The sequence below is a fragment of the Lycorma delicatula genome, chromosome 3, assembly GCF_047948215.1.
Source record: "Lycorma delicatula isolate Av1 chromosome 3, ASM4794821v1, whole genome shotgun sequence".
Taxonomy (NCBI): domain Eukaryota; kingdom Metazoa; phylum Arthropoda; class Insecta; order Hemiptera; family Fulgoridae; genus Lycorma; species Lycorma delicatula.
In genome coordinates, this window is record NC_134457.1 from 7053048 (window position 1) to 8206480 (window position 1153433).

General features: G+C 30.5%; 1 protein-coding gene across 4 annotated transcripts; it reads right to left on the reverse strand.

The window, feature by feature from the left end:
• Positions 1-38524: 38524 nt before the first annotated feature.
• On the reverse strand, positions 38525-952831 carry grh (grainy head). Of its 4 annotated transcripts, none has more exons than XM_075359398.1 (18): positions 952686-952831; positions 901869-902322; positions 586760-586804; positions 248946-249174; positions 244015-244343; positions 241157-241496; positions 232890-233041; positions 205907-206069; positions 144966-145077; positions 108674-108768; positions 95384-95440; positions 85989-86087; positions 51672-51851; positions 50912-50964; positions 48676-48798; positions 46888-47074; positions 40924-40988; positions 38525-38822 (listed from the first exon to the last, which is right to left on the reverse strand). In XM_075359398.1, exons 2-18 carry the CDS (start codon positions 902222-902224, stop codon positions 38690-38692), a joined length of 2718 nt encoding a protein of 905 aa, XP_075215513.1. In that variant the 5' UTR covers positions 902225-902322; positions 952686-952831; the 3' UTR covers positions 38525-38689. The 4 variants fall into 4 exon arrangements, with proteins under 4 accessions (XP_075215513.1, XP_075215517.1, XP_075215514.1 ...); XM_075359399.1 differs by having other exon boundaries at positions 38534-38822; positions 241187-241496; XM_075359401.1 differs by lacking the exon at positions 40924-40988 and having other exon boundaries at positions 38681-38822.
• Positions 952832-1153433: the final 200602 nt, after the last annotated feature.

The following is a 1153433-nucleotide window of genomic DNA, read 5'->3' on the forward strand; positions in this document are numbered from 1 at the left end:
TTTGTGACGGTTTTTTTTTTACATTTATTGTGTGGGAGCCTGAATGTACGTAGAAGTATGTGTAGGTGAATTGAAATACCTAAATTTTCTCATATAATCTGATTATATATTGTACACGTGGTAGATGAGCTTATCCCAATTATTTCCTCTTACAGATTTAGTTCCTAATTTATTTTTTATTATTTTTTTTTTATTCATATATATTTTAAATAGATTTTTAGGTATGTAACTATTTTAAAATAATTTAATTATTTGAATTGTTGAAGCATTTTTAATTTTAATTAAAATGTGTAGGATTGTAGAAAAAAATGTTAATATAATGTTAGAAGAAATTTAATAAACGAATATAAGAGTAAATGACTTCATAAAAATTATTTTCTGCCCTGTAACTTTCAATTGTGTAAAAATTCTGTACCATATTTATTACTGTTTTATATAAACGATATTGTTAAATTTATTATTGTGAATTTTCTCTAGAATTTTTTCTGACTTGTAGAATTTTATCTTAACTGTTATATATTTTCTGTAATATGGTGCATGCGCATGTTTCCTTATAGATGTAAGATAGATTCATTATAATATATTGATAGAAGTATAAACAACATGATTTGTAATGTGTAATTAAAATATGTTTTTTTTTTTGCATAAATGAGAAAAAAGAAAATGCATGAAACAAACTTGTTAATTGTTTTATTGCATCGATGATATCTTTTACTTTAAGGTAATTTGTATCAATAATTCTGTTTATTTATGCATAGTAATTTTGTAATAATCTGAGCTGACATTCCTTAGAAAATACTAATAATAATACTTGAGTATATTGTCAATCATTATTTGCTCAAATTCATAAACAAAAGAAGAATTTTCCGTATTTTTTAGCTTTAAGTTATATCAATAAAAGTTGTGATAGTATGTAAAATTTATCCAGTAATTAAAAAAATATTATGTATATGTTGTAACTGATTGGTTAATTATTTGCTGCCGCATTAATTCTATATAGCATTAACAACTAAAAAACAATTCCTCTTGTGAGTTCTAAAGTAATAACAAGTTTTTTGTAGTTTTAAGGTACGTTGACTAAAAATTATTACTTATTCTGGAATTATATTTTCTTCTGATCATGTTTATAAGAACACTATACATTGTAAAAACTTTGATTCCATTTTTACTGTAGGTAACTCTTAGGCATCTCTTTCTATACATTCTAATGAAATTAGATTTGGACTTGATCGATTAGTCTAATTTATCATGTTGAAATTAAAAAAAAATTGATTGTTGCTCATGTTCTAATACAAGTCTTATATTAAGCAAATTTTTTTTTTTTAATTCACTTGTTATTTATGGCATAACAGAATTAGTAATGTTGATCTAGTCATAAAACACTAGTTTTATCATTCTAATCATGTGTAAATATTCTATTCATATTCTTTATTCTATTCAGGTGGTATCTTGTATATTCTGACAACATTATATTGAAATGAAATTGTAGTCATACGTTATTTTATCTGGGAGATCAGTGCCATAAAAATTCATTATCTGTATGTTTATGTATTAATATTACTATCACAGATTTGTTTTGTTATTATTGTTTTGGAACTTGTGAATGTCAGCTTTGTCACATTTTATTTATTGTAAGTAAATCTCTTTCTCTTATTATTATCTTATTAAGTAAATAATAATAATACAAGCAATCTTGTGATTCTTGTGAATTGTATTTATTACTTTTATAAAAGATTAAATTTAGAAAAAATCTAATTTGCACAAGAGTTGATGATTTTCTTCATAATTTCTATTCTATACATCTGTCTGTTGTAAGATAGCTAATATCATATTATTTTACACAATGTCAATTAGTTTCTTTTTAGTATTAGGATTGATAGTTTTTTATATTATTTAATAATTTTTATTTTAAAAAATTCAACACCATATATTGAAAGAATATTGAGATGTCCCATCACCTCAGTCTTGACACACTTTACCTACTGAAATCTTTGTTTATAAAAATTTCTTTACAGTATAGTTTTCTAACAGAAGTTTTTATAAATCAGAATTTAATGGAAATAACAGAAAATATATTTTAGCATGAATTGATTGTATCCTATAATCGCTTTAAAAGATTTTGTAATTGTTATCAATCAATGGATCTTTTCTATTATGGCCTTATCATATGTTTAATTACTATATAGTGATATAATTTTGGAACTTAGCTTTTCAAGTTTGTTTTACTTTTTTATTGATTAAATAAAAAATGTTAAATCCCAATAATTTTTTGGTTTGTTAAAATTACTTTTATTGACTTAAATATCAAATTTGTTTCACACACTAGGTGTACAACAATCATCTTTTACTCAGGTAAACTGAACAGTTGTGAACTATTACCATAACAGTACCCTCTAATAATAATTATATTTTACAATATTAAATAAAACTTTTTTCTGTAATGATTTTTATGTTCAAGAGATTGCGGGTCATAATAGAAAAAGCTTCAGTCAATTAGTTAGAAATGATAAGTATTGAAATTTAAAATAAAATTGATTGATCATTAAGATATAAACTTTCAAATAAAGTAAAATTATTCTATTAATGTTATTTCTAGATTAAGGATGGGATAAAGTTCTTTTTACAATTACTTTTCTGATTATTGATATAATTGTAAAGTCTTTTTTCAAAATGTAACATTAAATTAAGGAATTGTTTATTTATTTTCTTTTCTGTAAATATTTTTAATTATTTAAATATGAGAAGCGGCTGAGATGTAATGTACAATAGAATGTAATGAGAGAACAAAATGACAGATCACGCCTTCTTGTACTTTCATTCTCTTATTATTAACATTCCAAAACTCATTGACTCACATGATCCCATTTTTGTCAGTCACTATTGTTATGGAGTCGAATACACCTGCTTTGTCAACGCATCTAAATTAATGTGTAGTGATTGAATTTTTAACAGCAGAAATAGTGAACGTCAGTGACAGTCGTTGTCATCTGAAAGCCGTTTCTGGTGATCAAACTGTTGATCAACGTACTGTGAGTAAGCCGGCAAACAAAGCTGTAAATCAGAAGCCAGTAAAGCAAATATTGAGGATAAACCTTTCGCCGGTCAACCGGTTCTGTGACCGATGAGAAGCGCTAAAAGGTGGTGAATGATCGATTGAAAATGATTGTCGCAACACACAATAACGCTTTGCCACCTTGGTAGACATATTGAAAGAACAAGTAGGTCATATTATTGCAGTAATTGGGCTACAGTAAAATCTGTTGACGGTATGTCTCTTGTATAGTTTAAATGTGAACCTATTCCACATTCTCCATACTCACTGGATTTGGCATCCTCTTATTTTTCCCTTCTTTCTGGAATTAAACAGGGATATTAAGGATAGTCATTTCATTACTGTTGATGAACTGAAGGATGTAGTGAAATCATTTATCAAAGAAAGATCAGCAGCATTCTTCATTGACTAAATGAGAAAACTAGTTCACTGTTGGAAGAAATGTGCCAGCTGCATTTGTTTACATAGAAAAATTGACATAAAAAATATTTATTTTTTTTATTTACATGAAAAAAAATTTTACTTGTAAAATGAATTAAATATAAATAAAATAAAATTAAATGTACTTTCATGCTAAATTTGTTTTTAAACTTTAAATTTGCTAGTTAGGAGCGACTGTGCATTGCATTTCTGTCTCCTCTCGTATATTATACCTCAAATTTCTGTCTGACTTATTGAAAATAATTTTTAGTTATAACTTCTTAAAAGTTTTAAAATTATATTTTGTTTTGTTATATATTTTTTAAAATATAAATTTAAGAGACTGTCTGTTGTAATTCTTATAATCAGTTTAAGAACATATTTTTGTTTAATTTATATAGCTTTTTATTATCTTTATCCTCTATTAAATACAGTAGTATATGAAAGTAGAACTGTAAGTAAAATACCTTAGAATTTATATTTCAGATTTGTTTACGTATTAAATAATCTCTATGTGTACAATATTTGTGTAGGTATATTTATTTCATTTTCAATGCTTTTCTGTCTATTTTATTGAATTCAATATATTAAAAATGGCAATTTTATTTATAAATAACAACAGTACTCTTACAGGTCCTATTAATCCTGTGTGTTAGCTTTTATATTACTGCTAATGCTAAAAGAAAAATAATTTTGTAGTTATAAAATAAAGATTATTAGAAGAAGCCTATTCTTTAATATGTAATCTGTAGTTGTATTTGTTTTTAGAGAAGTTTAATAAAATTGGAATGCACAAATATTAAGAAAAAATAATTAAATAACTTGTAAAAATAGTATTATAATTTACTGATATAATTTTTAAGTTTGTGTTTTTTTTACTGTTAAATGAATATTAACTCTGTTAAGAGACTGTTATATAATTGGTTAATTTTATTTTGTATTATAGATTTATAAATGCTGTTAATATTAATTTACATTATTAACGAAATAGGATATTAAATTATCAGTTTTTATTTATGTTATAATGTTAGATCTCATATAATAAAACTATGAAATTAATGTTTAATTTTATACACAGTGAGGGGTTATATGCTTTAGGTCTGGTATTTTCTCTACATTAATACTAAAAGTGCCGCTTTTTGGTTAGCATTGTTACTGTCCCCAGTTAAGCCTGAATAAAAAATAATTCATCCTGATGATTGGTACCATTGTCATACTATATACACTGTATTTTTCTTTTTTAGTGCCATAAATTCAAAATAGTGTAAAATATTTTTATAGAATGTTCATAATAGAATGCATATTAATATATTGTAAAATAGCGATGAAAGAATTGTATAAAAATAGTCTTATTCATCCCATTATATATTTTTCAATACAAGTGTTGTTGGTTCCAGCATGAAAGAGAATCAATAGAGGGCAAAAAATTAGAAGAATTGACCTGTCCATGATTTGATTGCTTTTTTAATTACAGACAGCAACAATTGAAAACCCAATCGAGTGTTACAAAAAACTGTATTATTGTTCAGATTTATGTAGAAAGACATAAAATTATTTGTATCGAATAATTTTCCTTTTATGCCTTTTTTAATTAATTTTGAAAAAAAAATTTAATTTTATTGAATTAAAACTGTATTTAATTGTTTCTTATTAACATATATATTTCAATAACTACAAGCATATAGTTATTCTTTGCCTTAAAAAAAAAATTAAATTAAACAAGTATTAAAATAACTAGTTTCTAAATGTGTGAAACGTGCCTCAAAAATTCATTTTAGTAGTGATTTTGAAATCGCTACTGATGTTAAAATTCATTTTGGTAGTGATGTTGAATAGTGTTGGGTCATTTTGGATCGTTTAGGAAAGTCTTTTTTAAAAAAAATTTGTGTTGCATATACTGTAATATTTCAATTAAAAAAAGTTATTAATCTTAACACATCACTTGTTAAAAAACTTGTGGGCAGAGGTTCCCATTTATAGGGAACTTTTTAGTACAACAGAAACACTTGCATATTTTACACACAAAAAGTGCACACTTTATGTGCATGTGCACTTGCATGCACACACACAAACACACACATGAAGATAGAGAAAGAATGAGTGTGTGAATGAGAAGATATTGATAGTTTATTTTTATTGTGACATAATAAAATGTTCTATCAAACAAATAAGTATGATTCATAGGTAGTCTTATGTATTCAGTGACAGATTTCATTAAAGACTGATGATGAGTAATTAAACATTATTATCATTATTAATAATATCCATTATTCTTTTGATAATGGCTGTTTTTTACTTATTTTTTATCAGTATATTAATCCTATAGAGATAACAAGTTACCTGTATATAGGAACTGTAAGTACAGTGAGATCATTTGGCATGGCATTAAGTAGTTTTACAGCAACAGTACAGCTATTCTTGTTACTTACAACTCCACCCATTTTAAGCCGTGGGATACTTTTATTTCTGGTTATATTCTTAGATTGTGATTATTCAATTCTTAATTTTTCATATTCATAAAATAATGATAGGTAAACAAAGATTTGTTCCTAGTAGAGCAGATGTTTTGTTATTTCCCAATTGTTTATAGTTATTATTATTTTTAATATCCTGTTTTGCAGTTTTTGTATATTATTTTTATTTGCTCCAACACACACTATTATACCATAATTTTTGTAACTGTGAATATTGCATAATAAATAGGCATTAGAGTTTTCACTTGAATTATATATAATCTATATGTTTATCCCTTTCATATTATTATAATTAAATATTACTGCTAGGTATTTACAGCTATAAACTCTTTTGACTGTTTGTTTTCCTATCCTTTTATCAATATCACTTATACCGTATTGCTAGTTTTCAAAAGTTATATGTACTGTTTTGTCAATGTCTAAAATTAGTTAATTAACACCAAGCCACTTGGCAACCTTACTAATTGTTTCATTCATTTTTTTTTTTTTTTGCTTCATCCCATATCTCTCCATTAGCTATTACAACTGTATCATTAGCATAAGATATTTTTGAATCGGTAAGCATTTCTTGAAACATTTTATTTACGTATAAGATAAGCAGAAGTGGCTAGTCCCAGTGTTGTGCCTTGGGGCACACTGGTAATTATAATTCAATACTCACTGTGATTGTAAAGGATTTTACTTATATTTTTCTGTTGGTTATATAACTCTGTATTAGTTTATACCCAATTGCTCAAATATCATCATTATTTAGGTTATGTAGGAGAATGCTATGGTTAATTGTATAAAATGCTTTTGACAAATGAAGGAATTTTGCTTCTATTTGCTTACTTTTGAAACAATTACTTTAGTAAATTATTATTCTTTAATAAAGAATACTTTATTTATTTATTTTATTAATTTATCAGCAATGAAACACAACGTAAATCTTATTTTATGTTTCTTGTATATATAATTCACTTAAAATTTGAACGTAGGTATTTCATTTTATCATTAAGAATTAAATTGTATAGAGTATAGATATTTTTGTAGGCATTTTATTAATCCTTTATCCCTTAGCTAATGTTTTTAATATATTGCTGGAAAAGTGTGAAATTTTATTGTGGTAAATTTTAAGTAATTTTTATATTATATTGAACATTTTAAAAATAACATAAACAGTTAAGATTTTAACTATTCTTGTATTTTCATTTGTTAATTATTTTATCATTTTGATGATATTGAAGCAAAATTTTAAGTTAAAAGCATCTAATACCATTATGTCTGAGAAAATTTTTTATTAGTACTAAAACTTGTTTTGATCGTGATGCTTGGAATCATTGGTGCCAACTGAAAACATTTTGAAGTAATTTATTATTAAAAATAACATTTTTCTTTTGCCTTATTTTATGATTTTACTGTTGAGTTATTTACATATTATGATTTGTATCATTAGTGAGTAGTTGAAGAATTAATGTATTTAAATTGTTCATTTAATAATTGCGTATAGTATTATAAGGCCATGCCAATGTTAGTTTTCTTTAGTGTTCATTTTTGAGTGATCAATTTTTTTTTGTACTCCATGGTCATATCTTTATTTTCTAAAAAGTAGTTGTTTTTTTCTGATTTTTGAGCTTACCTTTATAATTTTTGACTTGCAATTGGCAATGATCATTTTTACTTTGTTGTATTTTTACTTTAACATGATTTTAGTAGCTATGTATTTCTTAAGCATCGACCAACATGAAATTATGATGAAAATCGTTATTTTCAACTCTTTGGAATGAATGATGTCATTTAGTGTTTACAAGAAAAGAAAAATATTATTTTTGTTTATACCGTGCTGTTCAAATATCACAATTTTTTTTTTCAAATAAATGCTATGCTAAACGGTTATTGAAATAAATTAGGAAAAATTTTACCCAAAATTTAAACTAGACAGATGACCATTTTGACTTAAGAAATAAATATATATATATTTATAAAAGAAAATAAATAAATGAAAAAAGATTTAAAAGTTAATTTAAGTATTTAGATTCCTATTTTCCAGCCATTCAACTTCAAACTTCCCGGTAAATATTTTCATTTTTTCCGCTTTAAAAATTAGGTATAAGAACCCATTTTAGTGTGTTTGTAATTCATTATGAGCTATAACTTTCATGTGATACATGTTCAGGACTAGAACAAAGAAATTCTGTTTTAATATTCAATCAAACAACTTCCATGTAATACAAAATGATCTACTAATTCAGATCAGAGGTCTTACCTACATATATCTAATCTGTCTTTGCTACGTAATCTAAAATTTTTATTAATATATGTTTTGACAGTGGTAAGAAAATTTTGTTATAGAATGGTGTAAGTTTTTTTTTAGCAAACAGATTCTTGTTTTAACATATTTAAATTCCCAAATGCCCTGGTGCTCTAAAAATTGATTTTAGATGCCAAAATGTACCAATTTTAATAAAGTTACAAATCTGTTTCATAATTAAAGAAGGTATTTGATTGATTCAAATGGGGAAAAATGATTGACATTCTTAATAAGAAAAAAGGAAAAAGTAAAGAGGAAAGGTAGAAGTTAATTAAAAGCGTGAGAACATGATTGACTGGGTGGATTGAAAGGAAGCCTTGCTCTGACGCTGTTCAACATTTATATTGAAGATATGACAGGAATGTATTTGAAGAAAGAATAATTATGACAAATTACGTGTATAAGATTTTCTGAAGAGATGATAATTTTACACACGCAGACATGATATGTGGCACACATGCCCTTGGAGGAAGGAATGAAAGAATATGGAATGAATATAAATTTTATAAAGTTACAGAAGTAAACAGCAAAGAGGATTTAGTGATAAGGATAAGTGAAGGAAGAATAGAGAAAGTGAAAATTACAGATATTCAGGGACTATGGTGACAGAAGACCAGAAGCGGGCAATGAAAATAAAAGGAAGGATAGCATTGGCAAAGGAAGCTTTCAGTAAGAAGAGAGAATTACTATGTAGTGAAAATCTGGACTTAGAGTTAAGTAAGAGGTTAACCAAATGGTATGTATGGAGTATCTTGTATAGAAGTAAAGCGTAGAATATGATAAAGAGTAGAGGAACTGAACGGGTGGATAAAGTGAACAGGGTTAAAGAAGAAAAGAACTTATGTAGAAAGTAAACAAAAGAAAAGGAAACTGGTTAAAGGAGTGGAATCTTTACAACTACATTGGAAGAGTCAGTAGAAGGAGAAAGAAAGCAAGGAAGAAGAAGGATGAAGTTAATAGATGATGTGAAAATTGGAAGCTACAAAGTGATGAAGTAGAATTCTTGGAACAGGTATGAATGGAAACAGCAGTGGCATAAGAGACCTGCCAACAGGAATAATGCCAGATGATGATGATGATTCCATTGTTACAGAAAATATTTATGGAGCTATTATACAATTCTTTCATTGTTTTCTCTTGCACATGCTTAGTCACATTGAATTTTTTTAGGGTATTGTACGTATCATCTAATTTAGGATGTTCCATCTAAATGTTTATTCAGAATTATTGCAGTTATAAAAATTCAAAACCATACGTAATTGATTATTTTTAATTATTAATTGTCACTGATATAATAGAAAATTTAGGGAAGTGCTGTGTTCTAAAAAATTATTATGGTTTAATAAATATCCAGAATTTTACTATTGGTTTTCATATTGTATGGTATCAACAATTTTAATTAAAAATAAAAGTTATAAAATAATTAAACTTTTTATTTCACTATGTAGAAAAATCCTTTTATTACCATTCACTGTGTACTTTTAGTTAAAATTCATAGAAAAAATCTTATGAGTTATTAAAATTTGTTTTATTTATATATGTATACATTTTTTATGTTTGTGATAAGGTAATCTTAGGTTATTATATATTTTTCAGTATTTACTAATTTTTTTGTTTCTTGTTTTGGGTACCATTTTATGTTTTGTGGAAGGTTTTCTACAGATCATAACCTACGTTTAGCTTGGTGTTTTTATTTTTATTTTTTTCTAATAGTTGATGACCATTTTTAAAATTTGTAATAGTTAAATGTAATTAAATAATACTTCTATTCTAGAAATTGTTAATTTTCTTTTATGTATTATTTGTATTCGATAAAAATATAAAATCTTGCTTTTCATTAAAATATTGTTATAAAATATATTTGTAAATAGCCTGCAAATTTTTTATTATATTACATTAAGAAATTAAAGGGCACATTAGGTCTTCCATTCAGTTTTCTTGTAAATTAAGAAGTAGAGTAGGGAAGCTTAAATAAAGCTTGATTATATTTTATTATAAGTATAGTAGCAAATCTATATAATTAGTATGAATATTTTATAAATAATCATATATATATATATATATTTATTCAGCCATAAATTAATTTGTCTGTTTAGCTACTCATAATTATTTTCTATATTACATATACATTTGATTTGATTGCTTGAATTTAGAAATATACTTACTACCTAATAAAAAAAAAAAAAAAAAAAATGGCATGAGAGCATTCCTTAATACCTTTATTAAAAGACTGGTTACATTGAAAATATAAAATCAGTTCTTTCTCTTATTTTACATTTACTAATACACAAACTTTATGCGTATAATGATCATTTTGATGCACCTAGTAAGAGACGTCAATGATTTTTTTATCTTTGTTGTAGCGTTCAGATGTGTTCATTTCATGTAGTAGATTTATTTCTTCTATTTATTATCCTTTTTTATTTTTAAATAAAGCTTTTAATTATTTTTCTATGGGATTTTTAAATGTTTATATACCGATTATGTCTGGATATCAGATCAAATATCCAGACATATTTTTTTAGATATCCAGATGGATTTTTTTTTATGAATTATAATTTAATTTGCATTTTTTATTTTTATTGTATCATAGATGTGTATAGCATTATTTTATGCTACAATAAAAACAAAGAATGCAAATGAAAGTTTAATCTGAAAAGAAAATTACACTTATTTGATATTTATTTATTGTAGCATAGACATGTACAGAACATTTTTCCTGCTCATAAAAAGATTTCATTCATTCTTTTATGATTATTAGATTTCTGATTCAACTGATAATAAAGGGTTTTCATGTGATCACATCTTCAGGAAGAGGTTAAACTTTTATAAGTTCCTTATAAAATAATTGTTTTGTAAATGGTAAAAATTGTTATTTTATTTTGAATTGATGATGTGCATATTTTTAGCTTTTATTTTTGCCAAGTTGAAATGTTGTATATAACATATTTTTTTGCAATAGAAAGGAGTACATCTTTCTATTCTGTGATGCGGGAAAAGCACTAAAGATAATAAGAAGCACCTGTAGAGAGTTATAATATTTGTCAGACAGCCAGTCCCTGTAGTGCACAGAGTGAAGGTATCACTATTATCACTGAATATCATGGGCTTGGATTAGCAGGCTGATACCCAACTGAATATTTGGCTTAGTGGAAAAGACTAGGAAATCATTCCACTTCTAATTTTCTTTAGTAATCCCAGTTTGGACTGCTTGTGATTCTTTGGAACAGATATATACATTCAGGAGTGATTTGTAACATAGGTCAGTCGCTTCGAATCATTACAGTGATGGCATTAAACACACATATATATTTAGCTTTATTAGAAAAGAAGTTGATAATTGTATTTGAAAAATTTCATGTATATTTAGAATGTGCAATCTAGGTCCATGGTAATACATCAATCAAGTTGTATTTAATTTATATTTTTTAATAAATAATTTTTTTCTGTTTACCCCTTTGAATGTGTATTAAACATGTATTACATGTTTAATACAAATCAGGTTCCAAGGTCTCTTCTTTCTGCCTTATGTATTTTGGTAGTGTTTAACCACTAAGTTATACATTTTTTTCCAATAAAGCTTTGTTCTAATTTATAAGATTATCAGAATTTCAGTGGAGTTTTTGAAACCATTCAGGATATTTAAGAAAATCTCTTAGCAGATTCTCTGCAACAAAAAAGTGGAAGGCATCCACCACATGAATGTGGGCGCTGTTCAATTGTTTTTTAACATTTTATTAATTCAGGAGAATATTTTATCAAGGTAATCTATAACCTGAAGAGTGTAGTATAACTTAAAGAGGTATAGTCATTCTCAAACAGTAAGCTTGTGAATTACATCTTTTAATAACTTAAGGTATGAATCATTCATTATACTTCTGTTTTCAATCCAGCAGCAAACATGAACTCCAGATTCATTAAGCTCTTTTTTGGAATTACACAATGATTTTCATTGGATCGGTAAACACAATTATTACTTTACTAGGCCATTCATTTGAAGCATCATACCTGGAGGGTAATTATACTCTTTGTACTAAAAAGATTTCTAGACTAAAGAAATGAGAATTTGTTTGACAATTGAGACAATGAGCAATAAACTCCTCTGAATTCCACCTTTTTGTCAAAATCATCTTTGTAACATAATCTTGGCCAATAAGACTTAAACTTCCATTACTTTAGAATATTTTGTTATCATGTTGTGGGTATTTTCAGCCTCATAGAAGCTTCTGGTTGACATTTGAGGGCTTTTATTAGTAAATCAATGCAACAAGTTACTTGTATTTTAAAGCACAATTAGCTCTAGGTCTGTTTGATCATTTAGTACTTCCAATGTCTCCAGAATTTTCACATTTTATGTTTATATTACACAACTGTTGAAATGTCAGTAGCGAAGAATTACAAAATCTTAAATGTAATTCTTCATGGACAGCAACAATATCCTTATTATTTTTCCATCAATGATGAAGCATAAAAAGTCTTGTTTTTTATGCTTGTAACACCACTATTCTTAATACAGATTCAAAAATGAACTGAACAACAATTGAGTAGTAATTATGTCAGTTGATTACTACCTACTGCAAAACCAGAATTTTCACATATTATAAAATTTAGATCTGCATGCTGGGGAAACCAACTTTTAGCCCAAAAATAAGATTTTAATTAGGCGAAATCTCGAGATACTGAGGGTGACCTTGTTCTACAGCCTTATCCCTCGACCTTTTAAGTTGAAAATTTAATGGCGTCAATGTCCGATATACAGAAGTGATCTGACGTAGTTTGGTTAAAATCGGTTCAATAGTTCTGGAGATATAAGGTGATTTAGAGGCTAACACCAAATGAACATTAATATCTGGAAAATCTCCATCTGTTTTTTGAATTCCTTAGGTGTCAAAACATCAAGATCCAGTGAAAACTGCATATGCCCAAATTGGATCGATTACAATACTTTCTCTTCTATGTAGCTATAATGCTAGATGGGAAAGTAAAAAATCTGTAATCAGATTTATTACATTAAAATTATTTTTCTTTCCTCTTAAATGTTTTTGTTATAAAATTTTATCCTTGAATATACACGCTTAGTTATTAAATTTCATAATTAACATTTGAGTAAATATTATTGATAGGATGGATCAGTTGTAATATAGAAAAGTATACATTTTTAAATTTAAATTAATTTGTACATTTCTATACTTCATATTTAAACCAAAGGAAACTGCAGTATTGAAACATATTATAATTGTTTGTATTTGTGCCAGAGAATACAATAGAAAATGTATCTGATTAACATTAATAGTTATTAATTTGTTATTTTTTAATTTTCCAGATTTATTTAATTTGATGAATATAAGTTTTAGTTACTGAAAACTGTGTTATTTATTAAGTAATCAATTACAGTGAAATTATCAAGTGTCGAACTGTAAAAAGAGACTGTTTTATATTTTAGACATTACTGATCTCTTTAATTGTGAATTCCATTTTTTTTTAATTAAATTATATAAAACAACAAGTTTACTTTGTTATCATTTCAAATCATTTATTTATGTTTCTTTGTATATTTATACTTATTTATTTGAAAAACTTGAAAATAAAATTTTAATTATTTTTTTTATTAAAAAAAAATAAAATGTTTATTTTCATTCTTATACATATATATATATATATATATATATATATATATATATATATATATATATAAGAATGAATCTATATATATATGAATCTATTATATATATATATATGAATCTATTATATATATATATATATATAGATTTTTTCTTTTAACAATTTTTATATAAAATAATTGTGATAATGTTCATGCATTACTTCTTTCTGTACAGTGATATACTGAATATAGAATTAACTTAGATTGACTCGTATTAGAAGTTAGATTGAATATTGTACTTACTTGGAGATAAAAGAACCCCTTTATCTGCCATGGGATTTAAATATTGAAGTTATAATTTTTTAAATTAAATTATAACATTAGATTAGTAAGCAGGTTAGTATTTTACAATTAAATATTTTTATGAACCATACATGTTTCACAAGTAAATGTGAGTAAACATGGTAACTCATATAATTTTGATTAGTAGGTAAGTGTATTTTGCTAATAAATTTGTAAAGTTATAATAAAACAGAATTTAATGATTCATTATAGAATGAAAACAGTTACTATACTGATGTTATTGAGAGTTTTGGCAGTTAATGTATCATAGCCACATGCAGCTCTTGAAAGGAAAGAGGTATCAAATGTTGCCAAATGTATCTGACCTTCTCTTTCTCATTATCCTTCTTATTTGCACATTGCCATCAACCTAGCAATTATTTTCTCTGAAAGTTAAGTGTCTGTCATTTTATAAAATATCATTTTTAATTTAATTTTTTTGATTTTTTATAATTATTTACAGTTGGCTACAATGTATTTATTTTATTTTTACATTAACAATTTGCAATAGTTATTAATATTATAATAATCACTACAATATATTATTTAAATTGGGGAAAACAACTACCAAACAATAAAAATAATTATTATAAATAAATACTGTGGCATTATTCATCAGAAAGTGGTTGAATTCCATCCATTTCGTCATCTTCAGAGCTGCTATCGGAACTGGAAGATGAACCAGATGATTCTTCTAAGTGTAAAAGGAATAATCAAAAGAGATAAAACACATTTGTGGTATTTTGTTACCCTTTACGAGTATGCATCTAATTTATTCGGCTTGCAAATGTTGTAATGTGAGATTTGGATAAAATAAAAATACAGGTGAAAAATTTGTTAAATCAATAAAGCTCATTTATATTGATTTAACAAAAATTATTGAAAATTTAAATTTATTAATTTAACTGAAAATTATGGTTTGCTGTATGTTGTTGACATGTTGAAATTGTTTTAGCCCCCTCCAGTTGCTTTAGTGAGAAGCAGTTGCATGTTAATTCAACTAGATCATGGATATCAGTGTTCTTGGGTGGTTGGGTTTCAATTAACCACAGAATTGGTTGACTTGAGATTATTCAGTTCATTTTCATCAATATATATCAACCTCATTCATTCTCTGAAGTAATACCTTACGCTGGTTGTGAAGGCTAAACAAAAAAAGAGAAAGGGAGAGTTGCATGTTATGAAAAATATTATATTTAACAAAAAAAAAATATTATATTTAACAAAATATATATTTATATGAAACTTAATAATTTTGTATTTCATTGCATATAAAAAAAATTCGCTTAAATTAATTTAGATTTTTTTGCATTTCTAAAATCAAGATTTTTCTATACTTTTCCCATATTTAATCCTGTAACTTTTCCATTTAAAAATATTCAAAGAAAAGGGGTCTTAATAAACAAGTAAATGCAGAAATATTTAGGTATTATATACTACTTACAGAGTAATAATTTTGCATATCTTAGTACTTTATGCTTCTACTATAGTACTATTTTGTAGACAAAATATGTTCACATTTGTTGTTAATGTAATTAAGAATCGCACAAATTAAAATGGTAAATTTATTCTATGTAATTTAGTATTCATAATAATTTTTTTAATGCTGACGTATGTTCAGTAGTTCAACTGAATCTAAATATTTTGGAGTCTTGAAAATACAGTTTTTATAAAATGTAGATTAAAATCTATGCTTTCTTCATAAAATATATTTCATTAATATGACTTATAAAAAAAATATTAATAATTAAGAAAAAATGGATCAGTAATTTATTAAAAATAAGTATATAATTGTATGAATTAAGTGAATTAAATATTTCATTCTTTAGATTATAATACTGTCTGATCTGTAATTGTCATTATACGGTGAAGGTAAAATTCTGTTGTATATATTTTGTTATTTTATCTAATAAACTAATCAGTTTATACTTTTAGTGGGAAAGGAACTATCTTCTTCAGTTTAGAGTAAAATTATCAGCGGTGTCCTAAGGTTTTTGTAGCAGCACAGGAGGAGAATCAGACCTGCTTTTGTGGCTCCTGTACAAGCATAACTGATGTGTTAAAATGTTTGCACTACATCTCATTTATGCTATTTATATTACTAACTATTCAAAATATTTCTCTTTGTATTGATGGTTACAAATGTAATATTTTGGTCTGCTGATTTTTTAAATATTAAATGCTGATTATATTAGATAATTGAAATATTTTCATAAATAATTAATAAAAATTAAGGTCGATTACAACTGTCGATAATACAAAGATTTGTATTGAATTCCCATTGTGAATAGAAATTGTTACGAATAAGAATTCACAATAGGTGAATTTATTACACTAGTAATTTGTTACATTATATACACTATCCATTTATACACTTATCCATTTATTACACTAGTTCATCAGGGTGATAGTTTCTCTGATATATCTATATTCCATTGCTACGTACCTTAAAAGATAGTCTTTAGAACTCGACCGAATCCTGATTGTTGAGAAGGAAAGAGTAGAAAATAACTGATATTTTATAATAAACTTATTGTTATGTAATTGTTTTTTAATTCAAAATGTTTTGGTTAAATGTACCTAGGTCAGGACTTCAGCTGCATATCATTAGATCATATATAAATATTGAAAAATGCACTCGATTTATCTTTCTCTTTCAACTAATTCCTCATATTACGTGTGAATGTTATATAAATAAATTTTTAAAATAATTCAGAAATAATATCCACTTATTCTATTGATTATCAGTTTTGATAAATCAGTATTAAGAATGAATCATCTTAGAGATAGAAGTAATTTGAACTCAACAAACGGAAACGTCTTTCAGTCCTTAGACCACTTTCAGTCTTGATACCCAAGTAACTCCCAATAAATGAAAAGTTATTACGATCAAATGCAGAAGTGATTATGTGGAACTTTTTCTTTTTTACATGGGTTAATTGTATTATTAAATCTGTAATTTAGCTATTTTTTTTTCTGAATTATAATTTATAACTTGGAATCAATACTGAAAATAGCTTAAAAGTGAAAGATGTCTCTTAACTGGTGAGTTGTTTTTACTTATCTGTTCAGTGATTCACTTATTAATTTATGCGTATGTATTGTTTAGATATTTATCTTTAATTTAACTTATTGAGAGAAGACTATTTGTTATTTTAAATAATTGTTAGACTACATTGTTTTTGTTAACATAGCAGTTTCAATTAACTATGTTTAGTGATAGTATTGAAAATAATATCTGTGAAGTGGATTTAATCATTTTATATTTATAATTTTTCTTTATTCTTTTAATTTAGAATAGTTATTTCATTAATCAATAAAACTTTGTAAAATAATGGTGACCACCTAAGCAGTGCGTATTATAGTGTAAACCTTTACTTATCTTATAATACATGGGGATAATTTTTGATATACTATAATAATGAAGTGATTTTGCTGTATAATTTAACTTAGCTGTACTGTTCTTGACTGTCAGGTTTTTTTCTTTTAAGTCAGCCTTCTTCTCGTTTGGGAGTTGCAAAAACAAATTTTCTGTTGTGTTAGGTTTGATTTCTGGTACTGGTATCTTATTTTGCTTTTTTAATTTACCATTTAAGAATTTTTTGTTTAATTTTCTCATTAATTTAGGTTGAAGTATTCATGCAAGTTATTCAGAATTTCCTGAATATGTTCTCTTTCAAGCAAAAATTACTAGTTGTAATAACCTAGTAGCTGCCTGATAAATATAGTACATGATATTATCATAATATCTGGCAATTTACAAGTTTAGAACTGAGCAAGTTAAATTTTAAGAAACTCTGATTGTCCATTTCTGAGATATCTTCAGATTTAATCCTACATAATTATTCAAACATTTATTTTCAAATAAACTTTTACGTTATTACTTTACTTGAATAAATTTGTGGAGTATCTATTAAACTGATGCAATACCTTACGTTTTAATATATGTATTGTAATTCTAATGTTTCTCACCTGTAATGTTGTTTTCGTTTGCACTTACACATCTATGCAGTCTTTTTCCGACTGACTGGTTGCAGGTGCGGTCTAGTTCACTTTCTAACGCATCTAATTGTCCTCTTGACTGCATCAACTGACTCAGAACATGTCTCTCTATGCATATACATTTCACTTATAGGGAAAAAGTCTGATGATAATGAATATGGAGGATGTTCCAGTGCATTTTATGTTTCTCAGCCAAATGTTGGTTCACAGAGGGTGTGAAGCAACTATTGTCCTGATGAAAAATAAAACCATTTTTTTTCTTTGTAGTTTGGTGTTTTCTGATTTTCTCACAGCTTTGTCAAAACTTCCTTATAATAATGGTGGTCATTGTTGTCCTTTCTTTTAAAATTTTACCCTTGACAACAAAAAACACAGTGAGCATGACTTTGAATTTGGACTTGCTTTGACGAGCTTTTTTCATTCTTGGTGATGATTGTGATTTTTAGTGCTCAACTGTCAGTTCATCTCAAGATCATACTGGAAGATTCTGATTTCGTCATAAGTGATAGTTGTTTTGAAAAAAAGTTAGTGTTGGCATCAAGTTGCTGCGACATCTCATTGCAACATTTCCTTGTGGTGTGAGATTTCTAGGGACCATCTTGTCAATCTTTTTCTTTGTTGAGATCCTCATGTAAAATTTTTCACTCTGTGTGTTTGTCAATTCTTACGGTTTCAGTTACCATTCGGACACTGAGACAACAATTTTTTGAGCAACCTTTTAAACAATCTGGCCAATTTTTTTGGTTCTTCAAGTGAAAGGTTGCCCAAGCTGTTCATTGTCTTCCATCTTCTGATTTCCTTCACAGATTCTTTTATGCTATTTAAACGCACGCGCATGAGAAATGTATTCTTCCTCAAAAACCTTAGTAAGCATTTGAAAATATTTTGTTGCTGTTTTGTTCAGTTTTACTGAAAATTTTAAATTATCATATCATTCAACTTTTAAATTTAGCATTGTTCTGACCCACAGTAGGAAATACAGTTGTACTAGATGATGATTCACAATCAACTGAATGGGCAAGACTATTGATATTTGTCATGGAGGTTAAGATATGCCCATGTTAAACTACTGCTAAAAACCAAACAATCACTGTTCTTTCATCAGTAAATTCTGATATGAAACTCCATTTAACTCCTTAAAATGATAATTTTCAGTTCAGTTCAATTCAGTTGAAATTCTAGGATAGCAAAGTTTAACATATATTAAATTGTCAAGTGATTTTTAGTTCTGTATCATCATAAGTAGGTAACATAGTTCTGATAGTAAATAACATAGCTTATCTACTTATAATGACGAAAGTGTCTGTAATATTCAAGCAATTTAAACAGCTTTGATGATGTTATTTTGACTATGTGAAGAAATTCTTTTAATTTCAATCATTATCTTTATACGCTTAATAGATTCCTTCACTAGTAGTTTATGAATGAATTCTTGATTTATTGATAGTTTCTTATAATTTTCTTAACATATCTTCCATACATATCACGAATGTTTCTACAATTCGTGACTGGCTTTTCCAACATTCTTTCTTTACACATTGTCAGTTCATTTGGGTAGAAATAAAAATTCATCTACCTCAGGTAACTAGCTTAATTCCACCTGTTTAAATAATTCACAGAAAAATAGTTATGTATAGTAGTTACATGCTTAGATCGACTGAGAAAGTGTGAATCTATAATCAGGTCAGTTTAGTGTAATGCATAAGAAACAAGAAGATTTTGTATGTATATCTTTTGGTTATATTTGTAACATTAAAAAAAAAAAAAAAAAAAAAAAAAAAAAACATTAAGCTGTTTGTTTTTGAGGGATGTAAGAAATGTATAAATATTGTTTTATCTTTTCATTTCATTTTAGAAAGTGCTGCTAAGGTGAAAACATGGCATATTGTAATCAGTAATCACTGTATTTTTCCGCTAATAAAATTAGCGGAAAACTGAACTAAAAATTTCAGTACAAAAGAGTTATTAATGTCGGTATTTAGATTATTAAAAATGTTTTATATTTTTAATTTATAAATTAATAAATTGTTGAAAATAAAGAATTTTGAAATATCTAAAGACTGAACAGTACTGCTGCATTTATTTTCTTATAGGGGAATTTAATTTTGAATTTTGTTGTTATAATATTAATTTGTATTATTATGATTTAATTATTTCATATTACTTTGTGCTTTTGTTCAAAGATTATTTGTGTATGATCTGGTGTATGTAGTGTAATGTTGAAATCATTACTTGTATTTGTGATAGTAGATAATTTACTTTAACTTGTGATTCTCTTAAATAGTGTAAATTTTGTTTTGTTATATCAAATATATATATATATATATATATATATATATAAATATATAAATATATACGCCTTCTACCTTGTTGATTGTATTTACATGTATTTATACCAATTCTTCATGTAGTCAGATGCTCAAGATATTATTTAACTTGTGTATTATATTTATTATAACAGAATTCTAGTTTTAAAAATATTTACTATACTGTTTAAAATGTTAAATTTTTATATTTAATAAATTATTCCAGAATAATGTGTATTATTTTATTTATAATAAATCCAATCCATAATTTTTGTTTTGTTGATTCGTATTTAGTTTATCTGATGAAAATATTTGTAAAATATCTAGTCGGTATCAAAGAATGTTTTTCTTTAAGATGAATAAAAGTTGAGACTGGAATTAAAACTTTGTGTATCAGATTTTACATCAAGCTTCATGTTTATTTTAAGAAGAAAAATACATCAAAATAACTGCAAGTTGGAAGAGTACTAAGATTATAGGAAAACAAGTGATTTGAGCACAATTTATAATAAATCCACCATAATTTGAATATATGTATCACAAAATTTCTGATAAATAAAAAAACAAAAACATTTGTTTCTCTCATTCTCCTAAAACACTAATTAATGTTTTAATTATTAATGTTTTAATTTATTTCCTTATTAATTTGATTTATTTCATTTCAAATTAAAACCAACTTCTATAACAAACTATAAAAATAGAAGCTTTTCCCCCATTTATTTTAACATTTTTAAGTCAGTCCCAATTTAAAAACAACTGAAAATTTGTTAATTAATTTTGCGTCGACTTAAAAAAGTAAAATTAAAAAAATAAATAAGAATTGAAAAATATTATATTTTAGTTTTTAATGTAGTTTCTTTGTAATGTTTAATAGTTTCAATTTTTTTAAAGTTATTTTATTTTACAATTTTTATTTTTATTTAAATTATGTCTACAATCTTGTGCAAATTATATGAACAAGAGGTAATCTGTAGTTAGTTATGTTGTATCACTGATTCTAGATGTAGCACAGTTGCTTCCCTCCATTTTTCAAGTATTGCCTGAAAATATCTTGTTTGTTTTGAGAGGTTAAATGTATTGCTTACATATTTTATTTTGGTTTCTTCTACTGTTGATCTTGTGATTTTGTTAAAAAATGTAGAAAAGCAAGATGGATTTAACTCCTAAGATAATGGCACATACTCATATGACTCAAAGACAGAATGCAGCAGAGTGTAAGGTCAGTCCAGGTGTGTGTAATAAGATAATTAGATAAAATCTTGAGATGGTTGTAATTTCACCCCAACAAAAAGATTGTTGTGGAATAAAACGTAAAACTACCTTAAAAGATGATGTTTTAAGTAGAATAAGTGAAATTAATTCTCAGAAAAGTAGTTTAGTTACAAAAAGACTTAGAATCTGTTGGTGTGAAAATTCATGATTCTACTGTGCACAGAAGACTTCTGGAAAGTGGTCACAAGGTACGAAGGCCTAAAAGAAAACAACTTCTTACATACACCATGAAGAAGAAAAGGCTTCTTTGGGTAAAAAAATACAAAACTAGGATACTGAGATTTGGAGAAAAGTCCTTTTCTCTGGCTAGAGTCATTTTCTAGATCTTCACATATGCGACACGCTTATGCGTGTTGCATGTGTGAAGAAATGATGGTGAGCAGATTTTGCTGAAACACATCAAACAAGTTGTAAAGCATCCTTTAAAGAAAATGTTTTGGGAGCTTCAGCTACTTTGGAACTAAAACTTAGCACGCGCATCTGAGATGATGAACAGTGAAAAGTACATCTTGTTTTTGGAAAATAGGGCTCCACCAGAACTTAAAAAACTTGCAGATTTACTTGGAGTCAAAAACACTGTTTTTCTACAAGATTTGGCCCCCTCCCACTCACCTACGCTTTTCACATCTCAAAAAGGGATTCAATGTTTGGATGGACCTGAACCCTATTGAAAATTTGTGGGCAGTTGTAAAGAAAAGACTAAAAAAAATGGACTGCACTACCAAAGATAAGATGATTTCTGCTGTGATAAAGGTGTGGTTTCATGATCAAGAAATTATAAAAGTATGTTAAAAACTTAAAAATAATGCCTAAACGAATTGAAATGGTTATTAAAAGCGAGGACATATTAAATACTAAAAAATAGTGTAATAAACACTACATTGTTTATATGTAATAAATTTGATTATTTTTGAAAATATACTCTTGTTTACATTAATTTGCACAAGATTGTACAAAAAATACTGCCCATAAAATAAAATCAATTACAAGTCATTTACATTATTATTTTTGAAAAAGAATGCAGAAGTGATATATTGAGACTACTACTGTGTAGAACTTTTAATGGGACCATCAGAGGAACTTTCTCTATATAATAAAAATAATTATTGAATTTTGGCTGTTAAAGAACAAGGCACATTCATGAGAAAAATCCATATTATTCAAATTGAGAAGTTGAAATGGTACGCGGATAAAATATACTTTTTAAATATACTTTTTTTTAAATTAATTTAAATATTATTTACTTAAACTGATGTATTATACAGACAGTATAATTTATTTTTCTCAATTTCTTTAACAGATATTGAATTTTATGTTATGAAAAATTTTAAAGTTTACACTTTTATTCAAATTAAAGCAACAAGTTATTAATGAAGTATAGGAACCCTTAAATAATTCTTTAACAGTTAAACATAAAAAAATGAGATTTAGCAAATGCTGTTTCCTCAGAATGATATATTTCTTGATATGTGACGACTATTTGATATGATATATTGTTGGCCACTTTTGAAACTAGCCGTGAAAAATATTAAAAGGCCACTATTTTATATGTAGGGGTAACCCAAGGATTTTTGCATCAAATTTTTTTTAATGTCCTTTAAAATGATTTTTCATAACTACCCTTTTTAAGCTGCCCTCCTGGTAAGTTGGGTTATAGTGGTTTCACATAAAAAATTAGATCATTTTGAGTTAATAGCATTTACTAAACTTAATTTTTCTATGTATTGAAGAGTTATTTAAAGGTTCCCATAATTTATAATTATATCACTCATAATGCAATTAACAATCAATGTTGGCAGAGTAATTAATAAAGTGATACATTTTATTTTGTGTTCGATGTTAAAAGCATGCATTTAAACCATGAGAGGATCTTTTAAATAAAATTATTTACAACTGTCCTTTCTTTTTATGATGAAAGTAAGTAACTAATGAAAAGGATTAAAGAAGTAAGAGCACTTACATGGGAAGTGCTCAAAAGAAAAGGAAACTGGTTGATGGAAGTGGAATCTTGACAACTGCATCAAAAGATTCAAAAAAAGGAGAAAGGTAGAAGAAGAATGAAATTAATCTGTAAAGGACTGCAACTGTGTCCTTAAAATAGATAAGGTGAAGGTTTATTTTACAACCTAGTGAAGGTAAGTCTATGAGGTATATTTTGAAGGTTCCAAGAGGATGAAAGAGAATGCTTGGGACAGGGATAGATAGACAACAGTGGCGTACGGGACCTGCTGCCAGGCAGAACAGCATATGATGATGATGATGAAAATGTAAGGGCTTATTACCATACTGTTTTTTTTTGTTTTTTACTGTAAATAACAATGTAATTTTCTCCAGAAAATTGTTGTAGGAGGTAGAAGAATATTGTTCATGTGTAGCTCAGGGGAGATGATGTAAGAGAAGATTGGATAAGCTGACAAAGTAGTAGGACTTTCCCATCACACAGTGATTTATAAATATAATATTGTTAATATATTAATGACATTTTGAAAAAATACCCCATTATAATTACAAGATAATAATAGTGGCTTGAGGCTAGAACCGCAAATTTCAAATTTAAATATTAAAATTATTTTCAGCCCCCTTGAAAATGTATAAATTGATACCTCACATGACCATGTTCGTTACTGTGGATGAACTCCAAAGTGGGAGGAGCCAAAATTCAATTTTATAAAAAATCTTTTTATAAAGCAGTCTTAATTACAATAAAAAAGGAAAGAAGAAAAATGTTAAAAAATGCATGACTTTTGGTCAGGTCCAGGGCTTGATGGGATTTGGGGCTCCCAATTTAGTAAAGATTAATTTATATGCATAATTAGACGACAATAGAAAAAAAACCACAATGTAAAACAACCATCATAGCGATCACAACAAAGCTTCAAAGTTTAAATCATTTTTGGGGTGGGGGTGCGATTTTGCAAAGATTATTTTTGCAGATATTGTAATTTTTTAATTGTTAACAATTGTGCCTAAGAAAAATATGACCTTAACTAGGCAAAATCTTGAGATGCTGATCTCAAGACCTTGACCCCCCTTGACCTTTCAAGTTGAAAATTGAATGGCATCAATGCTACATGTATAGAAGTAATCTAACCAAGTTTGGTCAAAATTGGCCCAGTAGTTTTGGAGATATAAGGTGATTCAGAGGCCGATATGAATACACGCACATACATGTGAACTTTAATATCCAGAAAATTTCCATTCGTTTTTTGGGTTCCTCAAGTATCAAAACGTCAAGATCCAACTGGATCTTGACTTTTTGATACCTTAAATCAGTTCCATATGTTATGCATATAACATGCCCATTTGGGCATATGCAAATGGGACTGATTACAATACTTCTAGAGCTATAGCAATATCTAGACAGGAAAGTAAAAATAATACTTGCAAATTCCCTTGTTCAAAATGACCCAATTGAAATGCAAACTTTCCTGTAATTGTACTTTAGGATCAAAGAATATTAAAAAGTAAATCCGCATCTTTGAAATCTTAGAATATGCATAACATTCATCATATTCACAAAGAAAGAATGATGAAAAATAGTGCAATATTTTTCTTCTACATGAGTAACTTAGGTAATGTAAATGAAATATTTTAGATACATATCTACTGTGCATGTAATTCAGTTTTAGAATTTTCAATTTTCTTTTTTTTAGTTTTTAGAAAGAAAAAAGTTTTACCAAAGTATTTTTCTTAAAATTCCATACACACGAGGGGTGACTGAAATGTTATATGTACAGTTGCTTATAACTCACAAATGAAAAAAGGCATATGATGCCTTAAACAAGTATGAAACAAATATGGCATAAAAGGACATTTTATTTACTACTAAAACTAATTAAGTTTTCCACGTATTTACCATTTACAGCCACACATTTTTTTTAACAGTGAACCAATTTTCTCATTCTGTCTATGAATTATGCTGGTGGTCTTTCCCTAATCCATGATCTAATTGCTTCCTTCAGTTCATCATCCATGGTGAAATGAGTACATTTAATGTTCCTTTTTAATTCAGGAAAGAAGTAAAAATTGTAAGGTGCTGTTAGATACTTTAAGGAAAGGTTCAAGAAGAATAGCCCCAAAATTTTACTTCACAAGAGTTTCAGCAGTTGCATGTGATCTACGTGGCTGAGGATTATCATGTTTCAGAATTATCAACACTCTGGATTATCAAACACAACATACAAGGTTCCTCAGTGATTGCATGTGATGTGCGAGGCCAAGTATTATCATTTTGCACAATTATTGTATCTGTAGTTTATCAAACATGACACATCACAAGGAGTTGGAAACAGCTTTTCATGTTTCTTATCGCTCACAGTAAACAGAAACTGATCGATCACTGCAATGTTCATCCTCAATATTTGCTTAATCAGCTTCTGATACACAAAATTTTATTCCACATCTACTGAAAGGACTATTAATAATAGTTTCATCACCATAAACAGCCTTTAATCAACGATGAATGTCAACAGCATTCACTTTTTCCAGTGTTAAACATTCAATGGCTGTGTATTGTTTTAGATGTGATGAAATAGCAAGAATGTTTGATTCTATAACAATGGCAACTGACAGAAAATTAGAGGGCATGGATTTATGAGTTTGGAATGTTTGTAGAAGGGGAATGAAAATACAAGATGTCAGCACTTATTTCTTTGTACAAATTTTCTTCTCCAATTATGTTCCAGTTTGCATTACCTTTTTACCACTCCCCCCTAATGTATACGAGGTGCGACAATAAAGTAATGAGACTGATGTGAAAAAAATGTTGCTTATCGTTTTAGTCATGTTTAGTGTTGTCTCCTTCAAAGTAGTTACCCTCTGATTGCACACTCTTATTCCAGCGTTTCTGCCATTGATGGTAACATTTCTGGAACTCATCTTCTGTAATATCCTCCAAGACCCTCGTCACAGCTTTTTGGACATCTTGTCTTGTTTGAAAATGGTCCCTTGACCGCCATTTTGACTCTTGGAAATAGAAAAAAGTCGCACGGAGCGATATCTGGTGAATAAGGTGGCTGTGGTAGTACTGAAATTTTGAGGTTAAAAATGAAATGTTAAGGTTAAAATGTTGAGGTTAAATGAAATGTTTTGAGGTTAAAAATTGCTGTACTGACAGAGCAGTATGGGATGGCGCATTATCGTGATTCAGAATCAAATTATCAGCAATGTTGGCGCGAACACGAAGAACTCGTTTACGAAGTCTTTCTAAAATTTCTTTGTAGAAATATTGGTTAACTGTTTGTCAGGAGGCACCCACATTTTATGAACAATTCCCTTGGAATCGAAGAAGCACACAAGGCTGCATTTCACTTTTGACTTTGACATGCAAGCTTTTTTTGGTCTGGGTGATCCCTTTGAGCACCATTGCGAACTTTGGCGTTTTGTCTCTGGATCGTATTCCGGCTCAACAAATCTGGATTGATTTCCGTTTGCTCTAACAGATCGACTGCCACATTTTTCCGTGTTTCTCGCTGTTGTTGTGTGAGATTTTTGGGGACCATTTTTGCACAAATCTTTCTCATACCAAGATCTTCAGTTAATATTAGACGAACTGTTTCTCGATTGATGTTGAGTTCTTCTGCAATCATTTTCATGGATAATCTTCGATCACATCGTATCGTCCACTGCGATCTTCATCTTCAACATTCGTTCTGCCTTTACTAAAAATTTTATGCCACCGAAAAACTTGAGCTCTTGACATAACCTCCTCTCCAAAAGCCTTCTGAAGCTTACCATAAGTTGTCGTCGCGTTTTCACCCAATTTAACCCAAAAAGAAATGGCATACCGTTGCGCAATATTTTGCGGTTTCATTTCTGTGACGAGAGACACAAACACGTGTTCACTTATTACAGCACAACTCACGACTGAGCAGTTGCATCAATGTGCTGCTTGGACTAGAATTAGCTTATAGACCAAGGTCAAAGATGGTGTGCCTACGCAAGCTGCAGTGTTGCCACATCTTGCAAAGAAAAATCAGTCTCATTACTTTATTGTCGCACCTTGTATATGTAAGGTTTTATGAAAACTTATTGTATATATATATATCTATGATGTGTAATGAAGGGAAATTTTTTGTTGCCAAGCTTATGCTGTTTACTGAACTCATGATCTCTCCTGATACTATTGTTTCTTGTTAAAACCCAACATTTCTAGCCTGCTTCCTAGCAGCTGCATGTTAGATTCTTCATTCTTTTCTGTTTTATTCCATCTTTAATTCTAAAATTTAATGATAATTGACATCATTTTTCTACCACTGTACAGGATTAAATACATCCAGTATTTTAATGCCTTCCAAAACACCATTAAATATTTGGTAAAATCATTTTAAAAAATTGACTTCATAGTCATCAGTCAGCGATATCGATAACAGTGTGCTGGAAAACAATGTTTATAATAATGCGAAAGGACAAAATCATTTTTTATTATTTACTATGAATTGGCTCTAGAGTAGATGCAAATAGAAAATTCTCATTTCCTTAACAGAAACTATCTACTGATACTTTTTAAGTTATAATTTATTGCTCTTTGGTGAAATAGTTTCTGGATATTTATGAAAAAAATAATGTGTTTGACTCTTACATACTATTAAAAAATTGTTTAAGAGCTTAAACGATTTTAGATGATCTGATATAAGTCATAGTTTACTCCAAAAAATGTCAGTCATATTCATACATAACAAGCATCCCAAACCAAAATTCTAAGAAAAGTGAGAAATTGAATGCTTTCTTCTTCAAGCCAAATATACAGCTACTAAGCCTTCCACCATAATACAAACCTTAATTGATACCTTCACTCTGCTCACCATTGACTATTTAATAAAATCTTAACTTTCAAAGGAAAAAACTCTGACTGGTCCTTGTTGAAACTAAGATGCTTTTTATCCATCACTAAAATAGGAAAAACTGGAACAGATGATGTATAACAATAAATTAGTGCACCCCTTTCTACTATAAAATAATATATTTCAACTTCAACCACTTTTTTACCCAGATCTGCTATTTATCCGAGGCATTTATCACATATGGCTCCAGCTGTAGAATCGATTTATGGTAAAAAGAAGCTGTCTACAATGCAAACCATGTGTTAACAGCTTTTATGACTAGATCTTTGTAGAGCAGTGTAGTTAGGTCCTTTCAGTCTTGCTTAAGACTTAGTGAGATGTGTTTTGTTTTGAGTTAATTATATAGTAGTACACTGATGGGAATGTCACTCCTGGTATCGCATCAGTGGCATCCTGGCCGAGGCAAACCAGAATATGTCAAAAGCCAAGGTTTCGAAGATGACTTCCAGTAAAGCCTATAACGGTTGGAACAGAGGGTATCTTCCCCTATGGGGTCAGGAACTGTTAAGCACCAAGGAAAGTCTTAAATGTTGGAACAGAGAAAATCAGTTGGTATGAGATTTGGGCTGTAGTAGAGGAATGATGAATTGTTCCTAGTTGAAGATCATGAGGATATTTTGCATTGAGGTGGCAGAGTATGGGCAAAGAATCAATATAACATACCATGTCAAATGTTCACACAACACAATTTCTTAAGTACAATTTTGCAATATACTTCTGCATTGATTTTAAAACTTTGAAGCAAGAAGTTAACTAGAAAACTTCATGGTCGGCACATATTTCATCTTTGATGATGTGTGAAATATGGCTCCATTACATGGACTAATTGATGTTTCAATTCTGGATTGTATGTGCCGTCATTGACTCATTCCAAACTTCTGTGCGGCTTAAGAAGCCATCGTCTTGGTCTTTGTATTGTTTACAAATGACCAACTCGCTGCACTATTGTTTTTTCTTTTTATGTAGCATCTTTGGTATTCTTATTACATACAATTTTTTATTGTTTAGTTTCTCAGACACAACTTCGTGAAGTGAACATGCATTTATGTAAAATGTAGGAAGAGTGACATACCAGGGAATCTTCTGTTTCTTTAATATTCTCTTCAACTGCATGTACAAATCATCATACATTAAAGACCATTGCTTTGTTCATTAGTGAGCACATTTTCACATCTTTCATTAAAAAGTCACACCTCTCTTCGTAACATTGAATTAGTCATTGCATGTTTTTCATAAATATCACAAATTTGATTATAAATTTCAGCCATTTAATGTTCTTCTTATTTCAAGAACAAATCATATATACTAGTCTATCATCTCAATTCACTTAAACATTATTTATTTATTATTCATTTTGCAAATGTATGAAAACGGCATTAGCGCCTTTAACGTGAATCAACAAAATCTGTATGTATGTGATCCATCTGAAAACCGCACCAATATTTAAAAACGAACTTACTTTTGAATATTCATGAATTTTAATCTACACTGTGACTAAGAGACTATACAGCGTATCAAAACAATGTCATTTGATTCTCATCTACAGAAATATGTGCCTCCGCCTGACCTATTCCAAAACTTTTATCTTAAAATGATGTTGTCATCTTCATCATTTGATGTGTCATTGTCAGTCAGTAATGCATCTGTTTATAACTGCTCCATTGACTTCTGGTTTGCAGTGTAGTACAATTAGGCAGTGACTTGGATTTGTAATAAAACTTCTAGTTGGTATTCATTATGCACTGTACATAACAGATGCTGAATTTCTAACTATTATTAGAATTTGATTATGATTATTATCAGAATAAATATTGTTAGATTTAGTTCTCTTTTTTAATAATCAATATTTTGCTAATACTTGATGCAAGTTTGATGAAAATTTAATTTTTAATATTAGTTAACAGAAACACTAAAAACAACCATACAAACTTTATTTAATTCTTATGGTTGTTTTTAAAGTTTTTATTAATTAATATTAAAATTATTTTCATCCCATATTAATATGTTTCGTAAGAAAAGATATTTTAAAAGCATATCTGCAAAATTAAATTTCAGCAGAACTTCTTTTTATATGGAGCAGTTATGCATTAAAAAATTTATGTAGAAAATATTTAATCCGTAATTCAAATTAATCTGTAAGATTGCATCTGTTACTAATTAATAAAACACTAGCTGACCCGGTAATGCTTCACCATTTCTAGATTTGAGTGTATATATTTATAGACCAAATGAACACAATTGAAAATTTAATAAAACATTAAAAAACTGAACATTACAGAATTCATAAAATTTAATCTTTCACTTTATCCTCTCCCTCCACCTTTTCGTCAATTCCTTATTTTCCCCTTCCACTTATTTCCCTCTTTACCCTTTTTCTTTATTCTCTATTTCCTTTTTCCCCTATTTTATCTTTTCCCTTTCTTCTTTTTTCCCCATGTGTAAATCGGTCCAGTAGTTTTTTAGTCTATAGCGGACACACATGTATATTGCCTTTTATATATATAGAGAAGAAGAAAGTCTGTATATATGTTGATTTGTTTCATAAATATCTTGACACTGGCGCCACCTAACAGTTATAAGTTTTGCAAAAATATTTCTTTTCGTGTAACTAATATATATTCTGAATATGAGCCAAACCGGACCATAAATGCAATTTTTCCAAATATCTTAACCCCAGCGCCATCTAGCAGGTTCATTTTTTGCAGAGGTATTTCTTTTCATGTAAGTTACACATTTTCTGAATATGACCACAATTGGACTATACAGTTTTTCAAAATATCTCTACCCCAGCACCACCTAGCGGGTCCAAACTAATTCAGAAACCTTTGCAGGCATGCACACAACTCATGAAAGTTTCATCGCAATCAGATGAATGGATCGAAACACATTCGGGACAAACATTCATTTTTGTATTATACATACATATATATATATATATATATATATATAAGATTTATAACATTTATTTCTTCTTTAAATACATTATTATCATCATCGGTGCTTTATTTTTACTGACATTAGTATCATGTAGCTTACTTTCAGATTCAGAATCATTCTGTCAAACAATTTTAGCAGGAAATTATTTACACTCATGTAGCTCATTATTTTATGTAGCTCATCACAAGAAGGAGAAATTATAAATACTATATTGAAATATACCAGTCTCCATGAAAACTAATGCTCTTTGAAAATTGGTACAAGAATTCTTATTTAAGTCATAAACTCACTTTACCCCATTATAGGGTAGAGTAACCAACAATAATAAACTGTAAAATAAAATTACTGAATGATAATTGATTTGGTAACATATTTTTTACAACTACTAAAGTGTGCAATATTCCGGGTGAGCGACTTAAGACTGAACCGAAACTCCCTGAACTGCAGTTATTTGAGATCACTTTTAATGGTGCAATTACTAGTGCCACAATGTGATTGTGTATATTCTACTCTCATCTGTTGTTGTCATTTGTAAACTGTTTACAGTTTGGTGCAATATAATTTTGTTCTTTGCAGTTGTGTTTTTTAAATGCCCTATCTGATTCAGAAAAGGGTTGCATAGTGAAACCTTATGTGCATTCTGGATCCTTTCAAGAAACTCATAAAATATTCCTGGAAAAGTTTCCAAGTGTCAGTATCCATCAAAAATTTGCTTATAAAGGGGTTGGTTTCAAATGCAAAATGAAATAAGTAATCTTCCTTAGGATTCCAGAGGCCGCAGTCGATACTCAAAGAAGAATTTTTCTGGTCTGAAAAATCTATAAGTACGAGTAAGTTATAGAAGTATAAAATGTTATAGTAAGTTAAAATGGTGTAATAATATATCTTACTATAACGTGCTTCAGATGTATTTGAAAAAATGCTGCAAAAACTTAAGAGAACAGATAGATCCAAACATTTTAATTATTCCGTTTTAAAAACATCCTCGATGAACAGGTAAACTGAATGCCGGATTTCATTTCAGATGAATCACGATCTCATTTATCTGGGCATGTTAATTCGCACATCAAGTATTGAAAAACTGAAAATTCTCACTGAATGTTTTAATGTCAACTTCGGAATAAGAAAATCAGTGTATGGTGTGCTGTTTCTAATAATTGTACAGCAAGACCAATATTTTTTGATCAGACTGTCAACACAGAAGTGTACCGTACAATTTTTGGAGAATTAATAGATCTTGTTCAGTTAACAAATTGTAGAAAGAGCACAGTTGCTTCTGACAATATGCAGCACACACACACACACACACACACAAATCAAACCATTCACTAGCATGCTCTCATATGCTGTCTACAGATCGAACTACCAGCAGAGGGCAGGGCCTCTGTGTTCAGATTTCTCTAGTTGGATTTTGTCCTTTGGGGTGATTTGAAGGACAGGATTTATAAATCAAATTCCCAGATTGGTGAACTGAAGGTGAACATTCAACAAGAAATAGATGGTATTGACTGTATGACTGTAACATTTTGCGTTGCGACGCAACCAACTCTCAATATGATCACTAGCACAAAGGTGCATTGCTGCACAGGGCAATTACTTCAAACATCCTTTTTAAAAATGTGGTAGATATGTAAATACAGAATGTAATTTAGTTTATTTTTTCATTTCATTTATAAAATTTTACATGTTGTAACTCTGTTTAGTTTGTAGCAGTTCGTTTTAAATTGCTTACTCTATATTTGATTGGAAATGGGAAGAGTATTCAGAAGAGGAATTATTTTGAAGTCACTCGAGCATAAACTTTGTTAATAAATTCAGTTTAGTTGTAGGTAATTACAGAAACCAATAATAGTAATCATATTATTCAAATAAATGTATTTATGTAATATTCTTTTGTAAAAAATAACAAATTTAATACAAAAATATGAAATTGCTTTCAATAGTACAACAATAGAATAAAAAAAATTTTTCCAAAAACTAATAAATAATGTACAATTTCATGAATTTTCTTGTAATAATATTATTACAATGTCAAAAAATATAGAAAAACAAGAAGTAGAAACTTAACTTCTTAAAGAAATAAAAATAAATGGTAATAACAAACTTTCTAGTAATGTGTTACTTGAGAAAAAACTAATTAAAAAGAAGACTTCTTTAGTTATGAGGTAATGGCACTAATTAAATTATTAAATAACACAATACATTATTAATTAAAAAACATTCTTTTTAAATGTATGAAGTGAAAATATATATATTTAAAAAATAACACATACTCTCCATTATTATATTGAATGATAAATAACATGAGAACAAGTTAGCATGGATTAAAAAATATGTATTAAAATACCCAAATGTAGAAAAAAATTAACTGTGACCAGTGCAGTAATGTACCCATTATTTAATAACAATTTATAATTTTGTTTACTGTTACAAAATAGTCTTTCTGATAATAAAAACTTATTTTTATTTTCAGTGGTTTGAATATGTTTTAAAGATGACTTAATGAATAAATAAAGTCACACACCATGTTTTTAATAGATCCTTGAGCTAAAATAGATGATAAACTTTTAAATTTTCATTTAATACATATTATTAGTCTATTAAGAAAATGTAATAGTTTCCTTTTTTGTATATCTGTTTGATATCTCAAAAATAAATGGATGATGAATTTAGCTTAAATTCTAGTATTTCTCATACCCGTACATTAATATTTCAGGACTGCTTTGAAGGGGCTACCATACTAATCTTTACTCTTAGCTCTAGTAAGAACCAATAAAAAAAATATGAAACCAGTCAAATTTCCCTGAATGCTTAATTTGGTGTGGGCTATAACATATTTACTACAGCTAGTTCCTTATAAACTTAATGATGATAAATAATAATTTTATTAACAATAATCGTCAACAAGTTTTAAATTATTTAAAATCATATAAGTCATAATTATGTGATCTTAAAGTTTAATGTAAATTTAAACAATAGTTTGAACTAATACAAAATTATTGTTTTGGCTTTGAAAATTGAGAGAAAGGGAGAAAGAACACATAGGTTATTATACAGTTTAACTCGAAAATCTTATTTCAATGAAATAATATAACATATAACTTATAAAATAACATATAACTTCTTTGTTCCCTAGTATATCATGTATAATTATAACCCAGATTATTTTTCCCGTTTCTTTCTTCAGTATTATTTAAGCTTTTAAAATCATAGTATTATAATAGGTATTATATAACTTATTCAGAACAATCACGTAATTATAAGGAATCTTTTGTAATTTTAAAAACATTTGAACTTTTGTTTGGATAAGTAAGAAACTTAATCATGAATGTAAACAGCAGTCTGTATAACATGCTATCCGCCAATCGGTCGATAGAATATAAATTATGTATATATTTCTAGCTCTTGCTGGGATTGATTCATCCGGTGACTGATCGCTGCTGTAACAAGTCAAATTAATCCCAAATGATGTAACAACACTATTCATACATTGTAGGAATGAAGATTGTTATTTGTAAGAAGAAAGTTCTTGTGTCATATTTCGACACACGAACTTAAATGCAATACAGTAATCCATTTTCTTTAAGGTGCCTAAAGAGACCAAATCCAATCATTGAGATAAGTAATTAAATGCAGTTTCGGTTTAAAATAAAGAACACAAAAAATGTATGTATAACTGTAGAATATGTAAACAGAAATTAGCAAAAAAAACAGACTGATTATCTTAACAATAATCTATCACTGAATCGATGAAGTGTTTATCGGTTGAAATTAATATCCCATTTATCATGTCAAGCGATTATTAAACAAAATCATATCAAATTAAAACTGTGATTTATCCTTTTTGAGCTCTAGGATCACATTTAATTTAAACAATCGGTTTTTTGTTTAAATAAATATTCATAAATAATTTTTCATTTCAAATAAATATTATTTAAAATGGTTATTTATTAACCTTTTTTGATTGATTTTTGGTAAAATATTTTATTACTTTAATTTTTTAAAGAAGATGAAGTTTTGAATTAAAAATAGAGTATGTGCCATATATACCTTCACCAGAAAATAATTTATATAATCTTGAGCAAACAAAAAAAAATTATTTATTTATTTTTTGAGATATTTAATTGTTAATGAATTTAATTTAAACGATCTATATTCTAATTTTCCTAGAAAATCTAAATAACTATTTATGTTACTTATTCTATTATATATATATATTTTTTTATCATCAAAATATATATTCTTATTTATTTACCACCAAAAATATTCTTAGAAAAAATTGCAATAATAATAATAATAATAAAATAATTTTATAATACATAATAGAGTATAACATATATACACACACATATAACCTATGGCGATCAGTATATTTTATCAAAAAATAAAAACCTATAATGTAAAAATAACACCTGAATATAATATTGTCAATACCATGAAAAAATTTTGATTTTTAGCGATGAATATTTTTGGCACATTATAATTGTTATTTTTGTTTTGATTTAACGCATGAAATATTGATATAAAAAGAAATATTAAGTAACGATTAAATAAGTAAATATTGTATAATAAAATAATAATAGTAATATATACTTTGTCATGAATATTGTAGAGAGCTGAAAGCAGTATATTTTTACGATTATTATTATTAAAATAATACGTTTTGTTTATTTATTATTTCTTTACATAAATACACCTAACTTAAAATATAATGAGCTATAAATGTTACTAACAAATAATATTTAAAATAAAAATCTTGAAAATAATAATAATGATAATAATAAAAATAATACAAATAATCATAATCTCCTTAATATCTAAATAATACATAAATTGGAGAAAACATTATTTATATATTTATATATATATGTTATAAAAAAAACAAAACATTCATTTCCCAGAGAAAACTTACACACAAATAACATTTATTTTAATAAATAGGCTTCTTAATTATATAATAATAAAAATAAAAAATAATTGTAATAATAATTATAATAATAAAAAATAATAATAACATATAAATTTACAAAATGAGCGTGTTAGATGCAATCAGGAAATAAAAAAAAAAAAATGTTTGTTTATTATGTACTAATTACGAATACTAAACACCCAAGAAAATTCTACATCGTAACAAAATTTATCTTTTAATTTTGCTTTTCTTTTATTAGTGAATTTGTTTTATTTTTTAAGAAGAAATATTTTATCAAAGTACTAACACCTGTTATATTCTTTTTATTTATAATTTTCTTATAACTTTTTTATCTGAGTTAATGATTTTATTATTGCTATATATTTTCATTCCATATTTTTTTAGGTATTTAAAAAAGTAAAATCTCAGGTACGTTTAACTGGAATGAATGATGTTAAGTACTTTTGTTTTATACCGAGATTGTAGTTTATGTAATTCTGACCGTATTGCGTTAGAATTATAAAATTATAAATTGTGTTAGAATGAATCGGATAAGGACAACAACCATCCCTTATGTTAAAAAGATAAATATAATATTTTAATTTCCCATCATCGATAGGTAGTACATTGTAAAAATTAAAACTTTATAGGTTCTCGTTTAACGAGTGAAATATTCATAAAACTTCAGACAATATTCTACAAAAAATAAAAAATTATATTTTGTTACTTTCAGCACTGCTTTTAGTACATTCTACAGTTTTACAGCTACATTATTATATATTAAAAGATTCTAGATTACAATATGAGATGTTACTAGAATTATATTTTAGAAGGAAAAATTGAAAAAAAATTATAATAGAGTTTTTTTTACTGATCCAAAGTGATTCGGCTAATTCAGGTTTTAGAAAATGAACTAAAAAAATTCTTCCGTTTCAACAAGAACATCCACTTCAAACAATCTATGTACTAATTCAATAAAAAATAATAAAACTTCTTAATCAGTAACCCACAAAAAGTAAATATTTTTGATTTCACATCTTAAATAATTATAATAAGGAAAAGAAAATGTCAAACTATTGTATATAATTATATATTTATACGTTACATTATTAGAAAAATATGGCGTCTTTCACCAAAACAGGTGATATGAGATCATACTTATAACTAAGTTAATTAAAAATGAAAAATAAAATCACGCTCTGATATCATAGAAAAAAATTTATGACATTAAAATATTTTCATTGTAGTTATAAAAATTGAGCATTTTATAAGTCAAATGAACACTAAAATAAATTGAGTCGTTTAAAATATATCGATCGTTAAATATCTACATAAATAATAAAGTTATTGATTGTTTTCATGACTAAATTTATATCAATTACTACCACATTTTTTTTTGTTTTGAAATTTGACAGTAGTATTACTTACTTTGCCAGTTGTCATGGATAATAAATAGTTATCATAAAACTATAATCCAATGCATCTCACTAATACACTTAACCATAATAGCAGCTAATAATTGAAACAATAATAATATTAATAATTATAACTAATATTTTTGCACTAATTATTCAATCCTTGTTTTATTATTTTTTTTTTATTATTAAATTTTATCAAAAATATTCCACCAACCAAAAGATTTTGTTTTTTTATTATAATTCAGTGCAGACAAACCTTCATATATAATTTTACTTTATTTAATGTTTTATTCCTTCCATCAACTGTTCTTTTTTTTCAGTAACACCCTCACTTAACACTCTGCTGTACACCGGGTCCACACTAATCATTCACCGTCTTCCTTTCGTTTTTTTATTTCCAACATATAACTCAAACCACTAATATTATTACTTTTTTCTTACTTAAAGTAAAAAACAAAACAGAAAGCGAGTCCATTATCTCAATGATTCGTTAACAATTAAAATATACAGAAAATATATTATAATAATAGTGATAACAATAAAAAATACTATATTTATTTTATTTGTTTATATTTCACTACACATGTCAATAAGTATTGTCTTTTACAAAGGCAAATATAAAATTTAATATCAAATTTTCATACTGATATTACTTTTTAAATAATAATAATTATTATTATTAAAACAAAAATTTGATTAGCCACAAAAAAAGAGACTTATTGGTTATCAATCAATCTTTAATTACATAAAAAATATATATATATGTGTATATATATATATATGAATAAATACATTTATTTAATTTTTTATCTTTTTATTTTTGCTAATGGTCCATCAACTCCACTAATGTAATATCGAGAAGATCCTCACTTTCATCTGAATGTCGAACTTCCAATAAAAACATATCTTCATTGCAATAGTACTTGAGCATATCGTCATCAATTTTGGCTATAATCCTGTAAAAATAAAATTAAAATAATATATTATATAATCAGTCTTAATTAAAAAAAAAAAATTGCTGCAATAAATATTTATTTTATTACAATTTTCCAGTTTAACCCGATAAGTTCAGTGCGTTCAGAAATTCACTAGTTGTGTTCCCAGCTTTCCCTATATGTCCTTCATCTTGATCCTAAATATTGCTATGAATTCATCAAAGTTTTCTTGTTAAATTGGGCTGAAATTTCTATCATAATAACTTCACTCAGGATGATAGATTTAATAAGGGGACTATTTTACATGTGATATTGAAATATTTCATCCAAATTGAGGAATAAAGTGGTTTCCTAACTTTCTTTTTCATTTTGCCAGATGTATATAGTCATGACAAGTTTATCGATGCAGGTGATATTCAGCACTATAAATGATATCTTTGTTCTGTTCACTGAAGAAGTTGCTGGTATAATAAACACCTTTACTCTTAGAAAAAGCAACTCTGACCAGTGGAATTTTGTAATCTCATGTGTTTTACAACCAAAATAAAGATTAGGACACTCTAAGACAAATAATTGATTCACTATTTCTGTAGTTAAACAATAAAAATCCTTTTCTACCCTGTTTAAATAGGTAATCAATTCTATCAAACAGAATGTAAATTACGTCAACATTTTTATTCCAGGCTTTCTTATACAGATTTTTTTCCATGAAGTCCCACTGCTTAGCAGTACAACTTTTTTTTTTGTTTACGATTTCTTTAATAATATTAATATATTAAATAAACAAAACTTTTTCACTCATAGAAATCTAATTCAGTGCAAGCGATAGAAACAAAACAAATACAGCTGAGTGATTTGAGACATACAATATTTGGTAAAATATTGCCTTTATATAAATGTAAATTACAATAAACTACACTCTAGTGGTACGTATAATTACTGCAGTCATATTTTATTATATAAATAATATCAGTGATTTAACAATCATTCAGAGAACATTAAAAAAAAGCATTACACTGCATATTAAAAATGTAAATTTTTGTGTATAAATAATATAATGGTTCATAAATAGTATATATTTTAAAAATTAAAAGTTATAATTTTTCAGTGCTACTTTAAACATTTTTCTTAAAGCTTTTAAAATTAATACAGCATGCATAATAATCTCATGATGAGTTATAATACTTTATAATATATTTTAATATGCCTAAATTTTTTTTCAGAGTTAAAGAAAATAATAAAATAAATTTTAATCCATCCATAAAAAAATAAAAATTGAGATTACCGTATGAATAATAATTTATATTTATACAAGCAGAGTTCTTTTTATCATAAGAAAATAATTATTAAATAATTTATTTAATTCATTAAAAGCATTATAAGTTATTATTTTATTAAGCCAGGAACAACTGTATTAAGTATTCAAATAAAAATTTGTAGTAATTATATTAATAGTTAGGTAAGATAAGAACAACTAGTTAAGTAATTAAAAGTTAGTAAAACCAAAAAGCAATTTTTTACAGCAAATTATACTAATTTTTTAATGGTGAAAATGTAATAAGTACTAAAAGGTTAGAATATGAGTATCTAGAAGAAACAGAAGCAGTACATCCCAGCCAAATTAAGAGCTTGAAAGAGATGAATATTTAACAATAAGTTGAAATTAGTCTTGTTCGAGCTAAGAATGTTTGTTTCGTAATAATTCTGAGCTGACTGTCAAGCCATCATTAGGCTGTACACAAAGTCAATCAACATAGTGGATTAGTAATTAATTTTTTAAATTAATGTATATGATGTAATTTTAGAGAAATTAAATTATAAATTAAATATTCACGGGTCATTTATAAGGGCGGACATTAAATATTTATTGGTAGTCTGCAGAATTAATTTATTATTATTATTGTTCATATTTTGGAATATTTTTCTGATCTAAGAAATCTAAAATATTCAATGATTTATTTTTTTTATTATTGTTAAATAATTTCAATTTACGAATACCTTATTAAATCAAACCGATGTGTTATTTATGTTTTTGTTTTTTAATTATAAAAATATGACTGCAATTATATATTATTTTATTTTACTTAATATATTCAAAAAATAATAATACTGACTGACTTACCCTTTTTTGTTTTTTCGGTACAAGTTACTAATGCTTGAAGTAGAAATTTTGTACTTATTCTCAATCTGGAAAATAAGGAAAACAAAATTAATACTTCAGAAGTTTTGGTGAAGTAAAAGAGTTGTGAAATTATAAGAAAATCAGATGGGATAGAAAAAAATAATTTTGCCAAATTTACAAGTGTTAACTTCTTGATAAAAAATTGAAAACAATTTTTTTATTTAATAATTTTTGTTTGTTTGTTTTCTTTCAGGGATGGAGGGGCGAGTCTTTTATTTTATTATCGTTTTTTTGTTGAAAATGTGTTTGATTTTATTTAATTGTTTTAATACCTGTTAAAGTGAAAAAGAATTGCAAGACAATTATGCGTTGTTAGATGCATGCATAAAGCGTTTTAGCAGAAGTAGTAAAGCAAGCCAACTTACCAAAAGAGAAGTGCTGCGAAAACAAGTAAGATAAAAAAAGAACCAACCACAATATTACTTATTTCTTTTTTGAAAGGAGAAATGAAGAATTTCCCTAAAATACCTTACCTTCCTTTAGATCTTGCAATTTTTAACGTAATTCTGTGCTATATTTTTAGATTCAATATTTAAATAAAAATTTGAAAAAATAATTAAACGAATAAACATTTTAGATTATACCATAATTTTAAATGTCACTGAAGTTATGCACCATTCGACAAAATTGATGACATTATAAATAATATAAATAAAATATGCACATTTATATTTGAGTCCGTTTTGTGATCAAACTTTAAAACCAAGAATGCTATTCATTTTTATATTTTTTCTTTTATTAAAATCATTTTTAAAAATTGATTGAAAACAAAAATAAAATTTGCTAATATTCAAAAAGGTGTTATAAAAACAGTTTATGATGGTATAGTGAACAAAATTATTAAAAATAAATCGATTAAACAGCATGAAAAAACATAATAATCTTGAATATCATTTATGAACAATTCACATTCAAATTACATAGAAATTATAAATTATTATTATTTATAATTGGAAATTATACATAGATCTATCAAAGAGGAACTATTAAAGTAAACGATTTAGCTTCTTCTTCACCAGTGATACTGTTGTTGATGTCTACCTTAAAAAGGTTTGAAAATCCCTTTATAGCACATAATCAAATAGTATTTAAACTAAGTTGTGTTTGATTAAAATGTTTTTGTAAAACTTAGTATGTTTGTCAATCTCATATCATTCAAGTATGTTCAGGTGCTGTTACTTTCCCGTCTAGTAGAGCTACAACTCTAGAAGGGAAAGTATTGTAACTGGCCCAATTATGCGGTTTTCACCATACCTTGATGTTTTAACATCTAAGGAACCCAAACAACCAGATGGAAATTTTCCAGTGTTAATGTTCATATGTGTGCGTGCATGTGTTCTGTGTTGGCCTCTAAATTACCTTATACCTCCAGAATTACTGCTATGTGTGGGGCTTTGATGTCATTAAATTTTTTATTTAATTCAAGAAGGTAAGGCTGGAGAGCAAGGTCATCCTAAGTATCTCAAGGTATTGTCTAATTAAGGTCTAATTTTCCTTAAGCGCATTTGTTATTAAATAAAAAATAACAATATTTGCAAAAAAATGTTTTTGGAAAATTGCACCCCAAAAAATGTTGTAGTCGTCTACTATGTTGTGATGTCACAGGTGAGCCATATAATTAAATAAACGAATAATTTTTAAAGTGTAAAACAAAAACTTGGTCTGGCCGGGTCTCTAATTCAATCATCCGGTCGACTTGGTACCTGGCACGTTTAGTCGCACGGTTACACCAGTCTGCTGACCGTACAGGTGAAATTTGTCTAGGCAAGTTGTGAAATTATTTTATTTTAATTAGTGCCGACCGTTGCTGCTAGTACTGCCACACCCGTTACAATTAAATATGCATGCACGCTTTAGTTAGAATCATTGAATTAAATAAACGAAAAAATATTATATTTGGATAAAATGATAAATTTTTTAATTAAGTTGTGTGTATGTTTGTGTAAGCCGTTAATCAGAAACAACCCACAGTTGTAAGCCTTGCAGTGGCAGGAAAGTCCTACAACTGGGTTGTCAGCTTTTTCTATATGCAATAAATAAAATTAAAAAATTAAAATTCACAGTTAATGTCTTTTATATGTATCCTGTTTCCATGATATGAAGTGCAAAGTAAATTGCATTGTTGTTTGTGATGTTTTTCAAATCATACATAGAAAAGGGACACGTAAACAAAGATATTAAATAAAATATGGAAATGTTACATATAGGTTGAAAAAACCTTAAAAAGTCTTAATGTACTTGAACATGAACTTTACAGTTACACTAAATTTGTCAAACAATATATTAAATGAACAACAAATATAAACTAGATTTATTATTTGACTGTGAACAAAGCAGTTTGCTAAACCTTTTAAAATAGAACCATAACGACACCTACATCGGTAACTTCGCTAAAGAAGGAGTTCTAAACATGCTCAAAGAACAATTTCCCTGTAATTTGAATGTACTAGTTCACAGTTATTGATTAATTTCAAAATAAATTACTAAAATGTGATTCAATATATTTTATAGGCTAAACAGAAAGCTCATTTTTATTAAAAAAATGTAGTTATAATAAATGAATTGAAACTGTTTTGTTATCAGAAAAGTCTTTTATCTTATTCTACCTTGCACCCATCACCATCACTTAAAATTTTACAAGTAATCACCAATAAATGAACAGAACTTACTGGAAAGATTAATCAGATTGATGTAGTATAGGTCTAAAAATAATGTTTCCTACCTTTTAAAAAAAAGGATTTCTTTTTATTGCAGAAAAACGTGTTTCTGTTACTTAACATTTTTTTTTATTATCAGAAAAATTATAAAATCTATTTTAAGGAATATACACCATATTCATTTGTCAAAACAAATAAAAATGGACCTAGTTTTATCTAACTTTGAGTGACTTAATATTCTGTGGGTATTTCTGTTTTGTGGACTTATATATATATATATTTTTTTTGTTATTTATATATATATATAACAATATATTCCTCATAAAAAAATAAATTTTTTAATTATGTTATTTTGTGAATTAAGTATAAAATATTTACTTTTAAGAGCAGAGTAAACAAAGGTTATTGGTGTTCAGTAATGTTAAATTTCCTAATACCAACAAAAACAAGGTAAATTTTTTTGCTTATTATTTTGTTTTGATGCATCAAGCATAAATTTTCATAATTTTAATAAAATGTAATTTTTTTAATATGAATTATTTTTATTATTATTTAATATTTTTGTAAAATAGAATAAAGATATTTTTTTATTTATTAAAATTTGTAATGTTATTTTCAATCTGTTTGCTACAGCATGATAACAATACATTATTTTATAAATCAGTAAATAAGAATAGAAAAAACTATGTATTTTTTATTAAATAAAAGAAATAATAAAAATAAAAAAATGGTAAGATAAAATTACTCTGCTTGGCATTCACAAAACCCAAACTTCAAATTATTATTAGGCAGTCTTTTCTACTAATCTTACTTTGATAATACCATCTTTATTTCTTTGGTATCCTTCACACCAGTGTGCATACTTTAGTCAAGAACTATTTATCTGTATATGGACTAAGCAGTAATAGAATAAATTAGGTTTTCTATGATGTACATAATAGAATATTAATAATGAATTTAAAGATCCTAGAAAGATAACTAAACTATTAAACATGTACGAGTGAATAGTTGTAATTAGAAAATGGTGTCTTATGTTAGAAGCAAATATCTAACTTACAGATTAAAAAAAAAGAAAATATACATTTAAGAATGTGATTGGCAAAGTAAGGATATAAAAATAAACTACTTTCTTTATAAAATATCCTTTGCCTATTTAATATCCTAGGCTTTGCAAAACTTAAAAGCACTAAAAATTAGCCCGACAGAAAAAAATGACAATATTAAACACGTTTAAAGAAAGAGAAAAAATAAATTAATATTAATTTTATTATCAGGTAGATATATTGAATTAATTAATACTAATTATTTCAGAAAATTAGACCATGTATTTTCGTTTAGACTAGGTGAATCATCTACCCCCTCAACATAACCTTATTAACTACTAAATGATAAACATCACATCTAAAATTTACCCATTTTCAAAAAACAAAATAATGAAAACTAAAAAATATTATAATATAGATTTTGAAGAAGAAAAAGAAATGAAATATTTACATAAAACAGGCAGAAATAAATCATTGTACATGAAATACTTATAATACATTATGAGTGTACATTTAAAGAATTTATTTGATAGAAAATATATATTTATGAAGAGATTGGTAAAAGCATTACTTAATTCTTTTTTTAATCTTATCTAATGAATCATCATAAAAATGGCAATTCTGAAAAATTCTGCAATTTTATGATATTGTAACAAAGTGAACCGCAGTTCTCATGCTAAAAAATAATTCTTAGATGTTTATTAAATTGAAGAGATCAATAGTGAAATGTGCATTATTGGTTTTTAGTATATATATATATATATATATATATATAGTACCACCATAACCAAAATAATAATGATATTGGCTTTGTGTTTCATGCAAAAGAAAATGTAATTAATCTATTTATTAAATAACATATATTTTGAACTGCTTGTATATGAAAATAAAGTGAAACATTAAAAATATAAATAATAACTAATTTATGTCATTAAAAAATCTGTTTATCTTATCTGTTCATTAAAAATCTGTTTGTTTTATCATTAAAAATGAACTTACTTACTTTCAATAATTTCTTAATTCCAGTTACTAAATTTTTATTCTAACATACAGTTGCAAATAAAAACTGTTGCTTTGTCTCAAAGGGATGCTATAAAAGAATCAGTTGATAAAGCGGTAAAGGCAAAGATATGGTAAGCAGGTTGCAGTGATGGTAAAGTTCATGGTGAAGGTGTAAACGTAGTTTGTGGTGAGAATGGCAGAAAATCATGAGGAGCTGATCTATGTTGTTTTAGTCTTACTTAATGGGACACCAGAACGTTGATAATATTTTAATTTCAGAATTTTTAATATTTTAATCAGTATATGTGACGCTAGTGATAATAGTGATGAGATGTCATCATCCTGACCCCCACAGGGAAAGACATCCTTTGCATCTCCTTTATTCCTAGCCCTTATGGGCTTTACCAGAGATCATCTTCAAAACCTCGGCTTTTGACATATTCCAGTCCGCCTTGGCCAGGATGTCATCAGCAATGAAGTGGTGGTTAACAAATACCTTAAATAACCAAAACTGCAAGAATTTGGTGATATCATCATCTTTTCATGGAGCCAACCCAGACAAAATCCAAATGTAGTTAAGAATGATGCCAGAGACATTTTCATGTATTTTTGATTTGCTGAAAACAGTTATGAGCTCTTTACATATTATTACCTGCACATCAATGCTGTTCTTGGTGAAGAAAATTTGTTTGTAGTGTCAAAAGTCCAGTAAAATTTTATATGTTTAGGGAAAACAGTGATGTAAAATCAAACTCGTTTGATATTCAAAATCATTGAGTAGATCTTCATATAAATTATGAACAGCACCTACACTGTGACAACCTGTACTGCAAGCTAAACCTCCATCACAACCTACTTTTTATGTCCTTACCCTAACTTTCTTCACTGATGTTCTAAACCCATGCTTCATGCTTCATATATGTTTTGTTTTGATATTACTTCTTGTAATTTTGTGGGTTTAATAAATTATAGAGCTGAGAGGAGATTTTTCTCTGGACCCTACAAGTTTGTGTGTGTGTGTGTGTGTGTATATGTGATTAATTAATGCAAACAATGTAAGAATGTAATAATTAATAAAAAAAATTGATCATAAAAGAAGATAAATTTCTGAATTCATTTTTTTATCACTACTCATTTTTTATTACCTTGATTGCTGGTATATGATTTTGGTTGCTTAAATTGATTTAAATTATTATACTTACAGCATTTAATAACCCTGTAGTTGTAGGGGGAACAACATGTAAAGGTGTGTAAACTTCCTCAGCATCTTGTCGGACGTAAAGCATTACACGTTCGTTTAAAGGCGGTACCATTTTTGGCCTCTTTAATGGAGGACTTGAAAATACAGTACCATCTGTCGTTAAACCTCCATCCAAATCCTTTTTATCTCTGTAAAATAATTACATGTAATTAAAAATCATTTGAATTAATTTAAAAATGTGTTTATTTGGTTCTAGCATTACTAGTATTTTATCCTTCTTTCCATTGAGCTGTGATCTTTTACTTAAGATTTTCTATGCGTAAAGATTAATTTGTATAAATGTATTATGAATACATGTTTTTAGATTAAGAGAGCAACTGTTATGTACTCGGACTCCACACATGGAGTACATGATACTGTAATCTAATTTGTTTATCAACAGAAGATATGAAAGAGATGCATTCTAATACATGAAAAAGAAAAGACAGACAATTTTATTATTACATAAAACTATCAGAAGAGTAATTATTGATATTTACATAAAAAATAAAGCCTAAAATTATACATTTTTAAAATTGCACAGATTATTTTTAAAACGTTGTCTCAGGACAAGCCATACAAAGACTGAAATCTATTTCCTTGATACGTGTAGCGTAGAATTACCTTATGTGAGTTAAGGGGTGTATGGGTCTACTTTTTTTAATTTTAAAATAATTAATATTATAGATGATATTACAAAGGGTTATAAATGAGATGGTTTTGGGAATTTATTTGATATGAACACCAGATTTTGTCCAGGGTGCACTCATTAAAGAAAGTAACAAATAAAGAATCCATTACATAGTATCTAATTTGAAAGTACGAATCCCATGAATGGCATGTAGTATTGTTATTATAGCTTTTGAGTCTGGCACCGTGGGAGAAATTCTTTAAATTTTAATTGGAAGAATGAGTAAAGAAAATAAGGATCTAAACAAATTACAATATATTGGAAGAGCTTTTTGTTATTTTCTTGATTGAATGTAAATAAAGCAAATATTAATTTCTAGTAGAATTTAGCTGTTTCAAAAATGCAATTTCATATTTGCTTTCATAAAAACATATTTACCCTTAGTTCCTAAATAACGTTATTGTCATACAAGGCATGACAAAGGAAAACAAATTCTGGATTCTAGGTGTGCTAAATCAAAGCTGTAAAAGGTTTAATGTACATATTTCTTCTGACTTCATCTTTGTTGGTTTTTATGAATTTATGGCGCCTTTATATTTTCTTCATTTTTTATGTGAGGATCAACAAAGTGGAGTTTGTTTATAACAAACGGGCAGCCGTAAATGGCTTATATGATATTTATACAATTTCTTTTTATGAAACATGTCTGACTACCGTTTTTATTTATAAATTTAAATATTACTACAATCAAATGTCACCGAAACAGTTAACTTGAAAGTTTTAAGATTTATGTAATTTCTTTTAGAAATAAAAACACTACATGACAAAAAAATAATGAAGGGTTGCTGTTGAATTTTTACTACTTCTTTAATATTTATATCATTTTAATTTTTATAAATGGAACTTTGCTTATTCATTCTTAATATATCATAATTAAGTATAAGTAATTATAAAATCATGTTAATTGAATGAGCTAGTTAAATTTCTCTTATTTTATATCCAGCGTAAAATGTAAAATTACTATACATTTTTGTAAAATCTTTTCATAATCTATAATCATTATGATTAATTCATGTATAGAAGATATACTGATACGATAAAAAATAACGTTGTACTTACACTGTATCTGGTGGAAAGTGATTGTGAAATTTTAATGTCTGCGTTACAGCTCCAGGTCCTTTACCGGAATGAAGTAGAAAAGGTGAAGTATGTTTCAATGAACCTGACTCGCCATTTGATAAACTATAGACAGAAAAATTATTTTTCAACATTATCCTAACAAGATTTTTTTATTTTATTAACTTAGCAAGTGATGCTGACCTCATTATTATTATTATTATTAATTATAAAGAAAGCTCAATTTCTGAATTATAAATGTTTGTAATCCATAATACACTGACTCACTGTGACTGTACTCCTATTTACAGTATGTATTAACTAATTTTGGAAGAACAGTGTTAAATTCGGAGACGAATTGATTAAATATATAACTGATTAAAGTTAATAAGGATAATAAAATTATCAGTTTATTATTAAGGGAGAAGAGTAAAGTTAAATGGATTAAAATGCTTTTAATAAAGCATTTGATGTAAAATTTACATTTATCAAAAGTTTTCAATTATCAAAGTAAATCAGTAATATGGGTCTTTTTTGTGTTTTTTTTTTGCTTTTTTTTGTTTAACCTCTGAATCCACCATTAGGCATGCTTCAGAGGATGAGATGAATGATTTGTAGCATGTGTGAAAATGCCATGCCTGACCGGGATTTGAATTCAGGACCTCCAGATGAAAGGCTGAGATGCTATCACTCGTGCCACAGAGGCCGGCAATATGGGTCTTTTAGATCAAGATAAAACTAACTGCATCTTTAATAGGATTTTAATGAAGTCAACAACATTAAGCAGCAGATAAGTTATAATTCTTGAATAACATTCAATTCTTGTTGAATTAAATTATATTTACGGAATTGTAATTAAATTACATTAAAGAATTATAATATAAATATATATGAATTTATAATTAAGCATCATAGCAGTAAATATATTCATTTTGTTATTATCATCGATAATAATATAGTTATTATTATTATCTTTTATGACAGCATAGGATCACTTTAGTCAGTCCATTATCCAAGTCTCTTTTATTGGACTGTTGGGCCTTGCGGTTCTCCCAGTACTTTTTCATACATTCCGATATTCATGCCCTTTCTAGTGTTGAAAATGTTTGTATTGTGAGTGTGAAGCAAGTGTTTTTAATCTCAATTTTCCTGTTTAATTTTATCTTATCTGTTGTGACTTCTGGTGTAAGGCCGACTTCTTTCAGATGCTCTCTTATTTCTCTGATCCATGCTTCTTGTCTTGGTGTTTTTTGAGTCAAGATTGTACTTCCTTAGCTGCGTCAGAAGTCTTGAATCTTGCATCCTCATGATATATCAAAAAAATTCTAGTCTCCTCTTACACATGGCATTAGTGATGGGTTCTAACTCTTTGTACATGTCTTTGTCGAGCACAATCCACCGCTTCATCTTTGTGGCACTTTTTATTGATGCAGGTTCTTCCAATTCTTCTTTCAATTTTCTGGATTCTGTCTATCTTTGATTGTTCGTTCAGGTGGAAGAGTGTTTCTGTTGCATAAGTGGCTACTGGTTTTATAACTGTGTTGTAGCGTCTTATTTTTGCATTTACTGATAAACATTTTTTATTCTAAGTATATATATCTATATATTGTAAGTATATATATTTCTTTAAAAATGTTCTATCTCAACCCCCAAGATATATAATATAATTTTGTTATCTAAGTACTTATTAAAAGTACTATTTTGAGGAAAAATTATCATGATTATCTTTTATGAGCCACCCCAAATCACTTCTTACATTAGTATAATAGTGCTAAAAATAACTTAAGATACCATCTAACTGACTCTTGTTCACGCCAAATGATATTTTTACTATTGTTATGTTCAATTTAAATAGCTCTTAATATGAAAATAAACATCTTTACATATATACTTCTTATACACTGGCCTTAATATGGTGGCAGTTACCTCTTACTCAGCTTTGATACAACTCAAAATTTTCTTCCTCAGATGTTTTAATTTAAAGTTGAAACTATCATAATTAAGAAGTTGAAATTACATCGAAGATAATTTTATAAAATAATTTTTATATATAAAAATAATGTTTAAGGTTATATAATTTGTAATTATTAAAAAAAAATCCAATTATTAAATTAAAGTTAAAAAAATCTATCGACATATAATTATGCATGTATTTATGTTCTTGAATATGTATGTGTGGATGATGAGAATATTACTGAATTAACCGTGAGAAGGAAAATAACAATATTTCAGTAGTTACCTTGATGTATCTGTTTCATGGCCGTAGAATCCCTGGAGATCCATAGAAGTCAACTGTGAACATAGGAAAACAGAAACGAGTTAATTATTTTTCCAAAGAATTTCTACAAATTTAAATATAACTAGCAGCTATCAGTTGCTTACTAGTTTCAAGGCAACTTAACCTAAAAACATGATACCTTATATTATATTACATGAAACACTATCATGACTTCAGAATGTTAACTGCGGAGGTGACCTCTTCAAATTATTATTATTGTAATTATAAGGGTATATATAATTGTACAACAGATAAAAATTACTTATATAAAAATCATTTCATTTCATTAAAAAATAATCACACGTTTGTATTTTAATACGAACGATTAAAAACTTTATAGTTTTTGCATCTTATTGAACAAACTCCAATCAATTACGTGGATCATTCATTCCTTGATTCTTAATAAAAAGTTGCTAAATTAAATTTAGAATTGATTTAGATCTAGACAATTTTTAAATTAGGTTAGTATTTTTTAATGAGTAATGCATTACAGTTTTGATGTGGGAATATAGTTTATGAAATCTGTTGCATTGAAAAATACCTAAGCTGACTGGGATTTGAATCCAGAATCTTTGAGATAAAATTCAGATATGTTATAAATACTAAAAAAAAAAAAATTAATTTAACAGTCTGTTAATATAAGTAAACAGGATGATTATTAATTGTTTTATATACATATATACTTTTTTTTAATTAAAAATAATTCTGTTTGTTGAATTACCTTATCAATATCTTCAGCAGGTGAAAATAGAACAGGTGGTTTTGTTAAATCACTCATGCTATAAAATTCTGATCTTTCACATGGAGGATGATACAATTCATCCATTTTCTTACGTCCTGTTGCTGTCATTTTTCTTTTTGCTGCTCTACGTTCCTCATCTCTTGTTTTTCTTTCTGCCCCCTAAAGAAAAAATAAATTAATTGATTACAAATACATTAAATAGATAAAACTATGCAAGTTATAAAGTAAATAATGAATATAAATTGTATAGAGAAAATATTTTTCAGGTATAAAACTTTAATGTTTACAATTTAAAAATTTGTATAATCCTTTGTTAATTAAAAGGACTGTAATATTGGAAATTATTTATGAAAAAAATTGAATTGAAGACAAATCCTATGAAAATTATTTATGATCAAACAATGCTTTGCGCAAGATACAGAACAAAACCAGAAGTAATTGGTCACTTTAACATGTTACTGTTGCTACAGCTAGATATACGTGATGTATATAAAAGGAAGAAACTATATATTAATTTGAATAATTAATCTAATATAAATTGAATCTGAATTTCAGTTGGAAAATATTAATATAATAAGAGTCTATTTTTTATGCAAAAGTAGAGCAACAAAATAGTGTTGATTTTTAATTATTTTCATATCAAAATAATTGTTCTACAGTGGCTTTATTGTAATTAACTACAATGATTAAACCTGCCATTCCAGTGATAGTTCTTATTGCGGTTATACAAGAAGTTCATGTAATTAGCACATCTTAACTTTTTTTCCTTTTAAATACGTAAATGTCTTCAAAATTCAAATTAAAACAAAATTGTATGAGTTTATTATTATTTGTTTTACATTTTGAATTAAGATTAGATACTTAATTTTTATTTTATGCTACCTAATAAGAATTATATAATCATTCAATTTACAGTTATAACTGTTGTAGATACGCATATATAATAACATAACATTATATGAGATTTATAAACATTCTCTATAATTATAATTTTACTATTTTAATATGTTGTCTTGGAACTCATAAGGACTATAAAAAATAAACTGAATATTTTTTGATGAAATATTTATCAGTGTATATAAAAAGCAGTGCTATATTAAAAAAAAAAAAAATAATAAAAATAATAAGTATTCTTAAGTTATACAGAAATAGTATCACTACAGGAAATTATAGAAAAAGGTGATTCAGAATAAGGAAAAAAAATTATCATATTTCTATATTAGCAAAGAATTTTGGAAGAAATATTTTTATGTAATGGTGGAATCAAAGTTTTAAAAAATAAAATAAAATAAATAATATAAAAATAAATAAATAATATAAAATAAATAGTAAATAGTAAACTATTATAATAGTTTTACTATTTATTATAATACAATGCTTAAAGTCAGGAAAATTTGTCACTCTACCGGTAAGTTTTTACTTAAGATCAATGATATTAGGAGAAATTATTTTCCTGAGTGGTTTAACTCAATGAAAATACAGTTTCCAGATGTATATTTAAGCCATATTGTATTTGTTATAACCATCGTGTTTGGTCAGAATTACATCTGTCATTTCACAAAAAAAAAGTATTCTAACCAATTCATAAATATTTTTTTCGGTATTTCTATAAATACTATTTAAACATAGAAGGATATAATAGAAAAAAATAGTAGGAAAAACAGGGCATATTTTTTTATGAGAATAATAGTAATTTGGTACAGGAGACAGGAGTTTTAAAAAAGAGACATGAGAAATAAACCTTAATATCTGGACTATGATTATATACATCCCAAAGTAGAATTATAAACTGAATCTCTTACAACTGATGTTCTCTAACTAATACCTTCAAGAACAGCATCCTGGAAATTAAAAATATGAAATAAGGTAAAATGCATATAGCATAAATCAAGATTAATAATCTGATTCCTATAGACAACCAAAGTTAAACTACTTTTAGGTTTAGTTACACAGAACGCATTGTTTATTATTATTCTCTAACGGGTTTAGAATTGATGTCTTATAAAAAAAAATGTTGCTGACAATCTTTCTTTCAGATTCACCTATATTAGAAAATATGTTTATTAATTAGCATTATAATTAATTAATAAATATTGTATTTAATTAAAAAATATTTTAATTAATACACAACATATTAACTAAACATTTTGAAAAAAATTAAGGAAAAATACAAAATAATAAATTATTTACCTTTTTCTTAATTTTTTGGAGGAAGTATTACCACTTTCTTTTTATATTTTTTCAAGATGCTTGTGCTTAAATTATTTACCTGAATAATATGAACAATTTTTTTTTTATAATTTAATTTTTCAAGACTATCGCTATCACTACTTTAATTAAAATCCAAATTATTCTTCTTTTTTTGTGTATACTTTCTATTCACATTTTTATATGCATCATTTTAGAATATTTATGCAAATTTTTTCTTTTTAATATAATTTTCAGCTATAAAATATTTAAATTAAAACTAAGAACGAAAGAATTACGAGCATGTAAATTTTTTTCACATAGTATGAATAATAAAAATCATCTACTTAACATATTATGTGCATATATGCATATATATGTATGTGTGTATTTATGTTTGTGCTGTAAGTGGTTTTTTTATTTTCATGTTCTATCAAACAACAGCCAAGGGCTGAATAGTTGGTTGGTTGTTTCTGTAAGACGTCATCGATTAACTCTATAAACAGAAAGTCTGCAACTGATGCGGTCATCTATATCTAAGTAGTTTGTCATTCCAGTTAGGCATAATGAGCCCACCATGGAGTTGAACTCATAAGCAGACTACATGACCTATAACTATATATTACTTAACATATTATTGACTCTCATACATCATAATAAAAATGTTGAAAATTGATGTTCCATTATAAACTTTATTATCGTGATCTAAAAATGAAAATAAATAATCAAATTATGCCAAGTTTGCCAATTATCAAGAAAAGGATTAAAAGATATTAAATATAGTTTCTTATCAGCGACTAATTAAATTTTTATAAAATTGATTTCGGTATCAAATAATTACAATTTATTTTCAAATTTACAACAACCATCATTAAAGTCATAAAACACCATTCTATTAGTATGTATTCATTTTAATGGAAGAGATTTCCATTTGATCAAGTTAAATTTAATTTATTTGATTAGTATATACCTCTCTTTTTCTGTTTGGCCTCTGGAACCACCGTAAGGTATTACTTCATAGGATGAAGAGGTTATGTATGAACATAAATGAAGTGTAATCTTGTACAGTTTCAGGTCGATCGTTCCTGAGATGTGTGGTTAATATACAACACCAAAGAACATTGATATCCGTGATCTAGTATTCAAATCTGTGTAAAAGTAACTGTCTTTACTAGGATTTGAAACATAGAACTCTTGACTTTGAAATCGGCTGATTTACGATGACAAATTCACCACTAGGTGAACCTCAACCTGGTAGGTTTCTTCAACAGCCACCTGATCTATTCATACTGAATCGACAGCCAAAATCAATCGTATCTATAGCTGTATATTATCAATTTAGTTCCCTTCCTCAAGTCGTTTCAATTGAATCTCCAACAACTTATATATAATAAATGTTCTATTTATAAAAAAAATGTGAAATTAAAAGTAGAATATTTATTGACTTATGTCGTTTAAAATTTCACCACTGTACGACTTTGGGAAATGAGTTTAATTATTACAGTTGCAGCTTATCTTACATCATTTTGTTCAGAATTAAATTTTCTACCAGTTTTATTTCTTAATTCTTATGTTTATTACCCATTTAACAAAATTATTTACAAAATTTTTTTTTGCTCTAATTTATTGTTTTTCAAACTAGATTTTTCAAAAACTACTGCAGATACAGTTCTGAGACTATCTTATTCAATTTTTCAGGTCAACACTGCTATTCACGGTGAAGTATTCATTCCATACAAAAGTCACTTTACTACGATTTCAACCTTATATCTATCTACTTCAAAATCAGCTGATCTACAATGACAAGTTCACCACTAGACCAACCTGGTGGGTTAATTAGTAGTGACCTTAATAGATAAATTTGCAAGTGTAAAGGGAATGTTCAACCTCTTTGAAAATGTTTTTCTATGATTTATTAACTTAACAAGAAGTCATGCTTCTTCTTAATGTAGCTCAGATTAGGGTACTATTAAAAAAAAAGAAACTTGATAACTTAGGGGTTTTGGGGGTTTTCTATTTTTTAAAACTACATTAGATAGTTGCTTCAATTTAACTACCATTAATGAGTTACTATACTGAGCTCCAGGTTTCTTTTTTAAAACCACTTTTCTGTTTTTAAAAATACTTTTAAAAAATTTTCCACATCCCCTATCATTACATTTAAGATTTTAGACTCCTATCCTATCCTCTATCCTATCCTATCCTATCCTCTACAGTCCATCAAAAACTAGGATACTGAGTAAAATGATAATTAGTTATTGAAATGAAAACTTCAATTTTTTATCTCCATTCATTTACTTAAGATGCTGAAGAGAAGGGAGTTTCACAAAAAATAGGAACTTTTATTCTTTTAAATAGTATAATCATTTCTGTTACCCAAACAAAATTATGACTATGACTTTTATTTATTTAGTTTTTTAATATTATTTTTTAAATATGAAGTAGTGTAATAAGAAGTAAAATAATATAAAATAAAATTATTCAGTGATATTTAAATGATAGATGATTTATATTCTATTTATGATTGTTTTAGAATAATTTAGTAAAAAAAACAGAGGATCATCTTTGCTTTTTGTCCTTCTATTTATTATTATAATCTAAAGGTATCACGAATTATTTGCCTTATGAATTGTCCATTATTCAAGGATTCCATATATGTTGCATAAGTTGGAATTTCTATTGCTTTGAAAAAAAAAACAAAGTTATGTTTTATTTTATTTACTATTTTATATATATATATATATATATATATAAACTAAAGCCATCAATGTAGCTGCAAAAAAGAAGTGATCTTATTAATATGTATTAAATATAAAAACAGAAACAACCTGACAGAGAAACGGAAGCCATCTTTAAAGAGGATGACAAAGAAACAAACGAGTTATAAGAATTGGAAAAACAAAAGAATGTCGTTTGAGCAGCTATTGTGGATAATTTTCTCTCTTTCTATCTTTTCCATTGATTCAATAACGTAGGATGAATGCTTAGAATACCGAGTTTCATTTGGAGCGCTGAAGAAAATGCTTATAACAGCGGTTGATGCAACTTTTGATTATACAGAGCAATTTGATAAGAATCGATAATTGTGCACCGTACAAAGACACCGATTGTTGCCCTTAATAATGTATAACTGAAGTTTTTTTAAATTTATTTTTACTTTAGTCTACACATTGCAATGTCTCATTAGTTTGAAGATCTCAAGCTATGAAGATTATTATTTTTATTTAGCTTACTCATTTAAAGAAAGCATTCAACTGTTCTTACATCTAGCTTTAGAGAAAGGTAAAATTTTTTGTTCTACTAAAAAAAAATATATTTATCACTACAAAGAGACTTCATTAAAATTTATGACTTCTCTAAAACATCTGAAGAAATATTTCTTTGATGACAAAGAAAAGTCTTACATACAAAAAGCTCTCTCTTTCTCTTTCTAAATATATATATATGTATTTATTGACTGATATGATACGTTTTTCTATGATAAAAGTTTTGGCTTGAAAAAAGATGAAAAATTTTGTAACTTGTACAATACAATGATTATAAAATAATTTATCTATTTTTAAACATTCTTTTAGATGAGTAACCATCTGTTATTTTTAGCAATTTCTCAAATTTCAATTTACAATATTGAAAATTTACTTTGACTGCCATCAGCTAACAGTTTTAAGTGATTTGACACAAGATATATCATTCATGAAAGCGGAATAGTAACTCCCAAGAATAATAATTTTCTATAACATACTTACAGAGAAATTAAGAAGAGAAATGATTTGCTGTTGTTGTCTTAACTGTGCTAAATATAGCGTTACGTATTGGCATATCAAGCACTTCAAAATTCAGATAATATTTAGACTTACATGGTACAATGGTTCATCAAAGGATGATTTTCTAATTTAAATCAATATTTATTGAAAAAAAATATATACATATTTCCTAATGCTACTTGTACCTTTGATGTTTTATATGTATAACAGCTACAATAAAATCTGGGAAATATAGTGAACACAAGATTTTAGTTTACATATATTTATCAAAATATGTTTAAAAATTCAACTTATATAACAGATGGCTAACTTGGTTTTATTAGTCATTTGGAATGTCTTAAAGGTTAACATCTTTGAAAATTATACAATATATAATAAGGATACAAAATAGAAATAGCTAAATCCGTGTTTAATTTAAAAAAATCTCATACATCATCGAAGTATAATTCTACTTTGAAAACATTTGATATCGGTGATGTCCTAAATAGAAAACTGTTAGTAGGGTTTTCTATTAAGTCCTTAAGTCTATTAAGTCATTTTTTATATAATTGCTTAATAGAAAATGTTATGTTAAATAGAACACTGAAAATTAAAAAAAAAAAAGCTGAAAAGATAAAAAAATTCTATTGGAAGGAAAGATGATTAACAAATAAAAGGAATTTTTTGTTGCATAATTAGTATGTTGAGGTGGGAAATAAATTTTTAAAATTTTCATTATAATTAAAAGTGAGATGAATTTACAATGATCCTATTTTATAAAAAAACTGATTGAATCCTATGCTATCAAATAACAGTAATTCATCCATTTACTATTATTAATAGAGAATAACATTTTTCTCCTCAATCCTTCATCCTTACCTTAATGATAATTGTATTACATATTATATAGTAAGTTAAGGAACTAAAATAATGCATTCTGTTAAATTACATTTTTAGTGTCTTTATTTTAGAGCCAAAATATGATAGTATAATATGTTAAATTGTATAGTTAAGTAAGGTGGACGGGGAAGATATATTAAAGGGATATTTTTTTTAAGATTGGATCACTAAAGAAAAGCTTCAGGCATCTCTCCTGTATGGTGGTCCATTGTCTCTACATATCTAACATCGGTTTACAGCCTGCTTGAGCTCTCTAAATCAGCCTTCAAACTACGATAAACATAATATAATTTACAATGAAAGGTCAAATCTCTTTAGGTTGGCCTAAAAATATTTCTTGGTCAGTATCTAAGTATGGTTTTTTCTTTGTAATATTTATGAAGATATTATTTACAAAAGCAAGTTATAAGCTCTTAAGTCTTACTAATACTTCAATTTTTTCATAACAGTAATCTTCAGAAAATAATCTTTTACTCAGATATATCTGTGATTATATAAATTTAGATAAGAATTAATTTTTCTAAGTCAAAATATTTGGACATTCTACATACAGTCAATGTTAATTTTCCTTCATAAATAAATAAAGTAAATTTATTTTATATATATATATATATATATATATATATATATATATATATATATATATATATGAAAATTCAAATAATTCATTAACATACTGAGCACTATACAAATTAAACTAAAAAAACAACTTAACCACCAAACACAATAACAGAAAAACACAAAAAACTAATACCAATAGACGACTATTACGGGATCCCGCTTCATCACTCGGAACATAATTATTTAATTACAACAACAAATAACAAGAACAAAAAAGAAATAAAGACTTAAAAATTTACAAAACATAAACCCTAACCACAAAAAAAAAATGTTTATAAATTTAAATGAAAGTATGAAATGATTACCCATCAGATCATTTTTGAAGATGATGTTTTAATTAAAGATAGTGGGAGTGTAGCAGTTGGCTACAATGTTTACGAACGTAGTGACGTTTTAAGTTAGCATCTTTCCAATATGGCAATGAAGTTGTGTTATAAATTATGTGGTTGTTAGAGTTTAAGTTTTCTAAATTTTTAAGGCTTTAATCCGTTTTTGTTATTTGTTGATGTAATTATACAATTACGTACCGCCTGATGATGCGAGATCCCGCGATAGTCGATTGTCGGTATTAGTTTTTGTAGGTTTTTCTATTACTGTGTTTGATGGTTGTTTTTTGATACAAATATACATATGATTTGGTTTCCCTAGAGTGAAACTCCTCTGTACTGTCGATACATCAGTGATTTGTGAGAACTAATTATTTAAATGTAAGTTGATTTCTTTTATTTCATCTTCGTTTCACAAACCTTTATTTTGCAAATTTTACTTGTACAGGTATTAACATTGTTGTGACATCAGTTGTAAATTGAGGCAGATTATTATTCCAGTCGAAACCATTATCGTTTAAAATTAAATAGACTGGTAAACTTATAGTTTATATAACCAGTATTTTATGTTACTGCATTCAATGATTATCATTAAAAAACAATGTCTATTTTTTAATCCATTTATTTCACAAATATTTAATCAGAATATTAGTTAATAACGATTAAAGATCAGATAAAGAATGTTTTAAAAGTGTAAAGGAATAATTTAAATGTTAAATTCGATTAGTATTATTTTTTTTACTTTTACTTTCCGGTCTAGGTAGCACTGTAGCTCTGGAAGGGAAACTACTGTAATTAGTCATCTGGATAATACTTTGTTTTAGTGTATTTTAACATTTTTCCATATTTATTATGTACATTAATTATCTACATGTCTGTCCTATATAAATATTGAGGCGAACAGTATATTTGACAAATTAAGAATAGTAATAATATAGTTTTATTAATATATGATAATAAGAAGAAGGATTTTATACGTAAACCGATACAGAAGTATAACGAATTATTCTAAATTTTTTTCATTTCTGTTTATTTCTATACGAACGAGAATTACGTTTTACTCTACTTTAAAACGATCTTATAGATTGATGCATCAAAAGGAAAACGATATATAAAGTGAAAGTGACTTTACAAAAAAAGGTAGAAAAATATGTAGGTTGAAATCTGTCACCAGATAGTACTAACTATATTGAATATCAATCTGTAAAAAGAGACACAATCTACAAGGTAGGCGATCTTTCTAAAAGATCGAACGGGGAGGGTCGGGTAGCGGTGTTTGTATTTGAGACGATACGAACCGTCGAACGATATGTGTAAATCGTCGTTCGGTCTGTTAAGGTCAAGACACGTTCGCCTGTCTCTCTTTGCGGCTTGTTTAAACCGATCCGCCGAGGAATAAATCGCAAATGCTTATCCCCTCGTACGGACCTTCTTTTAGTATGGGTTTTAGAGTCGCCAGTCATACCGAGAAATATACATCAGCATAATATTCTTGTAATACATCAAAGAACATCCGCTTAAAGACAATGACACAATCTATAAGCTATAAATAATTTAAATATTTTTTTAATTTTTTTTTTAACATTAACTCGTTTGATTTTACCGCCATCTCTATTATACGTACGGTCATTGAATACAACGCTTAATAAATAAATTAACTGTGATTATGATTAAATGTAATGCACATTTAGAAACAAGAAACGCAAACTATAATAAACTTATAACTTTGTTACAACTGCAAGAGTATTTGCGTGGGTTTATGCGCATATCCACACTCACCTGCATATTATATACTAATATATATATATATACATAAACACAGTACACAAAAATGTTTTGAAAATTTTTTTAAAAATTTTAACAAGTAAAAAGCCTTTCAATTCTCATTTATCCAGACTTGAAAGCAAATTGAAAAAAACTAAAAAAAAACAAAAAAAACAGTAAAGATGCTATTGCTCAACAGTGTGAACCAATGCTAACGACTTTTTCTTTATGCTTAAGTAAATTGATATTTTATCAATTTATATTCAATCTAAAGTATGTTATTGTACGTCCAGGCATGTTGTATAACATTTAAAAGGAAAATTATCTCGCATATGTGTTTCATTACCGTGATCAAATTTGTAGGATTTAGATAAATACATTCGCGACATTACTTCTAGAATATTGCACAACTATTTTTTTTTTTTTTTAATACGCGTGTACTTAAATAATTGTTTTTCCAACAATATAATCGATAATTATTTTATCAAACCGAACAACATTTTTATTAATAACTAAAACATTTAAGTCCGATCTCAAATTTAATGTTTTGTGTGGACTTTTTCTGTGGACAAAACAAGAATATTTTTGTTTATAATAAAACATACAATGTGTATATTTATTTATATTTAGAGGGAAAGAAAATCTCCCATCAGCAATCACTACGCTGTTATCATTCGTTAATCAACCGGTGTTTATCTCTGATAATAGACATCGCGTGCTAACTGAATGCGCAAGACGTGTGGTTCATCTCTTTTGAAGTAATTACTTTTTGCTATAAATACGTTTATAACAATGAACTTTATGTGATTAAAATTAATTACTATTTGTTTTCGTGGGGTGGGGGGGGGGGGTCCATCATTGGATGGCCCTTTCATGTGATATTTTAACATATTATTTACTTACGGTTTTGTCAGGAGAAACCGTATTTTTCTAGATGAAAAAAAATTGTATGTAACCAACAACTAGTAGAACAAATTAGTTTAAAAAATGTCCAATTTTCGTAAATTTTATGGTACAATTATCCATTTATAATTTTTTCCTAATAAGTTAATTAATTATTTTTCCACTTATTTATTGGAAAAAAATTTAAAGGTTTTTTTTTTTTAGAAAGTAGATGAGATGGGCTAAATTTAATCGTTGCAAAAAAATATATACTTTTTTTACTTCCTTGTACGAAGTAAAGGAAGTACTGTGGTCGCGAAAAATTTTGGTTTTCAGATTTCAACGGAAATATCCATTTTGACCATCCCTGAATCCATTTTGATTAGTTTCGGCGTGACGTCTGTATGTATGTACATAGGTATCTCGCATAACTCAAAAACGATTTGACGTAGTATGATGAAATTTTTGATTTAGGAATGTTGTAACATGTAGTTGTGCACCTCCTCTTTTGATTTCAATGACAACCAAAAGCCCAAAATCCAAAATAATTTGGATTTTGGACTTTTTCTTGACTGCAGTAATAAGCCCTTATTGAGAGCTTTTCAACGATATATCATAAGTGATACTTACTTTCATTGGTTTCAGAGTTATAGGCAAATAAAAGTTTAATCAATGAAATATTTGGATCTTACAAGGGGAAGGCACATCCGTTCATATTTGGATCTTACAAGGCGAAGGCACATCCGTTCGAATCTGACTTCATCTCCTTTTTTTTTTGTTTTTTAACTTTTTCTTTTATTTAAATATATTGATTTATTAATAATTATTAACCTCTCATTGTAAATGAGAGGTTATATTTCATATGAAAGTTACCTATTGTAACGGGTACCATGATTCGACTTCCGGAAAATTTCGACGTATCTTCGCGTTTTACATCCTCCAGACCCCAAAACCACCATCACCTCAAAAGTGTATATATATATATTTCACTTTATTGTGGACACGATAACTGCTGTAATTTTGTGCCAATCACTTTCAAATTGTTCCTTAAAAATCTCGATCGAGTTCGTTAAAGGCCAAAATCGGAATACGCCACACCATCTTACGAAGAGACTATAAACGGTACGTATCTATTCAGATATAATTTTTTATTTATTTTTCAGACTGAGGATCCTGGAATCGTGCCGACCCAAATCTGAAGCAGGAACGCCGCCACAATACCGGTCCAGAAATGGGACAGAGGTAAGGTGTCGAGTGAACGCCGTTTTTGGTGTCTGGAAACACAAATTTTTTTTTTTGCGCGAGCGATGTTCACCCCTAAGTAGTTCCCATGAGAGGGGGAAAAGAAATAATAAAGAGATACGACCAAGTCGGTTAAATATATATGAGAAACACTGCCTTTTCCCTTCCTGTATATCCAAAACAAATACAAATAAAATAAAACTACCTTTTTTTCAGATATAAATATATATAGTTTTTTTTGTGTGGGTGTGTTTCTGTTTCTATGTTCCAGATTCCACAGCCAACACAACACTAGTTTCTTCACTGCGGCCACGCGGTCCCCCCAACCCCTTCCTGGACACACGTGTGTCTGGATGATTTATTAGTATGATGTTTGAATATTCCTCTTCTTATAACGTCGAAAATAAGGCGATCGCCGCTCCGAAACCGCGATCGCGAAAAATATTACCCCATTGTAAGTTCCTTATTTCCTTTTTTTTTCAAGAAAGAAGAAGAAGGAACGAGCCAAGCAGCATACCGAAGAGAGAAAAAAAAGAAGAAACCTGCACTTTCCCCCGTTCAGCCCTTAAGGGCCACGGGACTACCAAGGTTACCGGCGTGTAATTTCGATTACTGCCGAGTCACGGAAAGTGTAGGCCGAAAAAGAATGATAAAAAATGAAAAGATTGAAAAAGTGGGGTTTCGAAGAAACCCCACTTGAAAAAAGAATCATACCTCCCTTAATATGCACAGTATCGAATCGGTTTAAAGTGGTCGTTAGTCCTGTGAACATTACCTAAAGCTTTTGTCTGAAACAATTTTTGATATGACCAACCCTTACTGCAGGGAATGACCAAAATGTTGATGGAATTGTAAGAAGATGGGGCTTGTATTGTAAACATGTGAACATTTTTCACATTCAACCGTTGTCGTATTGAGTAAATCTGAATTTTTTCTTAACTTTAAGGTGTAAATATTTTTTATCCCCTAGTTAGCACCGATGAAATCTATCTCCGCCTACCGGCGTGCCGAAAGGTTTTTTTTTTTAATTTTAATATATTGATTTATTAATAATTATTAACCTCTCATTGTAAAAAAATAAGTTATTAGTGATAAATAAGGTATTGATGAAATAAAATTTTGTGTACTTTTAAAAATGTGTATATGTAATTTAATAGGCGTACAAGGAAGTCATGTGGAAGTCAGTAAGATTTTGTTGAATTCAAACTACAAGGCGGTAAGTTTTAATTAATTAATTCTTACAATACTTGTAGTCGGAGAAAAGTCCTTAACGGTTAATTATCACCGTATGACCTTTTAACAATTGATTTTTCTGTTATAATATGTGCAAATATTATAAATATAGTAAGTATGTAATCTATAATACAAAAAATAAATAAGGAAGAAAAAAATACATGTTTAAAAAGTGGAAAAAAAAATCCACAAGGATTAACATGAATATTTATAATTATAAAAGAATTAAAAATCGTAATCGTTAATCTTTAAAATAAATGACGCTTGTAGGCTAATTTAAATTATTTTTTTTAAATGTCATGATGTTTGAAAAAAAAAAATTGGAATATAATTAATTTGTAAAATATTACCTTAATTAAAGCAGCATTTCAATAAAGAGAAATAATTAAAACGTTTTTATACCTATAATATCATGTTTGTTAAACAGATTTCATGATATCAATTAAAGAGATAATTTTGTAATTTAACATAAAAATGGAATAAACTCCTTAATAGTTAAACGGATTACTCCTTAGCTTTATTAATATTAATTATATATTTAGGATATTATTCTTTTTAATTAATTTCATCTCAAATTTGATAAATATTGGGATGTATAAGACGAATACCCTTTGACGGGAATGGCGCGAGAAAACCCCTTTTTTTCGAATATTTTGATTATTTTTAAATTGAAGCAAAATTAAAATATTTATTTAAAAATACTCCCATCCGTTAATTTAGCGTTTATAAAAATTTCTTTAAAGTTTAAAGAGTTGAAAAAATTTAAGCTTTATTTAAATTACTATTTTGTTTCTGAAAAAATATTTCAGGAAATATTATTTAAGCAAACATTACGTTTTATTTTTGTCTGAAACGAAGAATATGTAGCGAATAGATTGCCGGATGGAAACACCTGTCAAGCGATCGCAACGTATAAATGTAGAAAATGTCCTCTGAGGATTTGTTTATTTACGTTTATATGCGATATTGTATGTATACGGTTTGTTAATCGGCGTATATGTTGTGAAATGCAAAAAACGAAGAAGAAGGTGTGACCAAATAACGTTTAACACGCAACTGTTTTGTATTGCAAGCAATTAGCATTCCGTATAAATTGCTCTAAGGCATTTTTTTTTAGCTGTTTGTTCATCTATATGGAACTAGGTGAAGGCAATGTCGGACTTCACTTCCAACAATTTTATGTTTTAATATTTTTACTATTATTATTATTTTTTGTTAATACATCAAAGACCTAATTATCACAAACACACGCGCGCGCACACACATACCTAACAAAATTCAGTCTACCCGTCATGTAGTTAACAAGTTTAAGTTATAGCTTTCAGTGTATTATATTGTAACATCTTTTAACTTAACTATTGTTTTATCATCTTGTGAAAAAAAAATTGTAATAATAATAATAATAATAAAAAAATAACCTTGAGGGTTAAATCATAAGTTATTTTGATTCAAAAGTTTTTTCAACAGAGAAAAAAAAAATTTGATTAAACTATCATATAATTAGATGCTTTCCTCTTAGCGTACGATTATTTAATAACAGAAAATAGCTTCTGGATTACAAAAAGCCATGAATATAGTCCGTAATTATTAATCTTTAAAAAAAATAAATAAATAAATAACAACTATCTCGTTCAAATATGTATTCTTTTAATAATAATAATAATAATAATAATATTTTTCGCTGGGGGGAGGTGGAAATACATTTACGCATAGAGTGTCGGGCTCCCATTGGTGGTTTTATGAAACCGCCATCGGCAGACTATCGGCTAAAATTACTCCCTTTTCTACCAGGACTCGTTCCGGAACCGTTTAACACATTACTTCAGGCCAAATCCTCCTATCGTAGCTTGAGAGGCCGCTGCCTAGTTTCTCTACCTGGCTCAGGGCTATCCAGATTTCCCTTCTCGGTCTTGAGAATGCCCTCGAGAAATCGGGCCGCATTCTCCCAGTCGCTCAGATCTCGGAGCATCATCGCAACCGCTTTGTGGAGGCTCAGTGCTCCGAGATCCGCCTCTAATGTACCTCGATCTGCCGCCCACCGAGCACACTTGAAAAAGGTGTGTTCGGCGTCGTACACCGGGGCGATCGGGGGATGGCGCTTTCCCTATGGCGTGGAAATAAGCGCGGAAGTACCCGTGACCAGTTAAAAACTGTGTCGCACCCGCGACACAGTTATTGCACCGTGGACATTAGCAGTCGCCATCTGCTGGCCTTCAGTCCGTCGACATTCGCCAAGCTGAGAGCAGTTGTGGCCCTCGCGGCTTTGTCGGCGGTTCTCCGTAGCGGTTGATCATCGTATCGAGGTACTTCGCGGCCGGCTTGGCCTCGACAACCTCATCTCCGACCCGTAAGGAGAGAAAGGTGTCGATACGCTTCTTCACTAGAACCACGATCTCCGTCTTGTCGAGGGCTAGAGACAACCCACGGTCGTCTAGCCAGGCGGTGACGCTGTGCATCGCTCGGTTGAGCGGCAGTCGGGCGCGCTCCACGTTGCGGTCTCCAGCAAATACCGCATCGTTGTCGGCGTACTCAATCAATAATAATAATAATAATAAAAAATATATTAAATTTAAATAAATTTGTTTAATTCACTAAAACGTAATTCGAACCGATTGCGATGCTAAAAGTAGCGTCGTTAAAGGAGGCACTCAAATAAGTGCATTTCGAGCCGGTTCGGTGGTTTTAAGTCGTTCACCCGATGTATGAAGAAAAAAGTCAGATGATTTTTAGAATTTAAATTAGTGACGTTATAATTTTATTATTTCTACTCTGTTATATCGCTTACTGGTAGCTAAGTTTTTTGATTTAAAAAAAAATAACAAAATTAATTTTAACAAAAAGGATGTCAAATTTGTTTACTAGATAGGATCAAAATAAATTTGTTTAATATTTAGATTTAAATTGTGTGACAAATTTTCTAATTATATTATAGAAAGCGATCTACATATTTTGCAGATATATAATATTTTTTAACATTACGATTACGTAATAAAAAGTTAGTTTACCTCAATATATTCACCGTTTGTTGTCGGTTGAACGTAATTACTTTTAGAGAAATAAATTTTTACTATAATATCTTACGACTAAAACCTTTTAATTACATCACATTTAGAAGATAAAACCGGAATAGATAGTAAAAATAATAGATTAGTATATTTTTACTATCGTAGGACAATTAGTAAATCTCGTTTAGTTAGTAAAGCGATCCGATATAGATACTCTAACGTTAATATCGAAGAACGTAATAATTTGTTAAACTATCAACTGGAAAATATATCTTTTTAATGAAGGCTTAAAAAAGTGTTGGATATTCGAAGATCGCTATACTATCAGGGAAAAATAAATGATCTCTCAGGTTATCGCAAATCGCATCGCGGTAATATTTAAAAGATAAAATATTGCTCTTATATTAAATTATATCATCGAAGTAATCGGAAGTAAACTATATAAAAAATTATCGATTAAATCAATACGGATATTACAGTAAAAAACTCACGAAACATGAATAATAACACTTTTTTTTATTATAAAAAAGATATGTTTATTGCACTACGTAATGTTTTACAAGTTAAAAAAAATATTCGCGGTTATAAACCAATTTTGTTCTGGATGTTACAAGATGCTGTTTTTTTCCTTGATTTTTATCTCCGTAAAATTTTAGAATATTTTTTGTTAAGTACTTTGGAGGTTATAGATTACGTATATTAATAACGGTAAAACGCTTAGAACTTAAGTTAAAAAAATCTTTCTCTGTTTTTATCGGACCGGTAGTGATTCCCATACTTTTTTTTATAAGGAATTCAATTTAAAAATTATCGTTATTACGGTAGATTTCAAAGAAATGTGTTTAAAAAAATGCAGATTAGCTGTGGTCCTAATTGTTCTGCGTTGCTGAAATATCGAGATTCGAATCTAATTTAACTTTATTTAACAACAGGTTTATTAATTGTGTATTCCCAGTATTTATCGACGCGACGTCGAACAAAATTTAATACCGATATAAAACTGAATCGATAGCTTATTTCAAAATGTAAATATGTAACGAATAAAAATAATTAAAAATAAAAAAAATTGTAAGAAACGATTTTGACAACCGGATAAAAAAGTAATAAGATTAAATAAATTTGAATTAATTTCAATGTTTTTCTTTCTATTTAAAAATCTCATTAGAAATTTATAACAATCGTTTACGTACACGTTAATATATATACACATAAAAAAAAAGATTTTATAATCGAAAATAATTTCTACTATATGTTAAGCGTTATTCGTTGTCGGTAGTTTATTTTTAAGTCGACTTAAATTCAGTAAGTAGTAAAATAACATTTACTTATCTTTACAGTACAGCTACGCAGTCGATATAATATGGTATTTTAAAAAATAATGAAACTGTTGCCGAGAACCGATCTCATTATGTGTAGAAAACATTTGCCTATAAAGTGGATATTTAATGCGAAGAGGTGGAGACGAGTTATTAAGGATTTAAAGCGGCTATCTAAATTCAAGATGGTACCTCAATTACTGGTACGTGGCTCTCTCAAAGCCTTCGTGGTTAGAATAATACGGCAGCGAATCGACTGACCGAGATGCGGCCACCCGACGGTTTGACGGGTAGGAACACCCTAACTTCTCTTCTCGCTCCGTCTTTTTCATAATTTCAATCTATCTTTCTTTATAAAATATCTTTCTCGTTTCATATTATCGTTAAGATTCTCGGCACTCAGCCAAAGTTGATTGACACTTATTAACTGTAAGTAGGAGATATATTGATGTTTAATTTATATATATATACACGCACACACACGAGTAATTTTTATTTTGTTATCTTTAAAAAAAAATTAATTCGGTTTTATATTTTTACATTCCAGTAAAATCTTTTTTGCATAAAATTTATATTGGATATTCTCAGTTTATTATAGATACTTTGTTTAATGTAGATAATTACGAATAATTTTATTATATAACTAATAAATCTTTAATTAAATAAATGCTTTTAAACTATAAAAAGAATAAAAATCTTAATACTTCGTTAATAAAATAATTTATAAATAGAAAAAAGGCGGGCCTATGGCCCGACGCGAAAATGTTACACGGTTTATGTTTCATTATATATGATTTTGTTAATTGTTTTAGCCGATCGTAACTAAATAACGTTCATGAATTTAACGTACCAACAACAAAACTTTTACAAACAAAAGCTTCAAAATCCTGAAGATTTTTAGCTGTTTCTCTTTTTTTGCCCCCCAAAACACAAATATAATTTTAGAGAGTTTTTTATTATTTATTTTTTGTTTATAAATATTTATCATACGATATTTAAAAAAAATTCAAAATGATTTGGTCTTAAATTTAATCATAAATTCGCAACCACGTCAATCGCAACTCCCGAGCGATTGCCGTGTAATTTGAAATCAGAATGAATTTGTATGTACAGAGTGATTTATGTATGTATACACACACACACACACACACACACACAAATAAATGTTAATTGATTAATGTTAAATATACATTTCCGAAACATATAAATATATAAAAACCATTTTATGTTATACAAAAACTACGCTCGTAGACACGCATATCCATACATACATCTGTTAGTCCGTGTATGTGCGCGTAGAATATAAAAAAGAAATCAATAATTGAGATCCAACTGACTGTTCTCGTTTAGTTGTCTGTAATTTAATGCTTGATGAATGATAGACATCTAAAGTACATAACAATCAAACATCGGCAGATGAAGAAAGTCTGTAACCGACTTCATTTTATTATGAAAATATTCATGAATTTACGATGCTTTTATTTTAACTAACTTCTGTTGAATATATATATTTTTTATCGTAAACCGTTCCTTAAAATTTAAGAATTAATTTTTACCATTAAGAGATAGCAAGAGAAAACGTTAATGAAATTACAGATATATTAGTTTTATCTTAATGTATTATTCATATCCACGCCCGCTTGAATCTACTAATTTTTACAAAAAATTAAAAAACTGACCGGCCAATTTTATACACTTATCAAATATATGTTGCTTGCCGCACTTTGTACGGTAAAAGTTTTATAACATATGAGAAACCGGTTAACAGTAACTGCTACACGACGTCTTGATGAAGTCGCCTTGAAATAAATCTGGTTTTTTATTTAAACAGTTATTTGAAAACGATAGCGCGAATGGAAATTATTTAATCGTTTTAAACTACAGATCGATGTGACGTTAAATAAAAATTATTTTATACGGATTTTATGTACAAACATTGTCTAAATTTACAATGTTGTTACAGTTTAAGATATAATAATTTACATTCTTCAAGGTATATATATACCCGTAGGCTTATAAATAAATATTTAAGTAGCAAAATATAAAAGTATATTAATAATAATTATTAACCGTGTTTTTTTTTCAAAATTATTTCAATAAGTATAAATCTACCTCTCTCTTTCTCTCTCTCTCTCTCTCTCATATATATATATATATATATATATATAACTAAACTCTATTCCTTGGTTAGACAAATATAAAAAAACTAAATAAGTTAGAAAATTATCCAAATTAATAAAAAATTTTCTAATGCAATTCATTAGGTTAACAACCAAACAAACAAAAGCAGAAAACCTTTACGTTTCATCCAGGATGTAGGACTTTATCAAGACTAACCATAAATGACCAACCACAAATGACGTTGAGGTTTTCTGCTTTTGTTATTTTGTTGACCTAATGAATTGCATTAGAAAATTTTCTAACTTATTTACTTTATATATACGTATATAAATTTTATACCATATGGTGTAACATTTTATTTAAAAATAAAACCATTATTTTATTTAGCCATTTTTGCTAAATATTTTATGTAAATTTTAATTAATAATTCAAGTTATATTTTATGTTTACTATAATAATAATTAATAGTTTTTAGTATTCTACTTTTCTACTTCTTCTGTTTAGCCTCCGGAACCACCGTAAGGTATTACTTCAGAGTATGAATGTAAATGAAGTGTAGTCTTGTACAATCTCTGGTCGACTATTCCTGAGATGTGTCGTTAATTAAAATCCAACTACCAAAGAACACCGATATACAGAATCTAGTATTCAAATCCGTATAAAAGTAATCTTCTTTACCGGGATTTGAACCTTAAAACTGTCGACTTCGAAATCAGCCGATTTTCGATGCCGAGTATTTAGTATTAACGTTAATAAAATAAGATAAAAGTAAAGTGCAACTAATAAAAAGAAAATGATTGATTTCTAAAAAAAATATTCTAGAGCTAAATTTTTAAGTTTGATATTCAGCAGATGAAATGAAATCGTTAGATTTTTAAATAGATAATTCAGGATGATTATAATAATCGATATTAATTATCGATAATCATAAATTTATATCTAACGTTAATTTTTTAATGTATTTTTTATTTATTATTAATTAGAATTTTTTTATTTAATGTTCTCAGTTTAGTTTAATCTCTATTAACCGGTAGGTTAGTCGTAAAATAGATTGTATAAATACAATATTTGAGTTAACTATTTTTATTATTTTATTTTTAAAGCGTACTTTACCTAAAATTTCGACTTTATTTTTCTCTTATAATAAAAGGTGATTTTCATGATAAATATGTTTTAACAACCCTTAAAATAAAATTATTAAAAAAAAGATCTAATTGAGAATCTATCAGTTTTTTCTGTGATAAGCCGTTTTTTCAGTTAATTAAAAAAAAAACAAAACAGATTTCAACAGTTAATTTCACTAAAAATAGCTTAACTTATTTCTAAAAATTGTTTAATTTTATTTAGAGGAACGGATTCCTTTACGATTATCCTTTTCATTTACTATTGATAATACTTTAAGGTATAAATTTATTATTTTTATTTATTTTCCTAATGTGTAAATTGCAATAAAAATCCTTCCCACGGCCTAATGAGAGGAAGATGATATGTATGACATGTAACTGAGGTGTAGTCTTGAACAGAGTCAGGCAGACCGTTTCTGAGTCGTCCAAAGACGATTAACCATATAATCGTAAAGGAAATCGAAGGTTCTTAGATTCAAACGCTACTAAAAATTAGTTTCCTTTATACGGATTTGAATATTAGACGGTAGATAAGACTGTACTTTGGTGGATAGGGTTCGGTTAACCATACGTCTCAGGAACGGTCGGCCTGAGTCTGTACAAAATTATATCTCATTTACATGCGATATTCCGAGTGAGCGACATAAAATCGAACCTATAACGTAACCGCTGCAGAATCGTTAGATTATGTTGGAATGAAATTTAAAATAATAAAAACATAAAACGTAATTTAAATGTGGCGTTTATTTACCTTATTGTTACAAAAGATGTTTAAAATGACCATCCTGGGCATCGATGCACTTTTATGCTCGACTGATCATATTGAGAGTAGCCTGACGCAAAACGTTGTCAGTTGCGTTGATTTCTCGTTAATGTTTACTTTCAGTTCATCAATACTGCGGGGATTAGATGCATAAACTCTTTTCTTAGACAACTCTGGAGAACGTAGAGGCCACCGTCCTCTGCCGTCAGCTCGTTCATTTGTGAAAGCTGCATGAACGCGCTTCAGTGAATCGTTTGATGTGTGACACGTTGCTCCGTCTTGTTGGAAGAATATGTGTTCTTTTATCAGTTAACTGTGCGTAGATTCTCCGAAAATTGTGAGGTAAACTTATGTATTGACAGTCCGGTCAAAAAAATCGGTCTCGCTATACGATTACCGGAAACGGCACACCAAATATCAATTTTCTCATCGTGAAGTGGACGCTTGAATATCTCGTGAGTTTCCTCGCCATCGGATACCTGGTGGTCTGCGAATTAACACGGCCGGATAAATTAATTTATATAAAAGTTTATAGTTTCGTCGGGTTTAGATTTATCTTTAGAATTTCCGAGAACAAAGTCAAATTTCGTAGACGTAGACTTGATTACGTTAAAGTTGTGATTTTTAAAAACGAGAAGAAAAAAGAAGAGAAAGTATTGTAATCGGTCCGATTTCGACATATGCGGTTTTCACCATATCTTGACGTTTTGACACATAAGGAACCCAAAAAACAAGACGGAATATTTCTGAATGTTAATGTTCATATGTATTTGTATGTGTTTATGTTCGTAGTCGACCTATAAATCACCTTATGTCTCCAGAACTAGCGGACTGATCTTGACCAAACTTGGCCAATTCACTTCTATATACGGGGCATAGATGCCATTAAATTTTCAACTTAAAAGGTCAAGGGGTTGTAGAGCAAGGTTACCCTCAGTGTCTCGAGATTTCGCCTGACTAACGTCATATTTTTCTTAGGCATATTTATTAACAATTAATAAATAATAATTGCCTCCTCTATGAATCATGAGACCTTGCCGTTGGTGAGGGGGCTTGAGTGCTCAGGGATACAGAGTAGCTGGACCGAAGGTGCAACCATATCGGAGAGGTATCTGTTGAGAGCCAGACTAAGGAATGATTCCTGAAAGAGGGCAGCAGCTCTTTCAGTAGTTGTTAGGGGCGTGAGTCACAATGACTTAAACGGCCGTATCAACATCACTCAGTCCTCTGAGTACTGCGCAGCTGAAAGCAATGGAAAACTACAGCTGCTTTTTTTCCAAGAAAATGTGGCTCTCTGCATTTTCACATAGCAACAATGGAGGCGCCTTCCTTGGTAAAATATTCCGGAGGTAAAATAGTCCCCCGTTCGGATCTCCGGGTGGGGACTACTAAGGAAGGGGTCACCAGAAAATTAAAAAATAACATTCTACGAGTCGGAGCGTGGAATGTTAGAAGCTTAAAAAAGGTTGGTAGGCTAGAAAATTTAAAAAGGGAAATGGATAGGGTGAATGTGGATATAGTAGGAATTAGTGAGGTTCGGTGGGAAGAGGAAGGCGACTTTTGGTCAGGTGATTTTAGAGTAATTAACTCAGCGTCAAATAATGGGCAGGCAGGAGTAGGTTTCGTGATGAACAAGAAGATAGGGAGGAGAGTGGAGTATTTCAAAACGCATAGCGATAGAATCATTGTAATAAGGATAAAATCAAAACCTAAACCGACAACGATTGTTAACATTTATATGCCTACAAGCGCCCATGATGATGATGAGGTAGAGTGTGTATACGAAGAGATTGATGAAGCAATTAAACACGTAAAGGGAGATGAAAATTTAATAATAGTTGGAGATTGGAATGCAAGCATTGGAAAAGGCAAGGAAGGAAATATAGTGGGTGAATATGGGCTGGGCAAAAGGAATGAAAGAGGGGACCGACTTATAGAATTTTGCACGAAGTATAATTTAGTAATTGCCAACACCCAATTTAAAAATCATAATAGAAGAATATACACTTGGAAAAAGCCAGGCGATACTGGAAGGTATCAGATAGATTATATCATGGTTAAGCAAAGATTTAGAAATCAACTCGTTGACTGCAAAACTTACCCTGGAGCAGACATTGATAGCGACCATAATTTGGTGATAATGAAATGTAGATTGGGGTTTAAAAACCTGAAGAAAAGTTGTCAGATGAATCGGTGGAATTTAGAGAAGCTTGAGGAAGAGGAGGTAAAGAAGATTTTTGAGGAGGACATCGCAAGAGGTCTGAGTAAAAAAGATATGGTAGAAAATGTAGAAGAAGAATGGGAGAATGTTAAAAAGGAAATTCTTAAATCAGCTGAAGCAAACTTAGGCGGAATAAAGAGAACTGGTAGAAAACCTTGGGTTTCAGACGATATATTGCAGCTGATGGATGAACGTAGAAAATATAAGAATGCTAATGATGAAGAAAGTAAAAGGAACTATCGGCAATTAAGAAATGCTATAAATAGGAAATGCAAACTGGCGAAAGAAGAGTGGATTAAAGAAAAGTGTTCAGAAGTGGAAAGAGAAATGAACATTGGTAAAATTGACGGAGCATACAGGAAAGTTAAGGAAAATTTTGGGGTACATAAATTAAAATCTAATAATGTGTTAAACAAAGATGGTACACCAATATATAATACGAAAGGTAAAGTCGATAGATGGGTGGAATATATTGAAGAGTTATACGGAGGAAATGAATTAGAAAATGGTGTTATAGAGGAAGAAGAGGAAGTTGAGGAGGATGAAATGGGAGAAACAATACTGAGATCTGAATTTAAGAGAGCATTAAAAGATTTAAATGGCAGAAAGGCTCCTGGAATAGACGGAATACCTGTAGAATTACTGCGCAGTGCAGGTGAGGAAGCGATTGATAGATTATACAAACTGGTGTGTAATATTTATGAAAAAGGGGAATTTCCGTCAGACTTCAAAAAAAGTGTTATAGTTATGATACCAAAGAAAGCAGGGGCAGATAAATGTGAAGAATACAGAACAATTAGTTTAACTAGTCATGCATCAAAAATCTTAACTAGAATTTTATACAGAAGAATTGAGAGGAGAGTGGAAGAAGTGTTAGGAGAAGACCAATTTGGTTTCAGGAAAAGTATAGGGACAAGGGAAGCAATTTTAGGCCTCAGATTAATAGTAGAAGGAAGATTAAAGAAAAACAAACCAACATACTTGGCGTTTATAGACCTAGAAAAGGCTTTCGATAACGTAGATTGGAATAAAATGTTCAGCATTTTAAAAAAATTAGGGTTCAAATACAGAGATAGAAGAACAATTGCTAACATGTACAGGAACCAAACAGCAACAATAACAATTGAAGAACATAAGAAAGAAGCCCTAATAAGAAAGGGAGTCCGACAAGGATGTTCCCTATCTCCGTTACTTTTTAATCTTTACATGGAACTAGCAGTTAATGATATTAAAGAACAATTTAGATTCGGAGTAACAGTACAAGGTGAAAAGATAAAGATGCTACGATTTGCTGATGATATAGTAATTCTAGCCGAGAGTAAAAAGGATTTAGAAGAAACAATGAATGGCATAGATGAAGTCCTACGCAAGAACTATCGCATGAAAATAAACAAGAACAAAACAAAAGTAAAAATTAGATGGGTGGATAAAGTGACAAATGAAGAGGTATTGCGGCAAATAGATGAAGAAAGAAGCATTTGGAAGAATATAGTTAAAAGAAGAGACAGACTTATAGGCCACATACTAAGGCATCCTGGAATAGTCGCTTTAATATTGGAAGGACAGGTAGAAGGGAAAAATTGTGTAGGCAGGCCACGTTTGGAGTATGTAAAACAAATTGTTGGGGATGTAGGATGTAGAGGGTATACTGAAATGAAACGACTAGCACTAGATAGGGAATCTTGGAGAGCTGCATCAAACCAGTCAAATGACTGAAGACAAAAAAAAAAAAAAAAAAAAAAAATAATAATTGCAAAAAATTATTTTTGCAAAATCACACACTCACCTTCAAAAAATGCTCTAATCTACTGGTGTGTCTTGTCGTCACATGTGAGTGGTAGGTGACCTTCCCGGAATGCGGCTAGTTGCGAGACGGAAAAGTTCAGCAATTGTGTTATCGGCTTTTTTTCTATGTATTTCTAGTATCGGGTGATTCATTTGTAAGCATCTTCCTAATGTATTAATGTTATTTATATCTAACGGAAATCGAATTAACTCAGATCCTTTAACATTTCAAATCGTTTGATTGGTGATTTAGATATTTGGTAATTTTTAATTATAATTAAAAATACAGTACCTAGATAGGTCTGAAAAAATATATAGTTTATAGAATTCTATCGTTTAGTTGAAGTTTTAAACATTATAAATTTAAGTTTTAACATTGTGTAATTATAATTAGGTGAAAATTATTTATTTATTTATAAAAATTTACTTAAATAAAACGGTAAAAGATTTTTTTTAAAAATATTTATGAGCTGGATATAAAAATATCTGTCGGGTATTTTATAACAAACAGCTGCGATAAATTTCATTTTAATAGGCCTAAACATGCAAGAAAATCGGTCAATAAATAATATTTATTAATAATTTAAATTATTTCCAACGTCTATCAGTTATTGATAAACAATCAAGTTATTATCGGTCTTACTTATAATATATATATATATGTATATTAAAAGTTAATTTCTTTCTCGTGTAGGCTATACTAAAAAAAAAATCTCAATCACAACTGTAGATCAAGCTATATATTTAAAAAGCGATGTAATGCGATTGGTCAATAAAGGCAAAGAGGCTGTCTCAAACCGTAATTACTAGACATGACGAATTTTTAAACAGCGCGCTTCACAAAACTTATTATTAACATGTCTGTTATCCATCCAAAGAGAAAGCCTTCCATTAATATTCCATTTAAGCCATAATATTCATTTAATAACCGCGATTACTTTGAGAGATTTTTTTTTTATTCTTCTTATTCTTTTAAGGTCTACACTTATACAGTCAGGCGACGAGAAAATCGACCGTATGGTCCTTTTAAAATGCTGATGGGCACGGTCCGTGTATGAAATAAGAAACAATCGAGTCGGACGGCTAATAGCCAATCTGAAATGAGCGTTATCCTTAGATATGCTCTCTCAATTTCAGTCTACCTTCCTCCCCACGATTCCTCGCAGTCTCTTTATTTCCTTCTCTGCTTCTCCTCGATCTCAAACGTACAATAACTAAATAACAACGCCGATGCCAAGACAATTAATCAGACACGATTTTTTGCAGTATCTCATCTTTTAGATTAATACTTCTTATATTATATAAGTTCATTGATTGTACAGTACATCTTTACCTGCGATTAAGTTACAGATTAATATAATGGATTATATTATTTTTATTTTTAAAAAAACCCATTAACTTACTAAATTGCTCAATTATATGTGGTAGCATCCATTTAAAAAGGAAAAAAACTTTTAACATATGTAATTTAATAATTTCGTTTGCATCAAATGAGTGTACGTATGAACGTAATGTACCTTTATAGAAATAATAAGATAAATAATTTAATTTTGTAATAAATATAAATTAAAAGAAGAAATACTTGTAATTAAATTTTCGTAAAAAGGCGTGAGAGTATAAAACTTGTGTGAGCGCGCGTGTATATATGTGTGTGTATATTATGTAGAGGGAATATAAAAAATTAAGGTATCATCATCAATTTATTATTTTACATGCATTTACGATATTATTAGAAAAAAAATTGTTATAATTTAGAAAAATTTATTATCATTTTGAGCTATTTGTTAATTAAATCTTGTGAAAACTGAAATAAATATTAATTTTTTAATTGAAAATTATAATAAAATGAATTAAAGTTTTAATTTAAAACCGGTTCTTTTGAATTCATATCGCTCTATCATGCGAAGTTTATAAAATGTAAATAAACTTTTTTGCCTTTAATTTCAAGGTGAAACATAAATTATACGGATGTACCGATGGAACGCATCCAGAAGCCCTCATTTCTATCGGTTTACAAACGGTAGAAATGTAAAAAATGTACGATAACTAAAATAAAATTTGATAGTTTTATTTGATTATTTTTTTATTACTAAGCGTACAATATTTATAAAATTGAAACGTAGTCTCTGAATTATTATTTTTTTTTAATAGTAAAAGCTTCTTTTAATTAAAAAATATATTTTTGAAGAACGAAATATTAATTTGTGCATACAATTTTACTTAAATTTAATACTACTTTTAAAACTTTTTAATTTTGTTTTTTCTGACAAAAACTTTTTTGTACGCTATTCAATATATATTTCTACAGTATAGTATATTTTATATAAGTAATAAAGAACAGGATTTCTGTTGCTAGGATGAACGGTTTCGGTGTATTTCACCCGTTTTGTTTCTCACTTCGACACATGCGATTACACCTGTTTTAAACGCAGCGTTCATCGAATCATTCTCTAATATTAACGCTGCATTTATCGTTTTTGGTTACTTTCGAGCCACCGGGTTCTTTCTTTTCCTGTTTAGCCTCCGGTAACCTTCTAGATAATACTTCAGAGGATGATATGTATGAGTGTAAATGAAGTGTAGTCTTGTACAGAGTCGGTTCGACCATTCCTGAGATTGTGTGGGTAATTGAAATCCAGCCACCAAAGAACACCGGTGTCCACTATCTAGTATTCAAATCCGTGTAAAAATAACTGACTTTTCTAAGAATCGAACGCTGGAACTCTCGACTTCCAAATCAGCTGATTTGGGAAGACGCGATCATCATTACACTAACCCAGCGGGTTGAGCCACCGGGTTCGTCTAGTGGTTAAATCGTCGTCGCAAATCGTCTGTTTAACAGCTGATTTTCGAAGTCGAAGGTTCTAAGGTTTAAATCCTAGTAAAGTTTAGTTTTTTGATGATTTAGTTTAATGTTTTTTGATGATCGGAGTTCAATTAACCGTTCATGTTTGGAACGGTCGGCCTGAATTTTTACAAGATTATACCTGGTTTATATATAATCCTCATCTCATCGGTTCACGGGATTACTTATTGTTCACGTACTGAACTGATCGCGATGTAGCAATAGAAAACAAGATAACTTTTCACGGCAGTCGGATTAAAACGGCAGTACGATCGTAGAAACAAACAGGGTACGTTAAATTTTGGAAAAAGATATACAAATTTATAAAAGTTGAAGCACTGACGACCGACTGACTCGTAGAGACAGTTACCTTCTTCATCTGTTAAGTCGGTTAGAAAATAAGCGCTCGACGCTTATTATGAGCTAAGTAGCGCTCGACGTTGTATATGTCTTAATAAACGCGTCGATTGCTTCGCTGTTTCGTTGAACAACCGAATGATATGTCGAATCGAATATTAATTCGATATACGCTTCGGTCAACCGGCTTTTCGGTAGGCTTGCGACAATTTTTATGCGGTCGGTGAACGAAAAGGGTGCAAATAGTCGCGAGTGTGATAATTCGACAATGCTGCGCTTGGTGGAGCGGTAATAAAAAATTGTGGTTATATCTTCAGCCGATACCGAACGTCTGATTGGTGCAGGTTAGTCTGTCTCCTATAAAAATTTCGCCTTTATTAAAACCGGTATAGTTTAGTTTTAAAACTTGAATTGTCATCGGATTCACACGTTATTTATTTCTTTATTATTAAAGATTAACTTTTATCGTTAATTATTAATACTTTTATTAAGTAATAAAATCTTTTATTTTGTAATAAGAATAAAATTATTATAATTATACGATAAGTACCTAAATTATAATTAATATTTTAACGATATTTTTTGATTTGATGATAATTTTTATCACAGAAATGAATCTGTTAAAAAATATGTTATATTATTTCCTGTAATTTTTTTTTTTAATGTAACTATGGACATAAATATTATTACCATTATTAGTATGATATTTTTGTTTAAATGAAAGGCTCATTTAGTTTAATGTAGATGTAATAAGATTTTATAACTATAGAATTACTTCGATAACATTTTTTTCTAATAGACTTACTAATTTATAACGATATATATTATTCTTTAATACAGGAAGGAGTTAAGTGCATGCAGTAATAATATATATATATATATATATATATATATATATATATATATATATGTTTGTGTGTGTGTATACTTATGTATACCTTAATGTGATTTGTATGTGTGTCTATGTATGTGCGCGCGCGTGTGTATAAATGTATTTATAAGAACGCCTTCAGCATTTTATAACGGTGTTAAATCATAATAGTAATAATAATAAAATGGATAAGTGCTTTTTGTACTAGTTTAATAATCAATAGCCGGTACGATATCGTGAAGGCCATGAAATTGTTATCGGAAAAGAAAATTACTCCGATGGTCAGTCGGGCGGTTAAATGTTTTAATGTATAAGAAGAAGAAAAAAAGAAAAGGGTGAGTATACGATAGAGTAAGAGAGAAAGAAAGTGAATGAAAGGTAGAGAATATAAAAACGAGTGAGGTCGATGTGACGGTCAGACGTGTAAAATCGCTAATTGAATCGGTTCACGAAACGGATATAGGTTTTAGGTACGTCGTCGATATTATAATCCATTTTTATTGTATTCAAAACGATCACATGTAGCGTATATGGACGCTATACGTATCCTTTTTTCCATAATACGCTGGATCAAATGTTTTAACTTTTATAATAATCCTCCTACCGCTGTGACCAACTGTTTCTTTACCGACCGTTTAGTTGAATTACATGTTGCGGTATACTGGAATATAGTTTAGTGTCTTGTGGTATATAATATTCGGACGTTTATTGAAGTTATTATATAATACGGTCGATTCGTTTACGATTCTTTTTTTAACGTTTATTATTTTATTTCCTACTAGCTGAAAGGCGTGCCTACGGCACTCCTCCGCAGCTAAGCCCTTCGGGCGGGTTACCCTCGCGGGCGGCGTCTCGGAATGGGATTATTAGGTGTCTAAAATTAGTGTGAAAATTTTTTTTTTTGAATGATGAAAATCGATATAACGAAAGTTAAATAAGAGATTTAAGTCTAAAGATTGATACTAACGAATCGGGTTTTTCCGCTAGCGATCGATATATTCCGGCGCCTACTTTTTGGTTATAGTAAATTATTTTATGATGAAAAACAATTGCATAAATTAAAAAAAAATTTAATTCGCCACTCTTAAATTAAACGCACTAAAATTTAAAAAAATTATTTTAGGAGATATCTCAGAATGGATTTGACAAGCTTTGATGGTGATGTGTGATTATGTGAAAGTCGTAGCTTCAAATTAAGAATTTGATGTTTTTGCCAGTTTATTCTTACGGGTGATGAACGGTCTAAATAGTGGGATGTAAACACGCATAAGAAAAAAATTGACAAAAACATCAAATTTTTAATTTGATTCTATGATTTTTACATAACCTTACATATCACACCAAAGCTTATTGTTAAATCCGTTCTGAGATAACGTCCTAAAATTATTTTTTATATTTTAGTGCGTTTATTTTAAACTGGTATATTAAAATTTTTTAGTCTTCATAAGTTTATTCTTTACACCTGCGCTAGCGCACAACTTTGACCGTATTTAGCGAAAAATCGGATCGGTACGTTTTACGGTGGGTGAGTGCAATCAAAACATACGGCTAAACGATTTCATTTCCGGATAACCAAGATCCGGTCAATCAAGAGTGTACCCGATGAGTTAACAGTTAGCGTTCAACCTGCTGATACATACGCCGTTTGAATCGTGAAAGTCGGACGAGCAGTTGCCGAGATATTACGGTGGCACCTCATCGCACCCCTACTCCAATTTCCGAACAGCGCCCTGGGGGCACTTGAAAATATTATCATCCGACTGATACCACTGGTAGCGGGTAGATGTTTTGTGGAGGGAGGTGGAAAATATTTTTCAAAACGCTAGGACCGACCGTTTTCGAGATATTTGCAATTTTCGTCCGAAAATTCGGTTCCGGTTAAAAAGTACTAGTTTCCCAAAACTTCGATGTATATACGGTATATCGATATATAACAATATAACAAGTATACTACGAGAAATGTAGTAACGAATCAGGATTTTCTGTCAGTGATCGGTACATTCCGGTGCTAAACTAAAGGGAACGTACATGCAAACACACATACAAATGCCGTTTAGTAAGGTTAGGATGATGAATATAGAAGTTTTTTACTGTAAAGAAACGCTTGACCTTGATATATAAAATTAATTTAACGTAGTTTGTAGCTCAGTAGATGAATTATAATATACGTTGTGAATTCGTAAAATGTCGCATACACGGAAGTTTTAATGCTATAAATTTATACAGATATGCGAAAAGTTTTGCGACTCGTATGGTAAAAACGAATATATGAAAAATCCTTTGATTTGATATTGAATTGTGAGAAATAAATAAATAAATTTTGTTACTGTAGATATTCGAAATGTCCTTCATTTTCAGCTACATAGGCGTCATTAAATTTCTTAATTCTTTCTTTCTTTCTTTTTCCTGTTTAGCCTCCGGTAACTACCGTTTAGATAATACTTCAGAGAATGAATGAGGATGATATGTATGAGTGTAAATGAAGTGTAGTCTTGTACATTCTCAGTTCAGCCGTTCCTGAGATGTGTGGTTAATTGAAACCCAACCACCAAAGAACACCGGTATCCACGATCTAGTATTCAAATCCGTGTAAAAATAACTGGCTTTACTAGGACTTGAACGCTGTAACTCTTGACTTCGAAATCAGCTGATTTGGGAAGACGCGTTAACCACTAGACCAACCCGGTGGGTTAAATTTCTTAATTCTAGAGCCGCTTATTTTAACGTTTGAAGAATTGATATGGGATATTTCGATCTTAATATTTCGTCTGAATCGATCGATTGTTCTTGGATTATTTCTAAACATCTTTTATTTTAAATAATCCCAAAACGGCCGTAAATCAACGGAAATTACTTTCTTCCTGATCGATCATTAGCAGGAACATTGTGATATTCACTATGCGGGCAGTTTTACCGTTTTGCTGCGATCAGCATCTTCTAGCAGTGCTATGAAGTCGGTTATATTCTGAGAAAAGATTTACATGTCACTGTTTCCGTGAAAAATATTGCACACGTTATTTATCTTTCAAAAAATCGTGCGCCAAACTACGTATTTTTTTTTTTTAAAGTAATGTAGTTACGCGGAAAACGTGAGAGTTCTGTCCGCTAAAATATCGGCTGTTTTGACCGTTTTATAAATATGGCGCATCGCTAAAGAAAGTTTTATCGAAGGTCCCAATATTGCCGCAAACAAGACGGTTTGCAATATTAAGTCTTTTTCTGCGATCGGGTTCTCACAATTCTTCTTTTGGATGATATTTTAATTTTTTTGTGGCTTCGCGAACGTACCGATCTCATGAAATATTGACCTTGAAGGCTACGTTCAAAGGATGCACGGATAAGTTCTAAAGATTCGTCGTTTAAAACTGTTGGCCGTCGGAAAGTTTTCGTTAGACAATACTATCGATTTCTTTATATCGAATGTTCGACTACGGTGAAATTTTTGGCTTATTGGATATTTTTGATAGAGGAAAGCTTCAGCAAATCCACTATATGGTCTACATACCTGCTAAAGTGTTTATTGTCTTCCCGCACTGTCAATCGATAAATAGCTTGTTTTACGATAGAAAACCCGTCGGTTTGTGTTTATTATAATGTATTATGCGATTTACTAAGGTTGACGGCATTTAATGAATATAGTGTTATTGATGTTTGCACGCAACTATTTAATTGGTGGTGAATGTTTAATTTATTTTTGATTGAAAATTTAATTTATTTTTCCTTGATTGAACGGTAATTATTAATTAAATACTTCATGTTCGTTGCGAAGACTTGTTATTTTGTTTCTTTACGTTTGAGCAGCTGTCGGTTGTAAGCATTACCGGGTAATTTGTATATTTATATTCCCGTTAATACTTCTGTTTATATTTAAAATCTTTTAAATACATTTGACAATTCCTGATTGAAATATGTCACGTTCTGAAATGCTGTTGAAATAACGGTGCCAAGGGAAACTATTAATGAGGAAAAAAGTAAAGGTTCCATTGCGTTGTAGAAGCGTAATCCAGCCTCTCGTAAAGGAACCCACCGGGTTGGTCTAGTGGTGAACGCGTCTTCCCAAATCAGCTGATTTGGAAGTCGAGAATTCCAGCGTTCAAGTCCTAGTAAAGCCAGTTATTTTTACACGGATTTGAATACTAGATCGTGGATACCGGTGTTCTTTGGCGGTCGGGTTTTAATTAACCACACAACTCAGGAACGGTCGAACTGAGGATGTACAAGACTACACTTCATTTACATTCATACAGATCATCGTCATTCATCCTCTGAAGTATTATCTGAACGGTAATTACCGGAAGCTAAAAAGGAAAAAGAAAAAAAAGCCTCTTGTAAAGGGGCTGTGAAAAGAATTATGTCACCCAACAAAAGACGTGCGGGGTGACGCGGTGGGCGGCTTGTTCCGAATGATGCCAAAAGGTTGGTTTCGGTCATGTCGCTGACAGGGGGGTTTTTTTATTCGGTCCTGGCTTGATCGACCCGGGTTGGTTTCGCTGGAATCCGACATAACTACATCCGGTGGCGTTGTGGTATCTGCGAGCAATTTTTTTGGCCTGTCCTAGTAAAGGCAGTTACTTTTATACGGATTTGAATACTAGATCGTGGATACCGATGTTCTTTGGTGGTTTTTTCAATTTACCACACTCTCAGGAACGGGCGAACTGAGACTGTACAAGATTACACTTCACTTACATTCATACATATCATCTTTTGAAATAATATCTTACGGTAGTTCCGGAGGCTAAACAGAAAAGAAAAAGAGAAAATTCTTTGGTCTCCTCCTCCCCCCCTCAAAAAAGTTATTTTTAAAATAAATCGCGTATACTTTTCGATTCGTTGGTTTTTTTGCGGTACGACAAATACAAGTAGTAATTATCCTTCATATTTTCACAATATATTATTTACACCAATTATTAGCTAAGTTGATATTTTAATCGATAATTCTTAACGAACGTTTATAATAAATCGATATATAAAATTGAAATGCACTTACCTTATCGCAGAAGACTTTTATTTGGCAATACCCCCTATGATAAACGGGACCATCTCTGGGATCTTCATAGGTATCGATTTGTAGATGTAACGGAAGACCCTAAAAAAAAAAAAAAAAATAAATAAACTACTAGAAATAAATATTTTTTCCTAAGTAGTAATCAGGATAAAATACTATTTAAATTATTTATTAATGAATTTTTTCTAAAAAAAAAAACACAAAAATCTCATCTAAAAATTCTAATTTTAAATTAGCCCATCGAGCTAAAAGTAGTTAACTCGTCGTCGCTAATCGTTTGTTTATTAGCTGATTTTGCAATTTAACGAAAAACTGGAATAAACTCCTTAATGCATTAGTATTACAATATTAGTTATCTTATTCAAGCTATTATTAATTTAATTTCAACACTAATTTGATAAATATCGGGGTGTATTATCTATCTTTTTAGTTATAATTCCACCGGGCTGATCTAAAGGTAAACTCAACGTCGGAAATAACTTATTTAACAGCTGATTTTCGAAGTTGAAGATTATGACGTTGAAATCCTGGTAAAGTTTAATCGCTTTTATTTGGATTTGGATACTAGACGGTGGATACCGTAGTACTTTGGTGGTCGGGGTTCAATTAACCGCACTTCTCAGGAATGGTCGGCCTGAGTCTGTACAAAATAATTTACACAAATCAGTTACACCTCATTTATATGTCATAAATATCATCCTAATCTTATTAGGCTGTGAGCGGGGATGCTGATTTTTCGATAGTCGAACAGATCGCTACGTACACATTAAATAATGAGAAAGCAGTTTAAATAATTTGTTGGAGTTCTAGAACCGATTATGAAAAAAATGTTTTATTTATTTATATTTACAACTATAATAACGTCTAATCATCTGTTTTCCACGTCATCAAAAACGTATCGCCGAGTACAAATATATAGAATACCTTTACGATACAGTACAGTAAAAGAGTATCATTAGACGGTGAAAACACCGGTCCATTAGTACGGAATAGTTCATTTCTACACAAACAAAAGACTAATAAATTCTGGTACACAATAAAACTACACAATTATCTTTTATATTACATCGACTACATAATAGTAGAAACGATCCATTTTCTTCATTATCATTAACTATTGCAGTTTCGAAATCTGAATACGATTAATACACACACGCGCGCGCGCGCGCACGCACACATTCTTTTTCTGATGTAACCTGAGATTTTTTCAGTTTCATTGTATTTATAAAAAGATCTTTATTACTTCTGAATTTGTATTCGTTTTCAACTATTTTTATCGGTAGGAATTTTTCGAGATTTTGTTTTCCTTTTTTCTACTGTACTTACGTCACCTGATTTCAAACAGAAAATGCCTTCTGATACGTAAATGTTTTCGGTTTGATTACTGAATTGTACGTATGATTTTTTTCTTTCATTAAGGTGTTCTTTTTGTGGTAAATACCTTTTTTTAGTCGGTCGGCCGATTCAATTTTTTTTCTGCCTTGTTTGATTGGATTTTGTTTTATTTAAATCAGTGATTTTTACATTTTTCGTATTTGATATTGGAGTTTTCCCAACATCAAAGGGAATTTTTGATGCCATCTATCTTTTTTATTTTGCTTATATATGTATATATATTTTTTTCTTGAGGAAAAAATAATTTGGTTTATACCATGAGGAATGTTATGCATATAAATATTAATACAGGGGGAAAGGTTATTTTAGTCTAATCCATTCAATTATCTTGCAGAAACAATTACTCGTTGTTTATTCTCTCTGTCTGTCTTTTTAATATTTCAATTTTTTTCTTTTACATACTAAATTTTCACATTAAAGGGTTTAAAGAGTGTATTTTAAACACGGGTCGTCAACATAAGCTGTATTCATGTAAATTATAAGCTATTCTTTTAATTTTTTTAGCAATTTTACATTATACATAGTTAGTTTGTAATTATTTTTAGGTTAAGCGCATAAAAAATAATTATCAATGTTGTTTCTGTCGATGTATTCCTTCAAAGTTGTAATAATCATTAAACATAACTGTTATAGCAGCGTTTTTCTTTTTTTACCTACATAAAGATTACATTTCACGGTTGCAAATGCGTCTTTTACGGTGCATTCAAATTCATCGATTATGTATTAGAAGGTATAATAATACCCGGTATTAAATAAAGGATGCGGCTTCTTTGTTATCTCTCTTTACCCTTCTAAAACTAATAGTAAACTGGAATGAAATTTTTGTTGCTGTTAATTATTATAGTCTTTGCAAATAATTTTTATTTTATTACAAAAAATAAAAATAAGATAAATAAATATCCGTATATTTATTTATCGTATCAATTTAAATTTTTATACGATACGACCTATCCGTAGTCATTTATTTATTTAAAAAAAATATATATTTTTATTTAATTTAAGAACGACAGTTCTATTAATTCTATAAAGCTAAAAAATAAGATATCTTTGGGTTTTATGGCCGAGTAGGTGGCGCCTCGACATTTCGTATGACCCTCCCGGGTTCGAATCCCGGTCAGGCACGGCTTGTGTTCAAACGCTACCGATTTACACCGGGCTAATGACCGTAGCTGTTGATTCCCGCTCTTTTGTAACGAAAAAAAGAAGATATTTGAGGTAATTTTAATCAAAGGACTGAATCGTAGGATATCATAATGTTGTGATATCTTTAATTTACTGCTTTACTATGTTTACTTTCTTATCCGTTTTACAGTTGTTTATAATGAAATTTAAAAGTATCTAGATTCTTTATAAAAATATCGAATTATTTTAGAATTAAATCGGATTATAACATTAAATGTTATTTCATCAATTTATACAACTTACGCAAAATGCACATCGAATTACTGTACCGAAAGAAGTCATTTTTCTTTTATTAATTGTAAATATCTAAAACCTTTAATACGGAGAACGAAAGGAATATTTATCAGATTTTTACTGGTACGTAGGATAAGTGACATTAAAAGAAAACTCTCATAGAGCTATCTCGATTTGAACAAATTAATGAATTTAAATTTAGTTATATACAGTGGGATCACCTTTAATAGTAAAGATAAGCTTTGAAAAATTAGCCGAACAAGCCCGTTTAATGTTTGCGATTCGATGTTCGTATAGTTTTTCCGTCATGTAATAAATTTATTATCGAATGATTTTTTCGTAGGACTCGTGTTTTTTTCCGTATCTATTCCTGCTGAATTTAAAAATTTCTTCTTTAACTGTAAAAATTTGATCTATATGTCTGATTTAACGTAATGTTAGAGTAATTTTGCAGAAAAATCTTGATCTGATCGATTTCTATGTTTATATTCGATAAAGTGCCCCATAATTGGATGCCGTACATCTATATCAGCTTTAGCATTGTGTAGAAATAGTTTCGGATTTTTTTTTTTGTCTTCAGTCATTTGACTGGTTTGATGCAGCTCTCCAAGATTCCCTATCTAGTGCTAGTCGTTTCATTTCAGTATACCCTCTAATCCTACATCCCCAACAATTTGTTTTACATACTCCAAACGTGGCCTGCCTACACAATTTTTCTCTTCTACCTGTCCTTCCAATATTAAAGCGACTATTCCAGGATGCCTTAGTATGTGGCCTATAAGTCTGTCTCTTCTTTTAACTATATTTTTCCAAATGCTTCTTTCTTCATCTATTTGCCGCAATACCTCCTCATTTGTCACTTTATCCACCCATCAGATTTTTAACATTCTCCTATAGCACCGCATTTCAAAAGCTTCTAACCTTTTCTTCTCAGATACTCCGATCGTCCAAGTTTCACTTCCATATAAAGCGACACTCCAAACATACACTTTCAAAAATCTTTTCCTGAGATTTAAATTAATTTTTGATGTAAACAAATTATATTTCTTACTGAAGGCTCGTTTAGCTTGTGCTATTCGGCAATTTATATCGCTCCTGCTTCGTCCATCTTTGGTAATTTTACTTCCCAAATAACAAAATTCTTCTACCTCCATAATCTTTTCTCCTCCTATTTTCACATTCAATGGTCCATCTTTGTTATTTCTACTACATTTCATTACTTTTGTTTTGTTCTTGTTTATTTTCACGCGATAGTTCTTGCGTAGGACTTCATCTATGCCGTTCATTGTTTCTTCTAATTCCTTTTTACTCTCGGCTAGAATAACTATATCATCAGCAAATCGTAGCATCTTTATCTTTTCACCTTGTACTGTTACTCCGAATGTAAATTGTTCTTTAACATCATTAACTGCTAGTTCCATGTAAAGATTAAAAAGTAACGGAGATAGGGAACATCCTTGTCGGACTCCCTTTCTTATTAGGGCTTCTTTCTTATGTTCTTCAATTGTTATTGTTGCTGTTTGGTTCCTGTACATGTTAGCAATTGTTCTTCTATCTCTGTATTTGAACCCTAATTTTTTTAAAATGCTGAACATTTTATTCCAATCTACGTTATCGAAAGCCTTTTCTAGGTCTATAAACGCCAAGTATGTTGGTTTGTTTTTCTTTAATCTTCCTTCTACTATTAATCTGAGGCCTAAAATTGCTTCCCTTGTCCCTATACTTTTCCTGAAACCAAATTGGTCTTCTCCTAACACTTCTTCCACTCTCCTCTCAATTCTTCTGTATAAAATTCTAGTTAAGATTTTTGATGCATGACTAGTTAAACTAATTGTTGTGTATTCTTCACATTTATCTGCCCCTGCTTTCTTTGGTATCATAACTATAACACTTTATTTGATAAGTTTCGGATATCAAACAAAAATCAAAAAATAATTCCTTGAATTTTGCTTGCAGTTGTTTTTATAAGTTAATTTTTTTTTGTTCTAGTGTAAATCAAGATCGTTTAGCGGTAGATTTGTGTGCACAATTTGTACATTGTTGAAAAATTTGGAAGTAGGACAGTTATCATAGATAACAATATTATATGTATTGAGTAAATACATTATTCTACAGTTATCTACGATAACTGTAGAATAATGTATTGAGTATTATTTAAAAAAAATAAATATAATAGTTTTTTTTTGTATTATTAACAAGCAAAAAACAAAAAGAAAAGTTATTAATCCAAAGCGAGACGGAATCTTGTTTATTAATTTAAAAAAAATATTTCCTGTAATAATTTAGGCTTTAGATTTTTCCTGTAATTTTTTTTATGAATGCTTCCCCCGATAAGCAGTGAAAATAAAAAAAATGAAATTTTTTTAACGTACATAAAATCTGTGCCGGATCAGGATTCGAACCCGGGGCATCCAGATGAAAGATTGTGACGCTGCCGTTCCGCCTTGAAGGTCAGTAGGGTGATAGATTAATTAATTAATAAAATATACCAGAAATAGGTAATTCCAAAGGAAAAAACTGTTTTTTCATTCGTAAAAAAGGCCGCCAGAACTTTCGTAAATATTTTAATTTGAAGGATAGCCTAGATTTTAATAAACATTATCGTAAATTTTTATCTTGTTATATAAGTTTTATTAAAATCGGCTTTCACATTTTTGAATGAAGCGTGAACAAACAAGATTAAAAAAAAATAATAATAAACGGGTCGAGATAACGGACCTATTGGCTTAAATGTTGTTCGATCGCAGCTGTTACAAAAAAAGGGGGAAAAATCATAGTAGAGTGTGATAAAGTTTCAATTAGAGGTTTTATATATAGTGAATACTGAGAATTTCTGTTTACAGAGGTATTAACTTTTGGATCCTTCGTTAAAAAAAAAAATCGGCAGGGCATAAGTTAAAATAGTTTTGGAGTAAGTTTTAATGTAGTATTTTATAGATTAAATAATTTTTAACGATATCATATAAAACGATTGTATAAAACTACGGTTACTTTTTTACGATTAATAATAAAAATTAAAACAAAATACAAGCGCGTGTATACAGGCGTACCTTATCTAAGAATTCCACTACTGTTTAATAGTTGTGTTAGTACTAATAAAATGCTAACGAATAGAAAATACAATGTACCGTTTCCGTCCGACAGTTAATAACTTTTTAAAGTGTTACGTATGCGTACGTTTACACACACATATGTATAATTAAATTAATATTATCGGAGCCGATAGATGCTATCGACTGCAGTTTGACGTGGACTCGTACGGCCGGCGACTTGACCGAAGAGCGGCCGAGCGGCCGGCGTAGGTCGAAGCTACCGTACGATATTCGTACGCCAGACCCGTTATTTGAATTGTTTAATACCGTCGATCGATTCTCGTCCTATAAATCCACCTACTTTAAAGATTGCAAATTACTCTCCCGCCTATTAAGTTCATTCGATATTATCGAAGTAAACGATAGATCGATCGGTGCATTTTTATTTATCCATCGTGTTTATTTACGGAGACCGTATAATAATTTGTTGGCGATGAAAAAAGAATATGCGGTGGAGAAAGCCGGTTCCATTTGTTCGGGTATAAAGAATGACCGGTATTTTTACTGAAAGATTTTTATCTGTCAAGTCAGCTGTTCTTTCACTCGACCTGTACGGCGAGCGACGTCCCACCTCATTAGCGTCGAAAACTTCTCAAAAAAAAAAAAAAAAACAAAAATAAATAAATAAATAACAGACTTGAGTTATTGCAAACTGTTGATAGTCTTTATCGTAGAAAGCACACGATATTTGCATTTACACCGTTCGGTTAAAATTGTTTCTCATCTTTTATTATGTTTTCCTTACCGGTATCTTTTAAAATACCAAAGTTATTTCAGGTTAACGTTCTTTCTTGATCGTTTTAGTTTTGTGAATTACGCCTAATAAGATAAAAGCATATGTGGGAAAAATACAAAAATAAATTCGGTAAATTTATAGTAATGTAAATTAAAAGAAATAATAAAATAAATAAAAGAAAGAAACACCATTAAGTATACAAAATATGCGATACACTCGCTCACGGAGTTCAAACAAGTTAAGTACTTTTATTTTGCATAATACTTGTACGAAGTACTTTCTTTATTATGAAGAGCGTAAATCAACAGCTATAGTCATTAGTCCGGTGGAGATTCGTAGCGTATGAAAAAAATATGCCGTGCCTGACCGGAATTCGAACCCGGTACTTCCGCACGTAGGTCGAAATGCTGTATATTATTATGTGTACACAAATACACAAAAATCAGTGGAAAGAAATGATCAATAAAATGCAAAGAAAATGAGAAAGAGATTTATTAATTATTAGTAAATTTTAGAATCTGTCTAATTAATCTACTAGTTAATAGCTGTTTCATTTACAAGTAAATCAACTTCGCTAAGTATTAAGTTCCTTTTTCATATTTTGACAGATAAAGGACGGCGTACCAACTTCAGCTTTCTTTTACTTCCCCGTCTAGATAGTGCTATAGCTGTAGAAAAGAAAGTATTGTAATCGGTCTAGTTTAGGCATAGCGGTTTTCACCGAATCTTGACGTTTTTTTGACAACTAAGAAACCCCAAAAAATCGGATGGAATTTTTTCTAATTTTAATGTTCGTATGTATGTGTGTGTGTGTGTATTTGTTTCGGTGTTAGCGTCCAAATCACCTTATATCTTTAGAACTATTGAACCGATTTTGACCAAACTCGGTTAGATTACTTCTATATACGGTGCATTGATGCCATTAAATTTTCTTCTTAAAAGATCAAGGAGGTGATGCAGTAGAACAAGGTCACCCTCAGTATTTCGAGATTTCGCCTAATTAAGGTTTTATTTTTCTTAGGCGCATTTGTTTACGATTAAAAACAACAGTATTTGCAAAAACCTTTTTTTGTAAAATCGCACTCCAGTCCCAAAAAATGCTGTTGTAGTAGTCGTCTGCTATGTTGTGACTTCACAAGTGAATTAAATAAATGAATAATATTTCAAGAGTAAAAAATAATACGGTCTGGTTGGGTCTGGAACTTGATCAATCGCCCGGTCGACTCGGTACCTGGTGCGTTAAACCTGGCGGCTACATCAGTCTATTAATCGTACAGGCGAAATTTGTTATATGTAAGCTGTGAAATTACTTTAGCTTAGTTAGTGGCGATCGTCGCCGCTAGTACCGCCACAACCGCGCGGATTAAATACGGTATGCGAGCGCGCTCTAGTTAGAATAATTGAATTAAATAAACGAAAAAATATTCTATTTAAATAAAATGGTAAATACTTTAAATTACGTTGTGTGTGTAAGCCGTGCATCAAAAAACAACCAGCAGCTGTAGGACTTTCCCGGAACGCGGTTTAGCCGCATGAGAGGAGAGTCCTACAATTGTGTTATAAGCTTTTTTTCCTCTAAGTAATTTCTCACGTATTATCCATTCTTACTTAGTTTTTTTTGTGCATTTTGCTCCTCATTTTTCGGGAGGAATTTCTATCGAAATCCTTTAATTCTTTTTATAATTTTTCAAAATTTTTATCATTTTTTAATATCTGTTGCGATTATTTGTTTTTTCTTTTAAATCTTTAAAGGTTTCTGCAAAACATTTTACTTCCATTTCTTATTTACGAAGCGGACGAATATTATGTGTTCATATAATTTTTCATTTGGTTTTATTTTTCAGCTTTCTTCGGTTTTCGTAGGCGGAAAGATTTCTAAAAGTTTCATACTCGTCTGTTTTTCTACGTATCTTTATTTCGGAGAGATAAGCGTTCAGAAGCACATAAAACATCTAGTTTTTTGTCAAGGTGTTGTAGGGTCTTAATTTTGCATTATTATATTATATCGTAATTGTAATTAATAGCATTATAATGTTTGCTGTAATATTTGTATTTAGTTTTAGAAAAAAAATTTACGATACTTAATTTTTTCTTAAAGGACATGTTAAGAATAAAATTAGTTTGTGGAATATATCAGTTGTGAAATTACTGGGACGCTGAATTCTTTTTCGTTCTTTTTTTTTAAAGTCGAAGAAATAGACAAAAAAAACAAATATTATGCGCATTAAAAAAAGCTTCGGTATAATATTGTTTTTTCTTTCAAATATAATCTCTGCTAATATTATTAAATAACCTGTTTTATATAGTTAATATAATAATCTATTTTTTTTTTTAATAAAGTTATTATTTTACATTCATCTACGATTAACTACGTCTATCAGGTCTTAGGTAGCTTAATATTTTTTTTTTAATTCTCCTTTATATTTTTATTAATAAACTAAATCCAATCTGAAAAATTTACCCAGTAAAAACTATAAATTTATAAGAAATCATTGTTTTTTATCTTTGGTAAACGCTTATTCCATTTAGTTAATATTGTTTCTATACACAAATATTTATTTTTTTAATTAAACATTGCTACTCGTTTAAAATATTACTTTTTCTATGGCTACAATACATAAATTTCGATATTTTTATTGTGATATTATATACGAGTATATAAGGAATATTTATTTTATTATCTTGACAGTAATATAATTAAAGTCTATTAAGATGCGATCTAAAAGAAAAATACTTACCTTAACACCTTTCTGACTGCTGAAATCCGTACTTAAACATTGCACAGCTATATTAATCTGAAAACAAAAAAAATGGTATTTATTATTTTTTTTAAACTTTTTAACGCTAATTATTTATTATTAGTAATGAAAGAGACGTTCTAAATAATTTTATTTATTAATAAATTTTTTTATATTTATTTAACGATTTAATAAAACTGTTTTTATTATTACGACAATATATCTCATTAGTTATATTTGTAAACATTTAAGCCAAAAATATATACAAATCTATACAATTGCGAGATTCGATTCGCAATTAAAGATTTTTTTTTGACTAAACTGCGTCAAAATGTACTATTTTTTCTTCTTTTTGAATCGGTCACCTCAGGAACTCGATAAATATCTTAATATTTTTTCTCCCTTTCTCTCCAATATTTCATCATTCTTCTTTCTCCGTACTTTCGCTTTCTTTCTTCACTCCATCTGTAGTCGTGTTTATTTTTCGGTTTTTCATGGAAACCCTTTTTTTTGTAAAAATAATATTTATAAATTTATTTCTATTTAAGATTATTTCTTCCGAGATATTTAGTCCTGTCATATCCTTTAAAGTTTCATTAAACCGGTTGTGTGTTTTAGTTTTTTGATTATAAACAAAATTAAAAATTCCTTTAGTCGATCTTTTTTCTTCCGTTCTCGAAATATATCCAAAAAATCTCAGCCTTCTTTTCCTTATAACATCTTAAAGTCTTTCGTTAAAATGAAAAAGCTATTAATTTTTTTTAATCTTCCATTTATTCTCTGCTGTTTAACCGGCCCTAATATTTTCCTCTCGTTCATCTCTGGCTCTTCAATTTCGCCTATCTTAACAATAATACATAAATACTCCGAGGCCTACAAATATTCAATTCTAATAATCATATTATAATGCCTAATTTTTGTTTTTTTGGAAATCGATTTTTTGTTATATAAATGCCTTGTTAAGCGATAGGCAAGATCCATTTTACTCCAACTTTATTCGATTCTTTGTCTATAGTGTCGTGTTTAATATTTCATCTATATATTTAATTTATTCGCTTTATTAATTTTCCTTATTTAATTTTTAAAGTTTTTGGAGCGCTTTTAATATTCAGTTTTTCAGTTTAACATTCAGTTTTTTGAAAAGAAACTTGTAAACCTGTCTTTTTCACCTAACATGTTTAAAGGATTAATTTGAATTTCTGAAGTTTTAATATCTGGGGACAAAATTGCTAGATCGTTTGCAAAGGCTAAACGATTGATTTTGAGATTCATAAAATGTGCAATTTTTAAATTTTACTTTTATAAATATAAAAAAAAAATTATTCGGGGAGATTTTTTTACATAATCGTAAAGATTTTTTACTAAAGGATAAAGTAAACTAATCCTATAAAAGCTTTGAATTAATTTACTATAAAATATATGCGATACCTTGGCTCCATGTAAGTTCTATATGTAATCGGTTGGAAGAAAAAGGTACCGAAATAAAATAAAGTCTAATAAATTGTAAGGATTTTAATGATTTATTATTTTTTTTTAAACTTTTTCATGAAATTATTTAGTAAATCAAAATTATTATAATCTTATGAATTTTATGAAATAAAATAGATATATTTTAATACTTTCATTTTTCTTTGTAAGGTAAATTAATTAACAAAATTAAGTAAGCAGCAAGTCGTAGAATTCTTTGTGTACATTTTTACGTGTACGTTTGAACGTGTGTAAATTAGACTAAAATACAAATAAAGGAGGAAAACATCGACGAACCAGACGCGAATGCTCATCGGTATTATAATAGTGCAACAAGATAATAATGTTGCATTATTTTAAATATAATCGAACATCACTCAACATATTGTAGAATAATTTTAAAACAACGACGTAATGAAGTATATCCGAGAAAACTAAACTATTTCTTTGTTAAAACTTAACTAGATTATTGGAAGAACAACAATAACATTCCAGTAATGTATATTTGTAATCTTTATTATTACGAGTAATTACTTTCGGTTATAATATACTCTTTTTCCATTTCCAATAAATTCCGTTATTTTTTTTTTAATATTCTTGGAATTTTTAAAAATTTATCACGACGTCGGCGATGTTATTTACAAGTCTATTTGGAAACAAAAGTTATTATTTTTGTTAATTGTCAGTTTCCTCTCTTTTTTGTGTTCCAACAATTACATTTTTCTGGTAAATGAGATAAGTTGTTGCGTTAATAATTTTTAGACTATGTTTGTTTATTAAAAATATAATAAAGGAAATATTACCTGTAGAATCATTTTAAGAAAAAAAAACCGACAACGTATTTTTACTGCAAAAAAAGACTAATAGTCGATTTCCTTCTATAATAATTTTTATAGTATGAAACAAAGCACGTCATCTGTAATTTTACGTACAAAGAATACATAATTGTTTAACAGTTAATCGTCTGTATTATTCGATACGATGTAGATAGCCGAGTCGCGCTTATTTCTGTATTAAGTTGTATTACACGTATTCTTCGATTAAACAGATTATAAAAACTTACGAATATTTTGAATAAAATTAATTCATATTTTTTTTACGGAAAAAAGATAATAGGCAATGAATGCCTTAGGTTTATGACAAACTTTAAAATATTAACTTAAAAAAAATAACAGTTCTACCCTGCTAAACGAAATTTGTATGTGTGTCTGTGTGTGCATCCCCCTTAGCTTAGCACCGAAATGTACCGATCACTAGCGGAAAATCCCGATTCGTTAGTACATGTCTCGTACTGGTCAGGTGTGTACTTTTTATATTATTGTATATTGATATATATTAAAGTTTTTTGAAAATTTAGTGCTTTTTAACCAGACTCGAATTTTCGGATGAAAATCGTCAATATTTCCTAAACGGTCAATCGTAGCGTTGTGAAAACTTTTTTCGATATCCGTCGGCGTTAACACTATCCGCTCCAAGTGGTACCCGTCGGATGACAATATTTTCAAGTGCCCCCGAGGCGCCCGTTTGGAAATTGGGGAGGTGGTGCCGTAATATCTCGGCAACCGCTCGATCGATTTTCACGATTCAAACGGCGTATTTATCGGCATGTCGAGCGCTAACATTTTTAACGCATCGGGTACACTCTTGATCGACGGGATCGTGGTTATTCGGAAATTAGATAGTTTAACTCTATGTTTTGATTGCACTCGCCCACGTAAAACGTACCGAGCCGATGTTTCGCTAAATACGGTCAAAGCTGTGCGCCAGCGCAGATGTAAAGAATAAACTTATTAAGGATAAAAAGTAGAAAATAAAAATTATATAAAGAAAAATGTTTGAAACAACACTCTTAAATTAAACTAAAATGTAAAAAATAATTTTAGTTCGGTATCTCAGAATGGATTTGACAACAAGCTTTGATGTTGATATGTAAGATTATGTGAAAGTCGCAGCTTCAAACTGAAAATTTGATGTTTTTGCCAATTTTTCATATGCGTGTTGAATGGCCTAAAGAGTGGGGTGACATCAAATCATCAAATTTTTAATTTGAAGCTGTGACTTTCACATAGTCTTACATCATCATAGCCACCATCGAATCTTGTCGTCAAATCCATTCTGAGATACCGAACTAAAATTTAAGTTTTAGCCTTCGTATTTCACCACGTACTGCTCGAAAGCAGTACGTGATGTGTGAAATATCACACATATGTGTGATAATATTTATGCTCGGTAAATGTCTTTTGCGCATGTGTTGCGTTGCTATGGAAACCGGTTTGTTTTTTTTTCTTTTTTTTACTTTTAAGGCCGCAAAGGACCACTTTATTCAGAATAATTCAAGTCTTTTTGCCGATCTTTTGGCCTTTAAGTTCTTAGCTTTTACTTTCTTCCAATATTTAGTCATTCTTGCTTTAGGATCTTTTTTTTCTTTAGGATCTTGCTTTACGATCCTCTTCTGAATAAACCCTTTTTGTATAATTAAAAGTTCTTACTTTAAAGTCGGTATTCGGATCTCTAATAACAAATTTTAATGTTTCGGATTTATTAAGTAAATCTTCGTAAGTCAAATTTAATTCTTACATGTCTTCTTTAATTTCTTTGATCCATAACAGCGGATTTTTTAAAGACCAAAATCTATTGATAATTCTCTTAGTAATCCTATCCTGCGGTAATCTTAACGAGTGTGCTCAGAAAGAAATTCGCTTCTTTTTCACAGTATCGATTAAGGATTCCAAGTTTTCGTACAGAAATTTATTAGGCGATAATCTGTACCGATTTACGTGTTTATATTTTTTGTTTAAGCGGGCTCTAAGAATCCTGCGTTCAACTTTAAGCGAAGCTTCAGTCCTATTTTTCTGATTTAATCTAAATAAAGTCTCGCTCGCGTAAGTAATTACCGGTTTAACCACCGGTTTGTTTATAATACTGTAAAGTTAATTTATTAAAATTCTTCGTATATAAATTAAATTAACGTTTGTTACAAATGTAAATCAAATAAAGTACGAATTTGTTTCTGTTGTCGGTTCGATATTAAAACTTTGGTAATAAATTTTTACAACAGTTTTAGTTATTCTGACGAAAGCAGTAATGTTGAATTAAAAAATTAAAATCTCTATTAACTGCAAAACAAGTTTTCGTTTTTTTGTAGCTTTATTTATTTGAAATTTAATGTTATTAAATAAGTTTATTTTTTAAGTAATTTTGTTATACTGTTGTAGAATTTAAAATACATATAGCCTTCGTACCAGCTATAGCATACATATCTTTTGAATATATAAAATCAGCCGTTCGGGGTTCGCTTCGCTCGCTCAACCGTCTAGCCAGGACCCCCACAATGTTCGTTAATCTCACGGTCGGGAGAAAAATACTAAAAAATAACGATTAAAGTATTCAGGCTTTATATAAATCTGAAAAAAGAAACTAAATTACAAAAGACAGCATAGTAGTAAATATGGTAACTAAAGTGCACAGAATTTCGACGAGGAAAAATTACATAAATTATTTCCGTTGCCGTAGCGACAGATTAATTTAATTTTTAATTGTTACTTTTTCTTCTATAATTAATATCTTTAATTGACAACTTCACTCCCAAGTGGGCTAGGGCCTCGGTCTACGACTTAAAACCTTCCCTGTGATAACACGAATGCATCCTGTAAATTTGAAGCGATCGGTCGGTTGGTTCTCGTGCGATGCGAGAACATAGAAACAAACAAACTTTCGGGTTATATATATATTTGTATATAAATGTCGATAATGTTTCTGTACGGGAAATTGTACGTCCAAATACATAAAATAACTTAAATTTAAGCAGGAAAGTGTAATATTTGAATAGAGAACAAATTTAAGTTTATTTCCGTACAACTGTTTTCCATTAGGTATTTTTTGCGTAACAAATGATTTTCTAATCGACAGTATAACCTTCATAACCAAGAGATATATTTATTATTAATTTACTTTCCGTTTTTAATTTTAATTTACACTTATAAAAATATGCATTCGATAAAGAAAAAAAAGAGGGGAAAAAGCGTTCTTAATTACCGTTTAATATTCATTAGAATACTATTGAATAAAAGTAGCGATCATTTTTGCATACATTATTATAATATTGAAGTTGTAAAAGATAAAACGCACATTCTAACGTAAATATCTTTAGGCGAATAAAAAGTTATAGATATATAATCTTAACGGGGGCTTGAGATATTTTTATATCGTTTACACGTTTCTAGTTTGTTTATTATATTTCAAATTCATTAAATTAACATTGAAATATGTTAATTTGAATACTTTCGTACGGAATTTTAAATCTTCAAAAAACAAACAAAAATTTGATATTTTATTCGCCGCATTATTATTACTTAAACAGGTATTTCGCCGCAGGGAATGATAATTTTAACTAAAAAGATAAAAAGTAAACAAATATTTTCAATAAGGGATAAGGCCGTGTAATTCATTAAATAATTAGAAAGAATTGATTATAAGTTGAAGAAGTTATACGTCGTAAATAGATTAAAGAAATGAAGTTTGCGATAGCGGTAGGCCAGGTCGACGGTATTACGACTCGGGTCGGCCGGCCGGTCCACGAGCGATGGACGGACACCCAAGCGGGCTTCGAAATGATTCTCGGTTATCAATCTCTTGCGGTTAATGACGGGCGGCAGAAAAAAAGAACCTAATGCCGTATCACCGGGCGTTATTTATTACTTCGGATGGGCTAGCCGTTACGTGAAAAATCACTTACTAACAACCACGGAATTAGTTACACAAAATATCTTTCTGGACAATTATTTTAAATATCTCTACTTTCATTTATATAATATGTCGGTTAAAGTCTTTATCTCTTAAAAAAAAAATAAAATAATTTATCGATTAAATCTTGAAGATCATTAGTAAAAATGTTTAATTTTAAATATATATATTTTTTTAAATAAATTATTTAAAGTACATTTAATTGACTCCAGTATGGGTAATTACAATAATTAAATTTCAATGTTATAACGCAGAATAATGGTAGTTATGAGCTTTGAACAGATAATATTAGGCGGTGAATATTTTCCGACCGAGTCGCATTACCAAAATGTAAATTAGTTACAATCTATTTTATTTTTATATATAATTAACGTTTAAATAGTTTTATCTTATAAACAGCTAAAAATAATTAAATAATATTTGTTGAATTTTTTAATTTTTAATTTACATTTTTTACGTTTATTTTCTTACAAAAAAACCTTGGAGTTTTACACCGATTACACATAATGTAGATTCTACGTTCTTAGTTTAAAAAAAAGAAAAATAATTACAAGATTGAAACAAATATATGTAAAAACAGTCTCATATCCACAAATAAAATTGAATTTAACGAAATAAAATGTAAATATTTTACATTTTATTTTCGAGACTTAATTTTAAATAAATCTCACCGATGCGGTGTTTGTATTTAATTGATGATACGTAATTCGTATCACCACGTTTTTTAATAATAATAATTTTTATTCCACAAAATAAACAGATTATAAATGAAAATAAAATTATTTACGGTTTTAAATTCTTAATACATAAGCTTATTAGAGAAACAACCAAACAATATAAAATAATAAAAGCGATTATTACATAATCTTGTGAACTAGATACCCCCTATAGTAATAACTGCATTGGAGGTTACCATCCATTATTTTTCAACGAGCAAAATAATAAACTAATCATTTATTGAATAACGATCGAGTGTGGATTTCCAAGTGGATTTAAAAAATAATTACGCGATACAAGTCTAGTAGAGTACTAAAATTTCAGCTAGTGACAAGATTATATATACATAAATACAGATTAGGTAAATCAGAACCATAAATACAATACAAGAATACAGTGATAAAATTGAAAATGAAATTAATCCTAGATAAAAAATTGAAAGAAAAATAATGATAACAAAAATAAAAATATGAAACTTTTAGTCATCGATTCCACAGATCACCTTATGCAGTGAAACTTTTATTTAAGGTTGAAAATAAAATAATTATTTCTTGTATAAATTTCAGATATTTGAGTCAAATTAAAAATAAACAATATCAAAAATTTGTTTAAATTATTTTTATTTTGTTTTTACTTTTTTCTATTCCTTTTAGACTTTACTATTATCCTTTAAATTTATTTAATTTGTGATTAACAAACTTTTTGCTATATATATATATAGCAAAACGTTTGTTTGGTTGCCTGCCTGTTTGTTTTTATGTTTCCGCATCAGGCGAGAACCAACTGATCGATTGCTTTCAAATTTGCTGCAGGATACATTCGTGTATCCCAGGTAAGGTTTTAATACACCACAGACCGAAGCCTCATTGGGAGTGAAATCGCCAATTAAAAATATTCATTAAAGAAGAAATGATTATTACTTAATTCAAAATTAAATTATTTCTATCCAATGGCGACAGAAATAAGTTGTAAACTTTTTGTCGTCAAAAGTCAGTATTCTTTAGTTATCTTAGTTTAATTATCTTAGTCTTTTCTAATTAATATTCTTTTTCAGGTTTCTATAAAACCTGAATACTTTAATTGTCATTTCTCTGTATTATTTTCACATCCATGAAGCTAAGGAACACTACGGTGGTTCTGTCTAGAAGTGAATGGCGAGCGAAGCGAGCCCCGACCGCGTAATGCTTGTATGGAACCTTTAAATAATTTTTCTACTGTTAAATATAGAAAAATAAAACGATCTATTTTTTCCCGTATGAGACTGCTACTTGGTGTATCGGCTTACTGAGGGGCAGTTTTGAAACTAGTTTTGAAAAAAAATTGAGTTAAACAAACTTTAGGTAGGTTAGAGTGCTATCTCAAACCGACGTTTTTTTACACCAAATTTTTTTTTAATGCTCTTTGAAATAATGAGTAGCAACGTTAGATTTTCCTTTCTGTCTTTTAATTACCTCTCTAGGGGGTTTGGTTATGTATATGAATTTCCAAATTATCGCTTCTTTTAATGAAACCGGTTAAAACAGTTTTAAAAAGAGTCATATCTTTTGAAAAATTTGCATTAAATTAAAAAAAAAACTTTATTAATTATAGAACTTAAAGATAAAATGGTGAGTGTCATTTAAAATAAATCATAAATTAAATGCGGTGTATTAATCCGGTTTTGTTACGGTCAGTTGATACTATTGCATAATCAATTTTATTGAATTAAAAAGTTTGAATTAAAACGAAAAGTATATAAAATTTTATTTCACTAATAATTTCTGATTTTTTAATATTGCGTTTCAATCGGAGGTTAATAATTTTTTTAATTTTATTAATCGTGGTCTGTTGGTATTCATATACAAATTATTTATATTATAATTTCCACCCAACAATCTTTAATATTATGTTCGAGCGCTTTCGGATTATTAATCCATCCTCAGAAACATTGATGTGTTATACTGCACACATTTTCATTTACTTCACACATCATTAATTATACTAAATTGAATTTTAAAAAACAAAAATTATAAACATAACAACCGATCGTCTAAAGGTAGAATAATGTCAACGTTACGTTATATCACAATTGAGACCTTCATACTGATATGAGGGATGACATTGACATTATTTTATATTTTGATGATCTATTGTTACGCATATAATTCTTGTTTTTCAAAATTCAATTTAGTATAATTAATGATATGTGAAGTAAATAATTATAATATATAACATCAATGTTCCTGACGATGGATTAATAATTCGAAAGCGCTTGAACATACTATTAAAGATTGTTGGTAAGTGAAAACTATTACATAAATAAATTATTAATAAATCAATAAATTTAAAATAAAAAAAGCTAAAAAGAAGGAGATGGCCTGATTCGAACCGATGCGTCCTTCCCCTTGTAATATTCAAATATTTCATTAATTAAAATGTTATTTGGCCATAACTATAGAACCGATAAAAATAATTACCACTTATGATATATCGTTGAAAAGATCTCAAGAACGGCTTATTACTGCAGATAAGAAAAAGTCCAAAATCTTTTTTTTTTGGATTTTGGGCTTTTTTGGACATTTCTGGTCTTGTTGATTGCAATCAAAAAAGGAGGTGCACAACTAGATGATACGGAACAGTCCTGAATCCAAAATTTCAACATCCTATGGCTAATCGTTTTTGATTTATGCAAGATACGTAAGTAGTATGTACAGACGTGATGCCGAAACTAATCAAAATGGATTCAGGGATGGCGAAATGGATATTTCCGTTGAAATCTGAAAACCGAAATTTTTTGCGATTACAATACTTCGTTTATTCCGTACAACAAAGTAAAAAGGAAAATAAGTTTCCTTCTTTACTAATAAAGCGTGTTTATTTTGTTTTATTTTAAACGAGATATCGTAAAACGATAAAAATTATAATGAATTATTATTTTTGTGGTAATACAAGTATGAAATGATTATAGCTTACAGTAAGGAATTCAGAAAGAAAATAATTTATAATATTTGAAATAATACCTTTAATTAACCGGCATAAAAGAGTAACAATATATTCGTTTTTTTTTATTTTCAATTTTATTTTTTTAATTGCCTAGCTCTCCATAAGATTTCAGTTATAATTGTACGCTTGCCGTTTTATTATATTTGAAAATACGTACTACGGAATCAAAAAGGATTATAACATCAAGAAATAATGATTTATAAGAAAATTCAATTCGATTAATTATTTAAAAAGATATAAATCATTTACGAGAGCTATTAGAAGATCGGGGTGTGTTATTAAGAGTCATATATTAGCGCGCCAGTGTCGCCGTGTGCTTTCTCGGCCGGTCGTTCGGCATCACGCTCCTTGTCACGGTAGGTTGGCTGCGTCTACCCCGCCCGCTTAAACTTAAAACTTAAGAAGAGCGAGTTAAATAAAAGCTAACTCGCTCCTTCTTTAGCGCGGATAAGCACGGACGACGCGAACGGCCACCGCTAGAAGAGAGCAAAAGAGTTACTGCTTAGCGTGACTACGCTCTAATCGACACTGACCGACCGTATCTCATTATTATTAATATCTTAAACGATTTGGTAGCAAGGAATCAAGTTCACGGCAACGATTTGAACATAAAGATTGAAGTTAGATAAAAAGAGAACTTTAACCTACGTTATTTAATATTTGCAAATTATGGTAGCCGTTTTTAACGTATAAAATACTACAAATCGGGTAAAATATCTTATCGGTGACGGTAAAGTGATAAAAAAAGTATAATTATTAAAACTTTCGTGCAGAATAAAATATACCGTTTCAGTTTTACTTTAAATTTCTGTTCTCTTTTAAAATTTACGAAGCAATAAAAGCTTATATGTGTAGCGTATAAGATAAGCATTGTCATCTGGAACGAAATTTAAATCGAATTTTGGTAACAACTAATATTTTATATTATATACGTTAACTTATTCATTTTTCTTCACATATGTTTAAAAAGAGACAAAAACCTGTCGGTTTAAGTAAAAAATTATTAAACAAACAATTTTCTATTCGGAAACGTTAAATGATTTCTCAACAGTTAATTATAGGTAAATTACGATTAGTAAATTCTTCTACCTCTAAATGATCTATTTTTTTTTTTTTTTTATATATGAGACATCCCCAAGTTCCCGTCGGGGAGGCATTCAAAAGTTTAAATGGAAAGTGTAAGTTTGTAACAATCTGTTTTGAAATTAGAATGAAAAAAGAATTAAATGTCCATCATTTTGATGGGTGTCAGCCCGAAGATTTTACGTAGAAAATGATTGATTTCAATGACATTTAAAATGATTATCACAATCCTACCTTTTCCGTTTAAAATATTTACGTTATCCTCCACGGGAACGTAAACTAAGTGGGAATTTCATTCCGAGAAAAGCCGGCAATGAATTGAATATACGTTTAAATCTATTTTGATTATATTTAAATCATTCAATTTTAATTTTTGGAACCAAGATGATCAGCAAAATAAAGGAAATAACCAAAATGTTTAATATTAATATACTAGCATCACAATTTCGAAAAATATGATTTCGACTTTTTGGAAATTCGGAGGCTCGTGCATCAGAGAACTTTTTTAATTATTAAAATATTCATTAAAATTAATTTTGAATAAATCAAAACCAAAATTAAACTTTTTTTTTCGATTTTTACTTCCTTGTACGAAGGAAAGGAAGTATTGCGATCGCGAAAAATTCCGGTTTTCAGATTTCAACGGAAATATCCATTTTGACCATCCCTGAATCCATTTTGACTACTTTCGGTGTGACGTCTGTACGTACGTACGTATGTATGCCGCATAATTCAAAAACGATTAGCCGTAGGATGTTGAAATTTTGGATTTAGGACTGTTGTAACATCTAGTTGTGCACCTCACCTTTTCATTGCAATCGACTGGACCAAAAGTGTCCGAAAAGTGACCAGAATCCAAAGTTTTTGGATTTTGGGGTTTTTCTTAACTGCAGTAATTAGCCCTCATCGACAACTTTTCAATGATATATCATAAGCGGTACTTATTTTCACTTGTTCCAGAGTTATAGCGATATAAAATTTTAATTAATGAAATATTTGGATCTTACAAGGGGGAGGCACATCGGTTCGAATCCGACTTGTTACACATATATTTTTTAACTTTTTTGTTATTAATTTAAATATATTGATTTATTAATAGTTATATTAGTCTGTGATTGTAAACAAATTTTTACAATAAATAATAATTCAATAACAAAAAAAATCCAAAAATCAGAAGTTATTAGTGAACGGCCTCCGTGGTAGGAGTGGTAGCGTCTCGGCCTTTCATCCGGAGGTCCCGGGTTCGAAAAAAATAAGTTATTAATAAAGTAAAATTTTATGTACCTGTCATTTTAATTAAAATCGTATTGCAGAGGTTAATAATTATTTAAAAAAATTAGTATATTTAAATTAAAAAAAAAGTTTAAAAAAACTTATATGAAGTCAGATTCGAATCGATGTGTCTATGGTTACGGATCCGACACGTTCTCACTTACACCACATAACTACTTCTGCAACGTAAAAATTAATATATAAACTAATATAAAACGCCGATACCACCACCACAAAAATATATTATGCAATGTGGTAACTACTACAATGCAATTTTGTAGCTGTCCGCTTCATTAAAGAATTGGAGGATCGTATCTCACTTTTAAATGAAATAAGTTTAAATGAAGTGCAGCAAAAAAATGTGTATATGTAATTTAATAGGTGTAAAAGGAAGGTATATGGTTTCCATTTCAGATTTTTTTATTTAAATTAGTTTCACCTGTAATGATGTGGTCGATTTTGATTTATATCTAGTAAACGATTCAAATACTTGGTATCGGCTTGATTAAACATTTTTAACTGAATATTATATATAAATTAATTTTAACGTTTTAGTTGTAATTACTTACGATATAAAAAAAAATCGTACAGATACAAATTTTTTAGTGTTTATTAGTTATAAGATAGAACTATAAACTAGTGTTTCAACCATTAATAGTACTAATAATAATAATAATAATCGTAAAAGTTGTAAAAGTAAAGTGGGGTAAACTGCTATAATAATATTATAATATCTTTTAAAACATGAAACTACGTCAAACGACACGAAGCATAATTTTTTTCCTTTATTTTTATTACAAGACTAGATATTTGAGTCACGTAAATACAATGAAAGTCACTCCACATTATAATAAAATTTCCGTATAAAAAATACACCGCATATAAATTCATTAAAATATTAAAACGATTTAAAATATCTTAACGACGCTAATGTAAGCTATAAATATAACGTACTGTACGTTAATTTATAATCTCCGATTAAATATATTGTGATTATTTTTTACCAGATTATAATTGTTACATTACCTTAGCGGAACTATCCAGCGGATTCCAATATACTGCGATCGCATTATGAGCTACTTCTTCTATGCAGCCTACTAAGCCGACACTGTTTTTAGTATCTGAAAAATAAAAATAAATAAAATAAAATGTCTGTTTTTAATATTGAAGTAAATAATATTTATAAGATATTAATATTTTATTTATCCAAATAAATAATGTTTATTTGGAAATAATTGAGCGGTTTGGACGTGCTAAGTTTTTGTATTGTAATACGACAGAATTGTCGTATGTATTTTATATTTTTATTTAGCGATGTAACTTATAAATGAGGAAAAGAATAGATTAAAACATGTACTCAGGTCGAATAGAATAGATTAACTTCAGATCGCCTGAAACTTCTTGTATACTCGTTTGGAATAATATTTTTCCTCGTTTTAACTTACCTGAGTAAAAAGCATTTTTTCAACGAGTACATTTCAAATATTCTTGAGGTTAAAAAAGGTACTGAAGCGGTGTTAGTGGGAGAAATCATCTAATCCGATTAAATATAAAGATAAAAGTGAAAATTAGTAATTCATTAAAAAACTCTTAGCGTAGTCGGATAAACCTTTTAGATGTTACTTAACCGATTTCATTGTTTCTATAGGGATTCCATTTTAATACGAGACATATTGTTTTTGACCTACAACGATTTCTACAGGATGAATTCAGTAAGATACGAAACACTATTGAGAATAATATTTCAAAATAAGTTGTGATATATTTTGTTCATCGCATATTTTTCGTTGACATCTAATATGTAAACGGTTTGCAAAAAAATATTAGCTCGACGTAAATATGTTTAGGCGCAGAGCCGTATGTAGAAAAACATATTTTATATTGAAATATAAAAGAAACTTCGTGTAGTAGGAAAATTATGGAACGAAAGAATCGTGTGACAGAATGTGTTTTCATTTTCATTTTTTGGATAAACTTTGAAAAATCTCTGAAGGGAACCTTCCTTTCAGGGATTTTTCCGTCAGAGGCGAAGCACAAAGGACCGAGTCCCGGTTACCGGGTGATGGAGGCCGGGAACGGCATAGCCGGGCTTGGCGTTTCCCTCATCTTGTGGCTAGAGGCAAAGGCACCTCTCGAAACCGTGTTGATGCTTAATTGAGGATCTGGTTTCGGGAGGCACGGATATATATATATATATATATATATATATATATATATATATATATATATATATATAAAAAGCTTAGTTTACCGAGAACGCGAAAAAACTTTTTATTTTTTTTTTATTAAAAAAAATATTTTTAATCGATTACAGAGTAAATTTTTTAATGCGGTAATAAAATTTTCTGGAGAAATATTTTAGCAAAAGCAAAACGATAAATAGAAATATTTACTTTTTAGAGTCATCACCCCGATAAATTTCCTTACTCTTATAACGTATTTTTCCCGATAAGGCGTTAGGAACAAAACTGGTTTTTTTTTTATTTTTAATGGATTTGTTATTTATAAAATAATTACATTTTGATATTACTTAGCCGAGATATTCATTCATCCACCCCTCATATTTTATTACTGTTATAAAATTAGATAATAAATTGATATTAATTATAATATTTTTAATTATTATTAATGATTTAAAAGCGACTTGCGCTAAAGTTAACCGACTAAATATTTCTGCAACAGTAGGAGCTATTTATTAGTTACGACGTTGCAGTTCATCTTAAAAATAATTATTCATTTCTTTAATAACCGTGAAGCGATCTGTAATTAATATATGAATTAGTTACGTACCCGTATACGGTACCCGAAAGTAAATTTAATATGTTTTTTATAAAATTAAAATGAGCTAATTTTGCGTCTTTTTTTGGTAGAATAATTAAAATATATTTGCGTCTTTTTTATTAATTTTAAATAATCATAATTATTGCCGTCAGATTAATTAGAGAATCATAAAATTTATTTTAGATTAAATTAAACGGTTAAGTTAAATATTACATTAATTTAACATTTTCTAATAGTAAAATACATGCCGGTTTTTTCCTAATGCGTGTTAGGATTCGCTTATTATTATTAGATACTTTATAAATAATGAAATAGGAAATAAAATGTATCGTTTTTGTGCTTTCATCCGATTTAAATATATTTTAATATTTAAATATAAAAGGTTTTCGGTCTCAAAATAAAACTTACAAAAGTGAATACCATCGCGTAAAAAATCACATGCAGAGTGCATGCGATTCATTTATCTAATGAGTAGATAAAAATATATTTATTCACGTATAAATATTTCAGTATTCACAAATTATTATCGTTGTAAGCATTGAATTTATTTCATAACAGTATTCACTTGTTGAGATACTCGTTCGTACATCGAGTGCAAATTACAGTTGTAGGATTTAAAATATTGTAATGCATCAATATATATTATGTTTTTCACCTAATACTACTTACGTTTAATAGTTAATCTTTGAAGTAATAACTATATAATATCATTCATTCATTAATTAAAGATTTTCTTTTCATCGGTATGGTATAACATTGCTATACTACAATAATTAAGTCTATAGTAAATAGTTAATTCAATCGTCTCACCTGATTAGTTTTCCATCCTTATAATGTAAGCATGAAAAAAAGGCAATTTTTATATATTTATAATTACATAAAAGTAAAATTTTAAATAACAATAGTTTAATATTTTTACTATATATATATATATATATATATATATATATATAATATTAAAAAAACTTGTAGGGAATTTAATTCTTAAAATAGTGGTGTAAATAAGTCCAATAAAAATCAAATATACGTTTTAAAAAAATATAATTTTAGTTTAGAAGAAACAGAATAAAAAATAAATGAAATCAATTACAGTAAAAGAATTATTATATTTAATTTTGCGCGCGCGTGCGCACGCATACACACAATTTGATGTCGATTTGTAAGATTTAATGAATGATACATTATTATAAATTATTTTTATTCAAGATTGTGTATTAAAAACACAATTTTTTCTTAATAAAATGAATATTAAATTACCGTTGATTAGATTTTCTTTCCTTCCATTAAAATTCAATTTTTTAAAATCCAAATGAAAATTCTGTTAATATTTTACCTAATCGTAGTTTATAATTTCGATAAATATTAAACGGATAGGTTGTTTGTCATTCATTAATCGAATAATCATTAAGAAAAAAAAAAATTTCAGTAAGTTCCAGTAAGTGAAGCGATGATTTGTAATGTTTATTTTATCTTAAAAAAGCTAAATAAAATCGGTCAATTATTTAAAATACTATATATATCGCGAGTAAAATAGGATGATTTTAAAATACAGAATAATCTCATCGAGAGCCCGGTTCCGCCTACAGCAGAACAAAAATAGTAACCGGCTGTTTTTTTATAGATTAATTTTATCCGCAGCGTAGTATGAATGAAGTGCCTTACGGAAACTGGATTTTAACAACGTCTGAAAACCTGAATATCGTGTTTGAATTACCATTATTTCTCCTGGTCTGGAGACTGGTTGATATAGGTCAATGGCGTGTTACTATATTTCTTTTCACAAAGTGACGTCATCTTCACAAACGAAAATACATATACACGTTTAATAAAAGTTATATTAACGTTATATATATATATATATATATATATATATATATATGCATGTGCTTGCACATAAATTTACACCCTAATCAATTGATCAAACCGACGACTCTTTTGCCCCCTTTAATTATTTACAAATTGTTTTTACCGTAGAATCTCCTCTCTCTCGTCATCCTTTATCAGACAACATCATTAATTATTATTGTAAGCCTGGAGGCTAAATTAGTCTCGTCCATGTATCACGTGATATCTTGTACATTACATCAACATACTAATTTTATAAATATATACACGCAACACACGTAAACGTATATATATATATGTATAATGTTTCTTTTGCAAAAAAACTACTTTCCTATTCATACATTTGTTTATTAATTTATTATTAAGTGTTTAGAAGATAACATTTTTTTGTGATTATACGTCGAAGCTTTATAGTTTATTATTATTTCTTTATGGTAAAATTTATCAAGGTCTGTTTAGTATTAGGCTTTAGTTTTACAATTTTAAATCAAAAATTAAAATCTAAAATAAAATTTTACATAAATTATTCGTTAAATACTATCTTTTAGTAATATCGTTTTTTCTATAAAATGATTTTTCATTGTGTTTTATGCTAAGAATTTTTATTTAACAAATATTTTTTACATTTTCGTTAACATCGACTTCACTGATTTAAAAAAATAAAAAACGCTAATAGACACAGGTTGAAAATAAATCCTTTTTTATGGAGCATCTTGTCAATGGAATGAACGTAGAGTTATGAAATTTAAATTTTAAGGTTCTTTTCTCATAATAAATCGAATTCACAAACAACGTTACAGCATATTTATACAATATACCTTTTAATTTTTTATTAATAAATTCTAAAAGCTTTCGGTTATTTCTACTTTTTTCTCTTATTTCAAAAAACTTGCATATTAGTATTATAGTCCCCGGCGTAAAAAATTCGATTATTTAATATTTCCAATTTTCACATTTTTAAAGTTATAATGATGGTAATTTATATGTACGATATCCTCGGGAAAACCTAATTTTTAGTATTTTACGGTGTAAACATTTTAATATATATAATTTAATTTAATTTTAATATATTATAAAATGTTTATATTATCCACATAGCCGTGTATGTTTTATTTATGATTATATAAATGCGTTTATTTTATCTTAAGTGTACAAGAATAATTAGTATCTGCGTTATCTTCTATCTGTACTGATGCGGTGCTGCTTATTGGGGAGGTCCCCGCATTTCAGCAGTTTGCCGCCATGCGGATTGGGCTTCTCCAAGGGGCTGGTAAGGCTGAAATACAAGATCGGATGTTCCAAGCTTGACAGTCTCGTTGGGATCGTTCCTTTACCGGGCGGTGGACTCAGCGCCTGATTCCGCAGGTGAAGCCACGGGTGAGCCGTAAGTTTGGCGAGATCCCCTATTGGTTGACCGAGTTTGTCTGACCGCGGCGTGTTCCGTAAATATTTGAACGCACGACAGCGGTCTGATGACTCTTTCTGTTTAGTCTGCGGGGAGCTCGACACTCCGGAGCATGTCGTGTTTGCCTGTCGGACCTGAGACAGGGAGGGCTTGCAATGTGAGTTGATTACTGGACCTAACGGTGGAGATTATCGTCGGCCGTATGTTGGCGAATGAGGTACAAATCCGTGCTATATCTGATTTTATCACAGGGTCCTTCGACAGAAGAATAGGGCTGTTAGGGCAGCGAGGGGGATGAGGGACAGCTCCCTGTTGAGCTGCTATTCGTTTGTGCATGCACAGATGGGTAGCAGTGATGAGGCACGGGAACTCTCTCGTCCTCTTGCAGAAAAGACAGTAGTCCCGGCGAGAATGCTGTTTTGGGTGTTCTCGTTTGAGCATAAAGACCGAGTCCCGGCCCTAGGGTGGGAGAACAGGAACGACATAGTCGGGCCCGGTAACCCTACTCAGAGGCAGGCATTAATAGTTATAAAAGGACACTCCCCCGGATTGTGTTACCCTTCACTGTGGAATCCGATCCGGGGGAGAGGAAAAAAAGTTTTCAAGAATTGTTAATAAGTTACAATGTAATTTTGTAAGAAATATTTACTTTGTAAAATACGAGAATAAAATTATTATTACTATTTTAAAAATGAGTGTTGAATAAATTGGCCGGTCAAAGCCAAGAATCGAAATCCAGATTTTGGTATTGTACTGTATAGAGTACGGTACTGTATTGTACTGGATGCTAACCCATCTGGTCGGTCTAGTGGTGAACTAGTCATAGAAAATCAGCTGATTTCAAAGCTGCGAGTAGGTTCAAATCCTAGTAAAGGTTTCTTTCTTTTATACAGATTTGAATTCTAGATCGTGAATACCGGTGTTCTTTGGCGGTTGGGTTTCAATTAACCACACATCTCAGGAACGGTCGACTTGAGACTGTACAAGACTAAACTTCATTTACATTCGTACATATCATTCTCTTGACTTAATACCTTACGGTGGTTCCCGAGGCTAAATAGAAAAAGAAAGAAATAAGCTGGGTTGCTATACTAATAATCAAGAAATCCGTCTATCCAGAAATAACGCACATCTCTGGTCCTAATATTATACATTATATTATATTTAAATATGTAAATATAAAATGAAAATATAAGTTGATGTATTTTTAAATAAATATTTTATATATATATATGCTTGCAAACAAATATTAATTTGAATATTTTTCTAAAATATTACTGGAAAAATGTAAATTACTGATAAATAAACTTTTGGATACTTTTCTCCAATTTTTACAAGGATTGGTTTTAAATAATACTTAATATTTTTTGTTGCTTATCGAGTCGAATACGTTAAATATCGATTAAAAATTGAATATTTTTTAGTTTCTTATTATATTATATATCATATAAAATATAAACGTACAGAGAAATAAGGTTAACACTAGATAAACGTTGCGTAATACGTATGAATATTACAAATTTTCTATGTTTGTGCAGAACAATATAAAATGTAAAGTAACTGAAAATGTCGTGATAAATAAATTAAACTTTCAAAAATGTTTCCATTATGAGAAATAAAAGACTAATATTGTGGTTTTTTTTTATAAGAAAAAAGAATGATATATTATTCTGCGACCTTATAGTTACTAAATTTTATATAAAAATAAAATTATTTCACCTCTTTTTGAAGCATTAATAAAAAAAATACGTCAGTGTAATAATACACTACGAAATTTTATAAGATTTAAGATAAAATACAAGGCGTTTCTTTTGTTTTTTTTTTTTTTTTTTAAATAGGTGTGGTAGAAAAATAAATACGTAAACGAAAAAATCCCGTATTTACAGATAAGACAATAGTCAATTTATCGTGTTTAAAATTAAAAAAATATAATTTTTCAATAAAACGTTTTAAGTTTTTAGTTAAATTCGCGATTAAATTTTTTTAAAACTTAATTGCATTTAGGGTAATTATTCTATTATTTATTTATTTTTTGTTGATTTCATTTATTTTAAAACACTTATGTTAGAATCATTAGAGGTAATAATATATAAATAAATATTTTAAATTCATTATTCAATTCAGTACGGATTAATTTTAGCGTTAAGTACGGCTATATAAAAGGTTTTATTATTCGTGTCTTAACATTTGATTTTTATCAACAAAAATAAATATAAATAAAGAAACTGTGTAGGTTGTAAATAAATAAATATAGGTGGAACTGAAAAGTAATGCGGTAAATTTTTCCGTTGTAACTTTATATATATGTATATTACACTATGCTATTCTACGAATTAGATTTTAAACACCTACCTAGATACATTTCCCTTAAAAATATAAAATAAATATAAATATATATCGGCCTATATTATCTTAAAAATATTTCTTTTACGCATTTTAATGACGCAAGATTATTTACTTAATTTCATTTTATACCGATGTAAAATTAGATAAAATACCAAATTTTATTATATTAAATGCCTTTTTTTTACAAAAATACATCCTATTTTATTTACAGTTTACCTGTAATTAAATGTTTTTATTTTATTATCTCAACGCGAAGAAGTATTTTAACAAATAAGTAAATTTGACACTAAAATTAATTTTTTATATATATATATAAGATGTTTAAATTCTGTACAAAGTTAATTAGAAATTTTTATTTTTTTATTCCTAAGTTAACAAAGTTATTTTATTCCAAACCTAAAAAAATGTATTTTCCGACAAAACGTTTTCGTGTTTTACCCCGTTTTTGTAAAAACCTAAATGAGGTAAGAGGTCTTCTTTCTTTTCCTGTTTAGCCTCCGGTAACTACCGTTTTTAGATAATTCTTCAGAGGACGAATGAGGATGATATGTATGAGTGTAAATGAAGTGTAGTCTTGTACATTTTCAGTTCGACCGTTCCTGAGATGTGTGGTTAATTGAAACCCAACCACCAAAAGAACACCGGTATCCACGATCTAGTATTCAAATCCGTGTAAAAATTATCTGGCTTTACTAGGACTTCAACGCTGGAACTCTCGACTTTCAAATCAGCCGATTTGGGAAGACGCGTTAACCACAAGACCAATCCGGCGAGGTAAGAGGTCTGGGACCACTTTTATTCAATTTCTTAGCTAAAAAACCACAAGGAAACATCAAACTTACTTCTCGATTTTTACCCTAAAAATTTTAGTTCGGTTTAATTTCACGGAGGAAGCAGGAAACAGGGGAAAATGTTTCGCGAGCCGAAACTCGCAAACAAACAGTTTTCTGATTTATGTTTATATGAACTTCTTTTCTAATCTTCTGAGAGGTCTCCGTGCAATTTGGAATCACTGTGTATATATTTTATTAAAATAAATAATATTCCTTCTGTTTTCTAAAATCTTGATTTTCTTCTAAAATCAGTACGTTTTGTAATCAAATAGTTTTTTGTATTTTATTTTTATATATGTATTTTCAATCCTTCAGCATTCAAAATTTATCATTCGAAATTTCAAAAAACTAAAAGGTTTCAGGTTAAATTAAGAAAGTAATATTTATTTTTACATTCCAGAAGTTATACAACTTGTGCTCTACAGTAATTTAAAATAAGGAAAAAAAAAGATATATATATATATATAAATAAATTTTTTCTTATTTTCATCAACTAACTTATATATTTGTTTAATCCAATTACAGTAAATTATACAACGAGCAATGTAGTTTATAATTGTAATGCGAAGAATATAACATTTTTTTTTGTATTACAACGTTACAGTAATTAGAATATGTTCAGAGATAGAATTGAACAATAAGTAAATAAGCTAAATTTGGATTGAACATTATGAAGTACACACCCAGTGGTTTGTAACTTAAAAATTAACAACTAAAATAAATGAAATTGAAGAGAAGTTTGTAAAGCTGGATTATAAAACCACTTAATTGAATCGATATGTCAAATGGAGGATATTTTTCTAATTAATCTTAAAAAATCGCTGATAGAGTTATCCAATAAATTGATTGTCATATAATTTGGATGCCGATCCAAACGATTTTGATATCGTTGACTGATCAGAGAGATTTCTTGCCTAACGGTTCGTAATTTAAAATCATTATACATAAGGTTATCGCTTATATACCAAGGTACGGTTAACATTTTTCGCAGTGTTTTAGTCTGTTAACGTTCAAGCATGTCAATATTGCAATTACTTGCTGTATTGCAAATCAAACCCGTAACTCCAAATTAGTTTTAAGGTGGATTTATAAATCGATAATTTATTTTCTACGAGAGCTGAGATCTGTGTCCTATTAACCAGTACTTGTTTTTAAATTTTAGGTCTAACTGCATTCGCTAAGATTTAATATGTTTTACCCAAATAAGGCGCCGGTTAAGATGAAAACCTAAATACTTACATTCTTGAGAATTTGGAATTGGAGTATTAAAGATAGAAACAGTTGGCCGGTTTTCCTTTCGAAGGGTGAATGTGACGTGCTTCGACTTTGTTTCATTTAGCTTTATTTTCAAACTTGTAAGACAGGATTCGACAAGAGTGAGACAATATTGATTATAATGAGATGCAGTAGCTGGATTATCATGGACAGCAAGAATTGCAGTATCGTCAGCAAACGTTGTAACTGCTGTATCTGACACGTAATTGGAAAATCGGCGGTAAACAGAACATATAAGATGGGTCCGTGAACGCTTCCTTGAGGTACCCCTGATTTTATTAGATACAAATCCGTTAAAACTTCTTTATGTTTAACTTGCAAATATCTATATTCTAGGTAAGATTTTTAGCGCTACATATAAAACATGCGGTAACACCGTTTTTAATTATAAAGCAACCTTACGCGCCAAACTTTGTCAAGAGCTTGATTGACATCGAGGAAATCCGCTGAACAGTATTTTTTTTTGTCTACAGTACGATTTATAATACGACACGAGCCTTGACGAGTGTCGTAAGTTACTTAAAAGAGCGCATTAATGGTCTTTATAGAGAGATGCAAATCGTATTTTTTCTACGGCTGACAAAATATTGGGATTATTGATTTAAATCGACGATAGAATACATTGTTTACGGAATATGTTTTTTTTTAATTTTGCTAAAAATACATTTAAAAATACACTTTTCCGGCGATAAGTTATTAATCATAAGTTGTTCTGCCTTTTTTAAAAATATTTATCGGTGTTAAAATCACTTCTTCCTCAAAATCCGACGTAAAAACAGTGTGATAAAGAAACTTAGTACCTATAGATGTACTTTGAAATTAATCTCTGCTTGCTAAATATTAAATCGAATTAAAATCGAGGTAAAAAAGCAGCTGATACGGTATAAACAGTACCCGATTCTGATCGGTCAGCGTTTGAAAAGAGTAGGTTTTTAATCGGTTGAACACCTGTATCGTAATGAAAATCTGTTATAATACAGCCGTAGAAATTATTTTACATAAATATTTTTATATTTGTTTGTTCATGAATTAACAGAATAAAATATATTTTGAAATCAACTTTTTTAAATTTACGACACACGATTATTAAAAATAATAATTAAAAAATAATCTATTAAAAATAAATTTTTATATTTACAATTAATTTCGTGTTCGTTATATCCTTAAGCACACTTAATAGGTTTAAGCGTACGTAAAAAAAGTAAAAAAAAAAAATAAAAATATAAAGTAAAAAAAAGGTAACGTATTCGACAACCTTTCTAATCTTTTCATGCGACTAATTTGGCTGAATGGACTAAGTATACCTACACCTTAGGCGTTATAGTAGAAGTGTTGTGCATAAATTTGACTTCATTAGCGATAAAAAAAATACAATAAATATGTTTGGATTTATAATATATTTACTTTTACGTTTGTGAATTTCACATCTCTATATCCTTGGATATCAAAATAGATTTCAAGTAAAAAAAAGCGTCAAACATAAAAATAAATAATATTTAAGTTCGTTGCGGAATATTAAATTATTTATCAATTTATTTAAGAAAGGTCAAAATAAATCAAATAATATTCATATATTATATCTTATTAAAATACATATAACTGATTTACTATATTATAATATATTGTAAAATAATCTATTTCAAGGTCAAATAAAATTGTAACTTATATTAACTGTTGTAGGATTTTTTATATTAATTCATAGTGTTTGGAATACATAAATACTATGAATTTATGAGTGTATAAGAATTGATAATTTAACTTACAAGCGATTCGAAAATGTCAACTGTATATATATATATATATTTTTTTTTTAAATTTAATAATATGTAAATTTCATCGTTATTTTTTGTTGACCCACATACTGACATTTTTATAAAAATTAACTTAATTATACCTTGTTTATTTATAGACAGGAAGTAATAAATTCTGAATAACTGTTTATATTGTATAAAAAACTTTCATCTTTTTTCTAGTGATTTTTTCGTAATTTAAAAATAAAAGACAAAAAAATTAAAAATGTCATCGGTAAAATAGTTCTATCTATTGCAAAAATTGTTAATCGGTTGCAAAAATTGTTAATCAATGCCGGCCTTTTTTGTACTTATAATTTTTTTTCGTGAACTCTTGTCTTTTTTTCTTAAAAACATATTCACGCAAGCATAAGCGGTTGTAATTTTATCCTCCTATGAACTCCGATAAATTACTTCAATTAAAAATCACATGGAATAAATTTACATATAAAATTGAAATAATTTGCCTAGAAGGTATAAAAGTAATTTTTAAATAATTTTTTCGGCCGATTTCATTTTAAATTATAAATAATTGTTAAATAAGCGGTTAAGCTTATAAAAAAAAAAAAAAAATACACAAATAAAAATTAGTAGTAGGAAATTATATATTAAAATAATATCGTATAATTTTATAGAGAATTTTTTTTTAATAATTAAATAGGCAAAGCTAATGATAAGTTCCGTTTTGTTTTTCTATTAAAATTACAGTCTAGAATTTTTTGCAATAAAAAAGTCGATGCGTCGGAATGTTTTACTTCTCAGAGATTTTTAAAAATTATCGATAAAAGTATAACGTTACGTAATTCTAAAATCAAAAATGCATGTGCGCGCCTGTATGAATACTGACTTTTATATTTACTGTTTGCTAAAACTTAAAATTATGTGGCCTTGATAATCTATAGTAAGATATCGATTATCTCCAATATATATTGTAATGTTATGATGATATATTGCTTACAATTTCTATTGTAATGTCAGATTTAACGCTAAAAAAAGAAGATTTTTAGATTAGTCAAGTACAACAGTTGTCCGATGATTTATTAAAAATCGTGAATTATGTGATTTTGCTTTTTATTAATAAACTACACGTTGTTGTTTTTTGTATCAATACCGGTCTCAATAGGACTGATATGAATAATTTCTGATTTCTTTTGTTACCAGTAGTGTCTGATCTTTTGTTTCCTATAGCGTCTGATGTAGGTGCGATCAGATGTTTTTCCCCCGATCGTAATATCACACAGTTTCTCTCCGGGCATGGTGCCTTTCCAGCGAGTATGGCTAGGTTTCGTTTGGCGGATTCGAGTCGATGCCCGGATTGTGGGACTGATGATACGGTGGACCACGTCCTCTATGTCTGTCCCCGATAAGAGGTCGAACGTTCACGAGCTGTTAGAGAACTTGAGAGAATACATTCCTTTCTGGATCTCCGTATTAACTGGATGATCCGCAAGGAGTGGTCTGTAGTAGCTGGTTTTCTTCGCGCCCTTGCGGTGTGTAGATCTGCAGAGGGAGTTTATTTATTTGATCGTAGCAGGTTCCTGGGCGGCCAGGGTTCCGGTCTAGGCAGATTGGTTGGAGGTAGGCGCATCGGCATCGTGCCACGGTCATATTGGTATTGTTTACGATTCGATTTGGGGCTCCCGCTGTCGGGGTTGGCCGCGCTTCCGGTGTATTGTAGCCCGTGCGATAGGGAGCATGGCTTCATTCCCCCGGTGCGGTCCTGATTGTGACTTAGTAATGCCGCGTGAGACTCTATGATGGGACCGGGTGGGAGTGCGGGGTTTGTCCCCGGCTCCTGCGCGGACCGGAGTGAGGTTACGTTCCCCTTGTTAGGTGACTTAATTTGGTCGACTTAATTGGGTGTAGGTTTGAATTTGTTAGTCGAGTAAAACATAACTTTGATTGGTACGAGTGTAGCATCGATTTAACTTTCAACTCGTTCGTTTTCTGAGACATTCACAGTCACGAACGTTGCTGTCAAATTTGGATTAGGGGCGGGGTCCGCGCTTCTGCGGTTTCGGTTAGTTAGTGTGGGGGAATTATGAAGATGTCCGTTTGAGGTTTACGTGACGGCAAAATTTGATTTGCATTTTACCGATTTAAATGTCTTGCCGAGGCATTTACATCGGTGGCATCTCGACCGAGGCCTGGCTGATGACTGTGAACAGTTAGAGGGTCTAAAGACGACCTCCAGTAAAGCGCCTCACGACCGGTAACATCATATGGTGGATGTCTTCCTCCTACGGGGTTGGGATGGTTCCATTATATTCTTGTACTTTTTTCTGTTGTAAATACTTTACATGTTTTGAGGTTTTTGTCTGAAGTTCGTTTGTCATTTCGTGCTTTTGGTTCTTTAGGTCTTTGCTTTTTAGATCATTTTTGACTTGTTTGAACCGCTTAGTAGCAGTTACCTTTCTGTTTTTTCCTCGGTTAAAGATTATCTTCATTAGCTTGTTTTCGGCCGTTCTCGTAAAGTGTCCGTAAAAGCTTAGTCTGTGTTTCCATTTCTTAATCGCATCTGATAGCTCGTTTACCATTCGGTAAATTTAATATTTTTTTTTGTAGTTTCTATTCATCTTCTGCTTTTCTAGGTCCTGGCATTACTTTTTTGTGTTTTCAAGTTTGTTTATTTTTCCCTGGTTTAAGTTTGTGCATACGGCCGTATAGTATCTAGAATCTTACTGTTGTCGTGTAATGCCTCAATTTACACATTGTTGAAGTTTATTTCTTGTATTATCTATATACTCGTGTTGTTGGTCGTTCTATAAGCTTTTTTCAGTTTTGTGATTCTGGTTTCTTTGTGTCTAGCCCATCAGCTATATTTTCCAAGCTAATCAAAGATGTAAAATTTTTAGATTTTACTATCTTGTTCTAAGGTATTTGACACACACATACACGCGCGCGCAAACGTTTTTTTTAATGAAATATACGTTAATGATTGTTGGATAAAACGAGAAAAACGTTATGTTAAATGCTTGTTCATTAAATTAAAAAATATATAGCGCCTCTTTCTAGTAGTTCTCTGATGATTAAATATAAATCACAAAGATAACCTTGTAGGTTTTAAAGGAAAATTAATATTAAAAAAATTGTTTAACGGTAGAATTTTTTTTTTTTTTCTAATGGATCATCAGTAAACTGGTATAAACACAAACTTTTGTTCCACGATGTTTTTTGTTTTGTATAACACTCCAAGGTCTCCATATCGTATGGTAACGGCGTTTGAAGAGAATAAGTACCCGAAATTTAAACACTAATACAAAACAATTGTAAAGAAATGAATCGCATGTAAATATAAATTACAGTAAAGTCAAATCAAAAATAGCTTTAAGAGAATCTAAAAACAGTTAAACCATATATTTTGTAAATTATTAGTCAAATAATTTGTTGTTGAGAAATAAAAACTTTTTATTAAATATCGATAGTTGTCAATAAAATATCGTTAGTAATAAAAAAAATCGATATTCAAAATTTAATAAAGGAGTTTAAATTTAAGAAGTTTTAGACCGGGTGTTTTTATTTCTTTGGTATGCTAATATTTACACTTATTTGAATACTGTAGTGTTTTTTTTTGTAGTTGTATGTTTTTGTGTGTTAACATTTTAAGTTTTGTTTTGTCTTTATTTTAATATTTTAGTTTGTTTTGATTTTGTTTTTAAATTTCTCCTTCAGGTTTTCATTTTGTTTTAATTTTTTTTTATACTATTGTTTTGTATTTATATTACATGTTTTGTTTTCTGGGCGATTCTTTTGAATTTTTAATTGTAAATTTTGTTGTTTTTTACATCGTGTTGGGCGATGATAACGCTGAAGCGTTTTTCGCCCAGAAAAACCAAAAGAAAAAAAAGGATAATCTTCAATCCAGCCTATTAAATTAAAATATTTAATCTTAAAAATTTAATATACAATCGATCGGTCTGAATTATATTATAAAAGTTACATAACTGTAAAATATTTTGGCGTCTGAATAAACTAAAAAGCCACAGATACTCAATTTACTTAATTAATTTTTAAAATAAATTGAACAACTTTTTTTTCATTTTTTGCTATTGACGACTAGAAAAAAACCAATTCCTATGATATAAAACTATTATTAAATGGCATAATAAATTTAAAATAAAATGTACGACTTTCCGGATAATAGTTCATTACAACCAAATGACTATTTTCAATTAAAATTAAAAAAAAAAAGTGCAACGGGGGTATAAAATAAGTAATTTTACAGTACAATATATACATATATATAAAGCTTGGAACAATAACACAAAAACCACCGACATTATATTGTGTTATGTTGTTATATTGCAACTGCAATCTTACAAAACTAAAGATTACACTAACCTATGTTTGTACGTCGTAGTGTGCTGAAATGAACGGGAATTCCTTCACGTTACAGAAATATCCCTTCTAGACCCTATCTCTTTATTATGCAGCCAATCCTGTGATTATCAGTTACTATACGCGCTGTATATACATATATATTGTAAATAATATATAAGTAAATAACTTACTAAGATAATAGTAACTATAATAATATTATTATTACTTTTAAAAATTATACAGGCTGTTTTTTTTAAATGGTGGGCTGGCTTTTCGCATTCTTCTTGCAAAACTTAACAAAAAAATATCCTTAGGAAAAATGGCAATTTCTCCTTCGTTCTCCTACTGTCTGCCATTTTGTTATTTTTATATAATAGTTTATATCTTATGTTCGGATAGACGAATCACATTAATATTTGTTAAGCGTCTTTGCAATAAAGTTTTAAAATTAGCAAAAAATCAGGACTTAAATATATTCGCAAATTAAAAAACGGAGGCCATGTTTATTTTTCAATCCGTTATATCTCCGTAAATATTAGTTTTATAAAAATGTATGTTATTTGCTAAAATATTAAGCTTTTTATTTTGAATAAAGTGACATTTTATTATTTTTTTTTATATCGGTTAACAAATAGTCGAGTTACGGGAGAAAATTGATGTTTTAATTTTGTGTCTTAATCGTTAGATCTATTATTGTGAGAAAATTGTTAGTTAATTTGATACTACTAATTTACAATACTAGAATTAACAATAAATAAAAACTATTAATATTTAATCGAATTGAACGTAAAGTGGAGAACATGAAAACATACACATAATTACATCAATTTTCTGCTATAACTCGGCTATTTGTTAACTGATTTTTACAAATAAAATACCGCTTTATTCGAAATAAAAGGTTTAATATTTTATAAATACCATAAATTTAGATAGAACTAATATTTATGGAGATATAACGATTGAAAAATAAACACGGCCGCCATTTTTTAATTTGCGAAGGTATTTCGGTCCTGATTTTTTGCTAATTAAAAAAAAATTATTACCAAGACGCTTACCAAATATTAATGCGATTCCTCTATCCGTAGGAGATATAAATTATTATACAAAAATAACAAAATGGCGGACAACGGGAGAACGAAGGAGAAATTGCTTTTTTTCAAAAGGATATTTTTGTTTAGTTTTAAAAGTAGAATCCAAAAAAGTATAGCCAACCCAACATTTTAGAAAGATTTTGTATAAGAAACAGCTTCATAATAAGTAATATTATTGCATCTCGTGTTTATATTTTATTAATTAAAAAAATAATAAAGTTTACGAAATAAATTATTTACTTGTTAAAATTCTTTACTTGAAAAAATTCGTTTGCTGTAGGAAAAAAGAAAGCTGTATTTGCACATCGTACTCTTTATTTTAATTTATGCGTTATAACTACGCCTTAAAAAATTATATACGTACGATTCAAAATAACTTCACAAGTTTAAAAGCGTATAAAAATTGATTGAGGTAATTTACAGATTCGGTTAATGTCTCGTTTCATTGAAAAATACATCAAGTTTATCACCCGACATTCACTTTGATACGATGTGGTTTCTGCTTGTATTGCGACATACACCCCATCTGAAGTCGATTTCGTTTCAGATTGTAGCCGGTATCCGGCAAGTCGAGAGTTACCTCTACAGCTGTAGCGTCGGTTCAAAATCTTAGCTCAATAAGATCGGCAGGTAAAGACGGTACATAAACCTGATATCTAATGAAACCCCGTAAGAAAAAAAAATCTAGCGGGGTCAAACCTGAAGAGCGAGGTGGCCACGCGACTGGAACTTGACGACCGATCTACCGACCTGGAAATCGAGTATCGAGAAAATCTTGGACTTATAGGAGGTAGTGAGGTGTCGTCCCGACTTGCTGGTACTAATGACATCCATCTTGATCATCATCGTCTAAGCCAGGAATTAGACAATTTTGAAGCACGTCCAGATAAACGATACCATTTAAGGAAGAACAACGAGCCGTACAATCTTTGGGCGTGATGACCTTAGGGTCATCACGCTTAAGTGCTGCAAAGTTTTACACGTCTTTTCGCCACCCCGTATTCGGCAGTTATGTGTATTCGCCTTGCCGTTGATGTGAAACGTTGAATCGTCACTAAATACTACATCTTGTAAAAATATATCGTCGTCTGCGGTTCTTCCATCATTTCCACACAAAACTGCAGCCGAGCGACTTTCTTGTCACCTATAACGGTTTGAACAGCGGTTTAGTTTGCTTCGAGTGCAATCGTTTACGTAATGCGTGTCAAACAGTCGTTCGTGGAACTCCAGTCTCGTGTGACGCGCGTCGAAGTCGATTTTTTCGGACTGCGTGCAAAGTTTTCTCTGAGTCGTTCCAAAGCAGCTACAGGGACGCGTGGGCGCCCTGGAGATTTTGTACAACAAAAAAGCCTGTATCAACGAATGTTCGGTGCTAAGAGTAAATTGTACGCCTACTAGGAGGCTCCCTACTGTATGTACTCTCTATGAAAATTACGTTGAACTGCAGTGCTGACTGCAAATCGTGAAACCAAAAAACAGCAAGCACGTTCCGTGCCGGTAAGTATATCTATTTTTAACGACACTGGTGGCCGAATTCGGTACTAATGAACTACGTGAGTCGACATAAATTTTTATATGCTGTTAAAGTTGTAAAATTCTTTTTGAATCACCCGGTTTATCTACGTAAAGAGATTTTTAGATTTAGAACGTTATTATATTACCGTTTCGGAATGCTTAATACATAATAGAATGTGATGATTTATGACGTACGACACAAAAAGTTTTTTTTTGTTTGTTTGTCATTTCTCCCGCCACCATTCCATTCGGTCGCCCTAAAGCATTAGACCGAATGTCTATGCTTAAGGAAACCACAAACGGCTACTGAGCCTTGAAGCAGTTCATCTACCAGTGTCCTAAATAGCTCCTAGTGCTTACCTAATAGCGTAAGCGGTCTAAGCGCGGTGACATACACCACCGGCTTACGTGTCCCAACCGCTCACTTGTCATATATTTACTAAAACGGGTAGGTGTTTATTAATAAGTCTTTCTGTAAGTCATTTATAAGATAATTGAATTTCATTTAAAAAAACTAAAAATGATGTTTTGTAATAGTTTTTTTGCATTCTGTAAGCCCAGCAGAGATGCGTCCTGAAAGGCAGCCATAACAGAAGTGAAGAGCTTCTACACAACCCTTCCTTTAAAACCTACATATAAATTAACATAAATCAGCAATTGCGACTCCTCCGGAAAAGGGGGCGCATTGCTCCCTCCATATAGTTAGTGCCCCGTTGTGGCGTATTCCTGCTAGCCTATGAAGCGTTAGCATCGAAAGGACTTCAGCGGTCGGACTGAAGGGGAATTACGTCGGGAGGACAGGTTGCATAAGCCTAGCCTTCCGCGATCGGCCCATAAAATGGGTTCGATAACGCCGATTTAACAACGGATTGGAATGCAGTTAAATCCGTCCTTAAAATACTAAATATTAAATAAAACAAAACTTGAAAAATTAGACCCGTCACTTAAAATAAACCTTTTAAAAACACGCCCGATTAGAATCATCCAGCAGCAAGGGACTCTGTCTAGGTTCTGCGATCCGTAGGGAGAAATAAACTCCCGTCAACTTTGCATTCCATTTCATTCCATTCTGTAACGATTAAAATAAATTTAGATGAATATAGAAAAGAAGAAAATATTTAAAAACTTGGTTGAAATAAATACAGATATAATAAAAACGCAAAAAATGTATAATATTCGAAAATAATCTACCCATTATTAACGTTATGATTTTTTAAAATTATTTTATTTTATACGTAAAATAATAAAATTAAAGTTTTAATATATAATTAAAATTTTTATTTTTTACTTTTTGATACCAAAATTATTATATCAGTTATTATTAATCTTTATAATAATAAAAAAATCATCATTCGCTTCATTTTAATCGATTAAAAATAAAAAAAACAAAATAAAATTTTTATTGAAATAAGTTTTTTTTTCTAGTAACATTTATTTTTTCACGAAACACGAAATAAGAGACGACCTGGGTTTTTAAGAAGCCCTTTTTTATAATCTCATTTAAAAATTATTTATTTACGGATAAATTTATAAGAAATATCTAAGTTTATAACACTATTAAATGAAGAGGAAAATATGACGAAAGAAAATTAAAAAGATTAAAAAAATACTAACAACATAATATAATCTTTTTATATTAGGGCCTACTAAATGAAATGGATTATAGTCTATATTAAATGTACGTACGCGTCATGTTTCTTCTGATATTATTACAGGTAAAAACAAAAAAAAAAAAGAAGAAGAAAAAGAAAACATAAAATTAGCTATTATACTAGATATAGTTTTTCGGTCTAGAATTTCTAAGATATAAAATTACATCTTATTGCTAGCCAACAGTTACGATCAGGAATGTTAGCTACCAATTTTTGAAGAACACAACACTTAGTAGTTGTAAATTAAAATCGGTCTCTTGTTTATTATCTTCTTTTTTTAAAAAAAAAATAAAAAATATATATATATATAGTACGTATATAAGAAAAGTTAATCGAGAGGTTGTTATTTCATACAACGTAATAGCGATTGTAAAAGCTACTGTCGATTTAATTGGCCGGGAAATAGCTATTGACACAAACCTATCTACCTATCGCAAAGACGTCCGATGTGTATCATTTTCATAAAATTCACCTCGAAGCCGATTCAGCCGCGTTATTACTTGCAGTACACTTAAAAATTATACCTGGATTTAAGCGGAAGCGTGGTTTCACAGACAACCGGCTATATTAGGTTTAATTTTCCATTATTATTTTAATAATAGTCTATACTCGGTACAGAATTAGCGTTAGCTGCGGGCATTCGATGATAGGATTGATTTTAATTTACGGTATAATTTTGGCGCCGTTATAATATCCTGTCTTAATTTTATTCATATAACTATATTTAAATCATTTCAGTCGAATAATATAAGTTATTGTACGTATCGTAACGTAAATTATAATCCGTCTATTTCTAATTTCATTTATTTTTTATAAAATCATCATCGTCATATGTTTTGTACCGTATAAATTTCAATTCTAGTTGTATATTGCGAACGTGAAGTATTATTAATACGCGTATTAAAAACTATTTCATAATTGAGCTATAGATACGTAAAACTCGATTAAAAATTGTCTTTTTTTACTTTTCAATAGTTTAGATTTTCAATATTCTGACAACCCAGTAAAGCATCGGTTAACTTCCAAAAGGCAATTTTGTTGACCAAATAATTTTTTAATGATGAAATAATTTTTTATTTATTATATAAGAAGACGTTGTTAGTTTTTTTTCTGTTTAGCATCCGGAACCACCGTAAGGTACATTTCTTCAGAGGATGATATGTATGAAGTCTTGTACAATCTCAGGTCGACCGTTCCTGAGATGTGTGGTTAATTGAAATCCAGCTGCCAAAGAATACCGGTATCCACAATCTAGTATTCCAGTCCGTAAAAAAGTCTTTACTAGAATTTGAACCTTAGAACTTTAGACTTCAAAATCAGCTGATTTGAGATGACGAGTTCACCACTAGACCGACCCGATGAAAAAAAACCAATAACCCGATGGTTATTGGTTTTTTTTTTACTGTTATTGGTTTGCATGGCATTTCTCCCGCCGGCAGTCCATTCGGTCGCCCTAAAGCATAAGACCGAATATCTGTACCACAAACGGCTACTGAGGCAAGAATCAGTTAAGCGATCAGTCCTACCTAGCTCGTAAAGTCAACCTAATTGCGCGAGCGAACTGAGCGTGATGCCACACAGCATTCGCTTTGTGTCCCACCGTTCACTTGTCATATATTACTAAAAATGGGTAGGCGCACCCCGTCGACTAATAAAAAAATATATATGACATTCGATAAATTAAATTTACTTCGTCAAGAAGGCGTTTCGCTGCCACTCATAGGTCGCTGAATGCCAGCAAGTACCTGTCCACCAATATTAAAGCGCTTGGAGCTTTAATTGGCCGGCGGCTAGACGTCACTCTCGAGTAGCTTGCCACAGCAGCACGGAAGGAGTCTTTTCCCCGAATAAACTACTGATGCCGGTTGAACAACGCAACGGCATCAAGGGACACCTACACGGTTCGACAATGAGGCTCTCACCACACTGATTCGTCCCTTACTCTGCGGTAGCTTCTTAGAGTTGTTAAATTATAAGTTAACGTTAATTGAAATGTCATCTTTTGATAAGAATATATGTGAAATTTTGGTCCGAACTTCAAGATGTAAATCGAGGAGTACCACAAGAAGTGTCTTTTATCCTTCGTTTCTTTTTCTCACCGATCTATTTGTATATATAGAAAAAATTCTTGATTTTGAACCGCTACGCACAGCTCAAACCACATGAACTAGGTCGGTGAATTTTGGAGGTTTTTTTTTTTAAACTTAGACGGGAAGAAAAGAAGGATTTTTGAATGATCCGTCTCTAAAGGCGGGTGAATTTTAAAATGAAAATTTTATATCTACGGATCCAAAGGTTTTAGTCTTGAAAGTCGGTATTTAGACTCTTCTTTAAAAACAAATTAAGACGTGTTCGTCATTTTTTAATTATTCAATTTGGGGGCGGCAAAGGAATAGTAAATTTAAAATTCTATATTTCAGGAACCGAAGGTGTTACAGTCGTGAAAATTGGTATTTAGGCACGCCTTTGAAAATAAAATTATACATATTTTACAATTTTTAAAAAATCCCGATTACTAATGGTAGAGAATGAGGGACAAAAGGGAACAGTCATCCAAAAAGTTTTGTTTCATCAAGACATCTTTGGAATAGATTCTGAAGACTGTGGGAATCTACCTACGGAAAGATCGCTTCTCTCGTAGACAATTTAATGTAGTGTGTTCCAGAGTGATCTCGCCTACCATCTGATGATTCTCGCACCTGAAGGGAAAATACTAATATATTTTACAATGAAGTGCTCAAATTGATTTTCTACTCGCCTAAAAAAAACACATCGACTGAACATCGCCGGTCAACAATATCGCAATATACGAACATTCCCAGGATAAAGAGACAAAATGACGAGACCAAATCCTCGTTAAATTAAATAGTCAAATTTATCAGTACGCCTCCTAAAATATTAAACTTTAAATTAGGGTAAAATATTAGGTTTTCTTTTGAAAACTTAATCTATTTACAAACCAAAATCCATCCAAGCGAAGCTGCGAGCAGGAACTATTTTCTTTATATAATTAATCGTATTTAAAAATTCATATAGGAGTATTTTGGCGTAAATGTAATCTATAATAGATGTAAATTTTGTTTTATTTTTTCAGAGGGTAAGTCGTTACCGCTAGCTTTCACTTTTTCTTGTACGGGTAACGTACAATAAGTTTAATTTTTAAATATTTATTTTAATTAAAGTAATTTAAATCAGTCGATATAGAAAATCTAATGTACGTAAATTAGTTACGACGTGAACAAAGTAAAGAAAGGTTTAAATCTTTTTCACATAAATTTTCCTATGTCATTTATACGTGATAAAATAACGATAATGTTTGAAAAAATGTATTAACAGAATAATATTGATCGATATTAACGACTGCGTATTTAAAAAAAATAATCAATTAAACAGAAATATCGTTATAATATAGTAAAAAATCGGTAACGATATATGATAAGTGATTTTAAAAAATATTCCGAGCATTGAAAATGAAAATAAAATTTTATTTATTTTAATTGTGCGTGAAGTATAGGTAGTTAGTAAATATTAAACACCAACGCCGAAATGTCAGCGGGAGTCCGGTCTTGTTTTCTATTGCCTTCTTTCTATACGGTGGTCCGTATCGCATAAAAACCATTAACGGTGCCATTAAAATCGAATTGTAGCAGGCGCCGAATTGTAGCAGCCCAGGTGTTGCTATAATTGCCAATTTACAGGAGAGAATTTGGTTAATATTAATCGGCTATAATTTTGTTTTAACACACACGTGACTATTGTTTTCTATTTTATTTTATTTTATTTTTATTTTTTTAATTTGTTTATGCGTTCAATGTAACGAATGCGAATGCAAAATATGTACGTTTGCAATTAATTATATAACGACGGATTAAATAAAACAAATTTATAAACAAACGATCAGACAGACAAGAAAAAATAAACACCCCATTAGTTATACATGTTATTAGAAAATAGATACGTATACATTTTTTGATTTGTATCGTTTCTCACCGCTGTTATTTAAACAAAATAACGGGTAATTGATATTGTGAAACTAAAAAAAAAAAATTAAAACAGTAAAAAGAACAATTTGATTTTCCAGTAAATATATTTTGTGGATCTCTTTGAGAATAAAGAGAATTAAAAGAGTTGACAACGCAGTTGTCACGCGGCTAAGGCCGCATTCCGAGAAAATCCTACAACTGTGGGTTGTTTCTGATGCACGGCTTATTCTCTATCCTCACACACATACACGCGCGCGCGCGCGCTCACACTCACACACACGCACACAACTTAATTTAAAATATTTATCATTTTATTTAAATAAAATAATTTTTCGTTTATTTAATTCAATGTTCTAACTAAGGCGCGCGCGCAAGTGTATTTAATTAGCGCGGGTGCGGCGGTACTAGAGGAGACGTTCGGATTAAGTAAATTAATATAATTTCACAACTTACAAAGAATAAATTTTGCTTGTACGTCCGGCAGACTGGTACAGCCGCGAGGCTTAACACACCAGATACCGAGTCGATCGGATCATCGAGTTACTTTTTTACACTCTAAATATTATTCACTTATTTAATTCTACCCGCTTACCTGAGACGTCACAACATAGCAGTAGTTTAGAGCATTTTTTCTTGGGGCGGGGGTGCGATTTTGCAAATATTGTTATTTTTAATCGTTAACAAATGTACCTGAGAAAAAAAAATGATCTTTATCATGCGAAATCTCGAGATACTGAGCCTTGAGATGCGACCTTGCTCTATAAACTCACCCCCTTGATCTTTCAAGATGTCCCATTTATTGAAGTAATCTAAGTTGGTTCAAAAACGGTTCTGTAGTTCTGGAGATATAAGATGATAGAGGCCAACAGTGAACACAAGAACATTAACATCCGGAAAATTCCGTCCGGTTTTTTGGGTTTCTTACGGGTCATAATGTCAAGATCCAGTGAAAACCGCATATGTTCGAATCGGATCGATCACAATACTTTCCTTCTAGATATACAGTTCTATCTAGACGGAAATGTAAAAAAGTAAACGTAAATGATATTTCAGTACGTAAAACAATTGAAATTTAATTAATTGTTATGAGGATTACCTAATAGAACTGGTTAAGAAATCAACGGCCTGAATTTGGACACGGAAGACTACAATCGGGCTTTTAATTAAAAAATTTTTTTAATTAAAATTAAGCTAAAATCTACGGATATAAAAAAGCAGTTTATCCCGTTAAGATGTTAATTTCTCAATGGTTTTTTTTTTTAGAAAATTTACATTATTAATAAACGTAAATTATTTTTTCTTAAAAGAAATTTCATTTTATGAAATTTTATTTCATCTTCGATTAAATCTTAAAAACAGTTGAATATTAATTTTCTTTCCTCGAAGCAAATCTTTGAAGTAATTTTATATAAAGATTAATCATAATCATTAAATAACATTTTAAACTTTGAAGTAGTCCGTATAAGTAAAAAGTTCGATCTGAAGATGTTTAAAAAAGGAGGAGATAGGTAATCGATGTTTAACGAAGTTTGTAATAGGAAAAAATAAATAAACAAATTCTTATTCTCTTCCTACATAACTGCTACCTATAAAAATTATCTAATACGATTTTAATCTTTAAATTAAACCGTTTAATAACAGAGCGTGCGGTGTGTACTCTCATATATGTAGCGCGAAGGGAGCGCAATTTGTCGATATATAACAGAAGAGAAGGATAGAATCGAGGAGTATACGGTCCACCATAAATCAAGCTTCCATTTGAATTTCCTATTATCCCGACCGTGGCAATTAATCCGTATCGTGATTTGTTGGGTGTCTGCAATTTATGGCTTAATCTGTTTTGCCGCAGGATTCAATTTTGAACAATGATAATCAAATGTGTTTTAACATTCTATTATAAGACAAGCGGTGTGCTCCATCGATTGCCCCGTAGTATCACATTGCAGCCTAAATCTCGACTTCACAACAATTTTTTTTTCTCTTCGTAATTTTTTTAATATTTTTTCGTTACTTTACCCTGAAGCTTTTCAACATTAGATAAAGGAAAACAACGCGTTAACCGTGTACAAATTCTTATTTCTAAGGCGACAAAATGATTTACATCTTATCTAAATATTATCTTACGGGATTGGAATATTTTGAAACTTCTATTCAGTAAATTGGTATTATTATTGTTATTAAACTAATTTTAAATTTAGTTATATGATGAAATGCTATATATATATATGAAGATTTATGTATAAAAAGATGTAATTTTATATACACTGCTCCAATATATCATTATAATCGTCGTCCGTAACAAATGTAAATCTAGTGAAATTTAAATTAAATTTTCTATAAGATACATTTTTAATTCAATAATAAAAGAAATGAACTATTATGAATATTTTATTAAGTTGAAATCAACAAATTAATTATTGAAATTTATTTAAAAGAATTTATTTATTAATTAAAAACTGTTTTAATTTTAAATTTAAATTTAACTATTGATAAACACACACACACACACACACACACACACACACACACACACACATTAAAAAAAAATCTTTAAAATACGAGTTAACGTTTTATTTAAACTAGGATTAACATTTTTGAAGCGATTAATAAGTTTTCGAAAATTAATTCAAAAAACTCAAAACTATCTATCTTTCGTTATGAGATTATGTAGTTATGTTGGGGAAGGACGGTTATGAGTAATTTTGAAATGTTTTGAAAAAAGTATTTGACGCTGAAACGTTCAAGCTACGACTATCCTAACCAAAAAATTCATTCGTTATTTAACCGCAAAAAGCGGATTATAGTATCTGTTAAATAATGCTCAGATATCTTATAACGATCTATTTCCTTCCTTAGGATAACGACAAATGTATCTTGCATATTTGAAAGCAATCGGTCGGTCAGTTCTCTCGTGATGTAAGAACAGACAGGCAGACAGACCAACAAACTTTCGGCTTTACGAGATTGACTAAATAATAGTTATTTATTGTTAGACAAATTTTAAAAGTTCGTTTTTCGTTTGATAAAAAGAAATCGTTTGAATTTTTTCAGTAATGCTATCCTAAACGGAAAGCGTAAGAACAGACGCCGATTTCTAATAGATAGTTCTTTTATTAGTTAACATTTGAAAAAAAAAGTATGCAAAGTTAAATTTTAGTGTTATATACTTAACTAATTTTAAATATTATTACAAATTTTATATCTTTTGTAATACTATATTCTTTTGTTCTTTGTATTATTTACAGTAGATATATATATATATATATTTTTTTTATTACAATTTTACTTTTCAAAAACATCCATTATTTATCAAAAGATTTTAACTGAAATAATAGTGTACGTTATTTGATTAAAAAAAAATCTATTGTACGTACCGGTATTGAAAAATTAAAAAAAAAATATCGCTACAGGCGTTTGTACGCGAATAAGTATTATATTACTTCTATACAAAGAAAAAAACTTGCTAAGTATAAGTTACAGATAGCTGTTGAAATCCCTGATATGATTCTCCGATTATTTATGAGGAGAGCTCATTGTTTACAATGTATATTTTGTTTATTATAGGTCGAGTGAGCTTTGATACGACTAGAGTCGAGTCCGGTAGAAGAATAAAAAGGATATACGTACGTAAAGAGCGTTTTAAAAAAAATAATAAGAATTACACGTCGTAGGTTACTATGATTTGTTGCGGGGAGTGTAACCTGTACTCTCAGTTGTTTACTGGGTCAGACCGGAGCTCGGGTATTCGACGCGTACAGAAATTGATATTGATAAATAGCTGTTAACTTTGTTATTTAGAGCGACCCTTGCCGTCGAATAAATCACGTACGTCCGAACGGAGTTACTGCCTCACGAAGTTCACGCTTCGATTCGTTATTTATTGCCCGAAAGACAAAGAAACGGTTACCATCTATACAAATTTGCCTACATGTTAGTAGTTACAAACGGTAAATATACGTTGAGGATTATTGTGTGTTATGCGTTCATTATAGAGTACGCGGATGCGGAGAAAGTTACCGTGTATATTACAAGTAGTTCTCGATCTCTGGGATTTATCATATCCGTCGCTCTACCTCCCCGTTCCCAGTATTCTGTTCGGTGTCGAGATACGGATGCAGGTGTGTAGATAGAGATGATATCTAAATTATACCGTCACGTTTCGATAGTTAGATCTCGCGAAACGACTCCTGATCACCGACTGCTGCGGATAATTCGACTCAGAAAATTGTGGTGAAAATAAAAACGTGACAAAATTACAACCTTTTGGTTTTTATTCTTCTGTGTTAATAGTATTTCGCGCTACATATATCCGACTGCGATTTCGTTTAATATCACGGTCCTACGAATCGACTTCGATATGTTTTTTTTAATAAAAACGAATCGAACTTTGCGATATCGTAACTAACATATCCTGTAATATGTTTTTCACGAAACGTAACAATTTTTTAGTTTATTGTTAAAATTTTTTGTAATTTTTTAAATTTTGAAAATTTGTAACTTTCATGTCTTCATTATTATCATGACGATCAGTAAAAAATAGGTACACGAAAGATTTTTTAAGATACCGCGAAGAAGTGAAAAACTGTGCATTTTGATTTTTATGAAATTTTGAAATTAAGATGATTAATATGTTTTTGTCTTCGATTTTATTTCGTGGTTGTTAAAATTTCATTAATCCTCAAAATATTTGATTACAAAAAGCGATTTTTTACAATCGTTAAACTTTTTGAAATTCCTGAAAAAGTGTATTAAATAATAATCGAAAAGCAAATCTCACGATTATGCAGTTGTAAAATAACATTTTAACCTAATAAAAAAATAAATTTGAAAATAACAATAAAAACTAATTGAAAATGCATTTAGATTGAATACTCAGATTTTTTCGAGAACGGTTTAAAAGCGATAATAAATAAAAATTAAATTCCTTAAAAATATTTTGTGTACAAAAAAAAGAACATCGGGGTTTTAATTTTTTATATTATCACTAGCAGTTAATGATGTTAAAGAACAATTTAGATTCGGAGTAACAGTACAAGGTGAAAAGATAAAGATGCTACGATTTGCTGATGATATAGTAATTCTACCCGAGAATAAAAAGGATTTAGAAGAAACAATGAACGGCATAGATGAAGTCCTACGCAAGAACTATCGCATGAAAATAAATAAGAAGAAAACAAAAGTAATGAAATGTAGTAGAAATAACAAAGATGGACCGCTGAATGTGAAAATAGGAGGAGAAAAGATTATGGAGGTAGAAGAATTTTGTTATTTGGAAAGTAGAATTACTAAAGATGGACGAAGCAGGAGCGATATAAAATGCCGAATAGCACAAGCTAAACGAGCCTTCAGTAAGAAATATAATTTGTTTACATCAAAAATTAATTTAAATGTCAGGAAAAGATTTTTGAAAGTGTATGTTTGGAGTGTCGCTTTGTATGGAAGTGGAACTTGGACGATCGGAGTATCCGAGAAGAAAAGATTAGAAGCTTTTGAAATGCGGTGCTATAGGAGAATGTTAAAAATCACATTGGTGGATAAGGTGACAAATGAAGAGGTATTGCGGCAAATAGATGAAGAAAGAAGCATTTGGAAAAAATATAGTTAAAAGAAGAGACAGACTTATAGGCCACATACTAAGGCATCCTGGAATAGTCGCTTTAATATTGGGAGGACAGGTAGAAGGAAAAAATTGTGTAGGCAGGCCACGTTTGGAATACGTAAAACAAATTGTTAGGGATGTATGATGTAGAGGGTATACTGAAATGAAACGACCAGCACTAGATAGGGAATCTTGGAGAGCTGCATCAAACCGGTCAAATGACTGAAGACAAAAAAAAAAAAAATTATCACTCGGATGAAGTACACAGTTCGAACTAAAATCAAACAGGAAATAGGATTAGAAAATAAGAGTTACAGTTAGGCGAATGACCGTAAATTGATTCTTTATCTTTCCGCTTGACGAAACCGGCTCACATTGAAAACTTATAGGAAAAAACTGTATTCATTTTATCTGAGATTGAAATCTACAGATTAAAGTTAAGAAATATTAAATAGCTTTAAACCCCCGAAATTCTTTTTTGTACACTGTATTATTTAATATCGTAAATTCCATATTTATACGCATTTTCAGGAAAAGGAATTCCTCAATCGGTAATGATCGGTATGATATTTTCTCAACAAAAATATCTAATATTTCGAACGAGGGTCCACGATAGAATATTATTAATTTTTCTTACATCATAAGAACGATATCGATAATGATTTTCTTATTAAACACGTAAATATAATCCACGAAGAAAAAAGTTATAGTAAATAACAAAAAGGATATAAAATCTTTTTGAAATGAAGGAACAGTAATATTAGTAATATAGGAGCAATTCTAACGTTACTTATGGGGTCAGTTTCGGTTTTCAAAATTCTCAGATTAACCTGTGGGAACTAAGAAACAATATACGACGCGGCCATCTTGCCGGATCTTGTTACTCGAGTCCCCTGGGACCTCACGACTATGTACACTTCACTGGATATCACTTCAGCCACCACCTCCTCACCCGCCTGTTTATTATTATTATATATTTTTTTTAATGTCCTTTCTTTTCTTATTCTCCTTCTTCCCATACATCTTCTTCTTTATTATTATTATTATTAATATAATATGTTGAACGTTATTGATCTACATATATATAATAATAAGTTTTAATAACGGATGCATGAAGTTTTATAAACGTAATAACTAGTGTACGAACTGAAATAAGAAATAAAGTAATATTTTATTATTTTAAAATAGAAGAAATGGTTTCTACGATAATATTTCAGTCGATGGAATACATAATATATGTAATCTTTTTTCTTAAGATTTTAATTCCTGAAATTATAACAAACGCGTTTTGAAACCACGAAAAATATTTTTTTTTTAATTCTTTTTAATTATTTATTAAATTTTAATTGTTTTAAAAAAAAGTTTAATTAATGATTCTACAGTTTTTAAATAGATACTTATTTCACTCTGAAAAATGAAAAAAATTTGAATCTATTAAAAAACCAAAATAAAATGAATTTTCTTATTTCGAATCGCGTTAAAACAAAATTTATTATGAATTCGATTTAGAAAAAGTAAATTTTACAACGAAAAAGTCATTTCGCTTATTAGTAAATAATAATAAAACAGATAATGTTAAAATAAAAGTATTTTTCCTTTTTTCAAACTTTTCAGTATAGGTGTTTTAGTGGTCCCGTGCCAAAGTGAGTGCCGGTGCGAGTCAAATGGGCTGCTCTAGATGTAGCTTTGCGAGAAGGGGCTCTCTGTAGTGGGTGTCAGTGCCGGTACCGATGTCAGGTGTGACGGCTTGGGAAAGAATCAAGATGCCGTGTTTTGTGGTGGACGGTAACGAAGGTATTACAATGAAAAATCGTAAAAAAGCGAAAGTAGCTGAAAATGGAGCGAGGTGTAGCCACACCGTAACCGAAACGAAAGAACGAAACAGTTGCGTGTACGGTAGCTGATAGATTGTGAGTAGTATATGATAAATTCTACCTATGACCATATCGTAGCCCGAAGGAAACATAAAAACTACCGCTCGATGGTAGGTGGTAAACTAGTGGAGAAATGCCGGAGCGAGCGGAACGGGGCGGTTTACGGCGGGCGTACGGTTACCGTTATATTTTTAAAGGGTAGGAGTAACGTTAATAACCCGCCGGGTTGGTCTAGTGGTGAACGCGTTTCCAAATCAGCTGTTTGGAAGTCGAGATTCCAGCGTTTGTCCTAGTAAAGTCAGTTATTTTTAACTGACCCCACGCATTGGGGATGTTGTTGAGGTTTGAAGAGGGTTATTGGACGGGTGAAACAAGAACTGATATTGATAAGAGCGAGTAGTGATAACGCAACAGTGGCCACAAAAGCCAACCGCGGGTCAAAATTGAAGAAAACGAAGATCTCTTGGAGCGTACCGTACTTATGTCGGCGCTTAGAGAAGCGGTGGAATTAAACAATGTAATTAATTCCAATAAGAAAATGCCCAAGGGTTTTTGTAATCGGTTGACGCAGACTGATAATAATAGATGGACCGTACAAACAACATCGCAAGAGAAGAAGCCGCGTTGGGTGATATTGACGTTCCATACGACTAGAAGAAATGATGCCACTAAAGATACGGCCAAGTTCGATCGCTGCAATCTGAAGAATCTAAATGTTCTTAATCTTAATTCGGATTATTATTTGGAGGATGAGTTTAGAGGCGACGGCAGCAAGGTGGTAAAGGTGGTTTAAAAACTTCCAGAAATCATATAACGGCATGAGACGCGCACAGCCGGTGTATAGTTTCTCTGAATTCTTGAAGAACGTTCCGATTTTCGTATTGGATTGCTCACATCAGAACGAATCGGTTTGCAACGGTACCAGCAAGAAAAACTCTAGCGAGGTCAAATCCGGGAAGCGGGGCTGCCACGTCTCCTGCTCTGTCTCCTGGTAAAAAAAACGGGCCTTACAGTTTTTGTTCGCATAGGGGACAAAAAACATTGCCCTTAGGGTCATCACGAGTATTTTCGCCACCCCGTATACGGTAGTTATGGGTGTTCGCCTCACCGCTGATGTGAAACGCCGAGTCATCACTAAAAATTACATCGTGTAAAATTGTATCGTCGCCTGCGATTCTGTCCATCATTTCTACACAAAACTGCAGCCGGGCGACTTTCTTGTCACCTATAATGCTTTGAACAGCGGTTAGTTTGTACGGCTTGGAGTGCAATCGTTTACGTAATACGCTCCAAACAGTCGTTTGTGGAACCCTAGTCTCGCGTGACGCACGTCTAGTCGATTTTTTCAGACTACGTGCAAAGCTTTCTTTGGCTTTTTCTACAGCAGCTACAGGGATGCGTGGGCGCCCTGGTGATTTTGTACGTTTAACAGAACAACTGGTCCCGACGAAAGTTCGGTGCCAAGAGTAAATTGTAGGCCTAGTAGCAGGCTCTCTATCGTACTCTATACGAAAATTACGTTGAACTGCAGTTTGAAAACGCACAGCGAACACGTTCCGAACGAGCAAATGTAACCGATTTTAACGTCTCTGGTGACAACGCTGGTAGTCGAATTCGGTACTGTTGAAGTAGCGAGTCAAAACTTGTTTTATTTTTCTGTGAAACTAGACCTCAACCGAAACTGTAAGTTATCTACATAAATTTTTAGTTGCTTTTAAAGTTGCGAAGTTCTTTTTGAATCGACCGGGGGTATTAGAGTGATTATTATTTTAATTATCTATTACAAGCGAATTAAATTCATAATACGGCATATATTTTGCAATTAATTTTTATAATTGTGTATTTTATTTACAATTAATTACCACTTAGATAATTCATCAAAGAAACATTTTAATATATTATACGTAAATAAAATAACGAAACAATTTAATAATAATTTTGTATAATTTTATCGTTTCCGTAGGTTATTCTTAAGTTAAGATTGCATTAGTAATTTTATTTAGAAGTTAACATTGTTTTGTCATTAATAACGTAGTTTTTCATAGCGAGATTATTTTACGTTGAAATTTATAAAATATAAATATAATATCGTACTAAATTATTAAATTCATCGTTAAAGTTTAATCGATACTCCAACAGTAGTTTTATAATAAGCTATAGGCTATATATGTGTACAAATATTGCTCATGCATGATGGGTAAAATCTAAACGGTTAATTTTATCGATTATGTTGTAAATTAATCGATAATGTTTAATATTTTACAATTCAGATCCGGTTTCTACGGGGCCGTTAAGGTCAAGTATGAAATTTATAATTGATAAAAGTTGTTCGTAGTTGTTTCTGTTGTTGTTTGATACGTAAAGACCTGAAAGTCCGTACAAAAGAATACGATATTAGATTTCATTTTATTTGTATTATAATAAACGCAACCCACGGATGTGTAATGATATTTTTTTGTATTCTAATATAATTTTGTACTCGTACAACACAGTTTAACAGTATTTTATTTTCCAAGAAACGTAATAAGTTAATTTTTGTACCTTATAAACTTTAGTTTATCTTGAGTTGTGTTTTTAAACTTTATTTCTATCGCTATTACAATTTCCGTGCTCTTCAAGTTATTTTATATAAATTATAAAAACTGTAATAATTTTATACATTTAATATTAGATTTACATAAATCGTTTCAATGTTTTTTATTATAATGTTGTAACTTACTTGTAACTGAATAACATTTTAAAAAATTCCTTTGTTTTTATATATATATATTTAAATAAATATTTTAAACCGGTCCGGTAACAGAAAGAAAAAAATTATTTTTGTTAAAAAAAAAAACAGTTTTAAGTAATATTTTAACGCGTGTCATAAACCCGTAGTTGAAATTTTACAATACACATTAAGAATCTAAATGTACTTAAGAACATCGAGATATATAGTATGGAGTGCCGCAAGCGAATTTTGTCCTTTGCTTTTATTATAAAAATTGTGAAGTATGAAGTTTGTAGATGACACTACTATTTATCTCAAGATGATATATTTAAAGAACTGCAAAATTCTACGCTGAAAAACTTAACTTTCAGTATGGCAAATAAACATTCAGTTGTGCTTCTGAAGTAGAATTTTTTTTTGTTTTCAGTCATTTGACCGGTTTGATGCAGCTCTCCAAGATTCCCTATCTAGTGCTAGTCGTTTCATTTCGGTATACCCCCTACATCCTACATCCCTAACAATTTGTTTTACATACTCCAAACGTTGCCTGCCTGCACAATTTTTTCCTTCTACCTGTCCATCCAGTATTAAAGCTACTATTCCAGGATGCCTTAATATGCGTCTCTTCTTTTAACTATATTTTTCCAAACGCTTCTTTCTTCATCGATTTGCCGCAACACGTCTTCATTTGTCACTTTATCCACCCATCTGATTTTTAACATTCTCCTATAATGGATTTCAAAAGCTTCTAATCTTTTCTTCTCAGATACTCCGATCGTCCAAGTTACACTTCCATTTAAAGCTACGCTCCAAACATATACTTTCAAAAATCTTTTCCTGACGTTTAAATTAATTTTTGATGTAAACAAATTATATTTCTTACTGAAGGCTCGTTTCGCCTGTCCTATTCGGCATTTTATATCGCTCCTGCTTCGTCCATCTTTAGTAACTCTACTTCCCAAATAAAATTCTTTTACCTCCATAATCTTTTCTCTTCCTATTTTCACATTCAGCGGTCCATCTTCGTTATTTCTACTACATTTCATTACTTTCGTTTTGTTTTTGTTTATTTTCACGCGGTATTTCTTGCGTACGACTTCATCCATGCCGTTCATTGTTCCTTCTAAATCCTTTTTACTCTAAGCTAGGATTACTTTATCATTTGAAAATCGTAGCATCTTTATCTTTTCACCTTGTACTGTTCCTCCGGATCTAAATTGCTCTTTAGCATTATTAACTGCTAGTTCTCTGTAAAGATTAAAAAGTAACGGGGATAGGGAACATCCTTGTCGGACTCCCTTTCTTATTACGGCTTATTTCTTATGTTCTTCAATTATTACTGTTGCTGTTTGGTTCCTGTAAATGTTAGCAATTGTTCTTCTATCTCTGTATTTGAACCCTAATTTTTTTTAAAATGCTGAACGTTTTATTCCAATCTAAGTTATGGAATGCCTTTTCTAGATCTACAAATGCTAATTATGTTGGTTTGTTTTTCTTTAATCTTCCTTCTACTAGAAGTAGAATTAAAGATAAAAACTCTTATCGACGATAACGATGGTATTTGAATTCCGTGTAGCGAGAAAGCTCTTGTGTTTTATAAGATAAGACATTTTTTTGGGATGATCAAATCGATTTCTTTTTCAATAAAAGAAAAAAAATTGCACCGTTTTGTTTTATAAAACAAAACTGTACAATCTTTTTATAACGCTCTAAGTTAATCAAAATTATTAAATATTTTTTAGGCTTACGTATGTACTTGACTATACTACATCGTCTTTTGAGGCTACCTCAATAAGTCGGAACGAATTTTCAAGAAACAAAAACGGACAATCAAGATTATCGTATATCATTTACACGTCGTATTTCGTATGAATCGGCGCAATATACTTCGGCGTACAAGATAGTGCCTCATAAAGTTTCCGAAAAACAATTTAAAGATTTTTCCACGAGTAAATTTAAAATAAAACTAAATACTTTTCTTTAAAAATAAAACTTTATCGCGCAAATTTTTTTGTAGCAAACCTTCGAAACTTCTAGTCTCTGTCACGCGTCCGATACAAAAAAAAAAGACTGACGTTTTAAACTTTAATTTCTTAAACGTTAAATCCCTAAATGTAAAATACGAACAAATATTTAAATAACCTAAATATAAAGATTAGTCCTATTTATTATTAACGATAAAATAATTATAAATTAGTATAGAAATAGTAAAAGCAGCAGCGATTTTATTCCATCAGACGTGCATGCGTTTAGTTGCATTTTGCTGATAGTATAAATTAAACTGATGCTCGACCTTTACCTGCGTCGAGTATCCTTTGCTTAACGCTATGTTGTCTCCCGTGCCAGAATTGCCACGCTTTAATTTCATCTTCCGGACTCTTTTCTTCTCGAAACATTAACATTACTACGCTCTGTAACAAATAAAAAAAGAAAAGAATGAAAATAAAATTATTTATTAAAAAAACAAAACTACATAACTTATATAAAATAATAATAATTTTTTTATTAAAATATAAAATACTTATAATAAAAAGTATTAAAAAAATTTACATATATATAAAAATAATTTTTTCTTTCACTAAAATATGAAATCCACGATGTATAAATTACATAAATGAGATCCACAGATATCAGGGTTATCGTTTCCAGAAGAAATACAGGGATTCGGTACAAATTACAAACTGCGGGTAAACAACCGCGTGAATTATTTAGCTATTAACCTTGTAGACAACTAAACGTCGCACCTCTGAGCTGGTGACTGGGTCCCTTACACAATCATAGACTGTATGTTATCAGGGGCAGAGAGGTTTCGTGCGGTAACTAACTTTGTGACAAGGATACTCCAGCACAAAGTCAGGGACGATGGGGCTGCGAGGGGTTGAGGGATAGCCCCCTGCGGAGCTGCCGTTCGTCTGTGCTTGCACGGATGGTGGCAGTGATGAGGAACTGGGACTCTTTCATCCCTTCGCGAAAAAGACCGAGACCCGGTCTGAGTGCCCTGCACAGGGTGCTTTCACTAGACGCATCGGCATCAAGACCGAGTCCCGGCTTCTGGAGTGGGCTCCAGCAACAACATAGTCGGGCTTGGATATCCCGCCCTAGGGGTTAGAGGCTGGGAATGAAAAGATCTAACCGGCGGGCTGACCTGTCGGACTAAACTTATGACCGGTGGACGCGGAGGCCCTTTTGAGTAGACAACCCCCTGGGCTGTGCTTTGCTTTGTTGTGGATCCAGCCCGGGTGTAGGGAAAAAAACCCTTGTAGAAAACACGGAGCTGGCCTCCGTGGCGCGAATAGTAGCGTGTCGGCCTTTCATCCGGAGGTCTCGGGTTCGAATACCGGTCAGGTATGGCATTTTCACACGCGCTATTCATCTCATCCTCTGAAGCATTGCCTAAAGGTGGACCCGTAGGTTGAAACAAAAAAAAAACCTTTTAGACAACAGTGAGAATGCGTTAGAAGGCTAAATAGACTCCACGTATTGGATCTTGGTAACTTAATGTGATTTGAGGTGGAACTGCATCAAGCGAGTGTTATCCGTTAATTCATTATTTTACTTCGTTCAATTGTTTTCTTTCAGTGTTCCATAGTTTTTCTTTTTTATTAATCCTTTGATTGTTTTGTTTTGTATTGAGTTACCGACGGTACAGTTTTCTGACTTTATATTTGTACTCACTTTTAATGTTTTGTATAGGATATTAGTATGTAATTTTCGAGGAGTTTCGATGAAAGTTTCTTTGCATCTGATTTTATATCATCATATTTACTTGTAGTTTCTGTTACATTGAAAACGATTGTAAATTTTATTTTAAGACAAAAAAAATTCTTGGTAAAATTGTGAAATACATTTGTCGTAAATTTACATAAATAATCCTTATTTTACCAGGTTCGATTATTTAATTACACCTTGTAATTTTTGGGTTGAAAATTCGAACTTTCATTTAAAATAACAAATTAAAAATCAAGCGATTCCAGTGATTTTGAGTTTTTCTATAGGGGTTCTACGAAGCAGGTGAATATAAATGTATTATATTGTATTACACAAAAAACAAAATACATACACAGATTAACCTGTTAGCTTACCCTATTTTCCTGCTCGACAAAACTTCGCTTTTCTTCCGCTAGTTTTTGAGTTATAAAATTTTGAAATACTACAACGCATCATAGCCACCTCCTTCTAGGCCTTTCTCTATTTCTCCTCCCTTAACTATAACCTATCATTAATTCTGGCATCATCTATATACGTAATCATCATCACTCACTAAAGGCTACGCCTTGTGGGTTTAGCCACGTCACTCTCATCTTCGCTTCTCTCCTCATTATATGAACCAAGGCCCGCCACCTCTTCTTTAACATTATTGATGATGGTCACTCTCAGTCCACCTCTAGGTTTTTTACCCAAAATATATATTCATATAGCCCTCAAATATATTCATTATGAACTGGTCGTGTATTACATTTCCTATTGATTTCGCTCTTCTTCGACGTATAACATTAAGCAATGACCTCCTCACACTCGCTTCTGCTAACACTTGATTATTTATTTTCCTAACCGCCCAGCTTGTTGTTGTTATTCTCTTCCAAATCTACATTTCCGTTGCTTCCAGTCTTCTTGTTTCTGCTTTCCCAAGCATCCATGTTTCACACCAATAAGTTAGAATACTCCAGACTTAAGTTTTAGCAAACCGTTTCCTTATTTGCATATTTATATGATTATCAGTCAGTATATTATTTTTATCCTGGAAAGCTCGTTTTGCCAGCGCTATTCTTCTTTTTACTTCTGTGGGAGATTTATTATCGCTAGTGACAGTCCTTCCCAAATAACAAAACCGTCAACTCTCTCTACAACAGTATCGTGTAATTTAGTATCGACCTTTGTACCTTCCTTTGTTTTTCTCACAATCATAATCTTATCTTCTCCTTATTAATTTTCAGTTTAAGTTTTGTTAGCGCTTTAGATAGTGTTTCTAACATAATCTATATACGTCCGACCAAGATATTCTTTGGGATTTAATTAAGCGCACAGTATTTCCATTGTTAAGAAGGTTAATATTTCATTATTTATGTCTTAACCGCCGTTGTTGATTTATACTCATCGTACGGCCTTATTATTTAAATGCTTATAAAAAAATTCCATAATAGACTTTTAATTGGCCGGTAAGAACATTCTTAATTAGAAAGTAATGCCTGTTTAAAGTTATGTTATTTATTAAATCTTATAATAATTGCGGGTAAATAAACAGGATTATATAAACAGAAGCCGTCGCCTGATCTTTTTTATGTGTAAACCATTAAAAGTAGAATTGTTTTAAAACCCTTGAGGGAACAAATTGAAAAATAAAATCGTCTTCGTCTATTCCATATTACTTTGATTATCGGTTAAGTGCGTAAAAGGAAGGACGCATACGAGATAGGATTACGACGAATGGACTTTTATTATAGCGAGCAAAAGATAACTGAGAAGAGATAATAACAATCGCCCGAGTGCCACACCCGATTCTATTAAACGTAGAGAGAGAGAAAGAGATAAAGCGCATCATGACACAAGTCACCTTTATTGACTTCATCGGATCATATAGGATGTATCTTAATGCATCTCCGAATAATGGGTTCCCACACGTTTACAATAAAAGCATAAGAATACAAATTATGAATAATAAAAAAAAATAATACTTTTTTTCTCTATAAGATTCTATCTTTTCTTTTAGTCTTCGATTTATTGTAGTAACAATATACCCGTATGTTTAATCGTACAACAACATAAAAGTATATTGTACAGACACGTGCTACGTATGTTCATCCACCTTATTCGACCTCACCGATACTAATTATTAATTTCAATTACAATCTTTCTAATTATTTTACAAAACCTAATATTAAATACCGCTTTCTATTAAATAAATAATAAAATATTTAAAACCGAACACGATTTAATAATGTAAACAAAGAATATATTTGTGATAATAATCTAAAGTTGTAGTAATCTATCCGTGAAAATTATTTCTTTATAATCATATTTTTATATATCTTTTTGCTAATAAAAAATAAAATATTGTCGACGTAAAATGTAAATATAATAAAGACATGTGTAAAAATATTTAAGCGATACAACCGATCGATAAAATTTAGTTGTTTGTAACCTGAAATATAAAATATATTCTTGTAACCGATTTTAAATAAAAGATAAAGATTTTTTAAGAAGTCTGAGGAAAAAAACGTAATTGTAATATTGTTGTTATATCGTACGAAAAAATCTCTATGACGTCAGGTTTTTTAAAAATATTTTTTTGTTAATATTAGTTTTTGATGGTTGGTGGTCCAATAATATTTATTATTATTGTTGTTATTTTTATGAGGGTTTATTAAAATTTTTATTGACAAAGTTTTTTTGTTTGTTAGATGACCTAATAGTATTAAAATCATGATATTTTCATTATTGTAATTGTTAACATTTCAAACACCGTCTTTTATGTACACACATAGATATGTATATATATATATATCAATCATAAGGAAAATGTTACGTGCTCACTGATACATCAGCAATAGGTTCACCAAGATCTAAGGTCAGACCGGAGATGGTTAAATACAGCAACAGGATGTACCAAAAACTACTCTACAGTCATAACTTTTTTCGATTTTTGGGAAGAGGAAATTACGGGGAAAGGTTTTTTTTAAACTATAAGATAAACTTGCACGCATGTATTTAGGTTAATATATAATGTAAGATTATATGTTTGAAAGATTTTGAGAAAACTGATCCCCAAAATCTATCTATCCCCTTGGAGATACCGAGCCCAAAATTTTACCAACAAATTGCCCCGTATTTACGAATCTGTACAAAATTTCATCAAAATCGGTTGTCAGGTCAAAAGTTGATTTCAAGCAGGCCGACATACGTGTACAAACATTACCCCTACTTCTTTTTTTTAGGGTCTTTGGGTCATGAAACGTCGAGAAATGAAAATAGCATAACTCATTTTTTGACTTGATAACCGTACTTTCCTTCGTGTAGCGTAGCTCTAGTAAAAGGTAAAGATTAACATAAAAAAGAGAGAATTATTAGTAAGTAAATTAATATTTAAATATATGGATTTATCAAATTATTTTTTCTCCATATATTAATGAAGTGTTTGAAAAGATAATTTTAAGAAAATTCCTGAACCGTTAAAAATGTTGAAAACGAATAAAAATTCACATTAATAAAGAGATATTTGTAAATACAATGAAAATGACAAAATGTTAGGTTCAATCAGAAAAAGGAGCGTCAAATTTTTCGGTTACATTATAAAAATAAATGATACAGGCTTGAAATACAATTCTTCAATCCTGATATATAACAAAAAGCTTGGAAAGTAATGTACCTCGCTGCTTCAAAAAATTTAAAATAAATGAAAATACTCGGATATTAAGAAATAATACCAGAGAAGGAGGAAAAACAAACAAATAAGTTTGTTCGGAAGAGAAAAAGTAAAAACAGAGCAATAGGATGAATATTAGAAATAAAGAAAACGCTCAAAAAAAAAGAGAAATGAAAGAAAAAACAGTCGGCCAAACTCCGGGGAAAAACTTTTAAATGTTTAAAATGTTGTTTAAATATTTACATGTTTATAGATGCATTAACTTGTAAATAATATGCAAATTATGCTTTTTTGTGTTAATTAAAATTGCAACTTAATCAGTAATATTAGCATATAAATGTTAATATGTACATTAATTATTTATATGCATATTGTATTATAAAAAATTACAACATTCCAATAATGGAGAAAAGCTTTTTAAATAAATTAACTTTTTTTTAGAACATTTTAAAATATTTGCTCTTGAGTTTTCTTTTTCTATTAATTCTATTTTACAATAATGTCTACTTCTTCAAGAAATTTATACAAAAGCAATTTATTTTAGTAGTATAATAAAATTCCACGGAATAGTTGTAACACTTGATTTCATCCGAAAGAATCTGGGTTCAAATACCGGTCAGGCTTATAATTTTTCATAAATTACAAAATGAATCTATCGAAAAATAATTATAATTAGAAAAATAGCTAATTACCAACAAGCGCACACCTGTTGTTGCATGGAAAATAAATAAATATATGTTTAACAAACAAAATCAACGATAATTCAAAAATACCTAAAAATAGCCAGATAAATAAAGTTATTATTAAAATTTCTACAACTTGTTCTGTCTAGTCAAAGACGTACTGCTCCAAGGACGGTACCTCAAATCGCATTTCAGTAATTTATTTAGAATTTTATAAATTTTAAATGAAAAGTAGAAACAACAAAAAAAATATGGTAGCATCTTTATTTATGAGTACTATTCAAAAAGGAGCAGCAGAATTTAAATATTTATTTCTAACGGACGACTATAGATTGAGACACATATAATACGTCACCACCGATCTCTATGTATAACTGGATACAGGATCCCGCATATTGGAATTGCTAAAAACTAGCGCTACCAAATGAGTGTCTGGAACTAAATAAAATGATACGGCGCATGCGCAGAGGTAAGTGTAAGAGTAGGGACAAAACGGAGTTTTAAACCGATGCAGTAGAAGTGTTCTGATTTTGTATACTGATCTGCATATAAATTATATATCTGATTTTTATATAAATTTTCTAAAACTGTCCATAAATTTCTGCTTGTTTTGCGAAAATGACCGTTCTTTTGATTATCTGACTCGAGTAAAATAAACATTCTTACAATCACGATTATAGTCGCGCAAGCGTACAACGGTTTTATTTAGTTCCAGGCGTTCATTCTGCAACGATGGGGTACGCTTCAATATTGAACACTTAATTGTATTTTACTCCATAAGGATCCTTTATCCAGCTATGTAGAGATCACGTAGTGATATGTAGATATGTAGTACATCACTGAGTAGATGAAAGTTCAAAGTTAGTTCCATTCGATGCCTACAGCGGCGCTGTGATTTATTTACGAGAAAATTGCAACGCCACAGGAAAAGTCGTTTTGTGTGCTACAGTACTGAAAGAGGGAATCCATTGTTTCAATGCAGCGCGCATTTCATTGTAATTTCAACGAAGAGCCGCCTCGTCGTAAACAGATTTTACAAACTGTAAAAAAAATTCGTAGAAGTTGGTCGCATATGCAACGCGAAAAGCGCCGATCGTCCTCGCACGTCAGATAAAATTTTTGAGCGTATCCGAACCGCTTTCGAATCTAGCCCTAGAAAATCCACAAGCATAGCAAGCGGAGAACTTGCAACCGATGATGTGGTGTGTGCTTAAAAAAGTGTGCATCTAAAGCCGTATAACTTGCAGTTACTTCCACCACGGCTACGGCAGTATCTGAACGAGCAATTCCAGGATGGTGGATCGGAAGAGGTGGGCAATATGATCTTGTTCATTTAAGTGGCCTGCAAAGTCACCAGAAATTATCCCTTCACCAATCGGGTTGGTCTAGTGATGAACGCGTCTTCTCAAATCAGCTGATTTGGAAAGTCGAAAGTTCCAGCATTCAAGTCCTAGTAAAGGCGGTTACTTTTATACGGATTTGAATATTAAATGGTGGATACCGGTGTTTTTAGGCGGTTGGGTTTCAATTAACCACAAATCTCAGGAACGGTCGACAGAGACTGTTCAAGACTACACTTCGTTTACACTCCTCTAAAGTAATACTTGAACGGTAATTCCCGAAGGCTAAAGAGGAAAAAGATCTTACCCCTTGGGATTTTTATCTGAGGGCTAACATAAAAGACAGCGTGTACGTACCACTTAACGCTTGCTATTCTTCAAGATCTGCGAAATCGAATCGTCCAGCAGTGAATTCAATAACCAGGGACCGGTTAATTCCTGTGCGGGAGAAATGAGCTACCGATTATACATTTGTCTTTTCATTCACGCCTTCATTTAACAAACGGTGCTCGTGTTGAACACATAAAACTTCAAACTTTCCTCTATTCAGTGATGTATTATATACGTGTCTATCTATTGTCGTTAATTAGAAATAAATATTTAAAATATGTTCCTTCTTTTTGAATAACCCTAATCTTATACCGCTCTTATAACCTTATTATCTTATAACCGCTCTATTTTTTAAGTGATTCTATTCAAAACTTTATATATTTAATCCGTTTTTAAAAATAACAATAAAACTTATTGTAGATTTTACTTTACGTTGGAAATATTAGAATTATACCTCAAGAAAAATTTAAAAGTAAAATTTTGTTCGATTATTTTTTATTATTACTAACGTTCAATATCATCAGCTAGTGAACGATAAGCAAACCTTTCCCCCAAGACCCGATGAGCTGTGGATGATATGTATGACTCATGCCGACCATTCCTGAGACGAGTAGTTAATTAAGCCCCGACTACCAAAGTATACGGATTATTTGAAAATAATAATGTACAGTCGGGTTCATTAGGACTAAATACTAAAATTAAAATGTTCATGTAATCTTAAAAAAATGTTCAAATACCTACCTATAAATCGTAAAAATAAAAATAGTTTTTATAAATTTGCGTTATTTTTTGTTTAAAAAAAATTATTTAGCATATCAAGGCTTCAATTTGTGGAATTTAACATTTTTTAATTTATTGATGTTCTTTGTTATATCCTTTGGACATATATGAAACGAAATTTATGAAAGTGTTAATTATTTGAGTGAAAGCAGGTTCTATCAAACAGCGAGAATATATATATATATATGTAACATGTAAACGTTTTACGTACATATATTATCTTTTTTACAAATTTAATTTTATTAAAAATAATTAGTTGTGAAAGATTTAGGCTAATTTCATGCAGTAACAAGAAGAAGGAAAGTGCATCGAAAAGAGAGTTTGCTTTTTTAATAGCTGCTGTTGTCAAGTAAAAAAAAAAAAAGAGTAGCGTTGTAGGATATGGAGAAATCGTGTGTATACGTCAGGTTCTGATAATGAACACCGGCTATCCCGGAGCGCCGAGACGATAAATTCGAGAAAACAGACGTATAGAGAGGGTTTAGGTTATGCTGTAAGAGTTTAAGCCCGACCGGTCACCCAGATACACTCGTCGGCAGTCATCTACCAGTCTCTTTACATTCTGCTTCCACTTTATTCTCTCCCTCTATCTTCTTATAATACTTATAATCCTCCAACTCGAGATTTCTGTACAAAGATTTCTCCTTTTTTTTTTTTTTAAAGAAAACAAAAAGAACACTTCTCTTGATAGGGGCAGTGTAATGTGTGTAATTCCGGCCGGATGAAATAAAGGCGTTATAACTCCGTACATGTTGTGTTATACTTATCCGGTATATCTAATTCCATCTTAAGCAGAACAGAATAATGGGCATGAAAGCAAAAATAATATATGAAAACAGCTGTATAACACACACCACACATATATATATATACACACACCCGTGAGAATTGCTTAACACAACTTTACGTTAAGTAGGCCTGAATTTATGTCGAGGAAGTAAAGTCTTGTTCGGTGAAAAGAAATTTACTCGGTACAGTATAACTTTTACTCAAAGGTTGAATTCCTTTCTGAATATAAATTTCACATTTAATCTGTAATGCTTCCATTACGGTATGTTAACGTAACCCGTTTTTTAATCGTTTATCGTATTTTACAGTTTGGCTGTAAAATAAATTTAATTTTTAACGTACAATAAATTTTTATTAATTGAAAGTTTTTTCTATTGTTTTAATAATTTGTAACGATTTGGTCTGATTTCTGAAAAAAATAACTTTAAATAGAATTTCATTATACAGATAAAATAAATTAGAGAAATAAGTATAAAAAAAATTTAAGAATGAATCAAGGAACGGTGCATAAATACCGGTTCTGAAATAACTGTACTTATTAGCATTAATATAAACAAAAACACCTGTTGTACATAAAATGGCTATTTAAGGTAACATTTTAATATAAACGAAAAGTTAAATTTTATTTTTATTTTATTCGTAATGAGTAGGCCGCATATAAAATGTAACAATTCCAAAACGTTTTTTATATCAAACTTTAATTTTTATAGTTTTTTTTTAGTTAATTTAAAAACATAATTTGTTAATAAAATATGGGAATCCATAAGTAGATTTTTAGGCGTTAAATATAAAAAATTAAATTGAAGAAATGCTTTTTTTAAAATAAAACTATATATTTTCCGGTGTGAGACCGCAACATTTCCAAGAAATCAGGAAAAGTTATTCTAAAATTTTTAATGAAAAGAAGGTCGTAAGATATTTTAATAGGTTTAGAAAAACAAAAGTTTTAACGTAAACAGATTTAGGTTGCTATCCTTTTTTTATAACCTCCGGGACCATCCTTAGATATTGCTTCAGAGGATGAGTTGAAATGACAATTTTGCAGCGTGTGAAAATGCGTACGGCCTTACCGGTATTCGAAACCTGGACCTCCGGATGAAAGGCCGAGACGCTATCACTCGCACCATGGATATCGGCACTACCCTTTAATATATTAAGCCCTAACTGTTCTTCGGTACACTTCTATCGGTAATCTCATACTGAAAAAATAGATCATTTTAAAATAGGAGCGTTTGTAAAAGTTTAATTTTCTTTGTTTAACGATTGAAAAATTATCTAAGAAATATTGTAGATCGCTTTTAAAACCCGTTATGATAAATATTAAATGTTCGTCATTTTGATTACGTTTATTTAATCTAAAGTTTATTTTCAGAGATTTTTACTTCCTTGCACGAAGTAAAGGAAAGTATTCATTTTGATCATCCCTGAATCTATTTTGACTAGTTTCGGCGTGACGTCTCTACGTACCTATGTCCGTATGTATCTGGCATAACGCAAAAACGATTTGCAGCCGTACGATGTTGACGTTTTTGATTTAGGACTGTTGTAAGATCTGGTTGTGCACCTCCCCTTTTAGTTGCAATCGGCTGGACCAAAAGTGTCCAAAAAGCCCAAAATTCAGAAATTAGCTCTCATCGAGAGCTTTTCAACGATATATCATAAGTGGTACTTATTTCATCGGTTCCAGAGTTAAAGGAAAATGAAATTTGAATTAATGAAATATTTGGATCTTATAAGAGGAAAGCATATCGGTTCAAAACCGACTTTCTCCTTTTTTAATTTAAATATATTGATTTATTAATAATTATTAACCTCTCATTGTAAAAAGTTTTACAATAAATAAAAATTCAATAATAACAGGGAAAAAAGAAAAACTATCAGAAGTTATTAATGAAATAAAATTTTATGTACCTTTTATTTAAAAAAATGTATATATGTAATTAATCAGTCATACAAGGAAGTTATGTGGGGTTCACATAAGATTTTTATTTTTAATGCCCTTTAAAATTTAAAATGCTATGTCGTAATCGTACTTTTTTCATTAAAACCTTTTAATTTTCCATCCCATCATGGTTCCCTGGGGGGACCAAGTAAAAAAAATCGTTTTTTTAGTAAGAGCATATCATTAAGAACATTAACAACTTTGATGATGAAGATAAATCGTGTTCACCAAAACATTAAAAAATTTTTTAAAAACGCTCAGTAAAAAGGGTCAACCGGTCCATCTTAAAACATGGCCTATCCTCATGGAGATCTTTGAGAAAGATCATCCAGAAAAACATTGTTTGGATGTTACGGTTGGTGTCTATTTGATTTTTTGATATTTTCTTTCTTTGGCTGATATTAAATATCATTTTTCTTTGTTCGATGGTTGAAAAGTTATTTAAGGATTCTCATACTTTATTAATAATCTATATATATTATACATTATTGAAAATGATAATGTGTCAAGGGGGGTTATCTATTTAAGGGGGGTTAATATTTATGTTATTAACATAAATATTGGAATGATTATAAATATTAATACTTGCATACAAATTTTTTTTCCAAAATAAGAATTCAAAAAACTGAAATTATTGACTTTTTCCAAAGAATTTTTGGAGGAATTTTATCAGTAATTTTTTCAGTGAAATTTCTTCGGTAGTCTAGATATGTAGAATATTAAAGAATATACTATCGAATTCTTTATTAAAATTCTGATAAAAAATGCTGCATTAATTTGAAAATAATAATCAGATAATTTTTAATTTATTACGTTTTGTTTTTCGAGGAATTATGTTCAGAATCTAAACCAAATTTTTTTACGATAAATTTAATAAGAGTTGAATTTTAAAAGTAAAAAAAAGAAAAAAACTAGCTCGTGCGCGGAAATGTGTTGACAAGCGGAAATTTATCACGGCGTTAAATTCTATTCATCGATTAATTTCCTTAATCTTTCATGAATTTAATGAATATTTTTTAAATTTATATATAGATTAATTAAATTTGTATTATTACAGGATTTTTATATAAATAAATGATATATTTATTAATTAATTTACTGTTTTTTTATTTTAAAAAATAATAAAAAACTGGAATTTGAATTTGGTTCGTAAATGAAAACTTCGTAAAGATTGAAATTAATTTTTTTAATTAGCGATACAATTACGATGGGTTACAAAATAAGTTTTAGGATGAGATAATTAAAAATAAAAAAGATACAAAATAGTGGTTGTAAGCGATATAAAAAAAATTACGTAATAAACCATTAAGGTTTTTTTTATTACATAATAAAAATCAAGTTCCATTTTAATTAGACATTAAAATTATTATATAGGTTTATACGTAGTACTAGTAATATAAAATAATTACGCGACTGGTCTACCCTGTCCTTATTTTATAAGAATATAAAGGCCGGAAGTTGTAAATCAGGTTGATTAATTGTCGGGTGAAAAAAAAATTACAATGTTTTAGGCGATGAATGAATTTTATCGTAAATGTTACACAGTATCGTAGCCTTTTTACGATTACAGCGATGCACGAGTTATTAAATTTTTATCACATTTGTAATAATGTTACACAACGCATCAAGTAACAAGATAATGTAGTCGACAAACACGGTAGATATACCGCTATTGCCGGATTATATACCAGATGGGGAACTGTTGTCCAAACATAGGGGACATCAAATTAACTAAAAATCTCCTAACTCGCTTCATTTTCCCTTTGTACACCATTTTGTTTTTTTTCTTTTCAATAAAAATTCTTATGAACGGATTAAGATATTTTAATGAAATTCAATGCACGTGTACCCGACAACGTCATCTATAAAATAAATAACAGTTAACAACAATTTTACCTTTGTAAATTCCAAAATAGCGGCAATTAAATTCTTTTTACATTCTTAAATATTAGTTTTTGTCGAAAGATATTATGTTTTATTTCGAATAAAATTATGCACTTCATTTATTCAAATCTGTTTATAAATAGCTGTGCTACGGCTGAAATTGTTACAGTAGATCGAAAAAATTATCCGGTCTCACAATTTTATGCCTTTTTTTACTTTCTAATAATAGAAATTATTATTATTAACTATTTTTAATTCAATTAATCAAATCCAATTAGCCCACCGGGCCGGTCTGGCGGTTAAACTCGTCATCGCAAATCGGTTGTTTAACGGTCAATTTTCGAAGTAGAAAATTCTGAGGTTTTAATCCTAATAAAATACGGTTGCTTTTATACGGATTTGAACACTATACATCGGATACCGGTGTAATTTGGTAGTCGGAGTTCAATTAACCGCTCCTCAGGAACGGTCGGCTTGAGTATATACAAGACTATACCTCATTTACATGATATACATCACCCTAATATTACTAGGCTATTCCTTGGACCCATCGGGTTAATCTAGTGGTGAAAGCGTCTTCCCAAATCAGCTGATTTAGAAATCGAGAGTTCCAGCGATTAAGTCCTAGTAAAGTCCGTTATTTTTATACGGATTTGAATACTAGATCGTGGATACCGGTGTTCTTTGGCGGTTGGGTTTCAATTAACCACACATCTCAGGAGTGGTCGACCTAAAACTGAACTAGACTACACTTCATTTACATTCATACATATCATCCTCATTCATCTTCTGAAGTAATATCTTACGGTGGTTTCGGAGGCTAAACGGAAAAAGAGAAGGGTATTCCATGGATTGCTTATTGTTCGCTGATTGAACGGATTGTAATGTACATTTTAGGAATAAAAAAAATTAAGGAACTCCAATTAGTGGATTTTAAATTACTTTTTTGTAGAAGATATTGTTAAAACGTTGTACACAAATTTCATTGAAATATTAATTTTTACTAAAAAAAAGGAACAAATTGACAAGCAGCAGGAAAATGAGGCGTGACAAGGAATTTTCTTAATGTATATTTTTGTTCATTTTGACACCTAAACATATAAGCTTAAATGAAAGGCAAAACGAATCATTTTTAGAAAACCTAAACTACGATAATTATAATAATGATTTAATTTTTCTTCTACGACGACGGGCTAACGCTTTATAACATTTGGTGATGGATTGTAATGAATAAGCGTGAAAAAATGCCGTGACTAACAGAGGGAAAGGATTGTTGTCATTTAATTGCGGTAAAAAAAAAGAAAAAAATTAATCGGTTTTTTCAATTTATTTTGAGAATCTGATAAACTCGTCTACATAAAAGAACGAGATATTTGTAAAAATAATTTAAAACAGAAATAATCGTCTGCTTAAATGTATATTGAAAAATAAATGTACTACAGTATTGTAAGATTTATTATTATTTTTTATGCTGGTGATGAAGAATAAACAAAAAAACATACTGAATTTTTTTAGAAAAAAAATAATATATGAATGAGTTTTATAAAAAAAAATTAATATAAAAAAAGAGTATAATATCGGATAGAATAAATTTTATACCGATGTATACGTATTAAAATTTCTTTTTAAGAGTCGGGTCTGACCGTTAAAATTTACTATAAAATAAAAATGCCTATTTATTTCTGTCAGTTTAATTCACATTTTTACCTGCTCGATTTAAAATGCAATAACTAACCGCGTATGACCTATTCCATTTAATATTCAGACTGTAAATTATTTGGAATAGAGCCAAATATAAAATTTTAATCGATACGTTGCATTATTAGGCGTCTTAAATTTAATACACAAGTGAAACGATTATTACGTCATATATAATTAATCACATAAAAACTGTTATTTATGATATTATTTCAAATTATTCCGTATTACAACTTATTTATAAATATAAAACGAGTAAGGTTATTGTATATTAAATATATAATTTACCCCCCCCCCCCCCCCGTGTGTGTAAAGTTTGTATATTCATAAGCTTTTTCATCTTTCTTTTTCCTGTTTAGCCTCCGGTAACTACCGTTTAGATAATTCTTCAGGGGATGAATGAGGATGATATGTATGAGCGTAAATGAAGTGTAGTCTTGTACATTCTCAGTTCGACCGTACCTGAGATGTGTGGTTAATCGAAACCCAACCACCAAAGAACACCGGTATCCACGATCTAGTATTCAAATCCATGTAAAAATATCTGGCTTTACTAGGACTTGAACGCTGTAACTCTCGACTTCCAAATCAGCTGATTTGGGAAGACGCGTTAACCACTAGACCAACCCGGTGGGTTTGTATATTCATAAGCTACAAATAATTTATTTAACTCAAACTTTTAGTAAATTTACCTTTTTTTCTTTTATAAGTAATACGGCAAAAAATTAATCGTTGGTGATTCTGTTAGTATGTATGACAATTTATTATTAAAACAGTTTCCATAGTCCTATATTTCGTATGAAATATTTTAATACGTTAAATTTACTTAATCAGTCGTTACTTTTACATAATTATATTACCTATTTTAATAACGTTAAGCGGCTAATTATTACTGTAAAAAGTCTAGTAAACAAATTTTATCAAAATCGATGCGGTTTTAATCAGTAATAATGTTAAAATTATATTAATTTTTCAGTTAGACTTTTACACATTTGCAAAATTAAATCGGCAAAGGGTTAAATAACTTCCCGGCTTTGTTCTTTTTTTTTGTTTCAAAGTTTTATTTACAATAGTGGAAGTGAAATTTGGACTATCGGAGTACCTGAGAAAAAAAGATTAGAAGGTTTTGAAATGCGGTGCTATAGGGGAATGTTAAAAATCAGATGGGTGGATAAAGTGACAAATGAAGAGGTATTGCGGCAAATAGATGAAGAAAGAAGCATTTGAAAAAATATAGTTAAAAGAAGAGACAGACTTATAGGCCACATATTAAAGCATCCTGGAATGGTCGCTTTAGTATTGGAGGGACAGGTAGAAGGAAAAAATTGTTCAGGCAGGCAACGTTTGGAATATGTAAAACAAATTGTTAGGGATGTAGGATGTAGGGTATATATTAAAATGAAACGACTAGCATTAGATAGGAAATCTTGGAAATCTGCATCAAACCAGTCAAATGACAAGACAAAAAAAAAATAGTTTACATTTTTGTAGGAACCTTAAGTAAATTTTATTACATATATTCCTTTTTTCTTTTTTTTTTATTGCGGTTGATGATATCGTCACATAAGCTTGAAATTTGTGCGCGGTATATGTAAATTGAATTTTTTAGGGTACGAAAAATGTCATGCCTGACCGGGACTCGAACCCGGGACTTCAGGATGAAAGGCCCAGAGCTACCGCTCGCGCAACGGAAAAAAGGTATCCTCATTGAAATCCCTCAAAAATTATATACTAGTATCGTGTAGAACTTCTGAGTTCACAAGGTAATTTTGAAGGTATTTACGTATTAGCCCGTCGACCATAACCGTAATAATCACGTAACTTTGAAAATACTTGAAAGTTACGGGTAACTTTCCTCCATTACAATTAATTACAATCTAAATGCAAATAGGTTACCATTTGAACACGTTATGAACATTTAACGTGTTCAGCTCTAATACAATGAAATAATTACCTTTTTTTATTATATCTTTTTATTACCTATTTAGACAAATTATTTCTATATAAATTCATAATTTTCACGTTCGCTAGTGTTTTATTTCTGTTCGTCTCATTTTATTCAAGATATTTAAAGCCTGAATTACCAAGAATGAAAGGTAAAATTGTATGCTTATTGTTATGTAGAACGCCGAAAATAATTTATTAAAAGAAACTTTTGTTTTTAGTTACAAAAGAACAATAGTGTTATTGTGTATATATATATATATATATATATATATATATATATATATATATACAACAAATGATGTAATGTGTTAATATATTTATTAAAAAAATCAACAATAAATTTTTAATTTAGCAATAATAAGTGACATAAAGTATTAACTTATGTCATTTCATATTGTTCAATCGAATTGTTGTACGATATTTCAAAAAATAAAATTATATACCTAGCTGTTTTTTTCATTTTGTTATATTATTTTTGTTTCAATATACGTTCAACTATATCGAATATAATTTTAAAATATGTCGTGTAATTATATGAAAACATGTGTCGTTACTTTCTATTTATACAACTTAAATAAATATCTTAAGTTCATTTCAGAGTATCGAACGAATGCGGCAGGGTCATTCGGTCGACACCACAACGCGTTTTAGCGTATCGTAAGCGGAACCGGTGTATTTCTCTGTTGTATTTTATGTATAAATGTTTCTTACGTTAGAAAGGTATCAAAAATAAACGACATACATACGTCAAGAAAACTAATTCAACGTTTCTATGTTCGATGTTAAAAAATTCGATCGACGACGTAGAAATAGACGAACGGTAGACGAATTTACAAGGTAAATTAAACGCTTTCAAAGATTTAATTTACAAATTTTTCACTTGTCCCTTATACGGTCGAAAACGGGTACACAGTAACTAACTTATTAGTAGTTTTATAGCCGAGGGGGTCGGACGATGACCCCTTTTGGTCGGTTGGCGCACCCATCTCCAATTACATCTCATTTCATACAGAAATACTGTATAATACTTCTCTCTTCTCCTTCCCGTCTACTTTTTTTACTATTATTATTATTTCTTCTCTTTCTAACGACATACTCTCTTTTGGTAGCTGCTAAACGCACTAGATATTTTCGCATAGTTAACACCCACATTCGACCGCACCTAAAATTCACAAATTCTCATATGCGATCTCTAGATTATTTGAGCGTTATATGATTTTTTATTAAAATTTTACTTCATCTGTTTAAAATTTCTTTATTACGTTTAGAAATTAAGATTTTGTAAAAAAAATTTGGAAACGTTACAATTGAATTTTAATAAAGTCGTCGGTTGATCATTTGGGACTTAAATAAATAATCTGTTTATTTGCTTTTCTTAAATTAAAATTAAAACCGATAAAATGGTAAAAAATAATGAAATAGATTTGTAATCTATTTAATAAGTTAATAACAATACAATCACTGTCACTTGCCTGCTCACCTTAAAAAATATAAATCCACGCAAAGTTTTATAATAATACTTTTCTAATAAATATAATAGACTTAAATCTTTTAAAAAAGTTTAATTTACCCAAAATTAATATCCGTTTCTATTATTTTTATTGCTAAAAATCTATTTGAAAAGTTAATATAAAAATTTTGAATATAATTAAAGTAAAACCTTTCTTTTTTTTTGACCTGTTTAGCTTCCGGGAATTACCGTTTAGGTATTACTTCAGAAGATGATATGTGTGAGTTTAAATGAAGTGTAGTCTTGTATAGTCTCAGTTCAACCGTTCCTGAGATGTGTGGTTAATTGAAACCCAACCACCAGAGAACACCGGTATCCACGATCTAGTAGTAGATAATTTTTTTATGTTTTTACAAAATTCCCGTATTTTTTCTTCTGGAATTATGTTCTTTAATAAAAATAACCGTTTATAACATGCTGTTTGCGATAAAAATTTAAACAAATAATTAGTCGAATTAAAAAAACATAACTGTATTTTTTTTTTTTTAAAAAAAAGATTGTAAATAATTTGAGCACAAAACAAAAAAAAAGTTCCTTTTTTAATTATATAACAATGAGAAATATTTTTTTGACATATCACGTTTAACATTAAAAAAGAATGACAATGTATAACATTCCTTTTAACATTAAAACCAAAAAAAAAACTTTTAGTTAATTACTTCTATTTGAAACGCATACACAAACACACGTACGCATAAACACTTCTTTCATCTTATAAAAAACTTAACGTTTAATTTTAATTGTAATAATTATATTTTCCAGGTTAGTAGTCGTGTAACAAGCTGCCAAAAAAAAAGAAATAAAAAATATAATTTTTTAAATTAAAGTGTAGTTTTATTAACATTGCCTGTTACAAAAACACAATATTATAATTTTATGGTGTTGTTGTTTTGACAAAAACAACTATCTCAAAGAAACGTCCTTATTATTTCAACATTATTAAAGATACCGACATTTTTCTGTTTATTACTTTTAGTTGTAACTAACTAAATTTTTATGTACTAATCTTTTATAATAAAATATGTGTCAATATTTTTATTAACGGTTATTACATTTAAGATTCTAAAATAATAATCTGAAATTTAAACACCGATAAACTTTTATAAATTGAATTGTATAATCTATAAATATTCATTTAACTTTCTACACAAACGATCAACGATGATTTTTCCCCACTAATATTTTACTGGTCTTTCTTCAATTGCATAGTTCAACAAAAATAAAAATTTCTGAAATACAGATAATTAATTTTTTTATAAACGGGTTTATCGAAAACATTTAAAATAAAGCGGTAACAAATCATACCGCTTACCTATAGGTAAAATCTATTCTGAGATAATATCTGAAAAAAAAGATTTTTTTTTTTTTTAATATTTCAAATGGTTTTTATTAAACTAAATAAGTATCGTTTTGATTGACCACCTTTTTCGATTTTTGAGGTAAAATTATAATCCCGTCGCTGTAGAATTTCAACCTTTATCGGTCGAAAACTTTGTTAAGTGATTTTCACCGGTCTCTTTTAAAACTAACTTCAGTCAGTTAAAATGTTCTGTAGAGATCTAAACAGTCGGTAGTCTAATAGCATAAGTTCAGGTCTATACGTTTGGACCCACCGAGTTGGTCTAGTAGCGAATACATCTTCCCAAATCAGCTGATTTGGAAGTCGAGAGTTCCAGCGTTCAAGTCCTAGTAAAGTCATTTATTTTTACGGATTTGAATGTTAGATCGTGGATACCGGTGTTCTCTGGTGGTTGGGTTTCAATTAACCACACATCTCAGGAACGGTCGAACTGAGACTATACAAGACTACTCTTCATTTACAGTCATACATGTCATCCTCATTCATCCTCTGAAATATTATCTGAACGGTAATTCCCGGAGGCTAAACATGAAAAAAAAATAAAAAGGTTTATACGTTTGAACCAGATTTATGCTACACGTAATGATGCTGCATTATGTCCGTAAATATCATGAAATTGTTTAGCAACCGTAGTCGGATTTCTCTCTTTTTTGTAATAAAATTTCTAAATTTATTGAATTTAGTTTTTTTTTTTTTCACTTATGTTCAAGTTATAATAACTTTCAAATAATCTAAAATCTAATCTTTCAAAGTCTATATTCAGCGATATGTCTCCTTTTAACGGCGCGGAAGCGTTGCCAGATTTTATTAATATTACCAGAGTTATGCGTTATCTAAAATCATTTACCATTTTCCCCATTAATAAAATAACGTGTAAAAACAATATCTACCAGTGGTGGTTTTGTAATCGAGAACTGACAGTTGACGCTTTTTCAAACATGTATACTAAAAAAAAATATATATTTTTTTTAATAGAAAAAGTTGTGAAATATATTTTTTTTACCTATAACAGAACGGAGAAACTTTGTTGTAAAAATTTAATATAAATCCGAAAACATCTTTGGTCGTAATTATTTAAAATCGTTTCATATAATAAATGAAATGCACAAAGTCGAATTAAAACAACTTCTTTTTGGCCTGTCAATTAAGATAATGTAATTTACACAAAGAAAAATATTTTTATTTTTATTTAAAAAAACAGTTAATAAAATACAAAGGTGATTCAAAAGTATTTTTTTTTTTTTTTTTTTTTTTACGTTGGTACATAATAGAATGCAAATTATTGTACAATTATATATGTACTCACACGCGACAAAAAAGGTTTGTGTGATATTATGTTTGTGTGTGTAAATGTACACACAAACACATACTGTTCAAGTTTTTTTTGTAATAAATAAATGAATAAGGCTAGGTAAATTGAATGATACATAAATGACTGTTCATATAATATTATGAAAAGGAATGCTGTATTCTACTGTCATACCATCTTATAAAGTTTATAATATATAAAAAAGAAAAGTATAAAAATATATTTACTAATAAAGGTTGTTTTGTACATTTTCGACACGCTTAAAGAATAATAAATACATTTTGTTAAATAATTACACTACATTGTAAAACAATTCACCGTAACAATCGTTTAATAGATATTTTCTAGATATATGTTTTTTTTTATTAAAAAAATAAAAAACCTGCAAATTAGAAAATTTTTCCTTTTAAGAGAATTAATTGTTTATTGAAAGTAAAAACAAATAATTATTTAATTTTAATGCATAATTAACATCTGAGTAAATAAAATTTAATAAATAATTAATAATAGTAAAAATTTAATAAATTAAATTCGTTGTTGTAATCTTAAATGCTAAAGATTTAAAAAAAAAAATGTATAATGTTATGCGTGGAATGAAATATGAACTTTTTTTGGAACAAACAGCAATATTTTATTGTATTTAAATTTTTTTTAATATAGATGTAATGAAAACATTAATGATCCGTTGACCTATAACGTAATGAACCCTACAAATCTTTTAATATGAAAACTAAATTCGTTAAAATTTATTACGTTTAATTCCAAAATATGGAATCTTTTCGGTATTCTATAATTGATTACCTAAATAGTCATTATGTTCTACGGATTTTTTTTTTAAAGCAATTGCTTTAAGGGAATCTGGTACCTTGTATCTCGCTAATGCTATTTTTTCTAACTTTAAGACTCATTATCTTAGGACACAATAAGAATTCAGCGGGGAAATTCTGCACAGTTGTTTCAAGGTGTTGCTTTTAGTACTGAATTTTTTCATAATTTTACTACAAAATTGTTTTCGCGTACAATTTTTATCTAGTTTTCCTATTTTTTAAAGCATGTAACTTGTAATGAACAAATAAATCATCAGCTATAAAAAAAAAGCTGTGTCGTGCATACAAACACAATCTGTAAAAATGTAATTTTCTTACTTTAAGCGGTCCATGACATAACGGGTCTTTTATTTAAAACATGAAACTTTTGGAAACCGATTAAAACATAATTTATTCCAGGTCAGTGCAGATTCATTTTCTGCAGTATCTGCATATTCCTAATATTCTGGTCGAGTAATTTTTCTGTTTGTTTTAATGTTAATAAACTATTTTTGCTTCCTTCCGATGATAATCTATGATGTTCGACGGACAAAACCCGTGTGAAAGGTTTTCATATGTCGAGATTTTATGAAAATAAATAGCCCATATTGCAAGCTTCGTATCTTCTACTCTATGTGTATTTTTTCTTATAGCTACATCATTATTTCATTGAATTTATGAATTGAATGACAAGAGTATCTATCAGTCGACCCTTTCCTGAAATATTTTTTAACATTTAACACAACATTCTTCAAATTTCCGCGGGGTTTTCCCAATCGTAAGCCCGTCGAATCGAAAGCCCCTCGAATGATCATGTACAATCCAAAGATAGATTACAAATCTCCCTATACAAACGCTAGATTTCTCTTTCATAATAACGAGACAGTGCTAAGAAAGAAAAAAATAATCTTTAAAAAAACTTCATACTTCGAATTTTTCAGTGAGTAGCTTACCAAATAATCAATTCTGGCACTAAAAATATAATTTTTGCTTACTTTATTGTTTTATATGCATAAAATAACATTTTAAATAAGCAAAATGCAAAAAAAAAATTGAATTAAAAAAAATACAAGTTACCAGATTTAAAATACATTCCAACCCCTGTAGGAAAAGACACCCACTTTGTGAAGATTCCGGTCGTCACAAAACCTTTCCCGCTCCTCACACCACCCTTTCCGTTCCTAGCCCTGATGGATTGTAACGGGAATCGTTTTCAGAACCTCTAACTGATTACACCTCACAGTAATAAACCAGGTCTGGGTTGGGATGCCACCGATGTAAATGCCTCGGTAGACATTTACACCATTGATTTTTAACTCGGCTTTTGGCTTCGCTGCAGGGTCATCCGGACATCTTGAATGTCCTACATCGTTGTCCTCTGAACTAGCTAACCGAGTACACGGAAGCACGAACCTCGCGCCTAGTTATACATTTAAATAAGCTACTTGTGATCGTAAATGTCTCATAACACGAGTCTATTTGGTAAATATAATGTATACCACCAGCAATGTCGGTCGCAATAATGGAATTTATTCTTATTTCCCTTAATGTTCTCATTTATTTTTGATCTAAGCCTTCACTTGTTTTAAAACACAAGCAATATATTTTTTAGTAAAGTTAATACAATAATTTCGGATGAAAAGGTTGGCAGCACTACTCATTGTTGTTTTACAATCAGCCGGTATAATTTCCTATATTTTTTTTTTTTTGTGAACGGTTAGTTATTTTTTGTTGTCTGTGTATTTTTATCAACAAGAAATGGTTTTGAATCCGGAAGAATGGATTTTTACGGTGGAAAACCATTTAACGACTAAATCTTTTGTTTTGTGCCAAGAAGCATTTTTCGATCGCAGTTCCCGGGTAAGAATGTACCGAATAAATCTTCAATTCATCGTTTGATAAAGAAATAGAGAAACTGGTTTGCAATCAGAGATGTAGCCGGAAACGTTCGGTACTTAATGATGAAACACTGGGAGATGTTAGGGTTAGCTTTTATAAACTCGTCTAAAAGAACATTATTATGAAAAAATTTGAGTAACAAAAAGGAATATGTTTGAATAATGCCTTAAAGACATACCGAATTTATGTATCATATTAATTACACACGGTTGATTATTCCGCTAGACTACACTCAATGTTTTAATCAGTTTGTTCAGGAGGGCATTAAAGTGTTAAATAATACAATGTCTACAGATGAGACTTGGTTTCATTAAAGCGATTACGTTAACTGTCAGAGTGATCGCTACTCGAGCTCCAACAATCTTCACATCATCCATTCTTGACCTGTACACCAACAAACAATCGGTGTATGGTGTGCAATTTCCAGCCGAAGAATAATTGGCCCAATATTCTCTGAAAACACTTTTAATGTAGACCTCTACAGAGAAATAGTAACACAATTTATCGCAGATTTAGAATTGAACGAAAGAGATTCCTGGATTCAACAAAAAGAGGTCATACGGTACGAGCAACACTGGCGCTCTTTTCAGAAATTTTTTGGTGAAGTATTAATATCGACTGGCTTACGGAGAGTTAAGTCACCTGATCTTTCATCAGCAGATTTTTTCTGGAGATATCTAAAAGGTTGTGTATTCAAAAATAATCCAAGCGCCGTTGAAAAAACTGTAAGCCAAAATAACTAAAGAATTACGAGAAATTGAAAGAGATGTACTTCGAAAGGTCGCATGGAATATGAAAAAGAGGATAAAGACTTGCATCGAATGAAAATGGTGGACATGTGTTCGACGACATTTTTTATAAAAAAATTATTTGATCTCAATATGTTTTTGCACATAAAATTGTAATTGTAAAGATTAGAAGATTAGAAGCTTTTGAAATGCGGTGCTATAGGAGAATGTTAAAAATCAGATGGGTGGATAAAGTGACAAATGAAGAGGTATTGCGGCAAATAGATGAAGAAAGAAGCGTTTGGAAAAATATAGTTAAAAGAAGAGAGAGACTTATAGGCCGCATACTAAGGCATCCTGGAATAGTCGCTTTAATATTGGAAGGACAGGTAGAAGGGAAAAATTGTGTAGGCAGGCCACGTTTGGAATATGTAAAACAAATTGTTAGGGATGTAGGATGTAGAGGGTATACTGAAATGAAACGACTAGCACTAGATAGGGAATCTTGGAGAGCTGCATCAAACCAGTCAAATGACTGAAGACAAAAAAAAAAAAATTAAATATTTGTAACTAATCGCATTAAATATAACGAATGATTATTTTTTTAAATGAGTGGCTTTATTTGGGTTGCGTTTTAAATCAAAAACTCTATATAAATGAATTTTTAGAGAATCATGTTATCTCTTAGAATTTATTTTATTTGCAAACATTCTAAGATTTTAATATTTAGATTTACTTGACATACTTCAGAACTGACTTGTATGCAGGCAAATCTAGATTAAATCAGCGTTAAAATGCATTCTTCAGAAACAACATGAAGTTTTTTTTTTATTTTTATATTTGTTCATATTAAAGATGATATTATAATTAACATATAATTAATTTATATGAGAATACTAAATATTAAATTATAGAGTCAATTATTTACGGTTACGATGACAATTTGTAAATAAAATTTATTTAATTAAAAGAATAACAAGGAGAATATGGTATTTATAAATTTGATATATTTTATAAAAGATTTTAATTTGAGATTAAAATAAATTTAATTTATACATAAAGGCAATTATAATTTCCGTTTAGTTTATTACTAGAAACAGCAATCTTAACAAGAAATAACTTCTACTGAGGACGTCTACAGTAAATTTCAACGTCGGTCGCCTTTCATCGTATCGCCTGCTAACTAATTTGTTGTTTGTATATATAATTATTTATTACGATAGTTTATTAAATAATAATAATATTAAATATTTTTTCTGTTGTATAAATTACAAAGTACGTCAAAAATAAATGAAAACAATAATAAAATAAAGGATGAATCGTTCAGAAATAAAATACATTGTTGTAGTGTATATATACTTAATAAATTTATTCTTATAATAAATTAATTGTCACTGTTTCTCGGGTAGGTTTATAGATTAGTTCTACCTGTTACGATATATTTACAATGACGTAATGTTTGATATATTTTTATATGCTAGTCATGTGAAATTGTCAGCATTTTAATATTTATCAAATAATACCTATACGTAATCGTTATATTTCGCTAAAAATTAATTTCTCAGATTTATATTTATTCAGTATTTCATTATTTATTATTATTATACGAAAAAGATTACAATTTTTCAGTCAAACTTTAATTACCGCTATTTTAAAAGTAATCTGTACCTTATTTATTCTGTTTATGTATATATATATGCGGTTTTTTGATTTAAAGGAATGCATTAATACAATCGGTATTAATTAGCGATTAATCGATATAAAGTTTCAAAAAATTGATTTCTTATCGCTGCAAACGTTAAGTGAACAATATAGTAGAATTTAATTCACAAACAACAACAATAATATATTATTTTACAAAAATTATTAAAATAATAGCGGTAAAACTTCTCCAGAGTGTTAATAGAGATGTCTAAATTTATTAATCGATTAAGTAAATCTCCGTTTAATTAATGTAACGAACGCTATTAGCTTTCGTGCGGTATATTTTCTTAAACCGGTTGAATAAATAACAGATTACAATCGAGTATGTATTAACTTCTATTTCAAATGATTTTCTAAAACCGTCATTAATTAAAACATTTTTGCTATAAAGGAAATACTTATCTTAAAAATTCGATTTTTTTTTCTTTACTTAATTAGCGTCGATAAAGTATATTATTTAAATAATAGGTTGGCAGGGGAAAAAAAACATAATTGGCTTTCGTAGATGGGGTCAACGCTACAAAAATCACTAATTGGGCTCGAATAATATATAATGGCGATTCCGGAGCAAAAAGTTTGTCATCTTGACAATATGTGACGTCACTTATCACACGCTTTTTTTACCTCGACATGAGGATAATGTGTGATGTCGTTAGTCTTGATATCGGGCTTCGTGTTCATCTGTTGGCAAATTGTCAATTTTTTTCCAGAACCGCTACTTTTACGCTACCGGTTTTATAATTTTTTCTAGTAACATTTTACGCTATCGTTTTAATTAATTCCGACCGTGGCTTATCGTGAAAATTTCTAAGGTCGATGGCATTTAACACCGAAAGTTATTTAACCATTATATAACGGTTGAAAATAAATAATTTATATTTAAGTAAAATTTTGGGAATTGTTTTTAGTTATTTTCTTTGCCGGATTAACAACATTCTCGATTACTTTTAATTTTTATCGCAATTTAATCAAATAAATAAAAAGTATAGATCTGATAAATAAAAGATTAAAACTTATTTTCTTGAAATGCAGTATTATATAGGTTTTAGTACGCTCTTGTTTAAACGATTAAAAAGAATTTCATGAAAAAACACATCCTGTTTTCTTTATCTAAATATTTTACGTACAAAGAAATTTGTTTTGTCTGTTGTTTTTTACTCGATGTACAGTATAACGAACACAAACGCAAAATTAAAAATAAAAATAATTTATTATTTAATTTTTATTTTGCGAGATTTATTTTTTAGAAGCTGTATTGTTTAATATTACATAAAACTTTAAAAAGAACTTGGCGGTCTGTTCCGTTTGACTTTCATTTTTGTCGCAGGTAACAAATCAATCGGGCGAAATGCCGTAATCAGACAAGCGGTGTTCAATGTAATCCTAGACTAATATTGTGTGTGTGTGTGTGTGTGTGTGTGTGTGTGTGTGTGTGTGTGTGTTGTCAGTATTAAAAAGAAAGAGATAGAGTAAGAGAGAACTGAGACTGAACCTGTCATTTTAGTACGGTCAGGTGTTTACTCTTTCTCCTAGTTGGAAGAAAATCCCACACACGCAACACCCTGCTGTGCTGTGTTTTTTTTTTATCAGACTCTGAGATCCATTGCTCTGTTCAACGCTCAACGCACTATACTATCTCTTTTTATCCCTATCTCTCTCTCTCAACACACACATACACACACACACACACACACACACACACATACACACACACACACACACATACACACACACACACACACACACACACAAAAGAAACCATTATTCCATCCTTGAATCCTATTTCAACCTTTTATTACTTCTAATAAATTCTTACTTAAATTTTATTTAACACATTCTTTAATACAAAATAATGCTTACCATTATAAAGAACATCTAAAGAACATTTTGGTTACAATTTCTTAAAATAAATTTTAGCTTGTGCAGGTATAGTTACATTTCTTTCTTTAAGTACAGGATATTTTTTTATTATTATTATTATTATTAGTTTCTTTTTTTTGTAACAAACAGCATTCACTTTTAAAAATTCTTATCTTTATATTTTAAAATATAATAAAAAAAACTACTCTCTATTTTCTTTTATTTTGGAATGAAATTAACAAAAACTTGAATTTTTTTCTTCTTTCTCAGAAAGATGTAATCTGTATATTTGTTGTAAGAGAAAGATATATTTGTCGAAAACATAAATAAAAAAAAAAGTTTGACATTATTTTTATTGCAACTGATTAAACTTGAGTAATGTATTTTAATTTCTAAAACGATCCTTTTCATTTTTTTCTTTAAATAATGAATTTAAAATCCATATTATATAAAATATAAATTTCCCAAAAATTTGAAAATAACAAAGCTTAATACTTTTACATAAATTATTTTTTTTTAATATTGCCAATACTGGCCACATACTAAGGCATCCTGGAATAGTCGCTTTAATTTTGGAAGGACAGTAGAAGGGAAAAATTGTGTAGGCAGGCCACGTTTGGAATATGTAAAACAAATTGTTAGGGATGTAGGATGTAGAGGGTATACTGAAATGAAACGACTAGCACTAGATAGGGAATCTTGGAGAGCTGCATCAAACCAGTCAAAACTGAAGACAAAAAAAAAAAATTGCCAACAGTAAAGTAGTTGAGGCAGAATGTTTTTTTTTTTTTAAATTAACTGAACTAGTTCAAACATTTTTAAATTGCTTGCATTTTTAACTTCACATTGAATTTTGTACGTAGTTAACATAATAATGAAAAAAGATGTAACGTTACTTTCAGTTAAAAATTTATCAAAAAAGTAATTCGTATTCAAATTAATAAGAAAATTTTATTTTTAAATGACCTATATTTGTTCCAAACAAAACCTTTAGTTAAATCTATCTAATAAATCATAACCGTGATATATAGCTTAAACATTAAAATAATTTCATTCAACGACTTTAGTAAAAATTTGGTTAATTACACAGTATATAACATTTTTCAGTATAATATTTTAATATATTGTACCGCAAGGATGAAATTTTAATAAAGAACTATAATAATGATTGTAAAAATTTCCTTTGTTTTTTCAACAAATTTTATTTTTACCGACAAAATCATTAACAAGAAATAAATATAAAAATTAGAAAAACAAAACACGTTGAAAAACATTGCTGTTTAATATAGAATAATTAAAGAACATGCGGGTAAAAATTCTGTACATACAGTAGAACATCTTATATAACGAAATCGAGAATCCCGGGAAAAAATTCGTTAAATAGAAGTTTTCCAAATTCCAGAGCGTTTTCTTTAATTAATGTTCGGATAACGGAAGCTTTTTTCGTGCACCACTGTCATCCATTTTAAAATGATTTTGTCGATATCATACATTTTAATTCTGTTCTCACAAGAAAAAATTTCGGCCTACATCTTGTAGTACCACGTCCCGACTTTTTAAAATTGTTGACAATGAATTCGGTGGGATTCCAAATCTTTGCGCGATATTGTTTTTCTAACACCTTTATCAACTTCCTGTATAATGCTATTTTTTTCCGAAACACTAAGGCGTTTCCGTTTTGAAATCGTATTCGGCACTCTAATGAAACAGTACAGTACAGTACTGTATAATGCCAGTAACGTAATTCAAGTACGGAGACCGACTGAATAAATCCCAGGAAAAATTATTGCTGAACTGTATGTATGCGCTGAAAAATAGAGGGTGTATATGTTAAATGCTTTTTGAGAATTTTATTTGTTATGTCTACGTAGTGTAGATATTCGTTTGGATAAACGAATAAAGGTTTGCGCATTAATTTTAGTGCTCTGCGTTAGTTATTGGATTTTGGGAAATTTCGCTACTTTAATGTGTAGGCAGACATTAACTGCAGAACACGTGTTTAATTGTGTTAAAGTTTTATAGTTAACGTGTAGTAAGGGAATCTTTGGAATTTTCGTTTAACCTGTTCAAAAAAATTTCGATCTAAACACCAGATGACTTCCTTGTCCTATTAAATTACACGTACACGCTTGTGTTTAAATGAAAAGTACATAAAAGTTTATTTCGCTAATAAGTTCTGATTATTTTTCATATTTTTTATTAATATTATTTATAAGTTTTTTTTAATTACAATCAGACGTTAATAATTATTAATAAACTTAAATTAAAAAAAAAAAGTTAAAAATAAGGAAAAGTCGGATTCGAATCGACGTGCCTTTCCCTTGTAAAATCCAGATATTTCATTAATTAAAGTTTTACTTGGCTACAACTCTGGAACCGATGAAAATAAGTACCACATAATATATCGTTGAAAAGCTGTCAATAAGGGCTTATTACTCTAGTTAAGGAAAAGCCCTTAAGGGGCTAGTTAAGGAAATTTTTGGACACTTTTGGTCCCGTCGACTGCAATAAAAAGGGGAGGTACAGAACTAGATGTTAACAGTCCAAAATCCAACATTTAACCATCCTACGGCTAATCTTTTTGAGTTATGCGTGATATATACGTTAAGGACGTACGTACAGACGTCACACCGAAACTAGTAAAAATGGATATTTCCGTTGAAATCTGGAAACAGAAATTTTTCGCGATCACAATACTTTCTTTACTTCGTAAAACGCAGTAAATAAGTTACCTGTCATAGTTGACTGTCATCAAGAATACTTTTGTGTTTTTATACAGGTACAATTTAGGTACGGAAATCAAAAGAATAACAATTTTAAACTCGCATATATGTCCAAAATACTAAATTTAATTTAATTATTAAAAAACAAAATTGGTAAAAATTACTACTGTATATTATTACATACTATATTATGTTAATATGCACTACGACACCATTTCGTTATGTATAGGTATGAATACGTTAAATAGAGGTAAATTTATACGTAGTTTTATTAAAATGACACGGTGCAGTAAAAGGTTCGTAAAATAGAGGTTCGTTATATAGAGGTTTGACTGTTTTATTTTATTTTTTAAACCTCAAATTTATTTAAATATATATAGCCAAATAACATAAGGATTCCAACGCAGAGTCGCACATATAAATCGGCTCAGCGGTTGAGTTGCTACGGCGCATCAAACATACTTACATTCATACATACATTGTACTCCTTTTTGAGCTGTTGTGCAAAAATAACAATTATCTTTTTATAAAGTTATGGATTGTTGATTTAAGTAAATTAATGGTATTTTTACATGTTATGCTAATTATCGGTTAATTTTTTTTTATGTCTAAATTTTTTGTTTAAATATAGCGTTTAACTTTAGTAATTTACTTCACGCGGCATTTATAAGTTCACAGCTTACACGAATTTAATAAAATGATAATTCTTCCTGCAAGAACACATTCAGGTTTCGTTAATTTCTATTTATTTACTAGAATTTAAAAATCTTGGTCGTAATTTAAACAAATGTAAATTAATTTGTGTTCTAAACGCTTTTTTTTTAATTTTAGGTTGCTTTCAATTAAAGTGGCTTTCTTTTAATACACGTGCACCACTAATCTAATCCTTCAACGTAAATCTAATTTAATCTTATAACGAATATTCGTTTGAATCAAAATTAACGTTCGGAATTACTCAAGGTTTACCCGTAAATGTTAGTTAAGTCAGTAAATTAATTTAACCTATAAAATTTATTTCCCTTCTTAACCGACTTCCTTTTTACTCGTAATTAAAGCGAAGCTATAACTAATCTTACTAATTAATATTAATTTGAGAAAAAGCGAAGCTATAACTAATCTTACTAATTAATATTAATTTGAGAAAACATTTTTTTAGCAAATAAAAAACACAGTCGCTAATTTAGGTTCGTAATTTTTTTTACCTTGTTAAATAAAACTCGGAGATAAAAAATTTACCGCTTCTTTATTAATTAGTAAAATGAATTAAAAGCAAATGAACACAGTTCAAACTTAATTGAAAATTATTACTTTTTAATTCTCTTTTTTATTTTCACTATGATAATTTATAATCAAATCCTCTTTTGAAGAAAGATACAAATTAATAAATAAAAGAAAAGTAAAAATAGAAAATTTTTTATCAGTACCTTTTTGGTATTATAAAGTATCGAGATAAAATCTTAATTTAATTAAATCTTGTGTTACAGAATAATTCCTGCATTAAAGAAATGGTGGGAATAAAAAAAAAAATTGACTCATTTCTTACATAATTAAAACACGGTGTAATTATAAATTTAGAACTAAAATCTCTCTTTTAATTTTTTTCGTAGAATTTTGTGAACGCATGAAAATTTTGAATTTTTCTATTCGTGGGAAAAAAGTTTCAACTGCATTTACCCGTAATTAAAATCGTTCGGTTCATTTTACAATAAAAAAATTTCACGTAAGTGTTTATATAAAAACTATTTTTTTAATGTTGAATATGTATTAAAAAATCTGATGTGGACACCTGTGGAAGTCATATGACTTCCTTGTACGACTATTAAATTATTTAAACACTTTTTTTTTAAACGCAAAGCACATAAAATTTCATTTCATTAATGACGTGATATTTTTTCACATCTTTTTTTTATTCTTATTGAATTATTATTTATCGTAATTCTTTTCAAATTCAGAGCTTAATAATTTTTAATAAATCAATATATTTTGAGATGAAGTCGAATTCGAACCGATGTGCCTTCCCCTTGTAAGATCCAAATATTTCAATAATAAAACTTTTTTTTGGCTATAACTCTGGAACTAATGAAATTAAATACCGCTGATGATATATCGTTGATAAGCTGTCGATGAGGGCTTATTACTGCAGTTAAGAAAAAGTTCAAAATCCAAATTATTTGGATGCTGGGTATTTTTGGACAATTTTGGTCCCGTCGATTGCAATGAAAAGGGGAGGTGCACAACTACATGTTAGAACAGTCCTAAATGCAAAATTTCAACATCCTACGGCTAATCGTTTTTGAGTTATGCGAGATAAATACGTATGTACATATATACGTACGTGTAGGCGTCACGTCGAAACAAGTCAAAATGGATTCAGGGATGGTCAAAATAGTTATTTCTGTTGAAATCTTAAAACCGAAATTTTTGCGATCACAATACTTCCTTTACTTCGTACAAGGAAGCAAAGATTTGGTTGATAAATGTGGGAAATTTTTTAAAAACAGAATTAAAATTAAAATTTTTTTTTTCAAATTAAAACAAAATTCTGGGAATAACTTTAAAGAAAATTATTTGATTTGAAAAGGAAAAAAAATTAAAAACATAAACCGGGGATAAATAACATAAATTTAAATATTTACGTGAAAGATATATATATCCCACCGGGGGCTGGTCTAGGGGTAGACTCTTCATTTAACTTATTTAATAGCTGACTTTCGAAGTCGAAGCTTCTGAGGTTCGAATACTAGTAAATGTTAGTGGCTTTTATACCGATTTGAATACTAGACAAGCTGATACCGGAGTACTTTGGTGTTTGGGATTCAATTAACTACAATCGGGAACGGTATGTCTATACATGACTACACTTCATTACATGTTATACATATCATCCACATCTCTTTGGGCCGTTTGGTAGAGGGGGTCGCTTACTGTATACTAGTCGAATAAATTGCAACACATTAGGAATAAATAAAAAAAGAGATATATGAATTTTTTTTTTTGTTCCTTTCGTTATGGAAAAGCGTGCATCAACCAATGTGAATTTTAGCCCCGTAGAAATTGGTAGCATATGAAAAGATGCCACGCCTGTCTGAAATTCGAACCCGGGACCTCTGAACGAAATGCCGAAACGCTACCTACTCGGCAACGCAAGTTAGTCGAAGTGGGGTTTTTTGGCTAAATAATCTGTTAAAATTAGTTAATATAAATATTTTAGCGGTTGCTTTTTCTATTTACTTATTTTTCTATTTTTTTTTTGTTTCCGCAGAATAATTACGCAGAGATTTATTATCCTTGAGAACGTTTCTCATTATTTTTATAATAAAATAATTAAATATTTTTAAAATTAAACTTATATATTTGAATATATAGATCTTTACTATTCCATTCATTGAAATCAAATAAAATCTATTGGTGGAAAATAAAAATATTGTTTTGCATTCATATAAACTTGAATTAAATTTTTAACTCTTTTCTTTTTCCTGTTTAGCCTTCGGTAATTACCTTTCACATAATATTTGAGAGCATGAATGAGAATGACATGTATGAGTGTAAATGACGAGTCTTGTGCAATCTCAGTTCGATCATTCCTGAGATGTGTGATTAATTGAAATCCAACCACCAAAGAACACCGGCATCCACGATCTAGTATTCAAATCCGTGTTAAAATAACTGACTTTACTAGGACATGAACGTCGGAACTCTCGACTTCCAAATCAACTGATTTGGGAAGACGTGTTCACCAGTAGACCGACCCGGTGGGTTAAATTTTTAAATCTAAATTATGAATATTTTAAAATTATCTTTTTTCTCAAAGTTAATCAATTTCGAATTTTGCTCGTTCATTAAAATTATGTTTTTCTCATCGATGTATTCTATTATATATATATTTTAAATGTAGGGTTTTAAATCCACAGCTAATAATTTTAAAATTGATATATTTTCTAAATTAGAAAATGTATGTTTATTTCTTCTGATATAATCAACATAAACATTTTTTTTTGTATATTATATTTATATGCGCATTTCTGAATGTAATTTTTTTATAAAGTTTTTTTCTTGTGTCATTTCTATTTAGAATTTTTCTGTTTTGTTTTACATATAGTATTTTATAGGCACTTGTATTCTTATTTTTATAAATAGTATAATTATTTTTATCGTTTATTAATTTATTTAATTTTAGAACAAATCGTTTAATTAGTTTAATAATTTTTTTTAAAAGTTTAACAATTTTAATGAATACACAGATATCATTTTTTTTCTAAATTTATTTATTTTTATTAAATTTTTATTTATTAAGTTTAAGAATGCGGGTTTTTGAGGTCCGCAAAGAGAGAGCTGAAGACAATCTGAACCATCATTCAAATTATGTATCACCCTGTGAGTGAATAAGACGGTGATATTCGTACGAGCCGCGGGCCATCGCAACATTCTCGAAAAACGAACGAGCCGATGAAGCTGCCAAGAGAGCGGCAACAAATGACTTCCGATCGAAATTGACGGGTAGGAGCGACTTCACGAAAACGGTCCGTGTCAAACTACGTACTCAATGGAATATACTCTGGCCGCTGAGACCTGCCGCGGTCTTACTTTTTGGGAGTACGTCTTCGAGAAATTTTACCCTAAACAATAAAAGAAAGCAAATCGTGCTAACGCGGCTGAGGATCGGGCACGCAAAGTTAATCCGCGCTCACTTGTTCGGCTCTTGTCAGTAGAACTGTGATACGTGCAACGGTAAAACTGCTTACTGCTGGATGTTCGGAACCATTCGTCCTCGATTAAACCCGGTTTCAGACGTGAAGGGTTTTCTAGAACGCAATAAATACATCAAAAGACAGTTGCGGTTTTTCTGTGGCTGCGGGATGAAGAACTCAATTTAGCGGTTTTGCTTACACGAGATCCTTTAAGGAGTACTGTTTGCGAAGTGAAAATAATCTAGCGGTTGCGATCCTGTTTCGATATTTGTTATTCAATGATCGGTGTTTATCGCTTAATTACTACTTACAAACACTTAGTTTTATTTAAGTGGCTAATGACTCTTATCGTCGGTGCGACTATAAATAAACGATGAACAAGAAAGTTTAACCGTTATTAAAAAAATATTAGCTCGATTTTAATTTATAAAGTAACTTTTTTTTGTCAAGACTTATTAATAAGAGTAGTAGAAGAGTAATTTTACGTGTAATGTTAATAATGAAAGTGTAAAATTTAATAATTTATCACATATAATAAAGGTTATTAAACTGAATTATATTTATTGGAAACCAATCCAATTATTTTGTTTAGTTTAGTATTTATAAATTGATAAAATTATACAAAAATAATGAACTTATTATTTCTCTTTTATATATATATATATATATATATATATATATATATTCAATCAAAAGTCAAGTAAGGAGATTTGACATTTTTGTATTTAATTAAAACAAGTGTAGTGAACTGTATAAATAAGTTTACGACAAAAAATTCTACAAGTTATATACCTCTTATAGAAATTCTTTATATCTTTAAAAATCAGAACAATTATGTTAAGAGTTACATATAAGGAATACTTTGTCCGTTTTAAATTAATAATATATAACGTATTTATATATATAAAAAGAAAATAATATATATATATATATATATATATATATATATATATATATATATATAAATCTATTAAAATAGCTTCATGAAAACAGTAAACGATTTAAAATAATTACTAAGATGCCAGAGAATAATTTGAAAATATGAAAAAGCGGAAAAGAGAATTATAAAAAAAAAATAGAAAAAAAAGACTTCGGCGTTTATCATTTACAACTGGTATTGAAGTCGCTCTCTGTACATGAGACGTGAGCTCGATATTAAATCATGTCCACGGCCATTTTGCCTTGATTGTTTTTTTCCTTGTGTATGTTTTTTTCTTCAAATGGTAGCCATGGCAATTGTGATTATGTTGATTCTGCAGCCATACCGAGTTGACTTATAGGCTATTATTAATGTTGTGTTTTTTTTTATTATTATTGTTATTGTTTAAACTCCCGATATTATTAGTATATAACAACTGAATTACAAAAAAAAAAATTAAAAAAACACAAATAGTATCTATAATATTGTGTTTATTAGCATTATTAGATTTAAGTAAACCTCATTGATATTCCATTAAACTAAACCTTATCGTATTTGATTTATTCTATAAACAAGTAAGAATTTTTAATCGAAATTAATTTATTTTATATCGATAAAGGTAAAAAACTATGTATCCACAGCACACATATCATGCATAATTTATTAGGTAAAAGGATATCATAAATGCCTTAATAATGTATTTTTTAAATCCTATTCCTTCTTACAAAAAAAGCTTTTTTTTGTGAAATAAAATTCATTAATGAATTCTACATAAAGGTAATTAAAAAAGTAAAGATATTTTTAATAATTCCATGAAAGAAGTTTCATAATTAGTAATGAATATTAAATATATGTCAATCCTGTTTTACATAATTCGATAGAAAGATAAGGGTGTATGTGCGTGATATATATATATATATATATATATATATATATATGTATGGGATAGTTAATAGAAATCATTAATGTTTAATATATTCTTATTAATTTAATTGGGGGATTATACGAGGAAAAGTGGAGCCTAATAATTAAATTGTTATCGAAAAAATACATTTTTAATTTAAAAAAGTATCGATATAAATTCTGGAAATTAAAAATGAATTCCTGCTTTTTCCTAATTTTAAATTACGTAATTCAATCTTTAAATATCAGCGACTGAAATATATTTTAACGACCTAAATTTGTTAACAAAGTAAATTTTACCCGAAATAACTTTTCAACAGTTTTTAAAGAAAAACAAATTTTCTAAAAAATTCTTACCTAGAAATGATTTATATTTTGTCAGGAGACAACCACCCAAGTCATCATCAAGGATAACGGAAAAATTGTAATGAAAAGGATAGCGTTATAATACATTATTTTAAAAATTATTAAAGATAAAGATTATGATGTAAAAAAAAATCAGGTTGCGATATAGTGAACATTTATTAACACGTTAATTGCTGAATTAAAACAAAAATTAATTTAAAAAAAAATAATTTTAAACAAATTATCTGTTTATGCATGACTAAAAAGAAAAGCGCGGATGGGATGTTCTCTCATAAACGACTTAGTGCACGCCCCACGCTTTTCTCTCTAGTTATGCATAATTAAAACAATTTTTTAAAAGAAATTATCGTGAAAGTAATTTTAAAAAACAAATAATTTTCTTAAAAACAAAAGTAAAGCGTTTTAAAAAATGTTTTTTAATTACATAAATATTTAAATAGTTGTTTAAATTATTTATCAAATGAAAAAATATTTAGATGCAGTTTTAATTCTGTATTATAAACCAGAGAATTAATTTTCATTATCATAAATGATACCGGTTATTTTTAACTAAATCAAACGATTAAATAATTTTTAAGGTAAATTTACACTATTTTGTCATAAAATTCCCTTCAACAGCCACCTGACTCGTACTGAATCGACAATCAAAATCAATCAGATCGATAGCTACCTCTTACCGATTCAGCTCCTTTCATCAACATGTCTCCTTCATCAACATGTCTCCGACAGCTTATGTATAAAACAACACACATATATATATATATATATATATATATACACACACACACACACACACACACACACACACACAGAGTGTTTCTAAAATGGGCTGGCTGTACGTTTTCGGATTCTACTTGTAAAACTATACAAAAAATATACTATGAAAAATGGCAATTTCTCCTTCGTTCTCCCCCTGGCTACCATTTTGCTAATTTTGTATAAAAAATTATATCTCAAGTTCAGATAGAGGAATCGCATTAATATTTGGTAAGCGTCTTTGTAATAAAATTTTAAAATTAGCGAAAAATCAGGAATTAAATACCTTTGCAAATTAAAAAATGGCGGCCATGTTTAGTTTTCAATTCGTTATAGCTCCGTAAATATTAGTTTTATCAAAATTTATATTATTTGCTAAAATATGAAGCCTTTTATTTTGAACAAAATGAGTTTTTATTTTTTAAAAACGGAATAGCCGAATTATGGCAGAAATTTGATGTTGTAATTTTGTGTCTTTTCATGTCCTCCACTTTACGTTCAATTTGATTAAATATTAATGCTTTTTGTTTATTGAAAATTGGTGTCAAATTCACGAATAATTTTTTCACAGTTTATTGTGTCTATTTTTTAATAATTAAAAAATAAAACAACTACTTTTGATAATGTTACGTTAATTATTGTAGAACTTTAGGTGTACAAATAGTCAACAATCATTAAAAGTTACCAGTTATGTTCAAAGTGTCCACCGTTACAAATTACACAAATATCAGTCTTTTTCTGAGAGATTGCATTAACCGCTCAAAAATTCCGGTAGTATTCTTAATTTATTGAAATTCATTTTGGATCCTTTGTTGAAGATCCTCAATTTTGAGTCGAATAAACAATAATATATTTCAAATGGCCCTACAGGTAGACGTCAAGAGGGTTTAAGTCAGGTGACCGAGCATTCTAGGGCATTGGCCCTTAGCGGCCTATCCATTTTTCATGGAAAGTTTCATGCAGGAAATCTGATACGGACTGATAGAAATGTGCTGGAGTTCCATCGTGGTGATACCATATATTTCCTCTTAATTTTAGATGTAGGTCTTCCAAAAAAATGTGGAAGATTTTCGACTAAAGGAGCAAGATAATTTTCTCCATTTAAACGATTTGGTAGGACGACAGGACCAATAACTTTTTCAGAGAGTTAGGACCGACCGTTTTTGAGATATTTGCGATTTTCGTCCGAAAATTCGGATCCGGTTAAAAACTAGTAAATTTTCCTAAACCTTCGATATATATACAATATATCGATATATAGTAATATAAAGGTATTCACCTGATCGCACCACGAGATATGTACTAATGAATCGGGATTTTCCGCTAGTGATCGGTACATTCCGGTGCTAAGCTAAGGGGGAAACGCGCATAGCCATATACGTACAAATGCAGTTTAGCGGGGTAAGTTCGTTTGCTAAATTTGATTTTTTTTTTAGTGTTTTACAGTGTAACGTCCGCCACCACGATTAGGTATTGCTTTAGAGGATAAGATGAATGACAATTTTTGTAACGTGTGAAAATCCCATGCCTGACCGGGATTCGAACCCGGGACTCTTTATTTAAGATATATTGCGCCGATACTTTTGGAATTAATTGTGAAAAATATTTTTAAACGGCTATCATTTTGGTTTAGGGTTGTCATAACAAAATTTTTACGTCAAAATTTGTTTTTTTTTTCAATGCACTTTAAAACGAGTTGATATTTACCCGATCCTTTAAAACCTTTGGTTTGTCCTTTCACTATGTAGGGTAATTGGGAGGTAGCTACATACCGAAAAACAGAGCTTTCTAAGGTATTTGCAAAATTTCGGCTTTATATGGTTAAAGATGAAAAATATAAATATTCATGTTGTTTTATATATATATATATATATATATATATATATATACGAGGTGTGATCAAAAAATACGGTGAATGAATTTTTATAGCGGCAACTGCCGACGCTACGTCCATATGCTGTAATTTGTCCAATAGCGTGATCAACCGAGACAGGCAGGGACAAGTTGTAACACGTTCGAGCTTGCCGGTCAACTGCCAAAGCCGCTAGAGTGAGGTTGTGTTTATCGTGTCTGTCGCGCAACATGGATTTTGAACAACGCATTAACATTAATTTTTGTTTTAAGTTGCAAAAGAGTGCCAAAGAAGCTCACGAAATGTTAGAATCGGTGTACGGCGATAATGCGGTAACTTTGAAGACTGTGTAAAAGTGGTATGACCGATTTAAAACCGGAAATAAGTCTGTTGAAGACGAGCAGCGTGCGGGACGTCCAGTAACCTCAAAAACAGTTGAAAATGTGCAAAAAGTGGAAACAACGGTTCGTTCAAATAGGCGAATGACTATTCGAGAGCTATCGGAAGACCTTAACATCTCGTACGGATCCGTTCAAAGCATTTTAACTTTTAACGACGTACGAAGAAAGCGACCAGAAAAACGGACCAATCGCTTCCTTCTTCACCACGACAACGCGCCGTGTCACACTTCGCTTCTCATTCGCGAGTTTTTGGCCGAAAAAAGTGTTTCTGTCTGTCCACATCCGCCATAATCACCGGATTTAGCACCATGCGACTTTTGGCTCTTCCCAAAAATTAAAACTGTGCTTAAAGGAAAACGTTTTGACACCATTGCTGACATTGAGAGTGCCACGACCGAGCAGCCTTTTGAAAGACGCCTTCCAGAAATGCCTCCAGTCATGGAGTCAACGTTGGGATAAGTGCATTGCTAGCCAAGGACAGTACTTTGAAGGAGATTAAATCGAATTCTATGTAACCTTATTACTTTTTTTAATAAAAAATTATTCACCGTATTTTTTGATCACACCTCGTATATATATATATATATATATATATATATATATATATATATATATATAATTATTTTTGTTTTAAATATATTATTAGGTTTCTAGGTTCATTACATGTACCCGCTTTAATCGCCTTACATGTTCCCCGTCGCCTAACAGGTTAACAAGAAAATACTCAGGCTGAAGCCTCTCCTGTTGTTATCAAAGCGTTTACGTAACGATCGTTTATGTTTGTAATGCTATTTTTTCTGAGTTTGTATTTTTTCTTTGCGGTTTTATTTGTAGTACTGGATGTTATTGCGATCACTAGTTTATACCGGTTAGACTATCGACTTATCCTACCTTTGATTTACTGTTGACGTCTAGAATGTAATTAAGGTGTTTGAGGGGAAGCCCTTTTATAACTTGATTACCGTCATGAAATTTACTTACGGTTTTTAATCTACGAAACGGATTGTAAATTTAATTTGAAATAAAAACAAAAGAATTTAATTATGCAAATATATTTGCATAATTAAAATATGTAACACATATACACACGTATATATAATACATTTTAAACGAATGAACAGGTAGACCTTTTTGAAATTTAAATAATTTAAAAACAACAATCGCGTATCTTAGTTATGAAATGTTATACTTCAGTTAATTACGAGTATATTAAAATATCGCTATCTAAAATCTTTATTTACATTTCGTAAAAATAATTTTTAAAATGTCCTTTAATTTCTTAAACACTTGAAATCATTTATGCGTTTTTATTTATTCACCGAGAGAAGTTGGTCAAATGCAAATACGGTTACTTATTTTAAACGCTTTATATAGCTTTATTACTTCGATAAGATTAATCTTTTACGTAAAACGTACTCAATTTTATTGAAATTATCATGAAATAATAATAATTTTTTTAATTAAACCGAAAGTTTATTTAAAAATGGAATTGTTTCAGAAAATTGAAAGTTAAAATACTTTAATATTAAATAGTTATTATATTATTTAATTATAGGTAAACATTAATGACATGTTGGCATTAACAATCGAGGTTGTTTGTTTAATGATACGTCCTAAATTAATAATGTAATCGCTAACTGGTTTAAATCTTCTCCTTCAAGTACAATTCAACTTTCTACATATGTACGTTGGAATCTTATTATTTTAAACAATTACTTTTTGTTTCGTGTGTGTGTGTGTGTAAATATAAACATTTTATTTGTATTCACATAAACAATTAAAAGTCATTACCGACCGGTATATAACTGTAAATCTACCGGTAAACGTGTTATCTTGAACATACTCAAGCCGACGTTCCTGAGAACGTTCAACGAATGGTTAATTGAACCCCGATCATCAAAGTACACCGATATAAACAGTCTCCTATTCAAACCCCAATAAAAGCAACTGCCTTTGCTAGGATTTGATCCTAAGAACCCTCGACTTCGAAATCAGCTGGTTTACGATGACGAGTTTTACCGCTAGGCCGATCCGGTGGTTTTGCAGATATTAATTACGTTCTATATTATCTTACAAAAAATTAAAGTAGTAAAAAAATGCTAATACGAATTTGCCGTGTTTATTTACGAAACAAATTGAAATATTAGTTTCCCGTCTAGATAGCGCTATAGCAAAGCTATAGCTCTAGAAGAGAAAGTATTGTAATCCGTCCAATTTGGGCGTTAAGGTTTTGACACCTACGGAACCCAAAGAACCGAAAAACCGGACGGAAATTTTCCGGATGGTAATGTTCATATGTAAATATCAGTTACCTCTAAATCGACCTCTAAATTACCTTATATCTCCGGAACTACTCGACCGGACTTGGTCAGAATACTTCTATGTTTTGGCCATTGATGCCGTTAATTTTCTGAAAATGGCTGGGAAAATCACTATAAATGGGACACTGATGGGATTTTGAAAAAAAAGGGTAAGATATAGTTTCTGTAGCGGGAGAGATTCAAAAATACTTCTAAACAATTTTTGGTTCGTATCTCGGAAATACGTTAAACAAATATCTTGAAATACGCCACATATATTCTGGTTACATGTATTACAGCTTCGGTCTTAGTATCGACCGCATCGGAGAAGGGAGTCCTCAAGTAACCGCATATTTTTTTCGAGCCTTCTTGAGTAACCGTGCATCAAATCGAGCCTATTTATTAAATTAAATAATTACTCCGGTAAATAAGCTTTTACCTCCCAAAACAAAAAAAACACGGCTGGATGAAACCGGTTCTTAAAATTCGATATATATTTTTTTTAACTTTAATTTTCAACTACGAGTAAAAATTTTAGATACCAAATGAAATTAATTATTGTTATAATACTTGATACATTTGAAAGGTATTTTTTATATGGATTTGAATATTAGATCGTAGAAACCGGTGTTCTTTGGCGGTCAGGTTTCAAATTAACACACATATCAGGAACGGTCGATCTGAGTCTGTACAAGACTACACTACATTCATACATTCATGGTATTACATTCATACATATCATTCTCTGAAGTAATACCTTACGGTGGTTCCGGAGGATAAACAGAAACCTAGAAATACACCTAGAAAAGAGCAAAATGTATGTCGAATTAATGGAGATAACGCGGGAACATTTAAAAAAAAAGGGAGTCCCATGGTACCCCGACTTAAATTTAATTCATTTTTCTCGTTTTTAAATTTGCTTTTTTAATTTCTAATACTTAATCTGTTTTTGAATTGTGGATGTTAAAAATGATATACGAATTAGCTGTCTAGCAAAACAGTCAACCGAGACCCTAAATATTTATTAAGAATTTCTGTTAATTTTTTCCTAGATTATATTTTTAAATGCATAATATTTTTAAAGTTAAATCGCCATTTAATCGAGGCGGTTCAAATTTTAATCAATTTACTAAACATTTCATAATTTTACTCTAATATTGCAAATTTAAATTATTAATAACCCATACCGGGATGGTATAAAGGTAAACTCGACGTCGTAAAACCGATTTTGAAGTCGAAGGTTCTGAGGTTCAAATCCTAATAAAGGTTTATAAGGATTTGAATACTAGATCGTGTTTACCGGTGTTTTTCACACGTCTGAGGAACGGTCGACCTGAGGTTGCTCAAGACTACACATTTACCGGTACAGTTGCAGTATATTGATAAGCGACTTGTGACTTAATTATTGATGCGACTGTAAATAAAAGTATTTTTTAAAAAAATAATTGTTATTTAAAAACCGTACGGCGTATTTGGAAAAAAAAAATCTGTTAATGAAAAGTCGGCAAATATTTTTGCAGACTTTTTAGAATTAAAACTGCACAAAAACTGATAAATATAATTTAAAAAAAAGAAGATTACTTCTTATTTCGAAAAACCGTTTGAAAATATCATTGAAAAGTGAAAAATATACCTTATTTTTATTCAATTTTAAAGCATTTATTATCATTTGCGATAGATTTTTTATTGTTATTTTAATGCGTTTAAATTTAAATGAAAATAAATTATTATTTTCTTTGTTCACCCCTTTTCTTCTTATTTAAATATATAAAAAACGTTAAATGCAAGGTATTAATATTTTACTATGATTTTTATATGTTTATGCCAAGCCACAATTATGTTAGGTTATTTGATTTTTTTTTTTTTTTGTAATTGCACGGCCGTTCTCACGAGTAACAAGCATTACGCTTTGTTTATGATGAATTTATTTATTTGAAAAATTGATGAATATGATGAATGTGATGAATTCATCATGAATATGATGAATTTAATTTATTTGAAAATGATGAGTGAAGCGTTCTTTACTTCGCCTTCTTTACTTAGTCAAATATATTTTTTATCGAATCCAAATCCCATCGAAATGCAAGTGATAATATTTATGCCTACAATCGACTATTTTATATTATTCTCATCGTATTTTGAACGGTACGTATAAATTTTATAATTCATATAATTTCATTACGGATGACCAAGTGTTTGGACAACCCGGTCGATTAGAAATTATATTCACCTGACGACTGACTGATCGATTGTAGTTTACTTAAATCCAGTTTGTTATTTACACTGCTCAAGTTAAATTGATTTGTTTCTGTCTGGGCTACTATAATTTATTTTTTACACGCGTAAAAGAAACTTAATGAAAAAGCTTAACTTCATATTTTTATAGTCGAATTGACTTTTGTTATTTATATTCGGTACAAATCGAACGGTAATGGATTTCCTGTCGAACGGATTATATTTATTACTCATTAGTCGGTTCGTATTATTTTACATCGAGAGTATACATTACCACAACTTTATACAAATTCTACGTAATAAAATAAATAATACGAAAGGATATTGCTCTCTGTCAGCCTAGTGTACATCGTATTATTAACAGACCGCCTATTTCAATTCACTCGCAACATTTGAAAACGGTTTTCTTTTCTATTTTATCAAAGATTTCACGAATTTTTAGAGGGATATCGGTGGATTATTTTAAAGAGAACAATATTTGTATCGGACCGTAGTAAAGTCCACGTGTTTTGCTATATATGTTATTTAAATTAACTATAATATTTATATTTACGAAGATTTTATTCGTGTTCATTAAAGAATCTAGAGACGGGAAAAAGAAACAAAAAAACATCGCAGCGATCGGGAAGGGTGTTTTTAACGATGTCAAATAAAAATGTTAATATATTTGCTTCGTTAATTTTCACCCGATATTTCATCTCGCTACACTAATTTCATTACGTAAATTTTCAACCGTTACTCGCATGAATATAAAAATTCTCCCTCGTACTCCACCATCAATAATAATGAAGTATGGTTTTTTTTTTGTATTATTTTTTCCTAACGGATAACCCGTAGAATAAGCGTAATATAAATTCAAGCCCGAATGTAGTATAATTCTATTACAGCATTTAGTAACGATTTCTTACCGATATTGTCCGTTTAAAATCAAACAACCCGCATCTTAGTCGGATCGAAAATAGATCCAAACGTCAAAGAATTTGATATAAAAATGAGATTTACTTGTTTGTATGAACATGTACGCGCTGACACGCGCAAATAAATATTTCCTTTCAGTAAAAGATAAACGAATTTATCCTTCGTGAAATATACGATAAATATTTCAGCGTGAAATATAACTGAGAAATTAAAGACTAAAAAACGTTATAGGAGATAAAAGATAAAAAAAAAAAACGAATAACACGCGTAGTAACGAATCTATAATGGAGTCGAGAATAAATTAAATAATGAAATAATTTACAGTATGTACGGGAATTACAGAACGGTACGTTGAGTTATCGTGATAATATCTACTGTATAGCGGGCTGCCTATATTTACTACGTTTTGTACCTTTTTCAAGTGTATATTTATAACTAAAAAATTAAACGAAATTTTATTCGTGTTTATAAAGAATATTCAATTACACGGCGTAGAAGTTTTACTTATTATTTACATTTTTATATAAATATATAAATATTGTAATAAGGATTGTAATTGTAATAAGGATAAAATCAAAACCTAAACCGACAACGATTGTTAACGTTTATATGCCTACAAGCGCCCATGATGATGATGAGGTAGAGTGTGTATACGAAGAGATTGATGAAGCAATTAAACACGTAAAGGGAGATGAAAATTTAATAATAGTTGGAGATTGGAATGCAAGCATTGGAAAAGGCAAGGAAGGAAATATAGTGGGTGAATATGGGCTGGGCAAAAGGAATGAAAGAGGGGACCGACTTATAGAATTTTGCACGAAGTATAATTTAGTAATTGCCAACACCCAATTTAAAAATCATAATAGAAGAATATACACTTGGAAAAAGCCAGGCGATACTGGAAGGTATCAGATAGATTATATCATGGTTAAGCAAAGATTTAGAAATCAACTCGTTGACTGCAAAACTTACCCTGGAGCAGACATTGATAGCGACCATAATTTGGTGATAATGAAATGTAGATTGGGGTTTAAAAACCTGAAGAAAAGTTGTCAGATGAATCGGTGGAATTTAGAGAAGCTTGAGGAAGAGGAGGTAAAGAAGATTTTTGAGGAGGACATCGCAAGAGGTCTGAGTAAAAAAGATATGGTAGAAAATGTAGAAGAAGAATTGGAGAATGTTAAAAAGGAAATTCTTAAATCAGCTGAAGCAAACTTAGGCGGAATAAAGAGAACTGGTAGAAAACCTTGGGTTTCAGACGATATATTGCAGCTGATGGATGAACGTAGAAAATATAAGAATGCTAATGATGAAGAAAGTAAAAGGAACTATCGGCAATTAAGAAATGCTATAAATAGGAAATGCAAACTGGCGAAAGAAGAGTGGATTAAAGAAAAGTGTTCAGAAGTGGAAAGAGAAATGAACATTGGTAAAATTGACGGAGCATACAGGAAAGTTAAGGAAAATTTTGGGGTACATAAATTAAAATCTAATAATGTGTTAAACAAAGATGGTACACCAATATATAATACGAAAGGTAAAGTCGATAGATGGGTGGAATATATTGAAGAGTTATACGGAGGAAATGAATTAGAAAATGGTGTTATAGAGGAAGAAGAGGAAGTTGAGGAGGATGAAATGGGAGAAACAATACTGAGATCTGAATTTAAGAGAGCATTAAAAGATTTAAATGGCAGAAAGGCTCCTGGAATAGACGGAATACCTGTAGAATTACTGCGCAGTGCAGGTGAGGAAGCGATTGATAGATTATACAAACTGGTGTGTAATATTTATGAAAAAGGGGAATTTCCGTCAGACTTCAAAAAAAGTGTTATAGTTATGATACCAAAGAAAGCAGGGGCAGATAAATGTGAAGAATACAGAACAATTAGTTTAACTAGTCATGCATCAAAAATCTTAACTAGAATTTTATACAGAAGAATTGAGAGGAGAGTGGAAGAAGTGTTAGGAGAAGACCAATTTGGTTTCAGGAAAAGTATAGGGACAAGGGAAGCAATTTTAGGCCTCAGATTAATAGTAGAAGGAAGATTAAAGAAAAACAAACCAACATACTTGGCGTTTATAGACCTAGAAAAGGCTTTCGATAACGTAGATTGGAATAAAATGTTCAGCATTTTAAAAAAATTAGGGTTCAAATACAGAGATAGAAGAACAATTGCTAACATGTACAGGAACCAAACAGCAACAATAACAATTGAAGAACATAAGAAAGAAGCCCTAATAAGAAAGGGAGTCCGACAAGGATGTTCCCTATCTCCGTTACTTTTTAATCTTTACATGGAACTAGCAGTTAATGATATTAAAGAACAATTTAGATTCGGAGTAACAGTACAAGGTGAAAAGATAAAGATGCTACGATTTGCTGATGATATAGTAATTCTAGCCGAGAGTAAAAAGGATTTAGAAGAAACAATGAATGGCATAGATGAAGTCCTACGCAAGAACTATCGCATGAAAATAAACAAGAACAAAACAAAAGTAATGAAATGTAGTAGAAATAACAAAGATGGACCACTGAATGTGAAAATAGGAGGAGAAAAGATTATGGAGGTAGAAGAATTTTGTTATTTGGGAAGTAAAATTACTAAAGATGGACGAAGCAGGAGCGATATAAAATGCCGAATAGCACAAGCTAAACGAGCCTTCAGTAAGAAATATAATTTGTTTACATCAAAAATGAATTTAAATGTCAGGAAAAGATTTTTGAAAGTGTATGTTTGGAGTGTCGCTTTATATGGAAGTGAAACTTGGACAATCGGAGTATCTGAGAAGAAAAGATTAGAAGCTTTTGAAATGCGGTGCTATAGGAAAATGTTAAAAATCAGATGGGTGGATAAAGTGACAAATGAAGAGGTATTGCGGCAAATAGATGAAGAAAGAAGCATTTGGAAGAATATAGTTAAAAGAAGAGACAGACTTATAGGCCACATACTAAGGCATCCTGGAATAGTCGCTTTAATATTGGAAGGACAGGTAGAAGGGAAAAATTGTGTAGGCAGGCCACGTTTGGAGTATGTAAAACAAATTGTTGGGGATGTAGGATGTAGAGGGTATACTGAAATGAAACGACTAGCACTAGATAGGGAATCTTGGAGAGCTGCATCAAACCAGTCAAATGACTGAAGACAAAAAAAAAAAAAAAAAAAAAAAAATAAATAAATATATATTTAGTCATCGTTTTATATTTTCGTATATATACATATGTATTCCATTTTAAAGCGAATCCATAAAAAAAACTATCAACAGGTTAAAAACATTCTCTTTCAAGTTATTTTGTTAAACTATTACTATTATATTAATGCAAGCTGAATTTTAATAACGATTTAAAAAAAATGAATAGTTAGTTACCGACCCGACCATTATTATGACATACTTTTTATAAAAAATATACTTAATTTATGGAATAAAAAAAAGAAAAAAAATAATAAATAAAATTAAACGGAGACAGCAGAATATCCTATCGTAAATGTAAAGAAATAAAAAAGGAAGTACGTATCGTGTTTTATTTTGTATATCCATCATCTTACCTGTTTTATTTTAGTATTTCTTTCTTTAAATATCATACACATGCGCGCGCACCTCTTTCAGATTACCTCATTATAGTAATACTGCTCTCAGACTGTTGTGTATAAATTATTAACTGACCGCACCGTGATCTATCCAGTATTAGTCAATTACGCTGCACTTGTTTCTAGACGTCATTTCAGATAAATTACTTAATTAATAACGTGCAGAAAAATAAAAACGATTCTGTTTTAATTTAATAATAACAGTTACTATTTTTATTATTATTATTTAGTTTTAACATATGACGTTTTCTTTAATTTTTTTTTAATGTTTTTAATGTAATGTCTTTTTAGTCGTGGAAAATAACAAAATAATTACTGATAATATAATATTAATGTTATGTTAAATTGTCGGACCCATTTCTAGCCCGTTTAAAATTCAAATTACCACGTACAAGTAAATAACTACTGTTAATTATGTGAAATATTAATGTTGTAATGTAAACTTTATCGATATCGTTCAATTAACGAAACTAATGAAGAGTATACTCACCCGTACAGAAAACATTACGTTTATTCATCGACGGAATATTAATTTTCATCTCTAAATTAATTTAACTTAATCGTTAGAAATTTGTAGAAAATAACAGTTTGATACGATAAGTAATTTTAGCGTTAATAAACCCTTAAAATACAGTTTTCATATTTAACTGATCGATTCAGACGACGGTTTGTATTCTAACGGATATAAAATAAATTCGAGTTGAATTTTGTTAATCGGTCGTAAAAAAAAATTACCAGCATAAAATACAAAAGTGCGGGATAGAAAGCTCACCTTACGGAACTAACTGTTATGAATTATATTTATTTAAAAATCAGATGTGGATAACATATGACTTCCTTGTACCCTGTTAAATTACATTTACACATTTAAAAAAAAAAAAAAATTGAAAAGTACATAAGATATTATTGCATTAAAAATTCTGATATGCTTTTCTTTTTTTTTTGTTGTAATTATTGAATTATTATTCATAGTAAAAGTTTTTTTACAATGACAGATTAGTAATTATTAATTAATCAATATATTTAAATTAAATAAAAAGTTAAAAAAAAGGAGATGGAAGTCTGATTCGAACCGATGTGCTTTCCCCTAATATCCAAATATTTCATTAGTTAATATTCTATTTGGCTATAACTATGGAACCGATGAAAATAAATACAACGTATGATATATCGTTGAAAAGCTCTCAACGAGTGCTTATTCCTGCAATTAAGAAAAAATCCAAAATCGAAATTTTTGGCGATTTTGAGCTTTTTCGGACACTTTTGATTCACTCGATTGGAGTTAAAAGTGGAGGTGCACAACTAAATGTTAAAACAGTCCGAAATCAAAAATTTCAAAATCCTACGGCTAATCGTTTTTGAGTTATGCGAGATACATACGTACATACAAACGTCACGCTGAAACTAGTAAAAATGGATTCAGGGATGGTGAAAATGGATATTTCTGTTGAAATCTGGAAATCGAAATTTTTCGCGATCACAATACACTTCCTTTACTTCGTACAAGTAAATAAAAATTATGGAAATTTTAAATTATACATATATATTTTTTGGACGTGAAAAAATTCTTTTTCAACTTTGGGAATAATAATTCGTTGACATTAAACGGGATTAATTTCTATTTACTAAAGACAGTATTGTAATTTCCTAAATATTAAAATCGATATTTTACGCCGTACCGTGTATTTTCTTAATCTATTAATAATATTTTACTAAAAGATTAATTCATAAAATTGGAAAATAATTTAATTTAAATAAGTAAAAAACCTTTAAAGTCCAATAAAATAATTTTTTTTAAATTCTATTCTTTAAAAAAAAAAAAAAAACAAGAAAAATATACATATTCCTTATTTAAAGAAGTCTGAATTATCAAAGTAGAAAATCATATTTGCAGGGAAACAAATATCAAATCTTTAATAACAATAATTTTATTAAATTATAAATCTATTAGTCTATTATAGAAAATTGGTCTCGACAGTAATTACTTACCCCCGTCTAATCTTTGTCAGTTTTATGTACCGGTACAATATGAGTTCTCGGGTACGGTATTATGAAGGCATATCGTAGATAAATTAATGTATTACTATTTTTATGCGATTATGCATTCCGATAAGGTAAATGACATCGGCCGATAATATAACTATAGGCGGTAATACGGAATAAATTTTCTAATTAAATTTAATGAACTTATTCCATTTTAATTCGATAACTTAGTAATATTTTCATTCCGTATCGAAAAGTCGAATAATATTACATTATCTATTCTATTTGTTTTTGAACTCTGAATAATGAGGTATACGATACTGCAGTTAAAATTGTTATTCAAACGATCTCGGTATTAAGTGTATTTGTAAATTGTAAGGTACACCGATATCTTTCAGGTTTATTTTGCTTTCATATTTTACGTTCTGAGCGAAGTATTTTATTTATCGTAGAGTAGATATATTGCAATCGTAAGAAATAATACAAAACGTTTTCGCTAACCGGTTATATCTGCGGTTTATCTCGCTTAAATCATGTTTAACTGAATTTTATTTTTATTTAAATTAATATAATTCACTCAAATTGGATATATTATTCCGACTTCTATGACGGAACGGTAACGTCTTTGCATTTCATCCGGAAGATTCTGTATTCGAATCACGGTTAGGGTTATCGTTTTTCATACGCCACATAATTCATTTTTTATAAGCGTTTGTAATCGAATTACAAAATGGATGTTTTATATTCACAAGGAGGTTAAAAAAAAATACGAGCTAGAAAAAAGATTCGCGTTTTCTTTACGAATTTATTTTCTATTTTTATCGATCGGCTTTGTAGCCGAGTATAAAATAAATACCGATATAAAAGATAAAACCCGTTTTTTTCAAATACGTAATATCTTTGCCGTTATGTCTAAACGATTTACAAATACGATCTTTTTTGTTTTAAAACAGTTTTAGAAAACGTTTTTTCAACTTTACTTTTTTAGTAAATTAATTTAAAGAAGTTTTTTTCTGATAAATTATCGTATGAATTGTGCATATTTAAAACGATTTTTATAGAAAAAATTTATTTGTTGTAGACAAGTAGGATACAATAAGTAAACACAACTTGTTTTATTTCAATATGATAAAAATGGAAATCGCAACGATCAAGTTGTACTTGGACTAAATTGAAACGAGTAGATCGAAGGCTGCATTATGTATTGTGTTATCGATTAGGTTGCATTATTGATCGGTTAATAGTCACCGTAGGTGGAAGAGGAAGTGTGCTAATAAATTGTAAACGAACTGTTTACATGTGTTTTATATAATCTATTTCGATTTAAAATAGTTAATTTTTAAGCCGTCGATTTGATATTTTTCAATAGAAATCGTATTTTTTCCGTGCAAACAAAATGGTGGGGGCGGTACAAAACCAATTATATGGGCGTGTCATTGGCAGGACAGTGATGCGTTGTGTTCTGTTTACAATATTCAGTGGTGGGGACACGTTAGGGGACATGCTGATACTTCCGGCCATAACATTTAAACCCACGCTACTAGACGTACATTCCATTCATTCAACGCTCTGATTCTTCGTTCGACTCAAATCTTATAACTTCATTTGTCTGTTATTTATTTAGTAATGATTTTGCTTTTTACAGAATTAAAAATTTCATTGTTTTACAATCTTCAATAATTTGATATTTAATTATTTTTTTTTTGTCTTCAGTCATTTGACCGGTTTGATGCAGCTCTTCAAGATTCCCTATTTAGTGCTACTCGTTTCATTTCGGTATACCCCCTACATCCTACATTCCTAAAAATTTGTTTTACATATTCCAAACGTTGCCTGCCTGCACAATTTTTTTCCTTCTACCTAACCCTCTAATATTAAAGCGACTATTCCAGGATGCCTTAGTATGTGGCCTATAAGTCTGTTTCTTCTTTTAACTATATTTTTTTCAAATTCTTCTTTCTTCATCTATTTGCCGCAACACCTCTTCATTTGTCACATTATCCACCCAACTGATTTTTAACATTCTGCTATAGCATGGCATTTCAAAAGTTTCTAATCTTTTCTTCTGAGATACTCCGATCGTCCAAGTTTCACTTCCATTTAAAGCTACGCTCCAAACATATACTTTCAAAAATCTTATCCTGACGTTTAAATTAATTTTTGATGTAAACAAATTATATTTCTGACTGAAAGCTCGTTTCGCCTGTGCTATTCGGCATTTTATATCGCTCCTGCTTCGTCCATCTTTAGTAATTCAACTACACAAATAACAAATTTATTTTACCTCCATAATCTTTTCTCTTCCTATTTTCACATTCAGTGGTCCATATTCATTATTTTTACTACATTTCATTACTTTCGTTTTGTTCTTGTTTATTTTCATGCGGTATTTCTTGGGTATGACTTCATCCATTGGTTCTTCTAAATCCTTTTTACTCTCGGCTAGAAATTTAATTAATAGGTATTATAAAAAATGTTATATATTTTTAATGTTCATTTACGTATGAGTTTAACTGGTATTTAAGCTTTTTACTTCCTTATACGAAGTAAATAATGTACTGTGATCAAAAAAATTTCAGTATTCAGATTTCACGGAAATATCCATTTTGATCATTCCTGAATCCATTTTGACTAATTTTGGCGTGACGTCTGTACTTATGTATCTCGCATAACTCAAAAACGATTAGCCGTAGGATGTTAAAATTTTGGATTTAGAACTGCTTTAACGTCTAGTTGTACACCTTCACTTTGATTGCAGTCGACTGGACCAAAGGTGTCCAAAAGAAGCCCAAAATCCAAAAGAAATTGGATTTTGGCATTTTTGTTATCTGCAGTAATAAGCTCTCATTAATAACTTTTCAACGAAATATCATAAGCGGTACTTATTTTCATCGGTTCCAGAATTATAGCCAAATAAAATTTTAATTAATTAAATATTTGGATCTTGCATGTGGAAGGCCATCGGTTCGAATCAGACTTCACCTCCTTTTTTTTAACTTTTTATTTAAAAAGTATATTTGATATATAGTATATATAACAAATATTCTATATTTATTGTAAAAGTATACTATATTTATGTAAAAAGTATATTTAATTTTTAGTATATTGATTTATTAATAACCTCTCATTGTAAAAAAAAGTTTTACGTTAAATAATAATTCAATAATAACAATAAGAAAAAATATCAGAAGTTATTAAAGAAATAAAATTTTACGTACTCTTCATTTAAAAAAAAAAAAAAAAAAAATGTAATTTAATAGGCGTACAAGGAAGTCATGTGGTGTTCACGTCAATTTTTTGTTTATCGTGATAGCAGAGCAATCATAAGCTATATGTATCTTTTTTTACTGAAATCGTCTGAAATTATTTTATATACTAGTTTAAAGAACATTTTAAAAATAAACAAAAGATACTTTTAATTTGTTTTGGAATTGTCTAAGTCAATAAATTTCCAGAATATGCCAATATACGTTGACATTTTTAACCTAAACTATAAAATTGGATTATGATTATTTGTATTTAAATTTAATAATTAAAGGGCTAATCAAATTAAAAAAATAAAACGATATTACCAAAATAATTTATAAATATCAAAGGTTGTATAATAATATTTTCATATAATATACATAAAAATTTAGCCTGTTAGTCATCGGAAAGTTCTCGGCCTGACCGAGAAAAAATTAAATTTTTCCGGAATTTTATCGTTTAAAATAATCATCTAACAATTACATATCCTCGAAAAAGTTTGCAGCAATTTAAAAAAAATCGTATCTCAGAAACTACTAGAGATAATCGAATGGTATTTTTTTTTAAATTCACCAAATCAAACAAATTATTTTACGTATCTTAGAATGTTTCAATATGAGCTCAATCGGTTGCTCTTCAAACACACAATCGATAATCGATTTCTGCCCAGGTCCGCTCGATCATCGCAGGCGTAACTGTGGGAATAGCAGCGATCGTCCGTTGTCTTAAATGTTTTGGCATAACTGTAGGATACGGGGATCTCAGCGACCCGATGAAATTATTAAGTACGTCAGAGTTTCCCCAAAAATAAACTTTTGGTGCGGTTTGATGTCCGATCGTGTGATCGGTCCGTTCTTTTTTCACGGGCCTACTATCACAAAGAATGTTTATTTAGATGTGCTACAACTGTAGCACAAAATGTAGTCAAAACTGAATAAGAAAGTAACGTCGCTGTAATATTTCAAGAAGATGGGTGCGCCATCACACTTTAGCCTAGGCGTTCGACGCGCTCTCGATGAATGATTCCCTAATTATTGGATCGTTAGGGCAGGTCCTTTACTTTGGCAGCTGAAAAGTCCGGATTTGACAACCCTGGACGTTTTTCTACAGGATACGTTAAAAAAATTGTCTACAGTGAAAAAATTGGGGTTGTATAACATTTTAGACGACGGATCATCGCTGCTATAGCCACTGTTACGCCTGCGATGATCCGGCGGACCCGGGCAGTAATGTCCTTTGATTATCTCTAGTGATTATTTAAACCGATGACCTTGAAAATTTTTAATACTGTCAGATTTACTTAAACGACGAATGCGATAAATAAATAATTATTTTTAAGGGAAAATTGCATACCTTATTTTAAGTTTTTAGATGTGCTTTAACGTAAATTACAAAAAGTTTACACAACTTTTTTATTTACTTTATTCAATTTTATTTATTTAATTTATTTTACCGTAACATGAATTTTAATGTAGGTGTAAAACGAAACGTTGTACGTTCTAAGGTGTGCCGTGCAAAGTTGCCAAATTTATTTCGTGTAGAAAACTACATTTATTTTTATAGTTTTTCAATTACATGAAAAATAAAAATTCGTATAATACAAAATTACTCGGTCTCAGACATGGTCGGCTGATATTTTAAATAAATAAATTAACGTTTAATTCACCTTACCAGCACGTCGATACGTTCCCTAGATCGTTCGATCTAGACATAGGACCGAGAAAGTCATGACTGTTTTTCAAATTTTAACAAAGATTTTTAAACTTTGATTTTAATGCATTTATTTTAACTCCTGATGATGGATTCCAAGAAGCCATAAGATCTAGAGAACGTATCGACCTGCCGGTAAGGCGGATTATATTATTTGTTGATTTAAAAAATTACTTTTGCGTAACTAATTTTACAATCGATTGTTATCAGTAACCTTCTAAATAAAAGTAAATTTCATGAAATAATTTACGTTAATTATAATTAATTAACTTTTACTACCCTCGGACTAATATATAATTTAAAATTTTCGTTTTGAACGGGAAGCGACATAATTAGTTATTAATACAAAATAAATAAATAAAATATTATAATTAGCGGATATTATTAACTAAGAGGAAATCATTGAATTTTTTTTAAATACATAAAATCTTTTATAAAATAAATTTGGAAACAAAAAATTATTTAATCCATTTTTTTATTTTTATTTAATTAACGGATCTACTATTACTACAAACACGTTAAAAAATCATTAATGTTAATTTACTTTTATTTATTTGGTAGATATATATATATATATATATATATATATATATATATATATATAAAAAATTCAAGAAAAAAATGATTTTGAATAAATAATATAAATGGGTTTCCGTTTTATGTATTTACTTATACATAATAATAAAAAGGAAGAAGAAATTTATTTTTATCAAATTGAGAGATAGAATATAAACTAATTAAAAAACAAGAGCTTATAATTTGATTCCTTAATTGCGCTTAAAACATATATATAGAACTGGAAGTCGTTTAGATTGGGATTGGGCCGTATTAATTTACTAAGAAAACCACCCACGGTGTTTGGAAACCAAAGTTTGCTTTCATCTGCCACTTCGTTGTACGGTTTGTTATGTATTATAAATTCTAAGATTAAGTCTAATCTACTTACGGGAAATTAAATAAAAAAGTAACGATAATCTTATTTTGCGTTTCGTAAACACGTTTTTATTATTATTAAATTAATTTTCGAATTTATTTAGTTTATTCGCTTGTAGATTTATCAGATTAACTTGCAAATAATTCTTTAAAATATTTAAATGTATTTGAGTTAGTTAATTAAGTCTTATAATACGGTATTGTAGTTCACGGTACGGCACAAGGAAAAATTGTATATTTAATATAAGTATTTGCTTGTGATTTATGCAAATGTAAATTACAAAATTTATACGACTTGTTTACTTTCCCGTTTAGATACCGCTATAGCAGAGTGATAGCTCGAAGGAAAGCATTGTAATCGGTCCGATTTGGGCATAGCGGTTTTCACCGGATCCTGACGTTTTGACACCTGAGAAACCCAAACAAGTGGTAGATGGAACTTTTCTGGATGTTAATGTTCGTATGTACGTGTGTGTGTGTGTGTGTGTGTTGGCTTCCAGATTACCTTATATCTCCAGAACTACTGAACCGATTTTGACCAAACTCGTTGAGATTACTTCTATATGTAAGGCACTGATGCCATTAAACTTTCAACTTAAAAAAAAGTCAAAGGGGTGAGGCTGTAGAAGAAGTTCGCCTTCGGTATCTCGAGATTTTGCCTAATTAAGGTCATATTTTTCTTATGCACATTTGTTACAGATTAAAAATAACAATATTTGCAAAAACAATTTTCGTCAGAAACGTCACTCTTCGCTACCATGCGGGACTACACACCGTATCCGAGGTGGAGGTGGCGCAGGCACGCAGATTGTTCGGGACAGCCACTGTGTCCGAACACGGCCATCTCCGGGACATCTGCCGAGAGGACCGTACTCTACAGGGTATAAGAAAACGGCCTCGTGCAGTATTAAACGAACCACCGTGAAGAGGCGGTACGAGAGTCAAAAATTGACAAACCAGACTTTGGAGCCTCTATATCGCGTAACCTATAAATGGAAACCGCGCGAAAATACCGGCCGCGAAAGTGACCGTTTTCGCAATTAAATTTTTTTAAAACTATAAAAAGTTAGACAACACCCCACGAAGAGACCACAATTTCATTTAATCTACATATGAGAATCCTTCCGGAGAACGGGGCGCATTTCTCCCTCCAAATAACTAGGGCCCCGGTAGGCGCATTCCTGCTAACCCGTAGGTGCTGGTACCGAAAGTACTTCAGCGGATGAACTGAAGGGCAATCACGCCGGGATTACTAGGCTCAAAAGTTTAGTCTCCCACGGTCAGAACCGGTAAATAAATTTCACGCTGGTCCATACGGATAGGAACGCAAATTACCAAATCGTCCATATATAAAACGTAAAATTTAAAACCGCCACTAAATAACCGATGAAATCCGCCCGATAATAGAAAGATACACCAACAAGGGATATTGGTTAGGGTCTGCGATCTGTAGGGAGAAATATTGAAACTCCCGCCATTTTTGCGTTTCGTTCCAAAACAATTTTTGAAAAATCGTACCCCCACCCAAAAAAATGATGTAAATTACTGCTCTGTTATGATGTCACAAGTTAGCAGAAAGAATTACATACGTAAATGAATAATATTTTAAGTGTAAAAAAAAAGTAACTTGATCTGGTGCGGTCTCGAACTCGATCGCCATGTGGACTCGGTACCTGGTGAGTTAAGCCTCTCGGCTACACCAGTCTGCCGACCGTAGAAGGTAAATTTGTTCTATGTAAGTTGTGAAATTATATTAGTTTAATTACTGTCGACCGTCACTGCTAGCACCATTACACCCGTACGATATGGGCGCGCGCTTTAGTTAGAATAATTGAATTAAATAAACGAAAAAAATATTATATTTAAATAAAAATAAGTTGTGTGTCTAAGCCGTGCATCCGAACAACCAGGTTGTAGGAGTTTCCAGAGCCGGCTAAAGACGTCTTACGGACAATATTAAAAAATATTGTGTGAATCTCTTGAAAATGTTAAATCGGAATAATTTTATCGCCTGAAAACTTAATGTCTTGTCTTTGACGTAACGATAATATTAATTTTCGGGTCATTTTAAACATAAATGATAAAAAAATTATTTCGTAAATTTACATCGTAAAATTACGCTTGCTTATTTTGATTTTATGTATTTCAAGTAGAAATTTATTCTTACACGTTAATTTTAGTTAATTATAAAACTATAAATTTTTTAAAATTTCACATTTGATAATGATAAAAAAAATCAAAGTACGGACGGCTCTTTTAATCGACTAAAATATTTTTTTGTCCAATATATTATATCGCTTATAAGGTAACAGCTTATTTATACAACAAGCTACTAATATTTATTACATAATAGATTATCTATATTGATTTAGGTCATCGAAAAGATTAATTTGGGAAAAAAAAAAATCCTATCTTTATCGAAGGTATGCTAAATACAAAACTTTATTAAAAGTAATATTTTTTAAATCCAAAAAAAATTATTAAAAAGAATTAGCGAATTAATTTATTTTATAAAACGGTCGTTAAAAAGATACAATACATAAATTAAATTAAACTATAAAAGTAATCGTACAAAACGAAACATAAAAACAATAACGTAAGTTATTTAAAAGCTAAGTTATTTTATGGATACTAATAAATAGGAACAGCATATATTAAAAATGAAATCTTGATTAATAAGAATTTATATGTTAATATAATAAAGGAAGGTCGGTCTATAAGTTAATATTAAACATTTTATAAATGTAAAAAAAACTTATGGAAATAAATTTTATATATTAAATAGTACAGCAGAAGGTATTACAAAAAAGCATGCTCAGAATTTTTAATTATCTTTTTCACATTAAATTTAATAAAACGGTTTTCGGTATTCGCATCTAAGTTTATTTCCGTTTCAGATGCGTTACTTCAATTTGTAAACTAACTACTAATTGTTATAATATTGTGATAAATATTAAACATTTTTATTCATATATTATTAGACTTCAATTCGAATACCTGCATGTACCTTCAAATTCTTATTTCGTTGTGTTAAATATAAATCGTAGAAAATATAAATGAAAATAGTTTTTTTTAAATTTTAGTATCTCAGCATTCAAATAGAAATAATGATTATCTTTCATTTTATTGATTATTAAATGAATATGGAAGTGAAGAAATAATTGAAGATAGTCGATCGCAAATGATGATCGGTTGAAATCGGTTATCTTATATAAAAAAATATGATACCCGTAAAATGTCGTTAAAATATTCTCTCTGTTGTGTTTAATCATTATTTATTTATTTATTTTTTTTTTTGTAATTTTGCAACGCATTTATAATATCTGAATAGATTTAACATAGCTACTACTTAATGTTTCTACAAATTGTTTATTTCAAATTAAAATTGGAATATAATTATTTTTTAATTATAACAGAAGAAAATTATTTTTTTTAATGAAAAATAATTTATTTAATTTTAGAATAAATAATTTTTACGTATACTAAACTAAGGAAAAAGAAAGAAATTATTATCTCTTTTGTCGATCGATTTTAATGCGTTATCTCGTATCGAGGTAAAAAGATCGATAAATAAACGGTTTAAAAATATTATTCGGTTTCTACATTATTTTTTACTTTTCCGTGTAATATATAATAGACCTATAACTATAAAAAAGGTATTGTAATCGGTCCGAATTGGAGATATACGGTTTTCACCGGATCAAGATATTTTGACACGTAATAAACCCCAAAAAACCGGATGGAAATTATACAAATGTATAAATTTATATTAAAAACGATACACTTACCTTGACCGTTTGTGTTTTCAACGGTTTATCGGGATCCGGAATATATTCCATTGTAATACCATAAAACTGGCCTTTATTTATATACGTGACACGGTCATCTTCTCTTCGTTGATTCGTCGATATCGGTGTCTCTAAATGGTACCGGAATCCGTATTGTGAATACCTATTTAACAAAAAAAGAAAAAAAGAATTATTATAATTTAATTTATAAACGTTTAACATTTTATAGAATAATCTTATCTATAAAAAAATAAATAATTACCGTAGTTTTACGTAATATTTATTTTGTTTAGCGGTCAATCATATTCACCATTTAATATTTTTTCTTGACGGTTATACCTATAAAAACAGTACTGTATTTTAAAATATGCGACATCAACGCACGCATGATCGGCATGAACCAAAAACCATTTGTGCATGTGCAACATAAACAACAACAAAAAAAACAAACAACAAATAAACCTGCTGTAATTCTTACACCCTCGACCGGTTAGATGAATGTGTTTGTTTTTGTACGTACTACGTACGTTAGTCATCGCTTAGGTCGATTCGTGGTTGACCGGATACAGACGTTTTAACAAACTGGTGGCGGTGAAGGTGCAATGTCGTTCAGCAGGTTGTTCATTCGTTTGTTTATTTTATTTATTTATGTATTTCTATTTTTTTTTTTTTTTACATTCTACCTTTTTAATTTCGCCTTTATAAACAATAGTAAGAAACCATCTAGTCTGCTTTATTTTTGGTAACTTGTAAAGCTACAAAATCCAGTTATACTACATTCATAACATACGATCAAAATAATAGTAATAAAAAAACTTAATTTGCATTTATGGTGATTTACTTCATTTTTTCTTCTAAAAGTACCGGTAAATTTTACGTTAAAAGATTCAATAAAATATTCTACAACTGTAGATATCATTTAACGGTTCCGATTTTGCGGTCCACGCGTTTCTAGGTTCGATTAATGTTATATATTCAGCATTTATTCACTCACGTCGTTATTATTATTAATATTAATATAAACAATTATTTTACGGAGGTATTATGCAGATTTCGTACTCCTAAAACAGGGGATACTGAAAAATTGAGATTTATACGAGAACGGTCGATTACATTAATAGATAAACGATTATTTATTCAATAACAATGAAACTAACGTTAGTTTTAAACATAATTAACGGCTACATATTCAATCTTTCTGAGAACTTTCTCATTCCAGTAGTAAAAAATTATTATTCACCCGGGTGTATAAATCATTGTACTACATTTTTGACCCGATCACTGTTGGCGAATTCTGTGCCGCTTAAAATGTAAAATGGGGACTACAATCCCCATTTTGCACCGTTTTGTTGGATGTGGCAATATTCATCGACCCGATTATTCAATAGATGCCCGTGCACGGTTTGGGTGAAATATGGACAGGAGTTATCATGTAAAAGAATTACTCCTTTCGAGAAAGAACGGAGGTGTTTCATTTTTATTGCAGAATTCACGTTATTTTCTAGTATGTCATAATTGTACTCGTTCATTTTTCTTTTAAATAAATAAGTTGGGCCTTTATAGTCCCAAAATACCGTTTCCCGCTGCGCGTAGGTTTTTAATTTTTTCCTGTCGGGTAAACTGGGATATTTCTACTTTGTTCTCTTCGAATAGGATTTCGTTTCAAAATTATGGATCCAAGATTCATAACTTATAATGTTGTGTAAAAAAACTAAAATCTACAAAAGGGAACGCACTTTTTATAGAATCACGTTCTAAAATTTGGAAATTTATTTACGATTTGTTTTAAGTAATTACATTCCCAAAGTCACTATTATATTGATTTCAGCTCGTGATATCAAAGGAAATTTTAAGCAGATCTTAGCATTATTATTATTTTAAGATGGAGTTTTAAATAAAATCTTAACGATAATAGTAAATAATTAATCTTCAAGAAGAAATATAATAATAGTTTTCTTTAAATTACTGATTGTGATGTTACGTAGTTAAGAAATGGGTAAGTTAAAAACAGAAAGATTTCATTTTTATTTTTTGCGAGGGGGAAAACGCTTTCGCATCATCATCGCCCGGAACAAACATAATAAAATATTATAAAAGAAAACATTACAATAATTATTAGATAGTCGAATACAGAAGCACGGCTTAAGAAAGAACAAGATATTCGATGGCATCCTCGTATCATCCTCTAAAATTTCTTGGATGTTTGCTTCTAATTTATTAGTTTACGTCGCAACGCCGCATAACACGTACAGTCCACAAGGATGTGCTGTATCCATTAGTCGGTGCGAACACAAACGGGTGCATCGGCCTGATTCATTAAGCGTCTGTGTGTAAGTTTACCGTGTCCTATTCGCAAACGAAAGTAACAAATTATAACCTTCTGTCGACGGTTATTCTTGCGTGAACAGTTCTATAATAGCACGGTATCTTTGATGTGTCGGAGTTTATTTTTTTTGCATCGATCCGATCACCTTGCCGTTTTCCTGGAAGAGTATGTTTAATAGAATTAATAAAATCGGTAGTAGTAACGCGAGTGGTGGTGAAACACGGTCGGCTAAGTGCGTCTTTAACAGCGGAATTCACGCGTTCATTACCCGGAATTCCCTCGTGGCTATGTATCCGGCAGAAACTCACTTGTGTGTTGCGACGGTTCGACTCGGCTATCGAATTAGGAATTTCGGTATCGTTAGCGTGTTTAGAATACAAATCTTTTAAAGTTTGCATTGCGCTACACAGATCGCGCTACAAATGAGGATGTGACGGTATTTTGGGTTACGATATGCAAATCCTTATTGATGGCGTACGGTTCAGCATTGTTGACCGAATATATAAGTTCTGTCATTTACGATTAAAGCGCATCCAAACAGAATAATTCTGTTTCGATCCGTCTGTGTGTACTACTTCGTCTGGGTTTGTCTTTGATAGAAATCGGTAAAACATTTGCCGAAAGACGAACGAAAGATGATTTTTTATTATATACGAGTATAGTGAGATCGTAATTAAAATTTACGGGGTCGTGTCTCCACGGAGGCTATAAACGGGGATAGCTTGGGAAAATAAAAGGCGTATCAAAATTAGAAAGATACAGTAGGACACCCGTCGGTGCTGTATAACGCTGATGATTTTCATACAGTGGTAAACGAAGGAAATATTTTATGAAAAGCTAGGAGAGTTGTTTGTTAACTTTACCGGTTATCGTTTAACTGTAGAACACGAGAATCCATTTAGAATATTTTTCTTTAATACTCATTATCTAACGAAATTTAAATTCATATTAGTCACTCAAAACGGTGATTAAATACCGATGTGAATTTATTTGTTTGTTTTACTAAGTTCAATTGAATTTTTAGTATGCAGCAGTCAAGTTGGAATTTTATTCACGAATCTGATACTTGTAAACTAATGGAAGCGAACCTATCTGAAATGCAAATTTATTTAAAAGCGCTAGGACATGTAATGCATAATTTTTTGTCCGTATTACTACTAAATGTAAGAGATTCGATCGGTAGAAGCTGTTTATTTTAGCTGATAATAAACAGATCTGTAGTTAAAAAAAAAATACATTTAAAAAATCGATTATTTTAAGCGCAGTTATTTAGCTGAAATTTCTCATGTGTTATTAGATGAAAAAATGATTCGTTAAATCAGTGACGAAACGTTAGCTAAGAATGTGAATTTAATCCCAAGGAATCTGTTTTCTTACGTTTTATCTTTTTTGCCGATGTATTTTTATTTTAATAAATTTTTTAAGTTCGATTACCTGATTTAAATCTATCATTTAAAAGATAATTTATTTAGATTTATCATATTTAACAGAGCTAATTATTATTTATTTACCGTGTTAATAACCCTTAAATAACTTTCCGAAGGTAAAATACATAAAAATGAAATTCAGCAAATGTTCCTACCTCAAAACGATCAACTTTTCAGCTTGAGATCATTAATAGTATGTGCTGTAGATATCTTTTAAAACTGGATGCAAAAAAGATTAAATGGTTTAGGGTTGTTATGACAACCGACGTATATTTACGTCAACATCTTTGTTTTACAATACCCTTCATGATTTGTCATAATCCGATAATTTTAATTTGAAATTTGTAAATTTTTTCTAATTAAAAATTAGGAAATAAAAAAAATTTGCTTATAGATTAGCTCATATAATTTAAATTAAGTAACTAAGATTAAATTACAATTAACTTAAATGTAATGCAACAATTATTACAGATTGTAATAATACAATATTATTACGTTAATCTGGTTTAAATATCTTATGTACAGATTAGTTTAATTAAAAAAAATAAACAAATTAAATACTGTTAGGATCAGATATCACGAGATTTTAAATAGGTTGTATAAAGTACTTTAATATAATTATAGGATAGCGTCTTTTCCCACGGCTAGATTCTATTTTTGACATCAAATTTCTCGGTTTTATTTAATATAAAATACGTTTTATTCGATGATAATAATAACATTTATTTGAGTGTATATGTTTAAATGCGTGTGTATTTGTTATTGCAAATAAAAATTTTACTAAATTGATTTTATTTGATAGACTATAATAAAATTCATTTTATAGAGTAGCAGTCTCAAACTGTATTTTATATATATTGAATAGTTTGATTTTATTATTGTTGTTTTCGTTTCGGATTCATTTATTCTAACAGAATTGAGGAGTAGAGAAAATCGATTAGATTATATATAAATTAAATTCTAAAAAAAAAATGCGTAAATTTTTCATGATAAAATTTAGAAATTCGGAAATATCTTCAGTTTGGAAATAAAATTCCGTAATAATTTATTTAAAAATAAACATATGTTGTCGTAATGGGAAGGTTCTCAGCGTTTGAATTAATAGTATTCTATTAAAAGTAATCTAAATCCAGTCGATAAAAAAAATTTCATCGGATTTAAACGCTTATTTTATTAGTGTACTTTAGAATTTTTGTACTACTATAATGAAATACGTTTTTATTTTGATCTTTTACAACTAGATCTTAATAAAACATGACTTTTAACGTAGCTGGTTTATTTTTATAGAAAGTGCATACATTAAAACAAGTTTTAAATCTGTTAAAAATTAAAAAAACAATACTTAAAAAATAAACTAAAAAAAATAAAGTTAACCGCTAGCGGTAGAGATCGGAAACTTCTGGGCACGTTTTTGAAATTCGCGTTTGATTTTCAAATGAGCGCATTCTGAGCGTGTTAGCGCAGAACGTGCGGGTGACAATTTTGTATGTTGTATTTTTTTTTATTAGTATAAATAGGTTGTATAAATTATTTTTATATAATTATCGGATAGCGTCTTTCCCCACGGCTAGAATCTATTTTTGACATCGAATTTCTCGGTTTTATTTAATATAAAATATGTTTTATTCGATAATATATACATTTATTTGAGTGTATATATTTAAATGCGCGTGTACATGTGCGTGTAATATGTGTACATATATATATATATATATATATATATATATATATATATATATATATATAATATATACACATATTACATATCTATATACATATTAGTATATAGTATATATACACACTTGTATAGCCTATGACACTCCCGGTAACGTAAGCATTCCAACGCGAGTCATACATCTAAATCGGCTCAGCCGTTGAATTACTACGGCGCATCAAATATACATACATTAGGTACATTACACTTCTTTTTGGGCAGTCGTGAAATAAAGTTTGAAAAAAGCTATAAAGTATTTTGCCTCTAAGTTTATTCTATTTTTAAGAAAATAGATGTAACGTAAATTTATAGCAAAATTATACGAATTAAGTCTGAAATGAACAGGGACAGATTATAATTTTCAAATTAGATACCGTTTTGCTTTTCAAGTTTTAAGTTGCTGTTAATCGGGTACTTTAAAATTTATTTAAATTCACAGCTTAAGTTGCTTTATTATAATTAGGCGTATCGTACAATTTTAAAAATTCACTTTACTGTGTAATATTTCATTACAAAGCATATGTTTTATGTAGCTGTGAGTTGTGTGAATGTGTGTGTGTGTGTGAAAGTACTCGCGCGCTTGTATCGATGAATATTTTTTTGACTGCTGTTCCATTATATAAAATTATGTTTTGATCAAATACAAAATAGCGCGTATCAAGTTCATAATAATAATAGCGATAGTAATTATAATATTAATATATTATAAATTCCACGTCGTAAATTTGTTTATTGTGTCTGAAATAAATTATGCACGATAGAAACGATAGCAGTCCTAAAAATTAGAAACGGCAGATTATTAGGCAAGAAGTACCGTAGGGTAAACGTATAGTGTGGACCTACAAACACGTAGGTCTAGTTAAATTAGCGATCGGTAGAAAAGAAGAAGAAGTTTAAGGGAGCAGAAGTAAAAGAAGGATCGGCGGTTCTGGCAGCGGCAGTCCGAGCTGGCAGCACAGAAACAAGAGTGTTATCTGTTCGGTAAAAGACATCGATCTGATTATAAAAACCCTTAGGCGTCGGCGGCGGCCTGTTGGGACCTACTTCGTACTGCGTTAGAAGGAATATCATAAGCAAGTGTGTGGTCAGAAGGAAGGCGGATGTGACCGTCGATGACCCCGGTTAAGTGGACCACAACGCATGCATACGTCCACGACCCCATTGTCTCCGATATTTCTTGACCGGCTAGGAGTTAACATAAACGCGCGCAGACTACTCGTATCCATAACTGCCTCCTACAATAATATGTTAATAATAATAGTAATAAAACAGTAATGAGAATAACTACACAAGTGCAATCGCGTAGTACCACAATCAAAGTGAAATATTGTGAAAGTGTTTAATAAATGTTAATCATTATTTCTATACTGATAAATTATCTTTTTAAACTATTAGACTTTATTTTAATAAGTGATGTTTATCTTATTCCTTAAATAGTTTCGCGTAAATCTTAAACAATTTTTCGTTTACTTTAAAAAAAAAAGAACAGAAGCGGAAGTGCTTACATATTTGAAGACCGATACCTTTTTATTAACTAGTAATTATTAATACTATCTCCGTGCTTTCATGATTAGATTATGCCATAATTAATAGTAAAATTATTTACTTTAATATAAATATATGTCTATAAATAATACGCGTAGAATTTAGGGCCAGAAAAAGTTGCCTGTTTTGATAGATAGTCGGATTATAAATTTGGTCATATTAAAATTATTCTAAAGCAATTATTTATTTATTCAATAAATAACTATTTGGCTGTGTGATCGCTTTTAAAATACTGATGTATTATCCAAACATAATAATTTATATATATATATATATATATATATAATATTGTCGACGTAGTTAAAGTAGAAATAAGCGTATAAAAATGTGTAAGACAAGGCGACACATATCACCCGTGATCTTCTCAGCCTGCCTCGAGGAAGTATTTAGAAAGCTGGAACGGGAAGAAGAGGGCGTACAAGAATAAATCTAACGACCTGAGATTCGCAGATTATATAGTTCCATTCTCACAAGAACTACGAAGACGAGTATAGGAACTGCAGATGGCCGGCGAATCCTACGGTCTAAGGATAAACCTTAAACAAAGGTAGGTCGTATACAACAAGTTTGTAGAAAAAAGAAAGGTTTTTCTCTTCCGGAGAGGAGCTTAAACAGTAGATCGTACCTTGGCCAACGGATGTCCACCGAAGGTGATACGGTCAAAGAAGTTGAATGTCGAGTTAAGCTGTGGGGGGGAGGGGGACAGGCATTTGGGACACTAACAGCGTTTTCAACAGTAAACTCTTCTTTTTCCTGAAAAAGAAAATTTTTTATTAATGCATCCTGCCGGTCCTTGCCTATGGAAGCGAAACTCGGACGTTAACCGTTTTCTTTATTACACAACCTGCGGATAGCACAAAGAAATACGGAACGATATATGTTTGGAATTACCGGACGGGATAGAAAGTCCTGTAAAGGGTTAAAAAAACAGGCTAAAGTACACGATATCATAATAGAAGTTACAGAATTAAAATGGCGGTGGGTTGGCCGTGCAGCAACAAAAACGAGTGGCAGATGGACTAAATTAGCGCTTGGATTGATAACACTAGACGTTAAAGTCCACGAAAAAGCCAGACTCGTTGGATCGATGATATTATTAAGTACGAGTATCTCGGACCGAATCGGGAGAGAATAGGACAAGTAAACGGTTATGTAAGCAAAATTTTAATCTTTACAATACGACATTAGCACCTACGACTGTGAAGCAAAAGTAACGTGAGAATAATTATAAAATTATTTCTACGCTAAAAACACAAATGTTACTAATTAATTACGTTTTAAGTAATTAAATAAACGAATAAAATTATAGTAAATTAAATATAAACATTATAAATATACGAATCTTATGTATTATAATAAAAGAAAATTGAACATAAAATAGAAACCCTAAACCGAGCTAAATAGAATTGAAATTATTATCAAATAAATCAAATAAAAAAAATAATTTTTCTTGGAAAATATAGTTAAAAGAAGAGACAGACTTATAGGTCACATACTAAAGCATCCTGGAATAGTCGCTTTAATATTGGAAGGACAGGTAGAAGGAAAATATTGTGTAGGCAGGCCACGTTTGGAATATGTAAAACAAATTGTTAGGGATGTAGGATGTAGAGGGTATACTGAAATGAAACGACTAGCACTAAATAGGGAATCTTGGAGAGCTGCATCAAACCAGTCAAATTACTGAAGACAAAAAAAAACTAATAATAGGATTCCAAGATTTTTATTTTTGTTTAAAATTATAATTAGTTTCGTATAAAAAATATTTTGAACGTTATATTTAAAGATTTTTTTATTAAAAAATGAATAAAGTTATTTTAATACAAATTTTGAACAATTAATAGAAAGAAGATAATCTAGAACAAGATGAAGATTTTGTAAGAAAATTAAATAAAATATATTGGAGTTTTATATATCTATATATATATATATATATTGAAATCAACGTAAACCATATATTACGTAAGAACAATTATGCACAGAAGCAAAGTTAAATGTAAAGAATAATGTGTTAACAAAATTTTTTAGTTCTGAAAAATCTTTATTTCTGAAGATTTTTTGCTGTTAGAAAAGTTTTATTAACGAACTGCGTGTGAATATTAGTGTTTATAAATATATATGTGTGTGCATAAAAAAAGAAATAGAATAAAAAAAACCTAGAGGATGATGATTTAAATTGATAACAGTTACGAGTGGGCAGCGACCTCAGTCTTAATTTTAATTTTTAAAGCTTAGTTAAATTCGAAATCAGGAATTTATTTATAAGATTAACATGACATAATGACGTAAACGTAGAAAAAGATTTATTGGGACCAAGAAGGTATAAGTTTTTAATTGGCGAGAAAGCTTTGTCGAATAAAAAACAGAAGAAGAAGAAAATCGAGGGAAGGATTATAAGCGGATGTCCAAATGAATTGTTTCCATTTAATTCAGATAATATAGCGAGAAGAGAAGACTGTTTCGGTATTTATTCAGCAACAACAGCGGCAGCAGTTCAGCAGGCAGCATTCAAAGTCGGCAACAACGGCCCTCGATCAGTACGACTAGATCTGGTCATTAACTGTGTAATATACGTTACCGAATACCAATTAACAAATACTAATCCATAACCTTAACGGGGATTCCTACTTATTCGCCTTGTTTATTAGCTCTTAAAAACATTCCTAAAACTTCCTTCATAATAAATAATGATTTTTATATTAAAAAAAAGTACAAATAAAGAAACAGATAAATATTTTTCCTAAAACGGATGTTATATGTTATTCTAAAATATATTTTTCACCGGTTAATTTGAAAGATTTAGTATTCTTATTTAAAATAATAATACTTGAGAATATCTTCGGGTTAAAATTATGGTATCCTAAAAAACAAGTAAATAAAAAAAAGGATTATAATACAAATAAGGAATTTGATTAATAAACGAAGAAATATACAAGCTTTAACAGTTTACAATTATTTCGTACCAAATGTGTCATCTGTAAACAGATTTTAAAACGAAGACCCTACCAAAAAAATAAAAAATTCTTGCGCAATAAAGCCAAATTTTTTGTAATATAATTTTATATAATAACTTTTTTTTAAATAATTTTTGCGCAATAAATGTACAAAACGTAAATTAAATGAAAAAAATAAAAGAGGTATACGAGTTGTATGAAAAAGTAATGAGACTGACTTTTTACTTACAAAGGTTTTTATTTTTTTGTTCAAACTACAATATTATCCCCTTCAAAGTAGTTTCCTTGGGCAGCTATTCACCGGCGGAGTCGTTGTTCCCGCTCCTGGTAGCAGCGCTGGAAAGCTTCAACCGTTAGGGCTTTTAACCGGTCGGTCACAGTCTTTTGAATGTTCTCCAGAGTTCCAAAATGACGTTATTTTAATACACGTTTCAATTTCGGGAAAAGGAAAAAGTCACAAGTACTCAAATCAGGTGAATAGCAGGGTTGAGGAACCGTAGGAATGCGTTTTGAGGTCAAAAATTCCCTGATGGAAATGGCCGTGTGACACAGAGCATTGAAGCATCCACTTGTCTGCAATGTCTGGTCTCACGCGAACCGCTCTTTTCCTGAGCCTTTCAAGGACACCTTTGTAAAACACTTGGTTGACAGTTTGTCCTGGAGGGACAAATTCTTTATGCACGATACCCCTACTGTCAAAAAAGCAAATCGGCATGGTTTTGATCTTTGATTTGCTCATTCGACATTTTTTCGGTCGAGGAGATGACGGAGTGTGCCACTCTTCGCTTTGCCGCTTTGTTTCAGGATCGTATTCAAATATCCAGGATTCATTACTTGAAAAATTCTTGGTCATTATCAATCCTCTCAAGAAGATCAACGCTCACGTTTCTTCGATTGTCCTTCTGTTCCGTTGTGAGGTTTTTCAGCACAAATTTCGCATGTCCAAATCGTTTGTTAAAATTTGATGTACGGTGAAAGAGTTTAAATTTAACTTTTCACTCGTCATTTTTATTGTTAAACGACGGTCTGATCTCACAAGAACCCTCACACGCTCAACATTTTCTTCAGATTTTGAAGTTGAAGATCTCCCTGAGCGAGGTTGATCTTCAACATATTCTCGACCTTCCAAAAATGATTTGTACTACCGGAAAACTTGTGATTTTGATAAGCAATGTTCCCCATAGGCCTGTTTCAAATTTTCAAAGGTTACACTCGCAGATTCCCCAAGTTTAAAACAAAACTTGATCGCACAACGTCGCTCTAAATTCCGATGCTCCATTTTCGTAATACACAACTTCAGTGATGGCGTTGTCAAAAATAATGTGTTGGGTGAACGGAGTTGAAACTGATACTGAGCTTGTGGAAGGGACGAACAAACCGGTCTAGTACAGACCGGTAGACACAGCGTTGCCAAATCGCTCGCAATGTTACCAATCTCATTACTTTTCTCACACACCTTGTAAGTTTTTATTTATTGAAAACTAGTGGATCCGGCAATGCTTTGCTATTGCCAGAATGTTTACCGCAGTTCAAACATCACCGATCTCACTACTATAAAAATTATAAAATAAATTATAAATAAATAACCTAAAACTTCTTCTACTAAATGTATTGCCGACGTATATATCGAAAGATATCGTCTATATCGATTGTCAGTATCTTTATCGATATTGTCTATGTTAATATCGACTTCCTCAGACAGTTATTATGCGATTAAATATTATGGAACTAGTCACACGCGAACAATCCCAGGACAAATAATAATAAATTGTGAAATTTTCAGCGAAATCGGTGAAGTATTTTTGAGTTAAGCGACACACAAAACAAAATTTACTTTTATTTATATAGATTAAAATATATTTTCTTTTTATAAGAAATTTAAATTATTATAACCGTAATTCGATGAAATAATTAAACGAGTAGACCTTACTCACAAGCATCAAGTTTAAACTTCAGTGGTGACTCATTGCATAGCGTGTATGAAAAATACATTATTACAAGGTCAACGTAACCTGAAAATGAGGTTATTCTGTCTGTTGTCGGCGTTAAATTCAACGTAACTAACGAACGACTCGATCAATCTTTATCAAAAATTTTTTCGCGCAATTTCAGTTATACTAATACAAGATATCTAAATTTCAATGAAGTTGATCGAGTACAGATTTTCGAGCCTCAATATTTTTAAGTTTTTTTGGAACGATTGAGCGTAACTGAAGAACGACTCGACCAATCTTTATAAAATTCTTACATGCTCAATTTCAGATACACCGCTACAGCGTATGTAAAGTCAATGAAATTGGTCGTGCAGTTTTGGTGATTTTTGAATCACAAAATTTTATACATGAATAGTATTTTCGTACAAAAAAATCATTTTCAACCCCCTCCCCCCCTCTATTCGCCATGAGAATCGTACTTTCCTTTAAGAAGTCTTTAAAAAAAGGCATCAAAGTAAAATTTAAAAATTTTGAAAAGGTAAAGTAAAAGTTCTCTGGCAGATGTGTTTATCGATGTTAAGTTGTTATTTTCTATTAGTATTAACACACAGATCCGCCTAAATAAATTAAAAAATAACACGCTAGTTTTCTCCCGTTAATAAATTTTAGTTAGGTCGTATACGTAATATAACTTAATAAAACGAGGTTACCAGGTGAATTGATGAATTCATTTATACTTAAGCGATAGGTTAAAAGGGGCCAATCGTTTTGCAGTATAACCGGTGTCATTTAAATGTATTATCTTCTGGGATTATACCTTTAAATTTTTACCGGTACATTCTACAAATATTTCATGAGTTATTAAAGAATCTTTTTTAAACATTATTTACATTTTAATTAAATAAAAATCAAAATATTATAAACCAACAATTTTGTTTTATTCGTTGATATATTATCTAAATTATATTTTTTATATTTTTACTTAACTTTTTTTAAATAAAATATATATATATATATATATATATATATATATATATATTTAAACTATTATTCAGGAAGAAATTATTAATTTACGTTAAATTCTTTAAACAAAAAAAGTATTTCTTAAAATGTCTGGTTGGTTTAATAGAAAAAAACAAAGTTCGATTTATTTATCTCTAACATATTAGTAGTAGTGTGACGTAATAAAACGTACCAAAAATGAATAAAGGATTAAAACGATGTAGATGGTTAACGATAAATAAATAGTTTCGTTAAACATTTTTGTTGTTCGGTTAAAAATTAGTTGTTAATTTAAAATCTGACTGAAAATAAAATAGTTGTAATCAATTTAAATCTTACATAACGACCAAAATTATCAGTCGTTTAGTGTTTGGGAATATTAATTTGTTTACCGATTTAACATATACTTGTAAAATATACGCTCATTCTTATGCATTTATATGTTAGTAAAATATGAATATACCGTTTCATTTAAATTTATTAAAATAACATTCGGTAACTGTAAAAGATATTTGATTTTTTTACGTATTTTTCACCCACCTTTTTTATTATTTATATAATTATACATTTATTTATTATCGAAGGAACAACAGGTTTACGCCCGATTACAATCGCTTTATAATTTTATGAATCGCTTTATTCTGAATTAAAAATGAAGATACCGTCTCTTCACCAAGGACGTTGTTCGTGGAAGTCCTTTCGTAAATAATGCTTGCAAATATTATTTTTTCTTACTCGTTACATCTCTTTTTATATGAAATCTCTCTGTTTTATTCCTAGTTTGTAATATGTTATTTTTTCTTTCCTTTATTCAAGGAATTTTACAAAGTTTTTTTACGTAGAAAAATATCGTGATTAAAAAAAGAAAAAGATCATACTATTTTTATCACAATTAGTTTATTTACAATCGATTCCAAGAAAGAACCGTAAATAAATAAAATTATAAGCGTTTGACAAGAGGTTTCCAATGAATCCAATCAATAAAAAACACACATAAGACAATAGTTCAAATGTGATATAAATATAAGAAAATAATTCTTATGTATAAATGCACTTGAACAGATTCACTTCATAAAAAGTAAAAAAGTCCGTAAAATTCAAAAAGATCAAAATTCATATAATATTACAAGACAAAGGAATTATAAAGTATTCCGTGATGCGAGTGGTAGCGTCTCGGTCTTTCATTCGGAGATCCCGGATTCGAATACCGGTCAGGCATGGCATTTTCATACACGTTACAAATCATTCATCTCATCCTCTGAAGCAATATATAACGGTGGACCCGGAAGTTAAAAAAAAATAGTTCTACTTCGGAACGTTCTATTTTTTCCGGTATGACACCACCAAATCTTAAGCAGCCAGAGAACAACTAAAAATTTTTATAGGAAAGTATAGAAACGCATCATTTTAAAGGACATTGGGAAAACGTTGACGTAAAAAAACGTCGAGCTACGACAATCCAACAGATATTAAATGGTTACCGTACTTTACTTATCTTTGAATTATTAAAAAAAAAAAAAAACGTTAAGAATATAAAAAGAATAGAAATGTTGTAGTTATTAAGAAAGTAAAAAAATTCTATTTAAAAATTGAATTAAAAAGTTATATTGTTAAAAAAAATAAGAAGTAGTTATTATCAATGAATAAGTCGATAGCAACAAGCAGGAAGAATCTTCGATCTTAATATATGATAATATTTCACGGTGTAAATCCACGATTAATTAAAAGTTAGACGTTATATTTTTCTCAGTAATTTAATTTTAATTCTAGTTTTTAACTGTACAGTTTATCAAAGTATCTTTAATTTGTATATAATGAATGTACGTACGTGTTAGTAACAATAAAATAGAATTAAACGTACTTGTACGTTTGATCTCGTATATGCACTAATGTAATCTAATCTAAATTGTACCTTGCAAGTAGATAACTTATAAGTAACTTGAATTTATTTATTATTGTTATTATTAGTAGTAGTACTTCTGTTAATAATAAATGCATCTACCTACTAGCAACCATTAAATATTATTAATTATGCTAATGAATGAAAACACGTTATAATGTTGTGGCCTACGGTAATAAAAGTAATTAGTAATGAGGTATGTAATTTTATTAGCTTATAAATATTGTTTCATATTATAATTTTTACTAATATTATCGCTTCAATATTATAAAATAAAAAATTCCTAGCGATATACAATATATATTTGTAACGGACTAGATACGAGAGATTTCTCAAGTGATATCGTTATTTTCGACCTATGAATTCATGATTTCTTCTTTCCATTTGAAACAGGAAAATTTTCTACTTTACGTATATTTTTAAAAAAATTGAAATTTCACGATATTTTCCATTATTACTAAGAATTAGGTTGTTATAGCCAGAGTCATTTAGATTGACAAAAAAAAAATTTCGCTCATCCGACCCGTCTTGTGGTTAGTTCATCGTCGGAAATGACTGGTTTAACAGGTGATTTTCGAAGTCGAAGGTTCTGAGGTTCAAATCCTAGTAAACGTTAGTCACTTTTATAGGATTTGAATACTAGACAGTGGATACCGGGTAGTCGGAGTTGAATTAATCACGCGTCTCCGGCACAGTCACCAGAGTCTGTATAAGACTACACTTCATTTACTTGCACATATCATCTCATCGGGTTCGGGGGGGGGGGGGGTTTCTTATTGTACTTATTGTACGGGGGTGGAGTATTGGAACGTACACATTAGGAAAATAAAAAAAAATATGTTTACTTCCTTTTACGAAGTTAAGAAAGTACTGTGATCGCGAAGAATTTCGGTTTTCAGATTTCAACGGAAATATCCATTTTGACCAATCCTGAATTCAATTTGAGTAGTTTCAGCGTGACATCTGTACGTACATACGTATGTACCTCGCATAACTCAAACGCATAACAATTAGCCGTAGAATGTTGAAATTTTGGATTTAGGACTGTTCAAACAACTAGTTGTGCACCTCCACTTTTGATTGCAATCGACTGGACCAAAAGTGTCCAAAAAAAGCCCAAAATCCAAAAAGAAATTTGATTTTGGACTTTTTCTTAACTGCAGTAATAAGCTCTCATTGAAACCTTTTCAACGATCTATCATAAGTGGTACTTATTTTCATCGGTTCCAGTTATAGCCAAATAAAATTTTAATTAATGAAACATCTGAATCTTACATAGGGAAGGCACATCGGTTCGAATTCAACTTGATTTATTTTTTTTTTTGGCTTTTTTCAATTTAACTATATTGATTTATTAATAATTATTAACCTCTGATTATAAAAATATTTTTACAATAAACGATAATTCAATAGTAACAATAAAAAAAATAAAAAATAAAAAAATAAATGAAAAAATCCGAAATTATTAGTGAAATAAAATTTTACGTACTTTTAAAGATGTGTATATGTAATTTAATAGGCGTACAACGAACTCATGTAGTGTACACATCAGATTTTTAGTTGGGTGTCTAATGCCACAAACAGGATGAGCCAATGGTTCTGATTCGTTTGCTGTTTATCTATTTATTTAATTTTAATTGAAATGAGGGGACAACTTTAATATAAAAGTAATTTAATAAAACCGATCATCTTACACTATAAGCTAAAAGTATACATATATATTTACAGAAATTATTAGCATCCGTTTTATTAGCGGCAGTCAACTTCGTTGGATTCGCTTTAAACTGTGCAAATATACGTAACGATGAATTGCTGCTGCATTATGTGGCGTAAATAATATACAAACTCAAAAAGCTGTGTATTCCATAAATATTCATAAAATTTATTCTGAGGATTTCTTCATTCTGCATTATTTTAGTCGTAGACAGTACAATCGATGTCGTATCCCATTTTGTCTTGGATCTGAAGTTAAGAGACTAATAATTAATACCAGCTCTTTGTCTGCGAGGCGTACTCATTTTAGGAATTATTCACAGTTTTAATCTAGAATGCAAAATCCAGTGTTTTTTGGAATATATTTTTTTTCTTTTTTACAAATAAACTTTTAACAAGTTTTATTTAACGTTCCTCAGAGCTCTCTTTTGGGACCAGTCCGATTCTCAATTTTCACTGCGGATCTTCCAGCTTCGGACTACGTAACTGTTGCCTCATTTGCCGGTGATACAGCGATTCTGGCCGTCGATGAAGACCCTAATCTGACCTCGGAGAAGCCTCAATCGGTAATAGATCTAATAGCAAATCGGAGAATAAAAGTATATCAAAATAGATCGAGTCGTGTCACGTTTACGTTAAGAAGGGATGACTGTTCCCAGGTCAACTTAAATGAAGTTTTCATCCCTCATTCTGATAAAACAGGGTATATTGGGCTTCACGACCCTATGAAATAACCGTGTGAAAGAGAAAAGAAAACGGCTAAATATCAGGTTTAAGGAGCTTTGTTGGTTACCGAGCAGGATTTGAATTCACTACGCTGTGTTTTTCGTTCTTGTATCCGGCACATGCGCTATCTTTTTTGCATTCACAAAAGTTTGTATTCCGCCAATTTTTTCTCTAATTTTTTTCTATCTCGAAAAATTTTTATTTCTATATTTCCTTTATTTAAGTTCTTCTTTACCTATATTACATTCGGGAACGGAGTTTTATATTTCCAAAATTTATTCAAATTTTTTTTTGTTCAATCTATTTGAATCCATTCGAATCGTACGTCCTACAAAATTTAGTATTCGTTTTCGGATTGTAGTTTCTAAATCTTCAAGAGATTTATTTATTTATTTTTATTTTTAATTTAATTTTGTAAATTTATTTATTCGACTTCGTTCTGTATCCATCTTTCGTTTTACTCGGGCCGTGGATCGTTCTTAAAATTTTCATTTAGGTTTTTAAAAGCGATTCTAGATTTATTATATTGGAAATTTCTGTCAAAAATAAAATCCCCTAGAAGATTACTCGTTTCAATACTGTATTATAGCGTTAATTTTGCATATATAGATACATTTTTCTTGTACATATTTTTAGTTAAAAATTGCAATCCCTTAAGAATTATTTTTCTGCTTTCAAACGCTCTCTTATCCGAACCATTTGGCTTAGATATTTAAATTTATCTGCGCGTTTAATTTTTCCAAATTTGGTTTATTGTTTTGTTTAAAATATATTATTTCACTTTTAAAAAACTAGATTTTTAAACTACAATTTTCGGCAATTAATTTCAATTCTTCAACTTCAGAAATCCGTTCTTTTTCTGAATTTGCCAGTAAAGCCAAATCTACAGTTTACTTTATAATTTATTATAGATTAATTATTTTTTTTATTTATTTTTTTTTTATAAACCGATGAGGTATTTGAAAAACTATTTTTTTCTTTTTTTGCTACATTATTATATAAAAAAGAATCAGATTATAAGATTTATAAATGTCTTTTTGCCGATTACTTTCTTTATAGAAAAGTGAAGTTGTTATAACTTTCTTGCGATATGTAAATCGATATTTATAAAAATTTTAAGTTATTACGTAATCTGTATTAATTAAAATTATTAAGTTGGATTTTTCAATATATATTTTTCTTTATAAGAAAAAATATTATATAAGAAATTTTTGTTATAATTTTATTGAAAGTATAAGTATTATTTAACGTAATAGAATAATGTAATTTGGTAATTAAGGCTCTGTGTTTTCCGTTTCTTTCTGTTAAAAGAGTCCTGTTAAAAAGAATAGATAGACACCGAGTAGCGGAGCCAGCAGGTGTTGAGTACACGACATTTCCATTATCTTTGTCTTAAAGCACGGTCCCCCTACTTTACCCGTCATTCAGAGGAAAGAAAGAAAAAGACGGAACGAGGGCGTTTGTGTGAACGCTAGAAAGAGACGGAGCGATCGATATACGAACCGAAAGAGAGTATTACGATAAATCAACAAATTCCATTAATATGCGTGCCGGAGACTTCTATACAAGGGCCTCGTATATTTTAATGATTCTTACTAGATGCTGGGCATTCGTTTCCCATGGACCTTTATTTATACCCGTGTCACTTCGTTATGTTTCCGATGACCTAAAACCGAGCACGCCATTGTTCACTCCGTTAAGTTTTAAGACTCCCTGAGTTTACCACTCTCACTCCTTCGTCGCCCTCTATATCTCATCCCTCGTTAACTCTATCTTTCTCTTACTTATAAGATACGGTTAATTGTTTTGATATACTGTATAAACTTTAAAGATTTATTATATCTTTTCGGATCGGTATATATTATTCGTATGTACTAAATAATACGTATATATATATAAAAACAAAAAAATCGTAGACAATCGGTTATATAAATAGACCCTAATTCATTTTAATTAATTAAAAATTATACCGTGTACTGAAAATATAATTATTCTTTTCTATTTTAAATAGATAAACGAATTTATGACATTTAGAAAAAATTTATCGAGGTTGTTTTCATTTGTTATACGTTAGTCGATACGTACGGCTGAATATTTTAACTATGTATTTGTTTGACAATTGTATTATTGCGTAACAGTGTAAACAACATTCATTAAACATTTTTTTAAAAATTTAAATATAACAGGTATGGCAGGAATTAAATAAGATAACTTATGATTCTTTTATCGATTACGAATGAAAGAATATTAAAACTGAAAAACAAATTATGCTATTAAATATATGAAACACCCAATAATCTTGTACGGCATGGAAACTACAAATATAACTGAAATAGAAAATCTAATCGAGATAGAAAGAAGAATTTTAAGAAGGATTTATAGTCCAAGAATAACACCAAAAAGGCCGTAGAATGAGATCAAATAAAATTGAAGACCTGGAAATAACAATAAAAAAATGACGACTAAAATACTACGGACGTATAGTCCGAATGAACCGATGAAAGCTAAACAAACAGATATTCAATAAACTCTGGAGTTATAAAGTTCAATTTGGCTTTGTTAAACAGATGAAAGAAGAGCTCAAAATGTTCATCATTACAGAAAAAAAATACAGAAACAAGATTTCTGAATTAAAGGTTTTTGTAGGTGAAAAGAAAAAACTCAACTGAGAACGGACTGAGGAAAGAAGAACGAAATAATCCGAAAGAATGAAGAACTTCCGGAAGAAAAAAAACTACACGAAATGAAGCGGTACCTTGTGACAGGCCTGATGGGACGAGCGTGGGCGTTATACGAGTGATCTCTTCCTAAATGTTGTTCTTCAGGGTTCTGCATGGATTTTCTCGCTTTAAGTTTAGTTGTTGTGTTATATTATATTTTTCTGTTGTTTTTTTATGTCTAGTGTTAGTGTTGTTAATGTGTTTTAGTATTCATGTTTGTTATTGCTGTATGCTTTACGTTTCGTATTGTATGCAGAGCTCACTTTTGGCTATTTCGGGTAAGTAGTTCAGTTTCTTTGTTACGCTGTATTCCATTCGGTCTTATTTAAGACTTGGCATGATCTGTTTTGTTTATGAGTTCATGATAATTAGTAGTACACCGATGGCATTCGCGTCGGTGGCGTTCGCCACCGACGCGAATGTACCGGTGCCACAAGTGAAATTTTCATCGATGACATTCTGGCTGAGGCTAGACTGAAATATGTCAATGCCGAGGTATTAAAATTGACGTTCGATAAAGCCCATAAGGGCTAGGTATGGAATGGTTGGCGTGGCGATCGAAACTACCACATGGAGAGTGCCTCCTTCGGGGTCAGGTCCTTGAAGGTCTATCCGGAGAGAAAAAAAATGTGTATAATTTTTGAAATTATTTACAACTTAATGATTAAAATGAAATCGAATTAATCGATTTTTGTTGCTCTAAAATAGTGAAAGATAATTCATTAAATTTAGAAAACAGGTAAAAGTTTTCTTTAGTTTGTTATCCTTTATCGATTGAACATTTTATGACGTCGGTCAATTTACCTGGAAACTGCCAAATTTAAATATTATTATCATCATCCTACATTTGAATACCTTCCCGAATCTTTTTTTTCTGAGCATTACAAGGGCGAATATTATCGAGAAGAAGAGTTACGTATTCTCTTCCTTCTTATCGAATGTAGGTTTCACTTTATTTTCTACTGTGTTGTAATAAGTCGTTCTTCCGAAAAATCACAAAAAATTAAACCTTCAGAGACTCAAAACACAGTTAGCATCACTTTACCGACTGACGTGTACATTTTTCTTGGCGGGTAAACTCGAATGTTTCTATTTCATGCTGTGACATTCAGGTTATGCCTGGGAATGATTAATCGCAGGTTATTATGCAATTTAAAAAAGGATTACTTTCGGTGAAAACTGTAATTTAAGTTCCTTACAAATGTGAATTCGGGTGTTTTACGAATTTAAGACTACAGTCTCGGAACTTTTTTCCTGTTTTAGCCTCTGCGAATTACCGTTCAGGTAATACTTTAAAGAATGAATGAGGATGACATGTACGATTATAAATGAAGTGTAGTCTTGTACAGTCTCAGTTCGACCGTACCTGAGATGTATGGTTAATTGAAACCCAACCGCCAAAGAACACCTGTATCCACGATCTAGTATTCAAGTCCGTGTAAAAATAGCTGGCTTTACTAGGACTTGAACGCTGGAACTCTCGACTTCCAAATCAGCTGATTTGGGAAGACGCGTTCACCACTAGACCAACCCGGTGGGTGGCTACCCGGTCTGCCGACAGTACAAGCGAAATTTGATTTATATAAGTAGTGAAATTACATTAGTTCAGTTAGTTCCTACTGTCACCGTTTGTACCGCCACACCCGCGTGAATTAAATACGGTGCGCGCGTGCCGTTTAGTTAGAATCATTGAATTAAATAAGCGAAAAAATATTATATTTAAATAAAATGATAAATGTTTTAAATGCACGGCGTGTGTAAGCCAAGCATCAAAGAGATTGTGTTGTCAGAATTTTACGTACAAATTATCCTGAGTTAATCGCATTAAAATAATTCATAGACACCTTTAATTTACGTATATGTCGTTTAATTTTTACCTTTTAAATTTTTATCGATAAAATCATTTTTGAAATAAAATAAGTATTTTTTCTTACATTAAAAACGTGGAACGATTTTATCTCGTATTTTCATAAAAAAGAAGATTGCTAATTGTAAATCACAACTGTAAACGGCTGTTTCAATCGCGTACTCTAATTTAAACAAAATGTAATAAATACCGGATACCGGTGTTTTTTGGTGGACGCGTCTCGGTTTACTACACTTCTCTTTTGAACGGTCGGCCTGAGTTTGTACTCGTTTATTGGTACTGTTGCTTCGCACTGATAAGTAGTTAATGACTTTAGTTTTAGTAGTTGATCCGACTATAAATAAAAATATAATAAAGTAAAACTTAAGAAAGTTTTTCTTTGTTAACAATAGACTAGAATTGAAATACGTAAAAAAATCATATTAAGTATATGTAATATTCTGTAAAACGTTACGCGTTATTTATTGTGTTAACAATTTAAAAAGAAATAATATAATAAAATTTTATGGGAATAGTTACTGTAAATTAATATTTACATCGTTAAAAATACTGAACAATAAAATTTATTATGTAGACTATCGTAAAAAAATAATACGATTTTTATAGTTTTATCATTTAAAAAAAAAAAAAAATAATAATAATAAATTCAACTTTTAACATATTTTAAATTTAAGATTCATTATAGTGTTCAGATTATCTATAAAAATAAAAAAAAATATATATATATATATATATATATATATATATTACTTAAAAAATCTTACAATTTGTTTTAATTTTTATACGTTATGTGTTCTATGGTTGATGCATAAACAGAAAATATTTAATTATTATAATTATAATCCCAAATAAAGAGGAAATGTTTTACAGTATATTATAAAAAAAATAAAATAAAATTTGACAAATATTTTTTCTCTATTTACTTCACTAAAAGCCTACAATTAAAATAAAATGATGTTATAGTATTTATCAAAATAAGAAATTCTTTATAAATTCTCTGCAGCTCGATGAACTGAATTTAAAAAGGTTTCTATTAAGAATTTACGTAAGATCACGCCGACATCAGCCATTATATATTTTTACTTTCGTGTTACGGCTTTCCATTATTTTATATTCATTTATTAATAATAATATATCAAATTACTAATTGACAGCTTTTCTGTTTATAATGTAAAATAACGTTTATACGTTCATAAAAATATACCACCGGCTAATTTAAACTGATAACTTTTTAATTTAAAGATATTATTATAAAAAAAACAAGTTAACATTTAAAATAGAATTTTTTTATATAAACTGAGCAAAACATTTATACTGCAATTTAATTAATAACGTTATATTTAAATAAGCCTATACCTTTCATATTTGGATCAATTAGTATTAATATTATTATTTATATTTTTAACTTTCTCCAATATGACTTGAAATTTATTTAAATACACAAATATATATATATATATATATATATATATATATATATATAAAATACATATAAATTAATACATTAATTTAATTCATAATTGTGTATACAAGAAAGTTGTTTAAATGTTATAAATATTTAAATCACAAATTTCTAATATTTTATATTACTAATTTTTTTTATTTTTTATTTTAAAAGTGATTTTAAAATTGATTTAATAAAATAATATATTAATATAAAATATAATTCATCGGTTTCACTTAATTAAATACTAATTCTATTCGATTGTAATGCAATATAGAATTAAAAATAATTAAGGAAAATTTAAAATTATAATTAAATTTATTTTTGTTTTAATCGTTTTACTAAAATATGTTTTAAATTTATTAAATATTTAATAAAATGTTTACTTAATATGAATAAAATTTAATAAAAATAGTATTATTACTATTTTTACTTCCTTGTACGAAGTAGAGGAGTATTGTAATTGCGAAAAAATTCGGTTTTGATATTTCAACGGAAATATCCATTTTGGCCATTCCTGAATCCATTTTGACTAGTTTCGGCGTGACGTCTGTTCGTACGTACGTATGTGTCTACATGACTCAAAAACTATTAGCCGTAGGATGTTGAAATTTTGAATTTAGGACTGTTGTAATATCTGTTGTAATTCTGTACCTCCCATTTGATTGCAATCGTTTAAACCAAAAATGTTCAAAAAAGCCCAAAATCTAAACAATTTCGATTTTGTACTTTTTCTTAACCGCAGTAATAAGCCCTAATCGAGAGTAAATGAAGTATTTTGATTGCGAAAAATTTCGCAATCAAAATATTTCAACAGAAATGTTCATTTTGCCCATCCCTGAATCCATTTTAACTAGTTTCGTCGCGTGACGTCTGTACGTATGTATCTCGCATAACTCAAAAACGATCAGTCGTAAAATGTTGAAATTTTGGATTTAGGACTGTTGTAACATATACATGTGCACCTCCCCTTTTTATTGCAATCGACTGGACCAAAAGTGTCCAAAAAAGCCTAAAATCCAGAAAATTTGGATTTTGTACTTTTTCTTAACCGCAGTAATAAGCCCTAATCGAGAGCTTTTCAACGATATATCATAAGTGGTACTTATCTTCATCGGTTCCAGAGTTATAGCCAAATAAAATTTTAATTAATAAAATATGGACATTACAAGGAGAAGGCACATCGGTTCGAATCCGAATTCATTTACTTTTTTTTTAATTTTAAAATATTGATTTATTAATAATTATTCACTTCGAAAAGAAGTATAAAAAAAATCAGAAGTTATTACGGAAAAATGGTTTTATATACTTTTTATTATAATTCAAACATTTTTACAGAGGTTAATAATTATTAATAAAATTATATATTTAAATTAAGAAAAAATGTTTAAAAAAATTAAAAAATGGATTCGAACCACTTAATTAATTGAGCGACGTGAAACAAAATTAATATACGAGTATAAACTAGCATAAAATGCTAATACTGACACCACAAAATAATGTGATGCAATGTGGTGTCCACCACAATGCAATTGTGTAATTGTCCGCTTTATTAAAGAATTGGAGGATCGCATCTCACTTTCAACTGAAATTAGTTTTAATGAAATGCAGCAAAACATGTCTATATGTAATTTAATAGCCGTATAAGGAAGTCATGTGTTGTCCACATCAGATTTCTTTTAATTTCATAACTGTTTTACGTTTACTTGAAAAATTACTCGTAATTTTTATATTTTAATAAGGTTTATAAAAATTTTGGGTAATTATTTAGAAAGAGACGCGGATTCAGAAGTCATTTATCTACCAAGATTATGGCATACAACGTATGCCATACGTTGTTGTTTTCTCCGCGCCGATTGTAAATATACGAAAAGAAAATGTGGTTCTACCGTAGTTTTTTAATTAGATAAGGGTACCGAGCGAAGCAAGCGTTTGAGATTATGTTTGCTGATATAGAACTTGTTTATTTAAAATTTTGTAATTTAATCGCGTTAAAGTTCATAGCCGAGAATAAAAAGGATTTAGAAGAAACAATGAACGGCATAGATGAAGTCCTACGCAACAACTATCGCATGAAAATAAACAAGAACAAAACAAAACTAATGAAATGTAGTAGAAATAACAAAGATGGACCGCTGAATGTGAAAATAGGAGGAGAAAATTTTATGGAGGTAGAAGAATTTTGTTATTTGGGAAGTAGAATTACTAAACATGGACGAAGCAGGAGCGATATAAAATGCCGAATAGCACAAGCTAAACGAGCCTTCAGTAAGAAATATAATTTGTTTACATCAAAAATTAATTTAAATGTCAGGAAAAGATTTTTGAAAGTGTATGTTTGGAGTGTCGCTTTATATGGAAGTGAAACTTGGACGATCGGAGTATCTGAGAAGAAAAGGTTAGAAGCTTTTGAAATGCGGTGCTATAGGAGAATGTTAAAAATCAGATGGGTGGATAAAGTGACAAATGAGGAGGTATTGCGGCAAATAGATGAAGAAAGAAGCGTTTGGAAAAATATAGTTAAAAGAAGAGACAGACTTATAGGCCACATACTAAGGCATCCTGGAATAGTCGCTTTAATTTTGGAAGGACAGGTAGAAGGGAAAAATTGTGTAGGCAGGCCACGTTTGGAATATGTAAAACAAATTGTTAGTGATGTAGGATGTAGAGGGTATACTGAAATGAAACGACTAGCACTAGATAGGGAATCTTGGAGAGCTGCATCAAACCAGTCAAATGACTGAAGACAAAAAAAAAAAAAGTTCATTATATTTATCTATAACTGAAATAAGTCGCTAATTTTAACGGTAATTCACTAAAATTAATAAATCAAAAAATTACATAAAGTGAGGTTAGATAATTAACGATTCCGGTACTCGATTTCATACGATATCAACATAACCTAACGTTCTCATAACTCGTTAACCTTGTCTAATTAGCTCTGAAATATTAAACTGACCGATTTTAAAATGTAAACGCTAGAGAATATCGATACAAATTCAAAATATTACTCTCGCCGCTACGGGTATATGTAAATTCTTGATTTTTTTCATTTTAAATAGAAAATTTAGATTTTAATTTCCGATAAGATGGTGGAGTGGTAGCGTCTCTGCCTTTTATCCGGAGGTCTCTGGTTAGAATCCCGGGTAGGCATTTTTCATACGCCACACAATTACATAAACATATCTCGCGCACAAGCTTATGCGGTGCGTGTGTACTACTACTGCTTCGCTATTTTAAAATAAGTCTATGTAATAAGTATTATTTAATTGATCAATTAATTAATTAAAAAAATACATTTTCGGTAAAAATAATAAGTTTATAAAATAATTAAAAGTAATAATTACGGTAAAATAAAAATTAAACTTTTTCCGTTAGAGTAATTATTTCAAGTTTATTTAAACGCGTGCTCATGCTTTATTATTAATTAATGTATTTTGATTTTTGTTTCTTATTATCGTTATAATATCGTCTATTCGCAATTATATAGCGCTAATTGATAAATTGTTTAGTTAATTAATTAATAATTTCCATGTGCTGTAATTTAATTTACTGCATCATGTAATGATAATTAATAAATTCATTATTTATTCTGTATGTAGAACAATAATTAGTTTATTAATTATACATATAAAATGACACAAATAAAGAGCGCGCGCGCGCCCGCACGCACACATTTAATTCATTTTGGTAATTAAATATTGTACTTACACTTTAGGTATTTGTATTTTATCGGCGTCATTCTGACGTCCAAAGTCGTGCCATGGTCGGGATCTAGCACCGGCTGTAGGATGTGAGGTTGCGGCCCTATTGCCTTCAAGTAGTTGGCCTGTACCAGTACACATATCCGTATAATCGAATGACTGTAAATAATACAAATTTTGACATTAATTAATTTAAAAAAAATAATACAGAAAATATAACATCTGGAACAGTAAAGTGTCGTACACTAAATCCATAAAACAAATTCAGTATACCGATTGATTCAAAAAGGACTTCACAAATTTAAAAGTATACAAAAAATTATTTAGATAACTTACAGATTTGGTTGAGGTCTCATTTTATAGCACAAATATATCAAATTTGTCATCCGACATTCACTTTGGTTGGATAAGGTTTCCGTTTGTAATGCGACATACATCCCACCTGAAGTCGATTTCATTCTAGTCTGTAACAAGAAAATTATTTGGCCGGTAGTCACAGTTAACGGGTGTTTTTGGATAGCTCTGTAGCCTACTGTTTCTTTAGGAGTTTCCTTCATGTCTTTTAGATCTATTTTCGTATGAATATGTTGATTTATATACGTGAGTTTGGGGAACTTTAGCGTGTGTGTGATGTTTAGTATTAGTTTTTTTTTTTTTTGAGTTTTTAATGTACAAAATCTTGAACAGCGTATTTTTTAATAGGGTTCAGTTTTGCCTGCCGCTGGCAATCAAAAGAGGTAAACAACTTTATCGGTTATCTAGTTTCGGCAGAATAACAGTAGAGGTTATTTTCTGATAGTACAGACTAATATTATTATTCGGTTATAGGAATTCATTTTAATTTTAATTTAGCTAGTGGTTATCGCTTGATAACATTGACTCTTAGCGTTACTGTATTATTGTGTGAGAAACAAAGACTGGTGTATTTATTTTTGTGTGTTAGTATAGCTTGTCGCTAAGCGGCAGTTGATTATTTATTAATAAGAGATAACTAAATTATAGTTCACTTTTTAAAGTGATATACTGGTTTACTAAATTAATTATTAGTTAAGCTACAGAGTAACCTAGAACTACTATCTTCGCTGAAGCTTGACGACCGCATTATTATAGCAGTAATATGGATAAAAATTCAACTGAGCAGGCTCCTCATTGAAGAGACTTAGGGTTGTGTGCTCCGATGAGGAGGAGCGCTCCTCTAAGAATTTAGAACTGCTGGTTTCCAGGCTTGATGAGATGTCCCAGGTACTGAAACAAAATTTAGATCGTAGTGCTAAACGGGAGGTAAAGAATCTTAGCCGAGATCATGATTTACTGGTGATGGATTTGTTAGAGCTTTTGAAACATCACCAATTTCCGGGATTTCTATGAGCACGCAGACAAAGCCGTATCTCGGAACCGAGATGAATTGCGGGATTGTGGAGAAATTAGACGGAGAAATGTCGGACGATTAGCTTTTGTCCTCGGTCGGTTGACGCTGTTGGTTACTACCGAGGTTTATAAGGAACCTTTGGTTGATGCTGATGAAAAGGTCTATTTAGTTGACTTAACTGATAAATCAAGTTATGCTATGCTTTATAGTCGTTTTCCTGCCTCCAAACCCGGTTTGATGCCAAGAGTAAATTGTAATGCCTAGTAAGGAAGCTCCCTACCGTACTCTCTACGAATATTAGTTGAACTGCAGTTACCGACTGCAAATAGCGAAACCAAAACACAGAACGACCACGTTCCGTACCAGTAAATGTATCCATTTTTAACAACACTGGTGACAGTGCGTGCGATCGAATTCGGTACTAATAAACTACACTAGTAAAAACCTGATGCGTTTTAAAGTTGTGAAGTCCTTTTCGAATCACCCGGTAAAAAGAAAATGAAGAATGAAAAAAAAAAAAAAAACATTGAAACAAGTAACTATTATTTATAACTGATTGCATTTAAAGAAATATTTTTTTGTTTTATTTTTTACAATTTGTCTTATTAAATTTTATACCGTTTAACGTAAGAACGTTTACGCAGATCGAGTAGTAGATATCTGCGTCACCGGATATTTGAGTCTTTCCAGAAATATATTGAGTATTTACGAATAAAGAAGTCTAGTTTTCTCATAGGACTTAATTTGATAAGTTTTTTTTTCAGCTGTAGTATTCTTATAAGGGAAAAAATTAAACCAAAATACTTCTTCAGTATTCATCACAAATTACACAATTGGTTTTATTTTTTTTTTTGCAAAAAAAGTAAGCGGTAGGATTCAATAATAGGTTATCTCATAGGATGTCTCAAAAATATTAAAAGATGTAAAACATTTTACGAAAAGTGTACTTTTTTTTATAAAGTTAAGTACAAGTCAGAAAAAAGTTTCTATTCAAATCGGTTTAAAATTATATTTAATTCTACTATTTTAAGATAATGTAGATTTCGTTTCTTAATCTTTTGTCAATATTAATTTCTAAGAAAAAATTTATATTAAAATTTATGTTAAAAAGTGTCCGGTTTAAAAACGTAATATTTTTTATTAATTTAGACTATTTGTGCATAAATTGTGTCGTAAGTTATTAGTTATCGGGTGAATGATACTTTTGACAAGAACTTAAATTATTAATAAGGAAAGCTTATATACAAAAACAGAGAAAAACACCATCCTTTTAAATAAAATTGGTTCTATAATGAGAACACCACGGGGGTCGAACCTACGGACCCCTGCCTTGCGATACGTACACCGACCGCTGGACCACCGGCACGGTGAAGTTAACATGACGTTATTATTCAAGAAGGATCCGTTTATTCTATTTAAACAACGTATACCATGTTGCAAAAGATTACAACGTCTGTCTGGTTTCTTGCATTTTGAATTAACAACTAGGCCGTGTTATGTGTCCTGCCGTCGACAAACCGTAATCGTTACTCGCCGGCATTCCTTAATAAAACAACTGGCGACGGGTTTTTATTTCAAAGAATAATCGAGTAAATTTAATCCGATAAGTTTTATATTTATATATTAGAAAACCCGGTTTTATTTTTATTTATCTTTTTATCGTAAATAGTTTTAGACGTGCTCATTCATTTATGTAAATTATATTATCAAATTTACGTTTCATTACAGTCAACAAAACAATTAAAAATTAATAAAATTTAAAATTATATTTACAGCTCGTTGATAAATTTCAGTATAAAAAAATTCCTTTTCAGTCTTTTAATTTGTACATTTTTTTTTTTCTTGCGCATTGCAATCTGTTCAACCAGTGAACAATAAGCAACCCCCCTCACTTCAAGGACCAATAAAATGAGGATAATATGCGTGTCGTGTAAATTTAGACTTGTACAGGCCTAGGCTATCATTTCTGAGACGTGTGGTTAATTGAACCCCGATCACCCCGATCAAAGTACACCGTTATCCACATTTTCAAATCTGTATAAAAGCAACTGACCTTTACTACGATTTGAGTTTTTCGAAGACGAGTTAACCACTAGACTAGCCCGTCGGGCTAATTTATGTAGTTATAAAAACAAAAAAAAATAAAATTTATATTTATAAAAATATTGAAAAAAATATGTATTTATCAAATAATTAATACTAGTAGAAAATACAAAAAATAAATAAGATTTTAATTTCTTTTATTCCTTTTCATTAATACCCTTTAAATATAAATGAATTTAATAAGGGTTTTCACGTATTAGAATTTCGAAAAAAAATAGGAAAATCTAATAATTTATGGATAAATTAAATACGAAAAATTATTTCATATTTTTACAAAATTTTACGATACAAATTTAAAAAAATTCATATAGAAATTTATATAAATTAAAATTTATATATATATATATATATATATATATATATTCATATATTAATAAATTTATATTTATATTATTATTGAAATTTATGTCAAATATTAACATATTCTCAGATAAATCTTGTCCAAAAGATCTTTTTTTTTTTTTTAACTTGTTAAGCACCCCAAGGAAACCAGCCTCCGCCTGTTAAGACATAGCATTGTCGCCTTGCAGTGCCGTGGCAGCAGTCTCTTTACGGAGGATCTCCCACCGGGGTCCCCAAAGCCTCATCGGAGTGAGCCAACCACCTCTTCCGGACAGCTAAGTCCCTCCTCCGCATACCGCTACCCCACGCGTTCCTCTCATACCCGAGGGTCCCTTAATGCCATCATCGGGGAGCCCCGACTCCATTACGTGGAGCCCGAACACCCTAGGCAATAAGGCTAACTCCCTGGCCCTAATCGTCGCCACGATTCATCCCCAGCTTCCAGATTTTTTTTTTCACTGTCTTCTATTTACACAAGTGATCCCAATAATACATACACAATAAATATAAATAATATACACAGTAATAATAACACATGACAAATTAATTAAAAATATAGCGTCGTTACCGCCTGTCTGCTCATCAGCCGGGCCTACCCTAACTTACATAGCTAGTACCCGACTGTGAGTATTGCTGACGCAAAATAATAAAACAATTACTACCTAATATCCACTCCACTCATCCAATAATCCAATAACCATAAAACCATACGATTCGACTAACTGTGAAGCTGTTCCTTAAGTGACACCATATACACTAACATCATTCACGCAGCACTTACAACAAAAATAATAAGTCCATAATCCATACAATCAATAAACAAAAATAATCCTTAAAACTAATACTCCGACGACGCCAACCGATCGTTGTCAGAGACGCGCTCGCAGCCGAGGGGGTTCCTTTTTGGCCTTTGAGTCCAGGATGTCGTGAGCCAGGCCTACCATCTCCTGCCATCGTTCCCTGGACCTGACCATCCGCCCGCTGACATCGTCGGGTGAGAACGCCGCCACACGTCTCCTTGCGGCGTCCCACCGGACACAGTCGAACCAGGTATGCTCGACCGTGTCCACTTCGTCACAGTACCTGCACATCGCCGATCTTCTGCGTTTGAACCTGTACAGGTAACTGCCGAAATCGCCGTGGCCCGTGAGCAGCTGGGTGAGGAAGTAGTTCGCTTCACCATGTCGTCGCCCCACCCAAGCTCTCACGTCCGGATTCAGGCGTCTGGTCCATCGGCCCACCTGGCTCGCCGACCATCTCTCCTGCCATCGATCCAGGATCTGCGCCCTCGCCTCTTCCTTGGAGACCCCACCGAACCTCATACACCGTTCTTCCACCAATAAGTCGATAGGCGGGGACCCCGCGACGACACAGATCGCGTCGTAGGAGACTGTTCGGTACGCACAAGATGTGAACAGGAGCAGCCTCCTATGGATCGACTCCAGCTTCCGACGGTATTTCTCTACGCTAATTGCCCTGCTCCATGCAGGGGCCGCGTAGAGCAATACGGAGGTCACCGTCGTCGCGATGACCTTCCTCTTCTTCTCAGTTGGCCCTGCTGTATTTGCCATGAGGCGAGAGATCGCCGCTAAGAGGCGTTCACTCTTCAGCACGGCTTTCTCGACGTGGAGCCCAAATGAACAGTTCTTGTCCACCCAGACCCCAAGGTACTTCGCCTTTTGTACCTGTCTGATCTCTTCGCCGTCAATAGCCAGATGTATCTCTCTCAGAGGCCGCCTGCCCGCGAACACGACGGCCTCTGATTTTTCTGGGGCTATCGACAGCCCGTGTCCCACCATCCAGGTGTGAACTCCCCTTAGCGCCTCATTTGCTTTCCTTTCGACCTCCCGCTCCGTTGCTCCTTGAATCAGCATGGCCAGGTCATCCGCGAATCCGATGACCTCCACCCCCTCGGGATACTGCTGCCGCAGCGCTCCGTCGTATGCTATGTTCCACAGCAGGGGCTCCAGAACACATCCTTGTGGGCTCCGCTTGCATGTGGAACACCTGCTGTCCGGCATCAGTATCAGCGTGAATTCTCCGGTCGCTCAAATACTCTTTCATTACGTGTTGGAGCTGACCGGAGATCCCCCGCTCCGCCAACGCCTGCCCTATAATCTCCCAGGGCAGGCTATTGAACGCGTTGCGCACATCGAGTAGCACCAGGACCGGGATCTTCCTGGTCCTCCAGGTCCCACCGGCGGCGTCGTCTACGAAGCGCATCACCTCCCGTACTGCGTGGACCGTAGATCTTCCTTTCGGAAATCTGTATTGGCGAGGGGATAGACCCCCCCCCCTTCTACTTCCGCCATCAACCTACCCTCGACGATCCTTATATCTTGCTCATTGTGCTAAGCAAGCACACTGGCCTGAATGCTCCAGGATCGCCCAGAGCTCGGCCCGGCTTCGGCAACAATACCAGGCGCGCGACCCTCCAGCACGCTGGGAAGACGCCCCACACGAAGGCACTGTTCAAGCAGTCCATCACCAATCACGGGAACGGAACCACAACCATCCGAGCCACTGCCCCCGGCACCCCGTCTGGGCCCGGGCTCTTCTTGATGTTTACTCTCGCAGCGACTCCCTGGAGTTCTGGGCGATGATCGGCAGTCTTCTTCCCAACCGCTTGGTGACAAGCTTGTAGGCTTGCCCCCAAGGGTCCTCCTGTAGCTGGTCTAATAGCCTCTTCCACGACTCGCCCTTCTCCTTCCGGATCTCCATTTTCAGCATGTTCCTTTCCGCTCTCAGGTCGCGCGCCAGCTCCACGACGTCGTCCCTCTACCTTGCTCTGCTCCTGTTAAGGCGACGCCGAAGATGCTGTACGTTCGCCCGTATTTCTCCAATCGTCGCGGTACACCAGTACACCCTTCTCCGCAGGCTCCTTCTTGCTGCCAGTTCTTCGTTGCAGGCCTGCTGGACCGCCTCTGCAAGCCCATCTGGCTCCCGTGGATAATCTTCTAAGAAGCGGTCCGCCCGCCGTTGCAGGCTACCACACCGAAAAATCCAAAAACGTTCTAACAAAGAAGATAAAATTAAAATAATATTAAATTAAAAATTAATTGGTGAAATTACCCAACTAATTCCACCTCTCGCCGCTGGAAGCTCTGCCTCCACTGTCTTCCGTACTCTGGAAGGAGTTTCTCTTTGCTACACTAATCAATAGTGGATCGAGGAATACTTTTTGACGGACTGTACTTAGTTTCAGTCCTCCACTCCGACACTATTTTCACAAAACCACGTGTTTTTAAAATACACTTAAAACCCTTATAACTAAAAAACTAATGGTCCGATCGCCACGAAATTTAAAACTAAGCTAAATCCTAAACTATATATATGTTTTACACCGTTAGTTTCCCTAAAAACTACTCCAAAAAATTATAATTAATTACGAAAAACTGTCACCACGTGATTAGCCTAGCTAAACACAAAAACTTTAATAACTTAAAAACTAACGGGTCAAATCGCCTCAAATTTGTTTTTTACACTTCTATTAACGTTTCCTACAAACTAATATCACTTTTATACCGATAAACACTGTTTAAAAATATCCTAAAATAACTACACTGTTATAACTCAGCTATTTATGGACCGATTTTAAAAATTCAAACATTCACGCACTCGGATTACTCTCTAGTTTGTTAATTTAAACACTAAAACACACAAATATAGAAATAACTCACTCAATTACGTACAATCACCGCAGCACACAAATGACGACCATTCACCGCTGAGTCTAGCACTCGACTTGTTCAAACGATCTGGAATAAATTTTCCAAACTTCTTGCTCAAGTGATAAGTAATATAATTAAACGTATCGAATTTGTCTTACTTGAATTGAGAATGTATACCGGTTAGTATAGAAATAGTTACAGAGTAAAATTTTATAAAAACGATCAGTTTCTCCCATTAAAATGTCTTTATATTAAAATAGGAAACCGATAAACATTTCAATTAACCGGTCATTTAGAATGTTTTCAGCAGCTTAATTCTTTTTTTTTCAGTAATTTCAGTCGTGTGATTAGAAGTGCATTAAGAAAAGTCAATAAATATTGGATTAACTATTTATCAAATCTATATAATAAAAATAAATACGTGACTTTTTTTATGAGGAGTACAGTAGTAACTGATAATAATAACGAACGTTATTATTTAACGTCATTTAATGTTCTAACATTAAATGAAAAACAAGTTACTCCATGAGCAGACGACTGCCGAAATATGTAGGCCTACAGAAAATTTTACATCCAGAAATGAATTTATTTAAAAACTGCATAATTGTTTGTTAATTATACATCGGGATATATTTTTTGACAAAATTATAACTACAACGATAATTTTCTTGAATGTAATCAGTGATTTCTAAGACAGTTATGTAAATCTAACTGCCGTGTAACTAAATTTTTGTATAGCTTCATTAATTACATCGGTTTACTCTAAATCTATTAATGAGATAATCTTACGTCATCATTTATTGTCAGTTGATTTATCACCTGTTGGATAGCGGTTTGATCTCTGGGCGTGATCGCATCGGCGCCGATTCCGCTATCGGGTGACGGAAGATCAACCGTAAGTCCAGCGGCCGCAATAACACCTTTACCGTGGTACGCTGCGTTTTGTCTGACGTATCTTTCAACAAAGGATGCCGTCGCTTCTGGGCTGTCGGCATAAGCACCGGCTCCAGTACCTACTGTTGTTACAGTTCTATACGGGCTTGGACTACTCGTTTCGCTTCCGAAATATTCTCCTCTATAAAACGGTTCTGTAAATGATGTACCTCTACCGGCTGACGTTGTTACGTAACTGTAAAAAATAATAATAAACAATTAGATTTTCATTAATATTTATAATAGTAATTAATTATTTTAACAGAAATTTATTTGATTCTCTGAAAATATTCAAGGTAGTATGATACATGTCTGAAAAGTTCCCGAACTAAATTTCTGTACAAGTAGCGCCTTAGTTGTCCGAGAGATGTCTCGGACAACTAAGGAATTATGTAGTACGATGTCTGAAGAGTGTGTACAAAATTTCATCGCGTTTCTTCACTCCACCTCGAGTTATGTTCGGCCGCGTACGTTGTGTTCATGTGACCTTGTGCGAGCTCGCGACATGGAACAGAGATGCGCGAAAAATTTTGTGTTCGACTTCAAAAATCTTTCGTTGAAACTTATTATATGATACAGCAAGCATTCGGTAATGAATCCGCATCTCGTACTAAAACGTACACGTGGTGGAAGCGATTTAAAGACGGTAGAGAGTCGTCGAATGACGACGAACGAAGCGGAAGACCGTCAACAGCTGTTCACGACGAAAACGATGCGAAAGTGCGTGCGCAACTGGTCAAACTGTCCTAACTGGTCAAACCGTGAATTGTAAATTCTATTTAGAAGTAATGAAACGACTGATGGGTCACATTTGTCGAATCCGGCCGGAGTACCGGGATCCGGGCAGTTGGACTCTCTTACACGACAATGCCCCGGCACATATGGCAACAGTTTCAACACATTATTACGCCCCAAAACAAATCACCGTTTTAACCCTGCCGTCTTATTCACCCCGCTTGGCTCCAGCAGACTATTTTCTGTTTCCGAAACTCAAGTTAAAGATGAAAGACCGCTTTTTCGATGACATTCCGACCATTAAATGGGCTTGCACCGAGCAGTTGAAGGAATTTCCCACAAAGGAATTTCTCGAGAGCGTTTGTCGGGCTGTACCGGCGCTGCAACGAGTGTATAACTAGAGAGGGGTTCTATGTAGAGGGCTGCTTTGACTAAATTCGTTTATCTTTAAATCTGTATTTTTATTTAATTTAGTTCGGGAACTTTATTTCAGACGTACTGTAATTACATAATGTTATGAAATAGATTTGCTACTATGCTCCATTAGGTATCAGTAGACTACGCAAGGAAATTTAGCACAGTAATTGGGTTATTTATATAATCCCAATTAACTTACAAAGAAGAAATTTACGTAGAGAAATTGTGACAGAATCCTGTAAAAAAAACGAACTACACATAAGTTGACGGACCAAATATTAAGACATCATTTAATTAATTAATTTGGTGATAGAAGGTAAAAACTCTAGAGCAGACAAAGACTGGAATATTTGAACGGCTAATCGAGAATATAGACTGTAGAAATTATGACGAAGTTAAAAATTAGCACGGTAACGAATGTAGCAAAGCATCAAACCAGTTAAAAATATTGACTCCAAAAAAGGGAAAAAAGCTTACAACACAGTTTCAGGGCTTCCCGTCACGCGGCTAGGGCTGTTTCTGATGCAAGGCTTACACACACGATATAATTTAAAATATTTATCATTTGATTTAAATATAATATTTTTTCGCTTATTTAATTTAATGATTCTAACTTAAGCGCGCGCAAATACCATATTTAATTCGCGCGGGTGTGGCGGTACAAGCGGCGACGGTTGGTACTAACTAAAATAATCTAATTTCACAACTTACATTGAACAAATTTAACTTGTACGGTCGGCAGGCCGGTGTAGCCGCGAGGATTCACGCACCAGGTACCCAGTCAATCGGGCGATCGAGTTCGAGACCCGGTCAGACTGTACTGCTCACCTGTTACATCACAACTTATCAGTAGATTAGAGCATTTTTTGCTCTAATCTACTGGAATGGGGGTGCGATTTTGCAAATATTGTTATTTTTTAATCGTTAACAAATGTGTCTTAGGAAAATATGATCTTTATTCGGCGAAATATCGACATACTGAGGTTGGCCTTATTCTACAGCCTCACCCCCTGGACCTTTTAAGTTGAAAATTATCATAGAAAATCATAGCATCAATTGCTCATATATAAAAGTAATCTGACCAAGTTTGGTCAAAGTAGTTCTGGAAATATAAGATGATTTAGAGGCCAATACGAACATCCGGAAAACTTCTTTCCGTTTTTTTGGTTGTTTGGATCCCTTAAAAGTCAAAACCGCGTATGCCCCAATTGGATCGATTACAGTACTTTCCCTTCTAGAGCTGTAGCTCTGCTATAGCGCTATCTAGACGGGAAAGTAAAAGAAATAGCTTAAAATATATTTACCTTTAACGGTTGATTTCTCTCACGAAAATGATATCTTAATTGTGCTTATTTAATCAAATAAATTTGCAGGTTTTTTTTTAGTTGGAAACACAGGTGTGTATTTTCTTAATTATTTATTTTTCAACTATATTAGAAATACAGACGTATAAAAAATTCTTAACGTTTTTCTTCTTTCTACATAAAAAAATTATAAATATAATTTCTGAATAATCATAAATAGATAAAACATCAAATAAAATGAAATAACTATTAACATACCCGGTTGAAGGTTGAGATACTGCGGCAGTGTATTGGTTTCCGTGTTCAGTATATGGTATAGGTGACGGCGTTCCAGAACCCGCATGTGTTGTCCCTGAAGGCATCGTATATATATGTCCACTGTTATACATTGTGGATTTTAATCCGTCAGATGTCGCGATTAAATCGGGATTGACATCCGGCGTTATAAGGGATGATGTCGAGGATGGAGTTCCGTTTATTGATCTCTGGGGTGAATGTACAAATTCGTCCTTGACTGTTGCCGTTGTATTATTGTTTACAACATCGACTACCAGATGATCCTGGTGTCCTGATGTTACAACTAGCACCTGCAACACGTTATAAAATATTTGTTACAATATAATTAATAATAATACTAATAATAATAATAATAACAATTACGCTGTTTTATTGTTATGTACTTTATACTCAGGATCGCATAGTATTTCAGGGACAAGTAAGTATAATTTGTGCTGCGATATAATTCGCAAATGAATAATACGAATGTGAAAATAAATTAGCTTCCAGAATATAAAACGTAAAGATTTCCTAATAATGAATTTTATTTAAAAATATAATAGATGAAGTAATAAAATTTAATAGAAATATACAAGATAACGAGTAGAATTAGCGATGTGAAGGAAAGTTATTTTTAAGGGAGTAAATTATACAATTACTTAATTTAATTAGTCAAATAAATCCAAAGGCAAGTTTTTTTTTACCAAAATATATGATTAATTCGAGTACATTTTTTAATTAATAAAATGTTAATTAAATATAGATATTTATTAATAAAATAATTGGGGAAAGTTAATTGTTTTGAATTAAATAGGTCGGTTAAAAAAAAAAAAAATTTTTAATATTTATGTAAAACTTAAAAAATCTACCTTTAGGTAGCTGTTTGATTAGTGATGTATCATAAAATTATGATTCACTTGTCAACAAGAAAATTATTTATGTGTTTTTTAAAATTTATATACGTAAATTTTGTTATTAAATGTACCATAAAAAGTTTAATCGTTAGCTTTATAATTGTTTAAGAACGAAAAAACCCCACGGTAATATAAAAAATTTATAATCATAGATATATACAAGAAAATTAACTTTTAAAATGTGTAATTAAAAAAAAACCTTCGATAAAAATTACTAATGTCGTAGTACATGATCATTAATAAAAATAAAATGAGGCAAAATCTACTTTAAAAATAATTATTGATATTTAAATAAAATAATAAATATTCAGAAAAATAAATAAATTTATTTACATTTTATTAATATGAATCTATAAATAATTGCTTATATTTTGTATTTTATTATTTTTATTATTAATAAATTATAAAAAAAATTGTACAAAACAACATAAAAATTAAACTTAACTCTACATAATTTACAACAATTACGAAAAATTACGTCGAAGAATTCATTAAAAAAAATCCTTTTACTTGCTTCTTACATAATTTTTTTTATATCATTAAAAAATTGGGAACAGAATATTAAAAATGCAATTTGATAAAAAGCTACTTTTTTACACTACGAGGGATAATGGATATATCCATTAAAATAATTTTTTCACGTGAATTTTTTTAAGAAAAAATGAAATTTACTATACGGGGACAAAAAAGGATTGATTGTATTGCTTTATTGAAAGTGGAATTACGAAACGGTAGTTTATATATAACTAGCGTTCTCGTCGCGGTCAGGTAATGTTTAGCCGGTCAGGTTCCTGCCCTCTGAACCTTCTTGTGCTTATTAAACTCACGCTTATGAAATTAATAATGATAAATAAAAATCAAAGCCTGTTCAATTTATAAAAAAACTATCATCGTATTGTAATTTGTTTTAGAGCAACGATTTGGTCGGTACAGGACCCACTAATTTCTAGATTTACTGTCGCGCTTCGCTCGCTAAATACATAATTAGAATTGCAAACGTATGTTACCATCACATTTTTACCAAACGTCATAAAGATTAATTCAATAGGATTAGCGTAAAACGGCAAAAATGTAAAATTTATACATTTATTTTACCCCTTAAAATCGTAAAAGTCAACAACCCGAAAATTGTTTTTAGGTGTTTATCTTAGAGTATTTATAATTCCAAATCTACTGAATATTTTGTTTAGTATGGTCGGAAACGGGGAAAATTTCCAATCGTTGTTCGAAATCTTTTACCTTTCCTCACTGCATTCCAGATTGAATTACTACAACTCTAGAAAATGCTTTTTAAATATTCACGTAAAGATTACACGCACCAAAAATCGAGTTGATATCTCGATTTGTTACAGTGAAACCAAAAAAATCGTATATTTAATTGTTACTTTATTTTTAAATTTTCATCGATTTATTTTTAGTAGTTTTTACTGGACGTTGATTAGGATTCAATCAGGACGTGTTATTTTATATACTTACATATATTTTATATCTACGCAAAAAATATATCGCTCCATAAATCAGTTTTTAGACAATATTAATCTTGTTAGCCCGATGTTCAAGATGAAATTTATCAAATCTAGGTTTCGGTTTCAAATATCGGGAAGGTTTAATATTTTTTTTTACATTCTACAGAATATTCCCATCGCATTCTAAGTCGTTTCTTTATAAAATAATCGTTAAAAAAATAAAGTTTACAATTATAATATAACGTACATCGACAATAAATGTTTAATTTATACGGGATTATTTTGGGGATTTCAAGCGGTACCTTAAAAATATCAAGGAAATGTTATTAGGGCCAAATATTATTATGTTTTTTAGGAAGTTTAATAACCTACAATTAATACTAAAATTAATTTATAAGTGTAGTCGTCTGAAATTTATTTGAAACTTTTTTCTACGTTAATTGGTAGTAATTTTTATTTTTAATCGACCGGTTTAATGACTAACGTACCGTAATTTTATCGGGAAGTAAAATCTCTTACGTAGAATTTAATTCGAAAATATTACAACAAAAGGTTGACTAAATTTGAATTTACAGTCAACTCCAAGTTATCAGCGAGCGATTTAACCGCGTTGCGGCTTAATTGCCTCTAGAAAAAAAGTTTTAAAAACTTAAACACGGTTCTGTGTTTACATATATATATATATATATATATATATATGTTTTACTCATTTATTCGTTCAGCTTGAACATTTGCTCGTTTTGAATAAGATAATGCTGTACTATAGTTCATCGTGGGGTATTATACACGAACTATGAAGTTCAATTGAAAGAAAGTGTTTTCAGCCACTAAAACAATAATTGATACCGTCTTATTAAAAAAAATATGTATATCTCAAAGGATAAAATGTACATTTTATTAATTTCTTCACTGGTTAGCTACTGTAGTTTTAATAAGTGTTTATTAATGCATTACGGTAGTACATACAATAATGTATGTAACATGTATTTACGTACAGTATTAGTGATAGTGAAACTTTGTTATATGTTAATAACAAATACAGTAATTACGATACTGCAGTACAGTAGAAGGTCATTTTAATACGTATATTTCTGAATTAAATATTATATTTGGATCGACAGTGATTTTGCCATGAATTTGGATTATCTGCGATTTTATTCCCGGTTATTATCGCAGATAATCGGGAGTTAGCTGTATGAGCAAATTCATTGTTTACTCTTTAATAAAAATAAAAAAAATTCACATGACTTTAATATAAATTATATAGTATATTGGCATATTTTTAATTTACGCTGTTGTTAATTAAGCAATCCTTTATAATTACGGCCCATATTAATGAAACTATTTTCCATAGGATAGTATTAATATTTACCTGTCGACTAAAACATTTTTACCTGAAATACTTACGTCTTCAATAACTTAATGTAAAAATACTACCTTAACACCTTAAAATGATACCTTAATATATATATATATATATATATATATATATATATATATATATATATATATATATATATATAAGGATTTTAATCAAAACATTTAAAAATATTACTGAACATAAGAAATTTAAATAAATAGGCCTACGTGCCTTAAATTAATAGTTATATAAATAATAAATAATATTATTTTTTCAATACATTAATGTAATTTTTACTAAGATTCCTTTTAAGTATTGAAAAAAATAATTCATTATTAAAAACCGATTTAAATAGTTTGTCATTTACATTTACCATATTATTCGTTCAGAATAACTAAAAATTAACAATTTCATATTATAGTTTCGTATTTATAAAAATCGTTTATGTTAATATTTTATTTTTATTACGAAAGATCGGTTATCAACAACTACGGTCATTAGCCCGTTGGATATTTGTAGCGTATGAAAATTTCCATACCTTACCAGGATTCAAACCCGGGACCTCCGTACGAGACGCCGAGAGAGTCTCGGCGTCAGAGAGGTCAGAGACTCGGCAGACTTGGTCAGAGAGGTCGGCATTTTAATTTTTAAATAACCCATGCGCACGTAATTTTTTTTTGCGGTGAAATTATCATTTTAAAATTTATTATTAATAAAATCGAGTGAAAAATTAATTAAATTTGTCTATGTTTTGCACGATTAGACGTAGATAATGATAGAAAAAATGCACGTAAAATAGTTAATTGTAAGATAATAAATATGTTTATCTTTTTGTTTCAGGTAAACATGAATAGATCACTCTATATATATGTGGGATAGGAATATGCATTAATACAGGTAATTCTCAAATTATTTTTCCATATTAATAACGAAGTTATATTTTCATGGAACCGTTAAGGTAGGGTAGCATAAAAAAGAAAAACGATATCTGTGACCGAGTAGATAGCATCACGACATCTCCTGCGGAGATTCGGGGTTCGAATCCCGGTCATGCATCTTTTCAAACGCTACCAATGTTCATCGGGCTAATTACCGTAGCTGTTGTTGATGCCCGCTTTTCCGAACAAAAAAAAAAAAAAAAAAGTCATGTATTTAATGATAAAATTGGTATACCTTATGACGTCCTTTGTCGTTGGCAGTGGGTGTAGGTTGTTTTCTGTGATGACTAAGATCTTCGGGTTCTCGTTTTACAGCCTGTGAAGGATGGTGCAAAAATAGCCCCAAGTCCCCTAAGGGAGGTGCCCCCAATTCGAGGGCAGAGCCCCCGACAACACCGTTGATTGTTTTTAATTGTGACGATAATAATGCGCCAGAACTCGTACTTCCCGCTGCTGATCCGGCTCTGCAACAAAAAAGAAAAATACATTTATTTGTAATTATTTTTATAAAAAAAAAAAAAAAAAAACAATAAAAAATAAATAATTCGTTATTATGCATAATTATAACTCAGAAATATCTGTAATTTAATTTATTAATTAAATTCGCGTGGTATTAATAATAAGGGTTACTTAATTGATCAATTGATTTTAGTAATACTTTTATGGCGTATACCAACCGATTTAATTATACCTATATATGGAAAGATTGGTTAAATAAATAGTACTTTCACGCATTGCATTGATGTATGTATATATATGAATTGTGTTCTATTTTACTTAAATGAGCGATTTAATAATTGTTACTGCATTTATAAACGATCTGATAATAAAATCGGTTAAATTAAATTTAATCTGTTTTATAAACAAAAAATGAATTAATAAATAAATAATTATCTAAAATTTCTAATTGGTAATAACTTTTCTTACAGTTACAAATATGGAATGTACTTTCTGTTTACAATATAAGACGTTAATAAATTTATTAATACGAAAAAAAGGTTGAAAATATTTTTATTTTTTTGTTTGTTTTGAGAGCGGCTATAAAAATTTGGAAAATTAAAATATGATAAAGCGTAGTTAATTAATATACATATCTTTAAATTATATTTTGATTTCAAGATTTTTTGAAATATTTAATACATGTATTGTAAATTTAAAACATAAGATTAGTATAAATGCAAATAAAAATTAATTTTTAAAACCGTCGAATATTATTTTAAAAAACACTAAAAATTGTTACGATAAATATTTAAAAAAAAATTGTTGCATCAAATTTAAAAAAAATTGATTAAACTTGTTTAAAATTAATTTATTCTGATAAAAATAATAATTTATAATTTGGGACTAAAAAAAAAAAAAAAATAATTTAGAAATCTTTTAAACCGCTTTTTTTTTACAAGTGAAAGAAATATTAAGTTGTATTTTAAATTAATGTGTACATCTTATTTATTAAATTTTTAGGAATTTATAACAAAAAATAAATTAATATAGTCGTTATAAATATCGGTTCTCGGTTTGAATGATTATAAAAAAATCATCGATAATATTTCGGCGTGTTTTTAAATTTGTGGGAATTAATTATTTATTATATTTAGATTTTTTTCTCTTATCGATTTTAATAGAATCGCCGAGAAAAGAGAAATGTAAATGTTAGGTCAAATCAATTTAATGATTTGTGACTGAAAATAATGCAGATTATTGTCCCATATGTGATCCAGTTTACTAAAGGTTTATGTAAATAAGATTTGAAATATTTAAAAAAAAAAATTGTCGTCACATATGTGTCCCAAGTAAATGTAATCTGCCTATACACACACACAGACACACACACACATATATATATATATATATATATATATAAGAGAGAGTGAGAGATCCGGTAGTTGCTGGAAAACTCGTTGGATATATATACAGTAAATGTCGTTTATAATGACCTCTAAGGGAACGACGATTTTAGGTCATTATAACCGATGTTTAAGTAGCTTAATGGTACTACTTTAATATACCGTCTGCACGGGTATTGTAATAAAGTAATAATAATAATAAAAATAATTTATTTCCGCAAAAAGTTACGAAAAAAAAACTACGCAATAAATACAAATTCCTCTATCGGGAATGTTTTTCGTAAAGTCATAATTAAATTACTATTGAATGAATTACACAGGATACGTAAAATAAAATACCGCACCATGTGATAGGCTCACAGCAAAAGATGTGACTGCTTCAGTTTACAATAATCTGGTACACGAAGAAGTTAAAAATAAAAAAACAAAAAATATGGTATATATGCAGGTAAAAAGGAAAAGGTGACTCATTTTAACCGTTAAAATATTTCTGTAGCTACAATGTAGATATACTACGTTACTGATGAGTCAATTCTGTCCTTCATTATAAACGATAAAATGTTGCATTGCAGTAGGAAAAATAAGTCATTATAACCGATATGTCACTACAACCGATTTATGTACAGCACACCAAACCGACCAAGAGGCAAATTTTTGGTCGCTATATCCACTATTTCATTATATCTGATGTCACTATAAACGATACTTACTGTATAAATCAATTTTTTAATAACAATTTTTTTTTGTCTTCAGACATTTGACTGGTTTGATGCAGCTCTCCAAGATTCCTTATCTAGTGCTAGTCGTTTCATTTCAGTATACCCTCTACATCCTACATCCCTAACAATTTGTTTTACGTATTCCAAACGTGGCCTGCCTACACAATTTTTCCCTTCTACCTGTCCTTCCAATATTAAAGCGACTATTCCAGGATGCCTTAGTATGTGGCCTATAAGTCTGTCTATTCTTTTAACTATATTTTTCCAAATGCTTCTTTCTTCATCTATTTGCCGCAATACCTTTTCATTTGTCACTTTATCCACCCATCTGATTTTTAACGTTCTCCTATAGCACCGCATTTCAAAAGCTTCTAATCTTTTCTTCTCAGATACTCCGATCGTCCAAGTTTCACTTCCATTTAAAGCTACGCTCCAAACATACACTTTCAAAAATCTTTTCCTGATATTTAAATTAATTTTTGATGTAAACAAATTATATTTCTTACTGAAAGCTCGTTTATCTTGTGCTATTCGGCATTTTATATCGCTCCTGCTTCGTCCATCTTTAGTTATTCTACTTCCCAAATAACAAAATTCTTCTACATCCATAATCTTTACTCCTCCTATTTTCACATTCAGCGGTCCATCTTTGTTATTTCTACTACATTTCATTACTTTTGTTTTGTTCTTGTTTATTTTCACGCGATAGTTCTTGCGTAGGACTTCATCTATGCCGTTCATTGTTTCTTCTAAATCCTTTTTACTCTCGGGAGCCGATAGTAAAAAGGATTTTTAATAATTATATTTTACTAAATATTTTACTTTTATGCATTAACTAAAAGCTATTATTATACTGGTGTTTCTGTTTATTTTATCCGTTTAAATCGAGGTAGGCCGGAGATAAAATTAATTTTAAAGTTACATTTGAAACTAAAGTCTTTTGTTTTAATCCAGGATGTTGTTATTTTTTCTATAATTCTTTATTTGCAATCGGTTTCCCCGGTCGGAACCATAAGTAGGTTATATGACACATTCCTCAAGATTAAACGAGTAAAAACGACAATACATAAAACACCGGTACGAAATTAATTTGAATATACTAAAGTTAAAAGAATCCGGTCGGTGAATGACGTAAATAGTAAATATCGCAAACGGTGAATAAACTGTAAAATGCATTAAAAAAAACTCAACCCGAGATGCATATCTTCTATACTCCTAGGATCCACAACTCGCTACAATCGGTTGCTTCAAAGGCAACTCTTTGCCCGTTCATCAAAGAATGCAAACATCTATAGGGCCGATCAGTCATGTTCAGCGAGATGGATACGGAAAAAGGATTCATCTACGAAAGCATCAAGTTGTTTTCCATTCTTTGATGAGGTATGTTTATATTTAATTTTTTTGGTATGTGTACGATTACTATTTTAGATGATTTTTTTGGAAATTAGATCGTTCATATCTATTGGTTATCGGTGAGGGGGCTATTAAAATAAATTTAAAAACAATTTTTTACATTTTTTTCTATACCGATTAAATCAATTTACCCTAAATTAACCGACCAAGATTTTTGTTTTGAAGAGAAATAAAAAAAAAAACGCTTTAAAATGTATAGTTCAGTACATCTAATACTGCATTACTATAAGATTTGTATAGGTTTTTTAGGAAATTCCATCGTTAAATTTTACTTAATCTGTTACGATGCTTAATAGAATACGAAATACAAGATTTCAATTTTTTTTTTAGGTATAGTTTATTTACAATTTTTAATACTTAATTATTTGCAGATTATTTTAAATATAACCTTTCAGTATAAAATTTTATAGAAAAGTTAAATTAAAATTTTTATAATTATTTATATTAATTCTGAAGCGATGTAAACTTTGAAAATGTATTTAGTAATATCAACATTCACTTATAAAATATGACTTTTGTGCAATAAATATATTATAGACCTATATATTTTATAATTAAATAAATCAAAGTACATTTTATTGAGTTATTATTCGATAAATAAACCTGTAATTTAATTTAAAATAATGTAAAATAATTTTATAAGCTTTGTATTTTTTATTATGATATATGTTGTATATAAATATTGTATATTTATATACAATAATATATAAATTATTGTATATTTATCAGAGAAAGAGTGAGGGGAAAAGTTAATACAAAATTTATTTCAGACGTTATTTTAAATCGCTTAATACTCACCGATCATTATATCCTATACTAGACAAACACAATTATATGTTTAACTGAAACAAGAAGGTCAGTACGTAACCTATTACCTTGAAAGTACATTAATAAAAAATAAGTAATAATAATTATTAATAAAAACATTACCTGTGCTTTTTATTTTAAAATCGATAAACATACAAGATCATGAAATTAAAATTTTCTATCGTTTCCTATTTAAAAAGATATTTAATTTCCTATCCTTTGTTATTTTAATACAAATTTATGTACAAAAGAATTAATACTTGCAGAGTTGATTTGTAATAGTGTATTATTATTGAATTTAAATTTAAAAAAAAGTTTCTGTCGTAAACATTTAATCGGAAACTTTTTATCATTATTTTAATATAACTTATACAATCTAAAGATCCATTGAAAATACTCGTATCCTATACGTAACTATCTTTAAATACTAGTTTATATTTTAATGTAATTTTATATCTAGAATATGTATTTAATAAAAATCATATATATATATTATTATATAATATAAATATAATATTATATTATATATTATATTATATTTATATAATATAAATATATATTACATATATATTACAATATATCATATATATATATATAAATAAATCTGAATGTTATATTATAAAACGGAAAAGTAGTAACTTTTTAAGAACAATCTTTTTTTTTATAAATGATTCATCATTATACGTAAGGTTAAAGTGTATGTCTAAGAACAAGAATATGGAATGATCATTTTTTAGCGTATAAGCAATACCGTACTTGAACGCGGAAGTTCCGGATGATTTAATGTTAAAAAGGTTAGCATGTCAAATTAAAAGCCAATTTAGCTTCATAATCCAGCTAATGTTCAATAATATCATGTTGATGACTGAATTTTAAAAATATATACTATTATGAAACTTTTTTAACGAATCCTATCCTTTAAGACTGCTGTGGGTTTTTTCTTAATTAAGAAAAAGAAAAGAAATATTTTTTGATGATTTTGTTTTATAATTTATAAAAAAATTATTCATATTATAAATATCCATTAAAGGCTTTTATATATAAACCTTTATATATATATATATAAAGATTTGTAGTATTATTTTACTATAAAATTTCACGTAATTTATATCGATTTGATCATGCATATATGTAAACAAAAAAACGAAAATTTCACGCACACAGAAATCTAGTTTTTTATTTATACGACTCGCACTAACGGGTGTTGGTTTCAAAATGTGACCATTTTTAAGAAAAATAATGTGCTATATTTAATGCGATTAGTTATAAATATTACTCTTCCCGAATGAGCTGATTTGGAAGTCCAGAGTTTCAACGTTCAAGTCCTAGTAAAGTCAGTTATTTTTATACGGATTTGAATACCAGATCGTGAATACCGGTGTTCATTGGTGGTTGGGTTTCAATTAACCACACACCTCAGGAACGGTCGAACTGAGACTGTACAAGACTACACTTCGTTTACAATCATACATATCATCCTCATTCATCCTCTGAAGTAATACCTTATTGGTAATTTCCGGAGGCTAAACATGGAAAAGAAAGAAAGTTATAAATATTGCAATTATTTATGGAAACAATATTGAGGTCAAATGTTTTTAAAACAAATGGTGAAAGTGTCCAGCATTTTCACTAACGCAAGCCTTTACCTTCTTTTTCATATTTCGTACACCTTTCGAAGAGTATCTCTTCCAGTTTCTCGTAATTTTTTAATTATGTTCAATTCTTCAATGTTGCTTGTGAATTATTATTGAATCCACAACCCTTTAGATATCCTCGGAGAAAAAAATCTGCCGGAGAAAGATCAGGTGATCTAACTGGCCGTTAGTGATCCGCTAACGTAAGTAATCCACTTGATGATACTTTTTCAAAATAGAGTTTTCTCCAAAAGTCCGTTGGTGTTCTTCCCGTGTGACGTGTGGCCCCATCCGGTTTGAAACCACGAATCTCTCTCGTTTAATTCTAAATTAAATTGAGTTACAATTTCTAGGTAGAGGTCGACATTAAGAGTGTTTTCAAAGAATATGGGGCCAATTATTCTTCGCCTGGAAATCGCACACCAAACAGCAATTTTCTGCGGGTGTAGTAGAGGTCAAGAATGGATGATGTTGAAGATTGTTGGAGCTCCAGTAGGGATCATTCAGACTAGTAATATAACCGCTCAAATGAAATCGAGCCTCATCCGGAAAAATACATTATCCAACGCTTTAATTTTTTCCTGAACAAGCCGATTAATTATCGACAATAGTGGAGCCTAGCAGGAAAATCAACCGGGTGAAATTCAATGCGATACGTGAATTCGGTACGGCTTTAAGCTAAGTAGTCGCATAACTTTAAAGGCATTATACAGAAATATTCCTTTTCGTTGCGCAAGTTTTTGTAATGATATTTTAGACGAGTTTAAAAAGTTTACCCTAACGTCTTCAAATGCTTCGTGATTAAGTACTGTACGTTTCCGGTTGTCTCTGATCGCAAACAGAATCAGTCCCTCTATATTTCTTTAAGAAAGGATGAATTGAACATTTATTCGGTACATTCTTACCCGGGAACTGCAATCGAAAAGTTTCTTGGCGCAAAATAGAAGATTTAGTCGTTAAGTAATTTTCCACAATAAAAGACCTTGAAACCGTGTTCAAAAGCACTTATTCTTAGCAATAAATACAGATAACCGAAAATAACTAACTGTTCACAAAAAAGAAATAGAAAATTATATCGGGAGATCACAAAACAAAAACAACGGGTAGTGCTGCCAACCTCTTCGTCCGAAATTATTGTGTTGACCTTTCTAAAAAGTATTTTGTTCGGGTTGGATTTTAAAACACACACCCAGTAGTTCTTAGTAACGAGTAATTGAAATCAAATTTTTTCTTTCTTTTAATGTCGATTGAAATACTACTTAGAAAAATAATTAAGCAGATATATCAATTCCGTGATTTTATTTAATAATTGTTAAATTATTTGATTTAATGATAATACTGTTAAAAAGTGATACATTATAATAATCTTTACGTAAAATAATGTATGATTTACATTTTAACCGCAATATATGGTGGTAAATAGACTCTAGGATTCAAGGTCACTTATTACAGACAGAAATACATATGTTATCGATTGAGAAAACGATATAATTAATTACTTGATCGCCGGGCTCAGTGGCCCTAATGGTAGCGTCTCGACCTTTCATCCGGACGTCGTGGGTTCGAGTCCCAGTCAAGCATGGCATTTTTCATACGCTACATTTTCCGTATTCTACTCGCAAGCTTTCCAGCTTCTGTGGCGATATCATCAAATAAATAAATTGTATGGCTAGAGATTTAACAGAAATTCAGATAGTTTTTGTTAATACAAAATATTAGAAATAAAAAAAACTATTTATTAGAAAATTATTTTTTTAATATACTTTTGTATCGGTTACGATTTATTTTAATCCGAAAACTAACAAAATATTTCGTTCTGACGTTCCGAATCCATCGTCCAGATTTTTCATGATATCCTTTCAAGGATAAATAAGACTGTGGTACTGGTACGGGTCCCTGGCCATGTCATCCTCGGAAACGAACGGGCCGATGAGGCTGCAATAAATGGCATCCGAGTACAATCGATATTTGAAAATTGCGGGCTCAGTGGAATAGGTTCTGGCTGCTGAGTCCTCCCACGGCATTACATAACATCCGGGATTATGTGCTCGAGAAACATCTTTCCTTGAGCAACAGAAGAGTCCGAGTTATCTTAACTCGGCTAAGAATTGGACACACCAGGCTTACTCACGCTCATCTATTTGGCTCTTCTCAGAAGATCTGTGAGTCTTGCTAGGTCAAATGGTCCGTGTACCATCTGCTCTTTTATTGCCCGATCTTCGGAACGATCTGCAAAAACTTAAACCTGGGTTCAGATATGAAACTTCTACTGAACCAGAAAGAAGGTTTAAAACGTTTGTCGGGGTTCCTCTCCTACAGTGATTATTTGATTACTCGTGATCCCAACAAAATACACGGTCGTCACAGCGTATTAAATATAATTTCACCCTCACATTTACTACTTGTACTTAATCGTAATTAAATTTAGCGCTAATATATTTTAAAATCGACTATTATTACGCTCAATAGTTCGATATAAAAATATCCTTAAATCTTAGAAAAGATTAAGCTAATCAAGCGAAGTCGATTGATGTGAATTTGCAATGCGGAGAGGAATCTGTCCAAGGTTTCATGTTGATGGCGTTTTCACACCGCAAGCTCAAAGCGTACGGTCTTCATCTTGATCGTCGTATAACGTGGAAAGTAAGGGTAAATAGAAAACAATTGAATATTAAGTTTAAGGAAATTACTGGTTGCAGGAGATCACAATTAACAAGCCGTTGTACACGACTATTCTGAATCCGATTTGAAAGTATGGGATCAAGCTTTGGGGTAATAAGTAGCAGGAGCTACATCGAAATAATACAGCGATTCAAAAACAAATTATTGAGAAGCATAACAGAAGTGCCTTAGTTGTAAGAAACTGTAAAATCCACTCTCTGAGTTTACTATACTTTCGGGAAGAAATACCGCGATTCTTTGCAAATTATTAAATGCGGCTAAATTACCGCGTTAACCTTCTAGATAACGGTGAAGACATTAGAAGGCTAAAACGATTCCGCAGTGTTGCACCTAGGAGAATGTGATTTGAGTTTGACCTGCATCAACCGAGTGTTACCCGTCGATTCATTATTTGATTTCGTTCAATTTTAGTTATTATTCTTTCGGTATTAATTTTAGTTTTGATATTTTTCGGAATCGACAGCCAATTAAAAAAATATTTTTTTTTAACTTAATACTTGTTAAATAGCTTGTTTTTGAATGCTTACTTAAAAATATGCAGGAGAAATAGAGGTAAAATGATAAATTCACATAGAAAATTTCCGTTTATATCTTTTTATTTCTACTTGTGGATTTTACTCAAAGATGGGTCTTCCAAATGTACCTGAGGAGGTCCAATGTAAGCATTACTGCTTATAATTATAAATATAATCTAACCAAACTTAATCAATGCTCACTTTGCTTGCTGACATTTAACTAGCGAGCGAAGCGAGCGTAGGATAAATTTGGGAACATTATAATACTTTATTTTAATTTTTTTCTTTCGGTGTTTCATTGTTTCTCCTGTTTATGAATCATTTGTTACTTCCTTGTACGAAGTATAAAGGAAGTAACCTTTTGGACCCATTCTTTTGGGCCAAAACAGCGCAAAATCAAAAAAACATTTCGATTTGGGACTTTTTAAAATGCAGAAACAAACCCTCATTGAGAGCTTTTCAACGGTATATCATAAATGGTACTTATCTTTTTTTCACTGGTTCCTGAATTATAGCCAAATGAAATTTTAATTAATGAAATATTTGGATCTTATAAGGAGAAGGCACATAGGTTCGAATCAGACTTAATCTCCTTTTTTTTTAACTTTTTTTTTAAATTTAAATATATTGATTTATTAATAATTATTAACCTCTGATTGTAAAAAAATTACAATAAATAATAATTCAACAATAACAATAAAATAAAAAAGATATGAAAAAATATCAGAAGTTATTAATGAAATAGAATTTTATGTACTTTTCATTAAAAGAAATGTGTATATGTAATTTAATAGGCGTACAAGGAAGTCATGTGGTAGACACATCAGATTTTTTTCTTTTAGTATTCCATCGTTTCTCTTGTTTACTAATCCTTTGGTTTTGTTTTGTGTTGAGCAACCGATCGTTCTGTCCTCTGACTTAATGTTTTGTGTGTTCTTACACTGAATATTTTTTATACTCTCTCTTTTTCTGTTTAACTTGCGGAACCGGCGTAAGGTATTACTTCAGAGGATGATATGTACGAATGTAAATGAAGTGTACTCTTATACAGTCTCAGTTCAACCATTCCTGAGATGTTTGTTTAATTGAAACTCAACCACCAAAGAACATCGGTATCCACGATCTAGTATTCAAATCCGTGTAAAAGTAACCGCCTTTACTAAGATTTGAACCTTCGACTTCGAAATCAGTTGATTTGCGATGACGAGTTAACCACAGACCAACCCGGTGGGCTGAATGTTCAGTATAGGAATATAAGTGTAGCATCGATGGATGCCTCTCTACAACAGATTCTACTAAGATCGTATTTACTTATGGTTTCGGTAATGTAACCGATTGTAAATTTTGAGACTAAAAAAAATCTCAAAAGACGTAATAAATTTAATTTTATAGCTTAATTGTAAGTTATTAGGAATACTTACGAACGCTTTATTCAATTATTAATTATAAAATATTCATTAAAATTATTCAGTTGTGCTGGTTTTTTATAAATGGAAGATAACCTACTATTAAGCACTTATTATATTTAATAGATCCCAGAGAAGAATAATTATCTTAAGTCACGCATTAAATAATAATAAATTACTAATAGTATTTATTAATTTATTATTTACGCGTATGTTTAAGATAGATGTTTATACGAAAAAACAAAAGGTTTTACCAGTTACGTCATAGTTGTTATTCATTTTATAAAAAATGTAAACTGAGAATTTTAAATCGATGTGAATCATTTTAATGAATACGACGTAATTCATTTTTTAAGTTATAACCGGGTAAAATATACTATAAGTTTTTCTTTTTCCTGTAAATATATATATATAAGTAATAAATTTATATTAAACAAAAGATGGTCAAGCAGGTAGTAAAATAATAAAAAAAAACAAAAAAAATAACATAAAATAATTAACTTTCATCATCCTCGTTATTCCGAGTTTCCTCGGGTTGGACCTTTTACAAAATTTCTCCACCTGTCTCAATTCGTGAACCATTTCTCACCATTAGTCTCACAACATACTCTTTCTTTCGGTTTTCCTCCAACACCGTATACATCCATCTCATTCTTGGTCTAACCTTTGGTCTTTTACCTGTTTCCTCTGCACGCAGCATCCTGTTCGGTAATGTTTTCTCATCGGTGCTTTAAATACGCCCAAACCATCTGAGCTTTGCTCTTCCAATCGCTCGACAAGGCTTTCCGATCTCAGTACTCTAATCGTACTGTTCCTTACCCTCTACCCTTTTTTGTCTTCCCTAGCACGCTTTTCTGGAATTTCATTTCTGCTGCCTGTATTTTATAATCCGTCTTATTACTACCTGTCCAGGTTAAGAATCGGTACGAAGTAGGCTTGACATATAACTCTTTTACAGTGTATAGGTACTTCCTTATTCCAGACCGGACTTATTACACTCTGATAAAATCCACTTGCCTTTTGTACTATTGTGCTTATTTCCTTATCCGTTCTCCTATCCTCAGGAATATTTGTTCTCAGATAAGTAAATTGTTTTTAGTCTTTCTACTTTTCTACCGTTCATATTTATGTCCACTGAATTTCCCTATTTTATTTCTTGCACGATCACTTTATACTTCTGAACACTAAACTGCGTCACACATTTCTGGATTTCTTCTCTCCACACGTTGATTGCACGCTCCTCTACATCCCTTTCAGACTCCTCCCGTTTAACCAGGTCGTCTTTAAATAACAAATTCTCGTTTCTTTTTATCTTTCTTGAAGATTTCATCGTTAGTTATTATTATAAATAAAAGTGAGGACATTGCATTTCTTTGTCTCAACCTTTTCTCTATCTCAAACCGAGGAGAGTTAACCTTATTAAGAAAGAATTGACTTAATTTTGTATTAAAAGTTATAAAATTTCACTAATATTTCACGACTAATAGCAGTAGCGTCTTTCAACCGGAGCTCCGGTTTTGATTCCAGGTCAAGGTTGGCATTTTTCATACGCTATAAAAAATTCTATTTCCATATCCCACGCACAATCATTAAGCTTATATTGCGATATCAAGCAAAAAAAAAAGTAAATGATAGTCGTGAAAAATTTCATATTGTAATTCTATAACCAAAAATGTCAAAATTACAAATTTTTGCCATTTTGCAAAATTTTTGTAATTTTTGAAATTCAAAATTACATTTCGTGTTCCTAAAGGTTAAATTAGAAAGAAGCGTATCAAAATACGTAAAGAATTCAGGATATGTTTAGTTGTTAAAACCTACAACCACGTTTATATTAATATAAATGTATTGTATCACTCTCACTTTATTGATACACGAGAGACGGATGGCCAGTTGTAGGCGTCGATTAAAACAAAAATTATCCTGGAAAAATATTAAAAATAAACCGTACAAATTAATCCAGATTTGGTGTTTGGTTGTCCCGGCGTTTACGTACATATACTTTAAGCTAGTTTGCCGTTAAATTTTACGCGGTGTTGAAATATAGCGCATTAATAAAATCTATATATAGTGTTTCTTTTATAAAAAATAGTCCTTATTTAGTCAATAAATACAAATTTTCCCATCAGAAATCGTGTAATATAATATGTTAGATTTATTCGTATAAAAAAAAAAAATATTTTCTGTTTTGCATTTTTTATTAATGACGATTTCGTTACGTAATTATAATTTTTGATCCGTAGCATATTAGGGCAATGTTAATTAATTACGCTTTCCGTTTTGTAAATAAAAACTTACGTCGATATTTTTTAAACAAACATCGAGGATTTTTTAAAATTATACAAAAGTAATATCGTACTTTCTACACGAATTAAATGCAAATATTAAAAAAAAAAAAATATGAAAAGAAAACAGGATACATTTATTGATAAAGTTAATTAATTTATCTGTTTTGGTTTTAATTAGGAAAAGATTATATCATTTTAAATTTTATAGATAATATATAATATATAAGGTTTTTATTTTGAAAGATTTTTACATTTCTTATATATTCTACAAGGAAATCTCTTCCTGTTTTTTTGTAAAATTAAGTGAATCGTTAATTTAAATCGACAGAAAGTTTATAAATGATGATAATAATCTTTTAAAATATATTGCTATACGTACTAATTACGAGATTAATGTTATTGTCAATTTTATTTATCTACAATTTTTGTTTTATTATAATTATTATTTTAACTACTGAACACTGCATCTAAGAATATTATATATAGAAACATGTAATACTTCTACATCGATTTGCAATTCACAACGTGTTTTCGTAGTGACTGGAGGCGATAATTTATATATTTATCTAGCTGTAATTAATTCTTATCAAACTCTGTTGTCGTTATAAGAAAGAAAAAACAAAACTGTATTTAAATAGGATTTTAAAAAAATGTTTTACAGAATTCATATTAAGGAAATGAAAGTTTAGTTATGAAAATGGGGTTAACTGTATAAATAGAAATTTCTTAAGAATTTGCGTGTGTCTGTACTAATACGTAGTTAAAAAAAAATAAAATAAATAAAAAAAATATAATAACTTTCTAAAAATTTCCAGTTAGTTATTTATATAAAATAATCTTGTTTTTTTTAAATTTGGAAATTTTATTATAACATAAATTATATTTTATATAAGTTTAAACATTTTACAATTATTATACGGTACATATTTCAATAAATTTTAATAAAATGTAAAAATTGTAAAAAAAAAATTTGTTTTTTGTTAATTTCAAGATCTTACAAAAATTGCACGATATAAATATTACAAAATATTTTTAAGTGGTTCCATTATTATTTTACATAATTTTTATTCCATTTCACTCGAAATATATAATTATAATTTTGTTTTTGCCGGTGTTAAATTTATAATCGGTTCCAATTTACCGGAACAATAAATAAATTTGAATAATAAAAAAAGACATGCAGAGAGTGGTTTCCATTGAAATCCCTGTAAGAAATGTATATGCATATATACATATGTACGCATATCTTAAGCGGTGTACGTGAATAAATAATAAAAATAAATAAGTACATACAACGATGAGTCCGAACATCGATCGAAGTCCAAAATTTAGAACGTAACAAAGAAAACAAAAAAATAGTCTTGTCTAACACACAAATAAACAACAAAAGTAAGCGGCAAAACAAAACGATGCACATACAACACTCTACGGTAACTGATTCACCTCAAATCTCGGAGTAAAAAATCTAATATACCTTGTCGCTTTAGGCGGATAACGTCTACGCTGTTAAACAGGAGGTAAACCGATATAATTATGATGAAAAAACTAATAAACTACGCTTAACGATAGAATAATTAATAAAGTAAAATATATATTTATAATTCTGACCGTTTTCTTTACCGTGATACATACTGTAATGCTCAATTGGTGGTATACATCAGGAATAATATTTTTAAAAAAATCTGATGTGTACACCACATGACTTCGTTGTACGCTTATTAAATTACATATACACATTTTTAAAAGTATATAAAATTTTATTTCACTAATAACTTCTGATTTCTTTACACATTTTTTTTTATTGTTATTATTGAATTATTATCTATTGTATAACTTTTTAAACAATGCGAGTTTAATAATTATTAATAAATCAATATATTTAAATTAAAAAAAAAGTTAAAAAAAGAAAATTATGCCGCATTCGAACCGTATGCCTTCTTCCCCTTGTAACACCCAAATATTTCCATTAATAAAATTTTATTTGACTATAACTCTGAAACCAATGAAAATAAGTAACACTAATGATATATCGTTGAAAAGCTCTCGATGAAGGTTTATTACTGCGGTTAAGAAAAAGTCCAAAATCCATATTCGTTTGGATGCCGGGCTTTTTTTTGGATATATTTTGTCCAGTCGATCGCTATCAAAAAGATAACTGTACAACTAGATGTTACAGCAGTCCTAAATCCAAAACTAAAACATTCTACGGCTAATCGTATATACGTACGTACAGACGTTTCGCCGAAACTTGTCAAAATGGATTCAAGGATGGTCAAAATGGATATTTCGATATTTCCATTGAAATCCGAAATTTTTGACGATCACAATATTTCCTTTACTTCGTGCAAGGAAGTAGAAACAATTCAATTTTTTCATATATTTTTTGCAGTATTATTATATTGTTAACAGAAAAATCTTTCTAAATTGTAAAAATTAATTTTTATTATTTTGCAAAGAAATATTATGTATGCTTATGGTTAATATAGTTCTTGATGATGTAGTACATACTAAGAAAGGGGGAAATATAATTAAAATAATATTAAAAATCATAAAGTAAATTGTAATTACGTAATATAATTACGGCTTAAAAACATGATTTACGTTAATTGTTCGGTAATAATAAAATATAAACAAATAAAATCGTGTTTATCCCGATTATCAGGGAACCGGATAAATAATAATCCGTACAGTCTAATTCAAAAGAGAAACAAAAAACTCTAAATTAAGAGTTAAATTTAGATTAATTAGACTGATATTTTTTATAATGCAATCTAATGGAAAAATATAACTAAAAAAAAGGAAATTTTACGTTAATCATATCCCAGAAATCAGTATGCAAAGCGATGATCAGGCAGTCATTTAAAACAAAGGAAATCCACGCTCGCCTACGCACCCGATCTTTAAATTGTTTAATATTTTGAAACAATTGCTGATGGCAGTAATACAACTGTTGCGGATTAGGTGTATGTGTACGTACAGTGTTATTGCATCTACGAGTGACCGCGGCGAAATTGCATTCTAAGATATTGCATCCAGCTGTGTAATTTTCCCATACAGATTACATCTAACTTGTAAGTAGAAAATAGTTTTTTACTCGTGTGTGCACAGTTTGGTCGGTAAATTAGCTCTGGGATAGGGTATTACAAAGCAATGAGGAGAAGAAACCCTAAAGCAAAACCGGATTTCTACTGTATTTTTTTTTCCAAGCACCAGAGACATAATACAGTACAACCTCGGTTGAAACAATAGGAAGTAGGTAGGTGTATCGGCAGTCAGGCCCCCGACGGCAACCGGTAAATTCTATATTGGTTACCGCTTGAATTTTAAAACGAACAACATACTTCTAAATTTGGTTTCTTTTTTCTCTGTTTTTATTTTTATTGTTATTTTGTTTTTATTTTATTTATCTGAACTTTAGTTTTTGCGATTGTATTTAAAATATTTTATTAGTTTAGGAAATATATAATCCTACCCGACCAAACGGCATTTGTATGAATCTCTGTATGTGCATCCCCCTTAGCTTATACAACCGGAATGTACCGATTACTAGCGGAAAATACCGATTCGGTAGTTTCAATTTCTAATTAAACTTTCGTTATATCGATTTTCAGCATTCAAAAAAAAAATATTTTTACACAAGAGGTAATCAATTTTGGACAGGTAATAATCGCATTCTGAGACGCCGCCTGCCAGGGCAACCCGCCCGGAAGGCCTAGCTATTAAATTAATAATTAAAAACTCATAATATTCGTAAACGTCTCTGCCTGACAAGAAAACTCACAATTCTTTAGAAATTTTAATATTTTAACGCAATCACCTTGAAATTTGATCCTTTTTGACTCTCTCAGTATAATGCGATTTGTAAAATTCCGCAATAAAAGCTGTTGTTTCATCATTTAAAGTAAATCTTCGTCTAGCAGAGCCATTTCTTTAAGAAATAATGGCGCTAGGAGTCCAAATTTAAAAAATACGAGAACGTGGAAGAAAGATATCGAAGTTGTGGAGTTTTTGCAGTAACTACACGAGAATTGTGTTCCAAGTTATTATTATTATTATCATTATTTTGGTGTAAGATCACTTTTTTGTTATTCTTTCTTTTTAGCTTAAACATTATCCTTCAATCGGTCCAGTTACAATCTGTTTAACAATAAGCAACCCCCCCCCCCCCCCCCCCCGGTGTGACCCGGCGAGGTAAGGATAATATCATCCTTAAATGTAAATGAGGTGCAGTTTTGTACAAACTCTGGCTGACCGTTAGTGAGAGATCCGTTTAATCGAATATCAACCACCAAATTACACCGGTGTCCATTCTATAGTATTCAAATCCGTATAAATGCAACTAAATTTTACTAGGATTTGAATTTCAAAACCTTGGACTTTGAAAATCAGCTGTTAAACAACTGATTAAAATTAAAAAAAAAATAGTAAATTATATTTATTAATTAATTTTTACAAGTTAATATTGTAATACCTAGGGCTTGAAAATATATCAGTTTATAAAATATTTGTATTTTTATTATATAATAATTATTATTATTGCTGTTATTATTATATATTATTTATTTTATTGTGTATTTATAATATAATATTATTTATATTATTATTATATATTATTATTAATAATGTAGAAGGTTATGAATGTATTCATGCGTAATGAATATCTAGATTACCTGTTACTTTATTTTAACCATTCTTATAAAGGGTTGTATTGAAGTTTGTGTGGGGTTTTACAAGGGGCGCTGACAAGTTATTCCCGACTTCTCTGTCGTCTGGCTCCCTTATTTCTACTTTTTTTTTTTTTAACTTATTCCGCGCCTACCCTGTAGGCATACAATTCCCATCCTATTATTCGTAAAACTGGTTCAGTTTTTCTTTCAGACTATTATATTTAGTTGCAGTTCATGTTAATGTCATTTATGAGGTAGACTTTCTTTCCCTTTTTATCTCTTTTCTCTGTTTCATTCTCTCTTTATCGCTTCATCTTTCCAAGCTCTTTACCCTTTTTGAAAAGATTATAATTTTTCTTTGTTATGGTAAAGTTTTAATATTGTTCTATTTTATTTTACTTTGTATGACGATTACTTTTCAGTATGTAAAGAAAAAAATTTGCCGCCTTATATAATTCTGTTGCCTCGTTGATGATACAATGATAAAATCAGTATATAAATATTAAAATTATATAACGCGTAAAAGTATTCTTATCAAGGTGAAATATATAAAAATATAATTTTTTGAAAATAGCAAATATAAAGATTAATATTGCTTTAAATGGAAACAAGGAAGTTTTAAAATAATAGTTTTATTAAAATAGATTCTAGGATTTTTTGTTTTAAATTTGTTTTGAAATATTCATAAGAATAAGTTTTATTAATCGGTGATCGATGATTTATTTCATAATTTTATCGTTATGTAATCGATTTTTAAAGGTCTAAAATTAATCTTTTATTTTTATTTTTAAAAAAAGTCACTTAATTCTTTCATTACAATACTGTAAAAACATATACATTAAATTTAACTTTATAGTGGAAAAAATTGTATCTGTTAAAAATATTTGAAGAAGCTTCTAACAAATTCACAATAATTTATTTAAATTTACTATTGGAAGTCAATCAAATTAAAAAAAAAAAATTATTTTAATTTCCTGCGGTAAAAGAATACGAAATATATATCAGGGTACGTCAGTGAAATCAAAAGATCTAAAACCTCGGTTATTCGTTGGGATAAGGGCTCTGTACTAGATGATTTATTGAGAATTATTTAATGCTATTTCGTAAACATAGAACAGACGTAAAGTACAAATCGGCTGTTAATTTTTTTTTTTAAAACTGTGACTCCGCGATAATTGTACGAAGGTTTCAATATTACGCATCACGGGCGGATACCGTCTTTTCAAGCAAATAGATTAAAAAAAATTGTGAAAACTGGATCCGCGTTAAATGTAAAACATAAAGACGCGATAAAAATCCATTTCAGTTACACGAGAACGTTACGTAGCTCGAAGGCCACAATCTGGTGTGAACCTTCGTCATCTGGCATTATTGGACCGTTCTTTTTTCAAGATTATCGAGTAAAGACTAAAACCGTTACCGTAGCGATTTACAACATTTTTCAGACAAGAATTACTTTAATTTTTAAAAATTACCCGGTTCCAATTAGACGATGTTATAAGTCATACTATTCATGTTTACGTTACTTTTTTTAGAGAGATTTTATCGAACCGTGTCGTAACCAAAAATGGGAACAACAGATTGGCCGGTTACTTCCCTGATTTGTCCGTTTAAGACCTTTTTCTTTGGGGTTTGTTCAAGAGTAAGGAGTATGTCGAACGATCACAAACGTTAGTAGAACTAAAATTAAAAATCTGATGTGGGCATCACATGACTTCCTTGTACACCTATTAAATTACACACACATTTTTTTTTTTTAAATGAAAAATACATAAAATTTCATTTCATTGATAACTTCTGATACTTGACATTATTTAATTATTATTATTGAATTATTCTTTATCGTAAAAATTGATTTTACAGCCAGATGATAATTAATTGTTAATAAATCAATATATTCAAATAAAGAATAACAAAATTAAAAAAAAAGGAGATGAAATCTGAATCGAACCGTTTTTCTTTCCCCTTATAAAATCGAAATATTTTATTAATTAAAATTTCATTTTTAAAATGAAATTTTAAATTTAGACCTTTCATTAAAAGGTCTAATGAGGGCTTATTACTGCAGTTAAGAAAAAATCCAAAATCTATATTTTGGGATTTTGGACGCTTTTAGTTCAGTCGATTGCAATCAAAAAGGGAGGTGCACAACAAGATGTTACAAACAGTCTTAAATCCAAAATTTCAACATCCTACAGCAAATCGTTTTTGAGTAATGCGAGATAGAAACACACATACGAACGTACGTACAGACGTCACGCCGAAACTATTCAAAATGGATTCAGCGATGGTCAAAATGGATATTTCCGTTGAAATCTGAAAACCGAAATTTTTCGCGATCACAATACTTCCTTTACTTGATACGAGGAAGTAAAAATTGAAGAATTTGTACGGATTACATCGGCCATAGGAGTATTGAAAAATGTTTCGATTAAGACTACAAGAGTGCCTATTTCGAAATGGACCTACTTTTCAAGCTTTATTTTAAAAAAGGAAATGAATAAAACGACATGTTTTAGTTAACTGAAAGTTGAAAAAAACATTTATATTCAAATAAAAACATATTTAAGTACACAGGTTTTAAATTTTCCCGCTTCTCTGATGTACTTCTTATATGGGTATATAAACCTGCACATACATGAATTCTTACGAAAATAAACATTTTGAAATGATTAATAGACATGTAAGTATGAATTGATGACATATACATAAAAAAAAGTTATTTTCTACGTTAAGTTTATTTTTTTATTCAGGAAATAGATCAAAAAGATATCTAAAAAAAACAAAAAACAAAGAATACATAACGAAATTATCAACATACATATGTTAAAATTCGTTGCCTTTCTTTTAACTACATGTAACTAACCTTTAAACACGCACGCACTACACACACGCATACCTACGTATCCACATAATCACTCAACAGTGATAATCTACATTCACGTACAGAATCATGTTTTACAAAATTTTTATCGCTTGTATAAATTTAATATGTATAACTGTAAATAAATAGCCAGTATCTTTTGTGAGCGGTTTAGTTATAAAAACATAATGATAATTTATGCAAAAAGTTTTAGGTGCTGAAATAATAAAAAAAAGATATATAACCTTTATAATTTACATACAGATTATTTTAGAGTAATTTATTTAAAAAAATTTAGCAATATAAATTATTATACCTGTCGTAACTTATATTTTTAAGGTTAGAATTGGTTATGTTACAATGAACGCATCCGAATTGCTGGTTAAATAATAGTCTCTAAATATCTTCAATCTTTATATATATATATATATATATATATATATATATATATATACATAATTTTTTTATAGCAAAAATTTAATAAATTTTCATATGACCGTATCGTAATAACACATAATAAATATTTAGCGATATATCTTTATATATATTATATATTACTGCCGGGAGCTTATATGTTCTTTGACGCGTCATAAAAAAATATATATTGTAATTTCATGAAGCCAGTAATAAAGGAGCCTCTATTATTCCGGTCTTAGATTTCATTTTAAAGAAAAAAATAACCAGTTTTATAAATTGAATTTATAAACAGAATTATACTTAAGAGATATAATTTATATAGAGTATATCGGCAGGGCGTTTTATTTAATTTAATATTTGTAGAAGATTTCTAAGATAGATATATTTTTTAGCTTTTACGGTAATCGAATTGGAAGAAAACGGTTAAAAAAATGAATAATTTGCGATACTGGTCGGGATGTTTGAAAATTATCGCTTGAGATCAATTAGTAAATAATAAATAAAAGTAAGTGTATAATTATGTAAAATAATTTTATGCGGTACACAAGCGTATTGAAATTAAAATGATTTCTACAAATGTAAATGGTCAAAATATTTTTAAAAAATATAAGTTTTATTAAAGTTGTACTTTTCTTATTGTAAATCATTAAAATGTTTTTTTAATTAAATGAAAAAATCGACATTCAAAACAAAATTAAATCTCTAAGAGATTTCCCTGTACGAAAGAAAAACAACATAATATAATATATCCTTTGGGTAAGGATAAATAAAATGCACTGTAAATTTTAGTAAATCAGAAAATCTTATTTTTTTAAATAACTCGTAACAAAAAAAAAAAAATATATATAGACAAAGGGGATAAATAATAATTTTAATGAAAAAAAAATCATTTTGAAACAACTTATTTCGATAGTATACAATAAAATTGAAAATTAATTAATAGAGTTTGTTGCCTTTTCGAGGCATCGTTACGTTTACGAAAGAATGCGGTGTGAATTATGAACGGTGTACTTTATTTAACTCGATTAATTACTAACAGACTCTATTTAGTACATGGCTCCTCATAAAAACAATAGCTGTTTTACGCAATGTTATTAAATATATCAAAAGAACGCTAGTAAAAGCTTTTCGTGCAGGCTTTTGTTCCAAAATGGAAGCCGCTGATTACAACTTACGCGTTATACTTTTCAATAATTTAACTTTTAAACTATGCTCCGCACTCTTTCCTTAAAGCTAATCCGCTTCTTTCTGTTCATTTATCGTAACGATAAACAAGCTCAGTTGTTGATTTATTTAGGCTAGTCACTGCCGTTGTCGTTCAGCGAAGACGTAATCGGTAATGTGAAAACTATGCAAATTTTAAAGATAGAAATTTTCGTTATAAAGTAAGATTTAACGTCGGCAAAATAGCGAACGAGATTGAAACGTGTAAAAACTTTGTTTCTATCCGTGAAATAAGTCGGAAAAATGGAATTCTTGCAAACATCGATTATATTTTCAGGTACATCTAAAGAATGATGAGATAAACGCAAAAGTAGGTAGCATTTGTCGACTCAAAAATAGAAGGAGAACTCATTTAAAGGTCGAATTAGTCCTTCTTTTTTTTAATTTGTAGCTTAATTTTTATATTTTAATGTATAACTAAAAATGTATTATTATAAATTGTATTAATAATATATTTCAGTTGTACTAAAAAGTACGATATTTAATTGATTTTTTTAATAGATATTTTAACTAACATGTTGTTTCCATTTATTATAATCTATCAAGGCGAAGAAGATATTACGTCTGCAATTTGATTCCTTTTATGCATGTAAGATTTGTAACATAATATAAATAATTTATTCATTTTTTTATTTATTTAAAATTCCATAAACGATTAAATTCATCTTATCAACGTAATCTAATTGTACCGGTAAGTATGTAATCTTGAAACAAACTCAGGCCGACTGTTCCTGAGACGTGTGGTTAATTAAAACTCGACCGCCAAAGATCCACGATATCTACGTATAATATTCACGATCCAATGGTTTCAAATCCGGATAAGAACAAATAAACTAACTTTATTAGGATTTGAACCTAAGAATACTCTGATTTCGAAATCGGCCGATTTACGACGATAAACTTACCATTAGATCTACCCGGCGGGTTAGTATATAATACTTTTCGGTTTTTGATTAAAATTTTTAGGAGATTAGTATTTAACAGGTTACAGTTAATAGATTTCAAAAAATTACTTTTAAAAGTTAAGATAAAAAGGGCTTCAGGAAAATTGGCAAAATGAGACTACTTATTTTTCCCCTGAATCTTTTTACACACATATATTATTCAGAAAAAATTAAAGAAACATTCTTACCGTTTCTTTTTTACTTTATTTCCTTTACATTAGAGCGCTTTCGGGTATAAGCCCATCTTCGGTAATGTTTTCTGATTTATCTTCATTTACATTTGCACATATAACTACTATTCAACGCGTTTACACTTTGGTTACTTTTTATAACTTAAACGTTTTATAAAATTTTACCTTTTACCTTTTTTTTTAACTTTTTAAAAATTTAACGTACAGAGGAATTATGGACTATAAAAAGATTAATTTTGAATAAATTGATATGTTATAAGGAATATTAAAATAAAGAATATTATAAACACAAATATTATAATATTTTTTGATCATACAGTATTATACATACAGTTAAAAAATCAAGCCATATTGTAGTAAATAAACTGATTTTTCTTTTTTTTTCTTGATAAATAAATATTATAAAATTACTTACTTGTTTTTGACTTATTGATGTTTTTTTTTTTCTATCGATTTAATAAATAATTAATATTGTATTTTTTTTATATCAAACGAAAAACTATGATTCTATGAATTATTACAAACTAATACATCATAAAAAAGAAATTGACCGATGAATTTGTATAAATTATAATGATAAACTGAAATATCCTACACTTTTTAACGCTGCTTACATAACTATATATGTATAAAAAAATAAATAATGCAGATAATAATGGAGTATTATAAAAATAGTCGTATATTAAATAAATAAGGAAGGTAAATTGATTGTATGTATAAATTAGATGCTCTCTTACTACTATAATACTGAATATAATTCAAAGAATCGAAATGAAAACAGGAAACTGAAATGTGGTTAACTCCATTACAGGCGCATATTTTGAATTATCGGTTTTAATACCGGGTTTCAACAAGTTCAACATTTCACAATAAAATTACAGACGTTGTTATAGATAGTTCTAATATCACGATTTCTGTTCGCTTTTACAAAACTAAGTTCGACAACAAAAACACCTTTAGAATTAAATAACTTCGCATCGGAACGGTTTTTATACCGTCAAATACAGTTAACTTCGCGTATAACCGTTATTATGCTGTTTTTATTTGATTTATAATATTTTATATGTACATACGCGTGCACCTATACTTATTTTATTATTTTATTCGTTTCTTTTTTAATTTCCATCTTTTTATTGATATGTAGTAGAATCCTAGTAAGTATTCTGCATAAACTATTTTTTTTCTTAAAAAATTAATGAAAGTGATCTTTATTAATAAAAAAGTTAAAAAAAAATCAAAAAAAAGTTTTCAGAATCGAAAAAATTTGAACACATTTTGAATTTTCTCATTTTTAGGGACGAAAATAATTTTTAAAAGAAATAATTTTAAAATACAATTTAAAATTTTATTAAAATACGACCTGCGGGTCGTTCCTACGGCACTCCTCCGCAGCTAGGGCTCCGAGCGGATTGCCTTGGGGGGCGGCGTCTCGGAATGGGATTATTAGGTGTCCAAAATTGATTACCTCAATGTGTAAAAATACTTTTTTTTTAATGATGAAAATTGATATAACGAAAGTTAAATTAGAAATTTAACTCTAGAAATTGTTACTAACGAATCTGGATTCTCCGCTAGTGATCGGTACATTCCGGTGCCTAAATTTTGGTTATAGTTCATTATATTATGAATAAAAACAATCACGTATACAAATAAAAAATAAGGCTTAAAGAGTGGGGGGCCGCGGCACCCACTCTTTATCACGTATATGAAAAAATTGGCAAAAAAATCAAATTTTTATTTTGAAGCTATGACTTTCAATTAATCTTTCATATTACTATCAAAGCCTGTTGTCAAATGCATTCTGAGATATTCCTAAAATTATTTTTTACCTTTTAGTGCGTTTAAGAGTGGTGTTTTAAAACTTCTTTTACCTATTTTTTTATTTTAATTTTTAGTCTTGATAAGATTACACTTTACAGCTGCGCTAGCGCACAGGTTTGAGCGTAATTAGCGAAAGATCGGCACGTTTTACGGTGGGTAAGTGCAATCAAAACATAGGGTAAACGATTTACTTTTCGGATACCAAAAATCCGGTCAATCAAGACGTACACAATAAGTTAAACGGTTAGCGCTTGACATGCTGATATATACGCTGTTTGAATCGTGAAAATTGGACGAGCGTTTGCCAAGATATTACGGTGGCACCCCCATCGCACCCTCCCCAATTTCTGAACGGCGCCCCGGGGGCACTTGAAAATAACCGACGGGTATCACTGGGAGCGAACCGAACTAACAATAAGGGGGTTGAACCAATTTTTAGCGCGCTAGGACCAACCGTTTTTGAGATATTTGCGATTTTCTTCCGAATATTCGGTCCGGTTAAAAAGTACTAAATTTTCCCAAAACTTCAATACACACACACACACACACACACACACACACACACACACACACACACACACACACACACACACACACACACACACATATATATATATATATATATATGTGTGTGTATTATATTTCGCATACATATATCGATATACCGTATATCACGAAGTTTCGTTAGAAGTTCGTTGCTAAGAGGCGACAAAGTCAACGAACTACATTTATAGTTATAAACATGACCTAACCTAACAATGAAATGAAAATGGGGAAAAAATAAGCACGATAACATATTCAGTTCAATTAGAGGAGTAATAAAGTATACTTTCAAAAAATACCTTGAATTTTGTTAGACTTTTTTCTTCCATTTGATAAACCTCGGGACTCGAATGTGTCACTTTTTCCTCAAGAAGGTGGGAATCGGGCCGCTATAGCATTACGTGATAGTAGTAATAGGTCGCGTACAAAAAATTGATATTGTACTTCAAATAATATAATTTAAAAGAAAATATACTACAGCTTGTTTTAATAGTAAATGAAAGTACTGATGATGAAACAATTTTTTTAATTCCCATCACTTCTTTAAAAAAATAAAAGTATTAGTTTAAAAAGACTATTCTAGTTTTATTAAAAAAGGAGTAAATAAAACAGAAATAAATTCGATTGGTAAAGTCGAATTTAACGGTAAAAGTCGAGGGTTATACTTAGAAAGTAATATGTGCAATATTACATCACGGATTTTGATTCGTAAAGGTCATTATACTATTTGTATTAAAAAAGGAAAATTCATATCATTCACTATGAAGTGAATGATATGACTATCAAAAAAAAAATTGGCCGTGAAATTCAATTTGTTTGTTCTTAGGCGATAAATTTTAATAATAAATCCATAAGATAAGAATCAGTAATTCATAAAAAAATAAAAGAATAATCTAATGAAACGCAGTGAGAACCAAAAAAATTACAGTGAAACCGGTAAGAGTCTCCGTAGATATCATTTTTTCAGCTCAAAAAACAAAATTTCTGTAATATAAATAAAACTGTTTTTAACAAAACGATACTGATATTAAAAAAGGTAAGGCACTACATTTCTATTATCAAAATCTGTTATTAATTTAGAATTTTCTTTAAAAAAAAATACATGTTAAAAATATATATAATAGACAATAGATATACAATAATAGATAATAAACAATGTTCAAGCGTTCCATATAATAAAAAAAAAGATTGTTACAAAACTCTTACCGGCCCGATTTTATTTATATGTAATACATATGACATTTACAGAAATAATACAATTCTTATGATTATTCGTTGTTGAATAAATGAAATCGGGCCGATAAGAGTTTTGTAACAATCTTTTTTTTTTCTTATTACATGGAACGCTTAAACATTGTTTATTATCTATTATTGTATATCTATTATCTATCACATATATTTAAAGTGTAATTTTTTTTAAAGAAAATTCTAAATTAATAACAGATTTTGATAATAGAAATGTAGTGCCTTAACTTTTTTGATATCAGTATCGTTTTGTTAAAAACAGTTTTATTTATATTACAGAAATTTTGTTTTTTGAGCGGAAGAAATGATATCTGTGAGACTCTTACCGTACGATTTACAATTTCATTTTAATTTTTTTTTATAAGTATACACCTGACCACCACAAGACGTGTATACTAACGAATCGGGATTTTCCGTTAGTGATCTGTACATTACGGTGCTAATCTAGGAGGAACGCACACACAAGACATGCATACAAATGTTTAGTACGGTAGGATTCGTATATATTAACATATATTTGTAAAGAATTAGAGTGATAAATGCGTTTCGAGTTATGTATGTTTTTCTAACATAATTTTTAATCTATTTTTCAATTAGAATCGATCTGTTTTATATGAGGTAGATATCGATCAAGGGGTTCAAAACGTTAAAAAATTTTAACATGAAGAAAAAATAGAACTGAAGCGGCTAATCTTTTGATTATTATTTTTTTCTTTTAGTTCATTTTATAGATCAATTTAAAAGAATTTGTTACTTTGTTTTTTCGTGATTTCTGTTATGAGGTTTTCTTTCTTTGTTATTCGGTTCAGCTCATTCCTAACTTATCTTATTTTTCTTTTTTGAAACTCACGATCATAATTTACAATATGTTTAACGAGATTCCTGTTTAAAATATCTTTCTCTACAACTCCGACCTCTTGCTGATCCAATTTAATCTCTTCAATCTAATTTAGTTATGTTTTTTTTTCTTCTGGCAGAAATGTGTTATTATTAGTCGTTATTAACGTACAAACAAAGAAACAGTCTTATTTTCACGGCTGTTTAGGTGTAATGTACACATTTTTTATTATTTTTTGGAATTCTGATATTACATTTAATTTTGAGGAAGAAGTATTTTTCTTAAGACTTTTTGCTCTGAAAGATTTTCTGTCATGTTTAAAAAATTCATCGTTCGATGAACGCGATACGTGTAAAATATTTCTGTTTTTATGGCGTGTGATTTTATTATTGATGGCGAATTTATAAAAATGAATTTATTAAAAAAGTAATTAAATATATTTTTTCGTACTGCGAAGGTATGAAAGATAAAAAAATATTTTTATCGTAGGAGGATATTTAATTATTTTTATTACTATTACATAATGAAAATAGGTAAAGAGGAGAGGTGAATAAAAGAGACAGAGAAAAGAGACAAGTTAGTAAAAGAAGGATAAAAACAGGATGCTGTCAACAGTTTGGACCGGATTACAAGGGTTGCACTGACAGGTGACGTTGCCATATCAGTTTCATATTACATTCCCCTCTGTACACCGCTGATAATCCTCAACCATTATTCTATTCATAAAAATTCATCTATTATTATTATTATATTTTAATGCCTGCTGTGAGGAGTATACGTAGGAAATGCATGAATTATGGTTTTAAATTCCATTATATTTGTTGTAATGGTCATTCTTTATATTAAAGTTTTTCCATATTACTTAGATGTTTAAGTCTCATTGTACGTCGATTAAAAGGGTCTGTTCTTGTTTTTCGATCAGACTAAACTCATTTTGCTTATTTAACAGTAATTAAAAGCAATTAAAAGCTTATAAATAAAATATTTTTTAAACTGGTTTTCAAGTATTAGCTGTTATTAAAAATTTTGTACGAGGTAGCTATCGATCAAGGGTTTTAAAAGCGGTTAAAAATTCTTACTTAAATTCTTTTATTAAACGTTTTTTTTAATAAGAAAATGATTAATTTTTAGGTATTTTTATACTGTTTTTTTAATATTTAATTTATACAATTATCGTTTAGTAAAAAGTTAATAATTAATAACTTTTTATGTTTGTAATTTATAAGATGCATACATAATGTTTTTTTTTATTTTATTAATTTTAACAAGTTTCATAAAAAGGAGGTATATAAATTATAAATTGAAAAAAAATTATTAAGATCATGTTCGATAAGAACGAAATTTATGTGAAATTATTATTTATAGATTAGCCTCCTTCTATATATATAAAATAAATAAAGAAATTGGTGGATTTCCAACTGTATAATACCTACGCACTTTCACCAACCATTGTCCACTGTCATCTTTGAACGGTATGTGGAGAAATTTATATTCAATTTAAATTTCAACGAGCATACTTGCTGATATTAATATTTTATGTGGAATTGAAAACACGCTTTGTTTAAAAAGGTGAAATTTAAATAATTTCATGACGTTGATAAATTTATTATTTTTTAAAAATTATACTCATTGTTATTGTAAATATAAAAGTAAATACAATAATAATAAAATAAATTTACAAAGTCTTTTAAATTTATAAGTGTACTGATAAAAATTTCTGCATCCTCATTTCAAGTTACTTTTATTTTTTTTTTTGTCTCATAAATCCTGTATTAACAATCGATTTTGATTAAGGAACCACAAGGAAATTGCATTACAAAAAGAACGCGAAGAGGTATTTTATTCCCCGTGTTTGATTAGATTTTATATAAATAAATATTTTTATATTCTGTCACTAAATTATAAACGTTTATTTTTTTCTTCTCCAATTTGATGAAGTTACTGTATAAAAAAATAATTCTTAAACTAAAAATTATAATTTCTATTAAATTTTAATTCTTAAACAGAATTTCAATATTACTGGTATAAATTTAGTTAAAAATAAAATTTTAATTCAAATTTACGATTATAACATACTAATAACCTCCTGTACTTGAGGACGTTTTCGAAGATCTTTTTACTGGAATTTTGAGATTTGAGAAAAATTTGAAGTATTTGAAAACTTTTTTACATTTTGCATACTTTAACGAATTTGTAGCTAGCTTTATTATTTTTTTTGACTAAAATATAGAATGTTTGTCCTAAAAAATATTAATCTTACTTCATAAAGTATTTTATATACACCGTTAACTTTTTTTTTACAAAGAAGCAAATTACGTACGAGTACAACATAAAGGTCTATAATACGTTATATATTAAAGTATGTAACCGCGGGTTTACACATTCAAGAACATTTAATGTACGCACGTACATACGATATATTTTCTTTTCGAACATCTATTAATTACAAACAATGATTTAGTGCGTGGAAGGTCATATATTTAAAGATATCGAGTGCAAAAACACCTGTAAATTAGCGCGGTAAGGTGAAAAAGTACTTAAATTTGCTCTTGAATGCAATTAAATTCTGAAAATTTATTACAACGTTTAATTATTTTAAAATTTATCGACTTTTATTTTTCTTATGATTTAGTAAATTAAAAAAAACAAAAAAATAATAATAACGAATGCGTTCAAACAAACAATTCAGGAAAAGTCAAGGTAAAGAGATGCCGGTTCGTTGTATACATAATAAATTATTTAAAGGGGCGTTGGGTGGGGCGTAAACGTGAAGGGGGGTATATTATTAGGATTGTACATCGGAGCATGTAGTAATTATCATGTATATATCGATCGTAGCTTATCTCATTAACTGCAAATTGGAATCTATTTTCTATGCTTCTTCCATTTGTTGTTTTTTTGAAATTAAAATTACCGAAGACTATCGGTACCACCGAAGCAGCGACCGTCTATATCTCTTCGTCTGTCGGGCGCGGCAGATCGCGAGAGGTAGCTAATTACATAATACAGTCCGACTACTATTATTCTAATGCTGCGACGCGCTACATTACAAACGACTACGCTTCGGCTTTACAGCCCCGCGTTCGATGCCCGTCGTTTTCCCTCCTTCTCTGGAGCTCGACCCTTCCTACCGGATCGCTAATGAATTAACATATACCATTATTCTTCGTCGTCATAAAACATACCTTTCGGTTTAACCAACTACGTGATCAACGGTCCTCCGTAAACCAGTTCTACGATTAAAAGGTAACCGATGGTGATGCAGATAAAATTAAAAAAAATGTTATACGTACGTGTGTGAATACGTAGGGGTATATGTACGTAAAAATATATACATGTACATACTCGCGCTCTTAGTTCTTATTTAAAAACACTGCTTATCACACGTTCTACGAATAATTATACAGAATATTTATTAAATTAATTTTATCTATTTTTTAAAAGTAAAAAAAGCTCACCGTATAAATTTGAGAATTAATTAAGCTAAACTTACACCGCATATATTAATTAGATTCATCGTGGTAGACTACTAAAAAATTAATTTTATTTATTTATTTTTTTTATCTTTAAAGGTATAAAATAATGCAGGATACGAACTAATAATACGATAAACGTTTCGTTATGAACTACGCAAATATTAATGATATTAACATTCGATTTAAAAAAGTGAAAAATTAACTACTAAAAATCAAAACACTTATTTTAAATTTAATGAAATGAAATATACAACGTAATTAAAAATTATTTGTGACTTTAAATAGAACATATTTGGAATCTACAAAAGCGTGGGGTCTGGTCGGATTATAAGAAATTTATCATAAAGAGCAAGACACTGCTTTACTAAGATTTACATGGGGCTAAAGAATACGGTTTCGTGGATCAGCGAGTAAATAAATTTCATAATTATCTAAGAGATTCAATCACCCCCACTCCATGATATTTTGTAACCGACAAACCGCCTACAGATTTATGTGTAAAAAAAGGAGATTTTATTGACACCATGAAAGATTGACAATTCGATTAGATAATCGAATTTCTTTATCGATTGCTACTATTTATTAAAGTTGTAATTTAATTTTTTAATTCCTTGTACCAAGTAAAGGAACTATTGTGATGGCTAAGAATTACAATTTTCAGATTTCAACGGAAATATCCATTTTGACGTCGGTACGTAATGTATGACATAACTGAAAAACGATTAGCTGTAGCATGTTGAAATTTTGATATAGAATTGTTGTAACATCTAGTTGTGCACCTCCCCTTTTGATTGCAATCGACTGGCCCAAAAGCGTCCAAAAAAACCCAAAATCCAAAACAAATTTGGATTTTGGACTTCTCCAAAAAAGTCGAATAAAATTTTAATTAATGAAATATTTGGATCTTAGGTGAAAGCGCATCGGTTTTTATTCGATTTTTTTTTAACTTTTTTTTAAATTTAAATATATAAATTTATTAATAATTATTAACCTCCGATTGTAAAAAAAATTACGATAACTAATAATTCTATAACAATAAAAAAATAGGCCTACAGGAAAGTCATGTGGTGTCCACATCACATTTTTCTCCCTAAAGTTTATGTTGCAATCTGTTCGACTAGTGAACAACAGTAAGCGACTCCCCACGCCCAGTGACATGAAGATGAATGATATATATATGACGTGTAAATGAGGTGTAGTCTTCAACAGATTCAGGCCGGTCATTGCTGAGATGTGTGTGAAAATAAGCCGTTAAACAATTGATTTGCGAAGACAAGTTTAATATTAGATAAGCGTGGTGAGCAATATAATTTTTAAATATATATTTTATATTTTAATTACGATGGTAACTTATTTATATATTTATAAATAATTAGTTAAAATTTTTAATTATTCACGATTCAAGTCCTTCAAAATAACCGTAAAATTCTTGATTTAAAAAAAAAAAACATCTTGAATCATTTACATAAAGTGCAGTCAACCTCATCAATTACATTAGTAATTTTTAATCTGAATAAGTAAGTGTTTTTAATGTTGATTTACGATTGAGTGGATTTTATATCGAATCAATTTTTGTGAATTATTTTTTATCGAGTATTATTTTTGTTGTTCGGTATGTAAATTTTGTTGTTGTTAAAACAGCGAGCATTAATAGATATGGTCATTAGCTCGGTAAAAATTGATGGCGTATGAAAAAATGTCATGCCTGACCGGGATTCGAACCGGGAATCTCCGCATGAAATGCCGAGACGTTACCTACTCAACCACGGTGGTCGACAGTTTTGTTTTTAGATTGAACAAAAATTCTAGAGAAAATTTAAATGTGAAGAATTTTTTCATATTGATGTGAGCTTATTTAGAACATAATATTAGTGGGAAATCTCAGTGGCAATATTTATTTCCGTGGTAAAGTGGCACCGTCTCGGAGTTCCCGCGTTTGAATTCCGATCAGGCATGGAATTTTTCGTACGCTAAAGAAATTCTATTTTCACATTTCACGTAAAATCTTTAAGCTTATGTGGTGATGTCATCAAAATCAGAGTCGTATATAAGAACGCGCCCACGTTTTTTTTGTTTAGTCATGCTTAAAAAAGTAGAACTTTTTTTTAAGTAATTTTCTTGTAAACAAACATTTTTTTAATTTTTTAGTACGAATAGTTTTTTTTTATTTATTAATTTTTTTTGAAGGAAATCATGTCTTTAAAATTAGTTTTTTAATTTTGTTTTTTTCTTTAATTGTACAAGTATCCATATTATAACCTGAATAATTACTTTTCATTATTATAAACATCGTGTAGCTATGAACCGTAGCTAAACTGTGATTTAGTTAGTTATAACTAAATCAAACTATTAGCGTACATAAAGTTTAGAAGGTTAATTTTCACTATTTATCATAAAATTCGCTTCAACAGCAACCTGATCGACTCGTACTGAATCGACGGTCATAATCAATCGGATTGATAGCTACATCTTAACGATTCAACTCCTTTTTTCAAGATATTTTCCTTGTATATTATTATATATAAATGTTGTATATATAAAATATAGAAAAATACGAAATTAACTGTGGAATATTGTATTGTCATTTAATTGAAATCGTTGTGTAAGATTTCACTATTATATTACGCCGGAAATGAGTTTAATTAACATACAACGGCTGAACCGTTGTAAGTTAAAGAAAACCGAATAAAAAAATACAGAATTAAGTTATTTAAAAATGGTTTTCCCGAATAAGATATTAAAATTTTAGTTACTTAGATATCAATAAAGTTATTGCTTTACATGTCTTTGATTTAATTCTAAAAAAGTTATAATTAAACTGTTGAATAACTTATGTAGATCAATAAAAAAAAACTATTTTTAATTTTATACAAATTACATAATAGTTTACCGGTTGCTTCAGAATCGTTTGTGTGTGATTTTTTTAAACGGATGAAGTAGTACTGTGTACAGATATAAAGCAGAACGACCGTTAAGGATTCAAAATGAAGATAGTGGAAGATAAACTAAGGTGTACAGGAGTATTATGCAAATACAAAAGCAGATTGAAAACATTCTATTCTTCTATTAATAGCATCCCTTCCGGCCCATTTCCGCACCGAAAACACCCCACACCCCACACGATGTTACCGGTGGTGAATCCTCTTCAGATTTTTAGTTATTTATTAAACATTCCTTTTTGTAATACTACCCTCAATTCGGTAATAATTTAGTATTGTCAGTATAAATTAAAATACATTTCCGAATAATAAAACGTTGTAATATAAAAAAAATAGTCGTAGAATACCTTAGAACGTCACATAATAAAATTCATTTGTTTCTTTTTATTTATCTGATTATTATAGAAAAGATAAATAAATAAATAAATGTTTTTTAAAATTGAAAAATCATTTCATAATAAATATTTCTGTATACAGGGACTAAACTTAAAAAAGGGGACAATTATGGCAGTTTTCATTAATTTTAACTATTCTTCTTTAAAGACTCAATACAAATTTTAAAATAAAGTTGAAATTTCTCGTTTCCCTTATTTTTCAATAAAATTTTTTTCCTTATATTATTACAGAAAATAGGAATATACAGCTTAAAATGTACTTATTAACACGTGATTAGGTACAACGGTTAAAGAATCTAATCGTGAAAATTAATATGATTAAAAATTAGTCAATTCTGAATGATTTTTCCCTTTTTTAATTATAAAAACGTAACTTTTTCATTAATTTAAATTGTATTTTAAATGTGATTTTTTTAAGTATGAATATTCCAGATTATTTGATTATGTATAATATATTTTAAAACTTTTAAAATTTATTTGATGTTAAATTTTTAAGGGAAAAAGCTGACAAAATTCTTCTATCTTGAAGTTTATTAGATTATAATAACTTCATAAAATAGTTTTTAAGAAAACGAAAGTTACGGATAATTATTTTGGTTCAAAATTTCTTATTTATAATGAATAAAAACGTTAGAAAAAAAGTTATACAGAGCGAGTTACAGGAATGTTTGAAGATTTAAAAAATTAAATAAAAAATACAAAATATAGTTTATCTAATTATGTTTTAATTTATAATTATACCAAATAAAGGGTGAGCAACGTAATACCGAGCCCATAATGAAACCCCTACCCAATATTATTTATGAAAGACACAACTAGCGCGACTAGTGGATGTATATGTTACTAATGATTGTTGCTGCCGTTTGTCAAGTGGTTACTTGTCAGTGCAGTATACGTTTTGTTGCAGTGCTTGTTGTGTTTCTATGCCTTATTCAGTCCAGGAGAGGATAGCTATAATTGAGGCCTATATTTCTTCTGGATCGTTTGAAGAATCACGTCAAGTACTCGTGAAAACATTTTGGAATACCTGTATCCCAGCGAAGAGTAGCGTACACGATTTAGTTAAAAAATAGTATACAACAGGTTCGGTTTCAGATGCAAAACGAAATAGCCAACCTTCCTTTAGGATTCCACAGGCCATTGTTGATATTGAAAGGAGAATTTCTGCCTGTCCAAAAAAAATCACATGTAAGTTATCCCAATAATCTGGTGTTAAATATATATTTTGTCGTAAAATTCTTCATGAATTAAAACTGAAACCGTACCTGTGTTTCGGCTTCTCGAAAACGTTGTTGATGGACAGATAGACCCGATGTCGTATTTCATATAAGTCGAGGTACGGTTTTATTTATCCGGCCATGTTAATTCGCAGAAAACCAGGCATTGGATAGCGAGGAATCCTCACGAGATATTCGAGCGTCCATTTCACGATGAGAAAACGTGTTTGGTGTGCAGTTTCAGGTAATCGTATAGCGGGACCAATATTTTTTGACCGGACTGTCAATACACAAAGTTTACCTCACAATTTTCAAAGAATTCTATGCTCAATTAACTGGTAATGAAAAAGAATACAGCTTCTTCCAACAAGACGGAGCAACGTGTCACATATCAAACGTTTCACTGAATCGCATTCATGCAGGTTTCACAAATGAACGAGCTGTCAGCAGAGGACGGTGGTCTCCACGTTCCCCCAAGTTGTCTACTTGCGAAGTTTTTCTTTGTGGCTACTTAAAGGAGAGAGTTTATGCATATAATCCCCATAATATTGATGAACTGAAGGTGAATATTCAACGAGAAATCAACGCAATTGACAACAACGTTTTGCGTCAGACGACTCTCAATATCGAGAGTGTACAGTCGAGCACAAAAGTGTACCGTTACCCAGGGTGGTCATTTTGAACATCTTTTGTAACAATAAGGAAAATAAGTGCAACTTTAAATTACGTTTGATGTTTTTATTATTTAATTTATCCGTATCATTCATAAAATTTCATTCCAACATAACCTACCGATTCTGCACAGTTACGTTATGGGTTTTGTTTTATGTTGCTCAACCTGTATAATAACATTTATTGGCATAACTTCATTTTTTAAATAACGTATTACAGAAATGTCCTCCACGTTTTCTATATTCTTTTGCGATTTGTCACGTAGAACTATCGTCTCTGCTTGAACCTTTTTTTCTTGAATTTTCTTATTTCTTTTTGTATAGATTTTTCGAGCCCGTAAATGTTATTACTTATATTGATGAGCACTATACTTTAGATATCCCGAGAGAAAATAGTCGCATCCGGACTGATCTGGAGAAGGCTGACAATCAAGTAACATAGTTACTAAGCTACTTTGGAAATCACAGGGTCTGAAAACATCCAAAATTGATACTCTGGCAATGTGGACTGTTGCACCATCTTGATAGAACTGTACCGCTTTCAAGACGATTACCGACTATCAAATTAGTTCAGGAAGAAGGAAATTTTGTAAAATCGTTTGTATCGATCAGAATTGGTTGTCTTTTTTCTTTGAAAAAATAAGAGTTTATTCCAAATCGTGGTAGATCACATCAGTTTTATATATATATATATATATACATAAGTGAACTGTGAAAAGTTCTTGTATGAAATACTTAGAATTTGTAACCTGCCAGTAACGAAAATTGTATATGTTCATTGTGCCCGATAAATTAAAATGCGCACAGTCGCTCGTTAGTAGGACCATTTCATCGGTAAACAAGTTAATAAAATCTGCACAAAATGTCACCCGATTTACAACGTCACGCGTGTTAGATCTTGCACCAATATTATTTATACATACAAAAGAATTCTTCTGGCATTATTGTGGGATAAACGAAGGGTTGCAGCGAGCTTTCTGACTTGATCGGTGAGAGTTTCTCATCATTGTTTCCATGAGTCGGTAAAGTTTGGAGAAATTATATTAGGGAAGCGTACAGGAGCTGTTCTTTCGTTTTTTGTAACAGAAACGGTAATTTCGAAAAGTTTTCTCCACAAATTTATCATTCTGCGGCTAGAAAAGACACCGCAATATAGTTATTCGTCATTGTTATTCGACGATATAGTTATTCTTATTTGTTTTAAAATTCGTCAAGTTTTCGTGACTCGCTCCGTAAAAATGAAACCTTTTAAATAAAAAAATATAATAAGTCGATTTTTGTCGTCGGCTTTAATATTTTGTATAACTTAATCGATTTAAAAACCTTTTTTAATATAAAAATTAAACGTATTGAAAAACAATGCAATCATAAATTATTCAAAGAAAACATTACATTGTAAATAAAAGTAATTTTTTCAGATCATTATACCGATTAGTATAAATAAATCCGAAGGTTAAAATAAATTGCTGTTTGAAAAGATTCTATTATGTAATAATATTTTTAAACTGTTGACATTCATAACGATTAAGATACGAGATAATTTTCTTACCGGTGGAAAAAATTCACGTGTAATTACTTGCAAATGGGAGTTTGTTTTTTAATATTAAACGTAGTTATTTTAATTTATGCCGATCTCCGTGGTAGAGTGGTAGTATTTCAGCCTTTCATCTGGATGTCCAGCGTTCGATTCTCGTTCAGTCACTGCATTTATCATACGCTAAAAAATTCCCATTTCTTAATATTCTTCGATGCCCAAACTTTAATGTTATTCGAGAATTAATCATTTAAAACAAAAATCATGTAAAATAATTATTAAAACGAAAATGGAACCGACTTCAAGACCGTGTAAATGTAATCCGCGTATGTAGAATTATAAAATTCTCACTATCCCTACCGATGCTGTTTATTATATGTAATGTATATCGGGTCTAAAAGGTTTAAGACGAGATACCTCGATTTTATTAACGTTGTTACATATCTTGTGCAGAAACTCAAATTACCTGCTCAACAGAAGACCGTATAACATCATCTAACGTGACGCATACATATAAAATATCAGAATTTGTACCGTGTCTCCCTACCTATCCACGGACGGTCAATTTTCAGACCGATTTTTTCTCTAAAAATTTTTTTCAACATCACGGTACCGCTGCAAAAAGTAGTTGCGTCGATTGCAATCAGATTTATTTCAATCGGAATTAGCAAAACGTTTATACGCGAACAAACATAAAAAATATATACGGGTGGAATATATAACCTTTTTAGAATTCGGTAAAAAATTTTACTTATGTACACCTCATCGGGGACTATCAATATCCCAGATAATTTGGTCAGCCTAGAAAATCAAAAAGGGTTTATTATTTAAACCAACTATACCTCTACGCCAGTTATTTAATAATAACAATAAAAATTGTGGCTGGATTATTCGAATAAGAAAATTACTTTTTATTAAAAAAAACTATTAACAGGCTTGATTAATATCTTGAAAATTACCTTTTTTAAAAAAATTATGTCACTGTAATGTTGAGAAATAGCTGATACGCTACCAAGCAATAAAACGAATGTAAATTTATGAAAGTTATTTATATATTTTATAGGCGAGAGCGAGTGTGTTTATATGTGAATGTGTGTATATATTATACGATTGTATTGTGCCAGGGCATCGGTCGGAAGTAATGCAGGTAAACAGTAGTGAGTCCCCCTCCAAACAAGATTTATAGGCAAGTGTCAGGGTGAACTACAGTCTACACTTAGAGTTTATAAGTATATATATATATATGTATATCTACCCGTTTTATCCTATCGGTTGCAACATCCACCGTTACTGCCGCTGCATTATAAAATTATTTCCCTCATATCCGTGTAATTAGTTAAATAAAATACGTTATACTTGTCTAATCGGATACTCTACGATCTCGCTTCTTTTTTAAAAAAAGTTAAGAATTCATTTTAATAAAAGCTTAATGGATTTTGTAAATTTAATTTGAAATATTTAATTAATTATTTATTTTTATGTACGTTATAGAAATCTTTATATAACTTTTTAATAAAAATAATTATTTCGAATAAATTTATTGTATTTCATCTGTATTTGTAAACGGAATACGTATCGGTCTGATCGAAAAAAAAAATCAAAATTTGAATTAAGGTAAAGTTTTTGAAAATATATGAGCTTACAATCTACTTTATTTTTATAATCGAAGTAATTTTTCTTGCTCTACCTTTGTTTTGCAAGCTTTTAAATAAATATATATTTACGTTAAGAGATTTAGATTTAAGTTAATACGATTTATATATCGGATACAAAATGAAAAACCGTATGGAATAAGAAAATTAAGTTCTTCCGTATATTCTGTAACTAGAAGTTTTGTCCGCGTAATGAAAAAGTATTATAGCAAATTATATCGGAATAAAGTTTTGTTATCTATCGGTTGAATTATTAACTATTGAGACGGGATACAGTTTCTTTATTGAAGTAAGAAGACTTTAAATTACTGTAATATTACAGATTACTGGCGTCATTATTTATTTTATAATAATTTACATTATATAGTGAGATCATTTTATCGTGCGCATCATGGTACTATACGCTATAATTCCACTACGGACTGTAATACTTAGACTCGCATTCGATTCGATTAACACACAACCGGTAATGTCTTAAAGAAAATGTTGGAAATGTCCTCCGTTTTCCTAAAGGCAGGTCTGAACCGTTTGTACCATATTTTTTGACACCTTTTGTAGGACATCAAGATAATAGAATTCATCTAAAAAAGTATGGTGCCATATTTCGAACATATAATATATATTTTATACGTATGATTGTTCCAGCGTAGCAGTTCAACAACAGCTGAACCGACTTAGATGTATGATCCCGCAATGGAATCCTTACGTTACCGGGAGTGTCATATAGGCTATATAAATATGTAATATATATATATTTGAAAATAAACTTACATTATATACAAAATTGTTACCCGTACGCTATGTTTTTTTTTGGTGTCGTGTTTTTTAATTTTTAATAATTATCTCTTATTTAATTAAATATTTTAATTCCATCACAAATATATGTTTAATACATGTACAGGAAATTATTTTTATAAGAGGAAAAAATGTAACCTTGATGTCTATAATTATCAATACGTATTTTAATATCGTGAATTTTTTATAAAATATATCAGATCATAACGCGTGAGTTAAAAATAATTATATTTACTTGCGGTATGATTTTTACCGATATACCGGTATGACGTCACTAAGTATTTGGATGCGTAATGAATGAAAAGAAGTAAAATATTTTCAGATTAATTAAAATATTTACGAAACGTGTAATATTACATAAAGAAGAAAAACGGTAACCAGAAATACGTAAAACGTCCGGGTCAAAACTTTTCTCTCTTTTTACATTATTCTTCGTAGAAAAAAAATGACGTCACATACTGTGCATTTATATATAATAGGTTGAACGTATTATAACGAGTTTTATTTTGTTGCTAATACAAGTAGTTGTCGTAAATTTGATAAATCTTACATTATTTCGACTATAATTCATGCTTAAAGAACAATGAATGTAGGAGATAGAAATGCAAGTACGATTAAATAAAATCTAAGAGAAAAAAAACATAAATAACGTGCTAAATATAAAGTATAATTTATAGAATAACATTATTTTTATCGTGAATACATCACCAACACCTTTAGACAGCTTTAGTATTCGATCCGGTGAGCGAGCTCGAATGTAATTGTTAAAATGTATATACACCTTATTTACAGTAATAATAGATAACTCGTAAATTCTTACTTACTTGTTACTTATAAGTAATAGATTAATAATATAAAGATAGAATTTGCATACTTTACCTTCATCTAATTGTGATGAATTGTTGTTCTAAATACGCACCGTAGTTTGTGTAAATTATTTTCCGTATTATATAAGAATTCTACCGATCTAATTTAAATTTATACGACGCTGACAAATAGTAAATTTTATTTCTAATACTAAAATATAATACAAATAAAATCGCTTAACTAGTTGAAATTTATTAATACGGATAATTTACGTATAAATAATACAAACCGGGTCGAATAAGTATTATAATAAAAATGTAAAACGCCCATAAATGTGTCGTAGAATAGAATTTATTGTCTACCCCGCAATGGTATTTAAAAAATAATAATGTTTTTCTATTTTTATTATGACAGTTATTCACTCGTACCTATTCCTTTTTTTTTTTTTTTTTAAAGATGGTATATTGATAAGCAACATTATGCTAAGCCTGTAAGAGGAATTGATTTACTCTTAATTCAATTTTAATAGAAAAAAAATTTAAAAAAATCTAAATAGTTAAAATATTTTCCTGAAATTGGTTATTTACCCTTACACAGTTGAAAAGAATTGATACAAGAAAATAAACCAGAAAAAGGTTTTAAAGATTAAAAGAAAATCGATATTTCTAACCTTTGATCGGTTCCCCACCCCTTAATATTGCCCCAAAGTATTTTTTGTGGGTCGGTTGCACTGTATAATAAATAAAAAATAGCTTGTAATGAAAAAAATAGCTTTTTTCGATTTTGGAGGAAAATTAAGAGAGAAAAAACGGTAACATATGTGCTTAACATACTAAGCTTAGCCTAATATAAAGTGGGGTAACAACAATTCGTGCCTTGCGAGGTCTCTTTGCGGGACAAGGAATTCCACGTGCGTCGAAGAGGCGACTTATCACCTCGGCGATAACGTCGTCTGTGTTGTACGCCGCCCCGGTATGGGCCGATGCGGTTAATGTCCAGCGCAACAGAAGAAAACTAACTAGCACTCATAGGAAGTCACTTCTGGGGGTAGTTTCGGGGTACCAAACCTTATCGTATGATGCACTGTGCGTTCTTTCTTCGGTGTCCCCGATAGAATTGCAGATTAAAGGACGAAAACTAAGGGCGTCCGGTGTAGCCGAAGATGCCAATTCTATTATACGGGAACAGTGGAAGGTGGCACGGGCGGGTTCAGCAGTGGCCGCATGGACCAGAAAAACTATCCCGGACCTGGATGTTTGGCTAGATCGCTCTCATGGCGAATTAGATTACCACACAACGCAACTCATGTCGGGACACGGTGCGTTTGAACAATACCTGCATAGGTTTGGCAGGAGAGAGTCACCCGTCTGTTGTTACTGCGATGCGGTTGACGATGCCGAACACACTATTTTGTGTGCAGACGATGGGAGGAACATTGTATAAATCCAGGACTGATGCATACCTGACCGGAGCAGCTCTTGGAGTGGAAACCGGAATAATTTTGCAATATTTGCAAGAGCAGTCCTCAGAATAAAAGAAGATGAGGCAAGACGACTGGGATACTAAGGGTTTCAGTTAATAGCAGGGCAGGGCAGACAGCCCCGTTCCTGAGGGCTCACACGCCCTGGTGTGTGGGTTCCCGTGATGGAGCGGAGACTCCTGGGGTCCATTAGGTGTGAATGAATGAAAAGACCGAGACCCGGCCGGCGGTGTGGATTCCCGGATACGCTTTGGCGGCTTCGGCTCCGGCGCCGTCGGTTTGAGGCTGGCAAAAGGAAAGACCGAGACCCGGTCACTGGCGGGGTGGGGGGGGGCTAGTAACGGCTTAGCCGGGCCTGGTTTCTTCCGTCGGAGATTAGAGGCAAGCAATTAAAAGATCCGGAAAGGACACGTCCCTGAGTCGAGTATACTTACTTGGATTTCCGGCTCGTGGATCTAGGGGGAAAAGAAATATATAAAGTGGGATTCTGTTCGCAACAATTTTGAGAGAATTGATCCAAAAAGAAACTATCTACCCCGCTCCTTGGAGATATTGAACACAATTGTCAACAAATTACCCCATATAAACCAGCTGTAGAAAATTTCATCAATATAAATCTATCCAGTCAAAATTTATTAAGCTTAAAACACTCCAACGTACATTATCCCCCTTTTTTTTTAATTTTTTAGGCTTCTAGGGTAAATTAATTATAAAATTAGACGTTGACAAATGCAAAAAAATCCATACCGCATTTGTGATATTTCAATAAAAATCTTTATCTTAAGGATTGATTTATTTTAATGAAATTTTGTGTACATATACCCAAAAAATGTCTAGAAAATAGATACATTTAAAAATTAAAAAATGGCTGCTATAAAAAGCTTTTAATTAAGCTTTTTATAGCGAACAAAACCGATAACTAATTTATTTAAATCGGTTGAATAACCTCTGAATAACCCTTAAATTATTAAAGTAGATTGCAAAAGTTGTAAGTTACAATTTTGTGTCTGTTCTATTAATACGAAGAGTAGAAATTATTATTAATTTAGTTAGGGAAGGAAATTAAAAAAATTAAAGATAAAATAAAGCCAAATACAGGATTTATCCGAATGAATTTTTTTGTTTACTTGCGTCATCAGACTACTATTTGTTTCGTTGTCTACAGAGCTCTCGTAACTGCATAAAGTCGGCTTCAAAAGCGACCTGTGAAAATCACTTGTCACACTTTTTAGTCCTGAAATCGAGGAAGTTTAGTTGTCGATGAAAACGGCATATATTTGCTTTAAAAAATTTCATTTGAAATACAAAAAAAAAATTTTTTTTCTTTTATATTAAAATATGAAGAGATTTTTCTCTTTATAATCGATCCAAAATGTTAAATTTGATTTTTTTTTTTTTCAAGAAATATAGAATCTTTTAACGTATAGGCCGAAATGAAACTCATCTGTCTCTTCTCATCGATGTTATGTCCTTTTTTTAATATTTAATATATTTAGGAGAATATAAACGGGATATTTTATGGTAATTTGATATTTAATCCTACATGTCGCAGTAAAAATATTTATCGAGGAATCTAGGTATATTAACCGAGGTAGTTAGCTACAGTGGTCCGAGCGATTTGTTTAATACGCCTTAAATACGGTAGAAATTTCAGTGTAAATAATGAAAACCGATACGACTTTATCAATGCCATTAAATCGTCGAACGACCACCAGCGACAACGATTTAGAGCGATCGTAGTAGCAGCGTAGTAGAATATAGAATTACAGCAGCTGGCCTCAGTCCTGAGTAATAGAGAGATGTGTTGAGAAATGCATCGTTGTTTTGTTTGTCAAGAAGGTTTCAACACAATACCGAGGTATTGACTTCCAAAAGTTCGGTTTATTAGAAATACGATACGTACTAATAACAACATAAAAAAAAAATGTAAAAAATACTTTTAAAATAATATTTGTGTGAACAGACCGGTTTTTTCATTTTGAAAATATTCAGATAAAATTAAAAGTGAAATAATATTTTAGAAAGTGAAAAGTTATGTCCATTTCTGCAAAAAAAAAAAATTAATCTTGTTACACAATCGTAATTTAATACATTTTTTTTTTTTTAAATATACATGTAATAAATTTTTAAAAAATGTAATAGGCTGTTGACTATGACATATGTTTCATCGTTAACATATTTAAATACTGTACTACATATCAAAATGAAATTTTACTTTGTAAAAACTAAAATACGGTATTCGTTGCAGTTAACTTTAAGTACTTCGTATAATTTTTTAAATTTATATACATATTTATATGTGAATACCGATGATAAGTTGAAATGGATAATAGATTAAGAAATCTAATTTAAATCTTAATATAAAAAATCTGATGTGGACACCACATGACTTCCTTGTACGGCTATTAAATTACATAAACACATTTTTTTTAAAATGAATAGTACATCAAATTTTATTTCATTAATAACTTCTGTTTTTTTCATATTTTCTTTTTTTTATTGTTATTGAATTATTGTTTAACGTAAAACCTTTTTACAGTCGGAAGATAATAATTGTTATTAAATCAATATATTTAAATTAAAGAAAAAGTTAAAAAAGGAAATGTAGATTCGAACCGATGTGCCTTCCCCTTGTAAGATCCAAATATTTCATTAATTAAAAGTTTATTTGGCTACAACTGTGGAACCGATGAAAATAAGTACCGCTTGTGTGATACATCGCTGAAAAGCTCTAAATGAGGGGTTATTACTGCAGTTAAGAAACTACACTTTTGCTCTAGTCAATTGCAATTAAAAAGAGAGTTGCACAACTAGAGGTTACAACAGTCCTAAATCAAAAATTTCAACATCCTACGGCTAATCGTTTTTGAGTTATACCAGATACGTACGCACAGACGTCCCACCGAAACTAGTCAAAATGGATTCAGGTATGATCAAAATGGATATTTCCGTTGAAATTTGAAAACCGAAATTTTTTTCGATCGCAATACTTCCTTACTTTGTACTAGGAAGTAAAGAAAAACCTTGATATCATATAAATTATTTAATTTATGTATCCCCGGTTAATTATTAGAATTTTTAAACTAAAATAACATAACGTTTTTGTGTGTTTTAACACTAAATAAATTATGAAAGTAAACGACATTTTAACAGAATTTTTAACGATTGTTTACAGTTAGGAAAAAATTTATCGCCTGGCGGAGTGGGGTTTGATGAAAACAAACCACAATATTTTAAATACAAAGGTGGTTTCTATAATAAACTAAATAAAGATAAAAGGTCGAAAACCGTTAATAAAAAATATAAATCTACGCGCATTTCGTTGATTAAGCGATCATATTCGTTAGGAGGAATTAATAAAAATATTTATTAGATAGAAAATAACTAATATGTGATTTTTAAATAAATATATTAGCGTTGCTTAGGCGATTAAATTTTTTTCGAACGATGAAAAATGATCAAATTCAGATGTTATCTAGGAATCGAATGGATAAACCGCTGTATCTCAAGGTCGTTTTAACGATGGACCTCCCAACGTGAACTTTAATATAATTATTTAAGGTTATTTATCAGATTTTTGTTTTGCTGAATACGGTATGATATATCGTAGCGAAATAAATAAGTAAATATATATAATTTGCGAGCGTATATCTGAATCGAGATACGGATAAATATATTCAAACATTCTATTAAATAATTAAACGAAATTATTAAAAAGCGAGCGGGTTTTTGAAGGAAAAAATACAATAGCCGAGTAATGAATTTGAAAGTTACTTATCTGTCGGATCATAAAGGAGCTATTACCGTAAAATATTGCCTAGGAAGACAGCATAATGGATATAAACCGCGGTATGTAAAGATTTGTCCCGGAGAAAGTCTCAAATTTCGGAGCGTAAGGTAGCTCAGACAGGAGGGACAATCGTGCAATTAGCCGAGCTCGAGGTGGAGCGCGCGAGATAAGACGAGGGGGATGTCTCTCTACGCCATAAATTGTCTTGTCGCCCGCCGTCCTGGGAAAACGGCTGACTACATTTTATGATCGGCAAGGTTCCCTTTTTTATCGCCGGCCCCGCCCGTGGCATTGTTCTCGGCTAAGGGCCTATCTCGTATTATATAATCAAATAGTTCTTCTTATATAAAGCATCGTTCTACTCTCTACCGCGAGAATCATGTAAGGCAGATAACGATGACGCCTCGAGTGAAATAACCGTTACTAAGTTTTGAATTTCGAAAAGGTTTAAAATTTTCTATTCGCATGTATAATTCATTTTTTTTTTTTAGACTAGACCGTCTAAATTAAATAATAAATAAACAAAAATAACAATGCTCGATGCCCTTTTCGATTAAAAATTTATCCTTCGGGCTGGAAAGTACGTTATTTAAAACATTTTTATTTTTAAATTCAATCTGCTACAACAAAACCTTAGCTAACTTAAATTTATAAATTTTAATCTCTTCATAAATATTTACTAAAAAAAAAGAAAAAAAAAAAAATAGTTAATATTTTACAACGATTATAAATTAACTAAAGATAAATTTAAAATTTGTATGAACTATTAAAAAAAAATAATAATAAGTATTGTTCCAGGGATCGAACATAAAACAGCTTTTACCTTTAAGACTGTTGCATTAATATTTTTTTTTTTTTAACCTGGAAACCATTATTTTTATATATCTAATTATATTTATATTTCAGATGTATATTTAACAGAACAAAATATTTTATTAATAACCCGTTTCTCCTTAATAATGCATATTTAGTAATAATAAAAAAAAAGTTAAAAACACTTTTTATTTCTAATAAAAGGTTAAGAAATAAAAAAGGAACTTTCTACTAAAAGTATTTTTATAATAAATATTAGCGCTTTTCAATTTCTGTGTATGTTATTTATTTTTATGAATCGGGATTGAATTGAAGACCAAAAATTAATCTACGTCCGAGTTTGATTATTCAGTAATGAGTTTATTGACGACATTGAAAAGGGTTTTATGTTTTATTTAAAGTTTAAAAATGTATTCAATAAAAAAAAAAAAAAAAAATTCGAACGATAAAATTATCACAGAGAATTTTGTTAACAGTTCTTAATTTATTTAAATTAAATTTTGGTTCGGTTTCCATTTCTCGGTGAGATCAAAAATAATTTAACATTAAAATTAATCCTTTAAATTTGCCGATCTCCGTGGCGGAGCGGTCGGTAGCGTCTGGGCCTTTCATACGGAGTTCCCAGGTTCGAATCCCGCTCAGGTCATTTTTCATACGCTGTAAAACTTCCGTTACGTATTCGCATGCGCAAGCTTTCAAGCTAATACGGTGAATTAATCATCTCAAAAAGAAAATAAAAAATTAGTATGCGAGTTTGATCGACAAAAAAAGAAATTTGTATTCGAATTTATGAAATTTTTCAACTGTTATTTAATACCGGTTAATAAAAACATTTTATTCGTATACGTTTGGTAAAATACGTTTTTAGACGTGAAGCAAGTATACTAAAAGCTGTTATTAGTAGATTAACGCTAAATAAATTACCGAAGTGTAATGTCACGATGTAATCCATCGGGAGCTTATTTGATACATCGAACAAAATAACTACGTAACAAGAGCGATCGATGATCGATCGATTACCTGAAAAATAATATTAACTGTCGTGCATTAAACTACTAAAAAGCGGTAAGCAAAACACATAAAGCGAAAGCGAAAGCGTGCGAGCCGAACACCAATAACATGCGTAGCAAAATGACAAAAAGAGAATTAGCGATAGAAAGTGGACCCAAACTTACTGCCATATATCGGAGAGTTTATCCTTATCGGCACCTCCAAGTTGCGGCAGCTTGTAGTACTCGTAGATGAAGCCCATGGACGATGGAGGTGGATCTTCGGAGGCCGCGGCCGCGCCGCTGATGTTGAGCATGGCGGAGGTAGCCGCAGTCAGGGGATGTTCGTAGTACGCCCTCCAGCCGCCCCCGTCTTCAGCCCCCGGGGCAGCTGCCGAACCCGGCTCGCCGCCCTCCATACCCCGCCCCCCACCACCTTCTTTCCGTTTCCTGAACACACACACACACCGCAACCCTCGTTACACACCGTATCCCAGGTTTTCAGGCTTCATACATGTGCAGTAGTTTTTATCAGCCACCCAAGACATCATAGCCTATATACACATTTTTTAAGCCGATACCTACTCCTATCCCTTAAATCTACTTTTAAGTAACACAACCTATAAGAAACTAAGAAATAGGAGCGACGCGACGATAGACCCGCCGCGCGATAGAGAATTCAAGAATAATACCCGTCTATTAGAAAATAGCTATTATACTGGTTTATGATATTACCGATAAAAAAAACCCACGCGATCAAAAAACAATTCCGATTGCTCGTACCGGCATATTAAAAAATCGTTAACAACTTAATTTTAAATTTATCAAAACCAATAATTATTCAAATTTATTGTAAAGGTAACTATAAAAATCAAAAAAATATTAATAAAAAAAAAAAAATTATATTTTGAATTATACGTTGACTTTTTTCCCGTTTTTAATTGTAATTTTCATTTATAATCTTAATATTACCAAAACATAATTGACGAACAATTAATTTAATCCTGTAGAAAGATTTTTATTTTTATCATTAGATAAATATTAATTCTTGAATCCTCAAATAAAATATGATTTAATGTTACTTTAATGTAAAATAAAGATTTTTTAATGAACTAAGAAAATAAAAAAATAAATAATCTAGGTTCTATTACTTAACTCTTTTTTTAAAAATGTATATATAGCCTAAATGAATTGAATGACTCATATAAGAAATTACACATACAGATACTTATATATAGATATATTAATATTTAAATTGCAAGTAAGATTTTATCAAAAAACTGTCTTAATAAATATGAAAGTAATCTTATTCAGGTTTATGTGTTAAAATTTATTAGACCTAAACAGTAAAATTATATACAAACGGTACATTATGTGACGAACCTATAACGGTAACGATCGGTGTACGCGTGCGAATTAAGTTACCGCAGGAACCTCGGCGAGTGTCGTAAACTTCGCAAGAACGCATTAATGGCCATTAGAGTCACGTACTGTATTTTTTCTACGGCTTAGAAAATGTTGAGATTATTAATTTAAATCGACGCTAGAACACATTGCTTAAGGAATATTTTTTCGTTTTTCAAAAAATCTTTAAACAATATATTTCCTCGGCGATAGGTTATCGATCGACGTTAAAAGACATTTCTTTCTTAGAATCCGTAATTAACAAATTACGTTTACGGTTTTCTTAGAGAGGTTATTAACAAAAGGTTAAACGGTGTAATATATAAACTTTGTTACTTATCGGTGTTCTTTCAAATTAACTTCTGCTTGCCAACTACTAAGTCGGATTAAAATCAAAGTAAAATACCGGCAGATAGAGAGAAGCGGGTACTGCTTCTAATCGGTCAGCGATTGAAAAGAGTAGGCTTTTGAACGGTTGAACACCTGTAACATAATGACCCCATTATGGTGCAGGTTTCAGCCGCGTAATTCAAATGTTATAATACAGCCGTAGAAAAAGAAGTTAATTTAATTATTAAACGTAATAAAACTGTTTAGTAATAAGATTTTAAGGCGTGAACTGTATAGTTTTTTCATTGCAAGTTGGATATAAGGGTTTTTTTATTTTTTATATATATATTATAATTTAACTTGAAGGAAAATGTAAATTTATAAATATTTATGACCTTTAAAGATATCAGCTAATTTATTTATTTATATTAATAATAAGGCTAAGATTGTATGATTAATTATGAAAATAAAAACTAGTACACTTTTAATGAGCATGTTTATTCAATTATTGATTATTTATTCACACCTTAACTTATTATTGTAGAAGTTGAGTTTAAAAAAAAATAAGCACACATTTTTTCCTTTTCTTCTCAAATTAAAAAAAAGAAATGCTTGTCTTAAAACATGTGTGTGTGTATATATATATATATATAAAACATTATATAGTATAAGGAAAATAATATATAAAACAGTATTAAAATATTTTTTTCTATAGATAATCATAAATAAATATAAATTCATAAAACATGCCTTTTTTTAAATTTACGTTTGTATGTAAGTAAAAGAGTAAACATGCACGTAATATAAAGTAAGTGCATACATCATAATAAAACATAACATGTAATAAAATGGAAGAATATACGTTTTTAAAATTTATTTCTTACGTAAACTTTTTTATTATATTTTTATTTAATTTAAATCTTTTTACATCCAATCTTTTATTGTACGTTTAATTTGTTTTTTTTTTTAATAATGTATTTTTAAAACAATATGTTTGACCTATAATGTTAACTACTAAATTTAAAATGTCTATAGTCATCGTATTTTTTACGATTAACGTGTTTCATGAAAATTGTAATATTTTATTATGAATGAAATGATTGATTTTAATAATTCACACGGCAATTTTTATTAATTAAATATTTCATAGAAAACCTTTTATTGATTTAAAAGTTTTATAGGTTAATTATTAATTATTGAAATAATTATAATAATAAAAGAAGCATAAAATAATGCGTAAGATAACAAAATAGTAAGTAATTATTAACTATATATATATACAAAGAATGTTTCACCAAGAAATGGAAAGAACTTCAAGACGAGTTCAACCGATGAAAATAATTAAAAAAACTTTATATAAACATGGGTCCGGGAAACGCTTCATCGGTGAGTTAGGCTGGCGAAAAATTTCGCAATGATTCTTGAGCAAAGAATTAAATAAAGCCCTACTGAAATTCTAGGAACCCAAATTAAAAGGCAAGCTTGATGGTTTCTTATGACTTGACAAATTGAATTGAGTTGACGGTTTTTGACGTGACAAATTGAATAAAACAGGTTTCAGAACTCTATCTGTAGTGATTTTTGAGAAAACTGGGCTAGAACGCAAAACATTGTAGTGAAAACCCAGTTTTGTTATGTTTTAGGTGCAATAACTTTGTTACATGGATAATAAATAATTAAACATTTTAAACAAATCTTATAGAGAATTTAATTCTGAACAAAATGATGTTAATAAACTCTACTAAAAAACAAAATCAAGTTACAAAAAATCAATTTTATTAACATAAAAATATCCGAAACGTGGCTGAAAAAATAAATTGAATTTGAAATATAAAGATTAATACTTTTAGCATTCGGATCCATAAACTTTCTTCATTATTTTCACTGGTAAAGCTTGTCCAGAAATTCTTTCCGTTTCTTGGTGGAACACTCTGTATTATGTATATATATATATATATATATATATATATATATATGAACACAGTGTATCACGAAGTTCTGGTATTTTCTTAATTTATTCTACCCGTGAAAATAGTGGAAAAAGTTCAGATCAACATATGTCCTAAAATGCTTCGTTTGCAAGTTACAGCCTATGAAATATTTCGCTAGAATTTCGACTATTCGGTTAAAATAAGGTTGTACTGAAATTTCTAGGACATAGATTAAGGGAAAGAGTTAATGATTTCTTATGGTTCTCGACTTAAAATGTCGAATTTAATAGGTCTCGAAACGCATCTGCAGTATGTTTTCAGAAATCTGAGGTCAGATCCAATAAATAGAAGTAAAGAACTTTTTTATGTTTGATGTACCATAACTTTGTTAAACGGGTAATAAAAACGTAACAATTTTAAAAGAATTTTTAAAGGATTGAATTTTGAACGAAACCGTGCAAGATAAATTGAATAAAATAAAGAAAAAATTTGAATTTTATTCAGAAACAGTAGACTAGACCGAAGTCCATCATTACACGTACTTGTTTATAATAAATGTTAAAAAACGTCCGCCATTTTTATCACATTTCATTGCACGCATCTGCACTGCCTTTTCGTTTCTTTTAGTCAAAACGGGACTCCCAAACGTCTTTCAGGGCTGTCTTTAATTTGTCCAGCCGTATCCGTAATGTGGACGATTAATCCCTCACGAGAATTAACTTTGTTTTGTATACACTATTTTTCATCCGTCTCCAGACGAAAAGGTCTAAAGGCGTTAGATCAGACGATCGTGGTGGCCAGTATTGTAGATATTCACGACTGATCCGTTTGTCAGGGAAATGATTATTTAAGCGAGCGGAAACGGCACAAGAGATCCGGGAAGGCGCCACGCCACGGTAGCTGAAATCCGAACAAAATTTTCACTAGCCGTAACTCGCAAACGAAACATTTTAGGATATATGTTTATATAAACGTTTTCCATTATTTTTACGAGTAGAATAGGTTACGAACATCTCGTGAGAGTCTCGACATACAGTCTGTATGTATATGTAAGGTGTATATATATATATATATATATATATATATATAGTTTTCTTATTTAAGAATAAGATAAAAATCCACAGATTTGTGAAATATAAGAAAAAAATTAATATTCTTTTTTAGATATTTTTTATAAGCGATTAAATTATCGGGTTAAACTTAACGTGATATAATAAAATTTACTGAAATATTGTAATGAAATGTAATTTTGACAATTCAGTAAATTGAGTTAACAATTACTAATTTGTTTTTTTGTTAGTTGGCTTAAAAAAAACAGCAGTGATTGGAGCAAAAATTAATGAATAGTAGAATTAATTATTATGAAAATCGGCAAAAAAAGCTGAATGGATTTCGTATAAGGAAAATTTAATAACAAATCTGATAATATGTCAAGTGAAATATAACTATATTAATTTAAATGAGAAAAGAAAAAAATTTATCATAAAAATAATCAGTAATCTATAACAAATACTTTTTATAATTAGCTCATTATAATTTCCATTTGATTTACACGTTCTTCTTTAATATGACAGTGAATTGGACTACCGACTAATATTAAAAAAGTGCACAAAAAATTATAAGGAAATATATATATATATAAATTGAAATTAATGAATTTTTTTAGCTAAAAGAAAATAAATGAATTATTTTGATTTATTTTCTTTAACGTTTTATTATACGTTTCTTTAACGTATAACTAAAGTTGTTTTTTATACATATAAAACATATATCTTATCATCGATATGGATAAATCTTTTTAAGTTTTATTTTTTCATTTAAAAAAATAGTCACTAAATAATAAACTGTACAACTAACCTCTTCGTGATCAAATAATTTGTTTGTTAACGTAATAGAGTAGAGTTTAATAATTCAGTTTTAATAAGCCAAATTTATTTCGGGAATTATTATTTTTTTAACAATACATCCTATTATCTGATAATAATAATTCTTCTGTTTTTTAATACTTAACGTATATATGACGTATTCAAATTAAATGAAAAAAAAAAAAAAATCACCAACTAAATAAATAATTTTATCTCGATGAAATAATTAATGCACTATAACGATCTGAAAAGATCCAACTTAGAAATAAAAATAAATAAAATATAACTAGAATATATATATATATATATATATAAAACAAAAAAATCGTTGCTTTTAAAGCAAAATTTAGACATTGTAACTAGAATTTGATATTTGGCTCATAAACGATGATGACAGTCAGCGAATCGAGAAAAACAAAAGAAAGAAAAGTTTTTTTTAAATATGTTAGGACCTAAGTTTATAAATAATCAAACTATCCTACCGTGAAATTTTCAAAAATTTCAATAAAAGTTTTCTTTAAAAAAATAAAGGACAGCGTATTAAGAAAAACAATCTTTTTCTTCCTAAATAAAAAACTAGTTTAAAGAAATTAAAACATATGTAAAGAATTAAAGAAAATAAATTTTACAACGAAATGCTTTCAGAAATAAAAGTAAAAATTTTAAGAGCTTTCAGGAAAAACCAAGAGAAAATAGGGGAAGAAAATTTTTCCAAAAAAAGCAGATACGAAGTTAATTAAAGAATGAAAAAGTAAGAATAGAAAATGAAACAAAATTCAAATTGTCTTTTTTTTTATTTACCCAAACATGATCCAAACGGAATAAACCCTGAAGATGACATGATGTATAAAAAAAATTCAAGGAAGTATTTAAAATTGAAACTATCCCAAAACTACCTTTCGTTATGTGCTATAACGATCGAGAAAGTACGAGTAACCTAATAAAGAAGGAAGAATACATTTGGTGTTAAAGAAATACTAAGAAAATGAATTTATCGAAAAAAAGTTAAAAATAAACTTAAAAATAATAAAGAAAAAAGTTCAGTTCTTCTTTCAATTGTCAAAATCTTTAAGCCGGCAAAAAATTAAAAATAAATTACAACTTATAATTTCTTAAATTGAATGAGATGCCGACTCGTAAAAATTGAATTTTAAACAAGAATTATTAAAAAAATATTGTTATTTTATTTTCAGCTTTTTTATACGACTGCTCAAAAAGGAGTGTAATGCATTTAGGGTGTAACGTTTGTGATACCGCAACCATTGACAAATTGACACCAACATGTTAACAAGTGAACCGATTTAGACGTATGACGCCGCATTGGAATCCTTACGTTACCGGAAGTGTTATAGGATCTATATATATATATATATATATATATATATTTAAATAAATTTAAAAAAATCGAAATAAAGATCATACTTTATAAAAATATTGCATAAAACATTGTCACCGCACGCTCTTTTATAATTATCCTATATTAAAGAGGCAATGACTTTTTTTGGCAGACGTGTTTTATTATTTTTAATATTTATCTCTTGTTTAGTTATTCGGTTTTATTAAACGCTGCCCATTTAAAAAAAAAAAAAAAACTATTTGTAAGAAAAGAAAACGTAGAAAAACTTGAATTGATAACAGTAAGAAAAAGAAATTACCTGTAGCGACTATTGTTGAGTATGAGTTAAGAATACTGGAATATTTATTATTATTTTTCTTAATAATTTTTTGAACCAAAATACTTTCAGAAATAAAATAAAAAAATTCAATTTCGAGAAAAATCAAGAGGAAAAAAGAAAAGAAAATTTTCCTAAAAAGTGAGAGACCGATTTGGTCAAAAGATGAAAAATTACTGGTGGAAAAGGACAAAATGCTTATTGAAGTTGGTTTTTTTTAATGCGATCCGTGAAAATATTATATACCTACTACTCATTATGTATATAAATGTATTAATAAAATGGTAAAAGAATATAAAATATTTACGGTAAAAGTAAGGAATAAATAAAAAAAAAATGTTTAATAATAATAATGGAATCGTGATTAGAGAGGTACAGGTGCAATAATGAATGCTTGTTATTTATGGTGAATATATTTCTAATGATTGAGGTTAAATTCTGAATTGCATGTTAATATCGGTTTGGTTATGCAGTCATTTTAATATTAAACATTTTACACTCCTCGTAATACTTGTTAAGTATATATAAAATTTATACATCTCATTTATACATATTTTATTTAATAATATTCAGTCGTTCATTTATATGTATTCATTTTTACTGAAGTTATATCTTTCATATTTATCGATAACACAATCTACGAACGGTATATATAATTTTCATACGATTCCCACATATCATTTCCTTTTACTTTAAATAATAATTTTACAATATATTATATTGGAAAAGAATGACGGGATCGATGTAAAATTATATGTTCCCACGGTTTAACGCGTAAAATGATAAATTTTTATTTATTTATTGACGATCAAATATATTTTATCGTTTTATTAAATTTAAAAAAAATAATAATAAAATAATTTACTTTACTATTTCAACCGGATTGTACTTTTCACCGGGTTGAAGTTGCGTAGAACAAATTTTCAATCTAAAATCCATTTTACAATACTAAAAAAATTTGCATTTAATAATTTTTGTCGATTTTAAGAAGGCATATGACCGAATATTTAGACAATCTCTTGTTCAAATATTGAACGAATTTAAGATAGATTATAAAAAAAAAACCTTTAAACTGACAACTTTTTCTTTAACGCGGCTTTGGCCGCGTGACGGGAAGTTCAACAACTAGAGATTGTTTCTGATACACGGCTTACATACACACACAATTTAATTAAAAATATTTATTATTTTTCTTAAATATAATAATTTTTCGTTATTTAATTCAATGATTCTAATTAAAGCGCGCGCGCATACTATTAAATTCGCGTAAGTGTGGCAGAATTTTCTTTCTTTTCCTGTTTAGCCTCTGGGAATTACCGTTCAAGTATTACTTGAGAGAACGAATGAGGATGATATGTATGAATGTAAATGAACTGTAGTCTTGTACAGTCTCAGTTCCTGAGATGTGCGGTTAATTGAAACTCAACCTATAAAGAACACCGGTATCCAGGATCTAGTATTGAAATCCGTATAAAAATAACTGACTTTACTAGGACTTGAACGCTGGAATTCTCGACTTCCAAATCAGCTGATTTGGGAAGAAGGTACTAGCGGCGACGGTCGGCACTAATTAAACTATTGTAATTTCACAACTTACGTAGAACAAAGTTCGGTTGTACGGTCGGCCGACTAGAGTAGCCGCGAGGCTTAACGCACCAGGTACCGAGTCGACTAGGCGATCGAGTTTGAAACCAGCTAGACTAAGTCACAACATAGCAGTATTTTAGAGCATTTTTGTTGTTGTGGGGGGGGGGGGGTACAATTTTGAAAACGTTTTTGCAGATATGTTATATTTCAGTTATTAACAAATGTGCCTAAGAAAAATATGAACTTAATTAGGAGAAATCTCGAGATACGGAGAGTAAAACCTTGCTCTATAGCCTCACCTCCTTGACCTTTTAAGTTGAAGATTTAATAGCATCCATGCCCCCTATGTTTAGAAGTGATCTGACTGAGTTTGGTCAAAATCGGTCCAGTAGTTCTTGAGATTTAATGTGTTAATGTGTTTGAGATTTAATGCGATTTAATTTAAAGAGGCCAATACTAAATACACACACACGTATATACGAACATTAATATCCGGAAAATTTTCATAGGTGTCAAAATCAGATTAAAATCGCATATGCACAAATCGGACCGATTACAATACTTTCACTTCTAGAGCTACAGCGCTATCTAGACGGGAAAGTAATATAACCAAAAACATACTCAAAAGTTAAGTTTTTCTTAAATTAGTAAATTTAATATAGATAAATGTGTTTAATTAAAATCAGTATTTCATCTTATTTAGTTTTCCTAAAATCAAAAAGATGAATTTATAACTATATATTATTTATAACTGTATTTAATATTTTATAATTAAAAAATGATGCTCACGTAAACATTTTGATCTTAAGACAATATTTAAAATATTTATCTTTTAACTTGGTATTTATTATTAACCTATTTTATGATAAAGAAATACAAATTTGTTTTATAACTTAGATACTACCTAATAACAACTTTTCGAGTTCAAGTATGCGTTCGTTTTTTTAGCAAGCTATTTTATCTTTGCCGTAAAACTAATTTACTATAACAGCTTTAATAAAAAAGATTTTAAAGCGGTCATTTTTTTTTAATAAAAATAATCGATGTTTTTCTACTTTCGATTAGACCTTTTGAAAATTGTTTGTATTTTCTATTTTTTCTGTTCTTTCCGTTATTTACAGTAGTACTTTTTAATTTTTTCCCAGAGTTGTTTTTGCTCTGCTATAAATTTTCTGGACCTGTTCTTTGGTTTTCCTTTTCGTCCAGTTTGAAATCTTCAATTTTTTTCGAAACACTATTCTGTATGTTATAATTTTTTCCAGTTTTTGTTTTTGTAGGTATCGCTTTACTTTTAGGTGTAAAAGTTAAGTAATCGTTTTCTAAGTATTGTCACTCATTCTATAAGTACGGTCAAAAAACGTAGTTCTTATTTTCGCATTTTTCTTCCTAAATCTTTTATTTATCGGTAAATTTCTTTGTTATATTTTAGACTATAAATTTCCTTTTTTCTTTTGGATCGAAATATCTTTCTTAAAATTTTTCTTTCTTTTTTAAAAAAAAATCTTAAATTAAATTTTCCTAAATACTTGCTTGCATATAAAGGCTTCTGGGCCGATTACTGTTTTGTAGTTTTGCTTTATAGCATAAGAAATTCTTATCGTAAACATTCGCTGTCAGTCTATTACCTGTTTCTAGTTCACGAATCCTGATTTTAATTCCTTCTTTTTCGAGTACAGTTTGTATTATTATCTTCCCAAGACACATAAATTTGTCGAAATTGTGTATTTTCCCCCTTTTTTACGATTACTTCAGTGTAGAAACACTTTTCTTATCTTCGGTTATAAAGTTTGTTTTCTCATAGGATATTTCTAAATCTATTTTTTACTGTTTTCTGTCAGCAGATGTGCTTTTAATTTTGTACTTATATATTTATAACTAAGATAACTACATCGTTTGCATAGGTTAAGCGATTAAAGGTTAAGTTTTTCTTTCCTAAATATACTGATTCCGAGATTCCATGTTTAACCGGTTTTCTATTCCATTCTCTAATTACTTTTTCTAAGGCAGTGTTGAATAAATTCGGGGAGCTTCCTACATCGCTCTGCCTTACGCCTATTTTTAATTCAAATGCTTCTGACAATTTCCTCGTTGTTTAGTTTTAGATTTTTTATTTTATTTATATTAAAAAAAAAATAACCAAAATAATAATTTAAATCTGAAAATTTAATTAAATTCTTATTACTTACGGTTATCATTATAATAATAATTACAAAATGTTCATCGTTTCACGTACGTAGCAAACTATACAAAATAATATATTGTATATTTAGATTAATAGCAAAGACGAATGGATAATTTATGTTTAAATTTCAAGGTAATATTTTTTATTATTTTTTTTTTTTTTTAATAGCGTTTAAGATTGTTCATGTCAGTCAATACATTTTTTATATATATAACACGGTTATACGATTAAACGAACAAGCAAAGTTGAATATAAATAGGCTGATTTATGTATATAATGTAATATAGCCGGCATTAAAAAATGAATTTTTTTTCTACCGAGGCTGTAACGTGAATTTCCTACTACGTACGCGAACGAGTAGTCAATTAAATTGGCAATTTGTATAATAACAAGTGAATGAGCTATAGTGAACGTCTCTCTTTTTGTATCCGATGATTATAAATTTGGAATAAATTATTTATATAAGAAAGCACCTGTTACCAGGTTCTATACGATGTAGCTCATCGCTAAATTGAGCATGGGTACGTTATAAGACGGTAAAATATAACAATAATAACAAAATAATAATAATAACGTAAAGGCAAAGCGTTCTGTCAAATAGGAGAAAGCGTTCGACCCTGTCAACAAAGTTATTTGTTACTGTTAACTCGAACACGAATGCCGATTGGATATTGTGATACGTATAGGCCCCACTGCTTGTTGTCGTCTTATCAATTACTAAACGTAACCTTTTTAATTAGTAATGATTAATGTTGAACGCATACGAAGTAAGAACTAAGATTTGATCGTTTTCAACAAAGGGTCTGTTAGTTTTCCTCCTTCTTCTTACTCTCTCTATCCCCCTCAAACGACCTTCCTGTACGTATGTTTTTTTCTTTTTTTACTTCTTTTATGTTTTAGTTCTCTATTTTTGTATTCTATCTCTGTTCTGTTATTACATACCTCTTTGTTTTTTTTCTTGTAATTTTTATATTCCTTTTTTTTTACAAGACTTGTCAAAGAGTCTGACATAGTCCAAGATAGGTCTGAATAAAACTTTTATCGGTTAAAAGGGAGATGTAATCTAGTATTCTCATCGTATAATTCCTTACCGCTACTAAATTATCTATCAACCACCAACCTACTTAGATCTAGCTATATATTTTTTTATTATTGTTTTTTTTTTTTTTTTTTTTTTGTAAGATTATCGAAACGATGAATTGTCCTTCATAATTTCCTACTAAACTATATTTTAATCTGTGTAACATACGTAGTTATAAATTTATCTTTGTTTATTCTAAAATTAAACCTTTTTTTAAGACTCCCTAAAGAATAAGGTTCTGTAGTTGAAGCTTATGCAACAGGTTGTCTAAAAAGTATTGAGTCTTTGGAAGCCATAATCAGAACGCATTTATGATTATTGGATAATAACATTATGAGACCGCATATGCACAATCTTTTCCGATGTCTTTCTGCCATTTCTCATGCAGCACCGAAAACTCGTCGCTGTAAAAATACTATGGTTTCGTCAAAAAATTGTAACAGTGATTTTCAGAGGCCTCTTTTGAAACTAATTAACACTGTTCCGGGAGTTCTACAGAGACCGAAACAAATGATAGTCTGACGGTACCAGGTCCGGGATGCACGGTGGATGCATTAAAACTTCCCGGTCAAGTTTTGTCGATCTCTGATGGATCGTAAAAGATGTATGCGGTCTGGCGTTATTAGCGCGGTATAAGACATCCTTTCTGTTGACCGATCAGGCCTTTTCTTTTAAATTTCTTGGTGCAGTCGCGGTAATCGTAGACAGTATAGGTCTGAGTTTATCGTTCTACCTGACGGCAGGTGCTCGTGGTGCCATCCGATCCCATCAAACGTATAAGTATAACCTTCCTGGGCGTCAGTTTGGGCTTTGCTACAGATAGTGGCGCTTCTCCTCGCTTCGATCACGATCATTATCGCACATTGTTGTCGTAGGTTAACCGCTTTTCATCACTGCGATCAACCGCTTCAGAAACTGGTCGATTTAGTTACGTTTCAGTAAATTCGTAGAAAGATATTCGATCCGGTAAATTTTTCTGAGTCAGATCACGGTCAGTCGTCTAGACTTATTTTTGTATCCAACTTTCTCAAAACGATTTAACGCTGCTTGGTGATAAGTGTTTAGGTGATCGGCGATTTTTGCCAGATTCCTCGAATTTGGCCGGAATAGGTTAACGCTACGTCGCACGCAAAAAGCTCAATAGTTTTTGGACTACCTACGACATGCACTTATTTAAAAAAAAAAAATTTCATCAGTCTTAAATTTCTTCCAACCAATGAAAAATAAACGTTTAAAAGAACGTTTATTTGAAAATTAATAGAAGCAATAGGAAAAAAATAAAATTTTTGTGTGCATAAAGGAGGTAATCTTTTTATACTAAAGATTAATTTCTAAATACAAGATATAATTTACCGATTAACATTCATCTGTTACTATCAAAAACTGCGAAGTATACTAATTTTTATTATTTTGATGTGCGTAACATAACCCATCGAGTTGTCTACTGATAAAATCTTTGTACCAAATAGATTGTTTAACAGGTGATTTTTGAAGTCGTTTTGAATACTAGATCGTGGATACCGGTGTTCTTTGGTGGTTGGGTTTCAATTAACTACACATATCAGGAATGATCCACCTGAGAATGTACAAGACTACACTTCATTTACAGTCATACATATCATCCTCATTCATCCTCTGAAGAATTATCTAAACGGTAGTTACCGGAGGCTAAACAGGAAAAAAGAAAGAAAGGTTCTGGGATTCAAATCCTAGTAAAGCTTAGTTACTTTTATTCGGGTTTGAATACTAGAGACTTGATACCGGTGTATTTTTGTAGTTAGGGTTTAATTAACTACACACGAGTTACACGAGTTCGAAATATATTTGTAAAAATAAATAAATTGTTCCGAAAAAATTAAATACGAAGAATGGACGGAATTCTTTTTTTTAATACTTCAAGGGTATCCTGTACACACATATTGTTTTATTTTCTATTCTGAATATGTGCGTTTCAATCTGTTGAACTTACAAACAATAATCAACACCATGGCCCGACGAGAGGAGGATGAGATGCCCGACAAATAAATGAGATGTAATCTTGTACAGACGTAGGCCTACACATTACCGAGATGTGTACATATTCAGTATAGAAAATAAAACAATATGTGTGTACAGGATACCCTTGAAGTATTAAAAAAAAGAATTCCGTCCATTCTTCGTATTTAATTTTTTCGGAACAATTTATTTATTTTTACAAATATATTTCGAACTCGTTTTTCTCTTACCAAAAATTTATTTATTTAAAACCAGATTTATTAAATAATTTACTTTTTATAAAAACATTTAAAGAACAATCGAGTAAACTGCCAGGTTAAATTAAGGAATCGAGTTAAAAGATAAATTGACCTAATAAGGTTTCTTTCATTAAAAAAGATGAATTGAAACACAAAATGAGTTACACAAAACCATCATTGTATTAGAATAACTAAAAATTCATTAAAATCGTTCGTGCAAAGTTATAACAAAGAGATTAAAAAACAACTAATCCGCATTTCGAATGTTAAACTATCCGTCTTCAGGAGTCAAAAAAAGAATCTAAAAATTTATTTGCTTGAAGAAGCAATATATTTTATAGACAAATTTACGAATAAAAATAATGTTGTAAAGCAGAGAAAAAAGGCTACAAAGCTATAATATATTTTTTTAATTTACTTTACAGTAGGATACTTTGAAAGTGTTACTTAGTTGTTTTCAAAAAAATTTGTTGTATGTTACATTTATACGTATTAATTTAATTCCGTTAATGATTATTCATTGAAATGAGTATTTATTTATGTTATAAAGTTTTTACTCTTACCGAAAAATAAAATTATTTAATATAGATTTATTTTTTTTACAAAATATTCTCAATAAGCACGGTTACCAATTTTTTTTCACTCGTTTTACTAATAAACAAATAAATTAAAAAATACAATTTAAAAACTAATAAAGGAGAAGAAAGAAATCTATTTATTATACAGTTACTCTTAAATAGGAGAACTTATTAATTTTTAATTTTGCAAATTAAAAATGTCACGCCTGACCGGGTTTCGAACCCGGAATCTCCGCACAGAATGCCGTGAGGTTACCTACCACCCCCGGAGGACAGCAAATTTGTTTTGCTATAGATTTATACGTGTACATAAAAAAAAAAAACTATTTGTATCCACTAATAACTATTTAAACCGTTTTCCCGTCTCCGTTTATTTATGTATAATTATTAAAAAATCTAAATAGAAGATAATTTTTCTTTCTCTCGTTGTTTAATAAATAAATCTCAACAAAGTCTCTCATAAATTATTTACGAACGATATAAATTAATAATACGATTACTAAGAAGACTTTTACTTCTACCAAATAAATACGGCATAGATTTTAGTAAGTTATATACGTATTTAACAACATAATAATAACTTATTTATTTTAAAAAATAAATAAAACAAAAATTTATAGCTTACTCTTTTCTGTATTCAACATATCTATGTAATATTTTAATTTACTTAAACTGAAGAGGCCGGGTGTGAAGTGGGCGTGTTAGAAAATGTTCTTTAACACCTCACGTTTCAGTAAATCTCATGGGGTCAGTTGCGAGCAGACATGCTCATTAGCCTTTTTCACCTTCATCGATCAGAGTTATTATTATTAGTAAAATATAATATTCAATTTATTAAGCTGATTTATTATTCAAAGATTAATTCTCGGCCTAACGGTAAGTAGTTTTTTCTTTTATTAACTGTAATAGTAATTTCTTATTACCGCTTAATTTTATTCTACTGTTTAGATTTTTTAAATTAAATTTATTCTTATAATATGAACAAAATCGATTACATTTTTCTAGATAAAGAACTTCTAAAATTAAAAATATTTATATACATTTTATCTTTACTCACGAGTCGAACACATAATTTATTAAGAAAAGAAAAAGTCATTTATCTTGTGTGGAATAAAATTATTTCTTATTATAATTAACAATTTGTATTTATTTTCATTATTTCATCTATAATAATAATAATAATATTTATTATTATTTCTTAGGTAATGTAATGCAGTATTACATTTTTTCTAACAAAATAATTCGTATATTTTAACACTATTGACCAGAAATTATTTTTAAAAATGGTTCGAAGATTTCTATCAATAATATTTTATTGAGAAAATTCAAGCAATATTAAAAAAATACAAGTCAAAAACACGGCAGTTTTGGTTTTCTGCAAAATATCAGTAAATTTTTCAAACTGCCAATTAACTTAAAAATTTATAAAAAATATTGTAGGTAATTTAATTGTGAAACAGCTGATGTAAATTAATTTAATAAAAAATTAGTACTAATTTGGAAAATATTACCAACGGAACAAAATTTTAATGAAATTTTGCTGCAGTCATACCTCAAAAATAAACCGTTTTAAAGATGTTTATGTAATTTTTTTCCTGATTATTTTCCTGGAATCATAGTTCTATAGCTATGGTTCAAGAAGAAAAGTATTATAATCAGTCAAAATATGAGGTATAAATATTTTTGTATTTCTCGACGTTTCTTGACCTACACACCCCAAAAAATCTGATATGGGCATCACATGACTTCCTTGTACCCTATTAAATTACATACACACATTTTTCTTAAAATGAAAAGTACATAAAATTTTATTTCATCAATAACTTCTGATATTATTTCATTTTTTTTTTTTTTTATTATTTATCGTAATTTTTTTTGCAATCAGAGGTTAATAATTATTAATAAATCAATATATTTAAATTTAAAAAAAACGAAAAGTTAAAAAAAGGAGATGAAGTTTGATTCGAACCTATGTGCCTTTCATTTCATTAATTAAAATTTTATTTGGCTATAACTCTGGTAGCAGTTACGATATATCGTTGAAAAGCTCTCGATGAGGGCATATTATTGCAGATAAGTAAAGCGATTTTTGGTTCAGTCGATTGCAATCAAAAAGGGAGGTGCACAAGTAGATGTTACAACAGTCTTAAATCCAAAATTTCAACATCCCTTCGGCTAATCGTTTTTGTGTTATGCGAGATACATACATACGTACAGACCTCGTCACGCCGAAACTAGTCAAAATGGATTCAGGGATGGTCAAAATGGATATTTCCGTTGTAATCTGAAAATCGAAATTTTTCGCGATCAATACTTCCTTTACATCGTACAAGAAAGTAAAAAAGGGGGAGGTAATATTCGTATATACGTTTATTGGCGAGTTTGAAGCTTAATAACTTTGGACTAGATAAACCTATTTTTATGAAATTTGGCACAGACACGTGTATACAAAAGAATTTGTTGGTAAATTTTGGGATTAATATTTTCACGCGGTTGGGTAGATGATTTGTTTGGAATCATTTTTTTCAAAATTTTGAAATCATTACGCTACTTTATATTAAGCTCAGTACATGTGTCAATGCTTTTATTACCATTTTTTAAAAAGGATTGTCCCCAAATTCTCACCCTTCCGCAAAATTCTAAAAAAAAGGTATCTTTTTATTTATTGCATATTTTTAAAAGTTATTTTTTGATTTATCGATTAAAATGTATTTTTTTATTATCTCAATAAAAATAAATATCGCTTAAAGTATGGATTTAAAAAATGTCAATTTTTTGAATTTTTTAACTTTTTCATATATCATTATTTTTTCACTGTATACGAATAGATAACCGATGCCAGGAAAGGAAAATAACTTTTTTAGCTTGTTTTTAAAGTGTCGACTTTCATTGTGGATCATTCTTTATATTTTCATCTCGCTTCCGATAATTTAAAAATTAAATGCTATACATATAACATTAAATAGATTTAATAAAGCTTCTCGTCAGAACATTTCCGTCCTCGCCCTCCCCCACCAAAATGACGAAAAACATAAAAGTTTTCAAAAATATTTTGATATTATTTTTATTATTAAAAGTAATTAACGGAAAAAACACATATAATACGATGTAATATTTTCAAGTCATGTCTTGAAGAAACAAGAGAATAACAAGAAAGCTTTTATAATTAAAGACAAAAAGAGTAAGAACAGAAAAAGCATACGTCATGAACTTATATATCACAATAAGCTATATTAAGGAATTTTTTAACTCGTTTGATGAACCAATCTAGCTTATTAACGAAGCACGAGGTGTAGTTTACCAAAGAAGGATAGTCGATCGTACAAAAACGGATTCGCAAGATTGCAACAACAAAACCGGATAACAGACATTCCATTGTAACTAACATTATATCCATTTACGTACACGATTAAAGGAATCAGACCTCAATTATAATGGGATGGGCATGAACGTATAAAATAGGCCTAGTACGAGCAGATGGGTTGCGACAGACGATGTTTAACTCCGGGCATTCCGTCAATAACAATGTGTAGTAAACGCACATCTCATTAAAGATAAGTTGATAACTTAGGTACCGTCACGTGCACCGCTCGACATTCTTGTATTACGTCTCTAGGAAATAAGCACAGTAATTACAAATATTTAATAAAATTACAGGCTTACGCTTTACATTTATACAAAATGAAAAATTATCCCGAGAAAAGTATTTAACGCATTAAAACAATTTTATTATTATTATTATTATTATTAATCGTTTTATTACTTATTTATTCACATAACTAACTATCGACTGACAGTTTATATAATTGTAGATACCTTGAAATAATTTCCTTTTTGGAGCCGCATTGGGATTCAAACACAGATGCTTACCGTGAATAAAATGCAAAGACGTTAAAACTCTGTCACGGTGACTGAAAAAGACCTTATTTTTTAGACTTTCTTATTATTTTACAGACATAATATAAAATTTAAATAAGAAAAAGTTTTTAATTACTTCGTAAATAATGAATTTCCTAGTGAATATTCTTTATATTTTTATTTCAAATCCGGTAATTTAAAAATTAAATGCTATGAATCTAATATATAACATTAAATAAGTTTTATAAGCTTTGCATCAGAACCTTACCGCCCCCAAAAATGACTAAAAACAAAAAAAAATTTTAATATTGTTTAAATTTCAAATTTCTAAACGTTATCTAGTTAGTAATCTATAGTACAAATCAAAACTGAAAATTCTGATTTATCAAAACTGAAAATTTTATTCCAAGTTTCAAATTGTTAGTATTTAATATTAAAAAAAGACTAATAAATTAATTGCGAAGATTATTATGTTTTTGTTCTTTTTGATTGTAAAAGATGAAATTGAAACGCTATTATTCTTATGTAATTACTGAATAAATTGTTAAAATAAGTTACTGTTTTAGGATTACAATATTTATAAATTGTTATTGTTATTTTAAGTTGCTGACGGTGGATCTCAGAATTTCTGTTTCAATTTATAAGATGATATTTTACTAGTATCCCTCGAAATTTGTTTACAGAGGGTACCTAAATTTTCTTACAAGTTACACATTTTGTGTTATGTTCCAGAAATTGTTTTATTGAATTTTATTATTATTATTAAAAATAAAATATATAATTGTGTGTGAAAATAATATATTTATAAATAAAATAAAATAATAAAGTTATAGGAAATATATCGTATCATTACACAAATACATATATATTTTTTTTAATATTAATATTGGCGTTGGAAATAAATTTCTTCGTATTCTTCCGGTAGTTGGCTTTAGGATCGCATAACTTCGATAGTCAAATCTGTCAACACCCGTGCTTTTGAAACGTGAAATATCACTTTAAAAATGAGGAAAAATAAAGAAGAAATTCGATAAATTTTTTAATTTTATTACACAAAAAAGAAATAATGCGACTCAAGCTGGTATAAATATAGCACAAAACCGGTTCAAGCGTTTTCAATAGGGATGTTTTGATGTCAGTGATGCGTCTCGTTCTGGTGGGCCAGTGACTGAAAAAGTCGATGAAATCGTGGAAAAACTCGAGCAAGGCTGAGAAATTAGTAACGATTTCAGTAACGAACTAAACATAGATCAAAAAATCTGATGTGGACACTACATGACTTCCTTGTACGATTATTATATTACATATACTTATTTTTTTAAATGAAAAGTACATAAAATTTTATTTCATTAAAAACTTCTGATATTTTTTCATATATTTTTTTTTATTGTTATTATTGAATTATTATTTATTGTAAAATAAATTTTACAATCGCAGGTTAATAATTATTAATAAATCAACATATGTAAATTAAAAAAGAAAAAAGTTTAAAAAAGGAGATGAAGTCAGATTCAAACCGATGTGCATTTTTCCTCTTGTAAGATCCAAATATTTCATTAATTACAAATTTATTTGGCTATAACTCTGGAGCCGATGAAAATAAGTACCGCTTATGATGTATCGTTGAAAAGATTTCAATGAGGGCTTATTACTGCAATTAAGAAATTATTTAATCGTTAATACACCGATCTATTATTTGGAAGTATAATGAAATTAAAAATAAAATTAACAGAGTTAATTAATACGAAATAATGTAATTAAATCATTGGGTAACGCAAAAAAAAAACTATCGGTTCATTTTCGGGAAGTATAAAGACTATTTTTCAAAAGAAATATGAGCTGTTAATCTTAAAATTAAAATAAAAGCTTTAGGACTAAACCTAGTTTTACGAGTATATTTTAGATTTATCTAGCTAATATACATTATAAAACATTTTTACTTTCCCGTGTAGATAGCGCTATAGCTCTAGAAGGGAAATGGGTCCAATGGGTCCATGTGATTACAACGGTCTATTGTAATTGGTCCAATGTGGGCATATGCGCTTTTCATAGGATCTTGACGTTTTGACACCTAAGGAACTCCAAAAACTAAGAAACCGGATGTAATAATGTTCATATGTACGTGTGTTCGGTGTTGGTCTATAAATAACCTTATATCTTGAGAACTACAGGACCGACTTTGACTAAACTTGGTCAGATTACTTCTATACATTGGCCATTGATGCCGTTAAATTTTCAACTTAAAATGTCAAGCGGGTGAGGCTATAAAGCAAGGTCACCCTAAGTATCTAGAGATTTCACCTAATTAAATTCATATTTTTCTTAGGTACATTTTTTAACGATTAAAATATAACAAATTTGCAAAATCACACCCCACTACAAAAATTGCTGTCGCAGTAGTCTGCTGTGCTGTGACGTCACAGGTGAAGGTAGAATTAAATAATGAATAATATTTAAAGTGTATATCTCGGTTTCGTCGGGTCTCGAACACCATCGCCCGATCGACTCGGTAAATGGTCTGTTAAACCTCGCGGCTACTCCGGTCTTGCGACCGTACAAGCAAAGTTTGTTCTATGTAAGTTGTGAAAATACATTAGTTTAGTTAGTGCTGATCGTTGCCATTAGTACCGCCATATCCGCATAAATTAAATGCGATATGCGCGCGCGTTTTAGTTGAAATCATTGAATTAAATAAACGAAAAAATATTATATTTAAATAAAATGATAAATTGTATGTGTAAGCCGTGCATTAGAAACAACCCCTAGTTGTAGGAGTTTCCCGGAACTGAATTTTCACCGCGTCACGGGAAAGTCCTACGCTGTGTTGTCAGTTTTATTTTTATGGAGAATTAATTCATATATAAAGTTGTACGGGATTCAAACCCCAGACTAACCGGATAAAATTCAACAGATTAGTAGTATGATTAAAAGAACATTTTTTCTATGTCGTTCCATTGTATTCCGTTTAATTTTGTTTCTATACGTTTTTCTCTTTTACTACTAAAATAAATAAGGGTATTGTTTTTTTTCTATCTTCATATTATAGTAACCTCTCAAATAAAGTTTCTTTTTTAATCATTCTACACAAAGTAAATAGTAAAAAAAAAAAAAAAAACATTATTAACTTAAATAAAACAAAAAAAATTAACGAAAAATATAATAAAAATACGAAGTATAAGTGTCGCTATATAAAAGAAAGCAAGTTAAGGACAAACAAAAAAATAAATTTTTCAATATTCCTGGAATATTTAGCCAGTTTTATACCTTTAACTTTAGTGTAATTACGGTAAATAAACTTATAATTATATTTCGTACGTTTTATACATACATATATAAATATATATAGTAAGTTAAAGTTTGTAAAGGAGCCTTGTGCATGTTCGTATGACCTCAGCGCACTTGATCTGATAATTCTTTACACATTTCATTACCTATATAGTAGATATAATAGAAGACAAGAAGGCGAGGGTGTGTGTGCGTGTATATATATATATATATATATATATATATATATATATGTATAAGAATAAAATGAGAGAGTGAAAAGGAGCGAGTAAGAAAATAAAGTATCGCTAAACTAAACCACTTGTTCGTTTTATGTGTATATGTAGGTATAGTTCCGATGCACGACTGCAGAAATTTACTCGGTATAAAAGTAGTATTAATCAAACGAAATGAAATGAACTAACTCTGTAGGTAAACTAGTATTATAAATAAATTCGACGTTAGCATTATTTCACTTTCTAGCCGCACTTATATTCAACATCGGCAGTACCGATACAAAACCTCCTTTCCTATACGACTGTACGATGACTGAGGGGCACCGAAGAAATTCTTTATACGCTTTACACATACATATAATTATAATTAATATAAAATGTACCTAACTACTTTAAAATTATACGTTAACGTAATATCACGTATGAAATGAACGGACTATCGTGAAATACATTATATCTAATCTGTTTATAGCGTCTATGTACGTAGCCTACCTGTATATTTGACTTTCTTCTCTAAATTACGTAATATTACTAACAACAATTTTCGTCGCTATCTTTTTCGAATCAAAATAAAATTAATTATTTATTTTATATTCTGAATGCATAACTTATTTAATAACTAATATATATATATATATATATATATATATATATATTTAGGAAAATTACAGCATACAAAAATGTAATTACTTAAACAATTTCGTAATTATTTTAAAAAAAATAATACTTAATAAAAAAATAAAGAATATAATAAGAGAGTCTTTAAAAATAATGTGGAAGGGCGTACAGATTACTAATATAACCAAAATAAATTTATTTTTTTATATCGCAAAATATAGTTTTTATTAAATCGCACTCTTCATATTAACTTATTAGATATTACAATAACTAATATAAGGAAAACATTTATCAAAACAACATTAAAAAAAAAAATTAATAAAAACTAATTTATAAACAGTGGAAATTACAAAAAAAAAAAAAATAATAATAATAATAATAATACGATACTTATTAAATTGTACTGTTAACGCAATAAATTTGTATTTTTATATAAAATATTCATGATTTCTAAAGAAACATATGTGACAAAAAAAGGAGGAAAAAATTTCATTAATACTTGATAATATAAAGGAATATAAATATATATACGTCGAGTGTAATAAATAACAACTTAAAATTAATTACTCTATGTTCACTCGAAATAATCCACTTCCCCAGTAATAAAAACAAAATAAAATGTTTTTAATATCAAAAATCGCTTATAATATATCGTTGAAGAAGTTTCAATGAAGGCTTATTACTGCAGTTACGAAAAAGTCCAAAATCCAAATTTTTTGGATTTTAAACTTTTTGGACACTTTTGGTCAAATCGATTGCAATAAGGGGAAGTGCACAACTAGACGTTACAGCATTCCTAAATTCAAAATTTCAACATTCTACGGCTAATCGTTTTCGAGTTATGCGAGATACATACGTACGTACAGACGTCACGCCGAAATTATTCAAATTGGATTCAGAGATGGTCAAAATGTATATTTCCGTTGAAAACTAAAAACCGAAATTTTACGCGATTACAATACTTCATTTACTTTGTACCCAGGAAGTAAAAATGCCCTATCATTCTATTACGTAACATCGACCCGCCAAAATTGTTCAAGGGAACAAGATTAATCGTAAAGAATCTGTTGCCCGACGTAATAGAAGCCATGATATCCACGGGGAATGCCGCAAATGAGGACACACGTATTTATCCTTTATCCTTCGCGTTCCGTTGATACCCGGTATCATAAATATGACTTTTGAGTTCAAAAGATTGGTGTATCCTATCCGGCTTGTATTCGCTATGAGCATTAAGAAGGCGCACAGAGGCAGTCGCTTTGTGTGGCAGGATGAAAGTACATATTTTTCGCACGGCCAATCATACGTGTAGCTCGTTATACGTATCTTAGGCTACTCTTGAGCGAGCAAAATATAAAATAAATTATTCGGCGCACCAAATAATTTGTCTGCGCTCCGGCCGGACCAACGAATAACGTAATATAACATTAAACTTTATAATAAACGTTTTGCGATAAATAAAATTACCTTCGGTATGCCGACTACTAACTCCCTTTTTCACTCTTATGTACACACAAGAAATAAACGATATAAATGAAGCCTCCTTTCTATAACCGGAGTAACGGAGCTAGTACAGAATAATTTTATAGAAAAATAGCTGCAGGGTATCCCTACGGCACTCCTTCGCAGCTAGACCCTCCGGGCGCATTGCCCTGGCGGGCGGCGTCTCGGAATGGGATCATTAGGTGTCCAAAATTGATTACCTCTTTTGAAATTTTTTTTTTTTTTGAATGATAAAAAGTGATATAACGAATGTTCTATTAGAAATTTAACTCTAGAAATTGATACTAATGAATCGGGGGTTTTCCGCTAGTGAACGGTACATTCTGGTGCCTAGCTTTTTGGTTATAGTTCATTATTTTGTGAAGAAAAACAATCGCATAAATAAATAAAAAATGTGTCTATAAATTTTTAAGACACCAGTATTAAATTAAACGCACGAAAAGGTAAAAAATAATTTTAGGACGGTATCTCAATGGATTTGACAAGTTTTGATGGGGATATGCAAGATTATGTGAAAGTCACAGCTTCAAATTAAAAATATGATGTTTTTGGGGCCACTTTTTAGCCCATTCACAGGCATATGAAAAAATTGGCAAAAAAATCAATTTGTTTATTTGAAGCTATGTCTTTCACATAATTTTACATATCACCATCAAAATTTGTTGTTAAATCCATTGAGATACCGTCATAAAATTATTTTTTACCTTTCAGTGCGTTTAAGAGTGGTGTTTTAAAAATTTTTTTTACATATTTTTTATTTTCTACTTTTTGGTGCATTTAATATAAGAGGGGTTTTAAAAAATTGTTTTTTATTTTTTTCCTACTTTATAGTTTTCAAAGTTTATATCTTAAAACTGCGCTAGCCTACAGGTTTGAGCGTATTTAGTGAAAAATCGGATCGGTACGTTTTACGGTGAGTGAGTGGAATTAAAATATACGGCTAAAGATTTAATTTCCGGATAACCAAGATCCGGTCGATCAAGAATGTACCAGATGCGTTAAACAGTTAGCGCTCGACCTGCTGATACATACGCCGTTTGAATGGTGAAAATCGGACGAGCAGTTGCCGAGATATTACGGTGGCACCTCATCGCACCCTCACCCCAATTTTCGAACGGGGCCCCGGGAGCACTTGAAAATATTATTATCCTACCGGTACCGCTTGGCGCGAATGAATTTGTCGTCTGGGGATGGAAAGAACTTTTCAGAGCGTTAGAACCGATCGTTTTTGAGATATTTGCGATTTTCGTCCGAAAATTCGGATCCGGTGAAAGTTTTCCAAAACTTTGATATATAATAATATAACACGTATACACCTGAACACCTCGTGACATAATGACGAATAGGGATTTTCCGCTAGTGATCGGTAAATTTCGATTCAAAGCTACGGGGGACGCGCACACAGACACAAATACAAATGATATTTATTAGGGTGGGATAAGTCGGTCGACAACCGACTCAAACCGAACCCAGGTGGTTTTTAGTATTTTATTCTGTTTCGGGATCGGGTCAAATGTGTTTCCTGTACCTGTCGGCCAAAATAACACTATTTTCACTTCAAGTAATAATATTTTTAATTTTTATTAATTTTATCGTTTTTATTGACAGTTACTGAAGTCTTTTGAAAATAATGTGTGCGATGGAAAAAAATTTCTATCATACGGTCTTAAAAATTATTCTTTTAATTGAAGGCTACATTTAGGCTTTTTATCATAATTTTAAGTAATATGTTTAACTTAATCGACGTTAATTGTTATGATGTTTAATAATAATCGATGTTAGATGAAATTACAAAAAGCGATCGAACTTCAACGATAAAAATATATATGTCGCAGATCGATGTTTGCGGTTAGTCATTTGATAATATTTGGTGACAGTTGAAAGATAACGACATCATTTAAAAGTTGATATTATGTTAAACGTACCCCTAATACAAAACCGAGATGACAGATGACACCGTTATTGTTGTATTACTGCATGAAAAATACTGTGTCTAATAAAATTCATTGTTATTATCCATCAACAAAAAGAAAAAGAAACTACATTCCTTTGAACTAACAGTATAAGTAATAAAAGGTTACCCCTTCTTCAGTACAGTATCGTCTATCAATCTTACCGTGTCATACAATGTACATAAAAAAAGTACCTGCAATTGAAAAAAGAAAAAGCTGCTGATGTTAGGTGATAAAATTTTTTTTAATCTAATACCAGGTAGCAAACCTTATGCAAATAAGTCTATACCGTTCGATATAATTTAAACGATTCTTTCTCTTAATTCATTCGGCTTTTGATTTTTACCCTAACTCTTAAAACTTTACACTAAATCAAAAAAAATAATTTGAATTAATTAACAATTTATATATATATATATCGAAATTATACGATCGATGAAAGATTATTAAATAAAGATTTATGAAAATTGAAAAATATTTCCTGTAATTAAACAAGAAGAATTAAAACGAGAAACTGTAAAATTGTATCTTGCATCTTTTTTGCGTACTTATAATCGGTAATAAAAGTTTATATAATATAAACTAAAAAAATTATTAATTTTTTCTTTAATAAATATTTAATTACAATAGACTACAGCCGAGACAAAAATTTGTTATATTTATAAAAATAATAATTAATAATTCCGTCATCGATCACAGATTAATTGCAAGTTATTCTTATAATGTAGCAGCTACATATATATTTCTCACACGCGTAAATTAATTATACTCTTATATATATTACTTTAAATTTGTCGAAAAACCGATATATTGAATTATCGATATGTTTACAATTTTATGAAAGACGTTGAATTAAAAACATATTATAACGTCTTTCATAAAATTGTAAACATATCGATAAATAAATAATAAAAATTTGATTTTTATATTAATCGTCATAAGTTAATATCTAATTATTATTAAAGAGTTGACCCGTTGTATTTTTTCTGGGGGTTTATGGATCAGGCGATTTTCACAGTTCAGAATCCATATTTCTTTCGGCCTTCCAACATTTCTTTATCGATTTATATTTTCTTGACTACAGAAACAATCGATTTTCAGAAATTCATTAAAGAAGATTAAACCGCGTCGTTTTGTGTGATCTAACTCGTTCGTTTAGAAATTCCATTATCTTAATTTTACAACCTTTTAAATTTCTATAAACTTTTACCGATCGGAAAAATTTGTGTTGTCTAAATGTCACCGTCTAAATTCTTCCTGCTCATCCGACCTTCGTTTCCATCCATTAAGTTTCAGTCGCTTTAAAAGTTAATTTCAAATTAAAATACTAAGTATTAGATGGTGATATTTTTTAAAGAAATTTAAAATTTAATTTAAAATTTTAAATTTAAACGAAAATAATAATAATTTTTTTTTTTTTAGGTTAAAAACCGATCGTTACTCGTAACATAGGAAAAATTTATTAAATCATAATCATATCATATTTATCTAGTCGGTAATTCAGACATTAAGTAATAATATATGTTACTTGTAGGGAAGGAACTGACCATTTGTATCGATGTAATTAATCAAGGATTTTTTTATAAACCCTGATAACCGGGCTGAATTTGAATTATTTACTCTTAGGTAAAACAGGATAACTCAAACAGGTGATGAACAGACTTCAGAATTTATTTTATCATCGTTTCTTTGCCGTAACAGTAAAAATAATAGCTATAAAATAAATTATTTATTGCAGTATACATTTAGTATTCGTATTCTTAAAATGGAAGTAACTAATGATTCAATGAATCGAACACACTTGATTACAACAGTAAATACTTTTTTACGAGTAAAATAAATTAATAAAAATTTACATAGTATAATCTGCATTTTATTGACTTTATAATTACTTTTAATTCATCAATTCTTAATTTATTTATTAAATTCTACGTCGTACTTATAATAGCATACCTATGCGTTATTAATCAGAGATTGCGTGCTTAGAATAATTCATTATAGAGATTTAATAAGATCGGTATAGGCGGAAAAAATGAAAATAAAAATAATGCTCGGCATGATTCACGTTCAATGTAGCTAAAAATCTTGTTAAGAGTAAACAAATCGTGGAAGAAATGTTTAAAAATATAAACTCGCGTATCGATTGTTCATTATTATTAAGATTCTTTTTCAACTGCAATAGTAAAAACAATTAAAAGTTTCTTCTGAAATACTCACGGACCTGATAACTAAAATATTTATACAAGTAGATGAATTGTAATATAATTTATCTACTTAGAGATCTAATAAATCAAAATATGACATTTTGTTATTAAAAATAATTATATTTTAAAATTTAACGTTGTTTAAATGCGTCATTATTTTAACGAGTAATACAAATATGAAAAAAAACATTGCCCGTTTAAAGAGATATTTTTTATAATAAATTTAACAAAATAACCATTTTATTAAAAAAAACATTATTGTTAATAATTTTAAAGAAACTGTTTATTTGCTTATTTGTTTATAAAGATCATTAAAGAAGTATAAAAAAAATATCGAATTACGAGATAAATCAGGCCGCTTGGAATTAGCTTTTAGATAATAAGAGAAATTTAGAATTCTTTACTCAAAGAGGAAAGGAAACTATTTTTCAAACGAGCTAGGAAATTCCTGTAAAAATGTTATTGAAACTTTTTTTTTAAGTGTTTAATTTACAATTGGTTTCACTTACCGAAAACATAAGTAATTTGAATACCAAAACAATTACAATCAAAGAGTATAAAACCTACACATGCCTTCAAAGTATATATATATACATATACATATCTTATAGTAAATATATAATAAATGAAAATAAGATATATAGAAAGATGAGTTCAAAGATCACTGATCAAGTTCAGAACATAAAAAGCTAAGAAAACACCAATAAATAATCTTATCATTACAAAAAGAATAACTAATCAAAGAAACGATGAAACAAAGAATTGACAAAAGTGGCGAAAGGAAACGATGAATTTTGACTACGCACAATTTTTGTAATACCCGAGGAAACCGATTCTGACAATCGTTCAAAAATCTCCCCTCAAATCTCGGAAAACTTACACATCTAACATAATGCCTAATGACCTCGCTGTTAACCAGGAACCGTTTCACATTTTAGCCAGGAGCGAGCCATTTCAAATGTTTGTATCTTGTACCGAATCGCCGTATCTCCAATCGAACGATCGATAATCCCAGATAACCGTGTATTTTAGTGATTTCGCAAACGATGCATGCTTCTTATTACTTTGTTCTGGAATCGCAGTACGGCATCAAATTATACTCGCTTGTCTCACCCCGCAGTCGGATTCAGTAGATTCAAATCGGTTTCAGCACCGCCGAACACAGCTCGTTAGATAATGATAGTTGTGAGCCCCCCCCCCCCCCAAGCGATCGGTACATCTCCCTGAAGTTAATGTTAAGCTAGGTCAGTTTCTCCCTGACGTGAATCCTCCACATCGGGAGGCAATCCAGATGCAGTTGTAGGTATCGCGCGCTCTGTAAGCATGCGGGAAGCAAACGCCTTTAAGTTGAACCTACAAGCGGTTACCTCTCCTCATCGCAAACGAAACTTACGTAGAATTAGCCGGATTAAACTCAATCTATATAATGAATTAGTATTATGTTCTGATCATAATATTAAAATTTATTTATTTACACGACAGGTAAATTTCAACGAACGGTTAAACCGGATTAAACGAAGAATATTTTCTTATAATTAGATGATAACTTTCATTTTTCCTACGAAACTACATTTCATCACAAAAAGAAAAGGTTATTTCTTTTGTACCATCTTTTTAGATATTGAATTATCCAAAAAAATTGTTTTTATTATCGTGAATATTTAGAAAAAATCATTATCTGGTAACCGGAAAACCTTTTTTTCTATATATCTGTTTTATTTCCTTCCAATTTTTATTATTTCCTCAACCCTACTTCCTAGACTTGCGGAGTTATCTTGAGGAGCGTTTTGCTCAGGTGAAATGTAATGACGAGTTTTCAAGGTTTTTTGAGATTAGATTGGGTATACCTCAGACCCTACAACTGGTGCTGGATCGTGTGTGCGTATGGCAGAAAAAGTGGAAGATTAAGGTTAATCACTGTAAGTCGAGGCGCGTCACATTTGCCATGCGGAGATGTGACTGTCCCGGTGTGTACTTCGATGGTGTTTTGATCCCGCAAACGGAGACTGAGCGGTATCTGAGACTTCACCTGGTACGGCGTTTGACCTGTAAGTGTCGCGTGAGGATGAAGAGGAAACAGCTAAACGCAAGGTACAGGGAACTTCATCGGCTGTTACGGAGGAACTCAGGCCTCACGTTATCCAACAAGATCTTAATTTACACGGCTATCCTGCGCCAAATCTGGACGTACGGTGTGGAATTGTGGGGAACGGCTAGTACTAGTAATGTGGAAATTATACAACGATTTCAGAACAAAGTAGCGTGGGTAATTGCCGAAGCTCGTGGTTCACGCGGAATGACGAGATTCAGGATTATTTGGTGCTCCCATCGGTTCGTGAGGTTGCACAACGGTGCAATATCAAATACCTACAGAGCCTTGAGAATCATGTAAACCACTTTGCAATTAATCTACTCGATAACAGCAGAGACGTCCGACGGTTGAAACGAGCCCGTGTACTCGACTTAGGGTTTGCATAACAGTTTGGAATTTAACACCGTCAAGTTTAGTGGTGTCGCATCTAATTTCTTGTTACTTCTCTTTCTTTTTTATTTGTTATTAATGTTTGTTTTGTGGACTATATGGTGCTGAAATTAATGGTTCGTGATTTATGACCGAGCTTGAAATTTCATATTTGACTTTAAGTTTGCTTGCAACTGTTTATTGTGTATTATTTATTTTTGGGGTTCCTTAAGTACATTCTTATCACGTGATTTTGTCAGGAACTTACTTATAGCCCCGCAGGAGAGCCGATTCTAATTATAACTGTTATTGAGTAAAAAAAAATATATTTTTATTACATTACCTAAATCTGATTTCCGTTTTCATCTTTATTAAAAATCTTTCAACTTTATTAAAGTGAAACTTTAATAAACGCGACACTTTATTAAAAATCTTTCAGACTTTCCGTCTTTCAACTTTATTAAAAATCATTCTATCAAATCATCGTTATATATATTGACAGTAACCCGCAAAATATAGTTTATAATTAATATAATTATATAAAAGAACACAAACATAAAAAAAATATATATACATATGTAAATATCACCTATAATTACATATAAATTGTATTGACGTTAATCCTACATAAAAATAAGCTATTTAACCTTTCCGTTTCCTTATAAAGACCCACCTTTATGAAAATTATAAATAATAACCTTAATTTAATCTAATCGTTTAATCTATCGTAATTGGTATCGATCTTAGAATATTATAACATATTATTGTCGTTATTATTATTAATATTATTATTATTACTACTATAAAATTCTCAATTATTCCTAAATTCATTATTATGCAAAACGGTGTTATTAAAAAGGCAAGGTTAATATACAGAGCTAATCTATTTATATATATGTATACATAAAATAATTTTGTATTAACCTATAGAGTAGAACCATTAATTTTTATAATAAATTTATAATATAATATTTTTAAATTTGATTCATATATAACGATTTTGTGTCAATTATTTATAAGTATATTTCTTTACTATTTTGTTTTAATAAATTAAACGATGATTAAAAAAATTATTTCGCGTTTCGATTTTATATTCATTAATCTTCAAATTATAATTATTTGAGACCGATAAGGGAATTATATAAAAATTATCTCTCGTTAATAATTCTTAAAGTTAATCAGAGTTTCTGTAGGATTGATTATTAATTCGGCGTATAAAGCTGAAGTTTTGGAAAGATGGAAAGAGAATATGGAATCAACGATAGTATTTTTCAGCGTTGCACAAAAAGAGAAATTTCTGGTTATTTTAGCAGACAAGTTTTTTTCGGACGATCAAATCGATATCGTTTATAACAAAATCAAACCGTACTGTTTTGCTTTGAAACGATGCAAAGTTTGTCATCGTTTTTTCCCCCTTCTTTTTTCCTCCGTCACCCGGATACACAACTAAACATAAACTCGGCTGCGAGGAGTACCATAACCTCTAACTGCCTCGTCGGTAACAAAGTTCCCGCCAGATAGCCGGGACTAGGTCTTTTAAGAGTCTAATGAGGGTAGCCCTCATTAACGCATATTTTCTTATAAAGTACAATGTCGTTTCTTGGGGCTTCCTTAAAAACTCTGTACAAATATTTAAGATACAAAATTGGGCTGTCTGATCATTATTTGGTGCCCAGAAGAATAACAAATATTTATAAATTAATACGTTAACTTATCCTTTTATTTAAAAAGAACGGTCGCTTATTCTTAAAAAAAATAACAGTATCCGCTTTTACTAAATCGGTCAACGGTAGTGTTTCGTATAACTTAAAATTTTTCAGCTTATAAGAAAGGCCTATTATGCTTTCGTTGTCACTTTTAACAAATTATTAAACCGTTTAAAAAAGTTTCCCACCAAATTATTTAAAATGTAATTAAAAGAGGGTTTTTCGTAGATTACGCTATTGATAAATAAAAAAAACAAAAAACAAAAAAAAAACACTATTTACATCCTTTTCAACGTGTACATAAATACGTGCCCAAAATTATTTTTAAATATGCTGCTTTTGATTTGTGAATTATTTTGTAGTAATTTATTATTTTTAATGTATTTTCTTTAACGTTTGAATTTAAATAATTAATATGAACTTTAAACACCTGATTTTTAGTTATTAAATTTATTAGTTTAATAAATAATATTACAAAAAATTTTCAAAATTTTTAAAAACTTGCTTTATACTTTTTAGTCAAAAATTAATCAAATAATCATCATACATTGCATGAGTTTAATTAATAGTTTAATTTTGTATATTGAAATTTCTAATATATTTATAATATATCAAACAAATGTTCAATCAAACATGTGGTCTCTGCTGCACGGGATTGTGATTGACGTTATATTTGAAGTGTCAATCGAGCTGCACGCTGTTTTGGTTTTTCGGCGACTCTTCGTTGCGCTTTGTATTTATTGGCTATGTGAATCTAATCTTGCTTCATTATGCTTATCTATCTTATTTTTGTCCAGATATTTCTACCGGGCTTTCTGTAACCGCCGTCTGTAACCGTTTATTTTAGTTTTCTGTAAAATAAAAGAATCGTAAAAAAAGGAATCAAATAGAATAGCTGGAAGCAGGATAATAATCTGATTTTAAGCTTTATCGCATTCAAGAATATAGCACGCGGTTTTTAATCGCAACACACGGGGAGTAAAAAAGAACTATCTTTCACCAGCACGCCAGGGTTGGAACTGCGGGACCGACAGTTCTCTCTGTTTCGCAGCCTCGCGTGCAGCTACCACAATACCACGCCGCTGGAACTGTGAAGCGCACACTTCCATACAAAGATTTTTGTATCTTTTTCATAAACTGCAGGATGGTTATTGATATTAAGCTTAATAATTATGTATTGTAAAAGTATAAAGAAAGAATTAAAGAAAAAAGGACTCTATTATATTAAATTTTATCGTTAATATCAAGTGGAAATAGAGGGAGCTGCAGTTCCACAATGCTTATACGCGAGCCTTCACTGTTTCTTACTATTGTAGAAGCTTTCATTCAAATAAATATTTAAACTTATTCAAATAAAATTTGTAAAATAAAAACGTATCACGGGATCGTGACCGTTGAAGCTAAGCGATGGTTTCTACGATTCTGTATCTAATATCATATCATATGTACGTATACCGTACAAAGTATATTATTTTACAAAAGATAGTGAAAAAATTACGGTAAGAGTGTGTGAGACAGATACGGTAGAAGCTTGTCTCATATTTTATTATTTTCTCTATTACATGTTAACCGATTCCCTTTAGATTGTATCATATAATTTCGTCATAATACGCTCATGTATGATGATATAACGCACTTTTCTATGTAACTGAATCACGTTTACAATTTTAAAATTTATGTCACAGTCTAGGATATAGCTTTGGCGGAACTTAAATGTCAATACTTTTTTCGTACAGCTATCGTATATTATACAATTTACGTATAAATGCGTAAAAAATTATGAAAAACTTCATTTAACTGAAATTAATTAAAAGATACAGATTATTTTTAAAATATTTATTTCCTTTTTTAATTAAAATTTTATAGAAATATAAAATAAAAATTTTATTTAATTTTGACCTTAAGAACAAATAAATATAAGCTATGTAGGCAGATATTAATGTCAGATGAAAATAAATTCTCTCATAAGCCTCCTTATTCGTCTTTGTGTTACTGAAAAAAAAGGTATCAGATATAATTTGTTGATTGCTATGTTAAACATAAAATTCTATTTTTAATATGTAAAAATAATTGTGTCAGCTAAAGAAATTTCATTGTGTATGGATTGTAATTTATTAAACATCAATAAAAAAAACTTTTGTCAAGTTTTAAGCAAAAGTAAACCTGAAAAAAGCTTTACCCTAAAAAAATACTGTTTTTGAAAGCACAAAGAAAGAACAGATACTAAACAATTGTTGAAATAAAATAAAAAACAAAAATTAAATTAAAAACATTACAAATAAAATTTACTTATAATTTATGAAATGAATTTCGATTTTTAAGTTTAAGATTTAAAAAAAAATCAAATTAGTAGAAGAATTTGTAGATTTAGATAGTTTTTAATATTTTATTTCGATTTTTAAAATCAATATCAGTAGATATTAAGTAATGAATACAATTACAAATTAATTGTTAAAGAAATGTGAATAGATTTTTATAATAAATTTGAAGCATTTATTAGTCATTTAAAATTTTTTTTTGTAATACAAACGTGTGTTATTAGACAACAAATTTTCCCGTTTTAGCTTAGGTATTATGAAAACTACTGAAGACATGGTTCTGAAACCTGTTCTATTAATCTTTCACGTCAAAAACCATTAGAAACCGTAAACTTTACCACTTAATTTGGATTTCTAGAGTTTCAGTACGGATTTATTTCACCCTTTGCCCAGCAATCAGGGCGAAATCATTCACTAGCCGTAACTCGCTATCGGAGCGTTTTCGGAATCATGTAATTAATTTTTGTTTTACAATCGTATAATTTCCATCCTTTTTTTTTGAAATTTTTTAGAAGTAAATTTTGTTTTTAGAAGTTTTGTTTTTAGAACAGTGAATTTTGTTTTTTCACATCAACAAAAAAGGATTTGGTTTTTGTTTACAATAAATAAATACTTTTCTGATAAATGTAGTAATGTATTGTTTATAAATAAAATGCAAATTTTTCTTTATTTTATTCAGTTTATCTTCTACACCATTTTGTTAAAAATTAAATTGCTTACAAGTTTTATTTAAAAATTGTGCGTGTTTATTACCTATTTAATAAAGTTATTGTATGTCAAACATAAAAACAGGGTTTTTTAAACCAATTTATTGGTTTTCACCCCATATTTTACAAAAACTATTGTAGATACGATTTTGGACCTATTTTATTCAATTTTTCAGATCACAAACCGTAAGAAAAAATTAACTCTGCTCCTTAATTAACGTCCTAAAAATTTCAGTACGACTTCATTTCCCCGGGGTTGCTAAAATCCGATCAAAAAATTTCACTAGCTGTAACTTTCAAACGAAGCGTTTTGAACTTTTTCAATTATTTTCACGAGTTGAATAGGTTAGAAATTCCTGGGAGAACTTCTCATACAGCTTTATATATATATGACAGAGAGAGAGAAAGAAAGAGAGAGAGAGAGAGAGAAAGAGAGAGAGAGTGAGAGAGAACGTTAAAATTTGTTTAAAATTATTTTTAGAGTTTTAGTATCATGTTAAAAATTACCTAAGAAGTTTAATTATGTTAATTGTTATTTTGTAAATTACAGTCATAATTTATAGAAAACGTATTATAAAATGTAATTACGTATTTTAATTTTGATGATTAAAAATATGACTATTAAGGTCGTTAATTAATATAAAATTAATGGAATTTTGGTCGTTAATTTAAAAAACCTTTTTTTTTATAAGTCGATGTAAAGCTAATAACTGTATGGAGATCAGTGCAAGTCAGTAAATTGCCGTGAAGGAAGATGACTGCATATTTATGAGAGTTATTTCATTATAATAATGCTTAGACATAGATGGATGCTAGATTAATACGTTATAGTGTAGGTCTAATACAGGGCCAACAGACAAGTCTCTGCGCTCATTTGTCATCGTTGTTTTTTTTTTCACTCGCTCTTCAATAACGTATAAAAGTCTTTCTCTTTTTCTACCTTCTTTATCCTTACGATGAACTAAAAGTTCTCAGGGTAATAGAACAGATGATCCTAACGTTGATGACGATGATGATGAAGAAAAAGAAATAAAAAAAAAGCGATCCCGCTTGTCCTGTGTAAACAGAGCCCCTGGAGTAGCGCGTAATGAAAAGCAAACATGCTTCTGCATCGAATGAAACCTCAAATACCTCCCCTCGTCACTTCATCAATCCTTATCCTTTCCGCTGAGGTAGTTTACATCGTTCCTGAATACACTGTCGGAGATTCAGCATCGATGATTACATTCAACGTATATCAACTTAATTCGAACTGAAATCGATTAAACTTGACGAGTTTGAATTAATTGAATGTATGATTCTTTTTCGTGCTTCTTTTATTAATTGTATGTTAAAGGTTTCGATTGAAATAGTGATTTCGTAATTAAAACTAAAGTTTATTAAATGGTACCTGTATATTTATATATATATATATATACAGATACAGGAATTATACAACTCAGCTTATCAAAACAATTAATCCTAAAAAAAATTACCGTTAATTAAAAAAAAAAAAAAAAACTAATATTAAACGTCCCCTTAGATGCGTTTTTCAAGGAAAAATCTTCTTTTTTTAATATCATATGCACTTAAAAGTATAATTTAAGAATAATAAATAAATTTTAATTTTACTAATTATTTTTGTATTATTAGAAAAGAAATGATTGTAATTTTGATAAGCTTATATCCAGTTAGCTACTGAGTTTGAAACCATTTGAGTTTGAAAAGTCAATGAAAGTTCTTATTAATAGTAAATCGTTATCGTTAACAATTAAAATTACATACCGATTTATATTATCATTTTTAAAAAAATATACCAAAGAAAATTTAATAAAATATTTTAATAATTTCTAATAAAATAATAACAAAATGAAGTAAAAAATATATATACAAATTAATAAATTCACTGAGACAACCGTTATACGATTAAGAATATAAGACACAACAACACTTAATTACTATTTTGATAAAATAAAACTGTTTCTTCTATCTCAGCATCTCCTTCATTATTGTTATTATCATCATCATCATCATCATCATTATTAATATTGCTGTCAATTTATCAATAAAATTCAATTTAAATGCTAATAGATTCTAGTATACTATAAATTTTTAATTAAATAGATCTCTAGGTTACATGGACCTAATTAATAACAAAAAAAAGTAAAAAGCGCATCAGCGGTTTTTACATTTTCTAAATTAATATATAACATACAATTATAAATAAATCTACTTGATGTTTTTATATGTAAAAAATAAATATAATTTTATCGATAAATTATTTAAAATTGTTAAAATATTTTAATTATTTTGTATATTTTTTATTATTTACGAAACATAATACTTATAGCCGAACATAATTTCAATGGAGAATAGTTTTAAACTAAATGAAGTTAATAAAATTTAATGATGTATCATAGATTAGAGATTGCGAAATTAATATTATGGATACGAAGTTTTTAATAAAATCAGATTTTAAATAATTCAATATTATATAAAATATTAACACTAATATAAAATAACTATTAAAATTATATAACTATTAAGATTGGATGAAATCAGTCAAACAACGGATAAAAGGAGTTGTGGGTATAATTACAAAAATTTGAAATTAAGAACAATTAAAATCAATAATCTTATTTGAACACACACACGCGCATATTTATGTATATGATGGCCTTCATTCTAACGGAAGAGAAAAACACTGCATTTAGTGTCGCACTGCATTAATCTTGGGTGTAATAGTCTGTATGTATATATATATATATATATATATATACACATAAGAAGTATATCACAGTTCTCCCGGAACTTTCGTAACCTATCTTACTCGTGAAAGTAATGGAAAAAGTTCATATAAAAATATATTCTAAAATGCTTCGTTTGCGAGTTACGGCTAGTGAATGATTTCGCTCGAATTTCAGCTACCCCGGTGAAATGAGGTCGTACTAAAATTTTTAGAACGTAAATTAAGGGACAGAATTAACTTCTCTTTGTTTTTTTCAACGTATCTTACACCATCTTGTTCAGAATTAAATTTTCTATAATTTTTTTTTTAAGTTTTATGTGTTTATCGCTCGTTTAATAAAGATACTGTAACATAAAAAAAAAAAAAAAAACAGAGGTTTTTATCCCAATATTTTGGTTTTCACCGCATATTTCTCAAAAAAAAAAAATACTGCAGATAGGTTCTGGGACCTATTTTATTCAACATTTCAGGTCAAAATCTATAAGAAATCAGTAATTCTGATCCTTAATTAACGTCCTAAAAGTTTTTTTAGTATCTTATTTCAACGGGGTAGCTGAAATTCAAGCGAAATCTTTCACTAGCCTTAACTCGCAAACGAAGCATTTTAGGACAATGCTTTCTATTATTTTCACAAGTAGAATAAGTTATGAAAGTCCCAGGAGAACTTCATGATATACCTGTGTGTGTGTGTGTGTATATATATACATATATATATATATATATATATATATATATATATATATATTATATATATATAAGATGAAAATATAAAAATGATGATGAACAATATTTGACGATTACACAAATTCTACCTGTGTAATCGAAGAAAAAAATAAGCGAATATAGTCACAAAAATTAAACAAATTTAATTGAGAATTCCTTAATTGGTTAATGAATGAATATTATATTTGGTGTTCATAAAATATGGGTGTCCTTAAGTAATTTTCCATCCTTTAAATATAAAAAGAATTAAATTTATTAAACGCTCCTCTCTTGTAACGAACTATGTTTTCGGTATTATACCATCAAAACCCCAAGGAATCAGGCAAGTCTTCTTGATGGAGCAGCTAGAAAACTTTAAAAGGAAGTAGTTGTATTGTCAAACTATTTTAAAGGGCATTGAAAACAAAAATTTGGACTTAAAACTTTAAACTTCAAGGACTTCAAAGTTAGAAATTCAGACTTGGGAACAGAGACTGCGGAATTAAAACGTTTAAAAGTACTAAACTTTCAGAAAAAGTTTATTTCAAACATTTTTTATTTTTTAGCGAAATATTACAATATACCTCTACGAATCATTTGTACTGTAGACAATTTTTAAAACTATTTTTTGAAAAATATTAAAAGAGCACCGCAATAGAGTTTTGCACAACCCGATGTTTTTACATGAAAATTTTTAATGTTTTCAATGCCCTATAAAGTTGTATATATAACAACGTTACCTTTCCATTTTCTTATTTTTTTGCTTCATATTGCCACATAAGGTTGAATCTTGTGCGTGGGATGTGGAAATGAAATTTTGTAGCGTATGAAAAATGCCATGCCTGACCGGAATAGGACCGCGGACCTCCAGATGAAAGGCCGAGGCGCTACTACCACTCCGCAACGGAGATCGGCAGTTAAAGTTTAATAGTCGGTTTCCATTAGAGCTTGCAGGTTTCGTACTGAAAACTAGATAGTTTCAAGATAGAAGCGTTTGGTTAATTTCATTTTTTTAAAATATGTTATTTGATATGTTATTTAAGAGTTCCCATCAGTAACTGACATTCTATTTTACAAAGTTTAAAATTTATTTAATTATTTTAAAAATAGATTGGAAGTTTAACTTAAAAAAAATATTGATTCTTTATATATTCGTGTGCAACGTAAAAAATAAATAGATTCTTTATATATTCGTACTTCATTATCTAATAATATATTATGCTAGGTAATGAATGAATTGTTTGAATTGTTACATAATTCTGTAATTTATTCAATAATTGAAACTTTCGCATGCAAATTTTGTTGAGTTTAAAACATCTATTTATTTATAATAAAATTATTTTCGTGTATAATTAATCAGTTATCTTAAACAGAGTTTATTAATATCGAAAATACATGCGATATACATATAATAAATTCCATGATTTTATTTTTAAATTACTGTTTTGGAAGAAATCTTGTAAAATACCGTTCAACGCTGGGAAATATAAAGAAGTAACTTATTTTTAACAGAAAAATAATGTTAAAAACAAGTAATTATCATTAAACACAAGAAAATTTACAATTTTAATGAAATCGATAGCATTATTGGAAATAATTTTACAACTTTTATTGAAGTAACTTCACAAAACGATAAATACATGTTTATTAAATTTATACAAATATATATATGTAAATAATGAAATTAAAATAATGCATGCTTCAATAGAAATGCCAATGCGTATATTATAATATTGACTTATAACAAATAAGGCCTATTATATTTTATTCATTAAAAAATGAACGTGAAAATTTGTAATAAATTAATAAACTGACAACATATACGAAAAATATTTTTAGAATGTCCTTAAAGGATCGTGTAGTATTCTAAGACTTTTTGTTTATTAACTATATCACAAATAAAAACATCAGTTATGTTGAAAACAAATTCGATTCTAAAATAGCTTTTATCAAACCGAACTGTAAGATTTGAATTAGTCGAATCGATTAAGTTATAGGACTGATGAGGGTTGAGAATTATAACAAAGCTGGAAAAAAAAATATATATATATACACACACAGCCAGCTATTTGTGCAAACGTTTTTTCAACAGGTTTTCGACGTATGAGAAAATAACTGCTTACAAATAATAACTGAATATCCTTAGATTCCCAAATCTGATCGATTAAATATTTATCATTTTAGACAACCTAAACGACGTAAAGGTTAATTTTCTACTGCAATACAAACGGTAACAAATTCAAAGTTGTAAAAGGTAATTTTAATAAAATTTGTTTTAGTAACTGAAAGTACAACGATAATTACAAAAGTCGACTACACCGATCTATAATTTTTTGAATAAATATTGAATTAACCTAAATTTGTTGTTACCTAATATTATATTAAAAACCACTGTATACACAATCGTTAATCATTTATTTTATTGTTGTTATTACGAAGTACGTGTTTATGAATGAGATAAAAAAAGGACATACGTTTATGTATATTAACAGCTGTTAAATAAACCCGTAGAATAGACTAGTTATGACCTTCGTAAGAATGCGACCGCAACATCGATAGAAAACTGGATTCTACTTACGTTAGGTATATTAATGTCTACTGACGTCTGGCGGTCACAAAAAAAGACGATTCAACAGACATAATAACGAGTAATAATAAACGAATGGGGTTGAAAACAGGAAGCGCAGGAAATAGGTATTATATGTTAAACTCTACGCCTTAATTTTGTGCGAGAATTTAATACGGGTATGAATTATATCGTATACATAATACATGTAGTACACGATCGATGCTGAAACAATAGGTCGTGAAGATGCCACCTGTTTTACAAGTCGTTTTACATTTACGCTTAACTTATAACGTTATTGTATTATAATTATGATTAATAACATTTTAATTAACGATAACAATAACATGAAGACGTCAACCGGCCGATAGTATATCTATCTGCGTGTGTGTGTGTGTGTTTGTGTATTGTAAAGGTGGAGGAGTCGGTGGCGGTAACTGGAAAACCGGTTGTTCGACGTTATAATAATAATCACAATCGAAATATGTATACCGGTTTACTCGACACGCCTTTTTCAACTGTCATTCACTCATTCGATCCGTCTGTTCATTCATTCATTCATAGTACAGCGTGGACTACAACATACTATAATATAGTAGATTTGTTAGTCGGGTTGTCGGTCGGTCGAAAGGTGTTTTCATTCATAATGAGAAGAACACGACTAGACATTACACGCGCATTATCGTTGCGCTGTTCCTACTAGTATTGTTCGTTAGGTTAAGGTTATAACGTATCCGTTTACTTCAAATAATATTCAATATGTCGTATCTTGGGATAATTATATTATCGCACCGTATACCCTTATAATTCTATCTGAAATTAAAATATTTCGATTAAATTTATATCAAGTGTTTTTTTACTTCCTTGTACGAAGTAAAAGAAGTATTGTGATCGCGAAAAATTTGGGTTTTCAAATTTCAACAGAAATATCCAATTTGACCATCTCTGAATCCATTTTGACTAGTCTCGCCGTGATACGTACGTATGTACCTCGCGTAACTCAAAAACGATTAGCCGTAGGATGTTGAAATTTTGGATTTAGGACTGTTGTAACATTAATTGTGCACCTCCCCTTTTGATTGCAATCGACTGGACCAAAAATGCCCAAAAAAGCCCAAAATCTCAAAAAATATGGATTTTGGACGTTCTATTAACTGCAGTAATAAGTCCTCATTGGCAGATTTTCAACGATGAAAGATGTATCTTAAGCGGTACTTATCTTTATTGGTTCCAGAGTTATAACCAAATAAAATTTTAATTAATGAAATATTTGGATCTTACAAGGGGAAGGCACTTCGGTTAGAATCCGACTTCATATCCTGTTTTTTAAATTAAATTAATTGATTTATTAATAATTATTAATATCCGATTGTAAAAAAAGTTTTATATATAATAATTCAACAATAACAATAAAATAAAAAAAGATGAAAAAAATATCAGAAGTTATTAATGAAATAAAATTTTATCTACTTTTCATTTTAAAGAAATATGTATATGTAATTTAATAGGCGTACAAGGAAATCATGTGGTGTCTACATCACATTTTCTTTATTTATTGGATAGATGTGTTATGTCCAATAGAAATTCCATCCAAGTTGCTAAACATTATTATTAAGAAAAACACTTATATCATCTTTATTTTTTTTAAAGTGATATAGTAGGAAGATTTTTTAATTCTTCTTGTTAACAAAAAAAGACCCAGTAATTTTGAAGTTTTTAGTAATTTATTCCTGCAAATGAGCTCAAAATAACGAAAACAGTAAATTAATTTAAAAAAAATTATTTGATAATTTTAGGTAAAAAAAATTTTAAATAAAATAAAACTTACGTCATTTTACTAAGTATTTTAAAAAATGCATAAAAATATTTTGTTAAGTCCACCGGGCTAGTCTAACGGTTAAATCGCCATCAGAAATCGGTTATATAACATCTGATTTTCGAATTCTGATGTTCAAGTACTGGTAAAATTAGTTACTTTCGTACGCATACAAATACTAGAGAGCGGATACCTGTATACTTTAGAAGTGAGATTTAATTAAACCGAATTTCCCAGGAATAGTTTTCTTTTTCCGTTTAGCCTCCGGGAATTACCGTTCAGATATTACTTCAGAAAATGATTAAGGATGATATGTAAGAGTGTAAATGAAGTGTAGTCTTGTACAGTCTCAGTTCGACCACTCCTGAGATGTGTGGTTAATTGAAACCCGACCACCAAAGAACACCAGTATCCACGATCTAGTATTCAAGTCCGTGTAAAAGTAACTGCCTTTACTAGGACTTGAACGCTGGAACACTCGACTTCCAAATCAGCTGATTTGGGAATACGCGTTCACCACTAGACGACCAACCCAGTGGCTTAGGAATGGTCACACGAGTCTGTACACGACCACACCTCATTTATTTGTCGTACATATCATCCTTATCTCATTGGGCGGCGGGAGAGGTTTTGCTTATTGTTTACTAGTTAGAACGAACGGACACGTTAGGAAAATAAATATATATGTTGTTAGACGATTAATTCAACGTATAAGTTGGGCAATTTTCGTGGGAATATTTTTATTCGTAAAAAGAAATATAAGCGTTCGGAACTTGAAGCTAGGATGTTCCAGATTTAAGGTTAACGTTATCACCGTGCTTTGAAGTTGGGAAATTTTAAGTTCATTTATTTTTCTATACTATATAAGGAATTAAATAGTTTTTTCGTAACTCCATGATTTTCTTTCAACAAATGTTACACTTTAGGGAAAAAACTGTGTATTTTGATATACGTACAATAATTATCTCTGTTTTTGTCTCATACTAATTTTATTTAATGATTTTAAGCGCAATCAGGTACTTAATTCTGTTTTAATTTTTTTTTAAATACACTATTCTGTTTCCAGTAATCTGCTTATAATCAACAATTTTTTTTTAAATCATCCGTTTCTATGTTAGATACTTTTAAACAAAAATTACAGATTATAACATTCAAAGCAAAAAAACAAAACTAAAATAGGCTAATTTGTCCATCATGTTTGAAAATTATTAGAATAATATTTAACATTAACTGATATGTCTTAAATATAATGTTCACTAAGGTTTTATTATAATCTGCTACAATCTACACAAATGAATTCGATTGTAAAAGTTTCAATTTATTTATCCTTTGATAGAGAAATTATATAGATGAAACAAAATACGTAACTATGTCTTTGTTACAATAACGTAAAGATATTATTATAATAATAGTAATAACGAAATTATATACCGCACTAATTTTTAAATTAATAGCAGATTAATTAAAATCTTGAATTACAGACAAGTGAAATGTATGTTAATTATTCCAAAATGAAGTAAAAAAGGATTGTCTTATGCACTATAATTTATATTTATAAAAACGTATATTTCCTGCATGTGAGAATATATATTTATTTAAAATTGCTTTGTCTAGTGAAAGCAGATCGTAAGATTTCATAATATTATTTTTAAAATACAGATGCTGAAGGCCTATAACATGTATTCTGACAGCGTGCATTTGTGTTGTGTGTACGTGTATAACTAACTAACTAATTTAGTACAGATTGTTATGCAACAATATACTGTTTGTTAATAATTAATATAATAATGCCCGATTTAACAAGCGTTTCATATCTTTTAAAATGATTTTTTTACCGATGCAGAGTAATAATTAGCGTGTACTTATTAGTTCTTACATTTATAGATCTCTAATCTTAATTATACAAATCAAAATTTTTAACTGTCTATGTATGTATTTATTTTATTTTTATTTTTGTAAATATATTTTTAAAGAGCGGGTTATAATTTTTATTTTACCGGAAGGGTTTATGTAATTTATATCAGCTGCACAATTCTGTGTTCTATTATGTTTATATTTATTAATATTATTATTACAAATACAGCTATTTAATTAAAATTTTATATAAATTTTTACTTATTACTCGGAAAGTATATAAATTTTATCATTAGAATTAAAATTAGAAAAAACTTTAATTTAATATTTTATCGAAATAAAATTACTCAGAATAATTAAATACGAATATCTAATTCGTTAATTTATATTTTTAATGCAGCCTACAGACCGTAAATAAGGTAGTAGATAAATTATATATTTAATTATACCGTTGTCGAGTAGTAAATAAAATTAAATATCAGCATTGATATGTTAAATGTAATTATTTTTTATTTTTATTTCAATTACTAGCCTGTCCAAGGAGCGAAGCCCCTGGACCCTTGACGCGTTCGTATCCTTATGTTTGTGAAAATATTAAGTATTTGACATATATTAAAGAACAAAAGATTAGTAATTATATTTAATTACAGTAGGTACCCCGCTCGCTATTTCCGCTTGATATTATCGATAACATTTAATATAATGAGTCCTTTTTTCTTTAATTCTTTCTTTATTTTTGTACAATATATAATCCTTAAGGTTAATATCAGTAGGTACCCACCGGTTTATGAAAAAGGTATAAAAATTCTTTGTATGAAACTGTGCGCTTCACAGTTCCGGCGGCATGGTGTTTGGCTGTTTTGCGCATGCGTACGTAGGAAGCTGCACGTGAGGCTGCGAGGGAGAGAGAGTACTCTTGTGCCGACCCTGGCGTGCTAGTGAAAAGTAATTTTTTTACTCCGCGTGTGTATGGAACGTTCCTTGTTCGTTTCGTTTTCTAGTTTAGTCGGTGGAAGGAACATAAAAGCGGATTACTTGTTTTGTCAGTAGCGATCAGAAAATGGCGGAAAGCAAGGGCTCTTTGATCGCCAAATCTGTATAAAAACACACTGCAAGGGCGAAAGAGAAGGTAATTAATAAAAATTAATTATGTATTTTTTTCTGTGTACATAGAAATTTACATTAAGCCCCGTTAGACTACAGTGTTTTTAAGCGGACATTTTATTAAGTTATTATCTAATAATACTAAAAAATATTATCTGTATTGACATTTTATTATTTATTGGGTTTTATTATTTATTCGATTTTCAGCACAATACGCTTAAATACCGTATTCTTGAATGCGATAAAGTGTAGAATTAGATTATTTTCCTGCTTCCAGCTATTAGATTCATTTTAGATTCATTTTTTCGATTCTTTTATTTTACAGATAACTTTAAACATGGCCTTAAAAAGGTCCCGAAAAATATTTTTGGAGCAGCACCCCACCCCATTAACTTTAGCTAAGAGCCGCCACTGCCTAATTATATTTCTGTTGCTGTGGTGACAGAAATATAATGAAGTAAAACGATTAATACATTTATATATATATATCGTTCGTACCAACAAGAATAGTACTTCTATACTTATTTATTTTTATAAAATTAAAAAAAAAATTATGTCTACAATAGTTTTATTTTTTAAGAAAATGTTACAAAATCGCAATTATAATAAATGTTAATATAAACAACGTACTGTTTTTATTATAAAATACAATTAATTATATGAGTGCATTTATTGGTTCAGTTTTTTTCCGGTAGATGGTAGCGCTTAATTCAAAACGAAAATGTGAGCACTTACATCAAACAAACGAACGCATCGTGCTTTTTAATAAAGAGAATTTACGTCAACTATTTTGCTCTATAAGTAGCAAAGATTCAGTTAATGGTAATTTGTAATACATGGAAATTTCTATTCTACTTAAGGCTTTCCAAGGGGAAAAAAAAAAATAAATGTATTTCCAATATCAATTTAAGAGGTGAAATTTCTATGAATTTTCTTTTTAAATCCGTTCGATTATCGAATTTATCAACAAAATTATAATAATGTAACAAATATTCTTATGGATGTTTTGTACATAAATAATTTAAAAATAAAAGAACGTGTAATAATTATGCTCATGTATAATAAAATATGAAATAAAAAAAAACTAAAAAAAAAACGATTAAAGCTGTTTAAAAAATTATTAATCAACGTTTTTCGAATTTTTTTTATCACAACACATAAAAAACGAGGTATACTTGTTATATAAAATTTTTACTATTCTGAATTATAATTATAACTCATTTTGTAAAACGTTTAGTGATTACAATGAAACTCCTAATCCGAGAATAGTAAAGTCGACACCAGCAATAGAAACGGATATACATCATTCACTTGGGAGTAAAACTTCACAGATATAAATATCAAACCGTCAAAAACGCAAAAATATAAAGCTTCATTGCATATACACACACACACACACACACACATATACATATACATACATATATATATATATATATGTATGTGGATTTTTTAAAAATAAAATAAAAAGAGATTGATTCTTAATCATAAATATATAATTTTAGTATCCAACTGCTAATCTGTTTTATATGATTCATGAAAGAACAGATATATATAAATATATATTAAATTCCGGTGTGACTTGGTTATCTAATATAACTAACTGAACTTACTATATATTTACCGAGTATGCGGTGAAAATTTACTGTTTGTTATTAATTTTAAAGTATAAATCCTAGCTTTTCATATTATTTAGCTTAATATAAAAGCAAATCGTGACTAAATATTATTTTATGCAACATTTTACTACTTTAATGTATGAATAAATATTACAGCAGAAATAAAAAAAGTGAATAAATATCAAATTAATTCAATTATTTGAAATAGAAAATGTGTGCCAAATTGGCGTAAATATTCTAATAATAAATTATGCAAAAAAAAAAAAAAAACACTAAAGATGATTTAATAAATCATGTCGATTCTTAAAGGTCTTATAATAATAAAAGAAACTTTTAAACGAAAATTCATTGTTACAGAGAAGTGTATATATAATATAAACTATTCATGATTTATTCAACTGCCTTTCCCCCTTGATCTAACTTATTTCTCCCTACGGCTAAAGAGATCTACATTTACCGTTTTTTTTTCTTAATATATAAGTATAATATATTTCTTTTTTAATTCAAACAAGTTTTCAAATTCGTTACAGAAATCATCGCAGATTTTACAAGAAAACCTTAAACGAATTAACATTTTAAAAGAATTTTTTTTTATCATATTAAATATAACGTTGTAATTTCAATGATTTAAATGTGATATCATCTCACCTGCAGACGTACAGATAAATTTTTAACCGAATTCAAAAGGAGCAGTTTCTCAATTCAACCGGCGTATATATATATATATATTTTTTTTTTTTTTTGTCTGGGCGTAACTTTCCACTAAGTGCAAAACGATCCTCCGTTGGTCCCACACCATTACCGAGAGATACTGTGCTATTAAACAAAAGAGTATTGGGTAAAAAATACCGATCTAGGCAGTAGAATATATTTATTGCGTTATCGATGAAGCTTCTACGTTCAACGCTTTAAATTACTGAATACTTAACGCATTCTCTGTAAACTAGTTTGTTTTTCAGGCTCATTCGTTTTGCAGTTTTTCACGTCGACTCTCTCTCGCAACAGTCAATCGATATGAACGTTTTTCAGACGTTTCAATACAATTAAATTTATAAATCGATAGATGAAATGTCATCTCTGTTTTTAGAAACTCATTTGAAAGTCCCTTGCGGATTAAATCATGTCAACGTTCTCTTTTAGATCGTATTTCTTTTGGCGACTTACATTTCACGTATTCTCCTTTATTTTAGACGCCTCTCCACGTGTATGAATCTAACAAATCCTTTCCTTCGAATCTGTAAGGAGTTTTGAACGATCCTGTTTTGTTTCAAGTGAATATATTTTTTCATAGGCCTGCCCATACTTTTGCTTAGAAGTTACAACTAAGGGGAATAAAATAAAAACTTTATGAAAAATCAACAAAAAGAAATTCAACTGAAAAGAAAAAAACAAATTTTCCTTTACGCCTTTGATACGATCATTTATATTTATTTTTTGAATTCGGCACAAAAAAGTTAAATTAGCTTGAAGCCTTAACTCAAGTAAGTTTTGTAATCCGAACTTCATAAAAATTTTAATTATGTAAAATTTGACTCCGACTCCAAAAATAATTTTTTAAAGAAAACTTTAAGTGCCTAGTGGAAAAATTATTTTTCTTTTTTGAAATCTGTTCAATTTTTTACAAAACTACTTTATTTCATTAAAAAAAATGTATTAACTAATTTAAAAAAATTTATTAATAACGTTTAAATAAGTTACATAAACCGATGATAACTGTTAATTAACCACACATCACAGGAATGGTCGACCTAAGACTGTCCAAGACTACAATTTCATTTACATTCATACATATCATCCTTATTCATCTTCTGAAGTATTATCTTACGGTGGTTTCGGAGGTTAAACAGAAAAAGAAATAAACGCTATTAATTAACAATATTTTAAGTTAAAGTATTTAAATAAAGAGATATTGAAACAGCAAATCTCTTTATAATATCGGACACAATAATTTTTTGAAAAAAAAAAACGAATTTACGTTACTTATTTAAATCTGTTAGATTTAATATATATTTAAAATAATAGTCTTAATTTGGAATTAACAAATCTATTTATTAAACGATTAACAAACAAATATTTTTTAAATAAAACTATTTTTAACTTTCTTTAGAAAAATTAAATTTTCAGAATTCAAAAAATATATTTCGATGTATTACCTTGAGTCAAGCTACCGACAAACTAATATGCCTTTTAAAATAAAAAGAAAGGTTTGATTGTGCTATTATAGCAAAAATAAATTTTAATTTAGCGATAAAGAAATTTATTTCTTGGAATAGAAATTTGTGTTCTGAAGAGTATTTTCTACAGTCTATTTTCGTAAATATTAATTTTAAAAAGAATAATCACACGGAGAAATATACGAAGAAATTTATAATCGAATAAAAATTTGACGTTAAAATAAGATAAGTAAATATTTTATACGGTTAGCTAATGTTTTGGGAATAGATAATACATTTCATGGAAAAAGAGTATGGTATTTTTTTTTGTTTTAGAATTTACAACGTAGTAATCGGAACTGTTGGACTATGAACGAAATAACAATGTTGATAAAACAATTAAAAATAGACTGCATTAAGGGGTTGTGTAAGGTTATCCGAGCAGAAGGATAGGGAAGAAGCCGAACAAAAGACAGGTACCTGGGGCGATCAGGCGGTAAAAATATCAGGGTCTCCGTGCATTGTCCGAGATAACCGGACAGAGAAGATCTCATCAACACCCCAGACAATGACCTGGATTCTCACCCGCCGAGATATCCCGTGTACCACGAACCGTGCAGGATTCTTTCTACTCTGAAGAATATAAATAAAATTCTCTTAATACAAATATATTTTTTTATTATTTCTTCGGTTTTATACTCCTTTCTATTAAAATAAAGTAGGCAGAGGTATTTCAAACAAATAATGAATTGATTATTTATCGTGCCCAAAACTCAAATACTGATTTAAATTTACTTTAAGAAAATCTTCAGTAATTTTAAAACACAATCGATCGAGTTTAAAAAAATTCAATATCAGCTTTTCCTTGCTTTATATTTATGAATAGCAATCTCTTTTAAAAACAATAGTCACACATTCTTAAGAAAAATTAAAACATCCATCTTTACCAAGCCAGACAACAGAATTATTTATCTATATCTCTACACGTTTACGAATAAAATCTTTATTACGCTAAAAAATCTTCCCACCAATTTATTTAAAATTACAAGACTTTCTTTTACAGAAAAATTATTTTTTTATGAATCGTTAAATAATATTAATTAAAAACAACAAACAACTTATTCGTATGCTTTTAAGCGATAAAAGCAGAGTAATAAGTAAAAAATGTCGAATTAAAAAAGGTTTAAGACTAAAACTTGTATCGAACCCGCGACGTTTAGGATGCAAGTATATTTTTATTTAATGAATGCGATGTAGAGGATTTTTTAACAGACTTCATAAAATGAGGTTATCAATTCCTTAATTTTTTTACTTCCTTGTAGAAAGTAAAGAAAGTATTGTGATCGTGAAAAATTTCGGTTTTCATATTTCAACGGAAATATCCATTTTGACTGGTTTCGGCGTGACGTCTGTACGTACGTATGTATCTCGCATAACTCATGCAAGCATAACTCGCTGAACTAAAAGTGTCCAAAAAAGCCCAAAACCCCCAAAAAATTGGATTTTGGACTTTTTCTTAACCGCAGTAGTAAGTCGCCCTCATCGATAGCTTTTGAACGAGTTATCATAAGTGGACATGTTTTTATTGATTCAAGAGTTATAGCCAAATGAAATTTTAATTAATACATATTTGGATTTTAAAAGGGGAAGGCATATCAGTTCGAATCTGACTTCATCTCCTTTTTTTTAATTTAAATATATTGATTTATTAATAATTATTAACCTCTGATTGTAGAAAATGTTTTACCATAAATAATAATTTAATAATAAAAAAAAAAATATATAATAAAAGGTCAGAAGTTATGTGTCCACATTTTTTTAATGTATGTTGGGTAATATCTCCGAGATTAGTAAATCGATGTTGATATTTTGTTTTAATCGAAACAGTATCCTTTCGGAATGGTTCTATATATAAATTTTAACCAAGTCAGATGATAATCTTAGAAATAATAACAAAAAAAAAGAAGATTTTATCAAGTACGTTACGCAATATCTCCGATGTTAGTAAAGTTATATTTTTGTGGAATCTCATTTTATTGTAGTAAAACTTCTATTGCCAATTTTGTATCGTTAGAGAGATAGGACTTTTATTAAACAGATCATAGGTTTTTTTTTTGTTTAATTTGTGTTGGCACCGACTTCAAAAATAGTTATTTCTTGTAAATACATTTACTTTAGTTAATGAATAAAATTTATTTGTAACATTTTACAAATATTACTAGCTGTTAAGCCTAGCTTCACCGGGCTTTACAGCCAGGCCCTCCGGGCGGGTGAACTAGGCATGAAAATTGATATCACGAAAGTTAAATTAGAAATTTAACTGTAGAAATTGATCCTTCCGTTAAAGCCTATCAGGGCTAAGAAAAAAAGCTTATTTTTACACGAATTTGAATACTAGAACGCGGATAACGGTGTTCTTTGGTGGTTGGGTTTCAATTAACTACACATCTCAGGACCGGTCGGACTGAGAATATACAAGACTACACTTCATTTACACTCATATATATCATCCTCTGAAGTATTATATGAACGGTAATTTTTTGTAACACGAGCGGTAGCGTCTCGGGTTTTTATTCGGAGATCCCGGGTTCAAATCCCGGCCAGGTGTGGCATTTTTCGTACGGTAAAACAATTATGTTTCATAGTTCTAAGAACATGCTTCGAGTTTCTGTTGTGAATTTTATCGATCAAAAAACAGTTGTTAATTATTTCATTAAAATGTCATTAATATTCTACGAGTTAAAAATATCTTTTAATACTATTTTGCACTTCTGAGACTGAGGCTGTTAGTGACGTTTTCTCTTGTTTTTAAAAATTAATGGAAAATAACTTATTTTAATCTCTCCTGATCGATTATTAAAGAAAAAATACACAAACGCAAATTATAAAAAATTATTTTATTTGCTACAACTTCATTGTATTTTTGTTAATAAATATACGGAGGCGATAACTGTATGCGGTCGGTTATTAAACTTAGTTATTTAGTTTATAAAATAAATTTTGTTTCCTTTTTAGGATGGAACATTACCATACCGTAATACATATATATGTATATATGGATATGCCCGTTATCCAAACACAGATATACAAGCGTACCAAAATTAACGTTTATCGGTAAGATAATAAATAAATTTTTTATTGCTCGGACGTTAACGGTCTATACACTTCAACGAGTTTATTTTTATTATATCATTCCTACAAATAATAAATAAAATAACTCACGTGAGAAAGTGCAAACGTGAGAGCCACACTGCTAATAACCATTATTCTTTCACTCCCTCTTATAAGGCAGGTGTTTGCACTGTTATAAAGATTCGACCGTTCAATATTCGATGTTTTCAATCTACTAGAAGGCGTTTTCAAACGCGGAATAAAACGAGAATAATATTATTATTATTTCAAGTGAAATAATAAAAAGTTCTCTAACCCGGCCTAGTAGTCGTTTCACCTACCCACGGTTCCTTTTTATCCCGAAAGAGTTTTTTCGTCCGACGAATTTATTACTCTTTTGTTGGACCGACCCACGCAACGTTTGTCAAAATGTCGCATTTTAAAGGGCTAGCTGTGTCGGCCACACAAGAGCGGCCGTAAAACACACGGATAAAACAGGACGCCATTTCTCTCCTTCAACCGACGGCTCGGTACACATCCATTCCCGGATACATAGTACAGTATTTTGTAATCGGTAAACACTGTTTTGTGGCGTGTTATGCATCGTACAGTCTTTGGACATTGTTTTTATTTTATTTTTTATTTCTTATTTATTTTGCTTTTGTTTAATGAAACTAACATTTACCAATCGCACCTTATTTTTTTATCGACTCTAAATTTTTCACTGTATTAATTTTTTAATATCATAAAAAAAAATGAAATGTTTTATTTTAATTTTAAATAATATTATTTTATTTCGTATTTTTTTTATTATAATTATTTTTTATTTAAAAATATTTTTAATCGATCCCTTCCGTATTATTAAATTTTTTTAGAAAAAAAAAATTATGTAAAGGAGCGATAATAATATTTAGGATATATTATATAAAAAACATTTTTATTAATGTTTTATCTACAATGATAAAATTTATACGTTTAATATATTACAAAAATACATTTTTATTTATTAATTTTTTTCTTTTTACGAGTAATTGTAAAGTTGGAAATACTAAATATTACGATAATAAAATTACGTAGGTTTATTTGAAACTAATTAAATTATATATGAAAGTTGGGAGGGTTTTATAGTTGTTTTATTTCCGAAACCTTTACAGTAATTCTAAACTTACACAGATTTTTGTACTTCTTTTTTTGATCTCAACGTAAAATGATCTTCCGTTATTTAATAATACGATAAAAGGAATAATCTAAAACTAGTAAATATCATCTTTCTCCTCTTAAGGTTAAACATTGGCTCAAAACTTTTAAATCGGTTTATAAACGATCGAATACTTATGATAAATTAGTAAGTGTCTGAAATTTTATTAAAAATTATTTAAGATGTTCCCTATCCCCGTTACTTAAAGAACAATTTAGATCCGAAGTAACAGTACAAGGTTGAAAAGATAAAGATGCTACGATTTGCTGATGATATATTAATTCCAGCTGACAGTAAAAAGGATTCAGAAGAAACAGTGAACGGCATGGATGAAGTCTTACGCAAGAACTACCGCATGAAAATCAATAAGAAAAAAATGAAAGTAATGAAATGCAGTAGAAATAAGAAAGATGGACCACTGAATGTGAATTTAGGAAGAGAAAAGATTATGGAGGTAGAAGAATTTTGTTATTTGGGAAGTAGAATTACTAAAGGCGGACGAAGCAGGAGCGATATAAAATGCCGAATAGCACAGGCAAAACGAGCCTTCAGTCAGAAATATAATTTAAAAAAATAAATAATTTAAACGTCAGGAAAAGATTTTTGAAGGTATATGTTTGGAGCGTAGCTTTATATGCAAGTGAAATTTGGAAGATCGGAATACCTGAGAAGAAAAGATTAGAAGCTTTTGAAATATGGAGCTACAGGGGAATGTTAAAAATAAAATGGGTGGATAAAGTGACAAATGAAGATGTGTTGCGGCAAATTGATCGATGAAGAAAGTTTGGAAAGATATAATTAAAAGAAGATACAGACTTATAGGCTACATATTAAGGCATCCTGGAATAGTCGCTTTAATATTGGAGGGAGAGGTAGAAGGAAAATATTGTGCATGCAGGCAACGTTTGGAATATGTAAAACAAATTGTTAGGGATGTAGGATGTAGAGGGTATACTGAAATGAAACGACTAGCACTAGATAGGGAATCTTGGAGAGCTGCATCAAACCACTCAAATGACTGAAAAAAAAAAAAAACACCGTAAGAAGAAAGAATATATGCCGCAGAGAAATTATGAAAACGGAGATTTGATCAAATCCCTAAGGTCGATGATCAAATCATGGAAGATTTTAAAATTACAACTCTGTGTGATGATTTCCCTAAAGGAAGTAAGTGATTCGATCAAATCCCCTAACTGTTTTAGTGAAAACATGAAATAATATTGTTTAGATATTAAAAGTATTTATTTAGTAAACCAATTAATGTAGAGTAGGTAACACAACGATAGTCATTGAAACACAAATTATTTATTCGAAACTAATTTTTAAAAAAACTATGAAAAACTTAATTACTTAACTTAACTTAATTATAATTAACTTAATACTATAGTTGTATTACCTACTCTACATTTAATAATGCATGGTTTACTAAATACTTTAGGCAGGCAGTCAGCGTTTGGAAGATGTAAAAAAAATTTTTAGGGATTTAGGATGTAGAGGATATACTGAAATGAAACGACTAACACTAGATAGGGAGTCTTTTAGAGCTGCATCAAACCAGTCAAATGATTGATGACAAAAAAGAATTAAGATGCAATATCTTATTAAATAAATCTAATACTTTTTTTAACATATTTGTTTGACTGGACTACGTTTGTTAAAAGTTGAAATTATTGTATTTTTGTACATTACGAGGAAAAATTTGTTACTTTGAAGACAATTTGAATGATCTTAAGGAGAATTTAACGGTAAATTTAACCGTTTTAAGATTTATTTGACCGGCCTATTACGGTTTATCAAACACTTTTTACAATAAACTTCTTCTTTATTAGAACATTACTACAAAATGTTACATAAACGTGCTCTGTTTAATCGCAAAACAATCGCCTGATGAACCGCGTAAAGTAATCATTCCAAAACGTTAACATAATAAGCTGAACGGTAAATAAATAAATTTAAAAAAATAAGTCCAGCCGATTTTATAACAACCGATTTTATATGACAATAGAAATAGATAATAAACCTTCACATTAAGGTAATACGAGATTAATAAGGCGAATGAAACGTTATTTTATTTTTTGTATTTTTATTGTGTAGAATTGTAATAAAAAATCGAATAAAATTAACTGTTTAATTGTGATTTATGAATTTATATTTAAATGGGATTGAGAATTTGCTAGATAAATAAAAAAAAAAAAAAAAAGATTTATTTATAACTTTAATAAAAAAGATTAATAATAAATTTTTTAAAAATTTAAACTCGGAACATTTTTTGATGTTAAGTGCCTTTAAAAACTACTCATTAAATGTTTACTAATGTTGAGGGTATAATTAACCTCAAAAAATTGTGCTTATGTAAAAAATATATCTTATAAATAAAAATATAATTCGTTAAAATTAATTTTTGTATTTATAGATATTGGTTTTCCTTAAACAGCCTCCAGTAATTAAAATTTATATGATGAAGACCTTCATTTTCATAAGAAAAGATTAGTAATTAAAAATTTGTTAGTAGAAAAACCAATAAATAAATAACATTTCATAAATTTACTTCTAAAAAGTGAAGCTTAAATCAACAACAAATTACCAAAAAAATGATTAAATTTGGAAAAAATATCAATTTAATTAAATAATTAAAATTTCACTTATATATATATATACACATATAGTTAATTTAATAATTTCACACTTATTTTTTTAACACAAACGAATATTCAACACTAAAAAATTAAAAAAAGTTTTTCTGTGTTAATAGTTTTGAAATATTAAATTCATTTCTTTACACATAGTCCCGACTAAAAAACAATATATATTTTAACGTTTTTACATTAAAATAATCTGTATAAATAGAGCATAAACTAAGAGAAATCCAAGGCTTATCACTAATCAAACAAAATAAATTAAAAAAAGACTTCTAATTCAAGGTATTTTAGTTAAAAGCGGATATCACCTAAAATGGTAATACAGTTTGTTAACACTTAAGCCTCCTTATGTAAGTGTAGAATATATATATATATATAATCTAATTACATCATTAATTAACTAATTAAAGATAAATAACTCCCAATAGTTTGTTTTTCTATCCTAATTTCAAAAATAGATAACCTTATATTTTTTTTTTTAGAATTATTAAGTGTTAAATTTTATTTATAAAAAAATTATTTAAGGGAAGTGATTATATTTTTAAAAAATAATGCGCGGGTGGATTTTACATGGTATTGAGTACCTTAACTTAGGGTTAAATGTCGATTTTCTATTAATTGTTTTTTTTTTGTTTTCATTATTAGTTATTTAGTTTGTAGATAATATTTAATTTTTATTTAACGACGATTGCACTTTAAAGGTTTTTAAGATTCGTAAGTATTTAATAAACATTGGGGGAGAAAAAATTATATTAAATCAAGATTATATTTGGTCAAACAAATTTCATTTCCGCTAAATATTTCCTATAATAATGTCTTTCTTCTTATATAATCGATTAATTAAATATTATTTAATATTTTTCTTATATTGAGAGTTTTTTCCCCTATTTTATCAGCCGATTGGTCCTTGGTGGACAGTGCCGTTATTTGAACCAAAAAAAATTAGTAGTAAAAAATACCCGAGCGTCCAATAACATAACGTAATCCTCATTTTATGTTAATCAATTTTATACCCTGTAAGATCCTAGAAGAGATATTTGTCAATGCGTTAATGGTAATTTCTTTTCAGTAAATTGTAATTCCTTCCGTAAAAATTTAACGTAAATAATTTCATTAAAATTATTAATTTATCTTCAAAATTTTGGCTTTAGTTATTAAAAAGTTTAATTTCAGTTTTATTTACCTAATTGATCCACACAATTTTATAACTACTAAATAAAAAGGTAAATTATTTAAGTCCAACTAAAAAAAAACTGCAAATAAAATTACCTTAAATTTTAGGAAAATTTTAATGAAATTTAAAATTAACAGGAATTACATTCTCCTTTGAAATAAATAAAATAAAAAAAAATTATCATGTAATATTATGTTTCATTTTGAAAATTTAAAAATACATGCCAGTCGAACGTCAACCCAAATTTAAAATCAAATTTCTAGTTAAATTAAAAATTTCTTATTTAATTGTTTTTCACTATCAAGAAGAGAAGTTTAATATCCTACGATCAAATTAAAAGAACGAATAAAAATAGACTAGCGAAGAAGGTAGTGGATTATTTAAAATAAAACAGAAACCGAAAAAATAATCCGGTTTAAAGAAGTTAAGGAAGACGTGGAAAAGGATAACATCAAAATTGAAAATGAAGAAAATAAGGAATAATAATAGAGATACAATAAAAGATTGTTTTAGGTTGAAGAAGAAACAAAATCCGAATTTAAAATGGAGTGGAGGAAGAAAGTACTTAGAATTACAAAATATGTGGATGAAATGAAAAAGAAACGTCTAAAGAAAAAATACAATTACATGTTTGTGTGTTGTATATGTTTTAATACAACGAATTGGAATATATATACACACACAGACTGTTTTAAAACGCAACACAATTTAAAGAGAAATAATGTGGTATATTTGACGCGATTAGTTATAAACGTAATTATTTGTACAAAACAATATTGAAATCAATTTTTTTTATAACAAATGTTCAAAGTATCCACATTTTCTTTAATGCAAGCCATTACACTACTCTTTCATATTCTGTGCGACCTGTCAAAGCGACTTCTTCCAATTTATCGTAATTTTCGGGTTATATTGTCTTTCAGTTCTTCAGCGGTGCGTGGGTTATTTTTGAATACACAACCTATTAGATATCCGCAGAGAATAAAAATGCAGGAAAACGGCCAGGTGACCTAGCTAGCCGTAAGCCAGTCCATATTAGTCTTTTACCAAAGAAAATTTTGATAAAACCCGTCGTTGCTCTTGCGGTGTGGCATGTGGTCCCATCTTGTTGAAACCACCGTTCTCTTTCATTCTATACTAGATTTTCAATAAATTGAGTTTCGATTTGTGGGTAAAGGTTTGCATAAAAAATTATTCAAAAAATGCGGGGTCAATTATTCTTCACCTGGAAATTGCACACCGATTTTTTGTGGCTGTACACGTCGCGTCGTAAACGGATGATGTGAGGATTATTGGAGCTACAGTAGCGCTAGTTGTGACCGTTAACGTAACCGCTCAAAGTAAATGAAGGCTCATCTGTAAAAATATACTTTAATGCTCTCCGAACAAACCGATTAAATCATTTACAGTACCGGAGGCCTAGCAGTATAAACCGGGTGTAATTCACGCATACATGAATTCGGTACGGCTTTAAGTTAAGTAACAGGGTAGATTTATTAGCACGATACAGAAATATTCCTTTTTGTTGCGTAAATCATTTGTTATACCAGTTTAAAAAGTTTACCGGTGTCTTCCGATGTTTCGTCATTAACTACTGTACTTTAACGGCTACGTCTGTGATCGTAAACTGAGCTAATCCTCTATATTTCTTTATCAAACGATGAACTAAAAATTTATTTGTTACATTCTTACCCGGGAACTGCAGTCGAAAAGTTTCTTGGCATAAAACAAAAGATTTAGATGTTAAAACATCTTCCGCAATAAAAAATTTTTTTTTCTTAATAAAAAAAAACGCACATAAAAAAATAACTAACCGTTCACAAAGCGAAACAGAAAATTATATCGGATGATTATAAAGCAACAATATAAGTAGTGTTGCCAACCTCTTCATCCGAAATTACTGTATTAACTTTTTTAAAAGTATTTTACTTGGTTTGCGTTTTAAAACAAACACTCAGTAAATATATGAATAACATAACATAAAAAAAATTACGAATAGTATATTTTAAAAAATATGTAGTAAATTACAAATTAGTACATAGATAGAATAAATAAATAGAATTTTAATTTATTCAAATAGTCTTTTTAATGCGCTTTTAATGATCTGGTAATCCAGTAGTATATATTTAAAAGAACAATAAAAAATGTATACGCGAATAAATATTTATAACTTTAAGCCAGGCATTAATATAAAAAAATATTATCTAAATAACAAATGATCGTAATTGGTTTTGAATTAATAATTTTTAAGCCGAACCGCGAATAATATTTACGATTTTAACGTCCGGAAATATTATTTTATAAAGCAAACAAATGTTATTAGGCCTTTTGAAATCTGTTTTATGTATATTATATAGCTTATACCGGGAACGTGTATATAGTAGTAAGCTGTTGTCGGTTGTTTATAACCGATGTGTACCCACACCTAAGTATAGGATTCATTGCACAATTATAGGTGATTTGCACGGTTAGAAATGTTGAGATGTTATGTACAGTCGCTTAGTTATGGGGACCACCATTTACGATCGAGATTCGGTCCGTGTAATTCGTGTGTAATAAAACAGTGCCTACTGGTGCCATTATAGTCAAGACACTCCTCGACTCTATTTCTTATTATCGTCATTATTATTACTATTGTTAGTGCGAGGTCTAGACTTAAAGTCTTGTCAGTAAACAGTCATGGACACCTGGCTGGCCCCTGCTGTTGCTACTCCTGCTGTTAACTCACTCCTACGCCCACATATCTCACCTACAAGTTTATTGCTGCTATCAAAACGCATGACCGATGTAACCCGTACATATATATGTACATAGTAAGTCGGTTAACAACGTTAACAAAAGTTTCATTTATATAATTTATACACAATGTATATATCAATTTATAAAATACATTTTCTATCGGTAAATCAATTATTATATAAAAAAACATATTTATATATATATATTCTAATTTTTAAAATATTGTAACTACTACAAATAAAAGGATAACGTACGAACGAATCATTTAATGAACCTTAGAAGTAAAGTGATTTATTTAAACATCATAAACATTATTAAACGATTTTTATGTAAAAAAATATAATTGATTTTTTTATTTCGTATTAAATAAAATATTTTTATTTGTAACTGATATTTATATATATAAAAAAAAAACTGTAACTGTAATCATTTTTTATGTTTAAAAATAAATAATTTTTAATCGGGTAACTATTATAGCTATGTAAACGTTTAATTAAATATTGCCTAAATGTTTGCAACTCTGCATTACATAATTGTAACAATGGTTGCATATTCTTCAGGCGTACAAAACATTGAATTTTGATTCGATTACTTTCAACTTATAACAATAAAATTGTTTAAACAAGTTTTACACTTTAATTATTACTTAAAGTGTAAACTTAATTAATAAAAATGTAAGTTTTTATTTTTTCTAAATAAAAAATTATTTTTTTATTCGTATATTGTCAAAATTTAAAGAATATTATTTTAAAAAGATACCTGTTTTATTTAAATTTTAGCTTTTTCCTGTTTACCAAATAATTAAAAATATTATCTATTCTGCAAAATAGTTTGACGCTGAGTTATAATACGCTATTATTTCATAATTATTTAAAACAAAGGACTCTAAATTTCACTGAAAATTAGATTTCTAAACTATGTTCCCGTAAATTATGAACAGCAGATAAACACGACTGCCGAAAAAAATCACTGCTCTTTATATAGGATAATTTACTACTAAGATAATATGATTAAAGAGCGTGCGGGTGACAATCGGTTCAGTCGTTGAGCTGCTACGGTGGAACAACAAACGTACATAAATACATTACACCCCTTTTTGGGCAATCGTGTAAACATTATGAATTTTTTTTTTTTGTTACGAAAGAGCGGAAATTAAGCTGTGATGATTAACCCGGTAGAAGTGATTAATCCGGTAGCGTATGAAATGATGCCGTGCCTGATCGGGATTCGAACCCGGGACCTTCGAAAGAAATGTTAAGACGCTACCTGCTCGGCTACGGAGGTCGGCATTAAGAATTTTATTGTGGTAATATAATAAAAAAACAATTTCCAACGACGCATCGATATTTTTATTCGTATGAAATATTTTAATTATGATTCTCTTACAGTATATAATGAAATAACATTAAAAATAACCGAACGTATTTTAAGACAATAACATAAATAACTAAAACCTGATCGATAATAACGCACGATATGGCAAACTATACAAATATTTATAGATACAAAAGCGATCTTTTACAAACAATTTAGTTTAAAATATACAGAAGTTAAGAATGTTTTAATAACATACTGTACAGCGACGTGCTGGAGTTGTAAGATCGAACAAGCAGACAGTACTGCGAATAATAGATGTGATTTTGTTTAGTTTTTTCTTGTGCCGGTAGAGTAAAGGTTTAATAGAATATAAATTAGGAGTTTTCATGAAGAATTTATTAGGTTTTACGCGAGCTAAGTTTTTCTAAAAGAATTCAGTAACATCGATAGGATCGTCAGACGGACATCGAAGTCGGTAGTCGCCTTGTAATCCATAACTATTTAAGTTAACGTCTGTAGTCGCATAATCGGTGATTTTCCGATGACAATAACGATCGTCTCTTCTGAGTAAGGAAAATGAGGTCTGACGACTTATACAGCGGCGACCGCTCACCGGTTGTCAATTATATGAATCATGAAACGTAATGTATAAGCGGCTCCGGCTCGCTCTGTTGGAATGCTATAAAAAAGTAGAGGCCCGACGATTGGCTCTCTCTACAGCTTAGTAATTACAGTAGGCGGAGCTAAATACAAACGCACTTGTCGCCGCGCTCCTTCTGATAACATAACCGATTCTTAACGTTTCCTCCTACTGGAGGAAAAATAATGTAGCCTAACCTTTTCTCTTTTTTTTTTACTTAATAGTTTCATATTATACAGAATCTGTCAAACTGCCAGGTTTTTAACACTGTTTCATAACTTAATACCATTTTAAATATTATATTAAATATATATATATATATATATATATATATATATATAATTATTTAAAATTCATAGTGTTAAATACCATTATTAATTGTTCATAAAAAAACACTGCAATATATTATACGTAAATTTATAAAGGGAAACATATTTATTAATATCGAAATTTATTAATACTTATGACATTTTAAATTATTCCATATTTTGAATAATTTTGTTTATTTTTTAATTCTTAGAATTAAAAGGCAGAATCGTTCTTGAAAAATTTTTAGTTGTTTGCATTTCTTAGGTATGCTAATTTTAACCAAATGAAGACCTACTGTAATCTTTTTTTATTACTTGGATGTCAAAAAGTTTTTTTTTTAATTTTGGAAGAATACTATAATGCATAATTTAAACGCACACGTCACTCTTTTTTATAAGAAATTTAGATATTAAAATTCAAGGGTAGGTATTTTTTGTCGAATTGCTGAATCATAGAAAAATACTTTTATATCGTATGTGTTTTTTTTATTAATGTGTAATAAAATAAAAGCTATCGACTTAAATAAATTAAGCATAAATTATGCTTAAATTAATAAATTCACATTCTTATAAAAACGCTACGAGATTTCGCGGTATTATAAAAGTTTTGTTTGGTACACAATATCAACGTACACAAGATAACAATTTAAATATATTTTCCAAGAATACAGTTATATAATACTCGTAAATATAGCTAAATATAGTTACATTTGAATTATCCGATTTCTCACAGGACCAGTCGCCCTCAGAATATATATACTCGAACTACTTTCCTAATTTTTATTCGGCATATTCGATTGCAAATTAAAAATCATTTTAAAATAAAATATAGATTACATTACTTCATATATGTATTTATAAATATTTTCATGTACTAAGATTTTGTTTAATTTAAAGTACATATTTGAAAAGCTGTTTTAGTTATTTAAATTATTTGAAAACAGCTAATAATAACTTTATTTGTTATTTGAGTTTAAAAATTTGAAATATTTAAAATTATTTATGTAAATAAGACGTACGTAATTGACTGGTCGGTAGTATATATTTTTTTAAATAAATTTTTTATTTTTTTTTCTTTAAATAAAAAATTGAAGTTCTAAATTTTACAAAGATAAGATTTAAAGATAATGGTGGTGAATTTTTATCGATTGACCGTAATAAATAACCAAAATATTTTCTTATTGAGAATTTAATAATTTACGATATTTAAAATACGTTAAGTTATTTCTGGTATTTTTATTAAGAAAAAACTTTAAAAAAATATTTTTTTCAAAACAAAACAAAACATATATATAAATATATATATTTTTTATTACTTTTAAGAGCATAATGGATCACTTTAGTTCATTTTTTGGCAAGTTCTTTCTTTTCTTGCTGATTTGTTGTTTTCCAGCTTTTCTTTTTTGCCAGTAATTTCTAAGGGTTTCAGATCTTCTTGCCCTTTTTTGTTCAGAGTACACCCGGCTTATTGTTTTCTTGGGTTTTCATAGGAATCTTGTTTCTTTATTTTTTAATTTCTCATAGTTTCCGGTTTTCGTTTTTAGGTTTTCACGGGTTACGTCTAATTCCTCCATGTCTTTCTGTACTTCGTATAACCAGTTCGGTCTGCTTTTCTTGTTCCAGAAAAGTTTGATTATCCGTCTGATAAGTCTGGTCTCTTCCATTCTGAAAATACATCCTAGAAAGGAAATTCTCTTCTTTCTAAATTTATTAGTTATCGGGATGATAGTTTTGTAAATCTCTTCGTTTGGAATAATTTTCCAAATCCCGTCTTTTTTAATGTTTTTCCCGATGCATCGTCGTAGAATCTGTCTTTCAAACTTTTCCAGTTTGTCGGTAAACCTTGTCTGGTACGGTCCAAATATGGTTTCGCATCCGTAAAGTATTTCCGGTCGGTTAACCGAGTTATAATGTCTTATTTTTGTGTTTATGGACATGCATTTTTTGTTATAGATGTTTTGTGTTTTTATTGTGGCTTTGATGAGTTTATTTATTCTTTCATTCCAGTTTGGATTTTCTTGGAGGTTGTGCGTGATGTTTTCCCCCAAATATTTAAAGTTTTCTACTAGTTCTATGTCATTATTGTTTATTTTTACTTTGCTTATGCATAGTGGGTCTCTCACCATAATTTTGGTTTTTTCGTATGAAAAAACCAAAATATGTTATATATTATAAAATATATTTTATAACATATTAAAAAAATCTGTTTTTTTTTTTTTTTTAATTATGAAAAGATCTTTGTAATTTTACATTATCTAAAATCGGTAACATATTTTTAAAAATACGTAGTACGTATCTGAAATTTATTCGAAAACTAACTAATAATAACAGGTAGAGAAAACTTAAATACTAAGAACAGATTCGCTTAGAACTTTATAAATTTTTTAAATTATACCGTCAACTTTATATACTTTATTTTTTCTGGTGTGTAAAATATAAGGATTTTTATAGATCAGTTATTTATTTCCTTATAATACACATTCTAATTTTTTTTTGTGTTCTAATATTTCTAATATATTTTTTAATATTCTTTATTGTTCCTGTTTCTTTATTGTTTATTTTGTTGTCTTATGTAACACTACATGATAGTGTTACTTTAGTCGCTAATGACTGTAATTGTTGATGCGACTGTAAATAAAAGCATTAAAAAAATAAATAAAATAAATATAAAAAAATATTACGCGTTTAATTTTATTAATTATAATTTATATATTAATTTACGACGATTAATTATAATTAAAATACGCATTGCTAATTTTAATAATTAATTTAAAAAAATAATAATATAAAATAACGTAAGCGTAATAAACGTTAGACTATTATATTTTACGATTCACGGTCTAACAGTTTTTTATTATGCGTAGTGAATTCGCAGAATTTCTTTCTAGGGATACCGATAAACTATTTTATTCAAATAGCAAAATTTTATATACGTAAACTTTTTGTTTTATTAAAAAAATTCTTTTTTAGTTTCTTGCGGATTTTCTTTAATAATTGAAATTAGGTTTTTTATTACTAAAATATTTTAACGATTTTAAGAATACGTTGAGAAATATATTACACGATTTTATTTTAAATATTATATTATTTATTAATATTTTCATCCTTATAATATATAATTTATTATAATGTAAATTATAATTAAATATCGGTATCATTTAATCATCAAAAAATTCACCTTTATTAATGAAATGAATCAAATGACATATTTATTATACTATTGAAATGTATAAAATATTTTCTAAACTTTCACGTAATTAAGTACTATCAAATAAGCGTAAAAGAGTACCGTAATTAAATAAATGCTATTATTTACTAATAGGCCAAAATCGCTAATTTATTTAAATAATTCCCAGCAGAGATATTTTTTTATAGTTTATATTCAGTATTTCTACTAAATAATAATTTACGGTTTAAATGTTACGTTCACAATTAAATAACCAATGTTTAAAAGAGTATAATATATTAGCGATTTTTTTAAAATAATGAAGAAATAATTCTTAATCAAGCGCAATAGAAAAATATTTAAAAGAAAAAACTTCATTTGTAGACTATCAATTGTTTTTTTATATATATTTATAAAAACCAATAATAAATCCTTGTATTTGTAAAACTATCGGTACATGCAAGCTAGTTTTAATATTTTTAGAGGTTAATTGGAAAAATATTCTCAGATGTTTCGCTTATGAACGGTCGTAATTAATTATTTACGACAAATATAAAGAGGAAGAGGGTATATTGTTCGGGATAAACGAAAAACTACGCGATCTATCCCTACTAGATTTTTATCCATGTTCTTTGCATAACCGAGAAGGTTTTTGAATGTATTTCATCTTGAAAAATCTCTTAAAATATATAATGTAGTAGTGGAGATTTCCCGGTTGAATCACAAACCTTAACGAATTGAATTAATGAATTGTGAGAATCTATCAGTGTATAAGCTAGTTCTTTGAAAATTGAATATGATAATCTGAAAATCAATTTCTTGAATTTTATTCCGAGTTAAAAGGGATTTAAAAAAATTGATTTTTTAATTTCTCGATAACAAATGAAGAAATCAACTTGATTTTTGGCAAGTGTAATCTTCATGTTAATAAACGATTTCTAGATTTTTGAAATTTGACCTTGAAATAGGGTGAAGAAAGGTAAAAAGGTCTTTCAACAACGTTTGAAACTTTTCCCGACCGCGATTATAGTAAACGTTATATTCAGTAGATTTTGGCTTCCAAATACTCTTCAGATAAATATTTAAAAAGAGTTATCGGATTTTTTTAAATTTGTATTTTCTTAAGGGGTATGCTGTGGCTCAGCCAACACAGCCGCTGTCACCGTTACTGTACGTGTGACTGGCTGCACCTGCCTCTGGTTACTTGATTAATAAACATAAAAAAAAAAAAACATTGACCGCTACGGGAAATACAAGTAACTGTATAGCGCGGGTGAAGCTGCGACGGGTAGGTATTTATTTATAAAATATAGTAACGTTTTATGAATTATCATAGTTTGAAATTTATAATTTTCTTACCGCTGTGTTTAATTTACAATCGGTTAGAATTTACCGGAATCATTGAATATAAAATAATACAATCTAATGTAGACACCACATGACTTCCTTGCACGCCTATTAAATTACATGTATACATTTTTTGCTTCACTTCATTTAAACTTATTTCATTTCAAAGTGAAATTCGATATTCCAATTCTTTAATAAAGTGGACGGTTACACAATTACTAAAATATTAGTTTTTATTAACATTTTTGTTAAGAAAGATGGTTCTAAAAATTTCCTTAAAATTTTATATTACTTCATATATTAATTCTGTTTCGAGTTACTCAAGTAGATATGAGGTGTAAGCGAGAACGCGTCGATCCGTAACCATGTATATAACGATTCCAATCCGACTTATACATATTTTTTTCAACTTTTTTAAAATTTAAATATATTGATTTAGTAATAATTATTAACCTCTGATTCTAAAAAGTAATTAAAATGAAGGTACGTAGAATCTTATTTCATTAATAACTTATGATTTTTTCTTTTTTTTATATTGTTATTGAATTATATTATTTATTGTTAAATATTTTCTTTACAATCAGAGGTTAATAATTATTAATAAATCAATATATTTAAATTAAAAAAAGTTGTAAAAAAATATTTATATGAAGCCGAATTCGAACTGATTTGCCTTCCCCTTGTAAATCCAAATATTTCATTAATTAAACGTTTATTTGGCTATAACTTTGGAACTAATGATAATGAATACCTTTTATGATATATCGTTGAAAAGCTCTCAACGAGGACTTATTACTGCAGTTAAGAAAAAGTCAAAATACAAATTTTTCAAACTCGAAACCCCGCTTTATTTAGAAGTCTAACTGACTATATACATTTTCAGCCCAGTCGATTGCAGTAAAAAAAGGAGAAACAGTACTAGATGTTACAACAGTCCTAAATACAAAAATTTCAACGTTCTACGACTAATTGTTTTGAATTATGCGAGATACATTCGTCAGACGTCATGCCAAAACTAGTAAAAATGGATATTTACGTTGAAATCTGAAAACCGAAATTTTTCGTGATTATAATAGTTCATTTACTTCGTACAAGGAAGTAAAAATTAAATGTAAAAGATGTTTCCATTGAAATCTTTCAAAAAACTATAAAGAACATATGTATAATACTTATTAATCGTGCCTTATCGGTAAAAGAATAACAAATCAAAGAAACGTGAAAAAAAAAATCATAGAACGAAAAAGTAAGTGGCGATATACGATGTACAACACCCTGGGTAGCTGATTGATTCACCTCTAATATAGGACAACGTATGGAAATTAAAAATAAATAAATTTTTATTTGTTTATAATGTAATAAAATAATTTGTCGATTAATATTAAGTAATATTATATTACTAAAGTTTCTTTTGAAATGAATTAAACAAATTAACAATTAATTTTACGAGAAAACCAGTGTACCGTCATCATTATTTTATCGCGTAATAATTATTGTTTATTATTAAACTAAATTATAATTTTTAATGTAAAATTATATTATTATTATTTTTACATTAATTTTACTATTAGAAAAAAATTTTTATGTCGCGATATAATTTTTCATTTTCGAAAATATATTTACGGTGTAATAACGACAGAACACATGTTTTCTTTGTAAATATCCCGCTACTACGATGTTACGTTAAAATACAAAGTGTAAGAATTCTAAACGGGCAGGTGAGGGGTCTTTCCTATCTTTCTTTGCCTGGGAATAGCCTAGGGTCAGTGGCTCTCCCCTATTCACATATATCTATTCATACTTTGATCACCCCTGGTCTGCTAGCGCTAGGTGTTCCCATAGTCTTAATGTACAGTGTACGTGTCTCTGTGTCTGTATTATATATGTATGTATACATATATATGTGTGAGTGCATATTATACAATTCAATGTCCCTGCACACCGGACAACGCGGCCGCCCCTCGTATCTTGTATTATATTATAAAATCCACCTTAGTTACCGACGCTCGGTAATGCTACAGCTAACTGTATTACCCTCACCCCTACTAAGTATCCCCAGAATTCATTTCGTATATTCCTATTTTTTAATTCCTTCACGTTTTTTTTTCTATAAGATTCCCATTCGTAATTTTTTCTTTTGAATAAAATATCATCGCATTTACAGATACGATCATCGTAAAAAATGTTACCTTGTAAAATAGTCCTCGATTTAAATGCGGTAAAAGTTGAATAAACTTCTCGAAAAAATTTCAGAAAATTTAGAATTAAGTATTTTTGGAAAAGAATATTGTAAAAGGAAAAACTAAGTTTTTAGTTTTGACTTTTTGATAAAAAAATAATTATTTAAAAACCGATATCAATATGCGTTAAAACGTTAGAAATAATTACATCCAAATACTTAATGCCTCGGTACGTTTTTGAATCGGCATCTCCTTGTACAAAATTAATTTCGATATTAATATAAATTCGTTCTATAATACTAATATAGTATACTTTGTAAAAACCAATATCGATACTACATTGTTGGAATTCATATTTATGCGCTTTGGTTGGTTTTCCGTTTGCAATTATTACGTATTTTTGAATACGCAAAAGGATTTATTTCGAAATTTAAATAATAAGTAGTATATGTTTTATATTTTATAAGAAATTATCTTTTAAGATTTCTTTCTTCAAAATGGTATATAATAAAATATATACTGCTAATTTTAGTCGGTTTTTGGTCTTAGAAGAATAATTTTAGATTTATTTTAATTAAATACAAAAGGAATAAAAAACGTACAGTGAACATCTTTTAAAAATAATTTAAACGGTTGTGTTTTATATATATATATATATATCTTTATACCGTAGTTATATTTTTTTTGAAAAAAAAATTATTAAATTTACTTCAACAGAATTTAAAAGTTATAGTTTTCAAGCTTATAAAAAAAAGTCTTATCAAAATTTTTTCGATTAAATAAATAGAATATTCAAAATATATACATATTTTCCCCTCTTTATTGATCAAGATTTTTGGATTAACCAGATAAAATCAGGAAATAATTTTTACCTAATTTTTTTTCAATTATGATCATTTCGTAATATACTAGTTTATTTCAATATATATGTTTTTTAAGTCATAAATGAAAATTAATCATAACTTTTTCATTATTTATGTTTTTGTTTCATTTAATTACATTGGTTTATTTAAGTATTTCTTTTTCTGAATTACGACCGTTAATGAACTAATATTTTTTTTAATTAACTTTTTCGTTAAGTAAATAATACTTTTTATTTCTATAAAACATTTACGTTCAGTTAAAAAAAAAAAATCTATTTTTTTTAAAATTAGAGTTTTTTAGTTGTAATTATAAGGTCGCTTTGTTTTTATCAGAAATATATTAATGATTCAATCATTCAAATATTGTATTTAGATTTAAAACGATTTTAAGCGGAAACTTGTTAGAAAATATATTTAATTTACACTTTTATAAAATTAAAACTTTTTTACGTAACTAACTGATATTAAATGAAATTTTGTTTTTTTTTCTACACACCTTTTTATATATTTATTTTTGCATTAATAAATTTAAATAGGATAACATTTTTACAGTTGACGTTATAGTTATTTTTTGAATTTAATCTCTACTGCGTATATAAAAGTATACATCGTAAATATTCGAAACAAAATTTGAGTAAATTTTTAAAAATTATTCACCCCCTTATTCTTTTCAATTTTAATTACGGTCAGTTAATTTTTTGTTTTGAAATTACCCTCAAGGTTTAATTTTCAAAAATTATATATTTTTTAGTATCTTATTTAAAATTTAAATAAATAAAACATTTTTACTCATTGATGACCGGTACATTTGACAATTAATATAACTTCAACATACCCTGATTTCAAGTTATTTTTTACTTTGTTCTTGTCTGAAGATTTATCTTTAAATTGAATCGAGAAAAGTAATACGGTTGAATAAATACAACGAAATAAATTTCGTTATGGGTCTTTTTCACTTCCTTGTACGAAGTAAACGAAGTATTGTGATCGCGAAAATATTAATTTTTTTTTTTAGTATTTATCCGAAACTGTGTATTTTTAATGTTTATTATTGTTTAACGGATTAATACTCTTAGAAGAGATATAATTAAAAATTACGAGTTAATTAAATTTTATAAAGGAAAATAGTGTAATATAAGTAAAATTTTACATTTTAATTTTGATGTTTATCCATTCTTTCAAGATCTCATCGAATAAATTAATTGACAATAAATATAAAATTTAAATACGTACAAGTTATTATTATAAGTACGAATAATAAAGGAAATTAATCGATCGTAAAATAATACATAACTGATGCCTTATATCTGTTGTACTAAGATATTTTTAATTTTATCATTATTATTGATAACTGTTTATAACTTAACGACAATAAAATTAAATAATAAATTTATCGTGTATATGTATATATATATATATATATATATTACGTACGATAACGTTTTTATATTTTATTCCATAAATTGGTAAACCAGAGTCATTTATTATTATTAATTTGTCATTAATGATTAATTATTTAAGAGAAAGGATCTAATTTTACAATTTTTTTTAAAAAAATACGAGTCCTTTACCTTTAGATGTACATTTACTTAATGAATTTCATTAAAAAACTATATACGAATTCCTATTAAATCTGTTTAAAAGAAATTGTTAGAATTATTCTTCTGATATCAGAAGAAAAAGAACCTGTAACATAATACTTTTTTTTGTTTTTACCTATTACCGTGAAGTTACTACCCTATAAGTTGCTAAAAGTCTTACGTGTTTGTTTATTTGAGATCTTAATTTTTAAATAAAAAAATGTTACCGTTTAAATAAATCAATATTATTTTTCGTAAAAAGAACATCTAATTTGGAACGGAAGTATAGACTATTTGTAAATTTAAACAATTCACTGTCATTTTTTTCGTATAAAATACGTAATATAGAAACATTTTTTTAATATAAGAAAATATAATTTTTTATTAATAGCGCGTTATATTTATTAGGGGCAGCTTTTTTATGTTTAATTTATTTAAGAGGATCCTATCACTAAAAAAATGAGCTAGAATTATTTTATAATTACCATTTAACATTAAAAAATTTATATATTTTACAAGGTCGGTATAAAAGATTTTTTTGATTTCTTGTCAGTTTTTTGTAATTAACAAAACAAACCTGAGATTAAGGTTGGAGATATGATGATCCTCTTCCTCTGTATCGCGTAACAACCAAAATTTGCGCTTCGTTTTTATAAAACAAAAACTTCGTCGACCACAAGTTATGATATAAAATTATACGTAAAATTTTATTTATAAATTTGTTAATTATAATACGAATAAAAATCGATTACAATTTTTATCGTCGTAATGTAAATACAGTAATGCCCACTCACTAGTAAAAAATAAACTTAAATTGTCGATTTATTTGACGTAATAATTTCACGCGGCACTTAACCATTTTTAATAATTCGTTTTAAATATAACACCACTTATTTGTAACGGTCGACTCACGTGCGGTACATTAAATAAATTATTTATTTTTTACGGAATGAAAAAAAAAATTCCCTAAGTCACATTATCCTAAGAAGAAATAAGTCGATTTGTCGTACAGAAAACGATAACACAAAATACTCACACCTGTTATGTCACAGATAACAAGACTAGTAATAACACTCCGTCACAACGGTAATTCACACACGCGGACGCGAATCGATCTAGACGGAAGGAATAAACAAGAAGTGTTAAAAGACAAGACAGACTAGTCTTCGAACGGCCGGTCGACGGCGCAGGTTTTCGCAATATTTTGGACACCTGTAACGTGCGTGTTGTAAAGTAGCACTGGTAAAAACTGGGCCCTAGCTGGGTAAACCACGGTACGACCCCCCTCCCCTAATAATGTTGGCTATACCCCTCCTGTACACCGATACTTTCCCCCTCCATTCGGTGGACCGCCTCTTACCCCCACGCTGACAACTGCTGCTGGACATACAGACGAACTGATGTACGCATGCGCGCGCGCACACTAAAAAAGTTAGTCGTACGCATCTTATTATATATTACAGAAAATAAATAAAGCTGAAGACAAGAAGGATTTCACGCTCGCTATTTAAACTACGAGCGTTATACACTTATAAAGAACTTACTTTGTTTCCAGTAGCTTCACGCGAAATAAATGCTAAACGAAACGTTTTCAGTATCGCATAATATAAACTAAGTATGAACTTTTTGAACGTATAAATTATGGTGCGTTATAAATAAACATGTAAATTGCAATAGCGACATCAAAATTTCGTTCTATTCTCATGTCTAAAAACGAAGCTAAAATAATTTTCTAACGGCTGAAAAAATATTTTTCAAATGAGAATTTATATCTTGTAGCCCTTGATTAGATGTATATTGATTAAGTTTTTTTTTTACGATTCATTAAAGTCGATTAATATTTTTCACGGTTTTGATTAAAAAAAAAGTGATTATTAAACTATCGATATTAAATCTGTTGTTTCGTTAAGTACAAAAATTTCAACGCTGCATCATATTAAAGTTCTTGTTTAGAAAAAAGAGGCTATTGCACTATCTTATGATCCTACGTTCTTGCTGTAAAATTTAAAGCTTTAATAAACTTGTTTCATAAGAACAGTACAAATATTTGTCCGTGAATTTTTAATCCCCGTACATTTTTTCTGTTTATTAATGGAATTTATTTCTTTATTAAGGGTTTGTTGCAAGAAAAATAAATTAAGATATTCTGCAATGTTAAACGTGAAAAAATTCAACTAATTAATAATATTAAATAATGTAGTATAACAAAATTTTTATCGTGAACCGTTAAAAAACCAAACTTTTCTCGCAGCCCTCGTACAGTCTGTACAAAAAGGTTTTAACAACAGGTATTCCAATACTTAAACCTTTTATCATCTGTATATAGTGTCGATTACATCGTGACGATCAATTGTTATACACATTTAATTTAATTATGTAAGATTATAGTTTTATATATATTAGTCGTAATTATCCCCTTGAAGATGACACAACAGCCGAAAGCGCTCAAAAAAATCAAATTGGAATATGGTAAGTTATTTTAGAAATATTTGGAACTTACAAGGGAAAGCACATCGGTTCGAATCAGACTCTTTTTAATTTAATCTCTTTTAATTTAAATACATTAAATAATAATTTAATAATAACAAAAAAAAATATATATATAAAAAAATCAGAAGTTATTAGTAAAATAGGATTTTATGTACTTTTAAAAATGTGTATATGTAATTTAATAGGCATTACATATGCGTATATGTAACAGATTTGGTGAAACAACTGATTATTTAATATTAATTGAAGATTATAATTTAGAATCGTATTATTTTTGGATTTTCTGGTTTAATTTCTGTTTATATTTATTTAATTATTCTGGAATTTCTGTTTAGTCTTATCTAGATTAAAGTTAATTACAGGGTGACTGAAAAATACACCCTCACAAGAAGAACATATACACTGAGGCATACGTGCCCGATATTTAATAAATTGCAAAAAATTCTTCTTTACTCCTCTGATATTGTCGGACAATATTCTCTTTAAGTCGGAGTTTACCATCATTTCGTTTGTTTGTTGCCGATCATTTAATCGCTCTTTGGTTTGATACAATTCTTGTGATCTTAATTTGCGGACGCGTTCTCTAGTTTTCAAATCTTGTCTCTCTATATATTCATCATCCTCGCTTAATCTTTCCTTGGTCTTAACATTTTCTTCATATTCATCTTCTTGTCGTTTTTTTGAGATATATTCCTGCATGTTATCTTTCTTTTTCCTGTATGGTCTCTTTCATTTTTGATCGTTCAGCAAATAATCTATAAATAAAAACTAAATATTTTACACAGTAAGGTCAAAATTAATATTTGTAACCGGTATACAGGAAGGAGTCCACTAAACGGAATAATTTAATTATTATTAAATTTTATTTATACGACACACCAGAAATAACATAACTTTGTTAACCGGCGATTCACGAAGATACGAATAATACTGATCTAGTAATACGAGTAATAAAGGGACTTTTACTCTATCCTAATATTTCACGTAAGATTGTTGAATTAATAATTGTACAAATATTTGATGTTAATAAAAACTAATATTTCAGCGATCGTGTTACTGGTCATTTTATTAATGAATTGGAGGATCGCATCTCACTTTCCAAAGGAAATAAGTTTATATGAAGTGCAGCAAAAAATATGTATATGTAACTTAATAGGCGTACAAGGAAGTCATGTAGTGTCTACGTCAGATTTTTTTTTGAATCCTCAAAGCATTGCGAAATAAATGGAACGGGGTCATTTATTTTGTAACCGTCAATTCGTTTCTTCAATCGTATGACAATTGAGAAAGCAAACATTTTGTACAAAATCTTATGATACAACCGAGTGATAAAAAGTGATAATTTTTATCTTTTGTCCGGATTTTTCATTAAATAATTGATTATATGTCGTATGCTATCTATTATTTAATCATTTGATTTCAAATTATGAAAAAAATCTTTGTAAACCCGTTCCCAGTAGATCGATCTAGTAGTAAATTCGTCATCGCAAAAGAGTTGTTTAACAGCTGATTTTCGAGTCGACCGTTGTCAGGTTCAAATCCTACTAAATGTTATTGCCTTTTTACGGATTTGAATACTAATCAGTGGATACCGGTGTACTTTGGTAGTTTTTTCTTTGTTTAACCTCCAAGTCCGCCAGTAGGTATTGCTTCAGAGGATGAGGTGAATGATTTATAGCGTGTGTGAAAATGCCATGCCTGATCGGGATTCGAACCCGGGACCTCCGGATGAAAGGCCGAGACGGTAATTTGGTAGTTGGGTTTCAATTAACCACACGTCTCACGAATGGTCTGCATAAGTACGTACAGGACTACGACCTCGTTTACGTGTCATACAAATGATTCTCATCTCGCTGAACCGTAGGCAAATTGCAGTATATACGTTAGGAATTAAATAAAACTGTAACCGGTAGAAATCATAAAAATATTTATATATGAAGTAATATTCCACCGCTGATGAAGGACTGCAGCCCCTAAAACATCTCAGTATTGTACTTCTAGAATTTTAAAAACTTACAATACAAAATAGAGGAACACAATCGCTATCGATCAAGAAAAAACCATCTCTGTGTCAGAGATTGGTATATTACGAAGGACTTATATCCGAAGATAGTAAAATCTTCGTTAAAAATACAATGTATGCGAAGTGTGTTTGAATAAGTATTTGCGATACTTTAAATTGAAAGAATGTTTTAATCTATGAACATCAAATAAAAATTATTATATAACCAAAAATACGGTTATAATAAATTTAAACAAATTTTAAAACAAATCATGTCTAATAATATAATTTTGGTAGATTTTTTATTGGTTTATTTTTTAATCTAAATCGATATTATTGTAGTTCTCAAATGTTATCGGTTTGTTATTATCTTCTTGATAATATATTACATTTCACACCTGAAAATTGGACTTCAATAAATTTGAAGTAGTATTCTAAATGAGATGCTTTGAAGACATAAATAACTGTCAATCTTCATCGTAAGAGATTTCGGATGTTTTTATTTTTTTGATAATTTTAAGTGCTTTATCGTATTAAAATTTATTAAAACAGAGTAGCTTTGTAAAGGATTCAATTTTTTTTAGTTTTATAATTTTTTTTCAGGTTTTATCGATCGTTGTAGCGTTTTTAAAAAAAAACTTTTTAATAAATTAATAAAATATATAAATAACAAAGTATTCTAAGTATATTAATCGTTTTCAACGCTATCGTTTGTGGACTAATTAAATTTGATTTAAATATTCTGAAAATTTTAGTAAACGGGGTGCGTACGATTTTATGGAAAACATGTTATATGTAACAGAAATTTACTAATTTTCTTTTTTCAAAAATATTAAATATTTAAGAGTGTTTGTGAAACGATTAATTTTTTTCTCTTTCAATTAACGTGTATTTTGTAATTTTCCCAGAAAACTAGGGAGTTTCTTGGAAAAATTATAGCAGGTGTTTAGAAATCTACTAAATAAAATTATACCTGGTACTAGAGGTAGTGGCAATATAGTTTTTGTTTTATTTCTGACACGTGGATGTATAGGCAAACGTTCAATTTCTTAAGAAATTTTTAAATTATAATACGTAAACCATTTGTTACCTGCTTAGACAAAAAGGTTTATTAGCAAATCCTTATAATATTTAAAGGAATCGTCAAGTTTTTGTTTAATTTCCAAATATATATACGTATATACCTTTGACTTAAACCCACATTTCTTAAGAAAGCGCTTTCTTATATTATTAAATAAATCATTTTGAATTTAACAGCCAGTGTAGTAACAAGTTAATTTAAAAAAAGAAATATTAAATCGTATATGTCGTTACATTTAGTACGATTATAGTTTTACAAATCACCTGCTACTTTCAGCATAAGAAAATTTCCATACCGTACTTTTTTGAAGACAGAGGCGTAATCGTGAGCCAAATATAATGAAATATTTTATGACCAGAACATAAAAGTACATTATATATATCACGTCGGTATAATACAAATTAAAAATACAAAAACAGATTGTAAGATAAAAACTAATTGTTAATTATTAATAATAAACATAATTAATTAATTATTGTTATTAATTGTTTAAATACAAAAATATTAAGATAAATACATTAAATATAGAAAATTACTGCACAATAATTCACAATTAAGGTACCGCCATTGAAAATTATTTTGAACTCGTATTTGTGTTCAAGTTGAACGGCAATGCAGCTAAAAATGTTTTTTTTTTTTTTTTTTTTTTTTTTTTTTTTTAATTAGTATTATCTAAAAATTCATCAACAGAATAATATTGTTTCCGTAAAAGAAAATTTTTTAATTCTATTTTTAACAAATTGATGAGAATAATTTTTAAATGGCTAGATAGATTATTAAAAATGGTAATGGAAAGATAATAAAGACCGGTTCTCGTAAACCGTAATATAATGCTGAATTATAAGAAATCATTTCTGTCATCTGGTTTAGGAAAGATTGACTTATATTACTATTTTTTACGAATAGATAACCATTTTTTTTTTTTTTTTTTAAAATAAAGATTACCACATTCATAAATATAATTTAACATATCTAGTTATCTAAATATATGTCGTCACGACTCAAAATTAAAAATAAACGCCAAATAATAATCTGATAGCACATTTTTGTACATTAAAAACTCGTTAAGAGTTTTTTAAGGGAACTCCTACAGATGACGTAAATGTATACGATAATATAATGTAGCCTTAATAAATATTTAATAATGATAAAAAGCTTACCGTTTTATTAAGATAACTTAAAGGAAAACGATACAGTTTGATGATTCTGTTACAACGAAAACTATTAGGTTATTCCAACAGAACTTGTCATCTAATAATACCCAATAATTTCGCTTTGTGAGCAACAGAAATATATAAAAGGTGAGCGGCTTACACACACAACTTAATTAAAAATATTTATTGTTTTATTTAAATATAATATTTTGTCTTTTAATTAATCCAATGATTCTAATTAAGGCGCGCGTGCAAACCATATTTAATTCTCGCGGATGTGGCGGTACTAGCGGAGACAATCGGCACTATCTAAGCTAATGTAATTTCACAACTTACATAGAACAAATTTTGCTTTTATCGGAGTACCTGGGAGGCTTAACGCACCAGGTACTGAGTCAACCGGGCGATCGGGTTCGAGACTCGCTCAGACCGAGTTACTTTTTTACAGTTTAAATATTAATCATTTACTTAATTTTACCGCAGTCCTGTGAGGTCAGAACATAGCATTTTTTGGGGTGGGGGTGCGATTTTGAAAAACAAATGTTTTTCCAAATATTGTTATTTTGTAATTGTTAACATATGTGCCTAAGAAAAATATAACCTTGATTAGGCGAAATACCGAGATAGTGAGGATGGTCTTGCTTTACAGCCCCACCCCCTCCCCCTTGACCTTTTAAGTTGAAAATATCATAGTACAAATGCCCCTTATATAAAAGTAATCTAAGTTTGGTCAAAATCGGTCTAGTAGTTCTGGTAATATAAGTTAATTTTGAAGTCGACATGGAACACACACACGTACATACGAACATTAACATCCGGAAAATTTTCTTCCGGTTTTTTGGATTCCTTAGGTGTAAAAACTTCAAGATGTGGTGAAAATCGCATACGTTCAAATCGGACCTATTACAATACTACTTTCTTTCTAGAGCTATCTAGACGGGAAAGTATATATATTTATTGGCACGATAAACCCACAAAAATTCAGGATTTATTCAGCTTTAAAAGTGATATCATCATATAAAACGGAAAAATATAATTACTTTCAGAGAAAGCAATTGTAACATTTCAGTTGCGTCAACCGTAAGAAAGGCTGGGAAAGAAGTCTAAAGCGACAAATAAATGTACTTTTTCACTTGTTAAATCATGTTCTATTCTACAAAGGAATTCTATAAATAACAAATTTATAATGAATTAATAATTTCTATACAGTATTTTTTAAACGCCATATGTCAATAGTGATTTTACATTTATTATATTTTACGTAAAATTTAATCTCTTCGTTGGTACATACATTAAAACTTCCTTTTTTAATTTAGAATACATCAGATTAGGTTGTTATATGAATTGTGGTTGGTAAATGTTATAAAAGTTGAAACCTTATGCGTTTAAACTGAAAAATTAGTTATTAACGTAAATTAAAGTAAATTTCAAGATTGATTTCATATTTTATTTTTATCAATAGTTTAGCCGATTCTACGGAATTTCTCAATATGTTTTTATATTTTGTTCACAATATTTTAAGTCTGGGAGTTGTTTTTTAAATTCAATGATTCTAACGCTGGAAAAATATACGTAATGCAATTTGTGACGTAACGATTAGATTTTTAGTTTCAGGTTGATATTTTTCAGACAAAATTTTACTTTATTAAAAGCAACGAGGGAAGGCTAAACGTTAAATTATCGATAAATAAACAGATTTATCGGCAAAATGTTTCTAATGAACCGGAATCGGTTGAAAATTTCTTATGAGGAAACCAGTTTTTTCCAGAAAGAATTTAGACAAAACCTTTAACAGTAATTAACAGTTCTCGATAAGGTTGTATCTACTATAAAAATTAGGTGGATATTTTTATACTTTAGCTACGGAGATTTTTTAAATTTACATTATTTAATATTAATAATGACTTTATAGATGTTATTGAAGTTTTTCAAAGTCGTTTTGAATGTAAATGACTGAATCTCGAAGGTATTAAATACGCTGCGGGGATCCAAAATTAATTTCAATTCTTTTTGAGGTCACTGAATGAACGTTCGTGGTTAAATAACATTAAAAAATAAACTTTGTAATGAGGAGGAACTCTTGAGTGCTGTAAAAAAAAAAAATTTATGGTTAGTTGTTTTTCGCTTCGTAATGGAAATGGGAATTCAATATAGATATAATAATTGAATTTCTATTTCATAATTTAACAATAAATCGTTTTAAATCTTACAAACGGATACAAGATCATATATATTGGTGTTTTAAAGTTAAATTAAAATGATGATTTTTGTATTGAAAATTAGATATTTTTTACACCGAGTTTAATAAATTATTATATCTACTGCAGGAAATCAACCGGCATAGAAAAACACATTGAAAGATAGCTGTACATCCATTAGACGTATTCAAATTTTGAATACGGTCGTATGAAGTGTTTAATTCAAAAATGTACTTCTGAATTTTCTATAATTAAATCTCTAATTTCTTGTATTTGAAGGAAATACCTGCAAAATTTAGTCTACGAATATATTTTCAAAATCCGACTCTATAACGAACATGAAACTTGCACCCGAACATCTTAGTACATGTTACTGGTTCTAAAAACTTCAAATACCTCGAAGAATACTTTGTTCTGTTCATTTATTTTAATATACTAAACGCATACAAGTATTGAATAACGTTATCTTAATTAACCTTGTCTGAAAAATTCAATTTACTTAACGAAATTATCGGGTTCAAAAGGTGTAACGTTAAAAGAGTTTTGATACCACAAATAGAAAATGAGAAAATGTGAAGGACTGAGAATGTGCTGCGACGATCGGCACTATCTAAACTAACGTAATTTCACAACTTACATAGAAGAAATTTCGCTTGTACGGTCGGCAGAACGGAGTACCTGCTGCGAGGCTTAACGCACCAGGTACCGAGTCAATCAGGCGACCAAGTTCGAGACTCGCCCAGACCGAGTTACTTTTTACAGTTTAAATATTAATTATTTATTTAATGTTACCGTTGCCCTGTGACGTCACAAAATAGCATTTTATGGGGTAGGGGTGCGATTTTGCAAAAAAATATTTTTCCAGATATTCTTGTTTTGTAATTGTTAACAGATGTGCCTAAGAAAAACATAACCTTAATTAGGCGAAATACAGAGATATTGAGGGTGATCTTGCTCTACAGCTACACCCCATAGACCTTTTAAGTTGAAAATTTCACGGCACCGATGCTTTATATATAAAATTAATCTGACCAAGTTTGGTCAAATCACTTAGAACTGCACCTACATCGGCGTTTGATCTGGAAGTTTCACGTGAAGGTGAAAAGAAAACTGAACCCAAAATGAAAAGACCTGCATCGGCTGCTGCGGAGACACTCGCATCTCATATCATCCGATAAAGTTTTGATTTACAAAGTAATCCTACGATTGACTGACGGTGTGCAGTTGCGGGAAACAAGCAGTAGTAACGTTGATATAACGTCATATAAGCCTTCCAAAACAAGGTAACGAGAACGATTGCGCATCGCTCGCACGGAACGATGAGATTCGCGGTTCGTGAGGTTGTCAGACAGCACTGTCAACGTGTAGAAAATCATGTACAAATCTTATACTGTATAAGATTTATGTACATATGCAAAGTTAGTTCTTTGAGGGATTTCAGTGGAAACCTCTGGCTGCATGTCATTTTTTTTTTGTATTCAAATTAACTTACTGTTCCGGTAAATTACACCCGGTTATAAATTAAACACTGCGGCAAAAACATTACGATTCCGGTCATCTTTTATACCTAAAGGCAGAAAAATTATCTTAAAATATAGCATACGAGTGAAATCGTATAAATTTTTACAAGTTAATAGAATTAATCCGAATGACTTTTTATTATTTGATTTTTACTTCCTTGTACGACATAAAGGAAGTATTGTGATCACGAAAAATTTCGTTTTACAGATTTCAACGGAAATATCCATTTTCACCATTCCTGAATCCATTTTGTCTAGTTTCGGCGTGACGTCTGTATGTACGTACGTACGTATGCACCTCGCATAACTTAAAAACGATTAGCCGTAGGATGTTGACATTTTGTATTTAGGATTTTTGTAACATCTTTTGTGCACTTCTCCTTTTGATTGCAATCGACTGAACCAAAAGTCTCCAAAAAAAACCCAGAATAAAAAAAAATTGGATTTTGGACTTTTTCTTAACTGTAACGAGTTCTCATTGAAAGCTTTTCAACGATGTTTATAAGTGGTACTTATTTAATTGGTTCCAAAGTTATAGCTAAATAAAATTTAATTAATGAAATATTTGGATCTTACAAGAGGAAGGCACATCGGTTTAAATCCGACTTTAATTTAAATATATTGATTTATTAATAATTAACCTCTCATTGTAAAACGTTTTACAATAAATAATAATTGATTAATTACAATAAAAAAAATTAAAAACTATCAGAAGTTATTAATGAAATAAAATTTGATGTACTTTTCAATAAAGAAAATGTGTATATGTAATTTAATAGGCGTACAAGGAAATATTTACCGTGATGATTTACCGTGAATATTTACTGTGATGCTCACATCAGATTTTTTTTTGCAAATAAAAATGATTAAATTTTAGTTTTATTAAATTATTACCGATAATTGTGCAATATCGATCTCAGCTATTTTTTACCTAACAGACCAGATACTCGAAGCAATAATCAAGATACACTCATAATTAAAATAAACAACACGGTAACATAGCACTATATAATATTTCGTTGTCCCCGTATAGAACTAAGTCAAGTTGTGGAGAAATATATCACATACCCGTACGGTGCTTGTCGATTGCAAAGGGTTAAGTGTGTATCTACAATATATACGTGTACAAATTACTACGGCTACAAATTTCTATGAATTTACGAATTTATACTAGGGGGATTTATACATAGATCTAAAAAAAGTTTTTTTACGGAAATTGACGCCTCAATTGAGCGCTCTGGAAAATTATCGGGAAAATTGGATATTTTTTACCATCATATTACGAACTTAATTAAAAATTGCAGCAAAGCGGTAAGCAAAGTCTTATTACTGATTTCTTGATCACAAAACCGGCCGAATTAAGTCGTGATAAAACTATAAATGATGATAAGAGATTTTAAGTGACGAAGACATCCGACCGCTGCTAAATAAGACCGTACGAAATTTTATACCCGAAGACAGCTATGAGAGAATTAAAAATACTTTCTATTCTATCTGTAGTATATACGTATAATAAAATGCAAATAGGATTTATTTTATGTTTTCTTAAATTACACGAATAATGTGATTTAAATAAGAAATTTTCTTATCGTATATATTATTTTGTTTATGAATTAATAATAATAATAACTGCTTAAGACCATAATCCCTTTTTTATATGTAATGTGAATCTCGTACAACGCTATCGGTTTAACGCGAAGTTTCTAAGGAACCAATTAACCACGTTAAAAGAGGGATTACTGTATACATAATAAAAAAATCGTATTTTAAGAAAACGTCAATTTCATGTTCTAATTAATATTAGAATTAATATAATATGTTTACATTTACTAACAAAGTTAGTAAATGTAATGAATTTTGTTATTTGGGAAGTAGAATTACTAAAGATGGACGAAGCAGGAGCGATATAAAATGCCGAATAGCACAAGCGAAACGAGCCTTCAGTAAAAAATATAATTTGTTTACATCAAAAATTAATTTAAATGTCAGGAAAAGATTTTTAAAGTATATGTTTGGAGTGTCGCTTTATATGGAAGTGAAACTTGGACGATCGGAGTATCTGAGAAGAAAAGATTTGAAGCTTTTGAAATGCGGTGCTATAGGAGAATGTTAAAAATCAGACGGGTGGATAAAGTGACAAATGAAGAGGTATTGGGACAAATAGATGAAGAAAGAAGCATTTGGAAAAATATAGTTAAAAGAAGAGACAGACTTATAGGCCACATACTAAAGCATCCTGGAATAGTCGCTTTAATATTGGATGGACAGGTAGAAGGAAAAAATTGTGTAGGCAGGCCACGTTTGGAATATGTAAAACAAATTGTTAGGGGTGTAGGATGTAGAGGATATACTGAAATGAAACTAGTAGCACTAGATAGGGACTCTTGGAGAGCTGCATCAAACCAGTCAAATGACTGAAGACAAAAAAAAAATTTACTAACTTATGTATACGTAAGTTTTTCTTTTAAATAGTTTGAAAAATCATTAATAAGTAGTACGAATTAGCGTATAATTTAAATTCAATATAATAAAATAACTATTAATAATAAAATTATCAATAAAATTTGTGTATTATATTTTTAATTTTATAACTCTGAGAAGTAGTGTTAATAGCTTTAATAATTAATAAAATAACGATTTAATTTAAGATATACAAGTAATAAATAAATTTAGATTCTCATGAGAATTATAAAATATAATAATTTTATTGATCAATTTACGGTATATTGAAATTAATTTAGTCTAATTTAATATAAATAAATGTTAAACATGAATACATCTATTTATTAAATAATTAAGAATAAATAAATAAATAAAATTAATTCATAGTTGAAAACGTGTAATAATTTATGATTTTATAAATATGTATGTGTTGGCTGACTTTTGGAAAACGTTTTATCTGATTATTAGATTAGACCTACAATAAATTTTGGTTGATGTTGGATTAAATCTTAACAATGTTATTTTTTTCCTGTAGGAAAGTAGGGCATATAAACAGTATTTTTTTAAATTTAAAATCATTTTTTTAATTTATGTTCTAGTTTTTTTTATAGAGTAGGTATACATCATTTTAAAAATTAAAGGTAAGCAACAGTTTTTTTTTAAACTATTATTATTGTTAAAAAGCTTAAACATTTTATGTGTATATCACTTAACCTTGTTAAATATTCTTTTTTACTTTAACACCTCATCATACCTGTTCTTTAAAAATATATTTTGTCATATGTAGACTTGTATGTATGTATATATATATATATATATATATATATATATATAGTGTTCTACATTGAACAAAATATAAAAAAAAATAAAAACAATTAAAGTCGTCATTATGTTACAAATTACATTTTATTTGTCTTATAATATCTCGTTTACTTACTGAAGGCTAAATACAGTAATTAGTAATATAATTATTTTTCATCTGAAGTGTATAAACGAATTAAAAAAACAGAAAAAGCAATCCTCTCTATATACATATTAATTTTTTTTTTGTGAATTACGAAACATCAAACAAGTGTATTGAGTATATAATTGCAGGAATATATATATATATATATATATATATATATATATATATATATATATATATTTAATATTATGCTTATTTTCTTTTTAGAACCAATAAATTTTATTTGACACTTATTTAATTATTTCTAGTTCTTTTTTATATTCAAACATAAAATGGAAAGCTTGCAACTTTACATTACTTGTGAAACTTAATATTATTATTAAACAAATTAGATTAAATTGATTTATTGCTAATTATAAAAAAAAAACTATCTTATTACCGGTCTTAAATTATCTTTGTAAGTTAAATTTTATCTTTTACAATGGATAGTAAGGAATATATTTCATCTTAGTCTAATTAACATGTCTCGAGTTAAAATAAGATTTTAAACTGAACTAATTTTCATTCCAATTTCACAACCTTCATATATATATATATATATACACACACACACACACACACACACACACACACACACACTAACCGGCCCGTTTATCCAGAACCTAGACTTTCGGGGCTCAGTTCAGCCCAGACGAATCCTGAAGCCAATTCAGGGGTTCCTCGGGGACCTCCTTTATGGCCGCAGAGCTTGTTTCGGTCGCCATTCCCATCTACCCAGAGCGCTCCACCCCCGGGATTCTCGAATTGTACGTCATCCCACACGGTTATGAGAATAATACTGATAAATAATAATTATACTACTCAGGCTTTATAAAAAACCGGTAAAAGAAACTAAATTACAAAAGACAGAATAATAGTAACTACGGTAACTGAAGTACACACACCTTTGACGACGAAAAATTCATAATTTCTATCTTTGCCGTGGTGGTAGAAATATAATTATAAACAAAAAAAAACATTATTCTATGTTCCTTAATGAATATCGTTAATTCACAACTTCACCTTCCTTGGTGGCGAAGAAATAATGAATATTTTTAATATTTCAAACTTCAAAAGAGCTAGTGCCTCGGTGGATGGCTTAAAACCTTTCCTGAGGTAACACAAATTTATCCTGTAAATTTCAAAGTAATCGGTCGATTGGTTCTCGCGTAATGCGATAACAAACAGACAAACTTTATATATAAGTTCGTTTCCGAATAATCGTAATCTCTTAGATCGAAACTGTACCAGATGCATGCAAAACTTGCCTTGCTAACAAACTTGCTTGACCTGCTAACAAATACACAGTTTGAATTTTGAATATCGGACGATTGTTTGCAGAAATATTATTAGAAAATCTCATTGCACCTTCCAAAACAGCCCCGCAGAGGTAACCCCTTTTTTACCAGTTGATGGTGACGATCGGTTTAGCCTCGCACGAGGTGCTCGCATACCTCATCACTCTAGCCTCACACGCAGTTTCCAGTGGGAAGCCCGTTATTGTTAAACAGAATTTTTTTAAATTTATTTTATTTAACGTAGATTTAATTTTATTATCTTTGTAATATTATTCGTTCGATTGATTCGAAACAGTCAGTTCAAACCCAGCTCACACAGTGATAGACTCACAATTCATTAAAGTTTGTGTTTCAACTGGCAAATCTCTACTACTACATTTATATATATATATTTTTTTTTTCAAGATGACATATATCTAAAAACGTTTTCAGTTATGCCAAGAAACAAGGATAAAAATTTGGTTACGATTGATCGAGTAGTTTTTTCGTTTATCCCGAACAAACAAAATCCCTCTTCCTCTTTATACAATAGTATGGATATAGATGTAAATATAAATTTAAGGAATGATGCATTCATGCGTACGTATGTGAAACAATTATTAACCTTCTCCATTACAAGTAATAGATAAACAAGTAATTGATAATAAAGTTCTTTAAATTTCCCTCTTAAAGTCGGCTACTTTGTAAAAACACATTTCTCTGAAAATACATTAGTTTTCATTTATATATTTTTTAAGTAGCTTATAACTGTTAGGTTACTTTAATAACCGGCCGCTTTGATTTCCTATGTAATTAAAAAAAAAAGCGTTTTTGTCGAGACAGTCGAGTTTAGGTTGATGTATCAAATTTCTCCGTCAGCTTTGTTAAAATACGTTGTATCTGTATTAATGATTAAGTAGTATATATTAACTCTAAAATTACTTTTATTTCTCTAGTGTTGTCTAAGCTCTGTGTAGTAATTATTATACGAATAGATATGTCAAACATCCCTTCGGGCAGATCGTAATAGACACTTCTCTTGTAATTTGTAATATGACTGCATAAGATTTTTTGAACGGCCATTTTGTATTCAAATATGTTGTTATCGTTAACAACGATAACATCATATACAGTTATCGATGATTAACATCATATATACATCATCGATATACAATTATCGATGATTAACTGTATCTTTAAAAATCAGTTTTGTGCTAACGGGGAAAAAAATTTAAATAAATTCAATTCACGGTAGAATTTTGTTTTTACCATTATTAAGCTATTTTTCTTTATCACTTAAAATTTTTTGAAAGTTAGTTTATATGTTTTTCGTTTACAAAATTAATCGACCGACGACAATTTAAATTTAACACATTCATTAATGTATTGCATCTCCTTGAAATACAACAAAGATATAAATAAGATCTTTACTAAAGAGAACCTACCAGGAATTGCATTTAATTTTCAAATTCTTTTTTAAAGTGAATTTTATTTTGAAATTGTGGAAAAATTTCTTTTTTGCCTTAAGATTAAATTTACAAACGGTTACAGTATAACAAAAGCCATAAGTAAATATGATCGCATACAATCGCATGTCTTCCATCTTAACTCCTTAAAATTTATACGATGATATTCTTATACAGAACAGGTAATGTAATAACACATGTAAAGTTAGGTCAGAGAACAGTGTCGTCGGTAGTTCGACGTAAAACAAAAACGTTCTTAAGAATTCTTAAACGAGAGAAAAAAGTCAAATAAAATTATTATTAATAACGAAAAAATAATAAAATCGAACGAAGTGAAATAACGAATCGACGGGTAACACTCTGTCGATCCAGTTCCATCTCAAATTACATATAATCACCGAGGTCCAACAAACGGAGTCGTTTTAGCCTTCTAACGTCTTCACTGCTGTCTAAAATGTTAATAGCTAAATAATTCACGCGTTTGTCTTAGCCGCAATTTAGATATTTTTTACCGAATCACTGTATTTATTCTCGAACAAAATGTTCGTAGATCTCACTGTTTCTTACGAAACTCTCCTATGCTCCTCAGTAATTTATGTAGGAATCCCTGTTTAATCTTGACGTTGCCCCTGTTTGCCGTACCTAAAGATGGATCTCAGAGGTCCAATTCGGTTTCAGTACCGTCCTGTTCAATAATCGTTTGAAAAATATAGTTAAAATTTTTAACTTTTATGTTCAAAGGAAACGAATACAAAAAACAAATTTCGGAGGTTCGAGATAAATACGGTAAAAATACGGCTATACAGCTGTTCTACCAACAATTAAAATCATTCAAATTAGTAATATCTTTCTTCATTTAGCTTGTGCAACTCATTATAATTAATCGTCATTTATTTGACAACTTCTTCATTGAATTACAACTTCTTCAAGCTTTTGCACGGAAACATGAAACGGAAATTTTGTAGCGCATGAAAAATGCACCGGGATTCGAACTCGGGACCTTCGGATGAAAGGCAGAGACGCTATCGCTACGATTTCATTCTGGTCATCACAGGTAGCGGTTAAATGTGGTACATCTCAGATGAAATTATTCTGATCGATTTCTCTTATATCTCAGTTATTTATTTCTTTTTATTCAGCTGTATTCTCACCATTTTTTTTAAATGCTAAAAAAATTTTCTTTTAAGGAAACGATATTACTTTATCAATGAATGTTTAAATACTCATTTCATCTGTTTAAATTTAAATTAAGTAATGTGTCCTTTAATTACTTCAATATTCTTTTGGGTATAATTAATTGTGTATTTTGTGATTCTGCTCTGATCAAATTTTACCGCGGTTTTCCTTGATAAATCTACGAAAAATCTGGTATTGTACTTTTTCTAAACGAAAAATAGCATTTCTGCCCGTTCATGATACAGTTTATATGTTTTACTATATACCATTCAGAATAAAAGATTTATTTTGAGCATATTTTGATTTATAGCAGCATTTCTTAACCTGTGGGAGTTGCAGTGATGTTAAATGGGGTCGCGAAATTAGACAACTTTACACGTAAACAATAATGAAATCATTTTATCAGAAAAAAATAATTTATTTTAAGCATTTTAGTTACATTTATAAAAACGCATGTAAAAAAATAAATTAATGAGACAGTTTCGTTTATTTTTCATTTAAATGTTTATCCGTACGCGGATCTGTATATAAGAAATTAGAAACATACAAAAGCACATTGTTTTCGAGTCATAAAACACGATTCCTGTATTTAATTTTTTACGCAATGTAGACGAAAAACTCTTTTCACAGAGATGGTACGTGGCGAAAAGGATTAATATTTTCAACGCTTCTGCGATTATAAATTTCTACATTCGCTTTGCCGAGCAAGCCAAAACGTATCTAAATCTTCAGATGTGAATTATAGTCGTAATGTTTTATCGGCCGATATTTCGATGAGCCGGTCGTGAACCTGAACCGGTAGTTAGCAGCTGCAATAACGTTTACATTAAATGGATTCATTCAGTAGCCGTCTCTACGAGAAATTATTTTTATCTTCCGGAAAATACTCTGCCGACTGAATTTTTAAGTAACGAAAATGCCTCTTAATGCTCTCCAAATTGTGCTGAATAATCGTGTCTTCTTCAGCCTTGAAAGCAAACACCGCACTGTGGTTTTCCATCCGATGAGGTAAAACCATAATTTAAATAACTATCATTACACCGTCTTGTCTTTTTACCAATCGATTCAATGGATTTAGATGTCTCGCTTCGTTTTTTTTTTTAATTTATTAATTTTTCACAAGAATCCAATTGAAAAATTAAATAGTTACACCGTTTGACCGCACACTAAAAGCAAAACCTTGATTATTATTGTAACTACGCTTTTAAAAACTTTAATAAAGGCACCAGACGCACGCTTCGCATTCGAACTAAAATGACGTTCTGCAATCACGTACGGCTCTTTTATATTGCTGAGAGCACGACGTGTTCAAACGTATCGTATGCATGTTCGAACATGACGCTTTCACTGCGAATACAATGCGATCAGATCAAATTACAAGGAGTATATACATAAGCTGTAATCTGTAAATGGCTGATATTTGTATACTTTATACATTCATGTTCATACCCGTAGCTATCAATGCAGCTAACTAGTTTTAACTGGGTTTCATCGGGTTGGGATTGGGGATCGCGAAATGTTCATTACATATTATTTTTACCTTTTGGTGGGCGTGGAAATAAAAACGCCGAGAATCGCTGATTTATGTGTACGTACACACTGTGTGCGCGCGCACGTGTGTGTATACACATCTTAGTTAAATTTTGTATTTTATCGCAGGATTTTCAGATAATTTTTTAAATATATCATTTTTGACATACTACGGCGTTCCAATGAAAATTTTAAGTAGATTCGATAGATAAAGTTGTAGTAATGACCGATAAAGTCGATGTAACGACCGTTTCTGATTATTGTATCCTGTCTGTCCGAACCAACTTTAAGATTACTTTGCATATTGGAATATTTTTTCATAAGAAAATTTATGATTTATTTTTAGCTATTCAAAACCGCTGATGTAATTTCATTATATTTTTTTTTGTTGACGTTTCATCCATAATTTTTTTGTGTGAGCTGTCTATTCGGGGATGGCCAAATATTTTTTTTCCTTTAACTGGAGAATGTATACTTGTTATTAATTGGTAAAGCTGGAGATGTGTCCGTGATTAAATATCAGATATTGAAAATTATGCACCTTATCTTTCCAGTTCAGTCATAAACTTTTGATTTTTAGTTCAAATCGATGATTTATTTATTTGTTGTTAGTGTTGCTGTGCCATGCAATGTGTCTTATCATAATTGATTCGTATACTGGAAGGTCTGTAGTTTGAATCGGTTAAATACATAACGAACACTTAAATTTTTATTTAAAAATGCAGATTTTTCGTAATTATAAAATACAATTCGAAAAAAGATAAAATTAGTGTAGTTATACAGAAGATTTAGATATTAATCTTTGTCGAAAATTCTGTTAACGACCAAAACTACTCCCGAAGTAAACTCTCTGTTCCTTTATTCATTCCGGACTATATCTACAGTTTTCTATTTTTATTTAACAGTAAAATAATTTTCCCTAAATAAGTCTTAATGATTCAGAGATTACTTTCATACAGAGAAGATTTAAGACGAATAAAGTTTCCAGAATATTTTAATGCGACTTGTAGCAGATCTGTATGAATTACTTAGAAGTTCAGGCTTATGGATGTTCGGTTTCGGGCTTAAGGATGAAGTGTAACATTTTTTATGATATTGCATTAGAATCTTTTTTAGTAAATAAATCTCCTCCTGGAAATTATTTCTGTGATTAATTAAAAAAATTTAGTTTAAGTTTTGACCGAGTTGCTAAATAATTCAGTGTTTAGTTATAACTGAAAAAAACTCTTCTTTTACTAGTTTATAAAATTCTGATTATTCTGTTTTAATGATTAAAATACATTTTTTTGATACTTTGGGAAAGTTTCCATTTTTTTTTCACAAATATTTCTTGAAAGAAAAATAAGTTTATATGTATACATACACTTTTGAAGTTACCACTGAGGTTGCGTCTCTGCCTTTAATTAGGACGGTATCGGGTTCGAATCTCGGTAAGACATGTGGCATTTTCACTCGCTAAAAATTTTCTATTCCGTATTCCTTTGAAGAAACTTAGCTTATGTGATGAAAAATAATAAAAAATAAGAAAATAGATAGATATACATCGTAAATTAAATAAATAATTTGAAATAACAAAGATACTTGCGCTTAGATAAGTAATTAATTTTTTCTAATTATCTGAGATAGAGTGAAAGAGAGAGCGGGAGAGAGAGAGAGAAAGAGAGAGAGTGAGTGAGAGAGCGAGTGAGAGAGGTTTCGCACGAACAATTCATAAATAAAAATTTATTCTTTAAAAAAAAATATTGTTTATAAAAATGTAGTCTTTTAAATTGGCTTCCTATTTAATTTAGTTATATATATATATATATATATATATATATATATATATATATATATATATATATATATATATAATAACAATAATATTAAGTATGACGCTTGTTATTGATTTGCCCTACCTGTGATACGGTTGGCCGTGCCAAGTTAATCCAGCAAACTTTCCCCCATTAACCTCTTGCTCAGAAACAGTATATAAATATACAAACTTTATTTATAAACATGTTTACTGTCGATATATTTCAGTTATATAGACTTGCTTTTAAGGTGAGGATTTTTTCTTTCAGATGTATATATGTATGTTTTACCTACATATTAAACAGAATTGTAATTCCTGATAAACAATGACTTTTACGATAGGTATTATTTCAAATAAAAGAAGACAAGTGCCGTTGTTAAAATATTATAACAAGTTAAAATAAAACACGACTTTCCAATCGTTTGAGTCGCAAATAATTTACACCGACAAACAGGCATGTACGCGTGTATTATATTAAAATACTCTTTCTACAATGGATTGCATTTTTATACAGGCTAAATAGAAAACCGATAAAAATTATTAATGAAACTGAACGTTTTATAATATATTAACTGTTGTATAACTCTGCTACGGTGGTCGGCGGAGTTATACATTATTGAAGTTGTTAGCTAAGACAGCCAATTAGCTTTTAATCTAGAAGGTCTCCGATTCGAATCCCGGTCAGGCATGGCATTTTTCACATGCTAAATTATTTCTATATATAAACACGTAGTGACTGATTAATAATCAACACCCAGCAAAAACTGCAATAGATAAATTTATGAAAATTTATATATGTCGCCGGGAGATGATAAAAACGGAGATTTGATCAAATCCCTGAGGTAGATGATCAATTCACGGAAGATGTTATAAAATTACAACTGTGTGTGGTGATTTTCCTAAAGAAAGTTAAGTGATTTGATCAATTCCCTTAAATGTTTTAGTGAAAAGATGAAATAATATTGTTTAGATATTAAAAGTATTTAGTAAACCATGCATTATTAAATGTAGAGTAGGTAATACAACTATAGTATTAAGTTAATTATAATTAACTTAAGTTAAGTAATTAAGTTTTTCATAGTTTTTTTTAAAAAATTAGTTTCGAATAAATAATTTGTGTTTCAATGACTATCGTTGTGTTACCTACTCTACATTAATTGGTTTACTAAATAAATACTTTTAATATCTAAACAATATTATTTCATGTTTTCACTAAAACAGTTAGGGGATTTGATCGAATCACTTACTTCCTTTAGGGAAATCATCCCACAGAGTTGTAATTTTAAAATCTTCCATGATTTGATCATCGACCTTAGGGATTTGATCAAATCTCCGTTTTCATAATTTCTCTGCGACATATATTCTTCCTTCTTACGGTGTTTCTTTTTTTTTTCAGTCATTTGAGTGGTTTGATGCAGCTCTCCAAGATTCCCTATCTAGTGCTAGTCGTTTCATTTCGGTATACCCCTTACATCCTACATCCCTAACTATTTGTTTTACATATTCCAAACGTTGCCTGCCTGCACAATTTTTTTTTTCTACCTGTCCCTCCAATATTAAAGCGACTATTCCAGGATGCCTTAATATGTGGTCTATAAGTCTGTCTCTTCTTTTAACTATATTTTTTTAAATAACTCTCTCTTCATCAATTTGCCGCAACACTTCTTCATTTGTCACTTTATCCACCCATCTGATTTTTAATATTCTCATGTAGCACCACATTTCAAAAGCTTCTAATCTTTTCTTCTTAGTTACTCTGATCGTCCAAATTTCACTTTATAAAGCTACACTCCAAACATATACTTTAAAAATCTTTTGCTGACGTTTAAATTAATTTTGGGTGTAATTGATATTACGGTGAAAGTGCACACTAAGAAAGGTTTTTGAAATTTCGAATTTAAAGGGTTAAAATGAGTAATAATGAGATTTACTATTTTTTTAATTCTTTGGTAACAAATGAAGAAACTAACTTGATTTTTGGAGTGTTATCTACATATAAATATCTAGAACAAATTCTAGATTTTTCAAATTCCGAGTTTAAAGGTTCAAATGGATTTTTGAATTTTTCGAAACTAAAATGTAGTAACATTAAATTTTACTACCTTTTTTAAAAATTATTTTATTTTTATTTTTTTTTCTAGGTACATATGAAGATATCAAATTGATGTTTGGTGTGTTTAATCTTTAAGTGAATATCTAAAAAAAACTGTGGTTTTTTTAAATTTGATCTTGAAGAAAGGTAAAAAGATTTCGAACAATGCTTGGAAATTTTCCGCTTTTCCGACTACCCTAAACGAGATATTTACTCGATTTAGGCTTGCGAATACTCTTCAGATAAATATCTAAAAATATTTTTTTTCTAATTTTTATATTTTAAGTTGTAAAAAACATAACTTGTTTTTTTTTTGTTGACATTTTTGCCGTTTTACGCTACCGCTATTCAATCAATCTTTATGAGATTTTGGTAATATTTTGATGGTAATTTATGTTTTTAATTCTTATTATGTATTTCGAGAGCGAAGCCGCAAAGGAAATCTAAAAATCAACTATTGGGTTGACCAAACTGTTGCTCTAAAGAAATCACTATATTCTAATAGCTTTTAACAGATTTTAATGTTTATTTGTCATTATTATTCTCGCTGGCACAAATTTAATGAATACAGGGGGCAGAGCCCTCGCTGCCTGAGCATCTCCTGACAGCGACGAGAAACACAAGTAACAATATAGCGAGGGGGAAGCCGCAGTGGGAATACTAATATACATGTTACGATAAATTTGATTAAGCCCATGATTATGCATAATTACCGGTCAATTTGATTAATCGCCTCCAATGTTAGAGAATTTAATAAATATAGAGCAATTTATTTAATATACCGGGCATTTTACATATTCTCCACATTAACATATTTTCCATATTTGAATAAAAACTGTACTGTAAGCAGCAATTACAGAATTTATTATGTAAATAATCAAAACATTACTGTTACTTATTACAATTTTATTATTAATCATGGCCCGCTGATATTAATGTAAATTAATTAAATAATAATTTCCACTAGCCAAAAATGTTATTATTATGTCCGAGCGCTTTTGAATATTAATCCATCATCAAGAACATTTATGTGTTATGCATTACAATTACTTCCTTCACAAATGAATATATTAAATGAATTTTGAATTTTAAACAACGTCGACATTACTTTTACCTTTTGACGGTCAATTGCTGTATTTACAATTTTTGTTTTTAAAATTCAAAATTCATTTACTGTATTAATTTGTGAAGGAAATACAAGGGTAAGTCAATTATTATCTGCAATTTAGTTATAAATTTTATTGCAATACAAATAGGAAACTTACATGTACATCATTTTTCAACATAGTCCACTTGTATTTCTACGCACTTGATCCATCGTTGCACAAGCTTTCTGATGCCCTCACAAAGGAAGGTTTTCGGTTGAGCTGTGAGCCAGGAATGCACCGCTTCTTTCACTGTGTGAAAGATAAATCGACAGCCTCTTAATACCTCTTAGAGTGGACCAAACAAGTGGTAGTCAGAAGGGGCAAGATCAGGTTTTGTGCGGAGGATGAGCCAGTACTTCAAAGTTGAGTTTCTGGAGCGCTCCAGCAGTGCGGGCAGCAGTATTTGAACGGGCATTGTCGTGCAAAAACACAACACCTTTCGACAGCAGTCCTCAGCGTTTGCTTCGAATTGCAGGCTTCAGCTTGGTAGTAAGCGTCTCACTGTAACGCGCGCTGTTTATTGTCGCGCCCCTTTCCTCATAATGTTCTATTACTGGGCCTCGTGAGTCCCAAAAAATAATCAGTATGGATTCCATTCCATACTCTGCCGTTTACTGACGATGTTTGTTTATGCAACTGTGTGACTTGTTTTGTGACCCATCTTGTACAGACTTATGAAACCCAAGTCTGTTGTGGGTGATATTAGGCAGAACCGTGAAGAATTTGCTGACGATGTGTCACTTCATCGATAATTACTCGTCTGCCTAAGAAAACCGTGTCACGTGCAGGCTCAATGTTTTCCTCATTTGTGGCGGTAAACGGTCGTCCGGCTCCTTCGTCGTGCGTAACACTGTTGCGACGATTTTTGAATTGTTCAATCCATTTGTAGACTCTCCGTTGCGACAACACACTGTTCCTGTACTGTACCGAAAGTCTTCGATGAATTTCGGCCCCTGATACACCTTCCGACCACAAAAAACGGGTCGCTGAACGTTGCTCTTGTTTGGTGCTAACAGAAAGCGGAGCAGCCGTGATTAAGGGCAGGGCAATGATAATGGAACTAATCTAGTAGCATCAAACCTCCACAGACATAACAACAATTAAACCACGCATCCGTCATCTACGCAACAAGACAGTACTACCAGCATAAACAAAAATATAACTAAATTGCGGATAATAATTGACTTAGCCTCGTAATTGTAATGCATAACACATAAATGTCCTTGATGATGGATTAATATCCAAAAGCGCTCGGACATAATAATAACAATTTTTGGTAAATGGAAATTATTATATAATTAATTTACTTATTAGAAGTTAATGAACGAAGCGAACGTAGTTTATGTTTAGTTAGGTTTATAATCTACCCACCTGGTTGGTCTAGCGGTGAACGCGTCTTCACAAATCAACTGATTTTGAAGTCGAGAGTTCCACCGTTAAAGTCGTAGTAGAGGCAGTTAATGTTATACGAATTTGAATTCCAGATCGTGGATACCGGTGTTCTTTGGTGGTTGGGTTTCAATTAACCACACATCTCAGGAACGGTCGACCTGTTATTGTAAAAGACTATACTTCATTTACATTCATACATATCATCCTCATTCATCCTTTGAAATAATACCTGAACGGTTATTCCTGGAGACTAAATGGGAAAAAGAGAGAAGGTTTATAATCTAATCGATATAACATAGGTTATATAACCGATTATGTTATAATCGGTTGTCTAACCGATAACCGACAGTCGCTGGCTAATCTCGTCTAATTCACGTTAAGTATATAAATTATATATGTTATTTTCCCAACATTGGAGGCGATCAATCAAATTCACCGGTAATTATTCATAATCCCCGGATTATTGAAATTTATCATATATATCTAAATTAATAGTATATTTTAATCAAACCAAAAAATCTGTTCATCCGTTTTTAAGTAATAACTTCTTTTAAACATCTGCAGTAAACTGTATTTTTTATTATTACTAGAAGGGGAAGTCGAACCGAATGAAATATATTGTATCTCTGTTATTTAATTAGAGCAATACTTTATTTTCAGTACTATATTTCATCCGGAAGGTTTTGGATTCGATTCGGTAACGCTGAGAATTTTGTAAATGTTAAATAGTTTATACTTGGTCATTTATATTTACGTAATTTATATTTTTACAACTTCCTTATATATGTTGGCGTATTTACAATCTAAGTTGTTTGATAATGCTGAAAATATTGGAATGATATTCATGTAATTTAAAACTGCAATAAATTTTTTAAACAAAAACTTTTCTATCAACTTTTTTGGTAAATAAAAAAAAAAAGATTGCAACCGTTTCAACAATTATCGTTGTTACATCAAATGACGCCAGGGTGAGAATAGAAGCACCAGTCCCTAAAGATGTTGTATAAAAAGTTTTTTATTAAAAATCTATTTTTAAATTACGTTATTTTCATATAAATTTGTTTTTATCAACTTAATAGATAGTGAAGGTTAGAAAAGTTATACTAACTTTTACGTAAATTGGCACTTGTGTAAATGGCAGCTTGCCATTTTTACGTGTAGTTTTGATTACGATTTGCATCACTGGAGAGCTTAAATACAAAATATCCTTGATAGCGGACAGTGCATTAAATAGAGCTATAATCATGCATTTTTTTTTTTTCAACAACCAGTATATTTACAATCGGCTCCTTAAGTGGAACCATAAGTCGCTTGATAAGGGGTTCTAAAGGAACTCCCATAATAAGTAAATCGTAATAGTTATCACTAATCTTAAAGTCCATTAGAAAAAATATTTCTGCCAACACTTTATAGTCCACAAAAACAAAGCAATAAATAAAACATAAAAATAAAATCACTAGATTTAGCGATAGTAACTGTAAACTGTCATTCAGTTGCCCCTAGGTCAAGCACATGGAGAGGTTTCAACCATCGGGCGTCTCTGTTGTTATCAAGCAGACTGATTGCTGAGTGGTTTACGTAATTTTTAAGTTGTTGCTGGTACTTAACACTCTCTCTTTTTCCTGTTTAGCCTCCGGTAACTACCGTTTAGATAATTCTTCAGAGGATGAATGAGGATGATATGTATGAGTGGTATTTAACACTGCATGTCTCAACCTCACGAATCGTCGGAAGCTCTAGATATTCGTGAATTTCAACATTCCGTGTGAACCGTGGTGCCTCTGCTATTGCTCTCGCTACTTTTTTCTGGATGCGTTGTATGGTATTTATGTTATTATTACTTGCCGTTCCCAACAACTCCACACCGTAAGTCCAAATTGGTCGTAGGATAACTTTGTGAATCAGTCCTTTATTGGATAACATGAGGCGTGACTTTATTCGTTGCAGCCGATGCAGTTCCCTACGGGTTTAGTTGTTTTTCTTTTCATCCTCACGTGACACTTCCAGGTCAAACGCTGAGATCTAGGTGAAGTCTTAGATACTGCACGCTCTCTGTTTGTGGGATCAAGACACCATCCAAGTGCACGTTGGGACAGTCACCATTTCGTAAAGCGAATGTGACATGCTTTGATTTATTCTGATTAAACTTTAATCGTCCATTTTTTCTGCCATGTGCAGACAAGGTCTAATGCCATTTGCAGCTCCCGTGAGGCTAAGCCAGGGTCTTCGTTAACAGTAAGGATAGCAGTGTCATCGGCAAATGTGGCGACGATGCAATCTTCCAAGGTTGGAAAGTGCGCTGTGAATATGGAATATAACACAGGATCTAGTACATAATTGTAAATTAAATAACAAATATTCCTTTTTCTTCAAAACATATCTGTTCTTTCAATTCTATAACTGCTTAAAGTTTGTGCACTCAAAGAAAGTTGGACTGATGGAAAATTTTCATTTTGTAAGAATAACTTTAAAAAATATTTAAAGCATCTGCATTGCTAAAATTATGTATTTCATTATTTTTTTATCTTTTACTCTTTAAAATATATCACTGGGACATAAGTTTAATTAATTTTGTTCTAAATGAGTATTTTTCAGTGAGAAAAATTCCTGTCCTTAGGAAAATCTATTTTTTAAAATAATTTTAAAAAATTTGTAATCGTTTTAACTTAATATTTTATTTATCGTCTTTCTATTGGAAATCTTGTCTTAAACACACAGTCATATACGCATACTGGGTGTCTTTGTAGAAAATGACGATTTTCAAACCTATTTAGGAGACGGTAGATTCGATGATAAACGAATTATTGTAATAGAAAGTTTTTTATTTGAAATATAATATACGGGTAAATGACATCATTAAATAAATAACCATTCTCGGCGACTAACACATTTATTCATTCTGTAAAAAAATCATCCACGATACACCCTAGTAAATTAAAGTTCATTTCCTTTATCTGAATAATGTATTTATTTAGCCGCGGGATATTTCGTTATTCGATGGCGTAATTTTTTGACTTTAAGTATCCTCTAAGAAAGAACTCCGATGTTATTTAGGTTTGGAGACATCACCGGTCAATTTACGCTTCCGAACCTTGAAATTACATGTTTTAAAAAAATCGTATGCAAAATTTTCAGTAAAAACAGAGATCTGCGTTCCGTTAAAATCTGCGTTCTTGTTGAAAATAGAGTGCACTGTCTTCTTTTACATCAGGAAACCGCAACGGTAAGAACATCAGTTGTTATTACTGCCATAAATTGTTTTCCTTAAAATGACAGGGTCCTATGATCCGAATACTGACACGCTATACCGAATTGTTACCTAAGCGCTACGCAACTAAGGTAACAGTTCTGAAGTATGGTTTCGCAAAAACCTGTTCGAGTGGTCTGTCATTCCGGTGACGTCAATTCCGTTTTTTTGAGTAACCCTCGATACTTGTAAATGAGTTTCATAGGTCGTTATAATGTTTTCAAAATAGTCGGGTCATTATTAAAATGTGTACCATTGTTTTACAAAACTGTAGGTGACTGAGACTGTCGTTCGTTTTTATTCCCTGCAGATCTGTTTTGTATGGATGGAGTTGAACGTGAATAAGTTAGAGCTTTAATAAATTCAAAATATTCAGAAATATAATTAAACGGTCAATATTACTACGACTTTTGGAAGTTTGGTGAAAAACCACATGAAAAAAATTTGCTGTATTTATTAAAGTTCCTGTTTGCTTCTGGGAATTTCTACAAAATATATATATAAAATTAGAGATTCATTATGAAAAAACCACTTCTCTTAATTTTGATGAAACCTAGTATGATGATTTTTATGTAATTGAAGTACTCAAATCTCGAAACACAATTTTTTTAATTGATATTGAACGCATATTATAGACCTCAAATTAACGTTTATTTTTATCCATTTTTGTAATGATTTTCACGATAACCATTATCTACAATTGAATTTTCGATTTCAAATCAATGCTTTTGTAGGAAATTTCATAAAAAGATTTTGCCCTTCCCCCCAAGTATACTAATAAATTCAATATGTTTCAAGATATTTCTGAAAAAACTGTGAAAAAAGGATGTTTTGGCCTTCTTTTTTGTATCATTTATTAATAATTTTTTTTGGCCTTACCTTTTGTATCTCCGGGCTGTTCCAATTTGTTTCTAATCGTATTCTGCAGTAATTTTCATAAAAAAACAAAAACAAATTATACCTCTTCCATCTATACCACCTCATAATTCTTCTAGACTAATTCCCGATAGCACTACTGTATCAAGTTATATCAAGATATTCCTTGATGGAGAGAGTCGTGCCGAACAAAATTCTCTTCACATTTGCACTACATTATTACTCTGGATAATGTTAGATTAGAAAATATGCGATTCTCCATTGACCAATTCGACATTTTTTAAATAGAATATTGAAGTAAACAACTGCAAAAATGGATTCTTCTCACGGTAACTTGCTACTCGGTCACGCACATTGTCAAATACGCGGGCAATTCAAACTCGTTACAACTTACTAAGTTATGTAGTGTGTGTATATCATCATTCTCTCTCTCTCTCTCTCTCTCTCTCTCTCTCTAAAGCTCAAATATCATGAAAGATGTTTTATTTTAAATTTATATCATCTACCACAAAGTTGTGAATAGGTAAGATTTTTTTTGTAATTTCTTAGTAATAATGAAATGAATTTAAAAATTGTTTTCACATGAAAATAAAAAATTGTAAAAAAAAGAGAGAACGAATATTAAAAAAGTATATAAGTGAAAATATGAAATGTTTTAATTAATCGGTGGTCAGGCAAAATCTAAATTTTGTACATTTTTAAGTTCAGTTTCATTGTTACTTCCAGATCGACTTTTTTTTTTTTTTTACTGCAATGTCTTTTTCAGTAAATTTGTCACAGAAATTGTACTGATTTTATCATATTTTGTATTTAACTGTTTAAATCGATTAATTTTTGGGGTATAGTTTCTTACAATTCTAATATTACATACACATTCGAGCGGGCTGAGTTAATTTCAGTTAAATCTTTTTTTTTCACAAAGAAGAAAATAAAAATTTCTTAAATAAATATTATTATTTTCATATAATTAATTACCCACCAGGCTGATCTAGTGGTTAACTCGTAATTGCAAATTTTTTAGCTGATTTCTGAAGTCGAAGGTTCTGAGGTTCAAATACTGGTAAAAGTTACTTGATTTTATACGGATTTGAACACCTGACAGTGGTGGATACCCGTGTACTTTGGTGGTCGAGGTTCAATTAACTATACGTCTCAGGAATGGTCAGTCTGAGTCCGTACATGACTATATCTCGTTTACATAATATTCTCATCTCGCGGGGAGGTTGCTTATCGTTGCCTGGTTGAACAGATTGCAATGTATGCAGTATGAATGGAGAAAACATTAACCGATTCGAATAAAATAATTACGATCCATTTTTTTTGTGAAATAGTAAATCAATAAAATTCTTTTTAATAAATTATTGAAATTTGCGATAAAGACGATTAAAATGGAGTCGATTAATCTAAAGAAACTTTCTCAATCTTATGAAACTACCAAAGAAATAATGAACTTCAATTTAGGTTAATTAAAATCTTTTTTATATTAGGATTTATAAAACGTAAAGATTAATTTAAAATCGCTAATTGCAGTTATGTAAAAGAATAAAAAGCAACAAAGATTCTTATTTGGACATTTTGTTGTTTTAATGATTACATTTCATTATTATCTGATCGTAAGTAGTTCATAATCGTAAAGAAATACTTGAATTAGCATTCTTTTATAGCTATTTTTATTATTAACCATTTTAATATAATTCTTATTATAGCATTGTTATTTTTGCGTAATGGTCTCTCTTGTTTCATGACACGCTAGGTATATTTTGAAGTAAGGAAAGAATTGATTATGATGATTATTTTGAAAGAAATTTATAACTTGATGTTTGTAAGTTTGGCCTTCCTTACGTAGAGCCATGTTTATTACAGCAAAAAAAAAATTAAAGTTTAAAGTCGCAAAATATATTTTAATAACTTGATCAAAAAATACATTGCGTATTAAGTTTACCGTACTTGTGTCTGAATGTGCGCACACGCGTGTGTGTAAATTAATAAAATGATCAATAAATAACGACTCAGCAGTTGAACATAGAGAAATTAAATTTAGGAAATCATCTTACCTCGAAACGATTTATTTCTTTGATACGAGATCAACCTACCACAATCATCTAGGGACCAACTCAAAAACGTGAAATGGAAAGCGTGGAGAATTGCATCTCTAACGGGGGATATACCGAGAGGAAAAAGACCGAGTCTCGGCAGTCACGGCACCCACTCGGGGTCTCCCAGTCAGAGGCATTGGCATAAAGACAGAGTCCCGGCTCCCGGAGTGGGGACCCAGGAACGACGTAGCCAGCCGGGCCTGGTGGATCCTACTCTGGGGGTTTGAGGCGGGCGCAAAGTGAGACCGACCGGCGGGTCGAGATGTGGAGACCCGTTAGAGTAAAGGACACTCCCTTGGGCTGTGTAATACTTCAACTACAGGATCCGGCACGAGGGAGAAGGAAAAAAATAAAAAAATTATAAAAACATAAAAAAGGGGGACATACGAACCCTCCGGGTTGGTCTAGTGGTGAACGCGTCTTCCCAAACCGCTGATTTTGAAGTCGAAATTTCCAACGTTCAAATCCTAGTAAAGGCAGTTACTTTTACACGGATTTGAATACTAGATAGTGGATGCCGGTGTTCTTTGGTGGTTGGGTTTCAATTAACCACACATATCAGAATTGGTCGATCTGAGACTGTATAAGACTACACTTTACTTACACTCATACATATCATCCTCATTCATCCTCTGAAGTAATCCTGACTGTGGTTCCGGAGGCTAAACAGAAAACGAAAAAAGGGGGGAACATACCGTTTTAAAACCAAAAATCTCTCCGTAAAAATCCTTGGACTATGACCTAACCGTAATCCTAACGAATAATTCTAACCGAATAAACCTGACGAAAATGACGGCCATTTAATCTTTTTCACATAGGTTTCAAAAATTATGTTTTACACTACCTTTAAAATGGATGCTCGATTGTGAAACCCTAAAAACAACAAAATTTATCAAATGTTTTAATTTTTTGGCAAAAAATTAAATAGAAAAAAGTAGAGGAAAAATAAACACACCGTATGTTATTTGTACAAAGAATTAAAAAAAGAAGCAGGGACATAAAAAAAATAAAGATGAAGGTTTCATGTATTCGAAACAATCAACTTTTTTAAATTTAAAATAAATTTATTTTTTGTTTGATTCAAATTATCGATTACACAATATGATTCTTTATTTAATTTTATGATGTAACAATACATTATTCTGAAATAATCCTGACGATGAATACATGTTCGTCCGATGTAGTAATGGTTATTAGTTTGATTCCCGGCTAGCATCTGATAGTTTCAAAACGATTATAAATTGTAATCTTTAATAATTGTTTGCTATTAGATCGGATTTTTAAAAAAGAAGTTTCGTAAGTAATATTTCTCTTTTTTATCAATACCCAAATAAACTTAATTTTTAAAAACGTTATATGTTTTAAATCGAAAAATAATCAGGATTTTCTTTCCAGTACTTTTTCGGGTTAAGGGTATCCTTTTGGTCAAATTATAATACCTAGCTGAATAAAGTATCAAAATATTTTCGGGTACGACAGAGTAATACAAGGAACTAGGATAAAATAGGCCGATGTTTTTTCTATAGGTATTTTTTAATGTAGGTTAAGTGTCGAAAAGGATTACGATTGAATTTTTAATATTTTTTACGGTCGTAATTTATTAATTTCATTAAAATACTATATGAATACAAACGTTAGAATTATTTACGATAGAATATAAATGTACGAGCTTACAGTTGTTATTATAAATATTCAATAATTAGAATGAACGCAGACCTATAAAAAATTAAAAGCAAGTGAAGTGTTTATTTTTATAATGATTATTTTTATCTTTTCGATCGGTCCATCGAACTTAATAGGCCTGCTATGCTATTCTGAAAATACCTTAACAACCGAGTGTAACCTAAGATCTAAGATTAAATTTTTTTTAAAGAGAACTATGTGTGTGTGTCGAAAGCAATAAAATTAATCCTCTTAACGTTGGCTACATATACGGTCTTTCCATCCACTGTCGTACTGTATGTCCTCTGTCATGAAAGATCTTAGTAACTGATAACCGTTTTGCTTGCACGGGTCGGGTTAGTTTTCTTGCTCGCAATTGTACTTACTGTATAGTTGTTCCTACTCAACCGAAAATAAGATAACGTTATTGGATTTAAAACACACACACACACACACACACACACACACACACACACACACACCATATGTAAAAAATTATATATATACACAATAATATATTATTAGAATAGTGGAACCGGTAACTGCTACTTATTTTGTTAGACCTAGTTCAATAATAACAGAGAGATACAGTAATAGTTATAAAATAAATGAAGCGTGCAAGTAGTAAAGAAATTCATCGGTTACTTTTTAACACGTGATCAACTTATAAAGAAAATAAACGATAATCCATGATTCCTAAGGTTATAAATAATCGAAGTACTTTCAACAACAATTATTAATATTAACTCGGTGAATGTAATCGAAGTAACATGTTTTATTAATATTGATGTTAAACTTTACTAGTATGGTAGATTTAAATTTGATAAAAATTGTATAGTTTTTTGATCCTTCAAAACACGAAGAGAAAGTGTTGTCAGGATATCAAATACAACGGGTCGTCTGTTACTTATATAATAATAAAATTCCGGGCATCAAATATTCATTTACTCAATTTATCATTCACGTAAAAGAATAAAATTTAATATTGTTAAGTATATGTTTTCAATAAATCTAATAAAAATTTTAAAATCAATCTTCCTTAGTACGATTATATATATAATATTATTTGTATGTCAGTAAATCGGTCTGTTTTGTAAGTATTTAATTAAAAACACTGAAATTATAGTAAGTATTTACCTTAATTACTGACATCAGTTCTCGATTTTTCGTTATCCGTTGAATAGCAATTACTTTCGTAATCGGTTAACCGCATATAATCGTCCTCGTTTTAATCGAGAACGTTCAAAATACATTTCTTGAATGATTTTTTAATCAAATCGTCCGTTATTTCTGACCGGTCCGCAATAATTCACTCGCTAGCCTGTAGCGAAAACGGTTTCTTAATTTTCCAGGGTAGTATAGAAATGGGGAGTTAAGGCAAAACTTGATTTTTCACACTTGATCTTCCTGTATGAATTTATACGGGATCTGGGGGAATGGTATGTCTCGAGATCGATTTTAAGGATAACGGGTGCCCAAGTGCTCACCAAGCATGTTAATTTAAACCAATATCTGTTTCGGCAGTTGATGACTGTGCGTTTGCGGGGAGGTCCAGTCAAATGAACACCTGATGTTTGATTGCCCTGCTCTTGGGGTGGCCAGAGACCGGGACACCATGGAACAGAGGTCAAGGGGAAAATTGGCCACTCACAAGCAACGAGCCAATGTGGCGAGAGCCGCATTGTCGGACCGTGTGGGAGTTCCTAGTTGCGGTTGCTTTGTTCAACCGGCATCAATAGTTTACCTAAGGAAAAAGACTTCTACCGACTGCTGTGGGAAGCTAACTTAGAGATATATATGGGTGACCAGCAGCCAATTACGGCTCCAAGCGCTTTAATATGGTGGACAAGTACTTTCTGGCATTCACCGACCTAGGCGTGGTAGAGAATTGCAGTCTCGACGAAATAAAGTGTAATTTATGGATGTCATATGTATTTTCAGTAGTTGACAGGGTGCGCGTACCAATTTTAGCAAATATATGACAAGTGAGCGGTTGGGACACGTAAGCCGGTGGTGGATGGCACCGCCCTTAATCTGCTTACGCTGTTAGGTAAGCTCTAGGAGCTGTTTAGGATATTGGTCGCTAAACTGTTCGAGGCTCAGTAGCCGTTTGTGGCACAGACACTTGGTCATATGTTTTAGGGCGACCGAATGGGGCGATGGCGGGAGAAATGCCAAGCAAACCAAATTGATCTTTCACGCAGTGACATCATTAGGATCAACGTTACGAACCACTTCCACGAAGGTGTAGGATTGCAGTATTTTAGTTACGTGACGCTGGCCGCGCCTCTCCCATCTTGTCCCATCTCTCCGCCCTCTTGTTCCCGCCACACAACCATTTCGACCCGCAAATGACTTACGTCCTCACCCGAGGAGTATATTACGCTCATTACGGTTGAAAAGACGCTCGAGACATCGACAGGAAAGGTGCCGATCATGGTATATGTTAGAAATCAATTTTTTCGAAGGTAGATTGAAAAGTAGGGAATACATGCTCGAAGCCATAAGCTATGAAAGAAATAAGAACTATAATGCTTACGGAACTCACTTCGAAGACGGTAATTTGAAAATCGGAAACAAATCTGTTCATTTCGATCAAGACGATGGAATTTTTGTAGTCTATACAAGATTCCAAAGTACGCGCGGATTATAGGAGGTGCTTTTTAAGAAAGAATAGAGAGAACAAAAAATTTATTACGCTTACCAGTGCTCATAGAACACAAAACACGAGTTATGGTAGTATAAAATCGAATGTCATTCCGAAATATATGAAGATAATAAGGAACTTGTTTCCGACACATAAACAAACTGGCAAAGGGATAAGGACGCTGATGGTCTTTTATGAGACCAAAAGACCCGATTACGCTACTTTGATGATCCGAACGAGCTTTGTGAATGATTGAAATTGTTGATTGCTTCAAAAGACATCGATCATTAGAATGAAATAAATTCGTTTGTCGAAGAAGTGGGTGAGCTGAGAAATGTAAAAGGAGATATGCATTCATCTCACTATTAATTAATTCCTCTGACGGACGGGTCAACATATGCTCCGTTAAAGATGGATGCCTTTTGAACAAATCTTGGAGGACGATATTGGTGTTAGTGTCGCCTCTGTAATTTAGGCAGTGCTGAAGATGATGAAAGTTCTTTTAATTTGAATAACTGTAAAACGTTTAGCTGTATTGAAACGAAAAAATATATCGAAGAGAACGGTATCGAAAAATATGTGACTCAAAAAAACGTGTTTTGCCCTGCTCGAGACCCGTATTCTTAAAAATACACGTACGATTTTCATAGTTATAAACTGATAAATATTGGCGAGATCACTGAATGCATGAAGCGGTAAACAAAGGGTAAGTATTTGGTAATCTTTATAATTTATATTATCAATTGACTGGGAAAAAAAGCGTTTAAATATTATAATGAGTGGAAAAATAATTTCACTACCTCAAGGGCGGCGTGGAAACTTAACTGATGTCCACAGTATTATGTGTACGTAACAGTATCGGTTCATTCATGTTTGATGTACGATAATTTTCTTTCGATAAAATCGTAAAGCAAATTCTTATATGCTTTACAAGTGAATCGGTACTCCTTTACAATTCTTTTCTTTTACCCTACTTTTTGCAAGATCGAATTTCAAATTAAGATATAGTCAAACGCCAGATTGATTGCAAAACAACTATCATATAAACTGGGATTAAGGAGACGCTGTGTATGCTGAGGATACGATGAATACACTTCATTCAAGTTTTTCCAAGTTATACGTAAAGGGATGGAAAAGGTTAAATTCATCGTAGCTTTCACGATGAAATAAGAGAGATACCGCCTCCTAAACCCGATTTCACAATTTAAACATCTTCCAAATGTTGAGTGTCTTATAGTACGCCACCTGGGAAGAAATTTCATTAGTTAATAAAAAAAATATCATTATTATTTCTATTGAAAAGAGAAAATGTAAAGTCCCAATACAGGGCTTTTTGAAGAAGAGCTAGTAATGGAGTACGATTGTGAAGGACATGGTAATCGCTACTTTTTAAAATCTTTTATCGAGTGTAGATGTTTTTTCTTTCTTTTTTCCTATTTAGCTTCCGGAAACTACCGTTCAGGTATTACTTCAGAGGATATGTATGAGTGTAGTCTTGTACAGTCACAGTTCGAGATGTGTGGTTAATTGAAACCCGACTACCAATGAAAACCGGTATATACGATCTAGTATTCAAATTCGTATAAACTTTACTAGGACTTGAAAGCTGGGTCAGTTGATTTGGGAAGACGCGTTCACCACTAGATCAACCCGGCGGGCCGATTGTAGATGTTTTCAAAACGTTCTACAACACAACCCGCGCACACGCAAACAGACATTTACACGCACGCACGCATGCACTTACACGCATAAAACGCTTTAAACCCCCATGCAGTAACTCAGACACCGAGGTACACCAATCTCCGAGGTTGAGTACGTAGGTCGGCATTTTGTGCGGAGGTCCCGGGTTAGTATATTGCTCAGGTATGGTACCTTTTCGTACCCTACCAATTTTCACCGGGCTAATGACAATAGCTGCTTGATGTTCGCTCTTTCAAAAAAATAAAAAATAAAAAAATAATAAAGAAAAGTTTCTAGTTATTGAATTTTAAAATTATAAGATCGGGAAGTACGTAACTACTGTATATAACAATAGTATATTTTTTGCTATAAATGAGAAAAAACTTCAGTAATTAATTCTCATTTATGAAAATTCAGGTAATTTTAGTTTTTAGTAAAACTTCTACATCTTAAGTAAACTGTGTCGTAGGGTTTCTTGAACGTCGTCAACGTAACAAATTTAATATTTTCTTATACGACATAAGATCATTATGTAATTAAATTTCCGTAAAGATATGAAAAAAATTATTATTACGAGTCAATTATTATATAGATATCGAAATTCTCGGTAAAAATATAATTTGTACACCTAACACTTAATGGGAAATTTGGCCGGTTTTTAAAATTTCATGAGTTATACATTTCAGGAGCTATGTTTTGCTCCATACAAAACGGAAAGCAGTAGAAAAGTCAAACGATTGAAACATTGTATATTTCGAACGTAACTTCTAAAATAAATAATTAAAAAAGAATAGAGCTTCTTTTTTCCAAATTTTAATTCAATCTTTTATCGATTTAAATTTTGTTGAACCTCCTTTTTATGATTTTGATTATTATCTTTCTTTATATTGTCAACTGTTTCTTGTAAATACTTTTTTAATTTATTTATAAATGGGAAGACGTTAATCCTGTGTAGATGAGCTTGTAAAAATTAAAACTATTAATTTATAAAAAAATAAGGAAAAAATGAAAATATAAACACATAAATTTTATTTTCCATTTTGCCATTTATAATTTTGAAATGATTATACGTATTAAATTAGAATATTCTTTGTTTCAAATCATTAAAATTTTTCAAAAATTCTACGCTCTTTAAATGAGTAACCAGAATCCGTCGGTTATTAGAATCCTCAATTTATATATGTTGAATTATTGAGTGCAATATAAAAATATTTATATTTTATTATGACTTGTGCATATATATATATATTTTTTTTTCTTCTTTTTTTTCTGTTTAACCTCCGGGGCCGCAGTTAAGCATTACTATACAGAGGATGAGATGAATGATTTGTAGCGTGTGTGATCTCGTTAGCCGGATATAGCTATTATTTAAAAAAAATAAAATTTAATAGAAGTATTAGAGAATCAAACAACGGTAATACATTTGAAAACAAAAAATACATAAGTACATACATTTGAACGATAAGAAAAAAAGAATATTTCTCAGAAATCTATTTTCAAATACATTCCACACTCAGTACATTGTTTAGGGTAAGAAAAAAGTCTGGGGTTTGACATAAAATTCATATCCTATTAATTAACAAACAGTATAAACATAATCGATAAACGGTTATATATCGAGTGAGTGGATAAATGCGTTTTATAAATCTTCAAACTCCATTTTTTGTGTAAAATACTTTATCGATTCATGTAAATCTCTGTACAGCAGTAGTAAGTATAGTAAAATTAAAGCTAATTAAAACTCGGTTAAATTTTTATTTATTTATTTTTTGTCTTCAGTCATTCGACTGGTTTGATGCAGCTCTCCAAGATTCCCTATCTAATGCTAGTCGTTTCATTTCGGTATACCCCCTACATCCTACATCCCTAACAATTTGTTTTACATATTCCAAACGTTTCCTTCTACCTCTCCCTCCAATATTAAAGCGACATTCCAGGATGCCTTAATATGTGTCCTATAAGTCTGTCTCTTCTTTTAACTGTATTTTTCCAAACGCTTCTTTTTCATCGATTTGCCGCAATACCTCTTCATTTGTCACTTTATCCACCCATCTGATTTTTAACACTCTTCTGTAGCACCACATTTCAAAAGCTTCTAATCTTTTCTTCTCAGATACTCCGATTGTCCAAGTTTCACTTCCATATAAAGCGACACTCCAAACATATACTTTCAAAAATCTTTTGCTAACGTTTAAATTAATTTTTGGTGTAAAATAATATATTTCGATTGAAAGCTCGTTTCGCCTGTGCTAATCGGCATTTTATATCGCTCCTGCTTCGTCCATCTTTAGTAATTCTACTTCCCAAATAACAGAATTCTTCTACCTCCATAATATTTTCTCTTCCTATTTTTACATTTAACGGTCTTATCATTAACATTATCTTCGTTATTTCTACTACATTTCATTACTTTCGTTTTGTTCTTGTTTATTGTCATGCGGTAGTTCTTGCGTAGGACTTCATCGATGCCGTTAATTGTTTCTTCTAAATCCTTTTTACTCTCAGCTAGAATTATTATATCATCAGCAAATCGTAGCATCTTTATCTTTTCACCTTGTACTGTTACTCCGATTTAAATTGTTCTTTAATATAATTAAGTGCTAGTTCTATGTAAAGATTAAAAAGTAACGGGGATAGGGAACATCCTTGTCGGACTCCCTTTTTTATTACTGCTTCTTTCTTATGTTCTTCAATTATTAATGTTGCTGTTTGGTTCCTGTAAATGTTAGCAATTGTTTTTCTATCTCTGTATTTGAACCTTAACTTGTTTAAAATGCTGAATATTTTATTCCAGTCTACGTTATCGAATACCTTTTCTAGGTCTATAAATGACAAGTATAAAAACATTTATTAAATATATTTAATTATATATTTATTATTAAATGTTTAAGTCATAGTTTGAGACAACGTTCGATCACTGCCATCATTATTACTACAAGAGTTTTTTTTCTGAATTCGTTTATTTACAGTCAGCTTCCATATTGAAGCTATAAGTAAGCCGCATGATAGACTATCACTTGAAATAGGATCATCCGATGATAATCCTCGACGAGTACAAAAACAGTTAATATGAATAAACGCGATAAATATGAAAACTGGACTAGAAAAAATTTTTGATAGTGTCTAGGGACTGTAGCATAGTTTTTCTACAGGTATAATAACGAATCAAGAGGATCCCACGCAGACAATAAAACAGAGTTAAAACAATCACCACACCGGTCTGTAGAAATACAAATCAAAATCTGTTACGCATGAAGGATGATATAAAATGACACGTAAATTAGAAGTTAATTAAATGTAATTAAACGCAGAATTTATACGTATCTTCACACCGTTAATAAAGTCGGGTACGTAAATAGAACAGCAATAAATGAAACGTTAACTTTAAGATAACCGTAGATAAATAATAAACGTAAGCAGCCGTAAATTTGGATAACCGAAAATAAAACAATAACAATTTAAGAAGCGGTATCTAACTAACTCCATCGTCATAACTGTTGTGAGATGTTAGAAGAGTGAAATTTACTTAAAATGTAAATTCAAACTTAGATGATTACGCTTCTCCAGCGTAGATATATATCTCGAAACTAGGCGTTCATTTTCTTTTAGACTTTACAATTAGCAGAGAGCAGCAAGAGAGGGAGGTTGAGAATATTTGATGAAGAAAGTGAGAGAGAGAGAGGGAGAGAGAGAGAGAGAGAGAGAGAGAGAGAGAGAGCGAGAGAGAGAGATTAATATTGAACTACATTAAATCAACTTTTCTTATATAAAATGAATCAAATTTTAATTTTTACACGATTCCTTAATTTTATTCATTGCAAAAGAACGTTTGTAGAAATTATAATGTTTGTAAATTAGTCATTAAAAGTAAAAAAATAAGGAAATGAAAATTATTACCTTGGTGACAATAAAGTTAATCGTTTATGAATAATATTAAATAACTACAATTTTATAATTATTAATGAAACGCGGTGATATTTCTAAGAAGTTAAGATGTATAAAAAACATAGGAAAACAATTTAATAAAAAGACTGTGCAAATAAAAACAATGTATTTGAAAAGAGATTTCTGGGAAATATTCTTTTATCCTTATCATCGTTCAAAAATGTTTCTCTGCGTTCCCATCAAAATTAATTAAAATAAATTTTTTGTAACGTGAATTTTATTTTAGGTTAATTTAATTTTACTCAGCAAAATAATCTTGTCATTGATCATTTTTTATAGCGATTAATTTTTAAATTAAAATAGAAAAGTGAACTATTTTTGAATTACTAGAACATTTTTAAATTAAAATTTTCATCCGATCGATCGTTTTATAAGATGAAATTAAAGGTTTTTAACATTTATTTATTTTTATAATTTATTAAAACTTTTATTACAAATAAAATTATTTTGGATGGCTTGAACGGTTTATAAAATTAGGTTAATTTTTTTTCGTTTTAAATGACTAAAAAAAAAACTTGAACAAAATTTATCAAAATATTTTTTGGTAGACTGTACATCTACACAAAATATGAGTTTAGACGTGTAGGAGGTGGTAGGGAGGTACAGAGGGTATCGGTTCGAGTCTGAATCAGCAGGTTAACCGTAAAGTCAGAGATGAGTGGCGCATTTTTTAAAGATTTTTAAGGTTTGTGGTGCTCGAAAAGACTGTAAAGGATGTTTAGTGTAGAATAATAGCCCGGGTGGCTAGAGACCCGTGTGAGTGACGTTGTGCCAGGGTAGGTGGATTCGGCAACTTTCACCGGGTTGGTCTAGTGGTTAACGCGTCTTCCCAAATCAGCTGATTTAGAAGCCGAGAGTTACAGCGTTCAAGTCCTAGTAAAGCCAGTTATTTTTACACGGATTTGAATACTAGATCGTGGATACCGGTGTTCTTTTGGTGGTTTGGTTTCAATTAACCACACATCTCAGGAATGGTCGAACTGAGAATGTACAAGACTATTTACACTCATACATATCATCCTCTGAAGTATTATCTGAACGGTAATTACCGGAGGCTAAACAGGAAAAAGAAAAGGCGCATTCGGCAATCGTGCCCGATTGTTGTTTGGTGTATTCGTGGGTTTATTTACAGGTAATTTTGGTCGCGTTCGTTCGGTAGGGCAAAATTGCGTTGCTGCAAACAATTTTTGAGGGTATGAGATTAATATTTTGTTTTCGGTTTAGGAGACTTCGAAAAATGTCTTTTTGTTAGTCGATCGGTTTTAATACCGATGGAAATGTCTTTCGTGGCGTTTGCGTCGGTGCTATCCTGATAAAGGCCGGACTGATGACTAAAATATTTAATCAGGTATCGAGAGTCTAGAAGATGACCGCCGGTAAATTCCCTCTTGGCTAAGAACGGAGGGGGTGGTGTGGCGACCGGGATCGTCATAAGGCGGCTGTTTTCTCCTATGGTTGGTCAGGATGGTAGATTTGAATAAATTTATTTGCAAGTTAGGTTAAATTTATAGGAAAGTTCTTTTAACAAAGTTTTTGGTTGCGGGGGCTGAGGATTCTAGATAGCTTTGTTATAATTTGTAGTAAATAATTAAATATTTACAATAATATTATTTCAGTGTTTATATTTTAAATAATTAATTTGCAGTTTAATCGCATATATTTTTTTGTTTTTTATCAAAATACGGTAGTATTGCTCAGATGAAAGTTTTACCGCGGTTTCTCTGGAGCCATCCGGGTACATAGTAGCTTGGAGGATATATCTACCAATTCTGATGAGATCTGTATAATTTATTAATTTATAACGATCAGAATAAAAAAAAATATTTATATACTAGGAGAAATAATAAGCCGAGCCAAGTTTATTCGAGTATTCCAACTTAAAAGTATACAGTAAATACAAGAAAAGTCTTCTAATTTAATATTAAATATAAATTCGAAAAAAGTAAAAATAACGAGTACAGTAAACTATTAAATAGGGAGGGAATAGTTTGTTTAAATTATACAAATGTATAGCTTGATGATATGCGTGTTTACGTGCTTGATTCCTCGTACGACTTATAATGTAATTTATATTCTGGACAACGCGTTAACGCTTACACACTCAGTCATGTATTACTTTATATATATATATTTTTTTTTTGCACTATATTTATTAACACATCTAAATTAATATATACATTAATGGAGTATGAAAATAAATCTCTTAGAACAAAAAATCTGTAATCATTTTAACATTGGAAATAGATCAAAAAACAGTTCGTAGCTAGGGCCGAGCAAGGCGTATTATTTACGTGATATGTCGTCAAAGCCTTCTATATAAAAACTTATTAAAATTCTAATCTCGAAATTGTAAAAGATGGTGCCTGTAACATAATTTAATCTTAACTTACGGTCAAAGTTAATAAATTTACAAAAAATAAAATAAAATAATAATAATAACCACACGATGATATTTATAAGTTAACATAAATTCTGAGAAGAATCATGATGTGAATTTTCATAACTATTAATATTATTACTAAAAAAGTAATAAGATAAATAAAATTGGATTCTATATGCCTACATGGAATTATTTAGAAATAATCTCTTTCTTTATTTAAATTTTTTCTTTAACATGTATTATCTGTGAAGTTCTTTCATTTTCTACTTTATTTTAGTCTTTAACGTATTTTTTTTAATTATAATGATTCTGTATGAATCTTGTTTCACGATATATTGATCCGTTAATGCATTTGCTTTAACGTACCGGATACATTAAATAAAGAAACTTTGTTTATAGGTTAGATAATTTTTTTTTTGATTTGGTTTACATTATATTTCTGTTTATTATTTACTTTTATTATATTTTTATTTACTTAATAAAAAACAAGTGTTTGACATTCTGATATAGCTCCATTTCACACACATGCGCGTGCGCATACCTGTTAATCTCTCTGAATAAATAAAAGAGGATTAGACGAATTTTCTTATTAATTTATAGACGTGTTTAATATAGAATTTCTAAAGTAATCACAAGAAATTTTGTAACAGTTTACAAGTATAGTCATCTGAATTTTAGAAAATAAAACGTTTCAAACAGAAATTTTTCCTTTTTCCTGGTAATTATTCTCTTTCTTTGAATATTGAGCTTAATTAAAAATATTTATCGTTTGATTTAATATAATATTTTTTCGCTTATTTAATTCAATGATTCTAACTAAATCGCGCGCGCATACCGTGTTTAATTCGCGCGAGTGTGGCTGAATTAGCGGTGACGGTCAGCACTATAACTAAACCGATGTAATTTCACAACTTACATAGAACAAATTTCGCTTATACGGACGGCAGATCGATGTAGCCGCAAGGCTTAACGCACCAGATATCGAGTCAACCAGGCGATCGAGTTCGAGACTCAGCCAGACTGAATTACTTTCATACTCTTTAAATACTATTCATTTATTTAATTAGTTTAGAGAATTTTCTGCGGTGGGGTTGCGATTTTGCAAAAACGTTTTTTTTTTGAAATATATCTATTTTTTAATCTTTAAAAAATATGCCTAAGAAAAATACGATTTTAATTATGAGAAATCTCGAAATACTGTGAGAATAACTTTGTTCTACAGTCTCCCTCCTGTGACTTTTAAGTTGAAAATTTAGTGGGTTCAGTGACGCATACGTAGAAGTAATCTGACGGAGTTTGGTTAAAATAGATCCAATAGTTTTGGAGATGTAATTTGATTTAGAGGGCAATACTGATCACACGCGCGCGCGCGCGCACGACATTAAAATCCGGAAAATTTTTATCCAGTTTCTTGAGTTCCTTAGATCTTAATTTAGATTCGGAGTAAGAGTACAAGGTGAAAAGATAAAGATGCTACGATTTGCTGATGATATAGTAATTCTAGCCGAGAGTAAAAAGGATTTAGAAGAAACAATGAACGGCATAGATGAAGTCCTACGCAAAAACTATCGCGTGAAAAACAAGAACAAAACAAAAGTAATGAAATGTAGTAGAAATAACAAAGATGGACCGCTGAATGTGAAAATAGGAGGAGAAAAGATTATGGAGGTAGAAGAATTGTGTTATTTGGGAAGTAAAATTACTAAAGATGGACGAAGCAGGAGCGATATAAAATGCCGAATAGCACAAGCTAAACGAGCCTTCAGTAAGAAATATAATTTGTTTACATCAAAAATGAATTTAAATGTCAGGAAAAGATTTTTGAAAGTGTATGTTTGGAGTGTCGCTTTATATGGAAGTGAAACTTGGACGATCGGAGTATCCGAGAAGAAAAGATTAGAAGCTTTTGAAATGAGGTGCTATAGGAGAATGTTAAAAATCAGACGGGCGGATAAAGTGACAAATGAAGAGGTATTGCGGCAAATAGATGAAGAAAGTAGCGTTTGGAAAAATATAGTTAAAAGAAGAGACAGACTTATAGGCCACATACTAAGGCATCCTGGAATAGTTGCTTTAATATTGGAAGGACAGGTAGAAGGGAAAAATTGTGTAGGCAGGCCACGTTTGGAGTATGTAAAACAAATTGTTGGGGATGTAGGATGTAGAGGGTATACTGAAATGAAACGACTAGCACTAGATAGGGAATCTTGGAGAGCTGCATCAAACCAGTGAAATGACTGAAAACAAAAAAAAAAGATCTGAAAATGCCAAAGTCTGGTAAAAACCGCATATGCCCAAATTAGATTACAATACGCTACAATAGCGCTATCTGACGGGAAAGTAATAATTACTAAAAGAAAAATAAGTTCTAAAGAATTAATACACATCAACTATCATTATAAATATATATTAACAGTTTTTCATTGTTTCTATTAGTAAATAAATTCCTTAACCATCTCGTCTATGATAAAAAGATTTATTTAATAAAACGATTGTGTATAATATTACCAGTAATATTACGATAGAAAGAAATTAAGTAATTTTGTAGTAATCGGAATTCTATTCAATACTTAGATTTTATTTTTACTGAAAGTCAGTAGTGATGATAGTTGATGATGCAGTCCAAAAAAATACAGTTGTAATTTTTAACATAAAACGATTTTACTATTGGAATAAAAGTATTGGAAAAAGTTAAGCTGTGTTATAAATCGGATAATCAAGTCTAAGACATGTTATCAGAAAATGGTTTGCTTTGTTTCGTATTCTTAGAATTTAAAATATAAAGTACAATTCAAAATATATGAAAATATTAGAAATTTTAGTGAATTTCTCATCGGGTATTCTACTCGATTAAAAAAATATTTACGAAGATATAAGTATTCAGAAAAGTTTTACAGTTTAATTACAGTTTTATATAAAATTCTGTAAATTAAGAAAATGATCAACAGAGCAAACCCCAAGTCCTACAATTCATTAATACGTTTATTTATTTTATTATCTTTATTATAAATTTACGCTTTTTTAATTATGATGTGCAATTTTTACCTTATGAACTGTAATTAAAAAAAAATATACACAAAAACATTAATTGACGTTAGCCAGGTGTTCATTTGGTAACACGTAAATAACCATTTCTTGGTTATGAATGAGTCGTAACCGGCTATGAAATGAATGAGTCAAGTGGCATATGAATGAGTCAACCGGCTATGAATGAGTCATTAATTAACAGGTATGGTCATTATCCTGGTGGAAATTGATAGCGTATGAAAAAATGGTGTGCCTGACCAGGATTTAAGCATGAAATGCCCAGACGCTGCCTACTCAGTAACCCTATTTTGATTTAAATTAAAATAGAATTAACTAATCTAAAACAAATAAAAAAGTCTTATTTTATATATCTAAAAAAACAATCAAAGGTAATAAAACTGGGACCTGATTAAGTAAATATTATTTAATATATTTTATTACTTTTTTAATCTTGTACGCAAAACAAGTAATTTATCGATTTATTATTTTTATTTTCATGTGTCATACCGTATTTTCATTTCAGTAAAATATTTTAATTCGAGGTATTTTTTAATTTTATATATTAAAAAAAAATAAAAAAAAATAAAAACCTAGATTTCTTCTATTGTATATATTTTCCCAACTTGTAACATGTGCATTGAACTACTGTATATAATCTAGGGGTGAAATGCTTTTATAAAAGGCGATCGATTTAGGAGGGTGGATTATTCCTATTACTATGTTTTTTATTTTTTTGTTTAGCAGTTTACACCTTACCCTTGATCACTTCACTTTGATATCAAAGACTATATTTTTATTAAAAAAAGACCCCTTATTTTTATACCCTAGAATTCTATTATGTGAACGTCAGTTTTTTAGTGTCGAGTTTCATAACCGACTTCTATAACCTATTTTATACGTAAAAATTCCATATAAATATGTAATTTTTTACTTACAGTAGAACATGTTGTTCTACTGTATAGTTTAATATTAATTTTCAGGTATACTGTAGATTTTTATGCGATTTAAGGGTTTTTTTTAATATATATATATTTTTGTAAAATTACTATTAACAAAAAAAATTCTTTTTAACAAAACTTTTGCAAGGTGTGAAATGTATTCTAAATAATTTTAAACAACCTTACAGTGTCTTTTTTAAATTTAAACTATGTTTTAAAATTTTCTAGAGCATATAAAAGATGTTTATTCTTCAAAATTGTGTAATTATATGAAGAGTACGGGGGATAAGTCCAATTTTTAGGCAGATTTCATAAGAAAGCTCCCTGCTGTAATGGGCACCATGATTCGACTTCCAGAAAGTTTCGACATATCTTCGAGTTTCACATTCCCCAGATCCCAAAACCACCGTCAGTTCAAAAGTTTATATATATATATATATATATATATTTGACTTTCTTGTGGACACGATAACTGCCGTAATTTTGCGCCAATCACTTTCAAATCGATACATAAACTATAACAACCCAAAAACTCGGTCACGTTCGTTAATTTACAAAATCGGATCATGAGAGTAGAAATGAGGGGGCTTTTTCGAAAAAAAAACAAAATATCGCTATAACTTTTAAGTAAAGTTTTTTGATATCACCACCATTGGCCCAGGGGGTGAAAAAAGTAAGGTTTCGAAGACAAAAAATCATACCTCCCTTAATAGGCACAGTATCGAATCGGGTTAAAGTGGTCGTTATTCCTCTAAACATTACCTAAAACTTTTGTCTGTAACAATTTTTGATATGACCAAACCATACGGTAAGGGATGACCAAAATGTTGCTGTAATTGTAAGAAGATGGGGCTTGTCGTATGCTAAACATGTGAAACTTTTTTCACATGCAACCGTTGTCATATTGAAGTAAATTTGAAGTTTTTCTTAATTTTTTTTAAGGTGGAAGTATTTTTTATCCCCTACTTAGCAACGGTAAAATATACCTCCGCCTTCCGGCGTGCCGAAAGAAATTTTTGTTATTTACAGTATGATGATTTTAATGTTAAAAACCGATAAATTTTAACCAAAATTCATTTTTATGTAAGCGTATTTAAAAATAACATTTTGTAGAGAATAATAATTCATATAATAAAAATAAAATATTTAAGCAAATAAAATATGGTGGAAAGTATTAAATTTCATCTTTTGCAACGAAAGAAAGAAGCAAGTCATATTTTCAGGAGTAAGTCTAAAAATTGAGATAATAATAATAAAAAATAATAATATTAATATGTAGTAAGATATGGTTTTGTTTACTATAAGAAGATTACATTCTACTATTCTGTATAATACTTAGAAAAATCTGCAACAATTTTTGCTTAATACCGTTTGTAAACCACCTTTCTTTATTTCTGCCGGTTTTAAGATTTAATTTGTAATTGAATTTGCTAATCAAAACGCAATTTTTTTTTCTTCAGAATAAAAATTTTCGATCGGTTTCTCCTAATGGAAACCATAAGTAATATGTTAAAATATCGCACGGGAGAGAGCCATCCAATGATAACCCCCTCCCTAAAACAAACAGTAAATGATTATAACTACAGTAAATGTCCATGTTAATAAACGTACTTATAGTTATAACTAAGATCCAGTATCATCACTGGGTTCTATAACTTGTCCGATCTATAAGACATGTATGTCCAACATATTCAGTTTTTTATCAAACAGAAAATCGTCATGCACGTATGAGCAGACCGACGAATTGAAAATTAAAAACAGACATACGCTGACAAAATAATCAAATATTGGCAAATGCAAAGCAAGAATTCGATAAACGGTAAGAGAATATAAAATTTACAACGGAAACAAACGATACTAACAGAAACAGGTATATGAGTAAGGTAAAAAGTACCGAAAAAACCCATGAAAATAGAGTATCTTCAATGACCATCACTAAGGTCTAGCATATGAACCCTTTTCAATCGTCTTATGTCATCACCGTTGTCCAGCGGGTTCCCGTTTAGCGACGGGATTTACGTGTATATTTAGCACAATTATGTACTTAATTTAGAATTGGAAATCAATCTCATTCCGAAGATACAGAATCCCCAGGTATTCATGAATTTCATAATTCCTGACGAACCGTGGCGGTCGTGTCACTTTTTTCAATAAATTCAATATTAAACATTATAAAAACAAATATAATTTATTTACATAAAATTAAAATGGAAAATATACGATCTTAATTTAAAAAAAAAAAAATCTGATGTTGACAACACATGACTTCCTTGTTACTCCTATTAAATTACATATGCATATTTTATTTTTTATCTTTTTTAATGAAAGGTACATAAAATTTTATTTAAATAAAAACTTCTGATATTTATTTATTTATTTTTTTGTTATTGAATTATTATTCATCGTAATTTTTTTTTATAACGAGAGGTTAATAATTATTAATAAATCAATATATTTAAATTAAAGAAAAAGTTTAAAAAAAGGAGATGAAGTCCGATTTGAACCGATGTGTCCTTCCCCTAATATTCAAATATTTCATTAATTAAAATATCATTTGTCTATAACTCTGGAACCGATGAAAAATAAGTACCACTTATGATATTTCGTTGAAAAGTTCTTAATGAGGGCTTATTACTGTAGTTAAGAAAAAGCTCAAAATCTAAATTGTTTTTGGATTTTTTGCCTTTTTGGACACTTTTGTTTCAGTTGATTGCAATCAAAAGGGGAGGTACACAACTAGATGTTGTAAAACTTCTAAATCCAAAATTTTAACATTGTATGGTTAATCTCTTTTGAGTTACGCGAGATACAGAAGTCACGCCGAAACTAGTCAAAATGGATTTAGGGATGGTCAAAACGGATATTTCCGTTGAAATCTGAAAACAGAGATTTTTCGCGATCGCAATACTTTCCTTACTTCTACAAGGAAGTAAAAATCAAGCAACAGGGCTTTCTTTAACTGTCCAAAAAATATAACGTATTCAAATGAAACATCAAATTGAAATAAACAGAATTAACTCAATTTTTTTTTTGTCTTCAGTCATTTGACTGGTTTGATGCAGCTCTCCAAGATTCCCTATCTAGTGCTAGTCGTTTCATTTCAGTATACCCTCTACATCCTACATCCCCAACAATTTGTTTTACATACTCCAAACGTGGCCTGCCTACACAATTTTTCCCTTCTACCTGTCCTTCCAATATTAAAGCGACTATTCCAGGATGCCTTAGTATGTGGCCTATAAGTCTGTCTCTTCTTTTAACTATATTTTTCCAAATGCTTCTTTCTTCATCTATTTGCCGCAATACCTCTTCATTTGTCACTTTATCCACCCATCTGATTTTTAACATTCTCCTATAGCACCACATTTCTAAAGCTTCTAATCTTTTCTTCTCAAATACTCTGATTGTCCAAGTTTCACTTCCATATAAAGCGACACTCCAAACATACACTTTCAAAAATCTTTTCCTGAGATTTAAATTAATTTTTGATGTAAACAAATTATATTTCTTACTGAAGGCTCGTTTAGCTTGTGCTATTCGGCATTTTATATCGCTCCTGCTTCGTCCATCTTTAGTAATTTTACTTCCCAAATAACAAAATTCTTCTACCTCCATAATCTTTTCTCCTCCTATTTTCACATTCAGTGGTCCATCTTTGTTATTTCTACTACATTTCATTACTTTTGTTTTCTTCTTGTTTATTTTCATGCGATAGTTCTTGCGTAGGACTTCATCTATGCCGTTCATTATTTCTTCTAAATCCTTTTTACTCTCGGCTAGAATTACTATATCATCAGCAAATCGTGGCATCTTTATCTTTTCACCTGGTACTGTTACTTCGAATCTAAATTGTTCTTTAACATTATTAACTGCTAGTTCCATGTAAAGATTAAAAAGTAACGGAGATAGGGAACATCCTTGTCGGACTCCCTTTCTTATTAGGGCTTCTTTCTTATAATTACCTCAATAGCTTAACAAAATTAACAGTACATTAAAAGAATTGAATGCAGTAGCAATACTTAAAAATAATATTTAATACTTAAATCGATAAACTTCAATAAATAATAAATGCAATTATTTAATTAAAAAATAATTGTTAATTATTTTTAATAAAAATTTAGTGTTGGACCAGTATTTCAATCTGTGAAATTTTTAGGCCAGTAAGGGAATTTGTTAAATCATTTCTTGAACGTTAATAAAAATAAAATTCACAAAATTACTGATAAATCTAATTTTTTTTATATAACAGGTGAATGTAAAATACTAAACGGCACTATATATGTAATATATATACGGTTATAACCTATAACTTAAATACATTTTATAAATGAAATTAAAAGTCTATGGGATAAGAGTTATTCATGCAAATAAATAACCTGTAATAAAATCTTAATATCAAAGGTTAGTTCTACATTTCTTTTCTTCACAATAACGTGAAATAATTATAATAAATTATTGTAGAATATAAATATCATTAACTTTGTTATTCCATGGCCAACAGTGAATTAAAAAAAAAAAGTAAATAAAAATTCTGCCCTTTGTAACAAAGATAAATAATACGAATTATTTAACAGGTGTTAAAATTCTAAATAGATAAATTTTAATTAATACGACAAGAAAGCAGTCTTGATAATAATAATAACAGTAATTAATGAATAAATAATAAAATATAGAAGATGATACACGATGAAAATGATGATTGTGGGAATTAGGTCACAAATGTATCTTTAGAGTTCATATAACTTTTAACTCTTTTTAGTAAAAGCATTAAATTTAAAACACCTGCCGTTCCACTGTTAAATATAAAAGGATTTTTTATTGATTAAATACGAAGACCAGTATCAGAATTATTATTATTTCTTCTTTCTTTATTTATATCTAAAGCCTTTAGGCTAACATCTTGATACAAACAGAAACGGTAACAAGACGTTTTAACTTCTTTTATTATTATTATTTACGTACATGTAGCAGCAAAATAGATTCGTTTACACGTAAATAACTGGTTTCATCCAATTCCAGAAGAAGCTTTCTTTTTATTTATATTCATGAAAAAAAATATATATAATGCATTTCGATGACAATAAACTTCTCTTATTTTTTTTTAATTTGCATACGTGTTATATTTATGCGTGTGTATATACTTTTGCTAAAACCTATCTCGCCCACATAAATGTTATGTTTCTTTTACGAAGCGTTCGCTCGAGTTTTAAAGAATTATTATTTCTACTGGTTTCTAACAAGTTGGTTTAGAAAACTGTAAACAGAAAATAAAAAAAAAATATTTTTTTAAATAACTGAATATTTTATAAATATCGGTACATAATTATTTATACATATATATATATATATATACAGATGATTCGAAATACCACGGCGAGATATGGTAATATATAAAAAATAGGAAAAAAACGTTCATAAAAACATCTGTCAGAAAACAGTAAGCTAGCGAGTTTCGGCTCGCGAAATATTTTGCGCTGCTTTCTGCTCTCTCTGTGAAATTGAACCGTACTAAAATTCTCAGGGTAAAGATCGAGGAATAAATTTGGTGTTTCCTTATGGTTTTTGATGTGTTACATGTTTTCTCCTTTAACAAAATATTAAATGTTCGAAAGAAATGTATACACCGTTTTTTAGATTTAAAAAAATTGTTTAAATTGAAAATATTAACGTGTGATCTCCATAGCTTTTCAGAACTGAATACGATAATTAGATGCAGGTAACGAACGAACGTCAAAACGTTCGTTCGTCAAGAATAACCGCGTATGAATTAACAAACACGCTTATCACAAGAATGTGAGTGGATAACGTCGACCCGGTCCAAGAATGTCAGGAAACACTTTACTATGCATTAACGAATTATGCATTCAATTATTATTACAACACACATTTACATCGATATAAATGTATTTTTTTGTCTTCAGTCATTTGACTGGTTTGATGCAGCTCTCCAAGATTCCCTATCTAGTGCTAGTCGTTTCATTTCAGTATACCCTCTACATCCTACATCCCTAACAATTTGTTTTACATATTCCAAACGTGGCCTGCCTACACAATTTTTCCCTTCTACCTGTCCTTCCAATATTAAAGCGACTATTCCAGGATGCCTTAGTATGTGGCCTATAAGTCTGTCTCTTCTTTTAACTATATTTTTCCAAATGCTTCTTTCTTCACCTATTTGCCGCAATACCTCTTCATTTGTCACCTTATCCACCAATCTGATTTTTAACATTCTCCTATAGCACCGCATTTCAAAAGCTTCTAATCTTTTCTTCTCAGATACTCCGATCGTCCAAGTTTCACTTCCATATAAAGCGACACTCCAAACATACACTTTCAAAAATCTTTTCCTGACATTTAAATTAATTTTTGATGTAAACAAATTATATTTCTTACTGAAGGCTCGTTTAGCTTGTGCTATTCGGCATTTTATATCGCTCCTGCTTCGTCCATCTTTAGTAATTCTACTTCCCAAATAACAAAATTCTTCTACCTCCATAATCTTTTCTCCTATAAATGTATAGATTATTTTTAACCATTTGCGGGCATGTAACGTAATTTGACCGATTTAACAAAATGACATGCTTGTCGAAAACGTCTTAATAAAAAAAACCACGAAAACATTCAGGTGTAGATGAAATTTATTTCTTGAATGAAAATGGGAATGGCACTTAAGTTTTTCTTTAGTTTATGATTCATTCATTCATATGCACACTGAATTTACAATTAATTTTTTTTTGTAAAACAAAAATTTAGATTTATTTTTGTTTCAAATTCTTATTTACAATCGGTTACACTTTCATAGTAATCTGAACTAAATTATATCACTTATATACACATTAAAAAAGGAATCCCCATTGAAAAATTATATACTAGTACTAAATAGAACTTCTGAAGGTAGAACGTTGTACGTACACGACGGGATTTTGAAGAACTGTTCTATGAATAATACAGTAGAAACCAATAATAACAATAACAATCATAAAAATAGCAGACTGATAAAACACATAGAAATTAAAAATAAACCGTGAAATAAAAAAGAAAAAAATGAAGGTGAAAACAGAAACATAGAGGAAGAGAATGAAGGATTTATTAAGGTACAACACAAGGCGGGTGTAATTACGCTATAAGATTGCTAAGCTCCAGAACGTGTAGTCGCTTAAGTCTTCTAACATCCTCACCGTTGTCTAGGAGGTTAAGACCAAGTGGTTACACGGTCATTTAGCCGAAGTCCATCTTTCAAATTGAAACGTTGTATTTCTTCCATGTCGAATCGTTGACCAAAATATTGGTAAATTTAACTGTTTTCAGCAAACCACGGCCCTCAGACATACACTTCGCTAGTTTGTTCTGAGACCGTTGTATGATTTCAACTGGTTGTTGGGCAGAGGTGCCCAACAACAAATTTCCGTGACGTTCATGTTAAATTGCTTTCTCTTCTCCCTCACATTAACCTACCACATCAAACGACGATCCAGGTGAAGACCCAAGTACCTTAAACTTTCAGTATGCGGGAATAAAATGCCATCAAGATGGACTCGTGAACTGTCTCCTCTCCTCATTACGAATGCCACTTGGTTCGACTTTTCTTGATTAACCCTTACCTATTAATGTTCTTGCCGAGGTGGAAGGCGCCGACTGTAAATATCTTTTGACAACTTTTATTGACATAGAATCAGTATTTCCTTTCTTGTGTTGGAGTTCTGTCCTCTTTGAGTTGGAACGCCGCAATGTTCCCGTAGCCCTGCAGGCCGTAGCACGTGACTACTTGTCTGATCGCACGGCTCTGTTTAAAGATGCGCACCTAGTTGTGAAAAAGTCCATCGCTAGAGGAAGCCTGCAGGGCTCCGTTCTCGGTCCCTCGCTGTGGTATCTGGTATTCGACGGATTTTTGGGACTGACATTACCGGAAGGTTTCACGGCCCAGGCTTTCGTCGATGACTGTCTCCTGTTAGTTCGTGGTAACTCACGACCGCAGCAAGAATATCGAGCGCAGGCGGCTTTGTCAACCGCAAACGGCTGGATGGACATTCAAAATTTAAAGATTTTTGTACCCAAGAAGAAGTTTATGCTTCTCAAGGGTGCAAACAAATTATCATACAGTTGTAACCCCCGTATTAAGTATAAAGGCTGTGTAATCAGCCGAGTTCGAGTTCATACGCACCTAGGTGTTTTGTTTGATGAGAAGTTGTTGTTTAGCACCACGTTAGGCAAGGAGCGGCGGAAGCCGTCTCTATGATGCACAACTTAGGAGGATTCCTCGATAGGATTACGGGCTGTCGTGCCGTCATTTGTACATGGTGTACCGAGGTGTCTTCGAAAGTATGAGCTCTTACGCGGCGTCCGTTTGGGCGCATAGGTTGTGTTAGTGATATATGATAAGTGGGCGGTGGGACACGCAAGCGAGTGATGTGTGGTACCACGCATATTCCGCTCACGCTTTTAGGTTAGCTCTAAGAGCTAGTTAGGACACTGGGCGCTAAACTGTTTCGAGGCTCAGTAGCCGTTTGCGGCATAGACATTCCGTCTTATGCTTTAGGGCGACCAAATGGGGTGGCGGCAGAAGAAATGCCAAGCAAGCCGACCAAACCGATATAAACACTTACCATCCATGTAACCAATTTACAATTTACTATCGGGTTACCAATAGCCAGAATAGCCGTGTCATCGGCAAACGTAGCGAAAGTGACTCCGTTCTCAACCGGAAGGTCGGCGGTAAAGATACAATTTAAGACAGGTCTCAAAACTTGAGTCTTGCGCAACCCCCGACTTTGCGTCGAAGAACGTCGATAATGCTTGATCATATTTTATCTGGTAGAAATGACTATCCCGGTAGCTACCAAGCACTAGGTAATAAGTTTTAGAAATGTTCTTATTAGCGATCAAGTCAAAGCAAGGGAACTTCTGTGATTTTTGTCCCTTCCTGATTATTTGTAGAACCTCTGCTGAAGAAAACGGCTCAATAAGTAAACTCAAAGGAATCGGGCTGCTCAAGAATTTTAAGATTTCCTTTTCAGAAGCATCCTGCACATCAAGCGGTCGAAAGACTTCTTTTAGGTGTTTAGCACACTGTTCTGGCTTTTCTCCGTGCACACGGTCCAGGACACTTTTAAGTTTACAATTAATCTTTTTTCGTAAAAACAAAAAAAAGGTAAACCAGAAAAGTGAAAATAAAGGGGCTTTTTCCCAATTTAAAATTTATAAATGCCATTAAATTGAAGTTTGGGGTGTATTCTCAATGTTATAAAATTATACTAACAGTGTGTTGGGACATTGCATTGTAATATATATTAAAAAATAAATAAATAATTTTTTCTGAGTAAAATGTGGGCTGAAGTATTTATATATAAATATTTGTAATGTGTCGGTATGCATGAGTAAATTATTCAGATTTAAAAATATAATAGCAAGAATGTATGTCTTTCGTATATTATTATAAAAGTAAAACGTAATAAGCAAAATGTAATTGTATCGCAATAAAGAATTTTGATGAAGTAAAGTATCGATAATGGTTTAACATTGAAGAACCGCATAGATAAATTAAAAAAAAAGTTATGCAATAATAGAATGCTATATGCAGTTAGTAAAATGTGTTCGGTGAATACAGTTTGAATGATTTATTTCAGACTATGCAATCGACTCGAAGTTTAATATGAAATATTTGCAAGGTTCTGAATTACATATTGAGAGTATAATATAGCAATCTGTTGCAGAATCGATACGAGCCGATAAAAGATCAGAATACCAAAGATTAAGAAAATAAATTAAAAATATGTCTAAGTAAATTACACTTCAAATTTGTGAATAATTTTTTCCTTCCCGTATAATAAATTTAATTAGACTATTTATTCTATTTAAAATTTAAAAGGAAAAACATTTCATTAAATTTTTCTTTAATGTTATTTTAACTTGTAATATATGTTTTTACATTACGAATAGTAGGTATTTAGTTGTCTTATTCTGTTATGTTTTATATGGCATATATTATATTGTGTAACAACTTTAGCATGTAATTTTTTTTCTCTTAAATAGATATCTTCAAAAAATTCAAAGTTTTTCCTCTTTAGTTGGTAATTCCTGAAAAGTTTTTTTCATTTAATTTTCATTTAGTATATATAGCAAAGTACGGGAACCGAACACAGAAAAATTAAATTTAGCCAATGATTCTATTCAAAAGTGATCTATTTTTTTAGGCATCACACTTCGAGGCCCCAGATGTGCTTCAAAAATTTTAAATTAATTTAAATTTTAAACAGAACCCACTTCATTTGAAATGGCATTGAAAAAATCGAAATTTTGCCATTTAATTTTTTTACTTTCAAAAGTGGTCTGTCCTTTCAGCTATGAAAAACATTAAAACAACATTCGTAGCACAGCTCTAAAGCTATACTGCAAGAAGGAAAGTATGGTAATCAGTCAAAATATGGGGTATGAATGTTTTTTTGCGTTTCTCGAAGTTTCATGACCCAGGGACCCATTAAAATAAAAAAAAATGGGTAGTAATGCACGTACGTACGTAGTGTTAGCTGCTTGAAACTTAATACCTTTCGATTGGATACACCGAGTTTAATGAAATTTTATACAGACTCATGTGTACGAGACAATTTGTTTGTAATATTTTAGGGTCAATATCTCCAAGGGATGGGGTGGATAGTTTCTTTAAATTAATTTTTTTGGGGTGGAAGTTAATTTTCTCAAAATTTTAAAAATATAACTACTTACTTTACGCGTGTATTAATCTCACTTGAATGAGTTAAACTAAGATTTACGTGCTTATCTTATCATTAAAAAAAAAAATTCCCTCGCAAATTCTACCCTTTCCCAAACATCGAAAAAAGCTATCTTTTTATAACAGGTGATTACATTTTGCATAGCGATCTCCCGGGAGATGATTCTGTAGCTAAAAATAAGAAAGAAAAATGTTAATAAACTTAGGTCAGAAAACGGTTCGTTAGCGAGTTTCAGAAGCCCAATATCATAAATTAACATGTCCGTCAACTCTAAATTTAAACAAATTTTTTTAATCGTCCATCGTGGCTTGGCGAACAATAACAGAACAAACATCGCTCAAATGAATATTCAAATATTAGACGTTAAATTTAATTGTTGATCAGCTGTAATTGTCAACCTATCAAAAAGTAAAAATTTTAAATATGTTTTAGAAGGTTGTTTTCATAATTTTCAGCATTTTTATGTAAATTGTTCTGTTTAAAATCGTATCAAATTTTCGATATTGTTTGTGTGTTTTGTTTCCGATTAAAGTTTTTGTTTAATTTTAATAAAAGACGTTTACATTAATTTTATCATAATTAATTTTTCTACTCGTTTAACTACAAATTTTTATTTGTGTATCGGTGAATTAACAGTGTTATTTTATCCCAAACAAAAAAGTGTATTTTAGTATTTTACCCCGTTTTTCTTAAAACTTAAATAAGATAGAGGTGTGCGACAACTTTTATTCAGTTTATCAGATTAAAATCTGTAAGAAAAGACTTACCCCTCGATATATACTACATAAATTTTAGTTCCATTTAATTTCACAGAGGGATAAGAAAGCAGGGTTAATGTTTTACGAGTCGAAACTCTCTAACGAACAGTTTTCTACTGTTTACATGAACTTTTTTTCTTATTTTTGGCTACAAAATCATTTCTCAACTGATTACCGTGCAATTTGAAAATCATCTGTATATTTCATATTCTTTTAACAAAATCGTTTTTGTCTTCCATAGCCCTGCAAATAATAAAAAAAGAAAATATATTATTGCTTGTAAGAGCAGATCAAAATTTAAAGATATAGTTTTTTCAAACTGTTTTTGATGTATTTAAAGTTTTAATAATATAAGAATACAATTTCATGATAATTCACCTTCACCCTCCAAAAAAAAATTGTAAATTTAACTGTAGATTTAAAAAAAATTCTTCTATTTAAATCAAATTATTTTCTTAGGAGGTAATTTTGGGGGAAAGAGAACATAGATAAGTTAAAAAAAAAAAAACAATTTTTTTGAACTTTTTAAATTCTTATCGTGTATTTATTATTTTTCCATTATATAAGAATAATTTTTTTTGCAATTTTTTTTTAAAACAACCAATGCCTGGAAAGTATAACAACTTTGTTGTGAGATTTTAAAAATAAATTAACTTGATATTAATTTTAGATTCAACAGTTTTTTTTTTTTTTTTTATTTGAGTATTAATCAATATGAAAATATATCGATATTTTCAACTATAAAAAAACCGATTCAATTGCGATCTATTTTTTTGTGTATGTATTTTATTACTATTAATATATAACGACCGACCAAGTTTATCTACGTCTGATTAAAAAAACAAAAAATAGCCACGTATAAAAAATAGCTTATAGAAATCTAGAACACAATAGGCTACGGTTCAGTTTAATACTAATAATCTGTCAATAATAATAATAATAATAATAGTAATACTATGGAACATTCAGATCAAAAATTAATCGATTAAACGGTTTCGAATAAATAACTACCGTAATAATAATAATACTATTAATAGATATATCAGAAAATGAATTATTGTATCTTATAAACAGATGAACGTAATTTATATACTTTGATTATACAACAATGTTGAAAGTAATTGTTCTAAACTTTATTAACTTAGCTTAACTTAGTAAGTTAAGATAAATGTTCGTAGACGATTGTTGGAAGTTTATTAGGAAATCTTGCTGTAGTCTACTACTACAACTGATAATAATAATTGACCAACGGTATTAAAATATTTTGCTATTATTACTATTACTCTTTAATGTAGGTAGCACTGCCGCCAACACTAAATTCATTTCGCTGTTTTATTATAAATTATACCTTGACAATAATAAAATCTATAGTAATTTAATTATGTAATAATAGCAATAATTTTATTAAAAATTATCCTGATTTATTACACTCGATCGTTTTTTATAATTTAATGAAATCTGAATTAGCACCACAAATATTATTAATGTCACAATTATTTTTTTACATTTTTTTTACGATCGGACCTCTAAGGATCACGTAGTCATGAATTTATTGTTTTCCAAAATTCTTTCATTTTCTCTTAAATTTTCTCTCTTTTCTTCGGTCCATTTATTGCGTTTCTATTTATGTTTTCTGGAAATTTAGATTCGTCCACTAGTTTTCTAAAAGATTTTTTCCTCACAATTTTTTTATTTACAATCGATTTCGAGTAAAGGAACCGATTACATGTGATTTATAGGTGCATGTAAATCGCATTACCAAAAGCACATGATGAGGGATTTCCAACAAATACATTCAATAAAATGTACATATATATAAAGATGTAAATAAAGTACGTAGATCCATATACTTATAAAAATACTTGCAGAATCAGACCACTTATGTACAAGAGTTCACAAATGTCTAACGAAAATCAAACAAAAAGATTTATAACATCATTAAATAACAGCCTTGTTACACAGAATTTTGGTTTTAAAACGCAACCAAAAATAAAAAAAAAAACAACCCAATTTCAAGAAAAATAATGTGCTATATATATAATGCGATTAGTAGTTATAAATATCACAATTATTTGTCCGAAACAATACTGAAATCAAATTTTTCTATAACAAATTATCCTCTTTTTCCTGAAACCTTTTGAAGTGTATCTCCTGTAATTTCTCGTAATTCTTAAGTTATGTTGGTTTACAGTTCTTCAATTGTGTGTAGATTATTTTTAAAAATACAACGTTTTAGATATTCAAAGAAAAATAATCTGCGGAAGAAAAATCAGGTGATCCAGCTGGTCGTAAGCCAGCTACTCTTTCATCAAAGAAATTTCTGAAAAGGCCCGTTGTTCTCGACGTGTCACCCCATTTTGTTGAAAACACCGAATGTTTCTATTTATTGTAAATTTACAATAAATTGTTACTATTTTTTGTCGGTAACGGTCTGCATTTAGAGTGTTTTAAAAGAATACGGGACTTATTATTCTTCATCTGGAAATTGCACACCACACACCAATTGTCTGCAGGTGTAGAGATAGTGAATTGATGATGTGAAGATTGTTGGAGCTCCATTAAGCTGACTATTACCGTAACCGCTTTAATGAAACCAAGTCTCATCTGTAGACATTGTATTATCCAACACTTTAATGCCCTCCCGAACAAACTGATTAAACCGTTGACAGTAGTGGGAGCTTAACAGCTTAATTAACCGTGTCTAATTCATCCGATACATTAATTCGGTATGGCTTTAAGTTAAGTAGCCGGGTAGCTTTAAAGGCACTACACAGGGGTATTCCTTTCTGTTGAGCAAGTTTTCGTAGTGATTTGTTCGGCGAGTTTAAAAATCTTACCGTAACATTTTGCAGTGTTTTGTCATTAAGTAGTAGACGTTTCCGGCTTTGTCTCTGATCGCAAACAGAGCCAGTCCCTCAATATTTCTAAGGTTCTTGGCACAAAACAATAGATTAAGTTATAAAATAATTTTCCACAATAAAAAAATCCTTTTTTCCGTGTTCAAAACCATTTTTTCTTAATAAAGAAGCACAGATAACAAAAAATAAACCGTTCAAAAAAAAAATAGAAAATTATATCAGCTGATTATAAAATAACAAAAATAGGTAGTGATGCTGCCAATATCTTCATCCGAAATTATTGTATGAACGTTTCTAAAACGTATTTTGCTTCGTTTGCGTTTTAAAACATTCAGTAATACTATTTGTTTGTTATCTAAAAAATTGTCTATCAAAATTTATTACTTTGAAAATACTGGGTTTAGGAAAAATGTTTTTCCTATCCTTTCGGTAGAATCGCATAACTTTGATGAGTAATTCTAGAAAGGTTTGATTTTATTAGTTTATTTATTTAAAAGTTATTCCGTTTTGAAAATAAGGAAAAATAAAATAGAAATACGACTGTTTTGAAATTTTATTACAAAAAAAAAAAGGAAAGAATGTGACTGAAGTTGCAAGAAATATTTGTGATATTTATGGACATAATGCGGTATCAGTAAATGCGGTTCAAAGTTGATTGAAGTGTTTGCAATTCGGAAATTTTGATGCCAGTATTGAACCTCGGTCTGGTTGGCCAGTGATTAAAAAAAATGGATGAAATCGTGAGTAAAATTGAGGATCGTGATATAAGTAACGAACTAAAAACAGTTTTAAACCGTTTAAATTAGTCCGGATAAAAGAAAATGTTCGGATAATACGTGATTACAATAAATAATTTAACGGATCGAATTTTTGTTAAAAAGGATCGAAATCGAACAAATTTTGAAACGGTTCATTAAGAACGATTAAAAATTTATCACCTACTACAGTAATGTACGGAAAAGATGGAGGTAGAAGCAAACCCACCGGGTTGGTCTAGTGGTGAACGCGTCTTCCCAAATCAGCTGGTTTGTAAGCCGAGAGTTCCAGCGTTCAAATCCTAGTAAAGCCAGTTATTTTTACATGGATTTGAATGCTAGATCGTGGATACCGGTGTTCTTTGGTGGTTGGGTTTCAATTAACCACACATCTCAGGATTGGTCGAACTGAGAATGTACAAGACTACACTTCATTTACACTCATACAATATCATCCTCATTCATCCTCTGAAGTATTATCTAAACGGTAGTTACCGGAGGCTAAACAGGAAACAGAAAAAAGTGGAGGTAGAAGCAAAGTGAACCTCCTCAAACGGTGGCAAAACCAGGATTGATGCCAAGAAATCTGACGAGATGCGTGTGGTGGGATTAGAAAGGAATCTTTTACTACGAACTTCTGTCGCTCAGTCAAACGATTAATTCTAATCTCTATTGTCAACAGCTGGAAAGTGACCAGAATTGATTGATACAAAAAGGTGGCTTCTATCATCACGATACCGCCAGACTTCCACTTTTTTTGATGACCCGTCAAAAATTGGCCAGAAAATTTTCATTCATCCGACGTGTAGTCATAATCTTTGAACGTCAGATTAAAATTTGTTTTGATGTCTATAGAACTATCTTAACTATATAGAATTGGCTTCAAAATGGGCCTGTAAAAAATCATATATATCACAGTTTTTTGTCCAGAAAACACTGCAGTTGTACAACGACTAGATTATGAGTTCAATTGAAACAAAAGGAAAAAGATCTTCGATCAAAACATCATATATGTGATATATAAAAAAAAATTCTGTTAGTTTTCTTTTCCTCAGCCCTTTAGTAATTTTAGATTTTTTCAATTTTTTTGAACCAATTTATTTTGGTTTTTCTTTACTCAAAACAGTTAAATATTTGTTTTTTTAATCAACTTTATCCATTATATATGTGACCGCTTCTTTTTCTTATTTTACGACTTGTTTCATATTTCAGTTTTCTTATTCTTTCTTATTTTCTTTTCTATTCTTATTTTAATTCACATTTTGGTAAATTTGCTCTGATTATCTTAATTCATATAATCTTTTAGTTTTGGACCGTGGATTATTTTAAAATTATTTTTTAAACTTTAGTAGATTTTTTCGTAAGAAGTTCTGCAAGTTTCCGCACTATATAACGCTTCCTCAATTCTCCCCCGAGGGGAAGAAAATCCTCCATGTACCGTGTCTGGTCGTTAAACCACCCCCTCCGTTCCTGGCCATGAGTGGCTTTAGCGGAGGTCATATTTTGCCCTCAAACTGACTGAGGCCGGACTGAGCACATTCCACAATGCTCAGTTCGGCCTCGTGAGATGCCACCGATGCAGATACCCCGAAGGTGATCCAAATCGGTAAATTCCGCCTCCTGTAAAACGCTTCCTGTAAAATTACGGATGTATTTTTTATTTTTAGTTTTTTGTATAAGGATTTTCTGTCATAAATGTTTCTCGTAAGAGATAACCCGATTCTATTTTTTATTTTTTTGGCTTTTATATTTCTTTTACTAAATATTCAGGATGATTTTTTTTACTTGTAGTGATGATTTATTTTAATTCTTGTACTTTTCTGATTAATTTTTCTTCTAAAATTTTCATCGTTTTGTTTTTTCATGTGTAACTAAAAAACTATTTTTTTTTTGTATGGAATTTTTAGACTGATTTTGTTTGTACCGTTATATAATGAATTTTGATTTTTCATCTTTGTAATGATTTTTAACAAAATTACCAGATCGTCAATCGTCAGTAAAAGTTAAAAAGGTTTATATATTTACATTTAAAAATGTAGATTTTGTAACAATTATTATTAATTACATTTTTATAAAAGAAAAGAAAAAAAAATAGATAAAAACTTCAATAATTTAACGTAATCTTGTAAGTTAAAATAAAAAAATCGTTACTTAAATAAGTAGTATGCTATTAGTTCATTATATATGTACAATAAATTATAAAACAAAATCGCTCCATTTCTGTCAGCTATGTTTTATAGATTACTTTCTTTTCTAACCTTAGGCATTATAGAATATGTTAATATAAAGTTATTAACTGCCTGTAACTAGATTGTAAATAAATTATATTTTATCCTTTCAATTATTATTTATTAGTTTAAACCGAAGTTTCTATTAAATAAGTTCATTATTTTCAATAAATATAGCGTCAAATAATTTAGACTGTTACGCGGTATGATTTTTTACTTTATAAACTGTTTTTTAACATATAAGTAATATTTGTTAAATTTCAATTAAAAAATAGCTGTATGTATTTTAAAATATGAAATGACATTAAACAAGGAAGAACAAATTATTCGACTAGAATATTATACCTTTGAGTATTTATATAAACCAGTAATTACTGAAAGGTGTTGAAAAAAGAATATCGAGGTTTTATAAAGTTGTTTATAAGTTATATCTCTTAACTTTGACTTAACAATAACGAATCGCAAATAAAATGAAAGAGTAACGTATATTTTTCCCCTATTAATTCAATTTGAGTAACTTTGGACATGCGGCTCACATCCAACCGATAGGTGACTGGTATATTACACTTTAAGCAACATGTCTGGAGTAATGGGAGAGACAGCTGCTTCTACGCCTCAATTAGGCCACACAAAGAAAAGCTTTGTCGTCTTGTCGATGCCGACCGATCAAGCAAACGGGGATAAGTCATTCGACCGATTCCGTATAGGAATCGATAGAGGTATACTATTTCTTTGCCAAATAAAATTCTCCGATCCATTATGTAGTAGAGAAAAAGTCGCAGTATATTCAAATAAGCGACTCCTATTACGCTTGCTTCAGGGGAAAAAAACGGCTCGTAAACTCGCCGTGGTGATAGCGCGCAGAAAACATTTTATTTTGAGGAACCCTTTTCCATTGTAAACGTTTATAGGGATTTTCTGAGTTCCAAATATGGACATTATCTGTGTTAACATTTCCGCTAAGATTAAACGTTGATTCATCAATAAATACAATACGATTAAGAAATTTATCATCCTGATGCCGCGACATTCAGATCGCGAATTCGGCACGAATTAATCGGCTTGAAATCCTGTAATAGCTGTAAACGATATGAACGCGTTTCCAAGCTGGCTCTTAAAACATGCCACTCTCATCGTCGGCACTCAGTTTTCGGCCGGTAATTCTAAAACATTTTTAAGAACTACAAGGAAAGTCTCCGTGACACGACTTGTTCCTTGTGTGAGTGTGTGACACACACAGAGCATTAATATGTTATCAAAGAATGCGAACCTTTCGAAAACATTTCGACAGTTAAACAAAAAACTGAAATTCAACAAATTTTTCTTTAGGAGAAACGATCTGTTTTTGGACTCGAAGAAAACGCACACTAAATTCTAGCAGGTGAAATCAGAACATTTTTAAACGGTTGCGACACATCATTTTAATAATTATTTAAAAACATAAGTTCGTTAAAAAATTTTAGGCTACAAAACCTTTAAACAGAATTTTAGCCATTTAATAATTTTCACCTCCAGTTTCAAGAATAGTCTGCAGTATAGAAAATAAATCTGTTTGAGGTTGGAGCATTTGATAAAATTTATTTTTTTGTTGTTATTTTCATAGTACTACAGACCACTTTTGAAACTATCTAGGAAAAATATTAATACGCTTCCAGTTTTGTTTAGATTGTCGTAGCCTGAAGTTTTTTGATTCAAAGTGTTTGTGTTTTAATGCTTTTTGAAATGATTTATCCCAAACCTGTACCTTAAATTTAAAATGTTTGAGCTGGTTCTCCCCATGAATGGCTTTTGAATTCTGTGTGTATGATGAATTCATACAAAAAAAAAAAAAATAGTTTGCTAGCAGGAGTATATTTTTCTACGTTTAACGGTTGTAAAGTTATTAAGTTTCCAATCTTTTGTTAACATTCTGTTTTATATGTATATTATACTACACAGTATAATTTTATACGCTTTTTTTTTAATACTATAAATTACAAAAGGTTTACTTACAGAAGAAAAGATAAATTAAATTCCAAAATTTAAAGTCTAAACTTAAAAACTAATTATTTATCCTTTAAAATACCAACGGTAAATATTATATTATTTCGTTTTTATAATTTTATTGGATAATCTGAATATTTTAAATCCGCGATTAGGCTAAACAGACATGTAAATCCCCTTGCTTTGAATCTGCTAGACAACGGTGATGGCATTAATCGACTGAAAAGGAATCGTACTGGGCCTTAGTTATGAATGTTGGAAGATTCTCTATTTTCAGGTGTTTTTTCCAGTACATTTTTTACCTTCTTCGCTTACCTGTTTTTCATTATTTTTTGTTTCCGTTGTTGCTACCTTATTCCCTGTTAATTTAATTATATTACTCTTGGTCGTATTCTTGCTTTGCCTTCGTTTATTTTTTTAGGCTTTTATTTACGTCTGTATTTAATCTTTTTATTCGTTCGTATTTTTTATCTGTGTTTGTATGCGTATGAGGATCTTCCGTTTGATAAAAAACATCGCGTGCGAACTGAATACGTCGATTACATGCGGTCGTCCGGTAGATCGGACAAGTTCTGGAACCCGATGATAATAATGCTTACGACATAACGAGCGTTTACCGGATCTTAGTCGTTATTATAAGTATTTTTCGGCCCCCGCGGCATGAGTGATAGGGTGTCGGCCTTTAATCTGGAGGTCCCGCGTTCGAATCCCGGTCCAGGTATGACATTTTCACAAGCTACAAAATTGCAATTTCATCTCTTCCTCTGAAGCAATACCTAACGGTGGTCCCGGAAGCTAAAAAAAGTTTGTTAATTAAACTGGATTACTGTTATTGTAATCTTTTATCGATTATTTTCGTGGGATTTGTAATTGGATGGCCCCTTCTCTCATGCGATATTTTAGCATATTATTTACTCATGGTTTTGTCTGGGGAAAACGATTGAAAATTTTTATTCTGCAGCAAAAAGAGATAAAAATGATATTACAGGTTTATTATTTCCATAACGCTCGAAAAATAATCTACAAAATCATTTTATAAAATACACTTTTTAATGTTAAATGTATTAAAAAGTATAATGTAGAAATGGAACACATTATAAACATCCCCGTTCAAAAAAAAAAAAAAATAATAGAAAAAACGTGTGTGTGAAACCAGAGAAAACAATTTACTTGACAGTTAGATGTCGTCACGTTAGCAATAAAAATCATTATAAAAGTAAAATATATATATCCTGTATTTTTTATCTATTGTACAAAAAATATAAAAATATTACAGCCGATTTCTTGTATCATGTGATGATTATGGATTTATTTTTTATCTTTTAACAGTTATGAATTTTATGATTTTATATATAATATTATATGAGCACTTAGAAGTATAAAAGATCACGTGGTCGTAAATGTCAGTGTACATCAAGTAATAAATACGAATAAAATAGAGAAAAATCATCAAGAATTCCTTATTTTATATAATCGAGAGATAACGGTACCGACATAAGTGTGACCTGTCTTGTTAAGGTACAGGACAAAGCTATAAGTACGGATCGTTTCTTGCAATTAATGCATTAAAATATTGCACAAGTATTGTTTAATTAAACTAACGATTACGTTTGTTTAATTAAATAAATGTTTGCCGATCGTTTATTTCCTTCTTGCATCACCGGTAATATAAATTGCTTCTCTTTTTTGTCTTGAATTTTTTTATAAAATATCCTGTAATTAATTATTATTAACAGTGTTTCCTAGCTTGTAAGTATTACAGAAATATAAATGAGTCTTTGATTAGAAAAAAGTTTCGTTTAGATAAGATTTAATTTAAAACTTGTTGATTTTAAAGGAAAAAGAAAATGCAAAAACGGTATAATATCTAAAAGAAAAGCATCAGTCATTTTCATATTTTATTGTAGCATTATCAACAACAATAATGCAGTGCAGAAAAGCACGTTTTTTTATATATAAAAAAGAAAAAAAAATTGTTACTTTACATACAATTTTATGTATATATAAAACCTTCCCTACCACCATAAAGAGCATTTTTAAATGGTATGTGTGTGTTTGTCCGTCCCCATTTTCATAGTACCGGAATGTAACGATCGCTAGCGGAAAATACCGATTCGTTAGTACATGTCTCGGAATATATCGATATATCGCATATATATGCAACATATATATTAATAATATAATTTTTTATTTAGGTGATTGTTTTTCGCCTTAAAATAATGAACTATAACCAAAAGATAGGCGGCGGAATGTATCGATCGCTTGCAGAAAACCCCTATTTGTTAGTATCAATTTGTAGAATTAAATTTCTAATTTAACTTTCGTTATATCAATTTTCATCATTAAAAAAAAAAAAAAAAAAAAAATATTTTTGCAATGCGTAATGAACTTTGGACACCGAATAATCTTATACAAATGCTTATTACATCCATCATTTGTTGTAGTTTCCCTTCACTTGTAGCCATTACTAATTGGTCATCTGAATACTTAATCGTCTTTATTTTTTTTATCTTCCTACTATTATATAATCACCATCCTCTAAATCTTTCCAAAACTTCCTCAATTAGTCGATTTCCATATATGTTAAAAAGAATTGGTCACATGCAGTACTCCTGTCTAATTCTTCTCCCTATTTTTATTGCTTCTGTTTTCTCTTTTTCTATTCAAATCTGCACCCTTTGTCCTAAATATAATTTTTAATAAATCTTCTATTCCTTCCCGATTCCATCCCGATTCTATTTCCCTCAAAATACTCATTAGTTTATCCCATTTAACCCGATCGAAGGTTTCTCCCAGTCAAACAACAAAACCTTTCTTACAAAACTTTGTTTAAATCTATCATTATCTCCATCCAATCAATCTACTTTGTTCCTAGTTCTCTTTCCTTTTCTAATTTCAAACTTCCAACATTCTCTCTATCTTTCCCTGTATCCTATTCGTTATTATTCTTGTTAATTTTTTTACGGGAAAAATTTTTCATCTTCCATTTTAGGTTCAAAAAATTGTTTCACGTGAAATAAATTACGTATGTTTGAAAAAAAAATTTTCTTATAGCAAATAGTTTATGAAATTTATATAATTTAGAAAGAATGTAAAAGATAAATAATTGATTATTTTAGTTTTATATACAAAGTATAAAGTATAAAATTATAAATCGTTACATTAACGATAATGATATAATGAATGTTGGAAAACAGACTAATATTTAGCGTTATCGAAATATTACAATTTAAAATAATTTGATTTATATTTAGAAAGTAGCTTTTCACAATCTATGTTTTTTAAATTTCTTTTAAACGATATAATTTAATTATAATACACATTACATTTAACTGTTGACATTAGATATATTAAACTTAATGTACTTTAGAAATTGGTACAATGATAATCTAACAGATAAAGAATCACAATTAATTTTAATTTATTACTTAATCTTTATATTTTAGCCCTCAAGTACACTTGAGGGCTAAAATAACTATACATAGTTATGATTTAATACGATGTACGCGGAAAAAAAGAAAAAGAAATCGGTTAAACGCTTCCAGCAATCATTCTTAGTTTAATTGTACGAGTTCTTTAAAAGGTTAGGCAACATCTTTAGAATAATAAAAATTTGATGGATGATCGGTTGACAGCTTCCTCCCACAGTAATAACTTTCTTCCGTATATATAAAAGACATTTATATTACATTTAAAAAAGTGAACGGTCTTAAAAGTTAAATAGATTAGATCGATTTCTTAGTTGATCGTCAACGATAGAATGTGTAACAATGAGTTATGTAATAGGTTTAATAATTATTACCGATTTCATTAATCAAAATACCAAACTACATTTAATAGTTTTGAAAAGTAATGTACGAATAGGTTAGAAGTTTTTAGGACTGGTTGGTTATTTTTTCGTTCAAGACGTATGTTTTTTAAAAGTTTGAACTTTTTGATCTAAAAAAAAAGGCAATCAAATTTAGTAATTATTTTTTTTTTTTATGAAGGGTTTCAACACATTTGTCATTTCCTCCCGCTTGCGTGACCGTAAAATCGCAATGTAGGAAACGAGTACGTTAGTATTCAGATCTTTATGTTATATGATTTATTTAAAATATTTAATTTTATATATAAACAAAAAAAATTAACGTAATATACAAACTACAAGTATATATTTATAAAAAATATACTACATTCCTGAATATCTGTTATTTTACATTTCGTACAGACGTGTATCGGTGTAGGGCAGACAGTAAAAGATCTAGTCTTCTGTATAAGCGGTTAATAATTTGAACATGGCAGAATCAGTTATATTTCGGTTGTAGCGACTTCTCGATACTGTTGCCTACGAACCCCAAATCTAGAAAGTTACACTGTATTATAGAATGGTAACAAAAATTCTGAAAATACGAAAATTGCAATAACTGGAGACTTAGGTGATTTTCTGGGACAGTCAATGGCTTGCAACGCTCGGAGAATCAAGTCACACCTAACGAGGCCTCACTCAAAATTTTTCAACTTTGAGTCGAGATATGAGCGATTCTCCGTTCGTCGTATGTTATAACATGATTAGAAAAATTCTGAAATCCTGACCGCGAAGCGGGCAAAGGGCACAGCCCCCCTGAGTTAATATAATTTTAATAATTTAAATTTAACTTTTTATTCTGTTTTTGTGCATTTTAAGATCAGTAGCTTATTATCAGTATTGCTTATTTGACAGTGTTTAAGTCGCCGCATTTTGATGTGATAATTAAAGTCACAGTTTTGAATCTTATATTGATTTTTATCGACTTTATTTATGTAATTTTCAAAAAATTAAAATCTTTAGCAAATTTTTATTTGTTTATTTGGTATTTAACAAAGATAGTTTGAGATAAATTAAAAAAAAGAATGTTTCTCAACTCTAATTTTTGCACTTTGCATCAATTTTATCGAGAAGTAATATAGATACAATTGTGAAGTCTGATTTATTATAATATTGGGTAAAAAAATATGTTGTATGCTTTTTATTTTTGGTAAGAACATTCATTTTATCTTTGGAATAGAAACTATGGTGAAATATTTTCCTAATTATTACTTGAAAATAAAACGTTTCCGAACGTACGTACGAGTATGTTGGAACATTTTTACATTTATAAGTGATTCAATTCAGTTCCTAAAATATTACAGTGCAATTTTTAATCGCTGTGTATTACAAATAGATACGAATAAAATAAATGAACTCACCTAAATTTTATCAGTCGTTCTTGATTAATTATTGTTAAGAGCGAAAGAAAAACAGATAGACTACTTACTGTTTTCGTAGGACCAGTGGATGTTATACATTTAATGAACACATACGATTATATACTAGATGTTTGAATTTCTTACCTGAAAAAGAAAGAAAATTTATTTAAAATTGCGTTTAAATTTGTAAAAATAAATATTAAATTGTTTTTAAATGCAATAATATTTAATTTAAAATATCTTTCTCAAATAATGTACGAAGTGTTTGTTTTAAAACGTGGTCCAAAAACAGCAATCCAATTTTAAGAAAAATGTGTTATACGAGGGTAAGTCAATTATTATCCGAATTTAGTTGCAATGCAAATAGGAAACTTATATGTACATCATTTTTCGACATAGTCCCTTTGCATTTCAACGCACTTGATCCATCGTTGCACAAGCTTCCTGATGCCTCATAAAAGAAGGTTTTCGGTTGAGCTGCGAGCCAGGAATTCACCGCTTCTTTCACTGTTTCGTCCGAGGTAAATCGACGGCTTCTTAATGCCTCTTTGAGTGGACCAAACAAGCGGTAGTCAGAAGGGGCAAGATCAATACTATACGGAGGATGAGCCAGTACTTCAAAGTTGAGTTTCTGGAGCGTTTCAGCAGTGCGGGCAGCAGTTTGTGGACGGGAATTGTCGTACAACAACACAACACCTTTTTTGGACTGCAGTCCTTGGCATTTATTTTGAATTGCACGCTTCAGCTTGGCAGTAAGCATCTCAATGTAACGCGTACTGTTTATTGTTGTGCCCTTTTCCTCATAATCTACCAGTACTGGGGCTTGTGAGTCACAGAAAACCGTAAGCATCAGTTTTTCTGCGGACGGTTGAGTCTTGAACTTTTTTTTGCAGGGTGAATTTGGACGATTCCATTCCGTACTCTGCCGTTTACTCTCCGGCTCGTAATGATGGATCCGTGTTTCGTCGCCAGTGATGATTCTGTCTAAGATGTCCCGTTTTGATTTGTTGATTAATTTGCAGAAGAATTGCCACTTTATTCAATAGTTACTTGTCTGTCTTAGAAAACCATGTGACGTGCACGTTCAATGTTTTCCTCATTTGGGGCGGTAAACGGTCGTCCGGCTCCTTCGTCGTGCCTAACACTTGTGCGACAATTTTTGAATTTTTCAATCCATTCGTAGACACTCTGTTGCGGCAACACACCATTCCCGTATTGTACTGAACGTCTTCGATGAATTTCGGCCCCTGATACACCTTCCGACCACAATAAACGGATCGGCAGGGCAGCGATAATTGAACTAACCTAGCAGCATCAAACCTGCATAGACATTACAATTAAACCACGTATGCGTCATCTACGCAACAAGACAGTACTACCAACGTAAACAAAAATATAACTAAATTGCGGATATAATTGACTTCCCCTCGTATTTAATGCGATTAGTTATAAATAGTACAATTGTGCAAGACTATATTGAGATAAAATGTTTTTATAACAAATGTTAAAAGTAACTACGGTTTTCATCAGTTAAAGTTTTTACCCTCCTTTTCATACTCCTGCAATCTCTCATTCAAAGTGTACCGTTTCCAGTTTCTCATAATTCTTGAATTACGTTGGCTTTAAGGTTTTCCTACGGTATGTGGATTATTTTTGAATACACGACCTTGTAGATATCACCAGAGAAAAAAATCTGTAGGAGAAAGATAAGGTGAACTAGCCGGTCACAACCAGTTGACATTACTCTTTCATCAAAGAAATTTCTCAAAAGAGCCGTTGCTGTTCTTGCCGTGTGCCATGTGGCCCCATCTTGTTGAAACTACGAATCTCTCTCCTTTAATTCTAATTTGTCATTACACTTACGTTACGATTTCTCGGTAGAGAATTGAATTGAGAGTGTTTTAAAAGAATATAAGGGCAGTTATTCTTCCCCTGGAAATCGCCACCACACACCAATTTTCAGTGGGTGTATAAGTCGTCAACAGATCCTGTGAGGATTTTTGGAGCTCCAGTAGCGATCATTTTGATTATTAACTTAACCACTCGAATGAAATCAAACCTCACCCGTAAACATTATATTATCTGACAATTTAATACTTTCCCGAAGAAACCGTTCATAGTAGTGGGGCCTAGAAGCAGAATCAACCGCGTATAATTCATGCGATGCATGAATTCGGTAAGGCTTTAAGTTAAGGAGCTAGGTTGTTTTACAGGCACTATACAGACATTCCTTTATGTTGCACAAGTTTTCGTAATGATTTTTTTGGCGAATTTTAAAAGCTTATCTTAGCATTTTTCAATATTTCGTCATTAAGTACTGAACGTTCTGGCTGCGTCTCTGATCGCAAACAGAACAACTCCCTCTATATTTCATTATCAAACTACAATTTTTTTGGTACATTCTTACCCGGAAACTGCATCGAAAAGCTTCTTGGAACAAAAGATAAGATTTAGTTGTTAAATAATTTTCCGCAATAAAAATCCTTCTTCCATGTTCAAAACCATTTTTTCTTAATTACAAACACAGATAACCAAAAATAACTAATTGTTCACAAAAAAGAAGTAGAAAATTATATCAGCTCATTTTCAAACAACAACAGGTAGGGCTGCCAACTAATTCATCCGAAATTATTGTATTAACTTCTGTAAAAATTATTTTGCTTGGGACGTTTTAAAACAAACAGCTAGTAGTTTAAAAATTACAGAACGTCATTTAAACGCTCCTCTTTGAAACTGTGGTAGAGCTTTAGTGCTCTATTCTACATTATCACCATAAGAATAAGTATAAAATTTTTGAAGAAAAATTGTATTCTAATCTAGTAAAGTAAAGGTATATTCTGATCGGTACAAAAACCCCGTCATTTAGATCATATAAATATAAGATAAATTATAAACGTAAAACCAAATTATAAGATAAAAAATACGTATTTAAAATCCATATTAATTATTATAATACAGACACGTAAAATGATCTTAAGATAAATACATTTAAAAAAAAAATTACAAAATAATTTTCAATACATATTTATGTATTCGTTAAACGGGATGCAGATAAATCGTTTTTTTTTAATATTTTTAAAAGTTCATCGGCAGAGTAATATTATTCTGGTAAAAGAGAATATTTAATTAAATTCGGGGGAAGAGTTTTCAAACGGTTCAACAATTTATTAAAAATGGCGGCAGAAGCATAATAAGGCTCTTTCTCTTTAAGCTGAAGTACGGAGTTATACGAAAACGTTCAAACAGTGGTTTGATAAAGGTGGAAATTGATTTTTTAAATAACTGACCATTCATTTTAGTAAAGATTTCACATTCATCAATATAAACATTAGAATAAATTCTTACTTATGGAGGGCCAGATACGGACCTGCCCGTTTTTGGATCCTAAAATCTCTTTCTGAATTTTAGAGGGAGCCCTAAGAGACGTTATAATTTATACAAGACTATATTTCGGTATTTAATAATAACGAAAAGCTTAGCGTTTTATTAAGGGGCTTCAGAATAAAACATTACGGCTTAATTTATTATAAACGAAATCAGTTTCATCATCCGTTGAGAAATTTTCTTGTAATAAATCACCCGTATATGTCGCTTTAAGGGCAACAGAAATACTAAAGTTATAATTAATGGAAATTCTCTCCTTGTAATCGGCAATTATTAATTTACTCGAGAAGCTCAAAGCTAAGGTTTTAACTTTATTTAAAGTTAGACGGTTAAATCTTCTTTTTCCAGTGACTGCTATCGTACAATTTTCAAGTCCTTTTAAGTAGTTATTTTCAGATACGGATACAATCGTGTCGTCATTGAAAAAGGTTACAGTTAATAGCTCAAGATTTTGAGACAGGTTATAGATAAAACTTATGAATATATTTTAACTGTTTTAATCGCTTTATTATGTAATTATATAAGGTATTATGTAACTAAAATAAGGTATTCTATTTAAATCACCTTAATGGTACAGACTATACAATTTAATGACTGTCAAACGAAATATCCTCGGTTCGGTTACAAAGTATTTTGTCGATTTTTACGACGGGCCCAATTATCCTTTTAAGGAATTTAATAAAAAATAGCCTAATAATCGTGTGTTTAATTATTCATCGATCGCCAAAAAATTATAAGCGTATAGTTTTTTTTAAAGGAAATTTTTGTTATATAACGTTACAAAGCGTACGATTGTTACAGAGGAACTAAATTGTTACGCAACACACAAACTCCAATACTATACAATATAAAACTCTCCACCCTAATTTTACGTTTCGTAATCAGTATGCGTAAGGACATTTTCTGAAATGACAAGGGGACGTCAGTGACGTTTTGGTAAAAAAATTAATTTTAATATTCTCAGTATGAAAAAATTAACTCGAGGTTAAGAGTGAATGATCATTATATTTTAAATCCACGTAAAGTATTTTATAGTATCAGCAATAAATATGTCTTCATGAATATTTAATATTTTTTAATTTATAATTTTTACATGCGATGCTAATAAAGAATGCTTAAGATAATATTTTTCACCATAAAATATAATCTTCATTATTTAATTTAATATGATATTACATATTCTAATTAAAAAAAAATAAAAATAAAGTAGCTTTGAAATTAAATAATTATTAAATACGTAACACTGAAGAGTAAATTTCATGAAAATTAAAATAGAAATTAAACACAAAATAGTATGGTTATTTCTCTCTTTCACTAACTTTCTTTCTCTTTCTATATATACACATAAAATATCGGCAAAGACATATATATATATATATATATATATACATATATATATACACACACACACGCACACATATATATATATATATATACATATATATATATACACACACACACGCACACATATATATATATATGTACCCACGAGAAGTACCCAAAAATAACTAGAGACGCGTTGCGCTAGGCGGAGTTTCCTCAGTACGTGATTCTCCCACTAGGAGAGCGCCAAGCGACTTTTTCCGTGTTGTGTGCCAAGCGGCATCACCTGAGAAGGTTGAAATGTCGACAAACTGTCGAACGTTGTTGACGAAAATGTCGAAAAAAAATTTACGCAATTGTGGTTGAAGATCGAAGACGGATCATTGAAGAAATCGAGTAGTAGTTATGAAGGAATTTGGAGCTCGGTTCAGTGAATTTTATCGAAAGATTTGGCGATAAGACTCTCTCAGACGTTTATGCCTCGGCTACTGACTGCTCAGCAAAAAGAAGAGAGACTGAAAAAAAATCCCGCTTGGAACAGTACCGAACCGACCCAGATTTTTAAGATCATTACCGGAGACGAATCGTGGTGTTACGGTTACGATACCGAAACCAAAAAAACCCGATTTACGAGAGAGGGGCCAATGTATATTCCACCTTGACAATGCAGCTTCTCATACAATTCTCTCAGTGCGCCAATTTTTAACAAGACAAGGCACGTATCTCTTTCTCCACCCTTCTTATTCACCTGATTTAGCTCCATGCGTAATTTTTTTGTTTCCTCAAATTAAGAGGGGCCTGAAAGAAAAGCGTTTTCCCGACGTACATGAGGTGAAGAAAAGTACGAGAAGATGCTATCGGCCATCACAGCAGACGAATTTACAAAATGTTTTCAACGATAGAATAAAAGATTGGACAAATATATATGTGGAGAATATTTTAAAAGATTGAAGCTTTTTGTAAAATAATAAATAAGTTACAAAAAAGAATTCCGGTTATTTTTCATTACCCCCTCATGTGTATATATATATTTCACTCTCTTGTAGACACGATAACTGGCGTAATTTTGCGCCAATCACTTTCAAATTAATCCTTAAAAATAACTCGTCCCAAAATCTCTGTCCAGTTTGTTAACGGCCAAAATCAGAACATGGGGGTGGAAATGAGGAGACTTTTTCGAAAAAAATATGGCTATAACTTTCTTATTAAGTAAAATATCGATTTTTGTTATCGAATTAGTTTTTTGATATCACCAACCATTGGCCCAGGGAGTGAAAAAAGTAGGGTTTTGAAGACAAAAAATCATACCTCCCTTAATAAGCACAGTATCGAATAGATTTAAAGTGGTCGTTATTCCTCTAAAAATTACATAAAACTTTTGTCTGAAACAATTTTTGATATGACCAAAGCATACGGCAAGGGATGACCAAAATTTTGTTCGAATTGTAAGAAGGTCGTATGGTAAACATGTGAAACTTCTTTCAGATGCAACCGTTGTCGTATCGAGTAAATTTGAAGTTTTTCTTAACTCTAAGTTGGAAATCTTTTTTATCCCCTACTTAGCATCGGTGAAATCTACCTCCGCCTTCTGGTATGCCGAAAGGAATTTTTTTAAATTTATGTTATAAATGTATTTTTTATTTATATATATTTTTTATGTAATTTTATATTTATTAAACTATGGTATTTATCTGTTCTGTAGCGTAATTAAAATTTTTATAATATTTGGTATTTATTATTTTACAAAAATAAATTCTCTCTATAATCCGGTAAACTTTATTTACACAAATTAAAAAAATGTTAATAAAGTATGCAACGCTTAAATAAATTCTTACAATTAAACTTAAAACGGAGAGATTAAATTTAAAATAAAAACATAATAGTACAGTTCTCTCTTATTAACTCTCTCATTCACTTTTTATATATATATATATATGTGTGTATCTTATAATAGCTCCCCATCATAGCTTCGCCCGCGCTATATGGTTACTTCCCGTTGCGGTCAATTTTTTATTTTATATTTATTAGTCAAGTAACCGGAGGCCGGTAAATCAGTCACACATATAGTAACGGCGGCAGTGGCTGTGTTGGTTGGGGTTTTCTCCCCCTCGGGGGGAGGGGGAAATTGAGATGTGTTGGTTGAGACACAGCACCGTATTACCTTCGCACTCATTAAAAAAAATTCGGAATTAAAAAAAACCGAAAAACGCTTTTTAAACATTTATCGGAAATGTATTTGCAAGCCCAAATCTACTGAATATCTCGTTTAATATAGCCAGGATCGGGCAAGTTAACAATCGTAGTTGAAAAGTTTTTTTTACCTTTCTTCAACCCATTTCAAGGACGAATTTCAAAATCGGTTTATTGACTTGAAGATTACACTCGCTGAAAATCAGGTTGATTTTTTGATTTGTTACCGAGAAATTAAAAAAATTAAAATAATCAATTTTAACCCTTGAAACTCGGATAAATCTAAAAAAATCTAGAAATTGATTTTTAGATGTTCTTAATCAAGTAGTTCAGACCCAGCTCAGACAGTAATAGACAGTCTCAGTTCACCATTCGTTACTTCAGTTCGTTAAGTTTGTACTTCAACCGGCAAATCTCCTGTATTAAATTATATATATATTTTTTAGAGATTTTTCGAGATGAAATATATCCAAAAACCTTCTCAGTTATGCAAAGAATCATGGGTAAAAATTTAGTAGCGATAGATCGAGTAGTTTTTTCTTTATTTCGAACAAAAAAAATACCCTTCCTCATTATATATGTGTGTGCGGACGCGCGTAAGTGATTGTTAACAAAGTATGAGAAATGAACCTGTCCGTCATTAAAAACATTAGAAAAATAAAATTTAACAAATACAACGAATTTCAAAAGTGACAATACAATACGTTCTGATACGCGTCGAAGTAAAAAGACTTAACTTCAAAATGTGGAGAAGGAAAATCAAATATATCAAAGCGTACAGTTGTGACAGAAAAAAAATAAACATTATTACGTTAAAATTAAAATGACTACGAAATTCACCAAATTCACGGTCATTTAATAGTTTTCACAACTAAATTCAAAAACGACGTACAGAGTATGTCAAGTAGTGATTCCATTCTGAAAAAAACCTTTTGAGATGGAAGCATTTGCTCAAATTTGTTTTTTTTGTGTGTTTCGTAGTTCAGCTGTTCAGAGGTACTGGTCCTGATAGAGGTCCTGTAGAGGTACTGGAAAGATAGAACAATAAATTTGGTAAATTTTATTGTTCTATCTTTAACGACTGAAAACTTATTTAAAGTTTCCAATTTCCCATATTTTGTTACACACACACACACACACACACACACACACACACACACACACACACGCACGCACACACACACACACACACACACACACACACACACACACACACAAAACAACTATTGTTAAAATAATAAACATTTTTTCCTGTATTATAAACTTTAAATTACGCGGCTGAAACCTGTATCAAATTTTCATTATAATACAAGGGTTTAAACCAATCGAAAGCTTACTTTTTTCAACCACTGACCAGTCAGAAGCGGGGAAACCCGCCGGGTTGGTCTAGTGGTTAAACTCGTAGCGTCTAGTGGTTAACATCGAGCTGATTTTGAAGTCGAGAGTTCTAAGTTTAAAGCCTATTAAAGGCAGTTACTTTTACACGAATTTGAGTACTAGATCGTGGATACCGGTGTTCTTTGGCGGTTGGCTTTCAATTAACCACACATCTCAGGAACGGTCGGCCTGAGAACCTACAAGACTACACTTCGTTTATATTTATATACATCATCCTGATTCATCCTCTGAAGTATTATCTTACGGTGGTTCCGGCGGCTAAATAGAAAAAAAGAGGTCAGAAGCGGGTATTGTTTAATTTATCACCTTTTTCTTTGTCTTTAATCCGATTTATTAGTTAGAAAACAGAAGTTAATTTGAAAGTACACCGACAGGTAACTAATTTCCTATATTTCACTGTTTATCTTTTTGTTAATTACTTCAGATTCTGAAGAAGAATTATGTCTTTAATACCGACCGATTACGTGACTGTCTATAATGTATGTAACAAAATGTGCGTGTAATGTAATGTAAGTATAATGCATGTGACTGTTTATAATGGCCATTAATGCACTGTTGTGAAGTTTACGGCATTCACCTAGACTCGTGTTGCAACTTCACACTCGTGCGTTAATGGCTACCATTATAGGCTTTGCATAATGTACTATTAATATAAGAACAAAATACATTGTTCAATATTTGAACAAAATATTACGAAACACTATAGATATCGAATACGTTATAAGTCCCACAAAAAAATAATAATGTTTGAAAAACGTGGGAAACTAGAACAATCATTTTAATTTATAGATAAATTTCATCACATTAATATATATATATATATTCATATATTATATATATATATATTAAATGATATATATATATATATATATATATATATATATTACTCTGAATCAGAGTATTGATCACAAAAGAATCTAATTTTCTATTTAAAAAAAAAAATTAATTAAATTTTGTTAAAATCTTTACATAAATACTTCAAAACTTTTCACAGTCTTTCCTTTACTAAAATGAAACAAAAAAATAATTTATAGTTATAATTTATTACTCTAGTTTACTTATAAAATAGTTTAAAAATTACTATAAATTACGTATTCCATATATTATTATAGTCTTTTTGTTTGATGCTATAAATTTATATATGAATAACTCATTCTATATGTGAAAATATATGTATGTTGTGTGAGTGTGCGTGTGCAGTTCTATAAAACCATAATTATTCTTGAAACATAAGATTTATATTAAAAAAAAAAAGATTCATCAAATTTATAATTAAATGATGCAGCGTTTCGAAAAGATTCACGCAACCTAGTCTATATAACTTATTTAATTAATGTCCGTTGTCTTAGAATTTATAATAATAGTAATATCACCTACATAAGTAGGACTACAGTTATTCAAAACTTAGTGATTAGAGATTACGTCACATTCGACTTAAGTTTAATTTTAAATCGATGCCTCGTCGCTAAATACTTAGCCATTATTTATCCGGCTCAAGAAAATGATCTTTAATCGTGCATTTTCAACCTACTATCCGCCATATGTAATTATATTCCTCTCATTTATATATATATATATATATATATATATATATATATATATATATATATATACACGTGTGTGTGTGTTTGAATGGATGTTGCTTTCATGCAGTGAATATTAATGACCTGTCCAGATTGTTTTAAAATAGTCCAATACCTTAATACACTAACCGTTTAATGGATACTAAATATTGTTAGTATTCAAATGTAGTTAAAATAAATGTCGACTTGCTTTCATTATCGTAAAAAGTTTATACTATTTTATTTAAGAATTTATAATGCTAAATATTCTATCCCGTTATTATTATTAGTTCTTTATTATACTTGCAACATTGTCGTACTATTTTTTTTCTCTCTTAACATTTATGCATCTGCATAAAAATATAAAAGTATAGAGATGTTCATCTGCACTATAGTAAAATTCCTGAGTTTGTCGTCAGAGTTAAATCACAGAAATCTGAGAGGTTTTGGGATAGATTTGTTTTTTAGTAGTTAGGTATGGGGATATCATTCAGGACAAGTTGTTTTTGGCCGTGAAAACATTTGAGTTTTGCCGGTTCGGATAGGTGCAATGGGGTCTCTTTTAATATATAATGTAAGGTGAATTCGCAACCGTTTGACCGATTTTCACTATTCAAACGGGGAACGTGTTAGTAGGTTGAAGGCTAAGTGTTGCGCGGATCATATATGCTTTCGATCGACCAGATCTCGGTTATTCGGAAACTTGTATCAACCGAGAACCAATCGACCGATTATTATCAAATTTGTAGGATACATTCGTGTTTTCCCAGTAAAGATTTTAAGCCGCACATCAGGCCCTAGCCCCCTTCGGGGTGAACTTATGAAGCAAAGATGTTCATTAAAAAAAAAGATTAATCCTTTTACTTCATTATCATATTTCTGTCACCGTGGCAACAAAAATATGAATTTTTCGACTTCAAAGATGTGTGCACTTTAGTTACCTCAGTTACTACTATTCTATCTTTCGTAATTTAGTTTCTTTTTCGTGCTTCAATAAAACCTGGATGCTTTAATTGTTATTTATCAGTATTTTATTTTCACAACTATGAGAGTAACGGACACTGCAGGAGTCCAGAAGTGGTTAGACGGGAATGGCGAGTGAAGCGAGCTCTGGGTATGGGCCCCGGAGTTCGCCTGGGCCGACCTGCGCCCTGGGAGTGCAGACGGTAGATAATCTAGCCAGACTAGCTAGACTGTCGGGTGAGCGAAGCAAGCCCGGAGGGCTAGTTATAATTAATATTATTCCGAAGGTTTTTTGGTAGTTTCCCAAGAAAAGAGATCTTGGAAAACTTGTTGGATAAATTCGTTTCATCCTATCGTAAACGGTAGTAAAAGGTAATAACTAAATTTTTTTGAAATACAGTGCTATAAACCGGAACGATATTACCGAACCTACGGACAATTTGTATTAGGAATATCTCTAAAGTAAAAACCGCTGGGAAATTTCTCTCCTTAATGTTGGCGAATCTGTGTCGTTCATGGCCACGCTAGTAATGTACACACTGAATTGTTGTCTATAAGTTGTCGCGTTTTAGTATCTGTGATTACGTGTGAGTTATTACGTTATAAATTGAATAGGAAAAATCGATGTTGCCGCCGACTGTGAAATACGCGGAGTCATGCGTTTCTCAAAACATTAAGCCGGCTGAAATTCATAGACAGTCGGTTGCTGTGTATGGTGTAACGTAATGAATCAATGAAACGTCCGAAAATGGTGTGAAAGGTTTAAAAATAACAGAATTAATGTGCACGATCAAGAACGTTTGGGTAGGCTCTCGACAATCACCGAGGACTTGCTGAAACGCGTCGTTGATGAAATCAGAAGAAATCGTCGCTCAACAATTTCCGAACAAGCCCTTTATTTTTCCTGATGTTTCAACAGCTGTTATTAGTCGCATTGTTCATGACCGTTTAGGCTTCAGAAAGATTTGTGTGACGTCTTAACGGAACGTCATAAAAAAATCCGAATAGGATCTGCTTTGGAATTTGTGATGCGTTATACCAAAAAAGGTGATGAGTTCCTTAATTCGATTGTTACCGGCGATGAAACATGGATTTCGTATTACACGCCAGAGAGAAAACGGCATTGAAGTGAATGGCGTCATCCTCAATTACCAACCAGACCGACAAAGGCCAAGCCACAGCCATTTGGACGCATTGTCCATATGGCCGTAGTCTTTTGGGATCGGTTTGGCATATTGTTGAACGATTTCGTGGCGCGTGGAACGACTATAAATGCAGAAGCCTACTGCAAAACTGTAAGTAAGTTACAGTGCGCCATTCAAAATCGGCAACGTGGGCGGCTAACAACGGCGTCGTCTTCTGCAAGATAATACACGTCCACATGTTGCGGGTCAGACACGTGATTTACTGAGAACAGTTAGATGGGAAATTTACGTACACCCGCCGTATAGTCCGGACGTATCTCCTTAATAATTTCAATTTGTTTGGGAAATTGAAAGAACTCTTGAGTGGTAAGCAGTTCGGGGGTGACGATGAACTTAAAAATGCTGTTAATCAGTGGCTAAATGGACCGGCGACGAAGGTATATTGAAGCTGGTATATCGCTACGATACATATCTTAATTCATGTGACACTTATACAGAGAAGTAGTATAAGGTATGTAGTTTAAGAGAAATAAATATATTTATAAAGTTTTCAGAATAAATTTTTCTTCAATGAAACTGTCTTTACTTTAGAGATAACCTCTCGTATATAGTCTTTTAACGAGCTATTTTCGAATTTTTAATGAAAATAAGATAATAGTAAAACATCTGATAAAAAAGTTATACTTTCCTAGCATTGGTTATTTATTCTTTTATAGGAGAAAATATTAATACGTGAAAACAATTTTAAAAATTAAAAAACTCCATATTTTTTTAAACTTTTACCATCGCCAAAATCACCTTCTACAATGATTTTTTGATTTATCTACGTTTACTATGTTGAATGGAAGAAATTCTTTAAAAATCCACTGGAAAATGAACAATCAATAAAAAGTTTCCTAAAAATAATTTTTTGGTGGTGGAGGTGAATTATGATGAAATTTTATTTTAATATTATTACTCAAAGTTTAAATAAACGAATACCAGTTTTAAAATATTTAAACATTTTTTATTTTTAAACTTTGGTCGGTTCTTCTATCTCCAATTTCGCTCCCAAAGTATTTTTTGTAGTCTTTTGCAATTATTCGCTTAAAAAATATGCAATAAATGAAAATATAGTTTTTTTTATTTTGAGGGAAGAAGGAAGATTTGGAGGAAAAGGTTTTTAAAAAAATGGTAAGATAACTATGTTCACGTGAACTGAGACTTAATATAAAGTAGTGTTTGGAAAATTTTGAAAAATTGACACCAAAAACTGGATAGTTTTTGGTGTCAATTTTTGACACCCCACACCAGGAAAATAATAACCCCAAACGTTTACGATAGACTGCCTCATATACACGAGTATGTACCAAATTTCATAAAAATCAGTTTATCCACTCAAAAATTATTAAGTCTCAACAGCACACACAAGTATGTACGTATGAATATTACGCACAATTTTTTTTATTGTTTGGGGTTCCTGGGTCGTAAAAAGACTACCCACCGGGTTGATCTAGTGGTTAACGCGTCTTCCCAAATCAGCTGATTTGGAAGTCGAGACTTACAGCGTTCAAGTCCTAGTAAAGCCAGCTATTTTTACACGGACTTGAATACTAGATCGTGGATACCGGTGTTCTTTGGTGGTTGGGTTTCAATTAACCACACATCTCAGGAATGGTCGAACTGAGATTGTAAAAGACTATACTTCATTTACACTCTCATACATATCATCCTCATTCATCCTCTGAAGAATTATCTAAACGGTAGTTGCCGGAGGCTAAACAGGACAAAGAAAAAAAAAACAGAGGAAAAAAGACGGGAAACGCAAAAAACATCCCATCCCCATATGTTAACTGATTACTATACTTTCCTTCTTGCACCGTAGCTTTAGAGTTATGATACTAGAAAAGTAGATTAATTTTTTAATCGAATAAAAAGCTGTAAATTTGTTCAAAAGATTCATTTTTATTTTAATATAAAAATATTTTCTAAAATATAAAATGTTAAAACGTTTTATATATGAAGTTTTTGAAAGTAAAATATCATTTAAAAAAAAATTTAATTCGCTTATCTATTGTGACATAAATTAAAAATTACCTACTTTCGTAACGCTTTTTATTAAGTTGAAAAAAAAACACAAATTCATAAATATGTAATTTCTCAGTTTTTGTGTCGGTTTGAGGGTTCAGTTTTTGACTAAGTGTAAAACGTTTCCCCATCTGTTATTTAATCTAACGACCAAAACATGATCTAATTTTCTCCCCGTTTATTTAATTTTTTCAAAAAATTTGATGGCATTAAGTATATAGACTTTTTTTAACCATTTTCGAATAATTTATGTTGAGTCGGTCTGAAGATATGTCAAAGTACAGAGCAACTTACTGCGAACAAATAACTTTTACTATTTCTGGAAATTTGTACTATTTCTTTTGAGTTTTTAGGGATAAGAAGATCTTGAAATAACATTTGAAAAAAGAGACGCGATACTAAAAAAGTTTTGGTCGATCTCTCTACTTTCTACTATTGTTGCTAAATCATCAAATATTTAGCTGTAGATAGGTAAATAAAAATGTCTTTTAAAGAATAAATCCGGATTTTAAAAAAAATTAACGCGGGTTCTTAAGTACATCAAACAAATAAAAATGGCAAGCTCAACTCCTAAAATTTTTACTTTCTCGTCTAGATAGCGTTATAGCAGAGCTATATAGCTCTAGAAGAGAAAGTAATGTAATCGGTCCAGTTTGGACACGTTGTTTTCACCGGATCTTGACGTTTTTCCACCTAAGGGACCCAAAAAACCGGATAGAAATTTTCTGGATTTTAATGTTCGTATGTAGGTGTGTTCAGTGTTGGCCTCTAAATTACCTTATATCTCCAGAACTACTGGACCGAATTTGACCATCCCATATATATGGGTCATTGATGCCATTAAAACTTCACCTTAAATGGTGGAGTGAGGCTGTAGAGCAAGGTCATCTCAGTAAATCGGAGATTTTGTCTAACCATTTTCTTAGGAAAATTTGTTAACAATTAAAAACAATATTTGCGAGACAAGAAATTTTGCAAACTCCCATCCGTACCCCAATAAATGCTGTTATATTCGTCTGCTATGTTTGACGTCACAGGTGAGCGGTAGAATTAAATAAATGAGAAATATTTAAAGTGTAAAAAAGTAACTCGGTCTGGCTGGGTCTCGAACTCGGTTGACCGGGTACCTGGTGCGTTAAGCCTCATGATTATACCGGTCTGCCTATGGTAGAAGCGAAATTTGTTCTATGTAATTTGTGAAATTACGGTAGTACCGCCTCACCCACGCGAATTAAATACGGTATGAACGGGCGCTTTAGTTAGAATCATTGAATTAAATGAAAAATTTAAATAAAATTATAAATTAAGTTGTGTGTAAGCTCTGCATCAGAAACCACTATGTTGACATGTTTTTTTTTAAGTTTAAAAAACGAATAATTTAAGAAAGAATTAGTGGTAAAATAATCATTAACCTACTTAAAATTTGCTAGAGGTCAAATAAATAATGCATAGATCGGTATGAATTTATCGTGTAGTAAATATAATTTTTTAAATTTAAATACTATAACACTGACATTATATAATAAAATAACAAAACCTAATACATATTCCAAGGTTGGAAGGGTTGTTTTTTTAGTAAATGTATATTTTTGAGCTTATTAATTCTTATAATTATAATTTCAAATTTTATATTCACTGGAGTAGTCGATGCAAAAAGCTTTTTTGAACAATAAACTATTTTGTTTTAAATTTTTATGTTGAAAGCGATGTCGTAAAAATGTTAAATTCTATATAAATGTAATGATAATTTGGCCTATGTAGGATAGATTATTAAACAAATAACAAACTTTTGTTGTTGCAGATATAGAGGTTTACAGCGAAAAGGCCTTATTTGAATAATTTTTAAAAAAGATTTTTTTTAAAAGTAAAATACCAAACGGTTATTTTACTTGTAATTTAACCTTACGAGTTTTGTTTTAAATTACCTTTAGTAATTCTATCCAAATTCTTCTGTAATTGTTGTTCAGGTTCATGTAAGATATAAAGCCGACAGCTGTTTCTCTCCGTAATTTTTGCGCTTCTTTTTTACCAGAAAGTTATTCCATATATAGCAGTCAAATTATGTTAATATCGAATTCTTTACTATTTTTTTGGTTCGTCGGTATAATTTAAAAAATCTTTTTAAGGTATGAAATTGTTATTACTTTGTTGATGTTAGGGTTAAACATGATGTAAGGAAAGTGCATATGTTAGCGTTTATAAAGTCGATACGTTTAACTTTTAAAAATAAATTTTTGAATTCCAATTTTTTTGAACTATATTTATTTATACTAGTAAAATACGTATTTAAAAATTATATATTGTACTTTATGAAACGATAAACGGGTCCGACGTAGTTATAATTTGTACTTCATAACAGATATTTTAGTTTTTTTTCTACATTTTTCCTGAGATACGTCTACTTTAAGTAAAGGCGTTATGTCTAAATCCTTTCAAAATTATTCTAGCTATATTTTTTTTACAATTTTTATGCAAAAAATAATAAAAATCAATCGGTTATTAAATTTATTAACTATAAAAATATTATGAAATTTTTACGAACGAAATATGTCGTATAACTTTTATCAACTCCTATTTTAGAAAGGATGACTGTAGGCAAAATTATCAGGAATCTAGTCTGAAGCAGAGCTACGTAGTTTACAAATAATCTTTATAAAAACGTCTGTCAAAGAGGTGTATAATGTGTTTCAATATAAATGTCGGGACTTTAAAGCTACGTAATATTTCTCAAGTTTCACGTTCGCGATTAATAATTAAATGTACATAATACTTATGTACATTAAGTACATAAATAATTATTATACATCAAATGAAACAGCAACTCAAACAGTTTTACCTGTGCGCAACATCGTAAACTGTTTCTTGTATCTTCCGCTTGAAAGCGCTAGTAGCAATGATGGCGACCCCTCGTACAGAAAGCGGTTGTGTGTTTTGCAGTTTGTAAAGTGTGAATATGTAATTACCGTTCAACATGCGTTCCGTTGTAATCTCTAACATTCGTAGAGTATAAACAATTTGAAACCGCTGGTTGTATTTGCAAAGGGAAGAGTACCGGACGACTGAGTTTGTCCGAAGACAATCTTCAGCGATTAAGAGTCTTTTTGCTAATCTGTTAGGGAGGCTAGCCGCGAACTAACAATTCCAGTGATGTTTGTGTGGAGAATTTTAAGGAAGCACCTTACAACTGCATCCGTATCGTTTACATCTGTTACTACAGATTACGGTTTTCTTGCTTAGTATCGCAAGTGAAATGATGCACTGTGACGATGAACACTTTCTTTATCGTATCCTATTCGGTGACGAATCAACATTTCATGTTAATGGAAGTAAACACTTATAATGTGTATATCTTGGGATCAGAAAATCTTCTCAAAATATTATAGTGTGAACGCGACTCCCCAAAACTGAATGTTTTTTGTGCCGTATTTCGACGGCAGGCAGTTCTTTTTCGACGAAGCAAGTGCGTTTAGAATGAACTATTTTGATGCTTTACAATTATGGCTCTTTCCTCAACTGCAATACGAATCACAGAACTTTATTTGCAACAAGATGATGCACCCCCTCACTGGCATAACGCTGTACGTGATCGGTTGAATGTAATTCTTCCCCACCGCTGGATCGGTCGCCGGGAACTAGTTAAGAGGGCTTGTTTGTCGTAGCCTCCACGTTCACCCCATCTGATCCCGTGCGAGTTTTTCTTTGGGGCTTTATAAAGTATCAAGTGTATGTGCCACCGTTACCGGCCGACTTACTCAACTTGAGATACAGGGTTGAAGCAGCCGTCGCAACGATAACTCCAGACTTGCTAATTAAAATACAAGGTGAACTGTCCTATCGGTTGAGTGTGCGTGTCATGTGACGAATGTTGCTGCCATTGAACAGTTATAAGGAAAACTGTTTGTGTTGCTCTTTTATGTCACGTATAATTCATCAATATTAGTAAAACTTAATAAATATTACATAACTTTAAAATCCCGATATTCATTAATTTATATTTATATTATGAACCGTATTTAGTTAATTTATATTTTTCTGTTTAAAAATTTCTACTAGAAAAAATTATTTTATCTCTTTTTATGTTTCAAAGATAAAAACTTTTTCGGTTTTTCACATAATAATAATTCGGTTTTTAATAATAATGCGAGTGCTCGCGCGCGCAACTTCGCGTTCTCGAGAACTTCCCAATGGAAGACGCTAAGCATTCATGACTCATATTTCTTTCGCTTGGCATTCTACTTTCCCCTCCTACAGAGTAAATATGTTTTTATCTATTAAAGTTAAATAGGAGAGAAATATACCTCGGAGAATAAAGGATTTTTTTTCATACATGATTTACCTTCTGATTGTTTAAATTTAATTCTGTATCTTATCAAAATTTACAACCCATCTAATAAAGTCAGAATTTATAAACTTAACGAAAGAGGTTGCTTAAAATATTTTCCTAAAAGACTCGACACCATACTTCGATTAACAAAAAGAAAAAATCTTATTATGATTTCGTAATCACTTTTAATAAATTACTGAACCGTTTAAAAAATATTTCCACCGATTAATGTAAAATACAATTAAAAAAAAATTCTTTTTAAGAAACAATAATCCTGTGAATTTTTAAATTATATTAATTAAAAGATTTAAAAACCTCTGAACACTCTTGCATCCCCTACAACGTATTATGCACATATATATTTTTTCTTTTTTTGTCTATTTTTTAGAATTTACCTCATTGAGGATCTCTCATTAAAACATACGAAAGTTTAACACCTCATATATAGGTAAACCACTTCTACAGATGGTCCAAGAAAAGTTCAATACTTAACATAACACTACAAATGAATCACAGGAAGAAAAAAAAAATAAAAACAATGTCGTCAATAACAATATATGAAAACAACACTATAGATAAAACAAATATTCGTCTACGATTAGAAAGAGCTGTATATCGTATATTATCAAAGTGACTTTACACAGCGAGAGAGTCATCCTGTGTTCCCATTTCTAGGTCCTTCTCCAGGTCTCTTTCTGGTTACATCTCCCAGGTCCAGCACACGAAAACGTTTTACTCGCCTGATGATGTCGCTGTTGTCCAATAGATTTATTATCTGATAATTTACATGTTTGTCTAATCTCTGTTTGTATATGAAAAAATGTTTTGAATCTGTTCGCAAACAGAAGGTGATCCTACATAATAATGAATTTCTGTACCCCTAATAAACCACGCCCCTCACCAATTTATTCTGGAATCTTTGAAATATTTCGATATTATGGTTACTCATCGTACCCGATAGCTGGATCACTACATCCAGATAGATTTAAGGATAACTGTAACTAGGATAAGGATAAGGATTATAACTAAAGGATATCTATAACTATAGATTACATAACGATAACTGTGAGTTTCTACACGGCAACCAGTTTAGTTCCCTATACTTGATGTTAAACTGTTTCCTCTTTTCTATCTCTCTCTCTCTCTTTGTCACGCACACGCGCGGGCGCACTCGCATTATTATTATTATAAGTCGAGAACTTCCCAATGAAAGACGCTAAGCATTCATGACTCATATTTCTTTCGCTTGGCATTCTACTTTTCCCTCCAAAATTCTTTCATTCTTTCAGAAAATGCCTTCTTCCGTTCTTCAGACCATTTCGGACGATGTTGTTTAGGCTTCAGCGCTTCTGGTTTAACTTCCCATTTATCTATTTTATTTCTGTATGTGTTTCTGTATATGATCCCCTCCAGCGTAATTCCGGCGTGTTCTAAATATTTTCGTGTTTCTGTGAGCCAGGGGATTGCAGCTTTTAATGATGCTAAGTACGCGATTATTTTTTTGGTCAGTCGGTTTACCGGCAGCCTGAAAAGATGTCCGAAGAATTTCATTCATCTTTTCCTTATGTCAGTTTCGATATTAGAGTATGTTTCAACAATTTCGTTCGGTTGTAATCTGTATCCTTCTTCAGTTTGTCTCGGTCCCAATATTTTCCTTATAATCTTCCTTTCCTCTTTTTTTATTTCTTCTATTTCGGTTTTCCAATTTAAGGTTAATATCTCACTGGCATATAATGCTGTGGTTTAATAGCTGTGTTGTAATTCCGGATTTTCGTTTAGCGCGAGAGGGATTTCTTGTCGTAGAGATTTTGCAATAAACCTAGAGCTTTCCTGACTTTTAGCAGACGATCCAATTGACTTGTTTCTCAGAGTTGTTCGGCGTAATAAATTCTCCCAGGTATTTAAAGCCACAGACTTTATTTATTACTCCGTATTTTGTGTTTAAATTTGAAATTTCTATCTTGGAGCACATGAATACTATTTTTTCAAACGAAATTTGTAGTCCCACTTTTTCTGCACATTCCTTGAGTGTTTCTGTTTGTTTCGTCGCAGTCCGTTCGTCTTCCGCATGGATTGCCAAATCGTCTTCAAATCCTAGATAAGGAATATATATATATATATATATATATATATATATATACTCGTATATATATATAATACTTCCCGTAAAAAACGAGTACAACAAACGGCACTTGGGTTTGTTTTTTGTACGTGCCCACATTTTTATTTTGCATGCTATTAGCGCAGAGGGGACCACGTGTGCAGCTGATGCATAACGAACGATTTATACTTCTCGAACGATTCATTTTTCATACGTCTTCATACGAACGGTTCATCTAAATTAATTTTTCTTTTTGTAGATAAAAAAGGAAAACATTGGGGTTGTGTTAAAAAATCACAACTGAAGAAATTGGTAAAAATATTCAGGATTTCGAAGGTTTTCGTTGTAAAAAATTTTATGTTGTTGTTTAGTACACTAAATCGTTATTTAGTTACAGTTGGTGGCGGGTCATAGGCCCGCCTTTTTTCTAATATATATATATATGTATAGATCCAACCGGGCTGTTGTAGTGTTTAACTCATCGTCGAAAATCAGTGTTAATTCGAAGTCGAAGGTTCTGATGTTTGAGTCATAGTAAAAGCTAGTTGCTTTTTTGCGGATTTGAATACTTGACAGTGGATATCGGTGTACTTGGGGTGTACCGTGAACCGGTTGGGGTTCAATTAACCACACGTCTGAGAAATAATAGACCTGAGTTTGTACAAAACTATACTTCATTACACGCCATACTAAGGATATATCCTTATCTCTTTGATTAGGCGGAGGGGGGGCGCGTGATAATTGTTTACTAGTTGAACAGATTGCAACGTACACATTAGGAAAGAAAAAAACTATATACATTTATATTATTACACTTACATATATATGTACTCAAAATATTTAAATTAAAATATCATTTGCAGTTATTTATTATGTTTAATATCTTCAAGTACTTACTTTAATATAACTTCATTTTTTCGGCCACACAAGACGGAAGAATTTTATTTGTGATATTTAAATGATAAAATAAAATATTTATATTATTAGATGTATAAAGCACTTAAAATAAATGCATTTTAACCATAAAAACGATAGTTTTTAAAGAAAAAAACATACCGTGGTAGCAAAGTAGAGCACGAGGAAAATATTATTATATATATATAAAACGCCCATGTGGTCACGATAAATAAATTATTGTTAATTAAATTTATTCAAAGTCAGATGTAACTTTAATTTCAAGTAGGTTTATTATTAATTTATAATATAACATTACGGCTGTCGGCGTGTTCATTCAGTTCATGCATGAATAACGATCCTGAATATATGTGTAACGTATAGCGTTGAATTGTATAACCCATACATATTATATATATATATATATGTATATTATTTTTTTTATGAAACATAATTTAAATTGTACGAGTGAAATATAATCTTGCATTGCACTTTAAATATTTGCAAAAATATGTTACTTGATTAAATCAAACAATATTACTTGTACGTAACTGAAATGGCAACGGTTAAATTTCATGTTTAGGATAAATGCGTGAATAATTGGTTAAATTTATAAAAATTGTTCTTCCTTATAACGTTCATGTTTTTAATAAACTTTAAAATGTATATAATCTATATTTGGGTGTGTATCAAACTTTATATACACGTAATAATGTTTACAGGAATTTATGTGTGTGTATATATATATATATATATATATATATATATATATATATATATATATATATATATATATATAAAGCATTTTATCTTTAATTATAGTTTACGAATTTTTTTGCTACTTTAATTAGTCTCTACTAAAAATAATAGTTATAAAAGGTTCAAAAAATAACTTTAGAAGTGTAAATCAGTAATTAAACGAATAAGGTTGTTATTTATTAATAAATATCCTATCGGATTTGAATATCTACAATTTTATTACACTTAGGTACTTGATTTATTATCGAGTAAAAGTTAATTATTCTAATAAAAAACCTTGTTAAAAATTATTTTAATCGTTTATCTTTTTTTATAATTATATACACTAAAATACATTACAGAAATAATTGTTACTTATTCGTCTATTCAATTACAATAAAAAAATAAAATAAAACTATCGGTATACAGTTTGTTATATCTGAGTGCTTTATAAGAGTAAGTTGTACCTAAATAAAATACTCGAGCAGGATAGTCTCATTATTACAAGAGGATAATCTCTTATTTACAATCGGTTACAGCTGTATATAAACCTTGAATAAATCGGATCGCACTCGCGATCACATGATACGGAGTTCCCAGCGAATCTCCTCAAAAATTACACACTAGTATTAAAAAGAACTGATTTGGTTAACATACATTAAGTAATTATGAATAACATTTAACGCCTAACGGTATAACAAGAGAAAGCAAAGTAAAAGAAGCCATAAATAGTAAGAAAAATGATGATACGATGAGAAAAAAAGAAAAGAATACGCAATAAATTTGAAAATAAAAATCGAAGAGATAATAAATAGTATTCTCAGATGAAGTTACACTTAAAATTGTGAATAATATATTATATAACTTAAATATCGCTTATTCGGATTTAAATATTTAGTTATTTATATTAATCTATTGTAAACTATAATTATTTCTATGAATCTATGTATATCATAATTTTTTTTTATTATCTTTTTTCCCTTCCCCAGTGGGCTGGATTCACCGTGAAGTATTCACAGCCCGGGTATTGTCCACTGTAAAGGATCGTTTCAGTGCTTGCCTCTAACCCTTAGGGCAAGGTATCCAGGCCTGACTTTGTCGTTCCTGAATCCTATCCTAGGGACCGGGACTCGGTCTTGATGCTTCGCTCCGATGTGAGTATCCCACAAAGGGGGCCCACACCGAGTCTCGGTCTTTTAACAGCCTGTTAAAAGACAGCCCCAGTTGGGTCTTGGTCGTAAAAGCGCGAGAGTGACGGATTTATCTTCGTCGCCGTCCATCCTGGCAAGCCCGGACGAACGATGACTCCTCAGGATGTTGTACATCACCCCCTAGCTACCTCGTCATTTCTGCCTTTGTGCTGTAGTATCGTTGTTATATATTTTGATACAGCCCTGAATTTGTAGACTCCAGATAGCATTGTTGTTACAATCGTGTCTACATCAGGGGTTCAGTTAGCTGTTCGCATAGGCCGAGTTAGTTTCGACCATAGGCACTCGGAAGTGATAGCTCTCCTCTTCCCGAAAAGTCCCCGTGTTCCGTTAAGAACTGGATTAGCCAGAAATTGAGTTGGCTAAATTTGCGGTCAATCCACGGTGTAACCATTTGATTAAGCGGTGGGTCCATCGCCCCGTAGATGAGAGATCCCACCTCCTCTGCCACTCTCGTATCATGCCCGCCCGAGCGGTTACTTTGTTTCCTCCCCCATTGATATCACACTGCATCACCACCAACTGGCGGAGAGAGGGAACTCCAATAATAACCAGGGAAGCCTCTGTTGAGACCGAGGAGTAGACAGACGCGATCCTGAGGGCTAGTCTCCGTTAAACCCCTTCCAGGAGGAAGGGGTCCAACGGAGACTAGCTTAAACGGAAAAGTCATATTCCAAATCTACTAAATTTTACTATATCAGTGGTATATTAACTTAAAAAATAATGATTTTTCTATAAATCAATGTTTGAATCGTTAATTGGGGTTCAACAAGTTATTTAACTGAAAAAATTAAAAAGCCTTAAAAAACCGTAATTAAAATAATTTTGAATAAAGCCCGTCGGATGATAAGAAGGAGAAACTACTTTAATGATGTACAAAAACTATCATCTACAGGTTTTTATCAGTTAATATTGATATGTGCGTTCCATATGAAAAATGAATTTTTAAACTATTCATCGAACTAGATATAAAGATCTCTTTGTTGTTTCCAAATATAATAATTTATACGGTACAAAGTCGTTGTTTCTAGTTTTTATAATATGTTACCGAAGGAAATAAAAGATATGACAAATTATAATTTGTTTAAGAAAGAAGTATTTCGACGGCTAGCTTCTAAAACTGTAAATATCTAGAGTATGTGTTAATTTTAAAGCGAGAAACAGTTAAATTCTTTAATATTTTGTTGTAGTTGAAATATATAGTTTTACCGCAACCACTTTACGATGCCACTAAATATTTATGGTAATTAAAATAGTATTTTTATTACAAATTTGTTGTACACTGTTTTTAGTAATGCACAATTTTATTTTTGTTTTTCTATTATAATAAATTTTGTAGTAGATATTATTTAATTTTTTTGTAATTATTAAAATATTTTTTTTTGTATTTGTATTTTTCATCGTTAATATATTTGCACTATATTGAATGGGAACTTGCCGATAAGGCTTAGAGACTTGGCGAGACCGAAATATGTATAATGAGGAATAAAGTTTTTCTATTTCACTTAAAATAAATAAAAACTGAACGAAGGTAAAATACATAATAAATAAGTTTAAAGTATGATTTAGAATTATTTAAATGTTTGGTCTAATAACAACTTTGCTATGAAAAATAATCTCTACTGTCACAAGTAATTGAAAAAAAAATCCTAACTCGGTTAATTAACTGTCTTCCAGGAACTAATTTGTTTTGACCTTTGTCAAAATGAATAAAATATCATCATATATTTATTGAAGAAGAGGAAAGAGAGAGAGAGAGTTAAAAAGAGAACGAATGACATTGAGTGAGCTAGAGATAAAATGATTTTTAACATTTACAACATAAAAATAATCATATTATGTAGAGTAACAAATAAAGTTTTTCGTTTTGGCTTTTTACCAGATTAAACTAATCATCTGGATGACAAGGTGAGTGTCATACGACACGATGAATCAGCTTCAAAAAAAGAAGACCAATATTACACAGGGATTTTTTTGTATATAAATATTTCTCTCCTTGTCTGTGTCAAGATACATTTATCATTAGTCTCAGGGTTGTGGGTTTTTTATAGTTAATTTTTACATTTACAATTTTAAATAACACTGAAATGTACAATTGTATCTAATTTAGTAGTATTATAATTATAATATCCGGGATATTTATAAGTTTTTTCTTTTATAATGAATTATATTGGTAAATTAAGAAAAAAAAAAATGGTGGTTTAACGAATTAGGTAAGAGTTCAGGTCTGAAATGAAATTAAAATTTACAGTACTTAAAAATTAAAAAAAAAATTTTAATAAAATGTAAATTTTTTCGTAAATTTATCCGTTCGTATACTGTATATGTATATTTTTATCATTTTAAACGATTTCTGACATAGTTTCAATTGATGATAATGTTTTTAATTTCCACGATAGAACTATTGTAATAAATAGTTTTTAAACTCTACTACAGGATACGTAAATTTTAAGAAAAAAAGAGCCTTAAAATCAAATTAATGGTATTTGAGAAACTTGTACCGTAGACGATAACCGGACTTGATTTCCGTATCATAAATTTTAATTTCCCCTGAATAACACTGTATATATTCATGTATCATTTCACATAATAGAAAATTATTAACTTCTGTTACTTTACAAAAAAAAAAAAAACTCACAACGTAGTTGTTTTAACTTCCTTGTACGAAGTAAAGAAAATATTGAGATTGCGAAAAATTCCTGTTTTCGGATTTCATCGGAAATATCCATTTTCACCATACCTGAATCCATCTGGACTAGTATCGCCGTGACGTCTGTACGTACGTATGAGTCTCGCATAACTGAAAAACGATTAGCAGTAGGATGTTGAAATTTTGGATTTAGCACTGCTGTAACATCTAGTTGTGCACCAGCCCTTTTGATTGCAATCGACTGAACCAAAAGTGCCCAAAAAAGCCCAAAATCTAAAATTCAAAAACTTTTCGGATTTTAGACTTTCTTTTAACTGCAGTAATAAGCCCTCATTTAGAGCTTTTCAAAAATAAATCATAAGTTGTATTTATTTTCATCGGTTCCAGAGTTATAGCCAAATAAAATATTAATTAATGAAATATTCGGATCTTAAAAGGGGAAGGCAAATCGGTTCGAATCCGACTTCATATCCTTTCTATTTAATTTAAATATATTGATTTGTAAATAATTATTAACTTCTGATTGTAAAAAAAAACTTTTACGATAAATAATAGATAATTCAAGAATAATAGTAAAAAAAAAAAAAATATCAGAAGCTATTAATGAAATAAAATTTTATGCACTTTTCATTTAAAAAATTGTGTATATGTAATTAACGGGCGTACAAAGAAGTCATGTGGTGTACAAATCAAATTTTTTATGTACGTCTTAATCACATACGTAATTTAAAATATCTATCATTTTATTTAAATATATTTTTTTCGTTTATGTAATTCACTGATTCTAAGTAAAGCGCGCGCACAAACAATATTTAATTCGCGCGGGTCTAGCGGTTCTAGCGGTGACGATCAGCGCTAACTAAACTAATATAATTTTACAATTTGCATAGAACAGATTTGGCTTGTACGGTCGGCACCTGGTGTAGCCGCGAGACTTAATGCACCATGTACCAAATCGACCGCGCGATCGAGTTCGAGATTCAGCCAGACCTAGTTACTTTTTTACACTTGAAATATTATTAATTTATTTAATTCTACCGCTCACCTATGACGTCAAAATATAGCAGTAGTTTAGAGCATTTTTTGGGGGTGGGGATGCGATTTTGCAAAAATCTTTTTTGCAGATATTGTTATTTATTAATTGTTAACAAATGTTCCTGAGAAAAATATAACTTAAATTACGTGAAATCATGAGATAGTGAGGGTGTAATATTGCTCTACAGCCTAACCCCCTTGACCTTCTAAGTTGAGAATTTAATGGCATCAATGCTCCATGTATAGAAGTAATCTGACCAAGTTTGGTCAAAATCGGTCCAGTAGTTCTGTAAATATAAGGCGATTTAATGGCCAACACCGAACACACACACACACACACACACACACACACACACACACACACACACACACACAAACACATTCGAACATTAACATTCGGAAAATTTCCATCCGGTTTTTTGAGTTCCTTAAATGTCAAAACGCCAAGATCCGGTAAAAAATTGGACCGATTATAATTCTTTCCCTTCTGGAGCTATAGCGCTGCTGTACTGCTATCTAGACGGGTAAGTAAATAAGAAAACGATGTCGTAGTATTATGACAGTCATAACTATTTCAAAGTACATATTACTATGAAAGTCATATTAGTAAGACTTTCTTGAATGTACATGAAATGTATTGAATGTGGATAGAGGACGCTGAGATTTCTTTGAAATTAATTAGGGTCTATAACCAGTGCTTGTGATAAACAGAGTAAAGGGTTCACTTATTCGTCTGAATTTTGGTAGATTAATCAGTGATCCTTTCTCTGAAGCCTGAGAGTTTGTTACCCGATTCATACCCCGCTGACAATTTCCCGCCATAGCTCACGGTCCTCTGCCATTCGAATCAATGTGCCTAGCGTTCCTCCAGTCGCCTCTTCAATTTGGTCCAGCCATTTTTTTTTGGCGGTCTTCCGTATGACCTGCTACTCGATTTTTCTCTGTGACTATCTTTTCAAGATTTTCACCGGGCCTATGGACTATATGGCCAAAAAAAAGAGAGGATGCAGTGGAAGCATATTGTCGACAACCTCTTCTGTGTACCCCGCTCGTTTATAATAATGTTGCTGGAATACTTTTCCATCCATGCGACGCGGAGCATTCTTCTTTAAGCTCTCATTTCGAACGCATCAATTCTCCTCCGGTCTTCTATTTTCACGATTCAGGTCTCAGTAGTACATAACTAGTACCTGAAGCAATTTCAACTTTGTATTCCTCGTGATCCTTCCAAATAAATGGCTGTCAACTTTGTAAGCGTCTACTTTGCCAAGATAAATGCTTCTTCGTGTTTCGGCCATCTTCCAAATCACACGGTGTATCACTGACTGGTAGTTTGCTTCGTCTACGATTTGGTACGATTAGACATACTGATGTGCAAAAATATATACGGTTCAATAAAAAAAGACAATGGAAAACCATTTCACTAATCACGGGCTGGAATGAAATATTTTTGAGCATGGTACACTGTTTTTGGTATTGCCATGATGTTTAACATCAAACTGTTTACAGTTTTACGTAATCGGTTAACATTTCATAAACAGATTATAGTTTAGCTGAAGAAATTAAAGGTAAATAATTTAAAAATCCCGAACAAATCTGTTAATAAAAAGCTAAATTTTTTAACAATAAATAACACACACGTAGGGAGCGCGCGCTCGTTTATGTATAAACATCATTATTAAAATTTAAAAAAAGTCTATTTCATTTTTTTTTAAGCATAACACTTGTAATTAACCAAAATAAAAAGTAATACCCAGTCAACAATAAATTTTAACAAAAATATAATGAAGTAATATTAGAATAAATCAAATCTAGACAATTACTATATTGAGTAATAAGTTAATGTCAGAACGATAAGTGGTTACTGCTAACAGTTAATAAAAAAAAAAAAAATGAAATAAAATTAAAACGAAGTAGGTCTTATTGTGTAACCAAATATGGTTTGCCAAATATATTGATAGCTTCCTTCTGCTGTCAAATATGTAAGAATTATAATTTATTTATTTAGTTATCATCTGGGTAAAAACGTTTTACGTTAAATATACATACTCGTAACTGATAATTCAATAAATATACATAGAGTTGCTACGTGATATATATATATATATATATATATATATATATATATATCGTATTAAATGTTTTTGTAGATGTAATTTTTCTTAAGTGTATAATTATAGGTATATGTACATATTTTTTAAGTTTGTTTTATTAATATTATTTGGACCTGCGTCTTAAATTTTTATTGTAAACGACGAGATAATAAAAACAGACAAAAATAAAACATAAATTATATATATGTATATATTTGTTTGTGTGTGTGTGCGCGCACGCACGCGCATGTGCGAAAGATAAATTACATCCTGTAATACTTGAAAATAAATTTATCTTAAATAAAATCTTTTTCAAATTTTAATTGAGTAGATGCAACACAAAAGAAATATTTTTTTTTTTGTAATAAAAATCGGAATAGAAACTATTTAATTTAAAGTTTTATGAAACACATTTGGTTACGATTTGTTATTAGTACCGTGTGATTCAAAAAGGACTTCTTAGCTTTAAAACCATAGGTTTAAAACAAAATTTATTGACATAACTTATAGATTCGATTGAGGTCTCATTTTGTAGCAAAACGCATCGCGTTTTGTCTCACGTAGTTCATTAGTACCGAATTTGACCACCAGCACTGTTACCAGTGTTGTTAAAAATGGATACATTTACCGGTGGGGAACGTGCCCGCTGTGTGTTTTGGTTTCACAATTTGTAGTCAGCAACTGCAGTTGAACGCAATTTTCTTAGGGAGTACGGTAAGGAGCCTCCTAGTGGACGTAAAATTTACTCTAGGTACCAAACCTTTGTTGAGACGGATTGTTCTGTTAAACATAGAAAATTACCAGAACGCCCACTCTCTCCCTGAAGCTGCTGTTGGACAACTCGGAGAAAGCTTTACACGTAATCCGAAGAAATCGACTTCACGTGTGTCACGTGAGACTGGCAGTCCACAAACGACTATTTGGAGCGTAATATGCAACTGAAGACACAAAATAACCGTGGTTCAACGCATTACAGATGACGTTAAAGTTGCTGGGCTGCAGTCTTGTGTGGATACGATGGATAGAATTGCAGACTACGATACATTTCTAGACAATAATTTTTAGTAATGACTCAACGTTTCACATCAGCGGTAAGATGAACATACCGCAACTGCCGAATATGGAGTAGCGGGAACTCTCATGAAACTTTGCAGCACATTCGTAATAGTCCTAATACCAATTACGTCATAACCAAACAAAGACTGTACTGCCCGTTCTTAATCCAGGAGGCAACATTAAATGATATCGTTTATCCGGACACGATTCAAAATTTTCTAATTCCTCAGTTAGACGATGACGATCAAGGTGGGTGCCATTACTATCAGCAAGACGGGGCACCACCTTACTACCGCTTAAAAGTCCGAGATTCTCTTGATACTCGATTCCCAGGACGTGAATTTCCAATTGCACGGCCACCTCGCTCCCCAGATTTGATCTCGTTAGATAATTTTCTTGTGGGGTTTCGATTACAGATCGAGTTTAGGTACCACAGGTACATAGGCTTTTGTCTGCTGACCTTGTTGAGGTAAGAATTCGAATTAACGCCGTAGCTGCAGAGGTAACGCTCGACTTGCTGGCTACCGGCTACGATCTGGAATGAAATCGACTTCAGGTGGGATGTTTGTTGCATTAACAAATTTGAGCCATATCAAACCAAAGTGAATATCAGGTGACAAACTTGATGTGTCTATGAAATGTGACCTCAATATATTGTATTTATTGTATAATTATATTATAATAACCTTTACAAAACTAATATAATAGTTTCATAATAATTATTATTAAGAGCTTTGCTGATCTCCGTGGTGGTCTGGTAGCGTCTCAACTTTTTATCTAGAAAGTCCTGGGTTCAAAACTTTACACTCGTCAAATTTCCATTTCATATTTCCATCCAAATGCCTCACACTTATAAATAAATTGTATGTAATTTTGTTACGTAATTATGTGGTAAATACATAACTAAAAAATTAAGAGCTAGGTTGTTTTTTTAATATATATATATTATGGCAGGTGGCTGAAAAGTAATTTACACCTCCAACTGTTTTTATAATTGAAATAACTGGATGCGATTTGCGGTATTCTCGTTGGGTGGTTTTACGATAAAAAGTTTCTAAAGACCTGCTAGAAGATTAAGTTAATGTTGCTTGTCGGAGAGAGGCTAAATTAAATACAGATTCATATTTCTGAAAATATTGAATGTAATTTGTAATGCGAGTAAAATATTCTTGGGATCATATCTTAGATTTTATAAATAAATACTTTTTGGAATATCCTTCCCACAGTACCGACTACTGTTTTATCTTATATGCTATATAAAAATGTCCTATATTTAAAAAAAAAAAAAATAAAAAAAAAAAAATAATTTCATATATGTTGTAATATTTACTTCATAAAATTAAATACGGATTTGATTTACTGAAAAAATTAGTTTTATGCGGTGAAAATTATTCTTGTTTGATCGAATTGATTGAATATTTCTTCGATATAATTATTAGATTATCAACCCCCCACCGCTCTATCTATCTCACTCACTCCTTCTTTCTCTGTCTTTTACGTCCGTTCCCTTTTCTTTCTAAGTATGTTGTATATTACTGCTAAAATATAAAAGCAATTTAAAATCCACTTAAATATATATATATATTTTTTTTAAATTATAACGATGTTTTTTTTATTGCGTTGAAATTTGTTTAGATCTTTTTTTTTTTATAAAATGCAATTAAGAAACGGTTTTTAAAATTCATAGCCAACAAAATTTGGTAAATATGAATTAAATAAATGAGTCACGTAAAATCGTTAAAATGCAAGTGAACTAAGTAGTATATAATCTTGAAGAAATGATGTAAAATGGAACCATAATGTTTCTTATTTTAATTAAATAGCGACGTTTATTATTATTACTATGCTTTTTTGCTGTTTTATTAACTTGTGAGTAAGTATAGCAGTTAAAATATCATAAAAATTGTATACAGAAGTAGAAAAGATGGGATCTAATAAAAAGTAAATGAAATTAAAATTACTAAAAACTATACCGTTAAGAAAACCTGTAATAAACCGGTTGAAAATGATATGAACTAAATTTTATAGATGTTCAAATACTTTTTTTGAGTGAACTTATATATTTTCTTTTCATTCTGATTTTACAAAAGTAATTTTATTAATAAACTGCGTACTTTTATTTTATTAACAATAAAATGTGTAAGTTATCGGTAGTACATTTTTTAAAATTCTTAATGCCAATGATATATTTATAATTATTGAAGTACCATCCGTAAAGTAAATTAAAATTACGTAATAATCACACGTGAAATATTTTTTGAATCCGAATTTCATTTATAAATGGTTTTTCTCACCATTCCATTTATATAGTGTAATAATTAAATATAGTTTGGTTTCCTGAGTGGTAGATTGAGAATTTGAGGTTCAAATAGATTAATTGCATTTTAAAATTAACGATTCCTTAATTAATCGGTTGTTGGGTTCCAATTAATAACATCCTTGGTTGACAATCGAGTCTTATTTATCGGAAGCCCCGAATTGCGCACAAAGTATTTGCGTAATACAATTCAATACACGATCAAGGCATTGCACCCTACGTTAGAAAATTTTATAACAGACGGTCTGTGTACTGTTAAGTTTCTATAAATAAACAAATACAATGTAGGTAAATCATAATACGATTATGAGTAACAAGCAGGGATCCCGGGCCGGGGCGACCACCTCGGTTCTGCTATATGCGGTGCCAGTGTGGGTGGGGACACTGGAGAGAGCGAGGGATGAGAGGCTTCTCTTCTCACTCCAGAGGAGGGCAGCGATCAAAGTGATCTCTGCGTATCGTATGATTTCGGGCGGTGCGATAGAAGTCATCACTGGGGTCCCCCCGATTCGTCTGAAGACAACACAACTAACGAGAAGGTACGAGAGGATGATGAAGGCTGAGACGTGGGGAATTCTACCAGAGGAGTGGCAGACCAGATGGGATGCCACCACTTGGGCCCCTGGACGAAGAGACTAATCTCCAGGATTGCGGCGTGGATTCGGACCCAATCAACTTATTTACTATCTCACCCAGTTCCTCTCTGGCCACAGGAACTTTATGGCTTGCCTACATCGGTTCGGAAGAAGAGCCTCCTCGGAGTGTTCATGTTGTACGCAAATAGGCACACCAGAGGACACTTTTTTTTAACTGTGTTCTGTGGGATCACGTCAGGGTACAGGTGGGACTGGCGTGGCTCACCCCAGGTATGCTCGTAGGCAGGTGGAAATGGAACGCCGTGGAGAAAGTGGTCGATAGGATTATGGGTATGAAGAGGAGAGCAGATTCGGGGAGGCGGCTCTACAAGGAATGCCGCTTGAGGACTGCTTGCTGTAACAGCCATGCGGTGCTTGACGAGGCAGCAATCAAGGGGATTTTTTTTTAGAAGTAGGGTGAGGTACACTCATGTATGTGTGACGGAATCTTATAATTTAAAAAAAAAAGGGTCGAAGCGTGGTGAGGTGCAGGGCCAGGGAGGTAGTCTTTTTACCTAGGATGTTCGGGTCCTCTCACATTCATGAGTGGGGGGGGGGGGGTCGGTACTTCCCGATGATGTCATAAAGAACCTTCAAGGTATGAGTGATCCGCGAAGTGAAGGATGTGCGAAACGCACATCTGGAGCTGTTAGAGTAGAGACGGGATGGGTAGCTTCGTAGCGGAAGGGCATATCGGTTACCCGAAAGAGAAAGGTCGGTGTGTCCTAGTGGTGTTGGGGAGACCTCGATGGAAAAGCCCCAGAAGGGGGCTACCTAGGGTGGGCAGAGACTGCTGACACGAAATTTCGAGGTGACTGTGATTTGCTTAACTGCGAGAGCAGGTTGCCTTGAGGGTGATCAAAGAAAAAAAATTCATTATATGAAGACACTAATTAAAAAATGAACGCAAATTTTATTTAATACTAAATTATAAGAATACAAATGGTACAGATTTAGTTTAAAAATGTATTATTCTAATTTGTCATACGTTTAAAATTATTATTTATTAAAATACACCAAATATTTCGCATACTGAAGGTTACCCGCTTCATGGTACTTATTTTGTTTTTAAAAGTCATTTAGAAATTTGATAAGTGGATCCTTAATTTTAACAGTTTAACTTTTCAATTTGACATAAGTATTTGCATGAAATTGTAAAAGAATATTTACAAAATTATTTAAACAATGGTATGCTTTGCAAAATCGTTCCATTAGCGGTTACCAGCAGTACATTTTTCTTTCTAATTCCCAACTCGTTAGTGAAAAAACTTCATTTTTGATATATATATATATATAAATATATATATATGCAACCTTTTAACCTTACCTCTTTGTTTTTAACTTATTAAATCGAAAATAAAACAATGAGATAATTCAGAAGGTTCCAGAAATTGTAAACAGATATTTTCCCCGATTCTGTTCTATTAGTTTTGTATTCGGAATATATAAAACTAATATTTCCAAAAAACTTATTTCATCGAAAAATTAAAAAAAAAAAAAAAAATCTGTTAAAATTGTATCTTTGGTAATCCCATATCGTCAAATTGGTATAAAAGTTTAGATATAAGGAAGATGACTTTTTGCTAAGCGTCTTTAAATAAAAATACATATTTGTCCAGATAGTTTATTATTAATTAATTCATTTTTTTATTTATTATTTTTAAATATCATTATGTTCCATTGTTATTCAGTGTAATAAATTTCTTATTAAAAGATGCAATAAATAATAACAACATAACATATTTTGGTTTAGAGAACGAGAAAATTAAACGGTTAACAAAAGAAAATAAAGCAAGCAATTTAGTATAAAAAAAAGTCACAAGTCATGTATGAGAAACAAAGAAGGCATATAACAGATTAACATTGGTCACATGTAAGAAACAAAGTCTAAACCGTGGAACATAAGTAATTCGTAAAAAACGAATCCATATTATTAAACTAAAATAATTCATAAATAATATTACTGGAAATTTCAGTAAGAAAAAGATGCTGTTTAACGCACAGTATCCTCTAGATCCAATACATGCAGTCTCTTCAATCGTCTCACATCTTCACTATTATCCAAAAGGTTAACATCCAGAGGGGTTTCGTGCGCGTTAAGCTTAAGTACGTATTTTGAACTTAGCCGGTTGATGTTTTCACCAATAGACGACATCCCAAAGTATTCACGAATCTCCTTGTTCATCGCAAACCACGGCACCTCCGATACTCAGTTCTTTGTTCTGGAACCTTTGGATGATGTCGATATTGTTATTATTTTCCGTACCCCAAAGTTGTATCGCGTAGGTTTAAAAAACGCTTATTCAACAAAAGTTTGTCGTTTAACGACAACACGGACCTTCTTCCTAAGTGATAAATTTAATTTTTTTTAAAAGTCTAATATCTTCATCTTTATTTTGCTTCAGAGGATGAGATGAATGAATGAAAAGTAGCGTGTGAAAATGCTCTGTTTGACCGGGATTTGAACCCGAGACCTCCGGATTTTCATCCTTGTGAAGAATTTATTGGTGGAAAGAAATTTGTTGTTTATGAAATAAGATACACCCGTGAATAACCTCCACAGACTTTTAGCGAAACCCTACAAACGCGTTTCTGTTGTCTGAGACCGGCGTAGCTATAGTGTATATATTCTGAGCTATATACATTATTAATTGTAAATATTGATGTGAATGAGAAGCGTGCCTGTGACGCGGTGGTGCTAATGTTATGCCTTTACGTCAATTGCAGCACCAACCTGCGTGAGGGAGAGGGTCCCACCGCGCAGGCGGTGAACCCCACATACTCAGTATGTATGAGCAGCTGGGCGTTTGGTTCAGGCAAATTTCCCCACTTCCTACGGAAAAAAAAATCCTACAAAATAAGCCGTTTCTCATATTCTTACCGCATACCTAAATCTATTAAGTTTTATTTCAGTGTTATAGGAACTACAAATTTTAGACTTAATTATTTTTTAATATTTCTGTGTTATTTTCATACGCGTAACGTAAATTAGCAAAGTACACCTAAGTAATTTTTAAAAAAACGTTCCTCTAAATAGTATGTACCTTTTAGTTTACAACAAACCGATAATTTATTTATAATAAATCGGTGGATCCAGTGTAGAATAACAAATAATATATTGCGGTATTCTTACAAAGTATACTATCGCAAAGAAATAGTTTTACTATTTTTTTGCCTTGAAAAACACAAATTTAAATTTAGAATAATGATTATTAGTTTAGCCTACAAGTTTCGTCTATAAAAAAAACGATAAAAGAACATTAAATAACAATATAAAGAAACAAAATCATTCTAAATAAAAGAAAAAAAATATTTATAACTCCTAACTTTAATTATATCTTCTGAAATACTCTTTTTCGTTATATCTATTGAAACTGCTATTCTGGTTGTGTATTTTTCTAAACGTTTTTCTTAAAGGGGGAGAGCTGGGAACGGCGGCATAGCCGCCGTTCCCAGCTACACCCCGTCGGAGACCGGGTCTCGGTCTTTCCTTTTGCCAGCCTCAAACCGAAGACGCAGGAGCCGAAGCGTATCCAGGAGCCCACACCGCCGGCCGGGTCTCGGTCTTTTCATTAATCCATACCTAACGGATCCCAGGAGCCCCCGCCTCATCACGGGAATCCACACACCAGGGCGAGTGAGCCCTCAGAACGGGGCTGTCTGCCCTGCCCTGCTTGCTATAAACTAAAACCCTCAGTATCCCAGTCGTCTTGCATCATCTTCTATTATTCTGAGGACTGCTCTTGCAATATTGCAAAATTATGCCAGTTCCTGGACATAGCCAAAAGCTACTCCGAGAGCTGCTCCGATCGGGTATGTATCAGTCCTGCAATTTATACGATGTTCCTCCCATTGCCTGCACGCGAAAATACTGTGTTCGGCATCATTAACCGCGGGACTCCACTTAAGATCTGGCGACTTACCTCGCCATCCACCGTATTAATTTCAGTCCGTCTCTCGGATAGATAGTTGGTTACTTGCGTCACTATGTACTCACTTATATTCATCCTTTGAAGTGCCCTCAATGTAGCCGGTCAAGGTACCGAACCGAAGGCGTTCGGTTCCTTGAGTATCATATATCCAGGAGTATCATTAGTGGGATACGCCTTGTTCTCCAAATCCCGGCCCTCACCGCAGCAGCCCATGAAACGACTTTGTTGATGGCGTTAGTAGTTGACCGCTCCCGCCTAAAGCAAAACTGATTCTCTTGGAGGAGGTTGTTTTCCACCTCCTCAATTAACGATGAGCCTCTTCACGACTTTGCTCACATTATTAATGAGTCTTATAGAGTGATATTCGAGAGCCCCTGGATCTGACTGTTTTTTGGGCAAGAAAACAGTTCTTGACGCTTTCCAGCAAGCAGGATGAAAGCAATGCTGGACCCCATATGCTCACAATATCTGTCATCTCCCACGGGATGACGGACATCAGACCATTTATGACTGCAGCTGGCACACCATCGGATCCTGGACTCTTTTTATTTTTTAGTTTTTCAACCGCAATCGCCACTTCATCCTGGGTGAACCTGCGTTCACCAGGTATTAGCTCCGTGATGCCCGTATCAACCCGCAGGAAAAGCGCTTCCATGTGTTCTGTAGCGACACACGAACAAGGGGGCCAAGGAATGCGGTGTCTACGGGTACCGTACCCAGAAAGCTGCACTGGATATCTGACAATTTCGAAATATTCTTAAGAAATATATATATATCAACATTATTTTTTTATCGTATAATCTAATTATTCATAGAAATAAACTTTCAATGTGACAAATTATTTTTAATTAAATAAAATCTATTTTATGTGGAATTTCAGCGTAGTTTGCATTTAATTATATGTTTATTTTTTTCGAGAAAATGATGTACTGCAGCATCAATATAATTACGAATACTTAACATAAATTACCATAATATCAATTATTATTATAATTCAGAAACCTAATCTACGATATGAAGGGTAATTCTTAGATGTATATATGTTTGTATGTGTGCATGTTTTTATAAAAAAGTATACATTTAATGTAGTATAAAAAGGAGTACATAGTAATAATCTTAGACAAGAATGTAATTTAGCTTTTATCATTGAATTTTTTAAAGTTTTTCTTTTTTTAAATTATATAGCCAAGAGTTTTAATCATGACTTAATATTATTTTTATATATATATATATTTTATATATATATATATATATATATATATATATATATATAGTTATTTATATATATATATATATAGTTATATATAAACAGGTTGCAGCTGTAAGGTAAATTTTTTTCGATGTATGTTTTATTTTTTCTATGTAAATAAGAACTGTTCTACATTTAATTATTAATCAGTTATTAACATTTATAGTAAAAAATCATTTATTAGTAACGCATAAAAGTTACATGTATATAATAATAGTAGTAATAATAATAATATTAATAATAATAATACTTATTTTATACACCTAATATAAATCGATTTGTTAAATTTGTTTTTTTTTCCAATGCAAATAGTATCTCAGGACTGACTATACAGTTAAGTAGAATAATTAAATTTCATAAATGTCAACAATAAAAAAATATAATATAAGCAGTTTTAAATATGTTAAAAATTAAAAAAAAACATGACTGCCAAAAAAAAAAACACAAAAAAAATTGTATGTCCGGCCAGTGCAGATCATTACACGACAGTGTAATGTAGAACTGTGAAGCCCCTAAATTTTGGACCTTTGCCATTAGATCCGTGAAGGCTTTATGCCAATACTAATGAGTCCTGCGAATATTACGCATCACAAGGTAAACGTTTTGAACATCATTAGTCTCGAATCCATTTTGGGGTAACAACGGCAAAAAGATACATTTCGTTAGGCTTTATGTAACTCTACAGTTGAGAGGGGATAAAATAGATACTCATCGTTTGCAATTTCCTTTCGTTACTCTTTACTCTTGATTGGATGTATTCTATTAGAGTTACGGGCGCGGACGGTATTCTCTGAACCCAATCCTACCGTCTGGAAGCAATTTGATCCGTGCCGATTCCTCTGCTCTTTGTTCTTTCATTATTCTGATGGGTAGAATTGTTTTACGTTTCAACCGATAAATAGTAACGGTCGTCGATAACATCAGGGAAAATAGACTTATAGCGTATATCGGTGTCAATCGACATTTTAATGGTTTCACCGTCATAAATATTATCATGTAAATCGCCGCATTCATTCTAATAATCCTCATCGTTTGCAACAACTTGCTCTTTAAGATAGGATAATTAAAAAACCTGCAGGTGACAATTTTGTATATAGTTTCTGTATACGGTGTGTATATATATTTATATAGTCTATTTCATTCCCGGTAACGTAAGGATGCCAACGCAGGGGCATACATCTAAATCGGCTCAGCCGTTTAGCTGCTACGGTGAAACAAACAAATGTACATACATATATGTATATTGTCAATTGAAAATATAGAGAGTTTTTTTAATTGATTGGCCCCTGATTTTGGATGGAATCGATGGCTCTAAAAGTTTCATATTTTTATTTTAGTTACTTTTTTTTTCAATTTTATCTAGGATTAATTTCATTTTCAATTTTATTACTGTATTCTTACATTGTATTTATGGTTCTGATTTATTTAATCTGTATGTATGTGTGTATATATATACATATATATATATATATAATCGTATGATGATTATATGTAATCTTGTCATTAGCTAAATTTAATACTGCAAGACTTGTATCGTGTAATTAATTTTGAAATCCAACTTGGAAATCCACACCAGACCATTATTTTAATAAATAATTAGTTTATTATTTTACTCGCTGAAAAATAATGGATGGTAACCTCCAATACAGTTATTACTATACGAGGTACCTAGTTCCACAAGATTATGTAATAATTGTTTACTTTAATTATTTTATATTGTTTGGCTGTGTGTCTACTAAGCTTATGTATTAAGAATTTATAACTGTAAATAATTTTATTTTCATTTGTAATCTGTTTATTTTGTGGAATAAATATTATTATTATCATATCCTTAAAATATACATTATTTTTTGGGCAGTCGGGTAAAAACATAAATGAAATGAAGTATTACAATTGATGGCCGATCTATGTTATTTTACGAGAAACTATTTAACTGAAATTCTGATTTTAATTAGTTAAGTAGATTGAAACTGGTGCGTATAATAAGTTAATTAAAAGTTTGTAAAATTAAGTCCGCGCGGATGATGATTATTGTTAACAGTTTTTGACATCTTTGCTTTTAAATATACCGTTCTTTGGGAGATTTTAATGGAAACTCCCTCTTTGTACATAATTTTTTTCGTATTTAAATTTACCTACGGTTTACCGATTGTAAATTAACAGTGCGGCAAAAAATACCTCCCATTCTTTTATGATGAACCCGCATATTAAGTTGTAATTAAAGTAACATTTAATTTAAATAAAATTGTAGCAGTCCATCGGTTAAATTACTTAAGACTTTAATTAATTTATAAAGTAAAAGTAATAAAAGTTTCAGTCTTATTACTTCACTCTCGATAGTTAGAGTAAGTATAATAGATTGAACAATAAATTATGCAGATTGAATTACTGTCATATTGTAGCCAGGTTGTAGGTCGTGCATCGCATTACATATACGTACACTCACGCGTTAACATATGCCTATAAAATAGTGATATTAAATATGCAATGTCCGGATAGTTTAAATAATTTAAATCAACTTGATGTATATTAATGCAGACAAGTTTTCATTTTTTTTTTTTTAAATAATTATTTCGTTGATTATTAAAGCGAGTATTAGAACATAATTTTATAACACGCAATAAGAATTTTGGTAAATTATTAGAAATGACAAATTCGTTTCTTAAAATTCAATATTAAATTAAAAAACCTGTTATTTCTGTTCAATAATTTTAATGATTAAAAATTTATGTGATATTCCCACTTTATTAGGGCATCAAAAAAAAGAAGATGAAAGCTCGTTCTTGAAATATCCGTTCGTTATGTTCAGGGGGGAAAATTTTGAACTTCTCTTTTCTGTATACGCATTATTATTGTTATTAGAAAATATAATTACTCCGCCCATCTCCGTTGCGGAGGAGTCGCATCTTCCTTCCTCTTCATTCGGAGATTCTGGATTCGAGTCACGATATAAAAATCCATTATTATCCACCAGAAACGCGTCAGCCTATTTCTTAATAAGTAAAAATCTCATTTTTATGAAATTATTTTTTTTATAAAATGGTAATACACTTAAAAATGTGTAAATTTATTTCTTTTATTACTTGTTGGAAGGATAATTTATCGGAGATCCAGTTTTCGTCGACAGTTCTATCGAATTCATTATCGATAAGAAATATTTATATATATAATTATTAGGTGGATGTAAAATGCGGTGTAAACTTTGTAAAAAATTTAAATAACTAACTAAGGACTGATTTTTTATATAAACAACATATTCAGTTTATTCCAACGAATATTTTTAAAATGAATAGTCACTTACTGTAAAAAAAAAAAAATACATCCATCTCTATCGAACCAGAAATCAGAATTGTTTTCGTATAAGTCAACACAATACTTTGGATTACGAGAAAATGTATTATTTTACTGCCGTTACCGTTTTAATCAATTTTATAACTCTTATCGTTTTATACAGAGTGTTACACGAAGAAAGAGAGAAACTTTCAAGACATGTTCTACTGGGATTATTCCCCCTTCTTTACCGGGTTTTACAATACTATTTATTTGACGGTGAATGTTTTGCTACAATAAATGACAAGTAGAAACACAGAAGTCTTTCAAATTGATACAAACACAGTTATCAAATCAAAGCAAAACCAAATAAACCCACCTACACTAAAAGAACTAAACGAAACATCAAAAGAAATGAAAAATGACAAAGCAACCGGGGAAGACCAGACAGTGGTAGAACTTTGGAAATACTCCTCCAAGGAGACTAAACAGTCACTTCCAGAAAATTTCCAAAAAATCTGGAAAGAAGAAAAATTACCTAAACGCTGGACTGCTCATACACCCATTACACAAAAAAGTGGACAAAACTAACCCCGAAAACTACAGAGGAATTTCACTATTAGATTGCACATATAAAATACTCTCAAGAATAATACTGAATAAAATAAAAGATCAACTCGAAAATGAACTGGGAGAATATCAGCCGGAATTTAGACAGTGGAGAAGCTGTCCTGAATAAATAATCACTCTCAAATTAATAATGGATGAACACCAACTGAAACGAAGACGACTAGTAATATCATTCGTAGATTTCCAAAAAGCCTACGACAGTATTCGTAGACCATCAATGCTGAAAATACTAAGAAAATACTAAGAAAATGATAGAACTGACGTTAACTGACACGTCCTCCAAAATAAAATATCAGGACCAGGAGGAGAAATATCAGAACCATTCCTAATCAAAACAGGTTTAAGATAAGGAGATGGACTATCCCCACTGCTCTTCAACTGCACCCTAGAATATGTAATGAGTGTGGTACAAAAAAAAGATCCACCACACAGAACAATTGTAGCAAAGAAACATGTAATTCGTATCAAAGTAAACCGTCTAGAATTTGCAGATGACCTAGAATTTCTAGCCGATAACATCGCAGAAGCTAGAATCCAAGTAACATCATTGGAAGAACTAGCAAGAAAAATTTGCCTAAGAATATCATATGAAAATACTAGAATAATGGCCATAAATCCCCTGGTATTGAACCACGTAATCATAAAATAACATAAAGTCGAGCTGGTTGAACGGTTTAAATATTTAAGAGAAAATATCCCACGTGACCTGAAAGAAAAAATAAACTGGAAAAAAGAACACAAAAGCTCAATTATGCACAAAATACCAACAAAACAACATATAACAAAAGATAAATCTCAATAGATACCAAACCCAGACATTAAAAAATTGTAATCAGACGTATAATAATATCATATGGAAGCGAAACAATCTTCAAACTAAAATTCAACATTTACTACACAGCGGAGATGCAAAGAATAGAAAGTAGAATTCTAAGAACGTGCATAAATAAAAGACGACTTACTGATGGGGAGAATGGTGACTCTTACAAACCGAGAGGTACATAAAGATATACAACCAGCTCTAGACTACTTTAGAAAGAAAAGAATCTCCTTCTTTGGACACATAATAAGAACAGAACCGAATAGGTTCATGTAGGAACTGATCCAGAAATACTGGAAAATGTCCAAGACACCGACTTGAATAACCGAAATGAAACAAGGTATGCAAGAACTAGAAATCACAATAGAAGATTTACGAAACAAAACTGACTATATAAAAATACTAAAAGAAGCAAACTCCAGATTTAAAATTAAAAAAAACAACAACAAGGGTTTGTTCAGAAGAACTCAGAAAAGCAAGATTTGACAGAATGAAAAAGTATTGGGAACCAATCAAGAAAAAAAAGAAAAAGAAAAGACGAATCAGAGTTGACTAAAGTAGTCCACTGTGATCTCAAAATCCTCAAAAAAAATGACAAGAACGATGGGTAACATCTTAAGATTGTCAAAATGAAATAAAACAAAAATCAGAAAATATCCCCTTAATTTTTGAAATTAATTGGGTATCTTTGATTTCAGATCATGGTGAAAAATAATGGGAGTTCAATTAAAAAACAAATTTTCCTATCAGGAATGATACTAAAAAAGAAAGAGAAATTTTTACTTCCTTGTACGAAGTAAAAGAAGTATTGTAATCGCCTGAAATTTCGGTTTTCAAATTTCAACGGAAATATCCATTTTGATCATCCCTAATCTATTTTGACTAGTTTCGGCGTGACGTCTATACATACGCACGTACGTATCACGCATAACTCATAAACTATTAGCCGTAGGATGTTGAGATTTTGGATTTAGGACTGTTGTAACATCTAATTGTGCTCCACCCCTTTTGTTTGCAATTGATTGGACCAAAAGTGTCCGAAAATGCTCAAAAATGAAAAGATTTGGATTTTGGACTTTTTCTTAAGTGCAGTAATAAGCCCTCATTGAGAGCTTTTCAATGATATATGATAAGTGGTACTTATTTTCATAGTTCCAGAGTTATAGCAAAATAAAATTTTAATTAATGAAATATTAGGATCTTACAATCAAAGGCACATCGGTTCAAATCCGACTTCATTTCCTTTTTGTTTTAACTTTTTTTTTAAATTTAAATATTTTGATTTATTAATAATTATTAACCTCTGTAAAAAAATGTTTACAATAAATAATATTCAATTGTAACAATTAAAAAAAAAAAAAAATCAGAAGTTATTAATGAAATAAAATTTTACGTACTTTTCATTAAAAAAAAAAATGTGTATATGTAATTTAATAGGGGAACAAGCAAGTCATGTGGTATCCACATCAAATTTTTATTTTTGTTAGATTAGTGTTAGCGTATATTAAAAAAAATCGACGAAAATATGTGAAAATAGAAATTATTGAATTAAAATATAATCTAAACTATTATACGAGTATAAAGTAGAAGAATGTTTTGTTTGTTCGGGAAAAACAAAAAAACCACTCGATCACAACAAAATTGTTACCCATGTTTCTTGGCATAACTGAGAAGGTTTTTTAGATATGTTTTATTTCGAAAAATTTCGAAGAACCAACCGATCGATTGCTTTCTAAAATTTTCAGGATACATTCGTATTATACCGAGAAAGGTTTTAAGCCACAGACGGGTCCCTAGCTCCGTTGAAGGTTAAAATGTTAAAAATATCCATTATTTCTTCGTCCCCAAGGAGGATGAAGTTGTAAATTAAAGATATTCATTTAGGAAAAAAAATTAATCCTTTTACTTTATTATCGTATTTCTGCCTCTATAACAAAGAAATTAGTTACGGATTTTTCGTCATCAAAGGTGTGTGAACTTTATTTACCATAGTTACTATTATTCTATCTTTTGTAATTAAGTTTATTTTTCAGATTTCTATAAAGCCTGGATAGTATAATTATTATTTATCAGTATTATTCTCACAACCTTGAGGATAGCGTACGGGTCTAGGGATGGAGCCTTCTGGATATGTGGGATTGGTGATCGCAGCAAACTCTGCGGGTATCCAGGGAGCCGGTTTCTCTGGAAAATATGGAAGACGAGCTAAGCAAGCTCTGCGGTCACGGGGTGGGCCCCTAGAAGCCTGTGAATTGGCTACGGGATTCGCCTGGGGTGACCTGACCCCCGAGGGTCCAGGTTCTGGCTAGACGGGCTGGCTAATATATATTATAATATGGAAATGTATGTAGATGAGTAATTTCGAAAAAAATGTCTTTTTATTAATAATAAATATTTAATTGTTTATAATTTAGGTTGTTTTAAATTATACATAATTAAATAACCGTATCTTGTAATACAAGATATTACCATTAGGTTTTCTTGTCGTTGATTTCATGTTGAATTAAAAATAATAATAATAATAATAATAAATTGACTAAATAGTTTTTAAAAATTGAATAAATCTGTCGGTTAAATACTTTTATTAAATTATTCAACATTAAAGTATTTAAAAGTATTAAAATATTCAACCCTATAAATATAACGTCTTGTTTATATTAATAGAAGAGATTTAAGTTCTCAAATTATTAACTACTTTGAAGAATATTAAAAATAATAGTATTTTTTATTATTATTATTAAAAAAAATTAAATTGTTATTAAGATTTAATAAGTGTATGATTATCGAACAAAGTGACACGTAGATAGAATATTGGGTAAATAAATAACTTAGTTGTACACATGTAACTAGTAAAGCCCAACCTGTAATTATACTTCTCTTTATTATGCAGCGATAAATAGACTGTGTATTCCGGCACGTAAGTAAGCAAAGAAATTAAATGACATTATCTTATAATTGAAACATTATAATTCTTCTTGGTTACCCATTTACTTTCCAGACATTTATTTTTTATTAATGGAATAACAGTTATATAATATATTATTTGTGTTTAGGCTGTATATGTTCACTTATAAAATAAAGTTAAAAAAAAAGTTTTTAACGTTGAATTTCCCTACCCGAGGGAACTGTGGGAGGCAATATATATATATATATATATATATATATATATATATATATATATAACTGTGTATATATGCTGTAGTTTGAAAGGGGTTAACGTACTCTAAAGTACGGCCCTTCATGTCCAAGAGATTTGACAAGCTAATCATATGTCAGACAACAGGCACACCCTCTAACTTTGTTGTATATATGGCCTATGTTGGTTGAGGTATAAATATATATATATATATATATATATATATATATATAAAGTAAAAAATGATTGGTGTATATAATTCATATTTTCCGAAGTTTCCAAGTCACGATTGTTAAGTACCACGATGAAAGAATTTATTTATTAATTTTATTTAAAGAAATAAGTTTAAAATGGGTAATAATATAGTTTTTATTATTATAATAACAGTTGTTATTTATTTTTTATTAATTATTACTAATTCAAAAATTGAACATAAGTGAGAACTTTTAAAAGGGTTGATGATACTAATGTATTAGATAAAATAATTTTTAATTTCTCATCTATTTTGTATATATGTATATAAAATACTTAAGAAAGTGTCAGGAAAGGTATGTTTTATATATATATATCCCCTAACTCGAAGGGGAAAGAAATCATTATAGATGTAGGGAAAATTATAATTATAGTTTAAAATTATGGTACTAAGATTTTCGTGGTTCTAACAATTTTGGGGATACCCGTGTTTTAAAATTTCCTATTTTTTAAGCATAAAACACTCATATTTACGTGTATTTATTTTATTGGTATGTTCGTTTTCTTCTAATTAAATTTATTCTTCATCAACGCTTTAGTACACAATCAATCAGTTGAAAGGCCACGGAAATTTTAGATATTGTTTAGAAGTGATAACTGATAATAATATTTCACTATTTATTGTACACATCTTGAGAATGATACAGTAAACATATTTCATTTTATTTCCAGATTGAATATTTGAAGGAACGGTTGTATTTGAATACATTCATTGGAAAACTCATGGTATTACAAAGAACGCCCAAAGTAAGGAAAAACTAAAAAAACTTTGCTTTTGATTTTATAAATCAAACGTCGACGTAAGGTAGTCATTTACGAGTCTTTTTTATTTATTTATCATCAGATCAATATGCTTATATCAGGATTATCCGATTAAAAAAGAACGATCGACGTAATATTACGTTTCTATAACGGTTTTTTACGTTGTTAGAACGTAATGTGACGGTTTTGCTTTTATTTTAGGCACCGATTACAAATCCCGTTGAGATAAATAATGGATTCATTCCATTCCCGAGTTCTTTCCTTGCGACACGAATTTTAGGTGAGTATCTGATTACAGCCTGAGAATTTCAATGATTAAGCGGCTTGAATGGCAAGAAAATTTGTTCCGCAAGTAGAAAGATCTCCGCGGCGGAGTGGTAACGTCTCGGCCTTTCATCCGGAGGTCGCGGGTTCGAATCCCAGTCAGGCGTGGTATTTTTCTTACGCCATGTACAAAGTCCAAGTTTATGTGGCGATATAAAAAAAAATTGCCCTTTTTATTACTAAATGAGAATCACTAATTATTAGGCTACATCAGCGAATAAACCACTTTACTCTAAATTTTAGATAAGTAAATATTGAAAATAAAAATCGGTCATCAATATAATAATACATTTTTAATTTTTGGGCTATTTTTTGTTCAATTGGTCCAATATATTGTGATGTAACGTATTTTTACGTCATTTTGATGTTACGTTGAGCGTTTCAGAATTTTTTTAACAGATTATTTATAATAGTGTTTATATGATATGAAAGAAAAATTTATTCATTTTCAAATTCATCAGCAAGCACGCGCGCGCGCGCACACACACACTTATTAATTTTAGTAAAAAGATTTTTTTCCCATTAACTTTTTATTTTCTTTTTTGTAATTTAGTAATTCTTTTGTACAGATATTTTTCTCTTTCGTAAGAAATTTATTTTTATTATAATTAATTGCTACCAGAATTTAATTTTAAAATTGTTAAGATAGATAGAGATCTTAAGATGGCTGAGATAGTAATCTCAGTCATTAAAATGAAAAGTTTTAAATTACAAAAAAAAAAAAGATTGAACAAAGTTATTTTTTTAAATTTATGAAAATAAAAATGATTGATATACACTATGAGTTAAAAAAAGCTATAACCTTTTTAATTTAATATATTTTATTTGAACGGCTGGCAGATATTTTTACTTTGTAAATTTAAACATTTTTTTGTTTTATTTTATACTATTATTAAAAATAAATCTATTCTTAAGAAGTAAACCGTTCAGAGATTAATTTTACAGAAGTACTCTTTACGAGAGAAAAAAATTAAGCAAAAAGATTTTATATTAATTTTAATAGATTATACGTGTGTGTGTGTGTGTGTGTGTGTGTGTGTGTGTGTGTGCGTGTAATATCGAATTTTTAATGATGAAGGCATAAATCTTTGGTACATATCGAATAACTACTGTAATAATTTATGTTTGTAAAAAAATACGCATCGCATAACGTAACAATGAAATAAATTGCAGTTTTTAAAGAAGACTGAATTTTCAAGGTTAAATTACTACATTTTTCAGTTAGATAATATATTTAAATGAAATATTAAACGTTATTTATTCTAACGATTAAACGTGATTTCGAATAAAAAAATTATGGACTTGTATAAGCATATAATTATTTTTCATATGGACCGTGTCAGACTTTTTATTTTATATTGTATAATCAGGAACTAAAATGATTGTTTTTTTTTTATTTATGATGATTGCAATATATATATATATTTAAAAAAAGATTAATTTCTGATTACAATTAATTTTATAAATATACTTTTTAACTTACAGATAACTCGTAAGTAAACTTTATGAATTTAAGTATTTAGGGAAAGTTCTAAGTAACCTACAACACTTCATAATAAATCTCAAAAAAAAAAGGTCCTTTAACATGTACTTTTTTATTGTAATTTATAATTCATGATTTGTAATTTAACGGGTAATTTATATTTAGATAGCTAGCTAGCTGGCTGTCTCTGGCTACAATGTTATAAACATTTTGTTAAGAATGTTTCCACACCAGTTAATTTTAAGATATAAAGATATCATATAGCCAACAAGGCCTTTTTGATATTATCTCGACGGTATATTTTTTCCCCCGGTTAGGTTATCTTCTTAAAGAAATCTAAGTGTTTTTCTTTGTTGTTTTATACCAGAGAGTAATACAATAGATGACCTACAAACACAATACGTACAAATTTAATAAATATATATACATATGTATAATTATATTTAAAATACATATTTATATGTTGCCTGTTATGTGTAGCCAACAGCATTTTATTTTTTTTTTAATGTAAAAAAATAACGGGAAATGATCAAAATATATTTTCACAATTTTTTTTTTAAACAAAGATAAACATATATTTAAACGGTAACAAAAAGACATAAAAAATAATGAAAATCCCTTGAACATCACAAATTAAGACATTACGGAACTGCAGTGCAACCTGTGATCTTATACGTGTACACCTAACCAATCTAAAGAAGTTTATTAACAAAATTCTTAGCTTATTAAGATAAAAGTGATTTTTGTGTGGTTCTGAATTTGCCTTTTCGCATAAAAAATACTGAAATATTAAGCAACAAGCAATTCAATAAACTGGATGTTAAATAAAAAAAATTAATCTATGAAAGAAACTGTACTATTGTATAAACATCTTCTACCTTTTTCTGTTTAGCCTTTGGAACCACCGTAAGGTATTACTTCAAAGGATGAATGTATGAATGTAAATGAAATGTAGTCTTGTACAGTTTCAGGTCGACCGTTCCTTAGATGTGTGGTTAATCGATACCCAATCACCAAAGAACACCGGTATCCACGATCTAGTACTGAAATCCGTATAAATGTAACTACCGTTTTTACTACGATTTGAACCTCAGAATTCTCCATTTCGAAATCAGCTTATTTGCGATGACCAGTTAATCGCTAGGACAGTCTGTTGGGCTTGAATAGTTATCCTATAAATATATAAAAACAATCATTGTATTCTTATGATAATTAATAAAAAGAAATATCCAATTTTAATGAAATTTGGATCTTTTTTAAAATATGAATTTCTCTTTACGTTTTGTATCTAACGGGGACGAAAGCTGTCCATAAAATATATTACTTATATAATTTTGTGTTTTTGTAAATATTAAATTCCTAATTTAAAAAAAAAATTGTGAAAATATTGCAAGACTTTCCCGGCTGTTAATAACAAAAATAAAAAGAGTTAGAGCCAAAAAAATATAAAATAAATAATTTTTAGAGGTGGGGAATAGATTTTAAGAAAAATCTTTCCAAAAATAATAACATTAGGTTAAGCGTAACAGATTTACTTAAGTTTTCCTGAATTTAACTCCTTCAATAAAGACAAAAATAAGAAAAAGAAAATTTTCAATAATTTTTTCGGTGCTTCAGGTTCGAGGTCTATATAATTTAAAAAGTTTTAGACATTTCTCGGTAGTTCTATTTATAAAGTACAAACTTTCAGAAATTTTAACCGAAAAGAGATATAAAAAATAACAAAAAGTTTATATTTCAATTTTAAGAAGTGAAGATGGTTTTTTAATTTTTTTTTTATTTTTTTTTATTATTTATGTGTTTATTGTCTGTAACAAATTTGATTTATTACGGTTTTCTCTAAAATTTGTCCAAAGAAAATCAAAGTTATTTTGTTCACGATCCGCCTAAGACCTTAACGAATTTTAAAAAAAATAATACGATCCATATACATACACAGAAATATTTGAGACAAATTTGTAGAAAGTCGGTTTCATTGAGACAATAGGCCAAAAGTCGTGCAACACACATACGTACTTACATGTGCGCATACATACATCTATACATATTTTTTATTTTGGTTTAGATGAACTAGTTGCAAACTAAAATATAGAGATATAAGAAAATCAAAAAAATTCAATAATTCCATACCCCATTTTTGACTTGATTTACTTTTCCCTTTGCTATAGCCTCGGTAACTTTTCCGAATAGCAGTGGTTTTCTAAATGGTTAAAAATATTTTCAGATGTTTTGGAAACTAAATTTTTCAGTTTTTTCATTAGTATTTTCACACATAAAATGATCATATAATTGTAATGTAAGATTAATCAGCTAAAATCATCATTATTGGCAAGAATTGGATATTTAAAATTAATTTTCTTTGTAGCGATCAGACTAAAAGATTTATTTATTTTATTTTATTTCAAAAAAAAATAAAATAATACTTTTAAGATATTTACGTTCATAATGCAAAAAGAAATTACTTTTCATCAAAATTTGTTTTTGATAGATATTAAATAATTTTATTGTTAAAAGATATGTTTAAAGAAATTTCTGCAATTCTTTGGTAAAATACGGTTAAGAATTCGTGAGAGGTGGGGCTAAGTTGATGTATAAAATTGTTGCTACTCGTATTCAAAAATTATCTACGAAGTTTATGATTATTAAAACCGGTGGTTCAGTAATTTAATATTTTTAACAAGTTATCAAAATATTTAAGTTTTCTCATAACTTTTCTGTTACAAGTAGAGAAGCAGAAATATTAAAAGAAACTGTTTTTAAAACAGGCAAAACCTACCTACAGTTCATATTTTTACTTTCTTGTACGAAGTAAAGGAAGTATTATGATGGTGAAAAATTTCGGTTTTCATATTTCAACGAAATATCGATTTTGACCATCCCTGAATCAATTTTTACTAGTTTCGGCGTGACGTCTGTACGTATGTATCTTGCATAACTAAAAAACGATTAGCCGTATAATTTTGAATTTTTTTATTTAGGACTGTTGTAACATCTAGTTGTACACCTTCCTTTTTGATTGTAATCGACTGGACCAAAAGTGTCCAAAAAAGTCCTTTCTTAACTGCAGTAATAAGCCCTCGGTGAAAGCTTTCCAACGATATATCGTAAGCGATACTTATTCCATTGGTTCCAGAGTTACAGCCAAATTAATTAAATAAATATTTGGATCGTAGAAGGGGAAGGTACATCTGTTCGAATCCGACTTTATTTCCTTTTTTTAAATTTAAATATATTGATTTATTAATAATTATTAATTATTAAGATTGTAAAAAAAATGTGTATATGTAATTTAATAGGCGTACAAGGAAGTCATGTGGTATCCACATGACTTTATGTAATTTTAATTTTTTTTATGTATTTCATTTTTTTATGTGTCTTTTTTACCGTAATGCAGTACCATTTTCTGTCTATATGTTTTATTATTATTTAATTATTATAATATAGTTTGTTAAGTTTATTATTTTATAGATAATCTATAGTGATAAATAACATCATAAAACTTTTAAAATCATATATATATATATATATATACATATTAAATGTTTGTATATGTATATATAAAAAAAAAATTAAATATTTGCATAAAGCTTAATATTAAGTAATAATGGATTCGAATAGAAAACGCTAGGTAAAATGAAATATAAGTAATTTTAGAGGGTAATTAGAAGTGACAGTGTAAATGTATTAAAACACTGGAAGTTCTTTTTAAAGCCTTAAGCGTTAAATCCTGGGAATCTGCATGGAGAAAATAAACTACACGTCCAGCTAATGCATAAACAATGTCGCTTGCGGCTCGTCTTTCTCTCTCTTTTGTTCCCCGTTCTTACATGATTTGAAAAGCTAACTTATATTTAATACCTTGGTCGTATTATTTAACCGTTATCAAAGATTATTTTAATAATTCTTCTATTTTTATTCGCGGTTTAATTTAATTTTTTTTTTTAATGTAAATTAATAATTAAGAAAATTTAATTTTTGATTACGATTCACCAAATTTTTAATAACATTATTATAAAATTATACTGTGGGAAAAATGATTAGGATGGAATTTCTTCGCCATTCTTCACTCGGTTTGTCTTAATACGACAGTCAGAACAGATTGGAATAATTATCAAATTAAAAAAGAAAAAAAGACTTATGAAAAGAAAGAATTTATATTTTAAGAATTGTAAATTTATGCGCGTAAAATCGCCAGAAATTGATCAAATAAGATTACGTGTAATTCACTTTTGTTGTTTGTTGCTTTTCATAATAGTATTAATATCTTTCATCGTTGCAAATATTTTACTGATAGTTTTTAAAATGATTTCAAATATTCTTTTTCTTAGCTGAATTTTTTACTTCAAAAGAAAGTATGTAGATTTATCCAAACATTTTTATCTACGTGCGTTAATATTACTCCTTAAAAATATTAGAACTTAGTTTTTTTTAAGCTTAGCCTAAATTTACAAGTTTTTAATAATCTCTAATAGGCTTTCTTAATAATTTATTATGTGCAATATTATTAACTTAAAACCCGTAGAAAATTATCGTAATTTATATATATATATATATATATATATATCGGGTAGCCTAAAAGACAGTTTTTCTAAAACATCGGTTTAAAAAATCTTTTTATTTATAATTATATACTTAATACAACTTAGAAGTGTTAAAAATGATCTGTTTTTATCTATCAATTATGGCGTTTAACTTCTGAATTTCAAATTTCTTTCAATAAATTTTGGTTTCGATTTATATATAAAAAAAAGCTACTGATTTTTCAATTGACAAATTAAAGCAGTACATCTGATAGTTATCTGAATTTGAAGAAATAATAATTTGTTTAATCTCAAAAAGGCATCAAATCACAAGAATTTTCTGATCGCTCAATTTATTTCTATCCATTTAGGTAAAAATTTGAATACGATAGTTTCTAATTTGAAGAAAATAGTATGAAGGTACCCGAATGCTGGCAGATATGAAGGCGGTTCAAAAACAGGATTGATTAATAGTTCTGAAATAACAATATCTCGAAATTTGAATCACGTTATTCTTCTACCGAAGACGTAACGTTCTCAATCCTTCTTTCGTAATGCTCTATAAACTAATCTCTTTGTACATATTTTCCGTGGTAAAACAAGAAGTTTTACAGATCGATAAACACAATTTTGACGTTTTTACTTTCTTGTACGAAGTAAAGGAATGCGAAATTTTTCGCAATCAAAATATTTCAACAGAAATATTCGTTTTGCCCATGCCTGAATCCATTTTGACTAGTTTCGTCGCGTGACGTCTGTACGTATGTATAACTCAAAAACGATCAGCCGTAAAATGTTGAAGTTTTGGATTTAGGACTGTTGTAACATATAGCTTTGCACCTCCCCTTTTTATTGCAATCGACTGGACCAAAAGTGTCCAAAAAAGCCTAAAATCTAAAAAATTTTGATTTTGGACTTTTTATTAACTACTGTAATCAGACCTCATTCAAAGCTTTTCAACGATATATCATAAGTGGTACTTACTTTCATCGGTTCCAGAGTTATAGCCAAATAAAATTTTAATAAATGAAATATTTGAATCGTACAAGTGGAAGGCACATCAGTTTGAATACTTCGTTTCCTTTTTTGCACTTTTGAACTTTTATTGAACTTTTTTTAATTTAAATATATTGATTTATTAATAATTATTAATCTCTGATTGTAAAAAAAAAAATTATGTATTTGTAATTTAATAGGCGTACAAGGAAGTTATGTGAAGTCCACATCAGATTTTTTTTTTCGGCTTGATGATCTCGCCACTTGTCCACGGGATATGGAATTATCAAAATATGAAAAATGCCTTACCGGGATTCGAATTCGGAACCTCCGGATGAAAGGCCGAGATCGCTACCATCGGCCGTGGAGATCGGCCATTTACTAAGCCGTTTAATTTTAAGCAGGATTCATTATACCATATTAATGAGTAAATAATTATTGCAATATGTAAGTTTTTAAGCCTGTTATTAATAATACATTTAAATAGAACCTGTATGTAAAATATCAATTTTTGTAACATTAATTTTCAAGATTGATAATCTGTGTCTTTATAGGTATATTATAATTATAATATAGATTAAATGGGAAATTTTAAAAAAAGGCGGTCCCCTTGCATCTGGCCTTACGGTTTACATTATGTTTTTATAATTTCCGATAATTTATCTGTTTTTCAAACGGTGTTGTTATATGTAGTAAATGTAGAACAAGAAATCGGGTGGGACTCAAATTTTATTGCTGAAAAGTTTGATTTTTTTAGCAAGTGTGAGTCAATCTTCTTTTACATAATCCAATAAAAACCAAATAAAACCAATATTTTTATTATTATTATTTATATTTTATTAATGATTATAATCATTAATAAAAAATAGTAACTTATAATAAAAACATAATAACTTATGTTTAATAATAATATCCTTTGTGTTTATTTTTTTTTATTATAAAATTATTTTACTCCATACTATTAGAAATTATTAATTTTTGCTTTCGAAAAAGCCAAATAATAGTAATATTTATAATTCTTATTTATAATCAAATAAATTTTACTTAACTTTTTTTCATATTATTTTATTTTTCCGTCTAAAATTTTGTTATAACATAAAAAATAGCGCGGGTAAATTTTTCAACCCTTTGTCTTTTTCAGTACGAAAAAACAAAATCAAGTTTACATTTCAATAAAAACTAGAAAAAAGAAGGGCCTACGGCCCTCCGCGAAAATGTTACGCGGTTTATGTTTCATTCCACTAGATTTTGTTAAATATTTTTTGCCGATTATAGTTAAACAACAAAAAATTTTACAACGAACAAAAGCTTCAAAAAAATTGCAACATCGATGAGAAGATAATAAAAAGAATTACGATAAGTTTGCTCTATTTTTTTTTTTCAATAAAATAAAGGAAATCTTCCAAAAAAATAAAGCAAGCAAATGTAGTTTGCTACTTTGTTGCATTTTGTCAAGTGCTTCATTCAAAATAAAAATTTGAGTACCCGTACAGCGATGAGGATGATTTGTATGAATATAAATGAAGTGTAGTCTTGTGCAGTCTTAGATTGACCGTTCCCGAAATGTGTGGTTAATTGAAACCCAACCACCGAAGAACACCGGTATCCACGATCTAGTATTAAAAATACGGAACAGAACTGGGAATGTTTTGAAATTCTTTGCCATCTTTTTTTCCTCGTTATAAAACTACACTGCTACATAATATTACAATAGCTACATAATATAATAAAAATTTAATATATTTCCGTCGTGAACTGGTTAACACTTTGTAGTCATTAGAAGATACCGTCCCAAAATTATTCATTAAATATACCGATAAAAAAACACGGCAGAAGATTTATTGATTTTTTTAGTGAAGGCCATAACTAAAACTAAGTCGCTAAAGGCAAACAGTTACAGGTCTATGCGATATCTTACAGGGTTAATCCTAAAACTTAATAGGTATAAAAATAATTCTGTATTATAACACGTGAAAATATATCAGAAATGTTTTATTAATTTAATTTTTGAGATTATACGATTCACAGTTCAATTACTGTGTATGTTCAAAGTGCCAAGCTTAATTTAACAGACGTCGTATAAATTTAAGTTTTATCATCGGATTTTTTTTTAATAAAAGAGGATAATACACTTTAGTCAACCTGTATTTTTCATCGAAAAATTTATTTATCGATACGGTTTTAAAAAGATTAAAGGTAAATAGATTACTAAATGAAATCAGTCCGTCTGAATTATAATATAGAAAAAGAGTTTAACAAATAAATAAAATGTCAACGCTTTAATTTAAAACTTAAAAATAAATAATTGTACGTTCTATTCCTTTTACTATTAAATTTATTAACCGATGGTATTTAAAAATTTATGCGGTTGGTTTTTATTATTATAATTATTTATCGTACTATATTATGCAAACCTGCAGGGGTCCTATGCATTACAAGATAATTTGAAATCTTCTACCGTACACAGATATGAATCAAACAGAATTATTTCATGTCAAGGTATAATAATTTAGAATTGTTAATTCGAAGAAGGATAAGTTGTGTCCGGTCGATGTAGTGAATTTGTGCGTGTTTTTAGGCCCTGTACGGTTACCTTATTTTATTTTGTTGAATCTTTAAAACGTATATTTATTTATAAAAATAATGGCGTAAAAATAACGTAATTTTACGACTGTATTAAGTTTTTCATATACTGTATCGGCTATCTTTTTAAATTTATAATCGTCATTGTTAATGAAATTATTTATTTATTCGTCAAAAATGTATTATCTCTTCCTAATTTTGTGATTTTTATTGAAATATTAAAGGTATACATATCGGTTACAATAATTTAAATCTACAGAAATAAATTTTAAGTTTTACGTCAAGTAACATTTAGGCTACTAATAAAATTAATATCGAAAACTTTTCTTTTTTTACTTTCCCGTCTATATAGCAGCTATAGCTATATAGAAGGGAAAGTTGGTGATCGGCCAAAAATTGGGCATATCCGGTTTTTACCGAATTCACTTCTAATGACCCCATAAAACTGGAAAATGGTATCGAAATTTCCGCGACAAATTGTATTTTCAGAACTACTCGACCGATTTTGACTAAACTTGGCCAGATTACAAAGCTACTAAATATGCAATTCAAAAGATCAAAGGGTGGGAGATACAGGGGAGAGAAACGAAATCGTCTCCAGATTTTGCATATTGTGAATATTAATAAACAACTTTTGTAAAAAAAAATTACTAAATTTTTAACGCCAGCCCTAAAAAATGGTTTTAATTTTAAAGACTTAGTGCAAGGGGTGATTTAATGGAATTTTTTTTTACAATACTTTTTTTAATAATTTTGAGAACAGTTATAAAAAAAAACATCTTTTGTGTAAAAATATTTTTCTAAATTGCATCCCCGCTCCCAAAAATAGTAATAATTTTGAAACTTGTAGACAGCAGTACATCCCATTCCATAGGGGAAGACATCCGCCTAGTGATGTTCCGGTCGCCACACCTCCCCCCCCTCACGATTATTGCCGTGTTGGGCTTTAACTGGAGTAGTCTATCGCCCTCTGACTTTTTAAATCTCATAGTAATAAGCCTGGGCCTCGTTGGGATGCCACCAATGTAAATGCCTCGGTAGACATTTGCATCGGTGATTTTTAAACTTAGCTTTTGCCTTAGCTGTAGGTCTCGTCCTGACATCTTGAATGTCCTACATCGTCTCCCTCTGTACTAGCTAATCGAGCTCGCGGAATCGCGAACCCTGCGCCTAGTTCTACTTACTATGAGCCAAATCCGTGAATGTCTCGTAATTCGAGGTAAAATAACACAACATACCACCAAACATGTTGACCGCAACAACGAAATTTAGTTCTAGTTCCCTTAGTGAACTTTTTTAGGATTTAACTATATCTAATATAGTTTCATCCTCCCAGATGAAACTATGTTTCATCTGTAAAAACCTATATCGGAATTTCCATCAATAAATCGATTAAACCATCGACAATAATTTAGTTTTTTGGCACGATTTGTAGGTTTCAATTTTTGAACAGACATTTCTTTGTAGGGAAAAATTTTCATCTTACAGCTTTGTGTGCGGTAGTAAGTATGATATCTTATTCTTATAACGGACCCGTAGGGCAACCAACCTTACGGCGAAAGGACAGAATGTACCGTATAATTGTAAAGCACGACATCTTTCCGAACTCTCTGCATGTACACTTATTTGTCGGTTAGATTATATTTTTACATATTTACATACGATACTAATCTTAATAAAAAAAAGGAAGGGCAATATTATATTTCAGTTTTAAAGTAGTCTATTACCAGTTGTAAAAAAAGACAGAAAAAAACTTGCGATGTTATCTAATCTAAAAATACATTATGGGAATCAAAATATTATCTTGAACTAATGGCAACCAGTCAATGATTTTTAACACAAAGGAAAAAAAAAAAACTAGGCCACACGACACTTGATACGGTGTGATATATTAGTTGGATTTTGCGGTTTGTATTTTTAAACCTACATGTACTATTTTAAAGAATGCTGGTAAACTGACCCGACGTTTTTTAATTTATTAATATTTTATATATTTTTTTTAATGAGAACTTTCACATCCGGATTATTGTAGTTTTAAATTACAATTAATCATATTTTTAAATACAATTAATAATTATTAACAGTGAATTTAAGAAAAATTAATTTAATACCGGAAACGTAAATCGATATAAATAAATAAGTAAAGCATTTTTTAATGTTATTTTATGAAAAATAATGTACTCGTTTATAAAAAAAATTATTTTCTGAGCTTAACTATTGTTACTTCCTTATACGAAGTACAGGAAGTATTGAGATCGCGAAAAATTTCGGTTTTCTGTTTTCAATCGAAATATCCAATTTGAATATTCGTGAATCCACTTTCGACTAGTTTCGGCGTGACGTCTGTACGTACATACGTATTTATCTCGCATAAATCAAAAACGATTAACTTTAGGAGGTTGAAATTTTGGATTTAGGACTGTTCTTACATTTAGTTGTGCACCTCCCCTTTTGATTGCAATCTAATAGACCAAAAGTATCCAAAAAATCCCAAAATTAAAAAAAAATGTGGTTTTTGAAATGTAATTACTGAAATATTTAGATCTTACAAGGATAAAGCATATCGGTTCGAATCAGATTTCACATCCTTTTTTTAATTTAAATATATTGATTTATTAGTAATTATTATTAACCTGTGATTGTAAAACAAAATTTACGATAAATAAATAATTTAATAATAACAGTAAAAAATGAAAAAAGTTATTAATAAAATAAAATTTTATATACTTTTCATTAAAAATGTTAAAATGTGTTTATGTAATTTAATAGGCATACAAGAAAGTCACGTGGTGTTCACATCAGATTTTTTTTTTTTAAATGGAAATATTAATTAATATTAATATTTATTAATTAGTTCAGATTAAAAAAAAAATAACTATATAAATTTAAGTAACAAAAAAATGAATATTTGAATATGTTCCGATTGAATAACTCCCAGATGTGCTTCTTATAGAAATATACATACAACTTATATATACAGGTAAATTCTACACCTATACTCTAGTTTATATATTCTTTCCATCAGCGGTTAAGAAAGAATAAAAAACAATCAAAACATAAAGAGGATGATGGTAGAATCCTTCCTGCTACTTTACTATTAGTAAGGTTAGTGGTCGAATGTACATTCCGGTTACATAAAAACTAGGCATAATTTATTAACTGAACAAAAATAAATATTGCATGTATTGAGAGATATTTGGTAACGCTTTTTATTTTACCATACTTCATAAAATTCATTGAAATGTGAAATATAAAACATGTATGTATAACTATATCGTCGATTATTATTATTATTTTTTATAATAAAGCGTATTTTTTTCACACGGCACCGATATGTAAAATTCATGTTCAACAAATTATTAATTTTAAAACTTTAGCAAAGGATTTTCATATAAATATGTATATGTATAATGTATACATGTAATACGTAATGTATAATGTGTGTTTGTGTGTGTATATATATTTACAAATAATATCAAATAATATTTGTTTTTATTTAAAAACAACAAATGTTTTCAGCTAGATGATGTCATTTAATGATTACATTAAACCTTGTGTTTTGTACATTTTTGTATTTTGTAATTGTTTTATATAGACATGCTATTTTGAAAGAACAAAGACCAGATTTTATGTGCTAATATGGGAAATCTTCATTTTTTATTACTTTTTTTTTGTATGTCAGTTAATTCTTTCTCTTACAAACTAATAATTGTGTAAATATACAAATGTAAAAACATACCTAATAGACATTAACCTTTTGATTATGTAATGTTTTCAATTTTTTACTTTGTTCGTCCGGACCACTAAGGATCAGGTTTCCATAATAGTTTGAATTAATTAATATGAATTTCTGTTTTATAAAATCTGTCCTGGTAATCGGGTACATATGTGTTTCTTAAAATTCTTTTTCTCTTTTAAAAAGTTTTTTTATGAAAAATGTTGCAGTGAGCGCCATGTAACGCCTCCGTAAGAATAACTGTTTTGCAATATCGGAGTTTAGCATTATGTGAAAGCGATTTTTTATTATATGTGTTAAGTCTAACGCTAACGCAGTTTTCTGCATTCGCTCTTTTATTGCGTCCTTTTCTACAGCGTTTGGCTTCTGTTACATTTCAGCTTTGGTAATCTTTTAATTTTTTGATTTTCGAGAATTTTTAGTGTTTGTAATTAAATTAAAAAATATCTTATAATAAAAATAAGAAATAATATTAAAACAAAGGAAATTATTTTTCTTTTTATTTCGACGCTAAAAATTAAGCGTCGAAATAAAAAAAGATAATTTTCTGTAGACAAATAAGAAAAGGTTGCAAGGAATATCTAAAATTACCGATTATTTTCGGTTCGTTATTTTGAAATTTTTAAAAAGAATATTTGCTACTATAAAGGTAATTGTAAATATTATTTGATTTTTCTAATGTTGGTATTATTCATTATTGATTTTTTTATGACTTCATTTTACTTTCTTTCCGCCCTGGAGCCGGACCTGCAGCTAGATAGATATATACACAGCTCCAGGGGGTGCCGTCGCCTGAAACTACCTCGTCAAGAACTAATGTTCCCCAGATAGCCGGGACGACTCGGTCTTTTAATTATACGCCATGCCTCTAATGAGAGGATGCCAATAGGATCCCCCCACCGGGACTAAGATCTTAACGTTACCCCCATTCGGATATCCCCAAAGGATATCCAAGGGAATCCCCGTCCAATCATCGGCAGTGGGAAACCTAAGCGACTTACCCCTCCTGGACGGAGCTGTCCCAAACCGTCTTCCCCAAAACACAGGCGACGGATCTCATCCTTTGGTTCTGGCCCTGCAGCCACGACCCACAAGAGAATGTTCCCGAATATTACAAAGGGAACACTTGGCCTCTTTTGGACAATACTTTCGCAGATCCCCCTCGATCCCACAGTTAAAACAATGCCCCCGTTTATCGGGACCGCTGCAGGACCCGGCCCGATGCCCGACCTTCCAGGACCGATAACGTTCATCGGCTGACCTCCTCAAAACTCGGCAAGACACCCATTCTATGCGAATGCGTCCATCCGTCAGTATTATATCGGCCAGCAGAGGCGGAACAGCTACCGTCGCCACTTTTGTTTCCCCAAACGAGGGCCGTAGGGAGACTACATTTACTGTGACTGAATCCCCTGCAGTCTTACGGATGTCCCGCACAAGTTCCTCCTCAGAAGTAAGAATTTTGACGTCCTTTATCAACAAGTGGATTCGCCGAATGCCACTACCAGCCGTAATAATCGTACCCTCCACTTTATCCGTGATTTGTCGGCGTAACCTTTCAACTGTGTCTCGAATGTCCTGAATCCTTATGTGGAGATCCTCTCCCTGACTCCTACGTGCCGGAAGAATACTCCTCACCCGGCGACATGGTCTCCTTCATTGTGCGGAGGAGATCCGCATATGTTCGACTGCCGCCTTCACCACCACTGTCGCAGTTAGGGGGTTGGGTGTCCCGCCGGTTTCGTCACCGGGACCCGACTCCCGGTAGAAATCATATCTATATGTACTCGAAGCTTAGTAGATTTTTTCCGAGCCATATACTCAGCTGCATTGTAAAGATGGAGCTCCACCCATCCTTGAGGCCCAGAAAAGCAAACATTAGGATTCGCTTTATTCATTTATTTTTTTTTGAATGATAAATTATTCTGGGATGATCAAATTGATGTCGTTTGGAACAAAGTAGAATCTTTCTGTTTTGCTTTTAGGCGTCTTAATCAAACGCTAAACTTGTCATTATTAAAATTATTTATTGTGTTTGCGAATATTCTTATTTGAAGTATAATATTATTTTTTGGGACTCCCTTATAGGTCAGAACGAGTTTTCAACTTAATACATCATTGCTCGGCTTACGAGAAGGCCCTTATTATATATCAGTTGCCATTTTTAATAAATTACCGAACCGATTAAAAAATCTTCCCAACGATTTAAAAAAATATAATTAAAAGATCTTTTAAAAAAGATAATTTTACAATTTTAATGTATTTTTAAATAATACTTATCGAAAATTTAAAAAAAATGATGATTGTTTTGTATTCCGTTCTTCAACGTTTGTTTTAAACGATACTTGCTAAAATATTTTTAAATAATGTCTTTTGGATAGTGATTTATTTAATAGTTATTTTTTAACGATATATTTACTCAAATTATTTTACGTTTTTACATTTTAAATAATTAACCTAGACTTTTAATCACTTTTTTATTTTACGTATAAAATTGTATATTTTGTGATGCTGCTCTGATCAAAGCTTTAATCACGATTTCCTTTAATGTATCTAGGTAAAGCTCCATTTTTATTAATTTTTTTATGGTTTACCATGTCTACTCATTCTTGAACTCGGTCTATAAAATTATTACATTACTATTATCATGTAACGATGACAATAAAACCAGGTTTATTACTTCCTTGTATTTGTAATTGCGAAAAATCTCGGTTTTTAAATTTCAACGGAAATATCCATTTTTACTAGTTTTGGCGTGACGTCTGTACGTACCTACGGCTAAGCCGTAGGATGTTGAAATTTGGACTTCGGATTGCTGTACCATCTAGTTGTGCACCTCCCCTTTTGACTGCAACCGATTGAACCAAAAGTGTCAAAAAAGCCCAAAATCTATAAAAATTTGGATTTTAATCTTTTCCTTCACTGTAGTAATAAGCCCTCATTGAGAGCTTTTCAACCGTGTATCGTAAGTAGTACTTATTTTCATTGGTTTCAGAGTTATAGCCTAATGAAATTTTTGAATCTTACAAGGGAAGACACATCGGTTGGAATCAGACTTCATCGCCCTTTTTTTTTTTAATTTAAATGTATTGATTTATTAATAATTATTTAAAAAAAAATTATGATTAATAAATAAATCAACAACAATAAAAAAAATATATATATATGAAAAAATATCAGAAGTTATTAATGAAATAAAATTTTATGTAGTTTTCACTTTAAAATATGTGTTTATGTAATTTAATAGACATACAAGGAAATCATGCGATGTCGACATTACATTTTTTATTTTATTATTACGAGTATTTTGTAAATTTTGTCAGCCTTGTGTTTGCTATTTTATTGAATTTTTTTATTTTCATTTATAATTTTTGTTAGATTTTTAAATTTTTTCAGTCGTTTAATACTTAAAAAAATGTTTTGATTAATATTTTACAAACTATCCGATACCATAATAATTAAAAATATATAATTAAATTATAAATTTGTTCTCTATCTCTAACGGAAAATTAACTTTCCGTTATAAAGTTTAATATATTTAATATTACATATATTTAATTTGTTTGCGATTGCCATTCTTTAGAGGTCTTATAACTAAGTGTAATGTTTATTTTGTTAATTACTTTATAAGAGATAATTATTTTTATATTCATATTTTAAGATTTTTTTTCTAATAAAAGACTTTTATTATTATAATTATTTTTATTATCGTTTCACAGAGTGGTGCACGATGGTAATCATTTTATTTAAATCTTTTGCCACGTGTAAAAACAAGTTGACAATTATAGTTACTTAATATAAGGGATAAGATTTTATATAGTGTGAACGTTTCCCAGAATGAATGGAATTTAACCCAGAACTGTTTGTTTGAAGGTTATATAGAAGGATGAAGGGAAAATAAATTCATTAAAAGTGTTTTTATGAATTTAAAATATTTTGTTTAATATTTAAAAGGATTAGTAATCTATAAAGATAAATGTTGCGATCGGCAATAAAATAAATAAAACAATAATAAAATTAAACTACTGAATTTTAGAAGTTCCTTTTCCGGCAAATAATATAGATAAAATGATTGCTTAACTATTATTAATAAACTTTATAACGGAAAGTTAATTTTCCGTTAGAGATAGAGAGAAAAATTATAATTTTTTGCTAATTTATCAAAAAAAGCCCCAGGTTTGATTTCACGCTTTGATTTGGCATTTATTTGACTGTTCATTTCATTAGCTATGTGCAGGAAATTACGTATATAATCCGACGCAGTTACGTAGGTAAGATAAGTAAGATAATAATAATATACCTGTTACTTTAATATATTTACAAAAATTTGATATGGAGACTACATTACTTTCTTGTACGCTTATTAAATTACATATACATATCTTTAAAAGTACATCAAAAAATTTATTTCACAATAACTTCTTTTTTTTTCATATTGTTTCTTTTCTTTGCTATTATTGAATTATTATTTATTTTAAATATTTTTTTTACAATCAGAGGCTAATAATTGTTAATAAATCAATATATTTAAATATCCAACAAAATTAAATCTATATAAAATAAAATATATAAATAAAAATAAAATAAATAATAAAAAAATTAAAAAAAATGTTTTTTCAGTAGATATATTAACATTTATTTATCAAAGATCGATTTTAAGTGGGGGTTATTCGTAGTTATTTATTTTATTGTTAAATAAATATAAATAAAATAAAATATATTATTAATAAATCAACATATTTAAATGTGCCAGAGAAGTAAAAAGAAGAATAGCGTTGGCAAAACGAGCTTTCCAGGATAAAAAGAATATACTGACTGATAATCATATGAATATGCAAATAAGGAAACAGTTTGCTAAAACTTATATCTGGAGTGTTCTAACTTAAGGGACGTGGATCTTGGGAAAACAGAAAAAGAAGACTGGAAGCAATGGAAATATGGATTTGGAGGAGAATAACAACAACAAGCTGGGTGGATAGGAAAATAAATGATCAAGTGTTAGCAGAAGCGATTGAGAGAAGGATCAATAATGTTAAAAAAGAGATGGGCCTTGCTTCATATAATGACTTGAAGAGAGAGGCGGAGATGAGAGTGATGTGGCTAAATCGACAAGGCGTACCCTTTAGTAAATGATGATGAGTATGATTTAAATTAAAAAAAAGTTAAAAAAGTGAGAGGGAATGGAGTCGGATTTGAACTGATATGTCTTCTCATTGTAATATCCAAATATTTCATTAATTAAAATTTTATTTGCCTATAATTCTGGAACCGATGAAAATAAGTACTACTTATGGTATGTCGTTGAAAAGCTCTCAATAAGGACATATTACTGCAGTTAAGAAAAAGTTAAAAATCCAAATGTTTTGGATTTTGGCTTTTTTGACACTTTTGGTCCATTCGGTTGCAATCAAAAGGGTAGGTGTACAACTAGATTTTACAACAGTCCTAAATCCAAAATTGTAACATTCTACGGTGAATCGTTTTTGAGTTATGCGAGATATATACCTACGTACAGACGTCACGATGAAACTAGCCAAAATGGTTCATGGATAGTCAAAATAAATATTTCTATTGAAATCTGAATACCCGAAATTTTTCGTGATTACAATAATTTCTTGTACGAAGTACAAGGAATTAAAAAAGAGATAGGAAGCTACGTTCTGTATAAATAATACTTTTAATAAATTCTATGTAAAACAGATGTAATTATTGACCGTAGTTGTTAGATAAGTAGATCATCGTGGTGAAATTATAATATTTCAGCCATTCACCCAGAAGTTCCCGGATTCGAATCCTGGCCGTGGCAATTTTCATAAGCTACACAATTTTCATTTTCTATTAAATTCCCAAGCACAAGCTTTGAGCGTATTTGGTGAATAAATCATCAAAAACAAAAGACAGAATATACTATATTGGTATTATATTATATGTAATTAAATATTACATTGTGTTACTCGCATAAATTCGCATTTAATTTAAAATGAAGTAACCTGACAATACTTTCACGTAAATTTGGGTTGGCAAGAACGTAATTTCAGTTTTGTAGTGTGAAATAATACTCAATTTTTTTTTTTTTTAACAAAGAATGAACTTTAATCAATTATTTATTTTCAATTTTGTGTGATAACTTTTTTCCATCTTTCTGGGGAATCCATGATTCCGCGCTCATGGAACTTCTGGTTGTAATCTTCGAAAAACTAAACCGAGTGCGATTTTAAGTCATCATAATTAGTGAAAAATATATAGTTGGAAGAATTTTGCAAACTTCGTGATAATTGGTAATTTGATGGTGAAAGATCAAGGCTATATGCTGAGGAGGGTAGACATCACTTCCCGACCGATTTACCTAAGATGTGCGAGACATTTCATTCACCGCCTTGATGGAACAAGATCCCTGTGCAATTTGTCAATTCTGGCAGTTTTTCTTTGATCGCTTCCTCTAGTTTCATTAGTCGTTGTCGGTATAAACATCTGAATTGATCATTTGGTTGCTCGGAAATAATTCAAAATGCACAACAACATTTTAATCCCACCAAATTGATAGCATGATATTTTTTTGACGCAATTCAGGTTTTGATGTGGCTTGTCCGGTTCATCACGCTTGGACCGTGATCGTTTTCGATTGATATTATTATAGACGATCCATTTTTTATCAGCGGTAATGATTTTTTTAAAAAAAAAGTGTCGAATTCGTTGCGTTTGAAAAGCGAATCAGAAATACTGATCCGCTGTGTTAAGTGAATCTCTTTCAATTAATGCGGAACCAAAAGATCGAGCTTGTTAACGTGTCCAAGACACAGTTATGTGACGATTCAATTCAATTAAGGCTTTGATTTGGTCTTCATAAAATTTAGTAGGCCGATCAGAACGTCGGTCGTCTTTGAGTGAAAAATCTCCGGAACGGATTTTTTAAACCGATTCTGAGATTTTCGTTGTTAGGAGATTAATACCTTATACTACGTATATCTCTTTGGAAACCTCACCGGTTTTCTTGCCTTGAGAGAAATAAAAAGTAAATTATATCGAAAATATTTGTTTCTGGACTCCATTTTAAAATCGACTGTAAACTAACAGGTGGAAACAAAATTAAGCGCAATTTGCTTGTAAAGTTTGCCAAAAGTGGCAACCCTCAAACTTCAAAAGAAAAAAATTATTACATTGAAAGAAATCCTTCAAAACAAACATAAATCTATCTATTTCTGAAAGCCGAAATTACTTTCTCAGTATAAGAGGTTATTTATTATTTTTTATGTTGACATTTTCCAGATATAATCATTATGGTAAATCCAACTACTCCAATCGATAATTATGCACGGCAATACAAGTCGATAGCTTTAAAATACAGTTTGATAGCTTTTTATTCAAAGCGAACGGTTTTTAATTATTTAAACTATTTTATTTATTTTTAAGTCGTTGAGTAATATTAAGTTAACCTTCAGTCATCTTTATTTTTTTTCTGTTTAGCCTCCGGGACCACCGTAAGGTAGTCAGAGGATGATATTTCAGAGGATGATATGTATGAATGTAAATAAACTGTAGTCTTGAAAAGTCTCAAGTCGACCATTCCTGAGAAATTGTGTGGTTAATTGAAACCCAGCCACCAAAGTACACCGGTATCCACAATCTAGTATTCAAATCCGTATAAAGTAACTGCCTTTACTAGGATTTGAACCTTAGAACAGTCGACTTCGAAATCAGCTGATTTGCGATAACGAGTTCACCGCTAGATCAACCCAGTGGTATAAAACAACCCTCATTCGTCGTTTTAACCTTTCCCTTAATTTGTTATTAATATACATCGTAATTATTGAATTCGCGTAATGCAGGTTTAATTATTTAATAAACTGAAATGCCTAGACATATGTATTTGGATTATATTATTTATACAAAAATATTATCTTATTAAAAATAAATATTTTTATCCACTTCCACGTCCGATTAAACGGGTAGTCCTGTAAACAATCGAATATTAAATTTTATTAGAATCTATGCTTCCTTAATTTATAAAAATATTGTCCGGTTCAATTCAGTTTTTTTTTTCTTCAAATAATGATATTAATAATATATACTGTGTAAGAAATATTTTAAATGTCAGGAAAAGATTTTTGAAAGTGATGTTTGGAGTGTCGCTTTATATGGAAGTGAAACTTGGACGATCGGAGTATCTGAGAAGAAAAGACTAGAAGCTTTTGAAATGTGGTCCTATAGGAGAATGTTAAAAATCAGATGGGTGGATAAAGTGACAAATGAAGAGGTATTGCGGAAAATAGATGAAGAAAGAAGCATTTGGAAAAATATAGTTAAAAGAAGAGACAGACTTATAGGCCACATACTAAGGCATCCTGGAATAGTCGCTTTAATATTGGAAGGACAGGTAGAAGGGAAAAATTGTGTAGGCAGGCCACGTTTGGAATATGTAAAACAAATTGTTATGGATGTAGGATGTAGAGGGTATACTGAAATGAAACGACTAGCACTAGATAGGGAATCTTGGAGAGCTGCATCAAACCAGTCAAGTGACTGAAGACAAAAAAAAAAAACAAAAAAAATATTATTGTAGATATAACATTACAGTAACCTAGAAGAAGGCAGCTACTATTTTTTGTAAAAAAAAAAGATAAAATCAATTTTTGTCTTTCTATCCTATTTAATAATTCTTTCACTTTAGTTATTCGAACGATTATGATAAATGTTATTTTAATAAAGCGGGTTATAATGATTACATTGACGAAGGTCGTTTATACTACACTTACTATAACTTGTGCTCAGGATTTGATAAGATTAAATTATGAGGGGGGGGGGGTGGAATTGTACCGTATAAAATTATTTAATCCAAAGCAGACAGTGAAAAAAAAATACATATATAACATTTATTTTGGAGTATTGTTAACAAAATTTCAAAATTTAAAGTAATAAAATTAATGATTTCTTCATCATAAATAATAAAAATATATAATTAAACTTGTGTTTTTCAATAGATATATTAACATTTATCAAAGATCGATTTCTAACGTGGGGGTTACCCGTAGTTATTTTTTTTATTGTTATTGTTAGCATTGATTTTTTATGTTTCTGTAGTAGTACTGGTTTATGCGTGTGGGTATAATTCTATGTTTTTATAATTATTTGATAAATACGTCGTAAATAAAATGTTTATTTTAAACATCTATATTTAGCTAAACGTCAGTCTATTTGTTTAGCATACTTTATGAAAGATACGTTTATTAAAAAAAAATAAAACTTATGCTCGTGTAACATTGGAATAATATATATAAAAGTTATAAACGTTTAGTTTTCTAACCTAGGTAATATTTTATAATATTATAAACCTTTTTACTATTAGACGTGTAAGTATTATAAAATGCATACATATTCATGTACATAAAATCTATACTATCCGCGCATGAGTCATTGTTTTTTTTTTCCTTTAGATTATGCTCGGTGTAAACATAACCTTTGTGTTTGCATATTCGTATTCTATATTACGAGTGGGTTGATTCTCAGCCGGTGGTCTAATACATAATTTCGAAATTTTCTCTCGCGGTGGATAACGATTAATTTGATCGAAAACAAGTGCGGTGGAATAATTATAAATATATTTAACACCGTATAAATTTTTTGTTTTCTTAATAAGTTTACGGCCTTGTAAATAATAATTAATTACATCGTTAATTAGTTACGCTAATATAGGAGTTTTAATGTTGACCGTTAAACGATTACAGAGCTCAGTTAAATTAACACATAGGTTTCAGTTCTTATATCCAAAGTCATGCGGTATTAAATATGATATATTATAAAATTTTTAAAAAAGTGCTGAAAACATGAAAATCGCAATAATTCGAGACCTAACTGATATTCTGGGACGGGTAATGCTTTAAAACACTTGGGGAATCAAGTCACGCCTAATTAATCTTTACTCAATTCTGAACCGAGATATAAGCGATTGTTGGTTCTCACTATATTATACCGATGTAAGAAAAATGCTGAAATGCCTATTTATTTATTAATAAGGGCCTTATTTAAAAGGGCCTATGATTGTATACACCGACCATCCATGCTGAATATTCTGAGAAACCTGGGCCTTCACCCTAAACTCGTAAACATGATAAAATTAACTTTAACCGATACCCAGTCCAGAGTGAAATTCAGAGGTGAACTCTCTCAACCCTTCTACATAAAAACTGGATTCAGGCAAGGAGACGGCCTCTCACCACTCCTTTTTAACTGCGCCCTCGAATTTGTCATGAGAAAATGGTATCAAATAAATCCCAAAAATATAAAAATGGGTACTAAGAAAAACTCCATCGCACTAAATTGCCTAGGATTTGCAGATGACCTCGCTCTTTTAGTAAATAATATTCAAGAAGCCAAAACACAAATCATGAGTCTTCAAAACCTAGCACAAAAGATAGGGCTTCATATCTCTTTCGAAAAAGCTGAACTAATGGCCATAGATCCTCTGGTAATAGAGCGCATTACGGTAAACGATCAGAAAATTAAAATAGTAAAACGATTTAAATATCTAGGGGAAATAATAACTTATAATTTAAATGAAAAAGTGACATGGCAAAACAGGACAAATAAAATGATTAAATCCCAAAAATTAACTCGGTCAACATATAACAAAAAATGCCTTTCTGCTAAAACAAAACTTAAACATTATTAAACTGTAGTACAGCCAGAAGTCACCTACGGAAGCGAGACCCTTTTCAAAATCACTCAGAAAAACCGAATTGAAAAAATTCTGAAAATAGAGAGGAGAATTGTCAGAACGTGTATCAATAAAAAACACCAAAAAGAAGGTCGATGGTGGATTGTGCCAAATGAGGTGGTGTATCGAGAGATAGAGCCTGTTACTGATACTATGCGGAAAAAAAGAATCTCTTTCTTCGGTCATCTCATAAGGACACCGGAAACAAGACCGTCAAGAAATATCATTGAAAAGCTCTGGTTCCAAAAGGTAGAAGTAGGATGGATCAAAGAAATTAGAGAAGATATGAAAGAATTGGGAATTTCCCTGACCGACCTACAGAATAAAACTGGAAAAATTACAAAGCTAAAAGATAAAAGCATTAGATTTAAACAAAAGACAGACAAACGACAAAATACAACGAAGAGGGTGTTTACGGATGAAGAAAAGAAAGCAAGATCTGAACGGATGAAGAAATACTGGGCAGCTCGAAAGAGTAAAATAACACGCTTTTCTCAGAAAAGATCCAACTAAAATTGACTTAAGTGGTCCTATGTTGGCCGTAAAAGCATAATAATAATAATAATAATAAGGGCTGAAACGCAGTCCCTTTTACCTTTTTATTATTTATTAACTGGAGGAATTAATTGGGGGACAGGAAAATACAAAATTAGAGAACTGTACTTGATTATTATTCATGGATCTACACTACTTCCTTATATACATAAAAGAAAAAAAAATCCCTTTCGACACGTCGGAAGGCGGAGGTAGATTTCACCGGTGATAAGTAGGGGATAAACAAAATTTCTACCTTCAAGTTAAGAAAAACTTCAATACTAGAATGGGTGCATGTGAAAAAAAGTTTCACGTGTTTAGCATACGACAAGCCCCATCTTACAATTCCAGCAACATTTTGTCATCCCTTGTCGTAAAGGTTGGTCATATTAATAATTTTTTCAGACAAACGTTTTAGGTAATGTTTAGAGGATTAATGACCTCTTTAAACCGATTCGATACTCCTATTAAGGGAGGTATGATTATTTTTTGTCTTCGAAACCACATTTTTTCCACCCCCTTGGCCAATGGTTGGTGATATCAAAAAACTTTACTTAGATACGTTTTAGGACCTTATCCAAAAAAATAGTGCGAACTTTAAACGAATTCGATATTTTAATTAATAAGAAATTTATAGATTTTTTTTTCGAAAAAGTCCCCCATTTCCACACCCATGGTCCGATTTTGGCCGTTAAAAAACTCAACCGATATTTTGGGATGAGTTATTTATAAGGCCAGCTAGTAAAGCCAGCTATTTTTACACGGACTTGAATACTAGATCGTGGATACCGGTGTTCTTTGGCGGTTGGGTTTCAATTAACCACACACCTCAGGTATGGTCGAACTGAGAATGTTCAAGACTACACTTCATTCACATTCATACATATCATCCTCTGAAGTATTATCTAAACTGTAGTTACCGAAGCTAAACAGGAAAAAGAAAGAAGAGTTATTTATAAGGAACAAGTTGAAAGTGATTGGCGCAAAATTATGACAGTTTATAGTGTCCACTTGAAAGTGATATAAACTTTTGAGGTGATGGGGGTTTTGGGGTCTGGGGGATGTGAAACGCGAAGATATGTCGAAATTTTCCGAATCATGGTACCCATTGCAATAGGTAGCTTTCTTATGAAATCTACCTAAAATACGTCAGTAATACCATACGTAGCTTACTGAAGGAAGGAATGGGAAGTTATTTTACTTTTAAGTTTCCTTTATACGTTTGTAATAAGATGCTGTTTATTTTTATGATTGATTGTCCAGCTTTTACGCGTGATTTATGATTTACGTCGTCACCTAAATTTATGGCACTTATTAAAAAATGATGCAGTATCATGCAATTTGATATAAAATTGTACCCCGCAAACATATACAATCATTTTTAAAGATGTAGGCTTATAAACATTTTTTAAACTATTATGAAACGATTTAAGGTATTAACTCAAATATGATTGTTTTGGATCGAGAGATCAGTATGTCCAGACCTAAACCGGTTCAAATATATTCACGGAAATTCGTTATTTATTTTTATTCAGATTTGTAATAGGCATTTAGATTCGTAAGAAGGAAAAAAATTGATATAAAAAGAAAATTTCTTTTATAGGAGCTCTAATACAAAAATCCGTGCTTAACTAATACCAAAGATATCATGAACTATTTAATTTGTTATAAGTTTAGTTTATCGCCTGAATCTAGGGCTTCAACTTACGGAAGAAAAAGCTGATAGAACATTCATTATTTTTTTATATCCGACAGTTGGTAAGATAGTTAGAACCACACCCGACCGACCACTTTAACATCTCCATCAGGAAAGATGAAGTAACTAATACAGTTGGGTCGACAGCGTCGTCCTAATTATTTTTATTTATTTTATTTTAATTTTTTTTACGAATGAATAAACATTTTTTCAGATAAAGAAATAAACAGAAGTTAATGTATAGACGGATGTCATGAATATTTTTCTAGGTTGCATGTTTCAATTAGAAATAATAAATTCTATTATCTATGCAAGATGTTTTCCAAGTTGTAGAAACTCTAATAAGGTGTAAGAGTCTTTTTATAATTTAATGTTATTTTATTCCTTATAACTTATTTTATTTAGTACGTATTAACATCTTTCGTCTAAATTTTTTTTCTTTTAGATGATTCAAAAGAATATATTTTAGAGGATAATTTTGAAGAATGTAATTTTGAAAAAAATAAATTTTATGTAAAAGAAAAAAATTCTTAATGCAATTTAACGTACTGAAAATTATATTGAATCTATCGAGTTACATCGTGTAGTAGAACCGAGTGACTACTTTAATAAATACTAGATTGTACTTCGGTAGGTAGATCTAGCAGACCCGATAGTTAAAAATAAAGGAGGGTGGTGAAGATCGCTTTTAGTTTTTCGTTGTTGAAAGGATCTTTGACCGCATCATAAGTATAAAATGACCCCTTCTCTTTTGTTTTTTTGACCCTTTTCGTATCCAAGACTTTGTTTAGTAACCGCAGAGTTCATAATTACGGTTCACTAGGTAATAATAAAACTTTTATAAACAGGATAGAATTCTTTTAAATAACATTAAATGTTACTTTTAATCGTAAAAATACGTGGTCGGTTTTCAAATATGTGTAAATAATTTTTACGTTAAATTCACATTTATTTATGCTTCAAGGCGTTAGACATCATTCTATACTTTTCGAGAAAGTTTAGCCTTTGATGTTTACGATTACTTTTCATATTCGTATATTAGTGGAACTTTACAATAAATCGAAAGTTAACAATTTTAAATAAATTAAGCTTATTTGTTTATATTAATATTGACCGGTCAGAGCTCCCTTCGCTCGCCCCGCCGTTCGTTATTCTCTTGGTTTGGAAAGTATTAAATATTTTATAAATATTCATTAAAAAAATGGAATTAGTCATTTTACATCTTATATTTCTGTTGCCATGGTGACAAAGAATAAAGTAAACGATTCATTTTTGTTTACGTTTAATGAATATTTTTAATACCTTAACTTCCAAGGGGGCTTAAAAATCTGCCCTGGGGTAACACGAATACATCCTGCAAATTTGAAAGCGATCGGTTGGTTGATTCTCCCGTGTACACGAACAGACAAATCCAGAAACGTTTGCATTTATATATAAGATTATTATCAACAAATTTAAAACATTGAAATTTAAAAAAAACAGTTTAACAGCTTTAAAAAAACAGTGTAGAACCATAATACAGAGATCTACTTTAATAAAAAGAATTAAATCACAATTAAGAGAAACACATTATATTATAATTTTTTATATACCTTTTATCATAAAAATAGATAAGTATTAAATAAATATATAAATAAAAAAAACTTATAAAAAAATCAAAATATTTTATGTAATTTATTTATTATATATGAAATATTTAATTTTTTTTTAAATAAACATTCTCATTTTTACGTTATCTTTTAGAGTAATAAGTTTGGAAATGTTATAAGATAAAACATTTTAAAAACACGAAAGTTCAAAAATCCAAGCGCACAAATAATTTGCAAAGTATAAAATATTTTTAGACGAATGAAATTGAAATTAAGCACTATTAAAATATTTTTTACATGTCCACTAAGATTTTAAAAGAATAATCTTAGTTTGAATAAAATAATGGTATTAAAAAATTTCATAATTTGTTTTGTAAAATTATTTTTAAAAAATGTAAAAAAATTAAAATTATTTTGTAAAAAATTGTAAAGAAAATAATTTTAATTTGTAAATTAATTACGTAGAATTTTACTCTTTTTCAGGATTTTATTAATCTGAATAATATCTTTTAATTCAATTTGTCACATGATTTTTTTTCCCGTGCCTCTCGCAACCAAACCCCAATTAAGCATGAACACGATTCCGGGAGGTGCCTTTGCCTCTAGACGCCAAACGACGGAAACATCATGCCCGGCTATCCCGTTCCCGGCCTCCATCACCCAGCAACCGGGACTCGGTTCTTTGTGCTTCGCCTCTACCGGGGACACCCTCGGAGGGACGGCTCCGCCGGGACTCAGTCTTTTAGCTTAGGGGCTCGAGAGTCTCCGCACTTTATCACCACCGTCCACTCGTGCAAGCACGGACGAACGGCAGCTCCGTATGGAGCTGTCCGTTACCCCGTCGCTTCCCGATATTTCATTTGCAGTATTTCCGACACAAACTCCGTCATAGTGTCGAAGTCCACCGAACTGCGTAACATCAATTCTAACGGTGGTCCCCCCCTCGATGTGCTCAGTTACGGCAGTACAGTCGCGGCGTTCCTCGTCCCACCACGGGTACTGCAATATCACGTGTTTCGGCGTGTCTAACTCCCGACAGTAGAGACAGGAGTCTTCAGCTCTTCTTCGTCCACACAGGTATGAACGAAAGACCCCGTGACCGGTCAGGAATTGTGTCAACCAGAATTGCAGTTCGCCAAACATCCTCCCGGCATGATTTTTATTTTAATTTCATTAACTGTTATTAATTAATAATTATTATTCATTAATCTATTATTAAAAGCAGTCAAGGAGATAAATCATTTTGAAAAACTAGATCTAACAGGTTTTTAGAATCACAACGGTTAACTCTTTTTGCATCACTAGTACTGTAAATGAAGAGATTTTTAAAAAGCGATTTTCTATATATGTATATCGATTCTCTATCAACACCCAGCAAAAACTGTTGAAAATAGATTAATGAAAATTGGTATACCCGTTCTTCTTACGGTGTAAGTGTTCACAAGAAAAGGATTTAATTAAAATTCCTAGTTTAAAGTGTTAAAACGGAGTAACAATGAAATTGATTGTTTTTTGAATCTCTCGGTAGTAAATGAAGATACAACTTGATTTTTGGTCTGTGTAATTCTCATGAAATAAAAACCAGTTTCTAGACTTTTTGAAAATTCGACCTTAAAAGGACGAATAAAGGTAAACATATTTTGAACGATGATTAAAACTCTTCCCCATTTCTTACTATACAAAACGAGATATTCACTAAATTTTGCCTTGCAAATACTCTTCAGATAAATATCTAAAAACCATTTTCGGTTGTTTTTGAATTTGGATTTTTTAAGGAGTGCGAAGGCGCGGTGGCTCAACCGATCCAGCCATTTTTATTATATGTGCGAGCCACTGGCTGCAGAAGCCATCGGTTACTTAACTAAAAAATATAAAATAAAAGTAATTAAAAAATTTAAATTAAGAATAAATTAGAAACAAAGCACGGAATCTCCTAGTTGTCTGGTAACTCCATGAACCGGTCAAAATACATTTTCCCCCTGTCCTTCGTAAGGGTAACCGATTAAAACTAAAGATGAAGACCGACTATTTTGAAACCTGTTTTGAAATTTCGGGTCCTGTACTGTCCAAACTATTGCTTTGAAGAAATTACAATACGCTGATATTTTTTTACAGATTAGAAAGGGTTTAATTTTTATTTATCATTATTATTCTCACAAGCATACGTTTACAGAATACAGAAGGATTCAAGGGGCAGAACCCTCTGGTTGAACGGGAACTTGAACTACTAAATATCCCCTGACTGCCACGGGAAACGGAAATAACCATATAGTGCGGGTGAAGCGGCGACTGTATGGTAGCGTGTATATATATATTGTATGTACTTACTTTTATAATATGGTTATTTGGATTGATTCATTATTGTAAATATTCAGAATTTTTAATAGAACAAACAAATAATCTCAAACTTTAATTTCTTGAACGTTATTGCATATTTACATTTAAATAATAATGCCGCATTACGTAACAATTATGAGAGTAAAAAATGTTATAATATCAAGAAAATTTTAAAAACATACTTAGTTCTAATGAAAATTATAGCTATTTATTACATTTTTGCTTGTTTTTTTAATTTTTTTAATAAAATAAAGAAAATTTATAAAATTTTTGTAATCTATTACATTTATCCTTCTTAAATTTATCTGGTTGGAAAATCGGTAATTTAATTTTGTAATAGAAGTAAAAAATTAAATAATTGTTTTATTAATGGATTTCAGTTATTATTCGTGTAGGTTAAGAGAAATAAATTACTTAAATCGATTTTAACGTTATGTATATAGAAAACAGTATTTAAATAATAGTCCACCGGGCTGTTCTACTGGTTAACTCGTCATCGCAAATCAGCTGATTTCGAAGCTGAAAGTTCTAAGGTTTAAACCCTAGGACAGGCAGTTACCTTTATATGGATTTGTGAACTAGTTCGTGTATACCGGTTTTCTTTGGTGGTTGGGTTTCAATTAATTGTACATCTCAGGAATGGTCGGCCTGAGACTGTACAAGATTATACTTCGTTTAGATTTATTTCATATCATCCTCGTTTATCCTCTGAATGAGGATCTCATTCATCCTCTTACGGTAGTTCAGAGGCTAAACAGAAAAAAATAAAAAGTATTTTAATAATTTTTTTTAACTTCTGGTTTTTATTGAAAAAAAAAACGATTAAATCTCTTGACACTAAACAAATAAATATCCGCAATTTTATTACCCTAAGGGTCATTTAACAGTTACAAACCTTTACGATTCCATTAGCAATATTATACGATTTTTGATTAGCTCTTAAAAAAGTACTTGGTCTGTAGAATTTTGGAAAGTGACAAGACCGAATAATTTTTTACATTCATAAGAATAAGGTATCGACAAACGGTTGATTAATCAAATTATCGATAATAAAGTTTAGGTTGAAATTGCATAATTCGATAGTTCAAAATTTAAAATACCGATTAATAATTATAAATAAGTAAGAAACATGATCGAAATTTTTTTTTTGTTATGAACAAGAGCCACTAACAGCTATGGTCATTAGCCGGGTGGAAAATTGATAGGCTGCTTTTTATTGCATGAAACGTACAAAAATATTTCTAAGAATGTCTTCTTAATTGGTTAATAAGGTATCTCATTTTTATAAACCAATTTTTTAGGTTTTTAGACAAAAACATTTTCTAGCTATCATCTGTATAACAGCTGTTTCAGACAGGAATGATTATTTATTAACACTTATTAAAATTAACATTTGTTAAATAAATACATTTTTTACTCTGATTGGTACATAGTAATTCATTGAAGAGATCGCGTGAGGAGTATGTGTAAATGGACTACCTCATGAATTCAGATCAGAGCAGCATTACAAAATACTTAATTAATATTGTCTGTAGTTTTAGTCCACATAAATTAAACTTATGAAATAATGTTTCAAAGAAATAAATTTAATTATATGAATATTTTAAGGAGGCAGAGATATGTACTGATACAACTATCATACGTAACAAGCGATTCCTGTACTCAGAGGTGCTGAAACAGATTTCCTCCTGCGGAATCCTGCTGTGAGGTACGAAAAGCGATAGTAACATCGAAATCGTACAGTGATTCCAGAACAAACTATCGAAAATTATAACGGAAGCACCTGCATATTTTTTTTTGTTTGTTTGGCATTTCTCCCGTCATCACCCCATTGCGTCGCCCTAAAGCTTAAGACCGAATGTCTGTGCCACAAACGGCTACTGAGCTCCGAAACAGTTTAGCGACCAGTATTCTAACATAGCTCTTAAAGCTTACCTAACAGCGTGGTGCCATACAACATCGGTTTAACGTTTCCCAACCTCTCTCTTGTTATATATTTGCTAAAATGGGTAGGCGCATCTCGTCAACTATTAAAAATATATATGACATACATAATAAAATTTATTTCGTCTAGGCAGCAATTCGCTGCCACGCCTAGGTCGTTGAATGCCAGCAAGTACCTGTCCACCATCTTATAGCGCTTGCAGCTATAATAATTGACTGGTGATCAGTTATACTCAGAGTTAGCTTCCCACGGCAATGCAATAAGAGTCTTTCCCTTAAGCAAACTACAGATGCCGATTGAACAAAGCAACCGCATCTAGGAACTCCCGCTTGACTCGCCGCTTGTGAGTGGTCAATTTTCCCCTTGAGCTCTTAAATTCCAGGGTGGCTCGGTCTCTGGACCCCCAAGAGCAGAGCAGTCAAACATCAGGTGTTCATTTGACTGGGCCTCTTCGCAGACGCACAGCTCATCAGTTGCCAGGCGGAACCGAAACGGTTCAAGTTAGCGTGATCGGTGAGCACTCGGGCACTCGTAACTTTTAAAACGAACTCGAGGCATAGCATCCTATATAAACTTATACAAGGATCTTCCCTTAATCGTGGTGTCCAATTCCAGCTGCCGTGCTTTCATCGCGAGGCTCTGCAGCTCCTCCGCAGACGGGAAATGGGCAACATAACGAAATTTAGATCCGGTACATTGTGATCACCGTTCCGCTCCGGTACTTGCCCGGCTCGAAACCGCATCCCTAATACCTTGGCCTCCCGGCCTCTTCGCAATCTCCCCAGAGCCTGCATATATTAGATCTGTAAGTTCAACGATATTTGTGTTGAATAAACTACCCAAGGGTGTTGTGAACCGTCAAAATTCTTCATTTCGTTTTCTCCATTTACTTTATTCACTTGGATTTATTTCACCGTTTATTTTTTGATCACCAGTTTTTTGTGTGATTGGTCAGACTATTTTTTGGTGTTTTCTTTGCTTTTTTTTGGTCGATCAGTGATCATTGGATTCCTTTGTATGTACTTTTTTTTGTTTATTACTAGGCGGGTTTATGGCACGCCCTCCACAGCTAGACCTTCCGAACGGGTTTCCGTAGCGGGCGGCGTCTCGGAATGAGATTATTAGGTGTTCAAACCGCTTGTGCAAACATGTTTTTTTTTTTGTGAATGATGAAAATTGATATAAGGATAGATTTAAATTAAAAATTTAACTCTAGAAATTGATACTAACGAATCGGTATTTTCCGCTAGCGATCGGTACATTCCGGTGCCGACTTTTTGGTTATAGTTCATTTTTTTATGAAGAAAAAGAGTCACAGATTAAAAAAAAATATTTTATTAATACAGTATATATTTCGCACATATATCAATGTATATGCGTTTTATAATATAAAAAGTATACACCTAACCACTACGAGGCGGATTTTCCGTTAGTCATTGGTACATTCCGGTGCTAAGCTAAGGGGGGCGGACACACATACACAGACAGATGCAAATGGACGGACACACATGCAGATGCTCTTTAGTGGGGTAGGATATATTTATGTATACTATATAAGATTTGTATATATATATATATATATATAGTTCTTGGAGTGATTTCAATGGAAACCCTTTCTCTACGCGTCATAAATTTAAAAAAAATAAAAAATATATATTACTTGTTTTAAGTGAAAGTGAAATAATAAGATTCTTATTCTATTATTATTTATTTTATAGAAATAATTTAAATTTTTACTGGCAACATTCATCGTTAAATGTAATACGAGAGGGTCAATCTAAAAACTGCTGAGTTGTACATATAAATTCCAGTTGAATAAAAGCATTATGACCCCTTTGCTAGCTAGCTTTTGTATTATTCTAAATCATATTACGGATCGTCTTTATAGGCTGTGTATGGAATGATTTTATGTATATATATATATATATATATATATATATATACCATTCTATGGGGTATTCATATTAAAATAAGAATAATAAGAAAAGGGACAATGATGATGAAGGGTGTGCAGGGATGATCTTTCTTTTCTTTTCTTTTCATTTTATTCTACCAGGAGGGTCAGCGAGGAACGTAATTGAACTGACCAAAGTCCCCCTATCCATTCTTCTAGGTATTTTGCAATTTGAATTAATTTCATCCCACATTGAAACTTTTTTTTTATAGTACTGTGCACATATTTTATTCGCATTGTACAATAATAACGAAGATACTTATTTCGTTCTTTAAAAAAAAAAAAAAAACACTCCCTTCGTACGTAAAATATAAAGTAGGGTTGATTCAAATATCATAAAAGTAAGGAATATGCGCATAGATACAACTATTAAAAAAGATATAAGAAAAACTCTAACGATATGTAACTATAACCGAAAAACTGTAATCAATATTATAGATACGAAAATATAATAATAATATAGTAATATTATAGAAAATTAAAACAACGGTTTTTAAAAAAAAAATTATATATATATATATATATATATATTTATTTTTTGTATCGGTCAACTGAGGACCACGTTAAAAATCGTGGGATATTATTTTTATCTTTCAAAATTCTTTCATCCTTTGATTAAATTGTTATTTTCTCTCCTCGGTCCAATCCTCTGTAAGTTTATTATTATTTTACTTTTCTTTTTATAGAAAACCCGTTACAGTAAATGTTTTCTTGAATTCATCTCCGTTCAAAATTTGTTTTTTATCAATTGAATGATCTTTAACATCCTTTCCTGCTTCTTGAAAACATTGAAGATTTGTTCAGTCTGTTCTGAAGAGGTGTTCGAACAACCTTAATCTTTTCTTCTTCATTTTATATTCTTCTTTTCCAAATTTTCATAATTTTTTTTATACTTTCTCGATATATATTTTATAAAATGTTTAATCATTCTGAACGTATAAGACATGAGGTAGAAAGTTTCGCATTTTTTGTAGATCGATTGTTTTTTTGGTAAAGATCTGTGATGTTAGATGATATCTTCCATTATATCCGCCCTTCCTTTTATCTCCGCCTTCTTCAATAAACCTACGTTTGATATCTTCACCAATTTATTTGAACTTCGCTGCTTATTTGATCTTTGTTCTGAAATTACAATATTTTACGTTTCTTTGGTTTTGATATTTCTCTTTTTATATGATATCCACAGGCCTAACTTTTCAGCACATTTTTCTACCTTTACCGATTTTATCTTTTCTTCTTCCAAATTTTTTGACTTTACCGTAATCGAAAATTCCTAGTCGTTTCAGCTTTTCCATTCATCATCTGACTACTTCCTCAAGTGCACAGATGTTAAGAAACAGGAAGAGACCATCACCTTAACTAAAGTCCAGTGTTAAGCTTGATCGGTTTGGAAAGTCGGGCCAAAAGTTTTAATCTTGAAAATGTATTTCTTTATGTATCTTTGGTGATATATTATTTTTTATCTACGATATATATCTCAAAAATCTTATAAAACGACTTTCTGTGAATCTAGCCGTATCCTTTCTTGAAGTCTAGAAAAATTACCTTCAAATCGTTTTCCATTTGTTTTGTAGTATTGCAATGTAGGTTTTAAACTTAAAATTCGTTCTGTGAAGCTTCTTCCTGGTCTGAAATCGCCTTGATATTCACGAATTTCTTTTATAAAATTTGTTGAAATCTATTTGATAAAGTTTTGTGTAAAATTCTTTTTACTACTGATAAAAATGAAACCTTTCTGTAATTTAGATTTGCCGTCTTCCTTTTTTTATCTAAAAGGTATATAAATATACATTTCTACGTTGCGAGATTCTTACTGTTCTTTAATATTTTTTAATAATATTTCCAAATTTTTGATTACATTTTCCGGGTCGAGTTTAATTATTAAATTTTATTAATACTTTCAAATCGAAAGTTAACTTTTCTTTAGTGACAGCGAAAAAAGTTTATTTTTTATTGTTTACATTTTTATTTTATTTATATTTAAAAAAAATAATTTTTGTTACAAATTGGTAATTTATTTAATAACATTTAAAGTTATCTTAAAACATTTTAACTTAAGAGCACTATATCCAGAAGGCGGTCATATTTCTAGTACGCACATTCTTTTAGTCAAATTTTTATGTTTTACATTTGGTGATGTAATATACCCATACGAATTTAGGAAAATTCGTTGCACTCAATATTTACTGTATAAATAGCCTTTACAATAAAAATTGTACGCAATGAAATCCGACGATTTTGCTGGCTAAGGAATTTTGCCTTGTCTAAAGGTCGTATGGTCAGAAAAATATTTAATTGTATTGTTTGTTCTAGTACTTGTGGGACCTGTCACACTATCCTATTGAAACCGCTTATTTATAACGATTTCATGTTTATATGTTCTATTTTGAAGAGACCAACCATCAAACATTGTAACAAATAACTTGACGTGGCGTTAAGAGTCGTGCGTCTGCATTTGTGCGGATGGGCGACGGTGATGAAGCACGGGGACTCTGGACCCTAAAGTCACCTCCTGGGTCCGCGCAATGCTTATACTGCAGGACCGGCCCCGGGGCGGGAGAAACTGTGAGATAGGAGTTTTAGTCGGTATGGTGAGGGTATACATAGGCTCTTAATAACATCTAGCCGAACCCGTGCGAGTCCGACACTCACCCTTTAGGGGGGGTGGGTAAATGCCATTTCTCAGACTATAAAAAAAGAAAAATTCGGAGTATACCAATATTCATCGATTATTCCAAAGGATGCTATCAAACATCGTACGGTGATTTTGGAATTGTGTAGTTGCATTTCCTTACTGTTATTTTTTGCCTGATATCGATTCAAAAACATTTTTTAAATTCAACTTAATCGTGCTCATAATATTCAAAAATGGGCGGCCAGATGTCATATGAATATCTCGATTGCCTACAATACTTGAATTTTTTTATGAATGAGTACGCGAACACTTACAGACCAGTATTGTAATACCGGAGTTAGACGAGGCGAGTGTAATTAAAGATGACAGGAAGATCACTTGAGACTTGATAACATCGTAAGTTTTATGCGTCTATGTTTTTAAGTGTACGTAAATTATTTAATTTATAACGAGGCTGCTTGATTAAACTTCAACTAGCTTCTTAAAAATTCTGCAACTGTAACTGTACCGGATACTTTAATAGTCACCCAAATCAACCGTCGCTGTAAAACTGTTAAAATTTTTATATTATACGTTAATAAAAGACAATGATCGATCATTCCTAAAATGTGATAGAAAGAAGGGTATGATTTTATCGAATTTTACCGAACGTACTCAAATTTTACCGGAGAAACGATGTTTTCGTTTTAATAGCTTACACTTTACAAAACCCACCGGATTAGTCTCTTTTTCTTTTTCTGTTTAGCCTTCGGCACCGGTGTTACTTCACCGGGTTAGTCTAACGGTGAACTCGTCGTCGCAAATCAGCTGATTTTGAAGTCGAGAGTTCAAATATTGAAATTCTAGTAAAGGTTTTTGTACGGATTTGAATACTAGATCGTGGATATCGGTGTTCTTTGGTGGTTGTATTTCAAATAACCACACATCTCAGGACCGGTCGACCTGAAACCGTACAAGACTACACTTCATTTAAACTCATACATATCATCCTCACTCATCATCTCAAGTAATACCTTACGTTGGTTCCGGAGGCTAAACAGAAAAAATAGAGAGCTTACACTTCACATTACGGATGCAGCTGAAGTTAGTCTTTGATAATGATTGACAAACCAAGAACGTTCAGTGGTTATATAATAAGGTGCAGACCTAGTAATATAATTAATAGCTTTTAATTTCTACCTTTATAAGTAAATGGACCTTTATAAGATGTATAAGAAAATATATTTATTATGTAAATGTTTGTGAAACCGTGTATCGGTATGATACATTTTAATAATACTTTTTCGTTTGTGAAGCAAATTTGCATTAAATCACCTGTAACATTTAGAAAGTGTTTTTATTGTATTTAACAACGGTTTTTTTTTCATACTAACATGTTTAGTAAATTAAATTAATCAAGTTCTCACGCGACATTATTTTACGATAGAAAAAACAGCTTTAGTGAAAAAATAAAATCTGTTATCAGTGACAGAGTATATGGTTTAAAGAATTTATATTAACCTATAAAAAGTAACTGCGTTATAAATATTTCCTTTTAATTGTTTTTAATTCTTATAGTTTACAATAAACGTAAAATAAATTACATGAATGCCATTAAGATATTTGATATTCTATAAACAACGTTTACAGAATCAAACATACACATCCACCCACACACGCGCACGCGCGCGCTTATTCTCTCTCACTCTTTCTCGTGTGTGCGTGCATAAGTTGGGGGTGCGCGCGTGTGTGTGATTATTAAAGGTGTTAGTAATTTTTATTTTAAAAAAGTATTCCTTTTCGGGAGGCTTTTACGTAATGTATAAATTATTTTTAATAAAACAAACAGCAGGTATTATTTTGTCATAACATTTTTTTAGTAAGTTAAAATTATTTTCTATTGTTATTTATTTCAGTTAAAACTTTATTCGTACCTTAATTGTATAAAATTTCAACTTTTTTAACGTATATATATATATGAACTTGAACGATAACTTTTTATCAGTAGTCTAAATTGCTGGACTTACCATAATAAAAGTTGCATTATTGGGTTTATTGTCGATTCATTAATAGTAGTACGCAACCTATAATGACAGAAATAATGATCATTTTTTTAATATTCAATTGCTGTACGCACCTCTTTAGTATGATATAAGTCTTTATAGTACGTGATTATACAAATTTAAGATAAAAAATAGTCTGGAAAATTATTTTTCTATAAAACTTTTATTTGTAGTAAATGAAAAATTAAAAAATAATTGTGATGGTAAAACGAAAACTTATGAACCGATATTCAAATAAAATGTACGAACAGCTAGCAATTCCTTTATTTGTTACGTTTTAGTGTGACAGTCTTAACTCGGTTCTGCCATTATATTTTCAAATACCACTGTTTGAATTCATCAACATCATCGTCATACGGTTAGCTGCCCTGAGACAGGTCAGTTTCACCGTGGTGATGAACACCGGGAAGAAGGCGATAAATATTGCGTCTTGCGCCTAGAGGTTATGCGGACTCGGCTTTCCCCGGAGAAGACCCGTGTGTTTTTGTAGTCTCGAGAAGGCGTAACCTGTTCTGATTTCGTTTAAGGTTGGTAGTCGATCCTACCTCTGCGGATAAGAACGCCGCATTTAAGAGAAGTGAAGTGTCGGGTAAAATAAAAAAAAAAAACTGATATCGCCATCTGTCGGATAATGCCCGACATCGGAGGTCCCCAAAGGTCCTCCTCGAACTGCAGAGTCTTGCCCTGGTAGTGTTCTGCGAAGTCTTATACGGAAAACCAGTCTGATCCTTCGTGCCAAAGTAAAGGAGAAAGCCCGTGTGCAATTCTTAGCCGAGTGCACAGAGCTGTCTTCCTTCGGGTATGTAATAGAATACTGTATCCGAACGTATCCTTCAGCTTACGAGAAAAGATCTTTTACGATTTATTTTTAGTATTTTACGAGTCATTTAAAAAATCAACCTAGTAATTTGTTTAAAATACTATTAAAAGATCTTAGTTTTTACCAGATAAATATTGATCTGTCGTCGAATTATTAAATAATACGTATAAAAAAAATCAACGCCTCCTAAAATGTTATTTGATAGTTATTTCATTTTACATATGATATTTATTCGCGAACATGATTTCATATATTATTCAATTTTAAATAATCTATTACACATTTAAATACACCATTAATCACAACTGTTTTTTATTTTGTAACAATTTGGGTACTTTATGATACTGCTTAATCAAGATTTTCCCACCGTCCTTTAGAACCATCTAGCCAAATGCTGGCCGGGGCAGTTCCTCTTTTTTCCGTAGAATAACATATCATTTATTCATTACTTGATCTGTATAATATATTATTATGTACCGATCAAAATAAATGATTTATTTATGTAGTTTGTCCCCTCTCAGTTTACCTCCAGCTATATAAAGGATATGTTGAGCTGCTATCAATGTAATTGTATAAAAAATACAAATTGTATTCAAAATCATTAAAGATAACCGCTGTACTTGCTAATAAATGTTATTTTGTAAAATAATAAATAAACAGGACGTATTTGTTTAAACTAATTAATAAGTAAGCTGTATTTCTTATACGGGTAATTATATTATACCTTATAAGTAACAAGATTTATGTTCGTGTGAAATTATGTTCCAATCTAAATCTAAAATTAAGTTTTAAATAATTTTTTCAATTATATGCAATATTTGTGTTGAAAAAAAATTCTATCTACGTCCTTCAAATTTCAATATTATAATAAAAATTTGACCTCTGTTGTCATAGTGCCGGAATATATATATATATATATATATACTTTTTATAATGTTTCTGCTATTTAAACTAACAAAGAAAATTAAATTATAATTAGCCTATATAATTTAAGAATGAATTAGATTTTTAAAATCGATTAATAAAAACAATCGTTCTGTAATTCGCATGTTAATGTGTTTAGGTATAATTTTATACTCGGCGCGTAATGTCTGTGTCACGAAATAATGGATTTTAAGGACCGATGCTAGAGGGTAAAAATCATTACAAGGTCTTTCTCTTAGAAAAAAGAAGAAGAATTTAAACGTTACATTCGTGCATTATTTTCAATCGTTAAATTGTTTTAATGCAGAAAGCAATTTGTTTTTTATTTTCAATAAATCGTAGAATCACATCTAAATTTTAAAGACGAATATTTGTATTTTGTATTTTTAAAGCGTCATTCAAGGATTCCTTTCTCTGTTGCAACGATCTGCCCTCCAGAAAATAAACCTCATTTATTGAGACATGGAAATACTAATAAATATTACTTATATTAGCTAAAAAAAATCCTTTAAGCTATTATACCGGTTGATTATAAATTAAATAAAGACTTTGATGTTTTGAAAAAATTTATGAGAGGGGGCTGAAACGTATGACGGATACTGGAACGGTCGGAAGAACTAAAGCGACAGTCGTATCGGACAACAAAGCATTGCCACCCAGATAGGTTTATCGAAAGAACGAGTACGACACACTATTGCACGAGTGGGCTACCTTAAAATTTGTACGTCGTGGGTGCCACGCGAACTCACTGAAAAGAACAAAAACGAAATTAATGTTGCGAATAACTTTTGATATCGTGACAAGGGAAATGACATCCTTTCCAATACTGTGATAAGAATCGAAATTCGGGCACATCAATCCGGAAGAAAAGCGGCAGAGCGTAGAGTACCGCATTGTGATTACCAATAATCAAAAAAATTCAAAACACAAAAAAAATCAAAAGAATGTTTCTTGGCAGTGTTCTGGAATTTCAAATAGGTGTATGCGATCGATTATCTGAAAGCCGGATAGACTGTAAATTCTGAGCGATACATAGACATTAAAATATCTTACAAGCGTGTATAATATGGTTTGGCAATACACAGAGCCAATAATTTTGTGACACGACAATGCTCTGTTTGGCCTATACAACACACTGTATCACATGCTACCACTGAGGCGAGAAGTTGAAATTTGAATCTATTACACACCCTCCATATTCACCAGATTTGGTACCCGCTAATTTTCACTTTTTTCTTCGAAAATAATGGGGGAATTTAAGTATATTCATTTCAACACGGATAATAAACTGAAGGACGTAATGAGATCCATTAAATATAAAAAATTACTACAAAATAATTCACAATTCAGAAACAGCTATAGAAAAAATTATTTTTAACATGTATTTTATAAATTTAATGGGTAAACATAAATTATATATATTTTTAAATACCTTTATTTATAGTCAACAATTAAATTCATTGGCGACTCATCAATTACTTTGTAAATGTACCGGTAAATCATGAACAGACTCAGACCGACCATTCCTGAGATGTGTAAGTAATGTAAATCCAATAACCAAAGAACACCTGCACCCACGATCTAGGATCCAAAATTCAAATTAAAGCAGCTACATTTACTAGGATTTGAACCGTAGACCTCTCTACTTTGCAATCAGCTGATTTGCGATGACGAGTTTACCACTAGACCAACCCGGTGGGGTTTAATTAATATTATTTAAAATTTCATCAAAAGAATAATCCTTTTTTCGTAAAAGAAAATCTTTTAATAATTTTCTAAATTAACTGGACGCCAGATAATGATCCGGCATCCATAAGTACGAATGTGGTTGGTATCAGAACTTATTAAAAATGTCTGGACACTTTTTCATCTTAAAAAATTGTTTTGACTTTTGGGAAAATCATAAAAGATGACGTTACACTTTACACCAAATTATATGATGATAAGCTTAGCCTTTTATTAAAGCGTTTTAGAGCAAAAAAGGAGGGCTTGATTTTCTTATAAACGAAATCAGTTTGATTATAGTAAGAAAACTTGTAATCGAATAAAACACCCAGAAATTCATATTACTTGCAAAGAAATAACATTTCTGTTAATAATGAAAATTATATCCACGTCTGCCTGAGAAGCACAAAGCAACGGTTTCATCCATATTTAATGTTAGATGGTTGCAATACAACCAGTGAATCATTTTTTGAGCTGATTTGGTACAATACGTATATATTATATATGGTAAAATAATTTATATTACTAAAAAGGAATACATATTTTTGACACCATACATAATACTTTTTCGTACCGAATAAGTTTAATTTATATATATATATATATATAATTAATTTATTGCATAAGCTTAAAGCATATGCTTGGGATTATAGAAGAAAAATTTGTAGCATACAAAAAATTCAATACCTGACCGGGATTCAAACCCGGATAAAACATCTTCTCCCCTACAGAAATCATCAGCTGATATCATGTTTATCATCTCATACGTTTCATAAAAAAAAATCTGATGTGGACATTTCATGACTTCCTTGTTACGCTTATCAAATTGCATATACACATTTCTTTAAAATGAAAAGTACAAAAAATTATATTTCATTAATAGTTTTCGATATTTTTTCGTATTTTTTTATTGTTATTATCGAATTATTTATCGTAAAGATTTTTTTACAAACCAGAGGTTAATAATTGTTAATAAATTAATATATTTAAATTAAAAAAAGTTAAAAAAAAAATACGAAGTATGATTCGAACCGATGCGCATTCTAAAATCCAAATATTTCATTAAATAAAATTTCCTTTGGCTATAACTCTGGAACCAATGAAAGTAAGTACCACTATGATATATCGTTGAAAAAATCTCAATGAGGGCTTACTACTGCAGTTAAGAAAAAATCAAGAAGCAAATTTTTTGTTGGATTTTGGTCTTTCTTGGACACTTTTGTTTCAGTCGTTTTCAACCAAAAGGAGTTGTGCACAACTAGATATTACAACAGTATTAAATCCAAAATTTCAACATCCTACGGCTAATTGTTTTGAGTTATGCGAGATACATACATACATAAGTAACATACGTACGTACATACATAAGTACGTACAGACGTCACGCCGAAACTAGTCAAAATGGATTCAGGAATGGTCAAAATGGATATTTCCCTTGAAATCTGAAAACCGACATTTTTCGCGATCACAATACTTTTCGTAAAGGAATTAAAAACCGTTTAAATTTTTATATTAAGATACGTATAGGACCGTAGCTCTCTTTAGAAGTGGATTCTTTTACTCTATTTGGAAGCTATATGTCAGGTACGTAGCTGAGAACTTGGTTCTGATGCGTCCGCTCTGAATTTGTGGCAGTGTGCAGTTTCAACGCTCCGTTCACAATCTCATGGATCTGTATCCGACTGTACGATTAGTAGTACGCCCGTATGACATAGAAATTTGTTTGTTTTCACTTAAATTTGGAACGGCTCGAGAAATTTTGAAATTTTAAAAGTTTTTGATCTGTTCATTTACTTCATTAGAGTTTTATTTTAATTAGTTATATTTGATGAATTTTTTGAAAATGATTTTATAAAGAGGAAAGAAATCGTAACAACCGAATTAAAAGTTTACATATATAGATTAAGATGTAATAAAAGAAACCACTTTTTACGAGGCAAGGAATAGAAACAGTAAAATTTGGGTATATTGTTCTTGTTAGGGAAATTTGGAGGAAAAACCCAGATGACTATAGAAATTATATTAGAACGAATTCAGAATCGTTTGATTATCGGTTGAATTTGGTGGTATCCTTAATAAGAAAATAAGATACTGTAATTTAAATAGGAAAACTATTACAATATAAGAAAAGTGAAAATTAAAATTAAAAAAAACAAAAGAAATAAAAACATTTAACTAGAATATACAGTCAGAATTTACATCTAATTAGTGATATAACGTGTTAAATCTATACGAGTACGGTATGTATAAGATTTACCGTGTTTCTAATACGCACGCATCCCTCTCCTGTACATAGAAGATGCAATTATCACACACTTTTGGCACTTCCGTTCCAGTCACGAGCAAAAGATTCTACGTCTAATCATTCAAGTCTACTTACGCAAATTTATTCCAACGTGAAACCATCAAGGGAAATAACATTTTAAAAACACTTTTTTTAACTTTTTATCAAAGATACATTACGAATATTAATCTAACGATGGACATATATTTATGTATTTTATTCGCATATTACATGAATATATACGCATTATTTATTTTATTTTATGTTAAACCGAGCTACATTTAACTTTACTGCAGCTACTTTTATGGTACTGATTTTTAAATTACATTTCCTACATTCAAAGCGATAGTAATATCATTGAACGAATAAAAAAGAAACGTTTTATTTTATAGTCGCTACTCGTCAACGTTTATTGTAATTCAATTAATATCACGTACGATTGTTATCCCGATGTAGTAAAGACGACTGCATGAATATAATCAGTTACGCTATGTTTACATACAATTTATGTAAAAATAAATTATAAAAATTTACGGTTTTCTACCGATATGTAAATATTATAAAAATCTACAAAGCGGCCATATTAATTAATCGATAAAACTAAACACTATTGCAGGCTGAGAATGGAACGGGAACAACTTACTGTTAAAATAAAACAGCTCTTCGTCACAGCTTCGCTCGCGCTATATGGTTATTTGCGTTTCCCGTAGCGCTCGATATTTTTTTTTATGTTTTGTTATCAAGTAACCGGAGACAGGTGCAGTCAGTCACACATACATTAACGGTGGCAGTGGCCGTATACCTTCGCATCCCTTAAAAAAATCGGAATTCAAAATAACTCGAAAATGGTTTTTAAATGTTTATCTGAAGAATTTGCAAACCCAAATCTACTGAATATCTTGTTTAGTATAGTCGGGATTGGGAAAATTTGTAATCATTGTTGAAAATCTTTCATCTCTTTTCAAGATCGAATTTCAAAAATTTTTTTATTCAGATGAAGATTACACTCGTCAAATATCAGGTTGATTTCTTTATTTGTTAACGAGAAATTAAAAAAAACAGCAGTTTCAAAAAAAATATTCAAAAATTCCATTTTAACCCTTACAAATCGGAATTACAAAAAAATCTAGAAATTGCTTTTTAAATTATTTACATGAAGATTACTCACAAAATAAAATCACTGATATCTTAATTTGTAACTAAGAAATAAAAAAGTGGTAAATTTCACTGTTAGTTCATTTTACCCCTTTAAACTTTAGAATGTCAAAAAATCTTTTCTTAGTGTGCACTTACACCGTAAGCAGAACGTGTATATAAAATTTCTTAAATTTACCTTCAGCAGTTTTTGCTTGGCGTTGATAATGAATCGCTCGCAAGTTGTGTTTAATTTTAATAAAACCTTTATTGAAAATATTTCTCCACGGAAAAATATCTTGGGAGCGGCTCGCTGTAGGAAAAGAGCATCATGAGAATTTAGCCTCCCGAATGAGAAGTGCAGCGCCGTAACGGTTTATTTATTAATTAAACGTTTTAATACGTAATTTTTCATTTTCCGAATAATCGTGATTTGTTAGATGGAGAGTGTAGCTGATGCATGCAAATGTTAGCCTTAAACCTACTAATAACTACTCCGTTTGAATTTTGAAAATCGGACGATTATTGCAGAGATATTATACAATTTTTTGCCGAAATAATATAAGAGCACCCCATTGTACCTCCGAAAACAGCTTCCCAGAGGCATCTCGTTTGGTAATAGTTTATGGTGATGATTTGTCTAGCCTCCCACGAGGTGCTCGCATACTTCACCACTCAAGCCTCACACGTAGTTCCCACGAGAAACCCATTATTGTTAAACAGATATTTTTTAAACTTATTTATTACTCGTATTATTTTATTTTATTTAACGTAAATTTAATATTATTCATTCGATTGATTCGAATCATTCTGTTCAAACCCAGCTCACATAGTGGTAGAGACTCACAGTTCATAGTTCAATAGTTCAATTCATTAAAGTTTGTGCTTCAATATGCAAATCTCTACTAATTTTATATATATATATATATTTATATATATACCATAATATATATATGATCCCCTTTATATAATAGTATAGATATAATAAAATAATAGAAGAATTAATATATAATTCTAATTAAAAATCATAATACGCAATAAAATGATATATTTCCATTTCACCTTAGTTTTACATAAAATTAAATTAAATTTTTATTTTGATGATAAAGAAGAAAAGTGAGAGATTGAAAATTATTCCGTTGCAAAGAAGAGAAGGAAATCGTTCAGTATTAAAAAGTATTAAAAGTCTCCTGCATAAATGATTTAATATTAGTTCACTAGGAGAGAAACCAAACTACAATCCATGCCACTTATGTTTGAAACTGATACAAAAAGTTAATGCAAATTATTGGTAGGATATTTTCAAAAGAAAAACAGAATTGAAAATTACCGTGACAAATCCCTATATTATTATTATTATTATTCCCTTCCTACTGAAAAGCCCGCAAATGCCGCGTTCCGGGAAAGTCCTACAACTGTGAATTGTTTCTGATGCGCGACTTGCACACACATAAATTAATTAAAAATATTTATAATTTTATTTAAATATGATATTTTTTTGCTTATTTCATGCAATAATTCTAACTAAAGCGTCCGCGCATGCCGTATTTAATTCGCGTGGGTGTGGCGGTACTAGCGGCGACGGTCGGCACTAACTAAACAAATTAATTTCATAACTTACACAGAAAAGTTTCGCTTGCACGGTCGGCTAACTGCTGTAGCTGCGAGGCTTAACGCACCAGATACCAAGTCGACCGAGCGATCGATTTCGAGACCCGGCCAGAACGAGTTATTTTTTTACAATTTAAATGTTATACATTTATTTAATTCTGTCTCTCACCTGTGACATCGCAACGTAACTGACGACTACAGAAGCATTTTTTGGAGTGGGTGTGCGATTTTTCAAAACTTATTTGCAAATATTGTTTTTTTTTAATCAAACAAATGTCCCTAAGAAAAATATGACCTTAGTTAGGCAAAATCTGGAGATACTGAGAGTGATCTTGCTCTACAGCTTCACCCTATTGTCCTTTTAAGTTGAAAGTCTAATGGTATCAATGCCCCATATATAAAAGTAATCTGACCAAGTTTGGTCAAATTCGGTCCAGTACGTCTGGAGATATAAGGTGATTTAGAGACCAATACCAAACACACAGTACATTAACATCCGGAAAATTTCCTTTTGGTTCTCCGGGTTCGTTAGGTGTTAAAAAGTCAAGATCTGGTAAAATACCCAAGTTGGAATGATTATAGTACTTTCCCTTCCACTCTGCTATAGCGCTATCTGGACGGGAAAGTAAAAATAAATAATCATTATTATTAAATTATATTAAAGAAGATTTTCTGAACCTTTTTTTTTTTTAAATTAATTTGGTAACAAGATTACACGTAAAATTGTTTCTTAAAATTTAAAACTAAATGACCATTCAATAATCTAAATAGGGTAATAAACTGTCACCCGTGATAGAAATTAGGGGAAAAGAATATATAGTAAAAAATAATACAAAATATAACTAACTAACAATTAAACACTACCAATTAATAAATTCATTTTATTATCATTTTCTCTTGTCATTATTTTAATTTTCTTATGTAAATTTTTTTGGATTGTTTAAAAATCGAATTGAGCAATTAGTTGAAACAATTTCTGTAAACGAATTATTTGAATTTAAGTTTGTTTTCCCATTTATATTAATTTTTCTCTAATATAACTAAATCGTTACTTAGGCAAATATCTCTATTTTTCTTATTTATACAGCCGCCTGGTTATGTCGGGAGAAAGACAATATAATATAGAAGTTTGTCAGTGGCTGTTGGAACGATTTTTACAAATCCAAACCGACGCTGAAGTATGAATAGTGTTTAACGATCAGATCATTCTACATAATTCTTAACTTTTTGTATTTTTTCTTTATCCGGATCGTGTTCAGAATTTACTTGGTGAACTCGTACACAATCAAGTTTGAGATTTTTTTATATCTTCCATTTACTTCACTCAAGGATTACGTTCACTTAAGGATTCAGCGACAAAGTAGATATCTTGTCTTTATCAAATCTTTTTCTTTTAGTGTTTTTATTCTCCGGGAATTACCGTTCAGATATTACTTCAGAGGATGAATGAGGATGATATGTATGAGTGTAAATGAAGTGTAGTCTTGTGCAGTCTCAAGTCGGATTATTCCTGAGATGTGTGGTTAATTGAAACCCGATCGACAAAGAACACCGGTATCCACGATCTAGTATTCAAATTCGTATAAAAATAATTGACTTTACTAGGACTTTAACGCTGGAACTCTCGACTTCTTCCAAATCAGCTGATTTGGGAAGATGCGTTCACCACTAGACCAACCCGGTGGGTTTATCTTTATCAAACCACCTAGACAAAATTTACGATGTTTTTTAGTAATATAATAGGCTCTTACATAACATACCCGGTTCCGAAGCGATTTCTTCATCCATCGTAAAGCGGTCGTCTTCTGTGAGATCATAGATCGATCGATTGTTGTCATTCGTCACATTTGTCCTTGAAATCCTAGTGTAGTTCTCATTTCCCATATCTTCACATCATCCTAAAATGCCCCAGAAGTAGACTCGGGTACGTGACGTCATATTTTCCTACTGAAATCTCAACCTTGCCAGAATTTCGAAAGATTTGACCTTCTTTATTCGTAAAACGCTTCAAAATAATATGTTGTGCAACCGTCGATGGATAATCTTGCTGCGATATAACGCTACCGACCAGAGAGAAGGGAATATTCAGGCGGCTGGAGCATCCATCACCTCTATATATTCAATCACAATATCCTTCCGCGCCAAAAAAATCGTGTTCGTGCACGATCCGTTAAGACAAAATTTCGGTTTACTTTTGACTGGACCTAACATAAGGAAAATATGTGATTTACCGGATAAAGCTAAACATTTCTCAAATTTTTATTACATATATTATATCTATGTAAAACAACGAAATAGTTTAAACGTCAGGAACAATTGACTTAACTCTATTCAATTCATCTACATTTTCTGATTAGTTTTGGATTTTTTTTTTCAATCCTCTGACTGAAATCGATGTTTTGTAATGTTTTAGCTTTTATATCTATTTGTTCTTTTAATTTTTTCAATTTTAATCTTCTCATTCTTTAAAATCCATAATCTACTTTAGTTGTCTCAATTCTATATAAGTAATTATTCAGGAATTTTATGATTTAGAATAAATACTTTTTGATATTTAAAGATAGTAGTGTAATAGAAAAAATATAATTAACTGATATATTTCATTTGTAATAAATCGATTTATTACATGTGAACCATTAATAGATTAAAATAAAACAGGAAACCTATTAGATTAAATATTTCTTGTAATAGATTTTACGTTATTACTTTGTATATATAATAAAAATGCAATATATACACGTTTATGTAATGTTGATGTATTGATTTTACATTTAATCTGTAAAAAAAAAAAAAACATAAAAACCGATTTATAAGGTAAAGTGAAAGGTTAATTATACACAAAGAAAAGTAAATACCATTGTGGTAATCAACAATAGAAATTAAAAGTAAAAAGAAATCCTACGTCATTGTTTCCAATTTTTTTGGAATTTCATTAGTCCATCGATTCACAGATGCTTCAGCGGTCAGATTGAACGGTTAATGGTATAACGTGACCCGGAAGTGAGCTTGGCCGTACATTTCCTCTTAATATATAGAATATTATAAGCTTATTCTAACGTATGCACCTGCTAGTTCGATACTAGGGATAACATTAAAAGAGATCAAGTTACAAATACCACAACTCTAGTGTTTACCCCTTCCCCTCTTCAATTTTACCTAATACATCTGTCGCCCACCTAAATGTAATTACAAGATAATATTAGCTAGTAAATGAACATCTGACCTTTACGTTGCTATGCTCCAATTATGTGTTTAATCCATTAGAATAGAAACATTATAGTTTGACCTTGTTAAAAACCTTATTAATCAAGATAAAGGTTTGAAAATACTGTTTTACTAAGTTTTATTCATAATAACACTACATAAATATATATATATATTATACATTTAAATCCAATCCAACCAAACAATTGTGATATTAAAAACTAATAATGTGGTTGTTTTTTTTTTTTTAATGGCCTTCTTATTAAAAAAATATCCTAAACTTTTATATGAAGTGGTATACTTGTTAATAAATTTATATAACTACTCATAAAAATTATATGGTAATTGAATTTTCGTTTGGTAAAAAATTATAAATAAATAATTTTTTTTTTGCCTCAGTTATTAATTTATTTACAATCAGTTCCAATTTATCTATTTATTTTGTATAAATAGATAATATATATATATATATATATATATATATATATATGTACTGTAATACAGTAATATATATTTTATACAGTAATATATAATAAACACAAATAAATACAAAAACGGTTACGAAGAACATTGATAAAAGTTTAGTACACAAAAAGCAAAGAAAACATCTATGTATAGTCTTATCAATTACACAAAGAAAGAGTAAAACAAAATCAAAGAACCAATAGAAGTAGTGGTGAAAGGAAATGAAAAATCATCACGATTCACCTCAAATCTTGGATAACTTACAGATGAAATATATGCAATCACTTTAGGCTCCTAACGTCTTCGCTGTTATCCTGCAGGTTAACCGCGAGCCAGTTCACACGTAGTTCACTCTCATTTTGTATCTTGTACCGAATCGCCGTATCTCCTCTCGAACGGTTAGCAGTCCCAGATAATCGTGTATTTCAGAGTTTTTCGCAAAATGGCAAACTACGGCGCTTCTTTTATATTTCTCAACAGTTTTTTGTGGAATCGCTGTACGACTTCGATGTTACTCTCGCTTGTCGTAACCCACGGTTGGATTCCGTAGATTCAAATCGGTTTCAGGACCGCTGAGTACTAGTAGTTGCTTGGTAGATAACGATGGTAGCGTCCCCTTGCCAAGCAACCGGTACTTCTCCCTGAACTTATAACTGAGCATTAAGTTATGCCGAGTACTTTTCTCCCTGACATGGATGCACCGTGTCAGATGGCGATCCAGATGCAGTCTTAGGTATCGCACGCTGTTAGCATGCAGGATGAAACGCCATTAAGTTGAACTCGCGGGAAGGTACCCGTAATTAACGAGTGTGTAGCTATGTGGAAGATGAAGAAGGTTAATCCGGCTGTCTACGTATTAATTAATAAAGAAATAAAAAAATTATATTTATACGATATAAGTTAAATAAGCTATCCAAAATTAATTTTAATGCTGTAGATAAAAATTACTAGATGGTGTTTAATAAATCAATTTAAAAAAAGCTACCAGCAAAATTGTTATATTTTAGTGGCATTGCTTGTTTAGTCTTTTGTAATGGAAAAACAACCATACTTGAAAAAGGTATAAAAATTAAAAAAAGTGATATTTTTTTAAATTTATATTTTTATCTATAATAAAAAAAAATCGGTTAAGAAATATACCATAAATAAAAAGAAGCCGTTTTCGATTTTTTGGGAAGGGGAAGAATTTGTAAGCAAGGTTTTTTGTAAATTGTAAGATAAGCATGTACTCATATCTACTGAAATTAATATAAAATGGGGTTATGTTTGCAAAAATTGATCCCAAAAAACTATCTATCCCATTCCTGGAGATATTGACCTTAAACTTTTACCATCCTGACCCCATAGGGAAAAACACCCTCCATGTGACGATTTCGGTCGCCACACCACTCCCTCCGTACTTAGACTTTTTATGGGCTTTACCGGAGGTCATGTTCAGTACCTCGGCGATGACATCTTTCAGTCAAGCCTCGGCCAGAATGCCACCGATGCGAATTACACAAGCGACATTCCCATCGATGTACTACTAACATAAATTCCAAACAAAACAAATCTAGCCAAGTCTCAAACAAGACTGAATGACTTTCTAAGAACAAAGAACCTGAATCCTACCTACCCGACAGGTTAAAATGAGTTTGACACACAACGAAACATAAAACGCAACACCAAAAGCTTTAAAAACATAACAATAACAATAAATAAGTAACATAAAACATAACCGACGAAAATCAAATCTGTAATCAAACAGAAACAAAAATAGCTTCAAAGTAACAATAAAACGAAACATAATCATAAAGAAGCAAAGTCCAAGCGGAGCATCATCACACCCCTTCAACGATTCTTTCTTTCGCCAAATATGTAATAAAACTTTCTATGATCATCCAAACGGCCCGGATTTTCCAATTAACACGGACATCAAGTGTCGATCCGATATTTAATTATCATGATTTTCTTTTCTTACACTAAATACCAAAACCCTCCGCGCTTTATTTTTCTGCTTCCTTGTTTATTCTGCTTTATTTTTCCTTCCCTGTTGTCTAAATTTTTCTTCAATAACCTGTTACAATTTAATATCTGAACGTTCAATTCCACCGTGAAATACATTTCAGCTGTCGTTTGTATTTATTTAAAAAATTTTTAATCCGGGTATTCTCGTTCAGGATACAGGAAAAGGATACGGATTATTATTCCTTTCTTCTTTCTATAATGTATTCAATCTTCTAATTGGCAAAGATTTATGTAATAATGGCTTATACTGGATTCCTTTTATGCGATAGCGATGCAATTAATTATATTGTAATAAATAATTTACTTTTTGATATTTTAATAGAAAGAAGTTTATAATAATATAAAAATTTAAATATTAATGGAAAATAATATTTTTATTCTTTTTTATCATTATTACATTTAAAATTCTTTTCCTAACAAAAAAAAACCTTTTTAAAAGCAATTTATTCCTATCGTTTATAATAAAATGAAATTATTTACATAGATTTACAGTAGTTCATTATTAAACAAAATATATAACTATTTGTTTTTTAATAAAAAAGTATTTTTGGAAATAAAAATACTATTAAAATAACTTGTATTGCTAAACACATTTTGTAAAAGAAAATATTTTAAGTTTAAAACAAATCATAAATTTATGCGTATAAAATAAAAACAAAACAAATCAATATAGTTCCTTTTTTATAAAATTATAGCAGTTCAGAAATTTAAATTCGAATACCACTGTTTATTTTTTTAATGATTAATTATTTTTAAGAGTTAATGAAGAAAAATTATTAAAAAAAATAAGAAAACAATTTATTTAAAAGCAAAAGTTTTTAAATCGAACTCTTTCTGTTAAATAAGTCAAATACGTATCTATAAAATAAATTTTTTAGGGAATCTATTATACATTTAAGCAGTTTATTTGGTGAAACAAGAGCGGGTTTCAATTAAAAAAAGTTGACATAAATAGTGAAAGCTATTTATTTTTTTCATTCATAATTAAGTAAAATACACGTAGAAGTTTTATGAGAGCAAATAATTGACAGCGAAGAAGGAATTTTTTTTACTTTAAGTAATAATATATATAGTAATCTTTTGAAAGGAAAATAAACTATAAAATAAATTTAATGAATTAAATTTGAACCGAGAATATATTTTGTAAAATTGTATTTTACAAGTCGACGAACTTTATAAGTTGACCTTTTCTGCTACATAACTTAAAAGTAGTTTTATATATTAAAAAAAAGCATCAGCACCTCTTAATGATAGAATGATCTTTTTTACCTATTCTTATATATTTTAAAATTTAATTTTATCTTTTACTAAGCACTTTTAATTCCCGCATTGAGTCTATTATATGATGCTATTGAATATAAAAAAAAAAATAAGTAAATATCACGCTTAAATTTAGAATTAATTTAATTATATGTTTTACGAGAGAGTAACAGTTGAATGAAAGGAAAGTTTTTTTTTTTAATACATTCTGTTAACAATTCATCTAAGAAAGATCTCCTTTTAATATAATAAACAGTATGTTAAACTTTGCTGTAAAGCGTTATCATTAACTTCTATAACTCTTTCATTCGTTACATAATAATAAATTTTATAGATTATATTATAAGGAACGAGTAGAGATATGCCATTCCACGGATAAAAAATGAATTTATCCAGCATTTACATGGACGAATCAAGGAAAACCGTGATAAATCAGAGAAACCAAAAAAAAAGAAAACCACACGATTAATTAAAACATAAAATATGGATGTGATAATAGTTGATTTTAATTAATATATAAACACAAAAAATAATGTTAAAGGTAAATGTGTGAAGATAACAAAATTAAAAATGCTGACAACACAGTTATCGGACTTTACTGTCACGCGGCTAAAGCTGCAACCCGGGAAAGTCCTGCAACTGTGGGTTGGAGCTGATGCACCGCTTACTTACACATACGCATGCAGTTTAATTTAAAATATTTATCGTTTCATTTAAAAATAATATTTTTTAATTCAATGATTCAAATAAAGCGCGCGCATACTGTACGTAATTCCCGTAGGGGTGGCGGTATTGGCAAGGATGGTTGACGCTGACTAATGTACTTTCACAACTTACACACAAAAAATTTCGCTTGTATGGTCGGCAGACCTTTTTTTTTTTATATATATAGGTGGTGGAACCATTTACCATTTACGGACGCCTGGGCAGTATCGGGCTCCTAACAGGTTACGCAAGATGTTATTAAATGCGTATGGATCCCTGCGCACTACCGACTAAACCTCCATCCCTGGCTACCCACCAGGGATGGAGGGTACAGCTCTTGGTACAGCTGATGTACGTTACTTCAGGAAGGGGGGAATACGCCCTCATGCTCATTCAGACACCACAATCAACAGACACGGACCTCACACCCACAAGATACCAAACATCAGACTAAATCTCACCAGACATTCCACAACATTCATTTATCACTCAGAAAACATACCTCTCGCCGCACACTCCACACATCACATCAAAGCCAGCCACATCCAATTGCATAAACCAACACCTCACAGGCAATCGAATACTATAGTATACTTACCTCACGGGTCACCATCGGACGCGGGAACGGTATTCCCACGACCTCATCGCACCCAAGCGATCCCCACACATACGGCAGACCGGTGTAACCAGGAGGCTTAACACACCAGGTACCGAGTCGACCAAGCGATCGAGTAGAGACCCGGCCGGACCGAGTTCCTTTTTTACACTTTAAATATTATTCATGTATTTAAATCTACCGGTCACCTGTAACGTCTCATCAAAGTAGACTACTATAACAGCCGTACGACAGTCCTAATAAATAAAATAAATAATTAATATTTAATGTCTAAAAAATAATATGGTTGGCATTTAAAATTTCCCGGTCCAATAGGGAGAGGGAGATGGGAATTTCCCGCAGGGTAAAAAAGAAATTCCAAGAAGATTGAGTGCAACACTAGCCCTTTTTGTGGTGACAGGGGATACTATTGACGCAGTATGCTCACTTAGTTTAAAGCATTAACACTAGTTTAAAGCATTTTTGGGGTTTTGGGGATGCGATTTTGCATAACTTTTTTTTCAAATATGATTATTTTTTAATTGTTAAAAAATGTGCCTAAAAAAAATATGAACTTAACCAGACAAAATCTCGAGATACTAAGACCTTTTAAGTTGAAAAATTAATAGCATCAGATTACTTGATATATACAAGTAATCTGACCATGTTTTGTCAAAATCGGTCCAGTAGTTCTGAAGATATAATGTGATTTATAGGCAAACACCGAACACACGCCTATATACGAACTTTAACATCCCGAAAATTTCCATCCGTTTTTTTGGGTTTCTTAGGTGTCAAAACGTCAAGATCCGGTGAATACCGCAGATAGCAGTTTTACCGTCGGAAGGGAAGCTATCCTGTTGAGGTAGCGCTTTAGCAGACCTACGGCTCTAGAAGGGAAAGTGAAATGGTAACGGAAGTATAAATAATAACGAGGCTTTTTGTAAACCCAAGTATTGTATCGAGTTAAAAGAAAACAGATGTGTTTTCTGGTTTTGATGGAGATGAATATTGTGTTTTTTTATATTTAAAAAAAATTGACATGATAGCATATTAATAAATTAACACACGAATAATTGATTAAAGTATTCAATTTTCTTCCCTTCCTAGTATTGTCACTAATATTCGTAGTTGACGCGTTTCGGAGTACCTCCATTCAAAAATGTACTTTTAGCAGCTTTTCTTCCTGAGTTGGGATCGTCGAATAAATAGCGATCTTAAGGTCCCCTCTCTTCACAACCCTACTGTCATGGCTTCTTCTGCTTTATCCTTCCGCTCCAACAGTTATACAGTTTCTTGAAATTAAAGCAAAGTGTAATACTTTCATGGATTTTATCACTTCATTGAGAATAACAAATGTGTATTTTTCTATCAAATGTATTTCTATATCAAAGATTCAAATTATACAACAAATTTGATAGATTAAACAAATATCCCAATGAAATGATAAAATCTATTAAAGTATTACATTACGCAGAAAATGGAATAGGTTTAAATATTGTAGAAAACATCGAACATGTTCAAGGTAAAAGTAAAAGGACAGAAGCTAATGATGTAATGTTTAAAAATTTTATATTTGTTAAAAATAAAGAATGTAACCGTTAGTGTAACTGTTGTTAACCGTTAGAACGGAAAGGGTCATGACAATAGGGATGGTGTGTGGGAAGAGCTTAACATCGCTATTTATTCGACGATCCCAACTCAGATCGTCGAATAGCTATAAGTACACTTATGAATGGAGCTATTCCGAAACGCGTCAACCACGAATGTTAGAGTGACTGCGCTAGGAAGGGCAGAAAATAACACTCAAATCAATTATGATAATCCTAACGGAACTATAAAGTATTGTAAACATTTTAACACGGAATAAGCAAAAAATTTTAATTTTCTAAATATCTGTTTACAGCATTCATACATGGGAGTCAAACAATGATCTAAGAGTCCATTTTTTTTATGTAACTGTTTACAAATATTTTGTAGTTGTTACTCTCAATTTTTATTTTGAATTTGTTTACTCTCAACGATGTTGCGATCATTTCAATGTACTAATAATAATATAAAGAAGAATCCAAATATATGTAAACGCAAAGAAAATAGTTTTTTCTGAAACTGTTATCAAATGAAAATAAATACCGTCAACCAATTTCCGAATTTTTTCTATTCTGATGTTTTGCTTATCTTCCATGAGTAATCTTAATATATTACGAGTACGTCTCACGATTTTTGCATCAATTATACTTTATCCAGAATAACATCATAACATTAACAGTTGCAGGCGACATGATACGAATCACAAGTCGCTCTCAAAAATGTATGACATAGTCATCCTTAAGAATAACAAGCATTTCTTGCCAGGCTTACTAGTTAAAGAGAGCAATGAAGTGATTTATCGTAATCTTCAGTAAACCAAATATACGGTTTCATATCATAATAGTAAGCCCATCAAAATGACAAATCTATAAGCGTTACTTTCTCTCTGTTGATCCACGGAGTTGGATGTACACTGGACATAATTACTCTCAGAGTAAGAAACTAGACTGATGTCTCTTGTAACTTTAAATATATCAGATTCAGATAGTATAAAGCAAAAAAGATTAAAGACCCAGTTTTAGTAATGAAATCATGCATTATTTATGATGCTTCAACTCAGCAGGAAAGTTTATTAATATAAATATTATTTACCCTGATTTCTGCGCTTTTGATAAAATTAAGCCGGTTTCTAATTCTTGCAACCGTTTTTGTTTTAGTTTAGTTTTGTATGAAATTTGACCTCAAAAAATGACAAAAAAAAAATAGATCCCAGAACTGCATTTTTAGTAGTTTTTCAAGAAATCTGGGGAAAAAAGACAGAAATTGGGTCGAAAAACACACTATTTTATATTTGGCGTAAAATATAATCTTTGTTAAATGGCTAATAAAAACATAAAGGTATTACACCAAACATAAAATGGTGTGTTTTTCGATGCCAATCTTTTGTATTTTTCTCCAGATTTCTTAAAAACTAATAAAAATACAGTTCTGGGACCATTTTTTTTCAGTACTTTCACCAGTAGATTATGTTCTGAAACACTCTTCGTGAATCAATTATATATATATATATATATATATATATATAATGTATATATATATATATATGTATATATATATATATGTCGGAGAGGCGAGGAGATTTGTCAGGGATTCAACGTTTCGTGTTTCACTCATTTTTATTATTACAAGTGGAGAACATATAAGATTATAGTAAAGTTCAATTAATAAAAATGAGTAGATAACTCGTACAACGAAACAATTACAAATGATAACCATCACTTATCAATAACTCAGTAGTACACGAACTACAATATAAGACTAATTTAATCTAGAATTCAAACAATATTAAAACAACTTGCGATAGACCGAGGCTCAGGGAAATAACGAATTCGCGATCACCAGGACGTCTGTTCGATCCGGGTTCCAAAGCAAGACTGACTTTTCTCAATATTCTCAAATAATATGCCCACTGCATATTTCCCTTTCCTTATTAATTTTATGATACCCCTATCGTCCTGGGATCCTGACTACGTTGACAACCATGTGCCTACCTAGGCCTAAGCCTACCGCAATAAAACAATTTAAACCTTATTCTACAAAATATTACAAGTAATAGTACATTTCTTAAAACTACTAAAAATACAGATATTCTAAAGAATATTCTCATCGTTTTGTCGGAAGATACTCCACTGTACTTTATTCTCCGACATATAAATTCATAGACAGATATAACTGGATTTCTCTACTGATTTTGTAATAACTTAACTTCAATCTGTTAGTTGAATAATTTTATGCGCGAAAAAATTTGGGATTCTCTTTGGATAATAATACTTAGGGTACTGAATAAAAAAAAAGTAATTTCCTTTTTATCTAAAATTAAAAAAGGAAAAGAAAAGGTACGATGAGTAAATAAAAATGAAAGATAATCCAATTTTCGATGGAAGATATTTAAAAAAAAAAAAAAAAAGGTCTACGCTAAAAGTCTTGTGTCTTAATGACATCAAAATAAAAATTGAAATAATTTTATTTTTAAAACAAAATTTTTTAATTGAATTTACATTTATCGTACGAAGAGAAGAAGACTGTAAAATTAGACAACTATAATTCAACTAAAACAAAAGAATCTGCATAGAAATAATGTTGTGCCTTTGCTATAGAATTCAATGCCAGAACTTATATGTATGTTGTGGCATTTATTATTTATAATTAAAGGATTGTTATTACACGACATACACAGTTGTAGTGTTACTTGGGTGTAGTTCAAATCGTGAGCTGTGAAACAAAGATCGATATTGATTTTGATTAATTATCATTTACTTTTAGTTAACTAATTAGTTTTAATAGAATGGTTTAATTATATTACAATTATACGTTGAATTAGAGTAATTCCTTGATTTAGTATAATTAAAATTAGAAAAAAAAATGTACTGTTTCTAACCAGTTATAATTAAAAAGATTAAATTTATCGAGTGTCGTTAATACTTGAGGAACACATCAAAACTTCTCAGTATTGTTACTTTTATTAATACAGTGCGTCCATAAAATAATGATAGCATGGTAGAGAAATGGTGTACATGTCAAAGTGAAAAGAAACTTTCTCAAAATCTTACCTATTCAGTGGAATAGTTTGACAAGCAATCCTTTAGTTGTCCTATAGAAATCAATACAATATTCGATCTCTTGTCCTACATTCAAGAGAATATTTGATGTGAAATACGAAATAGATTTAGATCTCTTATCTGGACAGAGAACATTCCTTTTTATGTTTAACCTCACAAGTAAAAATCCATTGAGAGAAGATCTAGAGACCGTGAAATTCAGGCTATCCATCCTTCTCGTCTGATTTCTCGTTGAGGAAGTGTTTCATTTAAGTAATCCAGCATTAATATGGTAAAATATATAGGGAAGCTTCATCTAAATAAAAAATTGAATTATTCAGTATTAAGGACATTACAAACCAATTTAAATTCCCAAGAAGTGTTGTATCCCGTTAGTTTTTCAGCAGAAAAAGAATGGACCAGTAACTTTGTCTTTGCTTACATACATTACCTTTTCAGCTGTCACGCTGATGCTCCATAGTGACATACAGGGGTTCAGTACCTCGTTTTCGAATTTTATATCGAGATACACGTCCCGAAACATGAGCCGTAACTTCATAAATGGAAATAAACTTTTTTAAAAACTACCTACCCTGACTTAAGAGAAAATTTTAATCGTTTAATTTTGTCCTGGATAGATTTTATGCAACATCTGATTCTGAGAGTGATTTGAAAAGTTCGTGCATATCCAAAAGTTGGCACCACCGGTGCGTATCGAGGATATTATCAGTTAGCACACCAAGATTTAGATCTCTCACACCAGGATTTAGAAGAATGCACACCAAGTTTCGATCTGATCAGTTAATTTCTTTGTGTTCGGCGACCGTTTGAATCGAGAAAGTCGAGTGATTTCTAAAAAATGGATGAAAGAGACTTTGAAATGCTGATTAAACATTACTTTATGAAGTAAAGTACTTCCTCAGAAGACCAAAGAAAAACTTGATAAATATTATAGTGATTTGCACCTTTGGTTAGAACAGTTTCTAACTTGGTTTTAAAAATGTCGAAGTGGTCACATGGGGATAAGTCACCCTGAACTTTCTGGACACCCTGTTGAGGTTACTATTCCAGAAATTATTGATAAAATTCGCGGTATGGTGTTGGATGACGGAATTGCTAATGCTGCGGACATCTTGACTGAACGGGTGAATAACATTTTGTTAGCAATACTTGAACATGAAAAATTTTCGCAAGAGTGGTGCCAGATTGCTTACAGCTGATCAAAAACGAAATCGTCTGATGTATTCCATGAGCGGTTTGCAGCTGTTTCGGCGAAATCCACAGGATTTTAAACGTTGTTTCATCACTATCGACGACCCCGACGGGGAGTCTTATTCTTTAAGACTTTGGGGGTTGGCGTCCCCACGGGCCTAGCCTCTGCAGTTTTTCTTCCCACTACACATTGAGCTGCAGAACACTTTACACTATACATCTATACTACACCAAGAATACTACCCAAATTACAACATATACCCCTACACAACAACATCCTACACTGTTACATCCTTGTACAATTCAATCCTTGTTACATCCTATACTGTTACAACATCCTTGTACGCCTATTAAATTACATATACACATTTTTTTTTTAAATTAAAAGTACATAAAATTGTATTTCATTAATAACTTCTGATAGTTTTCAATTTTTTACGTAGATTCATAAAAAAGCTACCAATTGAAAAGAGTACCATGGTTCAACTTCCGGAAAATTTCGACATATCTTTGATTTTCACATCCTCTAGCCCCCAAACCCGGTGTCAGTTCAAAAGTTTAGATGTACAAATATATATATATATTTCACTTTTTTTTTGGACACGATAACTGCCGTAATTTTGCGTCAATCACTTTCAAATTGATAAATAAAATATAACGATCCAAATCTCAGTCGAGTTCGTTAATGGGCAAAAACGGACCATTGGGGTGGAAATGGTGGGAGAAAAAACAAAATATCGCTGTAACTTTCTTATTAAGTAAAATATCGAATTCGTTTAAACTTTCTACTATATTCTTCGGATAAGACTCTAAAACTTATCTAAGTAAAGTTTTTTTATATCACCAACCATTGGTTCTCGGAGTGGAAAAATGGTGTTGCGAATTTAAAAAAAAAATCATACCTCCCTTAATAGGCATAGTATCGAATCAGTTTAAAGTGGTCGTTAGTCCTGTAAACATTACCTAAAACTTTGGTTTGTAACAATTTTTGATATGACCAACCCTTACGGCAAGGGTTGATGAAAATATTACTGGAATGATAAAAAAATGGAGGGTTTGTATGTTAAACATGTGATATTTTTTTCAGATGCAACCATTGCCGTATTGTATAAATTTGAAGTTTTTCTTAACTTTAAGGTGGAAATATTTTTTATTCTTTACTTAGCAACAGTGATATCTACCTCCGTCTTCCCGCGTGACGTAAGCGATTTTTTTTTATTGTTATTGTTGAATTATCATTTATTGTAAATTTTTTTTACAGTCAGAGGTTAATAATTATTTATAACAATATATTTAATTTAAAAACAAAAACATGTTAAAATAAAAAAAAGCGAAGAGTCGGATTTTGAACCGATATGCCTGCCCTATGTAAGATCCAAAATATTTCATTAATTAAAATTTGATATGGCTGTAACTCTGGAACAGATGAAAATAAGTAGCACTTATGATGATATATCGTTGAGAAGCTTTAAATTAAGGATTATTACTGCAGTTACGAAACAGTCCATAATCCAAAAGTTCTGGTTTTTGGGCTTTTTTGGACACTTTTAGTCTAGTCGATTGCAATCAAAAGAGCAGGTGCACAACTATTTGTTACAAAAGTCGTAAATACAAATTTTCAACATTCTACGGCTAATCGTTTTTGAGTTATGCGAGATGCGTACGTAAGTACGTACTTACGCATACGTACAGACGTCACGCCGGAACTAGTCAAAATGGATTCAGGGATGGTCAAAATGGATATTTTCGTTGTATCTGAAAACCGAAATTTTACGCGATCACAATGCTTCCTTTATTTTGTACGAGGAAGTAAAAATTAGTAGAAAAATATTGTTTGTGGTGATTACATATATATATATATATATATATACATACATACAGTATGTAGTATACATATAGGAATGTTTGGTATACAATATGATAATGTTTAATTCTATTGCGTTGCATTATATTGAGGTAATGAAAATAACTACGCTAAAAATAAGTAGCCTAATTTAATATAACGTTAAATATTTTCGTATTTGCTACATTTAATCGTAGTTTTTTTTTAAGCATAATTAGAAAGTCATTATTATTGCATAGTTAGTTTAATTATAAATAATATTTATTTATTTTTTTCTGTTAATTTGTAAACAGTAATAAGAATATAATTTCCTAAAACGACCTTGAAATAAATACATTCATTATTACACCTGGCAATGATTATAATAACAGAAATGCTTCCCTCTTTATTGATTGATAAAAACATTCTCTTTTATTACTTATGGTCATTACTTATGAATTCAGTTTATGAAGGACTTAACTTACTTATTCGTTGCATTCTTTTACAATACTCGTACAGTGAAAGGTAAATAATAATAATATCTTACAATCGGGGCTTTTTTTATAGTTTACAATGTATTTATTGTATTCTATACTGGATATAATGTACTTTATTGGTCGTTGTTTTTTTTTTTTTTTTAATAACTATTACCATAATAAAATACTATTTTTTATTGTTTTTATATTAATCTTAACCAAAAGTATAAATATACGGTTCATTACTCTATAATTAAAGTATGTATTTATTTAAAAATAAATTTGAAAATTCATTTATTTAGGTACATGCTTTATTTAAATCTGATAACTCGGTAATTATTTTTTTTTTTGTTGACAAAGATGGATTACATGTATCCGTTACGACATAAGGCAAAGCTAAATTGAATGATTCTATTAAAATTATTTGTATATATATAATATATACTAGTAATACTAGTAATAATAATAATATTATTATTACTCAGTTTATGTAAGCAAAGCAGTAGATCAATAATAGAACATTTCAAGATAATCATTAAATTTTGACTATTTATTTTCATCAACTATTTATTTTTCGACCCGTACTTTGTTTTTAGGTTTGTCCACGCGTAAGCTTTTACCAATTAATCCGACTGAAATAAATCTTGATCCATTCGACGCACCTGTTTTTCACGGTATTACCGTGAAGTTTGAAAACGTTTTACATAAAAAAATCGGTAGGTAGGGACAGTGGGAATCCTGACATTCTATATGTGCATGCGTCACGTTAGATGATGTTATGTGGACTTCTGTAGGGCACAAGGTATGTAGCACCAATAATAATATCATCAAAAATTGAGATATCTCGTCGTAAACATTTTTGACCCGATATTCATTATATATAATATAGAATCGGTAGGGACAGCGGGAATCTTATAATTCTATATACGTGCACGTTACACGGTCTTTTGCGGTCTCTCGCAAGGTCGGACAACTAAATTTCTTCATAAAACTCGTATTAGTAATCAACGTTTAGATACCTTGAGCGAATTTTAGCACGTTATTCAATCTTGTGCAAGGTATCTCATTCTTTCCGTCTCGGCAAGTACTTTTTTATCGCGTGGGCTATTCAGTTTTTTAGCGACATAAACTTGTCGGTTTGCAAATAATTTTTTCTCCAAATCTACTACAGGTCTATTTAATTTTGTACCTTGCAATTTGTGCACTGTTACAGCCCAACTTAAAATTTAAGATAACATACGTCTTTCTAGATCTCCATATCCGTTAATCGCTTAAAATTTTGTACTTACTGGTGTTACAGGTGTATTACCACCATCATCTTTCTATTTTGCGGCTATTGTTTCGTCATCGATTTTTATTAACACAGCTTTTGGTAAGTCACTCCTTTCCAGTCGGTCCCTTCGTAGGGCAGGCCATTTCATTTTTTCATAATTCCCATAGCGCCGTTAACTAAACCATCAGAAATCGAAATATTACGCCGTAACATAATTCTTGAACCCTCTGCCGATTTTATATTATCCAACAGTTAACCACAGTTATCGGCGTCTACCGGAATAACATTCCCCGGGGGAGTTATCCCGTATGTTGCGCCTTCTCGTGATCATCAACAGGGCTAATATTATAAACTCTATTTGTTTTTGATGTCGCATCGGTCACACTACGATTATATTCATCAAATAATTTAACAGTCGGGAATATTTTTACAGCATCTGCAAATTGGTCTGTTAAACGTACCCTCCTCCTTCTTTGATAAAACGTTTCCAGTCGGCTGGTTGTAACTTCGCCAAAACGCAAGCTATTTAATAAATTAATGAACTCTATATTATTTCTTTGACATGTATCACGGCAAAAAAATGAAATTATATTTGACACGGATCATGTCACATGCCTGCATGTCATTTCTTTGGACAAAATCATCAATGGTCTTTGACTGAAGGAAGCTGCATTATGTCACCAAAAATTATATTAACTCCGCCGAATAACTTATCGTTATTAATCGGTCGCAAAAAATTATAAAAAGATTATTTAAAAAAGAAATGGACCGACATCAAAATGCGTTAAAAATTAAGAAATAATTTCGTCCAAATATTTAATCGGTTTCTTCTTTGACACTTTTTTGAATCGGCGCCAGAATACACGATCATTCTTATGCGGTACTTAATGGACCTGCAGATGGCGTATATAAAAAGATGTGATTATCGCAAACGGAAAAGCAATCAAAGCACGTAATTGTGAATTCCACTGTTGTAATATAGGTATCTGTTTTTTATAGTATACGTATACAGTATAATAGAACAAATTTATATTAATTTTAGAAATTAATTTTGTAAAAACAGGCGCCGATGAAAAAAGTGTCTAAGAAATTATTTAATATTTGGACGAAATTATCTCTTACTTTTCAGCGCATTTTGTTATCGGTTCCATTTTTTTTTTAAACGATTATGTTTCTAATTTATTAGCTTACATACAATTAAAAGAAAAAATAGTAAATAACTTATCATTAATAATTATAACGTTTGTAGCTTTATGTATATTATTATAATGTAATTAAAAATATGAATTCGAGCAATAATTATGAATAGATATGTGCTTGATTTGATTAAACTCTATACTCCATAGTAAATATGTAATTTCTTTTTATAATCAATTACTAGATAATTTTTTTAACAGTTACAACATGTTATTATTCTTTTTTTTTTAATAAATATAAGGTTAAAATATGCAGCCTTACTTTTTTATAACTATATTTAATGAGCCACGACAGCTAGTTTACGGAAGAGGAAGAACATTTATAAAGATATGAAATTATTTAATATATTTTGAAATGTTAGAAGGATTTTAAAAAATCTGATGTGGATACCACGTGACTTCCTTGAACGCCTATTAAATGAAATATACACATTTTTAAAAGTATATAAAATTTTATTTCATTTATAACTTTTAATATATTTTTTTCTTCTTATTATTGAATGAATTATTATTATTCATCGTAATTTTTTTTTTTTACAATGAGAGGTTAATAATTATTAATAAATCAATATATTTAAATTAAAAAAAGGAGATGACGTCTGGTTCGAATCGATGGGCCTTACCACATGTAAGATAGAAATATTTCATTAATCAGAATTTCATTTGGTTGTAACTCGGAACCAATGAAAATAAGTACCACTTATTATGTTATTTATTACAATTTTAATATTATTATAAGCCCTCTAAATGAGGCTTATTACTGCAGTTAAGAAAAGTCCAAAATCCATTTTAATTTTTTTATTTTGAGCACTTCTAGTTCAGTCGATTGTAGTCAAAAGGCGAGGTCCACAACTAGATGTAATAACAGTCCTAAATCAAAAATTTCATCATCCTACGTCTAATCGTTTTTGCGTTATGCGAAACGTACAGGCGTCTCAACGTGAGTTTTGAGTACGTACAGGCGTCACGCCAAAACTAGTCAAAATGGATATTTCCGTTGAAATCTGAAAATCGTTTGGATTTGAAATCTGAAAACCTAAATTTGTCGCGATTATAATACTGACGAAGTAAAAATTATAAAGTCTTATAATATATAAAAGAGCTAATAAATTTTACCGGTAACCTACCCTAATTCGTATGATTTTCGCTGTAATGTGTTAAAAAGCATCGGATACAAATTAACAAAAACAATTTTTTTAAGGTTATCAATTTCACGCAGCTCCTCTATGAATCATGAGACCTTGCCGTTGGTGAGGGGGCTTGAGTGCTCAGGGATACAGAGTAGCTGGACCGAAGGTGCAACCATATCGGAGAGGTATCTGTTGACAGCCAGACTAAGGAATGATTCCTGAAAGAGGGCAGCAGCTCTTTCAGTAGTTGTTAGGGGCGTGAGTCAGGACGACTTAAACGGCCGTATCAACATCACTCAGTCCTCTGAGTACTGCGCAGCTGAAAGCAATGGAAAACTACAGCTGCTTTTTTTCCAAGAAAATGTGGCTCTCTGCATTTTCACATAGCAATAATGGAGGCGCCTTCCTTGGTAAAATAGTCCCCCGTTCAGATCTCCGGGTGGGGACTACTAAGGAAGGGGTACCAGAAAATTAAAAAATAACATTCTACGAGTCGGAGCGTGGAATGTTAAGCACTAGATAGGGAATCTTGGAGAGCTGCATCAAACCAGTCAAATGACTAAAGACAAAAAAAAAAAATTTCACGCGAACAAAAAAGAAACATTGAAATTAATCAATCGCTACTATAAAAAACCCGTTTATTTCCAATAAAATTTCAAATTAAAAATAATTTTCAGAGTTACTTTTATAAATCTTTTTAATGTATGTGTAAGAAGATAAAAATATGGGCGTTATATTAAAGCTTCCTTAATTATATTTGTATATAAATTTAAATTTCCAATATAGTGTCTAAGTATAATGTATAGCGTAGATTTAAAATGTAGTAAATATTTGGCATATGAAGCTAAGACGTTTATTTTTCTGTCTCTCCGTTTGATTATTTGTTTGTTGTGGCACTACGCGAGAACCAACCGAACGACTGCTTTCAACTTTGGATATGTTCGTGTTATCCCAAGGAAGTTTTTGAGATGTATCTCGAGGCCCTAGTCCCCTTGGGACGAAGTTACGAATTGAAGATATTCATTAAAGAATAAAATAAAAAGTTAATCCTTTTATATTTCATTATTATATTTCTGACACCACGGCAACAAAAATAAGTTGCGAATTTTTCGTCGTCAAAGTTTTGTGTACTTTACTTACCGTAGTTACTTACTATTCTGTCTTTTATAATTAAGATCCATTTTTAGGTTTCTATAAAACCTGAATACTTTAATTGTTATTTATCAATATTGTTCTCACATCCGCGAGGGTTACGGAAGTCTAAAATTGGGAAGACAGTAGTTTTAGATGTGAAGGAAGCTCTGCGGCCGTGGGATAGGTCTCATGGCCCCGGAAGCCCCTGGATAGACTACGAGATTCGTCTGGTCCCCGACCGTCTAGTGTATTATATTATCGGTTAGAAATTCCGGAATAGGGGAAAAAAATAATAGATAAGAAATTTATAATAGATAAGAAAAATTATGTATCATAAATAAAATTCGAGAACATATAAAATTCCAGAAAAATGTATGTACGTTGTCCTGTGTTTTGTTTTGGTTTTTACTTGATATCTTCAGAGGGATGGGCCGATTTGGAGGATGTCATTTGGCACCATGATTTCTGATTACGAGACATTGATATCATTTGATTTTTGCTAAAATCCTTCAAGGGAGCAGTATATTACAGACCTCGGATTTTATTCAAAAGGTAATTTTTTTTACATAATTTAGTGCCCTTTAGCTAATACGCTTGGTGTTATTATTTGATTTTATTAAAACTCCCACAAATAGATAGGGGCAAAAAAATCTGGATTCAGTCGCATTCATGTCGTTACATTATTCAATCGCTTTGATTATTATGTATTTGGTTATTTTTATTCAGTAGCACAGGATAATAAGCCTAATTTTTGTTTTGATTTTTTTTAATAATTATTGTCTTGCTTTCTATCTTCACACTTGATAATCCGACTCTTATGAAATTTTGCTTTCTGTGACTTTTGAATACGGTACGTTGATGGTATTATTTGATTACTGTGGGTCCCGTATAATAAAATTTTACTCATCTTATAATGTTTTTTATATATATATATATTTTCTGAGTAGAATAGTAAAAAATAGAATAAAATAACTTTTTTTTTTTACGTAATAAAATATTTCTTATTATAAAGTAAATATTAAATTAATATTTAATGTTTCTTAATATTTCTAGGAAACTTATGCATTCTTGGATTGTTAATTAAGCGAATCTTTGCTGACTTTTTTTGTTGTTATAATAGGACGTAAATAAAAACTCTTGTTATAAAATCTAAATGCCCAGAGAAAAATAATTTTTTGCACTATTTAACGGTAGACTGTGTGTTTAGTTGTCGATGGAAACATGTCGGTTTTTTACCTTGTAAAAATTATTTCACAATTTTTACGTTATAGGTTAAAGTTTTACGTAGTAATTTTATTTCGAAAAAGAATTTAATCATAGGAATTATTTCTCGATATGTGACCACTGCACCCTAAACACCAGAGGGATACCCATAAAGGAGTAACTCAAAACTTTTTAATGAATAGGATAAGGTTTTATTAATCATTTTAAAGGGCGTTGAAAAATAACATTTTTGATGTAAAAAGTTCAGGTTACAACAAACTAAATCAAAATGACGGCTATTTAAATATTTTACAACTGCTAATTTTAAGAGTGTCCCTTAGTATACACCTAGTTCCCTTTTACCGAAAATTAGATCGTTTAAAGGTAACAAGTAGTATTTCTAACTTTTACTTTTTCTTAATTTTTCACTGTTATGCAGGATTTAAGAGGTTTTGTGGAACAATTTTGAATTAACTGTAGAAAACTTTGAACGCCCAAATTTTTGTTAGATTTTTCATAGCCCAAACTATTTTAGGTCAATTTGTTAATTAGATAAGATAAAGGAGGGAAGATATAACAAATATTAAATTATTTGTACCCTTAAGAAATATCCATCCCTACTAAACGGCATTTGTATGTTTTGTGTGTATGCATTCCTCTTAGCTTAGCACCGGAATGTACCGATCACTAGCGGAAAATCCCGATTCGTTAGTACATGTCTCGTATTGGTCACGTGTATACTTGTTATATTATTATATATCGATATGTACCGTATACATATCGATATATATCGACTTTTTAAGAAAATTTAGTACTTTTTAACCGGATCCAAATTTTCGGGAGAAAATCGCAAATATCTCGAAAACGGTCGGTCCTAGCGCTCTGAAAAATGTTTCTACCTTCACAACGATATCTCACCCGCTTCCAGTGGTACTCATTGGATGGTAATGTTTTCAAGTGCTCCTGCGGCGCCGTTCGAAAATTGGATACGGGGTGCGATGGGGTGCCACCGTAATATCTCGGCAACCACTCATCCGATTTTCACGATTCAAACGGCTTATGTATCAGCAGTTCGAGCGCTAATTGTTTAACGCATTGGGTGGCTCTTGATCCAACGGATATCGGTTACCCGGAAATTAAATCGTTCAGCTCTATGTTTGATTGCACTCATCTACTGTAAAACGTACAGATTCGATCTTTCGCTAAATACGCTCATACCTCTGCGCTAGCGCAGCTGTAAAGAATAAATTTATGAAGACTAAAAAGTAGAAAATAAAAATATATTAAAAAAAACTTTTTAAGAATCATTGATATTAAATGCACTAAAAAGTAGAAAGTAAAAAATATGTAAAAAAAAGTTCTTGAAACTCCATGAAAAAATTAATTTTAAGACGGTATCTCTAAATGGACTGATTTGACAACAAGCTTTGATGGTGATATGTAAGATTATGTGAAAGTCGTAGCTTCTAATTTTTAATTTGATGTTTTTGCCAATTTTTTCTTATACTTTTTTACATCCCACTCTTTAGGAGATTCATAATGTATATGAAAAAATTGGTAAAAACAGCAAATTTTTGATATGAAGATATAATATAACTTTCATATAATCTTACATATCACCATCAAAGATTTTTTTTACCTTTTAATCGTTTAATTGAAGAGTAGCGTTTTAAAAATATTCTTTACAAATTTTTTATTTATTTATGTGATTTTTTCTTTATAAAATAATGAACTATAACCAAAATGTAGGCACCGGAATGTACAGATCACTAGCGGAAAATCCCGATTTCTGTAGTTAAATTTCTTATTTAAATTTCGTTTATCAATTTTCATCATTCATAAAAAATATTTTCTTTACTCAAGAAGTAATCAATTTTGTACACCTAATCCCATACCGAGATGCCGCCCGTCAGGGCAACCCATCGGAAGGGCCAAGCTGCGGAGGCGTGCCATAGGTTCTGTAGTTAGTTTGAAAGTAGATTTCACAAATGTTTGGTAATAATATATTAATTTGGAAATTTTATTTATCGAGATAGTTAGTGGCGGCTTTGTCAACCGCCGAGGGCTGGATGGACATTCCAAATTTAAAGATTTCTGTGCCCAAGACGAAGTTTATGCTTCTCAAGGGTGCAGACAAATTATCATACAGTCGTACTCCCGTATTAAGTATAAAGGCTGTGTAATCAGTTCGAGTTTATAAGTACCTAGGTGTTTTGTTTGATGAGAAGTTGCTATTTAGTAACTACATTAGACAAGTAGCGGCGGACGCCGTCTCTGAGATGCATAAGCTTAGGAGGATTGCTCGAAAGGATTACGGACTGTCGGGCCGCCAAATGTACTCGGTGTACCGAGGCGTTTTCGAAAGTATGATCGCATACGCGGCGCCAGTTTGGGCGCATAGGTTGGAAAGAAATAGAGCACTGCTTCAAAATTTAAGGAGTGCCCAGCGCAGAGCCTCGATAGTATGCACTGGTGTATTTAAAACAACCTCCTACGAGGCTACTACTGTATCGGGAAAGGCTCTCCCAATCGATTTAGTGGTGAAAGTTCGAGCTCATGTGGAAGTTGCGAAGAGGTCGGGAGGCCGAGGCATTTGGGATGCGGTTTCGAGTCGGGCCAGAACCGGAGCGGAACGGTGATCACAATGCACCGGAAGAAAATTTCGTACAGTTGCCCATCTCCCGTCTGCGGAAGAGGCTATGGAGCCTCGCGATGGAGACTTGGCAGCTTGAATGGCACACCACGACTAAGGGAAGATCCTTGTATGGTTTTATACAGGATCTGGTGGGATGGTATGCCTCGAGTTCGTTTTTAAGGGCGTCGGGTGCCCGGGTGCTCACCAACCATGTAAACCTGAACCAATATCTGTTTCGGTTTCGCCTGGTGGCTGATGAGTTGTGTGTCTGCGGGGAGGTCTAATCGAACGTGCATATGATGTTCGACTGCCCTGCTCTTGGGGGGGCCAGAGATCGAGCCACCCTGGAACTTAGAGGTCGGGGGGAAAGTTGGCCGCTCACAAACGGCGAGTCAATGTGGCGAGAGTCGCATTGTCGGACCGTGTGGGAGTTCCTCGATGAGGTTGCTATGTTCAACCGTCATCGGTAATTTTAAGGGTTGTGTAATGTAACAATGACTCCTAAGCTCTGTTGTAGGAATCCTTCCTTGAGGTAATGGCTGGCCACCAGCCAAACTAGCTTCAAGCGCTGTTAAATGGTGGACAGGTATTAGCTGGCATACAGCGACTGAGGCGTGGCAGCCTAAATTGCTGCCTTTTAGATATAAAAACTTCAATAGTTTTAATTGTAAGGGGTGCTCCTCCCCGATTTAGTTTTATTGTTGACAAGTGAGAGAATGGGACACTTAAGCGGGTGCTGTACGGCACCCTGCTTAATTCGCTTACGCAAGTTAGATAGCTCATTAGGAGCAGATAGGATCGAGGTCGCTATACCGTTTTTTGGAGGCACAGTAGCCGTTTTTTGGCACGGAACATTTGGTCTATGCTCTAGGGCGACCGAATGGGGTGGTGGCGGGAGAAATGCCAGCTAACCAATGTATCGAGATAGTTATTTATTTTTTATTTCTGTTAGTAGTAATTTTATATGGAACAATTTAAATGAAAAAATATCAATTTTAATAAAATAAAAAGCGAATAAATAAATATATGTTCTTTTACGTATAAATATACAGAGTGATTCGAAAAGAATATAACAAAATTTCAGGACATAGCTACTAGTGAGAATGAAGAAGAAAGTTCATACAAACAAAGCTTCGGAAACGATTCGTTAGCGAGTGTCGGCTGATGAAAGATTTCGCTCTGATTTCTTCGCCATCGGTAAAATTAAGCAAGAATTTAATTTTTGACCCAAATTAAGAGGTAAATTTATGATTTTATATGAAATTTGACATGACAAATTGAAAAAGATAAGTCCAAGAACTGTTTTTTTGTAGTTTTTGAGAAATCTAGGATAAAAAACAAAACGTTAGGGTTGGAAAACACAATACGTTATGTTTGGCATAAAATAGCTGTGTTAAACGGATAATAAACATGTAAAAGTTAAACAAAATTTGTAGAGAATCTAATTCTTAGTAGAATGGTAAAAATAAAGTTCACGGAAACTAAATACAAACGCAATAAATTTTGAAATTTATTAACCACATACCATATTAAAACCCGGCAGATTTTAACTTAAGATTTGTTTTGACCCCCGTTAAATTGGTTCCCAAGAAATACAGTTCGGCTGAATTTTGCCGAAGGCGCTGAAATCAGGGCGAAATCTATCTCCAGCCGACATTCACTAACGAAGCGTTTCCTAGCCTGTGTTTATATGACCTTTCTTCTTTAATTTTAACGGTAGAACGTATCCTGAAATTTTGTTGCATTCGTCAGGAATCGTTCTCTATATATTTAAAGAATTTATATTAAAAATAAATTTATTTATTTAAATTTTTATGACAGATTTAATTACAAAAACGCATTTGAATACCCCTTAATAAAATGACATATGATTGACCATTTTTTCCACTTTATTTAAAAACAAATCTTAACACATAAAAAATGCAATAAAATTATAAAAGCAGTTAAATTAATATTATAATGTTTTACTTGTGGTGCGTATGGTGCCGCATACTTTTTCCTAAAACAACATTTCTAAAAATACATTAGAATAATAACGTACATGTTTTTAAAGAAAATGAATAATTATATATTTTCATTTATCCATCAATTTCCATAAGACATGTCGCATCCGTTCTTAGATTTCATTCTTTTAAAATAAAAGGATGCGTTCCTAGAGGATACCATTAAAAAAAGTATATGATTTATTGCGTAATTATTTTAAATAATTGATAATAAATCAAATAAAAAGAAAAAAAAACAGCAGGATACAAAGCTAATAATATTAAAATTCATTAAAAAAAAAATAATAAAAAACTAACAGCATATTTTTCTACACTACATAAAAAAAAGTACAACATACGGTTAGGTTTAATTTTGTGTACATTCTAACTCAAATACACGATAAATGCATAAAAATATTACTGAAGAAGACGAGTGCCAAAGTTTTTTTTTTATTAGTAAAATGAAATATATATATATATATTTATACATTTTTCGTAAAAACATATTTTCTTATTTAGCATGACAAATAGTACCGTAAAATTATTTACGTAGAATATGATAACATATTATTTGAGTTATGAGTTTTTTTGCAATTCTTTATGTAATTCTAAATTATTACACGCTTAAGTAACTTATGTTGAACGTAAATCATATTTATATTTTATACCGACCCCTTACCTTTCCTCAATTAGATTTTATCTGATAAGCTCAAGAAGTTAATAAATGGATTATGAAAAATCTTTTGATATATTTATGGTGGTACTTAATGATAAAATTTGAATCGTTAAACTAAGTAACTTTTAGTAATAATTTTTATTAATTTTATTTATATATACACACACGTTTTTTTTTATACTTACACTCTTACTTACGAACTGTATAAAAATTCTAAAGAATTATTTACGCACGTGGTAATACATTAAGCCCTTTTAAGTTGCATAAAATTATTATATGAATAAAAGAAAATTCTTTAGACCACTGCCGGCAACAGAATACATACTTTTTGATTTTATATGTAAATAAACGTTTCTTATGTTTTATTCGCTCTCTACATGAGTTATAGAGTACAATAAATAAGATGTTTCGCGTTTCAAAGGAATAAAGATCTTTCTTTTTGTGGCTTAAAAATATAATTAGAAATAGTGAATGCTTGCTTTATATATTTGACTTAGACGTGGATATTTGTGTACGAAATTAGGATTACGTCAAGAAACCTGACGTTACGTAGCAAATTTTTCCCCTCTATGAATTGGATTTATATAAAAAATCAGATGTGAAACAAGGTTTGGGACCGGTCCATAAGCAAAACAGCTCCTTAAAAACATATAAATACTAAAAACAGAATTTTACCAATCCTTATATCTTTAATATAGATTCAAGGGGTTACAACATACAGAGTATCACAGTGAAATAAGAACAAATATTGAGAAAACATCTACAAAGAAATCAGTTTATTTTCGTTAGAGATAGAAAAATGGGGAATATCTAAAAAAAAAATGTTAGATTAAGATATAAAAAACTTGACAATGCAGTTGTACAGGCACAGAAAGGTCCTACAGGCGGTTAAAATCGCGTGACGACTACAACTGCGGATTGTTTCTGATGCATTACTCATACACAAAACTTAATTTAAAATGCTTACCGCTTTATGTAAATATAATATCGTTGCGTTTATGTAATTCAATGATTCTAACTAAAGCGCACGCATACCGTATTTAATTCGCGAGGGTGTGACATTACTAGCGGTGATGGTCGGCACTAACTAAACTAATGTAATTTCACAACTTAGAAGAACTTTTGCTTGTACGTTAGAAATACCGGTGTAGCCGTGAGGCTTAACGCACCAGTTACTGAGTTGATCGGGCGCTCGAGTTAGAGATCCAGTCAGACCGAGTTCATTTTTTACACTTTAAATATTATACATTTGTTTAATTCTACCGTTCACCTGTGAGGTCACAAAATAGCAAAAGACTACAACTACAGCATTTTTGGAGAGGGGTTGCGATTTTGCAAAAAACCTTTTTATGCAGATATTGTTTTCATTGTTAACAACAAATGTGCTTAAGAAAACTATGATCTTAATTAGGCGAAAACTCGAGATACTGAGAGTGACCTTGCTATACAGCCTTACTCCCTTGATCTTTTAACTTGAAAATTTAATGGCATCAATGCCCCATATATAAAAGTAATCTGACCAAGTTTTGGTTAAAATCGGTCCAGTAGTTCTGCAGATATAAGGTTATTTAGAGGTCAACACCGAACACACACTTGCACGCGCAAGCGAGCGGGTATGTACTAACATTAACATCCAGAAAATTTCCATCTGATATTTTATTGGTTTTTTGAAATTCTTAGGTTTCAAAACATCAAGGTCAAGTGAAAACCGCGTATGCCCAAATTGGACCGATTACAATACTTTCCTTTTTAAAGCGGTTTATAGTGCTATCTAGATGGGAAAGTAAAATAGGCTGTGAAATCATTATCTGGAGCCTATAAGTGTGAATCCTGTAGAACCTCTATTTTTAAATATGCTAACTTATCCTTGTGTTTATATTTACGAATTTTTTTTTATACTTACACTCTTACTTACGAACTGTATAAAAATTCTAAAGAATTATTTATGCACGTGGTAATACATTAAGCCCTTTTAAGTTGCATAAAATTATTATATGAATAAAAGAAAATTCTTTAGACCACTGTCGGCACCAGAATACATACTTTTTGATTTTATATATTGATAAAAGTTTCTTACGTTTTATTCGTTCTCTACAACAGTTTGAAATAACATTCTTTGCTAAAAAAATAATAATTTATTAAAAAAATCCAATTAGCATTTTTACCTAATCAGATAACAGATTGTTTTCGTTTACATTAATATTAAACATCGTTGGATTTTAAATCTTGAAAAAATTTAAAAAATTTGATATTTGAAATACGGTTCCCGTTCACCCTCCTTGTTATTTTTTTGGGGAGGTTTGAAAGTCTATTTATTGGCTTATTAGTTTACCTCAACAAGTTGGTCTAATTTGATACAGTATTATTCAACAAGACTAAAAAATATATAGGCAGCCAAAAAATAATTTGTATATATATATATATATATATTTACCCCCATAGATGATCTCTTATCAAATGGAATCAAATATTGGTTCAAAGCTTATATATATATATATATATAACAAAATATTTATACCAAACTTCAACACTTTTACTCAATCGGTTTCTGCATTCAGACAAACAGTATTTAGTAATGATGAATATCCCTCTATCAGTAAATCCGACTGACTTAAAATGTTGGTATTTTAAATAATTCATTGTAAAACATAATTTTATACCACCACTGTACAACATATTTTTCCTCAAAGTATAATTTAGAAATTGGTTACAATGTTACAGAAACCATAATAAGTAAATATGGAAACAATACAAGCACGCTTAGAGAGGTTTCCACGAAACTCCTCAAATATTGCATACTAATATTACTATATAAAACATGTACATAACGTTAGGGCAAGGAACAGTGTCAGTGGTAGTTCAAAAGATATCAATCATAAGAATTATAAACAATAAAAAAATTAAAATAAAATTATAATTAATAATGAAAGGATAACTAAAACTGAACAGGGTGAATCAGAAGTCGGCGTTAGAGCGGGGGCTATGCCCTTCCTTGGCGTACAGGCTGTGGATCCCGTTGAAACAGACCGAGTGGTTTCTCGAATGGCACTGAAAAAGGTACAGGGGATTGACCCGGATATATTCTATCATTTGCTGCCTGTCATAAGAGAGCCGCTTGGCAGGCTGTTCTCGGGGTGCCTAAGCTGGGGCTGCTTCCCGGCTTGTTGGAAAGTGGCTTTGGTGAGGGTGCTCTTAAAACCAGGAAAGGATCCTAGTGAGGTGGGCAGTTATCGACCCATAAGCCTCTTGCCAGTACTCGGCAAGTTGCTTGAAAGGCTGGTTGTGGAACGGCTCTGGGGAAAAATTGAGATAAACTGTTTTCTAAATCGAGGCCAGTATGGCTTCACGAAAGGGGTAGGCACCGAGGATTGCATCTTAAATGCTCTTGCCGAGGTGGAAAGCGCCGACTGTAAATATGTTTTGGCAATTTTTATAGACATAGAGGTAGCATTTCCTTCCTTGTGTTGGAGTTCTGTCCTTTATGAGTTGGAATGGCGCAATGTTCTCTTAGTTCTGCAGACCGTGGTACGTGACTATTTGTCTAACCGTACGGCTCTGTTTAAAAATGCGCGCCTAGTTATGGAGAAATCTGTTACCAGGGGAAGCCCGCAGGGATCCATTCTTGGTCCCCTGCTGTGGAACCTGGTGTACGACGGATCTCTGGATTGACATTTCCAGAAGGGATCACGGCGCAGTCCTTCGCCGATGACTGTTTCCTGTTAGTTCGTGGTAATTCACGACCACAGCTAGAAGAACGGGCGCAGGCGGTCTTCTCAACTGCAGAGGACTGGATGGACATTCAAAATTTAAAGACGAAGTTTATGCTTCTGAAGGGTGCAGACAAATTATCGTGCAGTCGTAACCCCCATATTAAATATAAAGGCTAATATAAGTACCTAGGTGTTTTTCTTTTGATAAGAAGTTACTGTTTAGCAACTAAATTAGGCAAGTAGCGGTAGACGCCGTCTCAGTGATGCACAAAGATATGAGGATTGCTCGGAAAGACTATGGATTGTCGAGCCATCAAATGTACATGGTATGGCCATGTAAATGTCATAGGTGTCTTCGAAAGAATGACCTCATACGCTGTGCCCGTGTGGACGCATAAGTTGGATATGAATAGAGCACTTGTTAATAGAGCCTTAATCGTATACACTGGTATTTTTAAAACAACCTCCAACGAGGCTACCACCGTATTGGGAAAGGCTCTCCCAATCGATTTAGTGATGAATGTTCGGGCAGCCATGTGAAGATTCCAAAGAGGCTGGGAGGCCAAGGTATTTGGATGCGGTTTTGAATGATCACCACTACCGTAGCGGAACGGTGATCACAATGCACCGGATCTAAATTTCGTTCAGTTGCCCATCTCCCGCCTGTGGAAGAGGCCGCAGAGCCTCGCGAGGGAAGCATGGCAGCTGGAATGGGTCACCATGACTAAGGAAGATCCTTGTATTAGTCGATACAGGATGAGGGTGGATGGTATTCCTCGAGATCGTTTTCGAGGGCAACGGGTGCCCGGGTGCTCAGCAACTATGTTAATTTAAACCAATATGTGTTTCGGTTCTGCCTGGCTCCTGATGAGCTGTGTGTCTGCGGGGGAATCCAGTCAGATGAACACCTGATGTGTGACTGCCCAGCTCTTGGGGGGTCCAGAGACCGGGCCACCCTGGAACTACTAGATCAACGGGAAAATTGGCCACTCACAAGCGATAAGTAAATGTGGCGAGAGCCGCATTGTCGGACCGTGTGGGAGTTCCTTGATTCGGTTGCTTTGTTCAACCGACATTAATAGTTTACGTAAGAGAAAAGACTCCTACTGCACTGCTGTGAGAAGCCAACCTAGAAATATATTTGGCTGACCACTAGCCAATTAAGGCTGTAAGCGCTTTAATATTGTGGACGACCTAGGAATGGTAGCGAATTGCTGTCTAGATGAAATAAATTTTTATTTATGGATGTCATATATATTTTTAGCGGACACCCTTAGTCCGCTGAGGCTGTTAGGTAAGCTCTAGGCTGTTAGGTATTTAGGATACTGATTGCTAACGAGGCTCAGTTGCCGTTTGCGGCACAGACTTTCGGTCTTATGCTTTACGGCGACCGATTGGGGTGGTGGCGGGAGAAATTCCAATCAAATCAAACCAAATATAACTGAACGAATTAAAATAATCGATAACATTAAGTTAATGAAGTTCCGCCTCAAAGCACATACGGTCGCCCAGGTCCAATACTGTGAAATCGTTTTAGCTTCTGACGACTTCATTATTATCTGGAATGTTAATAACTAAATAATTCACGGTCTTTTATACTTTGTACTGAATCGCTGTATTTCTTCTCGTACTTACGGTAAACGCAGATATTCGTGGGTCTCGTACTTTCTTACGAACCAAAACACCTATTTAATGTTCCTCAGTAATTTTTTTTGGAACCACTGTATAATTTCGACATTGCCGCTACCTGCTGTATCCCAAAGGTCCAAATCGGTTTCAGGATTGTCGTGAACAATAATTGTTTCTTAGCTAGTGAAAGCTGTGACCTCTTGTTCAACAATCTCTACATTTCCTTAAATTTCTTATTCACTGGTTTTCTCTTTTCTCTTACATGGGATTTCCACGTCAGAAGACGATCAAGATGATATTCAAGTTACCGTACAATTTGGGTATGTGGTACGAGAACGTCATCGTGGCCGACTCACGGGCAACTCTCCTCGTTGCGAATGTCACGTGACTCGACTTCGCTGGATTTATTGTTATTTTCCATCTTGATATTCAGCCCTTGATTTCATCCAATTAAGATAGTAGTCTACTTGAAGCTACAATTAGGTCAGCGTAGACGGCCATGGTAGCCGTGTCATAAGCAAATGAAGCTACAGTGACTAGTTCTTAATCGGAAGGTCCGATTTGAAGATAATACAGGCCCTAAATCCGATCCTGAGGAACACCCGACTTAGCGTCAAAGAACATATACAACCCCTATTATATTTCACCTTAACGGGTGAAAAGATAAATTAAGACTTGGCGAAAATGATCCTTTCCCATTTTTTTTATTTTGTCCAAAATTTAAAGTTATCATTAGAAATTCTTTAGTCATTTTCGAAGAATGTATGTTGAGTCAGTATGTAGATGTTAATAAAAATATAGGCCAACGTAAATATGTACGTAAATCTACAGGAAATTGTTGTAAATTTTTTTGCATTATTTAAACTAAGGAAGTCTTGAAACATCGACATTTGCAAAAACCATATTACTCATATTTTGGTCAATCACTTAATTTTCCCTTTACAGCATCATTGCAGAAATTCAACAACAGAATTATGACCGGAAAAGTAGAAATTTAAATTGACTTTTAGCTTGAATGTTAAATATGATTTGAAATTGATTATATTTTTAATTTAAAAAAAAATTTAAGTAAAATTATTTTGGATTTATTATTACGTAATATATATTTTTGTACGTTGTAAATAACTTTGAAAAAATTTAATGGTAATAAATAATCCATTGTAGCATTAAATACTATCTTAACAATTGATTTAATTAAAAAATAATATGTTAATATATTTAAAATTATTGACTATATTATTCGTTTATTTAATTAAGGACCACACGCATAACATAAATATTACAATAAAAAGATATTTTATTTTAACTTTGATTTCCTTCACATAAATTTATAATCCATGGAAAAAAACAACGAATAAAAGCAGATATTTTTATGAGAAATTTTCGAGTAGTTTTCGTGAACGTCAAATCATTCATGATAGAAGATTTACCTCCTCTCATATTCTGTCAGATCTCTTCAAACTATTTTGACCCGTAAATTCTTTAATGACCTCTCTTTTTAAATGTCTGTAAATTAGCTAGACATAATAAAATAAAGTCGTTTAATACGTCCCTTTAATATTTATAAAGCAGTAGTTAAAAAGTGTGGAAACGTATAATTATTAAAAAAAATAATAATAAATAAAATTACTAGTTTTATCTTTATTTCATTTAAATAGTACGTATTTTTTTAATATTAGATAGTGTAAAAGGGAATGATGAATATTTTAATTATTAAAAATATGCCACTAAAATCAGACGTTAAAATCAAAATGTCTACTATTATATGAAATTTACCGATTAGGTGTTTCATTAATAACATAAAAAAAGTTAATACTTTTATATAATTCAAGATAAATGTTAATTATATAGTACTTAATGCAATCAAATGTAATTAAATACATAATATGTAGATTTAAGTTAATATTAATTGTCTACAAAGAGAGAAAAAAAATTTCGAAACAGGAACAATTATTTGTGCGCTGAATCTGAAAATGAACTTAGTTTTCCTTCATTACGAATAACATTTTCATTATACATTCTTCAGAAATTGTTAAATAGTATGAAATTTTGAAAATGAGTAGGTGTAATAAATCATAAAACATTTTATATACGTTTTTAATTTTTTTTTGTCTTCAATCATTTGACTGGTTTGATTCAGATCTCCAAGATTCCCTACCTAGTGCCAATCGTTTCATTTCTGTATACCCTACATCCAACTTTCTACATCCAACATCCCTAACAATTTGTTTTACATATTCCAAACGTTGCCTGCCTACACAATTTTTTCCTTCTACCTGTCCCTCCAATATTAAAGCGACTATTCCAGAATGCCTTAATATGTGGCCTATAAGTCTGTCTTCTTTTAGCTATATTTTTCCAAATGCTTCTTTCTTCATCTATTTGCCGCAACATCTCTTCATTTGTCACTTTATCCACCCATCTGATTTTTAACATTCTCCTATAACTCCACATTTCAAAAGCTTCTACTTATTCTTCTCAGGTACTTCGATCGTCAAAGTTTCACATTCATATAAAGCTACGCTCCAAATATATACTTTCAAAAATCTTTTCCTGATGTTTAAATTAATTTTTGATGTAAACAAATTATATTTGTGACTGAAGGCTCGTTTCGCCTGTGCTATTCGGCATTTTGTATTGCTCCTGCTTCGTCCATCTTTAGTAATTCTACTTCCCAAATAACAAAATTCTTCTACCTCCATAATATTTTCTCTTCCTATTTTTACATTTAACGGTCTTATCATTAACATTATCTTCGTTATTTCTACTACATTTCATTACTTTCGTTTTGTTCTTGTTTATTTTCATGCGGTAGTTCTTGCGTAGGACTTCATCCATGCCGTTCATTGTTCCTTATAAATCCTTTTTACTCTCAACTAGAATTACTATATCATAGCAAATCGTAGCATCTTTAACTTTTCAGCTTGTACTGTTACTCCGAATCTAAATTGTTTTTTAACATCATTAACTGCTAGTTCCATATAAAGATTAAAAAATCAATAGTCAACGTTTTCAATAGTCATATTTTATTTTTCTCGTTAAATAAACTAAACTTGTAAAAAATATTACTACAGCAGATAAAACGTGGATAAAATTTTTGATAACGGGATTCAGTGAATTAATAAATTACTCCTTACTTTTGCGTGTTGTGGGGGGTGGGGCTTCTCTTTGTAGAAACTAGCTCATCTGTTATAGTCGCTCATTATCGATTGGTTACATATATGTTGGTAACGCTTCTTCATTTGCAATGTATCCTACGGAAAACGTTCTCTCTGCTCATCACCCACAGCACCCAAATATTTTTGGTCAAGATGGTAATACAAAAAACCTTTGTTTTTTCCAAGAAATCACGGATTACAACTTCAAACGATTTTCGTGCCACTAGCTCGACGTTTTTCAGCTTAATGTCAAAATTTTCATTATCGACTAATTTTCTAATTAGTTGTCCAATGAATATGTATTTTTACTTCCTTATACGAAGTATTGTGATTGCAAAAGAATCGGTTTTTAGATTTCAAATGAAATATAGATTTTCACCATCCCTGAATCCATTGTGATTAGACGTACGTACGCGCGTATGTATCTCGCATAATTAAAAAACGATTGCCGTAGGATGTTGCAATTTTGGATTTAGGACTGTTGTAACATCTAATTGTACAACTTCTTTTGATTACAATCGACTGGACAAAAATTGTACAAGAAAGCTCAAAATCCAAAACTTTTTGATTTGGATTTTTTCTTTACTGAAGTAATCAGCCCTTATTGAGATCTTTTCAATGATATATGATAGGTCGTATTTATTTTCATTGATTCCAGAGTTATAACCAAATAAAATTTTAATTAATGAAATATTCGGATATTACAAGGGGAAGGCACATCGGTTCAAATCCAACTTCATCTCCTTTTTTTTTAATTTAAATATATAGATTTATTAATAATTATTAACCTCTGTAAAAACCTTTTTACGATAAATAATAATTCAGTAATAAGAATAAAAAAATAATATTTGACAAATTTCAAAAGTTATTAAATGAAATAAAATTTTATATAATTTTCATTTAAAAAAAAAAAAGTGTATAAATAACTTAATAGGCGCATAAGGATCATGCGGTGTCCGCATCAGATTTTTTTAATTTGATTTTACTTATCTTAAGAAACACTTCTCTTAAATATTTAAATTCTTTTACTTTTTTAGTCTGTGCTTTAAAAAAATTCGTCGTCCACCTCAATTTTACAAATAAAGGTCGCAAAATAGCTTGCTTAGAACTGACTAAAGGAACGTATTTAATATTTTTTTGTCCAGGATTGAAAGTGTTTTTTTTCGATTTTTTTGCCTCATATAAAGTTCACTTGTTGCACGACTGTACCACAAACGTTAGAAACAGTTGTATTTTGTAAAGCCATCTTACCAGACCGAGAAGAAAACCAATAACTTTGAAGTTGATACAGCCATAAGTAAGCATCGTCATTGACTGCTTTTAAAATTAATGGCGTACTTTCATGTATTTCTTTCATTCCAACAACACCCATTATTGATATAACGGTTGTTGAAATTTTACTTATTCTGCAATAAATAACATTCTTAATATTAAGCATGTTATAACGTGCATTAGATAACAGATCGTTTCTGTTATGCGTAAAAAATAACGTAAGAGGGATCTTTAAACTAAAATAATTCTAACTATAATAATAAGAGCATTTTTGATTACAATTTATGTTTCAGCATAAACAGCACTTTAAAAATTACTCGACGTATTTGCCGAAAATAGTGTAGACCAGTGTAATGAATAAAATACTTAAATTGAATAGATCGGTCAGTATGTATAATTTTCGTTTAATATTAATTAATAACTTCCTGCGCTATATAGTTTATTTAAACTGTATACGTATCAATATATATAACAGCTATAACATTTGATACCTATACATTTTTAAAAAATAAAATAAACAGATTTATATTAATGAAAATAATGTTTCCAAAACAGCACACACACGCGCGCGCGCACTCACACCACCATCACGCATTACAAGCATGCATTCCCTTAGATACCGTATTAATCATTTTCAATTTTTCTCGTTATGTATGTTAAGATTTTTTTCTTTTGTAAATGTGTTATGCCTCCAAAGTTAACCTTTCTTCGTATCCCGCTCAATTCTAGGTATCATCCGATAAAGTGTATCGGATAAAACGTTATTAACCGAATTAATAGTTTATTTGTTACAAGATTAGAATTGTCTACCGGGTTAACATTGAAATCACCACACACTATGATATTAAATTTATTAGGAATTATAAAAAGAGTTTCCAACAGTTATGTAGAAAGATTTCAAAAGGACCAAAAGAGATCTATAAATGACCACCTAGTTGATTAACAAATTACTATCGAGAGACTTGAGCGTTGAATTGGACAAATTTAGAATTAATTTGTTCTACAAATACACGGTAATTTTCATCTTTATTGAAAGGGTGGTCTTTTAACAAAAATGTGTACGCCCTCAGTCTTATATACATACAGTTCTATAAAAGTTTTCAGCATCTTCTTTGAAATTATTCGAACATGCTTAGAAATGGCCTCTATTGGTTGACAAAATTCTGAAAACATTCAAAACCTGATCCCTATCCTCGATTTTATTTTTAAATTGAATTTCTCTATCAGACTTAACATTCAAATCCCCCGACGGGGAGTCTTATTCTTTAAGACTTTGGGGGTTGGCGTCCCCACGGGCCTAGCCTCTGCAGCTTTTCTTCCCACTACACACTCAGCTGCAGAACACTTTACACTATACATCTATACTACACCAAGAATACTACCCAAATTACAACATATACCCTTACACAACAACATCCTACACTGATTTTTTTACTTCCTTGAACGCCTATTACACTATACATATATACTACACCAAGCGTTAGAAAACTTTTATTCCAGACATTCTATCGTCATCAAAATTTACAACGTAATCGCAGAGTTGAATAATCGCAACACAGAAGTAAGTTTCTGCTGGGTTCCTAGCCACGTATGGATTCCGGGTAATGAGCATGCAGATTCCGCTGCCAAAGACGGACGTAATTTTCACCACTCGAATTGCTACTTCTGATTTTATTAATTATGTAAAACAATCTCTAAGAGCAAAGTGGCAAAGTGAATGGACGGCTACCGTTGATAATGAACTCCGGAAAATTAAAGGTTCTGTGTTGCCATGGGACTTCTCATGCAGAAAAACTCGTCGTGTGGAAGTAGTCCTCTGTCGATTGCGGATAGGACATACGAGAGTATCTGATGTCAGGTACTTCTGATTTTTTCATTTTTTTTTTTTTTGTTTTTTTATTATTGAAGTATTATTTATTGTAATTTTTTTTTACAATCAGAGGTTAATAATTATTAAAAAATCAAGATATTTAACTTAAAAAAGAAGTATTAAAAGAAAGTATTAATTAAGAGAAGACATTTGAAAACTAGAGAACGTGGTATACAAATTAAGACCAGAAGAACTATATCAAACCAAAGAGCGATTAAATGATTGGCAACAAAAAAACAAATAAACCAAATGAAGATCAATTCCAACTTAGGGAGAATATTGTCCGACAATATCAGAGGAGTAATCAACTAAAAGATAAGAATTTTTTGCAATTTATTAAAGATCGGGCAATGTAGGCCTCAGTGTATATGTTGTTCTTGTGAGGGTCTATTTTTCAGTCGCTCTGTAGTTAACTTTAATAACGTCTGTTTTTTTTTCATATTTCCTTTTTTTATTGTTATTATTGAATAATTATTTATTGTAATTTTTTTTTACAATCACGAGTTAATAATTATTAATAAATCAATATATTTAAATTATAAAAAAAAAGTTGAAAAATAGAAGATGAAGATGAACAGATGAATTCGAACCGATGTGCCTTCCCTTGTAAGATCCAAGTATTTCATCATTTAAAATTTTGTTTGGCTATAACTCTGGAACCAATAAAAATTATGATATGATATATACTAATTATGATATGTCGTTGAAAAAGAGACCTTGAAAGGCGGTAAATATCCATTCAAAAAAAGTTTTTTTTTTCAGATCGAGAACTGCCGTTCCGAATATTCTGAAAAATTGGAGCCTTCCCACAATGCCGACAAAGGTAAGAAGTCGAACAAACGCCGTTTGGCGTCGGGAATGCGCGTTTTTTTTCACGCGAGATAGACCCCCCCCCTTTCTATATATATATATATATATATAAAATAGCTTGATAATTAATATTTTATTTATATTAATATCAGAAATATATACGTATGGCGCCCACCGGCCGAAGGAGAACAAATTCCTTTCCTTTTCAAATTACCCTACTCATCCCAAAAATAAAATAAAAACTTTCCTTTTTTTGTGCGTGTGTGTGTTCTGTTTCTATGTTTCAGATATCACATTCACGACAGCCAACAGAACATTGGTTTCTTCACTATGGCCACGCGGTCCCCCCAAACTCTTCCCGGACATACGTGTGTCTGGAAGATTAATTATTTGATGTGTTTGAGTAATCCGCTCTTACTTCTTCGACAAAAGGCGATCGCCGCTCCCAAACCGCGATCGCGAATCATGTTTTACCCAAATTGTAAGTTCCCCTTTTTCCTTTCCTTTCAAGAACGAAGAAGAGGGAACGAGCCCAGCAGCCACCAACAGCATAGAATAACGAAGAAAGAAGAAACCTGCACTTTCCCCCGTTCAGCCTTCAGGGCCACAGGAACAGCAAAGTTAATGGCATGTAATTTCGATTACTGCCGAGTCTCGGAAAGTATAGGCCAAAGAAGAACGAAGAGGTCATCTGAAGAAGAAAAAGAAGAAAGAAGACCTACTACGCGACCCGCCGTCACGGACTAGAGTCCGGAAAAAGAGCCCAGCAGAGAAGCAACGTGAAGGGCAGCCACCGAAGAAGTAGATGAAGATCTTCTCCTTTATCCATACCTTAAAAAATTTCAGTACTTACAATTAATTAAATTAAATCAGCAATTGCGACTCCCTCCTGAGAAGGGGGCGCATTGCTCCCTCCAAACAATTAGGGCCCCGTTGTGGCGTATTCCTGCTAGCCTATGAAGCGTTAGCACCGAAAGGACTTCAGTGGACGGTCTGAAGGGGAATTACATCGGAAGCACGGGTTTTAAAAGCCTAGTCTCCCGCGGTCGGACCCAGAAACGGGTTTGAGAACGCTGGTCCAAACGGATATGGAACGCTTTTTACAAATCCGTCCATAAAATATAACAAAACTTGAAATTTAGACCCGACATTAAAATAAACCCTTGAAACACGTCCGATTACAGAATCATACAGCAGCAAGAGACACTGTCCAGGCTCTGCGATTCGAAGGGAGAATTTGTGAAACTTCCGCCACATTTGTGTTCCGTTCTGTTCCATCGTTGAAAAGCTACAGATAAGGGCTTATTACTGCTGTTATGAAAAAGTAAAAAAAAAAAAATTTTTGTGATTTTGGGCCTTTTTAGGAGATACTTTTGGTTCGTCAATTGCAATCAGAAGGGGAAATGCACAACTAGATGTTCCAAAATTTCAACATCCTACGGCAAACCGTTTTTGAATTACCCGAGGTATATACGTACAGACATCACGCCAAAACTAGTAAAAATGGATATTTCCGTAGAAATCTGAAAACCGAAATTTTCGTGATCACAATACTTCCTTTACTTCGTACAAGGAAGTAAAAAGCCTTTGTGCAATTCCATTTAATTCATCACTTAACACCTCCAAAAGTTATCACCCACTCGTTAAATCATCCTAATTTAACTTTTCGCCATTACTGTAGTCAGGACACACGGTAATTAAAATTTTAAGAAATTTTATACTTTTATACTACTTACTCGTACAATGCTATTTAAATATTAAAAAATAAATCTTTAAATAATATTATTTTATTATCTGAACTATATAATTTAAAAACATATTTTTCTAGTTGAATAACGTAATAACTAAATTTATGGCAGTATTATATATATATATATTAAGGCTTTACGTAATTCTTCAATCTATTTTTATGATTGTAAGAATAATTCTCAAGTAATTACTTATTTTATGTTTACTTAACTCAACAAAATCTTATTTAAATTCCTTTGCATTGTATACTTTATTACATTTTAATACTGTGTCTTTGTAAACGTAAGCGAATGATGAATATTAAATATAGATAATAATAATAATAATAAATTAATTATTTATTTGTAAATGTTAATTAAAGATGGAATTAAATATTCCGATAAGGTAGGTAGGCAAGTTTACTGTATATCGGAGGTAGAATTTTAAACGGTGTTGAAATGGAAGGACGGGCGATTTATTTCTAAAGTCACGGTTTGTTAAACATTACATCCATTAATCTATCGGTCGGCTTTTTCTATATAGGTAAATATATATCACATTATGTACATAGTATATAAGTACGTGCATAAATACATATATACATGTATTTAAATAGCCGATACATTCTTTTAATAGGTATACGTTAAAAAAGAAATAAATACAGTCGTATCGCGGCCGTTGTTGTTCTATTCATACAATGACATTTAATAATATATGATAGTTGGGCGCGAGAAACTTATCTATAAATGGTATAGAAAGAATAAAAATTCCTTTCCTTGAACAATATGATTTCTTATTGTCATATTCGATCGTTAAATTCAATAACAGGATACTCATTGTTATTGTTTGTTTTATTTTTGCCGCATTTTGATCCGCTTCGTTAAATAAGCTCGTCTGTTTGATGATATTTTTGTTTTTATTTTTTTATATATATATATATATTTTTTTTTACTTTTTATAATTGGTCTTAACCAATAGTGCCTTACGTAACACTGTGAACGAATCACATGTGATAGCTTGATGCATTAAACGTAAATTATTTTTAAAACTGATTTGGATCAATAGCAAAAACTTGAGGTACGCCTATCGACAAAATTTGAATTTTATTTTTTTATGTGGTTATTTAAGCCTTTCAAAGCTACTTAAACCGATGGAAGAAAGTATTAGCTGGGGCTTTATTTTCTATAAATTACAATTTTATTTTCAATATTAGGGTCTCCTATAGCATCGTAATCTGGCTATGAGATTTCAAAAGGAATCTCATGGACACAAAGGGTCGGTATGTGATCTCGGAACGGTACGCAAGAATGGCGGAAGTTAAATTATTTCTCCCAACAGATCGCACAGCCTGAACAATCTCCCTTGCTATTATCGGGCGGGTTATTGGGTGTTATTTTGTGGCGGTTATACATTTTAAGTTTTATTTATGGACGGATTTGGTGATTTGCGTTCCTATCCGTATGAAACAGCGTGAATATTATTTACTGGGTCTTACCGTGGGAGACTGAGCTTTTAAGCCTCGTACTCCCAGCGTGATTCTCCCTCAGTCCGTTCGCTGAAGTCCTTACGGTGCTAACGCTTTTTGGGCTAGCAGGAATATGCCTATCGGAATACTAGTTATTTGGAGGAAGCAATGCGCTCCCTTCTCCGGAGGAAGCAGATGCTGACTGAAGTGAATTGTAAATTTTGAGGATGTTGGGTAGGTAGGAGGATTGTAGATCTTGTGTGATCTCATTTTGATTTTTTTCTGTATATTCATGCACGCCAGAATCTAAATTAGAAATCGATATACTTACCCTCCTTTTCTTTGATTTTTAATAGAGTTAATAAATTTATAAATTTTAGAAATTAAATATTAGGTTTTTTGGTAAAATTTTAGTTTTTATTTTTTATTAGTAAAAAATAAATATTACTATATCATCATCGATTTGCTGATGATATAGTAATTCTAGCCGAGAATAAAAAGGATTTAGAAGAAACAATGAACGGCATAGATGAAGTCCTACGCAAGAACTATCGCGTGAAAATAAACAAGAACAAAACAAAAGTAATGAAATGTAGTAGAAATAACAAAGATGGACCGCTGAATGTGAAAATAGGAGGAGAAAAGATTATGGAGGTAGAAGAATTTTGTTATTTGGGAAGTAGAATTACTAAAAACGAAACGAGCCTTCAGTAAGAAATATAATTTGTTTACATCAAAAATTAATTTAAATGTCAGGAAAAGATTTTTGAAAGTATATGTTTGGTGTGTCGCTTTATATGGAAGTGAAACTTGGACGATCGGAGTATCTGAGAAGAAAAGATTAGAAGCTTTTGAAACGCGGTGCTATAGGAGAATGTTAAAAAACAGACGGGTGGATAAAGTGACAAATGAAGAGGTATTGCGGCAAATAGATGAAGAAAGAAGCATTTGGAAAAATATAGCTAAAAGAAGACAGACTTATAGGCCACATACTAAGGCATCCTGGAATAGTCGCTTTAATATTGGAAGGACAGGTAGAAGGAAAAAATTGTGTAGGCAGGCCACGTTTGGAATATATAAAACAAATTGTTAGGGATGTAGTATGTAGAGGGTATACTGAAATGAAACGACTAGCACTAGATAGGTAATCTTGGAGAGCTGCATCAAACCAGTCAAATGACTGAAGACAAAAAAATGAGTAAAAAGCTAAAAGTAGTCGTTAGATTGCTTGTTAAAAGCAATGTTCTACTAAATTTGGACAATAGTATGCTCAGTGATTTCTAAGAGTGCATGCTAAAGTTCAGTATGTTCAATCTTCTATTGTCAGAATTTTTTTTTTTTTTTTTTTTTTTTTTTTTTTTTTTTTTTAAGAAACGTTTTCTTTCAGTTTTTTATTTTTATTTATTAATTCGTATTATTATTATTCTTTCTCAATAAATTTTTATATATGTTTACATTTCTTATTTTCCACCGTAGGATATTGTGGATCGTCAAAATTTTTCATTTCGTTTCGTCACTTTCTTTTATTGGTTTTATGACTTGTTTCACTATTTCTTTATTTAATTAGTTATTCTTTGTGTCATTGAAAGTCTATTTTTTGATTTTTTCTTTACTGTTTATGTTCTGAACTTGATCATTGTTCTTTGGAATCAGCTTTGTACGAACTTATTTATAACTATTACACGTTTATGTTTAAGATATGTATGCATTACACTTTCAGGGATTTCATTGGAAATCTCCCTGGGCATGTCTTTGATTTTGTATTCAAATTAGCTTATGGTTCCAGTAAATTAGAACCGATTGTAAATTAAACACTGACAAATAAAAAAAAAAAAAATTAATCAATGAAGCTTACTGTAATGTAAGCAAGAACTTTATTTATTTGTAAACATTACGAGTTATTTATTTTACTTACCAAAAATGGAAACAAACGAAAATAAATACCAATTATACAGCAACCAACCACCAAGAATCCAAAAGAAACGGGTAAATTGTAACCAATTTTAGAAAAAAGAAACCATGGGCTTTATTGCCCAAAAAATACTAATTTATATCCTATTTTATACGTATCATATATTCCTTTTCTATGGAATTATTGCAGTAAGAAGAAATATACGCCACTGAATGCCTTGAATCACAAATCTATTTGGGATTTCATTCCTAGGGCCACAAAAAGCAACTGTAGTTTTCTTATGATAGTAAAAAGAACCTAAAATATTGAGTTAGTATTTGCTGAAAACGTACAGCGGCCAGTTGGGAAAATTTAGATTTTATTTTGTGACCAATCATGACTCCAACTGGGATGTCAGGGGAGTCAAGTTGTTAACGAAATTTTCACACAAAATCAGTATAGATGTATGTATTTATATATACATGTGTGTGTGTAAAAAAATTGTACTATATATAAAATTGTCAACCGCATGTTCTTTAATTGTCCTGTATTAAAGAACCATGTTTCTTTTTTGGTAGTGGTGTGTTTCAATTTGAAATATTTATCACTTTTTTCCCCTCTCCCTTGAATCTGATTTCACAGTGAAGCATAACACAATCCGGGGGAGTGTACTTTTATAAGTCGGCTGGATCTTATCAACTAATGCCTGTCTCTAACTCCCAGAGTAGGGTTACCAGGTCCGACTATGTCGTTACTGTTCCCCACCCTAGGAGCCGGGACTCGGTCTTTATGCCTTATTTCTCTCAAACGAGAACACCCAGAAGAACATTCTCGCCGGAATTATGGTTTTTCTACAACAAAAGACCGCATTTATCACTCGTTTCGAAATATGTTTACGTTCATTCAAAATATTAATTTTGTAATAATAATCTTATACAGACTTACTAGCGAAAATTTATTTTCCAGTTTCATTTAACTATAACTATCTTTTTTTTTTGTTTAACCTCCGGCTCCGCAGTTAAGCATTACTGCAGAGGATGAGATGAATGATTTGTAATTTGTAGCGTGTGTGAAAAATGCCATGCCTTACCGGGATTCGAACCCGGGACCTCCGGGAAATTATACTATCTATATGTGTTAAAAGCTACGCAATTAAAGTTTTAAAATCTAATTTGCCGATACAAAAAAACGTATCATAAATCTCTATAATAAAAAAAAATAATTTTTTTACGTTAACATGGAATTCCTATTCCGTGACATGAATTTCCTGTTATTTTACAATTAGAATTTATTTAATAGTGATTATTTTTATTTAAAATTTTTAATTCAGTTTCTACAGTGTTATTTTGTTTAAATATATAAATAAACATTATACTTTAAATTTTTATATAACAATTAACCTGTTTAAAAATACAAAAGTGAAAACCCTTCCTTTTACTTTTATTAAATAGTTTTTCGTCAAATATTAATATTAATTGTAACATATTTACAGAAAATAAAAATATATATTTAAATATATATATAAATAACATTTTTTGTTTGAGTAGTGGGAATATACATTGAGAAAGGTAAATGTTATAAAAATATACGTTACAATACGTATATTGAAAATTTCTCTAATAACTTCTATTACTGTATCTTTTATTTTCGTAAGATCTATTTTACATTCCGGATAAAGAAAATATTTTATAAAAATTTAATATATATATATATAAAATCTCTCACTCACTCTCTCTCTATCTCTCGTAGTTGAAGACACTTATATTAAAAATCAAATTGTCTTTTCTATATTTAAATGTCAGAACATGACATAGTCATTAAAAATGAAATTCGAGTTATAAATTATTCTTTATATATAAGAAAAGGAATTTGGTTGAGAATATCGTTATGTAGTTTTGATTTTGTTATTTTTAAATTTTACTACACAAATTATGTAATTCCTGTTTATTTATCTATATTTAGAAAATGTTACGGATTAAAATATTTTTAATGAACTTAATTTTGCTTTCTAACTGAAGACACGTCGTTTATGTATTTACAAAGCAATATGTCTAATGAAAATTTTTTCCCTTTTTTATAATCGTGTACAGTTTATAAGAAATAAAAAGAATATAAAAGAAAGCATATTGGGAAATTCTTGATTTAAGTTTTGATTTAAGGCTAGAATTTAAATTAAAAAGTACAGTTTTAATTGAGTTCACGTCCGTAGTTTGGTTCCCTATTTTTCCGGTTAACAGCGTTACAAGGAAAGCATTACTAGGACACCTTTTCCTAGAAAAAGAATTTTCAATTCTTTTACTAAAATTGAAAACCTTTTCTGTTTTGCGGTTTGCTGAATGCGAATCTATTGTTACATTTCAACGTGCGTTTCGTAGAACGTTTAATTGTAATCCTCTGAGGACAATAAAATTCGTCGATGGGATAATCGGTTTGAAAAAGACCGGATATTTTTGAAAAAGGGAAGACAACGGGAAGACCGAGGGTGTCCGAAGAAAATGTCGTACGGATCAGGGAGTTTTTTCTGTGTAATCCCCAAAACATCTGTTTGGAAGAGAGTCTGCTAACTAACGATGCCGGTGACAGTGTAGAATGTTTTAAGAAAACGCTTACGTAGCATCTACACAGTTTACAGGAACAAGCTTTGAAGTCTAACAATTATTATGTGCGTGTCCACTTCGTAATTGAAATGTTGTAGCGTTAAAAGAACAGCACGATTTGGAACATGAGAAAATATTTTCTTAATAATATTGCGTTTAGTGAGGAGTCATCATTTTACCTTAGTGGAAAGTTAACACACATAATGTCGGTATCTCGGGGTTAGAAAATCTCCTCCATGAACTCTTATAATGGAAAAAAAACTCTCAAAAAATACTTTTTCTGCGCTATATCCCTACGGCAAGTTTACGGGTCGCTCATTTTTGCTGAAGGAAGAGTAACAAGAGTTTCTTATTCGGTTTTATGCGGATACGGCCTTCCCTCAAATGCAAAACTGATCAGAAAATTTTATTTGGCAACAATCTGGTGCGCCTCTTCATAGGAAAAACTCTATACTGGATCCGTTGAATGTCGTTTTCTTCGATCGCTGGATTCGTCGGTACGGATCGTTTGAAAACAGAACCGAAATGACCTCTGATGATTTTTTCATTTTGGGTTTTATAATGAATTATGTAAAAAGTAAATTAAAAAATTGAGACCAATGTTTTATTTTTAGCTCGTTTTTAACCCTATTTTTTTGTAACTTTATTTGCAAATACGCTGATTTTTTGAAAAGAAGCAGTCCGAAATAAAATTAAAGAGATAAATATGAATCATGATAAAAATAAGAAAAGATTGTTAAAAAGAAACGATGTTAACTATCGAGTGTGAGCTAAGGGTTTTTCAAATGCGAGAATTTATTGTTATTATTATTTTTAATTCGACAATTTACTTAGGTTTTTGTACTAAAGTTTTTGAGTTGAGTACTATATAAACATCAGGCTGTCAATAATAATTATAATGTCGTGCTGGACTTGAAATATCTGAATAGCACTTGAACCGGTTCGGTATCATACATGTGATAAACGTCTTTAGTGGAGGAGCCTAACGTCCTTCTGTTTCTTTCTGTGAACTTGTTATGCTACCGTTTTCCTTACTTCTATCTAATTTTTAATAACTCTTTTTAATAATTCTTTTTTGGTTTGCTTTTTTACTGGACTATTGTGATTTCTTCATTCTTTATGATCCTACTTAATGTAAGTGTGTTTATTAATATAGACGTAAATTTGTTATAGGACTATGCTATTTAGTTTATTTATGAGTACGCTTTATTGATAATGTTCGCTGGATTCACCCTCTTCACGTGCTTTTTTATAATGCAATTTACTTGTGTTTCCTTAATCGGTACCGATTATAAATTCACGACTTGTAAGACAAAAAATAATAATAAAAACGTCGACAACAGAAACATTTTTCACATTATCGTACCGTATAATTTCTCGTTAAAAAATTATAACAAACACAGGAGAAGGTAAGAAAAAAAATCACCGTATGAAAGAAATATAAAGGCGGATAACATTGTGATATTACGTTACAGAATACTTTAAAATAATAAATTATATGTTAATAATTCCTTTTTTAAGTTTTTTGTTTGGTTTTCCAAAAGGTAATGTATCGTATTTACTTATATAATCCGTGTAGACGTGTAATGTGTGGATCTGTAATTAAATCTAGAGAACTTAAAAAAAAGACAATATGGAAAAAATTTGAGATCAATGTTTTAATTGTTAAATAATAAAATTGTAATTATAATATATTTAAGAAAAAACATCTATTTTCAAATTTTTTTAAATTCAACGTAAAATAATAAAAATGTACTGACCTACGTGACTGAGAAATACCATCGTCGTCTTTCATCAGGAAAGTTCTGGATTAAAAAACAAAAAACAAAAACAAATATATATTTATATTTTTACTTATCAATAGGCAGTAAATTACGTAAAAATATTGATTTACAATATTCAAATTGAGACATATTCACTAATAGATTCTTTCTTTACAATTACTCATTGTTTTTTAACACAAAATATTACCTTCTCTTCCTTCAAGAACAGCACATTTAAGATGTTCATAAATATTAATGATTTAAATATCATTAATTTAATATTAATGATTTAAGTCTAGGCACATGTACACAAGGCAAATAGTAATAATGATGTACATAAGAATAATGATTTTCGTTAGGAAACCATTTAAAAAATTAAAAACCATTAAAACAATTTAAAAAAATCTGATGTGGACTTCCACAACATTTGACTTCATTGTAGGTCTATTTAATTACATATACACATTTTTTACTGTAATTCATTTAAACTTATTTCATTTGAAAGTGAGATACGATCCTCCAATTCTTTAATAAAGTAGATAGTTACACAATAATTGCATTATGGTGAACACCACACTGCATCACATTTTTTGTGGTGTCCGTATCAGAATTTTCTATTAATTTATATATTTATTTTTCTCACGTCGCTTAAGTAGTTATATGGTGTAAGTAAGAACGTGTCGGATCCGTAACCACACATCCATCGGTTCGAATCCGACTTCATATATATATATATATATTTCATTTTCTTTTTTTTTTAAATTAAATATGTTCATTTATTAAATTAACCTATGTAAAAAATTTTGAATTAAAATAGAAAGTGCATAAAATTTTATTTCATTAATAACTTGTGATTTTTTTAAATATTTTTTTTATTTATTGTGATAATTAATTATTATTTATTATAAACGTTTTTCTACAATCAGAGATTAATAATTATTAATAAATCAGTATATTTAAATTAAAAAAAAAGTTAAAAAAATATATATACGTATATGAGGTCGCATGCGCACGGATATTCTTTCCCCTTGTAAGATTCAAATATTTCATTAATTACAGTTTTATTTGGATATAACTCTAGAACCGATGAAACTAAGTACCACTTATGATATATTGTTGAAAATCCCTCAATGAGGGTTTATTACACCAGTTAAAAAAAGTCCAAAATCCAAATCTTTTGGATTTTGGATGTTTTGGACATTTTTGGTTAAATCACTTGTAATCAAAAGGGGAGGGGCACAAATAGATGTTACAACAGTCCTAAATCTAAAATTTCAACATTCTACGGCTATCCGTTTTTGAGATATGTGCGAGATACATTTTTATGTACGTACATGCAGACATCACGCCGAAACTATTCAAAATTTATTCAGGAATGGTCAAAATGGATATTTCCGTTGAAATCTAAAAGCAGAAATTTTTCGCCATTACATAACTTTCTTTACACACTATACATCACAGATCCGGCATGACTTTCCGTAACCGTCAATCGTTATATTTATGAATTTATCAATTAACATCGCACTATATGTTCATATAATGCATTGAAAATTAATTAAATAGAAATTGTAGGTGAAGTAAAATTAAATAAAAATTCATAGTTTCAGCTAAAAAAAAAAAAAATAAAAAATAAAACGCCAAATTATTTTACGGACAATCGATATAAAAACAATAATCCAAATAAACGTGTAAAATTTATGACAAATAATAGGGTCGATCAAAGAATTACATCGGCTCGGGGGCTCGGGTACAGGTCATTGCCGCGTTAATAGTAGTTTTCATGATGGCGGTGGATAATATTGGGAGATTGCGTCACGGGACACTTTTCATAATTTACCGGCGCGAGGCAAAAGGCACGCTGCACGGCGCCCAAGTTGAAGGCCAGTTATATTCACGATCCCGATGAGACGCCACGGCACCAGACAATAAAACATAATCTCTCGCCTCGCACCTCTCCGGTAATCTATTTCTCTCTTACTGACTTCAATATCCTTATATGACAGCTAATAAAATATATATCTACACTTTATTATACTTCCTTCCCTCCCAAAAAATTAAATTCTTTTATGTAGACGAAATTAACTAGGATAAATTTTGAAAAAGATCATGTAAGGTATTAAAACATTTATATGAAACAAAGGATGTTCAAACGAATTATTTTCATTATCTTTTAAGCTATAAATTGTAATATCTCTAAAGCTACACAATTTCTTCGATTTTTGTTTTTTATAAAGCGGTCATATTTTTCTAAAACCTCAATCGTTGTTTTATTAGAAAAGATTGACGATTTTAATGAAGTAATTATATTTTTATTAAAGATTTATTTTTAACGATAAGTAACATGGCGAAATCATCCAATTTATACGGCTCTTAGTATAGTATCGTTCTTTTTAATGTACATTTAGAACCCAGAATAAATAAAATTTGCCAGGAAAGCAACAATTGCCGTTAATTATGATTTATTTATTAACTTTTTTTTACGTAATTACATGCTTTTATTTAACTTACAATGGTTCAACCGTGTCCTGAAATCTTGCAACCTTAATTAAACTCTTTTACCTACATCAGAGAATGGTGAAATTTTTCTCTGCAACTTAAGTCGGGTGATAAAATATTCCATAGCAAATTTCATGTATTTTTATTTATAGGTTAAATGAACACAATTGAAAGTTTCATATAACAATATAAAACTGAACAATACGGAACTTCACAAAATTTAACCTTTCGCTTTTTCCCTATCTCCGATTGTTCCTTTTACCCCTTTTTAACGAGTGTAAATCGGTCCAGAAGTTAGTTAGTATTATACGAATTTGCATATTAGATCGTAGATACCTGTTTTCTTTTGTGATCGGGTTTCAATTAACCACACATTTCAGGAATGATCGTCCTGAGACTGCACAAGACTACACTTCATTTACATTCATACATATCATCCCTGAAGTAATACCTTACTGTGATTCCGGAGGCTAAACAGACAAAGAAAGATAAGGTTGGTGTTGAAGCGGATTTATATATATAACTAGTGCAAATTTACCTTCAAAAACTTATGCACACTAATCATCTGATTTAATTATAAATATCTGGTATCTTTTATAATAATGGAAACTAATCATTCAGGTTACAATGTAGAATAAAATTGCATACAAATATTTTTTTTTTGTTTGCTAAAGAATTAAAAAATTAAAGTAAAAAATAAAAAGAGTGGTAAAATTGACACTTTACAAAGAGATTTTATAACTTAAGCGAAATTAATTTGTTTTCAAAGAACTCAATTCTGTGAAAGATATAAAAAATTAAATAATATAATTCCTTAAAAATTAATTTTTAGAAAAATATGTTAAAAAAGCTGACAACAAAGTTGTTGGACTTTACCTTCACGCGGATAAAGCCGCGTTTCGGGAAAGTCCTACAACTGTGGGTTGTTTCTGATGCACGGCTTACGCACACAATTTAATTTAAAATTATAATATATTATTTAAATAAAATATTTTGTGGTTTATTTAATTCAATTATTCTAACTAAAACGTGCACGCATACCATATTTAATTCGCGCGGGTGTGGCAGTACTAGCCGCAACGGTTGGCTCTGACTAAACTAATGTAATTTTACAAATTACAACAAACTTTGCCTGTACGGTCAAAAAAATGGTGTAGCCGCGAGACCTAACGCACCAGGTACCGTGTCGACCGGGCGACAAGTATGAGATCCAGCCAGACCGAGTAATTTTTTACACTTTAAATATTAATTTATTTAAATCTACCGCTCACCTGTGACGTTACATCATACCAGTAGTTTAGAGAATTTTTTGGGGTGGTTGTTCGACTTAACAAACATTTTTTTTTGTTACAAATATTGTTATTTTTTAATCGTTGACAAATGAGCCTAAGAAATATATGTCCTTAATTTGGCGAAATCTCGAGATATTGAGGGTGACCTTGCTCTACAGTCTCACCCCTCCCCTTTGTCTTTTCAAGTTGAAAATTTAATGGCATCAATGCTCCATTGATCTGACCGATTTTGGTCAAAATCGATTCAGTCATTTTGTAGATGTTGGGTGATTTAGAGGCCAACACCGAACTTACACGTATATACGAACATTAACATCCGGAAAAATTCTATCCGTTTTTTTGGATTCCTTAGATCCAGTAAATCTTTAGATCAAGTGTAAGATCCAGTGAAAACAGCATATTCCCAAATTGGAACGATTACAGTACTTTCCCTTATTGAGCTATAGTTCTGGTATAGCGCTATCTAGACGGTAAAGAAAAAAATTTTCTATTTATGCATAAATAAAAAAAAAAGCTTGGGGCACGTTCTCATATTGTACCATTTTATAATTATAGCGCTAATTATAACTACTATATTTAATTATAAAGTGTTTCTATATGAGAGCCTGCCCCGCGGTTTTCTTATTAGTTATTCACAAATAGAATATTTTTTTAAAAGTAATTTTCTTGAAAAAAATGTAAGTTTACTTTTTACAATGAATAGTTTTGCTTTGTTTTTGTTATTTATTTTTTTATCTACTTCGATTTACCGGTAAGAAATATAGTTATTTATTTATTTTTTTTTAATAATACATGCGATTATTTATAGTATAGTTTTTCTTTAATTACAATACTCATCTTAAGGTTACATTAGAATAAATATAATATTAAAATCAATGTTATCATTTAACACACAAATTACCAATCAGAATAATAAAAATGCGTTAAAAATAATAATTAGGAAGGAATTTTTCATATCTATAAATAACCAGTACAATTAATTAATTATTTTCAAAATAAAATTACTACACGAGATTTGTTTACTCAAGCGGTATAATTATATGTAATATAATAATACTTGTATGTAAGTGGTAGATGTTTGTTTTACTTTATGACATGCAATAAAATTATATAATTCTATAATGTGAGCAATATTTAATGGTATTTATAATTCTCTCTTCTCTTGTTTAGATATTATTACAGCTATCTAGTTTTTATAATAGAAACTTTCTGTTGTAAAAAGAAATTGCTGTACGTTCTATAAAAACGTTAACAAGGGTGTTATTTATTGAGAATACAAAAAGAGCTTCAGTACTGAGAGCTTTCTATTTAATAATAACAATAATAATAGTAATACTACAAAATCCATGTTTTATTATTTTTTTTTTTTTATTTACTTTTTTTTCCATTATTCATCTATAGGTTTACTAGGATAAATTTTTTTTTTAGTAATTGAATTAGAAATCATGTACTGATAAATTTAAAGTATGTTGATTTTTCCAGTTATATAGAATAAAAAAAATAAAAATAATCCGTTGAATATAAAAATTTAAGACTACATCATCTTTGAATTCGTTACAAATACGAATTAAAAATTAAACTTTTAAGTGTAAAGAAAAAAACAGTAAAAGATAATTTGAATAATTTTATTCACGGGTTAATCCGATCAAATTGTTTATTCGTAAAGTTATGGATTCAAATCCCAATATCACATAGGAGTAATACTGTATTATCTCATAAAAAAGTAAATTAATAACTTCTCATGTTTGTCATTTAAAGGAATTACTGATAAATACTTGAATATGGCATCCATTGACCTGCACATGATACTTTTTATATCGTGTAAGTAGATAAACTTCTAAAAACAAGAATAGCTTATAAGTAAATAGTTTATTCAATTGCTACTCTTACAAGAGAAACCTTTTTAAAATGAAGTTTACGAAACCAGTATTAACCAATTTAAAAAAAAATAATTGGAATATTAGTAATTTGTTTAAAACTTTAACGATTTTAGTCAATTTTAATCCCATTCAACCTGTTGAATGGGCTTTAATGATATAAAAAGTTTAAAAAAAATGTTTACAATTAATATTAAAATCTTTAGAAAAATTGCCTTTAAAATTCAACGGTCGTTTAGTAAAAGAGATAAATGACGGTAGAAAACAATTATTTATTCAATTAAAATGAAAATAATTTTCAACATAATCCTCGGATATATTTAGGCATTAGTTACCATTTTTCTGTGAACTTTCTTATTTCATAAGTAAACCGTGATCAACACGATGTCTGAGTCATTCTTATACCGTATTTTTGACCACTCATATTGTTGAACTCCGTGCCACGTAAAAATTCTTTGAGAAAATCAAACAAAAACAACAAAAAGATCTAAGGAGATCGGGAGTGTAAGGTGGATGTGGCAACACCTTCAGATCTGACTTTTGAATATCTTCCCGTGTCTTTTGAAAGGTGTTGAAGCGGTGAACGGTGTTGAAGCATATTGAGAAAGAAACACGAGATTTTCCTCTTGCTTTGGTTTCACTCTATTTTCTAGCATCTCGCAATCGTACTTGCTGTTGTTCATACGCTGTTCTTCTGTGTAAATAATTGCCAAAATTGGGCCGTTACAGTTCCAGAATACCAGTACCTTATCGCCTAAAACGTAGGTTTTTAATTTTTTTCTGGCCGGTGAGTTCAACTGTTTCCATTCTTTACTCTGATGTTTGGATCCCGACTCAAAATGTTGATCCAAGTTTGAACAAAAATTATTATTCTATCTAAAAAAGGGATTACCTACCGCTAAAAACGATCGTTTAAGTTCCGTAAAATTGTAAACTTGAGTATCCGTGATTTTGTGTCAACTGTCTCGGAACTCATCTCGAAAATGTTTTTTCGATATTTCAACCTAAAATATTCCCAGTGGGTCACGAAAAAGTAGTCTCGCCAACGTCTACCGTAATCTATGTAAGATCGATATTAAAAACAAATACCTGTACCTGTATCTTCTTAAATAGGAAAGTTCTTAAGTACATCCCCTTCCTTTGTTAAATTTTATGTGCGCAAACTTACGATGTTAATATTCTATTCCAATTCTGGCAGGACTAGTTTTTCGTGGTCCACTCTGTGCAATGGAATGGAGATTGTCGGTACTCTGACAACAAAGTTTAGCATCAATGAAAATTTTTTTGCGACTATCCTAACGAATATGATTTTTAATCTGATTTAACAAAGCGTCAGTCGAAACCTCCGACCCGTCTTCCACTACGATGAAAACCGGTGATAGTTGTTCTGACCGATTTAAATACATTTTTCGATCCACTTACAAAACATTTCATAATCAAAACGCTTTTTACCATACTGTTTTAACCATAGGCGAATGAACTTCGCCCATATTTATTTCTTCGGAAAATAAAAATCATGTATCAGAACACGTTGTTTTTTCCTAGTAAACGGAGCCGAAATATTGACTTAAAAAGAGAGGTTAAAGTAATGTTCTTTTCGAACAGATATTTTCTTTGACATTGGTATCAAATTGAACATCATATAATTTTAGTTTAGTCTATCAAGTAGTTTTTCGGCTGTGGCCATTTGTCTTAATAACTGAACTACACTTGATCTATAATCATGTCTAGAGCCCCGACAGAGAGACTCCAATTTTCCAAATTGAAGATGAAAATATATGGTTCTAAGATTTACTTAAAAATGCAACTGTTATGCTATAGATTTTTATTTATTCTTAATCCTCAATTCCTTAGAAATATCTTTAAAGAAATAAATCTCCTTATTATCCTCCCTACTTTATAAAATGGTAAGAAAAATGATGAAATCACAAAAATTGTAATAATTCGACACCTAATTGGTATACTGGGACGGGAAATGGCTTAAAACATTTGGAGAATCAAGTCACACCTAATTAGGTCTCAGCCAAAATATTTTCTCAACTCGAGTCAAAATATGAGCGAAAAGTTATTCTCACTATAACACGAAAGAAGAACGCTGAAATACTGGCTTCGGAACGGCCAGAGGGCGCAGTACTCTAGTTAATAATACTGTTATGTATTAAATCGTTTGAAAAGAACTCGATATACATTAAAATATTTATTTAAAATTACGTTTTATTTAATAACGATGTCAAAAAATTATCCCTCAAAACCCAAAATTAAACAGTAGATTTGTTTAATGATAAATTAATAATTTTATTATTTTTTCATAAATTTGCTAGGATTTTAGTTTTGTCTCTAAGGATCGCTCTGTAAAGAATGATAATTCTGAAACTGTTAGTAAACACTTTTTAATTTTTTTTTATAACAAATAAGATGATATTCAAAATTTCTGTAACCTGTATTTCATTCAAAACTCATTATTTCTCGTCATAGAAAATTATTGTTGTTTTCTTCTTAAGGTATTAATTATAAATTTTGTAAATTATAAATTGTTACGTTTAAGATTGAATTCAACTCAAAACTGTTTTTGCAATATTTTAGCCTATCATATTCAAACTGGGCCACGAAATAGTAGCTTCACCAACATTTAAACCCGTGTAAGACCGATAGAAAAACTGACGTACTCGTACTAATATTATACCTATAACTCATCTTACGGGTGAGATGTTCTTACGCAGGAATATACACCCTTTTCCTTTGTTCAAATTTTCCATGCCGGTGTCCTCTGAAAAAACTTATAATAATGTTCTATCCAGTATTACATATTCTGGCGGGGCTACATTTTCGTGGCCCACTTTTATTAAGGTATGGAGATCACCGATACTGGGACAATGAACTTTAGCGAGCACACAAATTTTTATGCGTCTACCCTAACGTAAAAAATCAGTATTAAACATAACAGTTATTTAATATCTACTAATTTCGTAAAAATAAATGTTTAATTTGTCATAATTTGAAAACTTAAAGATAAATAAACGATAATTCCATACGATAATATTTTTAAATACGGATATAAATCGAAAGATTGAAGATCTATCTATTAATAGTTAGTTAATATTATAATCGATCAAAATTATTTTCAATAGAATAAGAATTTAAATGATTTGAAATTAATTTATATAAAAATGTAATATTAAACAGCTGACGTTACCGTTAATATATTCAATACAAAATTTACTCGTATTTATTTCATTAAAAATATAAATATATATTCAGCTTAATATTTTTATTTTCAATTTTTATTTAAATAATTAAAGTAAGTAAATTTTTATTTATATTCAAATAATTTAAGAATATTTTTTAATTTTATTTATTTTCTAAAGATAATTTATCAACTGAATAATAATCAATCTTGATAATAAATACCTTAAAAAACATTACCTATAAACACGTGCAGAAGTACATAAATATACGAAATATAAAAATAGACTATACTTAGTTATATGAGATAGTTGTTTAAAAATGTTATTACTCATTCACGTATCGTATCCTTTTTTAATACTGTCAGTTTATAAGATATATTTATATTTTGAAAGAGTTATTTTCTCACACGTCAAATTGATTGTGAATTATAACTTAAAACAATGTGATGTGATAATATTATTTATCCTTATAATTTAACGGTATTATTTTGTTAATTTTAACGCTGTTTCACGAAATTTAAATTTAAATTACTACTTGTCATAAAAGTTTATTATTCATTCACTCTGATATTGTACAGCATTTATTCTAATTATGTAAATTCAACAGTAATGGTACTTAGTTGTAGCTTATTTGTAAATAATAATAGTTAATTTTATATTTTTTCACCTATAATTTGGTGTTTTTAAAATAATTATTTTACAAAACTAAACTTTATTATTTATCATAAATCGTTAAAAAGTGAATTTTTGCTTGGTCTTCACCGATTTTTTATACCGTATATAAAATATTTTTAATCCGATTACTGTCAACTTACGAAAAATTTAGGGCAAAGATGAGAGAAGAGGTCAACAAAAGAAGAAAAAGAAGAAAGAAGATCCACAACGCGACTCGCCGCCGCGTACTGGAGTCCGGTAGAAGAACCCAGCAGAGAAAAGATTCGAAGGACAGCTACAAAAGAAGATGAAGATCTACAATCCTTTTACCTACCATCCTGAAAACTTACAATTTAATTCAGTCAGCACATGCGACTCCTTCCATCTCCCGCCTGAAGAGGAGGCTTTGCGATGGATGCATGGCAGCAAGAATGGCACACCACGACTAAGGGAAGGTCCTTGTATAGATTTATACAGAACTTGGGGGTGATTGTATGCCTCTCGATCGTTTTTAAGGGCAACGGGTGTCCAGGTGCTCTCCAACCACGTGAACTTGAACTAATATTTGTTTCGGTTCCGGCTGACAGCTGATGAGCTGTGCGTTTGCTGGGAGGTCCAGTCGAACGAACATATGATGTTCGACTGCCCAGCTCTTTGGTGAGCCAGAACTCAGGCCAACCTAGAACTTAGAGGTCAAGGGGAAAATTGGCCACTCTTAAGCGGCGAGTCAGTGTGGCGTGGGCCGCATTGTCGGACCGTGTGGTGTTCCTTGATGCCGCAGCTTTGTTAAACAGGCATCAGTAGCTTATTTAAGGGAAAGATTCCTACCTCACTGCAGCGAGTTACGGCTCTCCATCAGCCAATTAAAGCTCCAAGCGCTTTAATATTGGTGAACAGGTACTTGTTGGCATTCAGCGAGCTAGGCGTGGCAGCGAATTGTTGTCTTGACGTGATAAATGTAATTTATTGAATATCATATATATTTTGGTAGTTGATGGGGTGCGCCTACCCGTTGTAGTAAATATATGACAAGTAAGCGGTGATACACGAAGCGAGTGGTTTGTGACACTATGCTTAGTTCGCTCACACAATTAGGTTAGATCTAGAAGCTAGTTAGGATACTGGTTGCTAAACTGATTCGAGGCTCACTAGCCGTTTGTGGCACAGACATTCGGTCTTATGCTTTAGGGCGACCGAATGAGGTTTTGGCGGGAGAAATGCCATGCAAATCAATGCGATTCCCTCCAAAGAAGGGAGCGAATTACCCCCTCCAAATAACTAGGGCCCCGGTAGGCGTATTCCTGCTAACCCAGTCCAGGACTTCAGCGGATGGACTGAAGGGGAATCTCGCCGGGATTACTAGGCTCAAAAGCTTAGTCTCTCACGATCAAACCCAGTGAATAAATTACACCGTTGTCCATACGGATAGGAACGCAAATTACCAAATTCGTCCATAAATAAAACTTAAAATTTATAACCGCCACTAAATAACCGATGAAATCCACCCGATAATAGAAAGATACAGCAGCAAGGGACATTGTCCAGGCTCTGCGATCTGTAGGGAGAAATATTGAAACTCCCGCCATTCTTGCGTTCCGTTCCAAAATATTTTTACTGTTCCGACTCTATTGTTACTGAAACAGCACAGCTATAAATGGAAAGTATAAGAGATAGGAATTTTTTCGAATGTTAATATTTCAAGACACCCCCTTATTAAAAAAAAATTAAAAAATACTATAGAAATTTTCGGAATATGCATGTACGTACGTATGTACGCCGGTAGGCGTATTCCTGCTAACCCAGTCCAGGACTTCAGCGGATGGACTGAAGGGGAATCTCGCCGGGATTACTAGGCTCAAAAGCTTAGTCTCTCACGGTCAAACCCAGTGAATAAATTACACCGTTGTCCATACGGATAGGAACGCAAATTACCAAATTCGTCCATAAATAAAACTTAAAATTTATAACCGCCACTAAATAACCGATGAAATCCACCCGATAATAGAAAGATACAGCAGCAAGGGACATTGTCCAGGCTCTGCGATCTGTAGGGAGAAATATTGAAACTCCCGCCATTCTTGCGTTCCGTTCCAAAATATTTTTACTGTTCCGACTCTATTGTTACTGAAACAGCACAGCTATAAATGGAAAGTATAAGAGATAGGAATTTTTTCGAATGTTAATATTTCAAGACACCCCCTTATTAAAAAAAAATTAAAAAATACTATAGAAATTTTCGGAATATGCATGTACGTACGTACTTGTGTTAGCATGTATTTTGGTTAATATCTCCGGGCTGGCTCGATATAGATTCTTCAAAATGGATAAAAAAAGCTGTTATATGTTGGGTATTACGGAATTAAATTTTGGAAAAGATAAAAAAACGGAAGAGTAATGCTCACCGATTAATATCGGAAAGAATTAAACTTTAGTACGATAACAATACTTATTAAGTTACTCTTAATTTGAAGGTTTTAATTCCATCGAATTTAGGGATAGGGAATATTCAACGTAATTTTTCTATACGGTTATCGCCGTGTATTTCAAAAACCCGTCGACCAAAAAACGAAATTTGGTTCAAATATGGCTTTGTATATCCCGACTTCTGATTTTTCCTTTAGTTACTTTAATAAACAATTTACATTAAAAAAAGGTATTAAATTGCGGACGTAACTTCTTTTTTCCCTTACCGATTATAACAAATGAAACAGTACGTTTTAATTTTTTTTTATATTTTATATTTCCACTAGATTTATCGTAATTAATTCGAGTGTTATTTTCTGGCCTTTCAAACATCGTCAGTCTAACCTTTGTAGGTGAAGCGTTTTGGAGTACATCCGTTCTCAAACCCGAACGCTATAAGTAATTAAATGTTAAAGCTACGATGCTAGGAAGGACACAAAGTAACACTCAAATCAATTTATTGTATTATTATTAATATAATTGCTTGCGACCGAAAATAAATGAACTTGATCTTTAAAATTACCACGATGGTATAAAACAAACTTCAGAAAAAGCAGACTAGAGCCCTCTTTCCCCTTTTGTATGTTGAAGTCAATTTATAGTTAAATTTCTTAGAAAACGGTTTTTTTTTTGTCTTCAGTCATTTGACTGGTTTGATGCAGCTCTCCAAAAACCGTATCGCATAAAATTATCTTGTTTATTCCAGTAATCTCAGATTTCAGAATATAAGCGATAAAATTTTATTTTTTAATTTAAGCGATAAATACAATTTGTCGAACTAACTCAACCCCAGTGTCACCTAGCGGGTCCAAATTAATTCAGAAATTTCGCAGGCGTGTGTACAGCTCACCAAAATTTCATCGCAATCGGATGAATCGTATAGGAACGCATACGGGACAAACAAACAAACAAATAAATATTCTTTTTTATAAACGTATATATAAGATAATATATATGTATATATCTTGACGAAGGGGGCTGAATCTATAAGATAACTGATCCGATTGATTTTGATTGTCGATTCAGTATGAGCAGATCCCATCTGGTTTGTCCAGCGTGAACTCGTCATCAGTTGATTTCGAAGTCGAGAGTTCTACAGTTTAAATCCTAGTAAATGTTACTTTTATAAAAATTTGAATATTAGATCGTGGATACCTATTTTCTTTTGTGATCGTGTTTCAATTAACCACACATTTCAGGAATGATCGTCCTGAGACTGCACAAGACTACACTTCATTTACATTCATACATATCATCCTCATTCATCCCTGAAGTAATACCTTACTATGATTCTGGAGGCTAAATAGACAAAGAAAGATGAAGTTGCTGTTGAAACGGATTTTAATATAACTTAGAGTAAATTTACCTTCTAAAATTTATGCACGCCTAATTATTTGATTTAGTTATAAATAACTGGTATCGTTTACAATAATGGAAACTAAACATCCAATGTAAAATAAAATTGCAAACAAATATTTTTTTTGTTAATTAAGAATTAAAAAACAAAACAAAAAAAAATAATATTGGTAAAAATAACACTTTATGAGGAGATTTTATAAAGCGAAATTAATTTTTTAAAATATGTTTTCAAAGAACTCAGCTCTGTAAAGGAAGTAAAAAATTGAACAATATAATTCCTTAAAAATTGCTTAGGTCTTTACCGACACACGTCTAAAGCCGTGTTTCGGTAAAGTCTTACAACTGTGGGTTGTTTCTGATGCACGGCTTATACACACACAATTTAATTTAAAATTATTATTATTTTATTTAAATATAATATTTTTTTTGTTTATTTAATTCAATGATTCTAACTAAAGCGATAGAATTATATATTAAAAAAAAATGTTAAACTTTTTTAAGTCTAATATTCATTTTATTCCCAAGAGGTTCAAACTATTTAGGGAGGACACAAAATATTTTTAATAGACAGTAAGAATATTCTGTTTTGTAAGTAGTTTCATACAGAAGCTTAATACTAAATCGAATTAATTCAATATTTATTATTTTACGTCTAAATAAGTACAGTAAATTTAATGAATCGTAATTTTAACGACCGTTTAATAATAAAATGAATAATAAATAAATTATACATAAATCGTACGTAAAAATTAATAATTTTAAATAGATATTTAAATGAGTATTTAATAATAATTAATCTCAAAATTTGAATAGGATGTAGATTGATTATCATTTATTACGTAACGATAGTAAATTTAAATTTTATTTTTGAATTATTGTTTTAATTGAATTTTTTTTTTTAATTTTATTAATTATACTATTGTAATTTTGTAAAACAATACAGGTTAGTAACGATTAAATCAGTTTAACCTTACGAAAATTATTGTTTTAAATAGTACTTGCCAAAAGTTTATATTTTTACTTTCAAAAATAAGCTTATCTTTTATCTACCGTTTTTAATGTGCATTATAATTCATTAAAATATGTTACAAAAAAGTGAATGTATTTACGATTTTAGGCAATTTATTATTTGGTAACTTACAAAACAAAAATCCTTGTTTTACGAATTAAGTAAACTGTTGTTTGTTCATATTTATTATTCTTTTTATCGCGTAGTGCAAATTTATTTAATATTTAAATATCAAGTTATTGTTGTAATTAGGATATACGTATAAATTATTTACGTACTATTATTATTTTTATTATATACTTTTTTTTATTAAGGTGAACCGGTGTTTTAAAAAAAAGCAGCAAACAACAAAATCATATTGACCCCAACAAGCCCATTGAACCGACCAACAAGAGCAGCGTGGAATGTAAGTGATAAATCTTATTTCACTCACTATTTTGTTGTAGTCGTGGTTATTCTGTATATTGAACTACCGCTTTAATTGAAGTCGTAAACAATGTTGAAGCACAATACATGGCATCAACATGTGAATGGCTTACTATCGGTCAGATTTATGTATGTACGGTGGTCGGTCCAAAGAATAACTCTATATTTCAAATCTCATTTTGGTAGTCCGGTGTGTGTGTGTGCGTGTGTGTGTGTGTATGTGTATTCATTCGTGTATTGTATGTTGTTGTATAATGTGGTATGTTAGTAAAGGTACGGTTCACAGTGTGGTTTTTAATACACGCCAGTTGAATTATATTTGCATGTAGGCTGACAGTGGCAGGAGCTTTGTAGCCTTCTATACATATATATATATATATATATATATACGCCGAGGAGAGCTTACCTGGATGAAATGAAATGCCTACCTCTTCTTCTTCATCTTTCTTTATCTATTATTTTCATCTTTTTCTTTTTATACTTATGTTGGTTTAGGCACCAACGCTAACACCACTACGCGAACACTCGGGTACAACACACATGTGTATTAACTATAAGCTAGGATGACCCACCGGTAATGAACGTTATTCAACTCGGATAGATTGATGATCCTCTTCTCTCACATCTCATGTTTACACATCAACTGAATATTATGAACAGTTCTTTTTTTTTATTTTTTATTTTACTCCCGATTCTTTAATTTTTATTTTTTCTTTACGTATCGTATCTTAACACATCGTCAAAATCTTATCGTAATTTTTAAATATTATTATTATAAAATCCTTTAAAAAAAAATATTTTTAGTTTATTATTTTTTCTCGTTAAATTTATTAGTAAACTGAAAAATATAAATATTTTTAAACTTTATTTTTAAACTGACGACTTAAATTTAATTATTTATTAAACGCTATATTGCACGGTTTTATTACTAGAAGAGTTTAAAAAGTAAATAAGAATAACAAAATAAGATAGAAAAAAGGATAATGAGAATAAATATTGAGATCGAGGAAAACATACCAAAAAATTGGAAAATTTGTTATTCAAAGGATGGCTGAAGTAATGCAGATATCAAGAGAGGATCGAAATAAGCAATCTGAGATTTTACGCAGAAAAGAATTCTTATAGAATCAAACGGACGTAGATATGCGATAAGGAATCGATCACCATTTTATACTTTACCAGAAAGTAGAAAGTATTATTGTTGGTGACTACTTATACTCGTACGGAAATTACCAATAAATTTAATGTTTAAAACTTAAAAAAAACTTCTTTTTATCTTTTTAAGGAACTATTGTGATCGCGAAAAATTTCGGTTTTCAGATTTCAATGGAATTATCCATTTTGACCATCCCTGAATCCATTTTGACTAGTTTCGGAATGACGTCTGTAAGTACGGACGTATGTATCTCGTATAACTCAAAAACGATTAGCCGTAGGGTGTTGAAATTTTGTATTTAGGACTGTAAATTACGTATATTATATATTTGCATGTAGGCTGACAGTGGCAGGAGCTTTGTAGCCTTCTACAAAGCTCCTTTTGCATCTAGTTTTTGCACAACTAGATGTTTTGCATCTTCCCTTTTGATTGCAATCGCCTACACCAAAAGTGTCCAAAAATGTTCAAAATCAAAAAGAAATTGGATTTTGATTTTTTTTTAACTGCACTATCAATCCTCTTTAAGAGCTTTTCAACGACATATAAGTGGTATCTATTTCCATTGGTCCAGAGTTATAGTCAAATAAAAATTTAATTAATGATATTTTTGGATCTTACAATGAGAAGACATCGGTTCAAGTCAGAATACATTTTTTTTAAATTTAAATATATTTAATATAATATATTAATTTTATTACTTTCGAAAATAATGAAATGTAGTAGAAATAACAAAGATGGACCACTGAATGTGAAAATAGGAAGAGAAAAGATAATAGAGGTAGAAGAATTTTGTTATTTGGGAAGTAGAATTTCTAAAGATGGACGAAGAAGGAGCGATATAAAATGCCGAATAACATAGGCGAAACGAGCTTTCAGTCAAAAATATATGTTTACGTCAAAAATTAATTTAAACGTCAGGAAAAGATTTTTGAAAATATATGTTTGGAGTGTCGCTTTATATGGAAGTGAAACTTGGACGATCGGAGTACCTGAAAAGAAAAGATTAGAAGCTTTTGAAATGTAGTGTTATAGGAGAATGTTAAAATTCAGATGGGTGGATAAAGTGACAAATGAAGAGATGTTGCGGTAAATCGATCAAAAAAGTAGCGTTTGGAAAAATATAGTTAAAAGAAGAGACAGACTTATAGGTCACATATTAAGGCATCCTCCAATAGTCGGTTTAATATTAGAGGGTCAGCTAGAAGGAAAAAATTGTGCAGGCAGGCAACGTTTTGAATATGGAAAACAAATTGTTAGGGAGTAGGATGTAGGATGTAGGGGATATACTGAAATGAAACGACTAACACTAGATAGGGAATCTTGGAGAGCTGCATCAAACTAGTCAAATTACTGAAGACAAAAAAAAAAGAAATATATTAATAAATATTTTAATTATTATTAACCTATAATTGTTAAAAACAAATTACGATAAATAATAGTTCAATAATACCAATAAAAAAATGAAAAAAATATCAGAATGATAATTAATGAAATAAATTATTTATTAATGAAATAAATTGTTTATGTACTTCTCATTTAAAAAAAAAAAGTGTTTATGTAATTTAATAGACGTACAATTAAGTCATTTGGTTTCCACACCTTATTTTTTACATTACTGTTATCATCAAAACATTTAAAAAATCTGAAAAAAAGGTTGTAGGATTTTCCCGTCACGCGGTTAAAGCCGCGTTCCAGGAAAATCCAACAATTATGGGTTGTTTGTGATGTACGGCTTACATACGCACACAACTTAATTTAAAAAAAAATTATAATCTGATTTGAATATAATATTTTTTCGTTTACTTAATTCAATGATTTTAACTGAAGCGCGCGCGCATACCGTATTTAATTTATACGGGTAATTAATACGGGTGTAGTGGTACTATAGGCGTTGGTTGGCACTAACTAAATTAATTTCACAATAATGCAAATTAATGGCTTGTAATATTACAATTTACATTCAGCAAATTTCGCTTGTACGATTGGCTGACTGGTGTAGCCACGAGGCTTGAACGCACCGAGTACCGGGTCGACCGGGCGATCGAGTTCGAGACCCGGCGAGACCGAGTTGCATTTTTACACTTTAAATATTATTCATTTATTTAATTCTACCGCTCACCTGTGACGTCGCAACATAGCGGACGACTACAACAGTATCTTTTGGGGTAGGAATGCAATTCGCAAATTTTTTTTGCAAATGTTGTTTTTTATTCGTTAACAAATCTGCCTAAGAAAAATATGATCTTAAATAGGCGAAATTTCGAGATACTGAGCCCTTGCTCTACAACCTCACCCCCTGGACCTTTTAAGTTGAAAATTTAATGGCGTCGATGCCTTACATATACTCGTAGAAGTAATCTGTCCAAGTTTGGTGAAACTCTGTTCAGTAATTCTGGAGAGATAAGGTGTTTTATAGGCCTACACCGAACACACGTACGTACGAAAATTTTTAAACGGTTTTTTGAGTTCCTTAGGTGTCAAAACGTAAAGATCCGGTGAAAACCGCAGTGACCAAATTAGATCGATTACAATACTTTTTGCGCTATAGCAGAGCTGTAGCTCTAGAAGGGAAAGTAAAAATTGAAATTTCTATAAAAAAATCGTAACTGCTATTCAAAAAACAGTATACCTACAGAGGAAAAATAAGGTGGTAAAGTGCTTAATAATATGAGTCAAACCACAATTTACTTGATTAATAAATATAGTATGTCTTCGTAAAGAAGTCCACAAAGTTCAGTTCCTAGTTTAAGTCGTCAATTAAAGTTTAATAAAAGCATTGTTCATGATGTTGTTGGCAAGCGTATGAAACATCCTGCTTATAAATTGCAGCTATTCCATAAAATTAAACCTAACGATAAGCCACATAGAATGTAATATGAGACGACTACGTTAGACTTAATTTCTGCGAATGAAAACGAGTGAAGTGCATTTTATTTTCTGATGAAGTCATATTTCACATTTGCGGAGTCGTTAATTGTCATAATTGTCGGTTGTGGGGCTCAGAAAATCCACACGAATGGGTGGAATTTGTCCAAAATTGTCCGTAAATGAATGTCTGGTGTGCTATTAGGTATAATCGAATTTTTGGGAGTGTTTGTGCGTTTCCGCAGATTGAAAATCTTGAAATCGTATTTTTCTAGCACGGCGGAGCTTTGTACATCTTTGCCCACCGCAAACCCTCGATTTGACTCCATTGGATTTCTTCATTTACAGCTACGTAAAAGACATCGTATACCAAGAAAAGTTCCAGTAACTTGAACAACTAACCCAAAGAATATCCGTGAATGTGATTCCTGGAGACATGCTGGCCATTGTGTGGAATCAGATGGATTATCGGTTTGACGTCTGCAACGCAGTAAACTTTCTTATTCAGTTAAATTACATCGTTTTTTTTACATCGATACATTATATATGAAATGAAAAACTAAATCGGACAGTTTTATTGGTTAAATGTTCAATGTAAGCACTATTCATCACACGGCACACATCCAACCGATAGGACATTTTATCCCGTAATTTAATCAGTAAATATGGAGTAATTGATGCGACATCAACTTCAATCCTAAGTCTTAAGTCGGTTAGATCAGCCGGTAACGATGGCACATACACTTGACCCTTTATAAACGTTCAAAGAAAAAAATCTTTTTCGACACACCGGAAGGCGGAGGTAGATTTCACCGGTGATAAGTAGGGGGATAAAAAAGATTTCCACTTTAATAACTTCAAATTTACTCACTACGACAATGGTTGCATCTGAAAAAAAGTTTCACATCTTTATCATACAACAAACTCCCATCTTCTTACAATTTCAGCAATATTTTGGTCATCCCTTGTCTTAAGGATTGATCATATCAAAAATGATTTTAAAGTTTTACTTAATGTTTATAAGACTAACGACCACTTTAAACCGATTCGATACTGTGCCTATTAAGGGAAGTATGATTTTGTTGTCTTCGAAACCCCATTTTTCCACCCCTTTAGCCAACGGTTGATGTTGTAAAAAAACGTTACTTGGATACGTTTTAGGCCCTTATCCAAAGAATATAGTAGGAACTTTAAACGAATTCGATATTTTACTTAATAAGAATGTTATAGCGATATATTTTTTTTCAAAAAAGTCCTCCCCCATTTCCATCCCCAAGGTGTGATTTTGCCCTTTTACGAACTCGACCGAGATTTTGGGTCGTTATATTTATGTATAAATTTGAAATTGTTTGGCGCAAAATTACGGCAGTTATCGTGTCCACAAAATAGTGAAAAAAAAAAATATATATATATATATATTTAAACTTTTGAACTGACGGTGGTTTTGGGTTCTGGGGGATGTGAAACGAGAAGATATGTCGAAATTTTCCGGAAGTCGAATCATGGTAACCGTTACAATACGTAGCATTCTTATGAAATCAACTTAAAATCGCACGGATTCAGATCGCGCGAAGATGGGGAAGCCACGGAAAACAAGCCCTGTCATCTGGTCCCCGGCGACCGGTCCAGTGGACGGGGATAATTTTATTCAACCGATCACATACAGCGTTATGCCAGCGAGGAAGCGCACCATCTTGTTGCCAGATAAAGTTCTGTGGTTCCTATTGCAGCTGAGGAAAGATTTCGTAGACTATGCGCAAGAAACTCTCTTACACATTCAACATTTTCCCCGGACACATTCGGTACTCTTTCTTCCGTTTACAAATACAGCCAGCGGTTTTAAATTGTTTATACCATCTACAAATGTTATTGCCTCTTGGAGGATCACAGAGGAACTTAAAACTGAACGATCGTTAAAAGATAATTACAGATTCACACTTTGCAAACTGCAAAACAAAGAACGCTTTCTGTTCGGGGAGGTTGCCATCTTTGCTACTAGCGTTTTCAAGCGAAAGATACAAGAAATAATTTATGAGCTTGCACACATCTAAAACTGTTTGAGTGGCAATTTACGTGAAACTTGAAAAATATTACGTAACCTTAAAACCGCGTAATTCATTTTGAAACTTATTATAATAAATTTAATTTAAATTCCCGGAGTTCTTTTTCGGATATCCGGTATAGCGCATATTTTTTTTTTTAATTTTAACGAAAACCGACGTAGTATTAAATATGTAGAAAAGTACATAAAAGTCACGATTACGTTCTACAGTAGAAGAGTCTCAGGTACACTGTTAAGTTTTAAGATAGAGTAAAAAATGAAAAAAATTTGATGTTATGATGTCAGGACCGAAGGGACGATCACATTTCAGTTTGTGCAGCAGCGGCTTGACTACAGAAAATTTCTTTATTCTTCTTATTAAATATTTCCTCGTAAAATTATAATTTCCAAGTAGTTTGCATCAATCGATCACAATTTGTAATTTTTTTTCCATAAAATTAGTTTTCAAATGATTATTTCTTTACAAAATGATCATGTTTTGCTATCGTTACGTACTGAGCTATAAAGAAATATCCATATTATGTATACATCAGACACAAATATTTACTACCCCTTAATTTAAATTTTGTTCAGTTTTTCGTTCGAACGGAGAAGCTCTTTTACAACTTATTTGTTAGCTTTCTTCTGTTTTTAATACACTATTTGTTTGTTTTTTCAAAAACTTTGTTTGCTTTAAATATTTCATCATTATCTTTTTGTTTTCAATATAAATTTCTAATTTCTTATAACCGCAATTCTAAAGAGTTACTTTCATTTTCGTTCTTTTAAGTGTAAAGTCGATAATTACAGTTATTTTCATCAATAAATTGATTTGATTGGTGTTATTTTCTGCCCTTCCTAGCATTGACACTTTAACATGTGTTGACGTGTTGTGGTGTATCTCTATTCTCAAAACTACTTTTAGCACAAAATAACATTCAAATCGATTATGATAATTCTTGTGAAAAGGTAAAATATTGTCAAGTGACAATTAAATAATTTTGTTTCATTATATAAAAAAAAGTAAAGTTATACGGGCTTATAGTTGAAGAATGAATATATATCTTTTCAGATCGAATAGGCAGCTGAAAAAATATGAAGAGGAATAATATTTTCATTGTTATCTGTCGTGAGGTAGGATCCTTGCTGCCTCATTGCCGTCTCCATTCTCTTCTATTCCCATCTAATCTTTTAAGATCCCGAAGCGTTTATAAATTTTTTTGGTCTCCCTTTTTGCACCTTCTACGAGCCAGTTAGCTTTCTTATTGTGAATTGTTTTCATAAACCTTCTGTTTTCGTTAACTTTCCTCATTACTTTATTTTTAACTTTGTTAGTCCGTTTAGTTATGTATAATCGTTTCCGTACCGTCTTTTAAAGTATCTTTAGCCTGTATCTTTTGGATGTTAATTTTTTATGCAAATATTATATTTTCAGAAATTTTTTCTCTTTTACTTCCTTGTACGAAGTAAAAGAAGTATTGTGATCGCGAAAAATTTCGGTTAACAAATTTCAACGGAAATATTCATTTTGACCACCCCCGAATCCATTTTGACTAGCTTTGGCGTGACGTCTGTACGTACCTCGCATAACTCAAAATCGATTGCCGTAGGATTAAAAAATTTAGTTTTAGGACTGTTGTAACATGTATTTGTGCACCTTTGACTGAACCATAGTTCCAAAAAAGCCCAAATCAAAAAAAAATTGGATTTTGGACTTTGAAATTTTAATTAATTCAATACTTGGATCTTTCAGGGGAAGGCACATCAGTTCGAGTCAGGCTTCATTACCTTTTTTTTTAATTTCAATTATTGATTTATTAATAATTGCTAACCTCTGTAAAAAAAAATTCCGATAAATAATAACAATAAGAAAAAAAAGAGAAAAAATGTCACAAGTTATTAATGAAATAAAATTTTATGTACCTTTCATTTTAAAAAAGTGTGTTTATGTAATTTAACAGGCGTACAAGGAAGTCATGTGGTGTCAACATCAGATTTTTTTTTTTGCTTGATTATATCGCCACATAAGCTTGATGCTTGGGCGTGGGATATGGAAATGTAGCGTATGAAAAATGCCGTCCTTGACTGGGATTCGAAACCGGGACCTTCGAGTGAAAGGCCGAGACGCTACCACTCCACCACGAAGATCGCCGGAGTTATAATTTATACATTTAAAAACTAAATGTCTTCGATCCTATAATATTAGTCGTTATAAAATCTATAGTATATATCCTTTTAGATGTATACTATTGAGAATTATTATCTTAAACTCAAAACGCCTGATTTTACGCATTTTCAATAATAAAAACAGAAATAAAGCTTCATAAATCACACTAATCTAATTAAAATTATCTAACACGTTCTAAATTTGGTAATTTCTGCATATTTTAGGGAGAGAGTTGATTACTTCACCAGATAAACTCAAAGCTTACGCGTGGGTGTATGCAAAGGAAATTTTGTAGCGTGTAAAAAATGCCGTATCTGACGGGAATTTATATTCGGGATTTATACTACCATTTCACTACGGAGATTCAAAATATTATTTCCAGGAAAAAAGTTTTTTTTTTTTTTTATAATTAGTAATTTGATAAAATATTTTGATTTTTAACGAATCTCAAGCAAAGAAAGATCGATGAATAAGGTACTACAAATCACAGTGGTAAACATTTTTTTTTTAAGCGGGTTAGGTATCGTTTCCGATGATGAGCTGAATTGACAATTTTGTAGCGTGTGAAAATGCCAAGCCTGACCGGGATTCGAATCCCGGATCTCCGGATAAAAGGCATTGGCTAAAAACATCTAAAATAAATTTAAATAATTTATTAATTTAACCCACCGGGTTGGTCTTGTGGTAAACTCGTCATAAATTAGCCGATTTCGAAGTCGAAAGTTCTCAAATTCAAATCCTAAAAAAAATTAGTTGCATTTATACGAATTTGAATTCTAGTTGGTGGATACTGGTGTTATTTGGTGATTGGGTTTCAATTACCCACACGTCTCAGAAATGGTCGGCCTGACTTTGTTCAACACTACACATTTATCCGTACAGTTACATTACATTGATAAATCGGTAATGCGGTTTATTGGGTTTTTTGAATTGATTAGTTTTTATTTTTGATAAGTTTACTTTAAATGTTTTTAAGTTGTATATATATATATATATATTTTTTTTTTCTTTGTTTTTTGTTTAGGTAGCTTAAATCTAAAAGCTAAACACTGAAAATATTACTATGATTTTGTCCTTTCTCAAAACAACTATAGATTTTTGTATTATTTATACATTGAAAATGTATTATTTGTTTTAAAATGAACTTATAACAATAAAGTGATAATCACTCTAAAGGTACTGATTATTTAACTGGATATTTATAATTTTTTTCATTAACGGTGAATAGAGCTTCTTTTCAGCTTAAGTTTCGTTGACACGACTATAAATGAAAATAATTTAAAAAAGATATTATAATTTACAGAAATAACAACAAATAAGTAATAAATTTATAGAAATAATAATCACTGATAGATAAAAAATTTTTTAATGTTTCTCTAAGTATGATACTATTTCTTGAATTGCTTTTTTGCGTACATTACAGATCTGTAAATACAATTTTTCTATCACCCTTAGTTTTAAATAAATTACGCTTCAAAAAAAATTAACGGAAAATATAGTTAAAATCTGTAAAATTTATAATTTTGCATGGCTATACTAGTATTAGTTTGGTTTTGCTGTAGCTTTTCTTTTGTAAATAGCCTCAGGCACATCCCGAATTAATGTTCAACAGTAATCGGCTGGCATGTTGGTATTTCATTCCCTTTATAGGGCTTTCCATCACCAAAATGTTTTGGTGGAAAACCAAGACACCGTGTTCGTTACTTACGTCTCCGAGGTTGTCTGAGAAAAAAATCCAAATGTGAGTGGAGGAAATGTATTTTCAAAAACATATTACATACCCTAGCTCTGTAAGAAGTAAAATGTTAATTAACAATATCGTGGTAATTGTTGGATTTTTGTTTACAGAGAAAACTTTTGCAAACGTCTTTAAATGTAGCCCAAGCTGCATTTTCTACATTAGTCAGCATGAAGTTAAATAAATCATATGTGACCAACTCTCTTATTTGAGGACCAAAAATATTCCTTCTTTAATTTTTCCTTCACTACATTCGGAAATTTCTGCCAGACATAGAAAAATCCGGGACTATCCTTTTTCATTGCTTTTACAAAATTTTTCATTAGTTCTAGCTTGATATGGAGAGAGGGTAAAAGTATTTTTTTGGGTTTAACCAAGGGTTCATGAATAATATTTTTCCCATTTGGAGTTAAGTTGTCTCGTTTCTTCCACTCTTTGGTAACAAAGTTTTTATTCCTAGCCCGGCTGTCCCATTCGCAAAGAAAACACCATGTACTTACCATAGCTGAACTGCATGCCTAACAAAATAGCTATAACTTTCAAATCACCACGTATATTCCAGCTATGATTTTTATAATTTATTTTTTCAAGAATGTCTTTCATCACATCGTATGTCTCTTTCATATTAATACCATAAGGAATCGGATTCGAAGGATATTTGTTACCACGGTGTTGTAAAACCGCTTTTAAACTACTCTTGAGCGAATCTATGAAAAGGCACCAATCATCAGGTTTATGAACTTGTCCTAAGTGCTCATCAATATTTGTGCAATAAACCAAATTATTTTCATCAATAAAGTGCCGAGAAAGTTCTTTGTGTCTGCTTCCAAAGCCCGAAATTTTTGTACTTTTTTGAAGTAAATTCCAACCTTGCAGTCTTGATCCTAACAGTTCAGCTTAATTTTTATGATAAATTTAAATCCCTAACAGAGTCATTTAATTCATATTTTGATATAAGATGTGGCTTATTGGAAGATAATTCAAAATCAAAGTCCTTTTTGTCTGCTTCAGTACTGCCTGTTTTTTCATCGCTGCTTTCAAACGTACATTCACAGGTGGCTCTGGAACTGGAATAATTTCACTGTAGATGCAGGCCTGATTGCAGTTTAAAATGAAGGATATTTTACAGTAAGTTTAGATTTTTTAGAAATTCCAGATACACTTGTTAAACAAAAGTAACAATCGGTTACATGATCCTTTGGTTCACGCCAAACCGTAGGTACATATATCATAATTTGTGATCATGATGTGATTTAATTCTTTGCCTTGTACCGTTTATTTTTAGCTTACAAATTATGTTAACAGAGTTAAACAATAAAAAATGAGCTAACAATATACAATATAGGAGCTTAAAATCCTAACTGTAATTGAAAAATGAAACAAATCCTTTAATTAAATGTTTAAAAGTTTTCAAAAATGATGGGCGATAGAAAGATTCTGAGTTCATATTCGTTTTCAGCATCAAAAAGCAGATTAAAATCACGTACCGCATGTTTGGAAACAAAAATTATGTTTATCAGTGTAATTTATGAATAGTAATTTACAGAAATATTTGGATAATTTTGTTACTTATAAAGGTAGAAAAATACATTTTTTCTTATCAGCATGATTGTTGGGGAATGGATTTAGAAATCCTTTATACACTGATTAAAGATTACGACTTATAACCATTGAATTTCTAAGAAGGATAAGATTTTAGAAATACCCTATTTTAATTCTTCAAAAAAATAACAAAAAAGACGGTTAATGTTTTAATCTAATTATCGTACATTTTTATTTAATAATGAAATTTTTATCATTATTATTAAACAATTTAATTGTTGAATTTAAATTAGTATTAATTACTCAAATATAAAAGACTATGTTATTTTATATATAAAATAAAAGTCAGGTGTGATAAAAGAGCGATTTGGAAGTGCACTACTATTCCTCGTCTGAGTAAATTTAATATTTATCAAAATCATCTGACTTTGAACTATTTGATTAAAGAATACTGTTACCATTATTATTATTACACTTGAAACGAAGTCGGCAGTTCTATTACATCTTTCATAGAAATCGTTCGTGTACGCCACTGGCTTCACTAGGTGGGGTGTGGTTGGACAGACTACGTACACTCTTTCTCATTTTTTTCCCTTTATTTTTTCCATCTCTTTCTCTCGCTCACTCACACATATTTTTAATGGCTTTGGAGTTGTCGATATTATCTCAGCAGCCGTCTATATGCACCCAAACTAAATTTTCTACTATCCATAATGAAAACATTTTCATTAATTTTATTTTCCATCAATTCCGAACTTATCGTTTAGTTATACTATATATTTATTAAAAAATTTCCTATTTAATATTTCTTTAAATATTACAGGTGAATAAAGTATCACATAATAACAACAAATCTGTTGTGGATAACACATGACTTCCTTTTACGCCTATAAATTACATGTACACATTTTTGTAAAATGAAAAGTACATAGAATTTTATTTCATTAATATCTTCTGATATTTTTTCATGTTTTCTTTTTAATTTTTGTTCTTATTATTGGATTATGATTTATTGTAAATATTTTTTTACAATCATAGGTTAATATATATTAATAAATCAATATATCTAAATTAAAAAAAAAGTTTAAAAAAAAGATGAAATCGGATTCGAACCGAAGTGGCTTCCCCTTGTAAGATCCAAATATTTCATTAATTAAAGTTTTATTTTGCTATAACTCTTGAACCGTTGAAAATAAGTACCACTTATAATATATCATTGAAAAGATCGCAATGAGAGCTTATTACTGCAATTAAGAAAAAATCCAAAATCCAATTTTTTACAGTCATCAGTTTAGTTTCTGTGAGGATGCCACCGATGGAAACGCCTCGGCAGACATTTTTAGCAGTGTATTTACACAAGCTACTACCGCCTTCGTAAGACCTCTTCCAACCACGACAACCTATCTTAACTTACAACTCTCAACTATGAAGTTAACCGATTTGCGAAATCGCGATACCATCGTCTTCCTCTAACGCTGAAGGTTTACACAAAATATCTTCCTATATCTATCTTTAATTAAACTGTACAATCAGACCATTTCTTAATTGAGTCTTTGAACACCAAAAATACTATCCTTATACCGACAAAAAAAAGTGTTGTTCGCAAAATCTTGACCCCGAATGGAAGACACCCATTTCATGATGGGTCCGACCATCACGTCACTCCCTCCGAACCTAGCCTGTAGTGCTTTACCGGAGATCATCTTTATGGCCTCAAGACATATCTCGTCTGGCTGTTGCCAAAATATGCCACCGATGCGAATACCACAAGCGACATTCACATCGGTGAATGAACCGCGCCTATCCCCTTGTACCGCGCCTAGCTCGGAACCTACAATCATAAATAATTTTATCAGGTCTTAAACAGGACCGTCCGACAGAGATGATGCAACCACTGGACATGGACACCCATGCATGTTACACGGACATGAGGTGTGGTACCATCTTGACGATGGTACTTTTATGTGGTGAAGTAAATGTCACGCGGGTCTCTGCGACGGATCTGAGTGGGAGTAGAAGGTCTGTCCGCCTCTCCCTTTTAGACCTGACCGGAATCCGTAGTTAAATAAATTGAAAAGTTAGATTGAGTAAGTTAAAAATATTAAGAGAACTAGGACTAATTTTTTTGTTGCGATCAATATTGCTAGCGGTATTATATTTACCAATTAGACTCGTGTGTTATGAGACGTTTACAGTTACTAGTAGCTTACTTAAAAGTAGAACTAGGCGCGGGGTTTGTGCTTCCGCGAACTCGGATAGCTAGTTCTGAGGGAAACGAAGTAGGACAGTCAAGATGTCCGGAAGAGGCCTACAGCGAAGACAAAGGCTGAGTTAAAAATCACTGATTTAAATGTCTACCGAGACATTTACAACGGTTTCATCCCAACCCAGGCCTAGCTTATTACCGTGAGATGTAAAAAGTTAGTGTCAAAAGACGACCTCCGTTAAAGCTCATCAGGTGTGGCTGTCTTCTCCTACGGGGGTTGAGATGATGCAACCGCTCCTATCCGGTGTTGGGGATGAGTTCAGCTTACACAAATCAGGTATCCAACTTTTTTTTTTTCTTTTTTTTTTCCCTACTCTCCCCGACCGGATATCCAATTAAGTATACTCAGTCGGGGAGAGTGTCCTTTTACTCTCAAAGGAGGCGTCCCCCACCCGCCGGCTATACGTCCGGCACGGCAGGTTGGCCTCCCCGGTCTCGGATCTTTTGTTTTACATTGCCTGCCTCTAATCCCCCGCTTTAGAGCCAAGGTCCGGCTATGCCGTCCCCCAGCGCCTCAGCAGGGAACCGGGACTCGGTCTTTACGCCTTTGTCTTCTAATCGACAGCGCTGACCCCAAAAAGAGCCTAGGCTCCCGCAGGGACGACCCCGCCGACAGGGATTTGGTCTTTTATTTTAACCCAAACTCAAACTCCCCTGGAGTTCACCCCCTTCTCAGGTACCCGCACACCAAGGCGTACAGGCCCTCCATGGAGTGACTGTCCGCCCTACCCTACTGTTTATACTCGCATTCTTCTGTCTTCATCCTCTTTGGCCCGCAGGACCTCCCCGGCGAACCTGCGGAACCATTCCCGGTTCTCATTGTTGTACCCCAACCGGTTTATGAGATTTTCTGGTGTAAGACCATTAATTACTAATTGACCTCTGTTAACGGCCCATCTTGGACATATGAACAACGTATGTTCGGCATCGTCGTTCTCTGGACAATAGATGCACTGGGGGGTGGCTCTCTTCCCGATCCTATACAGATACTGACCGAAAGAGCCGTGCCCCGTCAGTAATTGTGTCATGTAAAAATTGACATCTCCGAGTCTATTGTTATTCCAGGTTTTAATATAAGGGATTAGGCGTCTGGTCCATTCTCCCACTCTGGACCCTGTCCACTCTTCTTGCAATTCTTGTTCTATAATCCCTTCCATCTCTTATTTCGACATACCGCTGTGTCTGAGGGTTCTGGCTTTTATCTGAAGGTCTATGGGTATCCAACTTACACATAAAATAATAAACAACAAACTAAATAAACTGAATGTATAAATAAAAATTAATTATCCATATTAAAAACACTAAGTGAATAAACAACAATAAATACCAACTAAAATAATGTCTCAAGAACATAAAAATAAAAAACAAAATAAGAACTCTATACACACAAAATATAAGAAATAATAATAAAACTACCCTACAAAAACAAACCTAATAAACAAAACCTAAACTTAAAACCTAATAAATCACAAACGAAAAACAAGAAGTGCGGACAGTCATAAACATAAACTAAAAATAATCACATAAAAACTAACAAAATATCTACAAATAATTAAAAACGTACAATAGAACTACAATAAACTTATAACAAAACAATAAACGCAAAATTAAACTAACCAAAAGAAAAATAAACAAGAAAAGAAATCTACACGAACTCCTATTATTATAATCAACTAATCATAACCCTAAAACTTAAGCGAAACAAAATCAAAATAACAAATGTTGCAGAATAATCAAACCTATCAAAGACTAAAAAATAACATAATCCGTAAAACATAAAATTAAAAACTTAACAAACAAACACAAAGCATAAATCAACGAAATGAATAACCGGAAGCGAGGAAAACATTTAACCCTACTAACCTCATATATATATATATATATATATATCTTCTGCGCACGTTTTACGCGGGACATTCCTCTGAACGCAATCGTAAGTTGCCGACTTCCGGGGCTCGAGAGCAGTTTATGTAGATCGGAGGACCACCGATCATTCTAACATGACAATCCTTCGTCAGACGCCCGACCTTGCCACAAATGGAACAAAGTTCGTTCTCCTTTGAAACCCTGGCTACGTGGCCAAGGCCTTGACATCGAAAACTTCGACTGACATTTAAATCATCTTTAATTTTACAAGACTGAATAATCTATCGGTTTATAGGAATTTTGTTCGTAATTGCTTCTCGCATTCAGCTAAAAAATTATTGTCTCGTAGACTCACAAATTCTTCCACAGGCTTATCCGTATTTTGAATTCTTACTGCGTTAATAAACCCTCCTCACCGATATCTCGAGGAGCGTCGTATACAATCATCCGTGGCCTCAAGACCTTTGTGGTAACAGTCGTGATGGGATATTTATTTCTAGCTTTATTTACTTTTGTTTCCTTTCTTAGTTTCACTGTAATCAGCCACTATTCGTACACCTATCGGGTTATCCCGAACACTAGCTTTAATTTCAAAAGCATGATCTGTATATTTCTGCAGGTTATCATTGTATTTAGTGTTGATGTTGTTAATTGATGGGATAGCTACGTCTGTCAGGTAAGTTACGTTTTATCAACTGCTACTATATCTGGCTTATTACAGTTGATGGCTTTTGCCGTTACAATTCCCTGGTTTCAGAAAATTTTTGCATTATTGTTCTCCAAAAAGGAGGCTGGCTCATAAGTATATTAGGGCCCTTTTTGAAACTCTAACTTGTATCTCTCGCAGAGTTCTAAGTGTACAATTTTTGCCACGTTGTTGTGCCTCCTGGTGTACTCTGTCGGAGCGAGAATCGGACAACCAGAGATTATATGGTCTATTGTTTCATTGTGTTGCATATATAGCCTACAATTGTTGTTGATATTTTCTTTAAGAATAAATCTCTTAAAATTTCTCGTTGCTATCTCTTGATCTTGGATGCTACATATAAACCCCTCCGTTTCTGAATGTAGCTTTCCCTGCACAAGCCAATGATTTGAAGCCGCATTGTCGACTCCTTCCTGCTCTAGACGGTGCTTATATCTCCCGTGCAGCTATTTTCATCCCCGATCTAGAATTTTATCTGCATCGTTCTCTTTCTTGTGTTCTACATTGTTAGTCCTGTCGGCTAGGTTCAACGACGTATAGTTTTGGTCTGCCGCTATATGGAATTATGGGATTACTTCCATAGCGCTGCTATGGAAGTAATCCCTTACGTTTTCGTTCTGGCCGTAGGATAGATGTTTAATATCGAGTACTCCTCTTCTACCTTCCTTTCTCGGGAGCGTGAATCTTTCTTTTGACGAGTGGATTTGGTGGGACTTTCCTTGGTAGAATATTTTTCTAGCGAGTCTGATCAACTCGTCCAACTCTGCTTCCATGTATTTTGTTATTACCTAACGCATACGTGAGTACTGGTACCGCATATGTGTTCACTGACTTCACTTTATTTCCCCCATTAAGTTCCGATTTTAAAATTAATTTTTATCTCTTTTCATACATTTTCTTAAGTTTTTCCTTAATGGCTTTGTGCTCCAATTTTACAGTTTGATCGCATCCTAGGTATTTGTACATGTCCTTTTTTTTCATCGCTTCTATGCTACCCTGGGCCTGCAGGTCGTAATTCTGCGCCTGGTGGAACTTTCTCTTTACAATGGCGTTTATCTTGCATTTACTTATTCCTAGCTCCATTTTAATGTCTTCGCTGAACATTTCGACAAGTTTGAGCAGCTGCTGCAGTTGGTGTTCAGTCCCTCTATAAATCTTCAAATCATCCATATAGAATAGGTGTGCCAGTTTGTAATCTCCTGCTCGCGTTTTTATATTGTAACCGTATCTTGCCTCCTTTAGCATGCTTGAGAGCGGATTGATAGCCATACAGAACCAGAGCGGGCTCAGGACGTCCCCTTGAAATATTCCTCTACTTACATTTATTATTATTATGTAAGTTTTGCGGAGTTTCGTTGAGGATTCGTTATCGTATGATTCGGGATATGATTCAATTTACTAAACATATGTGTAATACAATCGATTATAAACAAGCTTCGAAATGATAAAAAACCCATCCATCAGAGGGCAAAAAGAAAATCTATAAAAAGAATATCGGGTAACATCAAAGACAATTGCGACACGGTAAAAGGCCGGGTTTTCTCCAATTTTTTCGACAACTTTTTAATCAAATTATCCTTTATTACCAAAGGCCGAAAGCTACTTCATCGTGAACCTTTGTTTGCCTCTCTCAAAATGAACGGCATCACCGTCTTTTTTATAATCACTCGTGATATTCAGCCGTTAAAATTTATAAATTTACATCGTGTTTGTAGGAAGAAAATTTAAAACGGATATTAATTTAAAAACACGTCTCGTAAATAATAAAACAATTGAATTTTATATCATTATTGCAGTTATTTATTAAATCGAATTTCTCCCTTCTTCAACTGTGGAATAAAATAAATTTTAAACGAATTACATTGCGAAATATCTTAGTAAACGTTGATATTTGGAAGTAACATAAGGACATTAAAATAAAAAGGAAAGTTAATAAAAAAGCAAAAATTTTGTTAAATCTGAAATATTTTCGTCGGCAGCAGGATTGAATTTTTGAAATATCGCAATTTATTCTTATGAACACTATTTTGGTATGCCTGATTCAAAGTAGAATTATGCTTGTAATTTATATATGTAACATATTTGCATGTGTTTTAATAGATACATTGTAATTATCGACCTACATAATTTTGGTTACGGTAACATTTTAATTTTTTTTTTTTTTTTTTGATAAGGTAATGTATGGATATTTCACGAGACGTTATTAATATAATCATAAAAAAACAAGTTTTATTAATTTTGTAAAAACGTCTATATAATAAAGGAACAATAAATTAAAAATATAAAATCGAAAATATTTCGTTATCTTAAATTTGCAAAAAAACTACACGCTTGAATATTAAATTGAACACCAAGGGGGTTCAAATATTTGTCAACTAGTCTTAAATTAGGTTGTTGTTTTTTTTGTTTTAAATATAGCTTAAGTTATATATGATACACGTGTGTGCGTCTTAAAGAAAGCATGGTTTTGAATTTTAATACATAATTATATTTAAAGGTTTTTTTTAAATTTATTTTTGAAATAAATCAAGATGAATATATTGCGTGTCATAATGATATTTGAATTTTTATTCAACTTTAAGTTTGTTTTCTCGGTATATTATATTTTATTGATATTTTATATTCTATATATTTAAAAATTTTGTTTTTAAAATTCAAGGAAGTAAAATTTGTCTGTCGGTACGATAATATATGTATAAGTTCATCGAGATTTATAGAGAATATAGAAAAAAATAAATATTTAATTTTTACGCGTTATTTACTTAAAAAAGAATTTTATTAAATTTATGCTTAAGTTTATACCTTAGTCTGTTGTATAATATCATCAGCCTCTATCAGAAAAACACCAATAGGGGCAGATTATTGCTTGGCGCTCGTAAATATGAATCATGTGAACTGATGTTTAGAAAATTAAATAAACCCCCGCGTTTATTCTTATGAATTTACAAAATTTGCTCTAAACATTCGCTTATTCCTAAAAAATGACAATAATTATGTACCCCAAACAAGATTTCGGAATTCAACATAATAATTCAGCTTACGAGAAAGGATCGCATTATATTACTGTTACCTTTTGTAATAGATTACTAAACCGTTAAAAACTCTTCCACTGATTTATTTAAAATGCGATTAAAAAATTAGTTTATTTTACAAAAAAGAAAATTACTGTAATTTAAAGTTTTTAAATTTAAACTAACAAAACATTTTTTTAAATATCTGAATTTCTGCTTCCTAATCATTTTAATCTAACCAGATAATTTTTATTAATTTATTGTTAATAATAATTTGTATTACATTTAATGGAGGAAATAAAAACAGGCAAAAAATTAGCTCGCATTACGGTGCGCAAGCGTACTGCCGGGTTAATTTTTTGCAATAACTCGATTGTTTGTCATAGAATTTTCACAAATGAGATGTCATTTTGTTAAAAATAAAATGCCTAATAAATTTTGTAATAAATGAAAAGTTGATCAAACCAATAATTATAATGATATTGAAAATAAAACAATTATGTTGGTCGCCGTTTTGAGATTTTTGAAAGTGACATTTTAAAACTTTTTTATTCGTATATTGTAGAATAAAACATTAGTTTTAGATTTGTTAAATTTAATTAAAGTAGGTTTATCCGTTCCTGAAAAATAATTTTTTTTTTATAATCACCAAAAATGACGTCCAAAAGGAAAAAAAAGCAAAATAGTCCTATTTTGCTTTTTTTTTCCTTTTATGTCGATATGAATTTTTGCTCATGGTGTTCTAAATCTGTACCGAAGTTCGGGGAATACGTCTCGTATATTAAAAAAAAAAAACAAAAAACACTTATATATTATTAAATTCTAATTATATATGGTTAGCGTGTTCAACCATGTATCTTCAATTTTTTATTTGTTGATATGTAACTTTATGAGGTTTTTAAAAGTCTCATTCAACGTATAATACTGTGTTTTTAAATAAAGATGGAATCCATATAGCGAAATAAATACAAAATAAATCCGTATATACGCAATAAATAAATACGCATTTTCTATCAAAACGTTTACTGATATTATAATATATATCAATATTATTTCTTCTTTATAAATGTAATTATTATAAAATATATATAAAAAAATATCTAATAACAAATGATATATAAAATATTAGTGATGGCTATTCATAATTTTCGGTAGTTAATAAGTTATACGTAACTGTATAATGATAATAAATAAAAAACTATGTTAGGGTTATAACGATTTTTTAAAGATACAGACATAGCATTATTACGGACACATCTTACAGGAGTACGAGCTACGATATATTTCTTTTTAATATACAGTTAGAATTATGATACGACACGGTTTTAAATATTCAATTAACTAAATAAATAATTTAATTACACGAGATAAATATTTATTTTATTCGACTAATAAAATTACACGTATCACTCATATACGATACAAAAAGGTTAAGAAATAGGTTATGCCCGTAATAAATCGAAGTAGAACAATGAAGGGACCTCCCACAGGAGCGCAAAGCTTCGAGCGTATTTCAGACATCAGACCCCGGGGGCTGATTTTGCGATATATCCTACCGGTATCTTGAATGGGTTCGACTCACCTCATTGAAATCGTAATCAATGAACAGAACGGTGAGAAATTGGTTCAGCGCTCGTAGACTGTAAAGAAGAGAGAAAGAGACGGTCGGCGCTGAAGAGGGAGGGAGAAATGGCTGCGAGATTCGAAGGATAAGCCTTAGGGTACACAACGACTCCGAGTTAAAAGCACTTTCATTCCTTATTTTCTAGCTATTAATAATAACATATCAGAAGCATTGCTTCGTCCTAATTACTAATAACCTAACGAACGTAGCTGAACGAACTGACCGACCGACAATTTTAAAATAAAACCAACCTGAATTTTAAACAAGTTATCAAAAAAGAAATTTAATTTCTTTTAAACTTTTATTCATTCGATCTTAATTACTTAGATTATATTTAAGATAATTTGACTGCTTCGTACAAGCCACTCAATCGTACGTTGCACTCTCGAATCGAAATGAGTTATCAAAGATACGTTAAAAAAAGAAAAAACAAAACAAAACTTCTTCTTCCTCTTTCTTTGATTAATCTTTATATATAACAAGAACAAACAGTAAACGGTCTCTACGTAATTTAACATGATTTAGGTCTACACATTTTTATATCTAAAGAATGTTATGGGAAGTTTCTATCAAAGTTTGTTGCCGTATTCATCAAAATAATGAAATATTTCAAACAAATATACATTTTTTGGTTTAACTAAAACATAATTATATACATTTTAATTACATTAAATTCTCCAAAAAATATTTTTAAACGTTTTATTTGTTTATTGGCGAAGTTTTTTTCTTCTTAAAAAACTTCTTAATGTACATTGCAATCTGTTCAACTAGTGAACAACAAGCAGCCCAATGAGATGAGATGAGGATGATATGTATGACATGTAAATGACTCAGGCTGACCATTCCTAAGACGTATGGTTAATTGAACCCCAACTACCAAAGTACACCGGTATCTGAGTTGAGAGGTATTTTCTGCCCTTTTCTAGCATTATCATTCTAATGACGTTTTAATGAAACTCTAATTGACACGTTTCAGAGTAAACGTAGTGTTAGAGTGATGATGATAGATAGGAACGACAGAAAATAACACTCCAATTATGATAATCCAAGCGGAAATATGAAATATTGTAAAAGTTTATTCTGGTATCCACTGTATTCAAATTCACACTCTCTGTTGAATTCATTGTACTCAACCCATATAAAAGCAATTAACGTTTACCAGGATTTGAACCTTAGAACGTTCTACTTCGAAAATCATCTGTTAAAGAAGCGATTTGCAACCTCTCTAGTTAATTACTAGAAATTAATATTTAACTACGAAAAAAGTTATAGTTGAAAATCACTTTTTTTTAGAATTGGCGTAAAATTAATATTAGATTTTATGTCAAATCTATAAAAAATACGTAAATTTCAATATTTTTTTGAGGTTTTGAACAATTTTCTCCGAAACTACAGTACCAAATATAAAGTTCTAGGACTTTTTTTCTATGTTTACGGCCTCCATGGGTCCACTTTAGTCTTATGGAGGCCATAAAAGTAGACCGCCTTTAGTCACATAACACTGGGGTCCTAGTACTTATAGGACTGGAACCGAATAAGTTCTAGGAATTTTAACTTATTCGAAAAAATTAATTTTTTTCATTTTACAAGTAAGATTGCTTCATAATTTTCGACTGTTTAGTTTTAGTGTAATATTATTTGATCTTTAGAGCAGAAATTTATGGAAAAAAAAGCCAGATTTATAAAGCTTTCTTTGTACTAGGTTGTACCAAATATAACTATGCACCCAAAATTGTGTTTGGATATCAATCAATAAAATACGATATGAACTGGTTTTTTAAATATTGTCAGCAGGTAACAGGTTATATAGATCAATCGTTTTAATATTAATCCACTGATATAGTTGCAGGTTTATTACAGCTCGAATAAAACCACCGATCATGGGCAGTCGCGTAATTAAATTACGTGACTGCCCAAAAAGGAGTGTAGTATATTTAGGTAGTATGTACGTATGTTTGTTCTATTGTTAACAGCTCAACGGTAACATTTGGAAGTCGAGAGTTCCAGAGTTCAAGACCTAGTAAAGAGTTACTTATATACGAATTTGAATACTAGATTGTGGACACCAGTTTTCTTTGGTGGTTGGGTTTAAATGAACCACACATCTCAGGAATGGTCGACCTGAGACTGTACAAGACTACACTTCATTTCCACTCATACATATCATCCTTATTCATGCTCTGAAATAATGCCTGAACGGTAATTCCTAGAAGCTAAACGGAAAAAGAAAGAAAGAAGCTCAACGGCAGAACCGATTTAGATGTATGAACCCACGTTGCAATTCTTACGTTATCGGGAGTGTCATAAGCTATATATATATATATATATATATTTATATATATATATATATATAAATAAATTTAAAAAAAGTGAAAAGTAAATTATACTATATACAAAATTGTCACCCGCACGCCCTTTAATTATCCTATATTACTAATTTTTCTATGTTAAAGAGCAATGTTTTTTTTGCAATCGTGCTTTTTTTATTTTGTACTTTCAGAAATTCAACCTACAGCTTTCAGATTTAAAAACAAGCGTGTTAAGCTACTAAATTATCCTAACCTATATTAGACGTAATATAATTAACAACTGTTTTTCAATAGTTTATAATTAAATAAATATTTATATGCGTTCATTTACCTATTGCTTCATGTTAATGATATTTATTATCTCTTTTTCTTTTTTTGAAAATACAATTTTAACCGTGGAATTATAATAAAAAAAAACTGTCATCTCTAATTAAAGCTCGTAAATATTTTCACAAGTAAAAAGTAATATTTCTTTGTTGATATCATTGTTTGAACCAAATATTTATTACATTTATTAAATTGCATTTCATTTATTAAGTCTGATAGCAGTAGGTGAACCTGTAAATAACAATAACCCATGACGAGTTTTTATTGTTCGTGAAATATGTTTCTTCTAAATACAATCCAGTATAATTTATCTGTATGCACTTTATTTTATTTAACATGTGTCATATATATATATATATATATATAATAATAATAATAATAATAATAATAATAATAATAATAATAAGTCGCCATACTATGCCAATATGGTGCCGGAATTCTTTAGAGCCAAGAGGGTGCCAAGAAATAGAGGGCGGTTTCTCATGTTCATGTACTTTCGCACCATTTAAAATTTTTTAAATTTATAATTTAAAATTGTTTTTGCATGTGACCAATTTAATTTAATTTAAAAATTTTCATATCAAGTCCAAACAATATTTTAATAACTATTAAAAAGGTATGAGACCAGAATGTTTTATTTATTTTTCATAAAAATCGAATTACTAATATCAAATGGTGAAAAAGATAGACTAACTGTATATATTGTTATTAAAAAGTTTTATTATAATGTACGTTATAAATACCAAGTATTTATTTGTTTTTTAATTAACTCTACTTTTTTATATACCATATTTATTTATTCTTTTAATAACTTTAGTTTAAATCAATTTGATGATGAAAAATTACTTTTTTTTAGTACGCGATAAATTCCAACTCACGATGGGATTGAAATCGCGAAGTTTGGTTTTTTCATTACTTTAAAATATTATTTTAAATCTTGTATTTTTTCAAAATTCAAAATATTTTTTCCAGTTGTTTTATCATTTGTTTTCTTTTTTTAAAAATAAAATTTAAACAAAAAAATTAAATAATTGCCAACTTAAGTTCGCGAGCTGTTATTTATATATAAATATATTTTATAACTTTATCCATAATCAGAGAAATAAATGTAGAAAATTTAATCGTATTTTTTTGTTACTATTAGTAATTCTCTCAATAATAACCTGTTGTTTATATTGTACCCGATGTTCAGATGTATACTTTTTTCATTAACAAAAATGAGAAGACTTGGAAGTTATATTAATTAGTTAGATACTAGAATAATTTAATAATTAAACACAAACTGTTCTGAAGCAAGAACGTTTTATTTAATCAATGTGAGATTTGTTTTTCACTTTTTGTCATTATTCTCAATAACATTAATACATTTGTCTAATCTCTGAATCGACTTATTTATGTCCGTAGCAAAGAAATCTTTGCCTTGATGTCGGAGCCGATTTAGCACATTTACTTTGACGTCGTTATTACTAAACTTCTTACTACGTACCATCTCATTTAGTGGACCAAGCATATAGAAATCTGATAGGGCCGTCAGGACTACACGGGAGGTAGTGCTTCCCGATTCAATTTACCGATGGTTTCTCGAGTTACCTGGCCGTGTGAAGCCTGCTGGAGTTGTCGTGAAGCAGAATAATTTTTTGGCGTTCAGATCCAGGACGTTTTTACTTCCATGTACAAAGTAAAGGAAGTATTGTGATCGCGAAAAATGTCGGTTTTCAGATTTCAACGGAAGTGTCCATTTTGATCATCCCTGAATCCATTTTGACTAGTTTTGGCGTGACGTCTGTACGTACGTATATACCTCGCATAACTCAAAAACGATTAGCCATAGGATGTTGAAATTTTGTGTTTAGGACTGTTGTTACATCTAGTTTTGTACTTCCCTGTTTGATTGCAATCCACTGAACGAAAAGTGTCCAAAAAAGCCCAAAATCCCAATAACTTTGGATTTTTTACTTTTCCTTAACTGTAATAATAAGCCCTAACTGAGAGTTTTTCAATGACATATCATAAGTGGTACTTATTTTCATTGGTTCTAGAGTTATAGCCAAATAAAAATTTAATTAATTAAATATTTTGACTGATTTGATTGATTTATTAATAATTATTAATTTCCGATTGTAAAAATATTTTTCAATAAATAATAATTCAATATTAACAATTAAAAAAAAATATATTAAAATTATCAGATGTTATTAATGAAATAAAATTTTATTTACTTTTAACTTTTTAAAAAATTGTGTATATGTAATTTAATAGGCGTATAAGGAACTCATGTGGTGTCCATATCAGATTTTTTTAAATATTTTTTTGCTTGATGATATCGCCTCTTAAATTTGAAGCTTCTATTGGGATGTGGAATGGAATTTTGTAGCGTATGAAAAATCCCATGCCTGGGATTCTCCCGAGTGAAAGGCCGAGACGCTACCACTCCACTGCGGAGATCGGCTTTTTTAAAAACGGCGTTTTTACGACACTACTGGGTTAAATTTGCCGATAAGCAGGACAAAGTAGTAACTTATGATTTGTTTATTTTTTGCTGATCTAGAAAATCAACCGAAACAGAATCTTCTTATCCTAAAATATTGTCATCGTGATTTTTGCTGGTGATGGTCGGGTTCAGAATTTTTTCTTGACCGTTGAATTCTCGTACTTCCATTTCACGCTCTGCCTTTTTGATTTTGGTTTATAATGATGAATCCACGTCTCTCACAGGTTAGAACTTTAAAAAAAAGCATTATTGTCCTGTTTATTCCGTTGTTTCAGCTCTGTGCATATTCGAAGTCTTGTCTCCTTGTTGTGATCTGTCTTCTCTTGATACCCATCACGCACTTGTTTTACGGTTCTTCAATGTGACTGTGATAATGTTATAAATTTTCGGAAACTTGTATTTTTTCATCCATAATCTCAACCGTAATCCGTCGATCTTCTTGGATGAAAAAGTCTATTTCAAGCGGTGGTGTCGAAACTTTAATTGGACGTTCGGAACGGTGTGTTCATCGATCTCTGAAGTTTGGCAGTCTTTGAATGGTTTTACGCGCTTGAAAAACTTTCTGCGGTTCATACAACTTTGTCCGTATCGTATGGTCATAAGAAAGTAAATTTTAACCGAGTTTTTTACCTTCGGTAAGTAAAAAAAGGGTTTTTGCACGTTGTTTAACTAAATCATAAAGTTTATGAGAACTTGTCATCGATTTTTAGATTATAAACAACACAGTTTTACTCAAACAGTTGATCAAAAGTCATCACAGGGTTTCCGACTAACTGATTTGGAAGTATAGTAACCCTTTAACCGACTACATATTCTCCACAGCTATTTTCAGTTTCTAAACTGAAGAAAATAAGATCAAAACAAACGTTAGTGCTAAATTTATTCTGTCGTGATAAAAGATATAGAGAATTTATGAAAATAGTTTTTAATATGTTTATTTATTTATTCTTATTGCATAAAGGAAAATTAAATAGTAGCCTTTTGCAAAAAAAAAAACCACATTGTTCATATTATTTGTACAAAAACAAATTACAGATAATGGAGCAAATACAAAAATTTAGAAACACGGTAATAGTTATGCAAGATTTAATATTAAAATCGTCAAAAACTAAACTTTGTCAAAGATCTTATATTTAAAAATTATTAAAATCATCAAAAAAATCAAGATATATAAATTGATATTTTATCCGACATGGCTATTTTTTTTTTGTGTAATAGAATGTTAACACATTTTTACAAATAAAACCAAATTTATTGCTAGAATAAGTGAATGAAAATGTAATTATTATAAATTTACCATATTTCATCCGTAAGAAAAATAAGTTACTTATACATCCTTTACTTGGTGTTTGGGGAGGAAGACCTCTTTTTAATAGTTATTATTTAATTTAAGTTTAAACATTTTCTATATTGGGTTCCCTTATAGATAGATTTATTTTAAAATTTGATCTTTTTTTATTTGGCTTTGAGTTTATAATGCATGTGAATTTTTGTTAGGTGTTTTATTCTTAACTTACATCTTACCTGCATCCTTTATTATTATATTCTTATCTACACCACTTACAAAAAAAGGTACTTGAAAAAATTAACCCGACAAGTTTGTAACTTAATTAATTAACTAAATAGACTGAAAGTCTTTTGTTTAAATGTTATTTGTAAAACTTATGTGGGAAAATTTTATATATTTTTTTTCGAAGGGGTATAAAACTTCAAAGAGATTTCTCAGTCAATTTTGTTGTAGAAAGTCGCTGTAAAAAAAGCTCAAAAAAAGTCGCTCTAAAGCTTTTTACAACTGTAGAAAGAAACTATAGGTTATTTCTTATACACTACATACACACACAACTTAATCTAAAATATTTATCATTTTATTTAAATATAATATTTTTTCGTTTATTTAATTCAGTGATTCTAACTAAAGCGCCCGCGTATATCGTATTTAATTCGCGCGATTGTGGCGGTACTAGCGGCGACGGTCGGCACGAACTAAACTAATGTAATTTCACAACTTACATAGAATATATTTCGCTTGTACGGTCGTCAAACTGGTTTTGCCGCGAGGCTTAACGCACCGGGTACCGAGTCAACTGGGAGATCGAGATCTAGACTCATCCAGATCGAGTTATTTTTTTACATATTAAATATTTATTTTTTACATTTATTTAATTCTACCGTTCACCTGTGACGTCACAACATAGCAGTAGTTTAGAGGATTTTTGGGGGTTTTTGGGGGTGCGGTTTTACGAAATTGCTTTTTGCAGATTTTGTTGATTTTTAATCGTTAACAAATATATCTTAGAAAAATCTTAGCGAAATCTCGAGATTTGCGCCTACCAATGTTAGTAAATATATGACAAGTGAACGGTTGGGACACGTAAGATGGTGGTGTATGTCACCGTGCTTATTCCGCTCACGCTGTTAGGTAAGCTCTAGGAGTTATTTAGAGCACTGGTCGGTAAACTGTTTCGAGCTTCAGTAGCCGTTTGTGGTACAGTTATTCGGTCTTGTGCTTTAGGGAGACCGAATGGGGTGGTGGCGGGAAAAATGCCAACCAAACCGATGTTCCGAAGGTTCCGTCCAGTCTAGTACTCAATTTTTACTGTGAATCTTCCGGTTCCGGACCATGTTACCGTCGCCTCGTTTGCTGATAATACAGGAATGATTGTCGATGAAGACCCGCAGTTTGCCTCAGAAAAGCTTTAATCGGTATTAGACTTATGTTTAACAAAGTGGAAAATAGAGATATTTCAGAGTAAATGAACTCGTATTACGTTTGCGAGGAGAAGAGGTGACTATGTCTGGGTCCACCTAGCCGGCATTTTTATCCTACACTCTAAGCGCGTACAGTGCCTTGGGCTCAGACTTTGATCGTCGTTTGACGTTGAAGAATCACGTGAAAGGAGAACAGGAAACGGGTAAACACGAGGTAATTAGAAACTTTATTGTTTGTTAGGCAGGCATTCGCAGTTTACGCTGGCCAACAAATTTTTAATACTCAAGGTGATTCTAAAACCGATTTGGATGTACGCGTATGCCATAAAACTTTACGATACGCCGACGTTGAAATTGTACAACGTTTCGAGAATAAGTCGGCAAGATCCATTGCAGAGACATCATGGTTCGTACCGAAGGAAGAAATACACGACTATCTCGAATTATCTTATGTTTGCCAGAGGTCAAACGGTTGGGTTCAAATTATAGGCACCCGTTAGAAAACCACATTAACTTTTTAGTAGTTAATCTCCAAGACCCGTCTTTAGAGGCATGGCGCCTAAAAGGTCAAGTCCCGGGTATCTGGCGGAAACTTTCTTCCTGACGAGGTAGTTAGAGGCTATGGGACCCTCGGAGCCGAGTTTATGTTTAGTTGCTGGAACGGTTGGGGAAGCAGAAAAAAATCTCCAAGACAATAACGAAAACGTCCGGCGACAAAAACACGTATTGCGAACACTGCTGGATTTGGGAGAATTTGAGTAACCCTTAAGCTTGTTCAATACTACATACGTGATTAGCATCTTTCTACGTCTTACTGAAGAGCTTGCCTCTTCCCATATATATCAATGAGCTTGTTATATTATTATTTGTTTGTATATTTCTTAATGATATTATAAATTCTTTTTGTTTTTTCTTCATTAGACCTTTATGAACTCTTGTAACTGTATGGTCTTATTTAATACGAGTGTGTTTATATTTATATACATACGTACATATATGAATTTTATATACGTATGTACTTTATTTATAAGTTTATGTACGAGTATACGTTTTATTGAAGGTGTTCGTTGGAAACCTCTTATTATTTGTTTTTTGTAATATGATTTATTTGTCGTTCGTAGCATAAATTGTAAATAAACAAATTGCGAGGCAAGAAACTATAAAATTTATGGCTAGTAGTATATAGACTCGACGTAGATTATTGATTTTTTTAAATTCATTATTAGGGCAAAATAAAGTAGATGTTAGACACTTACACCGATGATTAAGACTGAAGACTAAAGCCCTGTTAACGGTATTCTATTTATAATTAGTTAGATCGTTGTTGTTACTGGGAACATAAGAAATTATTTTCACTACGAGATTTATTTTCATAATTCGAGTCGAGTACAAAAGTCATGTTGTTATTTAATAACATCGGCAATAGACCCCGTCGGCTACGAACAGTCACTAGGGGGTCACAGTTCTGTATACATAGTACAATACGTATTCTATATAACAGCAGCAGCCGTCACAGATCGCGTGTCTCCACTTCAAGATACTGTATGTGGTATTTTTGAGGCTGCTGATCGGAGATTCGGAGGATTGTTTCGGGGTGGGTAGTAAAACAACCCGTGGGCGTTATGCGTCCTCTTTTACCTTCTTTTTTTTTTCTCTTTCTTACCGTCTCTCTTTTCTTCGCTCTATCTATCCGTCCGTATAACTCTATCTTTCTCATTTTTTTTTCTTTTTACATTTCTTAACCGCCAAATCATTGTCATTATTTTAACACATAGACACACACACACACACACAAATGTTTTTTACGTCATCACGAACTACTTTGTATCCTCCTTTATCTGTCTTACAATCAGGCGTTGACTCTCTTCTCGAATATTCATTTCATTCTTTTTCTTATACAACTTATACAACCGATTGCTCTTGTTCTTTCATTAAATTTTCTGTTAAGCCATTGCAAATAAAATTTGTCGTATTAGTTATATTATATCTAATTAATTTCTAATAGTTTGTGAATTTTTAAAAAACATAATAAATTACTAAATTTTGTTTACAAACTTAAAATAAGATTTTATTATTTAATCTTTAAAAATTAAAAGGAATTTGTTTCGTAATAACTTTTTTTAATTGGCTCGGTAAGGTTTTACTAAGAAATCTTTTATACTAAAAGATAACCTTTTTTCACTTTTGTTAATTTTACGATATAATCTGTTTATTTAAAAATAAAATTTAAATAAATTTCTTTAAAGTAAAAAGCTATTTTGTTTTGCGATAATCGAATTTTCCTTTCCGATGAAAATCTATAATTATTGTTCTGCCCGATTTTAACAGTTAAATTCACTTATAAAAATTTTCGCGGTCGATACACTTTTTATAGTACGGTTTTTACCGTTTCAAGATAAACTCTTGTCACTGCACATTATACTTTCACTGTATAGGTTTCAAGTAGAGCCGAAATTTTTTAATAAAAAAAGTCGGTTTAATAATGGAAAATCTTTTCAAATAGCTGATTATTTTTCTGCGTAACAGGTGTCAACTCGAACGTCAAATGGTTTCATTTATTCTATTCGATTTTTCATTACTGCAGTTTGTCTCTTTAATTATTAAGCGATCCTCGTAGTTGATTAATTAGTTTCATATTTTTATTTTTACATCTTTTGAAAGTATTTATGTGATGTTATAAGATAGGTTTAAAAAAGTAATTCCGTGTATTTTATCATAATTTGATAAAGACCAACTTCTAGCATCTTATTTTGCCCGTCTTAAAGGGCAATCGAATCACCCGGCTTTTACCGCAGTTCTTGCAAATCCTAGTTTATGGAATGGAGTGGAATGCAAAGTTGGCGGGAGTTTATTTCTTCCTACGGATCGCAGAACCTGGACAGAGTCCCTTGCTGCTGGATGATTCTATCGGGCGTATTTTTAAATGGCGGGTCTAATTTTTCAAGTTTTGTCTTATTTAGTATTTTGTGTTTTTAAGGACGGATTTAATTGCATTCCAATCCGTTGTTAAACCGGCGTTATCGAACCCATTTTATGGGCCGACCGCGGAAGGCTAGCTTATGCAACCTGTCCTCCCGACGTAATTCCCCTTCAGACCGTCCACTGAACTCCTTTCGGTGCTAACGCTTCATAGGCTAGCAGGAATACGCCACAACGGGGCACTAACTATCTGGAGGGAGCAATGCGACCCCTTCTCCGGAGGAGTCGCAATTGCTGGTTTAATTTAATTTACATGTAAGTATTAAAGGAGAGGTTTGGTAGAAGTTCTTCATCCACTTCTGTTATGGATGCCTTTCAGGACGCATCTCTGCTTGGCTCTGTTCCGGACTCCAGTCCGTGATGTTGGGACGAGTAGAGGGTCTTCCTTCTTCTTCTCCCTCTTCTTCTTCCTAGTTTACAATGATACGAAGTCCATCCACGTGATACTGTGCGTAAGGGTGTACGTACCAGGCGGTTACTACAGCTTTTAAAAATGGAGATACTTTCTATTTTTCCATTTATAGTTTTTTTAGTATAATTCTTTTTTTGTAGTTTTTAGTATGTCTGTTTTATATTTTATTTTTATATTACGGGTTTATTTTTTTTTGTTCTATTATCCAAAAAGGGGCCCGTTACAGCCCTCTCAGGTATTGTAAAATTCTATATTTATGCAAATTTTATACTGTTTTTTGTTTTTATTGTTCATTTAAATAATTTTTGTCGTATTTTAAAATTCCGACTGTGATATTAGTTAAAGTCGTTAGTGATATTAGATATAAGTTTTTTGTGATAGTTTTAAGTTTTATTTCATATTTAATATTTTAGTTTTTATATTATGGATATTTTTTTATGTTAGTTTAGTTTTTTCGGTTTCTTTATAGTTTTAATTTTAGTTCATAGTCTTCCTGTTACCCGACAAGGGGCCCTTTACACCCCCTTTCGGAGTTTGTAAAGTTTTATTTTACATATTTTTATTTCGTTTTGTTATATTACACTTATTTTTAATTCTTTATGATAGCTTTTATTCTGGGCGTTGATAACACGAAAGTATTTTTCGGCCCCCAAAAAGAAAAAAAAATCATTTAAATAAAATTGTTTACGACTGTTTTATAAAGTAATACGTTAGAGAAGTTTAAACAACATTACACTTAAGTTCTTCGTAAATAACTCGAACAGTCCTGTCTGTTTTTGGGTTAACGATAATTGTTATGATTATTATCGGGCAGATATATTATCATATAATTATAAATTAATACGGTAGATTTATAATTTTGTAATTAATCAGCGATATTATGAATAAATATAAATATAATTAACCACCCTACGGCTTATTTCGTCATTTATTATTTTATGTAAATTAATAGTATATTTAAGTACTTACGGTGTGTGTTATAATTAAAATAATAATTCTTATTATAAAAAGGCAACAAATTTTTGTTAAGCTATTTTGAATTTTTACCGTTGTAGAATTGATTATAAACAAGCCAATTTCATCTAGTTAACGAAAACTCACCTGGAAACAGAAACAAAATAAAAAACATATTAGCAGAAATAGTTATTTATTTAAAAATAAATTCTTATTAAAAGAATAAATAACATGTAATACTGTTTCCGTTGTGCGCTAACTGGAATACACTTGTTACTGTTTTTAAGTAAATATCTATATAAATTATAAATAAATATATTTATGATAAATATAATACGGTATAAAAGAAAAAACAAGTAATTTCAATTTTAGCATTTATATGTTAATTGGAACGCCGTTTGGTGTTAAATAAATATAAATTTACTTGTAATTTCAAGTTCGGTTATTATTTAAACTTTACTCGAAACTAATTTTGTTTATTCTGTAAACGTTTTTAGCCAATTATTTTTTTATAAATATGCAACAACCCAATTACGAAAAATACTAAGTTATAATAATAATGATAATAAATGAAATGTTTATTGAAATAATGTTATAACCAACAGCTCACTAAGTTACGTAGACTCACCCTACTGTAAGTAGGTCATATTTTAAATTTATTGGTTGGTGTTTTATTGTCTAACTATAATTTAAGCGAATTCTAATTATTAAAAAATTTCAATGAAATTTAAAAGGCTTGTGGCTATTGTAGATATAAACATATAAAATTTTATTGTAGATATATAGTTTAAAAATTGTCAATTTTATTAGATATGAAACCGGATCTTGCTCTTTTTTATTCTACAATTTGCAGGAAAACAATTAAAATATTGTACGTCAAATATCTTGGACGTTTTTAATTTCTAGCTATAGTTTTATTGTTGTTCAGTAGGTTACCATTAAAGGTTAAATATAGTGATCGGCCAAGATTTTTAGTATGGAGGGTTTTTCAAAATATCGAAAATTCCAAAATTTCCTTATTCCAAAAAAATCCCTTTTGGCACGCCGGAAGGCGGAGATTAGATTTCAAAGGATAAAAAAGATTTTACCTTTTTTTAAACATAAGAAAAAATTCAAATATACGAAATACGACAATGATTGCATGTGAAAAAAAGTTTTGTTTAGCATACGACAAGCCCTTCTTCTTACAATTCCAGCAAACGTTTGGTCATCCCTTGCCATAAAGGTTAGTTATATCAAAACGTTTTTCAGGCAAAGGTTTTAGGTAATGTTTAGAGGACTAACGAACACTTTAAACCGATTCGATACTGTGCCTATTAAGGGAGGTATGATTTTTTTGTCTTCGAAACTCCATTTTTTCCACCTCCTGGGTCCAATGGTTGGTGATATCAAAAATCTTTACTGAAATAAGTTTTAGACCGTTATCCAAAGAATAATAGGAACTTTAAATGAGTTCGATATTTTACTTATAGCGATATTTTATTTTTTGAAAAAGCCCCCATTTCCACCCTTATGTTTCGATTTTGCCCGTTAACAAATTCAACCGAGATTTTAGGTCGTTATATTTTATCTATCTATTTAAAAGTGATTGGCGCAAAATTACGGCACTTATCATGTCCACAAGGAATTGAAGTATATGTATAATATATACATATATATAAAAGACATGTCGAAATTTTCCGGAAGTCTACCTTCCATGAAATCTACCTAAAACCAAAAAAAAGAAGAAAAACATGGAAGATAAATTTAAATCAATAGGAATTATGGGTGAAAGGATGTTCAGAATTATGTTTAAACAGTTTTTATCTCTTATTTTGAAAACCTTTCGGCTAAAAATGTTGAAATTTGATAAAATATTTCTTCTCTCTATAGATATCTATACACATAAAAAAACAACACGCTGTGAGCAATTCATGATCAACGCCCGACAAAAACTAGTGAAGATAAATTGTTAAAAATTTTTATAAACGTTCTTCTCACGATGTAAGTCTACGATAAGAAAGGATTTTTTGGAATTACTATTTTAGTGGGTTAAAAAGAGTAACGATGTAATTTATTATTTTTTGAATTTGTCTGTAATAAATGGAGATAACTTGATTTTGAGTGTTTTTAATCTTCATATGGATATCTAAAAACAAATTTCTAGATTTTTTGCTTGAAAAGGTTGAAGAAAGATAACATTTTTGAACAACGATTAGAAATTTTTCCTATTTCCGACTTCGAAACTAGGTATTCACAAAACTAGACGTTCTAGTTAGTATACATAACTAGATATTCATTAGATTTAGGCTTACAAATACTCTTTAGATAAATATCTAAAAATTACTTTAGGGTTATTTTAAATTTCGATTTTTTAAGGGGTGGGACGCTGTACTGCGCGGGGATTCAACAAACATAGCCACTGTTGCGACGCGACTCCACTTGCACTACCACCGATTACTTGAATAAAAAACATAAAATAAAACCGCGAACTACTTTATATAAGTAACTACTTTATAAATGACCGCGAATAAACTTTATAGCTCGGGCGAAGCCGCGATGGAGTTGCTAGTATATATATATTTAGTGTTTTGGTCAAATTTTTGAATCTACCGGACAAGGGTGAATCATTGTTCCCATATATTCTTTTTTCTCCAGCAGGATGTCCCGGGAGCGGCTGGATAAACTTAAGAAACTAAGGACATCAAAGTAAACAAAAAACTGATTAAAAAGTAATTTGGATAAGTCTCCTATCTTTCTTTACGTTTTCTTTTTTCGTCAAGTTCGCATTCTTTCAATAAACATTTATATTTTAAAAACGAATTTAAATATTTTAATGAAATTTGGTGTATCCAGTACGCCATCACTACAAAACAAGTTTGAAAATTATAAAAAATAGCAGCCAAATCATTCATAATTCCGTATATATTAGTTTTAATAATAATAATAATAATAAGTGTTCCGCCCAAAGGCAGGTTTTCACATGGCCGCCCTCCATTCTGCTCGATTTTGCGCCATCCGTTTCATTTTATAGTAACTTCTTCCTTTTTATATTGTGTACCATTTTCATTCGTCTCCGACCTCTTGCTTTCCTCTCCGTTACAAAACCTTCCAATGCCGTCATCAACAGGCAGTCACGTCTCAACCAATGTCCCAACCAACTGCATGTTCTTTTTATTATTTCAATAATCGCCTTCTCTTTTCCTACTCTTCGAAGCACTTCCTCATTCCGAACTCTCTCCGTCCAGCCGATCTTTACCATCCTCCTCCAAATCCACATTTCAAAGGCCTCCAATCTTCTCTCCTCTCCCTTCCTAATAGTGCGTGTCTCTGGCCGATAAAGGGCCATACTCCACGCAAAACATTTTGCAAGTTTTTTCCTTAGTCGCAGATCAGTTTGCTACATAGCACTCTCCTCATTTTGCTGAATGCTTCCTTTGCCCTAGCAATTCGTACTTTTAACTTATTGAACACACTTCATATGTTCCTTAATGATGCACCCCAAGTATTTGAAGGATGCCACTTGATCAACTTTATTTCCACCGATCCTAATCGTTGCCCTTTTGGTTGATTTGTTAATTATCATGCTTTTTGTCTTCTTTGTATTTATATTCATCCCGTACTCCTCGCTGGTTTAATTTATTATTCTCAACATTTCATTCATCATATACTTACACTCTCCCGATACTGGCATGCCGTGTCATAGGCGAACCTAACGCACTCTATCCCCCTTCCCCCGATATTAGTTTTATGTTTTATTAAAAAAATCGTTAAGCTATTTATTGTGAACTAAGTGATATACCGTTTATTAAAATTGATTGATAAACATCTACAACATAACTGAAACGGTTTAGAAGTGAAACGCAAATATTATGCATATTTTCATGCATACAAATTGTAAAACTGCATGTTAATTTACAGTCTGCACCCCAATTTACAAGTAGGTAAGGTTTTACCCGATTTTACAGTTATTAGTTTTCTTGTAATACATTTAAACAGATTTAAATACGAAATTTAATTAAATGTTTCCTTATAAGGGAAATATACAACAGGTCATTATTTTTACGCAAGATAACACCGCTAGATTTTATACCAGCTAAGAACATTCTGTAGAAACCGATTTCTAAAATTGTTTACTAAATTTATGGCTTAAAATCAATTTTCAAAATCGTCATCCCAAAATTACCTGATTTTCGAGATCGAGAGTTCTACGGTTCGAATCCTTATAAAAGGAGATGTTTTTATAAGGATTTGAATAATATACAGTAAACAGCGGTGTTCTTTGGAGGTAAGGTTTCAATTAACCTAACATCTCAAGATAGGTCGACGTGAATCGGTTCCAGATTACATGTTTACCGTCACATTTACACTTGCATCGGACTACTTTTGCAGCTACGTTCAGGCCTGGTAAGCCTGTAGCAGTAATGCATTTGCCTATAGACATACACTCAGACCGAGCAGTACCTAGAAAATAGGTTGGAGAAATATATATATATATATATAATGATTTAATTGATATTAAAAAACCCCTAACTGTATTCGAAATAAAGATCTGTCTAGGGCGAAGCCGGGAATTGCATAATTTTTTATGCAATTCTTTGCCGAATTTTTTTTATAAATACGTCTTACTTATAGTAAGTAAAGTACAATTTAATTTGTTTTTAAAGTATTACTAAATGAACATGTTTTAACTTTCATTTTATTATCGATTAAAAATTAGCATCTAGGCTATAAATTAGGATATATATATATATGTATATATATATATATCCTTTTTTGTAAAGTTAAATTCGAAATTATAAAAGAAAAAGGTCATAAATCAAATAATTTATTAAACGCTTGGACAAATTCTTTACATAATTAAAATACACATTTTTGATTACATTAAACGAGATATTCACTAGATTTTTGCGTGCAAATACTCTTCAGAAAAAAAAACAGATTTGAATTAGTCGTTATTTGGGCGCGTTTAATTTAGTTTAAAATAATATTAGAAAAGAAACCGAATCTACGATTTACGTTTAATATGTCTATTTTGAAATAATAAAATGACTTTTTATGATTATATAATAAAATTTATTTTACTAATATCAATGCTTTATTAAAATTTTAACAACTTATTAATTTGGACATATGTAATCTTATTATTAACATATTTCTAAGATAAATAAAGTTTAAGTAATACGCATTACATAATCCGTTATATGAAGGTGTTAAATAATTTAAAAAGAAATACATAAAAATTCAGTTAATTATACAGAAAGAATAACAAAATTTACAAATACCTATTAAGTTAATGACGAAACACCTACATAAAGCATAAAACCCACGGCGATCACAACCTTTAAATAGATTAGATGTGTGCGTCCTACTCAACATTATATGTAAAATAATACCTGAATTATACGATTATATTTCGGTTACTGTTATACAATGTATAACATTAAATAAATAAATATATATAGAATCCGTTGATGTAAAAATACAACGTACTATAGAAAACTGTATCTGGAAATCTTTTGATTTTAAAATGCAAAATATTGACGCGTTGATAATTTTTCCAGAATAAGGGACATGAAATCCTTTTCGTGTGTTTCTACACTTTTGTTTTCCAGGTCATCGGTATAATAATGCTTCAACAGCGTAGCTATTAAGGTAAAGTATAGTGATTGGCCAAACGTTTGGGTGTCTAGGTTTTTGCAAATCTCCCTCCCTTAGGTCAAAGAACATAAAAAAAAAAAGGTTATAGAAATTTCCAGATGTATTTACATATGTTAGCCTATATTTAAGTAATATCTGCGGACTGGCTCAAACTTAAATTTAATCTGAAATGGCTGGTATAATTTTTATATACGGTTTCAAAAAAATACGTTTTTTGCCATTCTTAACTTTTCATTTCTTTTGAATAGCGTCATAGAGAATTGAACGTGATCATAGAGAGTACGATAAAAGTAGTTATTAAGCTATTTATCACTTTTATTTATTTTTATCAAATATACAATAAATTTGATAGCAATATTGAGGAAGACCAGTACGGGTTTTGAAGAGATGTTGGAAAAAGGAACGCTATAGGACTAATAAGGGTAATAGATGACAGATACGTGGAAAGGAAGCGGGCGCTGTGTTGCATTTATCGACCTAGAAAAGGCGTTTGACAGAGTTAAATGGGGTAAATTTCTGTTAATTTGGGAAAAGAAGGTAGTTGACTGGAACGAGTGACGCCTGATAAGAGTTATAACCGCAAAATAAATTGAAGGTAGAAGACAAAATAACAGGAACGATAAGGATAAAACGGGGATTGAAGCAGGAATATTGCATGCCACCGAGGCTGTTTAGTATATATCTAAATGAAATAATTAAATTTTGTCTGAATGGGAAAAGAAGAATAAAAATCGGAGGAAGCAGAATAGCATGTGTTCGTCTTGTTCATGACATGGCGGTAAGACATGGCTTTCTGGCGGAAAGCCAAAGTAAATTAAATGAAATGCTCGATGAATTAAATAAATCTTGCGAAAGAATCAGTAAAAAGCAGACAAAATATCTGGTATTAATTGGAAAAGTGGAGATGATTAGGATTAAGATGGTAAATGGAATTGTAGAGAGGGTAAAGAAATTTCAGTAGTTAGGGGGCTTTATGACCAGCATTTACCAAGAGAAATTAAAACAAAAATATCAAGAAGTATACAGACATTTAATAAGAAGGGAGGACCAACCCAGTGGGTTGGTCTAGTGGTGAACGTGTCTTCCCAAATCAGGTGATTTGTGATTTGGAAGTCGAGAGTTCCAGCGTTCAAGTCCTAGTAAAGCCAGCTATTTTTACACGGACTTGAATACTAGTTCGTGGATACCGGTGTTCTTTGGTGGTTGGGTTTCAATTAACCACACATCAGGAATGGTCGAACCGAGACTGTACAAGACTACACTTCATTTACACTCATACATATCATCCTCATTCATCCTCTGATGTATTATTTAAAAGGTACCGGAGGATAAACAGGGTAGTTAATGTTAGTTCTATCATTTTTACTTGTTTCGGGTGCAATCCTAGGTTTATTAGTATTTTCAGCATAGATGGTCTACGAATACTGTCGTAGGCTTTTTGGAACTCTATGAATGATATTATTAGTTGTCTGTTTATTTTTTGTATATTCATTTTAATTTGAGAGTGATTATTTGTTCAGGACAGCTTCTCTACGGTTCATTATTACAATAAAAATGGAGTGTTTTTATTGTAATAATTTTAAATTTATTATAAATAGTTGGCATGGAGGCGAATAGCTCATCGTGGACAGATTACTCTTTCAGGTAGTCAATATTTATAGTTGCAAAGAAGCTACTTATAACTTCTACATTTTCATTTATAACAGACCTTTATACCTGAAAGGAGTCCGATACCATTTAGTCCTTTTACCTGCTTAATCTACCATGTAATAAAAGTTTTATAAAAATCTGATATTTATAACTTTAAATTAAATAAATATTTATATTAAGCACAATATAGCTTGGCGGGTGACTTGACCATCTTACTTATAAAAATAAAAACGTAGAAAAAATCATAGTAGAATACTGGAGGTGATTCTAATGCGTTGCAACCAGTATGCGGTAGCAATATTGGAATTTTTGTTCCACGCGTACTACGCATGAAATAGTTTAAAATTTACGTCCATCGATCACGGATTTTATTTCGATTTTAAAATGGCATAATTAATTTTTTATTGCAAAACTTTCGTCTGATTCGGAAAAATCTTTTTTACCGTTTTACCGAAAAATATCAATATCAGATGTGTAAATTATTAATTTCAAAATACTTACTCTATCCTTCAAATTTATATTTAATAAAAATAAAAGTATCATTCAAATTACATCTTTTTTCTTTTTGTTGTGACGAAGTCATTCTGGATGTAGAAAAAGTATAGTACATAACTCGACTTTTTAATACGTATTAGGTACTCGTGAAAATACGTAACTTTTTTCACTTGTACGCAGTATGGTTCTTACAACTTTTTTTACGTAATATACTATTCTAGATCAGTGTTATTCATATTTTTGTGAGTTGTTGATTAATAAAAGTTTTAGATTTCTGGTCGTAGTATAAATAAAAGTTAATGAAACTATTCCATTTAGTGAACTTCTTAAATAAAGTTTAACCGGTATACGATTAAATGGAGTGCAGCAAAAAATGTGTATATATAATTTAATAGGCGTACTAGGAAGTCATGTGGTGTTTATATCAGATTTTTTTTTTAGATCATTGTTAGATTGAAATAATTTAGATAAACAAAATTTCTAAGTAATATATATTCATAAAGACTTTTAAATATTTTTAAAATTGCTACTTTCATTAGAAATATTTTATGTTTTCAATGTCTAAGTTTGTTTTAAATTATGCTATTATGAACTGATAATAGAGTAAAATATAAGATTGATCGATGAAAAAAGATGTAAAATTTTTCCATGTCCGTTGTAGAAACCACTGAATCCTACATTCTTGGATTTCATGTCTTTTTTTTTGTCTTCAGTCATTTGACTGGTTTGATGCAGCTCTCCATGATTCCCTATCTAGTGCTAGTCGTTTCATTTCAGTATACCCTCTACATCCTACATCCCTAACAATTTGTTTTACGTATTCCAATCGTGGCCTGCCTACACAATTTTTTCCTTCTACCTGTCCTTCCAATATTAAAGCGACTATTCCAGGATGCCTTAGTATGTAGTCTATAAGTCTGTCTCTTCTTTTAACTGTATTTTTCCAAATGCTTCTTTCTTCATTTATTTGCCGCAATACCTCTTCATTTGTCACTTTATCCACCCGTCTGATTATTAACATTCTCCTATAGCACCGTATTTCAAAAGCTTCTAATATTTTCTTCTCAGATACTCCGATCGTCCAAGTTTCACTTCCATATAAAGCGACGCTCCAAACATACACTTTTAAAAATCTTTTCCTGACATTTAAATTAATTTTTGATGTAAACAAATTATATTTCTTACTGAAGGCTCGTTTAGCTTGTGCTATTCGGTATTTTATATCGCTCCTGCTTCGTCCATCTTTAGTAATTCTACTTCCCAAATAACGAAATTCTTCTACCTCCATAAGCTTTTCTCCTCCTATTTTCACATTCAGCGGTCCATCTTTGTTATTTCTACTACATTTCATTACTTTTGTTTCGTTCTTGTTTATTTTCATGCGATAGTTCTTGCGTAGGACTTCATCTATGCCGTTTATTGTTTCTTCTAAATCTTTTTTACTCTCGGCTAGGATTACTATGGATTTCATGTCATTGAACATTTATTTTTCTTTGTTCTCTTATTTCATCCTTATAACAAAACAATTTGTTTTAATTATAAGACCCCTATTTATGTTTCATTCGCTGATTTTTTTATTTTTTTTTTTGAGACGCTAATTTCTGTTTCATTCGGTTAAATACAGTAAACAAATATTTATGTCTAAGTTTTAGTTTAATTCCGTAGAATTTAATATAAAATGAAATTTTTTCTAGGGAATTTGTAAATTGAAAAGAAACAAAATCGGGGGAGAATTTTTTGCAACAAATAGAGTATTGTTGTTTTGGGTGTAGCAATCTACCGGTTATTAAAAATTAATTTTTCTACATTTACTTTTTGGATAGCTGCTGTTTAATACTTTCACTTTTTTTGTAATAAAAGTTTGACTAAAGACACAATTAACAAATTTTAAATTGTACGTAGTTGTTTACTGTCTTAGACATTAAAATAAAATGTGAGTATATTTTTACCATATAAAAGCAATACGTTTGTAAATATTACCTTTTGTTTCTTTTAGTCACTGAATTAATAAAATTATGTCTTTATAAATTTACTATTTTAAATTACGATTTATTTTTTTAACGCAAAAAAGTTTTAAGCTATAAAATTACTAAGTAGAGAATACAAAAAAAACAAGTAGTTGATAAAAAATTATTATCTTTATACTTCCTTAATAAATCAACCGAGTACTGATGTAATATATTTGTTATTCTTGAGAAAAAGTTATTAAATAAGGAAAAAATGTTTCTTATATTTATAAGAAACTAAACCTACATATAACCTTATATGTAAGCTATATAGATCGCCGGCATCCGTGGCGAGATTGTAGCTTCTCGACCTTTCATCTGGAGGTCCCGGGTTCGAATCCCGATCAGGTATGTCATTTTCACCACACACTCTTCAATTCATTCATCTCATCCTTTCAAGCAATACCTGACGGTGGTCCCAGAGGTTAAAAAAAAAAAATAGAGGCTATATAGATCAGCATTCTGGATATATAAATTTTGAAAATTATCTGACATATGAAAGAGTATGTTTAGATAAAAATTGTAACGTTAGTCATTTCATTTCAGGTTTATCCATGTTTGTAAAATAGCTTTTATTTCGGTAATTTAAATTTACAAATTAATGAAAAGAAATTCAATTGTTGTACTCGAATTATCACAGTTTACTGTAAAAAATGGATACGATAAAATTAATTTATGTACTTTATAAATTTAATTAGGTCGATGAAGTTTAAAAAAAAAAAAAATTATTAATTTGTTTAAAGTAGTTTTTAACTAGATACAAAAAGCGGTGTAATACATATTCAACGGAAATTAAATAAAACAATTTTTATAATATACTTTAACCTAGAAGCCAGTTTGTATGAAAGGCCAAGAGAGAGCGCTTTATGTTATTTCCAACGTTGAGCTCACCGCAATAGAGCGGCAACGGCGGAGACATTAATGGGCGGTAGCACTGGTGGCGAACGACGCGTGCCCTGACGGGACCTTGTGAAGGCAAACTTGTTCGCTCGTAGCCGTCGCCATGCTTCTGACTCGTTCCTGAACGCCGCAAAAATCAATAATAACAACTCATAACGCTATTTTTATATTTGTTTACCTTCCCACAACTTTAAATAACGGAGTTTCCTTTAAAGTCTTACGGAGTTGTACTATTAATAACTGGAATTTAAAATACGATTATTTAATGTAGCCTACATTAAAAAAGCAAGATTTTACTCGCTACTCGTTTATGAATTGTAATAAAGTACTTCTTATTTGTTTGGCTGTTCTTTTTTTCATCGAGTAACAAAATATTATGTTTACCATTCAAATTAGTCACGATTAGTTTGATATTACTTCTTCTATTCCTTTCCGTTATTGGAAATCACTTTAACCTATTTTAGTAACGATTTACTCGCTCGGATTTTATATTTCAGCCTTTGTTTTCCTTTACTATTATTATATTTCATATCGATCAAATTCCTGTATTAATAAACTAACAAATACTTGATTTTTTATTAACGATCTACCGATCTATTTCGTTTCGGTTCAAGTTCATTCACAATTTTTTTTTTGTCGTCTTCAACCGTTAAGATATCATCGTTTCAAGCTAATGATTTTCCAAAGTCTTGTAATATAATAGTTGAAAGTACTAAATGTTTTCCTTTCTACATACTTTTCGTATTGTCCATGCTTTAATACCATAAAGTCGTCCTATACAACATATAAATAATTACTTTCTACCTTTTAAATCTACATTTGATAGTAGCAGAATTCTTTTCTGCATGAAGAATTTCCTTGATTGTTCAACCTAGTAGAGATGTTTGCCTTACTGCCTGCATCTTTTAAAACACATTTTAATTTTAACTTTTTATAAAATTCTATATATCAGATTTTCTTATAAAACATTTCAGAATTTACAGAACAGATATATTTAAACTAAAAATCAATGTTCATTTAATTATGTAACATATATTTGTATTTTTAAAATCCATAGAAAATTGTTTTAATCATTAATTCCCTACAATTAGTGAGCTGAAATTTGTCCCTCGCAAACTGCTGTGTCTAGTGTACTAGTCATTGTATTGAACTAGTCTATTGTGTTTGCATTTTATATACAAATGTGCCATGTTATTATTAATCAGATGATGTCATCTAGTTAGATAGTACAACAAACCCCGTTCGACCGTCCCGCCTAAGCCAATCGAAGTTCGGTTGACTAACACGAGAAAATTTTCGTCTCGTTTAGGATAAATATAGTCTTAATTTACGGTACGCGTAAATTATCATTTTGGTCCAAGATTTGTCGTACTATTTCGTTTCTGGTTTTATTTATCTAATACAAAATTGTTATTTTTTTTTTGTTATTGGAAAATTTAAAGTAATGAAATGTAGTAGAAATAACAAAGATGGACCACTGAATGTGAAAATAGGAGAAGAAAAGATTATGGAGGTAGAGGAATTTTGTTATTTGGGAAGTAGAATTACTAAAGACAAACGAAGCCGGAGCGATATAAAATGCCGAATAGCACAGGCGAAACGAGCCTTCAGTCAGAAATATAATTTGTTTACATCAAAAATTAACTTAAATGTCAGGAAAAGATTATAAGAATTATATGTTTGGAGCGTTGCTTTATATGGAAGTGAAACTTGGACGATCGGAGTACCTGAGAAGAAAAGATTAGAAGCTTTTGAAATATGGTGCTATAGGAGAATGTTAAAAATCAGATGGGTGGATAAAGTGACAAATGAAGAGGTGTTGCGGTAAATAGATGAAGAAAGAAGCGTTTGGAAAAATATAGCTAAAAAAAGGGATACACTTATAGGCCACATGTTAAGGCATCCTGGAATAGTCGCTTTAATATTGGAGGGACAGGTAGAAGGAAAAAAATTGTGTAGGCAGGCAACGTTTGGATAATGTAAAATAAATTTTTAGGGATGTAAGATGTAGGGGATATACCGATATGAAATGACTAGCGCTAGATAGAGAATCTTGGAGAGCTGCATCAAACAAGTCAAATGACTGAAGACAAAAAAAAATTGGAAAAATGAGAAATAAAATTTTTTAAAAAAAAATAAACAAAAAAGAAAATATACATTTACGATAATAACTAGGCAATGTTTTTAGTGACCCCCCACCATTTTTATAAATATTTCAATCTGTCCGATACTCTTGCAATAAGGAGTCTTGTGAAAACCAAAAGTTACATTCTACCATACTAACCGCATTTGTATGTGTGTCTGTGTGGGCGACCCCCTTAGCTTAGCACCGGAATGTACCGATCACTAGCGGAAAATTCCGATTTGTTAGTATCAATTTCTAGAGTTAGATTTCTAATTTCACTTTCGATATGTCAGTTTTCAACATTAAAAAAAAAATATTTTTACACAAGAGGTAATCAATTTTGGACACCTAATAAACCCAATCCGAGACGCCGCTCGCCAGAGCAACCCGCCCGTACGGCCTAGCTGTGGAGACGTGCCACAGGTACCCCCTGCAGCTAGTAAATATATATAATAAATATCTAGTTTTAATTTTCATCTTAAAAAAAAAAAATCACATAAATTGTTATAACGACAAATAAAATACTAAATGCAATTTTGTTGATGAAATGTGTTCGGTTAGATTTTTCAAAATCATTTAAATTTTATAGCACTAATTTCCTGATTCATCCCATAATTATGTAGAGAATCTTTCAGGAATACTTTATAGGCATATTCCTCTCATCTAAATAACAAATAAAATTTACATAAACATAGGGAAAAGGGAAATAATCCATCTCTACTCCAAAATATACGTATTCATTTTATTCTAAAACCGGTTTGGACACGGAATCCAACTCTGGGATACGGCATATACTAACAATATAGAGATTATTGAGCGTCTCTACAATAAATTTGCGGGATGCATTACACAGGCGCTACGTTATGCACGGAATAACGAAATTCATGAGTACTTATTGTTACCGTGTGTTCATGAGGAAGTCCCGAACTCTAGAAGTCGTAGTACTCTACACTAATATAATTTCTAGTTCGTTTCTGCCTGAACTTTATCGATGCTTATGCTACCTTTGATTTACTATTGATGTCAAGACTGTATTTTTAAGGTGTTTCTTGGGAAATCCTTTATAATCTAATTATTGTGATGAAATTTACTTACGGGTTCTAATCCTTGAAACCGATTAAAAACGAAAATAAATTATTCATTTTTTATTAATTTTAATTACATAATCTTCTTACTCCAAGGCGTTAAATTATATAATATTTTTCTTAAATTAATAACAGAAAGCAGATGCAACAAATAGAAGCTGCTAAATTTCGGTTCATAAGAGCAGTTAAAGAATATTCAAGGCTTACAAAATTAAAATGTTTTGAATAGACTACAGATTACAAGCATCGCTAAGTATCAAACTCGTTTTCACGACGGATAGTTAGAACATTTACAGAAAATGGATAGAATAACTATCGATGAACACATGGAAGTCTCGATACATCAACAAGGAGAGAACCAGGAATATCACTAGATGGAAATAAATTCTGATATCGAAGAAGAAGAAGGTTTCACCAAGAAGCTAATCCGTGAAACGAAGAACATTATTAGATTAACTTTCTCAAAGTTTAATTTTCTACAAATTTTGTTATTAAAGTTTTATCCAGTTATCGGTCAAACTTTTACAAAATATAAAAAGTCATATGTTTATCTCCAATTTTTTTGTGTTTTACAACAATTTCCGTGAAAATTATTAAAGATAAAATTTTAGTGATTTTTTAATTTTTTTTTTATTAAATTGCATTTATAAAAACTATTATTTTCAGCTTATTAATTGTGTCTATAAATTTAATACATTTGACTTTTAGAGCAGAAATCTGGTTTGAAATCATTTGCCAGCACAAAGCGTCTCCAGATGTATGTTAATAAGATTTTTGTCATTATTTTAAAGTGTGTAATATGATTAAAAAAATATCGAACTTCCTGAAATACTTTATGTATAAAAAAGCTGACAACACAGCTGTAGGAATTTCCCGTTACGCGGCTAAAGCCGCGTTATATATATATATTTATATATACATACAACTGTCAGTTGTTTCTGATATACGGCTTATACACACACACACACACACACAGAATTTAATTCAAAATATTTATCATTTTATTTAAATATAATTTATTTTTTCGTTTATTTAATTCAGTGATTCTAACTAAAGCGCGCGCGCATACCTAATTTAATTCGCGCGCCTTTTGGTGAATTAGCGGTGACGGTGGGCAGTAACTAAACATATGTAATTTTACAACTTACATAGAACAAATTCGCTTGTACGGTCGGCAGACTGTAGTAGCCGCTGTGCTTAACGCACCAGGTATTTAAGCAAGTCGATCGAGGGATTGGGTTCAAGACCCAACTAGACCGCATTACTTTTACATCTTAAATTTAATTTTACCGCACATTTTGACGTCACAACATAGCAGACGACTACAAGAGTATTTTTTTGGGAGTGGTAATGCGATTTTGCAAAAATTATTTTTTTGCTAATATTGTTATATTTTAGTCGTTAACAAATGGGCGTAAGACCTTAATTTGATCAAATCTCGAGACAGTGAGGATAACCTTACTCTATAGCCTCAACCCCTTGACTTTTCAAGTTGAAAATGTAATGGCTTCAATTCCCCATACATAAAAGTAATCTAACCAAGTTTGGTCAAAATCGGTCCAGTAGTTCCGAAGATATAAGATGATTTAGAGGTAAACACCGAACACGCATATGTATATACGAATATTAACATCCGGAAAATTTCGATCCGGTTTTTTTGGTTCCTTAGGTGTCAAAACGTAAAGATACGGTGAAAACCGTATATATTCAATTTGGATCGAATACAAACTTTCTCTTCGAGAGCTACAGCCTTGTTACAGCGATATCTAGACGGGAAGTAAAAAGAAAAAACTATTAATTTTATAATTAGATTCCAATCGTCCAAGTGAAACTTGGACGATCGGAGTACCTGAGAAGAAAAGATTAGAAGCTTTTGAAATATGGTGCTATAGGAGAATGTTAAAAATCAGATGGGTGGATAAAGTGACAAATGAAGAGGTGTTGCGGTAAATAGATGAAGAAAGAAGCGTTTGGAAAAATATAGCTAAAAAAAGGGATACACTTATAGGCCACATGTTAAGGCATCCTGGAATAGTCGCTTTAATATTGGAGGGACAGGTAGAAGGAAAAAAATTGTGTAGGCAGGCAACGTTTGGATAATGTAAAATAAATTTTTAGGGATGTAAGATGTAGGGGATATACCGATATGAAATGACTAGCGCTAGATAGAGAATCTTGGAGAGCTGCATCAAACAAGTCAAATGACTGAAGACAAAAAAAAATTGGAAAAATGAGAAATAAAATTTTTTAAAAAAAAATAAACAAAAAAGAAAATATACATTTACGATAATAACTAGGCAATGTTTTTAGTGACCCCCCACCATTTTTATAAATATTTCAATCTGTCCGATACTCTTGCAATAAGGAGTCTTGTGAAAACCAAAAGTTACATTCTACCATACTAACCGCATTTGTATGTGTGTCTGTGTGGGCGACCCCCTTAGCTTAGCACCGGAATGTACCGATCACTAGCGGAAAATTCCGATTTGTTAGTATCAATTTCTAGAGTTAGATTTCTAATTTCACTTTCGATATGTCAGTTTTCAACATTAAAAAAAAAATATTTTTACACAAGAGGTAATCAATTTTGGACACCTAATAAACCCAATCCGAGACGCCGCTCGCCAGAGCAACCCGCCCGTACGGCCTAGCTGTGGAGACGTGCCACAGGTACCCCCTGCAGCTAGTAAATATATATAATAAATATCTAGTTTTAATTTTCATCTTAAAAAAAAAAAATCACATAAATTGTTATAACGACAAATAAAATACTAAATGCAATTTTGTTGATGAAATGTGTTCGGTTAGATTTTTCAAAATCATTTAAATTTTATAGCACTAATTTCCTGATTCATCCCATAATTATGTAGAGAATCTTTCAGGAATACTTTATAGGCATATTCCTCTCATCTAAATAACAAATAAAATTTACATAAACATAGGGAAAAGGGAAATAATCCATCTCTACTCCAAAATATACGTATTCATTTTATTCTAAAACCGGTTTGGACACGGAATCCAACTCTGGGATACGGCATATACTAACAATATAGAGATTATTGAGCGTCTCTACAATAAATTTGCGGGATGCATTACACAGGCGCTACGTTATGCACGGAATAACGAAATTCATGAGTACTTATTGTTACCGTGTGTTCATGAGGAAGTCCCGAACTCTAGAAGTCGTAGTACTCTACACTAATATAATTTCTAGTTCGTTTCTGCCTGAACTTTATCGATGCTTATGCTACCTTTGATTTACTATTGATGTCAAGACTGTATTTTTAAGGTGTTTCTTGGGAAATCCTTTATAATCTAATTATTGTGATGAAATTTACTTACGGGTTCTAATCCTTGAAACCGATTAAAAACGAAAATAAATTATTCATTTTTTATTAATTTTAATTACATAATCTTCTTACTCCAAGGCGTTAAATTATATAATATTTTTCTTAAATTAATAACAGAAAGCAGATGCAACAAATAGAAGCTGCTAAATTTCGGTTCATAAGAGCAGTTAAAGAATATTCAAGGCTTACAAAATTAAAATGTTTTGAATAGACTACAGATTACAAGCATCGCTAAGTATCAAACTCGTTTTCACGACGGATAGTTAGAACATTTACAGAAAATGGATAGAATAACTATCGATGAACACATGGAAGTCTCGATACATCAACAAGGAGAGAACCAGGAATATCACTAGATGGAAATAAATTCTGATATCGACGAAGAAGAAGGTTTCACCAAGAAGCTAATCCGTGAAACGAAGAACATTATTAGATTAACTTTCTCAAAGTTTAATTTTCTACAAATTTTGTTATTAAAGTTTTATCCAGTTATCGGTCAAACTTTTACAAAATATAAAAAGTCATATGTTTATCTCCAATTTTTTTGTGTTTTACAACAATTTCCGTGAAAATTATTAAAGATAAAATTTTAGTGATTTTTTAATTTTTTTTTTATTAAATTGCATTTATAAAAACTATTATTTTCAGCTTATTAATTGTGTCTATAAATTTAATACATTTGACTTTTAGAGCAGAAATCTGGTTTGAAATCATTTGCCAGCACAAAGCGTCTCCAGATGTATGTTAATAAGATTTTTGTCATTATTTTAAAGTGTGTAATATGATTAAAAAAATATCGAACTTCCTGAAATACTTTATGTATAAAAAAGCTGACAACACAGCTGTAGGAATTTCCCGTTACGCGGCTAAAGCCGCGTTATATATATATATTTATATATACATACAACTGTCAGTTGTTTCTGATATACGGCTTATACACACACACACACACACACAGAATTTAATTCAAAATATTTATCATTTTATTTAAATATAATTTATTTTTTCGTTTATTTAATTCAGTGATTCTAACTAAAGCGCGCGCGCATACCTAATTTAATTCGCGCGCCTTTTGGTGAATTAGCGGTGACGGTGGGCAGTAACTAAACATATGTAATTTTACAACTTACATAGAACAAATTCGCTTGTACGGTCGGCAGACTGTAGTAGCCGCTGTGCTTAACGCACCAGGTATTTAAGCAAGTCGATCGAGGGATTGGGTTCAAGACCCAACTAGACCGCATTACTTTTACATCTTAAATTTAATTTTACCGCACATTTTGACGTCACAACATAGCAGACGACTACAAGAGTATTTTTTTGGGAGTGGTAATGCGATTTTGCAAAAATTATTTTTTTGCTAATATTGTTATATTTTAGTCGTTAACAAATGGGCGTAAGACCTTAATTTGATCAAATCTCGAGACAGTGAGGATAACCTTACTCTATAGCCTCAACCCCTTGACTTTTCAAGTTGAAAATGTAATGGCTTCAATTCCCCATACATAAAAGTAATCTAACCAAGTTTGGTCAAAATCGGTCCAGTAGTTCCGAAGATATAAGATGATTTAGAGGTAAACACCGAACACGCATATGTATATACGAATATTAACATCCGGAAAATTTCGATCCGGTTTTTTTGGTTCCTTAGGTGTCAAAACGTAAAGATACGGTGAAAACCGTATATATTCAATTTGGATCGAATACAAACTTTCTCTTCGAGAGCTACAGCCTTGTTACAGCGATATCTAGACGGGAAGTAAAAAGAAAAAACTATTAATTTTATAATTAGATTTTTTTTTTCATTAAATGTTTTAATGTTTTAACTATAAAAAAAAATTCTTAAGTTTGTGATATTTTTTTCTTTTAACAGGTTATATGAATTTCTAAAGTATTTTAATAAAATAAGATTTAATCTTTTTACATATATTCACGTATGAACGTAAGCGTACGTGCATATATGGACATGTTATATGTTCAAATCTAGAAATAACGTTAAATAACCGAGATGAAAAAATAGGAAAAAGTTGGAATAAGAGATACAGAGATTAAAACATATCTCCGGTAACTGTTTCTATTTCACGGATTTTGATTGCGTTTTAACAATAGATCTGACTTACTCGTATTTGGAATGGAACAATTTTCTCTTATATTTTACTGTATAATTAAGCTACTGGTCATACATACATAAAAACGAAATTCAGTACGGAGGGAATAAATCATTATAAATATATATTCTTGATGTAGGATTCGAAAGTAAATTACGAGTGGGCTTACTTAAAAGTTATTTTTTTTTATAAATAAATGTTTATAAAAAATAAACAAATGTCTAAATGTAATTTATAAAAATAAATTATTTCAAGTTATTATTTTATTTTATATATATTATATTATAGCTTATTTACAACTTCTGTGTGAATAGAATTCAATGTAAAACTAATCGTAGGCGGGTTTCATTTTGACAGTTATTAATATCACAAATATAATAAAAACGATTTATTGTGTAGATTATAAAATAACAGTACCACAATATCTTGCTGTTGCCAATATTTTTTTTTATCAAAAATATTTAAGTTATTATTGTGGAAAGAATTGAACAATATTTTTTTTTTTTTTAAAAAGAAAATTTTACTTTTCCTGTTGTGGCGATATATACTGTTATAGCTATAACGGGAAAGTGTATATATAGATCGGTAAAAAAACAGGGATATTTTTTTAAAGTTTTGTACCTTAAAAAGACATTTAAAAAAATATTATTAAAAGACGTGGATTTAAAGAAATTGTAAATAATCTGCGAAAAAACTTTTTATTCCAATGCTCCAAAGTAGAAAATATTTGTTTTTGTCAGATGGACGTTTGCGCATATGAACGTTCGTATTTACGTAGATCTGTATTCGGTCATATAATTCTGGATCCCGTTGACTGATTGAAGACTTTGGTAGACCTAGAGTAAAGAATGAATTAAATTCTATCAAAGATTGGAAAAAGGTTCGAGGTGTTCTGGCCGAAATAAAATTTCAAATCTTTACTGGGAATCTTTAGCAAAAACGTTTTCTTATAAAAGTTGAAATTTTTATCGAGATCACAAATTACTAGATATTTTTACTCAATATTCATCCCCTTCACTAAAAAATAATTTTGCTTTTTGTACCCTTCACAAAAAAAAAAAAAATAGATTTTCGTTTTTTTGCTATATCTTGCTTTAGAAAAGGATTTAATAGGAATATTTACATTTATATTTTCTACATAACTTTCTGGCTGTCCTCACGTCATTAAAAATAATTTTTTAATTTTTTAAAATATTGTTATAAATTTTCATCCATGTCGCAAGTTAACCATTGTATTTGAAATATAAAAATCTTAATTTTTTGATAGCTACTGAAAAAAAAAAAAAATTGGTCAAAACTTTTCACCCATTTTCTAGAAAACTGAAAATTTGTTTATTTAGCATTATCGTTGTATGATTGTATTTTATTATCAATTTTAAGATTTTTTTTTAAATTTACTACCACCAATTAAGGATTATTTTCTTAAATATTATTAATTCTACCAGTCTACCAGCTTTCCATCGAGTTTGTTTGGCCCCAAAATATAAAAAAATGTTTTCACAAATTCAAATTTTTAGCGATGAAAACGTGCGTTTTTTTAAATAATTTTTTTTTTGTCTTCAGTCATTTGACTGGTTTGAAGCAGCTCTCTAAGATTCCCTATCTAGTGCTAGTCGTTTCATTTCAGTATACCCTCTACATCCTACATCCCTAACAATTTGTTTTACATATTCCAAACGTGGCCTGCCTACACAATTTTTCCCTTCTACCTGTCCCTCCAATATTAAAGAGACTATTCCAGGACTCCTTAATATGTGGCCAATAAGTCTGTCTTCTTTTAATTAAAATTTTCCAAATGTTTCTTTCTTCATCAATTTGTAGCAGCACCGCTTCATTTGTCACTTTATCCACCCATCTGATTTTTTACATTTTCCTGTAGCTCCTCGTTTCAAAAGCTTCTAATCTTTTCTTCTCAGATACTCCGATTGTCTAAGTTTCACTTCCATATAAAGCGACGCTCCAAACATATACTTTCAAAAATCTTTTCCTAACATTTAAATTAAGTTTTGATGTAAACAAATTATATTTCTTACTGAAGGCTCATTTCGCTTGTGCTATTCGGCATTTTATATCGCTCCTGCTTCGCCCATCTTTAGTAATTCTACTTCCCAAATAACAAAATTCTTCTACCTCCATAATCTTTTCTCCTCCTATTTTCACATTCAGTGGTCCATCTTTGTTATTTCTACTACATTTCATTACTTTTGTTTTGTTCTTGTTTATTTTCATGCGATAGTTCTTGCGTAGGACTTCATCTATGCCGTTCATTGTTTCTTCTAAATCCTTTTTACTCTCGGCTAGAATTACTATATCATCAGCAAATCGTAGCATCTTTATCTTTTCACCTTGTACTGTTACTCCGAATCTAAATTGTTCTTTAACATCATTAACTGCTAGTTCCATGTAAAGAGTAGAAGTTTAAAATATTCAAATGCCCAATTTATTTCTATTAACATTTAACCAGAAAGTTTTTCAAAAACGAATCATAACCGGCTATTCCGATTAAATTATGCGATTTTGTATTTCTTATACCGTATATCTTCTTTCTTTTTACTTCTGTTTAGCCTCCGGAACCACCCTAAGATATTACTTCAGAGGATGAATGAGGATACGTATGAATGTAAATGAAGTGTGGTTTTGTACGGTCTCGAATGTTCCTGAGATTTGTGGTTAATTGAAACCCGACCGCCAATCGGTATCCACGATCTAGTATTCAAATTTATATAAAAATAACCGCCTTTACTAGGATTTAAACCTTAGAATTCTCGAATTCGAAACCAGCTGATTTGCGATGACGAAATCAGAGAATATGAAGAAAACTGAATTACCGTTACTATGGAAACGAATTCAACATTGGCTAATGAGCCTATACAAAATTTTACTTATTTTACAACACTTCTTTTGATAAAGCGTTAACACTATCCAATCAAGACATAAAGTTTCAATATACATTTAGATTATCTTTCTTTAGAACATTTTTTTTATTTAAAAAAATATTAAAGTATAATTTTTATACCAAAATTATACTTTAATATTTATAATGCAGTAATGTTTACAATAAAAATAAAATATTTAATACATTTTTCCACATCATTACCACGCGTTCTTAAAGTCGCGTGGTAAAATTTTTGATTTGACTATTTCAATTATAAAATATTTTTCATAAATTTGTTATGTGTTTCGTTCCGTTGGATGTACTAAAATTGTATGTCCTCAGTTTTCTACTGAACAAATAAAACCTTTTATCTATTAAATAATTTTCAATTTCAGTTTTCCGTTATGTCTCCAATATTACTAGATGTTGAAAATATTCTTATATAATCCTACTTAAATTTCTGCTGGATATTTCTAGCGAATGTTTATTTATCAAACGAGTTTTTTTTTTGGATAAACCCTTCTTCAACCGCTTAACTCCTGCTCCATACTCTACCTCCATGACGTAAATAATGTGTTTTATTTAATTATTCTTCTCTACTAGAATTATTTAAACGAATATCTTTGTGATTTTAAACCTTTCCTGGTCACCTTTGTTATTGATTAAGTGTGATTTTTTTTTAGATATAGATTCTCATCTAACTTATCACCAGATTTGGAAATAATGTGCAAATTTATTTGGTACATGTTTCCAAAACAATTATTCCTTTGAAAAAATTTGTGGACTAAAATCTATTTCTCAGGATTTAGGAAAGGGAAAGGGGATTTTTATACTAAATGAAAAAATAATTATAAAATGCAATCGCGTTTGAAGTTTTGAATTTTTCGTCTAGATAGCGTTGTATCAGACCTATAGCTCTAGAAAGGAAAATATTGTAATCGGTCCAAATTGGGCATATCCGATTTTCACCGAATCTTGATATTTTGACACCTAAGGAACCAAAAAACCGGATTGAAATTTTCCGGATGTAATGTTCATGTCTCTTTGGTTTCAGCCTCTAAATCGCTTTATATCTCAACAACTACTGGACCAATTAATTATACATATGGGGCAATAATGCCATTAAATTTTCAACTTAAAAGGTCATGGGGGTGAGGGTGTAGAACAAGGTTTCTTACCATAAATAAAACCTTATTTCCTCGAAAATATATTTAATTTAGATCAGTTGTATTATTAATAGAATTTCAATGGTAATTTTAATTATAAATTGAGAATTACATTTTCTCAATTTATTTTTTATTTTTTAATATAAATATGTAATTCTCAATTTGTAATTAAAATTAACATTGAAATTCTATTAATAATACAATTGATCTAAATTATATATTTTCGAGGAAATTAGGTTTTATTTATGGTAAGAAATCTAAAATTACATCTCGTTAATTATTTTTTCTTAATTTTGTTTACTACTAATTTATTTTTTTCTTGTTTTTTTAAACGAACGAATATAAGATAGAATCATTTTGTATCAGTTAACCTGGTTGTTGTGATAATATTTAAAAGATTCTTCAAATGGGCATAAAAGATTTTACGTCTAATATCTTTTACTCGAGTTCAAAGAATTATTAATAATTAATTAATTATTATAAAGGTAAAGTTTGCTGTAAGAAATCTAATTAAAACAAAAGTAATGAAATGTAGTAGAAATATTAAAGATGGACCACTGAAAGTGAAAATAGGATAAGAAAAGATTATGGAGGTAGAAGAATTTTGTTATTTGGGAAGTAGAATTACTAAAGATGGACGAAGCAGGAGCGATATAAAATGCCGAATAGCACAAGCAAAACGAGCCTTCAGTAAGAGATATAATTTGTTTACATCAAAAATTAATTTAAATGTCAGGAAAATATTTTTGAAAGTGTATGTTTGGAGTGTCGCTTTATATGGAAGTGAAACTTGGACGATCGGAGTATCTGAGAAGAAAAGATTAGAAAATTTTAAAATGCGGTGCTATAGGAGAATGTTAAAAATCAGACGGGTGGATAAAGTGAGAAATGAAGAGGTATTGCGGCAAATAGATGAAGAAAGAAGCATTTGGAAAAATATAGTTAAAAGAAGAGACAGACTTATAGGCCACATATTAAGGCTAGATAGGGAATCTTGGAGAGTTGCATCAAACCAGTCAAATGACTGAAGACAAAAAAAAAAAGATTAAAGCAACACTTAAAAACACAAGCTCCAAAATAAAATTTAGAGGAGGGCTCTCCAAACAATTTAACAACATAAAAGCAGGGCTAAGACAGGGAGACGGGCTTTTCCTCACTCCTCTTCGACTTCGTTTTAGAAAAAATCATGAGTGAATCGAAAAAGCAGAACAAAGAACTCAAAATTAGAAAACAAATAAAATTGAATTGTTTAGCGTTCGCTGATGATCTTTCGTTGCGCTCAGAAAGTTAGGAGGAAACCAAAAGTAAATAGAAACCCTCCAAAACATAGAGGGAAAAGTCGGTTTGTAAATCTCCTATGAAATGGCTGAAATAATCACCAAGAATAAACCGATTCATAACACCCTTAATAACCAGCAAGTAATAAAAACTACAGACAAATCTAAATAGTTTGGAGAAATAATAACAAGAAACATAAATGAAAAAACCAACAATCCAAAATAGAATCGATAAACTCCGACTTGTACGGTACACATACAAAAATAAGTAGCTTTGAATAAAGACAAAAATTAGATACTATAACACAGTAACCCGACCTGAAATAACCTACGTATTTCAAGAGAACGAACCTTTACTGAACATCATAAGGAAAAGAAGAGTAGACTTCTATAGTCATCTAGCAAGGCTCCCAGAAGAAAGACTAACCACGAAAATAAAGCCAAAAAAATTTCGTTAATAACAACTGACTAAAAGAAATAGAAGAAGAACTTAAAATTACAGAAGAAAAGATTTTGAACAGGGAAGAATAAAATATCCTTAAAAACAAGAAACAAAAGTAAAATCAAAACTCCGAAACAAAGAAATTACACAGATGAACAGAGATTCCAAAGGTCTAAAACAATGAGAGAGTATTTGGTAAAGAAGAAAAATTCACAGAAATGATCTTCCCAATAATGACTAGAATCGCTAGGGCCTAAATTATGCAAAAAAAGATAAAATTTAATTCACTTTTGTCTTTTAACGTTTAATTAAAATCATACTTTATAACGCTTCAGAGATATCTTTGTGGTAAAATAGAATACATATGATATAAATTGTTATTTAGAAGCTGTCGAGATTACATAAATGACGTTATTTTTAAACTATTTTGTTTTCATTTAAAGTAATCTTCATCTCTTTTTACTAAATATTTATCTTCTTTTTTTTAGGATATATGTTTATTTTTCCATTTATTGTTCAAATAACAGTCAATAGGATAAAATTCTAAGATTTCTGTTTTTTTAAAAAATAATTTACAACAAAGTACTGGCAAGATTTGGTCGGTTTTTTGTACATACAAAATTAATATTTTGTATTGAAAATTAGATAATATTATTAGAAATCAAAACCAAAATAATTTGTTTCATTTTCGAATCGGTTTTCGGTTATTCATTAACATCTATTAAATGTGGTTACACCGATTAAAACAGCGAACAAACTTAAATAGTTTATATAACCCATAGATTATTTAGCAACGGTTTATAAATAACTATTCGATATGCGATTGTAAAACGCAGAATATTTTCCTTTGTTTTGCCTTTTCATACGATCAAAGATTATAGATTTATTAATCGCTATATAAGTAGCCCTAAGTAACATCGAGTAATTAGTTTTAAGGTAATTCTGCACCGTAAGGTTGTTTAGTTGTTACCTGGCTATAACGCAGAAAGAAAAGAGATAAACGTAGAGATATGTACGTACTTCGTACATGAAGCTAGAGAGAGAGAGAGAGAGCGAGGGGCATTAGTTGAGCGGTGCTAAAACACGGCGTCTTCTTAAAACAGTCTTCACATAGTGGAGAGTTTATCGACCCTTTACCATGGGAAACGGCAACTACCGACATCGACTGAGCAAAGCAAAAGCAATCGATATAAGTTACATCGATTTTAAAACTCGACTTCCTTTAATGTTTTTTTATGTCCTCCTAACAGATCTTATTCGGCGATAATATTTACTAACGAATTCCTTATCTCAGTAGGGTAAGTGTAGTTAAAAACTAAATAACTACCGATTCTTTCACGCCGCTTTTTTCTTAAAGCTATTTAATATGTACTTTATTCACTATTTAATTTATATTTACTTTTGTTGTTTAAAATACATTTCTGTTTTTATTACTTTTATTCCTTTATTCTTTTTTGTTTTGATTTTATTTATTTCCGAAAAAAGTTGTAAATTTACTTATTTACCGGTATCCATTAATAGACTTACTGTTTGAATCTTTAAATCGAATGGAAATTTTTAATTTAATTTATTTCACAAGATTTTATTGTTAGTATTCCTGATAAAAATACATCTTTCGGTTACTTCTTTTATTTAAAAGTACTACTTTCAAAACTAGAATGAAAGCACTGGTATTATTTCTTTTATTTTATTTTCATTAAAGAAAATTAGAATTAAACAATTTAACTTAACGTTTTTAGAATAAATATCTTTAAAAACATCAATTAAATTTTGATTGAATTTTGGTATTATAAATAAATTATCATCAGACACTTCTGTTATTTTACTGGAAACGTATACCGAGTGGCAAACGCACACAGAATCACACAGTTTTGTGGATGCATATTCATTTTAACAAAAATTATCAGTTTGTGAAACTCGTAAATTTCTTTATTCAACGAGTACTACTGAACCGATTTCCATATATCTTTTTTATCTTCTTTTTTTTATTAAGCAAAACATGAAGGTTAAAAAACTATCAAGCTAAACCTCTACCAGCATCCAAAACTGCCGAAAACAGACGAGCGTCGAAGGGGTCAAGCTACAAATGAAGAAGGCGTGAAAAGAAGCGAGTACTCACGAAATCAGAGTTTAAAAAAACAAATAAAATTAAAAAAATATAGTAAGTAAAGTATTTAAAACTATATTATAGTTAAAATAAATAGTAAACGAAAAGGCGTTACCAAAACTTATCAGAACATATTTATGTGTACCTTACAGGGGATGAAAAAAATAAAGACATTTTTAATTTTTTGGTTACCGTTATTTGAAAAAAATATTTGTTTGGTAAAAGAAAATATTTAAATTTAAATAAATTGGCGAGAAATTCTTTTATATAGTTTAGTAATTTATTATAAAGTATAGATTCTTTAGCTAAGATGCTAACGGCACCGGCGAAACTTTCATCAACAGACGTCATCCGTAGAACGTCACTGGCATCCGAAATAGAGGAAGACGATGCCATATCTGAGGCCTCAGATACGCTGTCATCAGAGGTTGAGGCCGTCAGAAGAATGGAGAAACGCAAGAAAGGATGGCCGAAAGGAAAGCCTAGAAAGTAATTTTTTGGATATAAGTTATAGAAGAATGCAAATTTTGAACGTTTTCGTTTCATGAAAATGAATACTGAACCCCTTTTTTCCCCTTTTTTTGAAGTGGGATGGGGCTAATGACCAAAAGTAGTCGATGCCCCCAAAAACCTCAAAAAAAAATAATAAAAAAATAAAAATAATAATTTATTAATAATGTCAAAAGAAGTTACTTTCTCGTGTTGTGGAATAGTATGTTGAATTACATGAAAACAGTTCTAGAAAAATTATAAAAAAGCTCTGTTGATTTTATACAGGTTTCACATTCATAAATATAAACTTATAGATAATTTAAATTTTTTGTATTTAAGCTGAACGTCACACTATTGAATTCAAACGTTTATCATTCTTTGTTATTTATAATAAAACTCAACCGCTTTGTTATTTTTGTTTGATTGAAAAAATTCTTTATCATGAACATAATTAAAATAGTACGATTTCAAAATAAAAATTCATTTTAAAAGAAATATTACAGACGTAAAAATATTTAACCGTGTCTTTTTTTACGGGTATATTAAATTTTCAACTTTGTTTTCTTTTTAAATAAAAATAATATATAAAGCATAAAACGGTAATATAAATTACAGATATTCAGGAAAAATAAAGGCGCCTAACATCAATTAATATATTCGTGCAAACACTCGCTTATTTTATAGCCAAATAAACGTATAATTGGATTTACAGTAACATGTGCAGGAAACAGCGTCATTTTTACGATGACGTAGTCCTTCATACCGCGCTAGTCCTTCCAAAGGCCGTTCCAAAGCAAGGCATGCAAATCAGAGCGCGAGAAATGTCAAGGACAACGAACACAACGAACGGAGCACGGAGCAACAGAGAAGTTTCTAAGTTAGGTGGCTCGACACCGGTACACGGGGCTGGTCTGTTAGTTACTACAATGTAATAAGTTTCATACTCCGCACAGTAGTAATTTTATGAGATATGTAAAACCAAAAGTTATTAATTTTATACCTAGTAAAAGTGAAAATAAATTTTCTATTTATCGTATTAAATAATGAATAAAATTATAAATGTTACAAATAATTGAATTTCAATAAAATTACGACTTCAAGTAGATCGCATAAACAATAAAAACTTATTTTTCTAAATTGAAGAGACTCCAAAAAAAAAATTACGCTGTTAAGAAAAGAGAAAGAAAAGAAAAGGTTTTCTATTTCTCCTTCAATGCTTTGTAAATAATTTTTGTCGGCGCCTAATTCAAAAAAATTTCATAATCCTTTTCATTTAAAATTTGTCACCGACTTTAAAAAATAAATTTCAAAGGTTGTATTGTGATTTAAGCGGAAAAATGATTTTTTCCTGTTAAATACAATTTTAAAAACCTTTTTTTTAATTTTTATTTCTTTTTTTTTAGTTATGTAAGTTCATCGAAAATACGGGGAGGCCTACAAAAAAGACCGCTCATAAGAAAAAAGAAATTTTCTTCAAATAAAATAGGATTATCTTCAGTTTTCACATTAGTCTAATACAATTAATCAATGAAACTGGACTCCCTCCAGTATCATCTATCGTTTACAGAAGAGTCATAGTAATCACAGATTTTGATAAAAAATTATGTTCCGACAAGTATATATATTTGTCCGGACATAATTTGTTATATTTACAAGTCGGTTTGATAACCTCCTTCTTTTTTGTAGTCAGTTAAAATGATGGAAATTTTATATATTGCTCGTTAAATGTGTAATATGAATATATATGTTTTTTTTTATTTATATGGATTACCCGTAAAGACACAAGCACAAGCTTCGATCTCCATGCATATAACCTAACAATAAATAATTTCGTTTTTGGTTTATATTCAATTTCTAAAAACGATTTGAACTGATTTTGATAAAAATTAAATAGATTTAAAACATTTTTTTATTTTTTTTTTATTAATTTCATCCAATTAACAACAGATCTGGAAATTCAAATTGGAAAAGAGCTGAGTACCCAAAACTAAAACCAACTGAGTCCATTAAACTATATTCAGCTCTTCATACGGAATTCATAATTTATTTCATTTCATTTATCCTAAAATTAAGTGTAAAAGCAAAATGTCATAGTAAAAAATTATGTTGCATCTGAAAAAAAAAAACTAAAACTAATCATTAATAGTTGATTACTTTTCAAATAAATCTATCCGTCTATAATTGCCTAATGCCTACCAATACATAGGACATTGAGGATGCCAATCATAGTCGCCTTCGATCTAGAAAGCCATCTATCAAAACAGCAACTGCTGCCACCGAGGAAGAATTCAACCTGACTGACGCCTGTCGTCAAGAATTGAAACACAAAACAGAGTAACCAAATTCCATTTATTACTCAAAAGCCGCCGGGTTTTGACTTGCCACGTAAGACATGGCCAATGTTAAAAGAATACGAATTCAGCATGGTAGATGCGCCTATTTCCTGTATAAATGGGGTAAAACACCGACGCCCCTTTGCGAGTGTGTTTCACACACTGTTAAACACATCACAGAAGTTTGCCCTAGAACAGCTTATGAAGGGACTCCTGAAGATTTCCTGATGGCGACTCCAGAATCAGTAGCTTATATTAATTTTTTAAATGCTTGTTTGTAATTTTTGACTGTAATTGGTGTTGTGTCTTGGTGTCATACTCTAAATAAATTCCTTTCTTTCTTTTTTCTGTTTAGCCTCCGGTAATTACCGTTCAGAATACTTGAGGATGATATGTATGAGTGTAAATGAAGTGTAGTCTTTCACAGTCTCAGTTCGACTATTCCTGAGATATGTGGTTAATTGAAATCCAACCACCAAAGAACAACGGTATCCACCATCTAGTATTCAAATCCGTGTAAAAATAACTGACTTTACTAGAACGCTGGAACTCTCGACTTCCAAATCAACTGATTTGGGAAGACGCATTCACTACTAGACCAACCCGGTGGGTTCTAAATAAATGCCTAATGCGAGTACTACTTTACCGTAGTTATTTTAATTTTTTAATTTTTGTAATTAAAAAATAAAATAATTAAGTTTGTAAATAAGTTAGCTAACATGATCAATAATTATAAAATTTGCCAGTGTATTATTCTTGAAAACGAACGTTTGAGTGTAATAGTATACATAGAAATATATTTAGCCGGAGTGATGTCGACTTAACTATGTTACTAAAAGGCAAGTAGATTTTTTTATTTGTATAAAAAAAATATTTCTGATATCATACAATATTAAACGCAAAAATCATAGATAAAAAATTGTGTAATAATTCAAACTTTTTACTAATAGATTTGAATGTAAAATTGTACAGTAATATTATTTTCTCTGCGGCTGAATTATAATGTTTGAATTTTGCGGCTGGAACCTCTAGCAGATTTTTATTATGATATAGATGTTCAACCGATCAAAAGCCTACTCTTTTCCACCCAATCAGAAGCGGGATTTTTTAAATTTATCAATTGTTTTTTTTTTTACTGTGATTTTAATCCGAATTAGTATTTAGCAAGCAGTAGTTTACAATGTTTATCCTTTTGTTAATTACGTGTTCGATTCAGAGGAAGATATATTTCTATTGCAACAAAAATGTATTGTTTAATGTATTTTCTAGAAAACTAAATTCATTAATCCGTAAACAATGTATTCTATCATAGATTTAAATCAATAATCTTACTATTTTATCAGCTGTAGAAAAAATACGGTATGAAATTCTCTAATGGCGATTAATGCAAATTTGCGAAATTTACGATTTGAGCCTTGGCAAGTGTCGTAACTTACTTCGCAGTCGTTTGTATTAGTGGATTATAAGTTTGTTGCATAATGTACTATTTTTACATTTAAAAAAAAAATAATAATATGGTATTAATACAAACTATAGTCAGCAGAAAAAGAAAATTCTTTATATTTCTAATGAAAATTGGAATACTTATATTTCGTTTTTATGATCGAATATTCTTATTGTAATCAGTAGTCAGATAATCAACCGCTTAAGTTTTCTTGGATAACAGAATCTAGTTGATAGCATGAAAATGATGTTGGACCAAAATTAAGATTTAAATAAGGTTTTAGAATTTTTATTGGAAGACTATAGACAGTTTTTAAATCGTAAAATATACCTAATATAGAAAAGAAAATATATTTTAAAAGATAATTTTGAAATTTAACCTTAAAATATTGAATCTTGAAATTAGGTTTTGAATTTTGTGTAGAATTTTTTTTCAGTCGAACATAAAAAAAAAGAACTTGTGAATGTATCTTACTAGAAAATAAAGCTTGGTAGGTTATAATGTAAAACAATCCTTGTCTTAGCTTTTATAGAAGTAAAAGGTAAAATCTTTAGGGCATTACATAAAATATAATAATCTACACGAAGTAGATAACTGAAAACAAATGTTCAATAAAACTGCTGAAAGATTGAAGTAACATAAAACACAAGGTGAACCCTATTTTAATGAAAGTACAGTAATCTTAAAAAATATAATTATAATTAAGATGTATAACCTCCTCGATGTGGTTTATAAAAAGTAAAGCTCAAAAATATTCGCGGTAGAATATTTCGGAACTACTGAAACAGCATTGCTGAAAAAAGTTAAGATTTAATTATTCAAATAGTAAAAATTGTTCGACATCCAATCACATTTCATTTTTACTTTTTTATCGGATGTGAAATTAATTTACTAGCGTACGAAAAATAGTATATACGTCCGGGATTTGAACCCGGAACCTTCTTTATGAAAAATTAAACAAGCTATCAATCGATAACCATTTTACTCGGTTATTATATTAAGATTAAAATTAACACACTTTATTATTTGTCGCTGTTTATTTGAATGTTATGAATAATAACATTAAAGTTAATTAAATTTTTTTTTGAGTTATTTATTTGGTTAAATATTATTTACTTAATATTAATACTTTTGCAAAAACAAAATCTAATGAAATTTTTGATATTAAAAAACGTAATAATACGTACATTCATTTGATTTACCGATTAAACTATCTAAACCAGAATAGCTATTTATTAATTGAAGTAAATATTGAAAATTTAGAAGAAAATTATTATAATCATTTTGGAACTTTCATTTTAGATTTTTATCGCGAGCTAATATTTGGTATTTAAATATACCACAATTTTTTTTTTTTATAAATTTGTACGCATAAAGAAATAAATTATATAAAGGTCAAAAAAAAGGTTGAAGACCTCTTGTTTGAAATACATATATGTAGCTATATTTTTAAATTGCGTGTGTTGCCGGACGTATAAGATAAACAAACAAACTAGCGAAAGGGGTGGAAATGACGGTGTAGCAGAGCGTTTTATAAAAGATTCCCTGATAGGGGGTGGGGGAGAACTGATACGTCATCGGATGTTAATTGTGAGTCCGGCCGAGGGTCTTGCGTGCAGAGTTCGTTAAGCGAGGAACAAGAGTAGCAAATCAATTGATTAGAATTCGAAATGCATCGCGTGCTTCCATTGTTTTCATCAAAACGTTATCTATTTGGCAAGGATTACGGCCACTCCCATTCGAACACCGAACAGATCGACGCTCATCAAATTCAAGATGGCCGCAACAATCACATGACGGTTCTTGAAAAAAATAAAAAGCACGCGCACGCCGCCGAGCTCCCTGATACATCTGTACGTCTCGATTATCATCGCGATTTTATTCGGAAAGGAACGTCAATAGAAGAAGAAACTACGTTTCACCGGAGGAACTCACGGAATGCTATTATTACTGCCGCCTTTCCGTCACCGTTTCATTACGTTTAATACCCATACAAAGACACAATCTCATAGTCGTTTCGTTTTACAAGAATTCTCACGGTTTAAAAGATCTGACTGTGTACATTTAGCTTTTGGAATTCGTCCCTCATATTATACAGAAAGGTGAAACAACGTTATGTCGCACAACGAAAAAGTTATGGCATTCGGCCGCCTTAAAAAAATAAACAAAACGAAAAATGGAATTTAAGAAAACAGACGTAACTCAGCCGGATAACGCTGTCTCTAAGAACATTATTAATTGCGTTCTTCTCTTTTAACTACACAGACACACAAAACAAATACACACACTTATACATATATATATAACCGCTATAAAATGTTTTATTTCTTTACTCATTTTACGATTATACAAACATTACTATTCAGAAACACACACACACATTTTGTTAGTCAGATGTGTAATACATTTCGCTACATTTTTATTAATACCATATATTTATATTTAATTTTATCGCTTAAATTATAGAATTATTATTATCAAAAAATTTTACAGTATTATTGATTAAATTTTTTTAAATATCAAGGAGTTATCCAATTAGGGAACTACCGGGTCGCAATATATAATTTAATTACACCTCAACCAATCCAATAAATGCAACCAAATACTTCGTTTTTTTGTCAACTTATAAAAAAAATTATTTTTATTACTTTTTTTTTAGAATATCCATAATGTTTATTTATCAAATATTATTTTATTTTACGTTTATATTTTCAAAATATTTTAACTTTTAATTTATTCTTCCGTATATTTCTATAATTATTATTATTTATATACCGGCTATATAAAAATATTATAAGTTTTTTAAGTAATTGGTTTTAAAATTTTTGTTCAATTTTGTAACTAACCGTTAATTATATTAATAAAAATATTATTTTCAAGATAAATCGCTTGAGAAATAATAAATATTAATTTATGCTTTTCATTTTACCTTGAAATGTTTTCAACTACGTATATATATAGCATTCATAATAATCGTTATTGATTTTATTGCGTTAAAATTCCTACTTAACTTATCTCTGGCTAATTAGCTATTTTATTTTTATCTTTACGAAGACATGTAAGTCAACGATACTAAAATGCGCGTTAAATTTAATTGTGTCAGTTCTTTTATCTATTAATATGATAGTATTATTGTGTTGTTAATATTCAATTATTTTTAGAAACGTTTGTCTGATTATACTAGCTGTTGTAAACTACATTTAAAATCTATTTTTATGAAAACCTTTGGTGGATTAATTTTAAACGGTGTCGAACGTAATTTTGTTTAAAGCTACGTCCTGTTTGCCCGATATAAACATTTTTATAATACATTTTATTTAATAAAAGAATTATTTTGTCGATCGATAAGCTCAGTTACCGATGAAGTATTAAAAACATAGTTTATTTGTTGAAAATGACTAAAATATACCGGTTGTTAATCACGAGCAAGGGTTTTACGAGAATACAAATTGTATGTGACAAATTTTTTCTTATATTTCTTTATACGTAATCATTTGATTCGTCAAAGAAAATTTCAACTTGGTTTTTAAAAAATATATATTCTCTGTTGTTCTGCGCGTTAAATTTAACTGTGTCAGTCCTTTTATCTCCTTCCCAAATCAGCTGATTTGAAAGTCGAGAGTTCCAGCGTTCAAGTCCACTAAAGTCAGTTATTTTTACACGGATTTGAATACTAGATCGTGGATACCGGTGTTCTTGGGTGGTTGGGTTTCAATTAACCACACATCTCAGGAATGGTAGAACTGAGACTGTAGAAGACTTAGACTTCATTTACACTCATACATATCATCCTTTGAAGTATTATCTGAACGGTAATTCCCGGAGGCTAAACAGGAAAAGAAATAAAGAAAGTCCTTCTGTCTGTTAACATGATAGTATTATATTATTCTGTCGTTAATATTCAAATATTTTTAGAAACGTTTGCCTGATTGTAAACTGTTGTAAGATCTATTTTTGTGAAAAATGATAGTAGATTAATTTTAAACTGTTCGACCGTAATTTTATTTAAAGCTACGTCCTGTTTGCACAATAAAAAGATTTTTATAATACATTTTCTTTAATGTATGTTTCTGTTGTTCTGATCTTACAAATGTAATTATCAGCTTTTATAAAAAGTCTAGGAGTTTATTGATAGGAATTACTAGAGCTAATACTTTATATCGGTTAATTCTTTCTTTTCCTCTTACAAAATATTCATTATCAGTCGATGGTTAAAAATTATCTAATTAAACGTGTAAGCCTGTATTGTGTTAAAATTAATATATTAAACCTCCGATTTGAATTTGCTGCCGGATTATTTATCATTATTGTTTTTGTTTGCCAATTATTTTACACTGAAATATTTAAATGAATTATTGTTAAAAATTAATCAAACTGGAACTAACTAAATCGTTTAGTTAATAACGAAGATGTTAATAATATTTTTCATTATTAACTGATTTCATTCAACGTTGTTAGAAATGTATAAAAAAAAAACAAGTATCTTTTTAATTGAAGATTCTGTCCCGTCATAGTTTAGCCAGCTGTTAATTTGTTGATAAATAATTCTCCACATTAGCTCGAAGTTCCATAGGATGTAGAATATGATACACCAGATCGGGATTCGAACTCCGGACTTTCCGGTAAAAAGCTGAAACTCAACTACTTCGTTACGGAGGTCGGCACATTAATTACGTTCTAATGACAGGTATACGTCAGTGACATGTACAATCAGGTTCAAAACTATGATATATATCTTTTCTGGATTATAACATGTTGCCTGCTTCAACAATACAGAATTTTCTTTATTTTATTTTCCACCGGCGCTTTTTAATCCTTATTTAATTTCATACTGCTTTACTCGTATTTCCGCCCCTCGGCGGTCTGTTTTTGTTTTAACATCACCTCACTACTCCGTACGGTAATAATATTTAATTTTTTGTACTGATGTACAGCAGACTATTAGTTTGGTTACAGTTAAGTAAGACAAACATTCTTTTTTTTTCTTGTTAACCACCGGCAATTAACGTTCAGGTAATACTTCAGAGGATGATATGTATGAGTGTAACTGAAGTGTAGTCTTGTACAGTCTCGGTTCGAACATTCCTGTGATGTGTGGTTAATTGAGATGCAACCATCAAAGAACACTGGTATCCACGAACTAGTATTCAAATCCGTGTAAAAATAACTGACTTTATTAAGACTTGAACGCTGAAAATCTGGACTTCCAAATTAGTTGATTTGGGAAGATGCGTTTACCACTAGGCCAACCCGGTGGGTTTAAGTAAGACAAACTGAGGTTTACAATGGTCAACCGTTAATTTAACCTCGACTACCTAAGAATTTTCTTAAAAAGAAAATTCGGTAATTGTAACCCTGAACGTTCTCAACCTTAATGTTTTTAACATTTTTTTTTTTGTTTGTGGGCGAAAAACGCCTGGGCGTTATCATCGCCCGGTAGTTATTAGTAAAAGGGTAAAGTAACTCCGAAATAATAAACTATATAAGGTGTAAACGTAATATTAATCATATAATAAACATTTAATAAAAAAAGCCAAGAAGGCAAAATAAAACCCAAAACTAATACCGTAGACAAAGTTGATAAAATATAAAAGTTGAAATAATAGATTAAAGAAAGTATATAAAACTTACCTAACTCCGAAGGGTTGTGCAAAAATCCCCTCCCCGGATAGTAAAATTAAATACATAGAACCAAAAATCAAATTGAAAATAAAGGTAAAAATTATTAAAAAAACTCTCCTTACAGAAAAACATATATTAGCATATTAAATCCTTTACAGTAACCCGGTACTATGCAAAAAGAGAAACATCCGTTCCAGAATACTCAGAATCTGTAATGGCAGTTGCGTTGTTACCCCCTTCTAAAATCCAATTGTTTGCGTATATAAAATTAAAATCACCTATACGTATAACTTATTGTGTATAATTTTTATTTTTAACGTTACTCAAACGAGATTAGCTAGCGAAGCGAGCGTAGGTTATGTTTGATTAGATTATGTGATTCCGTGTAACGACCTATCGCGCACTATATCAATATAACCTTTTTTTTTTCTTGTTTTAGCCTCCGGTAATTACCGTTCAGATAATACTTCAGAGGATGAATGAGGATGATATATATGAGTGTAAATGAAGTGTAAGTCTTGTACATTCTCAGTTCGACCATTCCTGATATGTGTTGTTAATTGAAACCCAACCACCCAAGAACACCGGTATCCACGATCTAGTATTCAAATCCGTGTAAAAATAACTGCATTTACTAGGACTTGAACGCTGGAACTCTCGACTTCCAAATCAGCTGATTTGGGAAGACGCGTTCACCACTAGACCAATCCGGTGGTTTATATCAATGTAACCTAACCAATCATAACCTACGCTCGCTAACTTCGTCTAATTAACGTTAAATATACAAATTATATATATATATATATATATATACCAGTAGACAGCTTCATTGTATCCTGACTATATGATGGAGTTGCCCAAAACAGCTGATAACAACGCTACTGCTAACAGTGAGGTAATTTTCACTCTTCCGATTTTTGAAACTTGTATTTTTATTAATTATATTACATATTTTTCAACATAATTTAATTTGAAGAAGATTAAGGTTGAGGACGTTCAGGTTCAGCAGTACCGAAAATTTATTACCACTTAATAAAGTATCTATCTGTATGGTTATTTGGATATAAATTTAAAATCTGAAACTTTGAAGAGTATAAATAAAAATAGTTCATCGCCGATGAATGTAATCATTTTACAGAGGATTATCGTAGGATAATATTTTCATAATTGATTAAGAAAATATTTTTATTATTTTAATCTTCTAAGATTTTTTTTTAAATTTGTCTTCGACTTTTTTTTTATGTAGATGCATAGTTAAAATTTATAAACTCTATACTGTATTGATTTTTAAATTAATAAATTTAAAAGAGACTAAAAAAACAAAAAAAAAAAAAAAAAATGCGGATAGTACATTATTCAATAAAATTTAATCAAACTGTAGTGTTTAAGTACGATGCATATAAATGAGTCGTTAGTGATAATTTAAAATGTAAAACGGTGAGGAAATTTGGTAGAACAAACCACCGCACAGCTCCGCATCGTGTCGGCCGACAAAATAATGCAAACTACGTTAAAATGTTAAAACGAGCGCCACGGTTCGAGTCCTAAATAACTGACAAGCCGTTATTATTGCGCACGGTTTGAATTTGTATGAAGGAGTTTTAATTTAGGAAAGCGAATGGTTTAAGGGCCTCGGGCTAGGCGCGCCCACATGCAATCTTTACTCATTATGGCGAACAGACCGATTCAAAAGTACATTGCGCCGCTTTGGTTAATGCACCTTCAAACTTATCTACATTATTGCTACGACTACTAGTAACTTACATACTATAACTTAAATTCAGGAGAAGGTATTATAAATTTAGTTTCATCTGGAAATTCGTTTAGAACACGTACCGCACACAGACCGAACGAACTACACACTGTCTCGCTCGACTCCAGTCCGATGCATTAAGAGACACGCCTCATTATATATCGTATATACAAATGTACAAAAGAAATACACGTGCTCATGGTGTATAATCGCCCACGCACCTTAACTCTTTTACTATTATGAATAGAGATTTTGGATCTTTTCCATCAAGTGTGGTCTATAACGCATTGAATCTATTTAATTTTATTTTTTAGTTATGTTGTCGCGGAGGATTCTTAACTTCATATACGATTTAAATGTTTATAATGAATTATCAAAACTTGACGTAAAGTTTAAATAATTGTATGATGAAATAGAGTTATATCATCCAAATGAGGTAATAATATTAAAAAAAAAGTGTTTCTTCCTTCTAAAGATTAACGATAGTAGAGATTATTATTAAAAAAAAAATTGAGTAACATACGAGGTGTGTGATAAAAGTAATGAAACTAACTTTTTACTTACCAAAGGTTTTATTTTTTTCAAACAACAATATTATCCCCTTCAAAGTAGTTCCCTTGGGCAGCATTACACCGGCGGAATCGTTGTTCCAACTCCTGGTAGCAGCGCTGGAAAGCTTCAACTGGTAGGGCTTTTAAACCGGTCGGTCACAGTCTTTTGAATTATTAGAGAGTTGGAAAATGACGTCCTTAATGTAAGGACGTAAAAATGTAGTCAAAAGGACTAAAATCAAAGCTTTGTTGGAATTTTATCAAAGCTTTTTTTATTGTTAATATTAATTGTTATTTATTTTAAACATTTTTTTCAATCAGAAGTTTATATTTATTAATAAATCAATATAATTAAATTTAAAAAAAGTAAAAAAAAGGAGATGAAGTCAGTCTGATTCGAACCGATATGCCTTCCACTTGTAAAATCCAAATATTTCATTAATTAAAATTTTTTCGGCTACAACTCTGGAACCGATGACAAAAAGTACTTATGTCGTAGAAAAGTTCTCAATGAGGGCTTATTACTGCAGTTGAAAATCCAACTTTTTTGAATTTTGAGCTTTTTTGGACACTTTTGGTCCAGTCGATTGAATCAAAATGGGAGGTGTACTACTAGATGTTACAGCAGTCCTAAATCCAAAATTTCAACTTCCAACGGCTAATAATTTTTGAGTTATACGTACGTACAGACGTCACGCCGAAACTACTCAAAATGGATTTAGGCATGATCAAAATGTATATTTCCGTTGAAATCTGAAAACCGAAATTTTTCACGATCACAATACTTGTATAACTTCGTACAAGGAAGTAAAAAAACAACCAATTTATATATTTTTTCTTGAAAGTTGTAGAAGTTAACAAATTAACAAAAATTCAAAATTTATTAATTGAAAATTCTACTATTTGTTGAATTTTGAGGTATAGAATACGATTCTTAGAATTCCTAACAATTTTCTAAAATGTATTCATCGTTTTTCTTTCAATCACCTCCTTTTGATTTCTTCTGACATTTCACTGAATGACTTCCTGGACGATCACGGCATAACCTAGCTGTTTCCTTTGAAATTATACACAATGATTCACGAAAAATGTAACAAACTTTGGGGATATGTTCTACCGGTGAAAATAAAGAAAAAAAACGTTCATAAAAATATAAGTTCGAAATTGCTATCTTAGCGGGTGACGAAAGATTTGATTTCACCCTGATTTTTGCACCTTGGGATCTAAATTACGGATTACATTGAGTGGCTTTTTTCATGGAATTTGATTAATAAACTTAAAATAAATTAAAAAAATATCCCGTAACTGTATTTTTAGTAGTTTTACAGATGAAAAAAGATTGGATTCTATAAAAATATACATGTATTTTATGTTTGGCGTAAATTAATTTTTAAATATTACTAAACACATAAACCTTTTAAACAAACTTTATAGAGAAGTTAATTATGAATAAAATGATGTGAATAAATTCCACAAAAACCGGATACAAACGTAAAAATTTCGATTTTTGTTTTTAAAAACAAAACGTAACAAAATGCGGTCACTTTAGCTATGTATTAAACGAAATAAAATTCTTTTTATTATGATAAAACGTTATAACATTATAATTACGGTACAAAAAAAAATAATTTTTGAAAATACTATTTTTATATAGTAAAGTAATCGGAATTATATTTTTTGTAGATCCTCAATTAAGTGAAATTTTACTTAAAAACATTTATGTTATAGTTAGTTTGGATTTAGGTTTGTACGTGATATTAGTTTTGTATCGATAAAGTTGTGACGTAGTGTTTACTAAAAAGTAATGTTGAAAACAGTCGCAAAAGTATTACTCGTATTGTTTATTGCCACCATACCTGAACAATAAAAAAAAAACGTTTTGCAATCTTTGTAAAATATCACTTTTATTTACGATACGGGAGTTTTACTTTGGTTACACTAACTGGTGTAGACTACTGTTGTTACGTTACTATTGTGTTAATATTTCGCGCGTTTTGTCTCGGGGTTTTTTTAAATTGTAAATTATGTATTTACTTTTGCTTTTTTTTTAAGTATAATATTAGCTACGTCCTATTTGTATATCTTTTTAGCAAAATAATATTAAGTACTTTTTTTTTTTTTTAATAATTTATTTACTTCAATTCTTAATAACAACTATAAAGAAGATACAAACATAAAAAGGATACAAAATGATGAACTGAAGGCGAGTTGTCTCGATGGGAATACACCGCGATACAAAATTGTCTGAGGAAAATGAGTTAATGGCAGTACACATATAATAGCAGAGATGCTAAGATAAATCCGCCACCACCCGAGGCCCTTCAACAACAACAACAACAACTGGTTTTTAATTGTTTTTATTTCTTCATTTTAAAAACATACACCTCATAAATTTTAACCCGGCGGACATCATCTCGCACAGTAGGTCGGATGTGTATGCCTCTCCTTCCCCCATGTTGTTGTATTTTCTTCTACTATGTTGCTGTCGCCTCCGTTAGAATATTGTCTTAAGACTTTACGAGCCGGTCGAAAACAATTTGTGATTGTAAAACGTATAAATAATGAATATTCTGTCGAGCAGTAACTAATTTTAAAAGAAAATATTTTTCAGACTTCTTTATAAATCGATAGGTAGCTTATAAACGGATGAATATATACGTTTTATTGTATGTATATGTATGCGCGCAAACGCGCATGTGAGATTTACAGAGAAAGAGAGACAGTCCCAAGGGCAGACAAACAGTGTGCAATTTTGAATCCATAACCGTATTTTAATCGCTTGAAAAATTCTTTTAGATAATAATTTTTGTAATAAATTACCATTGCACAACCGTAATTTTCTTTACATATATATATATATATATATATATATATATATAAATTAAAATCTCTACGTTTATTTTTGTTACGTGAATGTAGATTCACCGATGTTCGCTTAAAACAAAAAAAAAACTCAGAGCCGATCTTAATGATTACCAAATTGTATTTACAGAAATTTCAGTATAGTTTTAGATGTAAATTTGCCTAGATAACTTCGTAATTAAGTGGTCATAAAAATTCTGATGTGGACACTACATGACTTACTTGTACGCCTATTAAATTACATATACACACTTTTTGCTGCGCTTCATTTATCTAATACATGTTTTTTTAAATTATTATCATATAACCGTTAACAAAATTAAAACAAAAACTAATAATCCGATGTTTCACCAAATCTGATGTGAACACCACATAAGTTACTTCTACACATATTAAACTACTTATACACATTTTTTTTTTAAATGAAAAGTACATAACATTTTGTTTCGTTAAAAACTTCTGATATTTGTTACCTTTTTTTTATTGTTATTATTGAATTGTTATTTATTGTAATTTTTTTTTTAAATCGAGTTTAATATTTATTATAAATCAATATATTTAGATTAAAAAATTAAAAAAAATCTAAAAACAAAGGAGATAATGTCTGATTCGAACCGATGTGCCTTCCAAATATTTTTATATTTGTAAGATCCAAATATTTCATTAATTAAAATTTCATTTGGCTATAACTCTAGAACCAATGAAAATAAGTACTACTTATGAAATGTCGTTAAAAAGCTCTCGATGAGGGCTTATTACTACAGTGAAGAAAAAGTCCAAAATCCAAATTGTTTTGGGTTTTCGGCTTTTTTGGCCACTTTTGGTCAAGTCGATTGCAATCAAAAGGGGAGATGTTACAGCTAGATGTTACAGCAGTCCTAAAACCAAAATTTCAACGTACTACGGCTACTAATTTTTGAGTAATGCGAGATACATACGTACGTATAAACGTCACGCCGAAACTAGTCGAAATCGATATTTCCGCTGAAATCTGAATACCGAAATTTTTCGAGATCACAAATTTCCTTTACTTCGTACAAGGAAGTAAAAACTATAAAAGAGAACGTGTCGTTTTTTGTAACGTCTGATATACAAAAAATAAATAATTATACATAATTTTTATTTATATAAAAAAATTATATATCGCCGATGGTAAAATTGTATACCGTAAAAGATAGACGTATTGCTGATGCGACAAGAAATTTAGAAAATAAATTAAAATTTATCTGAATATTTAAAATCTATTAATTATTACCTAGATAACAGCTACTTAACAGAAAATATGATTATACTACAATCTTCGTAGATGGTGACGTGATTTTTTATTAGCGAATGCCATGTACGATAAAAAGTTTTCCTGTAAATAATTGTTATATGATGCTTTTCATTTTCGTATTATTTATGCGTTCCGCGTAAAAAAGGTTTTGCTTTAGTGATTTTTATTTATTTTAATTTGCCCTTGTTATCTAGATTTGTGTCAACAGTTTGTGTCAGAATTTGCATCACGAACGACATAACCTGTTTTAACAAAACATGAAGAGTGGATTTATTTTCTCCAGACGTAGCAAGTTACGTTATTGAGTAATTGATAACACTTTACTTTAATTTAAATATTCACCGTGTGCCGCACCTTTTTATTGAAAAATAAGCACAGGCTAAACTTTCCAACAAAAATAAATATATTGAACAAAACATTACTTCGTCGCTTTTTTTATCGTTTCATTTTTTAAATTTAGACGATCAGTGCATTTTATTGAAACATGTCTAGTTATAAGAAGTAAAGCACGAACAGTGCAGAATCACATACAGTTTTTAAAAGATTTCTTTTTCAATTTTGAATACGGATTCATTCTACTTTCACGTTGCGGGAATAATTTTTTCACGTTTTATACGTTGTGGATCAATTTTAATTAACGATTTCAAGGAAATATAAATAAAATAAAATTTCAAACAATTTCTGGACAAAATACTTTTTGAAATTTGTCCGGGATTTTCCTTTCTTATATAAATAAGATCTTGAGCCCAGAGGAACAATGTATGAAATAAAAATGATGTTAAAAAATTCTTTTTATAAGTTATAACTAGTAAATACAATTTTATACGGCATTTGACTTTTATATTAGATCGGTTCGGTTAGACATTTTAAGATTCTAGTCATTAAATTTTATTCAGAGATTGCAACAAAAGCTAATAAAAATTGGACAAAAACTATAACACGAAGTCCGAGTTTAATTGGTATATACGACAAAAAAATCTGACGTATTTTGTGAATTATACTTATTTCTAAGAATATGAATTATATTTTCTTTTAAACTAACTGTATTTCTACAAAACTGGAATATTGATGCCTCGTTGTCATTGGTATATGTCTTTAATTTAAACACGTAATTTATACACGTCAAAGTTTAGAAAACGAAAAACATAGATGCAACTCCACCAAAGTCGGTCGTAAATCCGTATTGAAAAAAGAGGAGGGTAATTTTGTGTCTTAGTGGGCGCACCGACGTCTAGTAGGTTTGTTATTTAACAAACAAATTTTAGAGATGAAATTTAATCTCTACATAATCAGCATCCTACCCATGTAGGTAATAGTGAGGACGCGTTTCCAGCGCATTACTGGAACCTGTAGGTTAAGGAAAGGAAGTCCCTGATAGAGAAATCCTGGTCCTCCAGGATTAGGGTTAAGACCCGATCGTTTAAAAAATAACTTACGAAACCAAAAGTTGCCTTGGAATCGGATAGGAACTCTCGCAAGAATAAACTGGATATGAATAATAAAATAAGAGGAAATTTTTATAGGAGATTGAGGGAGAGACGGAGGAGGTGATGGATTGAGGATGTCGAGGGTGATCTGGCGAGGATAAATGCCAGGGGATGGGAGAAAAACGGTGGACAGGGAGGAGTGGAATAGCATCTTGATGAAGCCAAGGCTCTACATGGGCGCCAAGGAGCGACTAAATGAGTAAAGACAAATAAGTCGACCCCAGGCGAAGAAATCAGTGGGGTCCCCAAGCACGACAGTGGTGGTGAAGGCAGGATGGTTCATGATATTATCAGATGGATTGCGAGACCACATGGCTCGTTGGATTTTTATTTCACTCAGATGCTGACTGGCCATGGGGGTTTCAGAGCGTATTTATATCATTTTCGACTGGACTGCACAGTCACGGAGAGGCTTCGGATGGCGGAAGAAACAAGGAAAGCAGACAGATGCCCGAGAGCTCTGGTGTGGAAGACAGGACCGCAGGCGGGTATCTAGGGGGCCTCCAGACCATGTGGGGGTCTCCTGGATGCTGTCACTCAACCCGCGGTCACTCTGATGCTCGGATCAGGAAGATAAGCTACGTTTTTTTTAGGTAATTAAACAAAAGAAGGAAGAAAAGAAGAAGGAAAAAACTTGAAGTCTTCCCTGGTACGAAAGTTATGTTCCCGTCCGAAGGACTTATGGATTCCAGGCTAACCAAACAACAGCTCTGGCTTGCTGTGGTTAATATGGCTTAGTCCATATGGAGATGCTCCGGACGGAGGAAGAAGAAAAAAACAGACGAGCGCCTAAGAGCTCTGGTCCGAAGGAAAGGGCTGCGGGTGAGTGACCAGGGCGCCTCCCAAACCTATGGAGGTCGCCTGGATGCGGTGAACCCGTGGTCATTCTGATCTCCGGTGCAGGAAGGTAAGCTCCTCCTTTCTGAAGTAATGCCCCATAGCAGTTTCCAGAAAGGGGAAGGACTATCAGAGGTGGAGGTTTAGTCTGTAGTGCGCAGACACACATATGCACTCAATAACATCTTGCGGAACCTGTTAGCGAGTCTGACACTTAGTACGTAAATGGTATTTCTCCCGTGTAGGAAAAAAATGCCTCGTCGAGGAGGGGTGGGCCGCTTAGGTGTCCCACCCTCATTGATTGAGCGGGTAATAATAACTTCGGATTTGGGGGGTAAAGTAATACCATAGTCTCGGGGGGGATCCCTCTGAGGGTTCCTCACTAGAGGCAAGGCGTAAAGACCGGAATCCCGGTGGGGAATCCCCTATGGGTTCCCTCGTTAGAGGCATGGCATATCACTAAAAGACCGATTCTGGGCTGCCTGGGGGGTACATTAGTCCTCCACGAGACAGTTTGAGGCGAAGGCACCCCCTGGAGTATATATCCGGCTCCCGGGGGATAAGAAATGATGCACTCAATTAAAAAAACGTGAAGACAAAGATGCACGGTAATTTTACTTGGGGTGTCTGATTTAGTGTTGGCACTACTAATTTTTGGACTTGAAGGTTACTGAACCGTGCCAAGAACCAGTCCAGTAATCCATTACAATTTTATGTGTCAATTGAGTTTTCTAAACATTACGAATAACTCAATAAAATACCTGTATTTAATTTATTATATTGAAAATAAGGTTTTTATTTCTGTCTAAAGTAAAATAATAGTAAAAAAACGCAATTGACTATCTACCTCGGTTTTAAAGTGAGTAAAGGATTGGTCATCCAGATGCTTTCACGACAGCCAATAAAATGTTATTACAGTTATTCTCTCAATAAAACTAGAAAGTATAAAAAATTCCTTTTAAATAGTAATAATAATACTTTTTACACAACCATTATTTTCGTATACAGTGAATTCCGTTTAATACGATTTTCATGAGTTCGACGCAAATTAGCTTTTTAATTGGAGAATCATCTAAGCTTAAAAGCGGCTTAGACAATTTTAAGATAACGTTTCTTAGAAGAAGTGTTATTGAGGGCGGTGAAGTGTTATTGTTTCAACATACAGTGTTATGTGAAAAAATATTAATGAGAGTAATTATATAAAGATAAGCACGTATACTACTTATAGTGCGTACAATGAAAATGTTAGCTTGTGTTGGAGAAGGTCGAGACTGCATTACTACCGAACCTGAAAACATTTGCACACATCTAATAGGACAACGATAATAATCTTTGTACTTTTATTTACGCTGGTTTAATTTATTACAGTTTTCATGTTTTATTAGTTATAATTAATTACTACGTAATATTATTAATAATTCAATAAAGATTGCAAAAACAGAAATTTTAATTTTTATGTATATTTAAACTAAAAAAAGTTTGACTAGTGCTTAATAATATAAGCATTTTGGTTTAATTATTGTGTTATAGAGTCAAAATTTTTCGTTAAAAGAAAGGGATTATATATATGTAAAACAGTTTTCCAGATATTGCCGTGTCTGCAAGTATTTATAGGAAAATGTAATACTGCTGCTATTTACTTGCCAGGCTTGACGTACCTGCAGATGTAAATGTAACTTTGCCGGTAAACATGTAATCTGAACCAAACTCAGATCGATTACTTGTGAGATTTGTGGTTAATTGAAACCCAACCATCAAAGAACTTCGGTATCCACAGTCTAGCATTCAAAACCATGTAAAAGTAATCTAACTTTACAAGGACTCGAACCGTAGAACCCTCGACTTAAAAAATCAGTTGATTTTGCGATGACGAGTTTAAACATTAGACTAGCCCGACGGGTTTATATATATATATATTTGTTAGTTGACAGGCTAGTCCCATTTTATTTGCTTTCATTTCTGAGTCTGACATTTTCAGGACTTTATATATTTTATTGAATAATAATTTATCTGATCAGGCTTTACCAAACTTTCTCTCGATTGTTCCGTAAAATGCTGGGCCAATTGTTTATTTATCCGATGAGTAGCAGCACATCTCCCTTTTATCTATTATTTTTCATTTTTTGCCTTCTGATGAATCTCTTTGGTTATTATTTTCATGTTATTCCATTGACATATGCACGTTCCGTGACAGTAGTTTAATTTTTCATTTCAATTACTACTAGTTTAAATAAAAAAAGTATAAAATTTTTTTTTTGAGCAGTTGAGATCATACATCGTTCTATTAATTAAAAATTATTATTTACTTTAATAAGTTATAGCAAAATTTTTAAGATTTTGACGTACTATTAAAAAATAATTAAATAAAATTATAATTTTAGAATAAAAAGTAGTAAAATAATAAGTGTACAATGCAAATTTATTCTTCATATATAAATTTTTGTTTATTTATATAAATATTATAATAAAATATATTATAATAAAATGTATATATTTTTTAACGTACAAGTGACTAATTAGAGGTTACGTATATCATAAAACTTTGATTTTACATATATTTTACTCTTTTATATTCTGTGGAAATAAAATTGTGAGATAAGATAATTTTTCCTATAAATTACAAACAACTTGCAATATATTTATGTATACAAGAATAAATAAATAAACACAAAAAATTATCATGCCTTATTTCTATTGGGGTTTATATCTGTACTTATGTGTGTGCGTGTGCGTGTGTGTGTATATACATATACGTATATGTGTGGCGGGCGCACATGTAATAAGTAGATGATGATGTAAAACCTAATGAAAACGCCTGCTGCGTTTACGATCGTTCAGCAGCTAGGCAATAAAGACGAAGGAGGAAAGCAAGAAAGACATACATAAAAAAGAGCCAGGGACAGAACTATAAGATGAATAAACGATGTATGATAGTCCAGTAGATGATTCTGGTTGGCTGTCTAATGTTGAATAAATAAGAAACGCCAAGAAGCAAGAAGAATAATAAAAGTTAGGCCTGTTCTTAGTCGTCCGTTCGTCGTGGTTTCTATCCTATTTTTATGTATTCTAAGACATTTTAGAATGGATTCCCGCAGATTTTGAGTCTGTCAGTAATTCTCTCTTCTTCCCCCGTCTATCCTAACCGTGAAGAATCTTCTCAGCACCTAATGTATAATTAATAAACCACTACATCTTTTTAACATGTTATGTTACGTTACGGTCGGGGGACTTCACTTTAACCGAAACTCCAACTAGGTATAAGACATACAAATTTTGTACAGTAACATTATGTTTTTTTTCCTTACGTAAAATAAAATATTTGGAATTTTATTTAAGCAACTTTTTAGACTGTTTAATATTATTTACAGGACATTATAGATTATAATATGTAGTAGTAATAAATCGTGGTATCACGAATGATTGACAGTTTATTAGTATTATATATTTAGTATTTAATTAGTATTATATTAGTATTATTTCGAGTATTTCAATTTGTAATAAACATATTTGAGTGATAGAATTTAGTTTATTATTTTTTTAAATCATTTGAATGTTTAGTAATATTTTAAACTGTATGATTTAATAATAGGTTTAATATAATAAATAATAATAAATCCTTGTCAGAAGATGTAGAAATTTTAACAGCAATTTCTACATCTTGCGACCTGCTGATTCCCAACCAGCAAGTCGTACAAAAATTTGTTTTGCGGATTTTTCTTGAAAAAAATTAAAATATTTTTTCATGATATTACATTAAGTATAGCGACGGACGCCGTCCCAGTAATGCACAAACTTAGGAGGATTGCTCGGAAGGAATATGGGTTGTCGGGCCGTCAAATGTACATGGTGTACCGAGGTGTCTTCGAAAGCATGACATCTTACGCGGCGCCCGATTAGGCGCATAAGTTGGATATGGAGCACTTGTTCAAAATTTAAGGAGTGCCCAGCGCAGATCCTTAATTGTATGCACTGGTGTTTTTAAAACAACCTTCTATGAGGCTACCAACGTATTGGGAAAGGCTCTCCCAATCGATTTAGAAGTGAAAGTTCTGGTAGCCATGCGGTGATTGCTGACAGGCCAGAAGGCCGAGGTATTTGGGATGCGGTTTCGAGCCGGGACAGTACCGGAACGGAACGATGATCGCAATGCACCGGATCTAAATTTCGTTCAGTTGCCCATATCCCGCCTACGGAAGAGGCTGCAGAACCTCACGATGGAAGCATGGCAGCTGGAATGGGATACCACGACTAAGAGAAGATCCCTGTACAAGTTTATACGGGATCTGGGGGGATGGTATGCCTCGAGTTCGTTTTTAAGGGCAACGGGTACCCAGACTCACCAACAATGTTAATTTGAACCGATATCTGTTTCGGTTCCCCCTGGCAACTAATGAGCTGTGCGTCTGCGACGAGGTCCTGCTATCGGGGTGGAGGGGCAGAGACCGGGGCACCCTGGAACTTGAAGGTCAAGGGGAAAATTGGCCACTCACAAGCGACTAGTCAATGTGGCGAGAGCCGCATTGTCGGACCGTGTGGAAGTTCCTTGATGCGGTTGCTTTGCTTTGTTCAACCGACATCAGTAGTTTACCTAAGGAAAAAGACTCCTACCGCGCTGCTGTCGGAAGCTAATTTAAAAATACATGTCTGGACAAAGTAAATTTTAATTTATGGATATCATTTATTTTTTTAGTAGTTGACAGGGTGCGCCTATCCATTTTAGTATATATACTATGACAAGTGAGCGGTTGGGAAACGTAAGCCGGTGGTGTATGGCGCCGCGCTTAGTCCGCTCAGGCTGTTAGGTAAGCTCTAGGAGCTATTTAGAACCCTGGTCCCTAAACTGTTTCAAAGTTCAGTAGCCGTTTGTGGCATAGATATTCGGTTCTTATCCTTTAGGGCGACCGAATGAGGTGTTGGCGGGAGAAATGCCAACCAAACCTATTGCATTTAGTACCATTTTAGAAAAAGACATTTTAAGATATTAAAAAATTATTACTTATTATATCATCTTAACTTTACACTAAGAATTAAAATAACTTGTTAATTTACAAATATCTGTTAATACTAAAGTTTTTAGTTGATTACTTGGATTCATTTACTATGAACATTTAAAAAAATATATTTTCGGTAATTTTACCCAAATATATATAATGTATATTGGGTAATTTTACCCAATATATATATATATATATATATATGTATATACATACATATACGAGAGCGATTCAAAACGCAATATCCGGTGAAAACCGCAAATACCCAAAATGGACCGATTACAATACTTTACCTCTTAAAGTTATAGCGCTATCTAGACGGGAAAATAAAACTTATCACTCTACAACATTTATCTCGTTAATAATATTGTTTATAAATTATTATTTACAATTATTCATTCTAAGTTAAAAGAAAATATACTTAAAGAATTTATTTTTTTGTAATTTTCGGATTCTACTTTTTTTGTAATATTAGCAAAGTAACTCAAATAATTTGGGTCTAAATATTACAGAAAGACTGTAACTTTTATAGAATAAAAAAAAAAGTTAATCTTTATGATAAATTTAAATTTATTATCATTACGAAACTAATTAACAAATATATTCGTATTTTAAACATTTTTAAACGTATATTTTACTTTTTAGATTATAATCATTTTATATAAAAAAATAGGTCTTCTGATTTAAAACTAACTTAATGTAGCAAGCAATGTAACCTTTTTATTTCCTTTTTTTATATTATTATGAATACGTAGGCCTAAATAATAGGCTGTTTACATATAAAAAAAGAAAATATATAAGAGAGAAGGCTTGGGTTTTTAACAGGCAACATCATCCTGTCAGATTTATGCCATGTCTGCAAAGCACTGTAGGTGGACCAAGAGTCTCTCCACTAACCTCTTCTGCATAAAATGTCCACCTCATAATAAATGTCAACTGATAACTGTCCGTTAAAAAAAAAATAATAAAAATGAACACAAACACACACACACACACACACACACACACACACACACATATATATATATATATATATATATATATATATAAATCTATATAAGAAAATAATCCTTTCTCTCGTAAATGCATGTATCTTATAAACACAAGTTTTATGCCACTAATATTTAAGAATAAATTTAGATTTACTAACTTTTTTATTATTATTATTTATAAGAAAAAACTTTTTAACTTTTAAAACCATATTATTAAACATTTCTTTTATTATAATCTTTGTGCATATATATAGAGTTGATTTAATACTGCAAGAACTTAAATAATTTACGTAAATGATGATAAATCTAATGTACATATAAATTCTTTATATTACGTAAATCAAGGGTAATATTCGTATAAATGTTCATGATTTATAAAAAAAAACCCATACATTTTTATAAATATCCAATGTTTTTGTATAATCAAATATCTCGATAATGGAATGTTAAATAATTTTAATGTTTTTTCACTTACTTATTAATTCAATAAATATTATTATTATTATTATTATTATTATTATTGTTATTAATATTATATAAAAAACTTGTAAAAAAAAATGATATTTTATAAACAAACATCCAATTATTTCACGAATTAAACTTCTCACAAATTCCATAACTTAAAATTATACAGCAAAATTATACATTATTATCAATTCTTATAAATAAAAAGAATACAAATAAAAATTATTTCTATTTTCTAAATATATAGATCATCGTTATACAAAAATATCCTTGACTGAATCGTCTTGAAACGTCTGGCAAATATACAATAATTAAATTATCTATCTTTTAGTTGTAATGGCTGCAAAGGTTGTAAGTCGGTAGAAAGATACCATTTATTTATGCAGAAGTGCAATGTATATTCCTTGACTGAACATGATCTGTGTAGAAGCAAAAACCTAGGAGTTTCCTTGTGTATCGTTAGATTTAAAGAGTGTTATTCTTTCCTATCTAGCTAGCGCAATAGTAGAGATGTAGGTATAGAATAGAAAGTACTGCAGTCGGTCCGATTTGAATATATGCGATTTTTACCGGATCTTTACTTTGTTCTACCTAAGGAACCCAAAAAACCGGATGGAAATTTTCCGGATTTTAATATTCGTTTGTGTGTTCAGTACTGGCCTCAAAATCACGTCATATCTCCAAAACTATTGAACCGATTTTCACCGTAGTTGATCAGAGTAGGTCTATATATAAGGGGCATTGATGCTATTAAACTTTCAACTAAAAAGGTCAAGCGGGTGAAATTGTAGAGCAAGGCCACCAACAGTATCTTGAGATTTCACCTTACTAAGATCATATTTTTCTTAGGTTCACTTGCCAACAATTAAAAAATCATATTTAAAAAAAAAAACACTTTTGCAAAATCGCTCCCCTACCCCAAAAATTGTGTTGTATTCGTCTGTTATGTTGTGATGTCACAGGTGAGCGGTAGAAGGTGTAAAAATAAAATCGATATCATATTCTCGATAAAAAAAAATAAAATTGTTAAAAAAATAAATAAAAATATACAGCTTCGGATGTTTCTAGAAGTGTAACATCTCAGAAATAATTTTAAATTCATAAAAACATATTAAATGATTTACATAACTTGTACGATTTATCAAAATGAAATTTAAAGTATTTCGTGAGTTATTTTGAGTTGAGATGTACAAATTTAATGAAAAATTTAATATTTTTAAAGAAAAATAATTTCATTTACTAAAAGTAAAAGAAAAAGGATATACATTTTTATATATAGGATATTCTCTTTTACCATAATAGATTAATTTTTTGACAACAAAACTTCACTTTAAAAACATTAATACTTACTCATACTTTAATGTAAGTTAACAAATTGTCAATAAAATTTAAAAAATATTTACCCGTATTAATATATTTTAAATTTTCGGACTAACTGCTTGATATTATCTACAAAAAAAAATTATTTCCCCTCCAGTTAGTGTATAATGAGATTTTTAAGGTATCATGTTTACCCGCATACATTTCGTAAAATATGTAAATTGTGTTTTACGACAATAAAGAAAAGATTCTTGTGCACTTCTGCGCAGGCCGAATTTTCGTTATTTTATTTAATTTGAAAGGTATCAAATAATTCTAATCTAAAACTTTACAAAAGATGAGACCATTAAAAGAAGAAAAATATTTTTTTATATTACCGGATTTTCAAAGAAAGAATGTACGGTATTATTTTCAGTCGCATGGTGTTGGTGGTGGGGGGGGGGGAAATGAATACGTTTTGAAGGATGAGGAGTACGAAAATACGATTCACTTAAATTGGTGTTTCTTTACAAATTTTTTTTTATGGCTGAAAAATCTCCAAAACTACTAAATCAATTTCATTGAAATTCAAATATGCTGTAGTATTGTATATGAAAATGTGTATGTGAAAATTTGATAAAGATTGGTTGATTCGTTCTTGAGTTTACGCTCTAGTAAAGGTCACAAAAATTTGAGGTATGTTCACTGAGTAGTTATTTTTTTACACGCATGTGCAGTAAATTACAATAGCGAGTGATTTGAAAGTTGTTACTTGTGTGTAGGCCCTGCTGGTTAATCGAACGTACATACCGCGTTGCACTCTGAAAATCAGTGCGTTTCTTATTGCGAAATAGTGAGGGCATCGGAAAAAAAGTCGGTCTTCTTGTTGCACCCTTCCACACAATTTTTTTTTTATATTAAAATACATTCTCTGTTTATAAAAAAATTAAATTATTTTAACCGTAATTTGATGAAATAATAAAAAAGTAAAATATATTTTATTTTCTTATATGAAATAAATACGATTTTTAAAATGATTATTAAAATAATCTAGCTCCAGGGCATGCCTACGGCACGCCTCCGTAGCTAGTCCCGCTGAGCGGGTTACCCTGGCCGGCGACGTCTCGGAATGGATCTATTAAATATCCAAAATTGATTACCTCTTGTGTAAAATATTTTTCTTTGAATGATGAAGACATGATGATGATATAACGAAAGTTAAATTAGAAATTTAACTCTAGAAATTGATAGTAACGAATCGGGATTTTCCGCTAGTCATCGGTACATTCCGGTGCTAAGCTAAGGGGGGCGCGCACACGGATAAACATACAAAAGCTGTTTAGTAGGGTAGGATTTATGTTTAAAATTTTGTTTTAGTAAATTAAAAATCTATTAATGACTATTAGTAGTAAATATTTTACAAATTTATAAAAAAACCATCAACGTTCAAAATTGTAGCATCATAACAAAGCACGCCTCTAACTTTCCCCGCTCAAATTTTTTCGAACTGAAATACAAAGTTAAATGAATGGTAATTCGTACTTCTCATACTTCAAAGAGTAAAAAAAAAAATCCATTTTCACCCCCCCCCCCCGCACACACACACACCTTGTGATATTTAATATATAGATATGGAGGTAATGAATATTACAGAATTTCGTTCTAATACAGTAGTTCGAGAAATACAAAAACAAAGGAACTTTTTTTTAAGGCCACTTTACGGCAAACGGAACCTTTGTTAATTTAAGAAAATTCTTAGTGGTATTTGCAACCAAAAATCCGAAAACTCGAAACAGAATTAAAAATTAAGCTAATTAGCGCTTAAGCTAATCACAGAAGAAATGCTTGAGTTATGTCGTAACTTTAATTAAAAGATTAAGAATGAAAAAACCACCTGATCTGTACATTGAAAAGCTACGTTTCCATTAAAGAATGAAAAAAATGCCGATATATATTAACATAGTACTTTAATATGTAAAGATACGAGTGTATTGTTTTTAATGAATCTATGATGATGTATGATGTCAGCGATGAACTAAAGATTACATGAGATTAAATAACTGCCTGTTAGAATCACACGTCATGATACATCGCTCATTGAAAATCACGTAGCGTATCATTTATGACAGCACTTTATTATCTTTGCATCTTATAACCAGTAGGTGTTCTGAGATCACCTTTTTTCTGATTATTTTGATATAAATAGTTTATAGTAATATATATTACTAATTAATTAATTATTAATATACTTACTAAGTACCTACGAGAATTTTTTCTGAATGATTAGCTATTTTTACAGGTTATAATATAAAGAAAAGTATGACGTTTTTTTAACCAATAAAATTTGAGATAAAATATTTTATGTTTAATTTTTATTTACAATCGATTACATTTTTGTTGGAACCTTAAATAAATAATATGACATACGTACACATTAAAAAAGAAACCACGTTTAATTTCCTGAAAAATTATGTACTTCTACTATAGTAAACTTATGGTCGTACGTACACAAGGTGGGTTTTGAAGAACAGTTCTACCAGCAGTGTAGGAGAAAATAACAATAATCATAAAAATAGCATATCGATGAAACACTTACAAAAACTTAAAAATGAAAACGAAAACAAAAAACAGAAAGGAAAGGAATGAAGGATCGATTAATGCACAACACTCAGCGGGTGCAATTTTAGAGTGTGCAGCCGAAGCGTAGATCTTCTAACCTGTTGTCTGAAGGTTTACGGCAAAGCTGTTAACGTGGTCATTTAACTGAAGTTAATGTTTCAAAATGTACGTAGACCCAAACATTCGTAGATTTCACTGTTTTTTTGCTATTTTGTTCTGAAACCGCTGTACGATTTCAACATTTGACTTGCTTTCCGTACCCTGTAGTTGGACACATTATTTTCATATAAGTTTCAAAATTGGTGAATATAAAAGTTAGCTTATTAGAAAATAATAAGCTCATAAACTCATATCTCCTACCTGGCAACCGTAAATTTCTTTGAACTTCACGTTAACTTGGTTTATCTTCTCCCTCGCATGAACCTTCCAAGTAAAACGACGATGCAGATGAAGATCCAGTTACCTTACGTTTTCAGTATGCGGGATTAAAATGTCATCAAAGTGAACCCTTTGCAGTCTCTTCTCCTCATTGCGAATGTTACGGCTCAACTTAGCTTGATTAGCCCTTATGTCCGTGTAAGAGAGCCGCTTGGCAGGCTGTTCTCGGGGTGCCTAAGCTGTGGCTGCTTCCCGACTTGTCTTCGAAAGCATGACCTCTTACGCGGCGCCCGTTTGGGCGCATAGGTTGGATACGATTTAATTATGGAAGGTGGTCGAAGTTGGAAGACGCCATACAAAGGCTTAAAGTAAGTTGTGTAAATACACTGATGGAAATGTCTTCCGAGACATTTACATCGGTGGCATCCTGATAGAGGCCAAACTGATGACTGTGATATTATCAGGTTTAGAGGGTCTAAAAGACGACCTCTGATAAAGACCATCGGAACTAGTAACGAAGGGGACAGTGTGGCGACCGGGATCGTCACAAGGCGGTGGTGTCTTCCCCTACGGAGGTCAGGATGTTAAATGAAGAAGAAGCAGGGCAATAGTATTTCGATTCTCTTGATTCAACGTAAAGTTGAAATGCGTTGATATAGTTTAATTTACTTTTTTTTTCAGGTGAGTAACCGATATCCTTTCCACCAATGAATTCAAAAATTCCTGCAAGAGTTTGAGTTGTAACTTCTACGGTTTTTTTTTGCCTCATAATTTGTTGATTTATAATCGGTTCCGAGTAAGGTACTTTAGGAAAATGTACATATATATACATTTAAAGTTCATACTTATAAACACACTCGTACTGAATAAGACTACATAAGCACAAGAGTACACAAAGGTGTAATGTAAAAAAAAAAAAGTTATAACATCATTAAACAATCAACAAAGACAAATAATTATTAATATAACAAGTTCATGGAAATAAATGGAAAAAGGATAGGCTCCTCCTCAGAACGTATAGAAAGGATGCTCATCACTTAAGTGATATTGAACTAACTTAAGATTCACTCGTATTCCCTCAAAGTCCAGCACATGGGCGTTTCACTGGTCGGAAATCCTTGCTGATGTCAAGGAGATTGTTTATTTTTCCTTACCTCCTGGAACCAGACCCCAATCAAGCAATAACGCGGTTTTGGGAGGTGCCTTTGCCTCTAGTCGCCAGACGAAGGAAATGCTGGGCCCGGCTATGCCGTTCCCGACCTCCGTCCGGGAATCGGGACTCGGTCCTTTGTCCTTCGCCTCTAACGGGGACATTCCCGGAGAGACGGTCCCGCCGGGACTCGGTCTTTTAGCTCAGGAGCTGGAGAGTCTCCGCACTTCATCACCACCGTCCACCCGTGTAAGCACGGGCGAACGGCAGTTCCGTACGGAACTGTCCCTCACCCCCTCGCTTCCCGATATTTCAGTTGCAGTATTCCCGACACAAACCCTGTCACAGTTTCGAAGTCCACCGAACTTCGTAGCATCGTTCCAACGATGGTTCCCACCTGGAGATGCCCAGTTACGGCAGTACAGTCGCGGTGTTCCTCGTCCCACCCACGGACACTGGAATATCACGTGTTCCGTCGTGTCTAACTGTCGACAGTAGGGGCAGAAGGGGTCTTCAGCTCTTCTTCGTCCACACAGGAATGAACGAAAGACCCCATGGCCGGTCAGGAATTATGTCAGCCAGAATCCCAAACTTCGCCAAACTTCCTCTCGGCCCACGGCTCAATGTGCGCGATCAAACTATGCATCCACCTCCCTTTCGTGGATGCATCCCACCTGGCTTGCCAATCCCGGTAGACAGTTGTGTTGTCATTGTTCTTTCCCACACCCATCTCTAGGAGATTAATTGCTAGAAAGTTCTTGTGATTATCTAACAGCTATCTATAAATTGAACGGAACCGTTTGACCTCTTTGCGAACGCAAGATAATTCTAGGTAATCTTGAATTTCTTCGTTTCGTAACTTTGCAAATGATCTCCCAGACTTATTCTACAAAATTTGTATAATCTCAATGTTACTCTTGCTGGTCATACACCATTGCTCCGAGTCATACCTCCAAATCGGTTTTAGAAATTTTTTTGGGTAGCAACAAGTGTGAATTCCTGTCTAACAACTAATAAAGCTATGGTATTATCTACAAGAAGTAGCAAGCGTTGTTCGAGGAACAACTCAAGTTACATTCGTTTCACAATTATTGTAATTAATTTTCTCGGGCAAATTTTATTTAAATATATTATCTACAAAGGATTATATAGACACGATAGAGTATGAAGAAAAATGTTTTAGTTTAAAACCATAAATATTTGTAAATATAAATATAATATTTTTATTCGATTTTATATGTTTTTAAATATCATTCTAGAATTGAATATTGCAGATATTTTTGACCAAAAAATCGAGTAATAATCTTATGAATGATCTAAGACGTAATTTAAAGGTTAATAAAATATAAGTTTTTTATTATTTTTATTTTTTTATTTTATAAATTATTGGAATTTAAAATTTATGAAAATACAGTAATAAATAAAATTTTACAACCTGACTTATAATATTACAATATATACCGTAAAATGTTTTAACAATTTTATACAAAATTCACGCAAGATTTTAAAAAAGGTATCGCGTAACGGAACTTTATAAATTTACAATATTTTATTCTCTTTTTTCCTTAGCAGGTTATTTAAAATCTTTTCCAAAATGTTATTTATTTTTATTGCTTTTTATTATTTATGCGGACGAGGGCCGTAAACAGTTTCTTAATTTCAAGTTTAAATATTTCCTGTTTATATGCAATATCTTTATATATATATATATATATATATATATATATATATATATATATATATATATATATTAAAAAAAAAAAAACTATTAGATAATATTTTATGATTTTTTATGATATACAAAAAGGATCTAGGGTACATCGAAATCACTCCGTCTACCTCGTAAAAATTTGTACAACCTCGATAAAGAAAGAAGGAAATAATGGAAAGAAATCTTTTTCTGCCGTGTTTAAACCCTTCATTTTATTACTCATTCTTAAGAAAGAGTTTCTCTCATTTCATCTCTGCACGGTTCACAGATCTTTTTTAATGCTTTGCTGTATTTTACAGTATATAAAAAAATTTAGGAACTTAGAAGAAGCCTGCCGACTTTCCTTTTTTTCTGATTTACACTTTTATGATTCTTTGCGTGTTTTACATCGATTAAAAAATAAATCATTCTAAAGTAGGTTGTAAATTTTTCGTTTATTAAAATAATCGATAACATGCGATGAATTATTTGTATTTTATTCGTTAATTAGTTAAATTATTATTGAATAATATTTAATTATTTTATCTAGGTTACGTATAACAAACTTCACCGTTAATCTAATAAGGTTTAGGTACCGAGTATTAAATTCTATTTTATAGAGTACATAAATTCTTATATCGTATGTATATTTAATAAATTATCAATTTGAAAAGTACGTTAAAACTTGATACTTTACCATTTTTAACTTCTTTAAACGAAGAATTGTAATCGCGAAAAATTTCGGTTTTCATATTTCAACGGAAACATCCTTTTTGACCATCCGTAAATCCATTTTGAGTAGTTTCGGCGCGACGTCTGTACGTAGGTAAGTATCTCACATAACTCAAAAACGATTAGCCATAGGATGAAATTTTGGATTTAGGACTGTTGTAATATGTAGTTGCCCACCTCCTCTTTTGATTGTAATCATCTGAACCGTAATCCAAAAAAACTTGGATTTTGTACTTTTTCTTAAACTGCAGTAATAAGCCCTCATTGAGAGCTTTCCGACGATGTATCATAAGCGGTACTTATTCTCATCCGTTCCAGAGTTATTGCCAAATAAAATTCAATTGATGAAACATTTGGATGTTAAAAGGAAAACGCTCATCGGTTCTTCATCTCCTTTTTTAAAATAAATATATTAATTTATTAACCTCTGATTGTAAAAAACGTTTACGATGAATAAAAATTCAATTATAACAATAAAAAAAAAACGAAGAAATATCAGAAATTATTACTGAAATAAAATTTTATTTACTTTCAATTTAAAAAAAAAAAAAATGTTTATCTAATAACAGGCGTACAAGAACATAATGAGGTGTCCACATCAGATTTTTTATATCCTTCATCAGGATTTAAATAATCCTTAAGTGAAGAGATTTAAAAATAAATAAATAATACATCGTAAAATGAAGATAATTATTGACAATATGTGTTATAATACAAAGTAAATATTTAAAATTGAACATTTTTCGGATAACAGATTGAAATGGAATATCGAATAACTAATTTCTTTTAATAGTATTACTACAGTCTTTAATAAATCGTTCATTCAATTATTTTTTTACGTTTCACTGTACGAAACATAAAATGACAATTTCATGGTTCTTTGTTGGAAAAAATCTAATAACAACTGCCGAAAGAAAAAAAATTGAATAAACTTGAAACGTATAAACTATATGTAATTCGGTAATTTTCACATGAACGGTGCAAATATAAGTCTGAAACTCTATTAAAGCGGAATTGGATGTTAATGAACTCAACCCGCCGCACAAGAGGCCTTGAGCGCTTGATAGACTCCGTCATATATCACCCGAGGCAAAATAACAAACTCATTCTCTCCGCTTACTCTCTCGCTAACTCATCATCCATCACGCTTAAGTGGACTACTACAACTCATAGTACAACTGTACTAGACTACAATTTGAAACCTTGCGATATATTGAACTAAGAATACAGTACAACATATGTATTATATTCTCTTTGTACTCTTGTGGCTTGTTTCAGATTGTAACCTCTTATAAATATTACAATATAATCTATATGAATAAAAAAGTTTTTTTTACATTTTTTTTTTCACAGCCAATATTGCATATGAACGGACGTAAATACCGTCTGAACGTATCGTATTCTACGTGTTTAATTTTTATATACAACGAGTTTACTGTACCGTTATTGAAAATTTAAAAAAAATAATTTCTTTATCATTATTTATTATTTAAACTCCTTCATTTATTTTTTTCTTGCATAAAACCTTTGATTAAATCTTTATATTGAGTAATCTTTTACCAATCTTCTCTTTGATAAACTAGTTATTTTTTTTTTTTTTTAGAAAACATCAAAGTAAAAATATTTCATATTTATATTTCATATTAATATTTATGTTACTATATTTTAAAACTGATAATAACAATTCTACTCTGTTGTTTTCATATTAAAAATATTTTTTTCCCGATGAGAAGTAAAACAATCGTAGGTGAGGTAATTTTTCGTAATTTGTTACTTAGTGACTATTTAATATTTAAGTTAAACATTTTATGGTTATCAATTTTTTTAACGAATATCTATTAAAAATATATAAACTTATACCATTAATCATGAGCATAGTGTAGATGACTGATGGAACACCGATTTACATATCCATTTTCTGCAGGATTTTTATATATTACCCGTGATTATTCCGAAATATATATACATATTGAAGAACATAAGAAAGAAGCCGTAATAAAAAAGAGAGTACGACAAGGATGTTCCCTATCCTCGTTACTTTTTTTTAATCTTTACTTAAAACTAGCAGTTAATGATGTTAAAGAAAAATTAAGATCCGAAGTAACAGTACAAGGTGAAAAGATAAAGACGGTTTGCTGATGATATAATCTTCTAGCTGAGAGTAAAATAGATTTAGAAGGAACAATGAACTGCATGGATGACGTTCTACGCAAGAACTACCGCATGAAAAAATCAAGAACAAAACAAAGTAATGAAATGTAGTAGAAATAACGAAGATGGACCGCTGAATGTAAAAATAGGAAGAGAAAAGATTATGGTGGTAGAAGAATTTTATTATTTGGGAAGTAGAATTACTATAGATGGACAAAGCAGAAGCGATATAAAATGCCGAATAGCACAGGCGAAACGAGCCTTCAGTCAGAAATATAATTTGTTTACATCAAAAATTAATTTAAACGTCAGGAAAAGATTTTTCAAAGTATATGTTTGGAGAGCACCTTTATATGGAAGTGAAACTTGGACGATCGAAGTACCTGAGAAGAAAAGATTAGAAGCTTTTGAAATGCGGTGCTATAGGAGAATGTTAAAAATCAATTGGGTGGATAAAGTGACAAATTAAGAGGTGTTGCGGCAAATCGATGAAGAAAGAAGCATTTGGAAAAATATAGTTAGAAGAAGGGACGGACTTATAGGCCTCATATTAAGGCATTATGGAATAGTCGCTTTAATATTGGAGGGTCAGGTAGAAGGGAAAAATTGTGCAGGCAGGCAACATTAGAAATATGTAACAATTACAAATTGTTAGTGATGTAGGATGTAGGGGTATACTGAAATGAAACGACTAGCACTAAATAGGGAATCTTGGAGAGCTGCATCAAGTCAGTGAAACGACTGAAGACAAAAAAAAATATATATATATACAGAGTGTACCACGAAGTTTTCCCGGAATCATACTCTGCTCTACTACGGGATCTACTCTACTCCTAAAAATAATGGTAAAAGTTGAAATTAAGTTACGTCCTAAAATGCTTCGTTAGTGAGTTACGGTTAGTGAAAGATTTCTTTCGAATTTCAGCTACCCCGGTGAAATGAGTTCTTACTGAAATATTTGCGTCGCAAATTAAGGGGCAGAATTATCGATTTCTTACAATTTTGCTGAGGTAACACTCGAGTGGCCGGCTGCAGTCTGGAATGAAATCTTCTTCAGGCGGGATGTATGTCGAATTCCAAATGGAAGCCGTATCGAACCAATGTGAATGTCGGGTGAAAAGATGAATTCTTATGAGAATTGAGATCTCTACCGGATCTGTCAGTTATTTTGATAAATTTTTATATGATTTTTAAGTTGTGAAGTCCTTTTTCAATCACCTAGTAGTATATATATATATATATATATATATATATATATATATATATATATATGCGTACATATTTATATGACCTATATAGAACCATATGAATTATAAATTAGTTTCATATTATGTTAATAAAGATGTAATTATGTACAACGATTGTGTTAGTAATTTTAACTGTTTATAATAGTGAACGTGAAAAAGAGGAGGACAAAGAAGAAAGAGAAAAAGCATAGTGGGCGAAGGAGAAGGACTAGCTAGTTTATTACTCAAAGTACCCGAATTTATTAATGAAATATCGTAATTCTTTTATTATTTATAATTTCCTATAATATAATGGAAATTCTTCTTAAATAACAATGCGTTCAAAAGCTAATAGTTCAAAATTACTTTAGTAAATTAACTAAAAGATAAAAATCAAAAGAACAGTTATTTCATTTTAAAAAAATAATCGTCAGCGGTTTCTTTTAAAAGATCATAGAATAAGCAGGAAATTATTTTATAAAAAATGATTCTGTCAGTTTTTAAATATATAGTCTATATAGAACCAAACAGCAACAATAACAATTGAAGAACATAAGAAAGAAGCCCTAATAAGAAAGGGAGTCCGACAAGGATGTTCCCTATCTCCGTTACTTTTTAATCTTTACATGGAACTAGCAGTTAATGATGTTAAAGAACAATTTAGATTCGGAGTAACAGTACAAGGTGAAAAGATAAAGATGCTACGATTTGCTGATGATATAGTAATTCTAGCCGAGAGTAAAAAGGATTTAGAAGAAACAATGAACGGCATAGATGAAGTCCTACGCAAGAACTATCGCATGAAAATAAACAAGAACAAAACAAAAGTAATGAAATGTAGTAGAAATAACAAAGATGGACCGCTGAATGTGAAAATAGGAGGAGAAAAGATTATGGAGGTAGAAGAATTTTGTTATTTGGGAAGTAAAATTACTAAAGATGGACGAAGCAGGAGCGATATAAAATGCCGAATAGCACAAGCTAAACGAGCCTTCAGTAAGAAATATAATTTGTTTACATCAAAAATTAATTTAAATGTCAGGAAAAGATTTTTGAAAGTGTATGTTTGGAGTGTCGCTTTATATGGAAGTGAAACTTGGACAATCGGAGTATCTGAGAAGAAAAGATTAGAAGCTTTTGAAATGTGGTGCTATAGGAGAATGTTAAAAATCAGATGGGTGGATAAAGTGACAAATGAAGAGGTATTGCGGCAAATAGATGAAGAAAGAAGCATTTGGAAAAATATAGTTAAAAGAAGAGACAGACTTATAGGCCACATACTAAGGCATCCTGGAATAGTCACTTTAATATTGGAAGGACAGGTAGAAGGAAAAAATTGTGTAGGCAGGCCACATTTGGAGTATGTAAAACAAATTGTTGGGGATGTAGGATGTAGAGGGTATACTGAAATGAAACGACTAGCACTAGATAGGGAATCTTGGAGAGCTGCATCAAACCAGTCAAATGACTGAAGACAAAAAAAAAAAAAATATATAGTTTTTAAATTTATATTTCATTATTTTTAAAAGGAATACTTTGTTTTTAAATCTCAATTGTATTTTATTTATAAAATTAAAATGTTTATTTATTGTCGATTAAGAAAGGAATGTTTTACAAGTATCTTTTCATTCTATTAATTCTAATTAAAAATAAGTTATAAATCTATTAATAGTTTATAAACATTTTTCCCGTCTTATTATTATTACCTTATTAATAATATTTAGTATTAAAATTGGTTGATTTATTTATGTTTTTAGAAAAAATAAAGAATATTGTCAAAGACTGTATGACCTCCATCCGAAGCTAACTGTGTAAAAGGAAGCCCTTACCTTCTCGGATGCCTCCCTCCAAATATCTGTCTCCACGACCAACGCATTGTTGTCGGCGTAACCAACGACTGTCACACAGGTTGGAAAGTGAACACGGAACACCCCATCATACGTTTTGTTCCAGAGGGTCGGCTGTTCGCTGACCAGGAAGGAAGGTTGAGGGAAGGTTGTTGGCTGTGGAGATGAATGTGCTACGCAGGAGTAGTGGAGTTACTAAAATACAGCGTGTGAGAAATGAGATCGAAAGAAGAATCGGGGCAACCGAAACAGCGATTGATTCTTTAGAAGGAAGAAGATTACAACGATACGGATATGTTCTGAGAATGGAGGAGTATAAATGGCCTAGGAGGATGATGGAATTGACTTCAGGAGAGAGGAGGAAACGTGGACGACCGTCAAATAAGTGGATGTTTGGAGTGATGAAAGCGAAGGAGAGAAGGAATTTGGAAGAGGAGAGTTGGCGGGATAGAAGAGTTTGGCGGTTGGGATGCGATAGACGGTCTTTATTGCTGTTATCACTCGCCTAGAAGAAGAAGAAGACCATCACAGTCAAGTCCCAGGAGGGCCCAATAAAGGGGGTAACTCACTGATCTTAAATGGAAGAGGTAAAGTTAGGGGATCATTATTTTAAAGATTATTTAAAAACAGATATCTTGACGTAAAATGGTCGGGCTACGATAATCTTAACCAAACTGGCGGCCATTTAATGGTTTTCACAATTAGTTTTAAAAGCAGGCTTATCGTACTCCTAAATAACTATGCAGCAATGAAACTATAAAAAAAAGCTTACAATACAGTTGTAGGACTTTTCCAGTCAGGCGGCTAAAGTCGCACACATTTAATTTACGTATAATATTTTTTCGTTTATTTAATTCAATGATTCCTATTAAAGCGAGCGCACATAACGTAATTTCAATTCGCGCGAGTGTGGTGGTGCTAGCGGTGACGGTCGGCACTAACTAAACTAATGTAATTTTACAATTTACATAGAAGAAATTTCGTTTGTACGGTCGGCAGACTGGTGTAGCCTGAAGGCTTAACGCACCAGATACGGAATCAACCGGGCGATCGAGTTACTTTTTTACACTTTAAATATTATTAATTCTACCGCTGTTCTGTGACGTCACAACATAGCAGACAATCTGAAAAGCATTTTTTTAGGGTGGGGGTGAGATTTTACAGAATCTTTTTTGCAGATTTTGTTATTTTTTAATTGTTGACAAATGTATGTAAGAAAAATACGACCTTAATTAGACAAAATCACGAGATACTGAGGGTGATTTTTATTTCATCTTTCCTTCACCTCTTTCACCTTTCAAGTTGAAAATTTAATGGCATCAATGCCGCATATATAGATGTAATCTCACCATGTTTGGTCAAAATCGGTCTAAAGGAATGTATCGCTGAAAAGTGCTACATTCTAGCATTCCTGTTTCAGCTTCGCTCGCGCTATATAGTTACTTGCGATTCCAGTCACGGTCGCTCGCTTTCCTATCTGGCCAGAGGACTCTGCTCCTTGGATCCCACTATGCTAATTGAATTCGTGCTTGTATGCTTTCTTTTGGGATCTACTTTAACCTCAAGTTTCTTGATGGTCGGAGATTCCGTTATGACTCGGACTGTTACTAAGACAATAAAAACACCGGCTATAAACAATAAATTAAACCGGCTAGGTAGCCCGTTTAAAAAAAAGATTCACATTCCATTTTAATCCTTTAAACTATGAATTTAAAAAAAAAAATCCTTTCTTAAAGCGCACTTACATCCTCGGAAGAACGTATATACAAATTTTCATCGATTTGTCTCCAGTAATTTTTACTGAGCATTGATTATGAAGACATATTATATATGTAAACTATATGCAATTATTTACATTCACACACACTTTTAATTTCAATTACAAGTTTCCAGACTCGTATAGAATTTATTTTTTCGTTCTTTTTTGAAAAAAATTATTATTCATTTTAGGACATTCGCCATACAGCGTAGTGAGATGCTCGGCAACCTGAGACGTGAGCACATATTTCACCCTGAAGATATCCTGCGAATCCTATTACAAGGTAAGGTACAGTGGAATACTGTAGAAAGATTCGTGAGGACGGTCATGAGAAAGCTCTATTTATATGAGTCCCGCAGAGGAGAATGGCATCGGAGGGCGCTGGAGCGGACAGGTCCTCGGCTGAGTGCCTAGGGGGCCCCCCCGTAGATGTGGGGGTCGCCAGTATGCGATGAGGCCGGGTACACTCTGCTCGTGCGTCTGATGATGGCTACTGGTAAGCGGTGTGACTATTTAAGATTTCTGTCTTGACGGCTGTGTTAGAGTGTAATGCGTAGTTGTTAGTAGCTTATCCTGTTTTCTGCAGGTATTTGTGTGTTGTTGTCGGTGTATGTATTTGACGTGCTGTATTTGTTGCTTCCAGTAGTGTTGTTTGTATGGTGTGTGACATTGTTGGATTGTTATGACTGTGTGTGCGGGCGATTCCCTCTTCTTCTTCTGATGAAATGTTTTTATAAGCAGTCCCAGGAAGGGAAAAGCCAGGGGTGGAGGTTTAGTCGGTAGTGCGCAGGTATACATACGCCCTTGGTTATAACAGGCGGAACCTGTTAGCGAGCCCGACACTGCTCAGGCGCCCGTAAATGGGGTTCCTCCACCTCTTAAAAAAAAGATATTTAGGACATTAATCATACTTATGATGCACGTATCCGTATCGTAAGTGTAAATATATCTTAAAACAATTTCCAACTCCTAATAGAATTTATATTTAGTTGATGTTCCGTTTATATATAAGGGAAAAGCTATTTTGTAAGTTATTATCTTACGTTAATTTCAGCACAGAATATTCGTTTGGATTAAAATCTATGTGCAAAAAGATTTTATCAACATAAAACTAACACAACATACACGAAGATAAAAACTAAAAATAATGATAAAACCTTTTGTTAATTCTTGAAATAAATGTAGGGTAAAAAAAATATTTTACATTAATTTTGTTTTAAAACAAAAAAATGGAATTTTACAAATTATAGAAGGAAAATGTTTAATGTTGTTCACAATTAAATTAATACTTACGTTTTTAAGATACAGATATATTTTTAACTTACATATGCATACACGTGTGTTTCACACACGCTATCTACGAAAATATAAAAAGGAAGGGTAGGTAAATCGTTGTGATAAAGTTATTTTTTCCTTTTTGTTGAATTTTTAAAAAATTAATAAAAATGTGTAAAGAATTAATTTTGATAAAGTTTGTGATAAAAACTACAGTTTATTTTTTTCCCTGAAACGTTAGAAGTGTTCAGATAACTATCGTGACAAGGAAGATGGCTTGCTTTATTTTAACACAGCATTTTAAATATGTAAAATAAGTTTAAAAGTGATAATGGTTTTCTTGTAGGGTTTTCTCTTTTTTATGACTACTCTTGTTACAAGTTATGTTTAATAGCATATAATTTATTTTAAATCTCTCACAAATTTATACGTAAACATTTACATAAAACTAGCACAATTTAGAATTATTTTTCTCGTAAAGTGTTTAAAGAAAAAGTAAATTACGTTAAACTATACACGTGTACAAAAATTATTGATTTAGATTTAATTATCCAGTATTTTTTTTTATTAAATGTCATAATTATATAAATGAATATTTTTCGATTTTTTTTTTATGAAAAGCCGTCAACAACAGCTACGGTGGAATTTAATAGCGTATGGAAAGATGCAACGCCTAATCGGGATTCGAATCCGGGATCTCCACACGAAATGTCGAGACGCTACCTACTCGGTTATGAAGGCAATTAGTTTTAACAGCAAAAGTAAAACAGTTTTTTACTTTCCAATCTAGCGCTATAGCTCTAAAGGGACTGTATTGTAATCGGCCAAATTTGAGCACGTGAGGTTTTCACCGGATCTTGAGGTTTTAGCAACTAAGGAACCCAAAAAACCGGATGGAAATTCCTTACCGGATGTTAATGTTCGTATGTACGTCTGTTCGGTGTTCATCACCTTATATCTCCGGAACTACTGGACCGATTTTGACCGAACTTGGTCAGATTACATCTACGTACGGGGCGGGGCATTGATGCCATTAAATTTTTCAAGTTAAAAGGGTAACGAAGTGAGGTTTTAGAGTAATGTCAGTATCTCAAGCTTTCGCCTAATTAAGGTCATATTTTTATTAGGAAAATTTGTTAATTATTTAAAAAAAAGATTAGTAAAAAAAAAATTTTGCCACCCCAAAACATGCTGTAAACTATCGCTATGTTGTGAAGTCGCAGGTGAGCGGTAGAATTAAACAAATGAATAACATTTAAAGTGTAAAACAGTAACACGGTCTGGCTGGGTCTCGAACTCGATCGCCCGGTAGACACGGTACCTTTTGCGTTAAGCCTCGCGGCTACACCAGTCTGCAGTCTGTAGACCGTACAAGCAAAATTTGTTTTATGTAAGTTGTGAAATTACATTAGTTTAGTTACTGCCGAACGTCGCCGCATACGCGCGCGCTTTATTTAGGATTATTAAATTAAATAAACGAAAAAATATTTAAATAAAATGATAAATATTTTAATTAAAATTGTGTGTGTAAGCCGTGCATCAGAAACAACTGTTATCAGATTTTTTTTAAAATAGTTAAGCTACAATTGAAATGTATCGCAAAAAACCATAGAAATAAAGAAATTTGTTGATAACTTTTGGTTTTCTATGTTATATGCTTGATTATTTATATTTAAATTATTTTTAATAGTCATTCGTGTTTATTTTTATTAAGTTTTTAAGAAATTAAAAAACCAGTAATTCAAATAACATAACCGCATCGCCTGTACTTAATTTACTTGGTGCCCTTCGAGTAGAAATAATCTTTAGGCCTAAATATAGTTTTATTCGAATAAATTACCGATCGTGTAAATGAACACGTCGATTCGATCTTTAACATTTTTCAGTTAATGTATTAAACGTACGAACGCTCACAACACGTGTACACAAAACGCTCGAACTTAAACACACATACAATAGTTTTTACATTTTTGGCGGTATTCTAAATGAATTTCCTTGAAAAATCTGACTAAATATTTTATTATACACGCAAATAACCGTACATTAAAACATTTACACGCAGGATTGCGCTCGTTCGTATTTAAGAACAAATAGCCGGGAGTTATATGTTTGTTTACATGTTGCCACATTCCGCCGCGTTGTCACGTCGTGCAGTAATTTACTGTTTTAACGCGTGCATATATTAATTTTATACTCCGGAAGAAGATAAATACTGTCTATTTCGAACGCTAGAAAGTACAATAGGGAATGATCAACGCTTCGTTTAATTTAATTTGTCTAGGAAAATTTCTTTACAGAGTTTACTCGTTTAAGCCTTATTTGGCGGCGGGGGAGCTGATCGGACAAAACGACCTTGAATTAGAGAGGCCACAAGGTCAGGGGGCTGCGGCCTGACACGCGGGCATCTCACCCGCTCCTTGTGAATCGTATCGCTGACGTCGATGAATGTATAAAACTTTTACTGGTTGATGTCCCTTTTCTGGTTTACTACCAGTCAGTCGACTATCTCTTAATACACACTATCGATATCATTGCTATCGCTTAACAAAAGATATATTTCTTTTTGAATCGCTATTCAAATCGGTATTAGCCGCTAAACCGGTTTCATTATTAAATCGACCCTTTTTATAGTCCATAATGTTAATTGTTTAAAAATTAAATTGTTAATTTAACTAAAATAGTCGATTTACTAAATATTGCAACTCGGGTATACCTAGAGATTCTGGTGTTTCAGAAAAAGATTTTATAACCACTTATCGATCAAGGAAAGGGTTACTACGTAAACAACTGGCAACACTGTCTAAGCAATTTATTTACCACAAAAAGTAATTGAAATAGATATTGCAAATGTACTATTGGATATTTAAAGATTAAAGTAGTAAAGCTATAATATTTTAACTATTTTCTTTTACAGCTAACATTAGAATATATATAATTCACAATAACGAGTTGCATTTTTTATTTGTCAAATTAATATAATATTATAACATGATGTTAAACGTAGCCACTAAGAGTAAAAAATTTATATGTATAATCTATTACATGCATAAACGTGCTCAAGTTAAACAAAAAGAGAAAAAGAGTGACTGACAGTAAGCTATTAAGTAAAAAATATAGTCTACGAAGATTGCTATTTAATTAATTTTCTATTAAAAATTTCTTAAATTTTGCATTCTTGGTCTTTTTTCAACTTTTGTCTTGACATGTCAAAATATTTCTTTTATAATTACAATTCGTTTAAGCATAAAAGTAATAGAAGCGCCTTAGTATATAATACATATACGGATAATACTCGTAATATTTTTGATATAAATGTAAAAATCTGATATGGACACCCCATGACTTTCTTGTACGCCTATTAAATTATACATATATATATATATATATATTTTTTTTTAAGTGAAAAGTACATAAAATTTTATTTCATTAATAAATTCTAATATTTTTTCTATTTTTTTTTTTATAATCAGAAGTTAATAATTATTAATAAATCAATATATTAAAATAAAAAAAAAGTTAAAGAAAAGGAGATGACGTCTGATTCGAACCGATTACTTTCCCATTGTAAGATCCAAAAATTTCATTAATTAAAATTTAATTTGTCTATAACTCTGGAATAATGAAAATAAGTACTACTTATGATATATCGTTGAAAAGCTCTCAATGGTGGCTTATTACTGTAGTTAAGAAAAAGACCATAATCTAAATTGTTGTGGATTTGGGGTGTTTTGGACACTTTTGGTTCAGTCGATTGCAATCAAAAGGGGAGGTGCACAACTAGATGTTACAAGAGTCCTAAATCCAAAATTTCGGCATCCTACGACTAATCGTTTTTCAGACGCGAAGTAGGTACGCACATATATACATACGTACGTACATACGTCACGCCGAAACTAGTCAAAATAGATTCAGGGATGGTCAAAATGGATATTTCCGTTGAAACCTAAAAACACAAATTTTTCGCGATCACAATAATTCCTTTACTTCGGACAAGGAAGGACAAACACGTCATTTAATATGAAATTTAAAAATTAAAAAATTTTTTTTTCAAAATCTGATGAAATCTAAATTTTCTTTATCATTCACTTAAATGCAATATTCATTCTATTCTATTATGGATAAAAGAATAAATAATAATTTATTTGATATTTACGTAAAAGTAGTAAAATCTAATATCTACGTCCTAGAAAAAAAATTGTGAGTCTACGGCCCGCCGCGAAAATGTTACACGGTTTATATTTCATTTCTCATTATTTGTTAACATTTTGTTAAATGTTTTTTACCATTTCTAACTAAATAACGTTCATAAATTTAGGATACTAACTACAACGAAAACCTTTGCTACGAAAAGCTTCAAAATAAATTTAAAAAATATTGCAACAGAAATGAAAAAATAATAAAAAGATCAATTTGCTTTATTTTTTCAACACAAAAAAGTTTGTTATTTTGCAGAATTTTTGCCAAGAAGCGCTTTTTTCAAAATAAAAATGTGAGCACATACAACAAATAAAAATTTGATCAGATGAGTGAGTCGTCTTTTAATTACTCGAATCTCAACTCTTCATTCTGAACGATTCAGAAACCTCGCTCCATTCAGAAATAAAAATATGTGCACATAGAACAAACAAACCAACGCAAAATGTTTCTTCATCTGGTGGATGACAAGTGATTTTTAAATTTTATGTTATAATGAGAGCTGAATAGAGACATTAAATAGGAAAAAATGTTATTACACAACATATATCTGAATATTTATTTTCGAGTTATTTTGAAGTATTAAGAAACAAGTTTGGTTTATATATATATGTGTGTGTATGTGTGTGTGTGTGTGTGTGTGACGATAAATTTGAATAATCCGGTGATTATGCATAATTACCGATGAACATGTATAATCGCCTCCAATGTTGGAGTATTTAATAAATAATATACATTAATAGAATTTAATAAATAATAGCAATTTATTAAATATACCGGTCACTTTACATTCTCCACATTAACATATTTTACTTATTAAAATGACAACTGGACTATACGAAGTAAATTGAATTTATTAATTAAATAATCAAAATATTTCTGTTAATTAGTCGAGGTTAGCGAGCGAAGTGATTCTAGGTTATGTTTAATTAGATTATGTTGATTTCGTGTACTGACGGATAGTACGTATATCAACATAATCTATCCAAACAAAACCTAAGTTCGCTTCGCTCGCTAACCTCGTCTAATTAATATCAAACATACAAATTCTATTACTGTTAATCTATACGTTTATTAAATTCTACAACATTGGAAGCGATTTTACATATTACATGTTCAATGTATTATAAATACAACAAAAAAGTAATTATTTATAATACGAGTATATATATATTGGGCATGAGAAATTAAATGAAATACATTTCTCATTTCTAAATAGTTTCAGAAAATTGTTGCAATATCAAAAAAAAAAATGTAGTAGCAGGAAATTGTTTTTTTTTTATGTTAATAGTTTTATAATTTGTTAAATTGTCAATAAAAAATCAATAGTAGAGAATTTAATTCTTAAAAAATTTGTTTAATAAATTTAATAGATAACTAATTCAAGTTTTAGAAATATGACTTTCATTCAAAATAAAACAGACCAAACTGTGGCGAAAATATTTTTGAATCGCTTATATATTCAATCTACCTGTCTATTTCTTTTTTTCTATATACGTGAAACCAAATTAGTTTGAAAAACAATAAAAAAATAGTAATGACTACAGAATTTAAACGAAACAATTTTATACTTCTGTATATCTGTATATTAATAGTAGTTACACTATCGTCTTCTTAAGCCCGACATTTTAGCTATTTATACTGCTACCATAAATAATTAATTCTGCATTTAATTTGGGTTGGAATACCGATGTGCGGAATTATGTATGGTTTAATGTGAAAAGCATAGGGAAACTACTTCTTTCCTCATTTCCATAACTAAGCGTAGAACGAGATGATTGTTAACTTGAATGGGAATCTTTTTTCAGTTACCAACATTCGATTTTATAAAATTATGATACCTAATATACAATTACACTCACTATAACTATTGTATTACAGTCGGCTATGATTGTATGAAATACAATATTACGTAAGAATCATATGAAATTTACGTTGAGATCAAAGTAATCTAAAATCCATTCATTACTTCCATTTTAGTTCATTACTTTGCATTTTAGTAATGTATCCTTGAGGGACACATTACCCTAAAACTTCTTTATCTTTCGTAATTAATAAACAGTATCGTTTTTCAAGGATTTATACAGTGTTTTCTTATGGTAGAATCAGTTGAAAAAACATTAAAAAAAAATTATATTGAAGGACAAGTAATTAGGAATATATATATATATATATATATATATATATATATTATGCTCGTCCAAAAAATAAGAATCGTTTGCGCATTACATGCTTGCAGCATCACTCAAAATAATTGATCAAGGCAACCTGGTATCAATTGTTCTACTAGCGTTGTACGAAATTTTGTAGTTGTAGTATGACACGGAGTGAATTGTGAGTTTATAATTGATGAAAAAAAATTTAACATCCTGTCGGCTGTGAGGTGCTCCGAGTTTTTTGAATTCGCAAGGTGTTCGTCTTTCGAAAAATGAATATAGTAACATTGTAATGAATAAAGGAAATGGTGTCGTTTATTTAGGCGTGGTTTGCTTTATTACAATGTACATGCCGCGAAAAACCTGTGAATATTTTATATCAACTGTACGACTTATGATCAGAAACATCCGCTGTGCAGTCCATATTTTGCTCCAAGCGATTTCCACCTGATTAAAAAAAAGAAAACCCACCGGGTTAGTCTAGTGGTGAACTCGTCATCGCAAATCAGCTGATTTTGAAGTCAAAAGTTCTAAGATTCAACTCCTAGTGAAAACACTAGGCCTTTTATACAGCATAGGACTACGTCTTTGATACGGATTTGAATACTGGATCGTGGAAACTGGTGTCTTTTGTGGTTGGGTTTCAACTAACCACACGACTCACGAACAGTTGATCCTGAGACTGTACAAGACTACACTTTACTTAGATTAATACACATCATCTTCTGAAATAATACTTTACGGTAATTCTGGAGGCTAAACAGAAAAGAGAGAGACATCTATGAAACCAGATTTGGTTTGATTAATTCAGGCTTCTGTTCGATATTAAGGCCACGGACGATTTGCGCTTTGTCTTATATATCTGCCCTAGGTACGAAGCTGAACGTACCAAAGTAGATAAAGAGCTTCCGAGGATCAATTTTGGTGTTGATCTGCAAGTTTATTGGAAAACCGAAAAAGGGAATGGAACAAAGTTGTTGGCTTCCTTAGATTCTTAGCCTTGCAGAGGATGGCTGAGGAGATCTGATGCTGTTATAGATAGAATAGCAACCCGGATGGCTGAGGGCCTGCCTGGGTGTTTACTTCGCCAAGAAGGTCTTTTGGAATCAAGTTCCGGTTTTAGAAATATTCGCCGTTAGGATGAGAATGGATGTGTGGATAACTCTTGATAGATTTGTGGTGTGGGAGGTTTAGGCATTGACTTCGCTCCCGAAAGCGGACCAGAAAAGGGAAATAAGGTACATTTACATTAGAGGTTCATTACATTTCTGAATCCATTTCTTAATTTTTAAGCAAATCAAGAGGATTTTAAAATGAATTGTAGGACAAAATTGTCGTTGTTTCGATTAACACTTTGTTTTGTTTACGTGAGGTTAGCATGTTTGGTGTTTAAAGACTCAATCTAGTAATGATTCGAGTGCATAGTCTAATTGAAATTAGGTACAGAAAGAATTTTTGTGTGGAACCTTTGGTGTTCGAGGAAATCGCCCTTCCGCGGTTAATTTAATAATTGCGGGTTGTAAGTTATTGTGGTCATGGTTGGAAGAGGCCATACGAAGGCGATAATAGATTGTGTAAATACACTGATGAAAATATCTTCCGAGATATTTGCATCGGTGATATCCTGACAGAGGCCAAACTAATCACTGTGCTGTTTTATGAAATTTGGAGGGTCTAAAAGACGACCTCCGGTAAAGCCCATCAGGAATAGGAACGGAGGGAATGGTGTGGAGATCTGGATCGTCACAAGACGGGTGTCTTCCCCGACGGAGGTCAGGGACCGTAATAAAAGTGACGACGACAAGACATCTGTTTGTGAGTGGCGTAATGGACTGGCAGAAAACATCTTTGATGACAGCAGACAAACATTAGTGCCACGGTTTGACAAATGGTTGAGCTTAGAAAATGATTACGAGGGAAAATAACTACAAAAATGTGGATTATGATGAATGTATTAAACGTAAAATAAATACAATAAATTTGTTATAAAACAAGAACGGGTTTTAAACGTAAAAACTATGCGTTTAAAAAGATTTTTATAGGTTTACTTTTAGGAAGATTTTCAGTGAATGAATGTATTTTACCAGATATATATCGAGAACACATTCATTTATTTCTAACATGACTAATGAAATAATGTTATAAACTCCTTTAATTATTGCTAAACACGTTATATTTGTCTTTATATATCTAATTAACAATTACACATATATGTTACGTGTTAAAGTATATTAAATCATATTTCAATTTTAAGAAATCCAAAATTATTATATTGTTACGTAGTTTAGAAAATTTTATGACTCATAAATTAGCTCGTATTAATTAAACTCAAATTAATGACTCATATTAATTAAAGAAATACAACAGTAAACAATTTTTTTTTCTAAGAATTTTACAGTAATCTTTTTTTCGTGTAACAATTATACAAATATATGTTTTTTTTTTTTTTTTTTAGAAAATAATTGTATGTTAAATATACGCTTTAATAATAATGAATTTTACCATGAAATATTTCGTAATAATATGCTATAACCTCTAGAATAATTTTAATTATACACCGACACCGAGTTATACAGACCTATATTTAACATACGAACGTGATAGGCTTATAAAAATGTAAGTAACTTCCTTTTAATAAAAGTTACAATTTTTTTTTTTCTAATTCTCAAAGCGCTAATTATTTTATTTATGAGTACGTATTGATTTTCTTTGAAATATAAAGCGAGTTTAATATAGAAATATTCAATTTTTAATTTTGGTTTTATTTTTTAAAAGAATTCTGTATAAATATATATATTTCAGAGAAATCGCAGATAGAAAACGCGATTACAAATTCCCAATGAAAAAACGGAATGTATGACGAATATTAAAAATAAACTGAATTTAAAAAAAATAAACACGGTAAAATTGAAATTGTTGAAAAATGTAAATATATTAGGTAACTAATACAATATAACACTTCGGAAAGATCAAACTCAGAAATTAAAGCAAATAAAATGTGATTAGCTTATTAATTAACAAAAAATATCATCATGGAGTTCTTCCCGCTGGCAGGTCCCTGGCAGCACTATTATCTCCATCTGTTTCTGTTCCGTGCTTTCTTCCCTCCTCTTTTTCAATGGAGCCTTCAAAAACTGTGTTATTCCTTTTCCCGTAATTATATGCCCGATCCAGTTTGTTTACTTTTTCTGATAGTATTAAGATTAAATTAAGATCCTGTCTTATTCAAAGATATGTATAACAAAAATCCCTTTCTTTTAAATCAAAATTGAACCGCTATAACACCACCATTGTAACACAATCATTAATTTTATAAGTATTAAATATTGCTTAACGCTGCAGCAACAATAATTGTAGTCAAAGAATCTAGAAAGGATAAAATATAGTAAATAAAAAAGAAAGGAACATTTTTGAATAATTTTGTTTCCTAAAAATAATCAAAACAAAATGAAATTACCACATTTTTGGAAAAAATAACTGAATATATAAGAAAAGGAAGATTAGGCTTAAAAATAATGGAGGACAACAAATAACAATAAGAATCTTTAACTATTTTTTTTAAATTAAAAACTAAGAATAACTGATATCGAAAAAGATAGATAATTTTTTTCTGGTCGATAAACGCTTTGGCGTTATCATCGCCCCAACACTATCTATGTGTTAAAAAAAAATAAATGCTAAAAATCCGCAATTAAATATTTTGAAAAATAATTAAAATACGAGTACATCTTAGAATGATAATACCTGTAGCATATGCTAAGATCTAAATAAAAACAAAGAAGAAGTAATTTTGACTGGCACAAATAAAATAAAATATTTCAAAAACCAAGAGAGCAAAAAAGAGCAAAAGTTTTTCCAAAAAGAGAATGATTAAGTCTAAGGATGAAAGAGTACAGAAAAGCAGACAAAAACATGGGCGCGCTTTCATATAAATGACTTATAATTAGAGCGTTCCTTACGCTTTTCTTTTTGATCATGCATAAATAGAATATTATTTTTAAATTAATTTACTTGAAAAAAAATTATTTTTTAATACGAATTGTTTTATTTTTTGAAGTAAAGTGCGTTTTAAAAAAATATTTATTTTTAAATTTCTACTTTTTAGTCGTAATTAAATTACCATACTTTACATTACTTAAATTTACATTTTACAAAAAAAAAAAAAAATTATACGCTATTTTATTCTATATTATTACTGGAAAATTAGTTTCCATTATTTTAAATGAAACCAATTAAATCAGATGATTAGCATAGATAAATTTTAGAATGTAAATTTACGTTATATATTTTAAGATCCGATTCAATAGCCACCTGATCTACTCATACTGAATCGACGGTCAAAATCAATTGGATCGATAGCTAAATCTTAACGATTCGGCTCCCTTCCTCAAGATATATATACAAAATATATGAAATTCACAATGGAATATTTTATTGTCACTCTAGCAATCGAGTTGTTTGTTATTCCTGTATAAAATTACACCGTTTCATGACGTCGGGAATATAATTAAGGTTGCCAGATTTGAGGACACGGTTGAACCATTGTAAAGAAAAGCACAAAAATATGTATTTACAAAAAATAAAAGTACTTTAATAAAGATTAATTTTAATACTAAATTAAATTTAAATAAATTAGAATTATTTATTAATACATTATTTCACCTTGTAACAGTAGAAAGTGAAAAGATATAGATGCTACGATTTGCTGATGATATAGTAATTCTAGCCGAGAGTAAAAAGGATTTAGAAGAAACAATGAACGGCATAGATGAAGTCCTACGCAAAAACTATCGCATGAAAATAAACAAGAACAAAACAAAAGTAATGAAATGTAGTAGAAATAATAAAGATGGACCGCTGAATGTGAAAATAGGAGGAGAAAAGATTATGGAAGTAGAAGAATTTTGTTATTTGGGAAGTAAAATTACTAAAGATGGACGAAGCAGGAGCGATATAAAATGCCGAATAGCACAAGCGAAACGAGCCTTCAGTAAGAAATATAATTTGTTTGCATGAAAAATGAATTTAAATGTCAGGAAAAGATTTTTGAAAGTGTATGTTTGGAGTGTCGCTTTATATGGAAGTGAAACTTGGACAATCGGAGTATCTGAGAAGAAAAGATTAGAAGCTTTTGAAATGCGGTGCTATAGGAGAATGTTAAAAATCAGATGGGTGGATAAAGTGACAAATGAAGAGGTATTGCGGCAAATAGATGAAGAAAGTAGCATTTGGAAAAATATAGTTAAAAGAAGAGACAGACTTATAGGCCGCATACTAAGGCATCCTGGAATAGTCGCTTTAATATTGGAAGGACAGGTAGAAGGGAAAAATTGTGTAGGCAGGCCACGTTTGGAGTATGTAAAACAAATTGTTGGGGATGTAGGATGTAGAGGGTATACTGAAATGAAACGACTAGCACTAGATAGGGAATCTTGGAGAGCTGCATCAAACCAGTCAAATGACTGAAGACAAAAAAAAAAAAAATTAATACATCCAGGAAGTACAAAAAGGAATTCAAGGAATATTTTATTTCTTCCTACTTGTCACATTAATTTTATTCTACTTTTATTCTACGTAGTAATGATTTAAATAGCCTGACAATATAACAAGAAATTAATACAAATACAGCTTAACAGATTAAAAAAAATCTTTATTTTATCGCGTTAATTTACTTTTTTAATTTAACTTTTAATGTTTTTATTGTACTACTAATTTATACGGACGATTATTACAATTTATACGGACTCTATTACAATCTTCTCCTGAAACTTTCATAATTTATTCTACTCATGAAAATAATGGATAAATTTCATATAAACATATGTCCTAAAATGCTTTGTTTGGAAGTTACGGCTAGTAAAAGATATCGCTCGGATTTTAGCTACCCCGGTGAAATGAGGTCGTACTGAAATTTTTATGATGTTAATTAAGCAGTAGAATTAGTGATTTCTTACGGTTTTTGACCGGAAAAAATAGAATAAAATAGGTCTCAGAACCGTATCTTATTCAGAAATCTGTGGTAAAAAACAATAAATTTGGTTATTAACCCAGCTTTTTTTTGTACTTAATGTACAGTGATTTGTTAAATGGATAATAAAAATATAAAAGTTTTAAACAAAACTTGAAGAGAATTTAATTCTGAACAAAATGATGTAAGATAAGTTGCACCTTAATTAAACTCATTTCTCAAAGTCGTACAAAGATAAAACTTTACACAACATAAATCAATAAAATATTCCTTTGTTAATTGCACGGAGATTAGGGCAAGGAGAACATCCCCGTTCAGGAAGGGCGGGATGCTCCGGCTTCTCACCTTTAATGATTGAACGGGGACTCCTGGGGTCCTTAGGTGGGGTAAAGAAAGACCGAGACCCGATCTGGGACCTCGGTAGGGGACCCCGGATTAGAGGCAGGCGCTTATTAAAATACCGAGACCCGGCCAGTGCGGGGTGCTGTCAGGAACGGCATAGCCGGGTCTGGTATGGCCTCCCAGGGGAATAGAGACAACTGGCATCCTCAAGGCCGTGTTATACGGGATCGTATAAGATCGACCGCTCCTGAGAAGTGTGGTTAATTGAAACCCAACCTCCGAAGAACACCGGTATTCACGATCTAATATTCAAATCCGAATAAAAGCTTTACTAGGATTTGAACGTAGAACTCCCAATTTCGAAATCAGCTGATTTGCGATGTCGAGTTAACCAGTAGACCGGCCCAGCGAGCCGGATTTGAATACTAGTTCGTGGGTACCGGTGTTATTTGGAAGTTGGGTTTCAATTAACTACACAATCCAGGAACGGTCGACCTGAGACTGCACAATACTCTACTTCATTCAAACCATCCATATCCTCTGAAGTAATACCTTATTGTGGTTTCGGAGGCTAAACAGAAAAAGAAAGAAAGGGGTTGCTGTTGAAGCGGATTTTAATATAACTAGTATAAATTTATGTAAGCTAATCATCTGATTTAATTATAAATAACTGGAATCATTTATAATAATGGAAACTAATTTTATAATTCATAATATAGATAAAATTACATATTATGAAAAAAAAAATTTTTTCTAAACAATTGAAATAATTAAAAGTAAAAACTTTCTTGTAAGTTTAAGTACTTACACAATTAAAAAAAATTTTTTTTTAATGTTATTAAAAAACAATATATTTAAAAAAGTAATTTTCTTGAAAACGAAATTAATTTTAATTTTTATTACGAATTGTTTTTTGTTTGTTTTTGTTTTTTCTTTTTTTTTTTAAAAAAAGCATGTTTTAAAATTATTTTTATTTATCCTTTCTTTTTTTTATTAATCTACTTTTTACGCCGTTTCCAAGTACGTAATGTTTTATTCATAAAATTCCTAATCTTTACTGTTGTTGTTTTCCTATTACCTATAAAGATGTTGATTAAAGACTATTAATTATAGTTAGTTAGTATTAAAGTTATTTATTTCCTTTCAAATATTTTAAAATATTTTTTATTTGTTAACAGCTATTTATTTTATTTCCGCTCATAAAAAAAAAAAATATTAAAAAATTCTAATAGTACTTGTGAATTTTTTTTATAAATTTTAACTCAATATTGTTATGTATTATGAAAATAATACAGACCTAATGCTGCATAAAAGGTGTTTCAAGTAATAAATAGTGTCGAAGCCCTTATAAAAAACAATTTTGTTGCAACTTTTTTTAAACACATTACCGTTCAACATTTTAATAAAAATATAACATAAATTTACAACTAACTTAAGCCAATAAAATTAGTAATGTTTTTTTTTCTTTAATTCTAATTAGAATAAAATGTGTTGAGAGATATTTTCTTGGCATTTTCACATTAACGATTCATTTTATAACAGATCTCGTAATACAAATCTTTGTTTTAATGATTTTGGCATTGGTTTTAAACAGTTTTATACGTTAAGTTTGTGAAATTTTTTCCACATTTTTTCCTTATTCCGATTTGGAATGTCGATATAAAATATTTGGTTGTTCACCAATCTAATATAAACGAACGGTCATATGACAAGAAATTTTATAATTTGAAAATTTTCTAAAAAAAATCGTTTTCAAACATTTAAATTGTGCACCATTATGTTCATGAAATTAATCTAGAGAACGACATATCGGTCGAACTAACTCACACTTGAAGATATTGCCATCCACTTTAACTGATTTTAATCATTCAAAATTCTACTCCGCACTATGTAAATCAGAATATACTCGAGCATAAACATTTTTCTGGAACTTCCAGTTGTCATCTTTATAATCGAATATTTTACTTGTTTTATTTTGTCACATACACACGAATGTTTCGCTATTTTAGTTTCAGGTAGATTCTATTAATGTTCCTTAAACCTCAATAAATGCAGCACAAAAACGTTATACATTTTTGTAAACTTATACAAAAGAAGTGACTATGATTTAATATAAACAGGAATTTTTTTTTAATTAAAAAAAGTAACTTCATTGTGAATACCATTTCGATTGCTATTGATAGAGCAAGTCTTCATCTATTTTGAGAACATTATTATGTTTTGAAAAGGCTTTACGTATCATCATTCTGAGATTAATAAAACAATAGCAGAATGACTAGCCCTACGTAAAAAATACTATATAAAATTAAACGCTGAGAATAAAAATTTGGTATATAACCATTTTTCCTGAATAGAACCAATATACGAAATACACTGTTTTCTAGAGGTAGGAGAAGTATTAATTTACTAATTTTAGTCATTTTATTGTCTTTGTTACGCCTGTGATACATGTATGGCATCTTGAGGTATAAGTATACTAAGGAGAATTGATTTCACTGGAAGTAATGATGCTCATTATAAAGCCGGATGCTCATTATAAAGCCGATTCTCTTGGTAAACATAGGGAAGGCTTCAGTTTTTTTGGGATGAGTATCAGGTACATTTTATGCTACAGGAGGATAAAGTTTGAAAGGATATATTGAAGTTGGCAAGAAAGTAATTTCGATTTTTCAAAATAAATTTATGTTTGTGTTGAAGGACTTCTGTCGGTGTTTCAATATTTGATTTATTTTTATTGGCATATGATAGCTGTCTACATTTTTTATTTCCGTAAAGGCAAGAGAACCATTGAGGCTCAAAGAGGTATATGAAGTTTATAGTGTTTTCTGCCTTACAAAACCCACTTGTCAGAAGCTGTTTAAAAAATTCCGTTCTGAAGATTTTTCAGTCAAAGATGATCAACGTTCTGGTCTAACTACTGAATTCGGTAAAAATCAAAACCATAATTGAATCGGATCGTGTTAAATTTTTGTGAGAGATTTGACGGAGTTTAAATGTATCTCACACAGCAATTGAAAATGACTTGAAACTCGGTTAAGAAGATCGATATTCGGCTTCCACATGAATCAATAGAGATTCAGTTAACACAACGAATCGATATTTGCGATATGTATCTCAAACGCAATAAAGTCGACCCGTTTTTGGAAACAAATTATAAATGGTGAAAAAAAAAGATAGTCTATAAAAACATCGATCGAAAACGATCATGATGCAAAATTGATGACCTGCACAAGCTAAATCGAAAGCTGAATTGCTCTTATGTATTTTGAGCCGCTTCCTAGAAACCAAACGCAAATTCGGATGCTTACTGTCAACGATTAATGAAATTGGAGAAAGCAATCGAAATAAAACTGCCAAAATAGACAACTCGCAAAGGAATTGTGTTCCATCAAACCAAATAAGGCCTCATACATCTTTGGCAACTCGTAGAATATTATTGGAGTTTGGTCTGAAGTGATGCCTTATCCCCCCCCCCCCCTTTTAATCCTGATTTGCACCATCAGATTACTATTTATTAAGATATTCGCAAAACTCTTTGAACGGGAAAACTTTCATTATAGGCTACGATCTGAAATCGCAATCGATTCAGTTTTTTGCTGAAAAGGATCAGAAGTTTTGTGAGCGCAAATCATGAAGACATCACAAAGGTGGTAAAAGGTTATCGGATAAAATGTACCTTTTTATTGATCGTATTGATTGAAGATTCATTTTTGTATAAAAAAAATTGAATTTTATTTCATAATACTAAAATTACTTTCTTGCTAAGTCAATAGATATGCTTATATATATATAAAACTACTGTACATTTGGCTAGACGTAGAAACCAACGGAAAACCGTTTATCCTTTTTTTTTTCAAGTAAAGTTATCGAGAGATGTTTATTATTTATTATTGTCTGGTCAATCGTAACGTTAGCTTGTGGTGTACAATATACGTAGCTGATTTCTAAGTCGAGTGATCTAAGGTTCAAATCCTAGTAAACGAAGTTACTTTTATACGGATATGAGTACTAGATCGTGGATACCGGTGTTTTTTGGCGGTTGGGTTTCAATTAACCACACATCCTAGGAACGATTGACCTTTTTTCTTTTTCCTGTTTAGCCTCCGGTAACTACCGTTTAGATAATACTTCAGAGGATGATATGATGATACTAAGTAAATGAAGTGTAGTCATGTACATTCTCAGTTCGACCATTCCTGAGATGTGTGGTTAATTGAAACCCAACCACTAAAGAATTATGGATTATGCTGCCGGATATACCAATGGACATGGATTGGAGAGATATTGTGTGCGGTGCTCTACCGCTGACGGCGAAGGAGGCATGGCGCAACAAGTAATGAGGGGTCATGGGAATGCGTGGGTGATCGAGGACAGATACTAGTCCATCTGATGCGTGTAGGGGCCAGGGAGGCAGCCTCTATGCCTAGGGTGTTCGGGCCTACTCACGCGCAAGAGTGGGTGGGTCGGAGCTCCCCGATGATGGCATGGGGGATCCTTGAGGTGTGCATGGGGGGACGCGTAATTGTGAAGGGCAAACGAAATGTGTGTCTTGATCAGGTACAATAGGGGCTGGAAGGGTGGTCTCCTGCGGAGAAAAATTCTGATCACCGGAAGAGGTGATTAATATGTTTTCGAGGAGGCACGAGAAACCCCGATGGGATGTCCGAGTTCGGACGAGCTAGGGAGGGCAGACTGTGCTGCCATGAAACCCTGAGGCGACTGTATTAAGCTATTTAGCGTGGGCTGGTCGTCTTGGGGGAGTTTAAAAAAAAAAACAAAAAAAAAACCACTAAAGAACACCGGTATCGACGATCTAGTATTCAAATCCGTGTAAAAATAATTGGCTTTACTAGGACTAGACCGCTGGAACTCCTAACCCTGTGGGTTAGGAACGATTGACCTGAGACTGTACAAGACTACACTTACAATCATACATATTCTCATTCATCCTCTAAAGTAATACCTTACGGTGATTCCGAAGGCTAAACAGAAAAGAAAGAAAGAACAATTTACGTAATGTAAATTGTTGGATAATTTTGGTAGACGAACAGTGTTTTAAATAATAGAACAAGATTAGCGTTATGAGTGCTCTGAAATGGGAAAAACGAATTTTCCTCTTAGAATAACTGAGAGAAAAAAATATTAAGAGACACTGTTATATTGTGATGCATTGAACATCCTTAACCACCCACTGTTCTCATTATTTTTCCTAAACCCCATCCAGAGTCCGAAAGCACGCAATTTCTCAGCCGGAATTTAAAACTGTAAAAATTAATAGCTTAAGAAATTTAACTACGTTTAATAATAGTTTGCATGATAATAATTATTGTATCGATAATTAGAAATTGGTCATTAACATTCTAATGGTCGCTTAATAAATACCACTGCAGAAACCTATATTCAAATTAAGTAATTAGCAACCTAATTATTAATCTTGTACGCCTACTACAGTATCCTATAACTTAATTAATAAAGCGTTAACATTAATGCTCACGAACACGTGCAAATGGTAACATAAAATTTAAGTTTCCGGGTCATGAATATATATTTGTTTTATTACTTTTTTTGCAGCCAATGTAACTTATATGTGCGTATATTTGTGCACGCGATGGTATGTCTCTCTCTCTCTTTCTTTCTCGCTGTATATATGTGTATTTGTAAATGAGTTTGCATCAAAATGCACGCAACACCTATTAACGATAGAATATTTGTTGTTACTGTAACAGGTCGAGACATTAGTATGTTATATCGACATCACTTTTTGAGACAATATATAACAGTTTGTACGTTTCGTAATTGTATCATATATAATACGAAACGTGAAATGTTTTATATATACGTTAAATTCTTAACTTAATGACGTTTTAGTGTTTTATTGCATAGATAATTGTTTTATATGATAGTAATCATTTTTAGATTTTCTTACAAATTAACAGAGGCTATTACGTAGAAGGATAAATTAATTCAAAGAATATACTACACGGTAATTTTTGTGTAAATAGGACTTAGGTATGTAGAAAAACACAATAGATCATCATAATGAAAACGTAATTGAAGTTTTATATATATTATTCCCGTACGAATCATTATTAAATCTATTTGTTTTAAATGAAATCTAATTTCAGTTCCTAGATTTTAGCATTCATTAATTCTACTATAACGGTAAGAGAAATAATTTGAATTAATCTTTTACAATGGAATGTAAACGCAATCTTATACATTATAATTTATAGATGTACATTTTTTTTTATATCTTCATTTTCAATTGGTTTCGCTAGTTGAAACCATAAATAAATGACGTAACACAATTTGCCATTAAAGACGATCATCCTAAGATATTGTGGTTCAAAAGACCATTAATTTATAGAAAAAAAAAAAAAACAAAAAAAAACTGATATCTTATCAGAGCTGCTTAATTTGAACACTTTAATTCATTTAAATTCAAGCAAATATAGTAAGACCATCTTCAATAGTAAAATTAAGCTTTGAGTGGTTAGTGAATAAGTATAATAGATGCTTGCGTTTCTGTCATCGACATCTCCGTTCTACAATAGATTTTTTACCAAATGATTCTCATATTTATGACTGATTTAAAATTTTTTTTTTTTTATTTAAAAAGATTTTTTTTGATAATAGAAGTGTTTAGATTTATATGCATTTGTACCACTGAACATCAGTAACTGTAAAAATGTTGATTGGGAACATTCGCAAAGTTATTTTAAGTTTGAATCTGGCAAACTGTTTCATAACTGGATACCGTACAACCATATAAGTTTTAGGAAGAATAATATATATATATATATATATAGAGAGAGAGAGAGAGAAAGGCAGAGAGAGAAGAAGAGAGAAAAATTTTTTTTCTTTTATAAAAGTAATAATTTATAAAGTCATATTTGTAAAGAAACCACAAAAAATTGCTTGAATTTTGTGTCTAGTTTCTTGCACTTACATTCGATGTGTTCAGTTAGATTTTTATCCGATTACTAATCAAAATATTTAGAAGAGACTGCGAGTGAATTTACCTATATCGGGAGAGTTATCATGTCGGAGATAAGTTTTTACATTATATTTTATTTAAATATGTATTTCGACAGAAGTGGTCAGTAATAAATCATATTAAGCGCTATAATCCAATCTTTTAATAATTTATATATATATATGTATAAATATATTGTTGTGAACAACCTTAATAAATACTGGGGTTGGCAAAAAAGTAATCTCGTTTTCATAAATAAATAGTCCATGTTGGTTTTGAAAGATTTTTTGGCATTTGATAGCTGTTTATTTTAGCATACTTCAAAAGCAAATTACACGTAATTTTGTTTCAACCTATTAGTTTATTAGTCAATATTAACATGGAGTAAAAAAATTAAACTTTCGACGTATATTACTTGTTTTTATAATTTTTAAAAGTTCAACATTTAAACAAAATGAGGGCTCAAATACAGAGATAGAAGAACAATTGCTAAAATTTACAGAAACCAAACAGCAACAGTAATAATTGAAGAACATAAGAAAGAAGCCGTAATAAGAAATGGAGTCCGACAAGGATGTTCCCTATCTCCATTACTTTTTAATCTTTACATGGAACTAGCAGATAATGATGTGGAAGAACACTTTAGATCCGAAGTAACAGTACAAGGTGAAAAGATAAAGATGCTACAATTTATTGATGATATAGTAATTCTAGTGAGAGTAACACAAATTTAGAAGAAACAATGAACGACATGGGTGAAGTCCTACGCAAGAACTACCGCATGGAAATAAACAAACAAAACGAAAGTAATGAAATGGTAGTAGAAATAATGAAGACGAATCATTGAATGTAAAAATAGGAAGAAAAAAGATTATGGAGGTAGAAGAATTTTGTTATTTGGTAATTACAATTACTAAAGATGGACGAAGCAGGAGCGAATTAAATGCCGAATAGCACAGGAGAAACGAACCGTCAGTCAGAAACATAATTTGTTTACGTCAAAAATTAATTTAAACGTCAGGAAAAGATTTTTGAAAGTATATGTTTGGAGCGTCGCTTTATATGGAAGTGAAATTTGGTCGATCGGAGTACCTGAGAAGAAAAGATTAGAAGCTTTTGAAATATGATGCTATAGGAGAATGTTAAAAATCAAATGGGTGGATAAAGTGACAAATGAAGTGGTGTTGCGGCAAATCGATGAAGAAAGAAGCATTTGGGAAAATATAGTTAAAAGAAGAGACAGACTTATAGGTCACATATTAGTACATACTGGAATAGTCGCTTTAATATTGGTGGGACAGGTAGAAGGAAAATATTGTGCAGGCAAAAAATTCAAAAATTTCGATCCGGTTAAAAAATACTAAATTTTCTCAAAATGTCGGTTTATCGAAATATAATAAATATATACTTGACCACCACGAGACGTGTACTAACGAATCGGGATTTTCCGCTATTGTTCGTTATATTTCGGTGCTAAACTAAAGTGTGCCGCACACACAGATATACGCATACAAATGCCGTTCAGTAGGGTTAGGATATGTTTAAATAATTGCCCTATTTTATTTTACATATTGATCGATCGGAATAGAGATTTATTTTGTGTTAATAATCGGGTAACGAAAAATGAAGGGCAACAAATACAAATAACTTGGCACTATTCGTCTTCGATTTACTTTATAAATAAAGAAATAAGACAACCGTTAATTATTTCTAGTTTTATCCAATGATTCTGTTTTACTATAAATTTTGTTTGATTTTTAGAAAAAACAAAAATCTAGACATTTTGATGATACATGTTTGAGTAAAATATTTTAATGTTAAAAATAAATTATAAATATTCGTATTCCTTTTAACAGAAACTTTTAAACGCTTGTTTTATTTTAAAATACTGGACCGATATTCTATAATACAACTCATAAACCATCATGAGATTACGTAGGATACTACAAGCATTTATTAAGACATAATTCATCACTACATGTCGTGGGTTGCGTGATTTATAAGTCATTATTAATAACCCAGGACCAAATAATAGCTTTAAAATGCACTTTTAAACTATCCGGCATCGCACATTACTATACTATTGAAAACTAAATATGTACTATAAATAAAAGTTTATTAACGTGTAATTATTTTAATTTTTAACAGTTTAATATAAATTTGTAACCTGATGTAATTTTGTTTTAGTTAAAATTATTATTTCAATCCTTACAGCATATTACAGTACTATAGAGAAATTTCTTTAATTTCGGTATCGGTAAATTTGCAGATTTCATCTGACAATTTGCAACATTACAACGTGACAGTGGATCCAACATGATTAACAAAAACTATTCAGGAAATATGTAAACAAAGAGGTAAAATGCATATATAGGATAAATATTAAAAAAGCATTCGACATGTCAAATGGACTAAACCAATAAAAATGTTAAAAAAACTAGAAAAATAGAATATTAGTTAAAGAATTCTATCCAAATAAGAAAAGTTTATAAAAATAAATATGCTTAAATTGAAATCTAGAAAGAGAAGTAAGACAATATTTCTGCTTATCACTAACTTTGTGTGTGTATATATATATTTTAAAATAAGATAAAACTGTTTTTTGAAGATAAAAAGGTATTCGGTAGAAAGAAAGAAAATAAATTGAGTAAGGTTTGCGAATTATATGGTATTTTTAGGATATGAAAGATAATAGAATATTCAACAAATTGTATGAAAATCAGAAGACAGAACTTGATATGAAAAATAAATTTTACAGAAACGAAAGTAATTAAGATAGAGAGATGAAAGCTCATAAAAAATAAGAAAGGGTTGAACAAATAAATTAATATTTTTATTTGCACTTTAGATCCGAAGGTACAGTACAAGGTGAATTAGTACAATTTGCTGATGATATAGTAATTCTAGCCGAGAGTAAAAAGGATTAAGAACAATCAATGAACGGCATGGATGAAGTCCTACGCAAGAACTACCGCGTGAAAATAAACAAGAGCAAAACGAAAGTGATGAAATGTAGTAGAAATAACGAAGATGGACCACTGAATGTAAAAATAGGAAGAGAAAAGATTATGGAGGTAGAAAAATGTTGTTAATTGGGAAGTAGAATTACTAAAGATGGACAAAGCAGGAGCGATATAAAATGCCAAATAACACAGGCAAAACGAGCCTTCAGTCAGAAATATAATTTAAAAAAAAAAAAAAAAATAATTTAAACGTCAGGAAAAGATTTTTGAAGGTATATGTTTGGAGCGTAGCTTTATATGGAAGTGAAACTTAGACGATCGGAGTTCCTGAGAAGAAAAGATTAGAAGATTTTGAAATGTGGTGCTACATGAGAATGTTATCTCAATCAGATGGGTGGATAAAGTAACAAATGAAGATGTGTTGCGGCAAATTGATGAAAAAAGAAGCATTTAGGAAAATATAGTTAAAAGAAGAGATAGACTTATAAGCCACATATTAGTACATACTGGAATATTCGCTTTAATATTGGTGGGACAGGTAGAAGGAAAATATTGTACAGGCAGGCAACGTTTAGAATTTGTATAACAAATTTTTAAGGATGTAGGATATAGGGGATATACTGAAATGAAACGACTAGCACTAGATAAGAAATCTTGGTGAGCTGCATCAAACCAGTTAAATTATTGTAGACAAAAAAAAAGTAGCAGATAACTTCCCGTTTGTTGACAAAATAGTGACAATTGTTACTAGTAACAAATAGTGGTTACTTAATTCACTATAAAAACAAAATAATACTTTACGTAACGAGTTGATAAAGGTAGCCATTGATGCACGAGTGCGAAGTAATTTATAACACGGACCTTGGCGAGTGTTATAAACTACGCAAGAGTGCATTAACGGCCATTATAGAGAGTTGCATACCGTATGTTTTTCTACGCCTGAGAAAATATTGGGAATTTTTCTTTATATCAATGATAGGATACATTGTTTAGCCTTCTGATTTTATTTAAAAAAAAAAAAGTAGATTTTATTATAGAATAAAGTATCCAAAGAGATGTTGATTTCATTTTTTTAAACAGTTCTTAAAGTAAACATGCAGCAACACATTTTTGGGAACGATTTTATATTGTTTGCTAATTTTCAATCCATGAACCGACCGTATAATTTTTCATAATCGGTTTTTTGATTACTTTGGCAATAGGTTGCATAAGTTTTACGTTTTCTTTAATATTGGTCGTTGTTAGATATCTCTTTTTAAAAATCCGACTTAATTAATAAAAAGATAAATAGTGTAATATAGAAATATATCTATCGATGTACTTTCAAATTAAACTCTGCTTGCTAACGACTACATCGGATTACAATCAAAGTAAAAAATACGTCTGATACATTAAACAGTACTCGCTTCTGTACCGTTGAACACCTGTATCATAATGAAAATCTGATAGAGGTTTCAACCGCGTAATCAAACTTTATAATAAAGAAGTAGAAAAATATTATTTTGATTCGTTTATCAATTCTTATTATGGGCTTGTATTTCGTTTGTATTATTTTCTGAAAAATTGAAAGTAATCAGATTTTTGAACATGGCCAATTAATCTGCTGCTGGTCATACAAAAATATACTCGTATAGTGTAAAAATAAGTGGCGAATTAGGGGCCATCTGATTTTGTTTGTGCAAAACTTTAGCCGGATAGGATATATTATTTTATTTGTTTAAACCCTAAGTGATTAAGTATATGGGCAGTTTTTAGTAGTTAACTAATTTCTACTTCGTAAAAAGACAATTTTTCAGATTTAAAAGTGGTAAGTTTACAGCATAAGTTACAATATTGTTTCTTTTTTTTTTACTATGATTTCTTAAATAATGAATAACATTGCAAATTTACATGATACGTTTTTGATTCTGTTTTTTACGAAAAATTGATTCTGATCTCGAAAAATTTCGGTTTTGAGATTTCAATGGAAATATCGTTTTGACTAACCCTGAATCTATTTTGACTAGTTTCGACGTGACGTCTGTACGTACGTGCATATACATCTCGCATAATTCAGAAACAATTAGTCGTAGGATGTTGAAATTTTGGATTTAGGACTGCTGTAATATCTAGTTGTGCACCTCTCCATTTGATTGCAATCAACTTGATCAAAATTCTCCAAAAAACTCAATATCCAAAAAAATTAGATTTTTGACTTTTTCTTAACTGCAATAATAAGCCCTCATTGAGAGCTTTTCAACGATATATCATAAGTGGTACTTATTTTCAGGGGTTCCAGAGTTATAGCGAAATAAGTTTTTCATTAATGAAATATTTGCATCTTACAAGGGGAAGGAACATCGGTATGAATTCGACTTATCTCCTTTTTTTATAGTTTAAATAGATTGATTTAATTATAATTTTTAATCTCACATTGTAAAAAAAAGTTTTACGATAAATAATAATTCAATAACAATAAAAATAAAAATAAAAATTATAAAATATCAGAAATTATTAATGAAATAAAATTTTATGTACTTCTCATTTTATGTTTATATGTAATTTATTAGGCGTACAAGGAAGTCATGTAGTGTCCACATCAGATTTTTTCTAATTAAATAATTCTAAAAAATTACAATTGTTCACCGTTATACAATATTATAAAGTAATTGGTTTTTTTTCTTTTTCATAAATATACGTACATTTATGGTGAATATTAATGAAATTATTATTATTGTTATTTCTTTTTTAATGAAGAAATAAATAATTTTCTTTCATAATTATAAAGTGGAAAACAAAAGAATATTAGTGCGTGTTACTCGTTAGACATACAAAACAAATTTTAATACATCAACGATGGGAAGGTCAAACCTAGTTAAAGGTTCATTATTGTAATCTACTGTTACCTCGTTCAGCTTTGCCTTCTGTCTGTCCTTTTTTAACCTTCAATAAATATATACATAAGATCAACGGAGTTAAAACTAATTAAGATTTTAAGCAAGATTTTATTATTACTTAATTTTTATTAAATTAATTGTAAAATATTTTATTTAGTTTTAGTATCGGACTAAATAAATTATAGTTATATAAATTAAGATACGGCTAGAGTTAATTAATTATTTTTATTTTAACCTTATCTGAGAGAAACTGAAAGTATAATAAGTAGGTTTTTGCAACAACTTTGTTAAAATTAATTAAATTATTTAACAATAGAATGTTTATTTTATTTATACTTTAAATCGATCAGAATAATATTTCATCTATGTAAAAATTTAACATACCAATTAATATATATATATTCTTATTTGTTAACTGCCACCAGCATCATTTCACTCACCTGAAAAAGAAAAAAAAAAACTATATAACAAAAAATGATTAATCGAGGTTTATGTACAGATATTCATAGAAATATATTGATACGATACACTTATACTCATTTGCACACTGACACAAATTTCAATTTAATAAATGCATTAAAATTATTATACAATAATATTATAAAACTTTTTAAAAATTTATTTTATACTTTTTAGTCATACCGGATTATATGCATTTGCATACCCATTCTCACCGGTTATTGATTATTTTCCTTAAAATCTAGTGATGATGCATATTTTCGTTATATTTACATTATTTTTCGATAGCGTACCTTGTTAATAAATGAAATCTTACGTTGTAGCCGACCAAACCTATTAGCTGCACGGCTCTTACAGCGCACTTAGCAGCCGCGGAACAGTACCTCTGATTGTTTATATTAAAAAAATGTTAAATAATTGTTAATTATGGAGTTTACCGATATGTTATTCAATTACTTACTAATTGTATGCTGATTTCGAAATAAAAAAATTAAAAATTACTGTTTTTTTTTATTATTTTAAGTTGCATATTTTGACACTTTTCATGCATATTTCAAGCATTTTTATGTTGTGTATAATTCGGTCTCTAATTATCATACATTGCATGAGTTTAATCAGTAGGTTAATTTGGATTTCAAAAGATAATATTATATATTGAAATTTCTAATATATTAAAAAAATATCAAACAAATTTTCAATCGACATTTACTACACAAAGTAACGAAACGGTGAAATTTTATAATGAAATTTTTATTTCATTTACTTAATTAACTATCATAATTTTGTGATATTTAATGGTATTATAAATATCACTATTTTGTGATATGTAAACACTTTGTGAAGGTTAAATTATTACACCTGCACCCTTAATTTACCTTTGTACGGAGGGATATTTGCAAAAGTAATGGTGGAATATTGTATTGCTACTCGACCTTAGTAACTATATAAAATTTCATCAATAGGCAATTTCAGGTAGTATGTGTAATTATTGTACATGTATTCTTAATTTTCATCCTTAATCTACCCTCGCACGGGGAGTGTTTGCAAAAGTAATGGTGGAATATTATATTATTTTTTCACCCGATGTTTGTATTTGTGCAAAATTTCATCAATCGACAATGTCAAGAAGTATGTTAAATTAAGGATTTAAGATTTCAGACAATCAAGAAAAAAAAACTGCGAGTTAAAAAAAAAAACAAGTAAAAAGCAGCTAAATATAATGCACACTGGAACGTTACCGGAGGACAAAGCTGTTGTCTAGTTTTATTCTCCTACTACTATCATTCCAAAACTTCTTGACTTACGTCCTCTAATTTAATATAAGTTGCCCTTGTTATGGAGTAGCGTACATCTGATATGTTTTATGACGCATATAAAAGAAAGTGAAGCGATAGAATTTTAACAGTGGAAAAAATTAACAGTAACGATTTTCATTGTCATCTAAAATCTGTTGAGGGTGATGAAACTATTGATCGAAGTAACGTGAACAAGTGGCCGATCAGTTCGTGCAGATAAACTCCAAAAGAATTTTGGAGCTTATCTCGATAAGCTCTAAAAGAATATAGATTGATTGATTTTAAAAAGTACGACCTGTAACACAACAAAGAGTCGTCACTCAGATAGTTATATCGAAACAACGAGTGCACATATTATTTCACGATTGTTCTACCGTAGAATATTTTCGCGGTGCCGTGCAAACTCACTGAAAAGAACTAACAACAAAATTAATAGTATCTTTTGAAACGTTACCGTGACGAGAAAGATGACTTTCTTTTTAATATTTTGACGGCAGATGAAATTTAGATGCATCATTACAGCCCACAAGAAAAACGGTAGAGAATGGAATCAAAAAAACAATCAAAAAATTTCATCATATTATCCTCTGAAAAATCTGAAAGCCGGATCGACTGCAAATTCTGAACGATACACAGAGATGTTTGAACACCTTAAAAGATGTGTGTGTCGTGTTTGACAATCTACGGGGCCGATAATTTTGCATGTTCCGCACACACATCGCGTGCATCCGTCGAGGGTTTTTGGAATTTGAGGTTTGAACATATTTTACACCTTCTGTACGACCACATTTGGCGCCGTTTGATTTTCACTTTTTTTCACACTTAAAGAAATATATTAAGGGCAATCATTTCAGTACGGATGATGAACTGAAGAATGCAGTGAGGTCGTAGATCAAGGAAAGTCTGACATAATTATTCATCGGTGTAATAAGAAAACGGTTCATCATTTTGAGAAATGCGTAAACGGTAAACGCGTCAAAAATAAATTTAAGTTTTTGTAGCACATATAATATACTTTATTCTATATTTATTTCATTTCATTATCCTTTCATTTGCAATTTATGATCGACTATATATTGCATTTCAGCCACCCCTCGTTTATTTTGCAAATCAAACTTTTCTTTTTATTCATTTAAAAAATCTAATGTAGACCGTGGACACCACATGCCTTCCTTGAACGCCTAGTAAATTACATACATACATATATATATTTTTTTAAATGAAAAGTACATAAAATTTTATTTCATTAATAACTTATGATCTTTTTCAATTTTTTTTTTTTTTATTGTTATTATTGAATAATTATTTATTGTAATTTTATTTTAAGATCACAGGTTAATTATTAATAAATCAATATATTTAAATTAATAAAAAGAGTTAAAAAAATAATAAAAAAATAAAGGAGATGAAGTCAGATTGAACCGATATGCCTTCCCCCTGTAAGATCCAAATATTTCATTAATTAAAATTTTATTTCGATATAACTCTGAAACTAATGAAAATAAATACCCCTTATTATATTTCGTTGAAGATATCTCAATGAGGACTTATTGCTGCACTTAAGAAAAAGCCTAAAATCCAAATCTTTTGGATTTTGGGTTTTTTGGTCAAAAGGAGAGATGTACAACTAGATGTTACAACAGTCCTAAATCCAAAATTTCAATATTCTACAGCTAATGGTTTTTTAGTCGTCTGAGATACGTTCGTACGTAGAGACGTCACGCCAAAACTAGTCGAAATGGATTCAGGGATTGTCAAAATGGATTCCATTCTGAAATTCGAAATTTTTCGCGGTCACAATACTTCCTTTGCTTCGTACAGCGAAGTGAAAACTGCTTTACTTTTATAAAAGTACTGTTAGTATTTTTTTTAAAAAAAGGACGTAAAACACTTGAAAATTTTTATTTTTAAGTGTTTTATCCTATAAAAATAAAATAAGCTGTTAATGATGAAATTAAAGAATTATTATCTGTATATTATCGTCATAACCAGTTTTATTATTTTTTGTTATTAATTGATATTAAAGAAAAGATCGATACTTTTTTAATCATAAAAATATAAAAAAAGGATTTTTTTTTAATTAATGTTATAAGAGGGTTTTAAATTAGATTTAATTTAATTAAAACAGAATCTCATTCGGTTTGTTTTCATAGATAAGAAAATATAGAGGCTTATAAAAGAAATAGACACGGCCGAGGTAAAATATCTTAAATATTTATCTGTTTTAGTTACAGATTAATGGTTTAAAAGAAAAAAAAACAATTTATATACATACAAATAAATTGAAAAAAAAAATTAGGAATTTATTGGTGATAAAATGGGTCAGATAATTAAAAAATAATATAATAATACTTATAAACTGATTTTGAAATCGAATCTGAATAATGTATTTCATTGAATAAAATTATATTAAGACGAATATTGCAGTCACAACCTTTCGAATAAATATACGAGAAGGATGACGTTGAGGAATATATTGATTCCACGCGATGATAGTAGCACATAAAAAAATAAGTTAATAAAATATAGTTAAATAATTCAAATTAAAATAAATTTCAAATTGATTTCGGTGGACAATCAAAAATAGAGTAGGTTATGTAGTAAGGGAAGCAAACGTGACATTAAGAACTACGTAATACATTTTTATGTAAATTTAAGCAAAATTAATTTATCTAAACGTCAGTCCTCTTTGATATAAAAAATTAGACAATAATTATATATATATATATATATATATATATGTTTTTAAACAAGATTTCAAAATAGCTTTTAAAGAACTTTAACAATTGTAGTCATCTTTTCTCATAATTAAAATCGCCAATTGAAAAACTGAAGAAACAGTGTAACGTAGCTATACAGAATTCAATAGGTAGTTAAGTTCCCGTGTTTAGTTAAGTCCTTTCAGTCTTGCTTAAGACTCGGTGAGGTGTATTTTGTTTTGAGTTCATTAAATTGTACACCGATGGGAATGTCACTCGTGGCATTCGCAAAGCTGGCATTCTGGCCGAGGCCGACCGGAATATGTGAAAACCCGAGGTTTCGAAGATGACATCCGCTAAAGCCCGTAACACAGGGATAGCGGAGGGTATCTTCCTCTACGAGGGTCTTTCTCCTGTCTAGCCTCCAGTAATTACCTTTCAGATAATACTTCAGAGGATGAATAAAGATGATATGTATGAGTGTAAATGAAGTGTAGTCTTGTACAGTCTCAGTTTGACCGTTCCTGAGATGTGTGGTCAATTGAAACCCAACCATTAAACAACACTATTCACGATCTAGTATTCAAATCCATATAAAAATAACTGACTTTACTAGACTTCAACGCTGGAAATTTAGACTTCCAAATCAGCTGATTTGGATATTTGTTTTTGTTTTTTTCATTTTATGTGATATTGTAAAACAAATTTATAACGGTTGCTTTATCTAAAGAATTATGAAAATAGAATATTTGTGATCTATTTATTTTATCTGTGTCAAAAGGGGTTTAGAGTACACGCAAAATATTAGTCTCTTTGGTTTGAATATTATTTTCTGCCCTTCCTGGCAATTTCAGTCAGGTTGACAAGTTTCGAAGTACCACCATTTTCAAAAGTATTTTTAACCCTCTAGAGCATCTAAAAATGCCAGTAGTTTTTAGAATAGAGGTTCTCCGAAACATGTCAACTACAAATGTTAAAGTGACAATGCTGCGAATGGGAGAAAATAACACTTGAATCAATTATGATAATCATAGCGGAAATGTAGAATACTGTGAAACTTTTCGTAGTCTTTTATCGGAAAATAGATCGTCTTGAGGTATGAGTATTTGAAGAATTTAATTGATTTGTTGCTTCTCTGTTGAGAAGCTATGTAAACGGTACTATAAACTATTTTTGAAGATTGTTAAATGACCGCCGTTATGTTTAGGCCTATTGTAGTCCATTGATTTTTACGTCAACATTTTTGTTTTTCAATTATCTTTCAAATAATTACTCACAATCCTACTCTTTCCTTTTAAAATCTTTCAGTTGCCTCCGGTGGAAATAACTAGTTGGCTTAGTTAGATAGTCTCATAATCAAAAAAAAGGTCTTTTCGAATAAGAGAATATCCTGAATTTAATTTTTCTATGTTAAACTGATGAAAAGTTATTTCAAGGTATAATTTATGAACACTCTATAATGTATTTAAAAACAGAACACAATTAAACACAGTAGCCTGTATCTTATAAAAAAAAATAAACAACATTAATAAAATTCATTAATTGATCTAGTGAAACAAGTCTTGTTTTAACTTGACTTTTGACATTTCGTTTGTATTTGTTTGTTTGTATGTAACGCAGTTTGTGACCTAATGCATTTCTTGATTTTTATCAATAAAAATCCTTATTCTTTTGAAGAAAGATGTAATGTACTTAACGATTTATTTTAAAACTTTCTGTTTTAAAATAACGGATAATGTAGCTGTTTGGAAAATTTCCGATATTTAACCCTTATTCACCAAATCATTGCTGAGCGAATTGTTCTTCCAAATAATTATTTAAAAATTGAAGTATATTTTAATTATTAATCTATGCATTTTTACTTTCTTGTACCAAGTAAAGTAAGTATTGTGATCGCGAAAAATTTTGGTTTTCAGATTTCAACGGAAATATTCATTTTGACCATCACTGAATCCATTTCTACCAGTTTCGGCGTGACTTGTATACGTAAGTATGTATCTTACATAAATTATATAAGTATGTATCTTTTTGGACCAAAAGTGTCCGAAAAAGTCCAAAATCCAATTTTTTGGGATTTTGGAGTTTTTCTAAACTTCAGTAGTAAAGCCTTCATTGAGAGCTTTTCAACGATATGTCGCAAGTAGTACTTATTTTCATTGGTTCCGGAGTTATAGCCAAAAAAATTTTACTTAATGAAATATTTGAATCTTACAAAGAGAAGGCACATCGATTCGAATCCGACTTCATTTCCGACTTGATGTTTTTTTAATTTAAATGTATTAATTTATATGTAATTATTAACCTCTGATTGTAAAAAAATTTTACAATAAATAATAATTCCATAATAACAATAAAAAAAAATAAGAAAAAATTTTATGTTCTTTTAAAAATGTGTACATCTAATTTAATAGACGTGCAAGGAATTCATGTGGTATCCACATCAGGTTTAGTGAAACATCTGATTATTTAATATTAATTGAAAATCATAATTTAGTATCGTATTAATTTTTATTTATAGATTTATTTTAGTCTACTTGATAATAAATATCGCTATAAAATTTATTAACCTTCTCCTGTTTCGTCTTAATAAAGGGACTTTTACTCTAAGCTAATATTTCAGGTAAGATTGTTGACTTAATAATTGTAAAATATTTTACGTTAATAAAAACTAATATTTTAGTTTGAATTGAAGGATCGTATATCTCTTTGAAACGAAATAAGTTTAAATGAAGTGCAGTAAACAATATATATATAAGTCATGTGGTGTCCACATCAGATTTTTTAATTTAAATACAAAAATAAATGAATATCACGAAAATACTTCCACGATGCTTGACGGTGTGAGTATTTAATGTCCGATGTTCTTTGAAATAACTTACGATATGCTTGTACAGCAAAAATATTTTCTGCCTTCAAATCGACCTTCAAAGTCGATTAAGATTTAGAATTTCGTTTTTAAATTTATTTTAATTTCTATTTTACTAATTGAAATTTGATTTATAGCTTAACCTGTTAAATTCAGGACAAAAATATGCAAGTTAACAGAGTTGGTTGTAAAATAATGAGATATCGAGTATTTCAGAAAATCGTTATAAGATACATTACCGGTAGATTACATAGTGTCAACTAGCGACTGCTTGTATTATGAATTTATATGTGTAATAAAATGCAAACCAATTATTGAACTGATCGTGTGGTACTTAATTTACACTGTTCAAGTAGCGATAATAGATTATGGATGGAATTTTTGCATTCAAGCTTCTCAGATAAATGTAACATTGCTGATCGCGTGAACAGAATTCCCATTTATGATAACGACAATATTTCTGTTGGCCATAAAGCAAAATTTCTGAATGTTTTATTAGATGCCAAAAGCTGTAAAGATAATCTAATTAATTTTGTTTCTATCAAAATCACACCTGTTTTGATATGAAGCGCCTTAATAAAACGCTAAGCACATCATCATAATTACATATTTATATTCTCGCCTTAAAGTTATAATGTCACGTCTTGGATGAATGCCATTCATAAAAAGTCAGTACCAATTTCAAGATATAAAAATAGATCGTTGTTTTAGTACCCATATTAGTATCAATCGAATAGACCTATATTTAGAAAATTAAATACTAAATTTAAATATTAAATTAAATTAAAATTAAATCAACTTATCCCTGTGTTTATATTTATGAAAAATGTACTACCTTTGCGAAAAGAATGATTACTTCTTCTCAAAAAAATAAAAATAAAAATATCCATTTCTATCAATTCAGACAACACAACTATTTTCATGATGTATCTCAATATAATAATTCGGCTTACCTAAAACGGCTTTATTTATTTCACTAAATTACCAAACCACTTAAAAAAACTTTTACCAATTTATTTAAATTAAAATTAAAAGATTTTCTTTTACGGAAACAAATATTACTCTGTTGATGAATTTAAAAAAAACTAATTGAAACATTTTTATAAAACACTGACTTTTGTATAATTTTACCAATTTATTTAAATTAAAATTAAAAGATTTTCATTTACGGAAACAAATATAACTCTGTTAATGAATTTAAAAAAAACTAATTGAAACATTTTTATAAAACACTGACTTTTGTATATCCCATAAGAGGTGTATATTTATATAAAATGAAATTTATTTTATTAAAACTAAAAATATAAGCAGGATATTAACAAACTATGACAATGGTTAAATAACTTTCAATATTTAAAAATGCAGAAATGTAATTTAGGAAATGCTTCTACCTGAAAAATATTTTTATAATAATGTGTGTGTGTGTGTGTGTGTGGTTTGTGTGCACGGTCGAATAATTTTTATTTAACCTTTCCGAACTTCGAATTATATTGTACACCTATAATCTTCATGTATTTAATTAAATAATATGGAGTTTAATCTTATGTATTTTTTATCTTTATAATTTATTTCTATTTTCTAATGTCTACGTTGAAATCTGTTCAGTTACTGAACGAGAAGCCCCCCCCCCCCACTATTGACCAATAAGATGAGGATGATTTATATGACATGCAAATGAGGAGTGATCTTGTATACTCAAGCCGACCATTTTCCTGAAACGTGTGGTTAATTGAACTCCAACCACCAAATTACACCGGAATATCCACTGTGTTTAAGGGCATGGATGCCATGCAACCGTGAGGTGTACCGGCATTTCGACGATGGTTAAAGTAAGTAAATGTCACGCGGGACTCTGCGATGGAGCTGAGTGGGAGTAGGAGGTCTGTCCGTTTCCCCCTCGTAGACCAGACCGGAGTCCATTAATTAACCTAAGTCTGGGGGTTTGAACTGAACTGAGTTCATTAAGGGAACTAAGACTAAATTCCGTTGTTGCGAACAACATTTTTGACGGTTTGGTGTTGTTAATTTGCCTCGAATTTCGAGACGTTTGTTAGAAATTGGCTCAATAAAAGTAAAACTAGGCGCAGGGTTCATGCTTCCGCGAATTCGGTTAGCTAGTTCAGAGAACAACGACGTAGAACATTCAAGAAGTCCGGACGAGGCCTACACCGAAGGCAAAAGCTAAGTTTAAGAATCACCGATGTAAATGTCTACCGAGGCATTTACATCGGTGGCATCCCAACGAGGCCTGGCTTATTACTATGAGATGTAAAAGTTACAGGGCGAAAGACGACTCCCGTTAAAGCCCGTCAGGAATAGAAACAGGGGGAGTGGTGTGACGACCGGAAGCGTCACAAGGCGGGTGTCTTCCTCTACGAGATTGGGATGTCTAGTATTTAAATCCGTATAAAAGTAACTAACGTTTACTAGGATTTGGACTTCAAAATCTTCGACTTCGAAAATCAGCTGTTAAACAACTGATTTGCGACGACGAGTTAACCACTAGTCTAAGCCGGTGAGCTAGTATAATTAATTGTGAATTTTTTTTTGAAAAGGTTTTAATTTAGTTTCGTTTGGTTGACACGAGTAAACGTTGGGAAAATTTACTTTCTTTAACCGTGAAGTAGCGTATCTATAAATCCCTGACGCGAGCCGTATAATGTATTGTTATTTAACGATCAGAACGAAAGATTTATTTATTAGCTGTTATTTTATAGTACTACAGTACTTTAATCTAAATCTAATTAGAAATACGTTTAATCGAATATGAACGCCTGTATTATAGGTATTTTAATTATACGGTTTTAATACTGTCACTTTCAGGATCGATCAAACTGATATCGAGCGAATTAACTTAATATGAGGTCAAAAACTTCTACGTACAATTTTTTAAATAAGTTTTTTTTAAATTTAAAATGCTATGGAATATGTAGGAGAGCTTACAAATTGATGTATATACATAGGAGGTACAGGTGCATAAAAATAATTAAAAGTAAATTCTAACCGACTTAAAGGAATAGTATTTTATATGTTAGAGGTATTGTTTTATAGTAAATATTGTGGTCGCAATGAATCGAGTTAGAAATACAAATAAGGAAAGCGTATTTTATTTTAAGTGAATGACTTAGCAAGAGATCAGAGAGCAGTAGAAGGACATGCGTGTGTGCGATAAGGAGAAAGTAGCGGCTACTGTCGACGTCGGTTCGCCTCATTCCGTCATTCCTCTCTTCTAAACATTCCCTGTAATCATGTCGGACTCGATTTGCGTAATGGCACAAACATAAATAATCAATTGGATATACCCTGAAGGATGGAAAAAAAAACTAAGGTGCGGCTTATTTAATCCCAGATTCTTGAAAATCACCTACTCTGTCATTTATATTTAACTAGATAATAGTTGTTTTAAAACATTACATTAAAAATAAAAACAATAATATTATATAGCAGGTAATAAAGTAACACACCGATCCATCATTAATTCAAATTTATTCCGATGTAAACTTATATTACAATCGGATAAATTTTTATAAATTAGCCTAGTACGGTAAGACAAATCTGGAACAAATGGAATATATTAAAGTAAATAGAGATTCTGTTGTAATTTATAATGTTCATCCTGATAGAAAGAATTTTTTAAATGCTTTAACATTTGGATGTAGTCTATAATAAAGACCCGCTATTTTATTCGACTAAATTTCTTTATTTTCAATTCATTTCTTAAGGAAATAACAGAACCTTTAATTCTGATCGATTTATATTTCAAATAACCTTTTTTTTTTTAATTTAACCTATATCTGTTTTTAATTAAAATATTTTTTATTAGATCGCAATTTGACGTAAAGGATTCATGTTAAGGAGAAAAGGAAGAAGCATAACATTAAATTTAGGGAGATGTACTGGGTGATAGGCAAGGGATTGTAACTATAATTATTAAACAGATTGCTGTACTCAGAGGTCCTGAAACCGATTTGGACCTAACAAATCTGTAGAGTACGACAAGCGAGAATAACATCAAAATCGTGCTGCGATTCCAGAAAAAAATTATTAGATATATAACAGAAGTGCCGTGGTTTGAAAAAAAAAACACTGAAATACACGATTATCTGGGATTGCTGACCATATTTTTTACATATTTTTTATTTTCTACTTTTTGGTGCGTTTTATATAAAAGTAGTTGGTTTTTAAAAAGTCTCTTTTATATATATTTTTTATTTTTTACTTTTTATCTTCATAATTTTATATTTTACAGCTGCGGTAGCGCATAGGTTTGAGCGTATTTAGCAAAACATCGGATCGGTTCGTTTTACGGCGGTGAGTGCAATCAAAACAGGACTAAACGATTTAATTTCCGGATAACCAAGAACCGGTCATTCAAGAATGTACCCGATGCGTTAAACAGTTAGCCCTCGACCTCCTGATACATACGCCGTTTGAATGGTGAAAATCGGACGAGTGGTTACCGAGATATTACGGTGGCACCCCTTCATAATTTCCGAACGGTGCCCCGGGGGCATTGAAAATATTATCATCCGACGGGTACCACTGGCAGCGGATGAGGTTACGGTTAAGTAGTCGAAAAAGTTTTTAAGTGAGCTAGGATTGATCGTTTTTGAGATATTTGCGATTTGCATCCGAAAATCCGGATTCAGTTAAAAAGTACTAAATTTTCCCAAAACTTCAGTATATCGATATATAATAAGTATACACGTGACCACCACGAGACATCTACTAACGAATCGGGATTTTCCGCTAGTGTTCGGTATATTTCGGTGCTAAGGTATAGGGGACGCACACACAGACAGATACGTATAGATAAGATATATATCGATATATGTATAGATATGTATCCCCGTTCTTTGAGGGATTTCAACGGAAGCCCCTCTTTTCATGTCATTTCTTTTCTAGTATTTAAATTTAATTATGGTTCCGGTAAATTTGAACCGATTGTAAATTAAACACTGTGGCAAAAAGAAAGTTAAAAAATCTCTTCGTAATGAATTAATTTTACCAGTATTTTTTTTTTTTAATTGTACAATTAACTAAAGTGAAAAATAAGTTTTTACTTTTAGTTGTTTTAATTCTTTAGCAAACAGAAAATATTACATGCAGTTATATTCTATATTATAATCTGGAAAATTAGCTTCCATTGTTATAAGTGATATCAGGCATTCATTTAACTAAATCAGATAATTAGCATACGTAGAGTTTACATGATAAATTTACATTATTTGTATTAAAATCCGCTTCATCAGCCACCTGATCTACTCGGATAAATTACCGGACAACAAGGATATTAGGCGTCTAAAGCGATTGAATACATTACATCTGTTAATTCTCCGAGATTTGAATTGAATCAGTGCATCTTAAAATTTCTTAATTTCATTCCTCCATTCACTTTTATCGGTTCTTTGACTTGTTTCACTTGTTTTTTGTTTGGTTAGTGATTCTTTGTGCGATTGATAAGAGAATTTTTTCTGCTTTCTTTGCTTTTATGTTCTGAACATGATTATTATTCCTTAGACTCAGATTTATACGTATTTTTTTTAATGTTTATTGAATATTTATATTCATTGTGTAAATATGTATATATATATATATTTTTTTTTTTTTTTTTGAGGAATTTCAATAAAAACCCCTTTCTGCATGTAAATTTTTTATATAAAATTTACTTATGGTTCCGGTAAATCGGAACGGATTGTGAGTTAAACACGCGGAAAAAAAATAAGTAAATAATATTACACGATCGTGAAATTATTTTAACGTAACTAATTTTCTAACGATATAATGGATTTTCACAAATAAAGAAATCTTGAAGTCGGATCTCGCAACTGATAAACCGGCATTGTAATTAAATATACTCGTATTGTGGATGTTATTTATTTATTTTTAATATATTTTTTTGTTCCTTCATTAATTACACCGATTATTATCCGGTTGTGCTAGCTTCTCTGGAGGGAGAATAAAGGAAGTGGTCATTCTACTCTATAACTGTTTACAGACATTGTACACCTTACTAATAATGTTGTTCGTATTTTTTATAAGAGCAGATGATATTGTTGGTATGAGTCAAACTAGTCTTCAGTCTAATGCGTTATATATATATATATATTTATAATTAACTACTGTAAATCATTATTTTTATTATTCAACAATAGCTTACAAATAGTAAAAAAAAACCTAATAATAAAAACAACACGCGCGCCCGTATGCCCGCACGCACACATACATTGTTGAATTCTTCCTTTTAAAGTAGCCAATTATAAGTTTTATTTTTAATGAATCGTATATCGTTAAATAAAATTAAATCATTTATGAAATTGGAATAAATTTCCATTTTTTTTATTTATACTAATCAACAGTAAATAAATAAATATTTTAGTTTGATCAAAGGATATTAATATACTATATAAATAACGTAATAAACGGATGATAAGCGTGCTAATCAACGGATTACAAAAAAAAGGGACTGCCCTGACATGGATGTATGAAGGGAAACCTAGATCGAAGCAGCATTAATAAATTATAAAATCAAATATACATCTGTTCAAAGTATATATTAATTAATTATTTAAACCAAATACATATGAAATAATATTCTAGTTATGGTAAGTACATGAAAATTATAATATAAAAGATTATAATATAAAAAACTAATCTAATATTCAAAAGTTTTGAATGAAAATTATTTCAACGCATATTTATGTTCTCGTTGAACAGGATGCAGAAAATTCAGAATATTTTTTTTACGTTTTTAAATTATTATTATTTAAAAATTCATTTATAGAAAAATATTTTTTTTTGTAAAAGAAAATCTTTTAATTGTATTTAAACAAATTGATGGAAAGATTTTTTGAATTTTTTCTCTAATTTGTTAAAAATGAAAAAAATTACAGTAAACCAAATTTTGTTGAGTTTCAAGAAAACAGTTGAGTGTCTGATTTAATAAAGATGAAATGAATCTTTGTCATCCGTTAAAAAAGATGCAGTCATCTCATTTTCTAGCACACAGTTTAGATCTCGAACTTCTCTGTACAACTAGTTTGGTGTTGCACTTCGAAGGTTTTGTACTTTTTTCTCTGAAAAGATATGTTTTAATGAGATTTATTTTTACCTTATAATTCATTTATCGTCCCGTTAACATAATGGAATTATAAACAATTTTCTTATCCTTATACATTAATTACACGCTTCACTTAAAAATAATATCGTACTTTAACAGACAGCCGAAATAACAATTAAAAAAAATTTATGTGGACACCACATGACTTCCTCGTACGCCTATTAAATTATATATACAGATTTTTTTAAAATGAAAAGAACATAAAATTTTATTTCATTAATAACTTCTGATATTTATTTATATTTTTTCTATCGTTATTACTGAATTATTATTTATCGTAATTTTTTTTTATAATCAGAGGTTAATTATTAGTAAATCAATATATTTAAATTAAAAAAAAGTTAAAAAAAGGACTTGTTATAAAATCTTGAATCTTTGATTCGAACCGATTTGCCTTTTCCTTGTAAGATCCACATATTTCATTAATTAAAATTTTATTTTGCTATAACTCTCGAACCGATGAAAATAAGTACAATATATCGATCTAAATAAGGGCTTATTACTGAAGTTAAGAAAAAGTCAAAAATCCAAATTTATTTGGATTTTGTGTTTTATTGACACTTTTGGTTCAGTCGATTGCAATCAAAAGAGGCGGTGCACAACTAGATGTTACAACAATCCTAAATCCAAAATTTCAACATCCTACGGCTAATGGTTTTTGAGTTATGAGAGATACATACGAACAGACGTCATGCCGAAACTAATCAAAATGGATTCAGAGATGGTCAAAATGAATATTTCCGTTGAAATCTGAAAATTGATATTTTTCGCGATCACATACTTATTTTATTTCGTACAAGGAAGTAAAAATAGTCGTCTTATTCAATTTAATTATTTGAAAAAAAGTCGTAAAGAAGCGATGGAATATATTTCTTTTCGTATTTGATATTAATTTGTAATATATTTTTAACAAAGTTAATAAACGATGAATTTACAAAAACGAGGAAAACAAGCAAAAAAAAACTGTCATATAATGCTTCCAAATATTTTTTCAATAAACAGAAACTTACTACAACTTATAAATAAATAATCCCAACATTTGAAGATCGAAAAAAATTAATTTTTTTTCTACCTAGTGCTTAAAAAAAAATATCTCTTAAAAAACAAGTTTTTTACTTCATGATCAACTAATGATATTCATAAATTTAAACGTAAATTTAAAAAGAATTTTTATTATATTTTTAACTGCAAGAATTAAAAAAAATATTTGTTTAATCCGTTTGTTTTAACTCTAAAAAATCTGTATATATATATATATTATTCTATATTGGCACGTTATTTCGTAGATTTAAATTTAAAACCGTTATCATTACATCATTAAGTACAGATAATAAATTATCATTTATTACTAATTATTAAAAGTAATTTTAATTGTGTAAATAAAAGAAATTTAAATTGGTGTAAGTACAAAGGTAGAAACTTTATTAGTTAAAAAATATCTCTGGAAGTTATATTATTATACCTGGCAAACAAATCAAAAGCGGTGTGGGTTAGAAAACATAAATTCCAGGATGGCTACTTGGATCCACAGCAGTAGATTAATCGCAGCCGGCGAGGTGCGGCACGGGTGCAAAGGTCAACGGTTGACCTCGGGCTATGGGCGCGCCCGCCGAAATGCACTAACCAGTAAGAGTTTCTTCTCTCACCTAATAATGTAATGCAAGGGTAAAGTGTTAGATCTAATTAGCTATTTACCGAACGCTTCTATAAGTCTACTTTAAGTTATCACCGTATAATATATATATATCATTACTTAAATAAAATAAAATTTAGTTTTAAAAAAAAAATAATAATTTCCTTGATATTTTAAGATATCTATAAAAATATTTTATTTATTGATAAAAAATTTAACGGGTAATTCATATTTATATTAAAGAACTTAAAAAAGTACCGTTATTATGATAAAATTTCGCCAAGTTGATATGAGTATAAAAATATCACGTATATTATTTTTATTCTGGTTTCTACTTAAGACTATTAAAGATATAATAAAATTCCTATTTTTAATTAAAGTAACATTTAAACGAAATTATTTTAACTATTTTTCTTGTTTTTTTTTCATGAAAAACTGTAAAAATTAAAATTTATATTTTAATGTCGACCTCTGTGGCTGAGTGTGTAGCATCTCAGTATTTCGTGCGGAGGTTCCGGGTTCGAACCCCCGGTCAGCAGAACGGTACCAAGGCATTGGCAAGGGAACATTTGCCGAGGACGCAAAAATCTGAAGAGCGCTCGGAACGTAAAGCAAACCCTTTCATACGACAAAAATGCAGCATAAACAATACATTTATTTTATAGGTTTTGTTCAAAGCTTAGATTTAAAAGGACTGTATCGGGTATCCGTTCACATAGATCATTTTTTAACCAAGTAAATGCAGTCAAGGCAGTTTTTGATCGATTTGAGGATATCGTTTAAGTCTTAAAAAATATGAAAGACGACGATTATTTTACCGACTCGCATTCGCTTGCCGAATCGCTGCACAAGCGGATGTACAATTATAAGTTTGTTATTATATTTTTGAATCCAATATTAAATAAATTAAATAATGTCAAAATGTTACTTCAAAAAAGAGATCAAGATTTTATAGATCGTTGAAATTAATACAACGGCTTATTGATAATTTTAAAGATTTTCGAAAGAACAGTATAGATCAGGTCTTCGGAAAAGTTGTTGATCTTTGTGATAAATTAAGCTTTGATGCCTAACCGAAAAAAAAATATAAAAGGAAGAAAATGACGGATGAATTTGCCGATGATGAATCGGGAGTTTAGATTTCATTAAAATATTGTGTTATAGATGCTGCAAAATAATACAATCCGAAGAACGCTTTCACTGCATTAGACAGATTGCGGAAGAGTTCTATTTTTTATAAGAGGGAAGGTTTAATTTCATCATCAGTAGAAGAAATAGAAGAAAAAAGAAATCTATCGTCGGCAGCATATCTAGAAATATACAAAAATAAGTTCATTAAAGGACTGAAATGTTTTAAATACCGGGTGAAAAATCTGTTGTAAAATAAAAACCCGAATACTATTTATCATAAGGATATTTTGAATATATTGAAAAATTGGGAAAGATTTAAATGGCAGAAAGGCATCTCCTGAAATAGACGGAATACCTGTAGAATTACTGCGCAGTGCAGGTGAGGAAGCGATTGATAGATTATACAAATTGGTCTGTAATATTTATGAAAAAGGGGAATTTCCGTCAGACTTCAAAAAACGTGTTATAGTCATGATAACAAAGAAAGCAGGGGCAGATAAATGGGAAGAATACAGAACAATTAGTTTAACTAGTCATGCATCAAAAATCTTAACTAGAATTCTATACAGAAGAATTGAGAGGAGAGTGGAAGAAGTGTTAGGAGAAGACCAATTTGGGTTCGGGAAAAGTATAGGGACAAGGGAAGCAATTTTAGGCCTCAGATTAATAGTAGAAGGAAGATTAAAGAAAAACAAACCAACATACTTGGCGTTTATAGACCTTGAAAAGGCATTCGATAACGTAGACTGGAATAAAATGTCCAGCATTTTAAAAAAATTAGGGTTCAAATACAGAGATAGAAGAACAATTGCTAACATGTACAGGAACCAAACAGCAACAATAACAATTGAAGAACATAAGAAAGCAGCCCTAATAAGAAAGGGAGTCCGACAAGGATGTTCCCTATCACCGTTACTTTTTAATCTTTACATGGAACTAGCAGTTAATGATGTGAAAGAACAATTTAGATTCGGAGTAACAGTACAAGGTGAAAAGATAAAGATGCTACGATTTGCTGATGATATAGTAATTCTAGCCAAGAGTAAAAAGGATTTAGAAGAAACAATGAACGGCATAGATGAAGTCCTACGCAAGAACTATCGCGTGAAAATAAACAAGAACAAAACAAAAGTAATGAAATGTAGTAGAAATAACAAAGATGGACCGCTGAATGTGAAAATAGGAGGAGAAAAGATTATGGAGGTAGAAGAATTTTGTTATTTGGGAAGTAGAATTACTATAGATGGACGAAGCAGAAGCGATATAAATGCCGAATAGCACAAGCTAAACGAGCCTTCAGTAATAAATATAATTTGTTTACATCAAAAATTAATTTAAATGCCAGGAAAAGATTTTTGAAAGTGTATGTTTGGAGCGTCGCTTTATATGGAAGTGAAACTTGGACGATCGGAGTATCTGAGAAGAAAAGATTAGAAGCTTTTGAAATGCGGCGCTATAGGGGAATGTTAAAAATCAGATGGGTGGATAAAGTGACAAATGAAGAGGTATTGCGGCAAATAGATGAAGAAAGAAGCGTTTGGAAAAATATAGTTAAAAGAAGAGACAGACTTATGGGCCACATACTAAAGCATCCTGGAATAGTTGCTTTAATATTGGAAGGACAGGTAGAGGGAAAAAATTGTGTAGGCAGGCCACGTTTTGAATATGTAAAACAAATTGTTAGGGATTTAGGATGTAGAGGGTATACTGAAATGAAACGACTAGCACTAGATAGGGAATCTTGGAGAGCTGCATCAAACCAGTCAAATGACTGAAGACAAAAAGAAAAAAGAATAATTGGGATTTAGAACAACCATATTCAAGTTCTGTTTTAGTTTATATGCATATATTTCTGATAATGCCAGCCACAATAGCCACAGCCGAAGGAAATTTTAGCAAATTAAGAATAATCAAAAATTATTTGAAATCTACAAGTAATCAAAATTATATTTCAGATTTAAACCTTTGTCAATAGAATATAGATTAGTGAACGATTTGAAATTCGAGACCGTATGATTATGATTTCGCTAATTCAAAAGCCAGTAAAATAAAACTATAAATGTATTTTTTTATTTAAATTTTAAGAATGATAGTTAAATTATTATCTGGAATAATTGTTATGTTTTAAATTATTTTTTTACATTTTTATTATTTAAAAAAAAAAATTAATTTTATACAATTAAGCGTTAACATTTATTTTGTTGCAATATATTAATTAATTAATTTAATTTAATTATTTTAAATAATTAAATTAAATTATTTTAAATAATTAAATTAAATTATCTATTTAATAAAAAAGATGTAAAGGTGCGCCATATTTTATATATATTTCCCAAGGACGCCAAAATCATTGTTACGGTTCTGCCGGTCAGGCGCGACCTCTTTTCATATGCTACCGATTTCTACTGGAATAATGACCATAACTGTAAATCTCGCACTATTTTATAACGAAATTAAAAAAAATCTATATTGACAGTAAAAGAAATCTTTTGTTTTATGTTTTTCTATTGCGACAAAATCATTTAAATGTAAAACATTTTTTTAGAGGATGATAAGGATTATCATTAAAATTTTCAATCGCTGAATGTAATTTTATCATCGGTCATTCGTCTGTATCAAAATCAAACAGTATTGTTTTACTTTGAAGCGTACTGTTCTATCCTAAGCTTAGAATATTTATTGTGCTTTCGTATATTTACGTATAATACCGTATGAATTATAATACAGCCTCTTGTGGTTCTTTCTACGTACGTTCGTGTGTTTGAGTGTTACAAGCTTAATAAAGTGAATTTTGATGAAATTTGGCACAGAGACATATGAGAAAATTTGTTGGTAAACGTTTGGGGTGAGTATTTCGTTTTTATTCTGGAAAAAACCTTCCCTCATTTTTAATAAATCTAAATCATTATATTAATGTATGCTTATAAAAAAAGCGTACTTGGTAATGAATGTGAAAAAAATAATAAAAAACTTTTTTTTTTGTTTAAACAATTTTTTGTTTTTTAAGTAATTATTTAAAAATAAAATGCAGAGTTTATGATGTAAAGAACTCTTTGTTGTAGATAATTATTATACAATCCAAACCTAATTAATATGGTTAATGAATATGTAACCTTGAAGTAATTATTTTCCCACAATACGTACCGTTCAGTATATCGAATTTATCAACTAGCATTCCGAAATATCTTTATGCCTAAAGATAATAACCTGTATTTAGGTAAAGAGATCTCTTATAAAGTTATGTAACTGTCAAAAATAAATATTCAATTACTGTTACAAGATTTTACAAGATAAAAATAAACAAAGTCGCGACGAATTTTTAAAAATTGTAATTATCAAAACTGGATTGTTTTTGATAATTTAATTTTTCAGCCCTTTAATGATTTCTAATAAAATAATTGAAGTTTAATTTTTTTTTAAATATATATTTACCATCTGCAAAATTTATGGTATAATAATAATTAAATTTTATTAAGTCTTAATATATTATCTTTCATGATACCAAAGAAAGCAGGAACAAATAAATTTGAAGAATACAGAACAATTAGCTTAACTAGCTATTCATCAAAAATTTTAACTAGAATTCTGTACATAAGAATTGAGAGGTGAGTGGAAAAAGTAGCAGGAGAAGACCAATTTGATTTCAGGAAAAGTATGGAGACAAGGGAAGCAATTTTAGGGCTCAGATTAAAAGTGAAGGAAAAACAAACCAACATACTTAACATTTATTGACCTAGAAAAGGCATTCGATAACGTAAACCGGAATAAAATGTTCAGCATTTAAAAAAAAATTAGGGTTCAACTACAGAGATAGAAGAATGATTGCTAACATTTACAGGAACCAAACAGCAACAGAAATAATTGAAGAAAGTAAGAAAGAAGCTGTAATAAGAAAGGGAGTCCGACAAGGATGTTGCCTATCCTCGTTACTTTTTAATCTTTACATAGAACTAGTATTTAATGATGTTAAAGAACAATTTAGATCCGAAGTAACAGTTCAAGGTGAAAAGATAAAGATGCTACAATTTGTTGATGATATAGAAATTCTAGTGAGAGTAAAAAAGATTTAGAAGAAACAATGAACGGCATGGATGAAGTCCTACGCATGAACTACCGCATGAAAATAAACAAGAACAAAACGAAAGTAATGAAATGTAGTTGAAATAACGAAGTTAGATCACTGAATGTAAAAATAGGAAGAGAAAAGATTATGGAGGTAGAAGAATTTTGTTATTTGGGAGGTAGAATTACTAAAAATTGACGAAGTAGGAGCGAATAAAATGCCGTATAGCACAGGCGAAACGATATATTCTGCAACATAATAGCTTTTCCTCAAAACAGTAAAGAGCATCTTAAGAACAAATAAATGGTACCCGAAAGAAAAAGAATTTTTTAGATCATCCGTGGAATTGAAACGTAAGTGAAGTTATTCCATTAAGTTCCTTGTATTGTTAAATTTCACATTTATCATTTAATTTCTTTATTGTGTCTTTACTCACATTCATTAGTTTGAACCAATTAGAGTATGAAATAACAACTTAGATTGATTAAATGATTTAAAACTTCATTCTCAATTATAAATTGAATTTATAATTAATACTTATATTAATATTTTCAAAAATGTTTCAAAGCAGAATTACATTTTGTGCTAAAGAAACTAACACTTTGTTTTAAGATAATAGATTGAAAAGAAATAAACCACAAATATTTTTTTATTATTATTTTATTTTAAGATCTTTATGACAGGCAAGAATCATAAACTTTCTCCTTGACAAAGCACTATTAATAATCCATGTAAAATTATTATTATTACTACAACTTTTTAAAAACAAAGTTGTTTAAAATAGAATTTATTTTAAACTTAATGCCTGTTCTGTGTACTTTTGCGAGGCCTTTGCAATTTACTCCTCATTGAAAGTTTTCGAAACCCGTAGTGATGTCAGCTTCCTAATAATTACAGACTCTTGGAGTGTACTTGAGTGAGCTTGAGCTGCAAACTATCTGAATCCATCGTTCTGATTATTCACGATATCCTTTCAAGGATAAATAAGACTGTGGTACTGGTATGGGTTCCTGGCCGTTGTGGCATCCTCAGGAACGGGCCGATGAGGCTGCCAAGCTGCAATAAATGGCATCCGAGTATAATCGACAAGTGAGAGAGACATCATGAGATCAGTCTGTGTAAAATTGCGGGTTCAGTGGAATAGGTTATGGCTCCTGAATTCTCCCACTGCATTACATAACATTCGGGAGAATGTGTTCGAGAAACCTCTTTCCTCGAGCGACCGAAAAGACAAAGTCATCTTAACTCGGCTAAGGATTGGTCACACCAGGCTTACCCATGCTCACCTACTGGGCTCTCCTTAGAAAATCTGTGAGGCTTGCAAGGTCAAATGGTCCGTACACAATCTGCTCTTTGATTGCCTAATCTTTGGAATTATCCGAACCAAAACTTAGACCTGGGTTGGGATATGAAATTTCTATTAAATCAGAATCAAGATGTAAAACGTCTGTTGCGGTTCCTCTCTTACTGTGGAATGAAGAAAACGATTTAGTGATTATTTTTTTATTTTGTATTTATTGTTGTTACCTGTCTATGTTTATTCCTTACTGTTCCTGTTTACTTTCGTTGTTTATGATTTTGGTTATTTTATATAATACTACATGATAGTGTTACTTTAGACGCTAATGACTATAATTGTTGATGGGACTGTAAATAATAGCATTTTAAAAAATGTTTATTTAATCTAGATTTTCTTAAAATTACTTTTACTGTTTACAAGCGCGTGAGCTCGCGCGCACACACACACACACACACATATTTTCCAAGAAAAATGTTTTTTTTTTTAAAAAAAAAAGATAAAGCATTGGAAAGCTTTTTAACCAGCGTGATAGTTCGTCAAAACATTAGTACGAGTAGTGTTAGTACACCTGCAGTTATATAAAGTCATGGCCAGAGGCACAATAATCGTCTTGAGTGTTGAGAGTGTAGCTATAGAACTGTGATATTAAATCTTCACAGCTGCTATAATAGAAAGATGAATGGTATACTGTCATCTTATCATTATAAATTTCATTGTAACAAGTCATTTTTACATGTCCATCTAATATTTTTTTTTATACCACATTTAAAAACAATTTTCGTAATGTTCAACTGATTGAACTGTTTTATTTAAAAATTTTATGTGTATACATCTTATTTATTTTAACAAAGTTATATTAAATTAATTTTTTTTCAAAGATATACTGTATTTAATATGATTTGATAAAAGCTGTTGGTTTATTACAGAAAAATTATCAAAAGGTACTGAATAACAAGTTTAATTACATACGAGATCAAAAAATAACTGGAATTTAAAAAAATGCATTCTTCTATACTGATATTGTCCCTTACAAAATATTTTACCCAGAGATGTGACACATTTATGTTAAGGTTTCTTTCTTAAATTCAAAACATTTGTGGAAAGTATTTTTTGGTGTACTTATTGATTACATTTAGGAATGTTTTTCTTTATTTCATCTGTCGTTCAAATCATTGTCCTTTTAATATTCACTTAATCGGTAGAAATAAGAAAAAGTTGCAGGGTGTTATGTGTGGAGAATACGGAAGCTACGACAGTATAGTATAATTTTTGGTCAAATAACCATGAATTGGTTGTGAAATATGAGCTAGAACGTTATCGTAGTGAAAAATCCAAGAATAGTTTGCTCATTTGAGGTTAATCTTAGGTTTATTGCATTTCTTTTAAAGTGATTTTTTCAAGTAAAAACGTTTTATTATGATAAAATATTTATATCATATCATTATAAAAATATTATTCTACTCGGAAAAAAAGATTATATTGTAATATCCTTATTATCCATTATAATATATTTATATAAACATAACTATTTCTCGGTTAATTAACTTATTTAATTAAATATAAGATTTGAATTTTATATAATTGTAAAAGCGTTTATTATAATTCTATGTAAAAATAGTAATTTAATTAAAATGAACTTTAATTTAAATACAATTTGCATGTGAAGTGGTCGTGCTCCAATTCATATTAATAGGATGTATGTATTCACTACAATTCAGAATAATATTTTATTTATTGGGTAAAATAAATTTGAAATTTTTTTTTTATTGAGAATGGTATTGATATAATGATTATAATTGATATTATTAGTGAGATAACTTACCCCACCTAGGTTTCTGAGGATTGATCATAAAATTTCATAGCATTTTTCGCCACCACCCCCCCCCCCCAAAAAAAAAAAATTTGCATAGATGAATAAAAAGTATCATTCTGGTTGAATATGGGGGGGGGAGGTGCGTATATAACGGGGTAAAACTGCCAAATAATACTTTTTTCTTAGCATGCAACCTTGTGATAAAAATTCATAATGGAGACGTTAAGGTAATAGTAAAAAAAATACAACATTCGATTGAACTCTGAGTACTTTTTTCGGTCTTGGTTCAACGGAAAGCTTCCATTAGGATATCTGGACCTTTTATTTTATTATCATAATCGTATACTGTTTCGTCAACTATTATTAAACGTTTTAATACCGTTCAAATTAATAATTTTGAGTCATCAGAGATGTCAATTAAAAGTTTTCTGTTACTCGTTCCAGATCCAAACTGGTCAATCAAATTATTTTATAGAAACTATGAAATTCCCACCTCATCAGCATCTTCTCTAATAGTGATTCGACAATTATAAATCACAATAACATTTTTATTTTATTGGTATTTCCATCGGTTGTTGATTTGGTAGGACGTCCAATATTTTTTTCACTTTCAAAGTGTTCGGAACCTTTTAAAACCAATTGTACCACTCATTAACCCTCGGTTTTGACGTAACATCCTTACCAGAAGGCTTTTATAATATCTTCATCGCTTTATTAGAGTTTATTTGATATTTCACGTACATTTTAATGTAAATCCATCGTTCTAATTGAAATTCTATTCGTTTTAAAACATTATTATAGTTAGTGAATTTTTTTAAATTTGAATGCTATTATATAGGGAAAAGGGAAATTAACAGAATAAATATAATAATGAATCTTTTTTTTTACAAAGAACCAGAAACGATAAGAGTTTACGTTTAGTCATCGGTTTGAGAAGTGATGAAAACTGTTCGATCGGTAGAAAATAAAATTATGGTGGGTGAATCATATCAAAATAACAGTGAGATGAAATTAGCGCAGTAAGGGTCAACGTCCTCTGTAAGCGACCGAACGTCAACATAGAAGCTACTATAAGCTCTTTCCATTATAAAAAAAGTGCTTTCAGTATTATTAAATAATATAATTCCTCTATTGTTTTAAATAAATTATTTAAAGAATTTTTTAATTCATATTCCTTTACAATAATTAATAACAGAACTGGAATTTCTGTAGGTCAGTGTAAGTCGTTTATATATATATATACTTTTTGTAGCTTTGGAAAAGAATGTTACGTTTATGATGAAAAAATGAATAATTTTAATGTAAAATAAAGGCATAATATTATATCTCAAACATATTATGGTAGTTTATCGTTTATAAGTCGGAAGGATCGAGGGTTAGCAAACTTATGATCTAGTTATAGAGCAAGACTTATTTCATGTGCAGTTCAGATGTTAGGTTAGTGTATGTGAGTCTAAGAACAAGAACACTATTGTATCTGTAATATTTATTACAATCATTTCTATAATAAAATAACGGTAAATAACCTTATATTTATAAAGCAGGTGTAAAGGTTGTGCACTATGTATACTTCTTGTGCACTATAAAATTGTGTTTTTTTCTACATCGTCATAGCTAAATCCAACTGCTGTTGTTCTATGACAGAACAATACGCTTTAATTTTACATCTAACAAAACATTACTTACATAATATTGTTTTCTGAAGCAATCTATTTTTAAGTGTAGAAACCATTAAATGTGTAGAAAAAATAGATTGTCTAAATATATATATATGGGTGTTCATACGTTCTCATCAGTATGCATACCGTTTTTTAAAAGTAAAATTTCTTATCACTTCTTTCTTTCTTTCTTTTTTCGTGTTTAGCAGCCGGGATTACCGTTTAGGTATTATTTGACAGGATGAATGAGGATGATATGCATGAGTGTAAATGAAGTGTATACCTTTTTTCCCAAATCTACTATATCTCTATTTAATGCTGTACCTTGCAATTTGTAGACTGTTAAACGGCCTAACTTAAAATTAAAGGTACGTGTTTCCACATTATCATACCTTTTAGTAGCTTGAAATATTGTACTTACTTTTCGGTATGCAACCACCTTCATCTTTCATTTTATACGTACTGTTTTGTTATCGAATTTTATTAGCACAGCTTCTGGTAACTCATCTCTTTCCTGTCGGTCCTTTCGTAGGGTAGGCCATTTGAATTCATTTGCAATTTCCTTAGCGCCGTTAATTAAACCATCAGAAATCGATATATGTCTTAACATTACTCTTGAACTCTCTGCCGATTGTACATTATGCAATAGGCCACCCGCTAATAACGTCCATCGGAATAACATTTCCGGGGTGAGTTTTCGCGCATGTTGCAGCTTTTCATGATTTATCAGTAGCGTTAATGATATGCAGTATAAACTCTATTAGTTTTTGATATCGTATCAGTCATATTACGATTATATTGATGGATTAATCTAATAGTCGGAAATATTCTTACAGCATTTCCATCTGCAAATTCGTCTGTTAAAGTTACCCTCCTTCTTTTGCAAAGAATTTCCAATCGGCCGGTTGTAACTTCGCCAAAACGAAAGTTATTTAATAAATCGATGAACTTCTTAAAATTTCCTTGTCTCATGTTCTTTTTTAGCTTACAAAATGAGTACTGATGCTACAAATTTATTTTTGCTTCATACCAAGGACAAAACACCGATAGCCTTTCACCAGAGGTAGCTGCCCTATATCACCAAAAAGGAGCACATTAATCCCTCCGAATACCTTATCGTTGTTAAATCAGACACAGAAAATTGTGAAATCAAAATGCACTGAAAAGTAAGAAATAATTTCGTACGTATATTTAATCAATTTCTTAGACGCTTTTTCAATCGGCGCCAAAATAATCGATCATATTTATGTTGTACTTGAATGGACCTGAAAAAGACGTAATAATCGCAAACGAAAAAGGAATAAAAGCGCGTAAATATGAATTCCACTTATATAATATCGGTATCGGCTTTTACGTATCATACGTACGTAGCATTATAGAACAAATTTATTTTGTATCTAGAAATTAATTTTGATGAAGCAGGCGCTGATTCAAAAGGGTTTAAACAATTAAATATTTGGACGAAATCATTTCATACATTAAATGCATTTTGATGTCGGTTCCATCTTTTAAAAAAATAATTATTATTTATTGTAAAAGTCAAAACGTTTAACGTATTATTTTCAATGATTCAGATTTATTTCTTAACATCTCGTAACAAATATTTTAAATATTTTACGCGTGCACTATATTTAAAATAAAATATATATTATCTTGCACAAAATTTTCTTGAATTATTTAACTCGGTGTGATACCGATAATAATACTTGCTAAGAAAATATCTTTCTTATTAGAATTTGTTTTAATTAAAACAAAAAATTCATTTATGAATTAGTTTTTATTTAATCGTTAAGTTTATCAGGTAATCAATTTTTCAACATGTTACCAGCAAATAAGTAGGTACCTTTTTATTGATTTTTCATATTTTCAACCGATGTTATAATGCTTTATTTACTGATATGTTTTTTCAATGCTGTAGAAACTTAAAACCCATAGTTTTAAGAAGAACAGGCGATTTCGGACCTAATGGATTGGGTCTGTAACACTGTATCCAAACATAACCTTAAAAACCACATTTTAATATAACCTTAATAAGCACATTTTTAATTATAATTTCAATACTAGTGAACCGATTTTTATTTTATTTATACCAAATTACTTGTCATTCAAAGGGTCTTCCAATAAGTGTCAGAAGCTACATCGTCTCATTTAAAAAAATAAGTTTTCAAACCTTGAAAATTTAGAAAAAATTTAAGGGCGAAATTTTGTGTTGGTAATTTTCATACTTTTAATCCACAGATTACGATTGTTTCAAATGGTTTAAGAAGCAATATCACGTAATTTTATACTTGTTTTTGTTGGACTGAATTTTAAAAAAGTACTACTCCAAATGGTTTTCACATCTACCGAGCGAAGGGGGTGGAAGTATTTGAATTTTATTTTCACCAAAATTCATTATTTTGGGGTTATAAATTAACGTAATTAAATGTTACCATTTCCGTTTAAGATCTTTGACTTGTGGTGGTAGGTGTAGCGGGGAGGGTGGGTTCCATCCCTTTGAAAATAATTTTAAAAAGGTTCTCCCCCGAGAATGGTATACATACCTGCAAACAGAATACAATGGGACTGATAGCTGTTGAATAATAAATGTGGTAACTTTACATTCGATCAATCAACCCCTATAATTAAAATAACAGTAAGGATGATACGAACAATCCATCAACCGTTTTCCAAAAAAAAAGAATGCATCCTAATTATTTTGATGTTTGATATCGCTTATGATATGATGGTAACATCATATTACCAACGGTTTATCAAACCAAGCTCATTCATTATTTAAAAGAGTAAAAATCTCATTAAGGTAAATCCAATCAATATATATGTATATATATATCGGCTGAAACGATTTGATGTTATTTACTTGAACTGCTCACGTCGTGTTCTGTGGGCACGCTCTCATTATTACAACATTTACAACCATCGATTCATAAATTATTGTTAGGACTTTTCATTTAGAGTGAGAGCATATTCGTTCGTTATTTTGAAAAGTAATCACTACCTCTGTCATAAATATATATTTTTTATTTAAAATTAAGAAAAATTAATGTAATCATTATAATATTATGCCTTTTTTTAAATGATAATTTAAAATCCTAGTACCTTATAACATATATTTATCTATAATGTTATAATCTCATAATGTTATCTTCTCATATATATATATATATGAGAAGTTAATGTTAACAATTTTATGTACCTTTCATTTTAAAGAATTGTATATATGTAATTTAATAGGCGTACAAGAAAGTCATGTGTTGGCCACATCAGATTTTTATTACTAATCAAATAAGAATAATTAAACTGGTGGACTGATTTGTTATAACGATTTCAAACTCGGACTTGTCATATATGAAAAGATAACATCAGCATTATAGCGTCTATATATTTTTTTGTTTGTTCTGCGGTTGGGCCAACAACGGACTATTCATGTATAATATTTTCTTTTACTTTTCTCACAAGAATTTTTTCATTCTTTCCGCGTGTTTGGTCTTTCTCTTTTCCGACCACCACTTCACTTTGGTGTGACTCTTTTCCTTCGTTAGCGTTTCAAGCTTCTGTCTTTTATTTCCTGTTCTTTGATCCCACGGTTCTGTAATTTTTTTTCTTCATTTGTTGTAGATGTCCAGGATGACTCTTCCAGAGTTTAATGAATATTTGTTAATTTAATCTCTGTTTGTCAATTCTGTAAACGTAATCCAGGAATCTCAGTTTTATGCTTCTTATTTGCTTTTTGATATCTTCTATTTTTTCGTAATGTTATTGGTTGGATTTCCGTTTGTTATGTTTTTTTTTGGGGGTATAGGATTGTCCTTTACATTCTTTTGTCTGTTTTCTGTAACGGTTTCGTGTATCGTGTATCGGTTTACTTTTATGCAGTAGTACCACTGGTCTCCCGACTGTGGTATAATATTTGAGTCTAGCCCTTTATTAGTGGTTTTTCTATTGTAGATATCTTACGTCATGAAACGTAGTTCATCCAATTTGTTTCATTCTCCTATTGCCGTTTTATCCGTATTATTATATTTTATTGTTTCTCCTAGTTATTTGAAACTACACAGTGTTTTACATTTGCGTATTTTATGCTAGTTTTCTTTTCAGAGTAGTTTTTGAAACTGTGAATTATTTCTGAATTTTCAAAGGATATCTGTGGTCTGCTGTCTCAGCCACCTGTTTCTGATCTTCTACCAGTGGAATCGCTTCCTCCTTTGTTTATTTTTTGAATTTTTTCCCCGATTTTATTGATACTAACAACTAAATATTCTATCGACTAATAATTATTATAAAAGTAAATTAAAAATATATATTTTGAATTTGTTTTAACTGGAGAAATTTCACATTTTTATAGTAAAAATTAATAAATTAAAACCAAAATATTATATTAAAAATTTAATCGCAATTAAAAAAAACGTTTACATGAAAATATAGTTAAATATTTCACTTCAATTAGGTATTCCTTGGAAATATCATTTTAAATTTTTTACTCCATCTATTTGTATGTCTGTTTTTTTTATTTTTATAGAAGTTATTAGTGCTGATCTCTGTGACGTTTTATTCGGAGTTTGTTGAATCTAGTTCCGATGAAGTATGGAATTTTTTACACACTAGAAATACACCATTTATCATTATCAATCGGCAGAGCTGTTTACAGGGCTCTAATACGCGGGAGTTAATTTCTGTTGGATTTTCTTTCTTTCAAATCAATTTTAAATATTCGATTGGAATCCAACTATTCAATTATAAATACTTAGATTATTTATTCATTGTTTCGAGGGAAGAGGCCGTAGTTATGTAACTGTAGTAAAATAAAATAAATTTATTTTTATCTAACTAATTAATTAATTTATTTATTTATTAATTACAATTATAAAAATTATAAAATACCCTTTTATTATATTTAATTTAAGAAAATAATGGTGAGCTAGGAAAACTAAACAAAACAAAATGTCAAAATAAATATGTGTTGTAAATGTAAGAATTCTTTTAAATCTCAGCTTTATATGGAACGATATACTTATAAGCAGTGAGAATATTTAGATTATTTTGCTTTCATATTTTTCTTAAAGAAAATTGACGTCACGTAAATTAATTCACGAAAGCCGTTCCCGTTATTTTCGAAGTATTTAATATAAAATAACGTAACTTATAATGATGAAAATATTCCCAGAAGTATCGAGTTAATTGACTGTTTAAAAAATATATATAAATTAGTAATAATCTTATGTTTCTAATTCTGGAGAAAAAAAATAAAGGTACGTATGAAATGTAAGCGAAATAGATATGTAGGTATAGTAAATGAACATAAAGATCACTCTCACGTCTAACAGTATTCGTGCATTTTTGCGTACAAGCGTAATTTTACGCATGAACGACTTCCGTAAATACTTTTCGTGGTGTATATAATATTGTATTACGGTCAAAAGGTTTAAATAAGTACTATAATAGACCACCAATCAATTTTGTCGGATTTTATGATCAGTATAAAATAGAAACGCTTCTGCAAGTAGCAAACATCTGTATAATACTGAAACAGTGTAGTTTATTTCTAATCGACAAAAAATATTAGTTTATACAAGAAAAAGCTACAGAAATAAGTTTTTTTTTTTTAAAAAAAAAGAATAAAAAAATTTAGGTAGATCTCTAGAGTATATACGTACATGTGTACGCATATGTATATATACTTACAAATAACTTACATTCATGCGGTATGTGAATGTGCGCACGAGTTCACACACGCGTGCACGCGACAAAGAAGTACTCTTACGGACGATCATTGAGCTGATAACAGTAACTTTAGTGAAGGTTACATAATTTGTTACGGCGTGCGGAGATAAATCACATTTAACAACCTACTGACGTTGTTGTTTAAAATTAAACTTCTTAACTCTACTTTAATCTAAGATGAAGTCAGTTCATCAATACACAACAAAAAAGAAATATAATTTATATATAAAAAAAAAAATATTATCATAAGTTCATTATTAGAAAGATTTGAATTATCTTTTCCTCATAAATAGCTATTATTTTATTTCGTTTTTTTTTTATTAAATGAAAACATTATTAAGTTGATATTTAAGTTCATTATTACTTGGAGTATGATTCTCCCAAGGTATAATCATTCAAGGTCATTCATGATTATAATAAAGATGTAGGTTTTTTCGGTTAGAATAGATATAGACGGAAGTGGAAGTTAATATCGATTGTATAATTTTCAAAGGTTATTCAAAAAAGTTAAACGAAAAAAAAAGAACGATAACTTTGTTATAGTTACGGTTAAAAAAATATTAATTTATAGATGTAATACTTCAGAAAAAGTAAAAAGTACTTCCAAGAAACAGAAACTTGATTTGGTCATTCTGATCCCGTAGGGGAAGAAACCAGCCTTTTGAGGATCCCGGTCTCCACACCGCCCCTCCGTTCTTAGCTCTGATGAGCTTTACCGTTTATATTTATACATGTCATCTTCATTCATCCTCTGAAGTAATAACGCACGGTGGTTCGGAGGCTAAACAGAAAAAAAGAAAGGACCGTATCAGAGCGTTTAAATCAAGAACTAGGAAAACGTTGAAGGAAAGAGAGCTTTTCAGGTTTTAATTGTTATTTATCAGTATTATTTTCAGAAACATGAGGATAACAAACACAGGAAGGATCCAGGGAAATATGTATACTAATCCTCTGATTAGTATATATATTCCCCAGGGATGGGTCTTGGGCAGAGCCCTCTGGCTCTGCCCCTGGACCCATCTGTAGTTCGTTAAACTCATGCTTGTGAGAATAATAATGAGAATTTATATATACGTTCTTCTTACGATGTAAGTGTTCACTAAGAAAGGATTATTGAAATTCCGAGTTTAAAGGGGTAAAATGGAGTACCAATAAAATTTACTATTTTTTTCAATTTCTCGGTAACCAATGAAGATGCCAACTTGATTTTTGGTGTATGTAATCTTCATGTGAATATCTATAAAATAATTTCAAAATTATTTTTGTTAAAATTTGATTGTGAAAGAAGTGAAGAAAGGTAAAAACATTTAGAATAATTACTACATATTTCCCAGTTTCCGTGTATATAAGTAGATATTCACTCGTCTTGGACTTAAAAATACTCGTCAAATAAATATTTTAAAATCGTTTCGGATTTTTTTAAATTTTGATTTTTTAAGGGATGCGACGGTGTATATCTCGGTGGCTCAATCAACACAACCACTGCCAGTATTACTGTAATACTGTGTAATGCGACTGGCAGCAGCTGTCTCCAGTTAATTGACTAAAAAACATTAAAAAAAAAAAAAAAAAAAAAAAAAAAAAATTTACTTCCCGGGAAAGGCAAGTAATCTTATAGCGCCGGCGAAGCCGTGGTGGGGCTAGTATGTTTTATATGTATACATATATATATTCTTTTCAATTTTATTGTACCTATCGTACAGAAGTAATAATTTTTCATTCTACTAAATTTACTTTCTTTTTTGTCACAATAGGAGATCTGTCTATTTATTTACTTAATTCCGAAAATATAGCTCACCTATTCCTTTGTTACCCTTTTTATTTTTTCTTACCTTATAATGAGAAATGAATTTTGTACCATTTAAAAAAAGCTAGTCCTAATCGGGATTTGGACCCAAACCCTTCTAGATTTATATGTATGTAAATATATTAATCTTTAAAAACTACTATATAATTACTTGTAGAGTTGATTATCACTTGGCTTTCAGTAGGGATGTCATAATAATACTCGAGAAAATATAACGGTTCGTTGAAAATAAAATAGAAAAATTATTCTTTTTTCTCCTTGAAGTCTCACATGGGATGCTAATAATTATGAAAACGTAACGACATTTTTGATAACGGTTTTGCCTAATGCAAGATCGCGTATATTATAATAAAATTATGGCATTTTAACGCATGTAGAACATAATTTATTACAAATATAGTAAAACCTGTATATATTGACCACGATTGGGATTAATTAAAAGTTTATTTAAACGGTCGATATATAGAGAAAGTATAAAATACTTCAATATTTAAGTCAGAGGCCATTTTTTACTATCACTTTTACGAATTTTTTCAATACTTTCAGAATTTATACTTCGGTTTACTCGTTATTAATATAGCAAATAAAAAAATAAAATTAACTCTGTTGATCTATAAAGTTCGGGAAGAAATAAAACGGTCACTTAAGTTAAATTACACAAATGATCTTATTAACAAGTTTACTTACTCTATTGTTTAAATTATAAAGAAACAATAGTTTTTTTACAACATTGCTATTAAAACATCTAGTCTTATGTTTATTAAAATGTGCAAATCGAGTCGCTTGTAATAAAATTAAGTTTTTTTTTAATCTAGAAACGCGGCTTAATAATAAAAACAATAGGTATTAATAAGTTACATAATTACGATGTGTATTTTCTCAATCGATCGATCATCAATATGTCGGTTACTCATCGATGCATCACAACAGTTGCGGTTTGGTCGATTCTAAGGAGTTCATATTGAATAGTACACGCAACCGTGACTTGTTTTGTTCTATTGATTTAGAATCGATCGATTATTTGCATATGATGTAATAAAGAGTGATTCAGCGAGGTGTGATGGACAATACTATGAAGCGGCTTCTTTGTCCTTACCTTCAATGCAGTTGATTCATTGAAACTTTGCATCCGACCCACCTGGCCGTCGTTGTTGTTATTGTCGAGTCGGCCTGTTCATTTCAGGGTTGACAACCTTTCACTGTTACATTACATTACATGTGCATAACCTCCCTTTGTTGTCGTTTTTTTCTGGTAACTTTCCTCCCTATTTTACACTTGGATCTAGTTTGCTGTAATTCATTTTTGTCTTAGTTACTTGAATTCGACTTGCTCTACTAAAAAAAAATTCAAATAATTCTATTTTTTTCTACCGTAAAATACAAGGATTACTGAATTACTACTGAATAAGTACGTGAAGATACGAAAAATTAATCTGTTTATGATTTTTTGCCGGCTTCCGAGGCGCGAGTGGTAGCGTCTCGGTCTTTCATCTAGAGATCCCGGATTCGAATCCCGGTCAAGCATGGCATTTTCATACACGCTAAAAATCATTCACCTCATCCTCTGAAACAATACCTAACGGAATCCAGAGAGGTTAAACGTAGAAAAAATATATATCTGTTTATGTTTGTAAGAATTCAACAAAATTAACAGTCTTCCTTTATTTTCAATATGTTTACTTCATTAATGATGACGGTAAACCACGTACCAAGCGCATCCATGTAGGATATGTCCCCAGATTTGAAAAAATTTTAAGTAAAAAAAAACTCTGACCAACACAAATTCTGGCAAATCTATGGACACCGCATGACTTCCATGTACGCCTATTAAATTTCATATAAACATTTTTTTTTTTTTTTTAATGAAAAGTGCATAACATTTTATTTCATCAATAACTTCTGATATTTTTACATATTTTTTTTTTTATTGTTATTGGATTATTATTTATCGTAAATTTTTTTACAATCCGAGGTTAATAATTATTAATAAATCAATATATTTAAATAAAATAAAAAGAAAGTAAAAAAAAAAGGAGATGAAGTCTCATTCCAATAGATGTGCCTTCCCCTTCTAAGATCCAAATATTTCATTAATTAAAATTTAATTTAGTTGTAACTCTGGAACCACTTATCATACTTATCATAAATAAGTACCACTTATCATACATCGTTGAAAAACTCTCAATGAGAAAAAGTTCCAAATCGAAATGTTTTTGGATTTTGGGCTTTTTTAGATACTTTTGTCTCAGTCAATTGGAATCAAAAGGGAAGGTGCACAACTAGATGTTACAATAGTCTTAAATCCAAAATTTCATCATTCTACGGCTAATCGTTTTTGAGTTATGCAAGATAAGATAGGTACGTACAGACGTCATGTCGAAAAAATTAAAATGGATTCAGGGATAGTCAGAATGTAAAATCCAAATATTTCATTAATTAAATTTTTTTTTTTGACACAAAATTACAACATCAATTTTCTGTCATAACTCGACTATTTGTTAACAGATTTAAAAAAATAAAATTTCATTTTGTTCAAAATAAAAGGATTAATATTTTAGCTAAAACATAGATTTTGGTAAAATTAGTATTTATGAAGATATAACGGATTTAAAAATAAATATGGCCGCCATTTTGTAATTTGCGTAGATGTTTATGTCCTGATTTTTTTGCTAATTTTAAAACTTTATTACAAAGACGCTTATCACGCTTTTAACGACTGAAGTTACAGTTTTAGGATTTATTTTATCCTATTTTCCAGCTCAAATTACATAAAAAACAACTAAATTGATTTTTTAATTTGGGTCCCAAAAATTACAGTAGGACTCCTTTTTATTAGAAGAGCTGAAATCCAGGCGAAATCTTTCGCTAGCTGTAACTCAAAAACAAAGCGTTTCCATATTTATTAATATTGAATTTTGTTTCTTTATTTTCACCTGTGGAATATTACGTCCTGAAAATTTCTTCCTTTCTTTGTGGGTCACTCTGTATATATATAATGAAATTCCAATAATCAACTTTATTATTTTTAGATCAATTAACACAGCGGTTAAAATGCTAATGATATATTTGAATTTTCAAAAAATATATATGTTCGCGTGACATGTAAGGATAAATATTACGGATTATTATCAAAATATATAACCGTTTACTTACATAGTGTTCTTTAATTTTAATAGATATACATGTACGTTATGTATTAAAGAAACAAATTCATAAATTTTTTAACATGACTTTATTGATCGCTCGATGATAGTACAAAAGGCGACATATGACTTGAGGGCAACCAAGGCCCATATAGCGTTATAAACCCTTCACTTAAACCCACGCAGTAAACTAACTTATTCTTTCATTCTGAAACCAACAAAGCGTATTATCTCTATCTCTGTCTATTTATGTATATCTCTCTTTCTTTCTTTTTTTTACATACGTGTGTGCATGTAGTAATAATAATCGCGCGCACACTTATTCACAGCCGTAATATATTATTTACTGTATAGGATTTTAAATTGATTGCTTTTCTCATTGTGGATAATATTGGTATTATTCGCAATTAGTTATGTTACTTCTTTATAAATTTAACGACTGTTCTTGTATATTTTAGTAGTATATTATACAATAAATATATGTAAAATTTGTATATATCTGCATTCCCCCTAATTATATTCTACCATATTTGATAAAAACACATTATTAAACTTAATTTGTGTTTTGAAATTATTATATCTCAATATTTGTCGCTAATTATTATTTTGTTGTTCCTTAAAAGTTATCGTTCTTGTACGCATAATAAACGAAATTTAATTTAGTGGAATAAAAAAAAAAAATGTTTCCAATATTTTTGAAGTGAAAAATGACTTACAAGGCTGCAAACATTGTTTAACATTAAATGTAAAAAGATCGTATATTTTTTTTTTTTTTTAATATTAGGTTAATTACTTAATTAGAAAACTTTTACTTTAAAGAGTAGATGGAATGATAGTGTCTAATTTTAACGTCTATGATAATAAAAATTATTTTGTAATTGTAATACGTATAAATATTTTTACGCGTAATCCATTGTTTAATATCTGATTAAAAACATGCAAGTATATGGGACGTTAACTCCCGAAAATGGAATAATATTGAAGCTTGTATAAATTTATTCAACAATTTGATTAAAGCATTTGGTAATCGAAGAATTTTTCAGCGCTATATCTCTTCATTTTATTTACTCGTTCTTTTACAAGATAACAAAAGAGGAATTTCTTACTTCAGAACATAGAGAAGTTGTGAGCGAGGGAAGATTTTTAATTTCTGCTATGTTATTTTCCAAGCCATCATTAGAAAGAAAAAATGAGAGTTCAATAAATTAGGGTTTTCCTTTCCTGGCTGGAGATATGACGAAAAAATACTCGTATAGAATCCGTCAATAATAAATCTAGAAAACTGATCCTCAGTTTTGTGTCTTAAGGAGGCGTTAAAAAAAAATAGATTTAAATAAATTATAATTAATTTGTGAGTAGAAGATTTTATTCCGATCTTCCAAGCCCAGAACATTATTGTCAGAAGAACGTTTGTACATATGAACGCATGTAGATATATATTCTGGCCTATATTACGTACCCATGTGGGCCATCGATAAGACTAATGTCTTATCGATCAGGAACTCATAAACCAATCTTATTAAACTTGTTAGACAGGTACTATATTTTTGCAAAAATTTGGCGTTTCTGTCGAAATAAAATTTCAAACATTGACTTAGGTATTAAGTTGAAGATTTTTTTTATCCGGAACAAAAGTACCAAACATTTTTATTTAATATTCACCACCTCCCAAAAAAAATAACTATTTTTCAGTTTCTTTTTTTAGCTATATCTTGCTGTTCAGAAAAGAAGTTAATATTAGTATTTACACCTATATTTTCTACATAAATAGGCCTTCAAATCACCATAAACATTTTTTGTCCGTCCCATTCCATTGGTCTATGGCAACAAAACTTAATTTTTTAAAAAGTTTTTTAAATCTATTTTTAATTTAAACAATGTGACAAGTTACCCGTTGCATTTAAGATGCAAAATTCTTAATTTTTTTGTTAGCCCTTACCCTTTAGTATTTCTTGGAAAAAAAATATTCACTCCCTTACTAGAAAATTACAATTTTGTTTATTTAGAATTACAGCTGTGTATCTTTGTATTTGTATCAGGAAAAGTATAGTGACAAGGGAAGCAATTTTAGGCCTCAGATTAATAGTAGAAGGAAGATTAAAGAAAAACAAACCAACTTACTTGGCGTTTATAGACCTAGAAAAGGCATTCGATAACGTAGACTGGAATAAAGTGTTCAGCATTTTAAAAAATTAGGGTTCAAATACAGAGATAGAAGAACAATTGCTAACATGTACAGGAACCAAACAGCAACAGTAACAATTGAAGAACATAAGAAAGAAGCCGTAATAAGAAAGGGAGTCCGACAAGGATGTTCCCTATCTCCGTTACTTTTTAATCTTTACATGGAACTAGCAGTTAATGATGTTAAAGAACAATTTAGATTCGGAGTAACAGTACAAGGTGAAAAGATAAAGATGCTACGATTTGCTGATGATATAGTAATTCTATCCGAGAGTAAAAAGGATTTAGAAGAAACAATGAACGGCATAGATGAAGTCCTACGCAAGAACTATCGCGTGAAAATGAACAAGAACAAAACAAAAGTAATGAAATGTAGTAGAAATAACAAAGATGGACCGCTGAATGTGAAAATAGGAGAAGAAAAGATTATGGAGGTAGAAGAATTTTGTTATTTGGGAAGTAAAATTACTAAAGATGGACGAAGCAGGAGCGATATAAAATGCCGAATAGCACAAGCTAAACGAGCCTTCAGTAATAAATATAATTTGTTTACATCAAAAATTAATTTAAATCTCAGGAAAAGATTTTTGAAAGTGTATGTTTGGAGTGTCGCTTTATATGGAAGTGAAACTTGGACGATCGGAGTATCTGAGAAGAAAAGATTAGAAGCTTTTGAAATGCGGTGCTATAGGGGAATGTTAAAAATCAGACGGGTGGATAAAGTGACAAATGAAGAGGTATTGCGGCAAATAGATGAAGAAAGAAGCATTTGGAAAAATATAGTTAAAAGAAGAGACAGACTTATAGGCCACATACTAAGGCATCCCGGAATAGTCGCTTTAATATTGGAAGGACAGGTAGAAGGAAAAAATTGTGTAGGCAGGCCACGTTTGGAATATGTAAAACAAATTGTTAGGGATGTAGGATGTAGAGGGTATACTGAAATGAATCGACTAGCACTAGATAGGGAATCTTGGAGAGCTGCATCAAACCAGTCAAATGACTGAAGACAAAAAAAAAAATCTTTGTATTAAAAAAAAAAAATTTTTTTAATTATTTTTTCTCACTACTCAGGGATTATTTTCCTAAAAATAATTATAGCTGAATGCTTTGCCTTGAGTTGAGAACCTCAAAATTAAAAAAAAAAGTATTTTTTTTGAGTTTTCAAATTTTTATGCTCAAAACTTATTTTTAATTAAACAATAAAGTCACTAAAAACCGTCTTCTGATGCGAGAGCTCCCAAGTTTCTAATAATAATTCTTTTTTTTTTTAAATGATTGGCTTTTTTATTCAATAGTATTTTATAATAGTACGTAAACACAATTACCACTATGTCAACTAGAGCCAAATTTTTTCATCTGAAAATCAAATAATTTTAATGTCAAACCATTTAAAAAAAATTTATGTGGAAAAAAATATCATGTGTTGTCCACAAAAACTTTCTGCATTTTAGTTCCGGGATCTAAAATTTAAAAAAATCTGATGTACACACCACATACCTTTCTTGTACGCCTATTAAATTGCACGTACACCTTTTTTTAAAATGAAAAGTAGATAAAATTTTATTTCATTAATAACTTCTGATATTTTTTCCTACATTCTTTTTTTATTGTTATTATTGGATTATGTATTTATCGTAATTTTTATTACAATCAGAGGTTAATAATAATTATTAAATCAATATATTTAAATTTAAAAAAAAAAGTTAAAAAAAGGAGATGAACTCTGACTGTAAGATCCAAATATTTAATTAATTAAAATTTTATTTGGCTATAACTCTGGAACCAATAAAAATAGATACTACTTATGATAAATACATCGTTGAAAAGCTCTGAATGAGGTATTATTACAGTTAAAAAAAAGTCCAAGATAAAAATTTTTGGATTTTGGGTTTTTTTAAACACTTTTGGCTCAGTCGATTGCATCAAAAGAGCACTGGCACAACTATATGTTACAGCAGTCCTAAATCTAAAATTTCAACATCCTGCGGCTAATCGTTTTTGAGTTATGCGTGATGAATAGTCAAAATGGATTCAGGGAGGGTCAAAATGGATATTTCCGTTGAAATCTGAAAACCAACATATTTTTGCGATCACAATACTTCCTTTACTTCGTAAAAGAAAAGTTTAAACAAAAATTTAAAAGCGTATCTGTATATATGTGCACAAATTTTTAATTACTAGGGTACAACATTTTATTAGTGATATAACCTTACTCGTTTAGTATCAAGAAAATATTTCACGGATGATTAATCGGTCATCTAACAAGTGAAATACACGCTTCGAATAAATATTTCTTTAAAAACTTTTCTAATTATAAAAAAATAAGAAATTAAATAAAAATAAAACGGAAATAAGGTTTGTTCTACCGTAATAAATAAAAAAATTATTAAACAACGGTTTTAGTTTAAAATTAGAATTAAATTTAACTGTAAAAAAAAAAAATATTTATATTTATTTATAAGTTTTTATGTTACAAAAAAATTAAATATTGAATTTATAAGCGTAAAATTAAAAAAGAAATAATACGATTTTTTTCATAATTTTTAATAGGATTATCTACTGCGTTTATAAATGCTTTAAATTAATAGAATTTAAATTACAAACTCTTTTTTTATTATTATTATTTTATTATTTTTATGTCTGAAACACGAGAAAACGATAAAATTTAACGAACATAGAAGATGGTAGTATTACCGTCCATCGGAATGAATATCTCCTCGACTAAGATTACGAGGTGTCGTGCCAGTACCGTTACAGACTAGTAGAAAATAAGTTTATGACATGCAATACCTGCAATAATGCCTTACCACTTGGCATCATGTGAGCAATTTATCGGTGCAAAAGATTAATTTATTTAAATATTTTAATTGCAAGTATATGTTTTATCTTTATAATAATAATTATTATTACAGTATTAGTGATATTACATACAACGTAATAGTTTTTGAATAATTTTATTAAAACATACAGATTAAGTATTCAAATATTACTGTTATCTTTAAAAATTTCTAAGCGCAGAAATTTTTACGGTAATAATCCGTTTAATAATTTTACCTAGTACAAAACGATAGGTTCTCTTTCGATTACTATCTTTAACTGTTTGGATAAAATCAATTTATAATCTGGATTTACTGTTACAGGATGATTATTCAGGGAATTAATGGATACAGTCGAGCTAAAAATAGTTAAACATAACATTAATAGGAGACTCGGCTGATAAATTTTGCACACTAGCCTGCTTGCTACACGAAGAAACAAGGTACTATCGAGTTGGGCGTGGCAACACATGATAACCAAAATCCCTCTCTATAAACCTGCGATAATGCGTTGAAATCCGTTTATCGGTTTGTTTTCAGTAGCAGTTAAAATGAGTCGAGTACGGCCATTATGTCAACGCTGTTAAAACAGCGCCCTGTGATCGAACCGCAGAAAATGTGAATCCTACGAATATTTTTCATCGTTTAAAAGCGGTTTACAGTAGTAAAACTGTTGACAGAAGTACTATGAATAGATAGGTGTTGAAATTTCGCGAATGTGAAGCTGGTAAAGCGACAATTGAGGACGGACCTCTCAGCGGACGATCAGCTTCTTTGACTAATGAGAAACATCGAAAGTAGGTGGACGATTTGCTTCAAAGTGACCGGTGAATCACCTAAAAACGCATCGCTATTCAGTTAGGCATACTTAAAGAACGAGTAGGCCGTATTATCGAGCGATTGGTTTACCGTAAAATCTGTGCACGATGGGTACCGCGCACATTCTCCGATGGCTCTACGCAAGCTGAAGTTTGAGCGTACACCGTATCCGCCATACTCGCCGGATTTGGATCCGTGCCACTTCCTCTTCTTCCCTCGTCACAAAGAGGGATCTCAAAGGTAATCATTTCACCACCGACGATGAAGTGAATTAAGCTTTGGCCACTTCCGAGAAAGACTTCCAGAATTTTTCAGTGACGGAATGCAAAAACTTGTCCTACGTTGGAAAAGTGTGTCAGTGTAAACGGGGATTATATTGAAAAATAAATACCGCATTTTTTAACTAAGGTACGGGACTTTTATTCATTTTTCTATTTCATTCCAATATCTCTTTCATTCCCGTGCTACGCATTTATGTACAAAATTTATCAGCCGAGCCTCGTATGAATGGTTTTGTAACTCCGAAAACAAAACGAACTTTAAAACAAGCAGAAATTTTATTCGGTTACAAAAAAAAAAACGCAATAACGTTATACAAAAACTGAAAATTAAAATATATAAGAGTGAAAGACAATTTTTTAATAACGCCTATTAATTAATAAAATCTTAATAATATTATAATATCCTATACTAAATTTCTGTATGCAAATTATTGTATTTAACTAAGTTTATAATATTCAGAAAAAAAGTGATCTGTGTGTTGCTGATTAACATCTTCCTTATGTAAAAATGCGCTCCAAAAACAGAGAATGATGCGTGACTTGCAAACGAGACCGTTAAACATCTGTGATGGGGGGGGGGAGACGGGAGCACATGATGTTCTACCGATCTTTAATTACGTTTCTATTTTATGCTGTATGCAGATCTTTGGTCAGTATCATAGTTTGCACTTTAAATTTCGTAAGATTTTCTTTAGTTAATTAATCAGGCAGAAAGCTAATTAAAATCATTCTCTGTTTCTAGAGCAATTTTTCCACATACGGAAGATTTTAATCAGCAATACACAGATTTGGATCATTTTTGTCAAAATATTATAGAAAGTAATTAAAAAAATTTGAATACTGAAATTTATTACATGCTATTAAATTATAATATTAATGTGATTTTATTAATTAATAGAGGTGATAAAAAATTGCCATTCACTTTTATATATTAAATTTTTGGTATAATTTTAAATAAAATTTCTGCTTGTTTTAAAATAATCAAAGGCTTTTTTTTCAGAGTTACTCATTCGCTTGTAATTATTTTTACCCCGATTGCATACACTAACTCCCTAAATACTCATCCTGTAGCACGACTTAAATTTCATGTTATCTTCTGATAATTCTCTTGAACAAATAAACAATTGTGTATTGAAATTTATTTCAATTAGGGATAAATAAAAAATTTTTGTATAAATTTACCGCAGGTAATGGATAATAATAAAAATATCAAAGTACGTCACCTTTACTAGACACAGTTGAACGAATTATGTATCCCGCAATTGACTATCAACTGATTGCTGTATATTCGACAGGTTGTACGCTTTCACATATTCCTAAAGTACCTCCATAAAGAATGCGGTAATGATCTATTACGATACGTTATGATTACGCTCAGTATGAAATCTGCCTTAGAGTTCAAACAGTACGCGATAAAACAATTATCCATTAGGTCAAACGGTTTGTAATGATTTAAGCAAACATCGATACAAATAAGCCACAAATGTACGCTCCGGTTTACGTGTCTGCTGTTGTAAAATACATAGTAGGAATAAGTAAAGTTGAAATTTATAAACTGTGTGCGCGCGCACGCACACACACAATTTAAAAGTCTAAATTTAAAAAGTATAAACAAACAAAAAGTCTATCGTTAATTTTTTATACAAATCATAATAATCCTTGATATATACAATATCCATCTTGTCGATTTTAATGTTTAAAACCCGGTCAGGAATGGTATTTTCACAGAAGTATTTTTATATTCTTTATTCCCATGTACAAGTTTTCAACTCGTGTGGTAAATCGATCATGAAAAAAATAAAAAATAAATAAAATATTCTTTTTAAAGATAATATTTTTCAACAAAGGTATAAAAACATCCACCAGTTATATTGGTGTCAATGGAATAAAACATGATTCCTAGAATCATCTATTTATGGTTGATAGGTTACAGATAAACCGCAAACAAATAGAAAAACACATTCGTGTAACTCCTTATTTCACCGATCATTAATATTCTGAAACGACTGACTTCCGATAGCGAGTACTAACATTCTGAATAAATTTAATAGTTTTCATTTTAATTCTATAAAATATTTAAGATATTCTTTAACTTAATGAAAAATAAATATATAAATATTTATTCTAATCAGAACGTAAAATACATCATATAGATCACGTTAATATTAATTATAACATTATTAAAAAAAAAAAATCTGATGTGGACATTACGTGACTTCCTTGCACGCCAATTACATTACATACTTGTATACACATTTTCTGCTGCAGTTTATTTAAAATTATTTCATTTGAAATTAAGATACAATCCTCCAATTCTTTAATAAAGGTGGAAGTTACACAATTGCTAAAATATTAGTTTTTATTAACGTCAAATATTTATACAATTATTAATTTAACAATCTTATCTGGAATATTAGGATAAAGTAAAAGTCCTTTATTAAATAAATTTAAGTTTTACATGGAACAAAACACAAGAATTGCGGGAGTTTCAATATTTTTCCCTACAGATCGCAGATCCTGGACAACGTCTCTTGTTGCTGTATCTTTCTATTTTCGGGAGGGTTTTATGGGTTATTTAGTGGCGGTTATAAATGTAAAGTATTATTTACGGACGGATTTGGTAATTTGCGTTCCTATCCGTATGGACAACGGTGTAATTTATTCACTGGTTCTGACCGTGATAGACTAAGCTTTTGAGCCTAGTACTCCCGGTGTGATTTCCCTTCAGTCCATCCGCTGAAGTCCTTTCGGTACTAGCAGCTTATGGGCTAGGAGGAATACGACTATCGGGACCCTAGTTATTTGGAGGGAACAATGCGCCCACTTGTCCGGAGGGAGTCACATTTTACAGACTGAATTAAATTGTTGTCTCTTCGTGGGAAGGTGTGGGGTGTTGTCTAGGTTTTTATAATTTTGACAAAATTTAATTGTGAAAACGGTCACTTTCGCGGCCGGAAGTTTCACGCGATTTCCATTTATAGGTTACGCAATATAGAGCTCTTAAGCCTCGGTTGTCATTTTTGACTCCCGTTCCGCCCCTTCACGGCGGTTCGTCTAATACAGCATGAGGCCGTTTTCTTATACCCTGTTGAGTACGGGCCTCTCGGCAGATGTCCCAGAAATGGCCGTGTTCGGACACGGCCGCTCTCCCGAACATTCTGTGAGTCTGCGCCACCACCACCACGGATACTGTTTGTAGTCCCGCATCGTGGCAAAGAGTGGCGTTTCTGACAAACCACGGTGCTCAAATATCGTCTGCAACGCTATGTTTAGAAGCGTGGAGTTAAACAAAGCTCCCCATGCCGGGTAAGGATATGTTAGAATCGGCAGGATGTATAGCCGAAAAATGAGCAGTTTGGTCGCCATTGGATATGAGCTGGCACTATTCAGTACTTGGTATACTGAGGCCCTGACGGCCTTTGTCCTTCGGATGACATATTTAACATGTTCTCCTAAGGTAAGCCGTTTATCCAGGACTACTCCCAACTACTTGACTGTTTTCCCAAAGGGGATTTTCTCTCCTGAGAGTTCCAGCGGCCTGGCTGGAGCACATGTCATGTATGTGAACACCACTGCCACCGATTTTTCACAATTGACCTTGATTCTCCACATATCGAGCCACTGCTCTACTAGATCCAATTGCCGTTGGAGTCTCTCGATCGCGTAATCTACACTTCTGGATTCATAATAATATGCCGTGTGGTCTGCGTATAGAGCTGTTTTGGCTCCTTCCGAAAGCTACATATCGTTGACGTAGGCCGTGTACAAGAACGGCGAAAGCACTCCTTATAACAAAATTTTAGATACCATCGATAGTGATATTTCCTTCTTCTTTTTTATGTTCTGTTCGTAAAATTATAATATTCCGGGGCTTAACTTTTAAATTTAATTTAAAACATTTATCATATAATATGAATAATTACGATTAATGATTTTTAAAGAAGTAATTATTTAAGAGATAAAATATACAGGGATATTCACAAAGAACTTCAAAACTTTAAAAGCATATAAAAATTTATTTAGATAACTTACACATTCGATTGAGGTCTCATTTCATAAAAAACCCATCATGTTTGTCACCTACCAATCTCTTTGATTCGATATGGTTTCCATGTAATAAATCCTACCTGAAACCGATTTCATTCCAGACAGTAACCATCAAGTTACTGTTTGGAGGTAAGAAGATTATAACTCTGCAGCTGCGGCGTTAATTCGAAGTCTTAGCTCAACAGGATTGGCAGGCAAAGACGGTACACAAACCTGATTTTTAATGAAACCCACAAGAAAAAATCTGGCAGGTTCAAATTTGGGGAGCAAGGTGGCCTTGCAATTGTACCTTCACAACCGATCCACCCGCATGGGAATCGAATTTCGAGAAAATCGCTGATTTCTAGACGGTAGGGAAATGGTGCCCCGTCTTGCTGATATTATCGTCTAACTGTGGAATAATCGTTTCGGTCTAACTGAGGAATTAAAAAAATTTGAAGCATGTCCAGAAAAACGATACCGTTTAAGGTTGCTTCCTGGAAGAAGAACAATCTGTCTTGGTGTCCGATAGCTAATTTTATGCCTAATATGAGGCTCCCTACCGCATTTGTACGAATTACGTTGAAGTACAGTAGCTGATTGCAAATCGCGAAACCGAGATGCATAGCGAGCACGTGTTGAATGTTTAATTTACTACTGAAACTTCTTAGTGGTAATAGAAACAGCTGAAGAAAGAACTACAGTTTGTCGTTGGAATATAATCGTCATGGCAACTATATTATAATACGCCATGTCGAACGTCGGTATTTTTTTATGAACAGTAATAAGTGTAGGACATATTTGGAATTGATGAGAGATCTCATAATAATGTTTATCTGTAATCCATCATTCAGTCAGTCGCGTTTTGTACTTGAAAGTTATATGAACTCCGCTCCGTCAGCGAGTCTATTTTACCGGTTAACTATCTCTTATCAAATACAATTCTTAACTGTCCTGGTCAAATATGAACAGTTTATCATAATTTTGCATTTATAACATATAAATGAAAAATGTTTAGTAACTTTAACAAATATCGTTTATTTTATATACCAAATAATCTTCATTTTCATACAGGTCGAAGGGATTGTTCCAGCATTACAATTATCCTATACAGTCTAGTACTCACAAATTAACATAAAATTTCTACCTACGTGATATTATATTTTCATTAAACCCCACAACACATTTCGCAGCAATAAATATATCCATTTATAACAATATTGGTGACCAAAATCGGTACTAATGAACTACGCGAGTCAAAACGTGATGTATTTTGCTGTGAAATGATACCTCAACCGAATTTGTAAATTATCTAAAATTTTTATATGCTTTTAAAGTTGTGAACTCCTTTTTGAATCACCTGGGTAATTGCCATTACGTATTTCCAATGCATGGGAAAAAATGTTTTTCCAATAACAGGAATTTTATGTTACTTTATGAGCAACTAAACATTTTACATATTCTTAAATCCTAAACGAAAAAAAATATTATATTTGTGACTATAGAAAAAGCTTACAATTAAAAATATTGTTACAAGAATATTAATTAATTTTTGTATTAATTAAAATGCTACATACTATATTACTTGAAACGGTATTGAACTTTTGGTTTTTTGTCGTAATTAATTTTCCGCTGTAAATTTATTTTATATAAATTTCTCAGAACGTGATACAATAGAAAATTCTGTTTAAATGTTAAACGTATAATAAAATTAAGTAAATAATATTTTATTATATTTATATTATCATTTGCAATAAATTTTACCAACAAATTATTATTACCGTATTTCTATACAAACTTGTATAATTCTATTGTTGATTATTATTTCAGCCGACTGTATTTCATGTAACCTTCGTTATTAAAGTACGTGATAGGTTATAAGTTTTGTAATTCTACATTGATCTAATTTCTTACAATGTTCTAATAAGATTTATTTTTTAAAACCAGATATATTATATTATAATATGCTTATTTATTTAATATTTACTTGGATTTTACGTTAAATAATATATTTAAATTGAATTTAATACGCTAAGCAAACCTATTGTTAAAAACATTATGTTACTCCAGGTTTAATTTTTATTTTATGCTCGTAAACTAGATTTAATATTGCTTACAAGGAATAGTTTAGAAATAACCGATTTGGATAAACCCTAATTTATATTATATTATTTATATCTGAAAAATACCACCAGGTAAATAAACTCATTGACGTCTTTACTTCATTTGTCGGTGAAATAATACCTTTTTCTTTTTTCGTTTTCTTTTTAGCCTCCAGAACCACCGTAAGGTATAACTTCAGAGGGTGAATGGGAAATGTTTATATCGATCTATATACAGAGTTAATATACACAATTAACTAATTACGGATGTATACTCCGGTTAAAATTGAAACTAAACTGGTTGAAAAAGATATCAAGGAACCTTAGAAAATATATAAATATAGACCTAAACAATTATTGCATCTAAAACTGTGATATAAACGGGACGACTTAAATCAAACGTACAATTTTGGAGTTACGACCGCTCTTCGAAAATTTTCAAACTAAAATTTAAAAACTTTCTGAATTAAATTTAAACACTTTCTGAATTAATTTTATAACTTTCTGAAAGCTTAGTTTTTTTTTGTTTATAACCCAAAAAAAAAAAATATTTTTGTATCACGGTAGAGCTCCTTATTCGCACATGGCCTGTGGTTCTTGGTTCCCTTAATTAGATTTTTAACAGAATGCTGTTTGCTGGATGTTTCCTGGCTTGTCGGAAACGTGGTGAATTGAAATTATTCTTCAAAGATGGCGACAAGGATCCCACTGTAAGTTCCTCTTACCGGCCTCTGACGCTTTTGCTAGTCGTAGGTAAGGGTTTAGAGAAGTTCTGTACTTTCGCATCAATGGTAGATTAACTTCTGATCGGTTATTAATAGACGACCAATATAGTTTTTGCCCTGGCAAAGGCACAGGAGATGCTATTCTTAGTGACAGATATAGCTTCGGACAGTGAGTGCAAATATGTACTCGGCGTCTTTCTGAACATATCCGGGGCCTTCAATAACTTGTGGTGGCTCTCTGCGTTGTTTCAATTGCAGAGGCGTGGTTGAACGCAAAATGAGATAGACACTCTTTCAAGCTATTTCAGCAACCGGGCCATCGTCCTTCGTGACGACAGTTTGGAAGTCCCTGTCAAAAGGTTGTCTACAGGGCAGTGTTTTAAGTCCCCTTGTCTGGATTGTCGAACTCGACTCTCTGATGTGGTTGAGGTTGCCCAGCGGCTGCCGCATCTTCGATTATGCCGATGATGGGCTGCTACTGGTCGAGGGAAACTCGAGGAATGAGATAGAATTCAGAGCGACCCAGGCATGTAAGGTTCTAAGGTTGTGGAGTTTTCAGCATAAGATGTTCTTTAGTACAAAGAAGACCACTATGATGTTTCTAAAAGGCCGTCTAGCCGTGACTCCGTCATCCACGAGACCAGACCAGAGTCCGTAGTAGATGTAATAAATTAATGGGGTAAACTTGGTCAGTTGTGATCAATTAAGGGAACTAGGTTCTAATTACCGCTGTTGCGATCAACCCGTTCTGTGATATATTTTAGAGCAGATTTAAACTCAAATTCCGAATTACGGGACATAGTCTCTTATAGTCAGATAAAGGTGAACTAGGGGTAGGGTTCGTGCTTCCACAAACTCGGTCGGCTAGTTCAGAGAGCGATTAGGATGGAAGCGAGATGTCCGAAAGAAGCCTACTGCGAAGGCAAAGGTCGATTTAAAAAAATCACAAATGTAAATGTCTACCGAGCAGTTACATCGGTGGGATCCCAAGTGAGGCCTGGCTGACGACTGTAAAATATAATAATCAGAGGGTCAAAAAGACGACCTACGTTAAAGCCTATCAGGGTTATGATCAGGGGGTTGTGACGACCGGAATCAACACAAGGTGGGTGTCTTCCCCTACGGGGGTTGAGATGTATTTATACCGTGCTACAAAGAATTTTCATAAACATATAGTAAAAATAAATCCTTCACATATATTTTTTATTTTGTTCAGAAATCTATTTTTATAAATAGTAAATAATGTTAAAAATTTAAACATAAAATCTTGTTAAAATTTACATAAATTTTTTTATATTTTTTTTGAAAATTCCGATCATTTTTAATAAAACAAGAAAAAGTCATCTTTTTTAGCGTAAAACTTTAGATTATTGCCTGAAAATATTTAAAATATTTTCTTTAATGAATTTATATTAAATCATACTGTAGATTTGGTACAATAGAATCCGTTCAAAAAAATAAAAAAGTACAAATTACAAAAGTGATTTTACTCAAAAAACGTTTACGAATTAAACAAAATTTCCAATATTTTTTTATTTTTTAAAAATTATACCAATTTCTGAAAGAAAATTTCATTTTTGAAACCCCGAGAAAATCATATGAAAGAACTCATCTTTTTAGTGCCTAAATTCGATAAAATAGACAAAAATACAGAATGATGATTGTCTAATTATGGTAAATTAATAATCATGTTTGTTTTTATTTTTGAAAAGTGAAATATAACTTTCTACTGAATACATTTTATCGATTTATCTATATGGATTTAATATATAAAATTATTCTAAGTTAGATGTATAATTTGAATAATGAAGTAATAAAAATTATAATGTTAAAAAAACAAAATCAGATAACACACGGTAATAATAATGAATTCATCAATCCTATATAAAAGTATAAGATGAATGAACTTATGGAAAGCATATGTTTTGTAAGTGAAGTATTTAGAAATGACTCGCTACTTTTGATGGACCTTGAAACATGCTTGGGCACTCGACATCGCCTGAGCATAACTCTCCTTTTAACAGCTTCTTACTCTTTATTATTGTTTGGGTTTCGACTACCGAACGGTGCGTACAGTCTAAAACCATCTTCATTAAAAACAAAGAGTTGGAAAGAGTGAAGAATGTATTTCCGATGTTGATTCTGTAAAATGCTCGATAACGTTTACAAATGTATACGGATTGATGAAATAAATAACGAAACCTTTATAAAGATGTATTAAGAGATCTGTTTACATTCATGCTTCACCCGATACGAATTATTTTTTTTTATGATTAAATCTCAGTGTATTTACAGTACGTTTATAATATTATATGGTTTCAAATACTTTCATTCTTTTCTTTGCGATTTAAATAAATAAAATTATATCCACATATATATGTATATATATTCCTTTAATGAGATATGACTCCTGAACCGTTAGGTTTAGGGAAAGGTATCCTAAAATAAATGTATCAGATATACTCGTATGTGTTACAACAAAAGATTATATAAAAATCTGATGTGGACACCACATGGCTTTCTTGTATGTCTATTAAATTACATATACACATTTTTTTATGATGAAAAGTACATAAAATTTTATTTCATTAATAACTTCTGATACTTTTTTCATATTTTTTTTTTTATTATTCAATTATTATTTGTCGTAATTTTTTTTTTACAATGAGAGGTTAATAAACAATGTAATTAAATTTAAAAAAAAAGTTTAAAAAAAAGGAGATGAAGTCGGATTTGAACAGATGTGACTTCCCCGTGTAAGATCCAAATATTTCATTAATTGAAATTTTATTTGGCTATAACTCTGGAACCATTGAAAATATTACCACATATTGTTGAAAAGCTCTCAATGAGAGCTTGTTACTAAAGTTAAAAAAAATCCAAAATCCAAATTTGTTTGGATTTTGGGCTTTTTTGGACACTTTTGGTTCATTCAATTACAATCAAAAGGAGAGGTGCACAACTAGATGTTACAGTCCTAAATCCCAAATCTCAACATCCTACGGCTATTCGTTTTTTTTAGTTTTACGAGATACATACGTACGTACAGACATCACGTCGAAACTAATCAAAATGGTTTAAGGTATTGTCAGAATGGATATTTTCGTTGATATCTGAAAACCAAAATTTTTCGCGATCACAATACTTCCTTTACTTTGTACAAGGAAGTAAAAATTGGAGAGGTCTCCATTTAACAAAAAATTATGTGATTAACACGCAAAAAATATGTTGTAGATATCAAACATGCTAGAAGGATATTTCTAATACTGTCAAAAATTGAGGAATATTTCTCTATCTTTAAGTCCTTTGTATCTTTTATAGTTCACCAGATCCCAAAAGAGGTACACGTAAAATTAATATTATGTATATAATTACTTCATAACTGGTAACCCTTTTAGAATACTGCTGTTATTACTTAATTAACATCAATGAAAAATTAAAAAAAAAATGAACCACTTCAGAAAGAAAAAGACGACTGTAAAAAAATAGTTTTCCATTACACTCTCAATATAATCTTTAAGTTGGCATCAAAGTTTTAATTAATTACGGGACTACGAGATACTGATTACGAAATCTTTAATTAAGACTTCTGGGTAGTACTAAAATTAGGCGTCTTTTTAAAAAAACAAAAAAAAAACATTTTTAATGACGGGCAAAGTGGAAATATTCTTGTCATTTTTTTCAGTGGATATTACAAAAAGTTTTTTTGTAATATCTTTTTCTGAGATATACCTACTTTTTTCTGAAGTAGGTACAATCTTTTTCCCAAAAATTATTTATTCTATCCTTTTAAATTTTGTAACTTCTTCAAATCGGAAATACGGGCGGTTTACAATAGAAACTGCTCGTAAGAGAAGTGAACTTTCTTCTAAACTTAGATTTTTAAATCTAAGGAAAAGGATGAGTCGGATTTTCTGATATCGTATATTAGCTTGATATGTCAATTATCAAAAGAAACGCAATCAGAAAGAGAACGTCAGTATGATTTGAATATTAAGCGTCTTTCAAATGAGACTCAAGATCAAAGATCACGCCGTTTTATGGTGATTCATAATTGATTTTTACATCTTTGTAAAAGTATAAAATATTACGAAACGTAAGATCCGATGAAAGGAATACTGATTTACTGAGAATGTGTCAAGTATTGAATAATATAAGACACTTATTCAATGAAGAACCTTTTAAAAATGGTTATATATTTTCTACCTCCAACTAACTCCATCTACCGATCGGAATTTTACATCCAACATTTTTTTTGCGTGCTTTTCTTTACTTTACAATGTTTCATCGGTCCTCAAATCTTGCAACCTTTAATTAAGGTTAATTTTATAAAATTACGTAATAGTACATCGGATGGTAACACAGTATTCCATTGTTAATTTACGGTAATATATTTCTACATGTTAGGGATAGATAATTTATATATAATTTGTCGGAAATAGTAGGGAAACACCTTGAGGAAGGAAAATGAAACGATAAGAACATCGATTCCATTGATTTTGATTGTCGATTCAGTATGAGTCGATCAGGTGGCTCTTGAAACGGATTTTAATATAACTAGTTTAAATTTACCTCGTAAAATGTATGTACATTATGATCTGTTTTCGTTAGAAATAACTGGAATCATTTATAATAATGAAAACTAATACTCCAGGTTATATCACGGTCAGGCGCGAAAAATGCGGTAAGGCGAAGGAATTATGGAGTTTCTAGAATGTGGTCTCTGAGAAATGAGGAGATGAGAAGAAAAATTGGGGCAATCGAGACAGCGATTTTACTTTCGGAGGGAAGAAGACTACAGTGTTCTGAATGGGACATGGAGAAAAAAAAAACCTAGCAGGATGTTGTAATGGACTCGAGGAGAGAGGAGGAAACGAGGAGGACCTCCAATGCAGTGGATGTCTGGAGTGATAGAGGCGATGGAAAGAAGGAATTTGGAGGATTAAAGTTGGCGAGATAGAAGAGTTTGGCGGTTAGGATGTGAGAGACGGCCTTTATAGCTTTAAATATTCGCCTACAAGATGAAAAAGCCGACTTCCATGGAGGAGTGGTTGCGTCTCAGCCTTTCATCCGGAGTCCCGGGTTCGTATCCCGGTCAGGTATGGCATTTTTTATAGGATAAAAATTTTCATTTTATATTTCTATGCATAAGAGTCGAACCATTCACAAACAAATCTACTGAAATTGATATTTACGTTACTTTGGTTATAGTACATCAAATAAAAATATCCTATTTTCGCTTTCTATTTTGAAATTTCATCTTACTAACTATAAATATTATACATATATATATATATATATATATATATATATATATATATATATATATATAAGAGAAATCGGTAGTGGTTTTCATAAAATAAATATTTCATACCAATTTCATGTAACCTAACTATACACTTTAATACCACACCAACGTAATTCTCACCACCTGCATATACTGTTAATGCACTTTGCTTACATTTTACTAGTTACATAATATTACATAATATTTAATGCAATAGAGACTGTATTTAATATCATATTGAAACATGCAATTATTAAATTAAAATATGCTACAAAACGATTTATATTCGATTATTATTGTTATTAATACAAGTTAAAATTATTTTATTCGTCGAAGAAATTTAAATGTGAACGAATGTAGAACACCATTTTTAAAATAAAATAATAACGAATGGATAACATAATAACGTAGTTACAAATTAGACTTCACGTGATATACTCGTACTAGACTACACTTGGTAAATTTAATAGTAATATAGTGCAATAATTTGTAATTAGCATTTACACTATTAAAAGATAATTAGTTATTTTGACACTTTACATTATAGTGTGTTGTTAAAAGAAATTAAGTTATCTCACAAATGTACACGTTTTTGCGATATACAGAAACATATCACCTTACGTGTAAACAGCAAACATTCGCATGTAGGCCAACGTTTATAGGTTAAAAAAATTAACTTTTTCTTTTTATACTATTAAATAGAACAATATTACTTTTTTTTTATTTAATTATTATTTTTTTATATCAAGAATAAAACTCAAGAATGTAAATAAAAAAATAGATTTTTCTTTACCTAGTAAATTCTCATTGAAACAGCTACTATTTAATTAATATTTCTCTTGGTATCGTAAATAAATATTTGCATGTTATACAATTTTTATAACAGATTTTAACAAATTAAATAAAAAGATATGGAACTGTTTCTCACCATTCTTCTTCCGATTAAATTTTTTAGATTTCGTTACATTTCTTTTATTATTCTGTTGTTTCAATTATTATTATTTTTTTTTTTTCATTATTTCCGAGAGTGTTTGTTTTTGCTGTATTCTATAAATTTTCTGGAACCCTTTTTTTGGTTTTTCCTTTTCCTCTAATTTGAAATCCTTAATTGTTTTTCAAACCTGTTATAATTTTTTTACAATTTTTACCTAGTTTTTCTAGGTCTTGCTTTATCTATTTTTGTTTTTGTATATTTGTAAATGTTAAATAATTGTTCTGTAATCCTATTGTCACTCGTTCTGTAAATTTGGCCAAAAAATCCTCATTGTTCTTTTCAGCATTTCAGTTTTTAAATCTTTTATTTCTTATTAAATTTCTGTGTTAGATTTTAGTCTTAAACCTTTCTTTGTTCGTCTGGGTCCAAAAATCTTTCTTAAGATTATTCTTTTAAAAGATGTCTTACATTAAACTTTCCTAAACGCTCGATTGCATATAAGGCGTCTAGGCAAATTTTTATTCTGTGGTGTTGTAGTTCAGCTTTAATGTTTAAGAATCTCTTATTGTGTAAACATCTGCTGTCAGTCTATGAGCCGATTACAATTTACGAATCCTACTTTTAATTCCTTCTTTTTCGAGTACGTGTTAATACCCAACGTACTTAAATTGCCTACTTTGTGTTTTTTATCTTTTTAGAAAATTATGTCTTCTACACTATTCTTATCTTAGGTTATAAATTCTATTTTTCATAGGGTATTTCTAAACCTACATTTTCCCTGTTTTCTGCGAACAGATGTACTTTTAATTTTGCTCCTTCTGTATTTGTAGCTAAGATAACTACGTCATTTTAATATGCTAAATGAATAATGTCTTAATTCCTTTTTTTTTGCGTTCCTGACTATACATATTCTGAGATTTCAAGTTTAACCGGTTGTTTATTCAATTTTCTCATTACTTTTTCTAAGGCACTGTTGAATAGATTCAGGGAGATTCCTTCACCCTTCGTTACGCCTGTTTTTATCTCAAACGCATTCGAAAATTTTCCTCGCAGTTTAATTTTAGATTTTTTATTTTATTTTATTTTTATAAAAAAATAAAAAATAAATAAAAATTAATCCAGAATAATAATTTAAATCTGGAAATTACTGATTATTACTTTGTGTATTTCTTGTTCCCCTTTTCAAAGATTATTTCTTTTTCTCTTCTTTATTTTCTACGAAAAGTAATTTTTCTTTTCATTTTTTCTACTGCAATCCCCCTTTTAGTAGAAAACGGGGCAGTTAGAAAGCAAGGTAAATAACAAAGAAAACAATAATAATAAATTAAGTTAAATTACATTTATTTTTTCAATATTATTTTCTTTTATCTCTACACACTAGCCCGATGGAATATTTTACATAATTGTTGTAGAAAGATCAGTCTAACTAAATCTTCAATGTAACCAGCAACGATAACATTTTTATGGTTTCAGGATTATATCCAAATTATTCGGAGCTAGTAGAGCGAATTCAGAAGCAATTTTAACATCAATTCATCTGTCAAATGCATCGCTGAAGTTGAACCTGCATATTGTTTTCATTAAACAAAACTTTTCTTTGGTCGATTTCAGTCAGCTTTTCTTGATTTCACCGTTCGAATGCTGCAATAAATTGGATGAAATTTCTACCAGAGTACACTACTAATTTGGTCTTTTTTGACGTTAGATCGCCTGTTGGTGGCTATTATTTTGCCTAGAATAAAGAAATGATCCCAGAAATATCATCGACGATTATGAATCGGTGTAAACCTTCTTTTAAGTTTCACTTGAAATATTTTAAATTCTGAATACAGACATCCATTCCATCAGTGTTTAAGGCATTTATCGTGTGCAAAGCTTTTATATAGCTTTGCATAGGATGTTGTGCACATCTCTAGTAGATCTCTGATTTCATTTTACTGTTTGTTGTGATTATTTCTTAATTTTTCACTTCAATCGGATGTTTCTTACGATTTTTTTACGTAACTCGTTCGACCACGTTTAACTCTGTTATTCACATATATGATTATCCGGACTAATCAAGAACTGCGAAAAATTAACCTTTTTATATCAATTTGATTAGCCGTTTTCCCTTTAAAAAAAAGTTTGTAATTATCCTTTATTAATTTTTATTAAAATAATTCTGGGCATCTTCTTTAGGGAACTACCACTAAGTAGCTAAAAATGATTTAATTTTCAGGGCAATCTCGTAGTTAATAAACTGTGAGTGGCCCTGATACAAAATGGAAATTTTTCTTAAAGCTTTTTGAAATCAATTTAAAAGCAAGCCGAATTCGTGGGTAAAAATACGTTACATCTTTTTTTATTTAGCTCACTGAAGTGCTATATATATATATATATATATATATATATATATATATATATATATATATGACCTTTCTGATTACAAACTTGAATAACTCAACTTTAATAACACTCTGATACATGAAAATAGCATCATTGGAAAGGAAAACTAAAAAATGTAATGTGTACACCACATGACTTCCTTGTACGCCTATTAAATTACATATACACATTTTTTTTTAAATGGAAAATACATACCAAGATATATATGTACGTACAGACGTCACGCCGAAACTAGTCAAAATGGATTCAGGAATAATCAGAATGGGTATTTCCGTTGAAATCTGAAGACCGAACATTTTTTGCGATGTTTTCTTTACTTTGTACAAGGAAATAACAAAGTATCAGTGGTTGGTACAGCTGTCGAGTAGTTATTGATTTTTGATTAGTCACTAAGGCGGTAAGGCGATAGGAGAGAAAATAACTGCAAACGAAGAAGAAAGGCTTTTTGCGTGCTGAATTTTCACGTCTACCAGTCTAATATTACCGTGCAACGTAATTGTAGAAAGAGGTTGGATGACTTTGCACCCAGTGGACTCGGTATCAGTAACCGCTATTCTGACTTTAAAGTAGGAGGATGCATCTGTAAGCGAAATTCAACCGGCCGTTCACCATTAAGCGAGGCAAATCTGGAGCAAGTGAGAGAGAGTATCGTACCGAGTCGGCAGAGATCAACGACTGCAACAGGATATACAAAGATTTAATTTTTCAAACTGATGGGCACCACCCCGTTTTCACTTAATAGCAACTAACAGGCAACTGCCAAAGAGATGGAATGGGCGTGCTGGCCGTGACGGTAGTAAACGTTTGCGTTCGCCTCCACGATCCCCCGACCTTACATCTTGTGACTTTTTTCTGTGGGGTTTCGTCAAACCGGCCACCTTTACCACCTACCATCCAGGATCTTCGTGTTCGCATCACAGAGCCCGGCTCAGCGGATCGTCCATCGTTACAAGATTTATAGCAGGAAATGGACTACAGCCTCGCATTGTGTTATGCGTCACAGGGGGCTCACGTTGAGTACAAGTAATTTGATATTGTGAACAAATGTAAATACAAAATTTTCTTGAGTTTCCCTTTTCATTATTGCTACTTTCATGTACCTGAATTATTCAAGTTAGTAACAGAAAATTTTATTATTAATAACTTTATATATTCGTGCATATATCTAAGAATAGATTTTTTGAAATTCCGAGTTAAAAGAGTCGAAATGGAATAATAATAAAATTTTATTATTTTGTTGAATGTTTTGGTTACAAATGAAGATATTAAACTAATTTCTAGATTTCTCAAAATTTGATCTTGAAAGGGGCGTAGAAAGATAAAAATTGTTGAACAATAATTGCAAATTTTTCCCAATTTTTGACAACACTAAATATTCTGTAGATTTGGGCTTGTAAATACTATTCAGGTAAATATCTAGAAAAAAAAACAATTTTCGGGCTTTTTTGAATTTTATTTTTTAAGGGGTACGATGGTGTACGTTGCGGGCTGCTCAACCAACACAGTCACTACCACTGTTACTGCATGTTTTATGCAACTGACTGCACCTGCTTCCGGTTACTTAACTAAAAAACATAATATAAAAAAAATTGACCATGATAGGAAACGGAAGTAACTATATTACTCACTCTCTCTCTCTCTCTCTCTCTCTCTCTCTATATATATATATATATATATATATATATATATATATATATATATTGTTACCACACATATGCCTCATTTAATATCGGCGGGCGATAACGGTAGCAACGATGTGAGAGGAGGGCACAGTCTTCGGACGCGCGGATACAAGCATCACTCCCACCGCGCACTTCTCCCACTATAGCGGTGCTGCAGTCCTACCACTCTAAGACTACTATAAAGACCGTGTACGAGAGTGAATTGAAAATTCATCGTCGACCACCACATAAAGAAGAAGTTGGAAGAAGAGCAAGTTCCCTGGCCGGCTCAACGTGAGATCTCCCGGCGGATGCCATCATCCCCGCTGGAGCAACAGGCCTGACCGGCCCGCTGAGGGAGCCGCTGGACGCGACGAAATATTCCCGCTCCAGCTGCAGCTCGCCGGGTTCAGCAGCATGAGCCGGCCCAGCGTGGGATCGCTCTGGAAGAACCACCTCGGCCGAGCCAGCGAAGGACGACCGACGCCGACCCGACATTGCGGGGCTCTGGGGGCCACCACTGCCACGCTGTAGTGGGGACCCAACTGCCGCTGAGGGAAAGCCCGGTCCGACTTCAATGGACGAGCCCCAACTCCCCGACTTCGTACGGAGACCCGCTTCCGCTGACGCAAAAAACGGCCATTTTTAGGACCACCGCCAGGTTATGAATTACGTGCCGTCGAAGCCATTCGGCGACAATATATATATATATATATATATATATATATATATATATACATATATATATACACGTAATTACATAGATAGCATTCTAACTTAAATTATTGTCGGCGTAAGTTTTTTACTTCCACGTATGAAGTAAAGAAGGTGTTGTAATCGCGAAAAATTTCGGTTTTCAGGTAGTAACGAAAATATTCATTTTGACTAGTTTTGGCATGACGTTTGTATATAGCCAAATTAAATTTTAATTAATGAAATATTTGCATCTTACAAGTGGAAGGCATATCGGTTCGAATCAAACTTCATCTCCTTTTTTTTAACTTAAATATACTGATTTATTAATAATTATTAACCTCTGATTGTGAAAATGTTTTACGATATATAATTTAATAACAATAAAAAAAAAGAAAAAATCTCAGAAGTTATTAATGAAATAAAATTTTATGTAGTTTTCATTTAAAAAAAATATATGTATATGTAATTTTTATAGGCGTACAAAGAAATCATGTGGTGCTCACATCAGATTTTTTTTGGTATTTGGAAGATACTTGTAAATAAGCTTTATAATTAATTATGTGTTCATTACTCGTATGTAGATGTGCGATCGTATATACCGAAATATTAAATTATATTAATACATTTTTTATTTTATTTTAATTGTACTTATTTATAACAACTACGTAATACAAATAGGAATATTAATAAGTCAAGTTTACAGGAGTAATTATACTTCGATGGGAAATTTTAAAATCTTTTATTGAACTCTTTGTAACATTTTTATTTATTTCGTAACGATTCTAAATAATACTATTTGGACAAGTCATGTTAACGTTAACCTGCATTATCCATAAAGTTTAAGCCTATAATAACTATAGTAAAAACGATGGAATCGTTTAGTAATTGTAAGGTTCTAACTAATTGACGAATTGTGTGAATACACTTTCACCTGTCTTCAAAATAAATAATCGCTTCCATTTAAACCGATTAATTCAAATATCTGCATATCATACATAGGTTATACACGTTCTCTTACTCTTGTTAATATCTTTTACGCTATAGGGCTGTTGAATTAAAAATCCCCTTCCACCTGATGCAACAGCGTAGCGCTCGGAATAACATTATAACAGAGCAGGTATGTTTCTTTTTAGTTACGTAATAACACCGTTTCGTTGGTTCGTTGTAAAGTGTACTCATGTCGTATATATTCTTATTTGGCAGTCCTACGTTAAAGCTTTGCCGTTTACCGCGGGCATAACTGTAACCGCTTTGTTATATCCTGTGTACCTTATTTACTGTAGTCAATATTCAGTGATTACTTCATATTTATTACATTTTTATATTTCTTTACTGCGTTTAACATATACTCGGTTCGACTAGATAGGTTAATTTCTTATTTACAACTGATGTTTATTTATATTGTGTAATAACTTATTAAATCGTATTTTTCTTGTAGTTATAATATTTACTTTTATTTTTAATTACACCTGCTATTAGTAACGATAAGTACATTTTTATTCGGTAATAATTACACGTATATTTATATATACGTGTAATACTATTTTAATATTCATCGTAAATTGTGATTATTTTCTAAAATAATAAATCGCTATTAATAATAAAAGTTTGGTTATATCTAGAAACCGTTATTCTGCAGTAAACAATATGGACTGAACCCACAGGGTCGTTCTAGTGGTGAACGTCTCTACCGAAATCAGCCGATTTGGAATTCGAGAGTTCCAGCGTTCAAGTCTTAATAAAGGCATTTACCTTTATACGGATTTGAATACTAGATAGTGGATACCGGTGTTCTCTGGTGGTTGGGTTTCAATTAATTACGCATCTCAGGAATGGTCGAACTGGGACTGTACAAGACTATACTTCATTTACACTCATACATATCATCCTCTAAAGTAATACCTGAACGGAAATTCCCGGAGGTTAACCAGAAAAAAACGAAAGAAAACAATATGGACTGATCCTAATATCTGAGTAAAAAAAAAAATCAACTTAAAGACAAGGTTAAAAATAATAATATTCTATATTAACAATTTAAAAATATGAACTTTTAATAAGATAAACCGAGTCAAATTTAATTAAAAATTATTTTAGGTACTTTATTCAAAATATGGGTATTTAATTACAAATTTTTGTTTATGAGGAAGAGATATTAAACAAAGTTCACAGAATGAAAAAAAGCCAAACCATTTCAAAGGCATATTTATTTTTTTTAGGCTTTATTAATTTTTAACCGAATAGATTTCAAAAAAGAAAGTTATGTATTCAACCCGGATATTTTTTTTTATGTTTGTTGACGCATAACGTTTTTCCTATTAATCTGATTAAAATAATTGTGGTTGCAATCGACGCAGCTGCTTTTTGCAGTGATATCCAGATTTGGAAAAGGTTTTTAGCCACAAAAAATCGGTCTGAAAATGAATAAATAAAATTTTTCGCCGTCCGGCGGATAGGTAGGAATCCTAATATTCTATATATAATCCACCGGGTTGGTCTAGCGGTGAAATCGTCATCGCAAATCAGCTGATCTCAAAGTCTAGAATTCTAACGTTAAGATCCTACTAAAGGTAACTACTTTTACGCGATTTGAATGCTAGATCGTCGATACCGGTGTTCTTTGGCGATTGGATTTCAATTAACCACACATCTCAGGAACGGTCGACCTGAAACTGTACACGGCTGCATTTCATTTAAATTCACACATATCCTCATTCATTCTCTGAAGTAATACCTTACGGTGGTTCTGGAGGCTAAACAGACAATGAAAAAAAAGAATATTCTGTGTGTATGGGTCACGTTAGATGATGTTATATAGTATTCTGTAGAGCAGTATGTGAGTTTCTGCACAAGATAAAGTACCGTTAATAAAATGTTGATTGCATTTTTTTTTTTTTTAGTAATTATATTTTTACTTTTTATTTATTTATTTATTTTTTTTAATTATCAAATCTATAAAAGTTTTGTATTATTGTAGCTGTTCAGTTTTCTTTAGAACAGAAGTAATCACAGTAACTAATTTAAAAGATTAATATCCTTGTAGAAACGTCAAGGACAAAAATACACCAAATTCTGTAGTATTTCACTAGCTCTCGATAAAAGTTGAAAGTAAAAGTACAATTTTAAAGAGCATTTATGTAATTTCATGCAGCTACATCTTGGTCTAGCGTCATCTATGAATTACTATTACATTATTAAAAGAATAAATGTATTCATAATTATAATTATTTTGCCAAAAAAACGTTTTTATGTATCAATAATTTAAAATACTTAGACTAACGATTTTCAACTTTTTCTTTCTGTTGCTTGATTTGCCACATGAGTTTGAACCTAGTGTGTGTGATGTAGAAATGAAATTTTTTATAGTTTATGAAAAATGTCGTTCCTGATTGGGATTCAACCCGAGACCTCTGGATGAAAGGCCGAGACGATACCACTTCGCCATGGAGGTCGGCGTTACTTTTTAATATTTTCAATATAATGTGACTTTTCCAAATCTACAAAATAAGCGGTCGCCTCAGTTTTGACTTCATCGTCTTAAATGAATTTTCGTTCAGCGTTTCTTTTAGGCTTTGGTGGAGGAAATATTCATTAGGAACCAAAAGGTCTAATTGAAAGCACTTCTAATAGCATATCAAGGAGTTAGGCAGCAACAACCTGAGAATTGTGTGTAGGCGGATTATAGTGGTAAAAGACCACTTTCATTTTAGTCAGATGTGGACGATGTTGCCTGAATAAAATTCTTCAATCGGTCCAGTAGTTCCATATAATAATTCCTCGGTGATGAGCTTGTACTTTTTCAGTTAGTCTATGAGCACACATCATGTGATTTTCACAAAAAAAATCGTAGTTACGACTTTATCTACAAATGGAACAGTTTTAGGTTTCTTTGTCACACTTTTATAAGGTCTCAAACATTGTTCTGCTGTTTGGTCTCCGGTCAAAAGCCAGTGTGATGGTGAATCCGAATTTCATTTTCTGTAATAAAACGCCCAAGAAATGCAGCGGATTGCGTTTAATAAAGTCTAAATACTTTAGAAAAATGTTCTTCGCTTGCATTTTTGATCATTAAAAAAACGCGGCACCGATCGAACGGTAAGCTTTTTTATACACAAAAAGTGGTGTAAAATATTTGCACTCTTTGAAATCCATATGTTTTCTAAAATCAGCAAGCTCGCGTAACTTCAGTCGACAAACAAAAATTAATATGGTATTATAGATTTTTGTCAAGATTTCTTCGGTTGCAGATATTTTTGGGCTTCCGCAGCTTTCATCTTGAATGAAGTACAGTTAAGTTTAACGTGTAAGAATCCTTTAACTATTTTGCCTGTGTGTTAGTTAAATCTTTTATAATAAAATATTTTTTAACAGCTGGAAATTCAGTTTTATCCACATTTTTTTCAAAAGTTATCAAACACAAGTATCAAAAAGTTTTTGGGTTTACTCGAATTTCACAAAATACCGATTAATTGTACGCTTCTGAAATATTACAGCACCCCATCTTAAGTATCATTCTTAAGTATGCTAGTCATTTGGTGAAAATAATTTTTCGGTATACCACAAATTATAAAATCGAACGATTACGTGTGTCCGTTGTGTAAGAACTAAAACTTATAAAAATATTTTTACACTAAATAAATTACTCCACCTTTAGTGCTTAACTAGTCGTCCCAAATCAGTTATTTTAACAGCTGATTTTCGAAGTCGTAGGTTCTGAGGTCGAATCCTCTTTTTTTCTGTTTGGCCTCCAGGACCACTGTATGGTATTACTTCAGAGGATGAATGAGGATGATATATATAAGTGTAAATGAAGTGTAGTCTGGTACAATCTCAGGTCTATAATTCCTGAGATGTCTGGTTAATTGAAACCCAACCACCAGAGAACATCGGTATCCAAGATCTAGTATTGAAATTCATATAAAAGTAACTCCCTTTACTAGGATTCTAATACTTTACTAGAGATTTGAATCCTGGAAAAAGCTAGTTGCTTTTTTACGGATTTGTATCCTAGATAGTGGATACTATGGTGTTTTTTTCCCATACTATGGTGTTGGGGTTCAATTAACCACATGTCACAGGAATGGTCGGTCCGAGTCTGTACAAGATAACACATCATTTACACGTTATGTCATTATCATCTCATTGGGCCGTGAGGGGATTGCTTTTTGTTCACCAGTTGAACAGATTGCAACTTACACATTAGGAAAATAAAATATTTAATAAAATGATTACCACCGCATATATGTTATATAACCAAAACGATTTTAGGTGATCAAATGATCTGATACAAAATATATATGAAAAAATAACACGCGATTTTAAACACTAATGAGCATTTCATGGTAGTATACTAATGAAAATGAAGCATATAGATGTTTCCCGTTGTTTAATTCCTTGCCATTTACATAAATTATTGCATATAAACTTAGAACTCAATCGAAATGTGATTTTTAACTCTACTCTCAGAGAAAGCATTGAAATTGCTGTTAGATAAGATTAATACAGTATGTTTAGCAAATCATATTAATTTATTGAGCATTAGTAGTATAAAGTTGAATTAATAATAGTTTGCTTTAAACATGGAAAATGTTTTGTTGATTTTTTTTTTTGGTGTTTTTTTATATAACCCTTATATATATGTGCTGGAGGAGGGTTTGTAGTCTGTGTGTGTGTGTGTGTGTGTGTGTGTGTGTGCGCGTGTGTGTATATATATTTATATATATTTGCGCGCGCGTGTGTGTGTGTAGAATATAATATGAAAACGTATAGTAAATTAATTATCTAGCTTTTACCACTTCACAAAGAGTGTATTTTGGATTTTTTTTCTAATTAAGTTCATGTAAACTTGTAAACATATAGTACGGTAGTTTTAGTTGCAGGTGAAGTCATTTCCTGTCAAAGGTAACCTAAGGGACGAATCACTAAGAGAAAATAAGATATGACGAAATCACAAAAGAAGTACTTTTTCATGTCAGTATGTCAAAATGTTTATATGGGTGATATTCTAATTATAATACTTAGTATGCGTTAAATTATTCATAATGCGTGTAGTCCGGTTTAATAAAAGTATACGCTATTACTTAGGGTAATATACATACAAATTGAGTTATATAAAGAAAAAGTAATGGAATAGTGTTCCGGTAACAGACAAATTCATTATATTATTTAGTGAAGTTAACAAATAAATTTTTTTGTAATATAAAAAAAGTATTTAAAACGTTACTTGAAAATTTTGGAAATAAGAATCTTGTTTATTAAAACAATTTTGTTTATTTTCTGGTCGGGTGTTGAATGCATTTGTCATATTCTATTATTTTTAAATTTTTTAACGGGTTGACTGTAATGAGACTCGAATCTGGGTTTAAGTTATATGTCCACCTGGACTATGAGACTCGTTGCTAAATACTATGATCAAGTTGCTAAATATCTTTATGGGGTATCATTTTTCAGGATAAAATCTAAATACTGTATTAGAGAAATTTGCAATTCTAATGGTACAGTTAACTTTATTGTGTCTTAACATTCAAAATTTTTTAATCTATTTCTTGAAAATTATATATATTAAATTATTTTTATAAAATAACAGCTAACATTTACAAATAAATTTAATTTGTTGAATAATTTTGTAATTTAGATTAGCAAACAATTTATTTCTTGCTGTAAATATGTCCATGAACTGCTTTTATTTTTGTAAATCACGATTAAAACCCAGCGAATTGATCTAGTGGTTATCATGTTTAACAACTGATCATAGAATTCAAAGTTACTGAGGTTCAAATCATAGTAAAAGTTAATTACTTTTTAAGGATTTAAATACCAGACGTAGATACCGGTGTATTTTGGTGATTTTTTTTTTTTTTTAATCCCATCCCCTTAGGACCGGACCCGCCGCAAAAGCACAATCCGTCCTAGGGGTGCCACCGCCTCTAACCTTCCGGGCGACCATGCCGAAGCCGGCTATGCCGTCCTCGGCATGGGGTACCACCCGGTCAGCCGGAAGAAGGTCTTCTCAATTACATGCCTCAAATCAGGGGTCCCCCAAGGAGGCTCCCTAACCGGGACTCGGTCTTTACACTACTCACCCCATGAGTCCCCGCTCACTCATCGGAAGTGCGACACCTCAGCATCGCAATCCTCATGAACGGGGTTATCCAGCCACACCCTACACTACCCCACTAGGTTACATCATCTTCCTCTTCAACTCCCTCCATCGCCTTCCTTTTCAGAATGTTGCCCACCATCTTACCAATTAGGTTAAAGTTTCTGGGGCTATGCAACATCGCCTCTGTCACATTATCTGGTGTTATGACACAAACAATAACCAGTACTTTGGTGACTGGGGTTCAATTAACCACACGATTCAAGAATGGTCGGTCTGAATCTGTGCAACACTGCACCTCATTTAAATTCAGTAACTGAACAGATTGCAACGTACGCAGGGAAATTATATTAACAGCTGATTTTTACAAATAAATCTAATTTGTTGAATTTGTTATTTAGGTTACAAAATAAGTTGTTTCAGGGATTTGCTATACATATTTGCCTAAACTGTTTTTTTTTCCATTAACAATAGGTAGAAAAAATTATACATAAAGAAACGTATAATATGTGTAAAAACTGTTACTTTCATTAGAAATATTTTATTTTTCCATGTCTAAGGAGTTCTTTAGAATTACGCTGTTAAAAAATGATAAATAAACTCTAACAAAGTGATAGATCGCCGATCTTCGCGGCTAGGTGGTAGCGTTTCGGCCTATCATCCTGAGGTCCCGAGTTCGAATCGCGGTCAGACACAACATTTTTCATACGCTATAAAAATTATATTTCTTATCCCTAAATATAAGCTTCCACGTGGTGCAGTGAATTATTCACTAAAAAAGATAAAAAGTTTTAAAAGGAAATGGAAGTAAAGCTTCTTTTTTCACGTATGTTGTAAACCACAAAAACCTATATTCTTGGATTTCATTATTTCAGACGACTGAATTTTTTTTGGTTCCTTATTCATCCTTGTAAACAAAAAAGTGAATTTTAATTATAAGATCTCATTTATGATGTTTAATTCGTTAAAATTATTTTTTCTTTTGAGGCTCCATATTTTGTCTCGGATTGAAATACTGTGAGGGGCAGATTTACGTCTTACTTTTTAAAGAAACAGAATTTAAGAATTGTTTATACAAAAAGTATAAATAATTGTAAAAAAAAAATTTAGGGGGAAACGTTTTGTATCGGTGTAATGAAATATTGTAATTTTGGTTGTAGCATTTAACCGGTTAAAGAAGTTATTTTTGCTTGTTTTATATCGCTCACCGAAATAATATTTATTATGAATGTGACGTTTGTAGATTATAATTTCTAAAATATTATAAAAATGTTTATTACAAGTTTCAAAGAATAACTGTAAAATATCATTATTGCATCATAGCGCACAACAATGATTTTAGCATGCGTTTGGAAATTACCCGCGCGTAAATAATTAAACGTTCAATATTTTTAACAGTAAAATTTTATTACTTTTACTTCATTATATGATTTAATTAAAAAAAATATAGTTATTATTTATTTATATTCGTTTGCAATAAAACTGTTTGTTCAGCTATCTTAATCGATGAATTCTTTTACGAGACGTAAAAGTTTCTCCGGTAACGGGAATTTACTGTTTCCTTATAAGAAGGGTTCATTACAAATTCACCAATTAATTAAATGAATTTAATCATTACGACTATTTGATGACCTCAATGTTTTTATTATTACAATTTTTTTACATTAGTATCTATTTACATCTATTTACGCCTTAGTTGAGAAAGTGTAATTTTTTTAATATATACAGGCTACGTTTGCATAAGGAAATGTTATGGTGAAATCATTTTAAGTCGTTGTAAATTAAAAAATATCGTTCTCAGTTTAATCTTTAATTGAAAAGTTTTTTTTTTAATTTTAATTTTTAATAATGTTTACTTATCGGATAAATTCAATACTTATTATTTTTTTAATTTAAATTTATAAACGAAATAAAATTATTAGTTATTAATGAAATAAAATGTAATGTACTTTTCATTTAAAAAAAGTGTGTTTATGCAATTTAATAGGCGTACAAGGAAGTCATGTTGTGTCCACAACAGAATTTTTTCTACGTGATCCCCTCAATTTTCACGTTATTTATTGAGCCGAATCCGGGAATTCGCTGCAAACAGCGCATCGGTTTCTGATGACTATCGGTTAACTTTACTTAGGAAAAATACACTATGTTTGTAATGCTTACATAAAAACTGAGAATGATGCATCAAAAAGGTTTTTTTTGGAACTTTATTTCTTAAAAGAATTTTCACGATACTCTCTTATAATTATAATTTTCTATTTTATCCTGTACATTTATTTGTATTTAGAAAATTAGAATATACTACAAAATTCGTTAATTTATCCAATTAATAGAGTAATGATGAATTATTTTTACATTAATATTCAGTAGAAGTTCAAAAAATGAACCGCACAAGCCTGGAATTTTTTTTGATTTAGTTAAGTAACATTCTAATATCCTAATTAAAATACTAATTTCATTTTCAAATGGATAAAATCTATCTGGTGGAGTCGGGCCAACTTTGTGCAAAATTTAGTTCCTAAAAATTCTCTTAAACTATTTAACCAAATGTTTTGAAAATCTTCATGCGTTCTTTATGTTATTCAGACAGCGCAAATTCAATTTTGTTACATCCAGATATATTGGTTTGAGTTATGTTTTGCTTTTTTGAAATAATCGATTTAAATTGACTATTTTTTTCCATTTAAACCGGTTTGGAAATAGGTTATTTGGGTCTAAGATCGTTGATTACGAATTTATTTTATTAAAAGTTTATTAAAAGTGACACAGTGTGATTGTATCAAGTTGTGGTTTGAATTTTACGTTAACGTAGTTTGCAAATCGTCTTGAAAAATTTAGTTTAACAAAAAAATATTCTACATAATTATGAATACGCAATCTTTACTAAAATAATAGTCACTTATTCTTAAAAAAATCGTTTCACCAAACTAGACGCTTTTATTAGTTTCATCAAACCAGACAACGGAAATGTCTTCGTATAATTCAACACAATATTTCGCCTTACGAGAAAAGCCCTTATAAAAATCTTAACACTAATTTATTAAAAATGCAGTTATATGATTTTCTTTTATAGAACATTATTAATTTGTTGATGATAAACGTTTCAAAAGTACTAATTAAAAAAAAACAAAAAAAAACACGATTTATCTGCATTCCATTCAACGTGCTCATAATTAAGGGCTTAAAATAATTTTCAATAGCGGTTTCTGTATTGTGAATTATTTTGAATTAATTTTTTATATTCAATATATTTACCTTAACATTATTTCATGTGTTTATATTTAAACGATTAAATTGTACTGATATTAAACATTTTTTTTATATTTATACTTGACTATAAAATCCACCATCTATGACGAGACTATAAAATGTATTTTTTATTCCCATCAGTAAAACCTTAGTGTTTAAATTTACCTAATAATGAAAAGAACCAGAAATGTTACTCTAAATAAGCCAAATTTATTATAATTTGTTTTTAATCTACGTCATATATATATACGTAATCAATGTCATCAATCCTACTAAGTATATTATTGGCAGAGTAGCACACGATAGGTAATTACTGCTATAGCATTTGCCTACCGCTGATAAATTATTTGTACTATATAAAAAGTGTATCAAATGCATATAGGTCACACTTTTACACGGATTTGAATACTAGATCGTGGATACCGGTGTTCTTTGGTGGTTAAGTTTCAATTAACCACACGTCTTAGGAACGGTAGAACTGAGACTGTAGAAGACTTAGACTTCATTTACAATCATACATATCATCCTTTGAAGTAATAATACCTGAACGGTAATTCCCGGAGTCTAAACAGGAAAAAAGAAAAAAAAAGAAAGGTTAGACTAACAATGCGTTATCGCTTTTATCTCATTCGTTTAGGTTTCAATACCGTATTTAAATATAGTAATCATAATTCCGAAAAAAATATCTAATAATATAACAAACTAATTCGTTTCGATGATGGATAATATATTACGAAATGCTTTTTGTTAGGGAATAAATATATATATGATTTCATTTTAACGTGAATTATATCAGATAAATTTAATAATATATATTAAAATTTTTTTTTAAAGATTTAAAATATATGTTTAATGTAATGAATAGGTTTAAACTTGACGAATAAATAAACAAAATTCTAAACTATAACGGATCAAATTAAAAATTTTGTGGATTACCTTGACATACATGGTCTACAGTTCTATTCGATCGCTATAACTTTATCTTATACTTATTTTACGTCTATAAAAAAAATGTAAACAATACGTAACGAGTAAATATTAAAAAAATAAAATAAAATAAACAACAAACAATTTTCAGTAATATTTATTATGTTTGGTGTTTAGTTCATCGCAGAGTAAGCATTATTTTTCATTTATCGAAATGAGGTGGTTGTGAGGATTAGAAACAATGGTTAATTAGACAGGCCGGCACGCAGCGAGTGTAGGGAAGTGGCCTTGGGGACTCGGCGCTAAGGTGAAAGAACCCCACAACATTTTATGAGATAATCGTATGCAACGCCATGGCATTCTCTCTCTTCCAACTTCGCGAACACGGCTACAGAGCTATCTCTCCTAACTCCACCTCTTACTCCTCCTATAAACTCTATCGCTATTCGCTAACCGAAATTTATATAAGGAAAAAATGTACTGTATAAAGAAAAACAATGATACAACCTATCGAAAGAAGTTTTATCTAATTCAAAACTGTTATTTCCATAGTTATTTTTATAAGCGAACCGTTATTAGATTTTACTATATATTTTTATCATATCTTATTTTACTTATGTTATTTTGAATTAATTTTTATGAAATAACCAGATTATTATATCGATCTTCTGAATGGATAATATTTTAGTTGTTATAACTATTTTAAAAGAATATAAAAGTAGCTGATTTAAATACAAATAAGTTACCGGCTAGCGAGTTGATTTTTATTAATTGGGATTAAATTAAAACTGCTATCTGTAAAATGATCTATTTGAGATCGTATGAAATCGATTACTGAACTGTAATCGGGTTTATAGCCGATCAAGAAGCATTTACTTATGATTATAATTTAATTTCGCTTGTGTATGCAAATAATAAAATCGTGTTTTTCGATATTCTGAAATTTTAGTTACGTTAAAGAAAAATAATAAATGATTATCATTTTACTTCCTTGTACGTAGTAAAGGAAGTATTGTGATCACGAAAAAATTTCGGTTTTCAGATTTCAACAGAAATATCCATTTTGACCATTCCTGAATCCATTTTGATTAGTTTTGACGTGCATTGTGTACGTACGTACGTACGTGTATGTATCTCGTATAACTCAAAAACGATTAGCCGTAGGATGTTAAAATGTTTGATTTAGGATTGTACTAACATCGACTTGTGGACCTCCCATTCTGATTGCAAAAAAAGAACTTTGGACCAAAATTGTCCAAAAATCCCAAAATTCTAAAAAATTGGATTTTGGAGTTTTTCTTAACTGCAGTAATACGCCTTCATTGAGGCATTTTCAACGGTATATCATAAGTGGTACTTATTTTCATCGGTTCCAGAGGTATAGCAAAATAAAAGTTTAATTAATGATATATTTGGATCTTACAAGAAGAAGGCACTACAATAAATCTTTTTAAACTACAAAATAAAGGTTTCTGTACAGCTATCTGGCTGCTTTATGGAAACAACCAGTCCGTAAGTAAATAAAGTAAATAGTTATATTTTAGAGTTAATAGAACAGGTATTTTATTTCTGTTACCTGTATTCTGACATCATATGTGATTTCGATCAGAATTATTGACCATAAACCGAACAAGTTCCAGTCAATATGTGCAACAATCCGGCAAACATTGACGAAGAAGACTAGGAAACAGACCAGACAAATTTAAAAAAAAAAACGATGGCCGTACCGTTTAAAAAACGTAGTCTAATTATATGTTTAAGAGAGGTGGGTATCTCGTACAAAGCATAAGAGGAAATGCAATTTCTGAGAAATGCAAGGTTATACTAGACCGAGTAGCTTCTACAATTATGATATCCTGAAGAAGTTGTATCTAAATAAGGTAGAAAACAGAATTTAAAGCGTAAAAGTACATACCGACGTAAGTCCTATTTTGCTTTGTACTCTTTCTGGACGCCATTTTGTCATTTGCAACCAAAAAATTATTTCTCGGAAACTGGGAAACCTACTGTAATTAAATTTGGCAAATTTAGACTAGTGTCTTATAACAAAATAATGATAGTTTCTATTAATTTACTATTATTATTTATCATTAATAATTTTTATTACATTTAGTGGAGGAAACAAAAACAGGCGAGAAATTATATCAGCTTGAAATTTTTTTTTTGAGAACCAAAAAATGGAAAATAAAGAAAGAAAATAAAGCAAAATAGGGCTTATGACGATATGAACCTTTTTGCTCATTTTGGTGTCCTGAATCGGTTCCTGAAATTTGGCGAATATGACACGGAACACTCCGTATTAATGAACTCAAACAAAACATTATGACCTAATGACAACAGGAATTTTAATGTCGATACTAGTAATTAATGATTAAATTATAATTAAGGATATTAACACACTTAAGAACACATAAGAAAAGAAACCACTTCTTAAAAGAACACACTTGAAAAGTGAATAAGTGAATAAGAACACACTTTGAAAAGCTGTTTTATTGCTTGTTCATTTATTTTATTTATATTATTGATATAATAAAATTAGGGTGATCTCTATTGATGATTTTTTTTATATTGTAATATTTTGTCGTTGTAGCAACAAAATTCTAATATCAATCTGTGAAGTATCATTTACCATTCGTTTGGTTGTGGCTGCGTAAAATAGACTGGCTGTTTGAACGCATGTGATTCGTTATCGCTGTCCGGCAACTGGGATTCGGCCAAACCCCGCCCTCTTTTGTTTCCATTGTTAAATTATACACACGTATAACCGCTATATGACAAGACTACGAGATGTACAATACTCGTACTAACTTTAATAATAGTTATAAGTTTTTGAAAGACGACAATCCTAAAAATTGTTAATCGATATATGGACCCGTTAGCTGATGAAAACCGTTCGTAACAAAAGAACATAAACAAATTAAAAAATTTGATTTTCCAAAAAAAAAAAAAAATATAAAATTGTCATTGGAAATAGTTTCTGAACTAAATCCCTAAAAAATTGTTAACAAGTGTGGCTATACTGGAACTCGCCACAAACAATAAATTCCCAAAATATAAATACAGGTAAATAAAAGGCTATTGAAGGATGCAAATGTCTCGAGAGATCATAAAAACTTTGTTAATTAGATAGATTTTAATATTAGTGTTCATTTTTCAAAATATTTACACAAAAAATGAATGTAAGAATTATTTTCTATTTTTTTTTTAATATAAAATCAAAATGGTTGGAATAAATTAAAAATTCTGGTGTGGCCACCCCATGACTTCCTTGTACGCCTAGTAAATTATATATACATTTTTTTTTTTTTTTAAATGAACAATAGTACATAACATTTTATTTCATTAATAACTTCTGATATATTTTTTCATGTTTTTTTTTTCTTTAGTTATTATTTATTGTAAAACTTTTTTACAATAGGTTAATAATTATTAATAAATCGATATATTTATATTAAAAAAAGGAGATGAAGTCTGATTCGAATCGATGTACTTCCCCTTATAAGATCCAACTATTTTATCAATTACACTTTCATTTGGCTATAACTCTGGAACCAATGAAATAAATATCACTTATGAAACATCGTTTAAAAGCTCTCAATAACGGTTTATCATTGCAGTTAAGAAAAAGTCCAAAATCTAAATTTGTTTGGATTTTGGACACTTTTGGTTTAGTCGATTGCAGTCAAAAGGGGATGTGCACAACTAGATTTTACACGAATCCTAAATCCAAAATTTTAACATTCTACGGCTAATCGTTTTCGAGTTATGCGAGATAAATACGTACGTACAGATGTCACAACGAAACTAGTCAACATGGATTCAGGGATGGTCAAAATGGATATTTCTATTGAATTATGAAAACCGAAATTTTTCGAGATTAAATACTTTCTCTAGTTGATTTTTTTTTGTCTTCAGTCATTTGACTGGTTTGATGCAGCTCTCCAAGATTCCCCATCTAGTGCTAGTCATTTCATTTCAGTATACCCTCTACATCCTACGTCCCTAACAATTTGTTTTACATATTCCAAACGTGGCCTGCCTACACAATTTTTTTCCTTCTACCTGTCCTTCCGATATTAAAGCGGCTATTCCAGGATGCCTTAGTATGTGGCCTATAAGTCTGTCTCTTCTTTTAACTATATTTTTCCAAACGCTTCTTTCTTCATCTATTTGTCGCAATACCTCTTGATTTGTCACTTTATCCACCCATCTGATTTTTAACATTCTCCTATAGCACCACATTTCAAAAGCTTCTAATCTTTTCTTCTCAGATACTCCGATCGTCCAAGTTTCACTTCCATATAAAGCGACACTCCAAACATAACTTTCAAAAATCTTTTCCTGACATTTAAATTAATTTTTGATGTAAACAAATTATATTTCTTACTGAAGGCTTGAGGCTAGATAGTGAGGATAAATTTTATAATTTCAGTTTTGTATTTCATTATCTATCGCGTTAATGCAAACCGTATTATCTTGAAGCAAAACTTTAAATCCCTTCATTACATGTTTTCTATTCATTTACAATAAAAATTATTGCTGAAAAGATTTCCTCTTAATCCATTTAGATATTTGTTCCTCAAATTTTTGGTTTTGCTAAAAAACTAAGTAATTCAAATTCGATCCCAGCTTTTCAGTTAAAATTTCTCCGTGCAGTTATTAACTTTATATATTTCATCGCTACAGAAGATTCTGATTTAAAAATCCCTTTCATAAAAAAAAAAAATATAAAAAAGTTTAAAAAAATTCCCGTTTGAATTGACAGAACGTCCCGACAAGAATGAACCGTTTAACATATCTTGCAAATCCAGGGAATTTCATTCAAAGACTGACGTTGCTCGGGATCATAATTTCTTCATAGGTCTATCCAGTTCTCTCTTTTTTTTAATTTTCATTAACTTACAACAACAAACAGAAATAAATTTCCTTTGAGTTACTTGTTCAATTTAGATTTTCAGATGTAGTCTGTTTATTAACTACAGTAGTATGGTTTGAAAGAACACCGACTTTGAATGAAAGGAATTTTGAATTTTAAAAGTTCAAAACCGACTTTGAAGGAATGAAAGAACATGTATTTTGAACTTTCAAACAATATACAATGCAGCATATATACAAACAGTAATCATGAAGCTGTATAAATATCTATAATTTTATTTGCTTAAATTTTAATTTTTTTTTTAATTTAATCTTAATAATTAATCCTGCAATGAGCATTGAGAAATGCGGTGGACTAGATTTAAACTAAATCAATGCTTGCTTGTGGACAATATTTTTTATCTTTCCTTCTTGTTCCAAAATGCAATAAAGTTCAAAAATATTTGAGAATGATCTAGAATCCTCCAAAATGTTCTAGAAACTTTTAGGAAGTTTTAAAAATTTCCAAAATGGTATTCGAAAGTATTTTACAATGTCCCAGAATTTTAACCTTTTATAATATTTCCTTGTTCACAACCCGTCTCACCGCACCGCAGTGGTTGCGGTAGGGATGTCTTAATACCCACTGTATTTTTGCTCAGTTAGTAAGTAATGATTGTCCCAAGTTTGATTGAAATCGGCCCTGTGGTTTAGGAGGAGTTGTGGAAAAAACATACAGTAGCGTGCAAATCAATCCGAACACAGATTTATTTAATAAAAGGTAACTTTATTTAGAAAAGAAGTTTGTAGTTAGAAAAATACGAGTACTTGGACGATTTGTGAATATCTAGTAATTAATATGCCCTCTATTTCTGGCCCTCGATTCAACAAGTATCCTAAACATTTTGTAGATTTCTTCATCATGAAACCATACCGATATTCGTGCTTTAATGAAGTCAATTATTGCTGTACGATTCATTTTGAGGGTCGTTTTTTCACTATTTCCCAAAAGATTTTTAATTGGGTTTAAGTCTGGCGATTTACATGACCAGGGGAGCACTTTACTGTTTCATTCTTCTAAAGTTTTTCCACTTTTTTAGCATTATGGTACGGCGTTAAATCTTATTCTAGCACTCCTGTGCTTTGTTGGAATTTGTTTTTAAGTTTTGTTACAACCCTAACCTTCAGAATCTTAATATATATCCATCAATTTTCAACATACTATCCACTGGAAGTAATGAACAAGACCTTCAAATATGAAACAACCCCAAAACATTTTTTTCTGGGGGTGTTTAACAGATTATTGGATATGAGCCAGTGATGTATTTTCTTCTGATGCTTTTCTAACGTTTGGAACCCTCTGGTCCTGAAAATAAAAATGTCATTCGTCGGAAAACGTAATATTTTTTTAGTCTTCTTTGGTTCATTTAGCATGCGCTTTGGTACACAAGACTTATTTTGCACATTGCTGGTGTTAAAAGCTTCTTTTCAGCTGGCCGACGAGGTTTCCGTATAGCTGCAAGAAATCGGTCAGTATATAAAGTAGTCACGTGTAAATATATTCCACCGGCTGTTAATTCTCGATTTAAGTCCACAGCAGATAATTATGAATTAAGTATACTTTTTTCATTAATAACCGATCCTGTGTTGGAATAGTTTTTCATTTACACCACATTTGCGCCACAATTTTGATGTTTAAAAGGAATCAGTTTTTTGAATTATTTTAAAATAGAATTCACTGTCCCTAATCCATCTCCACTCACAGAAGCTACTTGTTTGTCATACTGGTATACTCAGAAACAGAAATAATTTTCGAACGCTTTCAAGTTATGTCCATTATTATATATTCAAAAAAAGAAAAAAACAGAGGAAAAATTCTAAAATATAATTTTGTAATAAAAAATTAAATATATTTTAACAAACTCTATTTATAACATGAAAATTGTTAATTCATCAAAGAATAATAACTTCACACTACACTTAAAGATTAGGTGTTTTCAAACAGTGTATCCACAATATAGAAATAAACCAACAATTCCCTATGTTCCGGGTAATTTGCACACTACTGTACATACATACCACATATTGTACATACAATGAGTTTTAATTATATTAAGATTGCTGCAAGAAAATGGAGCAGGCATCTTATCTATTAACCTATTAACAATCTAATAAATTCTTTTGTTTTTTCAAATAACCTTTCTTATGTTATTCATTTTTATCTATTATTCATTAAAAAAATTACTAATGTTTTATTTTCTTTTTTTTCATATTTATATTTAATATTTTATTGTGCTTTTTAATGTAGTAGTATATTAAATATAAAACTTAAAAAAAGTTTTTTAGTTAAGAAAAATAAACGATAAGCAGATTATGAATGAATTAAATTACAAAAAAAGTTTCCGTGGAATATGTTAAATATTTTTAAGAGTAAACATTTTTTTGTTTGCAATTGTATCTATTAATTTCCTGACATTTCTAGAGCTACAGAACTAAGCTGTAGAAGGGAAAGTATTGTAATCGGTCCAATATGGGTATATGTGGTTTTCACCGATTTTGAGGTTTTGACGCCTAAGGAACCTGAGAACCGGATGGAAATTTTCCGGATTTTAATGTTCGTATGTACGTGTGTTGTGTGTTGGACTCTAAATCAGCTTATATTTCCAGAACTACTGAACCGATTTTGACCAAACTTGGTAAATTACTTCTATCTGCCGGCCTCCAAGGCGCGAGTGGTTGCGTCTCAGCCTTTCATCTGGAGGCCCTGGGTTTAAATCCCGGTAAGGCACGGCATTTTCACACACGCTATTAATAATTCATCTCATCCTCTGAAGCAATATCTAACGATGGTCTATGGGACATTAAATTGCCTTTAAATTTTCAACTTAAGAGGTCAACGGGATGACGCTGTAGAAGGCTCATTTTTCTTAGGCACATTTGTTAACAATTAAAAAATAACAATAATTCCCAAAAAAAATTTTGCAAATTCGCATTCCTACCCAAAAAAATGGTCAAAACTACTAATTGTGACGTCACCGGCGAGCGGTAGAATTAAATAAATGAATAATATCTAAAGTGTAAAAAGGTAACTCGCTCTGGCCGGGTCTCGAACTCAATCGCTCGGTCGACTCGGTACCTAGTGCGTTCAACCTCACGGCTACACCAGTTTGCCGACCGTACAAACGAAAAATCTGTTTTATATAAGGTGTGAAATTACATTAGTTTAGTTAGTGCTGACCGTCGCCGCTAGTACCGCCACACCCGCGTGAATGAAATACGGCATGCGCGCACATTTTAGTTAGAATCATTGAATTAAATAAACGAAAAAATATTAAATAAAATTATAAATTAGGTTGTGCGTATAAGTCGTGAATCAGAAACAATTGTTTTGTCAGCTTTTTTTTTTCTTAAAAATGCTTAACTTTTTTTGCGTTATAAATATACAATGCTATTGTTTGTATTCGTAAGTAAATAAACAAAACTGTAAATAAAATTAAAAAAAAGTAAAGATAATATAATTTACTATGTAAAATTCAACTGTATGTAATAATGAAAAGAATTGTAATTCGTGCGCAGTCAATATTTTTCATATGCATTACTCTAAATATGTTCATAATATTTTTCCACTTTCTTGCACAATTCCTTCATTATATATTATTTATTTGATGTTATAGGTTAAAAAGTATATTTTGTAATAAAATTTCAATTTAGTGCAATAAAAAAACATACTAATGCTATATTTGCTTTAGAGACATTAACTTACACTATAAAAGTATATTGTTATTATTATTATTTTTGCAATATAAGTGATACTCATTCTTCCATCTAAATGGAAATAATATTATGTAATGTATACTGGAACTATCTTTAATTTTTTTTAAAATTCATATTGCATTAGCTTTATACTATTAGTTCTCTAGACGTAACATTGTAGGAGTTTTAGTATGAAGAGAGTAATTTCAAACTTGGAAGTAATGAAAAAGTAATGGAAGTATTGTGTTCAAATTAGATAAACCAAGAAGGTTGGAGAGTAAAGAGTCTGCAGATGCGAACGTAGAATATTTATACAGATCGAGAGAAAGAGATAGATTAGAAAGAGATCGTAAGAGTGAGAAAAAGGGCAAAGACAGAAAGAGAGTAGAAAATCAGTAAGAAGAATGCAGACGACAGAAGAAGTAGCTAAGGATCGCGGAGTGGGATTCAATTACTTCAGTCCGTACATCACTTCTTATTTCTTACACGCCTCGAAAAGTTAAACGTCTGCTACTCTTCAAGGAGAAAAAAGAAACGGCTTTAATTCATACGGTTTAATACCGAAACAATATTTATTGGCGGTAAGGACACCATCCTCTTTAACTTCTCGTTTTACTCCCCGATTATATATCTTCAGTTTTTTCATTTTTACGGTACGTTCGCAAAGCCGTAAAAATGCATTTTTAATGAAATGAACTCGATTAGTATTTAAAAATAAAAATATTTTACGGACTAAATTGTCATCTATCTACTTAAAAATAATGAATAAATTTACTTTTCAAATTAAAATAAATACGATACCGAGGGAATTTAAATCCATGGAGGACTCTTAAAAGGTTTTCACTATCAATTTATGATTAGCTGTTGTTAATTGAAGATTTAGAGAGTTTTTTTTTTAATTACTTATCCTGTGATTGTTGCTGGAATCGATGATTTTAAAATTTCCATATTTTTATTAATTTTTATTTTATCGTTATTTTTCTTTCAATTTTTTATCTAGGATTAATTTCATTTTCAATTTTATCATTATATTCTTGTATTGTATTTATGGTTCTGATTTATTTAATCTGTATATATGCATATATAGTCTTGAGACTAGCTGAAATTTTAGTACTGCAAGACTTGTATCGCGTAATTATTTTTTAAATCCACTTGTAAATCCACACTTGACCATTATTCAATAAATGGGTAGTTTATTATTTTACTCACTGAAAAGTAGTGGGTAACCTTCAATTCAGTTATTACTATAGGGGGTCTCTAGTTCACAAGATTATGCAATAATTGTTTACTTTTATTATTTTATATTGTTTGGTTGTATGTCTGCTAAGCTTACGTTTTAAGAATTTATAACTGTAAATAATTTTATTTTGATTTGTAATCTGTTTATTTTGTGGAATAAAGATTATTATTATATTTATTATTATTACTAGTATTATTATATACACTTTATTCTTCCTTCAACAAAAAAATTAAATAAATAAATAATAAATTTAGCTAATATAATAATTATAATAATAATCAAGACGAAACATCTGAGTCCTATCAAAATGTAATGACGGGCGGAGAAAGCTATGAAAGCGGGAAGAAAAAGAGGTACACGGAAGGTATAAATATCAGCTGACGCATATCATGTTGACGAGAAAGCATCGCACATGTGTCTGCGAAAAGGAAACATATATGCTGAGACAGAAGGTCAAATGTCGAACATCCTAGATTCCATTGTTAAAACTATAAATTATGCTAAACACATAATTAAATATAACACCCAAACCGACACTTTCCGACGATACAGTGATGAAAAGTAGACTATCGATCACATCACGAAAGGATGAACTCGGCTTGCAGCCGTAGAATAATCCACCCGTCAAAATCTCCTCGCTATCATACGTCAAGAAACAGCTATTAAATACGGACTATCTCACTTAAAAACTCATTAATCGAGACGTGGGCGAGATCTGGTAATCGAAAACGAAAGAGTAAAGAAACAGAAAAATAACGACTAAGAGAAATATCACGCACAAAACACCGGAAATCATACTAGTCGAAAAGACAACGAAAGAAACATTCCTAGTTGAGATCTCAATACTAAATAATTCTCTTTTTTTTTGTTTAACCTCCGGAACCACCTTAAGATACTACTTCAAAGAATGTACCAAGTCTCGAGCCTCAATGTACCAAGAGAACGTCTCAAGTCTCAGCTTAGTTCCTGAGATGTGCGGTTAATTGAAACCCAACTACCAGAGAACACCGGTATACACGATCTAGTATTCAAATCCGTATATAAAAATAGCTGCCTTTATTGGGATTTAAACCATAGAAATTTCGACTTAGAAATCAGCTGACTTGCGATGACGAGTTCATCGGTAGACCAACCCGGTGGGTTCTCGATACTGAACAGCAACAATTTGGGACAAAAAGCACAGTCATACGGTAGAAAAATATATACTGTTGTCTCAGGAAATTAAGGAATGAGGAGTGTTCACGTAGTGCCGATCGATCAGCGTCTCGATTAGGGGAATTATACCGGAAAAACTACTAGCGATGATGGAAAGATTGCAATTCGACCTGTGGATCTACTTAGAATTAAAGTAAAGTGTAATTATCAGCATCTGCAGCATAGTTACGAAATTCCTACAATAAAATATTTGGATAACTTGATGAAGAAATTATGCACCAACTGACCACCAAACAACAGCTAATGTTTAATTTAAAAAAAAAATATATAGTAAGCTTTAATTGGTAAATTAATTACTTTTTCTACTATTCATATAATCAGTTTCGATTTTTATAAAAAATCTGCGGTTGTAAAAAAAATTCTTATAACTATTTTACCTTTAGAAAAAAATGTTACAATTATTAATATCTCGTGGGTTTATAATTGTTATTTTATATATATATTTTTTACTTATTTAAAATATAATTTAAATGATCTAAATAAGACCAGATTTGAAGTTGGTTGCGGTTATTCTACTTTAAAGTTAAATTCTGTGGTTTTGATAAATTTTTAAGAATTTTATTTTCTCGTCGAAATAATCTGTCTTTTTACAGACACCTTGAAGTATTTAAATGTAGTCATCTTAATCTCTTTTACTTGTTTTGCATAATAAACTGTGATAAAACAAAAAGTATTGCAATAATGCTTAATCCTGTTTCTCATGAAATTTATAACCCTTTTTAAGAAAATATTTTTTTCTTCCACCGAATAAAATTTATCTATAAGCTTAACTAACATATCTAGTTAAAGAAAAAATTTCAAACAAAAGTCCATCTCAATTTTTTTTTTAATAAATTTTGTGTTTTATTTCCAAAATATAATAAATGTATTTTTTATATACAATATTCATCCTACATGAAAAATCATTCGAATTTCTTTTTACTGTGAATAAATAAGTTTTCTAATGTACATATTCTAAAAAAATTTAGTGAATTTGGTAAAGAATGTATAAATCTCCCCGTTTTTCACATTATATTAAGAGAAACAATTTTAATTTTTTACCTAAGTAAAAAAAAAAGACAGTTTCCTATATTGTTGAAAAAAAATTGCATATTTGCGGGACGATCAACTGCTGTGGCACCCATCGTCCACGCATCTTACGGTAACCAAGCTGATCGTAAATAATCGCAAACACACTACCATAACAAGCCCAGCACGCAGTTTTTCACTCAAATTTGTTCTTCCGTTTCTTAACATTTGTCTCTATTTTGTGGTCATGAGGCGTAAAATTGCATTCTCACCGTATACCACAACAATTTGGCAATGAATTTCACAACAATTGTAATTTTTTACCCAAAAAAATCGTACTACTGAACGCACTTCTATGCTGGACGAAACCCCTAGAGGACACGCCATATTGACAACGACACTACACACGTACTGAATGTTGAACAGAATTGCTGCTGGGGGATCGTGAAGTCAACAACATAACCGGTGTTACCATCACAAGACATTAATTTATCCGTTTCAGTTCAATAACACGGCAAGGGTGTAATTTATTTTTTTATCCACCTATCGTAAATATTTTTTTATGTTTTCCTAATGTAAACGTTGCAATCCGTACAATTAAACATTATGTTAAATAATAACATACTGTTATTGTTAAATCTGTAAACAATAACAATCTTCCCGTTGTACAATGAGTTGTGGATGATATGTATGACAATGAAATGTAACCTTGTGCCGACCTTTCCTGATACTTGTGTTTATTTGAACCTCAACCACCGCATTAGATCTCTGAAGTAATACTTTACGGTGGTTCCGGAGGCTAAACGGAAAAAGAGAGAGGATTTGAACCTCAGAACTTTCGACTTCGAAAATCAGCTGTTAAAATATTTAAAATGTAGTGTCAATAATTTATTTTTTGTTGTTGAGTGAGATCATTTCATCTCATGAAGGCAGAAAATTTTCTGCCTAACACACAGAATGGTTATGGATTTTAGATAATTTATTAATCACAGTAACTCGTTGATCCTGTAGGTTGTAATTCTGTCAATATTTATACTCTATAGGGCAGTAGAAGAAAAAAATCATTCCTCTCTATAACTTAAGTTTTTATTAATATTTAATTTTTTTCTATGAAATCTTTGAATCATTTTAGAATTTTTTTTTTAACGAATTACTTGTCTTTATACCAATATCTATTATTTAAATTTTGAAATGATTATTTTAAATTATTGATCGCTTTTATATATATAGTAGCTGTATGGCGTGCCTAGGGTACGCCTCCGCAGCCAGGCCTCAGGGCACCCCGCCCTGGCTGGCGGCGACTCAGAATGGGATTATTAGGTACCCAAAATTGATTACATCTTGTGTAAAAGTAGTTTTTTTGAATGATGAAAATTTATGTAACGAAAATTAAATTAGGAATTTAACTCTAGAAATTGATACTAACGAAACGGGATTTTCCGCTACGTTCCGGTGCCTTCTTTTTAGTTATAGTTCATAATTTTATGAAGAAAAGCAATCGCATAAATAAAAAAAAAAATATGTAAAAAATCTTCTAAAACACCAGTCTTAAATTAAACGCACTGAAACATAAAAATATAATTTTAGAACGGTATCTTAGAATGGATTTGACAACAAGCTTTTGACGGTGATATGTAAGATTAGAAAGTCAGCTTCAAATTAAAAATTGATATTTTTGCCTAAAGAGGGGCGGGTGAACAGCCTAAAGAGTGGGGTATTGAGCACCAAACTCTTTAGACCCCATATATGGGGCATTGATACCATTAAATTTTCAACTTAACAGGTCAAGGGGTAAGGCTGTAGAGCAAAGTTACCCTCGCTATCTCGAAATTTCGCCTAAATAAGGTCGTATTTTTCTTAGGCACAATTTTTAACATAATTAAAAAATTAAAAAATAAGATTATAAAATAACAATATTAGCAAACATTTTTTGTAAAATCCCACCCACACCGCAAATCATGCTGTAAGTCGTCTGCTATGTTGTGACGTCAGCGATGAGCGGTAGAATTAAATAAATGAATAATATTTAAAGTATAAAAAAGTAATTAGGTTTATCTTGTCTCATACTTGTTCAACCGATTGACTCGGTACCTGGTGCGTTAAGCCTCTCGGATTCACCTGTCTGCCTAGCGTACAAGAGAAATTTGTTTCATGTAAGTTGTGAAATTATATTTGTTTAGTTAATATCAACCGTCGCCGCTAGTACCGCCACACCCAAGCGAATTAAATACGCGCGGGCTTTAGTTAGAATCATTGAATTTAATTGATCGAAAAAATATTACATTTAAATAAAATGATAAATATTTTAAATTAAGTCTCTTGTGTGTATGTATATGTAAGCCGTGCATCAGAAACAACCCACAATTTTAGGACTTTCCTGAAACGCGGCATTATGTTGTCAGCCTTTTTTTTTTTAATACCAGACGATTTCTTTTTCAATAAGCAGTTAAACATTAACCTTAAATTATGTTATTTTTTCTGTCTTCCAGTATAATGCGGAGGACACTATCCTAAATTATTAGGAAGTAAATTGACGCATTTGAGATTGGTTATGTAAGTCGAATATCATATGTTGACAAAATCAAAAATGAAAAGGTTTTGCGTAGTTTTTTCCGTTGAAGAGGTTTGCAGGACAAAGAAATGGAATCGATCATTGAACTTTTACCGAGGAAATTGTCATATTTAGTTTATTTTATGAGAGGACAATGATGCCAGTTATTACGAATAATTTACTTTAAACGAAAGAGTTTATCTTGGCTTCAGAACTTGAGCAATTGGTTTAATTGCTCAAGAGATCCTGCTAGAGACGCGATTAATAGATTGTACATAGTCACATTGTTCGCCAACCTTCAAAAGAACATGATACTTTAATAAGATATATACGTAAATTGGGACATTATATAATCTCTTCCGTCCATTGACAAAAATTATTTCAAAAAGTATCGAATATGAACATCAATTTTATTTCTTAAATACTTAATTCGATCCTAATATAACTAACAGAAAAAATTTTTGGGCCACTATCCGGATATTTTAAGTTGTTATAGCATTTATATATATTTGTATGTATTTATCGATAGTAATTCTTGAATCTATTGAAAAGGTTTGTCCAGTTTAACTCGACCTAATAAAAGAGAATTAATTCAAATAATTGACCCTTCTAGTAGGCCAGTAGTTAATAATAATAACTCCACTGATTTTCCCTTTTTCAAATTTTCTAAATCGGTATCACTGTTTAAGATTTTTAATTTCAATGTATAGTTTTCTTTTTTCACTATCCTGACGTGTTCACAGTATAAATAATTGGAAACTTCGATATAAGTATTGAAATGAATGTATGTATAAAAAAAAATAAATAAACGAAATATTATAATAAATCGTAATTTATTATAGCTTACGTGTGAAAACGGTTAACATTTCAATATAATTAATAGCATCATGATGTAAATATAAAATTAATTTTCTTTTATAAATAAAGAAGCAATTTTTCAATACCTAGAAAAGCCCTTTTCCCTGTTAAGTAAATTCCCTATTAACTGTTATAAGAATTTAAAATTAAGATTTAAAGAAACGGTTTCAAAATTTAAATTTTTAGGAGAAACCTTTCATAGTTAAAACAGGTGTAAGACAAGGAGATGATTTATCATCGTTAATTCTTAATTGTTTCCTTTAAAAGGTCATTAGAGACATTTATTAACATTACAAGACAGTAATATTTTCAGAAGTTCTGTACGGGAAAGAAATTAGTGGGACAAAACTTTTATAAAAAGAACTCAACAAAACAGAAAAAAGAATTCAATAACACACACACTGTCCAAAATATAAAAACAATATTTATAAGTAAAGAAAATAGAAGAAATCTAAAAAAAAAAAGAAAAAAAGAAGAAAATGCAATTAGGAAATGATTAAATTTATACGCACATCTGTGTAGAATAAATAAGAATAATTTAATTAAACAAATTTTTTATATTTAAAAAGGTTTATAGAAGAAGAAATGATTTCAAAATACTCAATATATCAGAAAATCAGAATTCTGGACCGATGAACTTTCGGAAAAAGGGTAGATGAATCAAAATTTTCCGAAGAATAGAAGAAAATGCCACTCTGTAAATGAAATAAGAATATGAAAAGGAACATGAGCGAAAGAATAAAACGTTTTTGTGAAAAAAATAAATTTGTTCTAGGTAAATGTGAGGTCAGATCGAAAGGGGAAGAAATAAGATATTTTAATATAAGTATATATAAAATTTGTGATTTTAATTTTCAAATTTATATAATTCCTGATCGTTGTTTGACGTGGAAGTACAACGTAAGAGAAAAAAGGTAGCAGTTAAGCACTAGGTGAAGCTTTATTAGTTGTTAAGCAGGAATTCACAGCTTTCGCTTTCCAACAATCTTTTAATATACAAGCGAATTCTAAAACCGATTTGCATGTATGGCATAAAACTATGGAATACGATAACCAAAAGTAACACTGAAATTATACAAATTTTCCAGAATAAGTCGGCAAGATCCAGTGCAGAAGTTCGGAAGAAATTCACGACTATATAGAATTGCCTTATATTCTCGAAGAGGACAGTTCAAACTATACACAGCGGTTAGATAATCAGGTGAACTTTCTAGTAGTTAATTCTCTAGACAGTTAATCCGGCTTCCGTGGCGCGAGTGGTAGCGACACGGCCTTTCATCCGGAGGTCCCGAGTTCGAATTCCGGTCAGGCATGACATTTTTTCACACACGTTACAAATCATTCATGTCATCCTCTGAAGCAATACCTAACGGTGTCCAGGAAGTTAAATAATACAAAAAAAAATCCTTTGTAGACTACAGCGAGAATGTCTGGTGACTGAAACGCCTACATGCGCTGGACTAGCAGGAATCTGAGTGACTCTTAAGCTGGTTTAACATCACATATGTGATGAGCATCTTTCTATACCTTGATGAGGAGCCTAGCCTCTACATTTACCTCCATGAGCTTATTATATTACTATTTGTTTGTTTTTTTCTATATTTAATGATGTTATATATATTTTTTTTTGTTTTTCATTAGATCTTTGTGAACTAGTTTACTTATGTGGTCTTATTCTATGGGATTGCGTTATATATATATATAAGCGGTATATATGTATATATTATGTGTTTTATACGAGTATCTTTACGTATTAGAATGTGTACGTTTTATTGAGTGCACGATTTACTTGTGGTTCCTTACTCGGAGAAGATTGCAAATAAACAAATTGCAAGGCAAAAAAATTAGTACAATTATCATGTAGAAAAATCAGTTTACAAATAAATAATACTTTCATAAAGAAATTTACAGTTAATTTTTTGACTTTAATACTTTTAAGAATATTTGATTTGAATACAAGTATTTATGTATAAGTATTCTGCTTTTTGCAAATTCCTCTTTAAAATCCGAAATAGTTTCTTAAAACTTAATCTGTTAACTCCATGTTCTCGATAACTAACAGCAACAAAGAATTTATTAATCTATTTTAATTTTTCTAGCTATCAAGAATTTAATTTTTAGTGCGTATGTGAATCAGCTTAATAACCTGATTGGATAATATGACCAATAATTATATGGAATTTATTGTGAACCAGGGGTAAATTATTTCATTTTTTTTTAATCACGTCGTATGATATTCTGAAAACTATATTTGATGACCTTTGGTTCTAAAATAATAAAAGAAATAATACAGATGTTGAATTATTTGTTAATACTAAATAATTAAAAAGTAAAATAACTGCTGTTTGTAACCTTACGTTATTTTTAGGTTCCTTTAAATGGCGTATATTAAACTTTAATTATGTCGTTAAAAAAGACACCTAATAAAACAGGTAATGTATAAATTCTAAAAATTTTTTTTTAATGATGTGTGAAATAATTTTTTTTTATATTTTTCAAACGTTCCGAGATTTGTTTGTTGAGGTAGATAAGTTTAAAATATTACTATTTTTACTGTTACTATTATCTAAGAGAAAGTAGAGCAAATGAGATCTCATCTCTTCTATTAAAAAAAGTAAGTAAAATTTTTATTATACAGCACACTAATAAAAGAAAACCAATTAACAAATTTTTTATGTTACGATATGTATCCTGCTGTAATAAAAAGCAAAGACCAGGTAAAATTAATTAGTCTTTCTTATACATTTTTTTTATGTAAAAAGAAAATAAAAATACTATTTTTAAGTTTACAAATTTATTTTAAAAATAGAGGTTAATGGTCCAGATTTCATAAAATTTTACGTTCAGTGTATCGATAATGGATTAGGTAATGAGTATACCACATAATAAACAGGAATATGTACTTATATTTATTATTATTATATGTAGAGATTTTTTTTTTATATACAGAGTGATTCGCAAAGTATGTATCAATCATTCAGAACCTATTTCACTGAGTAAAAATAAAGAAAACATCTATTATTATTAGAAATAGTATAATAGTATAGAATAATACTAATGGATAAACCTTATTATATTGTACACTATTTCTTTTCCCTAAAAATAGTGAAATTCATATCATAAGCTTAAATGTGTGTGTATGTGTATGTGCGAGCGCGCGTAGTTTAACAGAAAACTATACTAAAAGATATAAAATTCTTAAATTTGTAGCGATTTCAAATTGGATCTGTACAAATTTAAATTTATTTATATTTAAATATTATATTACATATAGATTGATGAATAATTTAAATAATCATTTACTTACGGGGTTAATATTATTAAGTTTTTACGTGCTTTCTATTACTGTTATAATTATTTTAACCTGCAATTGTTTTTTTTTTAACTTGACAATAGATTTCATATTATAGAAATAAACTGTTGTCGGAAAAAAGACAAAGAATATCAAAGAAGGTTTGCCGGAAGTTACCTTCGAATCCCCCTACTTAAGTGTTGGTTTACTCACAGTAAAATCTTTGCGTGTAAACACAACTCGACCGCCAATGTCGGTTATAGTGTGCAGCCGTGTAGAAGCTTTGTGAAAAAAAACAAAACAATCTGTATTCCACGAACTGCTGATATCCGTAGAGATTTATCAAAATAATACTTTTAATTAATTAAATATTTTACGTAGATTTAAATTGATGATGTAAAACGTGCAATAGTACATTTTTATTGATTTTGCCTAATTATTATTGAAGCAAATGATCGGGTACGAATGTGAATTAATTAAGGATACGATACTAATCTTTGTTAACAAATAAAAAGTACGTGGTGATAATTATAATTACATATGTATGAACAGAAAGACTTGTTTGATTCTGTTAAATAATTCGACTGCATTATAAAGCTTAAGTAGCGCTGAAGAAGTGGATTAACTTATGGAATATAAGATAGAGTTTATAGAAATGAAATCGTACATAGATTTACGAATTTTGCACAAAATAGAAGCGGGGAATAAATTTAAAAAAAAGTTTTCTGGTAATAAAATAATAAATAAATTTCCTTAAATAAAGTTTTCTGTAATTCTAACACAAAAATAAGAAAAATGTAATATTCAAAAAACTTTTCTGCATTTTATGTCCGGAATATGTAATTTAAAAAAAGCTGACGACAAAGTTGTTATACTTTAACTAGCATCGGTTACTTATTAACTTGTATTTTTTGCACGTGCAAAATGTTAAAAAGATTCATTAATTATAATTAATAATAGATAATAGTTGAAATCGATAATAATTCATAAAATCGGTTTAAAGAGAAGAGGGAAGAGGATCTAGGGACAATATTTTCTTTAAATGGTAATATAAGAATGTTCATATGTTCTGAGGCTTAATATGATTTGATTACGTTTGAAAAACTTTGAGAAAATTGATTCTAAAAAAATTGTCGTCCCAGTCGATTACAATCAAAAGGGGATGTGAAAAGTAGATGTTACAGCAGTCTTAAATCCAAAATTTCAGCATCCTACGGCTAATCATTTTTGAGTTATGCGAAATATGTACGTATGTACAGACGTCACGCTGAAACTAGTTAAAATGACCACGCATGGTCAAAGTGGATATTTTCGTTGAAATCTAAAATCCGCAAATTTTTGCGATAACAACACTTCCTTTACTTCGTAAAAGGAAGTAAAAAAAAAAAAAAAACTTATTTCAACTTTAGGAGTCGGTGGTTTATTTTATAAAACATTTTACTTTCTTGTACGAAGTAAAGTGTTGTGATATCGAAAAATATCGGTTTTCAGATTTCAACAAAAAATATCCATTTAGAACAAGCCTGAATTCATTTCGACTAGTTTCGTCGTGACGTCTGTACGTATGTATATATCTCGCATAACAATTAGCCGTACAATGTTGAAATTTTTTATTTAAGACTTTAGTTGTACACATTTCCTTTGGATTGCAATCGACTGAACCAAAAGTGTCCAAAAAAATCCAAAATCGAAAAAAAAATATGGATTTTTTATTTTTCTTAACTGCAGTAATAAACCCTCACTGAGACTTTTCAACGATTTATCATAAGTGGTAATTATTTTCATTGGTTTCACAGTTACAGCCAAATCAAATATTAATTAATGAAATTTGGATCTTAGGGTAAGGCTCATCGGTTCGAATCAGACTTCATCTCCTTTTTTAAACTTTTTTTTCAAATTAAATATATTAATTTATTAATGATTATTAATCTCTCATTGTAAAAAGAAATGTACGATGAATAATAATTCAATAATAAAATATATATATATAAATATCATAAGTTTTTAATGAAATAAAATTTTATGTACTTTTCATTAAAAAAAAAAAAAAAAAATGTGTAAATGTAATTTAACAGGCGTACAAGAAGTCATGTGTCTCTACATGAGATTTTTAAAATTAAATATATATATATATATATATATATATGCACTGTATGTAACAAATTTGATTAAATAAAATTTTCTCTTAATGTCTGAAAAATTCAAAATGGCTTTTTTGCAATATCCCCCACCTCCTAAACTTTTGAACTTTGAAAAAAGTTAATATTATTAATGCTCCATATATAAAAATATTTGAGTTATATTTGAAGATATTCGGTTCGGTCATCCTGAAGGCCAAAAGCAGCGAGATACCCATACCTATACTGTCGTTTTTGTCTAACAAACTAATTCGACTCTAAACCTAAACATTTGCAAAAAAATTCGACATGAACAACATACTTTTTCCCTTTTAATACAGCTAGACTACCTTTATTCGCCGGGAAAGTAATATATATATATATTTTAATACACTTCAGATGTTAATATGTTATTTCTATTTATTTTTTATTTTATTAGTAATATTATTATTATAATTACGTCTTTTCAGACACTCTTATTTGGTGTTGTTAAGAACGTTATATTTTCTGTTACGTTTCTAAAGCAAGGTTGTAATAAAGAATCAAGATAGAAATATTATCTAGATTATTCCAACTATCTAGCTATCTATATAACTATCTTTAATTTTATTTCAAATAAACATAGACTAACATTAAAGTAATTATGTTTTTACTTTCTCTTAAAATTCCAACTTATATATATATATATATATATATATATATATATATATATATATATAAAAGTGAAAAGTTTTACAATACTAGCAGAATGCAAGCTGTATTAGTAACATGTCAAAACGTATGTTGTGTGTGTGTCTGTGTGAGTATATATATATATATATATATATACTGTACTATCATTTGCAGCATATGGTTGTATTCAGTCACATGTATAAATACATGTACATAAACGTTATTTATGTATATATACAGCCTTCAACATGACAAAATAATGGATCCATTGTTTTTACGCTCTTGAAATATTATTATTTTTATTTCTCATTACTGCAAACCAATAACAGCTCAACACTTATAATCGAATCTATTTCAATTAAAAAAAAAGAAAAAAGAATTAAACTAAAACAACTCTATTTCGTATGTATTTTAAAAATTTATTACTCACGTACTATTTATTATTTTGTAACATTATTTATTTATTTATTATTATGTTGCTTAGTTTAACATTTATATATAGTAAATAAATAAATATATCATTGTGCATAAAAAACGTTTTAAATGTTTACTATTCAATTGAATATATATTGGTGTATATATATATATATATATATATATATATATATATATAAATGCAAGTAGGTTAATGCAGTTGGAAAACGATTGTGAAAATGTTGACTACAGTTTTTAAAATAATCATAAATTTGATATTCCCTGATTAAAATGTTATAAAATGGCCAGCATGACTATTTACAGAAGTTTAATCTAAGGTGTTTTTATATTTTTTAAAACAATTATTTAAAAGGTAACGTTACATAAATTCGATAGTTAATGATCGAACGTATTCGGTTTTGTAACTTGGAATATCCTAATGATTTTAATTTTTCCTTCTCGCGTGACAATTTGGATGTGAAAAAAATAAGCAAATATTACCAAATGATATTGTACGATTTCTATCTCACGAATTTACATAAAAAATCGACCGTATACTTTTAAAATAAAGTAAGTAGAAATTTTATTCTAGATGTAAAATAACATTATATAATTGAATAAACAGTAAATATTTTATACTGAGAAATTTTTTATCGAGTATACTAAAATCAAAACTGGTAAAAATTTAAGTGATAATTTTAGATATAAATTTGTCAAACCAATTTTTTGGTGAAAATTAGTTTGTAAGATTTTGAACTTAAATATTAGTATTGATTCTTCCAATTTTAAGAATAATTTCTTTTTTCTTTTTAGATATCTTATATTTCATATAAAACAGCGCTTTCAAAATGAATATCTGGGTTTTAAAGCTATGTAATATTTCTCAAATTTCACGTAAATTGAGTGATTATTCATGAAATGAAAGAATAAGTTAGACAGTTTTATCTGTGACTGCGTTTAAATCGTTTACACCTGTTACAAGCTCTAAAGCCTACAGATTATGGTTTACGTGCTAGCTTCGCAAATGAAAAGATACATCGTGCCGATGAAGACTTTCTTTATCGTGTCGTATTCAGTGAGCAATCAGAATTTCTTGCAAACGACAAAGTAAACACTCATAATGTGCGTATCTGAGGATCAGATAATCCTCACGAAATATTACAGCATGATCGAGATTCTTTTTCACGGAAACAATTGTTTCTGGAATGAAATATCTTGAAAGCGCTATGGCTGTTTCCTCAACTGCGATACGAACCGCAGAACTTTATTTAGCAAGGAGATGTTGCGCCTCATCGCTAGCATAACGCTGTACGTGATCGGTTGAATGGAATTCTCCGCCACCTCTGGATCGGTTCCCGGAGAATAGATGATAGGCTTGTTTGCCGTGGCTTCCAGGTTCGTCCGATCTGACTCCGTGCGATATTTTTCGTTGGAGGTTTATGATGTTAATTGTACGTGTCACCGTTACAGGATTGATCAGCTGTCGCATCAATTACTCCAGACTTGCTGAATCAAGTATGGGATGAATTTTCCTATCGTGTGACGAATTATGCTAAAATTGAATACTTATAAGAGAAACTGTTCGAATTGCTCTTTCATTTCATATATAATTTATCAGTGTAAGTAAAACTTAATAAATATATTAAACTTTTCTAAAAATATTGTACGTATAGATTAAGCTTTACAAATTTGCTTAAGTAAAGCTTTCTCTGAATCTAACATTCCTTTCAATAAAGGGTAAAATAAGAAAAAGAACATTTTCTCTTGCACAAAAAACTTTTCTGCGTTTTAGGTCAGGGGTTTATCATTTAAAAAAACATTTAAATATTTCTTAATGACATTATAATATGTGGACTAAATTTATAAAAAAAAAATTTTGAAAAATATTTAAACCAAAGGGAAATAGAGCAAAACGGAACGGAACGCAAGAATCGCGGGAGTTTCAATATTTCTCCCTACAGATCGCAGAGCCAGGACAATGTCCCTTGCAGCTGTATATTTCTATTATCGGGCGGGTTTCATGGGTTATTTAGTGGCGGTTACAAATTTTAAGTTTTATTTATGGACGGATTTAGTAATCTGCGTTCCTGCGTATGGAATTTAGTATTCCGTGTGGACCAGTGTGAAATTTATTTACTGGTTCTTACCGTGGGAGACTAAGCTTTTGAGCCTACTAATCCCGGCGTGATTTCCCTTCAGTCCATCCGCTGAAGTCTTTTCGGTACTAGCACATTATGGGCTAAGAGGAGTACGCCTACCGGGGGCCTAGTTATTTGGAGGGAGCAATGCGTCCCCTTCTACGGAGGGAGTCGCATATGCTGACTGAATTAAATTGCGGTCTCTTCGTTGGACGGTGTGGGGCATTGTATAGGTTTTTATAATTTTCACAAAATTTAATTGTGAAAACGGTTACTTTTGCGGCCGGAATTTTCCCGCGGTTTCCATTTATAGGTTACGCGATATATAGGCTCCTAAGCCTGGTTTGTCATTTTTTGACTCCCGTACCGCCTCTTCACGGTGGTTCGTCTAATACAGCATGAGGCCGTTTTCTTATACCCTGTGGAGTAGGGTCCTCTAGGCAGATGTTCCGGAGATGGCCGTGTTCGGACACGGCCGCTCTCCCGAACAGTCTGCGTACCTGCGCACTACCACCTAGGATACGGTATGTAGTCCCACATCATGGCGAAGAGTGGTGTTTCTGATGAACCACGGTGCTCCAAATGTCATCCGCAACGCTATGTTTTTCGACGGCTTCTAATTTCTTTTGAAGCGTGTAGTTCAACAAAGCTCCCCATGCCGGGTAAGTTTACATTAAAATCGGCAGGACGTATAGCCGAAAAATGAGCAGTTTGGTCGCCAGTGGATATGGGCTGGTACTGTTCAGTATGTCGATTATTTTAACCAGTCGTCGAGTGGACCTTCCTGAACCCAAATTGCTCAGGCCGTACTTCTTTTCTCAAATGTCGTCAAAGTCATTCCAGGAAAATCCTTCTTGAATTAAAAATAAGTTCGAAAATCATTTTATTGTATTGTAAACATTTCAATAAAATTTTGATAATTTCTTTTGCAAATTGAAAAATTACATAATTTTTAATGTAGTGATTGTGTTGGAATGATTGGATAACTTGTATCGAATCAATTTTGAACGAATCGTAATTTATAAAAAAAAAATCAAAAACATGATTCAAATAGAAAAACTACTTGAACCCGACGTTTCATGTACGTGAAAAGTACTTCATGTTCGTATTTCTCAATGTACGTTGGAGTCAAAATGTTGGAGTAAAACTAAAAAACGGTCCAGTGCCGGAGTGTTAGCTTAGCATAAGACATATACTTTCTGTTTGGACAGTTAATAATTAACTTGTATTACTTTTTTTTTAACTTTTAGTTAAAATGTAAACCTTATTTTTTTATTTATTGCTCGAAAGTGTAATTATTTATTTACATTTTTTTTAAAAATAATTCTGTTGTATTTACTGAAAAATTATATAAACTTATAAAAAAAAGTAACGAAATGGTATTTGAGAAAATATTATAAAGATTTTTTTATAGATAACGGTACAACGTGTACGTAGGGAAATAATAGTATAACTGCCAGCAATTTCAGTGAAAATGCTGAAATATTTTTCTTATCGATCTAATTTTTATTTAATATAATTTATAGAGTAAGAATTTTTTTTACTGTTAGGTTTTATTTTCAGAAACTGTTTGTAAACGCTTCTAGTTATAAACCTTCGGCATGGACCAATCGCTTAGACTAATTTTTGTTGAATTGATTAAAATTTCGATTTCTTATCTTTAAAAAATTGATTACAAATACTTTAAACATCGCTTAACAAAATGGAATTATCATAAAATTGTGTGATATAATAATAATGTTTCATTACAGATTAAGAATTTTTATTTTATTCCAAGTTTAATTGTAATAATTTTTGACTTCCTTGTATGAAGTAAAGGAAGTATTGTGATCGTGAAAAATTTCGGTTTTCAAATTTCAACGGAAATATCCATTTTGACCACCCCTGTTGACTAGTTCGACATTCAATCGTTTCGGTTCGCATTAAAAACAACGGCTAGGTAATCGTGTGAACTATCTAACGCTGTATCTGCTAGACAACAGTGAAAATGTTCGGCGAATTAAACGTCTTCACGCACTGTATCTGGGGAAGTCTGAGTGACTTTTGGAATGGAATGACATCCCTTAAGCGATGAGAATCTTTTCTATGCCTCATGAAGGACCTTAATTTCTTTGATAAAGAAATTATGTTTAGTTTTTCTTTGCCTTTGTCCTATAATATTATTTGATTTTTTTTTTTGCTCAGGATTTACGGACTTTTGTACTTTTCATGAAGTGAATCTATTAAAATGCATTTATACAAATGGAGTATTGTCTTAAACCATATTTGAACTATTTTATTATCTATGCATGTTTTATTGAGGGGGATTCATTGGAAACCCCTTGTGAAGCGCTTATTGTAATTCTATTTGCTTATGGTTCCTTCTTGGGACCGATTGTAAATAAATTAATTATGATACAAAAAAAAAATTTTCATCTTGAATAATCAATCTTGCTTAAATTAACTTGTTAATATATCGACCTAGTTAATACTTTTTTATTTGTAATCTTCCAACAGAAACTTTATTTTTAAATGTTTCTAGATTAGAAATGTTTTACTCTGAACTTTAACCCCATAATTTTAACCGTTACATTAAATTAAAAAAAAAAAATATTATTTTTACTTCTTGTTTTAAAATATCGCGGTATTTTTATTTTTAAGGATAGATATTTCATTTTTTTTAATAAAAAAAATAAAAATCATAAAATTTCTATTTTAGTAAGATTTCTGTAGTTATAAAACATTAAATAAAAATGTGGCCTACATTTAAAATTTGAATTATATTACAACTGAATGTAATTTTTATTATAATTTATTTACCGGTTGCAATGTGGTCTTTTTTAACTGATGTTAAATTTGTAGAGTTATCGCTTATATATATATAAAACAGTCTAATATTATGATTATCTAGCCAGATTTAACGTTTCTAAAGATTTTTATTTTTAGTTTTTATTTCGTACTATAAAAAATACATTAACTTATTTAAAAATCTTGTTATTTAAAATGTTTCGCAGCATTGAGATATTAAGGTGTGTGCGTGCGCGACCGCGTATGTGTATATATATATATATTCATGTTTGGAAACCAAGCACGTACAGAAACGCTGAGATTCAAGCGTGCGTACTTTACCACCTCCTGCAGCGAACCTCTTCTTTCTCATAATCATACAAATCTTAACATTAAAACATAAAAACATTTGTCACGAACTAAGAAGCGAAACTGCTAAGAACTGTCTTCAGTCTCGACTCTTTCTTTTTTTAACAATTCCTTTCTCTCTTTTTCTCCCTGTTAATTCTGTGAATTTCAACGGGTGAAAAGCGTCCAATAATTTTCTACCCGGCATAAGTTATACTAAAGAACTATTATCCTAACTGTACATCATTTGATTCTAGTGAACCGTGATAGGGATCTGTTAGATCGTTCTCACGTAACGAGTCGGTTTACTCTTTAGCTAAATAACTTAACAGATTTTTTAATGTTATATAATCAAATATGCTGTAAAATCTGTATTTTAATAGCTTTACACTGAGATTTGCGTATGAATTTATTACAAGAACAGTTTATAAAATTACTTTTTTTTCTAATTTTTATTTTTAATTTATTTATGAAATGAAATGGATTATTATGTTATATATATATATATATATATATATATATATATATATTTTTTTTTTTTTTATTTGCTATTAAACATTGGGTAAACTTTAACCGTGTATTGAAAATGTACTCAAATGTATTGAAAGTTAATTTTTGGAGAAAGATAGTTATCATAGGTATTGTGATATACTACAAATTGTTCAAATATTGCGCCAAAAGTAATTTTTTATTTTTTATATACTCGTATTTAGAACTAAAAATGAAAATTAGTCCTCTAGTTAGAGGTCCTACAATACCCTGTACATATTAGAGCTGTATATATAGAGTAATTAAATTAGTGTTATCGGCTCTTTCTGGGCTCATTCTATTAGCGAAAATAATGAAAAACTTTCATATAATTATGGATCCGGAATCGTTCTATTATCAAGTTACGGCTACGGAAATATTTCGTCCTGATTCCTGGGCAAAGAGTGAAATAAAACCATACTGAAATTCTAAGAACCCAATTTAAGGAGTAAACGAAATAATCTGTTACGGTTTTTTAGTTATGATACCAAAGAAAGCAGGAGCAGATAAATGCGAAGAATACAGAACAATTAGCTTAACTACTCATAAATAAAAAATCTGAACTAAAATTCTGTACAGAAGAATTGAGAGGAGAGTGGAAAAGGTGTTAAGAGAAGACGAATTTGGTTTCAGTAAAGTTTAGGGACAATGAAAGCAATTTTAGCACTCAGATTAATAGCAGAAGGAAGACTAAAGAAAAACAAACGAACATACTTGTAATTTATAGACTTAGAAAAGGCATTTTATAACGCAGACTTGAATAAAATGTTCAGTATTTAAAAAAATTGGGTTCAAGTATAGAGATAGAAAAATAATTGCTAACATTTACAGGAAACAAACTGCAACAGTAACAATCGAAGAACATAAGAAAGAAATAAGAGTAACAAAAAAGGGAGTCTGACAAGGATATAGGGAATATCCTTACTTTTTAATCTTATATAGAACTACCCCGATACTTTTTAATGTTTACATAGAACTAGCAGTTAATGATGTTAAAGGACAATTTAGATCCGGAGTAACAGTAAAAGCTGAATAGATAAAAGATATTACGGTTTGCTGATGATATAGTAATTCTTGCCGAACGTAAAGAAGATTTAGAAGAAACAGTGAATGGCATGGATGAAGTCCTACGCAAGAACTATCGTATGAAAATAAACAAGAACAAAACAAAAGTAATGAAATGTAGGAGAAATAACAAAGATGGACCGCTGAATGTGAAAATAGGAGGAGAAAAGATTATGGAGGTAGAAGAATTTTGTTATTTGGGAAGTAAAATTACTAAAGATGGACGAAGCAGGAGCGATATAAAATCCCGAATAGCACAAGCGAAACGAGCCTTCAGTAAGAAATATAATTTGTTTACATCAAAAATTAATTTAAATGTTGAAAAGATATTTGAAAGTGTATGTTTGGAGTGTCCCTTTATATGGAAGTGAAACTTGGACAATCGGAGTATCTGAGAAGATTAGAAGCTTTTGAAATGCGGTGCTATAGGAGAATGTTAAAAATCAGACGAGTGGATAAAATGAAAAATGAAGAGGTGTTGCGGCAAATTGAAGAGAGAAGCATTTGGAAAATTATAGTTAAATGAAGAGACAGACTTATAGGCCACATATTAAGACATCCTGGAATTATCGCTTTCATATTGGAGGGATATGTAGCGGGAAAAATTGTGTAGGTAGGCAACGTTTGGAATATGTAAAACAGATTGTTAGGGATGTAACGACTGGCATTAAATAAGAAATTTTTTGAGAGCTGCATCAAACCAGTCAAGTGACTGAAGACAAATAAATGGTTTTTCACCTGCCATATTGAATAAATAAACTTTAGAACGATGTATGCTGCACTTTTCATAATATCCGACGCAAAACAGAAAAACCTTTTTTCTAAGACACGTTTTTTTTACGTTTAAATACAAAAGCTTTGTTATTTATTACAAAAACTTGTAGAGAATTTAATTCTGAGAAAATTTACGTAAAATAGACCAATAAAAACAAATACAAATTCAAGAAATTTGATTTATAATATATATATATATACATACACACACACCACTGAGACTTTGAATACCTATATATATATATATATATATATATATATATGTATACAGTGTGTGTGTGTGTGTGTATATACACACACAATTCTATGATTTGATTTAAGTATAGAGCTAACAATAAAATTCAGTGTAGAAAATAGTAACAATTTAACCTTTTCAATCACAAACCGTTCTGTAATTCTACTGCAGGATATTCCATACTGTTTTAGTAACCCAGGCGAAAAGTTCCAAAAATTTATTTTACATTTGTAAGAAAATTAAGTTTAAGAACAGTTTACAGGACATGTACATGAAAATATTGTTGAAGCAAAGAAACTGTAATAAATTGGTAATTTAACATATCTCTTATTTAAAGATGGTTAATCCTGCCTATTTAAAAGTATAAAACTGTAATAACGAGAATGAAAATAAAATATTTTTTTTACACACTATATTCATTTATGACAAACGATATGAATACATATGTATACATATACAGTTCTTTGAGGTATTTTAATGGAAACCTCCTCTCTGCCTGTCATTTTATTTTTTTGTATTAAAATTTATTTATGGTTCCGGTAAATTGGAATCGATTGTAAATTAAACACTGTCGAAAAAATTATGATAGAAAAATAAATTTAAAAAAATGCATGTAGTTATAATAAATGTCGGTAATCGATGAATCATCTAGTCTTGACCTCGAGTAATATCACTACAATTATTACTTACTGTACGGATAAATTAAAATAAATTGCATTAATCTTTTTAATGAAGCATTATTTTCAGTGAAATTTCCTGTAATTTTGTTTGTGCACTGGCTTTATTACCTTCATTATCAAATAAATTTCGAATAAATATACCTATTATTAAAGATGATCATTATAAATATCTTAAATTTAAATATTTTGAACAATTCTTAAGAAAAACTGGAAAACCTGCTTACAATTCTAAAAGAAACATTATGAAAGATAGAAATGCAGAAATCTAATAACAAAAACTATTCATCAGTCTCAAGATAAGACACTAAAAATCTGTGGTTAAACCAGAATCGTTATATGCTATATAATGTTTACCGCAAAGGAACAGAGATGGTTGAGAAGATAATAAAGGTAAATTTTGAGGAAAACTGTAAGACCGATTACAGTAAATGAAGAGTATAAATTAATAACAATAAAGATCTATAAAAGAAAACTGAAAGAATATCAACATATTCAAGAAGTGAAAAAACTGATTGTTCTATGCTCGTATGAAAAGAGTGGGTAAAGGTGGATTAGAGAAGAAGCGAGAAGACTATTTTGAAAAACAGAAATTAATAAAAACCTGGTTTGAAGAAGTTAAGCAAAAAATAGAAAAAGGAAAATTGAAAATGTAGAAAATAGGAATGATTATAAAATATGATAAAAGGAATAATAGATACTTCAGGTTAAACAGAAATCATCAAATCCGAATTTAAAATGGAGTAAAGAAAAAAATAAAGCACAAGCATTTAAAATGTTAGGAAGAAAGGAAAAAGAAACAGAAGAAATCATATTTGCAAGTTAATACGTGGTCTGTGAGACTAAAACGAATAAAAAACAAAAAAACTCCAAAAAAAAAACTTATTTTCTGTCTATAAAATATAAACGGCCCGCGTCAGAAACATAATATTGTTTTTCCTACTAAATTAAAACAATTCATTAATCTAATTCACCTAACTGTAAAAAGCGTTTCAATATTTAAAATTTCAGGCTAACTATCTGAGCTGAAATATTGACTGACCATCTCACTGCAATCTAAATTAATTATATTATTAAAATTTGTATTACATTTTTATAATTAATTTGAAATCTAAAAAGTTTTATAATGCTTTGGTTAAATGTGTATTTTACTAATTAATTGTTTCGTATTTATTAATAATTATTCATTTCATTTATATACAGAAATTTGTGAAATGGTTACATTACTATAATATTTAGTATGATTTTTCTTTTTTTTTTGTATAATTTTAAGACTTTGTCTATGTTTATTTATGTTTGAAACACTATTGGATTGTAATGTTATTGTATAACACTTGATTTCTTGCTTATAACACTTTATACAAACTCAACCTCCTCAGATGGACATTGTCCATGGTTATTTGGCCAACTCAATTTTTTTTTGTACTATGATTTTTGTATTTTATCATTCAATACAGGCGTTTTATTATTATTATTAAATTATTTTAAAAAGATTATCAAAAATATACAAAAACTGGGCAAAATAAAATATGTAATTTTTTACTAGCAAGAAAAAATTTAATTTTATGTAACATCATCATTATACCCGGGTGATTCAAATAGGATTTCACAACTTTAAAAGCATATTAAAATCTATTGAGATAACTTACAGAATGTTGTCACCCAACATTCACATTTTTAATGCGACATACGTCCCATCAGAAGTCGATTTCATTCTACATTGTAGCCAGCAAGTCGTGCGTTACCTTTGCATTAATTCGAGCAGCATTAATTTAGTCGGGCGTTAATTCGAAATCAGCTTAATAAGATCAGCAGGTAAAGGCGGTACACAAACCCGATCTTTAATGAAATTCTACAAGAAAAAATCTAGCGGGGTCAAAACTGGAGAGCGAGTTGGCCGTGCAGTTGAGCCTTCACGACCGATCCACCGACTTGCGAATCCGAGTATTGAGAAAATCTCCGACTCTTGGCGGCAGTGAGGTGTGGCCCTGTCTTCCTGGTTAATGACATCCATGGTCATCATCGTCTAAATGACGAATTAGAAACTTTTGAAGCATGTCCAGATAAAAAATACCATTTACGGTTGCCACGTGGAAGAAGAACGGGCCGTAAGGTCTTTGTACAAAAAGCAATGACGTTAGGCTATCAAGAAGGTGCTGCAAAGTTTCATAAGTGTTTTCGTTACCCTACCGTTCGGCAGTTGTGGGTACCTTGCTGCTGATGTTAAACGTTGACATATCACTGAAAATTACATTTTCTGCAATTCTATTCATCATTTCTACACAAAACTACAGCCGAATAACTTTGTCGTCATTTGTAATGTGCTGAACCACGGTTATTTTATACGGGTTCAAGTGCAGTCGTTTACGTGATACGCACTAAACAGTCGTTTGTGGAATGCCAGGCTCACTTGGCCCACGTCGAGTTGATTTCTTTGAAATAAGCGCAAAACTTGCTTTCAGTTGTTCCACTGCAGGTTCAGGGATCCGTGGGCATCCTGTTAATTTTGTATGTTTGAGAACAACCTATCGCAACGAAGGTTTACTGCCAAGAGTTAACTATACGCCTGCTAGGAGGCTTCCAGCTGTACTCTCTATGAAAATTACGTTGGCAGTCTGCAGTCGCTGACTGCAAACCGTGAAACAAAAACACACAGCGAGCATGTTCCGCACCAGTAAATTTATCCATTTTTAACAACACTGCTAGTCAAATTCAGTAATACTGAACTACGTGAGTTAAAACTTGATGTATTTTGCTATGAAATGAGATACCAACCGAATCTATAAGTTATCCAAATCAATTTTTCTATGCTTTTAAATTAGTCCATTTTGAATCACTCTGTATTTTAAAACGATAATAAATTTTCGATCGCAACACTATAGAAATTCACTATTAGTTCTCTTAGATACGCGGTAACAGGTTTTAACATTTTCAAAAGACTGAGCCCAAAGAATTCTTTTATTTTAGGATCAAAATTAAAGCTATATTATGGATGCTTGAATATTTCTCAACCTATTTTTATTTTAAAACAGTATTCCTAAGGTTTTGCTATTGAGTTGCAGGTGAATATTTTTGTGAAAAAAATACAACGTCATTTGACAGTAACATATATAATTTGTTTTGTTATTCACAAAGGAAACGGCTAAGTGTTTTTACAGTAAGAGTGTTAATTTAACGTTGCTTTCCTCGTCATTAAACCAACAAGTAAAAAACTTATCCGGTCTAAGAAAACTCTCGCCACCAATTTTTGTAAGGCCAACTTTCTTCTATTATGAACTAGTCCCTGAATTTCTACCATTCTATTAAAATTCGGTACATAAGAAGTACTTTTACACCCATATTTTATTTTTATTAACGAATTGATTAAAAATTCGTTTTTTTGTCTTTTTTACGCAAAACTGATAGTAATCAAATCATTCTTAACATAAGTATAATTAATCATTTTATCAAATAATATAGATAATTAAAGTTTTAATATTTAACTGGAGATAGCGCTAGCAAGAGTGGTGGCCTACCCTTCTGTCCTAGCCGGCTGCCTCAGTTTAGTTTTTAACCAATCTGCAGACTGCATTTCTTTTTATTAATAAAAATAAAAGTGAAATAATTTTTCAGTATGCTCTTATTCAAAATTAAGATGAAGGATAGGCAATATATTGTTGGCCTCTCTAAGGGAAAGTTTTTAACGCAGATTATATTTCCTCAATTAACTGACGTAGTTTAGCTTCCTGTTAATTACAGTTGGACTTAAATTACGTAAAAATATTTATATTAATATTATTATAAATTGTTAACAATTTCATCAGTACTACTACTACTTTAGATTACATATAAAAAACTTTTATATTTCATAAAGACAAATTTATTGTTTTTAATTATTTTTTTTGGCGGAAAACGGTGAAATATTGGCACGTTATATAGTTATATACACATTTGAATGCTAGATCGTGGATACTGGTGTTTTTTGGTGGTTGGGTTTCAATTAACCACACATCTCAGGAACGGTCGATCTGAGACTGCTGTACAAAACTACACTTGATTTACATTTAGTACATATCATCCTCTGAAGTAATACTTACCGCGGTCCCGAAGGCTAAATAGAAAAAGAAATAAAGGTTATGTAGTTATTGTATGTATCTATCTGTATTGGCTTAAAACTCAGGATTCGGAAGAAAATAATGTAAAAATTTCTATCCGTTTATGAGATTGAGTAAAACATTTAAACTATCTTTTATCCTCTTAGAACTTAGAACACGTAAATGTCTTATATAAATTATTAATGAGATTATAATCTGTCTGAATACTGAATTTATTTTAATATCTGATGCTGAATTTTGAAATTCACTTTCAATAAAAAAATACAAAAATGTCTTCTAAGTATTTTTAATGATAAATATTTCTTTAACTACCATTTTTTACATGGAATAGTAATTTATTAATTTCATTTATTAGCCTTTTTAATCGTTTAAAAAAAACATTTAAAAATAATGGAGGGGTAACTTCCTGCGTGTTAAACTTAATAGCGTTTTCATTCCGCATGCTAACAGCGATAGCATCTGGATCGCCGTCAGACGTGAGTTATGTTACCCAGTAAAGGACGCCGTTTAACATTAAATTCAAGAAAAACGTTCTAGTTTTTAAGCAGCGGGTCGCTACTACCATTACCTAAAAAGCGATTGCTGTATACAACGGTCCTAAAATCAATTTCGACCTACGAAATCTCATCGTGGAGTACGATAAGAGGGAGTAACATCGATATCGTACAGCGATTTCTGAACAATCTATTGAAAAAAATTACAGAAGCGTCGTGGTTTGCAAAACTACTGATATACACGATTTTCCAGGATTGCATACCATTCGTGAAGAGATACGGCGATTCGATACAAAATAGAAAATGAGAATGATCAAACTTGCGGTTAACCTCCTGGACAACAGCGAGGACGTTAGGCGCGTAAAGCGACTACTTATATTAGATCCGTAAGTTCTTCGAGATTTGAAGTGAATCAGCTACCCTCTAGGGTGGTGTACATCGTCAAAATTCTTCATTTCGTTTCACCACTTACTTTTGTTGGTTCTTTGATTTTTTTACTGTTTTTTTTTCTGTTTGTTAATTATTCTTTATGTGCTTGATAAAACTATATTTTTTGGTGATTTCCTTATTTTTTATGTTTTGAATTTGATAATTTTTCTTTCATCTTTGAATTACTTATTTATGTTATATATATATTTATGTACTCTGTATTAGAAATACAGTAGGGACTTCAATGGAGACCCCTCTTTGCATGTCATTTTTCTTTTTTTGTATTCAAATTTACTTATGGTTCCTGTAGTTTCCTGGAGCGGACTGAAATTAAACACTGCAGCAAAAAAGTAGGTATGTAAACGTTTTAAATATTTCACCTGAAATGATTTTTTTTTTTTAATATAGAAATTAAAATTATTTATTTATTTTTGCATACATCGCTCTTATTCTTTTGAAATAATTGTTTTTTTAATATATGCAAGAGTTGATAAACGCATAATACACATGCGCCCGCGCGAAAACACACACTATATCACTAACTCGCGTTGAAATATAATGCATCCGGAACATGACGTATAAGATTTTATAATCGATTTTGAAGCGATGAACACACATTGTCGTTTTATGTTAAAATATGTAAAGGATAACATTTGTGTTGAAAAGAAAGTGCAAATGATCCCGGAGATGTCAGTACTAAATTATACATACACTAGGGTGTTAGGAGTGGATAAGGGGAAGGAAGAAAGGTACGGTCGATCGGTATACCTGCGTGGTCGGGCCATTGAAATGTACGCTTAATTATAGGCGACTGAAAAATACAGATATTGTGTGGGATTCTCTCGCAGCTCGGCATTGTGGCATAATAGTGTAATACTGTGTAGAAAAAAGTCAAACGATTAGTTAACGAATGAATGTCTCACCTACATGTTATATTTAATTGATGCGTCAGCAAATGTTCTGATTATTATTATTATTATTATTATTAGGTTTATTATTTTTTTTATATTAATTTAATTTATAAATATATCGTATTCGTTCATAATATAAATAAGTTTATTATTCATTTGCTATCTTTTACATGGTGAAAACAAAACACGGATTTCATAGCTTTCTCATTGAGTAGACAACATTATATGTTTAGAACGGGCCGAAATTTTTTTAAATTTGCAAACTCTTGAAAACTATCCAAATTAAATTACGTTGATTCTAAAGTAAGGAATAAAACTATTTATACCCCGAATAATAACACTGTGCTCGAGAGCATAAAAAACAATAACAGATGAAGCTGTTATATTGTGTCATGTTATTATATTTCATAAAATACAATCGATTGCACTTTAGTGTACTACGTTAATTGAAAGTCGAAGTATTTAAAAAAAAATTCAAACTACGGTGAGGAATTCAATACGTAAGTGTTATACTTAGCATACATTAATGTCACAATCTCAGTCGAGATATTTAAAAATAAATGAAGTTCAGAAAAAATTCAAAACACATCCAGTTAGGAAATACATAATCAATAAAATAGAAATGAATATTAACTCTTGAATATATTAAATTAAGTTGGAATGAAAATTTTATTGTAATAATACGAATTATATTGGACAAACCAGATGAACATACAATCATAGACACAAATAATGCACACGCACACAAAAATAAACGTAACATAAAAACAAATTGTTGTATTTTCAGAACTCTGAACCGATTTTGTCCAAACTTGGTCAGATTACTTTTATATCGATGCCATTAAATTCTTAACTTAAAAGATCGAGGGGTTGTAGAGCAAGGTTACCCTCAGTATATCGAGATTTCACCTAATTACGGTAATATTTTTCTTATGCATATTTGTTAACGATTAAAAAGTAACAATATTTGCAAAAAAAATTTTGCAAAATCGCACCCGGACTTCAAAAAATGTTGTAGTCGTCTGCTATGTTGTGATGTCAAGGTGAGCGGAAGAATTAAATAAATTAATAAATATTTATAGTGTAAAAAATTAACTCGATCCCATGGTGACTCGGGTCCTGGTGCGTTAAGCTTTGCGGCTACACTAGTCAAGCGAAATTTGTTATATGTAAGTTGTGAAATGACACTAGTTTAGTTAGTATCGACCGTCACCGTTAGTCCGGTATACCAGTTTAAAATTTAATTCTTATAAAATAAAAAATTAAAATGTTTATTGTAAGTCCAGTAATATTTAATTTTCTGTAAAAGTTTTCTTTAAAATTGCAAATGGTTTTTTTTGCGTTGTAAATGTATAATTTTATAAATAAAACTTTCGGCTTGTATTACGTGTTTAAATTAAGAATTAATTTGTTCTACAAATACACGGTAACTTTCATCTTTATTGAAAGGGTAGTCTTTTAACAAAAATGCATACGCCCTCGGTTTTACCTACATACAATTGTTTAAAAGTTTTCAGCATCTTCTTTGAAATTATTCGTGCATGCTTAGAAATGGCATCTATTATGTTGCTTGGTAAAATTCTGGAAACATTCAAAACCTGATCCCTATCCTCGATTTTATTTTTAATTTGAATTTCTCTATCAGACTTAACATTCAAATCACCCGACGGGGAGTCTTATTCTTTAAGACTCTGGGGGTTGGCGTCCCCACGGGCCTAGCCTCTGCAGCTTTTCTTCCCACTACACACTGAGCTGCAGAACACTTTACACTATACATATATACTACACAAAGCCTTAGAAAGCTTTTATTCTAGACATCCTATCGTCATCGAAATTTACAACGCAATCGCGGAGTTGCATAATCGCAACGGAGAAGTGCCTGCTGGGTCCCTAGACACGTAGGGATTCCTGGCAATGAGCATGCAGATTCCGCTGCCAAAGACGCACGTAATCAACCTCCTTTCATCACCCGAATCGCTACTTCTGATTTTATTAATTATGTAAAACAATCTCTAAGAGCAAAGTGGCAAAATGACTATACGGCTACCGTTGATAATAAACTCCGGCAGATTAAAGATTCTGTGTTTCCTTGGGGCTTCTCATGCAGAAAAACTCGTCGTGAGAAAGTAGTTCTCTGTCGATTGCTGATAGGACATACGAGAGTCGCACACGAGTACCTGATGTCAGGAGGACACGCACCCCTATGCGCACAATGCGACTGCATTATATTATATGACTGTACGCTACATACTCATAGATTACATATATTATGCGGCGTTGCGTCGTAAATTGTAACTAGCAAGAAAAATCCGTGGTGTTTTGTGCAATCATAATGAAATTTTAAACCGGATGTTTCTATTTTTGCGTAGTGCTGGGTTAATACAAAAAATTTAATATTGTTACGTATGCGTATATTTTTTGTAACGGAAGAGTTTTTAATAAGTTTTTTTTAATTTTTTATTTTTGTAGTTCTGTGTTTTTGATTTTGTTATCCGAGTAGGGAGCCTTTTACTCTTCCTATCGGGATTTGTTAAATTTTATAAACTTTTTTTTATTATTTTTGCTTTTAAAGACTTCGTCTGTGATTTTAGTTGTAAGATTTTAGTGATATTAGTTGTACCCACCGGGTACAACTAATAGGACTTTCAAGTCCTAGTAAAGCCAGCTATTTTTACAGGGACTTGAATACTAGATCGTGGATACCGGTGTTCTTTGGTGGGTTGGGTTTCAATTAACCACACATCACAGGTATGGTCGAACTGAGAATGTACAAGTACTTCATTCACAACTCATACATATCATCCTCTGAGGTATTATCAAACGGTAGTTACCGGAGGCTAAACAGGAAAAAGAAAGAAAGTGATATTAGTTGTAAGTCTTTAAATATATTAATTTTAAGTTTTATTTCACTTTTTTAATTTTTGTTTTTAACTTAATCTTAATTTTTTATTATATTGTTTGTATTAGTTTTAATTTTTATGTTAGAGTTTTTATGTGTTTTAGCATTTTTTCAGTCTGTTTGTTATCCGAGAATGGGCCCTTTACACCCATGTCGGACTTTATTAAATTGCATTTACTTTTGATTTTATTTCAGATTTTATCTGTGATGTTAGTTTTAAGTTTTATGTATCTTTTAGATTAGCTTTAATTTATTTTATTTTTTTCATTATAAACAATCCGGACGATGATAACGCGTAGGCGTTTTTCGCCCTCAAAAAAAAAGTGTTTATTTAAAATAATTATTAAAAATTAATCACCCAATTTATAAAAAATTAATTTATTATAATTGTAATTATTCTAGTCTTTTTTTTATTAATTAGAATAACGGTCGGTTCTGATCTTCATACTGAAAAGATTTACCAGACTTTTATGCATTTAGAATAGACGATACTTCTAATATACTGTGGGAATATATATACATATATTTATATACCGAAGAAACGAAGATAGACAGAAAGACGGTAAGACAGTGAAACACACTCAAATAAAGAGAATTTATTTTCCAAATAAAATATGCAAAATCGGTTCATAATAGTATATTATATATACATATATATATATATACTGTCTATATAAATAAGTGGAAAGAAAACTTGACAATCTTTTAGGTTTTTATCTATTTTTTAAGAGCTCAGGAACCGGATTATGTAAATTATTAAAAGGAAAAAGAAATGATTGAAAATAAAATGATATTAATGGAATATATTTAGTTTAATATATATATATATATTTTGTTTTTTGAAATTTAATTTACCGTGTGAATGTAATAAAGTCCCCCTAAGGCAATTCTCATGATTTTACAGTTCCACTCTTTACTTTTTTGTTAATTTTATTTTATTTTTAGAAATTTAAAAATGTTATAATTAATTAATTACAGCATTTATTTATCAGTTCTTCGTTCATGATTTTTTTAAAAATTTAATAATAGTAATTTAGTACATATTTTTTACGGCATTAAAATTAATTAGACATTTTTAGTTTGTTATTAGTATTATAATTTTTTTGTTTGATTTTAATTAATAAGCTACTTATTAATAATAATAATGAAAAAGAAAAAAAAGATTAAGTTAAGCTTATTTCAGTAATTTAAAAAAAATCTTTTGGAACAGTTTTTAAGGTTTTTTCTGATTATAAACTAAAGCTAGCGGTATTGATTATTATTAATTAGTTGAACAAGAAAGAGAGAGATCATAAAATTGAATCTTGATTCAATCTACGGCTACTCAGCTACTCACCGACAAAAATTTTGATAATTTAAAAAAAATACCGAGTTTTTTCCTGTTCTATTAATATACTCGTATTGCAATCGACTGAACCCGTAAGTAAAAATCTCACTAAAAACAATCGATTAGAACTCAATGAAACTTCTCGTCTAATTTAATTATATAACCAACCGATCTTTGTTTTACTTTTAGTAAATAAATTGAAATATTTTGATATAAATAAGCTTTATAAAGTAATTTCTATAAATTTGTTGATACATCGTCGTTAATAATGAATCTTGTTATATCTCGTTGATGCATCTATTCTCTTTTTTTTCTGTTTTGCCTCCGGAACCACAGTAAAGATCAAAGAATGAATGAGGATGATATGTATGAATGTAAATGAAGTGTAGTGTTGTACAGTCTCAGGTCAACCGTTTCTGAGATGTGTGGTTAATTGAAACCCAACCATCAAAGATTGTATTTTATCAATTTTGTAATGTTAAGTGACATGTTGTATGTATATTGAATTCTGTTGGTAAATAAATCTTGCTACATATGTAAGTGAGGTGCTATACCTCATCTCACTGAAGGGCAATGACATATATCTTCGACTGACTGAAGCTAATGAAACTATACTGTGTGGGTGTCAAACTCCACTAATGTGAATTTGGAAAAAGAAATTCGGGGGAAACTGGCAAAAAATATTCTGTCGCCAGGGGGTCGAATTGTGGACTCGTGCAGGGCCAGGGAAGCAGCCTATTTGCTGAGGGCGTTCGGGTCCAGCAGATTACTGGATCAGGACGTTCTGATGACGTAATGAGGAGCCTCGATTACGCGCGATTCAGGGGAGGTATGCTTGGGGTACATACCCGGACGCAGACTAGAAGTTAGGGAAGGGAAGGGTAGCTCTCTTGGGGAGAGTCTCAATGGCAACCGGGCAAAGGTCGTGATATCAGAATGATCCAAGTGGGACCCCGTCGGGAGATCAGCTTCAAGCTGCACTAAGGGGTGGCTAGTCTTCAACCACGTCTCTTGAGATCGATCGAAGTAACGGCTTCTAGGCGGTTACCGGTTGTACTCAAGTGGTTAAATTCAAAAAAGAAAAAACCGCTAAAGAATACCGGTATCCACGATCTAGTATTCAGATCCGTATAAAAGTAGTTACTTTTATACGGATTTACTAGGATTTAAACCTACTGAAAAATGCATCGCTTGAATCTATTCTTGTTTCGTCTTCCTTTTCGAAATGGATTTTAAGTGTAGATCTTGTTTAAGATCGAGGGATCAATCTAAATCAGGTTTAATATTGTATATAAAAAACCAAGTTCCCATGAAAAAATGGGATTACCATTATGAACGATAGACTGGATAAGGTACGTACCGTATGGTATGCGTCTCTCCATCTTCTTTATAGATAAATAAAGATTTTTTTCTTTCTTGTATTACAATTCGTTTATGTATAATCGGTGCCAAGAAGGAACCATGCGTAAATAGAATTACAATAAGCGCTTAATGAGCAATCTTCTCAATAAAATAGACATACAAAAGTCACCAGTTCTAATAGAATTTAAATAAAAGACAATAAATACATAAGACAATAAGTGCATTTGAATAAATATACTTGCACAGATTCACTTCATAAAAAGTACAAAAATCCGTAAAATCCTAAAAAAAAAAATCAAATAATATTACTAGAAGAAGGAAAATAAAAACAAAAATTTCACAACTTACATAGAAAATATTCCGCTTGTACGGTCGGCAGACTGATGTAGACGCGAGACTTAACGGAACAGGTACCGAGTCAACGTGGCAACTGAGAAGAGACTGGCCAGATTGAGTAACCTTTTTACACTTTAAATATTATTAATTTATTTAATTTTACCGTTAACTTGTGACGTCACGGAATACCAGTAGTTTAGAACATTTTTTTGGGGGGGGGGGTACGATTTTGCTAAAATTTTGTGTTTGAAATATTATTATTTTTTAATTATTTACAAATGTACCTAAGAAAAATACGACCTTAATTAGGTGAAATCTCGAGATATTGAGGGGGTGACCTTGTTCTACAGCCTCATTTGACTTTTTAATTTGAAAATTTAGTGGGATCAATTCCCCATTTGGTTTGCTTGGCATTTCTCCCGCTACCACCCCATTCGGTAGCTCCAAAGCATAAGACCGAATGTCTGTGCCACAAACGGCTACTGAGACTCGAAGAGTTTAGCGACCAGTATCGTAACATAGCTTCTAGAAGTTACCTAACAACGTGAACGGACTAAACGTGGTGCCATACACCACCGGCTTATGTCCCAACCGCTTAGTTGTCATATATTTGCTAAACTGGGTAGGAGACCCCGTCAAGTACTACAAAAATATAAATATCAATACACAAATATATATATATATATATATATATATATATATATATATATATATATCAATATAAAAGCAGTCTGACCGAGTTTGATCGAAATCGATCCAGTAGTTCTGAAGAAAAGAGAGGTCAACACAGAACGCACACATGTATATACGAACAATAACATTCAGATTATTTCCATCCGGTTTTTTTGAGTTTCTTAGGTGTCAAAATCTAAAGATCCGGTGAAAATTCTATTCGCCTAAATTGGATCGATTACAATATTGTCCCTAATAAAGCTATAGCGCTATCTAGACGCAAAAGTAAAAATGTAAAATAATAACTGGAAAAAAAAAAATTTCTTCAGAAAATTGTATAAGATCAATTTAAATTATTAATTAAATTTTTATAACTCACTGCTAACTTAATGGATGAAACAAATAATGAATATCGGTTAAAGTTTCAGAAAATAAATAAAACTGTGAAGTACATGAGTTGCGAGTTGTTAAAGGATTCCTTCATTATAATTCAACCGGTCTTGTGGATAATCAGACGCTACTCTGCTGAACTTTAAGCATTAACTTGGAAAAAATCTAACGTATTTATTAAAATTTTCTTATATTTTATAGTCAAATTGTTGGTTTATCGAAAAAAATATTGTAAAACTATAACTTACATTTTTGTTAAAATTATGTTATACAGGTTACTAAATTCAAACTCTACGTTTTATATATTCTACTCTACCAGATACAACATAGTAATAATTTTAATTTGTGCATAACTGTTACAACATACCACGCTGAATTACACTCATAGAATTAATGACTGAAGAATTATGGACGAAACTAGTTTGTTTATAGAGAGATATTATAATGTTACTCGTGTTGTACATGTTTAATATTTATATATACTTTATTCCCGTTGTTTATATTTTACTAGTACAAAATAGTTATTTTTCCCGGTTACAGTTCATATTTTTTCCTAAACGTTTTTGTTTATAAAGAATGTTTTAAAACGTTTCTATATGCAATCCGATAAGTGTACGCTCATTTCTAGATTTAAAAAATCTGATGTGGACACTACCTGACTTCCTTTACGCCTAATAAATTACATATACATATTTTATTGAAATGAAAATTACGTAAAATTTTATTTCATTTATATCTTCTGATATTTTTCTTTTTTTTTTTAAATTTTTATTATTGAATTATTATTTATCCTAAATATTTTTTTTACAATTAGATGTTAATAATTATTAATAAATAAATAAATTTAAATTAAAAAAAAAAAGATGTTAAAAAAAGGAGATGTCTGATTCGAACCGATATGCGTTACTCTTGTAAGATCCAAATATTTCATTAATTAAAATTTTCCGATGAAAATAAGTACTACTTATGATATATTCCTAAAAAGCTCTCAATGAGGACTTATTACTGCAGTTAATAAAAAGTGTAAAATCCAAATTTTTGGGGATTTTGGATTTTTTTGGATACTTTTGGTCCATTTTTAATGATTTTTAACATTCACCTATAGCACCATATTTCAAAAGCTTCTAATCTTTTCTTCTCAGATACTCCGATCGTCCAAGTTTAACTTCCATATAAAGCGACACTCCAAACATACACTTTCAAAAATCTTTTCCTGACATTTAAATTAATTTTTGATGTAAACAAATTATATTTCTTACTGAAGGCTCGTTTAGCTTGTGCTATTCGGGATTTTATATCGCTCCTGCTTCGTCCATCTTTAGTAATTCTACTTCCCAAATAACAAAATTCTTCTACCTCCATAATCTTTTCTCCTCCTCTTTTCACATTTAGAGGTCCATCTTTGTTATTATTACTACTACATTTCATTACATTTGTTTTGTTCTTGTTTATTTTCATGCGATAGTTCTTGCGTAGGACTTCATCTATGCCGTTCATTGTTTCTTCTAAATCCTTTTTACTCTCGGCTAGAATTACTATATCATCAGCAAATCGTAGCATCTTTATCTTTTCACCTTGTACTATTACTCCGAATCTAAATTGTTCTTTAACATCATTAACTGCTAGTTCCATGTAAAGATTCCATGTAAATATATATTGTGTAATAATATTGTATTATAATAATTAAACATAAATTTTGTACTTTTCTGTAATATAATAGTTTTTCTTCTTTGGTATTGTTGTCTTGTTTGCGTAAGATTCGAAATGCTCTGCCTTCCACCCGCGGTACGCGTGCCACAGTTTGAGAACCGCTGTTTTACAGAATGTTTTTAACTATCAACAACATATATAAACATTAAATAAAAACGGGAATATGTAATTAATATTCTTTCTTTACTCCTCTTCCTAGGTTAAACCATTCGTTAAGGCGGTTCCCCTATTTTTATAAAAGTTTAATTATAAATATTTTTTCTAAGTCACATCTCATGGAAATCCATTAATCTTTATAGAAACAATCATCATTATATAAAATGTATTTACGATAGGTTCACGATACCCGTGTTAGTAAAATAGATTATTTGTAACAGTATAAGTAATATTTTATACGTAACAACATTAATTTATCGATATACAGTTATTTTTTTGTAATAATAAATTTAGTTTATATGAAAATACAAAATATCCAGAAAATAGATTATTTAAATTGTCATTACAATCACGTTTAATTCTTTTCCCCATTATAGGTAAACTTCTATCCGTTTTTTTCTTTCTTTAATTTATATCTAGTATGATATTACTTGACCGTTAAGTAACTTAAACCGTTTATATTATAATTAATTTTAGGTTTTATTCTCGATCGGAAAGATTAGTAATACTATATATATACATTCCAATAAATATTAGACCTATGTATAGGTATACATGCGAACATTTAATGTGCAACAGAATTAACAATCATTATTTATATCGTATGACACTGTAAAACCATGTTTCCTCCTACATTAAAGTGTTATGTTTATAAGATTGTGTGTTATATGTATTAGATGGAGACGAGAAGCTAACGAGGGCGATATGAAAGGTTAAGACAGGAATTTGTAGTCGGTAGCACAAGTTTATTTGTTGTAACTAGAAATATATACGAGATGGGATCACGCTGCGATACAGTTATCGGGAAAGGAAAGTTCGTTTCGCGGTAACTAACGAGATGCTGAACAAAGTTTTTAGAGAACTTAAAACAAAATAAAAATGATATAGAATTAGAACGCAAAAGGGAGACGCCTACACAAATAGTTTCTAGTGGTTTGTATGAGGTGCTGGAAAAAACCTCTGAGAATTAAAAAAAATTAATAAATCTTATTTTAAATGTTTAATAATTTAACATATTTTATATAACGTGCAATGCAATTGTGGATGAAACGATAGATTATTTTTTCAAACCGAATTATATTTGTCGTACTGTTTACTTAACAAAAAAATAATTTATAATATTTTTCAGCTTTTCCTAATGGTTTCATCATTTTTTCCTATCGTTTGTGTATAACCGCATCGACGATAACTGACTTGGAACTTAAATAGAACTAAATGATCGTAAATAATTAAAAATAAACACCAAACATTGGAGAATAAACTGGAATGTGAATAATAAATGGGTAACAAATATCGGAATATCACCTCTAGACTATTTTTACTGCGTACACAATAAGGGATCTCACGAAAGCGTATCTTAAGAGTGCAGTATTAAACATATGAATTTGGGTGTACTCAACTATTTATTTCGGATACTTCAAAGGTCGTCACGAATTTCATGACTGAGTTTTACCGGTAACTAATTATTTTTAATTATTCTAGTTCTAATAATCAATTGTTTTTAATCATTTTTTTCAGCTATTTTGTAATAAAAAAAAAATGTGTTTTGACTGAAATTAATGTTTTTATTTGGTAGCCGCCATTTTGTTTTTATAAATCCTAGAAGGATGAAATTATCATAGAACATTTCTCCAACTCTCGGTAAAAGGTCTGCACAGTTTCAATAGAACCGACGGGGGGGCTGGGCGAGTTATACTAAATCAAAAGGGTATACCTCTTCATGGTACTTACGGGTAAATACAACGTGTATTTTGATTAATATCTCCGGACTAGTAGCCCATCTCCCGCCTGCGAAGAGGATGCAGAGCCTCGCGATGGAAGCATGGCAGCTGGAATGGAACAGCACGACTAAGGGAAGATATCTGTATTAGTTTATACGGGATCTGGGGGGGATGGTATGCCTCGAATTTGTTTTTAAGGCAACGAGTGCCCAGATGCTCACCAACCATGTTAATTCGAATCAACATCTGTTTCGGTTCCGCCTGGCACCTGATGAGCTATGCGTCTGCGGGAGGTTTAGTCAAATGAACACCTGATGGTTGACTGCCCTGCTATTGGGAAAGCCAGAGACCGGGCCGCCCTGGAACTTAGTGGTCATGGGGAAAATTGGCCGCTCACAAGAGGCGTGTCAATGTGGTGAGAGCGGCATTGTCGGACCGTGTGGGAGTTTCTTGATGCGGTTCCTATGTTCAACCGACATCAGTAGTTTACTTAAGGGAAAGACTTCTAACGCACTGTTGTGAGAAGCTAACCTTGAGATATATGGATGACCACCAGCCAATTAGGGCTCTAATATCGGCTTTAATATGGTGGACAGGTACTTGCTTTGATGGTTGGAATTCAGCGATCTAGGCGTGGCAGCGAATTCCTTTCTAGATGAAGTAAATTTTAATTTATGAATGTCATATATATTTTTAGTAGTTGACGGGGTGCGCCTACCCATTTTAGTATATATATGACAAGTGAGCGGTTGGGACACGTAAACCGGTGGTGTATTGCACGGCGCTTAGTCCGCTCACGCTGTTAGGTAACCTCTAGGAGGTATTTAGGAGGGCTATTTAGGAGTTATTTGTGGGCGTCAAACAATAATTTTATATCGTATTTTTCGAACTTGAAAACTCGTCCTGAAATTTTTATGGAATTTCCCAGGGATGATATCCTTCAAATGAGAATACTTGTGCCAGCCACCGTGGCGCGAGTGGTAGCGTGTCGGCCTTTCGTCCGGTGGTCCCCGTTTCGAATCCCAGTCACACATGGTATTTTCACACACGCTACAAATCATTCATCTCATTTTTTCAAGAATGCCTAACGGTGGATCCAGAGCTTAAAAAAAAATGTTAAAAAAAATTACTATCTACGCGAAATGAAATTTAATATTTAAACATTTTTTCCTTATTTGAGTCAAGGCCAATATAGGAGCAATATAAGATTTTAAATTTCTAAGTCTTTGGGAAGTGTTATTATTCAAATGCAGGTACAGGTTAGAGAACGATGAAACTTGCATTTATATTTTTTTTTGTTCGTTCGGACCAAAGGATCACGTTTGCATAATAGTTTAGAACTTCTTTTATTTTCCCAAAACTTTTCGATTTTTTCTCTCTGTTGTTGTTTTTCTTCGTCGGTCCACTTTCTTCCTATATTCATTCTTCTTATCCTTCTTCTCTGGAAATTTAAATTCTTTGATTAATTCTCTAAATCGGTCTCATTTTAAACATCTTACTTTTGAGATTTTTAAAATTTTAAGATCGTTTTCTTCTTTAAATCGAATAGTTTTAATAGTTCTACTGTTATAAAAGTTAAATATTTGCTTTGTTAATCTGTTTTCCTTCATTATATATAAATTCCCTATAAAATTGTACTCTTCTCCGGATGGTGTCTTTTATTTTTAATATTTTTTAAATTACTGTTTCATTTTTTAGTTTGTAAATTTCGTCCTGGTAATCGGGTCTATATGTGTTTCATAAAATTCTTCTTTTTTTTTTTAAACGGTTGTTATCCTAAAATGTTTATGAACACGCAACGCCATATAACGCCGTCGGAAGAATAACTGTTTTGTAATGAAGAGTTTATATTATATATAAAATATTAATATATAATTTTATTTTAGTACTAATTAGACAAAATACCGTTCTGTTTCAGTGCAAATTATAAATTTATGAATTCAAATCTTTCATTTATAACAAAAGGGACCGACCTTCTTTATTATAAAAACAAAGAAATAATTCTTGCGTAGGTGTAGCATTGGGACTTCCAATGTATTCGTGAATATATATATATATATTTATTGTACGTGTACCAAACAAGCGTATAAAAATCAGATTAAAAAGAGTGAAACACATTTATTTTAAATTGATCACAAAGAAAAATATGACGCAAGTAATAAATATAATTATATTTGCAAATTTAATGATACGATGATGATTTATGTTCACTCAAATAAATAAAAATGTAAATATAAAAAATTGTACAGTTACGCCTGTAAAAAATTATTCATATATTAGAGTGCAGTATTAAACATGTGAATTCGGGTACACAACTATTTATTTCCGATACTTCAAAGGTCGTCACGAATTTCATGACTGAGTTTTACCGGCAAAATTATATGGATTTAGCTGCAAAAGATGTTTTTATTTAATGTCAGTGAATTTCATTCGTTACTCTATTTTATTAATGCTGCAACTAAATTATATGTATAAGATAATTTAATTTCTTTATATATATATATATATATATATATATATATATATATATATATATAATTTTTATTAATTTTAGTACTACTGTACAAATATTTAACAGTTAGTTAATGTACTAAAAATATGTACAAAAAAAAAATAGAATATAAATTATGTCACAATCATGTTATTATGTAAGAAGAACAAAAAGAATTTGGTCTATATTAAATCCCATTCATGACATACGTTTAATTGAATTACACCTAATTTGAATACAATGAAATGATGTAATATTATTAAATAAAATTAGGCTAAGAGTAACTATTATTGTGCCATCTTAAATTATCTTATTGTGTGCACAGAAAATTAAAAAAAAAAAGAAGAGAGTTATTTTATGTTTTACGTTAATGAGAACGTTTTAACACACTTAGCGAGTAAAGAATGCGGAAGAATAAAACGGCACAGACATCTTCTTTCTTTTTCTGCTTAGCCTCCGGAACTACCGTAAGTTATTACTTCAGAGGATGAATGAGGATGATATGTTTGAATGTAAATAAAGTGGAGTCTTTTACAGTTTCAGGTCCATCATTCTTGAGATGTGTGGTTAATTGAAACCCAACCACTAAAAAATACCGGTATCCACAATCAAGTATTCGTATAAAAGCATTCGTATAAAAATCCGGCATCCGTATAAAAGCAACTGCCTAATACTAGGATTTGAATCTTAGAACTCTCGACTTCAAAATCAGCTTATTTGCGATGACGAGTTCACCACTAGACCAAACCGTTAGGTTGGCTCAGACATCTAGGTAAATAATCCTTTACATCTGGAATAAGAAAGCTCACAAAAAGATAGGACAACTGTCTAAATATTGACAAGGATTACGTTGAAAATTAGCGTTAATTTCATTTCAATCGATTAAATAATAATTTTTCAACAGTCATTTGTCTCTTTAATTATTAAAGGACGTAGTATAAGTAATTGGTTGATGGGCCGACATAAACTGATTGGATGTCCAGGTTTATTTTTAGTTCCTTAGAAAAAGATATCTGGAAAAAATCTAAAACTCGCTTGATACCAAAGTAGGAAACTCAAGCTATTTTGTTATTTATTTAAACCAACATTCGTAAATATACCGAATAATTCAAGATGCATAATTAATCTAGATATAAAGATTGGCTTATATTTAAGTTCAATAGAGATCAAGTATTTGTCTTTTCATAGGCATAATTTTCAATACAACAGCCAAATATCAAATTGCATTCAATTTTCAGAAATAATAGAAAAATGATTATGATGATAATAATAGAAAAATACATAAAAAATATATCTGTCTTATACTTAAGTACTTAAACAAGTTTTTTTTGGATAGAAGATTCTTGGTACAATCGTTAGGACTCGGCACTTGTGAGTGGTCAATTTCCCCCTTGACCTCTAGGTTCCAGGGCGGCCAGGTCTCCAAGAGCAGGGCAGTCAAACAGCAGGTGTTCATCTGACTGGATCTCCCCGCAGACGCACAGCTCATGGTTGGTGCTCACCAAACATGTTAATGTGCAGGTGCCCACCTGGGCAACGGGTAATGCAACAGGAGCCCAGGTGCTCACCTGGGCACCCGTTGCCCTTAAAAACGAACTCGAGGCATACCATCCCCTCCAGACCCCATATAAACTAATACAGGGATCTTCCCTTAGTCGTGCTGTTCCATTCCAGCTGCCATGCTTCCATCGCGAGGCTCTGCAACCTCTTCCGCAGGCGGGATACGGGCTACTAACCCGGAAATATTAATCAAAATGTAGGTTGTATTTACCCGTAAGTACCACGAAGAGGTATACGCTTTTGATTTAGTATAACTCGCCCAGCCCCCCGCAGATTCTATTGAAATTGTACAGACTTTTTACCGGGAGTTGGAGAAATGTTGTATGATAATTTTATCCTTCTAGGATTTATAAAAACAAAATGGCGGCTACCAAATAAAAACATTAATTTCAGTCAAAATACATTTTTTTTTATTACAAAATAGCTGAAAAAAATGATTAAAAACAATTGATTATTAGAACTAGAATAATTAAAAATAATTAGTTACCGGTAAAACTCGGTCATGAAATTCGTGACGACCTTTGAAGTATCGGAAATAAATAGTTGAGTACACCCAAATTTATATGTTTAATACTGCACTCTTAAGATATGAATAATTTTTAAATATTAAATTTTATTATAATTTCAGTTGCCGGTAAAGTCATATATTATTTATTAATAAATAATATTTATTATATTATATTATTAAAAAATGTTATAAATGGTTTTCTTGTTAAGTAAATAGTACATTAATTAATTATATAAATATTCATGCTACCATTAAATAGTTACCTAGTTATTCATTAGCATATCCTTGCGAGGAAGATAACTGTCTTCCTTGTACGAAGTAAAGGAAGTATTGCGATCGCGAAAAATTTCGGTTTTTACATTTCAACGGAAATATCAAATTTGATCATCCCTGAATCCATTTTGACTAGTTTCGGTGTGACGTTTGTACGTACGTATGTATCTCGCATAATTAAAAAAACAATTAGCCGTAGAATGTTAAAATTTTTAATTTATGACTGTTGTAACATCCAGTTGTGAATCCCTCCTTTTGATTGCAATCGACTTGACCAAAAGTGTCCAAAAACGCCCAAAATCCAAAAAACATCTGGATTTTGGACTTTTTCTTAAACACAGTAATAAGCCCTCATTGAGAACTTTTCAACCATATTTCATAAGTTAAATAATTTAATCGGTTCCAGAGTTATACCCAAATAAAATTTTAATTAATGTAATATTTGGATCTTACCAGCGGAAGGCACATCGGTTCGAAACAGACGTCATCTGCTTTTTTTAACGTTTTTTTTTTTTTAATATAATGATTTGTCAATAATAATTAATCTCTGATTGTAAAAACATTTTTACAATAAATAGTAGTAATTCAATAATAACAATAAAAAAATACAAATATGAAATATACCAGAAGTTATTAATGAAAGAGAATTTTTTTGTATTTTTCATTTAAAAAAAAAATATGTATATGTAATCTAATAGGCGTACTAGGAAGTCATGTGGTGTCTACATCAGAATTTTGTAAATGCAATTAAATAAAAAGCTTTTTAAATATATTCTACAGATAGATATTATTATTTTAGTCATAGATGTTATTACTAAGATTAAATGTAACCTTATAAGTGATACGGTTATAACCTATGATATTATGCTAAGTTCTAAAGCTTATATCGTGTTCAATGATTTTAATGTTGATTATGCTTCATAAATTCCTGCGATTTAAAAACATATTTATGTTAATAAAAGTCTGTGAAAAAGAGAGTTGTGGAAGGCTATCATAAACGAAAGCTTTATATAGGATTTAATTGAAATCCTAGTGATATATGTGTATATCGTTACAACTCAAGACTTCTACTTTTATAAATACAACAGGTAATTACTTTTTTATAGTATAAACATATTCAAACAATATGTCTGCGAATATTGTGAATCGAAGAAATATATTTTCATAACGAACAAATATTGCTTAGCAATGACTAACTCTTGGTATACCACCGCTATGACAGACTAATATACATTCTACTGCTTCAAACCTCATGGGCATACTTTCTAGTGATTATATAGAGACCGTACGATTTGTAAGAGTTCAACTACCACAATTCACTCAGGCTTAATTCATTGAGGTCATATATAGGGCACAAAAGTAATGTGTTTGTATAATGTTTCATATTGTATATATATTCTGTTTTTTTTTTTTTTTAATAACGCGTGAATTATCGGTAAACATCTAGTAATGTTACACAATTTATTTCCTGAGAATGTATGAACAATGATAAAAATAAATTTGATTGAAGAAAAACAAAAGTAGCTGAAAATCAAAATGTATTATCTACAAAAGTAATTTCGTTTCTTATTCCTAACTTTTAGGAATAATTGCTATAAGGAATCGCTTCTAAAACCGTTAGATATCAGAAAACCTTATTTAATTATTTCTTAAACTATTGTAGTTTCTCGAATCGCTTTAGAAAGCGATTAGAGAATCTTAAGTTTCCAGAGAGAAAGAAGGAGAAGGTATATAAACCTGAATAGATGGAGGGAAGAAAGGCGACAACAATACAGCAAAAGAATGAAAACCTTTTGAGAAAAGAAAAAGAAGTCAAAACTATGCAAACTGTGATCCGTAGTGGTTGGAACGAAAAGAAAAGAAATGTATTGTAACGGTGTGGCTTTATATAGCATACAAGGAGTTTAGTCAACCCACTCACCGTTCCAAATCCAAATTATGCTGATTTTGCCCGTATACCTTCTTACTATGCATGCAAACTTAATTCCTCTACAACTGATCGGTTATTATCACTAAATATTTGTTATTTTTGAAATACATTCAGAAACCAATTGTTTTTCTTTCAAAATAGCCCACAACCAAAATCAATTTAAAATAAAAAATTTTTATTTAGAATCTACCACTAGATGACCCTTTATTCTTTAAATAATCAGCTTTAGTAGTTTTTGGGAAAGTAATGTACAAAAGATTAAATAAATAGTAGTAATATTAATAAAAAATAAACAGTATTAACGAAATAGAAAGTACTTTAAATTGTTATCATATTAACAATCCCCAAAGCTTAAAGATGAAACGTCTAAACCATTAAAATGGGTAAGTGAAATTCCCTCACCAACACATGCCTCTTGTTTAAAATTAGATAAGATATGAATTTACCTCAAGTAAGATATTAAACCATAAATCAATTAAACATTATATCCCCTTCCATGAACAAAATTAAAGAGACGGTACAAAAATTTATGTTCTTATGGTTGGAAATTTCACGAAACAATTTTAAATAAATTTATTTAAAACTGATTGTTCGGGGCTCGCTTCAATCGTCCAACCGTCTAGTCAGGACGCCTGCAGTGTCTGTTACCCTCATGGTTATGACAGTAATATTTATGTATAACAATTAGGCTTTATAGTAACTTGAAAAAGAAACTAAATAACAAAAGATAGAGAATTAACTTCTGTTTTCTTTCTTTTCTTGTTAGCCTCTGGGAATTACCGTTCAGATATTACTTCAGAGGATGATATGTATGAGTGTAAATAAAGTGTAGTCTTGTACAATCTCAGGTCGACCATTCCTGAGATGTGTGGTTAATTGAATCCCAACCACCAAAGAACACTGGTATCCACTATCCAGTATTCAAATCCGCATAAAAGTAACTACTGCCTTTACTCGGACTTGAACGCTGGAACTTTGACTTCCAAATCAGTTGATTAGGGAAGACGCGTTCACCACTAGACCAACCCGTTGGATTAGAATAGTAGTAACTTTTTTTTTCTATTTTATTTTAACCATTTGAGAGCAACCGAAAGCCGCCTAGAAAGCGTTACTTTGGTCGATTCCAAGTGACGTGGCAGAAAACTAGCCTCCCCTTAGTGTAACTTGAAGGTGATCTCCCGACGGGATCCCTCTTGGTCATTGAGACATCACGACATCCCTCCCGGTTGCCATGGTGACTCTCCCCAAGAGGGCTACCCTTCCCTTCCGTATCGCCTAGTCTGAGTCAGGGTATGCAGCCCACGCAAACCCCCCCTAAATAGAACCCACCTCACAAACCTCGCGGGTCCTCAATGCATCATCAAAATGTCCTGATCCAACTATCTGCTGGACCCGAACGCCCACAGCAAAGAGGCTGCCTCCCTGGCCCTGCACGTGTCCACGATTCGACCCCCTGGTGACAGAATCTTTATCGCCAGTTCCCTTCGAAACTTTTCTGTTTTTTAAAATTCACATTAGTGAAATTTGACATCCACACAACAACTAAAGTACACACACCTTTCAGGTGGAAAACTTCACAAATTATTTCTATTGTCATGCTGATAGAAATTAATTTCATTTTTTATTTTTTCTTCCGTAATGAATATCTTTAATAACTACGGCATTTGGTCTACGGCATTGAGACTACGGCATTAGGGTACTATTTTAACTTTCTCGTCTAGCGCTATAGCTGTAATCTACAACTTATTGTATTCTAAATTAATTGTAAAGGAAACAATTTCTGGAAAGTAAATGTTTCCTTTACAATTTTTTATATTGTGATCTGTCCAAAGTATTGTAAAATGTCCAATTTGGGCATATGCGGTTTTCCCCGGATCTTGACTTTTGACTCCTAAGAAACCCAAAAACCGGATGGAATTTTTCCATCCGGTTTTTCACACATATCTCCAGAACTACTGGACCGATTTTAACCAAAAATGGTCAGATAACTTCTACATATTTGGCATTGATGTCGTTAAATTTTCAACTTAAAAGGTCAAGAAGGTGAGGCTGTAGAGTAAGGTCAGTATCTCGAGTGTTCGTCTAATTGAGGTGAAATTCTTCTTAGGCACATTTTTTAACGATTAACATATAGCAATTTACTAAAAATTAATTTTTTACAAAATCGCACTAATCCCAAAAAATGCTCTAAACTAGTGTCTTAGTGGGTACACTGCGACAATAGTACCTTCTGTCACCACAAGGAGCTCTAGTGCAGCACTGACGTACAGTTGAACAAAAAATATTTTATTTAAATAAAATTATAAATATTTTAAATTAAATTGTGCGTGTAAGCCGTGCATTAGATAAAAGCCGCGTCACGCGAAAGTCCTAAAATTATGTTGTCACCTTTTTTTTATTTACATCGATAATAGCTTAGCATACAATTTTGTATTATTATTTTCACGTCTGAATAAACATAGAATATAATTTGTTATAAAATTTACCAATCTTTGTGGTAGAGTGGTAGTGACTCGGCGCTCAGCTGCCAGGTTCGAATCTCGATCAGGCATGCCATTCTCTGGTACATATTCCAAATTCTAATTCAATATTTACATATTCCCTGGTACAAGCTTCTTTGCGGTGAATAAATTCATCAAGCGATAAAAAACTATTCATATTTTTACGATTAGCGCTTAAATTTATTGGCTGAACCGATATTTAAGAATTCTTCCTGAAGTTATTAAAACATATCCTTTAAGAAATTAACGATTTCTTTTATTGCACGCGTAATAAATCACAACTACAATTATTTACAAGAATATTTAAATTAATCTATCCAAACATATTCAAGATTATTACCGAGAATATATCGGATATTTATAGAATTACAGTTAGTAAACAATAAAAAGAGAAATGAACGACCAGAATTATTACCAGTTTCTTCTTCTTGTAGGGTAAGGGTGCAATTTAAAATTATAAGAGTTAAGAAAGATTTACAGGGAGAAATTGTTTCGACGCGACGAAAGGAAGTTAATATGTTTTCCGGTTAGTACGCAAGTCGTCAAATCGAGAATTCTATGAAATACTGCGTCGTTTAATGGGAGGTCGGTCATAGAGAAAGCGATCATCACATAGGTTCGATATCGTACCGTAGGCAGGTACTTCGTAAAACATAGAATGCTATATGGTACTGTAGTATTATAGTTATGGGCCGGTTCAAAGTTCACATCATTAATGTACGCGGCACGATCGTTCTTCTTGGCCCTCATCTTTCTAATACTTTCTCAGTACTCTCTCCCTTCCTTCGCTCTATCGTTTTATCTTTCTCTTATTCTTTTTACAACCCTTCTTTTCAACTATCTTTATAACCTACCTTGTTAGAAAGATTATTAATTTGTTGTTCAAGAGTGTCATGCATTTTACATTAAACATTTTCTAGGATGGAAATAAAGAATAATTATACTCGCTATTTTTAAATATTATTGTTCATATTTCTTTTTTTACGATCGATATCGAGTAAAGCTTTTTAAATGATATAACGGTTCATGTTGAGTTGTTTATTTTACTATTATTATTATTTCTTTAACGATAATATTCTTCGATTTAAATGTCATTTTATCCACGAGTATTTTGTAGTTTAAAAATCATGATTATCCAATGACTGTATAATATTCTATTTACACGGTAAATCTGGAATTATTTTCAATATAATAGAAATAAAAATGATTATAAAACAACGTAAGTATTATTCTGTTAAAAGTTCTTGTTGTTAGGACAAGATGTGACCGGTAGAATATGTAATTATTAAAAACATCAGTCGGTCAAGACATACTACAACTTTACGGAGAATCCTCATTTTACGGATCTATTCAATAAAATGTATAATTTTAATCAGATGTAACAGCTTTATCCCTTCATCGTTTTATATTACGACCCATTAAAACTAAACTCAGCATAATCAATGGGAATTACTCTGTGCCACTTAAACTTTATGATAGCTATCCTAACTTAGTGTCTTATTAAACAGAAGAGAAGTACGGATGATAAGAAAAAGGGACTGGATTGAGGAGTTTGAGGTGCGGATATGGAGTAAATAAGTTTAACGGTTAAAGTGAGGAATCAGGAAATAGTGAACAAAATTAAAAAAAAAAAGCACTTATGCGGGAAGTACAGAAAAAGGAAAGAAAACCGGTAAGGATGTTTAGAGGAAATTGAATCTTTATAACTGCGTCGGAAGGGGATCAGATGAAGGAGAAAGGAAGCGAGGAAGACGTAGGATTAAGTTAATAGATGAGATGAAATGAAAATACAATGGATGAAAGGAGATTATATATATATATATATATATATATATTATCATCCCCATCTCGGCTTTGCCTGCGCTATATGGGTTTTATGCTTCTCATCGCGGTCAGGGTATGTTTAGCCAGGGGAATCTGCCGGCCTCGTAGCGCGAGTGGTAGCGTCTCAGCCTTTCACCCGGAGGTCCTGAGTTCGAATCCCGGTAAGGCATGGCATTTTTCACACGCGCTACAAAACACTCATCTCATCCTCTGCGGAAAAAATTGCTTGTCTGCGGATCCGGAGGTTAAGCTACGGGAATCTGCCCCCTGGAACTCCCACCCGGTATACATTAAACTCAGGCTTGTGAGAATATAATAATAATAACTAAAAATTAAAGCCTGTTAAATTAAAAAAAAAATATCAGACTATTGTAATTTCTTCAGAGAAATAGTTTAGTTAGTACTGGACTCACTAATTGGTTTTTAAATTTCCACTGACGGTTTCGCTTGTGAAATAATTAATCGTAATTACAAAGAGATTACGATCACAATGTTATTAAATCGTATAAAGATTTATTCAATAGCGATAGCAGAAAAAAGGAAATTAAACATAAAATATTGCGTGTAAAAATGGGAGTTTCTTTTACTCCTTAATATATTAAAATACAAAAACAGGAAAATAGTTTTTAGATAATTATCTGAAGAATAATTGCAAGCACAAACGGGGTGAATATTTCGTTTAGTATATTTGGAAATGGGGAAAATTTGAATTCATTGTTGAAAAAAGATACCTTTGAAACTCGACCTTAAATAGGATGAAGCTTTTAAGGTCGAGTTTCAAAAACCTAGAAATTTCTTTTTAGATATTCACATGAAGATTACAGACACCAAAAGCCAAGCTGATAACTTAATTTGCTTCCGAGAAATTAGAAAAAAAATAGCCGGGTTTTAAAAAAAAAATCAAAATCCATGTTAACCGTTTCAACTGGAATTTCAATAAATCCATTCTTAGTATGCATTTAAACCGTAAGAAAAGCATGTTTACAAATTTTCATCAATTTATCTTCAGTAGTTTTGCTGGACGTTGAAAAATCAGTCAGTCAGTCAGGACAAGTTGCTACAAAGATGCAGAGAAGATATATATATATATTCTGAAACTGTGGAATGAAAATGGTTCACTGATAAGTCATAACTAATTGATACTTACTGATTCCGTCGATTATCAACGGTTTTGTTCAGCTTTAATTTAATTAGGCTTTATTACAGATAACTCGATTTAATCGAAGAAATATAGTATCTTGACATTTTATTTATTATGATTTCACATCGAACATGTACTCTAGGTTTTTTACTTCGTTGTACGAAATAATAGAAGTATTGTGATCGCGAAAAATTTCGGTTTTCAGATTTCAACGAAAATATCCATTTTGATCATCCCTGAATCCGTTTTGAGTAGTTTCGGCGAGACGTCTGTACGTACGTACGTAACTCGCATTACTCAAAAACGATTAGCCGTACGATGTTAACATTTTGGAGTTAGGACTGGGGACATCTTGTTGTGCACATTCCTTTTGATTGCAATTGACTGAACCAAAAGTGTCCAAAAAAGCCCAAAATCCTAAAAAAATTGGATTTTGGGCTTTTTCTTTGCAGTAATAACCCCTTGTTGAGAGCTTTTCAACAATATATCATAAGTTGTACTTATTTTCATCGGTTCCAGAGTTATAGCTAAATTAAATTTTAATTAATGAAATATTTCGATCTTAAAGAGGAAGGCATATCGGTTCGAATTGGACTTCATCTTCTTTTTTTTAACTTTTTTTTTTAATATATATATATATTGATTTATTAATAATTATTAACCTCTAATTGTAAAAAACTTTTACGATAAATAATAATTTCAATAATAAGAATAAGAAAAAAATATGAAAAATATCAGAAGTTATTAATGAAATAAAATTTTATGTAGTTTTCATTTTTAAAAAAAATTTGTATGTAATTTAATAAGCGTAGGCAAGGAAGTCATGTGATGTTCATATCATATTTTTTCACTAATTAAACGAGTATAATGGTTTTATAGGATGTTAATTTGAGGTACACTAGATCGCTATATATTTGACTCTAGAAATAAGAATTTGCTTCTTAATGAATAATAAATATTCTTCCAATAATCTATATTTCTGTTAAAATCATTTTAACGAAATATATGTAATAATCTTGTTTGATTAAACTTAACATTCAATCCTTTAGAATCTTTTGTAATTTGTTACGATGATTTACAGCCTAACAGAAACCTGTCAGATTGACGTGTAGGGGGTCTTTACTTTTAACATCTCCTCAGCATATTTTTTGCAATCTGTATTAATATCTCTTTGATATATATATATATACATATATAAGAGATATTATATATATATATAGTTTGATATATATATATATATCAAACACTCTCTAACACTGAATTAAAATACGAATAAATCTCAAATTTAGTTTTGTTAGACTACGTAGTAAGAAATTCATGTCTTAAATATACTTGACTACATTTCTACAATCTTTCTTTTCAATTTATACATTTTCAATACAAACATAATTTTAAATTCTATGTAATTAGTATAAAAAAAAGGTGAAACATAACTTTGTGGCAAACATTTCAGTGAATGAGACACAAATTGGTGTCTCAAAAAGAAAGATTAATTCAACGAATGACACATAATATTACAATTATGAAATAAGGAAAACTTTTAATCATATGAAGTAATGAAATCAAAGTATATAAGTTTCTGTGATTCACAAGGCATGTGGAAAAAACGTATACAATTTTTTTTTTAGTCAACTTTTTATTTTATTTATCAGTTTGTAATAAGGTAAATTAAAAGTCACTTAGATAAGAAAAACTAAAATATTCGTAATGAAACAACAATTTAAAAAAAAAAATTGTGTATACTAGTTACAAGTTTTTTATCTATAATTATTTCAATCTAATGATCAAACTGAATTAGAAAAAAAAAGTTTAGGCATATATGAATAGAATATCCTCGAAACTGGATTTTAATATGTTTTCCGACCTAAATAAAAAAGTTGTAAATAAATATATAAATAAAATAAATTTTGATTTCTTCTCAATTGTAGTTGTAGAGTTCAGTTCTTTTTTTTTTACATAATTTAGCTGTTTGTATGTGAGTATTAAAATCTTTGCTCAAAAAGTTAAAAAATCTGATGTGGACACCACATGACTTCCTTGTACGCCTATTAAATTACATACATTCATTTTTTGCTGCACTTCATTTAAACTTATTTAATTTCAAAGTAAGATACGATCCTCCAATTCTTTAATAAAGTGGGCAGTTACATAATTCCTAATATATTAGTTTTTATTAACGTTAAATATTTATACAATTATTAATCCAACAATTTTACGTGAAATATTAGGACAGAGTAAAAGGCCCTTTATTACTCATATTACTACATCGGTATTATTCGTACCTTTGTGAGTTGCTGATTAACAATATTTCAGATTTTTGATTTGTCGTAGAAGTAAAAGTTAATAATAATTAAACTATTCCGTTTAGTAAACCATGTATACTGGTTACAAATTTTAATTTCGACCAAACGGTGTAAAATATTTAGTTTTTATTTTTTGATTATTTGGTGAATAATCAAAAATGAAAAAGAAACAATCGTACAGGAAAAAGAAAGATAACGAAGAAATATATCTCAGATAACGACAAGAAGATGACTATGTAGAGGAAGAAAATATTAAGAACAAGGGAAGAATAAAAAAATTAAGAGAAGATGATAAATATAAAGAGGAAGAAACGTTAAGACCAAGGAAAGAATAAAAAGATTAAGAGAGAATGATGAATATAAAGAAAGAGAAAATTTGAAAACTAGAGAACGTGTATAAAAATTAGATTAAAAGAATTATGTATAACCAAAGGGCGATTAAATGATTGTCAACAAAAAACAAATAAACGAAATGATGATCAATTCCAACTTAGGGAGAATTTTGTCTGAAAATATCAGAGGAGTAATGAACTAAAAAATAAGAATTTTTTGCAATTTATTAAAGATCGGGGATGTGTATGCCTCAGTATATATGTTGTTCTTGTGAAGTTCTATTTTTCAGTCACTCTGTAGTTAACTTTAATGTAGATAAAATAAAAACAGAAATTCCAAAATAATTGAATAAAATTATATTATTAAATCCAAAAATAATACGATTCTAAATTAATTCCAATTAATATTAAATAATGAGATGTTTCACCGAATCTACACACATACATGTATGTATTAATGCCTTTTAAATTACAGATACACATTTAAAAAAAATATATAACAATTTATTTCACTAATAACTTCTGATTTTTTTCGTTTTATTTTTTTATGTTATTATTGAATAATTATTTATTGTAAAAGTTTTGTTTTTTTTTACAATCACGGGTTAATAATTATTAATAAGTCAATAATATATTTAAATTAAAAAAAGAAAAGTTAAAAAATAAATATAAAAAATGTTAAAAAAAAAGGAGGTGAAGTCTGATTTGAACCGATGTGCCTTCCCTTTAAGATCCAACTATTTCATTAATTAAAATTTTAATTTCGATTGCAAGCAAAAACGGAGCTGCAGAACTAGATCTATAACAGTGCGGCCGTAGTTTTTGAGTTATGCGAGATACATACGTACATACGTCACGCCGAAACTAGTCAAAATGGATTCAGGGATGAGCAAAATTAATATTTCCGTTGAAATCTGGAAACCGAAATTTTTTGCGATCGCAATACTTCCTTTACTTCGTACAAGGAAGTAAAAAGGATAGCAACTACTTTTAGTTGCGTTAATAATAATACAATTCATTTTGAAATGAATTACAGAATTTAGCCTTACTGTTATAAATTGTAATACTGTATATTAAAAATCAAATTGAAAATATTATTATATAGACAAATTGTAAAAAATGATTGGAGTATTGATTTTCAGAAATCAGAATAATAATAATAATAAAAAAGTTACAAAGTTACATTTCATGTAATACATCAGTATAATTGTATACATGCAGAGTATTTCAGGAAGTTTCTGTCATATGAGTATTCGTCTCATCAGAAAAATTAAAAGTTTTCATAAAAATATATGGAGTTTTCGAAATTACATCCACCGGTAACGAAAGATTTCGTTCAGAAATGGAAAAATCCATAAAAAATCCATGATAACTGTGGGTTGTTTCTGATGCACAGCTTGCACATACATACACGCACAACTTAATTAAAAATATTTATTATTTTGTTTAAATATAATGTTTTTTCGCTTATTTGATTTAATGATTCTAACTAAACCGCGCGCGCAAACCGTATTTAATTCGCTCGGGTGTAGCGGTACTAGCGGCGACGGTCGGCACTAAATAAACTAAAATAATTTCACAACTTACATGGAATAAATTTCGTTTCAACAGTAGACTGACTGGTGAAGCCGCGAAGCTTAACGCAGCAGGTACCGAATCAATCGGTCGAACGAGTTCGAGATCTAGCCAGACAGAATTCATTTTTTACACTTTAAATATTTTTTTAATTATTTAAGTCTACTACTCACCTGTGACGTCACAACATAGCAGACGATCATAGCATTTTTTAGGGTGGGGGTGTAATTTCTTTAAAAAACCTTCTGTAATTTTTTAATCGTCAACGAAGATGCCTACGAAATATGAACTTAATTATGCGAAATCTCGAAATGCTGTGTAGAACCTTGTTTTACAGCCTCACCCCCTTGACCTTTTAATTTGAAAATTTAATGGTATCAATGCCCGATACATAGAAGTAATCTGACCAAGTTGGGTCACAATCCGTTCAGTAGTTCTGGAAATATAAGGTGATTTAGAGGCTGACAACGAACACACACACACACGTGCATAAGAGCATTAACATCCGCAAAATTTCCATCCTGTTTTTTGGGTTCCTTAGATGTCAAAACGTCAAGATCCGGTGAAAATTGGACCGATTACAGTACTTGACCTTCTAGAGATATGGCTCTGCTATAGCGCTATCTAAACGAAAAAGTAAAAATTATTTTACGGTTACGGTTAATGTTATAAACATTTATTATTGACCGAAATTAGTGATTTTACATACATTCTTACATGATAATTTGAAAAAATCTGAATCCTAAAAAAAATCTCCAAAATCTGAATTTCTAAAAAATTTCCAAGAAAATCGTTGTAAAATCCCAAAAGATTGAGTTGAAAAGTACACTTTTTTTATGTTTGGCGTAAATTAACATTGTTATATTACCAATAGCAAAATAGAAATTTAAAATAATTTTTCTATGGAATTTACAATTTTGAAAATTGATGTCATTCAAAAATTCTTACATTTTGAAAGGTAAACAAAGTAAATAAATTTTGAAAACATGCTTTTCGGCTACATTTTTTGTGGTTTTATAATGAAAATTTCCTCTGTAACTACTAAAATTGTACGTCTAAGAACTATTTTTATTTCTAACATTTCACGTATTTTAAGACATCTAGGGAAAATCTTTTGCCTGCCTTGAAAACGTTTCCAAATATGTGATTATATTAACTTCTTTTAATACTTAAATGATAGGAATACGCCGATAAATTATTACAGAAATTTTCTGAAACACTGTATATTTTAATTAAAGAAATATTTAAAAATGCAATAATACATATAACATTTTATAACTAGAAAAGAATTATATTTTTCACTAAAAATATTCGGATATGATGAAAAGAGATTACAATTTTTTTAATGAGTTATGATTCTAGCAAAGCACTTTTAATAAACGAATAGTCAATGTAAGCCTTTTTTTTTCATTATTAGTTTTCTATAAAATATGAATAAATATATTTTTTTTAAATGAAGTTAAATAAGTAGTAAAATTTAATCATTAACCCTGGATTATGTATAATTTATATACTTTCCGTACTAAGCTATTATATTCGTGTTGATCAGTTAAAATATAGAATTGCATTTATTATTGATATATAGTGTAATGATTTAGAAAGTGCATTAGAAAATATATTTTTTATTTTTTGTTCAGATCTTTTTACCGCCTTCCGTATTTTTTTTGTAACTTTAAATTATTTATTAGAATATGTTATTTATATAATATATACTCCGTGCGGTGAAAATAATTGCTCTATTAAATATTGAGATGGCACATAAATAGCAAAAACGATAAATTATAAATTAAATTTGTACTTAAGTAATTTATAGCTTGATAAATATATGAGTTTTAAAAATTGTAAGGTGTTTAAATGTTAAGTTAGTTAACCTACTACTATATAGTAATGAAATGAAATAAAAAATACACAGCTACACATAGGGCGATAATGAACTTTCATAATGGTTTTGAACTTAACTATAATAGATGGAGACCCATTGATTTACTCTCTTGGTACACTGGAAGGAGCACGACCTCTATAACACAGGTTGGTCATGTCTGCACGAAAACATGTCGGAACTTTCTCACTTACAATCAATTTATTTTCTTTTTTCAACTGAATGCACCCATTTCATGTAATATCCAGGTTTATTGGATTTAGATATAAATAATGTAACGTGCTACGCATAAATGATTTTATTAAAATATTATTATTTATCCTAATAATTTTATGCAAACAAAACAGTTCTGTTTCGTTATATTTTACCTTTTCGCGATTTCAGCTTTGTATGAAACGAAATAATATTATTATAGAACATCAATATATTTAAACCAAAGGATATCCTGAATCTAATGAACTATTTCCTAGTAGTAAATTAAATACAAATAAGTAAACAGGAGATGGAAATATATCATTCCCAGTCTTAGAATTCATATATATATATATATTTTAAACAATTAATAAATAATCTTGTATTTCTAACCAATATATAATATTTCATCTTATTTTCTAATGTGTACGTTGCAATCTGTTAAACTGGTAAACATAAACAACCTCCCACGGCCTCATGAAATGAAGATAATATGCATGATATGTAAATGAAATGCAGTTTCAACAGACTCAGGCGGACCGTTCCTGATACGTGTGGTTAATTGAGCCCCAACCATAAAAGTCCACAGGTATCCATACTCTAGTATTCAAATACATATAAAAGCAATTAGTTTTATTAAGGTTAGAACCTCAAAACCTTAAATAACCGATTGCGACGACGAGTCAGCCACTAGACCGGTGGGCCACGGGTGATTCAAAACGGACTTCACAACTTTTAAAGCATATAAATGTTTATTAAGATAATTTACAGATTCGAAAATTAGCTCGGCAGGAAAATGCGGTAAACAAACCTGGTTTTTAATTAAATTCTTTCAGAAAAAACCTAGCTGGGTCAAAACTGAAGAGCGACTTGACCATGCAATTGGACCTTACGACCGATCCACCGACCTGGCAATCGAGTATCGAGAAAATGGTAAACTTCTAGGTAGTGATGTACTGCTCTATCTTGCTGACAGTAATGGCGTTCATCTCGGTCACATTGTCTAAAAATTACAAAAATAATTGTTAAAATTTACAAAATTTTTGAAGCACGTTCATATAAACGAAACCATTTGCAGTTCCCTTTTGGAAGGACGGGCCGTACAGTCTTTGTTTAGGATCTTATGACTATCACGAATATGCGGCAAAGTTTCATGAGGGTTTTTGTTACCACGTAGTTGGCAGTTATGAATGTTCATCTTGCCACTGATGTGAATCGTTGACTCATCACTAAAAATTACATTATCTAAAAACGTATCGTTGTCTGTAATTCTAATCATCACTTCCACACAAAACTGTAGGCGAGTGACTTTTTTCCTCAACGATAATGTATTGCATCACGGTTAGTTTGTAAAATGCAATCGTTTACGTAAACTGAATCAAACAGTCTTTTGTAGAATGATAATCTCGCGTGGCGCACTTCGAGTTGATTTCTTCAGACTAAGTGCAAAGCTTTCTCTGAGTTGTTCCACTGCAGGTTTTTGAGTCACTCATATACAAAGACTTTTTCACCTTTATATTTTAGAAGTTTAAATTTAAAAAAAAACGTTATTTAACAATTATCTTTCAACGTCCAAAATTATAATTTAGGTTTGTTTACTCGTAAAGACATTATATTTCATAATTAATTTTTGCAGTATAATTCTTTTACAATAGTTAATCTCATCTTTTAAATTATAAAGCCCTCTTTTACAAACGTCACATCGAACATCATAATATTGATGACCTCTAAACAGTGTAAAAAAGGTATATTATAATTTTCATTCTGAAGTGATTGAGTCTCTTCTCGTTAAAAAATTGTACTCAAGAACAAGGAGTGAAATATTATCTTCATCATGATCAATGTAAAGTCAGAAAAACAAAAAACATACTAGTCCGGTCGATGGGTATAGATTAACTACAAAATCAGTGAATGAATAAGGGAGAGAAATACTTTTATGAACGAGCACTTATTACTCATGAAAGAAAATTCCAGATTGCGCGCTTAATATTAAAAGCGACCCTTTTTATGATAAAACAATGCAAATTCCTCAAGTTAGGATTATAAAACTTCCATTTCCCAAACGTATTACCACGTACACAACACTTGTAAAACAAAACAAATTCACAAAAGCTGATGCAGGACTACATAAAAAAGTACGGGCAATAAACTGTAAATCAAGCGTGATTACATTAATGCGCGCGCACATCACGCACAATAAATCGCACATGCCAAAAACAAGTTAATTCAAAATTAGTTCCAGGTGAAACAGTAAACGATTTTTGTTTCGTAAAATTAATTTATCCAAAAATACATATTAACAATTATTAGAATAATATAACTGATAATAAAGAACAGAGAACTTTAGAATAAACAAAAAAAGAAATTAAATACACCTGATGTGGTGATTTCTATCATTTTTTAAATTAAATTATCTTGCTGATTATTTTTGAAGATTAATATTACGTTTTATAATAACGGAAAAAATTAAGAATAATACTTTATTTATTTCCCCATCATTACATTAACCAGTTTCATGTAGTTGTGTAAAGTATTTTCATAAAAAAAGCTAAAGATGAAAACTAGAATATATATATTTTATTTTTTAATTTAACGCTACTGTTTTCGTGTAATTCTAAAATATTTCAACTTTCCAGAAAAGATCTTATTATGATTAATCCGCCATTGTCTCGTTTAATAAATTCACACCATCGGGGGAACGATCCCACCACTAGCCCGATTGGTCTAGTGGTGAAGGCGTCTTCCCAAATCAGCTGATTTGGAAGTCGAGATTTCCAGCGTTCAAATCCTACTAAAGGCAGTTACTTATATACGGATTTGAATTCTAGATCGTGGATATCGGTGTTTTTTGATGGTTAGGTTTCAATTAACCACACATCTCAGGAATGGTCGAACTGAGACTGTACAAGACTACACTTCATTTACAACCATACATATCATCCTTTGAAGTAATAATATTTGAACGGTAGTTTCCGGAGGCTAAATAAGAAGAAATAAGGTGAAAATTATTTAATTGCAGTAAAACACTCCTTTTTTATGTTTGACGTACAATAAATTTGTTAAACACGTAAACCTTTTTGAAAATTTAATTTTGAACAAAGTAGTGTAAGATAAAATATATAAAAGAAATAATAGTTAGAAAAATTCGAATTTTATTTAGATATTTACGCAAATTTTTGTCAACTCATGTGAATTCAAAACCTTTGTTTTCAAGATAAATATTTTAAACGAAAATAAGTTAAATTATACAAGAGATAGCTGCATAGTGTAGAAAGTTGTACTTAGAAAAAATTTCAATTTTAGGTTAATTATTTTAATAGTATCAACCAGTGTGGTACCAAGTTTGATATTTTTACGGTGGTTAAAAGAACCTAATATTCGTCCCATATTTTCACGTTTGTTTATCGTTATTCACTATATTTCCTGTCTTTTTTAAAGATATATTCTTTAACATAACATATTCTATGTTACAGTATAAATTTTTAGACACACAAGTTGCTTAATGCAATTGATGTAACATTAGAAACGAGCAAACCCACACGCTCTATATTAGTTTTATAATGAAAAACTGTAAGAGAATATTATATTGGAAAGTATGTTGAGGAAGAAAAATATAAGTTTCAATTTGTGTGATATCTTGTTAAGGTAAATGACGTGAAATAAAAACGTAATTTTTATTGTTATTTCGAATTTAGTGACAGTATTTATTTATATTAATTTCTTCTAGGGTACGTAGGAAGAAATATCATATAATGAAAAAGATAATATTGTATACGAGTATATTTGTAGCAAGAAACAAATAACGTTAGTTTTATCGCACACACGTATAAAAACAAGTTTATAAGTTTGGTGTTACATTTCAGTTCGGTACCTAAAGAGCGGAAGTATGTAACATAGATAAATGTGTAGAATTGGTTATGCAAAAGCTATTTCATTAAAAAAAAAAAATGTAAATTTTACGTTTGAAAATACGAATAAACTGAAGAATATAGAACGAAAATATCAAAAGTAAAAAACAGTTGTCTGAAATATATGTATATGATACAATAATAAAATGAAAGAAATTAATTTGTATCAAGTCGTAGAATATTGTCCCCTTAACAAAATCACGATTTTATTTTCTAATTAAGAACCAAACCAGAACAGGAGAGAAATTAAATACTATCGGGAGCGACCACTGCAGTATTAATAATTGCATTACATTAGTACTATACCTGTAAGACATAGGACACGGTACATATTTATTCAAATTAATATATCAGTTTTTATGACTTTAGCACGACCGCACGAATATTCTCTTCCCTTTTATACAGTATACCCTAACCTAGAGGGTATGTATTCAACCGACCATAAACTGTACTCGCACGTTCTTCTATACAAAAACTCATCTCTACAAAAACACAGACATTCAATTACTACGGCCATCCACAATCCTTTGATTATTATTAAATTTTAATACCGTAGTAGATTTTAAAGAAGTTTAATTTAACTTTGAGTCCATTGAAAGTAAAATTAAATTATGAAAACATAAAAACTGGAAGTTATTGCTGCAGTAATAATCCGATACGAATGATTTCAAACATAATAGCACCTCTTCTTCTGAACAACGTTCTATACAAATAAACGAAGTAGCTCCTTTCAGATAATTTTCAAAATTTAAATTATTTCTTTTATTTAATAATATAAATGAAAATAAGCTAACAATGGGATTGTGTAATATTCCCGGCTTTAAAATGCCAGATTTTTATTTCAAATACGCCATAGTGTTTTAATTTATTAATTTCTTGCTATATATAATTTAAGAATATATTTTTTTTTTAAAATCGAATGTCAGTAAAAATATCCGATTTTATCCCCTTGATTGAATAACATAAAATAACATCGAATTATCGAAATACTTTAAAGAGTACGCAGTATTAAAATTATAATTGATAAAAACATCAAAATTTTGAACAATACCTTTTGAATTCCAGCTGACCCATTGACAATTTGACGCTCTAGAAGGGAAAGTATTGTAATCGTTCCAATTTGGGCATATATGCGGTTTTCACCGGATCTTGACGTTTAAACACCTTTCTTTTTTCCTGTTTAACCTCCGGGAATTACCGTTCAGGTATTATTACTTCAGATGAAGAATGAGGATGATATGTATGAGCGTATATTAAGTGTAGTCTTGTACAGTCTCATTTCGACCATTCCTGAGATGAGTAGTAAATTGAAACTTAACCACCAAAGAACACCTGTATCCACGATGTAGTATTCAAATCCGTATAAAAGTAACTGACTTTGCTAGGACTTGAACGCTGGAACTCTCGACTTACAAATCTTTGGGAAGACGCGTTCACCACTAGACCAACCCCGTGGGTTGATGTTTTAACACCTAAGGAACTCAAAAAAAAATTTTCCAGATGTTAATGTTGGGTATGTACATATGTGTGTTCGTTGTTCGCCTGTAAATCACCTTATATTTCCAGGACTACTGGACCAATTTTGACCAAACATTATCTGATTATTTATATATATGGGACATTGATGACATTAAATTTTCAATTTAAAAGATTAAGAGGGTGAGACTGTAGAACAATTTCAGCCTCAGTAACTTGAGATTTCGGTTAATTCAGGTCATATTTTTTAGGCACATTTTTTAACGATTAAAAAATAACACTATTTGTACCGGTTGACTTAGTATCTGATGTGTTAAGCTTCGTGATTACACCGGTCTTTCTACCGTACAAGCGAAATTTGTTTTCTGTAAGTTGTGAAATTACATTAGTTTAGTTAGTGACGACAGTCATCGTTAATACCGTCACACCCGTGCGAATTAATTACGGTATGCGCTCGCGCTTTACTTGGAATCATTGAATTAAATAAACGAAAAAATATTTTAATCAAACTATAAATATTTTTAATTAAGTTGTGTGTGTGTGTGTGCGCGTGAGTGCGCACGTGTATGCCGTGCATCAGAAAAAACCACAGTTGTAGGTCTTTCTCGGAAGTCCTACAACTGTGTTTCAGTTTTTTTCGGCGGTTTCGTTTAAAAACATTTACGGACTTTTATTTTTCGAAGGAAATACAGTAATAGGGTTTACTTATCTTGAGATGCTGCAGGACTGTATATTTTCACAACTAAATGAAAACTCTGAGCAATTAGACGCTCCGCCACATCAGATTTCTAAATGAAACATCGCATCGACACTGAAACCCCAGACTTGGCACGACACTCTTGGCCCCCGTGATCCGCTGACATTACACCTTATAACTATTTTGGAACCTCACTTCCATTCGATTGAAATTATTCGACACAATTAATATATACTTTTCATTAATTTATAAATAATTACAGTCAGAGTTAACCTAGACAAAGGAGGGATTAATGTATATGATACATTAATAGGGATGTATAAGGGATATATCCTATATAGGGATATTTTAGTCATAACCAAAAATAACCATTCAACCATTTAAAATAACGTTGTCTTTTTTTATCAGACATCGATTGACATCTTTGACTATAGATTTTTAATTCGTTTATGATTTCACGATTTTTTTTGTATTTATATGAATAAGATTGATAGTAACTGAAAAAGGTAATTTTGAAAAAAATTCTAATCTTTTATTCAACCCTGTTGTACTACTATTAATCTACTGCGAATTCTTAATGATGCCATTTCGTCAAGAGTTAAGGTAGCTTTCCCAAAACTACTTTTCTCCCTCTAAAGTTTCGTTTTATTTAAAAGTTTTTTATCGAATTTCTCCTCGTCGATATATTTATGATATTTTGTATTTTCAGTAAGTACTTTAGTGTGACTGTACTAGACTTTTTCCCATATAATTAGCGAATAGAAAAGACTTCTTATAAAATTTTGCGGTTGTTTATATACTATATTAAAATACTGCAACTAATTTTTTTGTGATTTTTTTTTACTCTTTTTCTTTTCCGTTAATTTAACAGTAAAAGTTTTGGTTAAAAAAAGGAGAGAACATACTAATAAACTGGATTTTTATGGGATTTGTCCAAAAAAAGTAGAAAGATTCAAAATATAAAATAAAAATGGTGTTAAAATATTTTTTCTTATTTATTATATTCCTGAGAAGGAAAGTTGACTTAACCATAATATAATCGATGTAAAATAGGAAACGAATTTTAAAAAGAGGAAATAAATATATCAACATAATTTTATAACCGAGCACATTTTTTTAGATTTTTTATTTATTAAAAAAATAACAAAAAATATATATAATAATAATTTGTGATAAATAAATCGACATGTTAATTAAATAGAAATTTTTATTAAGGAAAATCAGTTGTGTATTTTTTATCAGTTAAAAAAAAAAGGTTCACATCCAACCCAAATATGATTTAATCACGTTATCTGATACACGGATAAATTAAGAAAATTTTAACGAGCTTCTTTTATAATCCTTCTAAAAAAACGAACGTTAAAGGATTTTAAAGTAGAAAAAGTAATGACGGTAAACCTATTGATTTCATTAACTCCGATTTCGAAAGTACATATATTATCAAATAAAATGTAGAATAAAATCTTTAACTTCCGTCGAATATATTAGTACTATTATGCTTGTTTTTGAAAACGATTGAATCTACAAATATAATTTCTAATTAAGAAATACCTTATATGATAGTCACACACTCTTTCAACATAAAATTGTCAAGGTCGAAAAAACGGATGTATTATAGATGAAGAATGTACGAAGGAAATGCAAACAAACCACGCATAAAATAACATAATACACGCACACACGCGCTGTTACTATTACTCACACGCATTTACATACTTATTGAAAACAGGAAGATCGTAGTGAAACGAAATAAAAATAGTTTTACAGCCAGTAAATTTAAAAAGTTTCATACGACTATTTGTCGACGTAGAAAAATAATGGAATAACTTTTGTACAGAATTAAAAATTTAAAAGTGATTTAATAGATAATAATTTCTTTCGCATAATTAATTCTTTTAAAGGGAAATACTTAAAATAACAATATAATTAAAGTAAGTTATTTTTATAAATAACTAACTTTTTTATTATTATTTTGTTTAATTATAATTTAAAAAACCTAATAATTATAAATTCACAACAAACTAAACAATCTTTTTGACGTCATAACTAACAGTCTGATATAATTGTATGAAAAACAATATCAAATAAAAGTGAATGACTGATGTTGGCCTTCAGGTGGACGGGCATTCGTCCTTTATTACACCTGAACTTACAGCCTGTTGTACTATAAAGTATACCGTAATGCTTTCTCTTAATAATGATCATCTATTGTATATAATTTGGTTCTATAAATAAATATATTGATATTGTGTGCGTTTTTTTTCCTATAATTAATATGTAGAAGAAATTTTTATTTTTGACACTGTAGAAAATGTTATATTTGTAGGTTTATTATATCGCAGATACTAACTGATTAATTAAGCATATAAATACCGAATTAAATCTATTTACACTCTCTCTCACTCACTCTATCCCTCTCTCTCTTTCTACACACACATATATATATATATATATATATATATATATATATGTATGTATGTATGTATCACGAAATAAAGAAAGACAACAGTTAGACAATTAGAAAATGATTTCTAATTATGCTTATAATGAAATTCGACCTTGAAAGGGGTAAAGAAAGTTAGTTAAACATTTTTAAAAATGATTGCAAATTTTCCCCATTTCCGACTATACTAAATGAGTTTTTCACTCGATTTGTGCTTGCAAAAATTCTTCAGATAAATTTCTAAACACTATTTTCGAAATTTTTAATTTCGACTTTTAAAGGGTGCGACGGTGTATGACGCGACGGGTAAACCAAAAACAGCGACTGCCACTGACCCACCGGGTTGGTCTAGTGGTGAACGCGTGTTCCCAAATCATTTGGAAGTCGAGAGTTCCAGCGTTCAAGTCCTAGTAAAGCCAGATATTTTTACACGGATTTGAATACTAGATCGTGAATACCGGATTCTTTGGGTTTAATTAACCACACATCTCAGAAATGGTCGAACTGAAAATGTATAAGGACTACACTTCATTTACACTCATACATATCACCCTCATTCATACTCTGAAGTATTATCTAAACGGTAGATACCGGAGGCTAAACAGGAAAAGTATAGCAACTGCCACTGCTTTTTTTTTTTTTAACCTTCGGAACCACCGTTAGGTATTGCTTTAAAGGATGAGATAAACGATTTGAAGCGTGTGTGAAAATGCCGTGCCTGACCGGGATTCGAACTCGGGATCACCGGATGAAAGGTCAAGACGCTATCGCTTGCGCCACGGAGGCCGGCAACGCCACTTTTATGACCTGACTGACTGCACCTACCTTCGCTTACTTGGCTAAAAAAATAAAAAGATTTAAAAAAATTATTTACATGAGTAACGAAAACGGTCACCTCCTACGGATGTTTGTCAGTTAACGTTAAGAATTAGAAAAATTGTTTTTATCCATACGAAGGACGGGTAATTAATTCTAATTGATATTCTAATGAAATTACGATAAACTGATAGTTTTTATAAATTGAACGGGTTTTAATTTTTATCATTATTATTCTCACAAGAACGTTTAATGAGCACAGAGTGATCCAAGGGGCAAAGGCCACTGGCTAGACGGCTGCAAGCTAGTTTATATATAAAACTTACATATATTTGTATATATTAAAATTAGTTTTTTTTTTTTTGTCTTCAGTCATCTGACTGGTTTGATGCAGCTCTCCAAGATTCCCTATCTAGTGCTAGTCGTTTCATTTCAGTATACCCTCTACATCCTACATCCCTAACAATTTGTTTTACATATTCCAAACGTGGCCTGCCTACACAATTTTTCCCTTCTACCTGTCCTTCCAAAATTAAAGCGACTATTCCAGGATGCCTTAGTATGTGGCCTATAAGTCTGTCTCTTCTTTTAACTATATTTTTCCAAATGCTTCTTTCTTCATCTATTTGCCGCAATACCTCCTCATTTGTCACTTTATCCACCCATCTGATTTTTAACATTCTCCTATAGCACCACATTTCAAAAGCTTCTAACCTTTTCTTCTCAGATACTCCGATTGTCCAAGTTTCACTTCCATATAAAGCGACACTCCAAACATACACTTTCAAAAATCTTTTCCTGACATTTAAATTAATTTTTGATGTAAACAACTTATATTTCTTACTGAAGGCTCGTTTAGCTTGTGCTATTCGGCATTTTATATCGCTCCTGCTTCGTCCATCTTAAAATTAGTATAAATAAGTATTGGTACATTATTTAAATTACTGTATTAAATATTCTAGTTTTATTTTATTATCAATTGAACTAATTAATATCTATAATTTATTTTTTCTAAGACATTCTGTTGTCGGTATCATAATAATAATTTTTTGCCTTCTCTAAAAGAAAGCTACAGACTGATAAATTTAACGTGCTTTACACGTAAACTTATGGAATAAATAATTAACTCAAGCGGTACTTAGAAAGTAATAATATTCTGACACTACATCAACATGGATTCAGACAGCGGTACTGTAAACAGGCTGTTTGGTAACGAACGAATCCTGCATAAGCTATGCTTTTAAAAACAATCAAAACCTGGTTCAACCTTGAGAAGGTTGATGACGTGTTGTAAAGAAACCGTATAATGAAACTTTTAGAAGAGTTCAATATATATGGAAGTACGATAAAGTTTATTGCGAATTTTTAAAATCTAGAAAAAACCGAGTAAGAATTTACAGCGTACTCTCGGAACCAGTGGCGGCTCACTTATAAACACTGCGGAACTGAATCACTCCCTATTTCCACTTGATATTAACGATAACATTTAATGTAATGATTCCTTTTTTCTTTATACTTGTACAATATATAATCCTTAAGCTTAATTTCGGTAGCCATCCCCTAATTTATGAAAAAGATACAAAATTCTTTGTGTGGAATTGTGCGCTTCACAGGTCCAGCGGCATGGTGTTTGGCTGTTGTGCGTATGTGCACATAGGAAGCTGCACGCGAGGCTGCAAGGGAGATAGAGCACTGTCGCACCCGCAGTTCCAACCCTGGGGTGCTGGTAGAAGGTAGTTTTTTTTTAATTCCGTGTGTGTTGTGCTTAAAAACTGTGTAACATATTTTTGAATGTAATAAACTGAAGAATTAGATTATTATCCTGTATCCAGCTATTCTATTTGATTAATATTTTTCGGTTCTTTTTGTTTTAGAGAAACTTTACCCATGGTCCTGAAAACGCCCAGAAAATAATTTTCTGGAGCAGCGCCCCCAATAATTTTAGCTACGAGCCGCCACTGCTCGGTACCGTTTGAAATCAAACAAGACGTTCCGCAGGGAGGTATCACAAGTTTCTCTGGATTTGTACTTGCAATAAATGACGTGTAAAGACTATATCTAGAAAACAAGAAACTAACAGTTACGGATAAAGTCAAAATCATAGATTTAACGCTAGATAGTAAATTATCATCGAAAGATTATCGGTAAGTTTCAAGATGTTTGTAGTAACGAGACATTCGCGTGAATTAAATACGGTATGCGCGCGCGCTTTAGTTAGAATCATTGAATTATATATACGAAAAAATATTATATTTAAACAAAATGATAAATATTTTAAATTAAGTTTAGTGTGTAAGCCGTGCATCAGAAACAACGAGAGCAAAATCGAACTACAATTGGAAACTGTAATCCTTTGGGTGTATTTTACAAACAATCGATTTTAGAATATCGTTTAATTAGATAGGGGACATAATATTTGAATGTAAAGATCTTTACTTGTAAAAAAACCAGAATTAATAAACTTATCTGGAGCGTGACAGAAAAGTACTACAACTATTTTTTTAGATTTTTTTATCAATTTTTAAAACCGTTCATCATATGTGACCGACCAATTATCTACTATCAGAAATTTATAAAATATAACCGGTTGAAACAAAAACAGTATTAGGGTAAAACAAATCGGTAAAAAGTTTTTTTTATCTTTTATGAAATTACCCCTAAAATTAAGGATTTAAAAGATTTATAGGTATATTCCTAATTTTTTCACAAATCTCGAAGAATAAATGCCTTAAGATCGAAGTCAGCTTTCCAAGATGAGTATTAAATAGGATGATTCAAGGTGATGCTGTGTTTATAGTTAGTGTTGTTATTTGCTGCTGTACATAATCCTACAACTGTTATTACAGTGGTAATCGTGGACTAGTATATTTTTCATGATCACTGGTACGCTATAAGTTATTATTAAAACGTCTTCGATTATAGAAGTTAAGTTCTATGTTACGGTAGGTAACCGCAACAAAAGCAGTAATAAAGGTTTATATATATATATATATATATATATATATATATATATATATATATATGTTGTAGTTTTGCCCCAAAAGTACCTACTAGACGGAGGACTGACTACTCACCACAGATCGAGGAGTCGTGACAAAAATGACCTTGATAGGTATAAGGGTGCAGGTAGGCTTTGTTGCGTGCAGGAGGCGTGGCCTGCAGCCGCTGTGTGTCGGATCTTCATGTTCTTATTCCTCATCTACAACTTTTAATACTTATACTCTTTGGCCGGCGCACATAGCGGAGTCCACATCATGTCCCTCTACGTTTAAACCTTCCCTCCTCGCGTACGCTCTCTCTTTCTCGCGGTTCTTTCTCTAACTCTCTCCCTTCCCCGCTTAATATATTACACTCACTCGATTGTAATTTATATCGTGACGCAACGCCTGTCACGAAAATACCTTTTTGATATTTGACCTTATATTAGGAATTAATAAAACATAGGTGGAATAATATTCAAGGTATTTTTCACAGTTCGCGGCAATTAAAAAACTGTACGACTTTGTTTACTGTCCTTGATATTTTTGAATGAAGTTTAATCTTTTGTTAAATACATTTATTTTTGTTGTTGCTTCTTGTTTATTTATTTTATTTATTTATACTAGTATGTATATATAATTTAACAATTCAGATTATTAGAATATAATTTTGTTAGTATATAACTACTAACAAAAATTTTGGGAATTTGTTTTCATATAACTAAGAGTAAAATAATTAATTACCTTCATATTTATAGATTTTTCTTTCTTATTTTTATTTATTTACTTATTTTTATTACAAAATAATGAAATGATTTCAGTAATCATACTTAATCGACAGTCAAAATCTACCGGATCGATACCTACATCTTTTCAGCTCGTTTTCTCGTTTCCTTATATATATATATATATATATATATATATATATATCAAACTCGACTTAACGTCGCTGTGAAAAATTTCACCATTTTATAACATCGGGAAATGAGTTTAATTAAGGTTACAAACAACGGCTGAATTTTGTTTTAGAAAATTACCTTAAAAAAATTTCTATTTATGTATGAATAAAGCGAAAAGCGTTTTCTATTTATAAAGTCGATGTGTATGAGAACGCGCCTTACGCTTTTCATTTTACTCATGCATAAATAGAACATTTTTTAAAAGTAATTTTTTTCTTGAAAATAAAATTACTTTTTAGTAACAATTGTTGTCTTTATTTTTTTTTTATATTAATATTTTTAAAGAAAAGCAAGTTTTTAAAAAATTAAAATATTTTTTTTTCTGTTTTTAGTCAGAAATGAAAAATTGTTAATCAAACTAAAACTTTTCGATAATTATTAATTTTTTATTAATTGATAATACTTAAAAATTAATATAAAACCACTACAAATGAATCAAGATTTTTAACATTCTATATTATATGGTTCTTTTTAGGACAAGATTCATGATCTTTATTAATATATATATATATGAAATTAAAAACGGAATATTCTATTATCATCCGACTTAAATCGCTAAATGAAGTTTCACTAACTGTACAGCATCGAGAAAGAAGTTAAATTAAGATTGGAAGGTTGGAGAACACGTTAGAAACCTGTAAGTAAAAGAAAAGCACATAAAAACATAATTATTTTGCTATTTATCTTTCCTAATAAAAGTTTTTGTTTTGGTTACTCATCTAAACAAAAATAAAAGATATTTTAATAATTTTACGGCTTTCAGTGTAAGAAAATAAAAAAAATTGAATACACGTTTACATCTGACAGTTTAAAAGCTATTACAAAAAAGGTGTAATTTCCATAAAGTATATAAAATCTACGAAATAGAAAATAAGACATTTCGGTTATATAAAAAATTTATTAAAATTAAGAATTTCATTTGTTTGACACTAAAAATTAATGTTTTTTTTTTTTTAATTTAAAAAAGGTAATATTTTACGTTCTACGCAGGTAAAATTTTTTATTTGTGAAACAGAACGATTTTCGTGCATTAATTTTTCTTTATAAGCCAGAAATTACTGATGTATTTTCAAATAAAATTTCAAATTTCTTCTTAAATATTTAGGTACTATTTCTTCTAATGGACAACTTGATAGACATATAGACAGATAAATAGTGACACGTAAATGACGTAGACTATATGAGTTCTGCCATTGATTGATGCTTATAACATAATGCTTTTGTTAACGTTCTTTGCATAGTTACATTTATATTGACTGCAATTTGCTCGTTATTTGATCTTATTTTTATTTATAAATATCAACTCATCATCATCTATGACGAAATAATGTTCTTTCATTATTAGATCAGGAAATTAATAAGATGTACTTTTTGAATTTTTTTATATACTAGTATTTCACTCTGGTGTAAAGCAAAGTTAGATTATAAAGTAGTCGAAAGAATGTATATTTCTTTTTTAATTTTTTCAAGATTTTGAAGGTAACCTTGAGTATTAATAAAACATTTCTTTATTTTATTTAAATTAAAAAAATAAATTACTGAGAAAATCTGCCTTCTGAGAAGAAAACCTCTGCTGAACGGCTATTTTGACGTCGTCGTGGCGCTGATGCCGCCGAATTGCTGCTTCAAATGCGGCAATAAGTGATAGTCACTGGGCGCCAGTTTATGACGATACGGTATGTGATCAATAAGTTCCCAGCCAAATTACGCTATGAGATTTTAAGTCCCGTGAGCCGCGTGTGGTCTATCATTGTCGTGAAGCAGCACGATTGCCGTACTAAGCATGCCACGCCGTTTATTTTGGATTGCACGACGCAATTTAATCGAAGTCGCAAAATATGTCTCGGTATTTATCGTTCCAACCCCAGAAAAAAGATCAACAAGCAACAGCCCCTGTCTATCCCAAATTAATGAGGAATGGAATACATTCGTCCTAGATTTTTTTTATTCTTATTACAAAGCAAATTATTAAGCTTCAACGTTATTATTAAAAATATTACGCGTCTACTATAGTTTTAATTATTTTTTTTGTAATTATTTATTCGTTCTATTTTGAACAACAATTTCAATAACAATAGAATATAAAAAACAAAAAAGCTACGATAACTAGTTATTAAAATAAATCGGAAAGCAAGACTATAGTTAAAACTATTAATAAAAACTTTTACATGAAAAAGAACTAAATGACCGTTTCAGTTGTTTAAATAATATCGTTCGGGAACTTATGCGGTTGGTTCCAACCCAACGTTTAACCTTGCAATTAAAATTTTTTTTGTATTTTTCATATAAAATTTGGTTAAATTAAATTTCTGTTTCAATTTAATGTGTATTAAGCATTTTTCTTTAAAAAATGCTTAAAAAATGCTGTGGTGCTATAGGAGAATGTTAAAAATCTGCTGGGTGGATAAAGTGACAAATGAAGAGGTATTGCGGCAAACAGATGAAGAAAAAAGCATTTGGAAAAATACAGTTAAAAGAAGAGATAGACTTATAGGCCACATATTAAAGCATAGTGGAATGGTCGCTTTAGTATTGGAGGAACAGGTAGAAGGAAAAAATTGTGCAGGCAGGCAACGTTTGGAATATGTAAAACAAATTTTTAGGGATGTAAGATGTAGAGGGTATACTGAAATGAAACGACTGGCACTAGATAGGGAATCTTGGAGAGCTGCATCAAACCAATCAAATGACTGAAGACAAAAAAAAGCATTTTTCATTGTTTGCACATTTCTGTTTGGGGTGGAACAAATTGATAAGTACCTTTGTTTATAAACAACGAAAAAAGTATAAATAAACAATAAAAATAAATAACAAAAGTAAGAAATGATAAGAAAAATAAAAGAAAAAATAAGGGACTATATCTTTTTTAAATTTATTTATTAGAATTATTTTTACAAAAAAGCTTTGATGAAAAAAAAACTAAAACTAAAAAAACTTCCTTCTTAAACTTCGTTCACGGGAGGGGATATCTTTTTGATCGGTTTAAGGTTCTTACTATATTTTATCCATCTTGAGATGTATTTTTATTTATCCAACCCACAGAAGAGGTATCTACTTGGTCGCGGTTAGCAGTATGAGTATGAGATATCATCAATGATGCAGTTGTTTTTAAACTAACTTTACCCTTTGGAGTCGGAGGGTTTAAAACGACAACTGTTCATAGAAAAGTTTACACTTTTTCTAAAAAAAATCTGATGTGGACACCACATGACTTCCTTGTACGTCTATTGAATTACATATACACATTTTTAAAAGTACATAAAATTTTATTTCATTAATAACTTCTGATATTGTTTCATATCTTTTTTTTTTTGTTATTATTGAATTATTATGCTTTGCGAAACGTTTTTTACAATCAGAGATTAATAATTATTAATAAATATCTAAATAAAAAAAGAAGTTAAAAAAAGATGAAATCGGATTCAAACCGATTTGCCTTTCCCTTGTAAGAACCAAATATTTAATTAATTAAAATTGTATTTGGCTATAACTCTGGAACCAATAAAAACAAGTACCACTTATATTACACTATTTAAAGGCTCTCAAATGAGGGCTTATTACTGCAGTAAAGAAAAAGTCCAAAATCAAAAAAAAAATGGATTTTGGGCTTTTTTGGACACTTTTGGTTCAGTCGATTGGAATCAAAAGGGGAGAGATACATACGTACGTACAGACGTCACGCCGAAAATAGTAAAAATGGATTCAGGGATGGTCAAAATGGATATTTTTGTTGATATTTTAAAACCGAAATTTTTCGTGATCACAATAATTCCTTTACTTCTTATAAGGAATTAAGAAGATTTAAAAATACTAGTTTTATAGTGTTTATTTGTCATTTAGTATTTTACTGTTATATATATATTTTTTCATTTATTTAATTATTTTCTTTTAAACACTAGGCATGTATTTTAAATAAGTACCGTTTTGATACAGCAATGTAACAAGGGAATTTTTTTTTGATAAAATTTCTCTACCTGAAAGCCTAGATTTTAATTTATAATTCTACATAATTTCCGCCTACATTAAGCCGCCTCTTGTACTGTGTGACCAGCTTTTATATTCCAGCTTCATAGAAATCTGCTCCTTGAGAAGATAACCGTTGCCAAACGGCTGTTTTGACGTCGTCGTGACGTTACCACCGCCTACTGACCGCTTTAAATGCAGGAACAAGTGATAGTCACAAGGGGCCAGATTAAAACTTTACGGTGAATAATCAATTTGTTCTCAGCTAAATTACGCTATGAGATTTTTGGGTGCCCGTCACGTACGGGTAATCATTGTTGTGAAGCAGCACGTTTCCCGTACTAAGCATTTCAGGACATCTGTTTTTGACTTCGCGACGCAGTTTAGTCAAGATAGTACTCGCGACATTTATCGTTCCCTCCGAGGCAAAATGTTAACACCTCCTGTCTATCCAGACATAGCACACGGAATTTTTCGAGCTAACATTGTTTACTTGAATTTCATTTAGTTGGGTAAAGTAAATGGTTAAAGAATGGTTAAGTGTCACCATTCCAGGGACTCTTGTTTTGATTCCGATGTAATGTGAGACATCCATGTCCATGTCATCGGTAATAATCCGGCTTAAAATGGTTTTATTGTTGTATTTCGTGAGAAATTCAAGGTACTGGATAAACATTTATTTTTGTGCAACTGGGTCGGCAATTTTGGTATCCATTGGGAGCACAAATTTCAATAATTTAACCCTTCCGTCATAATTTTATACAGACCAATTCGTGAACGTAAAGGAAATTTATTACATATTGATGAAACCGTAAACCATCTATTCTCACAACTTTTTCTATTAATTTTCTGCAACAAGTCTCACCAATAACAGACAGTCGCGCTGCCCCGTGCCACATCGTGTATGTATGTACGGCCCTAATTAAATCCCCTAACCCAGTTTTTCACCTTTCCGTCGGACATTCCATTATTTTTATACACTTAACCGATCTGTCCATGAATTAGTTTTCGTACCTCTTGTATTTAAGAAACGAATTACAGTACGTATTTCACAATCGGCAGGTCTGTTTATAGTCAGAGGCAAATATATATATTATTTTTCACGATGTTATTCGATAAAAATAACTTCAATTTTAGATACAGATTGAAAAATAAAAAAAATAATGAATTTTATTTATTTTTTGTAGCCCGTGTAAGTAAAATAAAAATATATTGTGAACTGTATTAAATTAATTACATCATTTATGATACTAAAATTATATTATTTCTATATAATTTAGATTCTATCTAACGATTTAAATGGATAAACATAAATTAATTAACTAACGTTTGTGTAAATCGTACGATTTTTTTCATAAGTATATTTTAAATTACTCTCTAGCTACTAGATAAAACAGCAATTTACACCGTAAATGTTATTGGGGTTTAAAAGTAAATTAGAAAAATTTACAATACACAACGATAAATCTGTTTAGAAAGTTGTATGTAATGCTGAGGAAATCTATTAACAAAGCTGTTTTATAATATAAGTAAAATTTTATTTTGTTAATAAATTTACCGTATATTGATATCTATTTACATTTAAATTATAATGGGGAAAGCAATACAGCAATTTTCAGGTTGATGTCATCGCTAACCTTATATTCCAAGTAAAGTAGTTGCATGTATTTTAATGGCGTTAGTTAGGGCTCTCTGGATTTCTGTTTAGTTGTCGCCGCTTTATCAGCTTATTTCTTATTTCTGATATTTAATACTGTACAAAGTACGAATAAAAAAATCACAAATATGAATAATACTTACGTTCCATTGCAACCAATAAGTATCATTCTACACTTTGAGAAAGAAAATGTATTGTTTTACTTGAATTATTAGAAAAGAAAATATGTACGGAACATTCCCTTTAAAGGTTAAATAAAATTGTTAACGTTTTATTTAAAAAAAACACTTAATTAAATAGAATATTTTATTTATATTGTATAAGTAATACTTTAAAAAATATAATTTGGAATATACACACAATGGAATTAGGGTAAGATCACACACGCGCGCGTACAAACAAACAAACAATTAAAAAAATATTTGCTGAAAGAAAATGTTTTGTTGATGAATTTTTAAATAATACCGATTAAAACATAACAAAAAATTTCGCTTTATTTGAATCACGTTTAACGTGTGCGTAAATATGTGCTCAAACATAATTTTTTTAGTAGCTGCTACTGAATAGTGAATTATTTTTTAATTTTTAATTTTTTTATTTTTATATTAAAATAGATGAAGAAAGAAGCATTTGGAAAAATATAGTTAAAAGAAGAGACAGATTTATAGGCCACATACTAAGGCATCCTAGAATAGTCGCTTTAATATTGGAAGGACAGGTAGAAGGGAAAAATTGTGTAGGCAGGCCACGTTTGGAGTATGTAAAACAAATTGTTGGGGATGTAGGATGTAGAGGGTATACTGAAATGAAACGACTAGCACTAGATAGGGAATCTTGGAGAGCTGCATCAAACCAGTCAAATGACTGAAGACAAAAAAAAAAAAATGTTATATTTAATGTATTTACCTTAAAATTGATTCTAGTGTTTGTATTTAAATAAGTAAAACGAACTTTAAACAAACCTGTTTCTTATAATGATTTCTATAATTTATAATATGATGATTTGATTTCTACAATGTATTTTTATATACCAATCAGTAGAATAATTTATTTATTTAAACATTGATTTGTAATTATTTAATAACAAAAGTTTCTACGTGACACTTATCAAAATAATTCTTCGTTGAAGAATTATATTGAAGGGTATAGAAAATATATAATTTTTTAGAAAGGAGTAAATAAAAATTAAATTTTAATTTTATTAAGAAAATTTTTTTTATTTATTGTTTCAAAGCTTATTTACAACCGGTTAAATTTACATAAACCTTTAGTAAATTGGATCACTTCCAAATCACATGATAAGGAATCCTCAACGAAATTCTTCAAAATAATATACTAATATGGTAAAAACTTTTATGCTAATCACATTCAGTTAGGAATTATGAATGATATTCGACACCATTAGAACAATAAAAAGCAAAATAAGATATCGTTATAAGTAGACGTAAAAAAATAAAAGTATTTGTGAGAAATTTGAAGTTAAGAGTCGAATAGGTGACGCGTAATACTCACATCCAAGATTACTATAGACACATTAAGGCGCTATAAGGACGCTGAGGTCTAGAACGTGCAGACAATTCAACCTTCTGATGTCATACCCACTGTTTAATAGGTTCACTGCCAAGTGATTTGTGCGGTAATTAAGTAAGTAGTTTGAACTGAAAAATTGTTTCCTCCCGTACCGACTCTAATCCTAAATAATTTTGGATGTCATTGTTTCTCGTAAACCTTAGTGTTTCATAGTTAGATCACATAGGTCCAGATATGTTTTAGAATTGTTTAGTGTACCAGCAGCTTATTAGATAAGGACAAACGAGAACGTCTTCCCGCCCAACAAACAGAACATTTATTTGAACTTAGTCAGCGTAGTACGTCGTGACATTTATCTCCCCTCCGCCCGAGGAAAAAAGTCAACAAGCAGCAGCACCTGTCTGTCCAAAAAAACAGAGCACACAATTTTTCGGGCTGACATTGTTTACTTAAATTTCATTTTCTTGGGAGATGTTCAGATCTCCATTCCAGGGACTTTTGTTTTGATCCGGTGTAGTGCGGGATACCCATGTCTTGCCATCGGTAACAGTCCGGTTTAAAAACAGATCGCCTTCATTGTTGTATTTCATGAGAAAATTCAAAAGCACCGGGTAAACATTTGTTTTTATGCGACTCAGTCGGCAATTTTGGTATCCATTGCGAGCACAACTTACATAATTTAAGTCTACTTTAACTAAAGTTGCCGTCTGTTCTTTCTTCATCGACGGTTGAAATTTAGATCTAGGTATATTCTTAGTTTGCGGAATTACAACGCCATCAAGGTCCCGTGGACATTCACCTCTCCTCACTGTGAATGTGAAACGGTTCAATTTTTCTTGGTTAACATGTATTTTCCATGTATTCTACCGTTTTTTGATTAAAATTAAAAATATAACAGCATTTTTTGATAAAAGTTTTGTGAAATTTTACGTAATGTTCAACCATATATAAAAAATTGTCAAACCTGACCGGTACTTAAATTTCAGATCAGATCCTTCCGTTTCGTAATTAATTAATTAATTACATTATAAATATAAATTCGATATTAATAATTTATCGATTATAGTAATATATAAATCTGAAAGTTTGTGTGTATGTTACTCAATAAGCAAAAATTACTGGACAGATTTTGATGAATCTTTTACTACTTTTAATTTTTTATGTAGAAAAATAAATAATAAAAAAAGATCACATGCTGAACTTCAAGCAGGATCCAGTGCTGCTGAGACTGAAAATTAAAATAATGAGCGTTGAAGGGCTTAAGCTACACGTTATGTATACGTGCAAAGCCGCGGGTATCCAGTAGCTAGTAAAATATATTTAATATTATTTTCTGTAAGTTGAACGCTAGCTAAAAATTTCCGGTTAGGAAAGAAGGAGGAGAAGCATGTGCTAAAGAGAATGATAAAGATGGAAATAAAAATGGAATTAATGAAAGAAGAAAACACATCTTGATTATATTGGCAAACTAGATACTGGTCGATCTGGAATGCGTTGATTTAAACATGAAGAGTATGGATAGAAGATGAAGCAACAACTGCTATGTCGCTGACCGCGTGTACAAGGAAATAATGAGAAGGAAGTATTATATAAAAACGTGTAGACACAAAGTAATGTAGAATTTAAAGGTTTTTGAGATCACTGAATATCGATGTTATATGCGAGAAAGCAAAGCTCCTAAGATGACCGAGAAAGGAGTTTAAATATATTAGAGACTGAACGATAAGGATTAAAATGGACAGAAAGGAAAAAAAAAAGAGAATAGATTCTTGATTATATGGGCAAACTAGATACTCATCGAACTGGAATGCGTTAAAGTAAATGTGTAGATTATTATGGGCAGGAGATAAAGCAACAACTGCCACGTCGTTGATCGCGTGTACAAGTAAAATAATAAAAAATAAAGTATTATTCGACTGAATTTTCAAAGGTCGATAATGTAGGTGTGGTAATGGCACTTAACCGAAAAGTTATTCCAAAATTTAGCTTCTAATTTAAACAGAGACAATTCTGTTGTATCGTATTGTTTTTTATCTTAACCAAACTGACCAGCATATTAAACTTATCCATTCAAAACTGCTTATACTTATAACAACTTTATAATTTTCAAAACAGGAGGTTATATGAATTTAACCTGTATATTCTTTTTGTGTTTGTTCGTACATAACTTTTATCCTTCTATTCCGACAGAAATAAATCTTATTGCAATCGACGCGGCTGATTTTCTGAGTGGTACCATGATGTTAAAAAATTTTTTTAGACAAATCGGTCTGAAAAATTGATAAAAAACCTTTTTGACCTCCTGTAGATAGGTAGGGGCAGTGAAACTGCTGATATATATGCGTCACGTTGGATGATGTTATATCATGTCATATATGTTATGTCATCGTAGCGTCGAAGAGACGACTTATCACCTCGGTGATAACGTCGTCTCTGTTGTACGCCGCCCCAGTATGGGCCGATGCGGTTAATGTCAAGCGCAACAAAAGTAAATCAACTAGCACTCATAGGAAGTCGCTACTGGGCGTAGTTTCGGAGTACCAAACTTTATCGTATGATGACTGTGCGTCCTTTCTTCCGTGCCCCTGATAGAATTGCAGATTAAAGGACGAAAACTAAGGGCGTCCGGTGTAGCCAAAGTTGAGGCCAAGTTTATAATAAATAGGGAACAATGGAAGGTGGCACGGGCGGGTTCAGCAGTGGCTGCATGGACCAGAAGAATTATCCCGGACCTAGATGCTTGGCTAGATCGCTCTCAAGGCGAATTAGATTACCACACAACTCGACTCATGTCGGGACATGGTGCGTTTGAACAACACCTGTATAGGTTTGACAGGAGAGAGTCACCCTTCTGCTGTTATTGCGATGCGATTGACGATGCCGAACACACTATTTTCGTGTGCAGACGATGGGAGGAACATCGTATAAATGCAGGACTGATACATACCCGACCGGAGCAGCTCTTGGAGTGGCTCTTGGCTATGTCCGGGAACTGGTGTAATTTTGCAGTATTTGCAAGAGCAGTACTCAGAATAAAAGAAGATGATGCAAGACGACTGGGATATTGAGGGTATTAGTTTATAGGAGGGCAGGGCAGACAGCCCCGTTCCTGAGGGCTCACATGCCCTGGCGTGAGGGTTCCCGTGATGCAGCGGGGACCTCTGGGGTCCGTTAGGTGTGGATTAATGAAAAGACCGCGACCCGGCCGGCGGTGTGGGTTCCCGGATACGTTTCGGCTCCAGCGCCGTCGGTTTGAGGCTAGCAAAAGGAAAGACCGAGACCCGGTCTCCGGGAAGGGGGGCTGGGAACAACATAGCCGGGCCTGGCATCTTCCGTCGGAGATTAGAGGCAGGCAATTAAAAGATTCGGAAAGGACACGTCCCCGAGCCGAGTATACTTATTGGATATCCGGCTTGGGGATGTAGGAGTAAAAAAAAAAAAATGGTCTTTTGTAGAAAAGGTGAATTTCTGCACAAGATATATAATACTGTTAATAAAATTATTAAAAATCGAGATATCTCGCCTTAAACCTTTCAGACCCCGATATACATTATATATATTATACAGTTTCGGTAGGAACAGTGGGAATCTTATAATTATATATACGTGCATCACATTACACGGTCTTTTTTTAAATAATTATTTTATGAAGACATTAAATTACAAATATTAAGAGGTATTATTATGCAACCACTTTCATTTTACAGATTTAAATATGTTTTTTTTCATAATAAATTGTAAGCGTATTTTCTCTTTGTTATTTAGCCGTCGGCTGGAAATACCGTTAGATAATACTCCTATAAGAAGCAGCGATAAATTTACGCGGCCCGATCAAACCTTATCTCATCATCAAAAATTAAAGAAGATTTTTTTGAATTATTTTTTTCCTTGAACTAGTATGGTATCTTAATTTAAATCTTATTTTTAATTACTATTATTTTATTACATAAGTTATATATAATCTAAAATTATATTCTTGTAGTTTTAATTCGATGATTTTCATAAAACTAAAGAAATATTGTATCCTTTTGTTACAAACTTTACTTATCAATAATTTTAATACCGGTTTATTACTTACATTAAAAGAAATTCATCGCATAATACAACATTAGAAAGGAGTATTTTATTTTCCTAATACAGTAAACCTCTGTTAACACGTTTTACTTTACTTTTTACCTTGTTACATTAATTAGTATTTATTATATTTAATTAATAACAAATCTAACTGTTAATGAATAGAATTACTCAATCAAGTCAGAAAAATACTTTTTTTTTTTCAGTCGATAAAAATCTTATTTTATATAGTTAAGGAAATTTTATTAAATGTCTCATGAGATAGATTTATCTGAAATATGTACGTAATAAATTACAACTTTAAATTTTCTATTAGTTAGAAAAACTTAAGAATATATAAAGCAAATTAATGCTGTTTATGTATTCTTAAAAATATGAAATTTATTTATTTTTTTTACTTATATTAATTTAAAAAAAATAAGTATCTTAATTATTTATATCACATGTATTAACTGTATTAAATATAAATTACTCTTATTAATTAAAACTAATTAATCTATTAAAGTATATCATAAAAGTATTTTTTTAAATTAAAAATTTTGATGTGCACACCACATGACTTCCTTGTACGCCTATTAAATTATATATATATATATATATATATACACTTTTTTAAAAAACATGAAATCTTATTTCACTAATAACTTATGACTTTATTCACTTTTTTTATTATTGCATTATTATTTTTTGTAATTTTTTTACAATCAAAGGTTAACAATTATTAATAAATTACAAAAAAAATTTGCAAATATTATTTTTTAATTAACAAATGCGCTTAAAAAAACACCATAATTAGGCGAAATCTCAAGATACTGAGGGGTGACCTTGCTCTATAGCCTCATTTAACTTGAAAATTTAATGGCATCAATTAAATTAGAAGTAATTTGATCAGTTTAGTAAAAATCAGTTCAGTAGTTCTGGAGATATAAGGTAATTTAGAGGTTAATATCAAAACACGCACTAACGAACATTAACATCCAGAAAATTTCCATCCGGTTTTTTAGGTTCCTAGGCGTCACAACGTCAAGACCTGGTGAAAACCGCATGTGCCCAAATTGGACCAATTACAATACTTTCCCTCCTAAAGCGTAAGCTCTGCTATAACACTGTTTTTATCTGTTTAGCCTCCGGGAATCACCGTCAGGTGTTATTTCAGAGAATGAACAGTCTTGTACTCTTGTACAGTCTCAGTTCGACCATTTCTGAGATGTGTGGTTAATTGAAACCCAACCACCAATGAACACCGGTATCCACGATGTAGTAATCAAACCCGTATAAAATTAACTGCCTTTATTAGGATTTGAACGTTGTATCTCTCGACCTCAAAATTAGCTGATTTGCGAAGACCCGTTGACCACTAGACCAACTCGGTGGGTTGCTATAGCGCTATTTTGACTGGAAAGTAAAAAAAAAAATATATTTTTTATCTTAATAAATTTTATTGATAATTGTAAATTTTATTGTATAAATTCATAATAATGTTAGAAAACTATAAAAATAAAGGATTAGGTAATACAACCATATTTTATAGGGTAAAGTCATATTTTGTAGGTTTTTAAACGTGGTGCATAAATTAGAAGTAGAACGAAAAGAAATATCTGTCAATAAAAAAAAAAAAAAAACGCTTTTACTTAAGTATATCTCTAGATATAGTAAGAATCATACCAAGAGAAAATCGGTAGCAGAAAAGAACTAACAGCTCTCAACGTAAATTAAATTATAAAAATGCTAGATAAAAGTGGTAGAAATTATGTTACCAGAATGAGTAAAATAATTACCTAAACGGTTTTAGCAAATGTAAACATAGCGATAGAAGAAGTTCAGGTCGTCCAGAGAAACACGATGGAGAGATTAGCTTGAAAATATTTAATTCAAATTAGTTTGTGAATGTCATAATGGAGTAGAAAGTGAATGATGAAAAAGTAAATTTTATTTTGTATTAGCTAATAAATTAATCTAAAAAGGAAAATTCAACAGATTTGTACAGAGGAACAGTGAATTTTAAAGGAAACTTCCGGTGTGTTGTGCACAATTCTGAGAATTACGCAATGCTTGTTTAAGACGTAATAAAGAAATGGTAATTGTTGTCGTAAGGAATTTTGAGAAGAAATCATCTGAAAAATTGTGTTACGTCAATTTGAAAATGTTAAATTTAGCCAAACGTTAGGGTAATAATGCTCATCAGTAAAATTAAGCTTTAAAAGGTTATCCGAATAAATACATTGAATGCTTACGTTTTAATCTTTGTATAGTTTCTCCGTTGTATAATAAATTTATTATGGAATGGTTTTTGTGGGATTCAATATTTTTTTTTGTACTTGCTACTGAATTTTAAAACGGTCTTCTTTGACATTAGAAGTGTTAAGATCCGTATGAATAATTTTAATTCAGTGTACCATGATGAGTAACTCTTCGCTTAAACTTTGATTGAAAAGTTTACATAAAGTTTGAATAAATTATTTCTACTTTAATTTGACGAATACGCCGTAAATTAGACGCCCCACATCTTAGGTTTTAGGAAAAAATTAGGAATTAAATTTTATTGCTTAGTAATAATTTAGAATGTCATCCGAGAATAACCCGAAAGAATTGTTTTTAATTTTGCCTTTAATTGCTTGAGCATAAGTCGGATGTGTTTTTTTCCAGTTAAGTCTTCTGTTCAAAAATGCAAACCAAGATATTTAGGAATAAATATTAAAATTAATATTTGAATTAGAATAATTTATAATCTATTTTGTTTTTCTAATGTGTACGTTGCAATCTGTTCAACTAGTGAACTATAAGCAACCTACCACGACCCAATGACATGAAGATGACATGTAAATTAGGTGTAGTCTAGTTCAAAAATTAGCTGACCATTCCTGAGATGTGAGGTTAATTGAACCCTAACCACCAAATTATACCTGTATCCATAATCTAGTATTCAAATCCGTATAAAAGCAACTAACATTTATTAGGATTTGAACCTTCAATTTCGTAAAATAACTATTAAACAACTGATTTGCGACGACGAATTAACCACTAGCTAGTAATTTATAATCGAATAGGAATATTTTAAAAATAAAATGTCGTAAATTTTTGACTTAGAAGTGGTAGACTCAAATCATAATGTATGAGTTCAACCTGTGCAGTTCTCTAAATAATTGGAAGATCTTATGCAGCGTAAATATAGACCAGGTATATTATTTGGTAGATTTTTCAAAGTAGGCTATTTTTATGTAATAGAATAGCAATCAATTATTTAAATTTTTAAATAATAAAAATCTGAAAATTAAATTCCTAAAATTTCCATTATTAAATTTTAATTTTGAAAATTTCTTTATTAGTTTGCAATTGCAGACGAAAGAGTTAACTTAAAAAGATATACTTCTTATTTTTAGTCTCCGGGACCACCGTTAGGTATTGCTTCATGGGATGAATGAAATGACAACTTTGTAGCGTGTGAAAATTCCATGTCTGACCGGGATTCGAACTCGGGGACCTCCGGTCAGAAACGCAACCGCTTGCGCCGTGGTGGCCGGCTTATAAATTTTACTAACAGTTTATTGAAAGTAACAGTTCATATGAATAATGGAGAAAAAATAAGTTGAATTTACATTTTTTTTTTATTTTTTTTTTTTTTTTGTAATAGTGGTTTAACCATAAGATAACCATCTCATTTATATTATTCTACAAATTTATAACTGAAAAAAAAATTGTTTATTTAATTAGTTAAATCAGATTATTAATTAATCGGTATAATAAATAATTTTAATTACTATAAATTTCAAACAGTACAAGATTAAAGATAAGGTGTAAAACTGAGGTTTATATACATATATATTCCTTAGATAGCAGGTTGTTTGTTTCGACAGGTTGAATCCTTAATCTGAACTTTATATTATACATATATGGTTTTAAAACGAGAGACTAGACGACATACAAGACGATGAGGAAGTACGGCTAGTCTCTTCTCTGGAACCGGGCAATTGATCACCGGAATGATGACCGAGTCGCTGAGTATACAGACTCCGAGCTCAGATTACGCTTGCTTTACTGTCAACATATACAACGTATTCCTACCATCATATCTGATTCCTAATAGTGTACGGTATATTTCTATCGTCTTGTTTACACGGCAAATAAGAAAATTATTATTTAAACTTGTTTAAATTTAAATTTTATATTATAAAATAAGAAAATTTATTTAGAATATATCATAAATATTTAAATTCAATTTTATTATTATTATCGCACTAATATATAAATCTGAAAGTTTGTTTGTTTATTTTTCAATTACGCAAAAATTGCTGAACCGATTTCAATGGATTATTTTTTATTTTCTTTCTTTTTATGTAAAGAAACATATAGGATGGAAAATATCCGATATTATACGTTAGTTTTTCGAATAATGAAAAAATGTTATTTAAAAAAATATTATCCGTTTGTGAAACATATTTTTTTTTTAACTCACCGAGTTATACTGCATCGATTTCAATGAACATTTTTTTTATTATCTTTCTTGTTTTGTAGGGAAACAAACAGGCTACAAATATATTTGTAAACTGAACTTCAAGCAGCATCTAGAACTGCTGAGACTGAAGATCAAATAAATGAGCGTCGAAGACTAAACCTGTACATTAAATACGGTGGAAAGCCGCAGGATAATATACCGAGTGTCCCACGAAGAAACGGAGAAACCTTTAGGATATGTTCTGCTGGTGAAAATAATGAAAAAAATATCGTATATTTTTAGCTAACTAGGCTAGTCTTGTGGTTAACTCGTCGTCCTAAATCAGTTGGTTAACAGCTAATTTTCAAAGTTGAAGGTACAATCCTAGTAAAAATTATTTGCTTTTAGCTAGAATTTGAATACTAGACAGTGGATACCGATGTATTTTAGCGGTTGGGGTTCAATTAATCATACGTTTCCGGAATGGCGGCCTGAGTCTGTACAAGGCTACACCTAATTTACATGTTATACATATCACCCTCATCTCATTAGATAGTAGGGCGGTTACTTATTATTCATTAGTTGACCAGATTCAAAGTACACATGAGGAAAATAAAATAGATATATTCTCGTACGTGAACTTTAGGGGTTCCCTCAATTTTAAAACGAGTTTTTAAATAGAAAAACGGGCTGTCAGATTATCTGGCGCCCATAATTAAGTCTCTATAGACTTATATTTATAGAATTAAATATATTTAATTCATGAGTTTACGGTTATGAATGTGCAATCTTTTCTAAAAGAATGGTCACATATTCTTAAAAAATATCATCTACTTTTACCAAACCAGAAAAAGGAACTGTTCTCGTATAAGCCAGCGCAATATTTTGCCTTACAAGAAAGGGCCACATTATGCTTTTGTTGCCATTTTTAATAAATTACCGAATCATTTGATGAACTTCCAATCAAGATAAATATTTTCTTTTATAGAAAAATATTATTATGTTGATGGATTTTTAAATAATATTAATTAAAAACAAAACGAAAAGCTCGTTTTAAGCGATCTTATTAACCCAATAGTCGCACCAGTTTTGCGGATTATTTTGTAGTAATTTTTTATAATTAATGTATTTACCTTAAAATTAGTGTTTGTTTTTAAATAATTAATATGGACGTTAATTAAATCTTTATCTTATTTTTTTTTTTTTTTTACATTTATCATTTATCTTGCATTGACGTGATCTAAATAATTCAATATTCTGATTAAAATAAAGATTTATTTCTACTGTTTATTTAATTTATTAATTAATTTTCTGGAATGAAAAATACTATTCTCCCAAGAAAATTTATAAAAAAAGACAGGAGGTGTACTCCAGTAGATAAAACAATATCTTTATTAATGAACTCCATTTTAGTTAATGACCATTTAGTTATTCTATCCTAAATACATTCGTTTTTAGGTTCATAATCATATTTATAGTATTGTAAACTAGTTAAAAGAAATTTTACAAGATTTTATTTCCTTTATATATTAAAACGTTTAATAATATTTCAGAATGTATTTGTAATTTCCATAAATTAAAGTATTTACATATACAGGTGAGCCACGAAAAAGTAGCCCCGCTAAAGTCTACAGTAACGAGTGACGGTTGAAGCACGGGTGGAAAGGAGGGTGGGATGATCACTTGACTCACGGGAGAGGAGTGAGTCAATTGATCACGGGACATCGGCATTTTTTATGCCGATGTCCCGTGCACGAACTTATGATATTAATGTTCTATTCAATATTTCATATTCTGGCAGGGATACTTTTTCGTGGTCCACCCGGCATATATATTGTATGCAAAAAGAGGTATCCAAATGTTTTATTAGCGCATATTAAAGAAAAAAGAATGTATTTTTATTATAAATGGAAAGAATTTGTTCGAAAGTATTACTCAATTATGTCTACCCAGAATGTAAAGTGAATTCTATTGTAGCAATGAATCAGACTACGTAGGTATTTTTAAATACAGTCGTAATATCTAATTTAAAAAGAACTGACTTGGCGCTTATGAAAATTTTAATTTAATTAAATGGTTTTTTAAAGCAAGAGCGAATTGATTTATCTGAATGTAATCATTTTCCACTAATTTTGTTTTTGTTCTATATATAATATGTAAATAGAGGAGGGAATTGTGCATTTTGTGACATTTTGTCCTGTTCTACGAGAAATGAGGCTACATATTTTTATAAGGAATATTTAGAAATGTCTAATCTGAAGCGGTATCTTGATGGAACTGGTTGGCTAATATTAAGTAAATACTGTAAAAAGGCCAGCCTCCGTGGCAGGAGTGGTAGCGTCTCGTCCTTTCATCTGGAGGTCACGGGTTTGAATCCCGACAGGTATGGCATTTTCAGACACGCTACAAATCATTCATCTCATCCTCTGAAGTACGCCTAACGGTGGATCCGGAGGTTAAACCAAAAAAAAAAAAAAAAAATACTGTAAAAAGGCTTGGAAATATTAGATTTTAAGTTCAGAAATTTAATTTTTAATAAAATAGTTTTTTTACTACATTTTCTCTGACGGTCATAGACCAAAGAGTATTGTCTTTTGTCAAATATTTTAACTTTGTTTGTAAATATAATTGCAATAAAGGCTATTATGATTCAATTCGATAAAATTTTATAGATTCTTGAGTCAGTTACAGGATATTTTTTATAAATTAAATATTTTCACTTAATTATTATTATAAAAAATATTTAAAAAGTTTTCTTTTGGGTTTAACAAGCAGTAAATCTACATTTTTCATCATATTTTGCAAAATTATAAAAATTATCAGAGATAAAATTTCGTATAAATTTCTTTCGAAATGATCTTTTCATATATAAAACGAGTTATTCGGAAGGGAAGAATAAAATATAAATATTAAAAAATGTAGGAAACATTTTTCGTTATATCTACTTAAAAATAAAATTTGAATGTGTATCTTTTATATTGCGTTTTATAAAACAATTGATATGAAGTTTAAATAGTTTGGAATTAGTCACATCATTTGAGCTGTTTACCGGTTTTTTAAAAACTTTACGTCGGTGTGTGATGAAACATAACTACTGTAACCGTCTACGTTTAATGTCCCAGATTAGGGAAACGGCTTCACTGTTTCCCTTCATTTGGAAGTGTGGGAGTGAAACTTATAAACTAACAGTCGTCAAGACAGTGGTAAAAAGATCTTCTGGCACTTCCATTAACCTAAATCACTCCGTGTCATCAGCCGTTCTACCAATTTATGAAGAAAAAAAAAGTATAATAAAATTATCTCGTTTTATGTTCTTTCATACTTAAGTATATAAGGTCGTTACACAAAGAGAGTAAGAGAGAGAGAGAGTGAGAGAGAAAATGAGAGTGAAGGCAGATAGAATAATCCTTTCCAAATATAGGATCAGAATTTTATGAATTATTTTAGCTATATTCATAAATTTTTTATTTTACGATTCATTTTCATTGGAACTTTTATTAAGATTGCTTTTGGTATTAAAATATAATTTTATGACGTTTATAAAGTATTATAAAATTATGTAAATAAGACTCATCTGTCTTAAATTAATTATTTTTAAACTTGTTTTCGTATTACAACAAAGAAAAATACATTTTTTAAGCCTATCAAAGAACATTATGCTGTAAAAAATATTATAATAATAACTAAGGAGGGTATTTATCGCTAAAGAAATAGACGTCAAAAAAAAAGAAATGAATTATGAAAGCTCATTATGTGTTTCATTGTTCAGGTATTTTTAATAAAAATCTCGTATAATACTACAGAATTACTAATAGAAAGTTTAGCGCTGCTATCGTAAACGTTATTCCAGACCGTTTCATCGAACCGTCAACCAGGCAAATAGATTATAAAAACAAAATAATTCGATTCGGATGAAGGACTGCCATAAATTACATATATAAATTTCCTAAAACTGTGACAATGAAATATCAAAACATGTTTCTTACGGCAACCAAAGTTAATTATCTCTTTGATATAAATAGTTATAGTCTCAGTTTTTTTTTCCGAGCGAAAATCTTTTTCCCGTTATCATCACCCGGACACGGAATATTAGGTGTAATAAACAAAGATATACCGAGTTATATATCTCAGTGAAAAAAATAAAATTACCATCTGCTTTACGGCAAATGACATGAATAGCTACAGTAATTCAAATATTTGAGTGTAAACGGACGGCCTTAAGAAATAGTAAAACATAAGATAACAACATTCATTATCTCCCTACAATAATTATCATGTTAGTCCCTACGTTGAACTTGCAACGCGATGCCGTATACGAGATATAATCCACAAGGGTGTGGTCCACTGTTAGTTGGCAGTCGCAGGGTGCAGAAACTGGTGCATCTGTTTACGTCATCAGATATCCATGAATGAGCCTAGTGTGCCCTATTCGCAAACGGCAAAAAATTTCCCGACAGTTATTTCTGCATGAAGATTTCCACGGTGACGTAGTGTACTTGATCGGATGAAGTTGATTGTTAATATTAGCTTCCCACTCACTTTATCGCTCATCATATATCATCCTCTTTAGATAACAGACAAGATCGTTCGAAGCGACGCGGTTGGTGAAAGGAGGCTGGAAAACAGCCCTGTTTGTCGCACCATCAGTGCGCTTATTGCCTGAAATCCCAATATGGCTGGGGCTCCAGCAGAAGCTCACTGTTGTATTCCGGTAATTCATTTGTTAAATAACACATTGAATCTCACAGACAACCCGGTGTCTGGAGTACAAGTTATTAATCCTTTGTAAATCACTCGTGGAATCTGAGCAAACAAAAATATGTCAAAATGTTGAGCTAATTATACGTAAGGTCTTATTAATGGCATATAGCTTCGCAACAAAAACACTGATGATGTTGGAAAGGCAAAACATGTATCTTCTGATGCCACTCACAAAAGCACAATTAACGTTTCTAGAGATGTACGTATAAAATAGCATTTGGATTTACATTATTTTTAAGATTATAAAATTCGTTTTGTAACATAACCGGAGCGAGTGTCTACAGGAAGTGTTTGTCAAACGTAAATCTCTTATTCAGAATATCAAAGTAAACAAAAACGTTTACGTGAACTAATGCCCTTCAGACTAATTCTTGACAAATGCTAAGACTGCTTCATTTTCCTCTGTCTACCATTTTTTTGGTTTTTCATAAGAATACATATTGAACAAATTGAAATATTTTAATGAAATTTGTTGAACACGTACAGAAAAAGATCTTTTGAAAAAATATATAAATTTGAAATTCTTACCATTAAATTTCATAATGGCGATTTTTTTTTCTTTTTCCTGTTTAGCCTCCGGGAATTACCGTTCAGGTATTACTTCAGAGGATGAATGAGATATGTATGAGTGTAAATGATGTGTCGTCTTGTACAGTCTCTGTTCGACCATTCCTGAGATGTGTGGTTAACCGAAACCCATCCGCCAAAAAAACATCTATGATCTATTATTCAAATCCATATAAAAATAACTGACCTTACTTGAACTCTCGACTTCGAAATAAGCTAATTTGAAAAGACGCGTTCATCATTAGACCAACCCGGCGGGTTCCATAATGGTGACTGTTTATATTTTTTAATCATTAATAAATCCATAAATATTAGTTTTATCGATCTGTAATATTTTTATTTAAAATTTTCTATTTTTCTTAGCTATTCATTAATCTATTTGAACGAATGATATGTTACTTTTGAACAAAAATAAAAGGCACAAACAAAAACAAAAAAATGGCGGACAGAAGGAAAGTGAAGCGATGTAGAGCGTTTGTCCATATGAGCCTTTTTTTAATTAGTTTGATGTTCTGAATCAGCCTCCCAATTTTATTCAACAAACATTACTCCACATAATTTTTTTTTTCTTTATGGGATATAGCAATGTATTTTCTTGCTCGTATCTTTACAGAAATGTTTAATTTTCAGAGTTTAACAAACCTATTAATGAAATCTTTTTTCACCGCGCTAGACTCGTTTACGAAATGTTATTACTTTTTTTTATGAATTTTTAATATTATATTCGTATAAAAAATGGTGATATAAATTATTTCTGTTACATTAAATATTAGAGATGTTATTTTCAAAAGTAGATAAAAAGAAAAAAAAAATGTTTCCTTCTTAAAGTCACCTTCAAAACCTGGTGCTGGTATATTTTTTATCGTATGATTAATAAAGAAACTAAAAATATATTTTCAAAATAATTTATTTTTTAATAAAAAATCAAAATAAATTTATTTTCTTTACAACAATTTCAGTTGCTTTAAAACAAATTTAGTTAAGTTTTTCATTAAAAACAACTTTCACTATGATCGTAATTTATATAGAAGAATCATAGATTTCAAAATATATTAATTATATGAAAGGGTATTAAATCTAAATCTATATTCTCTAAAAGATTATTAACAGTCAGAATAAATGTAGAAAAATTAGAAACAGTTGGTTATAATTCGATGAGTAGAAATGAAAATCTTGTGAATTGAAAAATAGATGTAATTTAAAAGTATTTAACTGAACTTCTTAAATCAACCAATCTATGTATTAAAGTAATATGTTATACGTATAATTTTATATAAACTAAAATATTACTATATATATTTTCTTGTTTGCAGACAGAAATGGACGAAGCATCATAGCGAATTATTTCGTCAGTATATATTTGAATTATTCATCAATGTTAAATGAATATTTGAGAAATTAATATTTTTAACTTTTCTCTTAAAGGTATTACATGAATAAATAAAATTTACATACATATATATAATATTTATTATACTTATGCATTTTATAACTAAAGTATTTACATGCGCTCATAAATGCTACTTTGCAAGCCCAACAGAGAGTAATTAAGTTTGTAAGAAAATACTATCTTACCTTAATCCCAAAAGTGGAGACATATCTTCAACCAGTTCCGAAAGTACAAGCACAGTTGTCCCCGGAGGTCCTTGATAGGTTGCAGATTGGCCCAAAATTTGCGATCCCGTCGGAACGACTACAGAAACATTGCCGTCCAAACTTTGATCGGTGTACATGCCCGATTCTCCACCTTGTCCTGGCGGTACGTAAATAACAGTTTTTTGATCGTGTTCATCATAATCCGTTACGCTGACTGGTGTCATGGTCGCTAACATGACCGGTGAAGCCGGAGGTTCTTCTTTTGGGGCGGGTGATGCTGCTGGTGGTGGCGGGGTTACAGAGGGACCCTCTTCGCGTATCGGCGATTGGTCCATTCTCTGCCTCTTTTAAATCCTCTCCCACTTCCTTGAAAATTATCTCTCTTACATCCTACACTAGACGTTGACGTTAAACACTAATCTTGTATATTCTCCTGGAAAAGAAATTGAAAAAAATTAATATTTTAACAATTTTGTTAGATACTACAGCTAAACATTAAACATTAAAAATTAACTGTACTACTTAAATTAGATTCTGTGCAACTGTTTTTATAAAGCTTACGCGCAAAACTAAATTTACGTCGTCACTAAATATTATATATAGAAAAAGAAGACATAAATTTAAATGATTTTAATTTTTATTAAAATCAGATAGTGTTAACAATTAAACTCGCACCTGTCGTTGTCAATAAAACGATTCTAAAACCGGTTTAGATATGACATAAACTATATGGAACGACGTGAAAAAGTAACGTTGAGATTTATATAACGATTTCACAATAATTTGGTGAAATTCATTGCAGGGGAACCGCGGTTCGTTCGGAATGAGGAAAATCACGACTATCTTGGATCGCTTAATTTTTTTAGAGAGATCAAACGGTTGGGTTAATCTACAGAAAGCGCCATGTAAACTTTCCAGCAGTTAATCTCCTAAACAAGAGTGAATTTCCGTCGACTGAAATGCCAACACGTCATCGATTTGGGATATCTAGTGACACTTGAACCGGTTCAGTGTGATAAACGTCTATACCATGCCTCGGTGAGAAGCCTAGCACCCTTCTATTTCTTTTTTTAAACTTAGTATACTATTATTTTGTTTATCTATTGTTTAATAATTTTGTGGACTTTATTTCAGTTTGTTTTTTCACTAGAATATTGTGATCTCTTGAATTTTGTGATCCCGATTAATACAAGTGTGTTTATTTATATAGACTTTTTTGTATTTGTAGTTTATTTTTTACTTCCTTGTACGAAGTAAAAGGAAATATTGCGATCGCGAAAAAATTCGGTTTTCAGATTTCAACGGAAATATCCATTTCGACCGTCCGTGAATCCATTTTGACTAGTTTTGGTGTGACATCTGTACGTACATATGTGCGTACGTATGTATCTCGCATAACTCAAAAACGATTAGCCATTGGATGTTGAAATTTTGGATTTAAGACTGTTGTAACATCTAGTTGTGGACCTCCCCTTTGGATTACAATCGACTAAACAAACCAAAAAAGCCCAAAATCCAAAAGATTTGGATTTTGGAATTTTTCTTAACTGCAGTAATAAGCCCTCATTGAGAGCTTTTCAACGATATATGGTAAGTGGTAGGTTACTTTCCAGAGGTTCCAGAGTTATAGTCAAAAAAGTTTATTTAATGAAACATTTGGATCTTACAATGGGAAGGCACCACGGATCGAATCTTTTTTTTAACTTTTTTTAATTTAAAAATATTGATTTATTAATAATTATAACTATAAAAAAAAAGAAATATGGAATATATCAGAAGATATTAATGAAATAAAATTTTATGTATTTTTCATTTAAAAAAAAAAAATGTGTATGTGTAATTTAATAGGCGTACAAGGAAGTCATGTGGTGTTCTCATCAGATTTTTATTTACCATTATTTTTCTCACAAGTATGAGTTTAATGAATACAGCGTGATCCAAGGGGTAGAGTCCTCTAGTTAAACGGGAAGGGCGAGCGAACAAGTCACAGCCGGCTAAATATCTCCTGACCGAGACAGAAAACGCAAGTAGCCATGTAGCGCGAGCGAAGAATCGACGAGGACGGTTTATTTTTTTAGGCTTGCAAATAAAGAACTTAAAATAAATAAAAAAATTACCGCGACGGGAATATATATATATATATATATTCTTGAAAACTGTTAGGTAGATAATCATATACTGTGGTAGTCATTTATTATGAAATAGAAAGGTCAAATGAAAATTATTTTCTGTATGATTTAGCGTTTACTATACTTCTCATAAAAAATTGGGTAGAGGTAATAGATATATAGAATCGACTGAACCAATAATAAGAGATAGTTAAATGTATTTTTCATGAGTAACCTATTGAAGTTATCATAACAAAGCTCTTGTAAACGGATAAACGACTGCAGTCGGACTAAATCAAAACGTCCGCATCCAGTTAGCGTCTACGTCTACGAAGAGTCCTCGTCCCTCTATCGGAAGAGCGCTTGAAACGAAGAGATTCAATTAAGGGTAAAGGGAGGTGGTTCGACTATTGAACCAATTAACGTTTTGTATAATCCGGTGAGAATGATGAATGCTAGCGAATGTACCTTATATAGCCGTCGCTGTCAGTCTTGATTGACGCGCAACCTATGCCTTGTTAAAAGTGCACACACCGTCGCGTCGCCGTCGTATTCTACTTATGACGTACAATTCCTCATATCCGCCCCATAAATAAAATATATTGCCGTAGTAACTTCACCATGGCCACTGTCGCACGTATAAATGTGTCCTCTGAGGTCGTTAAAACGCCCTCAGACGAGGTCACTGCACCGTGTAGCTTATACATTTTTTTTTATTTTGTACAAAAATATACTTCTGATAATAATGAAATCAAGCAAAGAAGTAAATGTTGTTTTATTAAAAATTATTATATACAGTAACGCTGTACCAGCTTTATAATTAAAGTTTTAAATTTTAATATATCGTTCCGGAGAATATAAAACTATATGTTAAAAAAAAGAAGTCTAAAATCATATTTAATATATATATATATATATATATATATATATATATAATTATATTATATATATATATATATAATATATATATATATATATATTAAATAAAACTATATTAAGAGATCTGATGTACAGGATGAATTGCTTCTTGCATTAATTTGTCATAAAATTTTCAATGAAAATTATGTTTTATTGCATGTTTGTTAGATTGAAACAATAGAATTTTTCTTAATGTTTCGCCGACAAGAAAAAAAAGCTGGCAAAGTATTACTACTTTTTGGCTACTAATAATAAAAATTAAATAAGTTAGACCCCAAAAATAAACAATAAGATTATATATATATATATATATATATATATATTATAGGTGGGGAATTAATTTTAAGAAAATATTTCTAAAATTATTGATATATAAATTAAACTAAAAAATTTTCTAAATCTAACTCTTTCTCTAAATCTAACGCCTCCTTTAGTAAAGGCTAAAACAAGGATGTTAAAATTTCAAAAAAGTTTCCTGTGACGTTTATAATTTTGAAAAAATTATACGATCACACATTTATTAAAAACCCTATATATGTATAAAATACCAAAAAAATTGTTAAAAATATTGAAATCGAAGAAAGTAGAGTAAAAGAACAAAAAATTAAAACGGATACGTCGGTACGTGGACAATCGATGGAAGCAAAACTTCTTACGCAATATTATATGAATTATTATTGGTGCAGAATAACGTATACGCAGCATACATAAATGATAAAATTTTCTATTAATAAGAAATATGAATAACAATGGAATTATTAAAGAATATATATAATTACTAAGAAGTTTAACCTCCAGAACCACCGTTAGGTATTGCTTCAGAGGATGAGATGAATGATTTGTAGCCTGTGTGAAAATGCCATGCCTGACCGGGATTCGAACTCGAGACCTCCGGATGAATGGCCGAGACAGTACCACTCTTACCACGGACGTCGGCATACTAACAAGTGTTAGTATCTATATTAGCACACGGTAGGCATAGTGGGGGAATCAGCTGGGCGTGACGCATTTTAGTGACGCTCATTTTTTCAAAGTTGACTCCCCAACCCGGAGTCTGCGTTTAGAAGCTTCTCTTCAAAAACATAATTTCAATTTTAAAAACTGGGGTTAATTTTTTTCAATTTTTTTTTTTTTTATGTATGCATTGTAGATAACAAAGCTGCTTTAACAATCTAAAATATCTCTGAAGAAAATCGAAATTGGTTTTTCGCGATATCCTTCCACCCCTGAACGAATTTTGAAAAGAGAATTGTATGATGAAAGTCCCGTATAAAGAAATATTTGAGCTAAATTAAAAAAAAAAAAAATGTTTCTTTCAAACCTGAGATATAAGGTCAAAAGCAGCGAGTAGACATACATGCATATTTTTTTCTCTCTAGAGATGAATTAATTAGACCCTACAAAAAAAAAAATTGCACCAAGTTCGATACTCAATTTTTGACATCATAATTTCCCTTTTAATAAAACTATTCTAGCTACGAGTATATTCGCCGAGGATGTAATAATAATAATAGTTTAGAGTATCATTTGTCTAGTTTTTATCCTAAAATTTCCATGAAACTGTTAGTTTAAATTTTCTGCCGGCTCCTGAATAATTTTAAAGAAAATTATAAAATTAATTTAAAACTGTCTGATCCATTTCTCACTGACTGAAAGCAAGGCTTACGTTTAACAGAACGGTGCCTCTTTATAGGTACTGAATTAATTACTCGGATGAGAAAGCCCAAAATAAACAATTCCTCAATGCAAAACAAGTATCTATACTGTTTTCAGTTAGCTTGTAGAGTGAAGAATAAACAAACGGTACCTTTGTATGAGTGAGTTCGTCATGATTCTGAGCATCAGTGACGATTCATAACGCGGCCATATCTATATACAATACTATAATCATTACTCATATATTAGTATAATTAATTTTTCATACACTAGTCGATGTAATCAAAAGTTTATATAAAGTTATGTCTTCTCGGTTCTATTAAAACCCTTGATCTTTTCACACATTCACCCTTTTGTTTTCGTGTTCAATTTATGTGTTTCTGTTACAAATATTTATTTGCTCTAATGTTATTTAAAGTTAATATAAAGCAATTTTTTTAAGTTTACCGGAACGTTAATGTAACGGATACTATTGAACCAAATTACTGGGAATAGGATATACAATGCAAAACAAAATTTAGCCTCCCGTTGTACCTCTTAATACTGACAGCACTACGGATTTCTCGCAATCGGTTGACGAAAACTAAATTGAATTTATTATTTGTTTCATTTTTATAGAAATTTAATCTAAGATATTAGTGAAGTTTTACTGTTTGTGGACAATTGACGATTTCATAACTCTTAAAAAACTCAAAATGTCTTAATTTATTTAAATTTAAAATATATATAATAATTTAAAATATAATAGCGCGTGATTACTAAATATTAACGACGCGTTTCTTTTATATGCATAAGGATTTACAGATGTTTGTGAATCGGCCGTCTGAACACTCTTACGCGCAGTCTGTTTACTTGAATTTTATAAGCTAACTGATTAAGATATAAACTATTTAAAAACATATAATTATATGAATAAAATACAGTATTATTATCGCTGAAGGTTTAATCGTTTATTCAGTTTGGCGACAATCGACATAAGTGACGTGACATCATCATGAAATATATCATACGTTTATAGTATTATTATTTTATCGTTGTTGTATGACCTGATGATGTAAATTAAGAATTACGAAAACATTTTTTCAAACTAAAATAGTAAGCTGTTATCTTTATTTACTCATTAGCCTAGTTAAATTACTCATCCTAATATGGAACTTGTCAGAAATAACAATAATGCCGTCATATGTTACATTGTAATGTAATATGTACTCGTAAGTATATGTAATTGTAAGAATGTGAAAATAAAAATGTAAAAACTGCATTAAAAAAAAAAAATAGTAATAAATAAATTCTTGCCTTTTTATTTTATTACAGCAAGTATAATGTTAGTTAAACAAAAGTGGCTTTTTATCTTTTTTTATAATGTTCCTTTCCATATATTATAATATGTTACTTTTATTTTTTCATGATCTTGAGACAGCCATAAAAAAATACCGAATATGATAATTCATAATTTATTAATTCGTGGTTAAATGATATCCGATCATAACGGATAATGACGTTGAAATTTATTTATTATTAAAACTTTATTATACCTTTCTAAGAATTTGTTTTCACTTAGTCTAATAAAAGGTAAATTTAACAAGCTTCAGATACACAGTTGTAGATAATATTTTCTCAGTGACGTCAAAAGAAAAGAAAATCTGAGTTATATCTAAAGTTATTCTAAAAAAAAAATTACTCCATTTTTTTATGGAACAAAATCTCTGGTACTCAAATTGAATGATACACGTGAGATTTATCGTCGACTCATAGATCATACGATCTGTTGATCGACGATTTCATATTTCAATAATGATTACTTTATAAATTTCATTATCGATTACGGAGTGATATTTATCAATTTCAAATGGATTGCTAAAAAGGCTTCAGGTAAGCTACAGATGGTTTACTATAAAAAAGAAAAAGACTTAAAAAAACCTGTTAAATTGAAATCGGTTAATGTCATCCAAAAAAACTCCCTAGGTAGCAGTGGAAAAGTTGAAGCCAATTTTCTTAAAGATTTTATAAATCATTAAAACCAGAAATTTTATCGATCGATCTTCCTAATCGATTTTTGTTAAACAACAATTAATAGCTGTTGCAAAAATTTGTACTATTTTTCTTTTCTTTCTTTTTCTGTTTAGTCTCCGGGAATTACCGTTCAAGTATTACTTCAGAGGATGATATATGTATGAGTGTAAATGAAGTGTAGTCATGTACAGTCTCAGTTCAACCATACCTCAGATGTGTGGTTAATTGAAACCCAACCACTAGAGAACACCGGTAGTATTACACCGATCTAGTATTCAAATCCGTTTAAAAATAACTAATGACTTTACTGAACGGTGGAACCGTTGAACCACCGTCAACTTTGAACGGTGGAACTTTCGACTTCCAGATCAGCTAACTTGGGATACGTTCACCACTAAACCAACCCGATGGATTTGTATTATTTTTTTAATCAAAAATTATATAACATTTATTTTAAATCTGCTGATAATACCATTTCATGTAACGGCCTAACCTTAAATTAAACGTTCTTAAAAACAACTCATCTCTGTGCTTTTATTGCATTTGTTTTAATTTGACGAAATAAAATGTGTTCGTCAAAAACACAGAAACGCACTAACACTGGAAAGAACAGTAATAATCTTTAGCTCATTAAATGACATTTCCTCTAACCTTGAAATTAAGAAGATTTATTTCTTTTTTGATGTAATTAAGCGCAACATCAAAATAATAGTGTAATAAAATAATAAAAAATAGCGTCCTTGGTTGAGTAAGTAGCGTCTCAGCATTTTGTGCAGAGGTTTGAACCCGGTCTGGCATGGTATCTTTTCATACGTTACCAATTTCCACCGGGCTAATAACCGTACCTGTTATTCCTTCTGATAAAAAAAAATAAAATAATTGAAAGTTTCCCTCAATTGATTGTTATACAAATGATTTCGCCAAAATATTTCCTTAAAAAACTTTAAAAAAACGTAACAAAAAGGTTTCCTAAATAAAAACTATCTTCTAATTATAATTAAATGTTATTCGGAGTTCAAAACGTTAAAATATTTACTAAATTAATTTATTTTTTACTTATTTATAAATGGTAAAACATTTTGAAAAAATAAAAATATTTCATCCATAAGAGAAATTAATCAAATTCTTGGGAAATAAAATTATTTGAATTACATATCGTACGTAACAAAGGAGTTTTTAAACGGTTTACAACTTGAATATAACTTTTTTATATTCAAATAATAAATGCCATTCCAAACCCAATAACGGAAGCTTTAAAAATTAAAGTCAATAAACGATAAAATATGATGGAAAATGCGAGTCACTTTTTTTCTTTTAGCAGTTTAAATCTTGTAACTTTAATTATAAAATAAATTACAGAAAAAAAATTATTTTTTAGACATCTACATAATGAATAGGTCAGATCGAATAATATTTTGACTCTTCTTGTGTTATCAGCTGCTATAAAACTCTAGGCAGGAAAGAGTACTCTGCACAATATCCTTCCTACAATAAAAATTCAACTTTTTTCTTCCCTTTATTTACGTTAACTAGCCAAAAGAATGGTAAAATAGACAAATAAATCTTTATTCTGATCGGAAGATGAAAATACATTACAGAGATCACATCAATAAATGATGGGGTTAGGGAACATTGTTGTCGGACTCCCTTTTTTATTACGGCTTCTTTTTTATATTCTTCAATTATTACTGTTGCTGTTTGGTTCCTTTAAATGTTTGCAATCGTTCTTCTATCTCTGTATTTGAACCCTAATTTTTTGTAAATGCTGAACATTTTATTCCAGTCTACCTTATCTAATGCCCTTTCTAGGTCTATAAATGCCAAATATGTTGGTTTGTTTTTCTTTAATCTTTCTTCTACTATTAATCTTAGCGCTAAAATTGCTTCCCTTGTCCCTATACTTTTCCTGAAACCAAATTGTTCTTCTAACACTTCTTCCACTCTCCTCTCAATTCTTTTTACAGAATTCTAGTTAAGATTTTTGATGCATGACTAGTTAAGCTAATTGTTCTGTATTCTTCACATTTATCTACTTCTCCTTTCTTTGGTATCATGACTATAACAAATTACAAAACAAAATAGTAGATGTTTAAAAGAAGACATGAAATAATGTTAAGGTAAATATATTATGCATAAAAATAGTTTGCAATTCAGAAGCCGTTATTGAAAATTATTTTGAGTATATATTTAAGGGATGCAGATGAATGATTTTTTTTTTTTTTAGTAATATTGTTAACGTAAAAGAAAATATTTTTATTTTATTTTAAATAAATTAATAGGAAAATTTTTCTAGTCGTTCGCCAATTAATTAAAAAGTAACGATTTTATTTTAACAAAGATGTACATCCATAAATATAATTACAAGGATTTGTTACCATACTTCATTTTCTAAATATAGTTCTACGCGAATCATATTTACGAGCACCATATAATGATCTGATAGCTAATTTCTGTATCTTAAAAACTCATTTTAATTTTTTGATGGAGCCCCAAGAGATGACATTATACTTATAACTAAGTTAACAACACAAAATTTATAACGTACAAATTTTTATAATTTCACTCCTTCCGTTGTTAAAACCTTGGCGGTCAAATTCGTGGCTGGAGATAATCTTATATTACGGTTACATTTATAGTACAGTTTAGTTGCAACAAAACAGACCTTTAAACATTGTGGAAAATAATTTTTAAAAAGAAAACGTTGTATTATTTCACAACACCGGCAGTAATAATTATTCAAAAACAATTACTTTGCTAACTGATAATTAAATTTACTGTAATAATGTATGAAATTCTATTTACTTCGGACTATAAAAAAAAACCTAAAAGTTGAAACATCTTAATCATAAACACATATTACTATGTACTGTAGCCGTGTCATTCTCTCGTTTTCAAATAATTGCCCGTCATTAAGTACAGCTTCGATCACACGCAAAGAACCGTTATCGACTAACACACCCGTTTAAATACTTATGTTAGTCGTCAGATAATCTGCTTATAGCAATTTGAAAATTTTCTATCGGTTTGTTGTTAAGCTATTATTACACGGTGAATAACTTTCACCGGTTTACTTTCATGAAGCGGTCGGCTAAGACTTTCTGATTTAATTATCGGTCGATACACACTGTCCATTTTAAAGATGTTATGAAATGAAAACACACACTCACACATGCTTATTCGTTTTACGAAATCCAAATGCTACTCGATAACATTTATTTTTATTGATATTGTTATTTTTATCGTTATCGTCTTCATTATTATTCTTTTTTATTATTAATATAATTTTATTATTACATGAAAAAATAATTATTGAACAGGTGAAGTAATCGTTATCGGAAATTTTTAAGGAATAGTAAATATAATAAAATCTAATAGGTTTGCTATCAAGAATCTAGAAAAAAATCGCGTCGAATAATTTTATAAAAAAATAATCTTTCGTAAATAAAATCAAATAAAAAATTAATAATTCTAAAAAAATTAAAAAAATTAGAATCTTGTTTCACAAGATTACAAATATATACTTCTACAAAAGAACTAAAAATCTAATAAATAAAATTAAAAACTTGGCCCAGATAAATTTAAAGTTCAAAGAAACAAACATATTGAATTCTCATCGAATCGTCCAATTATATTATTTATTCCACAAAATTTATTAATAGTAATTAAACAAATCCATTAGTAATAGAAAACTATTAAAAATAATGAAGTAATGTAACATGAAATACTTGAACCAGCATTACGTCACCCACTTGTTTACAGGTAATATAAATTTTAGAAATTTATATTACGTGATACGGAATACAGACGGAATACCTGTAGAATTACTGCGCAGTGCAGGTAAGGAAGCGATTGATAGATTATACAAACTGGTGTGTAATATTTATGAAAATGGGGAATTTCCATCAGACTTCAAAAAAAGTGTTATAGTTATGATACCAAAGAAAGCAGGGGCAGATAAATGTGAAGAATACAGAACAATTAGTTTAACTAGTCATGCATCAAAAATCTTAACTAGAATTTTATACAGAAGAATTGAGAGGAGAGTGGAAGAAGTGTTAGGAGAAGACCGATTTGGTTTCAGGAAAAGTATAGGGACAAGGGAAGCAATTTTAGGCCTCAGATTAATAGTAGAAGGAAGATTAAAGAAAAACAAACCAACATACTTGGCGTTTATAGACCTAGAAAAGGCTTTCGATAACGTAGACTGGAATAAAATGTTCAGCATTTTAAAAAAATTAGGGTTCAAATACAGAGATAGAAGAACAATTGCTAACATGTACAGGAACCAAACAGCAACAGTAACAATTGAAGAACATAAGAAAGAAGCCCTAATAAGAAAGGGAGTCCGACAAGGATGTTCCTTATCTCCGTTACTTTTTAATCTTTACATGGAACTAGCAGTTAATGATGTTAAAGAACAATTTAGATTCGGAGTAACAGTACAAGGTGAAAAGATAAAGATGCTACGATTTGCTGATGATATAGTAATTCTAGCCGAGAGTAAAAAGGATTTAGAAGAAACAATGAACGGCATAGATGAAGTCCTACGCAAGAACTATCGCATGAAAATAAACAAGAACAAAACAAAAGTAATGAAATGTAGTAGAAATAACAAAGATGGACCGCTGAATGTGAAAATAGGAGGAGAAAAGATTATGGAGGTAGAAGAATTTTGTTATTTGGGAAGTAAAATTACTAAAGATGGACGAAGCAGGAGCGATATAAAATGCCGAATAGCACAAGCTAAACGAGCCTTCAGTAAGAAATATAATTTGTTTACATCAAAAATTAATTTAAATGTCAGGAAAAGATTTTTGAAAGTGTATGTTTGGAGTGTCGCTTTATATGGAAGTGAAACTTGGACAATCGGAGTATCTGAGAAGAAAAGATTAGAAGCTTTTGAAATGCGGTGCTATAGGAGAATGTTAAAAATCAGACGGGTGGATAAAGTGACAAATGAAGAGGTATTGCGGCAAATAGACGAAGAAAGAAGCGTTTGGAAAAATATAGTTAAAAGAAGAGACAGACTTATAGGCCACATACTAAGGCATCCTGGAATAGTCGCTTTAATATTGGAAGGACAGGTAGAAGGGAAAAATTGTGTAGGCAGGCCACGTTTGGAGTATGTAAAACAAATTGTTGGGGATGTAGGATGTAGAGGGTATACTGAAATGAAACGACTAGCACTAGATAGGGAATCTTGGAGAGCTGCATCAAACCAGTCAAATGACTGAAGACAAAAAAAAAAAAAATAAATAAATTTTTCTGGGCCCTGTTATAATCATAGTTTTCTGATCGATAAAAAAAAAAATACCTCCGACAAATCTTTAAACTTTTTACTGTAATCATATTTCTGTGTGATACGACAAGCAAGAGTAACATAGACGTCGTACACGATTCAAAAAAACTATTAAGAAATATAACAGGTCTGCGAAAAACTCTGAAACACACGATTATCTGGGATTGCCAACCGTTCGAGAGAAGACACGGCGATTCAATACACGATACAAAATGAGACTGATGTGAATTGACTAGCGTTTATCCTCCTAGATAACATCGAAGACGTTAGGCGCCTAAAGCGACTTCATACATTATAACTGTAAGTTATTCGAGATTTGAGATGAATCAGCTACTCTAGGGTGTTGTGAATTGTAAAAATTCTTCATTTCGTTTCGCTATTTACTTTTGGTGATTGTTTGGCTTGTTTTAATATTTTTTTTGTTTGATTTGTATAATTGATAAAACTATTTTTTGGTGTTTTCTTTGCTTTTTACTTTGTAAACTTTGGACTTTGATCAATATTGTTTGGACTAATCTTTGTAATACTTATTTATGTTTATTATATATTTATTTATACTGTATAAAATATGCATAAATGTGTGTAGATATATACACCGTTTTTTGGGGATTTCAATGAAAACCCCTCTCTGCGTGCCATTTTTCTTTAAAATTTATTTAAGGTTTCTGTAAATTTAAATCAATTGTGAGTTAAATATTACCGTAAATATACTGTATAGACTAATGCTAAGGAAGGAATTCTACCAGGAAATAAATAAAAATTAAATTCAGATAAGGAATTATATGTAGAAGTGCCATATAAAAACAAGTTATTATAAGGTAGCAAGTTATAAAGCATTTTGTTATTTAAATAGCAATTAAGGAATCGAACTTTTGGAAAAATTTCTGGAATCGAATGAAAAGTTATGTCATTCAAGGAAGAAGAGATTACTTCAAATAGTGTAAAAATTTAATGAGATATGAGAACAGAAAATACATAATTTAAAGAATAAAAATAAATTTATATATGTTAAACCTTTTTATTAAAAATTAGATGACCTTGCAGGAGGAATAACGTAAATGTTTGAAATATGAGATCAAAAATTTGATGGGAGTCGTAAATTTCGAAATTTAGGAATTTTAAAAGTGGGAGAAAAATTTATACACCTAAATTTAATTTATTTTACAATAAATTAGCATTATTTTACTGAATAAATTATTCAGTGTCACTAAATGAAATCGCAAAAACATTAGAAGCGTTTCAACGTCCATAAAAAAATATGTTGGTTTATCATTAAAGAATTAATAAAAGTTAAATTAATAAAAAAAAAGTCAGAAGAAGACGCAGGATGGAATATAAAGACATTTTATTTCACGGTTTTTTACTTAACTTTCCTTACATTTTAATTTATACCCTTAATACATTAGGCGGCCAACAAATAAATAATGAGCTTTTCAACGTATTATAGAATTCATTTACAGTTAAACATTTTGGACATTAAAAAAAACTGACAACACAGTTGTAGGACTTTCAAGTCAGGCGACTTTTTTCTAACACACGGCTTACACAAACAATTTAATATAAAATATTTAACATTTTATTTAAAAGTAATATTTTTTTTATTTCAAAAACTTTAAATATTAAAATCCTTTCCAGCGCCCTTGAAAACACATAAATTGATACCTCACATTTCTTACTTTTTTCGTGAACCCCAAAGACACCTTTTAAAAAATATTATTCATTTATTTCATTAGGGAGCAACGTGATCATGGGGAAGAAGCAAACAGGATTGTAAAGTTATAAATCATGTTCCAGACGAGAAGCAGTACTGTTCAGCGGTTTTCCTCGATGTCAGTCAGGCTTTCGACAAGGTTTGGCATGTGGGGTTGTTCTACAAACTGTAAAAGGTTTTACCGTATGTTTTCTATGCGGTACTAAAATCTTACCTAGAATAAAGGTGCTTTCAAGTTAAACAATCAGGGGTACCTCAAGGAAGCGTTCTCTGACCCATTTTGTTTGTTCTGTTTACGGCTGACTTGTCAGTTTCGGCAGATACCACAGTTGCATCGTTTGCTGACAAAACTGAAATTCTTACTGTCTACGAATTTCTGACTATTGCATCTAGTTTTATCACTCTCCTCGAACGGGTGGCTTTCATGTTAGAAAATAAAAATAAATGAAACAAAATCAAAGCACGTCACGTTCACCCGTCGTAAGGAACACTGTCCTCCTGTTTCTATCTTAATTGTTCCGATTCCGAGATCTCAAGACTGTAAATATTTGGGTTTTCGTCTTGATCGACGACTTACTCGGGCGAAACATATCACTTCTAAGCGGAAACAGTTGGATGTCAAGTTTAAACACATCTACTGGCTTATAGGACATAGTTCTCTGCTTTCAGCAGAAAGTAAATTATTGATTTATAAATCCTTTTTAAAGCCTGTTTGGACTTACGGGCTTGAATTGTGGGGCACAGCGTGCAACTCCAGTATTTCCATACTTGAACGCTCCCAAACAAAAACACTGCGGAAGTAGCTCAACATACCCTGGTACATAAGTAATAGTCTTATATATAATGACCTTACGTTGCGAACCGTTCGGCAGGAAATTTCCTCTGGTCAGCCTACGGTAGCAAAATCATTTGGATCGACACCCGAATTTTTTGGCGGTCAATTTATTAGATAAAACGATCAGTAATTTTTCAAGATTGCTGAGGTACACTGTTCTTGGTTTGCCTTATCGCTTCAACCGTACGGAGTGCTCTTCTACTCCATTATTAAGTCACAAGGCCCGCTGGGTTTGTGGAAACTGAATTTTAATTCAAATATATCTTATTTACTTATTGTTCTACGAACAGATTGTAAAGTACCTGTGTTTATTTCATTCTTCCGCTTACTACAACAGACGACTTCTACAGCTGTATTTCAGATCTACACTATCGCTCCTTCTACTGACAAAGAGTATTATTAACGCGGTATACTCAGTTAACCACAAGTTTATAAGCAAAAATCTTTTTTTGCAAATATTATTTTTCAATTGTTAACAAAAATGCCAATTAATAAGAAAAGTAAGACTTTAGTTAGGCGAAATCTCGAGATACTGTGGATGAACTTGCTCTACAGCCTCACCTCCTTGACCTTTTAAGTTGAAAATTTAATGGAATTAATGCTCATATATAGAAGTAATTTGATCTACTTTGGTCAAAACCGTCCAGTAATTCTGGAAATATAAGGTTTTTGAGGGCCACCAAACATACACACGTACATACGGACATAACATCCGGAAAATTTCGATTCGGTTTTTTGGTGTTTAGGGTTCCTTAGTTGTCAAAATGTAATGATCCGGTGGAAACTGCATATGCCCAAATCGGTCCGATTACAATACTTTCCCTTCTAGGGCTATAGATCTGCTATACCGCTGGACGGGAAAGTAAAAATAAAAATTATAATCAGTATAAACCAAACTATTTTTCATTAATTTTATTATATCTTCATAAAACGTTTCCTTTCCCGACGTAAAGCAAATATATCCTGAGATAAATATAAATTCAATCTTATCATAACCGGGCCTATGTTATAAAATAATAAATACAATAATGTATCTTACGTTCATAAAATTAATAATGTACTAAATGAGTATCAAACCGACGTAAATTGTAAGCTAATTTTAATAGCATATATAATATTCTATCTTCCCTTTCTATTACACGTTTTCGTGCGTTTATTTACTTGATTCTAGTAAATTGAATACTGAGGTGCTATATTCAGATATAAACCTATATCTTGTATAAAGCTTCATACTACAATTGCTGAGAAATTCGATAGTAAACTGCAGATATTAATTTTATTTGTTAAAAATAAATTAATATTTATTATTAATTATATGATAATTAATTAAATTAATAAGTGCAACGAAATTGTTATGATATATTAGCTACAGATTGTAAAATTACTTAAATTTTATTATAGTAATTATATAATAAATTTAGAATGATTATTACTAATAAAAGTTTATTACTTTTGCAGTATATGTGTAAATACCAAAGACTGCTACTTAGTTTACTAATTATAGCTCTACACCTGATAAAAATACTTTTGCTATGTAATTAAATTCCTTTTAGATATGGATAATTACGTATTAATATATATATATATATATATATATATATATATTTATATATATAAAATAAAATGAAGGTCTTTTATGTGTCGTATATTATAGTAAGCCTAAAGCAATGTATACAATATGTGTATATTTGTGTATGTGTGTGTGTGTGTGTTTGTATTTTTTTTTTTTTAAATATAATTAGACAGCATTATTTTCGGTTCAGATCACTATATGTATGAGAGCGCGCGTATGTAATAAAGCACAAATAAAAGATAAATTGTGGAATAGGACAAGGGGCAAAGGAATGAAAAGAGGGAGTACCCGTAATTAAACCATTATTCATTGACTGATTACGTCATTACAAATCATGACATATCATTTATATTGTACCGTTAGTATTGTATGTATCTATATATATGCCTCGAAATGGTGTCTACCTGTGAGCACCTTTTATTCTTTTTCACAATATAAAATAAAATTTCACGCTGCTCTATTTTATTTGTAACTATAATCTATCTACTCCTACAACTTATTATAGAAAAACAAATTGTAAATTTTGAGATTTGAAAAAGAGTTTAGAATGTTATGATTTCAATTTTTTTTTATAAATTACTCTTACAAATGATAGTTTTGCCTAAATATGGAAGTATATTGATTTTCAGTAAATATTAAATTGTCTATAGCTTACCTTAGAAAAAAGAGGTGAAATGATAAAAAGATAAATTTTAATTTATTTTTATGAAATTTAAAAATACTGGCTCTATATATATATATATATATACATTTTCTTCTTTCTTATTACCATCTAGGGAAATACATTGACTTACATTTCCAGGTCTATACCTCTTTAATTTACACATAAACGCATCGCATATGCATGGTGAATAAATTTGGAAACGATTCGTTATATTGGGGAAAAACTAAAAGAGTTCCGTTACACGTATTCGTTCAGAAACGTTTTGCGTCTTTACGTTTCTTTATCTATGTCTGTAATAAAATATTCTGTAAACGATAAGCGTCTAATATTGACATTGCAATCTATTCAACTTACGAACAATAAATAACCCTATAACCCTGTAAAGACGAGGATATGTATAACGTAAATGAGATGTAATCTTATACAGACTTCAGGTCGACTATTCCTATACTATATCGTGGATACCGATGTTCTTTGGTTGTCGGGTTTCAATTAACCACACATCTCAGGAACGGTCGACCTCAGACTGTAAAAGACTACACTTCATTCACATTCATACAGATCATCCTCTGAAGTAATTAATACATTACATAGTTCCAGAGACTAAACAAAAAAAGAAAGAAAGGCCGACTATTCCTGAAATATTTGGTTAATTAAACATCAACCATCAAAGTACATCGGTATGCTCTACGTAGTATTCAAATTCGTATAAATATAACGAATTTTTACTAGGATTTCAATCTCAGAATCTTCGACTTCGAAAATTACCTGTAAAGCAAGTGATTTGCGACGACAATTTTATCATTAGATCAACCTGGTCTAGTTTAATGGTCTAAAGAGCCTAAAGGATTTAATGGTCTAGTTTAAAGGTCTAGGGTTTATTGGAGAAAATGAAGATTGGTTGAAAATTTCAATCTGACGTTTTCCTAGTTTTGGAATTGAGTATTGGTGTAGGAAAACAATGGTTAAAACAAAAAACATTTTTGAGAATAATTTTTTTAAGATTTTATCAAGTAAAAGATAATTTGACAGGAGTGACACTCGAGAAGATAATAAATGATTAAAATATAAAAATATGGTAGTAAATGATTGAAAGATTGAAATTAATGCTGTTTTAAAAGGAAAGTAAAAAACGAGATTAATTTGTTCCGTAGAACACATTGAGTAAACAATTTCAGTATTGCGGATTTTATTAAAATATTTTTATATGATCTTAAAAAAAAGTGAAGTTCTGTTTGAAAAACATAGAAATAGACCAAAATATTACATTACTATCACTGAAATAGACAACGGGAACCTAATCTAGCTTTCATTTTCTTTAGTATGGACAACATAGTTTTTTTTCACGTCTGTCAATATTTAAATATTATTTTATGTTTACCCTCCGGAACCACCGTAAAGTATTACTTCAGAGGATGATATGTATGAATGTAAAGGAAGTGTAGTCTTGTACAGTCTCAGGTTTACCGTTCCTAAGATGTGTGGTTAATTGAAACCCAATCACCAAAGAACACCGGTCGGATTTGAAACTAGTATGTACTAGTAATACTCGTAAATTTAAATTTTACAAATATCTTTTTTTTTTAATGTAAGAATATCGCTAGTTTTTTTTAATAAAACATATTTTTCATTACAAAAGGATTTTTTTATTATAATAATTTTTTTTATTTCAGTTATAAACTTACTTATAAAGAGTTGAATTTTATGATTTCATGTTATTAATGCATCAGCTTATTTCAGCATTGAAACTCACTTTATTCAACCGAAATTTAAAGAGCCGTTAATTTAATCATCCAAGAATAAATAAAATTTTATGCTGAAGTAGAGTGCATTCTAAAGTGTTAACTTAGCGAATGTTTCTACTTTAAAACGATATATTTTTCTGTATGACAGTAGTTCTTGGGAGTTTACTAACTGTGAAAATTATAAATCGCTGCCTTTTTTGTTAAGATTATTACAGCCGGTTTTTTTTTTTGTAAAATCCTTGTTTTTCAATGCTCTCTAAAATGATTTTTCATAACCCTTTTGATTTAAAAGTTTTTAGTAACGCTCCCACATGAGGGCTCCCGAAGAGTTTTGAGGTGCGGTGGTCTCATACCGAAAAGGCACTTACTTTTATACGAAATTGAATACTAGATCGTGGATACCGGTATTTTTTTGGCGGGAAAGTGGCTCAGTTAAAGTAGAACTAAGCGCGGGTTCGTGCTTCCGCGAACGCGATTAGCTAGTTCAGAGGGCAACGAAATAGGACATTCAAGATAGCCGATCGAGGGCTACAGTGAAGGCAAAATCTGAGTTTGAAAACCACCGATTAAATCTCTACCGAGAAGTTTACATCAGTCGCATCCCAACGAGACCTGGCTTATTCCTGTGAGATGTAAAAGTTAGAGGGTGAAAGACGACTCCCGTTAAAGCCCATCCGGGCTAGGAACGGGAGGGCTGTGGCGACTAGGAAGCGTCACAAGGCAGGTGTCTTTCCCTATAGGGTTGGGGTGTTCTTTGGCGGTTGGGTTTCAATTAACCACAAGTCTTAGGAGCGGTCGACCTGAGGCTGTGCTACACTAACACTTCATTTACATTCATACATGTCAGTATTATTCATCCTTTAAAGTAATACCTTATAGTGGTTCCGGAGGCTAAAACAGCAAAAGAAAGTAGTATTCAAATCCGTATAAAAGTAACTGCCTTTACTAGGATTTGAACCTTAGAATTCTTCACTTCAAAATCAGCAGATTTGCGATGACGAGTTCACCACTAGACCAACTCCGTAGGTTAATATTTAAGAACTGTTCTGCCCAGGTTGTCTACAGTTGACCAGGCATTTTAGTTGTGATAGTATAAACTTAGTAATATCACTATCTACTTTTTATCCATTAGCCTATCTGCCCACTTTGTTTTCTGGTTTTTCATTCTGTTTTCCATCATTTATTCATAATAGAATTTTTTTCACAAAAATACTGGTCTATCAACTTTGTAACCCTATTACATTTATAATTATCATATTTTTTCACTTGTGTTAAGAAATATTATTTTTTTTTAATTGTAAAACGCTGTGCTAGTAAGTAGTATGTCCAATTTGAACTTTTTCTTTTTCCAGTTAAATATCAATTATTTCAGATATATGAAGTACGTAGCTAGACATAATTTTAAAAAAGGAAGGTTGAATAGATATCTATAAAAGAATATATTTTCAATCTCTGTGGTGGAGTGGTAGCGTCTCAAGTCTTTTATCCAGAGGTCCCGGCTTCGAATTCTCGTTTTTCATGGCACTTTTTATACGCTTTTTTTTTGTCTTCAGTCATTTGACTGGTTTGATGCAGCTCTCCAAGATTCCCTATCTAGTGCTAGTCGTTTCATTTCAGTATACCCTCTACATCCTACATCCCCAACAATTTGTTTTACATACTCCAAACGTGGCCTGCCTACACAATTTTTCCCTTCTACCTGTGCTTCCAATATTAAAGCGACTATTCCAGGATGCCTTAGTATGCCTTAGTATAAGTCTGTCTCTTCTTTTAACTATATTTTTCCAAATGCTTCTTTCTTCATCTATTTGCCGCAATACCTCTTCATTTGTCACTTTATCCACCCGTCTGATTTTTAACATATTCCTATAGCACCGCATTTCAAAAGCTTCTAATCGTTTCTTCTCAGATACTCCGATAGTCCAAGTTTCACTTCCATATAAAGTGACGCTCCAAACATATACTTTCAAAAATCTTTTCCTGACATTTAAATTAATTTTTGATGTAAACAAATTATATTTCTTACTGAAGGCTCGTTTAGCTTGTGCTATTCGGCATTTTATATCGCTCCTGCTTCGTCCATTTTTACGCTACAAAATTCAATTTTCGTAACACGCACAAGTTATGTCGAAATTATCAACCAAAAAAAAAAAAAAAGAAGTTATTTTTAAATAAACCACATCAGTAGTTAAATCATTCATTATAAGCAAAACGTATCATACAGGGTTTCAGTTTATGTAATCTGTTTGAAATAAAAAAATTAAAAAAATTAAGTTAACGGTAATTTATCGACAAAGATATCCATTATTCTGAAGTAATTAGTGTAAAGTTTTTAAATGTGAAGAGATTTATTTAAATATACTTTAAATATTTCAATCAAAATATATGTTATTAATTTAAATAAACGTCAGAAATATTAATAATTATAACTGAGATAATTGAGAGACTTACTAGTATGCTTGTGTGTGTGTGTGTGTGTGTGTGTGTGTGTGTGAACTAATATACATAGATGAGACAAGTAATTCGTTTTCTTAGACGTCCGTATAATTTATTAATGAATGTGGTTATACACTTTAACAGATACTTTGCATATGGAATAACCTAAGCTAAGCATTGTACAAGTAAGAGCACTAACACTTACATTAGGCCGCTCCTAGAATACGTGTTCTTTAAGCCTACAACAACTGTGATACGTAATATTTTCTTCAATTTATCCATTATATCGACTACACATACAATATATATATATATATATATATATATATATATATATATATATATATATATATATATATATATATATATACACTGTAATCTCATTTAGTAAGATTATACAACTGTATTTCATGAAATGTTATTAGGTTAGTTTGTTCTTATTTATTTAATTTTTTTAATATATTTTTTACTTCCTGTGAAGGTTAGCTGGCAGAAAAGTTAATGGATTAATATTGAATATACAATTAGATGTTTACAGTTTACAATTTTAATCTCAATTTATAATTAACGTTCTCAATCAGTACCTAAACAAAAATGTTGTAAAAAAAAACAGAAATCATATTTGTTTTCTTGTTTTAACACTATTCTAGCACACTGAATAATTATTCGGGCAGATCCTTCATCATTATGGTTATTAGTTGTATTATATATTTTTAAATATTGATTTATATATTTCTTTTTTTTTTGCTGGATAAAATTTACTGAACAATATGAAACAGAATGCAAAAAAAAAAATTCTTGCGTTGTTCAGCCCAAGAAGACCGACTTTTCGTTCCAGTCGCCGTCACTATTTCGTAGTCGTCACAACCGCACTGATTTTCAGAGTTAAATTTTTTCGGCATTAAATTGAGCGTACTACGGAATCAATCATCATAAAATTTTTACATGCGTATCTTTAGATATACTACTATAGCATATCTAAATTTCAGTGAAATTGATCTGGCAATTTTGAAGAATTTTAAGCCAAAATATTTTATACATGAATGGTATTTTCTTACACATCATCGCTCAAAGCATAAAGAAAAATTCATTTTTATCTCTCAGTCCCACCATACGACCGACAGTAATACCTTAAATTGAGAATACGTTATCTGTTGTTGACCTAAAATTTAGAATAACTCAGAAAAGATTCAACCATTCTTCATTAAAATTTTCACATACACAGCTTCAGATACAATATTAAATTTTATCTAAATTTGAATGAAATTAATATAATTGTTTTGGAAATTTTTCATATATATATATAAGAAATTATATTTTAAGTGAATGGCATTTCATATTCATACCTCAAAACATTAAGAAAATTCAATTTCAATCCCTAATCCCACCGTGCAACCTAACATAATACCATACTTTTCTTCGAAATTGATTTTTATATATAAATGGAATGATTTTATATATTTTTAATTCAATTATCTAAAAAAATTAAAATATCTTCTAATTTACTATGATGACTTATAATACTTGAAATTGAATTATTAGATGCTGCCTGAACGGGATTTATTCAATTATGTACACCATGTTACACAGTAACAGCACAGTGACATGACATCAACAGTATTCTGCAGAGATGCCAAGGCATCTGTGCGCAGTCAATAACTGTAGTGTAAATGAATAGTCTTGAACAGCCGACCAATCCTGTGATGTGTGGTTAATTGAATCCCAACCGTGTTGGTCTAGTGGTGAACGCGTCTTCCCAAATCAGCTGATTGGAAGTCGAGAGTTCCACCGTTCAAGTTCTAGTAAAGTCAGTTATTTTTACATGGATTTGAATACTAGATCGTGGATACCGGTGTTCTTTGGTGGTTGGGTTTCAATTAACCACACATCTCAGGAATGGTCGAACTGAAACTGTACAAGACTACACTTCATTTACACTCGTACATATCATCCTCATTCATCCTCTGAAGTAATACTTGAACAATAACTCCCGGAGGATAAACAGGAAAAAGAAAGAAAGAACCACCAAAGAACACCGGTATCAACGGTCTAGCATTCAAATTCATATGAAAGCCTTAAATAAAATAAATATATAATATATAGTATATAAATATAAATATAAATTATATAGTTTATATAAATTCATATAAACTGCCTTTACAAGAAATTTTCGGCATTACTGGCCGAAACGAAGTGTCGCCCATAAATATATCATTACGATGATTTTTATTAAAATAAAAAAATATATATATATCTAAAAAATTCCTCCTAATGATATAGTTACTCATTCTATTATAGAAAAATATTTGTATATTGACAAAAAAAAAATCCGAGATATTCTTAAAATTATTAGAAACCAATTTTTATGTTAAATATAATGTATATATACTGAAATTTGTATTATTCTAGTTCTTATCTTTTGAACACTGATAAAAATCGTAACCGCTAACTCTTCTGATGTTATACGACAATTCCGTACTATGACAACTTTATCACACGTGTTGATGTTTATGAGTTTTAACGAAACGCATATGAAACAGATTTGACCTTGCTATATCATTCAACTAATATGTAAGATATAAATTACGTAAAAAATAAGTAAATTAAAGAAATATCTCTTTAAAAGTAAAAAGCGTATTATAACGAATAATTATTAAGATTTGCCCTTATTTTTTATAAAATATGACAAATAATAACTTATAATTTAAATGAAAAAGTGACATGGCAAAACAGGACAAATAAAATGATTAAATCCCAAAAATTAACTTGGTCAACATATAACAAAAAATGCCTTTCTGCTAAAACAAAACTTAAACATTATAAAACTGTAGTACAGCCAGAAGTCACCTACGGAAGCGAGACCCTTTTCAAAATCACTCAGAAAAACCGAATTGAAAAAATTCTGAAAATAGAGAGGAGAATTGTCAGAACGTGTATCAATAAAAAACACCAAAAAGAAGGCCGATGGTGGATTGTGGCAAATGAGGTGGTGTATCGAGAAATAGAGCCTGTTACTGATACTATGCGGAAAAAAAGAATCTCTTTCTTTGGTCATCTCAAAAGGACACCGGAAACAAGACTGTCAAGAAATATCATTGAAAAGCTTTGGTTCCAAAAGCTAGAAGTAGGATGGATCAAAGAAATTAGAGAAGATATGAAAGAATTGGGAATTTCCCTGATTGACCTACAGAATAAAACTGGAAAAATTACAAAGCTAAAAGACAAAAGCATTAGATTTAAACAAAAGACAGACAAACGACAAAATACAACGAAGAGGGTATTTACGGATGAAGAAAAGAAAGCAAGATCTGAACGGATGAAGAAATACTGGGCAGCTCGGAAGAGTAAAATAACACGCTTTTCTCAGAAAAGATCCAACTAAAATTGACTTAAGTGGTCCCATGTTGGCCGTAAAAGCATAATAATAATAATAATAATATGACAAGGATACATTCGCTTTATCCAATTTTTTCTGGATGTAGGCGGAAGGGATAAAGGGATAAAGACGGAAAGTATGTAAAACGTTACTTAACTTAAATTTTACTACAAGAATAGGTAGGTAAGCGAATTTAATTTGAATGATTATTTAAAATTTAGTAATTACAGAATAACTAAAAAGATGTTAAATTTGAAATTTATATTTGTTTATCGAAAATATTACATCTACTAATGATTATGCTATTTAAAAAAATATGATGTAGAAACCACATGACTTCCTTGTACGTCTATTAACACGTTTTTTTTTTAAATGAAATGTACATAAAATTTTATTTCATTAATAACTTCTGATATTTTTTCATATTTTTTTTTATTGTTATTGAATTATTATTTGTCTTAAAACGTTTTTTCCAATCAGAGGTTAATAATTATTAATAAATCAATATTTTTAAATTTAAAAAAAGTTAAAAAAGAGATGATGTCTAATTAGAACCGATGTGCTTTCCCTTATAAGATCCAAATATTTCATTAATTAAAATTTCATTTGGTTATAACTCTGGAACCAATGAAAATAAGGACCACTTATTCTTGAAAAGCTCTCAATGATTGCTTATTGATGCAGTTAAAAAAAAGATCAAAATCCAAATTGTTTTTGGATTTTAGGTACTGTCGATACTTTTAAGTACAGTCGATTACAATCAAAACGGGAGGTGTATAAGTAAATGTTACCACAGACCTAAATTCAAAATGTCAACATTCCACGTCTAGTTGGTTTTGAGTTATACGAGATACACACGTACATAGACGTCACGCTGAAACTAGTAAAAATGGATACAAGGATGGTCAAAATGGATATTTCTGTTGAAATTTAAAAACCGAAATTTTTCGCGGTTACAGTACTTCCTTTACTTCATACAAGGAAGTCAAAATTAATGTTATTGAAATGGAAAAATCAAGTTATATCATAATTTCTAATCATTAAAACACGAGAGGTACTGGGAAATACGAAAACTTTACTAATTTATTAACATCTCCATGGTGAAGCGTCGACCTCTGTGGCGGAGTCGTAGCGTCTACCTTTCATGCGGATATCCCGAAATCGAATCCCGGTCAAGCATGGCATTTTTCACATGCTACAAAATTCATTATCATCTGTCAGCAACTGCAAGCGGGGATAAACATTCTGTTACTTTACAAATAAATAGATAAACAAACATAATACTGTACTCTGTTTTATTATTCTTTATACATACAATTTAAACTTTTATTAATATGTTCCAGAAAATACCTCTGAGCTATTATATATACTTATGTTTGTATGCTAGATCGAAACCTGTGTCAAATTAGTCAACCTAAAAATTTTAAATCCGGTATGAAAATACAATAATCTATTGTGTGCAACTATACAATTTTTTTAATAAAAAAATTTACGTTAAATGAAAGATATTAATCTGTTATATTATGAAGAAAAAGTGATAACGTGGCTTTTAATAAACTGGTAATTTTAAATTAACTTTTTCTAATACTAGAAAAAAAATTATTCCTTTAATATGTTTTATTCAGCCATACAAAATAATTTTCATCTCGTTTTTTTCAGTTACATGACGTAAACTTGTATATTTTCCTAAAGTACTGTTGGTAATTTTTACAAGTTCGGCGTGATGTCTGTACGAATGTACGTAAGTATATATCTGGCATAACTCAAAAACGATTAGCCGTAGAATGTTGAAATTTTGGATTTAGGACTGCTATAACATCTAGTTGTGCACCTTCCCGTTTGACTGCAATCGACTATACTAAAAGTGTATCAAAAGCTCTTAACTGCAGTAATAAGACCTCATTGAGAGCTTTTCAACAATATATCATAGGTGGTACTTATTTTCATTGGTTCCAGAGTTATAGCCAAATAACATTTTAATTAATGAAATATTTGTATCTTACAAGGTGAAGGCACATTGGTTCGAATCAGAGTTCATCTCTCTTTTAACTTTTTTTTTTTTTAAATTTAAATGTATTGATTTATTAATAATTGTTAACATGTGATTGTAAAAAAAAAATTACAATAAATAGTAATCCAGTAAAAACAATAAAAATCAATATATATATATATATATATATATATTGTTTTTTTATTGTTTTTACAATAAAAAATTGTTTTTACAATAATAAAATTCTTCTACCTCTTTTTGAGGTAGAAGAATTTTGTTATTTGGGAAGTAAAATTACTAAAGATGGACGAAGCAGGAGCGATATAAAATGCCGAATAGCACAAGCTAAACGAGCCTTCAGTAACAAATATAATTTGTTTACATCAAAAATTAATTTAAATCTCAGGAAAAGATTTTTGAAAGTGTATGTTTGGAGCGTCGCTTTATATGGAAGTGAAACTTGGACGATCGGAGTATCTGAGAAGAAAAGATTAGAAGCTTTTGAAATGAGGTGCTATAGGAGAATGTTAAAAATCAGACGGGTGGATAAAGTGACAAATGAAGAGGTATTGCGGCAAATAGATGAAGAAAGAAGCATTTGGAAAAATATAGTTAAAAGAAGAGACAGACTTATAGGCCATATACTAAGGCATCCTGGAATAGTCGCTTTAATATTGGAAGGACAGGTAGAAGGGAAAAATTGTGTAGGCAGGCCACGTTTGGAGTATGTAAAACAAATTGTTGGGGATGTAGGATGTAGAGGGTATACTGAAATGAAACGACTAGCACTAGACAGGGAATCTTGGAGAGCTGCATCAAACCAGTCAAATGACTGAAGACAAAAAGAAAAAAATATATATATAAAAAATAAAATCTGTATACGTAATTTAATAAGCGTAAAAGGAAGTCATGTGGTGTTCACAAAATTTTTATTTTAAGGCAAATGTTTTTTTCAATTAAAAAAAAATACGTAAACTGTTTCGATTGTTATTTTTTTATTTAGACAATTTTTCAAACATTAATTTATTAATTTTGTTTTAAATATTACTGTTGACAAGAAAGTAATTTCGGTTTTCACAAGTACACAGTAAACATGATTGTTTTAATGGACTACTATCAGTGTTATAATTTTTTTCTTTTGGCATTTGATAACTGTTACTTTTAGCGTACTTTAGAAGCAAATGCGTAATTTTATTCGTAGTTGTTAGTTAACAGTTTATTTTAAGGAGTGTAAAACAAACATTTTCGATATAATTTACTTTTTTATTTCTATAAACGCCAGAAAGTTTTGAAACTTACAAAGGATGTAGCTTATTATGTAGATCGCCTAAGAGAACGCACATGGTAGAATCGGTTAAAAGATTCCATTTTGGAGATTTTTTACTCAAAGATGATCGAACTTCTGGTCAACCGTTTGAAGTCATTGAACACCAAATCAAAGCCATAATTGAATCAGATCGTCGTATAACTGTACAAGAGATTTCAGAAAAGATAAATCCTCATGTACGATTGACAATCATAAAAAAATGCCTTTGACTCTTTCTTTAAGTTCAATATTTGGGTTTCTCATGAATTGAAAGATATTTACTTAATAAAACGAATCTAGATTTGCAATATGCATCTCAAAAGCGACGTATCCTCTCTATTATTTTTTGAAACGATCATCACTTGATGAAAAATGAATCGTTTATGATAACATCGATTGAAAATGATCACGTGATGAACCGGCATAATTCAAATCGAAAGCTGAATGTCATAAAAAAATATCATGCTGTCGATTTGGTGGTATTAAAAAGGTGGTTTTTTATTCTGAGCCGCTTCTAAAAGAACTAAAAGATAAATTCAGATGTTTACGGTCAACTGTGAAACTAGAGGAAGGAATAAAGAAAAACGACAAGAACTGGCAAATCGCAAAGGAATTGTATTCCACCAAGATGATACAAGACATCAGACATCTTTGGTAACCCGTGGAAGATTATTGGAGCTCGGTCGTAAAGCGATGTCTATCCCCCATATAACCTTCTACCATCAGATTAGCATTTATTTCGAAGTTTGGAAAACTCTTTGAATGGTAAGAGTTTCACTAAAGATTAAGATCTGAAATTCTGAACTCGCACTTGCTTCAGTTTCCTACTGAAATGGGATGATGAAAAAAATGGCAAAAGGTTATCGGATATAATGAAAAATATATAATCGATTAAAGCATTTCACACTACAGAATCCAAATTACCTTCTTGCCAACAATATTTTACAAAACTTTTATAATAAAATGTATTTTAAGTTTTATTAACAAAATACAAATTATTTATGAAGTTACCCCTGTTTTTAAATTTATAAAATATTTTTTAAAATTTATATGTCGACCTCTGTAGCTATATAGATAACGTCTGGGTATTTCGTGCGAAGGTCCCGGGTTCAAATCCCGGTGGAGTACAGCATTTTTTCATACGCTGCCACTTTCCAACGGGCTAATTACCCGCTCTTTCATAACAAAAAGAGAATCTATATAACGTAAAAAAGTATATATTTATTAAAATAACATAACATAAATTTTAGATTTTTGAATAATAACGACTCGTTTTCTTAAAATTATCGGATTTTATACCCTATAATTATTCAAAACTAATGATAAATGAAATGAACCAAGAGAAATAGAAAATATGTTATTTATATTAGTCATTCAGTCGGTTAAAAATGTCAGCGTCTAGATATAAGATACGTATTTATATATCTGTATAACATAACTTTCACAATATTTAGAAAGCGATTCCATAAATGTGGAACTGAAAATTATAGCCAGATTTTATTTTTTATATTACGTATAATAAAAATTATTTTTTTTTTTACATTTGTTCTTTTTACAAAAGATTTTTATAATATACGTACAAATTAAAAGTATTCTATTTTGTCAAGACGTAAAACCGGCTTTGTCTGGTAGTTTATCAGATTCAGTTGTTGAAAATTTAAACTATGCAAGATATATTTTTAAAATTTGAAATCTTAATGTAATACAGAAACACAAATTCTATATAGAAATTATTATTAAAACACAAACATATGATTTTGAATTAGTAAATACATTCCTCAAAGAATCATATTATTCAAATGTAATATTTCAATGCTGTAACTTTTGTGAAACAATTAATAAAATGGTGTCAATTTTTTTCTTAGAAATTAGTATTCTTTGAATTGTAACGATTCATTTTAACAATAGCTATAACACGAAAAATCTATTTAAGTGCGATTTGTGAATAAATAAGGAAAATATTTATGTTAAATATAATATCCTAATTAGCGACTTGAATATCTATGGGCTTTTAAATAAATAAATATGAATATTTATATAAACTAGGAAAAAAGCGGTCCTACGGCCCGCCGCGAAAATGTTATAGACGTTACGTGGTTTATGTTTCATCTCATATAATTTTGTTAAATATTTTTGTCAACTGTATCTAAATAACGTTCATGAATTTAACGTACTAATAACAACAAAAAGTTTTACATCGAGAATCTTAAAAATCCTGAACATTTTTGCTTTTTCTTGAGTTGTGATTTTTTTAACAGCTCTAACCTTAATTTTTTTCCTTTTTTACCCCCAAAACACAAATATAATTTTAGATAAATCGTTTTTATTATAACGTATAAATCGTTCGAACGATCGTTCGTACGTTGTGCACAACCACCCCGCGCACCACCCGTAGCAGCTAAAATAAAAATATGAGCACATACAAAAAGCAAACAAACCCACGCACCATTGTGGTCTTGATGTTCACATGCAAGACACGTGCTACAGCCAGGCAGCTGGAAATCTCAGGAGAAAAAATTCCCTTTGGGAAAACAGTCAAGTATCTGGGAGTAGTCCTGGATAAACGGCTTACCTTAGGAGAACATGTTAAATATGTGACCCTAAGAGCGAAATCCGTCAAAGCCTCACTATACCCAGTAATGAACAGTACCAGTCCATATCCACTGACGACCAAAATGCTAATTTTTCGGCTATACATCCTGCCGATTCTAACATATGCTTACCCGGCATGGAGAGCTTTGTTGAACTACACGCTTCAGAAGACATTAGAAGCCGTCCAACACATAGCGTTGCAGACGATGTTTGGAGCACCATGGTTCGTCAGAAACGTCACTCTTCGCCACGATACTGGACTACAAACCGTATCCGAGGTAGGGCTGGCGCAGGCGCACAGACTGTTAGGGAGAGCGGCCGTGTCCGAACCTGGCCCATCTTCGGGACATCTCCGAGAGAACCCTACTCCACAGGGTGTGAGAAAACGGTCTCATGCCGTATTAGATGAACCACCATGAAGAGGTGGTGCGGAGGTTGAAAAATGACAAACGAGACTTAGGAGCCTCTATAGCGCGTAATCTATAAATGGGAAACCGCGCGAAAATTCCGGCCGCGAAATTGACCGTTTTCACAATTAAATTTTGTCAAAATTATAAAAATCTATACAACACCCTACACCCTCCCACGAAGAGACCACAATTTAATTCAGTCAGCACATGCGACTCCCTCCGGAGAAGGGAGCGCATTGCTTCCTCCAAACAACTAGGGCCCCGGTAGGCCTATTCGTGCTAGCTCCCATAAGGTGCTAGTACCGTAAGGACTTCAGCGGATGGACTGAAGGGGAATCACGCCGGGAGTACGAGGCTCAAAAGCTTAGTCTCCCACGGTCAGACCCAGTAAATAAATTTCACGTTGGTCCATACGGATAGGAACGCAAATCACCAAATCCGTCCGTAAATAAAACTTAAAATTTATAAACGCCACAAAATAACCCATGAAAACTGCCCGATAATAGAAAGATACAGCAGCAAGGGACACTGTCCAGGCTTTGCGATCTGTAAGAAGAAATATTGAAACTCCCGCCATTCTTCCACGCAACATCCCTTTTTATTGGAACGATAGTTTTTAATTATTGTCAAAAGGAGGTTTTTCATGCTTTTGTTTAAATTACATTGGTTCAACTGTGTTCTCAAATCTGTTTAACATTAATTAAACTCATTTCTTGACGTCATTCAATAGTTAAATTTTACACAGCGACTAAGTCGGAGATAATACAATATTCCAATGTTAATTTCATAGTCTATAGAATACTTATCTACAGAGTGTATTTCACGACATTCTCCATGGACTTTCATAACCTATTCTAATCGTAAAAATAATGGAAATTTATACACACTTAAGCCGTAAAATGCTTCGTTTGTGAATTACGGCTAGTGAAACATTTTGCGCGGATTTCTCTTACCCCGGTAAAATGAGATCGTACTGACATTTTTAGGACGTTAATTAAGGGGCAGAATTAGTGACTTTTTGTTGTGTTTGATCTGGAAAATCGAATAAAGTAGGTTCTAGAAACGTATCCGCAGTAGTATTTTAAGAAATCTGTGGTATAATCCCAGATTTGCAATTTAAATATAAATATAAAATCGAATTAAATGATATAATTTTAAATTTCTTTATAATGATTATTTATTGATTTTAGATTATTATTATTGTTATTATTAATAAAATAGATATCACAAAAATTTATAGATAAAAAAATGGCGTGAGATGAAGGAAAGTAATCGAAAAAAAAAGTTTAATTAAAAGCAATTTTTGTTACAATCTCTTACTAGTACATTTTTTTTAACTTTATACTGGATTTTTTAAAAAAACAAACCTTTTTTTGTGTTTTTTTTTTTTTTTAATTTTTTTTCCTTTTTCAACGGAAGTCGGCTGTAGTAAAAGTTTATTTGTTTAAAAAAAATCTGTTAAATTAGATTTTATATATATATATTTTTTTTCTTTGTATAATAATTGTGATTATTATCCAAAATATTCAAACTAACAAATCCGACACACTGGTAATTTAATGTAATTAATTTAATCATTTCAAAATCGCATATAAACTAAACAGATTCTCACAATATTTTATTCCCCTCTTAATCACTAATTGAACAAGTAGTTGGCATATTATAATTTCATAATAACGCGTTAATAATGATTTAATCTTTCAATTTTATTTCCTTTTTTTAACGAAACTGTTTTCCTTATATAAATCGTGATATTTGTGAGTTTATATATATATATATATATATACGTGTTGTGCTGTACACAATAGATTTTCTTGGCGTGTGGGCTAAAAATAAAATCTAACAGTAATTTTCGTTTAAAGTTATTTCTTAAAATCATTTTAAATTAACTTAAATGAAGCGTAAAAATTATTTAATTTTTAATATTACATAAATATATAATACTAATTTAGAAATATCATCAAAAATTCATATCTCACTGAGTTCGTGTGAATACGGATAATAACCGCATTTGAATATAAAATTATTTATTTTCCCATGATAAATGAATGGTTGACCGCTCATTTACATCATGAAGGTATCGCTATATTCTCTCGTATTTGACCTTTAGAAGTGTATTCGTCTATTATAACCCTATCAAATAGTTTTCACTAAAGCCTTGAAAAAAGTATGAAAACGAACACCAAAGGTAGATTTAGATTTCTATTAAACAGTTTGTATTAGAAATTAATTAGTTTTAAATTGTTGAACAAAATTAATTTTGTTTTCATTCAAACTGTATGTAAGTTTGAGCTCATGATTACATATTGTAAAAATAAAGTGCAAAATATTTGCTCAAAAACAATTTTTTTTCACCTAAAAAAAGCGTGAATGAATTGCATAACTTTTTCTGCTACGGCGGAAAAGTATTCCAATTAATCTTTGAAAAAACTTTCCGGTTAATTCAATCAATTTTTTTTTAATTTGGGAGCTTCCCCCATCAGGAAAGCGGTATTAAGTTACTTTAATGATGTTATTGTTTAATAAAATACATTTTTAGCTTTAAAAATCTGAAATTGCAAAAACATTTCTTTTTTTATTTCAGTGGTTCCCTTACTCGAGGAGAAACATTCGGGTAAAATTAAGTTTTAAGAATATGATCCCTATGATAATAGATTTCAATTAATGAACTTTTTTAAAATTGTTTAAAAAATACAAAGTTACAGCTATAATTATAAATAAATATAATTGTAATTTTCGTGGAAGAGGTGAAAGTTTTTGAGTAATTTTTTTCTCAAAAAAATACTAATGAGTAAAGAATATTAAAAAATTAAGATTTTTGTATTTTAAATGCGATGACTAACTTGCTAGATGGATTTAAATTTAATTAAAGTTCTTTTTTAATTAAAATATATGTTTTTTTTTTTTTACTACGAACCATTGCAGTATGATGGGAAAAAATCTTTTCAGTGCTTTCAAGGCCTATCGATGTAGAAAATATAGCTGCAAAAAACTCCAATTATTTTATTTTCTGAAGCAAGACATAGCTAATAAAAAGAAAAATATATTAAGCCATTTTTTGGAGAGAGAGAGAAAAATATCAAATAAAAAATTTTGTTAATTTGTGATCTCGATAAAAAAATTTCAACTTTTGTAAGAAATATTTTTACTAAAGTGCCCCAGTAAAGATTTGAAATTTTATTTCGACCAAAACACTCCCATTCTTTTTCCACTTTTTGCAAAAATGTAATATATTCTTTCCCCCCGAAGGCACTACCTGTCTACCTAGCTTGAAGAGAACCAATCAATGCCGTCTTGACTTATAAGACAAAATGCAGGCCAACATACACACGTACATACACAAAAATCCGTCTGAGAAAAATTTGTTGAACTTCAGAGCACTGGAAGAATCTTTTTTTCACATTTATTATAATTTATATAAATCTACTCTTTTTGTTAAATTAAAAAAAAAAAGATGTAATGCATAAAACTTAAAATAAAATACCAGCTTTTTAATTTTTTTGGTCCGATGTATATAATTTCCCATGAAAGGTATTGCAGCATATGTCGCAACAGCTGGGAAATTAAAAAACATAAAAATATTGTAACACAAAGGATTTTAATTGGTGAGAAATTTGGAAATTGATGATAGTTCCACACGGTGCACTAAAACTCAAAGGGTAAATTTCTAAATAAGAAATTGGAAAATGTTGATAACGGAACGGAAATATGAGTATACTTTTCAGTTAACAGAATTTTCCAACACCTTGCATTTATATTACTTACTGTAGATCTTTTCTGCTTAAATCTTTTGAGTTTTCGGTATATCATGTAAAATGTTAAAGAGTTTTTCCATAATTAAAATCCTTCGTGTTTCAGTATCGCTACAGTTAGTAATTTTTATTTTTTTTCTTGTAATGAAAGAGCGCGAATCGCAGCTATGCTCAATAGTCCAGTGGAAATTGGAAGCGTATGAAAAAATGCCATGCCTAACCGGGATTCGAATATGGGACGTCATCATGAAATGCTGAGATTTATATTTTTAGACCAGAAGAAAACTGTTTTTGAATATATTCTTGCTCTTTATTGTTTTTTCTTCCAAGAAAAGAAAAAAGACTAATAAATTCATTCTACTACTTTTCACCGATATAGATCGATAAAACTCCGTTTCACTTATTTTAACAATCGAATAAAAAACACCGATTGGCTGGATGTATTCCAAAACCAGATAACACAAGAAAACATCAAACTTAATATATTTCACGAGTTCTGTTTTTCTGCGGATGAAGAAAGCAAAGCGAAAACGAATGTAGCAGTCTGTTCTAATTACACGGGCATATCGCGGACTTTTGTCTCTTTTTTTCTTGTTTAGCCTCCGGTAACTACCGTTTAGATAATTCTTCAGAGGATGAATGAGGATGATTATATTGAATGTAAATTAAGTGTAAGTCATGTACAAATCTCAGTTCGACCATATACCTGAGATGTGTGGTTAATTGAAACCCAACCACCAAAGAACACCGGTATCCACGATCTAGTATTCAAATCCGTGTAAAAATAACTGGCTTTACTAAGACTTGAACGCTGTAACTCTCGACTTTCCAAATCAGCTGATTTGGGAAGACGCGTTAACCACTAGACCAACCCGATGGGTGCGGACTTTTGTCTATATTTGACCAGATGTTGATATCCCGTTGTGGATACATCTAATCCTATAAAATTTCAATATAACAATCGCTTTTGTCGAAAATAGAGCGCCGAATATTTTACGAGGAATAATCGGACTTACATTTATATTCATTTAAATTTGATTAAGATTTTTAATGAAATAAAGGAATGAAGCTAGAGTTACAATTCCATTTTGATAAGTTAGACTGAATGAATATTAATTTCTGACCAAGCTGTTTGACATTGCTTTTAGTAGATGTACAGTTAAAATTTCAGTTCGATTGTTGGGGACCGTTTCTGTAACATACATGCAAACATTTAACCTAAATTAAAGAAAATTTTTTAAGACAATAAAAATTATAAATTTTTAATAATCATTTGCAGTAATGGTAGTTTATGATTTAAAATAACTTTTTTTTATATTATTTTAAGAGCAGTTTTTTTTAAATATTTATTTGATTTAATCATTCTTAAGTAAGATTTTTTTATAATACATTTTTTCTCAAATTTATAAAAAATGGACTTAAAAAAAATAAAAACTTTAAATCACTAAGTTAAAAACAAATATATTTTCTTCTATGCTTGAAGAAAAAGGAATTAAGAAAAAAACTGATGTGGACACCACATGATTTCCTTGTACAACTATTAAATTACACGTGCACATTTTTTTTTTTAAATGAAAAGAACATAAAATTTTATTTCATTAAGAATTTCTGATATTTTTTTTGTTATTACTGAATTATTATTTATTGTAAAATTTTTTATGCAATCAGAGGTTAATAACTATTAATAAATCAATATATTTAAATTATAAAAAAGGAGACGAAGTCGAATTTGAATCGATGTGCCTTCACCTTGTAAGAACAAAATATTTCATTAATTAAATTTTATTTGGTTATAACTATGGAATAAATGAAAATAAGTACCACTTATGATATATCGTTGAAAAGCTCTCAATGAGTACTTATTATACGAAATTATACTATATATACGAAACAGTCCATAAACCAGTTTTTCTTTGGATTTTGAGCTTTATGAACACTTTTAGTCCAGTCGATTGCAATCAAAAGGGTAGGTGTACAACTAGATGAGACAACAGTCCTAAATCCAAAATTTCAACATCCTACGGCTAATAGTTTTTGAGTTATGCGAGTTATACATACGTACGTACAGACATCACGCCGAATATATTAAAAATGTATTCAGGGGTGGTAAAAATGGATATTTCCGTTCAAATCTGGAAACCGAAATTTTTCGCGATTACAATACTTCCTTTACTTCGTATACGGAAGTAACACAGTAATTACGCTACTTTCTTTCCCAATAAGCGGTAAACCATAAATCATTATAATTTTATTTGTAAACTTCTCCCTCGTAAAATTATAATTATTTTATAAAGAAATTCTTAATTTAAATAAAACATTTTGTGAAGAATAATAAAAAAATAATTTTATATATTAATGTAGATTTGCGGATCAAAACGGGGAAAAAACTTAGATAAAAATTGTTTTATTTTAAGTGTACTAATTCATAAATAAGGAATAATAATAATAATAACAATGTGGAAAATATCAGTTATTATATACATTAAATATTTATTTTGTTATAATAATTGAAAAATAACATAAATAACACGGTAGGGAACGGTAAAAATGATTAATTATATCTATTTATTGAATATCGATACAATATTTCATTGTGTCAGGATTTATTCAAGCAATTTACCAATAAGCATTGTCTACATAACAAGCTGCATCGTAACGATAATGCTTAGTACTACGTTATTGGATTTATTATTTTTTTTTAATTTTTAATCTAACTCCTAAATCATAAAATAATATCAATATAATGCAATAACCGAGTAAGTAATAGTTCAATAATTAATTTATGTTAAAATATTTCTGTTTGTAACTAGTAAAATGTTTTTACCAAGCTCGCTATGTGCTACTACGTCTACTTTAACCGACTGTGGGCGGTTGTTTTAAATCATAACACTGGATAGATTTCAATTACAGGTCAATAACCTTGTATACTATTATTTTTATTATTATTATTTATGTTTTATATTACCGTTATTTTATTTTTATTATTATATTATTTATTCGTTTAGATTTTCATAGTTTTATATATAATTACATAAATATATATTTATTACAAATTTATATTTAAAAAGTATCAGTACGTATATTATATAAATATATAATTTGGAACTAACCGTCTGTTTTACCTTGCAAAATGAATATTTTTATAAAGTAATATACGCAATTCAGTTTGACCTTGTTAAAACGCCATATCTCTCTTTCTCTACTGTTTATGTTTGCCAATTCTTAAAATCGTTTGCCCTTTCCGATTACATCAATTAGCCAACTCCTATTTATGCTTATGTGTGTATAATATATATATATATATATATATATATATATATATGTGCGTGTGTGCGCGCACGTGTGAATTAATTTGGGAGTACTATGTAAGAAAACAACACATTGATGATTTTAGATAAATAATTATTTCAATATAATTATAATAAGGAATAAAAGTAACGATTAATTTAGTTTTTTTACTTCCTTGTACGAAGTAAAGGAAGTGTTGCGATCGCGAAAAATTTCGGTTTTTATATTTCAACGGAAATATACATTTTGACCGAATCCATTTTTACTAATTTCGACGTGATGTTTGTACGTACGTATGTATGTCGCATAACTCAAAAACGATTATCCGTAGAATGTTGAAATTTTGGGTTTGGGATTGCTGTAACTTCTAGTTGTGCACGTCTTCTATTTATTGCATTCGACTGAACCAAAAGTGTCCAAAAAAGCCTAAAATCCAAAACAATTTTGGATTTTTTTTTGGAATTTTTCTTAACTGTAGTAATAAGTCCTCATTGAAAGCTTTTCATCGACGTATGATAAGTGGTAGTTATCTTTATCGGTTCCACAGTTATAACCAAATAAAATTTAATTAATGAAATATTTGGAACTTACAAGGGGAAGGCATACCGGTTTACATCAGACTGCATATCCTTTTCTTTTTTTAACTTTTTTTTTAATTTAAATATATTGATTTATTAATAATGATTAACCTCTGTTTGTAATAAGTTTTACGATAAATAATAATTCAATAATAACAATAAAAAAAAATTATGAAAAATAACAGATGTTATTAGTGAAATAAAATTTTATGTACTTTTCATTTTAAAAAAATATGTATATGTAATTTAATAGGCGTACAAGGAAGTCATGTGGTATTCACATCAGAGTTTTTGTTTAAAAAAACTTAAAAGAAACGGTTATTATAAGATGGAGTTACGCTTACAGAAATATTATTTTGGAAACATGTTTCTATATGGATGTAAAATATAGACAATAAGGATAAAAATGAAAGGTTAAAGGTAGCTTCCCAAAATATAATAATAGAGAAAAGTGAAGAAAATTAAATGGAAACAGAAGAAAAAATGAAGAAAATGTTTGGAAATAGAAACCGGCCGTGATGTATCATGAGAATGAAGAACTGATCGAAACTGTTTCAGAAAGAATGTTAGGGGTGCGAAAAAGAGAGTACGGATAATTTTTATAATTATAAACACCTGAAATGAAATGGACTTTAATACGGATTTGAATACTAGCTCGTGGATTATGGTGTTCTTTGGCGGTTGAGTTTCAATTAAACACACATCTTAGGAACTGTCGACCTGAGACTGTACAAGACTACACTTCATTTACATTCATACATATCATCCTCTGAAAGTAATACCTTACAGTGGTTCCGGAGGTTTAACAGAAAAAAAATAAGAAACAAGAAACGGAAAACATCGGCTCTTTAGAGTAAAAGAGAATGGAGACGTTAATGGTGGAAAGTTGCCTTCTAGCAGTCGATGGTGATGACGGTCTCTCTTAAGCAATAATTTCTGTACTTCTTAAATTAAAAATTAAAAATTACTATTATATATTTTACCCACACCACGCATCACAAAGAATCCAGTAAAAATAAAAACTTAAAAATTTACTTAAGTAGAAAATTATCATCGTCCATCACGTTAAAGTGACTCCAAAATATACCTGAACTAAAAGATAAAAATCTCATTTGAATATTTCTGAAAACAAAGCTTGTCTAAGCTGTTTGGCATAAATTGCTTTGTCAAATAATATTTCGGTATTATTGATTAAAATGCGCCAGTCGCGGTTATTGAACATAATTTTTCAGATAGGGTTTTTTCATCATGTTAATAAGTCTATTAAAATAAATCACGATTGCGTTTATTTATTCAAAGAGTAGTAACAGAAGGCTAATGGCTAATAATAATAATAACTATGATTGATAGTAATGAATTTTCTAGCGTGTGAAAAATGTAATCCCTGACCGGAACTCGAACTTTTAGACGGTAAACTGTGATTTTCAAATGAGATTATGTATAATTTTCTTTCTTAATTCAAATTTTCAATAAAAGTATAATAATGTACATCCGTTCATAACTGTATTTGTCGTGAGAAATATAATTTTTTAATACTGAAAAAAAACCACTTATTTTCTCCAAGAATATTTAAATGGGATATGTAGAGAAAAATTGTTTAATCGACAATAGAATATGTTAATAGCATAATATTACAAATTAATATTATTATAAAAAGTCTTAAGGTCAATGAAAATTATTGTATAAAAGGATAAGTGTTTTTAATTAAACCTGAAGAATAATCGTATAATCCTTAAACCCATTCGGTATTTTTAAAACCAATTAAAATTTTTAAAACTAATATCCTGTAATATTAGATAACCACAACGTTTTGAAATACGTTAGGATTCTTAGTTTTAAGAGACTTGTAGTCGGTGAATTTAATGTGAGAAAAGAAAGAAGTACACATCTACATTAAAAGCCTCCTAAATATTATCTAGTTCAAAGTTATTTTTTCCTTCGCTGCTAATAAAACTAATTATTCTAAATAAACCTATGATTTATCGTAAAATTTAAATATATTAAATTATAATATTTATTTCTTTTAATAACGATTATAAAAGTATTAAAATATATTCCATACAAGAAGTTAGATGTCTTTAATCTAATATTTTGTAATAAATTTACTACAATTATTTAGATAAAAAACAAAAATAATACGCCCAAAAGAGTAACTTAAAGATTTAATAGGCAAGATAAAAAAAATGACTCAAACTCACGCGTTATTATAAGCGAAATATTATCCCATGATCTTTAAACAATTCAGTACTACAACGTTGCCATTTAAAGCATTAAAGTACTCTCTTCTCGAAGTTATTTATTGGCAACATCGCTTTTATCCATAAGCTATAATTGTTGTAACAGATACTCAAACATTATTCAACTGTTGTTAGTATATATATATATATATTATAGTTAGTATAACTAATACTATAGTTAGTATAATATATACTATAGTTAGTATAACTAATACTATAGTTAGTATAATATATACTATAGTTAGTATAACTATAATTATAGTTAGTATATATATATATATTATATTATGTATTAGGATACATTTGTAGGAATATCAGTATTTTTTTTTCTGTGAATAATTTTCATTTTTCCTTAAAAAAAAATTAAAAAAGTAAATATATTGGAGCTGGAAAAATTATAACTATTATTTATTATTTAGCCTTTGGGGATGATCTTGCAATTTTACTAAACAATGAAAAAGTGACCAAAATTCAAATTAATGTTTCAAAAGAAACTGCAAAGGAAAGAGGATTGTAAATATACTTTGAAAAAACTGAATTTTCCCCTAAAAAAAAAACAATTACTCATCGAAGTTTTCTAATAGAAAATACGAAAATATGAAAAAAGTAAACCATTTTAAATATGTTGCAGAAATAATTCGGTTAAATGATAAAGACAAAAAACTATTAAAATTTGAAGGAATAAAAGAAAAAATGCGCATAAACTTAAATTGTGTTCGAATAACAGATTTATCAATTCGAAATTAAGACGTTAAAACCCAGCGATAAAACCGGAAATATTTACCATAAATGTTTAAATCTACATAAACCAGAACGATTAGAAAGGATTTAGAAAATTTCTAAGAAAAATTTGATATTTATCAGAAAAAAGGGAATTATTTTACGAAGTATTAAAAAAAACAAATATTATGTTTTTTTTGGAAACATTTTTTGAATGAATAACAAAAAAAATAAAAAAAATTAAACCGAACTGGTACATGGAAATGAAAAAAAAGTTGGAACAATTAACTATTTCCGATAATAATATTTTAGAAAGATACTTTCTTAGGAAATATTTTTATAATTTTTAATTCTGAGAAATTGAATAAATAAAAAACACATCAAAGAACATCATGAATGACTGAGAATTAGAATGTTAGAGATTCAAAGAAATGCTATAATAAGGAATTTTAAATACACTCCATAATTGGTCATAAGAAAACAATAAAAATAATCAAATAATTTTTTCTCAAAACAGAATATCCGGCTGAGTGGACGCATCTTACTTTTGCGATGAGAAAGGATAACTTTCTCGGGAGTTCAACTTAATAGCTTTTTTAATCCGCATTCTAACAGCGTGAAATATCTAGGACTACATCTGGATTGCCGCTGATGTTTAGGAGATATATCAGGGAGATGTATTGGTTGCTAGGCAGAGGGTCGTAACTTTTAATAGCTAATAAGAAATTGGTGTATTCAGCGTTCCCGATAACGATTGGGAGGTAAGGAATTCAACAGTGGGGTACGACAAGCGAGAGTAACACCGAAATAGTACAGAGATTAAAAATAAATTATTATGGAATATAACAGAACGCTATTATCTGGGATTGCCAACCGATCAAGGAGTGGTACAGCGATTCGGTACAAAAAACAAAATGAGACAGAACAGTCATGTGAACTGGCTCGCGAGGACTACTGGATCACAGCGAGGACTTTAGGCGCCTAAATTGGCTACATGTATTAGATCTATAAGTTCTTGGTTTGAAGTGAATCAGCTATCTTAGTGTATTGTGCATCGCGAAAATTCTTCATTTCGTTTTATTACTTACTTTTGGTGATTGTTTTTTTAAATATTTTTTTGTGTGATTAGTTGTTCTTTGTATGATTAAGAGTAAAATTTTTTTTTGTATTTTCTTTACTTTTTATGTTGCGAACTTTATCACTGTTCCCTGGAATCGTATATATTTATTTATGTACGCTGTGTAAGATATGTATACCATTCTTTGAGATAAATTTCAATGGAAACCCATCTTCGTATGTCATCTATTTTTTTGTATTCAAATTTATTTATGGTTTCGGTAAATTGGAACCAATGGTAATTTAACACTGCGACAAAAAAAATTCAGTATTAATTACGTACTATTTAAATTACATCAATAATAAGTACGCGTTCTATTTCACCGTTAGCAAACTTTTCTAAACTTTCTCCTGGAAAGATCACGTGAATTAACACAAATAATAATAATTCATAAAAGGAAGTTTGTACAATTAATAATTATACATTAAAATAAAGATTATATGAATTATAAATGATACATGTGTGAAAAATAATTACCAAGACAAGACGTTATATGGAAAATACATGTTTAATCCGCACAGATAGATCGGCCAAGAAATATCTCTTAGTAGGTGTCTGTAATATTAATATAATTCCTTGTCCCTATTCATTCTGTACTGTTTGTAAAAGAATAACTAAAACATTTATAAACATATGACGTATGCTGACGAAGTTTCAAAATACTTTTTCTTTGTGGCTAATATTACTTTTTTTTTAAACCTGATTAGGACACCTCATGATTTCCTTGTACGCCTATTAAATTTCATATACACATTTTTTTTAAACGAAAAGTACATAAAATTTGATTTTATTAATAATTTTTTATATGTTTAATTAATTTTTTGTTATTGAATTATTATTTATTATACAACTTTTTTTTTTTACTATCGGAGGTTAATAATTATTAATAAATAGATATATTTAAATTTAAAAAAAAAAGTTAAAAAAAAGAGTTGAAGTCGGGTTTGAACCGTTGTGCCTTGCCCTTGTAAGATTCAAATATTTCATTAACATTTTATTTGGCTCTAACACTGGAACCAATGAAAATAAGTACCACATGATATATCGTTGAAAAGCTCTCAATGAGGGCTGATTACTGCAGTTAAGAAAAAGTAAAAAATCTAAATTTTTTGTTGGGATTTTGGGCTTTTTTGGATACTTTTGGTCCAGTCGATTGCAATCAAAAATGGAGGTGCCCAACTAGATGTTACAACAGTCCTAAATCCAAAATTACAACATCTTACGGCTAATCGTTTTTTAGTTATGCGAGATATATACGTACGTACGTACAGAGGTCATGCCGAAACTAGTCAAAATGGATTCAGTGATGGTCAAAATGGATATTTCCGTTGAAATCCGAAAACCGACATTTTTCGCGATCACAATACTTCCTTTACTTCGTACAAAGAAGTAAAAAGTAGTGAAATGTTATTTTTCTGTAAGTAAATAGCTATTTATGTTGCTGCTAACAATTAGCATTTTATTAAATTAAAAAAAAATAAAATAATAAATTTTACTCTAGTAGTTGTAATAATGATAGACATTATTAATTTTTTTCTGAATTATACAAATTTGGGTGTACAACGAAATTGGAAATAATGTTCAACATGTAATTTTAATCGTAATTGAATTTATTTAAAAGTAGACAAAACTAATTTTATAGTACTAAAAAATAGTAAGCATTATTTTTTACAGCACACCGGCTATCACTGGCCGATGACTTTAAATCCATCATTTATTTCTGTAGTTGTTTTTTATTTGTTCTGATTTTTAATATAATTTTTATATATAAGAAATTACAAAACGGAGAAAAACTGCCAAGAACTCAAGTACATAACTTTTCTCGGTTAACATAGTGAAAATTTTGTTTGTTATTTGTGAGCATTGTTTTCCAAACAGTTAATTTATATCATATAATTTAACGATTCCTTTTTCCTCTAATAGCATTATATTTTAATACAAGTCAATCTTTTATGAAAATGTTATACAGCGAGTAAGTATTAGTAATAAAATCAAATTTATTGAACATGTATATGTTTTTTATTGAGTTATTTTACATCAGTTTTCTAAAAATTAAATTTTCTACGTTTCATAATAAATTTTACGCATTTATTAGTCATTTAACTAATTTTTTGTATTATAATCGTAAAAAAACGTATTTTTAGACAACAAATTTTTCTATTTTACGTCAGATACGAAAATTACAGGATATATGGTTCTGAAATCTGTTTTATTCAATTCTTCAGATCAAAACCTATAAGAAACCATCAAGTTTACCTTTAATTTGGGTTCCTAGAATTTTAATATGGTTTTATTTTTCTCTTTACCCAGGAATCAGGACGAAATTTTTCGCTGCCCATAACAGAGCGTTTCCGGAGTCACGTTTATGTGAACTTTTTTCATTATTTTCGCTCGTAGAATGAGCTCGGTAAGCGCCAGTAACATCATGGGAATCATTGTGAATGTAGTAAACTTATTATCTTTTATTATTTTTTATAGTAAAACTTATTACATTTAACTGTGTTATAAGATAAAATGTTTCTATTAGTAAAAATATTTTTTTTTTTTAAATCCATCTCATTTTCAATTATAAATTCATTAAAAACATAGATCACCTATTTTGAACAGTAGACAAATACGCAGTAATGAAATCAAAACGTTTGACTCTCTTGAAAATCAATTCGTTTAAGAAATATCAGTATAATATTTTGTTCTTTATTATATCAATTTACCTTTGAATTCGGAATGAGTATTATTTTTTGCCTATAAAAATATTAGGATAAAAAAAAATTTAATAATCAGCCCTACGGTACGAATGGTAGACGTTATATGCCTCCCGATAAAAAAAAAAAACACTTGAAATATGGCTGGGAGAAACTGAAATTTGAAGAGATAAGGTTTTTAAGTATTCATTAAACTAGAACTAACAACAACCCTTTTAAATTTTTGAAAACTTATCTTGAAAGATATTTAAATTCAGTAATCTTCATAAAATTATTATTTTTAAAATAACTGTATTAAAAAAATCTCAAATTAAGGTTTCAGTCATAATATTTTGGATCGCAATTTTGCTTAAAAATTAGTTTTAATAAAATTATAACCACTGTATTTTGTATTTTAATTTGACCATACTCCTGTTTTTTCTTTAAATTTATATTAAATATATCAGATTTCACATAGTAAGAACATAGAATTTATTCCTAATTATTTCCTAAAGGTTCTGCCTCCTTTATGGATTCTGCCTAACGAACTTATATGTATACGGTCTGTATTGCAGCAATTAGGTTTTTATGTTGTTTCATTTACATCATGTACATAATAGTTTTGTGCGCACACGAAAAGCGAAAAAAACAAGCTTAATTTGCTGAAGCGAAGTCGAGAAATTGTCTGCACCTAATATTTTTAAATATTAAAAATTATTTTTTTTACAATTCAAACTAAATTATAAAAAAATTTACTGGTGTTAGTATTTTACCACTACTATGTAAGTCTAAAAAAGCACATTTAAATAAAAGTGTATTTAAATAATTAACTATTATTAATTGAAATTAAATTCAAATGGATTGATTGATTGTAAAATAACGTAAAAAAAAAAAATATTTTGGCCCTGCATGGGTTATCCATTTCATCTGTATTTTACAGAATAAAATTTCGTTTAAATGCTTCAATTTTCTTACATTAAGAAATTTCCAGATTACAATGCTAAATACAGACTTTATATTTATACAGTGCAGTAATCATCTCAAAGAAAGCAATGAAATGAGAAGAAAAAATGCGTTCTTTATTAACAAGAAACCCAAAAATTAGGTGATAAATCTTTAAGATTATTATTTATTGTAAAAAGATTATCGCAGTAACTGAATAAGGATTTAGTGTAATCTATGTGTTACAAAGATCATTAAAAATCTCTCTTTTTAAAAAAAAATGTTTTTCAAGAAAGTATGTATTCGAGAAACGAAGATAATAAATCACGTCTTTCACAGACCTATAGAGGTCCTATATTTTTTTATTTCTTACAGTTTTGAGAATTTAATTATAGCTCTGTTAAATAAACCGTATAATCTGGAGATAAACATGTCATGTTAAATAAAAATACATACATTTTTTTTATAAAGGAACATTGTTTGTATTAATTTGTTAATTTTGTAAATGTACAGCCTAATTAAATACAAAAGTATTGCTGATCTCTTTGTCGTGATTGAATTAGTCTATAAATTTCATCCGGAACGTTCTATATTCAAATCCCATGATGTTATTGTTTTTCTGCATGCTACAAAATTTTGAATGGTAAAAAAATAAGGGTTTTAAAGTAATCGCCTGAACTTGCTGAAAATATTAAGTAACTAAATGTGTTATTTATTGAACAACATATGGAAACATAAAACTTTAAAATTATCAAATACCGATTACGTTTAAAATATTCTAATTCTTTTTCTCGAAAGATCCTTCGTATCTAATTAGTATCAATTACAATAAAGTTCTCGTTAATGCAGTTGATAATCGTAATCGTATTCAAAAGCTTAAAAATGTTCGTAATCGAATGATTTCATATAAATGTAAATTTTATTTTAATATCATGAATGTATTACGCTAAATAAAAAAAAAAATTGGATTTCATTTTGATTTTAAGGGATAATGTTTTGTAAGTTGAATTTTGCGAATTTATTGATGTACAGCCTGTTTATATTACTTTTATGAGTAAATGTGCTTCCAGTTTGTCCAATGTATTATTTAAATTTTCATTTTGAAAAGTCATCGGAGAAAAAAAAATTCAATTATTTTCTAAATTAGTAGTGATATTTAATCATTTTAAATAAAAATAATTTTGAAAATAATAATTATTCTCAATAATTTATTTCAGGTTGTCATTTTTTTATTTTCAAATTTGGTTCCAAAGTTGGCTTTAAATATAAATATTGTTTCTTTCTCCTCTTTGCTATTATTTTAATTCTAAAATACTTATAATACACTAAATTATTTATTTCATTTGTTACATTTATGTTTCGCATAATAAAATATATACCTGACCATAAAAATGTACATTTAAAATTTTCTAAATTATAGCTTTTCTTGAATTAAATATGTTATTGGACTAATTTAGAAATGTTAGGTCTTGGTTTGCAACAAGGATAATTGGAAAAAAATACAAAAATTATCTATATATATATATATATATATATATATATATATACATACACGAGAATATACATACATAATAAATAAAACTGTAAAAACTCCCTGACACACTCTAAGATATTAAATCCGGTTTCAAAATTCCTCTTAATAATCGTTAAAAGAATACCGGTTTCTGACGTAGAATCAGTTGCATCCGAAGATGCATATATAAAGAATACGAAACCGGTTTCATTGTGCACTTCAGTAAATTTCTTTTAAATTTTATGATATATTGATAACCCTTTTACTCCTGTTTAATTTTTCTTTCATTTTTTTTAACTTATAATGTAAACAATGTTAAAAATTTATCTAAAGAGAAAATTTAATCGGTGATTTGGAATATAAACTATAAAAAATATGAAAAAAAACCATCATAGAATAAAGATGAAATACACAAATTAAAACGTTCTACAAGTTATATTACTTTGCATCAAGAATTATAGGAGATTTTCTTTACTTTGTAATTGTATACATTTTGTTTGGTTTATGTGGTTACTAAAGTAATACGCATGTACATGGATACAATTACGTAATACAGCCGTATTAAAATCAACTTCATTTAATTAGTTTAAAAATGATCAATAATTAATTAACATACTCTCATTTATTTTAAAATTAAATTTAAAGATATAGATTATTTGAGTATGGCAATGTAAAAATCAGGTCATTCCGTTTTATTTCTGGAAGAATTATAAGGTTGTTAACCGTAAATGCTTTTTACTGTGATATTTGTATAAAATAAATATTTTACGAAATACATATTAGATAGTAGGTAAAATCTGATATAAAATTAAAAAAAATATATTTCCCCGTAATTATTTAAATATAGTATTAAGCAATAAATTTTAACGTGATTGGAATAAAAATAATGTATTAATTATAATACAGAAAATAAAGGTACAAGCTCATTTATTTGGCGTGACGTTTCTTCGTTAGATTAGAAAATTTAACCTTTATACTTCTACCTGAAATAAATTACTATTTATAAAATCCCTTTCTTGGAGGCAGACATGTACAAACAAGAAGTTATTCCGTACTATTTCTTAGTAAATCAGAGTTTATATTGTTGCAGTATAAAATTTCCTGGTATGTTTCTCTCTCTCTTTTCTTTCTCTCTCAAACATATGTGTGCATGTAATATATATACGGTTAACTATTTATTTCTTTGTTTTCAAACGATATATTAATAGTTTTTTTCTTTAAAAATGTCAAGAAATATTTCTGTTGTTAAAAATATATTATTTGATCGTACGTGATTCTTTTTAATCGGCTTTCCTCGTAAATCATCACTTTTTTATTTAAATAACTACGGTCTGTATTATACGTAATTTATTTTAAAATTATTTTACAACTCGAAATAACAATTAAATGTCATTATTACATTGAACTACATAATAGATATGTCATTCATTACGCTACAGGATATTTTTATTGTTTGATAAACTGTTATATATAAAATTATTCTTTAAATAATAAGATATGCTAAAATAATAATAAATCTGTAAAAAATATTGGCGTTAAAAAAAAAAAAAAATTAATTGTGGTAGAATTTTTTTAAATTTTATTTATTGCAAATTTTTTTCCTTTTCTAAAAAAAAAAAAAAAAAAAAAAAAAAAAATAAGTCGCTATGTTACATTCTAAATTCTTTTATTTAAATAACTTTTTATTTTTTAAAAATAGTTGCATTAAAAATTTCTTTAATAATCTAGTGATAGAATGATCTTTATTTGAATTATTGTATATTTCGTAACATAATAACCTCGGTTGATTAATAAAAATTTGTCGTTTATCACGGTAGGAAATTTAATTTGGTAACATCTTTTAACTAAATATATATGATTCTTTTAGTTTCATATACTAGTACAAAATATTTGATTTACTTAAATAATGTAATTAAAAAACAAAGCTGTCAACAAATGGTTTACATAATTATATTCCCGGTTGATATAACTTTACGGAGTAATAGATAAATTAAAAAAAAATTGTTTTACTTAAGTTCATTTAACATTATAAAGGAATACATATTACGCGCATCATACCGTCGAATTAAGTTTCGTTTAAGTATGAATAATATAAAAATAAATAAAAATATGGTTTTAATTGTTCTGTTGAAACCGTTTCAAAGTGAAATAAAGCTTATATGAAGTAACATCACATTAAATCAGATTTAAAATTTATTTTTTCATTTGTATTACAAAAGTTATAGTTTAAAACGAATTCAAAATATAACTTTTAAGTCTTTCGATGAGATCGTCGTCTTTAAAGAACAAAGTAATTATCTTAATGTAATTCAAATTAACTTTATTTCCCCGGTTATTATAAGTTATTATCGAAGCGACAGGCGGATTGTGTATATAGGCCTAGGTCGTACATTACTTTTATATAACGAGAAACCGTGTATGTGCGTCGAAGCAGAGACCGTGTTAAGGATCGTATGTAGGAGTCGCCGTGCTAGTTCACCGAGCGGTACGGTAACAGAACAGGTGGAAGCGGTGCAAGTGTATCGCTCACGGTCGATCGTATAGTTTTTCGAAACACTGATGTAAGACCGGGGAACCGCGTACGGAAACAGGAAGGATGAGATCGTTCCCGTGAAAATACCGCAGCGGTTCGCCCGCTAGTAGCAGTAGACTATACTAGTTTACTAATTAACTGTGACCGATAGTAAGTAAAGCGGTAGTGACTGTGACTTTATGCGATGGTGGGGATCATTATTTGGGACCGGTTAGGCGGGAACGTACACAATAATTCTCGACTCCATCCGTCGGTCGGTAGATTTCATTCATAAGTTCTGCCGGTAACGTAACGTGTTTAACGGGGTACCGAGAGACGACCGGCCGGATACGTTTTGTAAACATAGACAAAAACTAGATATTGTTGTGGGAGGCGAGGTGGTGGCAAAACGAAGCGAGCACGATGTGTCTGATCGTCTACCGTGGTGGTGGTAGTGCCTGCCGGTCTCGTCTATCATTACCCGCCGACTACTACCGACCTGTTTTTGTTCCGTTTTTAAGCTCTTTATTATAATTTGTACTGCGCGCGGTCCGGGTTCGACCCGGACTGGTCTGTCTGGAATAACCAGAACTCCCGTTGCCTCTCCCTCGTATAAATAGCATTGAAGTGGTGTCGAGCGCCTAGTGTCATCCAGACACTCGACCGCCAACAACGCTTATACATACGTACTTACGTACATGCATACGTACCGACGTACGTGCACGCATACGTACATACGTACACAACATATACACGTTTACCCCCCTCCCCTTTATATTCCCGACTGGAAGGGTAAGTAACAAGTTAAACTACTATCGACTCACCTGTCGCACACCGTGTATTCCACACTCCTCACACGTGGCACCTCTTGCACGGACGACGGACGGCACCGAGAAAACGACTTGGAAGTCACCTGCGCTGTGCTACAAGGAGAAAGTCTGACGGAGTGGCGGTGCAGTTCACCCGCATTCTAAGGCTCTACTGTGAGCTCCGTTGCCAAGCTAGCCTTCTTCTTCCAACATGGCCGCCGCGCGTTTTCTCTCTCTTCCTCTCGCAATCACTCCGTCTCGCTTCGATCTTCCCTCTCTCTCTACCTCCGTCTCCGAGGCCATAGACATACCTTCAGGCATCTCACCTGGTCTTTCTTTTTTCCTTCTTCGACTCTATTTCGTTGTCGATCCTTAGGCCGCTCGCTCGCTCGTCGGAATACCTTTTTGTTTTTTCATTATTTTTCTGACCGACCCGCCTTTTTTACTCTCTTCTCCACCTCATCGCTCCCCTCGCGTTCGTAAATAAACCTGTGCTGCATTTCTAACAGAACAAAGACAATTTTAGAACGAGCATCATTCGAACGATATATATTATTTAATGTTATCGTAGAAGCCGCTGCTGCTATTTCGTTTAATTTACCTAATATAAACGGTTAATTTTCTTTTACGTAGAAACGGCTACTTATTTAGTAATTCTGTAAGAACAATTTCGACCGGCGCTGTACGTATCGAATTTAATAACCGACAAATTTTATTTATATTCAAATATTACAGTAGAAATATATGTTCTATTACGAATAAAACGTTTTGAGAAATAAAAATTAACCGGACAAGTATATTACAAAAAAAAAATATAATTACTCTTCTTCTCAGAATTTATTTGATTAAGGAAAGTTACACTTAATATTATGTTCAATAAAAAGTCTGTAAAAAACGAGTTTATTAACTGTACACTTATCATAATTCAAGGAAGTTCTATCGGAATATCTTTCATTCTAAACTACTATTTTTCATTTTCTTGCATAATAAACTTGTATGACTAGATGTTAGAATACAGTTATGTTACATTGTATTTATAAGCAACATTTTATTAATTTTATAAACTAATGACTGCTATTATACAATGTATTATTTACTTGTTTTATTTTATTTTTTATTATATTTACTGGGAAAAAAATGTCGGGTATGGGATTAGGATACGACAAAGTTATGAGTAATCAGTATAATATGAAACGTAGTTTAGATCTGAATCTCGGATAATACAAAATATGTTTTCATTATTAATATTTACATTCCACCTTTAAAGAACAAAATGCACATTTCAGTCATCTTATGTAAATAGTTATTTAATTTTTATAATTTGTGATTGTTTGTCTGCTAGTAGAGTGGATAAATTAATTTTCTCTAATAATGTTCTACAGCGATTCACTGTGATGAACGAACTTACGAGTTCTCCTTCAAATTTCGTGGTAAGCTGGCATATGATGAATCTTTTTCTTGAAATTTGCCTTATTTTTATCAAGATTAGACTCTGATGTCATTTCATTGCTCGAGTTATTAAAAAAAAAAAAAAAATATTTTATTAATTTTTACTAATATTACGTTGATTTTTGTTAGTAAAACTTTACCAGCAGAAATAATTATCATCATATTACTTTTTCTGGAGTAGAAGGTTACGATTCGATATATGTTACTTAAGGAAATACGATCGACGTCATTAAAATTTATAACAGAAATGGCGTTAGAAAAATTACTCGGTTTTTTCACGCTAAATCTTATTTTTACATAACCCTATATATAAGCAGTTTCTTTATTAAAATATTTATTTTGTATTCTTCAGTTCATTATCTCTAAACTGGTACATCTAAATTCTTTGCATCTGTTACTAAGATACAAGCTAACATTTTTAAAAGGAAAATGTAACTCTTCTCCGTTTTACTAATTATAGTAATCTTAATATAACACATTCTTTTCAGGTTTTCCTATTTTAAATCTATCATAAAATCATTATTACTGGAATAATTAACCAATAGTTGGATAATACGAATCGTAGGGAATTTTAAAGGATTAAATTAATATAATTATTGTACATTATTATCTTTTAAGTTATATAATAACTGATTTTTGGAACACCGTAAAAATTTGATTAATATATAGTAACGTAAACTTTACGATACAATATGATCGGCTAATAGAAAAAAATATTATTATTATTATTTTTGTTTTTTTTACTTAATTCTTATTAAAAACAAGGTTTTGATTCTGTTAAAAATTTTATTGATATTAAAAAAATTATTGTCTTTTAAATATTAAAGGTCCTTAACTTTACCACTTGTTTATACAATTAAAGAATAAACAAACTGGAGGGAGAAAATAGGGAAGACAGACAATCAAAGGGGGAAATGAAAATAAAGATGAAACTATATCAAGAAATTTTTATGTAAAAATAAAAATTAGTAAAATAAATATCAAATTGTTTAGATTTATTGTTTGGATATAAATAAATTATTAAATAAAACGAAATTAAACAAACAAAATGAAATAAAATAAAAAGTAAATAACATTTTAACCTTAATATTATGATAAGAACATATTTTTCAGAATTTGAAGAACTTTGGTGTTCAGAAACAAATATTAAAAAAATTATTCATCCTTTATAACTAATTAAATTGTTTATTTTCTTTAAAATGTTTTTTTATTTATCAAAAGTAAAGAGAATCCTAAAAGAAAATAGGTTCATAACCAAACAGATTTTTTATGCAAAGAATACATATTAGTCATTTAAAAAATCTCGAAAATCTGTTCCTTCTAAAATCTTGGTTTTTCCTAAAGACAGCGTAGAAATATATCGATTGCTGCAGATAAGGGTAGATTTATTAAATAGTTTCTGGGCAGTACGCGAGGATGAATCGGTATTATCGACTATGTAAAAGAACTTATAATCTTTCAATACAGTCCCCCTTGCTCTTCAACGCACTACTTCCATCGTTGCACAATAATGAGAGCTATGTGATGTGTTAGTCGATATCTCAAATTGGATTTCAACCGTACGGAGAATAGTAGGCGCGGACAGGGGATATTGAAACAAAAAAAAAAAATGCCTTTGATAGTTTTCCTCGGTTTTTGATTTGAATTGCAGACTTCAAATTTACTATAAGTACTTAATTGAAATACAATATATTGTTAAAATAATTTTTTTGATAATGTTCAAGGACTGGGCCTTATAATTCCCCTCTCCAGAAAAAAAGTGTTAACATCAATTTTCCTGTAGACCTTTGAATTTTTTACTAATAACACGATTGTAAATATTTTAATTTTATACACTGCTGATCATTCTGTAACTCGAAATGATTGATCCGTGTTTCGCCACAAATAATAATTTTGTTTCAGAAATTGTTACTTTAATTATAATTAGGGATTCAGACTTTTTTTGATAAATGTATAATCTCGTTTGTTTATTAAGCGTTATGAGAAATGTTTTGCGGCCCAACTGGCAGAAAATTATTTATAAAATTTAAATAATTTGTTAGGAATAACCTCTGACCAATTTGTAAATAATTTACTACTTCATCTATAGTCACTCATATGTATTTCAGAACCACGACTGACTGTTATCTTCAGTCGTAACTGTAGGCAGCCGTCAGGTCTCTTCTTCACGTTAACGTTTGTGACACCATTTTGAAAAATCTTTCGATCGACTCATAAACAATCTTTTACGATTAACACTGTTCTTGTATTTTATACAAATCTTCGATTGATTTCAACTCCTGGTAATATTTCTGGCCAAAAAAAAGACTACTGAACCCTGTTCTTCTTTGGTGCATAAGGACGCGGAGAAGCAACGTTTAATATTATGATTTCGACAGTAATATTGACTAAACTATACATCGACGTAGAATTGTTAAATATGAAATAACTCATAGCATCCGGGTATGAAAACGTTTGTTTGCCAACAGAAAAACAGAAATTTAAACGCATTAGGGATTTATCATTCATACCTCAAATTTTCTTATGAATATAACGATGTAAAATTTATAAGGTACAAGCGGCACTAGTCAAAGTTAATTTTCCTGAGAGTAATTATTTTATTCGATCTTTCTAGTCAAAAACCATAAAAAATCTCTAATTCTGCCCTTTAATTAACGTCCTTAAATTTTTACTGAGACTTTATGTGACTGGGGTAGCTGAAATACGAGAAAAATCTTTCGCTAGCCGTAACTCGCAAACGAAGAATTTTAGGAATATGTTTATATGAATTTTTTCCATTATTTTCAACAGTAGAGTAGGTTATGAAAGTTTCGGCAGAACTTCGTGATACACCTGTATAAGTAGTCGGAGATACAGGGGGAACATCTTGAGGAAGGGAACTGAATTGATAAGTTGTAGCTAACAATCTGGATTGATATACATTGTCGATTCAGTATGAGTAGATCAGATGACTGTTGAAGAGGATTTTAATGTAACTAGTGTAAATTTACCTTGTAAAGTTTATGTACGTTAATCGTCTGATTTAGTTATAAATAACCGGTATCGTTTATAATAATGGAAACTAATTCTTCAGGTTTTAATATTGTTTAAAACTGCACATACATTTTTTTTATTCGCTAAACAAAATTAATACAACTAAAAGTAATATTTCGGTTTAAATTCTTATTATACAATTAAAAAAAAAAAACAATATAAACGTTTTACTAAAAGATACTTTTATCTCAAGATAATTTAATTTATTTAAATTTATTTTAAATAGCTCTTGAACTTTATAATAAAAAAATTTTTAACAATTATTTAAAACATGTTTTTCTTCAAAAAAATACAAAAAAAAACAATGCGTGCTAATTTTCTTTTCAAGAAAATTACGTTTAAAAAGGTTTTCTATTTCTTCATGACTGATAAGAAAACCGTGGTACGCGCTCTCATATAAAACGATTTTATAATTAGAGCGCCCCCACACTTTTGTTTTTAATCATGCAGAAATAAAATTTTTTTTAAATTAATTTTTTTGAAAATAAACTTAGTATGATCTTTTTGTTTGTTATTTATTATTATTTTTTTTTTAAAATATATTAATTTTTTTATTTTTTATTTTTTTTCTACCCCAAAACTGAGTTTTGAAATCATATTTGAACAAATTAAATTCTCTTATGATATAAAATCTCTTCGTAAAATGTTAATTTTACACTATTTTTTTATTTCTAGTTGGATTATAACAATTTTTTTTTGTTGAATCCTTTACTCTAGTTTTAATTTTTTTTATTTTATAACTTCTTTTACATTTTAACCATTTGCCTTTTAGTGGATGTACTATATATAATAATAAAATTTAAATGTTTGCTAAAATAAATAATAAAAGTTGTGAAGTTCAACTCAGGCCAACCTGTAATAGGATAACTGTTATTTTACTTTCTTTTCTTTTAATTCTACGAAGTTATGTAAGGCTTCTGTGATTCTGAGTTTTATTTATTACAGAAGAATTATTTTGCCGGAACGCTTTTGTGTACGTGCAGAGATAGATTGTTGTATAAAATACACAACACTTGTCTTGATTCTAAGGTTGTAATAAAAATTCTTCATTGTTGTTAATTTAAAATAAAAAAAATATATTTTTTCTTAATATTTTAACAATTGAATTACGATTATTAATTAAATTTATTGAGATAATCAAATTATAATAATTCAAAATTAACGTAAAGTTCTTTTTTTTAATGACTTTAAACACCTTAATTTTTGAAAATGAAATTTATTGAAACTTCATCTAAAACTGAATTAGCTTTCACTCTAAATAGAGTGACGTTAGATGTATCTAAAGACTAGATGTACATCGTTGGGATGTAGCCAACACGGGACGATGGACACATCGTTTGATACCTTTGATCCGACCATGGATAGAAAGGAAGTTCGGGGACATAAATTTCTGGATAACGCAATTTTTTACAGGGCATGGGTCGTTCAGGTCCTATTTATGTGCGAGACTAAGGGTAGATAACAACAACTGTCCTTACTGTGGGGCTTATGATTCCCCTGAGCATGTAGTATTTGAATGTAACCGTTGGACTGAAAGCAGGCAATCCTGTGTAAGACGTATAGGGCCATTATCTACGGAGAATGTGGTGGATAAAATGCTACTTAACGAGGATAACTTTAATGTGATCTCGTCGTTTATAACCGCAGTTATAAAAAAGAAACATGAGGAAGCTCGTCAAGAAGAAACCGCTCGCTGATGACGGCTTGTATGTGGAATTTCCACCTACGAAATAAAAGAGCTAACCGGTGAACTGACCTGCCGTGCCGGACATACAGCCGGCGGGCGGGGAGGCGAGCTAGAGTAAAGGACACTCCTCTGGCGCGAGTCAAACTTGATTGTAGATCCGTTCCAGAGGAGTAGGTGGAAATATATAAAAAAAAAAAAAAAAGACTAGATGTAAATACGCCGAAACACGTGATATTCCAGTGCCCGCTGTAGGACGAGGAACGCCGCAACTGTACTGCCGTAACTGGGAATCTTGAGGTGGAGACCATCGATGGAACGATGTTACGTAGTTCGGTGGACTTCAACACTGTGACGGGGTTTGTGTAGGAAATACTGCAAATGAAATATTGGAAATCGAGGGGTTGAAGGACAGTTCCGCACGGAGCTGCCGTTCGCCCGAGCTTGCACGGGTAGACGGTGGCGATAAAGTGCGGGGACTCTCGAGCCTCTGAGCTAAAAGACAAAGTCCAGGCGGGGACATCCCTTCGACGGTGTCCCGGTTAGAGGTGAAGTACAAGGACCGAGTCCCAGTTTCTGGGTGATGGAGGCCGGGAACGGCGTAGCCGGGCCTGACGTTTCCCTCGTCTGCAAAGGACTTCAGGCAAAGCCACCCCACGGAATTGTGTTCAAGCTTAATTGGGGGTCTGGTTCCTAAATACAGGGGTGAAAAAAAACTTGATTTAGAGTAAAAGGTTGCAGAGTTTTTAAATTAAATTAAAAATTTTAAAGGTATTTAAAAAATTTAAATTACAAGTATATTTTTTAAAAATCAGTAAATCATAGATGCCAAAACTCGTAATAATAAAAATTATTTTTTTATTTATTTTACTGTCTCATTACTTCTAAAAAAACATTACAAACAGATATTTTTGTCCCAAGATAATATTATATCATAAATTACTAAAAGTTTTGTTTGAAATAAGGTTGCAAGCTGCGGAATGAAAACTAAACTCAAATGAAACAAATACGATTTAAAATTATGTTTGCTGTTTACGTTCGCGTGCAATTATGTTATTTATTGTCCATCATTTTTTAGAATCAAATCTCTGAATCACTGATTTCCTTAATTTTTTAATTTGAGGTTATAAATTAGTTCTTAAGAAAAAAAGATAAATTTTAAGCAAAACAGTTTTGTAAACGTAATTTTTAAATTAGTGGAAAAATTGTGACCTGATTTACTTTTCTCGGTAGAAGAAATAATGTTGAAATTTTTGTTTGTGCTTAGTTATGAACCATTAATAGCGAAATTTATTATAACGCTCGTAGAAATTTATATTCATATATATACTTATAAATTTTTACTTAAATATAACAGTAACGATCTGAAGGATTTCCATCAACAGGTACAATAACTGAATAATCGTAGACGACCTTACGAAATTAAATTAACTGTTAACAGATAATGATATAGCCATTATCATGAATAAAAATTAATCAAAAAGAGGCTTTTTAGTTAGTGAGGAACGTAATAGGTTCCGTTCATTTAGTCGGATGTACTATATCAATATAAACTTTTTAACTACTTCGAAATGCAAATAATAATCATCCCTGGAAGTGAGAATTTCCCTCAGGATTAGTTATATAATAATCATTACGCACAGAGAGTGGGAGAGAGAGAGAGAGAGAGAGAGAGAGAGAGTGAGAGAGAAGGAGTGAGAGCACCATTGATCAGTACGTTTTGTACCGCAGAGTGTTTCACAAAGCAATATATTCGTAATGAACACTAGGGCAGATACTTAAATAGAAAGATGTTTATGTATTGTTTTCTTTACTAAATTCGTGCACATTTTTTAACACTACCGCAGTTAATAAATACTTTTTAGAAAAATATAAAGATAAATGTTTGAGTAAATTAATTAATAAATAATATTAAATTAATCAAAATTTACCTGTAAATTATTATTCAATTTATTAATATTTAATTTATTTTTAAATATTCAAAAAGTACTTTTTCTGCAGAAGAGTATCCAGTAGGTTTTAATTTCATCTAACCCAACGGCTGATCTAGTGGTAAACTCTTCGTCGCAAAACCACCTCTTTAACAGCTGATTTTCGAATTCGAATGTTCAAATCCACTGTTTTTCTATTTAGCCTTCGGAACCACCGTAAGGCATTACTTCAGAGGATGAATGAGGATGATATGTATGAATGTAAATGAAGTGCAGTCTTGTACAATCTCAGGTTGACCACTCCTGAGAAGTGTGGTTAATTGAAACCCAGCCACTAAAAAACACCGGTATCCGAGATCTAGTATTCAAATCCATATAAAAGTGTATTCAAATCCTAGTACACTTAATTGCTTTTATATGGATTTGAATACTTGACAGTAGAAACCGATATACTTTGGTGGTTGGAGTTCAATTAACCACACGTCCCAGGATTGGTCGGTCTGAGTCTGTACAAGAGTAAACGTCATTTATACGTCACAAATATCATTCTCATTTCATTAGGCCATACGGGTTGGTTTTTGTTCATTTGTTAAACAGATGCCAATGTACACATTAGAAATATATATATATCCATCTTAAAAAACATTAAAAAGTCCTTTAAATGTGTAATCGAATATTTTACTCTATCTGTGTTGGGTTTAACATTTTATAAAATTCATATTGTCATTGTAAACTAAGATCACGGTTTTTGCATTTTATTAAATATGTCACTAAAGGAAAAGCATCTTTTAATATTTTAATAAGCTTAAAACGATTTAATATTTTGTTACGACATTAAATAAAATCTTTTTCACTTTATGATTGCCGAATCTAAATTAAAAAGCTTTTGTTATTAATTTTCTATAACCGGTGTCCCAAATGAATCTTTGTATTAATTTTTACTAATAAACTAACCGGTTTTTAAATTACCAATTTATAGTTGAAAGTTTTTGAATGAAATTTTTGTATTAATCCCGGTTTATGTAAAGGATTGTTAGATAGATTCATTAAACCGGATGTTTTAATAGAAACTGTGGACCATATTTTACAAACATTTAATTTTTTATATTCAAATAACATCGGTAGAAACAGGAATATAAGTGACTACAATGAAATTTTATTTACAATAGATGGTCAATATGGCCACCATTTTTCTCATGATGTACCTGAACCCGTTTCATTATATTTGCAAATAAATTCTGAAATAACAAAGTAATGATTACATTTAAATATTCCATTACATTATTTTTCATTCCACTCAGAATATAAGATTTTTCTTGTAAAAAAAATCCTTTAGTTTTTCCCATAAATACTAAACTATAGATATATTTGGTGATTTTGATGACGAGATATGCTTTTATGTATCCCTGAATAGCTCTACCGACAAATTTAGAGAAATACTGAAGGTCTTCCTCCATCTTGTTAGAAATATATCTAACAGTTTCTTCCTTTCTCATTTAGTTAGCCGATAAAAGGTTAAATTAGTAATAAAGAAAGAATAAATAATAAATACGAACGAAATTAGCAGTTAGTTTCTCTGCTGACAATATAAAAAGAAAACAAATTAAATCGTATTTACAGTAACTTATTTTTAGTTACACAGATAAATTTCGGACACCTGTTATACATATATGAACAAGTTATAACAAAAGTAGAAATATGGAATATATATCTATCATTGCATAACACTTCTACCGATTAAACAATATTTATTCGATAATTTTAAATACTTTATTAAAAAACATATTTTTTTTTAATATATATTATAATTTGTGAAAGTTAAAGAGAATAAATTTTTAATTTATATAATATGTTGCAACCGAACTACACATTAAATATATATATTTTTTTTCTTAATGGGCTATCGATTGTTTTGATATAGATATAGACTTAAATTTAAATAATAAAAAAAAAAAAAATTAAAAATTGTGTTACATTAGCTAAACGTCATTAAAATACAATTGATAATAATTATGTGTGCTTATAAATTCATGTATTATATAAAGTGCCAGTAGCATTATGCGTATGTGTGTCTGTGTATGTGTGTGTTTTTATAACGTAGAGCAGAGCAGGTTGAACCGAATACGATTAAATCAAACTATTAAAAATTCATGTTCAGTTTAAATAGGCATAGTGTAGTACGAGTGAATAAGAAGAATAAGAAAACGAAGGAAGGAAGATGAAAAGGAATAGTTAAAGGAATGAAGGAGAATAATGTGCGTGAAAGAAAGAGATGGAATGAGAAATAAAGCGAGTGAAGTAGTGAATATTAAAGCGGTATGGAATAAGTATAAAGATGAATGGGTTGGGGAGGTAAGAGAGGGGGAAGAATATTATCAAAAGTATATGAAACTCATGATCGTTCACGCCCACGAATGGTTCGCTGCGGGGCCGGATTACCACAACGATGTAACCGGGAATAGGCGTATTTGTCACAGCGGGATTCGAATCAGTGTCTTTATCAATCTTTTTAACCTGTATATACTAAAATTGTTCGCTCAGTACGCCTGTACATACTTAATGATATTTAAAAACACATTTACGGAAAAGATGAGATTAGTCTTCGAATATGTACTTATACATACTACAAAATATAAGCGTGTTTTTTTTTCCTTTTCTATAATAAAATATGGTCTTCGACATTTATTTAAACGTGTCGTACAGGTATACGTGATAAACCTTTTATTTTATTGTCGAAGTTATAATTTAAATCTTTGACTTAAATATAAATTTATGGTAACTTATTTTAAGAAATGTTGTAGAAATTTGTTAATTGGGAAGTAAAAATAACAAGTATATAAAAAATAAGTTAAAAAAACGGTTTGTCGAAGAGATTTATAACAGAAAATAAGTTTGTACTTTGTTGTCATTCTATACTAGTGAAGTAAACTATTATAAAACCTAGCGATATGTGAATTTCTTAATATTATGTTAAACAAAACTACACAAAATTTTCATTTATTGAGATAAATTTTGAAATATCATTTAAATTACATTGATTTAGTCTGATATTTGTTAACTTATTAGTCTTTTTTTTCTCTTTTTTTTTGGAGGTGGAGGAACTCATTTACGGGCACCGTAGCAGTGTCGGACTAGCTAACAGGTTCCGCAAGCTGTTAACAGAAAATGCGTATGTATTCCTGCGTAGTACCGACAAAACCTCCACCCCTGGCGACACCACCTCCTCGGAAACCGCTAATAAAGCATTACTTCAGCAGGGGGATAAGCGCCCACACACACATTCGGTCTCCGTAAGCAAACATCATCCATACCAGACTGCTACAAGCACACACTGCACACCAGAAATACCTAAAGAAAAAAACATTCAGAAAAAATAGAACATCTAACAGGTACTAAGACGTATCACACATATTTATACATTCACACAATCAAGCTAACACAAGACAAGCGCACAACAATCAAGAAAACATGGCCACAAGACATAACTTATCCACCAAAGTACACTCAAATGTTAATTAAATTTCCACAATCTCATCCAAAGTACACAAAACACACACCCACCGACTAACACACACACACACACACACACACACACACACACACACACACACACACACACACACACACACACACACACACACACACACACACACACACACACATACACACACACACAACTCAATTACTTACCAACTTATCACTTACCCACACGACCGTCAATCATAATCATTAAAAACGTGAGCAACGCTCTCAGGCACCGGGAGCAGAGTATCCACAATCTCACCGCACCAAAGCGACCCACGCTCATGCTCGAGAGGGCCTCCAAGGCATTCAGCCGCAGACCTGTCCAACCTGGCACCCTCCGACGCCTCATTCCGTTGCAGGCCGCGGCAATGCTAACCGTCTCCTACGAGTTTTTTCTGTTTTACTTAGTTCTTCTAAAACTTTTCTATTATAATTTGCAATAATAGTCCACTGCTTCACACCCTGAAGGATTATCTGCTGAAAATCCTCAGGTCTGAACATGTCCATCCGATCCAGGGCATCCAGCATGCACCTCCGTACATCCTGGAATTTCGTACAACAGAAAAAGACATGGTAAAGAGTTTCCTCCACATCGCACGTCGGACTGCTTATTAACTAGTCTAATTAAACTAATTTATTAACTTAAAGGAAACCGATTTGGAACATTAATGTAACCAAATAGGTTCCCGTGAACAAATATCCAGAAGGGTTTTGTTTCTGAGTTACGAATAATGAAATATTTCACCCTGAATTTTAATCTCGATGTAAAATTAAGCCATATTGAAATTATTTGGATTAAAATTTAAAGGAAACTTTCGTGGTTTAGATAGTATTTGATTAAAAAGAATTGAAAAAACAGATCCCAGAACGTTTCTCAAGCAATTTACGAAAACGTTGTTGTAAAACCCAAAAAGGAGGTGTTGAATAAAAACCTTACAATAAACTTCAAAAAAGGAGTGTTTTTGTGGTGACGAACATCTACTACTACGGTCACTTTGCCCTATAAGAATGGAAATTGGTAGCGTATGAAAAATGACATGCCTGACCGGAATTCGAATCCACGACCTCTGGATTAATGGTTGAAATGCTACCACTCCGCCTGGAGTTTGGCAGCAAATTCTTCTAAATTCGGTCATTAATCATATTTATTTATTTTTTGGGGGAATCTTTACTTTTATTTTCGTTAATGACTAAACATATTTGAACTGTTTTTGTTTTGTTTGAAAATGAAAGGAATTGAAAATTATGAAATTTCGAAATGAAATGAAAATGAAAAATGTTTGAAAATGTTTATTTTTTCATCAATATCAGTTCAAAATTTTTTTAGAAAATCAACAAAAACAAAAAAAAAACTATTTTTGGTTAGGTTCTGATCATGAAGTTCGAAGGTTATGCTAGTGATAATCCATTTGTGGGTGGGTTAAATCCATATAAAAAAAAGAATCATATATACTAACTTTAATATATTATATATTAAAAAGTAATCATTTTATTGTTAAAACGATTTTTCCGTCATTGCAACTTTCAATGCTTATAGCTCGATAACGAAGGCATTAATCGAAATACGGGTTTTCCATTATTTTTCTTGTAAAATTTTAAATCGGAAAAATGTGCCATTTTCCAGTTGACTTCCTTGTATCCCTTTTAAATTACAAATTCACTTTTTTTAAAATGAAAAATACATAAAATTTTATTTGATTAATAACTTCTGATATTTTTCATATCTTTTTTATCGTTAATATTAAATTATTATTCATTATAATTTTTTTTTTTTAAATCAGAGGTTAAAAATCTGTACAGTCGAATGCAATCAAACGCGGAGGTGCACAATTAAATGTTACAACAGTCCTAAATCTAAAATTTTAAAATCCTACTGATAATCTTTTTGAGTTATGCGAGATACATACGCACATACGTACGTACAGACGTCATAGCGAAACTAGTCAAAATGGATTCAGGGATGGTCAAAATGATATTTCCGTTGAAACATGAAAATCGAAATTTTTCGCGATCACAATACTTCATTTACTTCGTACAACGAAGTAAAAATTAAGTTTAATATGATGAAAAAAAATTAAAAACCCTTCATATCGCAGATGTTTTTTTAATTATATTGAACCCTATCTCTTTCTACCTCCAAATATCTCTTAGGTTGCAGTATAACGTTGTTTCCATACTTAAATATCACCATATATATATATATATATATGTTTTTTATTTTTTTGCTTTGTTGTGTACTTATGTTTATGTTTGTTTCACATAAATTTTGATCAAAAATTCCAATTTTATGCGATAGATGTGTTACTAGCGATTGTCCCGATCTAGCTTAATTGTATTAAACCATTAGAAAAAAAAAAATATATAAAAAATTATCCTGTTTTGTTTCAAGAGAACTTTCTTTTCTTTTAAGAGCAGTCTGGTTTGTAGGCCTGTCTATATTTCCGCTTCAAAAAAATTATAAATTTAAAATGATTTTTTTTAGAACTGAACTGATTCCAATAAAATAAATTGAAAAAAGATTGTTTTGTAAAAGAAGAAAATAATTTTTCCATTACGTTCTGAATACAATTTTTAAACATATTTTTTGAAGTCGGCGACAAATTAAAATAAATTTCGTAATTCTTATCTCGTTCACTTGTAATTCATTTAAAATTTGGAACAGACTTAGAAAAAAAAATTCAAACATTGTATTGAGATCGTTCTTCCTTTATAATGTTTTTCTTTTTTTTTTTAGATTTTCCTTAAATAAACTTTTTTAAATTCTCAATAATTTGTAAAAGTTTTCTGAGAAAATTGATGTAAATAACTCAGTATAAAACAATTTTAAATTTAAATAATTCAATTTTAATTACTATTAATAATAATATCTCTTCAATTTACTATTAAATTAAACGTCCATTACGACTTAACGCACCCTTCTTACAACGATTAGATAAATAAAACTTATAACAAAGATAACCTGAAATTGAGAATTAGATATTTCGTTCCCTTTAATTCTATAATAGGTTTTTTTTTTTTACTAAACCTAAATTTTTGTGCACTTTTATTATTATGATTATTACTACTACTACTGTTGATTACCTCTTAATTAATTTTTTTTATATAAAACATAAAATATTTTCTATGAGATATTTCGAGTAAAGTAATAAAAATCCAGTCGTTCTATCATTTCCGAATGGATATCACGTTACATAATAGTGGTGACCTGTCAGAAATAGTCCGTTATGTTAATGTACAGGAAATTCAGATGTAAATTTAAATATTATACCCATAATCTAAAACAAGTTAGTGTTTATTTTTATTTTTTTAAATTTTGTCTAATTATATTTTATAGAATTCTATCTTCATTTTGATGATAATCGAAAAATAAGATTATGTAAAAAAAAAATAATAATTTGATGACCATTCTGAACGTTTAATAATCATAATAAAGATTGACAACAATTACTGAACAATTATGGGGAAATAAAAAAAATTAATTAAACTTTTTTTTTAATTTTAGAAATCCGACTGTGAAGTAGAATAAGCGAGAATAATATCGCAGCCATACAGCGATTCCCGGACAAACTATTGAAAAATATGACAGAAGCACCATGGTTTGCGAGATTATCTGGAATTCAGTACAACACACAAAATGAGACTGAACATACATGTGAAGTGGCTCGCGGTTAATTTCCTGGATAACAGAGAGGTTGCTTAAAGCAACCGCATTTATTAGATCTGTAGTTCTCCGAGATTTGAGATGAATCAGCTACTGTAAGGTGTTTTGCATTGTCAGAATTCCTCATTTCGTTTAGTTATCTTTTGCTGATTCTTTGATTTATTCCGCTGTTTCTTTGTTCGATTGATAACATTATTTTTTTGAATTTTTTTTTGCTTTTTACGTACTGAACTTTAGGGTTTGATCAATTTTCTTTGGACTTATTTTGCATTTACTTATTTATATTTAGAATATACATGCCGTTATTTGAGAGATTTAAAAGGAAAACCCTTCTCGCTTGTCATTTTTTTATTTTTTTTTTACAAATTTATTTATTGTTCCGGTAAATTGGGACTGGCTGTAAATTAAAATTAACCGATTGCCAAAAAAAAAATTAATCAGAAAGGTCTCCCTAACTTGATCTCCTATCGGTGTTCAAACAATGAACTTTTTCATCACTATTTTTAAAGTAGTTTTGTACATTTTAAGAATTTTCATATCAAATAAATAAAAAACATTTGATAGCTTTACAGGCGATGACAGGCAACAGTCAATTTTCCTGGTTTTCTTTATCTATAAAGAGCCCAAATGTTTCTTTATTCTTGTTTTTATTTTTATTTTAGTTTGCTCTAAATTACTGAAATTTTTTTTTGAAACTTATTTGTAATAAGACGTAGTAACGTATTAATCTAAAACGTAGTCACGTAGAAATTGTCTTTTTCTTTTAATATTATTTACCTAGCTATTCCGAGAATATAACATAATTTTTGTATGTATTCAAAACAAAATCCTCGTTTTCCATAATCCTGAAGTAAGATTGTTTTCTTATCTGTTTAATTTTTATTGATCTTTATCTGTACATTGTCAACTATCTTTCAAGTAAATCTATTTAACTTGGCCGCGTCATTAAAAAACTTTTTTTTCTCTGCAGTAAGCCTTCATTAAATTTTGTCTGTGGGGAGTATCACTTTCATTATTTTAAGGTTCATGTTGTTATAATCGTTATTGAGATAAATTTTATTTCCTCAATCCAATCTAAGAGGGGTTCATTATTTAGCAATGAACATCTTAATAAAAGCATTAAACAGTTTCGATGTTTTGAACCGAATTTACATTTTCCGCTGGGATTGCCTAAACGACTTCGGTATTTGTATTACCAAAGTCGTTTTATAGTTTGTCTTTTCTGCTTTTCAATGTAACTTTTTATTATGTATTTATTTATACTTTCTTTTTCATTGTCTATTGTAGATAATTGCCTAACAACTGAAGTAGTTACTGAGATTTAGATAAAAATTTTATTTTATTAAAAATTTTAATCGTTTTTGCGTGTCTTCCAATATATTTTAACAGTCGCATACTTAGGTTTTTATTTTTATGTTATAAATACTTCGGAAGTTTCCAGATATCCCATGCAGCTTTCTAGATTATTGGCCTGTAGGCAGCCGCGTAATCAGCCTTGTTTGTGACCTGTGAGTAAGGTGTAGTCTTGTACAGACTCAGGCCGACCATACTAAAACGTATGGTTAATTGAAACCCAACCACCAAAGAACACGGATATCCACGATCTAATATTCAAATCCAAATAAAATCAACCGCCTTTATTAAGATCGAACCTGATAACTCTCGATTATGAAATTAGGTGATGAGTTTTACCATTAGATTAACCCGTGGAGGGGGGTTAGCTTTTTATTTATATCAGAAATAAAAATTTAAAAAATAAAAGTCAGCATTTTAAAGGAGTAAAAGAATATATTGGTAATCGTTTATCTTAGTTAATTTTCTTGTTCAGAAATTTAAATTTTAAATGAAATAAAGAGAAATGCTGTTAGTTAAATTTTAAGTTAATCTGTTGGGGGAAAAAATGGATTTCCAGAAGATAATGGAAATTAAATTTTATGGATAATATAGAAGAATTATTTAAAGTAAAATTCCAGGTGGTGTCGTAAGGTAAAGCGATAAGATATTATTGGGCTATTGTTTGTTATTATAATGTAGATCCGATATTCTCAATCACGGTTTCCAACTTTCGATAATATAGGCGTAATTAATTACGGTTTTTCTTTAATTTAAAAATGGTATGGGATGTTTTTTTAAAGTTTCTGTATCTGCTAATGAAAAATAATGATATTGAATTCTATTTATTAATATTTAATGAGAATTTTGAATTGTTCTCTACAAGTATCAAACCTGATTTCATGACACAGTAACACAAAAACTAAGAACTAAAACAATTTAAGAAGAAATACTTAAATTATTTGTTGAATGTAGTGCAATATGGAAAATAAACGTTACATTAGAAGAAGCCTCAATCATAAAGATTGAGGTATTTTAATTTTATACAGCAGGATAATTTAAAAATTAAAGGGGCGATAAAGTTTCAAACAAATATGTTTATACTGAATTTGAATTTTAGAAAACATAAGTTTTTAACAGCGTTCCAAAAAAAAGTATATTGATAAACCGGAATTTATTCAGTTTCGAAATCATTAAGGAGTATAAAACGGAACACTTTAAGTGAAAATAAAAGTTTGAATAAATTAAGAAAATTAAAAAATAAAATAATTCAGCGTGAAGGCTACATTAAATATACTGATATAAATTAAAATATGGGTGCATATATAAATAAATAAACTATTAAAGTAATAAATAACCCTTACCAACGAAAAATATTTTTGGTCACTCGATGATCCTTCCTTCTTTTTTTTTAACCTCTTGGTCCACAGTTAAGAATTGCTTTAGAGAATGAGATAAATTGGGAAAATGCCATGCCTGACCGGGATTCGAACCCGGTACCTCCAGATAAAAGGCCGAGACGCTACCACTCGCGCCACGGAGGCCGGCCATCCTTTTTTTTTTCATCTAAAACAAACATATTGAAAAAGATAATGTTATCTTTTATTTAATATCCTTAATTTAATTTTGTAAAGTTGAGGCAATCTGTCTGGATTGAAAGGGGCACCACTCTTGTCCTACCTATTAATGTAAACTGGTTACAGTTCATTATAGCTATACTAACAATTATAAAAAAAAAAAATAATGTGTGTATATATATATATATATATATATATATATATATATATATATATATGTATGCATATTATATATATATATATACATTTTTTTTCTTGTACATAAAATTAAACAATAATTGCTGAACGATTAAAAATTATGCATACATGGTTAAAAACATTACTATGTTCTTTTAAATTACCAGTTTACGATGTTATGTGTTAATTTTGTTAAGGTTTATTAAATTTTCATTTTTAACTGAAAAAAAAGATGAGTTATAATTGATGTAAATTGGTCGGTGAAATAAGCTTCCAGGTAGACTGATATAAGCTTGAGACTGTGGCAAAGATCGAGAACAATTTCACTTCCTAAAAATGAAACAAATTAACTAATCATTAATTAAATTAATTAACTAATAATAACGCCTTATAATACGGAATTTATAAGTAGTTATTTTTGTGGAGTTTGAAAGATGCTTGTGAAAACTCTCTTGTTAAAGATTTAAGATCGAATATAAAACAATAATATTATAAAAAGAAACATAGTCAAAATTAAATTTGTTTGCAAAATTTCCAAATCGTGAGACTTGTTTTTTCTTCTCTTGTGTTGTATATGTTGTGTGACATTTTTCTTTGTATGTAGTTTCGTAATCTGTTTTCTGAATCTTGATGTATGGTGATGTATCATGTTTGCTGATGATTTGTGTGACTGATGTGTTTTTGTTGATATTCCTATCAGGGGGCGTGTAACCCCCTTCCAGAGGGAATACTTCACTAGCGGTTCCAGGAATGGTGGTAGCCAGGGGTGGCGGTTTAGTCGTTAGTGCGCAGGTTTACGTATGCATATTAATAACATCTTGCGGCACCTGTTAGCCAGCCTGACACTGTTTAGACGTCCGTAAATGGAATTCCCCACCTCTTTAACAAAAAAATAAATAAATAAAAAATAAAAAAATAAAAATAAAAAAGGTGATGATCTCTTACGGTTGTTGTTCAGTTGCGCTCTGAAAAATTTAATTGGAATATATACAAAATATTTAAGATAAACACAGAAATATAAAAATGGGGAGAAAATTAACATTTTTTAAACGTAAAGGATTTAAAATTTACTGCCGATTTAGTAATTTTGTCAAAAGACATTAGAGGTAAAAATCAAAATTCAAGAATTAGAAAAATGTGCAAACAAAAATGGTTTACAAATTTCATTCGAAAAACAAAATAGTTTCCCAATAATAAATTTAGAATGCATGGAACTACTATGTGAAGAGAAAATAAAATGGCTAAACATCAATTTTAAGGAGCTTTATTGGTTAATATTGAGGAATTCACATTTGTCGCTATCCATCAAACAATTAATATACAAGGTCATTTTGAAACCCATCTGGACGTATGGTATACTGGTATGAGGTACGACGAGCAAGAGAAACGTTGAGGTTATACAACATTTTCAGAATAAGTTGGCGAAAATCATTATAGAGGTGCCGTGGTTGGCACAGAACGATGAGTAATTCCGTGTAAACCACGGCGCCTCTATTATGAATCTCTATTCACAACTAACTATCTGGAATTGCCTTATTTCCGCGAGAAAATCAAGCGATTCAGTTTGCATTACAAACAACGGCTAGATAATTATGTAAACTATCAAGCGCTGAATCTCCTAGAGAAAAGTGAGGATGACCGGCGACTCAAACACCTTCACGTGCTGGACCTGTGGGAGTCTGAGCGATTCTTGGACTGGGACAACATCCCTTAAGTGATAAACTTCTTCTCTGTGACTGATGAAAGGGCTAAATTCCTTTCATAAGCAAATAAAGTTACTGTTTTGTTTTTCTTTTCCTTTGTCCTTTTAATATTATTTGTTTTTTATTAAGGTTTTTCGGACTTTTGTACTTTTTGTGAAGTGATTCTGTTCAAGTGCGTTTATACAAATGAACTATTGTCTTACGTATTTATAAATTATCTCATTGCATCCAAAGATATGAATGTATTCTTGGATGCTTGATTCTATGGAGACGGTCGTGGTTAGGAGAGACCATACGAGGCGATAGTTGGTTGTGTAAATTCGCTGATGGAAATGTCTGCCTAGGTATTTGCATCGGTGACATCCTGATAGAGGCCAAAGTGATAACGATATCCTGTTATCAAGTTTACAGGGTCTAAAAGGCTATCTCCGGTAAAACCCATCAGGGCTAGGAACAGACGGGGTGGTGTGGTAACCGGGATTGTCACAAGGCGATTGTCTTTCCCTACCGGGTTCAGGATGTAACATTATGGTAAGCCACTTCCATTTTTCGTGGTCTTTCTTTTATTCCTTGTTTTTCTAAAACATTCGGGATAATTTCACCTAAGTATTTATATTTTTGAAATCTTTTAATTGATCCTTCTTTTGAAATTTTATTTTTAATATAACGATTTATTTATAATCCGTTTCAATAAGAAAGCATAAGTAAATAATAAATAACATCTCATTTGATGAATAATAAAACTGTTTTAAGTCGATAGATTTATGCACTAACTTATTGCAATTTTTTTTTTCTTGAAAATCAAAATTTAAAAGTTGAAAACTGCTTACTCTGATCTCATAATGATAGAAAAACATGATAAAAATTATTCAAGTTTATTTCTTAAAAGAAAACAATTTAGACAAAATTATAAAACTCAAGAATTAACCGACGTCTATAAAAAAAAGAATTGTTCTTATTTCAAAGACCATATGATTATATTAATTTTTTTTTTTTTTGCTACAAAAATTTATGAATTAAATTTAAATCCCTTGGAAGTATACCACTTCCCTCAATATCTCTTCATCTCCTCAAAAATTTGTATAATTTTTCTTCCCAACAAATAAATTCTGTACAAAATTAAAGATAGAAGCACAATTTTTTCAAAGACATAAATGACATATAAATACGTACATAAACATATTGAGAATTTATTAACCAATATTTTATTTACTATTCTTGGACTCAGGACTCTAAGAATGTCGAGTTATATAAAATTCTGGGAGATAATTTTCTTGTTATGTAATATATTTTACGGTTTTTTAAAAAATAAATAAATTAACCCGCTTAAGAACTCTAAATTTTTACGATTTACATACTTATCAGCTTTTTATATTACCAAGGCTTTATTCTCATCCAAGAGATTTTTCTACTTCGTTAAAAATAATCAAATAATCGTTTATTTTATATATCTACTTTTAAAATACTGGTACTTAAAATTGATCCTTTTAGCGAAATATTAATAAATTGATTCAGCCTCAAACGTTTATCAGTTGCAAATAAAACATTTTTTTTTTTTTTTTAAATATAAGTTTAATCCTTAATTTTGATTGAAGATACATAAACTCCTAATGACTGCTGGTTTTACTTTCTCTATAGGATACTTTTTAATAAATTATCTTAAAACGCCTAATAATGTTCAAGTATAATTACTGGATTCAAGAATCAGCTGCTAAATTCATCTGTTAAATTCTTCTTCGTTATATTTTGTGTAGGAATAGTCTTATTTCTTTTTCCTTCTTAATATTTTTAATTACAGTGCAAAATCTGCAGTTGTTTTTTTTAATGCTTTTATTTTCAGTCGCATCAACAATTACAGTCATTAGCGACTAAATCATAAGTTGGTATAAAAACCAACCATATTATTAGCTATGATGAAGGAAATTAAAATTTTATTTATATTGAATGTCAATAAAATTTGGGAATTTTAAAGAACTTTCAGCAGTTAAACAAAGTCAAATTAATATCTACTACGAGATGTAGAAGATAGATGTTATAGATGTATATTTAATACGATGTTTTTTTTTTAAAGTCGACTTATTTTAACTATTGACAACCAACTGTTATCATCATAACAATTTTAAATTTAATTTTCATTTTAATTCCTACTTATAAAAATTTATATGCACAGCTATAAAATTCATAATTAATCAGTAATTCACGATGATGAATGAATTATCCGAAGTCGCTTGACTAGTCAATACTCACAAATGTTGATAAGCGGCGTAATCTATTTTTATATAAAAAGTAAAATAAAATTTTCATAATACTCCTATCTGAAACGATCTATTTTTCGGTTGAAAAACTACCATTGCAGCTACCGTGGGAGATAACTACAAAAATTTAAACGGAAAAATAGGCTGAAACACATTACTTTAAAGCGTTTGATCTCATTTTATATTTATTTCTTTATTCTTAATGTGTTCGTTGCAATGGGTTCATTTAGTGAACAATAAGCATCCCCTCAACAGATCAATATAATGAGGTGTAGTCTTGGCCATTTCTGACATTTTTGATTAATTGAGTGCCAACAACAAAAAAACACCGGTATCCACTGCGGAGTATTCAAATTCATATAAAAGTAACTAAATTTTATTGAGATTTGGACCTCAGAACATTCGACTTCGAAAATCAGCTGTTAAACAAGTGATTTTCAACGACGAGTTAACCAATCGACTAGCCCAGTAGGTTAAAAAATCAACTTGATTCAATATTATAATGAGTTTTGGCCGTTTAATATTTTTACAGCTGGTTGAAACGGAAAAATAGGGGAAAAAGGGGTTGAAACGGAAAAATAAATTATTTTAAGGTAAAAAAATTTGCTAATTTTTTTTTTTTTTATTGTTTCACTATCGTGATATTTATGAATACTGACCACTTTTAAAATTAGCAGTGAAAAATATTAAATAAGTACCAGTTTGATTAGGATAGGATTATCATAGATAGATGTTTTTGTGTCAAAAGTTTTGTTTTTAAATATCCTTTAAAATGCTGTGTCAAAATCCTGGCTTCCCGTTTAAAGTATTTCAGTTATCTCCCTACACAGGTCCCTTTGTGTACTTAGTATGTAGTAGTATAATATTAAAAAATGTGTCGTTTTGAGAAAGGAGTATTTAATAAATTTCATTTACCTATTTTTAATGGTTGAAAAGTTATTTAACAACTGTGAATTTTTATATATATATATATATATATATATATATATATATATATATATCAATACAAATAAAAAATTACGCATAATTATATTACAACTCCATAAATCAGTTAATGTAAAAAAAACCATTAATGCTGCCTCAAATTTAAGTATCCTTTAATTATAGTATATTTTAAAGGATTTCATTATGGTGTAATTAAGAGAAATCTGTAAGCTATATCCAATGTTTAATTGTGTTAACTCAGTATCTTCAGTTATTCACAGAATGAAATTATACATAAAAAAAACAAATATTAAAGACATGAACGTGAAATGTAGAGAATCACACAAAGTTGAGCATTATTATTACGAAGCAACGTTCTAGTAATTTTCTATATGTAACAGTTTTATCTAGAGGTGTCAAAAACGTAGCAGGTAATAAGTAACAAAGAAGAAAGAGAGAAAAATGTAAATGTAAGTAACCACTAACAAACGTGGTGAGTACATTACAATTTTATAATTAGCTGGGTCGATAATCAGCTATTTTTAGAATAGATTTCTTATGAAAATATATATTCTACAATCATTTGTAAAATTCCAAGGAAAATAAAAGGTAAGGAATGTTCAATATAAGACAATTAAAATATTTATTATCGTAGCAACTGTCGGGGGCAAATAAACCAGTAGTGTTTGAAACATATGTACCTTTCAATTTCTAAATTGTTTTTATTGAATGCAGCAAGTAATTATTTAACATAGATTAAATCATGTAAGGGGAATGGTATGTATTAAAGTAATACAACTATTACCATTAATACCATTTGTTATGTAATAAAGTATGACTGAGGCATCACCTAATTACAGTCATGTGTAGTTATATATATATATATATATAACGGTATAGTAATGAAAAGGGTTTAGATATCTTTTTTCAATTTTACAGGAGAACGTTTTTATAAAAAATACGTTAAACGTATTTATAAAAATTATAAACAATTAATTATTATTAGTATTAATTAAAATTATTATTATATATAAAGGAGAACGTTTTTATAATAATAGGAAGGTAAAACATTAATTTTTGGAAATTTATTTAATTATTTTTACTTCCTTGTACGAAGTAAAGGAATTACTGTGATCGAAAAAATTTCGGTGTTCAAATTTCAACGGAAATATTTATTCTGACCATCCCTGAATCCATTTTGGTTAGTTTCGGCGTAACGTCTGTACGTACGTACTTACATACATATGTATCTCGTATAACTCAAAAACGATTAGCCGTAGGATGTTAAATTTCGGGTTTAGGACTGTTGCAAAATCTAGTTAAACACCTTTACTTTTGATTACAGTCGACTGGACCAAAAGTGTCCAAAAAAGCCCAAAATTAAAAAATTTGGATTTTTGATTTTTCTTAACTGCAGTATTAAGCCCTCATTAAGGATTTATCAACAATATATCATAAGTGGTATTTATTGTCATCGGTTCCAATGTTATAGTCAAATAAAACTTTAATTATTGAAATATTTGGATTTTACAAGGGGAAGGCTCATCGGTTTGAATCAGACTTTTCTCCTTTAACTTATTTTTTTCATTTAAATATATTGATTTGTAAATAATTATTACTTCTTATTGTAAAAATATTATCACAATAAATAATTCAATAATAACAATAAAAAAAAATGTGTATATGTAATTTAATAGGCGTACAAGGAAGTCATGTGCTTTCTGCAACAGAATATTTTCTGTAAAAAAATTATTTTATATAAAAATAAAAAATTGCAATAAAAATTGTAATTAAACATAGAAAAATACAAACATATTCTAGTTACCTTGATACAAAATTTATTCGCAAACAAGGGTTAAATTACCGACTTAATTATCTTCCCCCTTGATAGACTATTAGAAATGAAATATGTTAGTTATGAATTGAAAAAAAACTTGTAAAGTATTGCTTGCCATTATCGGCTGTTAATTATGCAAATTAAAAGTTAGAACCAAAAAAAAAAAAAGAAATAATATATGTATATTTTTTTCCAAAAATATTCATGTATATGTTAAGCTTGTAAATTTTGATTAAATGCTGTTTTCACTAATCTTTCCTTAAATAAAGGCTAAATTAAGAAAAATAAATTCTCAGTATATTAGGTCCGGGCTCTACAATTTATAACAAATTGTAGACATTTTTTAATCGACAATACCTTCGGCTGCAAGTAACACCCAGGGATTTCTATAATTGAATATTGCTTTATAACAATTCTTTTTGTCTTCAATCATTTGACTGGTTTCATGCAGCTCTCCAAGATTCCCTATCTAGTGTCAGTCGTTTCATTTCAGTACAAAAAATTGTAGACATTTCTTAATAGCCCTATAAATGAAGTATAAACTTTCACACAATTTTTAAAAAATACTTAAAAAGAAAGAAGATATAGCTTAAGAATGAAAAACAAATATTTCAATTTTAAGTGGTGGGGGTTGGGTTTTTGAAACCCCTTTTTTGCATTACATATATAATTATGCATTGTACGTAAAAAAATTATTTATTAATTTTTTTTTAATTTATTTATTTTAATAAAGTTTTCTCTAAACTGCTTCTGAAGAGAATCGGAATTATTTTTTTCGCAATATTTTCCTTAACGAATCATAACCTAACTGTTATAGCTTAACTGTCACACGAATCACTTGGCAGGAGGACTTCTTATCACCTCGTGATTTGGGAAATTATGTAATTTATAAAGATTTATGTAAAGTGTAAAAGTAACCGATTGTAAATAAACTATAAAACAATTTAAAAAAATTAAGTAGTGAAGCAAAGAATAGAAATACTCTACGAAATGTTTATTCGTGTATTTATGCAATGATATACATTGATAACAATGGCATTAGATTCCTGTTTTTCAAAGAGTGTACGAACAGACACGTTTCTGTAATCAATCTGTTCTTTAAATACTTTGAAATGTCCTCAATTCGTTACAGAACCTTTACTTCTACAGATAACACACATTGGAGATGCTAGGATTTTCATCCTGAAAAGATTTTTGCAAGGCAATCATGATCTGTAGTCATCCTAAGAAATGTAGAGCTAATTTATTGGTTTTACTAACATCAGTTAATCTTTTATTAGTGAAATGAGTAAATTAACAAGTCATGAGTTCAGTGATGATTTCCGCTGCAAATGAAATAAATTTTATGAGGCTGTTCCAGTTGAAGGTTAAAAACAGTCCTTTTAACGAGATGAAAAATGAGATGCGTTTAATGAGATCTGTTTTAGTGAGATGAAAAATAATGACTAGCAGAATTCTTATTTATATGAGCTAATAAAAGCGGTTGTATTATAGCGAAGAAATGACTGGCAATGTAAAAATTATGCAAATTTTAGAATACAAACCATGATTACAAATAAAGATTTAACTAACATTAACAATATGGCTAAAGACATTTAAGTCTGCAAAGAACTGTTTATTTCTATCCGTGGAACAAGCCGGAAAAAATTGAATTCTTCAAGAATCATTTTTTGATACAACGTACCAATGAGAAAAACACAAAAAGAGCCCACACTCAGAAACTGAGAACAATACTGCAGCTATAAGAAATCATATTGTATCATTTAAAGGCCAAACTAGTCAATACAGTATACCAATTATTATTATGGTTTGAAAATTTTTCTAATTTCTAGCTTCGTTTTTATATTTTAATCTGTAATTAAAGATTTATTATTATTAATTAATTACATTAATACAAATTGTTAATGCTATTAAAATTAATAAGGATATAAAAATTATTTTACATTCCAGTCGAATATTGCTAGAAAGGCTACATTAAAGGAGAAAGAACCAACAGAGCCCTTCCAAATTGACACAAACACACCTATAAAATCAAGCCAAAACCAAATAAACCCACCTAAACTAAAAGAACTAAACCGAACATTAAAAAAAATGAAAAATCACAAAGCAAGCGCGGAAGACCAGACAGTAGTAGAACTTTGGAAATACTCCTCCAAGGAGAGTAAACGGTCACTTCTAGAAAATCTTCAAAAAATCTGGAAAGAAGAAAAATTACCTAAATACTGGACTACTGCACTCATACACCCACTACACAAGAAAGGGGACAAAACCAATCCCGAAAACTAAGGAGGAATTTCACTATTAGATTGCACATTTAAAATACTCTCAAGAATAATACTGAATAAAATAACAGATCAACTCGAAAATGAACTGGAAGAATATTAGGGAGGATTTAGACCGTGGATAAGCTGTTTCGAGCAAATAATCACTCTCAAATTAATAACGGATGAACACAAAATAAAACGAAGACAACTACTAATATCATTCATAGGTTTCCAAAAAGCCTACGTCAGTATTCATAGACTATTGATGCTGAAGATGCTAAGAAACCAAAGATTCAATGCTGAAAATGGTAGGAAACCTCGTAAAAATGATAGAACTAAAGTTAACTGACACATACACTAAAATAAAATTCAGACGAGAAATATCAGAACCAGTCTTAATCAAAACAGGTTTAAGACAAGGAGATGGTCTCTCCCCACTGCTCGTCAACTACGCTCTAGAATATGTAATGCGAGTGTACCACACGTAACAATTGAAGCAAGGAAACATGTAAATCGTATCAAAATAAACCGTCTAGGATTTGCAGATGACCTAGCGTTTCTGGCCAATAACATCGCAGAAGCTAGAATACAAGTAAGTTCATTGAAAGAACAATCAGGGAAAATAGGCCTAAGAATATCATATGAAAAGACTACAATAATGGCCATAAATTCCCTGGTATTGAACCACGTAATCATAAACGGACATAAATTTGAGCTAGTTGAACGGTTTAAATATTTAGGAAAAAATATCACACATGACCTGAAAGAAAAAATTAACTGGAAAGAAAGCTCACAAAAGCTCAATTATGCGCAAAATACCACCAAAACAACATATATCAAAAGATGCATCTCAATAAATACCAAACTCAGACATTGCAAAACTGTAATCAGATCTATAATATCATATGGAAGTGAAACACTATTAAAATTAAAATCCAACATTTCCTACTCGGCAGAGATGCAAAGAATAGAAAGAAGAATTCTAAGTACATGCATAAATTAAAAAAAACTTACTGATGGGAGAGAATGGAGACTCATACCAAACCAAGAGGTACATAAAGACGTAGAACCAGCTCTAGACAACTTTAGAAAGAAAATAATCTCCATCTTTGGACACATAATAAGAAAAGAACCGAAGAGGCTCGTCAGGAAACTGGTCGAGAAATACTGGAAAATGTCCAAAACACCGACCTGGATAACCGAATCTAAACAAGATATGCAAGAACTAGAACTCACAATAGAAGATTTACGAAAAAAAACTGACAATATAAAAATACTAAAAGAAGCAAACTCCACATTTAAAATTAAAGAAAAGAAAAGAACATCGAGGGTTTGTTCAGAAGAACTAAAAAAAAAAAAAAAACAAGATCTGAAGTATTAAACAAGTAAAAAAACAATTAAGAAGTAATTGAGAAGTAAGTAAGTAGTGAAACAATTAAGAAGTACTGGGAAGAAATCAAGAAGAAAAATAAAAAGTAAAGACGAACCAGAGTTGACTAAAGTGGTTCACTGTGACGTCAATATCCTCAAAAATTAAAAAAGAGAAAGTACAGTGGTCATGTCAAAAATGGGGTATAGGAGTTTTTTTTGCTAATTTTGACGTTTTAGGGCCAACTATTTCAACTAGACCAAAATAAATAATATTACGAATATTATGTTTTTTGTAAGAAAGAAGCCCTAATAAGAAAGGGAGTCCGACAAGGATGTTCCCTATCTCCGTTACTTTTTAATCTTTACATGGAACTAGCAGTTAATGATGTGAAAGAACAATTTAGATTCGGAGTAACAGTACAAGGTGAAAAGATAAAGATGCTACGATTTGCTGATGATATAGTAATTCTAGCCGAGAGTAAAAAGCATTTAGAAGAAACAATTAACGGCATAGATGAAGTCCTACGCAAGAACTATCGCATGAAAATAAACAAGAACAAAACAAAAGTAATGAAATGTAGTAGAAATAACAAAGATGGACCGCTGAATGTGAAAATAGGAGGAGAAAAGATTATGGAGGTAGAAGAATTTTGTTATTTGGGAAGTAAAATTACTAAAGATGGACGAAGCAGGAGCGATATAAAATGCCGAATAGCACAAGCTAAACGAGCCTTCAGTAAGAAATATAATTTGTTTACATCAAAAATTAATTTAAATGTCAGGAAAAGATTTTTGAAAGTGTATGTTTGGAGTGTCGCTTTATATGGAAGTGAAACTTGGACAATCGGAATACCTGAGAAGAAAAGATTAGAAGCTTTTGAAATGCGGTGCTATAGGAGAATGTTAAAAATCAGATGGGTGGATAAAGTGACAAATGAAGAGGTATTGCGGCAAATAGATGAAGAAAGAAGCATTTGGAAAAATATAGTTAAAAGAATAGACAGACTTATAGGCCACATACTAAGGCATCCTGGAATAGTCGCTTTAATATTGGAAGGACAGGTAAGGAAGGGAAAAATTGTGTAGGCAGGCCACGTTTGGAGTATGTAAAACAAATTGTTGGGGATGTAGGATGTAGAGGGTATACTGAAATGAAACGACTAGCACTAGATAGGGAATCTTGGAGAGCTGCATCAAACCAGTCAAATGACTGAAGACCAAAAAAAAAAAAAAAAAAATATGTTTTTTGCAGTGGGTCACACATACGAATATACACATAACATATTAGGAATGTTCGTTCGTATGTATGTCCAGTGGGACACACAATTTATGATATGCATTATTATGTATGTTCACACGGGTGTCCCAGTGCTTTTGGCCTTATATCAGGATTGACCAGATGATTTCCTTCAAATTTAACTCAAGTATTTTAATATATGGAACATTTATCATATTTATTTTTTTTCAAAATTTGTTAAGAATTGCGAAAAAAATAATTCCGATTTTCTTCAGAGGCAGTTAAGAGAATATTTTATTAAAATAAATTTTTTACCTACAATGCATAACTATATAAACAATTTAAAAAAGGCTTTTCAAAAAATCAACCTACACTACATAAAATTGAAAAATTTGTTTTTCGTTCTTAAGCTTTATCTTCTTTCTTTTTAAATATTTTTCAAAAATTGTTTGAAAATTTATACATCATTTATAGGGCTATTAAGAAATGTCTACAATATTTTGTACTGAAATGAAACGACTGGCACTAGATGGGGAATCCTGGAGCTGCATGAACCAGTCAAATGATTGAAGACAAAAAAATAGTTATAAACTAATATTCAGTTATAGAAATCCCTCGGTGTTACTTGCAGCCGAAGGTATTGTAATCGATATCTTTTTACATAATCCTAGTCTTAATCCTTAGGATGGGAATCAACTGCTGGCATTTATTTCAGTACTAACTGAATTGAGTAGACCTCATTACAAGTATTGTTTTATATATATGTATAAAACGCTATTAATGTTCTACAAAATTGTTACAATGTTTATAAAACATGTACGTGTTTATCATATAAATTTTTTTACAAAATGTGTATGCCTATTCGGTAATAATAACGATATAATATTACAAATACGGTAAAGGATTTTAATTAACGATAATCGTACATCTAAATTTTATGTTTATTGGTTTTGTAAGAACTGAGTATCTGCCAAGGAAGATTTTCTTTGAATAACAAACTTAATGTAAAGTTAACGTATTTGTTCGTTAATTGCACGTTTAAACACCAATGTTGAAAAGTGTAATTTTTTTTACTTTATACTAAGTTATAGTCTGATTACAATGCCGAGTCGGTTGTAATCAGTTGTTAACCGTAAAATGTTAATAAGAAAATAAAAGGACTGCTTATTATTTATGTTGTTCTTTACAGTATGTTAATAATAAAGAACAAAAGAATCTATTAGCACAGGTTGTATACTGAAATAACAATCGATTTTTTTTTTACTAAAGATGCTTATTAAAAGGGTAGTCGTGTTTTGAATCGGTACGTATATTACATTTTTCATTGTTACACTTTAAATGAAATTGTTTCTAGAATGCATTCAGACGTCCGTTCCAAGTCCAATTCTTTTCGTTCTTAGTCATCGCAGACGATCAAGATTCATGAAGTATATTGAACATGCACCTGTCGTAGCAGCCACCGCAGTCACTCACTTTACCTGCAGTACGAGTCCAGAATGCACAAACGTCCATCCGTTTGTTCGATTGCAGTTTTTTTTTCTTCTCTGTTTGGTCTTAATGTCTGCGGCTCTGTGCATCGATGCTGCGCGCATTGGTATATCCTCTCTCGGTGGGGTATAACATAAGTTTTTACCTCATACGTACTCGTAGACTCTGCAAAAGAGAAAATCCTTCCTGGTAATAAACTTCGTTCATTACTCTCTCTAACTTATTTTATTTAATCCTTTTTTATCTATTGAGATAAATAATATTTTTAAAAGACTATACATTTTTTTTCCCTCATCTTTAAAATATATTTTTGTTCCCTTTTATTCGGTTATATTTCCCTTTGTATATTCCACATTTTAATTACCTTCATTTATTAAATACAACTTTTCTTTTAATATTTTATTTTTATAAGTATTTTTTTTAAATAAAATTTTATTAATTATACGTTTCACATTGATGTAAAAATGTTTTTCGTAATCTCCCGGTAGATGGCTTTAGGGTCGCGTAACTCCAGTAATATTAATCAAATCTGTCAACTCTTGCGTGCATTTGAAAGTATTTTTAGAAAGGTATGATTATATTAGCTTGTTTTATTTTTTTAAATTATTGAAAAGTTTTTTTTTTTTTTTTATTGCTTTAAAGCTCATTTTCAAACGGTTTCATTTACATAAATCTTAGTAGATTGGATCATATCCCAAATTACGTGATAAGAAGTCCTTAGCAAAACTCTTCAAAAGTTACTCACTAGTGTAATAAACAGTGGCGGCTCGCGTATAGGAGCTGTCGAACTGCAGCACCCCCTATTTCCACTTGATATTATCGATAAGATTTAATATAATGAGTCCTTTTTTCTTTAATTCTTTCTTTATACTTGTACAATATATAATCCGTGAGCTTAATGTCAGTAGCCATCCTGCAGTTTATGAAAAACATACAAAAATATTTGTATGGAACTGTGCGCTTCACAGTCCCAGCGACGTGGTGTTTGGCTGTTGTGCACATGCGCACAGGTTGCAGCACGCAAGGCTACGAGGGAGAGAGAGCACTGCGCTCCCGCTGTACCGACCCTGGCGTGCTGGTGAAAGGTAGTTTTTTTTTTACTCCGCGTGGGCATGGAACGTTCCTTGTTCGTTCCCTTTTCAAGTTTAGCCGGTGGAAGGAATATGAAAGCGGTTTAGTTGGTTTTTCAGTAGCGAACAAAATATGGCGGAGAGCAAGGGCTCTTTGATTACCAAATCTTCCCAAAAACACGCTGGAAGAGCGAAAGAGAAAGTAATTAGTAAAAACTAATTATGTGTTTGTTTCTGTGTACATAGAAATTTAAACTAAGCACCGTTGGACTATAGTGTTTTTAACCGAAAATTTTATTAAGTTATTATTTAATAATACTAAAAAATATTATCTGTATTGACTTTTTATCGTATATTCGGTTAAACCGAATACGTTTTTTAGGCACAATTTACTTAAAAACCGTGTACCGTATTCTTGAATGTGGTAAAGTGTAGAATTAGATTATTATTCTGGTTCCAGCTATTGTATTAGATTCATTTTTTCGGTTATTTTATTTTACAGAAAACTTTAATCGTGGCCTTGAAAAGGCCCATAAAAAAATTATCTATTAGTTAAAATTAGTGGTGCAGCACCTCCACTAATTTTAACTACGAGCCACCATTGATAATAAAAACATTTATGCTAAGAATGTGCAATTAGCAATTATGAATGATACATACTCATCACAGCCAGAACAATAGAAAGCAAAATAAGATATCATAATAAGTAAACGTAAAAAAGAGTTATGAATCGATAAAAAAAAATTAAAATTATCTGACAAATTTGAAGTTAACAGTTGAATAGAAAATGCGTAGTTCTCACATCCGAGAACACTATAGACACATGAAGACACTTCAGGGACAGTTAGGTATAGAATATGCAATCGGTTCAATCTTCTATGTCATTCCCATTGTCTAGTAGGTTTAGGTGCCTAATGATTTGTGTAATAGTTAAACCGAAGTTTGTACTTCGAACCGAAACATTTTATCTTCTTCCACACAGATCGTAATCCTAAATAATTCTAGATCTCGATGATTCTTTTAAACAGAGGTGTGCTTCTGTTATACACTTTGCTACCTTATTCTGAAACCCATGTGTAATCTCGTCTTGTCCTCATCGTCCAGTGAAGGATGGTAGATGAAGAAGAGAGAGATGGATTAGATTGGTGCTTTTGAGATGTGAATGTATGAAGGACGAAGAGAGTAAGATGGACAAATAAAGCGATTAAAAAAAGAAAGAGAAATTATGCGGAAAAGTAAATAAAAGAAAAAACTGGCTAGATCATTTGTTTAAAGTGATATTTTGAACTGCATTGATAGGATCAGTAGAAAGAAAAGTATGTTTGAAAGTAGAAGAATGAAGTTAACAGATGATGTAATGTTATTATAAGGGAATGAAGAAGAAGGTCTGGGACAGAAATGGATGAAGACACGGTGCCGTAAGAGTCCTGTCAACAGGCAAAAAAATCATCTCCCTTTGATGAGCTAAGTGTTTTTCTTTTTAAGTGAATATCTCACCCAGTATTTGCTTATTTTTAATTTTAGGTAAGTGAGCAATAGTGTGGTACCAATATTTAAGAAATGGGGTAGAAGATGTATCGATTAATTTGTGTAGGACTTTATTACCGCAATTACAGGCTTTATTATCACAATTCTTATAAATTTTAAAAACCGTTTAAAAAAATGGAAATATTTCACTGTTGTCAAAAAAGACTAAACATTAGTAAAACTAAAAAAAAAGGTATTAGCTCACCCCGAATACAGCCTTGACTTAGTACCATTGGATTTCTATTTGATTGGTCCACTCTAGGAGACGGTAGGATAATAAGTAGTTTAAAATTTACGAACCAAAAGAAAAAAAGTGCTAAATTTTCTCCGACATCAAGCCAAGGATTTATTTGCAGCAGACGTAATTAAGACGATTCAGAAATGTTGCAAATGAATGAATGAATAAACCTTTATTTCCCTTATAAAAATTATGACGTAAAAAAGAGTTCCAATATACGTATAATTAGGAAATATAATACTGCAAGGATAACTTGTGCGCAGGTATGAACCAATTTATATAATATTTCTAAAACGGGAATTTAAAAATTAAAGTTCTTACAAACAAAAAGTTAATTGTTAAAGATTGATATCAGTTAAAATTTAAATTTATCTTAGAAAAACGACGAAAGAATAAAAATAACTGAACATAATAATACCGTAACAAATGAACATCCACACCCATGCATTAAAATTCAACATTCTAGATTTAGTAATATCAAGAAGGTACAAGAATATGAAATGAAGGTGATGTAAATATTTATATTGTTGTACATTTTTATGCTTAGTATAAATTGGAATCAAATGAATATTGTTGTATCTGTTACGTTGTTAATATTATTTGTAGCAATATAAAATAATCCAAATTAATGCTAAATTATTTTAGTATTAACATTATAACTATTAATACAGTTATAAATTTATTCTTAATAAGTTTGCCTTCCTTAGTTTGGATCGGCTCCGTTGTAGGATTTTATATAAAAAGCCAAAACTTTATTAAGATTAAATTAGAAAATTAACTGATTATCATTTACACAGGATAGCAAAAACATGTTTATAACAGTGATTCGTACACATTATTTGTCATCCATTCATTTATTTCTTTAAGGAGTATTTGGTTCACTCTGAAATAAATTCAGCAAGAATAATATTTATTAGTTTAGCAGAAATAAACACGAAATATCTTCTGCAGATCGATAGATAATTTCGGAGAATTATAAAGGTGATACTAGATGGCCTAAGAATATATGATAAATCACTGGTAGTAAAGAGGTTTATATTTATTATTAGTATGTAAAACAGTGCTTTCAAAGTAGACCTGTCTCATTGTTAACACGTTAAATTCCCGGAGTAGATCGGCTGTAACTGGTTGATCCGTGAAGAGTGGCTGGTTTTCTTCGCTTCCTTGCGGTGTGTAGGTCTGCAGAGGGAGTTTAATCGAGGTATTTGATCATAGTAGGATCCCGGGTGGCTAGGGTTCCGGCCTAGGCACTGGATTGGTCGGAGGTAGACGTATTGGCATCGTGCCACTGTTATATTAATATCGTTTGTAATTCGATTTTGAGCTCCCACTGGAGGGGTGGCCGCGCTGCCGGGGTATGGTAGCCCGTTCAACCGGGGCCGTAGCTTCGTTACGCTGGTGGCAGTCCCTGATTGTGACTTGGTAATGTCGCGCGATGTCGCGCGACTGTATGATTGTACCGGGTGGGAGTACGGGGTTTATCCCCGGCTCCTGCGCGGGCCGGAGTGAGATTACGTTCCCCTTGTTAGCTGACTTAATTTGGTCGACTTATCGGTTGTAGAGCTGAATTTCTATGTCGTGTAAAACGTAATTTTGATCGGTACGAGTGTAGCACTGATTTGACTTACAACTCGTTTGATTTCTGAGGCATTCGCAGTCACGAACGGTGTTGTCAAATTTAGACTAGGCGCGGGATTCGCACTTCCTCAGTCTCGGTTACTTAGTTTGAGGGAATCGTGTTAAGTTGGATGTGAAGATGTCCGTTTAAGGGAAAATTGTCCGGTCGAAGACACAATTTGATTTGTATTTTACTGATGCAAATGTCTGCCGAAGCATTTACATTGTTGACATCCCGAACGAGGCCTGGTTGATGACTTTGAGATGTAATCGGTTAGAGGGTTTAAAGACGACCTCCGGTGAAGCTTCTCAGGGCTTGGAACGGAGAGGTTGGTGTGGCGACCGGTAATATCCCAAGGTGGGTGTGCTCTCCTACGGGGTCGGGATGTAGGGTAAAGTCTGGGCGTATTTAAGGCTAATTTTATTAAGACTGTTTTTGAAGCGCATAAGATTTATTAAAGTGCACGTTTCTCTCACCACACCATGAGCATATTCCGTACTGCAATATCGCTCGGGTATAAGTAAAATATACAGGTCTGGCGATACCGTTATTTCTTGGTTTAGTGTTTTGGTGGAATTTAAGAATTAAGTGATTAATTCTTTTGCACACGTTGTTAATGTGCGCGTCCATTTAAGGTAAGGATCTTTCTAGACATCAAGATATTTTATTTTATTTACTTCTTCTAGTTAGGACACAGAATGGAGTAAAAGTTGGTGTTTTGCAGTTTATTGAATGCATTGATGTATTAATGGTTGCTGTAGATTATGTGGAAAAGTGAAAAATCTTCCTTTGATTAAATAAACAGTTTTAGCTTCAGATCAATTTGTGTTTAATTACTCGTATAATTATAATTATTATTATTATTATTATTACTATTATTATTATGATTATTATTATCTTCATTATTATTATAAAAGTCTTTTATCTTTTACAACAAATACCATAAAAATTGATTTAGATATCTTAATTAAATTTTGTTTTAAAAACAGAATTCATGTTAATAAAAAAAAAAAACAATAATTTTTAGAAAGCCGAAATCTAATTATGATTGTTAGCTGACTGTAATCGCATCGCTTGTCATTTTCATACTTGTTTTCGGGTTGATTATAACTGTTCTTGTGAGAAGATTCAACATTCTCGTTCAGTCAGGTATCTAGGTCTAATGTTTGATTATAATATGAAATGGTCCTCTCATGTTTTAATTTTAGTGTAAAAGGCTAAGATTTATCTTGTTCTTATATCAGGTTACTGATATATTTTCTTTCACAGTGAAAAGAATTCTGTATTTTACATTAATCGAATTAACTGTGAGATGTGGTCTTACATCTTACGGTTTTGCACCACAGTATATTTTAAATCCGGTCGAAAACCATTTAATTAGAATTTTTAAAGTTTTGTTTGGACATATTGACATGGCTAGTGCGGGAATTATAAAGTTACATAATTTGTTGATGTATATTGTACTTTTGAACAGCTATTTTGTGGACACTTATAAAGAATATAAAATAACGAATTATAAATTAAGAGAAACAGATATATAGTTTAATGTGTCGCGATATTTCAATAATTATCGGAAGTCAACGCCCAAGTTTTTTGTTCCTTCTTAATTTAATCGATTTCCAATTCATTTGAGATCTATAAATGGCACTTCTAGATTGAAGACTGAACTGAAACTTTTCTTTCTGGCATCAGCCTAAACTTTCACTAAAATCTTTGTTCCATCTGTCAGAATGTAGAATTTTGATTTGTATGCGAAATTAGTTTATTATATTCATTATATTCATATTCATTTTAGACATTAAAAATGAAATAATTTTCTTTGTAAAGACTTAATTTTTACAACGTAAGACAAACTTTTTATTCTAATAATAAATTATGTAAAAACTATTTAATATATTTTAAAATACTGTATTATAATTAATACTATAATTTAAATGGAAATAGTTTTCTATGTAATTACTCAAAAAAGCTTATGGAAATTTTATGGAATTGTAGCTTAGAGGAAATTTTATTATGATTGTGATACAAGTCAATAAAAAAAAAATCTTATTAATTAGGTCCACGATTGAATATAATAATTACGTAAGACAGTGACTGGGCTGGGTTTTTAATTTTTTGAATTTTAATTTATTCTATGATCCCTAGGTGATTGGTATTTATTCTACTTTACCAATAATAATAGCTGAGAAAAACTTGAACATATTTAACTTTATTTTATTAATAATACTCAAATATTAGCTCTGTACCTTTATTTCGTAATTGTGTGTAACTATTAACATTTCCATTACGAATTATAAAATTAATGTTTTGATAGATCGTAATTAGATTTGTTAATTTTTATTCAAAGTAGGAAAATAAATAAAATTATAGATAATTTATATATAAAGTAACTGTCAAATTTCGTGAATCAGTGATAAACCTTCAGGGGAAAGAATTAAAGTTGTCTTTCTTTTTTTTAAATAAAAATAAGCTTATTTATAATCCATTTTATTTTCTTATTTAAAAAGAATGCCGTTAAATGTTTCACTAATTAGTCTAAAAAGTCGCGAATAAATTATTCTTAATTGAATTCTGAAACAGAAATATCACTAAAATGTATTTTGTTTTTAAAAAAAATATTCTAGTATCATCGATATAAATTTTACAGTGAATATAATAAAATACTAAAGAAAAAAGAAATAAATTTATTTTTTTAAATTTTTTATTTCTTAATAATGAAATACGTGTTTATTTTATCAATAAATTTATTCAAAATATATATTTTATTGTTGTTTGTGCGATTACCAATAAAATTAAAAAGTTAAATCGATAGATTTGTTTTTTTGCTTACAGATGTGCTCTCATTTTTATTTCGTAGTTACGTGAACTAAATCTGATAGGTTTTTTGTAAAATTTAAAAATTATAACAAAAAAAAAAAATAACTGTTCTCTTTTCTCAACATGTGTTTAATAACAGCTACGTTGCAATTTAAAGGATTTTATTTTAGTCTATTATATAACCGATATGCAAATATAGGAATGTCTAGATTCTAAAGCAATCAGAGAAGTTATTCACAGCAAAAAAACAAATTTTAAAGTAAACCATTAGAATGCAGGTTCGTTTTTTTTTTAGTTAAAAGACGCCAACTGCTTACTACTTGTCTGATTATTAACTATGAGAGATAACAAAAGAAAAAAAAATTCTAGGACTAATTTTGAAGCAATTAAATCCTATATTGTATAAAGTTTATAAGTGGAGTTTTAAAAAGTTAATAATTTATAATTCTAGAATATTATTAGCTGAATTACAATTAAGCTGAAACGAGTGGAATGTTATTGAAGAAGTAGCATATTCGATCAACTCAGATTAAAAGAATATAGTACAAGAGAAGCGATTTTAACAATCATAATTATCTCGGAAGGCAGAATGATAAATAAGCTGCCTACAAGACGATTGTACATCTTAAAAACCATCTAAATTCTAATATAAATTGTAGAGAAATAAAGAAGATTTATAAAGTTTAAAGGTATATGTAATTAAAGTATAAAGAAAACGATAAGTTACTACTTTAAAGAAAAGGAAAAAAGATTTTTTAAATATGACATTAAAGTTGAAAGTAATCGTAGTATAAAAGTTTAAACGGAGAAAATTTTATAAGGAATAGAAAAGAAAAAAGTTGCCAAACTTTTTCTAAAACAAATACTAATTGATAAATCATGTTCAGAATGTACAAAAAAATCTAGGTTTTAAAGCTATTTGTATACGTCATAACACTATCTTATGTCTTAAATCTTCTTTTCTCTTCTCTTCTTTGATCCCTAGCTGTCAACTGGAGGGGGCGGCTGACCGCGCAATCAGTACTCTACTGTGGGTGCTGTAGAATTCCAAACTATACTCACAACGCTTTTCCATTCTTTACGGTCTATAGCGATGGTCTGATCTTTTACTTTTTTCTGTTTAGCCTCCGGGAATTACCGCTCAGGTAATACTTCAGAGGATGAATGAGGATGTATGCGTGTAAATGGGTTAAAGATGGTTGTGGCATGGTCAAATTTAATTCACTGATTCCTCAGGTCATCTGCAACATATTTTATCCAAGTTTTCTTTGGCGCAGTTCTTTGAGTCTTTCACTGAGTACAACGTTGTCTGTACAAAAATGTATGCGGCAAGCTTTCCGGATCAAACCGGTACATATGACCAAGCCCCTGCATTTGGATCTGCTCTTCAATAGTTAGATGCTGCCCGTATCTTGATCTGATAATTCCATTTCGGATATGGTCATGATCTGGCGCAGCCATTGCATTTGAAAAATCTCCAGCCGGTTTAAGTCTGTCTGGAGGAGGGTCCAAGTTTTTGATCCATAGAGGAGAATTCGGATGACAAGTGCGCGGAAGAGGCGGATTTCTGTCTAGATGGTAATGTTTACCCGCTTCCGTAAGTACAATTTTAGTGAGGTCCCTGCCCAATTCTAGCATGGATTTCAGCTGTATATGCCACTTTCTTTTTTTGGACCAGATCCGCGATATTTGAATTCTTGGATTTGCTCGATCTGAGCTCCTTCGAAATAAACAATGGGCTGTGAGCGATGGCTCACAGCCCATTGTTGATACTAACAACTGATGAGTTGTTAGTATCTTCGATTTGTCAACATTGATCCTCAGTACGAAGGACTTTGGTGTACTAGAGATCTCATGCAAAATATCAGTGGCCTCGGCATCACTGTTAGCAAATATGGCGCTATCGTCTGAAAATCAGGTCGGTTAGGTAGCGATCCTTATCATATTGCACTCAACGTCTTCCTGAAAATTCTCTCCTCATTATAGCGTTAATTACGATGTTGAATAGCAATGGAGAGATGAAATTCCCCTGGCGAAATCCTGTTTGAATGATAAATGCATCGGATGATTCATTTCGGATTGGTACACAGCTGATTGACCGACTGTATGATGCTTGGAAAAGGCGAATGGTTTCCTGGGGTACATGTTCAGCTTTTGTGCATTCCACAGAGCAGGACAGTGAATGCAGTCAAATGCTTACTTAAAGTCGATGAACATAATAACTATATTCCGAATATAATGAATCACAAATAAAATGGAAGTGTAACTCTTACAGTTTTTCCCTACAGGAGTGCAATGTGAGTTCCTTTCGTCACGCTGATCCAACCGATAGGAGAGTTCGTCCGGTAATCTAACCGATAAGTCTGGAGTAATGAAAGGGACGGCAGGTTCAATCCCGCGCCTCAAATTGGATAGATCAGTAAGTAGCGAAGGCACCAACAAAAACCCTTTATAAAACCCAAAAGGAAAAAATCGCATGGGGTCAGATCGGTTGTTACCCGATCTGACCACAGCAAACAAGGTGGTCATAGCAAACAAGCTCTGTCATCAGATCCAGCGATCGAAGAAAATATTATTCAACCTAACTGTACAGTAGTTTTCTGATGAGAAGAAGGCAACAAGGTGGTGATTTTATTGCCAAATAAAATTCTTTGGTCCATTTTACGGTTGGGGAATAACCCCAAATAAGCAACTCTTGTTACGCTTGATTCAGCAAGAAATAACAGCAAGTAAATTTACCATCGGTATATTGCACTGAAAATATTTAATTTTTGGGAGACCTTTTTGCATTGTAAGCGCTCATGGAGATTTTCTGACCCCAACTACAGACATTATGTTTGTTAACTTTTCCATTAACCTGAAATGTTGACTCATCACTAAACATAATACAAGAAAGTCGTCTATATAATAAAAAAATTCGATTTTTAAGTTGACATGCAAAACCTAGTCAGTAGGCTTAAAATTCTTTAACAGTTGTAAACGTTACATATGTAAGCGTTTCCTTAAAACATTCCACACTGTCATCACCAGCATCGCTAGTTCGTGGTCAGCCATCCTACCATATTTTTTCATATTACGCACGAAAGATCCTTTGACACGTTCAACATTTGAGCGGTAGTCTCGAACTCTTCTCATTATATAGATGTTTGTTATAAATAGATTATACCTTCGAGAATGTTATTGTGACTCGTACTATCATAGTTGAAATTTCTGCGGAACGCACGTCGAACTGAAATTAAAGATTCACATTTAGCAAACTGCAAAACAGAGGGGGCTTTCTGTTCAGGAGTCGCCATATTCTAACGTAGATATTAAGAGGAAAAATAGAAAATCAATCTACGGCAAAGCGCGCGTTGCCGTAAGTGGCATAAACGGCCGAAAGTGGTCGTTTTGCTCTTTGATTCTAGCTAAATCTTCACTGCACACTCATCCAACAGATATTATAAAATAAACTCCGGTATTCTGTTTTTGTATACCCAGTATAATGGAACCCGCTACATACAGAGTTTCTCAGAAAGAAATTGAAAGAATTTAATGACTAAGTGAAGTATCGAAGTTTATACAATACATTCGGAAAGTTGCGTGCATTGCAATTATGGAAGTGTAACGATGAAACCTTAATAATTATTACTTTGTATTTTTATTTCATTACTTTATGGAAATGGATATTACAGTAACTGGAACAGTTTATAAAAGCAGTTGAAAATGGCCTCTTGCACCATCAGTACAACATTACATATCCGTACGTTGCACTTTGTTTTCAAATACTTTCAAATAACCGACTGATGTACTGGAATGTCTCATACGTACGTTGTTATTGCAGTTTTTTAGTTCGACAATTGTGTGTAGTCTGTCACGATACACTGCTTCTTTTGATCTTCCCCATAGAAAGTAATCTAGCCAAACGTACAGGCCACAAACCCCTTGAAATGATTTTTTCACCAGATACATTTCGAAAAAAAGGCATTGACCTATTAGCTGTGAAGCCATCTTATTAGAACTAACCGTGATTAATTTCCACTTCTGTTAACTGACTAGTGAATTTTGTTTAAACAGCATAATAACGATCACTATTAACTGCATTTTCAAAAAAGATTAGCCCCACAGTGTGCGTTCTACTCACCCAGACCCAGACTCCAATTTTCGCTTCGTGTACAGATTGTTCGCTTAATTCATGGCGGTTAGTTGTCGACCACGGTCGTGTACTTATTGAGTTAATATACGCTTCTAGATAAAACGACGTAATGTCGAGGATACCTATGGAATTCTGGTCAATAAGACGTTTAAACCATTGTCAGTAATTTAGTATTTTGACATGATCTATATGTTTCAGTTGTTGAACACTCATTACTTTGTAGAGGGAAAAGTTTCAATGTATTTCTTAGTTTTAGCAAGTCCGATGTCTTGCTGCTGTTCTAATTTACGCATTAACTTTGATAGACTTTCGACCGTAGCATCCAGAATATCCAGCAGCTTCTGTTCGTTTAGTTTAGATGGTCTTCCACTTCGATCAGCGTCTTCAGTAGACCCCGTTGTTCCCCGAGATTTTTTGATAAGATTTCGAACTGCATTGCTGTTGGAAAAATTTACAGAAAACTTTTGCTTCACTAAATCAATATAATTATCATCTTCACGAAAGACGTATTCAACGAGAAAAATGCGTCCTCTACCGAAAGAACCATTACGTTTGTCGCAATAACCGATAAACGAAACAACACAAAAAGAAACGAAACACGTTCAATCGCAACTCAACAACTGACGTCTTGGTTTATTACTGAGCAACACCAACGAATTCACAGGGGAACCAACCTAATGCCAAAAGAATAGGCACCACATAATTCTAAGGCATACTGCTCAGTAATCTTCCGTACTCATTGTATAAATACTCATTTAAACATTGAAAGTTTATATTAACAAGTTTATATATAAATTTGGAAATACTTTTTTTGAAATATAGCTTTCGAAATTAATTTTTCTTTGATTTTTTTATATTTAAGAGTAAAATGAAGTAAAACTGAAATTTTTGTAACATAAATTTAGGTGTAAAATTGACGTTTTTGGCCAGAATAATTGAATAAAACTACTAGGAAATCTTTCTCAACATTGCGCTTTGCAGATACGTATTTGTTTTACTTTCTGTCTAGCCTCCGGTAATTACTGTTCAGATAATACTTCAGAGGATGAATGAGGACGTTATGTATGAGTGTAAATTAAGTGTAGATTTGTACAGTCTCATTTTGACCATTCCTGAGATGTGTGGTTAATTGAAACCCAACCACCAAAGTACACCCGTATCCACGATCTAGATAGGGTATTACCATTACAGTATTGTAAAAAGAATTGTCTGATTATTCTTCATTTGAAAATAAAAAAGGCATTTAAAAACTGATTGATACTCAAGCACTGAAATATTCTTCATTTCTGTAGTCATTTAAAACTATTCAAATGCGCTTTATTTCTATTGTTAATCAACTGTTAATACTAACGAATTATAAAATAAAAAAAATTTCTCGTGTTACTTTTTCAAAACTACTTCTAAATAATGAATTTTTTTCTCTAAATAATTTTTCAAAAACACAATTAAATTTAAGGTAGTATTTTAATGCTATTAATCGTCTTACTTGTTAATCTTTCTAATTATTTATTTTTAATTAATGATTCTGTTTCTAGATATTATATAATACTGAGACTAATCTTCTTTCAGTTTAAAATTATATTACAGTCCTTTTTTGAAAAATTTCGGTCTGTTTTTGTTTTTAATAAGTAAAATTTCTTAATCCCTTCTTCATATTTAGTTGAAGTTTACTTACAAATTTTTTCCAAAATTAAATTTTCGGCAAATTGCTTTCTAAAAATGTATTTCTTTACAAGTATTAATAATATTTGATGCATAATATTGTTAACTTAATTTTTTTAACAAATTTTGGCACAGTAATCTTTAGGTTATATACGTTTATGAAATTTTGCTGAATATAATCTTTTAACATCTGTTTTATTCAATTTTCCATACAAAACCAAAATGAAATCATCAAATTTCATTTTTATTTAAGTTACAAGAATTTCATTATGATTTCATTTTGTCCAGATGCAGAAATCAAGGCAGAATTTTTCCCACACTGATACTCAAAAAGAAACAGTTTTTGGATCTATGCTTAATTGATATCGTCTGTTTGTTTTTTTCGAAGAACGTGAAAACGAACCCAATTGCTTTCAAATTTTCAGGATATATTCCTGTTATCCTACAAAAGGCTTTAAGCTATAGACCAAGGCTCTAGCCCCCTCGGGAGTGAAGTTGTCAATTAAGGAAATTCATTAAAGAAGAAAAGAATTAATAATTAAAAATTAATTTTTGTCACCTTGGCAACAGAAACAATATGTGAAACTTTTGTCGTTAAACATGTGTGTATTTTAATTACCGCAGTTACACTACTCTGTATTTCGTAAATTACTTTATATTTTTAGAATACCATAAAGCCTGAATCTTTAATTTATCAATATTAGGCTCACAAACATGAGGGTAACGAACAATGCGGGGTCCTGAACAGAAGGAAATGGCGAGTGAAGAGGGCTCTGCGGCCTGGGGTTCGCCTTCACAGACTTATGGCACGGAGATCCAGGGAGCGGAACCCCGAGCAAGACGGTCGGGGCTGGCTTTGCTCGTCTGACCGATAGATAAAAGGAGTTCCAGAACCCACTAAACTGGTTGAAATTTCAGTCTTTTTCACGAGGATTCTTAAATTGTATTTATATATTTATAAATTATATACGTAGTCTGTGTTTAAAAAAGGAAAACAACATTCGTTAAAATTTTCCAACATTTCCTGTAAACGCTCTGATTAAATTTTTCTAACAGTTGTTATTACTCTTTTCTTGTAAATTTTTATTGTTAAGACATACATTTTATTAAAAATTTAAATAATCCTATTTATAAACGTATATTATTTTTTTGGAAATCTTGTATTTTTTATTGAATTATTTCATCTATTTAATTTTGAAAGTCAAAGGTTCCGATGTTCAAATCAAAGGAAAAGTTAGTTACTTTTATTTGGAGTTGAATACTAGCCATTGATAACAGAGTACTATGGTGGTTAGGGTTCAATTAACCACACATCTCAGGAACCATCAGCCTAAGTCTGTACAAGACTACATCTCATTTAGATGTCACACATAAATTCCACATCTCACTGGGTTGTTTATTGTTTATTTCTTCTTTGGTTTTCCTGTTTATCCTCCGGGAATTACCTTCAGGTATTACTTCAAAGGATGCTATGTATGAGTGTAAGTAATGTGTAGTCTTGTACAGTCTCAGGTCGACCAATCCTGAGATGGTTGTTTAATTGAAATCCAACCACCAAAGAACGCCGGTATCCACGATCTTGTTTAAGAATAATCAACCTGAGTCTGTATAAGATTATACCTCATTTACGTTATACATATCCTCATCTTATAGGGTTATAGGGTTGCCTATTGTTCGTAAGTTGAATAGATAGCAATATAAATATTAGACACTACGGTTTACAGAATAGTTTATTACAGACCTTTCTGGACGTATACGTGTAGCAGAACTCTTTTATTTTTTCCCCACTATAATGAACCGCTTCCAAACTTAATCACTATGCACATGCGATTCGTTTATGTTTGTGTAAATTAAAGAGGTATAGACGTGGAAATATAGGTCAATGTATTTCCCTACATAATATTATTATTGTATTTTCCTATGATAATAAGAAAGAAAAAATTGTTATATATGTAGCGAGTACTTTAAAACTTTATAAAAATAGTTAAACTAAAATTGATAAATCGATCAATACTAGATCGTGGATACATCTAGTTTTCAAATCCGCATAAAAATAACTGCCTTTACTAGGACTTGAACGCTGAAAATCTGAACTTCCAAATCAACGGATTTGGGAAGACGCGTTCACCTGTAGACCAATTGGGTGGTTTGTATATTGATTACTAGTTGAACAACCTGGAACATATACATTAGGAAAATAAAATATATGATTTAGCAAATGGTTTTAGTCTTAATATTAATAAAATATCATTTTTATAAACGTAATTATTTGTAATTACTTCCCATAACCATTCGTTCGCAAACTGAGAGATAACGCCTCTTTCTGGGCGCTGGAGGCCTTCAGCGGGAGCGGTAGAAAATTGGGGGGCGTTCAGTCGGTCTAGAAAGGCGACGACTAATTAAAAAAAAAGGGCAAAAATGATGTTTTCCTGATATGCAAACTAAAATGTAAGTTTCAACTCAGAAATAGGATACGCCACGTTTAAAAACATTATTAATTGAAGTTGCTGTTTTTAAGAGCGCATCTTAAAAACAGCAACTGCAATTATTTTTAACAGATGGTAACTTTTAGGCAAGAAAAGTTTTGATTTTATATGTGGGATGGACGAAAAAGTTTTAGAATCAACGCCATACGAATAAAAATTCATTTTATTTTGTTATTAAAAAATATCATATTATACTTTCAAAATAATTTGAATTTAAATTCTATCGGCAAGATTAATAACATGTTTTTACTGAAGCTTTTATAACTTATAAAATATTCAGTAAAATAACATCGCATTTGAAATTATTATTTGTAATCTTAAAAAACTTAACTGCTTTTTCTTAATAAAAAGTTGTCGAATTTTTTGGTAACTGATCCGATGAGATCAAAGTTTTACATTACCTCCGGTTACTGAGAATCAATTTCACACTCTCTCTTACGCACACGCCCGCGCGCACACATACACGTACGCACAATTTATATATATATATATATAATTTATTTTGAAAAATAAATTTTAATGACTAGTTTATTCTGTATATCATAGAAAACTTCTTCCGACCTCAGCTTCTATGTCAGCCACTAATTTCTAATGATTTATTACATTAGGGCGGTAAACCTGTTCAAAAAAATTAACATTGTCAGATTTGCTATAGGCTATCATATATTTTGCCAAGTAATCAAAGAATTTAAACATTCTTACGATCATAAAGAAAGAAGATAATAGAACCTTATAATATAGTACGGTATTGTATTGTGTTAGCGTACATATGCACAGTGAATAAAAGGCATTGTTGCAAACCGGTGACGATATCAGGCATGCCGTAGAAGAAAGTATTAAGTGTGGGTGTGCATGATAAATGGTTATTTTCCTTGAAAACAATGAAGTTCACTGTAACGTGTAGTCGGGTTTATCTCGTGTTCCGTCGTCCGGATGAATTTAATTCATGTAAATAATTTAATTAAACAGTACTTATAAAGTGTATGATTTCCACTAGAAAGATGGCGTGAGAGAAAGGATCAGACCGATCGGGTTTATTAAAGGGGGAGAGTCGGCTGACGAAGAGGGAGTGAAGGCGACCGGGGTCCCGGCCTCGGGTGGGTCGCTGGTAATTTCCTGCTCTATTTGCTTGTCTGATCCAGATTTATGGTCTCAATTCTTCTCCATAAATAGTGTCCGGCATTATATTTCTTATTTTAAAGAATTTACACGGTTAATTTATGCCTTAGAGCAAATAAGGTGTGCCTACTCACGGTTTTTGGTCGCGCTGAAACGCATCATACACGTAGAGTATGACTTGTACTTACCCTTTGTTTAATCCGGATAAAAATAAATAAATAAATATACGTTCCATAAAAATCTATATAATTTTCTTTTTCTATAAAAGGTTATTTACAATAAAATAAATACACATTTATCTAAATAACGAGTAAGAAAATTCTGATGTAATTTTTATTTTTTCTTTATCAGTCGGTAATCTAATTGTTACGTTTCTTTATTATGTATTTTTCCTTATTTATCTTTATTATTTATAATCTACTTACCTTGAATTTATTACTATTATCTTTTAATTATGTTGAAAAATACCGGGATGTAAAAAATTAGCTATAAACTAAACAAAATAACGATGACTTAAACTGACATTGAAAATAAAATGCTTTTCACGAAAGATGAAATTTTATTTCATAACAATTACATAATTATTTTGTAATCTTCTATGTATAAAATAATTTTTTTCCTTTTAATTAAATTAAATCACTAACAGATTAAGTGCAACAAATAATTTTTTCAATTCTTTTTATAAAAGTTAGAAAACATCCAATTTTACTAACTAATTATTAGAAATATTAGAAATTAATTGATTTTTAAAAATTAATGGAAAAATAAGTTTATGTTTTTATCTTTTTACAAAAAAACTTTTAAAATATAAACGTTCATTTCTCTTATTAAACAATTATTCGGTATACCGTGATAAAAAAATATAAATAAAAAAAAATCTGTTATTATCACCACATTACTTCCTTGTACGACTATTAAATTACATACACATTTTTTTTTAAATGACAAGTATATAAAATTTTATTTCATTAATAACTTCTGATATTTTTTCATATTTTTTATTTTTTATTTGTTGAATTATTATTTATAGTATTTTTTTTTTTTGCAAATAGAAGTTATTAATTATTAGTAAATGAATATATTTAAATTAAAAAGAAAAATTCAGAGATGAAGTCTGATTTGAACCGATGTGCCTTCCCCTTTTAAGATCCAGATATTTCATTAATAAAAATTTATTTCGCTTTAACTCTAGAACCAATGAAAATAAGTACCACTTATGATATATCGTTGAAACGGTCTCAATAAGAGCTAATTAAAGCCGTTAAGAAAAAGACGAAATCCGAATTGTTTTGTATTTTGGGCTTTTTTTGACACTTTTGGTTCAGTCCATTGCAATCAAATGGGGAGGTGCATAATTAGATGTTACAATAGTTCTAAATCCAAAATTTCTACATCCTACGGCTAATAATGTTTGAGTTATGCGAGGTACATACATTGTGAAAGTATGTACGTACGTACATACATACTTTCACAATACTTTCTTTACGTCTACTTTGTACAAGGAAGTAAAAACTATTACTTAACTATTGAAATCACTGATATCTTCTATACCAGGAAAATGAGAATAAACTGGTATAAAAAGGACTTAAAATTTAAAAATATAACAGAAAACAGACATTCAAAATGGAGACATTTTTAAAACAAAAATTATGATTAAATTAACAAATAATATAATCTATCTTACCGGCACGTTGATATGTACTCTAGATCTTTCGGCTTACATGGAAGCCATCATTAAGAGTTCAAATTAATATTTAAAGTCAAAAGTTTAAAAACTCATAGGTAAAATTTAAAATGACTGTCCCGAAAGGTCTAAAGTACTTTTGAACGTACTGGTAAGATGGATTATATTAATTGTTAATTTATTCATTTAGCATATCAGCGGTACCAAGTTTGAGAAATTAAAAATTATGATGTTAGAAATTTAAAAGAACAAATGATCAGGAAAACAAAACCCGAAAATGGAAATATTGGGAGAACGCAAAAAAAAACATTCGGTGAAAATGAACGGGTACTGCGAAGAAAGAGAACAGTGAAGAAAGAATTAAGGTAGTTCGAACGTAGCCTTTAACTGACAACCTCACCCCCGTAGGAGAACGTACTCGACTTGTTACGATGCAGTTCGCCACACCACCACCCTCAGTTTACAGTCATGGGCTTTTTACACTCATCGGATTGCCTGACATTTCTCCCGCCGCCATCCCATATGGTAGCCCTAAAGCATAAGATCGAATGTCACGAAACTGTTTAGCGACCAGTGTTCTAACTAGCTCCTAAAGTTAACCTAAAAGCGTGCGCGGAATAAGCGTGGTACCATATACCACTCTCTTTGTGTCCCACCGCCCACTTGTCATATATCACTAAAATGGGTAGGCGCACCCCGTCAACTACTAAAACATATATGACTATCAATAATCAATTTATCTTGTCAAAGACAGCAATTCGCTACCACGCCTAGGCCGCTAATGCCAGCAAAAAGCTGTCCACCATTAAAGCGCTTGGAGCCTTAATCTGGCTGGTAGCCAGCCATATCTCTCGGTTAGCTTTCTATAGCAGTGCGGTAGGAGTCTTTCCCCTTAGGTAAACTACTATGTCGGTTGAACAAAGCAGCCGCATCATGGAACTCCCATACGGTCCGACAATGCGGCTCTCGCCACATTGACTCGTCGCTTGTGAGTGGCCAATTTTACCCTTGACCTCTGTTCCATGGTGGCCCGGTCTCTGGTCTCCCCAAGAGCAGGGCAATGAAACATCAGGTTTTCGTTCGATTGGACTTCCCCGCAGACTCACAGCTCATCAGCTGCCAGGCGAAACCGAAACAAATATTGGTTTAAATTTACATGGTTGGAGAGCACTCCGGCTCCCGTTGCCCTTAAAAACGAAGGAGAAGCAGACAATCCCCCCAGATCCTGTATAAATCTATACAAGGACCTTCCCTTAGTCGTGACGTGCCATTCTTGCTGCCATGCTTCCATCGCGAGGCTGTAAAGCCTCCTCCATAGGCGGGAGATGGGCAACTGTTCGAAATTTAGAACCGGTGCATTGAGATTACTGTTCCGCTCCGGTACAGGTCCGGCTCGAAACCGCATTCCAAATACCTCGGCCTCCCTGCCTCTTCGCAATTTCCACATGGCCGCCCGAATTTTAACCACTAAATCGATTGGGAGAGCCTTTCTCAATACAGTAGTAGCCTTGTAGTTGGGTGTTTTCACCGGTGCATACAGCTCAGGCTTTGTGGGCACTTCGTAAATTTTGAATAAATGCTCGATATCCTGATCGGCTTTATCAGAGGTCATCCGTTAAACTCTGTAAACTGGATCATTAGTTTGGTCTCTGTCAGGTTGCCACCGATGCAAATATTTCGGCATGCAGATATTTTCATCAGTGTATTTACACAATCTACTATCTCCTTCGTATGTCCTCTTCCAACCAGAACCACCTACCGTAACGTACGACGTTTAACTACCAAATTAATCGATTAGTAAAAGAGTGATTCCTTTGCCTTTTTCTAACACCGAAGATTTCACATAAAAACTCTTCCTATATCTAATTTCAATTAGAATTTGTACTCATATGATTATTTGTATGCGTCTTCAAACAAAAGAAAATAAATAAATACTATCCTTATATCAATAAAACAAGTATTGATCGCAACAAAGGTAATTTTGTACTTCAATTTAATTTCTTCAAAGTCCTTTTGATTTACTTAAAAATAGAAAAAAACAGATTCACAGGAATCTATTTTTTAAAATTCCATTCTTATTTTATTAAATAAGATTCTAATGAAAACATAATCTATTTCCCTCTATTCTTGTCCAATTTCGGGAACAAGATCACACATCTCTTATTCTCTCTTCTCCGCACTCCACTCACTTCTTCCGCAATTCCATCACAGAATTCTCCACTACAGTAACTAACGCACGCACACCTTAGACGACGAAAAACTTATAGGTTATTTCTGTTGTCTTGGTGACAGAAATTAATTTAATTTTTAATTATTAATTAACTATTAATTTTTTGTTCGTTAATGAATATCTTTAATTGACAACTTCACCCCCAAGGTTGCTAGGGCCTCGGTCTTGGCTTAAAACAATGGGATAACAAAATACTGCAAATTTGAAAGCATTCAATTGGTTTGTTCTCACCTAATTCGGGAACCTACAAACAAACAGACTTGCGGCATTATTTAAAGATTTTTAAAATTACATATTATGATGATAATTGTTTTAAAATAAACGTCCATCTATTTTAAATTTTAAGTAAATTCTTTGGAAACAGCCTTTGAGCATAATATTTATCTTCTAGCTTAATTTAATAATTTTTTACTTCTAGTCTTGTATTATTTATAATGATGTAATTTTAAATAAAACTGAAAAAAAATATAAATATAATTCGTTTTTTTTTTAAATTTTATTTACGAGGAAATTACGAAAAGTTTTATTGGAACCTTGTATGCTAATTAGTTGTTATAGGAGCTCATCTAATAAGGATATTGTGTAAAGAATATATTATGCACATTTTAATTATAGTTTATGACATACATGCAGTTACTCGTATTTAAAACGCTTTACAAAAGCTAAAACAAAAAAAAAAAATATGAACCGTTAGTTTTAATGGGTTTATACTTATTTGTAATTTAATAAAACATAAAATTTGATAATAACCTTCCATAAATTCCAATTATAAAGGTTTTTATTGTAGTCTAAAATTTACTTACTAATATTTCACTTTGTATAGGTCAATAGTAAGTATAAAATTTACAATGTATTAATGCAGTCACGGCCAAGTTGTCAGTTTTTGAAGCAAATTTAGTACTTATATGAATAGAGCATTTACATTTAATAAAGATTATAAATCAGGACAAGTACGTGGATTTAACTTTTTTCCTTATCAAAATTACTTTGTATCAACCGTGTTTTAACTATTAATTCGATAATAAATTTTATGAATTAATTACCTTCAAGGAAATTTTAACTGAAAATTAATCTTTGTATAAGGACACACATATTTTGAAGATTTAGGATTCAAAAAAATTCAAGAAGGGTCAAAATATATAAATACATGTTCACACACCATTAATAAAGATTAACAAATAATGAAAATAATAAAACTAAAAAAATAAACGCTACTTTCCTATTTAAATTCCGGCAACTAATAAACAACAATAACTTTTAATTCGTGGATATAAAATAACGTCAGGTATTATAATCAAATTACAAATATTAATAATGGTGACATTTTTATATTTTAAAATGAATAAAAAACAACTTACTTGTTTGTGACTCATCTATCTCATCTTACCTTCTTCTAAATTAACTTTTTTACGCTTATTTACTTTTTCATTAAAAAATAAATTTAAAAAAATAGCCAGAAATCAGTTGATATAGCCTATTAATATGTAAGAATATTAATTATTTATTTCTTTATACAGTGAAAAGTGGCTTAAACCCAATTATAATTATCGATGGATAATTATGAATCTTTTTAGCGTACGAAAATGACGTTCTTGATCGGGATTCAAACCCGGGATATCCGGGTGAAAGGCGAGGTGCCACGGAGATGGGAGAAGTTATTAATAATAATAATATTTTATAAAATTTTATTAATAAATAACTAAAATTAATTAACTTCAAATTAAAAATTCACAGAAAAACTTCGCTAGTGACAGCACAGTTCATAATACCCGAAATAATTAATAAACCTAACAAAATTATTTTAACACGTACTGCGCATTATATCAGCTGATGTTATTTTATTGTCAACTTTGAAATAATAATTTTTCAAATAATTTATTGTATTTCTGTCTAATAAAAAAATTATAATCTGAGTAAATTTCAATTATTTTACAGTTGTTGTATAATTCCCAATTTTTTTATTTATTTTTTAATAACAATTTTTAACAGTAAATTCTGTTTTTACAAATTTTCACTTTACTAAAGAATTCGGTCTTTGTTTACATCAAATATGTACTTTTCTGGCAAAATTAGTAATTTACTTTTTCTAAATAAAATTCGAATTTTTCTAACTTTTCTCTGTTTTATTCAAATTATCTTATACTATTCTGTCCAGAATTAAATTTCTACAAGTATTGTTTAAAACTTTCATCTGTTTATTGCCCATTTAACAAAGTTATTGTACATCAAACATAAAAAGCATGATTTTTTACACAATTTATTTATTTTCACCCCATATTTCTCAAAAACTTCTTTTTTTTTGTCGCCTCAGAGCGACCGGTAAAGCCTTAAAGCATTACTTCAATCGCTTCGGGGTATCGTGGCAGCAGATTGCCATGACTTGGCCTCCCCAGAGGTCCCTACCGGAGTCTCCCCTGGATCATAGGAACAGCCCGATTTCCGCTTCTGGATAGCCGAGATGCCTCTCCGTAGGTCAGCTGCTCTTCCCGGCCCTAACCTACTAGGATACAGGCATGCATTTCGCATGCCCTTCCCCTCAACATGAGCTCTCATACCATCTGGATCCTCCGTGCCATCATCGGAAGCACCCCGACTTCCCCGCTCTTGTGTGCTGGCGAGTCAAGGTGTCCTAGGCAAAGAGGCTGCTTACCTGGCCCTAGACGTTGCCACGTTTCGTCCATACTTTCTTCATTTTTTGAAGTCACAAACAAATACATCAGATATAAAACAAGACAAAAAACAACATATAACTTGAACAATTACAATTCAGAATGTACTAATTACTAAGAACCTTAATCTAATAACTAAGCGTATTACGCTTAAGTCCGAATGCAGCTTGCAGCTACAACCCTGGTAGATTGGATATCCCTATTCCATAACTCCTTTGTTCTTTCAAATATATAACTCTACGCCCCAGAGTGCTTCTTACCTGCCTTTAGTCTGCAGTATCTGTAAGGACAGTGACGCAACTTCAGCCCACTGCCTCCAACTCTGGAGCGTGTACCCCACCAAGGTGTCACCAAGCTGCGATCAACCAGGTGGTTGATCCCAGACACCTGGGACTTATCTGAAGAGACTTAGCTAAGTCCCTTCAGCCGTTTGACCCCCTCCCATCTTCTACATCGAAACAATACATCCTCCAGAGTACCCTATTCTTTACAATAGATACAGATAGGAGTTTCCCTCCTTCCAAATCTGTAGAGTTACGCCTCAAACCCACCATGCCGTGGTATGAAATACGTGGTGATTTTATTAAAGGCAGAAAAGTAACAATTTTTTTTACTTTTTTCAAATTTCCAAACCTTGGTGCGCGTGGTACATGAGATTGCAAACTGTAATATTTTATAATACATACCACCTAGCTTGCTGTATGTTAATTCCTACGTTTTTTATCGACCCGAAATCCGTCCATACGATCACATCCTGATATATAAACTATTTAAGTAGATAAACTACCAGTAAATAATAATTTGAAAATATTCTCGATTTTGAAGACTTTATTGTTGTATATATTTTTTTTAAATTTATTTATTTAATATTTTTATTTATAGTCGCATTAACAATTAAAGTCATTAGCGACTTATCAGTGAAGTGTAATTATACTGGTAAATTTGTAAACTTGAACAAACTCAGGTCGACCATTTGTGAGATGTGTGGTTAACTGAACCCAATCACCAAAGAACAGCGATATCCACGATTTATTTTTCAAGTCCGTATAAAATAACTGCCTTTACTAGGATTTGAAATTGAGAAATTTGACATCGAAATCAACTAATTTACAACGACGAGTTTACCGCTAGACCATCCCGGTGGTTTAGTATGATTTTTTTTTGTTCAAGAATAAAATATGTTATTTGTAAGACATTTTCTTTAAAAGCTTGTTAAATTATTGAGGTTGAAAAGAATTAAGAGGTACACCTTTGGTTCACACCAGGAGGTCCCCCATAATTCCATTGTGAATTATAAAACTTATCGCAATAGGTTGGCGAGCCTTACTCGTTAACTCTTGTAGAAATTGACAAATAACAGTTTTGATATATATTATAAAATGTATACATACATACTTACATACATACATACATATATATATAATATTTGTAATCAGAAGGAACAAAAAAAACATAAAAATAAGACAGGAAATTTACCTTTCATACTTAAAAAAATTTCTTTATTTGTTTATTATTCTTTCATATGCTGAGTTTGCTTATTCTTTTATATACTGAGACATACATACCAACACGCATATATATATATATATATATATATATATATATATATTATAGGTCACTCTACAGATAAAATATTTGCATGCATGAATTACGGGAAAACCTCAATCATAGCAGCGTCAAAATATACGCAATTATTTATACAATAAAATAGAATAAAAAAACGAGGAATTCTACCGAAAGGTAGACAAACTATGAGACGTGATTAGAAATCGCAGAGGTACCTTCTACGGACACTTGATGAGATGGACTAACCGATGAAACTTTAACCAAGGGAACAACAGAATGACACTAACGGATGGTTGAAACAACTTAAAAAAAAACAAAGACAGAAAACAGAAAAAACGAAATCACAGACAGATATGTTCAAACAAAAATTAAAAACGTGAAGGATTTCAAAAACATTTTGTGAGAATGGAACCATTTTCATTGACTGGATATAGTAAAAGAAAGAACACTCAAGTAAATTAGAAAAAAAGAGTGTGGACTCGTCGGCTTATAGGCGAGACCAGATCGTGGCTTGGGACGGAATTTGGTGAGCTCAGTTTCTGGCTCAACCAGTTCCTGACCGACCACGGTTCTTTCCGAACATATTTGTTTGGAAGAAATAGGGGGCTAGCCCAATTTGTCTTTATTTTGACCAACGAGTAACAGCGGAACATGTTTTCTTCAAATGTTATAAATGGCTGAATGAGAGAAGACAGTGTACTGCGGTGACAGGTCCGATTGATCCAGATAATGTTAACTGATGCGTGTAAATTTTCGGCTGTATCCAAATTCGTTACCGGGGTTTTAAAACAAAAGGAATAAACTAGGGAAGAGTAGATAGCTCCAGTTGTGAGGGCCGGCATGCTTAGGTGTGCCGGTTTAAATGAGCGGCTGGGGACTACAGGGGTCCGTTAGGTTGGATATATAATGCGTCAAAATAGAAGATTGAAGATTGTGAACCGCGACAGGTATTATTAGAGATGATAGAGCAAGGTATTAATAAAGTAGACCAGGTTGGGTGCAGATAAGAGAAGATAACGGTGATAAAGTAAAAGACTGAGATCTGAGACAGGCACTACTAGAAGACAAAAATTGATGTAACAAAAGACCTGACATAATTGGTGAAGAATTGACTGGATAGCAAAGGGGGGTAAAGACAGCCCTCTGTGGAGCTATCGTTCGTCTGCGCTTGAGCAGATGGACGATTGTGATGAAACACGGCGACTCTTGACCCCCTGAGTTCAAAGGCACCCCCGGAGTTAATATACTTAACTGCTGATCCGACTCCGGGCGGGGAGGAATGGTGAAATAGATGTTTTAGTCGGTAGGGTGCGGACACATATAGGCTCTTATAAAAACATCTAGCCGAACCCGTGCGTGTCCGACACTCACCACTTGGGGGAGGGTATGGCATTTCTCCGCAACACCGATAAAAAAAAAGCAGAAAGTAAAATGGAAAGACTGAAGACACAGCTGTAGGAATTTCCCATCACGCGGTCAAAGCCGCGTTCCAGGAAAGTGCTACAACTATTGGTTGTTTCTAGCGCACGGCTTCCACACACAACTTAATTTAAAATAATTATAATTTTTTTCGTTTATTTAATTTAATGATTCTAAATAAAGCGCGCGCGCATACCGCATTTAATTCACGCGGATGTGGTGGTATCAGTGGTGACGGTCGGCGCTAATTAAACTAATGTAATTTCACAACATAGAACAAATTTTGCTCGTACAGTCTTGGTGGAGAGGCGAGGTTAACGCACCAGGTACCGAGTCGACCGGGTGATCGAGTTACTTCTTTATACTTTAAATATTACTCGTTTATTTAATTCTACCGCTCACCTGTGATGTCACAACAGCTATAAGTCACTGCTACCAACCTGTAAAATATTAACAAAATATAATAATTAATATTTAAAGTGTAAAAAAAAAGTTGGTTGGCAACACTGTGAAATTTTAAATTTTCATGTCCAAGAGGACGAGGAAAGGGGAATTTCCAAGATGGCTGACTGCGACACTAGCGGTCCTTATGGTGACAGGAAATGGTGATAGGAAGTGCCCACCTATCCATAGTTTAAAGCATTTTTTGGGATGGAAGTACTGTTTTTAAAAATATTTTTTTTGGAAACACGAGAATTGTTATTTCTTAATTGGTAACAAATATGTCTAAGAAAAATACGACTTTAATTAATCGAAATCTCAAGATACTGAGGGTGACCTTGTCCTACAGCCGAACCCCCGGGATCTTTTAAGTTGAAAATTTAATGGCATCAATGCCCCATATATAGAAGTTATCTGATCAAGTTAGGTCAAAATCGGTCCATTAATTTTGGAGATGTAAGGTGATTTAGAGGCCAACACTGAACACACGTACATACGAACATTAACATCCGGAAAATTTCCCTCCGGTGTTTTGGGTTCCTTACGTGTCAATACGTAAACATCCGGTGAAAAGTGCATATGCCCAAATTGGATCGATTACAATACTTTTCCTTCTAGTGCTGTAGCTCTGCTGTAACGAGGCGTAGACGGGAAAGTAAAAGTTCTGGGAACAAAGGAAAAACGACGTTAATAAATGAAACCGTTTATCGTGGTTTTACAAAAAGCGGTGTTGGTTCAACAATTAAGTCTCCATGTAAAATTAAAAAATAATATTAAAATAAATACTTGAAAATATTTAATACTTAGTATCTTTACGTATTACTTTAACATTATTTCAAGGATTTATTATTTTTTAAAGGATTTTTAACAACTTCTCTCTTAATTTATAGATTTTTTATTTTTAATAACAACAAAGTAAATCACAACTCAGACGTATTTAATAAATATTACTTGTACATTTTGAACGATGATGCAAAAAGGTGAGTTTTAACAAAAATTAGTAAGAGTTATTTAGAGATGTTAACGCCAAAATAACATTGATTATTTGCAAGAAAATTCTTTTATTTTTAATAAATTGACGGAAGGATCTTTTAAATGGGTTTGTAATTTATTAAAAATGGTATCCAAAGCATAATAAAACCGTTTCTTTTAAACTGATTTTAAAAAAAAGTTCTGTTTTCTTATTTAATACAGTTTTCTTTTACAATTAGTGAGTATTATTTCTAGGAAACATTACACTCGCTGGATTTAAAATCAGTTTCGTATTTTTTTAACTTCCAAGACCACCGTTAGGTATTCAGGGGATGAGATGAACGATTTGTAACGCGTGTAAAAATGCCATGCCTAACCGGAGTTCGAACCCGGGACTTCCGGATGAAAGACTGAGACGCTACCACTCGCGCCACGGAGGCCGGCAAGGAGTTCTTATATAGTAACTGTAATCGTTCTCTTTTTTAACATCCTCTTGCTATAAGCATTATTTTTATAGGCTCGAGTAAATACAGATATTTTTTAAAGAATTATCTTAATCGAATTAATACCGAGCGTTTAATACGCTCGTGCGCGATTGTGAGCGTTTATTTAAATTTTTTAGAAAGGAGATTAAGCGTAATGGAGTTTCAGTAAGACACTTTTATGTTCTTTGTAAAATTAGGATTATAGAATTTTTTACCCAGATAATTTACGCATCTTGTTTTATAACAATATATTATTGTTAATATTAAAAAAAGTCTCGTAAATTTTCTTAACCGTTTTGAAAGATAATAGAAATACCTTTTATGAAAAGATTTCCAGAGAACGAATAAGCTCACCTGTTAGCCGATTCTGTGTGTAACCGACCTAACGGTTAAAAAATGACCGCGGCAAGCTAGAGTAAAGCTTAAGTGGGATGGCAGGTAACAGAACTACATAGAAATAAATGTGAATGACCTGCTTTTAAAGGCCCCTCTTATGTTTTGCAAAATACTACCGAAAAGGTCAAATGTTTTTGAACAGTAGGTAAGGTGTAATCATGTTATTTTTAGGTTATAAGTCTGATGTATATATATATATATATATATTATATATTTATAAAAAGCTTTACTGAAATGTCCACAACTATTGTTTTTGTTTATATAAATATCTCTGAAAATATGTAGGCTTAACATCAAAGGATTTTTTCTGTATTATATACATTAAGAAATAAATGTCGAAAGTATAAATGAATTATAAAAAAAATTGTCAATCTTTTTTACTGTCTAAAACTAAGAATTATTATCCCTCAATATAGAAACCATAAAATTCTTATATAATAAAGATCTGAAAGAAGAAGATATCTCTTACACATACACACACACACACACACACACACTCTCTCTCTCTCTTTATGTATATATATATATATTTAGACAAATTACAAAATTCCTCTTCCTTCCAACAGAGGACATTCAAAGGAAAGTTATTTCTATTCAATTAAGAATAGATTTCGTTTGAAATTTTTACTGGAAAAATAGTAACGGGGATAAATAATCACTACAAAAAAATTTTAAAATTGAAAAATCTTGTTGAAAGTTTATATATATTATTTGAGTTATATCTCTTAAGAATTTAGGTTAATTTGTTCAGGTATTAGCTTATACTTGTATAACTAATACTAGTCTATTGTAATTGAATCAAAGAAGTTTCTACCTAAAGTTTATAGGAGCCAAATCTAACTATTAAAAAAATCGTATAAATATAATATTGAAAATGTTTTCTTTTTAAGTTACGGTTCGCTAATTGGTTTGCTTGGCATTTCTCCCGCCACCACCCCATTCGGTAGCCCTAAAGCGTAAGACTGAATGTCTGTGCCACAAACGGCTATTGAGCCTTGAAACAGTTCAGCGACCACTGTCCTAACTAGCTCCTGGGCGCTAACCTAAAAGTAAAAGCGTGAGCGGAAAAAGGGTGGTATCATACACCATTCTCTTGTGTGTCTCTCCTCTCACTTGTTATATATCACTAAAATGGGTAGGTGCACCCCGTCAACTACGAAAGCATATATGATTATCAATAATTAAATTCGCCTCTCATCAAAGAGAGCAATTTGCTGCCACGCCTAGGTTGCTAAATGCCAGCAAGTACCTGTCCACCATTAAAGCGCTTGGAGCCTTAATCTGGCTGGTAGCCAGCCATATCTCTCGATTAGCTTTCTACAGCAGCGCGGTAGGAGTCTTTTTCCTTAGGTAAACTACTGATGTCAGTTGAACGAAGCAACCGCATCAAGGAAATCCCACACGGTCCGACAATGCGGCTCTTGCCACATTGACTTGCCGCTTGTGAGTTGCCAATTTTCCCCTTGACCTCTAAGTTTCAGGGTGTCCTGCGTTCTTGACCCCCAAGAGCTGGGCAGTCGAACATAATTTGTTCGTTCGACGCAGACGTACAGCTAGCTCATCATCTGCCAGGCGAAACCGAAACAAATATTGTTTTAAATTTACATGGTTGGAGAGCACTCGGGCTCCCGTTGCCCTTAAAAACGAAGAAGAGCATACCATCCCCCCTATCCTGTATAACTCTATACAAGGACCTTCCCTTAGTCTTGGCGTGCCATTCTTGCTGTCATACTTTTATCGCGAGGCTGTAAAGCCACCTCCGCAGGCGGGAGATGGGCAACTGTTCGAAATTTAGAACCGGTCCATTGAGATCACCGTTCCGTTTCGGTACAGGCCCGGCTCGAAACCGCATCCCAAATACCTCGGCCTCCCTGCCCCTTCGCAATTTTCACATGGCCACCCAAACTTTTACCACTAAATCGATTGGGAGAGCCTTTCCTTATGCAGTGGTAGCCTCGTTGTTTTTAAAACAACCTCCTACACCAGTGCATACAATTAAGGCTCTGCGCTGGAACACCTTAAATTTTGAATAAATGTTCGATTTCTTTCCAACCTATGCGCCAAAACGGACGCCGCGTAAGAGGTCATACGGTTAGCTAAAGAGATTTCTGCTCTAAAGAATAATGCTACGCTTAAACTCTACGAAGATAGATTGTTGAAAAATTATTGTTTTTATGTGCAGTTAACATGATATTATCACTGTAAATTAATTAAATAATTAATAATTTGGTTTTTTATAAGATTATTTTGAGATAAATAGGTCTCCCTTTTAATTATTATTTGTAGTAATATATTTTCCAAGTTTTTAGTTGCGTTTAAAAATAATGGATTTTTTAAATCTGTATTCGGTTTTCATTCATTTTTTTTACATTAATTTTCTCATATGAATTCTTTACCAATTTCATCATGAAACAATTTTAAGTAGTTATTAGTAATTCAACAAAGAATATTTATATTAAACCTAAAATAGCATGCTTTTTTGATCTTAATATTTTTGGGTTTTTGAAAGATTTTCTCAAAAACTACTTGAGATGCAGTGGGGAATATTCTTTTCAATTACGTGAATATAAAATCATTAATTTTACCTAATAATTAGGGTCAGTATACCATTAGTTTTAGTATACCTTTATTTGATCTTTAGAGCAGAAATCTGGTATTTGCTTTCGCTACCCGTAACTAAAAAACAAATCATTTCCAGACGCTAAACGATTTCTTAATTTATTTTACAAAATAAATGCTTTAATCGATTAATTACGTAAACGATTTACGTTATGCAGAAAAAGGGAAACGCTTGAATATTTTAGAAAACGTGGAAATATTCAACCTAAAATTGAAAGGGCCAGAGATAATCAATTAACAAATAAACAATCAAACTGATTTAATATTAAAAAAAAATTAATTATTCAAATAAGGAATCAGAAGGTTTAATTCAAGAAATTTGTATAACTATTAAAGCGGGAGGATAAAGCAGAAGAGGCAATGCAAGTAGGAATGGGAAGTGGGAGGAGCTTAACATAGCTATTAATTCGACGATCCCAACTCAGGAAGAATCACCACTAAAATTGTTTTAAAAATGGAGGTAATCCGAAACGATTCAACTGTCAATGTTAAATTAGCAATGCTAGAAGGGCAGAAAATAACTCTCAAATCAATTATGATAATCCTAGCGGAAATATAAACTATTGTGACAAATATCTGTAATTTATAAAGAAGGAAAACCAGATTTAGAATAAATAAAAATGATGTAATTGTGTATTTTATATGTATTTGTATAGTACTTTGGTGAAATAAACAAATTTATGATTGTACATTAGGCTTTTTATCTAAAAAATATTTAGCTACTAAAAATGAATAGCACATTCTTAACGACTCAATAGAATTAACTGTATTCGTTTAACTGAATATAATATTTCAGCTTTCCACAAAGGGCCTTCCGTTGCCATTCTTAATAAATTCCTGATCTATTTTAAAAAAATGTTTAAAACATTAAAAAATTGATCTGTATTTTCGTTTGTTTACGTACTAATTTTTTTTTTTAATTATTTAATTTTTTTTTTTAATTTTGCCTGACTGAGGACCTTTTCATGCATTTCTTATTCTTCTGAGCGTTTTTATTATTTTAATTTTCCAATAGTTCTTCATATTTTTACTTAGTTTTTTCCTTCTCTCTTCTAATCGGTAGATTTCTTTTTTCTTGTTCTCTTGGAAAATCTTGTAATAGTTTTCTAAACATAGCTGTATTATTATTTCTTCATTTTTAATTTTCATTTCTTTTAGGTCTTTTTGAACCACTATAGTTCATTAATTTCCATGTTTTTTTTTTGTTTTAAATGTAGCTGAAGGTTTGATCTTTGAGTCTTTTATCATTCATTCTCATAAAATGGCCGAAGAATTTGGATCATTTTTTATAGAATTGACATTTTCTCAGTTTTATTGCATTTATAAAGCTCTTTATTGCATTTATAAAGCTCTTCTAAATCTGCGTTCGTTTTTTAATTGTTTTTATTGGTCCTAAGAATTTTCTCAAGAGTTTCCTTTGTTTTTTCTATTCCAATTATTTCACTTGAAGTGAAGATGCGTTCTGATGCTACAGGTGGTCTGGTTTGATCCCCATATTGTAATACCTGATTTTAAATTTTATTAAGATTTTCTTTTTGTTGGAAATATCTTTTTGTTTTTTGATGGAGAAACTCAGTTTTACTCGGTCTAGATTGACTAGTTTCTTTAATTAAAACACTAATTTGGATTATTTTTGCCAGCTATTTAAATTTCTTGATTTTGTTAATTTTTCCATATTCCTTTTTTAGGATCAGCTACCCTAGGTTGTTGTGCATTGTCAACGTTCTTCATTTCGTTTCGCCACTTACTTCTGCTAGTTCTTTGATTTGTTTCACTGTTTCTTTGTTTGATTATTTTTTTTATGAGAGGGCATCGACTGCTATGATCATATAGCTCGAATGGAAATTTTTAGCGTGCCGTGCCTGACCGGGATTCGCACCCAGGACCTCCAAAGGCGGAATGCTACCACTCGCGCCAATAATTATTTATTATGTGTGTAATTGATAAGACTACATTTTGGTGTTTTCTTTGCTTTTTATGTCCTGATCTTTGAACAATGTTCTTTGGACTTATCTTTGTATGTAACTATTTATATTAATTATACCGTATAAGATATGTACACACACACATATATATATATATACACAAATACACAATTCTTTGTGCTGTAATTATTTTATTGTTTCGGTAAATTGAAACCATATTGTAAATCATTGTTTATTAACAAAAAAAAAAAAAATGGTAAATTAACGACTGAGGCAAAAAAAATCGTATCTAGAGACTTGCGGGATTCTATGATGGTGGTAAATTCGATCTGCTCTCGTGATACTCTCTGAAATGGTTGCAATATTTTCTGCAAACTCTAGGCAGTTAATTCCAATTCCTTTCAAATTCGGACCCAATTTTATTTGATGCTGAGTTCCAATTACTTTCGTATTCATTTGTGTAGTTATCTTCATTATCTCTTTTTGTAATTTGTATTAGTGTGTTTTTTTATTTTAGTCTTATTGAATTTTTCTGTTTTTCTAGAACTCTTTCAGAATAGCCTTCAGTTCTTCTGTTAGTTGTTTACCTGATTCTTCCCTTAACTCTGATACTCTCAAGTCTTCATCTTCTTCATTTTTGTTCCTTAATTTTTGGATGGTTTTATATACTTCCTTTTCATTAGGTTGTTGGGAGTTTTTGGTATGTGATTTTGGATTTTAGAATTGGAAACCTTCCTCTCTTTCTTCGCAAATTAATAGTTCTTCACAAAATATGTTTTTAAAATTGTTGTGATTTTTTATTTTGTTTAGGATTAATTTCCCATCTTTATTCTTGAAGAAAAAATTGTGTAGTTGGTTTTTTAAAATTTTCCATGCTTAATTTTTTTGAAAACCTTCATCTCGCATTTGATCAACTTTTCTTCGATTTGTTGAAGTTGGTTTTTCTCATATTTTTCTTTTAGTTGTTCTGAAAATATTATTCTTTAGTATGAGGAAGGGTTTAAAATAAGAAGGTTTTATTATTATGGGTTGAGAAGAGATGTTAGAAAAAAAGGACGCTATAGGGCTGTTAAGAGTAATAGTGAGAGATACATGGAAAGGAGATGGAGAATGTGTGTTGCATTTACGGAGCTAGAAAAGGGGTTTGACAGAGTTAAATGGGATGAATTACTGCTGATTTTGTTAAAGAAGCGAATTGACTGGAAAGAGAGGCGCCGATTAAATGAGCTGTACTATAACCAGAGAATAAAAGTGAGGGTAGGAGAATGAAAGACGAGGGCGTGAGACAGGAAAAATAGGGAATGAAGCAGAGATGCTGGATGTGAAGAAATTTCAGTATTTAGGGAGTTTAATAATCGATGACCTGACTTGCACAGTAGAAATGAAAACAAGAGTATCAAGCAAGCATTTAATTAGAAGGGAAGACTGCTTGGTGGAAAGTTAAACTTACCGTTAAGGAAGAGATTAATGAAAAATTTTATTTAGAGTGTTGTCCTCTATGGAGCTGAAACATCGACGATGAGAAAGGCAGACAGAAACCGAATTGAGGATTTTAAGATACGGGTGTGGCGCAGAATGATAAATGTCAGATGGCAAGACCATGTAATAAACGAAGAAGAAAAATCGGAGAGAACAGGAAAATGCTAAAAGTGATTGTATATAGGAAAAGGAACCGGTTAGTACATTATATGACAAGGTTATTTTTATTAATGGATGCGATGGAAGGGTTGTTGAATGGAAGGAAAGAAAGAGATTTCAAATGATGGAAGGATTACGGAAAAGGGAAAAAGAGGTTAGCAAAGGATAGAACAAGGTGGGGAGCAGCAGCCGTGACAGGACCTGCCCTAAAGCCCAGAAAATTGTAAATAAATGAATGAATTGTTTTTACATGTATTTATAAATTAAAACATTAATAAGGGATTTAAATAAACACTTCTATTGTTTTTTTTTAAATTTATATATTTTTTGATAGTGCTCAGTTTAAGTTTTTACTACGGTATCCTTTGATCCAAACAAATGTTGGGTAGTTTTTTTATCCGATGAATAGAACTTCATCTATCCATTTCTGATTTCGTCAGAATAAAATATTTATGTCTTTATTTATTATAGAAAGCTTAGATGTAAATAGTTTTATGGAATAAGATATTAAATTTATTATAATCCCAAATTACGAGGGGAATTTAAATATTTTTGTTTCTCGTATGAGTTGTAAAGGTACTTGTTACCCGATAAAATATTTATAATTAATTTTTTTGATAAAATTGAATCCTTAATTAAAAACATACGGTAGAGATAATTTATTATTTTTGTGTTTTTCAATAACAATTATTTGTGAAATGTTTTGATGTTAAGTTTAGTAACCTATAAAATACGTGGTAATCAATCATTAACTGTTCTACTTGTCATAAGTATATTTCTTACACGATTGAAAAATATGTTTGAATGTAATTATTATTAGTTACGTTTTATTACCGTAAAATATTATTTTAGTTATAAATGAGAGCTGGATCTTATTAATTGTCATTTGACATCATTGATTTTTCGGCTTATTTATCTTCTATATGTTTAATAAAATTGAGAAAGGTATTCGTCATTTGCAAATGTAAAGGTAAGATTTATATTAGATTTAAAACCTACATAAGTTAATTAGGATAGTGAAAAGAAATTTTAATTTTACCTTATATTCATTTCATTTTTCCATTTTATAATATTTGTTAAAACTTATGTTAACATCCAATCATGCAGACTTATTATATTAAATCGATTGATTTAAGAATGAATATTCTTGGTAATATTCTTTACATCGTTACATGTTCATTCATAATTCTTCATCTTTATAGATGTTGCATCCTTTTATTTATTAACCAGATAATTAATTTAATGTGTAAATAAATAAATAAATTTATAGTGGGGTTTAAGCCTTAAAATTAATTCATAAAAATACTTAGATAGTTTCTTCTTCTTCTCCTCCTCCTTTTTCTCCTCCACTTCCTTCTCCACCATCTTCTCTTCTCTTTCTTCTTCTCCTCCCCATCATCCTCCTTCTCTTCCACCACCTTCTTCTTCATCATCCTTCGGTCTTAATTACTAAACCGAAACTTTGTTGTACGCGTAGAGGGAACAATCTCCACCAGAGACGTAGCCGCTGGAGTCCCCCAAGGAGCAGTGTTTTCGCCGTTCTTGTACCGGCCTACGTCAACGATATGCCGCTGTCGGAAGGAGTCAAAACAGCTCCATAAGCAGACGACACGGCATATTATTATGAATCCGGAAGTGTAGATTACGCGATCAAGAGACTCCAACGTCTATTGGATCTAGTAGAGCTGTAGCTCGACAGGTGGAGCTATCAAAATCAAGGTCAATGGTGAAAAGTCGGTGGCAGTGATGTTCACATCCAAGACACGTGATCCAACCAGGCAGCTGGAAATCTCAGGAGAGAAAATCCCCTTTGAGAAAACAGTCAAGTACTTGGGAGTACTCCTGGATAAACGGCTTACCTTAGGAGAAAATTTTAAATATGACTCAAAGGGCAAAGGCCGTCAGGGCCTCACTATACCCAGTACTGAACAGTGCCAGCCCGTATCCACTGGCGACCAAATTGCTCATTTTTCGGCTATACGGCCTGCCGATTCTAACATATGCTTACCCGGCATGGGAGCTTTATTGAACTCCACGCTTCAAAAGAAATTAGAAGCCGTTCAAAACATAGAGTTGCGGACGATATTTGGAGCACCATGGTTCGTCAGAAACGAACTACATACCGTATCCAAGGTGGGGGTGGCGCAGGCACACAGACTGTTTGGGAGAGCGGTGGTGTCCGAACACGGGCATTTCCCGGGACATCTGCCTAGAGGACCGTACTCCACAGGGTATAAGAAAACGGCCTCGTGCAGTATTAAACGAACCACCGTGAAGAGGCGGTACGAGAGTCAAAAAATGACAAACCAGGCTTAGGAGCTTCTATATGGCGTAACCTATAAATAGAAACCGCGCGAAAATTCCGGCCGCGAAAGTGACCGTTTTCGCAATTAAATTTTGTTAAAACTATAAAAAGCTAGACAAAACCTCACACCGTCCCACGAAGAAACCACAATTTCATTTAGTCAGCATATGTGACTCCCTCCGGAGAACGGGGCGTATTTCTCCCTACAAATAACTAGGGCTCCGGTAGGCGCATTCCTACTAGCCTATAGGTGCTGGTGCCGAAAGGACTTCAGCGGATAGCCTGAAGGGGAATCACGCCGGGATTACTAGACTCAAAAGCTTAGTCTCTCACGGTCAGAACCACTAAATAAATTTCACGATGGTCCATACGGATAGGAACGCAAATTACCAAATCCATCCATAAATAAAACTTAAAATTTATAACCGCGAGTAAATAACCAATGAAACCTGCCCGATAATAGAAAAATACAGCAGCAAGGGACATTGTCCAGGCTCTGCGATCTGTAGGGAGAAATATTGAAACTTCCGCCATTCTTGCGTTCCGTTCCGTTCCTTCCTCATCCTCCTTCTCTTTCGCGGTTTAGGCTTGATTAACCTGTCCCGGCACCCATCGACGTCTCAGACTGCCTACATCTCTTCTTCCATCCGGCTTATAATACCACGCACACACTCCTGTATTCAACCATTCTTAATGTTGTGTCTTATTCTCTTTGCAAATGACCTCATTCCTAGTTCAATCCTTTCTTCTACAACTCTTCATGGTCTGCAGGAATCTCAACTCTGCCGCTTGTATGCGGAATTGCCGTCGGTTCATACTTCACTATTATATATAAGTAACGGAATGGTCATTTTTTATAAAATTTATAAATGCGAGCTTATAAATTAAATTGGGCCAATTTAATATTAAAGGTAGCGTATGTCTTTCTACATCTCTATATACTTAAATAGCTTAAAACTTACTTAGTGGTGTAATAGGTACATACCACCTTCACCTTAAAACTACACCGTAAAAAAATCGATATATTAAGCCTTAACATAACTCTTGAATCCTGTTTCCATTGTATATTGTACAACAGGCCACCACAGTTATCGACGTCTATCGGAATAACATTCCCGGGGGAAGCTTTCCCATTAGTTGTGGCGTCTCGTGATTCATCAATAGCGTTAATAATATAAATTCTATTTGTTTTTGATATCATATCGGTCACATTCATCGACTAATTTAAATAGTCGGAAATATTCTTACAGCATTTCCATCTGAAAATTCGTCTATTAAAGGTATCCTCCTTCTTTCGCAAAGCATTTCCAATTGGCCAGCAATAACTTCGTCGCAACGCAAATTATTTAATAATTATTTTGATCTGTGTATAATCAGACACAGAAAATAATAATTTAAAAAAAAAAAATGGAACTGACATCAAAATTCGTTTAAAAGGGCTTTGGTTGTTTTTGCGTTTGCTATTATTACGTATTTTTATACGTGCCATCTACAGGTCTATTCAAGTAACATAAATACGATCATGTATTTTGGCGCCGATTCAACAAAGCGTCTAAGAAATTAATTAAATATTGAGACGAAATTATTTCTTAATTTTTATCACATTTTGATAAAATAAATATCGTTTAATACGTATAAGTAATATAATTTTTACATAATTTGTTATTAAATAAAAATAGATAATCTCTTTGTATGTAATAAGCGTACTTGAAAGATTTTATAATATATTGAACAATGTAAATGTAACAATGAACTAAATTAATGAGAAAGAAAAAAAGAGAAAGAATTTAATACAGTGTATATTTTTTAATTATGAAAGAATAATTACTGTAGATTAGTGATTAAATTATCATCCATTTATTCGAGTAACGTCAAATTTGATTGATGTTATATCTACTTAATTTTCAACTTATTATTCTTTTACGTCTATCTGGTTGAATAGAATATAATGCCATCTCTTTTTCATAACTTACCTCGTTTTCAATTTATACAGTATCAATTATTATCGACTATTATTTTTTCGTAAGTCTACTTTTATATTTTTATTAACTCATTTCATCGTTAAAGAACAAAGAAACGAGATCATTGTATTTGTATGCTCAGTTGTTCTAATAAAGTCAACTACAGAAGGCGTAGTCGTCATTAAAGAAAAAGCGGGTCTTCCAAGTGTGATCTTCTCTTACAAACATCTCGTTAAAAATCATTCTTATTCAGCATTAAACCTTACTGTTTTATATGTATTTTTCTTTTAGTGATTTTCAGGTTATTTTAAATAAATTTTTGTTGGCTACGATAAATTACATTACTAGGTTTTTTTTACATGTTTTGTGATACTCGAGTTTCAATAGCCCCATAAATTTATTAATAGATTACACAAAAAATTAATAATAAAAAATTTTCAATAGTCAGTTTCAATACGGCAGCCAATTTAAAAAAAAAAAAACTATTTCTTTTGGGTCTTTGTGAAAATAAGACAAGCTTTTCAGGTTAAATTTATGTTTTAACATTATTACAGGACTTTCTTATCTTTAATAAACGACAAAAAAAATATATATATATTTTTTTTTAACAACAAAAATTTCCACAAATCATTAAGGAAAAAATAGTGGTAATTCGTAAACGTAAAATTCATTATAGATATTATATTTATATGAATAGTTATTGTTTTTAAAAGCAATGTGAGGTGATTACATACTTCTTGAGCAAAAACTGAAGATTTTCAACAGTTTTAATAGAATTTTTTCTTATTGTAAAACCTTTTTTTACAATCAGAGATATAATTATGAATAAATCAATATTATCGAATTAAAAAAAAAGATTTAAAAAAAAAGATTTCACCGGTGCTAAGGAGGGGATAAAATAATGTTCCCCTTAAGTTAAGAAAATCTTCAAATTTACTCAATACGACAATGGTTGCATGTGAAAAACGTTTCACATGTTTAGCATACGACAAGCCCCATCTTACAATTCCAGCAACCTTTTGGTCATCCCTTGTCGTAAGGGTTGGTTATATAAAAAATTGTTTCAGACAGAAGTTTTACGTAATGTTTAACGAACTAATGACCACTTTAAAAATATTCGATACTGTGCCAATTAAGGTAGGTTTGGTTTTTTTCTTCAAAACCCCATTTTTCCGCTCCCTGTGCCAATGGTTAGTTATATAAAAAACTTTACTTAAATAAATTTTAGACCCTTATCCAAATAAAGTAAGAACTTTAATTGAATATGATATTATAAGAAAACTATAGCAATATTTTGTTTTTTCTGTTTTTGTTTTTTAGTTTTGGTCATTCCTTGTCGAAAGGGTAAGTCATATCAAAAATTACTTTAGACAGAAGTTTTAGATAATATTTAGAGGACTAACGACCATTGTAAACCGATTCGGTACTGTGCCTATTAAGGGAGATATGGTTTTTTTGTCTTCTACACTCCATGAGCCAATGTTTGGTGATATCAAAAAACTTTACTTTCATAAGTACTCTTATCCAAACAATCGTAGGAACTTTAAACAAACTCGATATTTTACTTAATACAAAAGTTTCAGCAATTTTCTTTTTGACAAAGCTACCCCTTTTCCACCCCAATGGTCCGGTTTTTACCGTTAACAAACTCGACCGAGATTTTGGGTCAAGTTATTTTTAGGAAACAATTTGAAGGAGATTGGCGCAAAATTATGGCAGTCGTGTATCGTGTCCACAAGAAAATTAAATATATATATAAACTTTTGAGCTGACGGTGGTTTTGAGATCTGTGGGATGTGAAACGCGACGATATGTCGACATTTCTGCAAGGCGAATCATGGTACCCATTACAATAGGTATCTTTCTTATGAAGTCTACCTAAAAACCCCAAATAAGCCCTGACACTTCATTTTCTGTTCTGTTACTAACAGTAACATAAATTATTAATTATAATAAATTTAAGGATGTAAAAACAAATTATCAAACTTTTAATTTTTTCTATCTACTTTAACAATTTCAAATATATCAGCTGTTTTTCAACCAATTTTAGCAAATGAGGCAGTCATTTTGTTAACATTAAAACGGGTAAAATTATATTTAATAAACATATAATTTGATAAAACAAATATTTACAAAATTATTAATAATTAAAAGACTTTTAGTGGATTCCATTTCTTAATTTTCAAAGATAAATTGTCTATTTATTTATTTATGTTTTAGAAAAGATCACGTAATGTTATTGAAATAAGTCAATCAGTTCTTAAAATATAGATTTTTATCGTAAAATATATGAGAGCCATTTCATTGACATATATCCACACTTACTACTTTTTTTTTAAGCCCTGAATCAGTCAATAAGTTTGGTCAACATATCCTGAAACATTCTGTATAGGTTCCGACAAAATTGTGTATACGTATTAACAAAATGCAATTTTTACCTTACAATTTCAGTTTTTTTTTTCATTTAATGGCACTGTATGGAAAGAAAAAATATAGGGAATTTTTTTTTACCTTGTATATATTTTACCTTTTTAAAAACTTAAGTTAAAATTGTTTTACACACTTTATTTACATGATCTTTTAGGAAAGACGAGATGCAAGACGTCACCTATTTGTGACGATATACGGAGGTCCAGTAAGGACTAAATACTTAATCTGGACAAACATGTGATTATCTGGCGCGGAATCTATTTGACAATGGTGTGGAAGCAAGACGATCGAGAAGGTTTCATATGCTGGGCCTTTCTGATCTTTGAGCGCATGCATGATGTATTAAAGTGAATGACCGGTAGGTTGGTACAGTGGTTTTATGTCAAATATAATTTAAATTTTAAAAATCGATACTGGAATTTGATATTTATTGAAGCTGGTGGTTGACTCTTCAGTCGGCGCGGCGGTCTGATTCTCTGCTGAAAAGTCGGTGTCTTTTTTTAAATTGTTTTTATCTGCCTTTATCTGCTCCAATATCTGTGTCTTTACTTGGGTGACTTTAATTTTTTGTGAATTTATTATTTGTTATCTATTATCTTTGTTTTTGTTATCTCTTGGTTTTTTCACGAGAGGTGTTAAGTATTATTAATATCGTATTTGAGGGGGTTATCTCTGGATGGTCTCCCGACCCGTTACTCTTAGCCAAAAATTTTACTTTGTTCGCAATCCTTTCAGCAAGCGATTGTGAAAACAAATTGCTCAAAATATTACAAAGTTATTGAAGTAATAATTTTACTAAAATGTGTAAAAAAAATTCAGTATTTATGGTTAATTTTTCATAAATTTTAATATGGTTTGTAACTTAGCGATAATTAAAAAATAGCAGGGATTAATAACCTATGATACAATGCTTGAGTTTTTACTAAATAAATAGATACGTAACCTTCTTAAGATGTAACCCAGTCTCTTGAGCTCTTCAAAATAAGTGTCATCAAATCATTATTATAAGGATGTATGAATTTATTCCTTTACGTCAGCCATGTATTTTTCACATATGTTACTTGCCAAAATCGTAACAATTCTAGAGCGCCTGGTACGATTTAAAATAACCAGGAATGTTTATTATATACATTTCCAAATATATTAATTTGTTTTTGATTAACTGAATGAGAATATATATTTAATATTTGAAGAAAAAACAACCGTTACTACCGTTGTGGATGAAATGATAGTTATAAATAAAAATGAGGTGAAACATTTCGCGCCATAGCAAGTAAAGTATACAATCTAGGAAGAAAATGATATTTTTCAATTTACATTATTTCCAGGATCTTTTATCTCGTATATAGGTTTGCTTGGCATTTCTCTCGCCACTACCCCATTCGTTCGCCCTAAAGTATAAGACCGAATGTCTGTGCCATAAACGGCTACTGAGCCACGAAAGAGTTTAGCGACCAGTATCCTAACATAGCTCCTAGAGATTACCTAATAGCGTGAGCGGTCTAAGCGTGGTTCCAAACACCATCGGCTTACGTGTCCCAACCGCTCACTTATATATTTGCTAAAATGAGTAGGCGTACCCCGTCAACTACTAAAAATATATATGACATCCATAATAAAATTTACTTCGTCTAGGCAGCAACTCGCTGCCACACCTAGGTCGCTGAATACCAACAAGTATGGTCCGCCATTTTATAGCGCTTGAAGCCATAATAATTGGCTGGTGGTCAGCGATACTCAGGGTTAGCTGCCCACGGCAAGCGGTAAGAGTCTTTCCCTTAAGAAAACTACGGATGCCGGTTAAACAACCGCATCCGCATCTAGAAACTCCCACATGGTTCGCCAGTGCGGCTCTCGCCACATTGACTCGCCGCTTGTGAGTGGCCAATTTTGCCCTTGAACTCTAAGTTCCAGGATGCTTCGGTCTCTGGCCCTTCCAAGAGCAGAGTAGTCAAACATCAGGTGTTAGTTTGACTGGAGCTCCCCGCAGACGCACAGCTCATCAGCTGCCGGGCGGAACCGAAACAGATATTGGTTCAAGATAGCCTGCTTTTATCTCATATTATTTATCTGGTATATTATTATATAGTGTCCCCTTCTTGCAGCAAAATTATTTAGTCGAGCTTTTCCTTTTAAATGCTATAGAATACTGTGTAGCTATTTTACAGCGTAGTAAGAATTTATTGTGAGTAAAAATAGAAATGAAAATCATATAAACATCGGTCTAAAAATGCTTGTTTTTTTAGTTAAGGTTTCTTAAAGATTTCAACATTGATTTTTGATCTGAAGATAACATAATTCGGTATTAAAATTTTATTTTAATTAAATTTTTATTACACTATTACCTTTTTGTTGGCTTTTTATTGAAGTTAAATTTCTTAAACTAGGATTTATTTTTTTTACTAACGCTATAAAGATACAATATCTCAGAATTAAATAAATTCTTTACAAAATTTGTTAACAAAGTTTTATTGCTAATTAGCAATTTAACGAAGTTATTTAAAGCCAAACTTAAAAATAAGTCTATTCTGACTTGAGTTTTTTTTTTAAACTGTATTATTTTTAAAAAATAATTATCTGTAAGTCAAATAACATAAAAATACGTTAATTGATCAAAATTTGAAATTTTAGTACAGTAGACAGTATATTATTTACAGTACAATGATCAACGTGAAATCTTTTGGAAAAACAAAACATTTCGGGACGTAAAATTGAAATGACTTTTTCTATTTTTATATCTAAAATCACCTCTCAAAATAGTATCCTTCTTTAATGAAACATTATGTATAAATATAAAGTTGGTAGATTATAGTAAAACTTAACGTACCTTGAAAATAAGGTGCATAACAAAAATAGATATGAAAATCCTGGGTTTTTTTTTCACATTTCTTCTAACAGAAAGACTATTGTTATTAAAATTATTTTTTAATATAATAATATAGAAAATAACAGGTTATAATTTACTACGTAGATTTTATGGGTTGTTCAATTTTTTATGGGTACATACACAAATAATTATATAAACTTTTCTTGGAGATATTTAAAAAAATTATTACAGTTCAAACAAGGAGAGTCCCTTTCTTTTCTAAAATCAAAAATTAAAAATTTATATGTATTGTATAATAGAAATTATAAATTTAAATAATTAAAGTTTGGTATTTCAATTAATGTCTATTTAAAAGCATAATATTGAATTGTCCTACATTTAAAGAAAATAGGTTGTATTCATTCCCGAGGTATATAACCACGTGAATTTTTAAAAATAATTTACATTAATTAATTTGTATACTTATTTTCTTTTAAAGTAATATTGATTGATTATTTAATTAAGACTATTTTTTTTTTTTAATTATATTTTTAACGACCAATCAAAAACTTCGAAATTAGAAAGTAATTGCACATTAAGAAACATACATGACAATCAATATTATTTAGTAAATTAGTGACGCGGATCAACCTCTCATTTCCTTTTATTCTTGCATTCTTACACACCTAGACACACATTATAATTTTAATTGCACGTATCATTATTTCTCTGATTGCAATTAACATTAAGGTGGTATCGAATTATGATTTACTAGCAATTTTGGTAATATATTTAGTAGTGAATTATTTATCTGTCAGATTATTTTTAGATCTTTGAAATACAGCCTATATAAGTTTTAATTTGAATGTATATAATCAGTTTTAATGGAAATTAATTAATTCTGTTTTCGATCATTTATTTTTCATGTGAAGTATTCATAAAATGAAGTTTCATTACTTTATTAAGAGACCATTCTACTAAGCTATTTATTATTATTCTTCAATAATTAATTAAATTTAATTATTTAGTAACGTCCCTCCATCTGTCAGTCTATATTGTACGTTTTTTATAATAAAGTAAAATAACGAATTTCTGAAATAATCTTAAAAATATTATATTCTATTATAAAAGATTTTATGACAAAGTAATGATGAAATTATTAAAAAAAAAACGGATCTCCTAAATATTACTGTGCATCTGGATCTCGATTAGTAAAATACGATATGAGTATCCCATTTAAAATGCAACCCACCAATCAGCATTCTATAATATTTTAATTGACTACCCAACTCCCCTACGTTTTACTGGGATGGATTCGTCCAACAAGTTAGCATCACGCCGACCCGCCTCCCCTTTTTATTACAATCGACTGTACCAAAAGTGTTCAAAAAAAGCTCAAAATCCAAAATTTTTGGATTTTGGACTTTTTCTTAACTCCAGTAATAAGCCCGTTTGGGCTCATTGGGACCTTTTCAGTGATATATCATCATAACTAAAACATTTTCATTGATTCCAGAGTTATAGCCCAATAAGTTTAATTATTGAAATATTTTTATCTTACCCCTATATTTTGATCTGTGCCCCTCCCCTTGGGGAGGGGCACATCGTTTCGAATCAGACTTCATCTTTTTTTAACTTGTTTTTTAATTTAAATATATTGATTTATTAATAATTATTTACCTCTGATTGTAAAAAAAACTTTTACGATAAATAATAATGATTCAATAGTAACAATAAAAAAAATATATATTAAAAAAATATCAGAAGTTATTAATGAAATAAAATTGTATGTACTTTTTATTTTAAAAATATGCGTATATGTAATTTAATACGCGTACAAGGAAGTCATGTGGTATCCAAATCAGATTTTTTTTTCTAGTTTCCTGCTATGAAAAATAAAATTTAATCATAGAAACCAATACGCAGTGAACCGTTTTCTTTTTTTTTTCTTTTGTTTTTTTTTATACGATTTGTATTACGTAAAACTAAACACTCAAATTCCATTCCATGTGTCGGAACAATAAAATCTAGGACTATTTCTTTTGAGAGCGCTTATGTAAATCTTCAGTAATCCTTAACAGCGGTAGCATTTACAAAAGTTAGATCTAAGTTTTTAAATCCTCAAGTAGAATGTTATCGACGATATAGATTAGTTAACTATAGAATGAAGATTCTTCATAAGTGAATATTATTTCACTTCATTCACTCTCATAGATCTCAGTCTGTGTATCACTTTAATTATTAAAATTTTAGATAATTGTGTACTAAAAAGAAATTGATTTCATAGATAAAAATTTATTCTTTTAAAGGATTTATATTCCTGTTATATGGCGTTAAAGATAAAACTCTCTTATTAGAATTGAAGATTTCATTTATTGTTTTTTTTATAGTCAAATTTTTTAAAAAGGTGTTTCTTTTGTGGAAATTTAGCTGATCGAATTTAACCGTAAGGTGTGTCCAACAACCATCACTTCTAGTAAACATTAAAGGTCTTAGAATTAAAATAGACTATGACATGAAAGAAAGTTTAACAAGGAAGTGTGAACATATTTTTTTGTTTTATTATCTTAATCTTTTCTTAGCTAGTATATTCTATTTTATTCTTCAATGAACAAACTTGAATTAGAGTTTTAATTGATTAAAACTCATTGATCACGTAATCTTTAATGAAATAACATTTCAGTATCAACAATTAATTTACTTAACGGGCAGATCGGTTATTTTATTTAATTTAGAACAAGAAAACAATTCTATAAAAGAACCACTTAATCAAATTAAGTAAAATTATTAACAAATTGAAAAAAATAATTTGATTTATTTATTCATATTACCATATTACTGTATTTTTACTTGAGTAAACTTTAGAAGGATTAAGAAAAGGATTAAAACAGATTAAAAGGATTAAAAAAGATTATTACCTTCACAGAGTTGGGAGAAGACAAACGCCGGCCTGTATGTACTGCCGCATTGAGGACGATGCAGACCATACCTTCAAGGAATGCATCAGATGGATACAAAATAGACGGGACACAAATTTATCAACGATGAGACCTGAGGAGATTACGAGTAACATGCTACATAGTGAGGACAATTGGAAAAGAATTGAAGGAACTATCAGGAGTATCTTAACAGTAAAAAACGAAGACGAGAGAAAACTGGGCTTCTGAGTGAATAGATTAGGGTAGGGTGGATAGTCCCAGTGATGAGGGCTGGCATGCTTAGGTGTGTCAGTTCCAAGGATCCACTGGGGACTCCGAGGGAGAATAGGTCTATACAAGTGCAAAAGACCCATCGATGTGTCACGACTTTCCAAGGTATGGCGTAGCGATACAGAAGGGCAAATGAGACTCAAAAGACCTGACCGGTGGGCCGACCTGCCTTACCGGACATACAGCCGGTAGGTGGGGAGGCCCATTAGAGTATAACAGGCACTCCCCTGGGTGGCGTAATACCAACCAGTCGGACCGGCCCAGGGGAGCAGAGTAAAACAAAACAAAAAAAAAAAAAAATATTAATAAATTTTAGGAATACTGAATACGGTGGTACTGAATATTTTTTTTGTAATTAATATACCGTATAATGTCGAAGCTTGTGTACGGGAATATGGGAATGGAAATTTTCTATCGTGTGAAAAATGCCTGACTTGGATTGGAACCCTGGATCTCCGGATTAAAGGCCGGGATGCAATCACTCCGCCACGAAGATCGGTATCTGATTAATGTTAATATTAATTTAAATTTAAATTAGTTAATTAATGAAAGCTACAAAGCAAAACTTTAGAAAAATTTAACAAAAAAATCAAGTTGATTATTAACATCAGAAAGAGAAAGTAAAAGTGTAGCACCTTAACCCCATTTTATTGACTATTAAAATATGAATATAACATCTCAAATAAATTGAGTCAATTAACAAACTGAACTACTGATTTAAATATGCTCAAATATTTTCTAAAACAAAATAAAATAAATTTTAATTAATTTAAAAATCAGCATTTGTGGGAAAATTAAAAAAAAATTGTGTAAGTTTTATGTCTTTTCCGTTAAATTTTAACTTCTTAAATCATTAACCATCTCGTATTGTTTTGTTAACAGAAAGAAGTACATTTATTTATTTTTTTACATAATCTTATCAATCTTGTACAAAGTAAAGGAAGTATTGTGATCGCGAAAAATTTCGGTTTTCAGATTTCAACGGAAATATCCATTTTGAATACTTGACGGCGTGACGTCTGTACGTACATATGTATCTCGCATAACTCAAAAATTATTAGCCGTAGAATGTTGAAATTTTGGATTTAGGACTGTTGTACCATCTTGTTTGTACACCTCTTCTTTTGATTGCAATCTACTGAACAAAAAGTGTCCCAAAAAGACCAAAATTCAAAACATTTTGGGTTTTTTACTTTTTCTTAACTGTAATCATAAGATCTCATCGAGAACTTTTCAACAATACATCGTAAGTGGTACTTATTTTCATTGATTCCAGAATTATAGCCAAATAAAATTTTAATTAATGAAATATTTTTATCTTGGGGGAAGGCACATCGGTTCGAATCAGACTTCATCTTCTTTTTTAAAATTTTTTTTAAAATTTAAATATATTGATTTATTCATAATTAATGATGGGAAAATGGTAAGTGATATCAAAAAAATTTATTTATATAAGTTTTAGGCCCTTATCCAAAGAATAGTAGGAACTTTAAACGAATTCGATATCTTACTTAACAAATAAGTTTAGTGATATTTTTTTTTCGAAAAAGCCCTCCCCCCCTTTTCTACCCACATGGCCCGATTTTTCCCATTAACGAATACGACCGACCGACATTTTTGGTCTTTATATTTTATGTATTAATTTGAAAATGTTTGGCACAAAATTACAGAAGTTATCGTGTCCTCAAGAAAGTGAAATATACATATATATATATAAACTTTTTAGCTGATGGTGTCTGGGGGATGCAAAACGCGAAGATATATCAACATTTTCCGGAAGTCGAATCATGGTACCATTACAATAGGGTAGCTTTCTTATGAAATCTAGTTAAAACTATATAATATTTACATAATATAAACAGAATTTAATAAAGTTCGAGAGGGGTGTAAAGGCTCCCTTATCTGTTAACGGAATGAAAAACCAATACGAAATTTTAAAAATTAAAAAAAAAACATTAAAAACTCTTCCAAAATAAAACATATACGCAACAACATCAAATTTTATGTTAAAACCAACACGACGCAAAATAGAAACATCCGGTTTAAAACTTATCATTGACCAAGTTTTGATGGATGTTTCTGGGAAAGGGAATTTCTGAACACTCTATATACTGTAACGTCAAAATATAATTTACCGCTTGCTTTAATGAAATAGCATATAAGGGAAATTTGTTATAAAATTAAATTGATAAAAAAAATGGAATGAAATTTTTATTGAACAAATTAATTTTAATTAATGTATACTTTAAGTTTTATTATTTTATTATCTGACACTATTTCTAATTTAATTGCTCACTTACCTATAGTTTTTACGATTTAATTTATTTATGCGAGAAGTATAATCCGTTTATTATTGCATTACTAATTATTGTTTGTTATATTGTAATAAGGAAAACACGCAATACCTGTTAATACACATGCCGTAGGTGTATGTTGTTGGTTACGATAGAAGGATATCTTTTTGTAGAATTGATGATCGCGTCCGTAAGGGATGTACCGTGTATAGTGAAGCGGTGATAAAAGAAATACTAAAAAAAATAAATGATGATGGCCGTAACGGTTCAGGACACCCAAGGCGGATTAATAGCTTCGAGCGAAGGCTTGGCTAACTAAGTATTCTCGGGGTTTATACATACGTTTATTGATGGAGAAGGTGAGATGAGATGGTACTGTGGAAAGAAGGAGTCTATCTATCTTTAAGAGATTAAAGGAGGAGCAAAATATTCTGAACGGAGTTAACCGTGACACGTCCTATGATTTTACAAGTTAACGCATATGTCGGATGACCTCATCATTATTATCATCATCATCATTAGAGCGTAGACCCATCAGCATCATCGTAAAAACCCTATAATTATTAATCTTAAAAAATCTTTACCCATTATAATATAATTACTGATTTTCTGGTTAGTAGGGTAGAAGATTTTATATTACTATTATTTTATTTTTTCATATATTACTTACTTCTTAGGCCAACAGTTAAGTGTATTTATCTAATGGTATTGAATACAAATGATTATAAACAAAGAACTAATAATAGTAAAAATATTAGAAAAAACAACATGAGAAATATAATTTTAAATGATTGAAGTTAATTTATTATTTTACACTTAATTAAATTTAATTTATTTATTTGTTATTATTATTTATTGTGGGCGTGATTGATTTGTGATACTGGTATACAAATATGCATTTTGCATTCTTCATGTATTTCATATTACAGGATATTTATTATACCTCTAAAGCGAATTACAATATTAATATTAATAATTAAAAATGTACAGTTTTTAATTTACCTTTATAATATATTATCCAAAAGGCATATATCATATTTATTTTTATAAATTTCATCATTGTAAATTTTTTCTTTGCGTTTTATTTTTTATTATTTTTATCTTTATAAATGTAAAATTTTTTTAATACGTCTTAACCATAATCGCCTGATAAAAGGTAACAAAAGTCACTTAAGGAAACTACAGAACCGTTCTCAAGAATAAAAAGCATTTCGTACCGATGTTATTACTGAAAGTAAACGGTGATGAAAAAAATGGTCTCCTCATTGAGACGTATTTACTGTTCCCCATTAGTGTATCAACCGGTTGAACCACAAATGACGTTTGATCCTAAAAGTGATACAATCATTTTGGAAGTAGTTATATAGCCGACATCATTATCTCCAGAGACAATAAATCTGATTGATGCCTTCTATACTTCATATAATTCATATGCATCTTTTTTTTTTGTCTTCAGTCATTTGACTGGTTTGATGCAGCTCTCCAAGATTCCCTATCTAGTGCTAGTCGTTTCATTTCAGTATACCCTCTACATCCTACATTCCTTACAATTTGTTTTACATATTCCAAACGTGGCCTGCCTACACAATTTTTTCCTTCTACCTGTCCTTCCAATATTAAAGCGACTATTCCGGGATGCCTTAGTATGTGGCCTATAAGTCTGTCTCTTCTTTTAACTATATTTTTCCAAATGCTTCTTTCTTCATCTATTTGCCGCAATACCTCTTCATTTGTCACTTTAACATTTGTCCACCCGTCTGATTTTTAACATTCTCCTATAGCACCGCATTTCAAAAGCGTCTAATCTTTTCTTCTCAGATACTCCGATCGTCCAAGTTTCACTTCCATATAAAGCGACACTCCAAACATACACTTTCAAAAATCTTTTCCTAACATTTAAATTAATTTTTGATGTAAACAAATTATATTTCTTACTGAAGGCTCGTTTAGCTTGTGCTATTCGGCATTTTATATCGCTCCTGCTTCGTCCATCTTTAGTAATTCTACTTTCCAAATAACAAAATTCTTCTACCTCCATAATCTTTTCTCCTCCTATTTTCACATTCAGCGGTCCATCTTTGTTATTTCTACTACATTTCATTACTTTCGTTTTGTTCTTGTTTATTTTCACGCGGTAGTTCTTGCGTAGGACTTCATCTATGCCGTTCATTGTTTCTTCTAAATCCTTTTTACTCTCGGCTAGAATTACTATATCATCAGCAAATCGTAGCATCTTTATCTTTTCACCTTGTACTGTTACTCCGAATCTAAATTGTTCTTTAACATCATTAACTGCTAGTTCCATGTAAAGATTAAAAAGTAACGGAGATAGGGAACATCCTTGTCGGACACCCTTTCTTATTACGGCTTCTTTCTTATGCTCTTCAATTATTACTGTTGTTGTTTGGTTCCGGTACATGTTAGCAATTGTTCTTCTATCTCTGTATTTGAACCCTAACTTTTCTAAAATTTTGAACATTTTATTCCAGTCTACGTTATCGAATGCCTTTTCTAGGTCTATAAACGCCAAGTATGTTGGTTTGTTTTTCTTTAATCTTCCTTCTACTATTAATCTGAGGCCTAAAATTGCTTCCCTTGTCCCTATACTTTTCCTGAAACCAAATTGATCTTCTCCTAACACTTCTTCCACTCTCCTCTCAATTCTTCTGTATAGAATTTTAGTTAAGATTTTTGATGCATGACTAGTTAAACTAATTGTGCTGTATTCTTCATATTTATCTGCCCCTGCTTTCTTTGGTATCATTACTATAACACTTTTTTTGAAGTCTGACGGAAATTCCCTTTTTCATAAATATTACACACCAGTTTGTATAATCTATCAATCGCTTCCTCACCTGCATGGCGCAGTAATTCTAGAGGTATTCCGTTTATTCCAGAACCCTTTCTGCCATTTAAATCTTTTAATGCTCTCTTAAATTCAGATCCCAGTATTGTTTCTCCCATTACATCCTCCTCAAATTCCTCTTCTTCCTCTATAACACCATTTTCTAATTCATTCATCCTCCGTATAATGCATCTTAAATTTAATAAAAAATGGGAAGACAGTGTGAAGAAAAAGTTAATAGTTCCTTTTTCAATTATAAATCATCTTCTTTTTTTTATTAACCTCAAGGACCACCGTTAGGTATTGCGCCAGAGAATGAGATGAAATGATTTGTAGCGTGTGAAAATACCATGCCTAACCCGGGACCTCCGGATGAAAGCCCGAGACGCTACCACTTGCGCCACGGAGGCCGGCATTATAATTATTATAAATCATCTATTACAACTCAATTGGAGAATATCAAGATGTTCGTTAGAACTTTACCGGTAACAGTCCGTAGAACTGAACTGCTCGGCGAAGTCAACGAACTACGTTTACAGTTCTAAACGTGACTTAACCTAAAAGATGAATGAAAATGTGGGAAAAAAATTAAAATGTAAGCATGATAATATTATATTTGAGTTCAGTTCAGTTAATTAGATTTGTAATAAAAAATATATTCAAGAAATACCCTGAATTTTGTTAGACAACGTTTTTTTCTTCCATTTGATGGACTCGATTATGTTACTTTTTCCCCAAAAAGGTGGTTTTATAAATCGTGTCGCTAGGTAGCAGTACTTAACGGCGCCTTTGAATTTACGAATGGTGTTGTATAAAAACTTGATAATATACTTGAAATAATCAAATTTAAAATAAAATATACTACAGCTTGTTTTAATAGTAAATGCTGTTATATAAATGAAAGTACTGAAGCTGAAACATTTTTTCTAATTCCCGTTACTTCATTAAAACAAAAAAAAAGATTACTTTTCAAGAGATTATACCTATACCTGGTAATAAAACATAAAAACACGAACAGTAGGAATTTTTTTGCAAATGTGGCAACAAAGATTTGTTACGTAAAACAGAAATAAATTCGATCGGTAAAATTTTTATTCTACAATTAGAACTATTTGAACTAATAGATGGAGAAATAAAAAAAAGTTCATTTAATAATAATATAAAGAGTGTGTCCGCGGATACGACAAAAATCGAGGGTTTCACTTAACAAAGTGCAATATTACATCACGCTTTGATTCGTGAAGGTAATATTAATATGTTGATATTATTTACATCAATCTTGTTATACTTAAATTCTCTACAATTTATGTTTAAAAAATGCATGATTTATTGCCAATTTAACAACGTTATTGTACGTCAAACGTAAAAAAATGTGTTTTTTGACCTGATTTTTGGCGTTTTACATGGGATATCTTAGAAATTAAGAGAGATACAGTTCTGTGACCTATTTTCTTCGATTTCCCAGCTCAAAAACAATAAGAAACAATTGAATTTGTTCCTTAATTGACCTTTCCAGAATTTCAGAAAGCCTTAATTTACCCGGAGGAACTGAAACTCGGGCGAAATTTTTCACCCTATATAACTCGCTAACGAAGCGTTTTTGGATCTATGTTTATATGCACTTTTTTGTTATTTTTAGCCTATAGAATGAGTTGTCAAAATATTGCTCTGTCCTCCTAAATCACTTTGTATATATACGAAGTGTGCGTAAATATAAGTGTACGATATTTTTCATTATTTCTTAATTTTTAATTATGACTAAAGTTGAAAAGGATTCTGTTTATATAACAAGAAATAATATCTGGCATTTTTGCCGTCAGTAACCTTTTACTAATCGTCTTATGTTATTATTATATCGTTCAGTTATTATGTTAATTTAATTAAAATAACTGTTACTAAATTTACTAAAACTAACAACATTTTATGCAAATTTATGTGTTGTCTATTACGCAAACAACTTCCATATATTACGAAATACAATCCTTTATTATAAAGGTACAAAGAACACTTTCTTAATCCGTTAAATTGCCTATTTTACAGTGTTTATTGTTAAAAAAAAAACGTTATGTAACTACTTATACGACATTTAATAACAAGTGCTCTGAATAAAATTTAATTAATGTTTAAATATATACAAGTATTTTTATTCTGATTCAAAGAATTTATCTTTATGCTGAGTTGAATTCAATGACGATTTTCTTAGTGATCTAAAATTTTTTTTGGATAACTATTTTATTTAAGCAGTTTCAACCATTAATTTAAAAAAAAATAAAATAATTATTATTATTATTTGGAAATATAATCTTTTAGAAATTAGAATCAGAATATGTTACTTAAACAATTAAATAAATAGCCTTTCCCATCAAAACAAAGAATTACCTAACTCTTTGTCAGAAGAGTTATGTATTCTATTACATAATGAAAGTGAACACGTCGATAAAAAGTATTTCTTAACGGAATACTGGGATCGAAAATTGAAGATATAGATAACAAGAGGAGTCAGTAAATGATTATGTATAAATAGGAGGTAGTGACCAGTGATATCAACCAGTCATTAATTACAGCACGTTTTTTTCCCGCAGGAAGTGGGAAAATTTGCCTGAACAAAACGCCCAGCACCTCGCACATGCTGGTTGTGTGTAGAGTTCACCGCTTATGTGGTGGGACCCACGAAAAACTAACTCTCTTACGCAGGGTGGTGCTGGAATTGACATAAAGGCATACTTCTAATTAACATCAATATTTACATAACACTTTCAGAACACTATTTACACTCAATATTTACAATTAATAATATATACAGCTAAGAATATATATACTATAGCTGTTCTCTTGCCTCAGACAACAGGAACCCGTTCGGCGGGAGCCATTGATGACAACAATGCCGAGGCACCCCCCCACCAGCCGCCCCCGAAGGCTGGCGCCCATCACTGTCCTCAACCGACATCTCCTGTTGTCCGCCTCGCGGTCCTCCTCTGTTAGTTTCTGCTGTAGCTCTCTTTTAAACCACTTCCGGTGAAGGATGGACTGCGATCCCATCCCTCACCAGAAGTGCATCCCTCACCGGAAGAGAGCATCAACCGTATGACTTTCCCCAGCGAGTTCAAATCGTCACGTGGTGTCTCCTGCCTCCATCTGGGGTACGCAAAAAAGGTGTACTCCACCATATCCACGTCATCACAATACAAGCACGGTTCAGTGCGCCTCTTTCCGATCCTACAGAGGTAGATTACAGCACGTTGTAGGTTGTTAACAAAAAAAACCTTAGGAAACAAAATTTTAGTAAAACATTCTTGTCAGTATCGTAAAGGAACCCACCGGTTTGATCTTGTGGTAACTTGTCATCGCAGATCAGCTGATTTCGAAGTCGAGTGTTCTAAGGTTCAAATCCTAGTAAAGGAAGTTACTTTTATACGGATCTGAATACTAGATCGTGGTTACCGGTGTTCTTTGATGGTTGGATTTCAATTAATCACACATATTTGGATTGGTCAACCTGACACTGTACAAGACTACACATCACTTGCATTCATACATATCATCCTCCCGTAAGTAATACCTTAGATAGCTCTGGAGGCTAAAAAGAAAAAAAAGAAAGAATTGTCATAAAAAAAAGTGAAAATTAAAAAAGAAGTGGTGGTTTTTTAAGCCTCTTTCTAATTGATAATTATATATTTGTAAAGAATTTTAATTTTTTTAAGTATTTGAAAAACTTGGCCGTGAAATATTTTCTTAGACTTCGTTTTCTATGAGGTTATCCGGAAGTGCTGGGTTCAAATCCCGGCCAGATATGGTATTTTTGCACGCTACCAAATTGCCTAACGGTGGTCCTGGAAGCTAAAAAAAAATCTATGGATCACGAAAAGATAACTATTTCTTTTTCTTTTTATTCTCTTTAATTTTTATTCAGTGTTCTTTTGTTGTTTTGGAGAAGGTTTTTCTCCTTTCTTCTAACGATTTATTCTCTTTTCATGTTCTTTGAGAATTTTCTTTTTTAAAACTTTTAAATTGTTTAATTTTTTTTTCTGAAGTTATTCTATCAAATAAAGTCTTGATGAAATGCTATTTTTTTCTAAAATTTCCTAGTTTTCCTTCCTTACCTTTATTTTGTATAGTTTTCTTCTTTTCAAAAAAAAATTGTATGTTTTTTTTTATTTAATCACGTTTCATCCATTTTCCAAAAGTGGGTAAGAAACTTATTCTTCTTTTCCTAATTCCATTTCTTATATTTAGACATAAATTGTATAGTTAAAAGGTTTAGTAGATAAAAGTAGTGAGATATAATTTATGTTCAGTAACTTTCCTTAAGAAAATTTTGGGAAGTATTTATAAATTAATTACAACATATTTCCTAAATTACTAAAGTACAAAAGGTGTAGAATGATTTTTTATTATTGTTATTTCAAAAAACTAAATTAAACATTGTAATTTGGAATTTATATTAATTAATAATTCTTTTTGATTATAATATTATTATTTATATAAATTTTTAAATACTTAATTGAGTGATGAACCGAAAAAATTTTTTAAGAGTAAAGATTATTGAAATATATTTAATGTAGAGGCTTTAGGAAAATAAATTAATGTAAAATTATTTTTTTGCTTAAAATAAATAATTTTATCAATGTTGGTATTAATTAAATAAAAATATCTGCAATATTTTTTTAATAAAAAAATACAGTTTTTACGTTTAAATCATAACTGTTTATAAGCTAAGAGGTTTTAATTCTATTTTCAATTTATATATATTTTAATACTTATTAATTGTAAGGTGACCTCAATATAAAAAAATTATATTTGTGTGTGCGTGTCTAGAATAAAATAAGTCTACAGAATATTGAATGCTTCTGTACGGCTATTTCATTTGAAATAAAATACCAGAATGATTTGAACTGACAACAGCTCTCTTTTTCTTCGACTTAATCCACGTGCATGTCATCTTAACATCATTCTAATTCTGATGCTGTATACCATGTTTTGTTCATTAGTATTTTTCTTTTAATGTATTAATTTGATTGACTAGTCAGATATGAAAAATTAGTATTTTTTTCTAAATTAGTCTATTATTAAAAAAAAGAATATATCGGCTGTTTAATATATATATTTTTTTAAAATGATTTTCTTTTATCTTATTACAAGATTTGGTTAATATTTCTCAGCCTATTTAACTCTAATATATCGTAATTATTTGTGTTTTCAGTATGACAGCACATATAAATTAGCTTGTTCTAGAACGATATACTTTAAAAAAGTATAAAATAATATATATATTTTTATATTTAACCATTGACCGTAATCTCATATTATTTATTTACATTTTTGTTGAAAAAGACTTTTTTAAAATCTACTTTATTAGGATTATTTTTTAATTCAATTTTTATTTATTTATTTTTTTGTTTTTTTTTTGTTTTCAGATGATTATTATTTTTATTTAAAATAATTTTTAACCGGCTTCAAAAATTAGCTTCTTAATTCAACTTGTTTATTATTTTTTTCTGTTATGTTCTCACACATCTTTTTACCAGGTCGACCAATCTTAATGAGTTTAGTATAATTTGTTAAATTATGGCACCAAGTAAATCCCATATAAATTTTTCTGGGATCAATCTAATATTTTCCCATTTCTAAACGAGTACAGGAGAGATAAAACAGTCAAAGAAGGGAGGGTGGACCCACAGCTGAACCCGCACCTGCATAAATGGGTGGCCCGCAAACACGGAAAATTGTGGTCCGAGGTGACCCAGTTCCTTACCAGTCACGGACGTTTTAAGGTATACTGGATTGCTCGCGGATACTGGATTCTCCATGGACTGTAATTATTACGGAGAATAGGATACCACAGAACACATGGTGTTCATATGCGAACGGTTCCTACAGCATACAGAAGAATGCCGGAGAGAATTCAGCGTGGTTATCTCAGATCATTGAAACTGTACTGCAGACCGAGCGATCGTGGCTCGAGGTGGTTTACGATATTGGTTAAGATTGCCCAGACAAAAACGGCGGAAAAATTACAGGATTGAGGGTTTCCTCCTGAACCTCATATCAAACCAAGTCTGGCTCGAAGGTGGAGAAAAAAGTCCAGGACGAGTTTTAGACAAACCAAAAAATTCTTTCGTATATTTATCTATATTTTCCATATGTAAGAAGTATGACTGCAAAGTTTTAAGACTGGGCTAGTAATTTCAAAGTAGTGGCTGTTCTGATGAATCTCGTTCAAAGGAGTCCCCTTCTGACTGAGCACACTGACTCCAACGGTGTTTCCATCCTAAATATTTTCTTTCTTGTTAAAAACCCCTCCGTATTTGCGTACAAATTTTTAAAATCGCTTCTATTTAAGCGAAAATTTCAAATTAGGAAACAGGAAGAAGCCGGCAGGGACTAAGTCAGGAGAATAATGAAAGCATAAAAATTTGGAATTTGACCAAAATTTCCACGATCTAGAACGCAAGATGAGCCGGTGCGTGGAGGATCCAGTTCTTGTCACGCCAGAGTGCAGGACTTCCGCAGATTTTTGCGCAAACGGTGAAGGATACTTTTATAATATTTCTGGTTGACTGTCTGCCTCCTAGGGGCAAATCGTGATGGACGATACCCATAGAAAAGAAAACCTCAAAAAATTGTTTTCACATTCAAACGACTTTATCGCGCTTTTTTAGATTTTGGCAAAATTGAGCCCTTCCACTGCGACGTTTGTCCTTTGTTTCTGGAGCATACTCATAGATTCAACGCCTGTAATTATAAAATTTTACATATCTGGGTCAGTTTCAGCACGATTAATCAGTTCTTAGGACACTTCAAGTCGAGGTTCTATCTGCTGATCTTACGACATTTTAATTTCGCGAACATTCGACGCATGTTCAAATCTTCAGTTAAAATTAAGTAAACCGAGTAAAAACTTACAGTTTTCTTCTTTTAGTTCATCAGCTACCGTCATAATTTTATGTTTACTGCCAGAGCGCAGTAAATCGGAAACTTTCACAATGTTTTTGTTGGTTTTGAAGTAAAAGGCCGGCTGGACCGGGAGTCATCTTTGACTGATTCCTGAATCATCTTTGAATCTGTTAAAACAGATAAAGACGTTTGACCGGCTCGGACATTTATCTCCAAAAGGGGTTTTAAAGAGTTCATAAATCTCCGAAGTTGAAACGGCCACGGTTGTTTCAGAGCATACCTGAAGAGGTTAATGCAAGCAGAAATTTGATGATGTGGAGCATGCGGTCTTTCAGTGTGAGAGATGGGAGCATGAATGATCCGACTATTATCAGTAAGTGGGATCCTTGCATGTTGATAATATTATAAGCCGGATGCTTGAGTCCAGAAGGAACTGGGCCTTGATAGAGGGTATGGTCACGGAGATCATCAGGGGCAGGCTGGCTGATGAGTAAAAATCGAAGGCCAGTCGAGAGTGGCCAGCAGGAGTCCACAGGAGTCATTATCTGCCAATGACTCTCAAGGAACGCTGGACACTTCTGCTTGGAGGCCAGCTATCGGGGTGCTCATGTCGATCGCATGGGAACCGTTTCATACTCCACGGTTTGGTCCAGTTCCTATGTGATAAAAGGGGAGGTTTGTTAGCCGGTGAGAGCCTGACACTACCGTCTGTTGCGTACGGTGGCTGGTAGAGTATTTCCTTCCTACTACACAAAAAAAAGAAAAAATCTCCGAAGCTGATTTTCCGGTTTTCAAAAAAAAAAAAAAAATTGAACAAATTCTTTGTTCCGTTTTTTATCCATTTTGCTAAATCAATAATCAACCTAAAACCGAAAACAATTCTTCACTCGCTACAATGCCACTCTCCACCAAACAAGGACATCGCGATGTTCTTTTTAGGACATTTCAAGGACGAAACAAACTTTTCTTTCACACCTGAGGCAAACCTACTCACTCTTAATGAGTAGTGGCGGCTGTTTTAAAACTTCCAATCACACCTCGTTCATAAATGTTTCAGAATTGACTTGAAGGATTTCCGTGATTTTTTCTCGATTTATTGGAGAGTTGGCCACCAGTAGTCCAGAGTTTTTTCAATCGACTAGGCTAGTGTAAAACCAGCATTTGCGTATAATCTTACTTGTCATAATTATCTTCTTCTTACTTGTGTTTATTGAGGATGGGATGAAATATTTTGGTGACTTTTTTGTAATTTGTTTATTATGCAGATGATCCTAAAATTACCGATAAGATTTTGTATAGGTACTGCGTTAGTACTCATCAAATATTGACAACATTTTTTTTATATTTTAAAAGTTTTTCTAGATAGTCTTCCCTATCTTTCTAATGGAAGATGATCTTACTTATCGGAAGATACTTTTCCGTTTTTTTCTTACGACCAATCACTGTACTCTCTAAGACAACCATTAACAGAACAGTTCTACCGTAACACATGTTCAATCCAGTTTCTGTTGCTATCTCTCAAAGTCAAAGCATACTTTTTTAAAAAAAATATGGGTTGACCTCATATTTTACTTTAAAATTAGAATTTTAAATTTCTTATGAAATGAATAAAAACTAAAAGGAGTAAAATGTAAATAGAAAGGCGAAAAATTTAAATCTAAATATAGTAGTAAGCTTTAAAAACTGAATTAAAATAATACGTATTCATATTAAAAGGTAAAGGAAATAAAAACTAGAATTGGCAAAAAGAAACAATAGGAAGAGAAGCTTCTTGTGTGTCGCCAAATGTTTTGTACGGCGTAGAGCAGCAATATATGGTGTGGAGACGTGGAGTTTATGCAATGAAGATGAGAAAATACAAGAAACTTTCGAAATGTGGATCTGGAAAAGAATGAAATAAAGTGGGGAGACAGAATTAGTAATAATGATGTGTTAGAGTGAGTGGAAAAGGGTAGATCATTGCTGCAGTGGATTGAAATGTGTTATGGTAGAACCGTTTTGTTAAAGGTTGTCTCAGAGGGTACAATGATTGGTAAGAGAGAAAGATGATGACGAAGGCAAAAACTGATGGATGATATTAAGGCAGAAAGAAGTTATATTTATACAAAAGGCTTAGCTGAAAATAGAAAAGAATTGGTTCCTAAACAATGCTGTGTAAGGACCTGCTAAATAGCAAAACATTGATACTACTACTACTACTACAACTACTACTACTACTACTACTACTACTACTACTACTACTACTACTACTACTACTACTACTACTACTACTACTACTACTACTACTACTACTACTACTACTAATACTACTACTACATTAAAAGGTGAAAAACGATTTTTTTAAATGTAATGAGAAACTTTTTAACAAAGTTTGTTGAAGTCGGCACCAAATTGTGAACGTCTAACCAGAATATATCAAAAATTAATTATTTCATTTAATACTGATATGAAGTAATGAAGTAATGAGTCGGCCAGTTACACTTACTAAGTTCTATTTTACTTACGAGCGCTTTTCCAAATTTTGGTGTCTACTTCCATAAAGTTTATTTAAAGATGCCATATTGATTTTTACGAGAATTAGTTTTAATTTTTTGTTTGTTTTTAAAAAAAAACATTTTTATTATACAGTACATTCAAAATACAATAAACTTACACAATATCTAATATACGATTTTTGGTATAGTAATACATTTTCATAAAAATGTTAAAATACGAACCGTTTCCTTTATCTAAATTATTTTTAATTTACTGTATTTAATTATTTTATTACGGCATTATACGACCTGTGAGGAGTTGAAATATCTCAGCTAAGCATTCTATAGATCAAAATAAAAAAAAAATTACACATTAAAGTAATTCCAGTAGTCTTTTACTTAATGTTACGAATAGAGACCGGATTGTATGCATTTGCATATTAAGCTCATTCTCACCAATTAATGCAAATTAATTTACGTACTATACCGTTCTGCATCGCGCACGCCTACTGCAACACTCCTCCCACTAGGCAATTAAATTACGCAAGTAATTGTTGACGCGCACATTACATCAGTTAAGTTTTTAATTTATTTGTGCAAAGTTTAATATGTATCATGCCTCCCGAAAAAGTGCCTCTTCGTAGATAGTTGACTAACCTAGAACATTTACATACGACGGAAATGTTTTATATTGTAGAGTTTGCGAGAAAAATATTTCATGCATGACCAGCATGTCAAAACAATTCTTCATATCGCAGAATTACAAAAGAAAGGCCGACAACTTATAACAGCGGCAAGTGGCAGTAATTTCACTTCAAAAGGTAAACAAAAAACCACTTTAGCGTGGATTTATGTGAAGTATTGGTTACAAGTAATATTTCTTTTTACAAACTTACAAATCCTACCTTCAAAGATTTTTCACGAAAATATTACTTGAATCAAAATGTACCAGATGAATTAACATTGCGTAAAGATTACATACCGACAATTTACCTACATGTTTTGGAAGAAATACGCAATGAACTCAAGGATAACATTATTTGGATTTTAGCTGACGAAACTACCGACAGTTGTGGCCGTTACATTGTGAATTTAATTGTCGGTGCATTAAAACTATATCCTTCTTCTTCCTATCTGATGGCCTACAAAGACCATGAAAACATAAATCATCGTATGATCGTCATATTTGTGAATGAGCGTATTAAAAAAATATTTCCTGACTCTTCTGCAGATGAAAGAGTGTTCATATTTCTTTCAGATGCTGGTCCCTATACTATCAAGGCAGCCAAAGCCCTCCAAGTATTTTATTCCAAATTGATTCATGCGACGTGTTTTGCTCACGGAGTACATAAATTCGCTGAAGAAGTACTATCCACGTTTGGGAATGTATAAAGTGATTTCATCAAGAAAGAAATTGTTTTTTAAGGGACCTGATCGCAACAAGGCCTATAAAGAAAAACTGTCAAATGTGCCTTTACCTCCCGAACCAGTGATAACACGATGGGGAACGTGGATTGAAGCTGTACTGTTTTACAATGAACATTTTGAGGCCGTCAAAGGTGTAGTAGAACTTCGATAGTACAGAGGCTATGGCAGATTGTCAATCCAAGGAAGCATTTAACGACGACTCTAGTGTTAAAAAAAAATATAGCTGTGATTAGCACTCATTTTTAACACGCACCTGCAAGTATTAAAAAGCTTGAAACTCAAGGTTTGGCGTTGACTGAATCTATTCAGCTAATGAATAAAATCCGCCAAATGACCTCCGCATTGCCAGAGGTATTTCCATATAAACTTAAAGAAAAATTTGAAAACATTTTGAACAATAACCCGGCTTTGAACCTTTGCGTCAAACTGATAGTTTATTAATGGAACGGGTGAACTTTTGACGAAACAATAACTGCTAACGTAGCACCCAAATTCAAATACTGCCCAGTTACCTCAGTGGATGTGGAACGATCCTTATCCACTTATAAAAATATTTTTAGCGATCGAAGACACACTCTTACTACCAAAAATTTGGAACAGTACCTGATTGTTTACGTTTACAAAAGTAACAAAACGTTAAATAATTGGTAATTATCGAATTTATCGATATGTTATTCAACTACTTACTAATTGTATGTTGATTTCGAAATAAAAAAGAACTAAAAATTACTATTTTTTCATTATTTAAAGTTTCATATTTTGATACTTTTCATGCATATTTCAAGAGTTTTATGTTTCGTATAATCCCCATCTGTAGTTATGAATATCAAACAATTTCTACAAAAAATATATATCCGAAATTATCACAAACTACTGGTTATATTTTACGGTTTTAAACGGATTTTAATTGAAGAATTAAAAAGAAAACTTTTGGGTAAAATTTATTATCATTCGATTTACAAAAATAAAAAAAATTAATAAAGTACTTCAAAAAATATGTTTTTCATTTATTCTTGAACAGTTGGAATAAAAAAAAAATATTAATTTGCTAATAAAATTTATTGTTAAAAAAAATAATATTAAGCTACTTTTTTTGTTATGAAAGAGCGAGCATTAACAGCTACGCTCACTGGCTCAGTGGAAATTAATAGCGTATGAAAACATATCAGATCGAACCCGGGACCCCGGAACCCGAGACCGCCGCACGAAATACCTAAACGCTACTTACTCAGCCACGTAGGTCGGCAATGTTAACTAAATTATTTATTATTATTTCAGCGATTATTTACATTTTTAATGGAATGAATTATTTTAAATTAACTGCTCTTATAGCTTTCCTGTAGTAGATCTAAATTTGTTGATTTAAATAGTAAAAAAGAAATTATAATTAATTAATCTAACAATTTTGCAATAGTTTTCTGGCGCAATCTTTTTCAAATTTCGATAAAAAGTTATTTGGTAAAGAATTTGATAAATTTGTTTGTGATTAGTTCGTAATAATTCTAAATTTAGAGAGAAAACATTTAATTTCTATCATTTTACGTACTTATCTACGAAAAGATTCGTATTTAGTTGTATGAATACAAATGATTACTCTTTGCTTGGATTCAAGCCAATGATTATAAAAGTTTATAGTGAAACTCATGAATTTAATTATAGTTGTTTTGATTTATATCCATTTCTAAAGTATTTAACACCTAAAGATTCTAATCAGACCATATTAGATTTTTCGTACTTGTACTTCTAAGGAAGTGTAATTACTGATTTCAGAAATACTGTTTGGCCTATCGTTAGAAACTAATATTAACGAGAGAATTTTATTTTTTTAGGAAAAAGATATATATATATATATATAACATTTATATATAATCATATATATAAATGTAGGATATATATGCTTTTAAATGTGTTTATATTATGCAATAAAATTGATAAAAATCTCTGATTAATCAAGTAACATGTTAAAGGATACGGGTAATTATTCATAAAGAATTGAAGGTACATTGAATATGTGTGAGGGGTGCATTAGCTTAATAATAATAAAGAAAATTGTTAGGCCTTGATGTCCGTAGAAATAATTATAATATGAACTTCTGTACAACGCTTTAAAAGAACCTTATGCATCGTATTTAACAACTTTTATTTAATAAACAAGAAAATATTTTTTTTTGCGGTTTAAAAGATTCTTAACAGAAATAGGGTTTGTTAAAATTTTCCTTAAGTCTGTCATACTATTTACTTAGTAAGGTCAGCTAAAACTCATAAATCAAGACATTATTTATAAAAATAATTTCGTTTTTTTATTGCTTATTATTAATTTTTCTTACTCTTTTTCTATAAGTTAGACTCTTTCGTAGAGATCTTTGCTTCGTCAACTCATATGAACATATAAATTTTTTATTAAAAATCAAAATATATAGAAATGCCATTTCAATCATTCATACAAAATAATTTTATAAATTAATTCAGTATTTATTTATTCACAAATAATGACAAGTATTGTAAAAGGAGTGAACAAAAAAAATGAGTAGGAAGAAACAACTAATAACTAAATCAGAATTTATTTTAGTAAATAAGTCTATTCTACTGCTAGGTCTCAATATGTTAGACTAATTATTAAACAGAAGATTCTAGATTATAACTAGATAACCTACCGGGGTTTGTCTAGTGGTGAACGCGTTTTCCCAAATCAGCTGATTTGGAAGTCGAGAGTTCCAGCGTTCAAGTCCTAGTAAAGATAGTTACTTTTATACGGATTTGAATACTAGATCGTGGATATTTGAGTTCTTTGGTGGTTGGGTTTCAATTAACTACACATCTCAGGAATGGTCGACCTGAGACTACAAGACTGCACTTGATTTACATACCTCATCCTCTGAAGTAATACCTGAACGTTAATTCCCGGAGGCTAAAGAAGACAAGGAAAGACTATAACGAATGTGTTATTGATCCATACTGTGTTAGATATTTCAATCTAGGACGAATAAATAATTATCTACACTTTTCGCTCTACAATTTATTTACATAAAGTTAGGTTTATCGTGTACTTAATTTTTTCTAGGTAGTCACCTCCATTATAAGTTCACTGGGTCCAGCGGTCTACAAGCTTGCGTATTCCTTCCAAGAAGAAGGTTTCCGGTTAGTAGCGAAGACGATTTTTTTCTGTTCTCCTCATGTCTAAGTCTGTGGAAAATCGACGACCTTATAAAGCATCGTTGAGCGATTTAAACCGATGAAAGTCGGGGGAGGGGGGGAGCAAAGGAAAGGTGTTCCAGTACCTCAAAATTCAATTTGACAGTTTGAAGGGCGGGTCGAATTTTGGAAAAACACTAATTATAATGCATTTTTCTTTTTAAATTGTGAGTCGAATGAACGAAAACGATTAGTGGTAATATACGTTTAAAAGGAGGTTAATTGTTTACGATCCGATCAAATTGATTTATTAAACTAACAACTCCATCTATAAAGAAGTTCCAGCCGCTATTCTATTGTTTACTTTGAATTAATTTCATGTTCAGACTCGGCGATTGGTAAATTTTACATATTTCAGTTCAAACACCTTAATTACTGGAATAAGAAGGAAATGTGCACCGAATTAAAACTCTGTACTATTCTTTATTATCTCTAAGCTTTCGAAATACCATAAAAATTATTCAATAAATTAAAAACCTTTTTCATTCATTTCAGTCGTATGTACCGTTCGTACGTTTACATTTTAATCCTTTAGTGACAAATTGATTCTAAAGGCAAACTATCACTGAAAAAACTTCATAATTATGAGTGCTAACAGTTTCAAAAAAATTCATATTTCCTTCTAGTTTGACATTATATGTTGACCGTAGTCTCAAAATTGTTAATATAAAAGGTTAATATAATAATCATTTTCCCGGCTTATATAATAATAAAGAAGAAAATAGAGTTAAAAAATAAAATATCCTTTTTTTAGAGGTGGGGGGAATAATAAATCTTATTAATTTATTTCCTTTTGTTTAACCTACGGGTCCGCATTTATGTAATTTTTTTCGTAGGGTACTTTGTAGCGTGTGTGAAAAATGCCATGCTTGACCGAGATTGCCATGCCTGAACCTACGACCTCCGGGTGGAAGGCCGGCATGAATTTATTTCCTAAAAATATTCATATATAGATTAAGCTTAACAAATTTTCTTAAATAAGGTTTTCTCTAAACCCCCTTTAATAAAGGCTAAAATAACAACAAAAAAATTCTCAAAAAACTTTTTCCATGTTAGGTCCGTGATTTATAATTTAAAAACATTTTAGGCATTTCTTGATAACTCTGTATATGAAGTAAAAAAAAAATTGTTTATATTCAAAATTCCAAAAATTTTGAAATATATTTAAACCGAAGGGAAATAGAAAAAAAAAAATAAATAAATATTTCAATTTTAATTGTAGGATTGAATTTTTGAAAAAACGTTTTTGATTATTTATGTATGGATTGAAAGACACAGATTGGTTTTAATAAAGTTTGCTCCAAAATGATTCTGAAGAAAATCGAAATGAGGTTTTTCACGATGTTTCCCCCCTCAAACTTAACGAATTTTGAAAAATTAATATGAACAATGCCTCATATATAGAAATATTTGAACCAAATTTCTTTTATCAATTGTGAGATATAAAGCCAAAAGCAATACAACACTCGTACGTACGCAAATACATACATACACACATATATATATTTTTTATCTACATCATTCGTTCTCAAAGTGGGCGATAACAGCTCTCTTGTGGGCGCTGTAAGCCTTCAGGGGAGGCGGGAAAAGGCCCACAGAAAATTGGGGTCGTTCAGGCAATCTAGGAAGGCGATGGCTGATTAAAAAAAAGGCAAAAATTATGTTTTCTTGATATTTCAAACTAAAATTAAATACCTACTACAGTATAACAAAAAATTAAAGGGACACCTATATTTTATGATAAAAAATAATTGTATTCAAATTTGCAACCAAGAGCTTACAGAGACGAATAAAAAAATTGTTGGCTGCATAAACTAATCCCGCAACTGTATCCTGGATTATGGTCGATTTCAACGATTTCTGATAGCATTCCCGTCGTCGTATTTGACTGTACGTGGATTTAGTGCTGCAGCAACGTTGCTAACCAAAACGAAAAATCGGCTGCATGTTACCGAACGAACGGGAGGACTTACGGTTGTTTTTAAGTAAATTCGAGCCTGAATTTAACGAACTCGTTAAAGCACATAAGATTGATTCTTCAAATTAATGTACGTGTAATTTTTCAACTGAAAGCTTTGTTTTAATTATTGTACTGTTATATTGAATATGTTATCACTAATGTTGTTATACAACTATGTAGATACAATTGTAATGTTTTTGTAAGCAATTTTAATAAAAATACTTCCAAATATTAAATATACGTTTTAATTGCTCTCATTTAAATAGTAAATTTCAACTCAGAAATAGGATATGCCACGTTTAAAAACAACAATTGCAATTGCTGTTTGTAACAGCGCATCTTAAAAAGAGCAATTGAAATTATTATTTTTAACAGAAGGTAAGTTTAAAAATTTTGGAAGCGGTAGAAAATCTTTGATTCTCAATGTGGGCGGTGGGCGAAAAAGTTTGGGAATCAATGAACTAGTTGGACCCTAACACGTAAAGTTTTTTCACAAAAAATCTGATACCCCGTTTTTGACATTACCTCCCATACTTTCCCCTTTAATGTATATTTAGCTAAATTATAGTTAAATATATATTAAATAGTTAAATATAATATTATAGTATATAATATTATATTATATAATTATAATTATACAATTTATATAGTATATTATAGTTAAATATATATTATTATTATAGTTATTTCAGCTAAATTTATCGACAATGCAAAAAATATTCTACTATTGAGGTAAAATATTTTGATGAGGAAACAGTGGTGACTTTATCTCACCACCACCTTGACCAATTGTAATCAAAGTTAAATGGCATCAGTAACCTTATTCAGAAGTCATCATACAATACTGGATAGTAAAGGTTAATCCAGTCTGAAGATGTAAACCAAAAATATAACTGAAGAAAGAAATAATGACTGTGTTGTGTTACCAAGTTTAGAGGGTCTAAAATAGACCTCCGGTAAAGCCTATCAGGGCTAGGAACGGAGGGGTTGGTGTAGCGATCGGGACCACCAGAATGCGGATGTCTTCCCCTACAGGGGTCAGGATGAAGAAAGAACTTAAAGCTACTGATATTATATAATTATCAGTCAAAAGTGTATGAGGCTTCTAAAAGATATTAAAATACGAAAAAAATTGTTCTCTACTTGTAGAATCAAATTTTGAGAAACTCCAATCGAGGTGACTTTATCTCTTACCCTCTTGACCGATTATAACCAATTTTATCATCAATGATTCATATTTAGAGATCACAATAGAGAATTCATAAAAACGGCTAATCCAGCTGAAGGTATCAAGTAAAACAAAAATTAAATTACCCTAAAATGAAATGAAACGAAATAGGATATCGAAATACGTAACAAAGGTGGTAAATTAATGACAGATTTATTTAATTAGTGCAGAAAGATGAATTTGAGTTCAAAAATTAGATAAAAAGTTTTCTTTTTATGCTCATGTTTTTGCTGCCACCCTTCTATAGAGTTATGAATAAAATCAAATACCATCTGAAAGTATCTCAACTACTTACGTAAGAGACGTTTCATTAGATGAAAAAATTTACCTAACCTTTAATTAAAAATTTTTGAAATATGAGATCCATATTTCCCTGCCTTATCATAGACAGATTTTTACCAAAATTAAATGCTTATTAATGCCTCCTTCCAAATCTATTGTATCAAATTTTATCCAAATTGGTCCATCCAGTCTGGAAATTAAAGCAAAGAACAGGACTATATATATATATATATATACATGCTTTCGAAATATCTTTCAGTATTAAAATTTCAACATCCGCAAAAGCCCCGAAATGTAAAAATTGATCCGATTTCATTTTTTACCTTATATAGTGTAGTGTATTGAGGAGCTATACCGTATAACTACGAACGGAAAAATAAATATCAATCTTTTAAATTCATATTTGAATTGTTTAGATGCCATTAAAAAATGTTATAGAAGTTTTTATTTATCGTAGACGATTTTAAAGAATTGAATATTTGCAGAACCATAAAAAATAAGAAATATGAGCTGAAAAACCTGTACCAACCGTTGAGTAAATACATACCAATAGTAAAATTCTTTATTTGACAACTATAAGTAGTTTATTAACTAAAGTGTAAACTTAAATAGCTGTTGAGTATTAATTTTTACTTTATGAAATTATAAAAGATAAGTTAAAGAAAACGTTTAAAAAGAATTTTATTATTTAAATAGGTGACAGTTATTTTATGTTAGTAAATTTGATTATGAACTTTATTTTATTTTGATATCTGATAAATCTAGACAGATTTACACATAAATGTAAGTTTGATGTATAAATATTGTAGCGGTATCAAATATTATAGTTTAAGTATTGTATTACTTTACTATAAAATTATTTTTTATCTTATTTATTTATTTCTTTTATAATCAAAATCACATTTTATGTACTCATAAATTATGAACAAGAGATAAATATTAAAAATTAAAAAAAAAAAAAACGACTGCCAAAATAAAGCATTGCTGACAAACATAGCTATTTAATATAACATTACTGTTTAATAAAACAATCACTGAGAGCACGGTGGCAAAGTGACTGGGCGACTACCGTCGATAATAAGCTCCGACGGATTAAAGATTCAGTGTTGCCATGGGGCTCCTCTTGCAGAAAGTCTCGTTGTGAGGAAGTGGTCCTATGCCGGTTGCGGATAGGACATACGAGGATCACACATGAATAACTAATATCAGGAGAAGTCCCACCCCTATGCACACGATGCAACTGCCGCTTGACTGTGCACCATATTCTCGTGAACTGCATATGTTATGCGGCGTTGCGTCGTAAGTTTAATTTACCTAGAAACATCCGTGATCTCTTGTACAATAATAACGAAATTTTGGACCGGATGTTTCTGTTTTTGCATAGTACCAGGTTACTGCAAAAAGTTTAATATTATCATATATATATTTTTATGCTAGAAGAGTTGTTGATAATTTTTAACCTTTACTTTCAATTTTGATTTTTTTTGTTCTATGTCTTTAATTTTATTAACTGACAAGGAAGCCTTTTGCTCAACCCATCGGTTATTATTTTAGCATTTATATTTTAAAGACTTCATAGTTTTTTTTTTTACCTACTTGACTCTTGTTTTAATAAATTTTTATTATATGATTAATATTAATTTTACACCTTATTAATTTTATTATTTTGTAGTTATTTTACCCTTTTATTAATAAAATCCCGGGCGATGATAACGCCCAGGCGTTTTTCGCCTACAAACAAAAGAAAAAAAAAGAAGATAATAGCAATGTAGCATAATTAAAGAGCGTACTAGTGAAACTTTTATACATTTATTCTTATTGTAAACAGTACTCTCCCAATCGATTTAGTGATGAATGTTCGGGCAGTCATGTGGAGATTGCGAAGAGGTCGGGTTCGGGGCCGAGGTATTTGGGATGCGGTTTCGAGCCAGGCCGATACCGGAGCGGAACGGTGATCACAATGCACCGGATCTAAATTTTGTTCAGTTGCCCATTTCCGGCCTTCGGAAGAGGCTGCAGAACCTCGCGAGGGAAGCACGGCAGCTGGAATGGGACACCAAGACTAAGATCCTTGTTTTAGTTTATGCAGGATTTGGAGAGGATGGTATACCTCAAGCTCGTTTATAAGGGCAACGGGTGCCCGGATGCTCTCCGATCATGTAAATTTAAACCAATATTTCGGTTCCGCCTGGCAGCGGAACTGATGACGGGATGACCTGTACGTCTGCGGGGAAATCCAGTTGAACGAGCACGTGATGTTCGACTGCCCAGCTCTTGGTGAGACCAGAACTCAGGCTAACCTGGAACTTAGAGGTCAAGGGGAAAATTGGCCACTCACAAGCGGCGAGTCAATGTGGCGAGAGCCGCATTGTCGGACCGGGCGGGAGTTCCTCGATGCGGTTGCTTTATTCAACCGACATCAGTAGTTTACCTAAGGGAAAAGACTCCTACCTCTCTGGAACCAATGAAAGTAAGTACCACTTATAATATCTCGTTGAAAAGTACTCACCAACGGCTTATTACTGCAGTTAAGAAAAAGTCCAAAATCTAAATTTATTTAGAGGTCTAACCGTATACACATTTTCTGCCCAGTCGATTGCAATGAAAAGAGGAGGTGCACAACTAGATGTTACAACAGTCTTAAATACAAAATTTTAACATTCTACGGTAATCGTTTTTGAGTTATACGAAATACAAATACGTACAGCGTCACGCAGAAATTAGTCAAAATGGATTCAGGAATAGTCAAAATGTATATTTCCGTTGAAATCTAAAAACCGAAATTTTTCGTGATTACAATATTTCCTTTACTTTGTACAAGGAAGTAAAAATTAACGAGAAAAAATATTTAACCTGTTTTTAATTTTTAGAGAGTTTAATGTATAATAGAAGATTACATATAAAAGAAAAATAACCAAAAAAAAAAAAATATAACTTGGTAAATATTTTTAAAAAATGAAGGAAGAATTAAGAATGACTACTGTATTTATATCTTTCAACGTATATAATTTTTAATTAATATTAAACTAATTTTTATTTGATGCAAAAAAAAAAATAAATATAATTGTTCAGCGTAAACTGAGAGTCTTAATATTTTTTGAAATAATATTAAATTAAACATACTATTACAGAATAGTTTTGTATATATTTATTGTGCATAAAAGATTAGTTAAATTATTTGTACAGCACGTAATATGTTCAACGTGCGAGAGTATAATAATAACAATGATAAAAGTGATACGTGCCATCATGTACTACCTGCTGTATAGCATTTATAATAACTTCCTAGATCACTTGATTTATTGTCTAAAATAAAAATTTCCTTCTTCGTTAAATTGTAATGGTTCTTTCTCAGTATTAATAGGATCTTTATCATAAAATGTATTATTTTTCAAGGATATATATATATATATATATATATATAAGAATTTAAATAAATAAATTTCAGGCCCATAATGCTGTTACAAGTTATAAATATGTAAATAATTTACTATTAGGATGTAGAAGTATAAATTGAATACAAGTTAACTTTATTTATTCAAAATTTTATATGCCCAGGATTTTTACATGTTAATTGTCAGATTCATAAAGAAAAAATTAATGAATGAAAAATTAATATTTTTATCATACGCGTAATTAAAACTGAAAGTAATTTAATTTAATTAAAGGAAATAAGCAAATTAGCATAAAATGTTAATTATTTACGTAAAAAATAGTCTGGAATATGGTGGAATATATAAACAAAACCTTATTAGCCAACGCGATATCTGCATAAGTCAAGGACGAAGCTCGAATTAAAATCCAGAGATTAAGCGAATGTGCTAATAAAATAGGTTTATAAATCTCTTTTGAAAAAACAAAATGGTTCTCCAACGATAAAAAAAAATAAGTTAAAAACGCTAAAAATTCTCGGAAATCAGGAAATTAAGAGTATCAATATTTAAATATCTTGGAGAAGTAATAATGCCAAACGTTTTAGAAAAGAAAGCGCTAAAAGAGCGAACGAACAAAATGGCATTAGCGATCAACTTAGCACGAAATAATAAAAAATTCCATTCGCATAACGCTAAACTCCGACATTAGAAAATTGTTATTCTTCCGGAGGCGTTATATGGCGTTGAGTGTTTGCAAAATTTTTCGGATGACCTTTTGAAAATAAAAAAGAACAAATTAAGTAACATATACGGACCTGATTACCGGGACGGAATTTATAAACAAAATTTGAAACAGAAATTTATAAAAATACAAAAAAATAAAAAGACACCATCCGGAGAAGAAAGTTACAATCTATGGGCATTTAAACAGATTAAAAAACAATTATTTAACTAAGTATATTAAAATTAGGCGGTTTGATGAAATAGAAAACGATCTTAAAACTTTAAAAATCTCCAAAGAAACCAGTTTAAATAGAGACTAATTTAGAAAATTAATCTAAGAGGAGTCTAAGTTTTCAGAGACGAACAGCAGTATAGGAAGAAGATGGACTGAGAAAGAAAAACAACAGAGTGAGAAAATGAAAAAAAAATGAGAAAAAAAAAGAATTTCCAAACTATTATGCAAACGTGATCTCTAGTGGTCCCGACGAACAAAAAATAAAAATCCAACTACAGTTTTTTCCCCACCTCTTTGTATGCGTGATGTGGGTACTGTTTCAAAAATAATTCTTTACGGAAATTTTTATTGATATTTAATAGATAAATATTGAATTCCGTTGTTCAAACCAGTTGTGTTTGCTAGTAAGACTATTTTTAACTAGCATTTGTAAAAGTTACGCATGCGCATAAAGCAGTATAGATCACACGTTATGGTGCAACGTTGAATTTTTATGTAGCCGTTCATGTCGAGTTTTGTCGCAAATAACATGCAAATTCTGTAGTAATAAATTTAAAATAATTATTATAACTTCGTATATGTTCATTAAATATCATTAATTAAAATGTTTATTATCACAAGAGTAAATTTATCTGATAATATGTATTCTCAGCATGTAGAAATATTAACTGATTCAGACATGGCCTATAATAATTGAACGGGACTGCACGAAACTGAAATGTAACGTGGGATTCATTGCTCAATTCCCCATCAAGTAGACCGTAGTGTAGTGCCTTGCTATTGGATATTTCTTATAAAATGGCGGTTATATATTTAATATACCGGTATTTAAAATTATCAATTATGGAAGATACGACAGCAATGCAATACTGCTAGATTATTTTTACTTCCTTGTACGAAGTAAATGAAGTATTGTACTCGCAAAAAAATTGCGGTTTTCAGATTTCAACGGAAATATATATTTGACCATCTCTGAATCCGATCTGGCTAGGATCAGGCAATGTCTATACGTACGTATTTTTCATAACTCTAAAACGAATAGTCATAGGATGTTGAAATTTTAGAATTAAGACTGTCGTAATATATATTTGTGCACCTTTCCATTTGATTGAATTCGACTGGGCCAAAAATGGTTAAAAAAGCTCAAAATTCAAAACATTTAGATTTTTGACTTTTTTTTTAACTGCACCAATAAGCCCTCGTTGAGCTTTTCAATGATATATCATAAGCGGTACTTAATTTTCATCGGTTCCAGAGTTATAGCCAAATAAAATTTTAATTAATGAAATATCTGAATCTTACAAGGGGAAGGCACATCGCTTCGAATCCGACTTTTTTTTTTATTTAAAATATACTGACTTATTAATAATTATTAACCTCTGATTGTAAAAAAAAAAAAAAAATATTAACCATAAATAATAATAAATAAATAAATAATAAATAAACCCATTTTGGTGCTAAGATCAAGATAAGTCTACCAAGATTGTGCTGACAGGGTTTCTTGTTCTGATTATTTATATGGCAAGAGAAATATGGTAGGCAACAATTTTAATGAAGTACATGCATGACACTGATGTTTATACCTTGTATTTTTTCATACGTCAATGGATATACTGTTGTATGTTCGATATACCTGTCGTCCCCTCACTACATTAATTATTTAAAGAAATTTACTTTAATTTAATTTAATTAATGACTTATTTTTTTATAATTGAATACAGTTATTTATTTAGTCCCAGAGTACCTGTCACTTGTTAAGGTATATATTCTGTTACAACTGAAATTTAAATATGATAATTTAGCATGGGTTAACAATATAAGGGTGTCGTTTACAATTTACCGGTGAATATAAAGATCGACAAGATAGTGTTGTTAAAGATTTTGAATGACATCGGTCACTTTGACAGTTGACAACTCTTAGTTGGCATTTACTTGCACAACTAAAGTAATAACAATAACCCTACGTGTACAATAATTTGCAGAACGACAAGCTTACGGTATAAAATCATTCTATCTTACTTACAGTTTTGGAAACCTTACTCGATATAGATACTGTTAAAAGGTACTAGGTAGAATATATTATGCATTGTAACAAGACCATAAATAAAGCGTATTGAAACTATCACAATATTTTGTATTTCCGTTAGGATTATCATAAATTATTTGAGTGTTCTTTTTTTCCTGGCATTGTCATTCTAATATTTGTTGTTGACGCGTATCTCCATACTCAAAACTTCTTTTAGCATTGAGTCTTTCTGAGTTGGGATCGGTTTAAAAATTCAGTAGGTGTCAAATAAATTAAAGTAAATGAAAATTACAGAAGATTGTTGGCTAATATCGTTCGATATCAAAAATTTATATCTGTCAATACAGATTAAGAAAACTTAAAATCTTGGAATATAAGTTAACAAAAATAAATAGTAACGGAATACTGAACGAAAAATTCTAGACACATTGAGAATTATTTTTGACTAAAACCGGTTTAAGTTAAATAAAATATATATATATATATATGTTATCATGAAAAACAGTTATCAATGATAACTGGCAAATGTCGATTTTCTTCGGTGAATGTCGAACACATACCAAATATGGCGGAGTATAGCAATTATGTAGGAGTAGTTTCTGCCTATCGGACGGTTTCGTACGAAGTATTATGCGTTCTTGCCTCGGTCCCGCCAATCGAGTTGCAAGTGAATGAAAGACTAGACATAGCCACAAGGCCTGAGTAAGCAAAATTGATAACCGAATGGAAGAACAGCTGGTGAGCAAGAGGGGTGGCACAGTCGACCAAGAGGAACATAGATGATTAAGAAGCGTGGAACGGAAGGAAATTTGGGGATGTGAACTATTACACAGCACAGATTTTAACGGGACACAGTAATTTTCAGGATTGAAAAAATAAAATTGGTAGATGAGAGTAATAGAAATGAATGTTTTTTGAGGAGGAAGATTCTCAGTCTTCAGATGTCGACGATGGGGTACACTGTGGAATAGGGCTGGTATTGCTCAGTGTACACGAGACGACCTGGTGGACTTCATGTTAAACAGTGAATATCAATGAAGGAGAGTAGATGCATACGCTAAGGAAGTTCTAAAAAGTAAGAATCTAGAGGAGCGGTGCTTGAGCTATTCTCGTAGGATAGGGAGGACAGCTCCAGAGGAGAGAGCTGGCATGCCTAGGTGTGACAGTACCGATGAACCTCTGGGGACTCCAGGGGATATTAGGCTGAACACTAAGATAAAAGACCTTAAAAGACCCTGTCCGGACAATTCTACCGCGTTCGGCAGAATTGTCCGGACGCGACGACAAAAAGGCAAACAAAAGAGTCCACAAAAGAGCTGACCGGTGAGCCGACCTATCCGGCATGCAGGATATACAGCGGTAAGTGGGAAGGCTCATTACAGTAACCAGACACTCCTTTAGGTGGAGTTATACCTACCAGTTTTTTCCGACCTGGAGGAGTATAAGAAAAAAAAAATACGACGGTGAAAAACGAAACATTCCCTTATTCGGACTTTTGCGAAGCGAGTGTATGTTATGTTTGGCTTAAATCTAATTAATTTAAATATAAAATATAATTATAGTTAATTAGACGAAGTTAGGGAGCTAGAGCAAAGCGAGTGTAGCTTATGTTTGTTTTCAGTTTAAACTTCTATTTTTTTACCAGGGTTTCTTGTAATTTGTTTACCTTAGAAATTGGTAATAGGTGATTTTTTTTTTTAATTTTTAGTTATCGTTTCGATCCCCACCAGAACTTATATTTGTTTGTCGACATATACCGGGAAAGGTCCGAATGAATAATATAAGTAAATATTTCGGTCTTTCACCGACGTATTTGGTATGTGTCGACATTCTCCGGAGATTACTACTGATATTCTGTAATTTCGGACTTTAACGGTAACGTATACATCACAAGACGGACTTGGAACAGGAAACCCTTTGTCCCGAATTATAAAGTGAATTTTTTATTCAATATGTACAAAAATATATAGCGGGAATAACAAAAAATTATGACTGTTTAGAACATGTAAAATTTGTGGATGACTCGCTGTTAATAGTAAAGGATTTTTTTTTTTTTTTTTTTTTTTTTGTCTTCAGTCATTTGACTGGTTTGATGCAGCTCTCCAAGATTCTCTATCTAGTGCTAGTCGTTTCATTTCAGTATACCCTCTACATCCTACATCCCCAACAATTTGTTTTACATACTCCAAACGTGGCCTGCCTACACAATTTTTCCCTTCTACCTGTCCTTCCAATATTAAAGCGACTATCCCAGGATGCCTTAGTATGTGGCCTATAAGTCTGTCTCTTCTTTTAACTATATTTTTCCAAATGCTTCTTTCTTCGTCTATTTGCCGCAATACCTCTTCATTTGTCACTTTATCCACCCATCTGATTTTTAACATTCTCCTATAGCACCGCATTTCAAAGGCTTCTAATCTTTTCTTCTCAGATACTCCGATTGTCCAAGTTTCACTTCCATATAAAGCGACACTCCAAACATACACTTTCAAAAATCTTTTCCTGACATTTAAATTAATTTTTGATGTAAACAAATTATATTTCTTACTGAAGGCTCGTTTAGCTCGTGCTATTCGGCATTTTATATCGCTCCTGCTTCGTCCATCTTTAGTAATTTTACTTCCCAAATAACAAAATTCTTCTACCTCCATAATCTTTTCTCCTCCTATTTTCACATTCAGCGGTCCATCTTTGTTATTTCTACTACATTTCATTACTTTTGTTTTGTTCTTGTTTATTTTCATGCGATAGTTCTTGCGTAGGACTTCATCTATGCCGTTCATTGTTTCTTCTAAATCCTTTTTACTCTCGGCTAGAATTACTATATCATCAGCAAATCGTAGCATCTTTATCTTTTCACCTTGTACTGTTACTCCGAATCTAAATTGTTCTTTAACATCATTAACTGCTAGTTCCATGTAAAGGATAAAACCGGGAAATAATAAAGATTTAATATTAAAGTTAATTAACAAAAAAAATAATTCTAAGTTCAGAATGGAAAGACAATAAACGTTTTAGATTTGAAAGTTGAAGTATCTGCTCTGTAACGTGACAAACCCAAATACTCGTGTATTACATTACTTTTCGCAAACCACAGCATTTCTATTATATTTATCAATAGTTTGTTCTGGAATTGCTGAACGATTTCGATTATACTCTTGCTTTTCGTACCCTGCGGTTGAATTCCGTAGGTTTCAAGACTCTGAGTACATCGATTCCTTGATAGATAATGTTAGCTTCGACCCCTTGCCTAGAAAACAGTTGATCTCCCAGAACTTAAGCTACCTCCATTTTACCCTGACATGAAACGTACACTTCAGACGGCGATATAGATGCAGTCCCAGGTATCGTACGCTGTTAACATGCGGAATGAAAACGCAATTAAATTAAACTCACGGGTAGTCAAACTTCTTCTTTTTTTTTAACCTCCGGGACCAGCGTTAGGTATTGCATCAGAAAATGAGATGAATGATTTTTAACATGTGTAAAAATGCCATGCCTTTCCGAGATTCGAACCCGGGACCGGATGAAAAGCTGATACGCGCTACCACTCGTGCGGATAGTCAATTCTTTATTTCTTTTTACTGTTTAGCCTCCGGTAATTACCGTTCAGGTATTACTTAAGAGGATGAATGAGTATGATATGAGTGTAAATGAAGTGTAGTCTTTTACAGTCTCAGGTCGACCATTCCTGAGATATGTAGTTAATTTAAACCCAACCACCAAAGAACACCGGTATCCACGATCTAACCATTTTTTTTTTTTTTTTTTCTTTCTCTCAGCTCCCCTGGGCCGGACCGACTTGTTGGTATTACGCCGCCCAGGGGAGTGTCTTTAAACTCAAATAGGCCTCCCCACCTACCGGCTATATACCGGCAAGGCAGGACGGCCTACCGGTTAGCTCTTTTTGAGAGTTCTTTATCAATATTGCCCCCTTGGGGACCCAAAAGGGCAATACTAATACACCACATTATTACACCACGCCAGACCCAGTTCGCCGCGACGCGGTACCGGGTCCCTTCAGTATTCAGTGTGCTGTTGCCTCACTGTTACCCGTGGAGTCCTTGGTGGCTCATCAGTGCCAACACACCGCAGCATGCTGGACCTCACCAGCAAGGCTGTCCACCCAGTCCTATTCTAGCCAACACCTTGTCTTCTCTCATCGGAGTATTTCTGTAGAACAACTTGTCTAACAAAACTAGCAAAATTATTCCAGTTTGACTCGCTTCTTAGCATGTAGTCTATTGTTGTCTCTGGAGTTATACCTGTGAGTGCCTTACTATGTCTAAGTGTTTCCCACCTATTGCACTCAAAAAAGGTGTGCTCAGCATCATCTATCTCGTTGCAGTAGTTGCAAATCGGCTCTTCTCTCTTGCCTATTTTGTGCAGGTAGTTATTGAAGGAACCATGTCCTGTAAAAAACTGCGATAGGTGATGATCAACCTCACCAAATCTTCTCGACAACCATGGCTTGATGTCGGGGATGAGGGTTCTCGTCCATCGACCCACAGCTTCCTGCGACCATCTTTTCTGCCAGATATTATAAACGGCATCCCTGACCTCTTGTTCTGGCTTGCCTTGTGCCCTCTCCACCCTCTTTTTTGCGATTAGGTCAATAGGAGGTGTACCCGATAACACGCACAGGGCGGCATAGGACACTGTCCTGTATGCGGACACAACACCTAGGAGCACACACCTGTGCATCATCCCCAGTCTCTCTTTGTTGCGCCTGATGGCGATAGAGCGCCACCAGGCCGGAACGGCATACATAAGCGAAGACACGACGGTGGTCGCCAGTAAACGGCGCTTTGAGGCCCGAGGGGCATTCTGCGATGACATAATGATGTTTAGACTTTTTATCATCCTTTCTGCCTTGTTGCATACATTGACTATGTGGTCGGTGTATCTACCGTTTTTCTGGAGGATAACTCCTAAGTACTTGATGTTATTCGCTTTTTCTATAAAAAAAAGATGGAAATATTGATGGAAATATTGAACGGTTCTAGCACTCTTCTACCCGTAAAGGCAATACACCGGCATTTTTCCGTAGACAGTTGCAGACCCCTGGACCTCAACCACTCTAACCCTACTATTTAACACGATCTAACCGTACTCATTACAAACGTAACGTGTGTAGACTGCCGAATTAACCTTCATCTTTCAACTAGCTATCCTCTCACATTAATTAGATTCAATACAGTTTGTAATTTAGCAGAAGCTGCGATAGGGTCAGCATCCACAGCTACGATTGCCGAGTCATCTGGAAACGATACAACTCTAATATCCTCTTGAGTCGTGAGGTCCGCAGTGATGACCGGGTATAGAACCGGTCCCAGAACTGAGCCCTGCGAAATATTCGATCCAGTATCAAAAAATACAGGCATGTCTTGATTGTAATTCACCTGCGAAAAATATTTGTCCAGGTAGCTGGGTACGTTCAAGTAATAGTTGAGGAAGGCTCCTTATGTATTTATAAAGTAGCCCAAGAAGCCAGACCTTATCTAAGGCGTATTGGACATCCAAAATACAGCCGTCATTTTAAAAAAAAAGAACATTTTATTCTATGCAAATTTACCTATGGTTCCGGTAAATTGGATCCGATTTAAATTAAACACCGCGACAAAAAAGAGAAGAGATTCACGGAATAGAATATCTTCATTTTCAACTTTATCTATAAAATGTATAATTATTTTTTTATGTAAACCTCAATTTATCGATTGTTCATTTGTGTGTTAAATTTTTTTTTATTGTATATATTTTGTTGAAAAATTCCGTTTTAGTAAACTTTGAAAAAAGAGAGAAAAAAACATTTTCCTGTTTACTAGCCAATTAAATTTTATAGGGAAAAAAGATATATTAGTATAACGTCATTTAGGTTTAAGTTTATGGTGTATCCCAAAAGAAATACGTATGTACTATATATATTTATATATGTAAAATTATTAGCGAAATATTAAACTGATCTTGAATAAATATTATTATGTAATTTAATATTTCTTTCAGAAAATATATTTTTCATATTAATTGTATACGTTTAAGAAAGGAAATGAAAGTACTTGAAATACGCACACATCCGATATCTATTAGTCATTATTATTTCTTTGCACATCTAACAGGTACATACTTTCTTTATAAGGGTATAAAAAGTCGTCAATTTTTATGGTGATAGTTAGTTACTGTATATACGTGTAATTATCCCCTATTTATTTTATTTACTTAAACGGCTTTAATAACTTAACTTCAGTATTAATTGTTAGAAAATACATCCGTTTTTTTAAATACGATTAGAAATTGTATTTATTTTATGATTTCCTCGTGTTTTCAATTAATTGTATTTAACAAATAACTTTTTTCTAATCAGTGGGAAAAAATACATTAAATAAGTTCCGTCAGGAGTGATTAATTACCCTACTCTACAAATTAAAAAACAAACAATCCCAGTATTCGCCTAGATAGATCAAGGAAACGTGGTGAAACGTTGACCAGACTAGCAATACAGAATACATAATTATTAAAAAAAAAAAAAAAAATAGTGATTAATTCAAAGATTTCAAAATAAATTGTCGACAACCATAACAGTAACGCCGCGGTTTTTTAGCGGTTGAGAAATTCATGAATATCTAGAATTACCTTCTGTTTGAATGAATAAATCTTTATTTCTCTTATACAAAAATTTGATGTGGTCACCATATGACTTCCTTATACGCTTGTTAAATTACACATACCCATTTTTTAAAATGAAAAGTATATCAAATTTTATTTCATTAACTTATATTTTCTCATGTTTTCTTTTTTTATTGTTATTATTGAATTGTTAATTTTATTTTATTTTTTATTTTTTTTTGTTATTGATTGTACATTTTTTTTTACAATCAGAGGTTAATAATTATTAATAAATCAATATACAATAAAAAAAGTTACAAAAAAGGAGATGGAGTCAGATTTGAACCGATGTAAATTCCCCTTGTAAGATCCAAATATTTTATTAATTAAATTTTGTTTGGCTATAACTATGGAACCGATGAAAATAAAAATAATTTCTGATATATCATTGAAAAGCTCTCAATGAGGGCTTATTACTACAGTTAAGAAAAAGTCCAAAATCCAATTTGTTTTGGATTTTGGGCTTGTTTGGATATTTTTGGTTCAGTCGATTGCAATAAAAAGAGGAGGTGCACAACTAGATGTTACAATAGTCCTAAATACAAAATTTCAACATCCTACGGCTAATCGTTTTTGAGTTATGTGAGTTACATACATGAGGTTAGATAAACATGTAAATTATCTGGCAGTAGATCGGTTGGACAACAGGGATGAAACGTTTCCACCTACTGGACCTGGGAGATGTAACCAGAGGAGTGACCTGGAAAAGGAATCTAGAATGGAAACACAGGATGGATCTGTCACTGTGAACCTCACTTTGATAATCTAGGAATTATAGCTGTTTCGATTTACCGACGAATATCTGTTTTGTCTACATAATTGTTATCATTTATTGTTATTAATGCTTCGCCTTTAGTGGGGAACTCCCAAAGAAATCCCCCAATGGGACTACGGTCTTACATTCACCCTATTGGCATCCCAAAGGAGCTCCTACACAATCATTGAAGGTGGAGGACCGAAGCCTCCCACCATTCCCTGGTGAAACTGTCCCTCAAAGACACCATAGGGTGAAGCAGATGGACCCGTCTTGCGTATTCAACCTCCGGGCGCATGACCGTACAGAAAAAAAAATTGTTTTAATAATATATTACTTATTTAAAATATAAAAAAATGAAATAATACTAATGTAGTTTCACTTAATGTAAGAAATAATTTACAATTCAGAAGGCGATAATGAAAATTATTTGAGGTCATATGTACACGTAGAACACAAACGCAAAAAATTCAGGGTTTTTTAAATATTTATTTAAAAATTCATCAGAATATTACCGAAAAATACATTTTTTAAAATGGTACGGTAATTTGTTAAAAATTACAACGAAAGTAATGTAAGGCTATTTATCGTAATGTAAAGTATTGTGTTGAGTTGGTTATTGTTGTTTTTTTTTTTTTTTTTTTTAGTACAAGGAAGTATTGTAATCGCGAAAAATTTCGGTTTCCAGATTTGAACGGAAATATCCATTTTGACCACCCCTGAATACATTTTTAATATATTCGGCGTGATGTCTGTACGTACGTATGTATAACTCGCATAACTCAAAAACTATTAGCTGTAGGATGTTAAAATTTTGGATTTAGGACTGTTATAACATCTACTTATACACCTACCTTTTTTATTGCAATTGACTGAACCCAAAGTGTCCAAAAAAGCCGAAAACATTCACAAGGTAGATTATTGTACATATGAAAGAAATAATGAGTACGTAAATTTATTCTGCACATTTAGGGATTAATAAAAAATGAACAAAGCAATGTAGCGCGCGCTGATATTTTTCAAATATTACCGTTACTGATGACCTTGACTGAACACGTCAGAGTGATATAACGACAGGCGAGTCATCATTTGAACAATGACTACCTTATAGGAGACAGCAATGTACATTTTATGGTTTTATGAAAGCGGATCTGTTAATACTCTTCGTAGACGTTTTTGTTTCATCCTTACAAATACTCTACTAAAGGTTGGTTTTATCATTTTAAGGATACAGGAAGTATAATACACAAAAATGTGCTGGAATACCTCTAGTCTACGAGAAAGTTCTGGAGATCGAGTAAGAGAAATTTTTGTGAAAAGCCCGGGTATGTCGACTCGTCGTGCGAGTTTAAAACTGGGAATTCTGCGATCGACAATTATGAAGGTTCTGCACTAGCCTAAAACTTCATTCATACAAAATTCAGTCGGTGCATGCGATTGAAAACGATGATGAATCATACCGTTACAGTTTCGTCGTGGGGATCCTTTATAAAGTGAACAAGATAATGCGTAATTACAATAAGTAATCTTATCTGATGAAACTACCTTTCATTTTTATGGTCACGTTAACCATCACAATTATCGTATTTGGTTCGATAAACCAAATGAACATCATGATAGTTTCTCATGCCGTTCGATAAACACGATATGACACCCCGAAAATTTAATGTTTGGTATGCGTTGACCTCTTATGAAATCAACAGACCGTACTTCTTCCCAAGCCAACGGGTACTAGCGTTAGATATCTAGTCATCTTATAGCGGTATGCAATATCGCAGATTGAACGTCGGCAACCCATCGTTTATTTCCAACACGATGGCAGACCACAACGCTGGGATTTAAATGTTAAGAACTACCTACATGAACAATTTCCACGATGTTGGATTGACCGTGATCGACCAATTCCCTGGCCATTTCGATTCTTTGACGTTACCCCACTCGATTTCATTCTTTGGGATTTGCAAAGACAGGGTGTATACAACGAAACTTTTCAACATCAATGAACTAAAAAGAAGAATCGAAGATGTAATTATTGGAATAACTCCAGATACTTTTCGTAATATGTAAGTAAAATTGAATATCGCCCAGACATTTTACGTGCCACTAAAAGTTGTTCATGTCAATTCTTTTTTTAAGTTAAGTATTATGAAGTACAGTTTGAAATGCCCTATTCAGCAATAAAAGATGCATTTAAATACATTGTTTTGTTATTTTTTTAACACCTAAAATGCGGTGAATATTGTATGATCTGTGTATTATTTTTGAAATCATTGTTGCAATATTATTCGAATTTATGGTAATTTTATTAAGATATATCCCTCTTTTTAATACAAAGAAAATTATTGTGTTTAAATAAATTTATACAATGAAATTCAATAATGATTAATACTATCGGAAAGTTAAAAAAGAAAATGTATATTTATGCTCTGGCACTCGCCTAAATAATAGTTTCTTTTTTTTGGGGGGAGAAGCAAAAAAACCGTAAATAGTAAATAAAGTGTCCTTTTTTTGATTTAATAAGTACAAAAAAAAAAAAACTAAATTGACGCAATTTTTGAAAACACCATGTTTTACTTTATGGTTTTTCAAAACTATTAAAATTTGTATGGAAAATTTTAATTTTACATGGCTCCCCAAAAAGAAGTGTAATGTATTTAGGGTGTATCTTTGCTCCAGCGTAGCAGCTCAACGGCTGAACCGATTTAGATATATGGCCCCGCGTTGCAATCTTTTCGTTACGTGTTATAGGATATATAAATATATATGTAGTAGTCAATATTTGCCGGTTGAAGAACAACCGTTTGTTTTAATGAATTGAATTATTAAACTGTGAGCCACTGTCACTGTGTGAGCTGGGTTTCAAGTAACCGATTCGATTCACTTGAATGAATAATATTATTAAAATAGTAGGATTAAATTTACGTGACATAAAAAAAATGTTAAATAAATTAAAAAAATTCCTGTTTAATAAAGATTTCTGTTCAATAATTACGGTCTTCCCGCGGGGGACTGCGAATGAGGCTAGAATAGTGAGGAGAAGCAAGCACCTCGTGCAAGGACAGACCAATCATCAGCATCAACCGGTAAAAAAATGTTTACCGGGTTTTCCTGGGGCTCTGTTTTGGGAGGTTCAGTGAGGTGCTCTTGTAATATCTCTGCAAACAATCATCCGATTTGGAAAGTTCAAACGGGGTATTTGGTAGTAAGTTGATCGCTAACTTTTGCATGCATTGCAAAATATGCTTTCGATCTAACAGATCAAAAGTATTTGGAATAGTATTTGATCAATAGTATTTGGTATTAGGAATTGTAATATTTTCGCAAATAATCTTCCGATTTTCAAAATTCAAATGGATATTTGGATATAAATTATAATATAAGATAGAACCAAACCAGAACAATAAACATCCCTTTCGGCACGCCGGAAGGCGGAGGTACATTTCACCGGGGCTAAGTAGGGAATAAAAAAGATTTTCACCTTAAAGTTAAGAAAAACTTCAAATTTACTGAATACGACAATGGTTGCATGTGAAAAAATTTCACATGTTTAGCATACGACAAGCCTATCTTTTTACAATTCCAGGAAAAAATTGGTCATCCCTTGCCGTAAGAGTTAGTCATATTAAAAATTGTTTCAGGTAAAGGTTTTTAGGTAATGTTTAGTGGACTAACGACCACTTTAAACCGATTCGATACTGTGCCTATTAAGGGAGGTATGATTTTTTTTTGTCATCAAAACCACATTTTTTTAAATTCCTGGACCAATGGTTGGTGATATAAAAAACATTACTTAAATAAATTTCAGGCCCTTATCCAAATAATAGTACTTAGAACTAAACGAATACGATATTTTACTTAACAAGAAAGTTATAGCGATATTTTGTTTTTTCGAAAAAGCCCCCCATTACCACCCGCTCGACCGAAAATGTGGGTTTTTATATTTTATCTATCAATTTAAAAGTGACTGACGCATAATTATGGCAGTTATCGTGTCCACAAGAAAGTAAAATATATATATAAAGTTTTCAATTGACTGTGGTTTTTGTGTCTGGGGGATGTGAAAGGCAAAGATTTCAAAATTTTTCGGAAGTCGAATCATGGTACCTATTAAAACAGGTAGCTTTCTTATGAAATCTACCTAAAAGAGCATTGTTTGTCAGCTGTATTTTTTTTTCGGCAGTCGTCTTTTATAACTTTTAATATTTATCTCTTGTTTAATTTTTTTTTTTTGTTTGAAAAGAATTATTTATTTTTATATGTACGATGTGTTACTTCTTGCTTTAAATGTCAAGCTAATTCCGTTAAAATCACTTCACACTGATAGCAATAAAAAAAAAAATAATAATAATAATTCAATCTATGTATAAGAAATTTATATTTAATTTCAACTTTAAAAATATTGTATGTAATTGTTGTTAAGTAATGTATTTTCGAAGTAATAATATTTTTTATACGAACGATATTAAATGCTGTCAAAATGCTTATTAATAACTTGTTAATTTTTTATATCTGCTCATAACTTATTTTGTTTCTTTTTTGCATCGACTTATTTACTAATCTCTTTTCATTCACTTAATAATTACGTCCTTGAGGGTGATAACCATTAAGAGTATTTTTATTTAAAAACACATAATGAAACTTAAATTTTTTTTATTTTAAAATATTTCAATACTTAACATTTTATTTAAAATAATTACGACGTTTGCGCAAAGTTCTAAATATTCGTGCGATTAATTTAAGCCAAAAAGAATTTTTTTTTAAGCGTTAGTAAAAGAAACCTGATTTCTGAGAGATTAATTAAAAGAGCTTTCAAATGTCAGTAGCAGCTGTCTTTAATATCCCCCCTGTTCGTATTTGCCCCCCTACACGACTGCCCGAGGGTCGCATTAGGCTTAATGATTCTGCCATACAACATAATGATTGATGTATGCCGCACACACTGCTCTTTATGAACTCCCATTAACAAACCTATTATTTTAATACATAACTGTAAATGAGAAAAACGTTTGTATTAATACGGGTTAACTGTGATGTCTGATATAGTTTTTGCTGTAACTTATTAAGTTTTAATTTTTTAATTTATAAAATTATTTTAATTTAATTTATTTTTCATGACTTAACGTGCACTACATCATTTTGAATATAGCTTAAATATTATTTAGCGATTAATATTATTAATGATAGTAAAGATCAATGGTTATTAGTTTCTTTATTTTAAATAATGAGACTTCATATCTAATACTTAACAATTTAAATCTTCTGAAGTAATTTTAGTAGAATAATCAAGATAATAAAAAATAATAAATAAATAAACTAAAAAGAAAAAACTATTATATGATATAGTCGGTGAATTAAGTATAAATTATGTCGGTTACTACGGAAACCCTAATAAATTTATTTTTTTTCAGGCATTAATTAAGGTAAGCTTATGTGGCGATACCATCAAGCAAAAAAAAAATAAAATTAGTAAAAAAAATCTGACAAAACAGTTTTAGGATTATCCGTCACGCGGCTAAAGCCGCGCTCCGGGAAAATCATACCCGGATGGGTTGTTTCTGATGCACGGCCTACACACACATACTTAAACAACTTAAATATATATATCTCATATATCTATATGTAATATAATTAATATAATATAGTTATATTTTTTATATATATATATATATATATATATTATAGTTTAATATATATATTAATATTTATCATTTTATTTAAATATAATATTTTTTCAATTATTCATTTCAACGATTCTAGATAAAGCGCGCGCGCATACCGTATTTAATTCGCGCGGGGTTATCGGTCAGTGTTGAATAATACTGTGTTTCATGAAGAAAAACAGTATTATTCAACAGCGTCTTTAAGAACCGATTGGAAATATCTTCTAATTTTCAGTTAACACTGTTTTTTTTTTTTTAATTTTTATACGACTACCCAAAAAGGAGTGTAATGTATTTAGGGTGCATGTATGTATGTTTGTTCCAAGGTATCAGCTCAATAGCTGAACCGATTTAGAGGTATGACCCCGCGTTGGAATCTTTACGTTATCAGGAATGTCATAGGCTATATACATACTAGCCGGTCAGAGCTTGACAGGGGAGCTCGCCTCCTGGACCCCGACTAATTGTTAACCTCATTATTGTTAGAATATTAAATATATTACAGATAATCATTAAAGAAAAAAAAATTAATAATTTTTCTTATTGTATTTTTGTTGCCATGATAACAGAAATAATAATAAAGAAAAAAAATACATTTTTCCTTTAATTAATATCTTTAATTCACAAATTCACTTCCGAGGGGGTTAGAACCTCGATTTATGGCTTAAAACCTTCCCTGGGATAACACAAATATATCCTGAAAATTTTAAAGTAACCGGTTGGCTGGATCCAGCGTGATACTGTTTCAAACAGACAAATTTTCGCATTTATATATATAAGATTTTAAGTTGTGATATTTTAAACACAGCTATAACCCTAATGTTTTCCTTTTTTAATCCCCAAAATACAAATATAATTTTAGATAAGTCGTTCGTATCAAGAATTATAAAAAGTTCGTGCGATGCGCACAGCCGCCCGGCGCACCAACATTAGTCCGCTCTGCGCCAATAGCAGCTAAAATAAGAAATGTCAGCACATACTATAAGCAAACAAACCCACTTCACATTTTTTTTTAATGGAGAGTTAAGTATATATTTTTTAATTAAATTTTAAAAATTTGAACAAAAGTTAGTTTACACATAAATCCTATCCACAGATTTTCACCCGCTCGCTCTTTAACTATTCTATATCAAAGAGCAATGTTTGTCATCCACACGTCTAATGCCCTCATTTAAAAACAATTGCGAATTTTAAAACCCTTGCCCAGAAGTTTCGATTTTGATTACTAGGCGGCGGTGAGCTCTAATATATATATAAATATATATATATATATATATTTTTTTTTTTAGTTGTTTTTGAATTTTATATTTAATATTATGTTATATTCTATTATATAATAAAAATTTTAAAACAACATTTTCATTTTATTATTAAATATTGGTAAATTATTTGTTTTTATTCTTTGATAAACACTGATATAAAATTAAAGGAATGTGTCGGCTTAACTAAATATTTTTGTATTATTTTTCTCTTCTTTTGTTTAAATATAAAATTTTTATTAAAATTAAAATAAATGAAAAATAGAAAATATTTTTTTTTTTTAAATATTTTTATAATGCAAAAAGAAAATAACTGTAATTTATTTTATATTTAATTTTTTTATCTTTTTAGGTTATAAAAATATAAAGGTTGTAACACTTGGGTTTGTCTAATAAACAAACTTTTTAACAAATGTCATGATAAAATATTTTTAATATAAAAAATTTAACGATTTTTGAAAGAAGTTTTAATGTAGTTTCTGAAATTTTATAGCTAAACTAAATTATTGAAAAATAACTTTTGTATTTTATGATATTCAAAATTTTATACCGTAATAGAATAAAAATTTGTATAATTTGCTGAATATATTGTTTTATTGCATGTAACATTTTATTAGGGACATAATGTATAAAAATATTTCCCGCAGTTTATAGATATTTTGAAATAATTCTTTAAATAAACAAGCTGATTCTTTTAATTGCAATTTATAAACAGATTATTTATTTCTAAATTACCTAATTAGAATTTTTTATAGAAAGTTATTTTGTAAATTTTTCTCTGTAACCACTAAATTCTTTGTCTTACATCTCATTAAATTTTTTAAGTAAAGATATAAGAAAATATTAATACTTCCCCCCCCCCTTTTTAACGATTTATTAATATCTGAATTCTCTTATTAAAAAATTTTATAAAAATATGTTATAACAATCTTTACCTCATAAAATTTTAATTTTTTGTTGATTATTACTTTTAAATGAATTTTTATTTTCGTTAATTTCTCTTTTTCTATTTACCCGTTCAAATTTATAAATAATGGCACTATTAATACTATTATAAAACTTTTGAACATTTTTAATATATTATTTGGACACAAAAACTACTAAATATTGAGGATAAAAACTAAAACATATTTTAATAGATATTAAGTATGTATTTTACAGAATTATTTTCTTATCAAAGTTATACAGCTCTGTAATTTTATACTTTAAGAAAGTATAAAATCTCTTTTCCCGGGCTAATCTACAGAGACTGGTTGAAATCTAAACCAAAGTCGATAATAACTGACAAAGAAGATATAATCAAACATAAAAAATATAGCAAAAAAGTGCATTGTATTTAATGAAGTGTGTGTTCGGCGTTGGTCTCTAAATGACTTTATATCTCCAGAACTACTGGACCGATTATGACTTAACTTAAACTTCTTCTATATATGGGACTTTGGTGCCATTATATTTTCAACTTAAAAGGTCAAGGGGTGAGACTGTAGAGAAGTTCACCCTCGGTATCTCGAGATTTCGCCTAATCAAGGTCATCTTTTTCTTAGGTATATTTGTTAATGATTAAAACATAAAAATATTTAATCGCATCCTCACTCCAAAAAATGCTCTAAACTAGTGGCTGAGTGGGCATACTGCATCAATAGTACCTTCTGTCACCACAAGAATCGCTAGTGTCCGCCATCTTGGAATTTCCCTTTTTCTCTTTGGAAAATTCCTTTTTCTCTCGTTCTCTTGGACGGGGAAATTTCAAGTTACACAGGTTTCCAAACAAATTATTTTTTACACTTTACATATTAATTATTTAGTCTATTTAATTTAGTTAATGTCTCAAAGGTTGGTAGCACTGACGAACAGCTGGTGTAGTTTTCTGCTATGTTGAGACGTCACAGGTGAGCGGTAGAATTAAATAAATGAATAATAATCAAAGTGTAAAAAATAACTTGGTCTGGCTAGTTCTCGAACTCGATCGCCCGGTCGACTCGGTACTTGGTGCGCTAAGCCTGAGGCTTTACCGGTCTGCCAACCGTGCAAGCTAAATTTTTTCTACGTAAGTTGTGAAATTACATTAGTTAGTGCCGACCGTCGCCGAAGTAACGACACATCCGCGCTCATAAATACGGTATGCGCGCGCGCTTTAGTTAGAATCATTGAATTAAATAAACGAAAAATATATTTAAAAAAAAAGATAAATGTTTTAAATTGAGTTATGCGTGTAAGCCGTGCATCAGAAACAACTGTTTTGTCAGATTTTTAAATATCCTGTTTGTAATTTTGCATTCGTGTTACATACCGTTTTCGAATCAAATATCTCATCTGTATTTATTGTTTAAAATTTATATTTTAACAAGTAATAAGTAGATTAAACTTATACGTTTTAATACTTATATTATTTTATTTTACACTTGTATTTATAAAATAATGAATTTAGTAAGCATTTTGCATGCAACAAACAGTAATATTAAAAGTATATAACGTATATAAACAGAACACACTATCGTTTGTTACGAAACAATCTAAAATTAATTTTAGTCATGAACTGCCTTACATATATTTTTACTAAATTATGAATGAAAAACTTAAGTGAAAATATCAAAGTGTAAATTAGTATTCCTGTTTATTACCTTCACAATTCTCACAACCACGCTTATATTCTATTGTATCTCGTTTATTTCTACATAAGTTACTGTATCAACGACATCGCATTATACAAATGTTTTCCTACTGCAACCACACAACATTTAAATAAATATTTGCAAATTAATTCCACGTAACATTTATTGTTAATGCTAATTCTAGTGTTAATAGTGTCGTTTGTATATCACGCGCGAATATTTTACTACCTTAGATTATATGTGTCACAATAAACTAAGTCAAAACAAAATTAAAAAGTGATTTTCCTTTTACATCTTTATTGTTTTAATTTTATTTAAATTTTTAGAACGGAAATTGTAAATTTTTATGTTAAGTACTTTCTGTAAATACTTTTGTCTGTGTTCATTAGAATATTACTGATGATTATCTAATATATTACTGTTCAGTAAATAAGCAAAGAATTTCTTCAACTATTAACAAATAAGATTTTATAGTATCGTAAAGCAACTGTTTGCAAAATCAATTTCTCAAACATCAGTATCGGTGATGATAAGTCTTCTGGTAACTAGGAATCGATCATGACTGCTTAATATTTTAATTTTTTAACTTTATTTTAATATGGTATTTAATCTCCGGACGATGGTCTAAGAACTGAAAGATCTCGAGAAGTATAAATTAATTTCTGGTAAGGTGGACTTGTACGTTTTAATTATTTATTTGTAAAATACTTTTTATTTTTAATCACGTAAAATAATAATTGATTATAAACTGATAATATTGATTTCTATTTAGGACAATCAAGATATTAGAAAAAAATATTATTTTTAAAGTTTAACGCTAAAAAATATTTTTTTAACATCTAATAAAGTAAAAATTTAAATAATCTTTTTTTTTAAGAATTAGAATCAGAAAGCAAAGTTTTTATTTAAAATTATTACTTATGCAATAAAAATAGTCATATTAATGAGACTCTTGTAAATAGTTCCACAAATTGAACAAAACTTTCATGTATTTGTTTATCCTTGTGATTTGTTAGGGCTTAAATTTTTAGCAAAAACAGAGAACTGATTTGGCAGTACTAACGGCAATTTGCACAAATTTTCTGGTATAAAAATTATTGTTACTTCAATTTAACTCGATATCTAATTATCTCTTATGAATACCGATTGAAATTTAAAATACCATTATTACATTTTAAGTCGGTTATCAGTAAAATAAACTTTATTGTTTTACATCAGACATTTTTATATTCTCAGAACTAGGGAATTTTCTACATCTCATCAATTTTCATGGGTTTTTTTTTATAGCTTTCATAACCGGGTTTTACGTCATAGAATGATTTGTCCCGATCCAAACAGTTTTTTCGTTTAACAGGTTTTGGTTTGCTGACATGGCAAGTAAAACTTACAGCTGTGAGTTAAGTGTTATGTAGGGTAGACTGTCCTGCTGTATCGGAGAGATTTATTTCCGTGGACGCAAACGAAATGTCTTCATTAGCGCCCGGACAAGATATATATATATATTTATATATAGTTAAATAAAAATTAACAACTAAAAACTAAAATCCATTATCATAAAAACCTAGCATAAGTGTAACGTGTGCTACAAGCAAAATAAAACCATAATGAAAAATAATAATTAAATTAAAACAATAAATTTACTGTTCTCCATGCGCCAAATGACATAAATAGCTAAAAAAAATATTACAGAAAACTCAAATATTTGGATATAAAAAAATAGTCGTCCTTAGAAAACGTAAAACATACGATAATATTGTCTCATTCTTTATGAATGGTTTGCTTGGCATTTCTCCCGCCACCGCCCCATTCGGTCGCCCCAAAACATAAGACCGTATGTCTGTGCCAGAAACGGCTACTGAGCCTCGAAACAGTTTACCGACCAGTGTCGTAATAGCTCCTAGAGCTTTCCTAAATCAAGAGCAGACTAAGCGCGGTGCCATACACCACCGGCTTACGTGGTCTAACCGCTCACTTGTCATATATAATTAAAACGGGTAGGCACACCTCGTCAACTACTTAAAATATATATTACTTCAATAAATTAATTTATATCGTCAAGAGAGCAATTTTCTGCCACGCCTAGGTCGCTGAATGCCAACGAGTGAGTACCTGTCCACCATTTTAAAGCGCTTGGAGCTTTAGTTGGCTGGTGGCCAGCCTTTATTCTCGGGTAGCTTCCACAGCAGCGAGGTAGGAATTTTTCCCTTAGATAAACTACTGATGCCGGTTGAACAAAGCAACGGCATCAAGAAACGCCCACACGGTCCGAGAGTGCGGCTGTCGCCACATTGATTCGCCGCTTTTGCGTGGCCAATTTTCCTGTTGACCTATAAGTTCCAGGGTGGCCTGAGTTCTATTCCTCCCGAAGACTTGGGCAGTCGAACATCATGTGTTCGTTCGACTGGACTTAACTGCCCTTAAAAACGAACTAGAGACGTATCATCTCCCTAAGTCCTGTATAAAGATATTTTTGATGTTAGATCAAAATTTAAATTTCTGACGCTATGCCACATAACAGACACAATCTACAAGTATGTATGGTGTATCGTAGTTTGGCAGTCGCAGCAAAATCTGAGGGCTCCCCGATCGTTATGCGTTTACTATTTCCGGAAAACACTGATTCGCCCTCGATAATAATGCATTGGTATTAACGAATGAAAGAATCCTTTGGCTGGAAATTCTCAGATTTTGTTATTTATGATCGACACTTAATCTTGTCCCTTGACTGGTGGTATGTATCTATCAGAACTCTTAATAGTCTGCGTTCCCTTAGTAATAGTGGCGCAGGCGCGCAGACTGTTCGGGAGAGCAGCTGTGTCCGAACACAGTCATCTTCGGGACATCTGCCGAGAGGACCCAACTCCGACAGTTGTAAGGAAGCGGCCTCACGCCGTACTGGACGAACCACCGTGATGGTGCGGTGCGGTAGCCGAAAATCGACAAACCAGGCTTAGGGGCCTCCATATCGCATGAGCCATAAACGGAATAGTGCGTCAGACGCGTTTCCGGGGTCGCGAGTGAAAAGTTTTCGCGAGTTATATAGTTTGAAGACGTCAAACACGGTAAGTCGCGCATAAAACAAAAACGCGGTCTAAATTTAAAAAAAAACTTACAATAAGACAAAATATCCCAGCAATTGCGACTCCTCCGGAAAAGGGGACGCATTGCTCCCTCCTTATAGCTAGTGCCCCGTTGTGGCGTATTCCAGCTAGCCTATTAAAGAGTTAGCACCGAAAGGACTTCAGTGGACGGTCTGAAGGGGAATTACGTCGGGAGAACAGGCTTTATAAGCCTAGCCTTCCGCGGTCGGCCCATGAAATGGGTTCGATAACGCTGGTTTAACAACGGATTGGAATGCAATTAAATCCGTCTTAAATTCACTAAAATAATAATAGACAAAACTTGAAAAATTAGATCCGAGATTAAAAAATAACCCTTTTAAAAACAAGCCCGATTAGAATGATCCAGCAGCAAGGGACTCTGTCCAGGTTCTGCGATAAAGTAGGGAGTAATAGACTCCTGCCAACTTTGCATTCCATTCCATTCCTTAGTAATAGTGACAACTGGCTCTGCAATTGTTAATTTGATACTACGGGATACTCTAGTATCCCGTAGTATCAAATATTACATCACATTAAATACCAAGTATTTAATGTGATTCTATTCACATTAAATACTTGGTTGCATTTATTTTAAAGGCTGTAATTTAAGGAGTCTCAAATCAGGCGTTTTTGGCTTTCTAAAATCCCTGGTCATAAGTACTTGTTCCTTCTCTCGAGAACCCCTTAACTGGAGCGTTTATAAATTGTTTTATATTTTATTGATATACCGTATTTTTTAATAAATCATTAAATTATACAAAATACTGAAAATTGTGATTAAATTTTTATTTTATCTGTGCTTAGCTACAGGCTGAGAATCAGTAGTCACTAAGCTGTACCTTAAGATCAACGAAAATAACTTGAAAAATTCTTTTTTTGGATATTTACTGTTACGCTTAATTTTTTTTAACTTTACTAAGAATATTCTGGATGTATTATGATTTATATATTATTTAAATTGCGAGTATCCGTTAACAAAATATTTCAAAATCAAGTTTTTAAAATTAAAATTTGTGATCTTATTTTTCAGTTAATTTTAATTCATGTGATGGACTATATGTGTTCATTATTTTAAAATTAGTAGACAGAAAAGTTTTCTCTTCACAATAAACTTTTAAACACTAATTCACACTTTCAAATTTTCAAATTAATTCTTCGTTTTAAATATTATAATATCTTCTCAAATATTTTGAACCGATAGAAGTTTGCGTTAATGTGAAACATAAATGAATGGATAACGGTTGCTGAAAGACAAGATAAAGGAATCGTTGATGATTATTTAAAGAATTTAAGCCGGTATGTGGGTGCATGCGTGTGAGTGTGCACGTATTGTGTACTCACATAAGATAAAAATAGGTAGGCGTTTTAAAGCAACAATTAAGGATTATTGCTATAATCTATAGGATTCGTTAAAGAAATAATCCTGTTGCAGACGTTTAATGAGTAATTACTAGCGAATCGTCGATATGATTGCGCCTTTGTACAACACACACTCGGTTAAATGCGGGCCTTGTAATCTGTAGGCCGATCGTATATTAAACGGGTGACGTCTGCCCTCGCAGATTGTGGGCGATACATAGCGACATCACTAGTATTAAAACTGTCCGTCTGTTTTGTATATTTCTTTCTGACTCGTAACAGTTGAAGAGCATTGACCTAAAGAAAAAGGATCAGCACAGTTTTCTTCTCTTTTTTACCAGAAAATCGTTTAAAAAAATGGATACGGTTGAACTTTTTCAATAGTTGAATAGAATTAAAGTTTTAAAATTTCGATAATAAAAGTTTAAAATCATTTTTACCATTTTCGTATCGTTATTTATTTTTATTAGATCTATAAAATTATATTTCGTCTTTATAAAAAAAATAATTTTTATGGTGAATCTTCATCAAAATATATAATAAGAATAAAAGTTAAGTGTATAAAAAAAGCAAACATAGATTGCATAACTTGACCGGTGTAACCGGAAAAGGGTTTTTCAATTCAATTATTATTTTATGATAAAACAATTTTTATTTATTGAAAAAAAAATAATCAAAATTATGAATTATTTTTTGTTTGTAAAAATATATCTAATTTTATTATACGTAGTTAAATAAATAAACAAATGTAAAAGTTCTGTTATGGACACCCCATGACTTCGTTGTTCGCCTATTAAATTACATATACCCAATTCTTGCTGCACATCATTTAAATTTATTTCATTTGAAAGTGAGATACGATCCTCCAATTTTTTAATAAAATGGACAGTTACATAATTGCAATCTGGTGGACACCAAATTCATTATATTTTTCTGTAGTGTCCATATCAGGATTTTATATTAGTTCATATATTAATTTTGTTTCATGTCTTTGAAGTAGTTGTAAGTAGGAGTAAGTGAGAACGTGTCGGATCCGTAACCATGCACAGATCGGGTCTAATCCGACTTCATATACATATATATTTTTTCAAATATTTTTTTAATTTAATATATTGATTTATTAACAATTATTAATCCCTGTAAACATTTTAAATTAAAATGAAAATTACATGAAATTTTATTTCATTAATAACTTCTGATATTTTTCATATTTATTTTTATTACTGAATTATTTATCGTAATTTTTTTTTTTACAATCAGAAGTTAATAATTATTATTAATAAATAAATAGATTTAAATTAAAAATAATAATTTCCTAAGCATTTGGCACCGTTGGTATTAATAAAATTGTATAATTTAAATTTCCACTTACCAACAATTTAAAAATTGCAAATCCTAGTACTTTCGGAGCTGTTACTCCATCTTCAGGGATTTTCGGGAACATAAATTTAAATTCAAATCAATAATCGTATTTAAAATTAAACTTTTATGTTTATAATAGTCTATTAGAGTTTATAATAGTTTATAACAGTAATTCTGGACGACTGACTATTATAAATATAACATAATCCCTGAAGATGGAGTAACAGCTCCGAAAGTACTAGGATTTACAATTTTTAAATTGTTGGTAAGTGGAAATTTAATTTATACAATTATTCAATAAAAATAAATAAATTAAAAGAAAAAAGTAGATGAAGTCTGGTTCAAACCGATGTGCCTTCCCCTTGTAAGATCCAAATATTTCATTAATTAAAATGTTATTTGGCTGTAACTCTGGAACCAATGAAAATAAGTACCATATATGATATATCGTTGAAAAGCTCTCAATGAGAGTTTATTACTGCAGTTAAGGAAAGGTTCAAAAAAGTTTTTTTTTGGATTTTAAACTTTTTGGACACCTTTGGTTTAGTCGATTGCAACCGAAAGGGGAGGTGCAGAATGTGTTGTAACGTATACTTCTGTATACGTTACAACAGTCCTAAATCTAAAATTTTAATATCCTACGGCTAATCGTTTTGCGAGATACATTCGTATGTACGTACATACGTACTTAGAGACGTCACGCCGAAACTGGTCAAAATGGAGTCATGGATAATAAAAATGGATATTTCCGTTGAAATCTGAATACCGAAATTTTTCGCGATTACAATACTTCCTTTACTTGTACAAGGAAGTAAAAAAGAAATGGTGATAAACAGGTTTCCCACTTGGCCGATGTTCAAGTGGAATATTATCTCCAATATTATCTACTATGCAGTATTATCCTATATATATATATATATTCCAGTAATATTTACTATTTTGTGAATTCCACATAACATATGGAAAATGATACACTATAAATATCTGTTTCTCTATGATCCTTCATCTTTTATATATCGTGAAAATAGGAATTATAATCAGTAACTGAATTATTCTCAACGGCTAATAGGAAATAACGTCCTAATTTCGTAAATACTATGTTTTTTAAAGAAATAACTTTTACAACTATACACAAAACTCATATTTTTAAAAAAAATTTAAAATTCCTCCTTTAATCATTATGTAGTATTTAAATAAATGTTTAATGAAATTTACGGATTACTGTTACTTAAAAATGGAGCTCAAGTAGAACCACAGGTTTCTTCAAAACTAACTAGTTTGGCTCAAATAATTTGTTAAGGAGGAAATATCTCGAAAAAACTTATTTCGATTTTCATCAGAAGATTTTAGAGAAAATTTTATTAAAGCAAATTTTTTACCTACAGTGCATATATACATTTTTCATTTTCAGAACAAAACGTAAAACTGTACAACGAATCAGAAGGTATATGCAATATCAATCAATTTTTATTTTTATTTTGAAGGTTATAACACTGCATTGTGTTCAAAAAACAATATCATTTATATCGCATCTACGGCTTTGCATAACATAGCCAAAGTCTATTTAACATGATTTTGCGTGGCCCTTTCATACAAATCAGCTTGAATTCCATTAATAACGCATCGAATATTTGCTTTCAATTCATCAATCGTTAGTGGTTTGTTGCCATAAATTTGTGACTTAATATAAGAGGTCTATGAGAGTCAAATTAAACGATGTTGGTGGCCAATTGACATTAACCGTTTAGTGAAATTATCCATCAGCTAACTTTTCAAGCAATATCTAAATTGTTTCAAAATCTGTGTGTCATGTGGCACCATCATGTTGAAACCACATCTCATTCAAATCAAAATTTTTAAAATTTGCAAACAAAAACTCACGAATCAAAGCTTGATGGAGTTAACCTTATACTGCAACTGCATTCTTTACTCGTTTTCAAAAAAAAAAAAATAAAGGCCCAGTGATGCCACCAGCTTATAATCCACAAGAAATTCATCCCAACCCCCGTAGGGGAAGACACAAACCTTGTGACGATTCCGGTCATCACACCACTCCCCCGTTTCTAGCCCTTATGGGCTTTAACGGGAGTCGTCTATAAACAATCAACTGATTACACCTCTCATTAATAAACCAGGCCTCGGTTGGGATCCCACCGATGTAAATGCATCGGTAGACATTTACATCGGTGATTTTTACTCAGCTTTTGTCTTCGCTGCAGGCCTCATCCGGACATCTTGAATGTCCGGATTCATCCTACATCGTTGCCCTCTAAACTAGCTGACCGAGTACACGGAAGCACGAACTTCGCGCCTAGTTCACTAATATGTAAGCTGCTGGTGATTGTAAATGTCTCATAATGTACGAGTCTGGTAAATAAAAAATATACCAACGTCAAATATAGATCGCAACAACGAAATTTTTACCAATTTCCGTTAATATTCTCAGCTCTTTCTGATCTAAGCCTTCAGTTAGATTGAAGGTCTGGTCTACAAGAGAGAGGTGTACAGACCGCCGACTCCCACTCAGCTTCATCGCAAAGTCCCGCGTGACATCACCTAAACTACCATCGACGAGATGGCGCTACATCTCACGGCTGCATGGAAACCCACGTCCTTCCCCAACAAACAGTGATTTTTTGGATGTAATATTTATTATTGAATCGTTCGTGGATTGGAATCACCTCAAATACTGTCATTTTTTGTAGTTTACAAAGCTATTAGACCAAAAATGTGCCTCATCTGAAAAGATGATTTTTATTATTGAAAACTTGGCTCCACTTTGAGTTGCTCTTAAGTCTAGTCAAGAAATTGTCTACGCAAAGAATGGTTCTATGGTTTTAATTAGTGAATTAGTTGAATCTTATACGATTGTAGATCAAGATGGTAACGCAGAATTCTCCATGTTGTTGTAGAAAGGTCCAAATATTATGAACGATGTGAAACTGATAAATCTCGTTTTTCGTAAACGCATGTACATACAGCAGCAATATTCTCTTGACTCGTTACATTTGTTTTGTCAACTGATGTTTTAACATCAATAGATAATACTTCTCTTCGAATCTTTAACCAAACTATTAATGTGTTTTTCTTTGGCCGATTATACACATAATAAATATCGCGAAGTGCACCACGATATGTAGCCTGAACTGATTCAATCTTTCGATAATAAATTTTTATGATTTTTAACTATTGTTGAAATGTGCAGCTTTCAAAAATGATTTGTCATAAACTAGTGAAAATAAATGATACTTGAAAAATTGAAAAAAAAATTATGTCGCCAACACAGTCTGTTTTACGCTCAGTTTGAAAAACCTTTTATCTATGAACTAAAAAATGTGATGTGGACACCACATGACTTCCTTGTACACCTATTAAATTACATATACACATTTTTTTTTAAAATGAAAAGTACATAAAATCTTATTTCATTAATAACTTCTGATATTTAATTTTTTTTTTATTGTTTTTATTGAATTATTTATTGTAATTTTTTTTTACAAACAAAAGTTAATAATTATTAATAAATCAATATATTTAAATAAAAAAAAAAAGATGAAGTCTGATTCGAACCGATCTTCCTTCCCCTTGTAAAATCCCAATATTTCGTTAGTTAAAATTTTTTGGGCTATAACTCAGTAACGGTTGAAAATAAGTACCATTTATGATATATCCTCGAAAAGCTCTCAATGAGGACTTAATACTGCAGTTAAGAAAAAGTCCAAAGTCCAATTTTTTTTTTGGGCTATTTTTGGACGCTTTTGGCCCAGTAGATTGCAATCATAAAGGAAGATACACAATTAGATGATACAGCAGTTCTATATCCAAAATTTCAACATCCTACGGCTAATCGTTTTTTAGTTACGTACGTACGTACGTTAAAACTATAAATACGCCGAAACTAGTCAAAATTGATTCAGGGATGGTCAAAGTGGATATTTCTGTTGAAATATGAAAACCGAAATTTTCGCCATTACAATACTTACAAAGGAAATAAAAAAATTAAGGAATGAATTTTTTTTACGCAGTTTTCGTAAAATTTTTTAATATAATTCAGAGGGCTTTAATGACTTTTTCGTAAGTTGTATGTTTTTGCTAAATGTTATTACTCGGCAAACAATTACTTTTAACCAATATTTAAAGTGAAATGACATTCATAAGTACCTTTTTTCAAGAATTTTTTACAGGTTCTTTCCATAAATACAGAGTGAAACACCATGTTATTCTGTCCCTTTTTGGGGACATTTTGTTTTTATTGAAGAATAACAGTGTAATTTAACAGTTTCTTTAAGAACTCATTGCCAAATATCTTCTAATTTTCACAACACTTTTTTTTTAATTTTTAAACGACTACTCATAAAGGAGCGTAATGTATTACAGTAATTTCTGATTTATACCTTCATGAATTTTAATAAATACCTATCAAAGTAAAATAAATCTTATATAAGCACTACATGACTTACTTGTACGCCTATTAAAATATATATTTTTTTATTATTTTTATGGTTATTATTGAATTATTATTTATCGTAATTTTTCTGTACAATCGGAGGTTAATAACTACAAATAAATCAATATATTTAAATTTAAAAAAAAAAATTAAAAAAAAGAAAGGAGATGAAGTCAAACCGATTTGATCAGTTTCAATATTATTCAAACCGATGTGCCATCCCCTTATAAGTTGCAAATGTTTCATTAACTAAAATTTTATTGGGCTACAGCTCTGGAACCAATGAAGATAAGTACCACCTATGACATATCGTTGAAATTTTCTCAATGATTATTACTGCAGTTAAAAAATGTCCAAAATCCAAATGTTTTAGATTTTGGGCTTTTTTATCTATTTTTGGCCAGTCGAATGAATCAAATGGAAAGGTGCCCTAATAGATGTTACAACAATCCTAATTCTAAAATTTCAACGTCCTATGACTAATCGTTTTTAAGTTATGCGAGACACGTACTTACAGACGTTGCCCGAAACTAGCCAAATTGCATTCAACGATGGTCAAAATGTATACTTCCGTTGAAATCTGAAAACCGAAAATTTTCGCAATCATAATCCTTTCTTTACTTCGTACAAGGAATTAAAAATCAAATCCCACCTCTTAAAATTGAATATATGTTCTTTTTATTCCTTTGCTGTATCTTCCTTCGGTGTAAATATTTTTTGAAAGTGTATACTTTAAATACAGAGCTACCCAGAAATGTCTACTAGTTTTTAAAATTCTACACCCCGGACTTAAAATGCAGAAAGGTTTTCGAAAATATTTTTTTCCTTACTTTAACCTTAATTGAAGAGAGTGCTAGATTTAGAGAAGAAATTTGCTTATGTAAATGTGTTAAGCTTAACTTACTTATATAATATGATTATTTTTAAAAAAGTTTAGAAAAAATATTTAATTTCACCTTTAAATGCATATATTGTGTGTTATTTTTTTTTTTTTTTGTTTTTTGGCTCAAATTCTTTAATTGTATTATTAATAGCCGGGAAAGTCAGATAATACTTTTACCAGTTTTATTTTATTTTTGTAATATTTTAATAAGTATAATTATATATATTATATATCACAAAAAATAATAGTTTTTTCCGAGACTTATAAAATTACTAGTTCGAGTATAAAGCTTTATTAGACTTATTAAATAACGTCAAAGAGAGAATAGTATTAAATGAATCTTTTGTGTTATATATGTTAATTAATTCTGTGATCGATTATTCTTAAATTATTTGATCTAAGTGATAAAAAACTTACTTTATTATTTCATAATGTATTTTTATTTTAGATTAATTTATTCTTAACATGTTTTAGATTAGAATCTTGACAAGGTGGAAGAAATAAAAAAAAATGATAAGTATATTTCAGATTATTTGAATGTGTAATACAGAGATAAAGAAATGACTTTTTTCTTTTTTTTAAATAGAGTAGGAAGTCTTTTATTTTTAATCTTAATCCAGAGAAATATACTTTGTATTTATATGTTATATATGTATAGAAATCTTTTCTTAACTTTTATCCATAAAATAAATATCTTTAAAATTTTATTGTATTAACTATTAAAAAGTAATAAATAATATCGATTCATTGCAATTTAAATTTTTATGGGCATTTGATTACCCGTATGCGATATAGTAACTCTACGATTGGTATCGATCATAACATCATACAATAGTTTGCACAAAAAAAAAGTTGTTTATATCCATGACAATTGGCGATGATATAATTTTTAATAGAACATTGGTCAGTTGCGTCCGCCTGAAAAAGAACCGGATCAGTTGCGTCCCTCATAGAAAGTTTTACATAACTATTCCAAAAAATTGATCGTAAAAATAAGTATAGTAGTGCATCTTTCTCTAAATCATCTTTTCTCTTTTTTTTAAATTTCAGATATTAATGTCGCAATGAAAAACATATTATACCCTTATTAACGATCATTAGCTGAAGATACCCTTTGAAAAGGACTGTATTATGTTTTGATCTAGCCACATAAATAGTTTTGTCAATTTTATGTACAATTTTTAATTTAATTATTTTTTTTCACTTTATGATTATGTTTTTCGATTCTATATATTATAATTTTTACATTCCCGTCTGGCTAGCGCTATAACAGACCAGCGCTATAATTATTGTCCAGTTTGTGCATATGCGGTTTACACCGGATCTTGACGTTATAACACTTAAGGAAACGAAAAAACTGGATGGAAATTTTCCGGATGATAACATTTGGATTGCCTGGAACGGGAACTCCTGGGGTCCATTAGGTGTGAATGAATGAATAGGTCGAGACCTGGCCGGCGGTGTGGGTTCCCGGATACGCTTGGGCGGCTTCGGCTCCTGCGCCGTCAGTTTGAGGCTGGCAAAAGGAAAGACCGAGACCCGGTCTCCGGCGGGGGGCTGGGAACGGTATTGCCGGACCTGGTTTCTTCCGTCGGAGATTAAAGACAGGCAATTAAAAGATCCGGAAAGGACACGTCCCCGAGTCGAGTATACTTAATTGGATGTCCGGCTCGGGGGAAAATGGAAAAAGAAAACTTTTGGATTGTGTGTATGTTTTCGGTATTAGCATATCAATTACCTTATTTCTCCAAAACTACTGGACTGATTTTGACCTAACCGGGTCAAATTATTTCTATGTATGTAATGGCATTGATGCCATTAAGTTTTCAATTTAATGGTCTGGGGGTGAGGCTGTAGAGAAAGGTCACCCTCATTATCTCGAGATTTCGCCTAATTTAGGTCATATTTTTCTTAGTCACATTTGTTGACGATTAAAAACTAACAATATTTGCAACAAAAGTTTTAAAAAATCACATTCTCATCCGAAAAATGCTTTAAAGTACTGCTATGTTGTGAGGTCACAGGTGAGCGGTAGAATTAAATATTTAAAGTTAAAAATAATAACTCGGTCTGGTTGCGTTTCGAACTCGATCACCCGGTTAATACGGTATTCAGTGCGGTACGTGCGGTACGTTAAGCCTCACGGCTACACCGGCTGCCGACAGAACAAGCAAAATTTGTTGTATGTAAGTTGTGAAATTGCATTAGATTAACTAGTGCCGACCGTCACCGCTAAATACGGTATTCGCGGGCTCTAATTAGAATCATTGAATTAAATAAACGAAAAAATATTGTATTTAAATAAGATTATAAATATTTTTAAGTAATTTATGATTAATAAATATGTGTGTGTAAGCCGTGCATTAGAAACAACCAACAGTAGTAGGACTTTCGCAGAACGTAGATTTAGTCGCCTGACAGGAAAGTATTACAACTGTGTTGTCAGGGTTTTTAATACTTTGAATTTTTTAATAATGTTGTATCATTATTATTTGAATATACAGAATTAAATTTTTATAAATATTACTGTCCAGTTTCATTTGGGACATCCAGTATTATGTCAGTTTTATAGAAATAAGTAATAAAATAAAAATATATTGTTATTTATTTATATTTAATATACAATTTAAAATAAATCTTTAAAATTTAAGCAATGTTTTTAGAGTAACTGAGACACCTATTATATTCAAAAATTTTGATGTCGGTTAAATATTTAATTTAAAATTTTAATATAAATTCTGCACATCTCTACGAAGGTTTAAATTTTTTTAAGCGAGTACAACAAATTTCCTAATTGATTTCACAGTAAAGGAAACATATCGAAGGTGAAAAGCCGACTCTAGAAATATCTTTTTTATATAACAATCGTTTTTTTCAAAGTCAATGAATTATAAAGAAAGAAGAAAATGTTTACGAGAAAAGAAACATCTCTTAGGAAAATGTTAAAAATCTAATATGGACACCACATGACTTCCTTGTACGCCTATTCAATTACATATTCACATTACTTTTTTAAATGAAAAGTACATAAAATTTTATTTCATTAATAACATCTGATTTTTTTTTTTTTGTTTTATTGTTATAATTGATTTATTATTTATCGTAATTTTTTTTTACAATCGGAGGTTAACAATTATTAATAAAGAAATGTATTTAAATTAAAAAAAATAAAAAGAAGTTATAAAGCAAGGAGATTCTGATTCGTACCGATGTGCTTTCTCCTTGTAAGATCCAAATATTTCATTAATTAAAATTTTATTTGGCTATAACTCAGGAACCAATGAAATTAAGTACCACCCATGATATATCGTTGAAAAGCTCTCAACGAGTACTTATACTGCAGTTAAGAAATAGTCCAAAATCCAAGTTGTTTGGATTTTGGGCTTTTTTGGATACTTTTGGTCCAGTCGGTTGCAATCAAAAGGAAAGATGCACAATTAAATGTTACAACAATTCTAAATCCAAAATTTCAATATCCTACAGCTAATCGTTTTATGAGTTATGCGAGATACATACATACATACGTATGTACGTACAAACATCACGCTGAAACTAGTGAAAATGAATTCAGTGATGGCGATTTCCGTTGAAATCTGAAAACCGAAATTTTTCGCGATCACATACTTCTTACAAGGGAGTAAAAATAGAGCTTATATATTTATTACGATTTATTTTTGAATTATTTAAAGCTCACGACTGTAATTTAAAATTCTTTAGCTTCTTACTTCATGTTTGTATAAAATGTTATAATGAGCTTATCTTTTATTATGAAGTTATCTGACAGTTGACGTGAGGAAGTCAGGAAACGTGTAAACTTGTCTCCATTGTATATAATATTTCGTATCTAGCTTGCTTACAACATTAAAACATAGTTTTATAAACCGTACTATATAACTATAGGATAATTTAATTTTAATATCAAATAACATCAGACAAAGTTGTTGTTAGTTATTATAATAATAATTATACAACGCGAGTTTTAACATAAACTTTAAATTAATTATAGTGTTGACAAACTAAATAAATAGTAATACATAATTAAAGGACAACCGTGACAACAGCAGATCTTACAAACACAACATGAAATATAAATTTAAACAAATTTATACAAATATTTTACAAAAGATAAGATTTAAAAATAGGTTTACCGAGGACGTAATAAATTAATCATAAACAGCAATATATCACATCATTTTATAGTTAAACATTTTTGTATATTTTTCTACCACGATTAAATAAAAACTGGCATGACATTTATTTTTTAAAGAATATAATTGAAAAAAGAAAAATCTCCCGTTGCGAGTTTCATCTAAGTTTTCATTTTTCTTGGATATCGTCTTTACATGTGATACGTTTATAAAACACAATTTTATAGTTAATATATAATCATTTTATAATTTATATAATCATTTATAGTATAATCATTTTATAGTTTTTGTTTGATACAAAGACTATGTGATACAAATATAATGGAAAATTATGGATTTTATAATCTAATGACATATTTATTTAAGCGGTTTGTATTGTCAAAAAAACTGAACCTTGACATCTTTGACGTAGAACTTTTATTACTTTATATAAAATCTTGAAAAACAGCTGTAGGACTTTCCCGTCACGCCGCTTTTTTCTGGTGCACGGCTTGCACTTATACGTACAAAATCAAAAATATTTATCATTTTATTTAAATATTCTATTTTTCGTTTATTTAATTCAATCATTCTAAGCGGCACGTGCATACCGTATTTGATTCGGTGTGGCGGTTCTAATGATCACTTTAACTACTTTTTTACACTTTAGATATTATTCGTTTATTTAATTCTACATCTGATCTGTGACGTCTCAACATAACAGACGACTACAACTACTACGCTAGCGCTCCATGTGGTGAGAGAAGGTACTGTTGACGCACTATACACACTTACCCACTAGTTTACTTAAAGGATTTTTTTGGGTGGGGGATGCGATTTTACAAAAAAAATGTTTTTTGACAATATTAATTTTAATTGTTAAGAAATGTGCGTAAGATAAATAAGACCTTAATTAGACGAAATTTCGAGATACTGAGGTTTCCCTTGCTCTAATGTCTCACCCGCTTGACCTTTTAAGTTGAAAATTTAATGGCATCAGTGCCCTATATATAGAACGAATCTGATCGAGTTTGGTCAAAATCGGTCAAGTAGTTCTGGAGATATATAGAGATTTAGAGGGCGACACCGAACATATACTCATACATACGAACATCCGAAACATTTCCACCCGATTTTTTGTGTTCCTTAGTTGCCAAAACGTAAAGATCTGATGAAAACTGGTATATTCCCAAATTGAACTAATTACAATACTTTCCCTTCTAAAGTTATAGTCTCTTCTGTTTTTTCAAGATAGTAAGTAATATATTTTACCTAGGCTACGGTCTTAAGGGTTTTAATGAATAGTGTTTGTGTAAAATTATATGATTCCATTGTCTTTAGCGATGCTGTATATTAAATATAATGAATATTGGATCTGAAAGGTTTAAGACTAGATATCTCGATTTTTGATGATTTTATTAACGGGGCTACATATGTTAGCAGAAAATCTAATTAATTGCCCTATAGAACCTCATTTTACGTGACGCATACATAAAGAATAACAGGGTCTGTACCTACCCGCCGGATCAAACGAACATTTTTTTTATCAATTTCCATAACAATTTTTAGTGTCTAAAGGTTTTTTAAACATCATGGTATCATCGCGAAAAGTAACTGCGGTCGATTGCAACAATGTTTATTTGAATCGATTAAAGGGGAAAATGTTATGCGTGAACATAAAAAATTAAACGGTTGGAATACATAACCTCCTTTTTTGAAGCCTGTTAAAAATGAAATTTTTCAAATGCTTCTACTGAGAATCTTTTTGGAATTAATTTAACACACTTCCAAATCCCCATATGAAATTAATTCAAAAATTTGAATTGGAAAGGGTAAAGTTGTTCATTTTTAATAGCATTAAAAAAAAAATGACGTAAAAAATCAGTATACCTTAACTTTCACCCAAATGGTAAACATTAAACATTTTTTAAAACTAGTTTCTAGTTTGACCTTGGAAGTACCAGGTTTGAATCCCGGTCAGGCATGACATCTTTTCATACGCTACAAATTTCTACCGGACTAATGATCGTAGGTGTTCATGCTCACTCTTTCATAAAAATAAACTTATTTCTAAAATGGTTTACAGTATACTGTTATACCGAAAATTAGATCTGTTGTGGTAGGAGGATTTGCTAATTTTTTTTTAGTGTTTTTACTATTGATCGGTTGTATACGAAGTAAAGTAGACCACTTTTGGAACTCGCTTTGAAAAATATTAAATTGCTACCAGTTTGGTTAGAGTTGCATAAGCTCGAAGTTTTCTATGTAGAGTTTTTTTTTCAATGCAGGTCGACTACTTCTAACTATGATAATAATCTATTCTCTTAACCTGGTTTAAAATTAATTTCTAATTCAGTTGCATCGAAATTAACACATTTTACATTTTTTATACACTGAATGAATATTTATAATTATGAATAAAAATTTTACATAACACATCTTCTTTTTTCTTTCTTCTCATGTTTAGCCTCCGGGAATTATCGTTCAGGTATTAATTCAGAGGACGATATGTATGAGTGTTAATGAAGTGTAGTCCTGTACAATCTCAGAGTTTGACCATTCCTGAAATTTGTGGTTAATTGAAACCCAACCACCAAAGAACACCGGTATCCACGATCTAGTAATCAAATCCGTATAACAGTAACTGCCTTTACTAGGACTTGAATGCTGGAACTCTGGACTTCCAAATCAGCTGATTTGGGAAGATGCGTTCACCACTAGACCAACCCGATGGGTTACGTAACACATCTAATCGATAATATTTTTACTATAATACAGTTAAAATATATTAAATAGGTTGCACGTGAATTAACCCTGAAGCTTGTAATATGTTTATTTTTGGTAATAAATGTTTTATTTTAAATATTAAACGTTTTTAAATAAATTTTATATTTAAATAAATCACAATAAATCGAGTCGCTTCACATTTGTTTAAGGAAGAGTGACTTTCCCCGGTTCAACATAGACGGGGGTCTTCACCCCGCATTCTAAACGAGTACGGTACCTCGGGCTGCACCTTGATCATCAATTGACATGGATGAACATGTGAAAGAGAAGAGAAAACAGCTAAACATCACATTTAACAAGCTTTATTGGTTATTAAGTAGAAATTCACATTTCTCGTCGTCTAATAAATTTTTAATAAACAAACTAATAATTAAACCTATTTGGACGTACGGTATACAACTACGGGGTACGATCAGCAAGAACAGCATTGAGGTTATACAACTATTCCAGAATAAGTTTTCGAAAATCGGTACTGAGTCGCCGTGGTTTGCACGGAACGAAAAAAATTAATAACTATCTGGAATCGTCTTATGACCACGAGAAAATCAAGCGATTCGGTTCACGTTACAAATAAAGGCTAAGGTAATCGTGCGAAATATATGGCGCTGAATATCCTAGGCAATGAAAACCCCATTACGTGCTAGACCTGAAGGAGTTTGAATGACTCTTAGAAAGACTAGGAGATATCCGTTAAGTGATGAGAATTCTCTCTATGCCTGATCAAGGGCCTAAATTTCTTTCATTTTTGTTTTTACTTTCCTTTTTCTTTTATTTGATTTTTTTGTGTTCGGTTAGGGTCTTACGGAATTTTGTACTTTTTCTGAAGCGAATCAGTGCAAGTGAATTTGTTCAAATGTACTGTTGCCTTATGTATCTATTTTTTATTGAAGGGGCTCAGTGAAAGCCCTTTATCAAGTGCTTATTGTAATTCTACTTATGGTTCCTTATTGTAATCGATTGTTAATAAACGGTGATACAAAAAATATAAATAAATAAATAAAAATAATTTTCGCAGTATCAAAAAGATTATTGGTTTGTTTTAAAAAGATTTTTCTGCCGAGATTTTGCTATTTTTGTGTTAAAAAATTTATATTATACATTTTTCTTAAACGTAATTATAAATTTATTTATTTTTAGGTGTCTTTATAATCATAAATTTTCTCATAGTTAGTTTTTTTAAAATTTTAGTTTGTATCCTTATTTAGTTTTATTTTTATTTGACAGTTTTACAGAATAAATCTACGCTAAAACTAAAAAGTGTGTTTTTCAACTCAATTGTTCTGAGCTTTACAATAATTTTATCAGAAATTATGAAATTACTATACAATTCTAAGACAAATTATAAGTTATTTTTTTTAGCTTAAAAGATATTACATTAAAAACTTTTGTATACAAAGAATTTCGCCGCTATAGTTTCAATTTAAAGTTGGAATAAAAAAAAAAGGGTTTTTTATTTGCCTGATGGAGGGCATAAATCCTTTCATAACCAAATTACATTACTGCTTTGTTTTTTTCTTGTTTGTCCTTTGTCCAACCGTATCTCGAAATCAAAAAATTTCCTGACATATATTTATAATTTTCTTTTACTTTATTTTTATCAGTAGAACATATCTTAAAATTATTTCCACTTGAGTTTTAAAAAATCTATTTATTATTTACGAAAATAAATTCTCATTCATTTATTGTCAATTATTATCTTTTTTATTATTATTGTCGTTTTTTCATCTCTTTCTTTGTATTGATTGAGTGCTTTTGCAGATATTCTTGGATTCGTCAGACCGATATAAAATTAATTTTACATTAACGACTTATACGTTAAACATAACTTCCAATTTTTTAACTATGTTTTAAATTAAAATCTGTATATTTGTGCGTTCTCAAGAAGCACATATCACTTCTTAGACTTTAGACGTGTAATAAAATGTCCTTAGACGCGTAATAAAAGAGAAAAAAACAATAATATCCCATTAAATAAAATTGAAAATGATTTTTTGTAAATAATTATATTTACTGTAAAAATGCGGTATAAACTTTGCAAATAAATTTTTATTGGGCGTTCACTCATTTAACCCTTTTTATTTTCTGCTTGGTGGACGTGTAACAAAAAACCTGATTACCATATTCAGACTACCACTGGTTATTAACCCTTGATTACTTGAAAAATATTTATATTTTAACTGAAGAATATTAGTTTTGTATTGGATATTTGAGGTGGTCAAAAGTCCCGTTAAAGCCCATCAGGGCTATGAAAGGGGGGTGTGGGGACCGGAAGCGTCACAAGGCGGATGTCTTTCCCAACGGGGTTGAGATGGTCAAAATTCCCACCCTCCTTATACGTCAGTGTTTAAAATTTCTATAGTATTTTTGGTTATATTGTAATATATTTTGTGTGCCATGGAGCTAGTTAATTTTTCCTTTTTAAAGGAACCACAATTTTTTATTTTTGACGGTAGAAAATTTAGGAGTGTTGAAAAATAACGAATCATTTTGGCAGTGCCCGATTAAAACATGTAAAGTGTGAACACTAGGACAGGAAAAAATTATACATTTTAGAATTTCAAACAGATATTTATATCAAATTGAAAAGTGTAGACAAATCTGACAGAATTAAGGATCCTATAACCTGTAAAAATGATTTCTTAAAGAAATAAAATAACTAAATATTATGAAACGGGCAGACTCCAATATATGAAATGTGTAGGGTATTTTAATAAACAATAATGTTAGCGGTATAACTTAAATTTTATAAAAAAAATTGTATCATTTGTATTCTTATATTTTATTATTAAATAATTTTTTTAATATTTTTTAATTATTGATTTATATCAGAACAATATTATCTACATTGTCTTTTTTTCTGTTTAGCCTCCGGAACCACCACTGATGAATGACGATGCTATGTATGAATGTAAATGATGTGTAGTCATGTACTATATTAGGTCGACCGTCCCTGAGATGTGTAGTTAATTGAAACCAACCATTAAACAACATCGGTATCCACGATCTAGTATTCAAATCCGTATAAAAGTAACTGTCCTAGGATTTAAACCTTAGATTTCTCGATTTCGGAATCAGATGGTTTGCGATTACGAGTTTTTATTTGTTTAACTCTGTAAACGGTGAACAGTTTTATATAAAATATCCTATTCAAGGGTTTTTTGTATCTTCAGTCATTTGACTGGTTTGATGCAGCTCTCCAAGATTCCCTATCTAGTGCTAGTGGTTTCATTTCAGTTTACCCCCTACACTCCTAACAATTTGCTTTACATATCCCAAACTTTGCCCGCCTGCACAATTTCTTTCTTCTACCTGTCCCTCTAATATTAAAGCGACTATTCCAGGATGCCTTAGCATGTGGCCTATAAGTCTGTCTCTTCTTTTAACTATATTTTTCCAAATGCTTCTTTCTTCGTCGATTTGCCGCAACACCTTTTCATTTATCACTTTATCAACCCATCTGATTTTTAACATTCTCCTGCAGCAGCATATTTTAAAAGCTTCTAATATTTTCTTCTCAGGAACTCCGATCGTTCAAGTTTCACTTCCATATAAAGCTACGCTTCAAACATATACTTTCAACATTTTTTTCCTGACGTCTATATTAATTTTTAATTCTAGGGTTTGAATTTTACACCTACATGGTGCGCAATACGAGGTTTTACTAAACGAGGATTTATAAATGTAATTAAAATTTAGACTTTGAATTTTAGCAAAAGTATTAATTAATTTTATCCAAAATTAAATTATATTATTGTTAATCAAAATTCTATGATTCTAACTAAAGCAAATTACTTCACTGATTCATGTGCTAAATTTTATCTTACAAGTAAAATAAATTTCGAACTGTTTGGACTTTAATCTTGTGACTAATCATTCCTTAGATAATTATCAACTACTTTAGATTTTATTCATAAAAAATAAATCAGGTGTTGTTTGGGGGATTATTACAACTAATTATAAGCGACTAGCCGGAGTGAAATTTGAATTTCATTAATATTAACATAAAATAAGACAGATGCATTACAGTAATTTATGATGAACTATTTTTCTTAATGTATTTTGAAGTAAACACTTTTTCAATTACGAAGAATTTAATTAAACATTTCTTTCCCAATATAAAAAGCATTAATTATCTGTTATTTACAATTGACTTTATTTTCAGGCACTAAACAGTCCATGAAAGTATGACAGAAGACTTTCATTATATAATTAGATCACAATACACATAATTAGTAGTAACATTAATTTCTAAATAATTTATAATGAAAGCCGATCGCGTTTTCTCATAGCCCTTGTTAATACTTTAGTTTCAATCTTTATTGGGAATGAACAAACACTCTGAAATCGGCGGAAAATTGACAAATAGCCGTAACAATTTTGCTTTATAAAGAAGCAGTACAAAGTAGAATTACGTGAATGACTGAATGAAAAAAGAGGGTGAAGTAAAAAAAGAAAGAAAGAAAGAAAGAACGAAATAGAGTTAAAAGGAGCGACCGTGATCCGGGCACGTCGTGCCGGCCAGTCACGTGTAAGCCACGCGCCTAGGTTCTTCCCGCCCTGCGGACAACATCATCGCATTAAAGTCTTTTTTTCTTCTTCTTCTCTTCTCTTTTTCTTCTTCTTCTTCTTGTTCTCCAATCTGTGCACCGGGCACTGTTCTCCACGCTTCAATCACACAAAACGCTTTTTGACAGCCAGACAAAAGTCTTCTTTTGTGTCCACCGTAGATCATCTTTCACGCTCGTTTACAGCACCAACTTCTACTAAAATCAATTTGCACTAAAGCTTATTATCCTTCATGTTTTTATAGAGACAAAAATTGATGGAACCATTTATAATGATGTTATATGCTTTAACATTTTATTACACGGTAATGTAGTTATCGTAATACTTTCTTTTTTGTATTTTAAGTAGTATTGTAATAATTCCATATCGGTACTAACCAGACAGTAGATATTACAATTATGCATTACATTAAATTCATATCGTTTTGCAACATTTTTAGGTGGAGATAATATAAAAAGTGAAGAGGTTTGATAATATGTGAAAGATTTGACTGCATTATTATTACTTAATCCTACGCAACTATCTGAACGATCGCTTTTCACGAGTTAACTACAATCAAGAGATGTCTAAATATTTTGACATAGCTTAGGAGTTCCACAGGGCTCATTTATGAACCGGTTCTATTCCTGACTACCTAATCCAGACCGTGTTATAGTTGCGTCATATGCAGATGACATGGGAATCTTGGCGGTTGACGGTAGCCCAAATATAGCCTCGGAGAAATTACAATCTGCTCTGGATGCCATTAGTTTTTGGCTACGTAAATGGAAAATAAAGATAAATCATACAAAGTCCAACATCATTAACGTGAACATAACGTTCATGATGTGAAGAAAATATTGTTCATTTAAACTGTGTCAGAATACCTAATGCCAGTATGGTAAGATATATTTTCTTTTTACCTTGATGGTCATTTGACTTGAAGAAATCATGTAAGGGATAAATGGAGATCGACATTAAGTTAAACGGATGAACTGAATATTGGATAAGGAATTTCAACTTTCTTTATCCAACAAGATTCACCTTTACAAGACTCTCTTAAAGCCGGCGTGGACTTACGGAATTGAATTCTGGAACACAAACAATAACAAAAATAAGGAGCTTATTCAGCGGTCCCAGAATAAAATGCTACGAAAGCGCCGTGGTTCGTGAGATATACTGAGACTCACGATTACATAGAATTACCATATGTTGGAGAAGTTGAACGCCTAGTTTCGAGACATGTGTCCAGGTTTGACAAGCATGTCTAGTTTTGAATTTACTTGACGATAGTGAGGGTGTTAGGAGGCCGAAAAGAGTGCATGTGCTTCATCTGGTTGATGGACCGTTATGATGATCTGGTTTGTTGGAGATACCACTTCTTATAATTGTTTTTGTTTTATTCTTCGTTATCAAATTTATGGATGCTTACGTTTATTATTTCTCAAGGTTTTTTTATTTATTTTGTTCTGTTTACGTACCTACCCGAATATATTAATGTGTAAAGATATTTATTTAACTATATTGAAAGACACTAGCAAATGTTATCTCATATTAATGTGGATCTTGTATTTATTCATTTTAGTTGTTTTTTTACTCATTGAGGATTATCACTGAATGATCCTATGTCAAGTGATATTCTGTATGGAATATTCTGTATGTGATAGCTTCAATATGGAAAGTGATTGTAAGTAAAAAAATTGCATATATATATATATATATATATATATATATATATGTATACATATATATATATATGTATATATATATATATATATATATATATATATATATATATATATATATATATATATATATTGAGAAAGTCCAATATATATCGGACTTTCCCGTCCAATATTTATTGGACGGGAAAGTAGTAATTATGCACTAATTTATTTTATTATTTTATTTTTTTATCTATTCCTATTGCATTTATGGAATACGGAAATTTCGATGTCATTGTTTTGATAATTAAGATAATTAAAAAAAAAAAATAATTCAACAGATTTGTTTACTTATTTCTCTCAAAATATTTTTTTTCTTTATGACCTTAGCTGATATGTTTACAATCTTTATGATCTTTATGATCTTAGCTGAAATAAGTTTACAAATTCTTTTTTTTCTGAGAATCCCGGAGGGAAGTTATTACAGCTTATTTATCATAACGTGGTCGATATATATTTATTTTTAGTTACATATTTAATGCCATGCATAAAAAATCTTAACTAAAATTCTGTATAGAAGAATTGAAAGGAGAGTGGAAAAAGTGTTAGAAGAAGAACAATTTGGTTTCAGAAAAAGTAAAGGGACAAGGGAAGCAATTTTAGGCCTCAGATTAATATTAGAAGAAAGATTAAAGAAAAATAAATCAACATATTTGGCATTTATAGACCTAGAAAAGACATTCGATAACGTAGACTGGAATAAATGTTCAGTATTTTAAAAAGATTACAATTCAAATACAGAGTTAGAAGAACGATTGCTAATATTTACAGGAACCAAACAGCAACAGTAATAATGGAAGAACATAAGAAAGAAGCCGTTATAAAAAAGGAAGTCCGAAAGTATATGTTTGGAGCGTCGCTTTATATGGAAGTGAAACTTGGACGATCGGAGTACCTGAGAAGAAAATATTAGAAGCTTTTAAAATGTGCTGCTGCAGGAGAATGTTAAAAATCAGATGGGTGGATAAAGTGACAAATGAAGAGGTATTGCGGCAAATCGATGAAGAAAGAAGCTGTTTTTAAAAGAAGAGACAGACTTATAGGCCACATATTAAGGCTAAAAGAAGAGACAGACTTATAGGCCACATACTAAGGCATCCTGGAATAGTTGCTTTAATATTAGAGGGTCAGGTAGAAGGAAAAAATTGTGTAGGCAGGCCACGTTTGGAATATGTAAAACAAATTGTTAGGGATGTAGGATGTAGGGGGTATACTGAAATGAAATGACTAGCTCTAGATAGGGAATCTTGGAGAGCTGCATCAAACCAGTCAAATGACTGAAGACAAAAAAAAATTTACTGTAAAAGCTTGAAGCTTGTGCATGGGAATATAAATGGAAATTTGGTAGCATATTAAAAATGCCAAGCCTGACCTGGATTCGTACCCGGAACCTCCAGATGAAAGGTCGAGACGCTACAACTCCGCCACGGAGATCGACATTACTTCTATTTTATTTTTATTAATAATTCTCTTCTACATTCTAGCGCCCTAATTATTTAACCTCAATTATGTGTGATCTGTTCACATCAGGCAAGAAAATATATATTTAAAATTTATAACACGATTTATTTTAATCCTGGAAATTTTACGTATTAATAATTTATTATTATTTTAATTTTTGTTAAGGATTTCACCAATTTAAATTTTAAGAATGCGTTTTATTCTTTCTATTTTAGGTTATTATATTTTGTTGTAATAGTTTCTTTATACAGTGGTATTGTTTTCTTTTGTTTTATTTACAACTATTTCTACAAAAGGAATGTAAAAGATATGTATATCTAAAGAAAACAAAAATGATGTGTAAAATATAAAACGAAATCCATTATTTTAAAATAACAGGTGAATCGGTGTAATTATTTCTCTTCGTAGTTTTATATATTTTTTTCTTTTTTGTTTTATTTATCGACCGATTACGGAATTAAAAAAAAATCAAAACAGAAAAATGATTCAGAATCAAGGTCAGTCGATTAAAATTGTACCCCGCTTGCTCCTTCTGCATTACTGCCGTCACCTGGGACGTATAATCAGAATGTTAAGCAGGCCCTGTTGTAGATTTTATCTTTATAATAGTATAACAAAAACTAACAGACATTTTCCTAGATGACCTTTTAGTTTTTTATATAACATACGTGTACGGTTGATCATACGTTGTTAAATTTAAATTGTTTAACTTTTTTGTTAAAAAAATAATAATAACAATAAAAAACAATAAGTAAACATAAATTTGTTTGTTACTTTAACCGTACTTATTTGCATAGGAAAGATTTTAATTAAGTTATTTAAATATTTTAATGTTTGTGTTTAATATTAATATTTTAACGAAATATGTTTTTAATAAATAATATCGAATAGTTTGCTTAAACAGACTGTATCACGAAGTTTTCCTGGGACTTTCATAACCTAATCTACTCGTGAAAATAAGAAAAAAGTTTATATAAATGTATTTTCTAAAATATTTTGTTTGAGAGTTACGGTTTGTTAAAGATTTTTCTCGGATTTCAATTACCCCGATGAAGTGAGGTCATACTGAAATTTTTAAGAAGTTATTTAAGGGGCATAATTAGTGATTTATTATGGTTTTTGACCTGAAAAATCAAATAAAATAGGTTTCAAAACCGTGTATGCAGTAGTTTTTAATAAATATGGGATGAAACCAAATAAACTGGTATAAAAGAATCCTGGTTTTTATATTTAACGTACCATAATTTTATTAAATGGGTTATAAACACGTAAAACTTTTAAAGAAAACTTGTAGAGAATTTAATTCTGAACAAAGTACTTCAATAAAATCTGAATAAAACAAAGAAAAATTAAAAGTGTTCATTTATGAACGCCCTCAAATTTTCAGTACGACCTCATTTCATCGGGGTAGCTGAAATCCGATCGAAATTTTTGACAAGCCGTAACTCGCAAACAAAGCATTTTAGGACTTTATTTGAAATTTTTTCATTATTTTCACGACTAGAATTTGCTATGAAAGTCCTGAAAAAAACTTCATGATACACTCTGTATATAAACCTATTAAATTACTTAATGCGAGTGAGTATTTCGTAATTTCTTTTATTTATAAAAAAAAAAAATCATTTCTCTCTAAAATTAATTAATTAAAATAATGTATAAGGCAAATATGCAATTTAAAATTACGTACTGTATTTTTTTATTTGTGATCTAATTTTGTCAACATACGCAAAAAATGAATTGTTAGCAAATTAGTTCGTCATTCTTTTCCTAAATTTTATTACGTCCTTTGGATAAGCTTGTGACCGAACATACAGTTATTGTTATTTGAATTATATTTTAAGTCCTATCAGATAAATTAATTAAGGTGGCATCTTTCAAAGATCTAAAGTTGTAGTTCTTAAACGATGAAGCATTCGTAACAGAAGCATTCGTAATGGTAGTATTCAAATGTTTTCTAATTTTAGATTAATAAATACTATTATAAATTTATAAAACGGGTACAGTTTAGTCTAAATTTTAAATCCAGATTTTTAGTACTATAAATCAACGTTGTTAAAAATATAAATTAAGGTGTTGCACAGTAGTTTCTATAATTTTATATATTTTAAAGTGTCATAATTTTACGCTAACAGCTTATGAAAACCTAATTATGAACCAAATTAGGAAATTAATTATAACGTATGAATTCGGTTGAAAAATTTAGAGAAATAAAAGATTTATAAGTTCAGCTTCACTAATTAGTAGAAATATAGGGAAGCCAAGATTATTTATTCATAAGGGAGTCGAAGAGCTTTTTTTTCATAACAAAATTGACCTCCTTGGTATTATTTACAGGTAATAGGGTCGGTCTAGTTTTACAAGCAGGTCTGGTTTTAAAAGAGATATATAAAAAAATGTATCTTTTGTTGAGTTAAAGTGATGCATACAACACTTTTTCATATTAGAAATGTGTGCATATATTTCTTGCTTTATACCGTATGTCCCAACGTTTATTATACCTATGTTGTCTGTAAAAAACCTTTTTTTTTTTCCTAGGCGTGTAATGAAGTGTCGTCGTCAGTGCCCAAACACGATGTTTATATAGTAAACAAATATTAAAATTAATTTAAAATCTAAACAACAGCAGAATAAAAAAAAAAAACATAGTGGAAAATTGCCAATGACTTATACTAAAAGCGAAATAGAATGAAATATAACATTAAAAATGTAACGTGGAAAAGTACAAAATAATCATGTGACATATTCTGTATAGCATAAATAGACGGAAAAAAGTATGAATAATTAAATTTTTTAATCCAGATGCACGGCTTTAAGAGATCGAAAGACATTCGATAAAATCGATACAATGTTGCCTAAGATAATTTGGATGTTACCTCCAGTTTAAACTTCCGATGCAATACCGCACAACAGATACAGTCCAGTAGCATGTAGTATACTGTTAATAAGCAGTCACAGCGAACATAAGACAGATGTATCAGTCTGATTCATTAGGAGTCTATCAGTAAATTTAATGTTCCCTTTTCGCAAACGGCAAATAGTTACTTCCTCTCGACGGTTATTACTGTATGATCTCTACTGTAACACAGTATTGTTAACCGGGAAAATTTATTGTTGATGGTGGCACATTACGAACCACCCTTTTCAAAAAACAGACAAGATCGTTCGAAAAAGGCCGATTATTGAAAGAAGGCTACAAACAGGCCTCTTTTACCGTACGATCAGCGCGATTATTGCCTGTAATTCCAATTTGGCTGGGGATCCAACAGAAGCTCACAATTGTGTTACGCTGAGTCATTTTAGAAATAATAGGCTGTATATCACAAAGGACGGGGTATCTGGAGTTCATATCACTAATCGCTTGCAAGGCGCTCGTAGAATCTGAACAGACAAGTACGTGTCGGAATGTTGAGCTAAGCATATTTAGGGTCTATGCATGGAGAGCATACTCGGACCCTGAGTAGGTATAGGTAAGGGAAGAGCAGCCTTCTTGGAGAGGAGAGCTCTGTCCTTCCAGAAGGGGAAGGTCAGGGTATTCTGATGAGTCAGAGGGCACCCAGATGGGGGGTCCAATACGGGCTCCAAGCTAAGGTGAGTTTATTTGCCGCCGCGGTGCGGCGGTGCGACTGAGGTAACGTCTATTAGGCGAATGCCGGTCGCCCCTTGTTAGTTTAAAGATGGTACGAAAAAAAAAGTATATTTAAGGTCTTGTTAATAGCATACAGCTCCGCGATGAAGAATCTGGCGATGTTGGGAAGGCCAAACATGCATGTTCTATTGCTAACCAAAAAGAACAACCAATATAATTATCGTGCCTAGAGCCGTCTGTATATACTGTAGCATCATGATTATTCACGCTATTTCCAATGTTAATAAATTTTTTCTCGTAATATAACCAGATTCGTGTCCTTTTTTTGATATTAACAACCTAATGTATATTTGTTACACCAGTTGTATGATTTCTCTGAGAGTAATGATGACCGCGGACAGAAAATTATTTATTTCACATTTACCTTGGTAAACCTGATATGGTATGCTTTTTATTATTATAATGGAAATATCATAATTATATTTTGACATAACCATTCGTTGAAGTTCCACCCGTGGTCATTTAGATATCGAAGCGATCTGAAATTCAGGTTAAGTATCATATACTTAACTTTAATTAAGTTATTAAAATAATAAGTTTGCTACAAATAAAATCAATCGTGCAGAAATTAGTTAACTTCTATGATACGTAGAATTACGATTTAAGATAAAAATTAAAATATATACTAGGATATATATACGTTAACCAGAATAGTGTATTCAGTCAAGGAAACATGGTCAACCAAAATATTATAAATTAAAAAAAAAAAACAAAAAAAACGTTCATTTAATATAATGTTACAGGAGGATTTAGAAAATTAAAGAGGTTGATTATTTAATAAGAACAGGTTTTTACGCGAATTTGTAAAGAGAGGAAGTTTGTGACAGAATGTTGTTAAAATATTATATAATTTTCTAGGTCGTTTTTAAAGGCACTCAGGTTTAGTTATTTTATAACTAGACGTGATATGAAGAAAAAAATATTAGAATAGATAAAGCCGGTAATTGCGGTTGAAACATAATTATTATGTTTTTATATCTGTATAAAATGTAAATAAATTGAGATTTTTATCAGTCAGTCTTAATAATTTACATTTAGCTTCGTACTAGAAAATATTTTTTTAAATCAAAAAATTAGATTTCCGGATTCATCTGACCTACTAAAATTTTTTTTTCAAAAACTTTAGTCTAAGTAATCGTTTTTATTAATTTCCCGTAGGCGTTAAATTATTTTTTGTGAAATTTTCGGTATGTTATAAGCGAAACCTATATTTAACACAAAATAAATTTTTAGTAAAAATCATAATAATATCAGAGTAACACCAGTTGAACAAGTGGTGCTACTGAACTGCAGTTCGGGTTCAAAAATATATGGCCGGTATATTATTTTATAATAAGCATTTTTTTATAAAAACTTTGTTACTTTCCCTTCTAGAGAATGCTATATCTCTAGAAGGAAAAGTATTGTAATTGGTCCAATTTGGGCATATGGGTTTTACATCGCATCTTGATGTTTTGACGTCTAAGGAACACAAGAAGCCAAAAAAACCAGATGGAAATTTTCTGGATGTTAATGTTCGTATGTATTTGTTGGCCTCTAAATCATCTTATACCTCTAGAACTACTAGACCAATTTTGACCAAAGTTTGTCAATTTATTTCTAAATATGGGGCACTGATGTCATTAAATTTTCAACTTAAAAGTTGTAATGTCACAGGTGAGCAGTAGAATTAAATAAATAAATAATATTTAAAGTGTAAAAATGTAAGTCTATTTGGCCGGGTCTCCAACTCGATTGCCCGGTCGATTCGGTACTTAGTGCGTTAAGCCTCGCGGCTACACCTGTCTGACGACAGTACAAGCGAAATGTTTTTTTATGTAAGTTGTGAAATTACATTAGTTTAGGTAGTGCCGACTGTCGCCGCTAGTACCGCCACACTCGCGCGAATTAAATATGCTATGCGCATGCGCTTTAGTTAGAAATATTGAATTAAATAAAGGAAAAAAAAATTATATTTAAATGAAAACTATTTTAAATTAAGTTTTGTGTGTGTGTGTGTGTGTGTGTGTGTGTGTGTGTAATGTTTAAGAAAAGAATCCCTAATTGTGATAATAAATTTAAAAAGGGAACTTTCTAAATTTTTTAAAAATATACAAAGGATACAGCCATAGTTCTAAGTAAATAAAGTTGAAATGTTTTAGGAAGGGGTGAAAATTTTTGGGAAATTTTTTTCAAAAAATACGTTAGTGTAAGGACTATAAAAAATTAAGATATTTACATTTTAAATGCGATGCATAACTTTCGAGATGGATTTATATTTTAAATAAATATTTTTAAATGTTTTTAAAATTTTCTATGTTACCACAGACCATTGGAGAAGCATGAGCAAAAAATTTTAAAGTGGTTTGAAGGCCTACCGATGTAGAAAATACAGATGTAAAAAAAATCCCCGTACTTCATTTTCTGAAGCAATTATATTGTTGCGTGTTTGCGGCTCGATCAAGATATTGAGATTAACAATTGAAAATGTTTATATAATTACAGTTTATTAGTTTAAAAACATAAGTATAACAAGACAAATCAATAATAATAATAATAATAATAACAACGATTATAATAATAAAAAACAGTGATTATATTCAAGACAAAATTCAAAGTAATCTTCAGGATTTATTTAGAGGTAGTTAAATACAGAAAACCAGATTTCAGTTCCACTGACAAAAGATATTAGCATCAGCGTTAATGTTAACACTTTTAACAATTCCCTTGTATTAACAATAGTACAATAGGTAAGACAAGTATAAAGTTCTTATACCGGAAATACCTTTGCTATTCACAAATAAAACTAATCTAAGAATTTATAAATGAATTTAGGACATTATCTTTTTCAGTAATAGTCTAAGAGTAACTCACCAAATATTTTTTGTTTTCCTATACTGGAATTACTCGTGACGTCACCTTAATCGCGTCGAACTTGTACGCACTAGAAATTCGCTCTTTCACTGACCTCGCAGAATACTGTTGCTTCAAACTCTCACAATAACTCCTCGCTTAGAACTCTCTCGCAGAACAGATTTCAACTCGTCATCTCTAGAGTATTTTTACTCCTATTCTCTGGACCTGCAGGAACAGACCCAAGTTGAGTATAAAAATGATCAATCGAGCCCTTTCAGTTTTCCAATGCATTCCTAAGCTAGGTCCAGTAACTCTTTTCACGGGACAACATCTGTGTAGGTGTGTCAGCGGGCAGTATTACAAAGGACGATTGTTAAACGGACTTGTTAACTTTACTAAAAGGATTCCTTTTAGCAGATTCCTCCCATTATTATATTTTCTACTACTTTCTTCTTAATTGCCAGGAATCCGTTATTGAAGTTCGTTATACCGGTCTTGTTACAATATATATACTGAGTATTCCACCAACAAATGGAGAAACTTTCAGAACATGTTTTGTGGATGAAAATAATAAAAACAAAATCATACGAACAAAGGTCTGAAAACGTTTTGTTTTCAAGTTACGGCTAGCAAAAGAAAATACCCGGATTTCAGTTCTTCTAAAAAAAGAAGCCCTACTGTAATTTTTGGGACTCAAATTAAGACGTGAAGGAATTAAGGGGTTTCGGCTGTAATTAAAACTGGGAAAAAGGATAAAAAAGTTTCTAGATCTGTAACTCCCGTATTTTTTTAAGATATCCGACGTAAAGCACAAAATTCGGTGTCGAAAAACAATTTTTGTTTTAGTTTTGTAGTACAATAGCTTTGATAACCGACCGACAAAGGCGAAAGATTTACTAACAAAACTTTTAGAGAATTTAATTATGAAAAATTTAATGTAAATATAGCTAATAAAAAATTTAAAAAATGAGATTTTTATTATAGAAAAGCAGACAAAATATGTAATAAAATTATTATTTCTGTACCAAATAAACATTCTTTTTAAAAACAAAAACGCTAGTTTCTAAAGATAATTTTAAAAGAAATACAGAAATTTATAAAACCTGTACATATCTAATAATTTGCATAGGGAAAAAGAAATATTACGTAAAAAATTAAATTGAAATGTTTGTTAAAATATTCTTTTAGAAATATTTAAAAAAAATTATTGTACACGTTGACAATATTAATAGCTGGTCAATAATGAAAATTGTGTACTTAGTTAAAATTTGTTGTCATAAATTATCATACAGATAAAAAAAGTATGACCCACCGGGTTGGTCTAGCGGTGAACTCATCATCGCAAATCACCTGATTTCGAAGTCGAGAGTTGTAAGTTTCAAATCGTAGTAAAGGCAGTTACATTTATACGGATTTGAATATTAGATCGTGGATACCGGTTTTCTTTGATGGTTGGATTTCAATTAACTACGTATTTCAGGAGTGGTCGACCTGAGACTGTACAAGACTACACTTCACTACCCTCCTATATCATCCTTTGAATTAATACCTTACGGTGGTTCCGGAGGCTAAATAGGAAAAGAAAAAGAAGATAAAGGAAGTGTAGTGTTATTATATCGTAGTGTAAAAACGCCGTTTCAATTTTCTTATTATGTTTATATGAATTTTTTTCATTATTTTTACCAGTAGAACATATTCTGAAAGTTTCTTCGTTTCTTCCTGGGACATTCTGTGTGTGTGTGCGCGCGCGAGCGCGTGTATATATATATATATATATATACATTATAAGTTTACAAAAAAACAAAATTTACAATCGGTTTCTCCTAACAGAAACATAAGTAAATAATATGTTAAAATAAAGTAATGCTTTGGGGAGGGGGTGAATATTAAATAAAACATTTTGGTAATTTGTGTTCATGATAAAAAGAACGTCAACCTTTATAAGAAACCTTTTTTGCTAAAGAACTCCATTAAAGATTTTAAATTTTCTTTCAGCCAAAACATCCCCCTTTTTTCCCTATATTTGCATAAAGATTAATATCTTCTTTTCCCTCGAAGATTTTCTGTCTACCAAGTTTGAAGAAAATACGGGATCTAAATATTGGTTAAGATACACAAACATCACACGTACACTCAAACGTCCGTCTGACAAAAATAATTTTTTTGGATTGGGAGCACTGGAATAAAATTTTTTTTCAGATTATTTAAATATATTTTCTTTTGTTAAAATTTTTTTAATATTTCTTTGAGGCACAAAACATAAAATAAAAACATTTTTTTACCGATATACATAAAAGGTATAGCGCATATATCGCTATACCCGGGAAAGTAAAAAATTTTTTTTTTTAAATTTGTGTATTAAAAGAACATATAACTATTTATTGTACAGCCTAATGTAAAGTGAATTCCAGATGCAAGTTAAATCTTGTAAAGCTCGGATAGTTTACTGCAAAAATATATTTTTTATACAACTTTCCCATCATTTTTAGATAATTGTTTTAAAAGTATTTATACCAAATATTTCTACTGGAATATATATATATATATATATACTGTTGTATTTATATATGTACGTCTGTGTGTATAAATTATTTATGTATAAATTATATGAAATCTATGAGGCAAGCGGGTCACTAAATGTCATCGACATTTTCAACACACATTTAAGCCACGTGTGCTTCTTCTTTTTTTTATCTTAACTGAAAATGTTAAGTGGATTAAATTATATAGTACACGAATTAAGATGATTACAGTAATAGTAATAATAATAATAATAATTATAATAATATTATTAATAAAAAAGATGTTAATTTATACACATGTTAATCTAAAATATATATAGACTAAAGTAGATTATTATTCAGATGCATTAAAAATGATGCGGTTTATTGAGTAGAATACGTATTTAGTTATAAGTAATAAATATTTTCTTTTTGCAAATAAAATTTTTTTAAGTAATAAATATTTTTACTGTTAGAATCGTTGATAAATTAGCCTACATTATCTAAACCTATAATTTATATTTATACAAATTAAATATAAGAAATGAAATCTTAAATAATTGCATTTATCGTTCAGGTTAATGACATTTTACAAAAATTTAGAAAATAAACCTTAAATATTATTTATGAAATTTTATAAAGTAGGTTTTTTAATATTTAACCAAAGGTTTTTTTTATTTATTTTTATTTTTTTTTTATTATAACGTTACAGTAAGTTTACAATCTGTTCAGAATTAAAATCGAACAATAAGTAAATAAGCTAAATTTGCAATGAACGTTAAGAAGCTTCATACCCAACAGATTGCAACTTAAAAGTTAAAGACCAAAATAAATGAAATTGAAGAGGACTTTGTAAAGCTGGTTTATAAAACCATTTAATTAAATCGTATATCAAATCAAGGATATTTCTCATTAATTTTGAAAAATCTCTGAGAGTGTTATTTATTAAATTGACTGCGATATAATTTGGATGCCGATCCAAACAATTTTGATATCGTTGACTGATCAGAGAGATTTCTTGCCTAACGGTTTGTAATTTAAAATCATTATATAAGAGGTTACTGCTTATATACCAAGGTAAACATTTTTGCAGTGTTTTTGTCTGATAACGTTTAAGTATGTTAATGTTAGAATTTCTTGTTGGACTTCACAAATCAAGCCCATAAGTCCAAATTGGTTTCAAGATGGTTTCAAGATGATAAATCAATAATTTATTTTCTACTGAGAGCCCAAATCTGTGTCCTATTAGCCAGTACATATTTTTAAACTTTAAGTCTAACTGCATTCGCTTAGATTTGATATGTTTTACCCAAGTAAGACGATAGACAAGATGGAAACCTAAATATTTCCATTCTTGAGAACTTGGAATTGGAATATTAAAGATAGGAACAGTTAGTTTCCCTTTCGAAGGGTGAATGACGTGCTTTGACTTTGTTTCATTTATCTTTATTTTCCAACTTGTAAGCCAGGATTCAAGAAGAGTGAGATAATCTTGAATATAATGAGATGCAGCAGTTGGATTTTCATGGACTGCAAAAATTTCTGTATCGTCAGTAAACGTTGCAAAGGTAATAACTGATAAGTCGCATTAAAAAGAACACAAGATGGGTCCGAGAACGCTTCCTTGAGGTACCCCTGATTTTATTATGAATAAATCTGTTAAAACTTCTTTATGTTTAACTTGAAAATATCTATATTCTAGATAAGTTTTTAGAACTACATAGAAAACATGCGGAAACACCCTTTTTAATTTATAGAGCAACCCTACGTGTCAAACTTCATCAACCCAAATTGATGATTTGGAATTTGATCATTTACGAACTGCTTCATTCTTTTTAAAAAGAGCTTTTCAAACACTTTAGACAGCACTGGAATCAGGCTGATAGGCCTGTAAGATTTAACATCAGTCGGTTCTTTACCCGATTTTGGTATAACAATTATTTGTGAAATTTTCCACGCACCAGGAAAATGACCAATTCGAGAAACAGCATTAAAAATTAGATTAACTAAACGTACCGCTAGTGCTTGAAGAACCTGACCGGTGATTAAATCATATCCCGGCGCCTTTGTTGGATGTACTTCGTTGTTAATCACTGAAGAAACCTAAACGTACCGCTAGTGCTTGAAGAACCTGACCGGTGATTAAATCATATCCCGGCGCCTTTGTTGGATGTACTTCGTTGTTAATCACTGAAGAAACCTAAACGTACCGCTAGTGCTTGAAGAACCTGACCGGTGATTAAATCATATCCCGGCGCCTTTGTTGGATGTACTTCGTTGTTAATCACTGAAGAAACCTCGTGAATTGTAAAACGTTTAATTTTGGTAAGGATATTTGAAAAGGAAAAATCAAATATTCGGAAACTTTCCTAATTTCATTTGTATCTGTTTCGTTATTATTGGGCTACAACACGTCGGAAAAGCGCTTAGCAAATAAGTTCGCCTTCTCTTGAAAGCTTCTCGCCCATGTTCTGTAAATTTTACGAAATGGATGAACAAACTACTGGAGTCTCTTGAACGACTTTGTAGCTTTCCATAAAGTATATTAAACAGACTGCCTATCAGAAATATCTTCAATATAAGATCGAAATAAAATCTTTTTAAAAGTTTGAATTAATTTCTTTAATTCTTGAGAAGCCCTGTTAAATCTTCCCTTATCGACAGGGTAACGAATTCTCTGCCATACGCGTAGTAGTTTCCGGCGTTCTTCTCTCTTTTCTCTGATGAAGACCGGATATGTATTTTGAGGTGGGGGGGAGCAGAATCCAAATTGCGAGTGGAGGCCTACGCCGCTTACTGAATCAATTTGGTCAATTTGTGTACTGCATTATCCACATCGGCCGGTGATTTTAAAGACACGTCCAACCTTGTATTTTCCTCAAAAATGTCTTGAAAACGTCGTTTACTGGTCAATTTATTAAACAGAGTGAAAGATCGAGCAGTTAGCATAACGTCAAAAGGTATCGTAAGCACATCAGGTGTAAAATCTGACGACATGTCAAAATGTGGTTAAACATGTAAATAGTTTTCAGAAATACCAATGAAAGTAAAAGATACAGAAGATCTGGAATTTTATTAAGATCTGCAGGCCAGTAGGTTGGTTCTTTAGAAGACTTCAAATTCTTGTCAGACATTGATCTGAAAAATTTGATGATATTAGTAGCGATCCCCAGTGTAGGTGCTTAGAAATGCAATCCCCACCACAAATGAATCTCGTATCCAAGCATCTAAAGAATGATGTAAACTGATCCGCCTTCACAGCATTCTTGGTGGGCAATAAATGGAAGAGACAGAAAACTGTGATCGTTCGATGTGGACAACCAAGGTAGTGGCCTGTAAAAAGTCCTTTTTGTGTTCATGCGATAAAAAGTGAAAAAAAGTATTTTTAATAATAACAGCATTACCTCCGTGTGCATTCGTGATGGGTGATTGGTGCAGTATATTATATAGCCATGAAACTTGACAAAATGTCTACGAGTAAACCTTGTTTCATACATAAGCATTATGCCTATCTTATTAATATTTAACAAAGCTTCTTTTCTTAGTTTTTTATCAGACAACCCGTTAGCGTTCCAGATTGCTAGTCTGAAACAGTTGTTCATTTTTTCTCAAGACGATTCATGATACTGTTCATGGACTATTCATAATAATCCAATCAAACTATCCATCATATTTTCAAGCATTTGCTTGAAAATATGGTCCACGACATTCATGAGCCCATAAAAAAGTTTGGTTACCAATAGTTTGTTGATCATAGGTTACTCATTTTAACTTTTTCAGCGTAGGTAGGACCAGAAATATTCAGCTTATTATCTTCATTATTATTGTTATTACTATTATAATTATGGAAACCATAATTACTCGAGTTAGTTTTACGAGCATCTCCTCTTTAAGCACTCATATTGTTAAATATTGACATTAGTAAAATTATTATTATCGGTAGAATTATTATTAGTTTCAACTCTGGAAGATAGGGCGGGTTTGGAAGAATAAACCTTAGTTTCACACTGCTGACAAATTTTATACCCTTTGTAACTCGATGGGTGTTGATCGCCACAGTTGACGCAGGAAGCTGAAACCTGTAGTGCCTTTGAACAGATTATTGTGGCATGATCTGCACTACAATTTTACACAACGGTGCGGGAGATTGCTTAGATTTTTTTGTATGCCCAAAGCGTTGGCAAAGTATTGGACCACTTCTTTTTTAACATTCGGAGCTTCAAAGCTTACAGTTGTATAGTTGAGAGATCTCACATCAAAAATTTCTTTATTATTAGATTTGGGCTCCAAATCTACGAAATAAAGCGGCAGCGATTCCTTCGTTTGACGATATGGAACGTTAGTAACGTTTCTAATCACGTGGCCTAACTTCGTCAATTCATCAATGATTACCGATTTATATTCTGAGTGCATCACTCAGAATATGATGCATGCGAGGCATGCATCATGCTTCGCATTACCACCCTATTTGCTCTTTCATACTGACATTGTTTTCAAGCATTTTGACCTAATATATTTTTATATGTTTCAATATCAACTGGCAGAACTTTTACCGTCTGGCCCGATTTCATTGTTGTCATTTACGTTTAATAACATTCCAATTAGGAAATAATTGTAACACAAACTTTTCAGTTCACTTATTGCATTAACATCTGTTACAAAAATAGGCTCAGGTTTTAATGTTTTTGCATGCCAACCTTCGTTGTCAACAATTTTTTCACGAAGTTTAAGTTTATTTGACGTAGACACAGCAAAAGTAAATGGACCAGCTGATTGTACACGAATATTAGGTTCAATATAATTTGTGCGTTGGCTTTTTTTTTGCCACTGTAATTTCATCGTTCTGCTTGTAAACATTTACGACTTGTTGCAATACTGGTATTGCTTGACAGGGTGGGTTTGCCTCATTAAAATTCGTAATATCACTTTCACGTTATGCTTCTGTAAAGTAACTCATGTTATCGATAATGTCGGTTCTAATTAATTTACGCCGCACCGATTTCCGAGGTCCCTGTTAAAACACTTTAGAAGCCCACGTATTGAATTACCTTGTAGGTTACGAGTACATGAGATAGTAGGTTATTGTTTACATACGATGATTCACCGTTGCTACGAGTAATAGCTTGTAGCTGGTCCTTTGTTAAATCAATATATTTAAATTTAAAAAAAAAAGTTAAAAAAGAAAAAAGGAGATGAAGTCTGAATCGAACCGATGTGCCTTCCCCTTGTAAGACCCAAATACTTCATTAATTAAAATTTTATTTGGATATAATTCTGGAACTAATGAAAATAAGTACCACATTATATATCGTTGAAAATCTCTCAATGAGGGCTTATTACTGCAGTTAAGAAAAATTCCAAAATCCAAATTGTTTTGGATTTTCCAATCAAACGGGGAGGTGCACAACTAGATGTTACAACAGTCCTAAATCCAAAATTTCAACATCCTAACGGCTAATCATTTTTGAGTTACACGAGATAGATACGTACAAACGTCACGCCGAAACTAGTCGAAATGGATTCAGGGATGGTGAAAATGGATATTTCCGTTGAAATTTGAAAACCGAAATTTTCCGCGATCACAATTCTTACTTTAATTTGTACAAGGAAGTAAAAAAAGAAAAGAATCCATCACATTAATGGATTTACAATTTATATACGACGCGAATCTACCTTTAATTCTGTTGTACCCGGTTTGAATGGCGGTCAGGCATGACAGTTTTCATAGGCTATAAAATTCATTATTATTCATCCAGGTAACTGTTATTGGATGTCAGCATTTTATTGATAGAAGAATGAATAAATATATATTTTTTTTCATTCTTTCAAATTTGCAATCGGTTAGCGAAACTCATCAAAAATTATATACTATTATAATAAAAACTCTAATGCCAAGAACATACAATTAGCCATTATGAACGACACTTAACACTATTAGAACAACAGAAAGAAAAACAAGATATAATAAGTAAACAAGTTTTAAATTTGTTAAAAATTGTAAAACCCGACTGCCAAAAAAAAAAACTAAAAAAATAGGATGTCCTGCCAGTGGACATCATTACACGACAGTGTAATGTAGAAGAGCGAAGTCCCTAAATTTCGGCTCATTGCCATTAGATTTGTGAAGGCTTTATTCCAAAACGACTTGTTTAATTTGCCCACATAATTAATATAAATTTCCCGTTGCCTATATCGTGAAATGACATTATTGTTCATTTCATTCGACGTATTGATTTTCCGGCGTTATTTGTATGTAGAATATATATTGTTTTAAACCTTTTAAATTTATTTAAATAATATATATATATATGTGTGTGTATATGTATATACATATTTATATAGCCTACAGCTCTCGGTAACGTAAGAATTCTATCGCAGGGTCATATATCCAAATCGTTTCAGCTGTTCAGCTGCTATGGAAGAACAAATATATATTCACTAAATAATTACACTCCTTTTTGGGCAGTGCGTAAAAAAAAAATGAACCAACGACAAAAAAGAAAAGTTTATGTAATAATTTAAAATTAAAGTCAAATAAATAATGCGCAGTAATCACAACCGAATTAACTGTAGACATTTTAAGATACTATACGGACACTTAGATCTAGAACGTACAGTCGGTTCAACGTTCTAATGTAATTCCCATTGCCTAGTCAGTTTACTGCCTAATGATTAATGTGATAATAAGCTAGACTTTGAACTGAAACGTTTTACCTCCTCCCGCACGGAACTGGATTTCATTGTTCCTCGTAAAGGATTTCATTGTTCCTTGTAAAGGATTTCATTGTTCCTTGTAAACCAAGGTGTCTCTGTTATACACCTTGGTACATCATTCTGAAACCACTGTAGGATGTAGAAATTCTTCTGCTCACGATGTTCCGTAGGTCCAGATAAGTATTAGAATTGTTGAGTATACCAGCAACTTATTAGACAAAACTAGAACGTCTGCTCAACAACCAGAACATCTCCTTGAACTTAATCTCAAGACGCCTTCTCTTGTCTCTTATATGAACTTTCCACGTTAGTCGATTATCGAGATGTAGACCTAGGTAACTCACACTCTCAGTTTGCAAAATTACAACGCCACCAAGGTCGACCCGTGGGTAGAGTTCTCTCCTCATCGTGAATGTCACACGGTTTAATTTTGCTTGGTTAACGTGTATTCTCCATGTACTCGACCACCTGTTGATTAAGTTTACACTGAAATTGTAGGCAATTTGACACTATATTTGGACTGGCGTCAACAGCAAGAACAGTTGTGTTATATGATAATAAGGTACAGAAATTATTTTAACAAATTTCGTGTCGGTGTTCGTTAATGAATTTACTTAGGAGAGAACAGTGATCGATAATTTCTATTAGCCGCCCAATTATAATTATAATTTATTACGTATTTTCGTAGAAATTCAAAACAGTTTACTATTTACATTCAATAAGAATGGAAATATATATTTTACTGTGGTTTTTAAATAATACGTAGCCTATATATAATTTACATGTTATATGTTTATATACAATCCACAACCATTATCTTCAAATAATTTATTAATAATTTTCAGGCATCATTAATCTGATAAAAAAAAAAATAACTCTCAGGATATTAGGCACCGAAAGGCTAACATTCACGCCCCTTTAACTTATATTAGATCTGTAAGTTATCCGAGATTTGACGTGAATCAACTACCCTTGGGATATTGTGCATCGTCAAAATTATTCATTTCGTTTCGTCACGTACTTTTTGTCAATTCTTTCATTAGTTTCACTGTTTCTTTGTTAGATTACTGATTGATAAGTCAATTGTTTTGTATTTGCTTTTTAAGTTCTGAACTTTGAATTTTGATCAATGTTTTTGTGTCTTTTTATGTACTTATTTATGTTTAGTATATGTTTATGTATACCGTATTAGTATAACATATGTATATATATATATATATATATATATATATATATACAGTTCTTTGAGGGATTTAAGTGGAAACTCCTCTCTGCATGTCATTTATTTATATTAAAATCTAATTATGGTTACAGTAAATTGGAACTGATTGTAAATTAAATACTGCAGCAAAAAAAAACTTTACTATAAATATAATAAAATTTTTTTTGATACAAATTCCGCCACTTTTTTCAGGGTATCAACGGAAATTCAAATCCTTTTATTAATCATTATGATTTTTTCTTAATTATAATTTTAGTACTTCATAACTTTTAAGGTAAAACACTTTTTGATGAAAGGAATTAGGTAAAAGTCGAAAAAAAGTTTTTATTGAATATTTTTCGCAATTTTACTCTATAATTAAGTCATTACATTTTTAAAACCCTGTGGTATATTTAAAAAAAAAATCGTATAAGCAAATACAGGAAAATTATGCAATCATTTGTTTGAAATTTTAAAAACTAATTCATCAGTATCTTAGAAATAAAAAATTTCAAGTAAAAATGTTGTAAACTACTTTTCATCGATTTCTTATTTTTCCAGTCGATTTAGATTAACATATCTCTTTATATTTAATTAACTAATACTAGTAAATTAAATTTACAATTATAATTTTCAAGGTATAATTATTTAAAAATTATATTTATGTAATTTTTACTAGCGTTTTACATTTTCTCAATCAGTATTTATATGCTGCAATAAAATTTATTACAAATTACAATATGCGTGAACATTGTTATTAGTGTCACTCGGTAAATGAAGAAGATATAGTAAGAGAGATAATTATGAAGGTGAAAAAAAAAAATAGAAATTTAGACAAAACATAAAGGATAAAATAAGAAAACTACGAAGAAAGAGAGAGTGTAGACAGCTTCATCAGTAGAGAATTTAACGCCCCTGGCTTCTGCAGCAATTTCAACTTAATCAGCTAAAAATTGTGCATTATATTATGTTTATATCAGAGGCGCCTAACGAATGGCGGCTTTGTGTATATCGGTATCTTCTCGTTTCATTTTACAGTTCCCGGAATTCGGTATCCCCCTCACCACTCCAGTTAGATAACTCCGGCATAATTTATAATTTTATGCTCATGTTTTTTCTTGAAGTAATTTACTTTTAGAATGTTTCACAATATTTTAAAATGTATATGTTTATTATAAATAATATATATATAAAATTGATTGTTATTTATATTTTATGCAATTTTTTTTTTTGTTTTTCAATTGTAGATTGCCTTGAAACCATGAATTTAAAAAAAAGTTATGAAAATTTTCATAACTTAATATAAAGCTAATACTTATAGCATATATTTATTAGCCAATTTAATATTTAAAAAAAAGCATTTTTTTAAATTTTAAATTTAACATAAAATTTAGAGAAAAAAAAATAGTATATTTAATATTTTAAAGTAAACTAATTTTAAGAAATCTATGTTTAATAATTCATTAGAAACTAAAATAGTAAAACGAAAATTATACTACCTACGAACTAACCACTCGATAAAGTCTGTCTCTCGTGTATTACAAAGCGCGACTAAATTCAAATAATTACTAAGTATTAAATACGTGTAATATTTTTTAATTATTTCAATTAAATGACTTTTAATTTTATTTATACAACATTTATATTTGTGAAATATATATAGAACGTATTTGATTTTATTAATGCTCCGAATCGGTTTCCGTTAAGTTAGTAAATTAGTTTGACTAAATCACTGTAATTCTAAATTATACTGTAATTTAAATATTTCAAAATTTATCTCAATAAATAGAAATTTTATGTAGTTTTGTTACACAAAATCCACGTATCGCTAGGTTTTATACTTTTGGTTTACTTCACTTCAGTGGTTTACTTCACTGGTATAGAATGACATCAAAGTACAAACTTATTTTCTGTAATAAATCCCTTCGTCGAAGTTTATTTCATACTTTGTACAGAGTATTCCAAAACTCGTAGTGCAGCAGCATGCTGTATAATTATGTGGTGCATTCTGTTGTTTCGTTGTTAGGCTGGTTGCACTGTGGGTTCCTTGAGCGTTGTTCAATAATAAATAAAGACGTCAATATTTGAGTTGTGATTGATCGTGCTTCGTTTTGTTTCGTTTATTGGAATCAATAGTTACGAGAAACATAATGGTTTTTTCTGTAGAGAAATGCATTATTCATGTTGAACACGTCTTTTGTGAAGATGATAAGAATACTGATTTAGTGAACCAAAAGTTTTATGAAAAGTTTCCAAATACCTCTGTTCCTCACCACAATGCAGTTCAAACTTTTATTGAAAAATTTTAAGGCAACAGGCTCTGTTGAAGACGCTGATCGAAGTGCTAAAAACCACCTAAATTAAACGAATAGAATCTGCTGAATATTTGGGATGTATGACCAAAAGTCCAGCAAAGACTATACGCATTTAAAATTGTAGCAAGATATCAGACTTTTGACGTGAAACATCTTTAAAAATCACACCGAAATATATGGGGGAACCAGAACAGAAATTTGTAGCATAACAAAAAGGTCTATCTCGTCCTGCCTTAATAACTCCCAAACTATTAGTCCCAGTAACGTAAATGCGATGTCATTTTATAAGTTACATGGTCAGTTCACCGACACGACTTTGGGTTTACGTCACTGGCAAGCTGGTTGGCGGGGAAGTGGTACAGCGCAGATCGCCCAAAACTGGCGCTCTCGTTCATTTCCATTTTTTGTAGTTCACGATTTAGACTTGTGTTTGTGTTTAGAGTTTGTTGAGATAAATCGATTTAAGTAATAATAAGTGTATTTTGGACAATACTTATGTATAAAAATTAAGGTAAACTTGTAAAAAAATATAAAAATTCAATTTGTCAGCGACAGCCTGCGCAAAAGCCAGGCGGAAATATAAATTACACATATCGTTGGAAAGGTTATGCGTCACGCAAAAGTACCCGATGTTTGGTGCCGAATGAATGATACTGTTTCGGGAGCGTCGCAAAGCCGGCACGACGCACTCAGTGAACGACGCCGACGGCGCGAGCACCTCTACCGCTGTTTATTATGCCTATGTCTCTTAGTTATCATATCACAGACCGATATTGAACAAAATTGTCGTCAAATATTTTAGTCGAATTAAATATAATATACTATTTAATGTCTGTTTTATGCTTATGTTAAGTTTAGTACGCCGTCAATGTCTCGTTTTTGTTTCAATCCAATACACAAGTGACTCGCTGACATACAAACCGACCAATTTATCTGTAGAGTTGAGGAAATGAAAATACTAAAATTTTCCATTGGAGACTTTTTATTTTGTTTAAAAAAAATACGATGGTGACTCTCCCATTTAGTTGGTCGGTATGTAGCTCGGAGGAGCTTCATCCAAGGTCTTAACGTTAAACCAACGGCCGTGCGCGTCGACACAGCCCAACATAATTTCTTGACCACACATAAAGCTGTAAGAAAAGAAGTGAAACATTTTCTCTACAAATTAATGTGTGTTTAAGAACTGAAACCTACAACAGATCAGGCCAAAAGACTAAATTATTCTCAGACGAGAAGATTTATTGACCAAAATTCTAGGTATCACGACATTACTTTTTTTAGAGATGAAGCGTTCTTTCATCTGGAAGGGTGTAATTTAATAAACAAGTCCAATTTAATTATAAGAAATTAAATTAAACTAATTTTCATTTTGTTATAATTCACAAAATATACGACTGTGGTCAACATCTAACCTCCCATAAATTACACGAACAATTTTTACACGAAGCGAAAATTTGAGTCTGGGCCAGAACTCGAATTGTAGGTCCAATATTTTTTTTTTTTTGGAAATGCAGGTAATAGAGATCATTATTATACTGTTTTAACGATTTCATTGGTTAGTTAACAGAAAATCAATAACGGCTTGTTCAAAAAAGATGGCTCAAAAGCAGACAACGCTAAAGGTCAATGACTTTTTCACGATATGTCTCTGGTGAACGAATAATTTCGAAGGATTTGTGGCCTACACGATCCCTTCATCTGACTCCCTTAAATTTCTTTCTATGGGGGAGCAGAGAAACAATCAATGTAAAGCAACAAACCAAGCACGACTGACGAACTAAAAACAGCAATAACGGCCTACTTTCCAGACATTCCAGATTATCAGCTGGTTAAGGTGTTTGAAAACAAATTGAAACATGTGCAGAGTTGTATTGATTTTAAAGGTAATTTTCAACACCTTTTAAAAACTATTCCAGTTACTCTAATACTCGTTTCTATAAAATAATGAAAAAAATACAAAGTAATCGTTAAGATATTTTAGTCATTACACTTCTATAATTCTTGTGCACATCAACTTTTCGAACGCACTATATATTACGAGTTTATAACTTACTAGAAGATATATTATTTAGCGAGAGAATTTTTTTAGATAGGGTGTTAAATAAAAATACTTTAAATTACTTAGAACGACTTTTTTTAGATATATGTTACTCAGTAAGCTCTATGATAGATTTTTCAATGTGTTCTAGATCAAATGAATGTTGTACTTTTATTACCTTATTTTGTGCAACGTAATATTTTTTTGTTTTTTTTTAAGTTCTTAATATATGTCAACATGGTGAATATTATAACATAGTGTGAAATTTCTTTGTTTTTTTTTTAATTTTGTAGTATAAATTAGGGTATATAAAGGTGATTTAAATTTAATTAGTTTTTTTATTTATATTTAGAATAGATTTTATTTTAATGACTGATTTAAATGTTTCCTTTTGTGTGTAAACTAAATCAAATGAAAAATTTGGTCGCTTCACATTTTCCGGAGATAAGAGAATGATATATTTTTTGCTATAAATGCATTTTATTTTTACGTTTCGTAGAAGATTGAAGAAAAATCCATTATTTAAATTTGGTTGCTAACTGTGACTTTTTTCTGTTTTATAGTTCACGAAATTACCAGTTAACAATAAAAGTTAAAAAAAAAAAAAAAATTGAAACATCTTTCTAAATTAACGCCCTAATCAAAATTCCAAGTTACACTATTGTAGTCTTAAGAATGTTCATTCTAGTTATATTTGAAATTTTTGTACATGCAATTTTTGAACAAAAAGTTAACAAAGTTAACAAAAAATATTACCCTCTGCCGTTTTTGTATAAGGATTCACTATATAAAAAACTTCAATAGAAAAAAATAAAACTTGAAACCAACATCCTTGGTAATTATCCCTTGAAAAGCGATTAAAAATTAAAATATTTATAATCTAAAATAATTTTCGTAGATTATTTTTTTTAAATTTCAAACGGGCATTACTTTCCCATTAGCATTTTTTTGGTTTTTTTACTTGTTAGGGATAAATTCTAGTAAAAAGATCCAAAGAGATTCGGATTAAAACAAATAACATTTTTATATTTTTACAAAACTTTTTTTTAAGGATTCTTTCCCAGATATTACAAAAGCAACCGATAATTCCAATTGCAATATATATATATATTTAAATCTTCTTTTGTTTGTTTATTTTTTGTACCGGTTGACTGATTTTTGAAATTTACTTGAGGTCTTCGATATCCTTGATTCGTGACCCTTAGAAAATTATATGGTATAAATTTATCTGTAGTTTATTACAAGGTTGATAAAGTAATTCACTATTAATTTGCACACATAAACGAAGAAATGGAAAGACTCGCGGCAACCTGAAGAATTTAGCTTGAATTATCAGAAAGCAGACCATATAAGTTATTTGGATTTGTTAACTGCTTAAAGATGTAAGTGCAGTCCGAAGACGAAGCAAAAATAAATTGGGGTCACAAAAGAATTCGAGCAAAAACATCAAAATCGAAAATTTAAAATGCAATACTGGCTAATATCAATCGTTACGGGAAATGTAAGGTGATGATATTATAGATTATAGCACCGCACAGCGTTGGAAAACGAAGTTCACGGAAGAAAGGAGTACAGCGGATGAGCCACGCTCTGGTCGACGGCCTACTGCTACAGAAAACACAAACCGCACTACTGTTGCCACAGTGATTGACGAAGACCTTCGCATGTCAGAGAGAAAAAAAATGAGATCAGAATACCTAAAACTACACTGCTCCGCATTTTAATAGAACTTTTATAAACAAAATGCTGCAGCGTAATGGGCACCAACTGAAAAACTAACAAAAAGTGGCCTGTCTCGAAATTCTGTGAGAAATACTTACACGTACTGAAAGGGAAGGTAAGCAGTTCTTAAGTCTAATAATTGCTTTCGACGAAACATGATTAGCTGATTTTGAACCTAAATTGAAGTCATAGTGCAGTATTTTGAAGAATCAAAGTCTAAAAAATCAAGAAAAGTCGTTGCATTCAGTCAAAAGTGAATTAGATGATGATTTTCGCTTACGAAAAAGAGGGTGTTATTACTAAAAACAGAGTAGCAAATTGTATTAGTTTGACTGCTGCTTGTTGTAAAACCTTAATTTTGAAGTTTTTGTGATCAAAATTTGAAAACATCCCGTAAAAATCGACAGTGATGTGTCAACATTGCATGACATTCGTGTCCACAAATAGCGATTTCTATCGTTTTGTCGATTATATTTGGGAAACGGTTCACCATCCACCATGCAGCCATGATTTGGGTTCGCCGGACTTCTATCTGTTTCCGAAGTTGAAAGAATCACTCCGAGGGAATCGATTTAACAATTTGAATAATTTTTCTCCGCCGTGACACTGGAAATTCGGCAGCTCAACAAAGATCGTCTCCTGACAGAAATCCAAAAGCTGACAGACTATTGGCGTGCGTTGATTATGTTACACATTGGGATTACATTAACGGACTATAAAGTCGATTTGGTGTACAAATAGATTTTCTTTGAATCCTGATAAACTGTGCATTGTTTTCGGGATAACCCTCGAACAAATCTAAGTAAATCGGCAACTGATGAATTTTTACTTAATTACAACCCGACAACAGAATAGTAACCTGTATATTTATTTCTTGGCATTAGCATTAAAATATAATTAGTCCGGTCAAGTAACGAACTACATATCTTCCTTTCAAGAAGACAAGGAATTAACGTTTTTGCCAATCTAAACTTTTAAATGATACATAAATTTATGAGATTCAATTAATTTTGGTTTTTTAATTTAGAAAGCCGAAGTTACGGTACATTATTTTATTTTTTCCAAATCATCCCTCACCTGGTCTTATTGAAGTAAATATTTGATAAGCATTTCGAGAAAATCGGTGGATTTCTAATATTACAGGAACAGGAAGAAAGATCATTACTTATATTTCCTACTTGTGTAATATTTTTAAAAAAATGTTTTGTAATTTTATTGTAAAAATTATATGCAAAAATAAAATATTTTATTCAAATAAAATTAATTAATGTTTGACTTTATTATGTAAATAAATAATCACAATAAGATTTGTGTCCTTAAAAGGCTTTCTTAATAAAACAAAGCAGGAAACATTTTGTTATTGTTTAAAGAATAACGATCAGGTTATTGTTTTTGAATTCGTATTCATTTACATAAGATACATGTTTTATAAATACTTGTATATTTACACTCGTTAAATGCATATTTTGTGGTGTAAGAAAACGTACAAAGAGGAAGTTATTTAAATATAATGTATATTATATCACACATTTTAATTAATTGTTATCTTACCATTACGAGCTTGTCACTCGTTGATATTCCAGTAACATTAATGACTTTCTACGGAAATATTACAATTTGAAAAAATTTCAAACAAAAATATTTGTAAATAATTTATTTATATAATAGAATACAAGTGATGACATAGCTAAAAATCACAAATCATCTTTTTTTTACATAAATTATCTAAAAAAATAAACTTTACTGTTTAACATTTTAGTAAATGTTCATTAAAACTAATTCAGAAATATTTACTATTTTATACATTATCAAATAGATACGGTCGAGTGTAAAAAATAAATAAATTTATAGGTTATTATTTTATCTGAATAAAATTTTTTGAGTCGGTTTTATTTGGATTTAGATACTAGATTGTGGATCCTGATGTTTTAAAAAATCATGTTTTTAAAAATGTTTTAAAAAATGTTTTAAAAAATGCAATTTTTTAAATTGTTTAAAAATTGCAAAAAAATTGCAAAAAATTAAATAAGCAAATAATGTACCGTATAAAAAAAACGATATAAAAAAAAAACAATGGATATTTATACTCAAGCAAGATGCCTGATTAAAAGGATTACTTTGATGAAGTAAATTAAGTGAAACCTCACTCATGCTAAATTGTAAAATCCAGAATTAAACTGAAACTAAAGAAATCAAAATTCTTAATGCATCACACATCCTTTTACAAAAAGATAAGCTAAATCAAGCTTATGGGTTCATACCCCATCGATGAATAAATTCTCTTTTTAATTAAAATAAATTTATCAAAAACAATATTTTTAACAACAATAACCATAAGAATTATTATAACAATATCCTCCAACAGAATAATATTTTCATGAATATCTATAGAAATTAATTTAATTTCTTTTCTACCCCTTTTAAAAAAAATAAATAAAATAAATGAACAATCTATAAAATATTTAATCATTCAAAGAATATCCTCATCAATATTAGTTCATCATTAATTCCTCATTAATTCCATCCTATTCGTTATAATAATAATATTGAGATTGGGTTTCAATTTCATAAAAGTCTCAGGAATGGTCAGTCAGAATCTATCCAGACTACACATTTGCCGGTACATTCAAACAGACCTTGATGAGTCGCTAAAGACTTTAATTGTTATTGCGACTACAAATAAAAATATATTAAAAAGAATTGAATAAAATTATTATTATTTATAAGCTATTTTCTAATGAAAATAACTTAATAAAATGTCCGCTTAAAAACACTGCAGTCCAACGGTGCTCAATTTAAATTTCTATGTGCACAGAAACGTATACATAATTACCTTTTCTTTCGCCCTTTCGGGATGTTTTTGGACAGATTTGGCGATCAACGAGCCCTTGCTTTCCACCATCTTCTGATCAGTACTGAAAAAACAACTAAACCGCTTTCATTTTCCTTCCCCGACTAAAGTGGAAAATGGAACGAACAAGGAACGTTCCATACACAAGCGGGGTAAAAAAAAAACTACCTTCCACTAGACGCCAGGGTCGGCACTGCGGAAGTGACAGTGCTCTCTCTCCCTCGCAGCCTCGCGTGCGACTTCCTATGTGCGCATGCGCACAACAGCCTAACACCATGCCGCTGGATCTGTAAGACGTACAGTTCCTTACAAAGATTTTTATATCTTCTTCATAAACTGGTACTTATATAAATACCATATAATCCTTAAGCTACTGATATTAAGCTTAAGGATAATATATTGTTCAAGTATAAAGAAAGAATTAAAGAAAAAAGGATTCATTATATTATATGTTATCGATGATAACAAGTGAAATAGGGGTGTTGCAGTTTCACAGTGTCTACACGCTTGCCGCCACTGAACAAGTTAATATTTAATTTACTTAAACTATTTTGTGTATTTGTTTAAACTACAGGAAATTTATTAAAAGTTATCTGCGGCTGGCAACAACACAAACGGGTTTGGCTATTGCCTATACGAGACATTCCAGTTCAGCTGGTTAAAGTGTTTGAAAACAAATTGAAACGTGTGCAGTGTTGTTTTGATATTGGAGGAGGTCATTTTCATCACCTTTTATAAACTATTCCAGTTATTGTAATATCCGTTTCTATAATTATTTATCCTACCTTTGTTTACTTTATTTTTTAATATTAATTATAAACTTAATCTCTCATTAATTTTGTAAAATCTATATACAGAGAATTTCTCGAAGTAAAGGAAAAACTTTCACGACATGTTCTAAAAATGAAAATGAATATAAAAATCCGGAAACGCTTCGTTTTTGTATTGTTGCTTGCGAAAATTTCGCCTTAATTTCTTTTCCAATATTGAAATAAAGCCGTACTGAAACTCTCGGAATTTAAATTATAGAGTAAATTTAACGGTTTATTAGGGGTTTCTGTTCTGAAAAATTGCATACAGCTGTTTCGAGAACTATATTATAGTAATTTTTGAGAAATTTATTTGAAAACATAAAATTGGTATCGCAAAACACAATTTTTTTTATTTTACATACAGTAACTTTGGTTACAGTCATGCTATATTTTTAATTTCTTATAACAAGTTCCGTACAATCTGTTGTTTTATGTTCCTAGATCATTAATTTAATAGTAAAAAATTTAATAATAATAGATCAAAGTAGATAAATAATTTCATTTTATGAATACATTGCGCATTATTTAATGAAATAAAAGAGGAGTTTGAAATAGTTTTTTAAATAGTTTCTTGTAAAGTTTATAATTGACTGGCCACAAGGCACATATTTTAGTCAATTTTTTTTTTTTTTTTTGCAAATGTGACTATTTTTTAATTCTCTGCAAGTCACTAAAAATACTTATATAAATACCAACATTTTGCAAAAAAAAAAATTCCTAGAGAAATTAAGAGAAAATCTAATTAAATAATGTCAAGTGAATATGAAGAAAATTAAAAAAAAAAATTAACTTTTATTAAAAACAAAATAAACCAAACCGTGGCAAAAAATATTATATTAAATAAAATATTGTATAAAATAAAAACGTATTACTAACTTATCACTAAAATAATTGCTCAAAATGTCTTCCTTCACTAAATCGAGCGTGTAATATTTGACATAATATTCCTCTCATTTAATAATTCGGTTTTTCATGTATCAGAATTTTTTCGTATAATTTCAACTGCGTTCTTGAAAATTCTTTTAACTAATTATTTTTCTTCTAGTTATGTAATATGTGGATACTAATAATTTCATATGATTCTACAACATTTTCGTATTCCATTGGCGTCAGATCATTCTTCGTATAATATTCATATTTTTGAAATACATCTTTATCTGTCAATATTATCCCATTGAGATTCTATAAAAGAAATTTAAGATAGAAAAATTTTGACAAATTTACATCTGTGTAAGTTTTTTCACAAACACACACACACACACACAGATGTGTGTTTTTTTGTTGTTGCTTGCAAAAATTTCGCCTTAATTTCTTCTCCAATATTAAAATAAATCCTTACTGAAATTCTCGGAATTTAAATTATAGAGTAGTAATGGTTTCTTAAGGATTTCTATTCTGATAAATTGTGAAAAAAAAATAGTCAAAAAAAACATTTCTTAGTATGGTAAGAAAATAATTTTATAGTTATCTGATTTTAAAACTTATAACAGCTAATTTACTTAGATTAAACACAGATAAAACTAAAATATATATGATTTAGTTCATTACATTTGATTATTATTATTATTATTATTTCAATGGAACAAAATTGTTAATGTTTTATAAATTTATTAGGCGGTAGCTATTAAGTGTGTAACAGTAAGCTACATTTTAAAGATTCGCGTGTCAGTTGTTTTACTGCTGTTAAGGTAGACAGACGCCTTTTATTTCTTCTTACTTAAAAGGTTTCTCTTATGTGTATTGCCAATTGTTTTCTATGTTTCTTGTTACTTGCGTGATCTTATTAATCCAATTTCACGTGACAATTTTACTCTAAAAGGTTTTTCCATCTATTGCTACACCATAAACCATCGTCATTATGAGTAAAGACCTAATGCATCTTTATAATATAAGAACAAGTCATCATTAGATAGTAAACGCAGTCCATTTAAAGATATACATATAAATTATTTATATAATGTGTTTGTTTGCTTTATAATTATGTTTGCATTATAACTATTGCTAGAATAATCTATAAATGTAAGTACATACGGAAATCATGATAAAAAAATATAAATAAAAAGTTTCAATTGAAACTTTATTAAAACCACAATTGCAATAATTAATTTCATTTCATTTGTAAATTGCTTGCATTTTGATAAAACGTAGTTTAATGGTTCAACGTTTTTGTTTATTTCACTTAAATTAAAAGTTTTTCTAATTCAAAAGCTTATTCTTAAAAAAATTTGAAATTTAAATAAACTAAACTTATGATTTCACAATAATTAATTGGCTTTGAATGTAGCTAAAACGATATTTTTCTAATAACTTTTATTCAACTTCCAATTTTTCAATAAACTACCATAGCAACTTTTAAAAATGTACTTTTAAAGTACTTTTATATATATGTATTTTAGAGTTAGTGCTAACTTTGGGGTGATAGTCCATGATAATAAATAGTTCGTTTTATTTCATGTTGTTTCGTTTATCGAAATCAAGTTGCGAGAAACTTTTTTTTTTTTTTGTCTTCAGTCATTTGACTGGTTTGATGCAGCTCTCCAAGATTCCCTATCTAGTGCTAGTCGTTTCATTTCAGTATTCCCTCTACATCCTACATCCCTAACAATTTGTTTTACATATTCCAAACGTGGCCTGCCTACACAATTTTTTCCTTCTACCTGTCCTTCCAATATTAACCCGACTATTCCAGGATGCCTTAGTATGTGGCCTATAAGTCTGTCTCTTCTTTTAACTATATTTTTCCAAATTCTTCTTTCTTCATCTATTTGCCGCAATACCTCTTCGTTTGTCACTTTATCCACCTATCTGATTTTTAACATTCTCCTATAGCACCACGTTTCAAAACTTCTAATCTTTTCTTCTCAGATACTCCGATCGTCCAAGTTTCACTTCCATATAAAGCGGCACTCCAAACATACACTTTCAAAAATCTTTTCCTGCCATTGAAATTAATTTTTGATGTAAACAAATTATATTTCTGACTGAAGGCTCATTTAGCTTGTGCTATTCGACATTTTATATCGCTCCTGCTTCGTCCATCTTTAGTAATTATACTACCCAAATAACAAAATTCTTCTACCTCCATAATCTTTTCTCCTCCTATTTTCACATTCAGTGGTCCATCTTTGTTACTTCTACTACATTTAATTACTTTTGTTTTGTTCTTGTTTATTTTCATGCGGTAGTTCTTGCGTAGGACTTCATCTATGCCGTTCATTGTTTCTTCTAAATCCTTTTTACTCTCGGCTAGAATTACTATATCATCGGCAAATCGTAGCATCTTTATCTTTTCACCTTGTACTGTTACTCCGAATCTAAATTGTTCTTTAACATCATTAACTGCTAGTTCCATGTAAAGATTAAAAAGTAATGGATATAGGGAACATCCTATACGAGAAACTTAATGGTTCTTAATGTACAGAAACGCATTTTTTTGTTGAACATATCTTTCTTGAAGGTGACTAGTATACTGATTTAGTAAAGCACACGTTTTCTGAAAAGTTTCCAAATACTCCTGTTCCTCACCGCAATGCAATTAGAAATCTTATTGAAAAATTTGGGAAACAGGCTCTCACTGATCGAAGTGGAAGACCACTACCAAAATTAAACAAACGTTTCTTGATATTTCGGACGCTATGGCCGGAAAATTCATCGTAGCCAACGCGTAAGTTAGCACAGCAACAAAATATGTTCGTGCAACTCAAGAGTGTTAGTTGTTGAGCGCAGTCGTGTTATTCTGTGAATTAATATACCCTCTCGGATGAAACCACCCTTAATCTGTAAAAAAACGTAATGACAAGGATACCTACGAAATTTTTGTGAAAATTTAAACCAATGAAAATAATTTAATCTTTTGGCATGATATGTTGTAGGTTTCAGTTCTTGAAAGCACATTACTTTGTAGGAGAACAGTTTCAGTTCTTTTTTTATATCTTTATGTGCGGTAGCAAGTCCGATATCTTCTCTGTTTATTCCTGTTTAGACTCCGGGAATTACCGTTTAGGTATTACTTCAGAGGATGAATGAGAATATGTATGAGTGTAAATGAAGTGTAGTCTTGTACGGTCTCAGTTCGGCCATTCCTGAGATATGAGGTTAATTGAAACCCAACCACCAAAGAACACCGGTATCCACCATCTAGTATTCAAATCCGTATAAAAATAACTGACTTCACTAGGACTTGAAAGCTAGAACTCTCGACTTCTAAATCATCTGATTTCGGAAGATACGTTCACCACTTGAGCAACCCGGTTGGTTAAGTCCGATATCTTACCTTTTTCCTGTTTAGCCTCCAGTAACTACCGTTTAGATAACACTTCAGAGGATGAATGAGGATGATATGTATGAGTGTAAATGAAGTGTAGTCCTTATACATTTTCAGTTCGACCATTTCTGAGATAAGTCCGATATCTTACTTCTGTGCTAACTTACGCATGATTTTGATGGACATTCGGCCATGACAACCCAAATATCAAACAGCTTCCATTCTTTTAGTTAGGTGGTCTTCCACATCGATTAGCGTTTTTAACAAAGCCTGTTTTCCGAAAGTTTTTCATTGGAGTTGAAACTGCATTGCAGTGAGGTTCAGGAGTGTTTGGACACCTTTCAAAAAACTTGTACTTTGTTAAATCAGTATACTTTTTACCTTCACGAATACGTGTTAAAGGAGAAAATGCGTTCCTCAGCTGAAAGTATCATTGCGTTTTTCGCAAACGTGATTTCGATAAACGAAACGAAACGAAGCACATTCGATCACAACTGACGTTTTGGTTTATTGCTGAGCAATGCATAACGAATCTACAGGACAACCAAACTAACACAGAAAGAACAGTAGCCCTGTATAATTGTAAAGCATACTGCACAGCAACTTTTCGAACGTAATGTGTAAGAAATGAAATTTTGCCAAAACTTTTTTTTCATTAATCGTATGATTGATTTGATAAAAATTTCTACATAGAAATATCCTTTTTTCTTCTTTTTATCCCTGCCTCCCGGAACCAGACGCCCAATTAAGCATGGACACAGTTCCGGGAGGTGCCTTTGCCTCTAGCCGTCAGATGAAGGAAAAGCCTGGTCCGCATGCTATTCACAGCCTCCATTATCCAGCAACTGGGACTCGGTCCTTTTCGCCTCTACCGGGGACACTCCCGAAGAGACGGCCCTACCGGGACTCTGACTTTTAGCTCAGGGGCTCGAGAGTCTCTGCACTTCAACACCATCGCCCATATTGAAAAATCCTTTCTTTTCCTGTTCAACCTCCGGGAATGACCGTTCAGATAATATTTCAGAGAATGAATGAGAATGATATCTATGAGTGTAAATAAAGTGTAATCTTGTACAGTCTCAGTTCGACCATTCCTGAGATGTGTGGTTAATTGAAACCCATCCATCAATGAACACCGGTATCCACAATCTAGTGTTCAAATCCGAATAAAAGTAAAGGTAGTTACCTTTACTAGGACTTGAACGCTGGAACTCTCGACTTCCAAATCAGCTGATTTGGGAAGATACGTTCATAACTAGACCAACCCAGTGGCTTACATTAAAATACATACTGTTAAGTGATTGGTAACTGTAGTAATCTACCTCTTAATTTTTTTAAAAATAATTCAACAGAATATAGTAGTTGTCTAGGTTTATATTCCACTCTTTATTGTCCTAAACATATTTTTAAGAAATTATTTATTAACAAACTTACTTGAATAAAGAAAAGTTTTCATTAAATTTTACAATTCAGTATTTATCAGTTAAACAAAATTCTAATATTTTTTTGTATATTATGTTCTTGAACATTAATTTTTAAATTTTTTTGTTTTAAAAATAAAGGCATATCATATAATATAAATTTCAACTCATTTCTGTTTTTTTGTTTTTAAAAAAAGAAAACTTACCTAAATATCTTATTATTTTACCCATCTTAAACTGGTTCTTCGTTTCCTGTATTTCTTTCTTTATAGACAAGTTTAAAACTATTTTCTGAATTAAAACTTATAATTTTTTATTCATATAAATCATCTCGTTACATGATTAATGAAAATTCCCTTTATTTTCGTAGATTTTCTTCCAAAGTAAAGAAGAAAATTTATTTCATTGTGTGTAATTATCAAATATAGAAAAAAGTCTTCAAATGCCATTTAGATTGCATTATTCTTCTTAGATTTAGATTATAAGGTAAGTTTACCAGCTAAAATGGTTACCCTTGTATCCATAAATCACACCATTGTCGATCTAATAATCCTTGAATCAAAGAAAAGAAATTAAATTAATTTTAGGAATCGATTCAGGAGACTTAAAAAATAATTTAAAAAAAATTGATCCTTTAACAAAGATGTCATCTTTGGTAAATAATTCTTAAACGCTTTTATAATTTTAAAATTTAGGACTCCCGTTTATAATATGAAAAAAGACGTGGCTACGCTATAAATAAAATACGTTTAGAATTTGTAATATAATCACTACCGGATAGGAAATGGAATTCAAGTATTTCGAGAAACTATACGGATAGTAGATTGCGTTTAAACTATTGAATTAAGTAGCTACTTTCATGTTTTTTCAACGTAATCAATCGCATAGATTTAAGAGAGTCGGGAAGAAAGAATAGAAGTGATAGGTTGTTGGAAGCTGCGGTAAACGCGAAGGAAAAAAAAGAGAGGGTTTAGGATGGCAGTAGAGTTAGTGGCGGTACAGTCTGTCGGTCCGAAAGACCCGGTGTAGAATCTTATAAATAATTCGAATCGTGTAAGGTTTCATTCAATCGGCTAGTGACGTTCTGTTGTCGTTGTAATAAATTGTTCTCCAGTGGCCGGGATCAATCGAACCGACGCCAAACGAGACCGCGTTGCTGTTGCCGTACCCTTTTTACTAACCTTAACTTCTTGCCGTTTCGCTTCACCAATCTAACTCTTCTTCTCGAGTGGAAAAACTCTCTCCTAGTTTAGAATAATTTCTTTGTTTCTTTCTCTTATCCAACGAACTCTTGTTATTCCATTTTAAAATTCTAATCCTTCGATTCCTCATAATAATAAAAATAATAAATTATTTCTCTAGGTTACGATATAAACTATAATTGGCCTATTAGAAAAATACGTGTCTTGTTTTTGAAATTACACGCCAGCAATAAGAAGTGATTACAGTAATGTCATACTGGTAGCATTTGCTGAAAAACATCGAGAAGAAAGTGATCTGTTTTCATATAAATAATTCTCTTTATAAAAAAAATTGAATTATTGTAAATTATTCGTTAAAATTAAATTATATATTTTTGTGTCTGGAAAAGTATAAATCATTTTTAGATTTATACATTTTTTCTAAGAACAGATTGTATTTATATTTTATTTTTAAAAACAGTAAAATATGGATTAAAATTATCAAGTTTTAAACGTATAGAATTCGTTCTTTCAGAGAACTAATTATCACCAACCTTTTTACTGTAGCGTTCCTTTTATAATAATTTTAATGTTTTCAGCCTTAAAAATATCAGGAAAAACCTTTTCACCCGCAATCAAATTATATATATTAATATGATTTTCTTTAGGGCACTCGTAACTGGTAACGAGTCAAAAAAAAAAGTTTTTTTTTTGTCATTTGATATAAGATTCAGAACTGGAGATTAGCAAATAGTTTTTTTTTTTCTTTTTTTTTTACATTGCATCCTAGATGTTTTGTAAAGAATGGTGCTCAAATTTTCCAGTAAAAGTGGCAAACCCAATCTAATGAAGATTTGTTGAAAAATTTATCCATGGACAGACGAATCAACTCCAACGAATCTCTCGACCGCATAATTTGGAACCGGTTGCTAAAAAAATATTTTTCTGGGAAAAGGATCAGTTGAGTTTGGAATAGGCCTACATGATGCAGTGTCAACATTTAACAATGGAAACATTAGCGGGTGTGAAATTCTGCATCTTGAAATCAAAACGGATCCTAATAATGGATTTTAAAAATTTGATGTGGTCACCACATAATTTCCTTGTACTCCTATTAGATTGCACATACACATTTTTTTTTTTTAATCAGAGCTTAATAATCTCTATATATAAAAGAGAATGTCCTGACTGAACGACTGACTGACTGACTGACTCATAATCAACATACAACTAAAACTATTATATGTAGAGACTAAACATTTTCAGGGTTTTGTGAAATTTTGATTTTAAGGGTTCAAATGAATAATAGATAGTATTTTCAGTATCGATTTATTTGTGTCGAAAATTGTTGTGTTTTAAGATTAATCGATATTGAATGAACGGATTACGGTAGCAAAATTTATTAACAATTTAATTTTAATTTCTTATTAATGTTGTTATTTATTGTTTATTTTTTCCTGCCCGTATTTGTTGGTGTTGCTTCTTCCTACTGATCGTTTATAAACATTTAAGGAAAACGAAGTCATATGATTTTTTATGAGTCAACAGATTAGTGTAGTCTTTTAAAAAGTGAATAAACATGTCAATTGAAAAGATAACTGTCAGCGACACGTTAATAACCCAAACAATTAAACCTATCAAAGAAGATGGTGCATGCCTGTCCTGAGCACTTGCCTTTCACTTATTCAGTGATGAAGAACGATGCAGTAGGTACGAAACACAATCGTTTCGTACGCGGCTGATCATTGGATTGTCTTTGCTCATATGTCTTACAAATCTTCAAACGGTGACAACTTTCCAACTTGTGAGGAATATGTATGAATATAAGGAATATGTTTGAATTTAAGAGAATGCAGTTTCCTATTAAAGTATGTTTTGCAATGACAATAAATAAATCGCAAGGCCAAACGTTAGAAGTTGCTGGGATTGATGTTAGAGAAGACTGTTTTTCACAGGGCCAATTTTATGTGGCACGCTCCAGAATCAGGTTTATTTATTTTGGCTCCAGAAGGAAAAACATCTAATGTAGTTTACAAAGAAGTTTTAGAACAATTTTATTTTTATATTATACTTAAAATATTTACATTAATTTTTTTGTTATTTAAGGTTTTTTTTTATTATTTATGTTGTTTGTGATTTAAATATTTATTAAAATAAATTCTGTAAATGAAATGCGATTAAGAAGTTTTTAGTATTTATTAGTAGATTTTTAAAAGCACTGGGCCTTGAGGACTCGAATGGAAAAAAGGGTAGACTTTTATTTTTGGGAGACCGCAACTATGATGATGAATGATGATTATGAGTGATAAGAACAGGAGTTCTATTATCTATTTCTGACATCATCTTTTAAACATAGCAACATAATAAGCAAAAGCGTCACTCCAAAATATTCAATAAATATGTTTAAAATTTAAGTATCGCGTGGGCGAGACCGCGACGGGTAAACTGCTGATTATTAATAAATCAATATATTTAAGTAAAAAAAAAGTAAAAAAAAAGGAAATGAAGCCGGATTCGAACCGATGTGCCTTCCCCTTGTACGATCCAAATATTTCATTAATTAAAATTTATCTTACTATAACTCTAGAACTAATGAAAATAAGTACTACGTATAGCGTTGAAAAGTTCTCAATGTGGGCTGATTGCTGCTGTTAAGAAAAAGTTCAAAATCCATTTTTTTTTCGATTTTGGACACTTTTGATCCAATCGATTGCAATCAAAAGGTAATGTGCACAACTAGATGTTACAACAGTCCTAAATCCAAAATTTCAGTATTCTATGACTAATCGTTTTTGAGTTATGTAAGGTATATACGTACGTACAAACCTCACGCCGAAACCGATTAAAATGGGTTCATGGATGGTCAAAATGGGTATTTCCATTGAAATCTGATAACTGAAATCACAATACTTCTTTTACTTCGTACAAGGAAGTTAAGAATACCGATAGAAACGGGTAATTTTGGCGGAAAAAACACTTGAAAAATTATCCTAATAATACTAATACAGAAAAAGGCAATACAGACAAGCAAAAATAAAAAGCTAGAGCTAGAAGATCAGGATATTAACACTGATGACCCAGATTATGAAGCTGGACAGTTTCAAAAGATATAACTTTAAAAAATTTTTATGTAATATTTAAATCCCGTTTTCCAAAAATCATATTTTCTATATTTATGACCGATTATCTTAGATACCTATGCTGATAACAATTTTAATTTTGGCCATTATTTTATATGTATCTATCTTTCAATAATGTCGAATTATGAATATAAGTGAACAATTATCCGTCTAAAATTTAAAAAAAAATTATTATTAATTTCTATTTCGTTGGGAAAGTGGTTTATAGTTGTACTTCTAGATGCATCTATTTTACTTAGAATCCCAACTGTCCAGAAAGAATTTGAAGCCTATAGCATTAACAGTTCCTGAGATAATGGGTCTTCAATGTAGCTAAAATTAACGTAGCAAAGTATAGGCGGTAACGAGTGCTATTCTATAATGGTTCAACCGTGTCCTCGAATCTTGCCGCCCAAATTAAACTCATTTCCTAACGTCATACAATGGTGAAATTTAACATAACGTAAGTCGGATGACAGTAGGAGTGTAGCTTTATATGGAACTGAAGCTTTGACGATCGGAGTACCTGAGAAGAACTAGAAGCTTTTGAAATGTGGTGTTATAGAAGAATGTTAAAAATCAGATGGATGGATAAAATTACAAATGAAGAGGTACCTGCGGCAAATTGATGAAGAAAGAAGCATATGGAAAAATATAGTTAAAAGAAGATTTGATTTGATTTGCATGTCATTTCTCCCACCACCACCCAATTCGGTCGCCTTAAAGCATATGACCGAATGTCTGTGCCACAAACGTTTATTGAGCTTCGAAACAGTTTAGCGACCAGTGTCCTAACTAACTCCTAGAGCTAACCTAATTGCGTGAGCAAACTAAGGATGGTGCCATACACCACTTGCTTCGTGTTCTACCGCTCACTTGTCATATATTCTAAAATGGGTAGGCGCACACCGTCAACTACTAAAATATATATGACATTCAATAAATTAAATTAATCATCAAGACAGCAATTCCCTGCCACGGCTAGGTCGCTGAATGCCAGAAAGTAGGTACTTTCTGGTGGTATATTGGTGGACAGGTGTCCACCAATATTAAAGCGCTTGGAGCTTTAATTGGGTGATGGCCAGCCATAATTCTCGGGTAGTTAAAAGAAGAGACAGACTTATAGGCCACATATTAAGGCATTCTGAAATAGTCGTTTTGATATTGGGGGGCAGGTAGATGGGAAAAATTGTGCACGCAGACAAAGTTTGGAATATGTAAAATTTTTTTAGGGATATAGGATGTAGGTGGTATACCGAATGAAACGACTGACACTAGATAGGGAATCTTGAATAGCTGTATCAAATCAGTCAAATGACTGAAGACAAAAAAATATTTATATACAGAAAATTTATATAGAATTTGTCGGAGATGCATCAGGAATAACTTGAGGAAGGGAGCTGAGACCTACCGAGTTGGCCTAGTGGTGAACGCGTCTTCCCAAATCAGCCGATTTGGAAGTCGAAAGTTCCAGCGTTCAAGCCCTAGTAAAGGCAGTTACTTTTATACGGATTTGAATACTAGATCGTGGATACCGGTGTTCTTTGGTGGTTGGGTTTCAATTTACCACATATCTCAGGAATGGTCCAACTGAGACTGTACAAGACTACACTTAATTTACACTCATACATATCATCCTCATTCATCTTCCGAAGAATACTTGAACAGTAATTCCCGAGGCTAAACAGGAAAAAGAGAGAAAGGAAAGGGCGCTGAATCGATAAGATGTGGCTGATCAAATCACATTGATTTTTATTGTCGATTCTGTTTGAGTAGATCAGGTGACTGTTGTAAATTTTAATAAAACTACTATAAATTTATCTTGTAAAATATATGTACGCTAATCTTCTGATTTAGTTAGAAAATAATTGGTATCATTTATAATAACAGAAACTAATTCTCCAGGTTATAAAATAGAGTAAAAGTGCATACAAATACTGATTTTTTTTTTGCTAAAGAATCAAAATAAGTAAAAGCTTACTTCTCACTTTAATTACTTATTAAAACAGTTAAAAAAAACAATGGTAAAATTAACATTTTACGATTTTATAAGTTAGTAAAATTTAATATACTTAATGTCATTTAATTATGACTAAAAATTTAAAAATGTTTTCAAATCATGCTTAAACAAATAACAAAAAGACATTTTAAGTAAAAAGTAATTATTTTCAAGAAAATGACTTTAAAAAAAATTACTTTCAAGTAATATTTACTTGAAAGCTTTTTCCCCATGCTTTCCTTTTTTAATTATACATAAAAAGAACATTTTTTAAATGTAATTTTCTTGTAAGTAATTTTTTTAAATAATTATCTTGAAAACAAAATTACTTTTTAGTACGAAGTGCTTTTTTTTGTTATGCTTTTTTTAAGAAAAGTACGTTTTTAAAAATTAAGAATAAATGTGCTGGAAGCGTTTGTTAATTTAATACATAACTTATGTTAAAAATAATGTTTTTATTAACTTTATATTGTACAATAAACAAGATCAGCTCAAGATATTGTTTTTTTGTTAACGAGTAAAATGTTAATTTGTGTGTGTGCGTGCGAGTGTGTGTTTTTTTGTAGTTATTGTCCAGTTTCATTATGGTGATTTTCAGAAGTAAATTTTGTTATTGTGTATTCTCTGAACTTGTGGTTTGTATTTGTTGGTGATTGTATTAACGCCGCCGTAGTATTTAGTGCAATCGCTCCAGTTTAATTTGTGTACTCGAGAGTCGTTTGTTTTTTAGTATAAGTTTTGTTTATTTATTATACAATATCGTGTATTTTCTTCGTTGTTTATTTAAATTAGATTGGGAATCGAATCATTCTCAGTAAAGAATTTACATCAACAAGACTGGGCGCACGTCGTTTTACAGATACATGAAACACATTCAGTTCCTACACAAAAACAGATTCAACTTTTACAAATTGCCTCATAGAATCAGAATACACGTATAAATATACTAACCAGAAAATATGAATTAAATTTTTTACATTGTAAACAAATATCAAAATCAATATACATCAACAAAATTTTAAATTCTAGAATATTTAAAAAAACTTTACATTAACGATTAAAAACAACAAACATCGATTGTTTAATTCGTTTGCATATTTAAAAAGTTTTATAACCTATTAAGATGGACGCCATTTATACAATGCTACCGGACTTGTAGTGAAGAATGTGGAGACGTTGTTCGAAAGAACAAGTTCATTAATTTCTAATCGAGTAAATTAAAAATTTTTTAACTGTTATCACGTCTTGTTATTCTTGTTAAATGAAAAATGAAATCTGGTTAAATATTGCATAACATAACCTATTGCAAGAATAACAAACTAAATTATTTTGAATAATATTATTTAGCCGACTGCATATCCAGGTATAATTTCTTATGTGAACAGTAAAAGTTATTTGATTATATTTTTCTCTTAAATAGATTTAAAGGCTACTGAAAAAAGATTAATTAATTAATTATTACTTTTATAAGTAACAATTTTTATAATTATACTTTGATTTTATTAGGCGATTTACAAAATACATGCTGAATCTGTTATAGTATGTAGGAACTGAATGTGTTCCAAGTATTTGTAAATTCATCTGCGTTCAGTTCTGCTGGTGTAGATTTTAGCAGAATAATTCCCAGTTGAATTTAAATAAAAACGATCAAAATAAACGATATTATATAATTAATAAACAAAAAATATACTACAAAAATTATTAATAAATAAATTTCAGAATTTATAATTTATTAGGTTTTCACAAATAAATATATCTTTTAAAGTATCAAAACAAAAGATAAAAATTCTGAAAAACACGACTGCCAAAATAAAGCATTGCTGACAAAGATTGCTCTTTATTAAAGGATATATAAAGAAGTGTTTTTAACAATTTTGTATATAGTATTTAAGTACAGTAATTTTTTTTCAAAAAATTAAAATTATAAATTTGTAAAAGAATCGTAGGATTATTTTTTCTGTTAACAAAAGGGAACGTATGTAGAAATAAATTCTCTACAAGTTTCGTTTATAAGTTTTATGTGTTTGTAACCCATTTACAAAAGTTATTGTACGTCAAACATAAAAAACAGGGTTTTCTAACCCAATTTATTGGTTTTCATCCCAGATTTCTCAATAACTACTACAGACAAGGTTCTGGGATCTATTTTATTCGATATTTCAGGTTAGTAACCATCAGAAATCACTAATTTTTTACCTTAATTAACGTCCTAAAAATTTCAGTGCTTCATTTTACCGGGGTAGCTGAAATCCTAGCAAAATCTTTCACAGCCGTAACTCGCGAAGGAAGCATTTTAGGGATCATAAGTTTACGTAAACCTTTTTCCTTATTTTCACGAATAAATAAAGATTATGAAAGTCCCGGAAGAATTTCGTGGTACACTCTGTATATACTGTATCTGTGAATTGAATTCAGAAATCTAAGATTTTCGCGTATCTCAGAAAAATTTTTAAGCCAGTGAGAAAGGGCCATATGATTCCATTACCAGTTGTAATAAATCATCGGCGTCCATTTTAATGAGTTTCTATTCAGAATGTTAAAATTTTTTTTTCAGATCAGAATATTATTTGATTGATAGTTTAAAAATAATTCTCATTTAATAAATAATTCCTGTGTTCAATAATATGTTCTCAATTTTTATCCCGCCGGACTGGTCTAGTGGTAAACTCATCGTCACAAATCACTTGTTTAACGGCTGATTTTCAAACTCGAAGGTTCTGAGGTTCAAACCTTAGTAATTGTTAGTTACTTTTGTACGGATTTGAATACTAGACAGTGGGTAACGGTGTACTTTGGTGGTTAGGGGTCAATTATAACCTCGCATCTCAGGAATGGTCGAGTTGCGTCCGTACAAGATTACACTTCATTTACATGTCATACATATCATCCTCATCTCATTGAGCCATGAGAGGGGGTTGCTTATCTTTCACTAGTGTTGCAACACACACATTAGGATTATTACAACGTAGGATTATTACAACGTACACATTAGGAAGAATAAAAAAAAAGAAGTAATTTCTAGCACTGGCTTCAACTGTTTCGGCTTTTTTTTACTACGTTTAGTGTGAACCTTTTACTCTATTTTATACAGATTGTTAAAATATAAAATGTTTATATATACATAATGTTTCAAAAAAAAAAATGTATATACATTTTTTACGGTCATAGAAAATTTATTTTCTTGGTAAAAGGTTAAATTTTTGGGAAAAGTAAGGCAACAGTCCAGTTTGAAAAATAAGTGTACTTTCTGGTCAAACTGAATGTTTCAATTGGTGGTTAAAGTAAATATTTAAAATGGTAACATTCACACGTCTTCGAGACATATTTGAGGTCCATGAACAGTGTGTGATTTGCAAAACGTCGATCAGGACGACCAAAATTAGGGCGATCAGGCATCACGGCTACAAGTCATGAATCCTCACTGTTTCAGCATTCACCACAAAAATCTCTAAGACAAGGTTCTCATAAGAGTAATGTAATTGCTAGTAGTATGTAACTCATTCTGAAGAAAGGCAAGTTGCATGTGCACATTTTAAAGCTGGTTCAACAGCTAAGTGATAACGACCCAGATCGCAGGGAACAATTTTGCGAACGGGTTCAGGAAATGGTTACACGTGAACCGGGATTTATGGGTAGTATTGTTAAGTCGGATGAAGCACAATTCAAACTTAATGGAAATGTCAATAAGCATAATTGTGTGTACTGTGCTGAAGGTAATCCCGACATTATTGTTGAAAAGGCAGTGAATTTGCCTGTTGTGAATGTGTGGTGCGATTTGTCACCTAGGAGACTCATCGGGTCTTTCCGTTTTGAAGGTACTGTAACTGAAGGAAAGTACCTAACAGTGCTTGCTGATTTCATTTTCCCTTCCGTTGCAATGAATGGTAATAACAGATCTTATTACAGACGAGATAGTGCCCTGCCGCACTATCATAGGAATGTTAATCCTGACCCATACAGGAAGACATCCTCCATATGACGGTTTCAGTCGCCACGCCACTCCTCCGTACCTGGAAGCATACCTTTCTTTTTAAAGAGGTGAAGGAACCCCATTTACGGGTGAACAGTGTCGGGCTCGCTAACAGGTTCCGCCAGTTATAACCAAGGGCGTATGTATACCTGCGCACTACCGACTAAACCTCCACTCCTGGTTCCCCCTTCCCAGGACTGCTTATAAGAACATTTCATCAGAAGAAGGGGGAGTCGCCCACACACACACACAGTCATAACAATCCAACAATGTCACACACCACACAAATAACACTGCTGGAAGCAACACATAAAGCACGTCAAATACATACGCCGACAACAACAACACGCAAGAACCTGCAGAAAACAGGACGCGCTACTAACATCCACGCGTTACACACCCACACAGCCGTCAAGACAGAAATCTTAAATAGTCACACCACTTATCAATAGCCACCATCAAACGCACACGCAGAGTGTCACCGGCCTCATCGCACCCAGGCAACCCTCACACGTACGGGGGCCCCCTAGGCACTCAGCCGAGGACCAGCCCGCCCCCGCGCTCTCCGGCGCAATTCTACTCTGTGGGACTCCTCATATAAATTGGAGCTTCCTCATGACCGTCCTGACGAATCTTTCCACAGTCTTCCACTGTGTCTCACCTTGTAATAGCACTTGTAGGGTATCTTCTGGGCGAAACATGTGCTCACGTCTCAGGTTGCCCAGCATCTCTCTACGCTCTATGGCGAATCGCGGACACAAAAAAAAAAACATGTTGAGGGGTCTCTTCCACTTCGCACTCCGGACAATTTTCAGATTGATCGAACTCGAATCTATACAAATTAGACCTGAATCCCCCATGACCTCCCCCCCAGTAATTCTGCAGGCATACGTGGATCAAAATGTACCAGGCCAGTTGGTAAGACGCAGGGGACCGATCTCGAGTTTCCTGGATGCTCTCCAGACCTTACGCCGCTCCATCGTTTTTTATGAAACACAGTAAAATACGAAGTGTATCGGCTAAACCACGTAACCTGAACACACTTTGTGACGAGATTCAAGCGGTGTGTACAGAAATCCCATCGAACATTTTGGTCCGAACTACCGAATCAGTGGTTACTCTTACTCAGAAATCTATCGATGCTGAAGACCGCCGTTTTGAACATTCAGTTTAAACAGAAAGTACATATATTTTTAAAATTGGACTGCAACTTTACTTCTCCCAGAAATTTAACCTTGTAGGTAGGAAAAAAATTTCTTCGACCGTAGAAATTGTATATGCAGCTTTTTGAAACATCCTGTATAATGAAATACTCGTATTTTCGTTCATTGTCTAATTACGGTTTTCCTTGACATATCCAGACAAGTAAGGAGGTAATTCCTTTTTCTTTTTTATTCCCATAATATTACATGTATATCATTCCCGATATTATCAGTGTAATGTTTAATTAAGTATGTACTTATCTGAATAAAATGATTATTTATTATTTTTATCGTTTGTAAAATATACTTAAAAACAAGTTATTTTATATTTTAATAATTTATTAAGCTGAAAAAAAAAGTTGAAACATATTTTGTTAATAATCAACATAAGTTGATTATTATATTTTTTTTCTTTAAATTTTCTTGATTAGTTACTATTAATTTAATTTATGATACAGATCATATACGTTAACTATATAAATCTTGAAAATATTACGTTAAAGATAAGAGAAAACAAAACATTCCTTAAATGGTAAATTTACTCGTATAAAGTGAAGAATAAATTTCAGAACTTTTTTTTTGTTTCTATTCAAGATTATCTCATAAAATAATTTCCTTTCTGTTGCATTTACGCTTATTATTTTATCAGTTGTACAAAATGGCTTTTTTTAATAAAGAGCATTAAAACAAGTTACGTATTTATATATATATTAATAAATATATTATTTATTTAATATGTTCAAAATTTGTTCGTAAATGCAATAATTTTTTTTTGTTCTGATGATAAATTGTAATAAATTATTTTTAAGATTATTTATCAGTATTTAATCATATTTATATAGTTTAACATAGATATTTGTGATATATTTTTATATATTCTAATAAAATTGTTATTTTCATTCTAAAATGCATGCTAATATTTCAGATTATATTTTATTGTTTTTGAATTTTTTTTCTGTTTTTACCGTGCTTTAAACGTATTCACAACATATCATATGAAAATAAAAAAAATATTATTAATCTAACAAAAGTACATGTAAAATCTATCGTAAAAGAAATATTTAAATTATTAACATTTTCGACTTCAATAGAATCGATTGCAAATTATTTTTCCAATTTGATTTAATTATTTTCATTTTACCGTTTCTTGTAACCATATTATTTTAATAGATAAATATTTTTTGTAGGCTAACCCCATTATAAACAAAATAAAAAAAATATAAAATAAAATAAGATATATAATCAATATATAACTAACAAAGCAAAAAAATGAACAAAGCAAAATGAATAAATTTTCGGGTCGACATACTAAGTGAATAGCGTATTTTTCTCGGCATTTCATGCGTAGGTCTCGGGGTCGAATCCGGTCAGACATCTTTTCATACGTTACCGATTTGCAACGGGCTAATGACCATAACTGTTGATGCCCGCTCTTTCATAACAAAAAGAATCCCTTTTAATTTTTGTTTAGATTTTAATTTTTTTAAGTCTGTTAATATAAGAACAATTAGTTTAACTAGTCATGCATCAAGAATCTTAACTAGAATTCTATACAGAAGAATTGAGAGGAGAATGGAAGAAGTGTTAGGAGAAGACCAATTTGGTTTCAGGAAAAGTATAGGGACAAGGGAAGCAATTTTAGGCCTCAGATTAATAGTAAAAGGAAGATTAAAGAAAAACAAACCAACATACTTGGCTTCTAGACCTAGAAAAGACATTCGATAACGTAGACAGGAATAAAATGTTCAGCATTTAAAAAAAAATTACGGTTCAAATTCAGGGATAGAAGAACAATTGCTAACATGTACAGGAACCAAACAGCAACAGTTATAATTGAAGAACATAAGAAAGAAGCCGTAATAAGAAAGGGAGTCCGACAAGGATGTTCCCTATCCCCGTTACTTTTTAATCTTTACTTGGAACTAGCAGTTAATGATGTTAAAGAACAATTTAGATTCGGAGTAACAGTACAAGGTGAAAAGATAAAGATGCTACGATTTGCTGATGATATAGTCTTCTAGCGGAGAGTAAAAGAGATTTAGAAGAAACAATGACGGCATAGATGAAGTCCTACGCAAGAACTACCGCATGAAAATAAACAAGAACAAAACAAAAGTAATTAAATGTAGTAGAAGTAACAAAGATGGACCACTGAATGTGAAAATAGGAGGAGAAAAGATTATGGAGGTAGAAGAATTTTGTTATTTGGGTAGTATAATTACTAAAGATGGACGAAGCAGGAGCGATATAAAATGTCGAATAGGACAAGCTAAATGAGCCTTCAGTCAGAAATATAATTTGTTTACATCAAAAATTAATTTCAATGGCAGGAAAAGATTTTTGAAAGTATATGTTTGGAGTGCCGCTTTATATGGAAGTGAAACTTGGACGATCGGAGTATCTGAGAAGAAAAGATTAGAAGCTTTTGACTTAATAACACACTTAAAGTTTACTCTCCAAAGAAATATCTTCTCGCTTGATACACTGAGGAATACTTAGCTACCAAGATGTATTTCTGTCAAATATTTGGATATTCATTTTAACAAAATAATCAAATAGGAAACTCACATTATACAAAGAGGATACAATTGAACACTAAATTTCATCAAATATATTGGATGCTAAATAGAAACTCAAAATTATTTTTAAACAAATTAGTAATTTATAAAAAAATCCTTAAACCGATCTGGAACTATGGTATCCAGTTAAGGGGAACATCAGTAAAATGCTATATAAATATCTTACCGCGTTTTTAATCCAACGTTTTACGCACCATCACAGATTCATTTTGGTTCATTATACAGACTGTTTTGTTTTAAAAAGCAACCCAATTTAAAAAAGATTCGGTGTTATATTTAATGCAATTAGTTATAAATATTACAATTATTTGCGCAAAACAATATTGAGATCAAATTTTTTATAACAAATGTTAAAATTCTCCACCAATTTCATCAGTGCAATTCTTTGTTCTTTCATGTTCCATTCAAACTTTTGAAGTGTACTTTTTCCAATTTTTTGTAATATTTGAGTTATATTGGATTTAATTTTTTCAATGATATGTGATTTTTTTTGCAATACACAACCTTTTAGTTATCCCCAGAGAAAAAAATCTGCGGGAGAAAGATCAGGTGGCCTAGTTATCCATAAGCCCGTCGATATTATTCTTTCACCCAAGAAATTTCTCAAAAGTGCCAATTTTGCTCATGCCATGTGATATACGACACCCATCTTGTTGAATCCACAAATCTCTCTCGTTTAATTCTAAATCTGCAATAAATTGTGTTACAATTTTTTGGTAAAGATCTGTATCAAGAGTGTTTTCAAAGAATATGGAGCCAATTATTCTACGCCTTGATATTGCACACCACATACCAATTTCCAGTGGGTGTAAAGGTCATGAATAAATGATGTGAGGATTTTTGAAGCTCCAGTAGAAATCTTTTCGACTATTAACTTAACCACTCAAATGAACCCGAACCTCATCTGTAAAAAAAAAAGATGTTATCCAAGAGGACCGTACTCCACACGGTATAAGAAAACGGTCTCGTGCGGTATTAAACGAACCGCCGTGAAGAGGCGGTACGAGAGTCAAAAAATGACAAACCAGGCTTAGGATTCTCTGTATTGCGTAACCTATAAATGGAAACCGCACAAAAATTCCGGCCGCGAAAGTGACCGTTTTCGCAATTAAATTTTGTTAAAACTATAAAAAGCTAGACATCACCCCATGAAGAGACCACAATTTAATTTAGTCAGCATATGCGACTCCCTCCGGAGAACGGGGCGCATTTCTCCCTCCAAATAACTAGAGCTCTGGTAGGCGCAATCCTGCTAGCCCATAGGTGCTGGAACCGAAAGGATTTCAGCGGATGGACTGAAGGGGAATCACGCCGGGATTACTAGGCTCAAAAGCTTAGTCTATCACAGTCATAACTAGTAAATAAATCACACCACGGTCCATACGGATAGGAACGCAAATTACCAAATCCGTCCATAAATAAAACTTAAAATTTATAACCGCCACTAAATAACCGATGAAATCCGCCCGATAATAGAAAGATACAGCAGCAAGGGACATTGACCAGGCTCTGCGGGTCTGTAGGGAGAAATATTGAAACTCCCGCCAATCTTGCTTCCGTTCCCCTGTCATTCAACACTTTAATGCTCTTCCGAACAAACTGATTAAACCATTGACAGTAGTGGACCCTAGCAGTATAATCAACTGGATGCAATTTATGTGATACATGCATTCCGTTTTACGTTAAGTAGCCGGATAGCATTAAAGACACTATACAGAGATATTCATTTTTTGTTGCGCAAGTCTTCGTAATGATTTGTTTGGTGAGTTTAAAAAAAACTCACCCTAACCATCCTCTAATGTTTCGTCATTAAATATTGAACGTTTTCGGTTATGTCTCTGATTGTAAGCAGAAACGGTCTCTTTATATTTCTTTATCAAACGATGAATTAAAGATTTATTCGGTACATTCTTACCCGGGAACTGCAATTGAAAAGCTTCTTGGCAAAAAACAAAAGAATTAATTAGTTGTTACATAATTTTTCACAATAAAAATCCTTTCTTTCGTGTTCAAAACTATTTATTCTCAATAAAAAACACAAATAATAAAAAAAAAACTAACCACAAAAAAAGAAATAGAAAATTATATCAGCCAATTACAAAACAACAACAAAATGTATTGTTGCAACCTCTTCATCCGAAATTATTATATAAACTTTTCTAAAACGTATTTTACTTCAGTTTCATTTTATAACAAACACTCAGTAAATTACACTTATATATCGAAACATATGCAGTCTCGTTTATTTTAGTGTATAATTCAAGATTCAATAACCATCAAAATGTTCTGGATATTAGCCCCTTTTGACTAATAGACATTCGATGCTTAAGGCATTTACATCAAATTGACCTATTTTTAAAATTCAACACTTCTAAAAAGTTTGTGCTCATATAGGAGTTAATTGCTGTTGTATTTTTCTCCTTCAAGATATTGGCGATCATTTTACCAACTCACGTTCTGATGAAACCTCACTTCAACTTGTTCTGATGGAACGACTACAGTTATCTAATTGTGTTAAAAAAAAAGTTGAAACTGTTATTCATAAAAAATAACGTTTTTAATTTATCAGAAATTAATCGATGTTTATTACATTTAGGAATGAAAGTAAAATTAAGTCTGCGGTAGTACGTCTGGAAAGAATTTGTAGATTTATCAGTTGAATCAAATACGGCACTTTGAATAATGTATATGTATATAGTATATAACGTTTTGTGTGGGATATTACATATAAAAAACAGTCATAATACTCAAGTGTCTTCTCGCCAATAGAATAACCGATTTTCGTTTAAAAGTATCATAAAATTAAATTCTGGTCTTTAGTGTATGGAAATTTTAATTTTAATAAATTTAAACGTAAAAATTATCAAGATATAAATGCTTTCAATGGTATTTTATGTAAAAATAAATAAAATAATTTAATTTTGTTTGAGATTTACATATATATGATCAAAGATAATATGTTTTTATTTTATTTTTAAATAAACTATCTGAAATAAATTAAAGTGACTTCTGAATTTAATAAAATAAAAAAAAAGTAATGGTTAACTGACAAAATAAAAAGAAAAAGAAGTTTTATTATTTTTTTTAAAGAAAAATTACATTTGGGTATCTACAAAAAAAAGTTATTATTTTAATACTATTAATGATTAACACACATGCGCGCGCGCGCGCGCGCGCACACACACACACACACACACACACACACAAACATATGTGTTTTTTATGTAATAATTATAACTTAAACGTGTATAAAAGAGATTTAAAAAACGAAATATTTTGTATTCATAGAAGAAGCCAAAAGTAAGAACAAACGTTACGGAGGTCAGAGCTCACATAAAAGTTGACTTCCAACTTTATGTTTGAAGACAAAAGAGGAAATGGAACATAAAATAAAAAAACCCAGACTTGACACGATCCTTTCAGAACGCACGAAATGGAAGTAAGAAGACACAAAGACTGAGCCCCGGCTCCTGTGGTGAGGTACAGAGACGACATAATCGGACCAGACCACTTCACTCTAGGAGCTAGAGGCAAACAACCGAAGAGAGAACTGACTTGTAATATACACTGCTGGTGGATGGGAAGACCAGCATCTCCTGCAACAAGGCGAAGATTTACCAGAGAGCGAAGGGGTGAAGGACAGCCCTCTGCGGAGCCATCACTCGTCTGTACCTGAGCGGATGGGTGCTGGTGATGAGGCACGAGGAGTCTTAATCCCCTGAGCTCAAAAGTCCGCCCCGACGTTGTGCTATGCTTGACTGCTCATCCGGCCTCGGTAGGGTTCGGGCATACATAAGCTTGGCTCTGATAACAGCATTA

Coding starts and splice junctions, on each gene's coding strand:
- grh (XM_075359398.1), bottom strand. CDS start 902,224: ATGGACCAATCGCCGATACGCGAAGAGGGTCCCTCTGTAACCCCGCCA. Junction 244,344..248,945: donor ACGACAAAGGACGTCATAAG/GTATACCAATTT, acceptor AACGTGTTGCAG/GTGCTAGTTGTAACATCAGG. Junction 233,042..241,156: donor AACTGACAATAAATGATGAC/GTAAGATTATCT, acceptor TATTATTTACAG/TCATTCGATTATACGGATAT.